This window comes from Lissotriton helveticus, chromosome 7 (genome assembly GCF_964261635.1).
Source record: "Lissotriton helveticus chromosome 7, aLisHel1.1, whole genome shotgun sequence".
NCBI lineage: Eukaryota > Metazoa > Chordata > Amphibia > Caudata > Salamandridae > Lissotriton > Lissotriton helveticus.
The window spans coordinates 27,198,181-28,351,613 of NC_136068.1; the positions used below are offsets into that span (position 1 = coordinate 27,198,181).

At 46.6% G+C, this 1,153,433-nt stretch overlaps 2 protein-coding genes and 1 non-coding gene across 6 annotated transcripts; 1 reads left to right on the top strand and 2 right to left on the bottom strand.

Moving 5' to 3' along the window:
* Window positions 1-1,463: 1,463 nt before the first annotated feature.
* Window positions 1,464-485,039, bottom strand: LOC144767949 (cell adhesion molecule CEACAM6-like). The gene is made up of 9 exons (XM_078651301.1): window positions 484,978-485,039; window positions 372,877-373,227; window positions 49,102-49,377; window positions 48,755-49,015; window positions 32,723-32,884; window positions 32,530-32,618; window positions 11,173-11,205; window positions 9,017-9,060; window positions 1,464-2,009 (listed from the first exon to the last, which is right to left on the bottom strand). Exons 2-9 carry the CDS (start codon window positions 373,199-373,201, stop codon window positions 2,003-2,005), a joined length of 1,197 nt encoding a protein of 398 aa, XP_078507427.1. The 5' UTR covers window positions 373,202-373,227; window positions 484,978-485,039; the 3' UTR covers window positions 1,464-2,002.
* A 72,307-nt stretch (window positions 485,040-557,346) lies between these two features.
* LOC144770989 (5S ribosomal RNA) lies at window positions 557,347-557,465 on the bottom strand. The gene has a single exon (XR_013599081.1). It is a non-coding gene; the product is annotated as a 5S ribosomal RNA (ribosomal RNA).
* Window positions 557,466-611,339: 53,874 nt separating this feature from the next.
* Window positions 611,340-1,011,339, top strand: LOC144767950 (cell adhesion molecule CEACAM5-like). 4 transcript variants are annotated; one of them, XR_013598392.1, is made up of 11 exons: window positions 611,340-611,830; window positions 698,356-698,706; window positions 927,361-927,639; window positions 930,407-930,670; window positions 950,235-950,507; window positions 950,603-950,863; window positions 979,744-979,879; window positions 985,765-985,808; window positions 991,802-991,833; window positions 994,511-1,006,489; window positions 1,006,544-1,011,339. XR_013598392.1 is itself a non-coding variant. In XM_078651302.1 (10 exons), exons 1-10 carry the CDS (start codon window positions 611,761-611,763, stop codon window positions 994,619-994,621), a joined length of 1,821 nt encoding a protein of 606 aa, XP_078507428.1. In that variant the 5' UTR covers window positions 611,340-611,760; the 3' UTR covers window positions 994,622-1,011,339. The 4 variants fall into 4 exon arrangements, 2 of the variants coding, with proteins under 2 accessions (XP_078507428.1, XP_078507429.1); XR_013598393.1 differs by having other exon boundaries at window positions 994,511-1,006,462; window positions 1,006,571-1,011,339; XM_078651302.1 differs by having other exon boundaries at window positions 994,511-1,011,339.
* Window positions 1,011,340-1,153,433: the final 142,094 nt, after the last annotated feature.

Below are 1,153,433 nucleotides of genomic sequence, written 5' to 3' on the forward strand. Positions count from 1 at the left end.
TCTTTATCCCATCTTAGAAAGCTAAAATCCACTGGAGGGGTGAATTTTCCAAATCTTAGATTATATCATAAAGCCTTTTGTCTTAAACAAGTCTCTTACAGGCTGCAAGCAAATAGTTCTTCTGTCAGCCATTTATGGGTAAATATTGAACGTAGTCTCTGTTCCCCTTTTTCTTTCCTGGAAGTTCTGTCTTTCACGGCCAAAACCAGTCTTGTAGCTCTTCCATTATTTAAATATACATGCTCATGTTTAAGACCTTATTGTCAACCAATGAGCATGACTAGCAACATGTTCTTGCTTTCTCCTCTTTGGCATAATCGTTGTCTAATCATTAATAATAGACCTTTATTCTGGAGCTCCTGGAGATCTAAAGGCACCATCTGGGTTCAGGACATATTTGATGGCACTTCTCCTTGTTCTTTTCCCCAGGTCCAAACTAATTTTAATTGTCCTCGCTCATTTCTGCGCAAGTTTTCATTGCTTATGGGAGCAATTTTAGAAGCCTTCCATTCTCTTCCGCCGAAGATTCTTTGTCTACCCAAGATCTACCTCTTAGAATCCTGTCAGTATCCCCAAAGCCTCGCTTATTTATAAATCTCTCAATTCTATAGTCCCGGAGCGATCTAAGACTACGATAGAGCTCGCCGGGGAGGTGGATTTTGGGTGTGAATGGAGCAGTGAACTTTGGAGCAAATTATGGACCAGATCGTTAAAAATTTCTAGATCTGACTTTATTTCACTCCCACTTCCATTGTCAATTTTACACACTCTAAAACCTGCTGGTCTTGTGATCATCCCTTGGCTGACCTCTATCACCTTCTTTTTTCATGCACTCCCCTAGCTTCTTTTTGATTGCACATTTGGCCTAGGATCTTGAATATTTTTAATATAAATATTCCCTTATCGAATACCCTCTTGTTTATGGGAAGTTTATCAGAATCACTTGGGATATTATCTAATAAACGTGGGCTGTTTGACCTCTTGTTAGCTTTAGCTTTTCAACAAATTACACTTAATTTTAAATGCCCAAATAAGCTTTCAGTTAAATTTTGGTGGAACACTGCATGCCATTATCACAAATTGGACACAACTTTTGCCTCCCGTTGTAACCCACAGATAGAGGTCTTTTTTGGTTACCCCTAACGGTTTCTTTCAATAAACTCTCTATTTCTCAGATTTCTAGTAACCGGTCAGAAAACTTTCAACCTCCATGAGTTTTGTTTATTTCTTTGCCTTTTTTCTCCTGTTTAATATCAATCACATTGTAATATTTCTATGGAAAATATGTTAATTGTATCCCTTTTTTTCTGATGAGTATCATTGCTAGTTATCTTCGCTTACAGAGCATATTTTTTTCACCCTTTTCCTTTCCTTCACTTCTCTCCTTATATAAACCCTAAAAATTGAAAATAGCTTTCAGATATATTTTATGGAATGTTTTTATTACATGTGTTTTTTATTAATAAATATTGTAACATTTTGCCCTATGTTGTATGATGTACAATACATTAATAAAGCTTCTTAAACTTTAAAACAAATGGATTTGTTCCAGAAACTAAACATGCTATTTCCAGTCTTAAAAGTAAAAAATGATCAACTTGATGTTTAACCGCATGTGCGCTGCGGCTTTTCCCGTGGTACACGGCGTTTTTTAAAAACGTGCGTTACATGACGAGCTCAGCTCGTCATCAGCGTGCGAGCGGTGCAACTGATGACAAGCTGAGCTCGTCATCAGCGCCGAAGTAGTTAATTACAAAATGTATTGTTTCGGTAACAAAATTCATAGATGTCACACGTCACAGAAATGAATTGAAATCAGTCTGAATATAAAAGGTCACAGTTGCAGCAATTATAAAACAAAATCATTTGTAGCTGAAAACATTAACAAAAAAATTCAAATATAAGCTTTATCTTTATGTACATCGATGTAAGTTGTGAACTTCAAGTTCTTAGTAGCATTAAAGTTTCTTCTCCTGCACACAGAGTCTTCTCAGCCAAAGCATCAGGGCCTAAAACAAAGTAACAATTATAGATTAACATTTTCAAATGGAAAACTTGTGTTCTTCAATCTCGAGTAAGACTCCCGATGATGGAAACTGTAGTCTATATTTTCTTTCATTGTTAGGTCGGGCATAAAATGCAGCTTTACTGGCCTCTTAAATACTACTACTACTACCGCCCTTACTACTTCTCCAACTACTATTACTATGACTAGTACTCTTACTACTACTACTGTTGTCCCAGCTCTACTAATACTACTGCTACTCCTACTACTACTCATTCTTCTACTACTAATAATACTACTACTCTTACTACTACTCCTCCTCCTACTAATAATAATAATAATAATAATAATCATCATACTCCAGACCATATTCTTAATTATAACAATGCTTAGAAAGGGCTGGTTGCCTGTAGCTCCATTCACATTCTGAGCCAGCATGTAATTAGCATACACAAAGTGCTCAAAGGGTTGGCCTCCTTCAGCCATTAGCCTTGGTGCCAATGTCATTCACTATTTGCATCAGTCCTTAGGAGTTGCTGGGAGCGTGTGTAAATGAACATTTTCCTGCTTACAGTAGCACAGAGCTTAACTTCCTTTGTAAACTATTGATGCCTCCTGTGTAAACCATTGATGCTTTCTTTGTAAACCATTGATTGATGCCTTTTTTATTAACCATTAATGCCTCCTGTGTAAACCATTGATGCCTCCTGTGTAAACCATTAATAGCTCTTTGTAACCCATTGGTGCCTCCTTTGTAAACTATTGATGCCTCTTTTGTAAACTATTGACACCTCCCGTGTAAACCAACAATGCCTACTTTGTAAATCATTGATGCCTCATTTGTAACCCAATGCTTTGTAAACCATTGATACCTCCTTTGTTAACCATTGATGCCTCCTTTGTTAACCATTGATGCCTCCTTTGTAAACCATTGATGCCTCATTTGTAACCCAATGCTTTGTAAACCATTGATACCTCCTTTGTTAACCATTGATGCCTCCTTTGTTAACCATTGATGCCTCCTTTGTAAACCATCGACGCCTCCTTTGTAAACCATTGATACCTCCTTTGTTAACCATTGATGCCTCCTTTGTAAACCATTGATACCTCCTTTGTAAACCATTGATGCCTCCTTTGTAAACCATCGACGCCTCCTTTGTGAACCATTGATGCCTCCTTTGTGAACCATTGATGCCTCCTTTGTTAACCATTGATGCCTCCTTTGTAAACCATCAACGCCTCCGTTGTGAACCATTGATGCCTCCTTTGTGAACCATTGATGCCTCCTTTGTTAACCATTGATGCCTCCTTTGTGAACCATTGATACCTCCTTTGTGAACCATTGATGCCTCCTTTGTGAACCATTGATGCCTCCTTTGTGAACCATTGATGCCTCCTTTGTGAACCATTGATGCCTCCTTTGTGAACCATTGATGCCTCCTTTGTTAACCATTGATGCCTCCTTTGTAAACCATCGACGCCTCCTTTGTGAACCATTGATGCCTCCTTTGTGAACCATTGATGCCTCCTGTGTAAACCATTGATGCCTCCTTTGTAAACCATTGATGCCTCCTTTGTGAACCATTGATGCCTCCTTTGTGAACCATTGATGCCTCCTGTGTAAACCATTGATGCCTCCTTTGTGAACCATCGACGCCTCCTTTGTAAACCATCGACGCCTCCTTTGTAAACCATTGATGCCTCCTTTGTAAACCATTGATGCCTCCTTTGCAAACTATTGATGCCTCCTTTGTAAACCATTGATGCCTCCTTTGCAAACTATTGATGCCTCCTTTGTAAACCATTGATGCCTCCTTTGCAAACTATTGATGCCTCCTTTGTAAACCATCGATGCCTCCTTTGTAAACCATTCATGTCTCCTGTGTAACCATTGATGCCTCCTTTGTAGCCCAATGCTTTGTAAACCATTGATGTCTCCTTTGTAAACCATTGATGTGGTCTTTGTGAACAACTTATGCCTCCTTTGTAAAGCACTGCTGTCATATGTGTAAACTATTGATGCCTCACAGTAATCTGTTACACACCCCCAGATTTAACAAAGCACACTGGGAAGGAAGGAGCTTCATTTTAGGAACTGTCAAAATTTGGAACTCGCTCCCGGCTAATATAAAGAACAGTCCATATTTATTATCCTTCCGAAAATCTCTAAAAACATGGCTTTTTACCGGTTAAAGCACTCACTACGTCCCTCATCTGCAGTTTTTCGGTTCTTGCTGGCAACAGCGCCAAGACGCCCTTGGGGATTCGCGTGCTATACTAAATCCCAAATCCAAAATCCAATCATGCCTCCTGTGTAAACCATTGAAGCCTCATTTGTAAACAACAAATGTTTCCTTTGCAAACGATTGATGTTTCCTGTGTAACTCATTGATACCTTCTTTGTAAACCATATATGTCTCCATTGTAAACCATTGAGCCTCTTTTGTAACCCATTGATGCCTACTGTGTAAACCATTGAAGCCTCCTTGGTAAACCATATATGTCTCCACTCTAAACCATTGATTCCTCCTGTATAACCCATCAATGTCTCCTATGTAATTCATTGATTACTCTTTTGCAACCCATTGATGCCTCCTTTGTAAACCATTGATGCTACCTTTGTAAACCATTGATGCCTCCTTTGTAAACCATTAGTTTACAATATGGTACAAATACATCATGTCTCATCAGCAATTGTCGAATTCATCAGCAATTTGTTTATAACCTTTTATTGTATTATTCAAATTCCTTATTGGTGGCCAACCATTCACCATATACTCTTTAATGTAATTCAAAACAATATCCTTTTTCATAGCATCCATCCATTCATTATTAGAGATAGATCCCTCACAACCATCAATGGCATCCATCACAGACATAACACACTCCTGGTCTGACATATTAATAGGTTCATCCACATCTTCAACTGATGATTTGGACAACCAATCAGCCCTTTTGTTCAATCCTCCAGATATATTTCTAACTACAAAACTGTATTCCTATAATCTAGACAACAACCTGATCAACTTTGAAGAAGCAGTTGCCGTTTCTCTACCACAACAGTCAAACATACACAAAAGTGAATTATGATTTGTTACTAGTTCAAATATTTTCCCCCGTGAATAGCTTTTCAATTTGTGTGCAGCCCACAGTCACCAGGACTTCTCTTTCAATAGTACTGCACTTTATTTCTGCATCATTTAGCCCCTCAAAATGAAGGCTACAGAGTGTTCTTTGACATCCACTGCCTGACTAAAAACAGCTCCTAAAACTATGCCACTTGCATTTACTGTGATTATATTTATTCCCTTTGGATCATATGATTTTAGTGCAGCTGCTATTAAAATGTTTGATATCCTGGAAAGTTTTCTCTTGCTCTGTACTCCATTCAAATTTAGCCCTATTTTAAAGTAATCTTCTTAATGGTTCAACTAAAATTATGTAACATTCAATAATACATGCATAATATTTACTTATTTCAAGAAATGACTTTAACAAATCGTTGTTCATGGGTATTGGTGCCTCCCTAAGAGCTTTAACTAAATCAACTTTTGGTGTAAAACCTGCAGAAGAAACTGTATGTCTCAAATATTCCACAAATGTTTTCAAAAATTTCAATTTATATTTAGTAACAGTTATACCTCTATTTTTAAGTATCTCCAATACCTTGTTCAAAATATCGTTATGTTCTCCTACAGTCTGAACATGAATCATAATGTCATTTTGAAGGGTCTGAACACCTTGCATGCCCACAAAAAGATTGTCCATTAACTTTTGAACACACTGGCAGCTGATGCCAGGCCAAACGGTATAATAGAAGTGGTTAAAACTTTTGAATTTTCAGACAACTTCACTTGATAATATGCTGATTTTAAACCAATAATTTAAAAGTATTTTGAACTACCTACTGAGTTAAACATCACCTGTATTTTTTGGAAGAGGATGCCAATCTACTATGATGTTTTTATTTAATGTTCTTAAATCAGCACAAAGTCTAAGTTCAAAATCTTTCTTCTTAGTAATCACTATTGCCAAAACCCATTCTGATAAGTCATTAGGTTCTATTACACCATTCTTACACAATTTACTTAACAGTCTTTCCTGGCTGAAAGTGGTTCATTTTGTACTTTATGAGTTATTTTACGCAAACAATATGTGTGGAATATACCTTATTATGTTTTTCCAACACCTATTCAAGTCCTGGTCATTCTGCTCTACACAATTCCATAATTTTATTAAAGTAACCTAGCATTTCAATGTCATATTCTTCAAATTCTTCAAATGCTTTTGGATTGTCAACTGACTCTATCAATTTCACATTCTTCCACAATGTATAAAATGTATGATCAGCTAAAATTGAAATTGGAGAACCCTGCCATTATAATAATTCTACTTTACCTAGCTGTACTATGCCTAATGGACCATTACATTTTTCTTGGTTTGAGTCAACAGTAAGTACAACGTTTGAACACATTTCCTCATCTAAATTATCTTCTGAATTCACGTTTACTTTGCTAGCTGGCCTGGTATTTATACAACAGCCCCAGAATGCCCCACTTTTTGGCAATTCATATATCTTATTGCAGTAGCTGGACACCCTGAATGATTTCCTACGTGATTTTTGAGCCACATCCATAAAAATTAAAATACTTTTTCACTAAGAATTTCTCAGACTTCTGTTTCTCCTGTACAGTCATTTACATTCCTCCATGTTTTAATCAGTTTTTCTGTTCATTGACAACACAAACTGATTGATTTTGTGTATTTCCTGATGATTAAATTTTTGTAGATAATAAAGATTTTTTAAAACCTTTGACTATGTCTATGACTTTGCTAACAGTTGGATTTCTACATGCCAATATTCTTTCTTGCATTTTCTTAGAATGACAGTGAAATCAAAAAGATCCCTCAAATATATACCTATCATGTCTCCAAATTCACATGAAGCTGGTAAAATACGCAAACTTGCAATATACTCTTCAGTGCTTTCTTATTCTTGTTGTTTTTTCCTATTAAAAATATGCCGTGCGCCATAACATTTGGTGCTTTAATAAACAGTTTTTCCATCCTTTTTCCTGCCCCCTCGTATTCCTTTAAAGATACAAATTGACCTGCTTCAATGTCTGGAATTTTATCAAAACTTTCTTGACTTGCCATACTCAACAAACCATACATTCAAGCTTTTTTCAAATGACCTGTGCCATGCTGACCAAAAACTTGCAGATGAATGCCATAATAGCAATAATAATAGAACATACTCTAGTCTATACATTTCAGCAAAATACACTGTAACACTAGCGTATAGATCACTGTTGTAGACTTCACTGAATTAAAATGTGCCAACTGCTTTTTTAATTGGCACCATAGATCATGCAGTATAGGTAAACCTTTGCAACAATTTCTTTAAATAGAAGTGTGCCAATCGCAAAACCATCCGCTTCTGAGCAAATAGGCAAAAGTACATATGTTTTGCCATTCTGGCACTTTGTGAACGGCAAAAGTTGACCTCTTTACAATGCTTGAAAATACTTGTGTTCCTGAAATCAGCATGGTGGGACTTGGATTTGATTCTGACTTGAATTCCTTCTTCTAGGTTGGTGCACAGATCGTCGCCAAATTGTAGTGTTTCAAACATACTGGAATTTTGCAGGATTTTTTAATATTATTAATTTATTTATTTCACATTATTACTATAAAGCCAACAAGAGGAATGCATCAAGCAGTAGAGGTGACTCCTCTTGAACAATGTTCCTTCTGTCACCGACATTCTACAACACATTATAAATACCACCAACGACATCCTAAACTATATCATGACATAAAAACATTCTACACTTTACTTACCAATAGAACTGCAAATAGAGTGTGAAGAGACACTCAGAGTGTGGCCCACATCCTCTGGGATATATGCACAAAATTGGGCCACAATGTCATTCTGACAAATTATCATCTTTTAATGATTCATCAGATGGACTATATTTAAACACACAATATTCTAACATATAAATATGTATGCAACCCTCATGCCGAAACCCCCTGTTAGACCATCACTGAGTTGTAATGAATGCCTCAAGCCTTCCCTGTCATAGACCTCGCTCAGAGGTGTGGCAGTACCAGGCAGATAAGTAAATCAATTACCAATCAGCAGAGTGAAGGCCCCTGCATCTTTGTTTTTAAAAAACAAAGTCCTGCTGTGAAAGTTTATTAAAGAAAACTAAAACAAATTGGCAAGTTAGACAAAGACAACACTGTCTCTTGTTCAACAAAGCTTCACTACAACTACGTCATTGACCAATATATTGAAGGCCACAGTGATCTTCTCACAGGAAGTAGGCCACCCTGCCAGGTCAAAAGATCTAAAGGACTCCCAGAGACTAAGGGTGGGCGTAGTTCGCGAAGTAGCGCTACGCGAAGCTACGAGAAGTGCACTTCGCACTATGCGAACTTCACGTAGCACTACACGAGCTGCGTAGTAGCATGTTCGCACTGTGCAAGACGCATTTTCAATGATTGCACAGTGCGAACAAGGATCTGGCACTGTGCAATCATTGAAAACTGCATCTTGACAGTGCGAGCTGTAGTTTTCTGCCGCTTGAGTAGATTCTTACTCGAGCGGCAGCTTTCTCAACGCAAACTGGTAGTTTCTCATCACGAGCGGTCGCGAGCATGCACGACCACTCGCAATGAGAAACCTGACCTCCCCGCGTTGAGAGTCTCGCCGGGATGTCATTTTGCTTGCTCGCGGTCGTGAACATGACATTGAGGACCGCAAACAAGCAAAAAATGACCGCTGCACTACGCTACGCTACGCTGCGCTACGCTGCGCTACGCGTGTTCGCACTATGCTATGTTCAGCTAGCCTAGTGCGAAGTTGTGCAAACTTCGCAAACTACGCGAGCGTAGCGTAGTGCTTCGTCCAGGGTTACCAGAGACCTCCTTCAATATATTAACCAGACCTTGCTTAAGAGAAAGAAGCAACAATACATTTAAATAGAATATTTAATCTTTTACCTTTTTATCTGCTCGTAAGTTGCTCGGTCTCCATGTTTCAACTCCTGGAAACAAAAGAATCAAGCACAGGAAATAAAAAATAAAATTAGTAGATTCCTTTTGTTCTAGGTCAGCATCAGGTGTGTATATGTTTAATTTATAGTAGAGGGCACAGTGCTGCATTAATATGGCACAGCTTTGAGGCGGCTGTATCCACCAGCACATGGTCGAAAGCTCGCCCATCTTCTTCATGGTTCCACGTCTCATGTAGAGGGGTGAATGCTGAACATTAGTTGGCTCAGATGTCAAAACACAGAGAGCCACAGATTCTATGGATCTGGGATACACTATGTCCTCTATGCCAGGGGCACAACTGGGATGCCATGGACCCTGATGCAAGCATGGAACATGGCCCCTTAGACTGCTGTAAGTGTAGTAAAATATAGCATTGTCAGGGATCAATGAACCTCTCGGAGCTCTGGGCCCTGGTGCTACTGCACCTGATGCAGTAGCACCACGGCCCTGGTAGCTACTGCATCAGCTACGCCCCCTGCCCTACGCATTTGTGAGAAAGCCCCCAGTGTGCCGGGAACATTCAAGCTTTTGTTTTGCACACCTTAAAAAGTAATACCTTTGTTGCGGGGATTCTGCTCATGCACAGAACTATGCACAAGAAAACAGGACCTCAGTAAATAGGGGTGTTCCTCCTACTACATTTGTACCCAAAATCCCAACCGACTAGCAATAGTGTCTCATTTGGTCTCCTATAAATAGCAAGAAGATACAAATGATTAGACAAACCAGAACACAAGCACTCCTGACTCACCGCAGGAATCACAGGAACAAGACACGCTTTAGCTCACTCGTACTTGTCCACAATAAGAATAATCAGTCACTAAATAAGTTCAAAATGTTTATTTCGACTATAGTGATTCCTAAAACAGTATGCAAACCACGACCAGCAGCAAAATGCATAAAGCTAGCATCATTAGCATTGTTACAATACCATAGAATACAAAAGGAGTCGTTGGTTATAAAGACTGTGAAAAAGGCAAAACAACTAGGCCTATTCACCCTCCCCTTGGCAGTAAGAAGTTATTTTATATAACAGAAGATCTCTAGGCGTTGTTAGCAGCCCCCTACGTGAAAGCCTAAACTCAAAGGTTTACATCGTAGGAACAGCAGAGATCAGCTCCATGGAACGTCTTTCTTAAAGTGTGTTTTGAAAACATGCAACAAAGCTATATCAAAGCGTGATTCTTCCATATTGCAGCTGTTGGTAACATGTTTTGTCTGAGTAATAGGGACTGACTAGAGCAGAATAACAAGAGACATTGTTGATCAAACTTGCACATTATGTTCAGACAGAATTGAATGGAAAGCTGAGAACGCGAAAAAATATCTGTTATCATGTACAGGGCAGAGGCAAAGTGTTGTGAAGACAAACTCCAGCAGAGGCGTGCTCAAAAGCAGCAGCATAAGACAAGCAAAACTCATGCTAACTTAGAAATGTTGACAATGTATCTAAGGGACACATATCACCATGTAACACTTGACATGATGACATGACGAACAGGTCCCCATTGAGCATTGACTATGGTGCTCACTGCCTTCTGTTAGGTGTACACTCACTCTATCAGTGTTCAGTAAATCTGAGGACTATGTATTGTATGAGTGTACCTTTTAATCTGTTGACGACCACAGATCATGAGTTTGAATTCAGCAAACTTTGGCATTTATCCTTCCTACACCCATAATTAAATGCAAATACTGATTCTAACATCTACTATGAAATGGAAGAAGCACAGTATGAAAAATTCTATTAACACAAATAATAATAATAGTTAGTATTCTTATTATTGTATTTAATTTCTCCCTGGCTCCTGTCGGTTAGTTTGAATCAGTTCTTGATCTATGCTTGGCTCATGTTCTACTCCCTGAGAATCCTCATCTCCCTCCGTAACCTTCAAAGTTGAGGACCAACAACATCTGCCCTGCCTCTGTTTCCTGTTTCTTTGTCCCTAAGGCAGACAAGTCTCCTTCCCACAGGAAAGGCATCTCCACTTCCTGTGCCAGGGATCTGCTTCCTGTCTCTAAGGTGAAATACAATGATGACTCTAATCTAAAGTTCTTGTGATGTCACAAGGTCTGATCCTTGTACTCTGTTATGTACTCACCATGTACGCTGGGTCTGCAGCTGAGCTTTGATTCTGCAGGAGAAAGAAGGAAAAGACTTAGCACATTTAACGAGTATAAAACAGGAAGAGAGCATCTGACATCAATAGAGTAGCTTGTCCTGGAGGTCCTATGGCTGCAAGGATAGTACAGGAAGGGATTGGGTAGTGGGATAAATCACTCAGCTTCGTATACTTTTGAAGAGTATTTATGTTAGTTATGTAGGAGAGTAACGGAAGGCAGGTCTGCACCCCTTCAGCCTGCAGTCTTCTCTGTTACCACAGAACACTCATGCATCACAAGAGGCTGTATTCAAAAGTAGAAACAGTTACGTCAACCATAATACATCCCCCCTTTCTTATATAAGCACAATGGATTATCATAACAATATAACCTAATAAGAACACCTTCCCCCATCCCTATACACAGTTGATTAGCATAACAATACAACATAATAATCAGGAAGAACAGAACTATACAACAAAAAACTAAACACCTTCATCAGTATCCATCACTCCTTCACTGAGATCAAAATCAAAAACTCCTTCACGCAAAACCATACAAAATAAATCCTACAGACTCCCTCACTCATTTGTCTCCACACTATTATCCTTTAAACAATCCAAAGGCTTTCTTTGTCCTTTGGTAGCAAATGTCATGTGTTTCTCATTCTCATTACCTGGTACTCCAGTTACATCACCAGAATAATCCTCCTCCATATCATTAGCGCCCATACCTACACTAGAATCAGGGTCTTCCACTGCATCACCATCCAATAAAAGCTGTTCCGAGCCTTCACCTGGTAGAGAACTAGTTGTGGGAGCTGTGACCTCTAACCAATTGAAGTCCTCTTCTGGAATAACTTCAAAGGTTGATTCTAATCTGAACTTTTTTTTAGTACCGGAAACAAGTCTTCAGCAGATGCACACAGCTAAGGTATCTAGCTTACATGCATCATGCCCAGCTAGGGCTTCCATCTAGAGGTTATCAAGCTTTAAAAAAAAAAAAGAGACTATATCCAGGTCCGTAGCCAGAAGTATATTTTAGGGGAGCCTGGCACTCAGCTATAACCAAACATTAAAGCTGTGCTCTAAACATGCATTCTTTACAAATTACTGGTTGTACTACTAAAGTATAGATTCACCATTTCTAACTCTATATTTACATACCTTGAAGATATACACATTGCTTAGGTACACATATGTGGAGAAGGGTATGGAAAACCTATACTTACTTATCCGTCGATAATTTTGTAGTTGATATTCTGTCCTCGATGTTCTGTGCCATTGATAGTCAAGTTTCGATCATAAGGTGCACACTATGTAATTCTACATATTAAAGCAACATATTAAACATTTTAATTCAACTTTTGACAATCTAAGTTGAACTCCTATGATTTAGATAGGATTTAAAGTGGATTTGTGTAAAGTTGTAACGTAGGCTGACTCCCAAAGTCATGTATTGGCTAAACCGTACAAGCTTTGTGCAATGCAAAGCTTATCAAGTTCTTTATTTAAAAGAATAAGATGGTCTCAGCTCTCAGCCCTCTCACCGTCAGGTGACGGATGTCCAGGCTCCCCTCAAAGGTTCTTTGCTGGAGGTTGTCCTACTGGGAACGTTCTGAATCAAGAAATCTTCACACGTAGAATTCACAAAAAGATAAACCTTACATCATGTAAATTTAGGAAACTTCCTCTGCTTCATAAAGTGTGGGGTTTCCTAATACCGACCAACTTCATAAGTGAAGTTTTTAATTTGCCTCAACCCTAACTTACCTTCCCACTAATTTAAAATACTTTGGAGTGAACTTGGAGTATATCCATCAAGAAAATGTATGGAAATTAATGTTGAACAGTGTTTTTTTAAACATTTTAGGGATGCAAAAATACTGAAAATAAAAAGTAGATAGTTCAATTACATTTCATCAAAAGCAGCAGTCAAAACTGTTTTGACTTGAAGCAGGCTCTGCAATGGCATACAACCCTTATAGTTACAAGCAGGTTGTGCTAAAGGTGCTGTACAAAAGAAGACCTTTGTTAGACGTCGACCAGAAAGACAGATAGGCATGGTAAAGTATAGGTGATTGTGTGAGCCTGGTGTGGGTCCATTTGAGGCCTATGGCCTTACTCGCATAATTCCATGTGATTAATCGCGAGGCATTACCTAGGAATTCTGTGAGATTTCAATTTAAAAACTTGAGAAAAGTAAGTCTGTATTTAGAGCTATTTCTTAGTGCAAAAATGACCCTTGTGTCTAAAATGGACACAAGGATGCATTTTGCGCTAAGAGATGGTGCTAATGCAGCAAAACAGGAATAGTGAGCACGAGAAGCCACTAGCGTTCACTAAATGAGCTCTTGGGGTTGAATTTTTATCCCAACATACTGTCCGCATTTAGCAGTATTAGGAAATGCGTCACGTTGTAAAGCCCTGCGCCATAAGGAGGCGTTCCGGCGCTGGGGGGGGCGTTCCTGCGCAGGAAAATTGGCTGAGTGAAATCTACAAGATTACACTCAGTCACTTTTAGGCCAAAGCTGCGTCAAAACCCTGCGCCTGCTTGAAGCAGGCGTAAGGCTTGACGCAGCATTGGAAGAATAGGCTCCCCCAGAGCATTGCTGGAGCTGCGTCTTTACGGCACAGGTGCGTGACGCATCTGTGCCGTTTTTGCCCCATGGTACGCCGCTTTGTAAATGCGGTGCATCATGGGTGGCGGAGCTGCAGTGCACTGGCGCATCCCTGCTAATTTGCAGGGATGCGCCAGTAATTGTAAATCTGCCCCTTAGGGTAGTCTGGGATGGAGTAGCTTGCGTGGATCCCAACAACTGTTCCTACCCAGAATGCATAGCAAACACCAAACATTGGTAAATCACAGATTTTCTTCATATTTCTGTGAAGCAATATTCCGGAATTCCCGAAGATCCTTAAAATTCCTACCAGTCAGCGTTCCCACACTTCTCCCGATTGAAATGATATTCTAAATGTTCACCAAATATTATGCATTTAGTACATTATTTAAATAGAAACACATAACAGCAATTTATTTGCTATGACCATGAATTAGATAAAGATAAAGCAGAATTTCTAAATAGTCATTAAATAAAAAAAAAACTGATTCAAGCTGCACAGATGAAGGAAGTGGCCCATTTACGGTCACCCGGATCGCTATTGACCACCTCTCAGCCTTTCATATCTAATGAAGAGTCCGTCAGACAGTAGAGAATACAAACCAATAACTGTTTATTCATATACACTCAGAGCGGAGCCCAGTCTGCCCAGTCGCTGGAAGTGCTGCAGAGGGAACTGACATTGACAAGCAAAGAGATACATTATGTACATACCGCAACTAGGCTGAAACACGGCCACAGTGGAATTTTCCAAGCAGATGCAACTGGACAGTAAAATACAAACAATAGGTTTTGATTCTCATATCTCACACCACTTAATACAACCCAAGGTCGTTTCACCCTGCACCCGCCACCAGTCAAGTGGGAAAGGGCCTCTATCCAGTGAGAAAGTATGCACTACTATGAACAGTCTATTCATTAGTGCAGCAAAACCTAACATTGCAGAAACGAAACATGGCAGAGGCTTTTCTCAGAAACAGCAAAGAATTAGTTTCGATCATGATTCAAAATGGCGCCTGAATAGAAAATGGTCCCGCAAATGCACATAAAAATCTGAAAATGTTAGTCATAGTTGGGTGAGATGTCTAGAGAGGTCAAATATAGTACAAATGCTTTTAGCTTCAGCTGCCCTGAATATGGTTTCCATAATATTTGATCCAGGGAGGGGAATCCTCAGCATGTTGACCCAGGGAGGTTATCTTGACATTCAACCATTTTTTAAAGCTAGTCTGTTATAGCAGCCCTTTGTGACACTACTGCTAATGAATGTATTTGCAGCCTCTGCAGCTGGCACTTTAATCTAAAACAGTATATTGCTTCTGCAAACAAAATAAAGTTCACTAGAGCACATACCTTATCTCACCAAGCTATATTTTACACCAGGCCTCTGTAGGCTGGAGCAAAGTTAGTCAAATATAAGTTGAACCTGACTTGGGATGAACATTAACCCACCTCAATAGGCTAATCAAAGCACCATGCCAGGTTGAAATCTGGAGTTTCCTGATTGGGCAGCGCATCTGAATGAATGATAGGTTTAGATAGTGACAACCACTTCTGTATCAGGAATAGGAAATGCCATGTAAGTTGCTGGCTTAAGAACACATTACTCAATGTCATGTACAGTCCTGCACAGGAAATCCTTGTTCCAGATGTTGATAACAACTTTCATATGAACTCCTCACACACAGCACTGTAGCATCCCACGTGGATAGACCATATCACCTCTATAATTCAACATCTACCTAAACCTCTTACCAAACCTGGTTAAATGTCTCACCTGTTAGAGCTATATAGATGACACCCAAAGCATTTTTAAAATGGAAGGTCTGAAGGACCTCTACAATTTAAAACTTGATGACTGCCTTCAGGCCACAAACTAATTGATGATGAAAAACCATCTAAAGCTAAATACAGCAACGCTAGAGCTTATGATCTGCAGACAATTACAAAAATACCAGTTAAGTGCTATATGGCCCAAGGAACATGAGGTTAGAGAGAAGTCAGAAACCTTGGGGTAGCCATGGATTTGAGTCTATGTGCCTTCTATGCAATGAAACACTACATTGCATCCTCCCATACCCTGGATACCAACAGATACTGCAAACCATTGTCACACTTGTAATCACCAAGGTTTACTTTGCAACACCCTATGCCATGGCGCACCTGCATTCATCATATGCAAAATACAACTCATTCAAAGACTTCTTCTCTGCCTTCAACCAAGAGAACACATGAATCCAGTCCCCATATCACCCCCAGGCTACTTATAGCAAGAAGGAAAAGAATCGCTATACCTACACCGTAAATTCAAGCAAAACAAGCAAATCAGGACACAACTGAACTGCACCCGCCAAGCCAAGCACCAGCAGCAACCACCTCAAGTGCATCCTGCTCAACACCCGCTCCGTCCACAGACACGGCGTGGAACTCTGGAACCTCCTCGACGCAATATCACCAGACATCGCCTTCCTCACAGAAACCTGGATGAACGCCTCCTCAGCCCCCGACATCGCCATCGCCATCCCGGACGGGTACAAGATCATCAGGAGGGACCGCATCAACCAGACCGGAGGAGGCATCGCCATCATCCACAGGAACACCATCCGCATCACGACCAACTCCAACGACACCTTCGCCGCCGCCGAGCACCTCCACTTCCAGATTCACACCGACCCAAAGACGACCCTCAGAGGCACCCTCGTCTACAGACCCCCAGGACCACGCACACAATTCAGCGAAGACATCATGGACTTCATCAGCCCGCATGCCCTCCCCTCCGCCGACTACATCCTCCTAGGGGACCTCAACTTCCACCTGGAGAACAACAAGCACCGCAACATCGCCGCCCTGCTGGACAACCTCGCCAACCTCGGACTCAAGCAACTGGTGAACACCCCCACCCACTACGCCGGTCACACGCTTGATCCCGTCTTCACATCCAGCAAGAACATCACCATCAGCCACTCCACCGGACTCCACTGGACCGACCACAGCTGCATCCACTTCACCTTCAGTAGAACCACGACCCACCACCACCCGCAACAGGTTCCCCACAGAAACTGGAGCAAGATCACCGCCGATCAGCTCACCACCTCCCTCAGCCAGAACCCACCCGCCAGCACAACGGACCCCAACGAAGCAGCCCACAACTTTACGCAGTGGCTGACCGCCTGCGCCGACGACCTCGCACCACTGAAGAACCCTCCCAGCAGACCCAGAAGCAAGAAGGCATCCTGGTTCACCGACGAACTCAAGGACTCCAAAAAGACCAGTCGCACCCTCGAGAAAGCCTGACTCCTCGACCAGACCACTGACAACATGACCGCCCTCAAACACGCCACCCGCAAGCACCACCAGCTTATCCGCACCACCAAGAAGAAATCACTGAAGGAACGACTGGAAACAACGCCCACGACAGCAAGGAACTCTTCAGCATCGTCAAGGAGTTCTCCAAACCCAGCACCAGCAACAAAGACATCACCCCGTCACAAGATCTCTGCGACTCCCTCGCCTCGTACTTCCACCGCAAGATCGCCGACATCCACAACAGCTTCGGCGCACCATCCACGCACCCAACCGTCGAACCAACGCCCCCCACCACCACCCTCCGCACCTGGACCAGGGTGACCACCGAAGACACAGCCCGCACGATGAACACCATCCACTCTGGATCTCCAACCGACCCCTGCCCCCACCAGGTCTTCAACAAGGCCGACTCCACCATCGCACCCCAACTCCAGAACATCATCAACACCTCCTTCAACACCGCCACCTTCCCAGAGAGCTGGAAGCATGCCGAGCTCAGCGCCCTACTGAAGAAACCAACAGCGGACCCCACCAACCTCAAAAACTTCCGCCCCATCTCGCTCCTCCCTTTTCATGCTCAAGTCATCGAGAAGATTGTTAACCGACAGCTCGCCGCCTTCCTTGAGACGAACGGATCCCTCGACCCCTCGCAGTCTGGTTTCAGAGCCAACCACAGCACCGAGACCGCCCTCATCGCAGCCACCGACGACATCCAAGCCCTGCTCGACAACGGGGAAACAGCAGCACTCATCCTCCTGGACCTCTCTGCAGCATTCGACACTGTCTGCCACCGCACCCTAGTTCAAGGCCTCAGCAACATCGGCATCCAAGAGAAGGCACTAGAGTGGATCATCTGGTTCCTCGCCGAAAGAACACATTGAGTCCGCCTCCCCCCGTTTCGATCCGAGGCCACGGAAGTCATCTGCGGCGTACCGCAAGGATCATCACTCAGCCCCACCCTCTTCAACGTCTACATGAGACCTCTTGCAGCCATCGCACGCCAACACAACCTCAACATCATCTCCTACGCCGACGACACCCAGTTGATCCTCTCCCTCACCAGAGACCCCGACACCGCCAGAACCAGCCTACACGAAGGGATGAAAGACGTCGCTGAGTGGATGAAGAACAGCCGCCTGAAACTGAACTCAGACAAGACGGAAGTCCTCATCCTGGGACCATCGCCCTCCGCCTGGGATGACTCCTGGTGGCCCCCCGCCCTGGGCACCACTGCCAAGCCAACAGACCACGCACGCAACCTGGGCTTCATCCTGGACTCCTCACTCTCGATGACCAGACAAGTCAACGCCGTCTCCTCATCATGCTTTCACACCCTACGCATTCTTCGCAAGATCTTCCGATGGATCCCGACCGAAACCAGGAAGACGGTCACCCAAGCACTCGTCACCAGCCGACTGGACTACGGAAACACCCTCTACGCCGGAACCACAGCCAAGCTACAGAAAAGACTCCAACGCATCCAGAACGCCTCCGCCCGACTGATCCTAGACATCCCTCGCCACAGCCACATCTCCGGCTACCTGAGAGACCTGCATTGGCTCCCCGTCAACAAGAGGATCACGTTCCGGCTCCTCACCCACGCACACAAGTCTCTCCACGACCTGGGCCCCAAGTACCTCAACGACCGCCTGACCTTCTACACACCCACCCGCCAGCTACGGTCTACTAGCCTCGCCCTCGCCGTCGTACCACGCATACGAAAAGCCACCGCCGGAGGAAGATCCTTCTCCTACCTGGCGGCCAAGACGTGGAACTCCCTCCCCATCCACCTTTGGCTGACCCAGGACCATCTCGCCTTCAGGAGAAAACTCAAGACCTGGCTGTTCGAGCAGTAACGGACCCTTTTCCCCCAAGCGCCTTGAGACCCTTCCGGGTGAGTAGTGTGCTATACAAGTGTTATGATTGATTGATTGATTGATTGACAACTGGTAGGCCTTCACCTGATAGTGATGTGGTGTGGTGTATGGTTGCATGACAGTTTGCTTCTTTTGCCCTGATAAAGTTGCTGAAACTTTTCCCCGGCAATGAGAAACATTGGACGTTCTTAAATGAGCACAACAGTTGCTTTTAACAATGTGTTAAAGGCCTTGGGGTGGGTGAAGAATTCCACTCTGCGGGTGGAGTTCTGAAAAACCCGGAAAAGTGGCGTGGAGTTTTTCCTCTCACTTGGCTTGCCAATATTAAGTTGGTCAATCAATCAATCAATCTATCAATCAATCAATCAATCAATCAATCAATCAATCATCTAATTTGTAAAGCGCACTACTAACCCGTGAGTGTCTCAAGGCGCTGGGGTGGGGAATGCTGCTACTGCTCGAAAAGCCAGATGTTGAGGAGTTTTCTGAAGGTCAGCAGGTCTTGGGTCTGCCTTAGGTGGATGGGGAGGGTGTTTAGGTGGATGGGGAGGGTGTTCCAGGTCTTGGCGGTGAGGTGGGAGAACGATATGCCACCTAAGGTCGCTCTTCGGAAGCGGGGGACAGTAGCGAGGGCGAGCTCGGCGGAGCGGAGCTGGCGGGTGGGGGTGTAGAAGCTGAGTCGTCTGTTGAGGTACGTTGGTCCGGTGTTGCGGAGTGCCTTGTGTGCGTGGGTGAGCCAGTGCAGGTCTCTCATGTGGGGTGTGATGTGGCTGCGGCAAGGGATGTCGAGGATCAAGTGTGCGGAGGCGTTCTGGATGTGTTGGAGCAGTCTCAGGAGTTTGGCTGAGGCTCCTGCGTAGAGGGCATTTCCAGAGTCCAACCTGCTGTTGACAAGGGCCTGGGAGACTGTTCTTCTCGTTTCAGTGGGGATCCACTTGTAGATCTTACAGAGCATGCGGAGGCTGTTGAAGCAGGAGGAGGAGACGGCGTTGACCTGTTTAGTCATGGAGAGGGTGGAGTCGAGGATGACCCCTAGGTTGCGCACGTGGTTGGTGGGTGTTGGAGCGGTTCCCAGTGCGGTCGGCCACCAGGAGTCGTCCCAGGCCAAAGGGTTGGATCCGAGGATGATGACCTCCGTCTTGACCGAGTTCAGCTTCAGTCGGCTGTTCCTCATCCATTCAGCAACGGCCTTCATTCCTTTGTGAAGGTTGGTTTTGGCGGTGTGGGGGTCATTGGTGAGGGAGAGTATCAGCTGGGTGTCATCGGCGTAGGAGAGGATGTTGAGGTTGTGCCGACGGGAGACGGGGGTGAGCGGTGCCATGTAGATGTTAAACAGAGTTGGGCTGCGGGATGAGCCCTAGTGTTGAAAGTTAGGCTGAAAACCGTCAACATTATCGGCGCCCTCTTGCTCTCCTTAAACCTTTTGTGCGCGAAAAACAGCCGCCATTTTGGACACCATGGCTTACCTGCTCTCGCCGAGAGCCAGCGCGTCTCTCTCTCTCTCTCTCCTAGCTTCGCTGGCAACCCCCTGCTTGCACCTGCCTTGAGTCATAAACCCCTCTTCGGCGCTGCTCTGCCCCAGGCCCTCATCCTGTTCCCAGCGCGACACCTCCCTGCTTCCCCGTCATGATCTCCGGCCCTTTTGATGCAAACCCCTTTTCCCGTGTGCCCGTTTGTCTTCCCCGTTCCCAGGCCGACACCTAGCTCTGCCGATACCAATCCCTTGCCCCTCCCCATACAATAGAAAGCTTCCCTCCTCAAAGGACCCCCGAGATGATCAAAGCCCCCCCCCATCCCACGAGATCCGATCGAAACCCGCACACTCCGTGAATCGGCGGAATACCCAGCTGCGCGATGATCATCACCTGTTGTGAACGGGGCGGGGACTTCCACTGTAACCTTGCGTGGGAACGGGCTGGGAAGGGGGGGATTCTGAGGATGTCTTTCCGTACATCAAAGTATCAACGAGAATGTGTTACATGTAATAAAGAGATAAACTTGTGTATAAGAGGCCAGGCCTCAGGGATGCAGTTAGAGCACCTCAGAACGATACCTTCTGTCCGTTTCGTTGTGTTCTCCTCCGGAGAAAATAAAAACCTTGTTTCCTGCCTTCCAGTCTCCAGCGCCTGCCTCTTCAATAGTTTAACTTCTTTGTGGGTTCAAGAGGCGACACCGCCGGGCAAATACTTAAGGATCTTATATTCTGGTTGGTAGTGGCCCCCAGTTGTAATATTCCACAATTGGCGTCCCAAGCGTGGGGCCCATCAGCGACCCATGGATCCAGTGGGAGAGGTCCTGACGACAAAGTGAACGACTGCAACGATCGGGAACGCGTCTGTCCGATAGACCCTCGTCTGACAGCCGATCATCCGAACTTCACTGGTTCCGAACAGACCTCTCTCGAGTGATCTACGGTCCTGACTGGGAACCATCAGGAGTGCCGCGAGGATAACGAAGAAGAGAGGACGATCGGGCGCTGGATTCGGAAGTCAGGAAACTGTCCATGCGGTCCGGGTAAGGTCGTGTTACCACGACAAGTTGCGAAAAAATTGCTTGATTGCTTGTTTGTTAAATACTAGTATTGCTCTTTTTGTTTATTTGGAGATTCACTGTCTGCAAACGGAGAAACAACAGGCTCTCTCTTTGCAAGCAGTGGAGGATAGGTAGGGCAGACAACCGTGCTTATTTTTCTCCCCCACTCAATAATCACCTGAAACTGAACTGTTGTTCACAAACTATTGTTTCCTGGAGATTCCCTGTCTGCAAACAGGGAAGAGACCACCCTTTTTGCAGATAGTGAAAAGGGTAGGTAACGCAGATCTTTGCGGACCTACTCATTCTCCCCATTGTTATTTATCGGTCTTTTGTTATCTTGATCTATGAGGGATTCACTGTCTGCAAACGGAGAAACAACGGGCTCTCTCTCTTTGCAAGCAGTGGAGGATAGGTAGGGTAGCAGCCGTGCTTATTTTTTTCTCTCCCCCACCCAATAATTGCTTGAAACTGAACTGTTGTTCGCAAAACTATTGTTTCCTGGAGATTCCCTGTCTGCAAACAGGGAAGAGACCACCCTTTTTGCAGATAGTGAAAAAGGTAGGTAACGCAGATCTTTGCGGACCTACTCATTCTCCCCATTGTTATTTATTGGTCTTTGGTTATTGTGATCCATGAGGTATTCACTGCCTGCAAACAACGTAGAATAGAAATATTCTGTCTAGTCTTTGCACCTAGTGATAAGATAGGCAGTGCTGACTTTTTAGTCCCTCGTTACGAGCCGTCATGTCTGTCTTCTCCCCACTGATGAGTAGCCTGTTTAGCCCGGACCGCCTATTAGAGATGGACCATCCAGCCCCGCTGGAAGGCACCCCTAATAAGGACATGTTCATGAAGCATGGATTGACCGCTATAGCCTATAGTAAACTATGGCATAAATATACAAAAAAGGGTCAAGAAAGTCAATGGCCCCTGATAGGATCCTTCGATGATGATAAAATAAAAACGCTAGAAACCGCTCTGGGTAAAAACAAGACAACACCTACTATGCTTGACAGCTTCGGCATGTGGCGAAAAGAAACTGAACAGCGTAAAAAGAAAACTGAGAGTAGGTTGGAAAAAGAGCTGCAAAAAGCAGCCCACCTAGCTGCTCAGAAACTAAAAAAGGAGATAGAGGAAAGAGAGAAAGCTAAACAGAAACTAGAAAGGGAAACGCCAAGCCAGTGTCCGGTTAGAACCCCCTCCATGCTCTACCCTGACTTACCCTCGAAACGACAAGCCAATGAGGACCTGCTGTTAGGTCCTCCTATCATCTACATGCCCCCTCCATATGCCCCTTCTCAACCCTTGGCGCAGCACGCGCCACCCCCAGGTACAAGCGAAGGTACCGCCACAGCGTCGGCCCCAATAGCCTCTGTGCCAGCCGAACCCCTTGTATTAAAACCCGCATCAACAACAACGTTAGATGACCATGAGACTCGAGGGGCTGGCCCTGCAAGAACAAACAGACTAGACAAGGATGAGCGAGCGGGGATCGACAAAATAGCGAGGACACTGGTAGAAAGGAAGGATGATGAAGAGTACATCACAGATATGTTCAGCTCGTATACAGGGAGTCACAGACGACATTTTACCGTACGGCTGTGTTATCATGTCTTGAATGCATACGAGGACCGATATCGAGACAAAGGTCCCGAGAGCCTAAGGACTCTGTACCGGAAGGTCGATATCGGGGATGAGGGCGAGTGTGATGTGTCGGACCTCCTTACGCGTACGCTTGAGGTTTTCCGCCACCTCACTGAACGAAAGCCAGGAGCTAAATCCGCAGCCCCCGTAGTGACCGAACCACCAACCGAGCAATCTAACACCATGATGCCGATACGTGAGGCTGCCCCTTACTGGGTTCCCCCTCGAGGTACAGGGACTCACGATGATGCAAACAACCAAGATGCAAAGGGAAGGGTAGTATACAACTGGGTCTACCAGCCATGGGACCGGCAAGAGATACTGACATTCCGGAAATCTCTACCCGACCTACGTAAAAACCCCACTGCCTTCTATACTGAATTAGGTACAGCCCTGGGTTCAACGATCATGACCCTGGCTGACATCGACTTGTTCTTCGGGTTATGTCTGCCAGCTGATGTGTGGAAGCAAATCCGGAAAGTCGACCACCTTGAGCTGTTCGGACACACCTGGTCACAACTCGATGACTTGGACAAACAACGGGGACCAGGACAAAAGCCGTTGAAATCCATTCTAGACCTCCCAGATAAAATCATAGAGAAATTAAAAACCCTAATCCCAGAAAAGAAAGTGGACTGGTCGATAGTAACAGCCTGTCGCCAAAAACCCCAGGAGGATGTATCGGAATACTTCTCCCGGTTTGAAACGGTGTTCTCCGATTACAGCGGCCAGGACATGACCACTGCAACCGGACACCATCTGTTTGTCCAGAATTATGTTAAGGGCCTATCATTGGACATCTCCCAGAAACTACAGGCCAGCGAGAGTAGTTGGGCAGCCTCCAAACCTACAGCGATTCTCCAAATGGCCCAATATTATGAGCATCAGAAAAATGAAAACGATAGGGCGACAGAGAAAAAGAAGAAAGACTTAAAAGAGAGGGTGATGATTGCCAAACTGCAAGGGGTGACTATAGGACGAGACCAATACCGGGGAAACTACCAGACAAACGTCCCTAAGACTGCATTTCCCCAGGACCGCACTCTGACTCCCTACAGTGGACGCACAGACCTTAGAGATGACCAGTGCGCTTTCTGCAAAGGGACTGGCCATTGGAAATCCCAGTGCCCAGTTCTCCTGGAAATGATCAGGAACAGAGACCCCAGGGATGTAGCAAACGGACCGAGACCTAAGGGACCACAACGAGGGCCCCCAAATGACGCGACTAATGACAGATCAAGCAGACCAAATACGTTCGATCGACCCAGACAGAACCAATATCAACAATCTGACTATGACGACACTCACACCTTTGCATAGGACAGCCAAGGGCGAGGGAGGGATCCAGTCGAGCTCTATGTTGACCAGCAGGGCCCTTATGTCACTGCTAAGGTCCTGGGTACCAAGTCTCCATTTCTGGTAGACACTGGCGCAACACGTAGTGCGTTATCTAAACGACTGATTCCAAGGGCACCCTTGTCTGGCTCACTCATAACATCGACAGGTTTCGATGGAACGCCCTCCACCAACTCTTTGTCTGCCCCGATTCTCTTTGACGTAGAAAACAACACCACCGACACCACGTTCTTGCTTTCCTCCAATAGCCCTGACGCCATTATGGGACTTGACTTACTGAAACACTTCCGAGCGACGATTAGGTGTTCTCAAGATGGAGTTCGAGTGTTTCTTTACGACAACCCCGTTCTGCTTAGACATTGTTCCCCCCGACACATGTTTTCCATCACCGACGTCGACGCGTCCCTGCTTGACACTCTACCTCCGTATCTGTGGGCCAAAGCGGATTCGGACGTAGGGCGTATGTTAATTGACCCAGTGCACATTACTGTCCGACCAGACGCAACACTCCCAAAACTCCCACAATATCGGATATCGCCAGAGGGCGAGAAGGCATTGGTAATGATTATCCAGTCACTGATAGACGCAGGAGTGGTAGAGGAAGTGGTTAGCAACGTTTGCAACAGCCCTATCTTGCCCATTATCAAGAAGCAGGGAGAGGGAGATGAGAAAGCATACCGTTTCATCATCGACCTCCGAGAGATCAACAAAGTGGTGGTACCCCAGTACCCTGTGGTCTCAGACATCACCACCATCCTGACCTTGATTCCATCCACTGCCACCACCTTTTCCGTCATCGACCTCAAGAACGCATTCTTCTCCATCCCCATCCACCCAGGCAGCCGATATCTCTTCGGCTTTACCCTAAAATCCCGCTCATATAGGTTTTGCCGAGCCCCTCAAGGCTACACGGAGAGCCCTAGCATCTACAGCCAGGCCCTCAAAAGGCAACTAGACCAAGTCCGGTTACCCGACGGGGTGGTGTTGGTACAATATGTCGATGACATCCTTTTGGCAGCCGACACCACCCCTCTAGCGGTTACCGCCACCATTCAACTCTTGCACTTCCTTGCGGAAAATGGCCACAAGGTCTCCAAGAAGAAGTTGCAATTCTGCCTACCCCAGGTCACTTACCTGGGCCACCTTCTGTCCAAAGATGGAAGGAAACTCACCCCTGATCGAATCCAGACCATTCTAGACACCCCTGTCCCTAAAACCCAGAAGCAGGTTCGCTCCCTATTAGGCCTCACCTCCTTCTGCCGACAATGGTTGCCAAACTTCAGCCTCGTTGTAAAACCACTGCTCTCTCTCCTAAACAAAGACGTCCCTTTCCCACTCCCTTGGACTCCTGAGTGTCAAACTTCCTTCACGGAACTACGAGATGCCCTCTGCTCAGCCCCTGTCCTGGGTACCCCTGATTACAGAAAGCCCTTCTCCCTTTTCACTCACGAAAGGGAGGGGTGCGCTTTATCTGTCTTGACCCAGGCCATCGGTCCTAAACAACGACCGTGCGCTTACTTCTCTGCCACTCTTGACCCTGTCGCCAGAGCCTTGCCTGCCTGCCTTCGAGCTGTAGCTGCTGCTGCAGTCTCTATCCGACAGAGCGAGGGGATTGTACTCTCGAATTCCCTCACGGTACTGGTACCCCATGCAGTCGACACCCTCCTGAACCAAACCAAGACGCAACACCTGACGAGTGCACGACTGACTGGATACGAACTGACCTTGCTTGCCCCCCATATCACCCTGAAAAGATGCACCACACTGAACCCAGCAACTCTGTTACCCTTGCCAGAGAACGATCCCAATGTGCACCCTGTACATGACTGCGTGACTCTTACGGACGAACAGACCAGGAGTAGGGTCGATCTCAGAGACACAGCTTTCCCTGACCCCGACGGGGAGTTGTGGGTGGACGGTTCTTGCATCAAACTCTCCGATGGTACCACTTCCGCTGCCTATGCAGTCACCACGGCTCGAACTGTAGTAGAAACAGCCCGCATCACCCAGCGATCTGCCCAGGCAGCGGAACTGATTGCTTTGACGAGAGCCTGCATCCTGGCAACAGGAACCACGGCGAACATTTACACCGACAGCCAGTATGCCTTCGGGGTGGTTCACCATTTTGGGCTCCTCTGGAGGGAGAGAGGATACTTGACCTCACACGGCACACCCATTTTGCACGGGGATTTAGTCTCCGCCTTAATCGAAGCTGTCCTCCTCCCCAACAAACTTGCCGTTATCAAATGCCAGGCACACAAGAAGGTGACAGACATTATTGGACAGGGAAATGCACTAGCCGACATCACCGCCCGAACGACAGCTGAAAATAGAACGACAACACATATGTACGTGACCAGGTCACAAGCAGAAAACTGGACTGACGCCAAGGACACAATTAGAGACATACAAACGGCTAGCACACAACACGAATTGACTGAATGGGCACGGGTGGGATTGAAAGACGATGAAGGCTGCTGGCGGACAAAAGACACGAACAGATGGTTGCTACCTGATTCATACTTGATTCCCATATTAACCATGGCACACTCCCCTGCCCACATTGGATCAGCCCCCATGATCGAACTTGTCTCCAGGGTTTGGCACAATGACAAGATCCCAGATTCCGCCAAACGCCTGGTCCAACAATGCTTAATATGCCTGCAACACAACCCCGGGAAGGGAACTGTAGTACCCCGGGGGGGATTTGGGGTCCCAAACCACCCATTTGAAGTCCTGCAGATGGACTACATCCAGCTAGACAGATGCCAAGGCCTGAAATATGTACTCGTCGTGGTGTGCGCATTTAGCAAATGGGTGGAAGCATATCCAACCCGTGACAACACCGCTATGGCCACTGCAAAGGTCCTGTTAAAGGAGTTTTTCCCCCGTTATGGCCTCTGTCGTGTTTTATGGAGTGATAATGGCCCCCACTTTGTAGCCAACGTTATCCAGCTCATCCTAAATGGGCTGGGTATCAAACAGAAATTCCACGCAGTCTTCCACCCTCAATCTGCTGGGCTTGTCGAACGACACAATGCCACACTAAAGCTTAAACTGGCCAAAATAGTGGCTACGACGGGCCTGAAATGGCCAGACGCCCTCCCATTGGCATTGCTATCGATGCGCTCTACCCCCACCCGACATCACTTAACCCCTTATGAAGTTGTCTTCGGTCGACCCATGAGCGTCTGGTCTGCCCCGAAACCAACTTCCATTCATGACGTTCCGGATGTCCTAATGTCTGATTATCTGTACAAATTGACTGAAACTTTGTCTGTCCTTCATCAGCAGGTGCAGCAGGCCATCCCCGATGCTTCCAGGGGTCCGGGTCACGCCATCCAGCCGGGGGACTTCGTGCTGATCCGAAACTTTCAGCGATCAAAGAGTTTGGAACCCCGGTGGACGGGCCCCTGGCAAGTGCTGATCACCACTCGGACCGCACTTCGAGTGGAGGGGAAGAAACACTGGCTGCACGCTCATCACTGCAAGAAGGTCTCTCCAGCCCTGGCCACGACAGACACCGTCAACACCCAAGAAGAGCTCCTGAACCAGGACCGACCATCGTTGAACTGCTACCCTGATACAGAGACACTTGAACTTTCAAAACATCCTGACCCCACTGTGCCATCTCGAGAAGGGTATTTCCTGCGTCGAAAGGAGGGAGCTTCGGCTAAGTAGGCCACGGACTAGGTTAGAGGATCTCAGAACGGTGACCCAAACTACCAAGGGTTACCTGGAGAGAAGCTAAAACTAAGTCTGTGGTCCTGCCCACTACCGAGCACCTTGAAGACGAAGATGATGGAAGCGCCAGATAAGAAGATGATGGAAGCGCCAAATAAGAAGCCGACGGAGACAGCAGGAAATACCCACTACAGAAATCCGAGAATAGACAGGCTCCATAGCTCAAAGACAATTGCACTCTTCATCGTAATTCTCCTCTGTTTTCTCCTCATGACTACGCTCTGGATTATGGAAGAACACGCACCTGCTCACGAAACATTCCTAACCACTGCTCAGCCTACCACCGTGAAGGAACATTATCTAATTTCGCTCTCTCCTCAACTAAGAGAGAGACGAAAGGAGTTTTGGAACAACTCTTTCGTGCAACTACTTCACCAGCACAATCTTGCCACCAACGCCACCAACTGCTGGATCTGTGGGTTGCTACCCCATGCCACTGGACATTCAATACCATTCATCCCTTCACCCTTCTCCGTCCACGGCTCCTGCCTTGCCTGGCTGATCCTCTTGCAAGAGAGCTATACGGACAATGCCACCTCCAGCAGAACTGCAGCACATTCTCCTCATGGGGCCGGGCGAAACAAGACAAAGACACACTTCTGCCCGCTGACCCCCAGCGACTCGATCCAAATGGACATCCCGGCCAAAGAACGAATCGAAATGCAGGTGTTCAACAATCCAACCAGACCCACCTTCTCCTATCTGCGGAAACGAACGGCTGCCACTCTGACTGTGGCCCTGACGGTCATCAACGTCACAGGCCACATGTGTGTAGAAGGACTTGGGACACAGCTGGTGGGTCGCAGCGCTTGCCGCTTTACCAGAACTTTGGACTCCACGGATCCACCTTCCTTTGTGTCATCCCCAAACATGTATTTCATCTGTGGCACGAAGGCCTACACCTGGCTCCCCAAAGGCTGGGGGGGCACTTGCTACATCTCCTTCGTCCTTCCTCCAACTTATGTGGCCCCAGCGAATCACCACAGACAAAAACGAGCCAAAGACGTTGAGCAAGCCGACTCAACAGGGGCACAGTTCCTCGATGCTATGAAAGGACTCGTCCCCCTCTGGGGCCCGATGGCAAACAGCCGTGCCATCCGACATTTGACTCAGGCAGTCGAGACAACCATGAACATCACAGCGGGCATCTTTGCCAACAACACTGCCGAGCTCCAAGCGGTCCGTTTGGTGGCTCTTCAGAACCGCCTCGTTCTAGATGTGGTTCTGGCGGACCGTGGAGGAGCATGCCGCATTATTGGGGCCAGCTGTTGTACATACATACCGGACAACTCACCCTCAGTGTACAAAGCCATCGAACATCTTCACAGACTCTCTTCGGAAGTTCACCAAGAGCAAGAAGAATTGTCGCTTGGTGGTTGGTTCTGGGACACCGTCAAAAGCTGGGGCTGGAGACTGCTCACCATTATCCTGATTCCCGTAGTTGTAATATGTGGCCTATGCTGAGGAATTCAATGTTTGCCACCTATGTGTTCCTTATGTGCGAGTTGTATTTTTCCCAAAACTGTGGACATTGGAAGCGAACATATGAGGGCATTGTATGATACCGAAGTTAGGAATTTGATGAAAATTGACATTGAGTAAGCAAGTTGGCTAGATATGTTGAAAAGGGAGGACTGTTGAAAGTTAGGCTGAAAACCGTCAACATTATCGGCGCCCTCTTGCTCTCCTTAAACCTTTTGTGCGCGTAAAACAGCCGCCATTTTGGACACCATGGCTTACCTGCTCTCGCCGAGAGCCAGCGCGTCTCTCTCTCTCTCTCTCCTAGCTTCGCTGGCAACCCCCTGCTTGCACCTGCCTTGAGTCATAAACCCCTCTTCGGCGCTGCTCTGCCCCAGGCCCTCATCCTGTTCCCAGCGCGACACCTCCCTGCTTCCCCGTCATGATCTCCGGCCCTTTTGATGCAAACCCCTTTTCCCGTGTGCCCGTTTGTCTTCCCCGTTCCCAGGCCGACACCTAGCTCTGCCGATACCAATCCCTTGCCCCTCCCCATACAATAGAAAGCTTCCCTCCTCAAAGGACCCCCGAGATGATCAAAGCCCCCCCCCATCCCACGAGATCCGATCGAAACCCGCACACTCCGTGAATCGGCGGAATACCCAGCTGCGCGATGATCATCACCTGTTGTGAACGGGGCGGGGACTTCCACTGTAACCTTGCGTGGGAACGGGCTGGGAAGGGGGGGATTCTGAGGATGTCTTTCCGTACATCAAAGTATCAACGAGAATGTGTTACATGTAATAAAGAGATAAACTTGTGTATAAGAGGCCAGGCCTCAGGGATGCAGTTAGAGCACCTCAGAACGATACCTTCTGTCCGTTTCGTTGTGTTCTCCTCCGGAGAAAATAAAAACCTTGTTTCCTGCCTTCCAGTCTCCAGCGCCTGCCTCTTCAATAGTTTAACTTCTTTGTGGGTTCAAGAGGCGACACCGCCGGGCAAATACTTAAGGATCTTATATTCTGGTTGGTAGTGCCCCCCAGTTGTAATATTCCACACTAGGGTACGCCGCAGATGATCTTGGTGGCTTCGGAGCGGAAGGGGGGAAGGCGGACGCTCTGTGTTCTGCCGGAGAGGAAGGAGGTGGTCCAGTCCAGGGCCTTCTCTTGGATCCCAGAGTTGTGGAGGCGTGTTCATAGTGTGTGGTAACAGACTGCGTCGAAGGCGACTGACAGGTTCAGGAGGATGAGGGCCGCCGTTTCTCTGTTGTCCAGCAGGGACTTGATGTCATCGGTGGAGGCGATGAGGGCAGTCTCGGTGCTGTGGTTGCTGCGGAACCCGGACTGGGAAGGGTCCAGGATGTTGTTCTCCTCGAGGTAGTGGGTCAGTTGTTCGTTAACAGTCTTCTCGATGACCTTTGCTGGGAACGGGAGCAGGGAGATGGGCCGGAAGTTCTTTAGAACGTTGGGGACCGCCTTGGGTTTCTTGGTGAGCATGAGCGAGACAAATCATACAATATACTATCTCCCGGCATGATTTATCAATGTGGGTAGTCTCAGCAGGTCGCTACCGCTCGCGTTGAGAAACCTGCCACTCGCATTGAGGAAGCTGCTGTTCAAGTAGAACATCTACGCGAGTGGCAGAAAGCGCTCTTAGCTGGCCGTTGTGCCTGTCGCACTCATTTTTACAGAACATGACAAACTCCTGGAGCTAAAAATCAGGCAAGCAGCGCGACTTACGGCACTCCGCCACTCACAGAACTTCTCAGACTGCAGCATTTTTTTGCCAATTAGCAGAGTTCTGTGAAGCAGAACTCCGCAAACTCTGCCCAGGCCTAGTTGTGAAGCATCACGGGTGACCTCAACTTGAGCCTAGGTGCCAGTCTATTGCAACTATGGATGCTGTAGTGTTTTGTGGTGATTTTTGATCTAAAAACTTTGAAAAGACATATTTCCATTCGAATCATTTTTGTGTCATTTTACTCAATACATTTTTCTTAATTGTTAGAATTTATTTGTGGGATTTGTTATGACTTTTTTTGGTACTGCTAAATAATTTTCATATTTCCTCTACATTTAGCCTGGCTTCTCTGTGCGATAACTACAGGGGTGAGACCAGAATGATTTAGTGTACATTGTATTAGACAAGACAAGATTGTGGATTTCTTACGTAGATAGTACGCAAGTTCCCCCAACTAAAATCTCATTTCCTTACACTAATCCTACAATTTGGGGCTGTCTTACGTGGGGGATGTTTGCCCGGTGGAGATCGCTTTCTTTCCAGGATTGGTTTGCAGTGCTAGGTCAATCCACAGTGGAGGCAAATCCACCAACCCATTTACAGTGTATACACAAGACATGATGAAGACATTGTATGTTAGCACTGACAACATATGTAGAGAGTTGTAATGCCAGCGTCATGTAGGCTGAAGAGCCAGGCAGGGGTCACACCTTCCTGCCCAGTGCATGGAGTTCCTCTACATTTTCTAAAATGGAATGCACCAAAGAGGTAAGAAAGGCCCGCATAATAAAGGAAGGAAGATTTCCTGCAGCATCTTTAGCTGACAGAAGCCACTCCCAGACTGTTACAGCAGGCCACCTCAGGGTCACTCCAGAGAGTTGGAGGCAGTTTATCTACCAGACATAGCACACTGTCTAATATGCATCAAGCTACAGCCAAGCTCTCAATCTATGCTCTTACTGAAGGCCTATGCACTTGTTCCATGCAGCATGAATATTAAAAGCGAAAACAATATGAATTAATTAGGTTTGTTATTATGAGACATTAGTTGCATGACTTCATCACTGCCTGCTACTCACCGCTGACTGACCCCTGCGTCCTTTTCTAGTGTTCTCATATTGGGTATCAGCGTTTGTGATAACGCTGGGATTCTGGTACATGCTTTCATCTGAGGAAAAGAGTGATGGAAGCATTACTGTTGTGTCACATATTCAGAGTATATAGTGTATAAATACAGAGAGATACAATAAGGGCCATGTTATTGACTTTTACCCTTGTTTGTGTCCTTCTGTTTCAGACGTCTCTCATAATGAACCACAATCACTGCCACAATGATTGCAGCACCGAGGAGAACTCCACAGGCCACGCCCAGGGTGGTCTGCCAGCAGGAGTCCGGGGTGGGGCAAGGACTGCCCGTGGGAGGGAGGTCTGTCCCTGCAGAATGAAAGCAGCCAGTGAGTGTCTGGAATATATAAACAGGATCTGAGCACATGCAGTCGGGCAGTTACAATTTTTAGAGTGAGAGTACTGGCCAATAATGCACCTCACTAAAGACTTAGGGGTTGTGATAGAAGACTGAGTGTACTAAATGGACATACATGAGCAAGAGAATGTGAGCATTACAAAGATTTGAGTTGTACATTTTGAAATACATTTGAAATACATTTTCATAAAGTATATGGCTAAATTGTGTGGACGGTCATACTTGTCTTTATGCATTTAAGCTACCAGAAACAATTACTGGGCATCGAAATCAATTTTGATATGGGAAGAGTTATGCATTAATCTCAACACCTTCAATTTTGTTCAACCATCCTGAGGTCACCTTTGTACCAGCTGATCTATCTCACATTACCTTATTTAACCCTGGGCGGAGTTCACGGAGTTCCGTGAAACGCTGAGCTCTGCGAAGTGGAAAAAAACCTCCGCTGCGCTATGTGGAGCTCTGCAAGCGGCGGAGTGTGTTGAATAAATGCCGTTCGCGCTGATTTTTAGTGTGCTTGTCCGTACTGTGCAATCATTGCGAATGGCACCATTCACAGCGCTGGCTTTCCTTTCTGCCGCTCGAGTAGATTTTTACTCGAGCAGGAGCTTTCTCAACACAAATGGACAGTTTCTCAACACAAGCGGTCCTGAGCATGTGCGACCACATGCAACGAGAAATCAGCCCCCCCGTTGAGAAATATTGCAGGGAAATTGATTTTCCATGCTCATGCTCGCCAACTTGATGTTGAAGATCGTGAACAAGGAAAAATATGACTGGAGGTGGATTTTCCTTGCTGGCGATCGCCAACTTGATGTTGACGATCGCGAGCGAGGAAAAAAACTTTTCAGAACTCTGCGTGCTCCGCGTAACGCAGAGTGCGGAAAACTCCCCAAACTCCATGGAGCAGAGTTTCTGCCCAGGGTTAATCTGAATGAGGGATTTAACCATTACACTATTAATTGTATTATGGTGTTCCCACAACAAATCTCTCAGTGCCCTCCCAACTGCCTGGCCAAACAGTTATTTCCATGGCCCCCGTACCAAACCAGATTATCCTCTCTGCCTTCCAATTACAGGGATTTGACACTGCTAAAGCGCCTGCCACGCATACCTTGCTTCTCATCTTAAGGAGTGGTTTTGAGCCTGAAATATTAATTACCTTGAATGCACACTAGGTGCGGGAAGGTGCTTGTCTCCCAGCCCGGTCAGCTGCCATCTTTGGTTGGCCCCACTGGCTTTTAATCGGTTTATGTGTTGCTTTCTCACAATTTATTTTCCATTTTTATTTTAATTGTTATTTTATTTCCTGGTAGTTACATCTGGGAGGGGAGCCTACTAGGTTGGTGTGGAGGGTCAGGGCTCCAGTTTGTGTTTTATTACCCCCTGATTTCTGGAATTTCAGCCACACGCTCTCCGGAGGGAGGCTATAAACGCATGCCAGCTGTGTGGACACAGTGGATTTGACAGTGTTAAAGTGCCTGCCACACTTACATCGCTGCTCATTAGGTTGAGCCTAGACAGCGCGCAGCGCTAATCTACGAGATGACCTTTTGGAATCAGTCAGCTCTTTTCAAGCACTCGTGCTTGTGCTGGCATCCACCTTGTGGGAGCGAGCAGCGGCGCACGCATGGGCCATCTGTTTTTCTAATTACCTTTCACTTTTGTGCTTTTCACAAGCAATATACAGCCATGCTCTTGTTTATCAATGATGCTTTCAGCTCGGGCCCGCCTGACACTCAGACAGGGGTTAGGGACATTTATACAGCAGACGCTTTGCTTTTGCTGAAGTTTGTGCTATAATCAAATAATGGAATTCATTTTTTAAATACCACACGCACTTGGGAGGCAGAACCACAAGAAGGAAGTGAGACGGCAGCCAGATATATATTGTGTGGCACGGGAACTTCAAACGTGAGAATTCTGTTTGTGTTTGTGCCAAACACGCAACAATGCAACTTGGTGCTACAATGTCTTCAGTATGGCGAAGGCCTGAAGGGGGCTTCTCTGCACGTTTTCTGCATACCTTCTCAGGCATAATGAGTTGTAAAAGTGCCACCTGTTGCTGCAGGCCAAAGGGCACATATGCAAACACTTAAACACACACAACTCCTGCCAGGATGAAATATATGGCTGTTTGTAGAGTGGGCCCTTGTGAACTTGGTCTTGCTAAAATGTGTCATTAATGTAAAGCACAAACTTCTAGAACATTCCTTGGTTTTTTAGAAAGATTAGAAATGTCTGGCGCTTTTCCCCATCGCACATAGAAGGGCAATTACTTTGAACGGTGCGGAATGCCAATGCGAGTGTCCTGTGTTGTTTTGTCAACATGAAGAGGCCTGCCTGCTTACATTCCAGTCTGATGCCATGTCAGTGAAACAGGAAGAAGGCGTTCTTACACACACGGAGCACCCTAAGTGGACATGTGAAACAACACGAGAACTGTGTCTGTCGCTGCCTTTTTCAAAGATAGGTCCATCTCTCCAAAGGCTCAGTCTCTGCCTCTCTCTGTTTTCCAGCGGGTCTTTCTATCTTTACCTGTGTGTCCTTTCTGCTGTCTGTCTCTATCTTTTCCACTGACTCTGCATCTCTAGCTTTTCCACAACTTGCCTCGGCCTCTCTCTGTGCCCCAGTTTCTCTGATATTTACACTTTGCCTGTTCCTGCCTCTTGTCTGCTTTTCCTCTCTCTCTCTTCCACTGACCGTCCCTGCCTCTCTCTCAAAGGCCAGTCTCAGCCTCTCCCTTTATCTTTCATATATTGCCATGGCGCAGCACCCCCAAACCAAAAACATCCTGCAGAAATATTTCCGAGCAGTTGAACAGCAATCCCATGCAACAACTTCAGGTTGCACAAACAAAAAGCATTGGCATAGCCAATAGGTCTCGCTTTTGGGACCTTATAAGCATTTTGTTATGCACCACAATATCCTAAGTGCAACCACATCAACTGTTGCATGGCTAAACACTTATAAGGTCCCAAATGTGAGACCTATTGGCTATGCCAATGCTTAGGAGTGAGTTTGAGCCTGAAATATTAATGTCCTTGTATGTGCACCAGGTGCGGCAAAGTGCCTGGCTCCCGACCCGGTTGGGGGCCATCCTAGGTCGACCCCAGCAGCTATTAATCAGTTTATTTATTTTCCTTTTTTATGGTAATTGTGATTTTATTTCCTGGTAGCTCCATCTGGGAGGGGAGCCTACCAGGTTGGTGCAGAGCATCAGGGCTCCAGTTTGTGTTTTGTTGCCCCCGATTTCTTGGCACTTTAGCCACGCCCTCCCCGGAGGTAGGCTATAAATGCATGGCAGCTGCGCACCCCAAGGGCAAGCTCGTCTGTGGCCGTGAGGGATTGGTGTCACTACAACGCATGCTTTTACCACGCATGCCTTTACAACGCGGTTTTTACCACGCAGTCCATTACAACGCATAATGCTTTTAGGCGCTGGATAGTGAATTATTTAATTTACTATTCCAACTCCAGTCCCCGTGGATAGCAGGGAAGGTGTTGGATAGTATATTAAATACATTCCCTATCCTAGAGCGCCCCCCAGCGCATTGCGTTGTAATGGTTTGCGTGGTAAAAGTTGCGATGTAATGGTAGTGCGTTGTAAAAAATTCGTTGTAACCGTGCTACACCGTGTGCGCCTGGCTGGCACCAGGCACCAGGCTCCCTGTGGATTATACACCAGTTGCACTACACTACTTGAAGTTGAACTGCGCTCTTGATCCGGGAATCAAAGCGAATCGCAGACACGCTGTCAATTTGTTTTCAGGCCAGGCCATATGAGGTGAATGTCACTTCACGGTCTCCACGCTACCCGCTGCAGAGTTGGAGGACAGGACCATCAATGGTAGCTTTGGGCCAGCTCAGTGTTTTTTACTGAATTGCCGTTCCCTCACCAAACCCAGAATTTAAATAGCTGAGTTCATGTCTCACCACCAACCGCTCTTTCTTAACAGAAACATGGTTTCCATCACAGTCCGCCCCTTATATTCTGGATGCCATCCCTATGGGCTATGCAATTCTTAGGCTTGACAGATCTAACAGGAGGGTAGGTGGGCTGGTAGTGGTCTTTAGACAACATCTTGGCTGTAACCTCATGTTAGTACAGATTAATGACTGCGAGGAAGCTTTTTTCTCCCTATCATTGACAAGCAGTTGTCTTCTTACAAGTTTACTGATATATTGTCCTCCCGGGCCAGCTGCCCTGTTTTTAACTGCTTTTTTGGACACCACACCATCTTTTGCTCTGCACTGTTCTAGCTTTTTAATCTTAGGCGTTCTTAACTTCTTTTTGATGCCATAGCCAGTCACACAGCTGCACGCCTTAGTGAGGATCAGGTGTCACTTATTTTCATCATCTAGTACAGGCCCCAACCCATACTCAGGACCATACTGAGGGCCATACTCTCTACCCTTTATTTGCCAACTAAGCACAGGTAACAGTTGCCTCTCCAATTCCTATTGTGTGCGCTCACTACTTTTTGAGCTACTTCGATATTCATGGCTTACGACCTAAGCCGGAGTCACCTCCAGGCAACCAGATCAAAACCTGCAGATGGTTGTTGATTACACTATCTCTTTCACGCAGGCCTGGATCTCAGTCCCCCTCTCCTAGACACCTGTCCACAGTCTGCCAATCAGCAAGCGACAGCCTGGATCAATGAGGCCTTAGACTCCTTACCCACTTTGAAAACCCAGAACATCACCAACTCTAGACCTACTGCTCCCAGAGATCAGCACTTATGTCTTGCCAGCGTTGAACTTCAGGCAGTTAGTCTGCATCCAATCAGCAACACTCGTCATGCAGTTCTGTAAGTTGGTCCTAGTGGTGGAGGGGTCTTCTGAGAGCAAGAGGATGAGCTGAGTGTCATCTGCATAGGATATGATGTTGAGGCCAGGTGTTCTGGCGATGTTGCCTAGGGGCGTCATGTAAGAGGTGAATAAGCTGGTGCTGAGTGATGAACCTTGAGGGACGCCACAGATGGTGCTTTTGGGGTCTGAGGTGAAGGGTGGTAGGCAGACTCTGTCGTCCTGTGAGTAATGATGCAATCCATTTGAGGGCATCTTTTTGGATCCTGATGTGGTGGAACACTGCTGAGAGGTTGAAGAGGATCAGGGCCACTATTTCCCACCGCTCAAGGAGGGTTCTGATGTCATTGATGCCAGCAATCAGGGTCGGAAGCTGGATTGGGAGATGTCCAGCAGGTTCTTCCTCTTCAGGTGTTCAGTGAGTTGGCAGTTGAAGTCCTTCTCAAGGACTTTGGCAGGGAAGGGGAGCAGAGAGATGGGATGGTATTATTTGAGTTCGCTGGAGTCGGTGTAGGGTTTCTTGAGGAGGAGTCTGACGTCTGTGTGCTAAATGTCTTACAAGCTCCACTGTATTAGGAGAGCCAGTAGATGTTATTGACAATCGAGGCACTGAATTTGAAGAGTATACAGTTTTGTATGACGCATCTGAGGTTTGACATGACTTATGGTCCAATCCTGATGTGAAAGCCTGCACGAAGACTTCAGAAGAGTGTTCAGTGTTATTCTGAAGACAAGGTGGTGGGTCTAAAGTGGAAGCTTCCACAGAGAGCTCTGAAAAGTCAGCACTCATAAACTGTGAGAAGCTTCACCCTTCCCTGCTGCAGTGCCTAGGGAGGTCTGCTGCATGCCAGTGTTTGGGAGTACAGACAGTGTCTAGGGAGATCTGCTGCATGCCTGGGTTGTGTGAGTGCAGACAGTGTCTAGGGAGATCTGCTGCATGCCTGGGTTGTGTGAGTGCAGACAGTGTCTAGGGAGATCTGCTGCATGCCTGGGTTGTGTGAGTGCAGACAGTGTCTAGGGAGGGCTGCTGCATGCCAGGGTTGTGTGAGTGCAGACAGTGTCTAGGGAGATATGCTGCATACCAGGGTTGTGTGAGTGCAGACAGTGTCTAGGGAGATCTGCTGCATGCTAGAGTTGTGTGAGTGCAGGCAGTGTCTAGGGAGATCTGCTGCATGCCTGGGTTGTGTGAGTGCAGACAGTGTGTAGGGAGATCTGCTGCATGCCTGGGTTGTGTGAGTGCAGTGTCTAGGGAGATCTGCTGCATGCCTGGGTTGTGTGAGTGCAGACAGTGTGTAGGGAGATCTGCTGCATGCCTGGGTTGTGTGAGTGCAGACAGTGTCTAGGGAGATCTGCTGCATGCCTGGGTTGTGTGAGTGCAGACAGTGTCTAGGGAGATCTGCTGCATGCCTGGGTTGTGTGAGTGCAGACAGTGTCTAGGGAGCTCTGCTGCATGCCTGGGTTGTGTGAGTGCAGACAGTCTCTAGGGAGATCTGCTGCATGCCAGGGTTGTGTGAGTGCAGTGTCTAGGGAGATCTGCTGCATGCCAGGGTTGTGTGAGTGCAGACAGTGTCTCGGGATATCTGCTGCATGCCAGGGATGTGTGAGTGCAGACAGTGTCTAGGGAGATCTGCTGCATGTCAGGGTTGTGTGAGTGCTGACAGTGTCTAGGGAGATCTGCTGCATGCCAGGGTTGTGTGAGTGCAGACAGTGTCTAGGGAGATCTGCTGCATGCCTGGGTTGTGTGATTGCAGACAGTGTCTAGGGAGATCTGCTGCATGCCTGGGTTGTGTGAGTGCAGACAGTGTCTAGGGAGATCTGCTGCACGCCTGAGTTGTGTGAGAGCCGACAGTGTCCAAGGCAGCACTGTTTGATTTTGAGGAGCTTTGGACCCTCGGTGTGACTGGCTTGTGAAATAAAATGATTGCTGTAGCATTAATGAGGAGTCAGTTTATGAGTGTGATATTCATGGAGGTGGTGGCAGGGAGTCAGGGAGAGAAGAACCTGGGGACCTTTTGTCTCTCATACATACAGCAAGTGTGTGCAAACAGAGAAGAAGTTCTGAGGGTTGTGTCAGTGGTGCTCAGTCCACAACTTCTGGAGGATATCCCCTAAAATAAACTTGGAGCTCAGTGCTTTCATTTTGGTATTTCCTGAATAATCTGCTGGCTGGTGGGCATATTTTATTATTAACTTGAACTGAGATGTATACACCGCATGTGTAAGAACAATGAACTAGATGTACATATTCCAGTTGATGTTTGTCTTGTTGTGCCCTGAGTGGTCCTTCGCACGGTACCGCGCATGCTCGTCTTTCAAGAGCTTGTGCTTGATGTTTACATGGGTTTACTGAGGAGTTCCCACATATATTTGTGAAGAGTGATGACAGTGTAATCCAAGGACAACACTATGCACAGCAGACTAGCAATGTGGTCCTCCTGTGCACATTGTATTCAGGAATGCTCCTGAGGGAGGGTGGAGAAACCAGGGCTTCAAGAAATGATGTGAATTACACAGTGCACATTTGAGTACAACTGGAAATAAACCATGAATCAAAGTATAAAGGACAAACCAAAAGTATAAGAGTGTGTATTAGAATAGAAACAGTATTTCAACACCACATGTGAGAAAGTGTTAGAGCAGCCGTACAACCTCAAGAAACTATTGACTCATTTTGATTCAAAGGGGAGGTCCAAAGCCTCTCCCACTCTATACCCTCACACAGAGAGTATGGATTTGTTTGTAATTTTGAGAAGATATCTAATAAAGATTGTACCACAATGACTAGCAAACTATGTCCACAGCCGCCGGGGTGTCACCAGGGAGGCAGGAGGTAAGTGTCATCTCAGCTCGTACCTTTGAGTGGGAGCTGGATAGTATAAAATCTTGGGCACAAGGGCTATTCATCCTTCAACACTCTGCTTTCCCTTACAGAATGTATTACATTATTTACATTCATTTAAAACATTATAGCAGTTTGCCTCTCCTCACTATTTACTACGTCACAGCCCCCTATGATCCTTAGGGAAGGAGCCATCGACATTGACTGGTATGCGACTTGATCCCTGTATTGTGGCTTACAAACCCAATTGGCGCACACACACACCTCACAATCACTTGTTTATACTTTCACTTCCTAGCTCCCCACTGTCTCATCATGATAAATGATGTCAATCTTTCATAAGTGCCACAGGGGCCCCAGGTGGTTCATCTGAGAAGCTTCAATGATAGGGTCTATCTCGCGACCCCTCGTTCTGAAGTAAGGGAGTCTCACCCACTGTGACCAGGAAGATGGGTGCCTGGGGCCGCCTCACGAGGATCTTGTGACTTTTGTGTCATATTGCATGAGATTGCTTCATTTCTGCAGCTTACACTCCTTGCACAAAATCCATAGACCTTACACGGATGGTGAACCTCCCTAGAGGGTGCAACAGTATTGGGAATTCATCTCCTCTTGTCTATCAGGAATGTCTTCATAAACTGATATTTTTTCAGAAATGAATGCAGAGAATTGGTTATATGATATGTTATGTTTTAATATTTTTAGATGATAAATAACACCAAATGTGTACTTGAAGGTTGATGAAAAGCTGCTCTTTTAATGACTGCCAAGCTTTTGCCCTGCAATGTACAGACATATTGTGCACTAAAAATGCAAAATACTCTTTATACAGAGAAATATTTCACATTATTGACCTCTTAACACTAACTTTACACCCTAACCACCTATTTATTTATTTACACATTTTTATATATTGTATGTCATGGAGTGGGATTGTGTGTTTTGGAGAAAAATTATCTGGAATGGTATTTTGTGTTGTGGAGTGGTATGAAGTGGAATTTACTTATGTGGTGTGCTGTTAAATATTTTAGCATGGTGTGGAATTTTGTGGTGTAGATTGGATGTATGTGGTCTGTGGTATAATTGTGTTGTTGGTTTGAATTAAGTAGTTTGTTATTGAATTATGTGGTGTGGAATGGAAATGTGTAGAGTTGAATTTGTGTGACGTGGAAGTTATTGTTATTGATATTTGTTAGGTGCATATATCAACTGTAGGTCTCACAGCGCCAGCGGGTGTAGAGGGGTTGTGTGCTGTTGAGTGAAAATTATGTAGAGTGGTATTATGAGGCATGGTGTGAAGTGTAGTTATGTGGAATGTTGCTACGTGGCATACACTGGATTTATGTGGAGTGTATTTATGCAATAGTAGAGCATAATTATGGGGAGGAAAATTATGTGGTGCTGAGTGGTATTATGTGGAGTTTAATTATGTTGTGTGATGAATTGTGTGGGATGAATTGTGTAATTGTGTGATGTGTGGAATTATGTGGCATGGTGTGATGTATAATTGTGCGGAGTAGAATTATGCAGCATGTTGCAGAGTTGTATTTTGTGGAGGGTAATTATGTGTTTTGGAGTGGAGTGTAAATATGTTGTGTGAAGTATAATTATATAGGTTGTAGTGGAATTATGTGTGTTGAATTGTGTTGTGTGGTGTGTAATTATGTGGTTTGCAGTGGTATTAATTTGTCTGGAATGTTATCATTTATATGATGTGGAATTATGTGGTATGGAGTGAAGTGGAAATATGTGTTTTTTTTAATTTTTAGGATTGTAATTATGTGGTATGAAATGTTGTAGGGTGAAATATTTTATAGTAGAATTGTGTGGCATGGCATTATGAGATGTTCAAATGTGCTGTGTGTGGGAGACTTAGCATAGCTGCCAAGCTTTCAGATTGTGATGTGTGAAATTTTCATAATTTCAGTGTAATTAGGACTGACATTTCAAGGATTATGAGTGACACTTTCTCGCGAACAATATCAAGCAATGAAGAGGAGGGCAATATATAAATATTAGAAACCACGCCCATTTGAGCAACTAGAAACTCTAAGAAAGTCAATGAACTAAAGTGCGCTAACAGCAGGATACTGAAAACTGAGCATGGTCAGACTTTGTGAATGTCACCCATTATTACAGTTAAATTATGAGAACGTCACACTTACCAATCTGAAACCTTGACATGTATGAGTGAATCAGTGTGAAAATGTGCTCTAATTGAGATGTATTCCTCTGTACCCTCATGGTGACCAGCTTGCCAAGTGACTTTGCAAACATGCAAGCGCCAAGCAGTTTTCCATCAGCTACATGCTTATGTAACAATACAAAATAAATACATAGGATGTTCTCTGCAGAAATCAGAGGTTTGCCTGCGCCAGGTTACACTTACTCCAGCACTTTAAAAGGGGCAGCTCATTCAAGGTCCAATCAGGCCTCCCATAATGTCTGCTTACTTAGGGTAGAAATGATGCACATTTGTTTTTAAATGCCAATCTGTGGTCAGATTAAACCTTCCAAAAAGAGCTGCTTTCATCTATGAGTAATCAGTCCGTTTTTGGGATGCTAAAATCACAGTAAGACCCAGCGACCTTTCCTCTAGTGCCTCCGCAGTGATCTTTTTTCTGAGGTAAGGTGCAACTGGGATCTAACATGTTTTAGGACAATGTGATCTAGACTGCCATGGTCTGAAGTGTTTCGTCCATTTAGCCTGGAGTGTGAGGAGGGGAAATCCGAGCCTGAAGCAGTGTGTGCAGTGGTGCCTCTGATGCTCCCACTCTAGAATTAGGCCAAGGCTCCCTGTGCCACGGTAGGCACCAAGACCCTTGGCGCAATCTGTTTGTTTGCGGAGCAAAGTCTGTAGGTGCATTAATACAACACCTGCTGGATGAACGAGGACCTGAGGCCTCTTCTGTGTGTGTGTAAATTGGGCCTCACGGGCCTGCGACCAGCAGGTAGAGGCCCGAACTTGAGAGGCTGGATGAGGCAATATAGTAGACTGTTAGAGCGGGCCTCTCGATGGACTCTTGTCAAAAGAGGAGCATTGAGGGCCACGGGAGGGCCAACAGGCGTTGGATGTCTACGAGGTGACTGATCATAGTAACAGGTGGAACTACGAAAGATGACTGGAGGTGCTAACCCTCTGAGGAGCAATAATTCATGGCATTAAGGGGAGGGGAGGTTATTGTGCGGTATCAATACAATGTCACCTGGGTACAGTAACTCTTTCTGAAACCATTGTCACTTATTTAGCAATTACTCAGTGTAACACCCCGAATCAGTGCAGCTATATATCTATCTTACATCTGAAGAAATCAACGCTCTGTCACAGGTAAGAGTTACTAATACACCTAGGTCACAGGGGTTACAGGTCCTTCACAATTAACATTTTTGTTTTGAATTCGGTATGCCTGCTGCTAAAAGTAGCATTTACCGCCATGTGAAAGTTTAGAATAAAACAAGTAGGAATCAGCCTAGAAACAGACTCCTGCATGTTATTCCTTTAATACTTATTCATCCTTACTTCTAGGGGTGGGCGGAATTTATGTAATTGCGTTACGCAAATCTCCGCTAAATGGTAAAAAATCTACGCAAACACGCAGAAATTCCGCGAACAGCGGAATTCCTTGTTTGCAATACTTTTTTCCTGTTCGCAATCGCTGTTTGCGTGCTCGGGGGAAATATCTCGTGAACACGCACTTTGAGAACAAGAACAGGCAAAACATTTTGCAAAGTCGCGGAATGCAGAATTTTGGGTAATTTTGCATTCTCCGCGGAACGCGAAATTACCCAAATTCCGCGAGTGGAACGGAATTTACCACCCAGGCCTACTTATTTCTGTTTTCCCAACAACAAATCAGCAATGAAATTAGGCACTTCAGCAATGTGGTGTCATCGTGTTGGAATCTTAGATCCCGGCTCCTCCATGCAGAGCGGCCGTTTTTGCACATCGCTGCCCGCAGGGAGGCGGAGTTAGCCCGGGTCACATCACCCACTTCAGATCTCTGGTGCCCTTCTCAAGCCCCTGGCTCCCGTCAGGAAAAAGTCCTTGCATATGTCGCACTTGAAACGGCTGACATCATAGGGCTGCTTGTGCATGGCGCACGCATTCAAAAAATCCTCGCAAGACCTAACTTTATGGATATACTATGGAAATACGGCAAAATGCTGTGGGCATAGAACAGGGACATTCATTACAGGGCTACCACACAGGCAGCTGTACTGCATAACGAAATTTACTGCATCGCGTTTATTAGACAGGGGAAGTGTAGGAAAGTGGGTTTCTGTTGCAGTAACCCCCCACTTTTTGCCAGACTACTGATGCACTTTTACTTGGTGTGCCCTGGGTCCCTGCCAATCAGTGTTCTCAGGGCCTGTGTTCTTTCCCCAAAACAAGCCCAATTGGCATCTCTGGCCACAGGTCAGCCCTTGGTAAATGGTACCACAGGTACCCAGGGCACTGTGACCAGAGAAGGCCTCTAAGGGCTGCAGCACTTATTGTGCCACCCTTAGAGGTCCTGGACCACTACACTCACACACTGCCTTTGCATGCTGCGTATTGTGGTGCAGAACAAAATGAAGAATCGACACGCCAATAAGAGTATATGGTGCTGGGAGTTTGTCATTAAGAACTCCCCAGCACCATAGGGGCTACACTGAAAACTGAGTAGTTTGGTATCAAACTTCACAGATCATTAAACCCACACTGATGCCAGTGTGGGATGTAATGAAAAATGCACACAGAGGGCATCACAGAGATGCCCCCTGAAAACAAACCCACGTCTAGTGACCTGACTTAGTGGCTGCTTAGGCTGCCACCACCAGACATGTTTCTGGACTCCTGGGTCGAGAGCAGGGGGCATGAAACAATGCACATCCTAGGATGAGGTGCCAAACCTCCTCCCCCAGGATGGGCAGGGTTCATGAAGGGGAAGATTTAAAGATTTGCTGCCTTTGTGACGTTCCCCAGGCTACTCGCTGCTTTCAGCAACTGGTCCCCACTGGTTCTTCCCCCCACATTTGGGTGGGAGAACCAGCAGGACAAACAAGTGAGGAAGAGAGATGTGCCCACCTTTGCCAACTCCACCCCTCAGGTGGGAGTAGTGAGGTGAAGCACAACTCCAAGTCCTCGCCATCTTGGTTCAGGCTTGTGCTTCCCTCCCACTGGGGTGGCACAATAGGGGGTGTAACCACCCCAGGGAAGGGACCCATTGGTCGCTGCCCTCTACCTACCTGTAATGCCCCGAAATCTAGTATTTAGAGGGCACCCTGAACCTTGCTTCCTCAGATCCAGAAACAACAAGAAGAAAAGAAGAAGGACCAAACAGCCGTGAAGCCAGATAACAAGAGGAATACGCCCACTGGCTTATCCCCAGCCCTACAGGCCTGTCTCCCCTTGACCTTGCTCCTGCTAAATCCCGGTGTGTCCTGCAGCCAGCAACCTCAAAAACCCCGGAGGACCTGTCTGCCTTCACTCTCAAAGACTGCTTCTCCTGTGAACACCGAATTTGTTCAACTGCAACCTCTGGCAACAGCCGGAGACTGCGAATCCAGTACACTCTGAGCCTGCCAGACCCGGCCAGAGTTCAAGTGAAAAAACACCACAAGGAGGTCATCCCAGTGATCCTGAACTGAGATCCAGTGACCCCTGACCTGCCGCAAGCCTCCAGCCGATGCCTGCAATCTAAATCCAGAAGGCCCCCCTAACCGCGACCAGGAAATGGTAAGAAGATCCGACCCAAAAGGCACCCCTGCACCCAATGCCCTACAGCTTTGTTTGCCCAAACCAATGGTGCCTAACCGACCCTTAACTTCCCAACTTACCTCTCGAAGTGGTGGTCGCACCCAGAAGTCCTTCTTCTCCCTGCCTGCAGTGCTTTTGCAAACCGGAGGTGCTCCGTTTAGAACAACAGTGCACCCGACGTCGAAAAAGCACTCATCACCCGGCTGCCTCAGTGCCGATGAGGGTGCACCTTTTGTGCTACTTTGTGTCTCCATTTGCCCACACCTAAATCCTAGGAACTTTGCTCCCACAACCCAGGGGAGCAGTGGGCGGTGGTCACGGCCGTCGCACGCACTACGCCCGTACTGCTGCGCATGTCCGTTGGCCGACGTGACCCCACCCACTCATCAAAGCCGCCGCACCGCAGCAGAATTGCTGCTGCGGTAAAAGGGTTAAAGGCGGGCAGAAAAGCAAAACTGCAGGTTATGTAGGGGTGAGAGTAGAGTTAATGTGTGCGTTAGTAGCAGGCACAAAGGCAGTGGTCTGTGTTTGGAGGTGGCTAACTGAGCGGGCTTTGCTTGAAGGTGGTGGGTCATCAAGTAGGAACATGTGTTTGGTGGGCCGGTTGGAGGCAGTGTTATGTATCTTTGCTGGAGGGTGCAGCGGCAATATTTAATGATGTATGTAAATCACCCGATGAAAGGGCAGATGTGACCAATGGAGGAACCAGAATCCTTTTTTTGTGGCTGGTGTGAGCACCTGCAGTATGGTTGGTAGCTGGCATGAGAGCTCTTAACTGACGCGGATAATGGGGGGCCCCCTCCATGTACTTTGCAGGGGGCCCCCTTAAGTTTCGTTACGCCACTGCAGGGTATGGAACACTCCCCTAAAGACATTCACAACCAGATAGAGCTACAGGGGTGGGGCGCCCACAACTCTTGGCCTAATTTAGATCTTGTGGAGGGGAATACTCCGTCACAAACGTAACGCGGATCCCGTTTGCCGTATTACGATCCCATTAAATCCTATCAAGACCATAATGTGGCCAACGGGATATCCATCACATGTGTGACAGAGCATTCCATTTGCTGAGCTCTAAATAAGGCACTAAATCCGGAGTGCAGTGAAGCAGCCATTCAATATTACTCGGTGCTATGCACGTTTTAAATTACAAGGTGAGCACACCAAAGGAACAAAGTACCCAATATTCAGTTGAAAAGCAAAAGACAAGTATAGATGTAAGAAGTTTAATGATGTTTAGGAAACGTGCTCCTGAGCAACTGCAAAAAAGACACTTAACTTATGGCAGGAGCATCACATTCTGAGATATAAACCCCGTGAAAATTTAAAAAGATCGCTATTAAACTTAAACCAATGATGTCACGATGTTACCTCCAAAATATGGTACCTTATAATGCAACCAAAGTCTTATTGGACTACAAGCATTTGTTATATTGAGTCATGACTCCTCAAATTTGTCTTGCCGATCCCTAATGTTGTTTATCTCCATTTATAGAGTCTCATTATATAACAGTTATTATAAATAAAGTGAGAACATTAGTATTAATAGAGCTATTACAACTCTTTTGAGAAACATGTATATGTATTCTCTGGTTTGCTTTAGATTGTATCTACTGAAACTCAGTCTATTTCTTATGGTTAAGAAAACATTTGGATGAAACACAAATTAGCGCAGTGTCTCCAACATGCCTCGCGAGGCTCCTATATTTAGCCGTAGCAGAAATAAGAATGGCAAAAATAATCTTTCTACTTGTTTACAGATAACATACCTTGTCATTGAATTCCCCCTAAATGTATTCATCTCAATATTTGACATAGGAAATAAACAGTTCACTGCATTGACTAATGCTTAAATTTGGCATTCTATTGTGAAGTGGTCTTGGCTGAGGATTTTATTAAAGGCGTCTTTGAGAATGAGGAGACGAGAGCATTGCTACAAAGAATGAGAGAAGGTCAGAGGTGAGAAGAAGGGCGGGAGGGACAGAAAGAGAAAGGACACAGATCCCAGATATCATCTACAGAATTGTAAGAGTAGGCAGGCATCCCATGGACTGCCCACACAATCTCTAATCATCATTTGACAGCATGAATGTCTTACTCTCCTTTATAGCTTGGTATTTGTGTCAATTACCAATGACTGCTCTTGACATGCTGCAAACCCAGGAATTTTAAGATGTATTATGTAGGAAAATGTATACTGGGTCTGAAGGTTTCAAAGAGCAGGTGATATTTCTACTAAGATGCCACCAATAAAAAATTATCAATTAAATTATGCCACTGACTGAAAGGAAATGATAAGAAAAGGAGAAAAGCAGAGAAAGTTATGTATGAAGGCTCGTGGTGAGAGGCTAAATTGGTACCTAGACTTTCAGGAATTATTTTCAATTTAGAGGAAGGAGGTTGGAGTTTATTTTTTCCTGGAGTACTTACCATTTACAGTTATAAAGACAGAAGCCTTCACAGATAGGCCGGTGACTGTGTTCTCCGCCACACACGTGTAGTTCCCATTATCCCGCGAGGACACCTCCTCAATGGTGTATGTGTTACCAGGTCTCTTTAGGTCAGCACCATTGAGAAGCCACTGGTAATGGGGTCCTGGAAAGGACCCCGCAGTGCAGGATAGAGAGAGTTTACCCCCCACTTGTAACACCTGAGATCCTGTGGGATAAATCTTCACGTCCTCCGGTCCATCTGTAATGGAACAGAGAGAGGGTCTGTGAGCTGTGAGCGTCTTTGCTGGGACTGGAGACAGTAGAGAGGACTCTGGGATTACTTACAGGCGACAGTCAGGGTCCGGGGGTCACTGGCACTTCTGCTGACGAGGTTCATGGCCACGCACTGGTAGATCCCTGACTCCCCCCGGGACACCTTGGTGATGCTCAGGGTTCTGTTATCTGGAGAATGAATTATATTTCCAGGTAGAGCTGAAGTGCTATTAAAGGACCAGAGGATTGTAGTGGCGGCTTTCGAGTTGTTGCAGGTTATCACCGCTGGACCCCAGTTCTCCAACAGTTGTGAGGGCTCAGAAGTCACTGTGGGTTTAGTCACCGGCTCTGCAACCAGAATAAAGAGAAAGGATTATATTGTGACCAGTGTGCTCTGTATCTCTTTCAGGATAGATTAGGAAAAGGAATGGTAAAGGGCAAGGGAACAACAACTCTACCTGGAGATTCTCCCCACTATCACATGGGTCCAGCACTTTATTAAATGGATTCAATTATATATTAAGGGTGCCATAATCCCAAGATCCACAACCTGTCCCTGTTTGAAACAGACCACAGGAATGAGCCTTAGGTGAGTGACACTAAAGCCTCATCAGAGCCCTGCACTGTCACACCTCTTGCTCCCTACCTCAAACTAATGCATATATTGAGAGTCGGAGGGACCCCAGATCTCAAACACCCCTTCCAAGAGGGAACCCACCATTCACTGATAACAGCCCAGGTAGAGATGCTTTGCTATGTACTCTAACAGGTTGTCCTTGAAGATTGACATGGGGCATCAGTCCATTAACAGCACAATAACACCCTCAAGCCGCACATCGGTGTGTGTAACCAATCATTCTCAGGGAGCATACTGTGCCTCCTTTGACCACAACTCTCTACTCAAGGACATAAATACCTATACAGGGCAAGGCAAAGACTTAACTGAGTGTGATAATCATAGAATTTAGAGGTAATCATGAAAGAGTTTCTCTTGAATGATGGAAAAAGTTTAATCCATACAAAATAGAGTCCACTCTGCCATCGGGAGGGCTGGAAGCAACAGAGCAGGGGTCTCTTCAGACCTCTGGATGATGGCATACAAAGGAACTGAGGATTCTCAGTCATAAGACACCACTGGGAGCTTGCTTGGAGAGGACAGGATGGGAAAATTAAAGAAAGCAAGATTGACAGTTTTTGCATCTTCTAATGTTGCGCCATACGTACATATTTATGTACATATACCATAAAGATCCTGAATCCTGATAGGGTGTTAGGTCAACCAGTTTTTAAGGAAAATTCTAATGTTAAATCCATGGTTTTGCTATCCTTTCCTTTACATTTTCTAGGGTGAAGGAGGTGACACAGTTCTGTGCTGATTGCCCTCTGTCCACCTCAGTGCAGTGTAGGCTGCATTTAGAATCAGGACATGATCTATATAAAATACTAATTTTTGATTTTTTTTTTAAACTTTGGTAAAGTTTTTCCTAGCTCTGTGGTATTAGATGTCAGTATGAGACTTGCAAACAAGTTACTAAATCACAAATGTGTGGAGTTTCAGTATGGTGCATTTGAGGCCCGAGAATACATTAAATGGCTTCTGGTTCAATCCTGATGTGAGTACAGACAGTGTCCAGGGAGGCTGTGCTGTTTGATTATGAGGAGCTTTGGGCCCTCCATGTGACAGGCTTGTGGGATAAGAGGTGGGTCCTGAAGTTGACTCTGCCATTAATGAGGAGTCAGGGTGTGTGGTTTCCATGGTGGTGGTGGCAGGGAGATGGGGAGACAAGAAACTGGAGACCTTGTATATCTCATACATACAGTAAGTGAACAGGAACTGTGCACAAACACAGAAGAAGTTCTATGGGTTATGTCAGTGGGGCCGAGTGGCAAGTTCGGGATGATATTCCCTAAAATGGCCCTGAAGCTCAATTTCCAATGGGGCAGTCTTTCATTCTAGTATCTCTCTAGTAGCCTGCAGGCTCAGGAGAGCTTTCAGACCAGGATGGACTTCTTTTGGGTTCCAGCCCATCCTGTTAAAGCTCCCTAGAACGCTTGTGCTCACATGTAGATAGAGATGTGATTCACTCGTTTGCGATGAGCCCGTCGAAGGACGGTGGCAGTCTGACGTCCTAGATTTTGTCCACATCACCCCTCTGTGTGCTCATGACACCCATTCTCCAGAGTCCACCCCCTCCTCTCCACATCCAGACATGGTCTTCTTTCACCCAGATCCAAACTAAGGATTGTTGACAGTGTAATTGCAGATTTCCAAACCCACACAGGTTCTTGCTAAGGCTAATGTACACTAAAAGTTTAGAAGGGCAACTATTAATGATGGGGCACTCACAAAAACAGTTGGTCCATATTGAAAGAGCTCCTTTTGCATTGCTTATTGAGCAATGGATGTCCCAAGGAGGATTAAAATGATAAGCACCAAAGAGAGGTCTCAATTCTGAGACCTGGTGATGTAAGCGCGTTACTCATGAAAAGGACACTCCTGTCTCCCATGTACATCTGCCCACTACATGCTCAGCATTGGGGAGGTACACCTCAGCAAGTATGGCACCTGAACTTCCAACCTCAGGATGCACACATAAGTAATGCTGGTGAGGACGGAATGATGTCTCTTGGGTGCAGAAACACTGGCAGACTCCTTATCCTGATGGCCATTCTCAAGGTATTAAATTAACCATCCTTAGAAGCAGACAAGATGTTTTGTGCTCTGCCCGAAGCAAGAAGATGGTAGAATGGAGGGTCAGTATCTCAAAGTGACTAATAAGAGGGTTAGTGTGAGTGTCACTGGTTCTTGCTGTGCACATCATCAAAACAAGCAAAACCACTGTACAACCTGAGTGCCGTTCTGGACAGTGTGATAAGAGTGTTAAGAGAGAAGTTTGAATTCATAAAAGGTGTCACTGCAATGCCTGCCTGATCCATCTGGAATGATGAAATTTAGCACAATTAATGTCACACTCGGGCACTTTTGGTGATACACAACATTGTTAGGTAAATCTGTGCCTATTCCAACACTGAGTGTTGGCTTCAACTATTGCATATAGAGCCAGGCATCATCCAGTTCTCTTCAAAAGGGTGTTCTTGTCTTCCACGACCTAACCATTCACGCCCCTCGTGCCCACTGTAGGACGTGTCCCTCTCTACAGAGTCACCCACAAACCTTTTGCCTTCCGACTCCCCTGTTTGCTGAATTCGTTTTTGTTGGCTTTTAGGGCTCTGTGCCTTTTATCACAGCTAATCAGTGCTAAAATGGTGGTTCTCACTCCCGAAAACAAGGTAGCATTGACCAACACCTTTGTAGCCTGTAGATCAGTTTTAAACTGTTAAATCGACCTGGAAACATAAACCTTTTGCCAGGCCTAAACCTTCCTTTTCAATAGATATACGCCACCCCTAAAATATGCGCTAAACAGCCCATTGGGAAGGGTGCATTGTATTTAGGTTTTACATGTTTTGATAGTGAAAAACTCCTAAATTAGTTTTTCTCAACTGTAAGACCATCTCTCCCATTGGATAACATTGGGTTAACTTTTTATATTTAATATGTGCTAACATTTGAATGGGAAAAGATAGAGTGTGTGCTCAAATGAATGATAATTTAAAATCCTCTTTAATGGTAAAGTTGGATTTTTACTCACAATTTTGAATACAACTTTTTAAAAGTTGCCAGTTTGTTGCCTTTCCTATTTGGTGAATTTGAATTTAAAAGTATTTATAAAGCGCTCTGTGGCCCAAGCGGCTTCCTGGCGCTGTGGGACAGTCTTGAGCAGATGAGCGTAGCGCTAGGGAGAGAGTTTAATCAGAGAATGCTTGGGAGAATAAGTGAGTTTTGAGGGCTTTGCGGAAGTGCAGGTAAACGGTAATGGATCTGATGGTCAGTGGGAGGCTGTTCCAAAAGCGGGGGGCCAGGATGGAAAATCTAGAGCCACCTACTCTGGACTTACGAAAACGAGGGACACAGAGGAGTGCCTGGCTAGAAGAGCGGAGGTTACAGGAGGGTAGATAGTGGGTGATCATGTTGTTAATAAAAACAGGGGCCGTGCGAGCCCGGGCCATAAAGACCCAGCAGCCCATCTTGAAGAGGGTTCTCTGCAAGATAGGGAGCCAATGAAGGGATCTAAGAAGAGGAGTAGTGTGATGAAATTTGGGGAGCCGAAAGATAAGGCGAGCTGCCTGGTTCTGGATGGACTGGAGACATCGCAGCTCATAGGAGGGAATACCCGCGTACAAGCAGTTCCCATAGTCCACCCTTGAGAGAACCATGGCCAGAACAATAATCTTGAGGGCATCAAAAGAAAAAAAACGGGAAATCTTGCGGATAATCCTTAGGGACAAGAAACAGGATGAAACCACAGAGCTGACCTGGGGGCGCATGGAGAGGTCCTGACTGATTTTAATTCCCAGAGTTCTGACTGAGACAGAAGGAACTGGGGGGGACCAAGAGTAGAAGGCCAGAAGGCAGGGGTCCATGGACTGGTAGAGCCCCCAGTCAGAATCAGCTCCGTCTTGTCCTGAGAGAGAGGAACCCTGGGGGACCCCACAGGGCACCAAGCGGGAGGGGGCATAGAAACCAGAGAGACAAACAGCCTGCGTCCGGCCTTCGAGAAATGAGGCGAGCCAGGAGTAAGCGGTGCCATGGATGCCAGCTGCCCTGACACGGTCGAGAAGGATGGAATGGTCGACCGTGTCAAAAGCAGCTGACAAATCAAGAAGCACCAAGGCTTGGGGGGAGTTGGAATCAGCCTTACTCTTCAGTTCGTCCAAGACCGACAAGACCACAGATTCGGTCGAATGGGCCGGACGAAAGCTGGCTTGACGAGAGGCCAGAAGGTAGTTGTCCTCGATGTAGGCCGAAAGACAGGAAGTAATGTGGCTCTCCAGTATCTTGCCTAAGTAGGGGAGCAGGGAAATGGGCCTGAAGTTGGCAGGAATAGTGGGGTCGGAGCCGGGCTTTTTTAAAATGGGGATAACTGTAGCCGATTTAAAAGAAACCGGAACTGCACCCTGAGAAATGGAGGCATTGAGGAGGGAAATGGGGGGGGGATCAGAGCAGCCAGAGAACAATGCCCTTAAAATACGGGCCGGTCCGTAGTCGGCAGGAGAGCCTGACTTAACTTTTTTAAGCAAAGCAAGGAAGGATTCCTTCGAAATGGGTGGGAAATGGTGGAGAGAAGAGGACAAGGGAGGGAGGGAGGAAAGGGGGAAGGGACAAAGAAGGCTGGTGGATGTTCCGTTTAATGTTGGCGATCTTCTCAAAATAAAATCATTCAGGGAGAGGCAAAGGGATTGGGATGGGACAGGATGGGAGTTGACTCTATCAGATGCCGCCAAGTTGTGGACAATAGAGAAAATCTCCTTGGGTTTGTTGGCTGCTAACAGTATTTTACCAGAAAAGTATTCTAGGTTGGCCGAAAGAATGGCTCTCTTGTAGTTGTTAAGGAGAGACCTATATTGAGCTCCCAGAGAGGGGCAGTAGTGGTGTCTCCACTGACGTTCTGACTGTGTCAGGGCCAATTTAAGGGCTTTGAGATCGTCAGAAAACCACTTATTGGCTTCATGGAGGCGACACGCCTTAACCCGCCTGAGGGGGGCAACCAAGTCGCAGGGTGCGGACAGCCAGGTATTGACAGCATCGACTTGATGATCAAGGGAAAGATCAGATAGTTTGGAGAGGGAAGTCGCCAGGGAGGAGCAGAGAGTGTTGAAGTCCACCCGGTTCCAGTTCCGTGCCAAGATGTTTTTAGGCAGAGGGGGCTTATCCCCAGCTCAGAGGTTGATGGAAAAGGAAATAAGCGAGTGGTCCGACCAAATGCAGGGAAGGATGGTGTTGGACGATATGGTCCGGCTAGCCGACCATAGCTGGTCGAGAATATGGCCATGTACGTGAGTGGGGGAGTGAATGTGAGATATGAAGTTGAGGCCGCACAGAGTGTCAGAAAGATCTTTAGAGGTCTGATTTTCCATGGGGTCTCCAGGCCAGTAGTTGAAATCGCCTAGTAGAAGAACTGAAGTGTTGTTGACCGCCAGAGTGGCCAGCAGCTCTTGTAGTGTAGGCACAAAGTTGGGCATAGTCTGGGGGGGGGACGGTATAAAAGGACGACAGTGAGGGGGACCAGGAGATTCATTGATCGGGCCACTATAAGGTCAACATTAGGAATGGGGGGATAGGGAAGCGGTTTGAACTGAAGATAGGATCGGGTGAACATGGCCACGCCCCTGCCGACCTTCCCGTCCGGGCGGTCAGCCCGAAGGGAATAGTAGGAGTCGGGGAGCGCGGATAAAACATCCGGCAGTGAATCTGCGGAGAACCAGGTTTCAGTAAGAAACAGGAAGTCTGGAATCTCAGTATCCAAGAGATTGAAAAGTTCTGCTTGTGACTGCTGCTAGTGTCGTTTCACATGACCCTTCTGTTAGATGCTGTCTCTTCCTCTCAGACAGTGAGGCAATAGGTCTTAGGTGTGAGCAGGAGGGGACATTTTGACAGGTTTGGTGGGGGCAGAACTGTTCCCTGACCCACTTACACTTCAATAGGGGCTGCCTCAAGCACACAAAGAAACCTAACACTAGTAATTTGTGAACCTAGATTTCTCAGAGCCTTGGCACAGGAAGAAAGGAAATTTCCAGAAACAGATGTAGGGGTAGCCGCGAAGATTCCCTCACTTCAAAGGCTGGCACCATCTATAAATATTTGGACCTCACTGCAGCTCTTCAGTTTAGTCCTGGACCTGCAGAGGAATACTGTCATGCTGCTTGAGGCCTGCTTTCCACCCTAATGGATCTGCCCTGCTGCTACCACAGGATGGCCCTACAGTTTAAAGCCTGCCTTACACCCAAGAGAACCACCAGTTTGCTGGAGACCTTAGTTGCTGCTTGACCCAGGACTACGAGAGTGACGCCAAGGGATGGTTGTCTGGCCCCCTGTCTAAGCTACAGAGACATAACACGCTCAAGAGACCTTGGACCTTGCATCTGGCCTTTGCTGGAGTCCTGACCCCTCAAGTGGTGCCCTCATTGTGCTTGACCCTTGGTGGTGGTGCTGAAGTTGCTACTCCTGACTAATCCTAAAAGTTTTGATTTAGAGAATTTTCCACTAAAAAGTGACCTTAGAACAAAAAGAAGACCCAGACCTGCCTGTTTGCCATTCTGCCCAAATTTCATCACCAGTTGGCCTGACTCCTTTTCAGCTTCCACTAGATTCTTCTCCGTTGCAGCGTTCTTTTCAGCTGGACCTATTAGCAAAGATATACAGCCTCGTGGAGACTCCGTTGGCTACAGCCTTCAACTTTGTCCTAACGGAGTTCTTGAATTTCCAAAAAAGTGACAAATGCAAAAGGTAGAAATCTTCATCATGACTCAATCCAGTGGCTCACTCACAATGACATCTCCTCCTTGGATACCGCCGGCTGCCTTGCCTCATTGATTTTTATCTTTTCTGGAACATTTCTTTAAAAAATTCTTCTAAGTCTGAAAGTAGGCAGAGATCACCACAATTGATCTCATGTGGTCGAACCACACTTCATCACGGTTGGCCGTAACTTTTAACTTGCTCCTGTTTTGTGAGGCCAGACACCCACTCAATCAATAACCCAATGTCCTACACCCATCCTAAAACCCACCCTTAAAGTAAACGATGCACGCACTAGAAAAGGAGAACCTATAATCTGTAGCAGTGTCTCGTGAACATTCATTCGATGCAAGCAAGGGAATCTCACCCACTGGGACCATGAAGACAGAAATCTGGAGCCCGCCTAATGAAAAGCTTGTGACTTTTGTTATATTGCATGTCTTTGCTTCATTAATGCAACTAATATGCATTGCATAATATCCGTAGGCCTTGCATACCTGGTGGACCCCTAAAGACGATGCCAATTAGTTATCTCCTCTTTGTCTTTTAAAAAAGTCATCAATTGATTCTTTTTGGGTAATTAATGCAGATTATTAGTTTTATAGTTTGTTTTGTTTAAATATTTACAGAAGTTAAATGGCACCAAATAAGTACCTTGACAGTTGATAAAAAACATTTTTTTTCTCAGACAATCAAGTGCTTGTCCTGTAAACTACACATTACATGCAATAAAAAGGCAAATATTACTCACAATGAAATAATACAGTGTAGACCCACAAATATTGCTTAATTTCATATCTATGCTTTTCTTTGCCGAGCAGATCGAAGTCACAAAAGAAACAAGAATATGCAATGCAATCATTCTCGCATTTGTGAAAGTTTAAGCTATTGGTGTTGTAAATGAGAACATTTTTAACTTTTGTTTATTTGGTTTCCAAGTATTTAGCACTGCTGTTCCATAACGTTAAGTGCTGCCAAAGGCAGTAGGCTTGGCCTATCACTTATAGTGCCTTGATATTTCCATCCATGCTCTTACATCCATGCAGTTAATTATATTTGTTTGTCATAAAATCAAAATTGCCTAACTGCGTCTATTTGCCTTACCGAAGAGCATGAATGCTGACTTTTTTAAAAAGAGAATAATTGTACAATCTGTTCCAAGCTATTGATACGATCCTCAATGTAGTCAAGCATTTGTAGTTCCGACTAAAAATATAGCAGACATAGTAGTATCTATAGCAATAAAGAATTATTTGATCATTCGGCTGGTAACTTGTTCCCCTTTAATGGATAGGAGATACTACCCAGACATGGATTCACATCTCCATCTATATATATAAAAACGAAAGTATGTCTGTCTGTTTGTCCTTTATGCATTACCACACCATTCATCCGATCGCCATGAAACTTTGGGAAGTTGTTGAGTACACTCCCGCAAAGGTTTCTGGCATAATTGTTTTTTAAATATCGGCCACCCAGGGCCCTCATATTCTTTTCAATACTGATGTACGCACTAGTCGGAAAAACAATAAATCGTGTATCCACAAGCACTCGAATACATAAATAGAATTAAAACACTATTCATCCGATCACCATGAAACTTTGGGAAGTTGTTGAGTACAATCACGCAAAGGTTTCTGGTATAAAAAGTTTTAAATATCGGCCCCCCAGGGCCCTCATAATCTTTCGAATACTGATGTACGCACAAGACGGAAAAACAAAAAATCGTGTATCCACAAGCACTCCGATAAATAAATAGAATTAAAACACCATTCATCCGATCGCCAGGAAACTTTGGGAAGTTGTTGAGTACACTCCCGTGAAGGTTTCTGGCATACATTTTTTTAAAGATCCACCCCCCAGGGCCCTCATAATCTTTCGAATGCTGAATTTGCAACCACGACATTGCAACGGTACAAGACTTTCAGTGAAAAAGATGATGAACAATGTCATTGAAGCTACAATTTTGAATGGGAAATTGTTAAGTACACTCCCACAAAGGTTTCTGGCATAACATTTTTTTAAAGATCGACCCCCCAGGGCCCTTGTGGTACTGAAAATTCTGGACCCGTGCTATAACCATCATCGTATCTTGACGATTTTGGTATCAATAGACCGAGAATGGCGAGTATACTATCCACGAGTATTTTTGTCATGTTCGAGTGACGAAATCACCCTGAAATCATAGTTTTCGTCCTGAACCCACGGGTTCCATTTTGTGTACGGCAGCCATTTTGTGAGTTGCCCTCACATAGGCCAATGATTAAGGCCAAACACGCTCCTGAAGGACACACACACCTTCCCTGACTTCTCTACGACCTGGGCAAGCTGCCTCCACTGCCCAAGGCCAAACCTGTTCGGTCAGTTCCTCTCCCAGTGGCCGAATGAGATTAGCATCAAGGCACAACATATCATAAACCTTTCATCGCACACGAACCATGCCTAATCTTACACACACCTGTCCCTGTTTCCTACTTTATGGCTTGCTTTACGAGGAGGAGGTGCCCGTTTTTTTGGGGGGTCCGCCGATATCTGATGGAAGTTCTGGGCCTTGCCGGGAAATTAATTGTGGGCTGGACAAACTGAAATATGGGCTTGTCATCATGACTCTGTTTTTCCTTTGTAGTGAAAATATGTGAATGGTCAACTGTAAAACAAAGAATGTTTGCCTAAAGCGTAATATTTTGTATAAAAAGAGAAGGCTGGCTTTGTAAGATTGAGCAGTCTCCTGAGAATATACACAGTGTTGTACTTCTAGGACGCCTGTTACTTGGTTGCAGCCAATAAATTCGATCTTTGACTTCACCTAGAAGACTCTGTGTTTCTGAAGTCTGAAACAGGAAGAACTCGAAGTCTTTGGGTGTTCTCCCTGGCACCGATGGGTTACCGGTTCAGTACCGGTTCTGAAAAACCCAGTACTTCAGTTGGCGCCCAATGTGGGGCGATTTCAGCAGTACCGGTCCAAGCCAGAGGTTCGTGAGGAGCTTTGTGTGAAAATTCTGGAGGAAGGCCGCCACTTCATCGACCCCTGCATGTCGACGTGGTCCGAAAGTCTTTGCTGCGAGATGCCCCACTTCCCGACGGCTACGAAGGACTGCTGCACTGACTATCGCCCTGTTTTGGACCCTTGATGTTTGGTAGAGCGAAACTATAGACAAGTCTTCTGGTGACGTCATCGATACCTCAGTTAAGTATAAGTGGAGCGTCTACCAGTCCTTAGTTTGATTCTTAGTTTGGGTATCCCCTTTGGATCTTTGATTTGGAACTTGCAAGTACCAAAGCCGAAGGACTCGTGTATTCACGAGACTATCGTATTCGATAATCCTTTGAAGTTTGAAGCTAGACTAGAGAGCGAAGATGCCTGGTCTTAGCAGACTTGGAAATTTGTTTTGTCTTGGTTGTAGTAGGGATTCCCGATTGGAGGACTCGTGTCCGGTTCCTCCGATTGGAACTCCAACCTATGAACTTTATGTGAAACATGGAGTAGGCCCCATCACATACAATGAAGTATGGCTCCGATACACCCGAAAAGATGGTGTTTTAAAATGGCCCCAATATGGTAGCTTTGACACGGAGGTTTTAGATAATCTCGAGGTTAAACTTTTTAAGAAGAAAGCCCGGCCGGTGATGTTTGACTCTTTCCGCCTATGGCGTAAGGAAGCCAAACAAAAGGAAATTAAATTAGCGAAGAAAAATAGGAGAGAAAGGGGTATCTCGATAATGCAAGCTGCTATGCAGTTTAAAGATAACGAAGAGGACAGATGAGCGAGCAGTTGCACAGGCAACGTAAAATGGTAATCGATAAATGCTATCCAGTTTTGCCGCCTCTTCAGCAAGATGCAGCAAAAGAACTTGAAAAAGACTCCCTAATGTCGCATTTATTCAGTTCGCCACCCCCCTATGCGCAGAGTGCTACAGCACCTCCGCAACCTTTAGTTGTGCAGCAACCTCCGGTTGTTGTGCCCCAGGTTCTTCCACAGCCACCAGCTGCTCTTCAGTTGGCCCCTACTCTTCCGGTGCAGCCTCCTCAAGGGCCACCGACTTTGACATCTGCTCTGCCTTTACTTCCTACAACTTTGACAACTATATCGACTACCACTCCTGGTATTCCTTCTGACACTGCTTCTGCGTCTGCCTTGCGTCACTCTGCTTTTCCGCCTGTCCTTTCATCGACTTCTCCCTCTGTTCGCCAGAGAATGACTAGCACTGTGGCTAGCCTTCTATATCCTCTCTTTGGGGCAACAGGTGTAACCCCTGTTTCAGAGCGTAAACAGTTACGTAGCCAACTGCCTGATTCTAGGGAGAAGGAAACATTGGATTATTTGGCACATAAATGGGTGACTGACCCCATAAGGTATGAACTAGAATCTGTTATGGATGTTTTCCATCAGTGGGAAGCACCAAAACAGAGATACGTTTTTGAGAAAATGTGTACCTTTCTTTGTGAGGATTTGGAGGAAAATGATTTAGAGCCTAATCCGCCTGAGTTGTGTCGTGTCCGGTTCGAGTTTGCAAAAGGCACAATTGTGGGTTCCGATGTTGAGAAAGCAGTCGCGACATTATTATCATTCAGGAGTGAAGGTGTTTCTCGGTCGTTGTTTAAGTCTGATTCCTCTGTTAAGAAAAAGGTGAGACAATATCCCTTGAGAGAAGTTCCTCCGGTTTGGAAGGAAGCAGTTCAGGCTGATGCCGCTCATAACATTGATGCTGTACCAGCACAATTTCAGCGTGTTTGGGTACATGTTCCTTGGAAGCGAGCTGAAGTCTTGGCCCTTAAACAGACATTGCCTGATCCCCGTAAAAATCCTGCAGGGTATTATAAGGAATTGTCACAGACAGCAGGCTCTTGCATTATGAATTTAGCGGACAAAGACATGTTGTTTGGGAACGTTGTTCCACAGCCTTGGTGGGGAAAGATTCGTCATGCGGATCATGATCAGGAGTTAGGTGACTCATGGGCTAATATTAGTGCTGCAAATGACCAACAAGTTGGTGGTGCTAAACCCGAGCCATTAGTAGCAGACCTCCCTGGTAGGATTATTAATTACATGAAAACTTTAATGCTTGCGATGCGTGTGAATTGGGATAAATTGTCTGCGTATAAGCAGAAGAAAGATGAAACGGTGTCTGATTTCTTCACCAGGTTTGAAGAAACGTTTATCGACCACAGTGGTCAAGATATGAGTACAGAAGGTGGTCAACGGTTGTTCGTTGACAAGTTTGTGCACAAATTAATACCAGAGTTATGTAAGAAGTTGAAGGATTCAGAGAGTTCTTGGGCCGTCTCCTCTTCAGCACAGATATTGGCTACTTCACAGTATTATGAAAATAGGGATAAAGATGAGAAAGATAGAGCAGACAGGAAAACTAAAGAGTTGAAAACGAAGGTTCTGTTACAGCAAGCGTATCCGCCACGTGATGGCCAGCATAACTATCAGCAACCCCAACAGTATCAGAGAAACTCACAAAGGGTCGAGTTTTCTCAACCACGTGTTCCTGTAGGTCCCAATCAGTGTTCATATTGTAAAGAGGAGGGACATTTCAAGTATAGTTGCCCTGTTTTGTTGCAGCGTATGAACTGTGTTTCTGGTACAAGAGGTCGAGGTGTTCAACAAGCGCCTAGAGGTAGAGGACGTGGTAATTTCCCCCAGAACGCGCGTTCCCTTCCGCCTCAAAATTTAATGAATAGGTTTGATCAACAGCATAACGCGTCCGGTAGGACGGCTCAGTACTATGCTGATGACTACTATGCAGAAGATGAGAATATGGAAGGTAATGATTGCTAGGACAGCCATAGACAAAGAGAGGGAGTTGTTTCAGTTCCAGTAGATCAGAGCGGACCTTATGTTGAGGTGATTACATCAGGTGTGTCAGAGCCTTTTCTGTTGGATACTGGTGCTACAAAGAGTTCTATAATGCACTCTAAACTCCCTGGCGCACCTTTGTCTGGCGAAATGAATGTTTCAGTAGGTTTTTCTGGCGCCCCGGTTAGGAACCCGATTTCTAGTCCTATGTCCCTTTCTGTTGGACCTTGTGAATTCGAAGCACCCCTTATTCTGATGACAGGTTGTGGTGAAAACTTGTTAGGACTGGATTTGTTGAAAAGATTATATGCAACTTTGTATTGTTCTCCTTCGGGAGTACAACTTACACTGGGTAAGAAAGTGGTCTCTTCAATGTACTTGTCAAAGGATAAACTTCCGACCGAATTGTCATCTCTCCCTGATATTCTTTGGGCTACTGGTCCTAATGATGTGGGTCTCTTGGAGATACCGCCATATGTTGTGACATTGAAAGCCAATGTTAAAATGCCACGCATTCCCCAATATAAAATTTCTAATGAAGGTGAAAAAGCATTGCTAGCGATCATTTATGACTTGATTGAAAAAGATGTGATTGAAGAGACAAGAGGTAATGTCTGCAATAGTCCTGTTCTGCCTGTTCTGAAGCGTACTGATCCTTCTCAGCCGCCTGTTTACAGATTTGTGATTGATCTTAGAGAAGTAAATAAGATTGTTGTGCCACAATTTCCAGTTGTTCCTGACATCACTGCCCTATTGACTATGGTTCCAGCTTCTGCCACTTGGTTTTCGGTGATTGACTGGAAGAATGCTTTCTTCAGCATCCCGATTGCCGAGGAGAGTAGGGATATTTTCGGCTTCAAACGCGCTCCCCAGGGCTACTGTGAAAGCCCATCGATATATAGTCAAGCTTTAAAGGCCCAGCTTGACACGATTGTTTTACCCGATGGCGCTACCCTTATTCAGAACGTTGATGATTTGCTTGTTTCTGCAGACACTGAGGAGATTTGTAAAGAAGCCACATTGTGATTATTGCGTCATTTGTCTGATTTACATCACAAAGTGTCTCTTTCGAAATTACAATATTGTCGACAAGAAGTGACCTACTTAGGTCATCTCTTATCGAAGGAGGGAAGGAAACTGACCCCAGAAAGAATTCAGGCAATAGCGAAATTGAGTGTACCTAAGACACAGACAGAAGTACGTGCTTTCCTGGGTATTACGTCCTATTGCAGACAATGGATACCGAATTTTTCTTTGTTGGCCAAACCTTTGGTGGCATTAACCTGTAAGGATACACCGAATCCCCTTCCATGGTCTGAAGAGTGTCAGAAAAGTTTTTCCGAATTGCGTAATGCATTATGTTCGGCTCCTGTGTTGGTTACCCCCGACTACAGTAAGCCCTTTACATTGTATGTCCATGAGAAAGAAGGTTGTGCATTATCGGTGTTGACACAGTTGTTCGGAGACAAGCAGCGTCCATGCGTGTATTTTTCGTCGACTTTGGATCCGGTAGCTAAAGCATTGCTGAGTTGCTTAAGAGCCACAGTGGCAGCAGCTGTTTCCATTCGACAGTCTGCTGGTTTAGTGATGAATAATACATTGATTGGGATGGTTCCACATGCAGTGGACACATTGTTAAACAGGACCAAGACACAGCACTTAACTAGTGCTCGATTGTCAGGTTACGAGTTAACCCTGTTAGCGAGCCATGTGCACATAAAGAGATGCAACACGTTAAATCCAGCTACGTTGTTGCCGATTGTAACAGAGTTAGATGCTTCTGAACAGCATGATTGTTTTCTCAGAACAGAAGAAGAAACGAAAGGGAGAATAGATCTTCAGGACACTCCCCTTGTAAAGTGTGATGGTACCTTATGGGTGGATGGTTCATGCTTCAAGCTTCCGAATGGAGATACGACTGCAGCATATGCTGTCACGACTTTGCATACGATTGTTGAAGCTGCACGTATCCCACATAATTCAGCTCAAGCAGCAGAGTTGATTGCACTTACAAGAGCTTGTGTGTTGTCTAAAGGAATGAAAGTGACCATTTATACAGACAGCCAGTATGCATTTGGTGTGGCTCACAGTTTTGGACGATTGTGGAAAGAACGTGGTTTTCTGACTTCGCATAGAGCTAAGATACAGCATGGTCAATTGGTGCATGAGCTTCTCGAGTCACTTACTTTGCCGTTGCAGGTTGCGATTGTGAAATGCAGTGCGCACAAAAAGGTTACTGACGATGTTGGTCATGGAAATGCATTTGCTGACGAAGTCGCAAAAGAAACAGCAAGGGATGTGATGAGTCAAATGTATGTTGCAGGCCCTGCAAGATGGGTTGGTGATGTTGGAATGTGTGAAGATACGATCGAGAGCGTGAAGTCTATTCAAGTTGAAGCTACAGAAAAAAAATTGAGTGTGTGGAGAGAAAGTAAGGGTAAATTGGATGCGAATGGTTGTTGGGTTGAATTGTCAGAGCATCAGAGATGGTTGTTACCCGATGCGTATGTGCTTGCAGTGGTTACAATGGCTCATGGAATGGCTCATATCAGTGTGAAAGGGATTTGTAAGTTGTTGGCCCCGGTATGGCAAAATGCTGGAATTCCTAAGTGTGCAGAGAATGTGGTTAAGAATTGCATGGTGTGTCTGAAATACAATCCTGGTAGGGGAACCCCAACTCCAGCTGGTCTTTTTGTGCCTCCTACGTATCCGTTCGAGGTTTTGCAGCTAGATTTCATCCACATGGAAAGGTGCAACAATCTGAAATACGTACTCGTTGTTGTTTGTGCCTTTTCAAGATGGGTAGAAGCATATCCCCTGAAAGACAACACTGCCTTATCCACAGCTAAAGCCCTTGTCAAGGAATTCTTCCCTAGATTTGGAATGCCGAGAATGGTCTGGAGTGACAATGGGAGTGAATTTGTGGGTCAAGTGATGAAAAAAGTATGTGAAGGGCAAGGCATCCAACAAAAATTTCACGCTGCAAATCACCCCCAATCAGCTGGACTAGTAGAGTGCTACAACGGCACATTGAAACTAAAATTGGCCAAGATTCAAGCGAGCTCTGGTCTTAAATGGCCTGACGCCCTGCCTTTAGCACTCCTATCAACAAGAATGACTGTGCATTCGCGAGTGGGACTTAGTCCATACGAGATAGTGTTCGGCCGTCCGGCCAACATATGGGGAGTGCCAAGGCCAGCTAAATTCAGTGAAATCGAACACCCTGTACTGCTTGATTATTTGTACGAATTGACGGCTAAATTGCGTGTTTTACACCTACAGGTTCACGATACTCGGCCTCAGGCCTCTGAAGCTCCAGGACATCCGATGGATCCTGGATCCTGGGTGCTGGTCAAAAATTTCCAGCGAACAAAGAATGACCAGCCCCGGTGGACCGGCCCTCACCTAGTTCTTCTCTCAACGAGATCAGCCGTTCGAGTGGAAGGAAAGAAGCACTGGATCCACGGTGTACACTGCAAGAGGGTGCCCTTGCCTCTGCGTACGACCGGTGGGTCCAGGAGGGCGTCGCTGACTCAGAGACTGAAACTGTGCCTCGATTTCTGCCTTTCAGTGATGCACGTATAAAAGGAACAATTTCTGAGACAGAAAGTGACAATCTCTTGGAAAAAGCTGTGCCGCCGTCAATTCGATTGGGCACTACAGAGCCTGAACTCCTATTCCAAGACCAGACAATACCTGGAAAGAAAAGATATAATCTGAGGCCGAGAACTATGGACAAATAAAAATATTCCTTTCCTCTGCTAAATTTTTAAAGTGCAGCTCTTTCATCTGAGAAACTTTTTTATTTTTGTTTTTCGAACCACCATCCGGGTTCAGCTGTAGGGTCACGGTTGCCCAAGTCTTTGGGGTGCAGCCGAAGACGTTAGGTCGACGGTTCTGGTTGGTCTAAGGGAGTTGCCCTGGACTGACAGAAGCATCCTTTAGCATAGAACACCCTACCACCGTGAGCAGCAATTACAGAGGATGGAGTTTTTCGAGATGGAGAGACCTGCTAAAACAATGAACTTTAAAGCCAGAATATGTGAAATGATGACCACGAAACGCTTTTTGATACTATGCATTTTTATGTTATTCAGTATAATGATGTTTTTTATAGGATATGTTTTATTCTCTTTTCGAGTGACATTTGCACCCACTACATCGCCCATACCTCCTCCTTCTACTGTTTCCTCACATTCCTTTCAACCTCTTCCTGAACATGAGTCCGCTAGGAGATTGGAGTTTATTAATAACTCCTTCGTTCAGCTTTTGCACCAACACCAACTAGTAATGAACACAACTAACTGTTGGGTGTGTGGCCTTATGCCTCATACAAGGGACAAAGGTATCCCCTATCTGGTCCTGCCATTCAGCCATAATAGTTCTGTGTGGGCATACAGAACAATGTTTATCTACGCACATGAGACCTACCCCCTACGTTCTGTGACAGACAATCCTAAGAATAGTGCTCTAGTTAAGGGTATAGTAGATATGATTAAGGAAGATATTTCCTATGAGACTATCCCGAGAGATGAGACACTAGTAAACATAGGATGGAACGTGACCGGATATGGAGCCACTCTGAGTGAGAAACAGCAAGCTAAGAGATCTTCCCCGATGTGGATTGTACCCCATCAGGGTCACTTATGTCTGCAAGGTGTTGGCAAGAATCCAAGAGCTCAGTTAGGGAACAGTATCTGCACTGAAACATATGTTTTCACGTCCCAGACTTCCCCTTCGTTCCTAGCAGCTAAGGGTACCTATTTCATCTGCCATGATAGAGCCTATACCTGGTTGCCCCCTGACTTTTCGGGCACATGTTTTGTTTCGTTCCTGTTGCCTCCCACCTACACCGCTACGGCAGATTACCATAAGACAAGGATAGTTAGAGGTGTCCTCAGCAAAGAAGACACTGCAGGACAAGAATTTGGAGACTTTGTGAAAGGTTTTCTGCCGTTCTGGGGACCCATGGTTAACAGCAGGAACATAAGACAATTAACGAGGGTGGTTGAGTCCACCGTAGTTGAAACTGCCGGTGCCCTTAGTAACTTGACTGCTGAGCTCCAGTCGGATCGTCTTATGACCCTTCAGAACAGGGTCGCGTTAGACGTCATCCTTGCAGACCGAGGTGGGGTATGTAGAGTGATCCAATCGAGTTGCTGTGTTTTCATTCCAGATAACGCTCCAACAGTGTACCAGGCCATTTCCAAGTTGCATAAGATTTCCGAATCTATACATGTGGACAAAGGAGATTGGTCGTTAATGGGATGGTTCTGGGAACTGGTATCCGGCTGGGGATGGAAAATTCTGATGGTCATTGGGATGGTCTTAGCCATTCTTTTCCTGTTTTGTCTATGCGTACAGTGTGCTCCTGCAATATGTGGTCTCTGTGCTACATCGTGCGTAAGGAAACCTGTATCGAGGGACGAGCTAAGTAATGGAATGATGCTACAGCAGCATCTCAATGACTTTACGAATATAGACCTGGACTCAGATTAGCATGAGTATAGGTTAATTGCCTATGTAAGGGCAAAAGGAGGGTCTGTGGTACTGAAAATTCTGGACCCGTGCCATAACCATCATCGTATCTTGACGATTTTGGTATCAATAGACCGAGAATGGCGAGTATACTATCCACGAGTATTTTCGTCATGTTCGAGTGACGAAATCACCCTGAAATCATAGTTTTCGTCCTGAACCCACGGGATCCAATTTGTGTACGGCAGCCATTTTGTGAGTTGCCCTCACATAGGCCACTGATTGAGGCCAAACACGCTCCTGAAGGACACACACACCTTCCCTGACTTCTCTACGACCTGGGCAAGCTGCCTCCACTGCCCAAGGCCAAACCTGTTCGGTCAGTTCCTCTCCCAGTGGCCGAAGGAGATTAGAATCAAGGCACAACATATCATAAACCTTTCATCGCACACGAACCATGCCTAATCTTACACACACCTGTCCCTGTTTCCTACTTTATGGCTTGCTTTACGAGGAGGAGGTGCCCGTTTTTATTGGAGGTCCGCCGATATCTGATGGAAGTTCTGGGCCTTGCCGGGTAATTAATTGTGGGCTGGACAAACTGAAATATGGGCTTGTCATCATGACTCTGCTTTTCCTTTGTAGTGAAAATATGTGAATGGTCAACTGTAAAACAAAGAATGTTTGCCTAAAGCGAAATATTTTGTATAAAAAGAGAAGGCTGGCTTTGTAAGATTGAGCAGTCTCCTGAGAATATACACCATGTTGTACTTCTAGGACGCCTGTTACTTGGTTGCAGCCAATAAATTCGATCTTTGACTTCACCTAGAAGACTCTGTGTTTCTGTAGTCTGAAACAGGAAGAACTCGAAGTCTTTGGGTGTTCTCCCTGGCACCGCTGGGTTACCGGTTCAGTACCGGTTCTGAAAAACCCAGTACTTCACCCTCATAATCTTTCGAATACTGAATTTGCAACCACGACTTTGCAACGTTACAAGACTTTCGCTGAAAAAGATGATGAACAATGTCATCGAAGCTACAATTTTGAATGGGAAATTCAAGGGGGAAGATGTACTGTTGCCACGTATTCCTATGATCCCAACAGATATGCCATTTGAATTCAAAAGTTTACAGTTTCTGGTGCGACTCGCTTTTGCAATGACCATCAACAAAGCACAAGGACAATCGCTGCAAGTGCGTGGACTACATTTGGAGAATCCGTGCTTCTCACATGGACAACTATACGTGGCCAGCTCAAGCGTCGGAAAACCTTCTGATTTATTCGTGTACGCACCAGACGGAAAAATAAAAAATATCATGTGTCCACAAGCACTCAAATAAATAAATAGAATTACAACGACACTTTGAAATGTTTTCCATATTAAAATGAATAAGTTTCAATAAAAATGACACAATGTAAATTGAATGTTATCATAACGAGTTTACTTGAATTTCCTTTCTTCTGAGATTGCAGCAATGCGCGACGGGTAAGCTAGTAAATAAATAAATAAAGGAGCAGAGCTTAAAACATGCTTCACAGAAACAAATAATACACTCTGCGCTTGTAGACGTAGTAGCACAACTCCAGTGAAGAACTATGGCTGCAATAGAGTGAACCTCACGCAAATGCTATTAAAAACTAAGTACAACAGAGTGTCAACATAGTATATGGTATAGTAATGAAAGTATGGGCCATATGATTGGGCAGAAGACTTTGGGGCATATTATCAAGGAACAGCGTTAAAATTATTGCAGTTTTAGCGGCAGGAAACTGCCGCTAAAGCGGTGATAATGGGCTTGATAATATGCCCTTGAGAATTCCAATAGAAGTCCATGTTCTGGTGTTAACTTGGGCTTCTATTAGAATTCTCTACGACATATTATCAAGCCCATTTTCGTCGTTTTAGCTGCAGTTTCCTGTCGCTAAAGCGGCGATAATTTTAACGCTGTTCCTTGATAATATGCCCCTGAGTCTCATGTGCAGCTCTGTTGGCGAGGTTATGAACAGCAATTAAAAAACGCTAAAGTCCCTAATTGGGAAAGCTTATATACATTTACGGGTTGTCTTTCGTTGGAAATTAACCATGGGCCAAGGAGGGTGTCAGCAATTTAGCAAAAATCCCCCCAGCAGATTAACAAGAAGCAAGGACTGCCCGTGGGATAAAGGCAACAGGAACTGAGATGGAAAAAATGCTCTCCAAGAGTGAAAGACAAAATATAATCAGTGGGGGAAGGTTAGGCCTAGGGGGAAAGGAAGGAGGAACTAAATAACCTCTGCAAACAGAGCCAATGAGGTACAAAAAAAACTGAAGCAGTTAATAAAACGCTGTGTCATGAAAACACTGTCCTGGCTCAGGCAGCCGCTGTGCAGTGTTACAGTGAGCAAAAGAAAAGGTTTAATTCAAACAAACTTAAATTACAGCAGTGCAAATAGCCAAAGGCATTATTACTTTAAACAAACATAGTGGGCAATATGATCCATTAGTCATGAACGCTACTTCACTGGGACCTCCGTTTGTTCACCCCAGCACACGCCTACACTTACAGTACTGTTCTCTTCCTGCACCACCAGATCACAGTCCGCTGCTGTTGCCCTTAAAGTCATTTTAAGGAAGTGGACGAGTGTGTATGGAAACTGGAGTCTGTGCAAGGAGTGGGCAATGGAAAGAAGCGGCCTTTACTATGTATAGCTTAGCGGCCATGCTGGGAAAGAGACCAAGACGAGATCTGTTGCAGCAGGAGCTGCATCCCAGAAAGTAATGCTGGTAAAGAGCTAGCAAGCAGACAGGAATGAATGAGTAGGATGGGTTAGGGGACAAGAAGAAACCAACAGGACTGCTTGGGGTGAGGGGGTCTACTTTCTCCTGACAAAGCCCCTGCTAAGGTCCGTACTGTTATGTTCCAAACCTGTCCAGCATGGCTGTCCACTCTACTCTGAAACCCGGCCGAGAGTATACATTGAACCTGTCCCCTTGATATAAGACAGAAAAATGGTCCAGTGCACATACCGTTTGAAGTCCCTCATTAGCCTTCTCAGTGCTGGCGTAAAAACTGCTGATGATTAAAATAACTATTTAAACTTTCCCTAGTGCAGAAAAGACCAGTTCTCCTCCTTTAGGAACAGAGTACAAAAAACTTCAAGTAACGCACAGCAACACCCAAGGAAAGCAGAAGATTCAACAGGATGAAACCAAATCGCGGGTGGAACTACAGGGTTTAGCCTGTCATTACCGGAAAAAACTAAAGTGCACTTCCGCAAGATTGCAAACGCGTTAGCTCTACTGAATGTCATTTTTTAAAAATACGTTTATAGCAATTCTAGCGCAATATGAAGCATTTTCCTTACACTTATATAAATAAATACTCCCAGCTCCACTTTGATGATGGTACATCCCAAAGCACACAATTCATAAGATTAAGTGAGGCGCTCCAGAAACAGCCGCCGCAAAGACATTGGTCCTAGAGCGCTCCGCTCACAGTTACAGTTTAACGCACTAGAGATACTGAATAGTTATTATATAAGCTTGATGCCATGTGTGTGTCCCTCCATTGAGCGTGCACATATAACAAAAGCCAAAATAAGTAATAAAAAACATTTATAGTTAGATGTTACCCAAAAGTAAACACACTACACAAAAAAATATATTTTTGGTGCGTATTCTTCCATCGCGAAAGCTAAGATTTTGGTGAATGTTGTAGGTTGCTGAAAAATCAGCAACAACCACAAATGCACATCAAAACTGAACGCACAACCAAAAAAAAACATACCTGTCGTGCGTAAGCTAGAAGCATACCCTCAGACATCACAGAACAAAGATGGCATCGGCCTGTCCAGATGGGCCATCCTAAAAGTGGACAAGGAGGTAACAAAGGAGCCAGATTTCCAATCACGGGCCACTGTTTACCATAAACGATGGCCCGAGCCAATGGGAAACAGGGGTGGGGCTTCAAGTCCCTTCTAAATCCGTATTGATTGCAAAAAGCCCTCGCATGGCGAGAGCAGCGCATGAGCGCTGCTAACGCCACGTGAGTCCTAAAAAATATACAGATAATGAATTATAGGGGCATTCGTGACCTATGACGTAACATCACGTCTTGTTCTTGTATTTGAAAATATTAACAAATGAATACTTAGTTTATAGGTTTATCAAAACATTTAAAACATTCTTGAGACATAATCGCTTGAAAAGAATGGACAGACAGTTATCATGTCTATTCAAAGACATACAAAATCTAAACATTATGAATAAATGTCTCTGTTTATGTAGTTTGAAGCCTTTGGAACTGAATTTTGTTATTTCAATACAGCTCCCTCGCAGTTGACTATGTTCTGATACAAGCTACTTCCCAACTTGGGGGCACATTATGATGGAGGATTTTCCACATCCTCCGGGCCGGCATAAGCCACCGCCGGCCCGGCGGATGCGGAAAATCCTCTGCGGACCCACCAAAGACCCACCGCCACATTAGGATGGCTGGTGGGTCCTGGTTTAAGTCCGCTGCTTTTCAGCCGCGATTGGCTTACAACCGCGGCGGAAAAGGCCTAATATGGTGGCGGTGTCTCTCAGACACCGCCAGCAATATTAGGATGTCTGAATTTCAATGCCTTTACACGGCCGCATGTCCGCCGTGCAAAGGCATACGGATTCTTGTTTGGGGGCCCGTTGTGGGCCCCCAGGGGTGAAGGGGGGTGGGGGGTGCACATGGTACCCCCCTGCATTGTACCCCCCTGCATTTGCGTGCACAGAGCGGCAGGCACCGCGCGGTGCCTGCCGCTTTGTGCATGCAAATGCACAGCTTTCATTTTTAACATTGCGGTGGGTGCTGCTTCAAGGGTGACCGCCAGGGTGGTGGTCACATCCTAATTGCACAGGAGGGAACGCTGCAGCACATGCGGATGTTCCCTCTACTCAGGGCTCGCGGGCGGACGCAAGTCCGTCCTCGATCCTAATGGGCACCTTGGTTTGTGTTTTTTTAGTCTGTGTTAGGTTTAGGGGGTTATGAGGTCCGCAATGCCTCTTTTTATGCTTTTTATGGTGCATAGTTGGATGGACCAAATTGCCGTCTAACATACAGGTATAAATACTTATTTAAAAAATGTCTTCTGTTTTCAAAAGAATCATTACTTAAAACTCATTCGAGCTGAATTTTCAATGATATCCTTAGAATTACTTCATCCACTGAAACGTATTATAGGATCAAAAAATTAGTCAAAGTAATTACATTCATGCAGCTCTTTCTCTTGAACCCAAGAGGAGCCATGTTGTTTGTTTGTTGTTTGTTTAAAAAAAAGCCAGATGTACATTTCCTATTGAATCCATATTGAAAACAAATGTTACCATATCCTACAAAGCAATTCTAATCGAGCCTAATCAGGATATGTTCTGAATAAATGGTAAATAGTTAATGGCTTCTATTATAGAATATCTTGGTATTAAAATGTAAAAATGTTAGTTATTGAAATTTGATAACATGGTTGAGTTTCACATAGGATAGTGAACTACTGGGCTTAAGATTTCACTAAGGACATGAAGCATGTGGCACTAATTCAGGTCAACATGTGTGTTCTCCCCATTTTATGTAATTGATCATTTTAGAAAAACAGTTAATACAGTATAAATTATTGATTGTGATTCTATAACAGAGACATCGAACCTTGTCTGTAAAAAGAACAACCTAATTTCAATAAAAATCATCTTGACCTACTGGTACTATTTGTCTTGTAATAGTAACCACATCAGAAGAGAATACATTAGCCGCCACCTAGAAGTGATCACCAAAGTGCATCAGGCAGAGTTGCAGTGGTAATGTAACAATTGGTTTTGTTGATGTGGCATCAGTCTACATGGGTAATACTTGACAGACAGAGCTTCAAAGTCCCAGGCTCCAAAGTTATATTTGTAATAAGTCTCTCCAATGCCGCATAATTCATCACTAATGTATCAGTTTTAAATATATCCAACCATTTTTCTGCTAACATCTGATGAGAAAATAGACACATTTTTGGCCTTGAATAAACATTTTCAAGTTTGGGATACATATACAAATTCAACAGAGCAAAAGCTTCTAATTTGGTAGCTGGGCTGAACATAGGAAAGCTAATTACAGGTAGCTGAATAGCTACCAGTAGCTTACGAGCTACTTCTTGGTGAAGCTTGCCCAGGAATAAATTAACCCACACTTTTGTAGTCATCTCTGTAAATAGGATTCATCTAATAAGCACACGGGCTGATTAAGATGACCGTTGGAAAGCCTCCGACCCCAGGTCAGAGGCTTTCCATTCAACATCCATGGTTCAAAGTCCGACCACCAAATTACAATGTAGGAGGTCGGAGACCGGCTCAAGGAGCACGTCGACCAGTCGGAGGCCGCACATAGGGGCAGATTTATGAAGGCCTTGCGCCATGTTTACGCCGCTGTTGCGTCACGCAAGGCGGCGTAAACGTGGTGCATCCCTACAAACGATTTACAACGTGACGCATCTAGGCAAATGCGTCACGTTGTAAAGCCCTGCGCCGCTTGTGGGCATTCCGGCGCAGGGTGGGCGTTCCGGGGCAGGTGCGCCTCGCAAAAGTGGCTGAGTGAAATCTATAAGATTTCACTCAGTCACTTTCAGGCCAATGCTGCGTCAAAAGCCTGCGCCTGCTTGAAGCAGGCGTAGGTCTTGATGCAGCATTGGTCAGATAGGGCACCCCCGAGCCTTGCTGGAGCTGCGTCGTGCTTGCGACGCAACTCCAGCAATGCGCCGCCTTTACGGCACAGATGCGTCACGCATCTGTGCCGTTTTTGCCCCATGGTGCGCCGCATTGTAAATGCGGCGCACCATGGTTGGCGGAGCTGTGGCGCACATTAACTGGCGCATCCCTGGGGATGCGCCAGTTAACATAAATCTGCCCCATAATCCTTACATATGGCGTTTCTGCCATCAGGATTATCATGTCGGTTTCCGTCAGGCGTTTTAGGTAGGACTTTCCAACATGAAAAGCGTGTCGGAAAGGGACTTTGGGGGCCCCTAGCAGGGCCCCCATGACCCTAGAGCCTCTAGTTGGGGGCCTGGAGGGCACTTATTGTGCCCCTCTGTAAATCCCTGCACTGTGCAGCAGGCACTGTGAGGTGCCTGCCACGTGGTGCAGGGATTTACAGAAGCTCCCATTTCTTTAAGGGAGCTTGAGCTGCGGCCGGTTTCTGACCTCTGCATAACCTCCCATAGGAAAAAGAGAGTGTGTGACCACACCATGTGCGTTTGCATTGTAATACTGTGTTTGGAACTGCTGACCAATGGTCGGTCGGTTCCCACACCGAGATGGTGTCAGTCGGAGGCGACTCCAACCGACATCGTAATTGGTGCCACAGTGTTTTATTTTACTTCTGTCTTATGTTGGTGCATATCCACTTTTTAATAACTTGGTTATCACAATGTTTTGGTCACCCATCCAGTTTAAATATTTTTTCCAGTAGAATTTTATGTCTCAGTTAAGCAAAGAGCACATTATTAACCAAGTTTACCCGTTAACCACTTATGCATGTGATCTGCCTTAATTATTTAACACATGGTTACCCTCTCTTAGAAAAAGAGAGTGTCCCCCTTTTGCACACAATAAGACAGTTTCAATCATTACTCAAAAGAGTAATTATTCGCTTCACTAGGTTGATGTTGATATATGTCTTCTTTTATTTTAATTGCGGCTTATCCAAAGACACAATTGTTTGTTTAATCTTTAACTCAACTTTGAATTTAGCATTCAGTCAAAGTGCCCAATGCATTTCGGGCCAATGAGCCTTTCATCAGGGGCTAGTACACTGCAAATGATGAAACAGAATATCGGCAACATGGAAAAAATTGTAAATATGTGCATGATAAATCAGGTTATGCTCCGTCTGGTGAATACCAAACGTGCATTTAGCTGCCATGGTGATACCGCATAAAAGATTCTGGTGAGTATCAGAATACATGGTGAAAAGTGATCTCATGGAGGGTCAACGTGTGTTAACAATTCAATTGTGCCGTAAAAACAAGTACATTTGTGGCGTGTTGAAGCACCTAATGCGCTCGTTGTGACCGGAAACCGTGAGAGAAAGAAATGAGAACAAGTGAGTACTGATGCGGTTATAAGAGTGCTGAATAGTTAATAAGTTGAATCAAAGTTCGGCGAGTGAACAAAATCAAGCATGTGTAACGCGAGTGAATCGGTACTACGAGAGACTTATGCATCTGTGTAGATGATGTAGTAAACATCTAAGGGAACACATAAACACGAAAATACCAGAACGTAAGAAGTTCTCCCTGAGCACTCTTAAACAATATAAATAGTGTATCCTCAAAATCAAAAAGTCATTCTAATTGGCACAATACAGGTAGTCCATATATATTCTCAATTCTTGTATTGATCCAATAGACAAGATCCTTGCGTTCCAGTTAGTCTTTATTGTTCCAAGGTTCACATCCACACCGCAGCCAACACGTGTTTTGTCATGCTATGTAAAGCACAATGACTTCGTCAGGGCTGCAACCCAAATAAACAATAATTACATTCCGTGCTATTTACATGAGGATTGACCTCTCATCGTGACACAGATAATCTATAAGATATAGATATCACAAGAATGCTGTGTAAGAAAAGAAAAGAATAGGACCAAATGCAATAGTCACCCAATTTGTGTAATATACAAAAAAGAAGGAGCCACCACCACACTTATCTCAAGTATAGGTACTAAAGAGTAAAGATTATATGTATATGAGTCTGCACACATGTTCTCATATCCTCGGTAGCCAGCGTTCTACACCAGCGCCATCTTGGTGTTCCTCTAAATAGTCGAAATACGTGAGCGCCATCTTGTAGTGTGCATATAATATCACCAGTGCGTAAAACATAACATTTCCTATCCACGAAATCTGTACAGCGATGGGTTCCAGATTTGCTCCGTCTTTTGCCAACCTCTTTATGGGTAGAGTATATCTAGAGTATATCTACTACTGGGGTCGTTGTATTGACGACTGTCTGATGATATGGACAGGTCCAGTGGAGAAATTAAGAGAGTTTTTCATATATTGAATGATAATGATGTGAAGTTACGTTTTACCACCCACTATGACCAGGAGCAGATAGCATTTTTGGACATCGAATTATTAGCAAGTTAGATAATCCAGTCATTGTTTGATAGTGCTCAGGGAGAACGTTTGATAAAAAAAGACTTGTAGTTTCGTACTCTGTGTGAATGTGCCGCGACAAAAAGCGGTGCAATGAGGTGTGTGTAAAAGTCAGTGAACGAGCACCAGTGAAGCAAGAACCGAAGATAAAACGGATATAAAATAAATTAAAACCGTGATACCAGTCGGACGGGTGTGGTCCACCAAAGGAAAGAATTGTGAACAGGAAGTGTAAACAAAGGAAAGAATTGTGAACAGGTGTGGTGTCCTGGCATAGGCCTCAAACAATGCGACACAGGACACGCTATGTGCAGATAGTGGCAGTAACTAACTTAGCCACGCCCAGCTCCCTGGGCCTTTTATTCGTTATCATGCGTGTCCACGCTACGCTGGACTGAACCAACAGACCCCTTAAGCTCAAGGGGTAAATAACATAACGACAGTGGGGAGGGGGCGTGTGCTGCCATGGTACGCCCCAATGGCAGCAACACTACACAGGAAGTGGCCGAATATCACTGATTAAAATGATTATACTTCCTACATTTTTATATTTATTTAAAAATATTTTTAAATATTCCGATCTATTCCGGTCGCCCTTTTTTTACCATGCTTAGATCGGAACTTATCCGATTGGTCTGGGGCGGTAAGCAACCGCGTCTGCAGTGGGAAATAATTACTCGCCCTTATGCGCAAGGTGGACTTGATGTGCCCAACTTTGAATTATATAATCTATGTGCTCAGGCGCATTTTGGGAACAATTGGTTTCACCCTCCGAGGTACACATCCCAGGTAGCCACGGAACATTCGTTGGCACACCCCATCCCGCTAGACGGGATTCTTTTATCAGAGCCTGAGAGTAGACCAGAGGGCCCATCGTCAGTCGACTGCACTATAAAGGCATGGCAATGCATTCTACATATACTTAATCTGCCAATGCTTTATTCCCAAATGCTCACGTATCACTCTAAAATGCCATTGTTGCTAGAAGGAATTTTTTCCAAAACTGAATCTAAATTCCAGATTGTCAATTGGGGAGACCTTTATTGCAAAGGCACATTTAAAGATATGCAACAACTCTTTCAAAAAACACAAACGACACCCAAGGATATTTTTATATATATACGATTAAGGCGAGGGTTTAAAGATTGCACCCCCTCATTCCCTTAGGAACCCCCTACAGTTGCTCCACTGCATCATTTGCTACGCACGCCCGAGGCCTTGCATACAGTATCGAACCTCTACCACACTCTTTACACAGACATTGAATACACTTCGTGCCTGGCACGCGCCAAGTGGAGTGCGGAACTAGGCTACGATATCACAGACCCGCAATGGGACTACTCCTACAAACAAACTGAACTAATTTCCTCCAACAGTCGACTGTGCATCACGCACTACAAATACTTGCAACGAATATATTACACCCTTGCCAGGCTGAAACGATATGGCCTGCGGGAAAATGCACGCTGCGATAGGTGTGGAACGGATGGCACGGATTTCTTACATCTTTCATGGTCTTGTGCGGTAATCCATCAATACTGGCAAGAAATATTTGAGGCTCTAGCACAGATGACCCTAATAGATATACCGATGTCCCCATTATTAGCTTTTTTAGGGTATATGGAGCAGATCCCTGCCACTCAGTGCAAATTCGTTGTCTTCAGTATAACACTGACGAGACGCTGAGTGTCCTGTAGATGGGGCAGAGGGAGCGCGCTTAAATTTAAGGAATGGCTTGGCGACCTGATTCTATGGCAAGAACAGATGACTACTTATGCTGAGTTACTCCCTGTTCCATCTAGGCCTCGTGATATATGGGCCCCCCTAACCTTGTATTTGATTGAACATTCCCTTGCGTTGACCCCTGATACCAACATACTCCCTTAGCACGTTCCTGTCTTGACACATCTGCAAACAGGGGCCAGTATTTTATATACTGCATAGGAGCAGAACAGTCCCACACCTGTAATTATCATACTACTGTACTGGATAGCTGTGATTGTGGGGTATATGTCATTATCCATGTATGAGAACAGTCGTAGTCGTGAAGGAACTCCTCGGCCGCTGAGAGACGCTAAACATACAATTAAGCTGCTGATGTATATAATCATTTTTATTTTGTATTATGTGTACCATGATTGACTGACTTGGTGTATGTTGGAACAAATTGTTACTTATGTAATTTGCAGAATGAATTATAAATAAAATAAAAAATAAAAAAATAAAGAGTTAGAGAGTTAATGACCAGCTCAGGTCCTGTCCTCAGTAAGGATTGCCCGTTGAAAGCCATGTGTACAGTGCAGGAGGGTGAGATGCAGCCATGCAAGAGATTGCGATAGTGGAGCCTGCTGCATAAGTGACTCCTTGGGGCTGACGGAGATTACCGGAGTGTCAGGACCGCCTGAAGCAAACAAATAAACGTAACATGTTATAACAAATTAAACCAACTGAGACAATACTTGCTATTCTAAGAGTGTTTGTGTTCCTCAATAATGTGTGCCTTGTAGATAGGTGGTCTAATGAGAGTACACAGACACAGGGGCGTATTTACAAGCCCCTATTTCCATGGGGGCGCCACTTTTTGCATAATTTCCATGGGGATAGGGGCTTCACCTTATTTACAAGGCAGCGTTAAGCCACTTAATGTGGCTTAACACTGTCTTGTAAATAAGCCACCCATTCATGCTGTATTTAGTGTGACGGGGTGGGCAGTGGGTATTGCAGTGGGCGTTCCACCGCAGCACCCATTGATTTTGGTGCTTCCCCTCATTTATAAGGGTGGGATAAATAGGAGGCAGCACTAAAATCAAGACCAGGGAAAACCTGGACTTAAGTTGGCGAAACGAGGAGACATGCTTCATTTCTCCTGGTCTTTGCTTTTTCCATGTGTGATGCCTTGTGCAGCACACTTGAAAAAAGCAAAATGCCTTGGATTGTTTATGTGTAGGAAGGTCCCCCCTCCTGCACATAAACAATCTTAAAAAAAATATATTTTGTCACTTCCATGTGTGCTGCAATAAGCAGCATACATAGAAGCGACAAAACGCCATTTCAAGATTGTTTATGTGCAGGAGGGGGGACCTTCCTGTACATAAACAAACATCTCATGCACACAGACACCCTTGCACTATGGTGCAAGGGTGCCTGTGTTGGCATTACACTGCTAAGTATTGTGCCAGCACAGGTAAAAACGGCAGGCTGAACCATATTGTTATAAATATGGCGTAGCCCTGCGTTTCTGAAGTGGTCGAGCGTGTTATTAAGCAATAGAGGCTAACAAGACTCTTCATCACTTCTGTTATAAATATCCCCCCCCCAGTCTTTTATTCTGAGGAAAGTATGACGTTGTTCAATTAACAGACTTAAATAACTGGTCATCTTGTGTAAGCTGCTGTGTTTCTTCACTCCAATATCATCTAATGAGCTGTAACAAAGAAAAAAGTGATGGACGAAATGCTTGAATGAATATAAGCAAATGGGGATTACACTCCCAGACCAGTTATGGCGCCTACCTGGGCTAGGTAGTGTGCATGGAGCGCACATCTGTACATTCCCATTGCACTTAGGGTGTCAACTGCAACAAACAGCAAGGTGATGGGAGGATTTCTTGAATTAATCTCAACCCCTGTTGAGGGCTCAAGGGTGTATCATAGTCCATACATTTTACCCATTGTCACATTTCACACAGTGACCAGCCATGTGCCAATCCGCCTGGGTCCTGCTCTAATAGAAAGAGTCCACACCTAACTGACAGAGCAGGTGACCTCTATATGAGAAGACAGTTGACCACAGTCCAGTGACGTTTCACAAGCATTCCACCCATCAGTTTGTGTTTTCCTCTGTGAGTGGATGTGTGCAGACATGGTCCCGTGCTCAATGTGCCGCATGACTCATGTTATATCTCCTTTAGAATCCTATGTAGGCCCAAACCAGTCTGAGTTTGCTTGTGCTCTCTTTCAGAGGGTACCTGGTTTGGTAGTTCGATCCTGACTCTTCCTACTGGAGCAGGGTCAATGGCACAATGGTTGAAAAATAATGGACTGGAGTGGCTGAGACTTTTGGTAAGTATTCCACCCATCACGTTTGTTTCATGTGAATCCGGTAATGGACTGGATTTCACATAGTTAAATGAAATTACATTTTAATGACATAATGTGGATTGCTAGTAGCCGTGTTCACAACAAGGAGGGTCAAAATAAAGGCTTTGAAGGTCCAGCATATGGGCCCTGATACCAGTAACAAACAAAGGAGTATGCAGTTCCTAAGGGGGCTGACAAAGGCCTTGGGGTGAGTGCAAATAAATGGCTACCAAGAGGGAGGTTGGGGAATCCTTCCTTTTGGGTGTCATGCTGCTTCATCGGGCATGCTCCTACTCCGGTCGGCACTGCAATACCCACGGGCACCCTCAGTGGGGGCTCTTTGGCTGAGACCTTTTATTCCGTGCCGTATGGTGAGGTGTGTGTGAGGGGCCTTAGAGTGTAGAAGTTCAGTGATGGGGTTTCTAAAATACCATGTTAATTAAAACAGGGGGATGGGAGGATCAGGGAAACTAATTTTAATAATCCTGTCTCCCACCCTGATTAAAAAGAGTGATGGCCACTGTCTCTAATAATGTTATAGGCGGTTGCACTATAGTTTATACAGTCAACATGTTTCTTGCCCTAGTTGTTCAGAAAAGGATCAGGCAGCAATTCTTCAGGACCTAATGTAAGAGTTAGAATCTACACTGAATGACTGGTAATGGGGTGTAGTAATCTAGGTATTACCAGTGTAGTTGCACCAATGGCGTGTGGTGTCCGTAGGTGCAATAGCCAATCTAGAATGTAAAACAAATGTAAAACAGTCATTTACATCATAACTTTGCTTTAAGGATCGTGTTTTACCAAAGCATGTCAGAAACACCCTTTTGCGTTACCATCGCATATATCGTAAGCTTCAAATGGGATTAGAGCATTAAATATGCAATAGTACAATATATGTGTAGCGAGTGAGGTGCATGTGAAACCATTAAAATATACTCTGGCAGCAGTACAGTACAAATCCTAGTCACAGTAGGTTGAGATGACAGGACTCACCTAAAATCCAATAAAGACTGGCCCCATCGGCATGGAGTGGACACGTTGATTCAACGTATGTACTAGAGAAAGGGGTCATGGTTAGGTTAAAAGTATAACAATTCTGGCGGAAGGCGTAGTAGGTAGAGTGTTGGTAGACCCAGTGTTTGGTTGTTGCAAGTGCGGGAGCCCACGCTCGGGGTCAGCTAATTACGCAGTTCACCGCCGTGAGGTCTGTGGACCATCGGCTCAATGTTTGCAGGACTGCGTCAGGCAGTGGTTCGAGCGTGTGTAAACCCCAAGGGATAAAACACTCAGCTCAGACCCCCCGATCCCTACACTGCATCCTACAGTACGTGGGGAGAGAGACAGTGTGAGGTTCCTAATTCAGAAAGGAAGGATTCCCCTTTCTCCCTATTAGTAGCAATTTATTTGCACTCACCCCAAAGCCTTTGTCAGCCCCCTTAGAAACTGCATACTTCTTTCTTTGTTACTTGATTGCTAGTAGCCCTCAGGACATTTTTCACACATGTGTGTAATAAAACCATACAAAATACTTGCAGGAGCCTGGTAAGATATTTCCTTCATGAGCCAGCCTTCCATAGGCAAAACTGTTGATAATGCCAAATTTGAATTGTTGTTCTTAATTTCCCGTAATGCCAAATGTAACATTTTTGCAAATTTCACCAGCATAAGTTACATTTTACCCTGGCTTAGTTGTTATGATTCACAGTAATGGGTATAGAAATATACAGATAACTGCGTAATGTGAAATTTAGAATTTGTTTGTGAGCTTCCCGTAATGCAAAATGTGAGAATTTTGTGAATTTTGCCTGCATAATTTGAATTTCACCCTATCTTAACTGATCTGAGGTGAGCAGGATGATGTGCAGAAATTGGCAGATGAATATACAAATATATGGAGGCAAGAGGGGTGCTGCATGGGACAGCACAGGGACAAGTGCATCACCTACTCTCCTCCTTGCATTCACAAGCAGAACTGTTTTGTAAACAGAAGTAGGGTGTGACTTTTGAAAAAGACATCATGAACGGTTAGTGACACTTTGTTTTCCACTCCAGCTTCTCCACGGTAAACTTTCCACTCTCCTCCTGCCCCTCCCAAACCGTAATCATTTGAGATCCCTGCATAGCTCTTCATTTGCCCAACTTGTGGGCCAGCTTGGAATTATCAGTGACTCTGGGCTTTCCACGCGACCTCCACAAGGCGATTCTTCCTCTCTGTGATCTCTCTGCCTCACATCTAAACCATGCCCACTCACGCTCGGAGCAGACTGGACTCCAGACTAGAGAAGCTAGGTGTGAACAGCTACATAATTAACTATCTAACTAAAAAGTCCAAACCCTTGGTTAAAACTCTCAAATATAGACTACTCAAAGTTAATCCAGAAACCCTTATCTCTGACCTTTATTTTTGCATAAAAAGGGGCTAATATTAGTGAGCTGATATTTTATGCGAAAAGAAGAGCCAAGTTTAGAAAGGCGTTCCATTTGTCACTCAAGATCGCCTCGGCTAAGAAATTTCCACATGGTCTAAGGCTCACGGCTGTGCCTTCACCCACATACATAGCAAATGCCACCATATCCATTTACAACAATGGAACTACCCTCATACAAGCCTCCAATCGGAATCTGGGTATCTTTGATGACAGCTCCTCCTCCTTCATAAAATCTCTTGAGCAAAGTAACACTATCAATCTCTCTAGTGATGCCAGCCCGCTAACCATCCCTCAGGACTTCCAAGAACTCTCTTTAATGAGCCACAGTTACCTGCTGACTTCCCCTTCAACATTGAACACCACCCATTTGAACATAGCACCTCCACAGCTTGGCTTCACGGACTCACTCTCCATCTCCCGACCACCCAGACTGGACTGCCTCCACTCCCGGATGTCTAGATCAAACGATAGTCTTAGCCCTGATTACCTCTATAACACTTCCTTCACTCTCCTTCCTCCTTTCACTCGCCTAGATAATTCTATTTTTCCACACCAAGCTCTCCCACTCTCTACTCGGATGGCAGTCATTCCTAACCACATTAACAGCAAAGGACCTCGCACCTCCGCGAATCCTCATCCCTTGAACCTCTTTCCCCCTCCACGCATGCTCCTCCCTCGCTCCAATTCAGGCTCCCACTTGCAGCTTCCTTCTGAATAACAGCTTGGGAACTCCTCTGAGGATGGCCCGCCTCCTTCACTACCCAATAGCCACAATCCCTGATCCGTGCTCACCTCTAGGCTTAACAAAATAAATCTGGAGCTTCTAAAACTCAAAACTATCATTAAAAAAAACTCATAAACATCACCTCTGGGCTGGCCCGTTTTCTATCTTCCAACAAGACCTCACAAGAGATCCTGCAAATGAACAACCAATACCCCAAAATACCAACTCCTTCCATAAAGCTATAGACAGACCATCCAGAACTAGAGTCCTTCTTCCTACCCTAACGCCCCATCTAGACCCACAAATTCCAAGAATCACATACCTGAACAAGACACTCTTTCCCTCCTCAGAGACTACAATTCCTCTCTACCGGTCAAACAAATCTTTACTGGAATCACTCAAACTGCCACTCTAAACCCTCCTGGAGCTACTAATCACAAGTAAGTCATAGCGTAGGCTATACAATCCATACCATCTAACCTACACAGAGTGCCCAGACACAATTCTAATGCCTTAAACACTGCTAACCTTATGCAAATCCCCATTACTCAGCCTTCTACCACTGACCTTAAATCACACCTGAAATGCATGTTGCTTAACTGTAGATAAGCTGTGAAACATGCTACAGACCTTGCTGATCTTATTCTAGATCAGACTTAGACCTCCTAATACTCACTGAAACTTGGCTTAATGACTCCTCAGGTCATATCCGTGACATCCTAATCCCTCCTAGCTACAACATTATTAGACCTGACCGAGTTCAGAGAACGGGAGGGGGCATAATCTGTATTTACTACAACAGTCTCTCAGCAAGTCAGTCCCTCTCTGCATAGACATCATCAGTAAACATCAACCCCTATGCAACCTGCACATTTTTTACCATCCTCCTTGTGATAACCTCCCTCTAAACGAACAAACTATGGGAACCATCTCGTCCAACCTGGATCTACATAGCCCCCAGGTCTTCCTTGGTGACTTCAATCTTCACTGGAATGACCCGACTGATCTGGCGGTGATCAGTCTCAAAATATTCCTAGATGACCTCAACCTGACCCAATTCTGTGACAGCCCAACACACAATTTAGGCTTGAACCTCAATCTAATCCTCTCCAATCCCAACTCCATTCAGCTTGAATCTATTGACCTGTGTGTCTGGTTGGATCATCGCTATATTACTTTCCGAATCCTAGAAAGGTGGAACTCCAAAAGAGGGCAACCTTTAAAACAAAAACACTGGAAAAGATCGCTGCATAACAAAAATGTGAATGAGCTAATTTCCCCCTGCAATCTGTCCCTCCCGCTGCCTGTTCCATGTCCGACATTCACGAACTCACTGAGCACTACAACACCTCCTCCATCTTGACTGCCTTGAATGCAATTGCCTCCCTTCAACTAAAAATAAGTCCAAGAAAGGCTCCAAATCACGGTTCATTGACAGCCTAGACGCAACCTGAGACTAGCAGAGCGCTCCTGGATATCCTCTCCATCTATTGATCTCCTTAAGATTCTCAGACTAAGAAGGAGTACTAACAACAAGCACCTCAGTCCTGCAAAAATGACCTTCTTCAAATCCCAACTGGACAATGCTATAAATTAACCCAAAAGGCTGTTTGAACTGATTAAGTTACAAGCCAATAACACGCCTATCCAATCTCCTCTCATCTCCTGCCCTCAGCCACACTGTGATGACTTTGCTGACTTCTTCCTTGAAAAGTCAAACAAGATTGAATCGGATCTAAGGTCGGTTCTGATCACTCGCTCCAGACTCCTCCTTTGCCTCTCATTGTGCCCTGTCGCTCTCCTAAAAACAATGCCTCTTAGAGTCAATTCATACCCCTCAATGACACATCTATATTCAACATTCTTGTGACCTTGAAACCTTCAAATCACTTCTATGATCCCCTCCCCCCAATTTAATTAAAGAAAGGATAAGATCACTAGTCCCGCTCTGGTCCAAAATTATCAATGCTTCTCTCCTTCAAGGTGAAATCCCGGACTGCCTAAAGTCGGGTCTGGTTCTGCCTATTCTTAAAAAAACAGACAGCTGACCCTGAAGATCTGAATAATTTTCGCCGAATCACAAACATCCCTACACTGGCAAAACTCCTTGAGAAATGTGTTCATGAACAATTGTGTAACCACATTGAGGAATTCCAACTTTCTTGATTAATTCCAATCTGGCTTCCGTCACGGTCACAGCACCGAAACAGCCAACACTCACATAGGTAACGACGATCTCACAATTTTTGACCAGAATTAATCTTGCCTACTAATACTGTTCGACCTCTCATCTGCTTTTGACACTGTCAAACATACCAATCTACTGATATACAGAAAGTCCCGAGCAACCAACTCAAATAACAATCATATGTAATAAATAGGTTCAAATCTTCTTGGTTTCAGGTCGATGTATTCTTTCAATCGTATTCTTTAGTAGGCCCCTGTAGCCAACATGTGTTTTGTTAAGTCGATGTGTGAACATCACTGACTTCATCAGGGCTCATTCAATGTATCGTCACAAGTATTTCCTAAGAGGTTGTACCTCAGTACCCAAATCTTGACTCTTGTACGGCCACTGTTCTTAAGCTGGTGCATTAACCTGTATGTAGGAGAGAGCACCTTGGACACATCCAATGCATACACAGAACCAGAGCGGAAGCTGTTCTCTTACATCGCTCCTAAAGTGTTGAATGGCCTCCCCCTCCACATCCTCTTGAATTGTGCAAGAAGCTGGTCACTTGCCTTTTCTTCGAACTACCCTACCATAGGCAGGGCTAGATACACACACCTGCTTAGCATTAGGATACCCTTGACCGTGATAGTGTGCTTTACAAATAAACATAACATAACTCCTCATTGGGCAAATGGATATAGAGAACAAGTAGGATGATGCTTTATTTAGGAATACCGGTATCTTTACAATACAAATATCTCTCCTCTTATTAGGAATAAACAACCTTATTAGTGCCCTTCCAATAAGTAAGACTTGGGGATCCCACGTTACTTCAAATACCTGGCCCCTATGCGTCACTACATCCACAAATATTAACTATTTAAATTCATTGTCTACTCACTGTCATTACATCCATGTGGTCACCCTTAATTCATACTCAGATGGCAAACAAGTCCCCGTTATAGCCTGCAAGAATCCATCCAGGCTTTGTCAAGATGTCAAGAAAACATGCTAAAAAATGAAAATTATGCTACTGGAACCAGTAACAAAACAATGAACTGAAATCTCCAACCAACCCCACTGCTAGTATTGAGCCCATTTAAATGCAGTAACTAACTAAAAGCAATGTCAAATACTAATCCGATAGATACGTAGGTAAATTACAATAAATATATATATATATATATTCTCACACAAAGTATGCCCCCATGAAAACGCCTTCACACAAGAGAGTCAAATTCCATTATTTTATTGTGGGCTGCAGGCATAAACAAGCTCCCTCCTTCGGTAAAATTATCCGGAGCCAAACGCGTTTCAGGCAGCACTCTGCCCTTGATCACTGGCTAAAAACAAAGTCACGGCCAGCATGCAGGGAATTCATTTATAAACTGATTGCAAAGTCCCGCCCCTGTGGGCGTTGGTCACGATGCCTTGTAGGACTTGTAGTTCCCAAACGTATTCCGCAGTGGGTGCCAGCCTTGCTGTGATAAATGAATGTATCTTACCCTCGTGGGTTACTTCCAGAAGGAGAACGGGTTATTCCTGCCATTACTTTAGCCCACAACGAAGGATACTCTCTGTCCTCTCGGCTCCCCAGAAGTCCAGGCACCGCAGGTCCGCTTTAGGCAGAGGAGCGTTTTCGCGGCCGAGCAAAGCCGCATTCAATTCTCACACAAAGGTTGCCCCCATGAAAACGCCTTCACACAAGAGAGTCAAATTCCGTGGCCGTGACTTTGTTTTTAGCCAGTGATCAAGGGCAGAGTGCTGCCTGAAACGCGTTTGGCTCCGGATAATTTTACCGAAGGAGGGAGCTTGTTTATGCCTGCAGCCCACAATAAAATAATGGAATTTGACTCTCTTGTGTGAAGGCGTTTTCATGGGGGCAACCTTTGTGTGAGAATTGAATGCGGCTTTGCTCGGCCGCGAAAACGCTCCTCTGCCTAAAGCGGACCTGCGGTGCCTGGACTTCTGGGGAGCCAAGAGGACAGAGAGTATCCTTCGTTGTGGGCTAAAGTAATGGCAGGAATAACCCGTTCTCCTTCTGGAAGTAACCCACGAGGGTAAGAGACATTCATTTATCACAGCAAGGCTGGCACCCACTGCGGAATACGTTTGGGAACTACAAGTCCTACAAGGCATCGTGACCAACGCCCACAGGGGCGGGACTTTGCAATCAGTTTATAAATGAATTCCCTGCATGCTGGCCGTGACTTTGTTTTTAGCCAGTGATCAAGGGCAGATTGCTGCCTGAAACGCGTTTGGCTCCGGATAATTTTACCGAAGGAGGGAGCTTGTTTATGCCTGCAGCCCACAATAAAATAATGGAATTTGACTCTCTTGTGTGAAGGCGTTTTCATGGGGGCAACCTTTGTGTGAGAATATATATATATATATATATATATATTCACTGAAAAAACCATAGGTTATAGACCATATATAGGTAGGAAGTAGCATTTACAAAACCTTATTTTACTCACACAAAACCATTGAAATTCCATATATAGTTAGTTGCACTAACTATATATCGCGCACCCGCAATCCACTGCTGATGATGTCACATATTACATCATTCATGACATGGTCAGTGACATCACTGATGACATCACTGATGACATCTCAAATGACATCACTGATGACATCACTGATGACATCACTGATGACAACATCCAGTGACTGTATGTTTCTGTAAAGTTAAAATGTGTCTTACATATTGAAGAATGAGTGCAAGTATAAGTGTCTGGACAAAGGATTTAGTAGGTGCATGACTGAATGTATGAGTGAGTGATTAAATGTGTCTCACTGAGTGCATGGGTTAGTGACTAAACTGTCTTAATTTGTACATCATTATGTCTGTTGTTCTGTAAACTGCTGCATGTGTTGATCAGTAGCTATATGATTAACTATATGGGTTACTGATTGATTGTCCAAGTATTTGTATGGGAGACTGAGTGTGTGTGTGGCTGGCTGGGAGGTGTGTGACTCTGTGCAGATCAATGTGTACTTGTATCAATAATTGTATAAGAAGGTAAGTGTGTGTTAATATATGTTTGAAAATGTAAGGTGCTCTATGTTTAACTGTATAGACAAGAAAATGGAAGTGTCATTGATTCTTTACAGGACTGACTAGGTGTGTGAGTAACTCCATGGATGAGTGGTAGACTGTGAGTGTCTGTATAGGTGTATGAGTGCATATGATAGTGTTGTAAAGATGAGTGATTGTGTGTATGAATGATTGTATGGGTGAATGAGTGAATGTGTGTGTAGACATAGGAATCAGTGAGTGCGTATGTAGTAACTAGTATTGGTGTGTCAATGGTTTCAAAAATTATACTCTGTATTTAACACTGAGTGAAACAGAGGTTATATTAAAATGTGAGGAGATGCATTGTATTGTCACATGAATGATATCATCAGTGATGTGGTCATTGATGTCAAATGAGATGTCATCAGTGATGTCATCAGTGATGTCATTTGAGATGTCATCAGTGATGTCATCAGTGATGTCACTGACCATGTCATGAATGATGTAATATGTGACATCATCAGCAGTGGATTGCGGGTGCGCGATATATAGTTAGTGCAACTAACTATATATGGAATTTCAATGGTTTTGTGTGAGTAAAATAAGGTTTTGTAAATGCTAATTCCTAACTATATATGGTCTATAACCTCTGGTTTTTTCAGTGAATTTTCAAGGTTTTGTAAATGCTAATTCCTAACTATATATGGTCTATAACCTATGGTTTTTTCAGTGAATTTCATTGGTTTTTTAACAGCTAATATTTGTAGCTGTAAAATGTATTCTTCTTTAAATCCAAAAATATATTTTATATGTTTATTAATAATTTTTTTTTTTAAATATTTTTTTTTCTTCGTTCCCGCTTCGCGAATCGGGAAGCTTCCCGTTAGCTGACCTTGATGCCGCGAAATAGACCGCGAGCCGGTAAACGTTTCTTTACCGCAACTGCCGCATTAGAAAACAACATCGTGACGCCTCCCGTCCGCATGACGTTTCACGTTGTCGCGTGATACGTCATATGACGTGCTACGTTAGCGAACTAGTACGCTTACCGAGTCGCAAAGCACAGGTTTCTGGAAGCAAAGCGGGAGGCCCTGCAAAGCGCTTAACGTAAACACAGCAGGTCATGTGACTTGGTAATAACACTTTTCATTGGTTCATTTCACTTTTGGTTTCCTAATGATATAAGACTAGGTCATATAATCTAAAATGAACACTTTTCATTGGTTGAGAACTCTTGTTTTTCCCAAATGATGAAAATCCCTCCTTCTTTCCTCACTCTGACTTTCATCATTGTGAGAGAAAGACCCTTTGTTACCAGTGAGCAATGGCTTCTTTAGTAGCTTCAGCTGGTGCTTCCCCACCACCTCCACCACATCCAAGGAAGAGTGGACCACCTGCTCAAGTTATAATTCAGCAAGAAGAAGAAGAAGAAGAGGAACAGGACGACGAGCACGAAGAGAGACACTTTTTGCCTGAGGAGCCCAGGACGTCTCACCGGAAAGAAAACTTCATTTGGCAATTTTTTTAAATTCCCAAAGGTCAGAAAAAAGTAAATGCAAGATACGTAACTTGCCTTATATGTCAAGATAGACTGTCCAGAGGGACCGACAAAAAATACAGCTTCGGAAACTACACAATGCATCGCCATATGACTAGGTGGCATCCTAACAACTACAGTGCTGCACAGTTTCGGAACGACCTAGATAATCTCCCTATTATGGCCAGAAGATCTGTTGTACCGGAAGTAACGGGACCAGAGGGCAGGGAGATGGTGCCAAATATACAAATGAGATTTCATGAAGTAAAACAAATCTGCGTATATTGCAGTGGATTCATTTGCTACGGAGAAAGAAGCATCACTCTGATCAACAGAGCTATTGACTATCATATGCAAGTTTGTACGAAACGCCCCAAATAATAAATTCTTTTTTTTCTGTTTTGTTGCTCCTGTTGAGCCCTTTACAATGAATCGTTTTCATTGCCCCCTCCAAGAAAAACCAAAAAAAATTTAAAACTGTTCAGAAAAATTCAAAAACAGTAAAAAAATGTTCAGAAAAATAATAAAAAAAATATAAAACAACAAAAACAATAAAAAAAAAGTTCTTTTCAGAACTACCTCCCCGTTATTAAAAAATTGGTACAATATTTGGAACTGTGCCAACCTCTATTTCTCGTAGTTCGCTTCCCAGTTCGCTCGCCGGTACGCGAACCGGAAGTGAACCAAAAATTTTTTATTAAAAAAAGAACAGTAAGTATAAGGGAAGGAAACAGACACTTATGTTAAAAGAAAGACAGCTATAGGGGAGTAAACTAGAGATACTATTACCCGTAATCCACTGCTGATGATGTCACATATTACATCATTCATGACATGCTCAGTGACATCATCAGCAGAGGATTGCGGGTTTTTTGGCAACGTGCCTTATCCACGGTTTAATAACGCTGCCTTTTGCTTTATATAAGTTTTCAAATTGTATGAAATATATACCAATAGGTCGTTATGAACCTTTAGGTAGTGCTTTTCTTCATGAGGTCTAGTCGCTTCCATACACATACAGATGTTTCAAAGATGATCAAGAAGTTTATCTGAATGGAGAGGAATGCACTGAGACGCCAGATCATTCACTAATGTGTAGGCACATACAGTTACACGATTCATGCAACAAACACCGACCAAATATGGCTTGCGTGTTGCAAGGCACGCCAGTTCCTGCTATCATCCCCACGTTCAAGTTGTTGGAAAATGGTAGTTATTTGATGCTCAATAATGAAGATTGTTCTGGGTTAATTAAAAGTATTCCTTTTATCGTAACAGTAAGTGAACGGGTTATTTGCTGCAAAAATGTTCTATTTCCTCCCACACATGAACATAGGGAGTTTTCAATCTGGCCACAAATACCAACCTTGGGAGCAGATTTCAACGGCATGGCAAGAATAAGAGCTCTTTTGTCTCAGAGAGAGGTGGCCTTGAGTTCGGCCCGTGAAACTTTCGTGCTTCACATAGCGAACACCCGTACAGAGGTGCAGATCCTTTTCAATACTGATTCGCCTTTGCATTTCAGCAAGATGGTTCGGACTATCTTTAACGCGTCCTCCACAAAGGCCCTGGCGCACTTTTTTAAAGTTGTTACCAGTGGTCTCGTGACTTCATTTGAGAAAATCTTTGGAGTCATCCCTGCTTTCTTTCATTCTATTTTCTCCACTGAGCTTCGTGGATTGCCATTTTTACTTGCATTACCAGCGGACGCTCTTGTGCTTTTTTACATTTTTAAATATGGATGCTCCCGCCCTGCAGCTGCTGACACTGTTCCGCAATCGCATGCTAGAATATTATGGCACAATGCCGTTGGCGATATTAAGCACGGCATATGGATTATCTTTTCGATTCTCCTACTTCACCTGTGTCCAGCCTGTATTTCACTGCCTGACCTGTGATTTCGATTGGGCCATTGATTTGTGTCTCTGCGGACCGGTTTCTCCTGACGTCGACTTTAATCAGCTGATGACTCCTATCATTACTCACGAGTTGGTTTGTCCTGGCGAAAGGATTATGGCTGTGGCATTGATGCATGGACTAATTGGTCCCTGGAATTTACTGGCGGCAACACAGTCTTTCTTGGAACAGAGCTTTCTTGAAAACCCACCGAGCTGTCCTCTGATGGTGATAGAGGATCCGGTGCTGGGAGAGCACGTATGTTCTTTTCCGCTTTTAAATTGGATGGCTGAACTCTTTTCGGATGAAGACGGTGACTTCCTATTGGAGGCTGTTGCAGCTTATTTTGCATACACAGTTATGTCATAGACCTTTTTCATGTTTGATATGCTGAGTACTAGCATTTCATTGACAATTCATTGACTTATTTGTCAAGTTTTTATTATTTAGCTTGCCTATTGGCTTAAGACTCGATAAAGTACTTGGCTGTTTTATTTTTCTTTAGCATTAAATTTTCCTAGTTTTTAATGTTTTACCTTGCGGACCGTCCACATATAAACTTGCAATCTGCTCTCATGAGATGGCACTTCTATTATCTTATTCAGTTCGTTTCCGGATCATGGGGAGGTGTCATCTAGGTCCTGGATATCTTTACACCGTGTTAAGTTAGCATGGGCTCATTACCGGTTTAAACGCCATTTTTCCTTTTTTGCAACTTCTGCACACGACACTTAGTTGTTGCTTTAGCTTTCAACCTAGTAGTTCATCGTGGTTTACATGAGAATAATATGTTATTGCTCTACTATCTGCTTTGCTTGTTAAACTATATCTGTACAGCGAGTGCTGAAGTTTCAAGAACAACACGATACAGAATTGTTATGAGATCTGATCTCCACGACTTCATACTCATAACATAAGTGCAGCTTCTGCCAATTCTGGGCATGAGGCGGGTTTTATATTGCTTTGCCGAACACACATACACAACAGTTGATGCGGTTCACATGAAGAGAGAGCTGGTGTATGCTGATGTGATTCCTTCAAATCTAAGACACTAAAGTATGGGCACGCCCTAAACCAACACAAACAGACCTTCTTAGCAAATAATATAATATGTGTATTAGGGAGGGTGAGATATAAGCAGCCGCGGGCCGTGGAGGGAGTTACGGTGGGGCAGGGAGGCGGGGAGGGGGAGGGGCAGGGTGGAGCCCTCTCCACCCTGCCCCTCCCCCTCCCCGCCTCCCTGCCCCACCGTAACTCCCTCCACGGCCCGCGGCTGCTTATAAGTGTTGATAACTCTTATTCATTTACAGCATGTTAACATACTGTCACCATTCGCTTTTTATGAACTAGTAACTATGCTGGTAATTTTGCTACTGATAATATGTGTACTTGTATTATCTAAGATAGTACGCCTGAGAACACGGCATTAGTAAATAAACATTTCAAATACACATGTGTTCTTCTTAACTCCATGTTCTGGTTTCTAAGAAATATATAACGACCGACTGTTCATGAGTTCCACGTATCCTGAGGTACTATAAGTTCATATTCTGGATTGTCTAAACATTGAGAGTTTGTTATATCCAATGTGACACTGTACCTAGCTTGCTAAGGGGTTTTTGATTACTAAGGTGAGTTTTGGGGCACCCTAATTCGCCGAGGTTCCAATCCTCTGTCCACAGTTCTGTGTGAGAACAGAAACCCTGCGACAGGGGCACCCCCGACCCTTGCTGGAGCTTCATCACACTTGCGATACAACTCCAGCAATACGCCACCTTTACGGCACAGATACATCACGCATCTGTGCTGTTTTTGCCCCATGATGCGCCGCATTGTAAATGCAGCACACCATAGGTGACGGAACAGCGGCACAGAATGACTAACACATCCCTGGTGATGCGCCAGTCATCATAAATCTATCCCTATACTTCTTATCTTGTTCGAGATGAACCGCCATATGTATCATCAAAGTTTTTTGCATTTCCTAAATAGCGAACTTTAAGGAATAAATAGCGATTCTTTACCATTCCTAGTTTGCGATGAGCTATTTGCTAATTACAAATTACCCATTCATTTCCTTCATTTCCATAGGGCGGTTGGACTCACTTTTAGCTCGAACGGCTGAATGGATTTCCACGAAACTTGGCAAAATTGTAGGGACTGGTAGCCCGATGTGCCTTTGCTATGTCTCAAGATATATGCTCCAGTGGTTTTTACGAAAATTAACTTTGAAAAATATATATTGGGCTACATTGGCCTATATATATGTTGGAGCCCAAATGTAGCCCAATGTAGCCCAATGTAGCCCAAAGATGGCCGCCAGAGACAAAAAAAACAAATGTAGCCCAAATATCAGCCAGATGTAGCCCAACTATAGCCCAGTGACAGAATGACCAATCAGCTTCGCAAACCTCCGTTACGCGAAGCGGAGCGCTGTTACAGATATATATCTTTTTTTGAACGTTAATTTCTCAAAATCCACTGGAGCACATATATTGAGACCTAGCAAAGGCACATCGGGCTACCAGTCCCTAATATTTTACCAAGTTTCGTGCAAATCCATTCAGCCGTTCGATTATTATTATTATTTTTTTTTTTTGCCCCGCGGGGCCCTTTTAAAACCTCCACATCAAACCTAAAGGGTCAGCGAGGATCTACTATGCCCCCTTATGGTCATTTGCCCCTTCGCTTTGGCCTCCTCTTGTCTCTCGATCCTACCGAGAGACAAGATGGCGGCCGCTACGGACTGTTTGGAATGTTTACAGACGCCGGAGAACCAATCAGCTTCGCTTCACAAAGCTCCGTTGCGCGAAAAGTCCGCGAACCGGATCGCTGTTACAGATATATATCTTTTTTTGAACGTTAATTTCTCAAAATCCACTGGAGCACATATATTGAGACCTACAAAAGGCACATCGGGCTACCAGTCCCTACAATTTTGCCAAGTTTCGTTCAAATCCATTCAGCCGTTCGGGCTAAAAGTGAGGCCAACCGCCCTATGGAAAACTCAATGTTAAAAACACGTTTTGGGACCCCCCTTTTTTCTCGACCCCCCCTGGACGAACCCCCCCCCAATTTTCAGGGGCTGCTCAGAAACAAAATGTGCCATTTTCCTGGAAATTTCAGCCAATTCCGTCCACAAACGCCAAAGTTATTAGACATAGAATTTTCAAAAATCCCATAGAGAAAAAATCCTAACTATATATACCTACTGGCGACCGCCAGTAGGTAATATATATATATATATATATAAAATTCACTGAAAAAACCATAGGTTATAAACCATATATAGTTAGGAATTAGCATTTAAAAAAACTTACTTTACTCACACAAAACCATTGAAATTCCATATATAGTTAGTTGTACTAACTATATATCGCGCACCCGCAATCCACTGCTGATCATGTCACATATTACATCATTCATGACATGGTCAGTGACATCACTGATGACATCACTGATGACATCTCAAATGACATCACTGATGACATCACTGATGACATCTCAAATGACATCACTGATGACATCACTGATGACATCTCATTTGACATTACTGATCACATCACTGATGACATCATTCATGTGATAATACGATGAACCTCTTCAGACTCTAATATAACCTTAGATACACTCAGTGTAAACACAGACTCACAGATTGTCACTCATCCATGAAGTTACACACACACCTAGTCAGTCATGCAAACAATCAATCACACCTCCATTTCCGTAACTATACAGTTAAACACACCTTACTTATTCAAACATATACTAAAACATATTTACTCACTTATACAATCCTGGATACAAGTTCACAATGATCCATACAGCCACTCACACATTCACTGGCTCTTATGCACAGTTATTTATATATGTCAACTCTCACATGTACTGTATTTTACATATGTACTTACTTTGACATGTAGCACTGAGATATCTATTCACTCACCAATACAGTCATGCACACAGTCAACCGCCCATACAGCTGTTTCCACATGCACTTTTGAACCCATACATCTATGCAGAGAGTCATACACCTCCCAGCCACCCATACACACTCTCAGTCTCCCATACAAATACCTGGGCAACCAATCAATAACCCATATAGTTAATCATATAGCTACTGATCAACACATGCAGCAGTTTACAGAACAACAGACATAATGATGCACAAATTAAGACAGTTTAGTCACTAACCCATGCACTCAGTGAGACACATTTAATCACTCACTCATACAGTCAGTCATGCACCTACTAAATCCTTTGTTCAGACACTTCTACATCCACTCATTCTTCAATATGTAAGACATATTTTAACTTTACAGAAACATACAGTCACTGGATGTTGTCATCAGTGATGTCATCAGTGATGTCATTTGAGATGTCATCAGTGATGTCATCAGTGATGTCATTTGAGATGTCATCAGTGATGTCATCAGTGATGTCACTGACCATGTCATGAATGATGTAATATGTGACATGATCAGCAGTGGATTGCGGGTGCGCGATATATAGTTAGTACAACTAACTATATATGGAATTTCAATGGTTTTGTGTGAGTAAAGTAAGTTTTTTTAAATGCTAATTCCTAACTATATATGGTTTATAACCTATGGTTTTTTCAGTGAATTTTCAAGGTTTTGTAAATGCTAATTCCTAACTATATATGGTCTATAACCTATGGTTTTTTCAGTGAATATATATATATATATATATATATATATATATATATATATATATATATATATATATATATATATATATATATATATATATATATATATATATATATATATATATATATATATATATATAACATTTCTATGGCAAAATGAAACCCCTTATTTTGTTCCTTTTCAAATTAAATGTATTAAGTGTTACCACTTTATTCCAATCAAGATGACTTCAGGTGTGCCATACTTTTGTCATAAGTAAGACTGTTAGCGTTCTAGTTGTTCTTTAAAACACTCTGGGACATTCTGTCACTGGGCTATAGTTGGGCTACATCTGGCTGATAATTGGGCTACATTTGTTTTTTTTGTCTCTGGCGGCCATCTTTGGGCTACATTGGGCTTCATTGGGCTTCATTGGGCTACATTGGGCTACATTTGGGCTCCAACATATATATAGCCCAATGTAGCCCAATATATATTTTTCAAAGTTAATTTTCGTAAAAACCACTGGAGCATATATCTTGAGACATAGCAAAGGCACATCGGGCTACCAGTCCCTACAATTTTGCCAAGTTTCGTGGAAATCCATTCAGCCGTTCGAGCTAAAAGTGAGTCCAACCGCCCTATGGAAAACTCAATGTTAAAAACACGTTTTGGGACCCCCCTTTTTTCTCGGCCCCCGCTTGACGAAACCCCCCCAAATTTTCAGGGGCTGCTCAGAAACAAAATGTTCCATTTTCCAGAAAATTTCAGCCAATTCCGTCCTCAAACGCCAAAGTTATTCAACATAGAATTTTCAAAAATCCCATTGGAAAAAAATCCTAACTATATATACCTACTGGCGACCGCTAGTAGGTAATATATATATATATATATATATTATATATATATATATATATATATATATATACAACATTTCTATGGCAAAATGAAACCCCTTACTTTGTTCCTTTTCAAATTAAATGTATTAAGTGTTGCCACTTTATTCCAATCAAGATGACTTCAGGTGTGCCATACTTTTGTTATAAGTAAGACTGTTAGCGTTCTAGTTGTTCTTTAAAACACTCTGGGACATTCTGTCACTGGGCTATAGTTGAGCTACATCTGGCTGATATTTGGGCTACATTTGTTTTTTTTTGTCTCTGGCGGCCATCTTTGGGCTACATTGGGCTTCATTGGGTTTCATTGGGCTACATTGGGCTACATTTGGGCTCCAACATATATATAGCCCAATGTAGCCCAATATATATTTTTCAAAGTTAATTTTCGTAAAAACCACTGGAGCATAATTCTTGAGACATAGCAAAGGCACATCGGGCTACCAGTCCCTACAATTTTGCCAAGTTTCGTGGAAATCCATTCAGCCGTTCGAGCTAAAAGTGAGTTCAACCGCCCTATGGAAAACTCAATGTTAAAAACACGTTTTGGGACCCCCCTTTTTTCTCGGCCCCCGCTTGACGAAACCCCCCCAAATTTTCAGGGGCTGCTCAGAAACAAAATGTTCCATTTTCCAGAAAATTGAGCCAATTCCGTCCTCAAACGCCAAAGTTATTCAACATAGAATTTTCAATCCCATAGGAAAAAAATCCTAACTATATATACCTACTGGCGACCGCCAGTAGGTAATATATATATATATATATATATATATATATATATATATATATATATATATATATATATATATATATATATATTATATTACCTACTGGCGGTCGCCAGTAGGTATATATAGTTAGGATTTTTTCTCTATGGGATTTTTGAAAATTCTATGTCTAATAACTTTGCCGTTTGTGGACGGAATTGGCTGCAATTTTCAGGAAAATGGCACATTTTGTTTCTGAGCAGCCTTTGAAAATTTGGGGGGGGTTCGTCAAGGGGGGGCCGAGAAAAAAGGGGGGTCCCAAAACGCGTTTTTCCCATGTTAATTTCCATAGGGCGGTTGGCCTCACTTTTAGCCCGAACGGCTGAATGGATTTGCACGAAACTTGGCAAAATTGTAGGGACTGGTAGCCCGATGTGCCTTTTGTAGGTCTCAATATATGTGCTCCAGTGGATTTTGAGAAATTAACGTTTAAAAAAAGATATATATCTGTAAGCGCGGACCGGGCAGCGGCCTAGGACGCGTACTTTTCGCGCAACGGAGCTTTGTGAAGCGAAGCTGATTGGTTCTCCGGCGTCTGTCAACATTCCAAACAGTCCGTAGTGGCCGCAAACAGTCCGTAGTGGCCGCCATCTTGTCTCTCGGTAGGATCGAGAGACAAGAGGAGGCCAAAGCGAAGGGGCAAATGACCATAAGGGGGAATAGTAGATCCTCGCTGACCCCCTAGGTTTGATGTGGAGGTTTTAAAAGGGCCCCGCGGGGCAAAAAAAAAAAATTATAATAATAATCTTACGGCTGAATGGATTTGCACGAAACTTGGCAAAATTGTAGGGACTGGTAGCCCGATGTGCCTTTGCTAGGTCTCAATATATGTGCTTCAGTGGATTTTGAGAAATTAACGTTAAAAAAAAGATATATATCTGTAACAGCGCACCGCTTCGCGTACTTTTCGCGTTACGGAGCTTTGCGAAGCGAAGCTGATTGGCTCTCCGGTGTCTGTAAACATTCCAAACAGTCCGTAGCGGCCGCCATCTTGTCTCTCGGTAGGATCGAGAGACAAGAGGAGGCCAAAGCGAAGGGGCAAATGACCATAAGGGGGCATAGTAGATCCTCGCTGATCCCCTAGGTTTGATGTGGAGGTTTTAAAAGGGCCCCGCGGGGCAAAAAAAATAAATAATAATAATAATCGAACGGCTGAATGGATTTGCACGAAACTTGGTAAAATATTAGGGACTGGTAGCCCGATGTGCCTTTGCTAGGTCTCAATATATGTGCTTCAGTGCATTTTGAGAAATTAACGTTCAAAAACAAGATATATATCTGTAACAGCGCTCCGCTTCGCGGAGATAAAATTATATCTGTATTACCTAGCTGTTGCTAACACCAGTTAGCGACGGCTAGTAGGAGATAGCGACCATCTTGGGCCCCACTTTGCATGTGAGTGATATTTATCACTAATGACATGCAAAGTGGGCATGCCAAGATGTTAGCGACTGGAAACAGTCGCTAACATCGCTATCTCCTATTATCAACTTTTGGAAATATTCGAGATAAGCGCGAATATCTCCAAAAAGTAACAGCTGCCCTGAGCAGTTCTTAGCCATGTTATCCTATGGGAGGTGGATAACATGGCTAAGAGGATTAGCTCGGTAATGCATGAATATCGCTGAGTTTTCAGCGATATTAATGCATTGCGGTCGGTTTTTATCGTATTTGCGATAAACTTTGATAATAGCAAGGTTTATCTGCGATAATTTCTGACGGTAAAAAAATCTTTGCAATGCATCGTTAGGGATAAATATCGCTTAACTTTGGTAATATGCCCCAACGTCTGTTAACGTTCGATTCGAAGGAAATCAGGAAGTGTTGAAAAACATTGTCTGCGCCATCTTGTCTTTTTTCAAATGCCACACTTTTGTCGTGCACGGCAGCCATTTTAGATGCCTTGACCAGACCCACTCTGTGCACGCTGTCGATCCTTAGCATGGCTCCCCACCCTCGCAAGCATCTCCCCCAGGCAGTGGTCACCCCCGCTCTCTGTCTTATGCATGGGTAATAAACCTCCCCCCATCTGCGCTGCTCTTTCCTGAGAATCACACCCTGTGCCCGCCCGACACCTCCCTTTCGCCCTATTCACTACTGCACCCTCTGACACTCCTTTTCCTCTGTGTCCGATTGTCCAGGCTGGTCCTAGGGTATCAGCTAGCCCTGCAGATGTAGTTTATGGCCACAGCTGTAAAGATTCACCCCTCTTCAAAGGAGTTATAGTAGATCAAGGCCCACACTCGATGAGATCCGTCACAGCAGAAGCGTTGCTATTATCTGAAAACCATCCTGTATTGTGATTGGGGAGGGGACCGAGCGTGAAGCGGAAGATTCCAGGGATGACTCTTTGTACATCAAAGTTTTTACAATTATGTGTCACATTAAAAATATATAGCACTCCGACAAAGTAGTAAGATTATAAAACTTGAATAATTTATAAATATATACAAGAAAACAAAAATAGTAATAACATATAAACATTTTTAGGGAAAAACAACGAAGTAGCGGTCGGCTGTGCGAATAGTCCCAACGCAGCACAACGTCCAGATTTCCGGCGTGGGGCGGGTCATCAGTAGCAAACTGTTGTGCGAATAGTTCCAAGGCAGCAGAACGCGCTGAAATCTAGATGACACGAAAGTGATGTCTAGTAAGTTGCCACCCAGCAAATAACGGCGTGGGGCGTCGCGGGGGGTGGGTCTTCAGTAGCAAACTGTTGTGCGAATAGTTCCAAGGCAGCAGAACGATGGCACCAAGGTGATGTCCAGTAAGTTGCCGCACTGGTTTTGGTATCCTACAATGCTGCTCCGAATAACGGCGTGGGGCGCCCCGGGGGAGGCGGCGTGAACGGGCCTCTCCAGGTGGAGTGTCATCTGTTGTAGTGGGGCGCCCCTTTACCGTTTCAGTTGCCATTCCGTCCGTTTTTGGTCCACTGTGTCAAAAGCCGCAATTCAGCTGAGTTGCGCCCACTCTTGCGGTGCAGCGATAGGAGGCTGTCACAGGACTCTCAAAATGGCGGCAGGCTCTTTCCTTTTTGGGCCTGGTCCACTGAAATGGCCCTGGGACACCTTGGAAATCGGACGCTTGTCTGCTAGGTCTTGGACCCCATTCTCGAAAGCGTCCCCTCCGCCTTGAGAATTCATCAAAAGTTTTGGGGGCCCCGACTCCTGCAGGCTTCTGGTGGGGAGCGGCTGCCATGATTGCTCGCGGAATGACTACGACGGAGCTACGAGATGGTGGTGCTCTCATGCTGACGCCAGCTTCAGTCTGAAACATCCAGAAACAAGGTGGGGCTTTCATCGTTTGGAAAAAAAAAAAGTTTTCATCCAATGAAAAGTGTTGTTTTTAGGTCATATGATCAAGCCTTCCATCATTAGGAAACCAAAAGTAAAATGAACCAATGAAAAGTTTTATAAACAAGTCACATGACCTGTTATGCGGCATAGGGTATAAAATGCGGAGAAAATACGTTGGCACGTGAGGCGGCGTCAGTAGCGGACCGATGTGCGAATAGGCCGAAGGCAACACAGCGCGCCAAGATCCGGATGGCACCGAGGTGGTGTCCAGCAAGTTGCAGCACTGGGGTGGCCATCCTACAATGTTGAAAGTCGGCGTGGGGCGCCCCGTTGGCCTGTGAGTTTGCGTCAGTAGCGGACCGATGTGCGAATAGGCCGAAGGCAGCACAACGCGCCAAGATCCGGATGGCACCGAGGTGGTGTCTAGTAAGTTGCCGCACTGGTGTGGCCATCCTACAATGCTGAAAGTCGGCGTGGGGCGCCCTGTTGGCCTGTGAGATGGTGTCAGTAGCGGACTGATGTGCGAATGGGGCCAAAGGCAGCGCAACAATATTTTCTGACTGACACCACAAGGCGCTGAGATGCCAAGATCCGGATGGCACCGAGGTGATGTCTAAGTTGCGGACTGATGTGCGAATGGGGCCAAAGGTAGCGTAACAATATTTTCTGTATGGAAGATACCACTAGGCGTTGAGATGCCAAGATTCGGATGGCACCGAGGTGATGTCTAGCAAGTTGCTGCACTGGTGTGGTCATCCTACAATGCTGAAACTCGGCGTGGGTCGCCCCATTAGCCTGTGAGATGGCGTCAGTAGCGGACCGATGTGCGAATAGGCCGAAGGCAGCACAACGCGCCAAGATCCGGATGTCACAGTGGTGGTTTCATAGTTGAGAGGCACTTCATCTGCAGTGGGGCGCCGAGATCCGGATGGCACCGAGGTGATGTCTAGCAAGTTGCTGTACTGGTGTGGTCATCCTACAATGCTGAAAGTCGGCGTGGGGCGCCCCATTAGCCTGTGAGATGGCGTCAGTAGCGGACTGATGTGCGAATGGGGCCAAAGGCAGCACAACGCGCCAAGATCCGGATGGCACCGAGGTGGTGTCCAGCAACTTGCCGCACTGGTGTGGCCATCCTACAATGCTGCGCCGAAAGTCGGCGTGGGGCGCCCCGTTGGCCTGTGAGTTCGCGTCAGTCAGTGGGGGCTGTTTGAGGATCTGACTGCATTGGAAAGCAATGTGATGCTGTGCGTCGCCCCCAAGATGGAGGTTCCTCGGCTGCAGTGGGGCGCCCCTTGGTGTTTCACTCGCTATGCAGCTGAGTTGCGTGCGCACTTGTGGCGAATAGGCCGAAGGCAGCACAACGCGCCGAGATCTGGATGGCACCGAGGTGGTGTCCAGCAATTTGCCGCACTGGTGTGGCCATCCTACAATGCTGCGCCGAAAGTCGGCGTGGGGTGCCCCGTTGGCCTGTGAGGTGGCGTCAGTAGCGGACCGATGTGTGAATAGGCCGGAACCAGCACAAGGCGCCAAGATCCGGATGGCACCGAGGTGGTGTCATAGTTGAGAGTTCTGAGCAGCGCTTGTAACACTGTCTGAAGCTTATTTGCACCTGCTGCAGCTTCACTATTGCCCTGGTGTGGCCTAAGATCGCCCATGACATAGGCGGCCACCTCCCGGGGTCCGGCGGAACTTTTTTCCTTTTCCTTTGTGCATCTTGTCCCACAATCCGTTTGACCTGAAGACACGACCAGGTCCCTGAATGTGTGCAGGGGGACGCTATTGATTGAATCAAAATGGCGGCTTCACACAAAGCTGACTCAAGCGTTGCTGCTGATGCTATACAGAGAAAAACTGGTTTTCAGTTTGTACATTCTTCAGGATTTTTCCATCCAAGGCTGGTTGAGAGTTTGTATAACAATGGCTTCAGATTTTCAACATACTACTCTTCAACATTCTTCCTAAATGTAACAATGTGAGACTCACTAGGAGAACGGTGTAGTGAGGGCCACAAACGGCTGTTTGTCTTTCCTTTCAAAATGCTGCCAACAATATTTTCGGAATGGAAGACAACACAAGGCGCTGAGATTCGGTTGGCACCGAGGTGGTGTCCAGCAAGTTGCCGCACTGGTGTGGCCATCCTACAATGCTGCGCCGAAAGTCGGCGTTGGGTGCCCGAAGGGGGGGGGGGAGGCGGCGCAAACGAGCCTCTCCCGCTTCTCCATGTGGAGGCAGTTCATCTGCAGTGGGGCGCCGAGATCCGGATGGCACCGAGGTGGTGTCTAGCAAGTTGCCGCACTGGTGTGGCCATCCTACAATGCTGCGCCGAAAGACGGCGTGGGGTGCCCGAAGGAAGTGTCCTTATCCAGGGCATTATCGCTGTATCATGTCCTCCACTAAAATGGCCCTGGGACACCTTAGAACTCGGACGCTCGATTTTTTTTCCCTTTCCTGTACATGCAAAAAAAGGTAAATGCCCGGTACGTTACACGCTTCATCTGCCACGATGAACTCTCCAGAGGAACCGAAAAAAAATATAGTTGTGGTAACTATACCATGCATCGTCATATGGAGAGGTGGCACCAATTAATTATAGTGCTGCATAAAAGAGAGATTTGGAGGAGAACCCCTGACCTGCTAGTACATTCATCAAAGAAGTGGCACTGAGAGCTTCAGAGGCAAGGGAAACGGTCCCAAATATTTAGAAGAACTTTGGAAAGATTAAAATGACATGTTTAGATTGTGGCAAATTAATTTCATGTGGACAGATGAGTGTTACTCTAATAAATACAGCATATGAACATCATCATAGTCGATGGTTGGTAGAGACATTTTGACTATATCCTGGACCTGCCCGTCCTCGCCCAAAATGGCGCCGGAATAAATGGGACTCGTAACTCCTTGTTGTGTACTGGTTGCAGAACCTTGAAATCACGAGATACGTATGCAGTTTTGAAGCACATGCCGGGCGGGGACGAGAATTGATTGAATATTTCGACATCCCTATTGATATTAAGTTCTGATGTGTTATTGATTACTGTACTGTTGAAAGTTCGAATTAACGTCACCCATGGTACTTGCCCGCAAATGTATATCTAGATAATTTTATTGTAACTGGCCCTGTCGTATTTTAATTATAAAATGTACGTCCACCGATTCCGTAACTGTTAGACACCTTAGTTCTTGCAACCTAATGGCCCGCCCGTTACGTTCCTCTACAGTGTAAATGTCTACTCATCACATACGATTACAGTTTGCTCCGTGGCCGGCCCACGTGGTTATAGGCTCGTATTTGTATAATGACATTTTCACAATAAAGGTTTTTAAAAGAAAACATGGTAGTAGTATATACATTGGTAAAGTTTGTAATAATAGTCACTGTTTTAGAATCATTAAAAGGCAAGTGAAATAAAGCAGACCAATTACATGAAGGGTAAAAGGTATAATACGAAGGAACGCAGTAAAGATAAATGGTCAAGGGCTGTTGTGTTTTCTATTCCTGCAACATAAAGTGATCGATAAGAATCTCATATTCAGGCGTATCGGCGACTAAGACAGCAGGTCGACCCTCTTTTGCTCAACGGCTCCATCATGGGACGAAGAAACGCTCTTTTTCTCGAAAAAAGAATATATTTTACTTGCAGGACAGTTGTAAAATTTCCGGGAAAGTACATTAGCCTGGAACATTATAACATATATTTAAGAAAAAATAATGTTCGGAAGTAATGAAAAGCGTAATTTTTAGGTCATATGACCAAGCCTTTCATCATTACAATAAGAAAAGTAAAATGAACCAATGAAAAGTTTTATTAACAAGTCACATGACTTGTTATGCTTACGTTACGCGCTGCGCGCCCCGGATGACTTCCGGATGCGCTAACGCGGCGCGTCATATGACGCATTACGCGACAACGCAGGTCCAGAATATAGTCAAAATGTCTCCACCAACCAGCGGTCGGAACACAACCCCTTTCAGCAGGCTAAATAGTTCTGTTAAATGAGAACAGAAGGGACAGGCAACAAGAACCATCAGTGAAAGAGGGGAGGGCTAGTTCTTCTCTACCGGGTTACATTGGGGCGCTACCGGAACTGATCGAATTGGTAGTCTACAGTGTTTCTGGATGTTTCAGACTGAAGCTGGGGTTAGCATGAGAGCAGCATCATTTCGTAGCTCCGTCGTGGCCATTCCGCAACCAATCATGGCAGCCGCTCTTTATCGTTATTTTGGGCGGGGTGGGTGGCGGAGCCGAGCTGTTTTGCAGCCATCATTGTGTGGAGTTCAGTTCATCTCACTAGTTTTGTATTTGTCATGAGGGGTTGTTCCTAATGTTTCTATTTTAGCGAGGTCAAAAAGAGATCCCATTAGTGGCCTTCTGATTTTGCTCGATTCCTTTTCTTTTTTTTTACACGATTTTTCGTTATCTGCAAAGACTAAACAGAGTATTGCGACTCTGTGTTTGTTTGTAAATAGAGAATGAACCAAAGAGAACTAATTCTAAAACAGTAAATACTTGGATAACAATCAATCAAATGGAGAGAGAAGCAGGCACGACGGATTACAACGGGGGCAAAGGCCTGCGTTAACTACCTTTCACTATCTGCAAAGAGAGAGTACTCCTAATAGAAATGAGGGGGGGGGGCACCATTCAAAGCAGATCAGTGTGCATAAACACGAAAATGTTTTCACTTACCACGTACTTGACATTCGACAGCTTATGATATTTGCTATTAAAAAACCATTGAAATTCACTGAAAAAACCATAGGTTATAGACCATATATAGTTAGGAATTAGCATTTACAAAACCTTGAAAATTCACTGAAAAAACCATAGGTTATAGACCATATATAGTTAGGAATTAGCATTTAAAAAACCTTATTTTACTCACACAAAACCATTGAAATTCCATATATAGTTAGTTGCACTAACTATATATTGCGCACCCGCAATCCACTGCTGATCATGTCACATATTACATCATTCATGACATGGTCAGTGACATCACTGATGACATCACTGATGACAACATCCAGTGATTATGTGTTTCTGTAAAGTTTAAATATGTTTTACATATTGAAGAATGAGTGGATGTATAAGTGTCTGAATGAAGGTTTTAGTAGGTGCGTGATTGACTGTATGAGTGAGTGATTAAATGCGTCTTACTGAATGCACGGGTTAGTGACTAAACTGTCTGAAAGTGTGCATCAGTATGTCTGTTGTTGTGCAAGCTGCTTCATGTGTTGATCAGTAGCTATATAAGTAGCTATATGGGTTATTGATTGGTTGCACAAGTATTTGTATGGGAGACTGAGTGTGTGTATGGCTGGCTGGGAGGTGTGTGACTCTGTGCAGATCAATGTGTACTTGTATCAGTGATTCTATAAGAGAGTAAGTATGTGTTAGTATATGTTTAAAAAATGTAAGGTGTTCTGTGTTTAACTGTATAGATGAGAAAATGGAAGTGTGATTGATTCTTTTCAGGACTGACTAGGTGTGTGAGTAACTCCATGGATGAGTGGCAGAGTGTGAGTGTCTGTATAGGTGTATGAGTGCATATGATAGTGTTGTCAAGATGAGTGATTGTATGTATGAATGATTGTATGAGTGAATGTGTGTGTAGACATAGGAATCAGTGAGTGCGTATGTAGTAACTAGTATTGGTGTGTCAATGGTTTCAAAAATTATACTCTGTATTTAACACTGGGTGTAACGGAGGTTATATTAGAGTGTGAGGAGATGCATTGTATTATCACATGAATGATATCATCAGTGATGTGATCATTGATGTCAAGTGAGATGTCATCAGTGATGTCATTTGAGATGTCATCAGTGATGTCATCAGTGATGTCACTGACCATGTCATGAATGATGTAATATGTGACATGATCAGCAGTGGATTGCGGGTGCGCAATATATAGTTAGTGCAACTAACTATATATGGAATTTCAATGGTTTTGTGTGAGTAAAATAAGGTTTTTTAAATGCTAATTCCTAACTATATATGGTCTATAACCTATGGTTTTTTCAGTGAATATATATATATATAACATTTCTATGGCAAAATGAAACCCCTTATTTTGTTCCTTTTCAAATTAAATGTAGTAAGTGTTACCACTTTATTCCAATCAAGATGACTTCAGGTGTGCCATACTTTTGTCATAAGTAAGACTGTTAGCGTTCTAGTTGTTCTTTAAAACACTCTGGGACATTCTGTCACTGGGCTATAGTTGGGCTACATCTGGCTGATATTTGGGCTACATTTGTTTTTTTTTTGTCTCTGGCGGCCATCTTTGGGCTACATTGGGCTTCATTGGGCTTCATTGGGCTTCATTGGGCTACATTGGGCTACATTTGGGCTCCAACATATATATAGCCCAATGTAGCCCAATATATATTTTTCAAAGTTAATTTTCTTAAAAACCACTGGAGCATAATTCTTGAGACATAGCAAAGGCACATCGGGCTACCAGTCCCTACAATTTTGCCAAGTTTCGTGGAAATCCATTCAGCCGTTCGAGCTAAAAGTGAGTTCAACCGCCCTATGGAAAACTCAATGTTAAAAACACGTTTTGGGACCCCCCTTTTTTCTCGGCCCCCGCTTGACGAAACCCCCCCAAATTTTCAGTGGCTGCTCAGAAACAAAATGTTCCATTTTCCAGAAAATTTCAGCCAATTCCGTCCTCAAACGCCAAAGTTATTCAACATAGAATTTTCAAAAATCCCATAGGAAAAAAATCCTAACTATATATACCTACTGGCGACCGCCAGTAGGTAATATATATATATATATATATATATATATATATATATATATATATATATATATATTACCTACTGGCGGTCGCCAGTAGGTATATATAGTTAGGATTTTTTCTCTATGGGATTTTTGAAAATTCTATGTCTAATAACTTTGGCGTTTGTGGACGGAATTGGCTGTAATTTTCAGGAAAATGGCACATTTTGTTTCTGAGCAGCCCTTGAAAATTTGGGGGGGGTTCGTCAAGGGGGGGCCGAGAAAAAAGGGGGGTCCCAAAACGTGTTTTTAACATTGAGTTTTCCATAGGGCGGTTGGCCTCACTTTTAGCCCGAACGGCTGAATGGATTTGCACGAAACTTGGCAAAATTGTAGGGACTGGTAGCCCGATGTGCCTTTTGTAGGTCTCAATATATGTGCTCCAGTGGATTTTGAGAAATTAACGTTTAAAAAAAGATATATATCTGTAACAGCGGACCTGGCAGCGTCCCAGGACGCGTACTTTACGCGCAACGGAGCTTTGTGAAGCGAAGCTGATTGGTTCTCCGGCGTCTGTCAACATTCCAAACAGTCCGTAGCGGCCGCCATCTTGTCTCTCGGTAGGATCGAGAGACAAGAGGAGGCCAAAGCGAAGGGGCAAATGACCATAAGGGGGCATAGTAGATTGTCGCTCACCCCCTAGGTTTGATGTGGAGGTTTTAAAAGGGCCCCGCGGGGCAAAAAAAAATAAAAATAATAATAATCGAACAGCTGAATGGATTTGCACGAAACTTGGCAAAATTGTAGGGACTGGTAGCCCGATGTGCCTTTGCTAGATCTCAATATATGTGCTCCAGTGGATTTTGAGAAATTAACGTTCAAAAAAAGATATATATCTGTAACAGCGCACCGCTTCGCGTACTTTTCGCGTTACGGAGCTTTGCGAAGCGAAGCTGATTGGCTCTCCGGTGTCTGTAAACATTCCAAACAGTCCGTAGCGGCCGCCATCTTGTCTCTCGGTAGGATCGAACAGCTGAATGGATTTGCACGAAACTTGGCAAAATTGTAGGGACTGGTAGCCCGATGTGCCTTTGCTAGGTCTCAATATATGTGCTTCAGTGCATTTTGAGAAATTAACGTTCAGAAACAAGATATATATCTGTAACAGCGCTCCGCTTCGCGGAGATAAAATTATATGTGTATTACCTAGCTGTTGCTAACACCAGTTAGCGACGGCTAGTAGAATATAGCGACCATCTTGGGCCCCACTTTGCATGTGAGTGATATTTATCACTAATGACATGCAAAGTGGGCATGCCAAGATGTTAGCGACTGGAAACAGTCGCTAACATCGCTATCTCCTATTATCAACTTTTGGAAATATTCGAGATAAGCGCGAATATCTCCAAAAGCTACCACCTGCCCTGAGCAGTTCTTAGCCATGTTATCCAATGGGAGGTGGATAACATGGCTAAGAGCATTAGCTCGGTAATGCATGAATATCGCTGAGTTGTCAGCGATATTAATGCATTGAAGTCGTTTTTTATCGTATTTCCGATAAACCTTGATAATAGCAAGGTTTATCTGCGATAATTTCTGACGGTAAAAAAATCGTTGCTAAGCATCGTTAGGGATAAATATCGCTTAACTTTGGTAATATGCCCCAACGTCTGTTAACGTTCGATTCGAAGGAAATCAGGAAGTGTTGAAAAACATTGTCTGCGCCATCTTGTCTTTTTTCAAATGCCACACTTTTGTCGTGCACGGCAGCCATTTTAGATGCCTTGACCAGACCCACTCTGTGCACGCTGTCGATCCTTAGCATGGCTCCCCACCCTCGCAAGCATCTCCCCCAGGCAGTGGTCACCCCCGCTCTCTGTCTTATGCATGGGTAATAAACCTCCCCCCATCTGCGCTGCTCTTCCCTGAGAATCACACCCTGTGCCCGCCGACACCTCCCTTTCGCCCTATTCACTACCGCACCCTCTGACACTCCTTTTCCTCTGTGGCCGATTGTCCAGGCTGGTCCTAGGGTATCAGCTAGCCCTGCAGATGTAGTTTATGGCCACAGCTGTAAAGAATCACCCCTCTTCAAAGGAGTTATAGTAGATCAAGGCCCACACTCGATGAGATCCGTCACAGCAGAAGCGTTGCTATTATCTGAAAACCATCCTGTATTGTGATTGGGGAGGGGACCGAGCCTGAAGCGGAAGATTCCAGGGATGACTCTTTGTACATCAAAGTTTTTACAATTATGTGTCACATTAAAAATATATAGCACTCCGACAAAGTAGTAAGATTATAAAACTTTAATAATTTATAAATATATACAAGAAAACAAAAATAGTAATAACATATAAACATTTTTAGGGAAAAACAACGAAGTAGCGGTCGGCTGTGCGAATAGTCCCAACGCAGCACAACGTCCAGATTTCCGGCGTGGGGCGTCGCGGGGGTGGGTCATCAGTAGCAAACTGTTGTGCGAATAGTTCCAAGGCAGCAGAACGCGCTGAAATCTAGATGACACGAAAGTGATGTCTAGTAAGTTGCCACCCAACAAATAACGGCATGGGGCGTCGCGGGGGGTGGGTCATCAGTAGCAAACTGTTGCGCGAATAGTTCCAAGGCAGCAGAACGATGGCACCAAGGTGATGTCCAGTAAGTTGCCGCACTGGTTTTGGTATCCTACAATGCTGCTCCGAATAACAGCGTGGGGCGCCCCGGGGGAGGCGGCGTGAACGGGCCTCTCCAGGTGGAGTGTCATCTGTTGTAGTGGGGCGCCCCTTTACCGTTTCAGTTGCCATTCCGTCCGTTTTTGGTCCACTGTGTCAAAAGCCGCAATTCAGCTGAGTTGCGCCCACTCTTGCGGTGCAGCGATAGGCGGCTGTCACAGGACTCTCAAAATGGCGGCAGGCTGTTTCCTTTTTGGGCCTGGTCCACTGAAATGGCCCTGGGACACCTTGGAAATCGGACGCTTGTCTGCTAGGTCTTGGACCCCATTCTCGAAAGCGTCCCCTCCGCCTTGAGAATTCATCAAAAGTTTTGGGGGCTCCGACTCCTGCAGGCTTCTGGTGGGGAGCGGCTGCCATGATTGCTCGCGGAATGACCACGACTGAGCTACGAGATGGTGGTGCTCTCATGCTGACGCCAGCTTCAGTCTGAAACATCCAGAAACAAGGTGGGGCTTTCATCGTTTGGGAAAAAAAAAAAGTTTTCATCCAATGAAAAGTGTTGTTTTTAGGTCACATGATCAAGCCTTCCATCATTAGGAAACCAAAAGTAAAATGAACCAATGAAAAGTTTTATAAACAAGTCACATGACCTGTTATGCGGCATAGGGTGTAAAATGCGGAGAAAATACGTTGGCACGTGAGGCGGCGTCAGTAGCGGACCGATGTGCCAATAGGCCGAAGGCAACACAACGCGCCAAGATCCGGATGGCACCGAGGTGGTGTCCAGCAAGTTGCAGCACTGGTGTGGCCATCCTACAATGCTGAAAGTCGGCGTGGGGCGCCCCGTTGGCCTGTGAGTTTGCGTCAGTAGCGGACCGATGTGCGAATAGGCCGAAGGCAGCACAACGCGCCAAGATCCGGATGGCACCGAGGTGGTGTCTAGTAAGTTGCCGCACTGGTGTGGCCATCCAACAATGCTGAAAGTCGGCGTGGGGCGCCCCGTTGGCCTGTGAGTTTGCGTCAGTAGTGGACCGATGTGCGAATAGGCCGAAGGCAGCACAACGCGCCAAGATCCGGATGGCACCGAGGTGGTGTCTAGTAAGTTGCCGCACTGGTGTGGCCATCCTACAATGCTGAAAGTCGGCGTGGGGCGCCCCGTTGGACTGTGAGATGGCGTCAGTAGCGGACCGATGTGTGAATGGGGCCGAAGGCAGCGCAACAATATTTTCGGAATAGAAGACACCACTAGGCGCTGAGATTCCAAGATCCGGATGGCACCGAGGTGGTGTGTAGCAAGTTGCCGCACTGGTGTGGCCATCCTACAATGCTGAAAGTCGGCGTGGGGCGCCCCGTTGGCCTGTGAGTTTGCGTCAGTAGCGGACCGATGTGCGAATAGGCCGAAGGCAGCACAACGCGCCAAGATCCGGATGGCACCGAGGTGGTGTCTAGTAAGTTGTCGCACTTCTGTGGCCATCCTACAATGTTGAAAGTCGGCGTGGGGCGCCCCGTTGGCCTGTGAGATGGCGTCAGTAGCGGACCGATGTGCGAATTGGGCCAAAGGCAGCGCAACAATATTTTCTGATTTGAAGACACCACAAGGCGCTGAGATGCCAAGATCCGGATGGCACCGAGGTGGTGTCTAGCAAGTTGTGGCACTGGTGTGGCCATCGTACAATGGTAAAAGTCGGCGTGGGGCGCCCTGTTGGCCTGTGAGATGGTGTCAGTAGCGGACTGATGTGTGAATGGGGCCAAAGGCAGCGCAGCAATATTTTCTACAATATTTTCGGAGTAGAAGACACCACAAGGCGCTGAGATGCCAAGATCCGGATGGCACCGAGGTGATGTCTAAGTTGCGGACCGATGTGCGAATGGGGCCAAAGGCAGCTCAACAATATTTTCTGAAGAGAATACACCACAAGGCGCTGAGATGCCAAGATCCGGATGGCACCGAGGTGATGTCTAAGTTGCGGACCGATGTGCGAATGGGGCCAAAGGTAGCGTAACAAGATTTTCTGTATGGAAGATACCACTAGGCGTTGAGATGCCAAGATTCGGATGGCACCGAGGTGATGTCTAGCAAGTTGTGCCACTGGTGTGGCCATCGTACAATGGTAAAAGTCGGCGTGGGGCACCCTATTGGCCTGTGAGATGGTGTCAGTAGCGGACTGATGTGCGAATGGGGCCAAAGGCAGCGCAACAATATTTTCTGACTGACACCACAAGGCGCTGAGATGCCAAGATCCGGATGGCACCGAGGTGATGTCTAAGTTGCGGACTGATGTGCGAATGGGGCCAAAGGCAGCGTAACAATATTTTCTGTATGGAAGATACCACTAGGCGTTGAGATGGCAAGATTCGGATGGCACCGAGGTGATGTCTAGCAAGTTGGTGTGGTCATCCTACAATGCTGAAACTCGGCGTGGGTCACCCCATTAGCCTGTGAGATGGCGTCAGTAGCGGACCGATGTGCGAATAGGCCGAAGGCAGCACAACGCGCCAAGATCCGGATGTCACCGTGGTGGTTTCATAGTTGAGAGGCACTTCATCTGCAGTGGGGCGCCGAGATCCGGATGGCACCGAGGTGATGTCTAGCAAGTTGCTGTACTGGTGTGGTCATCCTACAATGCTGAAATGTAGTGGGGCGCCCATTTACCGTTTCAGTTGCCATTCAGCTGAGTTTCGGCTGCTCTTGATGCTACAGCAACAGGCGGCTGCAAGAGGACTCTCAAAATGGCGGCCTGTTCTTTGGATTTGGGCCTGGTCCACTAAAATGGCCCTGGGACACCTTAGAACTTGGACGCTCGATTTTTTTTTCCTTTCCTGTACATGCAAAAAAAGGTAAATGCCCGGTACGTTACACGCTTCATCTGCCACGATGAACTCTCCAGAGGAACCGAAAAAAAATATAGTTGTGGTAACTATACCATGCATCGTCATATGGAGAGGTGGCACCAATTAATTATAGTGCTGCATAAAAGAGAGATTTGGAGGAGAACCCCTGACCTGCTAGTACATTCATCAAAGAAGTGGCACTGAGAGCTTCAGAGGCAAGGGAAACGGTCCCAAATATTTAGAAGAACTTTGGAAAGATTAAAATGACATGTTTAGATTGTGGTAAATTAATTTCATGTGGACAGATGAGTGTTACTCTAATAAATACAGCATATGAACATCATCATAGTCGATGGTTGGTAGAGACATTTTGACTATATCCTGGACCTGCCCGTCCTCGCCCAAAATGGCGCCGGAATAAATGGGACTCGTAACTCCTTGTTGTGTACTGGTTGCAGAACCTTGAAATCACGAGATACGTATGCAGTTTTGAAGCACATGGCGGGCGGGGACAAGAATTGATTGAATATTTCGACATCCCTATTGATATTAAGTTCTGATGTGTTATTGATTACTGTACTGTTGAAAGTTCGAATTAACGTCACCCATGGTACTTGCCCGCAAATGTATATCTAGATAATTTTATTGTAACTGGCCCTGTCGTATTTTAATTATAAAATGTACGTCCACCGATTCCGTAACTGTTAGACACCTTAGTTCTTGCAACCTAATGGCCCGCCCGTTACGTTCCTCTACAGTGTAAATGTCTATTCATCATATACGATTACAGTTTGCTCCGTGGCAGGCCCACGTGGTTATAGGCTCGTATTTGTATAGTGAAATTTTCACAATAAAGGTTTTTAAAAGAAAACATGGTAGTAGTATATACATTGGTAAAGTTTTTAATAATAGTCACTGTTTTAGAATCATTAAAAGGCAAGTGAAATAAAGCAGACCAATTACATGAAGGGTAAAAGGTATAATACGAAGGAACGCAGTAAAGATAAATGGTCAAGGGCTGTTGTGTTTTCTATTCCTGCAACATAAAGTGATCGATAAGAATCTCATATTCAGGCGTATCGGCGACTAAGACAGCAGGTCGACCCTCTTTTGCTCAACGGCTCCGTCATGGGACGAAGAAACGCTCTTTTTCTCGAAAAAAGAATATATTTTACTTGCAGGACAGTTGTAAAATTTCCGGGAAAGTACATTAGCCTGGAACATTATAACATATATTTAAGAAAAAATAATGTTCGGAAGTAATTAAAAGCGTAATTTTTAGGTGATATGACCAAGGCTTTCATCATTAGAATAAGAAAAGTAAAATGAACCAATGAAAAGTTTTATTAACAAGTCACATGACTTGTTATGCTTACGTTACGCGCTGCGCGCCCCGGATGACTTCCGGATGCGCTAACGCGGCGCGTCATATGACGCATTACGTGACAACGCAGGTCCAGAATATAGTCAAAATGTCTCCACCAACCAGCGGTCGAAACACAACCCCTTTCAGCAGGCTAAATAGTTCTGTTAAATGACAACAGAAGGGACAGGCAACAAGAACCATCAGTCAAAGAGGGGAGGGCTAGTTCTTCTCTACCGGGTTACATTGGGGCGCTACCGGAACTGATCGAATTGGTAGTCTACAGTGTTTCTGGATGTTTCAGACTGAAGCTGGGGTTAGCATGAGAGCACCACCATTTCGTAGCTCCGTTGTGGCCATTCCGCAACCAATCATGGCAGCCGCTCTTTATCGTTATTTTGGGCGGGGTGGGTGGCGGAGCCGAGCTGTTTTGCAGCCATCATTGTGTGGAGTTCAGTTCATCTCACTAGTTTTGTATTTGTCATGAGGGGTTGTTCCTAATGTTTCTATTTTAGCGAGGTCAAAAAGAGATCCCATTAGTGGCCTACTGATTTTGCTCGATTCCTTTTCTTTTTTTTTACACGATTTTTCGTTATCTGCAAAGACTAAACAGAGTATTGCGACTCTGTGTTTGTTTGTAAATAGAGAATGAACCAAAGAGAACTAATTCTAAAACAGTAAATACTTGGATAACAATCAATCAAATGGAGAGAGAAGCAGGCACGACGGATTACAACGGGGGCAAAGGCCTGCGTTAACTACCTTTCACTATCTGCAAAGAGAGAGTACTCCTAATAGAAATGAGGGGGGGGGCACCATTCAAAGCAGATCAGTGTGCATAAACACGAAAATGTTTTCACTTACCACGTACTTGACAATCGACAGCTTATGATATTTGCTATTAAAAAACCATTGAAATTCACTGAAAAAACCATAGGTTATAGACCATATATAGTTAGGAATTAGCATTTACAAAACCTTGAAAATTCACTGAAAAAACCATAGGTTATAGACCATATATAGTTAGGAATTAGCATTTAAAAAACCTTATTTTACTCACACAAAACCATTGAAATTCCATATATAGTTAGTTGCACTAACTATATATCGCGCACCCGCAATCCACTGCTGATCATGTCACATATTACATCATTCATGACATGGTCAGTGACATCACTGATGACATCACTGATGACATCTCAAATGACATCACTGATGACATCACTGATGACATCTCATTTGACATCATTCTTGTGCTAATACGATAAACCTCTTCAGACTCTAATATAACCTTAGATACACTCAGTGTATACAGACACTCACACACTGCCACTCATCCATGGAGTTACTCACACATCCAGTCAGTCATGCAAAGAAACAATCTCACCTCCATTTCTTCAACTATACAGTTAAACACACCTTACTTATTGAAACATATACTAACACATATTTACTCTCTTATACAATCCCTGATACAAGTTCACAATGATCGATACAACCACTCACTCATTCAGTGGCTCTCATGCACAGTTATTTATATATGCCAACCCTCACATGTACTGTGTTTTACATATGTACTTACTATGACATGTAGCATTGAGATATCCATTCACTCATCAATACACTCATGCACACAGTCAACTGCCCATGTAGCTGTTTCCACATGCACTCTTGGACTCATACACCTAGTGAATAAACTGCTCACACATCTATGCATAGAGTCACACACCTTCCAGCCACCCCCACACAAACTCAATCTGCCATAGAAATACTTGGGCAACCAATTAATAACACATATAGCCTCTCGTATAGCTAATGATCAACACATGCAGCAGTTTACAGAACAACAGACATAATGATGCACAAATTAAGACAGTTTAGTCACTAACCCATGCACTCAGTGAGACACATTTAATCACTCACTCATACATTCAGTCATGCACCTACTAAATCCTTCGTCCAGACACTTATACATCTACTCATTCTTCAATATGTAAAACATATTTAAACTTTACAGAAACACACAGTCACTGGATGACGTCATCAGTGATCTCATCAGTGATGTCATTTGAGATGTCATCAGTGATGTCATCAGTGATGTCACTGACCATGTCATGAATGATGTAATATGTGACATGATCAGCAGTGGATTGCGGGTGCGCGATATATAGTTAGTGCAACTAACTATATATGGAATTTCAATGGTTTTGTGTGAGTAAAATAAGGTTTTTTAAATGCTAATTCCTAACTATATATGGTCTATAACCTATGGTTTTTTTAGTGAATTTTCAAGGTTTTGTAAATGCTAATTCCTAACTATATATGGTCTATAACCTATGGTTTTTTCAGTGAATATATATATATATATATATATATATATATATATATATATATATATATATATTATATATATATATATATATATATAACATTTCTATGGCAAAATGAAACCCCTTATTTTGTTCCTTTTCAAATTAAATGTAGTAAGTGTTACCACTTTATTCCAATCAAGATGACTTCAGGTGTGCCATACTTTTGTCATAAGTAAGACTGTTAGCGTTCTAGTTGTTCTTTAAAACACTCTGGGACATTCTGTCACTGGGCTATAGTTGGGCTACATCTGGCTGATATTTGGGCTACATTTGTTTTTTTTTGTCTCTGGCGGCCATCTTTGGGCTACATTCGCCTTCATTGGGCTTCATTGGGCTTCATTGGGCTACATTGGGCTACATTTGGGCTCCAACATATATATAGCCCAATGTAGCCCAATATATATTTTTCAAAGTTAATTTTCTTAAAAACCACTGGAGCATATATCTTGAGACATAGCAAAGGCACATCGGGCTACCAGTCCCTACAATTTTGCCAAGTTTTGTGGAAATCCATTCAGCCGTTCGAGCTAAAAGTGAGTCCAACCGCCCTATGGAAAACTCAATGTTAAAAACACCTTTTGGGACCCCCCTTTTTTCTCGGCCCCCGCTTGACGAAACCCCCCCAAATTTTCAGGGGCTGCTCAGAAACAAAATGTTGCATTTTCCAGAAAATTTCATCCAATTCCGTCCTCAAACGCCAAAGTTATTCAACATAGAATTTTCAAAAATCCCATAGGAAAAAAATCCTAACAATATATACCTACTGGCGACCGCCAGTAGGTAATATATATATATTCACAGAAAAAAACATAGGTTATAGACCATATATAGTTAGGAATTCGCATTTAAGAAACCTTTTTTTACTCACACAAAACCATTGAAATTCCATATATAGTTAGTTGTACTAACTATATATCGCGCACCCGCAATCCACTGCTGATCATGTCACATATTACATCATTCATGACATGGTCAGTGACATCACTGATGACATCACTGATGACATCTCAAATGACATCACTGATGACATCACTGATGACATCTCAAATGACATCACTGATGACATCACTGATGACTACATCCAGTGACTGTATAATTCTGTAAAGTTAAAATATGTCTTACAAATTGAATAATGAGTGGATTTATAAGTGTTTGGATGAAGGATTTAGTAGGTGCATGACTGACTGTATGAGTGAGTGATTAAATGTGTCTTACTGAGTGCATGGGTTAGTGACTAAACTGTCTTAATTTGTGCATCATTGTGTCTGTTGTTCTGTAATCTGCTGCATGTGTTGATCATTAGCTATATGAGTAACTATATGGATTATTGATTGTTTGCCCAAGTATTTGTATGGGAGACTGAGTGTGTGTGTGGGTGGCTGGGAGGTGTATGACTCTGTGCATACATGTGTGAGCAGTTGATTCACTAGATGTATGGGTTCAAAAGTGCATATGAAAGCAACTGTATGGATGGTTGACTGTGTGCATGAGTGTATTGGTGAGTGAATGGATATCTCAGTGCTACATGTCAAAGTAAGTACATATGTAAAACACAGTACATGTGAGAGTTGACATATATAAATAACTGTGCATAAGAGCCAGTGAATGTGTGAGTGGCTGTAAGGATCAATGTGAACTTGTATCCGTGATTGTATAAGAGAGTAAATAAGTGTTAGTATATGTTTGAATAAGTAAGGTGTGTATAACTGTATAGTTGAGAAAATGGAGGTGTGATTGATTATTTGCATGACTGACTAGGTGTCTGTGTAACTTCATGGATGAGTGACAGTCTGTGAGTGTCTGTTTACACTGAGTGTTTCTAAGGTTATATTAGAGTCTGTAGAGGTTCATCGTATTATCACATGAATGATGTCATCAGTGATGTGATCAGTAATGTCAACTGAGATGTCATCAGTGATGTCATCAGTGATGTCATTTGAGATGTCATCAGTGATGTCATTTGAGATGTCATCAGTGATGTCATCAGTGATGTCATTTGAGATGTCATCAGTAATGTCATCAGTGATGTCACTGACCATGTCATGAATGATGTAATATGTGACATGATCAGCAGTGGATTGCGGGTGCGCGATATATAGTTAGTACAACTAACTATATATGAAATTTCAATGGTTTTGTGTGAGTAAAAAAAGGTTTCTTAAATGCTAATTCCTAACTATATATGGTCTATAACCTATGGTTTTTTCTGTGAATTTTCAAGGTTTTGTAAATGCTAATTCCTAACTATATATGGTCTATAACCTAAGGTTTTTTCAGTGAATTTCAATGGTTTTTTAATAGCAAATATCAAAAGCTTTAAAATGTATTCTTCTTTAAATCAAAAAAATATTTTATATGTTTATTAATACATTTTTTTTGTATTTTTTTTTTGTTTCGCTTCCGGTCCGCGAACCGGTTAGCTTTCCGTTAGCTCAATTTATTGCCGCGATCCGGTCCGCGAACCAGTAAACATTCCGTTTGCGCAACTGTTGCGTTAGAAAACAACATCGTGATGCGTCGCGTCAGCGTGACGTATCGCGTTGTCGCGTGATACGTCATATGATGCGCCGCGTTAGCGTACCCGGAAGTGAACCGGTGCGCGAAGCGAGGCGCGAAGCGCAGCTTCCCGGAAGCGATCCGGGATGCGGCGCGAAGCGCGTAACGTACACACAACAGGTCATGTGACTTGTTAATAACACTTTTCATTGGTTCATTTCACTTTTGGTTTCCTAATGATGTAAGACTAGGTCATGTGACCTAAAAGTAACACTTTTCATTGGTTTAGAAATATTGTTTTGCCAAATGATGAAAACCCCTCCTTGTTTCCTCACTCTGACTTTCATCTTTGTGAGAGGAAGACCTTTTGTCATCACTGAGCAATGGCTTAATTAGTAGCTTCAGCTGGTGCTTCCCCACCACCACCACCACCTCCAAGGGAGAGAGGACCACCTGCTGAAGTTATCATTCAGCAAGAGGAGGAAGAAGAGGAAGAAGAGGAAGAGCAGGAAGAGAGGCAGTTTTTGCCTGAGGAGCCCAGGAGGTCTCATGTCAAAGAAAACTTTATTTGGCAATTTTTTAAATATCCCCGTGGCCAAAAAAAAGTCAATGCCCGGTACGTAACTTGCCTTATCTGTAAGAAAGATTTGTCCAGAGGGACAGATAAAAAATATAGTTACGGCAATTATACAATGCATCGCCATATGGATAGGTGGCATCCTAACAACTACAGTGCTGCGCAGGTACGTGACCTGTAAGATAATCCCCCTTCTGTGGCCAGAAGATCAGTTGTAGAGGAAGTGACGGGACCAGAGGCGAGGGAGATGGTCCCAAATATACAGATGAGGTTCGGGGCAGTCAAACAAGTGTGCGTGCGTTGCGGTCAGTTGATTTGCTACACAGAAAGTAGCATCACTTTAATCAACTTAGCAATTGATAATCATGTTTGTACAAAATGATTCAGAAAATAAATTATCTTTTTTTTTGTTGCTCCTGTTGAGCCCTTTACAATGAATCGTTTTCGTTTCCCCCCCCCAAAAAAAAACAAAAAAAAATAAAACCGTTCAAAAAATACAAAAAAAGTAAATAAATGTTCAGAAAAAAAATAAAACAAATATAAAACAACAAAAATAATAAAAAAAAGTTATTTTCAGAACTACCTCCCCTTTATAAAAAAATTGCTAGAATGTTTAGCACTCTGGCAACCTCTATTTCTTTTGGTTCGCTCGCCGGTACGCGAACCGGGAGCGAACCAAAACAATTTAAAAAAAAAAAAAGAAGAGTAAGTATAGGGGAAGTAAACAGAGAGTAATGTTAAAAGAAAGACAGCTATAGGGACTAAACCAGAGATACTGTTTAATAGATCTATTTATCGAAGAAAAGATGGAAGAGGGTATAATTGTGAAAAACAAAATAGATAAGGAAGTGAAAGAAAAAAAGGAGAGTAGAAGAATAACAAACAAGAGTTTCTTAGAGAATGTGACTGAATGATCAAATTAAGATTAAAACATTGGAATAACAGAGAGAAAAAACAGAATGCAGAAAAGAAGAAGTAACAGAAAAGGAATGATTGAAACAGCAAAGAAATGTAAATAACATAGGGGCATATTATCAACATAGGCGATAAAAGTTTCGCTGCTTTTATCGGCAGAAATCTGCCGCTAAAGCCGCTTTTGCGGCAGAAAACTGCCGCTAAAGCCGCTTTTGCAGCAGTTTTCTGCCGATAAAAGCAGCGATAATTGTATTGCCTGTGTTGATAATATGCCCCTTAGTGTGCTTGAACTACACAGAGAAAGCATAATGAACAAGTAGTGAAAGAGTGATCAGTCAGAGACAGTGAGAGTAATAGAGTCAGAGTGAGTGAACAAGAGTGAGGAACTATGAGAAGAGAGGGACTGAGAAAAAGAGTGGAAGGAGTAGAGTAAGTAAGTAATAGAGAAAGGAATGAGGGAAGTAGCAAAGGCAGAAAAGTGAGGGTTAAAGAAATGAAGCAGTGGAACTAATAGAAGTTAAATGTGATAGAAATGTAACGAAAAGAGTACAAAACATTTACCTTATGATTGTCGTTAACTTAGTCACTTGTTATTTTTATACTTTCAATCTGTGAAAGAGAGAACAAACATTTGAAAAATATTAAAACATGTATTTAAAAATTAGAAAAGACAAGGGAAAAGATTGAAGGACAAACAGTTTTTCAACAACTTTGACACTTACAGAAGCCTCTGCTTCTCCATGCCCCCTACACAGTCCTAAAAATATACATTTTAAACTAACAGTATCTTGATGCAGATGAAGTGAGGCCTATCTTGCAACATGGTGCATCTTTTGCACTGCTGCTGTCTCACAAAAGTGACACAATGGCAGCGCAAAAGAGGTGCACAGCCATCATAAAACTGTCCCTAACATTTTAAATGATTGTTTCAGGATGCCAATAAGGTGTGTCCTATCCAGAGGTTTGTTTGAGGTGAGGCCTACTCAGGGTTGCAGATGAAATGTAGGCTTGTTGAAGAGTACAGAGGAGATAATACATGTGCAGGCCTACCAACGAAGTGAGTCATGTCCACTTCACTCTTGAACAAAGGCCAGACCTCCTCTGTTTCCCTGGACAGGCCTAAACTTGATCTGCACAATGTGATTCGTAATGTTAGGAAACACAGGTAATGTAATTGAAAAACGTGCAATTTCTTTTGCTTATTTCACAATCACATCACTTGTGTTACCTTTGCTTAGGTATCTCATTGTGCAGATGTAGTCCAGCATATGAAAGAGTACGCAGAAGTGCAGCACTGCATGCAACAACTTTGACACTTACTGAAGCCTCAGCTTCTGCATGCCCCCTACACAGTCCTAATTATATACATTTTAAACTGACGGTATCTTGCTGGAGATGAACTGAGGCCTATCTTGCAACATGGTGCATCTTTTACACTGCTGCTGCGTCACAAAAGTGACGGAACAGCGGCGCAAAAGAGGCGCACGGCCATCATAAATCTGCCCTTAACATTTTAAATGATTGTTTCTAGATGCTGATAAGGTGTGGCCTATGCACAGATTTCTTTCAGGTGAGTCCTACTCAGGGTTGCAGATGAAATTTAGGCTTGTTGAAGAGTACAGAGGAGATAATACATGTGCAGGCCTACCAACGAAGTGAGTCATGTCCACTGCACTCTTGAACAAATGTCAGACCTCCTCTGTCTCCTGGAACAGGCCTAAACCTCATCTACACAATGTGATGTGTAATGTTAGGAAACACAGGTAATGTAATTGAAAAACGTGCAATCACATCACCTGTGTTTCCTTTGCTTAGGTATCTCATTGTGCAGATGTAGTCTATCATATGAAAGTACGTAGAATGTGAGCACTGTATGCAACAACTTTGACACTTACAGAAGCCTCAGCTTCTCCATGCCTACTACACAGTTCTAAATGTATATCATAAATACAAAAAGTACAGAATTAATTATACATGTTAAATGGTTTATTTTTGCTGTTCTCAGAATTTATCAAATTTCGCTAAAAACAGTGACTTGAAGGTATTCATCATATAACAGCGGGGAAAAAAAACCACAATCAAAATGATTGTGTTTAAAAAACCCATATAACATAACCAATCAAAAATCAGAACTCGTAAAAATTAACTTACTTTCCATGACGTCGAAGGATATCCTATGAACAGCTTACACTCTGTTGTGCTGTTATTATTTTCAGCCCGCCACTTTCTGAAAGAAAAGCTCCATCGTTTTGACAAATATGTTACATACAATAAATGACTTCTCGCTCTCTACCACACTTTTCCACAAGGCCAAATCGTGTAAGAGCCATTTATAACTCTTGGAATTCTTCTAAGCAAATCCCGTCATTTTGTATTTCCGCAACTTTCAGAAAGAAAACGTTCAAGATCACTTTCACAATCCTGTACTAGTAATATCTTACCCTTCTTGCTCACTCATGTTCTACATTTCCTACGACACTGATGCTGCTTACTATGAAGCAGACTTACACTACCTCTATGACTACTACAATTATTTAATTCTCTACATCACTTTTAATCACAAAGCAATTTAAAACAGTAGATAAAATTATATCAACCCCTAGAATCATTATAGGACAGTTACCTACCCTAAATTCTCTTTTCTGAAAACAGAAAGTAAGAATATTTTTAAGTAAAAAGGCAACATTGCATCGTAGTCAAATGGGAATCATTTCCGAAACACCAGCTTTTTTTACATTTTCAATAAGCTGTGTAATAAGCGGATCTTGTCAAAGGACGATCTTGTCATATATTAGCAGCAGTAACAAATGTTTGTCCTAAAATCAACGACTGTGTAGCCACAACATTTGTAATTAAAGTTGAAGACTTACTTTCATCAGGTTTATATAGTTGGAATTTTAAAATGACATTAAAACCAAAAGTCTGGACAAATAATGTAGACAGCATTGCAGACTTACATTTCCTCTACTCCATGTTTTGATTGGCTGCTTGAATTAGCTTATAAAAAGAAACAGTTTTTCTGAACTCATTCAAAGTGCAGTTAGTTTTCCATGACGTCAAGTGTTATGGTAAGAACACCGTTTGCTTTGGGAAATACTCTGTTGTCCTTTAACTAATCCGTGCCCACCACTTTCTGTAAGAAAACCTTCTTTTTTTCCAGGAACTATTTAAAACTCAAAAATAACTTTTGACTCTATACTACACTTATCCTCAAGGCCAAATAGTGTAGGAGCCATTAGAACATCTTGAAATTCCTTCAGAGCAAATCCCGAGATTCCTTCCCTAAAATTTTGGTTTTAAAAACACCAGGTAAGAATTTTTAAGGTCAAAAGGCAAATTTTTTTTGAAATTAAAACAGAATCATTGCAGAATGACCAGCCGTTTCTAGACTTTAAATAAGCTGTGTAATGTCCTGATGTTGTTGAAGGACCGTCATGATATATAATTGCTGCAGATACAAAAGTCCTTCCTGATATTGACAACTGCGAAGCCACAAAATTTTTAATTAAAGTTGTCAATTTTGTTCCATCAGGGCTACATCGTTGGAACATTAAAATGACATACTGGCCATATGTTCGTATAAATAATGTGGACAACATTTCAGATTTACATTGGCTACACTCCATGTTGTGATCAGCTGCTTTTACTAGCTTATTAAAGGACACTGATTTACTGTCTGGCAAAGTTAAATATATAAATTTTTCTGAGTCTACACTAGTAGTACTTGATACCCTACAGTTCTCGCAGTCATGCTGCCATTGATAAGAAAGCCCAAACAGGTGATCTACATCTACACCTTCATCATGCAATACATCAAGCATATACATTAAAAACTCCTGACAATCTTGCTGAATATTTTGAGAGAATTGTGTTTGACCTGTACATCTGTCTAACAGATTTCGAATTTCAGACACACTTTCTATTTTTGTTCTATCAGTGCTACATTTCTCTAACACAGAATTCAACAAACTGCAAAATCTTTGATCCGAATTGACCACAATCTCTTCTTTTACATTTTCTAGAGAAAACAAAACATTAACCACTACATTAGCATAGCAGTTGACACCAGAACTGTTTTCAAATTGAAAACCAACAACATCTTCAACAAAATCCTTTTTCTTTCTGCTTATAATTTCTGGTTCATCGACTTTTCGTCTTTTTGCTACAACCTCTCTACTATTGGTCACATTTCTTCGTTTCCGGCCTACCACACGTTTTTCAAACAAAGGATATTGAGGCAAATGTGGCGCATACTCTCTTCTTAACCTATTGTATTCCTTAACACAATCTAGATCCGCACAAATGTTTGTGACATCACACTCAATCAAGTACAATCCCGATAAAGTTCTAACTCGTGACAATGCCACATATGCCATACCCTCCTTGAACACAGAACTGCCAATATTCACCAATGCACTGTCTACACTTAAACCTTGCGATTTATGGATTGTCACCGCATATGCCAAGCAAACAGGAAACTGCTTACGGCGAACATATAAGTCTTTTACAAGCAAAAACCTAGCAGAGCAACGACCAATTCGCTGTACTTCCTCAATGCCATCAAATTTAATTTTTAAAAATTCAATTCCATCTCTATTTCTGTATTTCACAAAATCAACAACATTACCCATTGATCCATTTACCAGACCTCTTTCAACATGTAAATTCCTTCTTAAAATTATACGGCAATTTAAGCACACATTCAGAGTCTTTTCAAAACCTGCAGTTTTAGATATAGTCTTCTCTAATGAATCCAATGTTGATTTCAAATTCTCAGACAAAATAATTGTTGCTCCCATATGCTCTACTCTGTCAATAGCTTCCAGTTTCACAATCTCTTGGTTTTCTAAATGCAACATTTTGTTGTTGAAGATGGCACATTCTGCAAGAGTTGGCATCAAACATATTCCAGATTTCTTCTCAGTAATTTTCCGAAAAATATTCTCAGGCACAACGTCTTCTTCTGGATACAAATTTGACAGTAATCGTGCATGTAAAGCTTCTTTCCAATGCTCGGTCACTTTTCCAATTCTAACATCTTGTAGAATATTCTTATAATCTTCATCCTTCGCTTGACGCATATTTTCACGCAGTTCAGCATAATTGAAGTTTAACCATATATTAACCTAGCCAATGCTCCCTAGGCACTTCCTGGTATCTTCATACCTGAGCATTTTGAACACAGGTTGTCCTTTCACTGGTGTCAGCTGCAGAAGGTCACCGAAAACAATGATGTGTTTGCCACCAAATAACACATCATACTCTGTTTTGAGAACTTCTTGCATTCTCAAATGCACAAAGGCAAGCATGACATTGGAAACCATGCTTACTTCGTCAATGATAAGAAGTTTCATTTTCTTCAAGACTGTTGAAACTTCACAACAAGCATCTCCAGATAACTTGTGGTATTGTAATTTGTTATCATGCTCCACTGGCAGCATCAGTAGACGATGCAAAGTAATACCTTTAATGTTATGTGCTGCCAGTCCAGTTGGAGCGGTGACAACACAAGACAGCGATGACTCAGTCCTTTTCTGCAAATAACATGAAATTGCTTTAATGAGGAAACTTTTTCCAGTTCCCGCTTCTCCACTCACGTACAGTCGGACAGGCTTCAATGACGTACATGAGCACTCTTTCTTCTCATGACTTAATCCATGATCAATTTGGTTGGTAACTCCGTCATATATTTTACTCTGCTCAACGTTGAGTTGTCTTTCCAAGTCTTCTAAGTTAACCGCATCCTCCTGAGCAAGTGCCATGGCTCTTTCCACTTCAATCATGGCAGTGGCAGCTTCATTTTCGATAACTGGTCCTCCTAGTGGATCCTGACTCAATGAAACAGAACTCTGACTGTCCTGAGAACTGTCTCTAGCAATCTCGGCTGCAATCGTTGCTTCCTGCTCGATTTCCGCATTCAACATTTCTAGATATTTGGGAAAAAGAGGACATTCTATGGTCTCCTTGGCGGCATTGAAAGAGTCTTCGTAACAGAGGAAATCTCCAAGCAGTTCCTCTTCTGCACGCCAAGGCTTGAAAAGTTGCAAAAGTGCTAAATAGAAAAACTCTTTTTTTTCAAGAGATTCGCCATTCAATTTTCGATGGTTTACCAAGTGGCATTTTCTTTGCTTGACCAGACATCCCTCACTTCCAATTACAGCATACACTCCTTTATCAATATCTTCTTTGATGTTCCTCTTGAATATGTAATTTTGTAGAACCTCATAAAGACAAACATTCTCGAGGTGACTGCTTCTATTTGGATAATATGTATCCAACATGTTGGTCTTCAAAATATCGGTACTGTTTGGCTCCTTTTCCGCCAAATACTCAATTTCCCGCACAGGTTTCAGAACTCGATTACACGTTGCAGCAAGACCAAGACTCGCCCAAACGATACTCCTGGATTTGGCATAGAGACTTGCTGAAGACAACCGGTCAGAACATTCGTAAGCTCTGATTTCTCGATGTGACAACATCTTCAGACTGAAACTGTACAACTTCTTACTGAGGCTCTTTTCATGGGAAATGTCCTCCCACATATCCTTCAATTCTGTCTTTTCTTTTTTGGTGATGTAAGATGTCACATACCGAGCCACAGCCATACAGTTATCAGCCACAAACTGTATATCCATGTTAGCATTCCACATGGACAAAATCACTGGGTTGTAGTCGTTGATGTACTTGGACTCTTCGTTCCTTTTCAAATTGTATGTGTTTTTAGGTGATTTCTTCATCACATTATGTCGCAGCGAAGACATCAAACTGTTCACTCTTCCTTTAGAAATCACCGGTCGTGGAAAGGCGAAACGACATTTGGTGTAGAACTTGTCCTTGTTTCTGAATTTACGACGACAGTACTTTCCACAACGATGGCTTTGGAAGCGCAAAAATTGTTCTCTTAGGCTTTTGTCTTCCTTTGCGTTTGGAACAGCACATGTAGAATACTGTTCTATGAAACTCATCACTAAGTCTTCTGGATCTGTTCCAAATTTAGGTGCATCCTTGATCCACAGCAGCATATGTATATGAGGAGCACCTCTTGCTTGGTACTCCTTTCTCCAGAAGAAATCCAACACCTCTCCAAGAGGTGGATTTTTCTTGTTCATGATGAAAGACATCATAGCTTCAAATCTATGATTGAAGTACCTGCATACATTCACTGGATCCAAAGAGCACAGTTCTCCGGGTGTCTTGAATTCGATATTTTCAATGTTTCCATTTGCCTCTCGTAGAAATTCAAGTAAGTCTTCCCAGCCATACTCGGCACAGCTGAGAGTGAGGAACCATGTGGGAGTTCCTAAGTTCCTCAGCATACATTTTAAATCACCATGACGACGGTACCAGTACTCATTAGTACCACGCTGACACGCCATGAGATTAATCAGGTGAGAATCCAAAATACTGTCTTGCACATTGACTTTATCCATAAAGTCACTTGCCGAGATGCTTTGCATCTGTATACCACTTTTCAAGATGTGGTTCACTCCATATGACAGTCCAGACAGATCGCTTTCAAACAGGAGATGAAACAAATAGGGAATGCATTGTCGAAACCTAGCATCTTCTGCATACAATCGTAAAGTCCGGTATTCAGAAGCAGGAATTTGATGAGGTCGCTCATCATATCTTCCTCCCTGACCTGTTGGAAAAAGCTGTGGGAAACACCGAGCTTCCAAACTTTCCTCCCAAACACTAATGGGACTCCCTTTGGCTTGTTTCATTTGAAACAACTCAATAGCATTCCCCATGACTTCCTTGGAATGCAAAGGATGTACACTATAATGTTCATATATTTCTTCACTTTTAGAGGGTTCTACTTTCTCAATTTGACCAGCACACAAATCGCTATCCTCTTCTTCACTTACTTCCTCTTCTGCAACATATACATTCTTATAGTACTTATTGTTTTTTTTCAAATACAATGTTGCCTTTTTGACTTTCCTAACATCCACTAAATCTTGCCAAATTTTCTTACTCTTTGTCGGAACCCCATTAACTAAGATAACCAGAGGTTCCTCTTCCACTTTTTCTACTCCAATTGTATTAATATTTTTCTTCAAATCTAGAGGCAAATAAACAACTCTCCCTTTAATCCTCTCTGTAAATCTGATGGAGGCAATTTCCCTGTCTTTGGCTCCATTCTTACAATAGCCTGAAAGGGATGGATATTTTGAATCAAAATAGATTCATAAGTATTTAAATCCTTCAATTCAGAAGGAATCTCAACCAATTCCAGATTATTATGAACCGCTCTAGCAGGCATCCGGTTTTGATTTAATTTGTTACAACAATAAGTACACACACGTTGATCCAATCCCAAATCAAAAAATTTTCTACCATCAAGTATGTTGCGAAATCCTTCCATTCACAATTATTTTCCCTTTCACTTTTCGCATATAAATCCACTAACTTAGTCTGATTCTTATAATAAGTGCGTCGACAACACACACAAGTGAAATTAGGCCTCTCACTTGATTTCACCTGAAACGTGGCAATTTCCTTCTGAAAATTATCTGTACTGGAAACCTGTACACTATCTTCCACATTACCCTCTTCTTCTGGGTCAATTTCATCATTCTCCTCTTTACTTCCAAAGTAACAAAACTCAATTTCTTCACAAATATTCTTCACATCTATTTCAGAACCATGCAAAAGAGCAGTGCATAATTGTTTAAGCATAATTGCTGGACTCTTAGCATAGTACAACATTCTAACTAATTTCCTCACTTAATTATGATGCACTGCTAGCATCCTGAAATGATGAAAAACACTCTGGCATACTCTCCTGGAAAGACAAGCCAGTGAATGACCATTCAAACCTGTCACTTCTCTCACTCTGCAAGGATCTAATTCTTGCAACAACATCATTTTCTGCTTCAAACTTTTCTTATTAAATGTCCGTACAAAATCACAAAGCAAATTGATGGAATCCTGTCGCACACTGCAAATACTACTACACTTCCAGGTGTACACCGGTCCCTTAGGACGTCTTCCTAAAACCTCATTACCTAACACCTCTTCTGCCTCTGTTGTCACAAGTTTTTCTTTTTCAACTGGACAACCATCTTTCACCTCATGAGCTCGACCACTGGTGTCAACTGCATGCACCAAATCATTATCCTGGAAATAACTCTCCTCATTAAAAAATGACTCACAACTTGAACTATGCATCCATTCTCCTGAAAAAACTTCACAAAAATTACTACGATTAACTGTTCTCTTCCATCTACTATTTCTTTTGAAATCATAAATTGCCTTGTTTAGCTTCCTAATTCTATTGATTATCAAAATAAATAACTTTCGCTTAATTTCAAATGCCTGATCAATAACTTTCTCAACTTTTTTTTTCTCTTATAAAAAACCACTTTCTGTTGACCTTTCTTAATATTTTTTAACAAATTGCCAATTATCCTGTTGCGGAACATTCGTCTATGAATGTCCCTAAACTGATTTTTCCTTCTACTACCATGCACAGAGTTATCTCCTGCTCTAGCAGTAACATTTTTGATTGGCCTTTCCTTTCCGTTTAAATTGCTTCTCTTTTTCTGGACTAAAACATTTTCTGTAGTACTACTTTTTTTTCTACAAATGTTTCTTATGAATGATTTTGTTGGGATCACTGAAATAATATCGAGGGACAGAATATCGACCATCAAAAATATCGTTGAGAAAATATCGACAGTCAAAATATCGAGTTTCTATCTACAAACAGGTAAGTACAAAAATATCGAGTTAAAAATATCGTTTACAAAAATATAGTTGTAAAAAATATCGTATTTACTAAAAACAGTGTTAAATTAAATTAATATTAATAATTAATTACTAAAATATACTTGAAATTACTTAAATTAACTTATAATAATTAAATAATTAATGAAAGTTAAATAAATATTTTTTTATTTCATATTTATTAAAACATATATATATAGTAACAAAATATAATAAAATAATACCCAAAAACTGAAAACTGACCCTGAACCCTAAAAATACCCCTTTACCCAAAAACCCCAAACTGACCCTGAACCCTAAAAATACCCCTTTACCCAAAAACTGAAAACTGACCCTAAACCCTAAAAATACCCCTTTACCCAAAAACTGAAAACTGACCCTGAACCCTAAAAATACCCCTTTACCCAAAAACTGAAAACTGACCCTGAACCCTAAAAATACCCCTTTACCCAAAAACCCAAAACTGACCCTGAACCCTAAAAATACCCCTTTACCCAAAAACCCAAAACTGACCCTGAACCCTAAAAATAAAAACAAATTTTTTTACTATCTATATTATATACTTACATATTTTCACTTTCTATATTATTTACAGTCGATATTACTTCACTTACCTTAAAAACGATATTTTGGCTGTCTATATTCTGTCCTGTCGATATTTTGTCCAAACGATATTTTGGAGTCGATATTATGTCCAAACGATATTTTGGAGTCGATATTATGTCTGTGCACCATTTCGTTGTCTTACCCGGAGCTTTCTTGGTGACTTGACGAGTTTTTATTGTAGAGGACTGCTGCAACAATTTATTAAGCTGCTGTCTTTGACGTTTTGTAGCCTTTCGGTTTAGTTCTTTAGATGGCATTATGTCCTTTTGAAATCATCTGCAGTTGAATCTGTGGTAAAATATAATTAAAAATGTTATTAACCACTATTAGCAAACAGTAACTCAATAACAGTCGTCAGAAATTTAACACACTACTTGTCATTTTTACATAGAATAATTTTTAGTGCATTGGCAAATTTAGTATTCACAAATAGTAGCAAAGAAATGGAATGCTCCTACATTTGACCTGTGCTGTTTTATATGTGAATCTGAACTAATTTTATGAGCATATTTGACTATTTTATTAAAGACACTACACACAACCTGTTTTTGAAGTTGTGTTTAATTTTAAATGAAACGGTTTACATTTTTACTTTTCATTTCCAGTAACTTTTAAAAATAAATGTTTATAGTTCCATAGGCTCAAGCAGGTCAGCTTCCCACCCTATGTCATACAATTCTGACAAATCGGAATCCTCATCATGTTCTTCATCATCCTCAGGATTTAAATCATCCAAGGGATCTACCTCCACTGACGTTTCAATGACAAGTTCAATGATAAGATCGAGATCAACTGATTGCTCATTATCACTCATGGTTGATGTTGTCGTTATCTTTAAAGAAAGAGAACAACAATGAGATGTTGCAGAGTAAGAGACAAATCTCAGAGACTATAATAGACTATAATAGTAAAATTGTTTAACAAGAGTAACATTTTGCAGCTATTATTTAGCCATGTCCAGCGATGCTGAGGACGTGAGGCCTATGTCCAAGTTTTCAGTGAACAGGACTCATCTCTTCTTAACCTTGGATAAGCCTCACCGACTCTGTGTCCCCTGCTCATACTTAAATGTAAAGGGGCAGATTTATGTTAACTGGCGCATCCCCAGGGGTGCACCAGTTAATGTGCACCGCTGCTCTGCCACCCATGGTGTGCCGCATTTACAATGTGGAGCACCATTGAGCAAAAACAGCACAGATGCGTCACGCATCTGTGCCGCAAAAGCAGCACATTGCAGGAATCACGTCGTAAGCGCGACATTTCTACTGCACTGCACAGGAGCAAGCCACACATTGCATGGTGCATCACTCCTTATGCCTGTTTCAAACAGGCGTAAGGATTTGATTCAGCAATGCTGACTCAGTGAAATCTTCTAAATTTCACTGTGTTAGTTTTACAGGGCTTTCATGCAAATGAATGCCCACCCTGCAACAAAACGCCTATATGAAACCCGACGCAGGTTTCATGTGGCACAGGACTTTACAGCATGACACATCTGCCTAGATGCATCAAGTTGTAAATATGTCGCAACATAGCTCATCTTTTGCGCCGCCGCTACGTCACAAAAGTGACGCACAGCGGCGCAAAAGAGGCACACGGCTATCATAAATCTGTCCCTAACATTTTAAATGATTGATTCAGGATGACGATAAGGTGTGGCCTATCCAGAGGTTTGTTTGAGGTGAGGCCTACTCAGGGTTGCAGATGAAATTTAGGCTTGTTGAAGAATACAGAGGAGATAATACATGTGCAGGCCTACCAATGAAGTGCGTCATGTCCACTGCACTCTTGAACAAAGGCCAGACCTCTTCTGTGTCCGTAAACAGGCCTAAACCTCATCTGCACAATGTGATTCGTAAAGTTAGGAAACACAGGTGATGTAATTGAAAAATGTGGAATTTCTTTTACTCATTTCACAATCACATCACCTGTGGTTCCTTTGCTTAGATATCTCATTGTGCTGATGGAGTCTAGCATATCAAAGAGTACACAGAAGTTGAGCACTGTATACAACAATTTTGACATTTACAGAAGATTCAGCTTCTCCATGCCCCCTACACAGTCCTAAATGTTTACAGTTTAAACTGACGGTATCTTGTTGTACATGAAGTGAGGCCTGTCTTGCAACATGGTGCATCTTTTGCATCACTGCTGCATCGGTTTCATGTGGCACAGGACTTTACAGCATGACACATCTGCCTAGATGCATCAAGTTGTAAATATGTCGCCACATAGCAAATCTTTTGCACCGCCGCTGCGTCACAAAAGTGACGCACAGTGGCGCAAAAGAGGCACACGGCTATCATAAATCTGTCCCTAACATTTTAAATGATTGATTCAGGATGACGATAAGGTGTGGCCTATTCAGAGGTTTGTTTGAGGTGAGGCCTACTCAGGGTTGCAGATGAAATTTAAGCTTGTTGAAGAGTACAGAGGAGATAATACATGTGCAGGCCTACCAATGAAGCAAGTCATGTCCACTTCACTCTTGAACAAAGGCCAGACCTCTTCTGTGTCCGTGGACAGGCCTAAACCTCATCTGCACAATGTGATTCGTAAAGTTAGGAAACACAGGTGATGTAATTGAAAAATGTGGAATTTCTTTTACTCATTTCACAATCACATCACCTGTGGTTCCTTTGCTTAGATATCTCATTGTGCCGATGGAGTCTAGCATATCAAAGAGTACACAGAAGTTGAGCACTGTATACAACAATTTTGACATTTACAGAAGATTCAGCTTCTCCATGCCCCCTACACAGTCCTAAATGTTTACAGTTTAAACTGACGGTATCTTGTTGTACATGAAGTGAGGCCTGTCTTGCAACATGGTGCATCTTTTGCATCACTGCTGCATCGGTTTCATGTGGCACAGGACTTTACAGCATGACACATCTGCCTAGATGCATCAAGTTGTAAATATGTCGCCACATAGCAAATCTTTTGCACCGCCGCTGCGTCACAAAAGTGACGCACAGTGGCGCAAAAGAGGCACACGGCTATCATAAATCTGTCCCTAACATTTTAAATGATTGATTCAGGATGACGATAAGGTGTGGCCTATTCAGAGGTTTGTTTGAGGTGAGGCCTACTCAGGGTTGCAGATGAAATTTAAGCTTGTTGAAGAGTACAGAGGAGATAATACATGTGCAGGCCTACCAATGAAGCAAGTCATGTCCACTTCACTCTTGAACAAAGGCCAGACCTCTTCTGTGTCCGTGGACAGGCCTAAACCTCATCTGCACAATGTGATTCGTAAAGTTAGGAAACACAGGTGATGTAATTGAAAAATGTGGAATTTCTTTTCCTCATTTCACAATCACATCACCTGTGTTTCCTTTGCTTAGGTATCTCATTGTGCAGATGCAGTCTAGCATATCAAAGAGTACACAGAAGGTGAGCACTGTATACAACAATTTTGACATTTACAGAAGATTCAGCTTCTCCATGCCCCCTACACAGTCCTAAATATTTACAGTTTAAACTGACGGTATCTTGTTGGAGATGAAGTGAGGCCTGTCTTGCAACATGGTGCATCTTTTGCATCACTGCTGCATCGGTTTCATGTGGCACAGGACTTTACAGCATGACACATCTGCCTAGATACATCAAGTTGTAAATATGTCGCCACATAGCAAATCTTTTGCACCGCTGCTGCGTCACAAAAGTGACGCACAGTGGCGCAAAAGAGGCACACACCTATCATAAATTTGTCCCTAACATTTTAAATGATTGATTCAGTACGATGATAAGGTGTGGCCTATTCAGAGATTTGTTTGAGGTGAGGCCTACTCAGGGTTGCAGATGAAATTTAAGCTTGTTGAAGAGTACAGAGGAGATAATACATGTGTAGGCCTACCAATGAAGCAAGTCATGTCCGCTTCACTCTTGAACAAAGGCCAGACCTTTTCTGTGTCTGTGTAGAGGCCTAAACCTCATCTGCACAATGTCATTCGTAAAGTTAGGAAACACAGGTGATGTAATTGAAAAATTTGGAATTTCTTTTGCTCATTTCACAATCACATCACCTGTGTTTCCTTTGCTTAGATATCTCATTGTGCAGATGGAGTCTAGCATATCAAAGACTACGCAGAAGGTGAGCACTGTATGGAACATGGCTATGTAACTCAAAGAATCAAAATCTAAATTTGCCAAGCACACATGGGGGTGTATTTACAAGGACCTTCCACCACGGGGAAATGTCTTTAATTAAAATGGGAAAAATAACATCAAAGGGACTCAAATGCCTTTTAAATATACCCCAAGCAACCTATGAAACTCTAGCACTACATATCAAGAAACCTAATTGATTTCAAAAATCGTTTTTAAACACATCATCTAAATCAATTATATACCTACATTCAAGGGGAAATGACTTAAAATGCCCTAAGACACATGAAAGCGTTTTTTTAAGGCCCTTGCACCATTTTTGGGTCACTTTTAACATGGCTATGTAACTCAAAGAATCAAAATCTAAATTTGCCAAGCACAGATGGGGGCGTATTTACAAGGACCTTGCACCACGGGGAAAGGTCTTAAATTAAAATGGGAAAAATGACATCAGAGAGACTCAAAGGCCTTATAAATATGCCCCAAGCAACCTAGGAAACTCTAGCAGTACATATCCACAAATCTAATTGATTTCAAAAAACGTTTTTAAACACATCATGTAAAGCAATTATATACCTACATTCATCGGGAAGTGACTTAAAATGCCCTAAGACACATGAAATCGTTTTTTTAAGGCCCTTGCATCATTTTTGCGTTACTTTTAACATGGCTATGTAACTCAAAGAATCAAAATCTAAATTTGCCAAGCACACATGGGGGCATATTTACAAGGACATTGCACCACAAGGAAATGTCTTAAAATAAAATGGGAACAATTACATCAAAGGAACTCAAAAGCCTTGTAAATATGCCCCAAGCAACCTATGAAACTCTAGCAGTACATATCAAGAAACCTAATTGATTTCAAAAAACGTTTTTAAACACATCTTGTAAAGCAATTATATTCCTACATTCAAGGGGAAGTGAGTGAAAATGCCCTAAGACACATGAAAGCATTTTTGTAAGACCCTTGCACTATTTTTGCGTCACTTTTAACATGGCTATGTAACTCAAAGAAACAAAATCTATTTGTAAAACACTTGACACAAAGCAACATTTTAAATACACAACTTTCTTCATAATTTTCTCCCTAAAGCATACTATTCTCTATCTAAATTAAATGAATCTTTTCTCACCTTAGCAAATACTTTATGAGTTTCAAAACAGTCTCAGACACACACCAATTTGTCTTTAGCAGAGCAAAAGGTATGCACTCCAGAGGCTGCAGCCATAAAAAGCACAGAAATGCTGTAATTCATCACACATATCTCTCATGTCACCCAATCAAAACTCTTCCCTCACTTTTTTCAAATCAACACCCTTCCCCCCTCTGCCCTTTCTGCCTTTTTTGCATAGCAACCACCTCCTGAAAGACCTCTGATGTTTGCAAGTTCACACAACAATGTTTCAATTGAACTCTGAACTCTCAGTACACCTGCATATCCAGTGCAATCTTTCATTAAATGATTTTTTCTTGACCATTCAAATTACATCTTTCAAAGAACTCATCCGTGCACCCTAACTTTCTGTTTTCAGCAATCAAAATCCACCAATCACTGCTACTGCTTCATTAACACAGAAACTCCACAGTTTTTTTCATTTTAAACTCTTATTTTTTCAACTGCCATTTCATTGCCACACTTCATCTGACTGCAGCAGAACCTTCTCTCACCATGTTTTCTGTCTGGATTGTTGGACATAGTTACATCTACTGGGCTCAAAGGTATGCTGATAACAGAAATTTACCTAACCTCAATTTACAAAATGTGGAAATTAAGTGGATTGGCCACAGAGGATTAAAATGTCACCAATTGATACCATTGGTGAAAACCTTTTTGCATTTGCCAAAACCTGACCTGTTAATTGTGCACTGTGGAGGAAATGACTTGGGCACTTTGACTGGGGTAGGTCTGGAAATGCTTTTAAAGGACACCTTTGACCAATTGATGGCACTTTTTCCTCAAACTGCCTTGGTATATTCAAATATATGCCAAAGACAGAAATGGAGGTGGTCGAACCAATTTTGTCCACAAATTGAGAAATTGAGGAAGCATGTAAATAAGTCTGTTTCAGCTTACATGAAAAACCATGGAATGGGCTCCATGTACAACAATAACTTGCGTTACTACATGCAAGATATCTACAGAGGAGATGGAGTTCACTTCTCAGATGAGGGGAACAGAATTTTCATTCTGAATTTAAGACTGTGCATTGGTACCTACTTATAAGTACCTAAATCTACCATAAACCCAAAAGCTCTTCTCAGAGCTACCCTAACTATGATCACCATAAACAAATTTTAAATGTAAATTTTTTTTACTAATTTTCACAATTTACGCTACCTGGAGCGCTACCTGGTACGCGCAACGGACGCTAACCGCGCAAAAATGTAAAAAAAATGGTTTTTTTCGCATATATGGACCTCCTCAGCCACCCTCAGAAAACCTAGGGGGTCAGGATACGTCTACCGTGCCCCCTTCTACCCATTCTGAACATTTTTTGCCCTCCATCTTGTATCTCAATTCTACCGTAATACAAAATGGAGGACTCCCGTAACGCTGCCGGTTCGCGTACCAGGGCGCTCACCGGGAAGCGCTGATTTAAAAAAAGGTGGGAAAGTAATTTACAGAAAAACGACTGGAGACACTTTCACCAAATATAGATTAGCTCATACTACATACCAATCCCTACCATTTTCACAAATTTGATTGAAAATCCATTTAGCCATTTAGCCTGTAGACCTCTCTAAATACCCTGAGGTAAATTACTTCACAAAACACATCTGAAGTGTTGGAATTGACAACCAATTAAAATGTTACTTTCATGTTCTACTTTTTTTACCTGACATTTGATTGGTTATGTACCTGAACATATATAAAGAAAGAGAGAGAAACACAGCCATTTTCACTACTACTTCCTGAAGTACATTGCAAGATCATTTTCACTCACAACTTAAACTTGTTTTTAAAAGGTAAGATGTTATTTTATAAATTTGAAAACATTTTCAGATAGTTATATACTATCCCTCTGTAAGAGTTAGACATTGAAAAAGGCTTGTTTATTATAATTATGGATTGATTTAGGTTTCTGTGGTATAATTATGAATTTACTTAGGCTTTTTCACAGGCACTTTTTAATAGTACTACTTCACACCTCAAAAGTACCTGTCTGAACTTAAACCCAACAGTGCCCTATCTCTACTGATATATTTATTTTTTTATGCAAATTTCAGCACAAAAATGGAAGGAGAACAGAACGTTTCCTTTGAAATTGTCCTAGACATGAACAATGAGGAAAACATTGAACCCATTGACTTGGAATTCATGGATGAATCACGAGACCATGAACTTCTACAATGTGTAGAATCTGTGGATTTCTTACTTCAATATGAGGACGGTCAAATGTGGGAAGTTATGTTCAGTCAAAAAGAAGACATATCGGACAGTCAAATGTTAGACGTTCTATTAAATTTTGAAAAAGAATCAGAAAAATAAAATTATATTTAATATTAAAAAATTGTTTGAGTCTTTAATCATTTTTATATGTAATTCATAAACTAGTACCAAATTGATTATAATGTAAAGTTACACTTATAGTATACTGTGCACAATCCCCCCAAACATTTATATTTAATAATCATAAATACTGCTACTTAAATAAAAAAAATTTTTTTAAAAACAACAAAAAGAACAATCAATAAACATACAATATTTCAAAATATCATAGTCTATTATTCTTTTTTCCTTATAATACGCTCCCCAGACCGCTTCCCGGTGCGCGTACCGGGCGCTCCCAAAAAAAAAAAAAAAAAAAAAAACTTTCTTTTTCTTAGCCCGCGGGGCCCTTTTAAAGCCTCCACATCAAACCTAGACGGTCAGGGAGGATCTTCTATGCCCCCTTATGGTCATTTCCCCCTTTGTTTTGGCCTCCTCTTGTCTCTCAATCCTACCGAGAGACAAGATGGCGGCCGCTCCGGACTGTTTAGAATGTTGACAGACACCGGAGAGCCAATCAGCTTCGCTTCGCGAAGTTCCGTTACGCGTCAGGTACGCGAACCGGGGCGCTACCCGGAGCGCGCTTACAGATATATATATTTTTTGGAACGTTAATGTCTCAAAATCCACTGGAGCACATATATTGAGACCTAGCAAAGGCACATCGGGCTAACAGTCCCTACAATTTTGCCAAGTTTCGTGCAAATCCATTCAGCCGTTCGGGCATCTTGTCTCTCGGTAAGTGCACAATATACTTTAGTTTTCAAAATAACAACTTACCTTTCAAAAAGCAGTTTAAGTTCTCAGTGAAAATTTTCTTGAAATCTACTTCAGGAGGTGGTAGTCAAAATGGCTGTGTTTCTCTCTCTTTCTTTATCTCCTTCGACGCTCATGACGAGCTCAGCTCGTCATGGAGTTTCCATTGACTTCAATGGAAATTACATTGAAGTCCAAGTTCATGCTGAGCATCGAAGTGGTTAAATATATTCAGGTACATAACCAATCAAATGTCAGGTAAAAAAAGTAGAAAATGAAAGTAACATTTTAATTGGTTGTCAATTCCAACACTACAGATGTGTTTTGTGAAGTAATTTACCTCAGGGTATTTAGAGAGGTCTACAGGCTAAATGGCTAAATGGTATGTAGTATGAGCTAATCTATATTTGGTGAAAGTGTCTCCAGTGGTTTTTCTGTGAATTACTTTCCCACCTTTTTTTGAGCGAGCGCTTCCCGGTGCGCGCCCCGGTACGCGAACCGGCAGCGTTACGGGAGTCCTCCATTTTGTGTTTCGGTAGAATTGAGATACAAGATGGAGGGAAAATAATGTTCAGAATGAGTAGAAGGGGGCACGGTAGACGTATCCTGACCCCCTAGGTTTTCTGATGGTAGCTGAGGAGGACCATATGTGCGGAAAAAAAAAATTCAAATTTTCGCACGGTTAGCGTCCGGTGCGCGTACCGGGTAGCGCTCCGGGGAGCGTACTTTGGTGAAAATTAGTGAAAAAAATTAGAGTAAAATAATAATTGTGAGTCATAAGATGTAGGGTAGCTCTGAAAAGAGCTTTTGGGTCCTGTGGCGGATGTAGGTACCTACAAGTAGGTACCAATGCACAGTCTTAAATTGAGGATGAAAATTCTGTTCCCCTCATCTGAGAAGTGAACTCCATCTGCTCTGTAGATATCTTGCATGTAGTAACGCAAGTTATTGTTGTAGATGGAGCCCATTCCATGGTCTCTCATGTAAGCTGAAACAGACTTATTTACATCCTTCTTCGATTTCTCAATTTGTGGACAAAATTGGTTGGACCACTTCCATTTCTGTCTTTGGCATATATTTGAATATACCAAAGCAGTTTGAGGAAATAGTGCCATCAATTGCTCAAAGGTGTCCTTTAAAAGCATTTCCAGACCTACCCCAGTCAAGTGCCCAAGTCATTTCCTCCACAGTGCACAATTAACAGGTCAGGTTTTGGCAAATGTAAAAAGGTTTTCACCAATGGTATCAACTGGTGACATTTTAATCCTCTGTGGCCAATCCACTTAACTTCCACATTTTGTAAATTGAGGTTGTGTACATTTCTGTTATCAGCAAACCTTTGAGCTCAGTGGATATAACTATGTCCAACAATCCAGACAGAAAACATGGTGAGAGAAGGTTCTGCTGCAGTCAGATGAAGTGTGGCAATGAAATGGCAGTTGAAAAAATAAGAGTTTATAATGAAAAAAACTGTGGAGTTTCTGTGCTAATGAATCAGTAGCAGTGATTGGTGGATTTTGATTGCTGGAAACAGAAAGTTAGGGTGCATGGATGAGTTCTTTGAAAGATGTAATTTGAAAGGTCAAGAAAAAATCATTTTATGAAAGATTGCACTGGATACGCAGGTGTACTGAGAGTTCAGAGTTCAATTGAAACATTGTTGTGTGAAGTTGCAAACATGAGAGGTCTTTCAGGAGGTGGTTGCTATGCAAAAAAGGCAGAAAGGGCAGAGGGGGGAAGGGTGTTGATTTGAAAAAAGTGAGGGAAGAGTTTTGATTGGGTGACATGAGAGATATGTGTGATGAATTACAGCATTTCTGTGCCATTGATGGTTGCAGCCTCTGGAGTGCATACCCTTTGTTCTGCTGAAGACAAATTGGTGTGTGTCTGAGACTGTTTTGAAACCCATAAAGTATTTGCTAAGGTGAGAAAAGATTCATTTAATTTATATAGAGAATAGTATGCTTTAGGGAGAAAATTATGAAGAAAGTTGTGTATTTAAAATGTTGCTTTGTGTCAAGTGTTTTATGTGATGGAAAAATCGTGCAAGGGCCTTCAAAATACGCTTTCATGTGTCTTAGGGCATTTTAACTCACTTCCCCATGAATGTGGTTGAATAATTGCTTTACATGATGTATTTAAAAACGTTTTTTGAAATCAATTAGGTTTCTTGATATGTACTGCTAAAGTTTCATAGGTTGATTGGGGCATATTTACAAGGCTTTTGAGTTCATTTGATGTAATTTTTCCTAATTTATTTTAAGACATTCCCTTGTGGTGCAAGGTCCTTGTAAATACTCCCCCATGTGTGCTTGGCAAATTTAGATTTTGTTTCTTTGAGTCACATAGCCATGTTAAAAGTAACGCAAAAATGATGCAAGGGCCTTAAAAAAACAATTTCATGTGTCTAGGGCATTTTAAGTCACTTCCCGATGAATGTAGGTATATAATTGCTTTACATGATGTGTTTAAAAACGTTTTTTGAAATCAATTAGATTTGTGGATATGTACTGCTAGAGTTTCCTAGGTTGCTTGGGGCATATTTATAAGGCCTTTGAGTCTCTCTGATGTTATTTTTCCCATTTTAATTTAAGACCTTTCCCTGTGGTGCAAGGTCCTTGTAAATACGCCCCATCTGTGCTTGGCAAATTTAGATTTTGATTCTTTGACTTACATAGCCATGTTAAAAGTGACCCAAAAATGGTGCAAGGGCCTTAAAAAAACGCTTTTATGTGTCTTAGGGCATTTTGAGTCATTTACCGATGAATGTAGGTATATAATTGATTTAGATGATGTGTTTAAAAACGTTTTTTGAAATCAATTAGGTTTCTGGATATGTAGTGCTAGAGTTTCATAGGTTGCTTGGGGCATATTTATAAGGCCTTTGAGTCTCTCTGATGTTATTTTTCCCATTTCAATTTAAGACCTTTCCCCGTGGTGCAAGGTCCTTGTAAATATGCACCCATCTGTGCTTGGCAAATTTAGATTTTAATTCTTTGAGTTACATAGCCATGTTAAAAGTGACCCAAAAATGGTGCAAGGGCCTTAAAAAAACGCTTTCATGTGTCTTAGGGCATTTTAAGTCATTTCCCCTTGAATGTAGGTATATAATTGATTTAGATGATGTGTTTAAAAACGATTTTTGAAATCAATTAGGTTTCTTGATATGTAGTGCTAGAGTTTCATAGGTTGCTTGGGGTATATTTAAAAAGCATTTGAGTCCCTTTGATGTTATTTTTCCCATTTTAATTAAAGACATTTCCCCGTGGTGAAAGGTCATTGTAAATACACCCCTATGTGTGCTTGGCAAATTTAGATTTTGATTCTTTGAGTCACATAGCCATGTTCCATACAGTTCTCAACTTCTGCGTAGTCTTTGATATGCTAGACCCCATCTGCACAATGAGATACCTAAGCAAAGGAAACACAGGTGATGTGATTGTGAAATGAGGAAAAGAAATTCCACATTTTTCAATTACATCACCTGTGTTTCCTAACTTTACGAATGACATTGTGCAGATGAGGTTTAGGCCTGTCCACGGACACAGAAGAGGTCTGGCCTTTGTTCAAGAGTGAAGTGGACATGACTCACTTCATTGGTAGGCCTGCACATGTATTATCTCCTCTGTACTCTTCAACAAGCGTAAATTTCATCTGCAACCCTGAGTAGGCCTCACCTCAAACAAACCTCTGGATAGGCCACACCTTATCGTCATCCTGAATCAATCATTTAAAATGTTAGGGACAGATTTATGATAGGTGCATGCCTATTTTGCGCCACTGTGCGTCACTTTTGTGACGCAGCGGCGGTGCAAAAGATTTCCTATGTGGCGACATATTTACAACTTGATGCATCTAGGCAGATATGTCATGCTGTAAAGTCCCGTGCCATATGAAACCGATGCAGCAGTGATGCAAAAGATGCACCATGTTGCAAGACAGGCCTCACTTCATCTCCAACAAGATAAGAAGCTGAATCTTCTGTAAATGTCAAAATTGTTGTATACAGTGCTCAACTTCTGTGTACTCTTTGATATGCTAGACTCCATCTGCACTATGAGATACCTAAGCAAAGGAAACACAGGTGATGTGATTGTGAAATGAGGAAAAGAAATTCCAAATTTTTCAATTACAACACCTGTGTTTCCTAACTTTACGAATGACATTGTGCAGATGAGGTTTAGGCCTGTCCACGGACACAGAAGAGGTCTGGCCTTTGTTCAAGAGTGAAGTGGACATGACTCACTTCATTGGTAGGCCTGCACATGTATTATTTCCTCTGTAATCTTCAACAAGCCTAAATTTCATCTGCAACCCTGAGTAGGCCTCACCTCAAACAAACCTCTGGATAGGCCACACCTTATCGTCATCCTGAATCAATCATTTAAATTGTTAGGGACAGATTTATGATAGGTGTGTGCCTCTTTTGCGCCGCTGTGCGTCACTTTTGTGACGCAGCGGCGGTGCAAAAGATTTGCTATGTTGCGACATATTTACAACTTGATGCATCTAGGCAGATGTGTCATGTTGTAAAGTGCTGTGCCACATGAAACCTGCGTCAGGTTTCATATAGGCGTTTTGTTGCAGGGTGGGCATTCATTTGCATGAAAGCCCTGTAAAACTAACACAGTGAAATTTAGAAGATTTCACTGAGTCAGCTTTGTAGCATTGCTGAATCAAATCCTTACGCCTGTTTGAAACAGGCATAAGGAGTGATGCACCATGCAATGTGTGGCTTGCTCCTGTGCATTGCAGTAGACATGTCGCGTTTACGACGTGATTCCTGCAATGTGCTGCTTTTGCGGCACAGATGCGTGACGCATCTGTGCTGTTTTTGCTCAATGGTGCTCCACATTGTAAATGCGGCACATCATGGGTGGCAGAGCAGCGGTGCACGTTAACTGGTGCATCCCTGGGGATGCGCCAGTTAACATAAATCTGCCCCTTTACATTTAAGTATGAGCAGGGTAAACAGAGTCGGTGAGGCTTATCCAAGGTTAAGAACAGATGAGTCCTGTTCACTGAAAACTTGGGCATAGGCCTCACCTCCTCAGCATCGCTGGACATGGCTAAATAATAATTGCAAAATGTTACTCTTGTTAAACAATTTTAATATTATAGTCTCTGAGATTTGTCTCTTACTCTGCAACATCTCATTGTTGTTCTCTTTCTTTAAAGATAACGACAACATCAACCATGAGTGATAATGAGCAATTAGTTGATCTCGATCTTATCATTGAACTTGTCATTGAAACGTCAGTGTAAGTAGATCCCTTGGATGATTTAAATCCTGAGGATGATGAAGAACATGATGAGGATGCCGATTTGTCAGAATTGTATGACATAGGGTGGGAAGCTGACCTGCTTGAGCCTATGGAACTATAAACATTTATTTTTAAAAGTTACTGGAAATGAAAAGTAAAAATGTAAACCGTTTCATTTAAAATTAAACAAAAGTTCAAAAACAGGTTGTGTGTAGTGTCTTTAATAAAATAGTCAAATATGCTCATAAAATTAGTTCAGATTCACATATAAAACAGCAAAGGTCAAATGTAGAAGCATTCCATTTCTTTGCTACTATTTGTGAATACTAAATTTGCCAATGCACTAAAAATTATTCAATGTAAAGATGACAAGTAGTGTGTTAAATTTTGACGACTGTTATTGATTTACTGTTTGCTAATAGTGGTTAATAACATTTTTAATTATATTTTACCACAGATTCAACTGCAGATCATTTCAAAAGGAGAGAATGCCATCTAAAGAACGAAACCGAAAGGCTACAAAACGTCAAAGACAGCAGCTAAATAAATTATTGCAGCAGTCCTCTATAATAAAAACTTGTCAAGTCACCAAGAAAGCTCCGGGTAAGACAACAAAATCATTCATAAGAAACATTTGTAGAAAAAAAAGTAGTACTACAGAAAATGTTTTAGTCCAGAAAAAGAGAAGAAATTTAAACGGAAAGGGAAGGCCAATCAAAAATGTTACTGCTAGAGCAGGAGATAACTCTGTGCATGGTAGTAGAAGGAAAAATCAGTTTAGGGACATTCGCAGACGAATGTTCCGCAACAGGATAATTGGCAATTTGTTAAAAAATATTAAGAAAGGTCAGCAGAAAGTGGTTTTTTATAAGAGAAAAAAAAAATTGAGAAAGTTATTGATCAGGCATTTGAAATTAAGCGAAAGTTATTTATTTTGATAATCAATAGAATTAGGAAGCTAAACAAGGCAATTTATGATTTCAAAAGAAATAGTAGATGGAAGAGAACAGTTAATCGTAGTAATTTTTGTGAAGTTTTTTCAGGAGAATGGATGCATAGTTCAAGTTGTGAGGCATTTTTTAATGAGGAGAGTTATTTCCAGGATAATGATTTGGTGCATGCAGTTGACACTAGTGGTCGAGCTTATGAGGTGAAAGATGGTTGTCCAGTTGAAAAAGAAAAACTTGTGACAACAGAGGCAGAAGAGGTGTTAGGTAATGAGGTTTTAGGAAGACGTCCTAAGGGACCTGTGTACACCTGGAAGTGTAGTAGTATTTGCAGTGTGCGACAGGATTCCATCAATTTGCTTTGTGATTTTGTACGGACATTTAATAAGAAAAGTTTGAAGCAGAAAATGATGTTGTTGCAAGAATTAGATCCTTGCAGAGTGAGAGAAGTGACAGGTTTGCATGGTCATTCACTGGCTTGTCTTTCCAGGAGAGTATGCCAGAGTGTTTTTCATCATTTCAGGATGCTAGGAGTGCATCATAATAAAGTGAGGAAATTAGTTAGAATGTTGTATTATGCTAAGAGTCCAGCAGTTATGCTTATCAATTATGCACTGCTCTTTTGCATGGTTCTAAAATAGATGTGAAGAATATTTGTGAAGAAATTGAGTTTTGTTACTTTGGAAGTAAAGAGGAGAATGTTGAAATTGACCCAGAAGAAGAGGGTAATGTGGAAGATAGTGTACAGGTTTCCAGTACAGATCATTTCCAGAAGGAAATTGCCACGTTTCAGGTGAAATCAAGTGAGAGGCCTAATTTCACTTGTGTGTGTTGTCGACGCACTTATTATAAGAATCAGACTAAGTTAGTGGATTTATATGCGAAAAGTGAAAGGGAAAATAATAGTGAATGGAAGGATTTCGCAACATACTTGATGGTAGAAAATTGTTTTGATTTGGGATTGGATCAACGTGTGTGTACTTATTGTTGTAACAAATTAAATCAAAACCGGATGCCTGCTAGAGCGGTTCATAATAATCTGGAATTGGTTGAGATTCCTTCTGAATTGAAGGATTTAAATACTTATGAATCTATTTTGATTCAAAGTATCCATCCCTTTCAGGCTATTGTAAGAATGGAGCCAAAGACAGGGAAATTGCCTCCATCAGATTTACAGAGAGGATTAAAGGGAAGAGTTGTTTATTTGCCTCTAGATTTGAAGAAAAACATTAATACAATTGGAGTAGAAAAAGTGGAAGAGGAACCTCTGGTTATCTTAGTTAATGGGGTTCCGACAAAGAGTAAGAAAATATGGCAAGATTTAGTGGATGTTAGGAAAGTCAAAAAGGCAACATTGTATTTGAAAAAAAGCACTATAAGAATGTATATGTTGCAGAAGAGGAGGTAAGTGAAGAAGAGGATAGTGATTTGTGTGGTGGTCAAATTGAGAATGTAGAACCCTCTAAAAGTGAAGAAATATATGAACATTATAGTGTTCATCCTTTGCATTCCAAGGAAGTCATGGGGAATGCTATTGAGTTGTTTCAAATGAAACAAGCCAAAGGGAGTCCCATTAGTGTTTGGGAGGAAAGTTTGGAAGCTCGGTATTTCCCACAGCTATTTCCAACAGGTCAAGGAGGAAGATATGATGAGCGACCTCATCAAATTCCTGCTTCTGAATACCGGACTTTACGATTGTATGCACATGATCCTAGGTTTCGACAATGCATTCCGTATTTGTTTCATCTCCTGTTTGAAAGCGATCTGTCTGGACTGTCATATGCAGTGAACCACATCTTGAAAAGTGGTATACAGATGCAAAACATCTCGGCAAGTGACTTTATGGATAAAGTCAATGTGCAAGACAGTATTTTGGATTCTCACCTGATTAATCTCATGGCGTGTCAGCCTGGTACTAATGAGTACTGGTACCGTCGTCATGGTGATTTAAAATGTATGCTGAGGAACTTAGGAACTCCCACATGGTTCCTCACTCTCAGCTGTGCCGAGTATGGCTGGGAAGACTTACTTGAATTTCTACGAGACGCAAATGGAAACATTGAAAATATCGAATTCAAGACACCCGGAGAACTGTGCTCTTTGGATCCAGTGAATGTATGCAGGTACTTCAATCATAGATTTGAAGCTATGAAGTCTTTCATCATGAACAAGAAAAATCCACCTCTTGGAGAGGTGTTGGATTTCTTCTGGAGAAAGGAGTACCAAGCAAGAGGTGCTCCTCATATACATATGCTGCTGTGGATCAAGGATGCACCTAAATTTGGAACAGATCCAGAAGACTTAGTGATGAGTTTCATAGAACAGTATTCTACATGTGCTGTTCCAAACGCAAAGGAAGACAAAAGCCTGAGAGAACAAGTTTTACGCTTCCAAAGCCATCGTTGTGGAAAGCACTGTCGTCGTAAATTCAGAAACAAGGACAAGTTCTACACCAAATGTCTTTTCGCCTTTCCACGACCGGTGATTTCTAAAGGAAGAGTGAACAGTTTGATGTCTTCGCTGCGACATAATGTGATAAAGAAATCACCTAAAAACACATACAATTTGAAAAGGAATGAAGAGTCCAAGTACATCAACGACTACAACCCAGTGATTTTGTCCATGTGGAATGCTAACATGGATATACAGTTTGTGGCTGAGAACTGTATGGCTGTGGCTCGGTATGTGACATCTTACATCACCAAAAAAGAAAAGACAGAATTGAAGGATATGTGGGAGGACATTTCCCATGAAAAGAGCCTCAGTAAGAAGTTGTACAGTTTCAGTCTGAAGATGATGTCACATCGAGAAATCGGAGCTTACGAATGTTCTGACCGGTTGTCTTCAGCAAGTCTCTATGCCAAATCCAGGAGTATCGTTTGGGCGAGTCTTGGTCTTGCTGCAACGCGTAATCGAGTTCTGAAACCTGTGCGGGAAATTGAGTATTTGGCGGAAAAGGAGCCAAACAGTACCGATATTTTGAAGACCAACATGTTGGATACATATTATCCAAATAGAAGCAGTCACCTCGAGAATGTTTGTCTGTATGAGGTTCTACAAAATTACATATTCAAGAGGAACAGCAAAGAAGATATTGATAAAGGAGTGTATGCTGTAATTGGAAGTGAGGGATGTCTGGTCAAGCAAAGAAAATGCCACTTGGTAAACCATCGAAAATTGAGTGGCGAATCTCCTGAAAAAAAAGAGTTTTTCTATTTAGCACTTTTGCAACTTTTCAAGCATTGGCGTGCAGAAGAGGAACTGCTTGGAGATTTCCTCTGTTACGAAGACTCTTTCAATGCCGCCAAGGAGACCATAGAATGTCCTGTTTTTCCCAAATATCTAGAAATGTTGAATGCGGAAATCGAGCAGGAAGCAACGATTGCAGCCGAGATTGCTAGAGACAGTTCTCAGGACAGTCAGAGTTCTGTTTCATTGAGTCAGGATCCGCTAGGAGGACCAGTTATCGAAAATGAAGCTGCCACTGCCATGATTGAAGTGGAAAGAGCCATGGCACATGCTCAGGAGGATGCCGTTAACTTAGAAGACTTGGAAAGACAACTCAACGTTGAGCAGAGGAAAATATATGACAAAGTTACCAACCAAATTGATCATGGATTAAGTCATGAGAAGAAAGAGCGCTCATGTACGTCGTTGAAGCCTGTCCGACTGTACGTGAGTGGAGAAGCGGGAACTGGAAAAATTTCCTCATTAAAGCAATTTCATGTTATTTGCAGAAAAGGACTGAGTCATCGCTATCTTGTGTTGTCACCGCTCCAACTGGACTGGCAGCACATAACATTAAAGGTATTACTTTGCATGGTCTACTGATGCTGCCAGTGGAGCATGATAACAAATTAAAATACCACAAGTTATCTGGAGATGCTTGTTGTGAAGTTTCAAGAGTCTTGAAGAAAATGAAACTTCTTATCATTGACGAAGTAAGCATGGTTTCCAATGTCATGCTTGCCTTTGTGCATTTGAGAATGCAAGAAGTTCTCAAAACAGAGTATGATGTGGTATTTGGTGGCAAACACATCATTGTTTTCGGTGATCTTCTGCAGCTGACACCAGTGAAAGGACAACCTGTGTTCAAAATGATCACGCATGAAGATACCAGGAAGTGCCTAGGGAGCATTGGCAACATTAATATATGGTTAAACTTCAATTATGCTGAACTGCGTGAAAATATGCGTCAGGCGAAGGATGAAGATTACAAGAATATTCTACAAGATGTTAGAATCGGAAAAGTGACCGAGCATGGGAAAGAAGCTTTACATGCACGATTACTGTCAAATTTGTATCCAGAACAAGACGTTGTGCCTGAGAATATTTTTCAGAAAATTACTGAGAAGAAATCTGGAATATGTTTGATGCCAACTCTTGCAGAATGTGCCATCTTCAACAACAAAATGTTGCATTTAGAAAACCAAGAGATTGTGAAACTGGAAGCTATTGACAGATTAGAGCATATGGGATCAACAATTATTTTGTCTGAGAATTTGAAATCAAAATTGGATTCATTAGAGAAGACTATATCTAAAACTGCAGGTTTTGAAAAGACTCTGAATGTGTGCTTAAATTGCCGTATAATTTTAAGAAGGAATTTACATGTTGAAAGAGGTCTGGTAAATGGATCAATGGGTAATGTTGTTGATTTTGTGAAATACAGAAATAGAGATGGAATTTAATTTTTAAAAATTAAATTTGATGGCATTGAGGAAGTACAGCTAATTGGTCGTTGCTCTGCTAGGTTTTTGCTTGTGAAAGACTTATATGTTTGCCGTAAGCAGTTTCCTGTTTGCTTGGCATATGCGGTGACAATCCATAAATCGCAAGGTTTAAGTGTAGACAGTGCATTGGTGAATATTGGCAGTTCTGTGTTCAAGGAGGGTATGGCATATGTGGCATTGTCACGAGTTAGAACTTTATCGGGATTGTACTTGATTGAGTGTGATGTCACAAACATTTGTGCGGATCTAGATTGTGTTAAGGAATACAATAGGTTAAGAAGAGAGTATGCGCCACATTTGCCTCAATATCCTTTGTTTGAGAAACGTGTGGTAGGCCGGAAACGAAGAAATGTGACCAATAGTAGGGAGGTTGTAGCAAAAAGACGAAAAGTCGATGAACCAGAAATTATAAGCAGAAAGAAAAAGGATTTTGTTGAAGATGTTGTTGGTTTTCAATTTGAAAACAGTTCTGGTGTCAACTGCTATGCTAATGTAGTGGTTAATGTTTTGTTTTCTCTAGAAAATGTAAAAGAAGAGATTGTGGTCAATTTGGATCAAAGATTTTGCAGTTTGTTGAATTCTGTGTTAGAGAAATGTAGCACTGATAGAACAAAAATAGAAAGTGTGTCTGAAATTCGAAATCTGTTAGACAGATGTTCAGGTCAAACACAATTCTCTCAAAATATTCAGCAAGATTGTCAGGAGTTTTTAATGTATATGCTTGATGTATTGCATGATGAAGGTGTAGATGTAGATCACCTGTTTGGGCTTTCTTATCAATGGCAGCATGACTGCGAGAACTGTAGGGTATCAAGTACTACTAGTGTAGACTCAGAAAAATGTATATATTTAACTTTGCCAGACAGTAAATCAGTGTCCTTTAATAAGCTAGTAAAAGCAGCTGATCACAACATGGAGTGTAGCCAATGTAAGTCTGAAATGTTGTCAACATTATTTATACGAACATATGGCCAGTATGTCATTTTAATGTTCCAACGATGTAGTCCTGATGGAACAAAATTGACAACTTTACTTAAAGATTTTGTGGCTTCGCAGTTGTCAATATCAGGAAGGACTTTTGTAACTGCAATTATATATCATGACGGTCCTTCAACAACATCAGGACATTACACAGCTTATTTGAAGTCTAGAATTGGCTGGTCATTCTGCAATGATTCTGTTTTAACTTTCAAAAAAAAATTGCCTTTTGACCTTAAAAATTCTTACCTGGTGTTTTTAAAACCAAAATTTTAGGGAAGGAATCTCGGGATTTGCTCTGAGGAATTTCAAGAGGTTCTAATGGCTCCTACACTATTTGGCCTTGAGGATAAGTGTAGTACAGAGTCAAAAGTTATTTTTGAGTTTTAAATAGTTCCTGGAAAAAAAGACGGTTTTCTTACAGAAAGTGGTGGGCACGGATTAGTTAAAGGACAACAGAGTATTTCCCAAAGCAAACGGTGTTCTTACCATAACACTTAACGTCATGGAAAAATAACTGCACTTTGAATTAGTTCAGAAAAACTGTTTCTTTTTATAAGCTAATTCAAGCAGCCAATCAAACATGGAGTAGAGGTAATGTAAGTCTGCAATGCTGTCTAGATTATTTGACCAAACTTTTGGTTATAATGTCATTTTAAAATTCGAACTATATAAACCTGATGAAAGTAAGTCTTCAACTTTAATTACAAATGTTGTGGCTACACAGTCGTTGATTTTAGGAAGAACATTTGTAACTGCAGCTATTATATGACATGATGGTCCTTTGACAAGATCCGCTTATTACACAGCTTATTGAAAATGTAAAAAAAGCTGCTGTTTCGGAAATGATTCCCATTTGACTACGATACAATGTTGCCTTTTTACTTAAAAATATTCTTACTTTCTGTTGTCAGAAAAGAGAATTTAGGGTAGGTAACTGGCCTATAATGATTCTAGGGGTTGATATAATTTTATCTACTGATTTAAATTGCTTTGTGATTAAAAGGGATGTAGAGAATTAAATAATTGTAGTAGTCATAGAGGTAGTGTGAGTCTGCTTCATAGTAAGCAGTATCAGTGTCATAGGAAATGTGGAACATGAGTGAGCAAGAAGGGTGAGATATTACTAGTACAGGATTGTGAAAGTGATCTTGAACGTTTTCTTTCTGAAAGTTGCGGAAATACAAAATGACGGGATTTGCTTAGAAGAATTCCAAGAGTTATAAATAGCTCTTACACGATTTGGCCTTGTGGAAAAGTGCGGTAGAGAGCGAGAAGTCATTTATTGTATGTAACATATTTGTCAAAACGATGGAGCTTTTCTTTCAGAAAGTGGCGGGCTGAAAATAATAACAGCACAACAGAGTGTAAGCTGTTCATAGGATATCCTTCGACGTCATGGAAAGTAAGTTACTTTTCAGGAGTCCTGATTTCTGATTGGTTATGTTATATGGGTTTTTTAAACACAATCATTTTGATTGTGTTTTTTTTTCCCCGCTGTTATATGATGAATACCTTCAAGTCACTGTTTTTAGTGAAATTTGATAAATTCTGAGAACAGCAAAAATAAACCATTTAACATGTATAATTAATTCTGTACTTTTTGTATTTATGATATACATTTAGAACTGTGTAGTAGGCATGGAGAAGCTGAGGCTTCTGTAAGTGTCAAAGTTGTTGCATACAGTGCTCACATTCTACGTAGTCTTTCATATGATAGACTACATCTGCACAATGAGATACCTAAGCAAAGGAAACACAGGTGATGTGATTGTGGAATGAGCAAAAAAAATTGCACGTTTTTCAATTAAATTACCTGTGTTTCCTAACATTACACATCACATTGTGTAGATGAGGTTTAGGCCTGTTCCAGGAGACAGAGGAGGTCTGACATTTGTTCAAGAGTGCAGTGGACATGACTCACTTCGTTGGTAGGCCTGCACATGTATTATCTCCTCTGTACTCTTCAACAAGCCTAAATTTCATCTGCAACCCTGAGTAGGACTTACCTGAAACAAATCTGTGGATAGGCCACACCTTATCAGCATCTAGAAACAATCATTTAAAATGTTAAGGGCAGATTTATGATGGCCGTGCGCCTCTTTTGCGCCGCTGTTCCGTCACTTTTGTGACGCAGCAGCAGTGTAAAAGATGCACCATGTTGCAAGATAGGCCTCAGTTCATCTCCAGCAAGATACCGTCAGTTTAAAATGTATATAATTAGGACTGTGTAGGGGGCATGCAGAAGCTGAGGCTTCAGTAAGTGTCAAAGTTGTTGCATGCAGTGCTGCACTTCTGCGTACTCTTTCATATGCTGGACTACATCTGCACAATGAGATACCTAAGCAAACGAAACACAAGTGATGTGATTGTGAAATGAGCAAAAGAAATTGCACGTTTTTCAAATACATCACCTGTGTTTCCTAATATTATGAATCACATTGTGCAGATCAAGTTTAGGCCTGTCCAGGGAAACAGAGGAGGTCTGGCCTTTGTTCAAGAGTAAAGTGGACATGACTCACTTCAGTGGTAGGCATGGACATGTATTATCTCCTCTGTACTCTTCAACAACTCTAAATGTCATCTGCAACCCTGAGTAGGCCTCACCTCAAACAAACCTCTGGATAGGACACACCTTATTGGCATCCTGAAACAATCATTTAAAATGTTAGGGACAGTTTTATGATGGCTGTGCACCTCTTTTGCGCTACCGTTGCGTCACTTTTGTGAGACAGCAGCAGTGCAAAAGATGCACCATGTTGCAAGATAGGCCTCACTTCATCTGCATCAAGATACTGTTAGTTTAAAATTTATATTTTTATGACTGTGTAGGGGCATGGAGAAGCAGAGGCTTCTGTAAGTGTCAAAGTTGTTGAAAAACTGTTTGTCCTTCAATCTTTTCCCTTGTCTTTTCTAATTTTTAAATACATGTTTTAATATTTTTCAAATGTTTGTTCTCTCTTTCACAGATTGAAAGTATAAAAATAACAAGTGACTAAGTTAACGACAATTATAAGGTAAATGTTTTGTACTCTTTTCGTTACATTTCTATCACATTTAACTTCTATTAGTTTCACTACTTCATTTCTTTAACCCTCACTTTCCTGCCTTTGCTACTTCCCTCATTCCTTTCTCTATTACTTACTTACTCTACTCCTTCCACTCTTTTCCTCAGTCCCTCTCTTCTCATACTTCCTCACTCTTGTTCACTCACTCCGTCTCTATTACTCTCACTGTCTCTGACTGATCACTCTTTCACTACTTGTTCATTATGCTTTCTCTCTGTAGTTCAAGCACACTAAGGGGCATATTATCAACACAGGCAATAAAATTATCGCTGCTTTTATCGGCAGAAAACTGCCGCAAAAGTGGCTTTAGCGGCAGTTTTCTTCCGCAAAAGCGGCTTTAGCGGCAGTTTTCTGCCGATAAAAGCAGTCATTATCGGCAGAAAACTGCCCCAAAAGCGGCTTTAGCGGCAGATTTCTGCCGATAAAAGCAGCGATAATTTTATCACCTATGTTGATAATATGCCCCTATGTTATTTACATTTCTTTGCTGTTTCAATCATTCCTTTTCTGTTACATCTTCTTTTCTGCTTTCTGTTTTTTCTCTCTGTTATTCCACATGTTTTAATCTTATTTTGAACATTCACTCACATTCTCTAAGAAACTCTTGTTTATTATTCTTCTACTCTCCTTTTTTTCTTCCACTTCCTTATCTATTTTGTTTTTCACAATTATACCCTCTTCCATCTTTTCTTCGGTAAATAGATCTATTAAACAGTATCTCTGTGTTACTCCCTATAGCTGTCTTTCTTTTAACATTACTCTCTGTTTCCTTCCCTTATACTTACTCTTCTTTTTTCTTTTTTTTTGGTTCGCTCCCGGTTCGCGTACCGGCGAGCGAACCGGGAAGCGAACCAAAAGAAATAGAGGTTGCCAGAGTGCTAAACATTCTAGCAATTTTTTTATAAAGGGGAGGTAGTTCTGAAAAGAACTTTTTTATTATTATTTTTGTTGTTTTATATTTTTTTATTATTTTTCTGAACAAGTTTTTTACTTTTTTTGTATTTTTTGAAGAGTTTTATATTTTTTTGGGTTTTTTTTGGGGGGGGGACGAAAACGATTCATTGTAAAGGGCTCAACAGGAGCAACAAAAAAAAAAGAATTTATTCTCTGGGGCGTTTCGGACAATCATGATTGTCGATAGCTCTGTTGATTAGAGTGATGCTACTTTCTCTGTAGCAAATCAACTGATTGCAACGCACGCACACTTGTTTGACTTCCCCGAACCTCATCTGTATATTTGGGACCGTCTCCCTCGCCTCTGGTCCCGTCACTTCCTGTACAACTGATCTTCTGGCCACAGAAGGGGGATTATCTTGCTGGTCACGTAACTGCGCAGCACTGTAGTTGATAGGGTGCCACCTCTCCATATGGCGATGCATTGTATAATTGCCGTAACTATATTTTTTATCTGTCCCTCTGGACAGATTATCTTTACATATAAGGCAAGTTACGTACCGGGCATTGACTTTTTTTTGGCCCCGGGGATATTTAAAAAATTGCCAAATATAATTTTCTTTGACATGAGACCTCCTGGCAAAAAATGCCTCTCTTCCTGCTGTTCCTCTTCTTCCTCTTCTTCCTCCTCTTGCTGAATGATAACTTCAGCAGGTGGTCCTCTCTTCCTTGGAGGTGGTGGAGGTGGTGGGGAAGCACCAGGTGAAGCTACTAATGAAGCCATTGCTCAGTGATGACAAAAGGTCTTCCTCTCACAAAGATGAAAGTCAGAGTGAGGAAACAAGGAGGCTTTTTCATCATTTGGGAAAAACAATAGTTCTAAACCAATGAAAAGTGTTACTTTTAGGTCACATAACCTAGTCTTACATCATTAGGAAACCAAAAGTGAAATAAACCAATGAAAAGTGTTATTAACAAGTCACATGACCTGTTGTGTTTACGTTACGCGCTTTGCGCCGCGTCCTGGATCGCTTCCGGGAAGCTGTGCTTCGCGCCTCGCTTCGCGTCATATGACGTATCACGCGACAACGCGATACGTCACGCTGACGCGACGCGTCACGATGTTGTTTTCTAATGAGGCAGTTGCGCAAACGAAACGTTTACCGGTTCGCGGACCGGGTCGCGGCACCAAATTGAGCTAACGGGAAGCTACCCGGTGCGCGGACCGGTAGCGAAACAAAAAAAAATTAAAAATAAATATATATACATAAAAAAATTGTATTAAAAACATATAAAATATATTTTTTGATTTAAAGAAGAATACATTTTAAAGCTTTTGATATTTGCTGTTAAAAAACCATTGAAATTCACTGAAAAAACCATAGGTTATAGACCATATATAGTTAGGAATTAGCATTTACAAAACCTTGAAAATTCACTGAAAAAACCATAGGTTATAGACCATATATAGTTAGGAATTAGCATTTACAAAACCTTATTTTACTCACACAAAACCATTGAAATTCCATATATAGTTAGTTGCACTAACTATATATCGCGCACCCGCAATCCACTGCTGATGATGTCACATATTACATCATTCATGACATGGTCAGTGACATCACTGATGACATCACTGATGACATCTCAAATGACATCACTGATGACATCACTGATGACAACATCCAGTGACTGTATGTTTCTGTAAAGTTAAAATATGTCTTACATATTGAAGAATGAGTGGATGTATAAGTGTCTGGATGAAGGATTTAGTAGGTGCATGACTGACTGTATGAGTGAGTGATTAAATGTGTCTCACTGAGTGCATGGGTTAGTGACTAAACTGTTTTAATTTGTGCAACATTGTGTCTGTTGTTCTGTAATCTGCTGCATGTGTTGATCATTAGCTATATGACTAACTATATGGGTTATTGATTGGTTGCCCAAGTATTTGTATAGGAGACTGAGTGTGTGTGTGGGTGGCTGGGAGGTGTATGACTCTGTGCATACATGTGTGAGCAGTTGATTCACTAGATGTATGGGTTCAAAAGTGCACGTGGAAACAGCTGTATGGGCGGTTGACTGTGTGCATGAGTGTATTGGTGAGTGAATGGATATCTCAGTGCTACATGTCAAAGTAAGTACATATGTAAAACACAGTACATGTGAGAGTTGACATATATAAATAACTGTGCATAAGAGCCAGTGAATGTGTGAGTGGCTGTATGGATCATTGTGAACTTGTATCAGGGATTGTATAAGAGAGTAAATATGTGTTAGTATATGTTTCAATAAGTAAGGTGTGTATAACTATATAGTTGAGGAAATGGGGGTGTGATTGATTCTTTGCAAGACTGACTAGGTGTGTGAGTACCTCCATGGATGAGTGACAGTCTGTGAGTGTCTGTTTACACTGAGTGTATCTAAGGTTACATTAGAGTCTGAAGAGGTTCATTGTATCATCACATGAATGATGTCATCAGTGATGTGATCAGTAATGTCATTTGAGATGTCATCAGTGATGTCATCAGTGATGTCATTTGAGATGTCATCAGTGATGTCATCAGTGATGTCACTGACCATGTCATGAATGATGTAATATGTGACATCATCAGCAGTGGATTGCGGGTGCGCGATATATAGTTAGTGCAACTAACTATATATGGAATTTCAATGGTTTTGTGTGAGTAAAATAAGGTTTTGTAAATGCTAATTCCTAACTATATATGGTCTATAACCTATGGTTTTTTCAGTGAATATATATATATATATATTTATAAACTGCATACAGTCTCCCAAAGGGTATCATGGCACTGGGAGAACATAAAACTAATGTTACAGCAGCCCAGCTCTTAAAAGGAAGAAAGCCTTACCTGCCTAATCACATTCATATAACCTTGGAAAGAGCCACATTTGATTTGTGCGAGAGATTGGGAGTTCTGTTTAATGGCCGCCACTACCAAGGAAGCTCGATTGTTGATAGCTTTCTAGGTACTCCTCAGCACTTTCAAGACAAATTGATTTTAGGATCTCAGAACCCATCATGGGTGATACTTTTTTTTTTTTAAGTTGGCAGAGTGAGAAAGATCCTAACACATATACTCTTTTATGGACAAGACCAAGATTTCAAAATTATACATAACTTAACTGGAAACTGTTGCCGAGAGGCTAAACAGGAGAAATATGATCTCTAACTTCCAACCTAAAGCCAACCTAGCAGCATAGTTTTGCCTCAGAATCAGTTTGTGTATCATGCATGATGGAAGATTCGTAGAAACAGAGCTCCCATAGTCTAATCCTGCTTCAATAGAGGCACACAGAAATACCACGTTATGCGAAAAAGAGAAAACATCTGTAATCATTTTAAAGTGTGAAGTGGAACCAAACAGGAACTGACAAGAGATTTAACCAGAGTCAACAAGGTCAGTTCAACATCCAGCTTCACACTGAGGGCATATTTACAGTAAAAGTAACAGAGCGCAGAGTTAGCCTTCTTGGCTTAACACCACATTCCGTCACTTTAGAAACGCAGGGTTACACTGTATTTACAACAATATAGTACAGCCTTGCGTTGCCCCCTGCGCTGGTGGTAAATTTAGCAGCCTAACTAACGCAGGCACCCTCGCACTATAGTGCAAGTGTGGCTGCGTTGAAGGGAGTGATTGTTTATGAGCAGGTAGGTGTCCCACATAATAAATGGCATTTTGTAACTTCTATGTGTGCTGCTTAATGCAAAACGCATGGAAGCTGCAAAGCATATTTTTTTTAAATAATTGTTTATGTGCAGGAAGGGACACCTTCCTACACTGAAACAATCAAGGGCATTTTGCTGTTTCCATCTGTGCTGCACAACGCAGTACACATAGAAACAGCAAAAACGAGAAGAAATTAAACATTTCTCCCCGTTTTACCAGGGTAAGACTAGTTTTTTTTTGTCTTAATTTTAGCGCTGCTCCATATTTACGCCTCCCTTATAAATAGGGGGCAGCATCAACATCAATGGGTGCTGCAGTGGAATGCCCACCCCAATATCCATTATCCACCCCTGTCACGCTAAGCATAGCGTGAAAGGGAGCCTTATTTACAAGGCAGCATTAAGCCATGTTAAGTGACTTTACGCTGCCTTATAAATAAGGCGAAGCCCTTATCGCCATCACAACGTCACTGAAAGTGACATTCCAGGAATGTCAGACACAATATCGACAGACAGAAAATCGACCTACATAAATATCGACACAGAAATATTGAAGTAAAAAATATCAAAGTCCTATCTACATAAAGGTAAGTAAAATAATATCAGGAAAACAATGTTGTAAAAAATATCGATGTTAAGAATATCGTTTTTTAAAATGTTTTAATAATGATGTAAAAATAAGTAAATAATACATATAATTAAAAAAATTATAGATTTAATATTTTAAAACATATTTAAAAAATAAATAAATATAATTAATGTTAAAATTAATTAAACATCTACATATAAATTAATGTATCTACTTAATCCACATATTGCAAAAAAAGGGAAAGCGTTTGATAGTGTCAGGGTAAAAATTACCATTCCAACTCCAGAGAGCGCAACAGTAGGGAAAGGGCTGGAGAGCGTAGGGGTAAAAATTACTATTCCCACTCCAGTGAGTGCAACAGTAGGGAAAGCGTAGGATAGCATAGGGGTAAAAATTACTATTCCCACTCCAGAGAGTGCAACAGTAGGGAAAGGGCTGGAGAGCGTAGGGGTAAAAATGTATATTCCCACTCCAGTGAGTGCAACAGTAGCGAAAGTGTTGGATAACGTAGGGGTAAAAATTACTATTCCCACACCGGAGAGTGCAACAGTAGGGAAAGCACTGGATAGCGTAGGGATAAAAATTACTATTCCCACTCCAGTGAGTGCAACAGTAGTGATAGTGTTGGATAGCGTAGGGGTTAAATTAACATACTTATCAATTAAATATTTTTTTATAAAAAAATAATAATTAATTTACAAAAAAATATTAATAAATACCAATAAATTAAAATTCATATTTACTTAAATAATATTAAATTACATCCCACACTATTCCCCCTTTAACACACAACACACTACACATACAAAGAAACACAATTATTGTAACTATCAATCAATTAATAACAATTAATAATGAAATATAACCAATATAATTATAAATTACCCAATTAATAAATATTAATTACCAATGAATAATTAATCACCAATTAATTATTAATTAACACTAATTAATTAACAATAACAATAAATACAAATTATTAATACATTAATTATAAATAACTAATTAATTACCACCAAGTTCCATTGGTGATAGGGGCCCTGAGATTTTTCACACAAGCAACAGGAACAGGTCTGGGACCCAAAGACACAGGATAGAACGGTAACCCCAAGCAGGGGGAGGACCTGTTAGCACACAGTACTGTCACAGTCATGTCATCATTGAGCTTCAGGTGATATAAGCACACGTTGTGTCCAAAAAAAGAACAAAACGGAAAATGCTGCATAGCGTGAGCCTGAAGGATCATGTAAAGACTATAAAGCAAAGGAGAGAGCGGGGCTCTCTACATGTCAAAGCCTCCATCGGAAATCAGTCAGTCAGTCAGTCAAACAAGCTTTATCCGACATAGTCATAAAAGCATTACAGATAAAAACATATTTATAAAAATAGAGTTAAGATTTATACAGAAATTTAAAACGGTTTTAAAATTCAAAATTCATTACAATATTAAAAACTCATCATATTAAATACATCAAGTATTCAGGTAGAAGGTGATTTATCAAGAGCCTATCCCTTTACATTTTTGTTTCTGATAATCCAGGCCCATCCTAAACATTTCGCCACAGCTATATATATTACAGGGCTTGGGTTTGTACAGATGATTCTAGCAGCCACAATTCCACTCTGAGTGCCCAACAATTTTACCATGGGTCGCAACCAGACTCTGCGAGGGGCAGAGTATGCCGGGCATACAAAGAGTAGATGACTAACTGTTTCTTTGGGATCTGGGCAAGATGGAGAAGAGACACTTCCACCATTAGACCATCTAGATGTGAAAGCTCTGACAGGTATGCTACCAAGTCTCAGTTGGAAATAGAGCTTTCTGTCCAGTGGCTTCATTATGTCATCCCAGAATGTCTCGAAACGAGTCTCATCCTTGAAGTACATAAACACCCCTGTTAATGAAAGCGGGGGGATGGTCCTGAACAGTTTCGAGGATATCATCTCCCAGGACAATCCCTTGATAGCCTTTTTCGAGGGGAATATAGCATTAGATGGGTCTTCCCAGGTCTCCGCCAGACCCAGCTCTCTGAGAACCGCTCTAATTCCAGAGAGCCATTTTATCTGGTGAAAGACATCACTTTTGATAATGTCCAGAAGTCCCATGGCGAATATTTTCAGCTTCGGCGTTACCCATATTCGCCTCCAGTATAATACTGGGCGGAGGTTTGCAATAATCTCGATTGGTTTCATGCCAAGGTTTTGGAGAACCGGGCCCATGGGGGTACTATGCGGCAGCATGATAAGGTTGCGTAGGAACCTGTTTTCAGAAGCAGTTAGCTTACTTAGGTTCCCAAGCCCCCACATCTCAACCCCATAAAGTGCTGCACTCACAGGCTTTGCATTATAGACCATGATTGCAGGGGCCATCGGTTTTGTCAAGGACTTGGCGTGTTCCCTAGTCAGTGCCCCTACGATTTGCCTGTGCTTTAGGGTGGCTAGGTCAATCTGTTCATTCCATTGGAGATCATGCTGGATGGTAACACCCAGATATGAAAACGATTACTTGTTCCAGGGGTAGGTTATTCATCAGCACCTTCCCTCTATATGACTTATGTTGATTAAAAGACATGAATTTGGATTTTAAAACATTGATTTCCAGGCCGTGGTCAGTGCAAAATGTTGCAAAGATCCGGAGTGCTTTTTGCAGGCCACTTGGGGTCTTGGAAATAATGAGACAGTCGTCGGCAAACATTAAGATTGGTATTTTGGCGCCTGCTAGAATTGGAGCATCAACGTTTGCCTCTATCAAGACCTTTGCCACATTATTAATGTAGAGGGAGAAGAGGGTCGGCGCTAACACGCAACCTTGGCGCACTCCTCTCTTTACCGGAAACTGATTTGTGACACGCCCAGGGGGGCCCCATCTTATCTGGGCGTAGTTTTGCTCATGCAGTGTAATAATCATGGAAAGAAGAGTAGGAGGCATGCCAATGTCGTTCAGGACAAACCAAAGATTTGACCGCGGGACAAAATCAAAGGCTGCGCTTAAATCAATGAAGGCAGCATACAGGCTACCTCCCCCCAGTTGGACAACCTTCCAATGAAGCATGGCAAAGTGTAGGACTTGGTCGACTGTGCTTATGCAGGCTCTAAATCCTGCTTGAAGGTGGGACAAAATATTCATCTCACGCTCCCACTCATGGACTTTGTTTAATACCAGTCTATCGTAGATCTTCTGGATGGTGTCAATTAGACTGATCGGGCGATAATTGCCTGGGAGCGATTTGTCGCCCTTTTTAAAAACAGGGATTATTTCCGCCCCATTCCAGGATTCAGGTATTGGGGATCCACTGGCTATCATGTTTCCAGTAAAAATATATACTTCCCCCAAAGTTCTCTGTTATTTAGGAAGATGTCAGCCGGGACACCATCTATTCCTGGCGCCCTTCCAGGTGTGATGGAGTCCAATGCTTGTTGGATATCCATAATGGTAAACGCGTCTTCCGCACAGGGGGTATATACAATCCCTTCTCTCTGTTCTGAGGGTAAATCCAGCCCTTTGGCGTATTGGGGCCTAAAGTGTATTACCCAATCATCCTGGGCTACCCAATTTTGGTGTTTTTCCGGGCGGCCTTCACATCCCCATTTCAGCAAGTCCCAAAATTGTTTAGAGTTCTTAAGAGAACTAGCCTCCTTAAGCTCCTCCCATTTTTTTACATACCAGGCGCGCCTAGATTTTTGGATAACAGTTTTATACGCGCTCCTGGCTATACGAACACTGCCACTGGATCCAGTTTTGATGGCCTGACCTAAATCCAGCCGTGCCTTCCTACATTCTTTATTATACCACCTCGGAGATTTATCGTTCGTAATTTGTTTCAGATTGTTTGGTTTAACAAATAGACCTTTTATTTGTGAGAAAAAGGTTTCATGCACCTTATTTACATTATCTCTCTCTGGGGTAGAAGGTTCGGCATTGGTACAGGCACTCAATTTAATGGTGGCTTGCTGTAGATTCTTTAAAATAAAGTCAATGTTTGACTAGCTTTGGGCAACTTTGGCCCACTTCAAGTGGCGCATGTCATTTGCCAGAAGGACAGCCTGAGAGCTTCCTTTGCTTGGGCCCTCTGTTGTAGTTGGGACTTCCCAGTAGGAGGAAGTCATGCATAGGGGGTTGTGGTCACTCTCAAGGCGGTCAACAACCTGCAGATGGTGCCACAACTCAAGATGGACTAGTATGTAGTCAATTCTACTTTCTCTGTTGCCGCTCTTGAATGTGACAGCACCCCCCTATCTTTCGGAGTTCTACCACTGGCCGCCCTTAATCCTTTGTTTAAACAGGTAGAGTTAATCTGGATCACCACATCAGTCCACCTTTTCACTGGGTCCAATTCTAGCTTTGGAACCCCCCACTGGCTGTCTTGGTCATGTACAAAATAAGAATCGCCACCTGATAAGGGTTCGAAGTTTACATTAAAATCTCCTGCAACGATCAAACGTGAATGTGCGTAGAATTTTTCAATAAGGCCATTGTTGTGGTTACTGTCACTGTCTCTTTAATGGAACCTTACTTGCTCTGCCTTCTTGACATCATTGTCAGAATGTTATGTTTTCTCCTGAAGAGTCAGTTGCTGTGGTTCCTGGTTGATGGTTGCATCAATAAAGCTCCTTCTACAACTTTACCTGCTTCTGAGCTTTTATCACTGGCGACGAGGGTCAAGGCTTGATTGGGGACAAGCACCTGCAACCATCAACTCCCCTACCCTTGGAATTTCGTTTTTAACTTGGACTTGGAATTTTCCTCAAAATTCCGTTTTTTCTTTCTGCTTTTGGACTACATTTAATACAGTGGACATATTTGGATTTGGTTCCTATCGCCTGGATCTCTAATCTACAGACTTTATTTCCTTCCCTGGATTGGATTTATCGCTTACTGGGACCCTGTGCTCTGGATTGGCTGACTGTCTTCTCTTCGTTTTTGGACTACACTTCGTGTCATTCTGCTTATACTTTACATTGACAGGCTGCGCAGTGCCTTCTTTCTAATTTGATGGAAAACTTGTGAAATCTCATTTAACAGGTACAGTCATCGGTAAAGCCTGGAGGCAACCGTTACCTGTTGTGGTTTGAATCGCCTTCGCGTGTGCCATCGCCGCGCCTGCCATTGCGCGGGTGCCTCGTTCTCCTCCACGCTCCAACAACTCCAGGTGAGCGTGCGCCTCGCTTCTTTCTCGCCCGGCACTGGAGAAGAACGTATGCCATAGTGCGAGAGCGAGTGCTGCCTTTCTTCTACGCGCCGACTGCTTCATTCCACTCTGACTTCCTGACGTCTGACGACTGACGTCCTACGCGTGATATCATCACGCAGCGGCCATTTTGTGTTTCCCTAGCAACCACGCCGATGCGCACGGCAGCGCATTTCAATTACTTGGATTATCATGATAACCACGCAAATGTGCACGGCAACGCATTTGTGATTTCCAGGTCACCACGTTGATGCGCACAACGAATTCAACGCAATTCTCAAAGGAAAAGAACAAACTATCTTTCTCTTCGTTGATGTGCACAACATTCTTTTTGGTCATTTCTTATGTGCATTTCCTTCAAGATTTTGAATGTTTTCACCCAAGGTTTGGACAGTTATTACATTAGTTTATTAATATATTTCGAGCAGGGGTATTTTACTGAAAATTTTGAGAACTTGCACATTTTCTCACTTGTTGTCATATTTTATTATATACTTATTTCTTTTCATTATTTGTTGTTTTTATAATGGCTACTACATCTAGCATGTCACAGCCACCCCCATTCCTTTCAGAGGAGGGTGAGCCCATTCTCCCTTGGAAGAGATGGAGGAACTTGTTTGACTCGTATTTGGTTGCTATTGGGGGAGAGAAATTTTCGGCTTTCAGAAAACAAGCTATTTTATTGCACAATTTGGGTGTTGAGGGTAGACACACATATGATAGTATGGATACTATACCCATGGGTGGAGCTGATGGTGAACCTGCTGATGTTTTTGAAATGTCTATGACTATGTTAGAACAGTACTTTGGCCCAAGGATTAACGTTGTTTTAGAGCGACATAGATTTTTTACTCGAGTTCAAGGCGCTCGTGAGCGTGTGGGAACCTATGTTGCTGCTCTGAAAACTCTTTCACGCACTTGTGATTTTGGTGATCTCTCAGAATCTCTTGTCAGAGATCAACTTGTTCGATGCACGAACAGTTCTAGAGTGCAAGAAAAATTATTGTCGAGAAATCCCACACTAAAAGATGCGCTGGATATTGTAGAGGGTATGGAAAACACTTCTACATGGGTCAAAGAAATAAGGAAAAATAAAGAGGATGAGAGTCAAACTGTTAGTGATCATAAGACGAAAGCTCCTGACTCTGTGCATATGTTAGCAGAAGAAGAGTTCTCTGAATGTCAGGATGTTGCCAAAGTTAGTGCTGGACCTAAGGGTAAATCTTTTCAAAAGAATCCATCTTTGCAGAAAAGTTTTTCTGAAACACGCCCTTCTTCTTCTAGGGAATCCAATAACTCTAAAGAACAGGATTCTCGTCAACAACGTTCCTTCACTAACCAAAAAATGCGTTGTTTTAGGTGTGGAAGTTCCTTCCACACTTCCAGCTTTCCTCAATGTTTTGCTAAAGACAGTATTTGTAATAATTGTGGTATCAAGGGACACTATGCACGTGTGTGCAGGTCTGGTAAAAAGAAAGAGAGCAACGAACCGAATTCTGATATTATACGTACAGTTGTGGTTTCTAGTGTTAGTGAAGGTATGGTTGATGTTGAACACATATTTATGCCATTTTGTGATATTGCCATTGACAAATTCGTGTTCAAACTTATGGCTGACTCAGGTTCTCCTTTTACCTTAATCGGGAACAACATTTGGGATGAGGAGGTGGGGTTAGGGAATGTTAAGCTTTTACCTTCTGATATCTCTCCTTTGAGTTACAACAAGTCAAGGATAGAGGTATTGGGTTATACTGTAGCTAACATTTCCTTCAGAGGAAGATGTATCTCTGGTAAAGTGTATGTTGCTGTCAGAGGTGATAATCTTCTGGGTTGGCGACATCAGCATGATTTGGGGATTATCCTTGATCCAGGAGCAAAAGATCCAAAAAATCAAGTTATGTTGAAGGAAGATTTTCTTGCTGCACACTTTCATGTTGCCACTCCTCCTCAGGTAGATTATGTGTCTGGTTCTGAGACATACTTTGCTGATTATCCAAAAGTCTTTGCAGATACTTTGGGATGTTTAAAAGGTTTCGAGCATAGGATTATTCTCAAGAAATCTGCCAGGCCATGTGTGCACAAGGTGAGAAAGGTACCCAACATGATGCTTGAGCCACTTAAGTGTGAGATTGAGAGATTGTTGAATTTAGGAGTGATCGAAGAAATAGAATCTTCGGAATGGTTGAGTCCAGTGGTTCTAGCACCCAAGGATGGTGGAAAGTCAATTAGGATGTGTGTGGATTTACGCGGTTTGAATGAGTGGATCTGGGTGGATCGGCAACCATTACCCAATATAGCTGAGAGCATTAGTACTTTGAAGGGTGTGAAGGTATTTAGTGTACTTGATCTCTCTTCAGCTTACCATCAAGTTGTATTACATAAAGATTGCAGGCATCTTACATCTTTTGTCACGCCTTTGGGTGCTTACCAATTTTTACGAATGCCATTCGGATTAGCTTCAGCTGCTGCGTGTTTTCAGAGAGTAATGAAGATGGTCTTGGGTTGTCTTTCAAATGTCATGTTCTTTCAGGACGACATCTTACTGTATGGGGTGGATGAGGGTGAACATGACAAAGTATTAAGGTCTGTTTTGAACAAGTTAGGAGAGAGTGGACTTACTGTGAAAAAGGAAAAGTATTGTATTGGTTTAAAGTCGGTTATGTATTTGGGACATGTCATTTCTGGGAATGGGATTCAGCCTAAACTAGAGTTAGCTGAGAGCATTGTTGGAGCACCGACTCCTGTGGACAAAGATCAGGTCAAATCATTTTTAGGGATGGCAGAATTTTATTCGAAGTTTGTCAAAGGTTTTGCCAGTCTTGTCGAACCTATTAGATCGCTTTTAAAGAAAGGTGTACATTTCTCTTGGTCTGCTGATTGTGAGAGGGCGTTTGAGTTGGTGAAGAACGAGATTGGTAAAATGCCTACCTTGGGTCATTTTGACTCAAAACTCAAAACTATTCTCACAACTGACGCCAGTCTTAAGGGTTTGGGTGCTGTGCTTTCACAAGTGGTGAATGGTGAAGAGGTTGTTGTTGCTTTCGCTTCAAGGGCCTTGAGAGAGGCTGAGCTTAATTATTCTTGTATCGAGAGGGAAGCGTTAGCGGTGTTTTGGTCAGTACTCCACTTTAAATTTTATTTGTGGGGAATTCCTTTTCTCGTAAAGTCTGATCATCGTCCTCTGGTACAAATCTTTTCATGTCATCAAAGTGATCATATGACGCCTAGGTTGAAAAGATGGAGTGAGGGATTGCAAGAATTCAACTTTAAGGTACAGTACATTCCTGGATCAAACAATAAACCTGCTGATTGTCTTTCTCGTCTTCCTATTGTAAGGGATTGTGTCACTGAAGGTGTTTGTGTGAATTGGGTTTTGGAGTCTAGTATTTCCAAGGAGGAATGGTCACGGAGCGTGGCTAATGACGCTAGTTTTCAACTACTTAAGGGTGTGATTAGAGATGGTTGGCCTAATTATGATGCTCTTGAGGGTGTTTTGAAGCCTTTTTGGTCAGTGAGGGATGATTTAACTTTCATTCAGGACAACTTGATGAGGGGTGACAGAGTGGTACCTCCAGGTAATTTGAGAGAAAGGATCATTAACATAGCTCATGAAGGGCATTTGGGTAGGAATCTCACGAAAGCTCGTACTAGGGAAAGGTACTGGTGGCCCGGTATGGATAGCATGGTGGAGGCTGTTGTCAAGGATTGTCATTTGTGTGCTGTCAATGACAAATCACGCACCACTAATCAATCTCCTTTGTCACCGATTGAAGTTCCTGTTGCTGTGTGGACTAAATTGGGCCTGGACATAGCGGGTCCGTTTGAACTTATGCCTGCGCATGAAAGGTTTGTTGTATTGCTAGTTGATTTTACTTCTAAATGGGTTGTTTCTAAGTGCATGAGTGTTGTCAATTCTAGAGCAGTGATTGAGTTTTTGAAGGAGGTATTTGGGTCAGAGGGTGTTCCTAAAATCCTACTCACTGACAATGGGGTGCAGTTCACCTCCAGGGAGATGGATGATTTCTTGAAAAACCTTGGCATCATCCATCAGAAGACAGCTCTCTACTCTCCACAAGCTAATGGTCTCACGGAGAGGATGAATAGAGTTGTGAAGAGTTGTGCACAGAGGGCTTTGGAATCCAAAGTTTCTTTTAGCAGTGTGTTGAGGGAGACGTGGTGGGCGCATCGCACGACTCCCAATGCTGTCATGCAGAGATCCCATTTTGAAGCCTTGAGGGGTAGATTGGCTTGTTCCAAACTCAATCCTACCTGGCTTCCCGAGAAGGGTCGTGATGACAGTGTGGAAAGAGAGATGAGAAGGAGGGAAGCGTTGACAAAGTATCAACAGAAATATAAACATCGCTATGATACTAAGATGCATGTCAAACTCAGGAAGTGGAATGTGGGTGATCGTGTTCTGGTGAAGAAATCCAAGTGTGGTCATAAGGGTGTCTCAAACTTCACTGGTCCTTTCACCATTGTCTCCATCAAGAAGAATGTTGTCACTTTAGACAATAATTGCACTTGGAACATGTCTAAATTGGCTAAATGTGATGCTGTTAAATTCTATCACAACAGTAGTTCCAGTTCTTCTTGCAATCCTAGTGTTGCTTCTTCTCCTCGCTATCAAAGGACCGTTTCTGGGAGGGCTACTCACCTTCCTCGGAAATTCAATGATTATGTAATGACTTAACTGTTTTCTTTTACCTGTTTTATTTTATGAAGACTTACGCATTTTTCTTTCTGTTTCATTTATTGGGAAGGGGATGTGTTGTGGTTACTGTTACTGTCTCTTTAATGGAACCTTACTTGCTCTGCCGTCTTGACATCATTGTCAGAATGTTATGTTTTCTCCTGAAGAGTCAGTTGCTGTGGTTCCTGGTTGATGGTTGCATCAATAAAGCTCCTTCTACAACTTTACCTGCTTCTGAGCTTTTATCAGCCATCGAGGACAGCAAGGGTGTCAGACTTCCGCCCCCCTGTGCTCCTAGCATACACATTGTAAATGTCTTGGGGTTTTGCCCGATTAAAAGTAAGGGACAGAATCTGTATATCCTTGTGATTCGAGATAAGCTCCTTGACAATGATTCCAGAATCCTGTTTGACCCAGATAGTTAATCCCCCAGAGGGGCGTCCTCTATCACTTTTTTCAGCGGCGACACTAAAGCTTTGGAACCCTGGGAAATACTGGGGGTCAAGGAGCCACGTTTCTTGAAATATACAGATGGTAAACTGACTGACAAACAAAGCCCACTCAGGGCTTTGCACCTTGGCACTCAGCCCTGCAATGTTCCATGACATGATGGAGCCGAATGTGTCAAAATCTGTCACCAAACTTACACAAGGGTTCAAATTTAAGGGACTACCCTCCCCATTGTACACCCCTGAATCTAATGCTACACGAGGTGTTCCTATGGGGGTGTCCTGTGATGCAGTTAAGGTGGTTGATGATGTGTCGACATGGTGTTTAGAATTAATGTCATCTGGCATTAGTCAATCATTATATTCCAAGGATGACCCACCCACACCTACCCCCTGTGATTGGGTTCCCGTTTCTTTTAACCACTGTTGGGGCGGTGAGGATCTAATTTGGATTGATGAGTGATCAGGGGAGCAGGACCTGAACTCCAACAGTATCAGATTTTGTGCCATGTTTACGTTTTTAAATGTGAGTTTAATACAGTCGGCTCAGTATCCTGGATGCGAGAGCCTGGTGATCCTAAGAATATCTTCCCTTATCACTGATCGACATCCTCTGGCGTGTCTAATCCAATGGATAGCCTTGTTTGTTAGGGTGTCTTTTGTTTCTGGGTCCTTCTCTGGGCTTATTTTTGGGACATTCACCATATATACTTTAGATAGATCGGGGGTATAGGTCGAGGTAGGGAAGGACATCTGCCCGACCAATTTTTAGGGGTATAACTGGTGTATTGGGGATATTAATAGGCCTAGCGTTAAGCTTTGTGTACCCATTATGTTCTGCTCTATCGGGAGATTTGGGTTTGGGGTTTTTTACAGGCAAGGGCTTCGCTTGCGCCACTGTACCCTTGCCTACTTTACCGAGAGGCGTGTGTACTTTGGTCTGGGTACTACCCCTAGGTTGCTGCGATACTGGGTGCAGAGCTATTGCCTTTTGCTTCTCGACAGTACCAATGCTTGGCTGTTCTGCAATGAATAAAGCTACATAAACGGTTCACAAGGCTGCATTACTTAGAAATGTAATTCCCGGTTCCAGAAGTGGGTATGTACGGGTTTGCTTCCAACCCCTGCCCTTGAGGAGCATCAGATGGAATTAGCTGAATCAAAGGGTCCCCATTCTCCTTATTTGAACAGTCAATGTCAGTAAGAGGTGAGTACCTATTTGAGCACAGTACAATAGGGTCATACACGCAGGGAGGTGAACTTTCTACCTCTATGTCTAATCTAGTTGACCCATCATTTAAAGCATCCCCAACTCCTTCATCAATATTGTGAATATTCTTTTTCTTCAAGAACATCCCAGGGACAACTGTCACACCCCGTTTACCATTTTTCTGCAATAAATCAATTACATCATCCCCATTGATCTCACTCGAGGTATTCTCCGACGGTGGCTTATATGTAAGAATAAGGCTACAATCTTCTATAAATTCTTCAATACGTGTCATTACACAGTTCTATCCCGCATGTTTCGGTACTTTGGTGGCCCTCTTAGATTTTCTCCTTTTCACCCGGGTACTTGTACTATCTGTAACACCCTCCATATATTTCCTCTTCCCCATTGCAGTTATCCGTATTATTGAGGAAAATGAAATTTTGCCTGACCAATGTGTCCCCTGCGTGTACCCTATGTTTCATGTATGTGCATGTCACCCATGCATATTTCACGTAGTGGCCTGAATCACAAGGCCTCTGCAATCACGTCCTGCATTAGAATACCAGCCATCAAGTCCCCCACATTTTAAGTTAGCATTAAGCATAGAGGCCCATGTGTTTGCATTGTACACTTTTAATATCGAGATGAACCCTTTTTGTGGTTCAGCCTGAGCCACTTTCTGAATTAGTGTTTTTCATGACTCCAGACACTCTGAGAGCTGCAGTTACGTATCCCTGACCTCGCATATTTCTGGCTCAGCCGAAAGAGGCCCAGCAAGGGTTGCCAAGACAGTATTTTGCACAACAGTTATCTGCTTGCTTTACAGAATCACATTCCTGCCTGGTGAAGAAGGTAAACAGAACCCGTCTGCGGAGATAGGGCCCAGCCTTTCTGTCTCCGTTTAAGTAAATTACAGAACTTGCATCCATAGAAAGCTCACAGCCCCCACGTAATGAACGAAGAAATATATGCCCTCTCTGACTCTTAGTGACGAGCGACCTTTGCTTCAGATAATACATCCCCTGACTCAAGATATCAGATAGTACCAGACGTGCTGGTCGCCCTGACACTGAAGGCTTCTCTACTAGACTGAAAGTCAGCTCCCCCCAGTTACACGTCAATTGCACGTCATGACCAAGTTGCGCACAAGTAGGGCAAAGTTCCAGCTGGTCATGCAACTCCTCCTCTAAAGTACCCACCCACCTATGACACCTACCTATCACTCACCTATGACTCATCAAGTGTACACCCTCATGCACGCCCACATGCTCTTATCTCTTATTCTTTCTTGCTCTGCCTCGAGCGCTCCTCCCTATGTACAAGATTAAAGTATATATATTCTGTACTCTGCAAATAATGTTAGAAGACCCTTCCTGAACCTCAGTGGTGATGGAACAGATTCTCCCTTAACTCGAGTTATTGGAATAAAGCCTTTTCAATCGGACACCACGGACTCTGCCTCTCATTTGATGCATGCTAATTGTTAATGTCTAGAAATTATGCCAGGGTAATATTTTATTTACCACATTATCACAGTACCTTTGTAAGTGGTGGGGCGATGCAGATGTATATGGCGTGGCCCTGCCCTGCCTCCTCCTGCCCCGGATGGCCACAGATGGACCCGCCCTTGACCCGGGCTTCACCCGGCTGCTCCCGCGCGCGACTCACGGGGCGAGAGACAGACCACGCTTTTCAGGCGCCTCAGGGCACAGCGCTAGCGTCAGAGACGTGACCTGGCCGCTGGTGCACCTGGGAGTTGTGGTTGCAGGCCCCCGCGGTGGTGATATGTGGTGTTGCGAGCTCCCGTGCTGCCGTTCCCCTCACGGCGCCTGCTGGAGCCCGCTGGTGCAAGGGTAGACGAGCCGTTGACCTCATGGCAGGGAAGGTAGGTCTCGTTAGGTGTCCCAGTGAGCGCTCGGCGGACCACGCTTTTCAGGCGCCTCCGGGCGCAGCGCTAGCGTCAGAGACGCGACCTGGCCGCTGAGGCACCTGGGAGTTGTGGTTCCAGGCCCCCGCGGTGGTGATAGGCGGTGTTGCGAGCTCCCGTGCTGCCGTTCCCCTCACGGCGCCTGCCGGAGCCCGCTGGTGCAAGGGTAGACGAGCCGTTGCCCTCACGGCATGGTAGGTAGGTCTCTTTTGGAAATGTAAATATGGTCAAAGCCAACTGATACGTACAATCAGATACAAACTCAGAAAACCAGGAAAGAAAAGTGCTCTTTATACCCAGTACCTCCTGCCTGGTAAACAAGGATTGATAGTCCCCCTTGTCAAATACCAGCGAGAAACCTATTAAAACTAGGCGACAGGGATAATTCTCTCTGCACTGTCACAGATCATCCACAGCAGTGATCACCTCCATCTCTGTGCTAAACCCCAGACAAAAGCCACCTCACAGCGCACGGAAGAGCTGATCAGACTCAACATACTCAGATAAACTGAAGAAATAAGAAGAAAAGAAATTTGAGAAATAGAGCGATAGAAAGATTTTCAGTGTCCATGGTGGGGTTATACAAGAGTAGTATCATAAAGGCAAATAATAACCTTGAAGGAAATGGGGTTGTTGGTTGAGAGGGGTAAAACCCTTCCCAAGCAGTAACCACAATTTTTCTCATGGTGAAGACACATGCAAACTTAAATTGAACTGTGCTCAACCCTCTCGTAGCTTGGCACAGAGCAGTCAGGCTTAACTCAGAGGCAATGTGTAAAGTATCTATGCAACATCTCAAACAGTCCCACAGTGAAAACACACCAGAAATGGAGCCCACAGCAGAGTGGGAAAAATAGACTAATTTCTCGTAAATAAAACAAACCCAAAATGGCAAAAATCTAATCTTAAGAACCAGAGAATTTCAATCTTAAATATTTTAGTAAAAATAGGCACAAAAGTGCCAACTGTGGATCTCAGGTCATGCTGGACCAGGAAAAAGTCACAATCTCAGGCTGACAGCAATGGAGCATGGGCCAGCTTCAGGGACCCAGTTGGGCCCGCTGAAGTACCATCAATCCTGCAGCATAGCGTGGATCCGGGCGAAAGGTGCAACTTGCATCCGAAGTAATGCGTCAGTTCTGAGATACAGAGAGGTTTCAATATGAGGCCTTTTTGTGTCATCATCAAAGATCCCATTGTGAGGGCTTGTAATGTGAAGTCTGGATTTAGGGATGTGTTGGGTAGTCAGAGCAATGCATCGGTCCCAAGTAGCTGCAAAGCTACGGAGTCTGGCGTCGTTGATGAGGCTGCAGCCGATGATTGATGTGACAGTGTGCACCACGGATGCGTCATGCAGCAGCAGTTCCAATGTGGGGACAGGCTGCAGTGCGAAGCAAGTCTTTATGGTGGTTCTGATCCATGCAGCAGCGACAATGCATTGGTTCTGCTGAGGGTAACGCCGTGCAACAGGATATGCATCCTTTCTGCAGGGTCCTCTGAGGCTGGTAGAGCACCTTAGGCCCACTTCAAAGGGTCCAGGACCTGAGTGCCACCAATTGACATGGTAGACTTGCAGAGGGCAGAGTTCAGGTGCAGGTGCAAGGTTATTGGAGTTTTCTGTCCATAAGGCTCAAGTCAGAAGGCCAGCCAACTTGCCTTGGGAGTCACTCTGAAGTTCTGGGTTCAAGAGGTGTAAGTCCAGTCCTTGTCACCCAGGCAGGAGGGAAGCAGGCAGTAAGTCAGCACACTGAAGCAGCAGCACAGCAAGGCAGTAGTCGAGCAGAGTACAGTCCAGCAGAGTGGCAATCTTTAAGCAGCACTACAGTCCTTCTTCCTGGCAGTGTATCCACAGTTCCAGAAGAGCAGTGAAGTGGTGGTGTCTGAGGTCAACTATGTATACCAAGTTCTCATTTGAAGTGGGGGAGAAGCTTCTACAGGTTTCCCTTTGATGTCCCCAGGAATGCTACCTCACCTGCCTTGGCTCCAGACAAACTACAGGGAGCCCTTTATGTGTAGGCTGGACACTGCCTATTCAAGTATAGGTGGGGCTGTGCCCAGCTCCTTCCTCCTATCCTGTCAGTGATGGCCCATCCAGGCATACCTAAGCACTCTATTGTATGTGGCTGTCTCGGAGGAATACACAAAGCTCAACTGTCATCTATACTCTGTCATGTGACCCAGGTACAAGCTGCAGGCACCAAATGGCTAAGGCAAGAATGCAATTTTCTTACAGTGGCATTTTCAAAATTGTAATTTGAAATCTGATTTCACCATGATTTAGGATTCTAAATTATAATTCCAGAGACACCAAACACGAAATGGTTACCTGTTCCCACTCAGAAATTACACTTAAAATGTGATAAGGTAATGTAACTCCAATAGTATCTATATGAGAGGTAGGCATTTCAGTAAAGAAATAAAACATTTAGCAGTTTTTCACTACCAGGACATGAAAAACTGTTGGGTTCAAGCTGTATTCCACAGGAGCGAAGATGAATGTTCCACACACTTCCAGTAAACAACACTTGGAGGACTGTGTAGTGTAGCTCCTATTTTCCCAATAGGCTCTGCGCATTGGAATAGTACCTACAGCAGTAAAGGCCTAGACCAGACGTTAACTAGGTCTACTACTGTCGATACTAGACTTAATTTTTGGGTTTGCCAGCTAAGCACAGAGTTCGCTAGAAACTTTCTCGAATGTTCAAGGAAGGATTAACTTCCCTGATTAGACAAGAAGGGATTTAGTTTCTGACAACCATAGAACATGACAACTTTGCTCTCCCCTAATCAAGAGTAAATCTCGAGAGTCGTGTGAGCACAAGGCAATTATTTTACTCAGTCAGTACGTGCATTCTTAGTCTCATCAGAATGTAGAGAAAAGGAAGAGACGGGCGTGTTCAATAAAAGATGTTATTTATTGATCAGTCTCTTTTCTCGTACAAGAGAAATGGATCGATATTATTGCAATACTTATAGTTAAGTAAAGTGCATACATTAGAAGCAATAGTATAAAATAATACTGTAAAAACATTGATATGGTTTCTGAGCCATATGATGTTTAAAATGATTAAAATATATTTACATACACATATACATTTGACTAAACGTACTCAACTGGTGTTCCTAAATACGCCTACCCCGTGTACCTGACCTAAGTCTAATGCGTGGGCGGGAATAGAAAGTTACAGTTTAAGTTAAGTTTGTTTTTGCCAAGTGAATAACTAAAGAATTCTCTGTGAGGGGTTATTCAGTTCTGTACCTGGAATTTAGGATGAATGAGGAATGGTATCTCTTTCTCTGCTCTCGATATTCCAGGCTGCCTGCGAGGGCTACCCGGAAGCGCCGGTGCTGGGTCTCTCGGCTTGAGATAGCAGCGCGTCTCTCAGCGCGTCAGGAAGGCGGGGCTGCTGCCAGCGGGGTCTGCTTCTGCTCTCGGCTTCGGCAAGTATGGCTGCTCCGTCTTGTCACCACGCGTGTGTTTGCATAGGGCAAGGTCGGCAATATTTATACCTTAAAGGTGCCGGGATTGACGTAAGGATGGACATAGGTACGTCAATAAAGATGTCATACGACTTGCTCGTTAGCACATTCTTTACTAAAGTTCTCTGTGAAATCAAAACAATGGCCGCACGGATTATCCAGGTTGTCATAGGTTTGATTTGTTATGAGAACGTCGTATGCCTTATCAGGGGCTGGAGGAATGTCGCTTGTCTAATTAGATCTCAAGCGTTATGACCTAATCAGATAACACGTTCCTGTGCCGTAGTGTGACTGCGTCAGATAACGGTATCTGCATCATGGGGGTTTTCTTGCCTCATGGGCTGACTGTTAGTTAACTAGCTAGGTAGTTTAACCAGAATAGGGTCAGGAATAGGGGGATCGATTCAGAACCTATAGAAATACACGACACCCACTCCACGCTAACTATGGTCATATCTACTAATCTATGCATAGTATAACATAGTACAACATACTATAGAGTATAGTGTATACCTTACCACCCCAAAATACATAAATGCATTTTGAAATTTTCAAATATACTGAAAAATTGCAGTCATATATATTGTATGCACTTAAGCTATGAATTAAATGCAAAATTAAACACGCATTGTTATGCATTATTGCTTTTTGGTATATGAGAAATACACATGAAATGGCTCTTAATATAGCTATACAGAAAGGAAGGTCGAGACCATTTCATCACATAATAAAATATTTGTGAACATACCAGCGGGCAGCTAAAGTCTATATAAAGTATCTAAAAATAGAAATCTTAGTTCTCTAGGAATAGTTTCTTACTTTAAGCAGAAGATCAGTGTCCCGGGGAAAAAATATATAGAAATTTTTTTTAAGGGCTTGCTGAAAAAAGTTGCTGTCCGTGAACTGGATTGTAATTGTTCATGTGACTTTATTTTTAAAGTTGAAGGCCGAATTCAGGGAACGCCGTGTGCGAGTTTACTCAAAAGTCTCTATTTCTGTTCCGGAGAGAACATCATATCATTCAGGCTTTCGAAAAAACTGTCAACAGCTTCATGGGAAAGTTCCACTAAGTCGGAAATAGGGGTAACCATGCATTCGTGTGCATGATTGTCTCCATTGACATTCTGATTTGCATTGCTGACAGAAGGTCGTACCTGTTCGATGCTGCTTTCATCTCGAACTTCACTACCCTTCAATCGTAGTGGTGAAGATTCCAGGAATGCCGTCATCAGAATTGGCAGCCTTTGAGGGCAGCACAGTGCGTGAACCTTGATAGGAACCAACAGTGTATCTGCATCCACCGGCGCATCCGATTGTAGCGTCAGTCAGGTGTCTAACACGCATTCTTCTCCGCATAGCAGACACCTTAGTACAGGTAAAACACACCTTTGCCACATTGGTCGAAATGATAGAAACCAAGTCATGTTTAGGTCTCTAAGCCGGGAGAGTCCCAGGATTTTTGATATCCGGTCCCGGTATCCAATGGCTAGGATCGTATCTTCCATTGTCGCTAGAGTTTGATCTGTGACATGGGTTGCCATAACGAAAAATAAGGACTAGGAATAGGATTCCTGCAATTAGTCCCAGGATCAGGGGAAGTCCGCCAAAAATCGAATGGACGAAATCTGGAAAAATACCCAGTATGGCTTTGAATGGTGTTAATGCCATCGAAAATACTGTCTTAAATACCTTTGAGACCCCAGTGGTATCAGAAATATTTAAGATTTCGCTCAGGATTTCCGCGAAATGTACGGGGGAATTGGTTGATAATAATGTATGTATCTCTGCAGTCGTCCTTGCGACTTGTAGATCATACGTTTCTTTAGATGACGTGAGCCTTGTAGGCGTCTGAAGAAGCACTGTTTTCATTCTGCTTAAAGTGTCTATTCGAATAGAAGTAATTTTCAAACCGGGCCATGCCCTTGCCTCCCTGTCTGGAAAGGAGCTGGGGAACAAAGAACGTCCACAGCACTTGACCTTCGCCGTCGTAGTGACGAGATAAGGAGTCCCGGGCATAAGACTACAACATCTGCGGTCTACAATAAGAATGTAACTCCCATTATAGAGTCTTTGAAAGAATGGTTCTATTTCAGTTGCAGGTGCGCCTTGCTGGTGACATGAAAGGTTGTATGAATTCCCTTCACAGGCTCCGTGCAAACTAATACCGTTACACAGAAGCGTGCCGCTTAGTGACATAGCACAATTGTTGCCACTAAGAAACACTTTCTGTCCTTTGTTACTGACACATGCATGTGAATAGGGCAGGTTCCAAGTTGTTTTAAGGTACCCCTTTCCCAATTTCTCGTACATGCCAGCCTGTATATATTTTTGGCAGTATTGAAACCTGAAGGTTGAGATTGGAATATTTATGATTCCGTGGATTATCCATTCACTGACAGGTCGTTCTGACATTGTCATTGGTAATCTTTCTAGTTTTTCAATGCTCAAGATTGTATAATCAGCACCCTTCTGCGCCATACCGATTTGTCTATCAGTAAGGTTAAAGATTTGGAATAGTGACGTTGTGTTGATTAAACGCCAAGGCACATAGCCTGAACGCAGATTTTGTAACGTCCAGCCAAGCTGTACAATGGAACGCAATTGTGACTGTCCATGTTGTAATAACAGTAAGTCTTGCGATAATATATCGATTGCTGAAGACACAATGCTGTCCAATGAAAAAATTCTGGAGGACAGAGTCATTAACCCATTGTCCACTACAGAAAGTGATTTTTCCAAATTAATACGGTCAATTTCCCGTATTCTTTCTGCTGTTTCAATTTGAGTAACCTTCCAGGCCTCATTGTATGCTGCATATACAGAGGCTGCTATGAAACGCTTTTGACGCTGTTTGCGTGGTCCCAGTATGAAATCACGCAAGTCAGCACCATCAGTAAGTAAAGTTAGGTGTTGCTTAATTTCAGGCAGTGTGGAAGTTTGTAGCCATTGAAGGCATAATTTGCCCACACTGTAGGTTGTTATTATCCCTGGGTGATGTCTTTGGGGATATCTAGGGTCTGGCCTGGTCATTTTGAAACCCTGTGTTTTATTCAGGAATCTATCTTGACAGTTATTTGTATCTGTGGGCCAGATCAACCATTGTTTCCAATCAGGATGTGTTCTGTTTTGGTTTAATATATGGTTTATGTCTATTTCTTCATCTGTTTCAGAGCTATTGCTAAACATTGTTGGCTTTGGAATAGACGGGTTTTTTAAATCTTTGATTTTGGCTAAGCCAAGACAGGTGGTTTGTTGAACAGTGTCATTTAAAAATATCATTTGTTCTGGGATCATGCAGGCTCTAAACAAAGCTTCTAAACCCTGTACTTGCCATTCTTTTGTACCCCAAACACTTTTCAAATCAACATTTTTGTCCCAATAATCAAATCCAAAAGTATTCATTTTTTCAAAGAATATGTCTGAATATATCAATTTTGTGTTGGTTATCATGGTTTTCATCCCTGTCTTGTTTGACAATTTATAATAAAATGTTTCAGCATTACTAGTGTTAAAACCTTGAAAGTATGAATATTTGTCATACACGGTTCTAGAGCTCCCTTTTGGAGGTGTAGCACAATGTTCCCATTGATTATAATTTAAAACATTTCTAGGTTGTGCAGATTTATGCAAGAAATGGTTACCATAATGGTTATAGCAATACATACTATCATAATTTGTAGAACCTTGCAAATAATCATGTTTTGTAAATTTAGCAGACATTACTAAGTCAGACATCATATTGTTTATACTTTCAAAGTCCCAATCATCAGCAAATGAGTTTGGTTTTGCAAAATCACTCAAGGAGATCTTGATTTGGTGTGGATATTTCAGGATCTCGACCGGACCATAAATTTCATAGTCAGTGTTGTCCCAGGCTACCGCACCAGGTATTGGAATTGCTGTGAAGTTGGCTGAAGAAAGTTCTGAAGAAAGTTCTCGTTTCTCGACGTGTGAAGATGTGTGTGGTTTGAGGACCAAGTTGATGTTCTGACTTGCTGTGTCCATTTTAGCATATTTTCCCTCAATGAAGCGTCCCAAGGTAAATACCATGATGAGCCAAAGTATGAGGATAAATGCACCAAAACCCACCCAAAATTCAATCCATGGAGTAACCAGATATGTTTCTTTCAGTTGTTTCAAAAGTTCCTTAGCTTTGTCTTTAAAGGATTTTGATGATGGCTGTGTCTTTTGTTCGCTGAAACCTTCAGAGGAATCATCGAAGTTGATGAAGTAACCAGATGCAGTTCTGTCAATTGTTCCAATTGGTTCAGGATTTTTGTTTCTTGCATTTTCACTTGGAACTTCATTGTAGATTGGTGTGTCTCTGCTAAATGTCTTTATTTGGGTTTTCAGAGGTCTGAGTTCTATTGCATTGTTGCATAGTCCTTGTTGTTCTTCTTTAGGCGTTTCGAATGTGATGAGCCTCTTTGTTAGGACCTCTGTACTGGTAGCAAACCTTGGTGTTCTGCTACTTATTGGGAGTCCACTTGGCCTACTGTTTGTTATCGGCCACATGTTGTGGTTTCACCAGGTCGATGGATACAACTCGGTTCTCCTTTTTTCCAGCAAGTGGCGGTAGTACAACTGATCTTGTCCCGTTGACAGACAAGACAGGAACTGCTTTTCTGTAAGAAGGCCCAAATTCCTTCTTTACCGCGATCTTCTCCCTGACTAGATCCCCGACTTTTGGAATCCAGACAGGTCTTGCTGGGACAGGTGGTGAATCTTCAGTGGTCGTTGGCTGTTGTTTCAACTGTATGTTGCTCAGGTCTTTTCTTGTTTTGTTAAAGTCCTGCAAAATAGCCAAACGGTCTTTGACATCAAAGGTTTTTTCTATTACCACTGAAGTCTGACTATCAAGGTCAGAGATCAACATCCTAGTTCCGAATAATAATTCGTACGGACTGAATCCCTTCAGAGAATTTCTAGGCAAGTTATTTAGACTACGTTGGACACTTATTAGATGTTTGACCCACCCAGCTCCCGAACCTAATATCCTTTCTATTATAGATTGCTTTCTGCCTTGGTTTTTTCTTTACACCATCCCATACCCTCAGGAAGGAAGTGAGAAGATTCCCGCTGGGCTGTGCTCATTTGGCCATGTTTCCCCCCCAGGCTGGTTTGCCTGAGTGAAAGAAATGGTCGAACGTAGCATGCTCTTAGCGTATATGCCATTTAGACTCGCAAATCTTGTATAATAGTCCGGACGTCAGCCGAGTGCTGGTGATCTACATTATAAGTGGAAACTAGCCTGTATATGTTAATCGCAAGCCATTCTTTTTGCTGGTAATATTATCTGCCTTGATACGACGAGGTATTAAACTGCTTCTCTCCCCACTGCGATCTCTGTTGCAGTTTGGGCAGTTTTTTACAAACATGGTGTAGTGCAGGCTCATGCCTGGCCACCAGTACCGTGATTGTAATTCTTCCAGAGAATCTTTTAATTTAAGGTGTCTGTGACCCTCGCCCATGTGTGCGTCTGCGATTAACAAGTTTCTCCTGTCCATGTTTGGAATCACTCTATCCCCCACTCCAGGGATTCGAGCAAAAGGGACGGAGTTTGCATCGATTATGTATGTATAATTGAGTGGATAGTTGATCGGTAACGCTGAGCAGTCGCCTTTTGATGACGTTTTCACCGCCAGCAATGTTTCACCGTCAATGTATTTTAATGTACGCTTTTTTCGATCTACGGGAGCCGGTTTAGTGGCTGCCGCTGCGGCTGCTTCAGCCAATGAATTCCCTACAACGTGAACGCCATCACGTTGATGACTCAGTGAGTGAGTCACGTGAGTCTTTGGTAGTTCTTTTTGTAAAAGAGCTATTTGTTCCCAGAGCAGTCTCTGCTTTATTGGTGCATCTGTGTCATCTCTGTAACCGTTCTGAATCCATGTCTGCAAATCGCTGTTATATGATTTGACGCAGTAATATGAATCTGACACTATAAGTGTCGGGAATTCGCGATCCGCATTATCTAGCGCCATTTTCAAAGCTAATATTTCAGTTTGTTGTTCTGAATTGGTTTCTACTGAGTGTGTCTTTGTTAATAGAGGTCTTAGTTTACCTCCGCGCCACACTTCTTTTGTAATCTCACATGTGGGGTTGTATGCTTGTTCTCCCCAAACGGATGGTTGAGCATGTCCGTCTGTATAGATTACACAGGCGTAATGTCGTAGAGGCAGAATGTCGATTGGCAGAGGATACGTCTTTTCATATTTTAGATTTTTCAATTCTTCTAGTTCTGGATCAAAGTAGTAGTATACTTTGTCCGTTGTGATTGAATTCACCCATTGTATCCATTCCGGATTCAATGTTGTTGTTGGTAAATTACACGGTGTTGTTAGTGCCTCGAAGGCTGATTCAGCTGTTCTGACTGTGATATGTCTACCATCAGCTATGTCTTTTTCTCTAGCTATTGCGGTTTGAACTGCTTGAACCATTTTTCCTTTGTTGCTGAATCTCTGTTCAGCTTTTGTGTACAAATGTGATTTGAATGCAATTGGTACCTTCTCTCCCTCATTAGAGGTCAGGTATGTGAATCCGCATTTCCCTGGGATGACTCGGATCACAAGGTTGCGTGTATTATCACGGGTTTCTAATTTTGTTTTAATTAGCATGTCTGTTTGTAAGGATCTCAAAATTTCTGTGTGTGCTTGAGTCCAACTGGATCTTTTAAAGTCTGGTTTAATTAGATCATAAAGGGGTTTGACCCTTTCTGCGTAATTTGCAATATATGTTCTTCCGAAATTTAGGAAGCCTAGAATTGACTGTAGGTTTTTTAGTGTTTTAGGAGCTTGGATTACGGCACATTTCTCTAGGAAATTGTCTGCCAGGCTTTTACCTTCACTTGATAACTCATATCCTAAGAATAGGACCGTCAGATGGGCAATTCTGGACTTTTTGAAGTTGAATTTGTAACCCTCTGCAGCGAAACCAAGTATTATGGTGTTCACTCTTTTCAAGTGAGTCTCCAAGTCATCATCTGTTAAGTAAATGTCATCGACATAAGATAATGCTTCATCATCATATAGTTGTAGTAATTCTGTTACTCTCGCTGAGAATACCCCCGGGCTGTTCTTGTACCCCTGGGCTAACCGACAGAATTGTTTTTGAGTGCCATTTACTGAGAAAGCTGTTAAATATCTGCTCTCTGGTGCTATGTTTTGACAAAAGAATCCATTGGAGATGTCCAAGGTTGTTTTGTATTTTTTGCGCACTATGTTATTCATTAGTGCAGCACTGTGTGAGTTTTGCACTGCAAAGGTTTTGCAACATATGTTAAGGTGTCGGTAATTCAAAACTAGACGATATGAGTTGTCTGGTTTGGCGACCGGAAACAAAGGATTGTTCATTTGTGAGGTGCAAGTTTCAATCACCCCCTGGTATTCTAGCTGATCTAGTATTTCATTTACTTGTTTTTTAGCTTCTTGCTTAATTGGGTACTGCCTTTGTGCAGTTGGTTGTGATTTTAACTGGACTTTGTGAGGAGGAGAATCCTCATCCCATCCTACATGATTTTTATATAAAGCAGGTGCTAAGGCCACTGCCCACTTTCTAGCAAGTGTATATTTTTTATGAATCGGCATTTGATTCGAGAAGGCAGGCATAATTACTTCTTCGCCATGAGGGCACTCCCTGACAAACTCTGGTGGCCAGTCTTTTTCAGCTAGTAGGATATCATAGCCCTTGGAGAGATTATCCCAAAATAGTCCCCTTATTTTCCTAGTCTTATCTCCCTCTATACGTAATGTTATCTCGTATATCTTGTGGGGCTTGCTAACTCTGGTGTCTGCAGTTTCCACTTGAAGGTATTCATTCGTGTCCACTGTCTCCAGATGATTCATAAGGACTTTGCGAGCTATGCTCACCTCTGCTGCGCTGTCTAGCATTGTCTGAGCCCATTCTCCGTTTTTCAGTTGTGTCCTCAGTATTCTCGGCATTTTTAACTACCTTGATACTGGCTACCTTCTTTTTTGGAAATTGTAATTTCTTTTTTAGCTGAGCAGGTTCCTTGTCTTTGGACTTGGCGTGCTCTTCTGATCGTCCTCTTCTTTCCGATTTCTGCGAGGAAGTCTGAAAAGATTGAGAGGGACGTGTATCAATGTCTTGATATCTATCAGGTTTTTTAATATTATCCCTATTTCTAAGGTTATATCTATTCCCAGAGGGGTCACTCTGGGGTGACCTTTGTCTCGGGTTTGGAGATTTCTCTCTTCGCCTAGGAGACCTTCCTCTGGACTGGAATTTCTTTTCTTTAGGATTGGATTGTTTATTTCCATCCCAGTTCTTTTTTGGTGAATTATTATTATTATTAAAAGACATTTTTTCTGGACTTGTAGTCAGTTGCGGTTTTACTGGTATTCCACCTAGACTATCTCTGCCTAGTTCTTCATAGGATTTTTCTATGATTCTGGCAATTTCAGCTGGTTGGTCTGCTATATCTGTCTCTTTTAACCTCTGGCGGATCGCCACGTTTGCTGCTTCACCTTTTATGTTGGCTAATAATATAGCCGAGACCTGCTTGAAGTCTTTCAGTAATTTCATACCAAGAGTTAAAGCAGGTTCTGGACCGTATTCATCTTGAATTTGTTTTAGCACATCTGGTATTACCGAAATGGATGGAACACCGTGCGTTTTTGTGTAGATGGAAGCAAAGACTGTACCCCAAGTGTCACAGTCCTCAATGTGTGGTGCGATTCCCATTGGGAGACATATAGTCAGAATCCTGTGTTTTTCCAGCGGGGTGGTGTCAGGAAACACCGCCTCTATTTGGGTAATTTTCTGTGCCAACCAGAATGGTATTTGTTCCCGTTTAGCTGGAACTTTACCTAGGCAGGATTGGATGTTCTGTGGTGTAATTTTATTTGTGTTCCCCTGGTGAGGGGTCAGCTGTGGAAGTTTAATCGCTGGCTGAATTGTTGAAGTCCGCATTACATACTGAACTAATTGTCTATGAATTTTTAGTAGTTGTTTTAGCTGTATTAATAGCTCTGCTGCAGGCATTCTTTCGATGTCTGGATGTGGTGTGTATCCGGCTAAGACCGGCCACGTTGCTCCTGGTCTTCCTAAAGGACCGAGCCTTGTAATGTGATTGTTATGTATTAGGGCGCCATCAAATAAGAGCAAATGCTCTTGGAATTTGAGTGGTACTTCCACCTCCTCGAAAGGAGTGTACGTTTCAGGAGGTTCCTCTACTTTGTAATAGTGGAAGTACTTTGTTACAGCATTTGCTGCTGGAAAATGTATCCATGTATAGTATACCTCTGTCTGCCGATATTCGTGTGCCTCAATTACGAATATGACTGTGCCACCTCTAGGTGTCAGTCCATTTTTTATAAGTTTTAAGGTTATAGATCTCCTTTTAATGACCGGAATGAGTATTATATCCGCGTCTGCTGCTTGCATGGTAGCATCAGCATCTGCTATTTCAGTAGCTAATCTAATTGCCTCTCTTTCATCATCACTCTCTGCCATTTTACAGACAGGATGGTATTATGTTTGTTTGCAGATCAGGTTTCTTAATGGAACAAAGATTAGATGCACAATATTCTGGAACTGTTTTATCCTTCAACGTTGACTAGACCAAGAACCATACATAGGAGTTCCCTCCTGCGAGGTTTTGGAGGATATAATAACCTTTCACCCACTCCAGACGTCTTTGGAGTATTTGGGAAAAGGGGTCTGAGTGAGAAAGCACGACTGAGTTACTCTAAATGTCTTACGTTAGTTTTATCGCCCTTTCCAAACGCGTTGGGCGCCATGTAGTGTAGCTCCTATTTTCCCAATAGGCTCTGCGCATTGGAATAGTACCTACAGCAGTAAAGGCCTAGACCAGACGTTAACTAGGTCTACTACTGTCGATACTAGACTTAATTTTTGGGTTTGCCAGCTAAGCTCAGAGTTCGCTAGAAACTTTCTCGAATGTTCAAGGAAGGATTAACTTCCCTGATTAGACAAGAAGGGATTTAGTTTCTGACAACCATAGAACATGACAACTTTGCTCTCCCCTAATCAAGAGTCAATCTCGAGAGTCGTGTGAGCACAAGGCAATTATTTTACTCAGTCAGTACGTGCATTCTTAGTCTCATCAGAATGTAGAGAAAAGGAAGAGATGGGCGTGTTCAATAAAAGATGTTATTTATTGATCAGTCTCTTTTCTCGTACAAGAGAAATGGATGGATATTATTGCAATACTTATAGTTAAGTAAAGTGCATACATTAGAAGCAATAGTATAAAATAATACTGTAAAAACATTGATATGGTTTCTGAGCCATATGATGTTTAAAATGATTAAAATATATTTACATACACATATACATTTGACTAAACGTACTCAACTGGTGTTTCTAAATACGCCTACCCCGTGTACCTGACCTAAGTCTAATGCGTGGGCGGGAATAGAAAGTTACAGTTTAAGTTAAGTTTGTTTTTGCCAAGTGAATAACTAAAGAATTCTCTGTGAGGGGTTATTCAGTTCTGTACCTGGAATTTAGGATGAATGAGGAATGGTATCTCTTTCTCTGCTCTCGATATTCCAGGCTGCCTGCGAGGGCTACCCGGAAGCGCCGGTGCTGGGTCTCTCGGCTTGAGATAGCAGCGCGTCTCTCAGCGCGTCAGGAAGGCGGGGCTGCTGCCAGCGGGGTCTGCTTCTGCTCTCGGCTTCGGCAAGTATGGCTGCTCCGTCTTGTCACCACGCGTGTGTTTGCATAGGGCAAGGTCGGCAATATTTATACCTTAAAGGTGCCGGGATTGACGTAAGGATGGACATAGGTACGTCAATAAAGATGTCATACGACTTGCTCGTTAGCACATTCTTTACTAAAGTTCTCTGTGAAATCAAAACAATGGCCGCACGGATTATCCAGGTTGTCATAGGTTTGATTTGTTATGAGAACGTCGTATGCCTTATCAGGGGCTGGAGGAATGTCGCTTGTCTAATTAGATCTCAAGCGTTATGACCTAATCAGATAACACGTTCCTGTGCCGTAGTGTGACTGCGTCAGATAACGGTATCTGCATCATGGGGGTTTTCTTGCCTCATGGGCTGACTGTTAGTTAACTAGCTAGGTAGTTTAACCAGAATAGGGTCAGGAATAGGGGGATCGATTCAGAACCTATAGAAATACACGACAACTGTAGCACGTGCTCACAAATAATTATTCACTAAAAGTGTGGGGAATAAACCATAGAGTGACCACCACTCTTCTCCAGATGATGTAGCTGAAGTTTCTGCAGTGAGCTGATCAGAGACAGTGTGAGCTGTAAGTAAAAAGAAAGTCTAATAGAATCTTGCATAAACTGTTCAAAGAGACTTTTATAGACATTGAGATACACAAGGTTTAGTGTTCCACTCACCCTAAGTGCTTTCTCTGGTTGCCTTGAAAGCCAGCAGCAACGGCCTCCTCTTGTATTATAGCCTCTTTTTGATTGGAAGAGGAAGTCTTCATGTAGTACAAGTAAAGGGGCTTAATGGAGGAGGTGTGATGGCATGGACGCTCTCATATAACACTCACTCAGACTGCGGCTTGGGAAACAGTCAATGAGAATCACCAAAGAAAAAGTATTTGTATTTGGGAAAAACAACGATCACGCACTGGAGGGTTAATAGCGTGACAAGTTCTGTTCACAAAAATAGGGAGGTCAACAGAACGTTGTCTGAGCACAGAATGAGTGGTTAGTTCGACTTATCAGAGGACAGCGGAACAGAAACACACTCAAAAAGAAGTACAGCCACGCAAGGTGTATTGTCCGGCTCCGAGGGGAAATAAGAGCGGAACAACAAACGCACTTGCGAGGGCACAAATACAAGGCGTGCTGTCGGGCTCCGTGAACGATGAGGAGTGGAACAGCAAATGCACTTACGGGTGTAAAAAGTACAAGGCGTGCTGTCCGGCTCCGATAGTGATGAGGAGCGGAACAGCCTTACACTCGTTGGAACAAATTTGCAATCTTACCGTCCGGCTCCGAGGGAGATGAGGAGCGGAACAGTAAGTTCTTGCGGGGAAAACAAATTCAAACAATAACAGGCGGGACGTCCGGCTGCAATGGAGAAAAATGGAGCGAAACAAACGCGCGCTCTCAATAAGCAAGAAAATTTGATAAGGCTTGCCGCCCGACCCCAAAAGGGGAGCAGAGAAGGAGGCGCAACGAGCAAGCACTTACCAGAGCAGGAATGCTTGCTAACAACAAAAGGAAGTTCTTGGTAAAACGAGTAGTCTCCAGGAACAAGACGAGAAGGGTCAACAGGACGCCAGGGAATGATAACAGGAAGAGAAGGGAGGGGGCGTGGTCACAACTGGGAAGCAGTAAGCCAAGCGAGGCGTTACGGAGGAGACGGTCTCTTACGAGCGTCAGGGAACGTCGCCAAATTACTCATAGTAAGGAAAGCACCATCAAGTGTACAGCAATGCCAGTCCCTTGCCCTAAGACTACGCTCTTTTCCTGACAAAAACTTAAAACTTTGTCCAGCTTTTAAACCTGCCATCTGGGCTGACTAGGGCCTAACCTATGGGTGACATACGTATAAAGGAAGAAGGTTTGGGCCTTGCAAAAGGGTTTACTATGTCGAAGTGGCAGTTTAAAACTCCACACATGGCAGGCCTCAGACATGTTTAAGGTGCTACTTAAGTGGGTGACACATTCAGTGCTGCAGGCCCTCTGGTAGCTTTTAATTTGTAGGCCTTGGATGCATGTAGTACCACTTTACTAGGGACTTACAAATAAATTGAATATATCAATTGGGTATAAGCCAATGTTACCATGTTTAGAAATAAGAGCACAAGCACTTTAACACTGAATAGCAGTGGTAAAGTGTACAGAATCCTAAGGCCAACAAAAACAAATTCAGTAAAGAGGCATGGAGGCAAAAAGTCCAGGGATAACCCTGCAGAGAGGACCAGGTTCAGCAACCTCTTAGGGAAACAACCAGATGTCAGCATTATTAACAGCTTTAAGTAAGGAATGTTAGACCAGGAGAAGATTCTTTGAATTGCATTGGAATAAGGTCAGTGGCTGAAGCCAAGATTTTACTGTTAGGAACCAGCATGGAGAATTCTTTCAAACTAAGAGAAGAGAAAATGGTACAAATGCACCATCGGGCTGGTCATAGAGGGAATCAAAGAGGAAGAGGAAATAAGTAATTTACTTCATGTAATGATAATAAAAAGATGGAGCTAGTTTTGTTCTTAATGAAATCAGAAATTAGGCCGCTCGCAGCTTCTCCTGTATCCCGTGACTTTGGCTGTCTTCCCCTTGCCTGCTGTCCCGTGAAGCAAAGGCGAAAGGCTGCATTCTTGACCGCGTCTGAGGCTGTTTAAACAGGGGCCGGGACTGCGAGACCCAGGGTTCAGCGCAGGATCACCGGAGCGCACCTGGAGTCTCTTCCCGCCCCTGCTCCGCCTTGATTGGCTGCCAGCTCTACTAACAGCTCGCGGCCCCCGCTCCGCGGGAGCCGCTCGCAGCTTCTCCTGTATCCCGTGACTTTGGCTGTCTTCCCCTTGCCTGCAGTCCCGTGAAGCAAAGGCGAAAGGCTGCATTCTTGACCGCGTCTGAGGCTGTTTAAACAGGGTCCGGGACTGCGAGACCCAGGGTTCAGCGCAGGATCACCGGAGCGCACCTGGAGTCTCTTCCCGCCCCCTGCTCCTCCTACTTAAGACACACCCTCGACGCTAAGCGAGACGGGTGCGGGGCGCCGGGCGAAGCCCGGGCAAAGGGCGGGCCCTCTGTGGCCCTCAGTGGCTGAGGTAGGCTGGGCTGGGCCCGGTTATTTTCACTTGGTGCATAAATATTCAGATTATATTGCACACGAGGTATTACTCTGCGAAGTAGCTATATGGTATCTGTTTGGTGCGCCACTGACACCTACTAGAGGGCACTTGTCTACTCCCCTCCTCACCTAAACCTTTTGCACGTTTTATCAAATTTATAATCACATTCGTGGATATACACTTTTATTCTCGACATCCTCCGGAAAATTGTTTTAAAGGATGACTAAGAAACTTCGCTCTGGGAGACTAGTGGGGGGAAGGACTTGTGCTAAAACAAAATCCAACCCCCTAAGAAATAAATCAGTGAACAATCCATTACTAAAGGGTCAATGTCAGCTCTTTGATCTGTGGGATAAAACTATGGATAAGAAACAATCTGTTGATGAAAAAGACGATATTCTATCTGGTGCACTTGTGGCTCCTGCTCAAGTGGTTGGCGTGCCGGCTTCCCTTTCATTAATGCCAGACCCTTTTCAAATTGAATCCACGGCGAGGTCCAGCCATGCACTTCTTGAGGTTGATGGTGTTTCTGAGTCTCAAGTGCACTTTTTGGAAGAAAAACAAATTATCAATCCTTCTGCGCCACCTGCTCCTACAATGTATGTTAGGTCGGGTGGAGAGCTCTCTTTGTCATCCATCGACCTTGAACTCTGTGGTCGCTATATGAACTCAGGTTGTGTGAAACCTTCAGATGCCATCAAGTCATCAGTGGGTGCCACTGCATCTGGGTTATTGCTTTATAGTAGCACTCCTTCAATAAATGTGCAGGACATGTCTGAGCTGCTAAATGCTTCCATGAACCCGGACCTCAACCTATCTGGAATCTGCCCTTCTGGTACCGTGGGCGAAAAACCTATATCGGAATCCCTGATTGCCCTGGAACATTTGCTATCTTCTATTCTTCGCCTTTTGGGCAAATTTGTGGGCAGTTCTGATTGTATTCTGGATTCTGTCACCAAAATATTGAATACAATGCTGCAAAAGGCTCCGGAAATGAGGAGTGTTCCATCAACTGTAGCCGATAACTGCATGGCAACAGGGAGTGCAAACGTTCCAACAATGATATCTCGTAGTATGCCTTCAGTAATAGTGCAAGAAAAATCCGCTACGACCCAGGTTGTTCGCGCAGCGTCTAACTGTATAAAGAACTCCATCCTGGAAATAGAGGAAGAAAATTTGTCCTCTTCAGATTGCAAAGTAGTACAGGAACTATTCCCAATTTTTATTCCGGAAAAAAAAGGGCAACAAGAGGACGCTCAAGAAATAAAAGAAAGATCTTGTCATTACAAAAAGAATAAAGGAAAAAAAAGGAAACCTGTGCGTAAATATAAGAAGAAAAGACAAAGACGGATTTGTTTCCAAAATTCAATTATCTTAACAGACAATGAAGATAATGCCGCTGATTTGAATATGGCGACCACAAAATTGATCAAGGTGCCTTGTCTTCCAGTGCCTAGTTGTAATACTCCACCTGCGAACGTGGAAATGCTATTCCAGAACGTTGTGCATGGCCAGACGGCCCACCCATTGGTAGAGTCTAGAACTACTCTGCCGGTGGAACTGGGGGCTCTTAATCCTTTGGCGCCTTCTTTCGCTCCCACTGATGGGGTCGATGTATGTCCACTTCTTTCTTCCCATGCTAAATCATCAATGTCTTATGTGGACACTTTGGTTTTGGACTTTCTTCCCTTATTTGATGTAAATTTGCCCTTAAATAGATCCTGGTTGCTCAAATGTTTTAGTGATATGGAAAGTCTTCAGCTAATTCAATCAAGTGATATTGAGCTGGTTACTTTGTTAGGTGGAGACATTGTATCTAGTATAAGGGTTACATTTTATTCTAAAATAATTGTAAATTTGATATTACAGCAAGCGGAGAATTTCCAATGTAGAGGTATTGATGTCTTGCCTATTTTTAGCTCTGGCAAACTCTTGCCACCCCACAGCACTGTAAGGGTGATGGACAAGATGGGGTATCCTTTCCTTTTGCAGATCTAAAGATTTGGGTCTCCTAGGGGAAACGGTTGGTATCCACCAATTCAGAACTCCTTGCCATCAGAGGATAATTATAGGTGGGATTGGCTGCTAAGTGCCTTGTCTACCAAGAGTGTAGATAATTCCAAACTTTTCCATCATCTTTAATAATCAATTGAAAATTATTTCCTGGAATGCAGCTGGGATACATAACAGTCCAGAAAAACTTGATTTCCTATTCTCGTTAGGAGCAAATGTAATCTGTATCCAAGAAACATGGTGTTCCAATAATATACATGTAGGGAAGGATTACTATGTTTTGGAAGCGCCGGCTGCTCCATCCAGGAAAGGTCACGCCAAAGGGGGAATCGCTTGTTTATTATCTAACAAAATGGATTGGAGATTCTCGCACTACATTGACCCAAGTAATCTCTTTCAAGCCATAACAATTGCAAATCTATCTACTTCTGTAATTAAGTCTCCTATTGTAATCATCAACGTGTATATCCCTCCCGAAGAGAGTTTTAACATTTTATTGAAGCAGGTATTTCAGTATATTGGACAGATTAAGAATGTTCCAACGCCACCCGAAGTTATCTTAGTTGGAGATTTAAACTGTAAAATATCCAATGCCAGTTTAAATTTATTTAGAAATAAGCCCAAAGAAGAGGCATATGCTATCCCTCAATCTATCTTCCCTGATAAAATAATAACCAACAAAAGAGGGAAAATTTTATTGCAGGAATTATCAGCGATTGAGGGGATTATTGTAAATGGAAGATTTCCCTCTGATGTGCCTGCGAAATTCACTCATAGATCTCCTTTTAGCGTCTCAATTCTTGATTATGTGATTTCAGACTATGATATTGTCTCACGTATTCGGGATATTGAGATTGCTCCATCAGCCTTGAGTGATCATAGCATAATCACAATAACTCTTTCTTTAAAACCCCCGCCTGCTGAGTCTTGGTCCCTTAATAGTAATAATGTCACTTTCCATGGATCTTCGGGTAGATGTTTCTGGAACCCTGCCGCCATTGCAAGTGTGCATGATATCTTATGCAAAACTATAGTAGAACTTAGTGACTGGTATGGGTCCGAAATTGATAACTTTGACAAATTTATGAGAAGGGTCATTTTAAATGTAAAAAAGGTTACTTGCTCTAGGAAAAAAGTCTTTTATCCTAGCGCACTGCGCATCCTGAATAAGGATATAAATAAATTAGTGCGTGACCAATTTTTAGGTAGATCAGATGACTTAGCTAAGGAAATATCGAGGTTAAAAAGAAGGAGAACTAGATTAAAAACGAGATTAAAAAAGGAAAAGGAAGACTCAGTATGGATGAATTTGCGGGAAGCTGTTACATATGGCAAATCCAGAGAATTTTGGTCCATAGTTGGGAAGGGATGTGGTACCAGAGTGAGTCCTTGCCCCATCCCTATCCCCGAAGAAGTATGGTCCTCTTACATCCAGGAACTGTATTCAGGGAATATAACATCTCCGACTGATAGTGACCTGTATGTAATATCTGAGACTCCGGCCATTTATCCGACAGAGAAAATAATAGAAATGGCTATTAAGAACATGCGCTCTTCTGGCGCAATGGGTCCAGATGAAATACCTATGACGGTCCTGAAGCAGGAACCACTGCTATGGAGTAAGATTCTCTATCCATTGTTCAAGTCCTGCTTTGACACAAAAAGTGTCCCCGCCTCGTGGAAGGGAAGTATACTGGTCCCTATTTTTAAGAAGGGAGCTAGGGATAATCCTATGAACTACCGTTTGATTGCTCTCCTCGACTCGGTTGGTAAGGTCTTTGCTAAGTGTATTTTAATTTTACTTGACAACTGGATCGAGGAGAATAATATTCTACCACTCGAACAAACTGGTTTCCGCAGGGGGCACAGTACACTAGATAATCTCACCACTCTCCATGTGATTGCCGATAAATACACACGTGTGAGAGGGGGGGTGGTGTTCGCGGCGTTCATTGATTTCTCCACGGCTTTCGATAGAGTTGATCGTCGAACGCTGTGGAGAAAGCTAGCTGCCCTGGGTTTACCCTCTTATCTTTTGGACCTGTTACGTGCCCTCCATACGGATACGTGGTGTAGCATCCTTCAAGGGGGCGAAAGGGGTCTTTCGCATAGAATTCCATCTGCAAACGGCCTTAAACAGGGTTGCCTCCTGGCCCCACTATTATTTTCCTTATATACTGTAGATCTTCCTGCGTTTTTGACAGCTAGTGCTGGGATAGCCCCGGTGGTTGGGGGATCCCCTATTTCTTGTCTGATGTATGCGGATGACATTCTTGTATTAGATCTGACTCCGAAAGGTCTCACCAACCGGCTACAAGCTTTACATGTTTTTGCTGATTCTCATTATACGAAGATTAACATCTCCAAAAGCAAAATTATGTGTATTGCTGGGAAAAAGAAGTGCCGCTCTGAAAATTTTGGATGGTGTATTGGAGATCAGAAATTAGAGGTTGTTAAATCCTATACCTTTCTGGGTAAAATTGTAACGGCTAATTTGAGTGAGAGGCCCCATATTGAGCATAGTTCTCGCAAAGCCCTTGCACATGGCAAAGGTTTAAATTCTCTGTATCTTTCCACCGGAAAAAGACACTTTGCCTGCCTGCTAGAGGTGTATAGGGCTAAGATTCCCGCTACGCTATTATATGGCATAGAACTCATAGATCTGAAGCACTGGGTTTTTTGCCATAGAATTGAGGGGAAACTTTTAAGATCCCTATCCTCTCTGAACACAGCCTGCTCTTTGGCCGCATGTAGGCTTGATCTCGGACTTAGGAGCAGTTGGGTCCAGGGACTATGTGCCCTAGTAAGATGGGTGGCCTGCTTGGCAAGAGCAGAGTCAGGGACAATGAGAGCTCTCCTTAAAAAGGAATTGTTGGGCAACTTTAAAGAGTTCTCACGATTAGTAAAGAATTTTAGATGGGCCGTGTCTCTCTTAAAGGTGGATGAAAGTGGACTGTTTCTACATTCACCTTCACACCTTAAATTCTTGTTAAAACAGGCATCGTGGGAACTGTGTTTTCAAACAGATAAGAATACAATACAAGGAAAAAAGGGTTGTGATCTCCTCCTTAATTCTTACGCTATGAAGTTGGCCCAACCTTATGCCATATGGAATATGCCACACGGTGTGCGTAGATTTTGGTTCCTTTTACGGTATGATCTCGTGCCCTTAAATCTTCTTCTGTCTAAGTCGCACGGAACCTCTCCATTGTGTAACTTCTGTAACCTAAGCACCCAGAATTGTATGCATGTCTTGTTGGTTTGCCCTGCACTCCGCCCATTGCGGCTTAAATGGTTAAAATCAATATGTCTCCAACTGGGTATTTCTAATGTGCACATTTTCCTACAATATTTGTACTGTCCTCCAAATGAAATGTTTTGCTTTCATATTTTTAATTTCTTTAAGGGTTTTTTAGCCATTTATTAGATGTTTTGGTGAGGACTGACATTGCTTTTTCTTGTGTATCTGTCAATGGATGCATTTTGTTTTTTGTGTATTGTTTGAACTCCCCCCTTGTAATGTAATTTGCATTTGACTTTTATGTGGCCCTCGTTGAGAGCCAAAACATAATAAATAAAATTGAAATTGAAATAGGTAACAATAATAATTTGGGAAAGACGCATCCGCGTTCCAGGAAGGCTCTCGTAAGTGCCTCTTTGATGCAAAATCAGCTGCTGCCAAATTAGTGGCATTAAAAACCTTATCAGCCACAACACCCCCCTTCATTTCTAATAGCAAGGCTGTATGTGTGATTAAGTTGTAACTATTCCAGTTTCACCAAGGACGCTTAGTCACGAAAACAAAAGCGTTCCAGTCTATGCGCAGACCATTCAAGCGCTGCAAGTTCTACAAAAAACAAGCACTGACAAACCCAATCGATTTCGCCTTTGGGGCCTAGTGTCCTTGACAAATGTCATAAGTGATGCTGTACAATAGTCGCTGATGCATTACAGCATGTCTAAAGAAAAATAAGGAGCCTATGGTGTTTCAAAGCATGCCATTTTGTAGGCACACGCATGACACATGCTCACGGCAAAAAGAAGTTGGGTGCTTTTTCTTTTTTTTAACTATACTTTCAAGTTACACTGGTTCATAAAAATAAAAAATAAAACATGCTCAAGAATTTCTTTTCAAAGCATGTGAGAGAAGCACAACAGGGGAAATGGAAGAAATAGAGTGGGGTACCGAAGCAACACAAGCAACACCGAGGGAATGTGGATGGGTTTGAAACAACATGACGGGCACGGAAGAAGAACGCAAACAGGTGAAAGAAATAGTAACCTGGAGTTGGGGGTATAAACATACAGACATAAAAGCAATGCAGGCAGAACCATGGGAGGAGAAACACAATATGGAAGGGAAGAATCACATGGGAGAGAGAGAGAGAGAGGGCAGTGTGGGAAGGGAAGAGGAGCCCTAAAGCGAGACAGCTGGAAAATACATGCACTCTTGAGGCGTGCTTTCGACAAAAGAAAAATAAATGTCCATAAAAGTGAGCCGAGGGAACACACAAGCCAGCCAATCAAAGAGATGGTAAAGAGGCTGTACTCCATGGGAGAGACAAACACAAGAAGGACAAGGCAAGCCATCGAAATAGAAGTGGGCAACTTACAGTGATAGGATGGCCAACAAATGGTAATCAATGGTTGGGCTCCAAACCTCTGTATGTTCTGTGAAAGCCCACAATATGCCTATCAACAGGCAGGGCAAGCTCGAACCAACAAGACCACTAGAGGGATGAGCTCCTTTAGAAGCCTTTTTCTTTACTGGTTATAACTGGAAAAGTTTAGTGATTGTTGGCAACCAAATGCAGCAGGGGATAGTGACAGGAAAATCGAAAAGAGATTTTATCAAAAATCACATCTGTATCTCCTTGGGTGGCGGGTGTATTCCAGGTTTGGGTTCTGCACACGGTCATAAGGGATGACTTTATAAAATCTTTTTCAGTGATGCTGCTCCTCTCAATTATCAGACTGTGATAGCATCACAAATTATCTGAGAAACATTATCCCATCATCAGAAGCAAATGTGAATATCTCATTCACCCCTAATACATTAATGGCAGGAAATTAAAAAAATGCAGCCTGAATAAATATTACATTAAGATAATGCAATTATTAACCAACACATTTCAAATCAAACTCAAGATGTGTGGTCTATTCCACATGCCAGCAGCATACTAAGTAAAGCTTGGCTACCCTATGTTGCCCATAGCTGGATACTGACCAGCATTCATTGCCAGCTGAGGGGGAGCCACCCCTTGGCTCTTAGAACGGTGCAAATCATAGTGGCTGAGCCTGTGAGGTGAATCGGGGCAGGGACGTCTGGTCTGCCACTTTTTTAATAAGAGACACTGTGACGCTGCTCCTGGTGGATACCAGTGGTGGAGGGAGTGGGCATCTTGGATGGCGAAGAAAGGGCAGAGTGGGAGGTGGCAGGAGTACATCTGGGCCGTAATGGGTGGACTAGGTCTATGTCAGCGGTCCACACTAGAGGAGGCCGCAGCCATAGGAGACGTAAGCGAGGGGTAATGACTACATAGTGGTATGGAGATTGCACACCAGGCCTGGGCTACGGAGTGGGCTGGGCATGCAGAAAGACCTGACCAATGGTATGCACTCTACCTGGTGAGTGCTTATCAACATGGGAGATCCCTGATGAACTATATTTCGGGAATGACACTCCCTCCAGCTTACCTGCATGTGTATGCCTATTCTGGCCTCATTGTTGCCAAGTATCTCGGTGTTAAAAATATCTTCCTGTTTTGTCTACTGTATTCACTTTAAAGTATCATAGGTAAGGTAAAAGTACCGAGAGGTGATTTGTTCAACCTCCACTAGAGAAGAAGTTAATTAAAATAATGCCATTCATATCCATACGTCTCTAAGTGGTATCCACCACACAGTTACATAAATGCATTAATGACTAGAATCTATCACATGAAGTGGCAAGTAAGCTGCAGCCATGATAGGAGGGAGATATAGACATTGTAGATGAGGACAAAACTGAAACCAAATTCTATTTTCCATTAGCAGAACTTTGGAAATATTTGAGTTTGCACAAGGTTTTAAGACATGGACTGAATATTTACCATACTGATGTGATAGGAAATTCAATACTACAGGACTTAGCCCAATATGTATGTCAGACTATTAGGGAAATATAAAATTCAAACCAAATTTAGATATAGGATAGTTGAGATCTTCCAAAAATAACTGAAATTGGGATAATGAATTGGACTGCGACATCCCAGAGAAACAATGGGCCTCATTTATAAGGCTGTGCGTCACTTTTACGCCGCTGTGACGCACCAGTGGCGTAAACAATGCACCTTGTTGCGCCATATTTACAAAGTGACACATCTAGGTAGATGCGTCACTTTGTAAACCCCTGCGCCACATTATACCTGCGCCAGGTATAATGTATGCAAGGGGGGGCGTATTGACGCAAAAAAGGTCATAGAAGTGACGCAGTGAAATCTATGAGATTTCACTGCGTCACTTCTAGGACGCTGTTGCGTCAAAATCTTGCGCCTGCGTCACAGCAGGCGTAAGACTGACGCAGGCCCTTTCACATCGGGCTTGCCTCATGTGAAAGGAAGCATTGCTGGGGTTGCTTCACTTTTGTGACACACTCCAGCAATGCGTCACTTTTCCGCTTAAAGATACGTCAGAAATACTGACGTATCTGTAAGTACTTGCGCAATGATGCATCATATTGTAAATATGACGCATCATTGGGGTCGCAAGGAGGGCGCAATGAAAAGTGACGCATCGCTGTTTTCTCGCAGCGATGCGTCACTTTTCATAAATGAGGCCCCATGACTCCAATGGCGTCCCTGGGTCAAGCAGACACAGGTGCAACTTTTGAGGGTAGGGCTGCACTTTGGTGGTCAGACATTCCTGGCTACCAACTCACAGCAGCAGACTTCTTCAGCTTTTTTGACCCTATTGCTGTAAAAAAGAGTCATCTAACTAACTATTGAAGTCAGCTTTTCTTTTTTTTCATTTTTTTAAACGTCTGTTGATTATTTTTCAGAGTAACAGGTACATTATAAGCATCTTACATCATTACTTGAAATCCAGATCAGGTTCATTGCAACAGTACATATATCTCTTAACTTGTCTAGCAACGTACAGCTGTGGTACAACACTACAGCGTTAACTGCATACATATCAGGGTACTTGGACTTCTCGTCCCTACATCTTCTTACTTTTTTTCCATATTACTTCTCATACAATCAAGTGCATCGGGATATCAATATACATACATGTCAGAAGCATAATGCCCCATCCTACTACATTTGGCAGCGTTAGGCATTCTTATTATCGCAGTCTTTACCGTCCCTTTCGCTTTGTGCCCAGGAGAACACTCTCAGTTCCCTCCATGCCACAATACTCTGTAGCCCATCAGGTCTCATCTCACGAATGAGCAATCAAGTAGCACTGCAAAGGAGCCCATATATCTCTAGGCCTAGAGGCTATGGGTAGTAGTACTGCATAGGTCGTAAGTCGCTCCTGGCATATTATCAGGTCAGCGATCCATTCCTTGAACTTTGGTGCCAGCCCCCTGGCCCACCGGCAAGTCACCCTCCTTTTGGCCATTAGGAGCACCAGCGCAGCAAACCTACGGTGTACAGCTCGTAAGGGCTGGAGATATCCCAGTAGTGCCATTAATGGTGTGGCCTCTACAGGTGTGTCTATCATGATTCCCAAAGCCTGAAATACTTGATCCCAGTATTCGTTCACCCCAGGGCAACTCCAGGCGAGGTGTAGGAAATCACCCCCGCTGCATGGCATCTGTCACACCTATCATCATTCCTCAGCTTGAATTTATACATCTTGGCCGGTGTATAGTATAGCCTGTGTAAGAACTTATAATGTATTATCCGGAGTCTGATGCTGGCCGATACTCGTTCGGTTTGCAGGCAACACCCCTCCCATTGTTCATCTGTCAGGGTTTGTCCAAGCTCCTCGTCCCATCTTGCACGCGACAATGTGGGTGGTAATGCCTTCTGTTTATGCACCGTTTTATATAGTAGTGACACCAGTCTTTTAGCCGTATCTCTCCCTAGTATGAGTTGTAGTGGGGCTAGTGCGTGTGGTTCTGCCGGGAACTCAGGAGTAAGCGATCACACCCCCTGCCGCAGTCAGTCTAATATACACAAAGACATCTAGTGGTGTCTTCTGGGCATCTTGAAACATGTGGTTGATATTACGGAATTGGCCTTCATGATACAGGTCACCCCAGGCACCAACGTGGGTAAGCTGTTGAAAGTTTCGAAAAACTCCCTCTTGTAATAGCAGCATAGCAGGATGGTAAGCGAGAGGCATCGAGGTTGAATATAACATGGGAACATCCAGCATACGTCTTATGCGCTGCCATGCCTTTATCGTGCACGTCAGGACGTTAAGTGCTCCGTCCCTGTTTGTTACTGGTGCATAGAGTGCTCCTTCTATCGGCGTGGGATGCGCAAGCCAGTTTTCCGCTGCGACTTTAGGCATATATCTCGGCTGTTTTACCCAGAACCAAGCGTAGTGGGCCTGCACACACGTAAAGTAGAGCTCGAAGTTTGGTATACCAAATCCTCCATGCGAGTAGGGCCGCGTCATTACCTCCCATTGTAGTCTAGGTTGCTTACCTCCCCAGACAAGGCGTATCAGCTCTGACTTGAGTGATTTAAAAAAGTGTACTCCTGGATAAAACTGGATGTTTAAAACAAGGTATACCAACTGGGGGAGTACCACCATTTTTATCAAGGACGCTCGGCCCGCCATGGAGAGGGGTAGCGCCACCCAGTGCGTGACACAGTCTGCAATTCGAGTTATGGCCGTCCCATAATTCATCCTCATAAATTCCTCCTTATCTCTAGTGACTCTAATCACCAAATACTTCAGTTCCTCCTCACACCACTCCAGATAATAATCCAGCGAGAAGCGCGCCGTGGCTGCCGTCAACAGGAAAATACGTGATTTCCCCCAGTTTATCTGGATTCCAGAAAGCTGACCAAACACTATGAATTCTCTAAGTATCGGGTTAAGGTTTTGCTGTGGGTCCCGGACGTAAAGAGTGATATTGTCTGCATATAATGATACAAGTATTTGGCGCAGGTTACAGCGCAAGGACTTATCATTGTGGTGCTGCCGCAGTTTTGCCGCCAGCGGCTCCACTGCGATGGCAAACAGTGATGGGGAGAGAGGACACCCCTGCCGGGTTCCCCTTTTAATGCTAAACGTCTGTGATGTATGACCACTTACAAGGACCTTGGCCACTGGCAAGCAATATAACCGCTTTATTCTTGACAAGAACAATGGGGGGAAGCCCATGTGTAACATTACCCCAAATATGTAATCCCACTCTATGAAGTCAAACGCTTTGGTAGCATCTAAAAAGATTGCTGCCAATGGGAGGTCAGGCGAAACATTATTTCAGACAGCAAATAACGTCCTCAAATTAGGGGAGGTAGCCCTACCGGGTGCAAAGCCCGATTGATCAGGTAGAATCAAATTCTCCATTAGCAAGCCAAGTCGCGTCGCAATCAATTTGGCATTGCAATTCAGGAGTGATAGTGGTCTATATGAGTCGCATTGTTCTGGTGCCTTTCCCGGCTTCAATAGCGATAGTATGTGCGATTCCCTCATAGTGGCAGGCAAACGCCCCACTTCCAGCGCATCCTCATACACTTCACTAAGTATAGGGGCCATCAGGTCTATATATGTTTTGTACAATTCAGCGGGGATGCCATCCGTCCCTGTGGCCTTGCCAGACTGCAGCCCCATTATTGCTTCTCGCACCTCATCCAGCTCATACGGCGCGCACAAAAAGGGCCTCTGTGCACCGCTAAGCCAGCCCAGCACCACATCTCCCAGAAAGCCATCTAGGTTGAGGCAACTCATTCTGGTCGTGGAATAAAGTGGTTTGTAATGACTCAAAAAAGCGTTAAGAATGCTAGCTGTGTCGTGGCATGCTCCCCCTTCCAGATCCTCCAACCTCCATCACATAGTTATTGCAGCGGGGTTGTTTCACTTTTTGCGCCAATGCTTTCCCAGGCCTATCTCCTTCTCCATATTGCTGGGCCACCCAATATTTACCCCGAAACCTCGCCTCCCTTTGTGCCTCCTTCAAGTATTCTGTGAGCTTCTCTCTAAATGTAGCTTGTGTCGAGCCCTTCAGGTCCCTTGCAAGTTCCGCCTCCAATGTTTTAAGGTCTGTTTCTATTGTCCGTAGTGTGTTTTGTTTATCCCTAAGAACTCCAAACACCTTCACTATGCAATATCCCCTTATCGTTACCTTAAATGCCTGCCAGATGATCTCAACACTATTCACAGAATGTATTTTTATTTCGCACAAAATAGTCGCTTATCTCCTCCTGCAGCTCTTCCTGAAACACTGTATCAAGTAAGATAGGGGCATGAAGTCGCCAGGGGCTGCGTGGCGTGTTAAAGTCAATGGAAGAGAGCACCAGTATCACTGGTGCGTGATCCGGGTAGGTTCTAGCTAAGTGTTTTACTGCTGTTATCGTTGGAGCTATCCCCCTGGATACTAAGTAGTAATCTAGCCTAGCCCAGGACTTCGCCTGCGCCGTACAATGTGTGCCTCCTTGGATGTGTATGTGACACTCCATCCCAAATTCATGGGGAGGGGCGGAAGTTATAGTTATTTTAAAAAAAGAGAAGCCTGATACAGCTCCTGGGTCCTATAGGCCTATTACATTAATGAATTCTGACTCCAAGGTTTATTGTAAAATCTTAGCGAAAGACTGGCTAGGGTAATAGAGGGCATGGTTAGCAATACACAACACGGGTTTATCCCAGGTAAGGGTACCACCCAACACATTAGGCAGGTTATAACATTATTCGACGCCGCTGAGGTCCCAGGGGACCCTACTGCTGCCTTGTTTTTAGACGCAGAAAAGGCGTTTGATAGGGTCTCCTGGGATTATCTATGGGAAGTGTTGAGGTGGTATGGCCTAGGGGATGGCTATATTGGAGCAATACAAGCGTTATATAGGGAACCAACAGCCCGGATCAGGATTAACAAGGGTCTCACCACCTCGGTATTTATTAGGAGGGGAACCAGGCAGGGGTGTCCGTCGTCTCCACTGCTGTTTGCGTTGTATATGGACCCTTTTTTGCGTAAACTAGAAAGGAATCCGAATAGTCCAGCGGTAAGCGTTAACAGCAGGCAGTTTAAAATACTCGCATAAGCGAATGATGTGGCAATAGTTACTCCTAACCCCACCATAGCCATGAACGAGATAGAAGTAGAGGCACGTTTGTTTGGGGAAATCTCAGGCTATAGGCTTAACAGCAGTAGGACTCAAATAGTCAAAAATTCATATGTTGTGTGTCATGATCCTCGAGTAGTGAGCGCTGCAGTCTATCTGGGGGTGGAGATCTCTGCAGATTTAAATAGGGTAGTGGAAAGGAATATGACACTCTCATGTCTAAGGTTAGTTTAGATCTGGTCAGGATGAATAACCTCCACCTTTCCCTGGTAGGTTGCACAAACGTAATTAAAATGCTGATTCTCCCGAAGTTTTTATACTTGTTTAGGGCAATCCCTCTGTTTTTTGAGGGTATTTGGTTTAATAACTTGGAGGCTCTCCTGAATAGGTTTATATGGGCGCACGGGAAAACCAGGAGAGCGTACAGATTTATGTCTTTACCTAGGGCTAGAGGAGGGTGGGGGGCTCCGGATTTCAGACTCTACTACTGGGCAGCAGCATTACAGTTTATGCAGGCGTTGGTGGGAGGGGGGGGTGGATGCCAGAATATCATCAACTTCTACCGAAGCGTACGAAACTATCCTTGGCCCAGATACAGAGAACTGTTTTCTTAATTGTACCGATTACTCATATTTTAAAAGGACAAGGTTCAAGACCATCCGAGCCGCTTATAATGTTTGGTCTGCCTTTGCAAGAAAATTTGGCCTAGGTAAGTTTAATAGATATACTAGGCTGTATAAAAATAGAACCTTACCTTCACTGATTTTCGCGGATGCAACTATGGCAGAGTGGGCATCTAAAAGCATTGTGAAAATAGGGGACCAGTTGGGGCCAGGTGGGGGGGTTGCAGCAATTCGCAAGCCTGGAGGCTAGATTTCATATAAATAGGTATAGCTTTTTTAAATATCTCCAGGTACGCAGTTTCGTAAGTAAAAGGAAAGGTGGGGCTGCAGGATTCGATAAAAATAATATCCTTGAGTTTATTGAAAGAGGGGGGGAGTGCTCAATCCGTAGTTTGTACGCAGCCTTGGTAGTAACTAAGGCTGACGATTTGGGAAAACATGGTGACAAATGGGCAAATAAGCTGGAGATTGAGGCAGGCCTATTTCTTAACTCCCTGGACATGGGGCGCTTAGTATTATGCTCCGCTTCGCTCCAATCTCAGCATTATAAAACATTATTTTCTTTATATTTCACTCCGGCCCGAATAGCGCAGTGGGGAGGGACCTCCGGGACTTCATGCCCGCACTGTGATACTCCAGAGGCAGATAGTATACATATCTTTGCTACTTGCCCCCTGCTTCATACATTCATTAGGGTATTGGGGATTTTCTGACTGGTTCGCTTGGGCTTGATACTTCTCTTACGCCTCCTCTGATATTACTTGGGGTTAGTGCGGAGTCTGACAGTTTATATGAAGAATTTTTGTTTGTCTCTATGGCGGTATATAGGCTTGTGATAACTAGAGCATGGCTGGATAAAACAGCTCCAGTAATGCAACAGTGGCTGTCTACACTCCTGGCGGTCTATAACCTAGAAAATGAATATGCTACTTACCAGTATGCATCTGTTCTTGGCATGTAGGGCTGCTAACATTCATATCTTAGCATTAGATCGCCGCCTAGTGTTGGGCTCGGATGATTGCACATTGTTGTCCTGGAAGAGTCTTCGAAGTATCCTGAGATAGGTGGCTCCTCCCCTGGACTACAGTGCGCATGGGCATCGGCTCCATCCCCAGATTGTTTTTCGCCATTGTGGCAGGAGATGGAGTGAAAGTGTAAAGGATGTCCATGCTAATGAAATAAATACAATAGTATATCTGCAGCTGCGACAGGCACCGGGGAGGAGGGCGGGCGATATGAATGTTAGCAGCCCTACATGCCAAGAACAGATGCATACTGGTAAGTAGCATATTCAGTTCGAGGCATGTGGGCTGCTAAATTCATATCTTAGCATAGAATACATAGCAGTCCCTCCATCAGCGGCGGTTGCCCGTGCCAGCTGCAGAAACCTGAAAAAGTGTCTTGAGAACAGCCTGTCCTACAGCTGCTTGCTGCTTGGAATGCACATCAACACAGTAGTGTTTTGTGAAGGTATGTGGTGTGACCCACGTGGCTGCTCTGCAAATATCCTCTAAAGGAATGTTCCCTAGGAAAGCCATGGATGCCCCCAGTTTGCGTGTGGAGTGTGCTCTGGGGGGTACTGTTAAAGTGCGCTTGGCTTTTTGATAACATATCTGGATGCACTTAACAATCCATCTGGCTATGCCTGCTTTGGAAATCGGGTTGCCTTTGTGTTGTGGTGCGAAGGCAACAAAGAGTTGTTTTGTTTTTCTAAAGGGTTGTGTTCTGTCTATGTAGTACATCAACGCCCTCCGTACATCTAAGGTATGGAGCATTCTTTCCGCCACCGTTTGCGGGTTTTGAAAGAATGCTGGTAAGTCGATAGTTTGGTTAAGATGAAACTGTGACACCACCTTAGGGAGGAATTTAGGGTTAGTGCGTAGCACTACCCTATTTGGGTGAATTTGAATGAACGGCTCTTGTATGGTGAGCGCTTGCAACTCACTGACACGCCTCAGAGACGTAATAGCTATCAGAAAGGCCACTTTCCACGTAAGGAATTGGAGCTCACACGAGTGCAGTGGCTCAAATGGTGGCCCCATCAGTCTGGTGAGAACGACGTTGAGGTTCCACACCGGAGCTGGTGGAGTTCTTGGGGGAATGACTCTCTTCAGACCTTCGAGGAAGGCTTTAATGGCGGGCACTCTGAAGACAGAGAGGTGCTGCCTGTTCTGAAGATAAGCCGCTATGGCTGAGAGATGTATCCTAATGGAAGTGTACGCCAGATTGCACTTGTAGAGATGTAACAGATAGCAGATGATGTTGGGAATAGATGCATCTAGCGGGTTGATGTCATTGGACGTACAATAGATGACAAAACGCTTCCACTTAGCAGCATAGCATGCTCTAGTAGTAGGTTTCCTCGCCTCCTTGATGATACTCATGCATTCTGGAGGTAGGTTAAGGTATCCAAACTCTAGGACTTCAGGAGCCAGATCGCCAGGTTGAGCTGTCGTGGATCTGGATGCTGAATGTCTCCATGGTTCTGCGTCAAAAGACTGGGTGTGAGGCGCAGTCTTTGATGCGGCACCACTGAGAGTTCGAGGAACGTGGTGTACCAAGCTTGACGTGCCCACGTTGGAGCAACCAGGACGAGAGTCATGGAGTGCTGCCTTAGCTTTCTTGCGACCAGCGGTATTAGAGGGGCTGGCGGAAAAGCGTATGCAAATTTGCCTGACCAGTTCATCCATATCGCATTCCCCTGCGACTGTGGGTGAGGGAACCTGGCGGCAAAGAGTCGGCATTTTGCGTTCTCCTTTGTTGCGAACAGGTCTATCTCCGGATGACCCCACTGCTGGAAGTACGGGTGGAGAACAGAAGGGTGTATCTCCCACTCGTGCATCTGATGGCTGTATCTGCTGAGCAGATCCGCCATCTGATTGTCCTTGCCCGGGAGGTGTTCTGCCATGAGGAAAATGTTCCTCTGAATGGCCCACTTCCACATGCTCTGAGCTAGATGAGACAGCTGTGGCGAGTGGGTGCCCCCCTGTTTCTGAATGTAGTACATCGCGGTCATGTTGTCCGTCCGGACTAGCACGACCTTGTTGCTCAGATGTACAATGAAGGACTTGAGCGCCATGAAGATTGCCATCAGTTCCAGATAGTTGATGTGCATCTTCTGTTGCTGCGTCGTCCATAGTCCCTGCACCGTGTAAGTGAGCACATGTGCTCCCCATCCCTGGAGGGATGCGTCCGTCGTCAGGACAATCTGCGGCACGGGCTCTTGGAACAGTCGGCCCTTGCAAAGGTTGTGTGGAGTCCACCAATGCAGAGAGTCGTATGCCCGACTGGTAACCAACACTAGGTCTGTCAATTGCCCACGAGCCTGTGTCCACTGATTCGCTAAGCACTCCTGGAGCGGGCGCATATGTAACCGTGCGTGAGGGACTATGAAGATGCAGGAGGCCATCATGCCGATCAACTGCATGAACACTCTCGCTGGCAGGGAGTGTCTCGGTCGGAATCGTTGGATCAGTGACTGAATGCTGTCGATTCTGACTTGGTTTGGCTGAGCCATGGCTGTCAGGGTGTTGATCGTAGCACCCAGGAACTGCCGGACATGTGCCGGCTGAAGATGGGATTTTGGGTAATTTAGGGAGAAACCCAGATCGTGAAGAAGGTGAATTGTAGTCGACATGTCTGCGGCGCACTGTTGCTCTGACTTGGCTTGTACGAGCCAGTCGTCTAGGTAGGGGTAGACATGGATATTCTGCCTCCTGAGGTGCGCCGCCACTGTCGCTAGACACTTGGTGAACACCCTCGGGGCCGTAGTGACTCCGAAGGGTAGGACCTTGAACTGGTAGTGCCTGCCTTGAATAGTGAATCTTAGGTATTTCCTGTGTGACGGGTGTAGTGGAATGTGGAAATAAGCATCCTTGAGATCTAAGGTCGCTAAGAAGTCTCCCTGGTTTAGCAAGGGAAGAATCTGCTGCAGTGTAAGCATATGGAAATGCTCTGACAGTATGTACAGGTTGAGGGGACGTAGATCGAGAATGGGCCTGAGAGAACCGTCCTTCTTTGGAATAAGGAAGTACAGGGAGTATACCCCTGTGCCTTCCTCCCCCACCGGCACGAGCTCGATTGCGCCTTTTTGCAGCATCGCCACCACTTCCTGCTGCAATAAGTGCAAATGCTCTGCGGACATAGGCCTTTGCCTCGGTGGGATGTTGGGTGGAGTGGATTTCAGCTCTAGGCAATAACCATTTTGGATCAGTTGACGCACCCACCTGTCTGTGGTGATGTTTCTCCAGACGGGCAGGAACTGCTGCAGTCTCCCCCCGACAGGTGTTAGGTGGTCGGGGGGCAGTGACAGAAAGTCACTGTTTGCTTGGAGTCGAGGTGCGGGAGCTGTTGTTTCCTCTGCCGCGACCTCTGTTGCTGTTATTCCTATAACCTCCCTTGTTCTGCTTAGTGAACGAGGATTGCGCCCCACCTTTGGAGAACTGGGATTGTTGACCCATCTGTCCTCTGGTGACTCCACGTGCACCTGAGCGACGAAAATTGCTGCCACGAAACTGTTGGGACTGCAGGGCCCCCATAGACTTAGCAGTTTCCGTGTCCTTCTTTATCTTCTCTAGGGTGGTGTCAACATCCGGACCAAACAGACTATCAGGATTGACTGGCTGATTCAGAATTGTTGTCTGAATATCCTGCTTGAACCCTGAGATGCGGAGCCAGGCTTGTCTTCTCAGCATAACGCTAGTGTTGATAGCCCTAGCAGCTGTGTCCGCAGCGTCAAGTGCACACTTGATGGCTGCGTTTGATATTAGCTTTCCTTCCTCAATAAGCATCTTGGTGCCTTCTTGGAACTGTGGGGGCAGGTGTTGTATAATCTGTTCTAGGGTGTCGTAGTGCGCCCTATCATAACGCGCCAGGAGCGCCTGTGTATTTGCGATGCGCCAAAAGTTTGCCGCCTGTGCAGCCACTCTTTTGCCTCCTGCCTCAAGCACTTTGGACTCTTTATCCGGGGGAGGAGCTTCACCCGTTGTCTGGGAGTTGGCACGTTTCCTGGCATTGGCAACCACAAGAGAGTCCAGTGGCAATTGTCCCCGGATGTAGACGGGGTCCGCAGGAGCAGGCCTGTACTTCTTTTCAATGCGAGGGTTGACCACTCTAGCCCTCGTAGGCTCCTTAAAAATGTCTCCAGCATGTTTGAGAACACCTTTCAGCATAGGAAGTGTCTTTACTGTCCTTTCAGATATGGCAAAGGTGTCAAAAAGGAAGTCTTCCTCAACCGGGTCGGCATGCATGTCCACATCATGATTGGCCGCCGCCCGTTCAATTAGTGCATGAAATCCTGCTGAGTCCTCAGTCGGGGATGCACGTGGATTAAAGGTCTGCGGGTCTTGGCCCGCACCTTGGGTGTTCTGGTCACCAGTGTCGTCGTATGAATCTGGTTGGACATCAGGTTCATCGATGGGGAAATTGTACTGTTCATCCTCATCATCTTCCTCACCCACAGAGTGTTCTGGGGAGGGAGTAGGGCTCCGTCTAGGAGGAGGCGGAATCGGTTCCGTGAGGCCTAAGGCGTCAAGGGGCACCCTCTTCTTCTTCAACGGGATGACGTAGGGGTCCACCGGCTCCGAAGTGATCTTCCGTTTATAGAGTGTCAGCTTGCCGGTGGCAGCATCGATGAAATGCTCTGAATCGTCTTCCGATTCGAGTACACGACGTGGAAGAGGGTCAGGCAGCGAGGAACCCTGTTTCGGAGCCGATTTCGTCGAAAACGCTTTCGGCGCCTCCTTAGGTGGCAAGAGAAAAAGGAGTTTCCCAGAAGGCTTAGCCGGAGCGTCCTTTTGCGGCTGCGGTGATGGCATCGGAGCCGATGGAGCAAAGGCTTTCTCCCTGATTCTCTGCAGTGACTCCGCAATGGGGGACGGTACACTGCCAGTGGGTTTCGTCGCCGACAAGGATGCTTTGAGCGGTCCCTCGGATCCGACGTCCTCGCGGGCCTTGTGCGGTTTTGGCGCGGAAACCTTCTTCAGCTCCTCCGAATCTTGAGGCCGGGGCGCAGACTTCTTGGGCGTAGCCTCTTTGGAGCCGACCTTGGCGGGCTTGGACGGCGCCGGAGCCGCTGATCCGTGCCGACCATCTGTCTTGGGGGCCCCTTCCTCGGGCGTCGGCTTCGATTTCGGAGCATCGGAATCGACAGACTTCCTCGGCTTCTGCGGACCGGAGGTCGACGGAGCCGACGGGGTGACGGGCACCGACTTCTTCACAGGCACGGCAGCCATCTTAGGGACACTCGAGTCCTTTGGTTTCAGTTTCGATTTCGGGTCGGCCATTTTAGGTGTTGACGACCCCGACGGTTTCAGTTTCGGTTTCGAAACATCGCGCCCAGCAAGTGAGTCCGTAGCCGGGCCCGAAGGCGGGGCTGTGGCTTGCGGCAACGGGTCCAGGGTAAGGCCGACAGGCGATCCCGTGTCCCGGTCGGTATCCTCGAAACTTTCGGGGCAGAGCTCGTCCGCAGAGCTGTCCGCCGCGGCCCCATAAATCTCATCGTCGCCTCCTACCTCTTCGACGTATTCGAGGGCCTGACCCGCGACTCCGTCGTCGTCTCCCGGATCCGCCTCGACCTCCGTCTGTGATGGGGAGATTTGTAGAAGGTGACCCTGGACCTCTTCTTCCGGGTCGCCGAAGATGTTCTCCGGATCTGGGGCCGCTTGCCTAGCTTCCAAGCGCACCGCGCGCCGAAGCTTGAGAGTTTTCTTGGAGCGGAACTGTGCACAGGCCTTGCACTTGCCGTCGTCGTGGTCCGGTGAAAGGCACTTGTTACACACAGGGTGTAGATCGATGTGTGGGTACTTGGACCCACAGAGCGGGCAGTACTTGAACGGGCTCCGCTCCATGTCCGTAAAGGCTTGCTGTCGTGTCGCGATGAGAAGGCCTCAAAGTTTAGAAAGCGAAGAAAACTCCGCTTATTCCGGCTTCAAGAGACGGAAGACTCGAGACCGAGCGCAGACAATACCGACGCAAGAAAATCGAGGCCTTTTGGCCGGTAAAAGATAGTTTTACTTGGTTCCGACAGTAAGACGTCGAGACCACATCCGAACCCAATGGCGGAAAAAAACAATCTGGGGATGGAGCCGATGCCCATGCGCACTGTAGTCCAGGGGAGGAGCCACCTATCTCAGGATACTTCGAAGACTCTTCCAGGACAACAATGTGCAATCATCCGAGCCCAACACTAGGCGGCGATCTAATGCTAAGATATGAATTTAGCAGCCCACATGCCTCGAACATGAATATATGCTAGGAAGGGAAGGAGAGGGAGGAATCTAGGAAAGAAAATATGGGAGCCAATATTGGTCTGGAAAGAGGGTATGGACAATGGTTGATCATATGCATATGAATATGATTTTGTATAAACATACTGCGGTATTTGTATTTGTGTTAGGTACTGTATTGTTGTGTTATGGTTGATTTGATTTTGTGCTGATGCTGGTTTACTATTTTTCTTATTTTGTTTGTATTGCTGCAAAGACCCCGGCCCACCGCCGCTCCGATTCATACGTTTCACTGTCCGGAGAAAGTCCTCTGCTTGCTGCGGGTTAGTAAAGAAGCGCTGTTTCCCCTGATGTGTAACCCTAAATTTAGCTGGCTACAGCAGCGCATAGTCAATTTGTGCAGCACGCAGTTTCTTCTTGACATCTATAAACTTGTGTCTTTCCTCTTGCACTATGGGCGTAAAGTCCGGGCATATCGAGACGTGTTACCATCAAATGTCAGCATCTGCTTATTGCGTGCTGCGCGAAGGGCCACATCGCTGTCTCTATAATTCAGCAACCTCACAATGATGGGCCACGGGGGGTTATCAGGTGTCGGCCTCAGCCCAAGAGACCTGTGAGCTTGTTCAACTATGAACTGCTTGGAGAATTATTCCTTTCCAATGGTCGCCAATGGTCGCCAGCAGCAGTTTTTTGTTGTACATTTCCGGAATACCAATCACGCGTATGTTATTGCGCCTGCTGCGGGCTTCCAAGTCCTCAATTTTGGCTGCAATTATTTTTAAGAGCTTATCCATTCTTGTGAGTTTGCAGTGTGGCTAGCGGTGTTGTCGGATATGCTCCTTTCTGTCTCTTTGATGTGTTCTTTGTGGCCGTCTAGTTTGTGAGCTATAGCATCCATCGTCAACGACATGCGGTCCACTTTGTCCACCACCGTCGCAAATCCTTGCCGCATCTCTCTAAAATACTATGTATATCCGCTGCCTGCGGAGCAGCTTCGTTACTGGTTTTTTCCACACTCTCTGGGTCCCTATCGTCTTGCGAGGGCCTGTTCACTCTCCTCGCCACTTCAAATTTTAGTTTAGGTTGTCTGGTGTCACGTTTCCCCATATCGCCCGCAGTTTGCCGTTCCAAATATCTGCCATGTTAAGTCACCAGCAGGCTACCGGTTTCCCTTCCGTCGGTATCGGACCAGGCACCAGAAAGCAAATGCGCCTCAGTACAGTGGTCTCTAATCCCTCAGCAACTGCATGCGCAGGCCTTCGAGCAGTCTATCTGGCACCCTTCTGACAAGTTTCTCAGCCTCCGGCTTTGGGTCCACTCCTTAGCCACTCCTATTCACCCCCTTTCGCCAGCTAGGTCTCTACTATGCGACCTCTGAATATCACTGGAGCCCAATGAGGCAGTACGGGGGCCTCTCTGTGCCGCTCAATATCTCCCAGGAGAGAGTTGCTGCAGGGCTCCCCTGCTCATCCTGGCTGCTGGGGTCTTCCCCAGACTTCACCCCCGCACAGCAGGCCTGTCTGCTGTCCTCCCAAGATGACCCAGCACAGTGGGAACCAGTGTCCTTAATCAGTCCTCAGTAGCACACTGCACGGGCATCACCATAGAGGAGACTTGCCTCTACCTTTCCAGATCTTCCTTACAGTTAGCAGCGGGGGGCACTTCCCCACCGTTCTTGCTCAGCTCAAGTCTCTCTACCTGCTCTCCCAGTGCCTCAGAGGGGACACTGCCTGGCCTCGTTTTCTTAATAGGCAGGTGTTCACTGCAAGTGGTCTACATGCCAGTAGCTCGGTGCTCCAATAGCGGTTTCCCGGGCCCCCTCTTACTTTTGTTATCCACAGGGGGTCCCGGTGGTGGTTCCGCTCAGGTCCCGCAATCGGCCGCCGCATTAATGGCCTCGCCGCTCCAGTGCTCAGTTACATCTCGTGGCGATCCGGGTGGCAGTCCCGACTTCCGCTGCCTCTCCTACCGCTGCAAGTCGCTTCTTAGTCGCAAAACAGGCCTCCAGCACCCGCCTATCCTTCCAGGCACAACTGTGTTCGTTACTCGCGTTTCGCCGCATGCGCCGCCTGGCCCCCTCGTGTGAGGCCCCAGTCTTGCCTAGTCACAGCCGCCGCTCCACGTCCACACTCAGCTCCGGCGGCAGTCACGATCACTTCTTTATCAGCCTGGCGCCGGGGCATGCAGCATCCGATCTCTCCACACTTCTCACCGAGTGGAACGGTTAGTTATATCTGTGTCTTGGCAAATTTTCAGCAATGTTGTAGCTAATTCTTCCAGGATAAATTAAGGATTTTTATTCCAGGCAGCAGGAGCCTCACGTCAGTGTGGCCATTCTGTTTGCGCACCCTCTAGCGCCCCCTGAAGTCAGCTTTTCTTTTGGGGCTTGAGGGCGACTTTCCTTTGACCAGCACACCACAGACAATGTCCTCCATTTGTTAACAAAGAAGCAGCAGATGCAGTCCAGTATTTAGTGCAGCCTCTCTTTGTGGGGTAAGGGAATAGCAGGACATCACTTCTTCAGTCCTCACTCCAGTTCAGATGTGATCTAAGGCCTGGGTGCCAGGGGATCTACTTTTATTCCCGTCTCTTGTGCCAATGTGCTATCGGTTCCCCTCTGATTTAGTGTCACCTTGCTGTAAAGTGTGGCATCTAGCTGGTCTGGAATGCACCATTCTGCCCACTCTCAACATGGCATTATCCCTCTCTTGGTGTGTGGAGCTCCCTAGCCCATCCCAGAGGTGCGGCTACCTTAGAGCAACACAAGCCAAGATGGAGTAGTTTCTTACCTGTAACTCCAGTTCTGTAGTAGGGGTATCTCTGTTATAGTCATAATCTTGTGAATAGTCCCGCCCATGTGCGTGGATCCCGGAGCCATCAAAATAGTCTCTTAAGTTGTCCTCTTCTGCAGTCCTGCATAGACACTTAAGAGAAAATCAAAGACAAATAATGTGCAGCCTAACATTAGCAAGGCTACACTGGACAGCACTTCATCCTGAAGTGAAAAAGGATGGCCAAATAATATTAAAATGTACTCCCCCTTCACAAAACTCCTTTGTCATGATAGAGTGGACGGGTTGTACAGACAAGCCCCACAGGCTGCCATTATGTGTCTTGAAAAGGGATACCATGCCTTTAAGGAACCCTCCAGAGACCCTCGGTATCCCATGATGCACAGCCACAGGCAAGTTACTTTCAGTTATTTTTGAAGGTGTATAAAGCCAGGCCTGTAGCATTCAGTATCTCATTGTTTCATCCACCGGGGAGGAGGGAGGGTCGCTTATGACTATAACAGAGATACCCCTACTACAGAACTGGAGTTACAGGTAAGAAACTACTCCTTCTGTAGTAGGGGATCTCTGTGTATAGTCATAACCTTGTGAATAGCATGGCAAGCCCATCCCAACAAACCAAACCAGCAGTGGAAGAAACAAACAAACAAAGCTACTACTGTGCAAACAGATTTCTCAATGAAGCTTGCCCAACATGAGCATCTACTCTGGCATCAGAGTCCAGGCAGTAGTGCTTAGCAAAGGTATGGACCGACTTCCACGTTGCAGCCCTACAGATGTCTGCAATGGGAACATTATGTAGCAAAGCAGTCGTAGCCGCTTTGCCCCTGGTGGAGTGAGTCCTAGGCTTACCCCCTAGTCTTGTTAGCCTTCTGGTAACAGAGCAGGATACAGGACACAATCCACCTAGAGATGGACTGCTTAGAGGTGGCAAGACCAGTCCTAACCGAACCATAATTTACAAACAACTGATCTGACCTACGAATATCCTTGGTCTTATCCCAGTAGAATTTCAACACCCTTCTTACTGAAGTGAATGAAGAGACCTCTCTGTCTGATTGACATGAAAATCGGAGATCACTTTAGGGAGGAACTTAGGGTGAGTCCTCATAACGGCCTTAGATGAATGAAATACAGTATAAGGCTCTTGACAACACATTGTTAAAACCTGAATCGGGTCGGGGACAATCGATATTCGCCCGGCGGTATTGCCTCTGTGACCCTCTAGTTATTTAATCAATGAAGAGGCAGGCGCTGGAGACTGGAAAGCAGGAAACAAGGTTTTTATTTTCTCCGGAGGAGAACACAACGAAACGGACAGAAGGTATCGTTCTGAGGTGCTCTAGATACATTTCTGAGGCCTGGCCTCTTATACACTGTTTTATGACTTTATTGTAGATTACACATTCATGTTAAAGCTTTGATGTATGAAAAAGACATTCCCGGAACTCCCCTTTGGGCCCGTTCCCACACACATTTACAGTTGAAGTCCCCACCCTAGTCACAACAGGTGATGAGTATCACGCAGCTGGATATTCCGCCGATTCACGGGATGTGGGGGGTTTGATCGGATCTCATGGAGTGGGGGCTTTGATCAACCCGGGGATCCTTTGATGGGGGAAGCTTTCTATTGTACGGGGAGGGGCAAGGAATGGTATCGGCAGAGCTGGGTGTCGGCCTGGGAACGGGGAAGACAAAACGGGCACACGGGGAAAAAAGGGGGTTTGCATCTAAGGGCCGGAGATCATGAAAGGGAAGCAGGGAGGTGTCGCGCTGGGAACAGGATGAGGGCCTGGGGCAGAGCAGCGCCGAAGAGGGGTTTATGACTCAAGGCAGGTGCAAGCAGGGGGTGGTCAGCGTGCAGGCTTAGTGAAGGCGAAGGGCTATGTCAGGGGCCAGCGGCATGCAAAAGGGTTCGTTCTGATCGGGGCATCTAAAAAAATGGCGGGCGCGCACGACAAAAGTGTGGCATCAGGGGAAGAGGCAAGATGGCGCAGATAATGTTCACCAAAACGTACTAATTTTCAACAGTCCTCCCTTTAACATATTCAAGACATCTTGCTGGTTCATTTTCTACTCGGTTCTATTGAGGTGGGCATGAGAAAGAAAACGGTAGGAACCCTAGATGAAAAGAGTCGTAAACAATACATTTTAACATTTCTAGTTTTTAGGAGGTGGACCTATTGGATAAACTTTGATCAATTTGTTCAGCAGGAAAGTCATAGGAATGTAATACAAAAACGATTCTGTAGCGAGAGCAGCAAGCATATTTCATACTGGCAGGTTATTACATATATATCAGGTTCGGATTGGAGCATGATCAATACAATGGCGGCTGGGAGAGAAATGAGGTCTAGCAGAAACGGCGATTGGGGATGTCAAATGTTCGAAGTTTAACGAGTTCTCATCATTCTTTGTTGCCTTTCGTTGGCGCTGTTGAGCACCGGCGGTGGAGCTACAAGTCCAGCTCTGTTCTAAGTTCTGCGTTGCAGGGCACGACCCTTTCCTCGCGTTTCTGGTCGGAAAGGTCCTTTTCGCCCTGTGTCCTTTGAGGTGTTTGTCAGAAAGTTCAGATGGAAGAAGAGCGTACAAAACAGTCCATAGGGTAGGTCAGAGGAAAAGGGGGATGGAGCAAGGCCAAATTAGGAACAAACTAGGGGAACGAGAGACTTCAAATAGGCGGGCGTGTGACCGAATTCAGAGAGCGGGGACTTGTCGACAGACACTGGACATCGAGCAGGGGCATCAGGTCGACCCTTTCTCCTCATGTTGTCGAAAACAGTGCCTCGTCCGGCAGCTCTTTTCTGTCGTGGTCTCGCCTTGGCTAATGTCGCAGGTGTTCCTTAGTCTGCAGTCAGGCCTCGTGCTCCCACATCCGGTCCTTCTCTCCTCCAACAGCAGTACCCTTAAACAAGTTTGAAAAGACAGTCTTTAGAGAATTTGCAGATAAAGATAATCAAAAAGTCTATTTCTCTCCCAGCTCCAGGCAAAGAATGAAAAATGCCCGTTATAGTAGTGTTCACAACTGGCATATGAATGACCGGTGACGGGCCTGTTGGATTTACTATGACTTTCCTTTACAATTATTTATTACAGTCACGACAGTTCATCTGATGGTGACCCACCTTCGTGAGACGAACCTGGCAAAGATATGCCGTTCTCTAGAGTTTTACATTTACAAAGGGTACTGTGAGTCGTCAACATGGTACTACACAGGTATTTTGCTGAGAGACGAACATGGCTAAACATTTCCTTTCTATCGATGCATCCTGCCTTTCAACTACTACGGGGTTCATTTCGATGATTTCTTTACCTTGGACTAGTCTGTTAACCTTGTAAAACATCACTCTGGATCCTACGTAACCTTTTACAGCCCGATTACTTAATTAGGAAGGACAGGGGTTTTATGGGGAACAACCAGGGACATAGGAAACTTGTGGTAAGGGCATAAATCGACCCATCTCTCACAACCGGAAATGAGGGGTAGTTTCATAATTCCAGTTTTTGGGCGGCTGATACAGGGGAGGTAACAGGGGTGATCATTTTTCCGGTTTGGGTATTGCGACAATTCGGGGAGGGGAGGGTCGCGTATTCTGAGGTCCTTGTTTTATACCATAGGAGCCGTTGACAGGTAGTTCCCTTATTTCGGGTCAGATTAGGGAACCTCTGTCGTCTTACCTGTCCTTTCCCTTACGGCCCAACCTCGGTTCATTGACTTCTAGCGGAAAAGGAGAGGTAATGACGCGGCCTCAGGGTGATTGTATTAAAGACAAGTTTTTGTGCAAATACTGACGGTATTTGAAGCCAATTAGGTGGTGTGCTAGGGGTGGCAGTCTGCCAATTTCGGGGCTAATCACTCGGAAGAGTGGGAGTGAAAAAATAGAGGGAGAGAGAGAGAGAGAGAGAGAGAGAGAGAGAGAGAGAGAGAGAGAGAGAGAGAGAGAGAGAGAGAGAGAGAGAGAGAGAGAGAGAGAGAGAGAGAGAGAGAGAGAGAGAGTGCAACGGCAGGCTAAATAGTACACGTGCAACAGAGAGGGTGGCAGTGTATTCAAGAAAGGCTATTTAGTGCATTACACAGTAAAGGGCATTCACGGGTCTGCGTTAGAATCTTGTAATCATGCAGTTTGAGCATTAGACAGGGTAGAGGGGACGTGCCTTGAGAAAAAGGAAAGAAGAAAGGAGGTACCATTTTGTCGCACTTCTCGCATTCTCGGTCCTTCGACCAGTTGGGTCGACGCCTCAGTCACACACACACATTCCCTCATAGTTTCGCATCATACGTGACATGGGTTCATTCATCCGGTCTGGTTTGAGGGTGATCACTTTTTATCAGGTTGTGCTAATTTTCCGGGTTTGTTCGATACGTGAGTAGTTTGCAGGCGTGCTTAGACACCACCTTGCGGCGCTAGTCCGCTTCGTGTATTAGACATGGCAAGGCTTCAGATCTTCGCCACACCTCGGCTGTAATCTCTGATGTAACCTGCAGAGGGAGGAAAAAAGGGGGGGGTGGGGGAGACAACATTCGCGCATATTCAAATACATGGATTCATAAGTCCTTTACTTACCTCTTACTCGTCTTTCCTCCTCGGGGCAGGGTCCCCGGGGATATGGTTTCTGGAGTCGAGGGGGGTTAGTGTGCCCATATAGGTCGTGTGCGGGAAAACGTAAAAAGGAAACCAGAGGTGCTTAGTGCGAGGTATCTAGTCAAAGGATGTATCTCACTATCGGGATCCTTAAACCTCTTTCAACGCTGTGGCGTTCTAAGGTTCTTCGGTTCTTGGGTCAGCTCCGTTCCCTGATACTTTGGAACGTTGTACTTTATCACATTTACATTATTTCATTTCACCCTCCTTATACATTCCCTCATTTACACTGTTCGTTTTACCCATCCTTGGAAGTCAAGGTCTTCCTCTACGCGAGAGTTCATGAGTCAGTCGCGTACTTTGAAGGCGGAGTGTCGTGTTGTCGATCCGATCCGTTCTCCAGGGCTGGGCAACCATCTTCTTTTAACCTTAAAGAGAGAGCAGAGTAGGGTGCACAGAAAAGAACTTTCCCACCGATCCCACATTTTTAAAATAAAGCATGCAATACCCGTCCATAGTTTCAAAAACTTTATTTTGCAAAATCATTTCAGCATGAGGATTATGAGGGTGCGGTCGTATTTGGCCGGTCGTGGCAATGGCTAAAGTGCGTACAGTGGGGGGTGTCGTTTGCAGCAATAAAAACATCGGAAAGTTTTACTCATTCATTTGTAAGAGACTAAAACGTCTATTAATTGGCTGGGGGTTCGGGGGCATTTATTTTCATAATTTAGAAGCATAATCATAATAGTGGTAATCAGATTTCCTATATGCATACCGTACGTGTGCGTCGTAAATGAGGTTTACATCAGTTATAAAAATATAATACATTGTACATTTGTAATCAACATTTGTAACGGGGATCCTTTCATACTGTTCGTCGAGTGAGTTCTCCTTGTCTTTTCTAGCCAAGTGTACAAAGGATCATATAAAATCTCAGAACATCAAGTTTATATTAGTGCGAAGGAACACCACGAGGTGTTCGTAAGTTCCGATTGATACCAGCGCCATTTTGGGCGGGGCCGGCTTAGTCCGGAAGCAGCATCAGGGGGAAATGTTTCCCATTACTGGCAGTTTGGACCAGAGTCCTTTTCGGCAGTTCTAGAATTCATGCTAACAGAAGGAGTGGCAATGTCATGTTTGTTTCGTTGGCGACCAAGGCAGCCGTCCCTTACCGGAAGCCTGCAAAGACCGAAGGTTCCGCCGGGGACCTTTGTAGGATCTTCAAGGCTGCGGAGATGCTGTCGGAGACGGGGGCTCGTGCTCCAGGGGGCAAATGTTCGGGTTATATTGCTGGTCAAAGTTACTCTAGTGGCCGGGGCCCGCCTTCCAGCGGACCCAGACGCCATTTTGAGGCCCTACAGGGGCCACTCTCGTCGAGTTTGCAAGAGTGGGAGAGATCCTTCGGAGTGAAAGGAAGAGGTCCCTGTTGTGTGAAAGCGGGACGTTCAGCTGGGGTGCAGCTGTGATGCCCCCACCTGGGGGGGGGCGAGGGAGACTCGTTCGCATCGTCTCCTTCTCCCGGTGCACTCCATGCCGCTCCTTTTCATTGCCCCGCATGAAGGTCTCTCCACATCCGGTGTTTCCCAAGTCCTGTGCTCAGTGCTGTGGGAGTATGGTCACCTGTGGCGCGCATTCGGCGCGGCACGAGTATCAGTGCAGTCATTGCAGGTTCGGTGTTCCGAAAATATGGCCACCATTGCACGTTCGGTGCTGCGCAAGTACTGGGGTGCCACCATGGTGTGTTCGGTGCTGTGGAAGTATTGGCACCATCGCCTGACTGGGGGTGTTCGGCGTCGGGCCGGGGGCTGGGAGACCTCCTATCGGTGGAGGTGGGAGAGGCTCGTCCGCGTCGCCTCTCCCTCCCAGCCCAACTTGGACAAATTGTTGTGGAGGTACGTGCAGGACATCCCGCCGTCCAGAGCTGCTGCGGCTGTTACGGAAGAGAAAAGGAAGAGGTGCCTCGTTCTTCTCTGGACATGTGGCGGGACTACTTAAGTCTATCCAGGCCCGTTGCGGCTGGCTGAGGAGACATGTGGCGGGACTACCTACAACTGCCCCGGCTGCTGGCTCCTGCCTCTCCTCCGGCTCCCCCATACGTTAAGATTTCCTGACCAAGAGTTGGCGGCCGGGCCCGCCTTATATGGGTTGCCGTTGGTTGGGCGTAGCCGTAACCCTGCCCTACTTTGGAAGGTTCCAGAATGGGGGGGGGGCGAATGTTCTGTTTGACTTTCATTTTCTACAGTTTACCGTTATCATTCCTTGTTTGTTGTGCTAAATTAAAAGTTCAAGTTCATTAATGGTCTACGGATTTTGTTTTACCATTTCTTTCTTTCCAGGTTGCTTTTATGCTAAGTTTCTGCTAACAGAGGTTGAGTAACACGGAAACACGTGTAGAGGGATGACGCAGATTTGTACATTACATACACACAAACTCAGACGGGGGACAGTACAAGTACGACATACAAAGACTCAAGACGAATATAAAACAGTTATTGGTCATAATTATCTCTTTCCGTCTGTGAATTTGAAACGAGGCTGGGTTCCCGTCTTGACGTTGCCCGACCTAGGAGAACTTGAGCATGCCGCTGAAATTGTCCTGGCGAAATCTGTGCCATCGGGCATAATCAAACGTGGTGGTTCTGTCTAGTCTGTCTATGTAAGTCGGGTTCTTCTTTGTCTCGCGCTTTTTCTCGTACTGCCGGTCTGTCGTTCCTGTCGGCCCTTTGCCTTTACTCACGCTCAGTAGAGTCGGGCATTGGGCTTTCCAGTGTCCGACATACCTACAAAAAGCGCATTGGTCTGGCCCTAAGTCTGGTCGTCTTTTGCATAGTGTCGGGGGATAAGTTGTGGGTAGCGGTGTCCTGGGGTTGTCCTGTCGGTATATTTCTCTACTTGGTTTGTCCTCGTCTTTTCTCTGTCGTTGCATAGCCTCTCTGCGCCACATACCGAGACTGTCGAGCATAATTGGCGTTGTCTTATTATTTCGAAGGGCTATTTCTAACGTTTCTATTTTATCAAGGTCAAAGGATCCTGCCAGTGGCCACTGTTTGTCTTGACTCTCTTCGGTATACCTGTGCCACAATTTATTATAGGCTATGGTGACTAATCCATAGTTTATGAACATGTCCTTATTAGGGGTGCCTTCTAGTGGAGCTATATGGTCCACCTCTAATACACGGTCCGGGCTAAACAGGCTATTAATCAGTGGGGAGAAGACAGACATGACGGCTCGTAACGAGGGACTTAAAAAGTCAGCACTGCCTATCTTATCACTAGGTGCAAAGACTGGACAGAATATTTCTATTCAACGTTGTTTGCAGGCAGTGAATACCTCATGGATCAAAAATAACAAAAAGACCAATAAATAACAATGGGGAGAATGAGTAGGTCCGCAAAGATCTGCGTTACCTACCCTTTTCACTATCTGCAAAAAGGGTGGTCTCTTCCCTGTTTGCAGACAGGGAATCTCCAGGAAACAATAGTTTTGCGAACAACAGTTCAGTTTCAAGTAATTATTGAGTGGGGGAGAAAAAATAAGCACGGCTGCTGCCCTACCTATCCTCCACTGCTTGCAAAGAGAGAGCCCGTTGTTTCTCCGTTTGTAGACAGTGAATCTCCAAATAAATAAAGAGCAATACTAGTATTTTTAAACAATCAAACAATCAAGCACTCATTTCGCAACTTGTCGTGATTACACGACCTTACCCGGACCATGTGGACAGTTTCTTGTCTTCCGAATCCAGCGCCCGATCGTCCTCTTTTTCTCGTATTTCTCACGGCACTCCTGATGGTCCCCAGTCAGGACCGTAGATCACTCGAGAGAGGTCTGTTCGGAACTAGTGAAGTTCGGATGATCGGCTGCCAGACGAGGGTCTATTGGGCAAGAGCTCTCCCGATCGTTGCAGTCGTTCACTCTGTCGTCGGGACCTCTCCCACTGGATCCACAAGTCGCTGATGGGCCCCACGCTTGGGACGCCAATTGTTAAAACCTGAATCGGGTCGGGGACAATCGATATTTGCCCGGCGGTATTGCCTCTGTGACCCTCTAGTTATTTAATCAATGAAGAGGCAGGCGCTGGAGACTGGAAAGCAGGAAACAAGGTTTTTATTTTCTCCGGAGGAGAACACAACGAAACGGACAGAAGGTATCGTTCTGAGGTGCTCTAGATACATTTCTGAGGCCTGGCCTCTTATACACTGTTTTATGACTTTATTGTAGATTACACATTCATGTTAAAGCTTTGATGTATGAAAAAGACATTCCCGGAACTCCCCTTTGGGCCCGTTCCCACACACATTTACAGTTGAAGTCCCCACCCTAGTCACAACAGGTGATGAGTATCACGCAGCTGGATATTCCGCCGATTCACGGGATGTGGGGGGTTTGATCGGATCTCATGGAGTGGGGGCTTTGATCAACCCGGGGATCCTTTGATGGGGGAAGCTTTCTATTGTACGGGGAGGGGCAAGGAATGGTATCGGCAGAGCTGGGTGTCGGCCTGGGAACGGGGAAGACAAAACGGGCACACGGGGAAAAAAGGGGGTTTGCATCTAAGGGCCGGAGATCATGAAAGGGAAGCAGGGAGGTGTCGCGCTGGGAACAGGATGAGGGCCTGGGGCAGAGCAGCGCCGAAGAGGGGTTTATGACTCAAGGCAGGTGCAAGCAGGGGGTGGTCAGCGTGCAGGCTTAGTGAAGGCGAAGGGCTATGTCAGGGGCCAGCGGCATGCAAAAGGGTTCGTTCTGATCGGGGCATCTAAAAAAATGGCGGGCGCGCACGACAAAAGTGTGGCATCAGGGGAAGAGGCAAGATGGCGCAGATAATGTTCACCAAAACGTACTAATTTTCAACAACAGGGCTTGGATCTCACTCACCCTGCAAGCCGAAGTTATAGCCACAATGAAGGCCGCCTTCCAGGATTAATGCTGCAAAGAAGCCTTATGAATAGGTTCAAAAGGTTCTTTCATCAATCTGGACAGCACTGCATTAAGCTCCCACGGGGGCGAGGGCCACCTAACGGGGGGAAACACCTTCCTCAAACCTTCCAGGAAATCTTTGATAACAGGGATTTGTAAAAAGGAAGTTTGTGAAGGGCTCTTTCTATACGCAGTCAATGCTGCGAGGTGAACCTTAATAGAGTGAAAATTAAGGCCAGATTTGCCAAATGCAGTATGGAAGGATGACATCCTCCTTGCAGGATGTAGTTTCAGCATTCTTGGACGTGCACCAGATGCAGACTCTCTTCCACTTGTATGCATAGGAAGTCCTTGTAGACGGTCTCTTTGCCTCTTTTAATATCTCCATGCAGTTTTGTGGAAGATTTAAATGTCCATACTGCACTAGCGGGAAACATCCTTTACAACGCAACTTTTACCACGCAGTGCCTTTACGATGCAACTTTTACAACGCAAACCATTACAACGCATTGCACTAGGGGGCGCTCTAGGATAGGGAATAGGTTTAATTTACTATCCAACACCTTCCCTACTATCCATGGGGACTGGAGTTGGAATAGTAAATTAAACTATTCACTATCCAGCGCCCCAAAGCACTATGCCTTGTAAAGGCATGCGTGGTAAAACCATGCGTTGTAATGTCATACATCCGCACTAGCTCAGGAGCCATGCTGCCAAACTCCATGACGAGAGGTTGGGGTGCACCATCTGCCCCCCTGAACTTCGTGAGAAGGTCCGGCCGGCATGGAAGCCGAAGATGCTGTAAGAGAGACCGGTGGAGAAGGTCGGTGAACCACCACTGCCGAGGCCATTCCGGAGCAATGAGGATCATCCTGGCCCTGGATTGGGATAGCTTGATCAGCACTGCTGGGATCAGGGGAATGGGGGGAAAAGCGTAGAGAAAGCTGTTCGACCAGTTGATCCACAGTGCATTCCCCAGCGTCCCTGGTTGGTAAAACCTGGAGGCGAAGTCTCGGCATTTGCTGTTTTCTTCGGTGGCAAACAGGTCGATGTCCAGAGTGCCCCACCTTGCGAAGCTATCTCCTAAAGACCTCATCATTTAGAACCCACTCGTGATTTTCCTGAACGAGCCTGCTGAGTGAGTCTGCGTGAGAATTCTGCACACCTGGCAGATGGGTCGCCGTTATCATCAGTCCTCTGGCAACAGCCAGTTCCAAATCGCTTGCGCTTCCTGAGACAGTGTGCGTGATCTGGAGCCCCCCTGCTTGTTGAGGTAATACATCGTTGTTGTGTTTTCCACCTGTACAAGCAGGGAGCTGGTCCGGAAGGACGGTTGGAAGGCTTTCAGCGCCAGATGAACTGCCCTGAGTTCCAGAAAGTTTATGAGATACATGGACTCTGTCGGAGACCAAGTGCCCTGTATCTGAAGATGGTCCGAGTGCGCCCCCCAGCCCTGGAGAAATGCATCTGTCACTATGGTCTGAGTCGGGATCTCCTTGTGGAAGGGAACCCCTTTGAGGAGATTCTCTGATGAACACTTCCACTTCAGAGACTGCAGAGCGTGCCGGGACAGTCAAATCCTGTCCTCCCAGCTCCCTCGTTTCTGGTCCCATTGATCCTCCAGACATTCCTGCAGCGGTCTCATGTTGAGACGTGCATGGTGAGTGAGAAAGATACAGGAGGCCATCAACCCTAGGAGAGAGGACACCATTCTCACAGTCGTTGAAGGAACTGACATGAGGGTCTGAGCTTTCCGAAGGATCGAGAAGCGTCGCTCCTCCGAAGGACGCACGTTTGCCTTGAGAGTATCGATGGAGGCTCCCAAGTACTGCAGACACTGAACAGGAGTCAGAACAGACATGGACATGTTGATGTGCAGACCTAGCCAGTTCAACAGAACAGCCGTCCTGTTGAAGTGAAGTTGCGCCTCCTGGAACGTTAGCCAGTCGTCCAGGTACGGATACACACACACCTTGTTCTTTCTCAGGTGCGCTGCAACCACCGCCATGCACTTGGAAAACGTCCTGGGCGCAGACTTCAGGCTGAACGGTACTGTGTACTGATAGTGGTTGTTGCCAACTAGAAACCGCAGAAACTTCAGATGGTTTCGAGCAATAGGAACATGGAAGTACGTGTCTTGCAGATTTATGGTGCACAGCCAATCTCCTCGTTGCAACTGAGGATAAATCTGATGCAGGGATAGCATGCAAAACTTTTCTCTGCGGATCCATTTGTTTGCTTGTCACAAATCCAGAATGGGTCTGAACTCGTTTTTGTCCTTTTTCTAATGAGAAAGAACCTGGGGTATAGGCCCTTTCCTTTTTGAGATTGAGGCACAACCTCTATCACCTTTTTTCTTAGCAGAGTATCTGCCTCTGTCTGGAGTTCGCGTACCAGATATTGTGAGCGAACCGGCGGAATCGCTGGAGGAGGGCTGACAAAGCGTAGACTGTATCCATTGCAAACAATATTCAGCACCCACTTGTCCTGAGTTATTTTTCTCCACTCTGCCAAGTAGTTCTGAATGCTTCCCCTCACCGGAGTGGGTAACAGAAGAGGGGGAAGTAATCCTTCAGGCCTTAGACCCAGCTGGACCCTTGCCCCCTGAGGCGGACTGCTGGTTTCCTCTGCCTCTTTGACACCTCTGAAAGGGCTGCCGTTGAAACTGTTGTTGCTGCTGCTGCCCAGACTGGCGACCCTGCCCTCTTTGAAAACGCTGGTTAGAATAGCGCCTTTGATAGGGGCGGAAAGTCTTCTGTTGCTCTTTTGGCTTTTCAAGGCCAACCGCCTTGAGAGTCTAAATGTCAGCCTTCATGCGAGCCATCTCCTCATCGGCGTGGGCCCCAAAGAGCGTAGAACCAGAGAAGGGAAGGTTGGTAATCCTTTGCTGTGCCTCCGGTTTTAGGGAGGTAAGCCGCAGCCAGGAGTGGCATCATAGATTCACCCCGTGACAGTAACCATGAGCTGCCAGGAGAGAGGTGTCTGCAGCAGTGCTGATGATTTGATTGGACACCATCATGCCTTCATTTAGGACCTCTTGGAAGTCCTCATGTCTGTCCCTTGGGAGGAGTTCAACAAACTGCTGCTGGAGAGACTCCCATAACGATCATATCGGCCCAGAAGCGCAGTCGAGGTTGCCACTTTCATGGACGTGGCTGCAGTACTGCAGACCTTCCTCCCTGCCGAATCCGTCTTGCAGCTTTCTTTGTCCGGTGGGACCGTGAACGAAGGAGCCATAGAGTGCTGTTTCTTGGCCGCAACCACAATGACCGAATCTGGTGTAGGATCCATCCTCGGGAATGCTGGGTCAGACTCTGGTGGTCTGTACTTCTTCTGAAGCCTTGATGGATCAGACTTCACAGAGGCCGGCGTAAGGAACAGCTCCATAGCCGGTTCCTCCAAACCAGGCACTAACGGAAGCAACGGACGAGAGAGGTGCTTCCGCTGCAATGTCTCAAAGATGACAGAGGTGGACGGAGTAGGCACATCCAGTACGATCCCCAGTTTAGCAGTCCCTCTCAACAGCACGTCCTGAAACATGGCGATGTCATCCACTAGCAAAACCCTTGTAGGTGGAGAGTCCGACAGCGTAGGCGAGTACCTCCTGCAACTAGAAGAGTCCGAGTCCCTTGTATACCTGGACTGTGACTTCTTCCTACGACGACAATGTTATGACTTCGTAGATGATCTGTGCCTATTTTGATTGCTCCGGGGTCCACGCACATGGGCGGGACTATTCACAAGATTATGACTATACACAGAGATCCCCTACTACAGAAGTCAGCCTCTCTGTTAAAACAAAAGAGCACCCTCTCTTGTGTGCACCTGCCATTTGACCTTCAACGGTGGCTTCCCTTTTTAAGCTTGGTTTTGGGCTCACAAGCTGCTTAGCCACCCCACCAGGATGACGTCAAACCTCTTCCAATGGCAGGTCCCTTGTGTTCTTTCCTGAGAGTCATTCACACCTCTCCCCAAAAGGGCAGAAGTGTGCCTAGAGGAAAACAGCTTGTGTGCAACTATAAATGGTCACTGGAAACTTTGAGCCACTATATGGAAACTTTCCAAAATTGCCATTTGGTGAAAAGTTAAATTAAATTTGTCTTGAGCATTACGTTGTTTAATGCAATGACTCTTTAGAAGTATCACATTAAGTAGTCCCATTCAGAAGTTAGCATTGCTTAGTTAGTGTGTAACTCTGTACTGGCCAATGGGGCTACTAGGTTTTTCACAGTGAAGCATATAATGCAGGATTTTTAAAGTTAGGATATGTAAAGTTGATAAAAGACATATCCATCATTTAAATATAATGCATCCTACCTTTGGGGCTCAGTAGGCCGGCCTTAGGGTCAACTCATAAATATTAAAAAGGATGGCTTGGGCTCTACCATTGCTTTAAATGGTAAATTGATTTGCACATATTGTTTTTCTGTAAAGCGTATGTGCAGGCGCGGAGAAAATGGATTATCCCACTATGTAAAAATCTGGGTTTCTCCCATTGACTGCAGCATACAGGGTTTTAAAGACGGATCTTTCTGGGCATATTGTCTTTGCTTTAGCCAAATATTTGGGGTCCGTATGGCATAAGAGGAAACATCTTTTAAATCAGGACCTATGAAATACGTTAAAATGATAAACTCTGAGGTAGATATTTTGAGAATGTTAAAAGGCTGTTCCTTGTATTTGTATAATGCTTTTACATGTTTTAATGCTTGTATATATCTTAACCTTTACTGTTTTAACATTTTATGTACCCTTTTATGGCACATGATGCCGAAATAAAGATGATGATGATGATGGTAAATTGAGTTAGTAGTTTAACAAGCATTTGCAATGCAATAGGTCTCGCATTAGGAAAGTTTGAGCTATTGGTATTGTAAATGGCAAATTTTGTATTTATGTGTTGGTTCTGAAAATAGCTAAATTAATAGATTTGTCATTTACAATTCCAATAGTTTCAACTTTCGCAATATGTGTTTTATTTACATGACTTAGAGGTATTGATATTACAAATAACAATGGCTTAAAAAAAAATGTTTAATAATACTTAAATAAAAATTATTGTAATTTATAAAGGCAATAGCTTAAACTTTTGTAAATAACTTGTGAAGATTATGGTCAGTGTATTTTATTGTGACAAAAATCCAAGGGAGAGCGGGGGCGGGAGAGCGGTAGATTGAGGGAGGTAGAGTGGTAGATTGAGGGCGGTAGAGTGGTAGATTGAGGGCGGTAGAGTGGTAGATGGAGGGCGGTAGATTGAGGGCAGTAGAGTGAGGGCAAGACACCTTCCCCATATAGTATGAAGACTCCAACAGAGCATATTGTCTTCATGGCGGAAGGCCTATAGTAGAAGACACTGACATTCAGGCAACGAAAGACAGCAACACAAACGCGGTGGCATCTATCACTGTACAGTTACTGCCACATCATTAACCAAACAAATTGTGCATTCAGCGTTGTCAAGGCAGATCCTGTAACGCATTAGTGCGGCACGTGCGATATTGTGACGAAAATAGCTCTCAGGCAGGGCACCTCGCTTGAATGAAGAGACTTACTAATTAATCATTCTGCAGTTATTCCTTTAAACACATGTCTAAACCACTCTGGGAGTGCAAGACTCAAACTCTCACATTGCAGGCACGTTAAACTAGGAGTTCGCAGCGGCTCTTACTTTTTATTAAGCATTGCTATGTTTTAAATTTGAATGTTCTGATTTTCAAGAAGGTCAGTGACCCACCGCACAGCCTGATTTAACGTCTCCCAATTATTTCTGTGTTATGGCCATAAATGCATTTGTCTGGTAAATGCCGAATCTAATCAGCCTCTTGAAATACCTAAATTCAAATATGTGGGAGGAATGGTTTCACATATTTCTGACACGTAATTTGCCAAGTACTGAATAAAAAAGTGTGCAGCAAATAAAGAAGGAATGGGCAAGTATGAACAGTTTCCTGCCCGGTCACCTTCTAACACTGTAAAGAAGACTGTTTTCCAGCAAGTGAACATAGCCAGTTAGAAGCAAGCCACAAGACCATGCTCTTCATTCAGTTAAGAATGCGTAACCCATGAAAATACACTGCGGCAGGTTCTCACCCATGGTGAAGTGCAAAGTTTTTCTCGAGGCCATGGAAGGGTGGTTTCAGCCTTAAACCATGCAATAAATGACCCCAGTAACACGATGTACAGAGGGCACTGGTAAAAAAAAAAATTTTTTAAAAAGAGGATGGGGCGTGTGGGAATTAGGTTAACATGCTCTCTGCATTGCTGTGTCGGGTGAGAGCATTCCTTTGAAGCCTGATGGGGGCGGGGGAGCGACTTCTTATGAAGTCTGATGCAGAGGCTCAGACAAATTGTGAATGGTGTGCGATGTGGCTGGTGATGTGCACGCGCCTGGCACACATGAACCGCACCTAATACGCAGTTTGGGTAGACTTTTGAAAGCCTCTTACTATAATCTCGCCAAACAATGCTTAGGCGTTGGTTCAGCGAGACCTAAAAAACACATGCACCAAAACACCATAAGCAGTCGAGTGGAGGCGGCTGTCGCAGAGTGGAATAGAGGAGAGTAGAATGTCGCAGATGGTTGTGATAGTGTAGATTTTCGCGGCGGGCAGAGGGTACCTTAGAGTGGAGGGGTGTAGAGCAGTGTGTTGTGAAATAGAGGGACACAGAAGCAATGTGTAGAGTGGTGGGCGTGGAGTGGCATGTCAGAGTAGCTGGGGGAAGCGTGGAATGGTGTGTCCTTGAGATGCGTGTCAAGGAGGGGTGTGGCAAGTCATTGAATGGAGTAGAGGGGTTTAGAGTAGAGTGTCACAGTGTGGTAGCGCACTGCCATTACATACAACACGTTTAACAATTGAAATGCCCATTGCATTTGCAGACACTCCGTTTTACGGTTACATTTCTACAACGCACAAACGAGAATGTGTGGAAATGTCATCACTTAGTGTATTGATTTTGAAATATTTGTTTCCAACACATGTCAGAATTACACAAAAAGAGCTTCATTTGTGAAATTCAACATCTGTCTTTTAATGCACAGCAAATTGAACAAGATGTAAAAGGTTGGTTTAAATAAGAGAGCACTTGAGAAATAATACAGTAAACAGGCTATGCTCATAGATTAACGTTTGACTAGAAGCACAAACTACATTGGTTGACCATTCCTCGCAAAGGGCACGCTCAACATTAAAACTGTGATTGTCTACTGGCTCAAAAGAAAATATATGGCTGTGGTTAACCGAAAGGCAAACTATGAGTAAAGTTATAGACGGCTCAAGATGCGGGTCATATAAAAATGTACTTCCTAGACCCCATGTTTGTCATAATGTCCTTCATTTTAGAGGCACATGCGCTCCTTATTATTACCGATCAGTGATAAAGCATGGCGAGGAAGCTACATTTTACATCTATTTTAAGCGGGGTGAGAAGGTTGGTAGTGAATCACGGAGCAGCACCAAGGTCTAGTTCTAGGATGTCGCAGGGATTCCTCACCTCGTCGCCGGACATGTTGCTGGCGATTCAAGCTGCAGCTAGGGACCTCTGTATTACAACTGCTTTGTCGAACCGTGGCTCGTATCACGAACAGAGCTTCCAACTTTCCCTTGTGGGGCTGACTACAGATTACGCTTCCACGCCACCCCTGTACATCAGCAAAAGAAGGAATAGGAGGTATCAATGCGCAGATGCGCGGAGAAGTAGTGACGCATTTCCGGCGCGCCTAGCGGCTCCATTTCGGGCATGCACTATTCGTAAACTGAAATAAATGTGCACTTGGGAAATGTAGTTTCTTGAAGCAAGTAAGTACGACCGTCCTCATTAGTATACAAAAGTCTAAAATGGGGAACAATCGTTGTCAAAGCCAATATTTCTGTCTAGATTAAAAGAAGGAAAGGCATTGAGGTTTTGTATTCCAGCGTGCCAAGTACTACGCAACATGAGTTAGATAAATGCAATGTGGATATATATATTATTTTTTTCGTATAGCACCGGCAGAGCCCAAAGGCATCAGAGCGCTTTACAACAGTCACAGGATGGAAAGAAATCTTCTGATACTGCAGGTAATTTTTATTTAAACGACAACACTGGGTGCAGGCAGCAACAGCTGATCATCTCCATTGCCAGAATTCCATCGAGGCACTCTGGAAACCGACACGCCATCATACATGCCAACATTTCAGGAGAGCAAAGTGGGAGATAAAAAAAAACGAAGGCCGGGGTTTCCTTTCATGTGGTCCTGCCCAGCCCTCTTCTTTCACAAACGTGGCCTTGTAAACAAGTCCCCGCCGGGCCGCCGCGCTGCCTGCGACGACCCGGAATCGCTTGGCCAGCCGGCGAATCCCAGCGCGGCCCCAACCGGAAGTCCCGCCCCATCGCGGAGAGAGCGAGAGAGAGCCACGAAGTCTCCGGATTCAGTCCCGGTCCCGAGATGGGGGACCGGGTGAAGAGCGGCCGGGCGCATGGGGAAGGCGGGGCTCTCATGTGGTGAGAGATCCCCGCAAAGCGCTACCGCCGCCCGAGAGGCAGAACCGCCGCCGAGCACCGCCAGAACAGGTGAGTGTGTTGAGGGAGAGGAGGGGTGAGTGGGGGTGGGGTGTACGCGTGTGTGTCTGTTTGAGTGTGTCTGTGCGTGCGTCTGTCTGTCTGTGTGCGCGTGTGTCTGTTTAAGGGAGGGTGTGTGTGTGTATGCAGTGTGTGTATGTGCGCATGCGTGAGTGTAGAGTGTTTGCGCAAGGGAATGAGGCAGGAGAGGGGCACGGCGCCGTGCACGCTCACGAGGTTAAAACTGAGCAGATCTGCGCTCGTGCACCCTCTCCTGTCCACATTCCCAAAAACGGGTAGCAATAGTTGTCGAAGCACACTGCAATCAATGCTTACGCATTGAATGCAGGTCGTGCTTCGACCTAAAAATCACTCTGCCAGCCAGCAATGGGAGGCTGGGGGTCTTGTTTCGGATTGTCACTAAAATATTTAGAGTTCACTACAAAAATAAATAAATAACTAAATTCATAACATTATAACCCAAAAAATACTGTCATGAACCAAAAACATTTATACAACTTAAATATCAATAAATACTTATATAAATAAAATTATATAAGAAACTACATACAAAAACAAGTGTTTACCATAGAAGGAAATAACTAATAACAAAATTAAAACTAAAACTAAACTAATCAATAAAATCAAACTATTAACAAACTTAACCAATAAAATCATACGCACAAAATTTCAAAAATATTATACATCTAAATACTTCTAAAACTACAAGAGGAAATGCTGCTGGATTGTCTAAACAGACCCTTAAAGAACAAATATAAACATCTCGACAACTACCTAACCAAGTGAATAAAACATATATTTAAACTGAAACTTACTCGTAAATTAATTTGAAATGTTTAAATAGAAATGAATTAACAAACACTCTTCAACTTCTATCTCTTTACATGTATTACCTTAAAGTAAACACTATAGGGGCTATTATAAGGGTGGGAAGACCTTCCACCGCTTTTACGGCCCGGTCGATGAGTCGACTGGGCAGAAAAGGTTTGACTACGGTGGCAACTTTTGGATTAACTTGGCCCGACTGATTGACTCCGTTTGGTGTGCACCTTCCATTTTCTTGAACCCTTAGTTAAACACCATCTTCTAAAGGTAGCCCAGTGTCTAAGAGGCTACTCTAGCTGAAAACCCCCTGTCAATCAGCCACCTACTTTCAACTTCCATGCCATCAAAATCATTTTTCTGAGGACCTTCAGTTGAAGCCTGGGAATTACAAGGAAATAATTGGCAGAGACCATTCCCTGTCGCTATTCATTGCTATTCTCAGAGAGTACCAAATGGAGCTAGGCCAAACTGGAGCACTTAGAATTATTTCATCTCTCTTCGTCTCAGCATGACTAAAAGCTTCAGAAGAAGAGGGAAAGGGGATAGGGCGTATAACAGGCCATTTGGTCAAATCCATGTGAAAGCGTCCGTACCACAAGCTTTGCTGTTGGTCCCTCTTCAAAAAAAATGCGGTAATAACGTGTTTCCAGTTAGTAAAAAGAACCAGGACTAGATAGCCCAACTTTGACATATCTGGAACAAAATTGAAGATATAGGCAGAATTTGCTGAAGGACGATAATTCTCTGCTCAACTAGTCCACAAAAAGGTTTCTCTTGCCATTGAAACATGTCGCCATCAATAATAGGATGTTCACTTGAGCCCTCTTGAAAATCTAATCCATTAAGCAAGACAGGGAGCATGTTTTTACTTTTCTTCCCTGTTTGTTTTTGTAAGCTTTAGAAACATTATTGTCTATCCTGATGCAGGCCACTCTGTTCCAGACTCGATGAGTAAAAGCGGTAAAGGCCAGATAAATAGCTTCCAGTTCCTTCCAATTGGAAAATTTGTACCTGTGACCCTTTGATCAAAGCCCCCGGACTTGATAAAAATCGGTCAATGGCCCCTGTCTTATGTACTGCCATCCGTTGTTATAATAAATGAGCTCATCAGAACTAACCGAATACCCTTCAGGATGTTTGTGGGCAACAGCTACCAAGCCAGCCTCTGTCTGACTTTATGTGACAACGGAATCCTCTGTAGAGAGATGTCAGTGACTAAAATTAAAGAATCAATCAATCAATTATTCAGAAATATATATAGCACGGCTACTCACTCAAATGTGTTGAACTAGCTTGTTAAACTGATATCTTGTCCAATGGACCAGCAATATAGTAGCAGCCAGATACACCTGGATTTGAAGCCACTCTACCTCCGTTAGATTGTTCTGTTACATGAGGTTGGGAAGATGGCTTTGAATCTTGAGAAATCTTTTCCCAATAAAATGACTATACTGTCAACTATTTGGAACCTGGCTCATATGTGAACCTGATCCCGTATTGGCACGAGGTGTGATTTTGACCAGTTGATCAGAAATCAGTGAGGCTGGAAAAAAGTATTTTAATCTTGAGTAATCTTTTTCCACTAAACTGAAAATACCTCTGATTGGTTTGAACCTAGCTCCTATTCACACGTGGTCCTGTGCTGGCTCATGGTATGGTTTTGACAAGTTGATAGGGAAGCTGTGATTCTGAAGAGCTGACAGAACAACCTGTACATACTCTTTGGTATTCTAACAGAAAGGGTGATGCTACCAAATAATCATCTAGGACCATTGTAATCACTAGTAAATCTAGAATCGCCACTGAAAGAGCCAAAATCTTTGTGAATACTCGAGGTGACAGAGGAGAACTGAGAATGAGTGACATGCCCTTTGAATTGTATCAACGCATCGGTACATGCAGGTGCACGTCTTGCAGATCGATAGTTGTTAAAAAGTCCCCTGAGAGGAATCACTTGCAATAAAGTCATTCTGAAGTGAATTTTCCTAATTCACACATTCACTCCCCTCAGGTGTTAGTCCTCTTTCTTCCAGTGGAACTGGAATTATTGCCCTCTTTAGTCTTAATCCCTGAATCCTCCAGTTTAGGGAAGACTCCTTAAGAGGATAGGAAGGGATTGAAGTATTGATGCTTTCCTACTCTGTTGGCAGTGAGTCAAATTATATTAACACCTACTGATCCTTTGTTCTTTCCTTTGAGATCTTGTAGAACCCTAAAAGACAGCCTCTGATTGGGTCCGCTTCCAAAGGAGGCAAATAGTCAGGAGCAAAGTTTGAATGTGTACTCCTGGTTGCTTGAGTCTGCGTCCTTTGTTGCTTTCTGAGGTTGTAATCTCTTTCTTCTAGACAGATAAGAATTTGACTCTATTCTGGAAAATTGTTTTGAATTCCTGCACCATCTTGCCTTAGACCCAGAGACTGAGGTCTTGTATAACAGAGTGTGTTTCCTGTCCTAGTGGGACTGTAATAATGAAATCCAATTAGTCTCTGAACAGTTTCTTGCCCTCAAAGGGTATCTTTAGGAAAACAGACTTCTCTGCAAATTCTGTTTCCGATCTTGCATCTATCATGTGCACCAGGCTAATAAAGATGCCAAAGTTCTTGCTCTAATGATATTGGCAGGAAACATCAGCTAGATACTTAGCTTGTTGTTCCATGTGCCAGAGAATATCAGATAAACCCTCACCTTCTTGATTTGCTCTGGACAAATTCTCAAAGTCCTGTACCAACGATAAGTATCATAAGTTGAAGCCCTTGTAGCCAAATTTGTTGTGGCAGAAGACTTTTTCTGGGACGCATCAATCAAATGGTCTACTCCATAAGAAGGGGCACAATCATCAGGGTTCAGGAATGTTCTGCTTATTTGAGGGACCAATATCAAGTCCACTGTCACACTGGCCAGAAGAGTGTCATCTGCACCAGACAGGGCATACATAAGCTGCGCTGCTGGAATCTGTGAACTGAAGCTCAGTCGACATCCTGCCAGTGCTTGAAAATCCAATCTTGAAATGTCTTCTCCAAAAGCAGAGAAGCAGACACGGGCTTTGAATATTTTGTGAACATTCCCTCATCTACCTCCTGCATAGATCCTATAGAAAATCCTGAATTCTCACTAAAGTGGTCCAATATTTAAGTTAGCTCTTCCTTGGCAATGTATTTTCCAACTGATGTTGGTACTGGACCCTTCCTGAGCAGAATCAGACTCTGTCCCAGGAGAAATGTCTCTCACTGTCGATGGTCTCTTACTCTTCTCTTGGAAAATACCAGCAATCTGTATGTGTCTCAAACAGGCCTTAGAGCCAACAACTGCACTAAATCCACCTTTCTGTCTGCAATAGACAGAATTAGATCAGAGGTTGACTAAGATAATGCGGTGGCCCTCATCTAATTAGATCTGTCTGCTGCCTTCAACACTGTTCCACACTCCCAGTTAGTACACAGCCTACAGGAAGCAGGACTTCACTCCACCACTTCCCTTGGTTCCATGTAAATCTACCCCCCTTTCGTCTAATTGTGGTGTCCCACAGAGGTCCTGCCGTAGCCTTTCATTGTTTAATTTCTATGTTGCACCCTTGACGGGTATTGTTACGTCCTGGGGCTTCGAGTCATTTTCAAACAGTAATGACACCCAGCTTATTTTCTCCATTGATGACAGTCAGCCAAAATCTCGTGAGAATCTACTGTGCTGTTTTTCTGACGTGGCTAGCTGGATGCAATCAAATTATCTGAAGCTGATCGCAGAGAAAACTACAGTCCTGCTGTTTTGAGGGGCCGATAGAGTGTGGAATGACTCCTGGTGGCCCACCTCTCTTGGCGCAGCTACGACACCTAAAAGAGCTGCCAAGAACCTGGGATTCTTGTTAGATGATTCTCTCTCAAGAACCAGGATGAGGTGAATTTGGTGTGTGGGAGATGTTTTGGACAATTATTGCAGAAATTCCCTCATGACCTATGTACTTTGAATTATCCACATAGTTTGCTTATTACATTTTATTCACACACAACAATAACCTAAAAAAAGAGTTATTTGGATACTGCATTTGTATGGAGTGTGTGGTTGGAAATAGTTAGAATGAGTGGTATGGTATGAGTGGATTTTATTGCTGTGTTTTTATAGCCAAGGGGCTATTTATTGTATAATTTTTTGCTATTGTTATATGTTTTTGTGTACATTAGTATATATATAAAAAGACAAAAAGATGAAGAAAATAATGATGAACTCAAAAAATGAAAATGAATAAATAAAGAACGATGAAATAAAAGATTAAAGAAATATTTCTCAGTAGTTTTGAGGTTATTGTTGTGTGTGAATAAAATGTAATAAGCAAACTATGTGGATAATTCAAAGTACATAGGTCATGAGGGAATTTCTGCAATAATTTATATTTTCTCCTCCTCTTTTCCCTGACCTTATAGCAACGTTAGAGGGGTCCCCTCCTTTATGTGGAGATGTTTTGGACTCCTACGCATGTTGAGAAAGCTATTCAGATGGAATTCTCTAGCCTGGCGCAGGACATTCACCCAAGCTCTTATTTTGAGCAGACTGGATTATGGTAATTAGGCATGGCACGGGGAGAGGAGTTGGCCTAACAGCTAGGGCGGTACCTCGAATCTGGGGAACTGGGTTTGTGTCTCGGCAATGACGCTGAATATCCTGTGATTCTGGGCAAATCACCTAATCTCCCCGTGCCTAACAAAAATGAAAGTGTGTCCTCATGTAACATAATTGGTGCTATGTAAAGCCCTCTGATACCCGATTCGGGTCAAGTTTGCGCTATATAATACTCTGCAAAAAAAATCTCTGACTATCTGTTTAGCCATTTGTCACTCATACAGAATAAATCTGCCAGGCCGATCTGTAATAGCTCTAAAAGAAGCACGCCCTCAGCCTGCCTCAATCAGTTGCTCTGGCTCCCAGTGCGGAAACAGCAAAAGTTTTAAATGACTGTGCTAACACCATAAGTCAGGGACAGCAATACTGGGTGGCAAAGTGACTTTCTAGAAACCCACTAGAGTGCTGCACTCCTCTTATCAATCCTTGATTTATCAAATCAGGAAAGCCAAAAAGGGTGGCCACTCCCAGATTTGGCATTTAGGGGCACACCATTTCAATTCCCTACCTTTGGAAATTCTCCTCTTGGAAGGTCCTCTTGTGATTCCTAAATACTTGAAGACCTGGCTTTACCCCCTCTAGTGGCATAGAATGGCATGGAGTGCTGAGCTTCTGTGTGTTTGGTCTAGCACCGGGAGGTCCCTATGGGGATGATGGTTGCGCTTTGTAGATATATAAAATAAAATAGACCCACCAACTAATGCTCTGGCAACAGAGTCCTGTTGTAGGAGAAGTTACACTGTCCACAATAGGATATATTATAAAATAAATAATTGAGAACAACAGAGATAGGTTGGTGTCCCTCTCCAGGTTAGCAGGCAATTGCCCCAAGATGCCAAGACATGGAACACCACTACATGAAAGATCTAAAAGGAACACATCCTTTAAAGGGAAAGCACAGCATAAGTAAAATGAAAATACAACATATCCTCTACCCTTCACACAATTAATGTAAAGTTGTAAACAACAAGAAAAAAAATATATCATGCATGATCACAGTAATAGTCTTGTAAATATGCAGGCGGTCTCCTGTACCTCCGGCTAGAGGTACGGATGTCAGGAACGTTTTCGGAAGATCCAATGTTGCCACCAATACTTCTTTCCCTAGAGTCAACATGGACATCATCCTACCCCCTTATAACATTTCCGCCTTCTCCAACATCTTTATATTTTGTGTATAAAGCCACTCTCCTGAGGTTCCACTGTTCACCATTATATAAAGTAATGAATCTATTATGAACCGACTTTACTTTAAATGGACCTCTAAATTTCGTCAAACCACCAGCAATCCTCACACAAAAGTGACTCCACTCCCGAACGATACACCTCCTCCCAGGGCAACGGAAGCCTTGATAGCCCATCTGCCTGATTATTCTGATTATGCGTCCAGGTTTCACTTTCACCCAATCATTCACCATAATTTTGTTCCTCCCACACTGGACTACACCATCAGTAATCTTGACACTACCCAAATTAGCCAAACCAATGCAATCCTTCATCCAAGCAGGAATAAGTTTCGTTCCAGCTGAACGCCCCCTCATCACACTAAAAGGAACCTTCCCAGAAGTATAGTTCTCAGTAGTGCGATACGCCCACACTAAATCATCAAACATACCTTTGACCACACCACCCGTGGTCATAGCCATGTGATTGACCCCTTCACCATACGATTCGCTCTCTCCACAATTCTGTTTCCTTGTGGGTTATACAAGGACGTCCTACTGTGTATAATCCCACAAGCACTCAAGAACTTCACCATCTCATCAGAAGTTAACTATGTCCCATTATCAGTTATCAATTTTACTGGAAAACCTTCTTCCCTGAAAATTTCAGACAATAAGCAAATGGTGGACTTAGTTGTTATCTACCTACCAAACTTTACGATCAACCATTTAGAAGTAACATCAATCATCACTAAAGCAAACTTCAAATCAGCATGTAAACCACTAAACGGCCCAATGAAATCCATGCACACCGTATGCCAGTGGTTCCCAAACTTTTTTGGCACGTGGCTCCCTTGACCTAATTGGCAGTTGGCCGTGGCTCCCCACCATTACCGGTGCGCAGGACGTAAGCCCGACCTCGGGAGTACTTCCTGTGGTCTTCCTTAAATTACTCACATGGGCTGTCCATGTTACCCAAACTCCGCCCGCTGCCTGTGCGCCCCAAGCTCCTCACGCTAACTGTCCATGTGCCCAAACCCCTCACAGTGCCTGTGCACCCCAAACTCCTCACGCTGCCTGTGCGCCCCAAGCTCCTCACGCTAACTGTCCATGTTCCCCAAACTCCTCACGCTGCCTGTGCGCCCCAAGCTCCTCACGCTAACTGTCCATGTGCCCCAAACTCCTCACAGTGCCTGTGAGCCCCAAACTCCTCACGCTGCCTGTGTGCCCCAAGCGCCTCACGCTGACTGTCCATGTGCCCAAACTCCTCACAGTGCCTGTGCGCCCCAAACTCCTCACGCTGCCTGTGTGTCCCAAGCTCCTCACGCTGACTGTCCATGTGCCCAAACTCCTCAGTGCCTGTGCGCCCCAAGCTCCCCACGCTGACTGTCCATGTGCCCAAACTCCTCACAGTGCCTGTGCGCCCCAAGCTCCTCACGCTGCCTGTGTGCCCCAAGCTCCTCACACTGACTGTCCATGTGCCCAAACTCCTCACAGTGCCTCTGCGCCCCAAGCTCCTCACACTGCCTGTGTGCCCCAAGCTCCTCACGCTGACTGTCCATGTGCCCAAACTCCTCACAGTGCCTTTGCGCCCCAAGCTCCTCACGCTGCCTGTGTGCCCCAAGCTCCTCACGCTGACTGTCCATGTGCCCAAACTCCTCACAGTGCCTGTGCGCCCCAAGCTCCTCATGCTAACTATCCATGTGCCTAAACTCCTCACGCTGCCTGTGCGCCCCAAGCTTTGGGTGACCAGAATTTTTAAGCCAAAAAACTGGACATTTCACTTAAATAGAAGAAGGACTACAGTTTAACTTCAAGCCAGGGCACACCATGACAACGCTCCTAAGCAGTGAATTACAGAACAGGCAGTTAGAACATACGTAAAATGTCATTTTTAAACTGAGAAGCTTGCCTGGTAATTAAATTACTTTCTTGAAACAACTGCTAACTATTCCTGTTTTGTAAAACGTAAAATTGCACCTATGCAGTTATCAGCCGACCCTCTCTAAAAACCGGGACATGAGCTAAATTTCATGAAATTTCCTGGGACAGCTGGTGAAAAACAGGGACAGTCCGGGCAAATCCGGGACACCTGGTCACCCTACCCAAGCTCCTCATGCTAACAGGCACGATGAGGAGTTTGGGCACATGGACAGTGTGCCCCCAAACAGAGATGGACAGGGAGCAGATTTCACAGCACGGAGGCAAAAATCCTAGAAAAACATACACATTAACATGAACTGTCGCACTTCAAAGGGGAGAGAGATGGTTAGTTGTTTTTGTTCCGCCACTGACAGCGATTAAAGGGGCAACTGGTGGTGCACCCTGCAATGGCCTCCTAGTAAGGGCCCTGGCACTTAGTATATTTCAAATTAAGCACTGCTCTTAACCTGAATATTGTACCGGCAGCCAGCAGCCGTTAGAAATGACCAGCCCCGCTACCTTTTGTTGTTATTATTTTATTACTTTGTGTTCTTGGTAAGGAGCATGTAAAATCATTGCTAATAAATGTGGCTGCTGTAGACTTAAGAGTTGTGAAGGACTTTTGCCGAAACCTGCCTGATCATGCCCAGCAAGATACATAAATGAACATTAGTGCTGTGGCATTTCACTTTCCTTTTATTGAGCGCACAGCGTGACCCACAAACATTTGGCCAAACCCTTTTTTGACGTGCCATTTCAACTCGCCCCCTGCAAGTGTCTGCAGCTCCAATTTCCCACATGGTGCGTGGCGCCGCGGCACCCCGGGCTTCTGATCACGGCGCACCGGGGTGCCGCGGCGCACAGTTTGGGAAGCACAGCCGTATGCCAAGGAGATTGAGGATCCTCAATCGTCCCATGCGATACCTGACTGCCTACCTTCAACCTCTTCTCACTCTCCAAACACTCCACACACCTCTCAACCCAATCTGAAACCTGTTGATCCATAGCAGGCCACCAGAAGTATTCTCTCAACCTCTTCTTAGTAAGATACTGGCCTGAATGACTTTCGTGTGCCAACTTGAACAACATAAATCTCAAGTCTTGTGGCGGTATAAATTTATCTCCTTTCATCACGATATTCTCCTCCTTGTCAAAAATTGACAATTCATCCAAAACCTTTACAAACGGTCTGACTGCAATCTCTAGAGTGCTTTCATGCCTCACACCTTTTACTATTAATTCCTTCACGCTCCCCATCACTCCATCCTTAGCCATACTCTCATTCCACTGTTTCCTTCCGATTGCACCAAAACACAAATCCACCATTTCGTCAATCGCCGCAACCGATCCCTCACACAAAAGTGACTCCACTCCCGAACGATCCACCTCCTCCCAGGGCAATGGAAGCCTTGACAGCCCATCTGCCTGATTATTCTTCCAACCTGGAATATAGTCTACTTTGTATAAAAATTCCTGCAATCTGGCAGCCAACCTTGCCAATCTAGCCGAACCTTTTCCTGCTCCACCCGGCGACAAGATCCTTACCAGGGGTTTATGGTCCGTCTGTAACCTGAAATGAAATCCCCACAGATACATCCTGAATACTCACATCCCCATGCAGCCGCCAGCGCCTCCCTCTCAATAATAGAGTAATTCCTCTTAGAGCCAGTAAGGGACCTCGAAGCAAATGCCACGGTTCTGACACCAGACGAGTGCACCTGTGCTAGCACCGCACCTAACCCTACGGCACTTGCATTGACAGTCAAAACAGACTCCAACTTCGTGTCAAACGGCGTTAAAATCCCTGCATCACAAATCTCTTTCTTTATACCTACAAATGCTTTCTCCTGTTCTTCGCCCCACAAAAACTTACAACCCTTCCTGAGTAACTCCCTTATCCTCTCTGTTTTGTCAGCAAAATTGCGCACAAACTTAGCATAGTACTATATAAGCCCCAAAAACGACCTTGACAGGTCTTTGTCAACTGGTGTAGGTGCTCTTCTTATTGACTCCCAACAAATCACGCTTAGGTCTGACCCCCTCCGCCAACAAAGTGTAACCCAATTACTCAACTTTTTCAACAGCAAACTTACACTTCTCTTTCTTCAATGTCAAACCAGCACACTCCATTTTGTTCAACACCTCCTTGAGGATAATGGCGTGCTCTTCTTTTGTCTCCCCAAACAATAATACATCATCTTGAAAATAGACAACGTTCTTTATCCCATTCAAAACCGAGCTCATCATACGCTGAAAAACTCCAGCGGCCGACGCCAACCTGAACGGCATGCGGGTAAATTGGAACACTCCCTCAGAAGTAATAAATGACATCAAAGGCTTTGACTCATCATGCAGCCTAATCTGGTGATACGCGCTGCGTACATCCAATTTCGTGAATAATTTACCTCCCTTCAATAACAACACCAACTCATTAATATTAGGTAAGGGAAAACTATCCATAATCATGTTACGGTTCAAGGTGCGCAAATCAACACAGAACCTGTATTTTCTGTCCGATTTCGTTGTGATGACCACTGGCGAAATCCAACTCGACGTCTCAATTTGCTCAATCACACCTTGCTCCAACATTTCACACATCTTCTTCACCTCACTCCTAGCTATAACGGGCACCTTCCTAACTTTATGCTGCAGTGGAACCACATCAGGTTTGAGTATGATCTTGTGCACATATCCCTTCAATTCCCCAATTTCCTCCTTAAATAATTCCGACATCCCATCAACTATAGACCCCGTATTAATCTCCTCCACCACTATTACCTGATCCTTATCCCTTGGATTAATGATAATATATAAGTCGTACTGGTGTCCCCACCCTAAAATTGGTGGTCCAGATTGCACCACGTATACCTTCCCCATAACTGATCTGCTTTTAAATACAATGTTAGAAAGCATGTGCCCAATTATGTCAATCCTCTCCCCTTGGCACCCACTTGGATTTATATCCTCCGGCCACTTCTCTCTAAACAAACACTCCGGTATAATAGTCCAAAATGAACCAGAATCCGCCATCAACTCAGTCTCCTTCCCCTCAATCACAAACATAGCTTTAGGTCTCCCCCTTCACCCTGGTTTCATATCAGATTCTTCGTCACTACACACAAACATTTTTTTGCACCCTCAACTCCAACACCCAAGCTGACATACACATCCTCATCATGTACAACACCCACATCTTGTACAGCAGCCACCTTCCCTTTACTCCCATACTTGCACATTTTGTAAAAGTGGCCTCACCTCCACACTTTTTACAGTCTTTGTCCAACGCAAAGCATTTCTTGTATTCCGCTGTATGGTACGTGCTACCACATCTCGAGCACATTTTGTCACGACTCCCATACTGATCCATATTATTTTAAGCATTTCCAAACGTCCTCCCAACACTCTTCTCAGTCCTCTCATATATCTTTTTACTGCCTACAGCAGCAACCCCCTCAACCTGTTCTACACACAACACATTCTCCTTCATACCCTCCTTTCGGTCCATTTCCCTGATACATGCACTCGACTCCTCAACCACCTTCGCAATATCTGTCGCATTCTGAAGTGATGGATTCTTTGACGCCCATAGCTTCTCCTGCATCTTCTTATTCCTGCACTGTACGATAAGTTGATCTCTTATCATCTCATCCCTGATATTCCCAAAATTACATTTCAGCGACAACTCCCGCAAACGGGTGACGAACTGATCAACTGTCTCATCCTGTCTCTGTGGTTGGGTGTACAACTTATGTCTAGTCATCACAATGTTGACTTCTTTTGAATATTGTTTTTTTAACCGCGCCTTAGCCTCCAAATAGACATTTGTAATCACCCTGCCTTCAGCATTTGTTCCAGATGGCAAAAATGTAAACGTGTGCTGTCCTTCCTTTCCCAAAGTGCTCAATAGTAGCGCTCTCTTCCTTGTGGCACTGAAATCCTTTCCGTCTAGTGCCTCAATATAATTCTCAAAGATCTGGATCCATTCATCCCACTCTATAGGTGGATCTCCACTCTGTCGCAAAAATAAAGGTGGCATTAACACATTGTGATTCTCCATTGCACCAACAAATACTCTTCAAACGAATCGAAATAAAATTCACCCTCCAAATTAAATCAAGTCTCTGTCACCGTATTCCAATCCCAGTCCAATCCTAGGTCTTCTCCAGTTAATGTCACTTCAACAATAACAACTCCTTGAAACTTGCGAACGAGTTCAAATAGACCCAAACTTCCTTTGTTTTTTTATAATAAAAAAAAACTTGGAAGCCTTTACCAGTCTGCTCCAACTGCCCTTTCTTCCGCTTGCTGGATATTCGTCCTTTTACTCCACCTTACACCAACTCCTGAGTGCTCCTTATTGTGTAACTCCCTCGCTTGTCGATAAAGTCATCGTTGCCTAGCAACACACTTGTTGCACACAAAATGGCCGCTATGTGATTCTTCGTAGCGCACGCTCATGACGTAAGGCGTAACCTCCCACGCTGCACCGCACTCCTCACGATCTCGCGTCAGTGTGATCATCAGAACACACAGGCTTCTCACGCGTATGAGAGCGTCTACACTTCGACTCGCGGTAAGCGTCCTCCTCAAGATTCAAATGTCGCACTTCAAATCTGTTTCTAAATAGTTTTCTCAATCTTCACCGATCAGATCATTTTCTCTTTCCAAATCCAATCGTACTACTCACAGTTAAACGTAATCTTTCCGACGATTCCGATTTAACTTTTTCTTCCGTGCTGACACGATTGAAATCTTTTCCCAACATTATACACGCTCTCTTCTTTCTTCGTGTAGTCACAATATCGAATTGACTTGCGTTTAAAATCTCTCCTCCAGTCAATTCCTTCACAAATATGAATGACTCGATCTTCTCTTTACTTGTGCCAATTCCAGTTTCTTCGCCTCACTTTTCTTCATCACACGCGAAATTCTCTTCACCAACTGAGTTATCCAACTCACTCTGATCTCTGCACCCTGCTAGCCAATCGTCGCCAGCTGTTGTAGGGGAAGTTACACTGTCCACAATGGGATATATTATAAAATAAATAATGTTTATTGAGAACAACAGAGATAGGTTGGTGTCCCTCTCCAGGCTAGCAGGCAACTGCCCCAAGATGCCAAGACATGGAATACCACTACATGAAAGATCTAAAAGGAACACATCCTTTAAAGGGCAAGCACAGCATAAGTAAAATGAAAATACAACAAGTCCTCAATCATTGATTGAACTTGAGAAAATCAGGCAATTCATGAGAATGAGTCCTCATTACGTCTCTGGCAGCTACCTCGCTCATTCTCAGATGAAGGAGCTTCAACATTCATCCTCTTGCAGCTTTTTTTGCCCTCCATAGTCACCAACACACCACCTACCAAGTAGCAGTCTACCATATCTAACCAGGTCCGAACTGGGAACCACAACCGGCCCCGGCAAAGTGCTCGTCCAGGGGGAGATTGTGGGTGCCGCTGAGCTTTTTGTCCATCACCACCACCCCCTTTCGTAGAGCTTTTTGTCAGGGCAGGTTTTCGGCTGATTTTGTTACAGGGCAGATTTTGCAGCTATGCTGCAAAAACAGCCCTGTAACAAAAACGGCCCCCACGGGCCCAAAACCGCCCCCCAGACAAACAAATAGTGAGTGTGATCTGAGTGAAAGACAGATTAGTAGATTTTCAAGTTTGGAACCTCGTTCAGCGAAAGCAATCATAAATAGGAAAAAATGGGCCAGATGTACTAAGTGATTTAGTGGTTAGTCTGAATCGCAAAATTACAGGGTGTGGGATGCTAATTCACTATTTCTTATGTTAAATACCCATTTCCGATTCAGAAAACTGCAACATGGATTAAGACCATTTGTGCATATGCTATCAATTCACAATTTGGAAGGAACACCCAAATTGTGAATTGATAGCAGACGTACCAATCAATAGTTTGCAACCATAGATCCGGATGCAAACAACTGGTCAATTACTGACTGCCAAACTGTGGTGGCATCTGCTTTCCAAAGGGCAAGGTGTCCCCTTTGGACCTTTTATCCTTTTGAGATTGGAGTGGCCTCTTCATGGGGAGTTGGTAGAGGTCCAGTGGACTGATTGCTTTCAATGAAGTTTTCCATAACTGAGACCCTTATTTTAATGGCACCAACATGTTCGATTAAGGAACTCTGGCTACCTTTAAAAAAAACATTCCATTTTGGAGTACAATCACAGGGATGTTGGTCTGGTGTCCCTTGCAATTTGATTGGATAGTGAATATTAATTTGGACTGGTTGATCTGGGACCTCCTTGTTATTTTGTTGACCGACCTCTTAGTACGTAGGTCAATTCACAAAATAAAATACTGGTCACAAAACATTGGTATGCAATTTGTGACTGCCTTTTTGACCCTTTTCATAGCATGTCAGGTCCTGACATGGACTGAATAGTTTTGCAATCCTGCTACCATTCTACTTTTCTGGTATGTTTTCCAGAAGAAGATGCAATAATCTGTGAATTTCCTGAAGGTGTTCTCGGATTCTGATGACTTTCAAGAGTCGATAAGTAGGCTCTGCTGGCAAGGATAACATTGAAAGTGTCAAAGTGACACAAAGTGTAGGGTAACGTGCACAAGTGTGCAAAATTATGAAATAACCCCAACTTGTCTTTGACTTCTATTGGAGGCTTTTCAGCCTTTATGCTGATATCCCCAACTCCAAATGGACCCACATCACCCCCACCTCAGGAACCTCCCCTGGCTCCCCATCCAGAAAAGATGCCAGTTCAATATTTGGAATGATGCCTACAAGGCCCTCCACAACTAAGGACCAGCTTGCATCAACCACTGCCTGAACCTCCATCAAGCCTTCAGACACCTGCACTCTGCCTCCCTCACTCTTGCTTACACTCCCTGCATCTGTCGAAGTGACAGTGGAGGTCGCTCCTTTTCCTACCTCACCGCCAAGTCCTGGAATGACCTCCCCCTGCACCTCCGTAAATTACACTCTCTCAAGGAATTGAGAAAGGGACTCAAGACGTGGTTCTTTGACTGATCCCAGCAAATTCCCACCACCTGGATACCCTGACATATGATTAGCTGCGCTCTACAAATCTGAGTTGATTGATATCCCAGACGTTGTGTACGCTTAAGCAAAGTTAACCTGTATTTCTCCTGTAATTGGCGATCTTTGTTCAGCTACACCACAACACCCTGACCCTAGCATTACCTAACAACTAGAGACCTTGGACAAGAATTTTGGGTACAATCAGGATTTCATTGAACATTTGATACCAGCCCTTTCCGGTGAGTCTGAACAGGTACAGAAGGCCGACCAAATTCCAGGAGTCTGATCTCACTTCAGTTTGCCGGAGAGTTTATATTCTACATGTTGCTTGGACTTCGCTTCCTGTCGATGCCAACAACTTAGTGTAAATACCGACCCGCACTCCGTGATCCATAGCTTTTCAATGAGTCTTGACTGAGAAGTAGGCTCTGTGTGAAAGCTTTGGAAGACCTCTGGCCAGAGTTAGATGCTTCTCCTTGCTGTTTGTCCCTGTGTCTGGCAAAGGATTTGGAGGAGGTCTACTGCTGTGTCCTGCCCTGACAGAAGGAGGATAACACACTTCCCAGAGTGAGGGGGATCAGATCCCTGATCAGAAAGACATGATCTAGGCCTGTTAGACTAAAATTAGGGTGCAGAACACTTTGAACATGTGAGTCATCAGAGAAGTGACAAGGATCTTTCAACCCACCTTGACACAGGTGACCTAAACAAGGCTTTGCAATTGAGGAGGTTGGAGCGCGGTGATTGTTACAGTTTCCAAGCATCATACACCTATCAGGGAGCTTCTGTGCATTGCTAAAATATGTGCATTATTAACAAGCAAGTAGTAGATTCATTTACACTTGATTTCACATGTATATGTTAAAATAAAACTATTGTTTATTAAACGATTTTGCTACGACTTGTTAAAGTGTGTTTATTTCAATAATGCTAAGTAGGTCTCAGTTAGGACTCAACTCATTTTGCCCAATATTGATGTTTCATCAAGTTCCTGCTTTGTTATTATTTCTTCTGCACGTACCAAAGCAAACTGTAGATTTATGTTCGAATTGCACTCTTCACAAAGAAGATTTGCTAGCAGGGCTCACCGTTGTGACAGTTTTCCAAGGATATTCCTCTTGCACACAATGGTTTTATGTTGTTCCTACACTACTAGATGACATTAGGTCAGAAGGGCTGAATCGATATTGATTTCCGGGATAGTGTTTAGGTGGTAAGGCTGTATGACGATCATAAAGTTTGTAGAAAAAGTATTTTGCTCTGATCATAGTGATGCAATTTCCATATTTCTCTATGCTGAAATGTACTATATGAACCATAGCATTTGGGTGAAACGGGAGACCTTTGGGTTCTACTAGGGATGTTGACCGATTTCTTACTGACTTTGATGCACATTTGAGTCTTACATTTCGTTGTTTTTTTTCACTATTATGTATTATTCTGCATTGTTCACTTTTTTAGGACTACATTTTATGTAACCCAGCAGCTTTTGCATTCCATTATTTGTCAGTTGTACTCTTTTGAGTTTTGTAATAAACCTTCATGGTTTTTCTAAAATCCCCTATAGAACTCACATATTGAGTCAGTTCTTTCTTTATTGACTGTATTTTGAAGTGCTGTGTTGTACCTTGTCTCTGGGACAAACTGCCACACAAGGTTTAAAAATATCCCAGATATACCACTAGTGTGCCTACTTTCGAGGTTTAACATTTGGGGGCACAGCATGCTCCCATGCCTATATTACCATTGACCAATCCTGACCGCTGAATGTTTCCGGAACCTGTGTGTGCCCATTGGTGGCCCTGCAGTGACACATACGTTCCCCTCCTCATCTCTTAGCCCTTATTGCAGAGTTATCTGAATCATTTGTTTAGTCCCAGTAGTTATAGATAGGGATGTCCCATTTTTGAGATCCAATTGTATGGCGCCAAACAGAATATGGACTATTCACAAAGGGAAGTTACACTTTTGTGTAATTTACACATATACATTTATTCTTACAATATTGAGTAACTTTACAACGTTAGGCTATTCAAGCCTACACTTTTTTGTAAATTTTTAGTTAAGTTACTAAAAAGTGTAGGCTTGCATGTCATCCTCCTGAAAAAGAGGAGGAGCCTAACTACTTACATGTGTAAATCATTACAAAAAAAGAAACAGTAGTACTTCTACCACCACACATGACCAACACCTACTAGTACAACACAGTCTCATAGAAAATAATGGCTGAAGATACTTAAATGTAAACTCATATGAAATAATGTCAATTTAAATTAAATTATTTAAAAAAGGCAAAAATATAAATAGGTAAATAAAGTGATTACATATTTTATTTAATTATACAATATTTAATCACTTTTTTGCATTTACAAATCTGTGTAATGATGCATTTTATTAAAATATATTGAAATCACTTCTAATTATTTCTATACAATCACTTGTTTCATTATTAATGCATATTTTGTTTCAATTTTGGTTAGGAATGATGTTTATTTAAAAATGAGAAAATATTTTCAATGTAGTTATATATATTTACATATATCGAACATATATAATAATATTTCTCTTTAGTATTTAACATTAACATATTTCTATAAACTTATAACTCTATACCATGAAGACATTTCTGCCACTGAGGGTGAGATCTCTTTATTGTAAAGTATTGGGAACTTCTTCATATATTTTACCCTGTTGAGATATTCAGCCTGATTGTTGAATGTCTCTATGGTAAAGTATATGTGTTCGAAAGTGGGTTATTGGTAGGGGCAAATGTAGGTCTGCCACTGACAATAAGGCCACTAAAACATGAAAGGACTCAACATAGGTCTTAGAAAATTATTCCTATGCTCAACCCTTGGTAACGTGGCTGTAAGCAGACAGGCTTAACTTTAAAGACAGGTATGTAAAGCATTCAAAAACACCATTTCAGTAAATAATTAAGACACAACACATAATAAAAATCCAACACCAATTTATAAAAATAGCAAATACTTTTATCTTTGAAAATGACACCAAAACGACAACAATCCAATGCAGGGAACCGGAGATGTGAATTATCAAAGTTTTAATAAAATATAGCACCATATTGTGATACCTGCTCGCGATAGACCGCGGCAAAGTCAAAGTTCAGGCCGACCGCAATGGAGGCCTGGGCGGCTACAGCTTGCGACAGGTCCCGGTCGCAGTTTCTACATTCGCACTTAGAAACATTTCTGGAGCTTTTTCCCGCGAGGCCCCTCGAAGCTCCCAGCCAGTCCGGATCCGGTGAGCATTTGCCGGCTTGACTTGGGATGAGGTCCCGGTCAACTTCCCTGGAGCGGACTTAAAAAATATTTCAGAGGGACAACCCAGGAATCCAGGCCGACACACAATGGAAGGCAGGCGGCTTGACTCTCGTGGTTGCTCCCAGTCACCTTTTCTACGAGCGGACTTAGAAACTTTTCTGGAGCTTTTTCTCGCACGGTCTCTTGATGCTCCTCATGTAGTCGGATCTGGTGAGGGTTCACCAGCTTCAGATTTTCTCGAGTCTCGGTCAATCTCTGGAAGTAGGTGTGATGCAGCTTTTAGCGGGACGTACCTGGTTGGCTTGGCCGGCTCGTGGTTGAAGGCAGGCGGCCTGGCTGGCCAGGTTGAGTCGGTCCCTCTATGGAGCTTTTTTTCAAAGTTTCTCCAAAGTTCCCCAATCTTCTTGAACTTCTTCCTAAAGTTCCTCAAAGGGTCCCAAAGTGTCTCAAACTCACTCCAAGGTTCTGGAAGCTCCACGATGGTCCTTGAAAATTGAGGACTTCAGTTCCTACAAAACACTTATAAATCCACTGGTGGTTCTCCAGGTTGCGCAATTAGTTGGTAATATTCCAGTTGAGCTCTTTTCACCTGTAGCTTTCAGGGAGTCCACTCATTACTTCTTTTCCAGCAAGGTAATCCATAGGACTGCAGTTTTGATGGTGCAGTCTTCACAGGTCAGGCCTTAGATTTCTTTGTACAGCAAAATCTTCCAAGCAGGGCACTTCTTGCTTCAGTAAGTTTCAAGCAGCAGATCTGAAGGGCTCTGCCCCTCTCAGATACTTATTCAAAATTCTCTGGGTCAAGCAGCAAATCACTCCTGACCAATGGGGGCAGGGTAACTCCTCAAGGCGATGATCACATCCTGTAGAGTGTGGCATTATTTTGTCCCAGAGTACATCAAATCTTTCAAATCCATAATGGCTGATTTCCCAGCAAGGAGGTAAGAGCTGGCTGAACCATCCCCCATAGGATGGCTTATTTCCATAGACTCTCCCCCTACCATCTGCACATACCTTCCTTAAGCCTAGCCCTGACTCTGGGTCAAAAGTGTAAAATTGTAACTGACACCCAGGCCTCCCCTCTGCCTTTGAAGACCATGGTTTACGACTCCTCCCCCTGGCCTGGCATTCCTATTAAACAGCACACAGCCCTGCCAGCGGAGCAAGTTAACCCCAGGGGCTCTTTATCACCTCTTCAAAGTAGCCTGGCTAATCCACTTAACTCTGACCAATCAGGGTAGACCACTGGAAGGCTGAATTTGGATCCACAAACAAGAACATCTAATAACTTCTTGTCTGTACATTTTAGAAGAAATTCAATATAATCTTGTTGGATTTTTCACTACCATTCAAGGAAGTGTTTGAACGGTAGCTCTATCTCCTTCCTATCAGGAGTTATTATTTGATAACTCCCTGCAATATTAACCTATGGGCCATGGGATTTGCAATGGGGAAAATGACTTGGACCAGTTTTCTAGCAAGAGGGCCTATAAAAACATATTTTATAAGTATTTCCTTAATTTCTACAGCACCTCCATCCCCTGCGCAACTAGGGGAGACTTTAGGGGTTCTGAATCTGCAGAAATATTGCAGATCCTCCTTCCACAGTGCTCCTAGCATCAAAGTTGAATTTGAACAGCACTTTAACACAATGTGGGGAGTTAACTGTAAAATTTCCCTTAACCCAGGCACATAAAAACTAATTTTATAAGGTTGTACCTTTTAAATACCTGACACCCCACCCCTAGGATACCTGGGGGAGACCCTAGGGGGTCCCTAATATGCCAAAACATTGTAGGTTACCCATTTGTAAGTGCCTCTACCACCAACGTCGATTTTGGGCACAATATTAAAAGCAGTCCTGGCACCCAGTGCTGCTTTTAAACTGATCTCAGGCTTCACCAGCGCACACATTCAAGTGCAGAAAGAGCTGCTGGCCTCTAAACTGCCATGCCCCAGGGTACTGGGGACTTCTAGGTAGTTTCAATCCCCTCCCCTATTATATACTAGGGGCTTATGGGGTAGGTCATGCCAATTACAGGGGTCCCCCACCATACCATAGTGTACCCTAGTGTATTCTAATGTGTTCCTTTCAGCTTGGCACTGGCCCTGGGCCTGGTTAGGCAGAGCCCAGGGTCATTCAAAATCAGTTACCACCAGTACCAGTCAGCAAAATGTTGGTTGGTGCTCAGGGCACAGGATGACTTTGCAACATAGTCCCTCCAAACAGAAGGTGATGGGTTACTAGCCTACACCATGGTAGTCCTCATCAGCTAAGTGAAAAAACCTGTAAAGTCCATCTGCATTGGCATGGGCAATCCCAGGTCTGTGTTCAACTGTAAAGTCCATCCCTCATAGGGAAATGGACCACCTTAACTGCTTGGGATTCTCCCCTCTCATCTGCATGAGCCATCTGGGATGCCTGTGGTCAGTTTGAGCACGAAAGTGAGTCCCAAACAAATATGGTCTCAACTTTTTCAGGGACCACACCACAACAAAAGCCTCTCTCTCAATGGCACTCCGCCTCTGCTCTCTGGGAAGAAGCCTCCTACTAATAAAGGCAAATGGCTGATCAAGGCCCTCTTCATTTAGCTGTGACAACACTGCCCCAATCCCTTGCTCTGACGCATCTGTCTGAACTACAAATTCTCTTGTATAGTCAGGGGCCAGTAACACTGATGTTGAACACATAGCAGCTTTCAGAGTGTCATACGCCTTTTGACACTCTGGGGTTCAAATCACCTTTTTGGGCCTCTTTATAGAAGTCAGTTCTGTTACCGGCCCCACAATGGTCCCATAGTTTTAAACAAACCTTATATAGTACCCTGTCAGTCCAAGGAATACCCTGACCTGAGTCTGGGTAACAGGAGCTGTCCAATCCAAAATACTTTGTATTTTAACTTGGGGAGGCTATATATGGCCCCCTCCTACCAGGTGGTCCAGGTACACCACAGAACTCTGCCCCATTTGGCACGTGCTTGCCTTAATAGTCAGGCCTGCCTGCTGCACACCTGAAGCACTTCCCTTAGCTGGCTTAAGTCATTCCCCTCGGTAGAACTATATACAGCTATATCATCCAAGTAAGCTGCACTGAACTGTTCCAACCCAGACAAGACCCTGTTCACCAATCTTTGGAAGGTGGCAGGTGCATTCTTTAATCCAAAGGGCATTACCTTGAACTGATAATGTCCCTCTGGTCTGGAGAATGCTGACCTCTCCTTTGCTCCATCAGTGAGGGCAATCTGTCAGTAACCTGAAGTCAAATCAAAACTACTCAGGTACATAGCAGCCCCTAACCTATCAATGAGCTCATCGGCTCTAGGTATAGGGTGAGTATCAGTCTTTGTGACTGCATTCAAACCTCTGTATTCCACACAGAACCTCAACTCCTTGGGTCCCCCTTGAGGATTAGGTTTAGGTACCAGCACCACTGGACTGGCCCATGGACTCTCAGACGGTTCAATTACCCCCAATTCCAGCATCTTGCAACCTCAGCTTTAATGCTGGCTCTGACATGGTCAGACAACCTGTACAGTTTATTTTTGACAGGTATGCTGTCACCAGTGTCAATGTGGTGCACACACCACTCAGTGATGCCTGGGGTCAAAGAGAAAAGGCCAGCAAACTCCTCCAGCACTGCTTACAGTCTATGTGCTGCTGGTCTGTCAATTGTGGATAGCGTACAACTCCCTCCACTGACCCATCTTGGACATTAGTGGAGAGGAGGTCGGGCACAGGCTCAGTTTCCTCCTCTACACCCTCATCAGTGACCAATAACATGGTCATGTCTGCCCTGTCATGGTGGGGTTTCAATCTATTCACATGCAGTACCCTATGAGGGTTCCAGGGGGTGCCAAGGTCAACCAAATAGGTAATCTCCCCCTTCTTTCCTAAGATTGGATAGGGCCCACTCCACTTGTCATGGAGGACCCTGGGAGCCACAGGCTCCAACACCCACACCAATTGTCCTGGAGTATAATCAGGCATAGTAGCCTTTTGATCATACCAGTGCTTTATGAGCTCCTGGCTGGGCTCCAGTTTCTTTTTTGCCTTGTACATGTACTCTGCCATTCTATATCTCAGGCCTAGCACATAGTCAAGCACATTGTCCTTAGCTTCTTTAAGAGGCTTCTCTAAAGGCTCTCTTAGCAGGCTCAATGGCCCCCTCACAGGGTGTCCAAGCAACAACTCGAAGGGACTGAAACCAACCCCTTTCTGTGCCACCTCCCTGTAGTCAAACAGTAAGCATGGGGGGAGAAAATCCCATCTCCTCATGAGTTTCTCTGACAACCCATTTTTCATGCCCTTTAGGGTTTTGTTGAATCTCTCAACAAGACCATTTGCTTGTGGGTGATAAGGGGTTGTGAACGCGTAGTTGACACCATACTCATCCCAAATAGCAGTCAGATAGCTGGACAGGAGGTTTGTGCCCCTATCTGACACCACCTCTTTGGAAAACCCGCTCTGGTTAACACACCAAGCAGTGCTCTAGCCTCCACAGGAGCATCAATGGTTCTAAGAGGAATGGCTTCAGGGTAGCTAGTAGCATGGTCAACTACCACTAAGATATACCTATTCCCTGATGCAGTAGGTGGGTCCAGGTACCAACAGTATCCATCCCCACCCTTTCAAAATTAACCCCAGCCACTGGCAGTGGTATTAGGGGAACCTTTGTCTTGCCCCCTGCCTTGCCACTGGCCTGACAGATGACACAGGAGCTGTAAAACTCATTTACTTTTTCAGACATATGGGGCCAGTAGGAATGGTTCACCAACCGGTTCTATGTCTTTGTCTGTCCCAAATGTCATGCCAAAGGGTTCATCCTGACTTTGGTCAGAATGAACTCTCTGTACTTCTGGGGCACCACCAACCTCCTGGCGGCCCCTTCCTTGAGGTTTCTGGCCTCTCTGTATACAGCAGTCCATTTTCCCAATAGAGTTTGTGAAACACAATGCCACCCCCCTCTTCTTGCTTAGAAGCAATCCACCTCAAGCTCTTAAGGGTGGGACAGTCAACCTGTCCCTGACTGAATTCCTCTCTGGAGGATCCACCTGCTCCTGTCAGTTCTGCTGAATGTGACAGCTCTGCAGGGATCGAGTCCATCCCTCAGAGGCCAGATCTTCCCCATTAGGGTTAGAGTACTCCTGCACCTCTGGAGTTCCCTGGGCTGGCTCACCAGGCCCATTGCCCTTGTCCTTGGATGCCTGGCCCTTTGTTCCAGGGTCCAAGTGTCCAACTCCTCCCTTCTAGCTAGTCAGTGACCTAGTCACAGTACATACCTACTCAGGGAGCTCCAATATTTTCATATGGCATCCTCTCTCCACCTCTGACCACACAGAGGCTTCAAGATCATTGCCCAGTAAACGCTGGACTGGGAGCACCTTTGACACAGCTACCTTCATAGGGCCTGTCACACCTCCCAATTCCAAATCCACCACAGCCATAGTATGGAGTTTGATAGTGCTGTCTTCATATGTCACCTGGTGAAACTCACCAGGTAACAACCACTCTGGAGGCACCAGTTCAGTCAGGACCATAGTTACACTAGCCCCAGTGTCTCTGATAGCCTCAACCTCAGTCCCATTCACTTTAGGCCTCTGCCTGTACTTGTCCATGTTTGGAGGTAAGGCAGCAAGGGTTGCAATATTCACCCCACCCAGGGACACTAAGGTTGCTTCCACCACCTGACTACCCCTCTCAGGGGCACCACTCTCCACCCCTACACTGACACTGGCAATCCCTGTAGATGGCTCCTTAGGGGGGAGCTTCTTGGTGCAGACAGCATCTCCCTGCTTATGCCCTGTCTGGTTACAGTCAAAACAAATACCCAACTTTGAGGGATCAAAGAACCTACCAGGCTTTCCCTGAAACTCCCTCCCTTTGAATTTGGGTTGGCTCTGGTGGCTCCTTCTTGTGCAGGTTTTTGTGGGTCTTTGGAGGACTCCTTCTGGTTTTGACCTTCCTTTCCCTGGACTTTCACCTGGGAGGGACCTGTCCTCCTTTCTTCTGGTCAATCCCTTGGTGCTGAATGGAAACCCGGGTTCTCACCCACTCATCAGCTGATTCCCCCAACTCTCTGGGGTCTGTCAGCTTAGAGTCCACTAGATACTGGCAGAACCTCTCTTTTGCATAATGAGTCAAACTGTGTTCTTTCAAAAACAAATCATACAATCCCTCATATATGTCAACTTTTTTACCAACAATCCAGCCTTCCAGTGCCTTTACTGAAACGTTCACAAAGTCTACCCAAGACTTTGACCTCAATTTCTGGGTGCCTCTAAACTTCACCCTGTACTGTTCTGGAGTCAGACCAAATCTCTTGAGTAAGCATTATTTCATCTGCTAGTATGAGTCTGCATCCTCTCCCTTCAGGGTCAGGAGCCTATCCCTCCCAAGCTACTGGAATCAACTCCCACAGGAGTGCGCCCCAATACCTAGAGTGAACCCTACTCATTTTAGGGGCCCTCTCAAAAGCTGCTAGCCACCTGTCAATGTCATCCCCCTCTGTGTACGAGGCATAAAATATACCACCCCTGGACATCTCAACATCTTCTTCACTTTCACTGCCTCTTCTACTCCTCTCTCTCCCATTTTCTCTTAGCCAAATAAAATTTCTCCTTCTCCAAGGTAATCAACTCTAATTGAGCGTGAAGCTCTCTCTCTGCAAGGGGAAGTAGTGGTGCCTGAGTAAGGGACCTTCCCTCACTCACACCACCACCTTGATCCACTTTGCTAACACTAGTCACAGTGGAAGAGATCTCATCCTCACCCCTCTCTTTGGTGAGGTTGGGGGAACATCCTCCCACCCCCTGGGTTCTCCTCAGCTGCCCCGACTAGGCCTTTAGGGACTCAAACAACCCTGCCTTCCTCATCTTCTTGGCAGCATGCAGCCCCCTAAGCCTACACTGTTCCCTAAGATCAGCCATCTTAAACTGGGTCAGTTTAGCCAGGTCCAGCTCCATGGTTACCTAGTTTCGGGTCACAGAAAAAAACTACGCACAACAGACTTAGAACAATTTGGAAAAATCAAAACAATGGATAAAAAACTGTTTAGTCCAAATTCCAAAAATCAAACTCAAAGGTTTTGTTCTAAGGCAATTTATAGGATTTCTATAATCTTAAATCATTCAGTGAAAGGTGTACTTTTTAAACACAAGTCCTCATCACCACTGCTGAGCACCAAATGTTGGAAAGTGGGTTATTGGTAGGGGCAAATGTAGGTCTGCCACTGGCAATAAGGCCACTAACACATGATAAGACTCAGCGTAGGTCTTGAAAAATTATTCCTATGCTCAACCCTTAGTAACATTGCTGCGAGCAGACAGGCTTAACTTCAAAGACATGTATGTAAAACATTTAAAAACCCCATTTCAGTAAATAATTAAGACACAACACATAATAAAAATCCATCACCAATTTATACAAATAGGAAATAATTTAATCTTTAAAATGACACCAACATGACAAAAATCCAATGTAGGGAACCGGATATATGAATTTTCAAAGTTTTAATAAAATATAGCACTCAAAGATGATTATAGCATCAAATTGTAATACTTGCTCGCGATAGACGGGGGCAAATTCAAAGTTTCAGGACAAACGCGATGGAGCCCTGGGCGGCTACAGCTTGCGGCAGTTCCTGGTCTTAGTTTCTACCTTCACACTTAGAAACTTTTCTGGAGCTTTTTCTCGCGAGGACCCTCAAAGCTCCCAGCCAGTCCGGATCCGTTGATGGTTTGCCGGCTTGACTTTGGCCGAGGTCCCGGTCAACTTCCCTGAAGCGGACTTAGAAAATATTTCAAGTGTGCTTTAGCAGGACAACCCAGGAATCCAGGCCGACACCCGATGGAAGCCAGGACGGCTTGACTCTTGCGGTTGCTCCTGGTCACCTTTTCTACGAGCGGACTTAGAAACTTTTCTGGAGCTTTTTCTCGTGGGGTTTCTCGATGCTCCTCATGTAGCCGGATCTGGTGAAGGTCCACCGGCTTCAGATATTTTTCAATCTCTGGAAGTTGGTGTGATGGAACTTTTAGCGGGACAAACCTGGTTGTCTTGGCCGGCTCGCGGTTGAAGGCAGGCAGCCTGGCTAGCCAGGTTGAGTCGGTTCCTCTATGGAGCTTTTTTTCAAAGTTTCTCCAAAGTTCTGCAAACTTCTTGAACTTCTTCCTGAAGTTCCTCAAAGGGTCCCAAAGTGTCTCAAACTCACTCCAAGGGTCTGGAAAGTTGAGGACTTCAGTTCCCACAATCCACTGGTACAAAATCATCATAAATCCAATGGTGGTTCCCCAGGTTGCGGAATAAGTTGGTAATGTTCCAGTTGAGCTCTTTTCACCTGTAGCTTTCAGGGAGTCCACTCTTTACTTCTTTTCCAGCAAGGTAATCCACAGGGCTGCAGTTTCAGATGGTGCAGTCTTCACAGGTCAGGCCTTATGATTCTTTGCACAGCAAAATCTTCTCAACAGGGCACTTCTTGCTTCAGTAAGTTTCAAGCAGCAGATCTGGAGGGCTCTGCCCCTCACAGATACTTATTCAAAATTCTCTGAGTCAAGCCGCAGGTCACTCCTGACCAATGGGAGCAGGGTAACTCCTCAAGGCGATGACCACATCCTGTAGCGTGTGGCATTATTTTGTCACAGAGTGCATCACGTCTTCTAAATCCATAATGGCTGATTTTCCGGCAAGGCTGTAAGAGCTGGCTAAACACGCCCCGTAGGATGGCTTATTTCCATAGACTCTCTTCCTACCATCAGCTCATACCTTCCTTAAGTCTAGCCCTGACTCTGGGTCAAAAGTGTAAAAGTGTAACTGACACCCATGCCTCTCCTCTGCCTTTGAAGACCTTGGTTTACGACTCCTCCCCCTGGCCTGGCATTCCTATTGAACAGCACACTGCCCTGCCAGCAGAGCAAGTTAACCCAAGGGGCTCTTTATCACCTCTTCAAAGCAGCCTGGCTAATCCACTTATCTCTGACCAATCAGGGCAGACCACTGGAGGCTGAATTTGGATCCACAAACAAGAAAGTCTAATAACTTCTTGTCTGTACATTTTAGAAGAAATTCAACAATAAAATATTATTGGATTTTTCACTACCATTCTAGGAAGTGTTTGAACTGTAGCTCTATCTCCTTCCTATCAGGAGTTATTATTTAATAACTCCCTGCAATGTTAACCTATGGGTAGGCTTTCCTGTTTTCAGTTTCTATTCTTGGTAAATTCTTGTGGTGTTTTTTCAGTGTTTTCTAGTGATTTCAAAAACCTCAAAAAAACAGTTCTTTTCAGTGGTTACTCATTTTCGTGCCATAAAAAGCAACTGAAACAGTGTTTTACCGGTGTTTATGGAACGCTTTGCTTTTATTATTGCTTGCTTTCTTCATAATGCCCCAGCCATGGTAAGGACCACACTGTATGACATTTAAAGTGGATAAGAGGGCGATCATGATGTGTGCTGAAGAGGTGAATGCCAGAATGTCACAATCTGACCAGACCAAGCAGTGTATATAGGTACAAATTACAGAGAATCGTTTGTGGCAGCCAGCAACCTCTCACAGTTCGGATCATTTTTCATAATTTACCCTCCAATATCACTGGGAGCTTCAGACAACATGATTTACAAGTGTTCATATGTGTCACATGCCATCAATCGTCCCACAACATCTTCAATTCTTCGGGTACTTTACCCCTTACATTAGACTGTTTGTCAATTATCACCCTGAATGGAAAATGGTGTCAGAATCTAATTAAAAATGATAGCACACTTTTTCCCTTTTGGAGAAGGATGAATAAATTATTTATAACAGTAAAGCTGCCATTTGGGGCTTTAGACTTTTCCAAATTCGGCAACATTGTTTTGTTTCCATTTTTGTCACACACTTTTGTCATACACTTTTAAAAAGATAGAAATGCACTGCCCATATTGAATTTTTTTTAAAGGCGTAGGTATTTTTTTGCGTAATCTAGAGCTTTTTCTCTCTGTTTTGAGCCAGTTCTGTGATCCTGCAAGGAGGCCGGACTATTCAATTTTTATGAAGTTAGTGAAGCCAACCTCGATAGAAAACGTGTTGGACAGTAACATTTTATCCCATACATGCAAGAGGCGTTAGTGGCTCATTGCTTACAGTCCAGGATGTGTGTGTGGCGGGCCAGTTAGAGAAGCCAAAACGGTCACCGACCGCAAACAAATGTCCAGTGGCATTGCTGTGGAAGCTTCTGCACATAGTGTGAAGGCGCAGTCTGTCCTTTCCCCATAGTGTTCAGAGTGCCTTCGAACTCAGCTGTTGGGCCTCTGCACTCTTTCTTCGGGTTTAATATCTTTGGGCTTGCACCTCATGTTCTGAATTAGCAGGCAGATCGCAGACTTAATTTTAAACATAAAGCAGTCTGGATCAGGTTGTGAACTGCCCAAGTTAAACTGGTCAAGTTTGCGTCACTGGAAGAGAAGGATCCGACTCACCAGGGCAGACATTACTCACAGGAATGAGGAGGTACTTAAACTTCAGTGGACTGTTCTGAGGTAGGCTGATTCTTCCCAAACAGTGACACCTGCTTCTATTTCTGAGCTTAAAGGAAGAGTCTCATTAACCCTACAGTCTCTGGATGGGCTGTGGAGCTTACCTCCAGCCTCTTCATCCGTCCACCATCTACGCTGTATTCACAACAGACCATTTTCAGGAGACCGAATAGTAATTGTAGGACAGGGAAATCAGATGGTTGTTCCCCAAATAACCCACAGTCCTGCTAGCGATTGACAGCAGGATGTAGGACTTGTGCATGGAGTGTACCAGCATATGCAGCTGAAACTAACAGCATGGAAGAAATTAAACCACCAAAACGTTTGACACAAAGGCAAATTCAAGGAAAAAGGCCACAAAAATGAGTAAAAAAAGGGGGCACTGCTGCGCGTGCACATGCTATAGGAGGAGGGGTCAGGACTGGGTGCACATGCTTGAGCAGCTATGGTACAGCATGAATTTTTAGCAGCTAGGTACCCTGCCACTAGGGGGCACAGTATCTGAAGCTGGGAAAAAGAAAGAGTCATGAAATGGTAGTGGGGTAGTATTTGGAGAACACAATGCAGAAGGCAAGCATTTCTATAAATCAGTGCTGTGCCTTTGCAGGTGTGCAATTAGCTCCTTCCACCTGCAAAGCTAGGCTTATGTAATATTGCTTTACGGTATAGCTCACTATGGTACCATTACGTCTTCTAAGAGTGCTTGACACATTCATCTAGGTTGGTGGGTTATGTGTCAGATCACGTATAACAAATGACACCTCTGATCATACGATGGTAAAGTACACAATAGGGTAAATACACAGTATAACCACCCCAGGCATGTGTGCCTTCTACAATTGTGACCATTCCACAACAAAGGTGACAAAGGAGACGAAGAGTTAGATGTCCATGGCTGAACAGCACGTTGTTGCATGAGAACTGTTCATTTACCATGAGTTCTTGATGTATTTCTTTTACATCTACTGTCAATGAACACAACCGCCAAAATAATACAATTCTTTGGATCTGTTCTACTGTGTTAGGTGAAGTTTTATCTACAGCCATCATATCTCTGCATTGCGTATAGCTTCCCAGTTTTGTGGGTAAACTACATGGCATTCCTGTAGATCAGAGATGTCTAATATAGTTCCAAAAGGGCAGATCACAGCCAGATGTTAAACATTTATAAATTAAGTAAACTATCTGTTTTAATATGAAGCCTTCTACTAATACCCATTTCCTCACTTCACCGGTTTGATGCGAACTATACAAATGATTTAGAATCGAAATTAAACTTAAGTTAGAAAAGGTTATCCCAAAAATCTGGCATGTATCTGGGCCTCTTTGACCTGCCTCTTTGGCGGCATTGCAACCATTCTGGCACACTATCCCATCTATTTTTGAACTGCTACTGGTCCGAGGTCCTCACAGATATCGATAACATGTTTCACTCTAAACTACACCGCTTTCCCAGTTATATTTTGTTGAGATTGCTCAAGGCCCTAACATACCCACTACACTCTGATAGGGGGAGGGCCATAACACTAGCACCATGTGCCGCAAAACAGGTTTTGCAGTCACAATGGGGCACGGACATCATACCCACACATGCAGATTGGACACACAAACTCTGAGACCTTCTCGGGATGGAGAAGTTGACAGTGGTTGTAGATCACACACTGCCTAATTCTGAAAAAAACGTGTGTCACTGCCTGAAAAACTTGTCTACCACTTTTAGAGAGCTCTCCTGTTCAATATACTTGCAGGTGCTACACCTTACAGCAGGTTCAGAGCCTGACTCATAAGACCCCCGCATGGTGGGAGGGGGGACAGGAATTTATAGAGTTGGTGTGGGTACTCTGTCTATTTTGAATGTTTGGTATTCATGATTGTGGTTTGTCCTCCACTTTCCCCTTTCCTTTTCTCATTGCCAGCCGTTGGATGTAGGCGAATGGACATGTTGGAACTTTCTTCAAAATAAAAATAGATACAATCCTAAAAAAAGGAGTAGAAGAAGCTTTTTAGAAATGCCACGTTACAAACTTTTCCGTACTACCACATGAGAACTGCAGAATTTTAAAAAACGAGGAACTGGTTAACTATGAAATAAGGGAAGAACTGTATATTAACGTTCAGCTAGAGATTGAAAAACCAGCAATGAGGCCTAATAAATACATCACAATGTATGGTTTATGCTATACGCACATAAAACCTACACATGGAGGTATAGGGAGAAAATCTGTCAAGGGCATAAATATTAAGAGGGATCCTTAATTCTAATTACTTATTTGCTGTCAGTTATTAAGACTCTTGATGACACCAGCACTAAACTGGACTTTCACCCCAAACAGGAAGAACTCAAAAGTAAGCAGTGTTTGAGCATCACTAGGTGAAAAGAAAACTTCAAAAAGGTATAAGTTGATCTTTTTTTTTTTTAGTTTAATTATTGTAGCTAGATAAATGATCATGAAGTGCCAGAAAAGTTCTCAAGATCCACAACTGAATGATTGACGGCAACTCACTCCAAGGTGCCGCCTCAGGGAGGAAAATGATAATCTGGACTCACCTAGCCAATTTGGAAGCACAAGTATCTGTGGCAGGAAAAAGTGGCTGTTAATTGAATGTGCAGTGCCTGTTCTCCATACCCCCGTGTGTAAGTAGAGTAGTCGGCTCCAAAGTTCATTGCACTCATTCGGCGCTTTGAAGCAGCAGGAAAGAAGCATGAGGCGCTTTAACTGCAGTAAATAAATACATGCAGAACTGCACACTGCTTCTGCCGCCCCATCTCACACAGGACTAACATTAAGAAATACTACGAGGAAGAGGTTTTACTTCCCAATTGTTTTCAAAGCTCTGTCATTTATAAAAGTGCAAGCAATAATAAAGATTTGACTAAGACCAACGATAGCAATTATCAATGCTAACACCGGTGACGCGCCTCTTGCACGTTTTCAGCAGGTGCTGCAATGTGTGATCCCCGGCATAAAATCGACGAGGTGTTATTATTGAATCTCCTTTGAATCACGGGTGAAAGAACAAAGCCTCATGAAGTGTCTCAACAGGTGTGTAACGCACGCCTCTGCACCTCCTCTGGTGTATGTAGCCAGTTCCTCCTCAGGGCACAGACATTGGTGGCGAGTCACAGTCCCACAGTTAATACAAAATGCAGACCCCGTGGAGCTGGAAGGAACGGACACCCTAGGCCGGCTTGAAACTCTGGGCTTTAGAGGAAGTTGCACATTTATGGAGAAGACCCGCCTTCTTAAAGGTGGAACTGCTAATAAATGAGTTACTAAACAGTGCCAATAATTAGCACGAAAGGGATGATAATGCTTAAAAATAAGTCTCACAGCAGGGTGAGAGGAGGAGCACGTCTCCTCTTGTTACTTCAACTAAAACAAGGACACTGGCGCGCTGGGTTTAATTTAAGCCCCGGAGGAGACATACATAACAGAAGGGCGGGACACAGAACCATCGCTGAGTGCAAAGCGCAGCGCCCGTTTCAAGAGCAAATGCTGAAAGTAAAAATGTGTTTGAAGGCCATGAACAGCGGGAGGAGGGTGATATGTTTCATGGAATTACCGATGCCTAGCTCGGATGTTGGGTTTGTACTGCTTTGGCTCCCTCAAGTAGCCAAAAGGTTCAAATGGCCAAGTGGTGAATCACATTTGAAAAATTCTGCGATACTCGTTTTAAACCGGGTCAGCTGATTTGCAGTCGGTAGGGTAATGTTGGGCAGAGTCGGTTTTAAACGAATTCCGGACAGCCTACCTATGGGTCATGGGATATGCAATGGGGGAAATTTTTCTTGCAGCAGGGTTTATAAAAACATATTTTATACGTATTTCTCTAATTTCTATTGGACCCCCACCCCCTGTGCAACTAGGGGAGACTTTAGGGGTCCTGAATCTGCAGCAATATTGGAAATCCTCCTTCCACAGTGCTCGTAGCATAAAAGTCAAATTTGAGCATCACTTTAACACAATGTGTGGAGTGAACTGTGAAATGTCACTTAACCCAGGCATATAAAAACTAATTTTATAAGGGTGTACCTTATAAATACCTGACCCCCCCACCCCTGGGATACCTAGCGATGAACCTGGGGGTCCCTAATATGCCCAAACATTGTAGGTTATCCATTTGTAAGTGCCCCTACCACCAAAGTCGAGTTTGGGCACAATTTACTTTTCAAAAGCAGTCCTGGCACCCAGTGCTGCTTTTAAACTGACCACAGGCTTCAGCAGAGCGCACATGCAAGTGTAGAAAAAGCTGCTGGCCTCTAAACTGCCATGCCCCAGGGTATTGGGGACTTCTAGGTGGTTTCGATCCCCTACCCTATTATATACTAGGGGCTTATGGCAATTACAGGGGTACCCCACCATACCATAGTGTACCCTAGTGTATTCTGTGTTCCTTTCAGATTGGCACTGGCACTGGCCCTGGCCCTGGTTAGGCAGAGCCCAGGGTCAGTCAGAGTCAGTTACAACCAGTACAAGTCAGCAAAAAGTTTGGGGGTGCCCAGGGCACAGGATGACTTTGCAACATAATGGAAGAGTAAAAAAGTGTATTCAATTTGGAAAACGTTTTTAAAATTATTTTTTTAAGTTAAACGTGAATGTAAATTAATTTTATTTATTTACTTAAAATGTAAAACTGAGGAAAAATGCTTCAGCTCTATTCCCTAAATGTTGAATAAGAAATTAAATGCTTTAAAATATACTAAATAGTATTTAAAATAGTTGCCCCAAGTTTACATTAAAGAATAAATTCCCTCCTACGTAAAAGGATATATTTATATGGTATGAATATTAAAAGCGATGTATAGAATTAATTAAAAGTAATTTAAATATATATTATGCAGTGTATTGTTTCATTTAATATTAAATGCAAAAACAGGATGTTGAAATATTTTAGGATTAAATCAAAAATATGCACTATTATTGACATTAAATTATATGAATATATACTTGTAACTATTTATATGAATTCATTTATTATTATCGCATATGGTGCTGAACAAGGTGCAGTTGGTCTCGTATGCCCGGGAAAGTCCACTAAAGTGCATGTTTGAAGCAATCTCAAACTTTGATACAGTCTTTTCTCTCTGTGGAAATGGTCTACATTTAGCAAGTATTCTCCTTACAGACTTAGTGGTAACGTAAGGAAAGAGGTTTTACCAATGGGAAAGTATTTTTCTGTGTGGAAAAAGAAAAAGAAAAGAAAAAATAGTTTTTATGTCTCGGCTAGGCTGGGCATGCTCTGTCTTGTCGAGAGATGCTGTATACAGTATAGCAGGGGAAGCTCCGCCCACTTTCCGCCTAATTGCTTGATTGGCCTAAATCCTAAATGCTGCAATCTGATTGGTTTTTGGCAACTTAATCCCACCTCCTGACGGCCATGTCATCATTTTTCTCCTTCCATAGCTATCAACCCCTTTACTTTTAAAACTCTTTTGTTCACCTGCCTCCCCCTGTTCCCTCCCGCAGTCCATAAGTTCTCTGCTCACCACCCCCCCACATCCACTCATGTTCATGCCTTCTTGAACGTTAGCAGTTTTGTTTACAATGCAATAGGGCTCGCGTAAATACGATTCCTATTGCATTTGTAAATGCTTTATTTCTGCTGGGATTGGATGCGAGTTCGCACTATATTTTCCCTGACCTGTCCAGACTCTCCGATGCGCGTGATGCTTTAGATCGTACGCATGCGCGCCAAACTAATGACTCTGTTAATGGCCGTCTGTGCTTGCTGTTTCAATATGCCTCCGTTTTAAAATAGGATCGAAGGCATGTGCTGTTAACCTTCTGTCAGTACGAATATACAATCAGCCACAGGTTTCAAGCATATTTGTTGATTTTTGGTAATTACATCCAATATTGCTTCGGCGCAAAAACAGCCCGCCTAATCAGCAAAGATTCATGCAGCCGAGCAGAGAGCAGGTGAGTGTAATCACATTACCGGAGGGGACAAGCTCTCATGGCATCCAATAGAATTCCAAAACCATTTATTAGAGCAAAAGAGGCCACCGGTGTGGCCAGTACCCCGGGTACAAACAAACTGAATGTCAACCAGACTGAAGATCTCCATGTGCCGGTTTCACAAACCAGGCCATGCGCAATCGCCCTGTGCTGTGCAAAGGCACCCGCAGGGGGGCGAGAGATGTTCCAGGCACAGAGCTGGGTGCATCTGGCATCTGTAGGAATCTATACGCCCCACAGCCCCAGCCATGCCCCCCGGGATATGTCAGGGACAGGGTGCCTGTGCACAAGCAAGCCTGTGAGTACCCCAAAAAAACAAAAGCCTCGGAACACTCCTGTGTGAGAAAACAAAGACTGAAGAAAAATGCTTTTACAATCTTTTTGAATTTTTTTAATACACCAGTGAGGCGTTTGGCATGGTTTCCTATCCCGCCTGTCACTTCACAAGCGGCTTCCAAGATTCTACACATAGGCGTCCGCAGAAATCTTTCCAGGGGGAGCAACATTTTAACTTCTTCACCATCCTCTGGCATGATTGAGCACAAGTATTAAATACATTTAAAAAAATCTAATTAGACAAAGAGCTTAAATAAACAAAGAAACCCATGGGGGGAGAGAAAAATCGTGTGAGGTGCCACAGCAGACGACCTAGCAACTACAATGAAACAGAGGGAAAAACTAAAAATGGCAAGAAAAAAACAAAAAAATTCTAAATCAGGTTGATGTGGTTCTAGAAAGATCCACATCATCAAACCTTTCAATGATGATACAATGGACGAATCTGTCAAATTCAAGAGCTAGTAGAATCAGCCTTGCTAAGCCACATCGTCTCAAACAATATTAATGATGCAACTCATTAAGTACCAAAGCCATGACTGATTACATCTTTCTACTTTGACAGAACCTCACAGAGAAGTGTCCAGAGCATCGGATTTTTCAAGATGGTCGGTAAGTTGTTCAGACATTATTTGCTTTGTCTTTTTAGGTGTACTCTGCAAGTCATTGAGCATGGAAGTGGTAGGGCTACATGTCCTCCAATGCACATCTCTTTAGAACAGAGGCAAAGACCAAAACGCAAACAATAAGAATGGACAGAACGGAGTTCATGGGTTTGGTGAGATGGAGTTCTGAGAGACTTGGGAGTTACAGTCAGCTAGGAGAGAAGGGGCAGGAAAATGGAGGACGAGCTTGATGCCATATTTTATGTTATTCAGGGGCATTGCCCATTCTAGGGAAGCAACCGTGTTTTGAGGTCACTTAATAAAAAAGGTGATGTGGTGAGAGTAGAAAAGTACTGTAGAAGGAGCAGGGGAAGAGGGCGGGGATATGAGGTAGCCCCAGCTCTTTCTGGTGTCGTAAAGCAAGGACACAGAAGCCCAGGGCTAACAGATACATTTAGGAGAAAAGTAATCTGCTAAAGAGGCAGGGCCGGAAGCAATAAACCATATCAAGTAAGACTTGCTGGGGATTGATGAGAGCTGACCAGAAGGTGGAGATGGGTGAATACAGTTGCTTCTAGTTTGAACAAAAAGGGGGTGGGGTCGCCAGTCAAGTGAACATTCTACCTCTTAATTTGTCTAGAGGGTCCGGGTCAGACATAGTACCTGGAATCACTGATATATGGCAGTGCTGGCCTGATACCAGTAAGTTTGAGAAATAACTAAAAGATCAGTGTGAAGAAGGTGTCTGATAGGCCTAAGAGGAGACCAATATGCCAATGCAAAGTGGACAGGGTCTAGAACCCAAAGAACTAGGTAAAGTGGTGTGGTGAGAGAGATATCTGAGAGTCACAAACAGGCTAGGTTATTGCATAGTAGATGGTAATGGTATGATGTATTGTTTTTCGTTGACCGTTCTATTAATTTAAAAACTAAAGGGGTTGGGAATTATTTTTAGTTTTTTCTTGTCTCAATAATAACACAAACTTTATTCAACTTTAAAGTTTGTCTGTGCTGATTTATTTGCTCCTTTTCTTCCGTCAATGACAAGCCAATTAGTTTGATCCCAAAGAGATACTTCTCCAGGTGCTAGCCCAAGAGAAGTGGCTTCAAATATGCACTCCCCATGTTGACACCATTGCATACACACACATGTATGTAGTCTCCACACCCATTCCTGCCTAAAGAGCTGTACTTCACACCGACAATGCCCTTATGGAGCTGCAGGTTACATTTTCTTCAAAATAGTGACACCTCCAACAGATCCCAACAGTAGCATAGCGCTTTGCAGACACTTCTTCAAAAGAACTGCACCTCTCAAATACACCAAGGAAGAGTTCTTCCTTTCTGAGACACTGCCCATTGGTGCTACATATGTAATGTGACAAGATGCCTGCAAGGTACGGGGATAATGACTTTTCCAGACCTAGGCTTTGCGTTTACATTATTAGCTAGTGTGTTTGACCAATTGGTTGTACTATAATTAACCTAGACTACAGCTCCCAGAATGCACTGGTATGGCAAATCAAAACTGGAAAAGTTGTGCCCTGGTGAGAGTCATCTGGTCACCCTATACATATGACTGACACTGCCCCGAAAAATGTATATTTGCAGGCAGTGCCCAACCACCACAATGTCACCAAAGCTCTGCAGTTCACCCAATCAAAGACCCACATAAGGGGTGAGCCTCACACCAATACTTATTTATTCCAAACAACATTAATATCGACCCCGCCAAAAAGGTAAAATAACATTGCCTTGACATGGAGTACTTAATACCAGCACAGTACTCCCAGAGACGTAGCCAACACAAGTGGGTTTAGTTGCAACTCCCTAAAGAGGTGCATCTCAGAAATAATCCCCAAACCACACATAGAAAAGAGCGAAATGTTAGGGTATGTGGTGGATGTGCTGTGCAGCTAATAATATGAGTGAAGTGTGGGCCAGGTAAAATATAGATGTAGGGTTCTGCCCCAAAAGTTCAAGAAGGGCTGAGACAACCACATGCAGTGAAATGGCAGCAAAACACGCAAAATTGCAACAGATTATAGCCGGACCAAACGATGGGACCCGCTCAGAATCTATTAGATGAAAAGTATGAAAGCTGAAGCAGGCCCCACTTGAACGAACGGTATTTTTTAAAATAATTTTTATATTTGATGCATGTGGTGTATGGTGTCTGATAAAAAAAAAAAAATAGTTAAAAAAAGAGCTGTACTCCTCAAGCATTTTTAACTTCTGACAGGCAGCTGAAAGTTTGACCACCACATCTCAGCCCTTACTGGTCTTAGCCGGCTCCATTCGAATATCAAAATTAAATTAAATTAAATTCCAAAGCTCAGCACACAGCCTCACATTTTGTCTTGGGCATTGTACAGCGCTCCGCTGTCTTTTTGGCTAGGGTAACACTATAGAAATAACATATGCAGGGGCGTGGCTTGTGCGCTGCTACGTGATGGCGGTTGGCGCTTGAGCTCCGTGGAGGCAGCACCTGTCGGGACTATTTTGGATCCCCTTTCAGCGACGCTTTCTCTCCCGAACATGGCATATTAAGTCGGAATATGCCGGGAATGTGGTGAAAGGAACGGACATCGCTGACGACGGTTGAAGCCTCACTTTCCAGCGATTTACAGCTCCGCTCACTGAATGTCACGAGCGGCCGCCATTTTGTTTTCCTTTGGCTGTGTCGCTCGTGTTTTCTATCTCAGGCACTATGGCACATTTCTGGGGACTGCGCTTCTGATGCTCCTGAGGTGATATTTACAACATTTACAATTTTTTTTTAACACCGTTTTCCTTACCAGCTGATGTTTCCATGACTCTCTTTGCCTGGTGGCTCTTCATGTAATGCTTCAGAGGTTTCCCGCTGCTCTTTTGCTTCTGCCTTGTGCTTGCTTTGCTATGAGGTCTGTTCAACCTGATTGCGAGGTTGTTGGCTACCTGGAATTTTGTTTCCCATGACTTTCTGTGAAATATTCCATATTTGCTTTTTTCCTCACTCGGTCTTGACCTCCATTTCAATGCTACTAATACGGCCAGTGGTTCCTATTTTGACGCTCCTTCAGCTGTATTCCTAGAGAACTCTTGTGAATCACCATTTTTGCTATTTTTCTTACACCTGTTTTGCTCTCTTTATCTCCGCATAGTTATTCAGGTGTTTTTTTGGCATTTCAACGTGGGCTGTTCTTATGGCTGACAACATGGGTCCTCCTGCTACTCTTAAGGATTCCAAAGGTGCCCTCAAAAGGTCCAAACAACATTCTCCTACTCCAGAATCTTCTCAAAAAGACCCTACTACCACTCTGGATACCATTCTCTCGCGTCTCAATGCGGTTCATGATATCGCCCAATCTACTAAGACCAATACTGATCTTTTACAAGTTGAAGTGGCGGCTATCAGGAATTACTTCAAGGCATTATCTGTTAGGGTCAATGCTGTGGAATCTCGGATTAGTGGTGTGGAGGATGTTGCCCATCAACATTCATGGTCTCTCCAACAGATGGAACGATCTATGGCTGCTCTCCGGAGAGACCTCCCGGAGCAGGAAGATCGTAACCGAAGAAATAATTTACGAATTTTTGGCCTTCCTGAGGATGCGGAGAAGTCAGCCTCCTCGATGGTTGACTTTATATCCCAATGGCTTCCTGCTACTTTACAGATTTCATTCTTGAGAGACTTTGAGATTGAGAGAGCTCATCATGTTCCTTCCTTCAGGTCTAAATCCGCGACAAGCCCAAGAGCGGTAATTTTTAAACCGCTACGTCACCAACATTCGGAGCAAATTTTAGCCCATATGAGGAAGGTCAAATCCGTGACTTGGGAGGGCCATCGAGTTGCTATTTCTCAAGATTTTGCCAGAGATACTGTGATTCGTAGAAAGGGATTTCTTAACCTGCGGAGTCGTCTCTTGGACATGAACATCTCTTTCTCTTTTGCTGGACCTTCCAAATTTCGTATTACATTCCAAGGCTACTGTAAGATTTTTGACGAACCTTCTGATCTTTCCAATTTTTTGGATAATCAATCTCAATCGCAGATGGATTCTTCTCCTGCTCCTGGTCCTTCTGGAACTTGATTCTTTTTGTGTTTTGCCTCTGTAATTTCTTAAATCTTTCCGTCTGATATGTGCCACTGTTTCAGTGTTACATGTTGTTTTTGGCTCCTCCCATCTTTTTAGGTGTCGTGTTTTTTCATATCTTAGACGTTGTAGTTCCCTATGCCTTGTGTCATGGTCCTTAGACACATATGTTGTCTTTTGCTACCTACTGTCCGTTTCGAAAGTTTTGTCATTTAGTCTTCTATTTCGCATTTCATTAGCTGTCCTAGGCGTTTTTCTGCTCTACGTATCTCTTTTCCTCATATTTGGTCTGCTCTACTTGCTCATTCGGATATTTCACCCTTCTACCCTCGTGATGGCATTCAGTTCACTGTTCAAAATTCTCTTTGTCCATGGCAGTTATATGTGATGTCTGGTTTATAGGTGGATTCCTTGAGGTCTTTCTCGTCTTCCTATTCGGTCTTCTTGTTTTTGTCACTCGGCTGATGTTTTTTCCCTTCCCTGACTGGTATATTGTTTTGTGGTTTTCTTTCACTACTTCTCTGACATTTCCTCAATTTCAATTGGTGTTATGTGATTTTATTTTGTCTTTCATGTACATTGTTACGTTTTGGATATTTTGCGTTTTTGCATTGTAGCTTTCTATTGATTGCTCTTTCTTGTTAGTCTCCTTATGTCCTTCGTATAGTTTTCATCTTTCTTGTTTATCCTAATGTCCCTTTAATCCTTTAGGTGGTATATTTATTGCATTAATGTTATTATTGCACTCCTCTCTTATCTACTAGTTTTACCCTGGTTGATGTATTATACGAGTTATTAGATATTCTTCCCATTTACATATGTTGTTATTGGTAATTTTGATTATCTTTACTTGGGTTTTTCTTTCTATATTTCTCATATAGTTATTATGCATTTTGTACCTTTGTCATTATACTTGTCTGTGGATGATTTCTGTACTTTTAAGACACTTATAATGGCTATTAGGCTTTTCTTACTGTTATTTTTGACATGAGATGTCTTATTAATTATTGACTAATTACTTTATTGTATGCTTCTTTGCCTTGTTCTTTATATTATCTATACTATAGAGTTTATAAGCTTTACAATGTAATATTCTCCCGATGGTCTCCTGCTTCCCTTCCCATGTTCCCCCTGGTATGATCTTGGTCTCTTTTAGACCTCCCCTGGTGGGTCTTCTCTTCTTTCTTTTCTTCTTCCCCTCTTTGCCTTTCTTCTCTTTCTCTTGGTTCTTCTGGGGCAGCTTTCCTTTTCTTCTTTTTCAAAGTTGGTCTTTGCCTGTTTGCTTTGCTCTGTTGTTTCTCCCTCTATTACCCATTTTTACTGGATTTTTTGCTTATGCACACTTATGCCTGATTTGAATGTTGTGTCCCTTAATGTTAAAGGATTAAATCACCCGGTAAAGAGATCAAAAATTTTGGACTATTGTAAATCTCTTTCTTCTGATTTGGTATTGTTAGAAGAAACAAAAATTTCTTACAAAGAGGCTTTGTGTCTGAGGAAAGAATGGGTGTTTGATGTTGCTTGCTCTGATGCATCTGGTAAAAAGAATGGTGTGATTACATTGATCTCTAAAACTTCTGGCTTATCGTTGGTTTCTGCTGAACATGACTCTGAGGGCCGCTGGTTATTGTCTAGACTTTCTAATGGTTCTAATGACTTATATGTTTTAATATTTATGCTCCAAATTGTGATGATCCGGTGTTCTGGCGCACAATTACGAAAAAGCTGGTGGATACTCCCCATCAGGGTGATTTAATTGTTGGTGGTGATTTTAATTTACCTATGGATCCCCTGTTGGATAGGAATTCTGCCTTTCAGTTTCGCTCTTCTAAAGAGCATAAACACATGTTGAACATGTGTTCTACTCTCCAGCTTCAGGATCTTTGGCGGCTTCATAACCCTACTGGTAGTGATTTTTCTTTCTTTTCTTCTCCACACTCTAGTTTTTCTCGTATCGACTACCTCTTAGTTTACTTGTCTCTTGTTCAGGCTTCATCTTCCCCACTCATTCACCCTATTCTTGTTTCTGATCATGCAGCTGTTTCCTTCTCTCTTTCTCCCTTTGTTACGAAAAAAGGTCCCAGTTCTTGGAGATTAAACACAGAAATTCTTTATGACGAGTCCCAGGTTCTGGCTTTAATGACTGAAATTAAGAACTTCTTTGCTGATAATGATGGGCCAGTTAGTACTCCGATAGTTTTATGGAATGCGTTTAAATCCTCTCTTCGGGGTTCCATTATTCAATGTATGGCTAGGAGGAATGCTACTGCCAAAAGAGACCTTAAGGTGTTGGCAGATGAAATTAAACAACAGGAACTTCTCTTCCGTAGCTCTAAAGATAGAAGCCATTTGCAAACCATTAAGAATCTGAAATATTCCTACAACACCATTGTTACTAAACGGGCTCATATTGGGGTTCAGGCCCAGAAATCCAAACGCTTAATGTTGAAAAACCGTGCCGGTAAAATATTGGCTGCAACGTTGAAATATCAAGAGTCTAATGTCAAATCCGTGCAAATCTCCTCAATTACCGATGGTTCCGGGGTTACACAATTTCAGACCAAAGAGATTCTTGATGTCTTTAGAGATTTATATAGTAAATTGTATACTCCCACCAATCAATCCTCTTTTGATCAATGCCAGGAGTTTCTCAAAACGATTCCTCTTCAATCGATATCCACTGAAGATAGCCATAAGTTAGGTGGTGCGATTACATCTGAGGAAATTATTTCTGCCATTAAAGCTACTCGATCTGGGAAAGCTCCTGGGCCTGACGGCTTTCCTATTATGTTTTATAAAACCTTTCTTTCTGCGGTTGTTCCTCGCCTTAAGGTTGTCTTTGATTCTTTTATCCAACAAGGGTCGGTCTCAGGATTGGCAGCGGATGCCACCATTGTTGTAATCCCAAAGGAGGGCAAAGATCACTCAGACCCCAAACATTTTCGTCCCATTTCTCTCCTCAATATGGAAGCGAAAATCTTTGCCAAGATTCTGGCTAAGCGTTTAGAATCCTTTATTCCTAAACTTGTTCACCCCTCTCAGACTGGTTTTGTTAAGGGGCGTTTGGCGAGGGACAATATTCGTACCTTTTGTCATGTTCTGGGTGCTGCTAAACGCTCTCACCTTCCAGCTGCTGCCTTGGTCTTACACGCCGAGAAGGCTTTCGACAAGGTTTCTTGGCCATTTTTACATGCGGTTCTTTGTGCACATAACTTTGGCGATTCATTTGTCAATATGGTTATGTCCTTAAATGCCCAGCCTAGGGCAAATATTAGAGTCAATGGCACCACTTCTTCTTTTTTCAATCATCGCCAAGGAACCAGACAAGGCTGTCCTTTGTACCCTCTTTTGTTTTTACTCTCTATCGATCCGTTGCTTCGCGTGATTGACATCCATCCAGACATCACGGGATTTACTTTTGGCTCACATCGTATCAAAACTGCGGCATATGCAGATGATGTTCTTATTTTTTCGGAGGATATTGAAAGGGCCATTCCCGCGATTTCAGATACTATCTCCCTTTTTTTCTGCTGTTTCTGGGTATACCCTCAATAAAGACAAAACAGAAATGTTTCCTTTAAACGCTTATTGTTTTCCGGCTCATATGGGCTCTGCTGGGTTTAAATGGCAATCTAAACAGCTTAAATACTTGGGGATCTGGTTCTGCAGTACTCTTTATGATACTGTTGCGTACAATGAGGCTCAAACTATTACTAAAGTACGACAGCTTTTAGATACTTGGTCTCCTAAGTATATTTCTTGGTGGGGCCGGTTACAAACTATAAAAATGATGATTACACCTATTATTAATTTTGTATCTTCCATGCTCCCTGTGAAATTATCTTCTTCTTCTTTTTTTCATACGATGGACTCACTTACCTGCAAGTTTCTTTGGAATGAGAAGAGAGCTCGTATTGCTTAGAAATATCTGAAGAAACCTTATGATATGGGTGGTTGCAACTTTCCTGATTGGGAGAAATATCAAACTGCTTTCTTGGCCTCGCAGGGGGCTCTTTGGCTTTCCTCAGCTCCTGACCATGTTCCTTCCTGGCTCTTAATTGAACAGAATATTGCCTCTCCCCTGCCACCCTTATCTTTTTTAACTACGTCTACCTTATCTATTCCTTTTTCACGTTCAATCATCCTAGATACTATTGCAGCGATCAAAGAAGTTGATAGGCGAGTTGCTATTCCTATTCATACGTTGAGATGGTCCTCGTTGTGGCACAATCCCCGTATTAAAATTATTATTGACCCTTTGCTGATCTTGTATTGGGCTAACAAAGGGATAACTCTAGTGTGTCATCTGTATGACTCCAATGGGGATCCACTACCTTTTTCTACTTTAGCTCAACAGATTTCTCTCAGTAATTTAGACTTCTACAGTTTTCTGAAAATAAAGGTAGCGCTAGCGAAAACACATCTGTCTCCAACCTCTCCTTCCATTAAACTATTTCACATGTGGCTTTGTTTGGGTCATGTGGCTTCCAAAATGTATACATTTCTTTCTTCCGCTTCTTCTGCCGGTTGTACTGTCACCCAACAGAAATGGATATCTCACTTTGAGCAGGATATGATTGCCCATCTTTCTGAGGATGACTGGCGTTTGATTGGAAAGCTTTCTCTTCGGAATAAGGTTGCTCCCTCTTTAATCCAATCTAAATGTTTCTCTATTAATTTGCTCCACTCTCTCCAGTTATAAGATGATGATCTTTGTTGGAGTTGTGGCCTATGTACAGGCGATTACTTACATATGTTTTTTGAATGTTCGCTTCTTAAACCCTTTTGGGATTTAATACACAAACATCTTCAATTGATTTTTAACCTCCGGTTCCAGCTCTCTTTCCCCATGGTTTTGCTGGGCCCACTTGCGTCTCGGACTCCACTGCCCTTAGATTCCTTGGATTCCCAACTACTAGATCTATTACTAACTATTGCGGTGAAAGTGATTCTTATGGAATGGAAATCTTTTTCCTCGATCTCTTATCACACTTGGTGGGCTTGGGTCTCCTTTTTGAGAGGTGCCACACCTCTGTTGATGACGCTCATCTCTCTCCCTCAATTTCTACTGGTGTCTGGAGAACTTTAGATTCATATATGGCTTTAGCTTCTAAGGGTTTGGTTGCTCAATATCCTTTTGATTCGTCTGTGTGAGTGTTGTCCTTTTGTACAGGTGTAGCTCCCCAGAAGATCCCTTCCTTCCTCTCCTTTCCCTTCTCTCTTCCTCTCCCGCTCTTCAAAGTCCCGTCTATTTCTTCCTCCTTTCTTCCCTTTTCTTTTTCTTTCTGATCTCTTTTCTTCTCTCTCTCAAATCTCTTTTTTACCCATGGTGATACCTCTGATCTGGATTACGGTTTTTTGGTTTCCATATTCTATTTTATCTCAGTAATAACTCATGATGAATTCATATCTTCCCTCATATGTATCACCTTTACGTTATTCAAATTTTCTTGTATACTCTTTAATCCTAATAAACTTATTGAACTAAAAAAAAGAAATAACATATGCATACATACATACATACAGATAGAAAATCACAGCTTGTTGGGAAAAAAGGTTATTTTACAAAGAATGATGAATTGCATCCAGGGGTCAAGCTCGAAGCATTTGTCTGGCAGGTTACAGTGCGGTACTACAAGGTTTAGAGATTAGTGCACACCGGGTTTGCTATGTAAGACATTTCTAATTGTGATCTTTGTTCTTCATTAACCGGAAATGGTGAAATAAAAACTGCACAGAAACATAGGTTATAATAAAATAAAATCCCGCCATTAATAGGTTATGCCTTCCTACTAGTTCATCCTACATTCAACTCTTGAAGTGCTTTTACCTCATGGCCTGGGGCACAGTCTGGCTGCAGAATTGATAGCTATGACCCTGGCAGGGCAAACTTTAGTGCTTGTGGCACCCGGTGCGACAATCTTTGTTGGCGCACCATCCTGTGAAAGAAGTGGCATAACGCAAAACTATGCGGGCCTCTGCAGAATTAAATGTGGGTCCACTGAGTCTGCCATATCTCACATATGAACATTGGCTTTAGGCTGTATGAGGCCTCCTGAAGGTTTTGGTTTCCCTTGAAGGGTTGCCACCTCCCCCGCACTTCAGGGGATATAGAGGCCTTCAGCCTTCATTACACCCCTACACTAAGGACCTCACTCTCAGAGTCCCTCACTATCAACCTCCAATGGTGCTCCTTATTTACATATACACCCTACCTCATGTGTATTTCATTTCTTTTATAGTGCTAGTCAGCCCAATGTAGGGCGTTGAGCGCTTTAGCGCAGACACATTGTTCAGAGACAATGACTCATATATGTATCTACGGGAAACAGCCTTTACAACGAAACTTTTACAACGAACTACCATTACAACGCAACTTTTACAATGCAAACTATTACAACGCATTGCTCTGGGGGGCGCTGTAGGATAGGGAATAGGTTAATTTACTATCCAATAACCTTCCCTACTATCCACGGGGACTGGAGTTGGAATAGTAAATTAAACTATTCACTATCCAGCGCCTAAAAACATTATGCGTTGTAATGGTATGCGTGGTAAAAACCGCGTTGTAAAGGTAGGCGTTGTAAAAGTATGCGTTGTAACGTCATACATCCGTATCTACATCAATGTATAGGAAATGCTAATTAAGACAATGGGGGCTGCAAGGTGTAGGAGTCACATGTCATCCATACAGGTAGTTACTATTTGCAGGGCCACTGGAATTATGCAGCAGGGAAGGGCTAAATTATTTGGCAAGAAAACGGAAATTCTGCAGCTGAAAACTTTGTGATAGTATAACTACATTATTTTCTCATGTTTACACTTTTTAACACTTTCTGGGAATAGTTTGGACCTCATTGGTACCCGTATATCACCCAAATATAGCAATATGCACAAGAAAGGTGACCAGTCAACCTTTCCAAAAGGCCTTTGCAACCATTCTCATCGTCATGTTTTAAAATCTCACACAGAAGATAGGCATCCCCTGTACAATTACTAACCACCAATCTTTGTTTTTAACTTTGCAATCACCATTTGGGGTAGAGAACAATAAAAACATAGCTCACAACATTTTACGCATCACTTTAACTGCATGTTTTTTGTTGGGTAAAGTGGGGGAAAACATGCACTGGTGGCTAGCCTTTTGGCTTTGGTAATGCATGTTATGTCCCTGTGATTTTTGTACAACTAGGTAAAGTTGGTGGTCCCTCGAAAATATATATTTAAAAAATATTGGCGAAAAGCAAAATCTTTTTTGGTCTCTAAAAGCATGGATTTCTGTGGTAGTCCATGGCACAGAAGGAGATTTCTTTGTATGTGGAAGCGCTCCGTGTGAAACAAAATTAAATTAGCTAGTGGCTGAAGTGTGCTGACATAATTCCACATGCTTTATGTGGTAGTAAGTGAAAGAAAAACAATGCGAATGGCACAACAAACGGCTGTGAGCGAAGAGAGCTGACTGAATGCCCCTATGAGTAAATATATTATAACACAGATGTTTAGTAATATCTTAAGGTTTTGGCTAATGCCAGATCTAAAAGAAAAAGACCGTATCAACTTTAAGATGACCAGCTGGGAGATTGTATGCATTTATCTTCGAGTACCAACAGTTTACTTTTTTCTTTCTTGTGTGTTGGTGGTCATGTGCAGAGAGTATTGTTCGGACCAAATCGAGAATTTTGAAAATGCACCTGGTTGCAGTGTTTGAGGATCTATTTTCGGTTTGCTTTTTTTAACTGTTTAAGTTCGTATTTATTTTGTTACTAAAATATTAAACATTACTTCTGAACCGAGTTTCCCAGCCTCATGCAATGCAATATGCGAGTACATTTACATGTACATGTAAATGCTCTCACATATTGCATTGCAGTAGTCTAGTTGTGCAAAACTGCATGAGGCTGGGAAACTCGGTTCAGAAGTAATGATTAATATTTACAAATAAAAAATAAATACGAGCTAAACAGTTAAGGTTAAAAAAAAGCAACCAGATCTAATATTAACAGTAGATTTTTTTTTTGCTCAGATGCTGGTGGTATAATCTACTGGTTCCAAGGGAGTCACTCGCCTTCAAGGCACGTTTAATGCAGACGGCCCATTGTCATTCTTTATGTGATGATCAGCAGCGGACAGAATGACAATGGGCCTGTCCACAGTCTGCTCGAGGTCGGGGAGGGGCTGCTGCAGCCTCCAGAGTTCAAAGAGAAGTGCGAGAGGCCCCAAGTGAGAGAACGTTTTAACTCATGGGGCTTCTTCTAGGGGACAGCACAGCCTGCTGTAATTCTGAAAATTACGGACCAAACGCGTCTGTAAAAGGAATGTTGACGGCCTCCCTGCTCAGAACACATGGGCATCTGCTACAGCAACATGCGCTAGCTGAGTGATTACACCACTTTGTCACTGGGCCAGCACCGGACGGACCAGCGATCCAGGGAGGGGGGCAAGCACCCCCCCTTGACCCTCTGCGGACGCCCATGGGCGTCAGTTGCTCTGGCCGCTGCATCACACCTTTTCCACCCCCCTTCAGTTTGAGAATGTGGAAAGCCTGATTGCCAAAAGTAAACCTGGCTCACCCCTAGACCTCCTAACCCCCAAGTCATGAGCCTTCTAGGCCACTGCCTTGGACCCACACTCCATGAGCTATTCACCGTCTCTCCATACTCAGGGATAGTGCCCTCCACTTTAGAGCAAGCATTTGCAATGCAATAGGTCTCGCATTAGGAAAGTTTGAGCTATTGGTATTGTAAATGACACATTTTTTATTTATGTGTTGGTTTTGAAAGTCGCGAAACTAATAACTTTGTCATTTACAATGCCAATACTTTTAATTTTTGCAATGTGACACATGTGTTGTATTTACGTGACTTAGATGTATTGATATTACAAATAACAATGGCTTTTAATTTTTTTAAATAATTAATACTTAAATAAAAGTAGAGTGAGGGCGATAGAGTGAGGGCTATAGATAGATAGAGTGAGGGCGATAGATAGATAGAGTGAGAGCGATAGATAGATAGAGTGAGAGCGATAGAGTGAGGGCGATAGATAGAGTGAGGGCGATAGATAGAGTGAGGGCGATAGATAGATAGAGTGAGAGCGATAGATAGATAGAGTGAGAGCGATAGATAGATAGAGTGAGAGCGATAGAGTGAGGGCGATAGATAGATAGAGTGAGGGCGATAGATAGATAGAGTGAGGGCGATAGATAGAGTGAGGGCGATAGATAGAGTGAGGGCGATAGATAGAGTGAGGGCGATAGATAGATAGAGTGAGGGCAATAGATAGAGTGAGGGCGATAGAAAGAGTGAGGGCGATAGATAGATAGATAGAGTGAGGGCGATAGATAGAGTGAGGGCGATAGATAGATAGAGTGAGGGTGATAGATAGAGCGAGGGTGCTAGATAGATAGATAGAGTGAGGGGGATAGATAGAAAGAGTGAGGGCGATAGAGTGAGGGCGATAGATAGATAGATAGATAGATAGATAGATAGATAGATAGATAGATAGATAGATAGATAGAGTGAGGGCGATAGATAGATAGATTGATAGAGTGAGGGGCGATAGATAGACAGTGTGAGGGGCGATAGATAGATAGAGTGAGGGCGATAGATAGATAGATAGATAGGGGGTTGTGTGTGGGGTTGTGTGTGTGTGGGGTTGTGTGTGTGGGGCTGTATGTGTGGGGGGTTGTGTGTGTGGGGGTGTGTGTAGGGCTGTGTGTTTGGGGGTCTAGGTGTGTGTGTGTGGGGTTGTGTGGGGTTGTGTGTGTGGTTGTGTGGGGTTGTGTGTGTGGTGTGTGTGTGGTGGAGGGGTTTGTGTGTGTGTGGGGGTGTGGGGTTGTGTGTGTGGAGGGTTGCGTGTGTGTGGGGTTGTGTGTGTATTAGTGTGAATTCCATCCTTGAGTCACTTTTTGGTGCAAGGAAGCATTTTGCGATAAAAATAGAGAGAACCACAATTTCCACTATCAGATTCAGAAACAATCTCGCCAGTTAGAGGGCTAAAATAAAAGAACATGGAGTTCTGCGGCCATTTTCTTTTATGGGCTGGAGTAGCTGCCAATCAGGGAGGGGGCACATGGGTTTAAAATAGCGAGCTGGAAGCTCATTCTGCATTTATAATAAATCGCGGCCCTCCGCATACTGCAGTCCAATGTCAGCATTTGTAACCCCGTGCAAAATGCAGAATTGATAAACAATAATTAAAAAACATAAAACCCGAACCAAAGAGAGCTGGGTCAGCCTTCTCAGAAGGCGCACGAGGAAGTATGTCTGCGAGATGAAGAGAGGGTGGTAAATTAGATGAGGAAGATGAATGAATAGGAGACAGGAACAGTAAGCGTGGGAGAGGCAAAGGAGAGAGGAAAGAGGAGGAGGGGCCGAGATCCAAGATCGGCGAGGGAGGAGGTTGGAGATAGGCCAAAATTCATAGGAGCAAAAGCATAGGCCAAAATTCATAGGAACAATAGCAGCGAGCAACAGCAGTGAGCCTGTATGGAAGAGAAGAGCCAGGGCAAACAATATGAAACAAAAAGGTTGCAAGCAAGAGAGAGGGGAAGAAACAGAGGTAAGGAGAGAGAGAGCTGGATGAAGAACAGACCATGAAAACAAGTATATAGAGGCTCACAGGAGCGAGGCCAGCAAGTTCCACATTGACTGGGAGATTAAAAAAAACAAGCTCTCGGCATTGCGTGGCAGGGGCGGGGGAGCAGATTCCTTTGAAGTCTGATGCGGGGAGAGCGGGGGAGCAGATTCCTTTGAAGTCTGCTGCCGAGGCACACAAGCTGACGACAAATGGAGTGCATGTGCACGCGCCCGGCTCACATGCACTGTACCTAATCCGCAGTTTGGGTAGACTTTTGAAAGCCTTACTATAATCTCGCCAAACAAGCATTGCTAAAGCAGTGCCGTAGGCGAGACCTAAAAAGCACATTTGCAATGCAATTGGTCTCGCCTTTGGGACCTTATAAGTATTATCCATTCAGCCACAGACTTTTCTTCCTGCATAATTTATTCAATCCTGCCGCATAATGTGGTCTTCCCCTTCTGCGTAATTACATTGACACTGACTATAACCCAATTTAATAGAAGGGCACAGAATGAAAAACAAAGAGAAAGGCTGCATAGTTAAAAGGAGCAACAATAGGTGTTTAAAAGAGCTATAACATGAAGGGGAAACGGCTGAGAGATTTGGAGGAGAGAAAGAAATATGTCGTTTTGGAAAATCAGTTCGGACACAACAAGAGGGAAGAGAAAGAGAAAGCAGTAGAGAAGGGATACTGCCTGAAATGAAGGGAATCGGTATGTGTATGGAAAGAGTCGGAGCGAACTAAGAAATTAGGGGTGAAGAAACAAAGGTGTTGTGTGCTTGGCAGCACTAGTAACCGATGCCGCTCAGTGGATACCTGCAGCATTCAGCTGTGCTCTCTTAAGAGATGCATTGGATGTCTGCAGAGCTTGTGCACGCACCCCACGGAGCTCATGAAGGGATGGGTGAGGTTTTAAAATCCATGCATGGCCTTTGGGTAGTCCTTGCAGTCCCTGCCTTAGCTCCGTGGGGTTCCTGCCAGTGAGTACAGTAATTAAGTGGATCAAGCGCACATGGAATACATGCACAAGTGCAGCTCCTCTGCATTCCCACTAGAATAAACTACTTTACATATAACCTATATGCACAGATTTCAATTTCAAACCCTAAATATCTTACATAAGGGTTACAAATAGGGAGGGACGCTTTTTAACATTTTATCCCGGGATCCATTTTTTTTACCTCAAACAGTTGTGGAGGTCAGAAATCAACGGCCCCTGGCGAAGTAATCGTGAAAAAATGAATAAACACAGCGAAACTCAAAAAAATAATTGGTAAGGTATCAGATATTCCGTAAGAACAGATGTAGACAGTACAGCGACGGGCGAATACCATTAAAAATATGACATCTTTCCATATTAATGTGTGCTATTTAAGCTCCAGCACTGCTCGGTTACAGTTAAGGCCATCTGGAATAGGGGAGTGGCTATCAGTGGTGCACCGAGGCCCACTGACCTCAGAGGCCCATGACCCCTTGTTATCGCTTAAATTTATTAGTAATCAAGGGGGGCGTTTTCCTTGCTTTTACAAGGCCCCCGGCACCCTTACTACGCCATTACTCAAGATCACGTGCTGATCACAAATATTGCTTGTAGTCTTAACGCCCCTTACCGGACGTGTGCAGGGATGACTGCTTTTGAGTTATGTACATATGTGCCCAACTGTCAAAACATATTCCTTTCAGGTCTCTGAATGCAGTATCTGAAAATGTTTGGAGCTAAAGTGAACACAGGTTGAAAGACGGCTGATAGCTCTTTCTTTAAAGCACTTCTAAAGGCCTATTTGTCCTATAAATGGTCCCCGTGGCGTCTCTTTGGACTGGGAAAGAATGTGCGACTACAGTTTCCCATTGTGAAATTTTTTAGGTCGATAGTCGTTGAGGGTACGTCAACCCCCTCTCCCTTCCCCGTTGAAAAAGTGAAAGCGTGCATGGCGCGCTGAATGTTAGCAAAGCACGTGGTGCTTTGCTTACATTCAGCAGGCCTGAAGCTCAATAAAGAAAGTAGTGCTTACAAGACTAAATAGCACGTACCGCGTAACAACTGAAGTGAAAGGGCCAGTAGCCATTGGAGGTTACAAATGAAGACAAGGCTGCACTAAGGAGGGACTAACAAGCCTATGAACCAATCAGAACCTTGCATTTATGAAGGATAATGGCACAACCCAATGAAAAATATGGGCGCAGTGTGGGCAGTGCTTCAAGTCCATACTCAAATACAGCATGGCTCGCAGGGCAGCGCATGAGCTCTGACTCTAGGCTCGATCTAAAAAATCAAACGCAGACCCTAACAACCTAGCAAATTTCCAAAATTCAAAATCATCGAAAAATGTGTAAATGTCCAATTAACACAATTTCTGAACAGTAACAATCTCTTACACCTCTCTCAATCAGGTTTTAGGGACCGTTACAGCACAGAGTCTGCTTTGATTGAAATTACTGACTCCATCGAATTCACTCTGGATGCGGGTCAAAATGGCACTCTGATTCTTTTAGACCTCACAGCGCCAATTGACACAATCTCGCATGTGACCCTGCCCAATCGTCTCTCTACAGATCAGGGGGAAGGCATGGTCATAGCTGAAGTTCTTTCTATAGTATAAAAACTGAAGTAGGGTGTGCCTCAGGGCTTAGCCCTGAGCCCCACACTTTTAGTATTTATATAACACCGTAAGCACATCTCATAGACTCCTTTGGCATCTGTGTCATCTCCTACGTGGACAACACTCAACTGTTATTGACCTATAACAACAATGAGCCTGAAAAAATAACTAAGTTTGCTGCACGCGTGTTTGATGTGATGGGATGGCTGAAGGCTAAATCCCTGCAATGCAACTCCGATAAAACACAGGTTCTACTATTTGGCAACAATCCCCTTCTCAACTGGTCAAGTGACTGGACGGACAATTGTACAGCACCCCCCTCCACTATATGGAAAGGAACCTAGGAGTTTTTATAGAAACTAACTTATCCCTCAAGCCCCAGATCGTTGCTGTAATCAAATCTTCTGGCTGGATCCACAGGATGCTATGGAAATTCCTAATATTTCTACCCAAGGAAGCCCAGAAAACCATGGTACAAGCTCTGATCTTGTTGAGACTTGACTATGCAAATATCCTATACTTCGACATACCTGAATATCTCATCCCAAAAACGTCAAAAGGTACAGAACATGGCCATTTGCCTTCTGTTTAAATTGCCTAAATGCACTTAAATATCCCACCACCGAAGCCAGCTTCCTGTGAAGAAGAGGGTTATCTTCAAAGGACTGATGGTGGAACATGCAGCCTTCCACATGACTGTCCCTAAATACTTACAGGACCAATTGTCCCCTTACTCTCCTAATAGATCGTTGAGCTCTAAAACAGCCCATCTGCTATGCATCCCCTTCACCAGATGAAAGAAATGGGGCAGCTTGGTCTGCTCAGTATTAGCTGCTAAAAATTGGAACAGACTCTTGGCAGCTATGAGAAGTAACCCTGACATTAAGACCTTCTGTAAACAACTGAAAACCTGCCTGTTCAAATACTAAGATGGTCTCCCTCCTTTCTGCTTGGGCCTAGTGCCAGGACACTCTAGCAGTAGCCATTGGCTTTACAAATCCAAATGTTTATTCATGTAGAACAGGGGGTAATATGATCACTTTGTTTGGTGCCTGTGGTGAGCTGAGCAGCTGCATTTTGGGTAGCCCCTAGAAGTGCAGTTTTATTTTCAGTAGACCCACGAGGGCAGAATTCCAATAGACGAGTTTGGAGATCACTTGGACCACTATTTTGAGATCTGCAGTGGGCAGAGAGCGTTTTAGTTTCCTTAATGGGTGTAGTCGGTGATTGGCGCCTCTAGTGGAGGTGCTGATATGCTTCTGCATGGAGAGGTAGCTCTCCAGTATAATTCCTAGGGATTTTGCTGATTCGACGACATGTGGCGTACAGTTCTAGGCTGTAAGAAGTGGGAACCAATCACTGATGTTAGAGGTGGGGTTGGGGGGAGATTAATAGCAATTCATTGTGAGAGCGTTAGGTTTGATGTGAATGTGAGTCAGTGTGAGAGGCTGGGTTAGTATATGGTGCTCACTTATGCAAGTGCATGCTCCACTAATCCAGGCAACCTTTATGGTGATTTTAGTGGATTAGACAACCGTAGAAGCTTCAAGCACTGTTGCACCGAGTCTGTAGCTCTGCCCAAGCTACCGTAACACTGAAGATGAGAGAGTCCGTCAGTTCCAGCCAACCACGTTGGTGCAGATCAGTTATAGCAGGGACAGACTCATTGACAGAACCTTTCAATGCATCCAACTCTGTTGGCAAGAGTCGGTCGGGGCAACCAATGCGGGTATTGTGCGGTGAAGCGCTGGAGTGACGCAGTGCACAGGGGTTAAGTTGTAGAGACCCCAACGAGGGATACTGGCCTCAACTCGATGAGAGTACAGGCCTCGAGTTAGTGCCGGGCCACCACCTGTGTTGCTCAGACTTGTCGAGTCCGTGGGAGTCCAGGATTGGCAAACCGGTCGGCTGTATTGCGGATACAGGGAGTGACTCCTTCACGCCAAGGGAGATTCCTTCAGTTGTATTTGATGTCCACACAACCTGAAAATGCCTGTATGGGCATGGACGTTGGACTGGGCTTTCAGGACAACAGGCCAAGAGTAGCAGGGATCTTCCCGGGAGCGGTCTTGGTGCTCAGAGCGAAGTCCAGCAGAGTCCAGAGCCCCCAGACTGTCGAAGTAGAAGTGAAGTTGGATATGAATTGAATCCCACGATGAGTCTAGTGACCCATCCACAGGTAAGCCCTTAAATATCCTAAGGTGAGGGTTGGAACGATTTAGGGGTCCTTCCCAGAGGAGGGGTTGGACAGTGGGGAGGATACTCCCATGTCCTTTGTCCAGTTTTGTGCCAGAGCGGGGAGCCAACGCCTCCGTGATCTGGTTTGAACTGGAGTATGCAAGGAGGCCCTTCCAGCAGACTGGAAAGCACCACCGCCCATGCCAAATACACTAAATCCTGTATTGTGTCCTACCTTTCCCTGCTCAGGCTTGGCACGGCAGCAGGAGGGCAGAATTGTGTCGGGGTCGGCAACAGCCCTCGGTTGCTGTTAGGCTCTGTAAGATTAGTCCTGGAAGCATGGAGGGCTCCCCGGAAGGGCCCTACCATGGATGGAATCATACCTACAACACCGGATATGGAGCTAGGGTATGATTCCATCATGTCTGATACCAAACATGCCCAGGTTCATTCCAGCCAGTTTAGAGATGGGCATCGCGTAATGACACTTGGCCTCTCTATATCCTAACTGTTGATTCACTTACAAAGCCCGGAGAATGCTCATGCAGGGCCACCTTCACACTCATAATTGAGCACCCTGCCTTTGGCACTAAAAGGCCTGCTAGAGGGGTGACTTATAGGTTTCAAGGACAGTGACGTTAGATATAAGGAAACATATCTTTTGTGAGAAGTGTACGCACTGACTCACACAGGCTGCAATGGCAGGCCAGCAGTCAGAGTTTGGAAGTTCCCTTGTGAGAGACAGAATACATGTTGCAGCCGACAGGGGACCCCTGGGAGGCTGTGTGCAGAGTGGAAACACAGCTGCATACCCAATGCAAGTCAATAGAAAAGTCGCGGTTGCAGTTTTTAGGAAGAAGGACCCTTCCAAGTGGACCCTGAAGAAACTCAGTTGAAGACACAAGGTTGGAGAGTCACCCCACCTGTGCATACCCCAGGAACCAAGGTACTTACACCAGGGAAGTTGGGTGCATAGGTGCGAAGTGATATCAGAAACCTCAGTAGACTATTAGGGAGGACTTCAGAAAAGATGCTGCTGGCGAAGAAGGAGAAATAGTCTGGTGGAATCGAAGGATGGATTCTTGAAGAGGAGTACCTGCAAGCAGAGGGCACATAGTCTATGCCATTCGGAAGTGACCAGGAGGCACAGAAGACCAATGACCACCAATGACTGAAGATGCAGGAGTGATGATGGTGACCTTGTCTCTGAAGCTGTGAGGTCCAGGTGACACTGTGGAAGACCAAAAGCTGGTAACGAGCTGTCCTATGTCAGAAGTGAAGAACATGGTGTTTGGTATCTGGTGGGAGCACCAACAAGCCTTGGCAGTAGCATCAGAACGAAAAAAGTGCAGTATTGGGACCAGCAATGTCCAAGGGACTCACCATGTACAGGAGAGTCAGAGCGGGCCCTGAGCAAGCAGGGGAGCTCACTGAAGCCAAAGAAGACCCTCAAGAGGAATGACCGGCCGGAGGCCCAGGAGTCACAAGAGGATCTCAATCAGCTCAACAAAGATGCCGGCCAATGGAGCAGAGGATGTGGTGAGGAAGAAGATCATAGCAGGAAGAGATGCTAGGTGCTGGAGCTTCTTGTAGCCCGAAGAGCTCTTCAGGACAGAGCCAACAAGCATTGTAAATGGCAAGTCAATGTGGTGCACAGGGGTTGTGTTCCAGCAGTTCAGACGAGGGATCCTGGCCTCAAACTTGCTGAGAAGACAGTGCAGGCCTCAAGGGAGTTGCATAACCCTCACCTGTGTTCTGAGCCTTTTGGAGTCCGTAGGACATCAGGAGCAGCAGACCGGTCAACTTGGCTGTAGTACCTGCAAATGCAGGGAATCTGGATGGAGCACAGGCACAGATGACTCAGAAGACTTGCAGGACGATGAGACCAGGAGCATCAGGAGTCTTCTTTGATGCAGTTTTGGTTCCAGGCAAAGTCCATCGAAGTCCAAGGTGCCCAGATGGTTGAAGTTGAAATGGTTTCAGATTTGAATCTTGTCCCATGATAAATCTGAAGAGCCACCCTCAGGTAAGCCCTTAGGTACCCTAGAGAAAGTATTGGGATGATTCAGGATTCCCTCCCAGAGGAGGGACTGGGCCGAGGGGAGGATACTCCCATGTCCAATGCTCAGTCTTGTGCCAGAGCAGGAGCCAACGGCACCCTGAACTGCCTCAAACTGGAGTATGCAAGGAAGGCGCCAAATATGCTTGTTGAAGCAGTCTGGTGGCGCTGGCAAGCGCCCCCACCCCAGCCTAATACATAAGGCCTATCTGGAGGGCAGAATCGAGTCTGTGGTCGGCAGTAGCACTAGCTTGCTGTTAAACGCTGGTACCGGAAATGCAGAAGGGCTGCCTAAGGGAGCCCCCCAGTACATGGGATTCTACATTCAAAAGTGTAATCAGTATTGGGGTAGGATTCCAACATGTTTGATACCAAACATGACCTGTTTCGGTGCAACCAGTATTTAGTCAAACATCTCGTAATTGACTTGAATTCCATTATATGTATTAAATGGCTGTCCGCACTTTTAAGTGAGGTGACCTCAGATATAGGGAAACTTACATCTGTTGTAAGTGGTGCTAGCACCAATTTACACAGCCTGCAATGACAGGGCTGTAGTCACAGTTTGAGTGGTCTCTCATGGGTGGCAAAATACATGCTGCAGCCCATGGGAGAACACTGGTGTACCAATGCCTTGGGTACCTTAGTACCATATACCAAGGACTTAAAGGGGGTACACCAGTAGCCAATTGGGCAGGTAGCAGGATCCCAGTCAGACTAGTCAGAAAACTGAAAGACACCAACAAAAAGTGGGTGTAATCTGGAGATGTAGCTAATGTCAGGTCCAATCTTGAATCTAGAAGCTTCATGTCCCTTTCTAATGTCCTAATTTTTTCATTATATATCCTCCGTCTATAGGAGGCTCTGTTTGTGATCTGCCCTCTTAGGAAGGCTTTAAAAGTCTCCCAAACCACTGTGGGGGTAGCAGAGTATTTATTTATATAAAAAAGGATAAGGTCTCATCTGACAGAAATTTGAGCTCTTCCTCTTCCAACAAAAGTGTCCGATCAAAAGACCAGGAAGGATGTTTTACTAGGATACCTGTTTTCATAGTGAATTCTATCGCGTAGTGGTCTGACAGGTGTGATGGTAGATAGTTTATTGATATAAGATTGTCCTTTAGACAGTAACTAAAGAAAACGTAATCAATCCTGGATTTATGCTTAAAACGACTGTTTCTAAAGGACACTCCTGGCTTGTTACCCATTCTTTCTCGCCACAAATCGGCCAAACCTAGATGTTTCATAATTGATTTAAGGGTTTCTCTTGATTTTACGGTGCTAAGAACTCTAGATTTAGTTGATTTGTCTAATCTTGGATCGAGAACAATATTGAAGTCTCCCATCCAAATTATTGGCTCCTGGGCTGATATTAATTGGTTTCGTACAGCGTCCAGATGTGATGGATCATCGGAGTTGGGGCCATAATATCCAACCAATAATATACAACCAAAAGCAATGTTATTGGGGGCAAATTTAACACCAGAGGGTTTCATGTTTAAATTTGGAAGTCACAAATTAAAAAAAAAAAAAATTAAACTTAAAATGGTACAATCATGGGCTAAAAATTGGAATAACATAAGGAAAAAAATAGGTTTGTCATATTACTCTACATATTCCCCAATTTGGGACTCACCTGGCTTACCACTATTTTTGAAAGACAGCCTCTCAAACAACATAAAACAAGCCGGAGTTATTAGGTGGGGCCAACTGGTTGTAGACGGGAAATTAATATCCTGGAACGATTTACAGGAGCTTGTGGGAACAGGATTATCGAGTTTTAAATATATTCAATTAGATAGCTGGGTGAGATCACAGAGTCGTATAGACACTAACAATTGGGAAAACTAGCATATTAGAACAAATGCTGGTTGAGCGACCCACTGGAAAGAAAGAAGTAGCCACATGGTACTGGCATATACTAGAAGAAATCGATGGGGAGTTTAAACTACCAGATAAGTTATGGAGAACAACGATTAACATCCCATGTGACGAGAAATGGCAACAATCCTGCGGCTTGCTGTACAAAACGGTAAAACCCGCATGGTTAAGACGTAACCATTTATTCTCAATTCATTGTGCATACATAACACCACTAAAACTGTCTAAATTCCTACCAGATAAAAAATGCAATAAATGTAACATGGTAGGTGCAAATGACATACACATGTTTTTAGATTGCCCAGACCTTGCGAAATTTTGGGAAGATGTGAAGAACACCTTGAACTCTATTCTACATACATCTTTGTCAATAACTCTTCCACTAGTCATCTTTGGGATAGAAGACAACATAAAGGGCAAGGGGAAATCTTTCCTTTTCTACGCAATCTTACTGGCTAGAAGACAGATTTGTATACATTGGATGGAAAAAGCTCCCCCATCGCATTCTCGGTGGCTTTCATCTTTATATGAAACTTCTAAAATGGACCTTAAAAGAACAGCTAGTAAACGTAATTTGGCTTTTTGGGATCTTTTAATTAACTGGAGGTGAACCCGGGGTTTTTTTTTTTCCCCGGGTCCGATGATTATGCCATCAACGCTCCTGGACCAGGGCCAGCTTACAATCGATTTGGTCCTACAGGTTAAAAAATACCTAGATGGAGTTAAAGATACCCCCTTTCTTGTTTTGGGACATCTCTGCCACCGGAAAACCAAATCACGTTTCTAAGTCGTGCGAGGTGGTTGGTATTCCTTCTGTTTGAAAGGGTAGGCAAATGAGGACAAAAAAAAAAAAGTGGATGTAATCATGAAAGCAGGTCCTAATTCCCTACAAGAGGGAATTATGTTTCTCATCGATTTGGTTTTTGACAATTTCAAAGAGTTATTAGGGTCGGTAAAACAGCTGTGTCTAGCTGTTGTCAAAAGTAAGTTGATTTAGAGCTTCTAATGTGTCTGTTGTAGGAGGTTCTTTTTTGTCACAGATGATTGAGGTTTGTTGGAGAAGGGGACACTCTCCACGATCTTTTTGCAAGTCTAAGAGCGCAGCATTCCTCCTTAAGGCTACAGTTGAGTCAAGGGTTAGATCTTTTTATTGGGACTCTCTTTAACTGTATGGGGGCAATGGAGTCCAGAATTTTGGACAACAAGATAAAATAGTGAGCTGTGATTATTGTGAGTCAGACATGTCAGTGGGAGAGAACAAGAAATTGTGGCCAATAGCAGATAGTGTTTCTGGATTGAGGTTACTGGTTTCTTTAACTCAATGTTTGGCTTTCACTGCTTGACCTTTGAAGATGATTGCCTTTTCAGCAATGGAGAAGGTGTTGCAGTAGTGGATGGTCTAGTCGCAGAGCAAAATAGAGTTAATTTGGATGGTATTCTCCCACACTAGTCGCCAAGCAACACATACAACTTGATTCTTAAGTGTGAACTACAACAGTGCTAAACACTTAGTTTGTGCAAGTCCACAACAGGCCCTGAACAGTTTTCCTCAACCCCTTTGCAGCCAGCAAGTGCAGGAGGACTGGGGCAAGTGTATGCAGGCTTTAGTTTCCCAATGCTGAGAGTCTGTAACCTCTTGTGGTATTTTCCGGTTGATGTGTTGGGGCTCCTTTAGTCTCTGGGTGGCCCGCATCAGCACTGGACATTCACATCCATGGCTCCTTGTAATTGGTAGGTCTTCCTCGCAGTAGCCAGGGCACAATGATCCAGAGCAACAGCTCTGCTTGCACAACTGGGACAACATCAAGTTCTGCACAAAAGTGATTGCCCTTACTTCACAGTGGCCCTCTTCTGGCATTTGGAGGTCACCAACTGGTTCTTTCTTGCAGAGTTCCTGACCAAACTGGGCATCTCACACTTTGAAGACATATTTACAAGGAAATGGCACAGCATGGTGCCACAAGCAATTTTGCTGCACCGAGTTGCATTGTTTCAAAATGCAGGGATGCGCTGTATTTACAAGAGTATGATGCGTCTCTGTGGTCTCCCCTGCACTGGCGCACAAACAGCAGCCATGCACCAATGCAGGCACCCTTGCACCATGGTGCTAGGGTGCCTGTGTTGTTGGTAGGATTGTTTTTGTGCAGAAAGGGGTAGCTTAATGCACAAAAGCAATCCATAGAGACATTTTCCTCCTTCTATGTGTGCAGCACATAGGAGAAGAAAAAAACAAGGAGAAATAAAGATAGATGCTCTGGGATGCGTAAGATTATGATGCTTTCCCAGGTTTACAAGTCCATGTACATCTGGGAATGCTTAAAAAACCACGGGAGTTGCATGTAAACACCCACCACAGTGCCAATGGAATGCCTCCTGACTGCTGATAAGGTAACATATTGTGCTGTGTTGCCTTATTCAAGATTTACGAGGCTACTAAAAGGGACTCAATGTGGCTTTGTGTGTCTTCATAATTCTCACTCAAAGGCTTGTATTACTTACGCATGTACCACTTTGCATGATGCAAACGTGATGCAAGGCTCTCGTAAATATGCCCCATAGCTTGTACTTCGTGATTAGAGTAGAACGTGCTTCATTTGAATGATAGCCCTGTTAGGATTGCCTCTATGATCAGACATGTGAGTTTCTAAAGGAACAAGCATTTGCAATGCAATAGGTCTCGCATTAATTAATTTTGAGCTATTGGCATTGCGAAATATTGCAACACCAATTGCAACAAAAGTCTATAAATTGTGGCCCAAAAAAAGTGTATTTATTTTTGAAGCAATGGTGGCATGCTGCGCTTTAGATGAATATATTTAAAAGTAAAGTGCACCATACTGCGATTGCTACAATAGTTAATTGTGTATGCGTTAACAATTGATGTGTGCACTGATGGCTGGTGGTGTGTGTACCTGTAGGAATTGTGCACTGATGGCTGGTGGTGTGTTTGCCTGGTGGAAGTGCGCACTGCAGGCTGGTGGTGTGTGTGCCTAGTGGAAGCGTGCACTAACGGCTGGTGGTGTGTGCCTGGTGAAAGCGTGCACTGACGGCTGGTGGTGTGTGTGCCTGGTGGAAGCGTGAACTGATGGCTGGTGGTGTTTGTGCCCGGTGAAAGCGAGCACTGACGGCTGGTGGTGTTTGTGCCCGGTGAAAGCGTGCACTGACGACTGATGGTGTCTGTGCCTGGTGAAAGTGTGCACTGATGGCCGGTGGTGTGTATGCTTGGTGAAAGTGTGCACTGATGGCTGGTGGTGTGTGTGTCTGGAAGCGTGCACTGAAGGCTGGTGGTGTGTGTGCCTGGTGGAAGCGTGCACTGATGGCTGGTGGTGTGTGTGCCTGGTGAAAGCGTGCACTAACGGCTGGTGTTGTGTGTGTGCCTGTTGAAAGCGTGCACTGACGGCTGGTGGTGTGTGTGCCTGGTGGCAAAGCGTGCAGTGATAGCTGGTGGTGTGTGTGTCTGGAAGCGTGCACTGAAGGCTGGTGGTGTGTGTGCCTGATGGAAAAGCGTGCACTGACATGTTTAAAAGTAAAGTGTGCCAAAGTGCGATTGCTACAATAGTTAATTGTGGATGAGTTAACAATTGATGCGTGCACTGATGGCTGGTGGTGTGTGTGCCTGTAGAAATTGTGCACTGATGGCTGGTGGTGTATGTGCCTGGTGGAAGTGTGCACTGCAGGCTGGTGGTGTGTGTGCCTGGTGGAAGTGTGCACTGACGGCTGGTGGTGTGTGTGCCTGGTGAAAGCGTGCAGTGATGGCTGGTGGTGTGTGCCTGGTGAAAGCGTGCACTGACAGCTGGTGGTGTGTGTGTGTGCCTGGTGAAAGCGTGCACTGACATCTGGTGGTGTGTTTGTGGTGGAAACGTGCACTGACGGCTGGTTGTGTGTGTGCCTGGAGGAAGCGTGCACTGATGGCTGATGCTGTGTGTGTGCCTGGTGAAAGCGTGCACTGACGGCTGGTGGTGTGTGCCTGGTGAAAGCGTGCACTGATGGCTGGTGGTGTGTGTGTGTGTGCCTGTAAAATTAGTGCACTAATTGCTGGTGGTGTGTGTGCCTGGTGAGTGTGCCCTCACGGCCTGTGGTGTGTATGCCTGGTGAAAGTGTGCACTGACGGCTGGTGGTGTGCATGCCTGGTGAAAGTGTGCACTGATGGCTGGTGGTGTGTGCTTGGTGAAAGTGTGCACTGATGGCTGGTGGTGTGTCTGTCTGGAAGCGTGCACGGAAGGCTGGGGGTGTGTGTGCCTGGTGGAAGCGTGCACTAATGGCTGGTGGTGTGTGTGCCTGGTGAAAGCGTGCACTAGCGGCTGGTGTTGTGTGTGTGCCTGTTCAAAAGCGTGCACTGGCGGCTGGTGGTGTGTGTGCCTGATGGATAAGCATGCACTGACATGTTTAAAAGTAAAGTGTGCCAAAGTGCGATTGCTACAATAGTTAATTGTGGATGAGTTAACTATTGATGCGTGCACTGATGGATGGTGGTGTGTGTGCCTGTAGAAATTGTGCATTGATGGCTGGTGGTGTATGTGCCTGGTGGAAGTGTGCAATGCAGGCTGGTGGTGTGTGTGCCTGGTGGAAGCGTGCACTGACGGCTGGTGGTGTGTGCCTGGTGAAAGCATGCACTGACAGCTGGTGGTGTGTGTGTGTGCCTGGTGAAAGCGTGCACTGACGTCTGGTAGTGTGTGTGGTGGAAGTGTGCACTGACGGCTGGTGGTGTGTGTGCCTGGTGGAAGCGTGCACTGACGGCTGATGGTGTGTGTGTGCCTGGTGAAAGCGTGCACTGACGGCTGGTGGTGTGTGCCTGGTGAAAGCGTGCACTGATGGCTGGTGGTGTGTGTGTGTGTGCCTGTAAAATTAGTGCACTAATTGCTAGTGGTGTATGTGCCTGGTGAGTGTGCCCTCACGGCCTGTGGTGTGTATACCTGGTGAAAGCGTGCACTGACGGCTGGTGGTGTGCGTGCCTGGTGAAAGTGTGCACTGATGGCTGGTGGTGTGTGCTTGGTGAAAGAGTGCACTGATGGTTGGTGGTGTGTGTGTCTGGAAGCGTGCACGGAAGGCTGGGGGTGTGTGTGCCTGGTGGAAGCGTGCACTAATGGCTGGTGGTGTGTGTGCCTGGTGAAAGCGTGCACTAACGGCTGGTGTTGTGTGTGTGCCTGTTGAAAGTGTGCACTGGCAGCTGGTGGTGTGTGTGCCTGATGGAAAAGCATGCACTGACATGTTTAAAAGTAAAGTGCGCCAAAGTGCGATTGCTACAATAGTTAATTGTGGATGAGTTAACAATTGATGCGTGTACTGATGGCTGGTGGTGTGTGTGCCTGTAGAAATTGTGCATTGATGGCTGGTGGTGTATGTGCCTGGTGGAAGTGTGGACTGCAGGCTGGTGGTGTGTGTGCCTGGTGGAAGCGTGCACTGACGGCTGGTGGTGTGTGCCTGGTGAAAGCATGCACTGACAGCTGGTGGTGTGTGTGTGTGCCTGGTGAAAGCGTGCACTGACGTCTGGTGGTGTGTGTGGTGGAAGCATGCACTGACGGCTGATGGTGTGTGTTTGCCTGGTGAAAGCGTACACTGACGGCTGGTGGTGTGTGCCTGGTGAAAGCGTGCACTGACGGCTGGTGGTGTGAGTGTGTGTGCCTGTAGAAATTGTGCACTGATGGCTGGTGGTGTGTGTGCCTGGTCAGTGTGCCCTCACAGCCGGTGGTGTGTATGCCTGGTGAAAGTGTGCACTGACGGCTGGTGGTTTGTGTGCCTGGTGAAAGTGTGCACTGATGGCTGGTGGTGTGTGCCTGGTGAAAGCGTGCACTGACGGCTGGTGGTGTGTGTGCCTGGTGGCAAAGTATGCAGTGATGGCTGGTGGTGTGTGTGTCTGGAAGCATTCACTGAAGGCTGGTGGTGTTTGCGCCTGGTGGAAAAGTGTGCACTGACATTTGTTGGTAGGCGGATATGTAGACACAAACGATGGCCAATTGAGTCTCGAGGTAGGCACATTTTATGAAGGAAATCGAGCCGAGGCTCCAATTAACCTCAGTTGCGATGGTGCTTTCAGTGATGGGAACTTTGGTGTGCTGGTAACTGAGCTGAGACCAGTAGCTTATTCAGCACAGGACAGTGCACAGCAGTCTGCTTGGGAATGGCTTTGGGATTTGAACAATCCGAGTTTGGCTCCTTTTTCTTTAGGAACCTTTATAAAAATTTGCAACTAAGCCATGATTTGGAACACTCTGCCTCTGAGGTCATGTGCCAAAATTCACACATGCAAAAAATCTTGTGATGTGAAGTAAAAAGAGCAGCAGTTGCATAGAAATATTTTGCGGACACAAATCAAAAACAGCATTTCCTTGATCACGGAATGTTTTACCTTACGCCAATAGGTCTCGCTTTTGGGACCTTCTAAGTATTTAGTAATGCAGCACAACATCCTTGGTGCAACAACATCAACTGTTGCGTGGCTAAACACTTATAAGGTCTCAAAGGCGAGACCTATTGGCTATGCCAATTATTGGCGTGGTTGGGTGTATGTGTGTGTGGTTGTGTGTGTGAGGTTGTGTGTGTGGTTGTGTGTGTGGTTGTGTGTGTGCGTGGTTGTGTGGGTGTGGTTGTGTGTGTGTGGTTGTGTGTGTGTGGTTGTGTGTGTGTTTGTGCGCGTGGTTGTGTGTGTGGTTGTGTGCGTGGTTGTGTACGTGGTTGTGGTTGTGTGTGTAAGTATGGTTGTATATGTGGTTGTGTGTGGGTGTGGTTGTGTGTGTGAGGTTGTGTGTGAGGTTGTGTGTTTGGTTCTGTGTGTGGTTGTGTGTGTGGTTGTGGTTGGGTGTGTGTGTGTGGTTGTGTGTGTGTGGTTGTGTGTTTGTGTGGTTGTGCACGTGGTTGTGTGTGTAAGTGTGGTTGTATATGTGATTGTGAGTGTGGTTGTGGGTGTGTGTGTGGATGTGTGTTTGGGTGTATTTGGGTATGATTGTGTGGGTGGTTGTGTGTGTTTTTGGGTGTGGTTCTGTGTGGTTCTGTGTGTGGTTGTGTGTGGGATTCTGTGTATGGGTGTGTGTGGTTGTGTGTGTGGGTGTGTGACGGTTTTTGTTCTTTCATTTTTTTAAAAATAATTATTTGTATTGGTGTTTCATGCTTATCACGAATAGGCCCATAATAAACATAACAATGCAAAGAATAAACAAGAAAAAGTAGACGTCGGTTCAGAGAACCCTAATTTTGTCCTGGTTGTTTATGGCTACTGCTTGCATATATTCAGTTTTTGTTCTTACCAATCACCGTAAATACTTGACCTCGGAAGGATGAAGGGCCGAGTTGACCTTTCATCCTGGAACGTTTGCTGTCTGCAACTAATTAGACTAGCAAACCGGTTAATAACGAGATCAGTCGATATTATCTGTGAGAGATTTGCCGGCAGGCTCTGTTTGGATAAGGCTGTTTCTCCGAATGCTGCAGCATGGGCATCTTATCAGTAAGTGACCGCAGTGCCACAAGAGTGATTGAGTGAGTGTAGATAACGTCACAGTAAATCGGGCCCTGCAGAGACACTTGGACCCTGAAGGGCAGAAACGCAGCTCGTCAATGCGTGTGGATGTGCCCAGCCCTTAACAAACACAGGAGTGGGCCTGTTCTCCCCCGTTTGCTGTTGGTTCAAATTAACCTGAACACTGATGCAGTACCTTGTGCTGCCAGCAGGGGCATACCTATTGTTAGTACAGCAGCGGTGCGACCTTTGAGGGTGAGGGCTTATTTAGGGCACATTTATTACCAAGAGAACGCTAGAGGGCTATGCTCATTACTTACATTGAGGACCATGGGCACCCTTCTACGTCACTGTCTGCTCGTACAGAGCTGGTTCGGCGGAGACGGAACTGTGCTCCATATAAAGTAACATGGTGCGGCCACTGAATTACTGTCCAGAGTCCACTGAGTGCAAAACCTTTCTCCCTGTGGGAGAAGCTCGTCTGTTGCTTTCAGACCGAACTTATTTTTCATGGGGAAAATCAGCATTGCCAGCTCTAAATCTTAAAACGTGCCCCAATGAAAGATGCCCAGAGCAAATACCTTGATGGGCTGCTTTTTTACATCACAATTCCAAAGGAAATCACAAAAGCGGACGGCCTTACAGTAGTTAATCAGATTCGCCACCTAAAATACACTAATCTGGCCTAAAATGAAAAGAATGCCGATGAGGATATCAGCCCCCACACCGGGGAGAAGAAAGGTGCGCCGCTAAGATCAATTGTGGGCACCGGGTGGGATGTCGCCTTTAATGGCTTTTGCAAAAGACTATCTTTTAAATTGCATGTCTGAGACAAAAAAAAACTCTCCAAGGGAACAGGGGTTAAGAACAGAATTAAAGAAGCGGCGCCAACCTCCTCAACTGAGCAGGGAAAGTGATGGGGAGGAAGCAACCAAGTGGTGCGCGCGCAAATGGTGATCACTTTCGCGGCCGCTTTGATGTTCTCAGTGAGAACATCAAAGCGGCCGCGAAAGTCATCCCAAAAGCTCCAGGCGGACAAATGGTGCGCGTGCACGGTGCACATGAACTGTACCCGATCCGCCTGCAGACTTTAGGAGCATCTTTCAAAGCCCCACTAAATATCTCGCCAAATGGATGGCTTAGGCGAGACCTAAAAATCAGCTGCCTATTCATGCATCAAAGGATGTTGATTTTTAAAATGACGTGATAAGAAGTCTGGTCACCTTTGTCCCTTGAGTATTTGCAGACCTCACATTGTTTGACCTGTTTGCCAAAAGGGCACACATGCACTTATCATAGAGCTGCAAAAATCTCTGCTGGCCAAGCATTTAAATAAGGCAGCGGTAAGCAATTATTGCATTTTACCAAACTCCTTGGAAATACACATCTAGGCCTCTGTTTTGTTAATCTGGCTAATGTAGAAATCATCTACAAACACCCCATGTGACAAATTTTAAATATAGAGTTGAATATCACAGACTGCTAAAGTATCATATTTAGGAATTGTGTATGACCTTTCCAGCACCGGTGGCTCTCACATTTCTGCAAACACAAGGAGATGATGTACGGAGCACTGAAACTTTTCAGACACTCACCCCCAATCACAGATCTGGGTCTAATCCATCATCATTCTTTAGCTCACTTCGCCACCTCAGTTCAGACCCAGCCATATGCAAATCGGTCTTGACCCTGTGCATCATGGGACCAGTCCAGCCCAAACTGCCAAGCCAGGTCTTCCCTGAACTGGAAACAAGCATGCCGGGACCGATTTCTGGATAAAACCCTTCATGAGCCAGGCTAGCTTGATTCCAGTGGCAAAGAGAGCAAGGGACCCACATCTGGGCATAGCCTGCCAACTTAGGGCAAACAAAGCAAACACAAGATGATGGACAGAGGGCTGTAACTTTTCAGACAGTCACCCCCAGTCACAGATCTGGGTGTAATCCATATCATCATTCTTTAGCTCACTTTGCCACCCAAGTTCAGACACAGCTATATTGAAATCAGTCTGACCCTGTGCCTCATGGGAACAGTCCAGCCCGAACTGCCAAGCCAGGTCTTCCCTGGATCGGACACAAGCATCCTGGGACCGGTTTCGGGGTAACAGCCCTCATCAGCCAGGCTATCTTGAATCCAGTGGCAAAGAGAGCAAGGGACCCACGTCTGGGCATACCCTGCCAACTGAGGGCGAACAAAGCAAACACAAGGAGATGATGGACGGAGCACTGCCAGCATTTTAAAACTGTGAAGGGTGATAGGTGCGCTTCTGAGTCTCCCACTGCCTGCAGACTGCCGCTTTGCTTTTGTCTCTATGAAAGACCAATGCACCACAAAAGCATGCCATGGAGCAGAAATTTGGGGATATTCAAATAGTCTCTTACGCGTCAAGGAAAATCGCTTGTGTAGATCCCTATTGCTTCTTCCATCCAGCAGCTCACACATGGAAGGATAGGCTTGCCATATATAGAAGATCTCATTAAATTGGTCCCAATCATAATAAGGCTTTCGCTTTGGACCAGCCTTAAGCAAAGTGAACAGGGCTACAATTAAGGAATGTTTATTGCTAGATAAGGGTTTAACCCCCGGGGATCATATATATTGAATCGACCGTGGAGGACCTTGGTAACCCAGCATTATTTTTCTCCCATCTCTCATAGCTCAGAAGGACAACATTGTAGTGAAAGCTCTTTTTACAGTGCAATCTTATCTTAACTGGAAAGACAATGATGGTCTGGAGCCTTATCTGTCATGGGCAGTGGCAAGATGGGAAAGTGCGCTTTTATTCCGTTTTGCTTCGGGCATTGTTCACTCCCTACTTGGATTTAATGGTGCATATCAAGTAGATACCGGTAATGGTAATTCAGAGAAAACCTTGTTACAGTTTGTCTTTTTTTGTGTAAATCGTATGAATTTGTATCAGTTTCTATAACAGTAAGTGAGGAAAAGTGTTTTTTTCCCAATGCTGGGTAACTCCATGCTCTTTGCAGTTGTTATGAAGTGAAGAGTTGTGTTTTGCAGTTAGTTCATTTTTTAAATCTGCTGCGTTATCTAGGATCATTGAAATACTTGAAAATTATTTTAAAGTATTGCTTGTAAGGACACTTGCCTTTGAATTTGCAACAAATTCAAAGCAAATGCACAAATAATAATAGGCTATCAATTTAAGCAACCAATAACATTTCAGAAACAATTAAACTAATGCTATAAAAACAAGAATTAAACCAGCTAAAATTGCAGTCAAAATCTCCAAAGAAAAGAAAGGGGAAACTCTGCAGGATTGCTGAAAGAAAACTGATTGACTTCAACAGAAAACCAGCTACACCTATCTAAAGTAAGTACAACTACCTTAATATACTTAAAAAAACTAAGGATCCGATGTAGGTAGGCATTTACCGGTCGGTAACGGCCGAATTCGGCCGTTACCGACCGGTAAATTCCTTTTCCAATGTAGGGGGCACGTATTTACAGAATCGGTATTTTTACCAAATCTGTATTTACCGAATCGGTAAAATTACCGAATTTGTAAATACAGACTCGGTAAAAATACAGATTCTGTCAATGCAGACGTAGGTGGCGCTTTCACCAGTGCCACAGGCCCCTAAGTATTCGTTATTTACCATGTAATACTATTGCATGGTAAATAACGAATTCAGGTGTACATGCACATCTGTGCATGTACACCTACGCCATGTGACACACAGACATGCCCTTAGGGCATGTATGTGTACCACATGGCACACAAGCCTGACATTGGGGTGCTACAGGGTGTCAAAGTGACACCCCGTTCCCCCTGCCAGGATTAATCGGTAAATACCGACTCGGTATTTCCCCTTGATTCCTATGGGCTTCAAGGCCCATAGGAATCAATGGGAAATAGCGATTCGGTATTTACCGATTCGGTAAATACCGAATCGTACAGATTCGGTCATTTTAAAATAAAAATGACCTACATCTGCCTACTTCCAATTTACCGACTCTTAAATACCGAATCGGTATGATTCGGTATTTAAGAGTTGGTAAATTGGAATTAGCCACATCGGGCCCTTGCTCTCAATCCTCACACCTGTATTTATAAAACAAATACCTAAAACATGTCTTTTATTTCTACTCTATTTTCTACAGGGAAAATTAAAATACAGAAGACCTAGACAACATCTGTACTTCAAACAAAGAAGATAAAAAGTAGGTATATAATTTAAAACATGACTTAAAACCTTAATGGATAGGTAACAAAGTACAAACTAGCTATCAGAGCACAACCAAAAACACATAAATACTTTTAAAAGATTGTAACACATTTTCTGAATCTCCACAGGTACAAAAGAAATACACTGAAAATAACAGTTTGAAGAAAAGCAACACCCGAAAAGAACAGTTTGAAGAAAAACAACACCTGAAATCAACATAGAAATATACAGGTAAATAATAAATGTGGTAAACTGTGTTATTAGAATACAACTTTCATTATTTAAATACTTTCCTAATATTTTAATTTTAATTTCTCCTATCACCAAAAGACAAGCATGACTGAAGGAGCAAAATGTATTTATTCTCAAAAAGGGAAAATGCTTCTTTGTTATATGGGATATGTTTACACTCAAGAGAAACAGAAAGATATGAACGTTTTTTGGAAGTGTACAAAATATTATTCTAGCAAATGTTATGGTAGAGCTATAACTCAGGAAACCACTGTAACTTATACTAAGGAACATAATCACCCACCCAATGTAACTGAAATAGAGATTAGAGAAATGCTTGATTCCCTCAAATAAGCTAGTACTAGCACTGATCAACCAACAACTGCTATTTTGAAACATCATTTAAGTGTACTGCCCCAACATGCTTCTAGCCAACTACCATCTATAGAATCCCTTAAAAGAACTGTAGCTAGACAAAAAAGAGCTACATCAACTACTCCTCCCACACCTACAACTTTTGAAGAAGTGCAAATTCCCCCTGAACTCTCTGTAACTCACAGTAAAGAATAATTTATACTATATGACAAGAAGTCAAAAGATAAAAGAATTATACTGTTTGCCACAGCAAACAACATGACTAAACTTAGCCAATGCCAAACTTGGATGATGGACGGTACTTTTTCTGTATGTCCTAAACCTTTTTACCAATTGTACACTATCCACGGTAATTTCCAAAATGCTAATAATCCCTTCCTATATGCCCTCCTACCAAACAAACAGCAATCTACCTATCAAGAAATACTAACCCAAGTCAAACAACATACTAACGACTATTTTCCACACAGAATAATCATTGACTTTGAGAAAGCAATGATAAACAGCATCCTTAAAACATACCCACACACAGCAACACAAGGTTGCTATTATCATTTCAATCAATGTATATGGGGACATCTACAAAAATCTACATTAAGGGGTCGATTCCGATCCGGTAAGAAGCGTTCCGAATTGCCGTTCGTAGCGTTTTTCCCCGTACGAATCGTACCTGTAAGCATCCCCGTATGAATCTGCAAGTACGATCCCAACCTAAAGCGTCACTCCGTACGCCTCGTAAACAACGCCGTACAAATCGAAAGTCCATATGAATTGCTGTCGGCTGATGCTCCACGCTACGGCCGGACGTAAATAGACCACGTCTTCCGAACCAGGAAGTACGATGCGTGTTGAACACACTCCGTACGGCTCTTTTTCTACGAGAGCTCAAAACTACCGTAAAACCACACTCCGGTACGAACCGCACCCCGGTACGCGACAAGCAGGACATGTACGCCATCGTCCGTCTCATCCCAATCCTGTACGGCCACCACCTCGTACTTAGAAACCGACGACGGCGCAGAAGGTGAGTACAACGAAGTCCAACATACCTGTACATGTTGCCACACTCGCACATCTCCATTGCACGACTGTAATGTCTGGGTACGTTGCTCCACACACTCCCGCACATCACCAGTGTAATACGGAGATGTGCCGCACCTACGACATCGACCTTGGGGTACGGTACGTCACAGTACATTACCAGTGTAATACGGAGACGTGCCGCACCTACGTCATCGACCTCGGGGTACGGTACGTCACCGCACAACACCAGTGTAATACGGAGACGTGCCGCACCTACGTCATCGACCTCGGGGTACGGTACGTCACCGCACAACACCAGTGTAATACGGAGACGTGCCGCACCTACGTCATCGACCTCCGGGTACGGTACGTCACTGCACAACACCAGTGTAATACGGAGACGTGCCGCAACTACGTCATCGACCTTGGGGTACGGTACGTCACCGCACAACACCAGTGTAATACGGAGACGTGCCGCACCTACGTCATCGACCTCGGGGTACGGTACGTCACCGCACAACACCAGTGTAATACGGAGACGTGCCGTACCTACGTCATCGTCCTCGGGGTACGGTACGTCACCGCACAACACCAGTGTAATACGGAGACATGCCGCACCTACGTCATCGACCTCGGGGTACGGTACGTCACCGCACAACACCAGTGTAATAGACGTGTGGGACATACGTCTGCTATGCCAGTGTAAGTGTAAGAGGCGTGTAGAAAACACACCCAGCAGTGCCCAGCATTAGAGTGTGTGTGTGGCTAAGCCCCCCACCAGTGCCCAGCAGTGCCCAGTAGTGCCCAGCATCAGAGTGTGTGTGTGGCTAAGACCCCCACCAGTGCCCAGCATTAGAGTGTGTGTGTGGCTAAGACCCCCACCACTTCCCACCAGTGACCACCAGTGCCCAGCATCAGAGTATGTGTGTGGCTAAGACCCCCACCACTACCCACCAGTGCCCAGCATTAGAGTGTGTGTGTGTGGCTAAGACCCCCACCAGTGCCCAGCAGTGCCCAGTAGTGACTAGCATTAGAGTGTGTGTGTGGCTAAGAGTCCCATCACTGCCCACCAGTGTCCAGCAGTGCCCTGCATTAGAGTGTGTGTGTGGCTAAGACCCCCACCACTGCCCACCACTGCCCACCAGTGCCCAGCATCAGAGTGTGTGTGTGGCTAAGACCCCCACCACTGCCCACCAGTGCCCACCAGTGCCCCGCATTACAGTGTGTGTGTGGCTAAGACCCCCCCACCACTGCCCACCAGTGCCCAGCATTAGAGTGTGTGTGTGGCTAAGACCCCCACCAGTGCCCAGCAGAGCCCAGTAGTGCCCAGCATTAGAGTGTGTGTGTGGCTAAGAGCCCCACCACTGCCCACCAGTGCCCAGCAGTGCCCAGCATTAGAGTGTGTGTGTGGCTAAGACCCCCACCAGTGTCCAGCATTAGAGTGTGTGTGTGGCTAAGCCCCCCACCACTGCCCACCAGTGCCCAGCATTAGAGTGTGTGTGTGGCTAAGACCCCCACCAGTGCCCAGCAGTGCCCAGTAGTGCACAGCATTAGAGTGTGTGTGTGGCTAAGAGCCCCACCACTGCCCACCAGTGCCCAGCAGTGCCCTGCATTATAGTGTGTGTGTGGCTAAGACCCCCACCACTGCCCACTAGTTCCCAGCAGTGCCCAGCGTCAGAGTGTGTGTGTGGCTAAGAACCCCACCACTGCCCACCAGTGCCCACCAGTGCCCAGCATTACAGTGTGTGTGTGGCTAAGACCCCCACCAGTGCCCAGCAGTGCCCAGCATCAGACTGTGTGTGTGGCTAAGCCCCCCACCACTGCCCACCAGTGCCCAGCAGTGCCCAGCATTAGAGTGTGTGTGTGGCTAAGACTAAGCCTGGGCGTAGTGGGGCGTAGTGGGGCTCCGCGGAGCTACGCGGAGAGGGCGAGAAGCTACGCCCACTCCCGCACTCTGCGTAGCCCCACTACGCACCTCCCTCCCGCTCTCCCCTACATACTTTATTTAAGCAATTACACTGATTAAAACAATTTTAAAGCACTTACCTTGTCCGGGGCTCGTCCGGGGCTCCCTCTTTGAATAGCGTCCTTTTCCTGGATACCAATGCGCATGCGCGGGCGGCCGCGCATGCGCATTTCCCCCGAGAAATGCGCATGAGCGGCCGCCCGCGCATGCGCATTTGTTTCCAGGAAAAGGACGCTATTCAAAGAGGGAGCCCCGGACGAGCCCCGGACAAGGTAAGTGCTTTAAAATTGTTTTAATCAGTGTAATTGCTTAAATAAAGTATCTAGTGGAGGGCGGGAGGGAGGCGGGTGGCGGCCGACTCGGCTACGCTCACGGAGTGGGCGTAGTGTTGCCGGCTACGCTGCCTACGCAAAATGCGTAGAAGGCAACACTACGCCTACTCCGTGGGCGTAGCCGATTCCTCCGCCCAGGGTTAGCTAAGACCCCCACCACTGCCCACCAGTGGCCAGCAGTGCCCAGCATTAGAGTGTGTGTGTGGCTAAGACCCCCCTCAGTGCCCAGCATTAGAGTGTGTGTGTGGCTAAGACCCCCACCAGTGCCCAGCAGTGCCCAGTAGTGCCCAGCATCAGAGTGTGTGTGTGGCTAAGACCCCCACCACTGCCCAGCAGTGCCCAGCATCAGAGTGTGTGTGTGGCAAAGACCCCCACCACTGCCCACCAGTGCACAGCAGTGCACAGCCGTTAAATCAAAAACATACCATTGTTAACCTCATTACCATCAGGAGATAGACACATGTTAACATACCCAAATTTGAACATCACACCAGCTCCCAGGCACACAGCAGTCACAGACATTATCACACAAACTAAAGTTCAGAAAATGAAATAAATAGCTTTATTCAGCTGGTTCAAAATAGAAAACGCAAAAAAGAGTCCTTGCTCATAAAAGGCCAATGGCCCGTCCAAAAAAGTCTGATCAACAGTTTGTGCCTCCATGGGTGTGCTCACACCCAAACTTGCCTGCACATGGAGTTTAATCCGCAGTGGAAACTACGGGGGCACCATCTGTGGAATCCTCCGGCACCGCATGGACAGGAGAGGGAATGAAAGGTGGAGTGGGTGCAGGTGGAGTGGATTCATCCACACTGGTTGGTGCAACGCCGAAAGTAGCTTCAAAAACCTGGCTGCACACCTCAGCCAGTGTGGAAAAACTACCACCTGAACCCGGGGACACATTGGGGGTGGAGGTAGAGGGCTGTGAGTCTGTTCTCCTGGGTGTGTGGATGCGTGTGTGAGGTGTGTCCCCTCTCCCTGTGGTTGTGCCTACATCCCCTTGAGATTGTGTGCGTGGAGCTTTGAGCTTTTTCTGCTGTGTGGGTGTGCTGGGTGTGTCTGACCTGTGGCGTCTGCGTGTATGTTGTGTAGGTATGTGAGAGGCAGAGGTGGATGGGTCTGAAGGATGGGGGGGACAGATGCTGCTGGGTGTACAGAGCTATGGCAGCCACACTCCGACGTAGATCAGACATGGCCGATGACATGCCCTCCATGAAAGACACCAACTGTGTAATGAGTTGTGTATGTCCATGGAGGACAGTCAACATGGATGTCTGACCTACTGCAATCTGCCGGAGTAGGTCCACAGACTCAGCACTGAGGGCAGCAGGGGACACAGGGGCAGGGGCTGCGGTGCCGGGAACCAAGGAGACACGGGGGCTAGCACGGACCCTAGGGACACTAACGACTGGGAGGGTGGAGATGGTACTGGAGGAGGGGAGGCCAGCCAAAGATGAAGAAGTGACCATTGCTGCATATTCCCCCTCCTGAGAGTCTGAATCGGAGCTGTCTGCATGGTAGGATGTGTCAGTCACATGTCGTCCGGCCTGCAGACTCTCCTCACCCTCCGTGCCACTGCCTCCCTCTGACTCCTCAAAGCAGGTGGCACTGTCGCTGGGTCCCTCTGCCTGGTCCGCGCCTGTGTCTCCTCCAGATTCTGATGATAATGCTGTTGGCAAGGAGAATAACAAAAATATATCAGTCACCTGTACACATCAGACATATCAGCTACAAATCATTTGGGCACATTTCTAAACATGGCATGCATCATGAGTCACATGACACTGAACTCTGCACAATGCTAAGTCTAGTCTTGGCCAATTGTGAGAGACACAGCGCTCAATGTATAGTAGGATACTAGCAACAGGCAAGGCAAAAAGTTGTATCAGAGACACAATGATGATCCACTGCCTGACAACAGGATAGTTGATGATGCATCACAGTTCATTTTCCCACCCTGCCACCCAATCCCAGACCTGGTCATGTTTGATTTCCTTTGACCTTGTGCCACATGGGAAAAGTCCTGCCTGAACTGCCATTTGATGCCATCCTGGGACCTGAACCAAGTGTACCATCACCTCACACTGGCATCACAGCTGTCTACACCCAAAGCCACATTGTGTGGCTGACCATCAATATTATTTACAAACAACATGCAGCATATTTGGAGAATATGCACACACGCACTGACCAGTGTGAGTATGCATAAGCCCAAAATATTGCACATGTACATTTTGCACCTGTAGCTAACACATGACAATTAGAAAGTGTACCATGGACAAAGGCCACTGAGGCTGACTCGTGCACAAAACACATGTTGAGACTCAAGATCATTGCCAAAATATGAAGAAGGGCAGACACAGTGCACATGTGGTGCTACATGTAAGGTACCAACAGGTGTCACAGACCCCCCTCCAACATGATGATGTGCAAAGGAAGATGCATACTGAGACATTGCACCATAGGAGTACATGTGAAAAACAATCATCAGCCAAAGCGCAGGTCAAATGTGGAGTAGGGCAAGGCATGTAAAGAAGCAGCTGCTGAAACTGGGACATTATAATGCCGATGCATAAAGTGCCTGTCTGACCACACCACTCAAACCATGGGAGTGTTACCATGCCTTGGAGCACTGCAGGTAGCATGTGACACACATGACAACAAACAGACATGTACTTACCCCCTACTTGCTGCTGTCCCTCCTGCAACTGCCTATGGAGGTCTGGGAACACCACTTCCAGGACCCGGAGCATGTGGGTGGTGAGGTGGCAGGTGCCGCCATGCCGGCGTGGAGCTTCCAGCTTCAGCTGTACTCTGGCGATGCGGCGGGTCCAGCACCGGATGTCCTGCTACCTCTTCTTGATGTTTCTGAGCCTCCTGCAAGGGCCCCCCTCACTCCTGACAGCCCTGGCGATGTCCACCAAGATTTCACCCTTCTCATAGGCAGATACCTGTCAAAAATGTAAAGTAAAAGACCATCAGTACACCTGGTCCATGTTCCAAAGACACACATATGTGCACAAAATACTTGATGACAACAGGGCATCGTATGCTCCACACATTTGCATCATTGTCCAGGAGTATGTGGCCTGTGAGCAAACACTACTGCATTACATGCCATTGAAAGGCTACAGATGACATGAGGGGTGCAAAACACTCTTTGAGCATGGCACTCACAGACCAATATAAGCTACATCTGGGTGCACTGCAGCACGTGACATGCTGTCACACACCCCACTATAACAAAGTACTCTCTTGAAACAACACTGTACACTCTGGCACTCACTCCCAACAACATAGCATCTATCCACTATACATACACAGTGGCTATAATGTCACACACACAACAGGTGCACACTCCAAGGTATTGCACACATCACTCACCTGATCCTCTGGTCTCCCATACAGCTTGCTGAAGTTAGGCAGGAGGGCATCCAGCAGGGCCTTGTTCTCACCATCAGTGAATGCAGGTGCCCTCTCCATGCTCAGCTAATCAGGGTCCAGAGGATACAGAGACAGCAGCTGTGGTTACCACTCTAGTGTTGTGCAGGCAAGTGCCCTCCCACAGCCACATGCTGCCTTATATCTGTGCTGCAGAGGGTCTGTGAGTCCAAGGAGTAGTGTGTGATAGGCTACCATAGTTAGCATCCTATGTTCCATCCAATCACATCACACATAAGGCCATGACACACATATGCATGGTTTGAAAACTGAGCCAGAGCTGAACAACAACTTTTGCAACATTGTATACTTTTGCCCAACTGAATTTTCTAGAACACCTGTAGGAGGCTCAAAACTCTCTATATCCATGACAACCTGGTTGCATTTTGATCATTCCACTGTTCCCCTAGATGTTCCCTATGTATTTATTTGAATACCCACACAAGTACGGTGCCATTGCCGTTGCTAATGCAACCCATTCAATGGTGTAACGAGGCGTACACACGCACGTACCATAGGCGTGCGCTATGCTCGCGTATGTCTAAAATGCAATAGGGAAACGAGGCATACACACGCACATACCATTGGGGTACGCTATGCTCGCGTATGGTCAAAATGTAATAGGGAAACGAGGCGTACACACGCACGTACCATTGGGGTACGCTATGCTCGCGTATGGCTAAAATGCTATAGGGAAACGAGGCATACACACGCACGTACCATTGGGGTAAGCTGTGCTCGCGTATGGCTAACATGCTATAGGGAAACGGGGCATACACACGCACGTACCATTGTGGTATGCTATGCTCGCGTATGGCTAAAATGCAATAGGGAAACGAGGTGTACACACGCACGTACCATTGGGGTACGCTATGCCCACGTATGGTGAAAATGCTATAGGGAAACGAGGCGTACACACGCACGTACCATTGTGGTACGCTATGCTCCCATATGGCTAAAATGCAATAGGGAAACGAGGCGTACACACGCACGTACCATTAGGGTACGCTATGCTCGCGTATGGCTAAAATGCTATAGGGAAATGAGGCGTACACACGCACGTACCATTGAGGTACGCTATGCTCGCGTATGGCTAAAATGCTATAGGGAAACAAGGTGTACACATGCACGTACCATTGGGGTACGCTATGCTCGCGTATGGCTAAAATGCTATAGGGAAACGAGGCGTACACACGGGATACAGTGCGTCAGACATGCTCAAGTGAACGATTGTGTAGGCTGCGTTCCTGACCTCCTTCATGTCACCATTGGGAGAATGACTCCAGGAAATCACATTGCAGGGATGTAGTCTACACTCATGTTGACGATGTGGATGCATACATCAGCATGGCGTCCTTACATCAGCATGCCCCAGGTATGGCAGACATTGAAGAAGTAATAGCGGACGTGCGACTAGAGGTGCTCTAGTTGCATCCCATGGTTGGCACACATCATTAGTTGTCTTTCCTTAGGATAAGAAAACGACTTCCATACAATATTTTCAAAATTTGATCATTTATTGCGTTACTTCGTTCAAATATTCCATCTTTGAATATTTGAACGAAGTAACGCAATAAATGATCAAATTTTGAAAATATTGTATGGAAGTCGTTTTCTTATCCTAAGGAAAGACAACTAATGATGTGTGCCAACCATGGGATGCAACTAGAGCACCTCTAGTCGCACGTCCGCTATTATTTCAATCGGCGCCGTCGGACCCTCGACGCCTCCAGGCTGAGCACCACCAAATTTCACCAACGTTTAAACTATCGAGTAACTATACAAAACTAGCAGTGCATCTTCCACAATATAAGACATTGAAGAAGCACAGGGACTGTGACCTTGTGGCTCAGTTGATGTGTGAAGAGCTGTTGAGACATGTCACTAATCATTTTGCACATGTGTATCACATACATTCAACACTTCGCACCTGAGTAACGTCTGCAACATATTGTGAGGCACATCAACACTGGAATGGCACACCATTCAGTACAGGGAACTGTCACATGATGACAGCAACAGGCCCACTGTCACAAAGGTCGAATTGACGCATAGCATGACCCTGTGTGTGCCATGTGCGACATTGTGCATGCTGTTTGCATATGAAATGAACAGGTCAGTATTATATTCCTCACCTTAGAATATCCCCAAGTGTCATCCTGGATATGGCAATTTCCGCTTAGCAGTACACTTGTGTGTCAGTAGGCATCTCCTGCGGCTCCGCATGTGTCGTTGGCGTTGTGTGCGCCGTGATGACGTTGTCTGAGTACTCATACGTCACCTCTGCGTGCTCACGTCAGGTCCTCTTTTTTGACACCACCAGCGCTGTTCCCGTATAAATGTAACCTTACTCAATTTTTTTCCAAAATCATAGTACGAACACTTCTGACCATTTCACTTGGATTGTCTGACTCAGGACGGTGCCAATAGGGATGACCGTTTCATAGCCTGTGAGGATTGCGACCGACTCATGTCGGTGACTGACCCTCACCGTCGGTGTCTCCACTGTTTTGACGTCAAGCACGACAACAAGAGCTGCTCCGACTGCCGGGACCAGACATATGAAGCCAGGTGTGAGTGGTCCCACAAGCCGGTCAGACTCCAGCAGTTGGCCCTGCACCACAATAGCTCATGGTCTGGACGTAGGACGAGTGCCTGGGCGTGGGTGTTGAGACATCAGAGCCCCGGGATTTGACATCAGTCCTCCAGGGCTAAGTCGTCAGGTAACCCCAAAAAGTCAAAGAGACGTCATCGCACTTCAAAATCACCACAATGCACGTGCAATGCTGCATGGGATTCGGGTGACACCGCCCACGCTCCGTCAGATTTGCAGCCGTCATAGCCTGCACCACGATCTCCGGTCCCTGCCCAGCATGCGACGCAGGAGGACTAAGTGCGCTTCCTCATGGCCATGATGTCCCTCACTCCAACAATGGCCTACGCGGTGGCTTCTGGCCCAGCGGACCCGTCTGGGGGCACTAGCGGGTCTGGTGCTTTGCACCTGACGCCGTCACTCGCTTTGGCTCTGACGCAGGCGGCGCATTCGTCCCGGCCCCGCTGGGACAGACAGGATCTGATTGGTGATCCTGGTCCTCGCTGGTTCACCTCACAACCTCACCGACAAAAGTCCCCCAGGTGTCAGCCTTGGCGCCGTCCTCGGGTGGTGCTGTCCCCGATACCACACACTATACGGCTCCGGCGTGGGAACTGCGCGGCAGAACACCGCTTTTAATGCTGCATGGGGAGTTAAAATTCAACGAGCCGGGCTCAGCTTATGACAACCCTGATTATCAGGGAATGGGTGATAAGGAGTATTGGGAGGGTTATGAAGACACACTGACACGTGAGTGTCAGTCCCAAGACGACAGGACAGGTGGACTGGGTGATGCGAGTGGTCTGGACACCTCGCCAGGCACTGGTGATGTCTCTACTCCAAACGTGTCTTTGGATGAGCGGGCAAGGTACAGTGTTGTGTTGACGTTGGCAGCCAAAGCCTTGCCCCTTCATCTCCCCGTTGCGGCCGTGAGGAGCAACCTCCTCACTGAGGTCCTTAAACTGCAGTCAAGCTCCGATGAGCCTCTGCAGCCGTTTCATTAGGAATTTACTGAATCTATATTGGCCACCATGTACAGGCACGCTGCAGGTTTGGCTGTAGATAGGCACGTTGCCAGACGCCCACACCCCTCCCCGGACGAACCATGTTTCCTGTCCTCCCACCCCACCCCAGAGAGCATGGGCATCCAGGCCTCCAAATCACAGACCACATTCTCCTTTTCTCCGCTGGACAGGGTATCCAAGAGGTATGAGCAGTACGGAAAGATGTTATCATCCTCCCTGAGTCTGGGACTGAGGTCTTCCAACATCACATGCCTCTTTGTCCGCTACACACACTCTCTGTGGGACACGGTTGTGGAACTGCTGCCAGAGTGTGCATTGTAGGTACGGGCAATACTTGGCCAAGCCCTTGTAGAATGCCAATCAGCGACATGGTATTTGATCCGGTATGGGCTGGATAGCACCGACTCACTGGGCAGATCGATGGCATCCACGGAGGCAATTTTGTCAAAAGCCTGGTATGTATTCAAAGTAAGGAATATGCTACTAACTACTGTTCCTTACCGATATTTCGTTACAAAAGGTAAGTAACTAGTTCATACTGTTCAGTATATCTGCTGTAGGAGCATCTATGTTGGGTCCTTGCCGTGATGACAGGGTTTCTAATGTACGCACACCATGCCACTTGTGCTAATGAACCGCTCATATGTGTGGTGGCATCACAGACCATTTGTCACAAATCAAACATTTATGCTGTATGATGATGTCCATGTAATAGTTTGGGAAATTTCACACCGCAATAGGAATATGTCAGATCTCTGCAAATGATGGCACATGTGATGTGTGTGTGTGTATTGCTGTCAGCTGTCTGGATGTGCAGACAACCTCCTAATGCCATTCACATGACGTGTGTCACTGACATGATACATTGTCATGCTCACTCAGACCTTTCCATCAGATCATTTGTATGCATGTCATATCCATTCCACAGACCACAGGTCTTTTACTTTCACGGAGGAGTGGCTGGTAGCTGGCACATGTTTCCTCAGTGTGTATCCCACGCCACACTCAAAATTGTCAACATTTGTTGAAGCAGTGTTGCTTGTGTCATGTACATTGTTATTGTCTTAGTCAGACAGTTGAACACATTTTCTAATAATTTTGTTTTGCAGGGCACCCCCTCTGGAAAGGCCGTTGCCAGACTTGGAAGCCATGAGGGAACGTAATTGCATACGGCGTTACCGCATACGCATACGATGTCATCCTGGACATCCCCTGTCGCAGCCACATCTCCGGACACCTGAAAGATCTGCACTGGCTACCGGTCAACAAGAGAATCACCTTCCGTCTCCTCACCCACGTACACAAGGCCCTATACAACCAAGGCCCAGGATACCTCAACAGCCGCCTCAACTTCTACGCTCCCACACGCCAACTTCGGTCGACCGGCCACGCCCTCGCCGCCGTCCCCCGCATCCGAAGAGCCACCACAGGAGGAAGGTCCTTCTCCTACCTGGCCGCCAAGACCTGGAACTCCCTCCCGAACCACCTCCGCCTGACCCAGGACCACCTCGCCTTCAGGAAACAGCTCAAGACCTGGCTGTTCGAGCAGTAGCGGACATCCCCTCCCCTAGCGCCTTAAGACCCACCGGGTGAGTAGTGCGCTTTATAAATGCTGTGATTGATTGATTGATTGACCGCTTCACCAGACAGTTGTATAAATGTATATGTATATGTATGTATGTATAAATGGTTTTGTAGCGCGCACTGTTACTGGGGAGTATCCTGGCGCGGCGGGAGAGGCAAAGACAGATAAACGGAGATCAGTTTTAGGAACTGGAACTGAATAGGTGGGTTTTTAGGTTCTTTTTGAATTGGGCTACTGTTTGACTAGAGCGTAGATGAAAGGGGACGGCATTCCAGGCACGGGCAGCAACCACAGTGATGGACTGACCCCCTAATCGTGTACGCTTAAATCTGGGAAGGGTCATTCTAAGAAGAGAAGATGACCTCTAGTGGGGACATACAAAGTGAATCTTTTCTTTAGATAAGAAGGTCCTTGGTCATGAATCGCTCTAAACGCAAGCACCAGAGTTTTAAAGAGGATCCGTTGTGGGACTGGAAGCCAGTGGAGGTCAGACATATGGGATCGGACACTCTTCCATCTGGGGACACCACAGAGAAGGCGGACAGTGGCATTCTGAATGACCAGTAGGCGTTTAGTCAAATACGCAGGAATGCCGCTGAACAGGGAGTTCGCGTAATCTAGTCTTGCCAAAATGAGTGCTCGGGCAACTGTCTCCCTTGCCTCTCTAGGGAGCAGCGGAAAGAATTTCCCGAGCATTCGCAAGGTGGCAAAACACGTTCCAGTCAGTTTTTTTATATGGTCCTCAAATTTTAAATCCTCTCCGAACCATATCCCCAGATTTTTCGCGGGGCCACCCATTTCCTTAGGACATGGGATGTTAGGGGGCCACAGCTCATTTTTAAAACTAGGGGGGAAAGATCCATAAATGAGGATCTCTGATTTTTCCTCATTGCATTTTAATTGAGCTAGCATTAGCCAATGGAAAACTGAGGATAGGCAGAGATGGACCTTAGCTACGTCAAGATGTTCGTCGGGCCAGGTAAAAAGGAGTTGCGTGTCATCCGCATATCCTATAATCTTAGCCCCGTACTGCTCCGCGATATACACCAGAGTGGTAATATAAATGTTGAACAGTAAGGGGCTAAGAGTGGAGCCCTGTGGGACCCCCGTAAGGAGTGGTTTCGGTTCTGAGGCATGCGGAGGCATCCAGACCTGTTGCGTTCTTCCCGAAAGGAATGAGGATACCCAGGCCAGGACTTTGCCGCCGATGCCGATGGTTGATAACCTGTTGATGAGGAGAGCGTGAGGGACGGTATCGAAGGCGGCAGAGAGATCCAATAAAATTAGGACTGCTCTGCCGCCCCCGTCCAGACACTCCCTGATTGACTCCGTCATCTCTACCAGGGCCGTTTCAGTGCTATAAGCGGCTCTGAAGCCCGACTGGGCAGGGTGCAGGGCATTGGAAGATTCTATAAATTTATCTAGTTGCCGGAGGGCCATTTTTTCACAGATTTTGGTTAAGGCAGGGAGAAGAGAGATGGGTCGGTAGTTCCCGGAGACCGATACATCAAGGCCTGGTTTCTTCAGAAGTGGCAAAAGCTTAGCCTGTTTCCACATGGCAGGAACTACCGCCGAGGAAAGAGAGAGGTTTATGATCTGGGTAACCTTCCCACAGACAGTGCCAGCCACTTCCGCCAAAACCCGCGCCGGGCACGGATCGGCGGGAGACCCTGATTTAAGGCCCTCTAGGAGAGGCAAAACATCATCCTCAGTTACCATCTCAAAGTTAACGAGCTGTTGGATGTCAGAGGGATCAGGCAAACAGGGGATGTTAGGTCCTGGATTATCAGATATAGAAGTGAAACCTTGCTGAATCTTAGCTATCTTATCTGAAAAAAAGTGCGACAAAACATCACACCATTCCTTACAGGATGGAAGGGTGGAGGTTTCTGCTGCGGGGCATACGAAGCTTTTACCAATAGAGAAAATTTCTGTACTGTTATTCTCCGCTTTAGCTATTCGACCTGCATAGTATAGTCCTTTAGCAATTTTAATATCGGCGTAGTATTTCTTTTGGGCAGTGCGCAGGGCGACCTTTGCGTCCAAGCTATAAACACGCCTCCAGACTCGCTCCAGTTTTTTGCAACCCAGTTTTTGCTCCCTTAACTCGTGTGAATACCAGGGCTGAGAGGGGAAATGACGAGGTCTGGGAACGGTAGCATGTTTGGTAGACGCATTAGCCGCCTGTTGCACCCACCCATTGAAATCATCGACCGCCATATCCAGCTCATATGAAAGGGGCTGGTGAGTTTTCTATGATTCTTGGTCAAACCTGGCCAGGTTAATCTTCTGAGGGTGGATGGTGGGGGGTGAAGAAGCTAGTCTGCCCACTCTGCCCACCTCCCATGAAAACCTGATCAGGTCATGATCGGACCAGGTAACTTTTTCCGGGCCTGATAATTTAATAGGGAAGTTAGAGCACACTAAGTCAAGGAGGTGACCCCCGGAATGAGTTGGAGACGACACCCATTGCTTGAGCTGTGACAAATGCAGGACCTCTTCAAGTCGGCGCGATTCCAAGGCGCCAAGTTTATCAACATGAATATTGAAGTCGCAGAGCAAAAGAAATCTGGGAAAACTCAGGGCCCGAGGCACAATGCAATCTTCCAGTGTCTCAAGGAAGTGTAGGGCAGGCCCTGGGGGCCTATAGACTAGGGAACCCCTAGCGTAAAATGAGGGCTAATAACAAAGGAAAAATGAAGGATTTCGCCCTCCACCCCCCTGTCAGTTGTTCGGAGGTAAAGTCCCAATCTTCTTTAAATATTATTGCTGTACCTCCGCCTCTGCCCAAAGGACGGTCAGCCCTAGCAATCCTAAAACCTCTCGGGACGGCCAGTTCAATGATCGGGGTGCAGGAGTGATTAAGCCATGTCTCCGTGATGAAAAGTATCTCAAGCTGACCCTCTGTTAAGAGATCAAAAATGTCAGCTGCATGTTTCACCATGGATCTGGCATTAACTAGACCAGCTCTTATAGTTATCGTGTGATCCAAGTTTGCACCTACACGCAGAGGAAGTGTGAGCTGGGAAGAGAAGCCACATCTCGGGCATAGCGTTCCGATAAGCTCAGGTCCTCTTCGATAACAGCAGCTTTGCGCCGCCGGGGGAGCTAGATTAAGGAGGGCAGAGCAGGAGTAGATAAATCTATGTGGGCCATCTCGGTCGTGTGGAAGGGAGGATGGATGGCTGGCCCTGGGCCCGGCCGAGGCACGGACGGGCACAGACGGGCCCTCCTTTGGCACTCCTTCAGCGCGCAGACGGCGCGCCCGCTGCGCGAGACCGCTGCGTGCTCTGGGACACATCCCTATTTGTAGCCCAGGCCCCTCCCCAAGCTGGACCGCTAACTCGAGCCCAGCCGGGGTCCGGGACCGCCCAAGATGGCGCCCGACCTAGCCCTCCACGTCAAACGGCACAAGCAAGCCGCGGTGGAACGGGGCCCAGGGGGATCGGTAAGCAGCGCACACAGTGGTACACAAAAATGATTTAAAAAATACAGTACACAATTAGTAATCAATTGGAGTATTTAAAATAGATTTTGTTAAAAAGGGTCAAGTGAGAATTGCAGCGTGAAGCGCGTGGCAGAAGAGATCACTCGCAGTCTGCTATCGCCAGTCCCAAGCGCGATCACAAGGTGCTGCCACCACCCTGGTCAAACGCACTAACACGCTAAATTCAGATCTATTTGTAGCCCAGGCCCCTCCCCGAGCTGGACCGCTAACTCGAGCCCAGCCGGGGTCCGGGACCGCCCAAGATGGCGCCCGACCTAGCCCTCCACGTCAAACGGCACAAGCAAGCCGCGGTGGAACGGGGCCCAGGGGGACCGGTAAGCAGCGCACACAGCGGTACACAAACATGATTTAAAAAATACAGTACACAATTAGTAATCAATTGGAGTATTTAAAATAGATTTTGTTAAAAAGGGTCAAGTGAGAATTGCAGCGTGAAGCGCGTGGCAGAAGAGATCACTCGCAGTCTGCTATCGCCAGTCCCAAGCGCGATCACAAGGTGCTGCCACCACCCTGGTCAAACGCACTAACACGCTAAATTCAGATCTATTTGTGGCCCAGGCCCCTCCCCGAGCTGGACCGCTAACTCGAGCCCAGCCGGGGTCCGGGACCGCCCAAGATGGCGCCCGACCTAGCCCTCCACGTCAAACGGCACAAGCAAGCCGCGGTGGAACGGGGCCCAGGGGGACCGGTAAGCAGCGCACACAGCGGTACACAAAAATGATTTAAAAAATACAGTACACAATTAGTAATCAATTGGAGTATTTAAAATAGATTTTGTTAAAAAGGGTCAAGTGAGAATTGCAGCGTGAAGCGCGTGTCAGAAGAGATCACTCGCAGTCTGCTATCGCCAGTCCCAAGCGCGATCACAAGGTGCTGCCACCACCCTGGTCAAACGCACTAACACGCTAAATTCAGATCTATTTGTAGCCCAGGCCCCTCCCCGAGCTGGACCGCTAACTCGAGCCCAGCCGGGGTCCGGGACCGCCCAAGATGGCGCCCGACCTAGCCCTCCACGTCAAACGGCACAAGCAAGCCGCGGTGGAACGGGGCCCAGGGGGACCGGTAAGCAGCGCACACAGCGGTACACAAAAATGATTTAAAAAATACAGTACACAATTAGTAATCAATTGGAGTATTTAAAATAGATTTTGTTAAAAAGGGTCAAGTGAGAATTGCAGCGTGAAGCGCGTGGCAGAAGAGATCACTCGCAGTCTGCTATCGCCAGTCCCAAGCGCGATCACAAGGTGCTGCCACCACCCTGGGTCAAACGCCCAGTTGATCAAGGACCTGACGGACAGGCTGGATGTTCACCTGCAACCACGACACAGGTATCCAACTGCGCTGACACCCAAGGTAAAGGTGATGGCAGCCCTACATTTCTTTGCCACAGGTACCTTCCAATTTACCATAGCTGATGTGGGAGGGATGTCTCAGACAATGTTAAGCCGTGTATTGACGGATGTATTGGCAGCTATGTTGCTCCACCTTGATGAATTCATTACATACCCTACTCCAGAACAGTTGACAGATGTCAAGGGGGAATTTTATGCCCTGGGACGCATGCCACATGTAATTGGTGCAATTGATGGTACACATGTTACTCTGGTGCCACCACAGGCTCAGGAGCAAGCGTATCGCAACAGGAAACACTACCACTCGATAAATGACCTGGTGGTGTGTCTTGCCAACATGATTATCTCACATGTTTCAGCACGTTTTCCAGGATCGTGCGACAATGCTTTCATCATGAGGCGTATCAGGGTACCACAGATGATGCTGCAGCTGCACGTCTTGTTGGTGAGTAAACTCTGTCAGCTATGTATGTCAGTATGTCACAACTTCATGAACTGCATCATATTACATACTCATTTCCATTATGTCAATTTGCAGGAGACGCAGGATATCCAAACATGCCGCGGCTAATGACTCCGCTACGCAACCCCAGCACAGCTGCAGACCAGTGGTACAACAATGCTCAATGGGAAGACCAGGCGGGTGATCGAGCGAACATTTGGACTCCTGAAGAGCCGGTTCAGGTGCCTGGACAAGACAGGCGGAGCCCTCCAATACAGCCCACGCAAGGTGTGTGACATCTTCACCGTGTGCTGCATGCTACACAACATGGCAGTGGAGAAGGCCGTGCCACTCTACCTTGATCCTGATGAGCTGGAACATCCACCCGTTGAGGATGATGGCCTTGCCCAGGATGCCAGTGACGAGGAGGATGATGATGATATCCGGAGTAACCTCATCCGCAACTTCTTTTCATAATGGTGAGTCATAGCTGCTTTTTTGTAAAACATGTACTATAGAGTTGCATGGGTAGCATGCTGTGTATGCAACAGAATGTCTGCAATGTCACTTGGATGTTTGTTGCTCAGTGTCACACAGGTGCAGATGTAATGCAACACACATACGTGCTATCTCTGTACTTGTAATGTACAGGTGTACTACAACATCAGGCTATTCAACAGGACAATGTCAGAATGACATAATACTCAACTTGACCCCTTGTGTGCCTCTCATCCCCAGCTCGCCCTGCCTGTTGTCCGTTGGGGTCATCGTGGTCAGCCTGCTATTGCTCATCATGATTGCAACGTCAGCCGAATCAACGGAGCATGCATGGACATGTGGCGAAGTCAATTTGGGTAAGGACTCATATGAGGCTGTTTAGCGTTGGTATGGTTTGAAATGTGTGGTACATGTTCATGCGCATGTAGTGAGACCATGCATACATGCAACAACATAATGTTACTTATTACATGTATGCCCACTACCATGACAGGATAGTCACCCCATCTGACAGTCATCTGTTGTAGTTTGAGACTCTGGTGAATGCATCAATGTGTGTAGACATTGACACTGCAACATTGCATATACCATGGTTCGACATTGTGTCAGAGGTCACAACCACGGACTCTGTGGGGGATTGCAGCCTCACTGTGTGCATTAGAATGTGTCTGGTTCCTCATATCCACCTTGTGGGCCAGTCCAGTTTGTTTACCACTAAACCATGTCGTGTAGGTTTGGCCCCGTGTATGTTCCACATGTTAAGACAACTGTCCTGTGATTCTGTTTACATGGATGCATTACCCCTTGTTGCAGTATGTCATGTCACTGTCATGTCGTTACCTCAGTGCAGGTTGCGAATACTGCTACGCCAGCCTTCACAGTGAGTAGCAGTTCTGTTTTGATTCACATGATGCCATGCATGTTTAGCATTAGACATGACAATGTTGGGATGATGCATATGTGAATTATTGTGTTGCACCAGTGGAGTGCGGTCAATCACATGATTCTCTTGTCCCGTGCAGCATTTATGTGCAATGGTAGGGTATCATTATGTGGCTTGGATCAACATCACTTGCAGTAGAGTTTTCTTCAACCTGCTTGTCATGTTTAGCATAGTAATGCAAAGTTGATGGCTCAAAAGACTGGCTACAGAGTGCCTTCATTGAATGTAGCTCATTAGCTTCCTCATCATATGTGATTGTTACAGCTGTTGTGGGTGATGTCAAGTTTGCCTACATGGCCCTTATGGGAACACATAATCAAATACAGATATTACACTTTGCGTAAGTAGCATTGCCATATGTTTTAATTTGTTTGTAGGGTCCACATCATCAGAGACAGTGAATTCGTTTTTATCCACATAGATCTCATTGCATGGTAGCTGACTTGTGAGCGTTACACAAGACTCAAATGGATGACAGCCTGTCCTAGGTTTTATGTGTCCGTGTCATAGCATCGGATCTCATTTGATAGCATGATGAGTAATCTCAAATTGGCTCCAGTCGTTACACTTCACAGGTGTGACTGGTACAGTGTATCTAATGAGGTTTTTGTAGTGTCAGTGACATCAGAATGTACTCCTAATGGTTATTTGCCTCTGTTTCAGATCTTCCTCCCTGCAGTTCCCATCCTCTCCTTCCCTCGCCTGATCACCATTTTGTGTCTGTCATTTGTACTCAGACCAAGGGGCTATTTGGAGGTGGAACCCTTTGAGCATCACACCACTCTGATGAAGAAAGGTACGGCCAGTCCCTGACAGGCTTGTAGCTAATAGTACTGCTGCATTACAGGTGACATCATTCATAGTCTTATTGGGACTTCTTGCCAATGCCAATGCCCATGTATGTTTGATAATGCTTCATGGGCTCACAAGGTAAATCATCATGTTGTGCATGACGTGTGATTTCAACTGAATATTGTGCCGCCTTGATGTCAACGCACATGTCCTTCTAATGTGCATGTATACTATATGGCATGAGGTAAGCTTATGCTTGTTATGTGTTTACGTGTACAGTGACTACATGCATGGTGTTGGTGAAGGCTAAAATACTATATTGTGTGTGAGGTAGATGGCTGTGTAGCTGCTGTTTAGCTTTGAACACACTAGCTGTAGTCTACACCTGCTGACGCTGTGTGTCCTGTGCCCCACTTGTCCGTAAGGGGCCTGATCCAGTGACTGTGATCTGTGGTGATTACTGTGTCATTTTATTTGCAGTGACCCTGAGTGAGGCAGGCACTCCTGCCTTCACATACACATGTCACTTTGTGGCTTGCCATGCCCTTGTGGTATGTGCTTGTTTTGCAAGTTGTCACACCCCCTGCCGTCATGTCTTCACTCATTCCTGCTGCTGCATACACAGCCACAATGCAGCGCACACTATCCAGGAACACACACGCCTACAGGATAACCCTCCTTCCATCCATTTGTAGAGCATGCTCCTGCCACCCTACACACAGAAAACACCAGACAATCATCCTCCTGGTATCACGATGCCTCAAACTCAGCCATTACAACTTCTATGCCTATGTGTGCAACACATACTGGCAAGACTATGCTGATTCACATGACATTGGCTCTACGTACCACCAGGTCATGTGCCTTATACAGCACACACACACCTTTCATAGGCACAATATTGTACAGTGTTACCTTGTCAACACCACAGCAGCAAAAATCCGCTTGCTTACAGTCACGTGGCAGTACACGACCTGGTCACACCACTTCAACATAGCTGTCACAGTCAGTCAAGTAGCCACAGGGGACACACACCATGACCACGTCTCTTGGGTGTGGTGTGAATTGCCCTTTCTGGTGTAGATAATTGTCAGACGTGGGTAGTTGTTCTGTATGTGTTTCACCCATAACAGGAGTATAGTACTTGTAGCTCCATAGGGGGAGGTCACCTAATCAGGTGTGCTTGTGTAGAGTGCTACAGCCCATTGCCCATGGTCTGTCCTGCCACCCTTGTCCTGTGCACCATTCCTCACATCCACAGGACTTCATCATGCTGATGATAGTTCACATACCTGAGGACACAGATGTAGGTACTCCCTACGTGGACAACTAGTTTTGTCACACTGATCTGTACACCTCAAAGTGACTCTCCTGGGCCTGGCTGTTATAGCAGTTTTGTGATCTAACCCCCCCCTCCAGCATTTACTATCCCACACAGGTGTGTCTTTCTATCCATGTATCTAGTTGTTAGGAATTTGTGAACGATGTGTGTCCTCACCCAGATTCTGATCCAAGTGTGTAGATGGCTGCAGTTTGTTGGATACCCTTGCATTTCATACATTTGCACACACATATCATTTTATGCTGTGGGTAAAAGATAACTCACCAAATGCGTATGATGTTTAGAATATTTATTGGGTCATCTTGTGCAGGAAACGTGAATAGGTGCTGTACAGAAAGGGGTGGAATCCAAAGTTCACTGCTGGAGATGAGATGCCTTACAGTTTCAGTCAACAGAGTCCAGGCCACAGTGCTTGGCATCATTGGGCAGACTGTGACCAGCAAGTCCATGTGAGAGAGTCTCATAGGTGATGCTGTTGCACTCAAGGGCAATATGCCAGGTCCAGTGTCCTGGGAGTTGTGCATGGCCCACTGCCTCTCAACGTCTTAGCCGTGGACGACCCACCTTCCTTGGGGGACCCTCACGTGCAGGCATGGACGATGCATGGAACGCTACGTCAGACAGTTCCTCCTCCTCCTCCCTCCCTGTGGCTGGTGTTGCACTTTGCCTTGATGTTGCTGGCCTTGTGACACATGGAGGGTGCTGCATGTTGGCAGCTATCTGACAGAGATTGGCTCATTTCCCGATGCACCGTCAAGAGCTGAGCCAGACTTTCCTCCACCCGTCCATAATGTAGGTCTTGCCTGGCTATTTGCTCTGCCTGCTGTTGTTTCTCCTGGTTGAGGGCCTCCGCAAGCTGGCTTACCTCCCTGGTGTCCCGCCGGTATGCCTCCAGGATGTTAGTCAGTTCAGGCAGCTGACTGGCCAGATTCTCGCCTCCGCCTTGCGCCACTCCCACCACCCTGACCCACACGAGCACGGCCTGCGCTTGTGGGCACATCCGATCGATGGGCCCCCCGAGTGCTGGCAGGGTGGAGGTTGTCTGCCACCTCAGGGGCGCCCGACAAAGGGTGTCCCTCATTTTCAGACAGGCTCTCTGGTGGATCATGGGCAGGGCTCTGACCTGTCTGCTGGGATGTGGTGGGAATGGTTCCGGTGGTTGGCAGAGATGTAGCTGGTACAGTTGCTGCAGGGGTTTGGGATCCAGAGGAGTCAGGTTGGTTGGGGTCATCCACAGTGCGTTGAGTGGCGTCGCTGTCGGTGGGGTCTGGGTCCTGCTGAGCCTGGGACTGGGATCCTTCTCCCCCCTGGTTGGGGGGGGCTCCACACGTTGCCCTGTGTGTGGGAGAGACAGACACTGTTAACGCACTATCAAGTGACATCTTAATTAGTTATCCATTATCAGCATCACAGTTCCACAAGCTTTACATTGTTGTCATTGTTCAGTTGTGTATGTAGTGGTAGTAAATTGACATGTACTCTGGGGTATTTTCCTTCTTCCATTCTCTTGACAATGACTGACACAGCCATTGCTGTGTCTTGTCTTGCCGGCACAACACATATACAGCAGTGCTCAGGTTCACGCAACAACCAGGATACGGTGTTAATCCTTATGTCTGCGTCAAGCATGCACAGAGTTTAGATGCAGCATGTTCATGTAAGAGACAGAGCATCATTAAATTGCATACCATCTTCTACTTTGGATAGGTGTTGCTGTTCCGTGATGGCCAAACAATGCCAACACCCCTGGACCTGTACACACACTTCTAGATCATGGCTTTGGAACGTGGCACTTCTCAAAGACGCATCACCTTGTCAATACCCATGTCCATGTTGGTACTTAAGTGCATCTACAACGTTCATGAGATGGGGCACGTGCATTGTGTGAGAGGCGCAATGGACTGGTGCATCTGCAATGTGCATGTAAAAGTTGTATGCGTATTCATATGAGTGCGTGTTTAGTCGTGGTACATGACAATTGGAACAGTGTTGCACTCCATTGCCTGTCCCCAGGGGATGACTTTCTGTAAGGGGGATGTATGACAGGCCATACTAGTAGTTTGCGTGTGATTTGCAAGCGTCCATCGTTGGCTGTCCCCTCATGTAGCATGCTGGCATAATCGTGGTTGTGTGTTCCTGCACAGGATGTGTGACCTTGTCCTGGTGTTTGTGTTTGCAGTGATCACAGGAGAGACTTGTGCTGCCTACACCTGTGCCCATTGTGTACTACAGAGCTTTCCAAAATGTGTGTCCAGACACAGTACAGTGTCACATGCATATGGTGGTTGTGTTGCAGGCACTTAGTAGATGACTGCTGGTAATTAGGAGACATCCCTAAACATTCTGCTCTATGGTCTTTGTAAGGCCTGTGCAGTGCTTGGGTGCAACTGTGTGTGTGCCCAGGGAGCTGGGGTGAGGTGACAGAGGGAGGAACACTGAGGGATGGATACAAAGGGAGGGAGGGGCACAGAGGGAGGGAGGGAGGGAGACAGAAGGAGGGAGACAGAGGGAGAGGGTGACAGGGATGGAGGGAGTCAGAGGGAGGGAGGGAGACAGAGGGAGGGAGGGAGAAAGAGGGAGGGAGACAGAGCGAGAGGGCAACAGAGGGAGAGGGAGACAGGGATAGAGGGAGGGAGACAGAGGGAGGGAGACAGAGGGAGAGAGGGAGTCGGAGGGAGGGAGACAGAGGGAGGGAGGGAGGGAGACAGACAGAGGGAGAGGGCGACAGAGGGAGAGGGAGACAGGGATAGAGGGAGGGAGACAGAGGGAGAGAGACAGAGGGAGGGAGACAGAGGGAGGGAGACAGAGGGAGAGGCTGACAGAGGGAGAGGGAGGGAGGGATGGAGGGAATCAGAGGGAGGGAGGGAGGGAGACAGAGGGAGGGAGGTAGACAGAGGGAGGGAGACAGAGGGAGAGGGCGACAGAGGGAGAGGGAGACAGGGATAGAGGGAGTCAGAGGGAGGGAGGGAGACAGAGGGAGGGAGGGAGACAGAGGGAGGGAGGGAGACAGGTTGTTTGAACTCGCTCCCTTGCTACACTGCCTTACTGTGTCAAAAAAAGATGCATCTCTGGAAGGTGTGTCAGCAACATGAAATTGTTTAGAAGCTGTGGTCTACTATCTTGTGTGATATTTCCCTATCCCTGTGCATTGGGCATGGTGCGGGGGTGTGTCCCTGGGACATATGGGATGAGAGCAGCCTCCTACACTCCACCTTCCACCCTTTGAGCCTCCCCCTTGCAACAAACCCCATTTTGTTGTGTCCTGCTGGGACTCATGGCCACCCACCCCATGCTGCTGGGCACTGTTGTAAGTCCACCCATGTAACATGTTTTTTTTGTACACTCACCAGACTCAACGGCTCCTTCAATTCCATGTACTTCCACCGGTGGCAGCAGGGCCTTGACTTTCTCCTCCCAGAGATGGTATATAGGAGGTCTGCGGGGACCACCACCTCCAGTGAAGTGTGCAGAGGGGTAGTCCTGGTCCATCTTCTTCTTGACCATCCTCCGCAGATCATACCACCTGCACTGGCATTCCCCCCTGGTGCGCCTGATGGGTGCAACAGCATTGACCCAGTCTACGATCCTCTCCCACAGGCGTGTTTTTTCAGCCATGCTGGTCTGTCTGACCAATGCGCCAAACAGCTGTGGCTCGACTCTGATGACTTCATCTGTAAGTATCTCATTCTCCGGGTTAGTGAACTTTGGATTCTTGGGTGTGGTCATGATGTGGGGTGTATGTGATTGAGGGGGTGATGGTGTGTATGGATGAGGGTGTGTGGGTCTGATTGTGAAGGGGGTGGCGTGGGTGTAGATGAGATAGGGTGTATGTGTGAAGGTGTGTGGCTGCAAATGTTGGTGTGCTCTCTGTGTCTTCGCAATAATGGGTATGTTGCAAAATATGATGGGTTGTATGTGTGGACCCTTTTATTGGTCAAATAGTGGGTGTGGCTTGTTTTGGATTGGTGGTGTGTGTGTTATATGGGGTAGGCTTGTTGGGGGGTGTGCGTGTCGTACTTGTGCGTGCGATCGACTTGTATGGGCCGTTGGCGGGTAGGGGGGTTCGCGTAGGCTTGAGCGAGGGGTACACGTGTGGTATGTGTTGATGCTGCTTGCTGTGAGGTGAATATTCCCGTACGAATCATTCTTCATGCGCGAAAACTTTGGGCCGTACGAATCGCGGACAGGCTTCTCGTACAGGATCGTACTAGTGTGTTTGTACGGCCTGGTTACGATTTGTACGGTAGGATTCCCGCTGCTTATTCGTACGGGTCATCGACTGTGTTTCGTACGGTTCGCTGATATTCGTACGGCATTCGACGGAAATGGATCAGAATTCGCAGGTCGGACGGTAATTTCCCATTCGTACGGATTCGGATACGAATACGAATCGTATGGCGGAATATTTTACCGGATCGGAATCGAGGCCTGTGTGTGTATACTTTTTAATATTCAAAATAAATATTAATTAAATATTAATGTTATTAATTTGTGATAACATTTTTAATTTCATAATTATTAGAATTTATGTATCAATGTATTACTACACTAACAATAATTATAATTACTACTATAGTTTTTATATTTTGATAAAAATTATTATTATAGTATTCTACTAACAAAAAATTATTTTTCTACAAATGTTTTGCTATTCCCACTATACCAATTATAAACTCACAAAAGGTACTGGACAGTAAACCCATAAAAAGTACTATTCCCACTCCACTAAGTATAAAGTCAGGGAAGATGCTGGACACTAAACCCATATAAATTACTATTCCCACTCCACCAAGTGTAAAGTCAGGGAAGGTGCTGGACACTAAACCCATATAAATTACTATTCCCACTCCACCAAGTATAAACTCAGGAAAGGTGCTGGACACTATAACCATATAATATTTTAATCCCACTCCACCAAGTATAAACTCAGGGAAGATGCTGGACACTAAACCCATATAAATTACTATTCCCACTCCACCGAGTATAAACTCAGGGAAGGTGCTGTACATTCAACCCATATAAATTACTATTTCCACTCCACCAAGTATAAACTCAGGGAAGGTGCTAGACACTAAACACATATAAATTAATATTCCCACACCACCTAGTATAAAGTCAGGGAAGGTGCTGGACACTAAACCCATATAACTTACTATTCCCACTCCACCAAGTATAAACTCAGGGAAGGTGCTGGACAATAAACCCATATAAATTACTATTCCCACTCCACCAAGTATAAACTCAGGGAAGGTGCTGGACACTGTAACCATATATATTACTATTCCCACTCCACCAAGTATAAATTCAGGGAAGGTGCTGGTCAATGAAACCCTACAAATTACTATTCCCACTTCACCAAGTATAAACTCAGGATAGGTGCTGGACACTATAACCATATAAATTACTATTCCCACTCCACCAAGTATAAAGTCAGAGAAGGTGCTGTACACTAAACCCATATAAATTACTATTCCCACTCCACCAAGTATAAACTCAGGGATGGTGCTGGACAATAAACCCATATAAATTACTATTACCACTCCAGCAAGTATAAACTCAGGGAAGGTGCTAGACACTAAACACATATAAATTACTATTCCCACACCACCTAGTAAAAAGTCAGGAAGGTGCTGGACACTAAACCCATATAACTTACTATTCCCACTCCACCAAGTATAAACTCAGGGAAGGTGCTGGACAATAAACCCATATAAATTACTATTCCCACTCCACCAAGTATAAACTCAGGGATGGTGCTGGACAATAAACCCATATAAATTACTATTACCACTCCAGCAAGTATAAACTCAGGGAAGGTGCTAGACACTAAACACATATAAATTACTATTCCCACACCACCTAGTAAAAAGTCAGGGAAGGTGCTGGACACTAAACCCATATAACTTACTATTCCCACTCCACCAAGTATAAACTCAGGGAAGGTGCTGGACAATAAACCCATATAAATTACTATTCCCACTCCACCAAGTATAAACTCAGGGAAGGTGCTGGACACTGTAACCATATAAATTACCTTTCCCACTCCACCAAGTATAAAGTCAGGGAAGGTGCTGGTCAATAAAACCCTACAAATTACTATTCCCACTTCACCCAGTATAAACTCAGGAAAGGTGCTGGACACTATAACCATATAAATTACTATTCATACTCCACCAAGTATAAAGTCAGAGAAGGTGCTGGACACTAAACCCATATAAATTACTATTCCCACTCCACCAAATATAAACTCAGGGATGGTGCTGGACAATAAACCCATATAAATTATTATTCCCACTCCACCAAGTATAAATTCAGGGAAGTTGCTGGACACTAAACACATATAAATTACTATTCCAACACCACAAAGTATAAAGTCAGGGAAGGTGCTGGACACTAAACCCATATACCTTACTATTCCCACTCCACCAAGTATAAACTCAGGGAAGGTGCTGGACAATAAACCCATATAAATTACTATTCCCACTTAACCAAGTATAAACTCAGTGAAGGTGCCGGACAATAAACCCATATAAATTATTATTCCCACTCCACCAAGTATAAACTCAGGGAAGGTGCTGGACACTGTAACCATATAAATTACTATTCCCACTCCACCAAGTATAAACTCAGGGAAGGTGCTGGACACTATAACCATATAAATTACTATTCCCACTCCACCAAGTAGTATAAAGTCAGAGAAGGTGCTGGACACTAAATCCATATAAATTACTATTCCCACTCCACCAAGTATAAACTCAGGGAAGTTGCTGGACACTAAACATATATAAATTACTATTCCCACACCACCAAGTATAAAGTCAGAGAAGGTGCTGGACACTAAACCCATATAACTTACTATTCCCACTCCACCAAGTATAAACTCAAGAAAGGTGCTGGACTCTATAACAATATAATTTACTATTCCCACTCCACCAAGTATAAAGTCCGGGAAGGTGCTGGACACTAAAACCAAATAAATTACTATTCCCACTCCACTAAGTATAAACTCAGGGAAGGTGCTGGACATTCAACCCATATGAATTACTATTCCCAATCCACCAAGGGGTCGATTCCGATCCGGTAAAAAGCGCTCCGAATCGTCGTACGGAGCATTTTTTTCCGTACGAATCGTACCCGTAACCGCCCCCGTACGAACGACATAGTACGATCCACACCCGATGCAGCTATCCGTCCGAATCGTACCAGGGACCGTACAAATGAAATTCCCGTACGAATCGCCCTCGGAAGCCGCTGTACGCGACGTTCATACGTTTCGCGGCTGCTTTTTATGACCCGGCAAGTACGATCCGTGTTGTGTACGCTCCGTACGACCCTTTTTCTACGGGAGCTGGAAACTGTCGTACAGTCAGAGATCGCCCCGAAACAGGTACGGAACGTCCCCCCGGGTACGGCACGTACCCCCCATGATCGCCGGGGTACGTGCCATACCCCTGCGATCATGGGGGTACCTGCCGTACACCAAGCGTACATGGGGTACGCTGGGTGTACGGCACGTACCCCCCATGTACGCTGGGTGTACGACACGTACCCCCATGATTGCAGGGGTACAGCACGTACCCCTGCGATCATGGGGGCTACGCGCCGTACGGTGTGTAGGTGATCGTACGCTTTTCCGTACGAATCGACGTGGACCGTACGAATGGCGTCCGGGTCGCCCGGTCGGGATCGGAAACGTCCGGTCGTACGGCGTCCGTACGAGTCGTACGGAAACGGCTCCGGATGCGAGTCGTACGGACGGTGATTTTAACGGATCGGAATCGACCCCTAAGTGTAAACTCTGGGAAGGTGCTAGACAAGAAACCCATATAAATTACTATTCCCACTCCACCAAGTATAAACTTAGGGAAGGTGCAGGACACTAAACACATATAAATTACTATTCCCACACCACCAAGTATAAAGTCAGGGAAGGTGCTGGACACTAAGCCCATATAACTTACTATTCCCACTCCACCAAGTATAAACTCAGGAAAGGTGCTGGACACTATAACAATATAATTTACTATTCCCACTCCACCAAGTATAAAGTCAGGGAAGGTGCTGGAGACTAAAACCATATAAATTACTATTCCCACTCCACCAAGTATAAACTCAGGGAAGGTGATGGACATTCAACCCATATAAATTACTATTCCCACTCCACCAAGTATAAACTCAGGGAAGGTGCTGGACAATAAACCCATATAAATTACTATTCCCACTCCACCAAATATAAATTCAGAGAAAATGCTGGACACTAAACAAATATAAATTACTATTTCCACTCCACCAAATATAAACTCAATAAACGTGCTGGACATTTAAACCTTTAAAAATATTATTCCCAATGCACTAAATATTAATTGTTTGGATGTGCTGGACATTAAAAAAATTTCATATATTTTTTAGTTATAGAATAATTTATTTCTCAATTTTTATTTTGTACCACACTATTTCCATTCAATCCCAAAAACAAAGCCTAAAATTTATCTTTTTAATACCAAACTAAACATTTAAACATTTACAACATTTTGTTTTATAAGTTATATTATTTTGTAAACAAATATTATAAATTATCTAAATTTTTAAGCAAACTATTCCCAATAAAAAACACAAACTAATCATAAAATTTAAATATTTAATTACATTTATAAATTCAAATTTTTGGGGAAATTTAAATTTATTTTTTTAAATTAAATATCTAAATTAATATTTACAAACATTAACAAACAATCCCACCCTATTCCACTATAATACCAAAAAGCAAAATTAATCGAAATATTCCATACACAAATTTAAAATTTTAAATATATTTTTTATTTTATGTAAATTCATTTTTAAATGTACTTCCATACACAATTTCAAATTGTAAATGTGTTATAAAATTAAATTTAATTATATTCTATAAACAAATAAATTTAATTAAATTTGCAAATTTATTTTTTTCAATTTAAAAAAAAAATCAAATGTAAAAAGTGTTTCTAATTTTTTTTTCATTAAATATCAAAAGTAAAATATATAAAGTTTAACAAACAATCCAACCCTCTTTCACTATAACACCAAAAACCAATAATAATCCAAATATTCCATACACAAATTTAAATTTTAAAATGTATTTTGATTTAAAGACATTTTAAAATTAACTTCCGTAAACAATTTCAATTTTTAAATATTTTTTAAATTTAAATTGAAAAAAATTTGCAAATGTATTGTAAAATATTTAAACAAAAAATATAATTCAAATTAATTCGCTAATTTTTTTGTAAAAAAAAGTAATACAAAATTTCAAATTTCAAATATTATAATTTGGAACATTTTAAATTAAAAATATTTTATACACTTCCCACTCTATTCCCATAAAAACCCAAAACCCGCTCCTAAAACAAAAATATTTCCAATATTTTGCTAAATTTTTTAGTTTTACCAAAAATGTGAATATATATTTTAAAACACTTCCCACCCTATTCCCCTAAAAACCCACAACCCGCTCCTAAAAATTAATATACATTTTAACTATATTTATTTTTTTTCCTTACATTTTTGTATAATATTTACTATATTTTAGTAAATTTTCAATTTTACCAAAATTATTTAATATATATTTTAAAACACTTCCCACCCTATTCCCCTAAAAACCCACAACCCACTCCTAAAAATTATTATACATTTTTAACTATATTTTTTACATTTTTACTAAAATATTTATATATTTTATATCACAAATATAACTAAATTATAAATATATTTTAACAACAAAATAACTATTGTAACATCATAAACAGTTTACATTTGAATATTCGATATTATAACAGTCGATATTATGACATTCGATATTATAACAGTCGATATTCTGACAGTCTATATTTTAACTTTCGATATTTTTCACTAATACTAAAAAACTATTTTTTACAGTCGATATAAATTACTCGATATTTTTAACTTCGATATTTTTAGAAAAACATAGAAATCGATAAAAATGACATCGATATTACTTACCTCGATATTACTGCCATCTCGATATTCTGGAGTCGATATTCTGTCCACTCGAAAATAAAAACTCGATATTTTGACTGCACACCGTCTCACCCGTGACCTATCCTGGCCACTCAACTTTTAGTTAGCCCGTGTATGCACATTTTGGGCCCTGGAGGGACACAGAGGTGTCCTTCTTCATCTAGACCCTTCAACCTTTATTGCAGAATTGTTTGAATTATTTTGCTAGCTCCAGTGATTATGGACCGGATGTCACATTTTTGAGATGCAATTGTACGATGACCGTAAAATTTAGTTCACCGGTTCCAGACAGTAACAGACTATCCATAAAGGTAAGTTACATTTGTGTATAATTTACAGCTTAAATTGACTCTTTTGTACTATTTTGAGTAAATTAGCTACTTTTGGCTATTTACAAAATATAAGTATGAAGTTACTCACAATTGTAGACTAACACGCCTCCACCCTCTTATAATCAGGAGAGGCCTAATTTGCATTGGTAAGCTACTACTGAAAAAAAGTAGTACATTTAAGGCCTCATTACGATGTCAGTCGGAAAGCATTCTGACCAACTACTTGTCGAAATCGATTCCGACCGAGTCGGGTTCGGGGTGTCCGACTGACTGATTATGATGGTTCTGAGCACCATTCGGTCAGACTCCCATTGCCTTTAATGGGAGCCTGTGTTCCGACCAACAACACAGGCTCCCATTGAAACAGAGAGGTGGCACACTGTGCATGGTTGTAAAAAGCGGACCCATGGGTACTACACGGGGCCCAACTGCGGGCCTCCGTTCTCTGTCAGATAGGCTGTCCATATCCAAGATCGTATTGACCCGGTCGGAAACGCGGTCGGTAGAGCTGTACGAGTTGGCTTCGAATGACTCAGACTCTCGGAATTCCAGTCGGAACTGAGTCAGAAAGACCGAACAGTTACCTTCTATTGTGATCGGGCAGGCGAAAATGTTTTTCGAGTCGTTTGGAAACATGGGTTTCGACACGGGTTAGGAAAAACAGAATGTTGTTTGGAGCCTTTCCAAACAACATCGTAATTAGACCCTTAGCATCAAACATGGTCAACTACTGTTAAATGCAACACCCTCCCACAGAATAAAATGACGGAAGGGGCTTAAATGTTAACCCTCTAGGATATAATGTTGATTTAAATTAAAATGTTTAAAATAGTTGAAGATATAAATAATTATAATCTTAAGTTAAACAAATATATAAAGATGGTACGTATTTCTTAAAATATTGAATACATTTATTATGTTAAAAAAATTATGTAACAATGCCTTCTATTACAAAATTATTAAATTACTTATATGCAATCACTTTAATAATTATCAATGAATAATTCCAAAAATATATTTTATTTTAGTTGGTAATTGTTAAATTTAAACTTGATAAAACTATTCTTAATGTAATTTAACAGACATTTTTATAAATATATTACATTAATTTACATTACTAATTAACATTAAAATATTTTAACATTTTTTACCAACTTTGATCAAATGTTTTACTTTTCTCTATAATTAGCAATGCAGATATCTCCATGAAGACTGTGGTGGAGAAGTCAGCGGTTCTAGAGGTTTCCCCCCTACTGGACCTTGCCACGCTCACCCATCTATGGAACTCTACTAAAACAGGCTCCCCTCATGACGCAGCCCCAGTGCATCTACTGAAGAAAGTAGGAGGGGCTATTCTGCCTACCCCCTTAATGTTCTCAACACCTCCATTAATTCTTCCGAGGTACCCAAGACATGGAAACATGCAATGGTCAAAGCGCTACTTAAAAAAAACAATCTTAACCAAGACGCTTGGAGCAATTACCATCCAATCTCCTTACTACCCATGACTAGTAAAATTCTAGAGAAACACATCAATATAAACCTCACTAATTTCCTAGAATCACACGAGATCCTGCACTAATCCCAGACAGGTTTCCGCCCTAATCACGGGACGGAAACGGCCCTGCTCACAGTTATAGAGGAAGCACGTCTCCTGCTTAATCAGGGAGGGACGGTGGCGATTATCCTCCTTGATTTAAGCTTCGCTTTTGATACGGTAAATCACAGTACGTTACTAGATAGACTTAAAGCAGTAGGAGTGGCAGGTAAAGCCCTTGATTGGTTTAGATCTTTTTTTGAGGATAGAACCTTCCAGGTCTTCAATGGCATTTACTCCTCAAGATCAATACCACTTACCTTTGGTGTCCCCCAGGGCTCTTCTCTAAGCCCTACCCTCTTTATTGTCTGTCTTAAACCTTTGGCCGACATTGTCCTCCCTTATGGAGTACAGATAGTGATGTTTGTGAATGACAGGCAGCTTGTTCTGTCTCTCAGGCCCCCTAATAAGACAGATGTCGATTTAGAGTCATGCCTGAACACAGTGGCTGCATGGATGGATCGCTCCTTCCTAAAATTGAACGGAGAGAAAACAGAGCTTGTGATCTTTGGGGATAGACACCACAGCTCCCCCCTGATACAATGGCCTAGCTGCCTAGGGACACCTCCCATACCAAAAGACCAAATCAAAAGCTTAAGAATCTGGCTTGATACCTCTCTAAATCTTGAACACCAAGCTGTACAAGTTTTGGCCACTTGCTATGGCATTCTAAGACAACTTTGGAAAATACTGCCTCTGCTCCCTGACACTGCATGCAGAACACTGGTACAATCCTTGATACTGACACGTCTGGACTATTGTAGCTCCCTATATTTGGGGGCCCCCAAGACTACCACCAGTAAGTTGCAGGTGGTACAGAACTGTGCAGCGAGGTTTCTACACAACATCCCCAGAAATGTATCGGCTAAACCGGCCCTGATGGGACTGCACTGGCTGCCCATCACAGAACGAGTACAATTTAAGGAGTTGTGTATTGCACACAAATCTCTATGGGGCACTGGTCCCAAAATACAAAAAAATCTGTTGTCCTTTTACTGCCCACCGTGGACCTTGAGATCGTCCAATCAACTCCAAGCCAAAGTCCCTAAGATCAGGAGGACGAGAACGGGCGGCTGCCTGTTCTCTTGGAATGCTTCCACTTTATGGAACTCCATCCCCATCACAATTCGGGCAGTGACCCACCATCTTGAATTCTGGAAAAAACTTAAAACCTGGTTCTTCCGGCACTTGCAGTGAGACTGGTTGAGTTGTATCCAGAAGTTACATCACGTACTGGTGGACGCTGCTGCTGGCTCCGTATCCCTCTAAGAGCTTTGGCGGTGGAGTGCGGTGAGAGGGCCCCCTACGATTGAGCACTGCGGGAAGAAGACCAACTGCAGAGGACAGCGCTTATGCCCCTGGTGCTGGCAACGGTGAGTGGGGACGTGGCGTGTGCTGGGCCTGTGTTCGTGAAGGCAGGGGCGGGCCAAGCACGGTCCGTGGCCTGGGTGCTGCTGCCAGGTGCTGGGGTGCATGAGTTGTCGTGGCGGTGTAGCTGGCCGGGCTGAGGAGTGCTGCCGTCATGAATTGCAGGCCGCCGGTGCTGCTCTTTTTTACTTTCGCATTATCTGCGCTGCCTTGGGGAGCGAGTATGGTATTATGGATGCTCCAGGTGGGGGTCCACAACTGATCGCCACAGGATATCTCTGGTATACAGAGACATTATATAACCACATCTCGTGCCTGGAGCCATTTTTACCGCGTTTCCTGGTCTTGTCTGCAGCCTTGCTTTGGCGGTGAAAACAGCTTCTATTGGTTCTGCAGTGGTGATTTGGGGCCTGATGCTGTAATACTTCACCTCTTTCCCTGCCACAATCGATTACTGGGCTACTTGGTCTCCAGAATTTGTGGGCCTGCCCATTGACTGGGGAGCCGCGTCGCGTTTGGAGGAGACACAGAGCCACAGAGCAGGACTGCGAGTCCCAGGGGGCTAGTTGGTGAGAATTGCCCGTACCTGAGCCACAGCCTACATCACTGCTCATCACTCTCTCCAGGTAGTACGCTCAAACCGGCACGCAGGGGGCCCCGTTTGAGCCCGTTAGAGACCGTTAGAGACCGGACGAGGCCGGGCCGGGCCAGGTCTCTAAGTTGGATGTCATCATAAGGTCAGTCTAACTAGGCACATGGTTGTTTATTTTAGAAGAGGCGTAACCAATCGGGAAGGCGAATCCACCAATTGTCATATTAATTGTGTATAACTGTTGAGACACAGAGAAGATGAATTTACGTGAGGGCAAGGGAAAAACCGGGCAGCCACCTGGCAGTATTGTGGGGTCTTTGGACCAGTTTTTGATTAGAGCTAGCTCGGTCCTTGCCCACGAGATAGCTTTGACAGAGCGTCGTCTATCTCTTGACTCACAACTGGCTAAAGGCTCATCTTTGGGTGCCCTAGCTCTTGCTCGTACCCCTGAACGTTCTCTTGTTACAGACATTGAACCTATGGCTAAGGGAGTAAACATGTACAGACCTCAGATGTACAGTGGGGGTCAAAAGGTGAACTGGGGAAACAAAATATTTCTTCAACAGATAATCCAGAAAAAAAAACGCCACCGCGCATCGCCACAAGATCTGCCCCGCATGGTGAACTCACCTCGTCTGCTGTGATTCCAGACCCACCACAAAAAAGGAAGCGGGGAGGGGGCCCTCAGAGACAGAAACCTGCCAAAATCAAAAGGACGAACAAACATGGCGGAACCGTATCTTCGTCACCTCTAAGAACGGCGGACTTACTGCCAAACATGACCGGTGACCCGATTTTAGATCTGTCAGGCGATCCCTCTGGTAAAACTAATGATGCTATATGGTTAAAACTGGGTTATTTAATTACATCATCTCTGTCCCCTATCATCCACAGGCTGACAAAAATTGAGGAAAGATTAGCCAGTTTTGAATCAAAGGTTATGATGAACCTTTGTAATCTAGAGGGTACCCTAGGCTCTAGTAATAGGCTAATGGGAAATGCAAATAATGACTCGAGTAACCCGGTAGTTGTAAACCCTATGCCTCCTAAACCCCCGGAAGTTAGGCAAATACCATCAATGCCAACAGTTTCGGGGAGGGATGTTGTTAGTACCCATGATGTGGTACATATGGGAGGTAAAGTGGGTGACTCAGGGGTGAAGGAGCGAGGGTAAAAGCAAAATTTTGTGTACCCCTAGTGAAGTTATAACTCAATAACAATAACGTGAATTAACTGAGTGAATGCATGAAACTAACCAACATAGAATAAAATTGCACCAACACAAGTACACGTGGAAAATTAACCTGTATATGTTGCAACCATAATTAACTAATTTTGTGATAATGTCACGTCTCAAATAACCAAGCAAGCTATTAAACTAACTGAGTGCGGCTTTGAATGTGCTTCTGTCTATGTATTTGTGGCAAATTCATGGATTTAAGTAAGTATAAAACACATAAATGTGCTTAAATTGCTAGGTAACAACTAATAGGGACACTTTAGTAAAACGGGAGGTAAACAGAACGGGTTTTAATTCCATAAATAACAGTTCTTTGTGTTTGTTTCTATAATAGTTCCCGAGTGGGCCTCTGAGGCCTAGTAAAAGATGGCCGCAGGCTAGGGCCTGGTAGCTGAAGTAAAAGACGCATGCGCCAGTTTTGAAAGCGGCAGCAGCTTAAATGAATGGCCTGTGGGTGCACTGCCCAGTTCAAGGACAAAAGTAGCACGAGATGCTGAATGACTGCCAGGGTGAATGTGACTCCAATTGCGATCGTGTGAAAATTCCGGAGAATTGCAAAGTAAAGGACATGGATGGGCTAAATGTTTAAAAGATAAAGAGACTATAATTTCGATGATGCTGCGGAAACGAAGTTTCGAATTACATATTTTTGCCCTTCCTCCCCTCGGGAGAGCCAATCACATCGCGAAGGACACCTTAGAATGATATAAAATGTATAATTTTATTTAGTGAAAAAGGGTATAAAAGAGTAGGGTCCGATGACAGCAAAAATCCTCTTTTCCGATTTCATCTTGGTATCCTGAAATGCTGTCGGACTGCTGATTGAACTCTGGACACGTAAGAGACTTTGAATTTATTCTCTATGGGTCAGGACTTAGCCTGATCGAGTGTGGAGTCTTTAGGTGAGGAGAATAGTTAGGGATTTAGGAGAATGCGTTTTTGGGAACTTATTATGTCTTTTCTAATAATCCTGTCCTTTTGAATCTAAATAATGTCATCATTTTCTGAACTTTTGACTAAAAGAAATACATTTTCTTGAAATATGAAAAATGAATAAAATCCTAATTGTAGTCTTATTAAATGCGCAAATAAAATAAAGTCATGACAAAAGAATTCCTGCTAAATAAAAATTGGATAAAAGAAGATTTAAGCTGGTCTTGTTCATCCTTAGCCTAATTTTTACTAGCAAAGATCCATTGAGTTAAATGGTGGTGTGTCTGAATACATTTGTTTAAAGAATAAACCATGGTAAATGAATTTAAAACTGCAGATGTTTATAAAAATAAATAGTTAGTTTGATTTAGACACTCCGCTATGATCCAGCTGCTCTCCAGTGAACCTCATCCATCCGTGAAGTAGGGAGAAAGTGCGCGAGTGATTTCAGTGTTATGGGCCCCACTGATGAATAGCTGTATAGATTGTGACTTCAGGGAAGGGTGATGAGGGATTCCGAAATTATTTCCGGAGAGCCGCTGCATCAGTTATTAACTTGGTAGCAGAGCATTGGTTGCTATAGAATTAGCTAGGATGATGTATAGGGTGATATATAGAAATTGATGTACAGAATTATGACTAACATCTGTTGAGTTAGTATTGCGTTATATGTAGTTTTGAAAAGGCTTTGGAGTATTGCGTGAAGCCAGTGCCTCTGACTGCAGGTAGAGGAAGTGTGGCAAGTGAAGCTGCACATCGCATAGTCTGTTTCAACAAAGAAGTATTGTTGTAAACTGCGGTGGTATTATCGTATATCACAGTTTAGCGACATGTGTGAAAGGATAAATATATAGCGAGGACAGCCTATAAAATCTTAGTTTTTGAGTATAGGGATCAGGCGTATCCTGCTTTAAAACTTATCGCTGGGAGAGTAATAGAGCTGAACCCGAGCTTGTGAGAAGGGTAAAGGTAGAGGTAAGCGCTGCTTTATCGACAAGTGTAAAATTCTGTGGTAGAGTAGAGGTAAGCACTGTCTACCAGAAATACAGAATACTTGTGTGATTGAGAAAACTATCACTTTTGTTTAGCGAAACAGACGAATGGAGTTGTTTTGTGTAAGTTACTAACAGGTTCAGTATAATATCTTGTAAATACGGCTTCTTGAAAATCCTTGTAAAGGAGGGGTCAGACTGCGCTGCAGAAGCCGGAGCGCTAGTGACGTCAAAAGTGCCGCGCTGGTATTGGTCCTCGTGACCGAGATAGAGTAAAGGCTGATTGGTACATCAGGGAAAAGCAGCAAAGTAATTGGTTGAGCACTAAGAAGACGTATCTTGTTCTAATTGGTACGCTAGTGTGAACCGCGCTGTGATAGGCTGGTGTTACGGAACAGCAACAGGGAAGTGCACGATCTTTTGAGAGAAAGAGATTGAATTGAAAAATTGATTATTTTTACGAAGAAGAAAGGAAGAAACTTTCATGGTTTAAAAGAGTCAAAAACGTATTCAAGCCAGACAAAGAAATTGTAACTAGAGAGGGAAAATTGCTCCCTCCGACAAAAACGCCTGCTTCATATATGGTGAATAAATTTGGATACCATACTTGTATTTGGCTAGAAAATTGGGTCAGATATACCAAAAATGATGGTGCAGTGGCATTTCCAGGTGTAGGATCCTTTAATTCGGCAGTTTTGCGAAATTTGAGAGAAAGAATAATGAAACTTGAACCGAGACCCAGACCAACTCAGTTTGAGGCGTTAGCTGAATGGGAAGATGAGATGCACGAGTTAGAACGAGAAAGGATGGGAGTTCCTCGAGGAATAAGAAGCAAGTGAGGATGCTGGGGAGAGTCTCATGACGATAGAATGCGTCGATGAAGAAGTGCAGATATGTGTTTATTGGAATGTATCCGGTTAGGTTAGGTTAATGGATGACACAGTAGGGCGGAAAAGTACTGAGAAGAGAAATAATGTGGAAACAGATAGGAGAAATTATGGAGAGAGTGATTCAGAGGATGTAGTGCTGGAAGATATATTAAATGGAAGACCGCCACCTTATCAACCGAGTTCTTCATGGACTACTCCTAATGCTCCTCCACCGGAGGATAGATTCAGTGAAACCCCGAGACAGTTATCCAATTTCAGACAATTTCCCGAAAAAGTAGAAATGAGATATATTCCGAATACACCTGTTGGGTAGACTAGATTTACCGGTACTCCTTTGCAAAATATTGACCCACAGAAAAGTGTGCCAAGAGCAGAAAAACAAAATGATGTGCAACCAGATATTTCTGAGTATGTACGTTCCACACATGAATTAATACAAGACATTACTAGAAATATGGAAGCTGTAACAGTCCCCGTAACCAAAGGTCCTGTAATACCAGTGTTTGAAGATCAGCAAATAAAAGAGCCCAGTTTGACAATCCCGTTACAACAAAGCTTGAGAAAACGAAAAGAAAACGTTTACCCAGATTTGTCAGAAATTAAACGAGCTAGTAACATGAATCCGCCTGATTTAACTTTTAATCAGAGTCTGCCTTACAAAATTCCGATTGGAGCAGAATCTGGCTCAAGGACACCAGAGAAAAGTGTAGAGAAAGTAGATTTGACACAAACCCCATTTGGTCCGTCAGAACAGGAATTGAGCGATTGGCTTAAAACTCTGAAGGTAAAAGACAGTGAACCCAAAGTGATAGATGTTGCTAGATTAAAAGTGGATATGGAAGAATTGATTATTGGAACCATTGGTACTGATAGACAGGATGATGAACTGATGTTCATATGCAAAAGCATTACGAGGAAAACAAAAACTGTGCATGACCAGTTGGAAGGATTAGCTGGTGAGTTTAATGAGGACTTTACAAAGCATAAAAACTTGCAAAAATCATACAGAGTAGATTTGTCAGAAAACGACAATGAAAACATGAATACGGCAGGAAGAATAACTCAAATAAAAGAATTAATTGTGCTATTGAGGAAATGGGGAGATGTGAATAAGTGGAGAGTGAAATGGTCAAAGAAAAGGGAAGAATCCAGCAACAAATCTACATTAGCATTTCATGTTAGAGAAAAGGAGACAGTTGTGACTGACTTACCAATGGGAGAAATCCCAGGAGGAGGATATGTGCATGTTCCCTGGTCCAGACAGGACATACTGTCATTTACAAATGATTTTCCCCGTTTGAGAGAGAAATCAGTAGAATGGTATTGACAGGTAGAGAGATTTGTGAAGGTTTCAAAAGTGTTGTGGGTTGATTTGGATGGCTTTTTGACATAGTAGTGCCAGCAGACCTGTGGACTGAGTGTAAGATATCCATAGATTGGCCAAGGAAGGAATATCTTCATGATGAAGTGACAGGAGCCCCATCACCCGAGGTAATGAGAAAATATTAGCAAGTGATTGTGTTTTTGAAGACTAAAATCCCACCAAAAGAGACAGATTGGGTTTAAATAGACTGGACAACACAGGAGCCAAAAGAATATGTACATTCATTTTATGAGAGATTGCTGTTAGAGTTCAAACAATACAGTGGTTACGAAGAGCTGAGTGAAAAAGACATGAGTCATTTTATATACCGATTTGTTTATGGAATAAGGCCAGAAATAGGGGACATGATTAGAAATAATATGATTGGTTGGCAATCCAGTAATGTAGACGAGGTTTTAAGAAAAGCAAAATATTGCAGTGAAGAGATTGATGCTAAACAAAAGAAGCTGAAAGAAAAAGCCATGTGGGCACAAGTAAAAGTTGCAGAACAGCAGGTAGCACAAATGAAGAATAAAAGTGCTGAGGAAAATCAAGGAAAATTTAAAGGAACCTTTAATAAAACCAAAATGGTAGGGAATATTGACGATTTAAAGAAAAAGTTCCCTTGTCATAATTGCGGCAGGTTAGGGCATTGGAAGAAAGAGTGTAAGTGTCCACCAAGGGTTAATCCCGAAAATGCATCATTGAATCCGCAGATGCAGAATGAGAAAATTCAGCAGCAACCGCCACAGCAACAGGTAGTTACTCAGCAAAGTCAGGTACCACAACCGCCACTTCCACACAGTGGAAATCAACAGAGATACAGCGCAGAAACAGGATTCAGTGGAATTGAACAGGTAAACTGATCACCAAGAGTGAATGTGAGTTCACAGTATTGGTTGCAAGAAGAAGTTGGGAGTGAGTCGGAAGCTGGGAGTGAGGCAGAAGGTTTCTGACGGTGCCTGAGGGAGGAAGAAGAGTGTGTACTTGGAGCCACTCTTGAGGTAGATCAATCTGGTCCATTTGTGAATGGAAAGGTGAATGATGTGGAGATAACTTCCTAGTGGACACTGGTGCTACCCGTTCTACTGTTAGATCAGTGGAAATTCAAAATCTTCCTCTCTCGGGTGAACATATTCAAGTTGTAGGTGTAGCGAATAGACAGATTAAAACCCCATTGACCACACCAGTTGAAGTAGAAATTGGAAATTTCAAAGATATGCACCGATTTGTGGTGTGTGATAGCAGCCCCGTGAATCTGTTAGAACGAGACATCCTATGTAAAATGAACTGTGCCATATACTGCTCACCAGATGGCATAGAGCTCCAGACTCCAGATGATGATAGTTTGTATAAAATGACTATGGCAATGACAGAGGCAAAAGGAAGTGAACTGTTCCCTGTGTTTGATAAAGAGAAATTACCAGCAGAGTTAAAAGAGACAGTGAAAGAGCAAGTTTGGGATTCTACCGGAAAAGATATTGGCTTGATGAAAGGAGTGGATCCTGTAAAAATATCTGTAAAAGAAGGAGCTAGTTACCCGAATGGCCCACAGTATAAAATGACAGCAGAAATATTTGAAGGGATAACTCCAGTGATTGACAAGATGATTGAGCAAGGCATTTTGAGAGAAATAGAAAGCAGCCCTTGTAATTCACCGATTATGGGATTGAAAAAGCCAAACGGAAAATTTAGGATTGTACAAGACTTGAGAAAGGTTAACAAGATTGTTGTCCCACGTTGTCCAATTGTGCTGAATACAGCAGTGATTCTATATCAAATTCCCCATAATGCAGAATGGTATACTTTAATTGATCTATGTAATGCATTCTTTACTGTTCCATTACATCCAGAAAGCCAGCCAATATTTGCGTTCCGATTCGGAGACCGTATTTTGGCATGGTGCCGAATTGCTCAAGGGTATACTGAGAGTCCATTGATTTTCAATCAGTTACTCAAGAAGTCATTAGGAAGTATAAACATGCCTGGAGAATCTTTATTGGTTCAGTATATAGATGATCTCCTTGTGGCATCGAAAACAAAAGATGAGTGTATTAAGGATACCGTTGCTCTGTTAAAACCATTTGGCTGAAGTGTCTCCTTCAAAATTACAGTTCTGTCAGAAGGAAGTGCAGTATCTAGGGCACACAATTGCAAAGGGAACCAGACAAGTCACCACAGAGAGAATTAAAATGATACAAGCCATGAAACCACCAAAAACGCAAAGACAAGTCAGAATGTTTCTGGAAATGGTGGGATATTGCAGATAGTGGATAAGTGGATTTTCATTAATTGCAAAACCCCTGCAGAGACTTACAAGAGCAGACATAAGAGACCCAATTGTGCTGACTAAAACTGAGATGGAAGCATTTGAACGATTGTAAACAAGCCTGTGTGAAGCTCCAGCATTAGGAATGCCTGATTATGAGAAGGAGTTTGAACTGTACTGCAGTGAGCGAGAAGGGTGTGCATTATCAGTATTGATCCAGAGACATGGAAAACTGACAAAACCCATTGCGTATTTCTCAGCAGTATTGGACCCAGTTACAAAGGCATTGTCAGGATGTTTCAAAGCAGTAGAAGCTACAAGTGTATGCCTGGAAGAAAGTGAAGGAATTGTGATGGGATTTCCAATGAGGGTGTATGTACCTCTGTTTGAACCGGGGTCTCAAGTTGGCAGGGGTATGTACCCTAGTCCAAGTAGGGACCACCGCTTCCGACCTGGTAGCTTGGCGCAGAGCAGCAAAGGCGTAACTTCAGAGGCAATGTGTAAAGTATTTGTGCAACACACAACGGCGAAGACACAGTAAAAACACTCACAGAAGGAACACCACACCAGTTTTGTATAAGAATAAGAATTTCTTTATCTAAAAGATATGCGAGAACCAAAAGCAGGTAAATCCAGCTCCAGGCAAGATCAATAATAAAAAGGATTCCAGTTTCCAAGCAAGATCAATAATCAATAAAAATGTATCCAGTTCCCAGGCCTGATCAATAATAAAAAGGATTCCAGTTCCCAAGCAAGATCAATAACCAATAAGAATGAAACCAGTTCCCAGGCCTGATAAATCACCAACAGCTCAGGTGTGCCAAGGGCTCCAGATGGTAATGTCTATCTCACAGTGTCCTTGGATGGCAAACGTTCACATGAGGTAGGTTCTTATGGTCAAAATTCACTGGGGGAAGGTTCTTACGCCAAAGTTCCCTTGTAGCATAATAAGTGGGCCTCTCATAGAAATGATGCTCCCAGCGTAGAAAGTGCGGCTGCCCAGGCGCTGCTGGTAATGCTAAAAAATGCCCCAGTGTCAATTACCAAGTAATTATGCCCCCGTAGGCTGGTCAGTGAAGGACGGTTCCCAGCCAAGCACAAAGCTCACACTCCAGGTACCCGGCCAACCCGCACCCGCCCCCTCGCAGCAGCCTGGTTGCACTGAGGCGTTACCTGGGGTGGTGATTGCGGGCGCGGGTGCGAGGCTCCTCTCCCCCTGGGGCCTCGGGCTCAGCAGGCGCTGCACGGGTGGGGGTCACGGCCACACAGCGCTCCTTTAGCACAGAGCTTAACAGTGCCTCCAAGTCCAGGGCACCGACGGAGCCTCCTGCCACACAGCGCTTCGCTTCTCAGCGCTACACAGCACACTCCGGTCCCAGTGGCGGTGATCTCAGGGCCAGTTTCAGTCGGCTTGCGCCATAAGCAGAGGCAATCACAGAGCCCTCGGGAGGATCACGTGGCAAGCAGTGCTGAGGGCAGGCACAGTGTTGCAGGGCAAATCTTGAGAGTGTTGTTGCTGTTCCAAAGGGCAGTCTTTAAAACGCTGTGGTCCAAGGACAGGTAGTTTCCTTTAGCTTAAAAAGGGTGCAGTCCCAAAAAGGCAATCTTTAAAAGGTTGAAGACTCTTTAAAATGTGGTTCAAAGAAAAGTAGTTCCTTTGGGATGTTGTGGAGACACTCTGGTGGTGATGTTGCAGTCTCCCATGCAGGGCAGGATCAGCAGACAGTAGGGCAGCTCAGCAGGTTGTGGGGCAGCAGTTCCTTGGAGCAGTCAGCCTCCTTCCCAGTGGCAATCCTCTTGCACAGCAGTCCTCACTTCAGCAGGGATTCTTCCAGGTCCAGCAGTGTAACAAAGAAGTGAGGCCAGGACCCTCCCTTATATATCTTTCAGTCTAAGGGCTAGAAAGTGGTAGAAGTCTCTGGAAGGGTCTGGGGGCAGGGGCTTCTGGAAGAGTCCAGGGAGTTCTGGTATGTTCCCTGCCTTCCCTGACCTAGCTGTCACAGTGACGAGAGACAGGCCGTTAAGGCTACAGTGGGCAGCCCATCACAGCTCATCTCAGGGAAGAAGGTGTGAATCACCACTCCCACCTCCCAGCCCAGGCAGGCTATCAGTATGCAGAGGGGAGGGGGGAGTCTGCAGAGCCTAATCTAAGGGTAGGCAGGAAAAGGTCCACTTTGTAAAAGTGGGATCCCTAGCGTAGTAATGTCCAAACCCTATATATCATTGGAAAGGGTTCCCCGCCCCAAGTCCAACAAGACCAAACATGACAGACTTATTAGGTCCCTGTCAGAAGTTATCCCATAAGGGGAGGTTCCCAATGTTAGCCTTTGGAGGATTAAGCCTTACTGCGTTAGCAGTGGCTTGTGGCAGATATGCCAGCCTCACAAGGTTTTAGGGGAGAACACCTGCACCTCAGCACTGTTTAGCAGTGGTGAGGCGCCCAGACTCCTAAGTCCAACAAAAGGTAAAGTAAAAATGAGAGGCTAAAGGGCAAAAAGGTAGGGGAAGACCACCCTAAGGCTGACAGGCCCAACAACCTCATTCTGTGGAGATTCTCATCACAAGAACTAAAACCAAGTATCTCACCAATGACAGGATGACAAAGTACGAAAAAGTCATTTTGGGTGCAGAAAATGTGACAATTACCGGTTGTGTGAATGTCAATCCATCTACATTGTTACCTGATACCATGGAAGTTGAGGTGAAAAATGAAATTGATCATACGTGTTTGGATGTTCTTGAGTACTGTACAAAACCAAGACCAGACATTAGAGATGAGCCTTTACCTGAGTCTGACTATGTGATGTTTGTGGATGGGTCACGTCTGAGAACAGAAGAAGGTGCTTTAAGCGTGGCATGTGCTGTGTGTACTGTTTTGGATGTTCTGGAAGCATCTTCTCTGAAAGGAATTTGTTCTGCTCAGATAGCAGAATTGGTTGCTTTGATTCGAGCATGTAAGTTGGGAAAGAAAATCAAAGTTACCGCAGTGACTGATAGTCAATATGGCTTTGGGGTTGTTCATGACTATGGACAACTGTGGTCCGAAAGAGGTTACTTAACTTCTGCAGGATCCCCCATCAGGAATGCTGAATTTGTGAGAATGTTGCTAAATGCTATACAGTTACCAGATAAAATCGCTGTGGTAAAATGTGCTGCCCACAAGAAAGGTGATGACTACATCACACGTGGAACTCGGTATGTTGATTCAGTTGCAAAATACTGCGCTAAAAATGTTGCATCTATCAATCGGGACTGTGAAAGAGAACATGTTTCAAGTTCTTTAGTGCTAACTACAGTAGTTGATTAACAAAGGTCCTTAGCTTATTTGAGAATCAAAAACAATTCAGTATAGGAACACAATGGAAAGCTATACGATTTAAGGTTTCCAAACCCAGCCGGGAAAGGAGTTTATTTTTAAGAAACAATGTCCAATCTTTCAATACAAACGAAATAACAAGACACAAGGCTGTGCCGTACCAAAAAGAGGAAAAGGAAAGATAGGATTAGGGTGAAAGGGGTGTCTTTCAGGCAAAGGAAGAGAGCAAGGACAGGGCACTGTAAATAAGTCAAAAATCACTAACAGTGTCGCCTGGAGTGGAGTATACACAATCTCATTTGACAATATTGTAAGTGTAAACCCACTCATGGGTGTCGACGTTTCGATCCCTATTGCTCAACTAGATACATGGGATCATCATCAGGACTTTTATAATGAACAAAGCATGCCTGAATGAGAAAAAGCCTCAGTAAATCAAGGTAAGAAGCCTCACATGGGAGGTGTACTTCACTTCAAGATTTTGGCCGAAGCGGTCGTGCACGTAGTTAGATGTCGTGGAGGTCTTTTTAGGGGGTCCAGACGAATTGTTAGTTAGAGAATTACAGGTACAATTCGTAGTTCGTTTCCAACTGCATCCGATGGCAGCACTTACTCCGCTCAACGTGAGAGCGGGGTACAGATTTTGAAGTGTAGGCAACAATGGCCGTACACGAGGGTTGCCAACAATGTAGCGTTCAGACGAAAGTCTAGGTGAAGACTCGTCTCTCCTGTGGCTGCTCGGTCAATGCCATTGCAACCGGCATTGACCGAGCAGCCACAGGAGAGACGAGTCTTCACCTAGACTTTCGTCTGAACGCTACATTGTTGGCAACCCTCGTGTACGGCCATTGTTGCCTACACTTCAAAATCTGTACCCCGCTCTCACGTTGAGCGGAGTAAGTGCTGCCATCGGATGCAGTTGGAAACGAACTACGAATTGTACCTGTAATTCTCTAACTAACAATTCGTCTGGACCCCCTAAAAAGACCTCCACGACATCTAACTACGTGCACGACCGCTTCGGCCAAAATCTTGAAGTGAAGTACACCTCCCATGTGAGGCTTCTTACCTTGATTTACTGAGGCTTTTTCTCATTCAGGCATGCTTTGTTCATTATAAAAGTCCTGATGATGATCCCATGTATCTAGTTGAGCAATAGGGATCGAAACGTCGACACCCATGAGTGGGTTTACACTTACAATATTGTCAAATGAGATTGTGTATACTCCACTCCAGGCGACACTGTTAGTGATTTTTGACTTATTTACAGTGCCCTGTCCTTGCTCTCTTCCTTTGCCTGAAAGACACCCCTTTCACCCTAATCCTATCTTTCCTTTTCCTCTTTTTGGTACGGCACAGGCTTGTGTCTTGTTATTTCGTTTGTATTGAAAGATTGGACATTGTTTCTTAAAAATAAACTCCTTTCCCGGCTGGGTTTGGAAACCTTAAATCGTATAGCTTTCCATTGTGTTCCTATACTGTATTGTTTTTGATTCTCAAATAAGCTAAGGACCTTTGTTCATTATAACGCTGTTATACCCATGGTACTTAGCTATCCGTTGGGTCCCCCTTGTGTCTTAAAAAAACTACAGTAGTTGAGACTTGGCAGGAAGTGAGGCAAATGCAGGAAGAAGCCAGTGAGGAAGAGAAAAACATCTGGTTAAATCAGGATGTAGGCAGAGAGAAGAAGATGAAATTTGGGTTCACAAAGATGAAAGACCAGTCATTTCTGACAGCATGATTTCCAACATGGCTCGAATGTACCATGGTCAGGCACATATCGGAAGGGATGCTATGATTAGGTTGTTCAGACAAACCTGGTATAACCCGAAGTTCAGGATGATTGCTGAAAGTTTGTGTCAGAGATGTTTAATCTGTCCGCAGTTCAATCCAAACAGAAAAACTGTTGTGAGTTTGGGAACCATAGGAGGGGAGGGAGGTCCATTTACACAAATGCAACTTGACTTCATTGAACTTCCTCCTTACAATAAGCTGAGATATGTCTTGGTGATTATCTGTTTGTTCTCCCGGTGGGTTGAGGCTTTTCCTACTCGGAGAAATGATGGAATTACTGTTGCAAAATTGCTGTTGCGAGAGATTATACCAAGGAGCGGATTTCCAGTGACCACTTAAACAGATCGTGGTACTCATTTTCATAACGAGTTGTTACAAATGATCTGTAAAGCATTAGATATTCATCAGAAATTACACTGTGCTTACAGACCAGAAGCTTCAGGGGTAGTGGAGCAAGTGACCAGAAGCTTCAGGGGTAGTGGAGCAAGTGAATGGAACAATCAAGAACAGGATTGCAAAAATGTGTTTGGCAACAGGACTTAAGTGGCCGGACGCTTTGCCCCTTGTTTTGATGACTCTGAGAAGCATACCAGACAAAAAGACTGAATTGAGTCCACATGAGATATTGATGGGCAGGGTCATGAGACAGGCATATGTACCAGTTGATAAACTGTTACTCATAAATGATGACACTGGATTACTGCAAAAATCTGTCTGACGTGGTAACTTCCGTGTTCCATCAGGTGGGAACTGAATCAAATACGAAAGAGAAACATCCAGCTCATGATCTAGTCCCCGGAGACTGGGTGAGAATTAAAGTGCACCGAAGAAGAAATTGCTTGTTACATCGCTGGCAGAGGCCGAGGCAAGTAATTTTAGTTAGCACAACTGCAGTCAAGTGTGCTGGATTGAAGAGGTGGGTGCATGCCAGCCACACTATTCGTGTGCCAGAACCTGAAGATCCTAACGAAGAAAATGAAAATACAACTGACTCTGACTCAGAAGAAGAGCCAGAAGAAAATCAAAATTCTGAAGAACGTCGGCTTCTAGAGATATCAGAGAACAGTTCTGCATCAGAGGGAGAAAGCGAAGTTATCGAAGTACCAAATTTTGAAGACCAATCTGAATGTCGAGATTTGTTAAGAGCAGAAACCTGTGAAAGTACTGAGCAGAGTACAAACAAAACTGAAGATCAAAAAAGTATTGAAAAGCAGTCTGAAAACTCTGAAGGCAGGGACCAGAATCCTAACACTGGAAAAGCGGAAGAGACTTGTGACGAAGAAGAGATTCCAAGTACCAGTTATGGAGATGTTCCTAACAGAGTGAAGCTGCCGAGTAAAGAAAGATCTGATCATGAAAAAGACACAGACACTGTAAAGGTCAATTTAAACCAAACTGTTGAAGATACAGAAAGTGACTCTGATGACAGTGGAGATGAGACAGGATTAAGAAGAAGTTCTAGAAAAAGAGCTTGGAGAGTGGAGCATAATCCTGTGGAGCCAAAGACAAAGAAAGCTCGAAAAGGAGATAATTGGCCTGGAGAAAGTGATGGACTAAAGATTAAGCAGATTAATAAAACTGTAAAGCCAGCTGAGCAGGTCAACGAAATCACAAGTCAGATAGAAACTGTAGAAAAGAAGATTGAACTAATTCATAGACCAAAAAGAGTGAAAAGACCAAATTAAAAGTACAGATCACCTGAGTGGAGCTACATAATTCTACCTCCTATTGAGGAAGTAAACAGTAGCCAAGAGAACCTGTATTGCCCAAAGCCGATTGGGAAAAGTGAGTAGAAAGGTTAAAATACAGAGAAAACTGAGGCTTGATAAAGTAAATGGTAAATATAAATCCTGAAATCCTGACATAAAGAGAACGTTTTGCTTTAAGGCAAAGGCGTATAGGTGACACAAGGTCGAAGAAAAGCTGTTAGATAAAATTGTAGTATATAGGTGACATAAGGTCGAAGAAAAACTGTTAGACAAAATCGCTGTGTAAAGAAAAAAAAATGGCTACTAATGACCAAGTGACTAGTTGTTCTATTTTCAGAAAATGTTGCAAAATGTCTATGATATGCACAGTATTAATAATTTTAGTTTGGTTAAGTTTAGCTGTTATTATTCCTTTTAGACATGATTTTGTGAAATTGATGCCCAATGCGACTAAGAATGAGATGAAAGTTGATAAACAACCTGTGTATAAGCCAGAAATTCATCAAGATAGATCGATTAGTGACTTTTCTAGAAACACTTTTTCAAGATTGTTAACTGAGTATACCAGAACAATGGATGCTAGTGATTGTTATGTTTGTGTGAAACTGCCAGCATCTGTGACAGAGGGTGTTACCTATCATCACCTTCCACTTACATATAGGGTGACGTGTAGTGTGATAGCAAGTCTGTTTTATAATACAGGGAGATTAGAATATTATTATTCTGATTTTGATGAGATTTTTGCAAATCTGAGAGTGAATAATGCACTGAATAAGGCGAAACCAGCCAACGTTATGAGTGAATTTTTCCTGGTAATGCAAGAACTTACAAATGAGTATGCTTTTAAACACAATTGACTTGTAAAATGAGAAGTGAAGAGAAAGTATTTTTAAACATGGTTGAAGAAAGAAGGGCTATGTATAAGAGAACCGAAAAAAGGAAACATACAAAATCACAGTTTTGGCAACATGAGGATGAAAAATTGAATGGTAATGATATGAATGTAGCTATTAATATTGATACTCCAGTTTTCATGAAATCAGAAGAGATAACACTTTGTATGACAAGTATTTTGTGGGAGCGAGTCAATGTCAAGATACCTATCGTATAATAGGGGGTTGGGTATTTAAAGTTGGTAGAGATCCAATTTTTCCTGGAATTTATTTCATATGTGGCAACAGGGCTTATTATAAGTTGCCAGACCACTGGAATAGGACATGTTATGTTGGCCTGGTCTTTCCTAAAATCTTTCATGTCGATTGAGGTACAAGTGGAATGCATGAAATAGGCAAACATTTGAGTCGCAAAAGGAGGGAATGTGTAGCTGAGATAATTGGAGATATTTTCGGAGCACTGATACCAGTGGTGGGGATATCATTTAACGCAAACAGAATTCGAAAGCTGTCAACTATAGTAGATAGATTATCAACAGACACTGCAGGTGGATTCCTAATGGTAAACTCTGAACTAGTTGCTATGAGAGCTATGGTGATGCAGAATCATCTTGCTCTTGACATAACATTGGCAAAAGAAGGAGGAGTTTGTGGAACTTTGCATGTGCAACATTGTTGTACCTATATTCCAGATAAAAGTCAAAACATTGAAAAGTATATTAGAAATATTACAGAATTACACAAGGAAATTGAACCACTAGAGGTTGATGGTGTTCTCCAACAAATGAGTAGAAGTTTTGAAGCAGTTAAGTATTGGTTACAGGAAGTAGGTAGTTCTATTATAGTTAAGATAGTTCTTCCAATTATGGTAATATCAATAATGATACTAATATTAAGAGTATGTTGTATGATAAGGAAAATGAGAAATATCAAAAGAATAAAGAGCAGAATGATTAAGGAAAGAAAAGAAAGAGAAAGAGGAACAGCTGACATTGAAATGGAGGAATTGGAATCAAAAGAATACGAAGACAGGAAAAAGAAAGATGAAACGAGGGTCTAGATAATTACTAACAAAAGAATTTGAAACATGTTTTTATAAAAATTTATTCGAAATTTTGGGAGTGGTTTGGTGATAGAATCACCAAAGGAGGGTGTTGATGGAGCGAGGGTAAAAGCAAAATTTGGTGTACCCCTCGTGAAGTTATAACCCAATAACAATAACGTGAATTAACACCTTTGCTGTGGCGGCTTTTCCGCCGCAGCGCTAAGGGGGCTGTGGGGTCACACGGCACGCCCATGCTGGTGACGTAACCGCTCCGTTACCAGCCTCGGTTGAGCTGTGCTCATGACGGAGCGGTTCCGTCATGGCCCCGCCCATTCAATAGAACGCGCCACACAGGCACGTCGAGCGGGCCATGACGGAACCGCTCCGTCATCAGCACAGCGCTACCGCAGCTGATGATGGAGCGGTTCCGTCATCAGCATGGAAGGGGCTAACTGAGTGAATGTATGAAAGTAACCAACATAGAATAAAATTGCACCAACACAAGTACACGTGGGAAATTAACCTGTATATGTTGCAACCATAATTAACTAATTTTGTGATAATGTCACGTCTCAAATAACCAATCAAGCTATTAAACTAACTGAGTGCTACTTTAAATGTGCTTCTGTCTATGTATTTGTGGCAAATTCGTGGATTTAAGTAAGTATAAAACGCATAAATGTGCTTAAATTGCTAGGTAACAACTAACAGGGACACTTTAGTAAAGGGAGAGGTAAACAGAAAGGGTTTTGATTCCATAAATAACAGTTCTTTGTGTTTGTTTCTATAATAGTTCCCGAGTGGGCCTCTGAGGCCTAGTAAAAGATGGCCGCAGCCTAGGGCCTGGTAGCTGAAGTAAAAGACGCATGCACCAGTTTTGAAAGCGGCAGCAGCCTAAATGAATGGCCTGTGGGTGCACTGCCCAGTTCAAGGACAAAAGCAGCACGAGATGCTGAATGACTGCCAAAGTGAATGTGACTCCGATTGCGATCGTGTGAAAATTCCGGAGAATTGCAAAGTAAAGGACATGGATGGGCTAAATGTTTAAAAGACAAAGAGACTATAATTTCGATGATGCTGCGGAAACGAAGTTCCGAATTACATATTTTTGCTCTTCCAACCCTCGGGAGAGCCAATCACATCGCGAAGGCACCTTAGAATGATATAAAATGTATAATTTTATTTAGTGAAAAAGGGTATAAAAGAGTAGGGTCCGATGACAGCAAAAATCCTCTTTTCCGATTTCAAATTGGTATCCTGAAATGCTGTCGGACTGCTGATTGAACTCTGGACACGTAAGAGACTTTGAATTTATTCTCTATGGGTCAGGACTTAGCCTGATCGAGTGTGGAGTCTTTAGGTGAGGAGAATAGTTAGGGATTTAGGAGAATGCGTTTTTGGGAACTTATTATGTCTTTTCTAATAATCCTGTCCTTTTGAATCTAAATAATGTCATCATTTTCTGAACTTTTGACTAAAAGAAATAAATGTTCTTAAAATATTAAAAATGAATAAAATCCTAATTGTAGTCTTATTAAATGCGCATATAAAATAAAGTCATGACAAAAGAATTCCTGCTAAATAAAAATTGGATAAAAGAAGATTTAATCTGGTCTTGTTCATCCTTAGCCTAATTTTTACTAGCAAAGATCCATTGAGTTAAATGGTGGTGTGTCTGAATACATTTGTTTAAAGAATAAACCATGGTAAATGAATTTAAAACTGCAGATGTTTATAAAAATAAATAGTTAGTTTGATTTAGACACTCCGCTATGATCCAGCTGCTCTCCAGTGAACCTCATCCATCCGTGAAGTATGGAGAAAGTGCGTGAGTGATTTCAGTGTTATGGGCCCCACTGATGAATAGCTGTATAGATTGTGACTTCAGGGAAGGGTGATGAGGGATTCTGAAATTATTTCCGGAGAGCCGCTGCATCAGTTATTAACTTGGTAGCAGAGCATTGGTTGCTATAGAATTAGCTAGGATGATGTATAGGGTGATATATAGAAATTGATGTACAGAATTATGACTAACATCTGTTGAGTTCGTATTGCGTTATATGTAGTTTTGAAAAGGCTTTGGAGTATTGCGTGAAACCAGTGCCTCTGACTGCAGGTAGAGGAAGTGTGGCAAGTGAAGCTGCATATCGCATAGTCTGTTTCAACAAAGAAGTATTGTTGTATACTGAGGTGGTATTATCGTATATCACAGTTTAGCAACATGTGTGAAAGGATAAATGTATAGCGAGGACAGCCTATAAAATCTTAGCTTTTGAGTATAGGGAGAAAGTGCGTGAGTGATTTCATTGTTATGGGCCCCACTGATGAATAGTTGTATAGATTGTGACTTCAGGGAAGGGCGATGAGGGATTTAGAAATTATTTCCGGAGAGCCACTGCATCAGGGGTTATCTTTAGTGATCCTGCGCAGGTCAACTCCTGTATTCAGGGAGGGGATGAAAGTAGGCCATGTGCTGGGATTATGGGGGACAATATCTCCAATTTGTTACCAGGCTTACTGCACTGAGCATCTGAGGGAGTGGATCATAACCTAGCATCAGAGGGTTCCCAGGTCTAACATCTCCCTCCAGTCGCTGCCCCCCTGGTTGTGGTTTTGCGGATTGTCCCAGTTTTACAGGATGGACATACAGAAAACACGGACCAGTTGATGGCTAAAACTATGCATTGGCTCACAACTCAATTGAAGGAGGTTGGGGTCTGGGATTGGGATATCTGTAACCAGATGATTATGGGCAGACGTTTCACTTGGGTAGGATATTCTAGGAAGGAAGGGAGAGTGGATTGTGTGGTTGCCAATTTTAATAACGAGCGGGTTGTGAGATTTTTGCTAGATCACATAGGGAGTATTAACTTAGAGCGTCACCCATGTAAAATCTCTCTCCTACCGCTAGGGTTTTTTTACAGACCCTGCCATCCTATCTCAAGAGGATGGCCAATGCCCCATGTATTAAATCATTCGAGAGCATTTAATGGAACAACACAGAGATCATCCCATCTAAACCTAGTTAATAGATTTGCCCCCTTGTCCGGTTTAGACAACTGTGATTGACTACCTCCTGTAACTTTGTCTTTACCAGAGAATATTAGTGCTCAGTGTCCCTTATCCCCTGTGAATAATCTGGCTATATACCCAGTTTTCTTAAACTCCGCAGGGAGGAGCTTAAGGGATATAATTACTGTCAGGGAGAATTGCAGTGTTAAATGTAAAAAAGGGCCTATTATGGTGGCTGAGTCAAATTCTTTTAGCCCCTTGCAGCAGGAACACCTGCATATAATGACAGGGAATGTAGCCGGGGCAAGGAATAAACTGCAGGTTGAGAATTGGTATAAAAGTATCCAACAATGCGACGTGGTTCTAATGCAAGAGACTTGGATCATAGATAATTTCTTTGTAAACAGGTTTAAGACAATCTCAACAAATGCTATCCCCTCAAAGGCAGGTAGGGCCAGTGGGGGTTTAGCAGCATGTTAGACCTGTCTGGCCTTTTGCGTAGTCCCTCCAATTTATTATTTATTTTGTCCCCTTTTTGCCCCTCATACCTTTAATAATTTTTGTGTCCACTAACTTTTTCTAGGTGTTGGTCAAGGGGATAGGTGTTCTTTTCCCCCCTCATAGTTTTTCACCTCAGGCCTAGAGGCCTGTTCTGACAGGAAAATAGTTGGAGCCACAAAATGGTGGCTACCAACTGCCCTAACTGCCAAACCCAGAACCTGCCCCATAGAGTAGAATAGGGCGTTCCAGAACCTTCTGGTCCCTTCTGGACTTCTGAGGGTCAGCCTATAAAAGGCGGAATGCTGGTCAGCCATTTTGTCTAACCAGAGAGAGTCAGCTGGAGGACAGGCTATCTTGGAAGGTGGGGGGAGGCTAGTGAAAGGGTTGACCTCCTGGACTTGGAAGCAGCCTAATTGATTCACTTCTCTACTCCTCCTTTGGGATCCTTGTCTTGTCCCCGCTGTGTATGGTTAAGGGAGACCCTGGGCGCCTGACTAACCCCTAGCTTTAAGGAATATTGGGGTGTAAAAAGGAGAAGGAGACTGCAGCGCTGCGGAGCGCAATCCTCTGCCCAGTTGGAGAGACTTTGGAGGAGCGTGCCCCCCCTGTCCCCAGCCTGTGTCCTGTGACTGGTAACTGCTCAAGAAATGTTAGCAGCTCCCCAGGGGTTGGTGTGTGCCAGAGGGTTCTGGTCACCCCTCCTTTCTCTTTGTCCTTCCCATTTAACTACCTGCCCTCTCACATGCGATTGCTGTCAGGCGTTCGCTTCACCCTCTTGAGGCGCGGGAGGAAGGTGACAAGGACGTCGCGAGAGAGCTGCCGGACTCGCAGCCCTCACCCTGGTAGTGTAACCGGGGGTGTTCAATCCTTCCTGCTGAGGAGGGAAGAGGGTGCCCGGAGGCTGCAGTGACTCTGGGGCGGAAGAGCTACAGAGCCGCTAATCCCCGCGCAGGCCCCGTGAGGAGACCGCAGTGTTTTAGAGCGGGGCGGCGCTTCTACAGAGCCGCTAATCCCTGCGCAGGCCCCGTGAGGAGACCGCAGTGTGTAGAGAGGGGCGGCGCTTCGACGGTACCGCTTATCTCTGCGCATGCCCCGGGGTGCAGTCGCCCTACAAACTACGGAGGCTTCCTGACGAGGGATCGGCGGGACACGAAAGCTCCCAACGACGAGATCAGGCCAGCGCGACCTCTCCCCAGCACGGGCCCTACTCCTGAGTGGCCTGGCTGGCGAGGAAGGGAGGCGACGCTGGTGTGCAAGAGATCGGCGGTGAGCTCCAGCTACCTTCGACTTCCCACAACTGCAGAAGCTAATACCCACAACGAGTCACAAGTAAGGTGGGAATCTGGGTTGGTGAAGGACCGGATCATAGTACTGGAAGATCCAACAGTTAGGAGTTCCCCACACAAGTCTCTAGTGTGGACCCGAGGGGCAGAGTTGACTAATTGAGGACATTGAGACTGGGAATTCACCCAATGTACTCAAGCACTGCACAGGAAAGCCTCATTGGTCATTAGGGCAGGGCGAGTTGTCAAGTCAGTAACCCTAGCAATACTGTGGAGTGTGATGCCTGATTTCCTTTGCAGGGGGGGTCAAGGAAAGAAACAAGTGAAGTAACCATTCAACAATTGTTATTAGAAGAGGCATTTACTAATGTGGTGTTGAAGTACCTTTGGTTTGAGGGAAGTAATAAGTCACTCATACAGCACACGGGTGGTAACATACAGCTTGTGTAATTCTTATACTTCTCGTTGGGTGTGCGCTCTTGTTGTGATTAAAGGTTTAGACACTGTGATGAAGCCAAAACCAGTAAAGTGGAGTTTAATGTAAAAGAATGTGCTGTTGAAGCTGAGTATTGATATAATTTAACAATTTCGATAGTAATGTGATTTATGTCCTGACAAGCTGTAATGAATTAAGTTGTGATTCTGAAAACAAAAGAGCAGAGATATTATTTTTTTTATAAACCAGCTCATATTTTCCCATATTTTGGTGTAGTGTCATTTTTGTGTGTTATTGCGTGGATTTACTGCTGGGTGGTTTGCAACCTTCACACTTGTGCCTCTGGAATTTATGTCTTACCCTAGGCCAGGCTACCCTAGGTGACCTGACATCCCAGGTTCCAACACAGCACTTATATCATTGTCGTCCAGGCTGACTTTAAAAATGTTTAATACAAAAGTGTAACATTTTCAGTTTTTATTGTTCCGAGCAAAGGGATTACAGGACATTATGGTGATACATTTTTATAATAATATTTTTAATGCTTCACGACATGAGGTTATCACATTCTTAGATGAAGAGCTGATGGACTTCATGATGAGTGTAGGTCCAGATTGCTCCCTAATTTGGGCAGGAGATTTTAATAATGAACCATGTAAACTTATATCGGGGATTCAGTGTGGATATGAAGAGGAACTAGGCTGTGCTTTTGGACACTTTCCGCATAACAATTATGGGGAAAGTATTAATTTTGTTATGTCCAAGTACAATCTAGAAATTATGGAAAAGGCTATGAAGGGGAGTGGAGGCGAGGATATGGGTTCCATTTGTACCTAGGAAGGAGCAAGGTCATCCTCGTGTATTGATCACTTTATCACCTCAATAAACGTTAGGCCCCTTATATCTGAATGTTCAGTTCTCCCGAGTTTATTGAGTGACCACCATCCCCTGTCAATAACTTTAAACTCTCCTATGCTAAAAAAAATCTGCACCAAGTTCCCATGCTGTGGATATAAGCATACAGGGGCAAAACGGGATTTCAATTAAATGGGCTGGGGTTGATCCAGTAGTTTTTACAAATGGGATCCTACAAAAAATGAATCATCATATTATAACCTGCCTTCATAATTCCTCAACTAGTTTAGATATAGTTACGGCCTTCCAAAGTATCTCAAACGTTATCTCCGATAATTTGCGATGGATCCCTAAGATGAATATATCGCATTCCCCAAGTTGTTTCGATAATCAATGCTCTAGATTAAATAGAGACTTAAAGTCCACATTAAAAACCACCCCTCGTAATAGAGAGGAGATTAATACTTTACGGAAACTATATAAAGAAACTCTTAATCTAAGAAAAGAGGAGATAAGGGGAAATGCCTGGGAGAACCTGATTAAAGATGCCGAGACTAAAAACTCGGCTCTTTTTTGGAAAACTCGGAATCAACCATTCTTCAAAGGTGTCCAAACAGTAAAAATTGATACAGTAGTAACTCCTGCAGACTGGATAAACCATTTTGAAGCAATTTTTATTGAGACACATCAGGGTATTTTAAATATTGAGGATAAAACCGCTATAATTTTAAAAGACACCAAAATAAGGAGTATAAGTCAAGATGAAATCATGATAGCCCTTAAGAATAGTGCTAGTGGCAAGGAGGCTGGCCCCGACGGGGTCCCAATTGATGTATTTAAACATGATATGGATCTTTGGGTACCCGTCTTGCATACATTTTTTAATGCTACAATTGAGGGGATGATACCGGCCACTTGGGCAGAGAGTCTGATAGTCCCCATCTTCAATAAAGGGAGTAGGGGCAGTGCTAGCTGCTATCGCCCAATATCTTAGCTTGACTCAACTTCTAAAGTTATGGGTAGAATGCTGTTGGACAGGCTAGAGCAATGGGTAGTAGAAAGTAATATTTTATCTGTAGCTCAGTACGGCTTTAGACAAGGCGTTGGAACAATCGAACAGTGTTTGAATTTAGAACTAATAATAGGGAAATATACTCTTGCAAGGGAGGGCTGCCTTCACCTCTGCTTTGTTGACTTGTCAAGTGCGTTTGACTTGGTAAACCACGCAAAGCTATGGGAGACATGGGGTAAGGAATGGGTGCCCCGAGGATATTATTAGTTTCTTATCTCAAATCTACACTCGTCTGTCTGCAAAGATACGTTATGGGAAACATGGGGAATGCACAAAGAATTTTAATATTACATGTGGGATAAGACAGGGGTGTACCCTTGCACCTCTCTTGTTTTCACTTTATATAAATGGTGTTGATGTTTTATTACAGAAATTGGGGGTAGATGTTCCAGAGGTCGGTAACTGACCTACGCCCCTTTTATTGTATGCAGATGATGCTGTCCTTATTTCGAGGACAGCAAATGGCCTACAAACCTTGATGGATAATTTTACAGGTTTTATGACTCTGGTTATGTCCTGTGGTAAAAGGAACATTAAAACACAAACAATCAATCAATCAATCAATCATGCCATTTGTATAGCGCACTACTCACCCGGGAGGGTCTCAAGGCGCTTGGGGGGAGGGGTATGCTACTGCTCGAACAGCCAGGTCTTGAGTTGTTTCCTGAAGGCGAGATGGTCCTGGGTCAGCCGAAGGTGGATGGGGAGGGAGTTCCAAGTCTTGGCAGCCAGGTAAGAGAAGGATCTTCCTCCGACGGTGACTCTTCGGATGCGTGGTACGGCTGCGAGGGCGAGGCTGGTGGACCGTAGCTGGCGGGTGGGCGTGTAGAAGGTCAGGCGGTCGTTGAGGTACTTGGGGCCCAGGTCGTGGAGAGACTTGTGTGCGTGGGTGAGGAGCCGGAACGTGATCCTCTTGTCGACGGGGAGCCAGTGCAGGTTCCTCAGGTGGCTGGAGATGTGGCTGCGTCGGGGGACATCCAGGATGAGTCGGGCGGAGGCGTTCTGGATGCGCTGGAGTCTTTTCTGTAGCTTGGCTGTGGTTCCGGCGTAGAGGGCGTTTCCGTAGTCCAGTCGGCTGGTGACGAGTGCCTGGGTGACAGTCTTCCTGGTCTCGGTCGGGATCCAGCGGAAGATCTTGCGAAGCATACGCAGGGTGTTGAAGCACGATGAGGAGACGGCGTTGACTTGTCTGGTCATCGAGAGGGAGGGGTCCAGAATGAAGCCCAGGTTGCGTGCGTGGTCGGTTGGCTTGGGTGCGGTGCCCAGGGCTGGGGGCCACCAGGAGTCGTCCCAGGCGGAGGGCGAAGATCCCAGGATGAGGACTTCCGTCTTGTCCGAGTTCAGTTTCAGGCGGCTGTCCTTCATCCACTCGGCGATGTCTTTCATCCCTTTGTGTAGGCAGGTTCTGGCGGTGTCGGGGTCTCTGGTGAGGGAGAGGATCAGCTGGGTGTCGTCGGCGTAAGAGATGATGTTGAGGTTGTGCTGGCGTGCGATGGCTGCGAGAGGTTTCATGTAGATGTTGAAGAGGGTGGGGCTGAGTGAAGATCCTTGCAGGACGCCGCAGATGACTTCGGTGGCCTCGGAGCGAAACGGGGGGAGACGGACTCTTTGTGTTCTTCCGGCGAGGAACGAGATGATCCACTCCAGTGCCTTCTCTTGGATACCGATGTTGCTGAGACGCTGGACTAGGGTGCGGTGGCAGACCGTGTCGAACGCAGCGGAGAGGTCCAGGAGGATGAGGGCCACTGTTTCCCCCTTGTCGTCGGTGGCTGCAATGAGGGCGGTCTCGGTGCTGTGGTTGGCTCTGAAGCCGGACTGCGAGGGGTCGAGGGATCCGTTCATCTCGAGGAAGGCGGTCAGCTGTCTGTTGACGATCTTCTCGATGACTTTAGCAGGAAAAGGGAGGAGCGAGATGGGGCGGAAGTTTTTGAGATCGGTGGGGTCCGCTGTAGGTTTCTTCAGGAGGGCGCTGATCTTTGCGTGCTTCCAGCTCTCCGGAAAGGTGGCGGTGTTGAAGGAGGCGTTGATGATGTTCCGGAGTTGGGGTGCGATGGTGGAGTCGGCCTTGTTAAAGACGTGGTGTGGGCAGGGGTCGGTCGGTGATCCGGAGTGGATGGTGTTCATCGTGCGGGCTGTGTCTTCGGTGGTCACCGTGGTCCAGGTGCGAAGGGTGGCGGTGGGGGGCGTTGGTTCGACGGTTGGGTGCGTGGGTGGGGCGCCGAAGCTGTTGTGGATGTCGGCGATCTTGCGGTGGAAGAACGAGGCGAGGGAGTCGCAGAGGTCTTGTGACGGAGTGATGTCGTTGATGCCGGTGCTGGGGTTGGAGAACTCCTTGACGATAGTGAAGAGCTCTTTGCTGTCGTGGGCGTTGTTGTCCAGTCGTTCCTTCAGGGATTTCTTCTTGGTGGTGCGGATGAGCTGGTGGTGCTTGCGGGTAGGGTGTTTGAGGGCAGTCATGTTGTCGGTGGTCCGGTCGAGGAGCCAGGCTTTCTTGAGGGTGCGGCTGGTCTTCTTGGAGTACTTGAGGTCGTCGGTGAACCAGGATGCCTTCTTGCTTCTGGGTCTGCTGGGAGGGTTCTTTAGTGGCGCTAGGTCGTCGGCGCAGGCGGTCAGCCACTGTGTGAAGTTGCGGGCTGCTTCATTGGGGTCCGTTGTGTTGGCGGGTGGGCTCTGGCTGAGGGAGGTGGTGAGCTGGTCTGCGGTGATCTTGCTCCAATTCCTGTGAGGTACCTGTTGCGGGTGGTGGTGGGTCGTGGATCTTTTGAAGCTGAAGTGGACGCAGCTGTGGTCGGTCCAGTGGAGTCCGGTGGCGTGGCTGAAGGTGATGTAGTTGCTGGAAGAGAAGACGGGATCAAGCGTGTGGCCGGCGTAGTGGGTGGGGGTGTTGACCAGTTGCTTGAGTCCGAGGTTGGCGAGGTTTTCCAGCAGGGCGGTGGTGTTGCGGTCCTTGTTGTTCTCCAGGTGGAAGTTGAGGTCCCCGAGGAGGATGTAGTCAGTGGAGGGGAGGGCGTGCGGGCTGATGAAGTCTGTGATGTCTTTGCTGAATTGTGTGCGTGGTCCCGGGGGTCTGTAGACGAGGGTGCCTCTGAGGGTCGTCTTAGGGTCGGTGTGAATCTGGAAGTGGAGATGTTCGGCTGCGGCGAAGGAGTCGTTGGCTTCGGTCGTGATGCGGATGGTGTTCCTGTGGACGATGGCGATGCCACCTCCGGTCTGGTTGATGCGGTCCCTCCTGATGATCTTGTACCCGTCCGGGATGGCGATGGCAATGTCGGGTGCAGAGGAGGCGTTCATCCAGGTTTCCGTGAGGAAGGCGACGTCCGGTGATGTAGCGTCGAGGAGGTTCCAGAGTTCCACGGCGTGTCTGTGGACGGAGCGGGTGTTGATCAGGATGCACTTGAGGTGGTTGCTGCTGGTGTTTGTCTTGGTGGGTGCAGGGCAGGTTCGGAGGCTGGTGAACTTGCAGGTGCAGCAGGTGAAGGGTCCGTGGGTGCGTCTCGGGGTGGCTCAGCAGCAGGCGTGGGTCCGGCCGGCATTGAGTGCGTTGAGAGTGGCGGCGTCGTAGGTCAGTCGGGTCGTCTTGCCTTGGCGGGGAGGACCAGGAGTCCTGCCGCTGGGCGCGGGCCAGGCGCGGACGGGTGCAGACGGGCTTACCTTTGGCGCACCTTTGGCGCTCAATCGGCGCTCCCGCTGCGCGCGTCCGCTGCGCGGTCGCTCTGGGGGCGTCATAAGTAAGGAGCCGGGAGGGAGGAGCAGCTGGGTGGCGGGAGCGGGGCGGCGAATGGAATCACAGGGGGGCGGGGCCGCAGGGAGGCAGCGGCGGGAAATTCCAAGCAGCAGCGGGCAGCGGGAAATTCCCAGGAGCAGCGGGAAATTCCCAGGAGCAGCGAGCGAAGGAATCTGCAGGCAGGAGGCGGCAAAGGCAGGCAGGAGCGGCAGCAGTGAGTGGGGCGACCAAGCCCTGTGGAGGACTGAGCGGTCACACTCTGTGGTCCCCTTAAGTAAGGAGCCGGGAGGGAGGAGCAGTTGGGTGGCGGGAGCGGGGCGGCGAATGGAATCACAGGGGGGCGGGGCCGCAGGGAGGCAGCGGCGGGAAATTCCAAGAAGCAGCGGGCAGCGGGAAATTCCCAGGAGCAGCGGGAAATTCCCAAGAGCAGCGAGCGAAGGAATCTGCAGGCAGGAGGCGGCAAAGGCAAGCAGGAGCACTATATTAACGGGACATTGATAAAGAGAACATTCACATTCACGTATTTAGTTTAGGGATTCTTATTAACAGTAAGGGTACTTGGAATACACAGATAACCCTATGCAAGTTGAAATTTGTGAAAGTAGTGGAGGCTATTTTTAGATTCTCCCCACAAATTGGCAGAAAACCTGTACAGGAGATTCTGAAGTTATACGGTCAAAGTGCATTACATGGAGTTGTTATGGGGGAGCCCTATGGGGACAGACAGATTCCACTCAGATACAAACCCTTGAAAACAATTTTTTAAGACGCTGGCTAGCCGTACCTGCCTCTACCCCTTCCATTATCTTCCATAGAGAAACTGGCTCTTTTTATTTATTTATTTATTTTTGACATTTTTAAAGCGCACTGTTACCCGAAGGTGTCCTGGCGCTGAGTGATCACTAGTACAGATGAGCTGGTACTCCGCTTAGTGTGTAAAGAGCCATGTTTTAAGGGCTTTCCTGAATGAGTGCAGATCAGGAAGCTGTCTGAGGCTCAGTGGCAGCATATTCCAGGTCTTCGACTACTGCCAGCTCCTGTTCTGCTGACCGTAATGCTCTTACCGGCTTATACCATTGGAAGAACTTCATCATACATTGGGGGCCTAGGCCGTGCAGAGCCTTAAAAATTATACAGAGCATTTTTAAAATTATTCTTTTACGCACAGGTAACCAGTGTAGCTTCACCAGGTCTTGAGCTGTCGAGGCAAACTTGGGTGTGCCAGTAATCAGACGAGCTGCTGCATTCTGCAGAATTTGAAGTTTATTTAATAGCCCCTGTTGGGCGTTTAGCAGCAAGCTGTTACAATAATCTAGGCGGGACAATAATCTAGGCGGGACATCACCAGACCAATGACCACTGTCTTCCTGTGTTCCTCCGCCAGAAATGGTAGAATTTTCCGAATGGTTTTCAACACGTAGTAGGTGGCGGAGGACACTGCATTGATGTATGGCCTGAAGGACAATGAGTCATCCATCACAATGCCCAGGTTTTTAACCTTTGAAACCGGGGAGGGGGGAGCCCCCATTTCCTCTGGCCACCAGCGTGGGGACCAGAAGTTATCTCTGACCCCAAACAACATCACCTCGGTTTTTGTTGAATTGAGCTTAAGGCAATTTGTTGCCATCCAGGTGCCTATCTCCCGCATGCAGCCTCTAAACCTGTCTGCCGTGCTCTCTAGTTCTCCTGGAAGCAGCGACACCACGATCTGCGTGTCGTCAGCGTAGGATGGGAGATTAAAACCAAAGGATCTGATAATTGGGGCGAGGGTAGAGACATACACGTTTTCACATACACGATTTGATTAGTATGGCCGCTTTGAACTTGTGGCACCGCGTCTGGACTAGGGAAGAAACTCATTTTACGAGGGATATCATTTTAGACTGTCTGTCCCAAGATCAATGTAAGAAAATACCTTGGTTAAGTTACATCAGTGGTCTTTTAGATGAATGCAATTTTGCCCCAAACTGGAATCAACCAGAAGACATACAAAAAATGAGTTAGGTTGAATTAAAAAGGAGCCTCTTGATTGCTATGATTGCTTCAAGAGAAGAGGTCTTGAGCACCAAGATAACTGTTTTATCATATCTTGAAGGGCCAATTGCTATGGGTATTCAGCCATACCTCGTTTTTATAATCAATGTGCAGTATAGATTCTACCTAACCAGACTGCGGATGAACACATTATATTTTCTGTTTGCCTTTCCTAAGAGGGGCAAGTGGTGTGCTAATCTTCCAAACTGTCCATGTGATAGCATGTCCAAACAAAGTACCCTTCACTTTTTACTTTTTTGTAATTTTTATAAGAAACTAGGAAAACTTTCCATTGTCCTGTTTTTAAAAGTAAGTGCCTGTACTCCCTTAAAGCTGGTTTTCATTATTTAAGAAACTTGGATACAATATCAGTCTGTAATGCAGTACTTTGCTATATAATGTCGGCAATTAAACTAAGGAATGAACATGTTTACTTAGAAAATCTGAATTACGAAATATTATAAAGTGTATTTCCTTCATGATATGTATTATTGTTTAATGACCTTGTGTATTTTAATTATGCTAAGAAGCCGCTTTTTTTCTTTGTTTTCTTATTTTCATATGGATCTTATTGTATTTTATAGTATGCTTTTATGGACGTTTTGCATGATCCGAATAAAGCTTGATTTGATTTGATTTGAGACTAGATTTGTACAGTTGTGGCTCAGAGCGCTGGGACTCCCTCAGGTAGCCATGCGCTATATCAAGAATGCATACTAATAATAAATACAGGGATGGAGCTCTCCTTATAGTGCAGTATAGGGAACTTGTTCTTATACTTTACCGTGTAGAGATCTCTGCCCCGTCTGCAGAGATTTCCCTATGGTAAAGTCGAGGTTACTTTTCTCTATACTTTACCATATAGAGATCTCCACTCTGACTGCAGAGTATCAATTTTTGGTAAAGTATAGGGAAAAGTAAAAAAGTTTATGCAATTTGGAAAGAATTTGGTAAAATATTTCTCATGGTACACATTGATGTAAATAATGGTATTTATTTACTTTAAATTTAGAATTAAAGAAAAACTGGTACAACACTATTAGGAACATTTAGAAAGGTGGGCCCGCCACCAACAGCCCGTTGTTGGTGGTCCCACCTCCATAGCAAACAAGTTTTCCACCCACCACATTTGGATGGCGGGTGGCTGGGTGGCAGTCTGAGAGACCAACTGCCATGGATCCGACAGGCTTAAGGAGCCCGTCGGTCCATTGAAGAAGAAGAATGCCTACAATGGTAGGTATTACGATGTTCCTTGCTGCCGGCCCTTTCATGGCGATGAACCCGCCATAAAAAGGCAGGCGGAAAGGGAGTTTGGGGCCCATAGCAGGCCCTCTATTATGAGCACCGGGGGGCACCTATGGTGTCCCTATACATGTCCCTGCACCATGTGCCACGTAGTGGAAGGGATATGTGCAGTGTCCCTATTTTGCATTGCGGCGGGTGCTTCAGCCAGTAGCACCCGCCGCAATGCAAACTATAGACATTGCATCCACAGTGATGGCAGTCGCATCATGATGCCTATGTCAGGACCGCCGACAGCCTGTCGGTGGTCCTAATTCCTGTTAGAGTGGACTTGAGTCCACCCGCCATCCTAATCGTGCCCTCAATAATTTAAAATATTATCAATTAAGATTTAAAATATTTTTCTCCAGGTTAAGTTCAATAATACATTTCCACCTAAAGTAAAAACAATATTGTACACTAATAATTATTAAAAGTGATGCATAGAATTAATTAAAAGTAATTTGATTATATTTAATAGCATTTATGGTTTAATATTTTTTTTAAAGCACAACACTTTACTAAAATATGTTATAATTACATTCAAATATGTTTGTATATGTGTTTAATATTAAATAATAGTTATTATATTTATTTTAGCTATTTAAATAAAATTTACTTCAATTAACATTATTTCCTCATGGGCTGAATAAGGTGTGGTTGGTCTTGCAAGTTTGACAAAGCCTATCAATATGTTTGTGGACATTTGCAAACTTTGATCAAACTCATTCTCACTGTTGAAAAAATGGTCTAGACTTACTCCTGCAAAGTTTTCCCCCTCCAGACCTGAATGATATGAAAGGGACGGAGTTTCACCAATGGGATAGTATTTTTCTCTGTGGAAAAGGAAACGACTTGCCATTTCACCTATTTCTATGTTTGCTGGTTGTACAATTACAGACTGGGACAAGAGAGCATGGAAAGATGTCACATGGCATTCATATGAGTACGCCTGGAAATGTACTCCTGGTGCAGCTTTCTAGATTTACCACTGCAAATGGTTCTATAATGCAAAAAAAAGTCCAAAAGTACTTTATAGTGGAGGTGTAAACGTGTGTGCACTTTTAAAATATTGTAGGTGAATTGCACCCTATATGTGAAAGTAAAGTTACTCCACCCACTGGTCATTAACCTGGTATTGTGATATATTACAGTAGGGCCGAGCAGACCTACTTATCAGAGGCAGTCGCGGCCAGCATGACTGGCGGGTGGGGGGGTTGCACGGGGGTTGCGCGGGATGGGGTGAATTTAAAAATAAAAAAAAAACCTACCTTACCGGGTCCTGTGCCGCCTCCACCCCTGGCCTGGTCCTGCGTTTCCCTGCTGCTTTCCTTCTCTCCTGCCTCTGGCAGGACCAGGAAGAAGGTAGCCTCTCTCTCCTCCCCTCAGCCAATCACAACGCTGCAATGGCAGCGTTGTGATTGGTGAGGATGGCGCCCAGCCATGGGGAGGTCATTTTCTCTATGTAGGCTGCATGCAGCCTACAAAGAGAAAATCCAGAGTGCGCATGACTAGTTTGGTCAGCCCCAAAGGGTCGACCAAACGGTCAAGGCCTGTAACATTGGACAAGCCACTCCTCCCCGACCCGCCCACCCGCTCGCCCCCAACCAGGCATGCCCTTCTGCTTTCTCGTAGTGCCAGAAGTAGAAACATAAAACGGTATTTAAAATACCGTTTTATGTTTCTGCTTTTCGCACTGCAAAAAAGCAGTGGGACGACGCTCCTCTGTCCTAATGGAGTAGCCAACCCTGATCTAAGGCCTCATCAGACACACATCTCCTCGCTGCCAGCGTGCTGGTCAGTGGAAGAAGAAAAAACATGCCCCTGTCCAGTGTTGTGCACTCACCATAGACTCTCAGCTGCTTGTGGCTTTCTGTTGGTGTTCCACTAGTTAGTATCACATTTAATGTGTAGTTCCCGGTGTCGCTCGTCCGCAGGTCTCGGATGTATAAGGTCCCGTTGGGGTATCCGCTCTCCCGGCCTGTGGACTGGGGACCACTGGTAACTCCGAAACCGGGCACAACGTAACTGAGGATCATTTGTGGAGGTAATACTGCTGTCCCTCTGTACCACGAGAAAGTCAGTATACCTGTAGTGACCGATGCCGGCAGGGTGGCCGTCTCCCCCACTCTGGCAGTGACCACATCTGCCCCGGGACCCTGCCCCGCCATCAGATGGATCCAGACACTGAGCCAGGCTGGAAACAAAACAGAAAAGAGGAAGTTGAACCTGTTGGCGTGTAGGGTCATATATTAGAAATTGTTAAATTAGTCAAATGTAGACTTCAATCTGTCCTCTATCCAATGCAGAAGACAGGGATGATGGACTAACACTGATCCTTGCTTCGAGTTATTTACAAAAAGTGCGAGATTCACAAACTGTCCTCTTAATTCAGCTGCTCTCTGCAGATGCATGTATTCATTGTAATTCTGTCCTTACTGACAGCGTTATTTGTGACTAGGGTTGCCGCCTTGTTGTTTTATGAATCTGCAAAAAACCAGACTTAAGAGCAAACATGACTTTTAACAAAATTGTATGTATTCATTTTTAACATGAGTAAAAAGCATTCTGTTCATCATTTATTATTTTTGCTTTCGTCCCCCTAAGTGGGAAGGGTATGCCGAGATGTGGGTCCCTTGCTCACTGTGTTTCCGGTCCAGGGAGGACCTGGCCTGGCAGTTTGAGCTGAACTATTCCCATGGGGAACAGTGTCATAACTGATTTGCATGTGGATGGGTCCAAATTGGGGTGGCATGGTGAGAAAAAACAATGGATTAAATCCAGATATGTGACTTTGGGTGAATGTTTGCATTGTTCTGTATACTGTCTATCGCCTGTCTATTTTCATTTCTTATTTTGACACTTATGTTTTTTAATCTTTAATTATTAGTAAGGGATTGTTAACGCACATCTAGGGTACATTTAAAAGTGCTTTCTGTTTATATTTGCTATTTGAGGGATGTACAGACACGACAAAAAATACCAGCTTTAGGTGATTTTGCTTATTTTTCTACTGGCCAGGACATTACATTAACGGTGGTGCAGGTAGACAACCAGCTAGAGGCAATCCTATTTATAACACACACCGCACTTGGGGGTCTTCGCACCTGATCCTATCACCAGATCTTAAGGAGGGCCAGTTCAATCATAGACATTCTCAGCTTCTTCCTGAAGATCATATGTTACCTGTAGAGCATGGACGTCATTTAAGAGTCACCAGTGGTTGCAGTTGCAACCCTAAGACTGTAGTTTGTGACCCGCGGTAGGCTGCTTGAGACCCCTAGTGAGACAGAAGCCTGAGAGTCTCACGCAGAATACAGCCCTGCCACGTGCCTAGTATTAAGGGTTAACAGAACGCATTTGCAAAATTTCTGCGCATTACCGCGGGCTCCCTGTAACGTTGCTGTTACCATAAATGAGGACGCTGCACGTGTGAAGGGTTATCTGGTATTTATTAGTAATTAAGCTCTAAGGAGCGCCGAGCCGCCAGCACTGCTCTCGGCCTGAGCGCTAATCCTCTTTTCGCGCCTGCTGCGCGCGCAGCCTAACATGGCCGTCTGCACGTCACGTGGTGTACGTGACGTGCGAACACTAGAACGCGCCACTACATATCTCCCCTTTTTCCCATACAAAACTGTTAACTCACAGTACGCCATTCATGTCAAAGTCTCGGAACCAGGCTGGCTTGACCACCGCCTTCCCCCTCTGGGTCAGTCTCACCGGGGTGGACGGGGTCCTTCCTTCCTGACTCCATTCCCCGCACCTTTCCCTTGTTAGTGCGGCCACCTTACTTTCTCTCCAGTCCGTGTTGTCTTCACTGGCCAATGCCTGGTTGGCACCACCTGATCTCTCCTCCTGTTGCTCTCTGCTCCTCTCCTCGGGATCTGCCTCTGGATGTCCATGCTCTACGGTTTCCCCTTCATCGTTTTCCAGGTCTGCTCCAACTCTGTCCCAACTCAGCACTTTGTTGCATCTTGCCATGCGGTCCATAGACCATGTGTTTCCGTCGCTTAGCCGAGCTGCTCTGCCCAGCACCTCCTCAACCTGCATAGGTTTGCTGTACTTGCTGTCACCCTTCCTTTGTAGGGTGGCTAGCTTCACTCGCACCCATTCTCCCTTTTCCAATCCCGTCTCTTTCACGTTCCTCCTGTTGTTGTAGTGTTTCGAGTAGACAGTCTGTGCTTTTTCTAAGTTGGCTCTCACTACTGCAGGGGACCATTCGCTCATTATGATTTTTTCTTTCCATACTCGATTGTCTTGGGTGAATGGTACACGGCCCCTTAGTATCTGGAAAGGACTGTATCCTGTCCCTGTAGGGGTAATCCTGTATGCCCAGACCAAATGCCATAACTCCTTTTCCCAGTCCTTGTTGCTGGAGATGGCTGCTTGAACCGACCCCATTACCACTCTGTTAAATCTCTCTACCAATCCGTTTCCGGCTGGGTGATATATGGACGTGTGTTTCATCAGTATACCGTTTCTCTGCAAGAAATCCATCCATTTCTCTGACTTGAATTGTGGACCGTTGTCACTCAAGATGGACTTCGGGATACCTTCCCTCACAAATGTGTCGGCCAGGAACTTAACGATCGTTTCCGCATCCATCGCCTCACCTATTTTCAGTTCCGGCCACTTGGAATATCTGTCCATCAGGACACAGACATACTTTTGGACTCCTTGCGTGTCCAGTATTGGCCCCAGAATGTCCACCGATAACTCTTCCCATGGGTTACCCGGGAGATCAAACTTTCCAAGGGCAGGGCGTAGTGGTTTGAGGGTCTTATCTGCCCCTTGGCACTGTGTGCATTCCCTAACATGCCTCTCGGCCCTTACGTCCATCCCTGGCCACCAGTAATTTTGTTTAGCTCTCAATTTCAGTTTTGCTATTCCTAAGTGACCTTCATGGAGCATGCTCAATAGCTTGTGGATGATTCCTGCCGGGGGAATGACCTTCTCTCCCCTGTATACGAACACTCCTAGGTCATCCATCGACAACTCCTCTCTGACTTCGAAATAGGGCTTGAGGTGCCCTCGTGTTTGTTGCTTGTTTGGCCATCCTCTGGTGATGCCCGTCTTCACTTCCTCCATTATCTGGTCTTCCCTATATGATTCCTCCCATTCCTGAAGCCCAATGGTTTTTTCTTGGTCTTCTGTGAGCGCCACCATCTCTTCCGTTCCTGCTTGGTCTTCTCCACTCACGTCCGTAGCTGCTGCTCTGCTTAGATAGTCAGCTACCCTGTTCCTGCTGCCCGGGATATGTTCTACATCGTACCTAAATTCCAGTAACTTGATCGTCATCTTTGCAATTCTGGGCATCGCACTGGCATGTCCGCTGGACGTTAGTACTTTCAGTAGGGGTTTGTGATCTGTTCTCAACAAGAACCGTGTGCCCCACAAGAACTGCCTGAATCTGGTCATGGCCCACACTACCGCCAGCATTTCCTTTTCAATTACACTGTACTTCTTTTCGGTTTCAGTTAGCGTGCGGGAGGCGAAACTGATCGTTTCCATTCTCCCATGACCTCTGTCTTGCATCAGGACAGCCCCCAATCCTTTGTCGCTGGCATCGGTGGTGAGCACCGTGTTACCTTGGGGATCATACCCTTGTAGCGGTATTGCTCCAGCTACCTCTCTCTTTATGACTTCAAATTCATCTTGTGCCTCCTTCGACCAGTCGAATTCTGTGTTGTCCCTGGTCAGCTGCCTCATGTGGTGGGTCTTGGAGGCGAAGTGCTGGACGAATTTGCTATAATATTCCGCCATTCCAAGGAACGAACGGACTTCCTCTTTGTTGGAGGGAGGTGGAGCTTCACAAATGGCTTTCACATTGTCTGCTTTCGGGGTAACTCCTCGTACCCCAATTTCATGTCCCAAGTATGTCACGGACTCCATTCCTATCCTGCATTTGGACCATTCAGCTGTGAGGCCCTTACTCTCCAGGATTCCCAGTACTATCTCGAGTTTGTTGTCGTGATCCTGCTTGTCTTGTCCCATCACCAGGATGTCGTCCTGGAAATATTGGACGCCTTCGGTGTTTCTAAACAGTTGGTGCATTAGCTTTTGGAACACCGCAGCCGCTGAGGCCAGCCCGAACGGCATGCGGCAGAATTGGTAGCACCCAAACGGGGTGATGAAGGAGGTGAGTTTACGGCTTTCCGGGTGCAAAGCAATCTGATGGTAGGTGGCGGTCAAGTCTATGGTGAAATACCATCTGGCCCCCTTGGTTTTAGCCAGCATTTCCTCGATCCTAGGCAGCCGGAATTTCTCCACCACGATGCTCTTGTTCAGTTCACGCAGGTCGATACATAACCTGGCCTTCCCGCTGGGTTTCATCACTACTACCACCGGCGCGAGCCGTTCGGCACACGTGATGGGTTCTATGATTCCTTTCCTCTCCAGCTCTTGTAGTTCCTCTTGTACTGCGTCTCTTACTGCCAATGGTATATTCCTCACCTTGTGGGCAACCGGCACGGCGTTTTCCTTCAGGATTATCTTGTGGGCAAATTTCTCCATCCTGCCCACGGTGCCTCCAAATACCTTGGGGTGTTCTTCTTTCCATTTTTCTAAATCCGGCCAGGATGCCGGTTCCGTGAGAAGTATCTGTTCTTTGCCCCCTGGGTCCAGCTTGATTCCAAGGTCGCCTTGGTCAAGCCATCCTAGCACCGAGGGCCCCCTCTCCGATAAATAGAGTTTGCAGAACGCGGACCGGCCTCTGAATTTGAAATGCAACGGCCTGAACCCTGCCATGGGAATGCGGTCCCCGTTGTACGTCACCGGCCGGATGTCCAACTTCTCCAGCTCTGGGCCCAGGTGCGGCACAAAACACTCCTCCCATACTGCTCTCTGGACGATGGTGTAGGGCGAGCCAGTATCGGCTACCACGGTTGTCGGTACTCCTCCTATCGACACCTCCAAGACTGGTTTCATCGTTCTCTTGCCGTCGACACTCATTACTTGACCGTCCACATCTAATACCTGGTCCTCGATGTAGATGACTGTGACGACGTCTTCCCCCACTTCTTCGTCCTGCTCTTCGCTGTCTTGTCCAATGTACTTTACTACGCTCTTCGATGCCTTTTTCCAACATACCTTCTCGTAGTGTCCCACGATTCCACAGTACATACATTTGGCGCGGAACGCTGGGCATTTCCTGTCATGCGCCTCATGGGACCAGCTCCCACACCTGTAGCATGGCTTCTTGTTGTTTCCCGCTTGTTTGCCTAGTGGACCAGGGTTGCCTTGCCACTTGTTGTGTCCTTTCGCCCCCGACCCCCCGTACTTGAAATCTCGGCGTGGTTGCTCATCATCGACTTTGTTCACCATGGCAGTGGGCACCGTTTCCTTCCTCGTTGCTTCCGCACACCTTCGCGCTAATTCTGCTCTTTTGACGATCACCATCACTTCTTTTAGGGTGGTGTCTCCGCTGGCCCATAGTTTGTCTTGCAAGTTTGTCTTGCACGGCTGTGCACGTGGTGTGCATCACCACTTGGTCTTTGATAAACTCTTTTTCCCAATTGTCGTATTTGCACGTGGATGCTAGTCTCTTTAAGGCCACCACGTATTCTTCCACTGTCTCGCTTGGGCGTTGTTTCCTCTGTTGGAAATTAAATCAATCCACCGATACGCACACCGCCGGTCTGTAGTGCTCATTCAGGTCATCGATGGCATGGGCGTACACGTCGTCGTCCGTGATCCCTCTTTCCTTCGGCACCAAGCTCTTGTATATCCTCAGGCCTTCGGGGCCTAGATTGAGTAATAGGATTCGTTTTTTCCTCTTGGAATTGAACTCCTCCTCACTTTCGTCCTCCAAGACTCCTATGAAATTGTCTATGTACTCTCTCCAGTCCTCCCACTTCATCAGTGGCTCACTCGACCTGGGTAGAAATTGCACCGGCGCCATCGCATATCCCGCTTGCGCACTCATCTTTTCACTTTTGACCTTGGTTGGTGCGCTCCCCTGGTTCCTGGGACTGCCTGGCATGTTGTCCTGCTCCTCCTTACTTGTGTGCTGCTGGGGACTACTTCCGTCCGCCCCCTCGCCCTTTGGTGGAGGATCCAGCGCTGTCTCTCCGTCTCTCCGGTCGCTGTTTGATTCGGCGCACCTCGGCCTATAGCCGTTTGGTTGGGCGCGCTGTCTCTTGGGTCTTGGGTGGTGCCCCACCTCTACAGTGTCTATTCCTGCTTTCTCAAGTTTCCCTGGGCTCTGCCACGCTCCTTAGGGCTGATACCTGTGTGTGTTTCCATTTGTATTGTTCCCTTCTGGCTGGTCACTCCTGACGTCCAGCTCCTTTGCTCTTCTGGCTTCCCGTTCTCTTCCTTGCAGCGTGGCCCAGTGCCCCGGTGTGTTTGTTGGTTCCCTCGGTGGCTCCTGGTCTCGCTGTGCTTGGTGGGGTTGGTTCTGCTATCCCACCCTCGTCGCCATTGTAACGTTGCTGTTACCATAAATGAGGACGCTGCACGTGTGAAGGGTTATCTGGTATTTATTAGTAATTAAGCTCTAAGGAGCGCCGAGCCGCCAGCACTGCTCTCGGCCTGAGCGCTAATCCTCTTTTTGCGCCTGCTGCGCGCGCAGCCTAACATCGCCGTCTGCACGTCACGTGGTGTACGTGACGTGCGAACACTAGAACGCGCCACTACACTCCCCATATTGTCTCACAATGAAACTGATTACACTGAAGAGAATATTCTGTGCGCTTCATCGTAGCTGTGCATTTATTTCCACAAGACCGCTCCCGGAGCATTCATTGAGATTACTGGTGTGCTACTCCATTGTAAAACACATGTTTCTAAACGCAACCTGGTCTGGACCTTTGGAGCCTCCCTATGTTTGGTTAAATGTTGAGGTAAAGTACAGGGCTGGACTGGTAAGTCCGGGCACCGGGCACACCCGGGTAGGCTGGAGGGGGAGGGGGACGATTTTGTGACAGGGTGCCGGTTCTGTTGCTGGGGCCGATTTGGCCGTGGGGAACCGAACCCTGCGTGAGTCAGAGAACAGCCAGGCATTACATTCGTTTTCCTCCTTTCCTTTATTTGCTCCCCTGTGAAATGGTTCCAAAAAAGAAAAACACGTTTGCTGGAAACGTCTCTTTTTCTGACATCGGGGTGGGGAGAAATAAAACATTCTGAATATGAAAAATAACTAACTAACTAACAAACTAAAGCAAGATAGGGTTGTTGCAAGGTGGCCCGATTGATTCATTCCCACCTAAACCCATTAACGCCACTTTACAGTGTTTGCCAGAGAAGCGCTATTTTTGTTTTCTCATCTCTCAACATTGCTTACCCTGGGTGGGTAAGTGCACTATTTCTGGAGGTACTGAAATACCTGGTTGATGGGTGAATTGGAAAACAAAATATGTACAGCGTCTTTGTGTTCACAAACGTGGTCTTTTTGAACCATACTGCTTATGTTTTGTAAGAATATCAATAAATCAATCAATCAATCAATCATGTCATTTGTAAAGCACACTACATACCCGTGAGGTTCTCAAGGTGCTGGGGGAGGGGGGTGCTGCTACCGCTCAAAGAGCCATGTCTTTAGGAGTCTTCTGAAGGCCAGCAGGTCTTAGGTCTGCTGTAGGTGGGTGGGGAGGGTGTTCTATGTTTTGGCGGCGAGGTGGGAGAAAGATCTGCCACCAGCGGTTGTTTGTTGGATGCGGGGGAATGCGGTGAGGGCAAGTCCGGCGGAGCGGAGCTGGTGGGTGGGCTTGTAGAACCTGAGTCATCTGTTGAGGTATGCTGGTCCGGTGTTGTGGAGTGCTTTGTGTGCGCGGATGAGGAGCTTGAAGGTTATCCTCTTGTTGACGGGGAGCCAGTGCAGGTCTCTCAGGTGGGTTGTGATGTGGCTGCTGCAAGGGATGTCGAGGATCCGACGTGTGGAGGCGTTCTGGATGCGTTGCAGCCATCTCAGGAGTTTGGCCGAAGTTCCTGCGTAGAGGGCGTTTCCATAGTCCAACCTGCTGGTGACAAGGGCCTGGGTGAATGTTCTTCTCGTTTCGGTGGGGATCCACTTGTAGATCCTGCGGAGCATGCGGAGGGTGTTGAAGCAGGAGGAGGAGACAGCGTTGACCTGCTTAGACATGGAGAGGGTGGAGTTGAGGATGACCCCTAGGTTGCGTGCGTGGTCAGTTGGTTTTGGGGCTGTACCCAGTGTGGTCGGCCACCAGGAGTCAGCCTAGGCTGAAGGAGTGGATCCGAGGATGAGGACCTCCGTCTTGTCAGAGTTCAGCTTCAGTAGGCTATTGCTCATCCATTCGGTGATGGCCTTCATTCCTACTTGAAGGTTGGTTTTGGCAGTATGAGGTTCTTTGGTGATGGAGATCATCAGCTGGGTGTCATCGGCGTAGGAGATGATGCTGAGGTGGTGCTGTCGGGTGACATGGGCGAGGGGTGCCATGTAGATGTTGAACAGCGTCGGGCTAAGGGATGAGCCCTGGGGTAGGCTGCAGATAATTTTGTTGGCATCAGCGCGCAAGGGGGGTGGCGGACGCTCTGTGCTCTGAAGGATGTGGTCCAGTCCAGGGCCTTCTCTTGGATCCCGGCATCGTGTAGGCGTGTTCGTAGTGTGCGGTGGCAGACCGTATCGAAGGCGGCTGACAGGTCCAGGAGGATGAGGACTGCTGTTTCTCCGTTGTCTAGCAGGGTCCTGATGTCATCGGTGGCGGCGATGAGAGTGGTTTTGGTGCTATGGTTGCTGCAGAATCCGGACAGGGATGGGTCCAGGATGCTGTTCTCCTCGAGGTAGGAGGTCAGTTGTTTGTTGACGGTTTTCTCGATGACCTTCGCCGGGAACGGGAGCAGGGAGATGAGCCAGACGTTTTTGAGGTCCTTGGGGTCTGCCTTGGGTTTCTTGAGTAACGCATTGATCTTGGCGTGCTTCCAGCTTTTCGGGATGGTTGCTGTTTCGAAGGAGATGTTGATTACTTTCCGGTGATGGGGTGTGATGGCTATGCTGGGTTTGTTGAATATGTGGTGAGGGCATGGGTCTAACGGTGATCTGGAGAGGATGGTGTTCATGGTCTTGCTGGTGTCCCTGTTGGTGATGCTGGTCCAGGAGAGCAGGCGGGTGGTGCGGGTGGTGGTCGTGGGGGCGGTGGTCTCAGTGGTTGTCGGGCGGTCGTGACATTGAAGCTGTTGTGTATGTCGACGATCTTGCGGTGGAAGAAGGTGGCCAGCGAGTCGCACATGTCTTGCGAGGGTGGGATGTCGTTGGTGTTGGAGCTGGGGTTGGAGAGTTCCTTCACAATGTTGAAGAGCTCTTTGCTGTTGTGTGCGTTGTTATTTATTTATTTATTTATTTATTTATTTTGGAGTTTTATATAGCGCTTACAAGACCCGGGGGAATCAGAGCGCTTTGCAGCATATATATAAGTGAAAACATAAGCAATAAAGTACAGTGAGAATCACGAGGATATTGGGTACCAAGAGTAACTAAGGCATTGTCCGGAAGCATAGAGGTTGCGGTTCAGGAGAAATTCTTTTAGTTGTCTCTTGAAGATCGTGAAAGAGGGATTTGTCCTGATGTGAGTAGGGAGAGAGTTCCAGATTTTTGGGGCATTCCCAGAGAAAGAGCAGGAGAGGGCTTTTTGTTTATGTCTTTTTGGGGGGATTAAGAGGAGTGAGTTGGAGCTTCTAAGGTTTCTTGTTTGACCAGCTTTTGTGAGTTTGGCAGCGAGGTAATTCGGTTTGCCTGTGTGCAAGGCTTTATGTGTGAGGCACGCGGTTTTGTAGGCGCAGCTTGCTTCGATGGGTAGCCATTTTAGGGCCTGTAGAGTAGGGGTGATGTCGTCAAATTTCCTGGTCCCTGAGATCATTCTTGCTGCAGTGTTTAGGGTGGCTCTCAAGGGGGCTGTGTGTGTTCTTGCTGTCCTGGTTAGAGTGGCATTACCATAGTCAAGTCTGGAAAGAACTAGAGATTGGGTTGCAGTTTTTAGGTCATTGGGGGGTATGAAAGGTTTGATTTTGTTGAGGAGTTTTAAGTTGTAGAGGGCGCCTTTTGCAGTGGATTTGATGTGGGAACTCATGTTGAGGCTTGGGTCTAGAGAGATCCCTAGTGATTTGACTGAGTTTGCTGGAGTGAGTTTGCAGTTTAGAGAGGTAAGGTGGTTTAGCCATTCTTGGATCTGAGCGGGTTGCTAGTGATTTGAGAAGACAAGGATTTTGTTTTTTTCTTGGTTGAGTTTGAGGTGGTTGAGAGTTAGCCAATGTTCTACTTTTGAGAGAGTGGAGTTTAGGCAGAGGATGTCATTGATGGAAGAGACTTCGAGGTACAGCTGGGTGTCGTCAACGTAGAGATGGTAGTTGATGATTGCTTGGTTTAGAGTGGCAGTGAGTGGTTCCATGTAAATGTTGAAGAGTGTGGGGGAGGGAATGAGCCTTCAGGAACACCTCGAGTTGAGGGGGAGGTGTCGGATATTGAGTTTTTGATTTTTATGAGTTGTGAGGGTTATGTAGAAATGAGGAGAACCATTTTAGGACATTGACATTAGCTCCTACGCGTTTTTGAAGGGCGTCTAAGAATAGCTTGTGATCAACCGTGTCAAAAGCAGCTGATAGGTCGAGGAGGACAAGTAGGCAGCACTTGCTGGAGTCAAGAAAGTTGTGAATGTCCTCTGTAATGCTCAGTATAGCGGTTTCTGTGTTGCATCCTTTTCTGAACCCAGATTGGTGTGAGTCGAGTAGGTTATTAGATTCCAGGTTTTGGTTCAGTTGGGAGAGGACACATTTCTCCAGGATTTTGGCTAGGAAAGGGAGGTTGGTGATGGGCCTAATATTTTTGAGGTCATTTGGGTCGGCCTCAGGTTTTTTTAGGAGGGGGGTGACTTGGCCTAGTTTGATGCAGTCGGGCATCAGTCCGTTGTTTAGAGAGCTGTTGATAATCTTTGTCCACAGTGGGGTTAGGGTGAGGTTGAGGTTCTTGGCTAGGGAGGTGGGTAAAGGGTCTGCAAAATGGTTGGAGGGTTTGGAGTTAGCAATCACATTAGTAATGTCCTCTTTGGAGAGAGGGTTGAAGTCTTTCCACTGCTTGGGAGGGGATGGGGGCAAGGGTTTGGGGGTCAATGGAGGAGTGGTCTCGGCTTCCGTGAGCATGTTGTGGGCTGGGGATGGGAGAGGTTTCATAATAGTTGTGGACTTACTGTTTGGGGATTGAGGGTGGTGGTCTAGGGAGAGTTCAATATTGGAGATTTTGTCATCGAAGAATTTAGCCAGGTTGTTAGAGTGCAGTTTGGAGGCAGGGGGGTTAGCTTTGGTGGGCTTGGAGGTCTGTCTCTGGATGACGTTGAAAAGTTCTTTGGGAGGGGGGGGTTTGGCTTTGTCTAGTGCGTTCCGGAAGAAGGAGGCTTTCTCCTTGATCATGTGTTTTTTGCAGTTGTTGCGTTCTTTCCTTAGTTGGGAGAGGTTGATTGTGGATGGGTTCCCTCTCCAGAGTCTCTCAGCGGCTCTTACTTTTCTTCGTTCGGAGTTAAGGTCGTTATTGAACCAGGCTCGGGAGGGGATGTCTCCAACTCTTTGAGTTTTAGGGGAGATAGTTGGTCAAGGGCAGTTGTCATTGTTTTGTTGTACAGAGTGGTGATCTTGACCGTGTTGAGGTTGTCTGAACAGGTTGGGAGCAGTGATGTTATGGTTTCTTGAAGGGCAGGGAGGGGGATGTCTTTGAAATTTCTGGACCATTGGTGGGTGATTTGAGACTTGATTTGAGGAGCTATTGTTTGGTTGATACTGAAAAGGATGATGTGGTGATCTGACCAGTCAATTGGGAGAATGTTATTTATGGTTATAGTTTTGTTTGCGGCTATGATAGCATCTAGGGTAGAGCCCTTGTTGTGGGTTTGACCCTTGCAGTGTTGGGTGAGCTTGTTTGTGAGAAGGAGTTCATTTAGGGACTGTATAACAATGTCATTATCATTGCTCCAAGGGAGGTTAAAGCCACCTAGGATGATGTTGTCAGAGTTTGCTAGGGAGCACTGAGTTAGTAGGTCCAAGATTTGGTCACTGAACGCCGGAGAATTTCCTGGGGGGTGGTAGATGGGATGGCATTTTGTTGTTTTGTTACTTGTGCGTGTTATGATGCAGTTAAGGTATTTGAAGGTTGAGAAGGTGTGAGTTTTGAGTTCAGTTATGCTGATGTTGGTCTTGTGGATAATGGCAATGCCGCCATCACATTGGTCAATTCTGTCTTTTTTAATGATAGAGAAGTCAGGGAGGACTAGGAGGTCAAGGAGCGGGTAAGATGTTTCTTTGGGCCAGGTTTCGGTGAGGAACGCAATGTCCGTGTTGTTACACAGTATGGCATCAGCCAGCTCTATAGCGTGCTTGGCTGCGGATCTGCAATTTATAAGCATGCAGTTTACCATGTCGCTGTCGGAGTGGGCTTGTGGGGGATGGGAGCTTGGGGGATGGTTGTGCGCTGGGAGGGACGTTTTGTGGGCCTAGGTTGGGGGTTGTCTCTACCTATACCAGTGATTACTTGGATGTGAGAAGAGGGGGTTAGGGTTTTTCTGGGGTCACAGGTTTTAGCAAGTGTCAAAGCCTCTCTCGGAGATATATCAGGGGTCGTTCTTTTTGGTCTAGTGGATTGGGAGTTGCGAGGGGAGGAGCGTCAGCTGGGCTGCATGAGATTAGGCTGTTGAGGTGGCTCACTGGTGTTTGAGAGGGAGGGGGTCATTCTTTTTGGTCTGGTGGATTGGGAGTTGCGAGGGGAGGAGCGTCAACTGGGCGTCATGAGATTAGGCTGTTGAGGTGGCTCACTGCTGTTTGAGAGGGAGGGGAGTATTGGATGTTTGGAGGGGTAGGAGGGCGCAGTGGTGTTGAGAAGGATTTTGTTGATGGCATGGGTGATAGTGTTGAATTGGATGTGAAGTAGGGACAGGTTTTCAGTTATGGTTGAGAGGTGAATCGGGGACAGAGGTAAGAGGAAGTTGATTTGTTTTTCTATGCGTGTGAGGCGCTAGTTTATTACTTCCATTGTCTCTGGGGATTGGGGATGAGTGGGTTTGGGAGGCGTAACTGACTAGGGCTGTTGGTTGTGACAGGGGGTTTGAGTGTTGTTGTGGTGAGGGGGTTAGGTGGCGGGTTAGGTTGGGGTGTGGGTTGGGGCGAGGGGTCTGGGATTGGGGGGTTAGGTGAAGTGGAGAGGCGTGTGTCTTCCGATAGGCAGTGGTGGGGGGATTGTGTAGGGTATTTCTCGAGAGAGCAGGTCTGGTTTTGTCCGATGGTCGGGGATAGGTTGGGCGGGTGCTCGAGTTTGTGTGAGGAGGGGGATTGGGGAAGATGTTTTGGGGGGCTTGGTGGGTGGAGCAGGGGGCTGGTTTTTGGGGTGGGAGGTGTGGTTGGGGGGGTGGGAGTGGAGGATAGAGGGCAATCTTGCCTGTGAGGGGGGTGAGTCTACGGAGTTAGGTAGGTCAGGTCTTTCTGGGGTCAGGATGGAGTTTCGCTGCTTGGGAAAGGTGAGATCGAATTGGTGTAGGTTGAAGTCGTTGGCTTGGACCATGATTTTGCCATCTCTGCATAGGGTTATGGTGGCGTTAATTGGGAGTGGGGGAGACTTGGAGATACTTAGCCTTTGGCCGTGGGGGATGTTGGTGGCTTTGGTAACTCGCAGGTAGTTGGCTAGGTTATTTTTCCATTTGGCTTGGAGGGTGGTGTAGAAGACAAGGTCAGTTTTAGTCTTGACTTCAGAGGAGTTGTGGTAGAGGTCGGCTATGAGGGTTTCAGGGTGTCGCTTGAGTAGATTGTGTTTAAAGATTTTAGTGGCGTTAGGCGAGAGGTTGGAGGGTAGATGATGGAGGAGTGTGGGCCGTGGGGTATCAGGTTGGAGGGCGGACGTTGGATGGGGTATGACGGGATGGTCTGGTGGGGGTTACAGTTGGTTGGCATCTTTTTAAATGAGGGGCAAGGGGGGTCGGGCGGGATGGGGTAAGGGGGGTCGGGCGGGATGGGGTGGGGTTTTCGGGATGGGTTAGTGGGATGGGTATGTCAGGGGTAAGCTGTGTCTTGTTACGTACTGCATTGTCTGGAAAGGTATGTGTCAGTGGCGGGGTGGAGCCCTGTGGAGATTGGTTAGGGAGGGAGTAGGCTCGGAGATTCCTACTAGATATAATGAGTAGAAGTGCCAGCCTGCGGTGCGCAGCCTGCGGTGAGCTCGAATGAGGGTGGGGTTAGAGGTTAATTTGCAGGGAGGCCTAGTTACTGCTGCTGTGGGCGAGGTGAGGGGGCACTATCTCACTTAAGGTGCCGTTGTCGTAGGACCTGGGGGTGTTGAGGAGTTGAGATTGCAGACCCTAGGATGGATGATGTCTTGTCTCACTTAGAATTTCTCCATAGTGGGACAGATGATGCCTTGCCTCTCTTAACTCAACAGTATGGCCATAGAGATTTGAGAGATATTTGTGGTAGATCTTGATATTGTCCATGCCAAGATGGCCGCTGCTGGGAATCTGTTAGTCCTCTTTTTATTACTATTTTGGAATAGCTCTCGGTTACAGTCTTGAACAGGAAAGCATTACAGGACTCACCCTATTGTTGCGTAGGCGGGTCGTTCAAGATGAGGGCTCAGGATCTGTTAGTCCTCCTTTTTTTTTACTATTTTGGTATAGCTCTCTCGGTTACAGTTTTGAACAGGAAAGCATTACAGGACTCACCCAGTTGTTGCGGGGCGGGTCGTTCAAGATGGGGGCTCCGGATCTGTTAGTCCTCTTTTTATTACTATTTCGGCATAGCTCTCTAGGTTACAGTCTTGAACAGGAAAGCATTACAGGACATTTTAATCCCGATGCCTACCATCGCGTCTCCTCTAACACCTTAAAGCGCTAATTGACTTCATCATTCACGTTGAAGCCTCGTGGAAGGCTCCGCTCTTATATCATGCCTGGTGTCTTACCTGCGGATCTCACCTTTGACCGCTCAAAGCTGTCGCGTAATGTGGAGAACAACCCCGCAGCCTCGCAACGCATGGAGCAGAACCGAGGGGGGTCGTAGCAGGGCGTACTCGTACCCACCGCTGTGGGGTCACGAAGTGCCTTGACCGGTCCGATTTCTTTGCAGCTATAAGAGGGGCACTGTGGGGGTCGATTGTAGTGTCACATGGAAGACTCCTCACTTATATCATGCCTGGCATCCAATTTGCGGAGCTCTCCCCTGCCCGCTCCGAGGCTGTCGCGTGTGGAAAAGAACAGCCCCGCAGCTTGGCAGCGCACGGAGGAGAACTGTGAGGGGTCAATGCAGGGCGAACTCGCTCCCACTGCTGTCGGGTCACGTAGTGCCTTGCCCAGTCCAGCTTCTTGGCAGCTTAGAGAGGGGCACTGAGAGGATCATTATGGTGATCGGTATCGTGCCTTAGCCGCATAGATGGGGCATCGTGAAGATCGTTGCAGGGAGAGCTCGCGCCCATCTGGTCTTTGGTGATTTTGCTCCAGCAGCGATGAGGCATCTGTTGGGTGCGGTGGTGTGTGGTGGGCTTCCTGAAGGTGAAGTGAATGCAGTGGTGGTCGGTCCAGTGGGGTTCGGTGGTGTGGCTGAAGGAGACGTGGGGGCTTGCGGAGAAGATGGGGACCAGCATGTGGCTGGCAGCATGGGTGGGTGTTGTCACAAGCTGTCTGAATCTGAGGTTGGTGAGGTTGGCGATCAGGGTGGTGGAGTTGGTGTCATTGTTGTTCTCGAGGTAGAAGTTCAGGTCCCAGAGGAGGATGTAGTCCATGGAGGCAAGGGCATGTGTGCTTATGAAGTCGGCGATGGAGCTGCTGAACTGTGGTCGGGGTCCGGGGGGTCTGTAGACGAGGGTTCCACTCAGGGTGGTGTTGGGGTCAGTGGGGATCTGGAAGTGCAGGTGTTCAGCAGTGCTGTGGGTGTCGTCGGTGTTGGTCGATACTCTGAGGGTGTTCTTGAGGACAATGGCGATTCCTCCGCCTACTCCATTTGTGCGATCTCTGCGGATGATCTTTTAGCCTTCCGGGATGGCTATGGCGATGTTAGGTGCTGAGGAAGGGTTCAGCCAGGTCTCCGTCAGGAAGGCGACGTCTGGGGCAGTGGAGTCAAGTAGGTCCCAGAGTTCGACGGCATGTTTGCAGGTGGAGCAGGTGGTGAGGAGAATGCATCTGAGGTAGTTGGGTTCTTTCCTGGTTGGTGGCTTGGCGGGCCGGGTGCTGGTGAAGCTGCAGTTCCGGCTGGAGAAGGGTCCTTGTGTGCGCTTTGGGCGGCCAGGAAGCAGGTGCGTGATCATCCGGTGTTGAGTGTGTGGAGGGTGCTGGAGTCGTAGCAGTGATGGGTGTTGTGGCGTTCGCGGAGGCCTGTGGTTACGGCGCTGGGCGCGGCCAGGTGCAGATGGGATTGCCTTAGGTTCGCCTTTGGCGGCCGCCATATGAAAGGAGCTGGGAGGAAGGAGCAGCTGGGAGGCGGGAGCGGGGTGGCGAATGGGAGTGTAGGGGGCGGGCCGCAGGGGGCACAGGGGCGGGAAGGAAACATGAGAGGCGAGGGGTAAAGAAGGCAAAAAGGTCACGGGGAAGCAAAGGAAAACAACACAGGGATACAGTAAACAGTGAACTAAGTAAAACAAGTGAAAAAATAAAGCAACAAGGGCTACAGTCAGCAGTGAACAAAGTAAAGGCAGTAAAAAATAAAAAATAAAGCAAGGCAAAAAAAACAACTAGAGTCAGCAGGACCTGCCTACCTAGGCAGAGAGGAGCCTTGAACCTGTGGCGGCGGTGGTGAGCGCAGCAGGGACATACCGCCCCACTGGTGAGGCTGAGTGGTGAGGGGGAGAGACCTGCCTGAAGACAGGGTCAAGGATATAAGCAATGGGCATTGAAACGGGTCCCTTCTTCACCCTGTAGTCATGGCCTTAACTTTTCAGGCAAAATCATTCACAAATTTCAGAATAATGAGTGTAAAAAGAAAAAGGTAACCATGTTGTTTCTTGCTTACAATTCTCATGCTTTACTTAATCTTGTATTCCCTATGAGTGTTTGCTTTTTCTAGGATGTTGTTAATTTTTTTTTTAGGCAGCATATTGCTCTTGTCTAGTGCGTGATTTGAATTGAGTCACATCCAGGTGTTATAGCGGGTCAGTGCAGTACAAGTTTCTCTCAGTGGGGCAGTATGGTGTTCAGTGGGGGAAGAGGAGGGGGCACTATGGTCAGAGATGCTGAATTTGGAACTGAAGTACTAGGTTCAGCCTTCATGACCAGTCCACCAGACCACACTCCTTAGGGACCACATTCCCATGCTAGACGTTAGAAGGCCCCACAAGACCTTAGAAGCCCTGGTGTCTTAGCAGCAGCAGGTGTACCCTAGCAGTGGCAAGTGTGGTTTAACCTACAAGGCCTGTCCGCCACAATTCATTCTGAAGTTCACCTTCAGTCTTGCGGGCAGGCCTACAAAGCAGCACACCATAGGGTGACAGTGACTCTGTCACTAAGGTCACAGGACACTTGAGCAGGGTGGCTCGAGGGCAGTGCGACCGCACCAGGCGCTGACCAGCCACGGCCCGTGCAGGTAAGAGTGTGTGGCAGAGGGGCCGGGTAAAGGGGGATTTCAAGGGATGATGCAGAGGGACAATTAAATAAGTAATTAATTCTCCCTCTGCATTGTCCCTCAATATCCCCCTTTTCCCGGCCCCACCACCCACCTCTCTTACCTACACGGACCGTGGCTGGCGCTGACTTCAGATGGGGGCGTCGTGTTTGCAAGTACAATATGGTTTTAAAAGCACTTGCTGTCTCCTTCCTGGTCTCCAACAATTTTCGGCAACAATAAAAATGGCATGATAACTCCATTGATTCATGTTCTTAGTAGAGGCAGAAGGTGCTTAGTCTAGTGGACGTTTTGACTCATGGAAAGAGGGTTAATGTGCCTGCTGCTAAGAACACGTACCATACAGATCACAAAGTGCACATAATGTAAATAGTGTAACTGCAACAAATGAAACTGGTCCTAGGATGCTTGTATCCAGTTCAGGGAGGACCTGGCCAGGCAGTTCAGGCACAAGGTCAAGACTGATTTGCATATGGCTGGGTTCAAACTGGAATGGCATGGTGAGCAAAAAAACAATAGATTTAGGACCAGATCTCTGTTCTGGGGTGAATGCATGACATTGTTCTGAATTCTGTTCATCAATTGTTGTTTTTGCATAATGTAAATAGGTCATTGGGTTCCTGCTTTTGCCAGAGAGGCCCTATTTTTACTTGCAGTTAATAAGTTAACATCCTAACATAGAACGGTGAGCTATTAACTGTCATGTAAGAGCTGCAGGCAAAGTATAAATTAGAGTGTTATGTTTTTTTCCCCAGTCTTTGATTATCCTAATGTTACAAAAAAGGTTCATTTTGGTAGAAATCAATTCTGATTAATAAAGAGAACCCCCAACCATGGTATTACATTTTAAATTCTGAGTTTGTGTTTCTCCAGACCAATCACTATTAAGCTATGCTGTTTACCAGTATGGTTGTCATGTGACTCCTACACCTTGTAGTCCTTTTTCATATGTAACATTTCCCATACAGTGATTTACACACGTATGATTGATTGTCTCTGTGTAATATGTGTGATGTAAAGCACTCTGACACACAACATGGGTATACGTGGTGCTGTACATTTTCCGATAATTTATTATTTTGACATTTTTACACATGCTCACAGCCTCTGCAAAGATTTTTACTTATTAGTACCAGTGGAACATACAATTGCAGCAGTGAGCAAGGTGACCAGTCAATCTTTTCATGGGGCCCTCCACTTCAAAGCAGCAAAAGTCACATTTCTTAGTAACTTTTGATACGTTTGAGGTATAAACTATTTATTAGTTAAAATTGTTCGATTATGCAGCAGATGATGTATTATGTGACAAATATGACAGAGCCATAATTATGTGGAAAACATAGGATATTTTGCCATTCATGTTTTAACTGCTCTTGTGGAAAAGGGAGAAGTACTGATGACAGAAACTCCATGGCAGGGAGACAAAATGCTTGCGATTCCACTTTCAAGGATATTTGGGACATTCTATGATTGGAAACGTATCCCACTTGGTGAAAGTATTATAATGTCAATAACTAATATTAAACCTTAAATAAACATGTGTATCCATTGGTTAAATTAAATTACGTAATAAGCTGTAACCGGTTAGTGAAATGGGAAACAAATACTAAAAATTGGGATTTTTTGCTATTTCGGCCACACCTCGGACTCCGCCCACAGACCTAATCCAAGGGTTATTCCCGCCCTCTGATTCTCCGCCCACAGTTCCCCTACTTTTTTCCCCCACTTCGACCACTGGGTGGTGGGCACTGGGCAGCACTGTATGGGGGCATCGCGACTGAGCCAGAGAAATGAATTAAAAGCAAAAGGGGCCAAAAGGGGCAAGGGGCAGCAGGGCTAGGCCCCGGCCTGGTAGCGTAGTGGTTTTGTTTGTTGTGAGCAGGGGTGAGGGGCTGGCCTCAGGCTCTAGGCCAGGCAGGCTCTGACTGATGACTCAGGGAGCGGCTATCCCGGAACCTGATCCTCCATGTAACTTAGCCAGCCATGAACCATCACCACCCCTTAGAGGTCGAAACATGCTACATGCATCAACCTGAAATCCAGGAGGACCTCGAGGGCATGTGGTGAGCAGGGGGCAGGAGGAGGCAGAGAGCCGTTGCTATATTTCGACTAAAGCATCACACGGGCCTTTTCCAGAACTCATTAGAGAATACATACACAGCAAAACTAATTGGCAAAATGTACATTTTCTCACTCAGGGGAAACCTAACTCGTCTTCTGTTACTTTTTTTTTTTAATATTATTAATATGAGCCTTTTTTTCCTCAATGAAGTGAGAAATTCAGGCACTTCCCTTTTCAAGAACTATTCAGTGAGTGCACGCTTATGGCAAAACAACTCACCCCAAAGGGCATCCAAATCTTGCAGTTGCACCAGACCGCTACAAAGATCAGTCATTCTGTATAAAAAGCAAACAAAAAATGCCTCAGCCCACACACAGCATTGCTGCAAACGGGTTAGGAAATGTTTAAAATAAATAGAGTGGGTGCTCACTGTCCCATGTTGCTGCATTCACCTCAGAATTCCAGTCACTGACCTATCACAGTTATTACACCCTGGCAGTGACGTGCTGCACCAAGAAAGGAAATCTGTCTTCTTTAGAAGAGTTACTTCTGGTCACACTAAAGAGTAGCAGCTCTTTGCACAAGTGTTGGCACCACAAGGGTTGAATTACACATTGTCTTGTACACTTTTTACTATGAACCTTTGCACAATTGTTTGAAGTTAAGGTCATCAGGAGGAGAATCTGACGCAAGTGAAGTAAGGAGTAACCAGAATAATAGAGGAAACCAACACAATCAACAACAAAATCCTCAGCCTTTTTTAGTCATAGGCCAACAAAGGAGCAGGGGACGAAATCGCACCAATTATCAACCATGGGAAATGAGAACTCGGCGCCAGTACTACAGGAGTTAGAACTATCACCAGTGTTTAATTTGTCAAACCGAATTTTAACAGCCTCTGAAACATCAATACTGATGAAAGCACTTTTGTAGGTGCCAGTGAGACCAACGGATTTTGTTAAAATGAAGCTTGAAATATTGGAATTCTGTCGAAAAATCAGTTTGAAAACATTCTTTAAAGATGCACCAGAGCAAACTACTATGGAAGTCACAGGACTCCATAGAAAATCATCTTTTTGTCCATCTGGCTTCAAAACACCCAAGGAGGTAATTACGTTCGAAAGAACAATACTTTCGGGAATAACAGCTCTGGAAAATAAGAAACAGTATGTTAACTATAATATATCTAAAGAAGAGAAAGAGGCAATTTCTTCACTTAAAAATTACAAATCGCTAGTGATCAAACAGGCGGACAAAGGTGGGGCAGTAGTACTGTGGGACATCAATAAATACAACAAGCATTTGCAATGCAATAGGTCTCACATTAGGAAAGTTTGAGCTATTGGTCTTGTAAATGACCATTTTTTTATTTATGTGTTGTTTTTTAAAATATCTAAATTAATAGCTTTGTCATTTACAATGCCAATAGTTATAACTTTCGCAAATGTGACACCTATAGCATTTGTAATGCAACAGGTTTGGTATTTATGTGACTTAGATGTATTGATATTACAAATAACAATGGCTTTTAATTTTTTTAAATAATTAATACTTAAATAAAAGTGATTGTAATTTATAATGGCAATAGCTTAAACTTTTGTAACTAACTTTTGTGAAGATTATGTTCAGTGTATTTTATTGTGACCAGAAGTGAAATATTAACATCTTTTTGTGATATTTGTAATAAAGCTTGAAACATTGAGAGAACATATTTGAACCAGTGGTGCTGTGGTTGCGCTGAGTGATGCTGTGGTTGCGCTGAGTGATGCTGTGGTTGCGCTGAGTGGTGCTGAGTGGTGCTGTGGTGGTGCTGAGTGGTGCTGTGGTGGTGCTGAGTGATGCTGTGGTGGTGCTGAGTGATGCTGTGGTGGTGCTGAGTGATGCTGTAGTGGTGCTGGGTGGTGCTGTGGTGGTGCTGTGGTGGTGCTGAGTGATTCTGTGGTGGTGCTGAGTGGTGCTGTGGTGGTGCTGAGTGATGCCATGGTGGTGCTGAGTGATGGTGTGGTGGTGCTGAGTGGTGCTGTGAGTAGGTACTTCTGCCCTGGCAAGTGAAGACAGAGAACGTTACCTCTTGTGTGAGAGTGAACCTCAGTACCCCGTGAGTGAAACTGATGCTATGAGTTCCCTCCATGCATGAGAAACGTGCACTCTCGGCTGCCCTGGCAGCCTCCTGCGTGTAATGATTGTACAGTGCACTGCTGCGTCTGTGGACTTGAGCTAGGGTTTAATTAGAGGTATGTGAGCTGTGTGTATATGGTCTTCTTGGACCCCAAGGACCGATGGAGGCACAAAGTGAAATGTTATTACATTTTCTAGGAAATATCAAAATACCCCTCAAACACTGTTGCACATGAACTATGATATGAGCTCATGTCAGTGCCAACATAGACATGCTGGATGCTTGGAAGGGAGGGTGCGGGAGGGGGGTTGGATGGGGTGACAAATATTGAAGCCAGCAACATTCTGTTCTGTCACTGCCTATTTCGTTTTGTTTGTTTATTTTGAGTATGTAATGTGTGTGTGTGTGTATCACCTATTTACATTGCCCTGTGATTATTTATTTTTCCTTGTGCATTTCGTGTCTTTATCTTTCATTTTGTGTTTATCGTCTGTTTGCATTGATTTGTGGCTGTCAGTATTTGAGTCTGTGTTTTGTGCCTATATGAATCTCGGTGTGAGAGAGAGGGTGGGGAGGCAACAAGAGAGAGAGCGTGCGCGTGTGTCTATGTGTGTGTGTGTTTGCATGTCTCTCTTTCGGTACCACGGAAAGATGCAAACAGTAATTGGCTGCCTTTGAAACGGAGCCTGGTTGTGGAGTGGAGGGAGGGGGTGACAGCTGGAGGTGCGAACCAGCTGTAATACGGGAGAGCTGAGGGGGAGGTGTGGGGCGTGCAAGGAGCTAGGCAGAGCCTGGCGAAATGGAGAGACTACAAGATTGTTTAACGAGGGAAAGAAAAACGCCCGAGGGGATTGGGTGGGTGTTCTGAATTCGGTTTTCAATTGAGAAACTCGGATCACTGCATGTGGTTTTAGTATTGTGACCTGGATAAGAAGTGTGGGGGGGGGGAGGGGCGCTCGAGCGCGGACTGTTACATAAAAAATGCTGCGGGTCTTTAATATAGCACACATCACGAACTGAATTGCCTACTAGTACTTGAGCAATGGCCGGTGCTATTTCTCCACATTACGTCACTTTTTATATTATCTTAAGAGTTAAAAGTAAGAGTCCACGCTTCAGGAACAGGACCTGCTGCCTGTAGGTTATACATTTCACTGAAGAAAGCGCTCAACACCATTGACATATACATACAGATTGCAACTCCACTCTTCAGACGCCTGCCGGGCGCACTCGCGCACTTTATGAACACCGGTACGGTTGGAGAGTCCCCGCCAGAATCTGGTAGGACAGTTGGTATGGAGGCCCTGGCGACTGACCCTACCACTCCCACCCAGTAATGGCCCCCCAAGCATGTCCAGAGGTGTGAAGATGGTCTTTGAAGGCTGTTTACAGTCTTCCACATGGTTTTCTGGTGTGAGAGCTGGGGACATCTGTTTTGGGGTGCCTTAAACTCGCCCGTGAGGTGTGAGCTCCCCCTCCCTGTGGCTTTCTTTAATGGAAAGCTGACTCGCAGAATCCCTCGCCCCGTTCAAAAATATTTCTGTGATTTGTTTTGGTTCTGGCTGGTGGGGCCTCAGCCATAAATTAAAGATAAAGGGAGAGACTGCGGCATGGAGCGCAAGGCAGAGGGGGGCTGTAGAGGGGAGAGAGCACGCAAGGGGGGGCCTACAATCAAAGAGAGAGAGACCGGCAGCAGACTCAGGAGAGAGCACGCGCACGGGAGGGTTAGAGGAGAGAGACAGTCAAAGAGAAAGAGAAGCTGAGACAGGCAGTCACAGAGAGGCAAGCCAGGCAGTGGTTAGTGAGAGAGGCAGAGACAGGTAGTGGAGTGAGATCGAAGCATAAAGAGCGGAGCGAGGCCAAGTAGAAGGCAGAGAGATGGTCAATGGAAGAAAAAGAGAGACAGGCAGTCAAATAAAGAAAGCGAGAGACATTCAGCGCAAGAAATAAAATGTAGCTGGGAGACAAAGAGGGGATTAGTGGAAGGGATGCGATGCGGGGAGACGACAATAGCATTAGTGGGCTGCAAGCACGCGCACACATCAAGATTAGGCGGGAGGGGGTTCGAATCCCAGGGATGTAATGAAGTCTTGTCTGAGGCGGAAGGTGATGTGGATGGAGGGGCTCGGAGGTGGGAGATGTAGGAGACGTGTGTTGGTGAAGGGGAAGGGGAGATAATAGACTGCACATGGCGCAGAAACAGAATCCGATATTTGTGAACGAGAGATCAAATATATGCATCAGGAGATTGAAACTGTGCAAAAGAATCAATATTTTAGTGTGTGCAAGTTGTACGAGAGGTGGCTTCCCAGGTTGGCTGCCTTTGAAACGGAGCCTGGCTGTGGAGTGAAGGGAGGGGGTGACAGCTGGAGGTGCGAACCAGCTGTAATACGGGAGAGCTGAGGGGGAGGCGAGGGGCGTGCAAGGAGCTAGGCAGAGCATGGGGAAATGGAGAGACTACAAGATTGTTTAACGAGGGAAAGAAAATCGCCCGAGGGTATTGGGTGGGTGTTCTGAATTTGGTTTTAATTTGAGAAACTCGGATCACTGCATGTGGGAGTCTGAGAAACGTCCGTGAAGCAGAGCCTTTGAAGAGCGGAGAAGCAGATTGCCTTCTAGGCAAGTATGAAGCAGTGAGACCAGGGGGGAGTAGAAATGCGAGTCACGGCCTGCGGCCGTGAAAAGTGAAGTGAATAATTAGGGGAGGAGAACTGGCAGAGGCCAGCCGAGCGCACGCTGGGGAAGCCTGTGGGAGGGTGGCTGATGCCTTTCATGTGGGGAAATGCGCGTGCTTGTGGTCACGTGATTCACGTGAACTGTTGGAAATCCGCTTTTGGGGAGCCTTGGGTTTAAGTCTTGGTTTGACGTCATTAGACTCGCATATTCATTCCTGCAGAATGGAATAGGCGAGACCTAAAAAGGAGGTTAGACGCCAACTTGATTACCCAAACTGCTACAGGAAGATCAGTAAAAATCCCACGGTTGATTTACAAGAGGAGCTTTTTAGCATTTTCCAGGATGGATATGATTTAGGAATCCTGGGACCAAAAGAATTTGCCTCTCTGCAGAACAAACATCCAAGGACACCAATGTTTTATGTCCTTCCTAAAATGCACAAGGACGAAATGAATCCCCCTGGCCACCCGATTGTTTCGGGGTGCGCTTCATTAATAGAACCAGTGTCAAAATATATTGACTTCTTTCTCAAGCCATTCTTTGAAGAAATTCCAGCACATTTAAAGGATACAACAGCTTTCCTTAATCAAATAACATCTGTACAATTTGACGAGACAAGGCAGCTAATGGTGACTATGGATGTAGTCTCATTATATACACAGATACAGCAGGAACAGGCTTTGGAAACCCTTACATTCTTTTTAGAACAAAGAGAACGACCAACTAGATTTCCCACGAACTTTATAGTCCAACTGACCAAATTTGCATTACAAAGAAATTACTTTCAGTTTGATACGGATTTCTTTTATCAGACCAAATGGGTGGCCAGTGGTTGCCCCTTTGCGCGGGAACTAGCAGTTTTGTTTATGGGTCTTTATGAAAATAAGTTTATTTACAATAATAACCCATATGCCGAATATATCACGAAATACATGAGATACATCGATGATGTATTTATGATTTGGTCAGGGACACAAGAAAAACTAAACAAGTTTATGACTTGGATTAACCAGAGAATGGAGGATATTAAATTCAGTTTCACCTCTTCTAACAAAAGCACTACTTTCTTATATGTCAAAGTATATGCAGTGGAGGGAACTCTAGGGACCACATTGTTTCATAAACCAACAGATCGAAACAAAGCACTCCACTATACAAGTCATCATCCCAGAATTCTCAAACAAAATCTCTTAGAATTATGAGTAATTGTTCAAATTAAGAGGAATACTTTTTTCATGCTAATGGACTAATGGAGCGTTTATTGGCGAGAGGATACCCTAAAAAACTGTTAAAAAACTCTCTAAGGAGGGCATGGTGGGTCCCGAGGGAAACACTATTACAAAAGAAAGTACACCCAGAACAAACAAGAATTGTATGTGTTTCAACATTTGGCGCTAACGCCCATCAGTTGCGAAAGATGGTGATGCAAAATTGGCATTTGGTTAAAAACCTACATACTGATTTCAGGGAACCACCACTTTTCGCTTTCAAAAAAGAAAGAAGTGTAGCGAACCATATTGAGAGGGCTGCGTTGCCCCCTGTCTCAAAACCAACATTAAGAGGGATGATGGGGTTACCCCCATTCTTGGGCCACCACAAGTGTGGTAATTGCTCTTGCTGTGCACAAACAAATGAAGGAACGGTGTTTACGTTCAATGGGATTCACTGGAAACACGCGACCTTTACAAATTGCCAGACTAAGAATGTAATTTATGGAATTACATGTCCATGTCCTAAATTATACATAGGCAAGACCACCCAGCAGGCACGGCAATGGATCACACAGAACAAATCGAGAATAAGGAAGGAAACACCGAATGCACCATTGGTCCAACATTGGCTGTCAAAAAAACACAAGGAAGAGGACCTGAAATGGACTATCATTTCCAAAATTGAGAAGGACCCAAGGGGAGGAGACATAAAAGGGCGACTTAGCCAGCGGGAAGCATTGCTTATAATGAAATATGGTACAGGGGTCAACGGTCTGAACGAGATATCTGAGATATTTAATCCTTGAGAATGCACTACAGAGGGAGTACCAAATCCCTGCAGGGGGCAAGGTTTATTGGGTCACAATTGAGGAAATTACTGTTTTTAACTTATCCAACTATATAAGTAGGTACTGGGACGGATGTTTTCACTACTATGACCTGAAAGCCATTTGAAACAGTGATCAGCTACGTTGTGGGGTTTAATCTCACACAAATATGGCAAGGTTCAGGGCCACATCGATCCATCTTTTGAATCAATAAAAACTGGCGTTGATTTAGGACACGCGCTATACAACACATATTTTGTACAATGGGGCAAGAATGCCCCATATGTTATCACAGACGATGTTGTACAAGTATGATTGAGGCTGAGGCTCAATAAAGCTTTCTTTATTTTGAAGGTCGGACTATGATCACATGATCCCCTTCCAAAGGAATACTGAAAAGAGACGTAGGACTACGTCTCGAGCAGAGCACCGAACACAGGGTTTTGAGCCTGTCCGACTGATACAATCGGTAAGAAGGCATTCCCCGCGCCGAGTTTCCTTGCAGTAAGTCAACGTTTTCTGAGACTAAAACTTGCCCCCATCTTGTTTATGTTTCCGCACAGGGCTCCATTCAAAGAGACCCCCGTTGGGCATCTTCTGAATAACTCGGGCTTAGTTCCAAGCTGCGCACAGCCCTGGTAAGCATGCTGCAGTGGCAGCGCTGTTGGTTCCCCCCTTCCCTCCAACCCTCAACACAGGATTGTTGTGGGTTTCTACAAGTAATACGCTCTCCTTTTTTCTCCCCCCCCTTCAGATTCGTATGGCCCCGCTACATGAATAATCAGGTAAGCGACTGACTGTGATGCACAGTTAGATGTTGTTGACTTGATTAAACAAATGTATTTGACAGAAGTCATGTCTATGTTTTTTATTTGTCTAGTGTACCAAGCGTGATCTGTGTCCTCCCAACTTTATTACCCTAAGTGATTTCAGTCATATTTATAAGGTACGGTTTTGACTGCTGGCTGGTGGCATTTATTAGAGTAATCAAGTGGAGTCTATTAGTGGTTTTAAATGAGCCTGTATGTTTTGTAGAGATTTTTTGTCCTGAGAAGAACCCCGCAATTGGGGGTTCGAAACGCGTCAACCTGACCGGACCCATTGTCAATCTAAATAAACAAACGATTATTGTTTTGAAAATAAGGATTTATGTCCAAGTGACAGTTCTGCAATGTATTGAAACTGACCTGCACTCCTGTGGTCAACCAGTTAATCGTGTGTACTTTTTTAAACTATTTTTAGGAGCAACCCGATGTGAGTTGTGCCCACAACTCTCTGAAAACTAGCCCTGTAGAGGCCTGGCAGCAACCAGGTCTGACCGGGAGCTCACCCTTAGTCCCTTAGGTTTCGAAGCATGTAAATCAACTTCCACATAAATAGTCCCAAATCATCATAATAAATCAATCACATTATTCCATGAGTTTCCACTTGTTCTCAAAAATTTACTATTGTTCAGTACAAATCATTCAAGCTGTACACAATATACAAGACATGGATCAATCAGTGGTATGTTCAACACTGTACAAAAAAATGAAACAATAAGATAATTTACAAAGAAAATTCCCAATGCATTTCGGGTCTCTTTGACCCTTCTTCAGGGGCGAATAACTTAATCTTGAGTACAATGTTCATTCCGATGACATGTACGTCAGTTCCGTGTCAAGGCACTACAAAAGTAATATTGTATGATGTCACAATTAAGACTTTCGCAATATACATGTTTCAAATTTAGGTTTAACCACAATTTCTCAGGGTGTCTGAATATGATAACATGTGCTGAACCAGTGACTACCACCAACCAACTGTGTAAGGCTAATGATCCAGTGCCAGTTTTCAAAAAATAATTAGTGTGAATGAACAAAACTACCACACCTTAATCATCAGTGTATAGTCTTAACGGACACCCGAAATCTCCCCCACTTGCGCAACAAGTGTCTAAACACCAACTGGTTCCTATCAGATTAAAGTATCAAAGGTCTTCAGACCACTCACCATGACCGTCTGGTGTGAAAAATTGTATGATACGCTGTCAGCGTCAGTCGTATTCTGCAAATAGCCAGAAACGAATTAGATACTATGATGCTGCATCAATAACCAGTGAGTTAGCATTTCAATGCGTGAATCTAACAGACGCTTACCCCAATGCTGGCGGTTAACCCTCTGTGCTGTTGATCTTATGTGTGCGTCGTGCGGAAGATTCCTCCAACTGGCCGTCTTAAAACAACAAAATACCAACAGGTCCACAAGAGTCTAGTTAGTATGCGCGGTTTTGCTGTTTAGTCGACTAAGTAAACGGCTCTAAAGGTCTAAAGCTGTGCTTACCTAGCGGTCGCGTGGTTTAGTGCCTGTAACCCTGGATCGAGTGTCGGCGTCTTCATCCGGTCCGTCACCAGTTTCTACAGTCAGTGACCTATGTACACCCAGCTATCATGGAGCTAGAAATAGGACTTGTCGAGCTGCGTGGTGAAAACATAGACGTGTGCTTCCCTATGAACCCAGTGCGAGAAAAAATGTATGCAACAGGCATGTGACTCATTCTAGTGCGTACAAAGTCGTCTATACCGTTCTAATGTGTAAAAAGTCATGTATGCCATAAAAAATGAGTATCCTATATTAATGAAAACCTAATAGCGAAAAAAATGTATATGGTTGGAACTTCCTAAGTATCAGACAACGAACAGAGAATTTGTAGTTAATCCTGTACAAAAGGCATTAATATCATATTTACAGTAATGTCTGTTTCTCACAACCAGCTGTGACATTCAGAGTTCATCATTTGTTAATCTTGTAGACAAAAACAAGAATAAGGGTTATCAACATGCATAAATCTCTTCTTTGTTGCATGCATGTTCTTAACAGTTATACCTAAGATTATTCTGATCTACTGTTTAACGAACAGCTACTGATCAGTCATGGCTGAGAATCCAAAAATACAATTCAAACTCTATACACAAAATGGTGAATAGGTGTGAAGCAATAGTATCATACATTATGGGGTGTTTGCACTAGGTGTTAAGTTCATCAAACATTCACATCGATTACCGGAAATTGTCATAAGAGGAAAACATGCTACCCGACTAGGTGACAGGGTGTCACTGCGTTTTATAGGAAACATAGCATCTCATACTGATCATTGAGCCCACCCGGTGTCAAGGTCCCCAGTTTCTTGATCCAAAATGTTTCTCGTCGGGCTAATGCTGTGTTGTGATCTTTACCTGTGTGTTTCTCAACTACTTCTAGTACTGTGAATCTTATTTGTGGAATTGTGTGATTGGACCTGGTCCAATGAGTCGCTAGACTAGAGGTAGATGACCTGGTGCGGATTGTGCTCTTATGTTCGATGATACGCGTTTTTATTTTTCTCAACGTCCTTCCCACGTAAGTTAAGCTACATGGGCATGTGATCGCATAGATCACACCTGTGGTGTTACAGTCAGCATTATGTCTAAGTACTATGTCTTTACCTGTGAATGGATGAGGAAACGTTTTACCTACAGTGACGTTGTTACATTGACCACAATTGTAACATTTTCTCATCCCTTTAAAAGTCATTGCTTGAATTTGTCTCGGGTTCTTCAGTATCTCCCTAATGTTTTTAGCACGTGTGTGTGCTACGATTGGAAAACTTCTGAACAAGTTGGTGAAATCTGGCTCATTGGCTATCATCTCCCATCGTTTCTTCAAGATGCGTTTAATCCTCTGAGATTGCGTTGAATGTTTCATCACAAATACAATTCTGTCATTTGGCGATTTTTCTGTCTTTTGCAAAAGATTCTTCCGGTCCATCTTCGAAACTTTTAGGACAGCGTCCTGAAGTATATTCATTGGGTAGCCTCTTTCTGTGTACCTTTCTATTTGTTCTTTGAACAGTCCGTCACATTCTGTTTGATTAGATGTTATTCTTTTGATGCGTATAAATTGAGATGTAGGTAGGTGGTTCTTCAGATTCAAGGGATGTGCGCTGGTATAATGTAACGCATTGTTCACATCTGTGGGTTTGCGATGCACGGTGGTGGATATCCCTTGTGCTGTTTTACAAATCTCTATGTCAAGAAACTGTATCTTGTTTTCTTGGATGTTATGTGTGAACTTTATTCGGGGGTTACATTTATTGAGTTCCCTGATTCTGTTTTCCAACTCCTCTTTGCTGCCACGCCAAATAACCAGAATATCATCAATGAATCGCAAGAATAGGATCAAATGTTCTGTCCACCCTCTGTTGGATAAGATGTGTTGTTGTTCGAATTGTGCCATGAAGGTGTTGGCGTAAGAAGGGGCACCAGAAAAGCCCATGGATGTACCTGTTTTTTGTAAAAAATATTGGGATTTCCAACTGAAATAGCTGTGAAATAAAGAAAAATGTAGAAGCTCCAGTAAAAAAACACATAGTGGTTGATCTAAGTTGGATTGTAACAATCTCCATTCTATGGCTTCTAGGCCCTCTGTGTGTGCTATGTATGATACTATTGCTTCACACCTATTCACCATTTTGTGTATAGAGTTTGAATTGTATTTTTGGATTCTCAGCCATGACTGATCAGTAGCTGTTCGTTAAACAGTAGATCAGAATATTCTTAGGTATAACTGTTAAGAACATGCATGCAACAAAGAAGAGATTTATGCATGTTGATAACCCTTATTCTTGTTTTTGTCTACAAGATTAACAAATGATGAACTCTGAATGTCACAGCTGGTTGTGAGAAACAGACATTACTGTAAATATGATATTAATGCCTTTTGTACAGGATTAACTACAAATTCTCTGTTCGTTGTCTGATACTTAGGAAGTTCCAACCATATACATTTTTTTCGCTATTAGGTTTTCATTAATATAGGATAGCTGTCCTAAAAGTTTCGAAGATGGACCGGAAGAATCTTTTGCAAAAGACAGAAAAATCGCCAAATGACAGAATTGTATTTGTGATGAAACATTCAACGCAATCTCAGAGGATTAAACGCATCTTGAAGAAACGATGGGAGATGATGGCACTGGATCATTAGCCTTACACAGTTGGTTGGTGGTAGTCACTGGTTCAGCACATGTTATCATATTCAGACACCCTGAGAAATTGTGGTTAAACCTAAATTTGAAACATGTATATTGCGAAAGTCTTAATTGTGACATCATACAATATTACTTTTGTAGTGCCTTGACACGGAACTGACGTACATGTCATCGGAATGAACATTGTACTCAAGATTAAGTTATTCGCCCCTGAAGAAGGGTCAAAGAGACCCGAAATGCATTGGGAATTTTCTTTGTAAATTATCTTATTGTTTCATTTTTTTGTACAGTGTTGAACATACCACTGATTGATCCATGTCTTGTATATTGTGTACAGCTTGAATGATTTGTACTGAACAATAGTAAATTTTTGAGAACAAGTGGAAACTCATGGAATAATGTGATTGATTTATTATTATGATTTGGGACTATTTATGTGGAAGTTGATTTACATGCTTCGAAACCTAAGGGACTAAGGGTGAGCTCCCGGTCAGACCTGGTTGCTGCCAGGCCTCTACAGGGCAAGTGACAGTTCTGACAGAGTAGGACTCTAAATTAAGGAATTTAATAATGTTCATCTGTACAAATAATCAGTGTCTTTGACATAGGGTCATCTAAAAGTCTGTTGTATATATGTGGTTTTGTATGAATGAGGTATGTATGACTTGGCCAAAGTATGGGTAGGATGTGTGGCAATTTTGTAATGATATTGTATATTGAATTTCTTTTTGATGTTATTAATTGTATTGTTTTTCATCTGTTTATATATGCACAAAAATGTCCTGCAACATGGTGAAAAAAATGATTTAAAAGAAATTTTCCATTAGTGAAATAAATAAACTAGTGACGTAATTTATAAAACGGACCAGTATGTTTTATTCATAAAGGTCACTCCAAATAAGACAGAAAGTAAAATCCAGTACTGGCAATTGTGTTGTTCTTTCATTCTTTACTTCTGCTACCCCTGGCACTTTGGTGAATCAGCGTCCATGTTGTAGAGTCCAATATCTGGGACAATGACTGTAAAGTCGAACTGGGAATTGAAAGCAGCCCGAGGCAGACATGTTCAGAGCAGCCCACTCACATTCCAGTCTTAATCATTCTCTTTTTTTTGCACTCTCTCGCTATCTCTATCTCTCTCTGTCTCTCAGTCGCTCTCTCCATACCTGTCTCTTTCGCTATCTCAGTCCGTCTCTGTCTCCTTCTTTGTCCTTCTTTTTCTGTCTCACACTCTATCGCTGTCTCCCTTTCTCTCTCCCTCTCTTGCGCTCTCTGTCTATTTCTATCTCTCTCAATCTGTCTCTCTCTATATCACTCCTTCTACTTTGCTGTCTCTCTCTCTCACAATGCCCCTCTCTCTCACTGTATTTTTCTCACTGTATCTCTCTGCCTCCTTGTCTTGCTCTCTCTCCCTCTCTGTCTCTTTGTCTCTCTCTGTTGCCCTTTTTGCTATTTGTCTGCCTCTCTGTCTGTAGCACTTGTAGTGTGGTGTGCGCATGTGAGTACAGGATTCTTTTGGTTTTTACAGGATTCCGTAGAAGTGTGACCCCAGTGTAAGTGTGAAGTGTGAATGCGTGGTTTAGAATGCTGAGTTTGTTGTTACATGGAGAAGAATAAACATGTTTATTACCCCAGCTCCGTCTGTGGCCTACTAATTTATAAGTACCCCTGGCTGGTAAGACACGACTACTGGCAACAAGATAAGAGAAAAATAACCCGATGAACAGTGCTCTCCAGAGGGTTTACCATGATCCCGCAGACTGTCCATGTGTGCCACAGTAGAATATGAAAATCAACGACCGGTAACAGTTTCAAGATGAACTGCAGAGGAAGTCGGAGAGAACTCCACCATCACATGAACAATGCTGCTGCATTCCTGCAACCACCACCTCTATTCAAAACTTCCAAAAAACAAATATTGGTGACAGCTGGATTGCTAGGATGGACATATTTGATGATTTCATTGATGCCTTGGAAGAAACAGATAGCAGGAAGATGATCAAATACCTTAAAAATCTTGCTGGTGAAGGTGTGAAAGAATCTATAAACAGATGATGAAGTTACGTACCAGCATATCAAAGTTGATTCTAATACCAAATATTGATTACAAATAATACATTTTCAGGCAGGAATTACGGAAAGTCGATGAAACGAATTCGGTGAGTGACTGGATAAGCTCCTCAAACACTGTAAATTCAACAAATTTAATTATGAGTAAGCTATACGTCTCAGAGTGATTGGTGGATGCTTGTCAGATTGATTCAGACAATGAATGCTGAAAGAAACTCTTAGTCTGGAGCAAGTGTTAATGGCTGCAGAGATGAAGAGCATGCTGAACAACAAGCTGCTGACATGGAGGCTTAAGGCGCCTCGAGTGAATCAGTCATGAACATGAAGAGTAAATCGAAATTCAAGGTCGAAGGGCACAGAGTAATGTCTCCACAGAAAAAAAAGCTGTGTTTCAGATGCCCGCAAACACACCATTGAACTGTGGGACGTACTTGACTCCACCTCCCCAGACGTTGCCTTTCTGATGGAGACCTGGATGTACCCCTCCTCAGCACCCAGCATCGTCATAGCCATCCCTGACGGCTACAAGATCATCCGCGGGGACCGCAACAACGGAACAGGAGGAGGAATTGCCATTGTCCACAGAAACACCCTCAGAATCTCAACCATCACCGACGAGACGCTCATCACCGCTGAACACCTACACTTCCAGATCCACACCAAACCCAACACCACCCTCAGAGGAACCCTCATCTACAGACCACCGACCCCCGGCCACAGTTCAGCAACTCCATCACCGACCTCGTCAGCACGCACAACGTCGCGTCCACGGACTTCGTCCTCCTCGGAGACCTAAACTTCCACCTCGAGAACACCAACGACAGCAACTCCACCACCCTGCTCGACAACCTCACCAACCTCGGACTCAAACAGCTCATCACTACTCCCACCCCCTCCGCTGGACACACGCTCGACCCCATCTTCTCAGCTAACAACCATGTCACCTTCAGCCACACCACTGAACTCCACTGGACAGACCCCCGCTGCGTCCACTTCACCTTTGAGAAGCCTACCACGCACCACCGCACACAATGGGCCCCCAACTGCAGCTGGAGCATAGTCACCGATGACCAGCTAGTCACCACCCTCACCCGAAACCCACCAACGGACACTACCGACACAGGCACTGCTGCCCTCAATCTCAGGCAATGGATCGACGACTGCGCCAACAAACTCGCCCTGACTCGCCCTGATCAAGAAACCCTCGAACAGACACACCAACAGAAAAGCCATCTGGTTCACAACCGACCTCCAGGCATCCAAGCATGCCTGCCCTATGCTCAAGAAGAAGTGGCACCATGAACAGACACTGGACAGCAATACAGCCTACAAGAGTGCCATCTGCAGACACCACCAACTCATCAGAACCGCCTAAAGCACCTTATTCAAATAGCGCATAGACAACAATGCACACAACAGCAAAGAGCTCTTCAACATCGTGAAGGAACTCTCCAACCCCAGCTCCAAATCCAACGACAACCCGCCATCACAAGACCTCTGCGACTCCCTAGTTACCTTCTTCCACCGCAAGATTGCAGACATCCACGACAGCTTCAGCAACCAGGCCCCTCCCGACAGACACAGTCAACTCAGACTCACAGCCCCACAGCCACGTCAACCCCCTGCTTTCCTGGACCCATGTCAATGACGAAGACACCATCAAAATCATGAACACCATCCACTCCGGTTCACCATCTGACCCCTGCCCGCACCACATCTGCAACAAAGCAAGCTCCACCATCACACCCCATCTCCGCAAGATCATCAACAGCTCCTTCGAGACCGCCACCTTCCCGGAGAGATGGAAGCACGCCGAGATCAACGCCCTACTCAAGAAACCCAAAGCTGACCCCAAGGATCTCAAGAACTTCCGACCCATCTCCCTCCTCCCGTTCCCTGCGAAAGTCATCAAGAAGATCGTCAACAGGCAACTGACTGCCTTCCTCGAAAAGAACAATATCCTGGACCCATCCCAATCCGGATTTCGCAGCAACCACAGCACCGAAACAGCACTCATCGCCGCCACCGACGACATCAGGGCCTTGATGGACACCGGAGAAACCGTGGCCCTCAACCCCCTGGCCCTCTCGGCTGCCTTTAACACTGTCTGCCACCACACCCTCCGCACACACCTCCACATCGCAGGGATCCATGACAAAGCACTAGACTGAACCACCTCCTTCCTCACCGGCAGAACCCAGAGTGTCCGCCTCCCCCATTCCAATCTAGAGCTACAAGATCATCTGCAGCGTACCCCAAGGATCATCCCTCAGCCCGACACTCTTCAACATCTACATGGCACAGCCAGCCAACATCGCCACATCGCACAACCTCAACATCGTCTCATACTCCGATGACACCCAGCTGATCGTCTCCCTCACCAAGGCCCCCACCACCGCCAAAACCAACCTACAAAAAGGAAAGAAGGCCATCGCCGAATGGATGACAAACAGCCGCCTGAAACTGAACTCAGACAAGACAGAGGTCTTCATCATTGGATCCTCCTCCTCTGCCTGAGATGACTCATGGTGGCCAGCTGCACTGGGAGCTGCACTGACGCCCACTAACCACGCACACAATCTTGGAGTCATCCTGGACTTTGCATTGTCAATGACCTAGCAAGTGAATGCCGTCTTCTCTCCTGCTTCAACACTCTCCGCATGCTCTGCAAGATCTACAGGTGGATCTCCACCGGTACCAGAAGGAAAGTCACCCAGGCCCTCGTCAGCAGCAGTCTGGACTACGGCAAAACTCTCTACGCAGGAACCTCAGCCAAACTGAAGAAATTACTGCAACGCATACAGAATGCCTCTGCACGCCTCATCCTCGACATCCCCCGCCACAGCCACATCACAGCCCACCTGAAAGACCTACACTGGTTCCCCTCTCAACAAGAGGATCACCTTCTAATTCCTCACCCACGCTCACAAAGCTCTCCACAACACCGGGCCAGCGTACCTCAACGAACAACTCACCTTCTACACCCCGAACCACCATCTTCACTCCACTGACCTCGCCCTTGCCACCATCCCCCCGTCCGCCGAGCGACCGCCGGCGGCAGATCGTTCCCTCACCTTGTCGCAAAAACCTGGAACACCCTCCCCATCCGCCTACGACAGACCCAGGACCTGCTGGCCTTTAGGACACTCCTCAAGACCTGGCTGTTCGAGCAGTAGCAGCACCCTCGCCCCCCCCCCAGTGCCTTTAGACCCTCACGGGTAAGTAGTACAAATGGATTGATTGATTGACTGAGATATCGAATGTCATTTACACATGAAGGTAAATGTCCTACGATTGGGCAAATCTGAAAAGGTTGTAGAAAACAGAACCTTTTTTGTGATGGTTTGCAAGGCGAAAGAAAAACTAAGTTGCGTCACGAAGAGAAAACACAATGGCTGCCCAAAAGGCTAAGCAGCAACACCAGCACAGGCAAATTTGATACAAAATGAAGTTGATCATTTTCTAAATGCAGTTCAAAAGTTCCTTAGTGGCAGTGTAAAGTGAAAGTGAAGAAGAAGGTTGTGCGATGTCGATAGTTACCTCAGAAACCCATGCGAATTTTGGATTAGCCGCATGTGAGGAAAAATACGAGTCAAAGAAAAGTCAACAAGAGAAAACACCAAAGTCATTTAGGCATTGTCCAAAGGTTACACTAAAAATAAATGGATGTTCGATACTGTTGACAGTGGAGCGTCGATAAACATTGTGCCTGAGGAGAAATACAATGAGCTATGTCCGTTACCCCAGCTTAGGCCATCAAAGACTAAAGTTTATACATGGTCTGCATTGATGCCACTAAAGAGTCAATGGTATTTACAGCTATGAAGAAGCACAGGAAACACAAAGGTACAAGCACCTATTCACATACTTTAAAGTACAGCATTGAGTGCCTGTCTACTCAGCTTCAGTACAGCTAATGATTTGAGACTGATATCAGGAAATTACAACATGAATGCACATCACAAAATCATAAGTGAATTCCCTAAGTTGTATCATGGTTTGGGAAAACTTAAGACTATGGTAGTACAATTTCATATTATTGAGGATGTTTATCCTGTTGCTCAAAGACATAGGTGCATTGCATTTAATTTACAAGAAGCTTTTGAAAAAGACCTTGAATCGTTACTCAAACATGATGTAATTGAAAGCTCTACTGGTGGAATGCCATTGTTTTCTCCCATAGTGGTAGCACCTAAAAAGAACAGTAATGGAGCTGTATGCATATGTGTTGATATGTGCCAAGTGAATAAGACGATCAAAAGAGAACTACATCCAGGTCCGCACATTGCTGGCATGATTGCTCAACTGAAGGGTGCAAAAGTCTTCTCTTGCCTTCAGTTGGACCTCCAAGAAAGATGCAAGTACATTACTACCTTTTCTACAGACATTAGTTAGTTTCACTACATGAGACTGAGGGGCATATTTACAAGAGAATGACAGTTCACGGCATTAAGCAAAACGTGCTAATGGCACACTCTGCCATTCTGAAAACACAGGGATACGCCAGATTTACAAAGATATGGCACACCCCTGCATTCCCATATGCGCTGGCACTAAATTAAGCTGGTTGTGTTGGGTGGAATGATTGTTTATGTGCAGGAAGGTGTCCCTTCCTGCATTTAAACAATCATTCACGGCATTTTGCTCTTTCTATGTGTGCTGCAGAATGCACCACACATAGAAACAGCAAAATTGAGGATAAATTAAAATATTTCTCCTTGTTTCATCATGTTAAGACCAGGTTTTCCAAGGTTTTCCCTGGTTTTAATTTTGGCACTGCCCCATATTTATGCCACGCTTGTAAATATCGGTCAACATCAAAATCAATGGGTGTTGCTGCGGAACACCCACCGTAACACCCATTCCCCACCCCTGTCACGCTAAGTATTTCGTGAAAGGCTGCCTTCTTTACAAGGTGTCTTTAACCCACATTAAGTAGCTTAATGCCACCTTGTAAATAAGGGGAAGTCCTTAATGCCATGGGGATGTCATTAAATGTGACCTTCCTGTAGCGATAAGGGCTTGTAAGTATGCCCTAGTGTTTTGGTGTATCATTTGCTCCAGAGCTTTTACAAGATGTCATTCGGGGTATCATACAGGCTGTCATGAGTATGTATTTTATTTTATTTTTGGTGTTTTATAAAGTGCGGACATAACCCAAGGGTATCAGAGTGCTGTACAAATTAATGATATACATAAACAAAGAGCTGCAATCTGAAAAAAGCATGTCTAGCAAAACCATGCTTGGCAAAAGCCTGACTGAATACGAGTCTCTATCCAGGAGTTAGACCAATATTGCCAGGTCGGAACCACGGATGTGGTGAATCGCGCTGCATGAACTGCTGAATTGCGCTGCACAAATGAGTTAGATTCTTGGCAGCTAGCACACTGTTTTAAAAAATTGTAATTTGAAGTTTTTTATTAATTAGACTGTGTATACCTGTTTAATTTGCACCGTTCACTGCCGCATGGCTCCCTGTTCCACCGCAGCGAGTGCTGATTGTGTGGAGGGAGACAGCACAGCATAGAGGGAGTGAGCGTCCTCACTTCCTGGGGCACACCACACGCGGCCCTCTTGGCTGAGGCTGATGGTCTAGTTGTTGGATAGGACCGATCCCAGCCTCCTACTTAAAGCGCCTATGGCGACGACGCGCAGCGGACGCGAGCAGCGGGCGCACCAAGGACGCACCGAAGGTGCACCAAAGGTAAGCCCGTCTGCGCCCGTCCCCGCTCTGGCCAGGCGCAGGGCCAGAAACGCTGTCCGTCCGGACATTAGGGTTAAATATAGCAGAGAGGAGCTATTATCACTACATGCCAGCTCCCATGCCTGTCAGCACTTATTAGACCTATGTTCAGTTGTCAGGAATGTAAAAATACCTTCCCTTTCTCACAAATCTCGGCACTAACAGCTGGCAGGAATGAATTTAGGGGGGATTAATCAATGCAAGGTCTATGTCTAAGCACGCATTGCACATTTATGACCTAATAACTGAAAATGACCTTGATTGTCTGTTTATCACGGAAACATGGCTCAAAGCATGGAGTAACCCCGACATAGTACATGCCATACCGCCAGGATACCGTATTCAAAGTCTGGTTAGAGGGGAACAAAGGGGTGGAGGCGTGGCTATTGTCCATAAGGAATATCTGATTTGCTCTATGATTGAACTGCAAGACCTAAAAGCGGCCGAAGGTATGGGTTGCCACATTAAGGTTAATGACACCTTTACCTTCGCTGGCGCCCTGGTCTTTCGCCCCCCCAGGTTCATACAAGGAATTCCTGGAGACTATTGGGGATGCATTTAGCAACCTGGAACTCAGATTTTCCAACTTTACGGTACTCGGGGATATAAACATCCATTTGGATTCCCCCACTGACCCGGCAGCGGCCTAATTTAAAGAAACAATGGACGTCCTTGGTCTAGCAACACTCACTCTGAATACCACGCACAGGGCAGGACACATCCTAGATTGCATCTGTTCTAATTTCACCACACTTAAAGTTAATCCCCCCATGATCCAGACATGGTCACACCATGCGCTGGTCCCTTTCAACCTCTTATTGGAAGGCGATGGGAAGGGTAAGCAGCCTGCTAAGAACTATCAGGCCAGAAATGAGGGATGGAAAGCAATACTCGGCCACCCAGAATTGATAGCAATGGCCAGTGACTGTAGGCCCCTTATGACAGGAAACCCGGAAACTGACAATAATAACTTTAGGGACTGGATGTCTCGGCTTAAAGACAAAGCGGGTCCTGTTAAGGTTAAGAATAGGTCTGGCCATAAGAGAATATCGGCCCCATGGTTCGACCAGTCACTCAAAGAAAAACAAGGAGAGGTACGTAGGGCTGAACGTATGTGGCAGAAAAATTATTATGAGGATGACCGCTGTAAATATAAAACAGCCAGAAGCATTTACCATGCGCTGATTAAAAAAGCTAAAATTAAATTTTACACGACAGCAATAGAACTGGCCAAAAACAAACAAAAATCTATCTTCAAGACAGTAAATGGTTTCAACAACCCCAAAATACTAGCGCAGGAAATTCCACCTTCTGAAAATCTCTGTAACATTATTGCGGATTTTTTTGAAAAAAAAATACAGGGCCTCACTAAGGATTTTGCAGCTCCTGTTGAAGAAGTGGGGGAAGTTAGCAGCAGGGGGAACAGTCCTCCGTACTCTCTGGCGATGTTTCGGCCTATCAGCCAGGAACAGACTCATGGGGCAATACTGGCAACCAAAACAGGGTCGCCATTTTATCCTTGTCCCCCCATGCTTCTACACACGCTCGTGGATACTGTCAATCCCATGATTAATAACATCATAAATGCATCACTGGCCACGGCCATCATTCCCTTAGAGTGGAAACTGGCGGCGGTTAAACCGCTGCAGAAAAAGCATCTCCCTGACCCCACCACACTATCTAACCTTCGACCAATTTCACTGCTCCCTGTATTATGTAAAATTATAGAGTCGTTTGTAAATAAACAAATCACTAAGTTCCTTGAAGACAACCAGGCCTGGCACCCCAACCAATCAGGTTTTAGAGCACAACACTCTACTGAGTCAGCTCTTCTGTTCACCACCGATACCATTCGTATGGCTCTGGACCAGGGTAAGAAGGCTGTCCTGATCCTTTTAGATTTGTCGGCAGCCTTCAACACGGTCTCACATACCATCATGACTGACCGGCTAGCAACATCTGGCATAACTGGAAAGGTCCTCGATTGGATTAAGAACTTTTTAAGTGGCAGGAGACAAGTGGTCACACTGGGTGATTTCTGCTTGAAGGAAAAACCACTTACGACGGGAGTACCGCAAGGGTCTAGTCTAAGCCCGCCACTCTTCAATGTGTATACCACCCCTCTGATTAGGTTGATATCGTCCTTTGGTAGTGATGTGGTGGCATACGCGGATGATACTCAACTGATCCTAGTCCTTGATAAAGACACTCAGGACTGGGAAGATAATCTGAAAGGTTGCCTAACGGCTACATTCGACTGGATGGGGAAGTACCATTTGAAATGTAATACGGGCAAAACAGAAATCATGCCAATGGGCGCTCATAATGACTTTGTCCCTAAACTCCTGTGGCCGGTGGACGCAGAGGTACCGCCTCATACCACCAATGCGGCACGTAATTTAGGCATCAAATTCGACTCTGCTCTGTCTTTCAAACAACAGGCACTGGCAGTAGCAGGGACCTGTTTCAATGTCATCAAGGGACTAAGAAATTTCTTCGACCTGATTCCCCTGGCTGCTAGGAAAATGGTAACGGTCGCTCTCGTGAAATCGAGACTAGATTATTGCAACAGCCTATATGCAGGGACCACTAAAGTGGTCACGCACAAACTCCAGATGGTGCAACACGCAGCAGCCAGGCTGGTGTTGAAATGGCCAAAGAAATCCTCTGCATCTGCTGCTTTAAATACCTTGCACTGGCTACCAATTATCAAACGGATCCTTTTTAAGATCCTAGTCATTACATTCAGAGCCTTCCATTCTCAGGTACCAAAGTACCTACAAGGGAGGTTCTCTCGTTACCACCCTGGGCGTAACTTGCGTTCCTCCAATGCCAACCTGTTGTCTGTTCCTATGTTCAGACTGAGTTCAAGGGGGGGCAAATCTTTGCCAGTTCTACGGGCAAAGGCATGGAATAAACTCCCCCCCTTACCTCCGGGCAATTGAGCGGGAACTAGAATTCCGAAGGCACTAAAAACCTGGATCTTTAAGCTTCCTGACACCTGTGCAAGAGTACTAGTATGAAGGAGTGGCGGAATTACTAATAGCAGCATGACCAGTGTTTATATCTTCCTGGTCAGTGGTGGCGCCTAGATGCTGCCTGGAGCGACAGTTGCGTGGTACAAATATCTGTTTACATTACATTACATTAAATTACTTCAGCAAGATAAGTTATTGTTAAACGTCCTCCATTCATTTATGAGTCATTGAGAAGTTTTCTCCGTGATTGTTTTTCAAGAATATGCTTTCCATCAGTTGCATTCCAGCTACATGGTGGGCAATGTTTGTGTGCATTCTACTGTAGAGGGAGTGGTTCTGGCCTGTACTGGTACTTTTGTCATCTTGCTGGCCACTGTGCCAAGTGATCAGGTTCAATCTAATATTAAAAGAGGAGTCTGTTCATAAGGATATTTTTCACCTTTTTTTAAAGACATGGATTGATGGGTTAGACTGATTCTTGGGCAGCACGGTGTTCCAAATCCTTGGAACCGATCAAGGAAATGAGTTTATGTATGTCTTTTTTCCTAAATCAGTTGGTTTGTACCCTGAGAGAGTTTGTTCTTCTGAGGGAACTGCTGCCTCATTAAATTCAAATATTTTCTGCCAGGTACCTTGGTTTGTAATAGTGTGACCCTCTATGCCTGATGCAAGCAATTTGAGAAATATAAGTGATGGAGAGATGCAGTCAAAGCATCTAGGGGCTGTTAGCAATCTAGCTGCTGCATTGAGGGTTGCTTTGAGTAGAGCAGTTCTCGATTTGGGAAGACCTGAAAGGCTTGCAGATCAATATTCTATCTTGAGATCACTAATGATTGTAATGCTTGTTTAAAGTCTTGAGGTAGCAGGAATTATTTCACTTTCTTCAGTATATTGAGTTGGAATGACAAATTGTATGTGGCTACACTGATATGTACTAGCAGGTTCAGATTCTTGTCCAGTGTTATTTCAAGGAACTTAGAGGAATCAATAAGGGTGGGTTTGCAGTTGAGGGTGACAAGTTGGTTGAGCCACTCTTGGATGTGTGTGGAGCTGCTGAAGGGATAAGAAAGTAGGAATTCTGTTTTCAGAGAGTTCAGCTTGAGGTTGTGTTGGGCTGGCCAGAACTGCGTTTTGACCAGAGTGTTATTTAGTTGACCAACATCTTCTATGGAGGATATCTTCAGGTATAATTGTGTTGTCTGCGTACATGTGGTATACGACGTTTGATTGTTTAAAGATTTCCATTAGTGGTTAAAGAGTGTGGGGGAAATGGTCGACCCTTTTGGGACTCCTCATCTCACTGGTGCGGCACCTGAGAAAGAGTTGCCCTGTTTGATTCGTTGTGAGCAATTCTGCAGGAAGGATGCGAACCAGGAGAGCCCTTTCCCGGACAGACCCCTTATTTTTTTAGCAGTTTTAGCAAGTTGTGTGGTTGAACATGTCGAACACCAAAGATATGTATAGTAGGGTGAGTAGTCGTTTTTGTCTAGTCGCTTAAGGGTGTCATCAGTTATGTGGACCATGCCCGATTTTGTTCTGTGCCCTGTTCTAAATGCTGATTAAAATTTGTTGAATAATAATATTAATATCTGAACTTACACAGCGCCTGGTTACACTAGCCAGTGTGTCCCCGCGCTAGCAAATTGGCCCTCAACCAGCTGAACTACAGCGTCAGGATAAAAGGAGGACATAAAGTAAAGAACCTGAGGCCAACAACGATTCTTGAGGGAGCTGCCACCATCCCTCTTCCTCGCCAATGAGAATGTTGAATTGATCAATGTGTTGCCTCTATTGTATGTGCACGCATTTTTCCAACAACTTGGCCAGAAAGGGGATGTTTGACAACGGGGAAAGTTGCTCAGGATTATAGAGTCTGCTCTTACTGTTTATCAGGAGGGGTGTCACTTGCCCAGTCTATAGGCAGTTCAGAACAAAACCTTGTTCTAGGGATGAATTTTCAATTTTCGTCAGTATGGTGAGAAGAGGTGACTGAGTTAATTAAAAATTGTTGAGGGGTTAGGGTTGTCGAAAGAAAAAACTGTTTTAATAGATACTAAGGTCTTCTTTACTTTCTTCTTGGTTAGTGTTTTAAACTCACTCCAGATAGCTTGATTTTTGGTCTTGGAATAGTGAGACATTGTCTGTTCCTCTCCTTTGTAAGAAGGTACATTGTTCAAATGATGATCCTTGTCTAATGTGGCTCTTAGCCTTTCTTTGTCGGTTACAATTTCCTTTTCTAGTTCTAAGATTTTGTCATTGAAAAATGCAGAGAAGGCTTCACAGTTTTCCACTGAGTTATAGCTGATCTTGGTTGTATTTTATTTCCTGGATTGTTGGTTAACAGTTTTAAATAATCGTGTTGGCAATTCTTTGTGATGTCGAGTTGGGGTATGAAGTATGATGCTTTTGCGTTACAGATGTGTTTTTAGCAGCTGTTCCGACGTTCACGTAGTTTAATTAGGAGAAGTGTTGAGAGTTCGTTTCGCCACCTTTGTTCTGTAAGTTTAATCCTCCTCTTTCTTTGTTTAGATATTGATTGTACCAAGGGTGAGAGTGTTTGGTTTTTTGTCTTTTGAGAGTAAGTGGGGCTACTGTTGTCAATATGTTTGATATTATATAGTAGTAGTGCTCGGTTAATTCAAGAACATTCTGGATTCTTGTTGTGGGATTGACGTTCTTCTTGCAATCCGCAATCAGTTCCACCCTGTTCATGTTTTTGGTGTCTCTGAGCAAGCATTTTTGTTTAGTTTTTTGCCCTTTAGTTGTGTGTGTGTGTGTATTTAGATGGCAAATAATTGAGTGATGATCAGACCGGTCATTGGGTGTGATCGAGTCCATTATCAGTGCTTCTTTTCTGCATATGATTAGGTTGAGAGTAAAACCTTTGTTATGAGATGGGATTGTGCAAGATTGGGTCAAGGTTTGATCAGAGAAGAATTGTTTTAGAGTAGATACCTGCGTACCATCCTCGTAATTTCAGTGGAGGTTGAAGTCTCTGAGAAAAATAGCATTTAGATACAGCATAGAGTGTATTGTAATTGTTTCCGTTATATGTTCAATGAAAAGTTAGTTGTCTCCTGGAGGGTGGTAAAAGAGGTGTGCTTTGGCAAGGGATTTATATGCTTTGTATATTCCTACACTGATGAATTCACAGGATGACTGACTGTCTCCTGGGAAATGTTTTACTTGTACGGATTTCTCATGAATTATACCGATCCCTCCTCTCTGTCGCTGTTGTTGATGAAGGAGTTGCATGATATTGTTTGGAGGCATGATTATGTCAAGCAAGTGGTAGACCTTTAATTTAGCAAGGTTTTTGTCAGGTATAGCATGTCCAGATCGTAGTGAAGAATTGTTCTGGCAATGTCTGTGGCGTGTTTGCTTGCTGATCTGCAGTTGAGAAGCATGCATTTTAGGGTCGGCTTTGATAGTCACGAGGGATTAAGAATTGGAGTTTGTGGGTACTCAATTAGGTTCCTGTATTTGTATTCTGAATTTTATCTTTTTGCCATAATTTTTTCTTGACGTTGATAGTCAGTATGTTGTAGGTTATCCCTGAGGCTGGCAGTGATGAATCCTTGTAGCATAGAAGCAAGGCATAGTTTGGGAGGCATAGTTTGTTGTTGAATGGGGGAGGTTGTTTGCTCTAGGGGTTAATAAGTTTTGTATGTATGACTTAAACTCTGAGAAAGCTAGTGAAGATTCCCTGATGTTTGTATCAGCTAACTTTAATCCCTTTATGAATTTTTTGTTCAAGCTTGTTTAGCTGCGCAGTCCAGTATGAGGACTGATAGAGTCAGAGGAGCATATTGCCTCTCTTGTAATCCGTAAAGTTTAGTTTACTCAGTTGTTTATCCTAATGGCTTGATCTAGGTGTGTGCTCTTTGTGGCCCATGGAGTCTGAGTTGGGTGATCGCCATATTGCATGTAAACTTTCATAACTATTCATTGGATGGTTGGGGCTATTGTGATGCATCTTTCCCTGTAATGTGTTTGGAGCTTCGTTTGTGATATGTTCACTTCTTAAACGTTTCTGAAATCTTGCGCTAGGAGTATGACTGGTGGGCTTACAGATGACATCGTTGTGCATTTTATGAGCTTTAGTGATCACACCCAATTGGAGTCCTTGAAAGTCTTCGTTCAAAAGGGGTGTTGTTTTGGGCTCTTAGCATTTATATCTGACTCTTCGGTTGAGATTCCTTTGGCTTTCCTTTCCTTTCCATTATTCACTGCAAGCATGTGGGGATTCTGAGGGTTATTGGCTGGATTAAGGGGAACTGAATTTTGCCTAGTGTCCTGATTAGTAATTGCCGTTGTTGTGGGACTGTCAGGTTTCGTGTTGAGGTTCTAAAAATACGAATTCATTCGTGCTCAGCCTCCATTTTGTGGTCGCCGCCATTTTGTTGCCCTCACTCAGGCAGCGCGGCGAACGCGATGTTTTTGTGGTTTTTGCATTTACGTGTCAGGTGGCTTCTTTGCCTGTGTTTACTAACTAGTGTCAGGGTCTGGCGGAGTACACTAATTCCTGTCTGAGCTGATTAATCCCCGTCCGGACTATTTGTTGGTTCACACTATTCTTTCCTCCAAGTTATCTTATCTGTTATACTTCGCAACATGTCTCTTGCATTCTCCTGGTCAACGACTGTCCTTCTACAACATGCAGCTGTGTTTTATCTACTCGTAAATCGGATTGTGTGGATCCACTTGTAATTTACTCAAGGGTTCGAGTGACAAACATAACCGGGAAACTCGAGTTGCCTTAGACTTAAAGTATTGTTTATAACGTTTGCCCATGTCTCATTCTCTTGTGTGATTGCATTTTGTATTGTATTGTACCGTGTATAAACCTGTGCGCCACGGAGTTAAGTGGCAGTCTCTTTTGAACCTCGTTTTACCAACGACTTCTAAGACCACTGTACTAGCTGCAGCCAATAAATACGATCTTCTACGCCAGACGAAGAGTCTGCGTCTCTGTTTCTGACAAGGCAGGTGAATCCAGGGGATTTCAGGCGTACCCTGCGCCGCCGAGCCTTAAGGCTAGGTTCTCCAGTGTGTGAATGCAGGTCTAACCTTGAATGCTGAAAATGTGAGTTCCATAAAAGAAAGTTGACATTTATTGGTCACATATTTTCTGAGAGGGTCATGACAACCAATCTTACCAAAGAACAAGCGTTGACAACTGCTAGTCCCCCACAAGATATTTCCATGTTACGTTTGTTTCTTGGCATGGCCAGTTACTGTTCTAGATACATACACGTCTTTGCTACAGTAAGTTCTCCTTTAAGAGACTTAACAAAAAAGAATGCCACATTTCATTGGTTACAAGAGTATAAACAAAGCTTCAAGAAAATAAAACAAGCCATTAAAAGTGCTACTGAAATGGCATACTTTGATCCAAAGCTGAACACTGAGGTTCTTGTTGATACTAGCTCAGTTGGGTTAAGCTCTATACTTGCTCAGCATAGTGAAAACCCACATGTGCAGACATATTGTGGAATATGCAAGCTGGCGTTTGTCCCAAACTGAACTTTGTTACTCACAACCAGACAAAGAAAGTTTTGGGGTGGTGAAGTGGGTGGTCTCGGTGCTGTGGCTGCTGCCGAATCTGGATTGGGAGGTGTCCAGGATGTAATTGGTTTCTATGAACTGAGCTAGCTGGTTGGCGATGACCTTTTGGATGACTTTGGCTGCAAAGGGAAGCGGTGATGTCGTCCTGAAGTTCTTCAGGTCCATCTGGTCTGCAGAGGGCTTCTTTAGGAGAGGGTTTACTTCGGTGCACTTCCGGGTGTGGGGGAATGTGGCGCTTTCGAGGGAGCAGTTGATTGTTCCGCGAAATTCGGGTGCAATAACGGCTGTGTTGAAGATGTGCATTGGGCAGGGGTCAGAGGGTGTTCCAGAGTGGATGCTCTTCATTGTCTTTAAGGTGTCTACTGTGGTGAGAGGGGTCCAGGAGAGAAGGGTCTGTTGGGTGGCGGCATGGGGGTGGGAGTTGAGGCAGTGCGGTAGTCTTGGTCATTGAAGTTGTCATAGACCTTCTTAATTTTGTGGTGAAAGAAGGAGCTGAGCTTGTCTAGAGGTCCTGGAAGGCAGTACGTTGGGTGCTACACTGTTGGGTTTGGCGAATTCCTGTAGGATGGTGAAGAGTTCCTTGGAGTTGTGGGCATTGGAGAGGATTCTGTCCTGGATGAAGTATTTCTGTGTTGATTTGATGAGTTGGTGGTGCTCTGTGATGACTGTTTTGTAGGCAGATCACGCTTTCGTGGTTTTACTGTTTCTCCATATATTCTCCAGTCATCGGTAGGAGTGTTTGGATTCTAGGACATCTGTGGTGAACCAGTTGGCTTTCTGATTGTTTTGTCTTATGGTATTCTGGAGGGGGGGTCCGAGGGTGTTGGCACAGTTGGCGATCCATTGGTAGAGGTTGCTTGCCGCTTTGTTGGTGTCTGCATATTTGGGGGTGGAGTGCAGGTGAGGGTGGTGGTGAAGTGAGGTGTTCTTCTGGGAATTTGTGTCAGTTTCTGTGCAGGAGGTGGCGCGTCTGCTTGTATGCCTTGGGTTTCGTAAAGGAGAAATGGATGCAGTGGTGGTGTGTCCAGAGCAGTTCCGTGGTGCAGCTGAAGTGGATGTTGTTTCGTCTGGCGAAGATGGGGTTGAGTGTGTGTCCTGCCATGTGAGTGGGGGTAGAGACGAGTTGCTTCAGTCTTATGTTCGTGAGTTTCTCCAGGAGGGTGGTTGTATTGGAATCGAGGTGGTTGTCTAGGTGGAAATTCAGGTCTCCCAGTAGTACGTAGTCCACAGAGGCGAGGACTTCTACACATTTACATGGCCTCCTTGCAGCCATCATCCGAAGCCATGGACTCAACGCCAACGACACTCAGCTGATCCTCTCCCTCACCAATGAACCCACAACCACCAGAACCAACATGCACAGCAGAATGAAGGCCATTGATGTCTGGATGAAAGACAGATGCCGGAAGCTCAACTCGGACAAGACCAAAGTACTCATACTAGGACCCACCCCTTCAGCTCGGGATGACTCCTGGTGGCCAGCGGTGAAGGATCCCCTCCCACCCTGACGGACCACACACACAACCTTGGTATCATACTGGACTCATTGCTCACAATTAACAGCCAAATCAACACAGTTTCCTTAGCCTGCTTCCACATGCTCCACCTGCTCCAAAAGACATTCAGATGGATCCCCACGGAATCTAGAAAGACGGTCACACACACACTCATCAACAAGTGACTAGACTATGGCAACTCACTCTATATCGTTGTCACCCACAAACAGCTCAAGAAACTACAGAACGTTCAAAACGCTGGAGCCAGACTGGTCCTCAACATACCCCACTGCAGCCACATCACACAACACATCTGACACCTCCACTGGCTCCCAGTCAACAGGAGAATCACCTTCAAGCTCCTCACAGCATGCCTATAAAGTTCTCCACGGTGATGGGCCAGCATACCTGGATCACCGCCTCGCATTCCACATACTTGCCAGACAACTACATTCCACCCAACTCACCTTACCCTTCGTCCCTAGGCTCCACAAAACCAGGATCAGAGGAAGTTCTTTTTCCTGCCTGGCCACCAAGACCTGGAAGACCCTCCACCTCCACCTCAGACAATCATCGCCGCTGACCCAATTCAAGAAGGATCTCAAGACCTGGCTCTTCTAAGGACCCTCCACCCAGAGGGACCAGCAGCCCCCGCCCACCTTCCCCCAGCACCTTGATTGATTGGTTTATTTCTGCATGGAAAACCTTTCATGCTTGTGACTGCTCATCCAGCAGTGCTGACTATTTTGGGAAATCCAAAAGCCCAAATGCCGCCACACATTGAACAATGGGGCCTATGAGTGCAAGAATCTAACTATACAATGGTACATCGTAAAGGAAAAGATAAGATTCCTGCTGACTGTTTTTCATGAGTGAAAGTACAAGGTCAAGGCAACCCTTCCAATGAAAGTGAAGCTTACATAAACTTCATTGTGAAATACAACACTCCTGAAGCCATTTTGTTGGAACAAATTGTCACTGCCACTAGTACCGACAGTGACATTGTGAAGCTAAAAGGCATTATTACGCATCAGTCCTGGGTGCAGCACAGTATACCTCTCACTAATGAAAGTGAATTTCAACAGGTCAACATTTTTAAAGATGTATGTTAAGCAAGAAGGTGTCGTTTTATGAGGTTCAAGAATTATTATTCCAGAAAGTCTGCAATAACAGATAATAGAAGTGGCTGATGAAGGATATTATGGTATAGTTGCAACTGTACGCTATCTTCAAGATAGAGTTTATTTTTCACATCTCGATAAAAGAGTTGACATAGAGAGTTGAAGGCCCGTCATATTTGCAATTGCCTGTCCTCAAAAGTTACTCCACACACCCTCAACATGTCTGAACTGTGAAAGAATAATTGGGAAAGAATTTTTGTTGCGTTCTTTAGTCCTTTTGACAATGGATAGAACCTGATGGTGGTAATTGATGAACACACCTAATTTCCATTGGTTGAAGATCTCTCTATTATCACCCAAAAACAAGTTAGTGAGCAATCAGATGGCATCTTTCCGACATGGGATGTTCCTTCCATTCTAAAGTCTAACAATGTCCCACATTTCATCAGTTGAGAATTCAAAGACTAAGTCACCTTAGAGTGAAGCATCAGAAACGCACACCTCTGTAGCCAAATGCAAAATTGGTCTATTCGAACGCATTATAAGTACACTCAAGAAAACTGTCCAGCATGCAACCCTTGAAAAGCTCGATTTTAAAACAAGTTTGTATTCTACTCTTCAAGCTTATTGTTCGACCCCTCGTTCGACAGCAGGTGAAAGACCTGTGTAAGGCCTGCTCATACACTGATTTGGTGCAGCTGGGGGTGAGCAGGTCATGGGTCTAGTCACGTCAAGCTGATCGGGAGCACGTAGGGGAGAACCGGGTTTTAAAGAAAGGTTTGAGCAGTAGCTAGATCGAATGACTTTTCAAAACAAACGGAAAAAGAACGACGAGATTAGGCTGCCAGGCTTCTGCTTTAGGACAGGTATTTTGTTAAAATGTATAAACGTTGGGGTTCAGGGTTTTGGGTTCACCAGTATATATCAGCATAGGTTAATGGAGAAGAGCGCTTAGAAGTAATTTGATTTTAGCAGTTAGTGAATGAGATATGGTTTTTATTTGGGTTTGGTAAAGGGTTTTGCACATGTGATGAAGAAGGGAGTACAATGAAGTAGAATGAAGGGGAGGGGAGGTGTATAATGGTCCAGTCGATGTGTTTTTCTAAAGAGACTGACAGGGAGTAGTTGGTTGGTGTCAAAAGAGGGTGGGTTCGAACATTTTGTTTAGCAGCAAGGGAATCGTTATTTTTAAGTGAAGGTCAGCAGCGAACGTTTAGTTGAATTGTTTTTCTATCTATTGGAGATACCTCTGAAGAAGAGCCTTTTAGGGTTGAAATGTAATGGGCATTCAGCGATGAGCCTACTCTGTTGTATGCCTCACCTTTTGATTGCACGTGGCACTGTGAAAAGCCTCGATGGGCACTCAGTGATCATTTGAAGAAGTTGCAATAAAGAACAAGCATTTGCAATGCAATAGGTCTCGCATTTGTGAGAGTTGGAGCTATTGGCATTGTAAATGAGAATGCCTTTTATTTGTGTGTTTACAAAACCTGTAAGCGCTATGTAAACGCCACTTGCAGCTTTTGTAAAAACATAAATAAAAGGCATTGTCATTTATAAAGCCATTAGCTCAAACTCTCGCAAATGCAAGACCTTTGTGGCACCTGCACTTACCTTTTAACATGGTAACATTTTCTGAAAAGGAAAATTAACATTAAGCACTATATTTTAGCTGTGATAAAGAAGGGAAAACTGGAGAAGGAAGGGGAAAGTAAGAGAGAAAGACTGTTTTAAGGAGGATAGAAGAAAGAGATAGGGTGTGAGAGTGCAAGAGGGGAAAAGGGCTGTGAGCCGGTCTCATTTAATAGACAGTGCAGTGAGGATGGGAGAATGCTGGAGTGTGTTGCGGGAAGAAAATACAAAAAATACCTCAAGAAGGGAGTGGTACGAGAGAATGTAGTTATAAACTGAGAGCAAGAAAAAGGTTGCAAGGAACAGAGAGGTAATAATGCAGTGAGGAAGAGGTACTAAGGCGAGTGCAGTGGGTAGGTGTTAGGTAAAAAGCAATTTGAGGAGGATGACAAAGTATGCTGAGAGTGTGAACAACATCAACTTGTGAAAGGAAGTCAGGGGGAACAAATGAGATCCCTGAAGGATAAAGTGTGTATGATGTGAGAGAGGAAAAGGTGCAGTAAAGGAAGAAACACATTTTATGAAGTGAGAGAGTAAACTAACAGATGAAATAAAGTTGTAGAGGAGTATACAGTGGGGATAGACAGAACACACATTCAATTCAAAGAACTTTATTTAGTTATTGTACATAGAAAATAACCATAAAAGTACAATTTATTAATCACAGTAAAAATACAAATTTTAAAAATATCAGGAGGTTTATGTACATTATAAAAGCTTACATATTAAAATTCATATTACAATAGATTTCCGAAATCTAAAAACAGCTATTAAAAAGGCAGAAACAGAAGCAACTGTAAAAATATTATCCAGTTTCTGGATTGCCAAAAATGCAGGACGGCATTGTCTTAATTCCATACACTTTAACACTGGAGCAATCCATCTTTTCCTGGGTATCGTATAAAAAGTACAAAAAAACAAGACATGACTGGGTCGACAGATCATCACATGGGCATTTACGGAGTGATCTTGACCAATCATTCACCTCAGGGAAGCTTAGAGATCTATGCAGTATGTATAATCTAAGGTGGGTTAAAAACCTGTCAAAATCCTTCATAAGTAGCAGAATAAAAGGCTGAATGTTGTCAGTAACCAAAGTAAGATGGTGTGCCACCACAGTAGTTTTAGTCATTTCATTAGTTATTCTAAGATCACTCAAATGTGTCATAAAAAGATTTTTAAGGACCTTGACACATTGATAAAGGATCACTGAAATATTCCTAGTGGCCTACTTGTAATAAAAACATCTTTACATAATGTAACCTTCTTATGTCATTAGCCTTATCCATACTCAGAGCATCCTTTAAAATGAAACGGTTAAAAGCACACTCATCGGTGGTCCAAACCCTGTGCAACAAAAGAACAGGTTGAATCTTAATTACAATATAATAGACCAGTAGGAGGGGTCTGATATATCATCATAAATCTAGACCCCCTGAATGTGTAAAATAACACTATTCCCCAGGTCAAGATGTATAAGCTTATAAACAAAGATGAACACAGGCCACTACTCACTACAAACAAAAATTAGAGTGAGAGCAGACAGAGTGCCTCACGGTCGAATCACCCGAGGGGGTTCCCGGCTAACAATAACCGGTATACCCACTTCTCATCATCGGTCACTCTCTCTGTGTGAAGTAAAAAGAAAGTACACAAAGACATTCAACTGTGCACAGGTGAGAATAGTGACATATAAACCAACAGTGAACGAATACCAACACTTATTGTGAAACTGTGTATAAATATACCTATGACCCCATAAAAAAGAGATGAACCACAAGGATTGATTCGACAGAAAAGATACAATTCAGGTGAGGTTAGCTGGCTGTCTATCTTTATTCTGGTGCTGCAAAACCTCCCAATTAAAAATGGTTAATTATATACCATCATCGTTTATTTAGAGCCGACATGTTTCGTTGTTCCAATTTCAGCAACTTCCTCAGGGCAAAGATGGGGTTCTCTATTCTCAGTCTTCACACCTTATTAATTAAAGGACCTTATTATTGCCCGGTACCCACGTACCAGCAATCATGCAACGGACCCCGTGTCACGTGATCACGTGTCCTCCACTGGCTCAGAGTATTTCGAGCCCCTAATGCCGCGTCCCTCCGGCGCTTCCGACGATCCTCCGAGTTACAGAATAGGAGCCTACTAGTTTTAATTGCATTACACAGGGAACCAGTCTGGTCAAACAGTATCCCTAAATAAGGGAATGTAGGTGTAATATCTAAGGCCTTCAAGTTAATACTAATTAATTGTATCTTTTTATTTGCCCCAGGACCACAATTCATTGAGAAAGTTTTAGAGCAATTAATTGTGAGGCCCAAATTTGCCATTAATTTTGAGAACGACGTTACCACCCTTTGCATAGCAATGGGCGTCTGGGCCATCAAAACTGCTTCATCTGCATAAAGGAGTGCCGGGACAGATCGTGCAGCTGCCATAGGCATATCCCTGCACTCCCTTAGCAGAGTATTTTCTAGGTTGCTAATGTATAATGTAAACAGGAATGGAGCAAGGACACAGCCTAGCCCCACCCCTTTTGAAATATGGAACACCCTAGTAAAGTCCCCATTCTTTTCAAATCTGACCTTAGCCCTTGCCCCTGAGTAGAGCTGTCTTAAGAAGGAACTATGTGGTCATCCACCCCCAACCTTTCCAAGATTGTCCACAACTTTGCATGAATGATGCAATCAAAAGCTGATGTTAAATCAGCAAAGGTTAAAAACAGATTCTCTCCCTTGGCTTTTGTATATTTCTCTAAAAGAATATGAGATTTAGACCCTGGTAAATAGTACCAAGGCCCTTTTGAAATCCGTATTTTAAATCACTCATAATTGATTGTTCATCTGACCATAATTGTAGTCTATCTAAGACCACAAGCCCAATTTCTTGATAGTGGAATCAAATAAAGATATAGGCGATAGCAGGTTGGACTTGCTCTATCACCCTTTTTAAATATAGGGACAATGATGGATTCCTACCACGTCTTTAACAAACCACTAGAGCAGCATGCATTGAATAATAGCGTGAGCAGTGGTCCCCAAAGCGCCACATTATTTTTAAACAAGTCCACCTGGACGCCATCCGGGCCCGGTGCCTTTCCACCCGTGCTGGCTTTAATTGCTAAATTAACTTCTTTCAAAGTAAAGCCCATGTCCAATTTCTGGAAGGGGGTAGAAACTCCTGTTCAAATTCTAGTTCTGCCGATTCATGTTCAGCTGTGAGTTGGTTGCTATAGAATTTAGCATAATGTGATACCCACTCATCCTCCGAAATGACAATCTCTATTGTCGCTTTAGGGTTATCATTAAAGAAGGGGGCATTAACCGCCTTCCAAAAGGCGGCAGTGTCTCGATTCACAGAAGGCTCATACAAGGTTTTCCAAGCTTCTTTTTAATTTCATCCTACCTTTTTTTGAGTGCCTTCTTATAGCTCCTTCTCAATTCCCAATTAAATTCTGTTCCTTAACTGTGGCATTTAGAGCATGCTTACGATTAGAGTAGGCCTTAGTACAGGCTGAATCAAACCAACCCTCAGTGTTAATGCCCTGCTTTTTAGCTTCTACCCAAAGACATTTTTTAATCTGCTCAGCAATAACTGTAAAATTCTCCATGATTACAGAATCAGGGGAGTTTTAATCGAAGCAGACACTGAAACTAACATCACATTTCAGCACTAAGGGCCCCATTATGATGACGGTCGGACATTGTCCGCCCGCCACCCTATCGGAGAACGGGACCGCCCACCATAAGGGCGGGGGTCCCGTGAGGGGAATTAGGATGTGCCCGCCACAGTGGCGGGCACATCCTGTAGTTTTAGCATTGTGGCGGGCGGTGCACTCTGCACCGCCCGCCACAATGCAAAAAATGCTTTTTCGCATTTGCATATGCAAAGCGGCAGGCACCGCGCGGTGCCTGCCGCTTTGCAAATGCAAATGTGCGGGTGTACCAGAGGTACCCCCCATGTGCCCCCCTGACAGTGGCGCCAACCTGGGGGCCCTGCAGGGGGCCCCCGCAGCAATCGCCGCATGCCTTTCCGTGGCGGCATTGCCGCCGCGGAAAGGCCCCTAATGTAAGCCATTGTAATATGGCTGGCGGTGTCCATTGGACACCGCCACCATATTAATCTATTACCACCGCGGCGGTAAAGCGGCGGACGGTCTTTCTGTCCGCCATTGTCCCCTCCGCCATCCTAATCAGGCGGAGGGGAAAACGAGAGTGGTTGTCGGGCGGATTGCCTCCGCCAGGGTGGCGGTGGCCACCGCCACCCTGGCGGGGGCAATTCGCCCGATATCCTAATGGAGCCCTAAGTTATATAGAAAATCCTCAGGGATCACTTTCGTCCATTTCAAGGCATATCCATTTTGTCTGCTCAATACCATATTGTTTAAGAGTTGCCCAGATCTACTATTCGCATTGGGCTCTTGGTTAAGTACTTGGATATCAACACTTAACGGGAAATGATCACTTAAAGCAGTGTCATGTGTGCTAAAGTTCCTAACATGTACAGAGTGTCTGCAGGAAATGAAAATGTAATAAATGATTGAAAAAGCGCCTCTACCATTAAAAGTTGGACGAAAAGGGACCGCTGGTTGACAAAAATTATTATCGTATCCCATGTCACAAGAAAATAAAATGTCATTCATAAGATCCCCACACACTTTGTGTGCAAAATGCGGAAGGCTAATATCTTTACCCAGTGTTATCCCGCATGTCCCCGTATCCCCTCTATAACAATGTGAACAATTAAAAACCCCTCCCCAGATGACAGAAACATCTTTGGTTACCTGGCCTAGTAGGCTTTTTACATCTCTACTTATATTTCCCAGCATTTCCACAATCGTCTCCGAGGGGGCATTGTTATAGAAATTTACAATAATCACACATAGGGGCTGATTCCGATTCGGGAAAAAACACTCCGAATAGCCGTACGGAACGTTTTTCGCGTACGAATTGGACCCTGCAACCTCCCCGTACGTACGATGAAGTACATGAGCAGGACTCCGTACGAATCGTACAAAGACCGTACGACTTTAATCTCCGCACGATTCTCCCTTGGAACCCGCTGTTAGTGACATCCATACGGTTTGAAGCAGGTTTTCCCGACCCAGCAAGTATGATTCGTGTCAGGTACGCACCGTACAACGCTTTTTTTACGGGAGCCCAAAACATCCGGAGAAGTAGTGTACACCTCGAAACAGGTATGGAACGCCACCCCGGGTACGGTGCGTATACCCCATGTCTGCAGGGGTACGGTACATACCCCTGCGATCATGGGGTGTACGCACCGTACCCCATGATCGCAGGGTGTGGGGTGCGTACACCCTGCGATCATGGGCAACAGTGCGTACACCCCATGATGGCAGGGGTACGCACCGTAACCCTGCCATCATGGGGTGTACGCACCTTACGTTGTGTATGTGATTGTGTGGTTGTCCGTACAAATCGCCCTTACCTGACGTGGACCATATGAATCACGTCCTCATACCCCTGTCTGGATCGTACTCGTCGGGTCATACGGCATGTTTATGAATCGTACTGTGTCGTATGGTTTCAACCTTGCAATTCGTACGGTTCGTGACGATTCGGATGGATTGACGAGATATGAATCGTACTACGCGATTCGGACGGACGTGAACGATTCGTACGGAGAGGGCTCCGGATACGATTTGGACGGATGCTTTTTTTCCCGAATGGGAATCGGCCCCATAGTGCCCTATCCACTTGTATCCTGACAGTGTGATAGTAGCTAATATTATGGACCATCTCTACTTTACCAAGTTTTAAATAATTGGAGATGTAAGTACAGAGGCCTCCTTTTGCTCTGCCGTGTTTTGAACTAACAGCTGGTATATGTAATATTTTAAAACTACACAGATGGATAGGTTCTTCGGCCCAGGTTTCTTGTAGGCTTACAAGAAATTATTTACAAAATCCACCCAAACTTTATTGGTCACCTTCGTTTTTAGTCCTGCTACGTTCCAGAACATAACCTAACATTTAATATCTTTAGTATTACTGCCTACCCGTCCATCATGAGCTAAGTCTATAAGGGGATTAATTTCATCTTAAGAGATAGTGTTGAGCACAAAATCATCCCCTTCTCTACGCAGTTGGCGACTATATTCAATGGTTCATCTTGGATAGAATGCGCTACATTAAAACAATCTGAACTATCTATTGGTAATCCCTTCTGCTGTTCATCAACAGGTCAACTAATATTAACAGCATCAAAGGGATCCCTCAAGCTCAGTCAATCCACTTCTTCCAGCCCATATAGTCTGTCAAAACGGTTGTAAGTGGGGATGCTAAATTGATTTCTATAGTTCGTCAAGAACCCCCTATTTAAGCCTAGTGGGATTTCAGTTTGGGGGTGGATAAAAAAAGCCCAGGGGGACAGTGCTAATCTGTGTATTGTCTGTAAAGTTGTTCCCTACTCTGTTTAAAACCAGCCTCACAAAATTTGGTGTTTTAAACTTCACTACAATGCAGTCCCCTTTAAGATTCTTTAATCCACTCCCAAGCCAACTCACCCTTCTTACCATCTTGAATTCATTAAATAGTTTACCAGTTAGTCCAGTTCTGCAACCCAACCATTGTAGGGACTTATTCCTTAAATTCACCCATGTTTCTTCCCCCACATCAGTCAGTGAAGGTACATTAACTAAGATCACTACATACAGTGTGGCAGCTGGGAGTAAATCTAAGCGCGTAACAGGTTGTCTCCCAGAGGTCTGGAGCATTGTGGTCGAGTTTTCTGGTAAAGAAGTTGTAGCTCTCTTCAATGGGGATTGGTGGATCAACACATTGGTGGCTGGTGTGCTTTGATCTAATGGACGGGGTACTGTTAAGAAAGCTTTGGTATTAGTAATTGCAGAACCCATAGATCTTGTATATGAGCTAGGAGCTGGCTGATCCCGTCTAACGATACTGTCAACAAAACTTGTTCGATCTTATGAAGCAGATTGTACGAAATCTAGGCATTTAGTTACTGATGCCTCAATAGCACTAATTCTAGTTAATAAGCTACCAATACTGTCTCTTATCAAACTATCTACGGCCTCCATATTTATTTTTACTTTTCCTACCTCCGCTTGAGTTTGCATATTTGTGCTAACTATTACCTTTTCCCAATTTTCAGAATTGTTAGCTAGTACAGGCTTAGATTTATTGTGGGCCTTTTTTCCGGGTTTTACGGGTAGTACTCTCTACCACAACGGGATCTCCCGCTCCCTCCCCAGTGGACCTTAGGCCAGTACCATGGGAATTGCTTGGGTTCCTAGCTCGTTTATTTCGGTGGCTGGTGTAGTACGTCGAGTTCATCCTCGCTATCCATCAGATGATCAGAAATATTCATCACACAGCCATTAATGCCTGTTTTACCCATAACTCGGGGTTAGATTCTAATAAAGTACTTTCATCCACCCTGGGCTTCAGGGCCTCTTCAACTGTATTAATCTGCCTTTCTATGGCGCCAACAGCACCAGTGAGATAACTTAATAGCAACTGACGGATGTATGACGGTACAACGTGGGTTTTACACCGCAGTACCATTACAACGAGGGTTTTACAATGCAGTTTGTTACCACAACTTGCGCTGTAGGGTGCTGGACTTAGGAATAGTAAAATTTACTATTCCAACACCAGCCTACGTACAGTAGGGAAGGTGTTGGAATAGTAAATCTACTATTCCTTAGTCTAGAGCGCCCTCCAGTGCGGTGGTAACGACTTGCGTTGTAAAACCCTTGTTGTAATGGCACTGCGGTGTAAAACCCGCGTTGTAATGGATGTTCCCCGCGACGGACAAGAGCGGTCCCCTGCATTAGGTGTTTTTTTCTTCTGAGTTAACATAATTTCACGTTTCCCCATATAGAATATATTGCTCACAACTTGCAGAGAACAACAACAATAACCTTGATAATAACAATTCATCAGGACAACCAAGCAAATCAACGAGTCCGTTAAACACACTCTTGTAAATAAAAATATCAGGCAACCAAAGTTCAATGTCCAGTGCCAAAAGTTATTCTCAATGATTAAAATGGATAAAAATAGATTACGCCTTGGGGTCACAATCAAGCAGAGCTATAGAGGGGCTCCCTACAATTCCGAATGTATGATGATACAACACATGCTTTTACAACGAAATGCCATTACTACGCATTTTTCACAACGCAAATACCATTACAACTAATGTGTTTACTATGCATACCATTACTACGCAATATAATTAGAATTGATTAAAAGTGCCATGACAACGCAAAACAATACTACGCATACCATTACAACGCCCCAAAAAATATTTTTTAAATAATTTTGAAAAAGAACTCCTGACACGGGATGCAGGGAAAATAGAGGTTTTGGGTAGGGAAGTGTATTAAAATGAGGAACGCAACTGAGCACATCATTTTGAAAAAACTAGCATTTTTTACAAAATAAATACTCGGATATTAAAATGAATACTAGAGTATTAATCGAGTAACATAAAAGTAGTAAAAAAATATTTACAAAATCAGACACGGCAAAGAAATTAACATTATAATTCATACAATTAAAAATCGCAAAAAAACTAAGCCAACAAAGAAAAGAAACAAACTACTTAAAAACGAGCCACCATTTTATGACCTTGCTCAAGCACAAGTCCAACATCAGTTTTCAAGAAATGAAATGGAACCCTCAGCAAACAAAATGGAGGAGTAAACACTGACGAACACATTAAACAGACACTTTAAGAATAAATTAAATTATGCGTTCTCACATCAAACGAATCCCAATAAAAAGAGAATAAAATTGAATATTTTCACGAAAATAATGGAGAAACACCCAAATAAGTATAAATACAGCTTAGCCACCATTTTGAACTCGGTGGTCAGAAGACTACGAGTGAGAGCAGACATACTTTACGCTACATCTAACGCTCCCACAGAAATAAGACAGTGCAATTAGCTTACAACCATTCTCAAAAAGCAAGTAAGTAAAATATATTTAACTAAAAATATTAACTCAAAAAACTAATTATTTTAAAAAATGTTAATAATGGCTAAATAATATTTTACAGTTTTTGGCAAACTTGGCAGACAATTAACCAACGTGCTGAAAATATTAAAGCAATTGAGGACATTGGAAGTAAGTGAATTAATGTAACAAAATATATATTTGTATAACTGAAAATCTAAATTTTGTTACAATAAATTAACAAAAGTTTTGCTTCAAAATTTTCTAAAGGAGTTACAGTCAGATAACAAATCAACAACGAGTTTACCATTTAACAACCCAACATACAATCTTTTTTTAAAAAAACTTAAATAAAACGCCATTGTATGCAACGTAGTGAAACAATTCTCAATGTCTTTTTTGAAATTTCTATCAATGTGTGATTTTATAATAAAATTAAGACTGAAAAAATGAAAATATTTCTCAGAAAAGTAATAAATTATATAAAAAAGAAAAACATATCTCTTTTTCATATTTACAGCATACTAAAATTATGTCAGAACATATCACAACAAAATCTATTGAAGAAAGAACACCAATAACCAAGAACGACATCTCTTTCAAAGGTAAATAAAGTGTAAAAAAACTATAACTGTTAGAAATAAACAAGCTATTTAAAAAAAAAATTATGTTGTACATTTCTGCAACTGTTAATGAAATTTGAAGTGCATTTTGTGTGTTGAAGAAACATTTTGCATTTTTAATATAACTGTCATGCATTTTAACCATGAAATACAGCAATTTTTTAAATCCTAAAAATAGGTAATTAAAATTTTGAAAATCAACAGCCTATATATCTAATATTCTACTACAGATATCTACAAATACATCTCAGCTGAAGCAACAAAGAAAAACCACCAGCAGTAGAACTTCTAAAAAAAGACCACATCTTCAATACTTACTAAAATAAAAACAAAAAGGTAAATATATTTCTGAAAAGTGAATCAAAATAAATTAACCCCTTTTTCTCCAGATAGAGTAACATCGCAAAACAACACCCAAAATTAAACCAATATTTTTATATTTTTCTTACAGTAAAAGAAATTGCAAGTTGAACCAAGCAACAAGAAATTCAACCAAAACCATCTAAACGAACCAGCAACCGTCCAAAAAGGTTAAAATTAGTATAACATACTACCAACTTTAAAAAAGGTAAAAAAGCTGGCAAACTGATTACAAAAATCATATATTAATAATTCTGAAATTCTTTTTATTTATTTCTTATAATTTTAGATAATGTCAACAAATAAAACAGCACATTATATTACCTCCAGCAAAGGAAACCGACTTCTGAAACATGCAGGGTACATTAATTGCAAGGAGAGAATAACAGAACGAAGGAGACATTGGAGGTGCGTGCAATACTACTCAACCAATTGCAAAGGCAGAGCGGTTACTCTGGGTGACACAGTTGTTAAAACATCTGAGCATAACCACTCTGCCTCTGCAATGGAGATTGAAGTAAGAGAAACAATAAATGAAATGAAGGACATTGCAAGCACCTCCAATGACTCCTCTGATTCTATTTTGAGGGAGGTTGCTCAGCATGTCCCTAGTCATGTTGCTAGCAGTATGCCCATCATACCCAATCTGAGATGAATTATTCAACGTAAAAAACAGGCAAGTAACCCACAAAGAGTTACACCTCAAACATTCTCTGATATACTAATTCCTCCTGAACTCTCTGTTTCTATAACTAACTAACCTTTCATCCTGCATGACAACCAAAACCCTCAAAAACGAATAATTATCTTTAGCACACCCCGTAATCTAGCCAAGTTAGAGAATATTGATATTTGGATGATGGATGGAACATTTAAAAGCACGCCCCCATTCATTCACCCAAATATACACTATTCATGCAAAAATGAACAATACTGTAGTACCCCTAGTTTACAGTTTGCTACCTGATAAACAATCCACAAAGTACACTGAACTTTTAATAGTGATTAAACATCAAACAGAAGTCCTAGGAAAATAATTATTGATTTAGAATTCGCAATGATAAATGTTATTACTAAAACGTACACAGATACCCAAATTCAGGGATGTTTTTTTTCATTTTTATTAGGCATTTTGGCATAAGATACAAAAAACATCCCTAGTTGGGGATTACGTATCAGATAGAAAACTGCAATTTGAATTTAAAAAACTAACTGCACTTTGCTTTGTTCCTCCAGATAGTGTAGACGAGTACTACACTGCAATTACTGAATCAGAATTTTACACATCAAACAAAGAAAAATTGGCACCCTTGTTAAATTATTTTGAAGACACATGGATTGGGCATCTAAGCAGGTCGGGTGGCAGGAGGAAACCACGTTTCCATGTGGAGTGGTGGAACTGCTACACGAGCTGCTTAGAAGGAGGAGCAAAGACAAACAATGCCATAGAGGGATGGCACATCTCCTTCAACCACACAATTGGAAAACCTCACCCTAACTTTTATCATTTTTTTGGAAACTTTGAGGAAGGAGCAAAGTCTCCAAGAAATGAGAATGTCACAAGCATTAACAGGTAGTCTAAACCCACGCATTTCTAAACGATCAAAAGAAAAGTCTGAACGACTATTGGGTGCTTAACGACAATTTGTGTTGTGTGTGGCTTCAGACTACCTGGGTAATGTTGCACACATTCTACATTACTAACTCAACCTACACTATTACTTTCCTGTTTTGCCCTAAATTATATAAACACACATTTAAATTGGCATTTTTCAAAACAATTTTCATAAATTAAAGTCGGGCCACCTTACCTTAGATGTCTTCATTTTTATTTTATTTTGTTCAATAATCCAAGCCAAGACCATGCTTGATTTTTTTCAAATTTTAAAACCAGTAAATAAAATCTAATTCGATAAAATCTTCTTTTTTAAAATCATATTAAAAAAAAACATTCCAAAAAAATGGTACACCATTCCAAAAATCTTCTACATTTCGAAATTATCTGGAAGTCCTAAAAAAACGAAGAAACGATCCATCTTCATCCTCATTTCGAAATCAGCAATCATTCAAAATCCTCTAACTTTGGCAAAGTTCCATTTAAAAAAACAACCAAAAAAATAACATAGATGTCTTCCACGATTCCCCAAAAAAACCAAGAAAAACGATCGATTTTCTACATTATAAATCCAATTTTCGTAAATCGATCTTCTTCTATCTCCGATGTTTTCCAAACAAATGAATGTTCCATTTTTTCTTCCAAAATCCATTGTTTACAGTGTAATAAACGTAGTAAATACAAACATTACATCTTTTGTTAAACTTAAATAAACACGTGACCCGACGTGGGCATATTTATTTATTTTGAAAAGTTTTATAGAGCGCAAACCAGACCCTTGCGGATATCAGAGCGCTTTACAGGCAGTGATGAAAAACTTATACAACAAAATACAAAGCAAGTCGAAACAAATATACCTATACATAATGTGCAAACATACATCAAACAAATGAGGTAGATCAGATATGAATAACCCGTTGTGCAAAATAAAACAAAGAGGAGGGTACGGGCCGAGAGAGCATCTGTGCAATGTAGGTTGTCTGTTTGCACCCATACTAAAAGAAATACCAGTGGAGGTAGTGGAGAAGTCATGGTATCCTTAGGAGATGATCATGTGAATTTTTCGATGAGAATCACCTTTACTTACTTTTGAGGTAGAGACTGGCGTAGGCTGCGCTTGCGCAGTCTCGCCTGCGAGAATTAATGTCTCAGAGTAGCGAGGGTAAACCCCACCCCTCCTCTCCATTGGCTGGCCTCCTAAACGGCGGGCGGCCATTGGAGAAGAGGTCTATGTGACATTCTCTTTTAGCTGTAAGCCCCGTCCTTTTCGGATTGAGGGGCGTGTTTTTTTCGTTTCTTTCTCTCCTCTCCTCCAGCCAATGGAGAAGAGGGGAGAAAGAAAAACACGCTCCTCAATCCGAAAAGGACGGGGCTTACAGAGCACGGCGAGCGCTTGTTTCCCTTTCGCTGCTGGATTTTGACCCACTCAAACCAGATGCCAGCACCCCAGTGAAGGCTTCTGCGTCGGTCTCTCAGGTTTGTTTATCATGTTCATGGCTCGGTTTTATGGATCGGCGACCATCTGGTTTTCAATGGGTTGGTGGGGCAAACATTCCAGAGCTTTTCAACGTTGCAGCTCTGGTACTGCCTGCTGACCCATCAGGAGCACAAAGGTCGCCGAGTATAAGGCTGAATGTTGTTTTAGTAAGCTGTGTGATCGAGGACGGGGAGCCCCCCATGTTCACAGCTGAGGCCGTGGAACACACAATCAACAAAGACTCCGAGTTCTGGGGGCTGCTGCAGCTGCACCAGCAGCTCTTATGCTGCAAGAATGCAGCAGTTACCCTTCTGTGCACGAGCCTGAAGTTTGTTTTAAAGAATAGCGCATCTTTCTGGAGAAGTGTGGCTCACTGGTTAGAGGAGGCTGACCTGAAAGCAGAGGTCAGCAAGGAACCAGGGTTCAATTCCCGGCTTGGCGGGGTCTTGAGTCCTAAAAATGTCCATGGACTCGACAATTCTCGCTCCGGTGCCTACTCGATTCACGGGTTCACACTCTGCGACTCTGGGCAATAGCTTGCTTAATCTCCACAACAGCCCCTCGCGGCGGGATGCCTGGCTTTCCCCTTGCGGATACCCTGCCGGGGTTATCTCACAGGGGAATACCAGGACGGGTTCCCTAAGCAAGCGCTTAGAAACCGCTCGGTGATTTGCGCTATATAAATTCCTGTACATTTACATTTACATTTACATTTCTCCCTGACCCCCTCTCTGCCATTTTGACACCAAACACATTCAGAGCTGCTTTTGGACTGGAAACACGTGTGCGCCCCGCCATTTTGGGACCGTCTCCTGTTGTCACCACATCCACCACCACATCTACTCCCACATCCACCACCACATCCACCACCACGTCCACCACCACCAACCACCACATCCACCACCACATCCACCACATCCACATCTGCCACCACCTCATCCACCACCACATCCACCACCACAACATCCATCACCACATTCCACCACCACATCCACCACCACATCCACCTCATCCACCACCACCACATCCACCACCACATCCACCAACACCACATCCATCACCACATTCCACCACCACATCCACCATCACCACCGCATCCACCACATCCGCCACCACATCCACATCCACCACCATATCCACCACCACATCCACCACCAAATCCACCAACACCACATCCATCACCACATCCACAACCACATCAACCACCACATCCAAAACCACATCCACCATCAGAACCGCATACACCACATCCACCACCACATCCACCAACACATCCACCACATCTGCCACCACATTCACCACCACCACATTCACCACCACCACCATCACATCCACCAACTCCACCACCACCACCACATCCACCGCATCCACCACCACATCCACCACCACATCCACCGCCACATCTACCACATACACCACATCCACCACATCCGCCACCACGTGCCGCAATTACCCTCCTGTGCACGAGCATAAAGTTTGTTTTAAAGTACAGAGCGTCTTTCTCCGCGAGCCATGCCATTTTGATGCCAAACACATTCAGAGCTGCTTTTGGGCTGGAAACACGTGTGCGCCCCGCCATTTTGGGACCTTCTCCTGTTGTCACCACATCCACCACCACATATACCACATCCACCACATCTGCCACCACATCCACCACCACCACATCCACCATCACATCCACCACATCCACAACCACATCCACCACCACATCCACCAACACCACATCCATCACCACATCCACAACCACATCAGCCACCACATCCACCACCACCACCACATCCACCACATCTGCCACCACATCCACCACCACCACCACATCCACCACCACCACCACATCCACCACCACCACATCCACCACCACCACATCTACCACGACATCCACCACCACATCCACCACCACATCCACCACCACCACATCCACCAACACCACATCCACCAACACCACATCCACCACCACACCCACAACCACATCAACCACCACATCTACCACATACACCACATCCAACACATCTGCCACCACATGTCGCAATTACCCTCCTGTGCACAAGCATAAAGTTTGTTTTAAAGTATAGCGCGTCTTTCTCCCGGACCCCCTCTCTGCCATTTTGATACCAAACACATTCAGAGCTGCTTTTGGGCTGGAAACATGTGTGCGCCCCACCATTTTGGGACCTTCTCCTGTTGTCACCACATCCACCACCACATCCACCACATCTGCCACCACATCCACCACCACATCCACCACCACATCCACCACCACATCCTCCACCACATCCACTACCACATCCACCACATCCCCCACCACCAGATCCACCACCACCAGATCCACCAACACCACATCCATCACCACATTCCACTACCACATCCACCACCACATCCACCACCACATCCACCACCACATCCACCACCACATCCACCACCACATCCACCGCCACATCCACCATCACCACCACATCTATCATATCCGCCACAACATCCACCACCACATCCACCACCACGACATCCACCACCACATCCACCATCACCACCATCCACCACCACATCCACCACCACCACATCCACCACCACCACATCCACCACCACCGCATCCACCATCACCACCACATACACCACATACACCACATCATCCACCACATCTGCCACCACATCCGCCACCACCACATCCTCCATCACCACATCCTCCACCACCACATCCACCACCACATCTACCATCACCACCACATCTGCCACTACATCCACCATCACAACACTCACCACCACCAGCACATCAACCAGCACATCTACCACCACATCCTCCACGACCACATCCACCAACACCACATCCAGCAAACACATCATCCATCACCACATTCCACTACCACATCTACCACCACATCCACCACCACATCCACCACAACATCCACCATCACCACCACATCCACCTCCACATCTACCACATCCACCACCACATCCACCATCCATCACATCCTCCACCACATCCACCACCACATCCACCTCCACCACATCCACCACCACATCCACCACCACTGCCACATCCACCACCACTGCCACATCCACCACCACATCCACCTCCATCACCACATCCAACACATCCACCACCACATCCAACACCAACACATCCATCACCACACCCACCACCATCACCACCACCATCACCACCACATACACCACATCCACCACCACATCCTCCACCACCACCACATCCACCGCCACATCCACCACATCTTCCACCACATCCACCACCAGATCCACCACCACGACATCCACCACCACATCCACCATCACCACCACATCCACCATCACATCCACCACCACCACATCCACCACCACCGCATCCACCATCACCACCACATACACCACATCATCCACCACATCTGCCACCACATCCGCCACCACCACATCCTCCACCACCACATCCTCCACCACATCCACCACCACATCTACCATCACCACCACATCTGCCACTACATCCACCATCACAACACTCACCACCACCAGCACATCAACCAGCACATCTACCACCACATCCTCCACCACCACATCCACTAACACCACATCCAGCAAACACATCATCCATCACCACATTCCACTACCACATCTACCACCACATCCACCACCACATCCACCACCACATCCACCACAACATCCACCATCACCACCACATCCACCACATCCACCACCACATCCACCATCCATCACATCCTCCACCACATCCACCACCACATCCACCTCCACCACATCCACCACCACATCCACCACCACTGCCACATCCACCACCACCGCTACATCCACCACCACATCCACCTCCATCACCACTTCCAACACATCCACCACCACATCCAACACCAACACATCCACCACCACACCCACCACCATCACCACCACCATCACCACCACATACACCACATCCACCACCACATCCTCCACCACCACCACATCCACCGCCACATCCACCACATCTTCCACCACATCCCCCACCAGATCCACCACCAACACATCCACCACCAACACAACCACCACCAACACATCCACCACCACCACCACATCCACCACATCCACCACCACCACATGCACCACCAACACATCCACCACCACATCCATCACATCCTCCACCACCACATCCACCACCGGTACCACATCCAACACCACCACATCCACCACCACATCCACCAGATCCACCACCACCACTTCTACCACATCTATGTCTGTGTGTGTGTGTGTGTGGCTCTGTGTGTGTGTGTGTGTGTGGGTGCAAATGCAATAGGTCTCGCATTTGTGAGAGATTAAGCTATTGGCATTGTAAATGGCAATGCCATTTATTTATCTATTTTCAAAACCAACACATAAATAAAAAATTTGTCATTTACAATGCCAATAGCTCTAACTTCTGCAAAGGCGAGACCGTTGCATTGTAAATGCTTGTTGAAAAATGTAGTAGATGTGATAAGTCTGATTCTGGGGGTAGTGCGTTCCAGATCCTAGGAGCCATCCCTGAGAAGGAACGTTTATACGTTTTCGTCTTATTAAATCTGTGTGGCTTCTGTAATAGGTTTTTCTGCACTTTTTGTGGATCTCGGACCCCCAGAGATAGTCATTTTCTGAGAGAGATAGCTGGGTGTCTTATGGTGAATGGCTTTGTGAGTCATGCAGGCTATTTTCAGGCGAATTCTGGCTTCCCATGGTAGCCAACTCAAGGCTTTTAAGTCAGGTGAGATGTGGGACCTTTTTTTTTAGCCCGTAATGAGTCTGGCTGCAGCGTTGATGGTGGCTCTTAGTGGTGTTGTTGTTGCTTTGGGGAGGTCGCAAAGAGACATTTCCATACTCGATCCTGGGGATAACTAGAGCTTGAACTGCCGTCTTGAAGTAATTTTTTGGTAGGAAGGGTTTCAGCTTCCTTAGAATATTAATCTGGAAATTGTCTCCCTTTGTTGTGTTGCCAATATGTTTATGCATGTTGAGGTTGCAATCAAGGGTTATACCCAATGATTTTTCTGGATCAATGATTGTTGGTTGAACATTGAATGCAGTGAGGTGTTTGAACCAATCCTGGAGGAGGGGTATTTTGGAGGGTGGAGCTATAAGTAGGAATTCAGTTTTTAGTGCGTTAAGCTTGGGATGGTTCTCAGCTAGCCATGATTGGGTGTTCAGCAGCGTTTTGTTAAGTAATTTGATGTCTTCTGGAGTATGAATCTTAGGGTAAAGTTGTGTATCGTCTGCGCACATGTGAAATTGGACGTTGGATGCTTGCAACAAGACAGTAAGAGGTTCCATAAATAGATTGAATAGTGTCGGGGATAGTGCGGACCCTTGTGGGACTCCCAGAGTTACTGGTACGGGTTTGGACAAGGAGTTATTGACCTTGAATTTTGGGTCCAGTTTTGAAGAAATGAGGTAAACCAATTGAGCACTGAGCCTGATAGGCCCATTCTGAGATTCAACAGGTCAATCAGGCTCTCGTGTTTGACCGTATCGAAGGCTGAGGAGAGGTCTAATAAGATGAGAAGGCATGATCCATTCTGATCGAGTATTTGTAAAGCGTCGTCGATAATGTGTGTCCTGGCTGATTCGGTGCTATGCCCTGCTCTGAAGCCAGATTAGTGATTGTCTAGCAGGTCGAAGTGGTCAATGTGTTTTGTCAGTTGTTGGAGTACGCATTTTTCCAAGAGTTTGGCTGGGGTTGGGCTGTTAGAAATAGGGCGATAGTTGTTAAGGTCCATCGGGTCAGCTGTGGGTTTTTTTAGGATGGGTGACACTTGACCAATTTTGAGGATGTCAGGGATGCAGCCTTGAAGCAGAGAACTATTGATGATCCTGGTCCAGAGCGGCAGGATCAGAGGGGTTAGATTTTTAACTGCGTTAGCGGGGAGAGGATCGGTGGTATGATTGGCCGGCTTGAGGGTGCTAAGAATCTTGCCTGCTTCTTCAGTTTAGGTACAGAAGAAGGACCAGGCTGCCTCGTTTTTTTGTTTAATTTTTGAGGATGCTTGTTGTGGTGGAGTTGGAAGAGTGGGAGGAATTTTGGTGTGAGGGCAAGACTGTAAGACTGTAAGGTCATTGAGAAGATCTCTCTTGATGTTTTCGGTTTTTAGATTAAAGAAAGCAGAGAATTCGTCACACGTGGGTTGGGTGCGAGAGGTATCTTGTAGTTGTTTAGGTTCATCCTTAGATTGGGATTTGATTAATTCAAAAAGTTTTTGGGGATGATTTCTTGCTTGATCTAATTGGTGAGAGAAAAATTTGGCTTTAGTGCATTTGATCTTTCTATAGTAATCATTTCTCTTATTCCTTAGAATTTTAAGGTGCTTGGAAAATGGGACTGATCTCCAAATGCGTTCCGAAGTTCTAAGAGCGCGTCTGTCATCGTTCAGCAGGTCATTGAACCAGGGTTTAGAGTTTTTCGAGGAAACTCTCTTTAGTTGCAAAGGAGCAACCTCATTAATAACCGTAGACATTGAGTTAAGGTAGTGGTTGGTGAGGTCATGTACGTTGGAGAGGCCATCCGGAGGCTGGAGTAATTTATGGGAGTGGATGTGCAAAGTGTTGGGCTTGAGTTTCTTCAAGTCTCTTTTCCATATCTTTGGTTTAGTGGATTGGGTTGCGTTGAGTTTCACGGTTTCCCTGATGAAGAAAGTGATGATGTGGTGGTCTATCCAATCACAGGGAAGGATTGAGTCAAGCTGAATGGAGTTTTTTTTATTATTAAGTCCAGGGTTGCACCTTTGTTGTGTGTGGGGCTGTTGCAAATTTGGGTGAGGTCAAGCGCGCCAATGAAGTTTTTGACACTGTTGACCATTGAGTCGTTGATGTCATTCCAATGGAGATTGAAGTTGCCTAGGAATATTTGGGTGTTTTGACGTCCAGTGGTCGTTGTGACCATGTCCATGAAGTGTTCAGTGAAGGTAAGGTTATCACGAGGTGGATGATATATGATGTGTAGGGAGCATACTGGCGTGCCATTGCTGGTGATGTCGATGCACATGTATTCACAAGAGAAGAGATGGTGCTCCTGTGTATGCATACTATTCCTCCCCCAGTTTTTTCGCTTCTATCAAGTCTGATGATGTCGTAGTTTGGTGGTACCAGAATGTCCAAGAGGGGTGAGGAGGATTCAGTTAGCCACGTCTCTGTTAGCACAAGCAAGTCAAGCTCATGAGAGATGATGAGGTCGGCGATATCTACTACGTGTCTAGCGCCTGATCTACAGTTCAGGAGGGTGCATTTAAGACGGAGTGTAATGAGGGAAGGGGTGGGATCAAGTGTGAGTGTGATTCTTCTAAGATTATTGTCGATGATTCCTCTTTTGTTGTGAGTGGGGGATCTGTGTGGGTTGGGGGTAATAGCCAGGATGGCCGTTTGTGTGGTGGCAATGGAGGTGATAAGATCGGGATTATAGGAGAGTAGGAGGGAGCGGATATCATTCTCAGAGAGTGGGTTGGTGCTTCGGATTGGGCGGGTAGGGAGATTGGGGGATGGAATGGAATTCCAAGAGAGGCGATTATGCTTGGGGGTGCGTGAAAGGAGAGTTGGGGGGTAGCTTGATCTAGACGTGTTTGCAGATCTGATGTGCATTGGTTGTCTAGCAATCAGCTTTTTGAGAGTGTGGAGTTCATCTTTGATTTGTAGGAGTGCAGACATAATCCTATCGAAACTGGTATCTGGAGCTATTGTGAGTGGGGTAGATGTGTGTGATGGTTCATCCATCGTGGTATCAGGGGTGGATTGGAGTGGAGAGGGTGACTGAGATATGCATGAGTGGGGTTGTGCCGTAGCCTGGATGGGCACATATAGAGTAGTGGGAGTGGTGTATATATGGGTGGGGGGACTGTTAGTGTGGGTAGCAGAGGTGTTAGGGTGGGTTGTTGGTGAATAGAAGTGGTGGGTGTAGCTGGGAGCGGAATGAGGGCTGGAGGGGGAGTGTATTTGGGATGGGAGTGGAGGGAAGCCGACCAGTGTGCCAGCATTAGATCTGTGTGGTGGTAGTGGGGTGCATTTGTATGTGTTGGTGAGTGAGGCGTGAAGGGTTGGGTAGGATGTGAGTTGGTGGATAGAGATGGGGTGTGTTGGAGGTGAGGGTAGTCTGGGAGGTAGGGGCATATGGATCCGATGCCAGAGGAGGGTGTGGATGAGGGGGGAGGAGGGTGATAGAGGGGGATGTTGATGTGGCGACCGATGTGTTGGCAGAAGGGAACAATAAGATTGGGGACATCATAAAAACATAAAAACTAAACATATATTTAACTAATCTAAACCTCCCTCTTCTCTCCTTGCAATAAATATCACTCGCACCTTGTTTAACAATTATATATAAGTTTTAAAAGTTTCCTACCTGAGCGCAGGTCTCCTTGCTTCTGCTCTGTCCTGCGACGCTCCTCAATATGGCTGCCTAAGTGATTCACGTACACGCATATACGTCATCTGAAGCTACCAACAAAGAAAAAGGACAATTATTAAACTTTTTATTTTTATTATTACAATATGTTCAAAATCATTTTTTTATTTAAATAAAGTATACCAATATGTTTAAATAATATTGAAATAAATATTTAAAATTTTACAATTACTAAATAAAGTATTTTTGAAATTAAACTTAAAAATACTGTCTCGCATTCCATGTATATATTTATAAATGTTTAATTTATAAAGTTCTACTTTTTAAAAAAAATGTATTTCATTATTAAATAATATTCTTACCTTTAACCCCTTACATGCTCATGACGAGCTCAGCTCGTCATGCAGTACAGTGCTCCTGTGCTCATGACGACCTGAGCTCGTCATGACCACACCCGCTTTTATTGCTGTCCAGCACAGCAGCGGAATCGCTCTAGCAGCGATGCGGTTAGGATGCACCATTTTGTATCTTCTCCATCCCGCGTTACTCTCCAACTAGCTTCCAATATGATAAACTCGGCAGTCAGCTAGACATCTATGGAAATAAAGGAAGGACATTGCTTTACATTGAAATCAATGTAAAACAGTGGGAACTATTTTTTAAATGTTTAGTTAAAAATATTTATTTAACACAAAGTTTTTTAAAAAACATAGCTTAATAGATATACTTATTAAAAATATTTTAGATATTTTTTATACATTTTAAGTCTTTATTATTATTATGTTTAAATAAATATATATTTTTTTAAATCTTTGAAGTATTAATTAATATTCAACCTCCAGGGGATAGTTTATAAATATAAATTACTATTCTAACTCCAGGGGGGTGTAACAGTGGGGTAAGTGTTGGATAGTGTAGGGGTTGAAAATTACTATTCTAAATCCAGGGGTGTGTATTAGTAAAGTTTTGGATAGTGTATAAGTTAAAATTACTATTCTAACTCCAGAGTAGTGTAAAATTAGGATACGTGTTGGATAGTGTAGGGGTAAATAATTACTATTCTAACTCCAGGGGGGTGTAATAGTAGGGTAAGTGTTGGATAGTGTAGGGGTTAAAATTACTATTCTAACTCCAGGGGGGTGTAAAAGTAGGGTAAGTGTTGGATATGTGGGGGAAAAAATTACTATTCTTACTACAGGGGGGTGTAATAGTAGGGTAAGTGTTGGATAGTGTAGGGGTAAAAATTACTATTCTAACTCCAAAGCGGTGTAATAGTAGGGTAAGTGTTGGATAGTGTAGGGGTAAAAATGACTATTCTAACTCCAGGGGGTGTAAAAGTAGGGTAAGTGTTGGATAGTGTAGGGGTAAAAATAACTATTCTAACTCCAAAGGGGACTAATAGTAGGGTAAGTGTTGGATAGTGTAGGGGTAAAAATGACTATTCTAACTCCAGGGGGGTGTAAAAGTAGGGTAAGTGTTGGATAGGGTAGGGGTTTAAATTACTATTCTAACTCCAGGGGGGTGTAATAGTAGGGTAAGTGTTGGATAGTGTAGGGGTAAAAATTATAAATTCTAACTCCGAGGGGGTGTAATAGTAGGGTAAGTGTTGAATAGTGTAGCGGTAAAACTTACTTTTCTACCTCCAGGATAGTGTTAAAGTTGAATGTGTTGGATAGTGTAGGGGAAAATAATTACTATTCTAACTCCTAGGGGGTGTAATAGTAGGGTAAGTGTTGGATAGTGTAAGGGTAAAAATTACTATTCTTACTCCAGGGGGGTGTAAAAGTAGGGTAAGTGTTGGATAGTGTTGGGGTAAAAGTTACTATTCTTACTCCAGGGGGGTGTAATAGTAGGGTAAGTGTTGGATAGTGTAGGGGTAAAAAATACTATTCTAACTCCAGGGGGTGTAAAAGTAGGGTAAGTGTAGGATAGTGTAGGAGTAAAAATTACTATTCTTACTCCAGGGGGATGTAATAGTAGGGTAAGTGTTGGATAGTGTAGGAGTAGAAATTACTATTCTAACTACAGAGGGGTGTAATAATAGAGTAAGTGTTGGATAGTGTAGGGGTAAAAAGTACTATTCTAACTCCAGGGGGGTGTAAAAGTAGGGTATGTGTTGGATAGTGTAGGGTTAAAAATTACTATCCTTACTCCAGAGGGGTGTAATAGTAGGTTAAATGTTAGATAATTTTTGGAGTAAAAATCACCATTCTAACTTCAAAGGGGGTGTAATAGTTGGGCAAGTGTTGAATAGTGTAGGGGGAAATATTTACTATTCTAACTCCAGGGGGGTGTAATAGTTGGATAGGTGTTGAAAAATTAAAATTACATAAATTAAAATGTAAAATAATTTTTAAAAATAAAAAATTAATTAAAATAAATTTAAATAAATTATCATTATTTTAAATACTTACCCGTACTTACGTTGTTATAGCATGCATTGTAAAAGCATCTGCGTTGTATTGGCATGCGTTGTAGTAGCATGCGTTGTAATGGATCTTGCGTTGTAAATGTTTCGTTGTAATGGTAGTGCATTGTAAAAATTGCGTTGTAATGGTTGTTTCCCTACGATTCCCTATACAACCTTGAATCTTTGGAGACACTCGGTCCCCTACTCTTTGTGTGGGGCCCCCTTGTGGCCAGGCTGAAGACAGACTGTACAGGCTATTAAAATCAAACAGATTTGCAGGCTAAATAGCAAGCCATTCCTCTTGTGCAGATAATGAGGTTGAGTTTGCATGCATGAATTCTAACAGGAAAAAAGGTCGAAGCAAGAAGAGGGGTCTTTCTACTCCACAACAGCCCCTGTCACCTCTGGTGGGTGTTGATGATAAACTTAGCCCCACAGTTTCCAACATCGCTTTAGGAACCTCAGGAATTGACCCACAAAAGTTACATTTCGCGTCAAACTCCACATGCCTAGTGGGAGAAGCCACTGCACTGATAGGCAGGGTTGTTGAACTACCTCAGGAACAAATAGGGTTCTTTATACGCTGTGTTGGACGCTTGGAAGGGCAGCGCCTTGACAAAAGCTGTATGAAATCATATGTATCCAGTGACTTAGTTTTAAAGCCTACGGCAATGCACCTTAAATGAATGAACAGGGAAGAGACTTTTCCATCCACCTATTTGCAAGAAGGAATGGTGGCACAGGGAGCTGAAAGTTTGGGACTTAGAAAATGCACTAGGGGTTAAAATGTGCCCGTATTTTTTTAATTATAACACCATAAGGTAACATACACAAATAAATAATAAATATTGTGTGTAAACTTTCCCTTACTGTTTTTTTTTGTTTTTAAATGAAAATGTGCTTTATTTGTGAGTTTCTTAGCGTGACATAAAGAAATGCATAGTGCCTACAGTATAGGCAACATGATTAGGGGAAATAAAGTATGGTATTATTGATGTTTATTTGAAGAGTGCTTGCGTGAATAAATGTGTTTTAGTGAATGTTTAAGTAAATGTGAGGGGAGTGGGTAGGTGAGTGTGTGAATAAGATAATTAACAAAGGGAATTAAAGCAGCTAGTAGCCATAGTGCTCCGGGATAGTTTATGCGTTGTATTCTCCATCCTTACTTAAAAATGGGACACGCAAATTATTATTAAGAGCTTTAGAAATAGGGCATCCCTGGGGGCGTGGCTTGCGTGCGGCTGCGACATGGTGGTCCGTGCTTGACCTCCGGGACGCTTGAGGCTGTCAAGTCGTCTTTTCCATCCCCAGAGGCGGCATTTCTTCTCTGCAACCGGCATTTACGATTTCGGATTATGCCGAGAACAATGACAGGCACTTCACCACTCCTTGATATCAGAAACATATTGTTTTTGCCTTCAGAGGTGCAGCTCACGGGAATTTGCGGGCGTCCGCCATTTTGTGCTTGGTGGCGTCGCTCGCGTTTTTCTCTTCAGAGCCTGCTTCTATTCACTGGTGATTACGACTGGTGTTCTTAATGATGCTTACTTTCTTTTTTTTCATCATTGGATACTAATTATCAGTGACCTGCCTGTCTGGTGAGTGTCTTTATATTTTCGACGTTTTGGTGTTGTTTTTTCCTTACCTTAATGTCGTAATTCACTTATGACACCTTTTTTGGGCTTCACTGATACATTGCTCTGAGTCTGCTTCTTTGGATCAGCTTCTTTTTTATATTAGTGCTCTTTATCTACCTGTTGCTCGCTTTTTAGCGCGAGGAGTGTCCCTGCAAGAGATACGAACATTCCTTTGCATTCTCTGGCTACCTCTCTATATGGCTGATAATATGGGTCCTTCTTCTACCGCAAAGGACTCCAAGAGTGCTTTGAAGAGGCTTAAGCAAACATCTCCTACACCTGAGTCCTCACAGAAGGATTCCACTTCCACCTTGGACACTATTTTATCCCGCTTGAATGCGGTTTATGATATTGCGCAATCTACAAAAACCAATACAGACCTTCTACAAGTTGAAGTGGCGTTTTTAAAGCTGTGTCTCTTCGAGTTACCAATGCTGAGACTCGCATTAGTGGTGTGGAAGACAATGCGCAACGTCAATCTAAGTCATTTCATCAAATGGAACGCTCTATGGCGGCGTTACGAAGAGACCTCACTGCGCAAGAGGATCGGAATCAGAGGAGCAATCTGCGCATTTTCGGTCTCACTGAGGAAGCAGAGAAATCGGCCTCTTCTATGATTGACTTTTTGTATCAGTGGACCCTTCAAATCTCCTTTCAGAAGGATTTTGAAATTGAGAGAGCCCACCGTGTGCCCACTTTCCGTTCTAAGTCATCTGCTCAACCCAGGGCGGTCATTTTTAAACCGCTGCGTCATCAACACTCTGAGCAGATTTTGGCACATATGAGGAAGATTAAGGCGGTCACTTGGGAGGGTCATCGAATTGCTATCTCACAAGACTTTGCCAGAGATACTGTTATCCGCCGGAAAGGCTTTCTCAATCTACGCAAACGCCTCCAAGATATGAATATTCCCTTCTCCTTTGTTGGTCCTTCGAAGTTTCGTATTACCTTCAAGGGTCGCTCCAGACTTTTTGAGGAACCTTCTGAGCTCTCCTCCTTTCTGGATAACCAGCTTGATTCCTCTCCAGCTTCTGGTTCTTCTGGCACTTGACTTTCGTAGCCTTGTTCTATAGAATGTTTTTTATGCTCCTGTCAGGATGTTTTTCTGTTTCCTGTCAGGATGTTCTCTTTTCATTGCTATTGTGGTACTTTCACTAATAGCTATTTAATATCTCGACCTCTTGCTTGCATGTATTTTTTCTATTCGTACTCATGTATTGGTGATATGTAGTATGTATCTCTATCTGTACCCTTTCTTATCTCATATCGTACTTCTATTTTTTTATACTGATTGTTCTAGTATACAGCTTTCTCTTCAATCCTACCTAGACTTCCCTATGCTCTTTATCCCTTCTTACTTCTGGCACTTGCCTTTAGTAGGCTTGTTCTATAGAATGTTTCTTAAGCTCTTGTCAGGTTGTTTTTTCTGTTCCTGTTAGGATGTTCTCTTTCCTTGTTATTGTGATATTTGTACTAATAGGTATTTAATATTTTGATTTCTTGCTTGCATGTGTTTTTTCTCTATGCGCTCATGTAACGGTGTTTTACTACATGTCTTTCTATCTATACCCTTTCCTATCTGCTATTGTACTCCTATTGTTTCTACTACTTGCTTTCATTTACAAGTTTCTTTTCAATGACTACATACGTCTACCTATGTTCTTTCTGCCTTTTGGCTATGTACATCTCATATGACTTTATACCAGTATACATGCTTGCTGTTCCTGCAGATGTTCTTGATACTATGATACTTTTTCTAGTAGTTATTTATTATTTTGCCTTCTATATTTGCATGTGTTTCTTCTATACCCACTTATTTATTAGTGATGTATTTTCCATATTTCTAGTTATACGCTTTTTCATCAGATATTGTACTCCTATTGTTTATACTGATTGCTTAGTATACAGTTTTATTTTGATCGCCTACATAGGTTTGCTTCTGTGCTTTCTGCCTTTTGGCTCTATTCGGCTCATATGCTAATGTACTTGTTTACATGCTCCTGTTTTTTCAGATGTTCTTTATTGCTCAACTTATCCTCTTTTATCATTCTTTTCCTATATTTCGCGATTTTGTTGTCTTTTCTTGTTGATCTACTTCTCTTACCTTATACCTTTTCTTATTCTTCAGTTTTTTTCATTAGCTTACTTTCACTCTATATGGGTTCCTGAATTCTTTGGTCTTTTATGCCTTTCTGTCCATCTTTATCTCTCTTTGGGGACTTCTTTATCTATTCTATGTTTTTCCTGGCTGCCCCTCTTGCTTGTCCTTTCATGTCCCCCCATGTATGAATTTGGCCCTTCATGGTCCTCCCCTTGCTGCTTTTGCTTTCTTTCTCTTCCTCCTCATCTCTCTCTTCTTACTCTCCTTTCTCTCGCTCTTCTTTTCTCTCCTTTCTCTTTCCTCTTCTCTTGTTTCCTGGATCTTCTGCTGGTGTTCTTATCTTATGGTGTCTTTATGGTTTCTGTCTATATTTTCTTTAATATGTGGATTGCTTCCTCATTCATCAATGTTTTACGGACTTTGGAATTTTGTGGAATTATGCCTGGTTTGAACGTCTTGTCCCTTAATGTTAAAGGGTTGAACCATCCGGTAAAACGTGCCAAAATATTGGATTATTGTAAATCCCTTTCCTTGGACTTGGTGCTCCTTCAAGAAACGAAAATCTCATATAAAGAGGGGCTTTTTCTGAGGAAAGATTGGGTTCTGGATGTAGTGCGTTCTGATGCTATGGGTAAGAAAAACGGTGTGCTTACGTTGATTTCTAAAAAATCTGGCTTATCTGTGATTTCAGCGGAACATGTTTCAGAAGGTCGATGGTTGTTTTCTAGAATTTCTAATGGACAAACTGATCTCTATGTTCTGAATATATATCCTCCAAACAGTGACGATCCTTCCTTCTGGCGTGGGATTACCAAGAAATTAGCTGATACTCCACATCAAGGCAACTTAATTGTTGGAGGCGACTTTAATTTACCACTAGATCCCCTTTTAGACAGAAGTTCAGCTGTCTCATTCCGCCCTCCTAAAGCTCACAAACAATTACTAAATGTGTGCTCTGTACATACTCTCCAGGATATCTGGCGCCTTCATAATCCTACTGGTAGTGATTTCTCTTTCTTCTCCTCTCCTCATTCTAGTTTTTCTCGTATTGATTATCTCTTAGTTCACTCGTCTCTTGTGCCGCTCTCGTCCTCCCCACTTATTCATCCTATTCTTGTTTCCGATCATGACGCTGTCTCCTTTTCTCTCTTACATCTGGCCCCTTCTCAGCGCCCTCACTCTTGGAGGATGAATACTGAGATTCTTCATGATGTTCCTCAAGTTTTGGCCTTACAAGAAGAAATTGCCAATTTCTTCTCTGATAATGTAGGTTCGGTCGGCTCCCCCATTGTATTGTGGGATGCTTTTAAATGCACACTTCGAGGTCATATTATCAAATGTATGGCGAAGAGAAATGCAGGCATCAGGAAAGATCGGAGCAATTTAGCGATCTCCATTAAACAAAACAAACTTCTCTTTCATAGTTCAAAGGATCCCCAACTCTTGCAAACCATTAAGAACTTGAAATACCCCTATAATTCTATAGTCACCAAAAGAGAACATATTGGAGTTCAAGCCCAAAAATCTAAACGCTTATTGTTGAAAAACAGGGCTGGTAAAATTCTAGCTGCTACCTTGAAGTACCAGGATTCTAATCTTAAATCTTCTCAGATATCTTCCATCACTGATAAATCCGGCTCTCCAAAATTTCAGACGTCTTAGATTCTTGAAGCCTTTCGGGATTTTTATGGTAACTTATACACCCCTACTAATCAAGCCTCTTTTGACCAATGTCAGGCATTCTTACGAACTATTCCTTTTCAAACGGTTTCCTTCGCAGATAGTGCTAAATTAGGTTTCCCTATCTCGGTGGAGGAAATTTCTTCTGCTATTCTTGCTACACGCTCTGGCAAAGCCCCTGGTCCAGACGGTTTTCCTATTATGTTCTATAAAACTTTTCTATCCTCTGTGATCCCTCACCTTAAATCCCTTTTTGATACTTTTATTTCTGATGGCTCGGTTTCGGGTTCAGCAGCTGACGCTACAATTGTGGTAATACCGAAAGAAGGCAAAGATCACTCTGATCCCAAAAATGATCGCCCCATTTCCCTTCTTAATATGGAAGCTAAGATTTTTGCAAAAATTCTTGCCAAGCGTCTGGAATCTTTTATCCCCAAGCTAGTTCATCCTTCTCAAACCAGGTTTGTCAAAACTAGGCTGGCTAGGGATAACATCCGTACCTTCTGTCATATTTTGGGCGCTGCAAAGCGCTCTACCCTGCCTGCAGCCGCTCTGGCCCTTGATGCCGAGAAGGCTTTTGATAAAGTTTCCTGGCCCTTCTTACATGCCGTCCTTCGTGCTCATAATCTTGGTGATTCCTTTATTACTATGGTTATGTCTCTCTACTCCCAACCTCGGGCAAATATTAGAGTTAATGGGGCTACCTCTGCGTTTTTTAATCTTCGTCAGGGTACGCGACAGGGCTTTCCCTTATCCCCACTTTTATTTCTGTTATCCATTGATCCGCTCCTTAGGCTTATTGATCTACATCCGAATGTCAAGGGTTTTACCTTTGGTTCCTCTTGTATTAAGACAGCTGCATATGCGGATGATGTCCTTATTTTCTCGTACGACGTTGAGTTGGCTATTCCCGCTATTACGGACACTATTCACCTCTTTTCTAAGGTATCTGGGTATTCCCTTAACAAAGACAAAACGGAATTGTTCCCCTTAAATGCGTAGTTTCCCAGCTCATATAGGTACTGCTGGCTTTAAATGGCAATCCAAACGCCTTAAATATTTAGGGATCTGGTTTTGCAGCACTTTGCATGATACTGTTCCCTACAATGAGGCACAAACTCTCATTAAAGTCCAGCACCTTTTGGAAACCTGGTCACCTAAACATATTTATTGGTGGGGGCGCCTTCAAACATTGAAAATGATGGTCACACCTATCATTCATTTTGTGTCCTCTATGCTCCCGGTTAAACTTTCTCCTTCCTTTTTTCATGACATTGATTCCCTCACTTCTAGGTTCCTATGGAATGATAAACGATCTAGATTGGCATACAAGTATTTGCGCAAACCTTATGATGGAGGGGGTTGTAACTTTCCTGATTGGGAAAGATATCAAATTGCCTTTTTAGCCTCACGGGGGCTCTCTGGTTCTCTTCTAACCCTGCACATGTACCTTCCTGGATGTTGATTGAGCAAATTCTTTCCTCTCCCTTACCACCCTTGTCTTTTCTGACTTCTTCCACTTTATTTATACCTTTTTCTCGTACTATCATTTTGGACACCATTGAGGCGATCCGCTCCGTTGATAAGAAAGTTGCTGTTCCCATCCATAAATCGAGGTGGTCTTCCCTATGGCGTAACCTTCGCCTCAAACTTCTTATAGACTCCACTTCCATGAACTATTGGGCTTCCAAAGGGATTACCTTAGTCAAACATCTCTATCATTCCAATAATGATCCTTTACCTTTTTCGTCTTTGGCCCAACACTATTCTCTTTCTAATATAGATTTTTACACTTTCTTAAAAATTAAAGTGGCTATCTCTAAACTGTGTTTGGTTCCAGACTCTCCTACTATTAAGTTACTTCATTTATGGCTTAGATCTGGTCTGCGGCTTCTAATATCTATAAATTTTTATCTTCTACCCCTTCTATCTCATCTACTGTTACGCAGCAAAAGTGGTCACGTCACTTTAATCAGGAACTCATTGATCACATCTCTTTTGACACCTGGCAATTGATTGGCAAGCTTTCCTTACGTAACAAAATTGCCCCTTCGTTAACCCAGTCTAAACTCTTTTCCATCAATCTGCTCCATTGGACTCCAGTTCGCCTTTATGCTCTACGCCTGAAGGAGGATAATCTTTGTTGGAGCTGTAGGATATCCCCTGGAGATTTTATCCATATGTTTTTTGAATGCTACCTTTTACAAAATTATTGGGATTTGATACATAAACATCTTATGTTGATTTTTAACATTAAGTTCCAACTCTCCTTCCCCCTGATCCTGTTGGGTCCTTTGGCCTCCCGTCTCCCAATACCTTTAGATTCTTTAGACTTGCAATTACTGGATCTTCTTCTAACTGTAGCGGTTAAAGTAATTCTTATGGAATGGAAATCTTTCTCCTCTATCTCTTATCACACTGGGTGGGCATGGGTGTCCTTTCTACGGAGTGCGCACTCCTCAGTGGCGGAGGCTCATCTCTCCCCCGCTATTTCTAGTGGTGCTTGGGGTGCCTTGGATACTTACATGGAGCTTGCTAAGAACGGTTTGGTAGATCAATATCCCTTTGTGGAGTCTGTTGATGTCTGATGTGTTCTTTTTTCTTTTTATGGTGCACCACAGTGGATCCTTTCTCTCTCTCTTTTTCCCGTTTTCTCTCTCTACCTTTTTCTTTCCTTCTTCTTTACTCTTCTTACGTCTTTCCTTTCTTCCTTTCTATATCTTTTTCTTTCCTTTCTTTCTTTTTCTCTTTTGCATTTGCTATTACAATGATACGCTGGATGGCTTCCACTGCCTTTTGTTTTGTTTCACCTTCCTACCGCTCCATTACCATATTTCCCATATTTCCCATGATTTTAATGAAATACTTGCTTCTTGATTTGTTGCTTTACTGCATCAACCTTGATTTCCATCCCTTGTATCATTTGTCATGTATTTATTTCTTCATATACCTTTTTAATGCCAATAAACTTTTTTGAACAAAAAAAGAAATAGGGCATCCCTGAGATTGGTGAGCAACAGCAGAACTTGTGAAGGAGATTTCCACCTTTCTACCACTGTGGAAGGATGGAAGAGTTCTTATATATGAAATAAGGCATAAACGTCTTTTGCACATCACAACAGAGCTGCTTCCGCCACAAAAGTAGCATGTAGAGGGGACCCCAGTGTCCACTTGTCCACGCTTGTGCACCTTTGCAAGTGCTTACGTTTTTTATATATTTTTATTTTTGTTATCTTTTTATACACTGCTTTGTGGGGTTGGAAGGGCAGCGCCATCCATGTAGCAAAAGAAAGGACAGAAGCATAGGCAGCTGAATGTTTGCCAATTAAAAAAATCACGGTTGTATATGTCAGGAATTCGAATAGTGGTGGAAGTTTCACTTTTTTACAAAATCATGTTCCAAAAAAATAGTTCTAAGGGGGAGATATTGTATGGTGTTGTTGATGTATTGTAAAATAGCACATAATTCCTTATTGTTTGTGTAATGTTATAATTGTACAACTGCGGAATTAAAGGAATTTACTAGATGAAAATAAATGTTGGCTATAAAGTGTTCCCTAAATTCACTGTAGCATGGAGAGTACTGTTTGAATTCTTAAGCATTTGTGGAGCAGAACAAGGTGATAAACAATCATTAAACAGACCCTCCAGTTTATCACGATTTCGCGATTCACGAAAAGATCGCGAAATCGGCAGATTACCGCGATGGCCGCGATAATATCCATATTGGGCGCGATATTTACAAAAAAGTGTCTCTACCGGGAGACAGCAAAACAAAAATTGCCTTTTATTGGCTGTGCGCGCTGCCCCCCCCCCAACCCCCCACTCGTGTGTGTCAGCAGCTTCCCGGGACACACACAGACAGTCAGTTTTTGAGCTGCCAGCCACACCTGAGTACTTCACAGGTCATTAAAAGACCTTTCACTCGTTAATGAGGCTTTGTTTTTCACGCCCCCGCATGTTATTCTCGGCTCTGGCAGGTGTCAGGGGCTTGCGGTGGTTTTGGGGGCACTGCTTCCTTGGGGCAATGTAAGCGCGGCACAAGAAGAGGAAGTGGGTCAGACAAGAGCGGTAAATAATTCACAACGACAGCCACACTCCTTTACAGCTAAAGCTTACTTCTCAGTTTCCAACCTCAACTGGATATGGCTGAAAAAGGTAGACATGTCCCTTCCCTCAATAGCTCCGATTAAAAATTCAGGGACAGATTTATGAGGCCCTTGCGCCACGTTTACGCCGCAGTTGGGTCACTGAAGGCGGCGTAAACGTGGCGCATCCCTACGAACGATTTACAACGTGACACATCTAGGCAGATGTGTCACGTTGTAAAGCCCTGCGCCGCTTGTGGGCGTTCCGGCGCAGGGTGGGCGTTCCGGGGCAGGTGCTCCTCGCAAAAGTGGCTGAGTGAAATCTATAAGATTTCACTCAGTCACTTTCAGGCCAATGCTGCGTCAAAAGCCTGCTCCTGCTTGAAGCAGGCGTAGGTCTTGATGCAGCATTGGTCAGATAGGACACCCCCCGAGCCTTGCTGGAGCTGCGTCGCGCTTGCGACGCAACTCCAGCAATGCGCCGCCTTTACGGCACAGATGCGTCACGCATCTGTGCCGTTTTTGCCCCATGGTGCGCCGCATTGTAAATGCGGCGCACTATGGGTGGCGGAGCTGTGGCGCACATTAACTGGCGGTTCCCTGGGGATGCGCCAGTTAACATAAATCTGCCCCATAATTTGCATCATTATTTCTTTGTGTCTGTAAATGCATTCATGTGCTCATTACAAAGCTGTGTGCAAGGTGTAACCACTGGATGCACAGCAGATAAAATTGTGCCCCAGAGAACTAATAGTGCCCAAAAGCTTGTGTCACAAGGGAAAAAGTAGTAGTACCCTATAGAGTCGTTCGGAAACAGGGAACAGTGTGCCTGAAACACACTGAAATACTACGCCATTATATAATGTCTATCTCTGTGCCAGAAAGAAAATACAACTGGGACTGTTGAAACCACGTGCGGCTGCTGCTGCAAATAGATAACGTGGCGAGGGGTTCAAATAATCCAGGGTGCTGCCAACGAGATCACAGTGCTGCTTAGATAAATCAGTGTGCCAGTACCGGTCATATTACAGACAGTGGTGACACACTCACACTCCAGGGCAGGGTGGGTGTGTAACAATACCAATGTTCCTAGTGGATAGCTGTATGTCGGAGCGGCATGCATGATGGTGGAAGTCTGTATGCTGAGGTAAACCTAGATTAATCCACCCACCCACTAACGAGGAGCCTCAGATGAGTCGCTTAAGGTGTTTGGGGAGGGGCACAAGGGGTGGAGGCAATAGATGGGCATTTGGATCCATGCAAAAAGAGGGGCTAGAAAGACAGGAATGGACTTAAAATCTGGTTACCTCATACCTGGGTCATAACAAAACACTGGAAGTATGTTACCCTGTGCACACCCTATTAGAGACCGTTATAAACTCTGTTTACTACTGCTAAACAAAGAATGCGTGCTGTTTGGTTGAAGGGCAGCCAGCCCAGTACAGTGGACAACAGCTAGTGGATCAACCACCAGTATACCGAACGCACAGCAAAATTGAAAGTTGTACTAAAGAATCACATGAAACTGCAAATTGTAAAGCAACTATAAACCAATAAAGGAATCACTTTAAAACCAAAAAGTGTCAACATGTGTATTCATTTTCAATTTCATGAAATACATAAGAAATACAATCAATTACTAAGATAATCATGTACTGCTACAGGATTTTTCAGTGTTATTGTTATGAAACAATACAATCATTGCTGACAATTTACAAAGATTGTTAGTTGTAAATATATCAAGATTAATTACACAGCCAAACAAATTTTTTAGAAAAGCCCAATGCATTTCGGGTAAATCCCTTCGTCAGGGGCACTGTGGAGAGAAGTAATGAAAAAACAAGGACAGGTAAACAACACTAGATAATGGACAAACGTTCTACATTGCTAACTATTTCAAAAGACACATAATGTGTACTTATTCAACGTCCATAGGGCATGCCAATGTATGAAACAGAAAAACCTTATGAGCTGTCTAGAGGTCAAAATGAGAAAGAGGTGTTCACAGTAAAGCTGCCACCAAGTTTGTCTATACACACCAGTATTCGTGGACTGTGTGTCAGCGTGTCATGCAGCAAGTTGAAACATCGGTACTAGAACATGAATCTGTAACCAACATCATCGTATAAAAAGATAACTCACTGTATATTGTAGCTGTGTGCAGAGTAGGTAGTCAGGAGGAGTCTCAGAAAGAATGTGACATTGGGTCACACTATGTGTAACAAAGAAATAAAAGGAAAATAATAATGAGTGGTAGACGCCACCGAAGAATGATAGCTCAGCCCGCTAATGATTATGTGCGAGTGTTTCACTCAAAGAATAACTGATTCTGTGAATACCTGGGGTCACGTTCAAGACAAAGAGGGCTGTATGCCCAAATCCTATTCTCTTGCCGACTCGTCAGCAAACCTGAAATGACGAGAAAGCAGACCACGAACTAAAATGTATCTCCATACACTGTTTTATGCGTGAACATGTGAATATAATCACGGAGACGTGCAGACTGGTGATATAAAACAGCACTCACCATGTTAAGTTGATGTGCGGCGTACAACGAAGAGAAGTGGTAACCAACCCGACGAGACAGAAGTTTTTCAAAAAAGGAAAACTGACTACAAAACAAAAAGGAGGAGATCCTTAGCTATAAGACTACTCGCGTTCACTAAAAACCAACACAGAGTCTCGCTGAAGGCTGGTAAGGACTAGAGATGCAAGCTCACCCAATGACTGGTATACGAGGTCCTTAAACACCGAGCTCCTTCCCGAAAGTCGGAAGTCATGCAAGAGCAAGACGCCGACAGTGTAATAAGTGCACGTGACATTAGTGGACATAAACACAGGACTAGAGCGGTCAGCCATCTTAAAGTAATAGGAATGACGGTATTTAAAGGGAAATAGACTGAAAAAGCCTGCTCGTAAAAAACCACACTGAATTTAACAAAGGATCCCAGATCCATGGAGCCGCATATTAAAGATAGAAGATGTCCCTGCATGTGGGTGTAGTATGATACGGAGAAATGTGGTCACAGTAAGGAACTCATGCTGGGTGTCTACTGGTGGGCGTGAGTCCCCTAGAAAAAGAATATATATGGGTATTGGTGGGGACAACAGAAGAATAATGGTCATGTGACAAATGAAATGAAGAGAATAGTGAAAAAAGGGAGAAAAACAAATACCATCAACAAAAAGAAAAAGAAAAGGGCAAAAAGGTGAAGCAGAAAGTGGAAAATATTAAGTCAATGAATGAAGAAAAAATAAATAAAAAATATAGTATGCTTGAAAGAAACAATGCTGTGTGCAGTTAATTTTGACCAGAAGACATGCACATTTACAATACTGAATGCAAATATCACAGGAAACATTGAGTTTCAATCCTATCATTAAGGCCACCCGGTACCAGAGTTTGCAAATGCTTAATCCACCAGGCTTCTCTTTGTGCAAGAAGTGTAGTATAGTTGAATTCAGAATGTGGTGTTAAAGCCTCCAGAATGGTGAATCTCAATTGTGCATTAGTGTGCTGGTGTTCTAACCAGTGTGTAGAAAAGTACGATTTAGTTGATTTGGTGCGAAATGTACTTTTGTGCTCAGTGATACGAACTTTCAGTTTTCTTGAGGTTTTGCCTACATAAAGTAGTCCGCACGGACCTTTTATCGCATAAATGACATTTGAAGAATTGCAATCCCCATTGTATTTCAATGAAATTGCTTTTCCTGAGTGTGGATGGTAAATGGAATTACCAATTGTCACATTATTGCAGTGCACACAATTGTAGCAGTTGCGCATTCCATGAAATTGTTGTTCAGGTTCCAATTTAGTTGACAAGATTTCCTTGATATTTTTGCTGCGAGTATAGGCGAACAATGGTTCCTCGTCAAATAAGCTTTTAAAATCAGGTTCCTGTTTCAGTAGTTCCCATCTTGATTTGATGATGCCTTTAATCGTGTGTGATCTGGTGGAATACTTGGATGGCAAGAAGATTTCTATTTGCAAATAAGCGGTACCTCGATGGGTTTTCCAGGTGCTCCATCTTACGCTGATACATTCATGGCCCAATTTGAAAATGACAATATTTTCAGTCAAGAAATATGGAGTAACAATCTTGCATTTTATGTAAGATTTATTGACGACATTTTCCTCATCTGGAAAAATTCAAAAGAACTATTGGAACAGGTTATTTTGGAACTGAACAATATACATGAGAGAATTAAATTCACATACGCCATCAGTCAACAAAGAATTAATTACACAAAACCAACAGACAGAAATAATCTTCTCTTACATCCGAGTTTCCATCCACCGTCGTTAATCACAAATCTTCCTTACTCTCTGATGTTGAGAATCAAGCGTATAACCTCCAACAATGCCACCTTGTTAGAGGCACTACAAAACCAGCAAGCTAAATTCAGAGAGCGAGGTTATCCCCAAGAAACTTTGACCAAAGCCTTGAATAAAACGCAAACAAAGGAACGGGATACTTTACTCATTCCTAAGACTAAAAGTCAGTCTAAACGACATGTCTTTGTATCCAAGTATTCCACCAGATCACACACGATTAAAGGCATCATCAAATCAAGATGGGAACTACTGAAACAGGAACCTGATTGTAAAGGCTTATTTGACGAGGAACCATTGTTCGCCTATACTCTCAGCAAAAATATCAAGGAAATCTTGTCAACTAAATTGGAACCTGAACAACAATTTCATGGAATGCGCAAGTGCTACAATTGTGTGCACTGCAATAATGTGACAATTGGTAATTCCATTTACCATCCACACTCAGGAAAAGCAATTTCATTGAAATACAATGGGGATTGCAATTCTTCAAATGTCATTTATGCGATAAAATGTCCGTGCGGACTACTTTATGTAGCAAAACCTCAAGAAAACTGAAAATTCGTATCACTGAGCACAAAAGTACATTTCGCACCAAATCAACTAAATCGTACTTTTCTACACACTGGTTAGAGCACCAGCACACTAATGCACAATTGAGATTCACCATTCTGGAGGCTTTAACACCACATTCTGAATTCAACTATACTACACTTCTTGCACAAAGAGAAGCCTGGTGGATTAAGCATTTGCAAAGTCTGGTACCGGGTGGGCTTAATGATAGGATTGAAATTCAATGTTTCCTGTGATATTTGCATTCAGTATTGTAAATGTGTATGTCTTCTGGTCAAAATTAACTGCACACAGCATTGTTTCTTTCAAGCATACTATATTTTTTATATATTTTTTCTTCATTCATTGACTTAATATTTTCCACTTTCTGCTTCACCTTTTTGCCCTTTTCTTTTTCTTTTTGTTGATGGTATTTGTTTTTCTCCCTTTTTTCACTATTCTCTTCATTTCATTTGTCACATGACCATTATTCTTCTGTTGTCCCCACCAATACCCATATATATTCTTTTTCTAGGGGACTCACGCCCACCAGTAGACACCCAGCATGAGTTCCTTACTGTGACCACATTTCTCCGTATCATACTACACCCACATGCAGGGACATCTTCTATCTTTAATATGCGGCTCCATGGATCTGGGATCCTTTGTTAAATTCAGTGTGGTTTTTTACGAGCAGGCTTTTTCAGTCTATTTCCCTTTAAATACCGTCATTCCTATTACTTTAAGATGGCTGACCGCTCTAGTCCTGTGTTTATGTCCACTAATGTCACGTGCACTTATTACACTGTCGGCGTCTTGCTCTTGCATGACTTCCGACTTTCGGGAAGGAGCTCGGTGTTTAAGGACCTCGTATACCAGTCATTGGGTGAGCTTGCATCTCTAGTCCTTACCAGCCTTCAGCGAGACTCTGTGTTGGTTTTTAGTGAACGCGAGTAGTCTTATAGCTAAGGATCTCCTCCTTTTTGTTTTGTAGTCAGTTTTCCTTTTTTGAAAAACTTCTGTCTCGTCGGGTTGGTTACCACTTCTCTTCGTTGTACGCCGCACATCAACTTAACATGGTGAGTGCTGTTTTATATCACCAGTCTGCACGTCTCCGTGATTATATTCACATGTTCACGCATAAAACAGTGTATGGAGATACATTTTAGTTCGTGGTCTGCTTTCTCGTCATTTCAGGTTTGCTGACGAGTCGGCAAGAGAATAGGATTTGGGCATACAGCCCTCTTTGTCTTGAACGTGACCCCAGGTATTCACAGAATCAGTTATTCTTTGAGAGAAACACTTGCACATAATCATTAGCGGGCTGAGCTATCATTCTTCGGTGGCGTCTACCACTCAATATTATTTTCCTTTAATTTCTTTGTTACACATAGTGTGACCCAATGTCACATTCTTTCTGAGACTCCTCCTGACTACCTACTCTGCACACAGCTACAATATACAGTGAGTTATCTTTTTATACGATGATGTTGGTTACAGATTCATGTTCTAGTACCGATGTTTCAACTTGCTGCATGACACGCTGACACACAGTCCACGAATACTGGTGTGTATAGACAAACTTGGTGGCAGCTTTACTGTGAACACCTCTTTCTCATTTTGACCTCTAGACAGCTCATAAGGTTTTTCTGTTTCATACATTGGCATGCCCTATGGACGTTGAATAAGTACACATTATGTGTCTTTTGAAATAGTTAGCAATGTAGAACGTTTGTCCATTATCTAGTGTTGTTTACCTGTTCTTGTTTTTTCATTACTTCTCTCCACAGTTACCCTGACGAAGGGATTTACCCGAAATGCATTGGGCTTTTCTAAAAAATTTGTTTGGCTGTGTAATTAATCTTGATATATTTACAACTAACAATCTTTGTAAATTGTCAGCAATGATTGTATTGTTTCATAACAATAACACTGAAAAATCCAGTAGCAGTACATGATTACCTTAGTAATTGATTGCATTTCTTATGTATTTCATGAAATTGAAAATGAATACACATGTTGACACTTTTTGGTTTTAAAGTGATTCCTTTATTGGTTTATAGTTGCTTTACAATTTGCAGTTTCATGTGATTCTTTAGTACAACTTTCAATTTTGCTGTGCGTTCGGTATACTGGTGGTTGATCCACTAGCTGTTGTCCTCATAACAAAACACCCCATTATTTGAGAAGCAAAAACCGGAACAGGCTAGATATAAAAGGCTTAAAGCCTTTAGTCTATGTCTGGCATGTCCCGATTTTTACAATATATATATAATTAGCTGTGAATGGACCGCCACTCTAATTCCCCCCTGCCCTCCTCCCTACTCTGCCTCCCCTATGCAGGAAGCGTGAAGCCGACCTCCTCCTGCCGCCTGAAAGGAGATGAAAATTACTTTAGAGGAGCCCATGGAAAAGAAAATATACGTTTCAATTCTGATTCCAGGATGACTTTACCTTTGTCCCCCTCAAAAAATGGGACATCTACTTCAAGTGCCTCTAAAATGCCGCTAAATTTTCATATTTGTGCCGCTAAATTTGCGAATCCATGCCGCTATATCCTGGGGGGGTCTGATTAAAGGAACAGTGGAAGGGTTTTCCGTGGAAACAGATCTTATCGTATAGTTTATCAGTGTTCAAAGACTAGACTGACGTTTATGTTTTAATTAAGCTAATTGGGCTTAAGCAACATATGTTAGATTAAGTCTGAAAATTGGGGGAAAAAATACACAATCAAATAATAATGTAGCTGTGCGTGGTACCTCGAGAAGAATTAAATATGTGCAGGTAGGGTACTGTTAGAAAATGAGCATGCAAATAATAAAAGTACGTGCAAGGTGGGATGAGAAATATTGTGCGACCTTTACATTTGTGCAGGAATGGAAATGTTAGAAAATGTGTGTTTTAAAAAAAAACATTATAAAAAGTTAGCTTAAGGCGCGTTTAAACAATCCCTCTAAAACATCTTTAAAAGCAGTTTCAATGCGTGCAGCCCGGGAAAGTGTAAAGAAATATGCGATTAATACAACAATTTTGCCGTGCATGCCACAAGAACAATTCAGCATGCGCTAAATATGTGCTGACAGGGAAATGTTAAAAAGTGCGCGTTTAAATATTGAAAATGGAAAAAGTCGCGCTCAAACAATCCTTCCAACACATCTTTAAATGCGCGCAGCCACCAATTCATCAAAATACAGCCACGTTCCTTATTCCACCGAAAAAATATCAGCAATGCATAAATGTTCAATTAAATGACAGACCCAAGCAAAAATGAGTGGTATGTAATGCAAGTTCAACATAAAAGTAACCAAAAAGAAAATAGTTACAATCTGGACTGAACCAAGAGATCTGGCCTTGCTGATACCTACCGAACTGGTCTTGATGTGCCCACCGGTGAGCTGATTTTTTTGCCCCTTACTGCTCTTGATCAGGATTGTCAGAAATCCACTCTAAGGGCGAGAACACAAACTGTTTCCCCAATCCTACTAAACTCATCGAGACAATGCCGTTTAGACTCTTGCTGAGCAGCTCCACGACGTGCCGAGCATTGCTTTAAGCTGGCGCACCTCTGCCCCCGGACTGGGCCCAAAATGGCGACCGTCCCGGCCCTCGACCTCCGAAGCCATGGGCACCCGGAGTTGCTCCACTTTAAATGGTGAGCCTTGTATCTGGACCCGCTGCCGGAACCTCTGGAGCTTGACCGGTGCACTCTGGTCGCACAGCCTCTGCCCATTGCACTGGACCTGTATCCGACTTCTCGTATTGAATCGGGTCCGGGTCACCACTTGAGGCGTCGCTCCTTTACTTGCAGCTACCCCCTTGGGGTACCGTACCCCTTCACACCGCCACTGGGATGGGCCCTGTGTTGTGATCACCTCGGTCCTCCCCGGCAGGGGCTCCCAGTCTTGCTGACCACTTCGTTCAAACGTGATGCCGCCTGTGTAGTGACTCCTTCATTAGAATTTCCTCGGGCCATCACCATTCTATGATTTTGCAAACCCCACAAGATGGCAAAGATCTACATGATCTCGCACCTCAAAATGGCGAGCGGCGATCCCTGCAATTTGAAATCTTGGTGAGTGCTTCTCCCTTCTCCTCCTGACGACCACTCCCATCCCATGGCGTGTTCTTTGTCTCCCCCTACTGGGCCGACCTTGCTTTCAACGTTGGATCTAACCGCTTCAGCGCGGCGCGAATTTTCGCGCTGTGCTGAGCGTTCCATTGAGCCTATGGGCTCATGACGGAACGGTTCCGTCATGAGCATCGAATAGGTTAATAACAAAATCTTGTCAAATCATTTCAATTCAGTCTTAGCCCTATTTATCGCTTAACCTCATCACTCCACAATGCTGCAATCAGGCTCAGGCTGGCAAGCTGTAAAACTACGCTGTCAGCTACACAAACAAAATGGAAGAAGAATAATATCAAAGCTAACATCATTGTACTTTAGCCAGAGACGTTGATTGCAGACAATTACATGGAAGAAAGCATTACCATCACCCACCCCTGCTTGAAACTCAGTCCTGGGACTCTGCTTTCAGCAGCCTTTCCTGAACTCAGTCTGAAGTCTCTTTTTCTGGTGCTTAACCTTTGTTCTCCCCCTACTGGGCTTGACCTTGCTTGCAAAGTTTGAACCTTCTCCCTGCTGCCGCCCCAACGCTTGCTGTGAGTTATCTTTTTCCAAAAGCATAAAATTGATCGCCATGTATTAAAATACATCTTCCCTCTCTCTTTTCCACTTCCACGCATCTTCAGCCCTATTACTAACAGGTCACTTTGGCTTCATTGATCCATGACACCTTCCCTGTTGTTGAGCCTCCTTGAGCAGCCACTAGACCCTCATGACCCATCCTACCAAGCCTATGTTACATATAGGCATGCTCGACATAGAGATTGTATTTTCTTCAGGCCTTTTAATGCTCAAGCAGACATTCTTTAACACTTTTGGAAACTTTAAACACACATGGGGGCCCATTACGATGTCGATGCCCCCTGCGGGCCCCCAGAGTGAAGGAGAGGTGGGGGTGCACACAGGGGTACCTGTGGTACCCCCCAGCATTTGCATACACGAAGCGGCAGACACCACGAGGTGCCTGCCGCTTTGTGTATGCAAATTCATACATGCCTTTTTAGCATTGTGGCGAGTGGTGCAGAGAGCACCGCCCGCCACAATGTTAAAAATGAGGGATGCGCCCGCCACAGTGGCGGGCGGTCCCAATCTCCGTGAGGATGGCCGGTGGGCAAAGTCCGCCCACCATCCTAATGACCCCCATATTGTCTGTTTATGTTATTATATTGTATTTTATAATTGTCTTTGTAATTGATATTGTCCATTCATTAGGTCCTCCCACTGAGGAAAATGCACAAGCAGACATTCCAAGCTTAAGCTACATATAGGCATGTGTGTCATACAGATGACTTTCTACTGAAATGCTCCTTTGAATCACTATTTCTAACTTAACTTAACTTGCGTGCATTTCACGGACCCTCTACTATGCATGTTGTTACTCTCTAGACTGTGTAAACTTTATAATCTCTACTGTGCCCTCCTCCACCATACCTTCGGGGTCCTCAAGAGTGCGTCCAGCCCACTGCTTGATTCTAGTTACGTCTCGACTTTCTTACCATTTAATAATGCGCCCATCTAACTCCACCCGGAACACTAATCTTGTGCGTTACGGACCCAACCCCTGGTACATTAATTACCCTAACAAAAGGACCAGTATTGCAAAAAAGAACTTCAAGCACAGCATTCTAAAACAACACCCTGAAAAACTCATTCTAAATAACTATCACTCAGCAACCAAAGGCAGCACGAAAACAAACTTCATTTTCTACACTAATCGCCCGGCTCAATGGAAAAACACTTTCTCTCTTCACCTTCAAGTCGCCAAGTCTGTAAAAATCTCCACTACCATCTCCGCGACCTTCAAACGAGATCTCACCATTTCCATCTACAGAACTGGAACCATTCTCATACAGACCACCGACACGCACCTCGCCACTTTTGACCGCCACTCCCCCACACTTCTCTCCTCGCTAACTCAACAGAGCCTTCAATCCCTTTCTCCCCGATCCCCCACTATTCTCACTAATATTGTGGAACCGATTTAATCTCCCTGCCCTGAAGACCCTCTCCTCAACCCATGGACTTCCACCATCACTCACTACAATCACACTACACCTATTCTTACTCTCTGTCGCCAAATACCCACCTTTTTCACATCTACTGATCTCACCAGGAGCAATAAACTCACAGCCAACTATCCCCTTAAGGCCAATCATAACAACTTGGTCTCTAACCTCAGCCCTCCTGCGACTGAAATCCCCACAGACACTCCCCTCTCCACCCCTGAAAATCTGAACCCTCCCCCACAACCTTCCCCTACCACTTACTCAGACCCTGTTCCCACGACCCTTACTTCCCCCTGGTCGTACGTCAGCTCCAATCCAGTGGTCTCTCTCCCCCCTTTTACAACTACACCATCATCTTCCGCTGTCACACACCCCCATACACAACCCGCCTTCAACTATATCCTCTTGGACATGCCCCGGAACTCCGATGGCCTTTCTTTTAATTTCTCTTCCTCCTCACCTGGACACTAGTGCCACTTCTCCTCCACTGAACTCCACAGCTCCCTGCGTCCAACCTCTCCCCTCTCCTAATCCCAAGGATCTCTCATACGCTCCCCTCTCTACCCCTGATAATCGGAACCCTCCCTCACAACCTTCCCCTACCACCTACACTGTCCATGTTTCCCCGACCTTTACTTCCCCCTGTCTAATGTAATTTCCAATCCAGTTGTCTCTCTCCCCCTTCTACCACTACTTACTCCCCTTCCACATTCACACTCCTACATTCACAATCTACCCCCGATAACCTGAACCCTCCCTCACAACCTTGCCCTACCACCTACACTGTCCCTGTTCCCCGACCCTTACTTACCCCCTGTCTAACTTAATTTCCAATCCAGTTGTCTCTCTTCCCCCTTCTATCACTACTTACTCCCCTTCCGCTGTCACACTCCCACATTCACAACCTGCCTCGACGTCCTTTCTCTCTGGCAATGCCCGGAACTCTGACGTCCGGCCCAGAATATCTCTCTCTTCTCACTTGGACTCCAGTCCCATTTCTCCTCCACCGAACCCCTCGAATAGGAACATTACATTACCGACTCCCCGCGTACAACTCTCCCCCCTCTCCTAATCCCAGGGTCCCCATCCAACCCCTGACCCATGCTCAATCTCCCCCCATAGACCCAAGTCATCCTTGACCCCTGCCTAATACCTTAAACTTTCTCAGCTCAATAGCACAGCAACTGAACAGAATTGAGCAGAAAATTAACTCCCTTGCTGGTGATTTCCTGTACTTACAATAAGACAAGACCTCCTTAACAGGGCCAAGCCACCGTGCTCCCTCCCCCCGAGGTGTTGTGCCCCTACTACACTCAATACATCTCACATGGCCCCTCAGAGCTCCCATCGACCCTCCAGCCCATCATCGAGCCAGGCCCTCAGTCCTAACAAGGATAGCCAACCCTTTTGGGTACTGAAACCGGATGAGCTCTACGACTCTCACCTCGCTTTATACCGGAAGCCAGCCCCTTTCAACATCCCTGTTATTATCGACACTAACAGAATATCGAATACTGTCCACTCGCCTAGACCCCCTGCTCAATACACCTCTATCCACCCAACTCCCCCATCATTGAGGCTCCCCTCCCCCTCTCCTGCATGCTCCTAAACTGCAGATCAGCAGTACAGCACGCTACTGACATTGCTGAAGCTCTTCTCGCTAAAGAAATTGACATTGCCTTCCTCACAGAATCCTGGCTCAATGCCCACTCCACCCCCATTCTTGACATTCTCACCCCTCCAGGGTACATCATCATCAGACAAGACAGGCCGATCAAAATTGGGGGGGGGGGGACTAGCCATCATTCATGGAGATGGAATACAGATTACCAAACTCAATAGAATACATATTGTTTGAATACCTAGGGCCAGATGTAGGTAATTTTATTTTACCACTTCTTAAAACCGAATCATACCGATTCGGTATTTAAGAAGTGGCAAAATAGAGGGGGGGAGATGTAGGTATTTCAGATTCGGTAAATACCGAATCGTTAAGATTCGGTATTTACCGATTCTGTAAATACCGATTCGGTAATGCCCATTGATTCCTTTGGGCATTGAAGGCCATAGGAATCAATGGGCATTACCGAATCGGTATTTACAGATTCGGTAAATACCGATTTCAGCAAGGGCGCAGGGGGTGTCACTTTGACACCCTCTAGCACCCCAAATACAGGCATGTGTGCCATGTGGCACACAGACATGCCCCCCTAAGGGCATGTCTGTGTGTCACATGGCACAGGTGTGCATGCACAGATGTGCATGCACACCTGAATTCGGTATTTTACCACCCAATTGGATTGGGTGGTAAAATACCGAATTCTGAAGGCCTGTAGCACTGTAAACAGTGCTACCTACATCTGGGTTTTACCGAATCGGTAAAATTACCGATTCGGTATTTTACAGATTCGGTAAATTTACATTTTCGGTAAATTTACCGAATCTGTAAAATATTGGCCCCTACATCTCGAAAACCAATTACCGGTCGGTAACGGACGAAATCGGCCGTTACCGACCGGTAATTGGCGACCTACATCTGGCCCCTAGTCGTCAAACTCACTAGCAGGGGCACCCACCCATCAAATTCCACACCATCTACCATCCTCCTGGAGAGCGTACCCTTTTCCCCGAAGAACTGACAGACCTAAAAACACGATTCTCCTTGACAGACACTAAAGACGTGTTCTTGGGTGACCTCAATATCCACTGAAACGACCCAGAAGACTCCACTGTCCTGATCCTTTCCAACCTTCTGGAAATATATAACCTCAAGCAACTCTGCAATAAGCCAACTCACATCAAAGGTGCTACACTTGATGCGATCATAACCAACAATGATCTGATCTCCCTGAGAGAGATTTCTCCCATTGACTGGTCTGACCACCACCTCATTCTGTTCAGGATTGACACACTTGCCAGCCTCCAACCTATTTGTGTTGTCAAACCTAAACTCTTGACCAGAAACATCAAAGAAATACCTTTATCCAAACTTGAAGCCAAGATTCACCCCCATCTTCAACTCCATCCCTCTTCATGGACAGCTGATGACCTCACTTCACACTTTAACTCAAGAATGGCAGAGGTTTTAGATCAAATAGCTCCTCTCAAACTCAAACAACTGAGGAGAACCAAATCAACACCCTGGTTTAACGTGGAGCTGAATGATTAACGGCGTCGACTCAGACAATCAGAAAGGTCTTGGAGACAAAACCCTTCATCCTTGCACCTAACACATCTTAGATCTGCTCGGCGGTCATACAAAAAAACACATCTTCAATGAAAAGGCATCTTTTTCCCGCAGCCAACTTGATCTGGTGAAAAGCAGACCAAGAGAATTCTTCAACATTGTAAAAAGCCAAACTAACTGCACTCCCTCTCAAGAAATCGAAGCCACCAATGAGCGATGTGAAGAAATCACCACCTTCTTCACTAATAAAGTCTCTAAAATTGATCAATCCTTCTTACAAACTGCTAACCCTCCTTCCCCCTTAACCGGCCCCCCCTTCAACCTCCCTTGACCACTCGGAAAGAGCTCTTAACAAGGACAATCAAACCTACCTCCAGCCAAAAAACAATGCGCATTGGTCTGACTTTGAGCTAATTTCGGTTAACGAGGTCTTCAATATCATTTCTAATCTAAAACCATCCACCCACATTATGGACCCCCTCCCTTCCACAATTATAAAATAACTCAACCACACCATCTCCCCTTTCTGGGCAAAAATCATCAACGCCTCTCTCACCTCGAGACAAAAGACCTATGCACACACATGAGAATCAAACATATATTATGAAAGTTTGTATACATGAAACAAAAGCAGTTGACGCGTATTGTTCTCGTAGTTTTAATGTTTGCTTTTGGAAAACGTCAGCCAACACGTGTTTCGTTGGAGTAAAATACACTCCGACTCTTCAGGCACATCATCGGTAAGAAGGAGGACGCCGGTACTGGGGTCAGACAGGTCTCCAGGCTTTCATCAAGGAGCCGTCGTGAGGCCACACATAGAAGATAAAAAAAAAAATTCATTCAGCATTTGTAGAAGCACCGATTTTGCCCAGACCCTTTATCCGGCAACCGGTCATTGAACACTTCGCCATAGCGGAGCCATTAAACTGCTTTTTCAACTCATCGAACTGTCTTCTGATACCCTAACCGGGTTGGAATTATCACCGGTTGTGGGGGACTGATAGTTCAGTATCCATTAGGAGTTAGCCCTGAAGAGTCGGAGTGTATTGTACTCCAACGAAACACGTGTCGGCTGGCGTTTTCCAAAAGCGAACATTAAAACTGCGAGAACAATAGGCGTCAACTGCTTTTGTTTCATGTTCACAAACTGTCATAATATATGTTTGATTCTCATGTGTGTGCACAGGTCTTTTGTCTCTTATGCAGATGTTTGTCGTGAACAACATCATTGAAGGGGTTGTTAGGGTCACCCCTTTCCTTGTAGCACCACAATAATAGGTACTTGTTAGTGAACTTGCCAATCAACCAGCAGAGCGCAATTACTCCCTCAAACATAAGAACCCTGCACTTTGGTTTGAAGCCTCTCTCACCTCGGACTGTGTCCCAGACTCCCATCAATTAGTGCAAACCACACCCATTCTCAAGAAACCTGGGGATGACCCTAATGATCTTAACAACCTCAGACCCATCTCTAACCTCCCATTCCTTGCAAAAACATTGGAGAAATGTGTTCTCCTCCAACTCAATAAACACATTGATGAGTTGAACCTCCTCGACGCCTTTCAATCTGGTTTCAGAAAAGGCTGTAGTACGGAAACAGCTATGCTCAAAGTCTCCGAAAACACTCACAAGGCCCTAGACGAAGGTGATGCCTGCCCTCTCATCCTTATTGACCTTTTTGCGGCATTCGACACAGTAAATCATCCAGCCCTTCTGGAGACCCTGTCGAAACGTTCCGACATAAATGGCACAGTACTAAAATGGTTCACCTCCTTCCTTCAACACCGCTCGCAACAATTTAAAATTAATTCCTGTCTCTCTTTTTTTTTTTTTTTAAAGAATTTTTTATTGCAGGAAAAAGAAAACCTCATTAAATTACGTACAAATTTTAGAAACAAAGATATCCAAAAATAAATTTAACCATCAAATACATACAGAGGATAATCATGTGCATTCCTAAAAAAAATAGAACATTTCAGTTACTGCTGGTACATATAAATCAAATAGATCAAATAAAAGTACCCCAAATCATTTGCCTTGCTTTCAATGCCTTAGTACCCCTTAACTTAGCCAACGATAGTTCCATCGTGTGTATTTCGTTTACAAGATTCCACCACTCCATAATATTGGGTGGTTCCTTCGAGATCCAAGTCCGTGCAATAACCAACCTGGCACAAGCAAAAGCTATAGAAATCAAGTCTTTATGTTTATGGTTAGTGTCTTGTATATCTAGCAACACTAAATGTGCAGAAAGTGCAGGAAATATAATTTGTCTGCTGTTTAGAACCGCGGTTAATCCTTTCTAAAATGCTGTAAGTTCCGGGCATTGAAATAACATGTGTTCAATACGGCGGCTTCTAAATTGCATTTGGGACACTTAGGGGGTCATTATGATGGCGGATTTCCCGCATACTCCGGGCCGGCGGAAGCCACCGCCGGCCCGGAGTATGCGGGAAATCCGCCGAGGAGGCCTGAAAGACCCACCGCCAAATCAGGATGGCTGGTGGGTCTCACAATCTGTCCGCACTAACATGGCTGGCGGTGTCTATCAGACACCGCCAGCCATATTAGGATGTAGGGAAAGTAATGCTTTTCCGCGGCGGCTTTTCCGCCGTGGAAAAGCATACGGACAATCACTTTGGGGGCCCGTTGCGGGCCCCCAGGGTGAAGGTTGCGTGGGGGGTGCACATGGGGGGTACCTATGGTACCCCCCTGCCTTTGCGTGCACGAAGCGGCAGGCACCGCGCGGTGCCTGCCGCTTTGTGCATGCAAATGCACAGCTTTCGTTTTGTACATTGCGGCGGGTGCTGCTTCAAGCAGCACCCGCCGCAATGTAAAACATACAGGATGTGACCGCCAGGGTGGCGGTCACATCCTAATTGCCATGGAGGGACCGCCGCTGCCCATGCGGACGGTCCCTCCTACTCAGGGGTGGCGGACGGACGCAAGTCCGTCCGCCATCCTAATCGGCCCCTTAGTTCGCTCGCTAGAACCCTTTCCCGTGGTCCAGCTAGCAATTCTTTGTGGTGTATAATATATTTGAGTCACCGTTCTATATAATTGAAGCCTTAAACTTGATGATTGGACCACCAGATTTATCTGTCTAAGCGAGCCAGCAATCTGGTTAGGGTTGATGTTCACACCTAATCGGTTAGTCCATTTTGCCGCCATATTTTCACAGTCTCCTTGCTTGTGGCTATTTAAGTAGGCATAACTTTTACTAATAAGTGATTTAGTATGTTTCGAATGGAGGAATTTTAGGGGATCTGAATTTTCTATTTTTCCAATTTTCATTTTATTAACAAAAAAATCTTTCATCTGAATGTATTTAAAATACATAGTATCTCTAATTTTGTAAATTAATTTTAGTGCATTAAAGCTCAAAAAAACCATCCAAACCAAATAAGTCACCTAAAGTGCTTATACCATGTTCCAGCCAAAGAGCTGCCGCACCATCGGAAAAGAAGCCTGGTAACCCTGGATTCCCCAGATCTGTAACTCTGCATTAAAGAAGGGAATCTTACCAAAAATCATTATTTGATCCCAGATTCTTTTAATGTGTCTCGCGGTCTTAACCTTGACTCTCTTAAAGTAGTTGGGGTCATGCACGCGGTACAAAAACTGGTTACTATCTGCTCCCAGCATGAATTGGGGGAATAATAAGGAAGAGTCGTTGGTTATTAGGCTACGTATACGTTGAAAGAAAGTTGCAAAAAAGTATATTTTAAAATCTGGGAAATTCAAACCCCCTTTTTCAATTGGGAGTTTCAAATAAGCCATTGATCTACGAGCTTTTTTATAGCTCCAAATATAACTGCTGCAAATGCTCTCTATTTTTTTAAAATATAGGTTGCTAAGTTGTAGGGGGATAGATCTAAATAAGTAAAGTAATTTTGGTACGATCTTCATCTTTATTAAGTTTATTCGTCCTACCAGGCTCAAAGGTATCTTATGCCACTTTTTTAGAGATGTAGTTATTTCCTTAAGTAAGGGGTCATAGTTCAATGCGACAATTTTCTCTGTATCTGCTGCAAGCTTAACTCCCAAATAGGTAGCATGGGTACAGAGTCCTATTATCGGTTGCGCAGGTTTATAGTTGGCAATTACTTGAGTTTTGTCGACGTTTAATTTGTACCCGGATATCGCTCCAAATTTACTCGCTTCTTTAATTATCTCTGGGAGTGCCGAGACTAAATCTGTTGTAAATATCGCTATATCGTCAGCAAAGGCAGTTATTTTCAAAGTCTTGCCACCATGATGTATTGGTGTTATATTATCTTGAGCAGACAGTGCGTTTAAAAATGGTTCTAAAGCTAGAGCGAAGAGCAGGGGTGATAATGGACACCCCTGCCTTGTCCCCCTTTTCACTGCGAAGTTGGCTGAATTGGCTCCAGCATAACTAACTGTTGCCGTTGGTAGTACAGACAAAGATCGAACCCATCTAAGAAATTGTCCCTGTATACCGAATGCATTCAACACCGCCCACAAGTATTCCCACCCCACTCGGTCGAACGCTTTCTCCGCGTCCAGCATAACCATTCCGAGTGGGGTGGGGGCAGTCGAGGCTCCGTCAAATGCCGTCACAGCAGTATTAATGTGAGTAGTGGTGTCTCTCCCCACCACAAACCCATGTTGTTGGCATTTCACTAAATCAGGCATAATAGGGGCTAGGCGATTAGCGAGAATTTTGGCAAAAACTTTGGCATCGGTGTTTATTAGCGAGATGGGCCTGTATGAACCTCGGTCATCTGGTGGTTTACCTTTTTTCAGGAAAAATATTATTTTAGCAGTTCTCCAAGATATAGGAGCGCTTCCTGTTTGGCCTACAGAATCTATCACCAAATGGAGAAGCGGTATAAGTTCTTTCTCGCATATTTTGTATATTTCTATAGGCAAACAGTCTTCTCCCGCAGCCTTGCCTGAAGGTAATGCTTGAATGGCAGTCTTTATTTCAGTAATAGTGATCTTAACACCAAGTTGCTTAATTGTTTCAGTTAGAAATCGTTTGGGCAAAAATTTACTTAAATAATTTATAATTTTTTCTTGAGAGGGTAAATGATCTGGAGTATATAGATGACTATAGTATTTAGCAAATTGCTCTAAGATTTGCTCTGATTTATTGTATTCGATTGAGTCTGACCCTTTTATTGATTTTATAATTGTTTTAGCTTTTTTATCAGCTACCTTATAGGCCAAAATTTTGCCGAGTCTATCACCCCCTTCATATTGAGCTAGTTTGTATTTATGAATTTTGGAACTAAATTTCTCCCTGAGAGTCTTTTTTAATGCCGACCTCAATGACACCAATCCTAATCTCAATTCTTCTATATTTGTCTTCCCTTCTATAACAGCATCAATCAATTGTTGTTCAGCTACTAAAATACTGGATAAAGTTAGCTTGTCTGCCCTTCGTCTTTCAGCATTTTTCCTTAAAATGTATTGTTGCACATAGCCTCTGATGCTGCGTTTACACGCATCCCACACGAAATTAACCGAGGTTGAGTGAATATTAAGTGTTATAAATTCATTTATATGTTCTTTGATACCCAAGACAAATTCAGCGTCTGTAGATAGATATCTAGGGAATGTAAACTGTCGAGGGGATTGCTCTTTGTTAAGGGTTTTAAATTCGAATAGTATGGGATTGTGATCGGATGTGACTCTCGGGCAGAGTTCTATATTGCAATTATCCACAATTCTGTCTGTTGCCCATACCATATCGATTCTGGAACAAACTCTATGGGGGGCCGAGTAGTATGTATATCCTGCTATGGTAGGATGCTTAATGCACCAGACATCTTTCAAATTATGTAGCCTACCCAATTCCACTATAGCTGCTCTAACTCTACGCATCCTAATTGTGTTGATTTTACTTGTGGAATCCTTCTTATAATTCATAACGCAGTTAAAATCTCCCATTATAAGTAGCTCACCCTCCCACTCGAGTAGTTCGATGTTTAGTTTCTCATAAATTTTGGGTTTGTCAACATTAGGGCCATAAACCAAGCAAAATACATAATATTTTTCAGCAATTTGCACCTGAGCGATTACCCACCTTCCCCTATCATCAGCTGCAGTTTTAATGATAGCCATTCTTATATGCTTCTGTTTCAAAATAGCTACTCCCCGGATTGATGCCCCTAATGTTGAACAAACAACAAGATCGTAGCCCATTTGAGATAAAAGTTTACGATCTTGAAACCCAATGTGAGTTTCGGAGATAAGTGCCATATGTGGTCGATACAAGTTCATTACTTCTTGCACCAATCTCCTTTTATCCTTACTATTGAGTCCAGCAACATTCCACGACAAACATCTAAAAGAAAACATTGATTGAAACTAAGTTCTTCATACTCCTCTGTATTATATATCGTTTAATGTATAAGAACACAAAAGCTTTGTCTCTAAGTCTACTCATCTTTTTTTTCCTGCAATACAATTTTTCCCCTTTTAACCCCTCCCCAAGAACCACAGGCCCATTCCACCCAACCCACCCCCCCGTAACGCCTCCCCCCAGTATCTACCCAGAGGCCTACCTCTATCTTCTGCTGCCGCTCTATGGGCAGTCTATCAGAGAGGTCTCCCCGTGATCCCCCACACTCTGTATTATTATCATATGTGAAGGAAAAAAACATTTTTTCAAAATATATGTCCAAATGCCCTGTTAAATTGCACTAGGCTGTTATAGTTGAGCGTAGGTCTCATTTTCCACCTCTCAACCTCCCCTCACCCCCCTCTCTCTTTTTTATATAAATTTACCCTTACGTTCCCCTCTCTATACTAGGTATTTAAAATCATTTTTGCAAGAAGTTGCTCGGCGTCCTTTATTTCAGTGAGAAAATAAGTACGATCGGCTTTAATGACCATGAGGCGAGCCGGTTCTTGAAGATAGACTATGGCCCCCAGGGACTTGAAAGGATCTATCAGTTTGCACAATCCCCATCTTTTATCCATAGTGGACTTGCTAAGGTCAGATTTAACAAAAAAGGTTACGTTGTCTAATGTCACTGGTGTATTCGGTCTAGCTTTAATTGAGACCGCTTGTCTTAGCAAGTAATTACCAAAGTAGACCATAATAGGTCGTGGATATTTACTCTCTTTGTTCTTTAAAGTTAAGGGCAGTCTATGTACCCGTTGTAGTTGGGAGTCCCAGTCCCAATCAGAGAGATCTGGAAATGCTCTTTGGAAAAGATTGACCAAATAGGCCCTGGCATCCGAGCCCTCTGACCCCTCTGGAATTCCAAAAAGTCTCAGGTTTTGTCGGCGCTGTCTATTTTCCAACTCTTCAATTTTACTATGCAATAGCCCTATATCTTCTTTATGTTGGCTGGTTTGAGCTGAAGTAGTAGCCAGTGACTCCTCCGCTTCAACAACCCTTTGTTGCAATCCTTTGATGTCTTTTGTGACCCCATTTAGTTTGTTAGTAACCTCCTGGAGACAGTTATGTACCTTAGTATTATCTTCTCTTAGTTGGAGAAAGTTCTGTTGTGTTTCTTGACGATGTATCAACAAAGTTTTCAAAATAAGGTCCAACGAGGAAACTTCAGGGGGAGTCTTAGAAGAATTGGGAGTTGGTGGAGATGGTACAATTAATGGTACAGGTGAAGACTCATTGTCCAGAACATGGAAGGTATCTCTGTTTTTATCTTTAGAGTTCGATTGATTTAATCCAATAAGTGGTGGATTAGGTGGTAAAGTCACAGCTGAGTCAGGAAGAGTTAGGGTCGGAGGTGTCCCCAACGACCCTGAGTCTGCATCACGGTCGGCGTCTCGGTCTAACAAATCGACATTAACAGTGGAATGTTGCAACTTTTTAGAGGCATTAACTCCTGGAAGAAAACCTGGGGCACACAGTGGCATATTCTTAGACTGCCCTCTTGGTTGCATCCATTTTAGAAGGGGGGTTTGGTCTTTTGTCGATTTCCCTCGAGCGATTTCTAAATCTAAAATGGTAGTTAGTAGAGCAGGTTTCAATTTTTTCCCACCTTTCCTTACTTTGGCTCTTAACTTTCCCCATTTTTTGAGGCTTGAGGAATTATTAACTTCTATTGGTGATTTGGAATGGTTTTTCTCCAATGCTCCCCCTTCTTCAAAAGTCTCCTCATACTCATCATTAGAGTCATATTCTTGATTTGGTAAATTTTCTTCCAGCGCTACGCCGTCACTGTTGATTCTCTGTTCTTGCTGTGTTAGGTCTGGAGTTTGTATTTTTGCTGCAGTTGATGCTTTCGTTAGTATCTGAGGAGTTGGTATTTGAAGAGTAGATGTTACTGCAACCCCATTTGCACCCTCTGTATCGATGTCCATAATAGCTTTTGTTGTTTCTTCCATATCGATGGCGATAGCAGTAGCAGAAGTCGTAGTCACCATGTATGTTTCTTTAATAGCTCCTCTAGTAGGGCCAGTAGGGCCAGCATTTATACTAGTAATATTACCGGTAGTACTAACAGGTTGAGTGGTCTCAGAAGGTTCATTATATGAAGGAGCGCAATTAATTGGAGATAGATCGAGCACGCCAGACGCAGCAATATCTCCTTGCTCGGTAACTAGCGCTCTATGTGTCGCTTCTAGTTCGTCTAGCTTCTCTGTGGGCACATCAAAGCCCTGCAAACCGACAGTTAAGTTATCGCTGGGTGTAACAGCCTCATTTAAAATAGTAGCTTCCATGAGAGTATCAGTGTCAATGTCAATGTTGATAGCTACAGGAGTCAAGGATGCTGAAAAATGACGCCCTGCACCATCTAGTTCTAGCGCTTGCTTTTTTTCCTTTTCGTTGAATTCTAAGTTTTTCATCAGTAATTTATCTTTAGAGGGTACGTGAGGGGTAGTAAGAGGTAAAGAAGGTAAAGAAGGTGAGTCAGTAAACTGTAGCTTACCAGTCTGTTTCTCTGCAGCGGTCGTTTTCTCAGGAGTTTTTAAAATGGGGCGGGGCATCCTCGCAACAATTGCTGGCGATATTGGTTTAATGGGTTTGAAGACCAAGGCTGTTTCTTCTGTATTCCCCCCTGGAGGAGCATCTTTCATCGCTCTGTTTTGTCGTAAGGGGTTCTTCCGTGTCATCTGGGCAGATTGAGTTTTTCCCAGACCAGTTATGTTTTTTAAGTTTTCTTCTCCGTGAGAGGTAGGTATGCCTCTCTCCTTCCCCAACAGCCAACAACCAGCCCTCACCGGCCGGACTCAAACGACCGTCTCAGTACGGCACACCCCTGAGTTTTCTTCTCCGTGGGAGGCAGGTAAGCCTCTCTCCTTCTCCAGCAGCCAGCTACCAGCCCTCGCCGGCCGAGCACGAACGACCGCCTCAACACGGCCCGCCCCTGAGCACACGGAGCCTCCGCTGCCCGAGCAGAGTGAAGGCAGGCGGGCGGGAGGCGGGAGGCGGGAAGCGGGCAGGCGGTGAGATGAATCAGGCGAGACGAGGTGTTCAGGAACAGCTGAAGCAAACGGGCTCGGCAGGGCAGCCATCCCTGCAAACGCGGCACAGCGGCACTTCGGCAGTTCTTGCACTAAGGCACGCCAAAAAAAACTTGTATGTCCGCCTTCCCTTCCGCAGTTTACACAAAATCACAGGGCAGCTTGCGGTGAGTCCCATCGGTGCATGAAACACCAGTATCCCTTCAGAGTGCGGGGTGCCTACAGGAGCGACCTCTCGGCGGCATCTTCAGTCCGCCATCTTGACCTCGGGTTTTTCCATTTAATCATTTCCTGTCTCTCAAAGCCTACTAAAGTCACACTTGGGGTTCCACAAGGCTCCATCCTCTCTCCATCACTCTTCAATCTCTTCATGGAGCCCCTCACAATCATATTGAAAAAAGCTGGAGCAAACTACCACCTATACGCGGACAACACCCAAATCTATTTCAGAATCAGTCCCCCAGCGACATCCAACTCCTCAATACCACCCTAACCGAGATCCAATCTTGGTTCTACGTTAACCACTTAAAGCTCAACCCAGACAAAACGGAACTAATCCTATTCTCTACAAAAAATAACCATCGCCCAATCCAAGAATGGCTCAAGAATCTGACTGCCCTAAACTGCCCCCTTACCCTATCAGTTAAGTCTCTAGGCATCACCCTTGACAAGAACTTATCAATGGAGGCCCACATCAAAAACTCTGCAAAAAGTGCTCTTTTCTCTCAACAACACATCAAGAAATTGAAACCTTTTCTATCCCACGATGACCTCAAGATATTAGTCCAATCCCTAGTTCTCTCTAAAATTGACTACGGGAACGCAATCATTACAGGGACTCCAAAAGCTCACCTAGCCCCTCTAAGGACAGTGCTGAACATGTACGCGCGACTCGTATCTGGAGTTAAAAGATTTGAGCACATCACTCCAGCTCTCAACTGCCTCAATTGGCGTCCCATGGAAGGGAGATGTATCTATAAACTGGCCTGCATCACACACAAAACCCTTCACTCTCCTGCCCCCAACTACCTAAATAACAAACTGATGAGAGCAGTTCAATCCAGAACGCTGAGAAGCTCCAACTCTCTCTTTCTTATTCCTCCGAAAATGAAAAAAAAATCACCCAATACCGATCGTTTTCTGGCAATGCTCCCAGGATATGGAACACTCTCCCTGGAGTCCTCGTGTGCAACCCCTCCTTCTCCTGTTTCAAAAGGGACCTGAAACTCCATCACCTAAAAAATACTATCAGGACCAACGTCAACTTACCTAGACTACTATATCCGAGTTGTTCCCTCTCCCCCTGGACATTCAAGGATAGTGGGTGACCGGACTATGTCATTCTCACCTGTTTCTTTTTATTGCTCTCTCCCTCTCCGCTGCACTGCATATTTATTTCCCATGCTGTATTTTTTTTCTTTTTTTTGGTTTGCTTCCTTACTGCCGGCCTACGATGTAATGTAATGTCCCTCTGCTGTTTACTGTGTGTTTGTAAAGCGCTCTGATACCTACGGGTTAAGCTAGCGCTATATAAAACTTTAAAAATAAAAAATAAAATAAAAGGACCAACTATGTAAGATAGTTAGAGGTAAAACTCGTAGCACTGGAGTTCTGTATTACTGATAGAAGGATAGAACCTGCTGAACTTACCTCCTGACCGCAGAGACCTAGCTATCTGGCCGATGCCCGGTGGAGCTACCTGGTAGCTATAGAGGAGATGGGTTGTGGACTTCCCCCTCGACCTGCACCTACCCAGCCGGACTTTGGATAGTCTTTACTTTGTCTCTCCGTCGTACCTCCCTCTCACCTCTTTATCCTAACCCCCTTCCGCTCTACGCCCCTTTCATCTCATCTTCTGTGATCTTTAGATGTTTTTCCATGGAGACCTAGCCATTTTGCCGATACCCTGTGGAGCTACTGGATTGCTATAGAGGAGATGGGCTGTGGACTTCCCCCTCGGCCCTCACCTACCCAGCCGGACCTTGGGCAGATTTTCCCTTCGTCTCTCTGTCGTATCTCCCTCCTACCCCTTTTACCCTACTCCTTTCCCTTCCTTATCTCCATTTCCTAGTCTTCTATGCTCCCTAAATCTGTGACTAGTGACTGTGGAGACCTATTATCAAGAGCAGGCGATAAAATTATCGCTGCTTTATCGGCAGGAAACTGCCGATAAAGCGGTGATAATGGGCTTGATAATATGCCCTTGTGAATTCCCATAGCAGCCCAGCTTCTGGTGTTAACCTGGGCTGCTATGGGAATTCACAAGGGCATATTATCAAGCCCATTATCGCTGCTTTATCGGCAGTTTCCTGCAGATGAAGCAATGATAATTTTGTCGCCTGTTCTTGATAATATGGCCCCTAGTTTTCTGGCTGACGCCCGGTGGAGCTACGTGGTAGCTAAAGAGGAGATGGGCTGTGGACTTTCCCCCTTTGACGTCACCTACCCAGCTGGACGTTGAGCAGATTTTTCTGCTTCTCTTTGTCATATGCCCCCTCCTACTCCTTTACCCTACCCCATTCCCCCTCACGCTCCATTTATTTCGTCCTCTATTTTCTTTAAATGTTTTCCCATTGAAACCTAGCTAATTGGCCAATTCCCAGTGGAGCTACCTGATTGCTATAGAGGAGATGGGTTTGGGGACTTCCCCCTCTACCGTCACCTACCCAGCCGGACTTTGGTCAGTCTTTCCTTCGTCTCGCCGCCTTATCCCCCTCCTACCCCTTTACCCTTCCCACCTTCCCCTCTACACTTTCACTTATCTCGTCTTCCATGCTCTTGTAATGTTTGTCTAGCAACTGATGGAAATTGTAACTTATGTAATTTTGTAATATTATGTAAAGCGCTCTGATACCTCCGGGTCTAGCCAGCGCTATATAAAACACTAAAAATAAATAAATAGGACTGGAGTGCCATTTTACTGGCAGGACTGGTAGCACCAGGGTGTTACACTCACATAACCTATCTCTCATATTCCTTGCAGATATTGCTAATCAGTAGCAGTTTCAGTTTCTCTTACCTATGAGGATCCATCCTTGCAGGCTCTGTTTATGCCTAGGAGAGGCCTTGGATGGGAAGATGCCCAACATCTCTGATGGAAAGTCACTGTCCTTCTCTGATGCAAAACTCTCTTCCTTGAGTGAGGATGCAGTGGTGCCCTCAAAGCAGAGCCATGTGGAGCACAGGCAAGGTAGGCAGTGCCTTTCTGGTTGCCTGGAGATGCAAAATATAGTTGGATTTGAGAAAATGACACTCTATGGGGATATTTCAAGTCACAGAGGAGTTCACTGTTGATGCAGAGATTCAAGGGCCACAGAAATGAGAGGCAATATTCAAAATTATATCAGGGAGAACTGTGGTGATTCCCATCTTTCTAATGTTCAACTCTGCTGCTTCAGCTGCTGCCTATTGAGCCATTCCTTCCATCGTTTAACCACTGCACACTGGGATTAATTAACTCAAATTTGCAATTTTAATATTGATATTGTAAATCCCAGACCATAATACATTGTTGGCTAAAAAGCAATGACAGGCTGCAGATTCTACATTTGATTCTAGTCAGCCATGGCACACTACAAGAAGAGCAAAACTAAAATATAAATTTGCATTTCTTTTTGTGTGCTTATGTTTATTTGGTGAGCACCATATGACAGAAGAGGTGCACCTTGCCCATTTCCACAAAGCATGTAGCTGAGTTGGGACACAGCTCACAGCTAACGCTGTGATGCTGCTGAATGCAATAGAAATCAACTCCCAAAACTAAAACCTCAATCTATTGGTATGCAGCAGAACAGCACAAAACATTACAGTCGGCAGCTCTTTTACATTAGTCACTTCATCTATCATGAGAGCATTCATGTGGACTGGAAGGATGACTCATGGGTAAGCAGGAACACTGAAATCTTCAAGCGCTTATTGATAATAAACATTGGCAAAGGCAATAGGTTCTTGGTGCCTCAGGATGCATGCAACATGTGAAGGCTTATGAGCAAATGGAGGCCATTTTGAAATTGAATTGTTCTGTCATTCCAAGATATCCATTGTGTGCCTGCTTGTGTACGATGCATGCGATTCACTGGGGGCTATTTTTTCTGCTTTTTAATTTACTGTTCCACTATGATCGATGGCATTTTCAGCACAGTAAAATAATAAAATAATATAAATAAATCAGTGTGCAAGATCAAAAATAAAATATAAATAAGTGTGCAGGATAAAAAAAGAAGCAAGTTCCTCCTTATCACATACCAGCTGTTGGAACGTGGAAAAAAACAAGGAGCAGGATGGGGAAGGTTTTGGGAACACCACAAAGCAACAGTTGTGTGTGGTAGAGGAGAAAAGCGAGGTGAGCACAGGGAATGGAGCACCTTTGGTAAAAAAACTAAAAGGAAAAAGAAATTATTGCGATTGTGCATGTGAACTACTTTTTAAGTGTTCTTATCCACCCAACGCCATGGGCAAATACCATCACTGATGGGCCGCTCCGTTAGCCACTGCTTAGATATGGCTGACCACAGTTGCCTGTTGTTTGTCCATAATGCCTTTTCTGTATCTGTGTATATGTGTATGTATTGTCTGTTGTTGGTGTGTGTTGTGTGATGATCAAGTCTTTTCCCAAACAGTAAAAGCTGTCTGAAGGAGAGACCTAATAATGAACTGTTAGACCTGGCACCTTGGCGTGGGCCTCCCTTCCACTTTTTGTTGCTGTGCCTCATATGTTTTCGCTGGTGTTAGCTGATCAGAGCACTGTGCCACTGCCAACCAGTGCCACAGTGCAAGTGCTCCCTGTGTAAATTACTATATTGATTGGATTCCATGATTGGCTTATTTGGTTTACAGTCAGACCCTAGTACAGTGTACCAGGAGTGCCCAGGGCTTGTAAATCCAAATGCTGCGGGTGGGCTTGCAGCACTGGTTCTGCTACCCACAGAAGCAGCCCTGTAAATTGTGTCTAAGGTCTGCCATTGCAGAGCCTGCGTGCAGTCTGGTACTGTCATGCTGACTGGGCAAGTGCACCCACTTGCCAGTCCCTAAACCTTCCCTTACCTCCATGTTAGTCACCTCTATGATAGGTACAAGGGCAGGGTGCATTGTAAGTATAAGGTAGCACAAGCCCTGATGTGTGTGGCATGTCCTAATAGTGAATTACAGCCATTTTCGTTTTTCCCTATTGCAAGGCTACCTGTTCTCATAAGCCAGAATGGGCTGTTAGAATTGTTACATTCTATAATCCGAACAGACTCAGGGAAGGTGGTAGAACTTCGAGTTTAGTACGCCTGAACTCTGAATAATAAAATACATCTTTTAGGAAAGGTTATTTTAATATTCTGTGTTTGCAAATAGCACTTTTAGAAAGTAGATATTTGCTTGCCTAACCATTTCAGCCCACCATCGCTAGGATGTGTATCTGCTGTCTGGGTTCTGTGAGTGACAGGGCTGGGGAATTCCAGAGGGCAGGGCTAGGTAGCCTGGTGGTAAATAAAGAGATTTACATCCAGATGGGTGGGAGGAGTGCACCTGGGCTCTGAATAGGACTGTGCCTCTCCACCACAATGCTGGCTCCACCTCCTGTGGAGTGTCCAATGTCTCTAGCCTGCTCCCTGAATGAAAAGTCAGAGTCATGTCAACAAAGTGCTCAAAAACTAGTCTTGGCTGGGCAAAGGCCCCTCTACCCCAGAGGAACAAAGGATTTAGGGGTATAAGTATTGGGACCCTGCTCCCAAGAAATTAGATCCAGATTTGACAGGAAGAAACCCCTGCGTGAAGAGAAGGAACTGGGAAAGCTGAAGGAGGAATACTGTCCCTGACCTGGGGGATTGGCCTGCACTGGTTGCCTTGCTGCTGAAGGAGAGGAGAAAGACTGAAAGACTTTATTTTTAACTTGTGCCAAAAGATCTCCAAGCGCTTGGAAGCAAGCTTGCCCCCTCAACGAAGTCCCAGGACCAGTGGACTTCATCCGCCTCAAAGAGAGCTGTGGAAAATGCTGTTTTCCGTAGTTGCCGAGTTCGGGAGCTGTGTACGCCTTGTATGACCGACTCATATCCTACCTAGCACCGTACCAAGACTGTCCGCCTCAATCAATGCGACTCTGTGCCCGATGACTCGTACCAACGACATCCACGAACCGTAGTTCACACCCTGACTGGTCGACAATACACCGTACAACCCTTCGCCACATCGAATCGCCCTGGTCGGACCGACACGTACACTGCCGCTGAGTTCGAGTCTGCCGATCGCACCTGGAGAGGGGTACGCTTCGCACGTCCGAGTTGCACCGCCTCGCACCCCATCCAAGACTGAACACCGCAGCTCCCGCAGTACGGCTCGTACACCGCAACGTAAGCTGAACGCACCGGCATCAAACCCCGTCCGCCTCAATCAACGCGGCTCTCTACTCTACGACTCATGCAGACGACATCAACGAGCCGGAGCTCGCACCGTGACTGGCCGACAACGCATCGTGCATCACTGTCTTTTTGCAACGCATCGTCCGTGCCGGACGCATCAAGTACAGGTACTGTGTACGACTCGAACCAACATCCTGAATGTGTTGTACCGAAGCGTCCGCTGCGCTTGTTAGACTCTTTGTGTTATTTTCATTGCCGTGAGAGGCGGACAAAGAGTATGAATCGCACAGAACTCTAAAACCAAGCATTTTAACAAAAACTCTTTATTGCTAACAGTATTGTGGATTATTGTTGTCGTTATTTGGTCTTGTGCTAAGTCTTTATATAAAAGCTAACTATTTTTGATATAATACCAGTGTGGTGTCCATTTGTAGTGTTGTCACTTGATTACTGTAGGTGTTCACAAATGCTTTACACACTGCCTCTGAGATAGGCCTAACTGCTCATGCCAAGCTACCAAGGGGGTGAACAGGGGTTATTTTGGGAGTGTACCCCCTTACCCTGACTAGAGGAGAGGGTCCCTACTTGTCCCAAGTACCTACCTGTGCCAACTAGAGACCCCCAATTCTAACATTAGTAGTCAGCAGTGAGGATTCTGGACTTGCATTTGTGATTCATGCACAGTGATTGGTGAACACTACTTAGTGAGTGCAGACCATAACGCAACCACGTACTTTTTGATTTTTGTTTGCTGAGAGATCTCCATTTTTACAAAGTCATGCCTGGTTCAGTCATTGGGGAGAAGGCAGCATCTGTAGTCTCTGAGAGAGGTGAAATAGAATGGAAAGAAGAGAGACTAGAGAGCTACACCCAAGCCCAGCTGAAGGGCTTCTGCAAAAGATTCAAAGTTCCCCAGACTGGATGTAGAATCAAGTCAGACTACCAAAAGGCGCTGAGGGCCTGGATTGAGTCAAGGAGGGCACCTGGAGACTTGGTGGAAATTGAGCAAGCAGAGGGCATCAATGGCTTTGGCAGAGGCCTGTTGCCAGAAGAGTTGGCAGCAGGGGCGTAGCTAGAGCTTGTGGCGCCCGGGGCTATCCTTCAGATTGCCGCCCCCCTGGGGTAGTGCTGGGTAAAAAGGACATCGAGCCCCTGAAAGAGGTCTGAGAGACACGTAGTATCGCCGCTAATAGTTACCTTAGTTTAGTTTAGTTCAAAATTATTTATAAAGCGCACGTACACCAGCGGTTTCATGGCGCTACAACTAACAAAAAAGGTCTGGACGAGGGAGCTGGAGCTGAATAAGAAAAAGAACAGACTGCTAATGCACTAATTGAAGGATTTAGTGAACAGGTGAGTTTTGAGCTGCTTCCGGAATTGCGGATACAGGGTTAAGGCTCTGAGCTCGAGAGGCAGGGAGTTCCATAGAAGTGGGGCAAGGGAGGCAAATTTCGAGCCTCCCCATTTCTTTCTCCGGAAGCGTGGGACTGTAAGGAGGAACTGAGTAGATGAACGCAGATCCCTGGTGGGAACATAGGGGGTGATCTCGGAAGAGATGAAAGCCGGTGCCGTGCCCAGTTGTGTTTGAAAGATGATGGAAGCGAGCTTAAACTGGACACGGGCACGAACGGGGAGCCAATGTAGAGACTTTAGGAGGGGAGTGATGTGATGAGACTTTGGGAGCTTGAACACCAGGCGCGCCGCCTGGTTTTGGATCTGCTGCAGACGCCGTAGACTATATGCAGGTATGCCTGCATATAGGGTGTTGCCATAATCCAGGCGGGAGACGACCATCGCCAGGGTGATCAGTTTAAGGGCATCAAAGGAAAAAAAAACGGGACACCTTACGTATAGTGCGCAGTGAGAGGAAAGAAGAAGAAACCACAGAACTAACCTGGGAATGAAGGGTGAGTTGAGAGTTGAGTTTGATGCCTAAAGTTTTGACTGAAGCAGAGGGAACAGGTGGGGAACCAAGGGAGGGGGGCCAAAAAGAAGAAGAAGACCAGGGGCTGGATGAACCACCCGTCAACACCAGCTCGGTCTTGTCTGGGTTGAGTTTCAGATGGTTGTGGTTCATCCAGTCCCGGATATGAATCATAATAGATTGGAAATTAAGAATAGAAGTGGGAGAAAAAGACAGATTGAAAACAAGCTGGAGGTCGTCCGCATAATTAAACACGGCGACCTCCATTTGCTGCAGTGAAAAGATAAGAGGGGCGATATAAAGATTGAACAAAAGAGGGGAAAGGGAAGAGCCCTGGGGAACCCCGCACTGAACTTTCCGAGAGTCCGCAGTAAAGTCACGCAGGCGAACTGCCTGGGTGCGGTCCCTCAGGAAGGAGGATAACCAAACCAGCGCGGTGCCCCCGATCCCCGCCGCCTTGACACGGGAAAGCAAGATGGTATGATCCACCGTGTCAAAGGTGGCTGAGAGATCGAGGAGGACCAAGGCCTGGGGCTGGTTGGTGTCCATACCCTCCCTGAGGTTGTCAAGGACCGAGAGAACTACGGACTCCGTAGAGTGTGCGGGGCGAAACCCAGCCTGGCGGGGGGCAAGAGCCCCGTACTTCTCCACAAAAGAGCTCAGAGCGCAGGTGACATGGCGCTCGAGCACCTTCGCCAGGAATGGCAGGAGGGAGATGGGACGAAAATTGGCGGGGATTGAGGGATCCGTGCCCGGCTTTTTCAAAATGGGTACAATGACCGCTGATTTGAGTGGATGAGGTACCACGCCCTGGGAGAGGGAGCTGTTTAGGAGGTGAAGAGGAGGATCTGGACAAGTAGCAAAGATGTGACGTAGAATATGAGCAGGGCAGGGATCTAGCGGAGAACCAGATTTGACGAGGGGTATTATGGAAGTCAGAGATTCCTTAGTCAAAGGGGGAAGGGTGGTGAGTTGTCCCTTGGGAGGGGGACACTGGGGATCCACAAAAGTGGGGGAGGGGGGAGGGATATTGGCTTTAATAGTGGCTATTTTTTAAATAAAATAGTTATTGAGGGAGTGACAGAGTTCCTGGGAAGGGGCGGGCTTTAGGGACGTTCTATCCGAAAACGCCAGGTTATGCACAATCGAGAAAATTTCCTTCGATTGGTTCTCGGCTGCGAGGATTTTGGAGGAGAAATAGGTAGTTTTGGCCTCTAAGATGTCCTTTTTGTATTGAGTCAAGATGTTGATAAACTCCAATCGCAATGAGGGGCAATAGTTTCTCCTCCAGGCCCGCTCCGCACGACGTACCGCTAGTTTGGTGGCCTTGAGATCTTCGTTAAACCACTGATTGGCATCCTTCTCTCGCTTAGAGGTAACCCGTTTAAGAGGGGCAATCGAATCACAGCCTGAGGAGAGCCACTGTTCAATGGCCATAACCTGGGAGAGGGTGGATAGACCTTGTAAGGAGGGGGGGGAGGTAGTGAGTAGAGAGGATAGATTTTCCGGATCTACTCGTCCCCAAGCGCGAACCCAGATGTTTTTAGGGAGAGGGGGCTTGACCGGAGGGTGTATGGGAAGGACAAATGAGATCAGGTGGTGGTCAGACCATGTACAAGGTGAAATGGAGAGGGACTCTACGGGGCAGTTCAAAGACCAGATCTGGTCTAGGGTGTGACCTTTGATATGGGTGGGAGAATGAATGTGAGATGTAAAGTTGAGGGATTGAAGGGTCTCTGAAAATTCTTTTGAGGATGTACATTCAGCTGGGTCAGAGGGCCAGAAATTAAAATCACCCAAGAGTAAAATAGAAGAGTTATTAACTGTGATTGTGGCCAGGACTTCCAAAAAGTCAGGGAGAAACAATAAAGGGGATTGAGGTGGGCGATAGGTGAGTATGGAAGTAAGAGGGGGCGTAGTGGAGGTGGTGCGGATGGCCAGATACTCGGTGGTGGCGAAGTCTGGCAGAGATAGAGTTTAAAAGGGGAGGTCGGTTCGGGCGATGACCGCCACGCCGCCCCCAGCTCTGCCATTAAGGCGATCTGCGCGAAGGGCGTAATAAGGGGCTGGTAAAGTGGCCAGTAGAGCAGGGAGGGAGTCGTCACAGAACCAAGTTTCCGTTAAAAAAAGAAGATCTGGGGCATGGAGGTCTAGCAGTACCGAGAGTTCGTGCGCATGGGCTACTGCAGACCGGGTGTTTAGGTAGTATGCCGAGAGGATTTTAGCGGTAGCAGGAGGAACATTGTCTCTAGAGGGATGGGAGGGGGTATATTGGGAAGAAGGGATGGCAAGGGGAGCAGCCGGAGACAGGCCAAGAGATGAGATGCAAGAGCAGGTAGAAGCTGGTAAGGGCCATGGGCCCCGAAGGCAGCATAGTTGAGCGGGGGAGTAGGTGGTAAGTTGGGCAGAGTGACGCGCCCCTAGCCCCGGACAGTCGCGGACGGGCGCAGACGGGCTTGCCTTAGGCGCGCCTTTGGCGCGCAATCGTCGCGCCCGCTGCGCCCGTCCACTGCGCCCGTCCGCTGCGCCTCCGGCCCATGGACATGGTTTTATAGGGTCGTCAGGAGGAGAAGAAAAAGGAAGGGGGCGTGGCCGGCAAAGTAGGCGGAGCTAACTCGCTCGCTGTTGGTGGCGGCAGCGAGGGAGGATTCCCCGGGACAGCGTCCAAATCGGCTGTCTGGGGGTCTTAAGTCAAGCAGGGATCCTAGCAAGATGCAGGCAAGTAAAATCACAATATTAAGACAGATACATTTTAAAATGTGCAAAATTAGCAGCGCTCCCGGCTTTCCGCCTCAGGAGATTGTTGTTAGTGCCTTGATCATGCAAGTTACATGCACATACATGACATGGTCCAGGGCTAGACAGCCCCCGTCCCCAAAATAGTGCCACCTGGGGCGGACCGCCCTCACCTAGCTACACCGGTGAAGGAGAAGCATAAGGAAACCCAAAACTTACATCAGTTCTACCTACCCTGTTTGTGACATCTCACTCGTAACAACACTGCTTGTGCAGGACCCTTGTCCCCTGTCCACTATCTGCCCCGTCCATTACCTCAGTAATGTCTGCAGACCGGTCCACCACACTGGGTTTGACCACAATTCCCCTGGCAGCACCTTTAGGATACTACAGGTGAGTCCAATGCACCTGATCACTAGACTAACTTGAGTAATGCAGTTGGGGCAGTAGCAGCCCTGCTGTGAAAGCCTTCTCGCTCCACCCACGCCCCCCATGAGAGCTCAGTAGAAGCCATCCCACATGCCCCTCCCACTACCCACCACCCCACCTGCGGCACAGTAGGACACTTCAAGGAAATGGGTCCTATCCGGGGGGTGTCAGGCACCATAGCTGATTCACCCACCGTCATCGGGGAGTGGTGATAGGGGTGCCAACAATTCATGCATTTTCATCACATTCTGCAGCATGCCAACCAAGTACGTGCAGAGACAGACACATAACTACATACCTTACAACCGGCTATCACATCACATCATACTTGTCAACAAAAGACAACACATAAAGTACATTACAGAGAGCAGCCCTCATAAAGATACGCTGTGTAGTTGGCTATGAGGGGTGACTAAACCAGTATGAACCAAAGCAGGTTACATAAAACATCCCAAATCATACATTAGAGTTGCTGGCATGCATCCAAGAGAACTGAAATGTGCCATTAACTATCACTCCTGACAGTGCCATCATGCCTTCTAGATAATTTTACCATGCTCAGTCCACTGTGAAATTTAGGGTCAAGGACATATTTAAGACCATGCAGTCAGTCATAGGCCTTCAACCACATTTTCACCAGCATAATAACACCCAGAGTTCAATTCCTTCTAATCCGCACCAAATTGTCCAGCTGGCCCACTCACGATCCTTTACATATCGATCCAATGGTCAACCTTACATCAAGCAAGTCACACCATGCAGACCTCAACATCAACAGTTTAAAACATTTGAACAAGCTGAAATAAAATGTGTGGCTGGTAGAGTATCCCTTAAATGTTTCATTTATTCCTTGTCTGATTTGCCTCCGCACTCCTTTAATTATCCATTCTATTACCACTTTTTATTCGAACCATCTCCTACCTGAGTCGTTTTCCCTCGACTTTGTAGATTTCTTGTTTTTTCAATTGAATACCCCTTTAATTTTTTCCCAATAATTTTTATTAAAGCTTTTCAACATTTACTTCATCAACACAATAAGTAAACGGAGAGAGAGTGTGCACATTCAGCAAGAATCGAATCATAATCAGTAAGTAATCAATTATCAAACAGCACACAAAAGACTCACTAAGCAAAAATAGAACTACAAAAAGCATCTGAGCGAAATTAATACTGTATTAAAAAACTGTAGGGGACATTAGAACTAATTTATCAAACCATGGACTTTTGAGACTACATACATGAATAAAATATGCAAAAAAAAAGACATCAGTACAATCCCTATTAGAGTCTAATATATACCTCTGCAAAGTATTCGAGCAGCCTGCCGGTATAATATAACCAATATCAAAACTAATCTGATCATAAAGTGCTATACTCGTACATGTGTAAGCAGAAAAATCCATACAGTGCAAAAACCATGCCTGCATTTAGGCTCAAAAGCAGGTCATTCTACCCAAGGATCCGGGGCCAGCCAGAGAGCATAAACCCAATCCGACAGAGGCCCACCCTATTCTTTTTCCCTTCTGCCTGGACCTTCTTCCTTTGTGCTCATACAATGCGATTTCTAAATTCAGGATAGACAAAACCAGCCCCCTGCCATTGCTGAAACGTGTGAGGCTGTGGATCACTGATGCGATGTATATACAAAAACAGCCATGGCCACATATATTAAGGAATCTCCCCCTCTAGCCATTCCTGCCTCCTGTATCCCGAGGAGCATAGTTTGAGAGGTCAGAAAAATATTGGTGTTGCATAGCTGCCAAGGTTTCAGAATGCCCTGTGTGACATTTTCATAATTTAAGTGTAATTATGAGTGCCATTTCAATGACTATGAGTGACACTTTCTTGCGATCAAATTTTAGCAATGAATACAAGGGAAACATACAAATATCAGAAATGACACCCATATGAGCAATGAAAAACTCTAAGGAGATCTTGAATATTGCTTCAAAGCACCAGAAATGGAAGGGCACTAACTGGAGACGACTCCTTGCAATCCATCTGCACAGACTATCGACACCAACTACATTCACTAATCTGAATGCAATCTAAACTTTATGGGCAAAACAATATTTCATAAAGTAAACAGATTCAGTTATGGTTCACAGCAGAACTCATTCCAAGAACTTTATTAACGTTTCTTCCACAGTCATATTTTGTTAGTACTTACTCCGCAGTCTTGCAGCGGACCAACTCATCATGGCCGGCCTTCAGCCTCTCACCGCGCTCACTTGACTGACTGCATGTTGCCTTGAGGTAGCCCTCCCGGGCTCCCGGAAATAACTTGCTGGTGGGCGGCGTCATGACCATTTAGTGCATGGCCTGGTCCCACAGCGCGATATGGGCCCAGCTGGGCAGGTCTTACTGGGGTGCAAATAGCAGTGTGCTGTGGGGCGAGCACCATGATTTTCCGGCCGCCTGCAAACCAGTGGGCAGCTCCATAGCTGCCAAGGTTTCAGATTGCTTATGTGTGACATTTTTATAATTTAAGTGCAATTATGAGTGACATTCAACGACTGTGACACTTTCTCGCGAGCAAAATCAAGCTGAGGAAAACATATAGAAATCAAAAATTACAACCAACTGAGCAACCAAAAACTCTAAGATCTTAAACCTGCTGCAAACAACCAAGATTGGAAGGGTACGGTGAGACCAGACTGTACCAAACAGGGTGTGGGAGGCCATACTGCCTGTAAATGAGCCTCATGTTCCTGTCTCCCTCTGTGTCCACTGAAATGACTAGGCGTGGAGCAAGACTGCATGTAAACCACAGCTGGCACTTCATGCGCAAAACTCCCTGTAGCAGGTTGGCCTCCTGAACGGGCGAAGCATATGAACACAGCCATCACACTATCACAGTCAAGCTCATTACTGACAGCTTATGTGGCGCACAGGCATATACCCCCACATTCAGTCATTAAAATCACGATTAGTCCTAACTGTTGACAATTAGAACATCAAAGACTAATGAATCTCAGTGATTGCATGTCATTTGTGCGGAACACCAAAAACATGTACTGCAAGGATTGGTCACTTGCCCCCAAGTCCGGAGATCTGGCTTGGAAACCCCACAGTCTTCATGTTCTACTCTGCCAATCGCAATGTTCCTTTCAGTTTTATACAGGGATAAGTCTGCACTACATCTTTGTTTTGGAACAACCCTGTGCACGCTGGGAAGAGTTTGATCTTAGGAATTAATCATTATGCACTGTATATCCAGGTCCCTGGAAGGCATTTTTAGAATTATTTTAGAAGGATGTCGCTTTTTCAAGAAATTGTAATAACCATTTCTTCTTGATGGTCCAGTTCAACACAAAAATATGTTAATGATGTTATGGTTTGTCAGTGTTATATGGTGTGAGCGATGGTTTAATTCTTTTGCCGTTTTTATGGACAAAGATTGATCGTTTAGTAATTATTTGTGTTTTCTATGTTTTTGTATTAACATTGTGTATTCACTACACTAATATTGCATGCTATGGTTATCTCGAATATTTTTGTGCCATAAAATGTTTTGTTCCAGATGAATTAAGCCTAAGAGGTTAACTATACCACTGGCATCCTACACAAAAACGATAGATGGGTGATGTAACCGAAAATTATATTGGAATATTATTCATATGTAAAGGTCATTCCAGTTTCTTATTCTTGTCTCAACTTTCTTTTTTCAATAGGTCACAATTGTAAAAATCGGCAGGGCTTTACTGTAGCAGCCTTTCATTGTGTTCCTGGCGAGTGAAACAGCACACATGCTCTACACCTTCACAGAACACTTAACAGATGTTCAACGCCTACAAATAAGAATCCAGAGGCACCCTCGCCCTAAAAGGAAAAAGTTGCCGTGGCCTCTCACCGACACGCCTGCTGGAAACGATGTTCAGCTCATTAAATGTACCGCCTTGAGCACTATTCGCCGATCATGAACACAAGGCGCCTAGAAGCGGGATGTATTTACATGACCGTCTGAAGTCTCCCAGGATATTTGCAGTAGTTGGAAGGGCAGCATCATGGTGTTAAAGCATCCGTCCAATCCACAGTGCAAGGGCAGGCCAGCTTGCACGAGGCATGTTCGAGGGGATAGGTGTCACTCAGAGCTGTACAAAGTCAGCCTAGGTGCATTCTTCCTTCCCGCCATTTGTAAGCAGTGTGTACGCACACAGCAGCTATTATTTACAATTCCCTGATTTAGGGTGCCTAAATTTCCGACCGAATTTGGAAGCATGAGTCGGTCTTGCGTGATTCAAACTCGGCACCCTTAGATCACCACATATGTCAGCGAAGAGCGGTGAACTAACTGCATAACTGGTAACACAGGGGCACCAGACACCAAGGCAGGGTCTAGTCACGTCACGTGCATCCAACAAAAGAGAAAATTAAGCAGTGAGCAGAGCTCCCAGCACTGAGCAGTGATAATCCTGACGCTGTAAAATTAAATGTAACATTTACATTAATAAAGACTATATACTAAGGCTAAATATGCACGCATTTGCACACCCTGTGACACACCTGCAATCCAGTATGAGCAAGTTCGGTCCGGCGTCGGTCCTTGCAGTGAGCCACATCGTCACACTCTGCAGCAGAGGCCTCTCAGGCATCATGCTGATGCTGCTGACAGTTTTGCGCGCAGCGCACTGTGTGTCCAGATACCGAGACACGTGAGCCCGGCCAGTCCGCACCAGAGTACCTCCGACCTCGCAACATAATTCGCGCTCTCTTGAAGCAGGATGTGACGTCAGGCGTCCTCCTGCAGCGCTACGGCCGGGCCAATCTCATACTGCGTCAACAACTGCACCTGGGCCAGGCCAGCCTAATTGACATGATCAGCCTGTCCAATGACTGTGAGCCCCGCTGCGTGCCCCGTGGCCAGTTCAAACCGCGGCCGCGCGGCACTGGCCCGTTGCGGCGGCCTTTATAATGTATTTGGGGACACAAAGAGTGTCCCCAAATAAATTATAAAGGCCGCCGCAACGGGCCAGTGCCGCGCGACGGCCGCCCTCAAAATAGTGCCGCCTGGGGCGGTCCGCCCCCCCTTGCCCCCCCCTAGCTACGCGGCTGGTTGGCAGACAGGAATGAAACCAGAATACATGAAATTTAGATGGCAAAACTTAAATTGAATGGGCAACTCGAGCTGGAAAGCAAAAAGCTGGCTCTGGAAGAAAGAAGAATTCAAATGGAGCATGAGATGGCTTTGAGGGAATTGTAGCTAAAGGCTAAGAGTTCAGAGCTTACTCCCTCTGGTGGCAGCACACCGCCTGTATAGGTAGAATCAAGAGTGTACATACCAAAGGAGGTGGTTAAAGAATTTTTTTAAAATGATGATTTAGGGCAGTGGTTCAAGGCCTACGAGGTAGTCATGTCTTTCCACCGGGTCCCTGAGAAAGACTGGGGAGCGGGGTTGTGGGGACGGTTCCTGAGTGAGTGGCGGGACACACTGCTGGATTTGCCCTCAGATGTTCATAATTCTTATCCACACATGAAGGATGCTTTGATGGCCAGGTATGGGGTAACTCCTCAGTTGTATAGACAAAGGTTCTGGGGTTGCACAAAGATTCCTATCAGTAAGTATGTTGAGTTTGTAACTTTTTTCTGCAGAGCACTGGATGGTTGGGTGAAGGGTAGCAAAGTTGATAATTTTCAAGGGCTTCTTGATTTAATTGCATGGGAGCACTTGTCCAGTAACTGTTTTCCTGAGCTACACCAGCACCTTATTGATAGTAAGCTGACTAACCCTAGGAAGCTTGCTGAGGATGCGGACCGCTGGGTCAGTACCAGGGTCCACAAGTGTCAAGTGGGAGACTCCGCCAAGGGTGGGCAGGGTCCCCAGCAGAAGAGTGGGGGGGACAAGGGTAAATAGAGGGAGTTCCAAAGAAGGCCCCAAAGTAATCCCCAAGGGAACCAAGGGAAAGGTTCTCAACCTCCCCCACCCAGAAACCGACCGGGCCCGACAGGTACCCCTGTTCAAAGAGGGCCCCCAAGGTGTTACAAGTGTGGTGAACTGGGTCATTTTGCCTCTGATCCCAAGTGTCGCCAGTTTGTTAGACCTGCAGCCCCCCAGCAGATGGCTAGTATTGCCCTGGGTGAGGAATGGGTTGTCCAAGGAGGGGGAGGTCCTGCAGAGATGTCCCTGGTCTCATTAGGAGACTGTGAGGTGGTCCAAGAAAACCAACTGCACAGGAACACTAAGAAATATGGGCAGTGGGTGACCATCAATGACCAAAAGGTGGGGTCTCTTAGAGATTAGAGATACAGGAGCCAGTGTGACAGCTCTCAAATGTCACCTGGTGTCTCAAGAGCAGGTTGTCCCACATGCATTCTGCCGAGTTGTGAACGCCGGCAACACTGAGAGTCAGTGTCCAATGGCTTAGGTTCCCTTTGAGTGGGGGGGGGGTCTCTGGTACTCTTCAAGTACCTGTGAGAACCACCATGCCTGTTGACTGTTTGTTGGGGAACGATTTGGAGAGGCTTGTCACCCACTTTTATTGGCCTCAAATGCGCAGGAGTACAGACAATCACTGCAGAACCTGTCAGACTTGCTAGGCAAGTGGAAAGAGTGGGAGGAAGCAGAAGGCTCCTCTCCAGCCATTCCCTATGGTCAGTACCCCCTTTGAGCGAGTGGGGATTGACATTGTGGGTCCACTGGACCCAAGGACAGCCATTGGCAACAGGTTTATCCTGGTCCTGGTGGACCCAGAAGCCATCCCTCTGAGGACAGTGACGGCCCCCGTGGTGGGACGTGCAGTGATGGGAACTTTCTCCAGAGTAGGACTCCCTCTAGAAGTCGTGTCTGACCGGGGGGTACCAATTTCATATCCAAGTATATGAAGTCCCTTTGGCAAGCGTGTGGTGTAACCTACAAGTTTACCACACCTTACCACCCACAAGGAAATGGGTTGGTTGAGAGATTCAACGGCACCCTAAAAGGCATGATAATGGGTCTTGAGGAACCCATGAGGCGTAAGTGGGACGTCCTCTTACCATGCCTACTCTTTGCTTACCGTGAGGTGCCACAGAAGTCTCTAGAGTTCAGCCCCAGCTTCTGTATGGCCACCCAGTGAGAGGACCTCTAAGTCTGGTCAAAGAAGGCTGGGAACAATCTCCCAGGAAACCTCCCCAGAATGTATATAGCTACATTCTGGCCTTCAGGAACCAGACTAGGCGTTTCTGAGCACTTGCTGAGGAAAATCTGGAAGCCAGCTAGGAGGAGATTAAGCGGTGGTACGACCAGAATGCCACTCTGGCAGTGCTACAGCCTGGTCAAAAGGTGTGGGCCTTGGCCCCCGTGGAGCCTTGTGCGTTCTAGGATAACTGGAGCGGCCCATTTCAGGTTGTGGAGCGCAAGAGTCCTGTTACCAATTTGGTGGACTTGCGTTCTCCCAGGAACCCCTTGAGGGTCCTGCATGTCAACTGCCTTAAGCCCCACTTGGAGAGGTCCGAAGTGGGCATGCTCTTGGCAACAGGTGCTGGGATGGAGGAGGAGACTGAGCCTCTTCCTGACCTCCTGTCAGCCACAGAGCAAGTCAGTGGATGGTGTTAACCTCTCTTCCACCCTGACCCCTGAGCAACAGAATGACTGCCGCCAGTTGCTGGGAAAGTTTTCTGATCTGTTCTCCCTGGTTCCTAGTATCACAGATTGGTGCGTCTATGATGTGGATAGAGGTGACAGCTTACACATGAAGCACAAGGCTTACAGGGTAACTGACAGGGTAAGGGCTTGCATCAAAGAGGAGGTCTCAAAGATGCTGGGACTTGGGGTGATTGAGTCCTCCAGCAGTCCTTGGGCCAGCCCAGTGGTCTTGGTCCCGAAGGCTGCAGCGCCGGTTGCCACACCCGAACTCCGGTTCTGTGTGGACTACCGAGGGCTCAATTTGGTCATGAAGACCAACGCGCACCCGATCTCCAGAGCTGATAAGCTCATTGATCGGTTATGGGCTGCACGGTACCTCAGCACGTTTGACTTAACGTCTGGGTACTGGCAGATCGCCTTGACTAAAGGGGCAAAAGAGAGGTCAGCATTTCCACACCAGATGGGCATTTCCAGTTCCGGGTTATGCCCTTTGGGATGAAGAATGACCCTGCCACCTTTCAGAGGTTGGTCAACCAGGTGTTGGTTGGACTGGATGAGTTCAGTGCCGCCTACCTGGATGACATTGCAGTGTTCAGTGTCACATGGGAAGAACATCTGCGCCACCTCTGGGAAGTGTTGTTGGCACAGAGGAAGTCAGACCTCACGATCAAGGCGAGTAAGTGCCAGATCGGGCAGGGTTCTGTGGTGTACTTGGGAAAACCAAGTCGGGAGCGGCCAGGTGGCGCCCCTACAGCCCAAGAATGAAACCATCCTGGCTTGGGAACCCCCAAAACCCAGACAGAGGTGAGGGCCATCTAAGGACTCACTGGGTACTACCGGAGGTTTGTCAAGGGATATGGCAACATTGTTGCACCCTTGACAGAGCTGACTTCCAGGAAGCAGCTCAAGAAAGTGATTTGGACTAACACCTGACACCAGTCAGAAAGCTTTTGAGGCCCTGAAAACTGCCATGTGCACGGTGCCCGTGCTTCTGGCACCCAACTTCTCAAAGAGTTCATCGTTCAGACAGACGCTTCAGAGCATGGTGTGGGGGCTGTTTTCTCACAGATTACTGAGGAGGGCTTTGACCAACCTGTAGCCTTCATCAGTAGGAGGTTACTTCCACGGGAACAGAGGTGGAGTGCTATTGAGCGTAAGGCATTTGCTGTGGTCTGGGCACTGAAGAAGCTGAGTCCATACCTGTTTGGGACTCACTTCTGGGTTCAGACAGACCACAGGCCCCTCAGATGGCTGATACAGATGAGGGGTGAGAATCCAAAACTGCTGAGGTGGTCCATTTCCCTACAGGGTATGGATTTCACGGTGGAACATCGCCCTGGTTCAGATCACGCCAATGCTGATGGTCTGTCCAGATTTTTCCACTTTAGTGATGAGAACTCCCTGGGGTAGGGTAGTTCTCCCCACATTTCAGCTGGAGGGGGCACGTGTTAGACCTGGCACCTTGGCGTGGGTCTCCCTTCCACTTTTTGTTGCTGTGCCTCATATGTTTTCGCTGGTGTTAGCTGCTAAGAGCACTGTGCCACTGCCAACCAGTGCAAGTGCTCCCTGTGTAGATTACTATATTGATTGGATTCCATGGTTGGCTTATTTGGTTTACTGTCCGACCCTAGTACAGTGTACCAGGAGTGCCCAGGGCTTGTAAATCCAAATGCTGCGGGTGGGCTTGCAGCACTGGTTGTACTACCCACAGAAGCAGCCCTGTAAAATGTGTCTAAGGTCTGCCATTGCAGAGCCAGCGTGCAGTCTGGTATTGTCATGCTGACTGGGCAAGTGCACCCGCTTGCCAGTCCCTGAACCTTCCCTTACCTTCATGTTAATCATCTCTATGGTAGGCACAAGGGCAGGGTGCATTGTAAGTATAAGGTAGGACAAGCCCTGATGTGTGTGGCATGACCTAATAGTGAATTACAGCCATTTTCGTTTTTCCCTATTGCAAGGCTACCTGTTCTCATAGGCCAGAATGGGCTGTTAGAATTGCTACATTCTATAATCCTAACAGACTCAGGGAACATGGTAGAAATACATCTTTTAGTAAAGGTTATTTTAATATTCTGTGTTTTCAAATAGCACTTTTAGAAAGTAGGTATTTGCTTGCCTAACCATTTCAGCCCGCCTCTGCTAGGATGTGTATCTGCTGTCTGGGTTCTGTGAGTGACAGGGCTGGGGAATTCCAGAGGGCAGGGCTAGGTAGCCTGGTGGTGAATAGAGAGATTTACATTCAGGTGGGTGGGAGGAGGGCACCTGGGCACTGAATAAGACTAGGCCTCTCCACCACAATGCTGGCTCCACCTCCTGTGGAGTGTCTGATGTCTCTAGCCTACTCCCTGAATGAAAAGAGAGTCATCTCAACAAAGTGCTCAAGAACTGGTCTTGGAAGGGCAAAGGCCCATCTACCCCAGAGGAACAAAGGATTTAGGGGTAAAAGTATTGGGACCCTGCTCCAAAGAAATTAGATCCAGATTTGACAAGAAGAAACCTCTGCCTGAAGAGAAGGAACTTGGAAACCTGAAGGAGGAATCCTGTCCCTGACCTTGGGGATTGGCCTGCAGGGGTTGCCTTGCTGATGAAGCAGAGGAGAAAGACTGAAAGAATTTATTTTTAACTTGTGCCAAAAAATCTCCAAGGGCTTGGAAGCGAGCTTGCCCCCTGAACGAAGTCCCAGGACAAGTGGACTTCATCCGCCTTGAAGAGAGCTGTGAGAAACGCTGTTTTCCATAGTTGCCGAGGTCAGGAGCTGTGTACGCCTCGTACGACCGACTCTTATCCCGCCAAGCACCGTACCAAGACTGTCCGCCTCAATCAACTCGACTCTTCCCCGACGACGCCGTAGCTTGTACCGTGACTGGCCGACAACGCTTCGCCGCATCGAATCACCCTGGTCGGAACGACACGTACACTGCCGCTGAGTTATAGTCTGCCGATCGCACATGGAGAAGGGTGCGCTTCGCACCTCCGCGTTGCACCGCCTCGCACCGCATCCAAGACTGAACACCGGCAGTACGGCTCGTACGCCGTAACGTAAGCTGATCGCACCGCATCAAGCCCCGTCCACCTCAATCAATGTGGCTCTCCACTCTATGACTCGTACAGTCAACAACAACGAGCCAGAGCTCGCACCGTGACTGGCCGACAACGCATCGTGCAACGCTGTCTTTTTGCAACGCATCGTCCGTGCCGGACGCATCAAGTACAGGTAACGTGTACGACTCGAACCAACATCCTGAACGTGTTGGACCGAAGCGTCCGCTGCGCTTGTTAGACTCTTTGTGTTATTTTCATTGCAGTGAGAGCCGGACAAAGAGTACGAATCGCACAGAACTCTAAAACCAAGCATTTTAACAAGAACTCTTTACTGCTAATAGTATTGTGGATTATTGTTGTCGTTATTTGGTCTTGTGCTAAGTCTTCATGTAAAAGCTAAATATTTTTGATATAATACCAGTGTAGTGTCCATTTGTAGTGTTGTCACTTGATTACTGTAGGTGTTCACAAATGCTTTACACACTGCCTCTGAGATAGGCCTAACTGCTCATGCCAAGCGACCAAGGGGGTGAGCAGGGGTTATCTTGGGAGTGTACCCCCTTACCCTGACTAGAGGAGAGGGTCCCTACTTGTCACAAGTACCTACCTGTGCCAACTAGAGACCCCCAATTCTAACATGAACTATTTGGAAATAAACCTAAACATTACTTTGTGTAACTGTTTTATATGCAATATGAATCAGTGATGATGATCTGTGCATATATTACCTACTGGCGGTCGCCAGTAGGTAGTTATAGTTAGGACCTATTTTCCATAGGAAATCCGCAATATTCTATCCCTAATAACTTTGGCGCGCCGATTGACGAATCTTCGCGAAATTTTCAAAACTTATGGCCAGCTCCGGTCTACTCCTAACCTGAAAGTTTCACGCTGATTCGTCAAGCGGGGCCGAAAAAAAAGGGGGGTCCCAAAACGTGTTTTCCCCACGCAATTTCCCATAGGAACCTTTAGTCGCAGCAACAGCCCGAACTGCTGAACGGAATTACACCACATTTGGCAAAAAGGTAGCCCTTGGTTCAGTCGTGCCTTTGTGTTAATGGTGTAAATCCGTCCAGTAGTTGCTGAGAAATTCAAAAGTAAAACATATATATATATATCTAGGGCTGCGGATCCTCCTGAGCACGAGCGTTATGCTTATTGGCTGTCAACACTTCAAACCAGGAAGTGTTGTCAGCCATCCGAGGCACAAGAAAGCAGAAAAACAAAACTTGCAAAACACAGAAAGGGGGCAGGGTCGAAACACCCTGACCCCCTAGGCCAGCTCAGGGGGTCCCACAAGGACCCCCAAGGCCAACAATTTTATTTATGTTTTTTTTAAATCACGGGATGCGATTAGGATCCGCGCATCCCGCTGCTGGAAAAAAAAAGCACGGGCTCCCGCGCTTCGTTGTTAATTAGCCCCCGGGCGGCCAAGTCCTGGGAGCAATATGCATATTATAATGGTGAGCCCATAGGGGACCCCCAGCCCCGGGGGCCACCACCCCTGGGGCTTCTCTCAAATATGTGGGGGGGGGGCTCTCAGCCCTCCCAGCCCCGGGGATTGCCACCCCCTGGAGCTTTAAAGAACATGGGTGGGGTGCTCAAAGGCCCCCCCATGCCCCAGGAACTGCCACCCCGGGGCTTTATAACATTATATGCGGGGGCTCACGCCCCCCCCCCCCGCAGCCCCGGAGACCACCACACTCCGGGTTTGATTTTATGTACTTACATTTTAAAAAACTGTGTGGGGGCTCAAGCCCCGCAACGCACCCCAGGGACCGCCACCATGCCGGGGCACTAAATAGTAAAATTGGGGGGTCTGTGATGGACTCTCTAGCCCTGGAGACCACCACCCCCCGGGGCTTTGTAAGTGGTGGGAGCCCTTGATGGCCCTGGGGACCACCACGCCCCAGGGCTGGCTCCTGCAGTGTCCCAGGGTGCCCACCCCCGGGACACTGTAGTTTGCAATGACAGGGCGGGAGCCTTGCAGCTCCAGCCCTGTCATTGCAAACTGCTTTGCTTCATTGAAGCAAGAGCAGGGAAACCTGCTCTCACTTCAATGAAGCAAAGCAGATTGCTTTTCCACATGGGGAGCAGCATGTTAGCTGACAGTGTAACGCATTTGTTATGCACACTCAGTCAGCAAATGGTCTCACACACTCAAGAACTGAACTCTAGGCCAATTGTTTTGTATCAAAAGATATAGGGGCAGATTTATGAAGGCCTTGCGCCGCCGGTGCGTCTCTTTTTCCCATGTTAAAAATGACGCACAGGCGGCGCAAGGCCTTCATAAATCTGCCCCATAGTTGTTTTCTTTTAGAACCAACAAGGTATCAAAATATACTTTCTTAGGATGAGTTACTTTAGTTAAATACTTTTCAAATAGGCAAAAGACTTTTTGAATGCAATAGTTACAGTTTGTTGCAATAGGCAACACAATTTCAACCACAATGCAACATTGAGCTGAATGGGAATTTCTGGTCAAATGCAATTAGTTACTTTGTAGATTACTTTTCTAACCAAAGGACTGGATCCTACATTCAGCCCCGGGACATGAGCTGTAAACAGTTATGTAAAAGCCTTTTGGTTACAGTAGTGACTTTTAAGGAATATATTGTATTTTTTAAAGTTGACCCTTAGAAACTTTTTCAGTTGGAATTACCTATGGAAGGAAATTCAATTTGCAGGTAAACTATGTTCACGTTACTTTTGTAATCCAGTGCTGGACTCCTAGGTTCAGCACTGGGACCTCTGTCTAAAACAGGCAAGTAATTACGTTTTTATCATTGACACGATTTTTAGAGAATATTTGTAAGTTTCAAAAATCGACACAGAAACTTTTTCAGCAAACAGCAGGCAATGATATCCCATGGCAGGAAATTCAAGTTACTGGTAAGTACGGTTAGGATTACTTTTCAGGATCAGTACTGGGCTCAAAGATGCAGTACTGAGGTCTCTCCTGATAAAAGGTGAGTAATTCAGAATTCGTAGTTTGGCTGATTTTAGAGGAATATTTGTACGTTTCAAAAATCGACACTTAAGACACTTTTTCAGCAAAAACAGGCAATGATATCCTATGGAAGGAAATGCAAGTTACTGGTAAGTATGGTTAGAATTACTTTTCAGGGTCAGTACTGGTCTCAAAGATGCAGCCCTGAGGTCTTTCCTCATAGCAGGTGAGTAAATTGGAATTTGTAGTTCGGCTGATTTTAAATGAATATTTTAAAGTTCCAAAACTCCACACTTCGAAGAATTTCCAAGTGAAACCAGTCAATGTTAGCCTATGGAAGAAAAGTGAGTTATCAGCTTTTAGGTAACTACTCGACTGGCAGAGTTAAGGTTCTGGGCATAGACTCAGGGGTCTCCCAGGATCAGGTAGGTACAGTTGGTGCACCCTCAGCGGCACAGGGGCAGCCGGGTTCAGAGGTAGTTAGGCCCAATGTTATCCGATGAGAGACAGAGGGCCTTCGGTTGGTGGCTGCTGGCTAGCAGGCCACGCGGCTGTAGAAGCTGGGCTCCTGGTCACTTGCTTAGGGCAAATGGGGAAGTAGGATAGGACAAAGGTTGCATTGCCAGGGGCACTTGGGTGGCTGGGTGCAGGGTGCTTTTGAGCTGTCGGGTCCTCATTGTTATTTAATGAAATCTTTAAAAGGGAAGAAAGGCTGTAGGCTCAGGGATGGTGGATCTTCTGGAGCAACCAACACTTCGAGGGTTAAGATGGGATCTTGGAGGGTAGGTAGGCACCCTGGAGTTGGGCACAGGAGGCCAGGGGGCGTCGGGTGCAGGGGTGTCTTTGGATGTCGGGGAAATCTTACCCTCTGCTGGTCCCGGTTGGAGGGGTCCCTGGTTCTGAGTCTGCAGGCGTCATATGGGTCATCGAGGAGAGTCCTTGGGCGCTGGATTCCAGGTCAGAATCGCTGGGGGGATCATCCTCAGGGAATTTGTCCACTTGGGCACAGGCTGGGCTCAGCAGGTGCAGAGTGGGTTGGATTTGCGGTTCCTGGGTGGCACCAGGGGTGCTGCTGGTTGAGCAGAGCCACTGCACACATGTACTAATCCATTCACTGCGCTAAAACCCAACCACTTATAAATTCACCCTGGCACTCTCCTTGCAGTACTGTATTCATTCACTCAGTAACCAAGTACTCATGCACTGGGCCAGGCCTTAACACATGGACTGCTTCAAACGCCCATCCACTACGCATGTAGTCCTCTAACCACCTACACACTTGTCTTTCACACCTTCAATTCCCCCGTAAGTATACATACACTTCCAGCAAATACCCTGTCACTCCTCTAGTGACCCATTCAGCACCATATACTAATCCATTCACTGAGTCAAAAGCCAAACACTTATAAATTCACCCAGGCACTCTCCTTGCAGTACTCTAATCATTCAGTCAGTACCCAAGTACTCATCCAGTGACCCAGGCCTTAGCACATAGACTGCTTCAAATCCTTATCCACTATGCATGCAGTCCCCTAACTAACCAACTCATTTATAGTTCTGCACTTATACATTCAACAAAAAAACTATATTTCAGTTTCAATATTTAAAAAAAAACATTTTTATTTCCATTTATATTAAAAATATACGATGTAGTTTAAAAAATAAAATATGTAAAAATAAACAGTTAAAAAACTGTACAAAATCAGTATAAAAATACATATAACTATTATTACATTTAAAATGATCATTTTAAAAAACCAACGAAATTCACTGTAAAAACCATAGGTTTCAGACATGTCATAGTTAGGAATTAGTATTTAAAAACACCTTCGAAATTCACTGAAAAAAACATAGGTTTCTGGGCTGTTATAGTTAGCTGGATACTTCACTCATACAAAACCATTGAAATTCCTCTGTTATAGTTAGTTCTGCTAACTATAACTTGCGCGCCCGCAATCCACTGCTGATGATGTCACATATTACATCATTCATGACATGGTCAGTGACAACACTGATGACATCCCAAATGACATCACTGATAACATCATCCACGTGACAATCAGATACACCTCATCATACAATAATATAACCTTTCATCAATCACTGTAAAATACAGAGTACCATATTTGAATCCATTGACACACCAATACAAGTTTCTAGTTGTAGGTGTGTGTGTGTGATGTGTGTTGTTGTGGTTGTGGGTGTGTGTGTGATTGTGTGTGAGGTTGTGTGTGTGGTTGTGTGTGTGGTTGTGTGTGTGGTTGTGTGTGTGGTTGTGTGTGTGGTTGTGTGTGTGTCATTTGTGGGTGTGTGTGGTTGTGTGTGTGGTTGTTTGTGTGTGGTTGTGTGTGTGGTTGTGGTTGTGCGTGTGTTTGTATGTGTGGTTGTGTATGTGTGGTTGTGTATGTGTGGTTGTGTATGTGTGGTTGTGTATGTGTGGTTGTGTGTGTGGTTGTGTGTGTGGTTGTGTGTGGATGTGTGTGTGGTTGTTTGTGTGGTTGTGTGTGTGGTTGTGTATGTGGTTGTGTGTGTGTGGTTGTGTGTGTGGCCGTGTGTGTGGTTGTGTGTGTGGTTGTATGTGTATGTGGTTGTGTACGTGTATGGTTGTGTGTGTGGTTGTGTGTGGTTGTGTGTGTGTGCGGTTGTGTGTGTGTGTGGTTGTGTGTGTGTGTCGTATGTATGATTGTGGGTGTGTGTGTGGTTGTCTGTGTGGTTGTGGTTGTGTGTGTGTGGTTGTGATTGTGTGTGTGGTTATGTGTGTGGTTGTATGTGTGTGGTTGTATGAGTGGTTGTGTGTGTGGTTGTGTGAGGTTGTTTGTGTTTGTGTGTGGTTGTGTGTGTGATTGTGTATGTGGTTGTATATGTGTGTGGTTGTCTGTGTAGTTGTGTGTGTGTGTGTGGTTGTGTGTGTGTGGTTGTGTGTGTGTGGTTGTGTGTGTGTGGTTGTGTGTGTGTGGTTGTGTGTGTGTGGATGTGGTTGTGTGTGTATGTGGTTGTGTGTGTGGTTGTGTGTGTGGTTGTGTGTGTGTGGTTGTGTGTGTGTGGTTGTGTGTGTATGGTTGTGTGTGTGTGGTTCTGTTTGTGTGGTTGGTTGTGTGGTTGGTTGTGTGGTTGTGTGTGTGGTTGTGTGTGTGGTTGTGTGTGTGGTTGTGATTGTGTGGTTGTGTGTGTTTGGTTGTGTGTGTGTGGTTGTATGTGGTTGTGTGTGTGTGGTTTTGTGTGTGGTTGTGTGTGTGTGTCGTGTGTGTGGTTGTGGGTGTGTGGTTGTTGTGTGTGGTTGTGATTATGTGTGTGGTTGTGTGTGTATGGTTGGTTGTGTGTATGTGTATGTGTGTGTGTGGTTGTTTAAGTGTGGTTGTGTGAGTGTGGTTGTGTGTGTATGGTTGTGTGTGTATGGTTGTGTTTGTGTGGTTGTGTGTGTGGTTGTGTGTGTGGTTGTGTGTGTGGTTGTGTGTGTGGTTGTGTGTGTGGTTATGTGTGTGTCGTGTGTGTGGTTGTGGGTGTGTGGTTGTGGTTGTGTGTGGTTGTGATTGTGTGTGTGGTTGTGTGTGTGTGTGGTTGTGGGTGTGTGGTTTTGTGTGTGGTTGTGTGTGTGGTTGTGTGTGGTTGTATGTGGTTGTGTGTGTGATTTTGTGTGTGGTTGTGTGTGTGGTTTTGTGTGTGGTTGTGTGTGTGGTTGTGTGTGTGTGGTTCTGTGTGTGGTTGTGTGTGTTTGTGGTTGTGTTTGTAGTTGTGTGTGATTTTGTGTGGTTGTGTGTGGTTGTAGTTGTGTGTGGTTGTGTGTGTGTGGTTGTGTGTGTTGTGTTTGTGGTTGTGGGTGGTTGTGTGTGGTTGGGTGTGTTGTGTTTGTGGTTGTGTGTGTGATTTTGTGTGGCTGTGTGTGGTTGTAGTTGTGTGTGGTTGTAATTGTGTATGGTTGTGTGTGTCTATGGTTGTGTTTGTGTGGTTGTGTGTCTGGTTGTGGTTGTGTGTGTGGTTGTGATTGTGTGTGTGGTTGTATGCGTGGTTGTGTGTGTGCTTGTGTGGTTGTGGTTGTGTGTGTGGTTGTGAATGTGTGTGGTTGTGTGTGTGGTTGTGATTGTATGTGTGGTTGTGTGTGTGTGTGTGTGGTTGTGTGTGTGTGTGGTTGTGTGTGTAGTTGTGTGTGTGTGTGTGTGTGTGGTTGTGTGTGGTTGTGTGTATATGGTTGTGTGTGTGTGTGGTTGTGTGTGTGTGTGGTTGTGTGTGTGTGTGGTGGTGTTTGTGGTTGTGTGTGTGATTTTGTGTGGTTGCGTGTGGTTGTAGTTGTGTGTGGTTCTAATTGTGTATGGTTATGTGTGTGTGTATGGTTGTTTTTAGACCTGACCTCCTTGGCGTGGGCCTCCTTACATCCAGGGCCCCAACCATCACCCGGTACGAGGCCACCACCCGCGTAACGCTGTCCTCTGTCCTCCCCAATCCCCCCTGATCCCAGAAGAATAGTGGCCGCCCCAGCATAGCACCCCCAATTCCCCACCAGTAGCAGGAAGCCTAGTGCCACGGCCCCGCGTTAGAAAACCGAGATCTGCCAGCGCTATTCCCCACGGGGCCCCCAACTTCAGAGACACTTAACCCCTTCCATGCTCATGACGAGCTCAGCTCGTCATGCAGTACAGTGCTCCTGTGCTCATGACGAGCTGAGCTCGTCATGAACAATGGGAAAAAGGGGAATGCAGCACCTTGGGAAAATACCTTTAGCATTGAAGGTGTTAAACCCCCATCACCCCGGCCCAGCTGTGGGTAAGCGAGCCCCTCCCATCTTCGTTCACACCTCCTGCCGAAATGGCCCCACTCCCTGCCGGGCGGCTGAAAAGCCCCACCTCGAGACTTCAAAGGATACGGGCGCCAGATGGCCGGACGCGCCGACAATCAGCCCCAGGCCCCAGGAAGCCACCTACGGGGGCTCAAACTTCAAAGGAGAAAAAGATATATAACTGGGACTGCCTCGGAATGGCAGTGAGTTGAATCCTGAAAGAAGAGGGCCCTGCTGACGTGGTCGCGTCCCATCCTGCTGGAAGAAGAAGGTCGCCACCTGGCCAAGATTCTCGCTGAGCCCTGCTGACCTGGTCGCAGCTCCCTTACCCTGTGCGGACGCTCCGTTCACCCCGCATGAGTCCTGCTGACGTCGTTGTGACTCTCGTACCCCGTGAGGACACCTCGTTCCCCCCGAGTCGAGCCCTGCTGACTTCGTTGCGGCTCGAGCCTTGCATCGCACCTGGAGAGTACACTCCGTACTTGGGAGCACTCGGAGACCAGCCGTGCCCAAGAGTACGCATCGCCCCTAGAAGGTTGTGTGTGTTGTTGTGTGTGTGTGTGGTTGTGTGTGTGTGGTTGTAGGTGTGTGTGTGGTTGTGTGTGTGGTTGTGGTTGTGTGTGTGGTTGTGATTGTGTGTGTGGTTGTGATTGTGTGTGTGGGTGGTTGTGTGTGTGGTTGTGTGTGGTTGTGGTTGTATGTGTGGTTTTGTGTGTGTGGTTGTGTGTGTGGTTGTATGTGTGTGTGATTTTGTGTGGTTGTGTGTGGTTGTAGTTGTGTGTGGTTGTAATTGTGTGTGATGTGTGTGTGTGGTTGTGTGTGTTGTGTGTGGTTGTGTGTGTTGGACCTGGCCCTCTGTAAAGGATGACCCCTAAACTTTTTGCTTCACATTTACATTTTTCTCTGATCTGTTATGTTGGCTTTAGGACTCTGAGCACTTTACCACTGCTAATCAGGGCTCAAGTGCACAGGCTCTCTCCGTTAGAAGGTACTGTGTGAATTAGTGACTCCATGTTTGAGTGTTTTGCTTACTAGTCAGACCCTAATCTAGAGCACTGGTTGTGCCAGCCACAGAGGCGGCTTTTAAAATGTGTCTCAGGCCTGCCATTGCAGGGTCTGTGTGCAGCCTGTGGCTGACATAGCGACTTGGCAAGTAAACCCACTTGCCATTCCCTAAACCTTCCCTTTGCTACATATCAGACACCCCTATGGTAGGCCCCTGGGCAGGGTGCATTGCCAGCTAAAAGTAGGTCATGCCCTGATGGATGTGGCATAACCTAGTAATGAATTACATCCATTTTCGTTTTTATTACTGAAAGGATACCTGCCTCCCATAGATCAGAATGGGCAGGTTTGATTATTACATCTGATGAGCTATCTGACCCAGGGAACATGATAAAGACATGAGACTAGCGTCCCCGAAATCCGAATTTATTTACACATTCTTTAGGATGGATGATTTCGACATTCTAAGTTTGGAAATAGTATACTTCTAGGGAGTGACTTGTTCCTCATCCAATCCTGCTGTGTGTTACTGCTGGAATGCGTATTCACCATCTGGAGATTAGGGGGAGGAGTGGTTTCTGGGCTGTGTCCTGTCCTCCACAATGCTGATGCCCCTTACTGCTGGGCGGCTGATGACCCTGCCTTCCTGCTTCAAAGAGTTAGGTGTCCCATGACGGGAGACACCCACAACCAGGATCTGGGGAGGGGAATTCCCTGCCTACCTCAAAGACATCAAAGGCAATTTTTGGTATAAAGGAAAGACCCTCGCACTAGAGGAACAAACTACTTTTGGCAAACCTCAAGACGCCTGCGGGACTGCAGGAGGAAAAAGAACTTTGCATCAAGGCTTGAGGAAAGGAAGATCTCCATGGGCCTGGAACTGAGCTGGCCCCCTGACTGAAGTCTCAGGAGCAGTAGACTTCACCTTCCTGCCTTCCCCTGAAACCCCGTGCTGTGGGTTTGGAGTGCCAGCCGCCGCTGGAGCACTTTCCAGTGACCCCTCGTAATTGGCAGACTGGAAGCGCAGAACGCAACTTCTTCAAGAGCCATGCTGACCTCGTCGCGGCTCCAGACCTCGCATCTTCAAGAGCCCTGCTGACCTCGCCGCGGCTCCAGACCTCGCATCTCCAAGAGCCCTGCTGACCTCGTCGCAGCTCAAGCCCATCGTCCTCATCGAATTGCAAGTATCAGCGTGCACTTCGCACCTTATCAAAGACATCCCCTGTGCGCCTCGTACTCTCTTGGCAACCTAAAGTATCAGCGTGCACTTCGCACCTCACCAAAAGCATACCCGGTGCGCCTCACCTTCCAAGTCTGCCTCATCATCAGAGTACGCCTCGTACTACCGGCACGCACCAGCCGGTGTGCTTCGCCTTCCAAGTCTACCTCATCATCAGAGTACGCCTCGTACTCACGGGACGCACCAGCCGGTGCACTTCGCCTTCCAAGTCTGCCTCATCATCAGAGTACGCCTCGTAGTCAAGGCACGCACCAGCCAGTGGGCTTCGCCTTCCAATTCTGCCTCATCATCAGAGTACGCCTCGTACTCACGGCACGCACCAGACGGTGTGCTTCGCCTTTCAAGTCTGCATCATCATCAGAGTACGCCTCGTACTCACGGCACACACCAGCCGGTGCGCTTCGCCTTCCAAGTCTGCCTCATCATCAGAGTACGCCTCGTACTCACGGCACGCACCAGCCGGTGCGCTTCGCTTTTTTGCCTTCAGCCACCTAGAGTACGCCTCATACTCCTCACACGCACCAGCCGGTGCGCATCACATTTTCTTCTTCAGCCACTTAGAGTACGCCTCGTACCCCTCACACGAACCAGCCAGGACGCCTCGGATTTGATGATATCGGCCTGTACTCCTTGTTCCGGCCACCAGCACGGGCAGGTGCACCTCCTTGCTACTCCGCATATGTCTGTGACGCTGTGAGTAAAAGCGGCGCTGTTTAAAGAACTTACCTAAAGTGAACTGAACTCATCCAACCTAAGCATTTGTAAAAAGACACCTAAGCCTCGTTTTAAAGTAATACTGTGGACTGTTATCGTTATTGGTTTTGTGATAAATTTGTATAAAGAATCAGATATTTTTACATAGTCTCTGTGTAGCGTCCATCTGTAGTGGGTCGCTCCTATTACTGTACGTGGTCATAAATGCTGTACACGCTACCTCTGAAGTAAGCCTGTCTGCTCGGGCTATGGTCCCACCAGGGTGAGCAGGGGTTATTTTGGGGAGGGTACCTCCCCCCTTTTTTGTGGGAGTGGGGGTTCCTACTTGGCTTTGGTGCAAACCTCAGCCAACTGGGAATCCCAATGGGGCGGAGCTTGCCGGCAACCGCGGTGGCTGCCTGAACCTGAAGCTCCGCCGCGTCGTTAATCCAATGCTGCCATATCCTTCACTAGAACGAACTGGAACTAGCCCCCTGGACCCCCACCGCACCTGAGAACCAAAGGCGTGAGCAGCGGAGCCTTTTTTCCCGAGATCCGGAGGTGCCTGGACCGGTGGCCGCCGTGCGGTGGACGGCAGCTGAGTGGGCCCAGAAGCCGCGACCTCAGTTACCACGGGAAGCTGAAGAACATCACGAGACGTGCGGTGAGAGTGCGCGTTGCGGCCGGGGGAGCGAAAGTATTGTGGAGAAGCCTTCTGAGGACACCGACAGGGCTGATAGGCCGGGAGTGAAGGAGAGTGACTACGTGGGACCCGATTCAGCCCTCCTCTCTCTTGGACTCGGCGGCTAACCTCCCGATCGCAGTGGGGACGGCTCCAGGGTGACCCGATCGCGGAGAGAGTAATGCCGGGAGCACCTACAACCCTACGTGCACGGACAGGCCTTGAGCACCAGTAGCCCATACAGCAAGGGCACCGGACACGCGAAGGAGTGTGGAGGGGTCCGCCTGGCTCCTGCGACCTGGGCCAATTTGCCTTCCCCGTAGGTGGCACTACGTGCAGAAAAGAACTCTGGAGGCGAGGGGGCCTCGGGGAACAGGCTGCAGGAAAGATCCCCCAAGGCACGACGGAGGCCCCCCACATTACTGATGGCACATGGTGCCAGTCGGCAGTGCAGACCCACGAGGATTGCTGGCGCACAGTGAGGTGTGGTGGAGTGAAGGTGGAAAACACGTGGGTAGTAGAGACGGGCGGTTCGTCTTCCCCTCCTACCCGACGGTGCTGATAGAGCTAGCAACCACGTGGAGATAAGTGACGCACAGGATCACAGGAATCACTGTAAGCTTGAACTGGTCGGGAACCCTAGTGTTGGCTAGTGATACGTGGAGTCCCCGAAGGTGGTGTGTGGGGCGAGTAGCCAGGACATAGTTGCTGGGAGAAGTGGTGGCGGAGCCCGGGAAGAGGAGGTGGAGACGTTTGACCCACCCGACCCTGCTGAGCTGTGATCTGAGGTACTGTGGTGACAGGCAGCCGGGTGTCACTGCAGGGTTGTAGCTGGTGGAGACCTCACACATTTGCGCAAAGATCGAATTGAAACCATGGTGAAGGGCGACAAAACGCAGAGCAAGTTGCCCTTTGCGCAGAGGCGCTTGGTGCAGCAGGGGGCTCCTGCAGCTGACAGCGCACAAGTGCAGACGGAGGGGGACCAGACTGTAGGCATGGTCATAAATAACATGCTAGTTGCTATGGAGAAGGGCCTGCAAACTAGCATATCGTCGCTGGGATCGAATATTGATGCGTTGACTAACCGGATGGATCGCATGGCAGAGCGCCTTGATAAGCACGCTGAAAGACTCAACATGTCGGAGAGGAGAATTACAGAGGTAGAGGAGGCTCAGACGGAGCTCGACACAGGACATAAGAAGCTGGATAAGCTCATGCAAGCCCTACAGGATAAGACAGAGGATTTGGAGGCCTGCTCGTGACGCAGCAACCTACGTAATACGGGCCTGCCAGAATCCACCCAAACTGGTAAAATGGAAACTTTCGTGGAAAAGCTCCTTATCACACTTTTGGGTGAGGGAGTGTTCTCTACAGTGTTTGTGCTTGAACGGGCGCACCGCTCGTTGGGCCCGAGACCCCGCCCCGGGACCCCTCCTCGCCCGATAATCGCCAAATTACTTAATTACCGCGACAGAGACACGGCCCTCCGACTGGCCAGGACTAAAGAACCATTGCAATACGAAGGATCGGAGATCTCGCTATACCCTGACTTAACGGTGAGAGTTCAGGAGGCGCGTAAGCACTTAGCTCCCTACAAGAAGCAACTCAGAGAGCTTGGCCTGGACTATGCGATGCTGTACCCGGCTAAACTGCGGGTGAATCGGCAGGGACACTCGCACCTCTTCACCGACCCACGAACGCTGCAACAGGCGCTCAAAAACTGGACGAGAGAGCAGAAAGGCGGCGCCAACAGACCACTGGAGGACGGTGCAGGAAGCAGCCAACTAGATGAGCAGGACTAAACATGTGCGACGGAGAGTATGGTAGGACTCGCCGATGGTGAATGGAATCATTTATATATTTATAATGGCACCCTAGAGGGAAGGTTCCAGATCGGTGCAGGTGGAGATTCTAGTTATGCTGTTCAAGCTTCTTAGGAATAAAAGTTTAACTAGCTGCTTAAAGGAATGGAGCTTGACTCCGGCTGAGGTGTGGGACCTATAGGCTACTCGGACAAATACTTGCTTAGTTTCAACTGGGAACAAGTGGTGAAGTGTGTCCGGGGACGGGGGGGATACGGAGTGAGGGAACTATGAGAGTGATGAATAGTGTTATTCCAGAGTTCTAGTGATACATACCGCGTGGCGGTAGCGGGGGTGTGACTTGGCAAACGCAATGACCGATAATAGTGTGCTCAGGCTGCTAGGCGACCTTGGCCCCCGCGCGCAATGCACCCCGGAGCTAACTAGGACACAGTTGTCGGTTGGGGAAACGGGGAGGGATGGGTGGGCACAGGTCCGACTAGGCCAAGTTGGGAGAGGTCTGCGGAGGGTTGGGGGGGGGGGTAGTTTCATTGTTCACAGTTTATCACAGAGAGAGGGGGGATCGTTCTGGATTCAGTCTGCTCGCACTGCCTACACCGGACTAGCATTGTGTACTGCCGCAACAGTGGCACACACTAAGGTACGATGGCGAACACCAATGTAGTGATTTCCAGTGATAAACCAGCTGCGCTTCAGGCCCTCACATGGAATGTTAGGGGACTTAATGATTACCGCAAACTCAGGAAGGTACTCAGCTATTTACAGAGACAGAAGGTAGACTTAGCCCTCCTTCAGGAGATGCACCTGCCGCTAACAAGTAGAATGCTCCACAGCAAAGGGTTGGCTAACAATATAGCAGTGGCTGGCTTCACAACACATTCCAGGGGGGTACTGACGTGGGTGAATCCTAGATCGAGGTTGAATTTGACGCAGCTGCAGGCAGACCCAGAGGGCCGCTATGTCATAGCGCGATGCACAGGACTTGGGTTTGACCTAATAGTCATTAATATTTATGGTCTGAATTATGACTCCCCGGATTTTTAAAATGGACTAGCGTTAGCTGCACACACATACCCTACATCACAGATGCTATGGGGGGGACTTTAATCTGATATTCGACCCGGCACTTGACAGATCAGCTGGCCCGCCACGTAGACCCACAGCTGATGCGCATACACTACAAACAGAGTTAGCCACCTTAGAGCTAGAGGATGTATGGAGATACAGAAACCCAGCACAGGGAGGCTTCACAAATTATTCCGCATACCACGACATTCACACCAGAATTGACTACTGGCTTGCGTCTTCCTCCATTATGGAATGCATCAAGGCATGCACAGTGCTAGCCAGGACGCTCTCAGACCGTTCGCCGATCCTTTTGGTATTGGCCTCTCCTACGAAAGTGATCCCACCATTTACATGGAGATTTACCCCATATTCCCTATTAGATGAACACTTTCGTGGAGAGCTGGCAGAAGAGATTGAGGGCTTTTTTTAGACCAACGTAGGTTCAGTTGACAGTTTTCAAACTGTGTGGGAGGCTTTCAATGTGCACATAAGAGGTGTCGCCATGTCTAAGCACTCGAGTGTGCTCAAAGCCATTCGACAGCGACTATCTCTATTGGAACAGCAACTTATGGCCCTGGAGAATCGTCAGCAGAGTAGCGATGACCCGGCTATAGCATAAGAAATAAAACGGCTGATAACAGAGTACAATGAGGAGGCGGATAAGGAAGTGAAGCATATGGGGAAATATGCGATCGCTCGGACATATGGTGAGGGGGAGCGTCCGAGCTCACTCCTTCCCAAAGTACTGAAAGGCGCTAGAGGCAAAACGCAGATCCCGGAGTTGAAAACAGCGGACGGCGGAATGACCACTGACGAGGCCGAGATAACGAACGAGTTCAGAGCCTACTACTCGGATCTCTACTCCTCTAAAAGTGGCGATCTCTCAGACGATATAGCAGATTACCTGGGACACATAGATTTACCCATGCTCACGAATGCAGACCGCGAGTTCCTTATGGCGCCAATCGACAGAGATGAGATATCAGAAGCGTTGGCAAGTATGCGCTCCGGTAGCGCACCTGGCGCTGATGGTCTCACGGTGGGCTTCTATAAAGCATTCCAAGATAAGTTGCTCCTGCACTTGTCCACTTTATATGACGATATATGTGTAGAAGGTAGCATGCCGCTATCCATGAGAGAGGCACTGATAGTCACGATTCTAAAGCCGGGCAAACCACACAATCAGTGCAGCTCATACAGACCATTGACCTTACTCAACGTGGACGCCAAGATATACGCGAAGGTGCTCTCGACGAGATTAGCGCTGCTTGCTAGGGGACTTAGTTTCGGCTGCCTTTCCGATTGGCAGAGGGACCAGGCAGGGCTTCCCATTGTCACCACTACTTTATGCGCTCGTGGCAGGGCCTTTAACCTGTGCGTTGCGTGAGTACCACAGCACTGAAGGTATCCAATTTCCAACATACAAAATTGTGGTGTCGACATACGCGGAGGACACACTACTATATGTCAGGGATCCAGAGAACAATCTGTCGTCAATGCTCAGGGAAGTGGTGCATTTTGGGGCACTCTCTGGTATAAGAGTGAACTGGTCGAAATCTGTGGCCTTCCCCTTGACCCCGGTGACCAGCAAGTTCGAAATGGAATTCCCACTCCAATGGACACAGGAGTCAGTGAGATATTTGGGGGTGTAACTCCACTCAGATTTGGAAGTGCTCCTAAGAGAAAACTATGGTGTGGCTTACAGCAAGTTAGAGGACAATGTGGAGAGGTGGTGCAGGCTGCCGCTGTCCCTAATGGGGCGAATAGCCATCATGAAAATGGTGGTGTTCCCCAGATTCCTGTTTCTGTTCAGTGCTATACCGATAGTCTTGTCGAGGATTTTCATTCGATCTCTGACGCAACTTATGATTAAACTGGCGTGGGGCAGCAAACAACCCAGAGCGAAGTGGTCACTCCTTACATTGCCGTATGATCTGGGAGGCCTGGGTGCCCCATACCTGGAGCTGTACTACAGGGTGGCACAAGCTGCACATTTACACACTTGGGTTCACGGTGGGGGGCACATCCCCCATGTTCGCATGGAGCGAGTCTTCGCGGACCCTCTCCCACTGCCGCCTACGGTATTCAGACCAATTGATCGCAGAGTGGGGATACTAGATTCAATAATGTCCACGAATCATGCATGGCACTCCCTACTACTAGCGCAGCACAGCACACTCTTATATTCCCCTATAATGCCACTGGAATGGGCCATATGGCTGTCACTGGTTGCAGAAAAAGGAGTGGTGCAAGCTCTACACACACTGGGAATTGACAAGGCAGGTGACTTATTCAAGGACGGGCTAGTGAAGTCGTGGGACCAGGTGTCAGAAGGGCGTGGTGTGACACCGCTACTAATCCAATTTCAATATCACAGAATGCGCTGTGCCCTGAGGGACCTTTTGGGCCCGGACCTGGCTGAACCACCAGAAGTGCCAGAGCTCACATACGTCATCAAAACAGAATCCCCGCGCGGCTTGATCACAAATTTATATAAGACTGCCATGGCGCATAGAGAGCACCAGCTAGTGAAAGCCAGAATAGCTTGGCAGAGAGACCTACAAGTCACGATAGATGACGGAATGTGGAGAGATTGTTGCGCTAGCACTAAAAAGATTTCTCTGAACGGGAGGCACAGGCTGGTACATTTCAAATTTCTCCACAGAGTATACTACACGCCAGAGAGACTCCACAGGTATGGACTTAGACAGTCGGCAGACTGTGAGAGATGCCACGCGCCCACGGCGGTCTTCATGCATCTGGCCTGGTGGTGCCCGGGGGTCCAGAAATACCGGGGCGCAATATTTGAAGAGCTAGGCAGAATACTAGAGTTAGAGTTGGATCCGGATCCAGCACTGGCACTAATAGGCTACTCCAGAGGGCTGCCGGCTGCGGTCAGGCGACTTGCTGACATGGGATTACTACTGGCTAGGCAAGTTATAGCCCACTGTTGGATGAGAGGCCCATTACCTACGGTCAAGAGATGGGCTCAAGATATGCTTTACTGCTGCACGCAAACCAAAAATTATAGCAAGCTGCTTCCCCCCACAAGCCGTCCAAAGAATTTCTGGGGCTTATACGAAACACACCTCAGATCTAGGGACTCAGACAACGTAGATAGAGAGGAGGTGGATCCTGATGTGCCCATGGAGGGGTGCGCGCTGGTGGAGGAATAGAGAAGCAACCGGGTGGGTAGTAGAAGAGGCGAACTGGGGGCTTACATAGGAAGTGCAGGCTGGAGAACACTGACATGGGAATCAACACACGACAACTAGCAGCGGATGAGGAAACTGGGAACCTCAGAAGAAGCAGGGGTGCCCGACGAGCGCACAGAGACTGGAGGGAGGGGCGGGTTGGGTTTGTTCTTTAGTTAGGTTCTTAGAAGTAGGAGACAATTGACACAGCTGGGAGAAGCATGGCAGCGCAGAGCTGTAGATTGATGGTAAGGATAAGGCTGCCTTCCACTGGGAGAGGCCCTAGATTGCGTTATGCGCAGGTAAATCTGGCTCAGAGAAATAGAAGAATTGAGATAATCCGCCGCCTGACCCCAGGGTTGTCGGCCACGAGGCTGTGTTAATATTACAATGTATATGATCCAAACTCGAGATTTCACTGCTGCCGGCCCATGGGTTGTATGCTACGAGCTGTGTATGTTATATCATAGTGTACAATAAAGGTTATTGAAACTTTAAAAAAAAACAAAAAACTGGGAATCCCATTTTCAACAGTGTGTGGTTGTGTGTGTGTGTGGTTGTGTGTGTGGGTGTGGTTGTGTGTGGTTGTGTTTGTGGTTATGTGTGTGATTTTGTGTGGTTGTGTGTGGTTGTAGTTGTGTGTGGTTGTAATTGTGTATGGTTGTGTGTGTGTATGGTTGTGTGTGTGTGCTTGTGTGTGTGCTTGTGGTTGTGTGTGTGGTTGTGTGTGTGTGTGTTTGTGTATATGGTTGTGGTTGTGTGTGGTTATGTGTGTGGATGTGTGTGTGGTTGTATGTGTGGTTGTGTGTGTGTGGTTGTGTGTGTGTGGTTGTGTAATGTGTGTGGTTGTGGGTGTGGTTGTGTGTGTGGTTGTGTGTGTGGTTGTGGTTGTATGTGTGTGTGGTTGTGAATGTGTGTGTGGTTGTGTGTGTAGTTGTGGTTGTAGGTGTGTTTGAGTGTGTGTGTGGTTGTGTGTGTGTGTTTGGTTGGTTGCATCTGTGTGTGTGTGGTTGTGTGTGGTTTGTATGGTTGTGTGTGTGGTTGTGTGTGTGTTTTTGTGTGTGGTTGTGTGTGTGTTGTTTGTGTGGTTGTGTGTGTGGTTGTGTGTGTGGTTGTGTGTGTGTGTGGTTGTATGTGTGTGTGGTTGTATGTGTGTGGTTGTGTGTATGTGGTTGTGTGTGGTTGTGCGTGTGGTTGTATGTGTGGTTGTATTTGTGTGGTTGTGTGTGGTTGTGTAATTGTGGTTGTGTGGTTGTGTGTGTGTTGTGGGTGTGGTTGTGTGTGGGGATGTGTGTGGGTGTGATTGTGTATGTGGTTGTTTGTGTGTGGTTGTGTGTGGTTGTGTGTGGGGTTGCATGGTTGGGTGTGGTTTTGGTTGTGCGTGTGGTTGTGTGTGTGGTTGTAATTGTGTGTGGTTGTGTGTGTGTGTGTGGTTGTGGTTGTGTGTGTGTGGTTGTGTGTGTGTGGTTGTGTGTGGGGTTGTTTGTGGGGTTGTGTGTGTGGTTATGTGTGTGTGTGGTTGTGTGTGTGGTTGTATGTGGTTGTGTGTATGGTTGTGTGTGGTTGTGTGTGTGGTTGTGGTTGTGTGGTTGTGTGTGTGTGGTTGTGGTTGTGTGTGGTTGTGTGTGTGGCTGTGGTTGTGTGTGGTTGTGTGTGTGGTTGTATGTGGGGTTGTGTGTGGCTATGGGGGTGGTTGTGTGTATGTGTGTGGTTGTGGTTGTATGTGTGTGGTTGTGTGTGATTGTATGTGTGGTTGTGTGTGTGGTTGTGTGTGTGTGGTTGTGTGCGTGTGTGTGGTTGTGGTTGTGTGTGGTGTATGTGAGACAGTAATACAAAAAGCATCTCAAAATAAAGGAACACAAACATCGAGTTTGGCGAAAGAGAAAGAGAAAGCCCGTTGTAAGCCCATTGTAAGTCAAACGGGCAGCACCAAAGCATTAACACACCAACATGTTCTTTGATGTTTGATGTTCTTTGAAGGAGAACATCAAAGGGGTGCCGTGAAAGTGATCACCGGCAAAAGTGAAAGTGATCACGGGCAGCGCCTCTGCTCCTAAGCGCGCCCAGTGCACATGCACTGAAAGCTGTAGCCGGCGGTAGCATTTTTTGAAGCCCTTCTTACTTAAGGTCTGGCCAGTGCAGCGCAAGTGCTGGGTCAAGCGAGACCTAAAAATGGCAGCAATACCTCAGTTTTCTTAAGATGCGTCGGTTCCTTACACGCAAGAACGATGATGCGTCAGGTCCCTACTCATGCGTAGGGGATGCATTGGTTCTTATCTGCAGAGGGGAGGTGATGCGTTGGTTTCTTACTGCGCTTCTGTGGCAATGCGACCGGCAGCGCCGTGACGCGATGAAGATCTGGTGCAATGAAACAAAGATGGTGTCTTCTTCTTGATGCGACATGATGCCTGCATGCCCGACGGCTGTGCGGCAAATCAACGATCCTTTAGAGTCGCGACAGGCCTTGCGACACGCTTCCAAGTGATGCGGCGGTGTCTGATGTGACGACGACCCTCTTCTCGAGCGAGGCACTTTGGCGATGTGATGCGACCACTGCAGCAGCGACACCCTTCTCAGCGATGCGACGACAGTGCCTGCGGTGTTGACACGCTTCTCTGATGATGCGGCAGCGTCTGGTGCGATGTGGATCCTCTTCTCCGGCGATGCGAGGCGCTTTTGCGTTGTGAACTGACAGCTGCTGCGGCGGCGACAAGCTTCTTCTTCGTAAACGCTTCCAGCTCCTTGCGACACGCAGTCCTTCAGAAGGCCCAATACAACAGCAGGCACTTCAAAATAACACTCTGGGAGCTGGTTGGTGAAGTCTGTTGTCCCTGAGACTTCAGCAGAAGGCAAGCTCTATCTCAAGCCCATGGAGATCCTTCCGAAGTTGAATGAAAGTAGCACAAAAGTCCTTTCTCCTCTCTTTGGCAGTCAGACAACCACTGGAGGCCAATCCCTCACGCTTAGGGATAGTCTCTCCTCAGTCTCTCTGTTTCCTCTCTTCAGCAAAGGTTTCTTCTTGTTTCCCAAAAGTAAAGTTCTGGGGTCTGGATCCCCCTTTTTATACACAGTTTCTCTTTGTTCTCTGAAGGCAGAGAGGCATTTGCCTAGTCCAAACCAGTTCTGGTCAGTCCTGGAGCACTTTGTTAACAAGACTCCTTCTTTCCTTTCACTGTGCAGGCCAGGGACATCAGACACACCAAAGGAGGTGGAGCCAGCATTGAGGAGGGAAGGCACAGCCTATTCAGGTCCCAGGTGCAACTCCTCCCACCCATCTACATGCAGATTTCTCTATTCAGCCCTGGACTGACTCATCCTGTCTCCTGGAATCCCCCAGCCATTGTCACTCAAACTCCAGAGAAGGAATACACAACCTAGCAGAGGCAGGCTTGGATGGTTAGACAAGAAAATACCTACTTTCTAAAAGTGGTATTTTCAAACACAGAATGTTAAAACTAACTTCACTAAAAGATGTATTTTATCATTCAGTTCAGGCATACTAAACTCGATTTTCTACCTAGTTCCCTGAGTCAGTTTGGATTATAAGATGTTATAATCAAACTACCCATTCTGGCCTACGGGGAACAGGTAGCCTTGCAATAGTGAAAAACAAAAATGGCTGTAATTCACTATAAGGACATGCCACACACTTCAGGGCATGTCCTACCTTTTACCTACAATGCACCTTGCCCTTGGGCCTACCATAGGGGTGACTAATATGTAGAAAAGGGAAGGTTTAGGGACTGGCAAGTGGGAGCACTTGCCCAGTCGACATGGCAGTACCAGACTGCACACAGGCTCTGCAATGGCAGACCTGAAACACACTTTACAAGGCTGCTTCTGTGGGTGGCACAACCAGTGCTGCAAGCCCACCAGCAGCATTTGGATTTACAAGCCCTGGGCACACTCAGTGCACTGCACTAGGGTCTGACAAGTAAACAAAATCAGCCAATCATGGAGTCACTAATCCATAGATCAATTTACCATAGGGAGCACTTGCACTGTGGCACTGGACAGCAGTGGCACAGTACCCAAAGCATCTATAACCAGCAGAAACATGAGGCAACAGCAAAAAATGGAAGCGAGACCCACGCCATGGTGCCAGGTCTAAGAACGGTCATGAGGGGAGGTGCCACGCAGCGCAGCAAGATGGCCGCATGAGCTCCCGGCTCCTGCTGATCTCCGTCCGTCGATCGCCTATCCTGTATTTAATCCTGATTTTTAGCCGGACCCCCGCACAGATGAATAGCTGCTGAGTCCATTGGTGTGGTCCTGAGACTTTTATCGCCCAGATGTGTGGAGTTGTGTCGTGTTGAAGTTTCCGGCCTATCCCACCCCATGAGCCGGGGTCTCGAGTGCTGACCTGGCCGGGCCGCAACTGACCAACATCGGCCGTGGGACCCAGACCGGGTCCGGTTCCTTGCTGCGGCAGAAAATTCTGGCCTGGATTGTGTGGTGTGCTGTCGGTCTGCTACATACAAAGGAGGGGCGATATCATCGACTGGCTGCCTCTGGGGGGTTTCTGCTCTGGCGGCTGCCGCCCCCGCTGGGGTGGAGCCCTCGATCGAGCAGCCGTATTTGTGACCCGACTGTGCACCCCCCATCGCCGGACGCCCCCACCCCAGTTTGTCTGCCCGGAGACTCCGGGTATTCCCTGATGTCGAGAAGAGAGCGAGTGGCGGAAGTCCGGGGACAATGTGAGCCGTCCTTGCAGGCCGTGATGGCCGCCATTGGGGAGCTCCACTCTTTTATGAAGGTCAGGCTTCACGAACTGATCGCTGGCAACACCGAAACTGCGCGATCTTGCCTGGCGCCTGTCTCATCTGAGCACCTGAAATTAGCGGACTATCACACGGAAGACCGAGACCCCGGTCATGACACTGATCTGGCGCCATTGTTCTGGTCGCGGAGTGCTAGTGACCTTCAGACTCAGGAGAGATCACTGCCTCCACCACCGCAGCCCCTTGTCGTTGGAAGCACAGTCTTGTTCCTTCCTACCCCGGGGTTTGACGACGTTCGATTGATGCCGGGTACCCCTCCCGTCCCTGCAGAACTTATGGAACTGTGGTCTATTGAATACTTGGACGTTGGGTCGGTGACGGGGAACATTTCAGCTATGGAGGTCTACGAAGAATCGTGGAGTTCGAGTGGACACGTGCTACCTATCTCTGACTTATTTGTGCCTTTTGACTCTTCTGGGGCCATGGTGGTACTATCGGACAGAGTTCGCACGAGAAATCGGAGGGGTCAAGGATGATATGGTTAGTCGGGATCTGCCTTTGGGGCTTTAGAAGAAGAGGGAACCACTAATTCATTGTTTAGCGGGAGGTCGGGCGATGTTTGACGTCTTCCCTTTGTTGACTTGCTTGATATGTCGCTACTCATTGTTGATTATCCTTAGGGTTGTACGCTTCGGACGGGGGACGGAGGATACCGGGGGAGTATAATACATTTTCCTCCTCCATCTTTTTCTTTTTGTATCGCTTTATCCCTTTCTTTAATAATTCTTTACTCTTTCTATATTTCGGGTTTTGTTACTGGGCGACAGGCACGCTGCTAGGGGGGTAGGCCGTGGCCATCTGCAGGGGTGCAGGGTGGGGGGTTGGGGGAGGGGTTTTCTTGTTTTTCCTTTCTTTGTTTCTATGGCCTTTTTTCTCTTTGCTTTTTTGGCTTTCCTTTCACTTTCTCTTTTCGCTGGGTTTGGGATCAGCATAATGGGTTAATCTTTGAGTTCTCATTGATTTTCGTAACTTATGCCTCAATTTTTGCTGCATTGTGGGTATCAATGGACGGGCGCTTGACTGGTGCACACAGTGATTGTATGCAGATATATCCCGATTCATTCGATGCGGCCCGATGTTTTAACAGTGATCGTTTTAACTGTGTAGGATTTGTCTAATTGGCCCGCCCATTGTACGACTATATTTTATAGTATGGCACCTGATCCCCCCCCTATTTCTTTATTTAATATTGGAGTCTTTTACGTTTTTTGATTTCATCCTGATTTAAAAGTAAAATCAAACCTCATTTATCCGGGATATGATCTGTGTGTGCCGTGATAATGTGTTTCTATCGTGCTGCCGTGCCTTCGGGATGTTCGGCTAAATAGCTGTGTACACTTTTACATAAATAAAGGTTTTCGGAAAAAAGAAAAAAAAGAATGGTCATGAGGTGGGTCTATTTGCGACCCCATGGGAATAACAAAAAAGTTGTCCAAAACATATTTGTACATGAATGTTTACAATTTCCAAATAATGAATCGCAAAATGTGGGTATTTAGTTCACAAACTATCACCTTTGTACATGTAGCCCTAAGTATGTATTCTCCCAAAATGCACTTTGAACCATGCTGCTTGAGGTCCATTATATATGCAATAAAGTTCCCCCTTGACAAACTGCCCTTTCATATCCGGACCATCCAATATCTTTCAGAGCTCTGAAAGTTCCTGAAGACCTGGCTATTCGGCTGATCACCGGACCATACCGGCAGCTGGATATCCTCATGGGTGACAAACAACGCTATACAAATCTACTAATTAATTGATTTATAATGTAGGAATATTGTAAGTCGATGACGATAGGATGAGGAGGAAGGCTGAGTTCCTTTACAAGGTCATGAAAATCTGAGGTTACTTGCAATATCCTTAAAATGTACTTTAGAAGGTGATTTATTTCTTGTTAAACATGGTCACGCTCCCCATAAACCACATAAATTCATGTTGTGTTGCTTTTTTATATGCAGGAGGTAGTATGGTTGAAAACATGAAGAATAACAGTGTAAAACATTTGTTGCAAAAATATATTGGAATCATTTTGATGTCGATCAGATCAAAAATCCTTGAGGCTCAAAATGGAGAGGATGAGATGTAGCAGGGTGAGGATGTTGCGCATCGCACAGAGCTACCGACTCAGAAGCTGGGGACCTGGGTTTGAGTCTCGGAGTCGGCTCAACATTCTGTGATTCTGGGCAAATCACTTAATCTTCCCACGCCCAGAGACAGCGCCTGGATACCCTAATGGGTGATATGCCGCACTATATTAATCTACAAATGTAATTCTATTTTAAAATATGCAGAAAATGCAGATCAATTCTATTGCTCCTGTAATGACCTTTAGTGAGAAAAAAATAAAGTTTGCCATAAAGGTCTTATTTTTACTCATCACTGCTTCCTTTAGAAAAACATTATATAGAACAGTAATTTTTCGGGCACTGTTTACACTGCATCTGTAATTATGTTCTGTGTCCTGCCTTTCACCTCAACTTTTGGAGGAATGGAGCCATAGGCTGAGTTATTTCATAAGACTGTAGAACTCCGAGCTGACTTGCAATATTCTCATAATGTTCAGCAGGGCTACTTTATTCCTTATAATACATGGTCACATCATCACCCTTTCAACAAGCCATTTAAATCCTTAGTGTGTTGCTATTTTGTATGATATATACAAGCTGTTTGTAAACATGAAGAATACAAGTACAAGCTCAAAATAAAAAAGATATTAGATTTAGTTTAATAAAAGTCTGATAAAAAACACTATAGCTCAGAATGTGTAGAAACATGCAGAGAGATTCTACTTTTCCTACAATTACCTTAAGCATATACATATCACTGCTCATCTTGTAGAGCACAGGGTCAGACTGATTTGCATATGGCCATGTCTGAACTGGGGTGGCAGAGTGGGCTAAAGAACAGTGATGGATTAAACACAGATCTGTTGACTGGGTGTGAGTGTTTGATTGGTTCAGATGCTCCGTCCATCACCACCCCCTTTTGTACCACTTTGAACGCCATAAGTTGCAGGGTATGCTCAGACGTGAGTCCCTTGCTCACTTTGCCACTGGATTCAAGCAAGCCGGGCTGAAGACTGCTGAAATGCCATAAACCGGTCCTCGGAAGCTTGTTTCCGGTCCAGGGAAGGCATGGCTTGGCAGTTCGGGCTGGACTGTTCCCATGAGGCACAGGGTCAGACTGATTTGCATATGGCCATGTCTGAACTGGGGTGGCAGAGTGGGCTAAAGAACGGTGATGGATTAAACCCAGATCTGTTGACTGGGTGTGAGTGTTTGATTGGTTCAGATGCTCCGTCCATCACCATCCCCTTTTGTACCACTTTGTTCGCCATAAGTTGGCAGGGTATGCTCAGACGTGAGTCCCTTGCTCACTTTGCCACTGGATTCAAGCAAGCCGGGCTGAAGACGGCTGAAATGCCAGAAACCGGTCCTCGGAAGCTTGTTTCCGGTCCAGGGAAGGCATGGCTTGGCAGTTCGGGCTGGACTGTTCCCATGAGGCACAGGGTCAGACTGATTTGCATATGGCCATGTCTGAACTGGGGTGGCAGAGTGGGCTAAAGAACGGTGATGGATTAAACCCAGATCTGTTGACTGGGTGTGAGTGTTTGATTGGTTCAGATGCGGCGTCCATCACCACCCCCTTTTGTACTATCTTGTAGAGCAGAGCAGAACTAAAAGACATGTTCCTTTTTTGTTATTCGAACTGCTGCTTTAATTATACTCTCTGTGCTGTATTTCACATTGGTCGCTGACCTCGGCCGCAGGCATTGTTAGGGCAGAAGTCCACTGTAGTAAGTTGTTACAGTTGAGCAGATATGTAATTTCTTAATTACAGGCGAGTAAGGATGCCACAAATCACCTGTAATAAGGAAATTAGAGATGGGCTTTATTTAATACAGGGAATGCAGGCTCCCTTGATTTATAACATTAAATCAATGATTCTAGTGGACAATTTGAAAGAAGAGTGAGGCTCCAGGCTGGTGTTAAATTGTGTATTGCCTTACAGTACAAATGAATTGTTTAGATTTGATTGTTCAGATGTGAACTGAGAAACACAAAATAAAAAAACACATTGGAACCAGGGGTGTAGTTTCGGAGAGGGTGGGGTTGTTTGGAGTGTCACAACCCACTAAAAATGTATTGTCCAATTGAAAATTGGGACTCTGGGTTGGATTTCGTAGGACCAGTGCTGGCTTTCCCTTGGGCTCATCACTGTAGAGGCCCGAGTCCCTCTGGATGTAGGAAGCCCCTATTTGCAGCAGCCTCCATCTCTCTGTGCTAAGTCCTGATAGCGCCTACATGATCTAGTCCAGAGCATCTTTTCAAGGTATAAAGCTGGGCTTCGGTCCCAAGAGATGCTTTTACTGTTTGTGATCGAGTACTTGAGGGCTCATAGAGAGTGTCATATGCATCACTAAGAGGATGAAAATGAGGCTATCAGTGATGCAAGGAATGTGCCCACCTAAAAGGGCAGCCACCTTACTGCCACATTCGGCACAACACCACGCTCTAGTCATGGGGACCCTGGGGAGTCCCCCAGAGCCTGGCACCGAGACCGCGTCACTCCCGGCACATAGAGGGTTGGGATGAGATATTTATAACTGCCCCCGTCCACTGGCCTTCCTTTTTCACCCTCCTAGACTTCATATATAGGCCCATTAGGAAGCAGGGACGCAGACAACCTGAGGTCTGCAAACGAGAGCCCCTCAGTAATACAGGAGAAGGTCACAAAGAAACTTGCATTAAGGCGGGTCACAGGACCATTACCCTCTCCCCCGCTGGACAGCTTTGTGGTTTCTCCTCTGGGAGTGGTCCCCAAGAAAGAGTTAGGGAGTTTCAGACTGATACACCACTTGTCGTACCCTGAGGGTAATTCAGTGAACAACTGGTTGGAGGGCGGCTCTGTTTTGTCACCTACTGCACATTCGATGTGATAGTCGACATGGTAAAGAGAGCGGGCAAGGGGGCTTAGTTAGCAAAGGCAGATATCGAATCAGTGTTCTGCCTGCTGCTGGTTTACCCAAGCAGCCACCACCTACTGGGTTTTAAGTTGGAAGGACAGTTTTATTACGACAGGTGCATACAGATGAGTTGCGCAGTGTCATAGAGAAGAAATGGCACAGTGAACAAACTCCGGACAGCCACACAGCACACAAGGACGCCATCTGCAACCACCACCACCTCATCAGGGCGGCTAAGAGGATCTCCTTCAAAGACCGCCTCGACAACGACGCACACAATAGCAAGGAGCTCTTCAACATTGTGAAGGAACTCTCCAACCCCAGCTCCATCACCAACGACATCCCGCCGTCGCAAGCCCTGTGCGACTCCCTCACCACCTTCTTCCACCGTAAGATAGCAGACATCCACGACAGCAGACAGCCCCAACAGACCCTCCATACACCATCGACCATGACCCCCTGATAGCCTGGTCCAGCGTGAGCATCGATGACACCATCAAGACCATGCGCACAATCCACTCCGGCTCTCCGTCAGACCCATTCCCGCACCACGTCTTCAACAGAGCAAGCAGCTCCAGCGCACCCCACCTGTGCAATGTCATCAATCTCTCCCTCGAGACCGCGATCTTCCCAGAGACCTGGAAACACGCCGAGATCAACGCCCTACTCAAAAAACCTAAGGCAGACCCAAGAGACTTCAAGAACTTCTGGCCCATCTCTCTGCTCCCCTTCCCGGACAAAGTCATGGAGAAAACCGCGAACAGACAGCTAACTCGACACCTCGAAGAAAACCGAATCATGGTCCCTTCTCAGTCAAGGTTCCGCAGCAAACACAGCACCGAGACTGCTCTCATCTCCGCCACCGATGACATCAGGACCCTGCTGGACAACGGCGAGACCCCAGCACTCATCCTCCTAGACCTCTCTGCCGCCTTTGACACCGTCTGCCACCGCACACTACGCGCACGCCTCCATGCCGCAGGGATCTGAGACAAGACTCTGGATTGGACCACCTCCTTCCTCTCTGGCAGAACCCAGAGGGTCCGCATCCCCCCATTCCGTACCTAAGTCACCAAGATCATCTGCGGCGTACCCCAGGTATCCTCCCTCAGCCCGACGCTGTTCAACATTTACATGGCCCCGCTCACACACGTAGCCTGACAGCACGACCTCAACATAATTCCCTACGCCGACAACACTCAGCTGATCCTCTCCCTCACCAAGGACCCCATCACCACCAAGGCCAACCTCCACGAAGGAATGAAGGCTGTCGCCGACTGGATGAATACAAGCCTTCTGAAGCTGAACTTGGACAAGACAGAGGTCCTCAACGTCGGCTCCAATCATTCAGCCTGGGACAACTCCTGGTGGCCGATGGCACTGGGGGCAGCCCCAACACCCACCGACCACGCACGCAACCTGGGAATCATCATCGACTCAAAACTCTCAATGACCAAGCAAGTCAGCGCCATCTCCTCCCCTGCTTGAACACCTCTGCATGATCTACAGATGGATCCCGACAGATACAAGAAAGACAGTCACCCAGGCCCTCATCAGCAGCAGACTCAACTACGGAAACGCCCTCTACGCGGGAGCCTGACCAAGCTCATCAAACTACTACAACTCATCCAAAACGCCTCAGCACGACTGATCCTCGACGTACCACGCCACGGCCACATCACCCCCCACCTGAGAAACCTGCACTGGCTCCCCGTCAACAAGAGGATATCCTTCAAGCTCCTCACCCATGCACACAAGGCACTCCACAAGACTGGCCCAGCCTACCTCAACAGTTGGCTCTTCTTCTACATCCCCAACCGCCAAGTATGCTCTGCCGACCTCTCACTTGCCACCGTCCCGCGCATTCAAAGAACAACCACCAGTTGGAGATCCTTCTCCCACCTCGCCGCCAAGACATGGAACAACCTCCCACTGAGCCTATGACAGACCCAAGACCTGCTGACCTTCAGGAGGATACTCAAGACCTGGCTGTTCGATCAGTAAGGCCCCTCCCCCCAGCGCCTTGAGACCCTCGCGGCTATGTAGTGCGCTTTACAAATGATTGATTGATTGATTGATGCGCCTACTTTGAGGCCTTCAGCTGCTTTCTGCAATGGGCACTTCACTGGTCTTATGGTGTAAAGGGGGTAACAAACTACTCGGACGACTTACTGTTCATCGGGTAAGAGGGGACACGGAAACTGCATGGAGGAACTGCCAAAGTTCCAAGGACTGACTGAACATATAGAGATCCCCTTATCACATGGGGAGACGGATTCAGGTCCTTACATTCCTCGGCATTGAGCTAGACACAGTGGAGGGTGTGTCCAGACTACCAGTGGGCAAAGTACTGGCACTGATCCAGGACAACCAGACAATGTTGGCGAGGATAAAGTGTCCTTGGGCACCATTCGGAGCCTCCTGGGTAAAGAAAATTTAGCAGCAATGGTGATCCCAGTGGGTAGGGTTTTTGCAAGAAGACTGGCCAGGGCCACAGCTAACGTTAAAAAGAAAAAACACCTAGTCAGACTTAGCAAAGGGTTGAAACAGGACCTCAGGATTTGGGCGGAATTCTTGGCTGACTTCAATGGCACACTGATATGGAGAGCCCCCGGGCCAGGCAGCCCGAGTTGTGCCATTTTACAGACGCATCAGGCAGGGAAGGTTTTGGAACAATAATGGGGATTGACTGGTGTGCTCAGAGATGGCCTAACTCATGGTGAACAAGGCAGGTTAAAGCCAATGTCACAGTCTTGGAACTATTTACCATAGTGCCAGCTCTCCATCTATGGCCAGAGGCCTTGGCAGCAAAAATTGTGTTGTTTTGGTCAAATAACATAGCGGTGGTGCCGGCCATAAATGCGCAATCTGCAAAATGTCCACTGCTAGTCGGCCTACTGAGGGAACTAGTGAGAGCTTGCTTGCATAACAACTTAGAGTTTCGGGCCCGGCACATTCAAGGGGTTAGGAACATGGCAGCTGACACTCCCTCTCGTTTTCAGTGGCTCTGTCTCCGGGAGGCTTGGCCGCAAGCGAGATCAGAGATGACTTCTTTCCTTGCACACCTCTTGCACCTACTGCAGTCGAACAATGCTAATGGAACTGGGCAAACTCTTTCTTGCACCGGGGACCAGGAGGTGGTACAAGTACTGTGTTTCCACTCTCTGCAGGGTGTCAGGGGCATGGGGCGAGGATGCAGTAATGCTACAGGGTGCAGCATTTTGTTCTATGGGCCAAGGAGCATGGCCAGAGCCACTCCTGGATCACAGGACACTTAGCTGCAATGAGCCATCATGCCAAACTCAGAGGGCAACAGGACCCTGCGATGGCATTCCCTATAACAGTGGCACTTAAAGGATGGGCTAGAGGGGAGACATGAGTACCAGACACCAGGTAGGCCATAGAATTTCACAAGCTAAGGTAAATGATAGATGACGTGCACAGGGCTAACCTACTCCACCTACAAGGCCAGCTTTTTCACTGCTGCATTCAGCCTGGCTGTTTTGGGGCCTTCAGAATTAGCAAGTTGGTAGCCAGATCAAAGAAGGATGAGTCAGGTGATGCCATTTGCAGACAGGACATTCAGTTGCTAGGAGACACCTTAAGAATATCTGTGAGAAAGTCCAAAACGGACCAGGGGGGTGAGGAAAAGACAGTGCTACAACCTCTGGGTGACAGGAGGTACAGTCCTGTGGGGCTGGTCTCAGACTACATGGCCCTCAGCCCCAACTCAGGGGGCTACTTGTTAACACATGTGGATATTATGCCCTTCACCAAATTCCAATTTGAGCAGATTATGAGGTCATGCCTAGAGTCGTCAGGAAACTCTGGGCCGGCAAAGCGTTTTTCCAGCCATTTCTTTCGGATTGGCGCATCAACCTCAGCCTTTAAGGTGGGTCTATCCCCCGACCGCATCAAAAGGTTGGGGCAGTGGGACTCCAAATGCTATTAGCGATATATTCGCCCATGAGGGGTTAAAAAGGAAAAGGGGGCGGAGAATGTAAATTAGTGTGGTTTGAAGTGTTTTAGTAGCTTGCCGCATGTAGTTGTATTGTTACCAACATTGTGGTTTGGTAGATGTAATTGAGGATGCTCAGGATTCACAATAGTGTATTGCGTATGTAAAATGAAATGGTGTGTACAAACTCGCATTTCTTTATTTCGGTGGGTTCAAGGTGGTGGTGCTCAGCCACTCATGCACCGCTAGAGTGGCGCAATGGGCAGAGACCAGGAGCTGGAGGCACAGGTTTTACCGCACACAGATAGTTTGGTTGAGGTCCCCGGGCATGCAATGGCACTGCTTGATCAACCAGCTGCAGTGGAGGCTAGCAAGGAGGACCCCCTCCTAACATTTTAGTCATTCACCTCAGTGGCACCGAGATTACATCTATGGGGAGCACTAATACAAGCAATGAAAACCACCATGGGAGAGATTAGCAAATTAATGGGGCAATGCAAGTTATGGTGGTCAGAGATCACCCCACGGAGGATCAGACATGGGGCCAGGTCTTGAGAGGCCATTGAACATTCCCACAGAACGGTAAACAGTGCCATGGAAATTTCACGGAGCAGAGGGGTTTTTGCTTCATAAGACATGGAATGATAGATGCCAACACCATAGGGTATTTTGATGGAGACATAGTACACCTGTCAAGGGTGGGCATGGACTTGCTTATGTTGGACCTGGGTGAAGCCCTGGTAACAAAGGGTTATAAGTGAAGAAAGTTGCCTGCCTTTGTGGGGGGAGCCCCGGATGTGACGGCTGTCACATCCAGAGCGATGGCGGAGTAACAGGGCGATCTGGAGGCTGATTGGTACATAGGGGTACCCTCTTCAGGAGCACAACAAGGTAGCCCTATTCCAAACCCCAGGAGTCTTTACGGCAGGACCCTAAATGAAAACGTTGGTGCCCCGCTAGTCCTTTAGGCGGTTGTAAGCCTGAGCAACCGGAGACTTGCCTTGCAGTGCTCCACCCCAAAAAAGGCTAAAGTAAAGGTCATGGACAGGGGTCCACAGAAATAAACAGGGTCCCTTAGGCCAGTCACTGCTGCCTGCCCTTGGATCGCCCATACGTTATACCACCACTTTGGCATACCTCTTGTATGTAATAAACCTGCAGCAAAACTGTTTTCCAACAAACCTGGTTTTGTAGTATTATTTATTGCAGTGCATTCTATGTTCATCATGCGTTGGGGGGTTGTCTATATCAGCACTACGAGGATGCTTGTGGTGCACACAGTGTGCCCACCTAAAAGGGCAGCCACTTTAGTGCTGCATTTGGTACAACACCACGCTCTAGTCGTGAGGAGCCCCCAAGAATTTGGCGCCGGGACCGCATCACTTCTGGCGCATTGAGGGTTGGGGTGAGGTATTTATACTTGCCCCCGTCCACTGGCCTTCTTCTTTCACCCTTGTGGTCATGTTGTCTCCCTCCCTACCGTATACCCGACATACTGGCTTGAGGGTGCAGCCAGGTGGGGCACAAGTTAACATGTTAATTTGTGTTGCAGGCGGAGTTACCGGGAGATCTGGAGGCTGATTGGTACATGGGGTACCCTGTTCAGGAGCATAACAGAGGTGCCCTATGCCAAACCCCAGGAATCTTTACGGCAGGACCCTGGATGAAAATGTTGGAGACCTGCTAGTCCATTCTGTGGTTGTAAGCCTGAGCAATTGGGGGATTGCCTTGCAATGCTCTGCCCCTAAAAAGGCGTGAGTAAGGTCATGGACTTGGGGTCCACAGTAATTAACATGGCAAAATCCCCCCCGGTAGATGGTAGCACCTAATGGGCGAACCAAGGTGCAATTTGGCTCATCAGGTAGGGTAGCTTAGTCAGTCATGGCTGCCTGCCCTTGGATCGCCCATATGTTATCCCACTAAGTTGGCATACTTCTTGTATGAAATAAACCTGTAGTTTTCTGTGATTGTTTATTGCAGTGCATGAAATGTTCATCATGCATGGGGCAGTTGCCTATTTCGCCTCTAAGCAGAGAACAGAGCAGACACCAGTGTCCTCTAGTAAAGAAGATCCTTATTGTTTCAGGGAGGAATGGGATGTGGAGTAAATGAGCAGTACAGAAGTATGCAACACTCCCTCTTGTACTTCCATGTTTTTAGGTCTCGCCTACGCAGCACCCATGCGCTGTATAGGAAAAAGTCTTCTAGCAATCGCTTCACTTTTGCAGGCAAAAACGTGCACGCACTTCATTGCTTTTAATGGCAACGCGTACACGTTTGGTGATTCCTTTGCGGGAGCGAGCTTTAAAACCATCTGTTTGTAATTAACAGATGGTTCATGCTCCCTCCCGCAAGGGAAACAGGCCAAAGGCCCCTCCTCTCTCACCTCACCCTGTAGTGCAGTTCCTATATTCTCAATAGGCTCTGCGCATTGGAATAACAAACAATAGTTTAGACATAGGACTGAGGTCGACTAGGTCTTTATTGAATATGTTAAACTTAATTATGAATGCCAGCTAGCTCAGAGGTCACTAGAAACTTTCTCGAGTGAACAGGAAGGAGTTAACTGTCCTGATTAGACAAGAAGGGATTAGTTTCTGACAACCGCATAAACATGACAACTTTGCTGCCTCCAGAATAAGGAGTATATCTCCAGAGTCGCGGAAACAATAGATAACTATTTCACTCAGTCAATCATGCATACTTAGTTTGACCAGAAGCGCAGAGAAATAGAGAGACATGCGTTTTCAATAAAAGTGGTTATTTATTGAACAATCCTCTTTCTCATGCAAGAGAAGTGAGTTGCCACAATTGCAATACTTGTCATAAAGTAAAGTGCGTACAGGAAAAGGAGTATTATGAAATAATACTGTAAAAGCATGGTACAGTTTCTAAGCCATACCGTGTTTAAAATATATATAATATATACATATATAAAACAATGACTAAACATACTCAACTGGTGCTTCTAAGATACGCCTACCCCGGTGTACCTAACCTAAGCCAAGTATGTGGGAAGGAGTATATGAGCTGCAGTTTAAGTTAAGATAGTTTTGCAAAGAATCTGAATCAAGAATTCTCTGAGGATCTAATCAGCTTCGTACCTTGGTTAGAGAATGAAGGAGGTCTTGTATCTCGTTCTCAGGACTCGATCTCCCAGCAACCCGCAAGGGTGACTGGAAACACTGGAGCTGGATTTCTCTGCAGGAGAAAAGACAGTGTCTCTCTCAGTGCGTCAATGGGAGGGTCGGCTTCCTTCGGCACTTGCCACAGCAGGGCGTCGGGCAAGTGGATAGCTGATCTGCTCCAAACCTGTTTGCTAGGGCAGCTGCTGGTATATTTATAACTGGAAGGTGCAGAGTTTGACGTAAGGTTGGACATAAAACGTCACTAAGAACTTGCAGTTCTTTCAGGACTCCAGGAGTTCTTGGACAAATCAAAACAGAAGCAGGGGGAATTGCCGGGCTGCTGGAGGCTTGGTTTGTTTTAAGAACGCGTTGTACTTTCTAGGAGTCTATGGGAGTAGCCTTGCCGTATTTGGACTGCATTGGCTATGACTTAATATGGATATGATTCTTATGCCTTTATAAGGATATGATTTGTTATAACCACATAAGGGCATAAATCGGGAATATTTAAATAGGGTCCTAGATACGTTCACAACACCCACTCCACGTATAATGTCCATCATTACTAAATACTAAACAAAATTAAACATATAACTATGCATGTGTTTTCCAGCCCACCCCAAAACACATAAAATGCATTTGAAATGGTATACTAAAAAACATAAGTAGTATACTGTACGTTTTTTAAGCAGTGATATCATTCAGATAATGCAAATATAGTACGTTCGAATATTAGCTGAATGAATCACGAAAATTACATTCATGAAATGGCTCTTAATACAGAAGAGAAGGTCGAGACCATTTCATCACATATTTATACAAGATTGTATATGTGCTAGAGGCTGAATCAAAATGTTGTCTCTAGAGTTTAAAAATAGAAATCTTGTTCTCTAAAAATAGTTCTACTTTAAGCAGAGTATTGTGTGCCAAAAAAAGTAAATATTTTGGGAGCGGGGAAAAATAATTTCGCTTTCAGGGCAAAAAATAGTTCCACAGTTTTTTAGAAGCTCTGTTTTAAAAAAGGTCGAATTCAGTGTTCAGGGAACGCTGTGTGCTCAAAGTTATTCTCGTTGTTAGGAGAGAACATTAACTCAGATAGGGCTGCAAAGAATTTGTCTACAACAGTAGGAGAAAGTTCGACCAAGTTCGAAAAGGCAGAAATAGTGCAGACATGAGAGGCATTGCTGTCGTCGCTGGTTAGATCAGCAATGGTCACAGAAGGTGGTACCTGTGTGCCGCTTTCATCTCGTACCTCACCATCACCTAATCGTAATGGTGAAGTCTCAACGAATGCCGTCATCAGAATAGGTAGCCGCTGGGGACAACACATTGCATGAGCCGTTACCGAACCAAGCAAAGTATCGATATCCAAAGGTACCGCTGATGGTAGTGTGAGACAGACGTCCAACACGCATTCTTCTCCGCATAGCAGGCATCGTAGAACAGGTAAGATGCAATCTTGCCAGATTGGTCTGAATGAAAGAAACCATGTGGTATTCAGATCTCTTAGTCGAGCTGAGCCGAGTACTTTAGTTATTCTTTCTCGGCATCTCATCGCAAGGATCGTTTCTTCCATGGTAGCCTGAGTTTTGTTTGTCCCTGGATTTGCCATATCGGAGCAGAAGGAACAAAAATAAAATTCCTGCTACGAGTCCCAAGATGAGAGGCAGGCCGCCAAACACAGAGTGCATGAAATTCAGGAAGATGCTCAGGACTGCTTCAAAGGGTGGTAATAGTCCCGAAAAAATTGTCTTAAATACATGTGCGATGCCACTGGTATCAGACATGTTTAAAATTTGACCTAACATTTCTGCGAAATGCACGGGGCAATTTCCTGATAATAATGTATGTATCTCTGCTGCTGTCCTTGCAACTTGCAGATCATACGTCTCTTTGGATGAGGTTAAAGGCACAGTTGTTTGTAAACGAATGGATTTCATTCTTCTTAAAGTATCAATTCGAATAGAAGAGATATTCAGAGAAGGCCATATTGCTGCCTCCTTGTCTGGTTTGCTGTTTGGATACAATACTTGCATACAGCAAATGACCCTGGAAGTAACGCTCACGAGATAGGCTATTCCTGACACCATGCCACAACAGCTGCGGTCACTTATTATAACGTAGCTGCCGTTAAAAAGCTGTCTGAAAAAAGGCTCTATCTGTGTTGCAGGGGTGCCGTGCAGTTGACATGAAAGGTTGTTTTTATTTGATGAACCTTCGCAAGCTCCATGCAAGTTAATACCTTGACACAGAAGTGTACCTCTTAGTGATTTTTTACAATTGTTGCCACTAAGAAATACCTCTTTTTTCCCTTCACTATAACATCTATGTGTATAAGGTAATTTCCAGGATGACTTGATGTATCCTTTACCCAACTTTTCATACAGGCCTGCTGGTATATACTTTTGGCAATATTGAAACTGAAACGTTGTTATCGGAATTGTAATTGTACCATGTATTATCCATTCAATGACAGGTCGTTCTGACATTGTCAATGACAATTTTTCTAGTTTTTCAATGCTCAGTACTGTATAATCTGCTCCTTTTTGTGCCAAAGAGATTTGTTTATCAGTAAGGTTAAAGATAGAAAATAATGACGTTTTGTTCATTAGACGCCATGGCACGTAACCTGAATGCAGATTTTGCAACTTCCAGCCTAACTGTACAGTAGAGCGTAATTGGGACTGGCCATGTTGTAACATTAGCATATCCTGTTCTATTATATCAATAGCAGATGATACAATGCTGTCCAGTGAATAAATTCTGGAGGACGGAGTCGTTAACCCATTGTCCACTACAGATAGTGATTTTTCCAAATTAATACGATCAATTTCTCGTATTTTTTCAGCAGTTTCAATTTGCATTACTTTCCAAGCTTTGTTGTAAGCAGCGTATATACCGGCGTATATGAAACGTTTTTGACGCTGTTTGCGAGGTCCCAATATGAAATCTCGCAAGTCAGCACCTTCTTTAAGTAAAGTTAAGTGTTCCTTCATTTCAGGCAGTGTGGATCTCTCTAGCCATTCGAGGCATAGTTTCCCTACACTGTATGTTGTAATTATCCCTGGATGTTGTCTCTGGGAACATCTTGGGTCTGGCCTGTTCTGTTTGAACCCCTGTCTTGTATTCAGGAATCTATCTTGACAGTTATTAGTGTCTGTGGGCCAGATCAACCATTTTCTCCAATCAGGATTTGTTATGTTTTGGTGTAAAATATGGGATACGTCTATCTCCACATCTGTAGTGTTATTACTATCGGGCATTGCTTTGGAATAGACGGTTTGTTCAAGTCTTTTATCTTGGCTAGGCCAAGACAGGTTGTTTGTTGAATGGTGTCATTCAGGAACATTTTTTGTTCTGGGATCATGCAGGCTCTAAATAATGATTCTAGACCTTGTACCTGCCAATCTTTTGTACCCCAAATGGTTTTTGTTTAAATGTTGTTTTTCCAAAATTCAAAACCAAATGTAGACATTTTTTCATTAAATTTTGTGGAATATATCAATTTAGTGTTTGTCAACATGTTTTTCATTCCTGTCTTATTTAACATTTTAAAATAAAACGTTTCTGGATCAGTGATGTTAAACCCTGAGAAGTATTGGAATTTCTCATAAAATGTTTTCGAGCTGCCTCTTGGCGGTGTGGGACAATGTTCCCATTGATTATAAGTAAAAACATTTCTAGGATTAGCAGATTTATGCAAATAGTGATGCCCATAATGATTAAAGCAATACATTTCTTCATAGTTTGATGAGCCTTCTAAATAATCATGTTCGGTAAAGTGTGCTGACATTTCTAAATCTGACATCATATTATTAATATTTTCAAAGTCCCAATCATCAGAGAAAGTACTTGGTGATAAAAAGTCACTTAATGAAATCTTGAACTGATGTCGATATTTCAAGATTTCAACCGGGCCATAGATTTCGTAATCGGTAGCGTCCCATGCTAGACCACCTGGTATAGGAATGGCTGTGATGTTCACTGATGATAGTTCTCTTTTTTTGATGTGAGAAGATCTGTGAGGCTTTAGGACCAAGTTGATGTTCTGACTTGCTTTGTCCATTGTACTATATTTTCCTTCAATTAATTTTCCCAAGCTTAGAACAAAAATGAGCCATAGTAGGAGGAAAAGTACACCTAACACAATCCATAATTCAATCCATGGTGAAATCAGATATGTTTCTTTGAGTTGATGAAAGAGTTAAGTCATTTTTTCTTTGAAAGTTTTAGTTGCTGGCGTTTCTTCATGTTCACTTGGATCATCAGAAAAGTCATCGAAATTGTAGCCAGATGCAGTTCTGTCAATTGTTGGAATTGCGTCCCGATTTTCATTTATCTTTGGATATGTATGTTCAGATGCTACATCATTGTAGACAGGTGTTTCTTGACGAATTGTTGCAATTTGGGTTTCAAGAGGCACAAGTTCCATGGCTTTGTTGCATAGTCCTTTTTTATTCACTGCAGGTTTATCAAATGTGATTAGTCTCCCAGTTTGAACCTCTTGGATTGTAGCAAGGTTTGGTCTTCTGCTACTTCTTGGGAGTCCACTGGGCCTACTACTTATTATTGGCCACATGATTGTGGTTTTACCAGGGCGATTGATACAACTCTGTTCTCCTTTTTACCAGCAAGGGGCGGTAGTACTACTGTTCTTGTTCCGATGATAGCTAAGACAGGTACTGCTTTTCTGTAAGAAGGCCCACATTCCTTCTTCACCGCAATCTTTTCTCTGACCAGATCCCCAATCTTTGGAATCCAGACCGGTCTTGCTGGGACAGGTGGTTTTTCTTCAGTGGCCGTTAGCTTTAGCTTTATGTTACTTAGACTTCCTGATGTTTCATTCAAGTCCTGTAAAACAGCCAAACGATCTTTGATATCAAAGTTTTTTTGTTCTTCCACTAAAGTCTGACGATCGAGGTCATGAATGATCATTCTAGTACCAAACAAAAGTTCGTACGGAGTGATACCTCCTAGAGAATTTCTTGGCAGATTATTAAGACTACGTTGGACACTTGTTAGATGTTTGACCCACCAGTCACCCGAACCTAATACCCTCGCTGTTATAGATTGCTTTATGTCACGGTTTTTTCTTTCCACTACCGCACTTCCCTCGGGATGGAATGGACTAGAGTACCGCAATGCAATGCCCAAGCTGGCAATGGCCTCCTTGTAAGCTCGAGAGCTAAAGCAGGACCCTGGTCAGAATGTAGCATGCCAGTTGCGTATGTGCCGATAAAGACTCGCAAATCTTTTATAACAGTTCTGGCGTCAGGCGAGCGCTGGGGCCACATCTAATTGAATCTCGTCTTAATAAATATGGGATCGCATTTCTCCTTCTGGATGTCTGCGTATAGATAGCCTAATGCTGTCTAATAGAGGTGTCCGGGCTGGTGTCTGGTCCGGTTCACAACTGCGATCTCTGTTGCAGTCCTGACAATTCATTGCAAAGTTGTAAATTTGCACGCTCATCCCCGGCCACCAGTATTGTGATTGTAATTCTATTAGAGATTTCAAGATCTCTTGGTGCCTCAGACCCATTCCCTTGTGTGCTTCTTGAACCAAGTAAGCTCTCCGGTTCGTGTTTGGAATTACCCAATCCCCCACTCCAGGGATTCGAGCAAACGAAACGGAGTTCGCATCAATTATGTATATATTTCCGAGTGGATAATTTAGAGGTAACGCCGCATAGTTGCCTTCCATTGAGGCTTATACTGCTTGTAGCATTTCTCCATCTATTTGTTTTTTAGAGCGCTTTTTTGTAGCTACGGAAGCCGGTTTGACCGCTGTCGCTGTGGCTCTGTTAGCCAATGAATTCCCTGCAACGTGAACGCCATCAAGTTGATGACTCAGTGTATGTATCACTTGAGTTTTTTGTAGTTCTTTCTGCAAAAGAACTACTTGTTCCCAAAGTTGTTTTTTGCTTTATTGTGGCACCTGTCTCATCTTTGTAACCGTTTTTGATCCAGGTCTGCATGTCATTATTGTAAGACTGGACGCAGTAATGCGAATCGCACACTATTAGTGTGGGGAATTCGCGATCGGCATTTTCAAGCGCCATCTTTAAAGATCTTATTTCAGCTCGCTGAGCTGTACAGTATCTGAGTGATTCAGTTTTAGTGACCATCGTTCTGAATTTACCTAAGCGCCAGCGACCTTTAACAATCATGCATGCTGCATTGTAAACTTGTTTTTTCACAACGTAGTGTTGTGCAAATCTGTCCGTGTAGATTACACAGATATATTGTTCGAGAGGTAGAATTTCGATTGACAGAGGACATTCATGTTCGTATTCCAGATCTTCTAGTTTTTTCATTTTCGGATCAAATGCGTGTTTCACGTCTGTTGCAGCAAGAGAATTTTCCCGTTGTATCCATTTTGGATCTAAAGCTTTAGCATTCGGAATGCTTGGTTTTGTTACTGCCTCAAGTGCTAATACTGCTGTTAAAACAGATATGCTCTTGCCTTGGGCTAGGGCTCTTTCGTTTGCTACAGCAGTTTGAACGCAGTCAGAATCTTTTCAGTAGAACTGAATTTCATTTCTGCTTGTGTGTACAAGTGTGATTTATAAGCTATTGGTACCGTTTCTCCCTCATTAGAGGTCAGGTACGTGAATCCGCATCTTCCTGGGATGACTCGGATTACAAGGTTGCGTTCATTTGCGCGTGTTTGCAGTTTTGTTTTAGTTAACATAATTGATTGGTTTGAAATCAGGTTTTATTAATTCATAGAGAGCTTTAACCCTTTATGCATAGTTTAGAATGTATGTTCTTCCGAAATTCAGGAAACCTAGAATTGATTGTAAGTTTTTCAGCGTTTTTGGAGCTTGCAGTACTGCACACTTCTCTAAGAAGTTGTCTGCTAGGCTTTTGCCTTCACTTGATAATTCATATCCTAAAAATAGGACAGAGTGGTGGGCAATTTGTGACTTCTTAAAGTTGAATTTGTACCCTTCAGCTGCGAACCCAAGTATAATGGTGTTCACTCTTTTCAAGTGTGTCTCCAGGTCATCGTCTGTAAGATAGATGTCATCGACATAGGATAATGCCTTATCATCATACATTTGTAGTAATTCTGTTACCCTGGCTGAAAATAATCCTGGGCTGTTCTTGAATCCCTGTGGGAAATGACAAAATTGCTTCTGGGCCCCCATACAGGAGAAAGCGGTCAAATACCTGCTTTCTGGTGCTATGTTTTGACAAAAGAAACCATTTGAGATATCTAATGTCGTTTTATATTTTTTGTGCACAATGTTATTCATTAGTGCTGCACTGTGTGAGTTTTGTACTGCAAATGTTTTGCAGCAGGTGTTTAGGTGTCTGTAGTTCAAAACTAGACGATATGAATCGTCTGGCTTGGAGACAGGAAACAAAGGATTGTTCATTTGTGAGGTGCATGTTTCAATCACCCCCTGATATTCAAGTTGATCTAGGATTTCCCTGACTTGTTTTTTAGCTTCTTGCTTAACAGGATACTGCCTCTGTGCAGTAGGTTGATTTTTTAACTGAATTTTATGGTGAGGGGAATCCTCATCCCATCCTACATGATTTTTATATAATGCAGGGGCTTGGGCCACTGCCCACTTTCTAGCAAATGTGTATTTTTTATGAATTGGAATGTGATTTGAGAGGGCAGGCATAATCATTTCTTCGCCATGTGAGCACTCCCTGACAAACTATGGTAGCCAGTCTTTTTCTGCTAGGATAATATCATAGCCTTTAGATAGGTTATCCCAAAAGAGACCTCTTACTTTCCTAGTTTTGTCCCCTGCATTATGTAATGTTATTTCATATAATTTATGGGGCACACTAACTCTGGTGTCTGCAGTTTCCACCTGAATGTATTCATTCGTGTCCACTGTCTACAGAAGATTCATCAGGATCTTGCGAGCTATGGTCACATCTACTGCGCTGTCTAGCATTGTCTGGGCCCATTCTCTGTTTTTCAGTTGTGTCTTCAGAATCCTCGGCATGTTTTATTTTATTACTGGCTACCTTCTTTTTTGGAAATTGTATTTTTTACTTTGATGAGCAGGTTCCTTGTCTTTGGACTTGACGCTCTCTTCTTTGTGTTCTGATCGTCCTCATCTTTCTGATTTCTGTGAGGAAGTCTGAAAAGATCGAGAGGGACGTGTATCAACATCTTGATATCTATCAGGTTTTCTTCAATTATCCCTATTTCTAAAGTTGTATCTTTTTTCAGAGGGCTCCCATTGTGGAGACATGCCCCCCTGTTCTGGAGATCTATTTCTCCGTTGGGGAGACCTTCCTCTGGACTGGAATTGTTTTTCTCTGGGAGTAGTCTGTTTATTACCCTCCCACCTCTTTTTTGTAGTATTGAGATTATTCTTAATAAAGTTTTTTTCAGGATTTTCAGTTAGTTCTGGTATTAGTGGTTTCCCACCCAAACTATCTCTACCTAATTCTTCATAGGATTTTTCAATTATTCTGGACAGTTCAAAAGGTTGCTCTGCTATATCTGTTTCTTTCAATTTCTGGCGGATCGTTGAACCGTCAATTGAACTAATTCTCTATATGATTTTGTTAATTCTTTTAGTTTAACTAAAAGTTCTTGGTCTGACATTTTTTCAATGTCAGGATTTGGTGTATAGCCGGCTAGAACCGGCCATGTGGCTCCTGGTCTACCTAGGGGACCGAGCCTGGTGAAGTGATTTTGATGTTTTAGGGCGCCATTAAACCAGAGCTGGTGCTCTTGGTATGTTAGTGGAATTTCAATGTCCTCGAAAGGGACGTAATCCGTTGGAGATTCCCCTATTTTGTAGTAGTGGAACTCGTGTGTCACAGCATGTGCTGCTGGAAAATGTATCCAGGAATAGAATACCTCTGTCTGCCTCTTGATGATACTCCATTTTTTATAAGTTTGTAAGTTACACTCTTCCTTACATTGACTGAGATGAGTATCGCCTCCGGGTCATCTTCCCGGAGACTTGTGTCTTCCGCTAATAGTTGAGCTGCTAATTTAGCTCTCTCCCTTTCGTCTTCACTATCCGACATTTTTCTGACAGAAAGTTTGCAGATCAAGTTTCAAGGAAACAAAGATTAGGTGCACAATATTTTGGAACACTGTATCCCTTCAACGTTGACTAAACCAAAAACTATTACATAGGATTCTCATCCTACTAAGTTTTGGCCGATATTAACCTTTCACCCACTCCAAACGTCTATTGGAGTATTTACGGGAGAAAGGGGTCTGTGTGAAAAAGCACGACTGAGTTACTCTAGCATCTAGCGTTAAATTATCGCCTTACAAAACGTTGGGCGCCATGTAGTGTAGTTCCTATATTCCCAATAGGCTCTGCGCATTGGAATAACATAAACAATAGTTTAGACGTACGATTGAGGTCGACTAGGTCTCTATTGAATATGTTAAACTTAATTATGAATGCCAGCTAGCTCAGAGGTCACTAGAAACTTTCTCGAGTGAAGAGGAAGGAGTTAACTTTCCTGAATAGACAAGAAGGGATTAGTTTCTGACAACCGCATAAACATGACAACTTTGCAGCCTCCAGAATAAGGAGTATATCTCCAGAGTCGCGGAAACAATAGATAACTATTTCACTCAGTCAATCGTGCATACTTAGTTTCAGCAGAAGCGCAGAGAAATAGAGAGACAGGCGTTTTCAATAAAAGTGGTTATTTATTGAACAGTCTTCTTTCTTATGCAAGAGAAGTGAGTTGCCACAATTGCAATACTTGTCATAAAGTAAAGTGCGTACAGTAAAAGGAGTATTATGAAATAATACTGTAAAAGCATGGTACAGTTTCTAAGCCATACCGTGTTTAAAATATATAAAATATATACATATATAAAACAATGACTAAATGTACTCAACTGGTGCTTCTAAGATACACCTACCCTGGTGCACCTAACCTAAGCCTAGTACATGGGAAGGAGTATATGAGCTGCAGTTTAAGTTAAGATAGTTTTGCCAAGAATCTGAATCAAGAATTCTCTGAGGATCTAATCAGCTCCGTACCTTGGTTAGAGAATGAAGGAGGTCTTGTATCTCGTTCTCAGGACTCAATCTCCCAGCAACCTGCAAGGGTGACTGGAAACACTGGAGCTGGATTTCTCGGCAGGAGAAAAGACAGCGTCTCTCTCAGTGCGTCAATGGGAGGGTCGGCTTCCTTCGGCACTTGCCACAGCAGGGCGTCGGGCAAGTAGATAGCTGATCTGCTCAAAACCACTGTGTGTTTGCTAGGGCAGCTGCTGGTATATTTATACCTGGAAGGTGCCGAGTTTGACGTAAGGTGGGACATAAGACGTCACTAAGAACTTGCAGTTCTTTCAGGACTCCAGGAGTTCTTGGACAAATCAAAACAGAAGCAGGGGGAATTCCCGGGCTGCTGGAGGCTTGGTTTGTTTCAAGAACGCGTTGTACTTTCTAGGAGTCTATGGGGGTAGCCTTGCCGTATTTGGACTGCATTGGCTATGACTTAATATGGATATGATTCTCATGCCTTTATAAGGATATGATTTGTTATAACCACATAAGGGCATAAATCGGGAATATTTAAATAGGGTCCTAGATACGTTCACAACAACCCTTCACCCTGCTGCTTTTTACTTTCAGCGCGAGGTGCGCTGGTGTTTAAATACATTTGTAATGCTGCAGCAGCAGCATGGCGTTCCAGCCAATGAAGTATGTGCACCCTGTGCCACTCTAAAGTATGTGGCTGCTGCAGCATTACAAATGTATTTGAAATATGAGCGCGCGCCTCGCCTTGAAAGAAAAAGCAGCATTTAGGACTCCCTGCAGCCACGTTCTAAAAGGCTAAAACCTTGTGGTTGGCTAAGTTGCCATAGTAGTCTATCATCAATATTGTGAGGCGCACGTGCTTGTTTTTATTATTTGTCTGTGCCTCCACTTGCTGCCCCTCCCTCCTGCTCCTCCCTTCCCCTTCAGCTGCCCCCACTCACCAAGCAGTAAGATCCGCAACACTTTGAGCTACTACTTGGCATGCTCGTATAGCTCCCGGTCGATACACTCGTTATGGCTCTGGGCCTCCTGCAGCTTGCCGGGCATCGGTGTGCTACAGCACAGCCCCATGTGTCTGGTACCCATGGGTGAGGTGAGGGGTGTAATGAGACGTCCGGGTCATGAGGCCACTGTTGCAGAGGTGAGCGATACAGGGTTCTGGTGAGTGACTGAAATAAGGTGCGAGACGAGTACAGGAAGTATGTTTTCAGATGTCAAGCACGTATTTTTCTTGAGAGAACGTTGAGATTATGTTGTGGAGTGCTCCAAACGCAGTTAGATTGTTTTATGACGGGGCAGGAGGTGGGATTAAGTTTGAAAAAGACATGCTGTGCGTTGCCAGTGTTAAAGGAGTGGGGCATCAAATACAAGAGTGTTTAATAGGAAGGTTTTTGCAGAATGTGCCTGGTGCGTTTGTCGAGGTTTAAGTTTCAGTCGGTTTAACAGGTCGATGAGGAGCAGGCATGTCCCTGCTCTGTGGATGTAAAACTCGGCTACACTCCTTATCGCGATTGAAAAGCAAACAGAAAACTAGGAACGTTTGGAATTGGCGCAGGAGCTGCGCCCACCCTGGAAATGACGCCACGTTGGAGGTGTCTTGTTCCAGGTGCCATTGGGGTGTAGCTTCCATCTACTCAGGCCTTCAGCCCCTGCTTCCCTTGCAGCCACCCTGTCATTCTTCGAATCCCCGCCTCCCTGCACAACCACTCCGTACTCTCCTCCCTTACTCTGAGCGCCGCACCCTTTTCAGTACCCTCTAAGGAGCCCCCCTCCCCATCGCAAAAGTGGTCCCTTCCGGTCCCCATTTTACCCCCTCACCCTGACACCCGGGCGCCAGCTCCCGCTCCTCCTGAAAAAAGGCAAATCCTAGCTGCAATATAATACTAGATCTTACTCTGCTTGCCGGTGGCGGGGTTAGTAACGTTTGCGTGTTTACTACATTCAAGATTAATAACCTGCTCAGGCATTTACATCCTCCTGCATTTTTATGACAGCACAAGGAAAGCCATGTGATCTACTCTCCTCTACAGTGGTCGAAGTGGGAAAAAATAAGTAGGGGAACTGTGGGTGGAGAATCAAGGGGCGAGAATAACCAAAGATTGAATCAGTGTGCGGAGTCAGGGGTGTAGCTAGAAATAGCAAAACATACCAATTATTAGTATGTTTAGCATTTCACTGACCAGTTACAGGTTATTGCGTGATTTAATTAAAACAATGGATAAACATGTTTATTTGAGGTTTAATTCAGGAAAAAGCGAACACTCATAGGGAATACAGGTTTATATAAAGCGTGTGAAATATAAGCAGGAACAACATGTTACCTTAATGCTTTTACTCTCATTTTTCAGAAATCCATGATTATTTTTTGTCTCAAACATTGAGGACATGAATACAAGGCTCCTCCTGTACACATGTGTTAAGCAGGTCTCTGAAGAGAAAGGGACTCTTCAGGAGAATCTAGACTCACGGAAACCCACAAAGGCTCCTTCATATTCATGTCAGCCAGCTGGCTGCTCAATCATAATCTAGCAAAAAGAACAACTGGTGGACAGAATGCAGAACAATATCATACATTCACCCCAGTACAGAGATCTGGGCCTAAATCCATTGTTTCTTTGCTCACCATGCCATTCTAGTTTGGACCCAGCCATATGCAAATCAGTCTTGACCCTGTGCCCCATGAAAACAGTCCAGCCCGAACTGCATGGGCAGGTTCTCCCTGGACTGGAAACAAACATCCTAGGACCGGTTTTGAGCTTTCAGCCTTCATCAGCCAGGATAGCTTGATTCCAGTGGCATGGAGAGCACAGGACTCAATGTCTGAGCATACCTGTCCCCCTCGGGGTGACAAATGCATAAAGAAGAATTGATGGACAGAATGAAGAACAATATCATACATTCACCCCAGTACAGAGATTTAGGCCTAAATCCATTGTTTTTTTGCTCACCATGCCATTCCAGATTGGACCCAGCCATATGCAAATCAGTCTTGATCCTGCGCCCAATGTGAACAGTCCAGCCTGAACTGCCAGGCCATATGTATTCAAGTGTCCTTTCATTCGGGAAATGAACACAAAGAAGTACCCACTCAACTATGCACATAACATATTGCTCTTTGATATGCATGGTACATTTTCTTCGCAGCAGGCATATTACCCCTCTGCGCTACCTTAGATGAGTAAAACAGCCACTAGACAAAACATGCTCCCATCTCTCTCCAGCAGGTACATTGATCACCAAGGTTATCTTGGCCCTTGTATAGTTGACCGAAACTTGCTGAATATACAAAGAACTTTGCACTGTTTTTAAAACTCCTGCACTTGTACAAAACCGGTCCCCCCAAACTAAACTGCCCCCCTACCCTTCCAGTCGCCCTGGGAAACGCCTGCTCCTGCCCTTTCACTGCTCCTGTCCAGTCAGTACTCCTGCTCATGCTCGATCAACACTCCTGCTTCGTCAATTCCCCTGTCCCGTTCCTTCTTCTGGCCCGTCACTTCTCCTGGCCCGTCACTTCTCCTGGCCCGTCACTTCTCCTGGCCCGTCACTGCTCCTGCCCCGTTCACTGCTCCTGCCCCGTTCACTGCTCCTGCCCCGTTCACTGCTCCTGCCCCGTTCACTGCTCCTGCCCCGTTCACTGCTCCTGCCCCGTTCACTGCTCCTGCCCCGTTCACTGCTCTTGCCCCGTTCACTGATCCTGCTCCGTTCACCGCTCCTGCTCCGTTCACCGCTCCTGCCCCGTTTAACGCTCCTGCCCGGTTACCACTCCTGCTCATGCCTAATCACCGCTCCTGCCCCATTACTTCTACTGCTTCGTCACCTCTCCTGCCCCGTCACCTCTCCTGCCCTGTCACCTCTCCTGCCCTGTCACCTCTCCTGCCCATCACCTCTCCTGCCCATCACGTCACCTGCCTGTCATGTCACCTGGCCGTCACTTTTTTAACCCGGTCACCTCTCCTGCCCTGTTGCCTCTCCTTCCACATCACCTCTCCTGCCCTGTCGCCTCTCCTGCCCCATCACTGCTCCTGCCCCGTCCACTGCTCCTGCCCCGTTCACTGCTCCTGCCCCGTTCACCGCTCCTGCCCCGTTCACCGCTCCTGCCCCGTTCACCGCTCCTGCCCCGTTCACCGCTCCTGCCCCGTTCACCGCTCCTGCCCCGTTCACCGCTCCTGTCCTTTCACTGCTCCCGCCCAGTTACCGCTCTAGCTCATGCCCCGTCGCCTCTCCTGCCCCGTCACCTCTCCTGCCCGTCACCTCCCCTGCCCCATCACCTCTCCTGCCCCGTCACTTCTCCTGCCCTGTCATCTCTCCTGCCCTGTCACTTCTCCTGCCCCGTCACTTCTCCTGCCCCGTCACTTCTCCTGGCCCGTCACTTCTCCTGGCCCGTCACTTCTCCTGCCCCGTCACTTCTCCTGGCTCGTCACTTCTCCTGTCCGGTCACCTCTCCTACCCAGTTACCTCTCCTGCCCAGTCACCTCTCCTTTCATGTTGCCTCTCCTGCCCCGTCACTGCACCTGGCCCATCACTTTTCCTGCCTTGTCCCTTTTCCTACCCCGTCACCGCTATTGCCCGTTCACTGCTCCTGTCCGGTCAGCACTCTTGCCCGATCACCGCTCCAGCCCCATCACTTCTCCTGTTCAACCACTTCTCCTGCCCCATCACTTCTCCTGCCCCATCACTTCCCCTGCCCCGTTCACTGCTCTTATCCGTTCACTGCTCTTATCCGTTCACTGCCCCTATCCGTTCACTGCTCCTGCCGGTTACTGCTCCTGCCCATGCCTAATCATTGCTCCTGCCCCTTCACTTCTCATGCCCCATCACTTCTCCTGTCCCGTCACCTCTCCTTTCCTGTCACCTCTCATTTCCTGTCACCGCTCCTGTCCGGTCACTTCTCCTACCCCGTCACTTCTACTGCCCGTCACTTCTCCTGCCCTGTCACTTCTACTGCCCGTTACTTCTCCTGCCCGGTCACCTCTCCTGCCCGGTCACCTCTCCTGCCCTAGTACCTCTCCTTTCCTATCGCCTCTTCTGTCCGTGCCCAGTTCACTCCATGTACAACATTAACAAATTACACAAGGTGTCAAGTTCCTCACGTACCCTCTGTAATCACCAACTTGGATCTCACTGGCACATGACATGCTAAAGGCAGAAGGCAGGCGCATTGTCATTCGAAAGGGGGTAATTAGCCTTAATCGGAATAACAATGGGCCTGCCCTCGGTCTGTGCGAGCTCAGGGGGGGAGAGGCTGATGCAGCCTCTGGAGTTCAACAGAGAAGTGCGAGCCGCCCCTGGAAGCTGAATGAAAAAGTTACAGTTTGCCGTCATGGGACGATATTTTGAAAGAAAGACGTAGGGGAACGGACTGAAATAATTTTTAGAAGTAGGGGCACGCCGTGCCCTTCCATCCCCGCCCACTTATACCACTGCTCGCCCCCCTGTCACTCTGCCCCTGTCCCCATAAGCCCCTCAGCCTCCTCGCATCCACACACATCCACCCAAGTCTTTTTAATTTATTTATTGTTGCTTTTTTTGTCTCCCTCAACCTCCCTGTAGCATGCAGACACCTCCGGTCCGGGTGCCATACGCATCGAGTAATCTGCATTTATAACTAGGACAAGTTTCCCTGGCTCAGCGCAGTGCCAGGCTTTAACTCAATCCCTCACATGCCCATTGCTGCTTCATCTCGCTCCCCCACCCTTTTATCTCGCTTTTCCAGCCCCTTCCCCAACCAGTCCATGCCCATCCTTTTGGGACAAGAGGTGTATGCTGCTCTGTTCCCACAAGTCTCCCACCCTCTATGCTTGCATACGCACTAACCCATGTTTAGTTTTGTATTATTGCTCCTTTTCTCTCCCACCACCTACCTTCACCACGCAAACACCTCAGGTCCGAGTAATTTGAGTTGTTTTGTATCCTGTTTTAAAGGCAGCAAGTAATATGATTTTGTAATTTATTGCTGCTTCTTTCAAATCCCAACCAACACTTGTCCGTGTTTCTGCCTCCATTTCCCACACGCCTCCCACCCTCCATGCTTGCATACGCACCCACCATCGTCTTTTCGATTTATTTATCGTTGCTTTTTTTGCCTCCGTGGCCTCCCAGCAACAGAGAGTAATGCCTTGGTTACTTACCGGTAATCTTCATTACTCCGAGTATAGTCTTCCTCGCCACATGACTGACAAAGTGAGAGCTTCAGCTCCACACCAGAACCCTCCAAAGCAAAAGACAGCCTGCCACGCCTCCCATCCATTCCCAATATGCCTCACCCATCACACCCTAGACCTCTATAATAGGCGAGCCGGCCCAACCCTTCAGCCTGAAACTACCAAGCACAAACATGAAGCCCATAGCCAGACAGGGGGGGAGGGATGGGATCTCATGTGGCGAGGAAGACTATACTCGGAGTAATGAAGATTACCGGTAAGCAACCGGGGCATTACCTCCTCGTTAGTCTTCCTACCCACATGACTAACAAAGTGAGCACATACCAAAGCCAAGCGGCTTCATGGAATCTCACAAGAAACCAAAGGACCAGAAAAAACATCCACGAAGGAGGGCAAACCTAACAGACCAGACAAGTGGAAGGACCACCCAAGAGAGAGGCAACCACGAGCAGGAAGAACCAGCCCAGGAGAGAAAGACACCGGAAGGGCCGAAAACCCGGACCGCCGAGACACGAAGAGTTGCCAGAAAATCCTCACCAACCAAAGGCCGAAGGAGGACAGAGAAGGCACGGAACCAGACCACACGGAGCCAAAAGCAACAGCAAACAGGCCCCAGAACAGAAAGCAGCAAGTTGGTCCAAGCACACCGACCCCGCCCAATGGAAGCCAAACACGAGAGGGGAGCAGGAGCCCAGGCAGAGGAACCGAGGGCATCCCCACCACAGCGACCCAACAAAAAGCCACATTAGAAAAGAGACACAGTCCGACAGAAACACAGCAACACCACACGGTGGACCACCAACCGCGAGAGAACCGAAACCACCAGAGGAACGGACAGCGACCAAACAGACAGGCAGGAGCCACAAGAACGGATAGGGGTGCAAAGGAAACCAGCACGCCAACCGAACAACGCAAACAAACGAGGGACACCACAACCCCACCCACAAGGAAATAAACAGGTGGGACATGGACCCCAGTCGCAAAAAGGACCCCCTGGAAGGGAGCGCGACACCAAGGAGAGGACCCAGGCAGGCACAAAGCAAAACAGACCCAGGAAGGCGCCGGACACGACACTGAAGAGACCCGGCCACCAAGGCAACCCAACTGGCCAACAGCGGAAAGCCCACAAGGCCACCCACAGAGCCCGAAGAGGGGAAGAGACCAGGCCCAACGTCAAGCCCCCCGAAAGGAAGTGAATATACACCAGAGGCCACCATGCAGAAGAAATACATAGAGCCCCGCACAGGGACCAAGCAAAAACCGACCCAGTAATGTTCCACAAGAAGGAAGTGAGCTGCCGAAGCCAGCACCCAGGTGGACACACAGCCAGCCAACAACCAGACCCGGCCCAGCCGAACAATGATGAACCGACAGGAACAGGAGCGCACTGGGAGGAAAAGCCACAGGCAGAAACACACCCAAGGCGAGAAGGACAGAAGAGCTGGGCGAAATTAGCCCGAGCCATGTCAACACTCCCAGGGAGCCACCCGAGCCAGCAGGCCCCAGGACCCCAAAACCAGGGACAAAGAACAAGAGGATACAACAGCCACACCAGAAGCACAGGGCCCCACCTGGGAGAGGAGAACCAGGGGACCCAGCACCCTTGGACACCCAAAAACCACCAAGAGAAAGCCAGAAAGCAGGGGCAGGAGACAAAACCCATGCCCACAGAGGCAAAACACGGACTACCGAGCAATAGCTCCCAAGTCCGCTAACCGCTGCAGCAGATGCCACAGGAGAAGCCCCCAGGCTAGCACCACCAACAGGACAAATGCCCTGGCCAGGCCAAACAATCCCAGAACCCCTGGAAGAAAAGGGACCCTAGGAAAGCGCAAAGCCGGCAGCCCGGGCGAGAAGGCAGTAGAACCAAAACCGGGGGCACAAACCAGAATAAAAGTGACCCAAGCAAGGATAGCACCATCGTGTCAAAAAGGCACGCCGAACCCCACAAACCCCCGAAGCACGAAGCAGGGGAGAAACCGCCCAGGAGAGCAACAAGAAGCCGCCACAAGGCTGAGAAAAATCCGAAGCAAATCCCGGACAAGCCAAGGAATTGGCGACAGAAGGTAGAACACTGGCCCAATAAGGAAGCGTCCGAAGACGTGGAGCCACAACACACATAAGACCTGGGCCCCACAGTAGAACTAGCCCACAGCACAAGGTAGTCCCAGGCAGACACCGACCATGCACAAATCGGGAACTAAAGCCCCACCTCAACCCCAGAGGCCGGAAAGGCCACAATCACCCAGGAAAGGGCACCAGAAAAAGAAGACCGCAGGACCTACCTGCCAACAGGGAGGGACGGGAACCAAGCATCCGGCCCGCCGCCCAGAAGAATGGGCAAGAAGTGTGCACCACCAACTACTAACCCAGACAGGACCAACTCCACGAGCACAACCAACGGTCGAATGGAAACCGAGGGACAGGGAGGCCACCGTGACAACCGAAGGCACCCACAAGGAAACAGAGGAAGACGCAGGCCGGAGCAGAACCCCAGTCCTGTGCGAGCCTGCGCCATAGAGGCACAAGTCTAGCCACAAGTCCACAGGACCAGGCGGCCCAGAGGAGCCACAGGCAGAAGCAGAAAGCCACACCAGAACCCCAAACCACGGGACCAAGACAGGACCCGAAACCAGTGGGGCAGAGAACAAAATGAGGGGGAGCACCCTGCACCAGAACAGTAGGCCACCACGCCGAAACAGGCCGAGACCATGAGAGGAAGGGGGCAGGACCCAGCCGAACATGGGAGGACTCAAAAGGCAGCTAACCGCGCCATACCAAGCACTGGTTAACGACCAACCGCAGCAAAGGTGCAAGCCGAAACCCAGACCTGACACAGCAAACGCCAACAAAAGGCAGCAACCCACTCAAAGAACAACCGCCACTGGTCATGTCCAGCCCCAGGAGGGTGTCCGGGCATACCCTTGCCCCTCAGCACCTGGTATACCCAGGCGGTCTCCCATCCAGGTACTAACCAGGCCCGACCCTGCTTAACTTCTGAGATCAGACGAGATCAGGTGCTTTCAGGGCGGTATGGCCATAGGCCGCCCGGGAGGGTGTCTGGGCATACCCCTGCCCCTTGAAGGCGAGACCCAAAACTGAAAACAGGGCACAGCAAGGCGGGAAGGCAGGAGGCAGGATCCATGAACCTGAAACAGAGGCCACCTGGGACGTGAGGAGATGCAAAAGACAGACCCACAACAGTGCCCCCAAAAGCACTGCATGAACCAAAACCACCATGCGACACCATGAAAACACACGTGAGAGACAAGAGCAGACACAATCAGGGTGGAAAGGACACAGGCAGAAAAACCTACGACCTCGGGACCCAAAGCAGAACACCAAACCCTAGTCTGAGAGGCAGCGCCAACCGAGGCACAAGACAAACCAGAGAGCCAACACGATCGGGACGAAAAGCCAAGCCCAATAAGAGCCCGAAAAAAAAACCACTCAACTGGGCCACACACCAGCATGAGGGGCAGAATACAGGAGCGAGGAACTGTGCACCCCAGCCCGTTTGAACACCAAGCATCCCATCACCCGGAATCCTGAGGGCGCCGGGAACACATGGGGAGAACCACAAGGACCCACTGGCATGCACCCTGGATAGAGGAACACGCTTAGGGCGCTGCACGCACCGCCGGAGAGACGGACAGCCATGGGGGGGGTGAAGAGGGTACCCGCAACAACAGTGCAGAGGAGGGGCAGACAACAGGAGAGAGTCCCAAGGGAAAACCAAAAAACAGGCTCCACCGAGACAACCCGCGACACCCGGAAGGTAAACTGCAGGGGCGTGGACGCTGACCCAGCGCCAGCACCGAGACCTTTTCATTATTTTTGTAGGAGCTCAAGGACTGAAAGGGAACACACGAAAAGACACTCCAATCGGAAATAAGGAGGAACCGAACCCCCGTGCAAGAACAGAATGGAGAAAACAGTGGTACCCCAACCACAGCAAGCCAGAATTGGCCAGATCAGCATGCGGACACAAGAGCAGGATATTACAGACCAAAGACAGTAATGTACACCCCCCACGAAACATAGAAGCCACGCTGAACACGCAGCACCCCTTGGGACCGCAGGAGCGAGAGGGAGAGAGATAGCCACCAACAGTGGGACCGGCTGCACCAGTGCTGTGAATAACGGCAGACAAATGTCAAAGGGGACAGGCAAGCAAGGCAAACCTCCCCGACCAGTGCAAACTCCGAGACGAACCACGAGTAACAGAAGGAAAAGCGAGGCACAACACAGACTTAGGTAAAAAAAAGCCCATGAATGTGTACCCACCTACAAAGGTTGTATGATGTTACAACACATACTTTTACAACACATACCTTTACAGCGCATTTTTGACAACGCAACATCCATTACAACGCATTGCATTACAACGCATGCCATTACAACAAATTTTTAAAAACGACCTTTACAACGCATTCCATTACAACACATACTACCTTTACAACGCATACCATTACAACGCATAACATTACATTGCATGTATGGTAAGTATTGGATAGTGTAGGGGTAAAAATTACTATTCTAACTCCAGGGGGTGCAACAGTAGGGTAAGTGTTGGATAGTGCAGGGGTAAAAATTACTATTCTAACTCCAGGGGGTGCAACAGTAGGGTAAGTGTTGGATGGTAATGGTATGCGTTGTAATGACTGCGTTGTAATGACATGCGTTGTAATGGTATGCGTTGTAGTGTCATGCATTGTAATGGTTGCGTTGTAATGGCATGCGATGTAATGGATGTTGCATTGTAAAAGTTTTGTTGTAATGGTAGTGCGTTGTAAAAGTTGCATTGTAAAGGTTGTTTCCCCCTACAAATACCCGAATACAATGCCAGGAAGAGTAGACAAGTCGACCCGAGAGCACACAACAGCACTCGCCCACAGTCAACAACAACTGCAAGGCAGGGAGTCCGGACTGCTGCGGGAGAGCAAGGAGGAGCGCATGCGCGTACGCAAGACACCTCCAACCTCAACCCGGGGCCGACTGAAGCCGCCCACAACTGGAGCCGGGAAAGCCATGACCCCCCCCTAGGAGCGGAAGATGAAGCCAGTGCCGGGGACTGCTCCTGCCCCGGAAGACAAGCAGGTAAGCCCAGCTGCAACATGTTCCCCCACAAAAATGGAAGCGGAGCCCAGCTGCAACCCGAGCCAAGTGCCAGCCCCATGTGGACCACACTGCGCGGGACTTGAGGGCATCGCAAAACCCCAACGGGGCTCATGGGTGGGAAACGTAGAACGGACCACCAGGACCCACTAAGCAGATAGCAGGCGTAGGAAAACTAAAAACATGCCCAGCACCTGGAATACCCTGAAAACACAGAGCGGGGCGCACCGTGAGCGCACGAGTCAGCGTCAGGACGCGGGCTGTGACAGCCGAGGCCACTGTGCCCCGTCCTCCCAGCCTGAGACCGGGAGCGGGAAAACAAGGGAAAAACAAAAACCTAGGTCAAAAGAGCAATCACCCCCAGACCCGGCACCAGGACATCACCTACACAGCCGGGAGGTCAGAAGGGGCAGCAAAGCAAAGTCCCAGACCACCCCGCCCCCCCCTGCAAAACCTTGGCTCGCTAGGGCAGAGCCTACCCGTCCCACACAGGAAACCGGGGGAAGGGGGAGGGGGTCCAAGATCCCTAGAGCCCGCTAGAGCAGGACCACCAACCAAGGACCGAAGTACCCGCTACAGCAGACACCACTTACCTGAAACACACTCTGGAGAATCTGCAGCGCAGAACTAAAAAAGCAGGCTGAAGGGTTGGGCCGGCCTGCCTCTTATAGAGGTCAATGGTGTAATGGGCCGGCCATATTGGGAAGGGAAGGGAGGCATGGGAGGCTGACTTTTTGATTTGGAGGGTTCTGGTGTGGAGCTGAAGCTCTCACTTTGTTTAGTCATGTGGCGAGGAAGACTAATGAGGAGGATAGTATGCACTTATAAATTCAAACACGCATTTTTCTGGCTCAGCACAATGCCTGGCTTTAAGTCAATCCCCGATACGCCCCTTTCATCTTGCTTTTCTGGCCCCTCTCTCAAGCAGTCCATGTCGGTTCTTAGGGACATGAGGTGGACGGTAGGCACACGTGTACTGTTTCTTGTTTGTTTATTTTTTGGTGGGCCGGGAGGCATACACAGGTCCAGGAAGTTCATAGTGCACCTCTAAAGTCACCCGACTAACAGGCACATTACAAGAAATGCCCTGCCATAGACCCTATGCACAGGCCACAGGTAGGCTTACTTCAGGTGTGAAAGGAGCATGCAGAGTTTAGTTATAGGCGGGCAGGCAGGCCCATTAAACTACACTGTTTCAGGCACAGGCGAAATGTGGTGTGTGCCTAATATGGCAAAGAAAAGAACCCGGTGGGGGGGGTTCATCGCCGCAGGCAAATGCAGACTTTACTTACTTTGAAGGGATGGTTGTTTGGCTCAAAAGCTGCAGTTGATAGTGTGCCGGCAATCTTTTTTCATAACATTAGCACTAGTTATTGTTTACGAGTTTGACATGATCGAGTGTCTTTCTGACAGCCAGGCAATATTTCCAAGGTCAAGGCATAACTAGCTCATCAGTCCAGTTCTTTTAATTTGCATTCTGGGACTTGCAGCTTTTTTCATAAACCACAGCTAAGTTTCACAGAAAGCAAAGACAAGCATTTGCATAACCAATAGGTCTCGCCTTTGGGACCTTATAAGTGTTTAGCCACGCAACAGTTAATGTTTTAGCATCAAGGATATTGGGCTCCATAACTAAATACTTATAAGGTCCCAAAGGTGAGACCTATTGGCTATGCCAATGCTTGTTTAACAGGAAGTAGTGAATGTCCCAATATTTATTTTCCTCACATACAACTGTCTGTGCTTCCCAGCTCTCTGGACACCAGGGCAGTCCTGCCTTTCAAGCTTCTGTATTCAGAAGTGCTACGCTCACGTTTTTTCACTTTTTTTTAAGTAGTATATTGGAAGACACCGTTTTCTATTGTTTGATAGTTGAGGGATGGGGCTCGTAGATTGCACCCACTGTTTTCCGTGATGTCACTCGCCTCCACCTCACCCACACGTTATGTATTTGTTGTTTGTTTTAGGGATGGTACCTCAGCCTTGAGATGGGCCAGCTCAAACTAAAATGTTCCATGAAAAGCTGTCTACTTCGGCTTGGAGTTAGGGCCATGCAATATACCAAATGCCTAAAAGAAAATAAATAAATAAATAAAAAACTAGCCTTGAGGTTACACACACAAGTCGAGCCGCACACCCCCTGCAGACGATTGCTTTATGCCACAGTTGCCTTTGCTCATCTAATTGTCTTGTTCAACTCTCCAGCCTCCCACTGGCTCTTACAAACTCTTCCTGTGCAACACAAAAGGAACGGAGAGATTTGAAGGACTTCAAAATAATGAGCAATTTTTTTTTTTAAATCACAATTCTTCCCTTCGACTCCTTTTACAACCAAAACCTCTACCTTCCTGTCGCTGGTTCTTCAACCACCCAAACTATGTTTGATGAACATGGAGGAAATGGTTGGGGAATTAAGTCATAAACCCTGAATCTCACTGACTAACCTACACGCTACGCCCGCATTGGGACGGTTCTGAAGATTTTGACCAGCACTGAACATTTAAAGAACCAGAGATCAGAATATTATATATTGAAGATTGAGTCTGACACACACCTACCTGGTTTCTGCTCCCTTTCGTGTCTCGAAGCAACTCTGTCCCTTCTGGCTTAGAGACGGTATGTCTCCCTCAGATGGAGTCGTCTCTCTCGGGGCTCTGAAGTGTCTCTGGTGAGTGGCAGAAAGGCTGCAAGGCTCTGAATACCTCTGATCCCGCCTTGATTGCTGCCGCTGGCTGTCACTGCTGAAAGAGAGGAAAATAACGAATGACTTCCTGGTACTCGAGCCAAACCTGATTAAACTATTAAGGTGAGGGAGGCTTTGACGACTTAGAATAAATAAACCGAATTCTCATGGGAGAACAGAAACCAAGGCCGCTTCTTATGGCGCAATCCAGTGGTGTCTGCGGCCCGGCCGCCTGCCGCCTTCCTCCTCCCTCCATCTTCCTCTTTTCACGTGGAGGCTCAGGCTAGTAAGAGCGCCGGAAGGGCAGGTGGAAGTAAGCCACAATGTTGTGTTCTAGTTGATCTACGCTCGTGGCGCAAGAGGCGCACAGCGTAGCCCCACGTGACCCTGTGAATAAAAGGGGTCTACGAGCGTACGTACGCCAGTTGGCGACGACGTGACAAGCCACCAAACATAGCCCCAGTGTCCGCCTGTTTATTTCTAGGCCAAGGCCACGTGCAAGTCCGTTGGTCTCACAGGTTCCCCCAGAGTGTAGGGTGCCCCCTTGCCCCCTCAGTGGACCCCCACACGACACAACAGCTGGCGACGAGGGTGGGCGTACCCTCGCTGTGTGTGTGCACGTATTCTACTGCGGGGCGGCGGCGAGCTCTGACATCGGCTCGCAGCGCTCGTGCCCCGGGGCCCCGGCAGCAGTGCAGCATTTCGCCCGGACCATCTACCGGGAATACGCTGGTGCCCGTCAGGTGAGCCACCGTGCCTGCTGGGGGTGTGTCCGCCCGGACCGTCGACCGGGGAACACTAGCACCTGTAGGGTGAGCTGCCGTGCCTACTGGCGGTGCGTGCACTGCTACGCACGGGCCGCCGCTTTACCGTTTGCCCGCCCGCACTCATTGGCCGACTCCCCCGGTTGTCTGGAGCCCCGACGACCCCAGGCAGCTCCGCATCTCAGCGGAAGGGCAATGCGCTGAAGCGCGCTGCCGCGACGAGGCCATAGCCACACCCCCTTAACTCCGCGCCGCCCGTGAAGAGGGCTCCGGAGACGCTCTGCTGCGGGGGGATAGAAAAGGCATCGTGAAGGAACACCACGCGCAGCACCAGGCCACAGGCAGAAGCTGCAAAACGCTTCTCAGAGGAAACGGACACACAATACAACAAGCACTGGCAACACCAAGAGAAAAAAACAACACCAAGCACTGGCTACAACAAGACAACACCAAGTCTCCAACACACGGTGGCACGACACCGCCCAACGCAGAAGGTCACCTGCACTCCAAACAAGGGGTCATTCCGCACCCCCCAACAAGCATTGGTCAATCCAATTCTCAAGGTGCGTAACAAGGGACCCGAGAGTGCCCAGCAAGGTCACCAGCGCCGACACCGTCTGACGCTCAGCGCGAAACCACCACGATCATGGCCACGATACCACCGATCGAGCCCTTTCTAGTGGAAGGCTCGCCATCGTCACTGGCTCCAAAATGGAAGGACTGGGTTGACAGGTTGCTAATCTTCTTCGAAGCCACCAAGGTCCATAAGGATCAGAAAAGGGCCATGGTCCTGCACCTTGGGGGTAAAGACGTCCACAACATCGCAAAGACGCTAGCAGAAACTTCGCCGAAGACCCACCGCACATTGATAGAAGCTTTGAACAAGTATTTCGAGCCCATGGCCAATCAGGACTATGAAAGGTTCATCTTCAGACAAGCGCGACAGCTGCCAGAAGAATCGTTGGACACGTACCACGCACGGTTAAAGAACCTCGCATCGACCTGCGGATTTGCGGACGTCACTGAGGAAATACGGGGACAGATAATTCAGGGATGCGCATCGGCCATACTCAGAGAACGCATCCTGGAAGAATCGGGGAAGCCCCTGGCAGACATATTGACCCTAGGTCGAACCAAAGAGTTATCGAAGGCACGAGCGGCCCATATGGAGGCGGCCCTCCAGGCCCCGGTGAAAGCCGAACCAGTCAATAAAATGACCGTAAAGTCTCCAACGAAATGGAACAAGAAGGGCACAGGTGCCACAGCAGGTGCATCGGGAAAGACCTGCGGGTATTGCGGAGGATCACCCCACCAGGCAGCAGAGTGCCCGGCCAAAGGGAAGCGATGCTCCGGGTGTGGTCATTTCAACCGCTTCGAGAAAGTCTGTCGGTCCAAGAAATATCGGAAACCAAGGCAAGTGGTGAACACCATACCAGAGGGGGACCCCAGTCAGAGCGACATGGATGATGACGAGGAGGAAGAAAGGGTCGTCCACAGAGTACACATGATTGGCACGGCAGTCAGCAGGACCAGGCGATTACCGCAATGCGGCATCAAGGTGGGCGAACAGGAACTCATGGCCGTGGTAGACACCGGAGCGACCATCAACCTCCTGGAGGCCACACTATACCAGACGATGGACCCACCCCCTACGCTGAGCCCGTCACCCATCACTGTCTTCGCGTATGGACAGGACACCCCTCTCAAGATTCGAGGGAAATTCAAGACGTCCATCTCGCACGGGGACCATTCTATCACCGCCAACATCTTTGTAGATGAGGATGGGCAAGGCATGTTGCTTGGATGCCGGGCGGCAGAAGACCTAGGAATCATCACATTTGCGTTTGGGGTGCACCAGGAGTCCATCCAACAACTCACCACGGAGTTTGCCGACATATTCAAAGGCATCGGAAAATTCACGGGGAGCAAGGTACATCTCCACATCGACCCCACTGTCCAACCGGTAGCCCTAAGACATCGCCGGATCGCATTTCATCTCAGACCGCTCGTGGAAGAGGAGCTTAAAAAGCTAGAAGAAGCGGGGATCATAGAAAAGGTAACAGGCCCCACTCCTTGGGTCTCACCCATAGTGGTCACACGAAAACCGAAGCAACCAGGAGCCGTCAGGATCTGTGTGGACATGCGACTCCCCAACGCTGCCATCAAGAGGGAGCGCCACATAACGCCCACCATTGACGATCTTATAGGTGAAATGGCGGGAGCAAGCTGGTTCTCCAAGCTAGATCTCCGATCTGGTTATCACCAGTTAGTGCTTGACGAAGAGTCGCGCAACATCACAACCTTCTCAACACATGTGGGACTCAGGAGATACACTCGCCTAAGCTTCGGCGTGTCCAGCGCAGCGGAAGTATTCCAGAATGTGATACAAGAACTAATCACAGACATACCCGGAGTAATCAACGTCAGTGACGACATCATGGTCCATGCCCGCACTGTACAGGAGCATAACGTCCGACTAGCGCAAGTGTTTTGAAGACTCAGAGAGGCGGGCCTTACTCTACATCGCGAGAAGTGCGAGTTTCTGAAACGGAAGCTACAGTTCTTTGGATACAATTTCTCAGCCGAAGGGGTCAACCCAGATCCCGACAAGGTGAAGGACATCAAAGCCGCCGCCCCTCCCACAACCGTCACCGAAGTCCGTAGCTTCCTGGGGATGGTGAACTACTGTGGGAGGTTCATCCAGGACCTGGCCAACCTCACACTGCCGCTGAGAGACCTCACCAAAGATACCACGCCGTGGAAATGGGGACCGGAACAAGCCAAGGCATTTCACGAAATCAAAGAAGCCCTCTCAGACGCCACCACACTGGCCTTCTTTGACCCCCGAAAACTGACACTGGTCGCCGTGGATGCGGGCCCAGTGGGCCTGGGAGCAGTCTTGATGCAAAGACAAAGAGCTGATGAAGATTGGACCCCGGTGGCTTTTGCGAGTCGCTCTCTCACCGAGACTGAACAAAGATACTCGCAGATCGAGAAGGAAGCAATAGCCATCCACTGGGGGTGCCGGCACTTCCACCTGTATGTATATGGGAAGCCATTCGTAGTAGCTACGGACCACAAGCCGCTAGTAGCCCTCTTCTCAGGCACGACCACGAAACCTCCCCTGCGCATAGAGAAATGGATGCTTCAAATCCAAGACTATAACTGCAGAGTGGAGTACCAACCAGGATCAAGAAATCCGGCGGACTTTCTATCACGACACCCGCGAGCAGCGACCAGTGAGGAGATGGAGGATGTGGCGGATACGGAAGCATACGTGAGGTGCGTCACGGCCCGATCATGCCCAATGCCGGTATCCCTGGAGAGCATTGCAGAAGCCACCCAGGCGGATGATTGCCTGCAAAAAGCCCGAGCAGCGCTTCAGAGTGGAAACTGGCGCAGGGCCAGGGAAGAATGGAAGATACTAACACCGGAAGCACAACGCATCATTGAGAGTCTAAACCACGTGCAAGAGGAGCTCAACGAGGATGACACGGGATGTCTACTGCGAGGCCACTGACTGGTGATACCATCTGCTTTAATGACTCGAATGGTACAGCTGGCCCATGTGGGCCACCAGGGAATGGTGAAAACAAAATCCCGACTAAGAACCAAGGTATGGTTTCCCCTCATGGACGATCTAGTGGAGGCCACGGTGAGATTGTGCGCTGCTTGCCAAGTCACGGGGGATACACCACGAGAAGCCCCCGTCGTCGTTGAGCCCCGGCCACAATACCCCTGGGAGTGCGTCAGTTTAGACTTCGGTAGCCTTCCGGATGGACGGCACACCATGGTGGCCATCGATGATCACTCCAAGTATCCAGAAGTGGAAATACTATCGACCACTAGTGCGGCGGAGGTCCTCCCCAAGCTGGAGAAAATAATAGCAGCCCATGGTCTGATCAAAGAACTACGAACTGACAATGGCCCTCCGTTTCAAGGACAGGAGTTCGCCAACTACCTGAGCATCCTGGGGATACGACATCGCCGGCTAACGCCCCGCTGGCCACAAGCAAACGGAGAAGCAGAGCGTTTCATGAGAACTCTCAACAAGGTGATTCGAATAGCTCATGAGAAAGGACAATCTGTGGAATTGGCCATCTTCACGTTTCTACGGAGTTATCGGCAGACACCCCACATGACTACGGGGGTCGCTCCAGGACATGTCCTCATGGGGAGAGTGGTCGTGGATTCCATTCCCCATCACCCTCACTGGAAACCGGCATCGTCAAATGAAGGTCAGATTGAAGCAAGACGGCGGAAAGCCTACGCCCAGACCAGCCAACGCCGGAGAGCCAAAGCTTCACGGATTACCTGTGGAGATCTTGTGTTGCTCAAGAATCGCGTCACCAGCGGAAAATTCAGACTCACATATGAGGCACGACCCTGGAGGGTAGTCAATGTGAAAGGAACTCGAGTGATAGCGGCCCGCGGCCGAAAGGTAATCACTCGCAACATATCTCATTTCAATATTTTTCATCCTGAGACCGGGGTGACATCTCTCTCTGAGTCCCCGGTGAACCCGGAATCGGCCAGCCCAGAGACTCTCCCCTCCTTGTCAGCCTCAGGCGGCTCACATGAACAAGAGCCCATCGATTCCACCGGAGGAGAAGACCCTCATCAGAACACATCCAAGGGCGATGTCGTGGAACAGAGTGGAGACAGTCCCGTGGCCGGTGGCCACCAACCACCATCCCCGGCGTGGGCTGGTGTCACGCCGAGCAGGGGCCCATGTCGATACCAACTGAGGAAAAATCCAGAGCCATCCTGCCGTCTCCGGGATTACTTCACGTAAGACTGTTCCACTACTTTGTTTGTTGTTGAAATGCATATTCTGAGACTGTATGCTGAAGTCCTCGGGACTGAGGCGCCTCACCCATTGGCGTCCTGGACACTGTAATGCCTAACTACTCAACTGTTTTATTTTGTTCTTGTTTTTGTTTTATAGTTGGAAAGGAATGTTGTGTTCTAGTTGATCTACGCTCGTGGCGCAAGAGGCGCACAGCGTAGCCCCACGTGACCCTGTGAATAAAATGGGTCTACGAGCATACGTACGCCAGTTGGCGACGACGTGACAAGCCACCAAACATAGCCCCAGTGTCCGTCTGTTTATTTCTAGGCCCAGGCCACGTGCAAGTCCGTTAGTTTCACAGGTTGCCCCCAGAGTGTAGGGTGCCCCCTTGCTCCCTCAGTGGACCCCCACACGACACAACACCACACCAAGTATTGGCAAACGCAAAGCGTACAAATACAGACCTCCAACATTAACTCATGCTCTAATGGCTTTACCAATGCTTGTCGTTATACATAAAAAGTGCTTTATTCTGGTGTTTCTAAGCACTGTAAATTACAGATGTTTCGTTTCCTTTTCATGCAACGTTGATCATATTATAATAAGTAAAGTATTCCCTGCTTAAAAACTATTTCAATAAAAAAAAAAAAATACAAACATATATACAAAGTCTGTGTAATAGAAGGAGAACAAGTGGAGTGTTATTTAAAAGCTCTTCTTTTCACTCCCACCCCGGAAGTGAACGGTTTTCTGGACGAAGAAGCTTTGCACAGCCATCACTTCAAAGCAGGAAGTTACTCCCACGACAAAGCCCAACACATCAATTAATAAGCTGCTGTGAGCACAAGACGCCCCTCTGGAGCCCTGGATATGTGTATGATCAATATTTCTTTTTAAGGTTGTTATAAATTCCAATACGTTTCTTAATGCACAATCAGATATCATATCTATATCACTACTTTGACAAGTCCGCTGATATTTTTGTATGTTTTCTTGTTTATGTATTTATAAAACTCAATCAAATATTTTTAACTGGAAAACAAGCGCCATCTACATAACAAACAAAAAGACATTAAGTAAATATGTTTGCAGCCGGTGCCATAAACCACCTCTGAAGAACTGTAATGCAAAATCCCAAAGTCACTACCAGCATTTCCCCAGAACAGCAGAAAACACCTACGACAAAACATACACTGGCAACACAAATGGGTCTGGCTTTAATGTGCACTTTGAAAGGTGCACTGCTCACTCTAAACTCATGCAGGCACAACTCTTGCACTTTGTAGAGATACCGGGATGGGAAGCACGCAACTCCCCCATGAGGGTCTCAAGGCGCTGGGGAGGGGGAGGGGCGTGCAGCTCCGGATCAGTCGAAGAGCCAGGTCTTGAGGCTCTTCCTGAAGGTGTGCAGAGTGGGGGATTGTCTGATGTTGACTGGGAGTTAATTCCAGGTGTTTGCTGTGACGTAAGTTAAGGCTCTTCCACCTGCTCTGGTTCTGCAGATGCGTTTGGTGTCTACCAGGGTGAGGTCGGCGGAGCGGATGTTTCTCTTGGATATGTGGAAGGAGACTCTTCCATTGAGGTATTTGGGTCCGATGTTGTGGAAGCTTCGACGATCTACACAACTAGATGACTGAAGAATCTCCCTTGGAGTAAAGGAGTTACTCCCCTGCTTGGCAGGCACCAACGAAGCATTTGCCGGTCTGCATCTCCAAAGCTCCCACCGGACTCTGAAGTATTTGTAGCCCAGGAGGTAGACTTCCAGACTTCTCAGAGGCGGATCCGAGGCCCCAGCAAAGCTGAGACCCGCAGCTCTTGTGAATAACGCGGAACCGGAACTCCTGGACACCGTGCACATTTGCAAGTGCATCATCTTTTCAACATTCTTTGAGGCTGTACTTTGGGTTACTTGTAGCCCAAGCTCCGAGCACTTTTTGCACTGAAGATTGCTGGCCTACACTCCACGAGTGTTCCGTGAGCCACTTCTGTGTGTTTCCACTCGAGGCCCCTTTGCGATCCCTGGTCCATCGAATGATGGGTCCCTGTGAAGGCAACTCTGATTTTCCTTGGGCTTCCCTGGTTCCTCCAGATGTGCCCTGACTCTCCACCATGTGGTGAGTACCTCTGACCTTGCTGGTCCACACCGAAGCATCTTTTCTCTTTCTGCATGTTTTGCTGTTGCCAAGGCTTGTTGGGTCCAATCCGGGCACCGACACCACAGCACTCGACATCCTTTGTGGGACAGCTTGAATCCAGCTCCTGGTCATCATCGACACCTCCTGGTCCTCGTGGCTGCAGAGTCAAGCTTCACCTCTTCATACCTGAATCACCCGACATCGGTGGACATTTGTTTATTGTGCCCCTGATCACTGGCTAGTGACCCAGACTCTGTCCCCTCTGCTTTCAGGTTCTTCCCATCTTCGATCCAGGCTTGGATCACATGGACACTTTCCTCTTCGACAGCAGCAGCACTTTGCAGCAGATCGCCATTGAAATCAACGACGATTCCCGATGGTGCACAGTTTAAATATCGAGTCTTATATATCGACCTACAAAAATATCGAGTTGGAAATATCGAAGGTATAGAATATCGAGGTCAAGAATATCGTTGGACAGAATATCAACCCTAAGGTAAGTAATAACGGTTTTGTTTATATCGATGTAAGTAATATCGATGTCACTAATATCGATATTTGTATTATTGTTATGTATTTTATTATGTATGTGTAATATGTTTTTGTTAAGTATTTTAATTGTTTTAAATTATATGTGTACTATTTTTATATATTAATAATGTTATTTCTAATTAAATTTTATGTTTCAGTACCGGAGCGGGTTGTGGGTTTATAGAGGAATAGGGTGGACCTAAGGAAAATTGCTTCTGGGGACCTAGTGGCTTGGTCCACCACCACTAGGATAAACCTGTGCTCAGAGGCTGTCTGATGATCCATGGGACCAACTATATCAATCCCAATTCTCTCAAAGGGAACTTTCACCACAGGTAGTGGTATCAGGGGGGCCTTTGTTGTACCACCTGCCTTACCACTGGCTTGACAGGTGACACATGAGCGACAAAACTCCTTGGTGTCTTCAAACACGTGGGGCCAATGAAAGTGAGGGACAATTTTGTCCCAAGTCTTGTTTTGGCCCATGCGTCTTGCTAGGGGAATATCATGGGCTAGTGTCAATAGGAAGCCCCTGAACTTCAAAGGTACAACCAGCCTCCTGGCTGCACCGGGCTTAGGGTCTCTACTCTCTGAGTACAGGAGTCCATCATCCCAATAAATCCTATGGGTGCCACTAGTATTCCCAGCAGCCTCAGCAGCAGCTTGCTGTCTGAGGGATTCAAGAGAAGGACTGCTCAGCTGCTCCTGACTCAGATCTGCCCTGGAAGGGTCCCCTGTCACCAAGAACTCAACCTGATCAGGCTCAAGCTCATCTGGGACAGTCCCTTCTTCAGGAGAATAATCATCTCCCTCAAGAGACTGATCCTCACTCTGAGTCAGAGGGAGAGGCACTGCGCTTACCCTACTGCTCCTTTTCTTGGAAGACATCTGGTTCAATATTGCAGAATCCAGGGCCTGTTCAGTTTTAGACATTTTCACCTGTGACCGAGTCACAGCAAACACATGTGCAGAGATCCCTAACATTTCTGCCTGGGTCCTGAGCTTCACTTCAGACCAGGCTGAAGTCTCTAAATCATTGCCCAACAAGCATTCAACAGGGAGGTCTGCACTCACAACTTTCTTGAGGCCAGTTACCCATCCCCAGGAGAAATTAACAACTGCCAGGGCATGGTTGGTCCTGACACTGCTAGCATTGGTCACTTGGTAAAGTACACCAAGTATGATCTGTCCAGGGTCCACAAGGTCTTGCGTCACCATTGTGACACTTGCCCCTGTATCCCTGTAGGCCAAAAGACTCCTTTCCATTGATTAAAGGCTGTTGTCTGTATTTGCCCAGATTACTGGGACTCACAAAGAAGGATAAATGCATGCCTCCATCAAAGATCAATACAGCCTGAGTTGGAATTCTGACTAGGCCAGAGCCCATCTCAGAACCCAGGGTTAACCCTATTATACCCTTATTCTGTGTACCACCATTTTGACCTGTACTAGGGGGAACAGTTGCCTTAGGGGCAATGGTGGCTGGATTGGAGTCTTTGGGCCTAGTGCAATCACTTGTCCAGTGGGTGTTCTGTTTATAGATTTTACGTCATGGTTTCGTTTGGCCTTTCTTTTTGGATGATTGGAAATCCCCACCATTTGAACATTTTTGGGGACCTTGTGAAGACTTCTGGATCTTGCTTCTCCTGGTTACCACCTTGGTTCTGTACCTTCCGTTCACCCTGGTTATGACCTATTTCGTTGCCTTCTTTCCCAATTGTTGGGGAGAGGTCAGATCAGAGTCTACCAAGTGCTGATGCAACAGCTGATTCTGACAGTTATTAAGGATCTGCTCCCTCATGATTAAGTTGTACAATCCTGTATAATCACACACCTTACTGCAGAGTAACCAGCCCTCCAGGGCCTTAGTAGGACAATAAACAAAGTCTTTTGGGTATCTCTAAACGTTATCCTGTATTGTTCAGTGGTTAGGCCAAACCCCTCAATCAGAGCACTCTTCGGGAGTGTATATGCATCAGCATTCTCTTCTCTAACAGTGAGGAGCTTGTCTCTACCTTTGGCTGCAAAGGAGAGCCACAAGATAGCTGCCCACTGCCCCTGGGGGACATTCTGAACTTTGCTGGCCCTTTCCAGTGCAGTTATCCATTTTTGGATGTCATCCCCACTCTGGTAGGGATGGACAATCTTGTTTAAATTCCTACGGTCATGAGATCTTTATCTATCACTAGGGAAGTTGCTGCCACCATGGGACTCTAGTCCCATCAATTTTCTAGCTTATTCAAGCTGTAGGGACTCCCTTTATTAAGGCTAACTGCTGCCCTGATACCTCAGTTGCCTTTCTCTCTTCTCCTGGGAGGAACCCTTCCTATGAGAAGAGACAGAGTTCCCTATAGATACACTAGAATGGTTAGACTGTGGTAAATAAATAAATAATACCTCTATTTTTGACTGGACATAGCAATAACAGATAGCTCAATAAATAAGAGTCAAGATTCGAGGTAGTAGGAGTTTGCAGGTTTAATACAGCATAAAGGACAGGAACAGGACAACCTGCACGGGCAAGATCTGGGATGGCTAGCCAACAGGGGGGCCCCGACAGCTGTCGGGCAGGAGCTGGAATGAGCGCGCTAAAGGGAATAACTTTTTTAATAACAGTGCACAAGTATATATAGTTAAAACAATTGTATTACAGTACATACGGTAGGCGTAACAGTGGGCAGGGCCTGTAACAGTCGCGAGAGATAAGGGTGAAAGTAGGTGTAACAAGAGGCGTGTACATAGACATGTGATGTAAACGTAACGGAATATGTCATAAATGGGGCGGAAACATGGAGGGGGCTACCTAAGGAGCCGGGACCTCTAACCTAGTGGTGCGCGCAAGCTGGCAATGACGTGTTACTAGGGAGAAGCTGGGGGCTATGACTTCTGAGCTAGAAGGAGAGACGAAAGTCTGGAGAGTCAGAGCGACATGTACCTAAACACTATCTAGTATCTGATGTTTAGAGAACATGTTGATAGAATCCAAAAGTTATCAGGGTAAAGGCTAACAGACACTAAGACTGGTGCATGCATTATTCTACATGTAGTGTGTGTTGAGGAATATTAAATGACCATAAATACAGTATTTCTCTTACATGGAGACGTAAAGGCTAGACCATGACTGAAACTATTGATGCGATTCAGTAGCTTAGGAATGCAGAGAAGGAGGGCTGGACTGATAACCAGAATCATAACATACTCTTGGCAGACTGACAGGCAGAGCCAGGCCGAGCCGGGCACTGTGAGGCAGGAAGTAAGTGAAGGGTCAGGGATACAGGTGGGGGCTGTATCGCTCCTCAGCGAGGGTTCAGGAGACAGGAGCTGAATCTGAGTCCGGGCCCTTTTGAGGCCTAGAAACGGGGACTTTACAATGAAATAACGTGCACACTGAGAAACGTGGCAACGTAGCTTTACATAGGCCTAATATTCGTTGTATTCACGAGAACTGGAAACTGGCATACTAGAGATGGACACAACTGTAATTGCGTCTTTAATCGATCATGGGGAATACATATGCATATTAATCATGCACATACAACATAACATGGGGAACACGTAGGGACACAGAACATGGCAAAATTTACTTTTCCACAAGACTCCACAGAAGGAGATCTGGGCCTTATAGGTGTACCTCCAACTCTTCCTGGGGGAATAAAGATAGGCCCTTCTTGGCCTCCATCCTCATTTCCAGTTGGAGCTGCACTATCCAGGTCAAGGTCATTGTCACCTTCCTGGTCAGCATCAGAGTCTGAGTCCTGGTGGTTTGTCCCACTGGGCTCTTCTTCTGCTGCTGCCCCATTCCCACTGCCTGACCCCTCAGGCTCTGAAGCCTTGCTAAGATCATCTAACAGTAGTACCTCTCTGAGGTGTTGGGTGTTGGCACCTTTGCCTGTCTTAAATTTCCTCATAGTATACAGAGCACTTAACTCTAGAAAAGGGAATGTGTCATACTTGGATGCCTGTAATGTACTGACATCTGGCAGAGACGCACTGGTTCCTGGCCTTGAAGACATTACTAGTGATGTGTGGTGTATGCACCTACCTACTCTAGTTGTAGCCTACACTTGAGATTATCTAGTAAAACAATGGCAAGCTGAAAACCCACATGCCGCACACCAATGTGAGAAGTGGGCCTGGCATATGCTGTCCCATATTCTAGTGGGCACCTTGCACCAGTCCGAGCGACCCCTTATTGATGGTAGGTTAAAGACAATGTTCATAGAAAGCTATTCTAGTGGTAGCTGTGGAGAGCAGCCTTCTGGCTAAGTCTTGGAGGAATGTAAAGCAGCTTGTTTTGCCAGTCTATAATCTCGTGAATGACCAAACGAAAGGAGAACCACACCAGGTATATATATAAAATATATGTATTTATTCTAAACACGTCCATCTAGTCTCTTTATAAGGCTAGAGGCAAAAGTACATGAGGAAAACTTAATAGCACACAGTAAATTAGCACATTATACGTTGAGCCCTATGGGCGTACCAAACCTTATATCAATAAACTGTTATAAGAACCACGACTTGCATAGACACTAGGTCTAGAGCCTTTAGAACCGCTGGGGCCACCAGGAACTGCACAAGGTAGTGACACAGGGGACGCATGCAGTGTGTGCGCACAGCGGCGAATCACCATGAACTTCTAGGGGGAAAGTCGCGGTTGAAATATTAAGGCTAAAGGACACTTAGAAGAAGACTTGGAGCAAACCCCTTTAGAACTAGGAGGTTCTAGAGTCAACACCCACGGGTGCACTTGAGTACTCGAGTTACCTCACCCAGGGAAGCCGAGTGCATAGGTGTCTTTTCGTGTCGGGTTTCGTCATCATTTTCAATGGCGATCTGCTGCAAAGTGCTGCTGACGTCCAAGTGGAAAGTGTCTGGAGTGATCCAAGCCTGGATCGGAGATGTGAAGAAGCTAAAAGCAGAGGGGACAGAGTCTGGGTCACTAGCCAGTGACCAGGAGCACGATAGGTGGATGCCCACCGTAGTGGGGTGTTTCAGGTGAAGAAGGTAAAGCTTGAATCTTCAGCCACGAGGACCAGGAGGCATCGACGACAACCAGGTTCTGGATTCGAGCTGTCCCATGAAGGATGTTGAGTGCTGTGGTATTAGACCCAACAAGCCTTGCCAACAGCAACCCCCGCAGAAAGCAGAGATAGACTTCGGTGCAGACCAGCAAGGTCTGAGGGACTCATCACGCACTGGAGAGTCAGGGCACATCGGGAGCAACCAGGGAAGCCCAAGGAAAATCAGAATGGCCTTCGTGGGGACCCACCAGTCAACAGACCGGGGATCACGAAGGAGCCTTGAGCGGAAATGCAAGTAGAGGGCTCACGGAACACTCGTGGAGTATAGGCCCACAATCTTTGGTGCAGATAGTGCTCAGGGCTTGGGCTATAAGTAACCCAAAGCACAACTTCAGGAAAGCTCGGGAAGTTTATGCAATAGCAAAAGTGCATGATTCCCAGGAGTTCCCGTTCCACATCATTTGTGAGGGCTGCATGTCTCAGCTTTGCTGGGGACTTGGGTCGGCCTTCGAAAAGTCGGGAAATCCTCTTACTGTGCTGCGGATACTTTGGAGTCCGTGGGGAGCTTCGGAGATGCAGACCGGCAAATGCTTTGTTGGAGCCTGCTTGAGCAGGGGAGTCACTCCTTGACCCCAAGGGAGATTCTTCCGTCCTCTAATCTTTAGTAGAGCGTCGAAGTTCCAGGATTTAGTTTCAGATTTCGTCCAGGTGTAATCTAAAGTCTTGTTGCCAGGGGTCCCTTACTTATACTGAAGAAAGGGATTGGACATACTCTGGGGACCCACCTAGGGGAGGGTTTGGAAAGAGGGGTGGCTTCACCCATTTCCTTTGTCCAGTTTTTTGTCAGAGCAGGGGCTGAATGTCCCTGCCACTGGTTTGAACTGGACTATGCACATGGACACCAAATATGCCCCCAGTGCAGACTTTCTGGCACTCTCAGAGTGCCTCCACCCATCCCCAATACACTAAAGCCTGTCTGGGAGGTGGTTACACCTCCCTGTGACAGGAAACCTGTTGTCCAGGCCTCCCCTGTTGGAGTTTCGTCCTGCAGCAGGAGGTCAGACGCGTGTCTGTGGCTGCAGCATTCATTTTGTGATGCTGGGGCTTGTTTAAACTATTACCGGGCAGACCAGTGTGTACATGTCTCTCCCTCTAGAAGGGTGGAATTCTATCCCCTCCGCCAGGACTAGCGAGGGGTAGGATTCCAAAGTGTTTGACACCAAACACGACATGTTTCAATGCAGCCATTCCAGAGTTAGCATTTAACGCAAGGTTATAATGCACTTAAGAGTATATGGTCTAGTTGCATCACAGAACAGCTTCAGAGTATAGATTCCGAACGCTGCAGAGGGGACCTGCTCATGCATGGGCAACCTCTCACACAAAACCAAGCCCTCTGCCTTCAGGATTGATAAGGCCTGCCATAGGAGTGACTGATAGGTTTATATGTGTCAGTAGCAGTCCTGTGGTATCATTTTGGAAGGCTTCCCAGGGGTGGCATAATACATGCTACAGCCCCTGGTAGGCCTCTGGGGTACCTATGCCCTTGGTGACTAAGGTACCATATAATAGGGACTCATAAGGGTACCCCGGGACCCAAACTGGAGTGTACCTAAAGTACAGGCAATCATTTTAGAGAGGAAGCAGCTAGGCTGGGGTCCTGGATAGCAGGGCCCCCGTGAGACTAAAGTAAAAAAAACAGTTGAACACCAGCAGAAAGTGGGGGTAACCATAGTAAGCAGATCCTACTCTCCTATAGTCTTCCTCTTTCGCTTGGGGGTGAGGGGGTTGTGTGATAAAGTGAGCTCTTTCTGCATGCTTGCCCCCACTTTTTGCTGAACTGCTGATGTAGTTTGACTGAGTGTGCCCTGGGTTCCTGCTATTCAGGTCCCCAGGGCCTATGTTCCTTCGCCAAAACTGCATTGAAGACCAAACCCAATTGGCACTCTCTGGTCACAGGTCAGTCCCTGGTAAATTGTACCCCAGGTACCCAGGGCAATGTGACCACGGAAGGCCTCTAAGGGCTGCAGCACTTATTGTGCCACCCTTAGAGGTCCTGTACCTTTACACTCACACACAGCCTTTGTAGGCTGTGGGGCATATTAGCAAGAACCTCGTTAAAATTGCCGTTTTAGCGGCAGGAAACTGACACTAAAACAGCGATAATGGGCTTGCTAATATGCGTTATAGAATTCCAATAGAAGCCCAGGTTAGATGTGCAGGACATCTAACCTGGGCTTCTATTGGAATTTTATAACGCAGATTAGCAAGCCCATTATCGTCGTTTTAGCAGCAGTGGTTCTTGCTAATATGCCCTTGTGTGTTTTGGTACAGAACAACGTGAAGAGTTGACATGGCACACATCCCTGCTTTCAGGAACTGGCCCCCAGCGGTTCTGACCCCCAACTTGGGTGGGTGAACTGGCTGGAAAACTAAGTGAGGAAGGGAGGTGTGCCCACCTTTGCCAAACCCACCCCTCAGGTGAGGGATGTGAGGTAAAGCACAACTCTCAGTCCCCACCATCTTGCAGATGGGGGACCACGCCAACCAGAGTATGCCCCCCTCCCACTCAAGTGTGGCATAATAGGGTGTGTACCCATCCCAAGGAAGGGACCCATTGTTTCCAATCTTTAATTACCTGAAACACTCCTTAATCTAGTATTTAGAGGGCACCCCGAACCTTGCCTCCGCAGACAAGAAACGACTATGGGAAAAGAAGAAAGACCGGACAGCCGTGCCAAAGCTAAGAAGAGGAGGATAACTACTGACTTGGCCCTTGTGCTATCGGCCTGTCCCCACCTCGAACCTGCAGAAGCAAAACTCTGGTGTATCCTTCAACCAGCAACCTCAAGAACCCCAAAGACCTGCCCTGCGTTCTAAGGGAAAGACTTCATCCACAGACTACAGCTCCGGCAAAATCAGCGAGTCTGCACCACTCTTCACCTGTCACCTAAGGCTCGAGTTCGAGTGGCCCAACACCACAAGGAGGTCTCCTCGGCGATCCTGACCCAAGATCCAGAGATGCCTGACCTTCTTCAGGCCTTCAGCTGACACCTGTAGCCTAAATCCGGAAGGTCCTCCCAACCGTGCCCAGGAGCTGGTAAGAAGATACAACCCTAAAAGACACCCCTGCCCTCAATACCCCAAGGCCTTGGATGGCCCAACCGATAGTGTCTAGCCAACCCCCATCATCCCAACTTACCTCTCCGAGTGGTGGTTGCAGCCAGAAGACCTTCGTCCCCGAGCCTGAAGTGTGTTTGCAAACCGGAGAAACCCCACTGATGCCAAAACAGCGCTCTGCACCCGGCTGCCCTAGTGCTGCTGAGGGTGCACCTTTGGTGCGGTCTTGAACCCCCATTTGCTCTGAGCCTAAGTCCAGGAGCTTTTCTCCCGCTACCTTGTGACCTGCTCGTAAGCAACCACCAACCAGAGGCCACCTATCCCCCATTAGATAACATTGGGCCTCAGTCCTCTGCACCCACCTGCCCTAGTGCTGCTGAGGGTGTTTTGAGAATGCATCCTCAACCCTGGGGGACCCCTGAGTCTCACCCCAGAATACCAACTCCCACAACAAAGGACTTACCTCTGAACCAATAACACTATTTTCTCCAATAGGATAACATTGAATGGTTTTCTATGAAAACGTTACTAAGTGTGGTGTTTGATAATCTATGAAAGTCTCTAAAACTGAAACCAAATAACCAAAACACTTTTACTTACCTGTTTACAGGGAATGTCCCAGTGCAGTATCCAGGTATACTACACTGTGTAAGAAAAGTAATCTGTAAAGTAATTTACTCGACGACCTATTGACAAGTCATTACAAAGTATATGTACAATATTTCAAAGTATTGCATTACTAGTCATTCTACTGTAACCATAACAAAGTATATATACAAACTGCAATTCCAAACTGTATTATTCCTGCAAAGTATAAATCACTTACCTGTGCATGACTTGCTTGGTTCTAGGAAATAAAATAATTTTTTATACAAAACCAATTGGTCTGAAGTTCAGTCTTCGATTGTGTGAAATCATTTCTTGCCTGATTGTGTACAATAAATGCTTAGTACTACCCTCTGATAAAGCCTTACTGCTCACCCACACTACCACAATTAGAGAGTGAGGTGCTATCTCCTTTTATCACTGCCTACCTTTGGGGATCCACTGGACTCTATGCACACTATACCTCACTTTGGTATAGTATATGCAGAGCCAGCTTCCTACATTAGTGGATCAGATATCCAAACTGAGCAACACCTCGAAGCTCCTGCTTGCCTCATTGTCATCTGGGAGAGATCAGGAGCCTCAGGTCTCTAGGGTGAGCAGAGCACCTGATGAATTGGCCTGAGAATAAACATTGGAATCAGAGTCTTTCATGTGAACGTGGTTCTCAGTAACTTTATCATGGATTTCTCTCAGAATGACTCCCCTGATATTAAGAAACATTTTGTGAAAATTCCTTATCCATCAATGTGGCCATTTTGTTGTTGGGTGACTGGGCCTAATTTGAATCCCAATCCGACCCTACTTGCATTACACTCAGGAGTGCGACGCTCATTGGGCTGAATGTGCTTCAGCCCCCCCCCCACCGTGTGTCTCAGCCCTGGCTGCTGCAGATGGAGCTGCTGTGGGCTCGACTGGGTTGTGTCTGGAGTCATCTCTGGCATGCCCGAGTTTTTCACAGGTCTTTAAAGACTATTTGCATATTTACATTCCTTTGTAAACTGGTTACCAAGACTTGTTCTTTTTCTATGATTCCAGTACCCCCTGGGAGCCCACTCTGCCTATTCCTTACATTTGTATTTATACTTTCACTGCCGTAGTGTGAGAATGCATTTCATGAAAAGGAATATAAAGTAGGGTTGCCAAAAGAAAAATGCCAGCCACGCGTTGTTTAAAGAGCCTGGAAAGATCTCCTCTTGACACTTCATCGGGTTATCAATAAAAATATATGAATTCATTTGTAATGTGACTTTCCTGCCTTCGTTCCCTTTAATTATCAGCCATGGATAATTCAGGCAGCCCTAGAACACAATTAAAAGGGCTTTCTATTTATATTTGCTGTTTGAACTATGCACAGATAAGTTCTGAAAATACGGCTTTAGGTGACTGCTTATTTTTGAACCGTCTGGGACATCAAAATAATGAGCTGGCAACCCTAATCATAAGACTGGGAGTTTGTTGCAGGATCAGCACATTTTTTATTTCCTCACCCTTGATCCCTGATTAATGACATAAAGCAGGGCTTTAAGTGGGCCAGGTCCTGCCGGTGCTCAGCACCAGCAGTTCATAAAATCTGGGGCTTAGACAGGACCCTGTCAGGCTCTCCATTTTCACCCTCACACTCAGACTGTAAAAAAAATCTTAACTCTGCAGCAAAACACTGTTTTGAAGTAACTTCTATATTTTTGCAGTTCTGTATTGCAGAAGTTGAAGTGCTTTACATGAGCACCAACAAGAACATCTTCTTTTATTTTTTGTTAGGCACGGATGATTAAGTGATTTGCCCAGAAACACAGGATATTGAGACGATGCTGAGACTCAAACCTGCTTCCTCAGCTCCAAAGTTGGCAGCTGTAGCCATTACGCCACAAACTCTTGCACAACAAATAAAGCATTTTCAATATTATATACAACAAAGCCATAGTTTTATGTATGCATGTAGTATATTTATCTTAAGCAACTAACATAGGGGTCGATTAGGATGGCGACGGAAGGACGACCGCCGTCCTGGAGTATGCGGAAAAAGCCTTTTTTCCGTCCGCCTGCCGCGGACACTCCGTCCGCCATATTAGGATGGGAAACACTGTCAGATTTCCGTACGCAGCAGGAGAGCACGCACCGCTGCGGAACTACACCCGACCCCGCGGCGGACGTGACCAATCCAGACACACCGTCGTACGGAATGACGTCTCCGACCGTCCTCCAAATCACGATGGCGGAAAACACACATAAATTCGCTGCGGGAAAAAAAACCTCCCTGAACACGGCGGAATCACCACAGCGGAGATACCCACCACAAGCAGATCGCCGTCATGGATCCAGCGCTACACGCATTCCCGATACTCTTCGTGCTCCACCACCAGCAAGTCATGGACCATCATCGACGACGACTAAGGTACGCCAACCCACCAATTGCTGTATGAAGGGGAGTACCTGCCAGGGCTGTGACGTTGGAAGGGGGAATGTCAAGTCAGAGGAAATACATTGACGATCGCACCAAAATATACACAATTGAAGTACACAACCAGGAATGACAACGACAAACAACGAAACATGATGTATTAGCTTTATTCAACATAATAGGTGTATAATATCAGATTATTCAAGAGTATGGGCACTGGGTACAACAGATCATGTACATCACTGGCATCACATGAGAGGGCACAATGCAGTATCAGAACAGCAACAGGGCCCTGTGGCAACAGAGCAGGTACATCAGAGGCAGCAAATGCGAGGGGCTAAGTGCATCAACAGTCCATTGCACAGAACAGCTACATCAGAGGCAGCAAATGAGAGGGGCTAAGTGCCTCAGCAGTCTATTGCACAGAACAGCTACATCATTGGCAGCAAATGAGAGGGGCTAAGTGCCTCAGCAGTCCACTGCACAGAACAGCTACATCAGAGGCAGCAAATGAGAGGGGCTAAGTGCACCAGCCGTCCATTGCACAGAACAGTTACATCATTGGCAGCACATGAGAGGGCAGAATGCAGTATCACAACAGCAACAGGGCATTGTGGACAACAGAGCAGGTACATCAGAGGCAGCACATGAGAGGGGCTAAGTGCATCAGCAGTCCATTGCACAGAACAGGTACATCATTGGCAGCACATGAGAGGGCAGAATGCAGTATCACAACAGCAACAGGGCATTGTGGACAACAGAGCAAGTACATCACTGGCTACCCAAGTACGAGTGTCAAGCGACCCGTCACAAGGACAATAATAATGTCTGGGTGGTTACATTCGTCAATCTACACACAAAGTAAAATGACATGTGAGTGATGGCAACTAAACCTCACACCACAGAACCTGGTGGACTGCTTGAACTACTCGCCTCGGACACATCGCCAGCACCAGCAACAGGAGTGTGAGACACAGCCACCGATCTACTGACTGACACATGAGCCATAGACCCAGACACACCGCCAGCACCAGAAACAGGAGTGTGAGACACAGCCACCGATCTAGTGACTGACACATCAGCCATAGACCAAGACACACCGCCAGCACCAGAAACAGGAGTGTGAGACACAGCCACCGATCTACTGACTGACACATGAGCCATAGAGAAAAACCAAAGGTGGTGATGGACGACTGTTGAAAATTAGTACGTTTTGGTGAACATTATCTGCGCCATCTTGCCTCTTCCCCTGATGCCACACTTTTGTCGTGCGCGCCCGCCATTTTTTTAGATGCCCCGATCAGAACGAACCCTTTTGCATGCCGCTGGCCCCTGACATAGCCCCTCGCCTTCACTAAGCCTGCACGCTGACCACCCCCTGCTTGCACCTGCCTTGAGTCATAAACCCCTCTTCGGCGCTGCTCTGCCCCAGGCCCTCATCCTGTTCCCAGCGCGACACCTCCCTGCTTCCCTTTCATGATCTCCGGCCCTTAGATGCAAACCCCCTTTTTCCCTGTGTGCCCGTTTTGTCTTCCCCGTTCCCAGGCCGACACCCAGCTCTGCCGATACCATTCCTTGCCCCTCCCTGTACAATAGAAAGCTTCCCCCATCAAAGGATCCCCGGGTTGATCAAAGCCCCCACTCCATGAGATCCGATCAAACCCCCCACATTCCGTGAATCGGCGGAATATCCAGCTGCGTGATACTCATCACCTGTTGTGACTAGGGTGGGGACTTCAACTGTAAATGTGTGTGGGAACGGGCCCAAAGGGGATTTCCGGGAATGTCTTTTCCATACATCAAAGCTTTTAACATGAATGTGTAATCTACAATAAAGTCATAAAACAGTGTATAAGAGGCCAGGCCTCAGAAATGTATCTAGAGCACCTCAGAACGATACCTTCTGTCCGTTTCGTTGTGTTCTCCTCCGGAGAAAATAAAAACCTTGTTTCCTGCTTTCCAGTCTCCAGCGCCTGCCTCTTCATTGATTAAATAACTAGAGGGTCACAGAGGCAATACCGCCGGGCAAATATCGATTGTCCCCGACCCGACTCAGGTTTTAACAATTGGCGCCCAACGTGGGGCCCATCAGCGACTCGTGGATCCAGTGGGAGAGGTCCCGACGACAGAGTGAACGACTGCAACGATCGGGAGAGCTCTTGCCCAATAGACCCTCGTCTGGCAGCCGATCATCCGAACTTCACTAGTTCCGAACAGACCTCTCTCGAGTGATCTACGGTCCTGACTGGGGACCATCAGGAGTGCCGTGAGAAATACGAGAAAAAGAGGACGATCGGGCGCTGGATTCGGAAGACAAGAAACTGTCCACATGGTCCGGGTAAGGTCGTGTAATCACGACAAGTTGCGAAATGAGTGCTTGATTGTTTGATTGTTTAAAAATACTAGTATTGCTCTTTATTTATTTGGAGATTCACTGTCTACAAACGGAGAAACAACGGGCTCTCTCTTTGCAAGCAGTGGAGGATAGGTAGGGCAGCAGCCGTGCTTATTTTTTCTCCCCCACTCAATAATTACTTGAAACTGAACTGTTGTTCGCAAAACTATTGTTTCCTGGAGATTCCCTGTCTGCAAACAGGGAAGAGACCACCCTTTTTGCAGATAGTGAAAAGGGTAGGTAACGCAGATCTTTGCGGACCTACTCATTCTCCCCATTGTTATTTATTGGTCTTTTTGTTATTTTTGATCCATGAGGTATTCACTGCCTGCAAACAACGTTGAATAGAAATATTCTGTCCAGTCTTTGCACCTAGTGATAAGATAGGCAGTGCTGACTTTTTAGTCCCTCGTTACGAGCCGTCATGTCTGTCTTCTCCCCACTGATTAATAGCCTGTTTAGCCCGGACCGTGTATTAGAGGTGGACCATATAGCTCCACTAGAAGGCACCCCTAATAAGGACATGTTCATAAACTATGGATTAGTCACCATAGCCTATAATAAACTGTGGCACAGGTATACCGAAGAGAGTCAAGACAAACAGTGGCCACTGGCAGGATCCTTTGACCTTGATAAAATAGAAACGTTAGAAATAGCCCTTCGAAATAATAAGACAACGCCAATTATGCTCGACAGTCTCGGTATGTGGCGCAGAGAGGCTATGCAACGACAGAGAAAAGACGAGGACAAACCAAGTAGAGAAATATACCGACAGGACAACCCCAGGACACCGCTACCCACAACTTATCCCCCGACACTATGCAAAAGACGACCAGACTTAGGGCCAGACCAATGCGCTTTTTGTAGGTATGTCGGACACTGGAAAGCCCAATGCCCGACTCTACTGAGCGTGAGTAAAGGCAAAGGGCCGACAGGAACGACAGACCGGCAGTACGAGAAAAAACGCGAGACAAAGAAGAACCCGACTTACATAGACAGACTAGACAGAACCACCACGTTTGATTATGCCCGATGGCACAGATTTCGCCAGGACAATTTCAGCGGCATGCTCAAGTTCTCCTAGGTCGGGCAACGTCAAGACGGGAACCCAGCCTCGTTTCAAATTCACAGACGGAAAGAGATAATTATGACCAATAACTGTTTTATATTCGTCTTGAGTCTTTGTATGTCGTACTTGTACTGTCCCCCGTCTGAGTTTGTGTGTATGTAATGTACAAATCTGCGTCATCCCTCTACACGTGTTTCCGTGTTACTCAACCTCTGTTAGCAGAAACTTAGCATAAAAGCAACCTGGAAAGAAAGAAATGGTAAAACAAAATCCGTAGACCATTAATGAACTTGAACTTTTAATTTAGCACAACAAACAAGGAATGATAACGGTAAACTGTAGAAAATGAAAGTCAAACAGAACATTCGCCCCCCCCCCATTCTGGAACCTTCCAAAGTAGGGCAGGGTTACGGCTACGCCCAACCAACGGCAACCCATATAAGGCGGGCCCGGCCGCCAACTCTTGGTCAGGAAATCTTAACGTATGGGGGAGCCGGAGGAGAGGCAGGAGCCAGCAGCCGGGGCAGTTGTAGGTAGTCCCGCCACATGTCTCCTCAGCCAGCCGCAACGGGCCTGGATAGACTTAAGTAGTCCCGCCACATGTCCAGAGAAGAACGAGGCACCTCTTCCTTTTCTCTTCCGTAACAGCCGCAGCAGCTCTGGACGGCGGGATGTCCTGCACGTACCTCCACAACAATTTGTCCAAGTTGGGCTGGGAGGGAGAGGCGACGCGGACGAGCCTCTCCCACCTCCACCGATAGGAGGTCTCCCAGCCCCCGGCCCGACGCCGAACACCCCCAGTCAGGCGATGGTGCCAATACTTCCACAGCACCGAACACACCATGGTGGCACCCCAGTACTTGCGCAGCACCGAACGTGCAATGGTGGCCATATTTTCGGAACACCGAACCTGCAATGACTGCACTGATACTCGTGCCGCGCCGAATGCGCGCCACAGGTGACCATACTCCCACAGCACTGAGCACAGGACTTGGGAAACACCGGATGTGGAGAGACCTTCATGCGGGGCGATGAAAAGGAGCGGCATGGAGTGCACCGGGAGAAGGAGACGATGCGAACGAGTCTCCCTCGCCCCCCCCCAGGTGGGGGCATCACAGCTGCACCCCAGCTGAACGTCCCGCTTTCACACAACAGGGACCTCTTCCTTTCACTCCCAAGGATCTCTCCCACTCTTGCAAACTCGACGAGAGTGGCCCCTGTAGGGCCTCAAAATGGCGTCTGGGTCCGCTGGAAGGCGGGCCCCGGCCACTAGAGTAACTTTGACCAGCAATATAACCCGAACATTTGCCCCCTGGAGCACGAGCCCCCATCTCCGACAGCATCTCCGCAGCCTTGAAGATCCTACAAAGGTCCCCGGCGGAACCTTCGGTCTTTGCAGGCTTCCGGTAAGGGACGGCTGCCTTGGTCGCCAACGAAACAAACATGACATTGCCACTCCTTCTGTTAGCATGAATTCTAGAACTGCCGAAAAGGACTCTGGTCCAAACTGCCAGTAATGGGAAACATTTCCCCCTGATGCTGCTTCCGGACTGAGCCGGCCCCGCCCAAAATGGCGCTGGTATCAATCGGAACTTACGAACACCTCGTGGTGTTCCTTCGCACTAATATAAACTTGATGTTCTGAGATTTTATATGATCCTTTGTACACTTGGCTAGAAAAGACAAGGAGAACTCACTCGACGAACAGTATGAAAGGATCCCCGTTACAAATGTTGATTACAAATGTACAATGTATTATATTTTTATAACTGATGTAAACCTCATTTACGACGCACACGTACGGTATGCATATAGGAAATCTGATTACCACTATTATGATTATGCTTCTAAATTATGAAAATAAATGCCCCCGAACCCCCAGCCAATTAATAGACGTTTTAGTCTCTTACAAATGAATGAGTAAAACTTTCCGATGTTTTTATTGCTGGAAACGACACCCCCCACTGTACGCACTTTAGCCATTGCCACGACCGGCCAAATACGACCGCACCCTCATAATCCTCATGCTGAAATGATTTTGCAAAATAAAGTTTTTGAAACTATGGACGGGTATTGCATGCTTTATTTTAAAAATGTGGGATCGGTGGGAAAGTTCTTTTCTGTGCACCCTACTCTGCTCTCTCTTTAAGGTTAAAAGAAGATGGTTGCCCAGCCCTGGAGGACGGATCGGATCGACAACACGACACTCCGCCTTCAAAGTACGCGACTGACTCATGAACTCTCGCGTAGAGGAAGACCTTGACTTCCAAGGATGGGTAAAACGAACAGTGTAAATGAGGGAATGTAAAAGGAGGGTGAAATGAAATAATGTAAATGTGATAAAGTACAACGTTCCAAAGTATCAGGGAACGGAGCTGACCCAAGAACCGAAGAACCTTAGAACGCCACAGCGTTGAAAGAGGTTTAAGGATCCCGATAGTGAGATACATCCTTTGACTAGATACCTCGCACTAAGCACCTCTGGTTTCCTTTTTACGTTTCCCCGCACACGACCTATATGGGCACACTAACCCCCCTCGACTCCAGAAACCATATCCCCGGGGACCCTGCCCCGAGGAGGAAAGACGAGTAAGAGGTAAGTAAAGGACTTATGAATCCATGTATTTGAATATGCGCGAATGTTGTCTCCCCCACCCCCCCCTTTTTTTCCTCCCTCTGCAGGTTACATCAGAGATTACAGCCGAGGTGTGGCGAAGATCTGAAGCCTTGCCATGTCTAATACACGAAGCGGACTAGCGCCGCAAGGTGGTGTCTAAGCACGCCTGCAAACTACTCACGTATCGAACAAACCCGGAAAATTAGCACAACCTGATAAAAAGTGATCACCCTCAAACCAGACCGGACGAATGAACCCATGTCACGTATGATGCGAAACTATGAGGGAATGTGTGTGTGTGACTGAGGCGTCGACCCAACTGGTCGAAGGACCGAGAATGCGAGAAGTGCGACAAAATGGTACCTCCTTTCTTCTTTCCTTTTTCTCAAGGCACGTCCCCTCTACCCTGTCTAATGCTCAAACTGCATGATTACAAGATTCTAACGCAGACCCGTGAATGCCCTTTACTGTGTAATGCACTAAATAGCCTTTCTTGAATACACTGCCACCCTCTCTGTTGCACGTGTACTATTTAGCCTGCCGTTGCACTCTCTCTCTCTCTCTCTCTCTCTCTCTCTCTCTCTCTCTCTCTCTCTCTCTCTCTCTCTCTCTCTCTCTCCCTCTATTTTTGCACTCCCACTCTTCCGAGTGATTAGCCCCGAAATTGGCAGACTGCCACCCCTAGCACACCACCTAATTGGCTTCAAATACCGTCAGTATTTGCACAAAAACTTGTCTTTAATACAATCACCCTGAAGCCGCGTCATTACCTCTCCTTTTCCGCTAGAAGTCAATGAACCGAGGTTGGGCCGTAAGGGAAAGGACAGGTAAGACGACAGAGGTTCCCTAATCTGGCCCGAAATAAGGGAACTACATGTCGACGGCTCCTATGGTATAAAACAAGGACCTCAGAATACGCGACCCTCCCCTCCCCGAGTTGTCGCTATACCCAAACCGGAAAAAATGATCACCCCTGTTACCTCCCCTGTATCAGCCGCCCAAAAACTGGAATTATGAAACTACCCCTCATTTCCGGTTGTGAGAGATGGGTCGATTTATGCCCTTACCACAAGTTTCCTATGTCCCTGGTTGTTCCCCATAAAACCCCTGTCCTTCCTAATTAAGTAATCGGGCTGTAAAAGGTTACGTAGGATCCAGAGTGATGTTTTACAAGGTTAACAGACTAGTCCAAGGTAAAGAAATCATCGAAATGAACCCCGTAGTAGTTGAAAGGCAGGATGCATCGATAGAAAGGAAATGTTTAGCCATGTTCGTCTCTCAGCAAAATACCTGTGTAGTACCATGTTGACGACTCACAGTACCCTTTGTAAATGTAAAACTCTAGAGAACGGCATATCTTTGCCAGGTTCGTCTCACGAAGGTGGGTCACCATCAGATGAACTGTCGTGACTGTAATAAATAATTGTAAAGGAAAGTCATAGTAAATCCAACAGGCCCGTCACCGGTCATTCATATGCCAGTTGTGAACACTACTATAACGGGCATTTTTCATTCTTTGCCTGGAGCTGGGAGAGAAATAGACTTTTTGATTATCTTCATCTGCAAATTCTCTAAAGACTGTCTTTTCAAACTTGTTTAAGGGTACTGCTGTTGGAGGAGAGAAGGACCGGATGTGGGAGCACGAGGCCTGACTGCAGACTAAGGAACACCTGCGACATTAGCCAAGGCGAGACCACGACAGAAAAGAGCTGCCGGACGAGGCACTGTTTTCGACAACATGAGAAGAAAGGGTCGACCTGATGCCCCTGCTCGATGTCCAGTGTCTGTCGACAAGTCCCCGCTCTCTGAATTCGGTCACACGCCCGCCTATTTGAAGTCTCTCGTTCCCCTAGTTTGTTCCTAATTTGGCCTTGCTCCATCCCCCTTTTCCTCTGACCTACCCTATGGACTGTTTTGTACGCTCTTCTTCCATCTGAACTTTCTGACAATCACCTCAAAGGACGCAGGGCGAAAAGGACCTTTCCGACCAGAAACGCGAGGAAAGGGTCGTGCCCTGCAACGCAGAACTTAGAACAGAGCTGGACTTGTAGCTCCACCGCCGGTGCTCAACAGCGCCAACGAAAGGCAACAAAGAATGATGAGAACTCGTTAAACTTCGAACATTTGACATCCCCAATCGCCGTTTCTGCTAGACCTCATTTCTCTCCCAGCCGCCATTGTATTGATCATGCTCCAATCCGAACCTGATATATATGTAATAACCTGCCAGTATGAAATATGCTTGCTGCTCTCGCTACAGAATCGTTTTTGTATTACATTCCTATGACTTTCCTGCTGAACAAATTGATCAAAGTTTATCCAATAGGTCCACCTCCTAAAAACTAGAAATGTTAAAATGTATTGTTTACGACTCTTTTCATCTAGGGTTCCTACCGTTTTCTTTCTCATGCCCACCTCAATAGAACCGAGTAGAAAATGAACCAGCAAGATGTCTTGAATATGTTAAAGGGAGGACTGTTGAAAATTAGTACGTTTTGGTGAACATTATCTGCGCCATCTTGCCTCTTCCCCTGATGCCACACTTTTGTCGTGCGCGCCCGCCATTTTTTTAGATGCCCCGATCAGAACGAACCCTTTTGCATGCCGCTGGCCCCTGACATAGCCCCTCGCCTTCACTAAGCCTGCACGCTGACCACCCCCTGCTTGCACCTGCCTTGAGTCATAAACCCCTCTTCGGCGCTGCTCTGCCCCAGGCCCTCATCCTGTTCCCAGCGCGACACCTCCCTGCTTCCCTTTCATGATCTCCGGCCCTTAGATGCAAACCCCCTTTTTCCCTGTGTGCCCGTTTTGTCTTCCCCGTTCCCAGGCCGACACCCAGCTCTGCCGATACCATTCCTTGCCCCTCCCTGTACAATAGAAAGCTTCCCCCATCAAAGGATCCCCGGGTTGATCAAAGCCCCCACTCCATGAGATCCGATCAAACCCCCCACATTCCGTGAATCGGCGGAATATCCAGCTGCGTGATACTCATCACCTGTTGTGACTAGGGTGGGGACTTCAACTGTAAATGTGTGTGGGAACGGGCCCAAAGGGGATTTCCGGGAATGTCTTTTCCATACATCAAAGCTTTTAACATGAATGTGTAATCTACAATAAAGTCATAAAACAGTGTATAAGAGGCCAGGCCTCAGAAATGTATCTAGAGCACCTCAGAACGATACCTTCTGTCCGTTTCGTTGTGTTCTCCTCCGGAGAAAATAAAAACCTTGTTTCCTGCTTTCCAGTCTCCAGCGCCTGCCTCTTCATTGATTAAATAACTAGAGGGTCACAGAGGCAATACCGCCGGGCAAATATCGATTGTCCCCGACCCGACTCAGGTTTTAACACGGAGCGTTGACAATACAAACACTCACCCCCAGTCAACTGATCTGGGTTTAATCCATCACCGTTCTTTAGCTCACTCGGCCACCCCAGTTCAGATATGGCCATATGCAAATCAGTCTGACCCTGTGCCTCATGGGAACAGTCCAGCCCGAACTGCCAAGCCATGTCTTCCCTGGACCGGAATCAAGCTTCCCAGGACCGGTTTCTGGCATTACAGCCGTCTTCAGCCGGGCTTGCTTGACTCCAGTGGCAAAGTGAGCAAGGGACTCACGTCTGAGCATACCCTGCCAACTTAGGGCGAACAAAGAAAAACCAAAGGTGGTGATGGACGGAGCGTTGACAATACAAACACTCACCCCCAGTCAACTGATCTGGGTTTAATCCATCACCATTCTTTAGCTCACTCCGCCACCCCAGTTCAGACATGGCCATATGCAAATCAGTCTTACCCTGTGCCTCATGGGAACAGTCCAGCCCGAACTGCCAAGCCATGTCTTCCCTGGACCGGAATCAAGCTTCCCAGGACCGGTTTCTGGCATTACAGTCGTCTACAGCCGGGCTTGCTTGACTCCAGTGGCAAAGTGAGCAAGGGACTGACGTCTGAGCATACCCTGCCAACTTAGGGCGAACAAAGAAAAACCAAAGATGGTGATGGACGGAGCGTTGACAATACAAACACTCACCCCCAGTCAACTGATCTGGGTTTAATCCATCACCGTTCTTTAGCTCACTCCGCCACCCCAGTTCAGACATGCAAATCAGTCTGACCGCACCCTAGTCCAGCGCCTCAGCAACATCGGTATCCAAGAGAAGGCACTGGAGTGGATCATCTCGTTCCTCGCCGGAATAACACAAAGAGTCCGCCTCCCCCTGTTTCGCTCCGAGGCCACCGAAGTCATCTGCGGCATCCCGCAAGGATCTTCACTCAGCCCCACCCTCTGCAACATCTACATGAAACCTCTCGCAGCCATCACACGCCAGCACAACCTCAACATCATCTCTTACGCTGACGACACCCAGCTGATCCTCTCCCTCACCAGAGACCCTGACACCGCCAGAACCTGCCTACACGAAGGGATGAAAGACTTCGCCGAGTGGATGAAGGACAGCCGCCTGAAACTGAACTCGGACAAGACGGAAGTCCTCATCCTGGGATCTTCGCCCTCCGCCTGGGACGACTCCTGGTGGCCCCCAGCCCTGGGCACCGCACCCAAGCCAACCGACCACGCATGCAACCTGGGCTTAATCCTGGACCCCACCCTCTCAATGACCAGACAAGTCAATGCCGTCTCCTCATCGTGCTTCAACACCCTGCGTATGCTTCGCAAGATCTTCCGCTGGATCCCGACCGAGACCAGGAAGACTGTCACCCAGGCACTCGTCACCAGCCGACTGGACTACGGAAACACCCTCTACGCCGGAACCACAGCCAAGCTACAGAAAAGACTCCAGCGCATCCAGAACGCCTCTGCCCGACTCATCCTGGATGTCCCCCGACGCAGCCACATCTCCAGCCACCTGAGGAACCTGCACTGGCTCCCCGTCGACAAGAGGATCACGTTCCGGCTCCTCACCCACGCACACAAGTCTCTCCATGACCTGGGCCCCAAGTACCTCAACGACCGCCTGACCTTCTACACGCCCACCCGCCAGCTACGGTTCACCAGCCTCGCCCTCGCAGCCGTACGACGCAACCGAAGAGCCACCGCCGGAGGAAGATCCTTCTCTTACCTGGCTGCCAAGACTTGGAACTCCCTCCCCATCCACCTTCGGCTGACCCAGGACCATCTCGCCTTCAGGAAACAACTCAAGACCTGGCTGTTCGAGCAGTAGCATACCCCTCCCCCCAAGCGCCTTGAGACCCTCCCGGGTGAGTAGTGCGCTATACAAATGGCATGATTGATTGATCGATTGATTGACCCTGTGCCTCATGGGAACAGTCCAGCCCGAACTGCCAAGCCATGGGGTGAGTGCTTGTATTGTCAAAGCTCCGTCCATCATTTCCTTTGGTTTTGCTCTGTTCGCCATAAGTTGGCAGGGAATGCTCAGACGTGAGTCCCTTGCTCACTTTGCCACTGGATTCAAGCAAGCCCGGCTAAAGACGGCTGCAATGCCAGAAACCGGTCCTGGGAAGCTTGTTTCCGGTCCAGGGAAGGCATGGCTTGGCAGTTCGGGCTGGACTGTTCCCATGAGGCACAGGGTCAGACTGATTTGCATATGGCCAAGTCTGAAATGGGGTGGCAGAGTGGGCTAAAGAATGGTGATGGATTAAACCCAGATCAGTTGACTGGGGGTGAGTGCTTGTATTGTCAACGCTCCGTCCATCATTTCCTTTGGTTTTGTTTTGTTCGCCATAAGTTGGCAGGGTATGCTCAGACGTGAGTCCCTTGCTCACTTTGCCACTGGATTCAAGCAAGCCCGGCTGAAGACGGCTGCAATGCCAGAAACCGGTCCTGGGAAGCTTGTTTCCAGTCGAGGGAAGGCATGGCTTGGCAGTTCGGGCTGGACTGTTCCCATGAGGCACAGGGTCAGACTGATTTGCATATGGCCATGTCTGAACTGGGGTGGCAGAGTGGGCTAAAGAATGGTGATGGATTAAACCCAGATCAGTTGACTGGGGGTGAGTGCTTGTATTGTCAACGCTCCGTCCATCATTTCCTTTGGTTTTACATGAGCCATTGACCCAGACACACCGCCAGCACCAGAAACAGGTGTGTGAGACACAGCCACAGATCTACTGACTGACACATGAGCCATAGACCCAGACACACTGCCAGGACATGTGCCTGTACAGTGACCAACAAATACCATGCCTGTATCTGACACATGAGAGTGGCGGACAGACACAGTGCCAGTACCTGCAACAGGAGAGGGCACAACTGACACAGTGCTACTACATGATGCATTACAGCGTACAATAGACACAGTGCCACTATCTGATACATGAGAGTGAACTGCAACTGACTCACTAGGACCACTGAAATGATGAGCCACAGGGCTGTATGGGCCAGGAGGCAGTGTGGCCCTGGGAGCTGGGGAAAGCTGGACTGGAGCGACATCTAGGTGGTCATGTGTCACTGGTGTGTGCCTCCGTTTTTTTGTCAAATGTTGTGCCACCCCAGATCTGACTGGACTGGTAAGTGGAGTGGCATCATCAGACATCAAAGGTGTATCATGTGCTTGTGGTGGTCTGCTCTCTGGGGACGTGCTGGACCCTGGCTGTCGTTTGCTGTGGGCCTGCCTTTTGCCCTCTGCATCATGTGTAATGGGGGATGCAACAACAGTGTACTCCTTCCACTGCTTCTGCGGGGCGTGGATGGGGGTAGAGGTATGGGGGGACTCCACCGCTGACACATGTGTTGTACGTTCCTTAAACATCATCCTCAGTGCAGCCAGGGGTGATATATGCCTGTCCTTGATGGTGCTCGTGTCCATGGGAGAACCCTTGGCCATGGGATGTGCCTTGGACGTAGGAGGTTTCCTGTCCCTGGAATGTCCCTGATCCCTTGCCGGTGCCCTGTCCCTGGGTGCAGACTTGTCCATTGTAGTGTCCCTCTCCTTGGAAGTGTCCTTGTCCTTGGGAGTGTCCCTGCTCTTGGGAGGTGCCCTTTCCTTGGAAGTGTCCTTGTCCTTGGGAGTGCCCCTGCTCTTGGGAGGTGCCCTTTCCTTGTAAGTGTCCTTGTCCTTGGGAGTGTCCCTGCTCTTGAGAGGTGCCCTTTCCTTGGAAGTGTCCTTGTCCTTGGGAGTGTCCCTGTTCTTGGGAGGTGCCCTTGGCTTGGGAGTCCCTTTTGTGGGAGATGCCTGTGTAGCATGTGAATCCATTTCCCCCAACACCCCTTGATGATCCTGTGTGTCAACTCCAGTGTTGCTCTCGTCGTCTTCGTAGAAAGATATCCCAGTCCTAGGGGATGGTGTCTGTGCCCTCCATGCCCTGCCTTGCTGCCTGTGGCTGCTCCTAGTGTAATAACCTGAATAGTAGGCCTGGTCTGATGACTCACTCTCCCCTGTAACATCAAGTGGTGTGGATGGTGGCACAGAAGTAGCACCCTGTCTATGCGACTGTACAATGGCTGAGGACACAGTGTTTGCCAATGACTGAGCTGTTCTGTGGAGACCAGCAACATCGCCATGCATCCCCTCCATGAATGCCACCACCTGTCCCAACTTTATATTGTGGTCTTGGAATGCATTGATCATGTTGGTCTGCCCTACACACATCTGTCGCAGCAGATCAACAGCCTCAGCACAAAGTGCACTTTGTGTCACAGGGGCAGGCTCTGCGGTGCCTACACCGGAGGCAACTCTGCTCCCCCTCCTCTGGCGAGCACGAGCAGTACATGTTGCAGTGGGTGGCAGTGTGGGCCCTGTGTGCTGTGTCCCGACTGAGGGTGTCGATTGCCCACTCCCTGTCTGTGACAACGGTTGTGACTCACCAACACTGTCTGAGGATGAGGACGATGGTGTCTCCACATGTGAGTCCTCAGGGACGGTTCTTTCCCCCTCTCCGTGGTTGCCCCCTTCAGTGTCAGTCTGCGTGTGTGTCATCTCGGATCCGGATGCATTGCCACCACTCATCTCCGTCGTCTGTGTCTCAGTGCCCTCGGCCAAAGCTGGAAGAGAGAGGGAAGAGATGTTAACGTAAGTGACACACTCACGTACTGAAGGTTTCAAAGTCACACCGTTTCTTACAGTCGATTGACATGTAGCACCCATCCTGTACACGAACCACCCCTACCACACATCCTCACATCATAGATCCGTGGGTGTCTGTGAAACCTGTACATCATACAAACAGGGCAAGTGCATGCAGACCACACATGTTATGCCATGGGACCCCAGACCTCAACGGCATGTCCTGGAACCCTCAAATACAAATCAACTGTTATGTCCACCTGGCGGACATGGGTGCTACCGCTCACTCCGCTAATGACACCAACATGCAATATATGCAAAAGATACGCACCACGGATGTCACTACTGTGTCTGAGCACGGTTACATGCATTCACTCACAAGTTACAGACACATACAGTCTGCTTACCGCTAGTTTGCTGTTGATCCCCTCTCAGCTGGGTGGACAGGTCAGGATGAGTCACAGCAATTATGCGGTGCATTAGAGGTGTCATGCTGCGTCGGGCAAGGCGGACTGTTCTCGGAATGATCCCCAGTGTCATCTCCGCAACGTTCTTGCTGAGCCTGGATATGTCGTCCCAGTGCTTGTGGCAGTGTGTGTGTCGTCTATTGCACAACCCCACTGCCCATACATCACGTGCTATGGTCCTCCACACGGCCTTGCGAAGGTGCAGCTTCACCTACCAGGATGGGAGACAAGAGGGTAACGTCAGTGGACTGTTTCACAATAATTAACATTGCAGAAACACGTATCTTCATGCAGCCATGCGCAGTACAACACATGTGAAGGTCCCGCAGCACACCGCCAAGCTTGCAGAAGCAAGGAGTCCGTGACCACCTCATGCCCACCAACATGTTACCCACTGCACTTACCACTTGTCCAGGGGCACCGTAGAGCCGTTCATAGTGGCTGAGCACACCGTCTACAAGGACATCCAGCTCCGCTGCGGTGAAGGGACGAGACCGGATCTCTCGCACTCTCGACATGGCAAGGTCCAGGACTGTGGCATTACAGAAGCAGTTGTTGGATAGCTCAGGAGCAGCAGGTGGAGGTGACGGTCGCAGGCAGCAGTTGTTGGATAGCTCAGGAGCAGCAGGTGGAGGTGACGGTCGCAGGCAGCAGTTGTTGGATATCTCAGGAGCAGCAGGTGGAGGGGATGGTCGCAGGCAGCAGTGGCTGGAAGCAGTGAATGTGTGCAGGAAATCTTTACACATATATAGAGCCCTGAGCTCATATCAGTGGCACACGTCTGCATCAATTGGTTTTCCCTGGATGCTTCATTCAAAAAGAGCCAATGACTCACATTGTTGTGGCGGTGCACGTCTCCCACAATTTTTGAATGCGCTTATGCGCAACGCGTAACCTGTTCCCATTGGCTACATGTGCACGGACCGTCACGTTCACACACCGCCTACTGCATGTGCGCGCTACCGCGACGGTGCATCATTTGAAAATTATTCACTCACTGGCGCCGCTATGGCGGTGCACGCTTTCCGCGGGGGCGGTGCAGGCCAACACATACATTTGATGTTGCAATCTGGAATGGCAGTTGAGAAACACCCTAACAGTGTTATTGCCTCAGCCACCGCCAGTCCAGGCCGGTCACCCACCGCCAGGCCAGCCCGGTCACCCACCGCCAGTCCAGCCCGGTCACCCACCGCCAATCCAGCCCGGTCACCCACTGCCAATCCAGGCCGGTCACCCACCGCAAATCCAGGCCGGTCACCCACCGCCAGTCCAGGCCGGTCACCCACCGTCAATCCAGGCAGGGCACCCACCGCCAGTCCTGGCACCAGCTGGCGGTTGCTGCTTTCTCCAGTCAAGTTGCAATCACCTGAGGGACAAGATTATCATGATCAATGTTGTGGACATGACATGTTTTTGGTAACAACATTACAAATCAATTACCTCTCTCACACACCCCACACACTCACTCCCCACCCATCGCCATCCCTCCCTGTGGACATGGGGGCCTGTTGGGAGTTGTAGTGCTGGTCTCTCACACACCCCATCCACCTCTCTCACACACCCCACCCACATCTCTCACACACCCCACCCACCGCCATCCCTCCCTGTGGACATGGGGGCCTGTTTGGAGTTGTAGTGCTGGTCTCTCACACACCCCATCCACCTCTCTCACACACCCCACCCACCGCCATCCCTCCCTGTGGACATGGGGGCCTGTTTGGAGTTGTAGTGCTGGTCTCTCACACACCCCACCCACCGCCATCCCTCCCTGTGGACATGGGGGCCTGTTTGGAGTTGTAGTGCTGGTCTCTCACAGCCCCCACCCACCTCTCTCACACACCCCACCCACCTCTCTCACCCCCCCCCACCCACCGCCACCCTCCCTGTGGACATGGGGGCCTGTTGGGAGTTGTAGTGCTGGTCTCTCACACTCCCCACCCACTGCCATCCCTCCCTGTAGACATGGGGGCCTGTTGGGAGTTGTAGTGCTGGTCTCTCACACACCCCACCCACCGCCATCCCTCCCTGTGGACATGGGGGCCTGTTTGGAGTTGTAGTGCTGGTCTCTCACACACCCCACCCACCTCTCTCACACCCCCCACCCACCGCCACCCTCCCTGTGGACATGGGGGCCTGTTGGGAGTTGTAGTGCTGGTCTCTCACACACCCCACCCTCCCCATCCCTCCCTGTGGACATGGGGGCCTGTTGGGAGTTGTGGTACTGGCTGCTTTGACAACATGCAAGCCTGGGAACGTAGGAGGCAACATTTGTGTTTGGTCATGGTGGGTGCATCTGTGGCCAGGATTTCACATTTGGGTGACTGTGTGGTCCACATGCATGGATTGGGGCCAGGGAGATGTGTGTTGGCAGTTGTGCATGGCAGACCATGGAAGTGTGATCGTGGTCATTTGTTTGTACTTACCAGCCTCTTCTCCCTCCTTGATTCCTTCCAGGCTCTCAGGGTGCAGTATGCCCAGCACCTTCTCCTCCCATTCAGCAAATGGTAAGGGCTCCGGGGGAGTGCCGCCGCCAGTGTGGTGTGCCCGCAGGTGGTTCTTCGCCCTGATGCCTTTCACCCTTGCCTTGAGGTCGTGCCACCGCCTCTGGATGTCGTGTTTGGTGTGTGGCACGTTCCCTGACGCATTCACTCTGGTCACTATCCTGTCCCACATGTGGTTTTTGGTTGCCAAGGTTGTCTGCTGGACTAGGTTGCCGAAGAGCTGTGGTTCGACACGGATGATTTCATCCACCATGACCTTCAACTCAGTGTCAGTGAATTTTTGATTTTTCTTTGGTGCCATGGTGTGTGATGTGCAAGGTGTTGTTGTGGTGGGGTGGGATGTGCAGGTGTTTGGTGTGTAGGGATGGTGTTGTGTTGGTTTGTGTGGTGTGTGTGTTTGTGAGCAGGTTGTATGTGTGTTTGTGTGTGTCTGCTGTTCGTGGTAATGTGGCTCCTGCTTGCAGCTATGCTGTGATGCAAAGGACTGTGGTAGTGGGAGGGATTCATTTTATACTCTGTGTGGTGGTGGTGTCACAATGGTTGTTGGCAATCAGGTGTTCTGTGGGTGTGGTGATTTAGGTGGATTTTTCGGAGCTTGGGGGGGTGTCATTGGGGCGTGTAGTTGCTGGGGGTGGGTGTTTCAGGTGGTTGGGTGTTCTGTTTAATGTATTTTCTATTTACTTCTGTCTGCCATTTTGTAATCGGTTTGACGGCAGGGATGGTGTTTGTGTGGTCCTTCCGCAGTCATGGTCCGTTTTCGGAGGTATTGTTTCCGCGGCGGTGGAGGACGGCGGTGAGTTCCGTTGGAATGGCGGCATTATCCTAATCGCGCGGACGGACCCTCCGCAGGTATGGCGGCGGATGGGCCTGTTCCCGCGGTCACTTCCGTCCGCGGCGGTGGGTGTTCTTTTGGTTCCGTCCACCGCGGACGGTGTGAGATGTGTTCCGTCCGCCGCGGACGTTGTTTGATGTGATCCGTCCGCCACGGTCGGAGATTTTTGACATGAATATCCTAATCGTAACCGCGGATTCTCCGCGGTGCGGGCGGGAGTGATTTTGCCGCAACCATGGCGGACGGTACCCGTTTCCGTCCGCCATCCTAATGTGCCCCATAATTTGACAAAGTCCTAGCTTTTTGTAGGTGTAATGTTACCTATGTGTAGGCAATAACAGAAGCAGCAAAATAACAGTCGGACAGCGCATTATTCTTTTCACAGATTTTTTGCATGCATGTTTTAAGCCACGCCCTTAATTATATTGTCACTTTTAGAGACGCCCTGTAGGAAGCTGGCTCTGTATATAATATACCAAAATGAGGAATAGTGTGCACAGAGTCCATTGAATCCCCAAAGGTAGGCAGAGGTAAAAGTAGATGCACCTTACTCTATTTGTGGAAGTGTGGGCGAGAAGTAAGGCTTTATCACAGGGTAGTGTTAAGCTTTCATTGTACACACTCAGGCAAGAAATGATTGCATCCACACAAAGACTGAACTCAGACAAATTTGTTTGTATAAAAATAATTAGTTATTTTATTTCTAAAACCAAGCCAGACCTGGTGCAGGTAAGTGAAATAATGCAGTGATTTACAGTTGAATGCAGGTTCAAATGCTGTTGGTTGATTTACAGGTGAGTAAACAGTTAAAAATTATTTTTCAGTTTTTTACAGATTACCGTGCACATTACTTTTTAGATTACTTTTTAAGTTACTTTTGCTAATCAGTGTGATATGCCTAGATATCACACAGAGACATTTCCTAGATAAAAGGTAAGTCATTTGGGTTTTTCATGCAGTTTTTCAATGTTTCATGCAAACCAACTCCATACTTAAAAGAATTTTCAAGGAAAAGCAGTCAATGCAATCCTATGGGAGGCCACTAGGGCGGCTGGGTGCAGAGTGCTGAGACCCAATGTTATCCAATGGGGGGTAGGGGTCTCCGGTGGATGGCTGCTCACAAGCAGGCCACAGGGTTGTTGGTGCAAAGCTCCTGGTGTTAGGGTCAGGGCAAAGGGGGATCCGAGTGCAGGGTGCTGTTTTTTCATCGGGTGCCCTGTTGTTTTCAATGGGGATTGCCGGTTTAGGTTTTTGGCTGCAGGCTCAGTCCAGGAAGACTTTGGGGAGGAACCAACAGCTGGGCAATTAAGTTGGAGGGCTCTGAGATGTAGGTGCACCTTGGGTTCTCTTCTCCAGGGCGCAGGGCGGCTGGATGCAGGGGTGTCTTTTGAAGTCGGATTTCACCTTACCGGGCCACTTACGATTGGGGGGTCTCCGTGCAGAGGCTGCAAGCGATGTCGGGGAGTCCTGGAGGGGTCAACCTACAATGGACTCAGACTCTGGAGCACTGGGGGACCTTGCTGGGACCAGTGGGCCACCCTGATTCATGCCGTTGGGAGTTTCTTTTGAACAAAGCTGCTGTTCACAGGAGATCCAGTCATTGTTGAAGGCAGTTAGTCCTCCCAAGGGTTCTGGAGGTCACTGGCTGCAGGACAAGGCGATTTTTGGCGCAGTATCTCTGGAAACTGCAGACGGGCCAGAAAGGCTAAGTCAGTTCTTCTCTGCAGTCTCCTCTGCTGGGCGTCTTCTTTTGTCTTTCTTCTTATTAAATTGTGGGAATCTGTCTTCTTGGTTCAGGGCTGCCCCCTAAATACTGAATTTATAGGATGTTTTAGGGGTGTCGAGATCAGTAGCCAATGGGCTACTGACCTTAGGATGTCTGCATCCTTGGTGTGTTCACCCTACGTGGGGTTTGGGCACAATCCCTAATCCTGATTGGAGAGTGCCTGCCATCTGCAAGATCGCGAGCACTGCAGAGTGGGTCTTGCCTATCCCACCTGAGGAGTGGGATTGGCAGAGGTGGGCACACCCTCTGGAGTGTGCTAAATTTTTCCGCCTGTGTTCCTGCCGAAAAGGAGGGGAGACAGGAAAGGGGCCTGCTCCTGATTGGAGAGGCTGTGGGGGTCGCATTACAAAGGCTGCAAAGTCTTTGAAGCTCCCCTGCCACAGATGGCTCTTCCTGACCTGGGGGAGGTGTGACCTCCTCTGCTCAGGAACGGCTTTGTTTCAGAGCTCAGGGAGCGTAGGCTCCCACCCCGGGGATCCAGAAACTTGTCTTGTGGTGGCAGCTGGTGTGTACCAGTCAGGGAACCCACCAGAGGCTGATCATTTTTCAGGGGCATCTGTAAGATGCCTTCTGAGTGCATTGTATATTAAATCCCACACTAGCATCAGTGTGGGTTTATTATGCTGAGAGGTTTGCTACCATACTTCCCAGAATTCAGTAATGCCATTACGGTGCTGTGGAGTTTGTAATGACAAACTCCCTGACCATATACTCTCTATGGCTTTACTGCACTTACAGTGTCTTAAAATGGACTTAGACACTGTAGGGGTTCTGTGCCCTCATCAGTGGTATTGTGCACCCAGCTAGAGGGGCGTCTTACCTATACCATAGGCTCTGGGTTGCAGGCATTTCACACAGGGATGTGTGCCATGTTGACTCTTCATTTTTCTCTACAACAAAACACGCAGCCTGCAAAGACAGTGTGTGTGTGTGTGTGTGTGTGTGTAAAGGTCCAGGGCCTCTAACGGTGGCACAATAGGTGCTGCAGCCCTTAGAGGTCTTCCCTGGTCATAGTGCCCTGGGTACCTATGGTACCTTTTACAAGGGACTTACAAGTGGCCAGAGAGATGTCAATTAGTGGTGCAAAGGTACAGCTTTGGGGAAGAACACAGGTCCTGGGCCCCTGAATGGCAGGGACCATGGCACATCAAGTCAAAGTGCATTAGAAATCTAGCAAAAAGTGGGGTTGGGGTTACTGCAACAGAAACACAGCTTCCTACACTCCCCAGTTTTTTCATCCCACTTAAAGCCCTGCATAATAGCAATAGTTTAACTTGTATCTGAAACTCTATGCCGCAGTCAATTGCATGCGGAGCTACGTCAAGTGTCTAGGAATGCACCCTGCATTCAGACAACACACTCCTCATTCTCGCCCTTCACTTTCACGCTTACCCTGCACTCACAGCGATCAGAATGCACTCACACTGATCACCATGCACTCACACCATTCACCCGCTCTCCCTGCACTCACAGCGATCACTCTGTGCTCATAATACACTTGTGCTGTTCACCCTGTACCTCACCCTGCAGTCACAAGAGCACACTACTCACCCTGCACTCATGTGACACGTCACCCACCTGCCCCCTCACTGATCAATCAGCAATCTCACTAAAACAAACTCATCACTAACCATGCATTTATACGTACCACTCTGTACTTACATCCGCACCATATGGTCACCTCACTCACCCCGCAGTCACTCCTCTTACCTACTCTCACACTTGCATCGCTCACCGTGCACTCACATGGGCACTCCTGCCATCCACACAGTGCAGAGGATGAATGTGCCTGCTATAAAGAAGGTGTACCATGAAGATCACAGAAATGAGTGTGAGTGTACTATGAGTAGCGCTATAAAAAACAATTAAATGTTTGTCAGAAATGAGCTTTAGAGAGATGAGGTGCATTGTTGATGAGTGGTACTGAGGGAATTCATGGAAAAGGAGGAAATGGGGAGGGGGCACAAAAAAAAATGTTGCATCTGTGTGACCGGGGCTAGGGCCAGCACTGGCTGGGAGTGTTAGCTGCTCCCCCCCCCCCAAAAAAAAAGTTTGGGTATAGTTGCGCCCCTGAATACAGTCACAGCTTCCTTTGAAAACCAAGCAGTCAAGCTTACTGCTTAAGGGACAGTGAGGAGGGCATTCATGGTGGAACTGGCGGGCGGAGTTGCGAGACAACTCGTGCAGTCCTGCCAAGTATCACGCATCAGGCGTGACTGTATCGCATTTCAGTGTGGTGGTCCGCATCACCGCGCTGAAATGCAAAGTCACGCATTTCCGTAGGTCACAGATTTTTACTTGCACTTAACTCTGGCCCTGGGAATGACGACGTGACAGGCTGCAGAGAATGGCCTCATAGCAAGGGCCCCATTATCAACATTCGCGGAGGAGCTCTATCCAATAGATGTTCGGATACAGCCCGATTCCAAACATCTCCACACAGCCTCGGCTGACACTAGATCAAGTGGCAGGAAGAAACTGTGCGATGACGTCCTGTGTTACCAGAGCATTACCAGCTACACTGTAATAACTCACAACGCAGGCATATGCCAGATCGTAAGTTATTCGTCGGTTGCTAAGGGGAACAGATCTAGTGGAAGCCTCGAAACTATTGCTGAGTTCAACTTCACACCTGCTAGAATGCGCATTTCACAAAATGGTGCTCTGCTGTCAGCGCCGGTATTAGGTGTAGAGTTGTGATCAACATTCACTGTTATAAAATTGGGGTTTGTTTTTATGAAATACAAGATTGCATGGCTGCACCATTCGCCGAGAGTCTACAACGTCCAGTTTGGTATTTAATTTCTAAATGTGGCTTATTTTGTCTTCCTTAACAGACAAAATCACTCTAATATTAAAATGCGCAATGCATGTGCTTAAAATTATTTTAAAGCTATTATAAAGCGTCATCATCACTGTGCTGAGCGTGTTCCAGCTGTGCTCACTGTTTGGGTTTCTTTGTTGTAATGGATGCACTGAGTAGGCCCTGCCACAGTGTCCGGGGCCCCTCTAGTTCGGTGCGGGTCAGGACTCAGCCCAGGCAGAAAGGAAAGTCTTGAGAACGGCCCTCCACCAGTGCTTCTCCATCTACGGTGCTCGAAGCCAGAATGCAGCTGCTGGTTCCTCTCAGGTCGGTCGGGTTCTCACTTTTCAAGGTAGGAAGGATTGCGAGCATTGAAAAAATATACCAGATATCAACATTTGTTGATGTACACAAAGCCATTTGTATTCACTTTTAACATGACTTTTCAGTTTTTGTTTATTTTTACGTATGAGTCAGGTATGATTACACGAAGCTCTAAAGCACGTTTACCTGCATGTAGTAAGAACTAATGAGGAAGAAAATACTGACTTTTTGTGATTTTCTTTTTCTAATTTTCTACCGACTGGTACAGTAAAGTAAGAGTTTTTGGTTGCACAAATGGGTGTATATTCTGCTATTTATATGTTTCCCTGGTCTTCATTGCTTTATTTTGCTCGTGATAAAGTGTCACTCATAGTTGTTGAATGTCACTCATAAGTACACTGAAAAAATGAAAATGTCACTCATAAGCGAGCTGAAACCTTGGCAGCCATGCTCGTGCAGTCTTGAGGTTACACCATGAAGTGAAAATGTGAAAACACCTCTGAAGTACCTTCGAGCACCACCAGAGGGCGCCAAAGCTATGTCTCATCACTGCACCGACCAAACCTCGCCGACAGGCCCTGTTCTCGAACATTTCAAGCACAGCAAACATTTTGGTAAATGATGCCCATTGCAGACACAGATTAAAGATTTTCCAAAGACTGTCTCTGTTAGCCCATTAACACTTAGAGGCTCAAATGTATCTGAAAGGCCTTTCTGCCCTGTCACCCACTGAGCTGCTTAATCCTTCATTGCTTAGAAGAAAAAAGTAAGAACGCCAAAAAGCAAACTTTTATTTCACATTTCATAACTCTCCGCTTTCCAAGAACACCATTCTCACGTCTTATTTTTTCAACAACAGCTGGTTGCATTGCAGGGCTTGTAATTTTTATTTTAATCATTACATTCTGCCCTCAAAACTCCAGCATAAAAAGTGCTATTGGCAGTAGCACCCGTGCCCCTTCCAAAGTGGCGAGGCGGGCCGGAGGAGGGAGGTAGGGAGGAGAGGGGGGTTTGAGGGGATCGGGAACAACAATTTACCTCCACGTCTCCGTTATCATCGCATCGCGCTCTTGTTGTGTCCTTCGAGACACGTTCTAGTGTCTTGACAGGCATGGAATTTATAGTCACTCCTCTATGGGAGTGGGCACACTGGCACCCCCACATGCGTCCCTCACAGGTGTCACGAGTGACGTGAGCCTGCTAATAAAAGGGCCCGGGTGCACGTTCTTGTGGCATGCCTGCAGTGTCTGTGTCACTTCATGTTAGCATGTGGGCCTAGGGCCCACACACCAAACCAGCCTGCACTGCCGCCAATCCGGACGCTGCATGAAAGTAGCATAGGTATTGCCCTGAGCTCCTACACCTTGCGCTCCCAGCCAGACTGGGAGCCTGTGCCTGTGGCTGGGGGGAGCTTTACTTTGCATGAGGGTGAACGGCCTGAGATGGCCGATCAAATAACTCATGTGCAGTAAAGGGGGTGCCCACCACTCCCACACCAGCAGTGTCATCCCTTGGACCCGCCCCCCAAGGGTGTCCTGGGGTGTATCCAAGGGATTAAAATAAAACAATAAGAAAACGTCATATTATTTGAGAGTGGTGGAAGGGACTGCGCTCCTCCACTCTAATAAAGGGGCCTCTATTGCCTATTAGTTAAAATCCCAGATTTGGCCACTTGTCAGCTATGTTTTAAAATATTATAAAGTTGCCTCCTCCATCTTAAAAAAAGAAATGCTTGTTTCACACCCAAATTCAAAAGAAAACTCTGCTACTTTTTTGTGAGGGTTCACACATTTTCTCACATCATGCATTAAAACAAGCATTGACAATGTGAATGTTTTCTTTTGTGTAGCTTCACAACATGGATAGCAGAAGCACAACATACTCTAACAGAGAGATTTAGCTAAGGAAATGTGGCAGTTATAGAAGGAACATAACATGATTCCCTCACATATACATGACGGGTACTACACAGGTAGCTAATACACTAAAGTGAGAGGTATTGAAGGACTGTTGTACAATTTCTATACATATACAAGAAGTAGAAAACATTTGTAAGAAACAGCCAACCCTCTTATGGTATTGACATACATTCAGGAACATATATATGGTGAAGAAGACTCACATACCTAGTGACCTTCTAACCTGCTGCAAGTGTCGCTGACTGTCACTTATTCATGGCTGAGGTGTGAACTTTTAGAAAAATGTGTATTTTGGATTGATTGACTTACCACCTTAGATTATATCACTATACTAAGTGGCCTTTATTAGAATTAGTGAACTTCACCATTTCCACCGTGACAGTTTTATTAATGACTCAAGAGGGATGTCAGTTGTTTAGATTCTCCTATAGAAAATTATTAGGGCCTATTAAACCATACACACGAGAAATTGGGATTCAAGTGAATTAATTGAAGGTGCTCTCAGATGCAATGATCATAGAAAAGGTGGCACCGGGACGAAAAGTTATTGCCTAAGGTCACACTGTTTGACCAAGTTTGGAAGCCAGGATTAAAACCCCAGAATTCAGAATGGAGCTCAAGACATGACTCTTCGATTGATCCCAACTGAGCTGCCACCCACCCCTCCACCAGCGCCTTGAGACCCACATGGAAGAGTAGTGCACTCTACAAACCCCCTGATTGATTTATTGATTGAAACCATGTTTCCTGATTAGACATTGTGCAGTTCTGATACTGGATGAGTATCACATTCTTTCCATTTCTGTGCTTATTGGTGAAGCAACATAAGGACCTATGAGAGAGGTTTTCTGCACAGTGAACATCCTGAACTGAATTATTTGATGTTTCTCTCAAATGTGAAGATCGTAGAAAAGGAGGCAGACGGAAGAAAAGTAATTAATTGCTCAAAGCCACATATTTTGATCAAGCTGAAAGTCTCTGGGTCAGGACTACGTCATTAGTGTTTTTCCTGGGACCATCAAAACCTTCTGACTAGCCCATACATGTTATGGAAGTGTATTCAAAATATCCTCTGTAAATTTTTTGAAGATAGGGCAGCATCATTGGAAACACTCTTCTTCATGGAACCGTTGCACCTGAAGAAGAAACAGTGCAAGCTTTCTAACTTCTTCCTGCTTTTTTGGCGTCGAATTCTCAAAAGGGAAAATTCCTGTCACTATGATAAGAATGGTTACATGCACCCACAAAGCTTCCAGAAACTTATCAGTAAGAGGCAATCTACAAGGTAATGCTCTTTGAATACAACTCTTTTCCATTTTGTTTGTAGGTTCTGCCAGGCTATTAGCTTGAAGATGGTAAAGTGCAGTGCACTTTTGAACAATATGTAACCAATCATGGCCGGGCTGGGAACCAAAACCAGCCCTGGCAAAGTGCTTGGCCGGCCCCCCAGGGTGGTTGGGGGTGCAGCCGAGCTCTTTGCCGGGGCCGGTTTTCGGAGGATCTTGTTACAGGGCCGATTTTGCAGCTATGCTGCAAAAACAGACCTGTAACAAACACGGCCCCCAGGGGCCCAAAACCGGCCCCCACCCTTGTGGCCGACTGGGGGATTGCCCGGTGCCCGCAACGGCAGTCCGCCCTTGTAACCCATTCAAAACACAAATCTCTTGTGATGAGATCTGAAGACCATTGTCTGTCACCAGTGGAGCCTGCTATGGCATTTAAGTGGTGATGCAGGGCGGAGGGCAGCGAATGGGGGCGGTGTAGGGGAGTAGGTAGGGCAGGGCAAAATGAATTTAAAAAATGCTTACCTGCATTCTGAAGCATCAGTGCTCTTCTGGCCTCGGCTCCTCACGTCCCGGCATGCCACAGGGTTCCCTACACTGATCCAAATGTTGCTCTCATACTAGTATTACCCAGCATGAGAGTAGCGTCGTGATTGGGGTGAGCAACCTAGTTAGATGCTGGTGTGAGTGCCCTAAATAGGCGCTCACAAAGGGCCTATGACCGACTGCTTGTTTTCCATCCAACTAGAAAGCAAAGCTCTGCTAGAGAGATCGAAGTGCGCATGAGTGTTTGGCTGGCCTTTCACTGCTGAAACTTTCATGCACACTTGAAGCAGTGCCACCACTCTTCCTCCTTCCTGTGGCCATGTTGATGTACTGAATGGACGGTCCCGCCCTGAGCTCTGCTGCAGGAAGTAAGGGAGGAAAAGTAAAATGATAATAACATTTGTTATTATCATTTTGTTTTAAAAATGTTCACTGCTCAAAAGAAGTGGGACGATGCTCCTCTGCCTTAGCGGAGGAGCGGCCACTGTCTGTCACAAGGATTTCAGGAATTCCTTCCCAGGAAAATACCTCTTTTAAAAATTCAATCATAGTCCTGGAAGTGATCATACTGAGACACTTCGATGTGACCAATTTTGTAGTATAGTCCACTAAAATTACAACATATCTCTCACAGGGCATCAACAAATCAAAAGATACCACAATGTCCCCAATTATACATCCTGTACTTCTACAGGTTCAATGTGTTGATTGCCTTATGTTACTCTTTTCTGCCTGAGCACTAGTTAAACAATCTACAACGACACACTCCACCAACCTGTCCATACCTGGCTACCATTACTATTCTCTCAACCGTGCCTTAGTCAAGTTCTTTCCCAGATGTTTTTCATGTGCTGAACATGTCAGTTTCTCTCTCTCACTACTAGGTGTAACCTTCCTCTCACCCCCTACACAAATCTCCATCCATAACAAATAATTCATCCTTGAATACCTAAAACTGCTTTTCAACACCACCAAGACTCTTCTCATCAGGCCACACTATAAATTGCATTGGCTTCTTTGGTTCTACTCCAATTTTCCTTTTCCAAAGGATTTTGATTTTTAGGTTTTAAGAGTTAACATAATTGCCGCCTTCCACAGGTAGCCTAGAACAAGCAACAAACACTTTGTTCAATGAACCTTTCACGCAAAGTACCTCTAAATTGAATTCACCAACACCTTTCAAGCATCTACTGATCCCCAGTTTGGCGGTCTCGCAACCTTTAGTTGAAACTAAATATATTAATAGTTTATGATAACTTCTCACAATAAAAGGCTTTTTCCAGAGGAAAATCTTGAAATGCTCCATTGCCCATGTGCAAGCAAGAGCTTCACGCTACTACTTACTAATGGTCTTCTGATCCTCTGAGAATACTAGAAAAGAAAGGCTATGACCTTCTCATCTCCATCCTCTATTAAGGCAAAACTGCACTGATACCACACAATCTTGCTTTTGTTGTGAGAACGGTACTCCTGCCAACATCAAAAGCCCCAAATATGGGATTTCACTCAATTGTTTCTCACGAAACATTCTGCAGACCAAATGAATCTTTCACCCGTCTTCAAAAGTTGCCTCATGAGATACACCCTCCAACATCTTCTTCATCTCATGCTGAAAATGCACACCAGCAGAAGCCAACCTGAGGGTAATACATAAAGTCAGATGTATTCACTCGTCACTTAAAAGCACTTGGTTGTGAGTAGAGGATAAGCCCAATATAGTGAATATCTGAGATGCAGCAATCAATGTTAGCTCCTCTGCAATGTTAGGTTACGTACGGTTGCATATGTACCTAGATTTTCTTGTTCAGGTCTCAAGCATCAACACATATGTGGGTATTTCTTTCATCTTTGGGCATCAAACGTAAAGAATCAAGCCATTCTGATTTTTTTTTTAACTCCCTACTCTTTAAGTCTCTACCTCTTGTCTCAATGTTTTCATCCTCATGTGTGGTACTTCACGTATTTAGCGTACTAATTGTTTGGTATTCTATTTAAGAATAATCATGTACTCAAAACCTAATAAGCAAACCTAACATAACTGTAAAGACCTAGTAAACAACTCGTAAAATGATCTCATTAAGCCCTTTAACCAAATCTTTGATCTGTTGAACAGAGTCAATTGAACAAACTGTTTTGTCTTCCTGCCCTTTACTCACCATAGCATAGTGACCTTTGTTGCTATATTTGTGTCACAAAGATGATTTGGCAAAAAGTCTGATCTATTTGATCCATGATTTGTACTTCCACAATGATAACATTTAAACGTGAATATGAATGCTTACGTACTTCTCTGCTTTCTTTCTTTGAAGCTTGGCTGTCTCCAGGAATTGTATCCATCCTTTACCCTCGCAACTTTGTCCACCAACATTTCCTCACTTTACACTTCCTAAAGCCAACCTCAAGCATGTTCAAAATACTTTGTGTAATGGTATTCGTCTTTTTTAAATTCGATTTTTGCTACTTATTTTTGTTGCCCTCTTGCGTTGTCGGTAGAATTAAGTAATGTATCCCTTATTAATGAATCTGAAAGTTAAACCAAACTCACAAGTTCTTAGTATATTCCTTAGTGAAGCTATATAGTTCGACCCTTCTGATTTACGTTGCTGGTGTGAGAACAACGTATGTGTCTACATCGCAACATTAATATGAGCCCAAAAATGTGACCCATGCATTTTAAGGGACATTTCATAAACATTTCTAGGTTCTTCATCACCAATGTCCAAGAGGAATCCTTTCGTTTGTAAAAAAAAATCTCTTTCCATGCCCAAATTGTGAAGAGGTGTACATTGCGTGTGTGCTGCTGAAAATGTCTCCCCGCCTACAGCAATTAAGTAAGAGTGAAATAACTCCCTCCTTCGTTTCCATGTTGATAGTGTCTCCCCCACTGTCGATGAAAATGCTGGCTTTGTCAACCATCCAAATATCAAATTTGGGGAGAGCGAGTATTATTTAGGGAATTGAATCATTACAAATAAGGTGTAGGTGTTTAGATGTGCACTTCAAATGTTATCTTTGAAAGACAAGAAACAAGGAAAGGGCTTGTTTTTGAACGAACAGTAGAAACTCGAGCAGTCTGCGGGATTCATAAAACATTCTGGCTGTATTGTAATGTAGAAATAGTAGAAAGAGAGGGTATGACACGGTGCCCGAATGCATGTGTTGTACAGGCGTTGGCCCCTCCCCTGATCGGTTGGCATCAGTAAGGGGAGTGCCCAGCTGAAACATCAGTGCCAGAGGGAGGGGCTCGGAGAGGCTCTGAGAGCAGAGAGGAGCAGTGGAGCCCTACCCACAGGCGGAGGAGCGCAGGGTGCCACGGAGGACAGAGAGGCGCTGAGGGGAAGAGAGGCCACAGGAGAATCACACCCCAGGAGCAGCGGGGCGCCGGGGGGCCGAGGGGGGCACAGGGAGGCAGTGAGGAGCCGGACCCCTGCAGCCGGGACAGGGCTCTCCCAGGACCAGCAAAGCGCTCCGAAGCTCACGGTGGCACAGGGGGCAGCAGAGATCGCAGTCCAGCAGGAGGGTCTGGCAGTGCAGGGGTCGCAGCAGCCGGACGGACATCAACAGAAGCCCCCAGGATTAAAGACCCACACATCCAGATACAGAGGATCTTGTCCGACTCCAAGCTCCCTGGGTGAGACTTTGCAAGGATGAATGACAACAGAGCCCGGCGGACGAGCAACCTCTGGACTCACTCCCTGAAGACCCTCACCCTCATAGGTAAGAAACCCTCAGAGACCACCCTTTGGACTCACTCCCTATGGGCTCTAAGTAAGAAACTTGAAAAAACAGCCCTTCTTATAAGATGGGGATACACAGCAGGAAGTGAATCTTAATTTAATAATAATTCATCCGTCAGACACATAATGCAGGCTGGATCAAGAAATAAATATGTCCTTCCGCTACAAAACCTTGACTGCCTAATTCTGTTGTTGTACACAATTAATCCAAAATAGAAATGCGTTTTGTATTGTTTCAGTTTATCTGTCAACAGCAATAAAAACTATAGAAAGTTTCAACTATGTGCGTTAACCTCCGTTAAGAATTATGGAATAAATAGCACATCCCCCTGACCTCTTTATTAACACATCAATGTAATTTAATGTAAGGTGGATTTGTTGAGCACAGCTTGTCTCCTGGGAGGAGGGTATCCACAGCCTGAATGGATAGTAGCATTCCAGAGTTTTGCCTTCTCGGAAATATTTGTACTGTGTAATGTAGAAGGATATAGGAGCATATATACAAGGAAATGTCTGAGCACATATGTGTGCCACAGTTTGGGGCGTCACTTTCTCACCTTTCCAAAACAAGAATATGGTGCACCCCCTGTATTGTCCCTTCAGCTGGTGGTAAAAGTAGCTGCCTAGTGCCAACGCAGGCACCCTTGCACTAGGTACAAGTGTGCCTGTGTTTCAGGGAATGATTGTTTATGTACGAGGTGTCCCTTAAACAATTCATAATGGCTATTTGTTACTTCTAAGTGGTCCTTTCCTCTTTACGTGCAGGAAAGGACACCTTCCTGCTCATAAACACTCAAGTCAAGTCAAATACCTTTATTCGGCTATTTGTGCAAAACCATCAAAGTATACAAAAAGTAAAAACATTGCCAATTTACAATTTAAAAAATATAAAAACAAGTACATTTTCAAATGGCTTATTAAACAAGCATTGGCATAGCCAATAGGTTTCGCCTTTGGGACCTTATAAGTATTTACTTATGCAGCACAATATCCTTGGTGCAACAACATCAACTGTTGCGTGGCTAAACACTTATAAGGTCCCAAAGGTGAGACCTATTGGCTATGTCAATGCTTGTTTAATATTATCATTCTGGGAATCCACATGTGTGTGAAAAACAATATACTGAACATATTAATAGACGTTTGTGAAATCTTAATGTCTGAACGTGCACATTTTCTTCATGGTGCCTCTGCCCAAAAAAAACTTGATTTCTGAGGAAAATAATGATATCAGAAATATTTGTATGATCCTGTCATTGGGTTACAAAAATTATGTATAAATCAGACAGCACTTGATTTGTGATGATAAAGTAGCTGAGTTGGTTAATGCTCTAGGTGACTAAGCTAAATGTATTTGATGATCGACTCGGTTTTAGCATCGATTGAAGGCGAAAAGTATTTGTAAAGTATGGTATTATTGGCACCAGGTGAGGTAGTAATTGCTGTACACAGTATGCAGATGTGACAAACATTTAGCTATAATGTAAGCCCTATTCTAAAAAAAAGGTGTTAGTTTGCAGGTTCATGAACTACCATGTACTATAAAATGTTAAAAGCTTGTACAATACATGGAGGGAAAGTAACAATTTAGAAATATCTATTCCAGTAGGTATGAGAATAGTGAATAACTCATAGGAGTGGGGGAAGTACGTCAAGGAAAGAAGGGTGAAGGGTGCTGAGATGGCGGGACCCATATGCTGGGAAGTGCATAACATTGGAAGTAGTTTATGTACATTGTGACGATGCTTATGATGCGTCAGCTGGCGCCGAAAACCTTGAGCTGTTTCACACGAGTGGAGGTGGCCTGCCCCCAGAAGAAGAATTCTAACATTTCAACACTCTCTCTCGCTCTCTCTACCCCCCCCCCCCCCCCACACACACACACACCACTAGAAGTTTGTTTCTAAGCAACGCCATAATTACATTTTCTGAAATACTCCAGTCAAAGTGTAGAAAGCAAACTTGGACAGCCACTGTGATTTTAGGCAAACTGGTCAAACCCCTTTAGCTTCCAATGCTTGCTTCCCTTATCGACTAAATAAAGAGTGCTTAAAAAAAAGTTGAAGGGTTAGGCGCTAAGTGCACAACAGGAGGCTTGTGTCTGCGTCCAGACCGATTTGCAAAATTATGTATGAGCACAGGGGGCACTGTAGTACAGACAGGGAGACGCTTATGTTCTCGTGCATGCCTTTCTGAATAGGCAAGTACCCTATTAGTAAAAGTGCAAGAGGGCCCAATCCTTTTAAATTGTACGAACAGCATATAGATATTTCAATTTCATTTCCATTTTAGACATTTTAGGAACAATTCACAAAAACTGGGCTGTAGGAGCTCTCTTGTATGTATGCTTATACACACTTGTGACTAGCCCTCCTACATGCGGGCCTACTGCATCGGCGGGCGAACATACTGACCGCGGTAAAACTGCAGACTAAGGAGCAATTTCTGCGGACAAAGAGGCAATTTCGTGAGCGGAACTAAAAGAAACGACAGTGGAAACCAACTTAGAAACTACAAGGTGAAGAAACGCTTTTTCAAGCGCAAACGCTGCATTTAAAAGGCATTTACATGTTCCCGTGCCAGTTACCTTGCCATTGGCGACCTCTGTCCTCCAAGACGCCGTTTGTAGAGGGGTCGGGAAGACGAGGCATCCGGCGAGTCTGGGACAGCGTGCATGCTTCTATGAAAGTGAAAGCGGGTATGGCGCGCGATAATTAAAACAATCATTTGCAATGCAATAGGTCTCGCATTAGGAAAGTTTGAGCTACTGGTCTTGTAAAGGACATTTTTTTTATATTTATGTGTTGTTTTTGAAAATAGCTAAATTAATAGCTTTGTCATTTACAATGGCAATTGTTATAACTTTCGCAAATGTGACACCTATAGCATTTGTAATGCAACATGTTTTGTATTTACGTGACTTGTATGTATTGATATTGCAAATAACAATGGCTTTTAATTTTTTTTAAATAATTAATACTTAAATAAAAGTTATTGTAATTTATAATGGCAATAGCTTAAACTTTTGTAAATAACTTTACTGAAGATTATCTTCAGTGTATTTTATTGTGACGAAAATCCAAGAACAGAAGTGAAATATTAACATCTTTTTGTGACATTTGTAATAAAGCTTGAAATATTGTGAGAGGGTGAGAGGTTGTGAGAATGAGGGGGTGTGAGGGTGAGGGGGTGTGGGAGAGTTGTGAGGGTGAGGGGGTGTGAGGGTGTGTGAGGGTGAGGGTGTGTGAGGGTGAGGGTGAGTGAGGGTGAGGGGGTGAGGGTGAGGGGGGTGAGGGGGTGTGGGGGAAAGGACAGTGAGGGTGAAGTGGAGTGGAGTGAGGGTGAAGGAGAGTGAGGGGGAGTGAGGGTCTGAGGGGGAGGGTGTGAGGGTGTGTGGGGGTGAAGGGTGTGGGGGTGAAGGTGAAGGGGTGTGAGGGGGAGGATGTGGGGTTGTGAGTGTGTGGGTGTGAGGCAGGGTGAGGGTGACGAGGGTGAGGGTGACGGGGGTGAGGGTGAGGGGTTGTGAGGGTGAGGGTTTGTGAGGGTGAGGGAGGGTGATGGTGACGGGGTGAGGGTAATGGGGGTGAGGGTGAGGGGTTGTAAGGGTGAGAGGGGGTGAGGGTGAGGGTGTGTGTGAGGGTGGGGGTGTGGGGGGGGGTGAGGTTATGAGGGTGAGGGGAGGTGTGAGGGTGAGGGTGTGTGTGAGGGTGAGGGGGTATGTGAGGGAGGGTGAGAGGGTGTGTGAAGGTGAAAGTGTGTGAGGGTGATTGAGTGTGTGAGGGTGAGAGGGTGTGTGAGGGTGTGGGGGTGTGAGGGTGAGAGGGTGTGAGGGTGAGGGGGTGTGATGGTGAGAGGGTGGGTGAGGGTGAGGGTGTGTGAGGGGTGTGAGGGTGTGTGAGGGTGAGGGGTTCTGAGGGTGAGGGGATATGAGGGAGAGGGGATGTGTGGGTGAGTGGGTGTCAAGGGGTGTGTGAGGTGTGGGTGTGAGGGTGAGGTGGTGTGAGGGTGAGGGGGTGTGAGGGGTGTGAGGGGGTGAGGGTGAGGGGGTGTGAGGGTGAGGGGGTGTGAGGGTGAGGGTGGATGAGAGGGTGTGTGAGAGGGTGTGTGAGGGTGAAAGTGTGTGTGAGGGTGAAAGGGTGTGTGGGGGTGAGAGGGTGGGTAAGGGTGAGAGGGTGGGTGAGAGGGTGAGTGATGGTGAGGGTGAGGGGTTGTGAGGGGGAGGGTGTGGGGTTGTGAGGGTGGGGTGTGAGGGAGGGTGAGGGTGACGGGGGTGAGGGTGATGGGGGTGAGGGTGAGGGGTTGTGAGAGTGAGGGTTTATGAGGGTGTGAGGGTGAGGGAGGGTGAGGGAGGGTGAGGGTGACGGGGTGAGGGCGAGGGGTTGTAAGGGTGATGGGGTGTGAGGGTGTGTGTGAGGGTGGGGGTGTGAGGGGGTGTGAGGGTGATGGGGGTGAGGGTTTGTGTGAGGGTGTGTGTGAGGGTGAGTGTGAGGGTGAGGGGGTGTGTGAGGGTGAGGGGGGGTGAGGGTGAGGGGGTATGTGAGGGAGGGTGAGAGGGTGTGTGAGGGTGAAAGTGTGTGAGAGTGAGAGGGTGTGTGAGGGTGAGAGGGTGTGTGAGGGTGTGGGGATGTGAGGGTGAGAGGGTGTGAGGGTGTGTGAGGGTGAGGGGGTCTGGTGGTGAGAGGGTGGGTGAGGGTGAGGGGGTGTGAGGGTGAGGGTGTGTGAGGGTGAGGTGTGTGAGGGTGAGGGTGTGTGAGGGGGTTCTGAGGGTGAGGGGATATGAGGGAGAGGGGATGTGCGGGTGTCAAGGGGTGTGTGAGGGTGTGGGTGTGAGGGTGAGGGGGTGTGTGGGTGTGTTGGGTGTGAGGGGGTGAGGGGGTGTGAGGGTGAGGGTGGGTGAGAGGGTGTGTGAGAGGGTGTGTGAGGGTGAAAGGGTGTGTGAGGGTGAAAGGGTGTGTGAGGGTGAGAGGGTGGGTAAGGGTGAGAGGTGTGTGAGGGTGAGGATGAGGGGATGTGAGGGTGAGGAGGTGTGTGAGGTTGAAGAGGTAAGGGGGTGAGGGTGAGGGTGTGTGGGAGTGTGAGGGTGAGTGAGGATGAGAGGGGTGTGAGGGTGATTGAGGGTGAGAGGGTTGTGAGGATGAGGGACTGTGAAGGTGGGTGAGGGTGAGAGGGTTGTGAGGGTATGGGTGTGTGAGAGTGAGTGAGGGTGTGTGAGGGTGTGTGAGGGTGAGAGGGGATATGGGTGAGGCTGTGTGTGAGGGTGAGGGGGTGTGTGAGGGGGAGGGGGTGTGTGAGGGTGAGGGGGTGTGTGAGGGTGAGATGGTGTGTGAGGGTGAGAGGGTGTGTGAGGGTGAGAGGGTGTGTGAGGGTGGGGGTGGGTGAGGGCGTATGAGGGTGTATGAGGGTGAGGGTGTGTGAGGGTGAAGATGAGGGGAAGTGAGGGTGAGGGGGTGTGAGGGTGAGGATGTGAGGGTGTGGGGGTGAGGGTGAGGGGCTGTCAGGGTGAGGGGTGTGAGGGGGTGTGAGGGTCTGAAGTAAATTGTGGCAGGGCAGACATCATAAGACAGAGAGAAGAGACTGCGTGGTGACTGCGTTGGTCAGTTTCAGAATCAGGAGGGGCAGAGTCAGCACAGTCTGCGAGGGATCAACATGTCTAGAGCCAAAGCATAGCGGATGTAGCATTGCAGCTAGCAAGTCGAGTGTTTTCAAGCTGAGTGTCCTAGAGAGATGGCAAACAGCAACAGCATTTGAGGAGCAAGGCTACTGTAACCAAGCACGGTATCTTCAACCCAAACAGCTTCCCCACCTCTCTCTCTCCTCTCCACTCTCCACTCTCTCCTCTCCCACTCTCTCTCCTCTCCCTCCCACTCTCCTCCTCCCTCTCTTCCCTCCCACTCCACTCTCTCTCTCTCCACTCCTCTCCACTCTCCTCCTCCTCCACTCCACCACTCTCTCTCTCCACTCTCCACTCTCTCTCCTCCTCCACTCCACTCTCCACTCCTCTCCCACTCCACTCTCTCCTCTCACTCTCCCCTCTCTCCTCTCTCTCTCTCTCTATCACTCTCTCTCTCTCCTCACTCCACTCTCTCTCTCTCTCCCACTCTCTCTCTCTCTCACTCCACTCTACCTCTCTCTCCACTCTCTCTCCCCTCTCTCCACTCTTCTCTCTCTCCTCTCACCACTCCTCTCTCCACTCTCTCTCTCTCCACTCTCTCTCTCTCCTCTCCTCTCTCTCTCTCACTCCACTCTCTCTCTCACTTTTTCCACTCTCTCTCTCACTCTCTCCTCTCTCTCTCACTCCCTCTCCCTTCTCCTCTCACTCCATCTCTCTCTCCCTCTCTCTCTCAATCTCTCTCTCTCTCCTCACTCTCTCTCTCTCTCTCTCACACTCTCTCTCTCCCTCTCCACTCCCTCTCTCTCCTCTCCACTCCACTCTCCACTCTCTCTCCTCTGCTCCACTCTCCACTCTCTCTCTCTCCACTCTCCTCTCTCTCTCTCTCTCTCTCTCTCTCTCTATTCACTCTCTCTCTCTCCACTCTCTCTCTCTCTCTCCACTCTCTCCACTCTCTCTCTCTCCACTCTCTCTCTCTCCACTCTCTCTCCACTCTCTCTCTCTCTCCACTCTCTCTCACCACTGTCTCTCTCCACTCTCTCTCTCTCCACTCTCTCTCCTCTCTCTCTCTCACTCCACTCTCTCTCTCCACTCTCTCTCTAACGCCACTCTTTCTCTCTCTCTCACTCCACTCTCTCTCTCATTCCACTCTCTCTCTCTCTCCAATCTCTCTCTCTCTCACTCCACTCTCTCTCTCTCTCTCTCCACTCTCTCTCTCTCTCTCCACTCTCCCTCTCTCCAATCTCTCTCTCTCTCACTCCACTCTCTCTCTCTCTCTCTCACTCCACTCTCTCATGGGCGTCCGCAGAAATGTTTCTGGGGGGCACATTTTTTACTTCATCACCATCCCCCTTGCGCTCTTCTCCCCTTTGCCTTGCACCCTTCTCCACTCTGCCTTGCACCCTTCTCCCCTCCGCCTTGCACCCTTCTCTACCTTGCACCCTTCTCTACCTTGCACCCTTCTCCCCTCTGCCTTGCACCCTTCTCGGCCCCCCCTGACCCCCCCTGCGGACGCCACCATGGTGCTTCTAACAAGAGTGCTTACCTGAGGGCACCATTTTGCTTCCTCACCCCTTCTCATGTGAGCTTTGCCCTGGAGAATGCTCTCTCTGGGGGCCCCCACTCCCACCCTTATCAGGTTCCTGAGCAGTGCTGTGTGCTGCCTCCTGCTCTCTCTCTGGGCCCCCCACCCCCCACCCCCGTCCTTGTCAGGGTCCCGAGCAGTGCTCTGTGCTGCCTCCTGCTCTCTGCCCCCCCCCCGTTCTCGTCAGGGTACCGAGCAGTGCTCTGTGCTGCCTCCTGCTCTCTCTCTGGCCCCCCACCCCTCCTTGTCAGGGTCCCGAGCAGTGCTCTGTGCTGCCTCCTGCTCTGTCTCTGGCCCCCCCGTCCTCGTCAGGGTACCGAGCAGTGCTCTGTGCTGCCTCCTGCTCTGTCTCTGGCCCCCACCCCCGTCCTTGTCAGGGTCCTGAGCAGTGCTCTGTGCTGCCTCCTGCTCTCTCTCTGGGCCCCCCCCCCCGTCCTCGTCAGGGTACCGAGCAGTGCTCTGTGCTGCCTCCTGATCTCTCTCTGAGGCCCCCACCCCTGTCCTTGTCAGGGTCCCGAGCAGTGCTCTGTGCTGCCTCCTGCTCTCTCTCTGGCCCCCCACCCCTCCTTGTCAGGGTCCCGAGCAGTGCTCTGTGCTGCCTCCTGCTCTCTGCCCCCCCCTCGCCCTCGTCAGGGTACCGAGCAGTGCTCTGTGCTGCCTCCTGATCTCTCTCTGAGGCCCCCACCCCTGTCCTTGTCAGGGTCCTGAGCAGTGCTCTGTGCTGCCTCCTGCTCTCTGCCCCCCCGTCCTTGTCAGGGTCCCGAGCAGTGCTCTGTGCTGCCTCCTGCTCTCTGCCCCCCCCGTCCTTGTCAGGGTCCCGAGCAGTGCTCTGTGCTGCCTCCTGCTCTCTCTCTGGCCCCCCACCCCTCCTTGTCAGGGTCCTGAGCAGTGCTCTGTGCTGCCTCCTGCTCTCTGCCCCCCCCGTCCTTGTCAGGATCCTGAGCAGTGCTCTGTGCTGCCTCCTGCTCTCTGCCCCCCCCCCGTCCTCGTCAGGGTACCGAGCAGTGCTCTGTGCTGCCTCCTGCTCTCTCTCTGGGTCCCCCACCCCCCACCCCCGTCCTTGTCAGGGTCCCGAGCAGTGCTCTGTGCTGCCTCCTGCTCTCTCTCTGGCCCCCCACCCCCCTCCTTGTCAGGGTCCTGAGCAGTGCTCTGTGCTGCCTCCTGCTCTCTGCCCCCCCCGTCCTTGTCAGGGTCCCGAGCAGTGCTCTGTGCTGCCTCCTGCTCTCTGCCCCCCCCGTCCTCGTCAGGGTACCGAGCAGTGGTCTGTGCTGCCTCCTGCTCTCTCTCTGGGTCCCCCACCCCCCACCCCCGTCCTTGTCAGGGTCCCGAGCAGTGCTCTGTGCTGCCTCCTGCTCTCTGCCCCCCCCCGTCCTCGTCAGGGTACCGAGCAGTGGTCTGTGCTGCCTCCTGATCTCTCTCTGAGGCCCCCACCCCTGTCCTTGTCAGGGTCCTGAGCAGTGTGCTCTGTGTTGTCTCCTCTCTCTCTGGGGCCTCCAGCCCCCCACTCCGTCCTTATCAGGGTCCTGAGCAGTGCTCTGTGCTGCCTCCCGCTCTCTCTCTGCCCCCCTCCTTGTCAGGGTCCTGAGCAGTGTTCTGACTGAAGAGAAACAATGTATGTTGTTGTGAGGGGCTCGAAGCAGTCTGCAGACAGCCTGCACCTGCTTTGGAGGGAGAGAGGCTTGCTTCAGCTCAAGCCTCTCTCACCGAAGAGCTGAGGGGGGGTGGGGCCCCCTCCTCACCGGGGGGCCTGCGGGGGCGTTTGTTACGCCCCTGGCTCTTACCGTAATTCCACAGCCGTCTCACCTTCTCTCATCCCGACGTGTAAATACGGAAGAGCCGTCACCATTTCAACTCGCCCGGTCGAGGTGGGCATATCACGTGCACACAGCTCAACCTCCAACTAGACCAGGAAAACTCCACAGGCGCCCATCGGCGCCATTTTTAAGTGTCTAATCCTCCATGTGAAAAGTGAATAGTTAATTTTGTACTCCTACGCGACTTCTGCTGATAGCGCGTGCATTCTACATTTAAATGTGGAATTCTCATTTTAACAAAACGAGCAACAGATCTGGGTCCCATACATATTTGCCTCAATCGAGTATATTACACAGCTAATTATACTGTATCTGGAAAATTATTCCATGGCAATTAGGTCCTTTAAGCTAAATGTTCAACAAGATCCCTCAAGTGACTCTACCAGTAAAACAGAGTCATCCAATCTCCAATATTCGCGATGTACTCCACTGCATATACAGAATATGTGCTCCTCATACTAGGCCAACTATATAAAGGACCAATCCTTATTAATATAGTCCTTTTCTATTAAAAATGTCTCGAGGGTATAAGATCCTGCTAACCCTAGAAACATTTCAGATATGCAGCTTGACAGTACAGTATCACTAAGGCATAAGAGACCATGGGGCATACTATCAAGAAGGGCGATAGAACTATTGCCGCTTTAGCGGCAGTTTCCTGCCGCTAAAAGGGCAATAATGGCCTTGATAGTATGCCCTTGTGAATTCCCATAGAAGTCCAGGTTCACACCAGAATATGGTGGGCTTCTATGGGAATTCACAAAGGCATATTATCAAGCCCATTATTGCAGCTTTAGCCTGCCGCTAAAGTGGCGATAATTTTAATGTCTATTCTTGATAATATGCCCCCAAGCAGGTTCATTTAAGGCTGTATTTCCGTTCATGGGCTTTCACCCAATGGATTCACCTACTTATTTTATTCCACTCAATCTGGTCGTTCAAGCGGCTGACAGAAAGAACTATCGGCTCAGATACATTCGATTTTGGAATTCTATGCACAATCTGATACTGCCTAGCTCCTAAATTGAGGCAAATTGGTCTTATCCACCTCCTGCGTATCTGTTGATATCTAGGGCAGAAAAACAAAACATGTTCTCCGGTTTCTTTGACAGTAGTACAGGCAGGACATAAATCCAGTTCTAAGGCCAACCGCCTCTTTTCTAGTAAATTTTAGGAGTAAATTGCCGTCTCTTACATATAAGCTTTTTACAAGAGGGGGCGAGATTTGTTCTGGAAAGGGTTCAAATTTTGGGCGTGATTTTATAGCTCAAAATTTGGATGATAACTGACCGCTAGTCAAATGGTTAGTATAGTTATCCCCCACCACCTCCCAATATCTGGCTTTTAATCTCAATAGATCATCTCTTGTAGCCCTATACGGATGTTCACCGAGGTCCTTCATGTGCATTGACTTGCACCAATCTGCGCTATGTTTAAACCATGGTAAGCTTTTTGCACCATTAATCATCATGACCTCCCGTAGAGAATTTTGATAATCAATAAGTTGAGGGGATAACCATATGCGCAACTTGTAGGTTAAGGGTTTCAGAGAAGCCAGATCACCAATTCTCCTCAACTCGAGATCGCAAAAATGGGGAATAAGAGGAGTTGTAATAGGCACCGAAATAAGGGATCTAACAAGGATGTTTTCACAAGTCTTTAACTTGTTGACAGTGGTGTAGCCTCAAATCTCAGCTCCATGCATGGCTCCACTTTGGGCTTTTGCAAGATAGATTTTCATTGCTGGGTATAGGGTTGTGTGTAAGATTGTTTGTGACATCTTAGTATAGATTTAGATCTTTGATACAGGGTTAGGTAACTCTTATTTAGCTGGTATTCCCAATTGAGTGACTCACTAAGACCTATGCCTAGGTAATCAAAGTTTTTTACCCGTTCAAGGGGTTAGTGTGTAATCTTGATCTCCCGTACACCACCCCGTACTTTCCCAAACACCATGTATTTTGTCTTGGAGGTGTTGAGTTCCAATCTCCTATCTCTGCTAAATTCTAAAAATCTTTCCAATAGTATTTTCAGACCTATTGGTGTCTTAGATATTAATAAAGAGTCATCTGCAAAGAGCAGGATTCTAGGAGGGTGCATCATTCTTACTAATCATTAAACGACTCACCACATCATTAATGAACAGGGAAACCAGCGTGGGGGCGAGAACACACTCTTGTTGCACCCCTCACTATATCGGTATCTTCTGTGTTAGTTCACCGTTTTCCCCCCATCTGACTTGGGCATAAATATCCATGTGGAGTTGTGCTATCACTGTTACCAGATCCGCAGGGGCACCTAGATCGAGCATAATCTTCCATAACAAGTCACGTGGTACTAGATCAAATGCAGCTCGCAGATCCACGAATGCTATATAAAGCTTCTGTTTCCTGAGTAGCACATACTTCAAGTTAATAAAGTAAATCTGAAAGCACACGTACCTATTTTGGAACGAAAACCCACCTGGTATGTTGACAATATCATGTGATCATCCATCCAACATTGTAATTTATCTAGGACTTGCCTAGAAAAAATCTTTTGTAAATTGTCTATCAGGCTGATGGGTCTATATTTGGAGGGGGTAGCAGCATCGCGCTTTTTATGGATGGTAATTATCTCGGGTCCCCTCCAAGTTTCTGGGATGTCCCCACCAGCCAATATGCAATTAGACAAAAGATTTATATATGGGGCCCTTATTATTGGTTCTGATTGTACAAATCGTCCGGGATCAAATCAAGGCAGGAGCTTTATCTGCTTTTAATCTACTGATTGCTGAAGGCCAATGCTGTGTTGTTTACATTTGCAGCAGGGGAAATAGTAGCTGGGTTGCGTTCAACCCTGTAGGTGATTAAACTAAAAGTATAGTTTTGAAAAATGGTCCACCCAGGTCTCCGGTTGGATATAATAGCTAAAAGTGAAAGCATTCTCCTTGCTCCCCTTTGAAACAATATGCCAAAAAAGGCGACTATCCCTACATTGAGCAGCTAGGACCAGATCTTGCCAATTTTTGTCGGCAGCGTCTCGCTTTGCTTTACTTAATGCTACTTTATAACTGTTTCGAGCCCGGATTACTTTGGTTCTAGAGAGCTCTCTAACTGCTAATTGCAGAGCATTCTTGGCTTTTACAATCGTTATTGAACCACTCATTTTCCCCAATGCTGGGAGGCCTTCTGCCAGAGCTATTTTTAGTAAAAACTGTTTGTAGAGCATCAAAAAATGTATGATGCACCAGTACAATATGAGTTAATTCTGGGGGTTGTGTACTTCCCACACTGCTACACAGATTAGTTAAAAAATTATGTGAAAAGCTTGTATATTCTAGTATATAAGCCCTGATCAGCTAGGACTCTAGGCCACGTATCTCTTCTGCAGCTATTAGTTACGGGCGGCTCCTCATTTTTAGAAGTGTGACTTGAAAAATTCCTATCCAAATCCGTACCCCTCATTTTTAATAATAAAGAATTATGATCGCTGTCGTCCCTTTGCTCAATACTCATATCTTCGACCATTGACCACACTCTTACGTCAACGAATATATAATCGTTGATACTAGTGTAGGCACCCCTTTTAAAAGTGGCCTTCCTCCCTAAATCAGATGCAGTTCTCCGATTACAGGGCCTCAGGATCCTACCTGTGATTGACGAAGCAATTTGCAAGGAGACATTTGATAGGCATGGGCCTTATTCGACAGCAACCAAATTAGGGATACCCCATAGCTCATCCTCTTCCTCGAGCAGAGTGCTCAGTAGAATAGACAATTCAAATGCAGCGCTAAAATCCCCCACAACTATAACTTTAGAGTTAGATTGATGTTCTCCAACCAAATCGTCCAGGCGTGAGAGTGCAGGAGAATTGCTGCTATATTGTTCTGACCTAGCATAAACATTAAACAAGGTCAAAATTAAGCCGGTTGGAAAAACAAGATGTATCCCCATAACATCTTGAGAATCAATTGGTACATGCTTATACTTGCAGGATAAGGAATTTTTTACAAGAGTTAGTTTCTCACCACTGGCCCTACCCGTCGTTTTGGGCAGATTAGCTTTCACACTATAAGTGGTGTAACCATTTATATGTACCCTATCGATACTTGTAGTCGAATGCAAATTACTTTTTAACTTGTTCGACAATATGACTGCTACCCTGAGGCCCGAGGATTGGTTAATTTTTGATATTCGGGTGGTCTGTGATAAGTACATTAGAATCGGCGTTGCAGTTATGCCTTTGCCCTATATAAGGGCTGCCAGTGATACATTTCTCAAGGGGTTTCTTTGTAAATTTCTGAAGGGGTTCCTTTGTAATTAACCTATGAGTTGACTTGGAATCACGAGTCTCCTGGACTTCCAGACAATCATTTGGTGCTATTGCTGTCATGATGTCCCTTATGGTGCGTATGTCCACAGCTAGACGTCCATTCAATGAGGACAGTCAGTCATTATCGTCTAGGGGGTTGAAAACGTCATAGTGATTATTCACAGGGATGGCATACATATGCTGTCTCTGGGTGGTTTGTAAAAATAACCAAGGGGTAGGCTTCTAATCCCCGTTTTCTCTATGAACCTGTTACCCGCCTTTTCTAGTATTGCTTTGACCAGATCTGGTGACCCAAATGATAGTACTACGCAGTTGCGTTCTTGAGATTTTTATGATCTCCCTATGCAACTGACCCGACTCACCATTTTAAACTCTGTGAAAAGGGGATTTGGTTGACCTGTCCTTGCACTTATCTTGTATAGTGATTTATTTCTTAGATTGGTCCAATGCTCCATGGCTCCATATGGCAAGATAGGGACATTAGCCAGCACTATGGTGTATGGTGTTGCTTCTGGTGGTAAATGGAGTGTGTTAGCACCTGTCATTACTCTCACTGGCTTATTATGTTGTCCTTGGCTCCTATGTAACTGCATTTCTGCCCTACGTGCAGGCCTATTTGGGGGTGAGGCTTTATGAATATTCAACAGCCTTTCTTGGATGGTAGTTTGTATATGTACCGTATCGTTTAGACTCCCATTTGCTACCCCATTGCTGTTGTAGGAGTAGGAATTCAATGGGGCAGTGAGGGGTGCTAACACTGGGCCAGAATCAGCAATGCTGTGGAGATCGTGTGGACAGCTACTAGACCCATTATGCTGAGCGTTCTTAGCGCTACAATGACACATAGTAGTCTGGTGCTGCTGAGCAGGCTAGATAGTCATGTGGCATTGCTGGCTCCTCTGACCCTCCTGGTTTGAATGTACAATGCTTTCGAGCTAGCTTTCCTAATTTTTCTATGCTCACTTCCAGCCTGGATAGCTTTTGCATCAGGGGGTTCAATAAGCTTGATATAAACTCATTCATTTTTGTCCAAAACTCTCTGCTGTTGTCAGTCTGGGATGAGATACTAGGGAAGACTCTTTGGCAGTAGTAAGGTGTCAATCGCTAGGCAGTTCCCTTCCTCCTCGGCTGCACTCATTATGCATCTGTGCCTTCTTTTTGATGTAGGATATCATGGCTTGTTAGAGCTCTGCCCTTTTCTTATTTTGGACTGGTGCAAGGGACTACCTCCCTGGATGATTTTTTGCCCTCTGGTAAGGACTTTGGGTCTTGTGGCTGTGTTGACTATCTGCGGGGCATCAACCAGTACAGGGGCCTGGTTAAACAATGCATTAGTGGGGGAAGCACTGGAGCCAGAATTAGAGTGGTCTGGGAGTCAAGCAATATAGACTGTCTTACAAGGGGCTGTGGTTCTAATGACAGTCTATGCTTGGTAAGAGTGATTTCATGGATAAGGACTGACTCTGCCCTTAAAAAAAGGCATCCATTGTCCCGCCCACAGCTTGGCCTGTTAGTGATTTCCTTTTTGCTGTTTGTTTCTGTACCATTTTTCCTCTTAACAAGCAATGATTACACAGCATGGAAAAGCAATAATGTGGTGGCCTCGTACCTCAGTTCCTAGTTCCTGGCTTGCGGTCTCTGGGCCCGGGTAAAGCTCCGTAAATGTCCAATATACCAGATGAAAATAGCCTGGCCCAGCCCAGCCTCTTCCAGACACTGATGGACGCAGACGGGCCGCCCTTGGCCCGGGCTTTGTTGGTCTGTGCGCCACACACAGCAAGCTGGAAGTTGCAGAAATGGCAACAACAGCAGGTAATTGCAGGCATTATGTGAAGTGCAGCAAAGCAAAGAAACGTGACATGCAGGAAAGGACACCTTCCTGCACATAAACACTCACTTATGGTGTTATGCTCTTTCTATGCGCAGAACACATTTTAGTTCTCCTTGTTTTGCCATTCTACACCTACTCTTGCATTGTAAATCTAGGGCAACGTCAAAAAGCCATGGGTGTTTGGATGGAACGCCAACAGCAACACCCATTTCACGCCCCTTTCAAATACCTGTGTGAAAGGGTAGGATATTTATAAAGCAGATTTAAGCCACAAAAAGCCTCAACGCCATTTTATATATATGGTGCAGGGCATTGCGCCACAGGAGCGTGAAAAAAAAGTCAGGCTCCCATGGCGCCAGGGGCTTAAGCATATGCCCTATAGTTTTGATTTTTACCAAAAATGTTTAGCAGTCGAAATCAATGGAGAACCGGGATGTGTGTAAGAGACCTTCAATCTAACACTAAAATGATAAAAATACATTGACCACCAACACCTCATTCCTCATTCAAAGTATGGACTCAATGTACATTTTTACCTGACACTTCATTTGCCAAGCAGTGCCTGATGCCGACCTTCGCGGGTCCCGCATCGCAGTTTCAAGGTGGGAGCATTATTGTTTTTTTGGAGCAGAGCGTGAGGGGCATTGAACCATCAGCGGCAGGGCTGCGAGCAGAGCAGGAGGGACTCCGTGTCCCAGGAGCCCCTGCTCAGACCATTCTCCACACCTGGTCCGCTCTCCCTGCAGGCCACGCCCACAGCCCCTGAGAGGAGAAAATCTTCGTGTCTCTGAACCTCCGTGGGACTTTACTGACTGTTGCGGCTGTTTTCTGTGGGAGCAAGCTGACAATCGTTCTCCTTCACTGCTAACCCCCTGGACTAGCTATTGCTCGCCGGACCCGCATCGCAGTTTCAAGGTGGGAGCATTATTGTTTTTTTGGAGCAGAGCGTGAGGGGCATTGAACCATCAGCGGCAGGGCTGCGAGCAGAGCAGGAGGGACTCCGTGTCCCAGGAGCCCCTGCTCAGACCATTCTCCACACCTGGTCCGCTCTCCCTGCTGGCCACGCCCCCAGCCCCTGAGAGGAGAAAACCTTCGTGTCTCTGAACCTCCGTGGGACTTTACTGACTGTTGCGGCTGTTTTGTGAGGGAGCAAGCTGACAATCGTTCTCCTTCACTGCTAACCCCCTGGACGAGCTACTGCTCGCCGGACCCGCTTCGCGGGTCCCGCATCGCAGTTTCAAGGTGGGAGCATAATTGTTTTTTGGAGCAGAGCGTGAGGGGCATTGAACCATCAGCGGCAGAGCTGCGAGCAGAGCAGGAGGGACTCCGTGTCCCAGGAGCCCCTGCTCAGACCATTCTCCACACCTGGTCCGCTCTCCCTGCTGGCCACGCCCCCAGCCCCTGAGAGGAGAAAACCTTCGTGTCTCTGAACCTCCGTGGGACTTTACTGACTGTTGCGGCTGTTTTGTGTGGGAGCAAGCTGACAATCGTTCTCCTTCACTGCTAACCCCCTGGACTAGCTACTGCTCGCCGGACCCGCTTTGCGGGTCCCGCATCGCAGGTCCCACATCGCAGTTTCAAGGTGGTGGCATAATTGTTTTTTTGGAGCAGAGCGTGAGGGGCATTGAACCATCAGCGGCAGGGCTGCGAGCAGAGCAGGAGGGACTCCGTGTCCCAGGAGCCCCTGCTCAGACCATTCTCCACACCTGGTCCGCTCTCCCTGCTGGCCACGCCCCCAGCCCCTGAGAGGAGAAAACCTTCGTGTCTCTGAACCTCCGTGGGACTTTACTGACTGTTGCGGCTGTTTTGTGTGGGAGCAAGCTGACAATCGTTCTCCTTCACTGCTAACCCCCTGGACTAGCTACTGCTCGCGGGACCCGCTTCGCGGGCCCCGCATCGCAGTTTCAAGGTGGGGGCATAACTGTTTTTTTGGAACAGAGCGTGAGGGGCATTGAACCATCAGCGGCAGGGCTGCGAGCAGAGCAGGAGGGACTCCGTGTCCCAGGAGCCCCTGTTCAGACCATTCTCCACACCTTGTCCGCTCTCCCTGCTGGCCACGCCCCCAGCCCCTGAGACGAGAAAACCTTTGTGTCTCTGAACCTCCGTGGGACTTTACTGACTGTTGCGGCTGTTTTCTGTGGGAGCAAGCTGACAATCGTTCTCCTTCACTGCTAACCCCCTGGACTAGCTACTGCTCGCCGGACCCGCTTCGCGGGACCCGCATCGCAGTTTCAAGGTGGGAGAATAATTGTTTTTTTGGAGCAGAGCGTGAGGGGCATTGAACCATCAGCGGCAGGGCTGCGAGCAGAGCAGGAGGGACTCCGTGTCCCAGGAGCCTCTGCTCAGACCATTCTCCACACCTGGTCCGCTCTCCCTGCTGGCCACGCCCCCAGCCCCTGAGAGGAGAAAACCTTCGTGTCTCTGAACCTCCGTGGGACTTTACTGACTGTTGTGGCTGTTTTGTGTGGGAGCAAGCTGACAATCGTTCTCCTTCACTGCTAACCCCCTGGACTAGCTATTGCTCGCCGGACCCGCTTCGCGGGTCCCGCATCGCAGGTCCCGCATCGCAGTTTCAAGGTGGGAGCATAATTGTTTTTTGGAGCAGAGCGTAAGGGGCATTGAACCATCAGCGGCAGGGCTGCGAGCAGAGCAGGAGGGACTCCGTGTCCCAGGAGCCCCTGCTCAGACCATTCTCCACACCTGGTCCGCTCTCCCTGCAGGCCACGCCCCCAGCCCCTGAGAGGAGAAAACCTTCGTGTCTCTGAACCTCCGTGCGACTTTACTGACTGTTGCGGCTGTTTTGTGTGGGAGCAAGCTGACAATCGTTCTCCTTCCCTGCTAACCCCCTGGACTAGCTACTGCTCGCTGGACCCGCTTCGCGGGTCCCGCATCGCAGGTCCCGCATCGCAGTTTCAAGGTGGGAGCATAATAGTTTTTTTGGAGCAGAGCGTGAGGGGCATTGAACCATCAGCGGCAGGGCTGCGAGCAGAGCAGGAGGGACTCCGTGTCCCAGGAGCCCCTGCTCAGACCATTCTCCACACCTGGTCCGCTCTCCCTGCTGGCCACGCCCCCAGCCCCTGAGAGGAGAAAACCTTCGTGTCTCTGAACCTCCGTGGGACTTTACTGACTGTTGCGGCTGTTTTGTGTGGGAGCAAGCTGACAATCGTTCTCCTTCACTGCTAACCCCCTGGACTAGCTACTGCTCGCGGGACCCGCTTCGCGGGCCCCGCATCGCAGTTTCAAGGTGGGAGCATAATTGTTTTTTTGGAACAGAGCGTGAGGGGCATTGAACCATCAGCGGCAGGGCTGCGAGCAGAGCAGGAGGGACTCCGTGTCCCAGGAGCCCCTGTTCAGACCATTCTCCACACCTTGTCCGCTCTCCCTGCTGGCCACGCCCCGAGCCCCTGAGACGAGAAAACCTTCGTGTCTCTGAACCTCCGTGGGACTTTACTGACTGTTGCGGCTGTTTTCTGTGGGAGCAAGCTGACAATCGTTCTCCTTCACTGCTAACCCCCTGGACTAGCTACTGCTCGCCGGACCCGCTTCGCGGGACCCGCATCGCAGTTTCAAGGTGGGAGAATAATTGTTTTTTTGGAGCAGAGCGTGAGGGGCATTGAACCATCAGCGGCAGGGCTGCGAGCAGAGCAGGAGGGACTCCGTGTCCCAGGAGCCTCTGCTCAGACCATTCTCTACACCTGGTCCGCTCTCCCTGCTGGCCACGCCCCCAGCCCCTGAGAGGAGAAAACCTTCGTGTCTCTGAACCTCCGTGGGACTTTACTGACTGTTGTGGCTGTTTTGTGTGGGAGCAAGCTGACAATCGTTCTCCTTCACTGCTAACCCCCTGGACTAGCTATTGCTCGCCGGACCCGCTTCGCGGGTCCCGCATCGCAGGTCCCGCATCGCAGTTTCAAGGTGGGAGCATAATTGTTTTTTGGAGCAGAGCGTAAGGGGCATTGAACCATCAGCGGCAGGGCTGCGAGCAGAGCAGGAGGGACTCCGTGTCCCAGGAGCCCCTGCTCAGACCATTCTCCACACCTGGTCCGCTCTCCCTGCAGGCCACGCCCCCAGCCCCTGAGAGGAGAAAACCTTCGTGTCTCTGAACCTCCGTGGGACTTTACTGACTGTTGCGGCTGTTTTGTGTGGGAGCAAGCTGACAATCGTTCTCCTTCCCTGCTAACCCCCTGGACTAGCTACTGCTCGCTGGACCCGCTTCGCGGGTCCCGCATCGCAGGTCCCGCATCGCAGTTTCAAGGTGGGAGCATAATTGTTTTTTTGGTGCAGAGCGTGAGGGGCATTGAACCATCAGCGGCAGGGCTGCGAGCAGAGCAGGAGGGACTCCGTGTCCCAGGAGCCCCTGCTCAGACCATTCTCCACACCTGGTCCGCTCTCCCTGCTGGCCACGCCCCCAGCCCCTGAGAGGAGAAAACCTTTGTGTCTCTGAACCTCCGTGGGACTTTACTGACTGTTGCGGCTGTTTTGTGTGGGAGCAAGCTGACAATCGTTCTCCTTCACTGCTAACCCCCTGGACTAGCTACTGCTCGCGGGACCCGCTTCGCGGGCCCCGCATCGCAGTTTCAAGGTGGGAGCATAATTGTTTTTTTGGAACAGAGCGTGAGGGGCATTGAACCATCAGCGGCAGGGCTGCGAGCAGAGCAGGAGGGACTCCGTGTCCCAGGAGCCCCTGTTCAGACCATTCTCCACACCTTGTCCGCTCTCCCTGCTGGCCACGCCCCCAGCCCCTGAGACGAGAAAACCTTCGTGTCTCTGAACCTCCGTGGGACTTTACTGACTGTTGCGGCTGTTTTCTGTGGGAGCAAGCTGACAATCGTTCTCCTTCACTGCTAACCCCCTGGACTAGCTACTGCTCGCCGGACCCGCTTCGCGGGACCCGCATCGCAGTTTCAAGGTGGGAGAATAATTGTTTTTTTGGAGCAGAGCGTGAGGGGCATTGAACCATCAGCGGTAGGGCTGCGAGCAGAGCAGGAGGGACTCCGTGTCCCAGGAGCCTCTGCTCAGACCATTCTCCACACCTGGTCCGCTCTCCCTGCTGGCCACGCCCCCAGCCCCTGAGAGGAGAAAACCTTCGTGTCTCTGATCCTCCGTGGGACTTTACTGACTGTTGCGGCTGTTTTGTGTGGGAGCAAGCTGACAATCGTTCTCCTTCACTGCTAACCCCCTGGACTAGCTACTGCTCGCCGGACCCGCTTTGCGGGTCCCGCATCGCAGTTTCAAGGTGGGAGCATAATTGTTTTTTGGAGCAGAGCGTAAGGGGCATTGAACCATCAGCGGCAGGGCTGCGAGCAGAGTAGGAGGGACTCCGTGTCCCAGGAGCCCCTGCTCAGACCATTCTCCACACCTGGTCCGCTCTCCCTGCAGGCCACGCCCCCAGCCCCTGAGAGGAGAAAACCTTTGTGTCTCTGAACCTCCGTGGGACTTTACTGACTGTTGCGGCTGTTTTGTGTGGGAGCAAGCTGACAATCGTTCTCCTTCACTGCTAACCCCCTGGACTAGCTACTGCTCGCCGGACCCGCTTCGCGGGTCCCGCATCGCGGTTTCAAGGTGGGAGCATAATTGTTTTTTGGAGCAGAGCGTGAGGGGCATTGAACCATCAGCGGCAGGGCTGCGAGCAGAGCAGGAGGGACTCCGTGTCCCAGGAGCCTCTGCTCAGACCATTCTCCACACCTGGTCCGCTCTCCCTGCTGGCCACGCCCCCAGCCCCTGAGAGGAGAAAACCTTCGTGTCTCTGAACCTCCGTGGGACTTTACTGACTGTTGCGGCAGTTTTGTGTGGGAGCAAGCTGACAATCGTTCTCCTTCACTGCTAACCCCCTGGACTAGCTACTGCTCGCCGGACCCGCTTCGCGTGTCCCGCATCGCAGTTTCAAGGTGGGAGCATAATTGTTTTTTGGAGCAGAGCGTAAGGGGCATTGAACCATCAGCGGCAGGGCTGCGAGCAGAGCAGGAGGGACTCCGTGTCCCAGGAGCCCCTGCTCAGACCATTCTCCACACCTGGTCCGCTCTCCCTGCAGGCCACGCCCCCAGCCCCTGAGAGGAGAAAACCTTCGTGTCTCTGAACCTCCGTGGGACTTTACTGACTGTTGCGGCTGTTTTGTGTGGGAGCAAGCTGACAATCGTTCTCCTTCACTGCTAACCCCCTGGACTAGCTATTGCTCGCCGGACCCGCTTCGCGGGTCCCACATCGCAGTTTCAAGGTGGGAGCATAATTGTTTTTTTGGAGCAGAGCGTGAGGGGCATTGAACCATCAGCGGCAGGGCAGCGAGCAGAGCAGGAGGGACTCCGTGTCCCAGGAGCCCCTGCTCAGACCATTCTCCACACCTGGTCCGCTCTCCCTGCTGGCCACACCCCCAGCACCTGAGAGGAGAAAACCTTTGTGTCTCTGAACCTCTGTGGGACTTTACTGACTGTTGCAGCTGTTTTGTGTGGGAGCAAGCTGACAATCGTTCTCCTTCACTGCTAACCCCCTGGACTAGCTACTGCTCGCCGGACCCGCTTCGCGGGTCCCGCATCGCAGTTTCAAGGTGGGAGCATAATTGTTTTTTTGGAGCAGAGCGTGAGGGGCATTGAAATATCAGCGGCAGGGCTGCGAGCAGAGCAGGAGGGACTCCGTGTCCCAGGAGCCCCTGCTCAGACCATTCTCCACACCTGGTCCGCTCTCCCTGCAGGCCACGCCCCCAGCCCCTGAGAGGAGAAAACCTTCGTGTCTCTGAACCTCCGTGGGACTTTACTGACTGTTGCGGCTGTTTTGTGTGGGAGCAAGCTGACAATCGTTCTCCTTCACTGCTAACCCCCTGGACTAGCTATTGCTCGCCGGACCCGCTTCGCGGGTCCCACATCGCATTTTCAAGGTGGGAGCATAATTGTTTTTTTGGAGCAGAGCGTGAGGGGCATTGAACCATCAGCGGCAGGGCAGCGAGCAGAGCAGGAGGGACTCCGTGTCCCAGGAGCCCCTGCTCAGACCATTCTCCACACCTGGTCCGCTCTCCCTGCTGGCCACGCCCCCAGCCCCTGAGAGGAGAAAACCTTTGTGTCTCTGAACCTCTGTGGGACTTTACTGACTGTTGCAGCTGTTTTGTGTGGGAGCAAGCTGACAATCGTTCTCCTTCACTGCTAACCCCCTGGACTAGCTACTGCTCGCCGGACCCGCTTCGCGGGTCCCGCATCGCAGTTTCAAGGTGGGAGCATAATTGTTTTTTGGGAGCAGAGCGTGAGGGGCATTGAAATATCAGCGGCAGGGCTGCGAGCAGAGCAGGAGGGACTCCGTGTCCCAGGAGCCCCTGCTCAGACCATTCTCCACACCTGGTCCGCTCTCCCTGCTGGCCACGCCCCCAGCCCCTGAGAGGAGAAAACCTTCGTGTCTCTCAACCTCCGTGGGACTTTACTGACTGTTGCGGCTGTTTTGTGTGGGAGCAAGCTGACAATCGTTCTCCTTCACTGCTAACCCCCTGGACTAGCTACTGCTCGCCGGACCCGCTTCGCAGGTCCCGCATCGCAGTTTCAAGGTAGGAGCATAATTGTTTTTTTTGGAGCAGAGCGTGAGGGGCATTGAACCATCAGCGGCAGGGCTGCGAGCGGAGCAGGAGGGACTCCGTGTCCCAGGAGCCCCTGCTCAGACCATTCTCCACACCTGGTCCGCTCTCCCTGCTGGCCACACTCCACGCCCATATATAGCACCTATGGGATACCGCTGCGCGGGAGCGCGCTGGAGCGTAAGCCCGGGACAAGGGCGGGACCGTCTGTGGCTGTCAGAGGCGAAGGAGGCTGGGCTGGGCCCAACTATTTTCATTTTGATTTATATACACTATCCTCCTAATTGTTTCTGTATTAGATATTGTTCTCATATTGATTAATTACTGCTTAAATATGACAGCAAAAAAGCTCCGTTCTGGGAGACTCTTGGTAGGAAGATCGTGCGCCAAAACCAAATCTAACCCTCTCAGTAATAAGGAGGTCCAAAATTTACAATTAAAAGGTCAGTGGCAATTATTCCAGCTATTGGGAAAGCCAAAAGATAAGAATAAACCTATGGATATGGGTGTAGTAGCCTCCCCTGTGGGGGTTTGTGAGCTGCTGGTGGAGGATCAACTTATGGGGGGAAAATCTGGTATGAGCTCTTTAATTTGTGATGAAACTAATTTAATAAAACCCACTGCTTCCCTCCCCATTAACTCGCTCGCCCCTAGAGCTGAGGGCCTGAAGCAGAATAATACTCTAACAATGCCTGATGTCAACTGTATAAAAGAACTCGCAGTTGGTGTCAATCAAAGGGAAGTGGAAAATGAGGAATCCCAAATGTTGGATATTGATCTGGATCTTTTTGGGCGCTACCTGCAAGATGGATCCTTGAAGTTACCTGAGGCTGTTAAAACTCCACTTGGCTCCATTCCCCTGGGTCTCCATCTCTATAGCAGCACCCCTTCGATACAATCCCACGATATTACCTCCCTGTCTAACAACTCAAATAGTCCCGAGTTGAATATGTCAGGCATTCACCCTACTGTTTTTTCTCGCCCAGAGAATCTTGATAAACCCATCTCCGAGTCCCTAATTGCTTTAGAACATTTGTTGTCCTCAATGTTAGTGCTATTGGGCAAATTTGTAGGAAGTAACGATTGTGTCTTAGAAACAGTTACCCAGATTCTGAAGGTCCTTTTAAATTGGGAACAAATTCCTAGTATTGATTCTCGAGGTGGTTTGCATGATCCTAAAGCCGGTGGTGTTGTTTTGCCCGAACCTGGGCATATAGTTTCTTCTCTCAACTCAATCCAGAACATTCCACCTGTCTCCGCTGAAATCGAGTTACTATCAAATGTGCTTTTGTCAGTTCCTAAATCATCAGCATATAATTGTATCACGGATGTGGCCCTTGAAATTGTAGAAGACTCTAGTAAGGGAGAAGATTTAAAATCTGTTAAAGAACTAGTTCCTATCTTTGTTCAAGAGTCTAAGGAGAAGGGGGAAAAAGAAAAAACGGAAAAACCAGAAAAGTGTAGAGGAAAAAAGAGGAAACCTCTCCGTAGATTTAAAAAAAAAGAGGCAGAGACAAATAATCTTTGACGATGTTTTAGATCAGCACGCCAAGAGTGAGGTTAATATGTCTTTTCAAACCATTGTAGGGGCTGAAGCTGTAAGTCCGCAGCAGGGCACCAATTTGCAAAGTGAAGAGGTGCCAGTTCTACCTGTCTAGAATACCGATATTATTTCTAGTTGTATGATTCCCAATCTAGGAAATCTTCCTACCGGTATAGAGATGCCACCGAATCCTTTTCCGATAGTGAACCTGAAAAAACCTGCTACTGGATTGGTATCAGCCCTCAACCCAACTGCTACTTCTTTTTTTGCTCCGATAGAAGATGTAGTCTACTCTAATAAAACCCCTGGAATCCCAAAGGAGGATAGTATAGATACGCTGACGCTGGATTTCCTCCCCCTTTTTGATACTGAATTAATTATGAACAGATCCTGGCTCCTTGGATGTTTTAGGGAGATGGAGAGTTTGAAGTTAATCCAAACTAGGGATATTGATCTGGTCACAATCTTGAATGGTGAGGTAGGTTCCTGTACTAGGGTTAGGTTTTATTCCAAACTTATCGTGAACCACATTCTGAAGCAAGCTGAGAATCTTCAGTGTCGTGGGATCGATGTAATTCCTTTTTTCTCCCCCCGCAGAGTTGATTCCATTGATAAGAGACCCTTTGGCACAGGACATACTATTCCTCCTTTCCCCTTTGAGGATTTAAGGATCAGCCTTTCTAGTTCTAAACGCCTAGTATCCCATGTAATCTCTCCCTCTTTCCCTTCAAAGGGAAATAGAGTAGATAATGGTCAGCAATGGAATTGGTTACCCGGCGCATTATCGGGTAAATCTACAGACAATCCCAAATTATTGACAAATTTTTAGCAGCAGTTTGAAAATTATCTCTTGGAATGCCGCCGGAATTAAGAACAGTCCTGAAAAGATGCAGTATTTATATACCTTGGAGGCTAATGTGATCTGTATTCAAGAGACGTGGTGTGTGGATAAATTGGCAGTGGATAGAGATTACTTCGTCTTGGAAGGAGGGGCTGTTGCCTCTAAGAGGGGTCACGCTAGAGGGGGAATTGCTTGCCTATTGTCTAATCGGATAAAGTGGAAATACTCACATCACCTAGATCCCAGCAACCTGTTCCAGGCAGTGACATTATTCTATTTTGACAATCTGGAAAAGATTCAGTCTTTGATATTAATAAATGCATATATTCCCCCCGACGATTGTTATAATGGAGTGCTAAAACAAGTTTTTGCCTTCATTAAACAAATTAAGAAAACAGTTCCTACCCCACAGGTAATTTTACTGGGCGATCTTAATTGTAAGATTTCTAATCTAAGCTTGGAACTATTTAGAAACAGGCTTAAAGAGCAATACTTTCAGATCCCACAAGCTCTCTTTCCTGATAAAATTAGAACTAACAAAAGAGGTAAACTGCTCTTGAAAGAATTATCTGAATCCGAGGGCATTATAGTGAATGGAAGGCTTCCATCAGACACTCCTGCTCTTTTCACGCACAAATCTCACAACAGTGAGTCGATACTGGACTACATAATTGTTGAGGATTGTTTTTTCCACCTTTTGCAAGACTTAGTGATCTCACAAACTCCTTTCAGTGATCATAAAGTAATTGTTTTAACTCTTTCTATAATGCCGCCCTCGGCTGACCCTTGGACTCTTAATGGCGATCAAATTAATTTTGGGGCTAAATCTGGAAGATGCTTTTGGAACTCAAAAGCCATGAAGGGTTTAGGAAATCTTCTAGATAATACACTCGGCGATCTCCATAATTGGCTAGGGGCCGAATTGACGTCTTTTGAGCTTTTTATGAAGAGGATTATTCTGGTTGCAAGGAAATCCAACTCAATCATAAAAAAGCCCACACTCCCATGCTCGATCATTTCCTTAAATAAGGAAATAAATAAACTGGTGAGGAAACAATACTTGTCCAGATCCCCTGAAAGATACCGACAAATAACCACCTTAAAAAGAAGGAGACGAGGGGTCAAGTTTAAAATAAAAAAAGAAAAAGAGGATTCTCTCTGGATTAACCTGCGGGAGGCCGCAGTGAACGGACACGCTAGACTGTTCTGGTCCATAATCGGGGAGGGTTGTGGAACAAGAGTTAGTTCTCGCCCTATTCACATATGTGAGCAAACCTGGGTAAATTATATTGAAAATGTGTATGCCAGTAATGGGCCAGCGGATGTGAATATGAGTCTTCTCTATGATAGCGATATCTTGATAGATTTCCCGTCCGAGAAAACCATTGAATTGGCTATAAAAGAACTCCGTCTCTCAGGTGCAATGGGGCCCGATGAACTCCCCATATCGGTCCTGAAACAGGACCCAGTTTCTTGGAGCAAAATTTTGTTCCTCTTATTTAGATTCTGCTTCTTGAATAAATCTGTCCCCCCATCTTGGAAAGGGAGCATTTTGGTGCCTTTGTTCAAGAAGGGAGATAGGAATGATCCTAAGAATTATCGACAAATAGCCCTTCTCAATGCAATTGGCAACATTTTTGCCAAATGCCTCCTATATATTATAAATGATTGGGTGGAGAGGAATCATATTTTACCCCTAGAACAGACAGGCTTTCGCAAGGGCCACGGTACATTGGACAACCTCACCGCTCTCCAGATAATCTGTGATGAATATGTTAGGGTTCGTGGGGGAAGAATATATGCAGCGTTTATTGATTTCTCCACAGCATTCGACAAAGTTGATCGGCCGTTGCTGTGGAGAAAGCTGGCAGCCCTGGGTATGCCTCCCCTCCTGTTAGATTTGGTTAAGGCCCTTCATTCTGATACTTGGTGCCAAGTATTACAGGGTGGGGAAAGGGGGTTATCCCAAACTATCCCGACTATTAATGGATTAAAGCAGGGTTGCCTTTTGGCACCTCTGCTCTTTTCCTTATATATTTCTGATCTCCCTAGGTCTTTATCAGCTTGTGAAGGTATCGCTCCGGCATTAGGGGGATCACCTATCTCTTGTTTGCTCTACGCGGGCGATATTCTTATACTAGACCTTACACCCAAGGGGTTAAATAATCGTCTGCATGCCCTACATATTTTCTCAGAACTCCATTATTTAAAGATAAATACGACCAAAAGTCAAATCATGAGTATCTCAGGGAGGAAAAAAACAAAATATGAGAAATTTGGCATGTCTGTAGGTGGACATAAACTAGAAGGGGTTAATTCCTATGTCTTTCTAGGGAAAATGTTATCTGACAACCTAAGCGACAAGGCCCACATCGATAACAAAGCTCGTATGGCCCTGTCTCAGGTTAAAAGTTTAAATGCATTATATTCTGCCACTGGAAGAAGACACTTTCCACATATGCTAGAGGTTTTCAGGGCTAAAATACCATCATCCCTCCTGTACGGAATCGAAATAGTTGATATAGGGCAATGGGGTTTTTTACATGTTGTAGAAGGAAAAGTCTTACGGTTTTTAGCCTCCACTAATACTTCCTGCTCAGTGGCATCTTTAAGACTTGAGTTTGGTATTCGTAGTAGTTGGGTGCAAGGGTTGGCAGGGCTGGTGCGTTGGGTAACCAGCTTGGCCAGAGAGGATATGGGTACTTTGAGATACCTAATGAAGTTGGAATTGTTGGGTACTTTTAGGGAGTTCTCCTCTCTTGTAAAGAATTTTAGGAAAGCTGTTGAACTTTTGCAATTGAAGGAGAGCACTCTCTTTACCCTATCCGCTGCTCAGCTAAAACCCCTTTTGAAACAGGCCTCGTGGGACCTCAGCTTCAAACTGGATAGGGAATTCATACTTGCTAAGAAAAATGTATCCCCTCTTATTGATACGTGCATATTAAAACATATGCAACCCTATATTGCCTGGAATATACCCCACGGCATACGGCGTTTCTGGCTTCTTTTAAGGCAGGATCTTCTCCCCCTTAATAAGCTTATGGCTAAGTGGTACGGTTATCCTGCAACCTGCAATCTTTGTAATCTGTCTACTCAGGATTTTATTCATGTTCTTTTTGTATGCCCTGCACTTCGCTTATTTCGCCGCAAGTGGTTTAGACAAGTTTGTTTAAAATTGAACATTCTTACAGCCAACTCTTTTTTGAGTGCGTTATATAATCCTCCTAATGCAATGTTTTGTTTTAACATTTTTAATTTTTTTAATGTTTTTTAAATATCTATTAGATGGTCTGGTTCAATAGTGTTGATTGATCACATAGTATTTGTTAAAAAATGTTGTCAAGTGTTTGTTGTATTTCTTATAAGTTTTTTGTATTATGAATATGCTTATTCTCCTTTTTCTCGTTTTATGTGGACCTCTTTGGAGTTCCAAAACATAATAAAATAAAAACTTGATGCCGACCTCCACAAGGGATGCTGGGATGGATTAATCATAGATTGTGGCGGCGAGGCTGTGGGCCACCAGTCTAGTGGGACAGAGTTCATTTGCCAAGCTGCTCCTTAGGCAGACTTTCAGTAGTGATCACTGGGATAGATTAATCATAGATTGTGGCGGGAGGCTGTCTGCCAAGCGAAGGCTTCAGGGGCGGTGTGACTGACCACTAAACTTCCCTTCCTAAAGTTTTAAGATAATTTCATCTAAGTCTGGTCTCTCTTAATCGCCCTGCAGTGTGGAATGCAGTGAATGTGCTCACCCACCACACTCCGACCAACATTGTCATGAGGTTTAAAGTTGAGCATCCTATCTGCTTATAGTGTAGGTGTATACATCTAAAATGCAACAATATAGTCCAGTATGATGTACTAAATGAAAGGCATGTGCTCTGAACGTTGCTGGTGAAACATTTGCCAACAAGCATTGGCAAAGCCAGTAGCTCTGGCATTGACTGCTAGCATTTTAACTTTGACTGCGCTTGTTTGTCATGGGTTTTACAAAACATTGTTCAGGAATCTTCATAGCTCTCGTCAATCACACCTGCCCCCCAAAAAAAAACAACAGTAAAGTTATTGGTTTGCCTTGAAAATGCACACATTACCCTGGCAATAAATGGAACTCTCTTGTGTGTGGATGTGCTCCTTGTGAAAGGGAAGCATGCCGTTACCCAGTGGCTGAAGTGAGTCCACCCGCTGTCCAATGCTGTGTGCTGTAGTGGGCGGAAGAAAGTTTGAATTAAACAATAGCGGACTAATGAAGAGGGAGGGCTGAAACTCCTCTAAGTAAGTATATTATACATTCACTTTCAGTAAAAACAAAAGATATTGGCTAAAAAGTACACCTCAAGTTTGTTTCCACAATGGTAACATTATTCAAGAGGAATGAGCCGAAATAATCACTTCTGTGTTCAGCAATATTGGTTACAGTGTAACTGTGGTGCCCCATGCACTAAGTATGGCTGGCCTGAAACTTCAGAGATTTCGGGTGGAGGTTTAGCAAAGAGAGAGATGTAGTTAGACTGTAGTTGGCACGGAAACTGGAATGCAAAAAGACAAGTTTATTAAGACCCCATGGGGTGGTGGTACAATCCTACAGCATCAAAAGGCAGAGGCGTCCCAATTTAGAAATGGATATCTGAAAGTATATCCAAGTTCAGTATTGCTACTGAGAGTATGTAACTATAGACAGCATGCCCATACACTAGGCGGGAAAGGCAAAGGTTTCACAGGACATTTCATTTTCGGCAATCTAACCGGAGGTGACGGTAGTGACGGGCTGCCAGGAGAAAGGAGCAGGGAGGCCGACTGCAACCAAAAAGATAATTACATAGTCACGGGACAATTCTCAAGTCAAGTGATATTGTTGCACGCTGCTTTTCAATCAGTCTAAAGAGGATCAAGAGAACAGCGTTGGGTGAATCTCTATCGATTTTTCTGGTAGAGAACCGTCGCATTTATAAACATTACGGTGGCTCCTCCTGGCAGCAATATCCAATACGAAAAGTACAGACCAACAGGTCCAGACATACGGCCTGAAGCCCGCACATCAATATAGATGGCGAAGTAACGAACATTGGTCCAATACCCAACTTAAAGAGATATATCACACCTGTTAATTGATGACGGCAGTTGGTGATTCTTTCTTGCTTGGATAGTCAGTACCCTCCAGCAGAGCCACTTTTACTTTTCTGGAACAAGAATCAGTCCTGAAGAAGGTGTTCAAAGAAAAAATACCGAAACGCCGCGTCGACCTTTGTGATTCTTAGTAGTTTTTTATGTTGTATAAAAGCCAAAAATGTTTTTAACATGAAGAATATGTTCGAATTGAACTTGTCTTTTAAATTGTTTTTTTAAAAATTGTATACATGAATTATATTGATTGTGTGAATTGTTTTTTTATGATTATAAAAATAAAAATTTCATTGATACAAGAGTTTTACCATACATGTGTTACTATATGCCCTATATATATGTATAGCTGGAAAGATTCTGTGTTGTGATTTGCCCTAGATATTATTGTTTGAGCCTGACACATATCTAAGGTACTCTTGTCCCCCATGTCCTGTGAAACCTTTGCCTTTCCCGCCTAGTGTATGGGCATGCTGTCTATAGTTACATACTCTCAGTAGCAATACTGAACTTGGATATACTTTCAGATAACCATTTCTAAATTGGGACGCCTCTGCCTTTTGATGGTAATCTCTTCCCCCCAGTCCCTTACAAGTCTGTGTGGGGTCCTCCTATCTTTGTTTACAATCCTACAGCACCCTTCGGCAATGCAAGAAGTATCACACCGAACATAAATGTGTGGCTTCTTTTATACAGTTTACAGGAATGTGAAAAATAGGCGGTACACATTTTACACAATTTTGGTACATATAAGGGCATTTTTGGAACACAGCCAACTCATGGGAGGAGTTTAGTACCACTGGTCAGTTTGAAGAACATTCCTAAGCAGTGACCGATCATTAACCTTGAAGACCTGAATACGCATGTGCAGGCTTGACCATTACTAAAAATAGCCTGTTACTGGGCAGACTAAATGGTCATCGGGAGAGAGAAAGGACAAAAGGGCATACTGGCCATGAGGCAGCGCATTCACTAGCAATGGAAGCCAGGAAATACAAAATGGCTTCCAGAATATAGTCAAGCTAACAATGAAAAGCTCGTGTAGCTGAAGCAAATGCTAACCCAACCGCTGTCAAATTACGACAGACGGCCCTTTTAGCATTTAGCTGAAGCTACCTCATATCTGAAGTAATCTGGGTGCTCATCATCAATATTAATTAGCATCATGTTATTTCATTGCTGATCATTTTCTCATTTTTGACAATAGCTCGTTTGAACGGAATGCAAGCAGTGATACATACAGAGCATACAGCCTGATTCATGTACGGGCCGTTTTGCGTGTCCCTAATAGCGATCAATAGCGACTCGCTATTGAGGAAACGCAAAACGGCATTCATGTACTTTTCGGAGAAAAAATAGCGACTCGCATGCGGGCGCTAAAGCCGTTAGCGACCCACAAAAAACGCAGAATAATCGCTATTTCCGGCTACCTGCGATCGGGATTGCGACTCGCAATCCCGATCGCACGAGATTGCGCTCGCAATCCCGATTGCACGGGATTGCGAGTCGCATTCTCGCGGGATCTGGAAAACGGGAAGACGCATTCCGAGCACCGTGATGACATCACAACCAGGAAGCAGCCAAATCCCACCCCCAAACACCACAGTGACGCTATCAGTCGACTGTCCACGACGGAAAGCTGCCACCAACCCGCCGTTTGCGCATCCCGACCCCGCCGAAATAGCGACCGCTATGTCAGACGACCCGCAGTCCGGACCCAGCAACAGCGCTGGCCGCAAGCGCAAACTGAAATTCTCCGAACAGGAGCTGGAGAACCTCATAGAGGGTGTGGTGGCCAACCACGACCAGCTGTTTGGTGCAAACTCCCGGAGGGTCCCAGAGCAGGAGAAGAGGAGGATCTGGGTGGGGATTGCCGCAAGCGTGAACTCTGTGGGCGTTGCGGACAGGTCCCTGGAGGAATTAAAAAAGCGGTGGTACGACCTCCGAGGGCGTGCCAAGGAGAGGGTGGCGGAGCGCCTTGGTGAGGCATCAGGCACCGGAGGTGGTGGACCGACTGTCCCACCCAACACCCCCCTGGAGGACCGGGTAGAGGACACGTTGGAGAGGGAGGCGTGTGTTGGCGTGACCCCTCTGGACTCCTCCCGCCCCACCCAAGACACCCAAGGTAAGTGGCATGCGACTGCGACCCTGTCCCCTATGACCACCCCTGACCAAATAGGCTCACTCATTGGCCCTTAGTCATGCCGTGCATCAGGAAATGCCCTGAATCATTGTGGGAGACGTAGTATGTCCACAATGTAGTAGTACCACAATGCGGCCCGAAAGGTTCCAAAGTGCGCAAATACACAGCCACCCAGGGAATGACACCCAGCATGCATGTAACATCTGCACGTCTGACAGTCACATGCACCTAATGAGTATCCACTTACCCTCACAGGTGCGGGAGATAGCAGCGACAGTGAGAGGCTGCTGATCGACGAGGAGGCCCAGGAGGAGGAATCCCTACCTGCTACCCAGCCACCAGCCCCTGCGGCAGCGCCAACACCAGCAGCCAGGCCACCCACCTTGCCTGCTGCATCCGCCTCAGGCCCACCGGCTGCCAAGGCCAGGCCACCCACCTTGCCTTCTGCATCCGCCTCAGGCCCACCGGCTGCCAAGGCCAGGCCACCCACCTTGCCTGCTGCATCCGCCTCAGGCCCACCGGCTGCCAAGGCCAGGCCACCCACCTTGCCTTCTGCATCCGCCTCAGGCCCACCGGCTGCCAAGGCCAGGCCACCCACCTTGCCTGCTGCATCCGCCTCAGGCCCACCGGCTGCCAAGGCCAGGCCACCCACCACACCTGCCGCACCTGCAACACCAGCTGCTGCAAGACCTGCAGCTCGTCCACCACCATCTGGGCCAGCCACATCCGCTACACAGCGGCCGACCACCAGGAGGGGCAATGGCCATTTCCACGCCTGCATGAGTGTGGAGCGGCGCATGCTGCGTTTACACCAGCGCCAGTCGCAGCAGCAAGGAGCCATCCAGCTCCAGCTGCAGAAGATCGGCTGCAATGTGGCGGGAGTGGGCGAGAGGGTGGACCGCATGACGGCGGCCATTGACCGCATGGCGACGGCTATGGAACACAACACTGCAGCGCTGGTGAAGCACCGAAGTGTTGCTAGCAGGCGCCACCACCAGTTGCTGAGCCGGCTGTCCACATATAGCCGCTCCAATTATGCCTCGGCAAATGCCACCACCCTGCTTGCGCGGCGCTCGTTAACCCAGCAGCACCAACTCGTCCAGTGCTGCGAGGATATTACCCGGGTGCTGGAGCACTTGACAACCGCCGTCACCGCACTGCACGCACCTGTGATTCCGGCAATTGTGGGGGGTGATGATGCTAGTGAGGGTGCCTCTAGTGTCAGCAGCCACTCTGCCACGCAGGCCCCCCCACCTAGGCGCAGCACAAGGGCTGCCCCAGCTCCAGCTGCCCAGGAAGAGGAAGAGGCTCCCAGGCGCCTGGGAATTGTGCGCCGGAGGCGCCAATGACATTGTGTCAGGGACACAGGCGCAGGCTGAACTTAAGCCTGCCATGGAGCGTCTCATGCAGTATGCATGAATACTGCATTTTGTAAATAGTTGTTACGAAGTCCCATTTATTTTTTTGTGATTCAAACAAATACATTTATTTTGGTGCACACATACGCCTTGTGTAATCATTACAGTTTGCATGCAATTGTGATATGTGGGGTGGGGGAAGGGGGTGGGCTAGAAATTGTTAGCTGTGATGTGGTTGCGACGTCTGTGGCCTTCAGCTGGGTTCTCCCCGCGTGCATGGTGCGCATGTGCTGGTGGCCGGTCGTCCCCCTCAGATTCACTGCCTGAGATGTCAACTGGTATCCGGCGCTTGGTTGCAATGTTATGAAGCATTGCACAGACAGCCACAATGCGGCAGCACGCTGCAGGACTGTAATACATGGCCCCACCTGTCTTGTGCAGTATACAGAACCTGCTCTTGAGCAGGCCAAATGTCCTTTCAATACAGTTCCTTGTCCGGATGTGCGCAACATTGTAGCGGCGTTGCTGAGGTGTGGCAGGGTTGAGGTAAGGGGTCAGGAGGTATTCCCGTAGGGCGTAGCCACTGTCACCTGAATGAGAGGAGCAGATGTTGATTGCCTGTGCAGCGCAGTTACTTCATAGCAATGTGACATTGTCGACAAAGTGTACTTACCAAGTAGGTGTCCTTCCCCAAACTCTCCCCTGATCAGTCGTGTGTGGAGTCCGCTGTGCCTGAAGATAAAGGAGTCATGGGTACTCCCTGGGTACTGGGCCACAATGTCAGTGATGATGGTCTTGGCATTGCAGACCATCTGTATGTTGAGGGAGTGGTACGACTTCCTGTTGCGGTACATATACTCCGTGCCAGCTGGTGGGCAGATGGCGACGTGGGTACAGTCTATGCAGCCAAGGACATGGGGAAAATGGGCAACATTATAAAATTGTAGTTTTGTGAGGTCCAAATCCTGTTGGCTCGTGGGAAATGTGATGTGCCGGTGGAGCTGGGTGAGCATGGCGTCAACAAAAGTGTGGAGGCAGCGTGACATGGTGGGCTGGGAAATCCCCCCAGCAGCGGCTACTATGCCCTGGAAACTGCCGGATGCCAGGAGGTGCAGGCTGCACAATACCTGCACATGTGTGGGCACAGAATTGTTTCGCCTTGTTGGGTGCTGCATGATGGGGTCGAGTTCTTGTATCAGCCAGGTGATCATTTCCCCATTCAGCCTGTATTTAGCATAAATCTGTTCTCTGGTTTGCCCCAGCAAGGTGACCCGCTGCCGGTAAATCCTTGCCTGCCTCATGCGTCTCCTCCGTGCTGCTCGCTGTAGCCTTCGCCGCCTCACCACCATGTACATCCCAGGCATTGTGGAACGCCTATTGCTGCTGCTGAATGTCCTTATGTGTGATTGGTCAGGCCTGGACCTGTTGGTGATTGGCTAACAGTTTTTCAAATTTTGGTTAATCATGGCTTTTATGGTTACCACCTGCTTTGAGTTGTCCTTAAATTGCGCCGCGCTAATGTGCGATTTAGCGATTTTTCGCTAATGTATTTCTTTCATGAATGCCGATTGAGACAATATTGCGTTTCGCTATTCAATTCGCAGATTCCGTGGTTGGTCGCTATTTCATTATCGCTAATGCTCGACTTCCCGGAGTCTGCGACTTTTACAGCGTAATCGCTATTCCGCTCGCTATTATTTTTTTGCGATTTCGCTATTTCGTACTTGAATGCCGATTCCGTGTTTTGCACCCGCAATTGCGTTTTCGCAGCCATTGCGGGCGCTATTTCGCTTCATGAATCAGGCTGATAGTGTAGGGCCACATTGGATACATAGGCAAAGAAAGAAGAATATTCCAATGAAAATACAAAGGACAGTCAATAATTTCCAACTCCAGGTACTAAGTAAAGTCCAGAACCAATTAGAAAATGTACATGTACCATTTTCGGGGTGGATTTCAGCAGCTATTTTTTGCAATTTAGAGATAGCATCATATACAGAAGGCGAGTTGTCGGGGACATACACACAACAACTACTACCGATGATGCGACATGCACCCCCACGATCAGCCAGTATTACATCTAAAACCATTCTATTCTGAAGTGTCACAATTCTGGTAATTTGAAGCTCCTCAGTTAAGTTCCCTAAAGCAGAGGCAGTTTGATTTGCAACAGTTTCCACAACACGAGTTAACCGTCTTATTTTTCTACTGTTTAGGGCTGCACCTACAAATGAAAACAGGCCTAAATTGAAGTCAACATATTGCTGCAGGGCAGTATCGGTCTGGTCTACATCTTCAATATCTAATGTCCTTTTAACTCTATTCAATATAAAATCGTGATATAGCACAAAATCATTATGGTACATTGGTGGGGCGATAAACACAGGAGGTAATACAAAAGATATGTGCCAGGGCCCTAGCCACCCAATCGGAAGGCAGTGGTAGCCCTTATCCCCACAAATAAAATAAGTGTTACGTGATGCTACAAAAGCAATATTATTTGGTGTGTCAAATGCCAGAGTAGTAGTACATTCACTTCTTCCGACTGGGATGGTACCTTTATTTCTCACACAAAGATCAGCTTTTTCTTTAATAACTGTAATCACAAATAAACTAGACATATTCACAGTTCTCAGATTAGTGAAAATACGAGGTGAAGATACATTGTCCGGTCGATATTCTTCCCACTCGAGTTTAGTTCCTCCTGCTTGTGGGTAACCATCTTTATCATTATGACAAACTTTATTAAGTCGGAAAGAAGTCCACCTTTTGTTGGCCATCTCAAAGTGAAGAGGAGAGTGTACCAGGCATTGCAGGAACCATTATGAGAAAATGGAAGAGGAATAAGTGGAGTTTCTCCTTTCTTTTGATGTCCAGGCAACATTCCACATACCCAACAGTTTGTAGTGTTTGTCATATTATGGATGTGGTGTAGAATTTGGATGAAACTGTTATTTAAATAGGTCTGCCTATGTCTTTCTTCATGATAAGGCAAGGTAAAATGAAAATGCTCAGATGGAACTGGAGTGGTAGGCAGCAAATATTCTCTCGCCGGGGCCGTTCGCTCTGTGACCCAAGCTATTATCACTATTATCAGTATTACAGAAACAAAAATCACAGCACCAAGAATCTTCTTGTTTCTTGTCATGTTAGTTGCATAGTCTCAAAACAAAATAATCAAAATAAAGCTAATAAAATAAATAAAGCTAATAAAAAACAAAAGAAATGAGGGCTGAGCCCCGAGGTAGCCGCTGGTGTCTTCTCCGAGATTCAAGACGGGCGTCTCTACACTGGGCAGAACTGATCCCCCCCCTTGATATTCTCGGCTTCCGTTTTCACAAACCTCAGGGCGGTAACTCAACCAGACTCGCACAAAACAACTGCTTTTCTTGATCGCAGATTGTACTTCGCTGCACCAGAAACAGTGTGGTCCGGGAAGGCTTCCTCAGATTCGCTGGGCGTAGTGGCTGGGCTCTTCTCCGCATCCAAGATGTCTCGATAATCAGACAGCACAGGTGTATTCACCAGATCCGGAGAAACACAGCGACAATGAGTGGAATGCACCCACCGCTTCTTATTCGTAACTCGCACTGCTGTTCGGGTAGCAAGTAGCACTTGCTCAGGACCGCGCCATTTCGGCTCTAGGCTGTTGGACCTCTCAAATACTCGGACCATCACATGGTCCCCAGGTCGGAGATTATGAGCCTCGCCCTCGGATTTGTCTGGAAGCGCTTCTCGAACCTGTTGATGAATAGAAAGTAAATCATTTGTTAATCGTGCCAAATAATCGTTCATCATTATACAAGGCACATCATGTATTCGGCGGGGCTTGGGAACTCCCCAAATATTCATAGGCCTTCCAAACACCACTTCATAGGGTGTGAGGCCAGATCAGGAGTGTGGCACTGATCTAATGGATAGTAATGCCACGGGCAAGGCATACGGCCATTTCAAAGACGTGGACGCCACAATCTTTGCTAGCTTCAGCTTCACAGTAGCATTGTATCTCTCTACCAAACCTGCTGACTGCGGATGGAACACAGCATGGAATTTTTGTTTTATTCCCAATCCTTTCAGGACATACTCCACAATCTTCCCGACAAAATGGGGACCATTGTCGCTCCACAAAAAATTACAAACACCATATCTAGGGAGGTACTCCTTGAGTAACACCTTAGCTTTTGTCAACGCTGTATTGTCCTTCGTGGGGTAGGCCTCTATCCATTTACTGAAGGCACACACCACCACTAAGACATACCTCAGGTTATTACAGCATTCAAGATGGATATAATCCATCTGTAGAACTTCGAACGGTGCAGTTGGTGGATTTGCACTACTCTCGTACCCGTGCTGGCAATCTCAGGATGCTCCCAAACTCGTGTAAGCAATTTGGTAATTGCAAGAGCTCCAACATGTGCCAGCCCATGTGTCATTTGAACCATTGCTTGCAGATAGGCGGCAGGCAATTTCCATCTCTCCATATCTTTGCTACGCCAACAGCCCTCATCATCCAACACTCCCTCTTTTGCACAACTTGCAAGTTTTGCTTCAGAAGTTGATTTCTGTATATCTAATATTTCTAACCCTGGGCGTAGTGTGCGTAGTGGGGCTACGCGAAGCTACGCAAAGTGGGCGAGAAACTACGCCCACCTGCGTACTTCGCGTAGCCCCACTACGCTCCGCATGCCCCCCTCCCCTACATAGCTAATTTAATTAAATGGGCAAAGATAAATAAATAAAATACACTTACCTTGTCCGCGGCGTCCCGGGGCTCCCTCTGCTCGTTCACGGCGCCGTCTTCTAACCAATGCACATGCGCGGCCACCCACGCATGCGCATTTCTCACGAGAAATGCGCATGCGCGGCCACCCACGAGAAATGCGCATGCGCGGCCACCCACGCATGCGCATTGGTTAGAAGACGGCGCCGTGAACGAGCAGATGGAGTCCCGGGACGCCCCGAAAAAGGTACGTGTATTTTATTTATTTATCTTTGCCCATTTAATTAAATTAGCTATGTTCGGGAGGGCGGGAGGGAGGCGGGTGGCGGGCAACTTCGCTATGCCCAAGGAGTGGGCGTAGTGTTGCCTGCTTCACCTACTTTGCAAAGGGCGAAGTAGGCTACACTACGCCCACTTCGTGGGCGTAGCGAAGTTGCCCGCCCAGGGTTAAATATTTCGTCTCTGGCATCATGCCATCGCTCAGCCTGCGATTTCACCACATACATGGGAGAGACATTCTTTAACATTGCAGTCTCTCGAGCTGTACGATCTGCAAAGGCATTTCCTTGTCCTATTTTATCTGTCACCTTTTTGTGTGCACTGCATTTGACTATCGCTACTTTCTTTGGACATAATAGTGCATTCAGGAAATCGTGTACTAACTCTCCATGAATGATTTGCACTCCATGTGAAGTCAGAAACCCTCTCTCCTTCCAGAGTAGGCCAAAATCGTGCGCTACTCCGAAAGCATAGCGACTATCAGTGTAAATATTCACATATTACCAGCACTTATCTCACATGCTTTCGTTAGGGCTAACAGTTCAGCTGCTTGAGCCGATTTTTGTGGTATGCGAGCTGTTTCTACCACTTTCTTAAGTGTCGTGATTGCATAGGCTGCGGAATTCGTACCATCTGGCAGCTTTAAACACGATCCATCAACCCACAGTTCCCCATCTACATCTGGAAGTGGCGTATCCTGTAAGTCAATGCGGCCCTTTGTTTGTTCTTCAGTCAGCAAAACACAATCATTTTGTTCTTCCTCTTGGAGCTCAGAAACAGGATATGGCAATAAAGTAGCAGGGTTCAAAGTGGCGCACCTCTTCAGTGTAATATGTGGCGCCAACAGTGTCAACTCGTATCCTGTTAAACGAGCGCTAGTTAGATGCTGTGTTTTCGTTTGGTTCAATAAGGCATCTACCGCATGGGGCACTAACACCAACAATTTGTGTGACAAAACTATTCCCTCACTCTGTCGTATAGACACTGCTGTTGCTGCAACTGCTCGGAAACACCCAGGTAATCCTCGTGCTACGGAATCAAGTACTGCTGAAAAATACGCACAAGGTCACTGTTTATCTCCGTGTGACTGCACTAACACTGACAATGCGCACCCATCCTTCTCGTGCACATATAATGTAAAAATCTTTGTACAATCTGGTGTACCTAACAATGGTGCAGAGCAAAGGGCCTGTCTCAATTGTTCAAAAGCATTCTGACATTCGTCTGTCCATTCAAGGGGAGTCGGTGTATTTTTAGATAGCAACGCTAACAAAGGTTTTATAATGTGTGAAAATCCTAATATTCACTGCCTACAAAAGGATGTCAAACCTATAAAAGCATGAACATCTTTCGGAGTGGAAGGAACTGGTGTGTCTAAAATTGCTTGAATTCGATCTGATGTCAATGCACGCCCCTCCTTAGACAGAAGATGACCGAGGTAGGTCACCTCCGGTCTACAATATTGTAATTTCTTTCTTGAAACCTTGTGATTATTCTTGGCAAGGAAAGAAAGTAGGGAGAGAGTACTGTCCTCGCATTGTTCATGCGTGTCTGCGGCCAACAAAATATCATCAACATATTAAATGAGAGCCACTCCAGACAGTAGCTCAAAAGAATCAAGCTGTCTTTTCAAGGCCTGACTGTAAATACTGGGACTTTCTGTATAGCCTTGAGGAACTCGACAAAATCTGTAAGATCTATTATTTAAAGTGAAGCCAAAAAGATACCGGCTGTCAGGATGAATGGGGATCGAAAAGAAAGCATTCTTTAAATCTATAACAGAGAAAGTGGTGGCTGTGGGTGGAACCAAGGTAAGTAAGGTAGTAATATTGGACACCACAGGATATTGGGGCACCACTATCTCAATAGCCTCCCTCAAATCAATGATAAAATGGTAAACTCTAGAATCTGTATCCTTTTTTAAAATCGGAAGAATAGGGTTGTTGCAAACATTATAGGGAACTTCCTCCACTACTCCTACAGCGATCAAATCATTTATTATATGGATCAGGGCAGCTTCACCTTCTCTAGAAATTTTATACTGTGGTACACGGGGCATAAGCACTCCCTCCTTTACAGTGATGTGTACGGGAGGAATAATCATCTGTCCTCCATCAGTATCAGAAGTGGCCCATAAAGTACTTGGAAGGGAGGCTAAGGCATCGGCTTCCTGAAGGAGGCACGATCTCTCAAACTCTGGGTAATTCTCATTCAAAATAACCCGCACCCCTTCGGGGGCGCAGCGTATGGTTGCTCGAAAATACTTGAGCATATCAAGTCCCACAATATTATCTGGTGTATTTGGAGACAACAAAATTGGACATGGGGCAGTGAACTTATCAATGTGAAATGGAAGGGGCTGAGACAATGGGCTAAGGGAAGGTGTTCCATCGAACCCTATCGATGTAATTGTTTCGCCAGACAGGGGAGCCCTTGGAACCAATTGTTTGGACAGAGCGCTACGAGTAGCCCCTGTATTGTCATATAGCTCCTGTATATCCTTATATCGTGTTAAGTTAGCATAGGTACATTTGAGGTTTAAACGCCATTTTTCTTTCTTGCAACTTCTGCACACGACACTTAATTGTTGACTTAGCTTTCAACCTAGTAGTTTGCCGTGGTTTATGTGAGAATAATATGTTATTGCTCTGATATCAGCTTTGCTTAATAAACTATGTCTGCACGAAGAGTGCTGAAGTTTCAGGAACAACACGATATGGAATTGTTATGAGGTCTGATCTCCACGCCTTCATAGTCATAACACAAGTGCAGCCTTTGCCAACTCTGGCTTCAGGCGGGATTGATATTGCTTTGCACGAGGCACATAGAACACACTTGATGCGGTGCACATGCAGAGAGAGCTGGTGTATGCTGATGTGATTCCTTCATGCTAGGACACTAAGGTATGGGCCCGCCCTAAAACAACCCAAAGAGACCTTCTTAGCTAATAATATAATATATGTGTTAGGGAGGGTGAGATATAAGTGTTGTTAACTCTTATTCATTACAGCATGTTAACATGCTGTCACCATTCGCTTTTTATGTCTTAGTAAATATGCTGATAATTTTGATACTGATAATAAGTATACTTGTATTATCTAAGATACTGCGCCTGAGAAGACGGCATTAGTAAATAAACATTTCAAATGCACATGTGTCTTCTTTACTCCATGTTCTGGTTTGTAATGATAATATAACAAAAGAGTGTTCATGAGTTCCACGTACCCTGAGGTACTGTAAGTTCATGTTCTGGTTTGTCTAAACATTGGGAGTTTGATATGTCCAATGAGACACTGTAGCTAGCTCGGTAAGGGGTGAGTTGGTTGCTAAGGTAAGTTTTGGGACACCCTAATTTGCCGAGGTTCCACTCCTCTGTGCACAGTTCTGTGTGAGAACAGAAACCCTGCGACATGGCGCCCAACGGTTTCGGTGGTCTTATATCATGACACTCGAGTAGTATATCGTTCATGCCTTAACCCCTTCACCTCCGTTTCCGGAAAGCGGGGTGTCGGTGAAACCTACCTATTTTTTGAGATAGGTCTTTTTTCAAGCTTGATTCTTTCTTAAACGGTTTCTTTGAATTACTACCCAGTTGTGCTACAAAGTATTCTTTGTGTTTTCTAGTTTCCAGTGTTGTCATGGCGGCAGTGGCCATTGCGCAGCATAGTCGCGTGGCGGTGCGCAACCATCTTCAGACGTACCAAGTACCGGTAGATGGGATGGCTGTGATTTTCGTGGTGTGTGCAGATCCGGCGTTCCCTTATGAGTTGTTTTACTCTTGGGTTACGTTTCCGGCTGTGGACGCTAATTCTGGTTTGTTCCACTCCTACACCGCCTCGGCTGTCCCGGCTGAGTATACACCGTACAGGGCATTGGAAATACCTATTGATCATTGGCAGCATCGAGTTTGGTTTGATGGCGCCCTCCCCCACTCTTTGTCCGCTGCGAGGTTAGGTCCACTCTCAATTCCAGGTACAAATTGGCCTGCGTTGGGTGGCTTTACCCCGCACCCGAATCACGGCGCTTGTACCCTGCAGGAAATTCGTAGGCTGCATGTTGTTTCCATTTCCGTGATTCGTGCATTAGTGCAATACATCGGTCGCCACCTGCCTGGTGGTCCCCAGGGGGGTGCGGCCGTTCCCATCGATCGAGGCGGGATGCGTCTCAATCCGGTGATGGTTAATTCGGTTTTTGGTGCTCGTCCGGTTGACAACGATGACTTCCCGTTCTGGCTAGCAGAGAAGTTTGATCAACTGGAGGCGGTTTTTCCGAATTCTACTCCTGCTGATAAACATAGAATGTTAACGATTACTCTACCGAAGGATTTAACTCCTGAACTTGTTGACTGTGAAAGCTGGGGAAAAACATTTGCGGCAGTTTATACAAGGTGCTTCGGCACCCCGTCTATGACTGCCCTGCCTGACATCATTAGACGTGTTCAGAATGATCACGGTCCAGAGGCAGCGGTTGAATTGGGTATGCGCCTGTGTGGTTCTTTTGAGATTGTATGTGATCTCATTCTCTCCAATGTTAAAGGAGATGCAGTTAACTTTCAGGTGTCGAATGCTTTGGCTGCTCTGCCCGATGCCGACAAACCCCGTCAGTTGGCAAAGATTGTAGTGGCCGCTTATAAGACGATTGGCCGCACAAGTAGAGGTCTGAAATATTTTACAGTAAAGGAGAAAAAACAACCTCAGGGACAATCTGCAGTTGCAGATGTCCAACCCAAGTCCAAAAAACAGAATTGGCCTACTAAAAAGACACAGGGAAAGCAATATAAGCAGACTCAGGATTCTTTTCCTGCACTTCAGACTCCTGCGCCGACAGAGAAAGTTTATGATTTGCGCGATCGCGCGATGATTAAATCACCTGATCGATTTCAGGGTTCTGATCAACGCTCTCCTCGTTCCTTTCAGGAAACATCGGCCCCGAAGACCGGTGGAGGAGGGGGTGGACGTGGACGTGGAGGCCAACAGGGACGTGGTCAGTCCCGCCAAGCTGACGGCGCAGTGAAGCAGGAGGATTCTACGCCTAAAAGACCGCAGTTTGCGAAAAAGAAAGTCGCAGCCTTAACAGCGCATCGATATGCCACAGATAGTGAGAACGCGGCTTCGGAATCTGACGTGGGCTCTGACCTTGCTGGACAGCGCGGCGGAGATTACCATAGTCAGAGAGGCGCTCCGTCCACTACTGAAGGTGACAGCGACTGAAGTGTTTGTTGTCATAGAAACAGCCGATACGAGATTAGCTCCCCCTGAAAGACTTTTTGAAATTGTCCTGTTAATTGAAGGTGACATACAGCGTACAGTCAGAGGGGTATTTTGGGAGAACCTGTCGTCTACGTACGACATTTTGCTTTCTGAGGCTGACTGGCCCCCACCTTTTGTGCTCGCAGCGCCTCGAGGGGAGGAGGTAATCCTTCCCAGTTTCGCGCACACTGTCTCGACTGAGCATGCGCAGCATTTTGCAGAAGAGTGGGCTCGGGCTCTTGCACCGGCTCTCTACCGCAACCAATGTGGTTGGGACAAATTGTCCCCGTGCCACGAAATTCCTTTGCGGTCTGAGCCACAGCCTCAGCCTCAATATCCCATATGGCGTGAAGCTAAAGCTGCAGTCGCAGAAATCCTTGAACAATTGGAATATCAGGGAGTTATTGAAACGTGTGTGTCACCGATGAATAATCCCCTTTTTACTGTGACCAAACCTGACGGATCATATCGTTTGGTATTGGATTACCGGCATTTGAACTCGCATTGCCGTAACTGTGCAGTACAGAATACTCACGGCTCTGCGTTAGTGGATAGTCTAGTGCGTAAGCGTTTCAAGACAACGCTTGACATTTCCAATGGTTTTTATGCCCACAGACTGGATGGCTTTAGCTCACAATGGACAAGTTTTACGTCCGCTGGTGTGCAAAAATGCTTCCGGCGACTCCCTATGGGCTACAAAAATAGTCCTGGAGTCTTCACCTCCAGAATAGTCACTCTATTGGAGGGTATCGATCCAGATGCATGTTCTTATGTGGATGACATTTATCTCACAGACGACGAAATTTGGATGCATCTGTGTCGAGTGAATTCCATCATTTGTACCTTTGCTGATATGGGTTACAAATTTAATTTTGCAAAATCGCACATTGCAGAACACACGGTGTTGTTCCTCGGCTATGAGCTGAACAATGAAGGTAGAGGTTTGGCTCCTCACTTCTTGGAGAAGTGCGCACAATTGCGCGCTCCTACAACACTGAAAAAATTACAGTCTTTGCTGGGCTTTTTGAATTTCGGCAGAACTTACATTCCGGAATATGCCCAGCGTATCAAGCCTTTGTATGCTTTGATACAACCAACTTTCTCAAAATCATGCTGGCTGCCTGAGCATTCAGCCATTTTGCAATCCTTGCAGGCTGATCTGCTCGCTTCTAAATATTTACTGACTCGTGATAACCACACCAACCTGGTAATAAGAATAATTCCTGGGACGGTGGGTTTCACATACCTCACTTTTAATGAAGGTGACACAGTACCTATTGCTTACAAGTCACACTTGTACACTTCGGCTGAGTTGCGGTTTCCCACAGTGGAAAAGGTTTTAACTGCTGTACAGATGGCGATTCTTAAGGAACGAGCACTGTCGCAGGGGAAACGCATGTTAGTGGTAACACCCTGTCCTCATTTGGAGGCAGTCACGAAAGCCAGTGTACCAAATTCGAAAGCTTTGCACCCTCGGTGGATTCAGTGGGCTGCGTCATTGTCATCCACGGATGTCATGTTTATTTTTGACGCCTCCTTACGGTCGCAACAGTACTTGCAGTATGAATTCGTTCATCCTGCTCCTCTGGCTATGCGACCTTTGGAGGACTTCCATTGCATCATTTACACTGATGGGTCGGCGCAGGTTGCGCATGGCTCTAAACATGCCTACGTTTCCGCATGCGCCATTGTGGTCGGTGCTATGTTGAATGATGAGTTCATTTCCAGGGAGGTGCACACGTTGCCCCTGGGCGATTGCACCGCACAATTGGCAGAGCTTCGTGCTCTATTACTAGCGTTAGAGTACGCGGATCCAAGTGTTACTACTCTGATTGTAAGTGATTCTTACTACTGTGTCCAGTCTTACAATGAAAACTTGTTCTTTTGGATTCAAAATGATTTTCATGATTCAAAGGGTAGCACAATAAAACATAAAATGATCTGGGTTCGAGTGGCAGAGCTTAAGGCTAAGTTACCACTCGTTTTTGTTATTCATACTCTCGGTCATCAGCGCGTAGGAGTTCACGCTGTTGGCAACTCGCTTGCTGATGAAGCAGCGAAATCAGCAGTACCTACATACTTAGTTGCAGCGGTTACTAGGTCTAAAACCAAGATTGATAGCGACATCTTGGCAGCGATTGCTGCCTCTGAGAAGGGAAGTAAACATCCTGCGGGATTCCCTTCGAAGTATAAATACCACTTAAGTCCCGAAAAGGTTCCTTTTGTGACAATTCCTGATGTTGGGGAACGGCTGATTCCCAACTCGGATCGCAGAGCAGACTTGATTACAGCGGCTCATGAAGGTGTGGCGTCTGCGCATGCGGGCGTCTCGGCCACTGTAACGCAATTACAACAACGTTTCTGGTGGCGGGGACTGTACAAACAGACGCGTGATTATGTCCTTCTTTGTGACATATGCCAGCAGATTAAACCTTCAACTGCTACGCGTCCGCCACAGACTCAGTTGTACATTTCTAATAAACCGCTAGGCTGTGTTTATTTAGATCACTGCGGTCCTTTTTCATCTGATACTGCGTATAAGTACATCTTAGTAGCAGTTGACTCATGCACACGCTTTGTGTGGGTATGGCCACATCGCAGCGCTGATTCACGGACTGTCATTAGAGATTTGCGTATCTTTATAGGGATTTTTGCCTGTGGTACCTTCCATTCGGATCAGGGTCCGGCTTTCGCCTCTAAGGCGTATAAGGATGCCATGACTTCAATGGGGGGTCCAAGTCAAGTTTTCGTCGCCCTACAGACCTGAGGGTAATAGTGTAGTAGAACGAATGAACCGTGATTTAAAGCAATCTTTGACAGCCCGAGTTATAGGCACTGGCAGAAACTGGCTGGCTCATCTCTATGGCGTGCAGCGTGCTCTTAATAATCTCCCTAGAAGGTCTCTGGGTGGGCGGACCCCATACGAAATGCTCTTTGGCATCAAAATGTACGTCCCTGACCTTGACGGTCTAGACTCAGTGGTTCGCGCCACTTCCTTTGACGCAGATGAACATTGCAATGTTTTACAGAATCTACAAAAGACCAGAGACAGTCTTGCAAAGGAACATTTGCCCTCCACATCGGATGATGCGTTGCAGATCCCGGTAGTTGGCTGGCTACCCCAGGTTGGAGAACTGGTTCGAGAGAAGATCGACAACAAGAAAGAGTTTGGTCCCTCCTATCGAGCTCCAGTCCCAGTGCTTGGAGTGAAGGGCACAAGAACAGTCATATTACCACCACTTCCAGGTCGTAAGGAAAACAGGTTTATTTCTATTGACAATGTCAAGATACACAGAGTGGCCGATTCTTCTTAGCATGACACCAGCTGTTTCCTGTCCTTCCATTGTGAGAAATTCAATTATGCCCACTGCTTCTAATATTGAACCTGAAGTGGCCATCGAATTACCTGCTGTTTCCAGTCCTTTATTAAATAATTTACCGGGAACTAACATTGATGAGACAGACTATGCCTATCCCACTGATTTGTCCATACCTGACCTGCAAGCACGTTTAGCCACAGAATCCAGATTTTCTTTTGACTCTGTTTCTCTTACCTCAAAGGAACCCTCTCGTGTTGCAGTTTATGCAAGCCTGTTTAAAAAACATTTTTTAATACCTCCTTGGACTTACATTTGGCTAGTCCTTGTTTCAATTTACCTTTTTATGTCAGTTGGTTTTGTGTTTTATTTTTTTCGAATCATCAATGGACATTATGTCGAGGAAAGAACATGCATTACTCATTTAAATGGAACTTTGGCCCCACTTTCCTCTTCACATTCTACACACAGATTAAGAAGAGACTTGACTTTGGTTAACATCACAGCATGGCCTGTCCTGGATGGAATCGTGTGGGATGCAGTTCGGTTTCAGATTCATGGCCCAACGGAAGTCGTTAATGTTCCTAATGTACTTAGAGTGAATATGGGGGATGTGGTGAAACAAAACATTCGTTCTGATGATTGGGATGTTAATGCTGTGGAAAGTTTGTTTTCTGATTTGAAATACTATGCTGCTTTTGATGCTGAGGATTTATATTTAGAATCTGCTAATTATGGTGAATTGTTCTGTTACCAACATTATGGCAATCACTTCTTACACAAAACGTCATCCCGAAGGGAAACTGTTAATTTCACTCAGTGGGAACATTGCCCAGCACCTAAACAAGGGAGTTCAGAAACATTTCTGAAAAAGTATACTTATTTCACTGACTTTAACCAGTCCAATCCCGAGTCCTTTTATTTTAAATTTCACAAACAGCCACTGTCCAAGGTTAGACTTACCGATACTAAATTATTGTATTCAAAGGCCTTTTTAGATCAATTGGTTACTGGAGGCTATGAGCTATGGAAGGAAACGATAGACCTTAAATCGGTTTGGGGTTCAAGGGCCTGGCAGGTACAAGGCACTGAGGCTTTGCACCGTGCATGTCTCATCCCGAATCATATGTTGTTTTTGAATGAAACAATTTCCCAGACCACATGCTTTGGATTGGCTACTTCTAAAAGATTGAACACTCCTTCTTTCCCGTAGTTGGAGGAATATGAGGGTTGGAGTAATTTTACTCAATTGTCCATTAAAGATTTACAGGCTCTGCTTCTTAATTCTTCCTTTAACATTTCCAGTATGAATCCTAAGGGTTGGCTGCTTTGGCACCGTAGTGCTGATTCTTGCCAAAAAGATTTTTAAATATGACTGACGGTTTTAAGACTGTTAGATCTGATCCCCGGTTTGACTTGAGTCATACTGTTACCTCTTACTCTGTAGGCAAGTTGTGTCAAGCTTGGCTGAAACATTCAACTTTACCTGCGGTTAAGTATCACCTTTCCAAACTGAATTCAGACGTGGATTTGAATGATTTCATTAAAGGCCCAGCTAGTGGCAGGTCGAAAAGGTGGTTATATGGGGTTTACAATGAAATTTGGAAACTGTCACAGATTGAGGCTGCTACACGCCTTAGGGCTATTGATCAGGCGAATCTTGAGAAAGTGCTTGCAGTTGTTGACAATAGCATTAACGTGCTTTCCTCTAGAATTTACACATTGGATAATATTGTGTCGTCTGTTGTTGATATTGTGCATGATGAGGTGTCAGTATTATACCATGGTCAAAATCAATTACGGTCAATAATGCAGTTTGCATGGACCCTTCAAACTCTGAAAATGGGTAAAGTTCCCTGGGGATACATGAACGTTTCTTCTTTATTTGCACCGTTTAATTTGACTGACAAACAACGCTTGCTTTCAATGCGTGATGCTTCCTTTTCTATGTTACATATTGAAAGGTTAGAATCTTTACCTTTTTCCGTGGCTGAAGCCACTGCTGCAACGTGGCTTATCCACGGTTTAATAACGCTGCCTTTTGCTTTATATAAATTTTCAAATTGCATGAAATATGTACCCATAGGTCGTTAAGAGCCTTTAGGTAGCGGTTTTCTTCATGAAGTCTGGTCACTCCCATACACATACAGATGTTTCAAGGATGAACAGGAGGTTTATCTAACAGGGGAGGAGTGTACTGAGACGCCAGATCATTCTTTAATGTGTCGACACATACAGTTACACGGTTCATGCAATAAGGACAGGCCGAATATGGCTTGCGTTTTACAGGGCACGCCTGTTCCTGCTATCATCCCCACGTTTAAATTATTAGGGAATGGAAGTTATTTAATGCTCAATAATGAAGACTGTTGTGGGTTAATTAAAGGTATCCCTTTCATAGTTACAGTAAGTGAGCGGGTTATTTGCTGTAGAAATGTGCTTTACCCTCCCACACATGAACATAGAGATTCTTCCATCTGGCCAAGAATACCAACCTTGGGAGCAGAATTCAGCGGCATGGCAAGAATAAGAGCTCTTTTGTCCCAGAAAGAGGTGGCCTTGAGCTCGGCCCGTGAAACTTTCGTGCTTCACATTGCTAACACACGTACAGAAGTTCAGGCTCTATTAAATACTGATTTGCCTTTGCATTTCGGAGCAATGGTTCGAACTATCTTTAACGCATCCTCCACAAAGGGCCTATCACATTTTTTTAAAGTTGTTAGCAGTGGTCTCGTGACTTCCTTTGAGAAACTTTTTGGAGTCATCCCTGCTTTCTTCCATTCAATCTTTTCATCCTTGTTTGGAGGGTTCCCGTTTTTACTTGCACTAGCGGCTGGCGCTCTGGTGGTTTTCTGTCTTTTTAAATATGGATGCCCATCCTGTGCAAGACCACGCGCAACTGCTGCTGACGCGGTTCCGCAATCGCATGCTTGAATATTATGGCACACTGCCGTTGGCGACTTTGAGCACGGCATTTGGATTATCTTTTCGATTCTCCTATTTCACCTGTGTCCAACCTGTTTTTCACTGCCTGACCTGTGATTTCCAGTGGGCCATTGATTTGTGTCTCTGCGGACCGGTTTCTCCTGACGTCGATTTTAATCAACTGATGAGTCCTATCATTGCTCACGAGTTGGTTTGTTCTGACGAGAGGATTATGGCCTTAGCAGTGGCGCATGGACTAATTGGTCCCTGGGATGTGTTGTCGGCAGCACGGAATTTCTTGGAACTGAGTTTTCTTGAAAACCCACCGAGCTGTCCTCTGATGGTTATAGAGGATCCGGTGCTGGAAGAACACGTATGTTCCTTTCATCTTTTAAATTGGATGGCTGAACTGTTTTCGGATGAGGACAGTGACTTCCTATTGGAGGCTGTTGCTACTTACTTTTCATATACAGTTTTGTCATAGACACTGCTTCGGATTGACGTGCTGATTAATAGCATTTCATTGATTTTATTGACTTATTTGTCGAGAACATTTTGTTTTCGTTTGCCTATTGGCTTGAGCCACGTTATATTTTTGGGCTATTTTTTAGCATTACTTTTTAAAGTTTGGTTTCGACTCATGCTCGTTTACTGTTGAGTTCTGCTCTCATGTGATGGCACTTCTGTTATCATATTTAGTCCGTTCTCGGATCATGGGGGGGTGTCATATAGCTCCTGTATATCCTTATATCGTGTTAAGTTAGCATAGGTACATTTGAGGTTTAAACGCCATTTTTCTTTCTTGCAACTTCTGCACACGACACTTAATTGTTGACTTAGCTTTCAACCTAGTAGTTTGCCGTGGTTTATGTGAGAATAATATGTTATTGCTCTGATATCAGCTTTGCTTAATAAACTATGTCTGCACGAAGAGTGCTGAAGTTTCAGGAACAACACGATATGGAATTGTTATGAGGTCTGATCTCCACGCCTTCATAGTCATAACACAAGTGCAGCCTTTGCCAACTCTGGCTTCAGGCGGGATTGATATTGCTTTGCACGAGGCACATAGAACACACTTGATGCGGTGCACATGCAGAGAGAGCTGGTGTATGCTGATGTGATTCCTTCATGCTAGGACACTAAGGTATGGGCCCGCCCTAAAACAACCCAAAGAGACCTTCTTAGCTAATAATATAATATATGTGTTAGGGAGGGTGAGATATAAGTGTTGTTAACTCTTATTCATTACAGCATGTTAACATGCTGTCACCATTCGCTTTTTATGTCTTAGTAACTATGCTGATAATTTTGATACTGATAATAAGTATACTTGTATTATCTAAGATACTGCGCCTGAGAAGACGGCATTAGTAAATAAACATTTCAAATGCACATGTGTCTTCTTTACTCCATGTTCTGGTTTGTAATGATAATATAACAAAAGAGTGTTCATGAGTTCCACGTACCCTGAGGTACTGTAAGTTCATGTTCTGGTTTGTCTAAACATTGGGAGTTTGATATGTCCAATGAGACACTGTAGCTAGCTCGGTAAGGGGTGAGTTGGTTGCTAAGGTAAGTTTTGGGACACCCTAATTTGCCGAGGTTCCACTCCTCTGTGCACAGTTCTGTGTGAGAACAGAAACCCTGCGACAGTATCAACCAGAAACTGATCAGTAGAACCCAAAACATGTGCTGAAATATATGGACCCCTTTGATCTACTGGTACTTCAACCGATTCCATACCCCATCCTACGCAATCCTATGCATACGTATTATCCTGAAACTCAGAAACCTCACCCTCTGCTATCTGATACTGATTCCGTTGATCATAAGTATTATAGACAACCTGACCACGACCCCTACTTTCCAACCTATCACGATCATTCGCACCACCCCTCGGACCTGAATAACTATTCCGAAACCTACTATTTCCTCAGCCATGCTGAATACGCTGTTCTCGAAGCACCGGACAATCTGAAAGCCAATGTCCAAACTGTTTACAGTATGCACACTGATCTGCAGAGAGATCAGGGCGGGAAGAAGGAGGGCCATAAGACCCACGTCTACCCCTATCATTTCCCCTCGGCTGCGTAGCATAAACCTGAGCCAACATCACCTTCGTCTTCAAATCTTTCGCCTTTTTATCACTACTTTCCTTATTCTCCAATTCCTGTCGTTCATAATACTGAGTCATAGTGAGGAGAGAAGCGGGAGTTGCAGTGGTCCATGTACTTTCGCTAGCCTTCAAACGTTTTGCAATCTCCGGTAGGAGATTAGCCACATACTTATCAACAAACAAATGCCTGCCCGTGTCCTCTGTTAATAATTGACCACTGTAATCATGAAACGCTTCCTCGAAGCGTGTAAAGAAATCAGAAACTGATTCATCTGGCTTCTGTTTACAAGAGGCCAACATCGTCCAATCAATCTTTTTAGGGGGAATGAGCGTTTTTAATTTATTCAAAATAGCCACCGGGAGGTCTAAAATTAATTTACATGGCTTACACACGGGTTCTCTATCCAAATCGGCCTGTGCTAGATCCCTCCAATCTGCACCTAATATCTGTCGATCATCAAATTTACGAATTGCCCTCCACATATCGGGAGGCAATATTAACCCAAAGAAAAGATCGATGTCAACTAATGTCATGACACATGAAGAAATAGCTCAGTCTACTCCCTCATAGAAAGCTGCCGGATTTTTGCACGGGTCAGGCAAAGCATTCTTAAGCGCCATACCATCCGCTCTATTCCAAGGAGTATAAACCCAATTATATATGAAATAGCCCTTCGAATCCGCAGACAACTTATTATCATCTGTACCTTGACCTTTGGTAGGGACATGCAAAGGCGCAGCTTCTCGCATAGGCATAACATGGACTGTATCACTCTTATCTAATCCAAAGATAGGGCACTCTCTGGACTCAACCGTCGATCCAGACGCAGTCGAACCCGCTGTCTTTTTCAGCTCCCGTAGTTGTAACGTATCGTCCCGTAGCTGAACCAATTGCCAAAAGAAATCGGCTGCATCTGTGAGAACAAAAACACCTTTACGTAAATCATCACGACCAACTGCTATAGCCTTAGATTCCAACTCAGATGAATACTTCCTAAACCGTTCAACAACTTCTTGTCCAAAATGTTCCCAAAAATACAATCGCTCTTTGTCAGACCACTTACGCATACAATCTTCAATCTCTGAGACAGAAATAACATCAACATTAAGTTTACGAGCCATCCCACGTAATTCCGCAGATCGAGCAGTAGAAAGCATAGAACGGGTATACCTTCTTTTATCCTGCTCCTCAGATGAATCGGGATCCACCTCTGGGGCCGTGGGCATGATATATGGAGGCGGGCAATGATCTAACAATGAAAAATCATCAGATTCATTATTAAGGACAGGATAGAGAGGACGTCGAATAGGAAACTGACCATTATTTTGTAAATTACGCTCTTGTATCTCCCTATTTTTCTGATCCTGTAGTTCCTTTTCCTGTAGCTGTAAAGCTTTAACATGAGCAGCATTTCGTTGCTCTTTGTCCGCCAAGGCTTGTTCACGCTTCATTCGTTCACGCACCGCTTTCTCCCACATACGCACACAATCAAACATATCCTGTCGAGACCTGCGCTGAAACAAACACTGCTCCACATACTGAACCTTTCGTAAATCAAACGACCCATGTAGTGGCTTTGCAATTCAAGATTGTCCTTAGTGTACTTATTTCATAATGTACTATACATAATAGGGGGAGGCCAAATTTTATGTACATTTCACGATTAGGTGTTCCCTCTGGGGGAGCCGGCTGAGATTCATTTAATCGATAACTGGTACCATTTCCAAGACAGCACATTCCTCGGAGTGTGCTAAAAACAGGTATGTAAAAAATATCACGAAAACGCGATATTACGTAAAGTGGCACTTAAAGTGTTTTACACACGGTGTGCCGTTCAAACAAATACAAAATCAGAGAAACATCTCCACATTACCTGCCTATGTGAGGTGCACTCCACATATAGTACAAATCATAAAACCAAATGTTAGCTAACACAAACAAATCCCAAAAAAAAGCCATAGTAAGTGTCAGTAGACTACCTTACCAATCCAAAGCTTACCAAATATTCCAAATGTCCAGGTTCCAACTGCCAAGTTCTCGAATTGGCCAAACAGTCACTGCACGGCAACCCAACGATCAAGATCTCAGTCGAGGACCGGCACCACCTGGAAGGTCAGATCGGAAGAAAAGGAAAAAAACGCCGTGGGTGCCAGGACTCAGGTCACTCAGTGGCAGCGTACGCGTCCAGGGCGAGTTTCCAATCCTTCGTCACGACCAATCCTTCGGGCATCTGAGTCGCCGATGACCCCCCATTCGGGCGCCAATTTGTTGTATAGGGTTTTAACAGACCTACATATTCTGCAAAAACTCTCGATACCTTAGAATAGAAGTTGGCACGGAAACTGGAATGCAAAAAGACAAGTTTATTAAGACCCCATGGGGTGGTGGTACAATCCTACAGCACACTTCGGCAATGCAAGAAGTATCACACCGAACATTAGTGTGTGGCTTCTTTTATACAGTTTACAGGAATGTGAAAAATAGGCGGTACACATTTTACACAATTTAGGTACATATAAGGGCATTTTTGGAACACAGCCAACTCATGGGAAGAGTTTAGTACCACTGGTCAGTTTGAGGAACATTCCTAAGCAGTGACCGATCATTAACCTTGAAGACCTGAATACGCATGTGCAGGCTTGACCATTCCTAAAAATAGCCTGTTACTGGGCAGACTAAATGGTCATCGGGAGAGACAAAGGACAAAAGGGCATACTGACCACCAGGCAGCGCATTCAATAGCAATGGAAGCCAGGAAATACAAAATGGCCTCCAGAATATAGTCAAGCTAACAATGAAAAGCATGTGTAGCTGAAGCAAATCCTAACCCAATCGCTGTCAAATTACGACAATTGAAGGAGCCATCCATCAGTTTGGTGTAGGGTCTAATGAGTTTCTATCAGAATAGGACTAAAGGGGATGCGGCAAGTGTAGTGATGAGCCCTGATTGACCTACAACTATCAAAGAGGAAGCTAATGGCTATAAAACGCGGCCTGGTTATATATGTAAAGAGACTTAAACATTAGTAACATGTCTATAGGTGTAAAATACAAGTCCGCGCGATGACACTGAAAGCGAACAGGTAGATTTCACTCGTGAGAACTTGTGTTGGTTGCGGAGTGTTGGGAGCCCTTCTCAAGCAACTAAACCATGTGAGCAAGGAAACCATGTGAAGCGACATAACACTCCGATTCCAGTCGCACAGCCAAATCGCAAATTCGCAAAACTATGCAAATCTCATCATTTTTTAATCTCAGTTTTTCACAACGCTTTAAACCAATTTTTCATTTACCCTTTTCTACCTTTTTCTCTTTTGTTCCACACGAAGGGTATCATGCCGTTTTCCTTTTAAACAAGCTTCTAATGTTAAAAATGTGCCCATCCAGGCCTCTGTTGAGAACACAATAAAAACGCTGAAAACACATGTTTCGTCCAAAGCAATTTTCTTTATTGCAACCCAATGTATTTCGGGCTTCGCAAGCCCTTCTTCAGGGGTAACTGCAAGTATCAAATTAATAATCCGCATTACCTCCTCGTCCGTCTTCCTCACCTCAGTAAACACCATTGAACCTCCGGCCCCCACAGAAACTCCAAGTAAAAGATCTCATTCTAGTCTCAATCTCCCTCTCCCAATATGGCCTCCGGTGGGGATACAGAAAACAGCAAAACGCCCTGTTTTTTAGTTTCTGCACTACTCCGAGTGCTGTGTGCCTGTGAAGCAGGTGAGTGGGGCTGGGTCCGGCGTTGGCTGGACTCTGGTTCCTGTGGGGTTTGGTGTCGGGGAATGTTGGTTGTGTATTTGTGTTTATCTTTTTTTGTTTCCCTCATGTGCCTCTTCTTCGGGTCCTGCTCTAGCGGACTCGGGGTTTCGGAAGGATTGGTTCGCTTGGAGAGCCGGCCTCTGTTGCGGGGATGCATACGTCTTGACCTACTTTAGCGGTCTTTTCTGAAATCGTGCTGCCTTTCTCTCAACGGACATTGTGCGGTGCTGGATTTTGCTTTTCTTCCCCCATTGGTAGGCGGTGTTGCTAAGCTTCTTCGCCTTTCCTTACCTGTTTGTTGGATCCTCCGCTGCATGTTTCTTCGTAGGAGGGGTCTGGCAGCTTCATTGGGAAGGCGCGCCGGACTTTCTCCACTTTTGTACTTGTGTTGGGGGCATGCAGTGGGAGGGTTTGTTGGTTCCATGGTGACTTGGAGCCTTTATCTCCCGGTCATGTTTGCAGTTTCTTACCTGTCTGGGTTCATTTGAAATTGCTGTTCATGGAGGGTGGTTCGACTGCTGGAGCTGATCCTGGCTCCTTGGATGTGGCTTCTGGTTCTGGCATGAAGCTTCCTTCTTTGGATGTATTTCAAAGGATGATTGATTCTGCGGTGGCTGCTGCTTTGCAGGACAAGCTGGCTGATCCTCCTGCTAAAAGGCAAGGGCTGATGATGCTCCTGCTATTGACTCTGAGGAAGATGTTGACGTCAAGGGACGTTTTATGCAGAGTGCCGACCTTAAGGTGGTGCTTGGTCACATTCGCAGGAATTTGGTTTATCCTGATTCTGTTGTGCCTTTGGAGGATGATTTATGAGCACAACATCATCGTCCTGAGCCTGAATCTTTGCCCCTTCATTCTTGTTTTGAAGGTTTTGGAGATGGAGTGGAAGGATGTGGACTCTTTTCCACGTTTTTTGAATAAACGTTATCCTTTGCAAGACTTTTCCGTGAAGTTTCCTTCCCCAGTTAAGGTTGATTCCTTGATGGCTAGTATGTCATCTGATGGGACCGTTGTTTCTGAGGATTCCTCTCCTGCTGACCCGGTGAATCGTAAGGTGGATGGTGCGGTGAAACGCACTTTTGCTGCGCTAATTTTTCCATCCGGGCGGCGGCCTATTCTTCTTATGCCATCCAATCCTTGCTTAAGGACTTTCAGTCGTTGGCAGAATTGTTGGACCTGGGGGAAGATGTGTCTTCTACGTTGGCTATGATGGAGCAGGAGGTTTGTCTGCTTTCTGACGTGCCATTTGATTCCTTGGGGACGGCTGCTTCTGCGGCAGGGTCTTCTGTCGCTGCGAGGAGGCAGTTGTGGCTCCGCTCCTGGAAGGCTGATGCTACGCAGAAGGGTCTGTTGATGAAGATCCCCTTTACTGGTGTTAAGCTGTTTGGTTCCCCGTTGGATGATATGGTTAAGAAAATGGCGGAAGACCGTAAGTTACTTGCTCCTGAACGGGCTGGTCGCTTCCGTGCTTTAATATCACAGAGGGCTTTTGGTCTTTCACGGAGGGGCCGTGCGAGTAAGCCCTTTCGTGGGAGTGGATGTGGCCGGGGTGCTCCTTTATTTGATAAATAAGTGTGGCATGGTATGCTCAGATGTGAGTCCCTTGCCACTGGATTCAAGCAAGCCGGGCTGAAGATGGCTGTAATGCCAGAAACCGGTCCTCGGAAGCTTGTTTCCGGTCCAGGGAAGGCATGGCTTGGCAGTTCGAGCTGGACTGTTCTCATGAGGCACAGGGTCAGACTGATTTGCATATAGCCATGTCTGAACTGGGGTGACAGAGTGGGTTAAAGAACGGTGATGGATCAAACCCAGATCTTTTGACTGGGTGTGAGTGTTTGATTGGTTCAGATGCTCCGTCCATCACCACCCCCTTTTGTACCGCTTTTGGCCGCCATAAGTGTGGCAGGGTATGCTCAGACGTGAGTCCCTTGCTCACTTTGCCACTGGATTCAAGCAAGCCAGGCTGAAGACGGCTGTAATGCCAGAAATCGGTCCTCGGAAGCTTGTTTCCTGTCCAGGGAAGGCATGGCTTGGCAGTTCGGGCTGGACTGTTCCCATGAGGCACAGGGTCAGACTGATTTGCATATAGCCATGTCTGAACTGGGGTGGCAGAGTGGGCTAAAGAACGGTGATGGGTCAAACCCAGATCTTTTGACTGGGTGTGAGTGTTTGATTGGTTCAGATGCTCCGTCCATCACCACCTCCTTTTGTACCACTTTTGGCCGCCATAGGTGTGGCAGGGTATGCTCAGACGTGAGTCCCTTGCTCACTTTGCCACTGGATTCAAGCAAGCCAGGCTGAAGACGGCTGTAATGCCAGAAACCGGTCCTCGGAAGCTTGTTTCCTGTCCAGGGAAGGCATGGCTTGGCAGTTCGACTGGACTGTTCCCATGAGGCACAGGGTCAGACTGATTTGCATATAGGCATGTCTGAACTGGGGTGGCAGAGTGGGCTAAAGAACGGTGATGGGTCAAACCCAGATCTTTTGACTGGGTGTGAGTGTTTGATTGGTTCAGATGCTCCGTCCATCACCACTAAGCATGAGCGCAAAATCCGCTCCGATCGCGGATTTTGCGGATTTTCGGTAAATTCGCGGTCCGCGAACTCTCGCGAATTTACCGAAAATCCGCAATCCGCGAGCGGCGGATTCCGCGGTCAAAAGTTCAAAGCCTAATTTACGATGGCGCCGGCAAGCTGCCAGCGCCATCCTCAAATAGTTACTTAATTAGCTTCAACAGGAAGCTCTAATAGATAAGATACAGCAGGGGCTCGAGCGCCTGCTTTATTTTATCAGTTGGAGCTTCCTGTTGAAGCTAATTAAGTAACTTTTTCAGGATGGCGCTGGCAGCTTGCCGGCGCCATCGTAAATTATTTACGATGGGGAAAAACGGTGGTGTCTTCTTGAATAAATATGAAGGGCAGGGTTCATTCTGGCACGACGGTCCTGGCACAAAAAATAAACCTCAACAGGAAACACTTGCAGATATCAATAAAGCATGTGCCCTAGTTGAAGCTTAAATTCAGTGACTCATTCATCAGCCCAAAATCAATCGTGAGCGTTGTGGAGGCTGGGCAGGTGTGCCTTCTTCCCAAATATACCATCGAAAATCCGCTGTGATGCAGGCCAGAGGCATTTGCATCTTTGACTTTCACGAGCGCAATCCCCGTGCTGTTCCTGTGACCAGGAGCTTCTGTCTCTTAATCTGCTGCTCTGATCGGTCTCTGACCTTTTATACACACAAGAGGCATGTGCGCTCGCATGGAAGCCCCGTCCGTTTGGCCCCGCCCACACACTCGAGGAAGCCCCGCCCCCAAATCCACCGATCCGCAAAATCCGCGGATTTTGCGGATCCACGATCCGTGAATTCGCAAATTCGTGAATCGTGGATCCGCAAAATCCGCCCATGCTTAATCACCACCCCCTTTTGTACCGCTTTGGTGGCGAGGCTTTTTAAGTCTCTATCTTTCCAGCGGCCCCATCCTATCCTGTGTCCTCCTCCTTGGGACCTTCCTTTGGTCTTGCATTCGTTGCAATCTGCTCCTTTCGAGCCTTTGGAGACGGTTGATTTTAAGTTTTTGACGCTTAAGGTTGTCTTTCTTGTGGCTATTGCTTCTGCCAGGCGTATTGGGGAGTTGGGGGCTTTCATGCGGTCTGCTCCGTTTTTGGTTGTTTTGGTGGATCGTGTGGTCTTGCGCCCTCACCCTACGTTTGTGCCGAAGGTTGATTCCTTCTTTCATCGGTCTACTGAGGTGGTCCTTCCTGTTCTTTGCCCGGATCCTTCCTCGGATGAGGAGTGTCTTTTACATCTGTTGGATGTTCGACGTGCCTTTTTGGTTTATTTGTCCCGCACGTCTTCCTCTGTAAGGTGGACAATTTACTTGTCAATTTTGGTTTGTCCGGTCAGGGCTTGAAGCCTTCCCTTTCCACGGTCAGTCGTTGGATTAAGGAGACTATTTTGTTGGCATATGGTTCTGTTTCCGAGGTTCCCTCTCTTCCTGTTCAAGGATGTTCCACCCGGTCTGTTGCTGTCTCTTGGGCAGCGTTTAAGGGGGTCTCCATGGAGGATGTTTGCCGGGCGGCCACTTGGTCGTCCCCTCATACCTTCATGTCCGATTACCGCCTTCAGGTTGGGGGTGGGGGCTCGGTTTCCTTTGCCTCTTCTGTACTGACTGCTGGTGTTCCTTGAGGGTATTTCTTTTGTTTATTTGCCTCTTGTTAATAAACTTGTTGTTTAACTGCCTTCATGGTGTGGGCTGTTTTTTTCTTTCATGAAGCTGATATGCTTTGGTATCAGCTCAATGGTGTTTACTGTGGCAAGGAAGACAGACGAGGAAGTAATGCCCCGGTTACTTACCGGTAATCTTTATTACTCCGAGGTCATATTGGGAGAGAAAGAGGGAGACTAGAATGAGATCTTTTACTTGGAGTTTCTGTGGGAGCCGGAGGCTCAATGGTGTTTACTGTGGCGAGGAAGACAAGGACTCGGAGTAATGAAGATTACCGGTAAGTAACTGGGGCATTATTACACGTATTCTCAATATCACAAATATTACAGTTTTTCTTAACCCAAATTACATTTATAAAATCTTAGTTCCGTCTGTATTCATAATTCTAGACCAAAGGTAAATCTCCAAAGTAGTGACCTTATCAACCCTGCCCCCGTGCCTCGTGAAATTCCCAACTAACGCACGATTAAAACAAACTCTTTAATCCATCCTATTCCACTCTCACACATCTTCTCCGTCAACCTGATTCCACTCTTACCATTCACCTTGACTCAGTAACTTTCATACACCCATCCCCCTTCTCTCTAACTCCCCGACTAAAATGTCTAACAATTACACACTCATCACAGCGTTTGTGCTCGTACTGCACACAGTCCCCACCTACTTCAGCGCTCAAACCTCCCATCCTGGAAACTCAACTAAGTCTTCTAACACTCACCGCATTGTTCTCATTCATACAATGTGCCGTACTCACTCGCTAAAACCTCCCATCCTGGACCCACAATCACATTTATTTTTTTTATTTTTTATTTTTTTATTTTTTTTACCTGTGAAAACTGCATCCTGTTCTCTTCAGAGTATTCATTGTTCGTAAAAAAGTTACATCCCCGTGTCATCACGCCTTTTTAAACCCCAACTCCTCAACCCAGACCCTCCCATATTAACAAGTGCTAATTAATCACCCAACACACTCTCAGTTGCCTCAACCGATATTAGCTACAGAAAACTACAATCCCCATAAAGCAATACAAATCCTGTGACCAAAACTCCTCATACCCAATGTCAAAAAAGTTTAAAACTTGCTGCATAAATCGAAAGCGTGAATGAACAGACTATTATCAAAATGTACTTCGTTATATCATCGGTGATTTTTAAATATGAACTCGAGCTGCCTCCTTGGACGAGATGTACAGCCATACATATGGAATTGATAACAATGTTTTAAAGTTGAACTCTATTATCCATTGGGTGCAAACCGTTGATAAGGCAATTACAAAGTGTTGTGAGCCCTTCTCAAGCAACGGTCACAATCCTTGGCAGCATGAACCACAAAAAATCACCAAATTACCCTGGCAGGTTAAACCACGAAAAGTCACAAAATTAACCTGTGCTGAACCCTCTGATAGCTTCGCAAAAAAACAGTCAGCCTTAATATAGAGGCAAAGTGAAAAGTATCAATACAGCACACAAACAGTAATAAAGTGACAACACAAAAATGATACCATACCAATTTAGAACAATATAGTACAATGTAATAAATGATTTGACAATAAAATGTTTAAAAAATCCAATCAGTTGAAAGGGAGACATGAAGCTTGAAAGATTTCAGGTGAGTACAGCGCATAAAAGTACAAAGTGCCACTCTCTGTTATCTGTTGTGCGAGACCGACTGCGAAGAAGCGTAGGCTGGGTACAGGGATCAGGTTTGTCCTACGGAGGATTGCACCTTCTGTCCTTGATGCAGGGGGTTGCATCAGACTGTGTCGGTTCCGATGAGCTGCAAGTGCAGCAGTGCGAAGTCCTGTGTCGGGTTGCATTAGCCTGTGTCGGTTCCGATGAGCTGCAAGTGCTGCAGTATGAGGTCCTGTGTCGAGTTGCGTTAGCCTGTGTCGGTTCCGATGAGCTGCAAGTGCTGCAGTACGAGGTCCTGTGTCGAGTTGCGTTAGCCTGTGTCGGTTCCGATGAGCTGCAAGTGCTGCAGTGCGAGGTCCTGTGTCGAGTTGCATTAGCCTGTGTCGGTTCCGATGAGCTGCAAGTGCTGCAGTATGAGGTCCTGTGTCGAGTTGCGTTAGCCTGTGTCGGTTCCGATGAGCTGCAAGTGCTGCAGTATGAGGTCATGTGTCGAGTTGCGTTAGCCTGTGTTGGTTCCGATGAGCTGCAAGTGCTGCAGTACGAGGTCCTGTGTCGAGTTGCGTTAGCCTGTGTCGGTTACGATGAGCTGCAAGTGCTGCAGTGCGAGTCCCTGTGATGATTTGCGCTGCACTGTGTCGGTTCCGATGAGCAGCAAGGCTGCCTCCTGGGGGATTAGCCCCGCTCTACAAACCCACATAACATAACCCTATTGCAAGGCCTACCTCACAGCCACCTATGACAGAAATGGTGGGCAGAGTGTCCTCAAGGTGGGCTCTGAAAATGGTGTCAGACCCACCCCCTCCATTGTGTGACATACTGTCTTTTAAAGTGAAAGCGGGTGTCTTTCCATAAGGCAGGTTGGATATTCGTCATGTTTGTGACGAAGTATTCGACTGCCACAGTCAAAATCAGGCCCAGAGCTAAGTCCATAGATTGAATTTCCTCCACCACAGAGATAATATGATGGCGAAAAATCAGTCAGTGTATTCAACTATATATGTAGTGGTCTTCTAGAAATCTGAGGATTTTCAGTTCCATGAATACTATATTAAATAGATAAATACTATATTTTGTGTCAATCTTCCAATTATCCCACCAGAGAACCCAGCGTACTCTGGGCCACCAGATGGAGTCCAACAACCCATTATGAAAGGGGACTTGGGTTATTGTCTGAGGTTTGTGAAAACATTATCCTCGTGGACAATGAATGACCAAGACATATTTAAACTTGGCAGCAAAACTGTGAAATCAGTGGCGTTTTGTATCGTCTGGCTTGACAGCGCAGACAATTATGTGAAAATCAGTACCAGTCAAAGGGCTTTCGCTCCTCCCACTTGGTGGGAGCTACGAGTGCATATTTTGATTGGACAGAAGTTGTGTGTTTCCGCAAAATTGTACTTGCCCTCCACACAGGTGTAGGAGAGTGACCCTTTCCATGGTTACCCTCCATGTTTTACCTAACATCTGATGCAACCTGGCTTGATGTGCCCTGGGTAACTGCCAATCAGGTTCCCAGAGCCTTTCTTTTTTTCCCAAGACTGCACCTTTGTACCCAAAATTGGCATCTCTCTGGCCACATCCAAGTCCCTTGTAAAAGGTACCATGGATACCAAGGGCACTGTGGCCAGGGAAGGCCTCTAAGGGCTGCAGCACCTATTGTGCCACCGTTAGAGGCCCTGCACCTTAACACACACACTGCCACTGCAGGCTGAATGTTTTGGTGCAGAGAAAAGTGAAGAGTTGAAATGGCACACATCCCTGTGTGTCATGCCTGCTACCCATTACCTGAGGCCTAGGTAAATCACCCCCCTAGGGTGCACTAGCCCTAAGGTGAGGGTAGAGTTGCAGGAGCCCTGTACACCTACAGTGCCTAACCCCATTCTTAGACATAAGTGTAGTAAAGCCATAAAGAGTATATGGTCTGGGAGGTGATCATTACGAACTCTACAGCTCCATAATGGCTTTAATAAAACCTGGGAAGTTCAGTAGTAAACTTCTCAGCACGTTAAACCCATTTTGATGCCAGTGTTGAATTTAATGTAAAATGCACAGAGCCTGGCTTCGCCGGCAACCGAGATGGCCGCGCTGAGCTAAGCTCTCCAGCGTCATGTAACCCATCCGACGCACTGGCATCACATCGGCGGCCCAAAATTATCCACAGGGCGTCGGAAATGCATGCCACATGATTCCGACCCACGATTCTACAGAGCGCCCCATAAATACTTTAAACGGAGTAAGCGTTTGCATACGGCGCGCGGCTGAGGAATTCAAGATGGCGGCCGGAGATCGCACCTGAAATCACCCACTGCCTATCGGTCCCAGGATTGACGCTGCCGGGAGTGACGGCGGAGCCCTGGCACCTGGATTACTGCCCATACTGCCGGAGGCGGCTGAGGTTAGTGAGTCGGGCGGGCGGCGCCGCGGCTCTGACTGCACACCCTACGGCCCGGGTGCGGCTCGCCGCTGGGACGTGGTGAAGATCGAGTGAATGAAGGGCTGGCACATGGGCCTTGTGTCGCTGCGAGGTGCAGAGAGTGGCGGCTCCACATCCGGATCTCCCAGAGTGACCGGACGGTAGCGCGGCTCTGGGCCGCTCCCCTCCGCCCACTGTGCCCCGCCCACGGAACTGCGCAGAATACCTCCATTGGGCCCTCTGCCGCTGCCAGGGGACCCGCTACAGTCTACAAGAAGCGGCGCTACCTCCGGGATTGACCGGGGCATAGCGCTATTGGTAAAGGGGCATTTTCCAGCAAGCCCAGCCACCGAGAGTGCATGCCACGACCCTGGTGAGTTACCCTCACGCTGTCATGCCTGACACCTTTCTATGTGCGGCCGCAGCCTCTCAACAGCGCGCGGGTCCTAGCGGAGGGCTTTTCCTGCCGGTGTTCATCATTTGCGAACAGAAAACCTTTGAGTGCTGCCACCATCAATTCCAGGCCTCTATAGCCCTGCTGTGCCTCCCACGGCTGACTGGCGCGGCATGGGCCGCGAAGAGCTGAAACAGAGATAGCTTGCCTTTGAGAAGTCGATGACCGCGCAAAAAGATCAACTTCCAAACATGGCGGCGGGTGGCCAGTCCTCCTCCGTGCCCGCAGAAGAAATGGGCCAACTGGGCCCTCTGTTACAGGAAATGCCCACGGGGTTCAAGGCGCTGGATGTCTGTTTTGATACTCTCGACAAGCACATAGCAGAGCTGGGGGCTAAACTTCAAATTCACGACCGACGCCTGGACGTGGTGGAATCTCGGACGTCTGATCTCGAGGACGGCATGGCTCAATCCCTGAAGAGGGTTGACAGAATGGAGCGAATACTGAAAGAGGTGGCAATAAAAAATGAGGATTTGGAAGCCAGGAGCCGCCGCAATAACATCCGCCTAGTGGGCGTACCAGAATCCACAGCATATGGACGTATGGACAATTTGGTGGAGTCCATCCTGATAGACCTTTTTGGCAAAGAAACATTCACTCCAAACTTCATGGTAGAACGCGCCCACAGATCGCTTGGCCCGAGACCCAACCCTGGCCTCCCCCACGACCCATCATCGCTTGGCTCTTAAACTTTTGCGATAGAGACACTGCATTGCACATGGCCAGGGAACGGGGTGATCTTACTTGGCAGGGTTCCAAACTGTCCCTGTAGCCAGACTTCACCACTATGGTGCAGGATGCCAGGAGGAAATTCCAGGGAGTCAAAGCTACCCTCAGAAACTTGGGACTGAAATATGGAATGCTATATCCTGCTAGGCTGCGGGTAGAAGTCAACGGACGCTCCCATATACTTGAGTCCCCTGCGGAGGCACAGAACTTTTGCCATTCCTTCAAAACCAACAACAGGGGCCCATCGGGTGCAGTGACTTCCTCCCCCCCTCGATGTGGATCCACCGCCAGTGCCGACCTGTTTTCCTCGTCTGATCCGAGCTGAACTCATATCCTTTAAATGCATTGCCGCAGCAAATATCCCTGCATTTACTTTATTTGGCATTGGTTACTGACATGCTGGTTAGCGAATGTCCCCCCATTTAGTGTACACCTCTAACTGTGATTATTGCATTATTATGTACCCTTTGTTGCTAAGTCTACGAACATGTCAAGAGTATTGGGTACTATGGGTTACTGTTGGCAATCGGTTATTGCCTTTCCGATTGGGCGGGAAGGCTGCGTGGCGGGAGGAGGGACGGGAATTTCTGTTTTACAAATGCTTTATGTTCAGATTTAGTTCAGTCATTGATATAGCAGCGGAATGTAGGTACAGGCAGCTCCCTTTTTTAGAGACTAACACACAGCTATGGCACACATAGGGCATTACATGGGCCCCTCTAATGTTACTCTGATGACGTGGAACGTCAGGGGGTTGAATGAAACTCGAAAGCGACGGCAGGTCCTACAATATTTGAATCGACATAAAGTCGACATAGCATTGATACAAGAAACCCACCTCCCCCCTACAGACCGGTCTCGAATTGCGGCATCTTGGGGCCCTAATTGCTATTTCACTAACTATAGCAACTACGCTAGGGGTGCGGCCATCCTGATCCATAAACGACTCCCTTTAAAATGTCACTCCGTGGTATATGATAACTCCGGCAGATTCGTTATTGTGGTGGGCATACTCTTTTATTACAAGATTGCGTTAGGTTGTATTTACGGCCACAACACTGACTCTCCAGATTTCTTCCACGATCTCTATGCGAAACTGCTGCACCTAGGCCCCACTCCTTTATTACTGGTAGGTGACTTTAATTTCCCATTAGACCCCCTCTTGGACACCATGTCAGTGGCCCCTGACCCAAAACCTAGAGCACGCAAAGCCATGCACTCGTTATGTGACCATCTCGCATTAACAGACATAGGGAGTATGCGAGACCCGGGCCACACTACACACAAACACTACACTGGAGCTAGTAATACTTGGACACGTCTTGACTATTGGCTAGCCTCCCCTGAATTGCCCGGTTGGTTTCACAACATACGCACGCTTCCCAGGTCTTATTCTGACCATTCACCAGTACTGCTGGGGATGCTTATCTCCTGTCCAGAAGGGTATGAACGGCAATGGAGGTTTCCATCGCCTGCACTTGATGATGAACAGTTTAGGCAGGAGCTGTCAGAAACCATTGAGGACTACTTTGATATAAACACAGGCTCTGTAGACTCCGAGGCTGTATTATGGGAAGGCTTCAAGGCCTATATGCGGGGCATCTGTATCTTAAAGAGCGCAGGGACACTGAAAAATGTGCGGAACACGCTCTGTCGTCTAGAAACAGAACTGACCACACTAGACGCCTCCCATAAGGCGACTCCCAACCCTGAGTATGACGTAGAGAGAGTGGCTTTGCCCCTGCAGTATAGAGAGGCTCGGAAAAAGAGATACTGTATATGGGTAAATATCACAGCGCTAAGGTTTACGGAGAAGGAGACCGCCCTGGCAGGACCCTAGCCCAGATGCTTAGACCTCCATATGCGAAATCATACGTGATGGAACTGCAATCCGTAGCTGGCCACACAATTACATACCCCCTACTAATACAGGAGGAGTTCCTATCCTATATTAAACTATTAAATCCCACCAAATTGAGACCTGACCACTCTGGGCAGGAAGAATATCTCTCAGACATTGCACTAGTCTACCTAGAAAGATTAATGTAATATTTTTTAGCAGAACCCATAACTATTGATAGCATCTATGAGGTTATTGATGCACTAAACACGTCCACAGCCCCAGGATTGGATGGCTACACACCCTAATTTTACAAGGCATATAGAGATTTACTGACCCCTCATCTCCTAGATGTTTACGCAGAGGCCCTAGAGACACAGCAACTCCCTCCCACCCTCTGGGAAGCGGTTATAATCTTATTGCCAAAACCGGGCAAGAACCCCCCCAAAAGTGGCTCCTGTCGCCCACTCTCTCTTAAACCTAGACTATAAGATTTTAGCGAAGGCATTGGCGTGTCGGCTATCCCTACTCATGAAATCTATAATTTCCCCGGTCCAATCGGGATTCATTCCGCATCGCTCCACTGCGTTTAATCTCAGGACTTTATTCAATACTTTACATAGGCTGGACCCGGAGACCCCTGCAGCAGCGAACCTGCTAGATACTGAAAATGCGTTTGACTCCCTAGAGTGGCCCTTCTTTCTATCCTTAATGCAACGCATGGGAATGCCCCGGGGGTTTATAGATACCACTGCCTTGCGTTATACTCTGTGCCCCATGGGAATGCCCCAGGGGTTTATAGATACCACTGCCTTGCGTTATACTCGCCCTACAGCTAGACTTAGACTGAATGGGACACTCTCTCCCCCCTTTGCTTTATCGCGCGGTACGCGTCAGGGATGCCCCCTCTCCCCCTTATTATTCATTCTTGCAATGGATCCGCTCACTAGGCACTTCCAAGAAAAGCACCTGCACAGGGGTTTAGTATTTAGAACTGGCCCTTTATTAGTTTCATTATACGCAGATGATACCATTTTATATGTCCACGAACCCCAAGTAAATCTTGACCCATTATTGAGAGAGATCACCCGATTTGGCAATTTCTACGGCCTGAGAATCAACTGGCATAAGTCAGTGATCTTCCCCCTGACTGAGGGGACACACCACTGGACCCCAGAATTTCCCTTAGACTGGTGCACTGACTCAGCGAAATATTTGGGAATCCATATCCACAGGGACACTGAGCAGATACTATGATGTAATTAAGGGGTAGCAATATCCCAGTTAGAAACTCGTATTGATTCCTGGCTTAAGTTTCCACTCTCCATGGCAGGACGCATTGCCCTGATAAAAATGATAGTCCTTCCCAAATTTCTATATCTGTTTCAGAACATACCAATTCCCCTAACCAACAAATTTTTCTATACTTTGCGTTCACTGTTGATTAAATTGGTATGGAATAAAATTCCTAGGGTACAATGGCAGGTGATAACTCTTCCCTATGACCGGGGTGGCTATGGGGTACCTGATTTGCATCTATACTATCTATCAGCCAAAGCTAGTTTTGCACATAGCTGGTACCATCCCGACGCCAGAATTAGCTACCTTCACCCCGAATCTGACTTTGTTCTTCCAGACGTCCTCGCCTTGGTACTGCCGGCTGGCATCGCTAGAGACCCCCAGATTATCTGACCAGTTTACACCACGAGCTGGGCATGGCTTAAGCTAAGTAGACTTACCCGCACAGACCTCTTATATTGCTCGTCCCTTCCCCTGCCAAAATCCCGCTTGCTACCTATCACTGGCGAGAAACTGGTTGAAAGGACCTGTGCCAAATTCAATTTCCACACGATAGGGGATCTCTTTCCGACAGGCCATCTTTTTGATATAGAGGACAGGTCCCTGTTTTCGGAGGCCACATTTATGGACAGGTTTGTACTGGCTAGGCTGCACGCGGCACTGCGAGATAAGTTCTCTGACTACCCACTGGAACCGCCTTCATTCCCCCCCTCACATTAGTAATAGACAGCATTGAGGGTTTGCATCTTGTATCACGGCATTATAAAGACTGCTCCGCAGTGATGTCCGTAGATGACACAAGGGTCCATTCAGCCTGGGAAACAGACCTGGGTAATCCAATAACAGATGAGCAGTGGCTAGCGTGCTGTCGGGTCACTGGCACGGTGTCGTTAAATAGTAAGCACAGGCTGTCGCATTTTAAATTCCCACTACACCCGCCAAAACACACAGGATAGATCCATCCAAACCACACTCCTGTCAGCGCTGCCAGGCCCCACAGGCGGACTTTGCACATTTAGCCTGGACCTGCCCGCGAATCCATATTTTCTGGGTAGAAATCCACAAGCTCCTCAGTACAATGATACACATCCCAATGGCGCCACTACCCGAGATAGCATTATTGGGTTATGTGGTACAGCTCCCTTTGAAGGTTCGTAGGTTCGTTGCTATTTCTCTGCTCCTAGCTAAGAGGGAAGTTGCAATCTGTTGGGGTAGCAAGAGAGCACCGACGACAAAGGGCTAGTTGCAGAGTATGGCGACCTGCAAGACGAAGAGTGATATGTATGCCAGTACCATCCCATCCGCCTCCAGACCCAAAGATATCTGGGGCCCTTTTCGAACCTACCTAACCCAGCAACAACAACCCCAGCCTACGCAGCAAAGCCAGGGTAAGGAGCCAACAGGTGTAGGCTGAAGTAATACAATAGCCCTGACACGACAGTATACGCCCTTAGAAATGAGATACGAAACACTGCAGTCACAATTACACCTCTGGGGGGTTTGGTAAAGTTGATTGTATTCCCCTTGGAGTCCGGATTGCTCGAATGGATGGCAGAGTTTCATGATATATATCTACTGAAGTGCTGTAATATTATATATGGTGGAATGAGCTGAGCTGCCTTGTCAAATATGTATCTGCTGTGTAATAAGACTGAACTCTGTATTTTGTTTTATACCTGCAAAATGGCTAAATACAGTTAAAAAAATATGTAAAATGCACTCAGAGGCATCTTAGAGATGCCCCCTGAATATCGACTCGCCCTTATGTGGTTCCTGAATTGCTTCCCTCGTTTGCCACCACCAGACAGGTTTCTAGAGCCCTGGGTAGAGAGTCTCTGCTCTCTGGTTCCAGAAACAAAGGCCAACCTGGGCAGAGGTGTCATGCCACCTCCCCCAGGATGGGCTTGGTCCACGAAAGGGGACGCTCTAAAAGCCTGCCTCCTTTGGTAGTTGTCTCTGCCTTTTGCTGCTCCCAGCAACTGTCTCCCAACGGTTCTGGCCCACACTTTGGACTAGAGAATGGGCAGGAAAACCAAGTTAGAAAGAGAGGTGTGCCCGCCTTTGCCAACCCCACCCCTCAGGTGGGGGAGACGAGGTGAAGCACACATCTCAGTCGTCACCATCTTGAAGGGGACTCTGACAATTAGGAAGAGGCTCATGCCCCCTCCCACATAATAAGGGGTGTACCTACCCCCAGGAAGGGACCCATTGGTCCCGACTTGCACACCCCTTTTAACTTTCTAAATTTGGTATTTAGGGGCAACCCTGAACATTGCCTCTCAGATTCGAGGAAGAAAGAAGCAGGACCGAAGAGTTGTGCTGACTCAGGAAGAAGAGAACACCTACTGCTTTTGCCGCAGCCCTACCGACCTGTCCTACCTTTAACCTGCCTACAGCGAGAACCCTGGCAAATCCAGCAACCAGCGATCCCCAGAGCCCAGAGGACCTACCTTGCACTCATGTAACAGACTCTGTCTGCCGTGAGCACCAGATTTACTCAAAGCAAGACTCACCTACAAGATCCGGATTCAGGCGACTCGGTGATTTGGCACCACTTTGCACCCAACAATCTGAGCTCGAGTGGCCCAATACCACGAGGAGTTATCCCCAGCGATCTGACCTGGGATTTGGTGATCGCGACTTCCCTCAGGCTTCAAGACGTTCCTTCAGCCTCAACCTGAAGGGCCCCCGACCGGTGCTGGTAAGAAGACCCGATGCCAAAAGATCCCCCCGCACCTGACGCCCTACAACCTTAGTGGCCCAACCGACTGTGTCCAGGCATCCCCCAAGAACCCAACTTACCTCTCTGCCTTCAGGTAGTCTCCCAGCCCGAATCTGCAGCCTCTTTACCAAACCGAAGGCCACTATTGGAATCAACAGGACCCAACGTATTCTTGGCACACTGCATCCAACCGCATCTGTGCCGCTGGTGATGCAGCTCCTGTGCTGGTCGTTGGTCCCTGCAGTGCTAACCTTAACCCCAGGAGCTTGGCTCCCACACCGAGTGGCCTGCTCGCAAGCAGTCCCTAACCGAAGGCCCCCTTAGCTCCATTGGATAACATTGGGTACCTGCACTCTTCACCCGGCCGGCCCAGTGCGCCTGATGGAGCAACTTGAGTGCCTACCTAGACATTGGGGAACCTTGGTCCTAACCCCAAAACTCCCACTCATGAGTTGAGTACTTACCTGTGAAACCAAAAGTAATTTTTCCTTCATCGGGCCCAATGTTATGTGTTTTTGTCCTTAAAAATGTTCTAAGTGTTGAACTGATGTTTGTATGGAGAAAAAGTAACTACACTGCAAATCTTTAAAAGTCTTACCTTATAATGTGAGATCCCCGGTGTGGTATCTATGCATACCACCCCAAGTAGTCAATGTAATCTAAAAAGAATTGAAAAGTTGTTGAAAAGTAATTCCTGTGTAAGTTAAATTGCTTTTTGAACCAATAACAGCCTGTAACAATTGCAAATTCAACCACAACTGCATTTCCTTGTAAAGTTATGCATTTGAGAATATATTTTACTTACCTGTGCCACGTCCTACTTGTTTCTAAAAAATAAAACATAAGTATACCTTTTTCATACTTACCCAATTGGTCTGGATTCAGTCTCTGAGTGTGTGCTATCAGCTTTGATTAAGTGAATACAATAAATGCTTAACATCCCATCTGGATAAAACTAACTGCTCGCCCACACTACCACTAAGAGAGCTGTTAGTACTTACCTATTCTAGCCTCTGTTGTACCTCTGGGGACTCCCTGGACTCTGTGCACACTATACCTTACTTTGGTATGGTATATACAGAGCCAGCTTCCTACATTCACCAGGAAATCTCTGATGTGTCCTCTACATAATGGAGGAGGATCAAGGGGTGAGGGGGAGTTGCAAGGGCATGGTTGCCCCCAGGGTGTTCCCGACTGCCATCCAGGAGGGTTGGCTCAAGGGGCACTTAAAGGGGATGTGGGTTAGATGGCAGCGGTTGCTTGAGCATCTCCAATAATTTGTGTGAGGTAGCAGGCCCACCCTGTTCAGACTTGCTGCGTTCCAGTGCCATTCATAGAGCGTTTTGAAGAGGCAGAACGTTAAGCGTGCCTTGTGGGCACCCTTATCCAGGTCTTCCAGGATATCGGCCATTTACCTTGGAGATTACTGAGGCAGGCTGTGGCAAAAGGTGGTGCATGAGCATGCTATAGAGCCCCGACATGACTCCCTTATGGCGGCACCAAGTGGGAAGGTAAGACACCAAAGGTGATGTCTGTAGGGGACATGGATGTGGCCCCCCGGCAGCGTCTCAAACAGTTTTTAAGCTGCAGATGACACCAGGCCACCCTCAGGCATCCAAATGATTTAAGATGACAAGCGTCCATGACCTGGTCCAGGCTGCCAGCCTCCTTCCACTGGCCCCAGTGGGTGGTCTGTCCATCGATACCCAGGCCATCATTGCCCCATAGTGGCGCCTTGTCATGGAGATAGGTTCCACTCCAAAGAGGCGGTGTGCACGTTGCTAGGCCCTTTGTGTGGCCTGCATTACGGGGTTTTGGGGACAGGGCGGAGAGGGATTCTTTTGTTTAGAGGACTTAGGCCCTGAATGCCAGATAGTAATAGGCGTTTGGTTTGTATCCATTATGGTAGGTCAGGGTATCGGGCAGGAGGTACGCAAATTCAAAGAGATGTAGAGCTAACATGTAGTGTTCCACTGATGGGAGACCCAGGTCCCCGCAGGAACGCCGTGCCATGAGTTTTGCACTCGGGGTCATAAGGATCCCCAGACAAAGGTACGTATCTGGGAATCTATGAGACGGAGAGTGGCCAGAGGCACTGTCAAAGGTAGCATGCCCAATGTGAATGTGAAGCGCGGTAATGTAACCACCCTCACCGCCTTCACCCTGCCTCACATAGAGAGCGCAAGATGCTACCATTTCTCCAAATCCAATTGCATCTGAGCCACTAAAGGGTCTATGTGGTCTGCACACTCATATCCAGCCCCTGATTGACCAGAATCCCCAAGTATTTGAGACGTGTGGCCTTCCAGCCAAAGGGGTAACCATGAATTGCCGCTTTGGTGGTGCCAGTCAAGAGCATGAGTGCCTCTCTGTTGTCCCTGTTTACTTGGTAACCGGACAATGCGGCAAAGCTGTCAATGACCTACAGTAAGGCCAGTAGCGAGCGATGCAGGCCCGTCAAGGTGACTAAAATGTAGTCTGGATATAGGTAGATTTTGGATGTCCTGCTCTTAAGGGTTAATCTGATAATGTGGGGCAATTGACAGATGGTGCTGCTAGGGGTTCCATTGCCAATAGGAAAAGAAGGGGGGAGATCAGGTTCACCTAGCGCTTACCCCTTCAGATCTCGATGGAGTCTGATAGTAATCCTCCGCAGTTGACCTGGACCATCAGTTTGTCAAACAACACGCACACCTTGGCTATGAATTGGTCTCCCAGGCTGAACCTTTTCAGGGTGGCAAATAGGTATCTCCACTCAATGCAGTTGAGCTCCTTTTCAGCATCATGGGAGAGAACCAAGGCATTGTCCGGTAGGGCCTTGGCCATGCAGAGAGAGGGGGCAATGGTGTGCAGGTGGTACCTCGAGGAGCATCCTTGAATGAATCCCATCTGTGTATGGTGTATCTGAGATGGGAAGACTATGCTGAGGTGGTCAGCTAGGATGCTGGTGAGGAGTTTAATCTCTGTTTAGTACAGAAATGGGTCTATAGCTGCCGGCTTGGGTATGACCTCTATCCCCGCTCTGTTGAAGTGAGAGTCCAAGGATCCCACCTGTTTGCCTCCTGGAAGGCAGCATGAGGATGAGTCAAGCCTGTTCTAAATGGTAGCGGTGGGAACTCAGAAGAGAGGCAGGTAAGGGATGCTATCTGCCCTTCCAGTTCTGCCTGGCGAAGAGCAGTCTGCCTGTTTGACATGGCACCATCCTCATGATGAGCTTGCCCTGTACTGTTGCTTTTGCGGATACCCAGAGGACCGTATGGGAGGTCACTGAGCCCTTGTTGTGCACCATGTAAGCTGAGACATGCATTTTCAGTCGGTACCATTGTACATTCAGGCACCAGGGCTTGCAGCTTTGGGAGGCTAAGCCCATGTCTATGGAAAAGAGAAAATAGGACAACAGGGTTTCCAGTATCCGGGACTCACGAACGAGAGCCACCACCACCCTCTGGTAGATGAGAAATTAGTCTAATCAGGGCTGTGTGCCAAGGACAGGAGGAAGAAAGGTATATTCCTTGTCGGTCAGGTGTCTTAGGCACCAGTGGTCTGCCAGCCCATGGTCCACACCATGTCGCCTAGCAGCGTTCTGTCCGAGTGGTTGCTCCTGTCCAGAGGGACAGTTCTGTTCAGCTTCTGTCCGGGTGAGGTACCAGTCCCCCAGATAATGTTCCACAATCAGGTGATTCAGTTGGAGGAAGAAGAGGCATTTGTGCCCATCAGGTGTACACAGACCCTACACAAAGTGACCTGTCCCCCAGCCGTAGCTTGGCAAATGCGTATCTGCCTTCTATATCAAACCATGATTTTACAGTGGTGACAGGCAGTGGAGGCTGCTACCCCACAATTACGGTGAGCTGTGCCTTCCGAGCTGCGTGGTGCCAGGACATTGCTGGGAATTACCCTCCCCACCCAGTCCCAGCGCAGCTTGTCAGGATCCAGGCTGCCAAGGTATGTCTCCTGTAGGAAAGCCACATCCGCTCTTTTTGATTGCAAATAAGTAAACACTTTCTTCTGTTTGATATAGTGCATCAGGTCATTGACATTCCAGGATAGGACACAAAGAGGATGGGGGTGTGCGTGGTGTCATCCGCCATGGCCTCACAAGGCCTGGAGGACTAGGGTCTGGTGTGGATGAGTGGGTGATAATGGAGGAAGAGGATTTGTGGTGTTTGAAGAACACAAAAGGATAGGTGGGACAGTCATGGGGAGCGGGCGGGTTAAGGTCAGGGGAGGAAGGGATGAAGAAGTGGTAGGGGGTGGAGGGGAGAGTAAGAAAGGGGAGAGCAAGGTAGTGGACGAAGAGAAGTGCTTAACCTGGTGTGTTCTAATAGTAAGGGAGAAGAGGTGCAGGAGTGGTGATATATAAAACTTAAAGCAGAATAGGAGGAGGGGAGAGAGGGGTGAGGGCAGGACAGGTGGCTATGAGGGTTGGGATCCCTCAGACACGGAGAGGGGCATCTCATGGAGCGCAGTGACAGAGGTAGGATGAGGTCGATTGATGGAAACTGAGAGAAGATGCTCTGGGGGGCATGGGAAGGGGAGCAGTGACAGACAAGTGTTTCAGAGCCTACTGTAGCCTCAACTGAGACCATTGGGCCCTGGTAAGCAAAACCGTGGGTCCGAGATTGCAGGGCCGGTGCACTGGGGAGGTCCCAGCAGGAGGCCAGGATCGGATGGAGCATGACGTGCCGTGTGCGAAGTCGGTGGCGCTCAGATAGCAGCCGAGTCCACCAAGTGCAGAGGACAGGAACATTGTGCCCGAGGCGTCCTAGCAGGGGTGTGGGCACCCATGGGGCTGGGACATTGCATACTGTCCCTCCCTCAATGGTACCATCTTTCGACTCGCCGTGTAGCAATGCGGGTGTGAGGGATTGGAGGAGAAAGACAGTGAGTGCTAAGGTAGTGAGTCTCTCGCCTCTCCGGGGGGCCATCTCAGAGGCAGGACAAGGTGCACTAGGTTGGACCTTCAGGAGTGGGTCGGGGGCCATCAACACCCATAACCAGCACAATCATGTGAAAGGTGGAAGCATCAGTGTAACACAGAACATATTCAAAATGCAAAATGCAACATGGTATTGTCAAGCACCAGTGCACCCACCAACCCAGCGAGAAGGGAAGGTGAGGGTAGAGGTGCCACGGAATAATGCACAACCAGAGGCATAGTAAAACAGTGACATGGTATAATATCATCCCTAGTCCTGTATTGCGTCCCGTATATGTGCCCTAATATAAGTTTTACTGAAACATGCCCTTATATAGGTACAACTCTTGTTGCCCTTATTTAGAAATGAGCCATGCACTCCAAATACAGGCATGGTTGTTCACCTACATCCGTACACTCCTACGTACTTTTGGGTATAAATATACCTCCCTTTGCCCATGCAAACTGGAGGAGACCTCTATTCCAGAGGAGCCCGTGTTTCCTGACCTGACGCAATGACCAGAGATGCTGTTATCCCCTCTGAAGAGACTCCAGCTCGCAGTGTTCTAACTTCCCTCGCTGGGTGTTAGAGCTCGAGACCAGAACAGAGATTCCACAACTCTCCCATTCTCAGGTATCGAGCTGACTAGAACCTAGAGGAATTCCTGGCATAGCAAACCATAGCAAACTAGAGCATACCATACTGTAGCATAGCATCCTAGGGGAATACTTCACCTACTTCTTTCTTTGTCCTACATTAGGTACATTCGGGTAGAACTAGTTAGGGATCATTACATGAGTACTCATATTTTAGTTGTATGTTAATATGTATACAACTATTGCTAGAGCAATACTATTTCTTCTTGCTTGTAACGCTGTGCATTCTATATCTTGCATACTTCTAACGATTGTAACAGCTCATATCTCATACACGAGGAAACGGACTGTTCAATAAATACTTATTGAAACGTCCGGCTGTTATTTCTGTGTAACTCTAAGAAACATAAGCAGGCACGATTAGCTGAGCAAAACGTTATCTAGTGTTTCCACGATTCTGAGGGATCAGGGTTGTCGTGGTATGCCTCCAAGAAGTTTCTAGTTGCCCTGTGAGCTACCTGGTACACAGTAAACAAGGTTAGCATATGCGATAGGGACATACTGACCACGTCCTATGCCAAGCCTATAGTGTATGTTATCCAAAAGCGCACAACCTATTTCGGTATATAGGAACTACTCTACACTTGCAAAGTCCACAGCAGCAGCAAGCAAACAGGCAGGGCGTAACTCAGCTGTCCGTCAGTGGTTCGGCCCTTCAGCCATGCTCTGACCCTCATGCTAGCATGTAAACATGACGCTGCAGTCTACGACCACCTCAGCCTGCAGGGGGGCAGGTTTCAGAATCCCTGTCCTGTTCCTGGGTAAGGATGGCTACTGCCTAGAGTGCTTGGGCTCTGTCTCCTGTGGACTGCTCCTCTTGGTCGGGGTCCCTCCCCATGTCGATTTCCTCTGTCTTTGAACCAGCGCCACACAGAGTAGGCGGGCGGGGGCATGCTTGTCAGGGGAGAGTTTCCATTGTTGAGAGAGAAGTAATGTCCATTTCTTGAGTAGTGAGTCCGTCCTTGAAAAGGTGCAGGTCTTCCGGGTCATAAAAGTCCTTCTATTCACCTTCCTTGGTGATCCTCATCCAGGCAGGTTCAAAGAGGCGATAATTTATGTCCAGCTGGTGGATCTGTTGTCTGCGACATAAGAAGGACTTGTGGTGGTCATTAGTTTCACAGGAGAAATCTGCCGCAATACAGGCATCGTGGCCCTCGTACGTGTAGGGGTGATGGGAGCGGGCCCCAGTCAGGAGTTGCCATGCCTGTTCGTGCCCCAGGAAGTAGGCAATGAGAGGCCGGGGCCACAACTAGGGATCTCAGTAGGGAAGGCCTATACGGTGTCCACGCTGCAGTTCCATGGGGGACCCAAAGACAAGACCGGTGAGCGTCAGGATGGTGTCCCTGAGGAAGGACCTGGCATCTGACCCCTTCATGGTCTCAGAAAATCCAAAAAAGTGGACATTGGACCTCCAGCTCCTGTCCTCTAGGTCAATGACTTTACTGTGCAGGAATAGGAGTTCCTGGTCCCGCTCCAGCAGGTGTTAAGGCGGTCTTCCACCACTGCTCCAGCCCAGTTACAAGTGTCTGAAACCCTGCAATGTCCAGGCATATAGCCTATGTCTCAGCTGTCAGTGCTGTTATGTTTGAGTCCATCCCTCCCTGACAGCAGCTCACTGCTGTGATTTCTTGGATGCATTCCATGGTGAATTCCTGGGCGTCACCAATGGTGAGTGGGACCTGGCTGGATGCCAGGGTTGATGACTCCCACGGGGTGGACATGGGGCAGGTTTGGTTTAGAGCTTCAGTAGCAAGGAGATGTTGTGCTGGTTTGCCACTGGTTTTGCCAGGAGACATGTCCCCCAGTCCCACTCACCACTACATGTCATACAGTCCCAAGATTTGTGGCGGTCGGGGTCCGCAGACAGGTAGGCGTGTGATGAGATGAAGTCAGGTAAAGCCTGCCTAGCTCCATCTGAGCCTCGGGTTAAAAGGTCCCCGCCGCCTTGGGCAATAAGGCCTCAGCAGTGGGCTGGCATCTCAGTAGATCCCCCTTTAGTTCAAACCCAGGCCCAGTGGGGGACATTCCACATAGGGCAGGCGAGGCAGATACAGCGGTGGTGGGCTACTACTTCTTCTTTTGCTCCCCCCTTTTATGTCGGATGGGGGGTCCACCACTCTAGGCCCTGGGCTGAGCAACAGGCAGTTGAGGAAGGAGGCCTGCTGGCCTATGTTTTGGAGGGCTGGGTGGTGTTTAGGGGCGCTCAGCGTAGGCCTGGCTGGCCAGAGACAGGCCACCGTTCAATGGCTGGTAGAGCTTTCTCCAGCTATCGCAGGGCCGTAGGTGTGGCTAGTGTGCAAGGTGGGTACTAGCTGGTTGAGGTTCAGTAGATGATGGGAGGGGGGGATTGGACACAAGTCTCACTGTGGGTTGTTGCTCCGCCCTGGATTCCAGCCCCCATGCTCCTCTGGAGAGATCGCAGGCTGAGCAGCAGGCCGATGGAGGCAAATGTCTGCTGGCATGTGTGGTGGAGGGGCGGGTGTTACCTTAGGACCCTATGTGTAGGCCAGACTTTGGTAGGGGCAGGTCTCCTAATCCTGCAGACTGCCTCGCAGGGTCAGATTCTACAGCAGGTGAGGCCTCTCAGGCTAGCGCAGGACTGCAAGAGTGGCCAGTAAATGTGGTGAGGACCAGTTGGAAGTAGGGGTCCTTATCTCTTACCGCCACCACCAAATGCTGGAGGCAGGAGTCCCCGACCCCTTGCTTCAAAGTTAGGCTCAGTACGGGCACCGTCTGAGATTGCCCTGTTCATCCCCTAAGTAGCTTGGCACGAGCTGCCAGGGTTATCTCTAAGGAACGATTGTACAGTATGTGCAACCATGCACACAGTAACCCCATGATGTCACCACAAATAGACTCCACACAAGTTTTTATAAAATGAGTATAAACTTTAAATAAGAGGTTATCCGATATGACCACACAATACAAAATCAACATACAAGAATGGGAGTATTCTTTCCGATGGGTTGGAAGGTTTTAATCCCAACCACTGCTTCTAACCAACAGATAAGCTCACTTCTAACCGTTTCCAAAAGGTTAGGCCAGTCGTATTGCTAGAATCACACACGTTTTAAAAGAAAACAAATACTGCAATGCGTAACATTATTCTCTTTTACTGTGCAACAGAGAAACAATGCAATATGTAGCGCCACAGTCACGTACTTTGCAATAGAAGTAATAATGCAATGCGTATCACTACCAGCATGCCCTGTATCAGGAAGAAACAAAGCAATGCATCACGCTACAATCCTGTACTGTGCAATGAAGAAATAATGCACTGCACCACATTACAATCAGATACTGTGCAAGGAAGAATTAATGCAATGCGCCATGTTACAATCAGGTAATCTGCAAGGGAAAAATAACGCAGTGCAAGCGCACCAAGCATGTAGTTCAACAGGCACAAATGACGTGAGGCGCCATATGACAGTTCGATAGTTCGTTAGCAGCAATAATGCAAAGTGTAATAGGACAGTTTAGGTGCTCCGTTACAGTGCCCCCAATATGGATCAATGATGACACAAAAGTACTGCTTCCCACTCCGGCCCCAGTACTGGCCCTCCTTGGGTCAGCACGGCCCAAGATCCAAGCTGAAGCAACAGGCTTGCGCAGCTGACAGAAGCGAGAGGCAGAGAGAGTGTCCCTCCGGGCCCGCACCTCACCCCAGGTGGTGATCCACATTACCTGAGGGGGCGCAACCCGACTCTCCCCTCCGACATCAGCGACTTGGGCCTTGATCCAGAACTCCGTCACGGGGTGCTGCGAGCTCGGGCCTGAGGCTCAGCTCCTCTGGGGCTGCCGGTCCGGGCCGCTGCTGTTTTTCTCCGAGGGCCCAATGACTTGGCCCTCCTTCCGGGGGTCTCAGTGAGCACCGAGAACCACCCTCAGCACTGTGGAGACTTTACTTCAAATTCGATGCACACCCTACCCAGGCACTCCTCACCAGCGCCTCAGTTGCACCTCGACATGCACACTGTGCGTCCGAGACTCGCCTCTTCTCTGGTGCTCACGATGACCCGACGCTCTTCACCAGCGCCTCTGTTTCCACACCGACACGCACCCTGCACGTTCGAGTCTCTCCTCTCCTCCCGGCACACACGATGTCCAGGCGCTGCTCACCAACGCCCTGGCTGCACCACGACACGCACTCCACACATCTGCATCTTACTTCTTCTCCCCATGCACACCATGACCATGCGCTACTTACCAACTCCTTGCCCTGCACCATGACACGCACCCAGCACGTACGTGACTCAGCTTACTCCTGTGTGCCCAAGATCACAAGGCACAACTTCTAAGGGTCTCAACCTGCAAAAGCACGCGCACACCGTGTTGCTTGGGACTTCTCTGGAAACTTTTATGATCCTGTATTTCCAAACAGGGAGCCAGCTCACCTCGGGTCCATGGGGTTAAAAGACACAGCACAAAGCACCGTCTTCTTCAAGCAGGGGGACCCAGTGCCTCCAAGCACAGTCCCAACAGCCTCTCGCTTGGTTAGAACAGCAAACTATAGACCAGCCCCAGATCACGAAGCAAGGATTGGGCTTTCCACGGCAGTCTCTTCAGTTGCTTCTTCTTTAGCAGAGGTACCTCTTGACCACAGAATGGGTCCAAGCCTTTTCAGTCTCAATCCATATCTGTTTCATTCCAACGTTCAGGGGTATCAGCTCTCATAGTTATACCTCTTACTGTCTTTGAAGTTTGTTTGTGCTCAGGGGTCCTGACCCCTGCCTAAATCAGTTCTGGGGGTTTCCCTCAAAGTGTCACCTCTCTCCCTTTGATACTGGGGGTCTGGATCCTTAATCACTCAGCAGGAGATGGGTCAATTGGTTTATAGCACCAGACCAGGCCATTCCACCTCCCAGGCTTCTCCTCCCCCTACTCTCCAGATGCAGAGCTGCCTGGTGCCATCTCAGCCCCTCCCTGGGTCAAGACCTTCCCCAGCTCCTCTCTGTAGGAGAGTAGGGTCTGCTTCCTATGGTCACCCCCACTTTTTGCTGTGATTGTCTGGTTTTTTGACTTTAGTGTGGCGGTGGGCCTGCTAATCAGACCCACAGCCCAAGTGTTCTCTCTCTAAATTGATACCATGTACTTTAGGTACATACCTGATTGGGTATTTGGTCACCTCTGTGAGCCACTGTATAGTGTACCTTAGGTACCCAGGGCATAGGTGCATCCAAGTCCTACCAGGGGCTGCAGCATGTATTATGCCACCCCTGGCTGGCCATCCAAACTGATACCACAGGCTGATCACTCAGCTTGGGTAAGGTGGTGTAATCACCCCTTACTTAGATATAGTATTCCTATATCTAACCTTATATATAGACACATATGCACCTATAAGTCACTCCTATGGCAGGCCTCGACAATCCTTGAGGCAGAGTGCTTGGTTTTATGTGAGAGGGTGCTCTGGCATGAGCTGAGCCCCTCTGCAGCTTTCAGAACCATGTCCTTATAGCTGTTCTATGATATAGCTGCACCATATACTCTTAAGTGCATTATAATCCTCGCGGTTAAATGCTAACTTTGGTTTGGCTTTATGAAAACATGTTGTGCAAGGTGTCAAACGCTTTGGAATACAACCCCCATCCACCCGCCAGTCCTGGCGGCAGGGGTAGCATTCCACCCTTCTAGAGGGAGAAGACATGTTGGTTACTGCTTTACCCGGTTAAAGTTAAACAGAGCCTCAGCATCAAAAAATGGATGCTGCTGCCACAGACACGAGTCTGACCTCCTGCAGCTGGGGGAAACTCCAGCAAGGGTGGCCTGGCCAATAGGTTTCCTGTCGAGGGAGGTGCTAGCACCTCCCCAGACAGCCAGTAGTGTATTGGGGCAGGGTGGGTTGAATGGAAAGATGCTTTTCAAGACACTGCCTGGGGCACACAAGGTGCTCCATGCATAGCCCGGTTCAAAGCAGTTGCTGGGGCACTCCAGCCCCAGCTTTGGCACGAAACTGGACAAAGGGAAAGGGGTGTTACCACCCCCTTCCCAGGTTCCACCCATAGGAGGGACCTAGCAGGTAATCCAGCCCCTTAGTTTGGTATAAAGTTAGGAGCTGTGTCTAGAGACATTAGATTACCCTGGAAAGAAACTACGCTACAGAAATCTTAGACTTCGACATTCTATGCTGACTAGAAGACTGAAGAATATCTCCCTTGTGGTCAAGGAGTGACCACCCTGTTCAAACAGGCACCACCAGTAACTTGGCAGTTTGCTTTGTTAACGCTCCAGTGGGAACCCGATGACTCAGCAACTCAGAAACTGGACTTCCAGACTTCCCTGACTTCGATCCACATCCACAGCAAAGCTGAGACCCGTGGCGGACACGAGAGACGTGGGACCGGTTATCCTGGACTACCCGCACTTTGCTAATTGTGCAACGACCGAGGCACCCTCGCAGTTATGCATTGGGGTAAGAGAAGCCCCAGACCTGAGCATCATTTGCACCAGAGCTCAGCCCTCCTCACTCCACGAGTGCCGCGTGGGGCCCGCTCCTGCATTTCCGCTCAACACGTCTTCCCAGGTGCTAGCCCGTTAGCTAGTGAGCCCCCTGAAGACGATCTTTTGATTTTCTAATGCTTGCCTAGTTGCTCTGGGCTTGCTCCAGCTTCCTTTCAAAAGAGAAGCGCCTCAGACCTGAAGCCAATCTTCACTTGCTGCGTGGGTTGAGGTTGCCAAGGCTTGTTGGGTCCAATCCGGATACCGACACTGCAGTCAACTAGATACTTCGTGGGACAGCTCGAATCCAGCTCCTGGTTGTCGTCGACGCCTCCTGGTCCTCGTGGCTGCAGAGACAAGCTTCACCTCTTCACTTGTTTGCATCGCGACATCACCTGGTTCCATCCTGGTTCCATCCTTGTCTCTGGCAAGTGACCCAGACTCTGTCCCCTCTGCTTTCAGGTTCTTCACAGCTTCGATCCACTCTTGGATCCACCCAGGCACTCTTCCTTCGGCCGCCTGCAGCACTTCTTTTGCAGGTCTCCATTGAAAGCATCAACAAAACCCGACACGAAAAGATACCTATGCACCCGGCTTCCCTGAGTGAGGTAACTCGAGTACTCCGGTGCTCCCGTGGTTATTGACTATCCAAGTGTCCTAGTTTAAAGGGGTTTTATCGTAGTCCACTCGGAAGTGCCCTTAATCTTAACTTTGTGATTCCTTCGTTCTCCATTAAAGTCAATGAGGACACACGCCTGTGTTTAGACACTGCAGGCGCCGCCCGTGGGTCTCCTACTTCCTAACCTTTGGTACTGTAGTGTAGCCCCAGCGATTCCCTAGGCCCTAGGCCTATTCACTGTTCGTGTAGTGGTTCTTATACCACTTACCTAGTATATGGTTCGTGAGGCCCCTAGGGCAGAATTGTATTTGTGCAACTTAAAGTATGCTGATTGAGTAACTTGTAATGTACTTCGATCTCTGAACTCATAAAGAGTTCAGAGGGGTTGTGTTAGTAATAAATACATAGATATTTGATATATACCTTGTGTGGTGTCCTTTCATTTGGTATTCAAGGGATTATATATGGTAAAACAACTGGCTTCACATGCTCTCTGGGGTTTTAGCCTAAACCTGCTGGTGCATGCTACCACTAGGATAGCTTGTCTATATGGTTGACTTTACAAACACCACCATAAGGGTCGTTTAGACTGATGCAAGGTGCCCACTAGAATAGTGGACATCATATACCAGGCAAACTTCTCACACTCCCACCTCTCAGATCCAGTCAATCCACATTCAGCTGAGACACACAGAAATTCTTAAAGCACAAAACTCAGCCACTTTCTAAAAGAGCAGTTTCTGAACACACAGTGACAAAACCACCTTCACAGAAAGATGTGTTATTACACTGTGAGGTCATGCATACTAACTTTCACCCTCCATTATAAACTTACATGGAACTAGGCTAACAAACACAGGACCCAGCCTCCCCCATTCTGTCCTATGGGCGGGATGGCCTTTCAGGCAGTGAAGATCGAAATGGAGTGTTTTTCACTGTCAGAACATAACACAAACCTTAGGATATGTCCTGCCTTTTACCTACACTGCAGTCTGCCCAGGGATTTCCCGGGACCTTCCACAGGGGTACCCAATGTGTATGCAAAAGGGAAAGTCAGGTCTGACAAGTGGTTGCACTTGTCAGGACAACATGCTGACTTAGCGTTCTGCGTGCAGGCCCTGCACTGCGGGCCTGAGTTCCCTACTCCGCGCACCTTTGCTTTACTAGCCCTGGCACACACAGTGCACATCACTAGGGACTTTACTAGTAAGGCAAACATACCAATCATGGCCAACCAATTACCATCACACTTTACACAGGGAACACTTGTACTTTGTCACTGATCAGTAGTGGCAAAGTGCCCAAAGCATCTAAATTGGCAACTCTATGTCAGGAAAATGGCCTAGGGGGAAGCAAAAAGTTTAGGGAACTTTAGCCAAAATGGCCAAGTCGTACAGTCCGTCTTGTTTGAATTGGGCCCTCAAAGACGTCAGGGCCTTCCGCACCCCCCAGCACCACCCAATGGTCTCCAGAGGAGGTGGTGGGCAGAAGCCCAGCAGCAGGCAGTGGTGGCAACTGGGGAGTGCTACTAGACAGCTGGGGTTGGCCGCCCAGGCTGGCATCAGCCCCCAGCTTATGAGGGGGAGGTCGGCCCTGAGGCTCACTGTGAGCTGTGGGTCTGCCCAGGCATCCAGGCCCGTTGCACCACTCTGCAAGTTGTGACGTGTGGTGCCCCCGCCAAGTCCTAGACAGCACTGGTGGGCCAACAGTTGAAGTGCCCTTACTCTGGGAGTAAATGCTGGCTGTATCAAATAGCCCTCGCTATGATGAGGGTGCCGAAGCCGCCATCCGGACCCCTCCCCCTTTGCGAATGGGTTACTATCAGTTTTAAACTAGTGGTAGAGTATTATTGTTTTGCAATGAGAATTTGGACTCAAAACAGTAATACATACCATACCCATTTGGTATTTGGAAGGGACGCCCTATCCAAATATCAAATCGCAAATGCAGAATGCGATGTGGTAACAGGTTATTGAATCCCATTTTACATTTGAAAACACATTTTTCCTGTTGCATTCAGCTGTTTGTGGCTGGAAAAATGCGTTGTACATGTTTGTCCCTACTCAATCATGCACACAATCAACATTGAATTGCCTTCACTTATTAACATTAATTTAACCGGGCATGTCCTGCCATATACAGAGTACTTTTATTTCTTGAATGTGAAAGGAAGAGTTCAAGCAGTTCTCAGCATTGCTGCAATACTTTTAGTGGCAGAGTACCAGCACCTCTCTGTAGCAATCGGTATTTTGCGAGAGTGAGTATGCTGTCTTTTATATTTGTTTGTCAACAACTTATAAAAGGACCAGACATATTGGCTTTACTAGTGCTTGTTTCAGTTCCACATTCCTGAATAAGTGTCACAAATTCCCAGTGGTAGAGAGGAAAAGTTAACTTACTAATGAATACATTTAGAAGTTTCAAATTGCTTCTTACCCTCCTGCAGATTAAACTCTCCACTTTTCTGTTTTGTTTCCAGCCTGGCTCTGCGTCTGGACCCAGCGGACGGCGGGGCAGGTGTCCGGGACAGATGAGGTGATAGCCAGAGTGGGGGAGACGGCCACCCTGCCGGCATCGGTCACTACAGGTATACTGACTTTCTCCTGGTACAGAGGGACAGCAGTATTACCTCCACAACTGATCCTCAGTTATGTTGTGTCCGGTTTCGGAGTTACCAGTGGTCCCCAGTCCACAGGCCGGGAGAGCGGATACCCCAACGGGACCTTATACATCCGAGACCTGCGGACGAGCGACACCGGAAACTACACCGTGAATGTTATACTAACTAGTGGAACACCAACAGAAAGCCACAAGCAGCTGAGAGTCTATGGTGAGTGCACAACACTGGACAGGGGCATGTTTTTTCTTCTCCCTTTCGTCTTATTTCTTTTTGTGTTTCTTATCACATTGTAAAGGAAATGTAAGCAGCAGTTTTACACTAAAAGTTTGAATAAATCACTGTAGTGCTTATGTTATGTTACATGAACATGTTTCTTAACTATTTTTCTGAAATGCAGTTGTTTGTTGCAGAGTTTGGGTGTTGGCAGTGCGCGTTTCACAATGCAGAGCCCGCTGCAGAGAATCACCCTCTCTCTTTCTACCAGATGTTTACATTTCTGACATTAGCCAGAGTCACAAACTGTCTTTACCTCAAGGATTGGAGGGTTGCATTTGCTTGCAGTGATACTCTGTGAAATATTTCTGGAAAAGATCCTAGGTTGCCTTTCACCCTTTAAATTGGTTGCTTATATTCACAATTTTGGAGTACTGGTGACATGTGTGGTGGGTCGTTTGAGATACCTTGTAGGGCTGAGCTAATGGTGAACTGGCTACAAAGATGCTGCTCGCAGGTACCACCTGACCAGAAAGGGAGGAAGGAGTTGAGATAAGTGTCCAGAGCTTGATGCATGGAGGTTTGGAGCAACTTTGGATGGAGATAGTTGGAGAAAGGCTGCAGGGGCGCCTGGTAAAATACATTGTTAGCTTAATGTGCCAGTCAAGAGAAGGGCAGGACATTAAGGGACATCTGAGGATACATTTGTTTTCTGCAGGAGAGTCAGTTGATCAAAATGGATTTAGGTCTGCTGAACTTCAGATGGGTCCCACAAGAGTTTCTGTCATCGAAAATGGTGAAAACGTGGGGGCGGCTAAATGAATATATGACACACACTATTTTGCGACAGGTCTTTTGGTGCAAGTAAGGCTTTAGGATGCCAGATAGGGCAATAGACATTGAAACTGATCAATTGGGGTGATTGGTTCTGCTGAATCTAGAGGTAGGACTAACAATGTTCTGTCATATCACTTTATCTGGCAAATTTGGACAGGAGCAATTCCTTGGGGATACCACTGTGGAAATCGTCAGAGTGGTAGAGGATAAGTTCATAAGAGAGACAGACCTTAATATAGGACATAGGCAGGTACTTCTGGATACGGGTGTGCAAAATTGCATTTTGTTTATGGGAAATTCATCCCTTTACACTCTGGAGGTTCCTGGTGTAGTCTTTGGGGTCTATGAAGTTGAGAGGGCAATTGAACAGACACTAAAAAACAAGGCCCCCGGCCCAGATGGGGTCCCAGCCGACTTTTTCAAAAGTGATCCAAAATTGTGGTCTAGGGTTTTGTGCAGGGTCTTTAACGTTCTGAGCCAGAATAGCACCCTGCCTCCTGGAAGGAGTCTGTAATCATCCCGGTTTTTAAAAAGGGTAGTAGGGTTGACCCAGCGTGTTATCGCCCAATATCCCTTATTGATTCATCAGTGAAAATCTTGGGGCGGGTCATTCTCCATAGATTACAGACGTGGCTCGATGATAGAGGGGTTCTATCTAATATGCAATACGGCTTCAGGTCTAAGCGTGGTACCTTGGACTAGTGCCTAAACCTCCAGTTATTAGTGGACAAATACACCAGGGCCAAAGATGGTTCGATGTATTTGGGGTTTATGGACCTATCTTCAGCCTTCGACCTCGTGAACCGTACCAAACTTTGGCATATCCTGGCTGATCTAGGGCTCGACCGTGTTCTTGTGAACCTGTTGGCGGACCTTCACTCAGGCCTTTTGGCCTCAGTTAGGGTTAGTCCGGACGGGCGACGCACTACCCATTTTGAATCTAAAAGAGGGGTGAGGCAGGGGTGCATTCTGGCCCCTCTGCTGTTCACAGTTTACATTAATGCCCTTGAACCTGTGCTTAAGGAAGCGACCCCTGACATACCACGCATAGGGGAGACTTGTGTACCGGTCCTCCTATACGCGGATGACGCTGTGCTTTTGTCACGTACAGGGGTCGGGCTCCAACGGTTATTAGACTCCTTTGGTCTGTTTATGAATTCCCTAGACCTTAAAATAAATGCTAAAAAATCGCAAATAATGATCACGGGAGGTGGTTCACGGTGCAATAGAGTGAAAACATGTTATTGCTGTAAGGAAGAACTATGCAGAGTCTCCACTTTTCCGTACTTGGGGATCATTTTTGAGGATAATGGTAGCTGGGGCCCACAAATAAAAAACAGAAACAGCGCCCTTGTAAGAACATCGTCGGCTATTATGGGCTTTAGCAGAAGATTGGGGGCTAGGCCAATCTCAGCCCTTATGAACATTTATAAAGCCAAGTGCCTGTCTGTCGCCACGTATGGTTGCTCATTATGGGGCTATGGTCCGACAGACTGTCTTCAAGTTACAGAGAACACATTTTTTAGATCAGTCCTGTCTGTGCCCCATTCTACTGCATCTTACTCTGTCCATTCTGAGTTGGGGGCTGGTTTTATAACAGACATAACCAGAGTGGCCCCTTTAATTATGTGGCTTAAGACCTGGCTGAATGACGAACTGTCTCTTAATCGGTCTATCTTCAAAGATTGTCTCTCACTTGATAATGTACATAAAATTAAGTGGCTGACTTATGTAAAAAATGGGTTCAATGTACTGGGAAGACCTGAGCTCTTTTCCTCACCGGAAATAATTACACATAAAGACATTGCCATAACCAAAAGGGACATGTATACGAGGTTGACCTCAGTAAGAGAGGAAAAAGAGCTCATAAAACCAACTGTAAGAGCTAACCTTTTGGTTGCCAATCCCCCTGGTCCAGAATTTTACCTTACCTTTCATAGGTTCCTTTTAACTCGATTCCGTCTAAACATGATACATTTAATATTAGGTCAATATCCAACATGGTGTAAGCCTGAACAGTCATTACCATGTTCCTGCGATAATTTTTCTTCGCAGGACACCATGGACTTCATGATGTTTTGTGGACATTTCATAGAGGAGAGGAGAACGTTTCTTGTGCCTGTTCTTAAAAAGGCAGGGATTTTGCAGGTTAGGCCAGCACTTCTTTATCTGCAGCTATTAAACAACCCTAGTGTCATCTTCCATGGAGCCAGTTACTTGGTGGGCGCTGTGCGCTCAAAGAACAGGCTCGTGGGAAATGTGAGATTGACTACATCCTTATGAAGTTTGCATTCTGTTATACAAAGAATACCGTGTATTGGGAGTAAAGACAACGGAGGAGAGATTAATTTATAGTGTGGTAAATGTTGATTTTAGGACAATGGAGGAGAGATCATTTTATATTGTGATAAATGTTGATTTTATGAAACTAATGATGTATTTTTAAATTTTACTCCTTTCCATTGTTTTTAACACAATTGACTTTTTTAAGGAAACCATTGAAGCATATTTTAAATCATGAATGATGTGTGTTTTGTTTTGTATGAATTGTTGACACTGTGTATTTATTGTACTGCGCCTTTTTTTGATATTGATTTATCGAAATAAAGTATTTTGACTGACTGACTGACTGCAGGAAAGTCAGTTGATCAAAATGGATTTAGGTCTGCTGAACTTCAGATGATTCCCACAAGAGTTTCTGTCATCGAAAATGGTGAAAACGTGGGGGCGGCTAAATGAATATATGACACACACTATTTTGCGACAGGTCTTTTGGTGCAAGTAAGGCTTTAGGATGCCAGATAGGGCAATAGACATTGAAACTGATCAATTGGGGTGATTGGTTTTGCTGGATCTAGAGGTAGGACTAACAATGTTCTGTCATATCACTTTATCTGACAAATTCGGACAGGAGCAATTCCTTGGGGATACCACTGTGGAAATCGTCAGAGTGGTAGAGGATAAGTTCATAAGAGAGACAGACCTTAATATAGGCTGTACGCAAGAGCAGGTACTTCTGGATACGGGTGTGCAAAATTGCATTTTGTTTATGGGAAATTTTGTGAAATTCTATTAAAAAATTATACTTTTAGAATGAAATGTGATTTTCATTACAAAATTGTGAAATACCGATAGAGGCTGATGAAATCTCAGAATATTATGAGCAAGATATTTTGCTTGTGAATGAGCCTCCTGTAAGCAAAATGTATCCAACAATGTGTAATGTGAAATTTGCATCATGTGAAAACTGGGAATTTTGCCAGCCTTGTTCTGGGGAACTATCACAGCTGGAAGGCACTCGTTAAGTTTATTCAGGCCCCCTAATGCCTGGACCGACACATACAGTGATGAGACATGTTTTTCTTTAAGGGAGTTTTATGTAGAGCAAACTTGACCCAAAGATATCAGGTATCATAGCGCTTTACATCGCACCAGTAGCGTTATATGAGGACACATTCATATTTCTTAGGCACGGGGAGATTCAGTGATTTGCCCAGAATCACAGGATGTTCAGCGTCATTGCCGAGATTCGAACCCGGTGCCCCAGGTGCGAGGTCGACCGCCCTAGCCATTGGGCCAACTCCTCTCCTCTCTGTTAAAGTTTATTCGCAACATGTAGGTTTTACCTCTACCTGGATCACGTTCTCATAGGTGCCTCTGTACAGGGTGGGCTGGAAGAGGAATTAAATGGAAAGTTTACACATTTGGATCAATTACCTGTCACCAGAAACTTGATTTGTGGACCCAGTCTATTAACATTGAGCATGGAGATTTAAACCAAATTTACTAATGGAGGCAGTGATGTCAGCAGAGGTGGATTCACAACAAGTTGTATTTTCCTAATGAATGAAGTACAGAGCCTTAACATTAGCACATTCCTGTGATGATATCAAGCAGGTCATTGGAGGTAGGGTTTTCGAGAAATCATCCCAGTTAAGTTCAGGATAGTTTACATAATACCTGAGACAGGTTTCGCTGGTTAAAAGGTGCACCGCAATAATACCCTGTCTCTGAAGCATGGGGGAAGGATCTGAGTAGGAGAGAGTGAGCATTCATATGCTTAAAAATGTGGAGGGAGAGAAGGCAGGGTGGAGTCTTGTAAGTAAGCTTCAGGAAAACACCTCTCCTCAATCATTACTGTGATCATATCCTGCCTGGAGTACTGCAATGGTGTCTATACAGGCCTCCCAATAAAATTCAATGCCATGCTCCAATAAATACAATGCTATGCTGTGGGGACTAAAACTCCACTATTATACCCCGGCACTTAGATCTCATCACTAGTTCCCAAGGAGAGAGAGGTTGTCATTTAAAACACTCTGGGGCATATTCACATGCCCCTATTGCCACAGGAACATCACTTTTAGTGACGTTCCTGTGGCGATACAGGCTTAGCCTTTTTGCCACTTAAAGTGGCTTAATGCTGCCTTGTTAATAAGGCACCCTTTTACGCTCTACTTAGTGTGAAAGGGACAGACAATGGGTGTTGTGATTTGGCGTTCCACCGCAACACCCATTGATTTTGATGCTGCCCCATTTTTCCAAGGTAGATGTGTGGATTTGGGGGTCTTTTGGGGGACCACCCAAAGGTGCAGGGGCACCCTATAGTCCACGGGTCCGAAATACAAACTGAGACCAATACTGGAGCACAGAGAGAAAGGATATTTATTACAATCTCATGAGAGAGAAAGCATCAACAACAGACACCCATAGCTGTCTGAGGAGGCAGTCTGCTGAGTGCTTTGGTTCTACACCTTATATACCCTTCATCCCCACCCTGTGCGTGCTAGGTGAACAATAACAAACACCAATAATTTATAGACAAGCAATTGTCAGTTCTGATACAATCAGCAGGTGGTGGCTGTTTGGCCCCTGCAGGGCATAGTTGAAAAAGGCATGATTATATTTCAAACAAAGGTTAATCTGATAAGTCCACAGCGATGAGGCCCCTGCAGGGTGTAGATGAAAAGCATGTTTATATGACAAGTAAAGTTCAATCTGATAAGTCCGCAGATGGTAGTTGTTGGACCCCTGCAGGGCATAGGCGAGAGGAATGATTACACAGCAAGCACAGATCAATCTGATAGGCCTGCAGATGGTAGCTGTTGGACGCCTACAGGGCATAGTGTGCAGGGTGAGGATGATAAACATCTGGGAAACTCCCTGTCCGATTGGTTGAGCACGGGCATGTCAGTTTGTAGCAAGCCAAAGCACGAACAGGGTGTGAGGGTCCGTGCAGGAATGTGGCAGGTCAAAAGTACAGCTCCAGAGTGTGTGTGATACAGAGAGAAGGTCAGTCATGAAGGGTATAGCACAAAATGGATGGAGTGAATGGCAAGATAACAGACCTACTTTTCCACAGTCCCTCCTTTTGCCATTAGCAACACCATTTTTTTAGTCAATTACAATGTTCATCAACAGCTGTGTCTCACGTTCAGTCCTTATTTTATCGTTCTTGACCTGTGCATTTACGGGGACTGACTTGATAGCATTTGCACAGAGGCCACAGAGTGGGGGACCACTTTGAAGGCATAGAAAACAAAAGAGAATCAGGGCAAGAAGTATCAGGATGATAATTAGAACCTTCTAGCCTCATGACAGCAGAAGTTGCCATATCCAAGACCCAAGGGACCTTGAGTCTGTATCTTGATGGAGGTCAGAGGCTATTCGATGGAGTGTGGAAATAGCCTCGTAGACAGACGATGAATGATCTGGAACATACACGCAACAGCTGGTGCCGATGATGTGGCATGATCCTCTGCGGTCAGCTAGGATGACATCAAGGACCATGCAATTTTGTAGAGTGACGAGGCATACCGCTTGGAGCTCCGCAGTGTTGTTGGCCAAAATACCAGCTGTGATGTTGACGGTGGCTTCCATGACTCTGGTGAGGTGGCGAATGCCTCCGCTGTTTGCCATTGGTCCCCAGAAGGGAAGGATGCCCTTCATGGCATCCAGGAATTCTTGAGAGGTTGTGTCTGTTTGTTCACCCACATCGTTGCTGCAGCAGATGCGATGATGAAGAGGAGAAACAATGTAGACAGGGGGAAGGAGGAAAGCTATGTAACATGTGCCTCCCCAGTTCTCGTGAAGCCAAGTTTATGCCATTGTTCCACACTTGAAGTAGGTGTTTGTGGAGGCAACAATGGGCAGTGGAGATGTCGTATTCAGAGTTGTTGTCACGGCACAAGAGCTGTCCCCAAAGTACTCAATACCTAAGCCTCTGATACACATTAGTCTAAGAATGCGAACAACAGCTAGCGGTGGGGTCCGCTTGGTGGGTGTCTTTGCATTGAAGCTGGAGAGGCGTATTCTACTGGTAGAGTCGAATACCAGCATTTCCTCCTTCTCGTTCTCAGACATGCGTGTAGAATTGTTCTTTGGACAAACAGCATTGCCTGTTTTGTTATGCCAGAACTCATCTTGCAATTGTTGGAGAGTGATGTTGGCAAGGCCGCTGGACCGATGGGCACCCATGATGAGCGACATCCAGGCAGCGCAAGAGGCTTGTATAGAGTATAGAGTAAGAGTAAGAGTAAGGGAGGAAGGGTATGTTATTCTCCGTGGATTGAGGTAGGAGACCACAGACCCAACAGTTCGTTTTATTCAATACCTCATTATGTTGATTCAACATTTGTATAAAGGTGTTGTTCCATAACTCTTGTCGCCTATTTTGGAGATAAGGGAACAAGGAGACATGGGAGTGTTCAGGAGGCGTGGCATCAGTGGGCAATATGGTATCCTTGGCTGGTGCCCCTTCCTCTATGATCCAGAAGAGGATGGCAAAGATAATAGTGAGGAGGAAAACTGTTGTCAAAGCTATTGACCTGTTATTATGCAGTTTGTTACATAGCGCTATCTTCTTGTTGGAAAGTTCCATTGTTTCGCTGTTGGTCATAATCAGTCTTCTTTTGGGCTCTACAGCTGTTGGAGAGAAAAGGTGAGTCCGATGCATCGCCCTGTAGCTGGTGGTTGCTTCTCCTCCTGGCAAGGCTTCTCAGTACCCTGCTACCTGGAGTACCAATCCACCCTTTCAGAAAATACTACGGCCCTGCGACTTTTGCCTCACATCCCCTGTCCGGTCGCTGGAGCTCCAGAGGCCCTGCGTGGGAGGAGGTTGTATGTTTCTTTAGTTGGCACAGTGTTATCTTTGAATAATTCCAGTTCTGGTTCTGGGAGACCACACACAGGGGGGGTCGCACGTTAAAACTCCCTTGTAGGTAGACAAGGTAGGATCAGTTTGAGTGATGCTGGGGATCTTCCGGCAGTGCACAGTGTGTATCCAAGATTTCTTGCCTTCCACTCGCAGGGCCATTCTAGTGGTCAGAAGGACTAGGAGGGGTCCTCTCCACCGGGGTTCCAGCATCTTCTTTCGAGCGAAATTGTTTATCATAAGAAAATCCCCCGGTAGGATGGCATGTCCCAGCCCGGTGGATCGATCAGGCAATGCTTCCTGGACCTGCTGATGAATAGAAGGCAAAGTTTGTGTAAGTAAGGATAAATAATCACTCACTAATTCACAAGTGGAATCAGACAATGTGGTAGCAGGAGTGCGCCCCAGATGTTTATTGGGCGTCCAAAGACCACCTCATATGGAGTCAATGAGGTGCGGGAATGCGGTACATATCTTATTGATAGAAGGGCCAGTGGTAGCGCATCTGCCCATTTTAGCCCTGTAGTTTCTACTATTTTGGCTAGTTTGGATTTGATCGTGGCATTGTATCTTTCCACTAGGTCTGCTGATTGGGGGTGGTAGACAGCATGACATTTTTGTTGAACCCCTAATTCCACTGTAGCCAAACTCCATTCCATTTACGAGGATTGTCTCTCATCTTATACACTGCCCTCTCCGTTATCATGAGCGTGTCCATGTTCCTGAGCCACTGCGCCAGTGTGGGGAGCTTAGCCGCACCCCACTTTTGCGCAATGTCGCGTTTTGCCACCATGCAGCCTATCGTAACCCATAGTTTACCATAGTGGGTCAGATCAGTAGGCCCCCAGACATTCAACAAACACACTCTGGGGTCCTGTGGTATATTGGAATTCAGTGTTTGTGCGATGGTACGGAGCACTCGTTGCCAATAACTCAATATGTATGTGCAGCTCCAGAGTGTATGCAAGAGTGTGCCCTTCCCACCGCATCCCCGCAGACAGAGCGGGTCGTCCGCCCTCTGCAATTTATGCAGTGCCACTCGAGTATAGTAGATTCTATGGAGGACTTTCAGTTGTATGAGACGGAACCTAGCCGAAATACCGGCTTCACGTGGGGATGACAGAGCTGCATTCCATTCAGATTCGTCAAAATCCCCGAGGTCTTCCGTCCATTTGTCCTTGAGTTTACCTAGTGGCTCTGGTAAGTTATTAAGCAGTTTCCGGTATGTTAGGGAAGTCGCACTCTCCAGCACACAGTCCGTGAGCAGACGGTCTTCCAACGGGGAGGACTCCGGAGGCGTGGTTCCCGGCGGGATCGCCGCTAGGAGGGCATGTCTGATTTGTATGTACCTGAATCGTTCTGTGTCGCCTAATTCGTATTGTTGCTGAAGGGAAATGAATGGGACCCCTCCCTCCCTGGACCACATGTCCCCCACAGTTAAAATCCCAATGGCGTCCCACTGATCGAATCCCTTAGTACGCCTCAGATGGCCCAGTGCTTTAGTGTCCCACAATGGTGTTAGTTTTGTAATGATCCCCTCCCAGTGTAGTTTCGTTTGTGCCTTATACCACAGTTGTACCGTGTGCTTGGTGGGCCCTGTCAGCTTCATCGCAATGCCCTTGTGATATAGAGGCGCCAACATGCTGTTAGTACCCAGTTGGGCCCGGTCCGCCTTAAAGGCTGGATCATCCTGTGGTGCGTGTATCCATTTATTGAGAATTTTGAGCTGTGCCGCCCAGTAGTACAATTGCATATTAGGTAGTGCAATTCCACCGTCGTACCAGCTCCTATTAAGTTTCGCGTGTGCAATTCTCGCCGGCCGATTCCCCCACAGCAAACCCGACATTAGTGCTGTCACCTTTTGGAAGTAGCTGGGGGGGATAAGCGTTGGGGCGTTTTCGAGTACGTACAGAAAGCGTGGTAGTGCCATCATTTTGAACAAAGCTGCTCTGCCTAATAGCGTCAGTGGAAGCGTCTGCCAGTGTTGTACATCATTACGCAATCGGAGGAGTGGAGGTTGTAGATTGCGAACAGAGAAGTCTGCCGCATCCCGGGTGATGTGTATTCCCAGGTATTTAAAGGACGAGGCTGCTACTTCTAGCGTGCATGCGTCTGGTAATGTCGGGAGAGGACCCCTAAGTGTATAGACAATTGATTTTGACCAATTGATAGTGTAACCTGACACTCGTCCATGTGAGGTGCAGATGGCCAGAAGGTTAGGGATGCTGCTACTCAGGTCAGTAAGATAGATTAACATGTCATCAGCGTACAATGACACTCTGTCCTCCCAACTCGAATCCCATCGAATTCCCCTCAGCAGCGGCGTAGTCCGAATAGTAATCGCGAGAGGTTCTAAGACTAACGCGAACAGGATGGGTGAGAGAGGGCATCCCTGCCGGGTTCCTCGCCCCAGTTGTATTTCTCGTGATATGTGGCCATTTGCCACTATTCGTGCTGTCGGATCCTTGTATAATAGCCGGACCCAGGTGATAAAGTTTGGACCGAACCCCATGGAGGAGAGGACCGCGAAGAGGTAACTCCACTCCACCATGTCAAACGCCATCTTGGCGTCCAGGGACAGTATTGCCGCCGGTTCCGTCAGTAGCGGGATTCTCGCCATGACTCCCTGTATCCTACGAAGGTTCAGCGCCGTACTTCTACGTGGCATGAATCCAGATTGATCCGGATGGATCAACTGACCTAAGTGGGGCATGAGTCTGTTCGCCAGCAGTTTCGCCAGAATTTTTGCTTCGGGGTTCAACAGCGAGATAGGTCTATAGGATGTGCAGTCGTTAAGTGGTTTACCCGGTTTTGGTATGGCTACAATAGTCGCCATCCGCTGGTCTGGTGGCAACATGCCGTTCTCCCTACTATCCACATACATCCGCAAGAGGGGCGGACCTAGAGACTCAGACATTGTTTTGAACCATTCGATGGGCATCCCGTTGGGGCCCAGAGCCTTGCCCGGATGGATAGCGCTAATTGCCAATTGAATTTCATCCGCAGTTATGTCAGAATCCAATTCTCGCATTGCATCATCAGTCAGTGTTGGCATTGCCACGTGGCTCAGGGAGTCCCGGGCTTCATCTTCCGTAACCACCACCGTCGGTGTGTACACCGCACTGAAGTGGTCGGCTAGTACATTTACTATGTCCTCTGGTCGTGTGTGCACCCTCCCGAGTGTATCCGTAAGTTGCAATATGTTCCTGCTGCCTCCCTGTTTTCTATCCAGCCAAGCTAGGAGTTTACTGGCTTTGTCCCCGATGTCATACACCCTGTGTTTGGTGGCTGCGATGTCTGCCTTAGTCAGGCGTCTCACATGATCCATAAGGAGGCGTTGACGTAACTGTAGGGTGTGGAGGTTGGCACATGAGGGATCCGCCATATGGGCTGCGTTGGCTTCGTCGAGCTGCAGTACCAACTCTGACGTCACCTCCCCTTGCAGTTTCTTGTAGTGTGAGATCGCTGCTATCGCTTGCCCCCTAAATACAGCCTTGTAAGCTTCCCAGAGTATTGAGGGCGATTCCACCGAGGCTTGATTTTCCTCGAAGTAGTGTTTGGTAGTATTCTGTAGGTCTTTACGAATAACCGGGACCCTGAGGTAGCCTGGATAGATCGGGTATAACCTTCTACGGGTGGCCGTACGGCTGGACAGTGTCAGGGTAATCGGCGAGTGGTCGGAGACACCCCGTGGATTTATTTGTGCGTCTTCGATGGTGAGACGACCGGTCCCCAACGTGAGGAAGTGATCGATTCTGGACAGACTATTGTGTGTTGCAGAGTAGTAAGTATATTGTAATTTTCCCGGGTGTAGTGTGCGCCAGACATCCACCAGGCCCTGCGCCTCCAGAAACCCGCCGAGTTTGTTGGTGCCAGTTGTGTGTGAGCGCCCGGGGAATCTATCATGTGTGTTGTGAAGTACTGCGTTGAAATCTCCCCCTATAATCAAGTCCCCTTCCGGGAGTTCTAAGAGGAACTTACCAAGGTCGGGCAGTGCCACAGCGTGTAGTGCTGGGGGGATGTAAACTGATACCACGGACAAAGCTCTACCCTCCCATTGGCCAGAAACCGCTGCAAAGCGGCCCTGATCATCTATTTTGGTGGATGTGATGATGTATCGTGAAGATTTGTGCATTAGTATGCCTGTGCCACGCGACCCCGGGGTGAATTCCGCGTGTGTAACCATGTGGTAACCTCGTCTATCCATAGCCCGTGTAGTAGTGCCCACCATGTGTGTTTCCTGCAATAGGACCAGGGCAGGACCCACCCTCTTAATTCCCTGAAGAACCAGGCCTCGTTTAATCTTATCGCCTAACCCTCTGCCGTTCCACGACATTATGTGTAGTGGGGCCGTCGGGACGGAATCATCTAGTCCGGCCATGGCAGTGAGGAGTGTCCGAGTCTCTCTAGGACCAATGGGAATATGCCGTGCCGTTTCCTGCGTGGGGCGCTCTCCCGAAGGTGAGCCCACCATTCCGAGGAGGCGCCACCGTGCCCTACTAGAGGAGGTACCCACGGGGCAGCAACAAGGGCAGTGTGCAGTGTTCATGTCGTGGAGCGACGTGTAGTGTTGAGTCAAGCCAAAAACCTGTAGAACCAAACAAGCCTCATAAAGAAACACCCCCCCTGTCCCAACTACCCCCCTCCCTGCTCCCCTGCTGTTCGGACTTGAACCTGCCCGCCTCCCCAACTTAGCAGAGTGCATTACCCCAATCCCAACCAGTGTACTTGCGCGCTGGGGTGAAGGAGTCTCCGAGGTTGGCAGCCTCTCAATCTTCTCCCCGGAGGCCCCTCGCCCAGTGTCCAATAGCGTGCCTCAGGTGCTCTGCACAGTAAGTCCAAAAACTTGTGAGCCTAGAATCATTGTTCTCCGTTGTCGTCTTCATCCGCGGCCTCGCTGTGGGGTGATCCCTCGGTCACACCATTACCTCTCGAAGTCTGGGAAGCCGGGAGGCTACCGGTCGTACGATCCTTCTGTTGCCGATGTGGCCGTCGAGGGTGAGCGTTCGCTCTCCAACCGTCTAGCCAGTCCCTTGCGGAGTCTGGGTTGTCGAAGAACCAGGTCTTGTTTTCGGCGACCACTCGTAATCTGGCAGGGAAGAGCATGGAGTACGGGATCTCTCTCGCTCTGAGTTCTTTCTTTACCTCGAAGTACGTCCGGCGCCTGCGAGCCACCTCTGCCGTGTAGTCAGGGAAGAATGCCACCGTGGAGTTTTGGATTTTTATCGGAGGGGACGTTCTGGCTGCTTGCAGAGTGACATCTCTGTCCCTGAAGTTGAACAGCCGGGCTACAATGGGTCTCGGGGCCGCTCCAGGTTTCGGTTGGCCTCCCGGCACGCGGTGCGCTCTCTCTACCGAGAAGAAGGTGGACAGTCCCTTTGGCCGCAGTTCATTGGTGATTAGGTCCTCTACGTACAAATCCATGGCTCTCACCCCCTCCGTCTCCGGCACGCCGAGTATGCGGATGTTGTTCCGCCTGGAGCGCCCCTCCTGATCGTCGAGCTTCTCACGTAGCACCTTATTGTCCGTTACCAGCTTCTCGACCGCCAGTTGAAGTTCAGAGACATCCTCCACCAAGGATTTCGTTACTACTTCCATGGCGTTGACCTTTTCTGTCATTTTGTGGAAATCAGCTCTGATCAGTGTAATGTCAGTTGAGATCGCGCCCACTGTCGTTTGTAGATGTGCCAGGGCCTGCATCACATCATCCAGAGTCGCCTTTTTATTCCCCTGTACCTCCACGGGTTTACCAGCTGTCTCCTTCCCGGCAGTCGGGACATTGCAGGCCTGTCGCAGGCATATCGGTCTATTCGAGTTTGTGTAGGACCGCTCTTCAGGCCTCTCCCCGTCATGTCGCTGGTGTCCGCGGTCCCCGGGCAATCCAGCGACGGAGGACCGCGTTTGCCCCTTCTGCGGCGTATTTTGTCCGCCGGCGTTGTAGTCTGAGTCCATGGCTGTCCGGGGGTACAGTAGTTGGCCCGGGGCCCCTCTGGTGGGGGGACCGTTGCACCGCTCCGCGACGCCCAGCCGGGAGTGCGGAGAGGAGGACGTCGGACGGGACCCGACTCCCGCGTCTCTGGTAGTTGCCGCCACCTCGATTCCTGCCCGCAGACAGAGCGTTCGAGATCCGGCTTCTTGGGGTGGTAGTAGGCTCCCCCAGGCGCCGGTTCCGTTCAGCAAGTGTTTTGGAGGTGAGTGATGGGGCGCAGGTAATGGACGTGCCCTTGTCGTGTGGGGCTCTGTGCCTTGTAATCTCGGACGCTGTAGGAGTAGTCGCCCGCTACCTTATGGGGTCGTTCTGTCCCCAGACAAACCAGCAGGGAAGGCTCCACAGCACTGGGCGGTGCGTGGTCGCTGCAGTCAATGTTTCATACAGTGGTCACAACGCTGTGCGGGTGATGGCGTGGGTCGCCTGGCCAAGCCTCCGGCGAATATGGCAGATCCGCCCTTTCGCTCCAAAAAGTACATATTGTTGGTTAGGCGGCGTGCGGGTCAGCCGCCGCCCGTGGTGCGGCGGGTGAGGCTCGGATTCTGGCCGGGCCCGGTAGCTCAGCGCCGGCTCCCCACAAAATGGCGGCACACCGCCGCGAGTCAATCCTGGTCGGCTGCCCGCCGGGCGGTCTCAGAGCACGGATGAGTGAGGCAGTTCCTGCCCGGCTCTGCCCCAGTGATGACGGCCGCGGCCGGGTCCAGTTCAGCCCGCACTCACCCTGTGAGCCGATGCTCGTCCGCCGAGTGGATGGGCCGTGGGCACTTCCGGTGCGGGTTCCCCCGGGGCACCCACGCTTCCTGGCAGGCTGGAGAGTGAAGGCAGTCCCCGGCTCTGCCGCGTTGCGGAGGCCTTTCCTTCGCTTGGGTGGATGTCGGCTCTCTATCGTCGGACAGTCACAGCGCCTGCACCCTCCGGCGCCGCTCGGTCCTGGGCTCAGGGTTCCTCCCTAGGGGGCAAAATGTATAACGGATGGTGTACAGGATTGCTGGAGAGGCCGCCTCGACCGCGGAGCTATTCCTCTATGCTGCCGCCATCGTTGGCTGCTAGCCACGCCCCCCTCCTTCTCCCAATTTTGAAGTTCTTCAGAGGTGGCAGTGGACTGGATGTCCCGAATCTGTTGTCTAACATAATGCCACTTCTCTGCTTGGGATTTTACTATGTACATAGGGGTATATATTCTTTCCTGTGCAGTAGCCCGGGCTGTCTCATCAGCAAAGGCATTTCCTAATCCTATTTCGTCTGTGACCTTCTTGTGTGCGTTGCATTTAACAATAGATAATGTTACGGTAGGGTTAAGGCATGGAGCATGCTGAATGGGCGTACAATGTGACATTAAGAACCCTCTCTGCTTCCAAAGGATACCATAACTGTGGGCTACTCCAAAGGCATACTGGCTGTCGGTATAGATGGTGACAGCGAGATCCTGGCTAAGGATACAAGCACGGGTGAGAGCTATGAGTTCTGCAGCCTGGGCGGATTTCTGAGGTATGCGTGCAGTTTCAACAATGGTATTGGTAGTTGTGACGGCATGGGCAGCAGATGTGGTACCGTTTGATAGTTTAATACAAGACCCGTCCACCCACAATTGCCCATCCTGTTCCGTGAGAGTTGTGTCTTTTAAGTCTACCCGTCCCTTAGTCTGTTCTTCTGTTCAAAAGAGGCAGTCATGTGGAATGTCTGGGACATCAGGATCTGGTGTGGGCAGGAGTGTGGCAGGATTCAAGGTCGCACATCTCTTTAGCGTGATATGGGGTGCTAACAGCGTAATTTTGTGTCCTGTTAGTCGTGCACTAGTGAGGTGTTGTGTCTTTGTCTGATTCAGTAATATGTCGACTGCTTGTGGAACTAATACCGTCAATCTAGATCCCAACACAATCCTTTCACTATGTCAGATAGATACGCCTCTGCTGCAACCGCTCTAAGGCAAGAGGGCAGACCTTGGGCCACAGGGTCTAGGGTGGCTGAAAAGTAAGCGCATGGGCGTTGTTTGGTGCCGTGAATTTAGGTCAGGACAGAGAGAGCACATCCTGAGCGCTCATGGGTGTAGAGGCAGAAGGGTTTAGAGTAATCAGGTGTTTCCAATACTGGTGCAGAGCAAAGAGCGTGGCGTAAGTCTTGAAAGGCTTGGTCGTGTTCATGTGTCCAAGGAAGAGGTGTTGGTGTGTCTTTTGTAAGCAAAGCAAGGAGCGGCTTAACTATGAGGGAAAAATTCGGTATCCTTTGGTGACAAAAGGAAGTGAGACCAATTAGTGCATGAACATCTCTATGGGTGGTGGGAGAGGAAATGTGTAGATTTGTTTGGATGCGGTCAGGTGTGAGAGTACGTCCCTCCTAAGACAGCAGATGGCTGAGGTAGGTCACCTGCTGTCTACAATACTGTAGTTTATTCTTGGATACCTTATGGCCCTGTGATTCCAAAAAGCGTAGTATAGTAAGAGAGGCAGTGCAAGCCAGGGTCGGAGTGTCTGCAGCCAACAGAAAGTCATCGACATATTGAATGAGAACAGCGCCGGGTGGTAACTGTATCTGGTCGAGCTGTTGTTTAAGGGCCTGGCTGTCTCATGCAAATTCATTGTCAGGGGAAGTGGTCACCAGAAAAATTGGGTGCAAAAGCCTGTCTATTGTTATCGAAGACATTGGGGCGTTGTCCGTTGGAGGGTGGGACTCTACCTCTACCTCTACTCTGTGCGCCAGTGGCCTGTTTCTTTACAATAGGTTACAATTGTTGTGCATCCTACCACAACCTTGATCATTCAGCATCAAGTAACTCCCATTTGAATGCAACTTGAACACCGGATTAATCATGGCAGCTGGGGAACCTTTCAAGTGGCAGGATAAGTTAGCAACTGAACCATTACAGACCCCATGAAGCATGATATCCTGGCATATGAGAGAACCACTTCAGGAATTCTCGCAGCTGGTACCGCTAAGAAACACTTCTGGGCCCCCATTCCTGCATCGAAATCTGTACGGTAATTCCCAAGATTCCCTGATGAATTCCTTACCCATCGCTTCATATCTGCCTGCCGGTTGTTGTTCAAAGCAATACTGAAACTGGAAAGTAGTGACCGGTTTTGTTGTATGGCTATGGATAAACCAATCTGTGGATCATGACTCTGCCACAGTAAAAGATAATTTGTTGAGTTTTTCAATACGCAGCATTGCGTATTTTGCTCCCCTTTGTGCCAATGTAATGTGTTTTTCAGTTAGATTGTATGTTGAAAATAGAGACGTACTGTTGATAAATCGCCAGGGCACATAACCAGTGCGCATTGATTGCAGCGTCCAGCTTAATAACATATTAGAACGTAGTTGAGATTATCTGTCTTGTAGAATGGACAAGTCCTGTTCTAGTATATCCATAGCAGAAGATACAATGTTGCCCAGCGAATAAATCCTGGATGTTAATGTAGTCATACCAATGTCAACTGTAGCTAATGCCTTTTCTAGGTTATTTCTATCTATTTCACAAAGTCTCTCTGCAGCTTCTTGTTGAGAGATTTTCCAGAGTTCATAATAGACAGCGTAATAGAAACGTTTCTGATGTGGCTTTCAGGGACCTAAACCAAAATTCCTTGAGTCCACCTCATCTGAGAGTAAGGATAAGTGCTGTTTCGCCTGGGACAGTGCCGATGTTTTTAGCCAATTGAGGCACAACTTCCCAACACTGTATAATGTCACTACCCCCTGTAGTGACATTCTCTTTGTACATATCGTGGGTTTGGCCTATGGATACTAAACCCTTTGGTTGTACCCCTGAATCTTGATTGACATCTATTTGTGTCTGTGGGCCAAACTAACCATCCCTTGCAGTTGGAGTCTCAAGTATTATACTGAATGGGGTCATCTATTGTATCCACTCCACTTGATGTAAAATTGATGTGTGAAGGTGTGGGAAACCGTGGTGTGTTCAAATCCTTGTTCTTGGCTATACAAAGACAGGAAGTCTATTGCACAGTTTCATTCAGAAATATCATTTGTTGTGAAATGAGGCACACTCTAAATAGTGCTTCTGTTCCCTGAACTTGCTATTCTTTAGAAACCGAGACTGATTTTGTGCCTATTGTGTCTTCCATAAGTTGAAACCCTGTTCAGACAGTTGGGCAATAAAGGATGCAGAATAAATCTGTTTGGTGTTAATCAGCATATTTGTCTGTGCAGGTGTAGGTGCAACCTTATAGTAAAATAAGATCGGGTCAGAAGTGTTAAACCCTGAAAAATATGAAAATTTCAGTGCAAAAATTTTCAAACTAACTTTCGGCGGTGGGCAATGTTCTCATTGGTGGTATGTGAAAACATTATGCAGGATACTCGATTTCTGAAAAAAGTGATGACCATAATGATGGTAAGAGTACATGCTATCAAAGTCAGATGTGTCCTCTAACATTTCTTTGTTTGAGAATGCAGCACACTTTTCTAAATCAGACAACATATTATTTAAAGTTCCAAAATCCCAATCATCGGAAAATGTACTGGAGGTAATGATATCATTGAGAGATATTTTAAATAAATGTGGGTTTTTCAAAAGTTCAGTAGGGCCAAATACATCATAATCAAGGAATGGGAACAGCTGTAATGTTCACGGAAGACAAGTCTCTTTGTTCACGATGAGATGATGTATGAGGTTTCAAGACCATGTTCACATTGGATACTGCAGAGCGTTCTGGGAGATATTTTCCATTCAATACTAAGCACAAGACAGTCACTAGGCCTAACGGCTAGGGCGCTCGACCTCGGACCTGGGGATCTGGGTTCGAGTTTCGGTAACAACGCCAAAACCTCCTGTGATTCTGGGCAAATCACTTAATCTCCCCGTGCCTAAAATGAATGTGTGTCCGTCCTCATGTAACGTAACTGGTGCTATGTAAAGCGCTCTGATACCTGATTCGGTTCGGGTCTAGTTCGCGCTATATAAAACTGCAAAAAACAAAAGTCAGAACAGAAAAAAACCAATATTCCAGATATTATCCAGAGCTGGAGTCAAGGTGATACTAAGTAAGTCTTTTTCAGAAGAGTGTAGAATTCACAAATGTGCTGCTTACGGGAAAGTGGAACTGACATTTTCTCCGGTTTACTGGGATCAAGAGAGAAGGTATCAAAACTGATGAAGTAGCCAGATGCAGTTCAATCTATATTTGGTAGCTCAGCAGGTTGTGTTAAACTGGTAGATGTCTCTTGTTGAGGCATATTGATGTAGACTTCGGTGTTTGGCCGAATCAATATTTGTCTTTCATTTGAAATTTGAAGTTCTTTTTCCAGAAGAACAAGTTCCATGTCATTGGAAATTCCATCACTTCAAATTGGCTACTCTTCAAATGTTATGAGTCTTTCTGTCTGAACTTCCAGTATGGTAGCGAGAGGAGATCGTGGGCTACCCAGGAGCTCATAATGTCTACTATTTAGTATTGTACACATAATGTTATTTGATCAGATCAATGGAGACAAACATTTTTTTTTTTGATGGCAAGAGGCGGAGGAAGTACTGTTCTTGTTCCTTCAACAGCCAGGACAAGTACAGGCTTTCTGTAGGATGGCCCAAATTCTTTCTTCTCCTCAATCTTTTCTCTGACCAGATCCCTGACTTTCGGGATCCAGACAGGTCTTGCCATGACTGAGTTGACTTCCACAGTGGCGGTCCGTTTTACTTGCACGTTACTTAGTAGTGCTCTGGATTAATTCAGATCCTGTAAAACAGCCAAACATTTATTGATGTAAAATGTTTTCATCCCCCACTGTGCCTTCACAATCGAGATCAGGTAGCCACATTCTTGTTCCAAATGGGCACTCAAAAGGAGTGACACCCCTTAGAAAACTTCTTGGCATATTGTTGAGGGCACACTGTATCCCAAATAGGTGATTGACCCAACTACCACCCGAACCTAATACTCTTGCTTTTAAAGACTGCTTTAAGTCTCAGTTTTTCCTCCCCACTACTAAATTTCCCACAGGATAGTATGGAGAGGAGTACCGTAATGCCATACCCAAACCTTCCTTCTAAGCCCTACAGCTAAATGTGGGGCCACGGTCAGAATACAATGAGCCAACTGCGTTTGTCCCTATGAAGACTCTCAAATCTTTTATAACAGTTCGAGCGTCAGCCAAGCTCTGAGGCCATACCCATAGGAATCATGAGCATGAATCCACTGCCACCAAGATATACTTGTAAGCCCCATCCAAATGTAGGGGCCACATTGGTGCAGATAGACACACACCAGTGGTCTGTCTGATATTAGTAAAGGTGTCTGTGCAGGACGTGCTACGGTGGAACCCTTCGTCTGCTGACAGATGCTGCATTTTAAGCCAAAATTCTTCATCTGTTTAGATGACCTGCCCACCAATACTGTTGGTTTCAATAATGAAACTATTGCGATAATCCCTGCGTGTGCAGAACCTAGACCCTCTTGCAGCTAGTATTAAGCCTAATCTGCGAACCATGTTTGGTATTACTCTATCCCACTGTTAGAAATGGGATTTCTGGTTGGCTAAGGCTTGCGCCAAAGCCAGGCAGAAACAACCACTCTAGTCGGGGCAAGGGAGGTACACGCTGAAGATAACCCCTCATCACCCCCTTGGTAGCTTGGCACGAGCAGTCAGGCTTATCCCAGAGGTAATGTGTAAAGCATTTGCACAACATACACATAGCAGCAACATACTAGGCACACCACAAAAGGAACTCCACACAAGGTTGTATATAAAAATAGCCTTTGTATTACCATAAACACATTAGACAATAATCACACAATATACACTGTGCCGACTGGCACTGGGCAATATTTAGAGGGGATTATATACACATGACAGAGCCAATTGGGCCACTGTCTTAACCATCACAAAGAGAACATAGAAATTGTAGTACATATCATAAACGTATAACACAACCAATAATTACTGACAAACACTGTACTTAGCATTATCCTGCAACATAAATCATATTATGCAATCAGCATCACATCAGGCGTGAAATATATTCTGCGCCAACTCTTTAAGCCTAAACACATTAGACCATAACCTCCTAGTCATAACTCACATTAGGGGCATAATTCCCAGGAGAGAATAACCCCATAAGCATAAACCACAGTAGAGGCATAAATCACGGTGCATAACTGGCCTTCTCAGAGGGCTCAAATGCCCTATCTCCATAATGTCAGGGAAGCTGCCAATGCAAGTGAGCAATTGCGCTGGGGCAGAGGAGTGCACCTCACTCCTGTCTCACTAAAAATGCCCCAAAAAGAACTGATGGCCCAAACGTTGCAGCGGCTGCTAATTGCCGTGCAGCTGTGAAAATCACATGAGGGCATGGGCACTCACTGTGCCCTCTGGGTAGGTCCCCACTGGGACTCTGTAACACCGACATGCATTTAACGTTGCAGCTGCCCGCAGCTGGGAATCAAATAATTAGCTTTGGCACTACTGTGCCTCTTCTGTCCCACTCAGGGACTTTACAACAAAAATGCCCGCTAAGGAATTAGCAGGAGCACTCACTGTGCCCTCGGGAGTAAGGAATAAGGCACTGGCAATCTACAACCACACTGTGGCCAAGGTTGCGGCTGCCCTCTACGGCGGTGCAGCTGCAAATAGGCAAAGAGGCCATGCTCTGGAGCTCTGTGAAGGAAATGGCCCCCAACGTCGGAGTGGCCCGCTCTCCTGTAGTTCCGCTCAGCAGCTAGGCACTTACGCTGTGCCCCCCTGTAGCTCCACTCAACGGGTTCTCCTTGGCGCTTTGCACTCCACTGGTACAGCTGGGCAGAGCACCGGCTGTGTGTCCTGACCAGCGCTGCTCCCGGGGCCTCGCCTCTTTCTCCTCGTCTCCTCGGCCCGGCGGCCTACTCAGGAGAGCTCCCACTCCTCGGGGACTCTCTCTCCTGACTTCCCTGGTCCCGCACTTGGATCTTCTCCGGCCTTCCATGGACTGGGGACAGGTACCGGGGATCCTCTGCGGCGTGCGCGGGGCTTCCCTTAGCTCACGGGAGCCCTGCTCACTTCCGGCGGCGTGTGGCAGGCCCCGCCCGCCACCAGGCACCCTGCCTGGCTTCCGGGTCGCGCGCTCAGTCGCGGCGGCCCTGTTGGAGATTTCAAAATGCGGGGTGGGCACCTGTGAAGTAAATAAGTGGGGTGGGCACCCGCGAAGTAAATAAAAACTCCTCAATGAGGGGTGGGCACCCGCAAGGCAAATCTAAACCCACCAATGCGGAGTGGGCTCCCGCCTCATCTGCAACACGGGGTAATCTCCCACGTGGGATTCCCTCTAAGAGGGGCTGCAGCTCAGTGCTGCAAAACCCTCCCGCCTCCTCTTCTTCTGGGGAAAAATAAAGCGCTCACGAGGCGCTAGAACATGAGTCATTCATCAACAAGCATAAGTCCAACCAGAAATGTTCTTCAAGGTCCAGGGGGCACAGCTGGGCCCAGGGAGGTCAGCACACAGGGCCCTCCAGTAGAGAGGTAAGCCACCATGGCGGCTCCTCCTGGACCCCAGCAGCAGCCCACCCCCAAGTCAGGAACAGCACCAAAAGCACAGAACAAAACCAACAAACATGGGGTCACAGCCCCTACATTTATGCTAATTTCTCCTTTGTTCTGCAGTGTAGGGTTTGGGGGAACCAGATGCAACTGGTTCAGGGGGATTTGGAGCATTTTGTTTTCCAAGTTCCTTCTCCCCTTTGTCAGGTGGGGGCTAGGTGATCAGACACACCACAGCCAGCAGTGGAGCCAGCACTGTACAGGCTGGGCACAGTCCTATTCAGAGTCAGGGCATTACTCCTCCCACAACTCCCAATGCAGATGTCCCACTCAGCCTAGTGGCGACTCACCCTGCCCCTCCTGGAGCCACACACACCTCCCAGCCCCTGTCACTCACAAGCCAGACATGCAATTCACATCAGGCAGGCAAACACACAGCACACAGAAATTCCAACTTCTAAAAGTGGCATTTCTAAAATAACCACAATAAATCTGCGCACACCATTGTGCAGCATTTATTATTACAATTCCATATATACTAAACTAGACCACTCTTCTCCTCCCATATCTGGAACTACCACTGAAACACTGATCAGGGAATCCCTAATGCATTCCTATGGGAGGGCAGGCCAATCTCACCAAATGTGACATAGAGAGCGCACACACTTGGACAGCAGTGCTAAAACCACCAACACCATGTCAGAAATAAGGCTGGGAGAAATGCAGAAAGTTTAGGGATGTCCCAGTAAAAAGAGCCAAGTCCAACACCCTCACTTCAGGAATCTGAGCATGCGGAATGTTGTTTGTATCTAACTTGTGACAGTATTTGAGTGGAAAACCTTTCAGTAAAGCTGGGCTGTTTTTGCGTAAAGGAATGACAGCTACCATTATCTGTCTGTCTATTCTCGTTTTTGAACGAGTGATTGCAGCTATGGAAGCAGTACGTTCTGCCCCCTTTGCAGCTTCATCAGCCAATAAATTCCTTTCAACGTGAACGCCATCACATTGATGACTCAGCGTGTGTATCACGTGAACTCTTGGCAGTTCGTTTTTCAACTCAGTTACCTGTTTCCATTGCATTTTATGCTTATTTTTGCCACTTTTTGAGTCCTTAAAGCCTTTCTGACCCCAGTATTGGAGATATTCGTTGTATGACTGGACACAATAAAAAGAATTGCACACTATAAGTGTAGGGATTTTTCGATCCGTATTTATAAGTACCAGTAATAGGGCTTTTAATTCAGCCAGCTGAGCCATGCGGTCTTCTAGAGACTGTGTTTTTGAAACGCTTGGATGGAAGTTGCCATCCCGCATACAAACTTTGTTAATGGCACAAGCAGCACTGTATTGCTGTTTACTTCCTATGGCCGGCTCAGCAGATCTGTCAGCGTAAATAGTGTATTCATACTGATCTAGAGGCATTATTTCATTTGGGAGAGGATATTCTTGTTCATATTGCAGAAATGCTTGTGTCTTTAGCCTTCGGTCATAGCTGCATTCTACATCCGTTGCAGTGAGAGAATTAGCCCATTATATCCATCTTGGATGTAAGGTTTTAGCATTAAGAACGCTTGCCTTTGTAGCAGCATCTAAGGCTGGTACCGGAGTTACTACAATTATTTGTTTCCCCTGAGGCAGAGCTCTTTCTGTTACTACAGCGGTCTGTACTACTGTCAGATGTTTTGCTATATAGGCCAAATGCATTTCAACGTTTGTGTACAAATGTGATTTTTAAGCTATGGGTACTGTTTTGCCTTCATCAAAGGTTAGGTAAGTGTGCCCAGATTGACCCTCTATAATGCGATCACCAAATTGTGTATGTTTACTCGTGTCTGCAAGTGCTTTGAAGCTATCATGTCAGCTTGAAGGGAACGGAGGATATCTATGTGTTCCTGTGTCCAAGGCCTAACTGAAAAATTCAGGACTTATTAAGTGATAGAAAGGTTTCACTCTTTCTGCGTAATCCAAAATGTATGTTCTGCTGAAATTAAAAAATTCTAATATGGATTGTAAGTTTTTTTTAAAGATTTGGGTGGTTGGAGCAGCACACATTTTTCTAAAATGTTAGCTGCCAGGCTTTTTCCGTCACTTGATAGCTCGTATCCCAAAAAAAGGACACTGAGGTGGCCTAACTTCGATTTTTTCAAGTTGAATTTGTAGCCCTTAGAATTATGGTACTCACTCTGGTCATGTGATCCAGTAAATCATCATCCGTCAGATAAATATCATCTACATAGGACAATGCTTCTTCATCCAAATTCTGAAGTCATTCTGTTACCCTAGCGCAGAACAACCTGAGGCTATTCTTTAATTGTTGTGGGAGTCTACAAAATTGACGCCAAGAGCCTAGCGCTGAGAATGCTGTTAAATACCTGATTTCAGGTGCTACATTTTGGCAGAAGAATCCATTTGAGATATCTAGTATTGTTTTGACTTTTTTCCGTACAATGTATTCATTAATGCGGCACTTAGTGCATTCTGTACTGCAAATGCTTAGTGCGTATGTTCAGATGTCGGTAGTCTAAAACTAGACAATATGAATTATCGGGTTTCATTATGGGAAGCAACAGATTGTTCATGGAGGAGGTGCAAATTTCAATTACACCCTGGTATTTAAGTTGATCTAAAATCTCCTTGACCTGTTTTTTTGCTTTCGGTTTTATTTGGTACTGTCTCTGTGGAGTTGGACTGGTTTTTACTGGGATTATATGGTGGGGTGACTCAGAATCTCACCCAAGATGGTTGCGATAAGGTGCTGGAGCAAGGGCTACCGCCCACTGTCGCGCGTATGTGTGTTTTAAGTATATTGGAACGTGGTCAGAAAAAGCTGGTAAATTTACAGTTTCTCCCTTTGGGAAATCCATTACAATTTCAGGTGGCCAATCTTTTTCAGCTAAAAGGATGTCATAGCCATAAGGGAAGACATTGTTTAGTCCGCATGCGATACCTCGCGTGCCATTACAACGTGAACCATTACATCGCAAGTCGTTACGACTTGCTGTAGGGGGCAGAAGGTGTTGGATTTACAATCAAACACCTTCCCTGCTGTTGCACAAACTGGAGTGCGAAATTTAAATTATACTATTCCCAAGTCCAGCGCGCCTGCTACAGCAAGTCGTTGTAACGACTTGTGATGTAATGGTATGCGATGTAACAACGCACTCGTTGTAACAAATGAGTTGTAAGGGCATGTGATGTATTGCATGCTTTCTAACAACATAAATTCAGCCATAGGTCATGTTCTCCCAAAAGAGACCTTTAACTTTTCTGGGTTTGTCCCCCTGCATTGGGAGTGTTATTTCATGTAACCTATGTGGAACACTTACCCTTGTATCAGATGTTTCCACTGCAATGTGCTCATTCAACTCCTCTGTCACCAGAAATTCCATCAGGTTCTGTCGAGCTATTGTTACTTCTGCTGCGTTGTGTAGCATTGTCAAAGCCCATTCTCCGTTCAGTAGTTGAGTCCTCAGAATTTTGGGCATGTCTAACTTTCAGACCTGCTACTTTCTTATTTTTAAATTGAGGTTTAGATTTTGGCTTGTCTTCTTTTTTAGAAGTGTAGCTTGAAGCGTGCAGCATGTCTCTGGACTTCGTACGCTCTTTTTGTCTGTGCTCTGACCTTCCCACCCTCTCGGAGTTTCTTGGTGAACCCTGAAAGGAACAAGAGGAACGTGTATCAGTATCCTGATACCTGTCTGGTTTCTTAATGTTATATCTATTCCTAAGGATGCATTTCATTTCGGTGGGCTCCTGTTAAGGAGACCCACTCCTGGATTGAGATCTATTTTCTCTAATTGTTTTGTTTTTATTGGTATTATTCCATTTCTTCTCGGAAGAATCAGGTGCTTGCTTAGTGTTATCCTTTTCAGGACCACCTGTGAGTTGATGTTTTGTTGCTCTAGCTCCCAAACTATCTCTGCCTAATTCAGCATAGGTGTCTTCGATAACTTTAGGTAATTCACGTTCCTGTTGTAAAAGAGTGAAATCCCTCAGGCGTTGGCTCATTGCCACTGCTGCTGCCTCCCCTTTTATATTTGCTAATATTATAGCTGATACCTGGGCAAAATTGTCTAATAATTTCATTCCTAAGTTCAGAGCAGGTTCTGTTCCATACTCATTTTGTATCTGTCTTAATACCTCTGGTATAACTGCTAATGTCGGGATACCATGAGTTCTGGTATATATGGCAGCAAAACTGTACCCCCAGTGGTACAAGCTTCTATCTGGGGAGCTATCCTCATTGGCAAGCAGATTGTTAGCTTGTGTGTGGAAATACTGTCTCAAGCTGTGTTTTTTTTTAGCTATCCCGAATGCCATTTGCTCACTTTTAGTGGGCATTTTACCCATAACGGCGTATAGCGTTTTTGGTGTAATTTCAGTTGTAGAACCCTAAATTTGTACTGCTGAAGTGTGAGTGTTCTCATCACAAACTGTGTCAGGTTTCAGTTAAGTTTTATTATTTCTTTATGAAGTAGACATAGGTCTGCTCCTGGCATTGTGTCACTCTCTGGATGCGGTGTGTAAGCCGCAAGGACTTAGCAAGTGGCTCCATCTCTTCCAAGTGGACCTAGCTTAGCTTTGTCTTTTGCATGAGGAAGGGTGCCTTTAAACCAGTTTATGTGCTCCTGGTAGGTGAGTGGAATTTCAATGTCCTCATACCGACAGTATTCGTTTGGTGTACTAAATAGTACATATGCTAGAGGAATCACTAGTATCATTCGATGGGCGTATAACATCTTACATGCTGAACAAGGCCCTCTAAGAGCTTTACTAAAACTAGAAATTTTTAATGAAGGATCCTCTAAATATGTATTTTATCAAAACGTAATATGTGCACTGAAGTTGTCAGAATGTACAGTTGATATGCTGAAAACCTGGACCCCAGCACATTTGAAACTCTTTTTAAAACATTTGACTCCAAGAATCAGTTACGATCTTGATTTCCAGCACTGTACAAAACTGCAATGTTATAGGTTATATGCTGAGTCAGTTGAATTTAAACAAAGGCAACAATATCTTTCTTATACTTTTAGACACGGCACCCGGTGTTGCATGACTTTACTTCGGTATGGGATCCTTCCTCTTAAATCTTTTACCTATAAATGGACAAATAACAAAACAATAATGCCAGTAGCTTTTGTGACCTCTGTAAAGGAGGAGTTCAAGATCTGATGCATATTTTGTTTGTTTGTCCTAACCCCACATTAGTCGCCGCCAGAAAGCGTTTTTTAAAACCAGTTCAAACAAAGTGTAACTCTACAAGTGTACAGAGTTTCATTTACATTTTTAAATCACCTCCCAAAGAATGTGTATGCTATAATCTGTTTACATTTTTTTTTTACTTTTTTAAAATTGTATTAGGATAAGTGTTCACAATTTTGCTGGCTATAAATGTAATTTTATTGTTCTATCATCCTATTTGTTGTTCTCAGTAGAGAACTAAACCAAATAAATAAATTTGATTTGATTTGGTGTTTGATCTTCAGTGTAAGAATGAAATGTATTTGATTGTGCATTTGCTTGTAGGAATTTAACCCATCAATAGAATACCTCTGTTCTATATGATTCATGAGCCTCAATCACGAAAGTTACTGTCCCACCCCTAGCTTTGACTCCATAGTCCGTTAGCTTTTGAGTAAGGGCATACCTAACATTTTCAGAAATGTTTGTTTCCCCTTCTATTTCTTCTTCCCTGACTACAGAAGGCTGTGCTCACCCAGCAGCATTTGACAAGTGTTTTAAGGAAGAGTTTCAAGGAAACATAATTACAGTTGTATGCACAATAGTAACTGTTTGCCCTTTAAGCTTGATAAACCTACAGCCAATAAATAGGAATTTTGCCAAATCAGCTGTGGCAGATAATTCCCTTCCTACTCCAGACGTCTCTGGGAAAATGTGAGTAGGGGTCTCTGAGAAAAGCATGACTGAACTACTCAGTTTTGATTGGTAAATAAGTACCAAACCAACGTTGTTGTTGCCATGTTGTGTAGTTCCTACAAACCTATATAGGATCTGCACGTTTACACAACATATACTGTAGGATTGGAGTCAGACTGATTCTAGACACCCCTATCGAATATGTGAGCGTGTATAGCAGCTAGCTCACAGTGCAACTAGAAACGCCTCTTACCAAGGAGAGAATAGTTCTTGGCAACTATCGAACATGACAATTCTGTCCCATCAGGGATGGAGGAAAAAGTTCCACTTTTTGCTCAGTCACTCGTGCTCACTTTGTCTCAGAGAGATACGCAGAATAAACGGTGGGGACGTTTTTCAATAACCATTTATTGAACAAGCGTCATTCTAGTGTAAAATAGGTGTGCTGGAACAACCATTAGACAGTAACAGATATAAATGAATATAAGCACCAACAGAGTAAAAGGATGGTAGATTCCTACCATCGTACTAAAACAACGAATATAGGCAAGTATATAAAATATATGACAGTAGAATGTGTACTCCTATGATGCGGCACTAACTAGATGTACCTAAGTGTACCTAGCACATATGTGGGTGTAAAGCAAAGAATCCCTCTAGGATAAAGTCAACCGCATTATCTGAAGTGAGAGACTGTGGGACTCATGCATGCAGCGTACATATAGAAAATGGCCAACCTACAGGCCCATCACAATAATGCTATTGCAGCGTTGTGATTGGCTTGGGGGGGTAGGGAGGAAGCCTGGTTCCAGATGCGAGATCCGGCCAGGAGCAGCAGGAGCTGAGGCCGCGGCGCGTGACCCGGGAGAAGGGAAGTTTTTTTTATTTGCAAATAATTACCGTCCTGCTTCCCTTCCCCCCTGAACCTGTGCGAACCCCCTCTTGCCCGTCATGCCGGCCGCAACAGTTGATGATTAAATACCAACATACCTGCGACTTAACGTGGCATGTGTGCATTAAGCATAACATCCAGCTATTTCAAATTTAATATTTATGTTGAAGGAAATGTCGAATTGCAACTCGAAAATTGATTCCTATCTGTGATTCCGGCGACAACGTTCTAGAGAAACCTAGAAAATCAATTATGCAAGCAAAACCCCTGAATCGCATGATCTAAAAGAAATGCCACTTCCAAATAGCTTAACAAACAAAGGACAAGGGCGCTCAAAGCTGTTCAGTAATGAGACGCTTTACAGATATCTTGAACGTAGAATGCACTGTTGCGTCCGCACGCTCTGTCTTCACATCTGACTATAAGGTGGGTTACACTCACCATATGGTATCACTTCAAATCACCCTAGAAATTGAATCATAAAGTATCTGCGATGGAACAAAATATGGTGCGGGGGACACTTTTTTTGCTATTTATATAAGAAATCACCTGCATCCCACATTTGTTTAATCTTAGCTCAACATGAATGAATGAATGAAACATATTTGTTATAGCGCAAAACGGCTACTCAGATGAATGTCCCGGCGCTGCTGAACTGAAAACTAATGTGCCTCCCACAAACAAGCTTTGACATTGTGAGGGACAAGGTGGCTAGGGGAGTCTCCAGTTTAAAGGGAGTGTCATCTCGCATCCTTTTTAGAGGTCCTTAGCTGGTTCCTATGTTCAAGACACAAAGCGATTACCCACCTGCCTCACAATTCTCTTTATAGAGATCAGTTTACATTTCCAATTTATAGTAACAAGCAATATTTCAGGTTTTAATAGAATCAATTAATTTTTCCAGCATAAATGACCACCAAATAAATTTGATTTCCGGGTTTTGTGAGTTTCTGGAAAGCACTAATTCATCAAACAAGGACAATCACAGAACAAAGCTGCATATTTCTGAAAACAAAATCAGTTCAAAAGAGATGTTTAAGTAAACAAGCACTGGCGTTGCCAATAGGTTTCGCATTTGGAAAGTTGGAGCTATTGGTTTTGTAAATGACATTTTATATTTATAGATTGTTATTGACAATGCCAATAACGATATATAAATATAAAATGTCATTTACAAAACCAATAGCTCCAACTTTCCTACTGCGAGACCTATTGGCAACGCCAGTGCTTGTTTACTGAAGAGGAGAGATGCGTGGGCAGAGAGGAGCCTGTGTGAACGTGCGGCGGAGATCAAAGAAAACGCTAACACCCATATGGAGAGGAAGGGGGGTGGGCTGCCTGGTGAGTTGAATGCGTGTGGCAACCAAGGGAGAGCGCGGCGCACGCTGGAGAGGGAGGGGGTGGGCTGCCTGGCGAGTTCAATGCGTGTGGCAACAGTGGTAGCAAATGGAAGCACTTTTGTGGCAACAGTGGTAGCAAATGGAAGCCCTTCATACTGTTCAGCTCAATTAAAGAAGCACCCAAACCCTGAGTGAGCTGTTCCGCCTGGCACTGGAAAACAGAGAGATGCATATGTCGAGGCATAATGCTGAAAAAACAATCTGCCGAAGGTCACACCGAGTGCCAGCTCCTTCATTGGGAATTCAGGACAAAAATGCAAAAAGTGCGAAAAATACGAAGGCCCTGGTCCGAGCTCTGCACGGCATGTCGGCCTTTCATCCAGACGAGGGTGATAAATGACGTCTCATTAAATTGGGTAATGGCAGGAACATCTTTGTTACAGCGGAAGAAACCACAGCCACAGGCTCACCAGCTAGAGATCACGTAATGAACACAATTTCATCCTCACAGAGGATGAGATTAGAACTTGATGTCACAATATTGCTTCTGGTTTCGGATTTGCCAAAACACCCTAATCATTCGAGTGGAAATGATTAATAAAAATATAGTAACACGAACATAAGTTCTCAGAAGAACATCACAATTCCAGCGTGGCAACGGGTCTTCGTTATAGTTAGTTTGACAAAACAAAACGTAAAGTTTAAAAAAATAATAGTTAAACGTAAACTGTCAGCGAGGAAAGTAAATACTTTGAAGAAGGGCAGACAAAAACATTTTCTGCCCAGAGGACATAAGTTACTAAAATATAAAAGTCTGAAATAACTTGAGTGCTGGTAAAGACCAGACAGAGCTTGATTACGTTTGGAAGGTAAATTACTTTTTGAGGGCCGATGTAGCTCCGTCGGTTACAAATGCCAGAAATAAAATGAATATTTTTGAAGGCCAGTGGTAACTCGTTTACTTCTGGTTGGCTCGGTGAGTTAAGCAATAGATTAGGGCATTTGGTGCGACCTGCAGGCCCGGGTCCGAGCTCTGCACGGCATGTCGGCCTTTCATCCAGACGTGAAAGAAGTGTAATTAGGGGGAGGAGAAGTGAGGCCTAGGGGAGAGTGGTGGTGAGAGGGGAGAGTGGTGAGAGTTGAGGAGAGAGTCAGGCCTGGAGAGAGTGAGGAGAGGGGTGAGTGCGGAGAGGGGAGAGAGGCGAGAGAGAGGTGAGTGAGGAGAGAGAGAGGGATTGGAGAGGGAGTGTAGTGGTGAGTGGTGAGAGGGTAGAGTGTTGAGTGGTGAGAGGGGAGATGGGGAGAGGAGAGGGGTGGGTGAGTAGAGGAGAGAGAGGAGTGAGTGAGGAGAGAGTGGGATTTGAGAGAGGGAGGGGAGAGTGGTGAGAGGGGAGGGGATAAAGGGGAGAGAGTGAGGGGTGAGTGGGAAGAGAGGGAGGAGGGGAGGTTGAGGTTGAGGAGAGAGGGAAGATGGGAGGGGGAGAGGGGCTCACTTGCAACAGAAGAGCTACCTTACTCACTGGCACCAGAAATGGAACATTATTTAGATACAGCAGAAATTGCATATATGATCACATGCACAGGAAATGTCACTCTGCTCACATGCATCAACGAAACATACAAAGTAATGCTAAATGTATGCATTAAGGTGGTGAAAACATTAATAAACTGGCTTGTTATGTCGCTACCAAAATAGTGAGACACCATTGTTTCACTACAAAAAGATATAGGTGACACTACCATTTTCTTTACTCTCGAGTGAAGAAGAAAATGAAAAAGTAGATATTACAAGTTGCCATCACCAATTTGCCTACTGTTCCTGTGTGATCAATAGTGCTCTAAGCATGCTACAGTGCCACCATGCCAAGATGAACTGCACCCAAGAACTAAAGTGAACTAAAAAAAAACCGAAAAAGACAAAGGAACCACCTACTTGACACACAACTATCGTCGTATGCCTGGTGCAAGGAGGGGGAGGGAGTTAAAGCACGGCAGGACTGTCGAGTCATGGCCTGCGGCCGTGAAAAAGTAAAGTGATTAATTAGGGGAGGAGAACTTTGCAGAGGCCGGCCGAGCGGGGGAAGCCTGTGGGAGGGAAGCTGATGCCTTTGATGTGGGGAGGGAGATGCGCGTGCTTGTGTGGTCACGTGGTCACGTGACTGACTCACATGCACTGTGAAGAAACTGCAGTAGTTTCACGAGTCGGATCAAGCCCTTGAATTTTCGCCTATTACATTCGCAAGCGAATGATAATAGGCGAAACCTAAAAATATAGGGTTTTGATGAAGTGACCGCGGCCGCTCTGGCTTTACCTGCACTCTTCGAGGTCACCTGGGGGCAGGCGCCCCCTGACAGAGCCTGCAGGGCTCCTCTATTCTGCTCCATTGCCACCATAGAAATGCAGCTTCCCTGCTAGACAAGGTGGCAGCATGTACTCGGTACAGTGGTGCATCATCCAATCAAATCCGTTTGAGTTCGAAACTATTTTCGTAGGAAATTTGAAAATTATGTAGCGGATAGGATCTGCAACAAGTAAATCCGTTATTATGTGGAAAACATTACAACCTCATGGTTGCACAATTCCAATGGCCTTGTCAACCATTTAATCCCAGATTCTTGGCGCATACTGGTTGATATTGCAGTATGCCACCTTTTGGCTTTGGAAGAATGAAAAGGCGAGTCAGCCATACCGCGAATTTAACTACTTCCTTGCAATGAAAGCCGGTCTTTCCTACATAATCATGAAAAAGAATGAAAATGAGGTGAATTTCACCACTAGCAGTTCGCTGAAAGAATTACGTTTGCTCAGTGAGTTAGTGCCTCAGTTTCGTTTCTCAGTTCTCACTGAAAGGTGTTTGTCCACCTTTGCCACAACCCAGGACCTGCACCGAACATTTCCACTGACACACACAGCGCTTAATAATAATAATATTAATAATAAAAGAGCTTGTAAAGCGCCTGGTTACACTAACTAGTGTGTCCCTGTGCTGCGGCCAGAAGATGCTAAAGGAGGTGTAATAAGAAACAGGATGAAACATAGAATGGTTTTATATCTGGAAAAGCTAAGTCTTCACTTTTTTCCGAAAAATATTTTCAGATTGTTCCATCCAAAGATCCTGTGGAAGAGCGTTCCACTGTTTAATGGCAAGGTAGCGAAAGGATCGACCCTCCATTTTCATTCTTTTAATTACTGGGACTTGAACCTGTCCCGGGCCCGGGAGTGTAGTGGGACAGAAGGTTGTGTAGGTAGTTTGGACCGTTCCCCATCAGGATCCGTTGACTAATGCATAGGGCCTTAAATAGAATTATATCCTTTACCGGGAGCCAATGTAAAGTAGTTTGGGCATATTTGGACGAGGCTCTTCTAGGGAGCATCAGTACTAGGCAGGCAGCCGCGTTTTGAATGTATTGCAGTCTTTGAACGCTCTTTCTACTGGCACCTATTTAGAATGCATTACCATAATCCAAGCGAGAGGTGACAAATGCGTGGACTAAGGTTTTTCTGGCAGCTTCTCTGACAGAAGTTTCCCTTATAGGCCTCCATCGAGGTGAACATAGGCAAAGATGAGGAGGACATCTGGGACTACTACTTCAGGGACTTGATGTTTTGAGAGAAGCCGAAGGATGAGTGGTCCCTGGTGTTGGAAAACCGCACTTCCGCCAGACGTGACTGGGGGCGGTGCAAACATCAGGCCTTTGGCACGTGAGACACAGGGGGTAATCAGTGCTGACTGAGGTTGTTGCGTAAATCCATAACATCCGCCTGAATTCAGAAACATTCTCTATTTATTTTCCTTTCCGTGTTTGCGCACCTGACTGCCGCCCCAAAAATGTTTGGAGTAAGTGTGCACAGTAGTTGAATAAATGTCTAAAGTGGGACACGCTTGTGGGGGTTGAAGATAGAGGTGAGTAATTACGCACAATTTAGACCTTGCCTTCCCTTCCAAATTAAGCACTGATGGTATTTTATTTGCCTGCTGAAAGTGGTTGAGGAGAGTAAACACTTCAAAATTATACTTACAATTTAGTCATGCTTAAAAGACCACAGACTCCGAGTTCCAGTTTATGGATTTTATTATAAGGCCAAAAATATTTGAATGTAAACACATCTGAGAATCAGCGAATATAGGTACTTAAAAATCAATACAGAGCTGAACCTAGTTAATATAGTTAATTCGGCACAGAAGGCATAATGTGACAAACTCCAGAATTAAAATACAACACAGGATTGAGGCTGAGTCTAACTCCTTATTCATTAGAGGAGTTGGCCTAACAGCTAGGGCACTCGACCTCGGACCTTCGGGATCTGGGTTCGAGTCTCGTTAATGACTCCAAGAACCTCCTGTGATTCTGGGCAAATCACTTAATCTCCCGGGCTTAAAATGAATGTGTGTCCTCATGTAACGTAAATGGTGCTATGTAAAGCGCTCTGATACCTGATTCTGTTCGGGTCTAGTTCGCGCTATACAAAACTTTGCAAAAAAAAAGAGATTAGGAAGGAAAGCATGAGTTATATTTCCCTAAACTACTTTCACCGATTTTCCTGCCTGACTACTCTAACTTCTTTGCCAAAGGTGTCAGCACGTGTAGACTTCCTTAGTGTACTCACAGCTCTGGGCCTACAATGCAGACAACTTAAACACACACAGTTACATTGTTATGAATATAATGCCATTCTGCCCATTCTGCGTACAGGAATGATAGTGTCTCTAATACATGTAAATTCTATTAAGGTGCACATTACATTTCTAGACTTAAGATGCTGAAGAAATGCATTTAATAAACATAATACACAGCAAACTATAAAAATATATGTGAGTGCGTTTGGACTATGAGTATAATGCACCAATACAATTTAGAGTGCTTAAAGTGCTCTATCAGTTCCCCCCTCTTATGACTAGCGTCATAACACCAACATCTTAATCTCTTACAGTTTTCTCCTTGCCGAAGAGATCGACCTAAACAGAAGTTGTAGCTTGCAATCCCTGTCTTTATCTTTCTAACCCCTTAAGGTGCAGATAATGACTGTCTTGCAGTCATTCTAACTGCTGCTCTCGTTTCTTCAAGGAGTTTTCATTATGACGTGTTTTTTGCCGTTTGTAAGCTTTGATAGTTCCCAATACCACAATGATACAAATGACTGCTATTATGATGGGTTTCAAGATGTATCCCGTTATCTCTTGTCCTAGGCTTCCAAACCAGCTTCCAATCTTCCAAAATCCCTTGCCAATTTGTTCCCAAATGCCATCTGCAGCCAAATCACGCAAATCTTGATGTATCTCTGAAATATTAGTGATATATTTTCGTATATCCCGACTATTGTCATTCTGCAAACGTTTGTATGCAGAATGCCGGACGACTGAATAGTTTGGAGTTGGCGCATAGAAATAAGAGAGTGGAGTTGATCGAATATTTTGCTGAAGTACTGAGGACTTACTTGGCGAATGTGAACCTCTTAGAAGATCGAATATTGAAGCTTCCGACTCGGTTGTTGGAATTGGGTGCAACCTCTTCGTCCTGAGGATGGTCTCGTTGAATTAAATATGTGGGAGACCGAAACGTCGACGCTACTACACATTTTGTTGGTTTCATGAATACATTTATGAAAACTGAAGAAATGAAAACTGTCTGAATTGGTGATACTGTATGGCAATATATGTTTTCTGGTCCATACGAATGTACAGAGGGTGTATGATACTGCTGTAGATACAAAAACTATAACAGCAGTGCTTTTGGTTACCGTACATGAATTGTATATATATTTATGTTTTACACTACAGAATTTGATATCTGAAACTAAAAAACTAAAAAATAAGATTTTTGGATAAAAAGAAATATTATCAAAATAACCTTGCGTTGTGTTGTATTGAAGAATTCGTTCATGATTATGACGATATTGAAATAAGAAATGGTTTGTGTTGAGGTTCCGTGAATTCTGAACCCGTTTCATAAAGGTCATGGTTTCGTTACGAATTTGATATTAGCGAACCGTAACTAGTTAGTGCGGCAAGTATGAGTGTTTTCATCACGTTAACGTTAGACCGATGGATTCACTACGTATTTAGGGATTTCGTTCTGAACCCTTGGGTTCCATTTTGTGTATGGCAGCCATTTTGTGGTTGCCCTCACATAGGCCGATGACTGTGGCTGAACTAGTCTTTTTAAGGACATGTACACCTTAGCTCCAGTTCGTGCTGACTTCTGTTTGACCTTAGTGAACTGACCCTGTTGCCTGAAGCTGACCTTGTTAAACCAGTTCCTGCCCTTTAGCTGATCAAGATTAAGGATCAGATCACAGGACATCGTAAAGTTTTATTGCACACAAATATGCCTTATCCTACTCTCACCTGTTTCTGCTCCTTTCTTTATGGTCTATTTATGATTGGGTTGTGGCCTTTTTTATTATGGGTTTGTCCGACCTGTCTAAAGAAGAATGTTGGGTTTGACCGATGATTGATCATGGGCTGGGCAACTGAAAAGTGGGTTTTACCGTCATGCAATACTTTTATTGTGGAAACATGTGATTGGTTAAACTGTAAACAAGGAATGTTTGCCTGAAGCATAATGTTTGGCATAAAAAGGGATGACTTGCTGTGCAAAATTGAGCAGTCTCCTGAGAACTCATACCGTGATGATTTCTGGGACTTCTGTTACTGGCTGCAGCCAATAAATTTGATCTTTGACGCCACCAAGAAGTTTCCGTGTCTCTGTATTCTAAGACAGGTGGAACCCGAAGACTTTGGGCGTGCCCCTGGCGCCGCTGGGTATTAAATAACCCGGTTCTTCAGTGTTAAATAAATCCTCAAGGATTACTGTCTTTTGAATTAATCTTACCCATTTCCTTGGGGAATAGTGGGTTGCCCTGTTTACTGTTAGGAATATTCGTACAGCACTGTTGAGCTTTCAATAATTTACAGACTCCTCCGGCTTTTGCCAATAGGATGTCTAAATTTGTGAAAAAAGGGGGAGTGTGGTCCTGGGATGCAGGGGAAGCTGGACCAATTGAATGTGGACAATACAAAATTTGCTAGCCCCCACGGTAATAGTTAGATAAGGATTTTTTAGAAATGCACAAACAAAGAGTTTCTTCTGCTCGTGCAGGTATTTTATTTAAACCTGTTTCAATTTTTGATCGAATTTGTTTTTTTCATGGAAGAGAAAGGTACCTATTACCTACATATAATACATATTTACAACAATTAACCAACAAACATATATACATTTATAAACACTTATTGTGCAATCTTCTTTTACACAAGGTACGTCTTCACAAATATTAATTCTTTGTGATATATTCCTCGTTTTATGATTACCAAAGAATGAAAAACAAGAAAAAGCAACCCAATCATAACAAGGGGGAGATCGAAAACAATAAATGATATGATCAGAAATAAATTCCTGTTCCCTTTGTTTAGATGCCGACGCGTTTCGAATCTGAAGATTAATAACAGATTCTCTTCAGGGCGCTTTCATTGAGGGTAATCTAAATGAAAATGTGAAAGAAGATCATTCAGTAACTCGTTCTACATACTTATACCTCCCTTTGCAAATGCCTGGTGTCACACTGCCTGTTACCTCAGTCTATGGACAACGCGGTCCCGTGGGTCCCGTGTCTGTGACGAAGCTTGTGACTCCTAGGGTCCTTTTGCTGTGACTGTGGACCTAATACACGAAATGAGGGATATTTACTATTTACATTTCTAGCCGTTCGGAAAGACAGTCTGTGAGACAAACAGAAAAGCTCAAAGTTCATACCTCTGGCGGTGTTTGGAACAGGGAGATATCTTTTTTTTCCTAAATTCCTGATTTTGTTGGAGACACCCTCCGTGCTCACACAAGGTTTTGAAACTCCTAAAATATATGAAGAATGACACTTATGAGGGTCTGTTTTTGCTTTACTTTTTGCTGTCCATTCACGCTTGTTTTACACGGGAACCCGACATACCTGCGCTGTTTTCTTTTCTTGCACTGAGAGTTGTTTCGCGCGGGTCTCGTGAAAATCAGCTGTGTTTATGTCACCGGTTGCTGCTGTGATCCAGCATGCTGCACGATGCCCTCGGCTGCGTTTTAATTCGCTCTGTAAAGTCTGCAATGAAATATTGCGGTGTGGGTTACGGGACTGCAAAATCTATTTAGAAAAAGGGGGGGAAGAAGAGGGGTGTTTTCCCCTTCCTTCCTCGCTCACCTTCCACTCCGTATGGATTCCTCACGTTGTCAACCATCCACCAATACCAAGACCGCGGATTGGCTACTCTACTATATTAAGGTACCGCTAAGCATTGTGGTCCCTGTAGTTTGAAAATCTTTTGGTGGGAACCAAGTACTTACAACCTCGCAATCTCTGACAGCGAGTTCAAGCCGGTTTGCGCACTGTTAAATTTTAAAATCAAATAGGCCTCCTTTTTGAGCAACACTTGTTCGATATTTATTCCTGGTTTCATTTGATTCATACTGTACAGCACAGTCCACTGAAAGTTATTATCCACATGATGATTCTCAATGAAGTGCTGAACCAGTGGTGCCGTCTGGATTTTATTTTTGAGCCTTGAGCGATGTTGTGTCATGCGTGCATTTACTTGTTGGGTCGTTTTCCCTATGTATACTTTTGGGCAGGGGCAAACAATGGCATATACTACATTCTTTGTCCTGCAATTTGTGAAGGCAGTATGTGGCCAACTCAAGTTCGCGTGGTGAAAAGTATTACCTTCGATGGTAGAGTCACACGCCACACAATTTCCACACCTATGGTGTCCTTCGATTGGTTTTAAGCCCCATTTTGACAACAGATCGCTTTTTGGTTTGTTTATCCTTATGTCCGCACGGACAATCTGTTGTCCAATGCTCTGGTTTTTCCTATACGCAAAAATAGGGCGTGGAAAGGGTACTTCAAGATCCTCTAGGAGGTGCCAATGTTTAAGCACCATTTGCCTTATGTTATGTGTCTCTGCACAAAAGGTGGTGACACACACCAGGTTCTCTAGCTCTCGTTTGGCTTTTGTTTCAAAAAGGCACTCTCTCGGAGTGAAGCGTGCTCTCTTGTAGGAATGTTTAAGTAACTTACGGGGATAACCTCTTTGGCGCATTTCTTCACAGAAGGTTTGTCCATGGTGGTCAAAATGTTCAATTTCTGAGCAATTCCTTCTAATGCGAAGAAGTTGTCCATATGGGACATTTGCCCTTAGGTTCCTTGGGTGCGAGCTCTTATAATGGAGAATGGCATTCTTATCAGTTGCCTTCTTGTGCAACGAGGAACTTAGTTTGCCATCTACATTTTTTATTTCAACATCCAAGAATGTCATTTTCAGATTGCTGGAATCAATGGAAAACTTGATATCCTTATGCCTAGCATTAAGCCAATTATGGAAGTCAGTCAATTCGGTGTGGCTCCCCTGCCACAGGAGCCACACGTCGTCGATATACCTGTACCATTGAATTATGTGATGTTTAAAGGGATTGTTGTCTTCCACGTACTTCTTCTCGTACTCAGCCATAAATAATACGGCCATCTCAGGCGCATAAGGGCACCCCATCGCGGTGCCCTTGATTTGCATGAAGAAATCCTCCTTAAAACGGAAATAATTCCTTTTCAGTGTGATTTCAGCTAGTTTGAGAACAAAGGACGTAGGGACCCTGTGAGGTCTTTCCCTTGCATCCAAGTAGAGCTCAATAACTTCCAACGCCTCGTCCTGTGGGATCTGCGTATAAAGTGAGGTGACATCCATTGTCACCATCAATTGGGTAGTGTGATCAAAACAAGTTCCTTCAACTTTTTTCAAAAAATCTGATGTATCTCTCAAATATGCTCTGACTTGTGTCACAAATGGCTTCAAAAAGAAGTCCACGTATTTGGACAGAGGCTCAAGGCATGAATCACATCCCGAGACTATTGGGCGTCCCGGGGGATTAGACAGATCTTTGTGTATTTTGGGCAGAAAATATGCCACTGGGGTTCTTGGGAATCTTTTCACTAGAAAGTCCCCTTCTTTGGGGCCTAAAAACCCGCTTTCCTTTCCTATTTCAACAATATTTGAAATAGAGGCCTGAATTTGTTGCAATGGATCCTCGGCACCACTGGTTCAGCACTTCATTGAGAATCATCAAGTGGATAATAACTTTCAGTGGACTGTGCTGTACAGTATGAATCAAATGAAACCAGGAATAAATATCGAACAAGTGTTGCTCAAAAAGGAGGCCTATTTGATTTTAAAATTTAACAGTGCGCAAACAGGCTTGAACTCGCTGTCAGAGATTGCGAGGTTGTAAGTACTTGGTTCCCACCAAAAGATTTTCAAACTACAGGGACCACAATGCTTAGCGGTACCTTAATATAGTAGAGTAGCCAATCCGCGGTCTTGGTATTGGTGGATGGTTGACAACGTGAGGAATCCATACGGAGTGGAAGGTGAGCGAGGAAGGAAGGGGAAAACACCGCTCTTCTTCCCCCCCTTTTTCTAAATAGATTTTGCAGTCCCGTAACCCACACCGCAATATTTCATTGCAGACTTTACAGAGCGAATTAAAACGCAGCCGAGGGCATCGTGCAGCATGCTGGATCACAGCAGCAACCGGTGACATAAACACAGCTGATTTTCACGAGACCCGCGCGAAACAACTCTCAGTGCAAGAAAAGAAAACAGGGCAGGTATGTCGGGTTCCCGTGTAAAACAAGCGTGAATGGACAGCAAAAAGTAAAGCAAAAACAGACCCTCATAAGTGTCATTCTTCATATATTTTAGGAGTTTCAAAACCTTGTGTGAGCACGGAGGGTGTCTCCAACAAAATCAGGAATTTAGGGAAAAAAAAGATATCTCCACGTTCCAAACACCGCCAGAGGTATGAACTTTGAGCTTTTCTGTTTGTCTCACAGACTGTCTTTCCGAACGGCTAGAAATGTAAATAGTAAATATCCCTCATTTCGTGTATTAGGTCCACAGTCACAGCAAAAGGACCCTAGGAGTCACAAGCTTCGTCACAGACACGGGACCGCGTTGTCCATAGACTGAGGTAACAGGCAGTGTGACACCAGGCATTTGCAAAGGGAGGTATAAGTATGTAGAACGAGTTACTGAATGATCTTCTTTCACATTTTCATTTAGATTACCCTCAATGAAAGCGCCCTGAAGAGAATCTGTTATTAATCTTCAGATTCGAAACGCGTCGGCATCTAAACAAAGGGAACAGGAATTTATTTCTGATCATATCATTTATTGTTTTCGATCTCCCCCTTGTTATGATTGGGTTGCTTTTTCTTGTTTTTCATTCTTTGGTAATCATAAAACGAGGAATATATCACAAAGAATTAATATTTGTGAAGACGTACCTTGTGTAAAAGAAGATTGCACAATAAGTGTTTATAAATGTATATATGTTTGTTGGTTAATTGTTGTAAATATGTATTATATGTAGGTAATAGGTACCTTTCTCTTCCATGAAAAAAACAAATTCGATCAAAAATTGAAACAGGTTTAAATAAAATACCTGCACGAGCAGAAGAAACTCTTTGTTTGTGCATTTCTAAAAAATCCTTATCTAACTATTACCGTGGGGGCTAGCAAATTTTGTATTGTCCACATTCAATTGGTCCAGCTTCCCCTGCATCCCAGGACCACACTCCCCCTTTTTTCACAAATTGTTGAGCGGGTTGTAATCCGCGAGAGTTCTAAGGGTACCAGGATTTAGTCAATGCTGTATAACCCTTTTTGAATTAGCAGCAAGGAGCGACATTTTGTCTCTCCTAAGTTATGGGAGAGAAAGATACTTTATCTTTTTCTGAGAGTCATATTCAGAACTTGTTGGCTACCTCCCCTTTTTCTGATGTCACATTAAGTTCTTCAGCACAACAGCAGAACGAAACAGATAAGCTCACTAGACTTCGCAAAAAGCACATCCGCACTGAGCTTCACGGGCATTTTCTCCTGAAGCACCTTAGGGGTGGGACCATCCCGTGGGGGCTCCAGGTTAAAAATGTCCCAGTGATTTTCACTGAGGATGGAGATTACAAGAAAGGCTTCAGCTGCATCAACACCAAGTGCAGTAGGGACCTAATGGTCCATACTATCGAAACCGCCCAAAGACTTTGTGCGAAAGAAGCACAGGAAATTGAGGAGTTAACGCAAGCCATTAGAGACAGCGAGGTGATTACAGACTCCAAGGCTCTTCTAGAGAAGCTAGACAAAGAAATTCAGACCTTTAAAGACAACACCATCAACGGAAAAACTGCCCAGTACGAACGGGATTCTAAATCCTTCACGTTAGAAAGGGCTTATCCCTTTTTAAAAGACGACTACTACTCTCAACCTGCTGCTCGTGGGGCACTCTCTAACTTCCAAGGGAGGTCACGCAACAGATTCAAAACTTTTTCAGAAACTTCTTCCTCCGAATCATCAGGGTCAGAATCAAGAGGGAATAAAAAACAGACTCCTTTTTTAGACAAAGACCAACAGCCGAAAGTAAGATTCAAGCAGCCATGGGAGATGAGAACGCGGCGGAACTTCTACAAGTCGTAGGAGGCCCCTCAACCATAGTTAATCTCTCTGCTAGAGTATTAACAAAAGACGAGGAATCAGTTCTCAATTTGGGCCTTAAATTCGTCCCTTCCAGACAGACGGACTATACCAAAATTAAGCTGGAAACTATTGAATTCTGCCGCAAAATTAGATTAAAAGCATTCTTTGCCAACCAACCACCTAATACCATCACCGAAACAACTGGACTAAGGAACAAATCTTCTTTTGTTCCTAGTCACAATATTCCCAAACAAATATATGCCTTCGAGCAAAGTTTGTTGTCGTCCATAAACAAATTGGAAAGTAAGAGAAAGTTTGTTAAACACAATATCACTAAAGGACAACAGGCCGCACTCAAGACTCTTAAAGAAGATCGAACAGTAGTCATAAAACAGGCCGATAAAGGCGGAGCAGTAGTGGTTTGGCCCAGGGAAAAATATCTGGCAGAAGGATTTTCCCAAGTTAACAATCCAGAATGGTACAGAAAGTTGAAAGAGGATCCATTGCAACAAATTCAGGCCTCTATTTCAAATATTGGTGAAATAGGAAAGGAAAGCGGGTTTTTAGGCCCCAAAGAAGGGGACTTTCTAGTGAAAAGATTCCCAAGAACCCCAGTGGCATATTTTCTGCCCAAAATACACAAAGATCTGTCTAATCCCCCGGGACGCCCAATAGTCTCGGGATGTGATTCATGCCTTGAGCCTCTGTCCAAATACGTGGACTTCTTTTTGAAGCCATTTGTGACACAAGTCAGAGCATATTTGAGAGATACATCAGATTTTTTGAAAAAAGTTGAAGGAACTTGTTTTGATCACACTACCCAATTGATGGTGACAATGGATGTCACCTCACTTTATACGCAGATCCCACAGGACGAGGCGTTGGAAGTTATTGAGCTCTACTTGGATGCAAGGGAAAGACCTCACAGGGTCCCTACGTCCTTTGTTCTCAAACTAGCTGAAATCACACTGAAAAGGAATTATTTCCGTTTTAATGAGGATTTCTTCATGCAAATCAAGGGCACCGCGATGGGGTGCCCTTATGCGCCTGAGATGGCCGTATTATTTATGGCTGAGTACGAGAAGAAGTACGTGGAAGACAACAATCCCTTTAAACATCACATAATTCAATGGTACAGGTATATCGACGACGTGTGGCTCCTGTGGCAGGGGAGCCACACCGAATTGACTGACTTCCATAATTGGCTTAATGCTAGGCATAAGGATATCAAGTTTTCCATTGATTCCAGCAATCTGAAAATGACATTCTTGGATGTTGAAATAAAAAATGTAGATGGCAAACTAAGTTCCTCGTTGCACAAGAAGGCAACTGATAAGAATGCCATTCTCCATTATAAGAGCTCGCACCCAAGGAACCTAAGGGCAAATGTCCCATATGGACAACTTCTTCGCATTAGAAGGAATTGCTCAGAAATTGAACATTTTGACCACCATGGACAAACCTTCTGTGAAGAAATGCGCCAAAGAGGTTATCCCCGTAAGTTACTTAAACATTCCTACAAGAGAGCACGCTTCACTCCGAGAGAGTGCCTTTTTGAAACAAAAGCCAAACGAGAGCTAGAGAACCTGGTGTGTGTCACCACCTTTTGTGCAGAGACACATAACATAAGGCAAATGGTGCTTAAACATTGGCACCTCCTAGAGGATCTTGAAGTACCCTTTCCACGCCCTATTTTTGCGTATAGGAAAAACCAGAGCATTGGACAACAGATTGTCCGTGCGGACATAAGGATAAACAAACCAAAAAGCGATCTGTTGTCAAAATGGGGCTTAAAACCAATCGAAGGACACCATAGGTGTGGAAATTGTGTGGCGTGTGACTCTACCATCGAAGGTAATACTTTTCACCACGCGAACTTGAGTTGGCCACATACTGCCTTCACAAATTGCAGGACAAAGAATGTAGTATATGCCATTGTTTGCCCCTGCCCAAAAGTATACATAGGGAAAACGACCCAACAAGTAAATGCACGCATGACACAACATCGCTCAAGGCTCAAAAATAAAATCCAGACGGCACCACTGGTTCAGCACTTCATTGAGAATCATCATGTGGATAATAACTTTCAGTGGACTGTGCTGTACAGTATGAATCAAATGAAACCAGGAATAAATATCGAACAAGTGTTGCTCAAAAAGGAGGCCTATTTGATTTTAAAATTTAACAGTGCGCAAACAGGCTTGAACTGGCTGTCAGAGATTGCGAGGTTGTAAGTACTTGGTTCCCACCAAAAGATTTTCAAACTACAGGGACCACAATGCTTAGCGGTACCTTAATATAGTAGAGTAGCCAATCCGCGGTCTTGGTATTGGTGGATGGTTGACAACGTGAGGAATCCATACGGAGTGGAAGGTGAGCGAGGAAGGAAGGGGAAAACACCGCTCTTCTTCCCCCCCTTTTTCTAAATAGATTTTGCAGTCCCGTAACCCACACCGCAATATTTCATTGCAGACTTTACAGAGCGAATTAAAATGCAGCCGAGGGCATCGTGCAGCATGCTGGATCACAGCAGCAACCGGTGACATAAACACAGCTGATTTTCACGAGACCCGCGCGAAACAACTCTCAGTGCAAGAAAAGAAAACAGCGCAGGTATGTCGGGTTCCCGTGTAAAACAAGCGTGAATGGACAGCAAAAAGTAAAGCAAAAACAGACCCTCATAAGTGTCATTCTTCATATATTTTAGGAGTTTCAAAACCTTGTGTGAGCACGGAGGGTGTCTCCAACAAAATCAGGAATTTAGGAAAAAAAAGATATCTCCACGTTCCAAACACCGCCAGAGGTATGAACTTTGAGCTTTTCTGTTTGTCTCACAGACTGTCTTTCCGAACGGCTAGAAATGTAAATAGTAAATATCCCTCATTTCGTGTATTAGGTCCACAGTCACAGCAAAAGGACCCTAGGAGTCACAAGCTTCGTCACAGACACGGGACCCACGGGACCGCGTTGTCCATAGACTGAGGTAACAGGCAGTGTGACACCAGGCATTTGCAAAGGGAGGTATAAGTATGTAGAACGAGTTACTGAATGATCTTCTTTCACATTTTCATTTAGATTACCCTCAATGAAAGCGCCCTGAAGAGAATCTGTTATTAATCTTCAGATTCGAAACGCGTCGGCATCTAAACAAAGGGAACAGGAATTTATTTCTGATCATATCATTTATTGTTTTCGATCTCCCCCTTGTTATGATTGGGTTGCTTTTTCTTGTTTTTCATTCTTTGGTAATCATAAAACGAGGAATATATCACAAAGAATTCATATTTGTGAAGACGTACCTTGTGTAAAAGAAGATTGCACAATAAGTGTTTATAAATGTATATATGTTTGTTGGTTAATTGTTGTAAATATGTATTATATGTAGGTAATAGGTACCTTTCTCTTCCATGAAAAAAACAAATTCGATCAAAAATTGAAACAGGTTTAAATAAAATACCTGCACGAGCAGAAGAAACTCTTTGTTTGTGCATTTCTAAAAAATCCTTATCTAACTATTACCGTGGGGGCTAGCAAATTTTGTATTGTCCAAATAGGATGTCTAAAGCCAGACGATTTTGAAGAACCATAGCCCGTATCGAGACCTTCACCCCATCAACGAGTAACAATATTTGGGCCGTATTCACAGAGAGTTTATCCACTATTGTTGCCAACTTTCTAATTTTCACATCATTCAAGATCACACCCACACTTGGCATCATAGCTCCAATTTATGTCCAACAATTTCTCCAGAACTTGCACTACGTTTTCCTCTGTGAACGCTTTTTCCCTCTAAGGGCCTTAGATCATCTACATGGAAGATTTTAGGAAAAACCACTGCTAAATAACAAGTACCCTACCAATTCTTGAACAGATTCACATAAGCACTTTTCCACACACAAAATAAACCTTTGGTACTATGGTTAGTTTATCCAATAACGCCTTTCTTATTGCCTCTTCAATTAAGACAATGTGTTCACAATCACTCTCACCCACAAATATTTTGTCATAACAAGTTGACGAGTGTTTCACTTTTTGCTGAAAATCCAAATATATTGGACCGGAACCTCCTTTTGCCTTATGATGTAATTCTTCCTGTGTCAATGGAATAACCTTATGCTTTGGGTCTGGTCTAAATACGATCTGTCTATGCCGATCTCTCAATCTGATCTACAAATTTCTTTTCGGTGTCCGTCAACATGCAAGTCAAATTGTGTCTATGAGCATATGATGTATCTAAAGTAATGGTAGGCACAAACTATGTAGACATCCTCTATACATCCTTATTGTAATCATACTTATTCATGTACTTCAGGACTGGAACTTCTGAGAGTACCACATCATAATTTGAGAAATAGTACTCAAAATAGGCCTTATTATGAAACATGCTCAGCAACACACTACATGTGTAGTTTTTCATCGCGAGCATACGCGACCACTCGCAATGAGAAACCTGACCTCCCCGCGTTGAGAATCTCGCAGGGAGGTTTATTTTCCACGCTCGCGATCGGCAACTTGATTTTACTGATCGCGAACGAGGAAAAAGTCTCGTCAGGATGTCATTTTGCTTGCTCGCGGTCGCCAACTTGGCGTTAAGGACCGCGAGTAAGCAAAAAATTACCGCTGCATTACGCTACACATGTTTGCACTGTTCTACGTGCAGTTCACGTAGTGCGAAGTTGCGCAAACTTCGCAAACTACACAAGCGTAGCGTAGTACTTTGCCCAGGGTTAGTAATTGCATATACACAAAACAATCTTTTGCTTCCATTCTATCCACATTTTCATAAAACAGACGCGCATATGCATTCAGCGTAAAATCTCCTTTTGACAAATCTATGTGTAGCATCCAACTAGTTTCTCTAATCATGTCTCTATCTTTAGCAGATGCAGCCTCTCCTAAGTCTACAGTAGATAGGGTAGATGTAATTTCATTCTTTTCAGGATCATGAGCCCCAACCAAGGATGTAACAATCACCACAGCTATGACAACAAGCACCACAACAATAAGGGTACCAATTATGCATTTTTCCTTGCGTCCTGACTTTTCGGACTCCATTTTGAATCACTGTTTTGATTTGAAACATAATTGAATTCAACAAAGTCTCTGTTCTTCTTTACCTTGCTTAATTTGGTTATTTACAATGTCATTTTTTTATTTTCCTTTTTCCATTTGATCTTTACAATGTTCAATTCAACTATACTAAACCTATTGAAGAGACGTAGTCAGCCCTGACCCTCAATTCTTCTCTCTATTGAAAGTCCCTAATTTTAAATCTTCTTCCTCTCAGGGCTAGGTTATCTTCTTTCTAAAGCTAATAAGATTTCTTTTTACAGTTCAATCTTAATCATTGATGATATTAGATCCAAGCATTGCAAGAACAAGCTGTAGTATTTCAGCATGAATTTCTCCCATTTCTTGTGCAGTTGGCCTTCGACCAAAAGTAGGGAAAGCAACCTGGTTTAGGATCAAAAAGCATAACCCACTCAGCCTTGGAGGATAGGGAACTGTCTGAGCAAAAATGCCAACACCATCAACTCCAGGGACTATTAACTGAATGTCAATTGTCAGAGTGCTCTCTCTGTGACTCACTCTGCCGGTCCAGAACTTCCCGGATCTCTTCGGTCTCTGCAGCTGCAGCCAGATATGTCCACTCAGGAAATGCATACTTTTGAGACTGTACTCTCTCCTTTCTGGATCGTCTTAGACCATCCGGTCTTTCTTCGGTTTTACTTTGATCTGATTCAGTTGTTTTAGGAATCAGAGCGAGATTTTTCTCAGATGCAAGCCTTCCTTCTTTGTTGGCCACTTTGAGCTGCAGCATCTGCTCTCCTCTCTGCTTCTTGATCTGATCCTTCGGCACCAGGCTTCACTCTTCTCTGCTTCAAAGTGCACCTCCACAATGTTGTCTATCTCTTAGTCTGCATTCACTTCAGAAGCTGTTTGATTTATTCTTTCTTGCTCGGTTGATTGTTCCGCCTCAGCAAGAGTTCTCACGATCTGATCTGTTCTTTCTGTTTCTGTTGCACTCTCGATTGTATTTCTAGGAACAATAGGAGTCATGTCCTCAACAGGTTCTGGGACTCTGTGAGTATGTGAAGCGTGGATCCACTTTGGCAATCCTCCACATTTCACCGCTGCACTTGTGACAGAAGCATTTGATATGGTCCTCACCAGCGAGCATCAAGGCGGCTCTTCCTTATTTGCTTTCGGACAAGCACCCAATCACCACGATTAAGATCATGAAGCAGGTCTCTCGAGGTGGATGCAGTCACAGCCTTGAACTGGTGTGACACATAATTAACCACATCAGCCAGTCCCTTAAAATAATCCATAACCAAATCATCTGTGATGTTGATCAATGCTGTATCTGGCACCATAGGCAGTCGCATAGCTCTTCCCATCAATATTTCGTGGGGAGAGAGCCCTGTCCTCCTATCAGGAGTACTATGCAGACTCATCAACACTATTGGCAACGCATCTGGCCATTTCAATGAAGTGGATGAACACACCTTTGACACTCTCATCTTGATTGTGCTGTTTATCTGTTCCACAAGACCAGAAGCCTCAGGCATGTAGCTACAATGCAGTCTCTGATCAATTTTCAAAGCTCTACACAATAATTTCATGGTTTCATTATGGAAGTGTGTTCCTCTATCTGTCTCCACCAAGGTCAGAAATGCAAACCGCGGTATCAGTTCCCTTAAGAGCAGTTTTGCCACTGTGAGACTGTCACATCGTCTAGTTGGATACGCTTCAACCCAACGTGAAAAGATGCACACCACAACCAAAACATATCTCAACCTATTGCATCTTGGCATCCCAATAAAGTCCAATTGTATCCTATTGAAAGAACCTCCTGATCTTCCAATGTGACTCATCGCAACCACCGTTCTTTTTCACACATACATTTGTTGACACGTACCACACCTGTAACAGACTGCTTCAGCATGCACACAAAATCGGGGGTTAAACCACGTTTGTCTAAACATTCGCACCATGGCATCTCTTCCAAGATGAAGCGCTCCGTGAATCTGCCTTGCCATTGGGCTCAATAAACAGTTAGGTAACACTGCCCTACCAAATGCGATCTTCTCTCTTTTCACATCCTGCTCTAACCCATGATGCAGCTTCCTCCACTGAGACCTCATGCTGCAGCCGCTTAACCTCATCCCATGTATTGCCCACAGCTAACATCATGCTGAGCTCAGTCTCTTCTGTGCTTTCTCCTACATACTCTCCATTGAAAATACAAACATGTAGTGCACAAAAAAACGAGCTACCTTGTCATTATAGGTATTACCCTTGGTGACAAAATCTTCTCCCACCTGTGGGCTGCACATTGCTATAGTCAAATCTCTAATTTGTGCCATTAAGCCTGTTGTTCACTTTTCCCCTAAATCTTGATCAGTATAATCAATCTGCAGCTTCCCTGCATGAATTTAATCTTGGTCAAATCCACCCCATACCGTCTTGCTAACTGTACCAATGCTTCATGAGCTCGCTTTGCCTTTTTAGTAACATCCTTAGCTACAAATAGCAACTCACTTGGGTCCTATGATTCACTCCTGTCCAATGGCAGATTCACATCTATCATTTCATCTATTTCAACCTTTAATCTTACTACATCTAACAATGGTGCCTTCATCATCACTTGTATCATTCTCTGACCCTTTTCACTTCCTGCTTCTTCCCTGCCACAACTTTGTGCCCTCCTTGGACTTGCACTCTCCTCCATTCTCAACACTGGACGACTTTCTCTCTCATAACTTCGACTTCTCCAATGGTTACCCTCACACAAACACTGTGGTTGAAACATCACTCTAGGGGCTTCCAGTCTCATATCCCACTCGTCTCTCTGTAACAGACTCCCTCACTGGTGGAACCCACATTCTGATGTCTGACCTAGAATTTACCAAAGCTCCTGTTCATCTTCGTTCTGACCCCCTGTGCATCCTTGATGGATCAGCAGTGGCTGGCATTGGAGTACTAGCGTGCACTGGCATCTGAGCCATACCTGTTCCACTCATTGTAAGACTCCCTACTGACATAGTCTCTTCCCCTCCTCTGACTTTCCCTTGCTGTCTCAATTGGGTTATAGTTCGACACCACAAGTCCAATTCTAACTGGTACCGTAAAAGCGTCTGGTAACTGCATGGCACATACACTTCCATTGTGCTCAGGGTCTGCATATCCTGGCTCTCCAGACCCCCCTGGAATTCTTATTCCAACCGCCATTCTCCCTCTTACTCCTGTTGCCTGCTCTTCTGAACCCATTCAACCTACTGCTTCACACGTCCCCAGGTTGCTGCGTTCCCTCCAGCTCCAACCTGGAATTATAAGGGGAGGATGTTCTGCTAGCAACCTCTCTAGAAAACTATCATCTGTATCGCTGTCCTCCTCCATCTTACTTTGTCCTTCAGACCCTCCTTTTAGCAACCTGAAGAGTTCTTCCTCTATGGTGTCTACTCTCCATCTCTTCAATTGTGCATCCCACCTAGCATCCAGATATGCCTTCATTGCTTTCTTCATTCTTCCCTGTGAAGCTTCTCTTCTCTTTGCCATTGCTGTTTGTTAGAAATGGGGGTCTTCAGTTGTCAATGGCTGGTGCCACTGTCCAAATAGGGACCCTTCTTCCTAAGTCAGGGCAAGTGGGCTACCCCCGTTGACAACCCCTGCTCAACCCTGTGGTAACGTAGCACAAGCAGTTAGGCCTATCTCAGAGGCAGTGTGTGAAGCATTTATGACCATGTACAATAAGGCAGCAATGACACCACAAAAGGACACAACTCAGGTAGGTATAGAAAAATAATATCTTTATCTAACAGTTTAACTCAAAACTCTCAAAGCGTTTCAACAACTACAATTTACGTCAACCCATAGGGACTCAAAAAGACAATAACGTATTAACCAAAGCATGACACTGACTGAGTTCAGGACCGGGGCCTACATGACCCGTTGCGCACCAGATACCTGTTGTTGAAAGGGGACACAGCATGCAGCTTCTCGAAGAAGCGGAGATGGTGACAGTGGGACTCCCAGCGACCACAAGTCTTGGAGACTGAGGTCCGCAGGGTGCCCCCACAATGATTCGGGCACTCGGGGACAGGCGGTCGCTCTGCGGCAGCAGCACGCGGCTGCAGCGGCCCGGGCGGGCTGTGGCGATGACACCTGTCGTGCAGCTCCGGAGTGGACTCAGAGCGGCAGCAGCTCTCTCTTGGTTGCAGCGGCCCACAAGACGATATCAACAATCCTCAACAAGGGTGAACAAGGTGCGGGCACACAGCGGTAGCAGCTCTCTCTCAGATGCGGTGGCCCACAGGACAAATCCTAAGAATGCACAGTTGTCAAAGGTGTGGGAGCTCAGCGGCTACAGCTCTCTCTTAGCTGCGGCGGCCCACAGGACAAATCACGATGTTGCCAAGGGTCAAAGGGTGCAGGCACTCAGAGGCTACAGCTCTCTCTTGGCTGCGGCAGCCCACGGGACAAATTACGCTGATGCAAAAGTTGCCAAAGGTGCGGGCGCTCAGCAGCCACAGCTCTCTCTTAGCTGTGGTGGCCCACAGGACAATTCACGATGATGCAAAAGTTGCCAAAGGTGCGGGCGCTCAGTGGCCACAGCTCTCTCTTCGTTGCGGCGGCCCACAGGACAATTCACGATGATGCAAAAGTTGCCAAAGGTGCAGGCGCTCATTGGCCACAGCTCTCTCTTCGTTGCTGCGGCCCACAGGACAATTCCCGATAATGCAAAAGTTGACAAAGGTGCGGCGCTCAGTGGCCACAGCTCTCTCTCTGTTGCGGCGGCCCACAGGACAATTCACGATGATGCAAAAGTTGACAAAGGTGCGGCGCTCAGCGGCTACAGCTCTCTCTTGGCTGCGGCAGCCCACGGGACAAATTACGCTTATGCAAAAGTTACCAAAGGTGCCGGCGCTGAGCGGCCACAGCTCTCTCTTAGCTGCGGCGGCCCATAGGACAATTCACGATGATGCAAAAGTTGCCAAAGGTGCGGGCGCTCAGTGGCCACAGCTCTCTCTTCGTTGCGGCGGCCCACAGGACAATTCACGATGATGCAAAAGTTGACAAAGGTGCGGCGCTCAGCAGCTACAGCTCTCTCTTGGCTGCGGCAGCCCATGGGACAAACTACGCTGATACAAAAGTTGACAAAAGTGCGGGCGCTCAGCAGCCACAGCTCTCTCTTAGCTGCGGCAGCCCACAGGACAATTCACGATGATGCAAAGTGGCAAAGGGTGCGGGCACTCATCGGCAACAGCTCTCTCTAAGCTGCGGATGCCCACAGGACGAGCCACAATGATTCAGAAGTTGGCAAGGATACGGGCACTCAGCGCTCTCTCAGCTGCTGCGACCCACACGACAGAGGATGGTCTCAGCCAGGCTGGCACAATGGCAGACGCTCAGCGGCGAAAGATCTCTCTCAGCGGCAGCGGCCCACACGGATTCAGCTGAAGAGTTTAGGGTGCAGATTTAGGTGGGCTCTCAGCGGCGGCAGCTCTCTCTTAGCTGCAGCAGCCCACACAGGTTTAGCAAAAGATTAAAAGGTTCAGATTCAGGCGGGCTCTCAGCAGCCACAGCTCTCTCTTAGCTGCAGTGGCCCACACAGGATCAGTGGAAGTGTCGATGGTGCCTAGTCCACGGTCCTCACAGTAGAACAAGAGGCTCCGGATTACTTGACGGTGGCCTCACCTGCAAGTAGAATTCCTCACATAGGAATTCTGACGACAGACAAGGTGAAGTATAATGTCCCTGACACTTCTGTAGGAGGCGCTCTCGATTTAGGCCCTCGGGTAGTTTCTTCAGCAAGCTTGGTGAAAGTTTCAAAGTCCTTTCCTCTGTTCACTTGGACAGAGTTTCGTTTTGACATCCAGCAGGAACACCCTTTGACAAAGTTCCAGTGCAGCATTTTATACCTAACAAGTCTTTGTTCTCTAAGGTCGCAAATCACTGACTCCAGTCAAAACCAGTTCGGTGGGGTCGGGGATCACTTGGTTTATGAGGCGACATCCTGTCCTTTCAGAATTAGGGGTTTTCAGACACTCAGTGGGAGGTGGAGCCATCATTCACCTTGCCAGGCACGGCCCTGCTCGGATCAAAGAGTCACCCCTCCCCACGCTCTGAATACCGATCTCTCTCAAAGCAGGTCAACGCCGTCTCCTCCTCCTGCTTCAACACCCTCCGCAGGCTTCACAGGATATTCAAGTGGATCCCCACCGAAACTAGAAGGACGGTGACCCAGGCCCTTGTCAGCAGCAGACTGGACTATGGCAACGCACTCTACGCAGGAGCCCCGGCAATTATTCTGAAATTACTCCAATGCATCCAGAACGCCTCCGTCCGCCTGATCCTGGACATCCCCTGCCGCAGCCATATCACACCCCACCTGAAAGACCTGTACTGGCTCCCCATCAACAGGAGGATAACCTTCAAGCTCCTCACCCACGCACACAAGGCACTCCACGACACCGGACCAGCGTACCTCAACAGACGACTCAGCCTCCACAACCCCGCCCGCCAGCTCGGCTCCGCAGACCACGCCCGCGCCACCATTCCCTTCATCCAAAGAGTGACCGCCGGCAGCAGATCATTCTCCCACCACATGGAACACCTTCCCCATCTGCCTACGGCAGACCAAAGACCTTCTAACCTTCAGGAGACTCCTCAAGACCAGGCTCTTTGAACATTAGCAGCATCCCCCCGCCCTACACCTTGAGACCCTCATGGGTATGCAGTGCGCTTTACAAATGCTATGATTGATTGATTGATTGATTGATTGATTTGGGAAGTCATAACTTATGTTGTGTCATCAGATTTAAAAGCTTGGTGATATATACTCTGATTAAAACTAAAGAAGTGAGCAGAGCAAAAAATTAAAAGAAGGATTGGCAATGCATTCTGTCTTGCATTGCAGAAAGTTTGAACTATTGGCGTTTCATTACTATTTACAACGCCAATAGCTCAAACTTTTAGTAATGCAAGACTTATTAAATTGCAAATGCTTATTTCGTAAAAGTGCCCCATGCTGCACTTTCACAAAAAAAGCATTTGTTTTCCAACTTAACAAACAAAAAGTTCCCCATTTCATGCTTTCCCTTTATTAGCTGCTGCGCTCCTGTCTTTAGACGAGCCATATCTAAAGAAAGTGCAGCGGCCACCATTAAAGGTAAAGCGTGGAATGAGGCACTTGTATAAAAAAATAAAGTCCATAAATAAATAGCTAAACCTATGGTGTAAGAAAACTGTAATTAGCCGGCCAATAAGGAACAGCGATGGAGTTGGCAAGCAGTAGCTGTTATTTCACTCCTGTGGAATGATTACAGCAGGTCTTGTAGACAGTGCATGCACGCTGATGTTCGACTTAAAAATGAAGGCTGGCCAGCAAGAAACAATATATGCACATAAAATTGAAAAGGGCACATGATACACCTTTTTTAGGCCGAACTTAGCGCAGCGCGCATGCACTGCTCTGTTCAACTTTATGTAAGGGGCTTTAGAAAGCTCACCAGACGCTCGTGCGTGTGGTCAGCTTTCGTTACAGGCTATTGGGCTTTGCGTGCGTCTTTCTAAGAAAGACAGCACACAATTGGGCAAAGGCGGGTGCATGTCCCGCCTTTGCTCCGCCAACGGCCTATTGCTTGCGGTTACCCGCACAGGCCACACCTATTTCAATTATCATGCCAAGACACGGGCGCGATAATTGAAAACAGATCGCTCACTGTGGCGGGCACACCGCTCACAGGCTTGTCACTTTGCCGTCATTTACTATCGGCTGGTGGAGATGCTGAAATCACACCGGAGCAGCTTCCCCATGGAGGCACGACTCGATGTCCACCAATGTACGCCCAGCTCGGTGGCGGAACAAACGGTTGCCAAGGCAACGTACCATTAGCCAACTAATCCCATAATATCTCGCTGCCCCCACAGACACTTCTGTGCTGCGTCTCTGTAGCATTCCAGCGTAACAACATGTTTGGCCTCCTTGTAGCGAGTGGAGTGGTCTTTTTAACCCCATGCGCGCTACACGTTTTCCCGCTGTGCGCTGACTTTTGCAAAAACCCGCGGTTCATGACGAGCTCAGCTCGTCATGAGCGCACGAGAGGCGTAACTCATGACGAGCTGAGCTCGTCATGAGCGTGGAAGGGGTTAAAGAATATAACCATTACAGAATGCCCTGAAATGGAAAGCGGTGTTGTGGAAGGCGGTTGAAGTACATGTTCTGGGAATCTGGCGGATACTGCTCATTCCCGCTTCATGCAGGCACCAGCAGGAGGAAAGCATGCTTTTCTCTTTTTCCCGATCTGTTCTGCTATTTTCATAAAACCAAAGTACTTGACCATTTATGAAACCCTTTCATTTTCGTCAACAAAAAAAAATCAACTTGTCCATCAACCAAAGCAATCAAATGCATGACTTCAGCACCTGGGGGAGGGGGTTAAGTGAAGTGCTGCCCTTCACTAAAGAGCTCCGCTGGCTCATCGACTGTCTTTGCCGGAGCACTTTGATAACATCTTTATTTAATCAAAATAGAGCCCGACGCCAAGTAAGGGGAGGAATCTTCCTCAGCTTGTTTTTGTCTCACTTCACTGAAAACACAAGCAGCTTGATTTGCTTTAGTCCATTGGCAATTAGTTTGCTTAAACTATATCGAGATGTTCTCTGTTTGTTGTACCGTTTGTTGTACCATTAAGGCAGGTAGACAGATTACATCTGAATTTTCAAGATGTTTTTGTGTTCATGCCCCTCTCTCCCTCCTTCTTATCTCGCGCCTCCCTCGTGGTGCCACTTCTCCCTTTCCCCCCTCCCCATCTGTTGTTGCTGCTCCCAGCTTCCTCAGGCCTCTCTTGTGTTTTAACGTCGTGTTTTTGTTTAATGTTGGGGTGTTTGTTAATTATATAGTGCAAATTCGCCTCAGAGTTATTGGAGCACTTTACCTAACCCTATACATTTGCAACCTCATTAATACAATATTATTTCAAATTCACAAATAATCATATTGTAATTAATAAAAGTGGAAAGTGGCACCCAGTATAATGTGAGGAAAAACAAGTTACTCTCTGTAACACTTTGTGTGGCTCTTGGCAAGGAGTTTTCATCCCACTGTCATTGCTTTGGTTGAAGTATGTAGAATGACAAAGTTCATGTTGCACGCCCACTCCACCAGATGCCTCCCGACTCACCATCCCACCAGCAATGTAAGAAATCTTTCTTCACCCTAAGAATGATTAGGAAACTCCTCCCTTTTCTCCCTCTTAGCGCAGGAAAAATCCTTATGTTTACACTGGTCTTATCTAAGATCTATTATTGCAATGGCCTCCTCCTAAATGCTCAGGAAAAAGTTTTGAACAAGCTGCAATTGGTTCAAAACTCAGCAGCTAGAATACTCTTAGGCACGCTCAAGTTTAAATACATCTCTCCAACTATACGCCAACTTTATTGGTTGCCGGTCAGGAACCAAATCAAATTTAAGGCTCTCTGCATTGCATACAGGGCAACTAACAACTTTGCCCCGGAGTTTTTTAGCAAATCATTATGCCTTTACATCCCTAACAGATCCTTGCGCTCCTCTTCAGCTCGCCTCCTCACTGTTCCTCATACAAAGAAATCAACATGGGGTGACAAACGCTTCTCAGTTGCGGCAGCAAAATTATGGAACACCTTACACCTTCACATTAGGGCCAGCCCCTCCCTTCCCGTTTTAGGAAGCTGGTGAAAACGTGGCTTTTCAACCAGTAATCATTCATTCCAACAGTTTGCTCTACTGTCTTACAGCGCTGAGACACCTTTGGGTATTAGCGCGCTTTACAAATTGCATTTAATAATAATAATAAAACAAGCATTGACATAGCCAATAGGTCTCGCCTTTGAGACCTTATACGTGTTTGGTTAGAAAGCACAATATCCTTGGTGCAACATCCTCAACTGTTGCATGGCTAAACACTTATAAGGTCCCAAAGGTTAGACCTATTGGCTATGCCAATGCTTGTTTGATTTTGAAATGCAATTACAGGAATGGTGGTCTGCTGTCCCTTGCAGGCCACCATTCCTGAGTGTAGCCAACCGCAAATTGCGACCTGCCTATTGACTCTAAATTAGGGAGGTCATTCTGGGACGTCCTGTGATTCCCAATTTAGTAAATAGGTCAGTTTGCAAAATCAGATCGGATTCGCAAAAATTCAGTGCTCAACTTGCAACTGCTTTTTGCCAATTCAACCTTTGTACAGCTGGTCCCAGGTAGCCAGGAATCAGGCAGGGTAGCCGAGACACTGCGACCGTCCTTGAAATATTAAGAGGTAGTTTGAGTTCTCCTAGTTGGCAGGCTTCAACATACTTCTACTTCTAATGTGGACAAAAACAGGCTTCAGGTGATATCTCCGGGATGGTGAGGGTCAGGAGGATGGGATCAAGTGCTCTGGAAGAAGGCAGGCTAGCACGATACATTGAAAAAGCCCTGAAGTATTAGAGGGTAGTTTGAGTTTTTCTCAGATGGCACAATTCAACGTAGTTTCATTACTAATTTTGATATAAGTAGTTGGCAGGGTGCCTTCTTTGTAATGGTAATCATCAGCACTATAGGACAAAATGCTTGGGTACCAGCCATGAAGTAACAAGGTGTAGTGTGACTGTTTTACTAAAATGTTTCTAGAGGGCCCAGATCTTGAATTCTTGGAAAAACAATGCAGGCAAAGGCCTCGCTCTGCAAAGGCAGGCACAAGCTGACGTAATCCAGAAGCCTCAATAAACACTTTGCTGCGGACATTCATTGAAGGTGAATTAAGAGCCTTGTCAAACGGAAACACATATTGGCTACTATTGTTCAGGATTAAAGGCTTCTTGCTACCTATTAGAGCAGAGTTACTCCTTAGACAGGTGCGACAGTGAAAAGGGACCAGGGAAAGACGATCAGATTGAAAGCTAACTTCTGGAGACACTCCTAAAAGCTCCCACACAACTTGGAAATCAAAGAAGAGCTTTCCTATGATTAAACAACATGAAACCTATCAAATTTATGCCATACAGCTATCCTAGCCAAAAAGAGTGGCTGCAGGGTAAAACATTTTTCACCTCATTGTCTCTTTTTAACCACGAGGTGTCATGTACTACTAATAATGAAAGTGAAAGTTAACATGGCGTAAATTCATGGGGAGAATTTATGGCGTAAATCCATGTAATTTGGAAAGAATAAGAGTCTTTGAAATCTACAAAAAAAGTATTGCGTTTGCATGGAGGAGAGAGGACAGAAGGAAATCACTGAGGGAGCTGATTTGTTCTTGTGTTATCAGGGCAGCAACCACCTACCAAGCTCTTTGTTTCTCCTCCTTGCAAGTGCAGGCTTGTCTGATGTGTGTTGGTTGGTTCGCCTTTGGGAGCGTGTGATGTGCTTGGGGCCTAAATCCCTGGTTCAAATTTTGCCTTACTTCTGCATAGCAGAAACAGGAATTGCACACTGGTCCTTTTCCATCTCTTTCAGGTTTCAAAACGAAATAGCTCTTCCTCTTCTTTCCATGAGGGGTATTTGTACAGCAGTGGGCAGTTTAAAGAGGCATATGGACTGCGGTTGAAGTGTATTTAAAAAGTATGAGAACTGTGTTCCTCAGTACACTGGAGGCGTGGGTCAGTGTGGTGTGGGGGTGGAGACAGAGTTAGTAACACAGCTAAAAAGAGAAAAAAACATTCTGTTATTCTGTGTCTTTTTGTTGGCCTTTCACTAACAAGTAACTACATATAAAATATAACGAAAGCACTATTAATATAAACAAGCATTGAAAATGCAATAGGTCTCGCAATAGAAGAGTTTGACATTTTTCGTTTTGCAAATGGATGAGTGGTGTTGCGTGGATGAGTGGCGTTGCGTGGATGAGTGGCGTGTGTGAGTGGCGTTGCGTGTGTGAGTGGCGTTGCGTGTGTGAGTGGCGTTGCGTGTGTGAGTGGCGTTGTGTGTGTGAGTGGCGTTGCGTGTGTGAGTGGCGTTGCGTGTGTGAGTGGCGTTGCGTGTGTGAGTGGCGTTGCGTGTGTGAGTGGCGTTGCGTGGATGAGTGGGGTTGGAATGCAATAGGCCTCGCATTAGAAAAGTTGTAGTTATTGGTCTTGTAAATGACATAATTTATTTCTTTTTTCGTTGTTAAAATTGCTAAATTGATGGCTTTGTCATTTACAATGCCAATAGTTATAACTTTTGCAAATGTGACACCTATAGCATTTGGAATGCAACATGTTTTGTATTTACGTTACTTATATGGCAGCTCTGGTCGTTATGCTACATCCCTAGATAGTTTTATCTTTCGCAAATGTGACACCTATTGTAACACAATATGTGTTGTGAGGGTGAGTGAGGGTGAGGGAGGGTGAGGGTGAGTGAGTGTGAGGGGTTGAGGGTGGGTGAGGGTGAGTGAGGGTGAGGGGTTGAGGGTAAGTGAGGGTGAGGGTGAGTGAGGATGAGGCTGAGGGGTTGAGGATGAGTGAGGGTGAGTGAGAGTGAGGGTGAGTGAGGGGTTGAGGGTGAAGTGTTGAGGGTGAGGGTGAGGGGTTGAGGGTGAGTGAGGGTGAGGGGTTGAGAGTGAGTGAGGGTGAGGCGTTGAGGGTGAGTGAGGGTGAGGGTGAGTGAGGGTGAGTGAGGGTGAGTGAGGGTGAGTGAGGGTGAGGGTGAGTGAGGGTGAGTGAGTGTGAGTGAGGGTGAGTGAGGGTGAGTGAGGGTGAGGGGTTGAGGGTGAGTGAGGGTGAGGGATTGAGAGTGGGTGAGGGGTTGAGGGTGAGTGAGGGTGAGGGGTTGAGGGTGAAAGGGTGAAGGTGAGGGTGAGTGAGGGTGAGGGGTTGAGGGTGAGTGAGGGTGAGGGTGATTGAGGGTGAGGTGTTGAGGGTGAGTGAGGGTGAGGGTGAGTGAGTGTGAGGGGTTGAGGGTGAGGGGTTGAGGGTAAGTGAGGGTGAGGGTGAGTGAGGATGAGGCTGAGGGGTTGAGGGTGAGAGGGTGAGTGAGAGTGAGGGTGAGTGAGCGGTTGAGGGTGAAGTGTTGAGGGTGAGTGAGGGTGAGAAAGTCGTGTTCTGCTGGACCGTCCATGCACCCAAGGAAACGTAGTGAACAAGACAGAGCTATGCAAAATAAATATATTGGGCAGGCTGGTGGCCTGAGAAGCGTCCGTGAAGCAGGGGTCGGGGAGCCGAACACTTTGATGTAGCTCACGGCCTCGGCCGTGAGAAAACAAGTAATTTAAACCATCTGTGACGACTGGTCACGTGCTCCAACTGAGGAAGATTCTTTAATGAAAAGGGACTTTGTTACAGCACAAGAACATGATGCCAACTAGGAAGCTCAGGAAAGCATTGTAAAGCTCCAAATGAAACGTTGCAATAGTTCATCGGACGATAGCGCTGCGGCATCGGCTACAAAGGAGGCGCGGTTTACGATGTCTCACCGAACAAAGATAAATTTGGAAAAAAAGTAAAAACAATTCGAAAGGTGTTGGCAAATTGACACGCATCATTCTCAATCCTAATTGAACGCCTTCTTTTATTCCAAGGAAACGTAGTGAACAAGACAGAGCTATGCAAAATAAATATATTGGGCAGGCTGGTGGCCTGAGAAGCGTCCGTGAAGCAGGGGTCGGGGAGCCGAACACTTTGATGTAGCTCACGGCCTCGGCCGTGAGAAAACAAGTAATTTAAACCATCTGTGACGACTGGTCACGTGCTCCAACTGAGGAAGATTATTTAATGAAAAGGGACTTTGTTACAGCACAAGAACATGATGCCAACTAGGAAGCTCAGGAAAGCATTGTAAAGCTGCAAATGAAACGTTGCAATAGTTGATCGGACGATAGCGCTGCGGCATCGGCTACAAAGGAGGCGCGGTTTACGATGTCTCACCGAGCAAAGATAAATTTGGAAAAAAAGTAAAAACAATTCGAAGGGTGTTGGCAAATTGACACACATCATTCTCAATCCTAATTGAACGCCTTCTTTTATTCCAAGTAATCTCAGCAAATACGTTGTGGGACACGAAACCATGTGTTTAAGAAGCCACAGTAATTATCTGCTCATTCTTAATAACCCTTTCATTTTCACAAGATTAAGGTTTCGCTGGATGTTACTGGTTCTGTGCCGCAGAGCTGGCGGTGCGGGGGGGAGGGGGGGTCAGCTGTCGGAAAAAGGGCACGGAGCTTAAAACGAGTAGAGGACGAGTGCCAGAAAAACAAGGCGGGCAGGGGAGGGGGCGGAGCGGGGAGAGCGGCATGTGGGTGTTAAGAAGCCGGGCCTTTGAAGTGAAGCTAAGCTTCACTTCAAAAGGTGTCGGAGGAATGCGGGAGAGAGGAACAGATGGCGATTGCGGCTGTGCACGCGCTTTTAAGCTCAATGCACATGCGCATTGAGCTTAAAAGTCACGGGCACTGCAAGGAATCGCCACGATTCCTTGCTTCTTAGTTAAAAGTTGTTTAAGCCGCAATAGGCTCGCAAGCTCGATGCGCATGCGCATCGACAGGCGAGACCTAAAAAGAATGCAGGCTCAACTAAACTGTAGGAAATGCATTGATCTTGGTTGGTTAAGACTATCAGTTCAGGTTTCTGTGTGTACAAGCACACTGTCACTGATCTGCATCCTGGTTGTGTACTGGGGAATAGAGGCATCTGTGCCTGTAGTTCTATGAAGTACGAGCCTGTGACAGAAAGCACAGTGAATATGAGTCACTATTCTAACAAGCATTTACAATGCAATAGGTCTCGGGTTAATTAAGTTTGAGCTATTGGCATTGCTTAATATTGCAACATTAATTGCACCAAAAGTCTATAAATTGTAGGCAAAAAAAATGTGTATTTATTTTTGTAGCAGTGGTGGAATGCTGCGCTTTAGATGAATATGTTTCATCTCGCAGCAGTAAAGTTTGAGCTATTGCCATTGTATATGACAATGTGTTGCATAAATTTGTTATCAAACTCTGAATTGTTGTATAAAGATGATTTGCAAACTGTCAAATGTTGCTGAATAGTAAGCAACGTTGTGAATAATATTGTTTGCTAGTCATCCTTGGGTACCAGAGCACTTCACTTGAGGCAGAGGTATTATCTTTAGACTACGGGTGCCGGTGCGTGTTTTGCCCCTAGTGTCCTTCCATGTCTGGTGCTCTGCAGCAGTTTCAAGAAGTTATTGGAGTTTCTTGTTGCTCAAATGCCTGTTTTTTCTGATATTAATAAGTTTCCCTAGTCTTCATTGCATGATTTTCGCTCGCGAGAAAGTGATGTGCTTGCTGGAAACACTGTATTTGTTTTAACTGTAACTGTCTTTGATCTGTGACACCAACAGAACAATTTTCTTTCCGGCCAGTGCAGCTGCACCTGTGGCACCGCCCTAACGCCGGCTGTGGCTGGAGACCAAATAGGAGCTAGGCAGGGAAGAGGTCTGGGGGCGAGGCTCGAGAAAGTGGAGCAAAAAGGAGGAACTGGAGGGGGAGAGAGAGCAGGGACAGATTAGGGAGGTAGAGGGAGGGTGTAAAGCTGTTTGTTGGTGGAAAGACAGTGGGATGCCAGTGAGCTGTGACGAGGAGAGACTGGGAACTGTTGAGGTGCGAGGAGGGGGCTACACTGGTGGAGGGCAGGAACAGTGAGAGGCAAGGGAAAGTACTCCAGAGAAGGGGGAGCTGTACCTTTGCAGGTGAGGGGAGGGGACAGGTCGGCGCGGAAAGGGAGAGAGGGAGAGCAGGACTGCTTAGCAGAGAGGGCAGGAGGGGAGGGCGTCTTGCGTGCAGGAGAGGATGGAGTCTTGGTCTGCTGCTGGAAGAAGCAGTGGGGACAGACCGGAGGACAGACACACCTGAGGAAATACAAAGGTGGAGGAAGCGGCGCTGCTTGCGCGAGAGAGCCAAGTGGGGAGAAGCTGGAGACCAGGAGCAGCTGAGGGTCTCGAGGGGGGGGGGGGCAAGTTAGAGAGGGAGCAGACAACAGGAACAAGAGAAAGTGCCATGTGGGGGTGAGTGTGGGGAGCAAGACCAAAAACTGCCAGGGGAGAGCAGAGACGGAAAGTAGAAGAGAAGGAACTGCTGGGAAGAGAGGTGGGAGGGAGCTGTTGAGGGGAGAAAGCGAGGCGGGAGGGGGTAAGAGGGGGAGAGCTGGGGTTATTGAGGAGAGGGCATGCAAGCAGAGGGGTGCAGAGAAGGGGCAACAAGAAGGTGCAGGGGCTGTGGAGGAGTAAGGAGAAAGGGGGTGAGTGACAAAATAATGGGACGGGGAGAGGTAAGTGAGGGAGCACTGTACGTACTGAGAGGTAAAGGGGTCAGAGCGGCGCTTGGAATGGTAACAACGAGCGCGAGACGGCGGCGGGTAAAGAGAGGGCTTGGAAAGAAAACCATCACTCAGTGACAAGTGCCTGAGTGCTGGTCTAACGGGAGATATCGCGATACAAATGCAGATCGCAATATCCAGCAAAGGGAGACAGGGTATGTGAAAGATACACCTTGCTCACCCCACTTCACCTCCCCACCCCCCTCACACACACGCTCTCTCACCCCACCTACCTGAGAATGGACGGGCAGTCAGCGTCGTCTCTCCAGAGGGCAATCCATCCCGGGCTGCTAGGCGAAGTGCGCCAAAAAGCAGAAATCATTTTGAAAACAGTGACTGGAGTGTCGGCCGATGCGGCAGCGCGAAATCGTGGGGCGCAGTGGTAACTCTGTACCCTCTGGACCACGGCTCCCTTCCCCCTCCTGAAACATCCTTGGTAAAGCGGGGGGGACAACCTTAGTCGGTCCTTGCAGATAGGGGGAGACAGAGAAGCCACCTGGCGGGTGCGCTGACAGTTGCGGAGAATTCCTCGTGTTGGGGGGTGCAAATTCTATGTCTCTCCATCTAAAATATATTTAGAAAACATTGTTCTGTAGTCCTGCTGCTTAAGTCACATTTAATTTGTTTGATTTTGTTTTTGTTTAATTCACCTAAAACTCTGGCCGAGTCTCAGCTAAATACATAAATCTTCACTGCAATATCACTTGCATGTGGTTTGACATCCTTTAATCTTCAAAGTTTATGGTTTCTAAACAGGTAACACATTGGACTTGAGTTTTATCATCCTCGGGGATTACTTTCTGCCGTGTTGGACACATCTGCCGGAAGATAGGGGCCTCATCCATCCGAGCGCGTGCACCATGATGGACTGTAATGGTTTTCTCATAATTATAACTTGACAGACGCGCCTCTACCATTTTTTTCGAGCTCTCATCAGTGTGCCGTCTCCAATCAAACGTCTCAAGACTTCCCGTGAGATAAAAATGCCTTAACACGTCTCTGTACACGGGAGAAGAGCCTCTGACGCACACGTGCGCAGCAGATGCCCACCATAGCTCCTCTCTTGTGATTATTCCATTACTCACTAGCTGTTTGTGCAATTGTTGGACCATCTTGAGTTGTTCTTTTCCACATTCCGACTGTCAAACGTGTCAGGCCCACCCAGGGTGATTATCAATATAAGCGCGCGGATATGACGGGGCAGTTGGTTGCTGTCAGTGCAGACGCGTCTTCACTCGAGGGCCGCTTTTTCATTGTGCTGGAAACTGAAAGGGCTCCACATGCGAAGCTAGTTGTACATCGCACTGCTCGATACATTCCAAGCCAACGCAACTTGCTTTCTGTCAGCATATTTGTTTTATTATTGTTTTCCGAACTAAAAGCTTAAAATACTGCAAACCGAATTGCCATCTGCTACGTGCAAGTGTGTGGCAATTGTTTTTTGAAACAAGAACAAAACAGAGCTGCTCCAGCAACAGGAAGGAGGTGGCCGCTCAGCGAAGCTTTTATCAGCGCCGCGCATCTCTCTGCAGACTCCCCCTGCATTCCAAGAGGCGCGCGTCTCGATCCGGTTTTGTCTGCAATACTGTGGAGACAAGACCTGGCCGCGCGCACAACGTTATCCTATGGGGAAACGCTGCGCGCAGCCAGGTCTTGTCTCCCTTCGTCGTTCTGAGACTGCTGAGACGCCAACTATAGTTCTCTGGCGAGAACGCGCTTCGCGCGTTTCTAGCTGAGACCTAAAAGGTGCATTAAATGCAGTACAAGTTAGGCTGCTGCAAAATAGGCAAAAAGGCTCAGCGTTTAAGTGCTCAAAGTGCTTTCAAGGGTTAGTAATGTGCAAAAAGACTGTACCTAGTGCAAACTTTTTTTTAATAGGTTCTCAATTAACAGGAGGTATCACAGAATTGGCTACACCCTCCTGTGCCTCTCAAAATTAATAACTATCAGACGGAAGCTTCAGGTATTGTAGGAATTAAAGCCTTGACCAGCTACTAAGGAACCATTTAGATCTGCCGATTAACTAATTGCACACATTTTAATTTCTTTCAGGTAACGGGACACCCTGGAGGGAAAGTCTGTTTCTTCTTTAACTGTCTGTGTCTTCTCTCTCTTCATAGTGCAGGGGACCATTGTTACCCTTTCAGCCAGATGTAACTCAAGCTCACCACTGACCATACAAAAACAAGCATTTGCAATGCAATAGGTCTCGTAGTTACGACAGTTTTAGCTATTGGCATTGTAAATAACAAAGCCTTTTATTTATGTTTTTAAAACAAAAATAAAAGGCATTATTATTTGCAATGTCAATAGCTCAAACTCGCGTAAATGCGAGACCTATTGCATTGCAAATGCTTGTTTCTTTAGACTTGCTCATGTCTTTGCGCGTTGTTTGTTGAATTGCTCACATGCTGTTTATTGCTTGACCCTGGCAGCTCTCCTTCTCGTCTCACCACCCGCGGCAGTTGATTGTGAGCCTTCGGTTGCCTGGTCAGTGGTGTGAAGGGATTTGCTCATGCAACATTGTTGGAAATGGCCGTTTTTGCAGGGTTATCCCCAAACTTTTTGCTTCTTCTTCCCTTATTTTTCCTGACCTGTGGTTGTTGGGCACTTTACCACTGCTGATCAGTGCTAAAGTTCATATGCTCTCTGTATAAATTGCTATTATGATTGGTTATCTATGATTGGCAGATTTGTTTCATCAGTAGGTCCCTAGGAAAGTGCACTGAGTGTGCCAGGGCTGGTGATTCAAATGCTACTAGTGGGCCTGCAGCACTGACTGTTCCACTCACATGAGTAGCCCTAAAATGGTGTCTCAAGCCCGCCACCACAGTGCCTGTGTGCAGTTGCTAACTGCCATGCTGACCTGACCAGTGTCCCCACTGGCCAGCCCTAATCTTTCCCTTTCTGTACACATTAGACACCCCTATATAAGGCCCCAGGTATCCTCCTGGGCAGGGTGCAGTGTATGTGAAAGGTAGAGCATGTACTAGTGTGGGTGAAATGCTCTGATAGTGAAATACTGTCAATTTTGTTTTTCACTATTGAAAGGATATCTTGCCCATAGGCTAGAATGGGGAATGCTGTATATAAAGTTTACCTGCATATATTCCCATAGGAGCCAGATGAAAAATTGAAGTCTGGTATCCCTGAACTCAGAATTTAGTAACGTATCTTTTAGGAAGGATGGTTTTTAAATCCTGTGTTTGAAAACAGCACTTTTAGAAAGTGGCTGTTTTGTTGTCTAACCTTTCTATGTGCCTCTACCTGTTTGTGAATTGACTGTCTGGTTTGTGAGTGACAGGGGCTGGGGTGGCTCTAGGAGGCTGGGTGAGTCAGCAAAGAGAAAACAAAATCAAAGAGTACAATGGGAAGACCAACCCCCAGTCGCCATGGGCACAAGGAGCAGGGGGAAAGGCAACAGTCCCTCGACGAGCCGAGAGTAACCAACATTGTGAACTAAAGTGACCATGTTTTATCAAGCAATGAGGAGTCGGTTCTCTCCAAAGGTCTAGGTTTTGTCCCCACACCACTGAATGACCATTTCAGGCTTAATGTCGAACTAGCACAGTTCTTCAGAAAGATTAAACTTCGCAACCATTTTGGGGACAACGATAGTGAACAACCAGAGAGAAGAAACACAGACCTTAAAAAAAAGTCTACATTTGTCCCGCCTACTCAGACCATCCCATGTCACATCCTGGCGTTTGAACAGAAAGTAAGAAAGGAGGTGGAACAGATCCAGTTCGGAAAAGAAAAATGTTTCCAGAATTTGACGAAAGCAGAACGTGAATCACTTGAAGACCTGAAGAAGAACTCAGACCTTACGATCAAGTCTGCTGATAAGGGGGGCGCTATCGTACTTATGAACAAAACCATGTACAGAGATGAATGTAACAGACTACTCTCAGATGACAACAGCTATGAGATGCATACGGAGGATCCTACACCTCGTTTGATGAATAAAATCAAACATATGGTGGATGAGGCCCTTTGCCTTGACTGGATCACCAAACAAGAAGCCGATTTCCTCATTAACGACACTCCAAGAACACCAAGATTATATACACTACCCAAAATTCATAAAGGAAGGACACAACCCCCGGGTAGACCTATTGTTTCAGGGATTGGGTCGATACTGGAACCACTCTCTCAATTTTGCAACTGGTTTCTAAAACCAATTGTCCGGAGATCGCAGTCCTACCTCAAAGACACCAAAGATGTGTTATGCCTCCTTCGAGATCTGGAGATTGATACAAGCCAAGATATTTTCATTACCATGGATATCAAGGCTTTGTACAGGAGCATTCCGCAGCAACGAACCCTTGACGTAGTTGAAGACATCTTACTCAAACAAGATTGGAAGTTCCTGACCCCTCCTCATTTCATCATGGAGTGTGCAGAAATTTATTTATATTTATTTATTTATATGTGTACTTATAAAGCGCGGTCCTGTCACCCCAAGGGCATCCTGGCGCTTGAAATCAACGTAACCACCACATACACTGCTCAGACAGCCCTAGGGAAAAGGTGAGTTTTCAGGGCTTTTCTAAACGGGAGAAGGTCCCTCTGGCTTCTTAGGGCCGGTGGTAGAGAGTTCCAGAGCTTGGCCGCTGCCACACTAAACGAACGGCCACCCATCCTCTCTCTCTGGAATCTTGGTACCACAAGCAGGTGAGCCGCAGAAGAGCGTAAGGACCGCGAAGGAGAATACCAAACAAACATATTCTGCAATGGAACCGGGCCTTGTCCATGCACTGCCCTGAACACTAAGCATGCCGCCTTGTAACAGACACAAAGGTGCACCGGCAGCCAGTGTAGGTCTCGTAAGGCTGCTGTTGAAGAGCTATGCGTAGGGCGGGAAAGGGCCAGTTTAGCGGCCAAGTTCTGCACCCGTTGCAACTTCCCCAGCAGTGTTTTTGGGGCCTCCAGAAGTAGCGCATTACAATAGTCAAGACGACTCAAGATGGTACCACGCACTACTTCGGGCCTGGCCTGCTCGGGAAGAAGGGGCAGAACTTTAAGCAGCAGCCGAAGCAGCATCATGCACGTGGATGTAGTCTTATTCACGTACATATCCAGCTGCAGATTGGGGCCGAAAATCACCCCCAGGTTGCGTGCCGACTCAGCAGCTGACACAATCTCGGGGAAGGTCGAGGGCCAGAAGTTCTCCGGGAGTTCGCGAGGGATCCGGTCCGTGGAACAATATATCACCTCGGTCTTTGTGCTATTAAACTCCAAAGAGTTGGCCCGGAGCCAATCCGCTGTGGCGGACATGCATCGATGAAAGGCCTCCAGCGGAATCGCGTTCTTCCCTTCCAGCGAAAAGACTAGCTGGGTGTCATCCGCATAATTAAATGCGGAGATGCCAAATGATTTAATTAGTTGGACCAGAGGGCGGAGGTAAAGGTTGAAAAGTATAGGGCTGATGGCCGAGCCCTGAGGAACCCCCTGCCCTACTCTCCGCACCTCCGAGCTGAAAGGAGGCAGCGCCACCACCTGCTGCCGGTTGTTCAGATAAGAGACCAGCCAGTCCCTTGCACCTGCAGTGACCCCGCACTCCTCCAGTCTCCTGATGAGGATACGATGGCATACCGTGTCGAACGCGGCCGACATGTCGAGCAGCACCAAAAAGGCTGCCCGCCCACTGTCGACCCATGAACGTAAGTTGTCAAGCACGGTCACCAGCGCCGATTCCGTCCCATGTGCTGGGCGAAAACCAAACTGTACCTCATCGAACCAGGTGTTTTCTTCCAGGAAGCCAGACAGAGAACGGGTTACTAACTTCTCCATGATCTTAATGGGGAAGGGGAGCAAGGAAATCGGTCTATAATTAGACAAACAGGCGGGGTCCATGGTGGATTTCTTAAGGAGAGGTGACACAGTTGCCAGTTTCCAGCACTCCGGGACCGTTGCAGTGTCAAACGACTGGAGACAGATGGAATACAAAGGCTGGAAGAGTTCGTCCTGAAATACTTTCCAGAATTTTGGTGGCAGCGGATCAAGAGGAGAACCAGATGATACCATTTGTGCCACACTACAGAACTCCTCAAAGGAGGGAAGCGGCTCAGCTGGGGTCGACTGGGCACGACGTCCGGAACTATCAAACTGAGGGCATATCCACTCAGCTGGGGTTGACTGGGCGAAGTGTCCGGAGTTCCTAAGCCAGAGACAGGCCTGCTCCGCCGGGGTCGACTGGCTGAAACATCCGGAGCTCCCAGACTGAGCGCATGACCACACAGCTGGGGTCGACTGGATGAGACCGCCGGAACTCCCACGCTAAGAGCACGGCCATTCGGCTGGGGTCGACTAGGTGACTCATCCGGAGCTCCCAAACTGAGAGCAGTGCTACCCAGCTGGGGTCGACTGGGCGAGCCGTCCGGAGCTCCCAGACCGAAGGGGATGGGTGCAGGACTCTGTAAACCTTCCAAGATTTTAGCAATCTTCTCTTCGAAGGCACTCGCCAGGGAGTCACACAGAGCCTGTGACGCGGGAGCCTTATTGGCCACGCATGAAGGGTGGGTCAGGTCCCTGACTATTTTGAACAGTGCTTGCGACTTGTTGGAAGCCTGATTCAAGGTGGCTTCCAGATAGGACGCCTTGGCCACCTTGATCTGTGCCTTGTATTCCTGCAATGACTGTTTAAAGATGGCCTTCAAGGAGTCAGAATACTGCTTCCTCCACGCCCTCTCAGCACGTTTACAGCTCAGCTTTAACTGCCGCAGGTCATCCGTGTACCAGGGGCAAGCCCGGTTCAGTCTACCCCTAGACCTACGGAGTGGGGCCACCTTATCCAAAGAGTTCGAAATGGATCGACATCAAGCAGTATAACTCTCCTCAGCCGAATCACTCAGACTAAAATTGACCGGTAGTAGACTTGGCAAGGGCGAGGATTTTAACAGTCGGAACCAGGGCCTGCCCAACTTGGCCTGTCTGGACCCAGCCCCCGCCAGAGTATAATCCTCCAAATAGAGGGAAAAAACCACCAATGAGTGATCCGTCCAATACTGACAGAGGATGTCATTCACCGTCACTAGTTGAGCATCTGCAAATACCAGATCCAAGGCATGACCCTTCCGATGTGTGGCAGAATGAACAAGCTGTTGCAGCTGAATATCATTGCAGGCGTGGCACAAAGTGGAGAAGGCACTGTCCAGTGGACCGCCGGCCACAGGTTAAAGTCTCCTAAAACCACCAACTTAGAGTGGGTGTTCAAGAGGTCGTAGATCAGGTCAATAAAGTCGGGGAGAGAGGGTGCATTGCCCGGCGGGCGATAGCACAAAACCCCGAGTAGAGTGTATTTCCCTGACCTTTAAAAGCAAACCCCATCAGCTCAAAGCCCGGTACCTCTCTGATCTTGAGCTGGGAGAGAGCTAACGTGCCTCTAAAAATAAAGCCAATCCCACCACCCCGGTTCATCACTCGAGGGGTATGGATGATTTTGTAGCCTGGAGGGCAGGCCAAGCCCAGTTCGACCTCGCAGTCCTCCCGGGTCCAGGTTTCCGTTAGGAATAAAACATCAAGCCCCGTGGACTCGATGAAGAAGGCAATCTCAGTGTGGTGCTTACAGAGGGAGCGAACATTAAGTAAACCACATGAGATAAAGCAATGTTTGGAAATACTAACCTGCCGACTAACGGGCGCCTGACTAGGCCTACAGTCCAATAATTCAGACCGAGAATAGACTATGCGTGATGGACGCGAGGGGCCAGAGGTAGTGGCCCTAAGCGCGCCCGTTGCGCGAACAGGCGCAAACGGGCTTACCTCTGGCGCACCTTCGGCACGCCTACGTCGCGTCTGCTGCGCGCATCCGCTGCGCGCCTGTCGACACATCTCTCTTTATATTATTACGCCGCCCGGGCTTCCGGCTACTCGAGCCTCTAGCCCCACCTAGTATGGCGCCTAAAGTGTCCCAAGCGTCACCCCCACCTAAGATGGCGGCCGACGTTGCAGCACCAGGAACCCGGAGCCCCTCTATCTAAATGCGGGTGAAAAAACTATTATAGTGCAGGTGTGCCTCGCTATATCCCCGCGTTGCAGGTCAGAGAGTTAAACAAAGAATTATAGTAGCGCAATAGCACCAGAGCAAATGGCGCAGATAAAATCAAAGTGCCAAGGTTAACGAGTGCAGGGTTTTAAAACAGCAGCAGTATCCGGCGATGCGTGCAGTGGTAACGAATCTGTAGCGCCTACCTGCGGAGTAGTTTAAATAGGCTCTCCAGTGCCCGGGCTTCCGGCTACTCGAGCCTCTAGCCCCACCTAGTATGGCGCCTAAAGTGTCCCAAGCGTCACCCCCACCTAAGATGGCGGCCGACGTTGCAGCACCAGGAACCCGGAGCCCCTCTATCTAAGCCCCGCTAAATGCGGGTGAAAAAACTATTATAGTGCAGGTGAGCCTCGCTATATCCCCGCGTTGCAGGTCAGAGAGTTAAACAAAGAATTACAGTAGCGCGATAGCACCAGAGCAAACGGCGCAGATAAAATCAAAGTGCCAGGGTTAACAAGTGCAGGGTTTTCAAACAGCAGCAGTATCTGGCGATGCGCGCAGTGGTAACGAATCACCACTCAAAAAATTGAAAAATTGCCCTCAAAGAAAATTATTTCGAATATGAAGACATACTTTACCATCAGATCACTGGAACTTCGATGGGCAGTACATTTGCCCCCAGTCTTGCTTGTCTCTACGTACACCAATTCGAGGAGGGTCATATCTTCAACCCCAACAATAACCCTTTTTCTGAACAAATAAAAACTTGGAAACGTTACATTGATGACGTGTTTATCATATGGAGAGGAGAGGAAGCTACAGCAAAGAGGTTCGTCGAATGGGTTAACACAAAAGACCTGAAGTTTACCCACTCCATCAGCAAACAACATGCTATCTTTCTGTATCTGGAAATCAATATGGCGGAGAGAGGAATAAGTACAAAGGTACATAATAAACCTACTGACAAGAACAGTTTGCTTCTATATGAAAGCTTGCACTCCAAAGCATTGCGTGACTACCTACCAGTAGGCCAGTTCTTTCGAGTCCGCAGAAATTGTTCTGAAACAGAAAACTATAATATACAGGCAGAAGAACTTGAAAAGAAATTACTGGACCGCAACTACCCGAAGAAAATGATTAAGAGAGCCAAAAAAAGAGCCAGGAATAATGACCGCCAGGCCCTACTGGAAACCAACCACAAGGATAAACCAGACCGAGTAGTATGTGTGACCACATACACACCCATCTCTAACAAGGTACAAAGGATCATTAAAAAGAACTGGCACATTTTGAATGGAGCCGATAAACAATGGGCGCCTCTGCTTTTTGCCTTCAAAAGGAGTAAAAATATCAGAGACGTCGTGGTACATGCTAAAGATCCACCACAACCGGTGGAGAACCAGGTTACCCTATGGAACTCTCAAAAGCCTGTAGGCCACTACGCATGTGGTAATTGCGTTGCGTGTCCACTAACATTGACAACAAAAGAGGTGAACATCGGTCCAGGAAACCCTTGGAAACTCAATACCGTCAGCAATTGTAATACTGAAAATGTGGTCTATCTCCTGACCTGTCCCTGCAACCTGATGTATGTGGGAATGACCACGAGAAAAATAAAAATACGCATAAATGAACATCGTAGCACTATAAGGTGTAAAAAAACAAACACCAAACTAACCAGACACTTTGTGGACTCTGATCACAAGGACAGTGACCTGAAATGGGTAGTTCTGGAAGTTATGAAAAAACAGAACAAAGACCTCACAAAACCACTACACATAAGAGAACAACGGTGGGTCCACAGACTCCACACTTGGGACAGGGGACTCAATGATGAGATCTCTTGGCTTCAGATGGCCTAAATTCTAAAACGACAATCCCGTAACTGGCACCCTAGCATTAAATCCAGAGCTCATCTACTACACACTTAACAGCGATCACTTTGCTTACATTACCCCTTTATGATACAGTTATAAAGGGAGCCATAATATTTATGAATAATTCCTGTAACTTTCCAATTGTGACATCTAATCGTAGACTCTTTTTCTCAAAGGGGAAATGTGCCTAATATTTGTTACAAATCATTTAGGGATAGGATCCAGCTCCCTAGAATGTATGTGCCCTTGGTGCCTAACCACTACTAAATTGTGACTGCAGCCCGATCCGGGATTTAGGGGTGGTGTCATGTAACTTTTACATTTGCTGTAGACGCGCATGCACCGTGTACTGTATTCGGGATTTTCCTAGAATTCACAGGCACGATATGGCCAACAACGCGCCTGCGCGTTGGGTGTACTCACTATAATAGCGCAGCATGGAACAAAGCGCATGCGTCAACCGCGACCGCACCAATTACACACTAGTGTGGCCGCGCATCGATAGACAAACCTCCGCTATCGTTTGGTAAATGCGAAAGCGTAGAAAGCGCATCGATAGGCAATCTCCACTACCTAGGATGACACTCATGCGCAGTACGCGACAGCACCAACAACTTGCCAGTGCGGCCGCGCATTGATAGGCAAACTCCGCTCCGGGCAAGTGTAGTGGGGACATCGGATGTCCTTATAAGGTATTGAAGAAACCCTTCACGAGTGTCAGGCATGCCAGGCAATACTTTGCCGACCAGGGCTCGTGACACCGGATCTCCCCTCGCTCCTAGTTCGCACATCAATTAAGGGCAGATCTGTGCTATAAATATCGCACGGAGGGCCTTGACCATTTACGGGTGAGGAAGCAAGGAGATCGGATGCAGGTGTACAGTAAGAACATGAACAAGTGCATGAGTGCGTGTGTGCCTTCGGTGTTCCCTCCGAAGAACCATGCTTTGTTATCTGACAGTTCAACATGTTTCCAGGAGCGGCTCATTTGTGGTAAAAATACCTGCATATATTCCCATAGGAGCCAGATGTAAAATTGAAGTCTGGAAGTCTGGTATCCCTGAACTCATGAATTTAGTAACGTATCTTTTAGGAAGGATGGTGTTTAAATCCTGTGTTTGAAAACAGCACTTTTAGAAAGTGGCTGTTTTGTTGTCTAACCTTTCTGTGTGCCTCTGCCTGTTTGTGAATTGACTGTCTGGTTTGTGAGTGACAGGGGCTGGGGTGGCTCCAGGAGGCTGGGTGAGTCAGCACTAGGCTGAATAGCTTCATCTGAAACTTGAGTGGCGGGAGGGGATAGCACATAGGGCTGTGCCTGCCTTCAACAATGCTGGCTTCTACTCCTGCTGGGCGGCTGCCGACCCTGCCTCTCTCTCTCAAACGAAGGTGGTGTCCACTGGCAGGAGACACCCAGAACTGGTTTTGACCGGGCTCAGAGCCCTCCTGCACAGGGGATCAAATACTTTTTTGGGGTATAGATACAGGACCCCAAACCCCTGAGAAAAGCTGGAAGACTGAAGAGGAAGGACTGACCTGCTGTAAGACTGACCTGCAGTTGCTATTCTGCCAAGGAGAGGGGAAGGACTTTTCTGTTGCTGTGTCCCCCGCTTGAAGAGATCTCCAAGAGCTTTAGGAGTGCTGACCTCCTGTTAAGAAGTCTCAAGAACAAAAGGACTTCACCCCCAGCTTCTCCCTTGAACTCTGCTGTGAGAGTTCTGACCTGCCCAGAGTGCTTGATCTATTTGTGGGGCCTCTGGAGGTGGTTTCCTGTTGTTTTAGGAGCTGGAAAAACAGAAGAGAAGAAGATCTACAATTTTGCATGCATCGCTCGCCTGAGGAGCGCATCCTCGACAGTGCGAGAACATTTCCATTGCCGTAAAGATCTTCGCAGTGCCTGTTGCCGCTGCAAGACTCGAGACGTCGCTCGCCTGTAGAGCGCATCGCCCCAATGCGAGAAGATTCCTGTTGCTGCGAATATCGTCGCAGAGCTTGTCGTCGCTGTGAAACCCGTCGCTCCGCTTGACTGCGGACTGCATCCCATTGCTGCGAACATTGTCGCAGAGTCCAGCACCAACGCATCGAGGGACCGCGGCAGAAGAGGATCAACGCTGAACTGTGCATCGTCGCTGCACCGAAGATCGTCACACATCTTTCCCAATCTTGCTTTGATTGTGCCTTCAATTGTTCTACCACTCCGAAGCCTCTGGGTGATATGCACAGTGCAGCTTTGCACAGTGCAGCTTTTGTTCAATTTTAAAAGCTTCACAAATCAGTAGAATTATTTCATTGTTAAAATAAGACCCTCAGTCTGATTCAATCTTTACTGGAAAACCAAACCTAGGAATGAGCTCTCTTAAAAAGAGTTTGGCTACAGTTAAACTGTAAGATTCTACCCATTTTGAAAATAGGCAAACAATAACAAGGACATATTTTAATCCTCGACTTGCTGGTAACTGAATTAACTCAAGTTGGAGACTTATCAATGGGCCTTCGGCTTTTTCAATTTTCCCAGGCCAAACCACAGGTTCAAGGCATATGAGCTGCAGATTCTACACTTTGCATTAGATCGCCACCAGATGTTGGGCTCGGATGATTGCATGTTGTTGTCATCTTGGAAGAAGTCTTTGTAGTCACGAGATAGGTGACTCCTCCCTTGGACGATAGTGCGCATGGGCATCGCTACATCCTTAGATTATTTTTTTCGCCACTAGGTTCGGATGCAACTTTTCCGCTCTGGTTCGAAAATATACTTTTCAAAGACTTCGACACGCAAAACTTTCTAAAAGCAAACTTTAACATCAATATACATAGACTCGACTTCATCACTTCGATTCCGGTCGTCGACGCGGGCCGTTGGGCCTACCCACATGGTGAGGCCTACAACTCATGGAAAGGACACCATTCAAAAAATGCCCAGTGTGTGGAGCAAAATTTCCACACAGCGACCATCACGAGGTGTGTAACCTGTGTTTATCACCTGAACACGACGAGTCGAGCTGCACAGCTTGTGCGTCATCTCGATCAAAGAAGACCATTCGAGATCGGAGGGCCCATCGACGTGGCATGCAGAGATCAGCTCTGGAACAGGTGGATATCTTTGACGAAGGTCCATGTGTCACCGAAGAAGATTCCGATGATCTCAAGATCGTATCTGAGGCAGACGACTCCGATGACTCCATACCATCAGGTCAACGTGTGAGTACGACTGTCCCTACCCCAGCCCGAACCCCTAAACCAAAGGCTAAGGTCAAAACTCCGCCTTCGGGGCCCAGTAGAGACAGAGACATTACTTCGAAAGCCCCGCCATCGAGCCTGGCTCTGAAGAAAATATTAAAGCCTTCCGGTAGCTCCATACCGAGCATACCGCACATGCCGATACAACCAGCTCCCTCAGCACCGAAACCGAAAGAGGTCCCGGTTATGAAAAATACTCAGAAACTGTCGACTCCTAAAGAAAAAGACGGCACCAAAACCAATGAAACCTGCTTCCACCCCAAAATCTTCGGTGCCAAAACTTACAAAGCCTGCTTCCGATGCCTCCAAGACCTCGAACCAGGCCTCGACCCCGAAAACAATACCTCTGGTGCCGAAAAGTACACCTAGGGACTATACAACAACTCCTAAGGCTAGAGACAAGCAAAAACCAGGCCCATAGCCGAAAAAGTCAGGGTCGAAAGCAATTTCTCAAGAAGAAGAGCTTTTTAACCTGATCTACGGCACCAGAACAGATTGTCTGGGCAGCACCAGTGATTCAAGACATTTTTTCAAAATCTGATTAAAGATGGATGGGCTTTCCGTGTACCCTTGTGAACACAATTCCAGGCGTAAACATGCTCATCAAATTTGAACGAAAATGAAGACTTGCTGTCTGGATGCAATGGAATGGAAAAGAAGGCATGGCATCTATCAATTACTATGAACCATCCTGCCCTCCATGGTATTTGATACAGAATCACTGCTGGATTCTGTACTACTGGGCAATATGGGACGCCAATTTAATAATTTTTAGAAGGTCTTGGACCACCCTATATTTACAGTTGGGTTTCTTGATGCCAATTATCGGTTAATTACAAGGACTGCTCATTATTTCTTCTAGAATACCTTGTTCAACCAAACACTCTATTTCTTTTGCGACACCTGCTTTTATTTCTGAACTCATTTTGTATTATCTAATATTTGCGTAAACTGTACCTTCTTTCACTGTCACTTTTATGGGATCGACATTTGCCATTAAACCTACTTTTTTTCCGGTAAAATCCCACACATTAGGATTTACAAAGGTTTGGAGTTCTTCTGGTAAGTCTCCTAAGGACATTTAATTTCTGTTTCTTGTTTCGCTAACATGATTTTGTACACTCTGTCTTCATCTGGAGTTTGAATTTCAACACCATTTGGTGTGCAAAAGATTGTGCAATTCATCTTACATACTTGTGCATCTCTCCAAAATTACAGATACAAACTTCCATTGGTTCTGTTACAGGGGTCCTAATTGTTTATTAGAAACGCCCACTACTTGGATCGCTTCTGCCCTCTACTTTTCCCTCAATGTAGGGACCTGACTGATCTACTGGTAAGGATGGGCCGAGTACGCATTCATCTTCCTCCCTCTCAGGCACCGTCAGTAGTTCTCTGATTCAAAAAATGCATCCTGCAAAAGAAACTGTGGTGTTACCGTATTTTACTTACTACTTCTCTCCCGAAATCCGGTGTCCACACTGTACTTGCCGGGACTCACAAAATCTGGTATAGGGGCTTGAGGTAACTGATTCTGTATTACCGGTTGCGGCTGTCTCATTGACATCTCATTCTGCGTCTGTGGATTTAAATTTTGATTTTGGACATTATTATTCTGTATTAATTAACATTCATTTCTTCAATTCCCCAATTTTACGCACCCTTGACAAGGAAACTTTTTCTTTGCCTCTGGGTTTGCCTCTACTACCTTCACCTTGGCCTTCCCCTTTTTTCATATTATTTGCCTGCTGACTTAACTGAAGTTCCTGTTGTTTTGCCATTTTTACTTGAGCCCACAATACTTTTTCTTCTAATTTCTTTAGCTTGTTATCAATTTCATCCTCACTGTATTTTGCATACTTGAGAATCTCGTCGACAGGCTTCCCTTGCCAACTCAATTTATGTTCTTTAATCTTTTGGGAGATTTCTGGTTTTAGTCTGGATACAAAATGATATATAAAATGTGTCATATCCTTATCATCAATGTTTTCTAAACCACTGTACTGTTTAAATACCTGCAATAGACGTACATAATATGCATGTACAGATTCATCTTTATTTTGGGTTGTTCTGTCTATTTTTAGTCCAATCTGTTTCTTTTGGGGGAATCTTTCCCTTTAAATAGGTTATTACCTGATTATACTTTTTCATTACATCTTCTGACAGGGTTCCTGTCTTTGGATCTCTAGGGTATTCATCAATTGGCCAATCTACTGTCATTTTACACAAATCAGCTGGAACAACAATGTCAAATAAACCATCCAAATCTTCTGAACTTTCACAAACCTTTCAACTTGCCGGTACCATTCCACAGGTTTTTCTCTAAGCTTTGGGAAGTCATTAGTAAATGATAAAATATCATGTTGAGACCATGGGACATGTACATAACCTCTTCCTGGCACTTTTCTCATTGGACACAATCTTTCAAACTTTTCTGTTTACTTCAGCAAATACTCAGATGTACTTTTATTTGCCTATGCATCTTCCCTTTTCTTTGTCCATCTGACTTACAATTTATCTAAATCTCCCCATTTTTGCAACAACGACAATAATTCTTTTATCTTTAATTTTCGTCCTGACGCATTCATGTTTTCTAAATCTTTGTCAGAAAATTCAGTGCTATACGGTTTCTGTAATATTTTTGATTTGCCAATGTCAATTTCCATTTCAGAAACCAAATTCATCAATTTTTCATGGTATATTTTCATATTCTGAGGAATACAAACAACAATTCATGGTATATTTTCATATTCCGAGGAATATAAACAACAATTCATCTTCATTAAAAGAATTTTGCCTTTCCAATCCTACATTTCCAGCTACCATTTCTTCCAATTCTACCCTTAATTTGAATATGTCCAATACCTTTGGCTGTGATTTTGGCTTTTCTATGTCTCAAGTCCACCTTTCTAATTCGTCAGGGCTTATTACAGTTGCACTTCTCGTTTCTGAGGATGTTTCAATCTGAACTTCCTTTGAACATCAGGAAGTAATTTTTCTGATCGAGTCACCCACTGGTTCTCGTATAGGTAAATTCATCAAGGAAATCACTGTACTATGGGTGTAGTCAAAACCGGAGTTTTAGGACTAGTTTGTTTGTCTCCATATAGAGGAACTACGGGACCTATAGTTACTGGTATCGTGAAGGCTTCAGGACTTGTATTTAATTGGGTGATTATCTGAATTGCCTCACTACGCTGTTTGTTTAATGCTTCTTTCTCTCTTTCTTGGAGTACTTTTTCCAATGAGGTTTCATGTATAATCGGCGGAACCAAAGGTGGTTGTACAAATGGAGCACTAGGAATTACTCTATAAGTTTCTTCCTGGTAAGGTGGCAGAATTTTAATTAATAAACCTCCAAACAATCATCACCTGGATGACCACGACTAGCCATTAAACGTTTTGTTTTCTCAATACTCTTACTTCCAGTCGGTTCTTCTGTGGAAAAAAACAGGATATAATCCTTCGACTAGCATAGACTGTCTCCATTGTTTCATCTGTTTTTCTCTAGTCTCTTTGGGAAATCTGGGATATAATCTGTTAAAATTTCTGTCAATTAGAGATCTATCTCGCTCAAAAGCCTCTGTCTCCCACTCTTCTAAAGCTTCATATTGCGTTAATCTTGGTCATTCATGCAAGTTCGTAAATTGTGCAGTACCCTACCATTAAATGTACCATGTTCTGGAAAAGCTTATATACCATCATTCTTGGTATATTCTATCCAATTTTCTTACCATATACAAGTGTGGTAGCCTCTTTCTATCATCATATATGATGCAGGCGTTTTTGGTGGTGGAATAATAGTTCCCGCTCTTTTTACTGGCTTACCCTTTTTAAAGTAATTCTTAATTTTCTGCATAAAAGACATTTTTCTTTTATCTCCATACATGTTATATGCTCTTCCTCTAATACTCTGTTCTCTGGCAAAACCTAAATATCTTTTATCTGGAGGATTTCCTACAATTGCTGGATCTAAATGCCACATATACCGCTGTTTAATTTTTTAAGAAATTTCAATTAATTTAAATAATTTAATTTGTTTACTTTGCGGACATATTTCCCAAATACCAGTGAGCCTCTTATTTTCAATGACCAATGAGTATTTGACTTACAATCAGCGTTGACTAAAGCTTGCACAGCTTTTCCTGTGATGCGAGTCTCACTCTCTGCACTCACCCCCTCCTTTACAATTTTCTGACGGCTACAAACCCGCTGTTTCTACCAATCCCAGCGTGGCTCTCTATGACGTCAGTGCACAACCGTGACTACTCCTCCTTTGCAAGGTAATACGACAACTTAATTTCTTTCAATTTTAATTACGCATTCCATTAATTAAAAACAGAAAAACATTTGCTTCTGTGACTGATTGACTACATTTAAAAGAAAAGGCAATTTCTTTCACGGTGAGTCAAACCTTTTCCGTCTACTCTTCATGCACTACGAGTAAAACAACCTTCCACTTACTCTTCACACAACCAGTTACTCCTTCAGAATTACCCTTTCTAGGTGATATAAGACCAAAGTTTCACCAGCGAACTCCTTTGCTACCAATCACTCTCACTTTTATCCTAGAAAATAATCCCTAACTAGTGCTTCAAGCCTTACCTAACCTTCCGCACTTACTTCATCAAGGCAAATAACCTCACTGCAGTGTGGCTTCCATTTACCGCCCGCTATTCAACATCCCCGGGGATTTCTGACAACATGAAACAATACAAACAGGTTTTGGTTAATACATAAAATCAATACAAAATCAATAATTAATATGCAACTAACTACCTATCTTTAACTAAACCCTAACCATCATACTGCTACCTGAATAAATACTAATGGCGCGCAAGATTACCGGCTCAATTAATCATACTCACCTGGGCCCATAAACATTCACACTTTGAACCAGTAATCCTGCTTCTACTTACTGCCTATCAGAATTTTAATTCCTTTTAGGACTTATACCAATACACTATGACTTATTAATTCTTGTCACCTATGCTATAAGTCCTAGGGATCGAAAAGGGAGTTAGCATAATAGGTACCATTTAATAATTTACCTTTCCTGAAATAACGACAGACTTGGGAGAAGTGTTAACGCTTTATCTAAGTAGAATTTTGATGAGTCAGGGGCCACAACAGAGTGACCAGAAATTTTACAAGTAGGAAATAATTAATAAGACATAAAGTTGGCAAGAAATCACAGTAACACCTTTAGACATTGATGAGAAAGGGAAATAGCACAATGACATACCACATGAATTATATTTACCTAGAATGGTGTGAAGACCAACCCTGGCCACAGGTTGGGGCAAAGATAGGGCTCCTGACTAATCAGGTGCCAACGGGACAGGACAGGTGCAGATCAGGGCAGGTAACCTCCACTTGTGCAACGCCTGCGTCACACCCCTCTCTATGGATGATAGGTACACCGACTGGTTAATCAATAATTCTCCCTCAGCAACACCCCGATTCTTCTCACAGGGTGCACCGCCAACACCTCTGCTCTCGATCTCATCCAGCACACGTTGGGTCAGCTACTTGGACAAGTCGGACAATTCATCTAACTAAGCCTACCTTAGTTATGCCATTTCCAGGGTAATGTACCACCCCTAAATGTTGCAAATCTATCTGTTCCCCTTCAGTGATTGGTCAGAAAGACGAGGAGAGGTCATCACACCATACTAAGATGAGATCATTTCAATTCAATATAGTTGATCAATGTTTCCGTCTATAATTTATTTTCCCATGTCTTTTATTCCACCCATCAATATTATTTCATTTGAATATACAAAGTTTAATAAAGTAGCAATTCTTATTCCTTTCCCAAGTTTATAGGTTGTGGTTCCCAGGTACGTTGCCAGAAAGACAGTTCACTGGCAGCAGTTCAATGCCATTGCTTGAGGTCTCTCAGAGTTCTTGGCACATGCGCAGAGTGGATTTCAATATGGCTGATCATATCACCATTGGGCCCAAATACGAGCTATTAATAAAGTCAAAGAGAGACACATTAGAATACAAAAATAAATGAATGCACTGTATACCACTTATTTCTACTCTAACCCCATTACTTTATTTAAACTATTGAATTAATGGTTAAGCAGAACACAAAAGTTTTAGTTTAAGCCAGAGCATGTGCATTAGTATGTGAAAGGTGAAGCGGCCATCTTGGCACTAGTGCGCAGAAGCAAGAAGTTTCCACCAAAACCGAAAGATATGTAACACCACGTAGATGTGGCAGAGGCATGCGCAAAAGAGTTCCCGCGCTTTCGCAGTCATTTTAGGACACTCAGGTTACTGTTAGTAAAAGCACATAGACAAGCTTCCCCATCTTACTAAAAATGCCGTGTAATATAAATATTAGTAGACAAAACATGTTGATGAATTAATTACATATTATTTCGAGAGGGCTGAATACAAGCAAGTTTCTGTATGCATGAAACCTTGCTCCATCAGTTGTCCCTTTCCCCTTTCTTAACAATTGGGGCAGTGGTAGCGGTGGACCACGAGGGAGGGATTACTGTTATTACTGCAACATTTAAAACCCTGGTAAGAGCTGGGGCCCATACATCTATATTGTTTTGAAAAAGGTCCTGAGGGATCCTATTGGGTCCTGGAGCCTTAATCCGGGACAAATCCTCAAATCCCACCCTAACCTTGTCAAGAGTGAAGGTAATAAATTCAACTCGATGAAGGTGATTTAAATCCTTTGTGGATTGCTCGCTGTGACCACGATTATAAACTGCCTCAAAGTGAGCCTTCCATGGTTCTGGGGTAATATTATGCCTCAGTCCTGGTTTGTCCAGTTCTGAGAAACAGGGGCTGTTGATAACTCTCCAGAATCGGCTGCCATCCTTTTGCTCAAATGCCTCTATTAGCTCTTCCTAGGCTTATTTTTGTCGCAAGCGTTTCTGGCCCTTGACGGCCCACTTATAGTTACTGCAGCAGGTTGCAATCCAAGATCTATCACGTGGGGTCTGCTTCAGGGCCCTCTTAAGTTGCTGCAGAGCTCGGTAACACCGACTATCAAATCATCTTGGGGATTCAGCACGAGGAATGACAACCGGGGCTATTAGCAAACCAGCAACCGTTTGTGCAATTGCCATAAATGTATGGATAGTTTCTTCCCCAGAGGCTTGAGAGTCTAGACACATCAGGAACACCTGCTGATTTATTTTAAATAAAGATTTATTAAAAGCAGTTATATCCAACTGTGACCACCTTAAATGCCTCCCTTGGTCAGTTGCAGAAATCTTGCCCACATTTATTCTTCGAGGCATAGCCTGGGTTCCTGGCACTCGCCAGGCATGCTGTATTCAGGTATGGACTTGAAGCTCCGCCCATTCTCTGCCTATATTTTTCATTGGCTTTTGTCATTGTCCTTTGGAAAGTGTGGCTTTTTATCGGTCAATAGCCTTGTCTACATTTGTAACCTCCCATGAGGACTGGACCTATTACTTGTGTTGTTACTTGGTGTATTTTATTTAGTCTGTGAGCAATATTTTCTTGAATGATTTCCTCTATTGCAGCAGACAAGCAACATGCTTTCATACAACAGTGTCCTCTTTAGTTGCTTTTTCTTTAAGCAACCATGCGCCTTTCTTTACTTTTGCACAGCGTGGTACTCCTACGTGCACTATGCTGCTTTAGTGCTGGCCACCCTACTATATACTTTAAAATTACTTGCTTTATACCACTCTGCGCCCAAAATGAACGCTACACTTTGTCTCTGAATTATGCTCAAACCCCGCTTCATGTCTGACATCAGCATGCTTGCCCCCTCGGCTACAGCTGACTCCCACTCCCTCCTGCTTGTTTCAATTACGGTGTCAGCTTTCAGTTTAATGGCAAGTGCGTGCCTTTCTTTATATGCTGCTCACTGTTTTACCTTAAAGTATTTTTTTTTATAAAGCGCCCAATACTGCGCTTTCACTTAAATATGCTCCTGCCCCCTCTTCCCCCACTGCATGGACGCCGTGTGAAGGGGGCGCTGCATTAATTAAAGAAATCTGTGGACACTATTGTTCCCCATCTCCCTCCCCATTCCTCCTCCGTCAATGCCCTTTGTGTGCTTTGTTTCTTTTTTCCACCGGAGTAGTGTTTGTATTTTTTTGGTTTGATTTTTCTATATTGGGGCCAGCCACTGCTCCTACAGCTGCTCAACACCAGCCTCCATCACTTTCAGGGGGATATTCTCAAGAACGTGTGATAATCATCACAAAATTAGCTTAATGCAACTTTTCAAATCGCCGTCTATCGCGGCAAAATAATACCGTGATAATGTTGTATTCCCAACCCGGTGGCACCATGCGATAGTAGCAGGATAACGCACCAAATAACCTCGTAAAAATCAACGCAACGCCGATAAAATGCGAAACACAAACGTGAAAAAAGTTGCGATGCCCCAAATCGCAATACAAAATCAGCAACAACCAGCGACAGGCCTGCAATTCCCACGCGTCGGGCGGAAAAATGCACTATAAAAGCAACAAAAAAAACACAGCAAAACCAAATCAAACTGCGTAGCACCATGGATACACCCAGACCAAGTACAGAGGACAACCCGAACCCCACAAGGCCCGCGGAGGATCAGCCAGAAACCCCGTGTTCGGGGAAGTGCAAGTAGAAGAGGAAGAGGAAGACGGGGTTCAGTCTGCAGGAAGACTAGATCATCATCACAAAGGTGACAGAAAACTCCCAACAACTGTTTGTCACCTCCGCTGCGTCATTAGCAACACAAACAGAAATATGGTAGTCCATCCTTAACAACATGAATGCAGTCGGAGTGTTGAGGAGGTCAATGGAGGAGGTCAAGAGGCGTTGCCATGATGTGCAAAGCCAAACCAAACTGAAACTCGCTGCCAACAGGAAGGCAGCAAAGGCAACTGGAGGTGGGAGTCCTGCGCCACTGGAGGAGCTGGGGGAAATAGTGACCACAGTCATCAGTGTGGAGATGGTGCAAGGAGTCGGGAGTCCAGACACAGCTTGACATCACCTGACCCAAAAGCAACAGGGTGTAACGACCAGTGACTGGGGGGGGGGGGCGGAGTGGGATCAAGTGTAGCACACTGCACACCCACAATGATTGTGGAACATGTCCCTAATACCCATGGCACACTGCAGCCCACATAGAAAAACCAAGTAGGCCCCCGGCCACATTATCCACAAAGGGGCCCCCCTCCCTATCACCAATCCCACAACTTACTCATGCACATGTCCTTAATCCAGCAAAGCCGCGGCTCTGTGAGCCACACTGATAATGCAAGTGACACTGCATGACTGATAGCATGACTGCAGACAAAATACACGACTTGGTTCTCGACACTGTGGTGGCCCAGTGTGGATCACATCCTCAAAGTAGCAGGTCACACTCTGACACATCCACATGCACATACAACCCCTGAAGTCAACAGCACATCTACAGATAAACAATACACAAGAGTACAAACACCGTCCAAGAGCACAAATGACCCAAGTCGTCCACACCTCAGCACCTGAAAAGCACACAAGTCAAAGGCACACCGCCTCAAAGGGATAAGGGGCCCCTAAATCTGAGCTGCAGGGGTGACTCTCCCACAATGCAGCACATACACATAGCAAACACAGCAGATAAACATTGACGACATTGTGGTACAAAGTGCAACACTTACACCACAGGACAGAGGACACAACTGGTGCCACTTGTGCGTAGAAACTGACCAATCACATCTGACATTACATGAAACTGGGAGATGATAATGTACGAGTACAACCGCATATCCGTCATGTAGTCGAAATGTCCACTGTCTCCCATCAAATAGCCAGCTCCTCCAAAACAGTCACAATGTACATTGTCATGGTGTCTGTCTGGAAACATGTATCAACATAAATGGGACACACTGTTAACCTGCATCTTCCCTTTACATTACAGAAGGACAAACAAAAACTACTGCAGAGCAGACCAGACATATCTTCAGTGATGATGAAGAGGACCCCCTGCTCATCTGCTCTGACACCCCCCAGTGGATCACAGACAGCCTCCGTACCCTAACTCCAGGAGCAGATCAGCCCATCTGCATCGAGGTGACCCCACCCCATGCGCAGACCACACAGCAGAAAGCAACCACCGCCACAGCTGGCTCATAAGGCCTCCACAACCAATACATGGCTTTCCAGCACCATGTGTTAGGGTCTTGGGAGAAGATGGCTGATCAGCTGTGGGTGGGGTTTGACCTCATGGCAGCCAAACTAGATGCCATACATGAGTGTCTGAGTCCCATCAGGGACCACTTACAGTCCCTAACGGACACCCACTGCCCGCTCCATGCTCTCCAACAATCCTTGGCTGACATCGCTGGGGCCATTACTCAGATACTAGAACTGTCTAGTCAGACATGCACCAGCAATGACAGCACAGAGTTGGCACAGATGCGCAGGACCATGGAGACCATGGAGCTGATTCAGGCTGGAAGGATGGCTGCCACGGCTGAATACCAGTGAGATGTAGCTGGGATCTTCCATGCCTTGCAGACACTCATTTTTCCATTGCTGCCACAGAGCCTGTACCAGATATATGCTGCAGGAACTTCAACACACACATCTCCACCCCCTGATGTGTCATTGGCACACAGTGATGCAGCCTTTACCACCTTCGCTCCCTGATGTGTCAGTGGCACACAGTGATGCAGCCATAACTCTACTACGCACACTTGACACACCAGACACAGAAGATATATCAGAGGAGTAAGATATGGATGATAATGCCTGTGTGAGGAAAGAGGTAGTAGCATTCATCCCCGCCATATGGCCTGTCCCTGCCTGGTTCAACCCTACGCATCATGCCCTGGAAGAACACCTCCCACTGTCCCCGAAACACTCTGTGTCATTCACCTGGACCCCGACATGGACTGCCATATCTGCTGTGGTTACCAATGACACCGAAATCCGGCTGTGGACTGAACTCTTCCTCTTCCGATTAACTTTTCATTCCCCCGTGGACTCTGGTTGGCCACCACTGTGCAACCATGTAATGTGGGCTTGGCATGGCCATGTACTGCTCCAGCTCTGACACTCCACAAAATGTGAATAAAACATTCAAAATCACACAGATGTGTCATGTCTATGTTCACTCAAGTATAAGAGTGTGGATGATTGTAGGGACATTGATTGCATTAAAAGGTACACCCTGGTAAATGACATCAATGTGCTTGCTTCACCCTGACCCACATGGCCAATTAGATGACTGTGAAGGTGTGACTTAGCTGTGGCCTCATTGCGCATGAACAACAATCTTGCAACCCCCAATGTAGCCCCACGTCCATGTATTAAATAGGGCTGTGTGTAGAAATGTCAAAATCGGTAGCAGGCCTGAAGTAGTGTCCCCATCACATGTGACAACAGAACATCTCTTCACGTAACCTACTCACACAGTTCTGTGTGGACACAGCCTGTTTTGATGGATCACATTGATCCACATGGCAAGCAGTCGGACACCAGACTCACATTGCTGAAGACATGCAAGAGCACAGGTCTACCCGCAACTATCCCAACCACAATGTCTGGCTCACCGAGGTGGATCTGGCAAAATGGACTCCCCCCCCAATGTACATGTGGCAGTCAGTCCTTCCCTGTGTACGGACAATGCTCATTGAGGCACACAATTTGACATTCTCATCAACACTCATCACAGTTGAACACTGGTGTAGTTGCAGAGACTTTATTAGCATGTGCGTGTCAGTATGGGCAAGGCAAGGGCCACAACATGCAGACAAATGATTAAGACACTTAAAGGCAGCATAGATACATGTCGAGGTGCAAGAAATGGGGAGGCATAAATGAGCACCAGTCATTATGGATGGCTCAGCCCACCATGCCTTGCTGGACGAGTCATGTTATGTTTGGCATCTGCTCATTGCCCCGTGTCAGGGGACATGACTCACAGCCTATGGGATCTGCATAGTGCTGTACCACGGGACTGCACTGACTGTCTACTCTGCTGACAGTGAGCAGGTGAAAGGGTCCAACAAGGTCACATGTCGTACACATTGCCATGTGTGTATCCTCTCTCCAGCAGTATGTCAGATTTGTGAACTTTGCCAAATGACGCTGTGCAGCTCCGTCCTTGGGACTGCATCGCCTTGCATAGGTGTGTACCAACACACATAGGTGCACGCACATGCATGCTGAGCCCTGGAAAATGCAGACATGTCCACTGCTGTGGTCAGATATGTGACTATTCCTCCAAGATGCAACAAGGTGTTGGGACCTGTGCTCGGGTGACAATCAGTTGTGGCTGCAGGAACATAGTTACTCGTCCATGGGTGCGAGCGCAATCAGTTTCAGGAGTATGTCATTCTCGAGTTCAACGAACACGAGGCAGAGCCAATCTATTAACTGGTCCGGACAGATGTGCTCTGTCCACACCGTATCACCACCCGGCAACACAGCCCAATAGGGGAGGGACTCGATGTGGTCACTGCACACGATGACTTGTGCAATTTCCCATCCACTACTGCCAGCACATACGCCACAACTCAAGGCATCCTATGCATGGGTATCCCGGTTACACTCCTGTTCGTGGTCCAACAGGGGACGCACATACAAGTCATAATCCAGTTCAGCTACCATTGTGTTAGATAGGCAGACCTCCATGGGCCACTTTAATGTGCCTGATTGACAGTGGAACCAGGGCTGGAAGCAGGTGATGTACGCAAGATGGAAACTCAGATGGTAACTGATGGGCAACACTGCCAGTGGCAGTGATCCCAACAGATGCAGCATTCATGCATGTTACAGTTCCATGTGACAGAGGTTGTGCATGTGCCTGGGATGGCCTGCCATTGCGTTTGTTGGTCTTGTAGCACCGGCACTCCTCAGACCGGCGGCAGTTATGTGGATAATATGCCTATGTGGATAATATGCCACAGCTCAGAGCAATAAGTTGTATGTGTGTGCAGCATTAGGACGTATGGGTTGTTTTTTACTCATGTGTCAAGGGCAACCCATGCAGATGTACCTCAAGCAGGGACAAGTGTGTGTGGGGTGTGGACACATTCGTCTTACATTAGCGCATTTGTAGTGTGGGAGTCATCAAAGTCTGGTATGGCATCTCACTCAGGGGGTGCCAGCTGCATTCAAGACCAAGGTCGGAGGATCACATGTCCTTCCGCCTTGTGTATTGAGACAAAGGTGCTTTCATACCTAATGTTAGTCTGACTACTGCTTGCATTTCTGAAATGTTGTGTGGCCTTCGCGCTGAAATTGATGCCAGGCCTTAGACTTATGGTGCACCAATAGCGATACACACACAACAGTTGGCATGTATGAGCCAAGAGCCCGATTGGCCTTGCGCTCCATGTTCAGTTTCTTTCTTTCTCTCTCTTTTTCTCTTTCTTTCTCCCTCTCCCTCTCCCTCTCCCTCTCTCTCTCCTCTCTCTCTCTCTTTCTCACTCTCTCTCTCTGTCCTTTGTTGAGTGCCTGACACACCTTCTTATCTATGATATTGTCTTGCAGGCTGTGACTTACAGATTGTCCAGGGATGACCCGCCATGACTCTTCCAAATAGTTGTTTAGAGTCAAATTTGATTGTGATATTTTGTTTGGACTTTCATTGGTGAATTAATGATTCCCCTTTTTCTGACCACACATGAATGTTAATTGTTGTAATTGTGCGACATCAGGCGAATGGTTTTGTTCATGATTTTGATGTGCAATATCTTGGTCCGGGAGAGTGGGGGGGGTGCCCATGATAGGGCCCTGGGGGATTGTGTGGGGTGTGTTCGGGGGGGTTGGCGGTGGGTGTTGTGGCCATCTCAGGTGTCCGAGCTGCATGATCGTTGGCTCCATTGCATCTGTTGTTCTTCAGGTGTGATTCTGGCCTGGGCTCCCTTTTATGTTGCAGGTTGTAGTCCGACTTTACACCAGGTAAGAGCAGGTGTTAAATACCTGCTGCTAACACGCTTTATCCGTGTTTTGTGGTCTTATCACAGATCTGGCTGGTCATTGAGAATGTTGTGATGTGGTGTTTTTGTGGCTTTTTGCACGGGAACGCCTACTCTGCATCTCATTGGCGTTAGTTGCCGGGGTCATCTGTGGCGTTGATTTTTGCTGCTGATATCGCAGGTAAACGGGTGATATGAGCTGTTAGCACCAGCTTTAGAATGGTGGCGATATATTTATCGCAATTTTGGCTGCGCTAAAGTGCCGCTAACTCGGCGATAAGTCCTAGAGAATATGCCCTCAGTTTTGCAGCCTGGCCATTGACGAGGGGGAGGAGGACGTGAAAGAATCCGTGAACTTGCCCGGGGCACGGGTAAGGAAAGCAGTCGAGTCCCCAATATAATAACTCTACATGGGGAAAAAAGTGTGTCTTTGTTTAATAAATAGCATGTGTGTTTTCAGCTGATTCTCGTTAATTGCTTGCAAACTAACCAGGATCTGCTAAAAACACAAGTGCTTGCAGTTTATGTTCAGCCGATCATTTCCCCTCCCCTCAAGCCCTTCTCTCCTGGTTTATTTACTTTGTAATTTGTCAATAGCCGTTTGTACATCTCAGGACACTAAAAGCTGCCCATTTGGTAAATCATTTTCTTCAACTGTGTTTTTTAATTATTTACAGCTTTCCCTGAAAGTGACAAACCACGTGGCACCAGACCTTTCATTTGTTTAGCTGTACAATTTACTCTAATTACAGCAAATTCAAAGTTCGGGTAGCCAGGGCATATGTCTGAATTCAAGTGGATCCTTTTAGGGTGCTATTTATATTTCAAATTTTTTTATTGCTCCTTGCAATTAATATAGCATTTAGGACACCTCTCCAGAGCTCATATGTTGCAATCCCTGTACCCTTTTGCAATCCATCTATCCCTGCAGAGTTCAAGTTCTGTTCATAAGTGAATTTTGTGCAGTACGTACGTAGCATTTTTTGGTAATAGAATATTCCCCATGAAACTGTAAAGTACATGAAAATCCCATCAGGAGCTTTACAATTGTTGTTCCTTCTATGTCAACAATACTTATCAAACTTCCTCCTAGTTATGCTCCCTATGCTTCTTTGTTTCTGGCATTGCCTCAACGCATTAAGCTTTGACTTTGGCTCTGTTTCCGGTTTCCTAAGAGTTACTACTGACCTGTACCGAGGAAGCAACCTGGAATAGGTTGTTTCAAAACTTCCAACAGCAAGATATGACTTCCAATCCAGTGCTCCAGTTATTCTCTCTGTTAAGGCCTATGAGACTCCTTAGTATCCATTGGTCACCTTCGCGCAATAATCACTTCACGCTTTAAGTTAGCGTACAAGGCCATTTTATTAGGACAGGGTTGACAACAACAATTTAACCCAAACATCAAAACCATTAACTAATCCCCAACTCAGATCTTTCATTCATCCGCCATTCACCCACTCTAGTTACTCTCTCCCAATTCACTCCGCAATCTCTTCCATTTACTTCCTCACTTCAACCTCCTCCAGCATCACCAGCCATCGCACTCTTGCATGCCGTACCCCCATCATGACCTGCATCCCCTCCCCGGAGGGGTGAGTATGCCCGTCATAGATTCTCTACCCCTCTGAAGTACTGCTAGCACCACTCTCAATTGCGTAAAGGTATCAAGGACCCCCTGAACAAATTGATACTGTAAGTCCTAGGTCAGGGATAAGCAGAGCGAAAAGTAACAACCAAGGCACTTGAAGGACACATTAATAATGTTGATAAGAGATTATATGAATGAGGAAGGAATGTGGGTAGGTCAAAATTCAATTTTTATTACTAATTCAATTAAAACAGATCACAAACATTAGTACAAATTATATATATATATAAAGAAAACTTTAAAAAGTAGAAGACATTTACAAATACAAAAAGGAAACAGTCAAAACATATTTATGAAGTCTCAAAACAATTTAATTCTCAAACATAAAATGGGATAATTTATAAAACTGTGGCATTAACAAATAAATTCTCTACGCGCGTTTCGGCGACCAGCGCCTTCTTCTGGAGTAGCCACGTGTATCATTAATAAAACAACAGCGTCACAGGATAAAGTAATCAAAATGTAGACTTCTTTCTCTGTGCGGTAATGATCTAACAATAATTCAAAAGAGGTTCTGAAGCCGTGGATAGTTGCTTCAAATTTGTTGCCAGGCAATTTGTGTTGCTGGATAAAAACACTTTGTACCGCAGTATTTTATGTTCCTTGTTGACAGTTTATGTAAATTAAAAAGATCAGTCAGAATCCTGATCAAGTATATTAACTGGCAACACTCGCTCTTCAGAATATTTTAGCGGAATCTCATACAGATGGTTCACAATTCATAGCTAAAAAAGGGAGCCTTCTTGATAAGGAATCTCCTACTTGACAGTACAATGCTGTAACGAGTAATTCTTTCCCAACCCACTGGGAAGTTTGAAGAGCGAGGCGCGGGTTCTCTGGCTTCCAGGATATGTGGCGGCAAGTGAATGTTTCACTCGCGGTAAATATAGGGCGCCCTATATTTACCGCGAGTGAAACATTCACTTCAAACTTCCCAGTGGGTTGGGAAAGAATTACTCGTTACAGCATTGTACTGTCAAGTAGGAGATTCCTTATCAAGAAGGCTCCCTTTTTTAGCTATGAATTGTGAACCATCTGTATGAGATTCCGCTAAAATATTCTGAAGAGCGAGTGTTGCCAGTTAATATACTTGATCAGGATTCTGACTGATCTTTTTAATTTACATAAACTGTCAACAAGGAACATAAAATACTGCGGTACAAAGTGTTTTTATCCAGCAACACAAATTGCCTGGCAACAAATTTGAAGCAACTATCCACGGCTTCAGAACCTCTTTTGAATTATTGTTAGATCATTACCGCACAGAGAAAGAAGTCTACATTTTGATTACTTTATCCTGTGACGCTGTTGTTTTATTAATGATACACGTGGCTACTCCAGAAGAAGGCGCTGGTCGCCGAAACGCGCGTAGAGAATTTATTTGTTAATGCCACAGTTTTATAAATTATCCCATTTTATGTTTGAGAATTAAATTGTTTTGAGACTTCATAAATATGTTTTGACTGTTTCCTTTTTGTATTTGTAAATGTCTTCTACTTTTTAAAGTTTTCTTTATATATATATAATTTGTACTAATGTTTGTGATCTGTTTTAATTGAATTAGTAATAAAAATTGAATTTTGACCTACCCACATTCCTTCCTCATTCATATAATCTCTTATCAACATTATTAATGTGTCCTTCAAGTGCCTTGGTTGTTACTTTTCGCTCAGCACCACTCTCAACCCATCCTAAATTGGGAAGCACATCGACATACTCATGCTTCCATATCCCCGACTTAGTCTCTCAGACAAATGCGACCCCGAATGCCATTGCCAGGCCCATGTATGGTAACTTTTTCTTGTTTGTTATCCCCCTTGTCATCTTTTACATCCTGGTTGTCTGTTTTGTCCGTCTGAATGCCCGCCCCAACCAGTTGCTTGCCCCTCCCACGGTTACCACCACCAACTTGGCAGACCCCCCGGGTCCCGCACAGACCCCCTCCCCCACACCCACCAACCGGCAGGCTTTCTTCCGCCCCCCTGTGTGGCCATCGTCCCAAGCCGGCCACCAGGCACCCTCACCTGAGAAGTTCGTAGGTGCCTCCCGATTCTTTTCTCTGGCATCTGCCGTCTTCTGGCTCGCCTTCTTGCTCCCATTGCTGGTGGCCTCTGGCACCTGCAAAACACCAAGCCGTCCAGTTACTGCCTCAGCCCTCCCCAATCCACATTGTCCCACACTTCACCCTCTTCCAGCTCATCACTGACATCATCATAATCCAATTGCTCCTCATGTTCATCTTTAACAGGTGCCCCAGCCCCTCACGCACCGCTCTCTTCAAACCTTTCCCTTTCACACCAGGCACATCACCACACTCCGACGCCGCTGATACCCACTCCCTCGATGGAGGGCAGGCCGCCGCGGACCCCCCTACTGCTTCTGCCTGGTGTCTAAGGGCCGTCTTGCACCCTGCCGGTCCACCCATGCCTCTACCAGCCTTCACCGCTGGCTTTTGCCCCTCCCATACCAACTAAGCCTGAGGGGGCCCCAGTGCCATCAGGTCTCGTAGCTGTCGTGGCCGTCCCTACCCCCGACAGCAGGGGGCTCGACTCATCCACCCAAACCCACTTGCCTCGGTCCCTAAAGCCCCTTGGCCTGGCCCTGACCCTACTCTCACCTTCAAGCCGGGGGCCCAACCCCTCTGAACACCCCCTGGGGGCCCGTGCCTCTGGACGCACATAATTCCTGCCACTCAAGCTCAGTCTCCTGAATAATGCGGCGCTGCTCTCGGATCTTTTCTTCCAGGGACATGCCTGCCCACCTGGACCCCAAGGCCCCTAAGCTCAGGTCACCTGACTTTTGCCCCCCGGGCCGACAAAGGGCCTGGGGCACTGCTGCCTGCTGGTTCAGTAGGTCAGAGCATTGTTATCTGTATTAAGAGAGACCCCTGCCCCCACCCCCTCTGGGAACCCTCCCTCCCTACCTTCGCCCAAAGATCTACGGGCTGGTCGTACCAATCCCCCTCCCCCCACAGATTCACTGCCAGACAGGATCAGTGTAAAATCCTCCTTTACTGGCTCTCCCCGGCACCTTCCTCCTCCTCTCCCTCTTCACTCTCTCCTCCCAGGTCCGAAGATGTGCCCCCCAGTATTTGGCCTCCCACCTCAGCCGCCTTGGTCACGCTGGGAGTGCTCCCTGAGGCCTCTCCACCAGATCCCTGCTGTGGCAATTCCGCGCTCCCACCCCTCCCCATCGTCCCTGCCATCATGACAGGGGCGGTCTCCTCCACTTCAGCACGCTGTCCCCCGGCTCAAGAATATGCATTCCCTAGCCCCGCCCAGACATACCTTTCTTAGGCGGCAGTGGCTCTTCCTGACATGCCACCACCGCCGCTGCGACTCTCGCAGAGGCGGACCGAGGTGTGCAAGTCATTCTGACCCACGCCTGGTTTAGGACTCCAGGCCACAGGAGATCCACTCTCCCGGCCCGGCCCAACACCTGAAGGGCCGTGCGAACCGCCGCCGCATCAGGCTCCGCTGTCCCGGGTGAGCATGCGCCGGTGTCCAGGCCCAAATGAAACTGCTGTAGGGTGCGGGGGTGTTGGGAGTGCCTAACGAGGTCGCTGTGTGTAAACAAATACGTGCAACAAGGTCCCCGATTGCACAGTAAAACTCCCGCAGCAATCGGCCGATCGGGCCTAGACACCACAAAACCCTAATATAGCCTAACATCACCCTTTCCTAATGGTGCTGAGGGCAGGAAAAGGCTGGAACTTCCCCTCGGCCCTATATAAACCCTACTTATAACCCCACCCCTAAACTCACCCCCTAACCCCCTGTCAGATCAAAACTTCCTCATGGTCTGACGCGATGACACAATGGCCCACCTCTCGATACCTTCAACTCTGTTTGTATATTTCACAGAGGATTGAAGTGATCAAGTGTGGGGAATGGAAATTAGGATGGGAACAGCAGGGAAGGAGATCTGTAAAGGAAAAGTTAGTGAACAACAAATATTTTTGCTACAGTTTAAAATAAGGCTTTTAACTGATCTATTTGCTTTGCACTCACTGAGCAGTATTCTTTAGGCCAATGACTATCTGGCCAGAGGCGGCTCTAGGCTCATGGCGGCCCTGGGCAGGGAGCATAGGTAGGGGGCCCCGGAAGAGGGGGTCCGGGTGGTGCGGAGCCCCCTGGAGCTCAGGAATGTACCAGCGGGCCAGCAGTGGGTAGGGAAAAAAAGAAGCCAATCAGGAACCAGGAGGAACGCTGGCGCGGAGTGTGTTTAGAAGTGGAACAGAGCTGGAGGCCGCCAAATCCCTGCCAGGGGCCGCCACGCAAATATGTATCCATCCTCAGAGGATTATTATATTAAGGATATATATTGGCGTGGTGGCCCCTGGGGTTTGGTGGCCCTGTGCAGGTGCACAGCTTGCACATGCCTAAGGCCGCCCCTGATCTGGCGCATCACTACTGCTTGATAATGAAGCTTTCTCTCACCAAGTCTTGAATGACTTTTCTCTAAAACTTCTCAAAATAACTTGCAATTCGAACTTTGAATGCTCTTCAAGCTATAGGTATGCACAATCTTATTGTGTTAGTAATGTCATCAACTTTTCCTAAATAAGCAGTTAGGTTTACTGTAAAGGTGTAGTAGCCTGCTAAAAATGGTTACTGAACTAAACTAGTCGAAGAAACATAAAGGATTTAAGTTAGAGTAGTGTTATTTCAAATTGTTCGAGAATTATGCAAATTAACTGAAACGCCAGAAGAGAACCCCGAGCCCAAAAGCAGAGAATGAGCTCACCGATCCAAATGAAGGGCTCCAGGAAGAGAAGGAAAACCGGAACCCCAGCGAGAAGCTCCTCACCTGATGGTAGCCATAGAATAGTGAGCACGGGAGAAAGGGCGTGGTCGCTAATGTTAACGCGACCACGCTTCCCGTAATGCTGGGAGATGCAGTCCAAAGTAAAGAAGACTGCCTGAAAAGCAATGGCAAATGTTAAAAATAAAGCCTACCAAAAGAAGTAACACTCAAGGCTCATGATTAGTCTCAGTTACTCAAAAGAACAGTAACCTTGTACACAATTATCATAATACATGCATGATGGTTAAACATAACTTCTATACATGTGCACATTAATGCATAATATTTAAGTAAAAATGCGAAATGCAGATGAACCATTCTTAGCGCACATGAAAGCACATTACCACCAACGCCGCAAAGAAGCAGAACCATGGCCCACATGCATCATTGTGTCTTTTTGCATTTCTTAATTTGCGAAAAATAAGGAATCGCAAATTAAGAAATGCAAAATGATATGCATCAATATTTTCGGTATTCTTTTGGGATTCGGTAAAAATCGCAATTTTTACCGAATCCCAAAGAAATACCGATTTCTTAACTTAATTTTCGCAATTCCCATTGATTCCTATGGGCCAAAAGGCCCATAGGAGTCAATGGAAATTGCGAGTGGCACTTAGAAAATTTCATGGGTGCAGGGGGGGGTCCAAAGGACCCCCCCCTGCACCCCTGAAATGTATTTTTCGCATCATGTTGCACACACACATGTCCTAAGGACATGTGTGTCCGTAACATGAATGTTGAAAAAAAAACATTTTACACATTTTACACACTTTTTCCAAATTTACCGAGTGGTTCAACCACTCGGTAAATGTGGCACCCTATTTGCGAATTTTCCCTTTTTAAAAAAATGATGCATTGCTTTTAAGAAATCGCACATCTGCGACTTCTTAAAAGCACCCGCAATTTTAGAATTCGCACACATGTTACGAATTCTAAAATTGCTTCATGCATCCCAAAAAGCACTTTTGCATTCGCAAACGGCCGATTTTAAGGAATCGCACCGTTTGCGAATACAAAAATGCTTGATGCATGTGGGCCCATGTGCTTTGCCACACAATTGTTTAGAGCAAAGCGGCATACATGCATGCATAGTGAGTGGGGTGGGCCCTAGACCGCGTGGTGCAGCCCTAATTCTGACACCTCCTAACTACACCTTGTCCTCTGGTCTCGCGCGAACACCCCGGGGGAAGACTTGTCTGCCGACCCTACTTCCCCTGGGGGCGACATTTAGCAAGTACTCTGATCTAGTAGGAGAAACCTCTACAGTGGCTCCTCTAACGCAGGTGGAAGCTAAATAGCACAATTTCAACAAATCATACCATATGATAAATGGTACGTAAGATGGTGTCCAAAGTAATGAAAGCATTTATGTATTTTCTGTATTGCTTTTAAATACTAATCATGCAAACGAGCATCAGTAGCCTCTTGCCTGTTTTCAAATGTATGTGTACAATTGTGGGTTGCATGGACCTTCCAAATGAAACCTCTTAGTCTTATTTTATCTCTTGTCACCCCTTTCTCTGCTATTTGAAAACCCCCAAAGTTTTCCTTCTATGTTTGCAACAGTTATATCAAGTATGCAGTTTGTTTTCAGAGGAGTCCTGCAATCAAGATCTGGCCCTGTGTGAAAACACTGCATCTACTTTTATTATACATAAGGATTTTTCTCTCGTTCGTTTCTTTTCCTCAAACCAAAATGAAAATACTTTTTCAATATTTATTCCTTAATATGTGGTTAATTCAAGATCAATGCACAATTAATTTTTTACATGCATGCATAATTTCAGCTTAAAAAATGATAAAATAAAATCCGTATTTGGCAGCCAATTTCTATCACTGCAGTGGCCCACTTCCACCACTACAAATGCAAAAGCTGCTGCCAAATCTACTGGCAGACCCCAAATCACTGCCACACAGTACGTAGCAACGCTATGTTGCAGTAATGTGTGATAATGTGCAGCATAGGTAAATACTTATAAAGTTCCAAAGGCAAGACCGATTGCATTGCAAATGTTTGTATCCTATTCTGATAGCCCTTGCATTTTTCTCAATCAATGCTTCCCTCTACTCCTAAGTCCAAAGAAGTCAAAACTTACTAATGTATTAAGTACTAACAATTTTGGCGGATCACCTTGGATGAAAATGTTGGTATGAGTGAATACAAAGTCAATTTATACCACGATATGTGTAGGCATGACAATGGCGATACCAATAAAAGCAGTGTCAGTGTATGCCATTATCTATGCCTGCATAACAATGTCAATACCAGTAGAAACAATGTAAATATTTGCCATAATCTATGCACACAAACAATTTTGATACCAGTAGAAACAAAGTTAATGTACATCTTGATCTATGCATGAATATCAATGTCAATATTAGTAAAGACAATAATGATATACGCTATGACAACTGTATGCACAAAACTGAGGATGTAGGTAAAAATTATATCAATGATCTCCACATTATTTGTAGAAATTCTAACAAACTTGTATCATGGCTGTTGGATTCACCCAAGGTGACCTCCCCATCATTCCGAGTCAGAGATACGTGGTCAGACAGGCCCTGCAACCCCAACCCACGCCTATCGATTGACAGGTCACAGGTGGGGTCTCACTTAGCCCAAAGATGAACTCACACTCAGGGAAAACCCCGATGGATCCCACAAACAGGTCTGAGGAAATTGCCTTGAATAAATCACATTCGGCCAAAGACGCGTGGTCCCCAAAAAAATACAGGGGGCCAAATGCCACATGTAGATAGGTACACTCAGCCAATCAGGACATGACATGCACACCACACGTAGTGATCACGTTCTCCCCACACCAGACAGCTGGACACATACACATAGGCCCACACTAGCTCTCCCCAAGGTTGAAAGCCACCTATGTCCACCTTTTCAGATGACTCTACCTGTTATTTATGACTAGGATGGTATTCCAAGAATGCAGAATCGGTTTATTGTACCTCACGAAATGTATATATTGTAGGGTAAAACTTCTGTACAGGGAGTTACATTCTTTTGACGCATTTTGGCAAGTCTCTCCCAGCTGCTGCGTTTTCTGCCGGTTTCAGCCTATAATTCCAATTTTAACCAGTTGAATAACGTGTGAGACTGCAATAGAGAGATTGACCACACAGCAGAGTTCCAAATACTGGTTGTTGGAAAGCAGAAAACTTCCATGGATAAAAACTATGCTAGAAACCATTTTCTTAACTCCCACTATAATCACATTTTTATATGTTGTTTATGTAATAAACATAACGTTGCCATAGTACAGGTGTGTGCGTAATAGGTAAATGACAGGCCCAATACCATGTGCCTTGTAAAGAAGTGTAGTTCTTTTTAGTAGAACTCTAGTGTGTACCTGCCTTGACACCATCAGAACACTAACCTGTCACTATAGACTGTCAAAATACTAATAAGTAACTTTTTCTATGCCATCAGAATTAGTGCTGCAGGGGGACCAACTACGGAATCTATAGTATAGTATAGGCTATACCATCTTTCCATTTTAACAATTTTCTGCAAAAAAGCCTTGGGTTGCAAACCTATATCTCTTTCGAATACAAATGTTACTTAAGTATTCAACTTAAATTTCCACCCAAATGATATCTAACATGTAATTTAGCCTTATAGACTCATGTGTATTCAAATCTGTGCAACCAAATACATATTTCCTGAGGGTTAAGAAGATGTGTTGGGATATGATGTGGAATAACAGCCAGAGATGGCAACTTTGGAACTGGGGAACTGGTTCAAGTATCGGCGTCATCTCTACATCCTAAGAAACTAGTGGGCGATGAAGCCAGAGGACAGGGTGTAGTGTCCTCATTTAAGTAGATAACAGGGATGACTTGAATTGAAGCTGCCCAGGGGATGAAGGTGGAGGTCTTAAGTAGACATCCATGTGTTAAATGATCCAAGTGGTAGTGTGGTGGTGTATTGATCCACCTTTCAGATAATACAGAATAATACAGAATCTCCCACACGGCGTAGCGAAACATAAAAATCAATAACACCTAGAAAGGGGTTTAACTTTACAAAACGAAAAGACTCTTCTTTATAGAATAAGGCTTGGGATGTTATTTATGCAATGCACTCTAACAGAAAGGCTTTCCCAGATGCCAAATGAACCACATTCAAATGTATATAGAGTTATATATGTATATGCAAGCAATAATAACACACTTGGTAAATGCAACAGTTAAATGCATGGATAATTATATGAAAACAAGCAGCAAATAATATAAGATAAAACTCAGGCAAATAATACTAGACGTTCTGCAAGAGATAAGAAAGATATATATACATGAAATACATCAAATGAATACTATGGATGTGCACTCTGACTCATTCACACTTCACAAAGAAAACACCTCAAATGACCACAGATCACAATGTCACTAGTCAGAAACAAATCACCTCTCCTGATCGTTCACTCAACATCCTTGCCAACGCAAGCTGGGGGAGCCAGTTACAGCCAGGCAATGGACTCTCAATCAGGACTCAAATCCAGATTCTTGTGGCAGTACGTCTATTCCAGTAGTGAACTACTAGGCTGGCTGTCAGCAACCCTCATTCCCTCTACAGTCTCACATGTTCTAGCCTTTATCTTGACAAAGCTTACAAAAGCCTTCCAGGGTACAGTAAACAATCTCTCACAAAACAATCCTTGAGCATGATTAACCCAAGCAACTTGCAAACAGTCTGTGCATGCAGAAAAGCTCAAGCAGGGCAGAGCCAGAATTCAGGATGACATGAGGCCATGTGAAAGCCAATAGTAAGAACTTCATAATACTTGCCAATGTACATTACAAGGCACAATTGTGCACCACTGCCTATGGAATCACATACTTGATCTCTCAATGTACAACATAACACACATTTGTGCACCACTGCTTATAGCATCACTTACTTCATCTCTCAATGTACAACGCAGTGCACATTTGTACACCACTGCTCATAACACTGCACTTCAAAACTAAAAAGTACATTCCACACCTCTCTCTCTGTCATGCTTTCAAATGCACATCCCACACCTTCTGTCCTTGGCAAACTGTTCTACTCTGTGACAGCTCACACTGTAAGACTGCAAGATTAGAAGAACAAAACCTTCAACAGAAACAAGGCATATGCAGGACGTCGTACATTCAGGCAAGGATAAAATAACACACCAAAGTCAATTAAAATGATGGTAGTCAACGGTCATCACGTGGTGTCAGACCATGAGAGTTTCTCTAGCACTACAGGTGGATGCACTGAAAGGACTCCAGCTTGGAGGTTTGTAGGGTCTTGCTGTAGTTGATTTTAGACTTGAAAAAACTGTGGATGACCATTGTCAACATAGTGCATCCTCATCAGTGCTGAGTGGCACACATGCACAATGTGGGAAGTGTTGTGCAGCAATTATTGGCAATGTGGTCATTGAGTAGCTCTGATGATCTCTCTTTCCGGTTTTACAGAGTGATTTATCCCTTTTGTACAACATTAGCAAGAATAGGCATTGAAAAATTAATAGGATATTTGACAATAATTCAACATTTTTAAGCCCATGTAATTCACCTGTGCACCTTCTTCTCCTCCGCAGAGAGAGTTTCTGTCTCTTTCATCCATGCAGTGACACAACCCCCCATAGAGAACGGGTCGCTGATTCTGTTCTGCAATGCATCAGGCACAGAAGTCACCTATCGGTGGTATCAGGAGGATAAAATTGTTGCTGTCGGAGGAAGAATTTCTCTCACTAATAACAGCCAGATCCTCACCTTGTCTCCCTGCACCAGGTCCGACACCAGCACCAACTTCACCTGCAGGGTTTCCAATGCTGTCAGTAACTCTTCCAGCAGTGCCTACACTCTAATCATCAGCTGTAAGTGTTACCAAAACTGTAGAACTGGTTTACTTTTAATTAAAATATAAATACATTGTCATATTTTCCAGCCTGAGAAATACCATTCTCCCTAGTGAGGTCCACTGCACACGTCTCCTGACCTTCTACAGTCGCATCACAGGTAGTTTGGTGCACACGCATGAACGCATTAGGACATCCCTGGAGCACAGTTTATAGCCCCTGATGATGTTTGACTTACTTAAAGCCAACACTGCGGAGATCTACCATAATCTGATTGGTCATTCTTCTTTAGGACCTAAAGCCGTCCTTGATAGGTCACTGATGTTTCTCCACCTCTGCCCGTAACTACCATGGATCCATTGAACCCACCAGCAATTCAGTTATTTTCCTTCGAGAGGAAGTTATAAAATGCTTTGCGTTGAAATAGTTAAGCCATTCTGTATTATGTTTGTAGAAGTCTAACTACTTCTTTGCTAAAAGCTTTGGAATTGACTTTATATATTGACATCAAATGGAAGGCAATACTTGGTTGACCATTATTTTTAGGTCTGGTGTTAGCTAATACCTTTTTATTTTACTAAAATATATATGCAATACACTGACTTTCAAGGGCTTTCAGTCCTTTGGTCTGTTCTGTCATTCACATTTTTCTTCTAGTCATTACAGCATACTACATGGAGACATGCGTCAATCCACTTCAACTATTGGCTGACTTCATTGTGAGTGACAGTATTCTGCTCTTTCACAAGTAGCACATCCTCATATAAAGTAGGTCCTTTCAGAGCTTGAAATTACTATGGCAATGTGTGCTTTTAGAGACCTACAAATACTTTTGCAGAAAGTCAATGTTTCTTGTTTTATATGGCCAGTCCAGCAGCTCTTCCCATAATTAATATTTACAAAATAAGCATTGAAAATACCAACAGTCTAGCATCCAAAGCCAGACCTTTAGAGTTCGCCAATTTTGTTTCTATTTTGGTAACACAATAGAAGACAGGAAAGTCAATAACACCTAATACTCTCTATCTGGGTCTAGAGCAGACTAGTTCTGACGCTCCACAACTAGATGCGGAATACATTTGACCTCCTGGCCTTTATTTATATGTTATTATTCAACTAGTTAGGGTGGGAAACGTCCAAAAGTGGTTATCTGCATTTGTGTACTTTGACATTTTCGACTTGGTCCGAGGCCCTCACCCTACCCTTTAATTATAAAATGCATGTTTTTTCAAAGTTATGATAATATGATAATAAGAGACTGAAATAATTTTATCTGACTTTGGCAACATACTTAGGCCCTGATTTAAGAATTTGGTGGCCGGGTTACTCCATCACAAATGTAATAGATATCCTATTGTCAATACAAGTGCAGTACATATGGTGGCACTTTTAATAAGGTGGAAGTCATAGCCATCACATTTGTGATGGAGTAACTCATCTTCAAACTATGAATGGGACCTGTAGTCTTTTATGAATTAATTAGATCTTATTGTCTGTGTCCTAAATTATCAGGCATTCCAAGAACCCAGAATAAATTAAGTCCTTGTTTCACAAGACATGCCAACTCTTTAACCCGTTCGCTGCGGGTGTCGGCCAACGGCCGTCGTGGGCACTACCTCCGTAGTGCTGCACATGCCCGTTGGCTGACGCTGCTCCGCCCGCTTAATAGAATGCTCTGCACTTACGCGGAACGTTTGAAGCAGCGAACGGGTTAAATATATATTGAAACAAAGTAGCTTTTTAAATATACATTCAAACAAAGTAACTCACATATGGATTGATTCATCTAAGAGTATTAAGATTGATGAAAATCAATCATTACCTGAGAAATCAGAGTTCTAAGGCTGAACACAAACCCCAGTCATTGTCTTCACATTAAGACTGGTTGATGTACCTTTTGGCTGCAATTGATGCCATTGATTCTCTTTCTTTTGCATATTTAAAGAAAAGGGTCAAGGGGACATATGGGTTATGTCTTATGCAGAAGGTGGCTGATCTGTGTACATGGTGCCTGTCTCCCAATCCTCTGTAAGACATGTCCCTTTTCTCAACCAATAATTATAGTCTTTCATTTTATACTCCATCCATTCTTTCTAGTGTTAGGCAAATAAAGTTGATGTTAGAAACCTCTCTGAGTGCTTGTGGCATTAAGAGGTGATCAGAGGGGATTAAAGGTCCTCGTTTTAGGGTACCAGAGAAACCTACATCTTATCTAGCACTAGGAACTGTTCCATATCAAGAGAGAATGAAAAGTGGTGTACACACTCTAGTGGGCACCAGTGAGTATCTGTTTAACTATTTCACATACTTCCTCACTATAGTACGAGCATGTCATCTGTATACACATAAACCATAAACTCTAGCTCTATGTCAGGATAGATCAATTGACGTTTGATGTTTTGATTGAATTTCTGTTATATCTGCATTTAATCTGTTTGCTTCAGATGGACCTGACACCCCAGTCATCTCCGTCAGCCCTGCGAAGCCATTTTACAAGACCGATGGTACTCTAACTCTCACTTGCACAGCTGCATCCTACCCTCCTGCACAGTATTCTTGGCTTCTGAATGGGCAATCCTTATTGAGGACAGGACCTGAGCTGGTCATTAACTCGCTAACTCTGACTGACTCTGGAAACTACACCTGTAACACCTCTAACAGTGTCACACATCTCTCTAAGCAAGCAACCTGGGGAGTCTGCGTCCTGGGTGAGTAAGAGGTCTGTCTCCTTTGGGCTCATAAGAGGAAGGCAAACTATCCATGGCCAAGAGACCAGAAGTATTGTAGAGACTTCAGTGTGATTCCACACTTTCTAACACACAGTGCAGCCATCATCCAGTTGTTGGGATGTTTTGTATTTCTTTTTATGGCATAATACATTTTCTTTCTTTATAAATATTGACTTATCAAATACTTCAGGTGCTAAGAAAAGGGATGGGCTTGAATAATCAGAGGTGCCTTTCAATATATAGTCTTGGCATCTCCAAACCAAGGTTGGAGCAAGGTGTGGTGTGTGGTTGTCTTGTTGCGTTGATGACGGGTGGTGTTACGGTTGATTTACTTCTGATGTTTGCATCCGTGGTTGCTGTTAACAAAGTTCTCATGCACATTTTTGCTCGTGGTTGATGCAGTTGTTTATATCAGATATTAACCATGTGCTGATCCCTGGAGATAGAGAGTGAACCAGACCCTGTAATCTCAGAGATCTGATACTAAAGATATTGATAGAATTTGCTCTGATTTCAGTGATATATTTTGAGTTAATGCTGTTGGTGTTTGGGATGGTACTGGCACTGTGGATCTGATACAGATATGGTAGAAAAATTATGTAAAAAGAATGTGACATTCTACTCTTTCCACAATTGGTAGGCACCACTCTACTAATGAGCATTTTGAGAAATATTAGGCAAAAGTAGGTGATTGGTTAAAATTTATTTGTAAAATAGAGACATTATGTGGTTGTATTTTAAAGCCTCACTTTGGCGAAGCGGTTGCTCTAAGCTCTTGACCAACACTTGCAGGTGTACATCGGATTTCTATAATATTTTAGGTAATTCAAAAAAGATGTACCTATAACTGTGATACAATAAGAAGTTACATGTTTACTTGAGACAGAGTCATGATAAACATCATCGAAGTATGCATTGTCCTAAACTTGAAAGCCTTTAGTACAGAGTGTGAGTATGAGAGGTGTGTTGGCGCTGCTCATCCCGCTACTGACACACCCATTGATGCTGATCTCATCCCGGCTCTCACTTTCACTTGCACAGCTGCAGCTCACCCTCTGCACTGACATGGCTTCTCAATGGGCAGTCCTCACTGAGGACAGGATCTGAGCGAATCATTAGCTCTCTAACTCTGAGGGACCCTGGACACTATATCTGTAACACCTCAAGCAGTGTCACGCATCGCTGTAAGCACTCAACATGGGGGTCCGTGTCCTGGGTGAGTGAGAGTGTAGCTCCCATGCGCTGGTTAGAAGAGAGCAAGCTATGCATGATCATGTGATAGGGAATTCTGTAAGAGGAGCAGAAGGGCTACATGCTTTTTAATGTTCCTTGGGGGTTGATAGACTGCAGGGATCAATCATGAATTGCCATGTTTTCCCATTACATTTACAGTATTGTTAAAATTGTGCTTCATGTATGTAGAGCTTCAGGCTCTTTAGGGGCTGAGGTATATGATGTGGTTGAATAAACCTGGTGGTTTTCAATAGATTCACTTAAATTCACCAATCTAAGTGTCTATCATGGTGTGGTGTGTGTCTTCACTCGCATTATAGATGAGAGGTGTTGCTATCATTATTTTACTCTTTTGTATCTGTAGTTACTGTTAAGAAATGTCTCCTGATGATTGTTCCTCATGGTTGATACGTTTATTTATAGTGGGTAGGCCCAGACGTGGCTGCCATGCCAACTGTGTCACTGTGTTTGGCTGATGAAGCCTAACCTAGCCCTCAGTTGCTTGTGTTCCGGTTCATGGAGAAACTGGCTCGGCAGTTCATGAAAATGTGACTCTTTAGTCTTTACATATATATCTTTATGGGAATATATTGCATCTTTGTGAGATTTTGGTGTTATATTAAAAGAAGAGTCCGCTGTAACTTTGATAAGCAGCAGTTTATATGTGTATTTGAGGCTAAGCAATGGAAAGCATCCATCAGAAGATTATATCTTGTCAGAAGATTGAAAACTATTTACTACAAACTCTAAATAGATGACGTGTGTTACTACTGTGCATCTCAGTACTGTCATGGTACTTCGATGCTGATACTATCTGCTTAAGGACCCGTGAAAGTCACCATTACAAAGTTTGATACAGTAATAATAGATGATAGTAGCAAATCTGCCTTCTCTGCATGGTCACACAAAAATATTCACCTTTTCGCTGGCATTAAGACTCTGTGTACTTTACCACTGTTAAAGAGTAGTAAAATGTCCATGCTTCCCCACTAAAACATTCTGTACGGTACTACTCCCTAATTAGTGTATTTATCATCCCTATACGTCTGCTGGAAATGGTGCCTATAGTGCACCTCTGGTATGGAAAGTTACATTTCATATCTGGGCTGCAATAGTATATTTACTCCACCCATATGTATTACAAAAATGTATTTCAAACAGGAACACCATATTGCACTGGTTAGGCTGCAGATTAAATGCTCCCAGTAACACATAACAGGGAAAATTACTTTGCCAAGTAGGAAGAGTTTATTTATATATGCTTATCAGTCACCCTAAGGTATGTCTTGTAAGCCCAGAGGACACAAAACTAATATATAACAAGCATTTGCATAGCCAATAGGTCTCACCTTTTGGATCTTATAGGTGTTTAGCCATGCAACACTTGATGTTGTTGCACCAAGGATATTGTGCTGGACAACTAAACACTTATAAGGTCCCAAAGGCGAGACCAATTGGCTATGACAATGCTTGTTTTAAGATGGGATGCAGAACTTTGGATTATATCTTTAAACTGTGGATAGAGAGTAAACACAATTTGTTAGGTGTTCGTTGTGAACAGTCACACTTGCTGTTAATACAGGTGTGGTTCCTGATGGTACTCTCCAAACCCAGCTTCCTAGCACTACAGTAGGGCAATTTTGCAGTTAACTAGACAACAGAAGATTAACGGAGAGACGTTATCGGATCTTCATCAGACAAAAGACTCAAAGATAACGACCCTCCCATTTCCCGCGAAGCTATTGATCCAGCGGCCTATAGAAAATATGCCATAAACTACGCTACCTAACTTCACAACCTACTTCAAATTTCACTACTCAAACCCATGGACCCATTAATCAAACATGACATATTTTGACCAACTGAATCAGGTGGCCTAATTAAACTTATATACAACTTATATACATTTATATACAACCGCGGTAAAAGATGACATCATTTGAATAAACTCTAACTATTTAGTAGGCCACCATGGCGATGGCATCTAGCTAACAGTAACCTGCACTTCCGAATAATCAAGACCAGCTTGTTTCAAAAGTAAGATTTTATTAGCTATTTATTTGAATCATGAGAATATCATTTTATTAATGCATTTTTATTAGAATCATGGTAAGCATATTTGAAAACATCATTGAATAATTCAGAATAAAAGCAAATGGATTATAAGTTTAGCATTCTCAAAACCTAAGTCCCTAACTAAGCTGAATAAATGGAAAAAAGGTAAAGTCTTTGAGGGCTCTTACGTGCTCCAAGAAAGTCCGTCAGCACGACACCCTCATCCGAAGGTTAGAAAGCAGCAGCGTGACCCATCTACGGGGCATGGATCTTTATACCTTTCTGCGCTAGCTAATCTAAGTAAAAGTAAAACTTTCTGCAAAAGTCGATGTCCTATTGGTCCGTGAGTGACAAGTGACATGTCACCCCATATTCCAAACTCTCAATTTCATCATGCTCTTTAGGACCATTGTCTTTACTGTACGTGCTCTGAGGCTTCCTCTGTTTGCAACAAATTTATAACAATTTTCACTGGTTTCATTTCACTTCCTCGGATGTCAAGTTATCAAATGTTCCTTTTGCCGGTTTCTGGCCTTGGCCACGTCCGACTAGAAAACAGTCAGAACTTCTTCATTGTTAAACGAATGTAACTTTTAGTGGAAAACTTTGGAAAGGACATCTCATGCTCCGTGCAGAAATTAAATTCATCTTTTCAGTTAGCTCGAATAAACTAGGCCCAAAAGCAACCACTTTGATTTTTCTATTATATAAACAAACACAAGAAAAGAATTAATGAAAGAAATATTATTCATTCTGTTTCCACCCTTTGTTTACTAATTAATTAACCAACCCATCCATTAGTCTAATGTTACCTAGCAAAAAGCGAACAAATAAAGCAACATTTTATATCTACTAGTCTTCATATAATCCACGAAATCCTTAATGCACCTATAGAGAATAGAGTGACACCACATAGGCAAGGAAAGCAAAATAAGCACATGCCACTTTTAAGTTCAGCTGCAGTTAGTAATGACACAACAAAAAAAACGACAAATTAATTTATTATTTTTGCACGAACAAAAAGATGCAACAGAAATGCACATTTATGAGCACATATGTTATTATCCCCATGTGTAAAAGTTTAATCTAGGTTGTATTAATACAAAAACATCACACATCATTAATAGGATTATTTTATATTATGGAAGTGTGACTTCACGAGTTTGAATAAAAAGTTATTCTCTATCTCGCTCCATCAACTCCCTCATCTGGTGATTAACAAATCACCACACCACACCCAAAAATTTGGAAAATTTAGACTTCTCGGAAAAATGATTCAAATTCATCTGAGTTAGTATTTCTAAAAATTTGTCTCTGCAAAATCCTTGCAAGTGTCATATTGGGCTCTGTGTAATTCTTGTAACTCAATTTCCCTTTCTTGTTCCTTTTTGATTTTATAAATTCTTTTCTTTTCCTTCATGTGTTTCTTTCTTTTGTGCAGTAAACAGACAATTTTTGTCAGAACAATTATAAATATTATCACAATCAAAGGTGCCAAAATCTTGCCAAGAACTGAACCACCTATTCTTGAAACCAGGTTTTAATTGCTTGAAATCTTTTTGAAAGTCTTCCTGAAAATTTTTCTTTTTCTAAAGGAATTATCTCTGAGTGCATCTCTGTGATGTTCTTAATGTACATCTCAATATTCTTGCTTTCATCAGGTATATAGATGCAACAATGTTGCACATGCAAAATGCCACAGACTCCTCCCTCTTTTGCTAGGAGTATGTCTAAAGCAAGGCGATCTTGTATCACCATAGATCTGATTGCAATGACCTCAACGTTCAATAATTGGAAACCATCTGCTGTCTCAGTTGACAGTCTGTCAACAATTGTGGATAATTTTCAGATTCTTCCTGCATTCAGGGTTATACCTACTAAAGGTATCACTGCTTCAAAAATGTCTCCCAAAATTTCTGTGAAAGTTTCTCTTTTATATCTATTTACATGATTATTGACTTTGAACAATCCTTCTGTATCTCTGTCAACGTGGAAAATTTTAGGAAAAACAATTCCAACAAAACAAGTCCCATACCAGTGGTCTGGGAGGTTATAGTAGGCCTTGTCGCCACAAACAAAATAAATCCCAGGAAAAATTGGATCTTTGCCACCTTTGAATCCCCAACCTCCCATAATCTGATAAGTGTCTTCACAATTGCTTGCACCCACAAAATATTTATCAAAAAGTGTATTGTCTCTTCTAATGCAAAGCTTGCCACTAATTGGTTTGTCTATGTGAATTGCAACATTATCAAAAGATTTGCCATTAAGCTTCTCATCCTCTTTTTGCCAGAACTTGGATTTAGTCTGTTTGACTATTTCATTTCTCTTGTAAATTGCCCTTCTTTCCTCAACTAGGTTCAGGAAATTCTTTCCTTCAGCGCTTAGCTTGCAGGTTAGATTATTTTTATAAGCGTACTCATAAGTGAGTTCATTAGTGACAAGGAAAAAATCCCTCATCTGTTTAGCCTTTTTATGTTTATTCAAAGCACTCTCAATTTTTAAATTCGCGAAAATTTCATCAAAATTTGAATAATAATATTCTAAGCGTCCAGTTTGAGAGAACAAACTAGCTAACACACTGCATGTTACACCATATGTAAGAGGAAGCATATTATATGTCACTCCCTCAGAAACAGAAGCAGGTAATTTAACGCACACATAACAATCTTTAGCATCCATTACTTTAACATATTCGCTCAAAAGCCTTGTGAATGTATTGCTTGAAAAATCACTAATAGATTTGTCCTGGTGAATATTAGGTCTGTGATCAATAATTTTACCGGTTGCACTATGTTTGTTTTGACTAACTGAAGCTTTGCTTGTCATGTTGGCTTTGTATAAATCTTTGTTGATTTCAAAAGGAATAACAACAGCTAAAACTAACCAGAGCAGAATTAACATGAGCACACACACCAGAGTCATCTTACAACATTTCTTAAAAATAGAACACTTTGAAGTACTCTGTTCCATGACGTAAGGCATCTTTTGTTAGCTTTGTCTCAAAGGTAAAAAGAAAACAACAATTATTTTAAAATATTAGTTTAAAATTCTAAAACTATACACCCCCCTTTTAAAAGAATTTTTATTTATTTTTTTACCTAACAATATTTCTTCGACCTTATGTCACAAGTATTTCCAGCTAAACAAGATTTCTTCGACCTTGTGTCACCTAACACAATTTCTTCGGCCTTTTGCCAAAAATGAAAATCAAAATCCCCATCTAATAAATCAGTACTTCAATCATTGTCACTAATTTCTTCAATTTCTTCTTCCTCTTGGCTACTGCTGTTTATTTCAATAACAGGTGGAATTATCAAATAAGTCCACTCAGGAGATTTATACTTTTGATTTGGCCTCACAGTTCTTCTTGTTTTTCTAGACACTACCTCTATTTTTCTCCCTTTTTCAGTTGTTTTCTCAAGATCTCTTTGACTACTGATTTCGTTCACCTGCTCCTTAGGTTTTTTAACCAACCTGACTCTCAGTCTTCCACCTGGCCAAAAATCACCTTTTCTCAAAATTTTCCTTTTTGGCTCAGAAATATTTGTTTCTGACTTCCAAGATCTTTTCTTCGCACTTCCGCTTTCACCATCCACGTCACTTTCTCCAGAATCACTGTCTGAAACTTCGATATTTGACACAGGAACTTTTCTAATCGGCAGTCTCACTCCGTTAGGAACTATACTTTGTCTTCCATCACTGGTACTTGGCAATTCGTCTTCTTCCTCCTCTTCAATTGCCTTCAACTTCCCAGTTTCTGGTTCACTGTTCCTTCTTTCAGAGCTTATTTTCTGCTTTTCGATACTCTCCTGGTCAGGAATTTCAATCGATTTAGCTTCTCTGTCTTCAATAGTTTCAGTAGAACTCACTTCATTTGTTTTCTTGACTGATTCTTCTGCTATTTTCTTTCCTAGCAGACTTTCTTCATTTTCAGACTCTATTTCAATGATTTCCAAATCTTTTCTTGTCAACTCTTCATTCACAGGTACCTGTTCCAGATGTCGACCACTCTGTCGATCTTCAGAATCCGTAACTCTCTCACCCTCTACTTCAGAATCTGAATCTTCTGTTGAATCACTCTCCTCATCAGAATTATCAGGAGTAGGCACTGGTATAGTATGACTAGGATGAATCCACCTCTTCAATCCTTTACATTTCACAGCATTTGTAGTGACTAGAATTATCTGCCTAGGTTTCTGCCACCTTGGAACTAGACAATTTCTTCTCCGATGTACTTTTGTCCTGACCCAATCTCCAGGTTTCAGATCATGTGTCTGCACTTTTTTATCTGATTGAACTTCAGTTCCCACCTGATTAGACACAGAAGTTACTATGTCAGACAGTCTTTTACAATACTCCAAAATAGCACTGTCATTAATGCTCAACAATTTGCCTACTGGTACAAAAGCTTGTCTCATGACTCTGCCTATTAAGATTTCGTGAGGACTCAAACCTGTCTTTTTATCAGGTGTACTTCTTAAAGACATTAAAACAAGTGGAAGAGCATCTGTCCACTTGACACCTGTTTCTAGACACATTTTTCCAATCCATAATAATCTTTATTGCGTGATTTAAAAATAAACCATTGCAAGTACAAAACATTTAAAAGGTTCAAGATTGCATTTAGAATGTTGAATTCATTAAAAGTCAGTAGTATGTATAGATGATAACATTTTTCCAATCCTGTTTTTGATGGTTCCATTAATTTGTTCAACTACCCCAGATGCCTTTGGCCTGTATGCACAGTGAATTTTCTGCTCAATGTTTAATGCTTCACAAATTAACTTCAAAAGTTTGTTATCAAAATGGCTTCCTCCATCACTCTCAATAGTGACTGGAAAACCGTACCTTGGGATGATTTCTCTAAGCAGCAGTTTTGCTACTGTAACTGAATCACAATGTCGTGTAGGAAATGCTTCTACCCATCTTGAAAACAAACAAACAATCACAAGAACATATTTCAGGCAATTGTGTAAAGGCATTTCAATGAAATCCATTTGCAACCTGGTAAAAGGTCCACCTTCTCGACCTATTATTCCTGTACCTACAATTGATTTTTTATTTGGGTTCATTTGTTGGCAAGTCAAACACCTCTGACAGAGAGACTCTGCAATCGTTCTAAATTTGGTATTAAACCAAGTCTCTCTAAAAAGTCTGATCATGGAATCTCTTCCAACATGAGCTGGGCCATGATACAATCTGGCCATTTCAGCAATCAAACAATTCGGTAAAACTACTCTGCCATCTTTGTAAGTCCACACACCATCCTCATCACGTGGTCTACATTCTGCTCTTAACCACGTGTCTTTTTCTTCATCATCAGCTTCATTCGGCAAATCCCTGATTTCCTGCCATGTTTCCACTACTGTTGTTAGCATCAATGAATTTGAATCACATTCTTTGCTTTTTTCCCGATTGTATGCACGACAATTTTTAGCACAGAATTTTTCCGTTTCATCTGCATAAGCATTTCCCTTGGTGATATAATCCTCACCTTTTGTGTGTGCTGTACATTTAACCACAGCAATCTCTTTTGGTAATTGTATGGCATCGATCAATCTTTTAATAAAAACTGCATTTTTAATTGGTGATCCCGCTGAAGTTAAATAGCCTCTCTGAGACCAGAGCTGTCCATAATCATGCACAACTCCGTACCCATACTGACTATCAGTTATTATAGTAACTCTTAAATCTTTCGATATTTCACAAGCACGAATTAAAGCAATTAATTCAGCCACTTGTGCTGAACGAATTCCTTCAAGACATGATGCTTCTTCGACGTCTGCAACTGTACAAACTGAGTATGCTGCCTTTAAAACGCCTCCCTCTGTTCTCAGACATGAGCCATCGACAAAGTAGACAAAATCTGATTCAGGCAATGGTACATCCTTAATGTCCTGCCTAGGCTTGGTGCAATATTTCATGACATCCAAGCATTCATTTTCGTCGACGATTTCAGAATCAGGTAGCAATGTTGAAGGATTCAGATTTACACACCTCGCAATCGAGACATTATCTGCTCCCAAAATGTTTTTCTCATACTTAGTTAACCTACTGCTTGTTAAATGTTGGGTTTTACCTCTCGTCAGTAATATTTCAACTGAATGAGGCACGAAAACTTTCACAGGAAATCCCATTATTATTCCCTCACTCTGTTCAAGACTGACACTTGTTGCTGCAACTGCTTTTAAACAACCTGGTAAAGCTTATGCAACAGGATCAAGAACTGCAGAGAAGTATGCAATGGGTTTCTTCAGATTCCCATGTCTTTGAATTAACACAGACAATGCACATCCTTCTCTTTCGCTGCAATATAGTTCAAAATCCTTGTCATAATTTGGCATGCCTAGAGCTGGAGCTTCACATAGGCTTCTTTTTAAATTTTCAAAAGATTCCAATTCTACCTCATTTAAAACAATTGGGTCTTTCACATCTGACTTTGTCAATCTTTGTAGTGGTTTCGCAATTACCGAAAATCCACTAATCCATTGACGACAGTAGCCAACCATTCCTAGGAACATTCTGACCTGTCTTTGTGTTCTTGGCAGTTGCATTGCTTGAATCATTTTAATTCTCTCAACTGTCACCTGTCTTTTTCCTTTTGCAATTCTGTGACCAAGATATTTCACTTCTTGTTTACAAAATTGCAATTTCGCTGGAGACACTTTATGTCCCTCATCTGCCAGATGATTCAGAAGTATTATTGTGTCTGTCACAGAATTTTCTCTTGTTTTAGCAGCAATCAACAAGTCGTCGATATACTGCACCAATGTTGACCTACCAGGTAAATCTAAATCTTCCAAAGATCTTTTCAACAGCTCATTAAAGATAGAAGGACTCTCTGTATACCCTTGACGGATTCTACACCATGCGAGGGTCCTACTCTGAAATCTGAAAGCGAAAAATATCCTGACTCTCTGGATGCAATGGAACAGTAAAGAATGCATTGCAAAGATCAATGACAGTGTACCATTCTGCATCATGTGGAATCTGGTACAAAATAACTGCTGGGTTTGGAACCACAGGACAACATGGGACCACAATCTGATTGATTTTTCTCAAATCCTGAACAATCCTATATGTTCCATTCGATTTTTTGATTCCCATAATTGGTGAATTACAAGGGCTACTCTCGATTTCTTTTAAAACACCTTGTTTAATGAATTTTTCAATCACAGGTATAACTCCCTCAATTGTTTCAGCTTTCATTTTATACTGAGGTATGTTTGGAAATTCTATTCCCTGCTTCAATGTAATTTTGACTGGATCGACATGTTTCATCAGACCCATCTCATTTCCAGTCAAATCCCAAATTTCAGACTTTACTGTTTCTTTGAGCTCTTCTGGTAATTTTTCTTTTTCAAATGTAGGAAACAATGTTGTCTCCTCTGTTTCCATTAACATCATTGTCATCCTGTACAACCCATCTTCCTCCATTGTTTGTAGTTCAACTCCTTCAGGAGAACAATATATTCTACAATTCATCTTGCACAATATATCCCTGCCCAATAGATTTACTGGACTGCTATTACAAACCACAAATCTGTGCTTGTCTTTAAAATTTCCAAGCTCAACTGGTACTGGATCAGTCAGATCCGTTCTGATCTGTTGATTGCTAACTCCGACTACTTGGATGGTTTCCCCAGAGAGAGGTAGGTTTTCAATTTCCACTGATCTAACAGTAGAACGGGTAGCACCAGTGTCCACTAGAAAAGTGATGCCTACATCATTAACTTTCCCATTTACAAATGGACAAGACTGGTCAACCTCAAGAGTGGCTCCAATAACACACTCTTCCCCCTCTCTCGGGCACCGTCAGAAATAATCATCAGAGTCACTTCCCTGTTGCTCTGTCAACAAAAATTGTCCTGAAGCATTCTGTACAATTTGCCTTTGGGTTCTTATTACCTGATCATCTCCTTGAAATCCCACACTTGGATTATATTTGTGGCTTCCTCCACAGTTAGGAAATGGAGGCTGTGGTATTTGACTTTGCTGGTGACACAATTGATTCTGCAGCTGTCGCTGAAGACTCAGATCATTAAGACCGTGTTGCAACTGTAGCTGTCGCTGCAGATCAACATCATTCTGCATCTGTGGATTTAACAATGGACTTTTTAAATTTCTGGGTGGTTTCCTACACTCGTCTCTCCAGTGTCCAAGCTCACCACAATTAAAACAAGGCAATTTCTGTTTTAATTCCTCAATTTTTGGATTAAATTTTCTATTAACATTAAATTTAAATTTTCCTTGACCTTGATTTGAATTTTGAGTTTGAACGAAATTTGTGTTTTTATTTCCAAGACTAGCAATCTGTTGCTCAGCTACTTTTACCTGAGCCCGCATCGCCTTCTCCTTGAGCTTTTTCTGCTTCACTTCTAACTCATCACTGCAGTATTTTGCTTTTCTCAAAATGTCATCAACAGAAAGTGATTGCCATCCGACAATACTATTTCTAATCATTTCTCCAACCTCTGGTCTAAGACCATAGACAAATCTGTAAATGAAATGGCTCATATCCTTTTCATCCAGTTTCTCATATCCACTATACTGTTTAAAAACTAACAGTAACCTTTCGTAGAATGAATGAACTGATTCTTTCGGTTCCTGATTTGTTCTGTCTATTTTAACCCAGTCAACCTCTTTTGGTGGAATTTTTAGTTTTAGCCAGTAAATGACTTTTCCGTAAAAATCCATTACAATAGGAGCTGGAGCACCTGTTTCTTTGACTCGCTCTGGTTCTTCTTTTGGCTAACTTATTGCTATTTTGCATTCTGTCCAGAGATCTGATGGGACAACAATGTCAAAAAATCCATCCAGATCAATCCACAGAACTTTTGAGACTTTAATAAATCTGTCTACCTGTCTGTACCACTCAACAGGCTTCTCTCTCAATCTCGGAAAGTCATTGGTAAACAACAGAATGTCCTGTCTTGACTAAGGGACATGAACGTACCCACCACCTGCAATCTCTCTCATTGGAAACTGTTTGGATAATCTTTCTAATTTTTCATCTTCCTTTCTTTTTGTCCATTTTACTCTCCATTTACTTAACTCTCCCAATTTCTTAATGTAAACAATCAAATCTTTTATGTGCATTATTCTTCCCATCGAGTTAAAATTTTCAATGTCTTTTTCTGTAAAATCTAATCTGTAATGTTTTGCAAAATTCTTTTGCCTGCTCAAATCAATTTCAAGTTCTGCTGCCAGTTCTTCTAACTGATCATATTTGTTTTTTGTTTTCCACTGGATACTCTTGCAAATGAACAGGAGTTCATCATCACGGTAAAATTTTAAACTGTCAGGACCAATTGTACCAATTATTAATTCCTCCAAATTTGCTTTTAATTTTGCGACATCAAGTTTAGAATTTGACTTTCTACCGAGACCACTTTACTCGGTGTGTCTGAGACCATCAGAAGACAGGTGGACTGCGGGGAGACTGTGGTACTCATTCTGTTAGATTTGAGTGCCGCGTTTGACACCGTCTCCCATTCCATCCTGCTGTCCACCCTGAAATCTGTGGGTATTGATGGTGCCGCCCTGGCCTGGATTGCTAGTTTTCTTTCTAATCGTACTTTTCAAGTCTTTTCTTCCTCGTCTGCCTCCTCCATCTTTTCCTCCCCTCACGGTGTGCCCCAGGGGTCTATTCTCAGCCCTCTTTTTTTCAATCTCTACGTGAGACCTCTTGCTTTTCTGGCAGAGCAAGCAGGCCTCACAATCTATTCTTACGCAGACGACACACAAATCGTCTATTCGCTATCCACCAATAAACATCTCCCTACGTCCTCCTTACAGTCCGGGCTGGAGCAAATTGCCAACTGGATGCACAGCCATAAATTAAAATTGAATGGCGACAAAACTGAGTTACTTCTATTCGGCCCTCTCACTTCGCTTTGGGGCCCTCAACATTGGCCTCATCAGATGGGTCCCACTCCTACCCCTTCAGCCTCAGTTCGCAACCTCGGGGTCACTTTTGACAACCAGCTGTCTTTTAAGCAACATGTGGTAAAAGTCTCTGCCACCTGTACTACCATCTTAAGGTGGCTGAGAAAAATCAGGTGGATGCTTCCAGCTGATACCCTGAGGATAGTGGTCCAGGCCCTTGTCACCTCACGCTTGGACTACGGGAACATTCTGCTTCTGGGTGCTTGTAAAGAGGTAACAAAGAAATTTCAGGTGGTCCAGAATATGGCAGTCCGCCTTCTTTGTAACTTGCCTGCCAGGTCATCGGCTTCTATCCATCTGCGCAAGCTGCATTGGTTGCGCATTGAGAGCTGAGTAAAATTTAAAGCTCTCTGCATAATGCACCATATTAAAATGGGTAAAGCTCCTAAATATCTATCTTCCTTAGTCCAGCAGTATGTTCCGTCCCGTACACTGAGATCCTCTACACAAAACAAGTTTCTGACCCCGCGGGTCAACAGAGCTAAAATGGGCGGCCGCTCGTTTGCTCTATTGGCACCCTCTCTATGGAATTCCATGCCCCAGTCCCTGCGATCTGAAATATGTTACTTGACATTCCGCAAGGGAATAAAGAAAGACCTGGCTTTTTAATACTTAATTTTGTATCCTGATTCCCTCTTAACTCACTCATTCTCTGTTTTTCTTTAGCGCCGGGAAACCTCCGGGTAGCTGTGCGCTCAATAAATGTAATTATAATAATAATAATAATAGTGTCAGAAGTTTCAGCATCAGATTCTGCACCCATCGGTGATTTGGTGATTTGGAAAATGAACCCTCATTAAAAGTCAGATCAGGCATTCTTGTTTTTGCAGAATTAATTTCAGATATATCTGAGTAAAATTTTTCAGCAACCTTTTGAATTTCTGCATTTAAAGGAATTGTTAAACCTGGCTTGTTAATTTCTTTTTGTTCAAAAACAGGCTGAACAGGTCCAATCGTTACTGGAACCGTCACAGCTTCCATGCCTTTTGTTATTTGCCGAATTAATTCTTCTTTTGATCGTAAATATTCAGAAGAATTTCCAACTTCTTCATCTCTAACTTCTCTTACATAGTTTTTTGGAGCTTCCCTTTCTCTTGGAATTAACGAAAAATGTCTACCTCCAATACAGACATCAGCATTTGTTCCAGTTTCCAATTTTTCTGGAGTTTCAAAAGATTCAGAAATATTTGGATACATTTTTGGAGTTTCATCAATCGGAGGTGCACTCGGTGTGGTCTCTGTAGAAACCATCGGAGTAGACCATGATCTAGGAGGTCTCAAAGGCTCATTTCTTTTATTAGAAGTAAAAATTTCTTCTAAAACTGTATCTTCAGTTTCACTTTCTACAAGGACATTATTTTTCTTTTCAGTTCTTTTTCCACCAGGAGAACCCAAAACCATTTCTCTAATTAAGTAGAGTCCATCACTCATGCTTCCCTGTCTCCACATTCGCATCCTATCTTCATGCATTTCCCTTCTATAACTTGGTATTTTAGGAGGTCTTTTAATACCACTTGCTTCTCTCTGTAATTGAAACATCTCATCCTCCCACTCCACTAATGCTTCAAATTGAGTAGGTCTCGGCTTTGGAACAAGAGCACTCATCTTCTCTCTCAAATTTCTTAAAACTTTTACATTAAATGAACCATCGTCAGGCCAAGCCAAAACACCATCGTCTTTAGTGTAGTGTTTCCAAATATCAAACCACAAAACAGTATGATAACCATATTCACCTTCCATATACGCTGCAGGTGTTTTGTATTTATGAAGTAATTTACCACCTCGCTTTTCAATTTTCTTGTCAGGTGAAATAAAAATTTTAAGTTTCTGAAGCATCGTTTGCTTTTTCTCAACATGTTTAAAATGATAACTCATTTTTAAAAGTCAAATTTAATTAATAAAATGTTCGTAAAATATTTCCGGGATGGTCCGCAAAACCAGCCAATCCGTGCGCGAAACACACCAACAGACCAATCAGGGTTGAGCTACGTCACCACCTTGCTCACCCAATAGAAATGGAGTTTTTCCGAAGAGCCAATCAGCTTACAGCTCGTCAGAGATGCGATGACCAATCAGAACACAGCTCGTGACGTATATCGCCCAATCACAGCGCGGCTCTTGTGACGTACACAGCAGCTGCGGTTTCTCGCGTCTCACCCTTAGCACTCACCCCTCCTTTACAAAATCTTTTCACAGCGCCATTTTGAGAGCACCTTTTTCCGGTGAAATTTTAATTTTTAACAACGACAAGAAAGACTCATCTGTCTGTTTCTCTAATAAGTGACAGAATTTCAATCGCACAAGAAATTATTTGAGTGGAATAGACGACGCTATTCTCACAGAATATACATTCGCTGATAAAGTAATCTCTTTTATTCTACCCTTCAAGCAAGTAATCTATGAACTTGTTTCCCCCTAGAATGCACAACTAAGTGACTATTCAAAAGTTCGACTTGAACATAATTACAAAACAGTCACGCACTTTCAAACGGAAAAGACCCTAAAAATCAAACACACATGAAATCCGTACGGGACTCTCACCTGTTTATAGATATCATGCACCGTTAGTAGAATAAACGACGTTATCCATACAGGACTTTCACCTGTCTATAGATATAAACCATGTATCCCTACAGGACTTTCACCTGTCTATAGATACTCATATACCGAAGTTATCCTACCCTTCACTCAAGCTCGAATATATACTAATACTTTTATCACAGAGAGTTTTATAACAGGCTCATTGTCCCTATACTCATGCTGTTCAAATTTCTTAGACAATCCTCACTATACAACATACACACCTAGCCCTAACTTGTGTTGCACGACCACAACACTTGTGATACACGACGATATCACTACTCTGAAACAGATCAAATGTACTGTGTGACTACCTTCTCATCACACTATTTGTACCGGTACAACTCACATATAGCACGATAACGAACTCAACATACGTTAAACATCGATCCTATATCTATACCATAACGCTTTGGTTACCTTAGCAACCATCAAAATCTGCTACCAGAAGAATTGATCCAGCGGCCTATAGAAAATATGCCATAAACTACGCTACCTAACTTCACAACCTACTTCAAATTTCACTACTCAAACCCATGGACCCATTAATCAAACATGACATATTTTGACCAACTGAATCAGGTGGCCTAATTAAACTTATATACAACTTATATACATTTATATACAACCGCGGTAAAAGATGACATCATTTGAATAAACTCTAACTATTTAGTAGGTCACCATGGCGATGGCATCTAGCTAACAGTAACCTGCACTTCCGAATAATCAAGACCAGCTTGTTTCAAAAGTAAGATTTTATTAGCTATTTATTTGAATCATGAGAATATAATTTTATTAATGCATTTTTATTAGAATCATGGTAAGCATATTTGAAAACATCATTGAATAATTCAGAATAAAAGCAAATGGATTATAAGTTTAGCATTCTCAAAACCTAAGTCCCTAACTAAGCTGAATAAATGGAAAAAAGGTAAAGTCTTTGAGGGCTCTTACGTGCTCCAAGAAAGTCCGTCAGCACGACACCCTCATCCGAAGGTTAGAAAGCAGCAGCGTGACCCATCCACGGGGCATGGATCTTTATACCTTTCTGCGCTAGCTAATCTAAGTAAAAGTAAAACTTTCTGCAAAAGTCGATGTCCTATTGGTCCGTGAGTGACAAGTGACATGTCACCCCATATTCCAAACTCTCAATTTCATCATGCTCTTTAGGACCATTGTCTTTACTGTACGTGCTCCGAGGCTTCCTCTGTTTGCAACAAATTTATAACAATTTTCACTGGTTTCATTTCACTTCCTCGGATGCCAAGTTATCAAATGTTCCTTTTGCCGGTTTCTGGCCTTGGCCACGTCCGACTAGAAAACAGTCAGAACTTCTTCATTGTTAAACGAATGTAACTTTTAGTGGAAAACTTTGGAAATGACATCTCATGCTCCGTGCAGAAATTAAATTCATCTTTTCAGTTAGCTCGAGTAATCTAGGCCCAAAAGCAACCACTTTGATTTTTCTATTATATAAACAAACACAAGAAAAGAATTAATGAAAGAAATATTATTCATTCTGTTTCCACCCTTTGTTTACTAATTAATTAACCAACCCATCCATTAGTCTAATGTTACCTAGCAAAAAGCGAACAAATAAAGCAGCATTTTATATCTACTAGTCTTCATATAATCCACGAAATCCTTAATGCACCTATAGAGAATAGAGTGACACCACATAGGCAAGGAAAGCAAAATAAGCACATGCCACTTTTAAGTTCAGCTGCAGTTAGTAATGACACGACAAAAAAACCGACAAATTAATTTATTATTTTTGCACGAACAAAAAGAGGCATCAGAAATGAACATTTATGAGCACATATGTTATTATCCCCATGTGTAAAAGTTTAATCTAGGTTGTATTAATACAAAAACATCACAAATCATTAATAGGATTATTTTATATTATGGAAGTGTGACTTCACGAGTTTGAATAAAAAGTTATTCTCTATCTCGCTCCATCACTATCTAACAATTAAAAGGAAGGACGCCAGTGGGGAGGGATTTTAAAACACTCTGTGGCCAGGTTACTTCCATACAGTGTTTGCCAATGCAGTCTGCAGTGATGAGGCACAAGGGGGCACCACTCAGCCGCCTTCGGGCTCAGGCAAGGGGAATGGAGTCCCCTCCCTAAAAATAGTAGGGGAATCCGCGTCCCCTGCTTATGGGCAGTACTTGAAATGTAAAAGTAGAAGTGCAGGCACTAACTATCGCCGAGCCTCTCGGCTTCTGGAAGTGTCCGCAACCTGCCTGTGCACCTGCACAGAGAAGTGCAGGTACTCTCTCTCTCAAATTAAGACAGTGTTGACATGTAACAGACCTCGTAATTAATAAATAAATAAGTGAGTAAGTGTAGGACTTAATTGCCTGACAGTACCTGCCCACTTAAAGCACCAAAAGCACTACTAACCTATTTTGTGGCTCGTCTCCTGACTAGGATTGGCCCACACAGTTTTCAAAGGGCCAAGTAGATAAACTAACAGATGAAGATATTAAAAGCTTTGTAGCAGTTTACTCAGTCCCTGTTGGCAATCCAAGTTCCGTTTTAAAACACCACGAACAACGCACGGAGTATGAGCGGTCCAGATGCACCTTGGGAGGCTTGAACAAAGCACATCATTTACTCATCACCAGCAGAGATGGGGCGTGGCGGCCCCGGTGGGGTCCCGGGAGACATTACAATTATGACTTAGCTCAAATTTGAAGAAGGAAAAGTTGACAGTGTCAGAGCTGGCGGCAGCGCAACATCACCCCCGTGATTGAACGAGTGATGGGAGGGGTGAGGCGCAGGCCAGACCCCGTCTGCTGGGACAGCAGATTGGAAGCACTGTCAGGAGGAGATGAGGGAAGAGAGGAGAAGAAAGACAGATGAAGTGGGGAGGGGGGGGCAGACTGCGGAGGAGGGAGATTGTAGAATACAACAGAGATGCAGTGGGAACAAGAGTGAGACTGTACAGCGCTTAAGGAAAATAGGGAGAGACTCGAAAGAAAATGAGAAATGGAAAAAAGAAAAAGAGAGAAGAGAATAGAATAGAATAGAATAAGCCAATAGCAAAGGAGAATAGGAAGCTAAACGGGAGGACACAAGCGCGGCCCCGCGGCCGCGAACGTTAATTGTGAGAGGGGGAGCAGGAGGTGAGCCCGTGAGTGGTGCGCACGCTGGGGAGAGCAGTCTGCTGTTTTTCAAAGCACATTCACCTGCTTGCAGAGTGCCCCTGCATGCTCCTATAAGGTGTATGCCGCCACAAGCACGAGTATGTGCTTTGAAAAACAGCACAACGACGGCTAAAGGTCTCCTAAGCGGCGCATGTGCGCTGCATAGGCGAGACCTAAAAATAGGGCACTCTACATATTAAGGTTAGTGTGCCCTCACAGTGAAATAAAAGCCAAAACTATTTCGCCATGTAGGTCAGACTACACTTTTTAGGCCTAGACGAAATTAAAATCTTTATTTTCCAACTTGGTTTAGTAAAGGGCTACAACAATGCTTCTAAGAGGTTTCCTGCTTAGTTTTCAAAATCTGACTTATTGAGGAAATCAGATTTTTAATAACAGAAACAAAAAAGTAACTTTGTAGTTATGTACTATTGTATGATGCTGAACTGCTATAAAACCATTTCTGCTACCTGTCACACCTCCAGAACTGGGACACACATCCTGGGCTGGGAGAGTTAACAACTCTGCCTCACAGGACAATGGTTTGCCTGTGGGCCCAGGAAAGACTAATAGGTGTTAACTGCTGACCACTTAGCAGGGATTAGCTATCAGTGAGTGGACAGGAACAGTTGACAGAAGAAAGGACATATTTTGCACCAACTCATTGGAACTGTCAAAAACATTTTCAATCTCAACCAGTACAAAACCTAAGCAACTGATAAATGTGTTGCTATCCGCTTGAGCCACTAGGTCCTCAAGTAATTTGAATGTGTTGATTCCAGCACAGCAGGTGCCACATTTCCAAATGTCTACATCATAATAGTAACTTGTGTTTGTAGCATTGGTCATGAAACTGCAGGTATTTAATACATGACTGAAAGAAAAATGATACAATGCAATGGTTAGATATGGCAGTATTTCCAAACCACTTTACATAGGTGCATATGTTGGGTAATATATCATGTACTGATTAGTATTACTGTTGGTGGTTGTTGTAATAAGTTTGCGTTATCAAGAGAGAAAGAGAGGACCAGAAAGCTAGTCCTTATCCCCGGGGTTATATATGATTTAATCAAAAGGAGACTAGCTCATGTATTACGAAATTTACAAAAAGTAAAAGACTCGAGTATGTTTTGTCATGGGGTGGGAACACCTGGTGAGTGTGTTCATGAAGCCCTCACCCACCAACCTAGTTGGTGGCATGCTTCATCATCGGGCCCACCCATTGACACCTAGCGTGTCCCGGGTGTGCTTCAACGCCTGATTACAGCGGAGCAGGTATGTTGCTGAGTGTGCAGTGAAGAGGGTTATGAAAGTGATGTTAAAACGGCATGGCGGGGGTCCCAGTACCCAAGGGTAAATTAAACTTTAATACCTGGGCCTCCGTCAGCGGTTAAAAATAAGGCTGTTGGGGGCGTGGCCAGGCGCCGATGGAAATGGCCGCCTGAATCCCTAGCTCCGCCGGGACCGTCAGTGTCCCCTTGAAAATCCGCACTAAATCCTGGCTGGGAGGCTTCTCGAAGACGGCCCCCAGCTCCCTCAGGTGCGGTGACTCCTCGGTGAGATCTCCGGCCTGAACGGACCCTCGGAGGCCCCGGAATCCGACCACGACTGATAGCGGCGACCAGACGTTCCACCCCTGGAGCCCGCATACGGCCGAGTCGGCCACTCGGGGTCCCGGACTGCGGCCTGCTGTGAGGCGCGAAGGCGGGGGGCGTGGCCTCAGCATCAGCGCGAAAATGCCGGAACGCCAGAGACGTGTGGCGGGGTGCCCAGCGAGGCTTTTTGAACACGGGAGACCCGGGTCCTCTGCTGCTCGTCTACCCAAGCGGTAAGAGGGTCTGCCGCGCAAAGCGTGTCTACCGCCGGGGCTGGGGTGAGATTGCCCGGCCTGTGCTGCTCCCAGCCTTCCACAGACTAGCTGCCCTTCACTGCTGCATACAGGTGGCCCTGTGAGCCGGACACGTCCCATGGCTGTGGAGGAGGCTGGCCCCGGGAGACATTGACGGCAGGAGGACCGGTTGGAGGCAATAACGGACCTGGGAGGCATCTGATCGCAACGTGCACTCCCTGACACACCCCTGGAAGTGGGCCCCGCACTACTATAGCGCCTGGACGGCGGCTGCTGTGAATCAGAGTCTCTGTCATTGCCTGAGATCGGCTGGAGCGGGGTGTGGACCAGACCTGGCGGCAGTCAGGAAGAGGGTGGGCGACGTACCATCGGACCCCAGAGGCACCAGGTCAATCATGAAGCCTAAAGGAGGTGCGGTGTCCTAATCGAATAAACTGGACCAATATACTGTGCCTAAGAACCAGACACAGCCTGGGGGAGAGACGAAGGATGTCGGGGGGAAGGCGGAACCCTCTCTAACGTCCTTCATGGGCGAGATCCAGACACTTGGCACTAACCTAGAAACAAAGATGGACAGGATCACCATCGAGGTGAATCTGCTCCGTACCGACTTGGGGAAGACCGCGGACCGCTCGAAAGCCAATGAGGTGGACATTAAGGCCCTCCAGGACTCGGAGAAGAAGCTCGCAAGCAGGGTCGACGAGCTGGTCCACCAGCACCGACAGATGGCACTGCGGCTCGATGATCAGGAAGGCAGGGCTCGAAGGAGCAACATACGCGTGGTGGGCGTGGAGGAAGACCTGGAGGGTGACAGTATGGAGCTTTTCCTCGAGGACCTGATACTCCATCACCTTAAGCCTAAGAGACTTTCCAAGATTTTCACTATAGAGAGAGCCCACCGGGCTCCGATTCCCAAGCCTAAGCCTGGAGCCCCACCGCGAACAATTATCGCCAAAATCCTTAACTACCGTGACCGAGATGCGATACTACAGGCTGCCAGGCAACACGGTGATCTACAATACGAGGGGTCCACGGTGCGGTTTTTCCCTGACTTCACGCTGCAAGTGCAACAAGAACGGCAGTCCTTCCAGGGGGTCAAGGCGGCGCTCCGAGACCATGGAGTTCGGTACATGATGTTCTTTCCCGCAAAATTAAAAGTTCTGCACGATGGCCGGTCCCATTTCTTTACCTCGCCAGCAGCAGTACAGGACTGGATCGACGCAAAGTTGGCTGTGGCCCGCCCTCTCCAAAATGGCGGACAGTGGAGAGACAATGGACAACCATCTCCGGGATCGGCGACGGGAGGAGCTGAGGCGGGGGGGCAAAGTCAACGATCCTGGCGCTCAAGATCTAACAGTCCCCGTTGGGACTCACCCGGAGAAAACACAGCGCGATGAAACGACGCACACAGGACTTGGAAGAAGCCGGACAGTAATGTATATAAGTGTGCTTGTTTGTATGCCTGGGTGCTCCGAAGGGGCGGAATGGGGCCTGCCCGGGGATCTAGGGCCGAGCTTCCTTTTTGTGCTTGCACACCCAAGGCCTGAGGGACTGAAGGACCTGGGACACTGCCGGGGGCGGCCGGGACGGAGCTGGCCACGTGTACCCCGAGTTAGAAGATCCTCGGTTTTTACCGGGGTAGGGTTGGGCGACAGGCGCTCTGCTAATTGGGGTGGTGGGTAGTTTGAAACCCACAGAGCAGGGGGCAGGGAGGGGGGGGCTTTGTTTTTGCAGAGGCGGGCGGGATGGTTGGGGTCCAGGCAGGGAGGAGATCAAGGGAACTCTCGAATATGCATATTACTGTCTGCACTGTTAGAGCATGTTGGGGGGGTTCCGGGATGGGCGGTGACCACTGGGGGGGATCCGGGGAGGGACGGGGAGTTGGGGGTTTGTTATGGTCGTACGAAGTGATTATCTATGATGTCATTTATGGTTCAGTGGTGCGAAGTAGACATGGTTTACAAAGCAATGGTTATGGCTAGGCAATGGGAAAAGAGCTTGAGAATCATGAGCTGGAATGTGAATGGACTTGGGGACAGACTCAAGCGCACTATAGTCCTTCAACTCATTAAACGACACCAACCGGACATAGTAATGTTGCAAGAAACTCACCTACTTGGTAACACATGTCACGCCCTCAACAGGTGGGGCTATACTCTAGCCTCGCACTCTGGCTTCACCTCAGGTTCCAGGGGGGTGGGGATACTATTGCGCCGTTCGCTGCCCTTCCACATTGATAGTACTAAAGCAGACCCACAAGGCCGCTTCACGGTGGTCACAGGACGATGGGAGGGGTTCACGCTTAACCTGCTTTCGACATACATCCCGCCGGGCCTGCAGGCTCCTGCCTTTGCAGACTTGGGCAACTTACTGCTCTCCCTTCCTGAAGGTCAGTTAGTCCTGGGCGGGGATTTCAATTCCGTAGTGTCAGGACTCCTGGATAGGCAGCCCCCCAGGGACCTTCTCCAAGGGCAACGATGGTTAGCTGACTTTCTCGAGGCCTTTGGACTCACCGACGTTTGGCGTCACCTTCATCCCACAAATAGCCAATTCACCTTCTTCTCAGGGCCACATCATACCTTCTCACGACTTGACTACATCCTCACCGTCATGCAGCACCACACTACAATACGGGAGGCCACACTCTTGACCAGGTGCATTTCGGACCATTCGCCAGTTACCACGCACATAACGTTCGGCACCAGGAGGGAGGGGTGTGTAGCACCAATAAACCCCTGGCACCTTAAAAACGAGGAAACGCGGGGGAAACTTGACACCTCCATCTCACACTACTTTGAAGACAATTTGGGATCGGTTGACTCCCCCGTCACGGTATGGGAGGCATTTAAAACGGTGGTAAGAGGGGAGGCGCTTTCCGCCATCGCAGGTAAAAGACGGGAACGGCGCTGCCAGGTCACTACAGTTGAGGCGGACCTTGCTATGCTGGAGGCTGAGGCACTCGTAAAAGGGGCTGGGATGGTTAGGCATAAGTGGCAGGTCAAATTGGCAGAATACAGAGAGCTGGTCTCCCTGGAGGCCCAGACGGTGGCTGGACATAGACTGGGTAGGTTGTACGATCAGGGCGACAAAGCTGGAAAGCTCATCGCCTGGTTGGATAAAAAACAGCTAGCCAAGAAGGTAGTACCATTAATTCATACGCAATCCGGAGCGATTCTCACAGAGCCTCGAGATATAGTGGATGAGTTTGCTAGACACTATAAACAGGTCTACACGAGGGTTTCTGACCGCCCGGAGGAAGACTCTATTGCCCTCCTTGCTGATATCCAAATGCAGTGTCTATCTGATGATGATCATGAGACCATTGATAGCCCACTCACAGAGGCCGAAATACGGCGCGCGATAACGGAACTCCGGCCTGGGAAAGCATTGGGTCCCAACGGCCTCCCGATAGAATTGTACAAGCTTAAACCAGATACTATCAGTAAGCACCTTAAAGCCATGTTTGAGACAAGCAGAGAGGAGGGAATACTGCCGCGTGACCAGCGAATTGCCACTATAGTGGCGATCCCAAAGGAGGGAAAACCGGTTGAGCACTGTGCCTCATATAGGCCGATTTCACTCCTCAACGCTGAGCCCAAAATACTGGCAAAGGCACTTGCCAACAGACTCAAACCAGTACTGAGTACGCTGGTACATCCTGACCAGTCCGGCTTTATGCCACACCGGAATACGGCCCTCAATATCCGACGCCTCCACGGGGTGCTTGGCCAGCGCCATAGACTGACGGAGGACGCGGTGGTGGTCTCCCTGGATGCCACTATGGAGTTTGACACCCTAGAATGGCCATACATGTTCGCTGTCCTGCGTAAGCTGGGCTTCGGACCCCGATTCATGTCGTGGATTCGTCTCCTTTATTCGGAACCGCTGGCGCAGGTCCTAGTGAATAATAAGGTATCGGAGATCTTCACTTTAGAACGGGGTACTAGGCATGGCTGCCCCCTTTCTCCTCTCCTGTTCGCCCTCTCCCTCGAACCATTGGCTGCCTGGATCAGACAGGACGTTTACCTTCGCGGAATAGAGTGGGCGGAGGGATGGGTAGATAAAATATCCCTATACGCTGACGACATTCTTTTATACCTCTCCAAGCCGCGACGTTCGATCATTGCTGCACTTGACATCCTCGATAGCTTTGGTCGTAATTCCGGCTTCAAAGTCAACTGGAGCAAATCCTATCTCTATGTCCTCAGAGGGGGGACCCCGAAGCTTCCTGACACTTGTCCAATCACAGTTGTAGAGGAAGGCTTCAGGTACCTGGGAGTGTTCATCTCCACGGACAAAGCCTTATCCTACGAGCGCAACCTACTGCCTCCCCTTCGGCGTCTCCAACGAGAGGCCAAGTCCTGGCAAGGTCTGCCGTTGTCGCTGCTAGGCCGGGCTGCCTTATTCAAAATGATGGCGCTGCCTAGGTTCCTATACGTCCTCCAAAACTACCCTGACCTGGTGCCCGACGCCTACTTCACAGCGATAGAAGCCGCTCAGCGTACCCTCCTCTGGGCGGGCGCCCCCCGTATTGCCTTGCAAAAACTCACACTGGGGTGGTACGACGGAGGCATAGCCCTACCCGACATCCGTAAGTACTACTGGGCGGCCCATCTCTCAGCGATTAATCAGGGGACCTACGGGGATGGCAATGATCCAGCCTATGGGAGGGACAGATGGCAGCTCCCGGGGGGTAACTATGAAATCGCACTCTACTCCAAAATGGGTAAACATCAATTCACTGGCCCTACACAGCATTCGGTACAGATATGGCACATAGCCCAGAAAAAACTTGGCTGGTCCGGGGTCCTCACCATGGCCACGCCGCTCTGGGCCTCTGGCACGTTAGGCAATCTGGGTCGTTCTAAAGGGTTCCGGAATTGGGACTTGATCGGGATCTCCCAAATTAAAGACGTCTGGGGCCCTAAAGGTGTCCACACATTTGATCACATGCAGGCAACGTACGAGCTGGCGCACACCGAATACTTTCGATACCTACAGTTGCGACACTCACTTCAGACAAACATTCCGCCAGACACTACACTGCCTTTATGCTCGCCTCTTGAAGACAGGCTGTTAGATGGCCTCATCCCAGAACATGCTATATCCCTCACGTACAAAAAATTACTTAATAACTCCCCCAACCTACTCCTTCCTTTAAAAGAGAAGTGGGCGGCAGATGGACTAGAAATTGATGAGGAGGAGTGGACCTATGCTCTGGCATCTCCCCGTGAGGTGGCAATATCAGCCCGATTGCGCTTAATTCAACTGAAGATACTTCACAGAATTTATATTTCAGGTGCAAGGTTGCAGAGAATGGGAGGTGAAGGGGACGGACTCTGCAGAAGGAGTTGTGGGGCGGAGAGTACTTTCTTTCATATCCTTTGGGGGTGTCAAAAAGTGCAACAGTACTGGGGGAGAGTGGTACGCTGCATGCAAGAGGTGTGGGAGGTAGAAATACGGCTGGAGGCCAAGAGATGTCTGCTCAACATTTGGGGACCAACGGACCTGTCACATAAAGGGAGGCTTTGGGTCACGCTTGGGCTGATGGTGGCTAAACGCAACATTGCTCGGCTGTGGGGTGATCCCAACCCACCGAAACTGAGAGACTGGAAATGTGACATGGACTGGTGCATGCTGCAGGAGAAGACGGTGTATGTCTCATGAGGCTGACCTCACAAATGGGTGGAAATATAGTCCAGGTGGAACGACTACAGGGGAAACATCTGTGAGCCCCCGCTGACCACACAGTCTAGCTCACTGGAAATGTAGGGCAGCCCATGGCAGCCAGATTCCTAGCACTCGTTCTCGTTTAGGTATCGTATATGCACCTGAAATGCTCTGAACCTGATAGTCATGTAACGTGTCGACCAAGTTAAAGGGGGGGTGTTTTCTGTTTGTTTCCCTTTCGGGGATACCTCCGCATATCGACCTTCTTATATATGTGTTAAACTAGAAAATGTGACCTTCCTCATCCCTCATTATCCTTTGAGATCCCACAGTTGTGTACTCTGCAACGCCTCCGTACCCCCGGGTTGACGGTCTGGGCTGTGTTTTTAAACTTTGCATACACTGACTGGATCTTCACTGTTGGCCGGCCCGATGGGTTGTAGGCGAGGAATGTTTGCTGTGATCTGCTAAATAAAGGTCTTTAAAAAAAATAAAAAAAAATAAGGCTGTTGGATGTTAGAGGCGAGTTACGACCTCCTACATCCAGTGGTGGGTCAACATGTTTCAGCCAGTGCCTTATGTATATGCTGGCTTTCTTCAGGACCTATATTAAAAAGTGAGTGTAATTAAACTAGTGGGTGTGTAATTCAGACTATGTGTATACACGCCCTAAAGTGTTTATCTATGTGTGAGAGGGGGATTCCCTTCTCAAAACACCTGTACATGTAACATATATGGACAGAGATAAAACATACAGGGAAAAAGAGAGTCACTAGGATGTATGGCATTAGACACATCTGGTTGCCGGCACTATAGCGGATGGGGTGTAGGCTATAGGCGGCTATGGTGTAATGGTACTGGTGGTACCATTAAGTGAGATTCGCACTTTTAGTTCGGGAGTGGAGTGGCTAAAACACGGATATCACATACACTGTGCATATGTGTGAACCGGCGCACGAGGTAATTCTTACGCTCATTTTAGCAGTTTTTCACCTCAAGGTTGAGAGGTGGCAGGGGGTTGACCCTAAGGGAAAGAAAAGGTTTTGGCCACTCAGATTAAGGAGACCTGTAGGGAAGGAAGGAAGCGCTTACCAGTGGTAGTGGTTGTTGTTCTCATACTCACAGCTTTTCTGGGCAGAGCCTGCTCTGGACCTGTAGTGCCTCCTTCGCATACCGGTGAGTAATGGCCGGTTTCGCTGGGTGTTATATACTGTGATAGATTGGATAACCATGTGCACCTGCATATGTGGAGGCAAGAGTAGAAAGACTCGAAAGGTCCAGTCATGGTGCCTGAGGGAGCCATTACGCGATGTAAGCGCGTGTGTGCAGTACCCGCGGGTAGTGATGCGCAAGCGCGGGGCGGTAGTGTTCTGTCCGCGCGTGCGCGTCAATGTGTGACTACGAGGCTCAGGGGTGCAGTGACCATTAATAGTGAAGCACAGGTCGGGTTATACCTGCGCATGCGTAATGGTGGGGACGTGATTAGATATGTTTGCATTGGGCCATTGTGAGTGCGTTATAGTTCATAACGTGAAAATGGCACAAGTGTAGCTGGGGTTAATGGGGACACCAGGTTTCAAGTGCTCAGAACTTAGGGGCTGTATCTCCAGGGGAGATATGTTACAGGGGGAAAGATAACACGCCCAGAGTGGGTGTGATAGACACAGATGGGTCATGGTGTTGGTATGCACTCTGAAATCAGGGATATGTCAGGGAATTCCATGGGATGGCATCGTTGAGGCCCTGGGTTGCTGTTGAAAGGCGATAAATCCATCGCTGTTCTTTACTCAGTAGTTTTTTGTCATTGTCCATTATGCTTTCTGGGACCTGTTCATTGACCGTCCAGGTTAGGTCGTTGGGTGTGTGGCAGTGGGTGATGAAATGGTTGGTAAGTCTGCTAATGTTTTTCCTACATCTTATAGTACTTCTATGTTCTGTTATTCTTGTCTTGATTTTGCGTGTCGTCATTCCAACATAGCGGAGACCGCACGTGCATGTGAGTAGGTATATCAAGTTGCGGGAGTTGCAGTTGGTATGGTTACGTTGAGTCCAGACCTTATTGGGCTCCAAGTCCAGGGTTTTGGTGTGTGTGGTGAGGTGACATACGCTGCAATCATTGCAGGGATAATGTCCAGCGATCTTTGGGAGGCCCCATGCGTTCAAAACAGTATTAGTAGATTGTTTTGGTTGTGGTCTGGGGCGGGTGCTGACCAGACGATCTTTCAGGTTGTTGCATCATTTGTACGCAAATCTCGGGGTGTCCCATTTCCTCTGTCCGGAATTGATTATTTTCCAGTGTTTTTTTATGACTTTGGTTACTTCATTGGACGCCGTGTTGTAGGTGGTGACACAGGTGATGGGTTGGTCTTGTTGGTCTTTGGTAACATTTTCCAGTAAGGCTTCACGGTTCTGGTTCCTTGCCCTTTTCTGTGTTTTTCTGATGATGGCTTTAGGGTAGCCTCGGTTTTCCAGTTTGGTAGCCAATTCCGTGGATTGTTTTTTGTAATTGGTAATATAGGTACAGTTTCTACGTATGCGTAAAAACTGTCCGAAGGGCAGATTCTCTCGGAGTGGGCGGGGGTGGAAGCTCGTGAAATGGAGCAGTGAGTTCCTCGCAGTTGGCTTATAGTAGGTTGTCGTGACCAGGGTCCCGTCCTTGACTGTGATGTCTAGGTCTAGGAAGGGTAGCTGATTGTTGCTAGCCGTGCTAGTAAATTTTAGGTATGGGTCCCTGTTGTTGAGCCAGGTCATGAATCTGTCTAGGTCAGTCTGGGATCCCTGCCAGACCACCAGAATGTCATCTATGTACCTGCGCCAGTTCAAAATATGGTGGTTGAAAGGGTTGGTGTCTGTCGCTATGTGGGACTGTTCAAAGTGGTGGACATACAGTCCCGCTATGCTTGAGGCGAAAACGCTGCCCATAGATGTTCCATTTGTTTGTAAATAAAGGGTGCCATCATATTCAAAGTAATTTTCTTTAAGAGCTAGGGTTGCACAAGCCATCACGAAATCCCTCGGGGTGTGGTAAGGCCAGGGGGCTTCCATTAGGATGTCGTGGAGTACTGTCAGGGTGGCATCTTGTGGGAGGCTCGTGTACAGGCTCTCCACGTCCAATCCTACCAGTAGTTGTGTGTTGGGATTGAACTCCTTGTTGTTTATGACCTGTAGGAGATGTTAGATGTCTTTGATATATGTAGGTGTTCTTTGCACTAGAGGGTTTAAGAAGAAATCTCAGTACCGTGACAGTGGTTCCAGCAAGGAGTTTATGCCTGACACGATGGGTCTGCCGGGAGGGGGGTTAATGCCCTTATGTACTTTCGGTACTGTGTAAAAGTACGGGATCCTGGTGTGCCGGGGGCATAGGTAGTCTGCTTCCTGTTTGGAAATGTGCTCAGCATCTGCTGCCCTTTTGACTAGTGCGTGGATCGTGGTCCGTAGTTCTTCTGTTGGGTCATGTTCCAATCTTCGATAATTCCTGTTGTCACTCAGTAGTCTGCGGCACTCTATGTAGTAGTCTTGTTTGTCCTGTAAGACAATGCCTCCCCCTTTGTCTGCCGGTTTAATAACAATTGTGGGGTTGTTTTGTTGGCGTTGTATGGTCTTCCTGTCTTCCCAGGATAGATTGTTGAAGTGGTTGGTAGGATTGAGTTTCTCTATGTCATTGTACACAGCCTGTTCAAATGTTGTGATTTCAGATGGGATGGTAGAGGGAGGTGGCACGAACGTGGATTTCGTTCGGAGGCCCGTGACATTGGGGTTTTCCTTGACATGGTCAGTTTCGGGGGTCGGTTTCTCAAAGAAGGATTTTAGTTTGAGTTTTCTAAAGAATTGGGCCAATTCTACATGTAATTGGAATTTGTCGAGCTTGGTGGTGGGGACAAACGACAAGCCTTTTTCCAGTACCGACTGTTCATTGATGGTTAGGGGTGTGCTGGATAGGTTGAATACCAGTGAGGGTAGGTCATTAGGCCTCATTTTTTGCTGGTTCCTGGTGTTGCCTCTTTCGCCTTCTGGCGTGTGTTCGAGCTCACTGGGTTCTCTTCCTCGGCCCAGTGGACTTGTGGTTGTTGTGGGTTTGATCTTCTTCTGCCCCGTGCTCTTCGGCCCTGTCCTAAAAAAGGAATGTGTGGTCCCTGGTTGCCTGCGAATAGTGGCATGGGTCCCGGGGGATACATGGGGGGGGAACCGTAGTAGGGATTTTGTATATGACCGAAATTTGGTGGAAAACCGTGGAAATGTCCTTGTTTTCCTCCTTGCCATGTATTTGGCCAGCGTTGTCCGCGTCTCCCTCTTCCTCCCCGTTTGTGTGAGCCAGTGCTGGAATCACTAGAGACAGAACTGTCATCGCCTGAGGAGTTGGACATGTTGGTGTTTTTGGTCTGTGGGGTGTAATCATCTTCTGAGTATGGGTACACTTTGGCATAACTGAATTTTTTAAGGTCTTTGTCACTGGTATTCAACCTATCCAGAACGCCCCTAACCATCAAAGAACAATCGGTACTGGAAAAAGGCTTGTCGTTTGTCCCCACCACCAAGCTCGACAAATTCAAATTACATGTAGAATTGGCCCAATTCTTTAGAAAACTCAAACTAAAATCCTTCTTTGAGAAACCGACCCCTGAAACTGACCAAGTCAATGAAAACCCCAATGTCACGGGCCTCCGAACAAAATCCACGTTCGTGCCACCTCCCTCTACCATCCCATCTGAAATCACAACATTTGAACAGGCTGTGTACAATGACATAGAGAAACTCAATCCTACCAACCACTTCAACAATCTATCCTGGGAAGACAGGAAGACCATACAACACCTACAAAACAACCCCACAATTGTCATTAAACCGGCAGACTAAGGGGGAGGCATCGTCTTACAGGACAAACAAGACTACGACATAGAGTGCCGCAGACTACTGAGTGACAACAGGAATTATCGAAGATTGGAACATGACCCAACCGAAAAACTACGGACCACGATCCGCGCACTAGTCAAAAGGGCAGCAGATGCTGAGCACATTTCCAAACAGGAAGCAGACTACCTATGCCCCCGGCACACCAGGATACCGTACTTTTACACAGTACCGAAAGTACATAAGGGCATTAACCCCCCTCCCGGCAGACCCATCGTGTCAGGCATAAACTCCTTGCTGGAACCACTGTCACGGTACTGTGATTTCTTCTTGAACCCTCTAGTGCAAAGAACACCTACATATATCAAAGACACCAAACATCTCCTACAGGTCATAAACAACAAGGAGTTCAATCCCAACACACAACTACTGGTAGGATTGGACGTGGAGAGCCTGTACACGAGCCTCCCACAAGATGCCACCCTGACAGTACTCCACGACATCCTAATGGAAGCCCCCTGGCCTTACCACACCCCGAGGGATTTTGTGATGGCTTGTGCAACCCTAGCTCTCAAAGAAAATTACTTTGAATATGATGGCACCCTTTATTTACAAACAAATGGAACATCTATGAGCAGCGTTTTCGCCCCAAGCATAGCGGGACTGTATGTCCACCACTTTGAACAGTCCCACATAGCGACAGACACCAACCCTTTCAACCACCATATTTTGAACTGGCGCAGGTACATAGATGACATTCTGGTGGTCTGGCAGGGATCCCAGACTGACCTAGACAGATTCATGACCTGGCTCAACAACAGGGACCCATACCTAAAATTTACTAGCACGGCTAGCAACAATCAGCTACCCTTCCTAGACCTAGACATCACAGTCAAGGACGGGACCCTGGTCACGACAACCTACTATAAGCCAACTGCGAGGAACTCACTGCTCCATTTCACGAGCTTCCACCCCCGCCCACTCCGAGAGAATCTGCCCTTCGGACAGTTTTTACGCATACGTAGAAACTGTACCTATATTACCAATTACAAAAAACAATCCACGGAATTGGCTACCAAACTGGAAAACCGAGGCTACCCTAAAGCCATCATCAGAAAAACACAGAAAAGGGCAAGGAACCAGAACCGTGAAGCCTTACTGGAAAATGTTACCAAAGACCACCAAGACCAACCCATCACCTGTGTCACCACCTACAACACGGCGTCCAATGAAGTAACCAAAGTCATAAAAAAACACTGGAAAATAATCAATTCCGGACAGAGGAAATGGGACACCCCGAGATTTGCATACAAACGATGCAACAACCTGAAAGATCGTCTGGTCAGCACCCGCCCCAGAACACAACCAAAACAATCTACTAATACTGTTTTGAACGCATAGGGCCTCCCAAAGATCGCTGGACATTATCCCTGCAATGATTGCAGCGTATGTCACCTCACCACACACACCAAAACCCTGGACTTGGAGCCCAATAAGGTCTGGACTCAACGTAACCATACCAACTGCAACTCCCGCAACTTGGTATACCTACTCACATGCACGTGCGGTCTCCGCTATGTTGGAATGACGACACGCAAAATCAAGACAAGAATAACAGAACATAGAAGTACTATAAGATGCAGGAAAAACATTAGCAGACTTACCAACCATTTCATCACCCACTGCCACACACCCAACGACCTAACCTGGACGGTCATTGAACAGGTCCCAGAAAGCATAATGGACAATGACAAAAAACTACTGAGTAAAGAACAGCGATGGATATATCGCCTTTCAACAGCAACCCAGGGCCTCAACGATGCCATCCCATGGAATTCCCTGACATATCCCTGATTTCAGAGTGCATACCAACACCATGACCCATCTGTGTCTATCACACCCACTCTGGGCGTGTTATCTTTCCCCCTGTAACATATCTCCCCTGGAGATAGAGCCCCTAAGTTCTGAGCACTTGAAACCTGGTGTCCCCATTAACCCCAGCTACACTTGTGCCATTTTCACGTTATGAACTATAACGCACTCACAATGGCCCAATGCAAACATATCTAATCACGTCCCCACCATTACGCATGCGCAGGTATAACCCGACCTGCGCTTCACTATTAATGGTCACTGCACCCCTGAGCCTCGTAGTCACACATTGACGCGCAAGCGCAGACAGAACACTACCGCCCCGCGCATGCGCATCACTACCCGCGGGTACTGCGCACGCACACTTACATCGCGTAATGGCTCCCTCAGGCACCATGACTCGACCTTTCGAGTCTTTCTACTCTTGCCTCCACATATGCAGGTGCACATGGTTATCCAATCAACCACAGTATATAACACCCAGCGAAACCGGCCATTACTCACCGGTATGCGAAGGAGGCACTACAGGTCCAGAGCAGGCTCTGCCCAGAAAAGCTGTGAGTATGAGAACAACAACCACTACCACTGGTAAGCGCTTCCTTCCTTCCCTACAGGTCTCCTTAATCTGAGTGGCCAAAACCTTTTCTTTCCCTTAGGGTCAACCCCCCGCCACCTCTCAACCTTGAGGTCAAAAAGTGCTAAAACTAGCGTAATAATTACCTCGTGCGCCGGTTCACACATATGCACAGTGTATGTGATATCCGTGTTTTAGCCACTCCACTCCCGAACTAAAAGTGCGAATCTCACTTAATGGTACCACCAGTACCATTACACCATAGCCGCCTATAGCCTACACCCCATCCGCTATAGTGCCGGCAACCAGATGTGTCTAATGCCATACATCCTAGTGACTCTCTTTTTCCCTGTATGTTTTGTCTCTGTCCATATATGTTACATGTACAGGTGTTTTGAGAAGGGAATCCCCCTCTCACACATAGAAAACACTTTAGGGCGTGTATACACATAGTCTGAATTACACACCTACTAGTTTAATTACACTCACTTTTTAATATAGGTCCTGAAGAAAGCCAGCATATACATAAGGCACTGGCTGAAACATGTTGACCCACCACTGGATGTGGGAGGTCGTAACTCGCCTCTAACATCCAACAGCCTTATTTTTAACCACTGACGGAGGCCCAGGTATTAAAGTTTAATTTACCCTTGGGTACTGGGACCCCCGCCAAGCTGTTTTAACATCACTTTCATAACCCTCTTCACTGCACACTCAGCAACATACCTGCTCCGCTGTAATCAGGCGTTGAAGCACAGCCGGGACACGCTAGGTGTCAATGGGTGGGCTCGATCATGAAGCATGCCACCAACTAGGTTGGTGGGTGAGGGCTTCATGAACACACTCACCAGGTGTTCCTACCCCATGACGAAACATACTCGAGTCTTTTACTTTTTGTAAATTTCGTAATACATGAGCTAGTCTCCTTTTGATTAAATCATGTTGTAATAAGTTCACATAGACATTCCTTTCTTTTTGATGTCAACTTTTGCTTAGCTCAATGAAGTATATCCTTTGGGTTGCCCCTAGCTCTACACCTGTGAGTTGTGTCACAAGCGACTCCCTCATCATTTAAATCAGCAGTATAATATTTTTGCGAATGAAGGAATTTGTCTCTCCTTAATCCTGATCTTTAAATTTTGAAAATACTAATTTTATTACAATTTGTGTGCTTTTGCTTTAGTGAATATACGTAGATTTACAAATTGTTGCTTTTAAAATCAAACATATTAAACACATCTTCAGCATAGGAAATCCATAGCACAATTTTCTTTGGAGTGTTGATCACATTTGATGTCCCAAACAATGCTTCTCCCCTAGAATGCCATTGTAATGCTGTCACATGCTTGTACACACCATGATGCCTTGATGGTGCCTCCAACTGGATGTTAAACGACTCTATGAAGGGCAAGGAGGTATAGCTCAATCTTGTGAGGATATTGACATATCTGTAAATAAAGCCGCATGTATACTTTTTTGCGAAAAACGTTTTGCAATCAAGCTTAAGTAGGGATTGCAAATCATTCTATGTTTACCTAGCAGTTACCAGTGTGTTTAACTTTTACCACCAGAGTTTATATATGGCATAACAAAGGTGATGTCAGCTATGCTTACTTGGTCTTTCCAGTTTTTAATGGGGAACTATGGAGAAAATTAAATGTTGGAATGTAATATTTACTGAACATTCCACAAGAAACATGATTAGGGGTTTTGTAAGTAGTTATGTGTGTAACATAGTTCTTTCAGTATATTTTATAAAGCTATACTAATATTGTACTAGGATAGGGCTTAATGTCATTCTGAAATGTACACCTAACAAGACAGTCGTTATAAGGCAAATATTACTTTTATATGTGTACATGTTTTGTACATCTTTCCATGTCTATTTTCTGGGGTTGCTGAATAGGCAGCATGCGTGATTTGGCATGCAACTCGCCCAGCATGTTAGTCAAATAATTCTGTGATGATATATATTCAGTGTAGATACAAGCAAACTGTCTGTGATGCTCATGAAATTTGCATAATTTTCATACATTCACATTCTTTGAATTATGTGAAATTTCTGAAATTATGCAGGAAAATGTTTTTTTTCAGCAGTGACTGGTTCAAGGAGAAAATGTATTGTTGAGCAGGAAATATCTCAATGGAGAAGTCCCCTTGTTGGTATCCTAAGTACAAGAACATGAGTTTTGTCCTTAGTACAATCTTTACTTGAGATGTGCCTCTTAGTGAAGTTTTTCTTAATGTTGTTTGTAATTTCTACTTCATTTTCAGATTTTCTTTCCTTTTAAAAAGACCAATTTTGCACACTTTTAATTAAGTGCACTGATTTCATGTCAACACATTCAGTGGCTATAGAGATCCAGTCATGGCCAAAACGTTAGCAGTGCTGGTCATGCACAGAGGCTGCTCTGCTGCAAGGTGTAACCAGCCTAGAATGTCTGGAATCTCAATGGAAGGTTCATGGAAGCCAATGAGAGCTGAGTTCTTCTTTCTAGAGTTTACGCTGATGCAGTGCAGTTCTTCAGGCAAAGAAGGGTTTGATGCTCTGGAGCCTGAGTCCGATGACCTTTAAGAGGATTCAACACGAGCCAAAACAGTCTTTGGAAAAAGTGAATGCTTGGGATCGTGGTATTTATGATCTATTCACCAGCATTTTTAAAATGTTGTGTGCGTCCTAATCCGCTGACCCTTGCAATGGGGTTTATCCATTTCTCCATTTTATTTCCATATCTGGAACATCTCGGTATACCAATGCTCCGCTCGTTTAAGATGTAAGATTTACTGCAATCCCTGTGGTAATTCAGTTCTGTAAAAACAGAGCGCCTGATTTAGATCTTGGTGGTTTGTTTCTCCATCACAACGGTGACGGACATTCCGTTCACCAAAATTTAAATCCCATGGGATATCATGGGTCTTATATTTCAGTAGACGGGATGACCGTCACTGTTGTGACGGAGTAACTAGTCCACCGAGATCTAAATCACATCCATAGTTATAATCAACCAGCTCAATGTAGACCATTCTATCTACCACAGGACAATAAAAGATGGATACAAGATGTTAAACTAATATACAAGGATATCAGAATCAAGCATTTCACTCCCTTAAAATAGCGCCTTATCTTGAAGACGCTGATCCATGTAGCATTTTCTAACACAAAGTCTCATGGTTTACAATTGACTTCCCTATTCCAGTATAATAAGGTGTCTTTGTGAGAGGTGTTCCGGTACTGTCAGTTCACCATATTTTGTAACGAACACTGTGTTTTTCTTTTGTTTGAGTTGCTTTATTCAGAATTTTAAAATTGTAGAATTAAAACAGGTATAGCAATATAAGGGTGGTGATGAATCTTTCAAAACTTTCCATCAACAAATCCATTCTTTGCTCTTGTGCAGTGATGGGAGGTAGATTATTAGTAGAGATAACTACGCACCTACCTCTAGCAATAAGGTCACAAACTCAATATAAGGACCAGACAAGGTCTCAATAAATAATTCCCTTACTCAACTTTTGGTAGCGGGCAACGAGGAGGCAAGCTTAACTTAGAAGACAAGTGTGCAAAGCATTTAAAAACATTAACAAAGTAATACACAATACACAAAACAACTCCACAACCAATTTAAAACAAGCATTTACAGTGCAACGGTTTCGCCTTTGACAAAGTTAGAGCTATTGGCATTGTAATTGACAAATTGTTTATGTATGTGCTGGTTTTGAAAACAGATAAATAAATGGCATTGTCATTTACAATGTCAATAGCTGTCCTCGTGCAGCCTATTCCATATTCATGCGGGAGGGGCTACCACTGCACGCGCAGGGCTCAGCGAGGCTGATGAGGAGATACCAACCCACCCACGGGGAAGGTGGGGCTTGGGGAGAGAGGGGAGGGCGCAGGAGGGGAGGGTGGAGGAGCAGTCAGTAAGCTGGCAAGGTGTGCGTCTGCACCGCTAGAGGCTAACAGCTGTGTAGGAGGTGGCTGGAGGGCACGTAGAAGTCACGGCAGACCATTTCAGTACGATTTTTAAAAGTACCGCGACCCCATAAAAAGTAATACTTAGTTCCTCCTCTGCATTAGATTGTTTTTTTTTTTTTACATAAATAAATGGCATTGTCATTTACAATAGCAGGGCAGGGCACAGGGAAGGGGGGAGAGGAGAGACGAAGGAGAGCTGCGGGCTCAGGAAAGGGGGGGCGAGGAGAGACGAAGGAGAGCTGCGGGCTCTTGTTGTAATGCTTGCATGGATGAGTTGGTGGATGCATGCATGGGTGCATGCATGGATGGGTGTATGGATGGGTGTATGGATAGATGCATGAATGGGTAGATGGATAGATGCATATATACAGCCAATCCCTCAACAATGTATGCAATCCACCAACCCATCCAACAACCCATCCATGCATCCACCCATACATCCATGCATCATGCATACATCCATCCATCATGCATCCATCCACCCACTGTGTCCCACTCCGACCCCTCTAAATATAACTCATTTTTTCTGTATATAGAGATGACTGTATTCACTAGTATATGCAGTAGACCTTTCTACTCTAACATTCCTATGTGACTCTTGCAGTACATCTATTCATATCCCTTCCATATGTATATAGAAATATAACGAGAATCAACAGTCTCTTCTTTGTGTGACTACATCTAGTACATTTCAATTGTTTTCCTGTTTGTATCTTTTACTTAACGCATGTAAATCAAAGTCTTTAGGTTTGGCAACTGGTTCTTATGTAAAGCGTTCTGACACCTTCGGGTAAAGTTCGCGCTACATAAAATCACATTAAATAAAACTTTACCCCACAAATCCACCCATCCATTTGTGCCTAGGCTTACATTTTACGGCCTCGAAGCACACAGAGAAGGGACAGTTTACTAAGTTGAGGCTTTGTAGGGTGCATGGCAGGGGACAGTTTTAGGCGCCAAGGGAGGGTAGGGAGCAGAGTCAGAGTACTTCACGGAGGTAGGGGGCAGTATTTTATGGTTCAGGGCAGGGGGCTGCGGTACTTTTTGGAGCATGGCCTTATTTTAAAGGGCTCAGTTCAGGCGGAGGAACGGCACAAAACACCGGGGAGCCCAACCCAGGGAGCTCTGTAGAGGGGGTGATGTGGAGCCCGACTCCCCTTCAAGCAGCAGTGTTGTAAGCGCTCTCGGGGGGGGGGGAATCAATGCATTTTTTCATTACTCACTGTACCCCGTTGTGGCAGCTGGTCGCAATGCTGTCCTCAAAGTCCCCGTCACTCCCACAGTCGCGGCAGGGGCGGTGAGCAGCCGCCTGGGGCTCCACGCGGACGTCCCGCCCCACCCGCAAGGAAGGGATGGCCTCATCAACTCAGGATCCCACAGTTGTGCTTTCAGACTCACACGTATGGCCAGCAGGCGGGAGAGTTCGGGGTTGTCAGTCCTGCACCTCCAAGGCACCGCACCCAGTCCCCCGTCGCAGTCTAAGCAGGGAGTAGAGGGCAGAGAGCGCCCACAGCAGTCAGGCCAATGTTGGGTGAGGAGAAGGGGGGGCGGCCCCTCGGCAGCACTGTGTCCAATCTGGGCGGGTGGGGAAGCGGGCTGTATGTTACTCACCGCCAACCATAGCCGCGATGATGCGCTCTCAAGCTGCGCCGCAACTTCTCTCACCCGGCCACAGCATGTTGGAGTCCGGGCCGTAGCGATCCCCATGCGGCGGTGCTCCGTATCTTCTCGGGCCACCCGCTCACCTCCCCAGAGCCAGTCGGATGAATTCCGACGTTCAGTAGGGACGACTAAGAAACACCCATGTTAACACTGGGAGGGCCTCTGGAGAAGCAGTCTGGAGAGGGGTGTCCCTAGCTGCGTCAGTTGCGGCTTAAAACTGGGCTTCACGCAGCCTGCGGCCTGGCCAGATCTGGGTGCCTCCCACCGAGGTCTCCGTTATTCTACTCCGAGTCTCCGATTATGTGCAATTTAAACGCCTAAAAGACTCACCCAGTGTGATTTTCGGAGGCTGAATACCTGATCCGGTGTGGTGAGAGGGGGCCTCGGCATACGGGAGAAGCATCAGCCTGGAGTTTGGTGTCCTGAATGAAAAAAACATGGCGAGGAAAACAAACAAAAAAACTCCGCCAAAGAAAAACAAGTCAGGTCCCGGGCCGGCAGCCAATCACAGCGCGGCCCGGGAATGACGTCACGGGGGTGTCCCGGGCCGGCAGCCAATCACAGCGCGGCCCAGGACAAAGGGGCGGGACTTAAAAAAACACCGTGAAACGCCCCCGAATCGCGTTTTCAAGAGAAAGCGTGATTGACAGCCTCTGTCTCCCAATGGCTAGCCTCCATTTATGGAGCTAGCCAATGGTAGACAGAGGCTGAACCAAAGTACATATGTAGGATCATGAGGTTACGCCGTGGGCGGAGCAACTGCTACGCAGTTGCAACGCCCAGGGCGGAACCTAAAAATAGGAAATATTTTACGATTAGAATAACACCAATACAACAAAAATCCAGGAGGGATCCAGAGATAAGAATTTTGAAAGAATAGATACTTTCTAGTGCTTAAAAAGATATAGCGCCAACTTAGGACATCTGGTCGCGTTTGACTGGGAAAAAGTGAAAGTTTAAAGCCGACCGCTATGGAGTCCTGGTCAAATACACTAAGCGGGAAGCTTCGGTCAACTTTTATGGAGGATTTTTTCTTGTCATCAAGCAAGGCTCCTCTTCATGCCAGGTTTCGAATCAATAACGGCGGCTTGGCTCACTGAGAGGCCTTAGTGAAATCCTGGAAGTTTTGAGCTGCGGAACTTTCAGCGTGATGAACCTGAAATCTAGGCCGGGTCACGGTTCAACGTCAGTGGCCTGATTCTCATCGACGGGTTGGTCACCTTATGGAGAATTTCTCTCCTTGGGGGTAAGACCTGGCTAAGCCAAATTAGTGGTGTGGTTCATGGTGGTAATATATATACATTGGGAGTGCTGCCACTTCCACTTATATGTATATGGACCAGGGATGTGGAATTCCTATATCCGGCGCCCAGGACATATTGTTTGGGGTCAAGGGCAACAAGTTTTAATGTGTATTTTGTCCTTGGGACAAGTAGGCCCAATCCCTTGCAGCACACACCCTTTGGCTGCCAGCTTGCAGTACCACATTAAGGGTCAGAGAAGGGGACTGCCTGCAGTTAAGTTAATGTTTGTGTGCATATGTTAATGTTGTACAAACTTGTATTTATGGTTCATTAATAGAAAGCCTTTATTATTAGAGTGAGCGCTCCAAGTAAATGTAAGTCCTGACTGCACTACTGACAGTGGTTCTAGTATAAAAATGTGTACACACAGTTTGAAAGTTTAGCAATATGAGGCTATGCATAATGCTCCCAGAATGCTCTGATTAGATGTGCATATTAGCAGAAGCTTGAAAGCAACATTAATGATTCTTTGCTTTCAATATAAAATGTTCCTAAAAAAATGAAAGTAGAGAAAAAAACATTTAGCTAAACTATTGTAAAATTTCAGGTACCCTTTCTTAGCAGAATAATTTAGCAAAATGTGTTGATGCATGCTAGTATTTCGCAAAAATATTCACATTGGAAAATCAGTGTAACCAGTTTCAATAAGGTTATAGGAAACATAAAATTATACAAGCATTGGCAAAGCCAATAGGTCTGAAATTGGTGGTCGGCCTTTTAGTTTTGACAATGCGTGACTTGTTTTGCCATGTTTTTTTAAAAACCTTATTGATGTGAGAGCTTCCAGGCCCTCACCATTATAACAAACATTGGCGAAAGCAAAAAATAGTTTTGCTCTCAAAAAAGCACACTGCCACATTAGTATTGGCACTGACCAAAACTACTCTGTGTGCCGATATGCTCCTTGTAAAAGACAGAATGATGTCACCACAGTGAAGCCAGCCGATACAGAGAAAGCATTTTAATAAACACAAATGGTCATGGTTAAATTAGGGACCCAATTATTAAAGAAAGTCTCAAAAGTGCACCCTTGCATTAAGGGCAGCTATATGTCTTTTGTGAATTCACAAGAATTTACAGAAATAGGGCAAGAAATTGTACTCCTAGAAAATATTTGTGAACTGTATTTTAGCATGAGCAAATATGCATGTATATATTTGCTAATGCGAAAACCTGAGTGTTTGCAAGTTAATTTTCCCTCCAACCACTTTTTTCCAAACTCTGGAAGAAGGTTTACCTCTGCCATTGTCAGGATTAAATTTTCAACATTTCTCAGTATGGGAAAATATTAGAGAAGGGTTGTTGTAAACCCTCAAAACATGCAAGTTAGAAGGTTTGCACAGACTCAACAGGGCATTCCAACCCTGGATCAATTGCTTGCCACTACCTCCAGTCCCAGTATGTATATCTGCGGAAACGTGGCAACATATAGGGATTGCTAGTATTCAAACACTACTATGGTATGAGCCCTGCATAATCAGAGGCTATATAAGAGCTCCAACATAATGAGATTGGTGCCATAATGTGTTGCTGGCACTACATGGCACCAGAGGGACAAGTGGATTTTGTTACAGGACAAGTAGATTCATGAAGCAACCTGTCCCATGGACAAGTAGATATTTTAATAAATTCCACACCCCTGATGGACACCCTTTGTGGTCATCACAGACCACAAACTCCTCATTCCACTGTTACAAGGTACAGCTACTAAGCCTCCAGCTATATTTGAAAAGTGGATGCTTCAACTTCAGGAGCATAATTGTCACATAGAATATCGCCCTGAAACACATAACCCTGCTGACTACCTGTTGAGACATCCCCATGCTGCCACCCCCAAAGAAGAGGAAACTGCTGAGACGGAGGAGTATGTGAGGTATATTGCTGACCACTAACATCCTCTTCCTATCTCTATAAAGGTCATCTGCGAAGCCACTGTACAGGATGAATGCCTTCAGAGAGTCCTTTGAAGCGGTCAGAAGTGGCTAATGGAATCAGCTCAAGACTCACTGGGCCCAACTTACATCGGAAGCTCAGGGCATTCTTGGAAGCCTGTACCATGTCCGTCATGAACTGGTCACTGACCCAGATGGATGTCTTCTATGGGGACATCGTCTTGTCATCCCTCCCAGTATTACCAACCAAGTCAAACAGCTTGCCTATGAGGGACATCAAGGTATAAATGTAAATGTAAATGTACAGGAATTTATATAGCGCAAATCACCGAGCGGTTTCTAAGCGCTTGCTTAGGGAACCCGTCCTGGTATTCCCCTGTGAGATAACCCCGGCAGGGTATCCGCAAGGTGAAAGCCAGGCATCCCACCGCGAGGAGAGATTAAGCAAGCTATTGCCCAGAGTCGCAGAGTGTGAACCTGTGAATCGAGTAGGCACCGGAGCGAGAATTGTCGAGTCCATGGACATTTTAGGACTCAAGACCCCGCCGAGCCGGGAATTGAACCCTGGTCCCGGGCTGACCTCTGCTTCCAGGTCTGCCTCCTCTAACCAGTGAGCCACACTTCTCCAGGTATAGTCAAGACCATGGTAAGGTCCTGCAAGCTGTGTCAAGCTACTGGAGGGCCAAACCCCCTGCTTCTGTAGTGATGTAAAAGGGACCCCAACAACTGTGAGTCTGTGCCAGTTTAGATTTTTGAAGTATTCCTAATAGGAGATATGCCATGGTCATCATAGATGATTATTCCAAATATCCCAAAGTGGAAATTATCCCTTCTCAAGGAGCACATGATGTGGTCCTCAAGCTGGAAAAAGCAATGGCCACACATGGATTGGTTAGGGAACTGAGGACATTGCATTTTCAATGACAAGAGGAAGTGGCATATTTATTCTGTGCTCCATCTGTACACTGATTAGACAAGACCCCACCTATCCGTACTTAGGGCATCATTAGGATGTCCGCCTGCCATCCTCACGGTAAAAGGGACCGCCCGCCATAAGGGCGGGGGTCCCGTGGGGGCAATTAGGATGCGCCCGCCACAGTGGTGGGCGCATCATGCATTCCTGGCATTGTGGTGGGAGGTGCACTTAGCACCGCCCGCCACAATGCCAGGAAGGCATGTTGTGCACTTCCATGCACAACATGGCAGGCACCGCGCAGTGCCTGCCATGTTGTGCATGGAACTGCTGGGGGGTACCATAGGTAACCCCCATGTGCACCCCTACCCCCCAGAGTACCTGGGGGCTGGCAACAGGCCCCTGCAGTCAATTCCCACATGCCTTTCGGTGGCGGCAATGCCGCCACGGAAAGGCATATTTCTGCACCCATGTTAATATGGCTGGCAGTGTCTGTCAGACACCGCCACCATATTAAACCCTATTCCGCCCGGTCAACTCGTTGACCAGGTGGAAAAGCAACGGACGGTCTTTCCGTCTGCCGCGGTCCCCCCGCCATAGTAATATGGCGGGGGGATTGGGTAGCGGGTGGGGTCGGATCACGGGTGGATCGCCAGAGCCATGCGGCCGGTGACGATCCGCCTGTGATCCTAAAGGGCCCCTTAGTGTCCTCTGCACTGTGTGAACCAAGAAGCAGCCAATCCTCTGCCTAAATGAAAAAAATTCTCATGCCTAACTAACAATAAATGTCTCACAATAACCCCAACTGTTTCACACGGAGGACCCAGTAACAACTCTCTGCCTCCCGCTGCAACCTGTGGAAAAATATAGCAGTCAACCTCCTGGGCTAGGAACATCACATCGAGGTATGGGGTAGTGAGCTGGGGAGGGCATGACATAGTGGATAACAATCATCTCTTCATCCTTCTATAATATAAGCCAGGTCATTACGAAAAAAGGACCCCCAATTATCACAACAAACTCTCAAATCAATAGAACATTTAAAAAAGGAGCAAAAATGCGAGACCAAAGCGGCCAAGCAAAAGTACAAGGAAAATCTAGAGTCTACCATACTTCATGCTAGCAAGCTGCGGAATTCCAAACAGTTCTGGGCAAAAATTAATCTCATGCTTAATGGCAAACAGCGACAGTTCAACTTGGACATGACAGATCAAATTTTAGGCGAACACATTGACTTAACATACAATTTCACACTGGATAAGCTCATAGATAAAACCCCTGCGACCCTAACAGAGTTCAATTTAACTCTCAGTTCGAGAGAAACCGCAGAAGCGTGGAAACCCAGCATGCAAAAAGACTCATCCCGCACCCATAGTCGGGTACTGGTGGAAGCTTTAGCCTCGAACCCTGTAAAGTCGTTTCAAACCAAAACAAGCTGTAAGCCTCCAGTTCTGGAGCATACAGGAGAAACAGATCAGATTACACCAAAGCAGGTTTTGAGGACTATAAACCAACTGAGAGCATATGGGGCCCCCTGGACCAAATGGCCTACCCAAAGCTCTATTTAGGCATGATCCCACGTTTTGGTCTAGTCACTTATCCTCCTTGTTCTGTAACAGCCTAAGGACCGGGAATATTCCTGACTCTTGGAGGGGCAGTATTCTATAACCGATTCATAAATCAGGGACTCGCTCAGACCCTAACAACTACAGGTTAATAGCCCTAATAGACGTTGAGGCCAAGATTTATGCATCCAATCTATTGGCAGATCTGGAGATTTGGGTCAGCAGTAAAAGTTTGATCCCATTGACACAAACAGGTTTCCGGGCCGGTATTGGCACCCTAACCAACCTATCAGCACTAACTCTCCCAGCTAAAAAAGCAATCGACAACTCTACCATTCTATATACATGTTTTCTAGACTTGAAAGCTGCTTTTGATAAAGTGCCAAGATCTAAACTATGGGTCAAAATGAAAACTTGGGGCGTCCCTCCCAACTTATTGGGAGCAATTATCAATTTATACTCGCATACCTGGGTCCAAATAAAAAAAGGGGATGGTCGGTGCCTAACAAAGAAATTTCTAACATTTAATGGGGTAAAGCAAGGATGCGTGCTGGCCCCCAGCCTATTCAACATCTATACCGCCGACCTAGAGCGAGACCTATGTACAATCCAGGGAGACCCACCGAAATTGGGACAAACACCCATAGCGAGTCTGCAATATGCGGATGATATTGTGTTTCTCTCACAAACTCCACTTGGCTTACAACGGCTGATTTCTCAACTTGCGCTGTACATCTCCAACGCACAATTAACAATAAACCTAAAAAAATACATCGTCCTATGCTTCTCCAGCTCTCGAAAAAAAACACCCAAATTTGTTCGGAGGATAAATTCCTGTACTCTATCCCAGGTGGATGAATACAAATATTTGGGAATCCTACTAGACCGGCAACTAAAGTACAAACATCATTTAGACCTTGAGAATTCAAAATCAAAACAACTCCAATTTGCTTTCAAAACCATTCAAAAACATCTAAGTGGAAGTTCAACCAGTCACTTGCTAAAGGCTGTAGCAGCAAAATTTCTGCCTTCGCTCACATATGGCTCGGAAATGATGGCTACCAAGGACTCTACAGTGCTAAACCTTGCTCAATCAAGATTGTTTAAAAATCTCTTCTCAATTCCGCAACATATTTCCCAAGCACAAATACGCCTGGAATACGGGTTAATAAATCAGATCCCGGCCAGACAAGGGGCCCTGGCCAAATACTATTGGCGCATGAGGGATGCTGAAGACAACACACTTGCCCACCTCTGCTGGGAAGAAGTAAAAAAACAGGCTAGGCAGACCAACTCCACATGCAAGTCTCTTAGGCAAGCGCTTCTATCGCTAAACCTGGAAGAAGCTTGGCATTCACCAATGACTTACACTGCTTTTAAACAAATTACCAACAAAGCCATTAACCCCTTCGACGCTCATGACGAGCCCAGCTCGTCATGGAGTTTCCATTGATTTCAATGGAAATTACATTGAAAGCCATAAAACACCTTAGCATCCAAGTGGTTAAACAAGCATGGTTGCAAATAGACAAAGGCTCAGTGGCTGGTAAAAGTCACGACTGGATCGTGATGCCAACATACAATCAACTGAAACAACAACCTTATTTGCAAGAATGTTTCAGGGATCACTACAAGAGGAAACTAAGTCTACTGAGGTTAGGGTGGTTCCCGAGCAAAGACCTTACCCCTAAATGGTAACAAAGTAAATACACGAGAAAAGTGCGATTCCGGGGGAGGCAGCAGGCAAGGACAGCACAACTGTGTGCCAGCTTGCGGCGTGCCCGAGGAAAGCCCCCGACACCTCCTGCCCTTCTAGCGCTGCTTGCCCCTTGCGCTGATTTGATGGCTCGAGCAAGGGAACATTGGGCAGGCTACGGCGGCCCCTCACCTCTCGGTCTTTGGTTCCCTTCATTTTAGCAGTCCCTCTGCTCCCCTCGCAATCTCACATGCTCTATACTAGAGAACATGACCGTCGCCGTTCTCTGTCCCCAGCCCACAGCCAACGCACGGAGGAGCGGCTCACGGAGAGACTCGCACTTCAGAGGAGGAGGAAGGAACCGACGATCGAAAAAAACAAGCAGCATATGCTGCCCGTCCCTTGCACACACCGGCTCCTGCTACAGCCTTGCGCATGCAAATTGAAGCAGAAAAAATGACTACAACAATACAGTTAATGCCTCTGCCATGTTTACGTCAGGCAGAAGGGCCGAGACAAAGAAAGAGTGCCAAAAGCGGGCGAAAACTGTTGTTAGTGACTGCTGCTTCCGGACTACATGGAAGTCAGTTTGCCATCAGTAGCCAGTAAAAAAACAGGTAACAGGAGCTATGACAACATTCAGCAAATGGCAAGCAGCAGGAGAAACTACCGCCCGCTGGCCAACATATAGAGATTACTTGATGCCTCGTAATGGCAGCTGCACTGCCTATGCGAGCCCTAAAAACAAGCATTCTCAAATCCTGAATATCTTAAGGGTACCAGGTAGATACATTATACAAGAAAACAATCAGTCTCAAATCCCGGGTGGGATGCCCAGAAGTGCCGGGTAGTATCATCCGGAAAAACCATGGGTAATGCATTAATAGTAGGTGGAACAATGTTTCTTAGGTGATTTAATGCGAGCGTTAGGAGAGGAATTTGCACATTAGGAAAATGTTGGCCTCCTTTTCAAAGCTTACCAAAGACGGAAGTCTTTCAAATGTCAGTTGAAAAGCTTTTGACCTGCTCATATATTAGAGCAGTAGTCTTCAAACTTTTTAAGGCCATGCCCTCACCAGTGACAAAAAAAATCATTGCCTCCTCCTAGAATTATTCTATTAAATTGGCAATGTTTAAATAGGTCAAGACTTTTTTAAACATTGCATATTTTAAAAACGGAATCAAATGCATGATTGCCAAACATACAGTGTGGTCAGAGCCTGGCCCCACCCTGAGATCACTTGAGACCCCCCCTAGGGGGGGCCCCCTCCCAGTTTGAACACCCATATATTAGAGTCACAAAAAATGGGAGTACAAACACAATCAGTGCTAATCAATTATTACTCCAGCACAGACACCTCTAAAAATTATGCAGCAACTTGAAATATCGAAGCAAATATGCCAATGAAAAGGAAACCAAGAAGAAATACTGAAATTCCAAACAACAATTTCCTTTTTAAATAGCTTGAAACCTTTTTGTCGGCAGTCTCAATGCTGCATTAGTGCTTTTAACTGAAGAACATTGACTTTAAAATCATTCACATGAAGAGAATGCTTTTAAGAGGAAAAAGGGAGGAGTTTGGATGACAAGCAAATGTCTATCATTATATATGAGGAAGTAAGCTGCTTCGCCTCTCAATTAAAATGGGGGCAGCTTTTGGAGGAGAGAAGCAGCAAGCCGCCTGTATGGCCTCCTATGTGCCTACCCGCAGCATTAAAAAAATGCGTGTAGTAATCACTACACATTACCCAAGTTCAAAGTTCAAGTTCAAAAGACCTTTATTCGAATTTCTTAAAATTCATAAAAGTACCGATCACAATAACAACACAAAATAATAATAATATATATACATACAAATGATAAAATAACATATGACATTAAATTCCATACAGTGACAATACAATATACATCAAATCATCATACTACGTTTCCATTGTGACAAAAATTAAATACTGTGTTCAGGGATTTTCCATCGATTCACGTGCTTGTATAGCCAGTCTTAAAAAAGAACTGGTACGAAAAGTTAATTTGTCGCTGTCCAGAGCAATGAACATACTATATGAATCTTTGAGTGACAGTGGTCTGAATTTCTTAAAATACAGAGTTAAAAACCATTTGATGAATTTAAGATAAAATTTACAGAAAAATAAAAAGTGCAAATCATCCTGTGAGCTCACACCATCACATGGACATAAAATAGAGTCAGCACTGTGGCGGTATCCCAATGGAAAAGACAGCATAAATTTTACAGTGCCTGCCCTTAAACGAAACAGTAGTGATCGCTCCCAGCCAGTCATAGGCAGGGAGAGGTAGGGCGGCAGTGTTTGGCTACACAGTCCATTTCCTAAATATTTTCTAACACTTGATTTTTGTGATTCGCTTCGTAGCCTTTCGCTATTATAAAGTGCATATAGTGCATGTTTAACCTCACCTTTGTCCTTTGATTCTATTGTCATAGGATCAGTGAACAAAGTGCCTCTGTCAACTTCATTAAGTGATTTGGAAACTTCCAGAATCCATGGAATCTTCATTCCATGTACACAGCTTAGACAGTCTTTTATAATATCTTGTGTAAGAGCAGCAGCATCATTCCTCCAGATTCTAATCCAGAACAGTGCTGGTCTTGCTCTAATGAAGTCACTTATGTGTGGAAGGTTTAGTTCATTGTGACAGATAAAATTGGGTGAGGAGATTGGTGCGCCCAACACTTTTCTGCAGAAGCGATTATCCTCCCTTCGAATACAGGAGCTATTTCCTGATCCCCACACCTCTGCTCCATACGTGGCAACAGGTGAGCACTGTAATTTAAAAATCTTTAAAATAGCCCTAGTGGCACCTATTCTCTTTGGGCGGGGGAGACTCAGAACAGAGTTGTTGGCTTTCGAGAACTTGCTCGTGGCGTGGGCCAAATGCCCACTCCACGAGCCGTTCGCAGCGAAAACCAACCCTAAATAAGGAAATTTGGGGACAGATTCCAATTTGTCTGTACCCAACTGAATGGTATTGAGTTTCCTTTTGCCTGGGCCACAGGACATGATAAAAGATTTTTTTAAATTTACACTCAGGTCCAAATCCCTCATAAAATTTACAAAACTATTTACAAGCAGACGAAGGGCATTAGGAGTGCGGGCCATAAGCACCGCATCATCTGCGTATAAAAGCACTGGAAGTGGTTTCCCTAGAATCATTGGAACATCTGTAGTGACTTTTTTCAGGCAGGTGGATAAGCCATTAATATAAATAATAAACAACAGGGGTGCTAGAACGCACCCCTGTCTCACACCCCTACCTATGTCAATGGCTCCCGATACCTCTCCACCCATCCCGATACGTACCCGTGCTTTCAGGTCGGTATGGAGATAGGCTAGAAAACTTACAAGGGTGATATCAAGACCATTGATTGAAAGGATAGACCAAAGCTTCGATCTATTCACAAGATCGAAAGCAGATGAGAGATCCATGAACGCGAGATAGGTGGGGCAGGAGCGGGCAACACTATATTTGTCAATTATCAGTTTTAAATTTAGGCATTGCTCCACTGTGCCTACCCCACTGCGGAACCCCATCTGACAAGGGTCTAAAAAGTCAGTATCAGTTGCCCATTCAAGTACTCTGTGGTATATTATGCGACCCAACACTTTTAACGTGTTGTCCAAAAGGGAGATAGGGCGATAATTTTCAGGATCAGACCTGTCTCCCTTTTTATAGATTGGAACAATAATGCTGGTTGCCCATGTAGTCGGCATGCCTGTTTTTGGAAGACTATTAAAGATATTAGGAAATATGGGTGTCCATAAGTCAACATCATATTTAATAATATCAATGGGCAGGCCATCAGGTCCGGGCGCCTTATTACCCAGACTTTCTTTTATAGCTAATCTGACTTCATGTTCCAAAATTTGTAAACCATTTGATTGACCAAAAATAAGAGGAGAATACTCCTCTTGGGGGGCAGCATAAATTCTGGAAAAATGGGTCTCCCAAGCTGAGCTTGTTATATTACAACTGATTTGGGTGAGCTTCTTTCCCATTTCCCTCGTTTTTCTGACAGCTGACCAAAACGGGCCGCTGCCACCCAAGTTTGCGCTAATTACCAAAGAGTCCCATTGTTCAATAAGCAAATTAGATTTCCGTTCAAGTATTTTAGCTTTATAATTTTTCCTAGCTAATTGAACGGTAACTTTGCACCTAGGTTTTGTAGAGAGAGCCTTTCTTAATTCTCTATTAGCTACAGAGCAAGATGAATCAAACCACCTTGGCTCTTTACCTTCCTTAGGTAATGGGACTGACAGAAGGGTTTTAATGGTTGAACACAAAGCTTCAAAATCAGCAATTAGTTGGTCGTAATTATCGCTTGGGAACAAACAAGAACTAATCAGATGTGGATGTAGTGTTTGTATGCTATCTAGAATAGCCCCACAATCCACTCCCCTCCATTTTAAACGAAGGCCATCAATTGATGGGGTAATGTCCCTTGCACCATTTACATTCACAAAAATCGGGCTTGGGGAAAGATCCAAAATTACAACCAATGGATTATGGTCGCTAAAAGATGTTTGTACCACAGAGGTTTTAACTATACAATCTGTCAACAATGGTGACGCAAATACAAAATCAATGGTGGAGCTGCTGTCCCTTCCAATGTACGTTGGAACATAAGGGGAATCAGAGTTATGTCCTGTTCTCAGGGCATCAGCTAGGTCAAATTCAATGAGTAATTTGGACAGTTCTGAGCTCCTACGCTCTGCTGGATCAGAAAAGATCTGATTTTCCGATCCAGCACTCACTGCTAATTTTGCTTTGAAATCTCCTCCTAATAAAATACCTGATTTGTTATCTACTGAAAGAGAGCATTCCAATGTACTTAAAACCTTGGATAATGCCATAAAGTTCTTATTCGGTACATTATAAAAATCATTATTGTAAAAATTGATTAAATAAATTGTGGTCTTTGACTTCAGCTTATATTCAAGAAGCTGGATATTGAGATTAACAGGACCATCGTTCTGCAGGTTTCTGATTGTACCGCCTGCGAGAATCTTAATCCCAATGAATAGGCCACCCATTGCTCGGCCAAAACTCGGTTTAGGTGAGGTTAGGCTGAAACAATGATAGCCCTCAATATACAAGTTTCCAACAGCCCATGTTTCTTGAAACATAAGAATATTCGCATCATTAATTATCTCAATCCACGCAGGATCCAATAGCTTAGATTCTAAACCTGCGACATTCCAACTTATAATTGATAATCCATGGATGTTACAACATTTGCCTGGCCTTACCCCAGTACTCCCTGCTACCTCAAGAGTCGTATTAGCGGCAACAGGAAAATTACAATTAGCGGGCACCGATTCCATAACTTCATGTGTGCCATTAAGAACCTGATGGTCCGTGACTGTTGCTGGGTGTCCCTCATGTATACTGACTATGGCTTGGCTAGGTACGTCCTTGTTAGGCATTATAGTCAGTCAATCCTGTTCGTCTAGGTTGGAGAAATATTCAAATCGGTTATGTGTGGGAATGTTGAATATTGACCTTACTTCAGTTAATGGCTGAAACTGTTGGAGGTCAGGAGCAGGATAAGACATATCTCTATAATTATATTGGTTCATGTTTGAGAGTTGAAAATGATGCGGGGGATGGGAAAAGGGTACTGACATTGGGATCTGGTTCCGCCAATTATGGCCATTAATATGGCCAGGATCCTGATTTTGTAAAAAGAGCGGAGATTTGATCCTCGCACCAAAATTTAAATCTTGATGAGTGGTGATGGGGTGGTTCATCGTAACTTGTTTTGGGGGTATAAGGTGTCTGTAGAAATAACCAAGTGGAAGGAGTGTGGTGTTAAATTCATGTGTTGAGGGTAATGGGGCATTTGCTAAGGTTTTCTCTGCCCATTGTGGGTTCCTAAAATTAATTGTGACACAGCCACCCTCAAACTTTTTTCTAAGTGGGCCTATCCAACCCACTCTCTGGGTATTTATAATCTCCCTTGCGCCTTCTATAGGAAAATTGCAATTTGCAATTAACCAATGTAAGGTCTTGTTTTTAAGGGATATAGGAGTTTCCTCTTGGTCCTTCCTTAGTTTGGAGACATTAACTAGGACAAGGACATAGGCCCCGCATTCTGGTGGAAGATTGATGCGGGAGGGAGCCTGTCTAGTTGTTTTTCGTGCTGGTTGGACCAAGATGGAAGCATTTACAGGATTTGAGGGGTGGCCCACCATAGGCACACTAGTATGTTTGGTAATCTGATCCTTCCTTGTGGCTGGGGCTGCATTAATAACATTAGCCGTTGGTTGACTAACACTTATTCCCTTCGGGGGAGCTGGGGGGGGTTTGGGTGTAATAACTATATTTGTGGTTGGTGCTTGAGGGGTATTAAGTGAGGGACCCACTATTTTAGTGGAAGTAGATTTCATTGTGTCATTCACAGTGTTTGTTGTGGATAGGCTCTTGATAGGAATAATTAGTTCAGCTATTTGCTTTTCTATCCTAGTAAGTCTACTTTCAATAGGGGATAGATAAATGCTGAGAAGTTCACCCAATTTTGCCAACATAAAGTCGGTTACTGCAACAGTGTTGTCAATTATTTCACCATCCCTTACTTCTAACCCACCCTGCTGCTCCTCCTCTCTTTCTTCATCGTCGACACCCTTAGTATTCTTCTTAGCCCTACTTGTGTTGGATTTAGAATTGACATTACTCCCAATTTGGATTTGTTTACTGACCTTTGAGGGTTGGGGCTTAAGTGCATGATGTTTTTGTATTTTTCGAATGGCGCCCTCGCGTCTGCCCCTAGATTCCCTCATATTTTCTACAGATATAATTTTGGGGGTGGGGGTCATATGTAGATCCGGAGTCTTCTCTAAATCCATACTAATATCTGTGTCGGTGTCAGACTTTATCAGGGGGATAGAGGCGGATAGATTTACTTCATTCGGGATGGTGTGAATATCAGCACTTGTGAGCAATAAAGGTCTAATGTTGGCAGGCAAAACCTGGGCGGGTGTAGTAGCAGAGGCGATAAGTCCCAGGGTCGAACGTTTGACGTGGGCGAGATCTTGTGAAACCCTACGTTCAAGAAGAGATATACCCTGGTTTATAGCATCATTGGCCCTGATAATGAAGTTATCAATGGGGCCGGTTTTAGAGCTACCCGCAGCAGCTGCTGTTCTACTGCGGCTCCCCCTAGGAGACATTATAACAGTGGGTGATAGCCTATCACGCTTAGAGACTTGTTAGGCACTTCAATATATGTTTGTACGAATACCCGAATGCCTGGGGCAAGTAATAAACGGCCACACAATCTCTAAATCAAATCACAACAGATGACTAGTAATCAATCAATATGTTGATACTCCCAGTCCAAACGTTTATGCAAATTGGACCATGATCCTTAGTCCTCTGTGCAAATGTCCGGACTTATAGTCAAAGTTATCGAATATCAAATACCTTAAGGTAGAGATGTTAGAGGGCTACACCCGTCCCGTCCTCCTCCGGCCTCTGAGGGCCACAGAGGGCCCGCCCTTGTCCCGGGCTTCTCCCGCGCGCGACTCGCGGGGCGAGTGGGGTGGTCAGCCTTTTACAGGCGCCTCCGGGCGCTCCCTGTGTGTCACGGGCGCGCTGCCGCCCCAGAGCCTGCTGGGGAGTGTAGTCCGCTGGACCGGGCTGCCTCCCGGCGTCTATTGCTGCTTCCGCCGTTGCCCTCACGGCTCCTGCCCGTTGGCGTCAGGTAAGTGATCCTTTGGTGTCCCCCCCCTGGGCTCCCGGGGGGTCAGCCTTTTACTGGCATCTCCGGGCGCTCCCTGCGCGTCACGGGTGCGCTGCCGCCCCAGAGCCTGCTGGGGAGTGTAGTCCGCTGGACCGGGCTGCCTCCCGGCGTCTATTGCTGCTTCCGCCGTTGCCCTCACAGCTCCTGCCCGTTGGCGTCAGGTAAGTGATCCTTTGGTGTTCCCCCCTGGGCTCCCGGGGGGTCAGCCTTTTACTGTCGCCTCCGGGCGCTCCCTGCGCGTCACGGGCGCGCTGCCGCCCCAGAGCCAGCTGGGGAGTGTAGTCCGCTGGACCGGGCTGCCTCCCGGCGTCTATTGCTGCTTCTGCCGTTGCCCTCACGGCTCCTGCCCGTTGGCGTCAGGTAAGTGATCCTTTGGTGTTCCCCGTCTTTATTGGGCCATGGTGTGAAAAACAAAGTGAGGAGGCCGCCGTCATACCGCCGACATCTGGGACGCTACACACAGCTTAAAGAGGATGCAGGTATCTTCACCGAGGGGTAAGCCACGCCCCGGACAATACAAACGCTTAAAAAGTATAAAGTATGATGGCAGCACATAAATTAATCAGCCATCTTTTTATTCAATAATTAAATCTCAATGCGGATAATGATCTCCAAAAAGGGGGACTTATACTATCTTCTATCAAAAGATAGAGAGCAATTCATTTTCTGTAGCTGAAATACACAACTTATGTAGCTTTTGCATGGAATAATTTCCTTGCCAATTCCTGCATTTCTATGAATGTCGGGAGCATACATCCCTCAGATGTTATTAAATCATACCTAATACTTTCATGGACAATTCTGCATTTCTTAGTACAAATGCATGCACCAGTCCACTAGGAGATTCACTCAGCTGACCGCTCTGCCCTCCACAGGGCTTGGTCGCCCCACTCACTGCTGCCGCTCCTGCCTGCCTTTGCCGCCTCCTGCCTGCAGATTCCTTCGCTCGCTGCCCGCTGCTCCTGGGAATTTCCCGCTGCTCCTGGGAATTTCCCGCTGCCCGCTGCTTCTTGGAATTTCCCGCCGTTGCCTCCCTGCGGCCCCGCCCCCCTTGTGATTCCATTCGCCGCCCCGCTCCCGCCACCCAGCTGCTCCTCCCTCCCGCTCCTTACTTATGACGCCCCCAGAGCAACCGCGCAGCGGACGCGCGCAGCGGGAGCGCCGATTGAGCGCCGAAGGTGCGCCAAAGGTAAGCCCGTCTGCGCCCGTCCGCGCCTGGCCCGCGCCCAGCGCCAGGACCCCTGGCCCTCCCCGCCGAGGCAAGACGACCCGACTGACCTACGACGCTGCCACTCTCAACGCACTCAATGCCGGCCGGACCCACGCCTGCTGCCGAGCCACCCCGAGACGCACCCACGGACCCTTCACCTGCTGCACCTGCAAGTTCACCTGCCTCCGAACCTGCCCCGCACCCGCCAAGACAAACACCAGCAGCAACCACCTCAAGTGCATCCTGATCAACACCCGCTCCGTCCACAGACACGCCGTGGAACTCTGGAACCTCCTCGACGCTACATCACCGGACGTCGCCTTCCTCACGGAAACCTGGATGAACGCCTCCTCTGCACCCGACATCGCCATCGCCATCCCGGACGGGTACAAGATCATCAGGAGGGACCGCATCAACCAGACCGGAGGTGGCATCGCCATCGTCCACAGCAACACCATCCGCATCACGACCGACGCCAACGACTCCTTCGCCGCAGCCGAACATCTCCACTTCCAGATTCACACCGACCCTAAGACGACCCTCAGAGGCACCCTTGTCTACAGACCCCCGGGACCACGCACACAATTCAGCGAAGACATCACAGACTTCATCAGCCCGCACGCCCTCCCCTCCACTGACTACATCCTCCTCGGGGACCTCAACTTCCACCTGGAGAACAACAAGGACCACAACACCACCGCCCTGCTGGAAAACCTCGCCAACCTCGGACTCAAGCAACTGGTCAACACCCCCACCCACTACGCCGGCCACACGGTTGATCCAGTCTTCTCTTCCAGCAAGTGCATCACCTTCAGCCACGCCACCGGACTCCACTGGACCGACCACAGCTGCGTCCACTTCAGCTTCAAAAGATCCACGACCCACCACCACCCACAACAGGTACCTCACAGGAATTGGAGCAAGATCACCGCAGACCAGCTCACCACCTCCCTCAGCCAGAGCCCACCCGCCAACACAACGGACCCCAACGAAGCAGCCCGCAACTTCACACAGTGGCTGACCACCTGCGCCGATGACCTCGCGCCACTAAAAAACCCTCCCAGCAGACCCAGAAGCAATAAGGCATCCTGGTTCACCGACGACCTCAAGGACTCCAAGAAGACCTGCCGCACCCTCGAGAAAGCCTGGCTCCTCGACCGGACCACCGACAACATGACCGCCCTCAAACACGCTACCCGCAAGCACCACCAGCTCATCCGCACCACCAAGAAGAAATCCCTGAAGGAACGACTGGACAACAACGCCCACGACAGCAAAGAGCTCTTCACTATCGTCAAGGAGTTCTCCAACCCCAGCACCGGCACCAACAACATCACTCCGTCACAAGACCTCTGCGACTCCCTCGGCTCGTTCTTCCACCGCAAGATCGCCGACATCCACAACAGCTTTGGCGCCCCACCCACGCACCCAACCGTCGAACCAACGCCGCCCACCGCCACCCTTCGCACCTGGACCACGGTGACCACCGAAGACACAGCCCGCACGATGAACACCATCCACTCCGGATCACCGACCGACCCCTGCCCACACCACGTCTTCAACAAGGCCGACTCCACCATCGCACCCCAACTCCGGAACATCATCAACGCCTCCTTCAACACCGCCACCTTCCTGGAGAGCTGGAAGCACGCCGAGATCAGCGCCCTCCTGAAGAAACCTACAGCGGACCCCACCGATCTCAAAAACTTCCGCCCCATCTCGCTCCTCCCTTTTCCTGCTAAAGTAATCGAGAAGATCGTCAACAGACAGCTGACCGCCTTCATCGAGACGAACGGATCCCTCGACCCCTCGCAGTCCGGCTTCAGAGCCAACCACAGCACCGAGACCGCCCTCATCGCAGCCACCGACGACATCCGGACCCTGCTCGACAAGGGGGAAACAGTGGCCCTCATCCTCCTGGACCTCTCTGCTGCGTTCGACACGGTCTACCACCGCACCCTAGTCCAGCGCCTCAGCAACATCGGTATCCAAGAGAAGGCACTGGAGTGGATCATCTCGTTCCTCGCCGGAAGAACACAAAGAGTCCGCCTCCCCCCGTTTCGCTCCGAGGCCACCGAAGTCATCTGCGCTGTCCCGCAAGGATCTTCACTCAGCCCCACCCTCTTCAACATCTACATGAAACCTCTCGCAGCCATCGCACACCAGCACAACCTCAACATCATCTCTTATGCCGACGACACCCAGCTGATCCTCTCCCTCACCAGAGACCCCGACACCGCCAGAACCTGCCTACACGAAGGGATGAAAGACGTCACCGAGTGGATGAAGGACAGCCGCCTGAAACTGAACTCGGACAAGACGGAAGTCCTCATCCTGGGATCTTCGCCCTCCGCCTGGGACGACTCCTGGTGGCCCCCAGCCCTGGGCACTGCACCCAAGCCAACCGACCACGCACGCAACCTGGGCTTCATCCTGGACCCCTCCCTCTCGATGACCAGACAAGTCAACGCCATCTCCTCATCGTGCTTCAACACCCTGCGTATGCTTCGCAAGATCTTCCGCTGGATCCCGACCGAGACCAGGAAGACTGTCACCCAGGCACTCCTCACCAGCCGACTGGACTACGGAAACGCCCTCTATGCCGGAACCACAGCCAAGCTACAGAAAAGACTCCAGCGCATCCAGAACGCCTCCGCCCGACTCATCCTGGATGTCCCCCGACGCAGCCACATCTCCAGCCCCCTGAGGAACCTGCACTGGCTCCCCGTCGACAAGAGGATCACGTTCCGGCTCCTCACCCACGCACACAAGTCTCTCCGCGACCTGGGCCCCAAGTACCTCAACGACCGCCTGACCTTCTACACGCCCACCCGCCAGCTACGGTCCAACAGCCTCGCCCTCGCAGCCGTACCACGCATCCGAAGAGCCACCGCCGGAGGAAGATCCTTCTCTTACCTGGCTGCCAAGACTTGGAACTCCCTCCCCATCCACCTTCGGCTGACCCAGGACCATCTCGCCTTCAGGAAACAACTCAAGACCTGGCTGTTCGAGCAGTAGCATACCCCTCCCCCCAAGCGCCTTGAGACCCTCCCGGGTGAGTAGTGCGCTATACAAATGGCATGATTGATTGATTGATTGACTCCTATATGATTCTATCAGTGTTCACCCTTTGAAGCCCAGCCTTGAAGAACCGGGTTTTCTTAGAATCCAGCGGTGCCAGGGACACACCCGAAGTCTTCGGAGTCTCCTACCTTAGAATACAGAGGCACGGAATACTTCTAGGTGGCGTCAGAGATCAAATTTATTAGCTGCAGTTAGTAACAGTAAACCAAGCAATACAACACGGTGTACAACTCAGGAGACTGCTCAACTTTCGTAGAGCAGGACATCACTTTTTATGCTGTTTTCGATTAATTACAAATGCACACCCATTGCGGCAAATTCTGACCAATGAAATACATTTTCACACACGCTATTACATTCCAAAAAGCTCACTTTACATTGTACCAACCCACAAGTTAATTATTAGGACTGTCCCAAATTCGATAACCACAAGCCGGACAAACCCATAATTGAAAGCACCACCCATGTAATGAAAAGTCGTAAGGAAAGAAACAATTCAGATGTTGAGTAGGATAAGATATGTGCAAGAAACTAAAAGTTAACGATATCCTGAACATTGATTGGCAATTTCAGACAACGATCAGCTAGGAAAATTGGCTTCGCAAAGGGTCAGTTTCAGGTGACGGGGTCAGCGTCTTTGCAGTTCACTCGCAAGTCGAAAAGGGCCTGTTAATGCGTACATGAACAACGAGGCCCATGCAACTTTGTTCGTTCGTTTACCTCTACGGCCTACGTGAGGGCAACACAAAATGGCGTCACGAACAACGCAAACAAAATGGAGTCCGGTCCCGAAAACCACGTAACCTCAGGCCCTCCTTTTGCCATTACGTAGGCAATGACCTAAACTCACGTCAATCTGAATCCAGGTCTATATCTATTGTCATCAGGTCATTAAGGTGTTGCTGTAACATCATCTTATTATCCTTCGCTTCTCTCGGGACGGGTCTTCTCACACAGATCGTAGCACAGAGGCCACAAATGGCGGGACCACACTGGATGCATAAGCAACACGAGAAAAGGATTGCTAAAGCCATACCAAGAAACATCAGAATCTTCTATCCCCATTTGGACAGCAGTTCCCAAAACCATCCAATCAACGACCAGTTCCCTTCGTCTACATGTATAGACTCAGCGGACTTATGCAACTTCAAGATGGCTTGGTACACTGTCAGGGCGTTATCAGGTATGAAAACGTAGCAACTAGACCCGATCAATTTACATACTCCACCTGTATCTGCAAGTATAATATCTAAAACAAAGTGGTTCTGTAATGTCATAAGGTGATCCGCTTGAAGCTCAGCTGTAATATTGCTAAGGGCACCTGCAGTCTCATTTATAGTGGCCTCGACCACTCTCGTAAGCTGACGAATATTCCTACTATTAGCCATAGGACCCCAAAAGGGCAGAAAACCCTTGAAGAAGTCTCCAACTTCCTGTGCGACAGTATCTTTCGCATCGATAACACCTCTACCATATCTTGTCTTATGGTAGTTGAAAGCAGCTGTGTATGTAGGGGGAAGCAAAAATGCAACATAACACGTGCCTGAAAAATTAGAAGGCAACCATGTATACGCTCTGTCGTAACAAACAAAATACGTGCCTTTAGCTGGCACGAACGGTGGAGATTTCTGGGACGTATAGACATAGGTGTGAACACACACACTCTTACCAAGCTGAGCTCTCGGATTCTGACCATTACCTTGCAGTCAAAAATGACCTCGGTGGGGTACAATCCAAATAGGAGGAGACCTTTTCTGTCTCTCTTTTTCTGTCAGACTAATGCTATATCTCGTCTTGTTCCAACCAACATATGCTCGTACCTCATCTTTAGGGATAGCATTATACGCATCAATATCCCTGACCATATCTACTATTCCCCGTATCAAGGCATTATTACTCGCATTATCTTTGACGGAACGTACAGGAGATGCTTCATTCGCATAAATAAACATTGATTGGAGTGCCCACACTGACCCATTAGGCGAAAAAGGCAAAACCAAATATGGCATTCCCTTATCTGTCGTATGTGGCATAAGACCACAAACCCAACAGTTCATGGTATTTACTACTAGCTGATGCTGATGCAACATCTGTATAAACGAATTGTTCACAAATTCTGATCTTCGTGTCTGTTCATGTTCAGGCAACGTATGAAACTCATGTGGGGAAACAGTAGAAAAAGAAAGAGTAGGTTGGGAGGTAGATGCAAGCGTCTGTTGTGTAACATAGACAATCCAACCCACACAAACCAACATAATATTCAAAAGCATTAGAAAACACAGTATTAAAAAACATTTGTTACGAACCAATGTACACATTTTCACTTTAAAATCAATTCTCTTAACACCCTTATCAGACTCAAAAGACTCCATCCTCTAACGTGCTGCTCACGGCTATTACCTTCTTCACTTAAGTGTGCGTCAAGATCGTACTAACGACCATGAACCACAGACCTTATGTCAATACGCGGCTCACCCCTTAAGGCTGTACCGCGACCCTGCAGCTGAGTCGGATGGTGACTCGAAAAAGAAAAAAGTAAAAAAGTCTCTTGATCTGACAAGGTGTAATTCACTACATAAAAAAATTCAATCTTTATTTGTCCATAGATTCATTCCTTCTCGGTCTTAGATTGTAGTGCTCTTTACCAGGCACAGTTTACTCTTGAAAAAGGATTTCCGGATTCGTTGTGTCGAGTTTCAAATGCAAAGGCACAGCAGCTTGCAGAATGTCATCATCCTCGCGTTCTGACTGAGTCTGTGTCAAATGTGCATCACTAAAAGGTACAAATCTAGGAATCCTTTCACATTCAGAATCGGCTATACCATCCCTCACCCACTTGTCATACGGTAAGGGCAACTGAACTTTTTTACAGTGGGTGGCATGCACCCAGTTTTTTTACCAGCTACCCTAACAGCAGTTCTAGTGGCCAAAAGGACCAAATGTGGTCCAGTCCATCTCGGTTCCAAGTTCTTAGTTCGTTGGAAGTTTTTCGTCAAGACGAAATCACCAGGTTGAATCGTATGGCCTGGATCTGCAGTAGCTGTCGGCAAACTGTCATAGACCTGTTGGTGGAGAACACGTAATTTAGCAGTCAAGTCATGTAAGTAATCCACCAACATAGGGTACTCAATCTCACTATATTTTTTAGGAGGAGGCACACCCCAAACATTCGCCGGATGACCAAAGACGATTTCGTATGGGCTAAGTCCCACACGAGAATGCGCTGTCGTCCTTGTTGACAAAAGAGCCAACGGCAAGGCATCTGGCCATGTAAGACCAGTGCTCGCTTATATCTTAGCTAATTTCAGCTTCAAGGTGCCATTATAGCACTCAACAAGTCCAGCAGACTGGGGGTGATTCGCAGCATGGAATTTCTGATTGCTACCCAAACCAGCACACACTTTCTTCATGATTTGACCCACAAATTCACTCCCATTGTTGCTCCATACAATTCTCGGCAAACCATACCTAGTGAAATACTCTTTGAGCAAAACCTTAGCTGTAGACAAGGCAGTATTATCCTTTAGGGGGTAAGCCTCTATCCATCTGGAAAAGGCGCAAACAACCACAAGGACATACTTCAAGTTATTGCATCTCTCCATGTGAATGTAATCTAACTGTATCACCTCAAACGGATACGTCGGAGGAGCAAAATTACCAGCTGGAGTTGGAGTTCCCTTTCCAGGATTGTACTTCAAACAAATCATGCAATGCTTCACCACATTCTCGGCACATTTCGGAATTCCTGCATTCTGCCATACTGGAGCCAAAAACTTGCATATCCCTTTTGAGCTAATGTGAGCCATTCCATGAGCCATAGTAACCACTGGGAGCACATACGCATCTGGCAACAACCATCGCTGGTGTTCTGACAACTCAACCCAACAACCTGTCGGATCCAACATACCCGTAGTTTCTCTCCACACACACACTTCATTTTCCGTAGCTTCAGCCTGAATCATCTTCACACTTTCTATTGTGTCTTCACACATTCCACCAGCCATAACCCAATTAGCAGGGCCTGCAACATACATATGGCTCATCATGTCTTTCGCCGTTTCCTTCGCAACTTCATCCGCAAAAGCATTTCCTCGACCTACATCATCCACAACTTTCTTATGGGCACTACACTTCACAATTGCAATCTGCTTTGGGAGAGTAAGTGATTCCAGAAGTTCATTCACTAACTGCCCATTCTGAATTTTCGTACCATGAGAAGTAAGAAATCCTGTCTCTCTCCACAAACGTCCAAAACTCTGGGCAACACCAAACGCATACTGGCTATCAGTATAGACATTCACTCGCTTTCCCTCTGACAATACACACGCTCTAGTCAATGCAATCAACTCTGCTGCTTGCGCAGAATTCTGTGCTATACGTGCTATTTCAACAACTGTATGTAAAGTTGTGACGGCATATGCTGCAGTCGTCTCACCATTCGGAAGCTTGGAACATGGACCATCTACCCATAAGGTACCATCAACATTCGTAAGAGGAGTATCTTTCAAATCAACTCTAGCCTTCGTTTCTTCCTCTGTCCGAAGGAAGCAATCATGCCGTTCCTGAACATCTGTCTCTACAGAAATCGGCAACAACGTAGCTGGATTCAACACATTACATCTTTTGATGTGCACATGGCTAGCCAAAAGAGTCAGCTCATAACCTGACAGACGTGCACTAGTAAGGTGCTGTGTCTTGGTCCTGTTTAATAAGGTATCCACTGCATGTGGGACCATCACAATCAACGTATTATCCAATACCAAACCAGCAGACTGTCGAATAGAAACAGCCGCTGCCGCTGTAGCTCTCAAACAGCTCGGCAACGCTTTAGCTACTGGATATAACGTCGCTGAAAAATACGCACATGGGCGTTGCTTATCTCCAAAGTGTTGCGTCAACACTGAAAATGCACAACCTTCTCTCTCATGCACATACAGTGTGAAAGGTTTACTGTAGTCAGGAGTACCCAACACGGGAGCCGAACACAATGCATTACGTAATTCAGAAAAACTTTTCTGGCAATCATCAGACCAAGGGAGAGGATACGGAGTATCTTTAAGAGTCAGTGCCAACAGAGGTTTCGCTAACAGGGAAAAATTGGGGATCCATTGCCTACAATACGAGGTGATACCTAAAAAGGCTCCCACTTCTCTCTGTGTGGATGGTACAGTCATTTGGGCAATCGCTTGAATTTGTTCTGGGGTCAACCTTCTTCCCTCCTTCGACAAGAGATGACCTAAGTAGGTTACTTCTTGGCGGCAATACTGAAGCTTTGAACGTGACACTTTGTGATGAAGGTCAGACAAATGTCGTAACAAAGAAAGAGTAGCCTCTTTACTAATCTTTTCGTCATCAGCAGTAACCAACAAATCATCAACGTATTGGATAAGAGTAGCACCAGTAGGCAACACAAAACTATCAAGCTGAGTTTTCAACGCCTGACTATAAATGGAGGGACTTTCACAATATTAACATGAGAATGGGACCCCCTCTATTTTTACTGCAATGGTCAGGGAAAGAGAGGAAAAGCAAAACACTATCAGAAAATATTCCCCTTCGACCTCTATAGTTCTGGCGGTACACCTCCAACACTTTAATTTTTATATTTTAGTACATATGGGCAAACATCAACATTTTTTTGAATTTATAGTTTTATTATTTTTTTCACTTTAGTTATATTTCTTAGTACAACATTTTTTTTCTTCCATTTATCAGTTTGTCATATCAATTTATATATTTCCAAAAACACATAATATAAAACACATAATACTACAATACAATCAATAAAAGGCCACTCCATGCAGAGAAAACAATATATGAAAAATTGGACATTCTCACAAATACATACACCCCATTCTTATCATACATACTACAGTCATTCTTTATCCTGCGTCTGAGGGATCGCAGATAGAAGTGCGAATTGATACGCAAGATCGACGCGTTTCGGCAGTATAAAACCGCCTTCCTCAGGACCTTTCGTGCAGAATACTCATGTATTCAAAAACGATATTTTATAAACCCTGCATGGTTGGGTATCTGTAACGATAAATGACATACATTTGTTTCACTTATTCTTCATAATTCATGTCATTTTTACATCAATTTAATCAATTGCGTTGCCCTATGTACAACAAAAAGGAACTACTCATTTACATATATTATTCTTTAGTTATTTTATCTCTCATGTGGTTGAACCTGAAACAAGCAATGCACCTACACCGCTGGAGCTCTCATCATAGACACAAAACCATTACTTCATCAGTTGTGATAGGACTTTATACCACTATGGGTGACTTCAAATTTTATATAACTGTATTCTTTTCTCAGAGAAGACTCCTTTGATGGAGACTATCTCATATATACACAATTATTACCACATTACAGGTTTAAGAATATTGTCACTTTAAGCAAAAAAACAGACGTAGTTTTGGTTGGTAATATACCTTCAAATTTCTCAATGGACTACTCTCCAGCTACAGGCACAGACTTCAGAGTTTATATTTATGGAGCTTCCTGTATCAGAGTGAAAAAAACAGACGTAGTTTTAGTTGGTAGTATACCTTCAAATTTATCAATGGACTACTATCCAGCTGCAGGCACAAACTTCAGAGTTTATATTTATGGAGCTTCCTGTATCAGAGTGAAAACAACTATTTGTCACTTCTAGGAGATACTACAGTTTAGTAAAGGAATTTTCAAGTGGTTGCATACAAAGCGCTTACCAACTATAACAGGTATCGACTCTTCCACTAGTTATAAATGCGAAGGATTGTTGTGTTCATTTCTTTTAAAACCGATGTTTATATGCAGAGGCCCAAGAAAAAACAACAAAAGGACCCTGTCTCACTAATGCTTAGCATTAAACGGTATTTTAGATTTTTGACAGGTTTTGTCAACATTATTACTGACCTTGCATACAAAGCGCCTGACCCTTAAATCATGTAGCGAATCTTTCAGTAATTGCAAATGCGAGGGATTGTTGTGTTCCTTTGTTTTGAGACCGATGTATATCTGCAGAAGCCCAAAAACAAAACACAGAGACCCTGTCTCACTGGTGTTTGGCACTACATGCAGTTTAAGATTATTTGCAGGTTTTGTCGACTTTACTACTAACCTTGTTTGTGGGTGATTTGAATTCCTCCCGCAAAACCTCTTCTAACGGCGGATGGTTAGCGCGACCTAAGCCGTCACCGTGCCCTTCATTGTTTAGTCTCGGGGAGATGTAAATTTAAGTAATCTGAAATAGACGACAATGCATGCTCGTCAAGTAAAAAAAGTTCTCAGTGCTTACTTATCTTTTTAAATGTTCTCTTTTAAATTTATCTAGTTTACCCGATTGCCAACTACGCTGTACTTACTTTTGTATCTCTCCCGTCGGGTCTGTATTATTCCAAACAAACACGCCCTCGTGCTGCTCCGGTAGCCTAAAGTGTTGCCGGTCTACCAACTTTATATCTGCAGTGTTTTGGCGCCACAAGGCTGATCACATGATCAAAACCCTGGCGGCCATTACTCAGTGGGGTTAAGGAAGTGTTTACCACTCTGCGGTCGAATGTATATCGTCATCGGGAGCGCCCTAGATGCGATCACGTGCTCGAGATAAAGAAACTGCCATTACTCAGTGGTATTCTGATCGGTGTTTACATCCTATTCTCCCCATACGTTGCAGTTTTACTTAAGACGTTATTTAAGTATTAATAGCATGTTTCTATAAAACAAGGAACGATATACCCATTAGGAGTGACTACTAATTTTTATTTAAGATTACCAAGAGTTCGGTGACTCACAAGATAGTATCTGTGAGGTGCTCATTATTTATTGGATGGAAACGAAATCCAAAAATTGGACACCAATGAAATTATCCTGCTTTACTATCATGTGAAATATTGCAGGTATTATAACACCTATCTCACAATAATGTTCATATTTTGTTATAAAGATGTTAGCTGTATGTGTGGTGTTATATCACCATGGTGCTAGTCACATGGTCAATACCATGGCGGCCATTATAAAATGGTGTAAGAATGTCTTTACCCCTCTTCAAACAAATAAATATCGTCCCTAGGAGCACCTCAGATACAATCAAATGCTCATAACAAAACACAGCCATTGGTCAGTAGTAACATAATTGATGTTTCCATCATACCAATCCTATACATTGCGATTATAGTAACCGGCAATATGTTGGCATGAGAAGGTACGATATAACCATTGAAGAAGAATACTATTCATTATTTCAGAATACCAAGAGTTTACTATTTATTTAACCAGGGACATAAGACTCTCGCATTAGGCCAGAAAAGAACATATCCTATATCATCTTTATGTGATGTGCAGAAGGCATTATAGCACTACTCGCACCCCAACTCCGGAACATCATCAACGCCTCCTTCAACACCGCCACCTTCCTGGAGAGCTGGAAGCACGCCGAGATCAGCGCCCTCCTGAAGAAACCTACAGCGGACCCCACCGATCTCAAAAACTTCCGCCCCATCTCGCTCCTCCCTTTTCCTGCTAAAGTAATCGAGAAGATCGTCAACAGACAGCTGACCGCCTTCATCGAGACGAACGGATCCCTCGACCCCTCGCAGTCCGGCTTCAGAGCCAACCACAGCACCGAGACCGCCCTCATCGCAGCCACCGACGACATCCGGACCCTGCTCGACAAGGGGGAAACAGTGGCCCTCATCCTCCTGGACCTCTCTGCTGCGTTCGACACGGTCTACCACCGCACCCTAGTCCAGCGCCTCAGCAACATCGGTATCCAAGAGAAGGCACTGGAGTGGATCATCTCGTTCCTCGCCGGAAGAACACAAAGAGTCCGCCTCCCCCCGTTTCGCTCCGAGGCCACCGAAGTCATCTGCGCTGTCCCGCAAGGATCTTCACTCAGCCCCACCCTCTTCAACATCTACATGAAACCTCTCGCAGCCATCGCACACCAGCACAACCTCAACATCATCTCTTATGCCGACGACACCCAGCTGATCCTCTCCCTCACCAGAGACCCCGACACCGCCAGAACCTGCCTACACGAAGGGATGAAAGACGTCACCGAGTGGATGAAGGACAGCCGCCTGAAACTGAACTCGGACAAGACGGAAGTCCTCATCCTGGGATCTTCGCCCTCCGCCTGGGACGACTCCTGGTGGCCCCCAGCCCTGGGCACTGCACCCAAGCCAACCGACCACGCACGCAACCTGGGCTTCATCCTGGACCCCTCCCTCTCGATGACCAGACAAGTCAACGCCATCTCCTCATCGTGCTTCAACACCCTGCGTATGCTTCGCAAGATCTTCCGCTGGATCCCGACCGAGACCAGGAAGACTGTCACCCAGGCACTCCTCACCAGCCGACTGGACTACGGAAACGCCCTCTATGCCGGAACCACAGCCAAGCTACAGAAAAGACTCCAGCGCATCCAGAACGCCTCCGCCCGACTCATCCTGGATGTCCCCCGACGCAGCCACATCTCCAGCCCCCTGAGGAACCTGCACTGGCTCCCCGTCGACAAGAGGATCACGTTCCGGCTCCTCACCCACGCACACAAGTCTCTCCGCGACCTGGGCCCCAAGTACCTCAACGACCGCCTGACCTTCTACACGCCCACCCGCCAGCTACGGTCCAACAGCCTCGCCCTCGCAGCCGTACCACGCATCCGAAGAGCCACCGCCGGAGGAAGATCCTTCTCTTACCTGGCTGCCAAGACTTGGAACTCCCTCCCCATCCACCTTCGGCTGACCCAGGACCATCTCGCCTTCAGGAAACAACTCAAGACCTGGCTGTTCGAGCAGTAGCATACCCCTCCCCCCAAGCGCCTTGAGACCCTCCCGGGTGAGTAGTGCGCTATACAAATGGCATGATTGATTGATTGATTGACTCCTATATGATTCTATCAGTGTTCACCCTTTGAAGCCCAGCCTTGAAGAACCGGGTTTTCTTAGAATCCAGCGGTGCCAGGGACACACCCGAAGTCTTCGGAGTCTCCTACCTTAGAATACAGAGGCACGGAATACTTCTAGGTGGCGTCAGAGATCAAATTTATTAGCTGCAGTTAGTAACAGTAAACCAAGCAATACAACACGGTGTACAACTCAGGAGACTGCTCAACTTTCGTAGAGCAGGACATCACTTTTTATGCTGTTTTCGATTAATTACAAATGCACACCCATTGCGGCAAATTCTGACCAATGAAATACATTTTCACACACGCTATTACATTCCAAAAAGCTCACTTTACATTGTACCAACCCACAAGTTAATTATTAGGACTGTCCCAAATTCGATAACCACAAGCCGGACAAACCCATAATTGAAAGCACCACCCATGTAATGAAAAGTCGTAAGGAAAGAAACAATTCAGATGTTGAGTAGGATAAGATATGTGCAAGAAACTAAAAGTTAACGATATCCTGAACATTGATTGGCAATTTCAGACAACGATCAGCTAGGAAAATTGGCTTCGCAAAGGGTCAGTTTCAGGTGACGGGGTCAGCGTCTTTGCAGTTCACTCGCAAGTCGAAAAGGGCCTGTTAATGCGTACATGAACAACGAGGCCCATGCAACTTTGTTCGTTCGTTTACCTCTACGGCCTACGTGAGGGCAACACAAAATGGCGTCACGAACAACGCAAACAAAATGGAGTCCGGTCCCGAAAACCACGTAACCTCAGGCCCTCCTTTTGCCATTACGTAGGCAATGACCTAAACTCACGTCAATCTGAATCCAGGTCTATATCTATTGTCATCAGGTCATTAAGGTGTTGCTGTAACATCATCTTATTATCCTTCGCTTCTCTCGGGACGGGTCTTCTCACACAGATCGTAGCACAGAGGCCACAAATGGCGGGACCACACTGGATGCATAAGCAACACGAGAAAAGGATTGCTAAAGCCATACCAAGAAACATCAGAATCTTCTATCCCCATTTGGACAGCAGTTCCCAAAACCATCCAATCAACGACCAGTTCCCTTCGTCTACATGTATAGACTCAGCGGACTTATGCAACTTCAAGATGGCTTGGTACACTGTCAGGGCGTTATCAGGTATGAAAACGTAGCAACTAGACCCGATCAATTTACATACTCCACCTGTATCTGCAAGTATAATATCTAAAACAAAGTGGTTCTGTAATGTCATAAGGTGATCCGCTTGAAGCTCAGCTGTAATATTGCTAAGGGCACCTGCAGTCTCATTTATAGTGGCCTCGACCACTCTCGTAAGCTGACGAATATTCCTACTATTAGCCATAGGACCCCAAAAGGGCAGAAAACCCTTGAAGAAGTCTCCAACTTCCTGTGCGACAGTATCTTTCGCATCGATAACACCTCTACCATATCTTGTCTTATGGTAGTTGAAAGCAGCTGTGTATGTAGGGGGAAGCAAAAATGCAACATAACACGTGCCTGAAAAATTAGAAGGCAACCATGTATACGCTCTGTCGTAACAAACAAAATACGTGCCTTTAGCTGGCACGAACGGTGGAGATTTCTGGGACGTATAGACATAGGTGTGAACACACACACTCTTACCAAGCTGAGCTCTCGGATTCTGACCATTACCTTGCAGTCAAAAATGACCTCGGTGGGGTACAATCCAAATAGGAGGAGACCTTTTCTGTCTCTCTTTTTCTGTCAGACTAATGCTATATCTCGTCTTGTTCCAACCAACATATGCTCGTACCTCATCTTTAGGGATAGCATTATACGCATCAATATCCCTGACCATATCTACTATTCCCCGTATCAAGGCATTATTACTCGCATTATCTTTGACGGAACGTACAGGAGATGCTTCATTCGCATAAATAAACATTGATTGGAGTGCCCACACTGACCCATTAGGCGAAAAAGGCAAAACCAAATATGGCATTCCCTTATCTGTCGTATGTGGCATAAGACCACAAACCCAACAGTTCATGGTATTTACTACTAGCTGATGCTGATGCAACATCTGTATAAACGAATTGTTCACAAATTCTGATCTTCGTGTCTGTTCATGTTCAGGCAACGTATGAAACTCATGTGGGGAAACAGTAGAAAAAGAAAGAGTAGGTTGGGAGGTAGATGCAAGCGTCTGTTGTGTAACATAGACAATCCAACCCACACAAACCAACATAATATTCAAAAGCATTAGAAAACACAGTATTAAAAAACATTTGTTACGAACCAATGTACACATTTTCACTTTAAAATCAATTCTCTTAACACCCTTATCAGACTCAAAAGACTCCATCCTCTAACGTGCTGCTCACGGCTATTACCTTCTTCACTTAAGTGTGCGTCAAGATCGTACTAACGACCATGAACCACAGACCTTATGTCAATACGCGGCTCACCCCTTAAGGCTGTACCGCGACCCTGCAGCTGAGTCGGATGGTGACTCGAAAAAGAAAAAAGTAAAAAAGTCTCTTGATCTGACAAGGTGTAATTCACTACATAAAAAAATTCAATCTTTATTTGTCCATAGATTCATTCCTTCTCGGTCTTAGATTGTAGTGCTCTTTACCAGGCACAGTTTACTCTTGAAAAAGGATTTCCGGATTCGTTGTGTCGAGTTTCAAATGCAAAGGCACAGCAGCTTGCAGAATGTCATCATCCTCGCGTTCTGACTGAGTCTGTGTCAAATGTGCATCACTAAAAGGTACAAATCTAGGAATCCTTTCACATTCAGAATCGGCTATACCATCCCTCACCCACTTGTCATACGGTAAGGGCAACTGAACTTTTTTACAGTGGGTGGCATGCACCCAGTTTTTTTACCAGCTACCCTAACAGCAGTTCTAGTGGCCAAAAGGACCAAATGTGGTCCAGTCCATCTCGGTTCCAAGTTCTTAGTTCGTTGGAAGTTTTTCGTCAAGACGAAATCACCAGGTTGAATCGTATGGCCTGGATCTGCAGTAGCTGTCGGCAAACTGTCATAGACCTGTTGGTGGAGAACACGTAATTTAGCAGTCAAGTCATGTAAGTAATCCACCAACATAGGGTACTCAATCTCACTATATTTTTTAGGAGGAGGCACACCCCAAACATTCGCCGGAGGACCAAAGACGATTTCGTATGGGCTAAGTCCCACACGAGAATGCGCTGTCGTCCTTGTTGACAAAAGAGCCAACGGCAAGGCATCTGGCCATGTAAGACCAGTGCTCGCTTATATCTTAGCTAATTTCAGCTTCAAGGTGCCATTATAGCACTCAACAAGTCCAGCAGACTGGGGGTGATTCGCAGCATGGAATTTCTGATTGCTACCCAAACCAGCACACACTTTCTTCATGATTTGACCCACAAATTCACTCCCATTGTTGCTCCATACAATTCTCGGCAAACCATACCTAGTGAAATACTCTTTGAGCAAAACCTTAGCTGTAGACAAGGCAGTATTATCCTTTAGGGGGTAAGCCTCTATCCATCTGGAAAAGGCGCAAACAACCACAAGGACATACTTCAAGTTATTGCATCTCTCCATGTGAATGTAATCTAACTGTATCACCTCAAACGGATACGTCGGAGGAGCAAAATTACCAGCTGGAGTTGGAGTTCCCTTTCCAGGATTGTACTTCAAACAAATCATGCAATGCTTCACCACATTCTCAGCACATTTCGGAATTCCTGCATTCTGCCATACTGGAGCCAAAAACTTGCATATCCCTTTTGAGCTAATGTGAGCCATTCCATGAGCCATAGTAACCACTGGGAGCACATACGCATCTGGCAACAACCATCGCTGGTGTTCTGACAACTCAACCCAACAACCTGTCGGATCCAACATACCCGTAGTTTCTCTCCACACACACACTTCATTTTCCGTAGCTTCAGCCTGAATCATCTTCACACTTTCTATTGTGTCTTCACACATTCCACCAGCCATAACCCAATTAGCAGGGCCTGCAACATACATATGGCTCATCATGTCTTTCGCCGTTTCCTTCGCAACTTCATCCGCAAAAGCATTTCCTCGACCTACATCATCCACAACTTTCTTATGGGCACTACACTTCACAATTGCAATCTGCTTTGGGAGAGTAAGTGATTCCAGAAGTTCATTCACTAACTGCCCATTCTGAATTTTCGTACCATGAGAAGTAAGAAATCCTGTCTCTCTCCACAAACGTCCAAAACTCTGGGCAACACCAAACGCATACTGGCTATCAGTATAGACATTCACTCGCTTTCCCTCTGACAATACACACGCTCTAGTCAATGCAATCAACTCTGCTGCTTGCGCAGAATTCTGTGCTATACGTGCTATTTCAACAACTGTATGTAAAGTTGTGACGGCATATGCTGCAGTCGTCTCACCATTCGGAAGCTTGGAACATGGACCATCTACCCATAAGGTACCATCAACATTCGTAAGAGGAGTATCTTTCAAATCAACTCTAGCCTTCGTTTCTTCCTCTGTCCGAAGGAAGCAATCATGCCGTTCCTGAACATCTGTCTCTACAGAAATCGGCAACAACGTAGCTGGATTCAACACATTACATCTTTTGATGTGCACATGGCTAGCCAAAAGAGTCAGCTCATAACCTGACAGACGTGCACTAGTAAGGTGCTGTGTCTTGGTCCTGTTTAATAAGGTATCCACTGCATGTGGGACCATCACAATCAACGTATTATCCAATACCAAACCAGCAGACTGTCGAATAGAAACAGCCGCTGCCGCTGTAGCTCTCAAACAGCTCGGCAACGCTTTAGCTACTGGATATAACGTCGCTGAAAAATACGCACATGGGCGTTGCTTATCTCCAAAGTGTTGCGTCAACACTGAAAATGCACAACCTTCTCTCTCATGCACATACAGTGTGAAAGGTTTACTGTAGTCAGGAGTACCCAACACGGGAGCCGAACACAATGCATTACGTAATTCAGAAAAACTTTTCTGGCAATCATCAGACCAAGGGAGAGGATACGGAGTATCTTTAAGAGTCAGTGCCAACAGAGGTTTCGCTAACAGGGAAAAATTGGGGATCCATTGCCTACAATACGAGGTGATACCTAAAAAGGCTCCCACTTCTCTCTGTGTGGATGGTACAGTCATTTGGGCAATCGCTTGAATTTGTTCTGGGGTCAACCTTCTTCCCTCCTTCGACAAGAGATGACCTAAGTAGGTTACTTCTTGGCGGCAATACTGAAGCTTTGAACGTGACACTTTGTGATGAAGGTCAGACAAATGTCGTAACAAAGAAAGAGTAGCCTCTTTACTAATCTTTTCGTCATCAGCAGTAACCAACAAATCATCAACGTATTGGATAAGAGTAGCACCAGTAGGCAACACAAAACTATCAAGCTGAGTTTTCAACGCCTGACTATAAATGGAGGGACTTTCACAATATTAACATGAGAATGGGACCCCCTCTATTTTTACTGCAATGGTCAGGGAAAGAGAGGAAAAGCAAAACACTATCAGAAAATATTCCCCTTCGACCTCTATAGTTCTGGCGGTACACCTCCAACACTTTAATTTTTATATTTTAGTACATATGGGCAAACATCAACATTTTTTTGAATTTATAGTTTTATTATTTTTTTCACTTTAGTTATATTTCTTAGTACAACATTTTTTTTCTTCCATTTATCAGTTTGTCATATCAATTTATATATTTCCAAAAACACATAATATAAAACACATAATACTACAATACAATCAATAAAAGGCCACTCCATGCAGAGAAAACAATATATGAAAAATTGGACATTCTCACAAATACATACACCCCATTCTTATCATACATACTACAGTCATTCTTTATCCTGCGTCTGAGGGATCGCAGATAGAAGTGCGAATTGATACGCAAGATCGACGCGTTTCGGCAGTATAAAACCGCCTTCCTCAGGACCTTTCGTGCAGAATACTCATGTATTCAAAAACGATATTTTATAAACCCTGCATGGTTGGGTATCTGTAACGATAAATGACATACATTTGTTTCACTTATTCTTCATAATTCATGTCATTTTTACATCAATTTAATCAATTGCGTTGCCCTATGTACAACAAAAAGGAACTACTCATTTACATATATTATTCTTTAGTTATTTTATCTCTCATGTGGTTGAACCTGAAACAAGCAATGCACCTACACCGCTGGAGCTCTCATCATAGACACAAAACCATTACTTCATCAGTTGTGATAGGACTTTATACCACTATGGGTGACTTCAAATTTTATATAACTGTATTCTTTTCTCAGAGAAGACTCCTTTGATGGAGACTATCTCATATATACACAATTATTACCACATTACAGGTTTAAGAATATTGTCACTTTAAGCAAAAAAACAGACGTAGTTTTGGTTGGTAATATACCTTCAAATTTCTCAATGGACTACTCTCCAGCTACAGGCACAGACTTCAGAGTTTATATTTATGGAGCTTCCTGTATCAGAGTGAAAAAAACAGACGTAGTTTTAGTTGGTAGTATACCTTCAAATTTATCAATGGACTACTATCCAGCTGCAGGCACAAACTTCAGAGTTTATATTTATGGAGCTTCCTGTATCAGAGTGAAAACAACTATTTGTCACTTCTAGGAGATACTACAGTTTAGTAAAGGAATTTTCAAGTGGTTGCATACAAAGCGCTTACCAACTATAACAGGTATCGACTCTTCCACTAGTTATAAATGCGAAGGATTGTTGTGTTCATTTCTTTTAAAACCGATGTTTATCTGCAGAGGCCCAAGAAAAAACAACAAAAGGACCCTGTCTCACTAATGCTTAGCATTAAACGGTATTTTAGATTTTTGACAGGTTTTGTCAACATTATTACTGACCTTGCATACAAAGCGCCTGACCCTTAAATCATGTAGCGAATCTTTCAGTAATTGCAAATGCGAGGGATTGTTGTGTTCCTTTGTTTTGAGACCGATGTATATCTGCAGAAGCCCAAAAACAAAACACAGAGACCCTGTCTCACTGGTGTTTGGCACTACATGCAGTTTAAGATTATTTGCAGGTTTTGTCGACTTTACTACTAACCTTGTTTGTGGGTGATTTGAATTCCTCCCGCAAAACCTCTTCTAACGGCGGATGGTTAGCGCGACCTAAGCCGTCACCGTGCCCTTCATTGTTTAGTCTCGGGGAGATGTAAATTTAAGTAATCTGAAATAGACGACAATGCATGCTCGTCAAGTAAAAAAAGTTCTCAGTGCTTACTTATCTTTTTAAATGTTCTCTTTTAAATTTATCTAGTTTACCCGATTGCCAACTACGCTGTACTTACTTTTGTATCTCTCCCGTCGGGTCTGTATTATTCCAAACAAACACGCCCTCGTGCTGCTCCGGTAGCCTAAAGTGTTGCCGGTCTACCAACTTTATATCTGCAGTGTTTTGGCGCCACAAGGCTGATCACATGATCAAAACCCTGGCGGCCATTACTCAGTGGGGTTAAGGAAGTGTTTACCACTCTGCGGTCGAATGTATATCGTCATCGGGAGCGCCCTAGATGCGATCACGTGCTCGAGATAAAGAAACTGCCATTACTCAGTGGTATTCTGATCGGTGTTTACATCCTATTCTCCCCATACGTTGCAGTTTTACTTAAGACGTTATTTAAGTATTAATAGCATGTTTCTATAAAACAAGGAACGATATACCCATTAGGAGTGACTACTAATTTTTATTTAAGATTACCAAGAGTTCGGTGACTCACAAGATAGTATCTGTGAGGTGCTCATTATTTATTGGATGGAAACGAAATCCAAAAATTGGACACCAATGAAATTATCCTGCTTTACTATCATGTGAAATATTGCAGGTATTATAACACCTATCTCACAATAATGTTCATATTTTGTTATAAAGATGTTAGCTGTATGTGTGGTGTTATATCACCATGGTGCTAGTCACATGGTCAATACCATGGCGGCCATTATAAAATGGTGTAAGAATGTCTTTACCCCTCTTCAAACAAATAAATATCGTCCCTAGGAGCACCTCAGATACAATCAAATGCTCATAACAAAACACAGCCATTGGTCAGTAGTAACATAATTGATGTTTCCATCATACCAATCCTATACATTGCGATTATAGTAACCGGCAATATGTTGGCATGAGAAGGTACGATATAACCATTGAAGAAGAATACTATTCATTATTTCAGAATACCAAGAGTTTACTATTTATTTAACCAGGGACATAAGACTCTCGCATTAGGCCAGAAAAGAACATATCCTATATCATCTTTATGTGATGTGCAGAAGGCATTATAGCACTACTCTCTCGATAATATTCTCAGTACGGTTTCAAGATGTGACACCTGTATGTTCGATCTATTAAAGAGAGTTACTCTGTCACATACCAAGAAATATTCTCGTTAAGGCCCCTCCTGACGCTATCAAAGTAGAAAATCCAAAAGCATTCCCGCTTTTTTCTAGTTCTTTCCGGTAATTCACCTTTCCTGCATTGGATTTTTTCAAGAATACACCACTTCAATTCCGACTCATTGTGGTTATGATCTATACAATGTTGGGTCAGAGGTGACGTCAGCTTGTTCGTTCTTACTGACGATTTATGTTTGCTAAATCTTAGCCTGAATTCGCGTCCGGTCTCGCCTATGTATGCCAACCCACATGGGCATACAATATAATAGACGATATTTTTACTGCGACAATTTGTAAATGATCTTAAAGTAATCATTTTGTCATTGTGAAGCAGACTATTACCCGTGATTGCAGCATCACAAGCATGGCAATTGCCACATCTGTGGTTACCACGAATCGTGTCTCCACTTGTCAACGTTGTTTGTTTCTCTACTGAGACCATTTTACTTCTGGTGTGAACCAGACGATCTCTCAGATTCTGATTACGTCGATATGTCACCAATGGTTTCTCTAAATTTGTTTCACTTTCAACCTCCAATATTCTCCAGTTTTTGTTGATTATGTTTTTAATTTTATAATTGAGTGTGGAGTGATTTACAACACCTACAATTTTGTCTTGACTCTTGTTTCTCTTATTTTTCAGAAGGGTATCTCGGTCATAGTATCTCGCCCTCTTAAAGGCTTGGCGAACCAAGCGATGGGGATAACCTCTTTCTATTAATCTTTCCCTTATCACATTAACCTTGAGGAGCTCTCTTAAACCGGAAGCTTTGGCCTCCTAATGAGAAGCCAAAAATATCTCTACTCTCCTCAGCGATCGGAATGCTAAAGAAAGCATTCTTCAGATCGATAACAGAAAACCAAGCAGATGAAGCAGGAATCAGAGTCAACAAAGCAGTGATATCTGGGACAACAGGAAACTGTGGCACCACAATCTTATTCACTTCTCGAAGATCGATCACAAACCGATACACAGGTGGCTGAGAAGCATCAGTACGCTTAAGGACAGGCAAAACAGGACTGTTACACACATTACCTCTCGTTTCTTCAACTACCCCCTTCTCAACCAAATCATACACAATCGCTAGAACAGCTCTCTTGCCATCACTAGAGATTTTATATTGCGGAATACGAGGTAGCCTAGCATTCGACTTGAGGGTAACAACATAGGTTGGAATCTGCAAGAGACCAACATCATTGGGACCTGTAGCCCAAAGTGTATCAGGAAGAGAACACAATTCCAGTGGAAGACAATCTTTAGACAAATACATCGGGGAAATCACTTTCTTTCCCAAGGTAAGATGTACTCCCGAAGGAGAGCAATGTAATGTCGCATACAATGTTTTCAGCAAGTCCAAACCCAACAGATTCTCATTACAACCAGTCATCAGAATAAGGGGAGCTTCCAATTCACAAGGGCCAATAGAAAGGGGCAAAGGATTAGAAACCGGGTTACAAACTGGGGCGCCTGAAAATCCTACTGAAACATTGGTCAAGCCAGACAAAGGTGCGCCAGGAAGTTGAGAGTGCATAATAGTACTCTTCGTCGCACCAGTATCTAAAAGAAAAGGTTCTACCACACCTGATGTAATCACTTCAACATAAGGTCCACTCTGGTCTACTGGAACTGACACTACTCCCTCTCTTTGCCCATGGCTGTCCTAACTATCATTATAACCAGCACTCTCACTGTCGGTCAAAATAATTCGCAGAATTCTGAAGGGAAGAGAAACGCTCATTCTGGGGTAACACACCACGTCCCCTACCCCTAGGAGCTTGCTGGAAACCACCACGACCTCTCTGACCAGATACGCCATTCGCACGCTGTAACAAAGCCGGGCAACTATTCTTGAAATGACCTTCCTCTCTGCAATAAGCACACTGATTAGGTCCAGGAAAGAATCGCGGAGCATAAGGCTCAGGCTTCTGTAACAATCTCTGAAACTGTGGAGGTTGCTGAAACTGAGGCTGATTCTGACGAGGCGTATAAGCTTGCTGCAAAAGAACTTTCGTCTTTAGATCTTTAGTTTTCTTCTCTGCTTTATCCTTCTCACCTTTATGCCTATTCTCGTAATATTGTGCAGTAGCCAATATCTGGGCCGACGAAGAAACATTCCATGAACTCTTAGAGTCCTTTAACTTATTAGAAAGCTCGGGAAGCAAATTAAAGACAAATTTGTCCACGAACAACCTTTGACCACCTTCCGTACTCATGTCCTGACCACTATGATCGATAAACGTTTCTTCAAACCTCGTGAAGAAATGAGACACACTCTTGTCTTTCTTTTGTTTGCATGCTGCCAACTTATCCCAATTCACTCGTAAAGCAGGCATCATAGTTTTTATTAAAATAATAATTCTACCTGGTAATTCTGCAACTAAGGGTTCAGGTTTGGCACCTCCTACCTGCCGACCATCTGCAACAACAATATTAGCCCACGTATCCCCTAATTCTGGCGCATGATTCTCATGACGAATCTTCGCCTCAAAGGTTGCGGAACGACATTACCCATCAACATATCTATGTCTGCTAAATTCATAATACACGCTTCAACTGTCTGGGACAACTCCTTGTAATAACCAGCAGGATTCTTACGGGGGTCAGGCAAGGTCTGCTTAAGAGCCAAGAACTCTGCTCTCTTCCAAGGAACATGTACCCATACTCGCTGAAAATGTGCCGGTTCGGCCTGAATACCCTGATTAACATTAGCAACAACTGCCTCTCTCCATACAGGAGGAACTTCTCTCATAGGATACTGCTTCACTTTCCTCCTAACAGAGGAATCAGGTTCGTACAATGTCTGAGGCGGTAATCTAGACCTAAAAGCAAGTATCGTCTCTACGGTATCCTTAACATCAGACTCCACTATCGTCCCTTTAGCAAATTCGGACTGAACATCAAGCACTTCCTGCGGAAGCAGACCCAACTCATTATCTTCCCATTCCTGACGGAGAAAAGTACACATTACATCAAAAACATACCTTTGCTTAGGCGGCTCTCACTGTAAGAAAACATCCATAACCGCTTGTAAATTATACCTGGAAACATTTAAAATCCATCTACTAGCCAAGAGATCCAACACTGCCCGTTCCTCGGAACTAGGAAGCTGACTATGACTCTGCTTACAATCCGAAACAGGGGTCATATTCAGTGACCCAAACAATGGAGACAACAGATTAACAACAGTCTCAGTCATTCGTTTTCGAGCAGAAGGAGAAGAAGTAGGCGTAAAAACAGGAAAATTAGTATTTTGAGGCAAAAGAGGTGTAGGAACAAGAGCAGTAGGAGTCGAAGAGGCAGAAGTAGAAGGCAAAGGAGTTTGAGGCAAAGCTGGTAGAAAAGCTTGCAACCCTAGAGTGGGTTGCGCAGTAGGAGGCAAAACCATCTGTGGAGCACCGAGTGGCTGAACAACAGCAGGAGGTTGAACAACAAAGGGTGGAACAACCGGGGGTAAGGGAGGCGCAGTAGCACCCTGTACATAAGGGGGTGGCAATCTCAGTAAATGAGAGATCAAAGGATCTTTTCTAAGATCTTCAATTACTTTCAGAGGAGAAGACGGCAAGGCCGGATAACATTTATCTATGGCCATGCAACGCTGTCTATCTGAAACTTCACTCGCACGCTCTTCTCCATCTTCCTTAAACTGCCTAGCAGCTTGTAGTACTGACATATTCTTATCTTTCCTATCTCTTTTTGCTTGCTTAATTTCTCGCTGTTTGGCTTCCTTACGCCAAAGGCGGAAAGAGTCAAACATTGCCGGCCGGGCTTTCTTCTTAAATAGCGCAACTTCCAGATTATCTAAAATATTTAATTCGAAACTACCATGTTTGGGCCATCGTAAAACACCATCTTTCTTCGTATAGCGGACCCACACTTCATTATAAGTAATAGGACCCACTCCGTGTTTTGAATAGAGCTCATAAGTCGGAGTTCCAACCGGAGGTATCGGACACGAATCCTCCAATCGGGAATCCCTGTTGCAACCACAACTAAACCATTTCCTAGTTTTGCTAAGACCAGGCGTCTTATAGCTCACTAATCTAGCTTCAAACTTCAAGGGGTTATCAACTATCGATACACTCGTAAATATACAAGCCCCTCGGCTTCGATTTTTGCAAGAACCGAATCAAAACCAAGAACCAAAACAAAGTCGTGGGAGCGACCCACTTATACTTTACCAAAGTATCTGTCACGCCACCAGAAGACCGTCTATCGTCTCGCTTTACAAAGGATCAATCAAGGGTCCAAGACAGGGCGACAGTCAGGGCAGCAGTCCTTTGTAACCGTCGGAAAGCGGGGAGGCCTCGCAGCAAAGACTTTCGGTCCACGTCGACATACAGAGGTCGATGAAGTGGCGGCCTTCCTCCAGAATTTTCTCACGTGGCTCCTCACGATTCTCGGGCTTGGACCGGTACCGCTGAAGTCGCCCAACGTTGGGCGCCAACTGAAGAACCGGGTTTTCTTAGAACCCAGCGGTGCCAGGGACACACCCGAAGTCTTCGGATTCTCCTGTCTTGGAATACAGAGACACAGAATACTTCTAGGTGGCGTCAGAGATCAAATTTATTAGCTGCAGCTAGTAACAGTAAACCAAGCAATACAACACGGTGTACAACTCAGGAGACTGCTCAACTTTCGTAGAGCAGGACATCACTTTTTATGCTGTTTTCGATTAATTACGAATGCACACCCATTGCGGCAAATTCTGACCAATGAAATACATTTTCACACACATTATTACATTCCAAAAAGCTCACTTTACATCGTACCAACCCACAAGTTAATTATTAGGACTGTCCCAAATTCGATTACCACAAGCCGGATAAACTCATAATTGAAAGCACTACCCATGTTATGAAAAGTCGTAAGGAAAGAAACAATTCAGATGTTGAGTAGGATAAGATATGTGAAAGAAACTAAAAATTAACGATATCCTGAACATTGATTGGCAATTTCAGACAAGGAAAATTGGCTTCGCAAAGGGTCAGTTTCAGGTGACGGGGTCAGCGTCTTTGCAGTTCACTCGCAAGTCGAAAAGGGCCTGTTAATGCGTACATGAACAACGAGGCCCATGCAACTTTGTTCGTTCGTTTACCTCTACAGCCTACGTGAGGGCAACACAAAATAGCGTCACGAACAACGCAAACAAAATGGAGTCCGGTCCCGAAAACCACAGAACCTCAGCCTTGCAACCCTGTGAAGGCCATCCATTCTTGTAAACTCCTTGGAGCACATGCTTCATCAACTCCCTCTTATTACACACTTCTATGAAATTGTTCAGACTTGATTAGGATTAATAAACCTTGCTGTGGATTGACCCTGGCTTTTGTATACATCTTTACTGTTGAAGAGACAGTGAAATACTGTGGTGTTATACTTTAGCCACTCCCTTAAAAATTGTTTGAAGCTTTTCCGTGGCCAAACGTAGGCTTGATAAATATGCACTTTGATAAATTAATCAAGCTTGCTGCAATTTTGACCCACAAAGAGGTGCCTTTAACCTCTAATGTTGAAATATCTGCCTTTTAATTAGCGTGGTATGCATCTGATATTCAGCAGCTCCTGCAGACTCAGTTACCGAGTCATTTTGCTGATTTATTATGCACCATATTTCATACTTGAAACACAACAGGCATAGTCCATGTTTTTAAAACAACTGGATCTGCCATATTGACTGTATCTTAGACTATTTTTGATGCACTTCTTCTTCAGTTCTTTGATTTCAAATGTTAGCTGGAATATTCATTTTACTTTTCATAGTTAGTTTTGCAATTCATATTTTTTGCCTCGTAAACAAATAAAGCCAGCATGAGTGCAGACATGAATGAAAATGGATGGTACCCGACTGAACACCAACATTGGAAAGCATGGGCATTTCACTTTGGAGCAGATCGATTGTACTAGCTAAGCTAGAATTGAACTTTATAATTTTATAAATTTCAGGCTCCCTACTCTCTGGTACATTAAATGTTTTAAAGGACATCCTATTGGAACAACCACCAGTAATATTTCTCGACGTTTGTGAAATTATTTGATAAATCAGACTGCATCATTCATAGTGTAATGCAATGCAGTTTTATTGTAATGATCGGCTCTTCTTGAATTGAGTAGAAAGTAGTTTATTAGCCCAACAGGGAGGCAAGTCGTTCTCTTCACAGACCATGTAACAACTGACACTCTTTAATACATTACATTCTAAACATGACCTAACTACATTCTTAGCAAGGAATGTATTCACTTAAAGGAAAAGATACAACACATCTCCCTTATTATAATAAGAAAACGAAAAAGAAATAGAACAAAGAAAGAAGGTGGAAGGAAAAGATAAAAGCATAAAGATAAAAAGAAAACAAGAAAAGGAAAGAAGGAACAATCAGGAAAACAAAGATCAAGTAAAAGAGGTAAGTCACCTAGGGAAGTAATCTTGAAGGTACAATGGAGGTTTCCTAGTTCTAATGCTAGTGCTGCGAGAAGATACAAGCTTATTCTGAGGTGGTAGATTCGAGCATTTCTCAGAAGCAGGTTCAACAACAGATTTACCAAGACCAGGTTTCACAACACCGTCATCTCCCTCCACACACCTTGACAACCGCGACATCTCCCCCAGCAAGCATAACCACGTTCTTCATGACCTTTATAATGCGTCTAGGCCCAAAATACTTTGACTCACCCTTCGGGGACCAAACAGCCCTTTTTATAAATACAAGATCACCCACTTTCCAAGAAGAACTCTTCGCTCCCTTTAGAACGTCAAATCTGTTCTTGTACTTATCTTGATAGTTTCGCAACCTGGAATCTTCGATCACACAGCCTCTATCCTTAACAGACAACCACAAAGGATTTAGCTTAGAACCAGCAACTCTACCTTTCAGTATTTTGAAAGGTGATAACCCAGTTAGACTATTGGGGGTGTTCCTATGCGCCCACAGTTTTTCTCTGAGAATGGGTTTCAATGGAAGTCTTCTCTCCAAAGCGGTCTGAGCACACGCTCTAACCAACCTATTCATGCTCTCCACCAAACCGTTTGCCTGCGGAGAATAAAGAGCAGTCCTATGATGGTTGATAGATAGATCCTTCAAAAAGTCAGACATTTCCTGGGAGGTAAATTGGACACCATTATCAGAAACCAAAACGTCAGGTACTCCCTCGCAGGTAAAAGCATCCTTCAAGAATTCAATAACGTTCCTGCTCAACACAGAACCCATGCAGGAAGCAGACAACCACTTTGAATCTCAACCTCACGGTCCAATTCAGGCCACCAATAGGATTACCTGACCCTAGCTTTAGTGAGACTACGACCAAGATGTCCCTCATGAGCTAAATTAATTATCTTCTCTCTCACCCCAAAAGGGGGAATCAACCTGTCACCCCTGAATAATTCACCTTGAATAATGTTCAATTCATCCCTCACATTCCAATAACCCTTAGCAGAATCGGGAACCTCTTTCAAAACAGGCCAACCATTAACCGTGGCTTCCAAAACAAACCCCTGGCCGGATCATTAGAAAAACTACCAGTCCATTCCGCCTCATTTAATGCTGATTCCCTCACCCAAGAGATAACAGGAGACTCAGAGTCACACATGACCAGCTTGTCAAGGGGTGACCTGGAGAGAAAATCCGCAGGGACGTTTTTAAGACCAGGTAAGTATTCCACACAGGAATTGTACTCCATGAGTCCTTCGACCCACCTCTTAATTCTAGGAGTCGTGCATTCAACATTTCTACACGAGAACAACTGCACAAGAGGTTTGTGATCAGACCTAACAACAAAAGGTAGACCCCATAAATAGAACCTAAAATGCTTGATGGCCCAAAAAGAAGCTAAGGCTTCTCGCTCAATAACCGAATATCGCTCCTCAGCACCCTTCAAAGAACGTGACGCGAAACCAATAACCTTTTCCGAACCATCCACTAGCTGGGACAAAACAGCCCCCAAACCACGTAAACTCGCATCAGTAGACAAAATAGTTTTCTTGTGGACATCAAAAAGCCCCAAAGTTGGCATCTTAGCAATTCCAGACTTGACAGTTTCAAAAGCCTCCGAACAATCCTTGTCCCAATTGAAAACAGCACCCTTTCTCAATAGGAGTCTAATTGGCTGCATCACACTAGCAAAATGTGGAATGAATTTAGAATAATATTCGGATAACCCATTAAAAGATTTCACCTGATCCTTGTTAGAAGGAGGTTGGGCTTGAAGAATAGCCTCCGCAAGATCAATCTTGGGACTGATACCCTCCCCAGATATATTGTGCCCCAAATAAGACACTGATTTGACCCTGAATTTGCATTTCTCTCGTTTCAAAGTCAAACCAGATTCCTTGAGTCTCGACAAAACTCTAAATAAGATGTCATCATGCCTACCAACGTTATTCCCAAAGACCAAAATGTCGTCCTGGAAGAAAAGAATGGAATCAATCCCAGATAAAACATTCTTCATGATCCTCTGAAAACAGGCAGCTACGCTGGCTAAACCAAAAGGCATCCTAATAAACCCGTACGCACCAATAGGAGTTATGAAAGATGTCAAATGTCTTGATTCCTCATGCAATAAGACCTGGTGGTATGCTGCTGACAAATCCATAACGCTAAACACCGTAGCGCCACCCAACTTTGTCAAAATCTCATTAATATTAGGCAAAGGCTGCCTATCAACCCAAATTGAACCATTTAAACTCCTGAGGTCCACACACATCCTACTTTTGGTACCCTTGTCCTTAGGTGCCAAAACAATTGGTGCAAGCCGTTCAGAGGATTCTATCTCCTCAATTACACCAAGCTTCAATAGCCTGTCAATCTCAAATTGAAGTGGTTTTAACATGAGATTAGGCACCTTCCGAACTCTATGTACAACAGGTTTAGCGTTACCTTTCGAAATTATCTTGTGCTTGAAACCTTTCAGAAGACCCAAATCTTCACTAAAAACTTCAGGAAATTTCTCAAAAATATCCAAACAATCACCCAAAAGAGAAACCAACATAACCTGTTCAGGAGCATTGGGATTCAAAGTAATTCCTAAGTTCCTTTCATGACACCAACCAAGGAGATTATCTCCCCTTTTCACAACATACACCTTCCCAACAGTTTCTCTGCCCTTAAAAGTAATGGTTTGGATGGAGTATCCAATCAAATCAATTTTCTGTTTAGCATACCCAACGGGATTAATGTCAGGAGTCAAAAGTTTGATCTTATCTCCATCAAAATTATTAAACCAAAATTTATCACTGATAAGAGTGAAAAGTGAACCCGAATCAGCAAGTACGGGAACAACCTTGTTGGCAATTTGGATGTCACAAGAAGACATAAATACTTCATCATCATCAACTTGACTCACACCATTAACAACATCATCTTGAGAATTGGTGATACAATGAATAGAATCCTGGGAGTACTCTTCATCATCGTCAACACAATTAACTTTGTTGCTTTTACACATCCTAGCATAATGGCCTTTCCTACCACAATTCCTACAAACAGTACTTTTTGCAAAACAGTTCGGATAGTTTGGTCCATGTTTCTCACTACCACATCTGGGACATCTAAATTTATTCTCTTTGTTAAAACTGTTGATTTGTTTAGGTCTCTCAGCTTTAAAAGTAGTTTTCTCCTGCTTTGAAGGAACTTTATTAATGGCAGCAACACTTGTCTCTGGTTGAAAAATGTGACGATTTTCATTACCTACATTGGAAACAGGATCAGTTAGAGAAGGACCTTTCCTAATCTCCTTTACCCAGGTAGAGGTATGTTCAACACTCTCAACTATAAGTATGGCTTCTTTCAAATTTGGATTTTTTGACAAAAGTTTTTCCTGGATCTTGAGATCATTAGTGCAACGAACAAGTTGATCACGAATGAGAGAGTCAGTCAAAAGCTCAAATTCACAAGTTTTTGCAAGGGATTTAAGTGCTGCCACATAGTTTCCAACTCTCTCACTCTTAGCCTGTGTGCGCATAAAAAATGTGTGTCTTTCCATGACAACGTTAATGCGTGCACCAAAATGGTTCTTCAAAAGGAGTACACTCATCTCATACACATCAGAAGGTTCACCCGCACCCCTACCAATAGGTATTGGATCCAAACTATCATAAATATTTCTTCCTTCGATACCAAGATTGTTCAACAAAACAGCTTGTTTCCTGACGGCAGAAAACTTCTCCCCACCAATGGCAAGTAAATAAGAGTCAAAAATTGGCTTCCATTTCTTCCACGGTAAAATTGGTTCACCTTGCTTGCTCAAAAATTGGGGAGGTTGATTCATTCCAGTCGCAGAAGATGACATGCTGAAAGGCAAAAATAACTAAACAAACTAACACAATAAGTTAACTAAATAAGCTAACACAACAATCCAAAATAACAATCCAAAATAATGAAGGAAAAATAACAATGAGAAACTAAAAAAATGAAATCATTCTTTTCTTGGTCACTTCCTCTTTTTTTAATTTTTTTACTTCCTTTCTTTAAACGAACATCGATAAACTTCTAAGCATCAGGGACGAATTCCAGTTGATTGCGTGCATTCAATGGTCAGTTTTCGCTTAAAACATAAAATGTGACTTGCCTCAATCCATGCAAAACGTATTTAAATGCGTAAAATGATGTCAAATACTTCCGCGAGTATCGTACTCGTCAAATGCCAGCATGCACTTCTGTGTCTTGCCTAAGAAAACAATGCGCGTCACAGTTCGTGAGAGCGAGAGGACGGCGATGCACGCGGTTGCTTAGCAACGTGGAAATGCGCGCTGTACGTGTGACGACAACACGCTCCACAGTCGACAAGACGCTCTCACAGCTTGTTCCGAGTCCGCTGTATGACGACAAGACATCAATGGCAGGCACGCTCCAGTACGTTCTAGTAAAACTCGCGCAGTTCAAGACATCAATGCGCAGTTCACGTGCAGGATTTAAAACACGCAGTCCAACGAAAGTAGACACTACTGCAGTGAAGGTACTCAAAAATAGTAAATAACAAAAATGTACTTGCCGCTATGGAGTCGCCAGCTCAGAAATCAATTCATACTTGGAAAATCGTTCGAAAAAAAATAAATTCAAAAGTCCAAATGCATAAAGATGTTGGAAATCCCAAGATATCCGAGAAACAAAGTCACGCAGGGTTCTTAATCACCTGTTGGGCTCATCGTCGCCAGTATTGTAATGATGGGCTCTTCTTGAATTGAGTAGAAAGTAGTTTATTAGCCCAACAGGGAGGCAAGTCGTTCTCTTCACAGACCATGTAACAACTGACACTCTTTAATACATTACATTCTAAACATGACCTAACTACATTCTTAGCAAGGAATGTATTCACTTAAAGGAAAAGATACAACAAGTTTCCCATAATTAAAGAAGCTATATTTGATAATGTTCCAATGCCATCACGTGTCACCACCTGTGCCTTTCCCGGTAACCATCTGATCAAACATCACCACGGATGCCCTTGACACGTTATTCAGCCAATGTTTCAGTGAGCTCAATGTTTTAAAGACTTATGACTTCCCCTTCGTCCACTACATCTACAGAAAATCAGAAAAACTTCCACTGAAGTTTGAAGTTATTTTGGTCTCATTCAATACATAAGAATCATCAGTATCTCTATCTGTGTGTTGCCTTATTTGGTGATGCAGGTTTCAATACATCCAAATGTTCTCATAATAGCCTGAACTTAATAGAATAGAATAGAGAATCAGAAGCTGCTAATGCTTGTCTATGTAATTATTTTCTAATTTGCTTTTAATCCCTTTTAGAATATTTGTTTTCATTTTTGTATCAGGCTGCAATAGTTAAAATAGAAATAAGATATTACAGCTTTGCTATTTTTGTGCATCATTCCTCATAATTATATACATATATGTTTATAGCATAGGCTTCATTATCATTCCTGGGATGATATAATCATCAAATATTTTTAGTTTAACTATTCCCTTTTGAATGATATATGTTAATTTATTTTGGTGTATGTATTTAAAGATCAATGCTCAATGCCAATGCCCATAAAATATTTGTTTTAGTGCACTGTGATTCACCTTGCTCAAATATAATGTTTAGTGTTTGTTGTAGCTTTTCCTGATACTTTGATTTTTTAGGTATCATTTTAAATAGTCATCAAAGGTTCATCGAATCTAATATCTTGATTTCTCAGTTATTAATCCTAAAACAGAAAACACTGTTTCATGGAATGTAAGTAGGTGAAAGGCTAGGGGGAGCTTCTATATTACTTTTTTATTTTTAAAACTGAAAATGTTCTAGGCAGTGTGCATACGTTGTATTGTAACATTGTTAGCTAAGGAGGAGCTTCAATCTTGAGTTTTTGAAGGTTGTGCAGATAATATCTTTCGTTTTATAGACCTTTCACCGCTGTTGCGTCACTTTTTTATGATAATCCTGCAACGTAAAAATGCCCCACTCAGGTCAGGTATAATGTATGCAGAGTAGGCGTTCGCACACAAAAAAAGGCTTGTAGAAGTGGCACAGTGACATCTATAAAATTTCACTGTGCCACTCCTACTACTTCACGGCGTTAAATCCTTACACGTGCTGCACAGCAGACGTAAAGAGTTACGCAGAGCTTTTTACATGGGACTCGCCCATGTGTAATGATACATTGCTGGAGTAGCATCTGTTTTGTGACACACTCCAGCAATGTTTGATTAGTGCACCAACAGATGCAGCAGGATTCCTATCGTATCTGTTTAATCCTTGTGACCTGAAGCCCAGTAGTTTAAATACGGCACATCCATGGTGTCGGAAGGAGGGTGCACTGAAAAGTGTTGCATCGCTGTTTTTGTCCAGCAATGCAACACTTTTCATAAATGTGGCCCTGAGTCTTTCCATTGGCTTATGTGCCTAAAAGAGGACATTACCGTTGCTGAGTCTAAAAGATAGAAACAACAGCTGTCTCCCTACTAAGTACTGCTTCTTAGTTTTCTTAAAATGGAATTGTGGCCAAGACCATATACGAAACTCACTCTAGAACCTTTTTGGGGCTAAGATCAGCTTAATTAGCTAGAGTTCGGGTTGGTTAAGGGGTACTAATGTAGAGAAAGCCTAAATTTGCCATAATGTTACAGCATTTCTGTTGTTCTGACTGTTTACAAATATCATTGCCACTATCTTGTTTAGTTACATAGCAATTAATATTCCTATTGTGTGCCCTCGGATATGCTTTTGGTTTTAATAAAAAAACAACAAGTGATGGACTGAATGTGGATCAATGTCACACACTCCCCCAGTCAAAAGATCTGGGCCCAAATCCATCGTTTTTTTGCACTCCACACCACCCTGGGTCAGATAATGGCTTTATGCAAATCAGCTCTGACCCTGTTGCCCCATGGGAACAGTCCAGTCCGAACTTCAACAGCCATATCTTTCCCAGACCGGAATCAAGCATCCGAGGACCGGACCGGTTTCGAGGTAACACCTCTCTTCAGCCCGGCTAGCTTGACTCCAAGTGGTGTGGAGTGCCTGGGACCCACGTCTGGGCATCCCCAGCGCACTTAGGGCGGCAATTGCAAAAAACAACAAGTGATGGACTGAATGTGGATCAATGTCACACACTCCCCCAGTCAAAAGATCTGGGCCCAAATCCATCGTTTTTTTGCACTCCACACCACCCTGGGTCAGATAATGGCTTTATGCAAATCAGCTCTGACCCTGTTGCCCCATGGGAACAGTCCAGTCCGAACTACAACAGCCATATCTTTCCCAGACCGGAATCAAGCATCCGAGGACCGGACCGGTTTCGAGGTAACACCTCTCTTCAGCCCGGCTAGCTTGACTCCAAGTGGTGTGGAGTGCCTGGGACCCACGTCTGGGCATCCCCAGCGCACTTAGGGCGGCAATTGCAAAAAACAACAAGTGATGGACTGAATGTGGATCAATGTCACACACTCCCCCAGTCAAAAGATCTGGGCCCAAATCCATCGTTTTTTTGCACTCCACACCACCCTGGGTCAGATAATGGCTTTATGCAAATCAGCTCTGACCCTGTTGCCCCATGGGAACAGTCCAGTCCGAACTACAACAGCCATATCTTTCCCAGACCGGAATCAAGCATCCGAGGACCGGACCGGTTTCGAGGTAACACCTCTCTTCAGCCCGGCTAGCTTGACTCCAAGTGGTGTGGAGTGCCTGGGACCCACGTCTGGGCATCCCCAGCGCACTTAGGGCGGCAATTGCAAAAAACAACAAGTGATGGACTGAATGTGGATCAATGTCACACACTCCCCCAGTCAAAAGATCTGGGCCCAAATCCATCGTTTTTTTGCACTCCACACCACCCTGGGTCAGATAATGGCTTTATGCAAATCAGCTCTGACCCTGTTGCCCCATGGGAACAGTCCAGTCCGAACTACAACAGCCATATCTTTCCCAGACCGGAATCAAGCATCCGAGGACCGGACCGGTTTCGAGGTAACACCTCTCTTCAGCCCGGCTAGCTTGACTCCAAGTGGTGTGGAGTGCCTGGGACCCACGTCTGGGCATCCCCAGCGCACTTAGGGCGGCAATTGCAAAAAACAACAAGTGATGGACTGAATGTGGATCAATGTCACACACTCCCCCAGTCAAAAGATCTGGGCCCAAATCCATCGTTTTTTTGCACTCCACACCACCCTGGGTCAGATAATGGCTTTATGCAAATCAGCTCTGACCCTGTTGCCCCATGGGAACAGTCCAGTCCGAACTACAACAGCCATATCTTTCCCAGACCGGAATCAAGCATCCGAGGACCGGACCGGTTTCGAGGTAACACCTCTCTTCAGCCCGGCTAGCTTGACTCCAAGTGGTGTGGAGTGCCTGGGACCCACGTCTGGGCATCCCCAGCGCACTTAGGGCGGCAATTGCAAAAAACAACAAGTGATGGACTGAATGTGGATCAATGTCACACACTCCCCCAGTCAAAAGATCTGGGCCCAAATCCATCGTTTTTTTGCACTCCACACCACCCTGGGTCAGATAATGGCTTTATGCAAATCAGCTCTGACCCTGTTGCCCCATGGGAACAGTCCAGTCCGAACTACAACAGCCATATCTTTCCCAGACCGGAATCAAGCATCCGAGAACCGGACCGGTTTCGAGGTAACACCTCTCTTCAGCCCGGCTAGCTTGACTCCAAGTGGTGTGGAGTGCCTGGGACCCACGTCTGGGCATCCCCAGCGCACTTAGGGCGGCAATTGCAAAAAACAACAAGTGATGGACTGAATGTGGATCAATGTCACACACTCCCCCAGTCAAAAGATCTGGGCCCAAATCCATCGTTTTTTTGCACTCCACACCACCCTGGGTCAGATAATGGCTTTATGCAAATCAGCTCTGACCCTGTTGCCCCATGGGAACAGTCCAGTCCGAACTACAACAGCCATATCTTTCCCAGACCGGAATCAAGCATCCGAGGACCGGACCGGTTTCGAGGTAACACCTCTCTTCAGCCCGGCTAGCTTGACTCCAAGTGGTGTGGAGTGCCTGGGACCCACGTCTGGGCATCCCCAGCGCACTTAGGGCGGCAATTGCAAAAAACAACAAGTGATGGACTGAATGTGGATCAATGTCACACACTCCCCCAGTCAAAAGATCTGGGCCCAAATCCATCGTTTTTTTGCACTCCACACCACCCTGGGTCAGATAATGGCTTTATGCAAATCAGCTCTGACCCTGTTGCCCCATGGGAACAGTCCAGTCCGAACTACAACAGCCATATCTTTCCCAGACCGGAATCAAGCATCCGAGGACCGGACCGGTTTCGAGGTAACACCTCTCTTCAGCCCGGCTAGCTTGACTCCAAGTGGTGTGGAGTGCCTGGGACCCACGTCTGGGCATCCCCAGCGCACTTAGGGCGGCAATTGCAAAAAACAACAAGTGATGGACTGAATGTGGATCAATGTCACACACTCCCCCAGTCAAAAGATCTGGGCCCAAATCCATCGTTTTTTTGCACTCCACACCACCCTGGGTCAGATAATGGCTTTATGCAAATCAGCTCTGACCCTGTTGCCCCATGGGAACAGTCCAGTCCGAACTACAACAGCCATATCTTTCCCAGACCGGAATCAAGCATCCGAGAACCGGACCGGTTTCGAGGTAACACCTCTCTTCAGCCCGGCTAGCTTGACTCCAAGTGGTGTGGAGTGCCTGGGACCCACGTCTGGGCATCCCCAGCGCACTTAGGGCGGCAATTGCAAAAAACAACAAGTGATGGACTGAATGTGGATCAATGTCACACACTCCCCCAGTCAAAAGATCTGGGCCCAAATCCATCGTTTTTTTGCACTCCACACCACCCTGGGTCAGATAATGGCTTTATGCAAATCAGCTCTGACCCTGTTGCCCCATGGGAACAGTCCAGTCCGAACTACAACAGCCATATCTTTCCCAGACCGGAATCAAGCATCCGAGGACCGGACCGGTTTCGAGGTAACACCTCTCTTCAGCCCGGCTAGCTTGACTCCAAGTGATGTGGAGTGCCTGGGACCCACGTCTGGGCATCCCCAGCGCACTTAGGGCGGCAATTGCAAAAAACAACAAGTGATGGACTGAATGTGGATCAATGTCACACACTCCCCCAGTCAAAAGATCTGGGCCCAAATCCATCGTTTTTTTGCACTCCACACCACCCTGGGTCAGATAATGGCTTTATGCAAATCAGCTCTGACCCTGTTGCCCCATGGGAACAGTCCAGTCCGAACTACAACAGCCATATCTTTCCCAGACCGGAATCAAGCATCCGAGGACCGGACCGGTTTCGAGGTAACACCTCTCTTCAGCCCGGCTAGCTTGACTCCAAGTGGTGTGGAGTGCCTGGGACCCACGTCTGGGCATCCCCAGCGCACTTAGGGCGGCAATTGCAAAAAACAACAAGTGATGGACTGAATGTGGATCAATGTCACACACTCCCCCAGTCAAAAGATCTGGGCCCAAATCCATCGTTTTTTTTTGCACTCCACACCACCCTGGGTCAGATAATGGCTTTATGCAAATCAGCTCTGACCCTGTTGCCCCATGGGAACAGTCCAGTCCGAACTACAACAGCCATATCTTTCCCAGACCGGAATCAAGCATCCGAGGACCGGACCGGTTTCGAGGTAACACCTCTCTTCAGCCCGGCTAGCTTGACTCCAAGTGGTGTGGAGTGCCTGGGACCCACGTCTGGGCATCCCCAGCGCACTTAGGGCGGCAATTGCAAAAAACAACAAGTGATGGACTGAATGTGGATCAATGTCACACACTCCCCCAGTCAAAAGATCTGGGCCCAAATCCATCGTTTTTTTGCACTCCACACCACCCTGGGTCAGATAATGGCTTTATGCAAATCAGCTCTGACCCTGTTGCCCCATGGGAACAGTCCAGTCCGAACTACAACAGCCATATCTTTCCCAGACCGGAATCAAGCATCCGAGGACCGGACCGGTTTCGAGGTAACACCTCTCTTCAGCCCGGCTAGCTTGACTCCAAGTGGTGTGGAGTGCCTGGGACCCACGTCTGGGCATCCCCAGCGCACTTAGGGCGGCAATTGCAAAAAACAACAAGTGATGGACTGAATGTGGATCAATGTCACACACTCCCCCAGTCAAAAGATCTGGGCCCAAATCCATCGTTTTTTTGCACTCCACACCACCCTGGGTCAGATAATGGCTTTATGCAAATCAGCTCTGACCCTGTTGCCCCATGGGAACAGTCCTGTCCGAACTACAACAGCCATATCTTTCCCAGACCGGAATCAAGCATCCGAGGACCGGACCGGTTTCGAGGTAACACCTCTCTTCAGCCCGGCTAGCTTGACTCCAAGTGGTGTGGAGTGCCTGGGACCCACGTCTGGGCATCTCCAGCGCACTTAGGGCGGCAATTGCAAAAAACAACAAGTGATGGACTGAATGTGGATTGTGAGAAGTTGGCCTGGTAGGGGATGTTTCCAATTCTGGAACCACCTACTACCTGACCAAACAATCCCTTATGGTGTCTGGTTGTAAGTCAACCTTATTAGACAAGCTATCCTAGGGGTAGCATGGACTAAGCAGCCTAAAGGCTTAACTTAAGAGGTCGTGTTAAGCGAGCTGTTTTACCACATACAATCCTGTAATACCAAATGAAAGGACACCACACAAGTATATAATATAAAAATATATGTGTTTATTACTAAAAACAATCCCCAGTATTCTTTATGAATAAAGGGGCACAAGCGTTAAATCAAAAGCACTGTTTAAACATACAAGTTGCACAATTATGGATGAGGGCGGGTGGCCACTCAAACCATATACTAAACAAGTGGTATAAGAGAGGCCACTCGAACAGTGGTTAGGCCTAGGGCCTAGGGAATCGCTGGGAGCAGTCAGGACAAGCAATGCTGAAGTCGGGAATGGCCCTCGGGATTCGGGAGATGTGCGGAAAGCGCACGCATGCACCAATGTTAACCAATGGTGCGTAAAAGTCATAGAGTTAAAGTTTAAGGACACTTCCGCTGAACCTAGAGGAACAAAACTTAACACACAGACCCTAGAGGTGTGCACCAGTGTGGGAACACCGGCGGAGCAAAGTTACCTCACCCACAGGAAGTGGGTGCACAGGGTCGAAGTGGCGTCGGGTTTTGACACGCAGGCTCTTGGTGCTTGGAGCTGAAAGGGCTGCAGGCGGGTTAAAGATGAAGTGTCCGGTGGAGTCCAAGGGTGGACTCAAGTTGTAGAGTACCTGAAAGCAGAGGGGACAGAGTCTGGGTCACTCAGCAGTGACCAGGGTGGAACCAGGATGGAACCAGGCAATGTCGGGCGCAATCAGGTGGTCGTCGAGGAGCTTCTCTCCGCTGTCACGTGGGCTCTGGGGCATCTGCGACGTCCAGGAGCAGGTCACGATCTGTCCCACGCAGGCTCTCACCGTCGGTGCAGTCGGCTTCAAGTTTGGAGCAAACAAGCCTTGGTAAGAGCAATCCACGCAGGATCGGAAGATTGCTTCTCACTCGGACCAGGAAGGTCAGAGTCGGGCATCCTTTTCAGGGGAGCTGGTGTGGATCTGGAGCAACCAGATTCACGAGTCTTCTTAGGTAGTTCGTCGGCACAGGGACCACTAGCCAGCTGGCAAGTGACCGGGCCAACGCGTTGAGCCAAATAGAGCCAAAGGGCCCCACGCAGCACTCGTCGAGTGTGGAGGGCTGAACTTCGGCTCAGGAGCAGCTCAGGGTGGGGGCTTCTCAAACCCCGGTGCACAGCTTCGAGGGTCACTCGTGGGCTGCACGGTCAGCGTCTCGTGGTCAATTCAAGATGGCGTGCCCCACGCTTCCGGTCGCCTCCACGGGTCTCAGCTCTGCAGGGACTGTGGATCGGGCTGTTGGAAGGCAGGCAAGCTTGATCTCGTTGATCTCAGTCGCTCGAGTTCCGGCGGGAACTGCAACTAAGTAGACGTCGAGGGCTGGATGGTGCCTGCTGCTGCAGGGTGGTCACTCCTTGACCACAAGGGAGATTCTTCGGGCTTCCACGATGAGATGGAGGGCGAAGGGTCCAGAATTGCGTTTCAAATGTTTCTTCCAGGAAATCTGATGTGCATTGGCACTGCTCCCACTCTTATTCCAATCTGGGGGGCGTGATTACCTGCTAGGTCCCCTCCTATGGGTGGGACCCAGGAAGTGGGTGGATACACCCCCTTCCTTTGATCCAGGCCGCCCTGGCACGAGGGCTGGAGTGCCCCAGAACCGGTTTGGCCGGATTATGCAAGGGGCAGCCTTGTGCGCCCCAGGCAGTGTCTGGTTTCTTTCAAACCTCCCTGCTACAATACACTATCTCCTGTCTGGAGGGCGGTGACACCCTCCTGTGACAGGAAACCCTTTGTCCAGGACCCATTTGGTCGAGTTTCGGTCAACTGCAGGGGTCCAGACATTTGTCTGTGGCAGAGGCATCCATTTTGTGGATCTTAAGGTCTTTGGAGAAATTAACCGCATTTAGTAAAGGAACATGTCTTACCCCTCTAGAGGGGTGGAATGCCATCCCCGTCGCCAGAACTGGCGAGGGGATGGTATTCCAAATCGTATGACACCTTACACGACATGTTTTGATAAAGCCAAACCAAAGTTGCTAAATAACCGCGAGGATTATAAGGCACTTAATAGTATATGGTATGGCATTATCCTGAAACAGCTTAGGGATTTGTTCCCGACAGCTGCAGACAGGCTCAGCTCATGCTAGAGCTCCATCTCACATAAAACCACGCACTCAGCCTCCAGGATTGATGAGGCCTTCTATAGGAGTGGCTCACAGGTTTACATGTGTCCAGATATAGGTTTAGATATAGATATACTATACCTAAGCAAGGGGTGTTTACACCACCTTACCCCAGCTGAGTGATCAGCCAGTTGTGTCAATTTAAGAACCAGCCAGGGGTGGCAAAAGATATGCTGCAGCCCCTGGTAGGCCTTGGTGGCCCCTATGCCCTGTGCACCTATAGTGCATTCTACAGGGGCTGACAAGGAGTCCATTTCCAATTGGTATGTGCCTATAGCACATGTGTCATTAATTTAGTGAGAGAACAGCAGGCTGGGGGTCTGATCAGCAGGCCCACAGCCTCAGTAGTCGAAAACCAGTGAAGCAAAAAGCAAAAATTTGGGGTGACCATAGGATAGCAGACCCTACTCTCCTACACAACCCCCCCCCAAACGCAGGGACATTAAACTAACCTTGACCAGATAAGTCTTCATGTTCTAAGTGGAAGTACCTGGAGAGACCATCTGCATTACCATGGTCAGTCCCTGGGCGGTGCTCCACTGTAAAGTCCATCCCCTGTAGGGAAATGGACCACCTGAGCAGTTTGGGATTTTCACCCTTCATCTGATTAAGCCATAAGAGGGGCTTATGGTCTGTCTGCACCAGGAAGTGAGTTCCAAACAAGTAGGACCTCAACTTCTTTAATGCCCAAACCACAGCAAAGGCCTCCCTCTCAATGGCTGACCAACGTTTCTCTCTGGGAGTCAGCCTCCTGCTAATGAAAGCAATAGGCTGGTCTTGACCATCTTGATTAAGTTGTGAGAGCACAGCTCCCACCCCCAACTCAGAAGCATCTGTCTGAACAATGAACTGTTTGGAGTAGTCAGGACTCTTTAGGATAGGTGCAGAGCACATGGCCTTCTTCAGGTCTTCAAATGCCTTCTGACAGCTAACTGTCCACTGAACCTTTTTTGGCATCTTCTTGGATGTCAAGTCATTTAATGGTGTCACTATAGACCCATAGTTCTTCACAAACTTCCTGTAATACCCAGTCAGGCCCAAGAAGGCTCTGACTTGTGTCTGGGTAACTGGAGGAGCCCAGTCCTGTATGGCCTGGATTTTGCTTTCCAGTGGCTGAACCTGGCCTCCACCTACTAGGTGGCCCAGGTATACAACCTTACTCTGCCCTATCTGGCACTTAGTGGCCTTGATAGTTAGGCCTGCCTTTTGCAGGGCCTCCAAAACTTTCTTCAGGTGGATCAGGTGATCCTCCCAGGTGGAGCTAAAGACAGCAATATCATCTAGATAAGCTGCACAAAAGTCATCCAACCCAGTAAGGACTTGGTTCACCAACCTTTGGAAAGTGGCAGGTGCATTCTTCAAACCAAAGGGCATTACCACAAACTGATAATGTCCACTAGGGGTAGAGAATGCTGTTTTGGCTTTTGACTCCTCAGCTAGTCTGATTTGCCAGTAGCCAGCTGTCAGATCAAATGTGCTCAGAAACTTGGCAGAAGCCAATCTGTCAATGAGCTCATCTGCTCTTGGAATGGGGTGAGCATCTGTCCTAGTGACAGCATTGAGACCCCTGTAATCCACGCAAAACCTCATTTCTCTCTTTCCATCTTGGGTATGAGGTTTTGGCACCAGGACTACTGGGCTGGCCCATGGGCTCTCTGATGGCTCAATCACTCCAAGCTCCAACATCTTTTGCACCTCAGCCTTGATGCAATCCCTGACATGATCAGGTTGCCTGTAGATCTTATTCTTGACAGGCAGACTGTCACCAGTGTCCACAACATGGGTACACCAGTCAGTCTGGCTGGGTGTGAGTGAAAACATTTGCCTGTGAGCCTGCAAAACTTGTCTGCAGTCCCTCTGTTGCTGGTCAGTGAGGCTGCCTGCCAAGGCTACTCCATCAACTGAACCATCATCAGGGTTCTGAGAAAGCAGGTCTGGGAGAGGGTCACTCTCTTCCTCCTGTTCCCCATCTGTGGCCATGAGCAAGCTCATGTCCTCCCTGTCCACAAATGCTTTCAAGCGATTCACATGGATTACCCTGTGAGGGCTCCTGGGTGTTCCAAAGTCTACCAAGTAGGTGACTTCCCCCTTCTTCTCAATAATAGGATAGGGTCCACTCCATTTGTCTTGGAGTGCTGCTGGAGCCACTGGCTCCAGTACCCATACCTTCTGTCCTGGTTGGAACTCTACCAGCACAGCCTTTTGGTCATGCCAAGCTTTCTGTAATTCTTGGCTGGCCTCCAGGTTTTTGGATGCTCTTTCCATGTACTCAGCCATCCTGGAGCGGAGACCAAGTACATAGTCCACTATGTCTAGTTTGGGCTTTTTGAGAGGTAACTCCCATCCTTCCTTCACCAAACACAATGGACCTCTCACAGGGTGGCCAAACAAAAGTTCAAAAGGGCTGTAGCCAACCCCCTTCTGTGGGACCTCTCTGTAAGCAAAGAGCAGGCAGGGTAAAAGAATGTCCCATTTCCGCCTGAGCTTCTCTGGTAATCCTTTTATCATGCCTTTAAGGGTCTTGTTAAATCTCTCCACAAGCCCATTGCATTGTGGATGATATGGGGTGGTAAACTTATAGTTTACTCCACATTCCTTCCACATTGCTTTCAGATAGCTGGACATAAAATTCGTCCCTCTATCTGATAGTACCTCCTTAGGAAAGCCCACTCTTGAGAAAACTGCAATGAGGGCCTTTGCCACCACAGGTGCTGTGGTGGTCCTTAGGGGAATAGCCTCTGGATACCTGGTGGCATGATCCACTACCACCAGTATGAATCTGTTCCCAGATGCTGTTTGGGGGTCCATTGGACCCACAATATCAATTCCAACTCTTTCAAAGGGGACCCCCACCACAGGTAGTGGTATTAGGGGGGCCTTTGTTGTGCCACCTGACTTACCACTGGCTTGGCAAGTGACACAGGAGCGACAAAACTCCTTGACATCCTCTGACATGTGAGGCCAGTGAAAGTGTGGAACAAGCCTGTCCCACGTCTTGTTCTGGCCTAAGTGTCCTGCAAGGGGAATATCATGGGCCAAGGTAAGAAGGAACCCCCTAAACTGCAGAGGTATGACCAACCTCCTGGTCATGCCAGGCTTGGGGTCTCTAGCCTCTGAGTAAAGGAGTCCCTCATCCCAATACACAGTATGGGTACCTTTGGCATCCCCAGCAGCCTCAGCAGCAGCCTGCTGTCTGAGGGGTTCAAGGGAAGGGCAATCTAATTGAGCCTGCCTCAGGTCTGCCCTTGAGGGTCCCCCTGTCCCCAGAAACTCAACCTGGTCAGGTTCAAGCTCCTCAGAGACAGTCTCCTCTTGGACTGCAGAATCAGTTTCCTCTGAAACTTGATCCTCAACCTGGGGCAAGGTGGAAGGCTGAGCCTTTCCTCTCTTGCTCCTTCTCTTGGGTTGTGGCTGGTCTATTGTTTCAAGATCCACCACTGGTTCAGGAAGGCACTTCTTAGCCTGAGCCCTTGTCATGGCAAGGACATGCTCTGAAATCCCTAGCATTTCTGCATGAGTCCTGTACTCCACTTCTGACCATGCTGAGCTTTCAAGGTCATTGCCTAACAGACAGTCTACTGGTAGGGCTGCACTCACCACAACTTTCTTTAGGCCATCAACCCCTCCCCAGGAGAAGTTCACAACTGCCACACTATGGGAGGTAGTGGAGTTGCTGGCGTTGGTTACTAGGTAGCTCTCACCTAGTACAATCTGTCCAGGGTCCACAAAGTCAGGTGTCACCATGGTGACACTGGCACATGTGTCCCTGTATGCTTGAGCCAGTTTCTCATTAATTAAGGGAGTCTGCCTGTATTTGCCCAGGTTAGTGGGGCTTACTGCAGTGGGCAACTCAATGTCCACATCATACAGGAGAACTGCCTGTGTAGGGACTCTGACTAGGCCAGATCCTACTTCAATACCCAGGGTCAACCCAGCTACACCCTTGGACTGTGTTCCACCACTGCTTACTGTACTTGGGGTTGCATTTGCTTTAGGAGCTGTAGTGGTGGGAACTGGATTTGCCTTGGTGCACTCACTGCCCCAGTGTGAAACTGATTTGCAGGTATTACACCAAGGTGTCTTTGGACCTTTGTTCTTCTTCTTCTTGTTACCATTTTGGGAACCACCCTCCTTACTATTAGTTTGGGGGCCTGAAGACTTCTGGTCTTTTTCTTTATCTTTCTGATTCTGATTACCACCCTTCTGGTCTGTTTTCTTCTGGTCACCACCTTGGTTCTGGGGTTTCTGCTTAATCCTTGTTCTGACCCATTTGTCTGCCTTCTTTCCCAATTCTTGGGGAGAGGTCAGATCAGAGTCAATAAGGTATTGATGCAACAGCTGGTTTGTACAGTTATTAAGGATCTGTTCTCTCATTATAAGATTGTACAATCCTGTATAGTCTGAAACTTTACTTCCCTGCAACCAACCCTCCAAAGCCTTAGTGGCACACTCAACGAAATCAGTCCAGTCTTGAGTCTGTGCTTTTTGGGTGTCTCTGAACAACAACCTGTATTGCTCAGTGGTTAGGCCAAACCCTTCAATAAGAGCACTCTTCAAAACAGAGTAGTTTTTGGCATCCTCAGGTCTAACTGTGAGGAGCCTGTCTCTCCCTTTCTCAGAAAAGGAGTACCACAAAATTGCAGCCCACTGATTCTCAGGAACCTGCTGTACCATGCAGGCTCTCTCAAGAGCAGTCATCCATTTGTGGATGTCATCCCCTTCTTTAAAGGGGGGCACAATTTTGGTCAGGTTTCTATTATCATAGGCCCTGTCTTTTTCTCTTGGAAAATTGCTGCCACCAGTGACATCTAAGCCACTTAATTTCTGCTCTCTTGCCAAGGCAAGTCTAGCTTGAGCCAAGGCTACCTCCTCCCTCTCTATCTGGAGTTTGACAGCCCTCATTCTGGCCCTATGTTCTAGCTTTTGAGAAGCATTCATGCCTCTCTATGATTCTCTGGAGGCACTAGAAACATGAGAGTCCCCTGAGGGAGATCTCACTCTTCTGTTGCCTGGGAGAATAACATGTTGGGTTCTTGGGAGGTGCTGGCCCTCTCCATTCCCCAGTAGGTCCAAGTTGGCCTGGCTAAGCCTGGCAACTGGAACCTGGCTACCCTGATCCTGTACTTCTAAGTCCTCAACATCTGAGTCCTCATCTAAGTCATCATCATCCTCCTCCTCCTGAGGGGGATCAGTTTCAGGGGGGTTCCCTCCACTTCCTGTGTCTAGGGAAGCTGCCTTTGCCTTTTCTAAGTCATCCTGTTCTAGGATTTCTACCAGGATTAGGCAGGTGGGGCTTCTGCCCCTTTTTAACCCTCTTGCTTTGCACAAGGCAATCAAGTCTCTGCGGGTTAGTTTGTCATATCCAAAAGTTGCCTGGGTAGGGTCAACTGTCACAGGAGCAGACCCTGAGGCTTTTCCTGTGTCAGACATGGTTACTAGTGAGGTGTAAGTGGTGCACTTACCTACACTAAGTGTTTTCCTACTGTACCTTGCTAGTTAGTTGTAGTCAGGGTGTGCTAATCCCTTCAACCTACAACTACTAAGTTCAGTAGAACTTAATATGCTAAGCTTTTGATTTATATGTACCTAGAGGTACTTGATGTGATCTTTCAATTTGATATAAAGATTGCAATGGTAAAACAACAGCAATCTCAAATCCGCACCGCTGCTCACCAATGTGAGAAGTTGGCCTGGTAGGGGATGTTTCCAATTCTGGAACCACCTACTACCTGACCAAACAATCCCTTATGGTGTCTGGTTGTAAGTCAACCTTATTAGACAAGCTATCCTAGGGGTAGCATGGACTAAGCAGCCTAAAGGCTTAACTTAAGAGGTTGTGTTAAGCGAGCTGTTTTACCACATACAATCCTGTAATACCAAATGAAAGGACACCACACAAGTATATATTATAAAAATATATGTGTTTATTACTAAAAACAATCCCCAGTATTCTTTATGAATAAAGGGGCACAAGCGTTAAATCAAAAGCACTGTTTAAACATACAAGTTGCACAATTATGGATGAGGGCGGGTGGCCACTCAAACCATATACTAAACAAGTGGTATAAGAGAGGCCACTCGAACAGTGGTTAGGCCTAGGGCCTAGGGAATCGCTGGGAGCAGTCAGGACAAGCAATGCTGAAGTCGGGAATGGCCCTCGGGATTCGGGAGATGTGCGGAAAGCGCACGCATGCACCAATGTTAACCAATGGTGCGTAAAAGTCATAGAGTTAAAGTTTAAGGACACTTCCGCTGAACCTAGAGGAACAAAACTTAACACACAGACCCTAGAGGTGTGCACCAGTGTGGGAACACCGGCGGAGCAAAGTTACCTCACCCACAGGAAGTGGGTGCACAGGGTCGAAGTGGCGTCGGGTTTTGACACGCAGGCTCTTGGTGCTTGGAGCTGAAAGGGCTGCAGGCGGGTTAAAGATGAAGTGTCCGGTGGAGTCCAAGGGTGGACTCAAGTTGTAGAGTACCTGAAAGCAGAGGGGACAGAGTCTGGGTCACTCAGCAGTGACCAGGGTGGAACCAGGATGGAACCAGGCAATGACGGGCGCAATCAGGTGGTCGTCGAGGAGCTTCTCTCCGCTGTCACGTGGGCTCTGGGGCATCTGCGACGTCCAGGAGCAGGTCACGATCTGTCCCACGCAGGCTCTCACCGTCGGTGTAGTCGGATTCAAGTTTGGAGCAAACAAGCCTTGGTAAGAGCAATCCACGCAGGATCGGAAGATTGCTTCTCACTCGGACCAGGAAGGTCAGAGTCGGGGCTCCTTTTCAGGGGAGCTGGTGTGGATCTGGAGCAACCAGATTCACGAGTCTTCTTAGGTAGTTCGTCGGCACAGGGACCACTAGCCAGCTGGCAAGTGACCGGGCCAACGCGTTGAGCCAAATAGAGCCAAAGGGCCCCACGCAGCACTCGTCGAGTGTGGAGGGCTGAACTTCGGCTCAGGAGCAGCTCAGGGTGGGGGCTTCTCAAACCCCGGTGCACAGCTTCGAGGGTCACTCGTGGGCTGCACGGTCAGCGTCTCGTGGTCAATTCAAGATGGCGTGCCCCACGCTTCCGGTCGTCTCCACGGGTCTCAGCTCTGCAGGGACTGTGGATCGGGCTGTTGGAAGGCAGGCAAGCTTGATCTCGTTGATCTCAGTCGCTCGAGTTCCGGCGGGAACTGCAACTAAGTAGTCGTCGAGGGCTGGATGGTGCCTGCTGCTGCAGGGTGGTTACTCCTTGACCACAAGGGAGATTCTTCGGGCTTCCACGATGAGATGGAGGGCGAAGGGTCCAGAATTGCGTTTCAAATGTTTCTTCCAGGAAATCTGATGTGCATTGGCACTGCTCCCACTCTTATTCCAATCTGGGGGGCGTGATTACCTGCTAGGTCCCCTCCTATGGGTGGGACCCAGGAAGTGGGTGGATACACCCCCTTCCTTTGATCCAGGCCGCCCTGGCACGAGGGCTGGAGTGCCCCAGAACCGGTTTGGCCGGATTATGCAAGGGGCAGCCTTGTGCGCCCCAGGCAGTGTCTGGTTTCTTTCAAACCTCCCTGCTACAATACACTATCTCCTGTCTGGAGGGCGGTGACACCCTCCTGTGACAGGAAACCCTCTGTCCAGGACCCATTTGGTCGAGTTTCGGTCAACTGCAGGGGTCCAGACATTTGTCTGTGGCAGAGGCATCCATTTTGTGGATCTTAAGGTCTTTGGAGAAATTAACCGCATTTAGTAAAGGAACATGTCTTACCCCTCTAGAGGGGTGGAATGCCATCCCCGTCGCCAGAACTGGCGAGGGGATGGTATTCCAAATCGTATGACACCTTACACGACATGTTTTGATAAAGCCAAACCAAAGTTGCTAAATAACCGCGAGGATTATAAGGCACTTAATAGTATATGGTATGGCATTATCCTGAAACAGCTTAGGGATTTGTTCCCGACAGCTGCAGACAGGCTCAGCTCATGCTAGAGCTCCATCTCACATAAAACCACGCACTCAGCCTCCAGGATTGATGAGGCCTTCTATAGGAGTGGCTCACAGGTTTACATGTGTCCAGATATAGGTTTAGATATAGATATACTATACCCAAGCAAGGGGTGTTTACACCACCTTACCCCAGCTGAGTGATCAGCCAGTTGTGTCAATTTAAGAACCAGCCAGGGGTGGCAAAAGATATGCTGCAGCCCCTGGTAGGCCTTGGTGGCCCCTATGCCCTGTGCACCTATAGTGCATTCTACAGGGGCTGACAAGGAGTCCATTTCCAATTGGTATGTGCCTATAGCACATGTGTCATTAATTTAGTGAGAGAACAGCAGGCTGGGGGTCTGATCAGCAGGCCCACAGCCTCAGTAGTCGAAAACCAGTGAAGCAAAAAGCAAAAATTTGGGGTGACCATAGGATAGCAGACCCTACTCTCCTACATGGATCAATGTCACACACTCCCCCAGTCAAAAGATCTGGGCCCAAATCCATCGTTTTTTTGCACTCCACACCACCCTGGGTCAGATAATGGCTTTATGCAAATCAGCTCTGACCCTGTTGCCCCATGGGAACAGTCCAGTCCGAACTACAACAGCCATATCTTTCCCAGACCGGAATCAAGCATCCGAGGCCCGGCTAGCTTGACTCCAAGTGGTGTGGAGTGCCTGGGACCCACGTCTGGGCATCCCCAGCGCACTTAGGGCGGCAATTGCAAAAAACAACAAGTGATGGACTGAATGTGGATCAATGTCACACACTCCCCCAGTCAAAAGATCTGGGCCCAAATCCATCGTTTTTTTGCACTCCACACCACCCTGGGTCAGATAATGGCTTTATGCAAATCAGCTCTGACCCTGTTGCCCCATGGGAACAGTCCAGTCCGAACTACAACAGCCATATCTTTCCCAGACCGGAATCAAGCATCCGAGGACCGGACCGGTTTCGAGGTAACACCTCTCTTCAGCCCGGCTAGCTTGACTCCAAGTGGTGTGGAGTGCCTGGGACCCACGTCTGGGCATCCCCAGCGCACTAAGGGCGGCAATTGCAAAAAACAACAAGTGATGGACTGAATGTGGATCAATGTCACACACTCCCCCAGTCAAAAGATCTGGGCCCAAATCCATCGTTTTTTTGCACTCCACACCACCCTGGGTCAGATAATGGCTTTATGCAAATCAGCTCTGACCCTGTTGCCCCATGGGAACAGTCCAGTCCGAACTACAACAGCCATATCTTTCCCAGACCGGAATCAAGCATCCGAGGACCGGACCGGTTTCGAGGTAACACCTCTCTTCAGCCCGGCTAGCTTGACTCCAAGTGGTGTGGAGTGCCTGGGACCCACGTCTGGGCATCCCCAGCGCACTTAGGGCGGCAATTGCAAAAAACAACAAGTGATGGACTGAATGTGGATCAATGTCACACACTCCCCCAGTCAAAAGATCTGGGCCCAAATCCATCGTTTTTTTGCACTCCACACCACCCTGGGTCAGATAATGGCTTTATGCAAATCAGCTCTGACCCTGTTGCCCCATGGGAACAGTCCAGTCCGAACTACAACAGCCATATCTTTCCCAGACCGGAATCAAGCATCCGAGGACCGGACCGGTTTCGAGGTAACACCTCTCTTCAGCCCGGCTAGCTTGACTCCAAGTGGTGTGGAGTGCCTGGGACCCACGTCTGGGCATCCCCAGCGCACTTAGGGCGGCAATTGCAAAAAACAACAAGTGATGGACTGAATGTGGATCAATGTCACACACTCCCCCAGTCAAAAGATCTGGGCCCAAATCCATCGTTTTTTTGCACTCCACACCACCCTGGGTCAGATAATGGCTTTATGCAAATCAGCTCTGACCCTGTTGCCCCATGGGAACAGTCCAGTCCGAACTACAACAGCCATATCTTTCCCAGACCGGAATCAAGCATCCGAGGACCGGACCGGTTTCGAGGTAACACCTCTCTTTAGCCCGGCTAGCTTGACTCCAAGTGGTGTGGAGTGCCTGGGACCCACGTCTGGGCATCCCCAGCGCACTTAGGGCGGCAATTGCAAAAAACAACAAGTGATGGACTGAATGTGGATCAATGTCACACACTCCCCCAGTCAAAAGATCTGGGCCCAAATCCATCGTTTTTTTGCACTCCACACCACCCTGGGTCAGATAATGGCTTTATGCAAATCAGCTCTGACCCTGTTGCCCCATGGGAACAGTCCAGTCCGAACTACAACAGCCATATCTTTCCCAGACCGGAATCAAGCATCCGAGGACCGGACCGGTTTCGAGGTAACACCTCTCTTCAGCCCGGCTAGCTTGACTCCAAGTGGTGTGGAGTGCCTGGGACCCACGTCTGGGCATCTCCAGCGCACTTAGGGCGGCAATTGCAAAAAACAACAAGTGATGGACTGAATGTGGATTGTGAGAAGTTGGCCTGGTAGGGGATGTTTCCAATTCTGGAACCACCTACTACCTGACCAAACAATCCCTTATGGTGTCTGGTTGTAAGTCAACCTTATTAGACAAGCTATCCTAGGGGTAGCATGGACTAAGCAGCCTAAAGGCTTAACTTAAGAGGTTGTGTTAAGCGAGCTGTTTTACCACATACAATCCTGTAATACCAAATGAAAGGACACCACACAAGTATATATTATAAAAATATATGTGTTTATTACTAAAAACAATCCCCAGTATTCTTTATGAATAAAGGGGCACAAGCGTTAAATCAAAAGCACTGTTTAAACATACAAGTTGCACAATTATGGATGAGGGCGGGTGGCCACTCAAACCATATACTAAACAAGTGGTATAAGAGAGGCCACTCGAACAGTGGTTAGGCCTAGGGCCTAGGGAATCGCTGGGAGCAGTCAGGACAAGCAATGCTGAAGTCGGGAATGGCCCTCGGGATTCGGGAGATGTGCGGAAAGCGCACGCATGCACCAATGTTAACCAATGGTGCGTAAAAGTCATAGAGTTAAAGTTTAAGGACACTTCCGCTGAACCTAGAGGAACAAAACTTAACACACAGACCCTAGAGGTGTGCACCAGTGTGGGAACACCGGCGGAGCAAAGTTACCTCACCCACAGGAAGTGGGTGCACAGGGTCGAAGTGGCGTCGGGTTTTGACACGCAGGCTCTTGGTGCTTGGAGCTGAAAGGGCTGCAGGCGGGTTAAAGATGAAGTGTCCGGTGGAGTCCAAGGGTGGACTCAAGTTGTAGAGTACCTGAAAGCAGAGGGGACAGAGTCTGGGTCACTCAGCAGTGACCAGGGTGGAACCAGGATGGAACCAGGCAATGACGGGCGCAATCAGGTGGTCGTCGAGGAGCTTCTCTCCGCTGTCACGTGGGCTCTGGGGCATCTGCGACGTCCAGGAGCAGGTCACGATCTGTCCCACGCAGGCTCTCACCGTCGGTGTAGTCGGATTCAAGTTTGGAGCAAACAAGCCTTGGTAAGAGCAATCCACGCAGGATCGGAAGATTGCTTCTCACTCGGACCAGGAAGGTCAGAGTCGGGGCTCCTTTTCAGGGGAGCTGGTGTGGATCTGGAGCAACCAGATTCACGAGTCTTCTTAGGTAGTTCGTCGGCACAGGGACCACTAGCCAGCTGGCAAGTGACCGGGCCAACGCGTTGAGCCAAATAGAGCCAAAGGGCCCCACGCAGCACTCGTCGAGTGTGGAGGGCTGAACTTCGGCTCAGGAGCAGCTCAGGGTGGGGGCTTCTCAAACCCCGGTGCACAGCTTCGAGGGTCACTCGTGGGCTGCACGGTCAGCGTCTCGTGGTCAATTCAAGATGGCGTGCCCCACGCTTCCGGTCGTCTCCACGGGTCTCAGCTCTGCAGGGACTGTGGATCGGGCTGTTGGAAGGCAGGCAAGCTTGATCTCGTTGATCTCAGTCGCTCGAGTTCCGGCGGGAACTGCAACTAAGTAGTCGTCGAGGGCTGGATGGTGCCTGCTGCTGCAGGGTGGTTACTCCTTGACCACAAGGGAGATTCTTCGGGCTTCCACGATGAGATGGAGGGCGAAGGGTCCAGAATTGCGTTTCAAATGTTTCTTCCAGGAAATCTGATGTGCATTGGCACTGCTCCCACTCTTATTCCAATCTGGGGGGCGTGATTACCTGCTAGGTCCCCTCCTATGGGTGGGACCCAGGAAGTGGGTGGATACACCCCCTTCCTTTGATCCAGGCCGCCCTGGCACGAGGGCTGGAGTGCCCCAGAACCGGTTTGGCCGGATTATGCAAGGGGCAGCCTTGTGCGCCCCAGGCAGTGTCTGGTTTCTTTCAAACCTCCCTGCTACAATACACTATCTCCTGTCTGGAGGGCGGTGACACCCTCCTGTGACAGGAAACCCTCTGTCCAGGACCCATTTGGTCGAGTTTCGGTCAACTGCAGGGGTCCAGACATTTGTCTGTGGCAGAGGCATCCATTTTGTGGATCTTAAGGTCTTTGGAGAAATTAACCGCATTTAGTAAAGGAACATGTCTTACCCCTCTAGAGGGGTGGAATGCCATCCCCGTCGCCAGAACTGGCGAGGGGATGGTATTCCAAATCGTATGACACCTTACACGACATGTTTTGATAAAGCCAAACCAAAGTTGCTAAATAACCGCGAGGATTATAAGGCACTTAATAGTATATGGTATGGCATTATCCTGAAACAGCTTAGGGATTTGTTCCCGACAGCTGCAGACAGGCTCAGCTCATGCTAGAGCTCCATCTCACATAAAACCACGCACTCAGCCTCCAGGATTGATGAGGCCTTCTATAGGAGTGGCTCACAGGTTTACATGTGTCCAGATATAGGTTTAGATATAGATATACTATACCCAAGCAAGGGGTGTTTACACCACCTTACCCCAGCTGAGTGATCAGCCAGTTGTGTCAATTTAAGAACCAGCCAGGGGTGGCAAAAGATATGCTGCAGCCCCTGGTAGGCCTTGGTGGCCCCTATGCCCTGTGCACCTATAGTGCATTCTACAGGGGCTGACAAGGAGTCCATTTCCAATTGGTATGTGCCTATAGCACATGTGTCATTAATTTAGTGAGAGAACAGCAGGCTGGGGGTCTGATCAGCAGGCCCACAGCCTCAGTAGTCGAAAACCAGTGAAGCAAAAAGCAAAAATTTGGGGTGACCATAGGATAGCAGACCCTACTCTCCTACATGGATCAATGTCACACACTCCCCCAGTCAAAAGATCTGGGCCCAAATCCATCGTTTTTTTGCACTCCACACCACCCTGGGTCAGATAATGGCTTTATGCAAATCAGCTCTGACCCTGTTGCCCCATGGGAACAGTCCAGTCCGAACTACAACAGCCATATCTTTCCCAGACCGGAATCAAGCATCCGAGGCCCGGCTAGCTTGACTCCAAGTGGTGTGGAGTGCCTGGGACCCACGTCTGGGCATCCCCAGCGCACTTAGGGCGGCAATTGCAAAAAACAACAAGTGATGGACTGAATGTGGATCAATGTCACACACTCCCCCAGTCAAAAGATCTGGGCCCAAATCCATCGTTTTTTTGCACTCCACACCACCCTGGGTCAGATAATGGCTTTATGCAAATCAGCTCTGACCCTGTTGCCCCATGGGAACAGTCCAGTCCGAACTACAACAGCCATATCTTTCCCAGACCGGAATCAAGCATCCGAGGACCGGACCGGTTTCGAGGTAACACCTCTCTTCAGCCCGGCTAGCTTGACTCCAAGTGGTGTGGAGTGCCTGGGACCCACGTCTGGGCATCCCCAGCGCACTAAGGGCGGCAATTGCAAAAAACAACAAGTGATGGACTGAATGTGGATCAATGTCACACACTCCCCCAGTCAAAAGATCTGGGCCCAAATCCATCGTTTTTTTGCACTCCACACCACCCTGGGTCAGATAATGGCTTTATGCAAATCAGCTCTGACCCTGTTGCCCCATGGGAACAGTCCAGTCCGAACTACAACAGCCATATCTTTCCCAGACCGGAATCAAGCATCCGAGGACCGGACCGGTTTCGAGGTAACACCTCTCTTCAGCCCGGCTAGCTTGACTCCAAGTGGTGTGGAGTGCCTGGGACCCACGTCTGGGCATCCCCAGCGCACTTAGGGCGGCAATTGCAAAAAACAACAAGTGATGGACTGAATGTGGATCAATGTCACACACTCCCCCAGTCAAAAGATCTGGGCCCAAATCCATCGTTTTTTTGCACTCCACACCACCCTGGGTCAGATAATGGCTTTATGCAAATCAGCTCTGACCCTGTTGCCCCATGGGAACAGTCCAGTCCGAACTACAACAGCCATATCTTTCCCAGACCGGAATCAAGCATCCGAGGACCGGACCGGTTTCGAGGTAACACCTCTCTTCAGCCCGGCTAGCTTGACTCCAAGTGGTGTGGAGTGCCTGGGACCCACGTCTGGGCATCCCCAGCGCACTTAGGGCGGCAATTGCAAAAAACAACAAGTGATGGACTGAATGTGGATCAATGTCACACACTCCCCCAGTCAAAAGATCTGGGCCCAAATCCATCGTTTTTTTGCACTCCACACCACCCTGGGTCAGATAATGGCTTTATGCAAATCAGCTCTGACCCTGTTGCCCCATGGGAACAGTCCAGTCCGAACTACAACAGCCATATCTTTCCCAGACCGGAATCAAGCATCCGAGGACCGGACCGGTTTCGAGGTAACACCTCTCTTTAGCCCGGCTAGCTTGACTCCAAGTGGTGTGGAGTGCCTGGGACCCACGTCTGGGCATCCCCAGCGCACTTAGGGCGGCAATTGCAAAAAACAACAAGTGATGGACTGAATGTGGATCAATGTCACACACTCCCCCAGTCAAAAGATCTGGGCCCAAATCCATCGTTTTTTTGCACTCCACACCACCCTGGGTCAGATAATGGCTTTATGCAAATCAGCTCTGACCCTGTTGCCCCATGGGAACAGTCCAGTCCGAACTACAAAAGCCATATCTTTCCCAGACCGGAATCAAGCATCCGAGGACCGGACCGGTTTCGAGGTAACACCTCTCTTCAGCCCGGCTAGCTTGACTCCAAGTGGTGTGGAGTGCCTGGGACCCACGTCTGGGCATCCCCAGCGCACTTAGGGCGGCAATTGCAAAAAACAACAAGTGATGGACTGAATGTGGATCAATGTCACACACTCCCCCAGTCAAAAGATCTGGGCCCAAATCCATCGTTTTTTTTGCACTCCACACCACCCTGGGTCAGATAATGGCTTTATGCAAATCAGCTCTGACCCTGTTGCCCCATGGGAACAGTCCAGTCCGAACTACAACAGCCATATCTTTCCCAGACCGGAATCAAGCATCCGAGGACCGGACCGGTTTCGAGGTAACACCTCTCTTCAGCCCGGCTAGCTTGACTCCAAGTGGTGTGGAGTGCCTGGGACCCACGTCTGGGCATCCCCAGCGCACTTAGGGCGGCAATTGCAAAAAACAACAAGTGATGGACTGAATGTGGATCAATGTCACACACTCCCCCAGTCAAAAGATCTGGGCCCAAATCCATCGTTTTTTTGCACTCCACACCACCCTGGGTCAGATAATGGCTTTATGCAAATCAGCTCTGACCCTGTTGCCCCATGGGAACAGTCCAGTCCGAACTACAACAGCCATATCTTTCCCAGACCGGAATCAAGCATCCGAGGACCGGACCGGTTTCGAGGTAACACCTCTCTTCAGCCCGGCTAGCTTGACTCCAAGTGGTGTGGAGTGCCTGGGACCCACGTCTGGGCATCCCCAGCGCACTTAGGGCGGCAATTGCAAAAAACAACAAGTGATGGACTGAATGTGGATCAATGTCACACACTCGCCCAGTCAAAAGATCTGGGCCCAAATCCATCGTTTTTTTGCACTCCACACCACCCTGGGTCAGATAATGGCTTTATGCAAATCAGCTCTGACCCTGTTGCCCCATGGGAACAGTCCAGTCCGAACTACAACAGCCATATCTTTCCCAGACCGGAATCAAGCATCCGAGGACCGGACCGGTTTCGAGGTAACACCTCTCTTCAGCCCGGCTAGCTTGACTCCAAGTGGTGTGGAGTGCCTGGGACCCACGTCTGGGCATCCCCAGCGCACTTAGGGCGGCAATTGCAAAAAACAACAAGTGATGGACTGAATGTGGATCAATGTCACACACTCCCCCAGTCAAAAGATCTGGGCCCAAATCCATCGTTTTTTTGCACTCCACACCACCCTGGGTCAGATAATGGCTTTATGCAAATCAGCTCTGACCCTGTTGCCCCATGGGAACAGTCCAGTCCGAACTACAACAGCCATATCTTTCCCAGACCGGAATCAAGCATCCGAGGACCGGACCGGTTTCGAGGTAACACCTCTCTTCAGCCCGGCTAGCTTGACTCCAAGTGGTGTGGAGTGCCTGGGACCCACGTCTGGGCATCCCCAGCGCACTAAGGGCGGCAATTGCAAAAAACAACAAGTGATGGACTGAATGTGGATCAATGTCACACACTCCCCCAGTCAAAAGATCTGGGCCCAAATCCATCGTTTTTTTGCACTCCACACCACCCTGGGTCAGATAATGGCTTTATGCAAATCAGCTCTGACCCTGTTGCCCCATGGGAACAGTCCAGTCCGAACTACAACAGCCATATCTTTCCCAGACCGGAATCAAGCATCCGAGGACCGGACCGGTTTCGAGGTAACACCTCTCTTCAGCCCGGCTAGCTTGACTCCAAGTGGTGTGGAGTGCCTGGGACCCACGTCTGGGCATCCCCAGCGCACTTAGGGCGGCAATTGCAAAAAACAACAAGTGATGGACTGAATGTGGATCAATGTCACACACTCCCCCAGTCAAAAGATCTGGGCCCAAATCCATCGTTTTTTTTGCACTCCACACCACCCTGGGTCAGATAATGGCTTTATGCAAATCAGCTCTGACCCTGTTGCCCCATGGGAACAGTCCAGTCCGAACTACAACAGCCATATCTTTCCCAGACCGGAATCAAGCATCCGAGGACCGGACCGGTTTCGAGGTAACACCTCTCTTCAGCCCGGCTAGCTTGACTCCAAGTGGTGTGGAGTGCCTGGGACCCACGTCTGGGCATCCCCAGCGCACTTAGGGCGGCAATTGCAAAAAACAACAAGTGATGGACTGAATGTGGATCAATGTCACACACTCCCCCAGTCAAAAGATCTGGGCCCAAATCCATCGTTTTTTTGCACTCCACACCACCCTGGGTCAGATAATGGCTTTATGCAAATCAGCTCTGACCCTGTTGCCCCATGGGAACAGTCCAGTCCGAACTACAACAGCCATATCTTTCCCAGACCGGAATCAAGCATCCGAGGACCGGACCGGTTTCGAGGTAACACCTCTCTTCAGCCCGGCTAGCTTGACTCCAAGTGGTGTGGAGTGCCTGGGACCCACGTCTGGGCATCCCCAGCGCACTTAGGGCGGCAATTGCAAAAAACAACAAGTGATGGACTGAATGTGGATCAATGTCACACACTCGCCCAGTCAAAAGATCTGGGCCCAAATCCATCGTTTTTTTGCACTCCACACCACCCTGGGTCAGATAATGGCTTTATGCAAATCAGCTCTGACCCTGTTGCCCCATGGGAACAGTCCAGTCCGAACTACAACAGCCATATCTTTCCCAGACCGGAATCAAGCATCCAAGGACCGGACCGGTTTCGAGGTAACACCTCTCTTCAGCCCGGCTAGCTTGACTCCAAGTGGTGTGGAGTGCCTGGGACCCACGTCTGGGCATCCCCAGCGCACTTAGGGCGGCAATTGCAAAAAACAACAAGTGATGGACTGAATGTGGATCAATGTCACACACTCCCCCAGTCAAAAGATCTGGGCCCAAATCCATCGTTTTTTTGCACTCCACACCACCCTGGGTCAGATAATGGCTTTATGCAAATCAGCTCTGACCCTGTTGCCCCATGGGAACAGTCCAGTCCGAACTACAACAGCCATATCTTTCCCAGACCGGAATCAAGCATCCGAGGACCGGACCGGTTTCGAGGTAACACCTCTCTTCAGCCCGGCTAGCTTGACTCCAAGTGGTGTGGAGTGCCTGGGACCCACGTCTGGGCATCCCCAGCGCACTTAGGGCGGCAATTGCAAAAAACAACAAGTGATGGACTGAATGTGGATCAATGTCACACACTCCCCCAGTCAAAAGATCTGGGCCCAAATCCATCGTTTTTTTGCACTCCACACCACCCTGGGTCAGATAATGGCTTTATGCAAATCAGCTCTGACCCTGTTGCCCCATGGGAACAGTCCAGTCCGAACTACAACAGCCATATCTTTCCCAGACCGGAATCAAGCATCCGAGGACCGGACCGGTTTCGAGGTAACACCTCTCTTCAGCCCGGCTAGCTTGACTCCAAGTGGTGTGGAGTGCCTGGGACCCACGTCTGGGCATCCCCAGCGCACTTAGGGCGGCAATTGCAAAAAACAACAAGTGATGGACTGAATGTGGATCAATGTCACACACTCCCCCAGTCAAAAGATCTGGGCCCAAATCCATCGTTTTTTTGCACTCCACACCACCCTGGGTCAGATAATGGCTTTATGCAAATCAGCTCTGACCCTGTTGCCCCATGGGAACAGTCCAGTCCGAACTACAACAGCCATATCTTTCCCAGACCGGAATCAAGCATCCGAGGACCGGACCGGTTTCGAGGTAACACCTCTCTTCAGCCAGGCTAGCTTGACTCCAAGTGGTGTGGAGTGCCTGGGACCCACGTCTGGGCATCCCCAGCGCACTTAGGGCGGCAATTGCAAAAAACAACAAGTGATGGACTGAATGTGGATCAATGTCACACACTCCCCCAGTCAAAAGATCTGGGCCCAAATCCATCGTTTTTTTGCACTCCACACCACCCTGGGTCAGATAATGGCTTTATGCAAATCAGCTCTGACCCTGTTGCCCAATGGGAACAGTCCAAACGATGGATTTGGGCCCAGATCTTTGGACTGGGGTGAATGTGTGACATTGATCCACATTCTGTCCATCATTGTTGTGTTTGCAGTTACCGCTCTAAGTGTACTGGGGATGCTCAGACGTGAGTCCCAGGCACTCCACACCACTGGAATCAAGCTAGCCGGGCTGAAGAGAGGTGTTACCTCGAAACCGGGCCGGTCCTCGGATGCTTGTTTCCGTTCTGGGAAAGACATGGCTTTTGTAGTTCGGACTGGACTGTTCCCATGGGGCACAGGGTCAGCGCTGATTTGCATATCGCCATTGTCTAACCCAGGGTGGTGTGGAGTGGAAAAACGATGGATTTAGGCCCAGATCTTTGGACTGGGGTGAATGTGTGACATTGATCCACATTCTGTCTATCATTGTTGTGTTTGCAGTTACCGCTCTAAGTGTACTGGGGATGCTCAGACGTGAGTCCCAGGCACTCCACACCACTGGAATCAAGCTAGCCGGGCTGAAGAGAGGTGTTACCTCGAAACCGGGCCGGTCCTCGGATGCTTGTTTCCGTTCTGGGAAAGACATGGCTTTTGTAGTTCGGACTGGACTGTTCCCATGGGGCACAGGGTCAGCGCTGATTTGCATATCGCCATTGTCTAACCCAGGGTGGTGTGGAGTGGAAAAACGATGGATTTGGGTCCAGATCTTTGGACTGGGGTGAATGTGTGACATTGATCCACATTCTGTCCATCATTGTTGTGTTTGCAGTTACCGCTCTAAGTGTACTGGGGATGCTCAGACGTGAGTCCCAGGCACTCCACACCACTGGAATCAAGCTAGCCGGGCTGAAGAGAGGTGTTACCTCGAAACCGGGCCGGTCCTCGGATGCTTGTTTCCGTTCTGGGAAAGACATGGCTTTTGTAGTTCGGACTGGACTGTTCCCATGGGGCACAGGGTCAGCGCTGATTTGCATATCGCCATTGTCTAACCCAGGGTGGTGTGGAGTGGAAAAACGATGGATTTGGGCCCAGATCTTTGGACTGGGGTGAATGTGTGACATTGATCCACATTCTGTCCATCATTGTTGTGTTTGCAGTTACCGCTCTAAGTGTACTGGGGATGCTCAGACGTGAGTCCCAGGCACTCCACACCACTGGAATCAAGCTAGCCGGGCTGAAGAGAGGTGTTACCTCGAAACCGGGCCGGTCCTCGGATGCTTGTTTCCGTTCTGGGAAAGACATGGCTTTTGTAGTTCGGACTGGACTGTTCCCATGGGGCACAGGGTCAGCGCTGATTTGCATATCGCCATTGTCTAACCCAGGGTGGTGTGGAGTGGAAAAACGATGGATTTGGGCCCAGATCTTTGGACTGGGGTGAATGTGTGACATTGATCCACATTCTGTCCATCATTGTTGTGTTTGGTTTTAATAAAGCATAAAATAATACATCTCTAGTGTGAATTCTTTAAGTGTCTATACACATTGAAACAGGTTTTGGGGTCCTCTAACTGTTCCTTTGAGTCTCACAAGACTGATCTGTACCTAATATGCACTTTACCCATGCAATTCTCAGTGGCGTTCAGGAGGTTGCTGTCCAGCAGGCTTCCTGTTTCATTTTGGTACGTTGACTGAGGACCTGATAATAAGTTTGGAAGTGTGGCAGCGGGCCACCATGCCGGCGCCTGCTGACACACTGCCAAACTCGTCCGCAGACCAGCAGCCAGATTACGAGTTCATTCATGATCTGGCGGGTGGTGCTTTGGCTGTCCCACGGCAGGGCCTTTCAAAGGCTCACATCAGACCACCAAACTCATAATTAGGCCCTAAGTATTTAGTGCCAGAGGTTCCAGACAGCCATTTCTTGGCCCATATTGTGGAAAGAATTCTAGAAAACTTATCAGTAGACTATTGTACCACTGAGGAGTGGTTTCAGTACTGGCACTGGTGAATGTTGAAGATTTCAGGGGCATATTATCAAGGAGGGCGATATGTGATTATCGCCGCTTTAGTGGCTGTTTTCGGCCACAAAGCGGCGATAATTCTATCTCCCTATTAGCAAGCTGTTGGTAACAGCAGTTAGCGACAGCTTCTAGGCGATAGCGAGCGGTTTGGGGCCCGCTTTGCATGTCAGCGATATTTATCCCTAATGACATGCAAAGTTGGCGTACCCAACCAGTTAGCAACTGAAAGCAGTCACTAACGTAGCTATCGCCTATTAGCAAGGCAGGCGTAGCTCAGATCAGTTCTTAGCCATAATATCCAATGGGAGGTGGATATTATGGCTAAGACCCTATTGGCGTTAATGCCTGAATATCGCTGTATTCTCAGCGATATTCACGCATTTCGCCGCTATCGCCGGATATTTTATCGCTTTAGAGATAAACGTTGCTAATAGCACGTTATCTCTGTGATAATATCCGGCGATGCTTGGCGATAAAAAAAAACTTGCTAAGCCCATTTAGCGATAAATATCGCTAGTTGTTGGTAATATGTCCCTCAGTTCCTTGTTCTGGCCCCAATTTTGAATATGTTGAGTTTTGAGACTCTTGAATCAGGTGACATGTGCTTGACACCTGGAAAAAGATTGGAAAGGATCTTGCAAGATATAAAGAAGACTTGTTTGTCATCTGTTATGATTGTAGGATGACCAACTAATGACTGTGAGTACAGGGGCGCCTAAGAGGAAAACAGGGGCACCTAAGAGGAAAAACTGTCAACCAAGATGGTTTGATAGCGATTGCTCCCATGCTCTAAGGGAGCTTAAATGTAGCCTCAAAACCAGGCCTAGGGATATCCACAAAATAGCATTGAGTAGACAAAAATATAAGAGCGAGACCAAGAGGAGGGAACTAGTCCTACAGGGGGAAGCATGGGCAGACTTAAGAGAGGCAGCAGAAAAAAGGGACATGACCGAATTTTGGAGAATTATCAACAGACCAAGCTTTCAGGATGATAATGCCCCTGAAATAGGGACAAACATTCTGCCAGAACAGTGGGTTACTCATTTCAAGGGGCTGTACAACCACGAAGCAGGAATGATTGAAGAGGAGGTAGGGACGGTGCAGCAGGGTCAACCAGTAGTTTTTTCCATTAAGGAAATTACTGCTGGAATTGAGGGTTTGTCAAAAAATAAAACCCCCGGCCCAGATGGGATCCCGCCTGATTTGTTCCTGAGCTGTGTGGAGCTGTGGGCCCCTATAATGACTAGAATCATAAATGCAGCCATTAGTTGTGGTTTGCCGCCTTCATGGTCAACGGCCATAATTGTCCCTATTTTTAAAAAGGGCAACCGGGACAACCCCCAGTGCTATCGTCCGATTCCACTGATTGACGTGTATGCTAAACTTCTGGGTCGGGGCATCCTTAATCGTCTGTCTGAATGGACCGAGGAAAATAACACTATCTCGGACACTCAGTACGGCTTCAGGATAGGGAGGTCTACTAGCGATCAATGCCTGAACCCCTTCTTGCTGACTGCCAAATACACCAAGGCCAGCAATGAAGCCATCTATTTGGGGTTCATGGATTTGGCAGCCGCCTTTGACCATGTGAATAGGGATAAGCTCTGGGCTATGATGACTCTTATGGGGATTGATGTTGGCTTAATTAACATCTTAAGGGAGCTTCACAGTGACACCTCAGCAAAAGTACGGTACAATATGGAGGTTGGGTTGACAGAATCTTTCCCATGTAGGAGCTGGGTACGGCAAGGCTGCATTCTCGCCCCTTTTTTATTCTCACTTTATATAAATAATTTAGAGCAGTTTTTGTTAAATTTAAAGACAGATTGTCCAAGAGTAGGGTCACGTTACGTCCCTGTTTTACTTTACGCGGATGACGCGGTCCTGCTTGCGCGCACACCACAGAGTCTACAGATTTTAATTGACGGATTTGTTAAATTTATCGAATCTCTAGAACTGTCCTTCAACCTGGGCAAGTCATACGTGCTGTTGGCTGGCAACAAACCTTGCACCAAATCCACTTACACGATAGGAAGCCACAAAATAGAAAGGGTTAAAACATTTTCTTACTTAGGCTTACTATTTGATGGGTCCTTAATATTTAATTCGTTGGTGGAGGGGCGTTGTTGTAAAATGATTGCCACTAATGGTGCTATTGCAAGCTATGGGCGGAGGGTAGGCAGATGGTGCCCCAAACAAGTGATGAACCTTTATGACTCCATGTGCTGCTCCAAAGTCATTTATGGGGCAGAGGTATAGGGCTATGCTAACATTATGCAACTTCAGTGGAAGGAAAATAAATATCTAAGATACATTTTGAAAGTCCCACAAAGTACCCCTGCTGTTATAGCACATAGGGAATTAGGGAGGCCATACCTTGAAGATTTGGTGAACCATAGACCCATCCTGGCGTGGTTGAAAATTTGGACAAATCCTTAGGCGTCCTTAAGTAGGGAAATTCTAAGTGATTGCCTAGGAAGAGATAAAAGCATGAGCATTCCATGGCTCAACTATGTAAAGGCCACCCTAGAAACCCTGTGCTATAAGAATCTCTTTGCCAATCCGGTAGCAATCGTACCTCAGGACAAAGTGACTGTAAAGAGAGCCTTTCTAGCCCAGAAAACAAAACATAGTGCTGAGGTTGAAGGGTCCAAAAAAACTGTGAGTGCCCATAGTCTTGTCAAAAGTACCGAGGGAATGGAGCCATACTTATACCTTATGTATAATGCCCAGGATAGGTTTTTAATGTGTCGTTTTAGGCTCAATTTATTACCATATTTATTAGCGTTCCCGTCATTGTTTTTAACTACAATTGAGCAGAAGGGACCCTGCGGCTGCGACAATAGGTCTCTGCAGGACTCCCTTCATTTTGTATTATTGTGTTCTTTTTACTCAAAGCCCAGGCGTAGATTCTTGGTAGATATTTTAAAACAAGCTAAATTGAAATATGCTAGAGGTGCTATAATTTATTTACAACAAGCGACTGACCCTTTGACATTTTGCTGTATTATCAATTTTATTAAAGTGGCGGTCCGATTGAGGGTAACTAGAGGGGGGATTGATTGATTGATAAGATCTCCAACGCATTTATACTGTTTATTCTCTTTTAACAATCAGATTGTACCATAAACAGGATTCTGACAATGATTTAATTAGATTTTAACTAGTTGTATATATATGTGCTTTTATGGAGATTTTTAATCATCGAATGAAGAACTCTTGACTTGACTTGACTTGACTGTGAGTAGAGGATTTATCGAGATTCTAAATATATTTTATAAATATTGTGATGCTTAGGGGGCTGATGTTTAAAAGGTATGGTCACCACGTCTTACTCTCTGACGAAACATATGTGAAAATATATTAACTAGCACTGAGGTGAATCAGGCACCATGAGTTTAAGTTGGCCTATTGGAATTGCATGATCAAGTGTGCTGATCACTGATAAGAGGAGATATATTTGTGTTGTAAAAAGATCAATATTGGTATCTATATGAAATATAAACTTCATTATTCTGTAAATATAGCTGCTCAACTGGAAGTTCAGAATGTGTATTGTCTAAAAGTCCATTTTGGTCTAGATGTTAAAGTTGTGTGACTGACATCTTCGTAATATTTTGGCTATAAATTGGGTACAGAAGGCTGCTGACATGTTGAGTTAATCTGTGTCAATCTTGTGTGGCAAATGAATTGTAAACTCCATATGCCTGTCAAGCACCATAGTGACCTGACCTTTAATAAAGATTAACAAAGAAAAATAAGGTACAATTGTGGTGTGTCTAAGATGTCTTGGAGATAAATCCATAATTCCACACTAGATACATTAGGAAAATATATTTATTAGGGCATAAAATATAAGCAAGTTAATACACGAGTGACAAATGTTGAAGGATACCATTTACATGATGGTAAGTGACATGTATGAAGCATAGCATTCCAGTACCCACAGGTAAAAAGAGAGAATGCTCCTAGAAGGATAGATAACGATTGTGCTGGGAAGGAGAGGCCATGAATAGAGAAATGCATTTGAGTAATTGACATTTGCACCTTTTTCTTCTCTACAGAAAGTGTTTCTATCCCTGTTATTCAAGCAGTGACTCAGAACCCTGTAGAGAATGGATCACTGGTTCTGGTCTGCAATGCATCGGGCACAGACGTCTCCTATCAGTGGAACCAGGATGGCAAATTGATTATATCTGGAGGAAGAATTAATATCACTAGTAACAGCCAGACTCTCACTCTTTCACCCTGCACCAGGACTAACTCAGGAACCAACTTCACCTGCGGGGCGTCCAACGCGGTCAGTCATTCCACCAGCAGCCAATACACTCTCACCGTTAGCTGTAAGTGTGACCAGGAAACTCGTCAATTTCTTTCTTTCGTCAGCTACTGCAAATACGGATTCTTTTTAGCATTATTTCTTAAAAAGGACTAGACTAAGATATTTTATTCTTTTAACACTATGGCCACATTTGGAGATTATTGGGATTAAGAGGTGGAGATATGAGGGCCAGATATACTGCTGCAAGCTGGTATTTCCACCCCATAATCTCAAGAATCATTCATTGCTATCCCAGAGATGTGAATAATATTTAGGTCTGAGAAGAAAGCCCCTTACCACATGTGGATTCTTGATTCCAGGGACTTCCTATGGTACATTTTACACCTACTGAAGGTGTAAAATGTCCTACTATCACTGCACCCAGTAATGTCAGGTGTGGGAACACGGGGCCACTCAAAATCAGATGGATAATTCTGCCCCCAGACATAATACTCTGAACACATCTGAAGTTTCATCAACAGACTATGAAATGACATTAAATTACACAATATCATTACAAAAAAGACAAGAACATACTGAAGACATTTACTTCCCTGCCCATTTACCTGCTGCTTCAGAGCCATGTAGGCCTGGGCTTGATCTACAGCTCTGCTGATGGCTGTTATCTCCAGTTGCTCTATCCTATTTGCTGAGGCTTCCTAAAATCAGATTAGTATTTTGTGTCTCCAATCATAATGCTAGGAGCTGATCCTCTGCAGTAGTTACACATTCTATGGGATATTTTTCTCATGACCCCTTTTCTCCACTCCCATATGTTGTAGTCTCAGTTCTAAGTAATTTGTCTGCTGAACATACTACTGTTGCTTAGGTGTGTTTCCTTAGGGCACACTGACACAACTCTGTAAAACCTCCTCTCATGCCTTTCCTCCACACTAGACATGTTTACATTCTCTCCTCATTAAACTTGAGGGTTTTTATATGCTCAAATGTCTGTTCAGCTGTTTCCGGTCTGTTGTTTTCTGCAAAGGTGAAGTGCTGGAAGCCCTACTGTAGGTGACATCTTGGGAATGAGATTAAATGTGGTAACATACTTTTGTTGAATCCCACCTTTCTCCCAGCTACCACATTGCCTTGTAATAGAGCTTTTTCACTTTAAATTCATAGTGTCTGGTAATCCCAAGGCCACTTCAGGAAGTGTCTCTGACTATGCACCTCAGCCCATGCTGTTAACACAGCCTCTGAATCCTTACTGGACGAAGATAAACCTGTCTGCATGATGTTTTAGATACTATTCCCAACCCAACTTTCCATCTTAATTTGATCTACATGTTCTATTCACTCTAGGGTATACAGTGTTACTTATGTCTATTCCAAAAACCACATCCTACTTCTGCCTGCCCTGCAGCTCTACTTATCACTGTAAGGTGAACAGCAGATAATGGCTGATCCCTGTGTATCCCAAGCAGCGCCTCCCTTGCCTCCATTTGACTCCTTTGACATTCATATGACATCTGAAAATATTTTACAACTTACTATAGAGGAAAAAACAAAGGTGATGGGTGGAACATTTGCAAACAGTCCCAGCCACTTTCAGCAGCTTGGGAGCTGCGTTCCAGTCCATCATTTTTCACACGCCATGTCACTCCAAGTAGAAACCCATTAAGAATAGTCCAGTCCAAACTGCCAAATTAGGACCCATCAGAATGGGAACACAAGCAATCCTATACCTGTTTTGGCATATTTAGGCCTCATCAGTGTGCTCTAATCAGGAACCTGGTCTGGGAATCCCCGTCGCACTTAAGGCACTGCACTGAGGAACACAAATGTGATGGGTGGAATGTCTTCAAAAAGTGTCAGTCACTGGCAAGTGCTCTGGTCGCATTCTAGTCCATAATCTTTCACCCATTATGCTACATCAGCCTTGGTCCTGCTCCAATTGGAAGAGTCTTTTCCTAACTACCAAACCAGATCCCCTCTGAACGGGATCACAAGACTGGCATGGCCTTCATAAGCCTTGTAAGTGTGATACAGCTTGAGTCCTATGGCACAGTGAGTATGGGACCCATGTCTGGGTATATCCATCACACTGAGGATAACACAAATTGATGGGTGGAATTCTTGCAAAATTTCACTGGTCTAGAGCTGTTGGCCTTCTCATCTAGAGGGGACCTACTCTGGCAGTTAGGTTTGGACTGTTCCTATTGGAGCAGGGCCAATGCTGGTTTGCGTATGGCTGATCTCTCTTTAGAATGGCACTGTGGGTGACAAATGATAGCCTGGGATGCAACCCTGAGCACTCACCAGTGATTGAGGTTAATTCAAGCATTCCTTCCATCGCCTTGTAGTTTCTTGCAGTTGACACCCTAAGTGCAATGGGTATGCTCAGATGAGAGGCCAGTGCACAATACTGTGCTGTAGGACTGAAGCTATACCTCACTGATGAGGCAAAAGTAGGCGAAAACTGGTCTAGGGGTGCGGCCTAGCGATCTCCAGCTGTTGATATTATCTAAGCAGCTCTTCCATCGTTTTTTGTTTTGTTATGCTCAGTGCATGCTTTGGGACTAAAGATATACATCAGTTTACAACTGATGACCAGTTCTTTAAGCCTATTAATTGAACAAGTTATACTTTTCTCAAAGTAACAGATTGAGTCTGTACATTTCTCATTACATCTCTATAATCTTAATTTTGTCTCAACCGTCTAGTACTTTTAGAGCCTCTGTCTGCAAGACATTCGGCATTGATCAATACAAAAACGCTTAGAATAGCAAGTGCTTTGTCAGCTTGTTTAATTATTATAAAATTTCATTTTAATTTGTTTACTTCAGATGGACCTGACACTCCGGTGATTTCTGTCAACCCCAAGAAGTCGGCTTATGAAGTCGGCTCCGCTATCTCTTTCTCTTGCACGGCTACATCTTACCCTCCTGCACTGTACACATGGCTTCTCAATGGGCAATCCTTACTAAGGACAGGACGTGAGCTGGCCATTAACTCTCTAACTCTGACTGACTCTGGGAACTACACCTGTAACACCTCTAACAATATCACGCACCTCTCTAAGCACGCAATATGGGGAATCAGCGTCCTGGGTGAGTAACCATATCATTCCTTCCTGATGGAGTGATGAGCTGACCTGCTGCTATCTAGGTGGTGTTGGTGGTGGACCCTTTTAGTCTTTCACATTCCTTGTTTGCCAGTTGTCTTGTGCCCAGATATTGTGTTTTATGTTATTTCAAAGGTGGCTGTGAAGTAATTGAGGAAGATCACATGCATACGCGATTAAGGGGTGACCTTGGTTAATAATAAGCTCTTTGCTTAACTAAGACATAAAATGTTATAGAAAACATATCAAACGTATCTGTGACCAAAACACTGTGACAACCAAGTTATTAAAAAGTGGATATGCACCAACATAAGACAGAATTAAAATAAAACACTGTGTGCTTATTAGATGGATCCTAATTATAGAGATGACTTCAAAAGTGTAGGTTAATTTAGTCTTGGGCATGCTTCTCCAACAAGTAGCTCGTGAGCTACTGGGATCTCTTTAGCTATCTGTAAGTAGCGTTTCTATATGCATTTCAACTACCAAATTAGAAGTTTTTGCTTGATTGAATTTGGATATGTATGCCAAACTTGAAAAGTGTGTATTTGAGACCAAAATGTTCATGCTTTCTCCTAAGCTGATGTTTGCACAAAAATGGTTGGATATATGAAAAACTGAAATATGAGTGACAAGTCATGCTGAATTTGAGAAACGTATTACTAATACTATAACCTTGGAGCCTGGGACATTGAAGCTCTGTCTATCAAGTATTACTCGTGTAGACCGCTGGCAACTCTGCCTGATGCACTTTGGTGATCTCTTCTAGTAATCCAGTAAATGGTGGTGGCTAATATAATCTCTTCTAATGTGGTCATTATTACAAGACTAATAGTAACAGTAGGTCAGGATGATTTTTATTGAAATGAAGTTGCTTTTGCTGCAAAAAAGGTTGGAGACCCCTAGACTAGGATTTCAATTATTAATTTATACTGTATTAGCTCATTAAAAAAATTATCAATTACATAAAATGGGTAGAACCCACATGTTGACCTGAACCAGTGCCACATGCTTCACTTTCTCAGGGGAATCGTAAGCCCATCCGTTCACTATCTTATGTGAAACTCAACAGTGTTATCAAATTTCAGTAAACATTTTACATTTTTATCCCGAGATAGTCTATAACAGAAGCCATTAACTATTTACCATTTATAATTTCTATGTAGAATAGGGTAAAATGTCTTTTATTACGGATTCTACATGAAATCTACTTCTGGATTTTGTTTAAACGAACAACATGGCTCATCATGGGTTGATTTTTAATCAGCAGTAAACAAGAAAAGAGTGTTGGGTGGTTCACACTGACCACTGTTAGGAGCAACTTGGAAAAGGGAGTTTTTTTCAACGGCCAAGTTCAGGACGTTTTCAGGAAAACCGGAGATTAAGAGTGTTGCTCTACTCTCCCTACCTCTCTCCTTGTTGGAAACATTGATTTTTAATCAGTCAAGATTACGGGACCGATGTAGGACACCAAATACCGGTCTGTAACGACCGATTTCGGAATCAGGGGTGCAACAGGGTGTCAAAGTGACACCCTGTCCCCCTTGAAAATTCTGTAATTTTACCGAATCGGTATTTACCGATTCGGTAATTGACATTGATTCCTTTGGGCCTCAAGGCCCATGGGAATCGATGGCAATTACCGAATCTTTAAATACCAATTCGGTAATTACCGAATCATACCGATTCGGTAAAAATTACCGAATTATTTCCTAAATCTCATTTACCGAATCTAGAATACCGAATCGGTAAAATTCGGTATTCTAGAGTCGGTAAATGACATTTACCTACATCGGGCCCAAAGTGTTTTATGAATATAATCACTTGCACATTTGTGATAAAGATAGATTTGACTAATTCGTTAATTCATTTTTTGATCCCATAATAGATTTCAGTTGGTGAAGTAATTCTAAAGGCAGAATCTAAGATTCAACTTGAATCATTGTTAAGTAAATGTTATTTTGAAAACAGAAGAACATTTTAAAACAGGTATTTATTCATGTATGTTAAACAGCAATGTGGTTCATCCAACTAAGCAACATAAAAAGAGGCATGGCAGTCCTTCTAACCCCCTAAACCTAACACAGTCTAAAAAAGGCTGAACCAAGTTTGGAAGTAGGTTCTATAAGAACAAAGTCAACTACAAGGAAGCTGTACTGAAATAACAAAATTCAGTTCTAAAGACTTGAAACCACATAGACTGAGGCATTTACTCATAATGTGTAGATTTTGTATGTCTTGGAATAGACATGATAACCGTCTGTCTTTTCTTTTTAAGTGATTATGTCTTACGAAAGTTTTAAATGTTTTGATATCCTGTAAACTTAGTGTTAATTCATAAATATTTTAAAATACAAGAACAAGACAGGATGTTACGTCACAGGTCATGAATGCCCCTACAATTCATTTTCATTTGTGACTTCGAACTGCTCTGCAGTGAAAAGCCTAGATATGAAATTTAGAAATATTTGTCTGTCAATATTATATGTTTTCATTGTTGGTACAATTTGTATTGTTATTGCAGAGTATGTGTAGCTTACAGGAAATGCATCTAATTGTCTAAAAAGCAGTTTTTCATCAACCGTCAAAGTATATATTTGGTGACATATATCTTCTGCAAATATTTAAGCAAAACACACTATAAAACTAATGATCTACATCTATTACTTAAAAAGAATCAATTGATGAAGACATTCATAAGAGACAGTATGAGAAAAAGAACTGTCTGAAGTCAAAAGGCTCTTGCACCATCTTGAGTGGTCCATCAGGCATGCAAGACCTACGGATATTGTGCAATGCGTATTAGTTGCACTAATGACGGAAAGACATGTAATATAACAAAAGTCACAAGCTTCTCAATGACATCTTCATGACCCCAGTGTGTGAGATTCCCTTGCTTGTGTCGGAATGAATATTCACAAGAAACTGCAAGAGATTATAGGTTCTATTTATCTAGTGCTAGTCCATTTACATTAATGGAGATTACTGCAAAGCCTTGTGTTTGGGTGTAAGACATTGGTTTATTGATTGAATGAAGTGAAAACCTCAAGCAACAATCACGATCCTTGTCATGGTTAACCACAAATGTCAAAATATTAAACTGTGCTTAACCTTCTGGTAGCTTGGCACAAAAGCAGTCAGGCATAACTTGGAGACACTGTGTTAGCTAGTTATGCAGCACACAAACAATAATGAATTGAAAAGAACGCAGTTTTTAATTTTTACATTTTAAAGTGAATATTAGTGCCAAAAAGAACAAATCGCCAACTGCAAGTATCTGGTCGCATGAGACAGAGGCCAAATTAAAAGTCAAGGCCAACTGCAACGAAGTGCGGTTTGACTACATGTGGTTCTTTGCGCCTGGTCTCGGCTTACTTTCAGACTTAAAAGAATTTTTGAAGAAATGTTCCAGAGAAGGTAAAGTTCCGCAAGGCATCCGGTAGTTTCTGAGGAAGAGGTGGTATTGTCGGGAAGCTACTGGATGGAGTTGTGTTGAAGATTTCTACATTCGGACTTTGTCACGTTTTGTTTGGAAGTTGAAGAACTACAGTGGGATAAAGTTGCAGGCTTTAGCGGACGAGTTCTCCATGAGGGTGGACATATTTGCTATGAGGCTATGAGGTCCCACTGAATAGAATGCTGCTGCGGAGAAGAACCTAGCAGGAGCTGCCGAGGAGTCAGGACAAATGGTGATGAACCTTGGACTGATTGTCAAGCAGGTCCCAATCTTTTATCCATTCTCATGCCACTTTTTGGTGGAAAATTCTCTAAGTCCCAACTTTTAGGGTAGGTTGGGAGTAGCAACTTCAGCACCACCACCAAGGGTCCAGGATTGGAGGGGCACCACTTCAGGGTCAGGGTTCCAGCACATGCCAGCTGCAAGATCCAAGGTCTATGGAGCTTGTTATTTCTCTGTAGCTAACATAGGAGGTCAGCCAACCACCCCTTTGTGTCACTCTACTAGTCCTGGGTTCAGGCAGCAAGGCAGGCCTCAGGCAACATGGTAGTTCTCTGAGGAGAAAGACAAGGCTTCAAACAGCAGGGCAATCCTCTGGTAGCAGCATGGCAGACTCTTTGGGGTGAAAATCAAGCCTCAAGCATTAGGACAGTCATCTAGGGTATAAGGCAGTCCTTCTAGTGACTTCTGCAGGTCCAGGACTGAACTAAAGAGTTTCACTGAGTGCCCAATCATTATACCTGGTACCAGCCTTTGAAGTGAGGAAACCTTCAAGGCTATCCCTACATCTGGTTCTGGAAAGTTCCTTCCTTCCCAGGCCAAGACTTCAAGAAATCTATGTTAAAAAAAAGACTAGTGTTAGGTTTCTTTATGTGTTATAGGCAGCCCCTATTGAAGTGCAAGTGGGGCAGGGAACAGCTCCACCCCAACAATCATGCCCACCACTAAACCCTATTGTCTCACTGTTTGGGAGTTATACACAACATCCTAATAGCAGGATCATGTGACCCAGGACACCAGCGGCAGGCACCAAATGGGTTGAACAGGAAAATGCCAACTTTCAAAAAGTGCTGTATTCTGAATTGTGAATAAAAATCCAACTTTACAATTAAAAAGGATTTTAAATTACAATTCATAGGAGCCCAAACTCTATATTCTCCCAATCAAAAATTAGCACATATTAAATGTAAAAAAAAAACAATTTTATCCAATGAGAGAGACAGTCTTACAGTTGAGAAAACCAAATGTAGGGAGTTTTTCAATACCAGGACATGTAAAACTTAAAAAACATATCCTACTTTTTAAACCCACTGCACTCTGCCCTACGGGCTGTTTAGGGTCTACAGTAGAGGAGTATTATATGTATTAAAAAGGAAGGTTTAGGCCTGGCAAAAGGGTTATTTTGCGAGGTCAATTTGAAAAATGTTTTAAAGGTAGGTTACTTTGGTGAGTTGCAAAATAAATGCTGCCAGCCTACTAGTAGCATTTTATTGACAGGCTCTGGATACATGTAGTACCACCTTACTGGGCACTTATAAGTAAACTAAATGTACCGTTGCTGGACAGTTCTGCCATGTTTTAGGGATTGAGTGCCAGTGTTTTAGCACTGGTTAGCAGTGGTAATGGACACAGAGTCCTAAAGCCAATAAAAACTAATTCAGAAAACAAGAGGTGAAGGCAAAAGGTTGGTGGTGACCCTACAGAGAGGGCCAAGTCATACAGTGGGCATGAGGCTCCCAAATAGTTTGGTTGTGGGTGACTACAACACCCTTTTGATATGAAGGGAATTGGATGGTGCCTGGCTGTTTTTGCTATAATCCAGGCCAACTCTCAATGTTCAAATAGTCACAGATTAACCTGATACTGTTGTATATCACAAGAAGACTTCAAGTGTGACATTGATTGTGCTAAATTTCATCATCTGAGATGGATCAGGCAAGTGTTGCAGTGACACCTTTTGTGAATTCAAACCTCTCAAATAACGCTCTTATCAGACTGTCCATAACGGCAGTCGGTTTGTACATTGGTTTGGCTTATTTTGATGGTGTGAACAACCAGCACCAGTGAGACTCTCACGAACCCTCTTATTAGTCACTTAGAGATACCGACCCTCCACTCTACCATCCTCTTGTTCTAGGGCAGAGCACAAAACATCTTGTCTGCTTCTAAGGATGGTTGATTTAATACCTTGAGAATGGCCTTTGGGAGAAGGGGTCTGCCAGTATTTCAATCAATCAATCAATCAGTGGTTTATAAAGTGCTCAACTCACCCGTGAGGGTCTCAAGGCGCTTGGGGTGGGGGGAAGGTGGGAGGATTGCAGCTCCGTGTCCGTTGAAGAGCCAAGTCTTGAGGTCCTTCCTGAACGAGTGGAGGGTTGGAGAGTGTCTGATGTTTACCTGGAGCAGATTCCAGGTTTTGGCCGCGATGTGGGAGAAAGCCTGTGTTTCTGGAGCCAAGTGACATCATTCCATCCTCACCAGCATTACCCATTTGTGAATCCTGAGGTTGGAAGTTCATGTGGCATACTTGCTGAGGTGTACCTCTCCAATGCTGAGCATGTATAGGGCAGATGTACACAAGAGACACTAGTGTCCGTCCCCTGAGTAACGCGCTAACATCACAGGGTCTCAGAATTGTGGCCTCTCTTTGGTGCTCATCATTTTAAATCTACTTAGGACATCCTTTGCTCAATAAGCAATGCAAAGGAGCCCTTTCAATATGCCCCAAGGTTTTTGTGATTACTCCATCATTAATGGCTGCCCTTCTAAACTTTCAGTTCACATTAGCTATGGCAAGAAACTGTTGGGCTTGGAAATCTGCTATTACACTGTCAACAATCCTTAGTGTGGATCTGGGTAAAAGAAGACCATGTCTGGACATGGAGTGGTGAGGGTGGACTATGGAGAATAGGTGTCATGAGCACACAGAGGAGTGATGTGGACAAAATCCAGGACATCAGACTGCCACCATCCCTTGAATGGTTCATCGCAAAGGTCACAGCTCTACCTATATGTGAGCACAAGACTTCTAGGGAGCTCTAACAGCATGGACTAGAACCCAAAAGAAGCCCATCCTGATTTGAAAGCAGCCCCTGAGCCTGCAGGCTACTATAGAGATACTAGAATGAAAGAATGTCCCATTGGGAATTGAGCTCCAGAGTCATTTTAGGGAATATAATCCAGAATATGTGGACTGGGCCCCACTGACACAACCCTCAGAACTTCTTCTCTGTTTGTCCACAGTTCTTGTCCACTTGCTGTACATATGAGAGACAACATACCCCAGGTTCTTGTCTCCCTAACTCCCTGCCACCACCTCCATGAAAACCACTCTTACAACCAAACTCCTCATAATGCCAACGTCAACTTCAGGACCCTCTTCTTATCCCACAAGCCTGTCACATGGTGGGCCCATGCTTCTCAGAATCAAACAGTACAGCCTCGTTGGACATTTTCTGCACTCACACAACCCTGGCATGCAGCAGATCTCCCTAGACACTGTCTTCACTCACACAACCCTGGCATGCAGCAGATCTCCCTAGACACTGTCTGCACTCACGCAACCCTGGCATGCAGCGGATCTCACTAGATACTGTCTGCACTCACACAACCCTAGCATTCAGCAGATCTCACTAGACACTGTCTGCACTCACACAACCCTGGCATGCAGCGGATCTCCCTAGACACTTTCTGCACTCACACGACCCAGGCATGCAGCAGATCTCCCGAGACACTGTCTGCACTCACACAACCCAGGCATGCAGCAGATCTCCCTAGACACTGTCTGCACTCACACAACCCTGGAATTCAGCAGATCTCACTAGACACTGTCTGCACTCACACAACCCTGGCATGCAGCAGATCTCCCTAGACACTGTCTGCACTCACACAACTCTAGCATGCAGCAGATCTCCCGAGACACTGTCTGCACTCACACAACCCTGGCATGCAGCAGATCTCCCTAGACACTGTCTGCACTCACACAACCCTGGCATGCAGCAGATCTCCCTAGACACTGTCTGCACTCACACAACTCTAGCATGCAGCAGATCTCCCTAGACACTGTCTGCACTCACACAACCCTGGCATGCAGCAGATCTCCCTAGACACTGTCTGCACTCACACAACTCTAGCATGCAGCAGATCTCCCGAGACACTGTCTGCACTCACACAACCCAGGCATGCAGCAGATCTCCCTAGACACTGTCTGCACTCACACAACCCTGGAATTCAGCAGATCTCCCTAGACACTGTCTGTACTCACAACCCAGGCATGCAGCAGATCTCCCTAGACACTGTCTCCACTCACACAACCCATGCATGAAGCAGATCTCCATAAACACTGTCTGCACTCACACAACCCTGGCATGCAGGAGATCTCCCGAGACAGTGTCTCCACTCACACAACCCTGGCATGAAGCAGATCTCCCTAGACACTGTCTGTACTCACAACCCAGGCATGCAGCAGATCTCCCTAGACACTGTCTGCACTCACTCAACCCAGGCATGCAGCAAACCTCCCTAGACACTGTCTCCACTCACATAACCCTGGCATGCAGCAGATCTCCCGAGACACTTTCTGCACTCACACAACCCAGGCATGCAGCAGATCTCCCTAGACACTGTCTGCACTCACACAACCCAGGCATGCAGCAGACCTCCCTAGACACTGTCTCCACTCACACAACCCTGTCATGCAGGAGATCTCCCGAGACACTGTCTGCATTCACACAACCCTGGCATGCAGCAGATCTCCCTAGACACTGTCTGCACTCACACAACCCTGGCATGCAGCATATCTCCCTAGACACTGTCTTCACTCACACAACCCAGGCATTCAGCAGACCTCCCTAGACACTGTCTGCACTCACACAAACCTGGCATGCAGCATATCTCCCTAGACACTATCTGCACTCCCACAACCCAGGCATGCAGCAGATCTCCCTGGACACTGTCTGCACTCACACAACCCAGGCATTCAGCAGACCTCCCTAGACACTGTCTGTACTCACACAACCCAGGCATTCAGCAGACCTCCCTAGACATTGTCTGCACTCATACAACCCTGACATGCAGGTGATCTCCCTAGACACTGTCTGCACTCACACAACCCTGGCATGCAGCAGATCTCCCTAGACACTGTCTGGACTCACACAACCCTGACATTCAGCAGATCTCTCTAGACACTGTCTCCACTCACACATTCCTGGCATGCAGCAGACCTCCCTAGACACTGTCTGCACTCACACAACCCAGGCATGCAGCAGATCTCCCTAGACACTGTCTGTACTCACACAACCCTGACATTCAGCAGATCTCTCTAGACACTGTCTTCACTCACACAACCCAGCAATGCAGCAGATCTCCCTAGGCACTGTCTTCACTCACACAACCCTGGCATGCAGCAGATCTCCCTAGACACTGTCTTCACTCACACAACCCTGGCATGCAGCAGATCTCCCTAGACACTGTTGGCACTCACACAACCCTGGCATGCAGCAGACCTCCCTAGACACTGTCTGCACTCACACAACCCTGGCATGCAGCGGATCTTACTAGACACTGTCTGCACTCACACAACCCTGGCATGCAGCGGATCTTACTAGACACTGTCTGCACTCACACAACCCTGGCATGCAGCAGATCTCCCTAGACACTGTCTCCACTCACACAACCCTGGCATGCAGCATACATCACTAGACACTGCAGCAGGGAAGGGGTGGACCTTTTCACAGTGTATGGGTGCTGGCTTTTCAGGGCTCTCCTTCCACATTAGACCCCGCCATCTAACTTGCTTGTCAGTAACTCAATACTGATACTTCTAATATAATGAACTAAACAAGAAAGGTAACAGTTATGCAGAAGCGCTCAGCGTTTGTAAGCAAATCTTAATACAAATCAAGTCGGTGCTCAAGGTGGGCAAGAGTCTGTTACCAAGACTCTCATAAATAGCCTAAGGCTAAAAATAATCCTCAATACCACCAAGCACTCAATGTCAATCAAAGTCCACAAAATAAATTAATTATCCTGGAATCTTCTTTTCTTTATTCCTTTTTCCAAATGTCACAGTAGTTCACAAAAACACAGCCAACACGTGTTTCGTCTTGTCAGTCTATGACAATAAGACTTCTTCAGGGCTGTAAACATATACAATAACCTTTGTTTAGGTCTAAATACATCAATAATGCTATCCACAAAAAGAAATATCAACCATATAACAAATAAAAACGTCACCGAATAACAAGTGAAGCAAGACAAGGTATAGCAGAAGAGGTACCCAATACCAAGAGAAAACCTAAAACTCCCAAGTGTGTCAGAACAGGATGCCAAGTTGGCAGTACCATAGTATGAATCCCAATGTAAAGAAAGTCATCAGTATAAAGCAAAAACAAACGTACCACTAAATCTTCCGTTCCTTTCTAAGGTCCTCAGTATAATAGATTTCAAATCTATAAAAATAAGTTATATTTATAAACACCCTATCATCAACCCTTCTTTCAGGTCAGTTAAAGTAACAAGAACAAAACGACTTAAGACTCACCACCTAGAGATTGAGTAGATCGCGTAACATGAATCAAAGTTTCCTTCCTCCAAAGTAAAGCGTATAGCTTATATAAATATTCATACGCAATTGCGTGTAACAAGGCAGTTCAAAGATTCGTTCAGCAAATTGCTGCAAATAAATATTATATTAAAGCCATGAGTACCAGTTATTAGCTATGACAGTCACTCGATCACTATATTCCACACAGTAAGGGTTGCGACCACTATCTTACCTGTCAGTTTAATCTCCCAATAATCAGGTTAAGATTAGTGTTGAAAATAGCGGTCCATAACTGAAAAAACGAAAAATAGTAACCTCAGTAATTATGCTCTACCGGAATTGTTTCAAAACGTAGTTGACTACACGTAAATAAAGAGTATATACTCTAGTTCACTCTACGTGGCTACGGATTAATGCTTACCGCTCATCAGCATGGACTTGTCATCTAAACTTTCGGCGTACAGCACAGGCGCCATCTTGTAATGGCTTTATATAACAAACCATATCCCGCGCCATCTTGAAGTGGTCACGACCTTTCGTATAATCTTACAATATGTAAATATATACAATATCCACTTAAACGAACTATTTGCTTTCATATTTAAATTCTCCAATCTAACTGGGAGTGCGGAAAGCGTCATCCGCACATCAACCCATATTCTGCCTGTATCACGATCTCCAAGTCCTTTCTTTACTTCAATTGATCACGCAAATGAAGCCGAAATAAAAAGTCACTTGCTGCCGTTTCCAATACTATGTGCAACAACCAAATAGATATCAAAGTGCCTGAAATTACGGACTAATGTAGGGTGAAAGTCATTACCAATAAAATCATAAGTAAATTAAAAGAGTACAAACCAAAGAAAGGAGGAGTAGATATGAAAAGGGAACACAGTGTGAAGGGGAAAATTGTAAAAAACAAACACAGATACATCCAAATTAACAAAAGTATACATCTTACAAACAATAATATTTAAATGACACTTCATCACAGCTGGTCACCTAAGAATGAGGTGGGGGAAATCAAAACAGTATGCATTAACAGTCATGTCCCAAAAAGTACTCAAATTCGTGATCTATGTTCAGACCTCGCTCCACAGCTTTAAGTTTCATCAACCACATCACCTCCCTACGTCGCAGTTGTAGCTGTCTGTTACCACCTCTGGGATCACATTTAACGTGGTCAATCCCATGGTAAGTAAATACATGTTTATCCTTTTCATGAGAATTCCTAACCATGTGAGAAGCAATGGGATAGCGAGTATCTCCTGTCTTTAGAGCTCTAAAGTGCTCAACCATCCGCTCCTTCAATTTCCTGATAGTGCTCCCAACATATGTTTGGTTACACGAACACACAATGACATACACTACAAAAGTAGTGTCACAGTTGATAAACATTTCTATATGATAATCACCAGTACCATTGTAATTAAATGTCTTGATTTTTGTCTTAGCCCATCTGCACGAGCTACACCTGCCACATTTGTAAAAGCCTTTAAATGTATCAGTTAGCCAATTGGGCTCAATTCTTTTCACAGGATAGCTAGGACTAATATAGTTAGACAGAGTTTTACCCTTTCTAAAAGTTAGTCCAGGCCTGTCTCCAATAAATGGAAGTAAATCCTTGTCCATCCTCAATAAGTGCCAATGCTTTCTCAAAATATTATACAATTGAGCACTATCTGTACTGTAGTTAGTAATGAAACGAATTCTCTTATCCTTGTCAATATTCTCACATGTTTTTTTATCCAGAGTTTTGGATCTCTTAAGTTTCTTTACTCTGAATACGGCATTTTCAACCACCTTCCTCTGATAACCACGTTTGAGAAACCTCCGTGATATGTCTGTAAGATTAGAGTTAAACTCACTATCATCAGAACAGTTACGTCTTACCCTCACCATCTCGCCATAGGGTATGGCATTTACTTGACTCATAGGATGGCAACTCCGGGCATGCAAAACTGCATTGCAACTGGTAGGCTTGCGATACATGCGACTACACAGTTTACCCTCTTGTACATATAATTCAATATCTAAAAACGTGATGCTGTGCTTGTCATAATTGGTTGTAAATTCTAAGTTCAGCCTGTTATCGTTCAAATAATCAAAAAAAACCTTAAGTTCATCAACTGAACCAGTCCATATTAACAGGCAATCGTCTATGTAGCGCCCCCAATAATGTATATGCTGCATCCATTTTTTACCCGACGGGCCCCAGTTCCTCTCCGCCTCGAACCACCCCATAAAGAGGTTTGCAAAGGACGGAGCGAATCTGGAACCCATCGCAGTTCCGAGGCGCTGCCTAAACCATTTACCATCAAAAAGAAATACATTATTTTGAAGAACCATTCTTGTCGTCGAAAGAATCATCTGATTATGAGCATAATATTCAGCTGATCTGTTACTTAGAAAAAAGTCCAATGCTTGGATTCCTAATTCATGATCAATGTTAGAGTACAAAGATACAACGTCTAACGTCACTAATATCATCTTCTCATCCCATGCTAGGTCACACATCAAGTTAAGTACATGTTTGGTATCCTCTATGAATGATGGTAAATTTTAACATATGTCTGTAAAAAGGTGTCAACATACTGGGAGAGACGCTCTGTAGGCCCTCCAATACCTGAAATAATAGGTCTTCCAGGTGGATTAGCTCTAGATTTGTGAATTTTAGGCAGTGCGTACATACATGGTACCTTAGGTGCCACAACCTGTAAATAAAGATACTCGTCATCATCAAAAAGTGTAAGATCATACCAAATCTTAAGTTGGTCATTAATGGTCTTAGTCAAATTCAGCATAGGATTAGACAGTAATCTTTCATAGTACTTAACATTGTTCAGTTGCGAATAAACCTCTTCATTGTAATCACAAGTATTGAGAATCACCACATTTCCACCTTTTTCCGCTTTACGTATAGTAAGCTCTGGATTGCTTGTAAGTTCCCTGAGTGCCAATCTCTCACCAGATGTAAGGTTATCTTTATATTTGCTCAGCCTATCAGAGCCTTTAGTATCAATAGTTTTATCAATGTCAAGATTCACCGCTTTATAAAAAGCCTCTAAGGTACTACCAGATGAGATTTGAGGTGTCCACTTAGATTTTTCTTTTAAACCACTCCTCTCACTTAAAAATCTATTCACCTCCAGGTCATCCAACAATTTAGTAATAGTGACTGGATCATCTTCTCTTTCGGTTAGTGAGAGTAATAACTGAGTCTCCTTCACTTCCTGTATGGTAAGATTACTTAGTGGTTGGATTTTTTTGGTACATTCACAAAAAATTTCTTTAATTTGAGCCTCCTAACAAATCTAAATAGATCGATTTTAGTAAAGTACCAATCAGACACAGTTACAGGACAAAATCCCATCTCTCAAAGGAATAAAGAAAAGAAGATTCCAGGATAATTAATTTATTTTGTGGACTTTGATTGACATTGAGTGCTTGGTGGTATTGAGGATTATTTTTAGCCTTAGGCTATTTATGAGAGTCTTGGTAACAGACTCTTGCCCACCTTGAGCACCGACTTGATTTGTATTAAGATTTGCTTACACACGTTGAGCGCTTCTGCATAACTGTTACCTTTCTTGTTTAGTGCATGTTCTGAGTTTAGGAGCAGCCGCATAAGCTAAAATGAATAGAGATAAGGAAGCCGAACAACTTTTTGATAATTTAGTGGCAGGTGGATCAATAGGTGCTGCCATGGGACTCCCTAAAGATACTAAGAAAGAAGGCCTGAGAGCCAAGTTTTTAAAGCTTGAATCTCTCAAACGTGCAGAACTTAATAAATGATGGGATGCTGCAACATTAAGACAATACTTGAAACTTAACAGGATTCCCCGTGGGCTGAGATCCCAGATCATACCGACGTATGAGGATCTCGAGCCTGATCTGTACCTAACTTGGGAAAAAGAGCTGAATACAAGTTCTAGAAATCTCATCAATATTTTAATTGAAAATGCTGAAAGAAAAATAGCAAAATTGCTAGTTGAGATCCAAAAGGTGGAAGATGAGATTAAGGAGATGAACCTTCCAGAGTCAACTATTCTTAACTATACTACTCTTGATCAAAAACTAAATGAACTACAAACAGATAATAAGCAAAGGAAAGCTAGAAAGCTAAAACGTGACGAACGTGATTATCGTTCGGGTCGCGTATATACCTTTGCTAGGAAATTTGATTATTTGATTAAGACTGTTCCGAATACACAGAAGAGTAACACCGCATCCGTTACTGACAGTGATCCAGGCTCTAGCAATGTTTCCAGTAGTGAAAATGAGGATACTCCTGATTCTTTGGCCCTCCCTACACCAGAGAACAATTTTTTAGTGGAGGTGCGCAGACTGCGCCGTGTGAACAGGGACTTAGAAAGGATTAGGGAGTCAAATGTAAAAAAAACAGGAGAGGGGGGAGAGGTAGGAGGAGGGCAAGGAGGAAGGGTAGGGATGAGACTAAGATCCTGGAAACCCTAACTGATGTTGATGCTGTAGAGGCTGTAGAAACTGAAGATATGGAGATTGTGAATCTGTCTTCAATTGAATTGTCTGATGAAATGAAGAGTTTACTCAGTAGAGGGATGGGATTTTGTCCTGTAACTGTGTCTGATTGGTACTTTACTAAAATCGATCTATTTAGATTTGTTAGGAGGCTCAAATTAAAGAAATTTTTTGTGAATGTACCAAAAAAATCCAAGCATGAAATGATTAAACCACTAAGTAATCTTACCATACAGGAAGTGAAGGAGACTCAGTTATTACTCTCACTAACCGAAAGAGAAGATGATCCAGTCACTATTACTAAATTGTTGGATGACCTGGAGTTGAATAGATTTTTAAGTGAGAGGAGTGGTTTAAAAGAAAAATCTAAGTGGACACCTCAAATCTCATCTGGTAGTACCTTAGAGGCTTTTTATAAAGCGGTGAATCTTGACATTGATAAAACTATTGATACTAAAGGCTCTGATAGGCTGAGCAAATATAAAGATAACCTTACATCTGGTGAGAGATTGGCACTCAGGGAACTTACAAGCAATCCAGAGCTTACTATACGTAAAGCGGATAAAGGTGGAAATGTGGTGATTCTCAATACTTGTGATTACAATGAAGAGGTTTATTCGCAACTGAACAATGTTAAGTACTATGAAAGATTACTGTCTAATCCTATGCTGAATTTGACTAAGACCATTAATGACCAACTTAAGATTTGGTATGATCTTACACTTCTTGATCATGACGAGTATCTTTATTTACAGGTTGTGGCACCTAAGGTACCATGTATGTACGCACTGCCTAAAATTCACAAATCTAGAGCTAATCCACCTGGAAGACCTATTATTTGAGGTATTGGAGGGCCTACAGAGCGTCTCTCCCAGTATGTTGACACCTTTTTACAGACATATGTTAAAAATTTACCATCATTCATAGAGGATACCAAACATGTACTTAACTTGATGTGCGACCTAGCATGGGATGAGAAGATGATATTAGTGACGTTAGACGTTGTATCTTTGTACTCTAACATTGATCATGAATTAGGAACGAAAGCATTGGACTTTTTTGTAAGTAACAGATCAGCTGAATATTATGCTCATAATCAGATGATTCTTTCGATGACAAGAATGGTTCCTCAAAATAATGTATTTCTTTTTGATGGTAAATGGTTTAGGCAGCGCCTCGGAACTGCGATGGGTTCCAGATTCACTCCGTCCTTTGCAAACCTCTTTATGGGGTGGTTCGAGGCGGAGAGGAACTGGGGCCCGTCGGGTAAAAAATGGATGCAGCATATACATTATTGGGGGCGCTACATAGACGATTGCCTGTTAATATGGACTGGTTCAGTTGATGAACTTAAGGTTTTTTTTGATTATTTGAACGATAACAGGCTGAACTTAGAATTTACAACCAATTATGACAAGCACAGTATCACGTTTTTAGATATTGAATTATATGTACAAGAGGGTAAACTGTGTAGTCGCATGTATCGCAAGCCTACCAGTTGCAATGCAGTTTTGCATGCCCGGAGTTGCCATCCTATGAGTCAAGTAAATGCCATACCCTATGGCGAGATGGTGAGGGCAAGATGTAACTGTTCTGATGATAGTGAGTTTAACTCTAATCTTACAGACATATCACGGAGGTTTCTCAAACGTGGTTATCAGAGGAAGGTGGTTGAAAATGCCGTATTGAGAGTAAAGAAACTTAAGAGATCCAAAACTCTGGATAAAAAAACATGTGAGAATATTGACAAGGATAAGAGATTTCGTTTCATTACTAACTACAGTACAGATAGTGCTCAATTGTATAATATTTTGAGAAAGCATTGGCACTTATTGAGGATGGACAAGGATTTACTTCCATTTATTGGAGACAGGCCTGGACTAACTTTTAGAAAGGGTAAAACTCTGTCTAACTATATTAGTCCTAGCTATCCTGTGAAAAGAATTGAGCCCAATTGGCTAACTGATACATCTAAAGGCTTTTACAAATGTGTCAGGTGTAGCTCGTGCAGATGGGCTAAGACAAAAATCAAGACATTTAATTACAATGGTACTGGTGATTATCATATAGAAATGTTTATCAACTGTGACACTACTTTTGTAGTGTATGTCATTGTGTGTTCGTGTAACCAAATATATGTTGGGAGCACTATCAGGAAACTGAAGGAGCGGATGGTTGAGCACTTTAGAGCTCTAAAGACAGGAGATACTCGCTATCCCATTGCTTCTCACATGGTTAGGAATTCTCATGAAAAGGATAAACATGTATTTACTTACCATGGGATTGACCACGTTAAATGTGATCCCAGAGGTGGTAACAGACAGCTACAACTGTGACGTAGGGAGGTGATGTGGTTGATGAAACTTAAAGCTGTGGAGCGAGGTCTGAACATAGATCACGAATTTGAGTACTTTTTGGGACATGACTGTTAATGCATACTGTTTTGATTTCCCCCACCTCATTCTTAGGTGATCAGCTGTGATGAAGTGTCATTTAAATATTATTGTTTGTAAGATGTATACTTTTGTTAATTTGGATGTATCTGTGTTTGTTTTTTACAATTTTCCCCTTCACACTGTGTTCCCTTTTCTTATCTACTCCTCCTTTCTTTGGTTTGTACTCTTTTAATTTACTTATGATTTTATTGGTAATGACTTTCACCCTACATTAGTCCGTAATTTCAGGCACTTTGATATCTATTTGGTTGTTGCACATAGTATTGGAAACGGCAGCAAGTGACTTTTTATTTCGGCTGCATTTGCGTGATCTATTGAAGTAAAGAAAGGACTTGGAGATGGTGATACAGGCAGAATATGGGTGGATGTGCGGATGACGCTTTCCGCACTCCCAGTTAGATTGGAGAATTTAAATATGAAAGCAAATAGTTTGTTTAAGTGGATATTGTATATATTGACATATTGTAAGATTATACGAAAGGTCGTGACCACTTCAAGATGGCGCGGGATATGGTTTGTTATATAAAGCTATTACAACATGGCGCCTGTGCTGTACGCCGAAAGTTTAGATGACAAGTCCATGCTGATGAGCGGTAAGCATTAATCCGTAGCCACGTAGAGTGAACTAGAGTATATACTCTTTATTTACGTGTAGTCAACTACGTTTTGAAACAATTCCGGTAGAGCATAATTACTGAGGTTACCATTTTTCGTTTTTTCAGTTATGGACCTCTATTTTCAACACTAATCTTAACCTGATTAATGGGAGATTAAACTGACAGGTAAGATAGTGGTCGCAACCCTTACTGTGTGGAATATAGTGATCGAGTGACTGTCATAGCTAATAACTGGTACTCATGGCTTTAATATAATATTTATTTGCAGCAATTTGCTGAACGAAACTTTGAACTGCCTTGTTACACGCAATTGCGTATGAATATTTATATAAGCTATACGCTTTACTTTGGAGGAAGGAAACTTTGATTCATGTTACGCGATCTTCTCAATCTCTAGGTGGTGAGTCTTAGGTCGTTTTGTTCTTGTTACTTTAACTGACCTGAAAGAAGGGTTGATGATAGGGTGTTTATAAATATAACTTATTTTTATAGATTTGAAATCTATTATACTGAGGACCTTAGAAAGGAACGGAAGATTTAGTGGTACGTTTGTTTTTGCTTTATACTGATGACTTTCTTTACATTGGGATTCATACTATGGTACTGCCAACTTGGCATCCTGTTCTGACACACTTGGGAGTTTTAGGTTTTCTCTTGGTATTGGGTACCTCTTCTGCTATACCTTGTCTTCCTTCACTTGTTATTCGGTGACGTTTTTATTTGTTATATGGTTGATATTTCTTTTTGTGGATAGCATTATTGATGTATTTAGACCTAAACAAAGGTTATTGTATATGTTTACAGCCCTGAAGAAGTCTTATTGTCGTAGACTGACAAGACGAAACACGTGTTGGCTGTGTTTTTGTGAACTACTGTGACATTTGGACAAATGAATAAAGAAAAGAAGATTCCAGGATAATTAATTTATTTTGTGGACTTTGATTGACATTGAGTGCTTGGTGGTATTGAGGATTCTAATATAATGAAGCTTGGAAAACATTTACCCAAGTTTCAAAATTTCAATAAAAAATATTTATTTTATAGAGATCATGTCCTGATTCTAAATGCAGCTTAAGCTGCACTAAGGTGGCCAAGGGCAATCAACGCACATAACTTTGTCACCTCCTTCACCCCCAGAAAATGTGAAGGAAAGGATAGCAAAACCATGAATTTTACATCTTAGTTTTCCTAACAACTGGTTGACTTAACACCCTATCATTTTTCAGGATCTTCAAGGTGTATGTACATAAATATATATGTACGGGCCAACGTCTAAAGAAGCACAAAACTGTCAATGTTATTTTCTTTCGTTTTCGTTTTCCCTTCCTGTCCCCTCCAAGCAAGCTCCCAGTGGTGTCTTATGACTGAGAATTCTCTGTGCCTTTGTATGCCATCATCCAGAGGTCTGAAGGTACCGCTGTTCTGTTGCTTCCAGCCCTCCCAATGGCAGGGTGGACTCTATTTTGTATGGATTAAACTTCTTTCATCATTCAAGAGAAACTCTCATGATTTCCTCTAAATTCTATGATTATCACACTCAGTTAAGTTTTCGACTCACCCTGTATAGGTAATTATGTCCTTCAGTAGAGAGCTGTCGTCAAAGGTGGCACAGAATGCTTGGTTACAAACACCAATGTCCGGCTTGAGGGTGTTTTTGTGCTCTGAATGGACTGATGTTCCTGTGTCACTCTACCAGGATAACCTATTAAAGTACGTAGCAAGGCAGCTTTACCTGGGCTGTTATCAGTGAATAGTAAATTCACTCTTGGAAGGGGTGTTTGAGGTATTGGGTCCCTCCGGCTCTCAATATATGCATTAGTTTGAGTTCTAATAATAAACCCACATGAGATTGTGCGAAGTCCCCGGGTAGAGTTGTCTTTCCCTTGCCCTTTACCATTCCTTTTCCTGATTTCTCCTTAAAGAGATGCATAGTACACTGCTCACAATATAATCCTGTCTCTTTATTCTGGTTGCAGAGCCGGTGACTAAACCCAGAGTGACTTCTGAGCCCTCACAGCTGGTGGAGAACCGGCCGGCGAAGATAACCTGTGTCACCTCAACCGCGGCTGTCACAATCCTCTGGTCCTTAAATAGCACTACGAATCTACCTGGAAATATCATTCAGTCTCCGGATAACAGAACTCTTACCATCATCAACGTGTCGCGGGGGGATTCAGGGATCTACCAGTGCGTGGCCAAGAACCCCATAAGCAACAGTACGAGTGACCCCCAGCCCCTGATTGTCGCCTGTAAGTAACCCCAGAGTTCCCTCTCTCCCGTCTCCCATCCCTTTCTCTGGTAAAGACACTCAGAGCTCACAAACTCTCTCTCTGTTCCCTTCCAGATGGGCCAGAGGACGTGAAGATTGAACCACCAGGATCTCAGTTGTTACAAGTGAATGATAAACTCTCTTTATCCTGCACTGCGAGGTCTTTTCCAGAACCGCGGTTCCAGTGGCTCCTCAATAATACTGATCTAAATAAATCTAGTAACATATACATTGTTGATAAGGTGACCTCGCGTAATAATGGGAACTACACCTGTGTGGCTCACAACATGGACACTGGCCTGTTTGTGAAGGCTTCTGTCTCTATAACTGTAAATGGTAAGTACTCAACAGATAAATAAACTCTAACCTCCTTCGCCCAAGTTCAAATTATTTCTGAAAGTATAGGCGCCAATTTAGCCTCTCACCATGAGCCTCCTTCATACATGACTTTCCTAATTCTTCCTAATCTGTGTTTTTCCCCTTTTGTTATTGATCTTTTTGCCCTTATTGAGTTACTCCTTTTCTTTCAGTCGGTGGCATAATTTAATTGATAATATTGGTAACATCGTATTAGTAATATCTCATGCTCTTTGAACCCTTGCAGGGCCAGTATACATTTTCTTACTTAATCTATCTTAAAATACCTGGGTTTGCAGCGTGTCAAGAGCAGTCATGGGTAACTCACACAAATAACAAGCTATAAAAAAAGAGTCAGATATTTATGCTGTCAAATGATGATTAGAGATTGTGCGGGCAGTCCATGGGATGTCTGCCTACTCTTACTCACCTGTAGATGAGATCTGTGATCTGTGTCCTTTCTCATTCTGCAATGTAATGGGTCTAGCCTGCACACCTACTTAGTTTCAGCCAATTAATCTAATGTAACAACAAATTTACTTAATTTAGGAGCTAACCCAGTAGGAATTGTGCCCACAATTCTTAATCAAACAGCTCTGTAAGGACCTGGTGTGACCAGGTCTAACTGGGAGCTCAAACTGGGTCCATTAAAGGTTTCAAGAGTTGTGTCAACCTAATTTATAAACACTTGTCCCATTCAACATCATATGACATTCAAAAGTTCTGGTTCAAAATCAACGTAGTTTTTACTGTATGTGATACATCTTATTCATGTGGTTTCAGCAAATACAATAATTTTGATTGAGTAATGCAATTAGACTAATACAATGTTAAGTCACATATGTATCTTTCATTCTTTACACCTATTAAAAAAGTCAAATGATAAGCAATCAAATGATGAAAAATCAAAACATATCCCAATGCATTTCGGGTCACTATTGGACCCTTCTTCAGGGGTGATCCTTTGTTCAAACGATTTAAATCCTTGATATTCGGTGGATGTTCTGTGTATAAGCACTTCAAAGTAGTATTTCCAACACTGTAACGATAGTAATCGCCATGAAAATAATGTCAGTATTTACATGTGGAAGTCTGCATGGTGTCAAAAGTCGTGAAAATAAAGAATAAGTGAGTCATGAAGTTAACAGCAGCTAAACTAAAGAGTGTGAGGGAACTGATCGGGAGAATGAGTAATGGGTGCTGAAGTGCAACCTTATTTAAAACACCCTATTGTCGTGTGTGTGCCTGACACCAAACACCGCGTGATCAAAAATACGTGCAACTCAAATGCACCCAGTATCGAGATTCTCAACTTACCCGCCCAACACACACAATAGTGGACGGTTTCAAGGATTCAACGAGCGTATCCGGTTCTGTGAATTAGATGAGTACTTATGTCAGTTAAAAAACGGTAAAAAAACGTTATGCGAACAAAAACGTCTCTCTAACTCTATGTGGCTCGCCAGCTTACCGAAAGAAAAGAATCACGAAAGTCGATCTCATGTTTCCCGCGCTCTGCGGTACAGCATAAACCAGTTGGCCAAAGACTCCCTGTTAATAAAAAATGCGAGTGCGTCAGTCTCTCGCCCGCGTTTTCCCATGTAATATTATATCATCAGCGCGGCAAGCGCTTCCATCATGCCTACCTTCGGTGCCGTGGCGTCCTCTAACCCTCGACCTGGTGATTACTTCCGGAAACAACATCCGGTACAACATGACATGCTTTAAATAGTCGTGCACCCTAACCTCAGCCTAACGTCCGGTTCGTAATGCGTGTACTCTTAAAGGGATAGGTGCTACTGATGACAAACAACTGTTAGAAGATAGTGGGGTCTTCCATAATGTAAACTACACGGTTTGTTAAAAACGGTATCGCAAAGTCTGGCCAAAGCCGTAAAAATATAAAAAACCTAAAAGGTGTACATGTCTCTAAATACCATAAAGAGGTGTTTGGTTATGTTTATGACGCTCTGCGCTCGATATGTTGCTGAATGAACTCGAAACAAAGTGCTAAATCATAAGGGTAAGAGAAGCTTAAATGTACTATGCAAAATCAGGATGTGCACTCATGCTGTCGAAAATAACATAAAGAATTCTTAATGATACTGTGTGCAATCAACTACATCAGGACCTAAATCTGACTATACAGTTTGCACTGATGATATTCACATTTCTGCATTGTAACAATGGTTTGGACAATTATCGAAGACATAGGCGATAAACACTATTCATAACAATGTACATGAAATTACTGCATAGTATAAAAACAGCACACAATAAATCAATCGGTTAAATGCTATCTAGTACATGATTCGTCGCAAAATGGCTTTGTAATCTGAACACTTCTTGCCACGGATACAATGTAAGCCTAACATAACATATATACATAGTATCCTAAACCAATGTGGATTTAGTCATGTGGCGAATCCTGTCAAAGGATAATCCAATGTTAATCCTATCTGATTGTTGGACATAGTTGACATCTACCAGTTGAATCTATTCATAAGAAACATAACATCTCATATTGATCATTAAGCCCCCCCGGTGTGTGGGTGCCCAATTTTTTAATCCAAAATGTCTCTCTACGAGACAGGGCCACAGTATGGTCGATGCCTGGATGTTTTTCTACCATTTCTAATACTGTGTATCTCAATTGTGGTATGGTGTGTGATGCACTAGTCCAATGTGTCGCTAGACTGGAGGTGGTAGATTTGTTGCGTATTGTACTCTTGTGCTCGATGATTCGAGTCTTAATTTTTCTTGATGTTCGTCCCACGTACGTGAGACCACATGGACATTGTATAGCATAAATGACTCCTGCAGAGTTGCAATCAGCACTCAATTTCAAAACAATGTTTTTACCCGTTTGCGGATGTGGAAAGGTTTTGCTCACAATTGTATTGTTACACTGTCCGCAGTTGTAACACTTTCTCATCCCTTTAAAGGTCACTATCTGGTTTCTTTGGGGTTTTTTGAGTAGCTCCCTTATGTTCTTTGCGCGGGTGTATGCTATTATGGGGAAATTTTTGAATATATGAGTGAAATCAGGTTCATTCGCTATCATTTCCCATCGCTTCCTCAGTATTTGTCTAATCCTGTGTGATTGAGTGGAATGTTTCATGACGAAAACTATGCGTTCATTTGGTGACTTCTCAGTCTTTCTCAACAAACTCTCACGGTCAATTGATCGGACGCGTAGCTCTGAGTCTTCTAAGACCTTTTGAGGATACCCTCTGTCAGTGTATCGCTTTAGTTGTTCTTTGATTGCTTCTTCACACTCCTCTCCATCCGATGAAATTCTTTTGATACGCATCAATTGGGATGTGGGCAAGTGGTTCTTCAGATTTCTTGGGTGTGCACTAGAATAGTGCAACGCATTATTAACATCCGTAGCTTTGCGGTAAACAGTGGTTGAAATCCCCTGTGATGTTTTTTGTATTTCTATATCCAAGAAATGTATCTTTGAATCTTGTACATCATAGGTGAATTGGATACGTGGGTTGCGTACATTGAGTTCTTGAATCCTTTCAACCAATTCTTGTTTGGTACCCCGCCAGAGGACCAAAATGTCATCAATATACCTTAGAAAGAGTATCAGGTTGTCCATCCATCTGTGATCTGAAAGTATGTACTGTTGTTCGAAATGTGCCATGAACGTGTTGGCATACGATGGGGCTCCTGAAAACCCCATGGATGTCCCGGTTTTCTGCAGAAAAAAATCTGATTTCCAATTAAAATAACTATGAAATAGTGAAAAATGTAACAATTCGATTAGAAACACACCCAATTGTTGGTCTATGTCTGATTGTAATAATCTCCATTCAATGGCTTCCAAACCTTCCATGTGTGCAATTGACGTATATAATGCCACAACGTCTATAGTGCACAGTAATGTGCTATCATCAATGAGATCATTAACTTCAGATAGTTTAGTTAAACAATCCGTGGTGTCTTTCAAATAGGTTCCCCATGATTGTACTAAGGGTTGTAAATGGTGATCAACAAAACGTCCAACTGGTTCGTGTATCGATCCGCATCCAGCTACGATTGGTCGAAAAGGTGGGTCCTCCAGGCTCTTATGGATTTTAGGGAGCATGTATATGTGAGGCACTTGTGGTGCGGTGGTCTTCAAGTATCTGGCCGTGTTGATATTGATCGTCCCATCATTTTCTGCTTTGGTGATGATCTTGTCTAGCAATGCACTGAATTCCGAGGTCGGATCCTTTTCAAGTTTAATGTATGTGAGTGTGTCTTGCACGTGCTCCTCTACCTTACGGTCATAAAAGGTAGTGTCCATCATCACAAGGGCTCCTCCCTTGTCCGCTGGTTGAAAAGTGATAGACTTGTCCTGTCTCAAATTATCCAAGATTCGTTTTTCTCTTTTTGAAAGATTGGAGTGCTTAGGAGTTTCATACCTGATAGATTCTAGGTCCTTTTTTACTAGGGTTTCGAAGTTGTCCAAGATTTTATGCGAGATGGGGGACATAAACTTACTTTTAGGCTTAAATATTTCCTTGGGTCGCTGTGACCCATTAGATGTTGTGGTGGAAAAGAACCATTTAAGTCTCAATTTTCGTAGGAATTTGAAGAGCGCGATCTCTGTTTCCAGACCATTAGATACATAGGTGGGAACAAATGAGGTACCTTTGTTTAGAATGTTCAGTTGATCTCTCGACAGTTTACGACTCGAGATATTCACGACAAGGTTCCCTTTTTCGCAACTACTCTCTGTGGTCTTCCTCCTTCCGGAACTTTTTTTGCTACTTTGTCCCCTCCTGAGCCGTTTGGTCTTGCTTCCGTGGGTAGGTCGGGTGGATGTGTTGCTGATTGTCCTTCCGCTAAAAAAGAAGGTTGAGCACCTCTGGATGATCCAGATGATGTGGGTTCTTGGGATTCTGGGCTTACAACTGGAGCCGGTGCCCTTTGTAAGGACAAATCTTCATCCTGTACAATGCTTTCCTCTGACTTTGCGATACCGTTTTTAACAAACCGTGTAGTTTACATTATGGAAGACCCCACTATCTTCTAACAGTTGTTTGTCATCAGTAGCACCTATCCCTTTAAGAGTACACGCATTACGAACCGGACGTTAGGCTGAGGTTAGGGTGCACGACTATTTAAAGCATGTCATGTTGTACCGGATGTTGTTTCCGGAAGTAATCACCAGGTCGAGGGTTAGAGGACGCCACGGCACCGAAGGTAGGCATGATGGAAGCGCTTGCCGCGCTGATGATATAATATTACATGGGAAAACGCGGGCGAGAGACTGACGCACTCGCATTTTTTATTAACAGGGAGTCTTTGGCCAACTGGTTTATGCTGTACCGCAGAGCGCGGGAAACATGAGATCGACTTTCGTGATTCTTTTCTTTCGGTAAGCTGGCGAGCCACATAGAGTTAGAGAGACGTTTTTGTTCGCATAACGTTTTTTTACCGTTTTTTAACTGACATAAGTACTCATCTAATTCACAGAACCGGATACGCTCGTTGAATCCTTGAAACCGTCCACTATTGTGTGTGTTGGGCGGGTAAGTTGAGAATCTCGATACTGGGTGCATTTGAGTTGCACGTATTTTTGATCACGCGGTGTTTGGTGTCAGGCACACACACGACAATAGGGTGTTTTAAATAAGGTTGCACTTCAGCACCCATTACTCATTCTCCCGATCAGTTCCCTCACACTCTTTAGTTTAGCTGCTGTTAACTTCATGACTCACTTATTCTTTATTTTCACGACTTTTGACACCATGCAGACTTCCACATGTAAATACTGACATTATTTTCATGGCGATTACTATCGTTACAGTGTTGGAAATACTACTTTGAAGTGCTTATACACAGAACATCCACCGAATATCAAGGATTTAAATCGTTTGAACAAAGGATCACCCCTGAAGAAGGGTCCAATAGTGACCCGAAATGCATTGGGATATGTTTTGATTTTTCATCATTTGATTGCTTATCATTTGACTTTTTTAATAGGTGTAAAGAATGAAAGATACATATGTGACTTAACATTGTATTAGTCTAATTGCATTACTCAATCAAAATTATTGTATTTGCTGAAACCACATGAATAAGATGTATCACATACAGTAAAAACTACGTTGATTTTGAACCAGAACTTTTGAATGTCATATGATGTTGAATGGGACAAGTGTTTATAAATTAGGTTGACACAACTCTTGAAACCTTTAATGGACCCAGTTTGAGCTCCCAGTTAGACCTGGTCACACCAGGTCCTTACAGAGCTCCTTTCTCATTCTGTCACTCCTGCCCTTCTTCTCACCTCTGAATTCCTCTCATTCTTTGTAGCAATGCTCTCTTGTCTCCTCATTCTCACAGATGTCTTTGAAATGTCCTGGGCCAAGAATCCTGCACAATAGAATGCCTAATTTAAGCATTAGTCAATGTAGTGAACTATTTGTTTCCTCTGTCAAATATTAAGGTGAATACATTCAGGGGGGAATTCAATGACAAGGTATATTATCTGAAAACAAGTAGAAAGATGAATGTGTCATTCTTACTTCTGCTACGTCTAAATATAGGAGCCTCGCAAGCCGTGGTGGAGAGACTGCGCTAGTTTGTGTTTGAGAGGAAAATGTTTTCTTAGCATAAGAAATACAATGAGTTTAAGAAGATACAAACTACAGCAAACCAGAGACCAAATGTAAATGTTTCTCAAAAGAGTTTCGATAGCTCCATTAATACTAATATTCTCACTTTATTTATAATAACTGTTTGAGGGCTCTCAAAGATGCCCCTTCAGAAACTGACTTCAGAACAAAACTGAAAACTTGGATCTTAAGCAACAACCTCTTAATCTAATCAGCTCACAGTAGGACATCCCCTGATTCTCCTCTTATTCTATTCGCATGAGTTTTCAGAGTCCGCCTGGAGACACACCGTGCGGTGTATTCAGGTGCTTTATAAATGACATTATATTATAAAATGATATAATGTAAACTAGAGATAGACAGCATTAGAGATTGCCAAGACAAATGTGAGGAGTCAATATAACAAATGCCTGTCGGACAATAAGATTTTGCTTACATTATAATATATCACGGGTTTAATATCTCAAAATTTGATGCATCTGCCATAAGTTAATTGTCATTTTTGCAGTTCCTCAGGAGCATGTTTCCTAAATATCATTAAACTTCTTACATCTATACTTTTTTGTGCTCTTTAACTGAATAGTGGGTACTTTGTTTCTTTAGTGTGCTCAATGGATGCCTTGTAATTTAAAATGTGTTTAGAACAGAGTGCCATTGAATGTCTACTTCACCGCACTCCAGATTCAGGGCCTTATTTAGATCTAGGCAAATGGAATGTTCTGTCACGCACATGACGGAAATCCCGTCTTCCATATTACGGTCTCTATAGGATATAATGGGATCGTAACATGCCAGACGGGATCTCCGTCACGTTTGTGACATCGTATTCCCCTCCACAAGATCTAAATTAGGCCAAGAGTTTTTAAACCTCCTGGATAAAAGTAATCTTATAAATTGGCAACACTGTGAAAAGTCCAACATCTTTTCTCAAAACAATTTTCAGAGCTCGAGGGCGTCCCACCCCCGTAGCTCTGTCTGCTTGTGAAGGTCTTCAGGGGAGAGTTCCGTAACAGGTGCTGTTGACAATGCGCTGTTTGAGTGTTAATGAAGTGTATTGTTTGGTGGAAGTTCTTGTCAATGATGTTGGATGAAGGGTCTCAGAGAGTGATGGTCTTGTGAGCAAGGAGGGTGGTCATGAATCCGATGCATTCTTTTACTCATGAGGATTGAGTGAAAAATTCATTGGGGGTGTTTACTGTTTTTAATCATGAAAATTTCTCCAAAACCATCATTACAAATTGTTTGTAGCTTCTTAATGTGTTTTGAGAAACTGATAGATAACAGTTTGCTGTGGACCAAGCTAGGAATTACTGGGGTTAACAAAATTTCCACTTCTGTTTGGCGGGCTAGAATTAGAAACATTTTAAAGAATTGTAAAGGTATACAAAGGGAACTTCTGGTGGTTGCATTTTTCTGATGTCTTAAAGTCTTTGACGCTTTGTAACATAGATCAAAACTGTGACGCCAGGTAACTCCGGCAGCATCTGCACCCATCTAACCAGCCAGACTTAATGAATCAAATTTACTGATTTATTGTTAATGTGATTTTGGATTGTGAGTCAATGAAACCATAACCAGTTTCTGTTCAGCCCGTTTTCCTTAAAGGAAAATGGAATGCAATTTAAAAAAGAAAAATGAAATGTTTTCGTTTCATTTTTTAAGGGCGGGTAATGGTCCCTGGGACCGCTGCCTGCCCCAAAGAAATATTTTCGCCTGCATTTGCAAAGGGGAAGGGGTCCACTGGGGACCCCTTGCCTTTTGCGAAGGCATTACCACCCTCTTGAAGAGGGTGGCAAAGTGTGAGTGTTTTGCGAGCGCTTTGCGCATGCTAAATACTTTCGTACATCTGGCCCTTTGTTATGCTGTTAATTTATATTTTAGAATCTAACAGATTTACACTGATAAATGTCATATGTTGAAAATGTATTTTAACTGGTGATTTATAATCAACACTCTCTTCTACGGTTGAGCACGTTTCAACATATTGCCCTCACACTAGATATGTAGATAAAGCAAGTGAATCAGAGGTTGTTTTTTTTTAATTGAGTTTTTTTACAGGTATCAGAGAAGAGAGCAGATGCTGGGATTCAGGCCTTGTTTTGACAATTAGTGTTAAGTAAAATGTTTAACCCCTTCCATGCTTGTGATGGAACCACTCCGTCAGGAGCCACGGGTGCTGTGTGCTCATGACGGAGTGGTTCCGTCATGCCGCGGCCGCTCCGCGCACGTGGCATCAATTCCCCACCTGCGCAGGTGAATTAATGAGCGGGCGGGGCCGTGATGGAACCACTCCGTCATGAGTACAGCGCGCCCGTGGCTCATGACGGAGTGGTTCCATCACAAGCATGGCTGCGCCGCGTGACACCCCCTCCCCTCCAGCGCCGCTGTGGAATTACCGCCGCGTCCAAGGGGTTAAACTCCATGTTGGTTTTGTAAATGTACTTACACACACACGCACAAGCACACACATGCACACGCACACACATGCACACACAGACACAAACACACCAAACACCCTCCTCATCCAACAACATAATATACTATCCAAGTGAAATGTCTGATCTGCTAATTGATTTGGCAATTCTGGATATTACTCAAGTAGGCCTGCAGAGGAAGTTGATTAAATGTAATCATTATTGCAAGGCTAATAAATTAATGGTAAACATGGGAAAAACAAAAAAAGGCACGTTTGGAAACAGAAATAAACCGTGTGAGCAGATAGGTAATAGCAGGGTAGATGTCGTCTCCTTTTACAAGTATTTAAGTATGGCGTTTACTAGGCAGCTGAGTTGGACCTTGCATAAAGAATTGGTGACGACGAGGGCACTTGCTACGATAGGGAGACTTGTTCGTTTTAAAAAGACTTATGGTGGTCCTTCTTGGACTCCCCTGTTAACAGCCTATAATGCAATGGTCCCTGCGCAATGCCTCTACGGGGCTGAGTTACTAGCCATAAGTATGGAGGAAAGTTAGGAGTGGTGTGAAAGTAAATCTTTGAAAAAATTGTTGCCTCTCCCCAAAGGTGCAATGTCCCAGGCGGTAAGATTAGAAGGACATTTTCAGGCCTGGAACTTCTTAGCCTACAAAATAACTTTGGGGCATATTATCAAGGGGGTTTATCTCCGCTTTTTTGGCTTTAAAAGCCAAGAAAGCGGAGATAAAATTATCTCCTTATTACCTAGCTGTCGCTAACACCAGTTAGCGACAGCTAGTAGGAGATAGCGACCATCTTGGGCCCCACTTTGCATGTCAGTGATATTTATCACTAATGACATGCAAAGTGGGTGTGCCAAGATGTTAGCGACTGGAAACAGTCGCTAACATCGCTATCTCCTATTACCAACTTTTGGAGATATTCACGCTAAGCGCGAATATCTCAAAAAGCTAACACCTGCCCTGAGCAGTTCTTAGCCATGTTATCCAATGGGAGGTGGATAACATGGCTAAGAGCATTAGCTCGGTAATGCATGAATATCGCTGACTTTTCAGCGATATTCATGCATTGCGGCCGTTTTTTATCGCATTTGGGATAAACCTTGATAATAGCAAGGTTTATCTGCGATAATTTCTGACGATGCTTAGCGTTAAAGAATTCGTTGCTAAGCATCGTTAGCGATAAATATCGCTTAACGTTGGTAATATGCCCCTTTGTGTTTTGGGGAAAAACGTATGTGAGAGCTGAAAAATTAGAAGTTTTATTAGACCGAGAGAATAATTGCACATGTGGATTGCCTATTCAAAGGTTCAATGTTCATGTTTTGTTTGATTGTCATCGTTTTAATAGGGTTCGTTGCTTGAATTTCAAAGCTCTTCTTAAAAGGTATAACATAAACAGCCGGAATAATGCACTTGCACTTTTGTTAAAAATGTAATCTTTTGATGTGGCATGTGCACTGGCAAGATTTCCTAAAATATGTTTGGAGTGTCCCAAGTGGTAGGATTGGTGATTTTGTTTGAATACTGATTAAATGGCAGTTATATGGTTGTGTAAAATTGTATTTGATTTTGAATATATATTTTAAAGACTGTGTCTAAACATTAATATAGTATGAACTGAATTAGGAGTCTATCCTAAATTTGTATCCATCCTCCCTCTGCAAGTGGGTGTCACTTTAATAGGTTACTGATCGTAAATAAAATCAAGAGGAGGGATGTTCCATCAGTAAATGTCCTACATTTGTTATGTTTCATCTTGTTTAAAGTATTATGGTTAAGGGCACAATATTTATCAAATTCCAAATGTTATCTGCTATCCATTTTGAAAAAAGCCATTTCTGGGAGATAGAATCTGTCATTCCTTTGCTTAAGAAGCCTGGTCTTGATCCGGAAGCTCTGGCCAACTACAGGCCTATTTCTCTCCTCCCTGCGCTTACGAAAATTTTGGAGAAGCATGTGCACACGGTGCTTTCTAATTTTTTAGAATCCCATAACATACTGCACGCTACTCAATCTGGCTTCCGCCCCAATCTAAGCACCGAGACGGCGCTCTTGGCTGTGTCTGAAGCCATAAAAGAGGTACTTGACTCCGGGGGCAAAGCCATGCTTGTCATGCTGGATCTGTCGGCGGCCTTTGACACCGTCCCCCACGAGGGTCTTCTCGCCAGACTCTATGAGATCGGTCTGAGGGGGACGGCGCTCAGCTGGTTTAGATCATTTCTGGCTGGTCGTCGACAAACGGTCTGGGCCTCCCTTAACTCGGCCATGATGCCGCCTCTGGGAGTCGGAGTTTCGCAGGGCTCTGTGTTGAGCCCGACTCTTTTTAACATCTTTATGACCCCTTTGGCGGCATTGGCGGAGTCTTTTGGGGCCCAGATCGTATCTTATGCCGATGACACCCAGCTCCTCTTTTCGTGTAAGAAGGGAGGAGATTTTGATGGAGAGAGTATCCGGGAGTGCCTTGGGGCTGTTTTTAAATGGTTCCAGCTGAATAGCTTCAAGTGAAACTCAGATAAATCTGAGGTACTCTTCTTCGGCTGTCCATCGGATCCGGATTGGCAGGTATGGTGGCCTGCGAATATGTTCCCTCGTCCTGTTCGTCCCAGCTGGCTAAGAACTTGGGAGTCAAGATGGACAAGGGTCTGACGTTGAGATCTCAGATCCTTGGTTTAATGGGAACATGTTTTGGTCTTCTCAAGATGCTCCGGACGTTTCTGCCTCGACTCTCGGAGGAGCATAGGAAGATGACAATGCAGGCCTTGATTGGCTCAAAATTGGATTATTCCAACGTCCTCTATTTGGGCCTGCCGGAATATCTACTGCAGCGGCTGCAGGTGGTCTAGAACGCGGCCGCGAGGGCCATTTATGGCCTTAATAGGCGAGCCAGTGCCGCTGGCCTCTTGAAGTCGCTCCACTGGTTGCCTATCCAGAAGCGGATTGCCTTCAAGGCCCTGACTTTGGCCTACAAAGCTCTTCATGCTGTGGGAGCGCAGTATCTCCAAAGGAGACTTGCTTTCTACCACCCGGCTCGATCTTTAAGATCTGAATCTTTGTTTCTTGTGGTGGTCTCGCGAGTAAAAAGGGCTCGCATTGGTGGCCGCTCCTTTGGGTTGCTGGCGCCACAGTTGTGGAACACTCTGCCTTTGGCGTTACGTGGTGCCACTAATTTGCTGACTTTTAGAAAGGGCCTTAAAACCTGGCTGTTTGCCCTTTAGGCTTTTTTCCCTGTTTTTCTGTGTTTTTTTTTTTTAATCTGTTTTTATATTACTGTGTTGTGTTATTCTGCTACAGGTTCTCAATAAAAGCGCCGGGACACTCTTTTTGAGTAGCCGAGCGCTATACAAGACAATATATAACATAACATAACATAACAAATAACTGTAAGTTAGTTATTATTTTGTAAAATGGGGTAACTTTGACGTATAAGACATTATGGGCCAGATGTAGGTCGGTCGGTAACGGCCGAAAATCGGTATTTTCGGCCGTTACCGACCAGTATTGCAGGAATGGTATGTAGGGCCCTTAATTTTACAGAATCGGTAAATTTACCGATCTGTAAATTTACCGATTCTGTAAAATACCGAATCGGTATTTTTACCGATTCGGTAAATCTCAGATGTAGGTGGGACTCTTCAGAGTTCCAAAGGCCCTACAAATTCGGTATTTTAACACCAAATCCAATTGGGTGTTAAAATACCGAATTCAGGTGTGCATGCACATGTGTGCATGCACACCTATGCCATGTGACAGACAGACATGCCCTTAGGGCATGTCTGTGTGCCACATGGCGCACATGTCAATTTTTGGGGTGCCAGAGGGTGTCAAAGTGACACCCCCTGCACCCTTGCTAAAATTGGTATTTACCGATTCTGTAATTACAGAATCGGTAAATACCGAATATTACCGATTCGGTAATTCCACATCTGGAATTACCTACATCTCCCCCCCCTCTATTTTACCACTTCTTAAATACCGAATCAGTAAAATTCGGTATTTAAGAAGTGGTAAAATAGATTTACCTACATCTAGCCCTATATCCCAGTGTTCAGCATTAAGATAAATCATCTGCATGACTCCTTCCGGCCACCATCTCTCCAGTGGAGGATGTAGCATAAATGATTTCTGGTTTTGGATCCCCAGAGCCTCATCATATGAACATTGTAGAGACACCTCGGTGCTCTGCAGAGGATTAACTTCCAGTTACAACTGAGCTCTGCTTGGTGTTGGAATGTATGTGACATCTTAGAGCACATGAGAACAAGATTTTCCATTGTGTTGCTTGCTCTGAACCATCCCAGAAACACTGCCTTTCAGGAGATAACTGAGAGGCTTTACAGCTCTAGAACAGATCATTTGCTGTTCAGATCAGAAAAGGTTTACCTTAATATGACCGTTCAACACAATCAGATACCTCAATCAACAGGCCTGCACTTCAAAAACTCATACCCGCAATCACCAGGCCTGCACCTATCTTCAAAACCCATAGCCACAATCACCAGGCCAGTACCTAACTTCAAAACCCATAGCCACAAGCACCAGGCCTGCACCTATCTTCAAAAACCCATAACCACAATCACCAGGCCTGCACCTATCTTCAAAAACCCATAACCACACTCACCAGTCCTGCACGTAACTTCAAATCCCATAGCCACAATCACCAGGCCTTCACCTAACTTCTAAACCCGTACACCAGACTAGAATTGATCTATCCATGAAAACAACACGGATGAGCAGACAAAATATATGTTAGCTACACATATGTGGCTACAGGTCACTGGCACATTCGATTGTTTTCTACCTTTTCCTCTCTTACTTGTATTTAAACAGTTAAATGTACCACTGCAGCACAGTGAGAATTCAGTATCCATCTGAAAGGTATTGAGTGTGAATCAATCAAATCCCTTAAATTTAATGAGACTGGAATGCGGTGCTGCATCTTGGTACCTTTACTCTAATATCCTAAGAGCTGACCTTGAAGGAGCTCGGTAAGGAGTGAAAGCCAATGTCCTCTGTGGATGAAGGATCATTCCTGTCATTTTCTCCGAGATTTTACTTTCATGCACCAACAACTTCTTAGTCTAACTGTCCCCATCTGTGCCTACCCAATCTTAAGAAATTTCCGAATAAAAAGAATTAAAAGTAGGGAGATACCATAGGTACTCCCCATGTGCCCCCCCCAACCCCAACATCCTTGGGGCCCGCAACAGGCCCACAACCTAGAAGACCTAGAAGGCTCCCTCCCACCTGCATCCTGATATGGATGGCGGTGTCTAGCAGACACCGCCACCATATGAAACCCTTTTCCGCCCGGTTGACTTGTCGACCGGGCGGAAAAGTGGCAGACGGTCTTCCCATCCGCTGCGCTCTCCCCGCCATCTCCCCGCCATACTAATATGGCGGGGGAAATGGGTACCGGGCGGGGTAGGATGTAGGGCGGATCTCCACCGCCCGCATGGCGGTGGCTATCCGCCCTACATCCTAATGTTATGATTTTGCTTTACAGTAAAACAAAAATACAATTCAGCAAGCTTTCTGTAAGTGACTGAGCCATAGGTTGTGCCTCTTAAGATTAGTTGTCTGCGGAAGGATGTGTTTTGTAGTGCCGCTTAGATGGATACTGATAGCACAAAAGACTCAAACTGGGCTTAAAACTGGACTTAAATATCCTCATGCTCATTTCTATTTTCCAATTCTGGCAGAAGTTTGCTATTGTTGCTCGAAAACTTTGTGTTTATGTTCCTCAAATATTAGCAAATTGATGGGCAATGGCCATTTGATGACCAGGAACTTCTCTGTCTATCAAGCTTTTAAGAAATAGGCAGGCCTCTGGAGACATAAGTTGCTTCATTGGATTTACAGTTTATATTGAGCTCTAAATCAGCCACTTATTTGTATTTTTAACTTTTCATAATAGGATTGTGTACCAGTAGAGATCTTACAAGATATTTTATCCCACCAGCTTCTGTCTGTTCTTTATGGCTGAAAGTATTATGAAGATTCATATTTTTGTTATTTTAGTCAACAGTAATTAAATAATACTGTGTATGTTTGTTGCATCCTCCATCCTAAGCCAAGCAACATGCGCAGATGTGCTTGTTCAATAGCAATTTATCATGTTATTCTGTATAATTTTGCCGAAGGGCTTTATATCATCTGAAAGAGGAGGGGCAGGTCCACAGATCTGTGTGCTAACCACTTGGTGTCATGTTTTTACCTCCTTCACAAATAACATCATTCATTCATTCAAAACTTTGTATGAAGCCGCTATTTTTCAAAATTGACAGCTCCCCAAAAGTCATTGTTGAACTGTTTGAAAAAACTGATTTTGAGGCTGCATGATCAAAGCTTTCAAAGTTAATAACAGTTTCCTGTTGAATCTGGATCATGTGACCCTCTGTGCCCTGGTGTGGAAATAAAAAACAGCCTTGCAACATATTTGTCATTGCTCAATTACTAATCATCATTAGGGTAGGCATGCAGTAAATTTACTGGGACTGCAGCACTTCTAGGGGGTGTTGATGGTTTCAATGCAGGTGGAATCAAGGGATCAATGTTATCTGAGTATCCAGGCGTGTCAGAGATCCATGAGGGTTAGCAAAAGACGCAAAGCAGGGTGGGAGGTGGACTTGATTGCAACACATCTCTTCCTCAATGGTCTTGGACAAATCTCCCTAAGAAAGAGGGATTTACTTATCCTTGGTACAAGTGATGTGTCTGCTTTGCTCGGGTAGGATTTCAGCCTGTGAGCCCTCTGCCTTTGGAACAAGCCTTACTCTATGTTTCCCCGGTTGATATCACTTTGTCACTTTACCCCATTGACAGGACCCGTTGAACGTTGTCGCACTCGCCCGTTGTTTTCAATGTAACTCTTTACCGCTGGGGTCCCGGATCGAATTGCCGTATGTACTTTACTACCCTGAAGTACTTATATTCGTTTTGTGACCGGGTTGTAATAATCACTGGTTCAGCGGTGAGTCCACACCCATTCAGCCACTCTTGCTTGCCCTTTACTTAGCTTTGTGCATGCCAAAGCTCTCCACCGTAGACTTCCTGTATATGTTTATTCTTCCGATTAGATCTCGCACAGGCGTCTTTTTCAAGAGTCGGGTAACCTCACCACTGATGCTTTTCCAATAGTTCTCACATGGTCAGTACTATTACGTCATAGATTTTCAATCACCTTTGTTACCCCGGTTAATTTATTTTAATTTCTTTCATAACCAGCAGTCCAGCATTTGCCTTTCCAACTCTCTGCACCTATGTATATCCCTCCTCCCCCCCCTATTTTACTTTTCCGTTTCCTTTATATAAGGTCCCATTTTCTATGAAAATATGTTTAAGTTAAGTATGATGTAACACCCTACGTCCCCTTTCTTTCACCCACCCACAGGCTTTCACAGTACCATACCTAGGCTTTTGTTTTACAGCTTACCATACATTACGCCAAAGCGCATCAGGCACATCTTTCTGGCATATAACAGTACAATTCTTTATATGATGTCATTCACTCTCCCACAAGGTGCATACAATACAATTGCTGCCTAGTCACTGTCAGAATTTTCTTCTCTTTGCTCCACACGTTTCCTCATAGGGTTTCCACCATTAGATGGGTGCTCGTCACTCATCACCTCACCTTTGTCACCAATACATGTTATGGAATGTTTCCATTTTACTGTACCAGACATCTTGTATCCTCCCCAGCCCTGAAGAGTCATGGGTTACCGCTCAGGTAACGAAACACGTGTCGGCTGGTAATCATATCTTGACACACTACAAGACTTGTATAAAAACTATCTTCCAAAGCATCCACTTGTGTCGACCTCTGTGCAATTTATTTACATTGAATGTTACTGTTTGTACACTGACATTTTGAGTGATCATAATACGAGTGCCCAGGACTTTTGCCCAATCACTAGCGTGGGTCCGCACCGACCTTACTGCTGGGGTTATCCAGGTTTTTCCCCTGACCTGGCAGCACCGTAAATTTACTCATCCTCCTTTTACCACACCGTCAACCAGCCTGAGCGCCATTCTTCCTACCAACACTAAACCCATCGCAGAACAGTTACTGATGTGTCCGTAGAACTTGGTGAAATTTCAGAGTGAAGGATTTACCTTCCTCCTAAAACAGATTTTGAGATTGTTGGAGAAATATTAAATAATTTGATGACATTCTTGGAGGTGCTTTCATTCAGACACACCATGGATCTCTTGAAGGTCTTCAGGATTCTGCCTGTGTTGTGTTGAAAGTTATACATTTTATAGAGAACATCTCATGCTTTGAACAAAGTCTTGAAAACTGAAAATCCCTCTGTGATGATACTGTGAGGGATCCCTCAACCCCTTTTATCCTCAAAGATTCTTTTTTCATTTATCATCTTTCGTGGTTTCTGGTCTGCAGGTAAATATTTTGTTCTTGCTTCTCTTGAGTGCATTTAAAGTAAGCAGCATATAACATGTAAAATCCCACTATTAAAATTATTCTGCTAGAGGTTGGTGGTGCTGTTACTTACCTAGGATTAGAGGAGTGACCACCATTGTAAGTGAGTCCCTCTTTTTCCCTGATCACACCATTTTCTTCCAGACTGCTTATTCTGTTTTTTAACTCTGTATACTGGGACGCTGCTGTTCAGTTTCCACTTTGTGTTCTGACTCCTAAAAGAGGGTACACTTGGTTAATCCTCAGTTGACATATTTAACTGCCCTGTAATTCCATAATATCTCATTCAGTAAAATACATCAATGGCATAGAAAGTTAAACGTCACCTGTAGACTGCACACATATTATGCCATTTCAGTAGGGTGACAAAGAAAACATAGCATCAGACCTAAATGTGTAGTCTGACCCCTACAGCTTTTAAACCGGCAAGTGGGCCTGTTGAAATGACAATTATTGACCAGAGAGAACCATACTTTTACATGTTAAATAAGTCATTCCTAAGCTGGCCTTGTAGCCTGCAAGTTAAGGTACATAGTGGTACATGCAAGACTTTATTTGTGGCATCTTCCTAAGGTGACAAGCCTCCAAAAGCTGTTTTTCAGTGTACAGAGCTGTAGCTAATCCTATGAGGAAAACCAAAGTGACATTTTGGCTTGGGATAATCTTCAGAAATTATTCAACAACTGTTATATTTATTTAAACTTTAATTGCGGGGTGTAATTGGATCCCTGATGAATATACAGGGAAGGTAACTTTTAAAACGTTAGGCTACCAACAAGGCCTGGGTAAAATGTTCAATTCCGTCGGTAATATCGGAGCAATTTTGGAAATTCAGTGTCACCAGAGTTATTAATAAATTAAAATTCTGTCGCCTTGCCAGCAAAATTAAAAATTATGCAGTGGTTTCTAAAGTTAGAAACTATTTCATACCACTCGGCACCCTTACATACTCTTCGGTAATTAAAACATTTAATTACTGCAGAGTATATAAAGGTGGTAAGTAATAGGCAGTGGTTTTGAAACTTCAGAAACCACTGCATACCACTCGGCACCTTTACATGCTCTGCATTGATTAAAGTTTTAATCACTGCAGAGTTTGCAAGGGCTCCATATGGTATTTCGCTGCACTATTTTCTTAGAACAAAAGGCATCCTTGCACCCATTTTTTGATGCAAGGGTGCATTTTATGCTAAGCAAGTAGTGCCAGATGCTGATTCCGCCCCATTGCCGAATCTGGTGAAATTTTAATGTAATCCCGCGTGATTCTGCGGAATCAAACTCTCAATTCTGCACAGCCTTACTGCCTACCTGAAGCTCCAGTAAACTAATTAGCATTCGCTTACCAGCAGCTTTTTTTGTCTGAGTTTTGCCCTTAATGATTTGTGAAAACTGCTCTCATAGCAGAGACAATGGCTTAGGCCTGTTGGCCGTGAGACCTCGGTGAGAGGTATATGACTCCAGTTAGCTCAGGAAAGTCAGTTAGAGAGGATTCAGGAACTTAATTAACTTGAAAGGGAGCTGAGTGAGGCCTGGCCGTTTATTGTTAATTGTAAAGAGAGATCTGGGGAGGAGAAGCCCTTTGATCCCAGGGTACAGTGTATCCAGATTTGCACCTTCCAACAGGACAGCCAGAACCAGTTCCACCAGAACCAGTTGAGAAGCAGGGTACTGCTCATTTGCCCAGATTCGCCCCTGTCTGGAACAAAAGCCACCTTCAAGGGGACAAGGGTCTACCATGTTGGTGCCAACTCAGAATAGTGTACTTTGGGAAAGTTTGCAGAATGGCAAACAGGATGTACTGCACAAGAGGGAGGTGTTGCCCCTAGGAAGTCTGTGGACATTGATAGGATGTGTTCAGTAGTCTTCCCCACCCACTCGCTATTAATTTGTACAGAAGTTGTACCTCACTTATAGCTTACTCTATTGTTAGAAATTGGTTGTGAGATTCTTATTATATTATGATTTGATAAAGGAGTTGCTTTGGTTCTGATTGCCGAATACTTTACACACTTTTTCTTAAGTTAAGCCTGTCTATTTTGTGCCATTACTACCAGTGGTGGAGTCTAGGCTTATTTATTGAACTTGTATGTTGGACAGTCTTTTTAATTTATTACAGTACTGTTTGACATATTATGATAGATGGATATGGAAATTAATCAATCAATCAATCAATCAAGAGTATTTGTAAAGTGCGCTACTCACCCGCTAGGGTCTCAAGGCGCTGGGGGGGGCTGCTACTGCTCGAAAAGCCAGGTCTTGAGTTGCTTCCTGAAGGAGAGATGGTCCTGGGTGAGTCGTAGGTGGGTGGGGAGGGTGTTCCAGGTCTTGGCCGCCAGGTAGGTGAAGAATCTTCCTCCGGTGGTGGTTCTGCGGATCCGTGGGACGGTGACGAGGGCGAGGCTGATGGAGCGGAACTGGTGGGTTGGCGTGTAGAACGTGAGGCGGTTGTTGAGGTATTCGGGGCCCAAGTTGTGGAGAGCCTTGGTTGCATGGGTGAGGAGTCTGAACGTGATCCTTTTGCTGACGGGGAGCCAGTGCAGGTTCTTCAGGTGGGCGGAGATGTGGCTGTGTCGGGGGATGTCCAATTCGAGTCGTGCTGAGGCGTTCTGGATGCGCTGGAGTCTTTTCTGTAGTTTGGCGGTGGTCCCAGTGTAGAGGGCGTTCCCGTAGTCCAGACGGCTGGTGACGAGGGCCTGGGTGACCGTTTTCCTGGTTTCAGTGGGGATCCAGTGGAAGATCTTACGGAGCATGCGGAGAGTGTTGAAGCAGGAGGAGGTAACGGCGTTAACTTGCCTGGCCATCGTGGGGGAGGAGTCAAGGATGAAGCCCAGGTTGCTTGCGTGGTCCGTGGGCTTGGGTGGGGGGCCCAGAGCAGGGGGCCACCAGGAGTCGTCCCAGGCAGAGATGGATGGGCCGAGGATGAGGACTTCCGTCTTGTCTGAGTTCAGTTTCAGGCGGCTGAGCTTTATCCAGTCTGCGATGTCTTTCATTCCGTCCTGGAAGCTGGCTCTGGCGGAGGTGGGGTCGTTGGTGAGGGAGAGGATCAGTTGGGTATCGTCGGCGTAGGAGATGATGTTGAGGTTGTGCTTGCGTGCAAAGGCTGTAAGATGAACAAACATTCTCAATGCAATAGCTTCACATTTACGAGAGTTAGAGCTATTGGAGTTGGTAATGTGTTTGGTTTGTAGTGGAATTATGTGGGTTGAACTGGAACTGTTAGTTGTGGAACTGTGTGGGTTAGAATGGTTTGGTGTGTAGTGTATTTGTGTAGTGGAATTATGTGACATGGTGAATAGATAGTGGTGAGAGCTGCATGAAATAGACAGAAAAGAAGATAGAGAGGGATTGGTAGTTTGTGCACAAAGTGATGAATGAACTCTAGATGGAGGGGGTACTCGGGTTGTGCTTGTTCAAACTGAGGTGGTGGTGAGTGTTGCTTTGGTGGTGTTCAGATGGTGCTGTGCTGGTGTCCGGTGGTAGTGAGTGATGCTGAGTCGGTGCTGTACTGGTGCTGTACTGGTGGTAGTGCACTGATGAGGAGGTGCTGTGCTGATGCTGAGATGGTGCTGTGCTGATGCTGAGGTGGCACTGAGTGATGCTGTGATTTAGTGGTGTTGCTGAATCCTGCTGAGGTGGTGGAGCTGCGGCTACAGAAAGCATACCCAAAGCATTAATCATTTCTCTTTTTTTGTGTGAGCTCTGTGCTGAAAATAAAAACAGTTGTGCATTTTTGTTAGAAACGTCGTTGTGGGAGACACGGGATTTACATTAAAACTTCATCTAAAAGAGCATATTGAAATCTTTAAAACATAGCAGTATGGACACCTAGGGGCATATTATCAAGAACGGCGTTAAAATTATCACCGCTAAAGCGGCGATAATGGGCTTGATAATATACCGTTGAGAATTCCCATAGAAGCCCATGTTCACACCAGAAGCAATGTGTGCTTTTTGGGACAAAATAAATGTCTCTGCTCTTAGCTAATTTTTTTTTTATATTGTCCGTTGCCTACCAGTTCCACCAACAATGAAGTCATAGCTGCCAAGGTTTTAGATTGCTATGTGCGACATTTTCATAAATTAAGTGTTATTATGAGTGACATTTCAACCACCTTTAGTGATACTTGTGACCAAATATACCTAGACTGAATAAATGCTACAAATAACCATGTGTCAACTGCATACAATACCGGTGTGGAGCGCATTTACACCCAGTCTGTGCTGTGCAAAACATACAAATAGCTGAGCGTTTAGGGTCTCTGTCTCGTGCCTGCACTCAGCAATGCTACATAGTAAAGTGTGCCGATGTCCTATTCAATAAAACAGTGGCCATCCTTGCTTACTGGGTCTTCGATATGTGAATGACGATGACTCTACCTGAAAGTATCCACGCCACAATATCAATTTAGGAAAAGATTGTCTTACTATCATTCTGGTATGCATGTCTAGCGCCTGCTGCTGAGATCCTGGACACCTTCATATGCAGCATATGGGGCTCCTCCAACCCTCTTAACTAATTCTGGCATCCCGCTTTTTGCTCTTCATTGTAGGTAGTGAGTCTTGTGCTTTTATAAACTTGAATTGCACCTGCCTGTGTAACCAATTAATGTCATGGCGTGTGTATCCAAATTGCAAATCTGCCTTAAGCCCCTTAACATGGGTTGTATGTGTGGCAATGCACTGTCTTTTCAGTTTTTTTAAAAAGCAAAAGTTTGGAGTGAAATTTGGCGCTGTACACAAGAGCGGTCTGGTTCCTAGCGCACATAGCCATGGCTGTAGAGCACAGAGACCCTGAACTGCTGCACACAGAGGAAATAAATTAGAGGGAGCATTGTTGGGCGGAGGTGTTAACACCTCCCCAGGCCAGGAACAGCCATCTGTGGCAGGGGAGCATCAAAGGCCTGGCAGCCCTGGAGAATGGAACCTGAGGTACACCTATGTCCCGAGCCCCTCAACTTACCTGACCAGCTGTTGGTTTCTCCTAGAAGTCTTCCTGGACCAAGCCTGCAGCTAAAAACCAAAACCGAAAATCCCCATTGAAAACAACAGCGCACCCAATGCCAAAACAGCACCTTGCACGCAGCCGGCTCTGCGCCACTGCGGGTGCACTTTGTGTGCTAAACCGGATCCCCCTTTGCCCTGAGCCTAACACCAGGGGCTTTGCTCCCACAACCTTGTGGCCTGCTCGCCAGCAGCCACCAACCGGAGGCCCCCTATCCCTCATTGGATAACATTGGGCCTCAGTACTCTGCACACAACCGCCCTAGTGCCGCTGAGGGTGTAACAAGAGTGCATCCTTGACCCTGGGGAAACCCTTGTTCTAACCCCAGAAGCTCATCTCCAAAGACCGTTAACTTAATTTCTCCCCACAGGAATCCATTGACAGTTTTTCTCTGAAGTGGAGTTGATTTGTATGAAAACCAGAAAAATAACAATTTTGCAAAACTGATTTTACTTACTTTTTCTCTGGGAAATGTCCCAGTGTGATATCTAGGCATATCACACTAAGTAGAAAAATTAATCTAAAAAGTCATCTAAAAAGTAACGTAAAAGTAACTTACCTGTAATTTTCATTGCAAAGTCGATACAAAGAACATGTACAGCATTTCAACGTTTTGCATTACCTGTAATTCAAACTGTAACCATTTCAAACTGTATATTTACTGCAAAGTATTTATCAACTTACCTGTGCCAGGCTTGCTTGGTTCTAAAAAATAAAATAACTAAAAGAATATTTGTACACAAAACCAATTGGTCTGAAGTTCAGTCTTTGAGTGTGTGAGTAAGATCTATCTAACTTTACCTCTGCCTACCTTTGCGGTTCCACTGGCCTCTGTGCACACTATACCTCTCTTTGGCGTAGTATCTATCCGGTCCGGGCAGAGAGGGGTAGGTCATTCAGCAAGAGCACGGAACTAAAAACCTGAAAATTGAGAGGTGGAACCCGTAGCTCTATCTGCTGGGTGCTGTTGTTGTAGCTCACCCAACCAAGATAGGCAATCACAGCGCAACACAGGTATTTTTACCCTTTACACTAATTGGATAATGTCCTCTAGCAGGTAAGGGCAAAATGTAGATAGTCTATGAATCACATAATTTTTGTTTATTTTTCTTGGTCCTGAGGAATCGCTAGTCAAAGGACTATCAGCGAGAAACATGTCGACCGATTGATAATCTCTATAGTCTAGTCTCGCACTAGGGGACATTATTTCCCTACGAGCCTATTCTATTTTTCCAATTTTAATTTGGAATAAGGGACCGCTAGAATAAACTTGATCCTGGTACCCTTTACTCCAATTTTAACTTCTTCCTCACGTCTACATACTACTGGCCCCTCACCCACACTTCACCCATACGGCAGTTGGAAAAAGATCTCTGCCAAAGAAACCCCTGTTTGAGGTGTTGCCCGTTGGGTATTGCACCGCCGACCCAACGAGGAGCATTGCTGATGATGAAGCATGACACCTGCAAGGGTGTGTGAGGCCATTATATCCAACACAGTGGATACCCACACGTCTATCCACGACATGTACTAGTCACCCATTGACAACCTTCACCCTATTTAGGAACAGCCTGGTACCTTTTGTACTTCGTAGTATATACAGAGCCAGCTTCCTACACAAACTATAAATAAAACAACTTACATATCAAATATACTTTAGTGTTTGTTTTAAGAAAATGAAATAATTGAAGAAATAAAGTTTATTAATGTAGTTATGTTTAGTTTCAGTTTCAGAATTTGTATTAATTAAGTCAATTCAATTCAATTCAAGATAGCTTTATTCGGTATTTTAACAAAAAACCATAAAAGCATGACATACAGATACAAAGCGAAAAACAAAATAAACAATTTTTCTCATATACAAAATGAATTTCTTACAATAAAACATGTCATCAGGCTAAAATAGATTAAAATAGATAAAATTCATTAAGTTGCATATGTAAAAAGTTCTAAAAATCATTTACAAGACTCTTGGAATTCATACAGTCTACTACTGTGTACGTATTATCCGGTGTTTATGAGGAACATTATAATACGAATTTTCAGTTTTATATTTATCCAAGAAGTCCTATACATTTCCCATGGTCCCCCTACATTTTACAGTAAACGTCAGAAATGTTATCGCTGTCACTATGGTAACTTCATCTTGTAACATATATAGTCGGAACAGTGCAGTTTTACAAGTTCTTACACCCCATGACTTTAACAGTGGTAACAGGTATCTTTATCTCCCCCACTGATAATACTTACAGAAAAATATACAATGTATATTTGACTGTCTGGATAGATCATCGCACGGGCAATTTTCCATAACTACAGACCAGTCATTTGTAGTGGGGAAGGATACAAGCCTATAGAACGACTCCGTCCTCATTCTGGTCAAGAGCATTCTATGGTAACATGAATAGATTGGTGCTAAATAAGCATGAATACCCGGACCATGTAAGATGTTGCGATGAGCTACTATGGTGGATTTGTGCCCGTCTAAGTACCATCTTCGTTCCGCCAGTAGATCTAAACATGCCATTTTTAGAGATTTTTTTGTTATTTGTGCGCATGTTGTAGGATTTAAATAAAGATCTGGTTTACCAATAGAGAGAAGAAACTTTTTCACATAGGCTAGCCATGGTTGTTTGGTAGACGCAGAATAGGTTAGACAGTCATTAATTACTTCCCTATTAAACCCTGTGTCCTCACATGTCCAAATCTTGAACCACAACATTACTGGTGCTATTCTTATCAGGTCTGTGATATGGACTCTGTCCAGTTCGTTGTGACACACAGTTGTAGACGTGGAGCGTGGAACTGAGAGTAGGTATTTAAGGAAAGCATTTTCAGCTGTTTGGATCTGCGTGCTATCTGCTATACCCCATATACCCGCCCCATATACGGCGGTAGACACGCATTTGGCAGCATATACCTTCAGTAATATGTTCACGGGTTTCCTGCCCAGTCTCTTTGCAAAGTGTTTAAGAGCGCCTATTGTACGGGCAATGGCTAGGTTCCTAGAGGTTATTGCTGGTGACCATGTTCCCTTGTTATTAAATATAATTCCTAAATAGGAAAAGGTTTTGGTCATCGCTATCTTACTGCTATTTACAAAGGTTTTGCAGTCTGGTATGTTTTTCCTCAGAGAGCATGACATTGTGAATGTTTTTCCCTCGTTTATTTTTAAGCCTCTCATGGACATAAAAGATGAGAAACCTGTTATAGCTTTCTGAAGACCTAGCTGTGTACGCGCCATAATCACAGCGTCGTCAGCATACAATAATAAGGATACTGGAGAACCATTTATTTTAGGATAATCCACTTTAAGATCACTTAAAACATCTGCTATCTCGTTGATATATAAATTAAAAAGGAATGGCGCGAGGATGCAGCCCTGGCGAACACCCTTCGCTATGGGGAATTTTTTTGTTCGCTCGCCATTTTTACCATATCTTACCGCTGCCCCGGCATCTCTGTATAGTTCCTGGATAAAATGTAGGATGTTTTTATCTATTCCCAGCTTGCCCAGAGTTTTCCACAGCACAGCGTGATCAAGGCAGTCAAAAGCCGAGGATAAGTCGACAAAAGTGAGGAAGAGATTCCCTTGCTTCTTGCTAATGTACTTATTTATTATTAGACTCAAATTTAAACCCTGCTCTACAGTACCAACTCCAGTTTTGAAGCCATACTGTAGTTTAGAAAGGATCCCTTTATTTTTGGACCAAGTTTGGAGTTTGGTTAGCAATATTCTACCTGCCACTTTCATTAGTGTATCCAGCAGGGAGATGGGGCGGTAGCATTTTGGGTCCTGTCTATTCCCCTTCTTAAATATTGGAATAATTATGGCTTCATGCCATGAGTCAGGAAATCCTATTATGCTATACGCATTTAGTACATTTGCTAATAATGGAGCCCACAGTTCTACATTGCCTTTAAACAAGTCAGTAGGGACTCCATCTGGGCCGGGAGCTTTTAAATTTGCACTCTGTGAGATTGCTAATTCGACCTCAGGAGGAGTGAAAACTATATTTAAAGGGAAGCTATCTTGTGACGCCATTTGCGAGTTCTTCCTTTTATTAGTGTTGTGTTCTGGGGTCATAATTATTGCCTCTTTTTTATATAGGGAGGTGAAATGATCAACCCAGGCATCTTCCATTATGGCAATCTCCATCGAATCTACCTTGTTATCCGAGGAGAAAAAAGGGGCGTTGATCTCCTTCCAAAAAGAGATGCTATCCCTTGTGGAGCTTGCCTTTACTAGGGGTTCCCAGGCCTGGTTTTTAAGTTCATCCTGACGTTCACGTAGCGTCTGCTTATATTAATTAAGTAAATTGAACAAGTATGTTTAAAAATTAAATAATATTTCGTTTTAGAATAATGTTATTAGTTTATTTATTTTTCATTTCAAATAATCAACAGCATTTATAAATAGTATAAGGGTGATTACTTTAAAAAGGCATTCGATGTTGTGGATAGATGAGAGAAGCAAAGATAAGATGAATTGAAGTTGTGAAAGAAATTCTATTGGGAAAAAAGGTTTAGGAAAGTAAAAATTGTTATAGTAATGACACCCAGCAGTCTCCTAGAATGCAAGATGATTTTTTTTTACAATTAATTACTTCCGTTTGGGGTGGTCCTAGTTCCAGAGAATGTTTTTTTCAACCTGCAGAAACTTGGCCATGCGGCGTTCAACAAAGGAGAGAGGCCACTGAGACTGGACATTAATGTGTGTTCGGTGACTCTCTCTGCCTCATTGGTGCAGGAGGTATAGAAAGCCTTGCAATACATGACGATTGCAGGGCCCCTTTCATCTCCATGGATGACTGGATTATCAAAACCTTTTGTAATGGCTGATTGTGCGTTTCTAAATTTGAAAGGCCATGATTATTCAACTTGTGATGATTCCATGCCAAGATGGCCGAACCGATGATAAAGCCATACACTTTGTACAGTTGGGATCTCTGCTGAGGCTGGGGTTAGAAGGATGCTTTGCAGCTCTCTCTGGTGTGAGATCCATCATGTTATGGGAGTGTTGAAGATAAATATACTCTCAAACATGGGGCTTTGATCATTTTACCTGTTAATTGTTTCTTCAGGCGGCTAGTTGTGCTGAAGTGCTTGTGTTGTGAGGTAGGAGACTGCAAGAGAATGGTGTCTTAAAGAGCCCAAAATCTATATGCGTTTATCTCTTATGTCCTCAGGGCCTTACTGTAGTGAGGATGGGCTCTCTGTCTGACAAAGAAAGTATGGGATATCAATATTGTAGCTCTAGTTAGACCAGCAGATGCAGTAGCACCAAACCCCAGGGGGATGAGTGGCAACTGTACCCTAGTTATGCCAGTTGCGTAACGGAAATGATGGAGCCCTCCCCCCTGCAGAGTGTGATGAGGGCCCCTGAGTTTCCCATATGTAACAGATATTCATTGCCTTTGTCTGAATTATGGCCCCTCAAGGGTTGGGGCCCATTGACAGGTTGCGGGCCCACACAGTGCCACAAGGGATTGTGTTAAGCCCCGGAATTACGCATATCTTTTACTACCCACCAGGAGGTCCAGAGTTCCCATGCTTCTTGTTTACCCCAGGGCCATGGAACCCTTGCTGGTCTTGCATTGGATATCTGTCTTGTGCTGCTGGCAGGGTGTTGTAATAAGACATTATCATCTTCTGCTCTGGGTGATGTGTGCAAGTTGGTCTTCAGCAAGGAGGCTGATGCAGCTTTTTTGCACGGGGTGGGGTCTTGTCTGTCTTAGACATACACTGTACTCTAAAAGCAGAACACCACCATCACTGGGATAGGTTCCTGCACATAAAATAGGGAATGAAATCCTGTGGTTATTTACACATTAGTAGTCCAGTCCGGTGCTCTCACATACACAGAGGGCATAAAAGTTTTATTGTAATTGTGAGTTCCAAGTTTTTAAGACTGGAAGAGAAGGTGGAGGATCAGAGAACCTACTGTTTGTACCCTCTCTCATGTGGACGGCCATACATTGCAGCGCATACACAAACACACACACACACACTCATGTTTATAATGTCAGAATATGCAGTGTTATACTCCCACTCACCTGGAGCACCATCGGGTGTGCCCTTACATGCACACACGTTAACAAGGACAACATTTGCTGCCTTTGTACTCCAAATCATGTGGAGCACCACAGTGTACATCCCTTGCTCTTTCACTGTGTCACGTTAATGGTTATGTGACAGTAGGTGTTGATAAAAGGGGCAAAGATTACAGAGTTGTGGTTGCACATGAGAGTCCTGAAGCGCCGGTACACTCAAGGATGGTGTGTACAGAACTCCCTTACAGAAGCATATATTGAAACATAGCAACATATGATTTTGTGACTCTTCCCCTCTCTTTTTATTTCAGGAACAGACCCATCCCCAGATAACACTGGAGGTCTCTCAGCTGGAGCTATTGTTGGCATTGTGATTGGCGTGCTAGCGGTGGTCATCATTGTGTGTGTGCTGGTTTACATCTTTGTGATAAAGAAGCCTGCCTCAGGGTAAGTGTGCATAGAGACTTTTACCAAGATATCTCCATCTGTGGTTTCAATCTAACAATGATTTCCAGCTCTTCCTCAGTTTCCTTTTTGGGATTCATATCCATCAACTTTCGTCTTCATGCTCTGTCTCCAGCCCTTCCTCAGTATTCTTTCTCTGGGATTATTAAACCCATCTACCATCATCTCCAGGCTCTGTGTCTAGCTCTTACTCAGCATTTCCTTCCTGGAATTAATGTCCATTCCCTTAATCTTCGGGGTCTCCAGCCCTTCCTCAGTGTTTCCTTCCAGTGATTAACCCCCCTCTCCCTTCTTCTTCAGGATATCTATCTAGCCCCTCCTCAGTGTTTCCTTCTTGGGATTAACTCCCATTCCCATTGTCTTCAGGGTCTGTCTCCAGCCTCCATATTTACTCCCCTTAACCCCTTCGATGCTGATGACGAGCTTAGCTCGTCATCAGCTACGGCGCTCGTATGCTGATGACGAGCTGAGCTCGTCATGTTACTCTGGATTTGGGAAAACCCAGCACACAGCGGGAAAACCGCTAGCAGTCAAGGTGTTAAATCATACCCCTCTTCCTAACCTTTAATACCTGCTTCTGCCACTCCCCTTTGATTCCCTAAGTCATACACTGCTTAGATGCATTAGCTAGGGTTACCCTGCTTTTTGCTCACCCTTACAGAGAAGGTTTATGTTTTAAGCTGGAATGAGCAAGCTCCTTTATTCCCCTGATCTCTTTGTGTCCACAAGAACGTCTCTGTTCCCTCTGAGAGAATTGAGCCTTCTTGCTTTATGTCCAAAAACAGAGAAAGGTAGCTAGGCTATTAGCCAGCGCTCAACCAGTAGTCAAGGAACCAAAGTAAATTACTTGTGTATTCCATTGGTGCTCTAGAACCAAGGTCAGCTACCGGACAACCTTAAAACTCAACCCCTGTGACAGAGGTAGGCGTATTAATGAACAACAGAAAATGTCCTGAGCTCTCAGAATGTCAATCATCAATTTAGAAGTGTGTGAAGTTCAATTTCTCTGTATTGCTTTGTCCAACTCGTGGTCTTGCGGCATATTCACTATCAACTTCCTCAGTGCAGCCCTGAGGAAGTTGATTGCCCTAATACGAAACATGTGTTAGTTGTCCTTTTCAAGACTACATGTACTTTGTGTTTATAACTGAAGACCACAAGTTGGGCAAAGGAATAAAGAGAAATTTAACTTTACACACTTCCAAATTGATGATTGACTTTCTGAATGCTCAGGACATTTCTGTTGCTCCTTTTCACTTCATGTCAACAGACAGATTGTGCTGGAAAGCGAAAGACACACAAATGATGGATGGAATGCAGAACAAATGAAACATTCACTCCCAGTCAAGAGATCTGGGTTAAATCCATTGTTCTTTTGCTCACCATGCCAACCCAGTACAGACCCAGCCATATGGAAACTAGTCTTGACTCTGCTCCTCGTGGGAATATTCCAGTCTAAACTGCCAAGCCAGGTCTTCCCTGGGCCTGAAACAAGCATCCTATAATCCGCTTTCGGGGTATGACCCCTCATCAGCCAGGCTAGCTTGAATTCAGTGGCACAGTGAGCACGGAACCCACACCTGGGCATATCCGGCGCACTTAGGGTGAGAAAGCAAAAGAGATACAAATGATAGATGGAATGCGGAACAAATCAAACATTCACCCCCCAGTCAAAAGATCTTGGTTAACTCTATCATTCTTTTGCTCGCCATGCCACTCCTGTATTGACCCAGCCATTTGCAAATGAGTATTGACCCTGCTCCTCAAGAGTATGCCCAGATGTGGGTCCACTGGATTCAGTCTAGCCTGGCTAATGAGGGGTGATACCCCGAAACCGATACCAGGATGCTTGTTTCTAGTCCAAGGAGGACCTGGCCTGGCAGTTTGGGCTGTATTGTTCGCATGGGAAGCAGGGTCAAGACTGATTTCCATATGTCTGTGTTGAAACTGTAATGGCATAGTGAGAAAAAGAATGATTGATTAAACCCAGATCTCTTGACGCGGGGTAAATGGGTGAGGTTCAGCACTCCACCCATCATCTGTTCTTTTTGGATTGTGCTGGAAAGGCTGACACTGCTGCATAATATAAAAATATTAAATATATTTCAAAATACTCTAAGGCTTATTTAGAATCAGCAGACAAGTGTGATGGTTACACCCAGAGTCATTGGACCATCATTTGAGTAGTTTAATATCTTAGATATGACTTGGTCTGGGTGACATCAATGTCCCTGTCAGGTGATGACTTAGCAGAGCTCCGGTTCCTCTTCAATCTGACACCAGGACAGAGCCTTAGACAGCTTGAATAAAGCGTACTCTGTAGCTTGGCCAAGGCTGAGGTCAACCAAATGCTTCTGCATAGCAAAGAGTGAGGTTCTATAACACAAACAGAAAATCTCAAGAACGTTTCCTCAGCCCGGGGTGTGAGGTCAAAAGCGCCGGGGCTCCTGAGAAAGTCAAAATGCGAAGCCCTTGCCAGACTCTGTTACAAGGACCCCGCTGATTTCGGAAATACCTAGCATGCCTTGCGATGCTGTACACACAGAGCCATCAGTGACCCTCTTCACATGAATCCACTTGAGTCCCCCCATGGTTTGTGTTCATCATCCCACCTGTTCCCAATAGGAAACCACTTACAGAGATGCTGGATTCTTAAACGTGTGTGCCTTGGTGTGTACCCTTGTCCCAGATTTACAGTATTGTAATGTTATCCCACTGCTCAAGTGTGGCAGGACCACTTTACATCATGGGCATACAGCACTGGCGGCAACTGTGGGCACATAAACATATGGATAACAGGTATATTTATTACCATTGCTGGTACATATTCCTACCTCGCTGCCAAACCCTGGAACGACCTTACCTCCCCCTGTGGACAGCACCCTCTCTGGAGGAATTCAAGAGCAGACTCAAACCCTGGCTTTTTGACTGACACCATTAACCTAGCACCTGGATACCCTCACGGGTGAATAGCAGCGCTGTACAAATACAGATCGATTGATTTATTGGCCAAGAGTTTTTCCCGATTGATGAGCTGAAACCCTGACTCTGGAGCTAACCCTGCACGTCTGCAGTGAGGTAGCGTTGTTACACAGTGAAGGCACAGCTCCTGGTGTCCCACAGCTCTCCACAAGCAGCTGACTGCCATGGATGTAAAGTATAGCAGAGGTATGGTTAGGATGGAGTAAGTTTCTTCAATTACTATCAACCGGCTTGAGATGCCATCAAAAGGAACCAAGCTTGAAGTGGGGTTATATTATTACAAATCTGTTTTAAATAAACATAACAAACCTTTTCTTCATGTTTGATGCACCCTTTTCCCAGATAAATCCTCTATTTTCAATTATTTCTGATGGGAACTCAGAGTTAATGTCCAGTGTGTTGGTTCAGGACCATCACTGGTGCCAAAACAATCTCTTTGGCAGTATATCAGTCACAAGCCACCTGGGTCATGTCAGAATACCAAGGGCAAAAATATCACCCTCCAAGAATATCGCGATAAGTGTAGATTTACTATTGTTAACTCCACATCTGCTCATCTCTACAACATAGCGAATGTTGATGCACTGCCATTTACAGTCAGTTAGGAGCATTAACACTGGATACTCTGATGGAACAATGCATCTGTTCCCCCTAGAAATTGTAATTTGTAATTTTAGAGCACTTATCGAAACGCTATGTTGGATTTACAAGCTTGGGAAACTCTAGTGCTTCCACTCAGTATTATTTCCATTACCAATCACTGCTGCATGTCAGTGTCCACAATTATAGGTATAGGTGGGTCCAAAAGGAGGGTTCCTCTGTTGAAGATATTGTCTCTCCCTTACAACTTTCATTATCGGTGGCTTTGAACTTCAGCTGCAGACAATCCCTGGAGAAGAGAGCTCATCTGATTCCTAGGTCACTTCTCCAAGATCACATATTTTGATTTGTTCAACATTTTCCCACGCACTGCTCAGATCTTTCCCTGTCATTGAAGTGTGAAACTAGTCTGATGTATTCATTTGTCAGACTCAGTTGTGTCATTGCTTCCCCTCTTACATGTGCTGTGCAGGAGTATTTGAATTGTACTCAGTCCTGGTTTCAGCTGCTTCTGGAGGTTCTCTCGTGTCCCTTTTCCTGGTTGCGGCGTTTCCATAAGGCACCCCAATGACAACCAGATGACTGCCAAGTGTGACTTCTCTGTGGTGCATTTGCTGTGGAGGACTTGAGTCCTCAGTGCTTTCCTGGGGTCGAGCATTGCAGGGGGACTGGATGAAAAGGGTCTATAGGGATGGAGATCTCATTGGAGGCTTTGTGGGCCGAACGAGGCAGGGAAGAAAATGTACTGGGGAACAGGAGAGAGTGCCGCACAGCTGAGGTAAGGGTACACTATTGCCACAAGGCTGAGGTGAGGGTACACCATTGTCACACTGCTGACTTAATGGTACACCATTGTCACACCGATGAGGTAAGAGTACACCACTGTCCCACAGCTGAGGTAAGAATAACCATTGTCACACCGATGAGGTAAGGGTACACCATTGTCACACCGATGAGGTAAGGGTACACCATTGTCACACGGCTGCGGAAAGGGTACACCATTGTCACAAGGCTGAGGTAAGGGTACACCACTGTCACAAGGCTGAGGTAAGGGTACACCACTGTCACAAGGCTGAGGTAAGGGTACACCATTGTCACACTGCTGACTTAAGGGTACACCATTGCCACACTGCTGAGGTAAGGGTACACCATTGTCACACCGATGAGGTAAGGGTACACCACTGTCACACAGCTGAGGTAAGGGTACACCATTGTCACACAGCTGAGGTAAGGGTACACCATTGTCACACCGATGAGGTAAGGGTACACCATTGTCACACGGCTGAGGAAAGGGTACACCATTGTCACAAGGCTGAGGTAAGGGTACACCACTGTCACAAGGCTGAGGTAAGGGTACACCACTGTCACAAGGCTGAGGTAAGGGTACACCATTGTCACACTGCTGACTTAAGGGTACACCATCGCCACACTGCTGAGGAAAGGGTACACCATTGTCACACCGATGAGGTAAGGGTACACCACTGTCACACAGCTGAGGTAAGGGTACACCATTGTCACACAGCTGAGGTAAGGGTACACCACTGTCACACAGCTGAGGTAAGTGTACACCATTGTCACACCGATGAGGTAAGGGTACACCATTGTCACACCAATGAGGTAAGGGTACCTACACCCCTTCATAACATCTGGAGTACTGGAGAAGTTGTGTAGAATTTACGTGGATCGGTTTGAACTGGTTATTTTTGGCACCTTTAATCAGTGTTATGGAATTTCCATTCATCTGGGTAAAGCTGACTGAAGTCTCAGGAGAAAGTGCTGCCCCTTTCAGAACTTCTCGTCAAAGTATCTCTGCTACTGGTTCTGGCGGACATTTTTTAGAAACACTCCTCCTACTTTATTCACATTATTCACATACACATTTGCAGTGTGAGTTTGATCGCATTTAATGTCCATTATCAGTGTTTTAATATGAAACCGTTTTTGATTTTTTTATACTGTCTGATCTTTTGATTGACTTTACTTTGTTTTTATGATATTTGTCTTAATATTTTTTTGACTTTTTACTAAAGTTTGTTTGCAGCATGAAGATATTTTATTTCTTAACTGTATGGCCTTCTCAATAGCTGTAAATCTTCTACTTTTCTGCTTGTGCCCCACTAAGAACCTTAATCCAGAGATTCTTCTCAGGATCCAGTGTTCACAGCTCTCTGTAGGGCTGTGTCCTCTCTCCACTAAACTTTAATACATGTGGCTTACCCTTTGTATGATGTCCATCTGTCTCAGTAGTGTCCAGTGATGATTATCTCTCGTCTCTCTTCCTTTAGGGCCGCAACTTCGAGGGATTCTACTGAAATGGCATCCAACAACAGTAAGTACAGAAAATAAACAAAGTTAAAAAATGGGGCCGCTTCAGATTCTGAGCTCCAAGGGCCCAGATAAGTTTTCAGAAAGGACAGTTCTTCTTCTGAAGCTTTGTCTCTGTGGGGTCTGATACAAGAAGCAAAATCTGGCCATACAAAGCTATGTTCAGGACAATGTTAATCCTACACTCTTCCCATGGTAGGTTCGTGTCCAAGTGTCTTAATTGTCAGTAGAACAGAAGTAACTGTGTTGACATTTGTATAGTGCTTCAAACCTTTGGAGGGGCATCAAGGCACATTATCAGATGTGCGCTACACTATAGAGTGAACAAGTGCATGGTGTTGTGTTTGCAGAGTAGTCGGACACCATGGGTGCACAGGTCAATGTTTGAAGACTCTTGTCTGATCTTTTGTTGGAGCAGATGGTGAGCAGCGTAATTCGAGTCTGTAACTTCCCCATAGCCAACCACTTGCCTTCTTAGACAAAATCGGTGCCTCAAAAGCTTCTGTAAGCACAGACATTTCAGCCATCAGTTGTTTGTATATTGATATTTTCATGAAACACTCTAAGAAACAGTCATGACAGTCACAATCCAGAAGGACAAGGTGTACTAGGAGAGATGAAACATAGACTGGGGCCTCGGGATGGTGCCCGGATAGACCTTCTTCACCTGACCCGCTCACCCCTGACCCACTCACCCTTGACCTCTGACCCACTGGCCCCTGACCCACTCCACACTCTCACACTGTTTCACACTCAGGCCAGAATACACGTTTGCTGTACAAAAAGTGAATTTATTGCTGGATCCTCATCTAGTGCAACAAAGTCTCCATGAGAAGCTGGAAGTCTCAGGTATCCCCTCCCTCAGGCTCCAAGCCCCTTATACCCCGTCCTCTTACATCACTTGCAACTTGCACCAGCAGGGAAGGTAACGTGTTTGTTCAGCCATCCTTTTTTACCTCATTCACACCCTCCGAAGACAAGCTCAACTGGTTTCCATTGCCAGAGAAAGGAGGAGCCAATGTTTACACAGAAGCTGCTAGTCTGAGTCAAGTCCATTCATAAGGTGCCTAAACCTGGAAGTATTCAGGCTCTGGTACAGTTTCCAATCTCAGATCTCACTAGAACAGAAAAGTTGTACGTTTTTCTGAACCTCTTTATGGATGAGACATTCCTTAATTCCAGCTTTAGGACATTCCACCGCGTCACCTGTGCTCCCTGTAGCTGCCTGCCTGCCAGCGCTGTCTGCTGAAATTTGTAGGAAACCAGCAGAACCTAAACTTAACTGTGCTCCTGAAGTTTGACACAAGAAACAACCCTCAAGGTGGAATTTTGAATTTTCTCAAGCGTGCTCTTGTGCTTCTTGGGTGCATCCTCCTTTTTAGTCCAACTGCATCTGACACAAACTACAGCTAAGAGTGTTTGCTTGATCTTCCATGTTAAGGTGATTATCTAAGACCACTCCTATTGACTTTACACTTTTCTTAAGTCTAAATTCAGAATCTCCTACTGTCATAAAGATGTAGACAGCACACAGTTTGCCCACTGCAACCCTCAGATTCACTGGTACCAGTTCAGTTATGATAGAGCTGAAAGCAAGTCCTCTGTGCTTCATCAGTTTGCTGGCATCAGCAGGCAAAACTGTTGTGAACGCTCTGGCATTCCCATCATTTTGTCCCTACAGACTCCAAACCCTGTGTTTTTCTGACTCTTGTAGTTCTTTCTTAGAAAGTGGGAGGTTTTCAATCATGAGTAGAAACACTAGAAATCTCTGCACCCTGTGCATCTTCTTTTATCATTACGAGAACCAAGTGAACACCTTTGGCACCAGGGTTGTTTTGTCTTTTTGTTGGAATAGGGTCTGCTAGTCCCACATTGTTTTCAAAGTATAAGATACGATTGATAATCAGATCCTATAAAAACCAAGGTACAAGGTATTAGAGAGGGTCTTCGCGCCAGTATTGTCGAGGCTGAAGTCACGCCAGCTGCAGCGTCAACTTTAGACGATGGCATCAGCGAGAAGACGTGGCCTTCAGACGGTCGCTGTTTATGCTCTTAGACTTTAAAATTAACACTTTAAAATACATGTCATGTTTTATTGCCACCTTTGAGTAAGTTATTCATTAATAAAGAGGGTTTGGAGTTCCACTGTGTCCCTGAACTCATCTTGTAGGACTGATTGTTACCAAGAAAAACTTCCTAGAGTGTATGCTCAGGGGGAGGTGTATGGATGGCAGATCAACTGGATTTATAATTTGTGTTGGCAAGTTAGCTAAATTCTTCCACCAGGGAGTTTAAAAATGCAATCCCTGCCACTCTGAGGGGTGCCATCAAAGAACGTATCAAAACCTATCAGAGGATCTTAGATGCATCTTTTGACAGATTCAACTCTAGTGTTGTCCTTGGTAGTTGTGGCCACTTCTGTAATACTTATACACAAGTACTCCAGATGGTAGCTGTGGGATGGTGAGTTAAAAAGCCTCCCTAATGGGGACTAAGACTTCATATGCTTCTTCCCGGTACGTATTGTACATTTGCATCCTCTCCTCGGTTCTAGGGGGACAAGAACGCGTCATTGTTCCATTAACAGATGTGTTAAAGCCAATGGTGAACACTTTCATCTATTACGTTTTTGGACTTTTATTAGATGACCTGAGGACGGAACTTATCAATTTTAAAAGACACTGTCAGGTGATCAATGGCTGATCAATCCATGACTAAAAATAATTGAATATTATTGGGACAAAGATTTTAGGAAGTCAGATGTCAGTCATTGTCTGTCCCTTGTTTGTGTGTCTATGTATTTCATGATATGATATGCTATTTTTACCAGTTATTTCTTTAGCACATGTGTACTCAACTTTCATGGTGCTTGATAACTGAAACCTAACACAAGCTTCAAAAGCCAGATCTGTTACCTGTTCAGCAAAAAAAAATTCCACAGGTATCTGAACTGATTAAGAGTTTTCAGGGGTCATAAGCCCCAAAGCTGAAAAATAAAACAGTAATAACGTTTATTTTACATCAACCCATCCTGAACTAAGTGGCCTGCGCTGCCGAGTGGCAGTAGGAGAGAGCTATGCACTTCAAAATGTACATGTCTATTTTGGCTAGCCATCTTGGGTCAGCCAGCCAGCCAGATATGAGCATTTTAAAGTTCTCTAACCTAGCTGTCTTAGACAGCTTGGTTAGAGAAAGTGCAGGCCTTCTGTGCTCTTAGGAGCCTTGGGAGAGCCTGCTCTGTCCAATCCTGGTGCTGGTTTCATACTGTGAAAGCAGCACCAGATTTGGGTAGTGCAGTGACCTGCATCTGGAGCTTCCGTGAGAAGACACCCGAGGGAGGCGGACGTCGTGCTGCAAGACAGAAGTTCAGTCTTTTTTAATCATTTTTTTGTGCCTCACCACCCTTTGTACAAGCCAGCCACAACTGAAGTAGGTTCTCTTCGACTAAATAATAGAAGAGAGTTCCATGTCTTATCTGCTTCAACAGAGAAGGCATGTTCAACTGAACAAGCTGCTCTAATTCTGGGAACATTTAGTGGTCAAAAGAATCCTAGCAGGTTTATGCAACCCAAAGGAGACAACCATAAATATATGTTATGCCCTGGTTCATAGCTCTGTGGACCTTGACTATAGGCTAGAAGAGTACTGTGCTCCTGATAGGAGGCCAGGGGAGGTGTTTTAATTCTGAGGTGAGGTGTTGGCACTTTGGTGCAATTTTGATGAGTTGGGCAGCTACGTTGTGGATCACCTGAGGAAGAGTCTTTGCTGTTTGAGAGGTAGATAGATACATCACATTTCCATCGTCCAGTCAAGCCTGGATAAGAGCACTGACAATAGGGACATGGAAAGTCTTGTCTGTATAAGGAAGAGTTCGGCACATTGTCTTCCTTTGGAGAAAGCAGGTGCTGCAGCTTTGGAAATCTGTGTCTCTAGCGATAGATTGTCACCGGTCCACCTCCCAAGATTGTGAATGATTTAGGAGGGGGTGGGCATGGCCCCATAGCTTCTGGCCTCTGTAAAAATGGAGATGTTATGCTACCTGCTGAAGTAACTGGCCGCTCTGAGTTCAAATGGTTCCGTTTCATGTAACTCAATGACATTCACCAATGTGTTCAAGAAAGTCTGAGGGACATTGAGGATGTTTGTGGAAGTATTCACAAATCACACCAAAGACAGTTGATTGTAGAAGAATTGGTTTATTGGCCACAGTCTCAACAGCCGCCAGTCTCCACCTGATCTAAACAGAATCTTCCCTTGGTTATCTTTCTCCTTGCATTCCACACCCTTTAGCAATGGAGCTTAGAATGTGGAATTCAGTGTGAAAGACTCATCACCACAATGTTTCAGTGTTTGCGGGAAGATCCCCAAATGAACGGGGTGTCATCAGCAAATAGGTAATATATTCCCTGCGGTTGCTTCACGAGGAGGGTGAAGAGAAGCATATAGATGGTAAATAATAAAGGGTCAGAAAAGACCCTGAAAATGTTTAATGGTTTGGCCCTGGGTTCAAAACGGGTACAGGACCTAACTAGCTGAAAAGAGGTGAGTCCACTTACAAGAGAGCTAGGAAAGCCAACCGTTCTTGATCAGTGAGTAGGGTTTCGTGTTGAGTGACCCATAAGGATGACGCTGACCTCACCTCACCTCTATCTTATCTAAGAAGGTCATCAAGGTCAGAGACCATTACTAGTCCTGTACTTCTTCCAGCCTGAGTCTTGCCTGAGATGACTCTGGACTGGGTTTATCCTCCCGCTGAGTAAATGACGTTTTTCCTGTAAACTTACACCAGTATGGTAATATTGAAATAGGTCTAAAGGAAGGATTTAGACTTATTTCATTTAGTGTCACTCTATGCTGACAGCTTCCAGATGTTTCTTACAAGATGAGACTCTGACTTGTCCCCATAACTGGTTCACAAGTTAGAAAGCACTTACCATTATTAATAGGGCGTGGTTAAAATCAATGACATCATTCTCAAATGATATACTGAGCCCATGGGGGCAGATTTACTATTCATGCAATGATCATTGTAGGTTTTAAGAAAAGGGAAGTCTGCTCTCAGTGTAGATTTCTTGTGGGTCTACTAAGATATGACATGTTTCTGCTGTCTCCTAGCACTGGCGCATTGCGTGCTGCCTGATGCCAACGCAGGCACCCTTGCGCCATGGTGTGATGTTGATTCCTTTACAGTAACACCTTCCTGCACAAAAACACCCATTAAATACATTTCCATCTTTTTTCATGTACTACAGAATGCAGCAGACATAGAAAAATGAAACAAATAGTAATGAGTGTTTAAAGTTCACAGACATAACTCTGCATTTCTCCTTTTTAATAGAATAAGTTTAGGCAGAATGCACTTGGAACAGAGATAAAGTCTCTGCCTGCTGTTTCTGACGTGTTTTGTTTAAAGTTCAAGCCTTAATTTGGAGGAGTTCTGAGTTATCTGAGCATTAGACATCTCGAATGCAGAACAACAGGCTCTCGGCTGATCATAATACAACTCCTTGTTACTCTTAGGTGAGGGATACATGTACGCTGAGCTCCTGGCTTGTGGGTTGTCCTGGCTTTGGTGGAGGAGACTGGAGGAGGCTAGGCACAAGGGGGAGGATTGGCGGGTTTAAACTGATGTAGCAGCCAATCAGTTGAGTCCCAAAATAGGACCTTATGTTTCAGTGAAGGAAACTGCTATAAGATACCATTTTGGACTCCTATGATGTTACCCCAGTGGGTCCAGATTTTAGTTGTGGACCAGTGTGACTAGAATTCTGCAGAATTATGTCTCAGTGCCTTCTCTGCTTTCGGCATTCTCGTATGTCGCTTTGACACTTCAAATATTTTCATCACATATTTACTCTCGGTAGTGATCCTAGTTTAGGTCTGAAATGTCACATCCTGTAAATGCATCTCACAAACGGTATGCTGTATGAAAATATGTACATTTTGTGTACAAGTGACTATTTATGTTGGTACATTCTTGTTTATCTTTCTTTTCAGAAGAAGGCTCTGCCAGTCCACAGACCAATGGGGTAAGACACATTTGTGAACTATTGCATGTTTCTGTCACCTTCGATATAGCAAAACCTTCCCTCACCACTTCGCACACACTTAAACGGGGTTGTTCACTCTATCACATTCACCCTTTCACACTCACTCTTACATTGACTCAATAACACTTGTTCATCTGCCCTACTCATTCTCCTGCTCACGCTGTGTTTTTCTCTTGTGGTCATTGATAAAGTGCTTTGCACTGTGTAAATCTTGGTGCAAACTTGGGTATAGACTGAGCTCTCCGATTAATCTTTAGTTCCGAGCGACTCATCACAATCAGTAGAGTGCAATAACGTGAAACACATTAGACCCCACATAAAGGAAAGAGAGTATTAGATTTGCAAACTATGAAGGTTTATTAAAAGATTAGCAAAGTTGCAAATTCAAATCATCAAAGTAGCTGGGATTCAATATTTAGTGCATGAATGCATTAGTCAATATATTTCAAAGCAATGCAAAATCATAAATGCAAAGACAAACAGTTATAAAGTTGTCTCAAATAAAGCACACAAAACACTTTTACATAAAGAGAACATCTTGCAATGCTAAGCTAGGAGAAGGTCAGGGAATGGGGAAGAAATCAGAACCGAGGTGTCAGCATGGAAGCCTTTGAAAGACAGATGCAACTTCCTCTGACAAGAATAAAAGGGCATCATAAGCAATAGGAAAGATACTTAAATCCCTTTAAGAGACCGGCAAAGCTTCTTCTGGCAAGAACCAAATGAATCTGATCTTGTGTCTACACTGCAGGAGTTTAAATCAGTTTTTTGTAACATTTTGCTACAAATACACATGACTTCCAGGAGGGGATCCAATGTGGTTTCAGGAACAGTAAGATCAAACATTTGTATTAGTTACACAATGCCTACTTTCTATATGTCCTGCAGACTCCAGTTATCTGCAACATAATGAGATACATTTGGCTCAAAACACTCCATTCAGGGGCTCATTAACACATACTACAGAGGGTGCATACAATAAACATTGACGTGGAAAAGAAGAAACCAATGATACAATCTTCGAAGTTGCTGGTGCAGCTTTTCCTCTGAAATGTAAACAGTCAGTCAAATATTCTTTATTCGGTTTATGCAACCATAAAAGTTGTACACAAATACATGAAATAAAATCAAAACAGGAATAAAAAATGCATTACATATTTAAGACTAGCTATGTGCTAGCCATATAAAAAAATCTAAAAATCATTATAGGCATTCAAGATGAGTAAGGATCATCATAGCAGCATAGGATTATAGAGCTCAATCATTTGTGCAGGAATTAAATTCATGTAAATTGTGTTAAATCTACATAAAGTAGCAAATGAGGGTCACTTAAAGCAGTCCATATATGCAGAGTAAATAACATTCAAAATTATTAAAAACTGAAGATAAAGTTCCAATGTGTGACCTGAATGTGCATCCTTGCAAAATGTCATGTTGCCAAAAACTATGCATCTGACATCTGAGCGACGTTATGCAAGCTTTATAAAGCTATTAACATTAAATGCTTTATGATATATTATAAAAAATCATCTCCCTGCTAGATTCCTTAATTGAACTGCAGTAGAAATGAATTTATATATCATTAGAAATATATATTCTGTTTTGAGAAGCTGGAGATAATGCAAAGCCAGCCTGCATTTTCTAATATTCAAAACCCTTAATATTGGAATAATGAATTCTATCTTTGATTCAGAGTATAACTTTCAGAAAAAAAGAGAATGCAGCATATTCAGAGGTGACAAAAGAAACAAATTTGATGGCAGTGGTCCAGGATTACTTTAATTTGTATAAACGAGTACAGTGTGCTCACATGGATTCACACGATACGAGCCAGATAGTGTAGATGATATATGCATATAAAAACTTACACATATACATAAATGATTAGGCAGTCCAGAGCACCACAAAGGTAGAGTGATTATGATCTGACCATGTCCCAGATCAAATTTTAATTTTTTTCAAACATTTGTATCTAACACTTGTTACATGTGTCACTGAGCCAAGGTCTGATGATATAAATCAAGGATCCACAGTCTGTTCTCACGCAGGTCAGAAGACGATATGTCAGAAGACGACACGTGTTTTGTCGTTTAGATGACTTTTTCAAGGCACATCATTCTTCCAAGATTAAAGAGGACAGCATCTTAGACCTTTTCCAATTGGTAAATCAAACCATGTAAACAATCCTTTCCTTGAGGCCCAAGCACCGAAAGGGCTGAAGAACAGTCACCTGTAAATGTCCTTGTGTGTAGGCAGCTTCAAGTTTAAAACGAGTGCCCATTGCGGCTTTCTAAGTAAAGGCAATCGTTAGAGTTATAGACACATGGACAACCATAGGTCAAGGAGGGAGTCGCAATATACTTTGCTGGGATAGGAAGCCAATAGATGAGCAATGCTGAACCTAAATCTAGTAAGATAAAACCTTTTCAAATGACAGAAAGAAAACAAAGAAAATATACAGAAAAAAAAAATATGTCAGCCTAACGGCGTATGTTAACCGCAGTCTGATAAACCTGGATAACGCACAGTACATACATTTGTGTGTTGCATGTTAAAATTGTAATCATTTGATTATGAAAACTCTCTATCATCAATGCCTGAGAGGTGAATGTAGTGGAAGCGGTGAATTCACACGTGTCCTCTCTTCTCTCTATAGACCGGTGCTCCAGAGATTCAGTACAGTTCGGTCAATTTTGTGCCCAAACGAGGAACTCCAGCGAAGCCGATAGCCCCCGAAAACACTGTCTATTCTGAAGTCAGGCGGTAATAAGGCTGCAGGAGACGCTCCAACAACGTCTTGTGACCAATCACATGCATCTGTTCTATCAAGATGTCTGCTTCATGTTCACAGCCTGGCTGATGGGATCCAAGAAGCAGAATCTGAGGGACTGAATACTTTCATGAGTATTTTATTTCGCTAAGACCATCAGTGGAAGTCACTCTCCTCGATTTCTATTTGCTTTCTCGCATTGTGTGCACCCCGTTTCACTGTACTATGTGCCTTGAGCAGTGTACGCCTTCATTTCTGCACTCACTATAGGAAGGCAGCTGTGAAGCCAAAGACGAAGAGGTGGAGCCAGTAGTGGGTCCCACACCTCATTCCCCTGCTGAACTCCAGTAACTCCAGCCTCAGAAGCTTTGATGTTTCCTAGCAGAGAAGACCATGACTACCACGGATAATTATCTTTACACCACCCAGGACCTTGAATAGTGAAAATATGAGCCCAGCGTACACTTGAAAAAGAACCTTCATTATGAATCCAGAACCCTCATTACATATTCAGAAGTCTCATTATTTATTCATGAGTGAACCATGGTGGTCCATGTTTATAATTGGTCGCGTTTGAATGGGTGCCATTAACCCTCTGTAGCCATGTGCTTTACCGGGGGCAATCTGTGCGTACACTGTACTGGTAATTCTTTCTACTACCTTACACCGTGGAGTTTGGCTTCAGAAGTCTCCATGGCCTGTGCAATGCTATCAACCCCCTATTTCTCAATTATTTCTTTATGTATCCGGATAGTTTCTATTTTTGATTTGAATTCATTTCCTTATATACAAGAATCAACATATGAAACCAATTATGCTGCAATGGAAGGTCTGATCATGACACAGTTATAAAAATCCTGCACCTGGAGTGGAAAGGAGATTAGACCTAGAGATGGAACGTGTGGGGGTACGTTGGGGGACAAAGGGTAACTTCTTACTGCAATGCCAATCCGAACGCATACAACCATCATCTCTAGAGCTAAAGGAGGCAAAAAAGTGCAACCTCAAGTATTACTTATTGATGGCTGGGATGGGACGGTAGCTCAGCGTCTCAGAGTGTGCGCGTGGCCTTGTTGTGCTTCAGCTTTGCAGGATGCTGTACGCTGCAGTTCCCTAGGAGCAACGCTAGCTTACAGGCTAGCCAAGAGGTGGACTAGATAAACTAGAGGGGGGTGGAGAGATCCAACAGGGCTGTGATAGTGTTTCATGTTAGTTCTGCAAAATGTATCAAATAATCCTAGGAAAATCTGTGGGACATCAGGTCTTGCTGCTGAATGGTCACAAAATTGTGAAACCAAAGCAGAAGAGGTTGCAGTGGTTCCACTTGAGGGAGTTGTAGTGCACAAAAGTGACAATGTCATTGAATTTAAGGTAGTGGGAAGCCCCCTGCAAGGATCATGGAAGACTGGAGGGGGAGTGTGACTACCACAGGACAGCAATTTATCTCAAACCTGCTGCCTGTCGCTGCATATTGCATTGTCACACAACTGGTCCTGTGTAATTCGGACACAGAAGTGCGTTACCCAAGACTTGTGGGGTAGAGCTGTTGAAATAGTCTTTGGGGCTTATTTACAAGCCCCTTGCGCTGCTGGTCTGTCACTCTTTAAATGGGAAAATGTGACATAGCAGCATCCAAGGGGCTTGTAAATAAGTCCTTATGTGTGTACTGCAGTGTATACCATTAACCCTTTTCGGCTCAGCTGTGTAGTATGCTGTACTTGACCGGCCCATGAGCTCCTGTATTTTTTCACTCCATTTTTAAAGATTCTTTCACTGGGTTCTAGATTCAGGCTCCAGAACCCCTCTAGGACCTTTCTTTGTGCATTCCTTCAACAACAGTGAGAACTTCTTGATATTGGGTACTGTGCATGCGAGAGGTAGGAAATGGGGTGTCCTCATCAAGATGGCACGGTTAAAACTCACCCAAGACCAGGCTTGATTCCCGTCCTCGTGCCACTCTTTAACAATGAGCAGAAAACCTGCCTAGAACCAAGAAGGAAGAGAAGTAGGAAGGAACTATAACTGCACTGTAGAGAGAATATCTAACTTACATCAGACCTGGGCGCGAGCGATGACTTAGATCAGACCTGGGAGTGAGCGGTGACATAGAACAGACCAAGGAGCGAGCAGTGACATAGATCCGACCTGGGAGTGAGCGGTGACATAGATCAGACCTGGGAGCAAGTGGTGAGATAGATCAGACCTGGGAGTGAGTGGTGACATAGAACAGACCTGATAGCGAGAGGTGACATAGATCAAACCTGGGAGCGAGCAGTGACATAGTTCAGACCTGTGAGTGAGCGGTGACAGAGATCAGACCTGGGAGTGAGCAGTGATATAGATCAGACCTGGGAGTGAGCAGTGATATAGATCAGACCTGGGAGTGAGCGGTGACATAGATCAGACCTGGGAGCGAGCGGTGACATAGATCAGACCTGGGAGCGAGTGGTGACATAGATCAGACCTGGGAGCGAGAGGTGATGTAGATTAGACCTGTGAGCGAGCGGTGACATAGATCAGACCTGGGAGGGAGCGGTGACATAGATCAGACCTGGGAACGAGAGGTGACATAGATCAGACCTGGGAACGAGAGGTGAGATGCATCAGACCTGGGAGCGAGTGGTGATATAGATCAGACCTGGGATTGAGAGATAATTTAGATCAGACCTGGGAGCGAGAGATGACTTAGATCAGACCTGGGAACGAGCGGTGACATAGATCAGACCTAGGAGCAAGCAGTGACATAGATCAGAGCTTGGAATGAGCGATGACATAGAACAGACCTGGGAGCGAGAAGTGACATAGATCAGACCTGGGAGCGAGAGGTGAGATGCATCAGACTTGGGAGCGAGCGGTGATATAGATCAGACCTGGGCGCGAGCGATGACTTAGATCAGACCTGGGCGCGAGCGGTGACATAGATCAGACCTGGGAGCGAGCGGTGACATAGATCAGACCTGGGAGCGAGCGGTGACATAGATCAGACCTGGGAGCGAGCGGTGACATAGATCAGACCTGGGAGCGAGTCGTGACATAGACTAGACCTGGGAGCAAGCGGTGACACAGATCAGACCTGGGAGTGAGCAGTGATATAGATCAGACCTGGGAGGGAGCGGTGACATAGATCAGACCTGGGAGGGAGCGGTGACATAGATCAGACCTGGGAACGAGAGGTGAGATGCATCAGACCTGAGAGTGAGCGATGACATAGATCAGACCTGGGAGCGAGCAGTGACATAGATCAGACCTTGAAGCAAGCGGTGACATAGATCAGACCTGGGAGCGAGCGGTGACATAGATCAGACCTGGGAGCGAGCGGTGACACAGATCAGACCTGGGAGTGAGCAGTGATATAGATCAGACCTGGGAGCTAGCGGTGACATAGATCAGACCTGGGAGCGAGCGGTGACATAGATCAGACCTGGGAGGGAGCGGTGACATAGATCAGACCTGAGAGTGAGCGGTGACATAGATCAGACCTGGGAGCGAGCGGTGACATAGATCAGACCTGGGAGCGAGCGGTGACATAGATCAGAACTGGGAGTGAGCGGTGACATAGATCAGACCTGGGAGGGAGCGGTGACATAGATCAGACTTGGGAACGAGAGGTGACATAGATCAGACCTGGGAGCGAGCGGTGACATAGATCAGACCAGGAAGCGAGCCGTGACATAGATCAGACCTGGGATCGAGAGGTGAGATGCATCAGACCTGGGAGCAAGAGGTGACATAGATCAGACCTGGGAGCGAGCGGTGACATAGATCAGACCTGGGAACGAGAGGTGAGATGCATCAGACCTGAGAGTGAGCGATGACATAGATCAGACCTGGGAGCGAGCAGTGACATAGATCAGACCTTGAAGCAAGCGGTGACATAGATCAGACCTGGGAGCGAGCGGTGACATAGATCAGACCTGGGAGCGAGCGGTGACACAGATCAGACCTGGGAGTGAGCAGTGATATAGATCAGACCTGGGAGCTAGCGGTGACATAGATCAGACCTGGGAGCGAGCGGTGACATAGATCAGACCTGGGAGGGAGCGGTGACATAGATCAGACCTGGGAGTGAGCGGTGACATAGATCAGACCTGGGAGCGAGCGGTGACATAGATCAGACCTGGGAGCGAGCGGTGACATAGATCAGACCTGGGAGTGAGCGGTGACATAGATCAGACCTGGGAGGGAGCGGTGACATAGATCAGACCTGGGAACGAGAGGTGACATAGATCAGACCTGGGAGCGAGCGGTGACATAGATCAGACCAGGAAGCGAGCCGTGACATAGATCAGACCTGGGATCGAGAGGTGAGATTCATCAGACCTGGGAGCGAGAGGTGACATAGATCAGACCTGGGAGCGAGAGGTGCCATAGATCAGACCTGGGAACGAGAGGTGACATAGATCAGACCTGGGAGCGGTGACATAGATCAGGCCTGGGAGCGAGCGGTGACATAGATCAGACCTGGGAGCGAGAGGTGACATAGATCAGATCTGGGAGCGAGCGGTGACATAGATCAGACCTAGGAGCAAGCAGTGACATAGATCAGAGCTTGGAATGAGCGATGACATAGAACAGACCTGGGAGCGAGAAGTGACATAGATCAGACCTGGGAGCGAGAGGTGAGATGCATCAGACTTGGGAGCGAGCGGTGATATAGATCAGACCTGGGCGCGAGCGATGACTTAGATCAGACCTGGGCGCGAGCGGTGACATAGATCAGACCTGGGAGCGAGCGGTGACATAGATCAGACCTGGGAGCGAGCGGTGACATAGATCAGACCTGGGAGCGAGCGGTGACATAGATCAGACCTGGGAGCGAGCGGTGACATAGATCAGACCTGGGAGCGAGTCGTGACATAGATTAGACCTGGGAGCAAGCGGTGACACAGATCAGACCTGGGAGTGAGCAGTGATATAGATCAGACCTGGGAGGGAGCGGTGACATAGATCAGACCTGGGAGGGAGCGGTGACATAGATCAGACCTGGGAACGAGAGGTGAGATGCATCAGACCTGAGAGTGAGCGATGACATAGATCAGACCTGGGAGCGAGCAGTGACATAGATCAGACCTTGAAGCAAGCGGTGACATAGATCAGACCTGGGAGCGAGCGGTGACATAGATCAGACCTGGGAGCGAGCGGTGACACAGATCAGACCTGGGAGTGAGCAGTGATATAGATCAGACCTGGGAGCTAGCGGTGACATAGATCAGACCTGGGAGCGAGCGGTGACATAGATCAGACCTGGGAGGGAGCGGTGACATAGATCAGACCTGGGAGTGAGCGGTGACATAGATCAGACCTGGGAGCGAGCGGTGACATAGATCAGACCTGGGAGCGAGCGGTGACATAGATCAGACCTGGGAGTGAGCGGTGACATAGATCAGACCTGGGAGGGAGCGGTGACATAGATCAGACCTGGGAACGAGAGGTGACATAGATCAGACCTGGGAGCGAGCGGTGACATAGATCAGACCAGGAAGCGAGCCGTGACATAGATCAGACCTGGGATCGAGAGGTGAGATGCATCAGACCTGGGAGCAAGAGGTGACATAGATCAGACCTGGGAGCGAGCGGTGACATAGATCAGACCTGGGAACGAGAGGTGAGATGCATCAGACCTGAGAGTGAGCGATGACATAGATCAGACCTGGGAGCGAGCAGTGACATAGATCAGACCTTGAAGCAAGCGGTGACATAGATCAGACCTGGGAGCGAGCGGTGACATAGATCAGACCTGGGAGCGAGCGGTGACACAGATCAGACCTGGGAGTGAGCAGTGATATAGATCAGACCTGGGAGCTAGCGGTGACATAGATCAGACCTGGGAGCGAGCGGTGACATAGATCAGACCTGGGAGGGAGCGGTGACATAGATCAGACCTGGGAGTGAGCGGTGACATAGATCAGACCTGGGAGCGAGCGGTGACATAGATCAGACCTGGGAGCGAGCGGTGACATAGATCAGACCTGGGAGTGAGCGGTGACATAGATCAGACCTGGGAGGGAGCGGTGACATAGATCAGACCTGGGAACGAGAGGTGACATAGATCAGACCTGGGAGCGAGCGGTGACATAGATCAGACCAGGAAGCGAGCCGTGACATAGATCAGACCTGGGATCGAGAGGTGAGATTCATCAGACCTGGGAGCGAGAGGTGACATAGATCAGACCTGGGAGCGAGAGGTGCCATAGATCAGACCTGGGAACGAGAGGTGACATAGATCAGACCTGGGAGGGAGCGGTGACATAGATCAGACCTGGGAGGGAGCGGTGACATAGATCAGGCCTGGGAGTGAGCGGTGACATAGATCAGACCTGGGAGCGAGAGGTGACATAGATCAGACCTGGGAGCGAGCAGTGACATAGATCAGACCTGGGAACGAGAGGTGACATAGATCAGACCTGGGAGGGAGCGGTGACATAGATCAGACCTGGGAGGGAGCGGTGACATAGATCAGGCCTGGGAGCGAGCGGTGACATAGATCAGACCTGGGAGCGAGCGGTGACATAGATCAGACCTGGGAGCGAGCGGTGACATAGATCAGACCTTGAAGCAAGCGGTGACATAGATCAGACCTGGGAACGAGAGGTGACATAGATCAGACCTGGGAGCGAGCGGTGACATAGATCAGACCTGGGAGCGAGCGGTGACATAGATCAGACCTGGGAACGAGAGGTGACATAGATCAGACCAGGAAGCGAGCCGTGACATAGATCAGACCTGGGATCGAGAGGTGAGATGCATCAGACCTGGGAGCAAGAGGTGACATAGATCAGACCTGGGAGCGAGCGGTGACATAGATCAGACCTGGGAACGAGAGGTGAGATGCATCAGACCTGAGAGTGAGCGATGACATAGATCAGACCTGGGAGCGAGCAGTGACATAGATCAGACCTTGAAGCAAGCGGTGACATAGATCAGACCTGGGAGCGAGCGGTGACATAGATCAGACCTGGGAGCGAGCGGTGACACAGATCAGACCTGGGAGTGAGCAGTGATATAGATCAGACCTGGGAGCTAGCGGTGACATAGATCAGACCTGGGAGCGAGCGGTGACATAGATCAGACCTGGGAGGGAGCGGTGACATAGATCAGACCTGGGAGTGAGCGGTGACATAGATCAGACCTGGGAGCGAGCGGTGACATAGATCAGACCTGGGAGCGAGCGGTGACATAGATCAGACCTGGGAGTGAGCGGTGACATAGATCAGACCTGGGAGGGAGCGGTGACATAGATCAGACCTGGGAACGAGAGGTGACATAGATCAGACCTGGGAGCGAGCGGTGACATAGATCAGACCAGGAAGCGAGCCGTGACATAGATCAGACCTGGGATCGAGAGGTGAGATTCATCAGACCTGGGAGCGAGAGGTGACATAGATCAGACCTGGGAGCGAGAGGTGCCATAGATCAGACCTGGGAACGAGAGGTGACATAGATCAGACCTGGGAGGGAGCGGTGACATAGATCAGACCTGGGAGGGAGCGGTGACATAGATCAGGCCTGGGAGTGAGCGGTGACATAGATCAGACCTGGGAGCGAGAGGTGACATAGATCAGACCTGGGAGCGAGCAGTGACATAGATCAGACCTGGGAACGAGAGGTGACATAGATCAGACCTGGGAGGGAGCGGTGACATAGATCAGACCTGGGAGGGAGCGGTGACATAGATCAGGCCTGGGAGCGAGCGGTGACATAGATCAGACCTGGGAGCGAGCGGTGACATAGATCAGACCTGGGAGCGAGCGGTGACATAGATCAGACCTTGAAGCAAGCGGTGACATAGATCAGACCTGGGAACGAGAGGTGACATAGATCAGACCTGGGAGCGAGCGGTGACATAGATCAGACCTGGGAGCGAGCGGTGACATAGATCAGACCTGGGAACGAGAGGTGACATAGATCAGACCTGGGAGCGAGCGGTGACATAGATCAGACCTGGGAGCGAGCGGTGACATAGATCAGACCTTGAAGCAAGCGGTGACATAGATCAGACCTGGGAACGAGAGGTGACATAGATCAGACCTGGGAGCGAGCGGTGACATAGATCAGACTTGGGAGCGAGCGGTGACATAGATCAGACCTGGGAACGAGAGGTGACATAGATCAGACCTGGGAGCGAGCGGTGACATAGATAAGACCTGAGAGCGAGCGATGACTTGAAGGGCAGCTGGGAGCGAGACAGAACCTGGATATGGGTGAGGTATGAGGTACATGCATTCCTCGGAGTGAGACAAGCTTGGATGGGAGTGGGGTGTGGTGTATATGTAGCGGTGAATAATCTTTGACATAGATGCGACCGTACTATCAGGTTTTGTTCTTTGATGTACATGAAGGCTAGCCGATGGTGATGTTGGAGACACTTGGAGCAGTCTGTGAGAAGGGCTGAGGCTAGCGGAAACACATTTCCATTAAAATGCCCCTCTCTTGTACCCTAATTTCGCAATTCCGGTGGGTTTCAGCTTTTACCCACCCAAGCTCGCCTGGAGGAGTAGAGAACCAGGAGTCACCTAGGGGCAGATTTACTACTTCTGGTGCTTCTCTGCTAATCAGCAGGGATGCGCCAGAAGAGTTGCCATGCATCGACCCACCCGTGCGCCACCGCTGATGCGCTGCATTTACACCGGCTCATCGTGGCGCATGGATGGGCAGATGTGTGTCGCATCCCCCGGCGGAAAGGCGACGCACAGCTGGAGTTGCGTTGCAAGCACGACGCAGCTCCAGCATGGCTTGGGGTGCCCCTATCCCTAACATGCTGCGTCAATCCTTACGGCTGCTTCAAGCAGGCGCAGGGTTTTGACGCAGCATGGCTGTAAAAGTGACCGAGTGAAATCTTGTAGATTTCACTCAGCCACTTTTGCGAGGCGTTCCTGCGCCGGAACGCTCCTCCCTGCGCAGGAACGCTTACATGTGGCGCAGGGCTTTACAATGGGATGCATCTTCCTAGATGCGTCACTTTGTAAATACCCCGCAGCATAGCGCTGCCATTGCGCCGCTGCTGCGTCACAAAAGTGACGCAACGGCGGTGCAAATGTGGCAAAGGGGCTTGTAAATCTGCCCCCCAGTGTCAATGTGAGCTTGAAACCACCCTGCGGTTGGTGGAGGAAGTTAAAGGTTAACACTTCATATGTCACACAATGGAAGTGAAACGAGAATCCCTGGATCGACCCTGACCTGCACAGAGGCCTTGTGTCCGACAGGGCAATGGTCTCTCAGCCATGACACACCTAGAACCTCACAGAGACGGTGAAGGGCCGACATCAATAGTGCAGACTCGACTCAGCCTGCTTCCTTCTCCGAAGATTGGTTAATGATCTGTGGGAAACGTGTATGACCTTCGCTCTCCCATGACTTAATTATTAATTTTCGGTCCATTAATGAGTTAAACCTCAGCAGCTTCTGTGGCTGTGACCTGTAGTGACCTCAGAGTGACGGAGTCCACCGGGCCTGCCCCGGCCTAAGGCTGGCAGGGCTTTCATCACACAGTGCCACCTTCCTAGCTCTGGGGTACAGGTGGACCTCACCTGTGGGTGGGGGTGCGGACTTCACCTGTGGTGGCCTCAGAGTGATAGAGTCCACCGGGCCTGCCCCCGCCTAGGACCGGCAGGGCTTTCTTCACACTTTGGCATCCCTGGCTCTGGGGTACAGGTGGACCTCACCTGCGGATGGGGATGGGGGCAGGGTCTTCGACCCCCTGCAACGTCAGTGTAATAGGAAGTGAATGCAGCCCTTCAGTGGTCTCCTCACTGCTTGGGAAGGATCAAACCTCCACCAAGAGACTCGCCTCTCCTCTGTCAAACCACCAGCTATAAAGCTTGTCCCAGGCTCTGCCTCAGAGATGACAGAGGTTGTTATGATATCTGAATAGAGCACTACGAAGCTGAAGGCTCATCTCAAGATGTTGTCTTTTCACAGCCAATCTCTGACGCTGTAATTTTTGCATTTCATGTCATTTTATGTAGTTCTTCTGAAATTGTGTGTCATCACGCAGGTACAAATTGCACATTTTTCACATGCTCGTACTAGATACCGTGGGCCAGATTTACGAAGATGTGACTCAGCGCAACACAGCAGGATAACTTGCTGTGCTACGTCACGTGAAGAGTGAAGGATTGCACCATATCTGCTAAGATCTGGCTCATTCCTGCTCTCTCCCTGCACTGATGCACTATGTGCTCCCTAGCGCCAACGCAGGCACCCTTGCACCATGACTTAAGCATGCCTGCATTACAAGCAGGGTTGTTGCACAAAAACAATCCTCTGAGGCTTTTGTCTCGTTCAACGAGTGCTGCAGAATGCAGCACATGTATAAAGACGAAAAACGAGGAGAAATAGAGATATTGCTCCTCCTTGCGACTCCCCTGGGATGGCGTACCTTGTTGATGCATTAAAATTGATAAAATGTAAATTGATACTTGTATAGCGCACTACTCACCCGCAAGGGTCTCAAGGCGCTTGTACGAATACCGCTGTGGAACCCATCCTGGCTTTCCCTGTGAGGTGTCCACTCCTGGGCACCCCCAATGTGGAGGCCAGGCATCCTTAGCGTTGTGGGGGCTGTTGTGGAGATTAAGCAAGCTATTGCCCAGGGTTGCAGAGTGGGACTCCATGATTGGAATAGGCACTGAGGCGAGAATTATCAGGTCCGTGGAATTTTTGAGCCCAAGACCCGCTGATGACCTGCCGAGGCGGGGAATTGAACCCTGGTCCCGGGCCAGACCTCTGCATCAGGGTCTGCCGCTCTAACCATTGAGCCACACTTCTCCACTCCATTCCCAACTTTACTACTGGTATTAAAGTTGGAAATGTTCCAAAATCCATGGGTGGATACAAGAGACCCCCTATGCTCTGCCCATGGAAGGCCTTCCTAACCCTGCGTCAGTGACTCAATCAATCAGTCAATCAGTCAGTGTTTATAGAGGCAGCTACTCACCCGTAAGGGTATCCTGGCACTAAGTCTGGCTGGGCTCAGACAAAAATGTACTTGAATTGTGTGGCATTACTCTAGATTTACTCTTCCACGCAGAGCTACACAAGCAGCTCCTTGTGGCATAGTAAATCTCGCTTAAGGATTGTGTTCCCCTTATGTCATTTTGCGTGACGCAAGGGCAATGCAGTCCTTTCGTAAATCTGATCTCCTGAACGATGAAGATGTAAAGCACCCACTTCCCCTTCCAGTTGAGAGATGTGACACTTCTCCCATCTGGGAGGTGCATCTGCCCTCTTCTTTCTGTCAGTGAGGTGTACCTCTCCTCTTCCATCAGTGAGGTGCACCTCTCCTCTTCCACCAGTGAGGTGTATCTCTCCTCTTCCACCAGTGAGGTGTATCTCTCCTCTTCCACCAGTGAGGTGCACCTCTCCTCTTCCACCAGTGAGGTGTATCTCTCCTCTTCCATCAGTGAGGTGCACCTCTCCTCTTCCATCAGTGAGGTGCACCTCTCCTCTTCCACCAGTGAGGTGCACCTCTCCTCTTCCACCAGTGAGGTGTATCTCTTCTCTTCCACCAGTGAGGTGTATCTCTCCTCTTCCATCAGTGAGGTGTACCTCTCCTCTTCCATCAGTGAGGTGCACCTCTCCTCTTCCATCAGTGAGGTGTATCTCTTCTCTTCCACCAGTGAGGTGCACCTCTCCTCTTCCACCAGTGAGGTGTATCTCTTCTCTTCCACCAGTGAGGTGTATCTCTCCTCTTCCATCAGTGAGGTGTACCTCTCCTCTTCCATCAGTGAGGTGTACCTCTCTTCTTCCATCAGTGAGGTGTATCTCTCCTCTTCCACCAGTGAGGTGCACCTCTCCTCTTCCACCAGTGAGGTGTATCTCTTCTCTTCCACCAGTGAGGTGCACCTCTCCTCTTCCATCAGTGAGGTGTACCTCTCTTCTTCCATCAGTGAGGTGCACCTCTCCTCTTCCACCAGTGAGGTGCACCTCTCCTCTTCCACCAGTGAGGTGTATCTCTTCTCTTCCACCAGTGAGGTGCACCTCTCCTCTTCCACCAGTGAGGTGTATCTCTTCTCTTCCACCAGTGAGGTGTATCTCTTCTCTTCCACCAGTGAGGTGTATCTCTTCTCTTCCACCAGTGAGGTGCACCTCTCCTCTTCCACCAGTGAGGTGTATCTCTCCTCTTCCACCAGTGAGGTGTATCTCTCCTCTTCCACCAGTGAGGTGTATCTCTCCTCTTCCACCAGTGAGGTGTATCTCTTCTCTTCCACCAGTGAGGTGTATCTCTTCTCTTCCACCAGTGAGGTGCACCTCTCCTCTTCCACCAGTGAGGTGTATCTCTTCTCTTCCACCAGTGAGGTGTATCTCTTCTCTTCCACCAGTGAGGTGCACCTCTCCTCTTCCACCAGTGAGGTGTATCTCTCCTCTTCCATCAGTGAGGTGCACCTCTCCTCTTCCACCAGTGAGGTGTATCTCTTCTCTTCCACCAGTGAGGTGTATCTCTTCTCTTCCACCAGTGAGGTGCACCTCTCCTCTTCCACCAGTGAGGTGTATCTCTCCTCTTCCATCAGTGAGGTGCACCTCTCCTCTTCCACCAGTGAGGTGCATACCTCTTCTTTCAGGGAGGCGGATCGCCCTTGCTGTCGAGCCCAGCAGCTCCTTCCTTAAAACCTCGCAAAAGCCTCCATTCTTCACCAGTCATGTGTGTCATCCCACTTCCTGCCCAGCATTGACCTCATTGTTCTAAGAAGTCTGTCCTCACTCTTGTGGTGGTTTCACACATGGGTTCTCGGTTGAGTAACCAACCCCACTTCCTGCTGTTCTGGGACAGTCTTTCCCAAGAAATGATGTGCACATGTGCTCCCCCCCGGGGCGCCTCCTCCTCCCCTCCTGACACCGCCGGATCTAATAAATATTGAACAGTGTGATGGTGTATACATTAAATCGTCCTTTTAAGTTACTTTGACACCTTTACGGACCTCTTTGAAACACCTAACCCGGTGTATAGCCAGGTCATGGTGCGCATGTTTCTAAGTCATTCCACTCTCTGCGGCTTGTGCACTTAACTCAGAAGTGCACTTCTTCAGAAGTGCACTTAACTCAGAAGTGCACTTAACTCAGAAGTGCACTTAACTCAGAAGTTCTCCATGTTAGTGCAGGAGCTGCAGACACCACAGCTCAGAAGCAGAGGCGGCATCACTGAGCTGTCTGCAGTTCAGGTGCTACCTTTGGGGGATTTCTGCGGTGAGTCCTCGCGCTGTTAGACTCGGAGGGGGCAGACGCACATTAACACGAGACAGCGGAGGTGAGAGTCCGGCCTGGCTCTCAGAGCACGAGCCGAGCCACCAACTTATTGTCATGTCAACTGAGCAGAAAAAGTCATGTACAAAACTGATAACGACTCTTCAGAATTTAGAACCACCCCAGTAGTATAGGTTGTAACCTATACTACTCACCCCTGGTAATCAATCAATCAATCAATCAATCAGTATTTGTATAGTGCTACTAATCACCAGTGAGGGTATCCAGGCACTAGGTTGCAGGGCTCCGTTGAAAAGTCAGGTCTTGAGTCTCTTCCTCGAATACGCCCGCGAGGGTGATGTCTGGAGCTGGAGGGGGAGGGGGGGGGGGCGCACCAGGACTTGGCGGCGAGATAGGAGACGGATTGGTGGGTGAAGTGGTGACCCCAGGCACAACTTGGCTGTTACTTATGCACTATGTATGGCTTATATTATTGTTATAGAAGCAGCAAAGTCACAGTTCATTTAACCACCTGTAAGAGAGGGTTTTACCCATCACACGCTGTGATCTGAATTAGTTCTAAGTGCTTTCAGATGTGACAGTGAAGGAAAGGAAGGCTCTGTGAAGTAAAGTCATTGGCTAGGATCACACGTTTGGTCAAGCAGTGATGTCAGGATTTCAACCTAGTTTTATCGGTCACACATTGTGCAGTTATGCAACGGGATGGATAGCTTCTTGTGACATAAGAGGCAGATTTCAGGGTCATCTGAACACCTCAGTGGAGGCTCTTACTTGTATTAGCAAACACACAGCGGCCTCGGACCCCAGAGTTCCTGGTCCTAACTGAGGCACAGGTGAGATGCAGGGCTCGGCGACAGACTCACTTCCACCTGTATGTTCTTCGTTTAAACTCCAGACAGATGGAGCAGAGAAGCCCCTTTCAGACCTTATGTGTGGAGTTAGCTTTTCAGCAGTGTCTGTGCTGCCAGCCCCACTCTGCTCGGGGAGCCAGCCCCAGGGTTCAGGATCTGGGCCAGAGAAGGGCTCGAGCCATGCATAGCTCGATCCCCTGTACCTGACCAGTGTCTTAAAACAGGCCCACATCTCTGCTCTCTCCCAGCCCACCCTTTCATGTTATGGCCTTAGGTCTCAAGATTACAACAGTAGACAGGTGAGAGCGCCACCTACAGTTCAAAGTAAAGCTTGTCAAAGGAAGAGAACCGATGTAGGTGTAAACCACACCTCACACATGTGGCTTTCCTTCCACCAGGTGTCACTTCCTGTGGTTTGGCTTCTAGGTCTGCGGCCGGTGGTGCGTCGGCTACAGCCCAGCGGCACACCGCTTCTTTCCAGTTTCCACAACCCTAAGACTCTTTCTGATGGTTATTCTCATCTTAACATGATATTAATGTAATTTAATGTTCCTGGCGGAACCCCATCACATTTAATATATTACATAAAAGAATGAATGTCAAATTTATTACTCATCCGCAGTGACATCTAGGCATGTCAGCTGCACATCTCATGACATCTCCTCAAAGTGTCAGCTACATGTCTCATGAAAGCTGGACATGTCTGCTGCACATCTCATGACATCTGATACACATGTGTGCTACATGTTATGACATCTGCTGGGCAGATCAGCTGCACATCTCATGACATCTCATAGACATGTGTGCTACATGTCTCTAAACCTCTATTGGACATGTATGCTACATGTCTCTAAACCTCTGCTGGACATGTATGCTGCATGTCTCAAGACATCTGCTGGACATGTATGCTGCATGTGTCAAAACATCTGGCGGACATGTGTGCTACATGTCTCATGACATCTGCTGGACATGCCTGCTGCATGTCTCATGATATCTGCTGGATATGTGTGCTGAATGTCCCATGATATCTGCTGGACATGTATGCTGCATGTGTCAAAACATCTGCTGGACATGTATGCTGCATGTGTCAAAACATCTGCTGGACATGTGTGCTACATGTCTCATGACATCTGCTGGGCATGTATGCTGCATGTCTCATGATATCTGCTGGATATGTGTGCTGAATGTCCCATGATATCTGCTGGACATGGCTGCTGCATGTCTCATTCCATCTGCTGGAGATGTGCCTCAGATCTGATGAGCTTCAGTGTCCAGGAAGCAGCTCTCCCAGTCATTAACCTGAAGCAGCACAGGCTGGCGAGCCCAGATCCGAGGTGGTCATGGGTTTGAAAGGATCTAAACTATCTAGATGTCACCATTAGCTAACCCTTACATCCAAGCATCCTCCACTTGCACATCTTAAATATACCCATGACCTGGCTTTTCTCTTTGTGTTTTTTTAACTTTCTGGCATTTTATTCAGGAGAGCTCTGGGGTTGCATCAGAATCTACTGAGGAGCAGCATTGTTGTGTGCTGAACACAAAGTGAGAGGGACCACAATTCATTCAGAGGACGGAGCTCACCGCAGGGTGGGATCGATTGGATCATGGGGTCTTATAGAGTTGGACCCGGTCTAACAGCTGAGGGACCGAGGGGAGGCAGTTCCAGCAGTGAGGGTCTCCGGGTAAGGACTGGCGTGAGGACTGTCTGAGGCGGGATTGGAGGTGCTGGGCGTGATGCGGCAAAGGTGTTACATGAATGATACTACCTCTGCCTCGCCTGGCTGTACGATGTCAGGGAAAAGAGTTCAGGGGTCCAGGTGTTTCGTGAAGCGTTCTACCTCTGTGCCCCCCCTCGCTGAAGGATGGAGGTCGGGTGTTCCTAGGGCGAGGGTCTTCCATGTGAAACTCCTTCCCTCTGAGTCCAGAGGCCAAGATACTTGTGGTAGGAGCTTTTCCTAGTTCAGGCAGATGGAAGTGTCGAAGTGCTAGGTAGCTTTTAATCTCTGTTGATGAGGACCTACCCTGGCTTGGGGTTGTCCGTTCACCGAGTCCCGCAGAAGGACTGTGTCTCAGAATCACTTGGCACATGAGAGCTATCCTTTACTATCCGCTGATATGGTATCCCCCCATTGACTGTGGCTAATGACACTCTCAGGGCGTGGGTGCTGCTTTATCAGTGCCCCAACCCCGCAGTGACCCTGGGGCCAAGATTTGAACCTTACTGTCTAGGTCTGGTTTTTCCTTCTGGGGGAAGCCAGCGGGGGTGTCACCAGGGTACCTAAGTGCAGACACAGCAAGTGGTCCTCCCCTCTATCAAACTGGCTAGTAGTCTGCACCACGCTTCCTGCATATATGTCACGCCTGAGAGGTCTCTGTACTGCATGTCTTCTAGGGGTGCAAGTCCACGTACATACTCCCTGCACCCATGTTTGCAGTCTCCGCATAAAAGCCATGGTTTCAAAATATATGCACTTTTGTCTGGGATCTCAGGGCCTCTCTAAGTCTGCACAGGAGAGATAATCTGTATATTTTGTATATTAAAAGTGTTCATCAGATTTGTCAGAGACCAATAACAAGTTTTCCTAGTGCCTAATGTTTGCAAATCCATTCCTTGTAAATCACCTGTATTTTAATTTTTAATAAAATTCTTTATTTAATTATTCGATGTTTGTCTTTTTTCAGTGTGTTTACCACAGTGAGCGGGCTAGAGGGGGTACGTGGACAGTGCAGAGGGGTGGCAAGGATGAGTGTGAGCGGTGTGACTGGGATGTGGTGGGAGGGTATTATTAAAGTGGCAGACACAAGAGAGGATGTGGTGGTGTAGTCAAACACCGCTACAATTACTGCTCAACAACATCCTCAAAGCCAATGGTAAGAGTGATCAAACACCGCTACAATTACTGCTCAACACCATCCTCAAATCCAACGGTAACTGTGGTCAAACACCACCACAATTACTGATCAACACCATCCTCCAAGCCAACAGTCACAGTGGTCAAACACCGCTACAATTACTGCTCGACAACATCCTCAAAGTCAACGGTAAGAGTGGTCAAACACTGCTACAATTACTGTGCAACACCATCCTCAAAGCCAATGGTAAGAGTGGTCAAACACCGCTACAATTATTGCTCAACACCATCTTTCAAAACCAATGGTAAGAGTGACCAAACACCGCTACAATTACTGCTCAACACCATCCTCAAAGTCAACGGTAACTGTGGTCAAACACGCCACAATTACTGATCATCACCATCCTCCAAGCCAACACTCACAGTGGTCAAACACCGCTACAATTACTGCTCAACACCATCCTCAAAGCCAACGGTAACTGTGGTCAAACACCACCACAATTACTGATCGACACCATCCTCCAAGCCAACAGTCACAGTGGTCAAACACCGCTACAATTGCTGGTCAACACCATCCTCAAAGCCAACAGTAACAGTGGTCAACACCGCTACAATTACTGCTCGACAACATCCTCAAAGTCAACGGTAAGAGTGGTCAAACACTGCTACAATTACTGCTCAACACCATCCTCAAAGCCAAAGGTAAGAGTGGTTAAACACCGCTACAATTACTGTGCAACACCATCCTCAAAGCCAATGGTAAGAGTGACCAAACACCGCTACAATTACTGCTCAACACCATCCTCAAAGTCAACGGTAACTGTGGTCAAACACCGCCACAATTACTGATCAACACCATCCTCCAAGCCAACACTCACAGTGGTCAAACACCGCTACAATTACTGCTCAACACCATCCTCAAAGTCAACGGTAACTGTGGTCAAACACCGCCACAATTACTGATCAACACCATCCTCCAAGCCAACACTCACAGTGGTCAAACACCGCTACAATTACTGCTCAACTCCATCCTCAAAGTCAACGGTAACTGTGGTCAAACACCGCCACAATTACTGATCAACACCATCCTCCAAGCCAACACTCACAGTGGTCAAACACCGCTACAATTACTGTGCAACACCATCCTCAAAGCCAATGGTAAGAGAGGTCAAACACCGCTACAATTATTGCTCAACACCATCCTCAAAGCCAATGGTAAGAGTGACCAAACACCGCTACAAATACTGCTCAACACCATTCTCAAAGTCAACGGTAACTGTGGTCAAACACCGCCACAATTACTGATCAACACCATCCTCCAAGCCAACACTCACAGTGGTCAAACACCGCTACAATTACTGCTCAACACCATCCTCAAAGTCAATGGTAACTGTGGTCAAACACCGCTACAATTACTGATCAACACCATCCTCCAAGCCAACACTCACAGTGGTCAAACACCGCTACAATTACTGCTCAACACATCCTCAAAGCAAATGGTAAGAGTGACCAAACACCGCTACAATTACTGCTCAACACCATCCTCAAAGTCAACGGTAACTGTGGTCAAACACTGCCACAATTACTGATCAACACCATCCTCCAAGCCAACACTCACAGTGGTCAAACACCGCTACAATTACTGCTCAACACATCCTCAAAGCAAATGGTAAGAGTGACCAAACACCGCTACAATTACTGCTCAACACCATCCTCAAAGTCAACGGTAACTGTGGTCAAACACTGCCACAATTACTGATCAACACCATCCTCCAAGCCAACACTCACAGTGGTCAAACACAGCTACAATTACTGTGCAACACCATCCTCAAAGCCAATGGTAAGAGTGGTCAAACACCGCTACAATTACTGCTCAACACCATCCTCAAATCCAACGGTAACTGTGGTCAAACACCACCACAATTACTGATCAACACCATCCTCCAAGCCAACAGTCACAGTGGTCAAACACCGCTACAATTACTGCTCGACAACATCCTCAAAGTCAACGGTAAGAGTGGTCAAACACTGCTACAATTACTGTGCAACACCATCCTCAAAGCCAATGGTAAGAGTGGTCAAACACCGCTACAATTATTGCTCAACACCATCTTTCAAAACCAATGGTAAGAGTGACCAAACACCGCTACAATTACTGCTCAACACCATCCTCAAAGTCAACGGTAACTGTGGTCAAACACGCCACAATTACTGATCATCACCATCCTCCAAGCCAACACTCACAGTGGTCAAACACCGCTACAATTACTGCTCAACACCATCCTCAAAGCCAACGGTAACTGTGTTCAAACACCACCACAATTACTGATCGACACCATCCTCCAAGCCAACAGTCACAGTGGTCAAACACCGCTACAATTGCTGGTCAACACCATCCTCAAAGCCAACAGTAACAGTGGTCAACACCGCTACAATTACTGCTCGACAACATCCTCAAAGTCAACGGTAAGAGTGGTCAAACACTGCTACAATTACTGCTCAACACCATCCTCAAAGCCAAAGGTAAGAGTGGTTAAACACCGCTACAATTACTGTGCAACACCATCCTCAAAGCCAATGGTAAGAGTGACCAAACACCGCTACAATTACTGCTCAACACCATCCTCAAAGTCAACGGTAACTGTGGTCAAACACCGCCACAATTACTGATCAACACCATCCTCCAAGCCAACACTCACAGTGGTCAAACACCGCTACAATTACTGCTCAACACCATCCTCAAAGTCAACGGTAACTGTGGTCAAACACCGCCACAATTACTGATCAACACCATCCTCCAAGCCAACACTCACAGTGGTCAAACACCGCTACAATTACTGCTCAACTCCATCCTCAAAGTCAACGGTAACTGTGGTCAAACACCGCCACAATTACTGATCAACACCATCCTCCAAGCCAACACTCACAGTGGTCAAACACCGCTACAATTACTGTGCAACACCATCCTCAAAGCCAATGGTAAGAGAGGTCAAACACCGCTACAATTATTGCTCAACACCATCCTCAAAGCCAATGGTAAGAGTGACCAAACACCGCTACAAATACTGCTCAACACCATTCTCAAAGTCAACGGTAACTGTGGTCAAACACCGCCACAATTACTGATCAACACCATCCTCCAAGCCAACACTCACAGTGGTCAAACACCGCTACAATTACTGCTCAACACCATCCTCAAAGTCAATGGTAACTGTGGTCAAACACCGCTACAATTACTGATCAACACCATCCTCCAAGCCAACACTCACAGTGGTCAAACACCGCTACAATTACTGCTCAACACATCCTCAAAGCAAATGGTAAGAGTGACCAAACACCGCTACAATTACTGCTCAACACCATCCTCAAAGTCAACGGTAACTGTGGTCAAACACTGCCACAATTACTGATCAACACCATCCTCCAAGCCAACACTCACAGTGGTCAAACACCGCTACAATTACTGCTCAACACATCCTCAAAGCAAATGGTAAGAGTGACCAAACACCGCTACAATTACTGCTCAACACCATCCTCAAAGTCAACGGTAACTGTGGTCAAACACTGCCACAATTACTGATCAACACCATCCTCCAAGCCAACACTCACAGTGGTCAAACACCGCTACAATTACTGTGCAACACCATCCTCAAAGCCAATGGTAAGAGTGGTCAAACACCGCTACAATTATTGCTCAACACCATCCTCAAAGCCAATGGTAAGAGTGACCAAACACCGCTACAAATACTGCTCAACACCATCCTCAAAGTCAACGGTAACTGTGGTCAAACACCGCCACAATTACTGATCAACACCATCCTCCAAGCCAACACTCACAGTGGTCAAACACCGCTACAATTACTGCTCAACACCATCCTCAAAGTCAATGGTAACTGTGGTCAAACACCGCTACAATTACTGATCAACACCATCTTCCAAGCCAACACTCACAGTGGTCAAACACCGCTACAATTACTGTACAACACCATCCTCAAAGCCAACAGTAATAGTGGTCAAACACCGCTACAATTACTGCTCGACAACATCCTCAAAGCTAACAGTAACAGTAGTCAAACACCACTACAATTACTGCTCAACACCATCCTCAAAGCCAACAGTAACAGTGGTCAAATGCTGCTCCAAATATAGCTGGACACTGTCCTCAAAGCAAATAGTAACATTAGTCAGACAATGCTCCAATTACTGCTCGACACTGTCTTCAAAACCAACGGTTACAGTGGTTAAACGTCTCTCTAATTACTGCTCGACACCATCCTCAAACTTAACAGTGAAAGTGGTCAAACACGACTCCAGTTCATGCACCACCATACAACTTCCCTTTGTAGCAATAATCCTGGAAAGAGCAGCCCCTAACCGGGTTCAAGGGCCTCCTGAACTACACTCCCTCCCCCAACCCTACCAGCAGTGGTTCCTTCCATGCTGTAGTGGGGCGACTGTACCATCCGGGCATCACATGACATTCTGTAGGTCACTGGTGATGGTGAACAATCTCTCTCGGGGATGCTTTTACTCCTAGCATTGTTTGAAACTATCCACCCTCAGGGCTTACTTGACACTCTCTACACAAACAGGGGTGTGACCTACACTGACAGAAATTGTTTCAAAGACCAAAAACAAATTATACAGATGAAGCCTTCCAGGTCACTGGCAGTGAATGTCTCATGAGACGTCACCTAGGATATACATGAATGGCCATGAATTCTCATCTGTACATAGATCCACTTGGAGAACTACTCCCCTACTCCACATGTCCCTAAAACTGAAATAGACTCTGGGGGCCAGATTCATGAATGTAGACTTACACCAAAAGTCTAAGTTTAGACCTAAAGTTTAATGTTACTAGTAGTAAAGTTAAACTTTAGGTCTAAACTTAGACTTTTGGTCTACGTTTACCTTCATCGGGCCATGGGGGAGGAGGGAAATCACAGAAGGGTTTAGCAAGTCACCTAAACCCCCAGACTGGCTTCTCCTCCAGGGTGCAGACAACACTGAACCAGACTTTAAAGTTGCATCTGCAAACAACATCCTTGAACAATATCTTTCAAGACCCGGGACTATATTTATGACATTTGTGGCGCAGGGCAGCACAGCAAGTTACCTTGAGTGTGCTGTCACTGTGAAAGGGCAGGGATGCCCCATATTTATCCAATATGGCACTTTCCTTCCTTTTCTTCTGTGCTGGTTCCTTTTCGGCAACCTAGCACCAATGCAGGTATCCTTGCACCATGGTCTAAGGGTTCCTGTGATGTAGGCAGTATTGTTTTTGTGCAGGAAGCTGCAGCAAAAGACTTTTAAAAGTAGGATCACCTATGAAATGTAGGTAATATCTTATTTTGCAATGTTTATGGTGCCTGTTAATCCACCCGCTCCTCAGTGCAGCAGACAATATTCCCCTTTGTGTTGGCCTTCAGCATCCACAGGGCGTGGTCCTTTCCCCATGACCAGTGCCCTCCCTTCATTTCACAGAGGATGGAGACATGGGTTGCTAAGAACATGGGTTTACTGGCAGCGGTGCCTTCCTCCCTCACACACCGTCACCTGGTTACCATCTCCAGGGCAGGGCTGCTGCAGCTATTAATAGAATGAATTTCCCTGAAGATGTCATTACTTCTGCTCTGCCAACCGAAACTCTGTCTGTGTGCCCAGTGACACTCACCTGATCTGTGTTACATGTGCCTCACCTGGTGACCTGTGAGGGACGGCAGCAGTGTGTTACTTCTATGCCTGGTGACCTGTGCAGGAGTGCTGTGTTTCATTCTACGCCTGGTGTCCTGTGTGTGAGTGCAGTGTGTTACATTCTATCCCTTGTGTGTAACTTCAGTGTGTTACATGCTACACCTGCTGTCCTCTGTGAGTTCAGTGTGTTACATGCTATGCCTGTTGTCCTGTGTGTTAGATGCAACACCTGCTGTTCTGTGTGTGAGTGCAGTGTGTTACATTCTACACCTGCTATCCTAAGTGGGCAGCAGTGTGCTGGATTCTAAGCCTTATGCCCTGTATGTGAATTCAGTGTGTAACATGGTTTGACTGGAGTCCTTTGTGTGAAAACAGTGTTACTTTCTACACCTGCTGTCTGTCTTGTGGGTGAGTACAGTGTGTTGCATTCTACAGTGTGTTACATGCTACTCCTGCTGTCCTGTGTGTGAATGCAGCACTGCGTTTAATTCTGTGCCTTATATCCTGTATGGGAATTCAGTGTGTTACATTATTCACCTGGAGTCCTTTGTGTGTGCTGTGTGTGGGTGCAGTGTATTACATTCTGTAGTGTGCTGCATGCTACACTTACTGTCCTGTGTGTGAGTGTAGCAGTGTTACATATTATGCTTTAATGTGAATTCAGTGGGCTGCATGATTCAGCTGGAATCCTGTGTATGAATGCAGTGTGTTACACTCTCTGCCTGGTGTGCAGTGGGCGAGTGCAGTGTGTTACATTCTCTGCCTGGAGTCCTATGTGTGAGTGCAGTGTGTTACATTCTATCCCTTGTGTGTAACTTCAGTGTGTTACACTCTACACCTGCTGTCCTGTGTGTGAGTGCAGTGTGTTACCTTATATGCCTGGTGTGCAGTGGCTGAGTGCAGTGTATTACATTCTATGCCTGGTGTGTGGTGTGTGAGTGCAATGTGTTACATTCTACAATCGGGGGCATAGTCACAACAGAATGGTGGAGCGTGGTTTCACACCACAATTGGTAACTCTGCTCTTCGACATTCTGAAAATTCAGACATGTGCCATATTTACAATCATACGGCACACCACTGCGTTTCCCCTAGCGCTGGCACTACATTTAGCTGCCAAGCGCCAACATAGGCCATTAGCATCATAGCTCTAGCTGGGTACGGGAACATGGGCCCCTCCACTCCGGAACTGGTACCTACGGCATGACATGGCTGTAGCTTGGAGGGAGGCCATGGACCACTTCCTGCTGGAGCTTGTTCTAAGGTATCACATTACTCTAGCTATGTATGGGGATCATGGGCCACTTCCGCCTGGAGCAGCTATCTACAGGACAATATGGCTCTAGCTGGGTGGGGGACATGGGCCGCTCCCCTCTGGAGGTGGTGCGAGGGTGGGGGGACATGGGTTGTTCCACTCAGACAGAGATTGCATCAATAATCACTTCTATCGAGACACAGACTCTGAGGCCTCTGTACTCTGGGGCTGCACCCGCTGCCAGACACCGATCCATCCCCCACTCCCCCCTTCCGTGCATCGTACAGTGAGGAGGACTTCCAAGCGCTTTCCTTCACTCATTCTGCCGATATAGGCAACCCTCCCCACCCAATATGAACATAGCAAGTACTGTAATAAATACAAAAACAGGTTTGTTGGAAAACAGTTTGCTGCAGGTTTATTTCATACAAGGAGTATGCCAACATGGTGGGTTAACTTACGGGTGATCCAAGGGCAGGCAGCGGTGACTGACCTAAGCTGCCCTGCCCACCTGATGAGCCAAACTGCACTGTGGCCAACCCAATCGGTGCCACCATTTATGTGGGGGTCCTCCACTTTAAATACCACGGACCACCAGTCCATCCCTTTATTTGCGCCTTTTTATGGGCGGAGCGTAGCAAGGTAAGCCCCCGGTTGCTCAGGCTTACAACCGCCTGACGAACCAACGGGGTACAACGTTTATCCAGGGTCCTGCCGTAAAGACTCCTGGGGTTTGGCATAGGGCACCACTATTGTGCTCCTGAAAAGGTTACCCCTATGTATCACTCAGCCACCAGGTCGCCCTGTAACTCCACTTGCAACACAAATTAACAAGTCAACATGTTCCCTAGCCCCAGTGCCCTCCTGCCGAAATGCTGGGTATGGAGTAGGGAGGGAGACGATGTGGCCAAGAGGAACAAAGAGGAAGACCAGTGGGTGGGGGAAGGTATAAATGCCTTGCCCAGGCGCACTGGGCAACAGAAGTGACACGCCCTGGCTCCGAGTTTAGGGGGACACCCCGGGGGTCCCCGAGACTGGAGCGTGGGGTGTGCCGAATGCAGCAGTAAGGTGGCTGCCATTTTGGATGGGCACCCTGCGTGCGCTGCGGGCAGCCTCATTCCCATACTGTGGCGGATTGTGGTAGTGGCATAATTTGGTGTTAGTATTTAAAAAGTATAAGCAAATATTATATGTTACATTATTTAATATTATCAATTGAATAAAATAGAATTAAATACGCATTGATTTAGTATCATAGGACAGGTCGGTGGTAAGAACCGCCGCCCTGGGGTCACATGGATTACCCACAATCCCTCACATCGCTGTGGGGGCACGAAGGCCTCTTGCTCCAGCCAGTCCCACAGAGGCATAGCTTCGGAGTTGGGGGTGGTGTGTTACACTCCCCTAATACATTTATTTTCTGATAAATAGCTGGGTACAGGTGGTTTCAGTCGGGTGTGCTGAGGTGTCTGTCGGATTTCACCCGGAATTTTTACACACAGACAGACAAAAACGCACACACACTCTCTACCTCTCTGTTTTAAAAGGCTTCAAAAAATGTTATTATTGAAAAATATTTTTTAATCTTAGTACTCGCGCCAATCCCAATGTCTCTCCCTTTCCCATAGGCCTCTCTCATAACCCACGCTCAGCATATAATGGATTTTGACAATATATGCAAGCCTGATTGTTGGAAAATCTGAACGTCACACCCCCGAAAAGCTGAAGTTTACACCTCACACCCCCTCAGTCATACTGACCACGTTCCACCCCTGCAGGGACATCTTAAGGATTTTGGGGACCCTGGGCCAAAAGGATTTTGGGGGGCCAAAAAGCTTCGAATGTATTATTCAGTTGCAACTCTCATGCCCTCATTGATCACGTCACTGACAGAGCATAGGCACACTGATCCACATTCTAAATGTGTTTACATCTAATAATCAGAGACAGTGAAGTGTGTTTTCAACATTGTAACAGCAGCAGCTCAGTAATATTACTGCAAATAATCTCTGTGCCACCCCTCCCATTTCTCATATGTGAGATCTTGTTTTGATCTAAATGAAACTTTTTTTAGGGATGTTGCATGAAATATAAACACAACATTTATGTCCAAAATGTGTGTAATAGACTCTCACACATCACCCACATTAGAACCAAATGACAGGAAAACGCTATTTACAAAAATCTGTTTAATAATTATTCAAGGTCATCAGAACAAGACTCTTTGCAGTACAGAGCTGGCTCAATCAGGGGCCCCCTGAAGGACTGGGGCCCTGGGCAGAGCCCACTTTGCCCAGGCCTTAAAACGTCTCTGCGCCCCTGGTGACCCGCGTGACTCCGTGAGCTTGTGAACTCCGGTTTTTCCTTCTAATGGGTGGGGGTGCAGTCAGAGTCACTGCTCGCACAGGGAGCGCCCGGATGCCGAGGGTCACACCGCTGCAGTGCAGACCGCCTCAGCCTGACGGGCCTCAGACCTTCTTGGGATGGATCTCAGCTCGGAGGGTGACTCAACGTGACCCCGATCCGCCTCCTCGGACCCGCCCCTCCGCCACAAACAGCCTCCAGGAAGCAGGAAACGCAAATACATATATCACATTTAATCAGCGCGAGCTTCCTGCTGGGAGCGGTGCCAGCCCTTCTCAAGAAACCCAGCTCCGAGCTCGGGTCTGGGCAGAGGCCGAGCCCAAGTGTGCCCCGGCGGGGCCAGCCCCTTCTCAAGAAACCCAGCTCCGAGCTCGGGTCTGAGCCGAGGCCGAGCCCAAGTGTGCCCCGGCGGTGCCAGCCCCTTCTCAAGAAACCCAGCTCCGAGCTCGGGTCTGGGCCGAGGCCGAGCCCAAGTGTGCCCCGGCGGTGCCAGCCACTTCTCAAGAAATCCAGCTCCGAGCTCGGGTCTGGGGAGGAGGCCGAGCCCAAGTGTGCCCAGCGGTGCCAGCCCCTTCTCAAGAAACCCAGCTCCGAGCTCGGGTCTGGGCCGAGGCCGAGCCCAAGTGCGCCCAGCGGTGCCAGCCCCTTCTCAAGAAACCCAGCTCCGAGCTCGGGTCTGGGCCGAGGCCGAGCCCAAGTGCGCCCAGCGGTGCCAGCCCCTTCTCAAGAAACCCAGCTCCGAGCTCGGGTCTGGGCCGAGGCCGAGCCCAAGTGCGCCCAGCGGTGCCAGCCCCTTCTCAAGAAACCCAGCTCCGAGCTCGGGTCTGGGGAGGAGGCCGAGCCCAAGTGCGCCCAGCGGTGCCAGCCCCTTCTCAAGAAACCCAGCTCCGAGCTCGGGTCTGGGCCGAGGCCGAGCCCAAGTGCGCCCAGCGGTGCCAGCCCCTTCTCAAGAAACCCAGCTCCGAGCTCGGGTCTGGGGAGGAGGCCGAGCCCAAGTGCGCCCAGCGGTGCCAGCCCCTTCTCAAGAAACCCAGCTCCGAGCTCGGGTCTGGGCCGAGGCCGAGCCCAAGTGCGCCCAGCGGTGCCAGCCCTTCTCAAGAAACCCAGCTCCGAGCTCGGGTCTGGGGAGGAGGCCGAGCCCAAGTGCGCCCAGCGGTGCCAGCCCTTCTCAAGAAACCCAGCTCCGAGCTCGGGTCTGGGGAGGAGGCCGAGCCCAAGTGCGCCCAGCGGTGCCAGCCCCTTCTCAAGAAACCCAGCTCCGAGCTCGGGTCTGGGCCGAGGCCGAGCCCAAGTGCGCCCAGCGGTGCCAGCCCTTCTCAAGAAACCCAGCTCCGAGCTCGGGTCTGGGGAGGAGGCCGAGCCCAAGTGTGCCCAGCGGTGCCAGCCCTTCTCAAGAAACCCAGCTCCGAGCTCGGGTCTGGGCCGAGGCCGAGCCCAAGTGCGCCCAGCGGTGCCAGCCCCTTCTCAAGAAACCCAGCTCCGAGCTCGGGTCTGGGCCGAGGCCGAGCCCAAGTGCGCCCAGCGGTGCCAGCCCCTTCTCAAGAAACCCAGCTCGGAGCTCGGGTTTGGGGAGGAGGCCGAGCCCAAGTGCGCCCAGCGGTGCCAGCCCTTCTCAAGAAACCCAGCTCCGAGCTCGGGTCTGGGGAGGAGGCCGAGCCCAAGTGCGCCCAGCGGTGCCAGCCCCTTCTCAAGAAACCCAGCTCCGAGCTCGGGTCTGGGCCGAGGCCGAGCCCAAGTGCGCCCAGCGGTGCCAGCCCTTCTCAAGAAACCCAGCTCCGAGCTCGGGTCTGGGGAGGAGGCCGAGCCCAAGTGCGCCCAGCGGTGCCAGCCCCTTCTCAAGAAACCCAGCTCCGAGCTCGGGTCTGGGGAGGAGGCCGAGCGCAAGTGCGCCCAGCGGTGCCAGCCCCTTCTCAAGAAACCCAGCTCCGAGCTCGGGTCTGGGGAGGAGGCCGAGCCCAAGTGCGCCCCGGCGGTGCCAGCCCCTTCTCAAGAAACCCAGCTCCGAGCTCGGGTCTGGGGAGGAGGCCGAGCCCAAGTGCGCCCAGCGGTGCCAGCCCCTTCTCAAGAAACCCAGCTCCGAGCTCGGGTCTGGGGAGGAGGCCGAGCCCAAGTGCGCCCCGGCGGTGCCAGCCCCTTCTCAAGAAACCCAGCTCCGAGCTCGGGTCTGGGGAGGAGGCCGAGCCCAAGTGCGCCCAGCGGTGCCAGCCCCTTCTCAAGAAACCCAGCTCCGAGCTCGGGTCTGGGGAGGAGGCCGAGCCCAAGTGCGCCCAGCGGTGCCAGCCCTTCTCAAGAAACCCAGCTCTGAGCTCATGTCTGGGGAGGAGGCCGAGCCCAAGTGCGCCCAGCGGTGCCAGCCCCTTCTCAAGAAACCCAGCTCGGGTCTGGGCCGAGGCCGAGCCCAAGTGCGCCCAGCGGTGCCAGCCCTTCTCAAGAAACCCAGCTCCGAGCTCGGGTCTGGGGAGGAGGCCGAGCCCAAGTGCGCCCAGCGGTGCCAGCCCCTTCTCAAGAAACCCAGCTCCGAGCTCAGGTCTGGGCCGAGGCCGAGCCCAAGTGCGCCCAGCGGTGCCAGCCCTTCTCAAGAAACCCAGCTCCGAGCTCGGGTCTGGGGAGGAGGCCGAGCCCAAGTGCGCCCAGCGGTGCCAGCCCCTTCTCAAGAAACCCAGCTCCGAGCTCGGGTCTGGGGAGGAGGCCGAGCCCAAGTGCGCCCAGCGGTGCCAGCCCCTTCTCAAGAAACCCAGCTCCGAGCTCGGGTCTGGGGAGGAGGCCGAGCCCAAGTGCGCCCCGGCGGTGCCAGCCCCTTCTCAAGAAACCTAGCTCCGAGCTCGGGTCTGGGGAGGAGGCCGAGCCCAAGTGTGCCCAGCGGTGCCAGCCCTTCTCAAGAAACCCAGCTCCGAGCTCGGGTCTGGGGAGGAGGCCGAGCCCAAGTGCGCCCAGCGGTGCCAGCCCCTTCTCAAGAAACCCAGCTCCGAGCTCGGGTCTGGGCCGAGGCCGAGCCCAAGTGCGCCCAGCGGTGCCAGCCCTTCTCAAGAAACCCAGCTCCGAGCTCGGGTCTGGGGAGGAGGCCGAGCCCAAGTGTGCCCAGCGGTGCCAGCCCTTCTCAAGAAACCCAGCTCCGAGCTCGGGTCTGGGCCGAGGCCGAGCCCAAGTGCGCCCAGCGGTGCCAGCCCCTTCTCAAGAAACCCAGCTCCGAGCTCGGGTCTGGGCCGAGGCCGAGCCCAAGTGCGCCCAGCGGTGCCAGCCCCTTCTCAAGAAACCCAGCTCGGAGCTCGGGTCTGGGGAGGAGGCCGAGCCCAAGTGCGCCCAGCGGTGCCAGCCCTTCTCAAGAAACCCAGCTCCGAGCTCGGGTCTGGGGAGGAGGCCGAGCCCAAGTGCGCCCAGCGGTGCCAGCCCCTTCTCAAGAAACCCAGCTCCGAGCTCGGGTCTGGGCCGAGGCCGAGCCCAAGTGCGCCCAGCGGTGCCAGCCCTTCTCAAGAAACCCAGCTCCGAGCTCGGGTCTGGGGAGGAGGCCGAGCCCAAGTGCGCCCAGCGGTGCCAGCCCCTTCTCAAGAAACCCAGCTCCGAGCTCGGGTCTGGGGAGGAGGCCGAGCCCAAGTGCGCCCAGCGGTGCCAGCCCCTTCTCAAGAAACCCAGCTCCGAGCTCGGGTCTGGGGAGGAGGCCGAGCCCAAGTGCGCCCCGGCGGTGCCAGCCCCTTCTCAAGAAACCCAGCTCCGAGCTCGGGTCTGGGGAGGAGGCCGAGCCCAAGTGCGCCCAGCGGTGCCAGCCCCTTCTCAAGAAACCCAGCTCCGAGCTCGGGTCTGGGGAGGAGGCCGAGCCCAAGTGCGCCCCGGCGGTGCCAGCCCCTTCTCAAGAAACCCAGCTCCGAGCTCGGGTCTGGGGAGGAGGCCGAGCCCAAGTGCGCCCAGCGGTGCCAGCCCCTTCTCAAGAAACCCAGCTCCGAGCTCGGGTCTGGGCCGAGGCCGAGCCCAAGTGCGCCCAGCGGTGCCAGCCCTTCTCAAGAAACCCAGCTCCGAGCTCGGGTCTGGGGAGGAGGCCGAGCCCAAGTGCGCCCAGCGGTGCCAGCCCCTTCTCAAGAAACCCAGCTCCGAGCTCGGGTCTGGGGAGGAGGCCGAGCCCAAGTGCGCCCAGCGGTGCCAGCCCCTTCTCAAGAAACCCAGCTCCGAGCTCGGGTCTGGGGAGGAGGCCGAGCCCAAGTGCGCCCCGGCGGTGCCAGCCCCTTCTCAAGAAACCCAGCTCCGAGCTCGGGTCTGGGGAGGAGGCCGAGCCCAAGTGCGCCCAGCGGTGCCAGCCCCTTCTCAAGAAACCCAGCTCCGAGCTCGGGTCTGGGGAGGAGGCCGAGCCCAAGTGCGCCCCGGCGGTGCCAGCCCCTTCTCAAGAAACCCAGCTCCGAGCTCGGGTCTGGGGAGGAGGCCGAGCCCAAGTGCGCCCAGCGGTGCCAGCCCCTTCTCAAGAAACCCAGCTCCGAGCTCGGGTCTGGGGAGGAGGCCGAGCCCAAGTGCGCCCAGCGGTGCCAGCCCTTCTCAAGAAACCCAGCTCTGAGCTCATGTCTGGGGAGGAGGCCGAGCCCAAGTGCGCCCAGCGGTGCCAGCCCCTTCTCAAGAAACCCAGCTCGGGTCTGGGCCGAGGCCGAGCCCAAGTGCGCCCAGCGGTGCCAGCCCTTCTCAAGAAACCCAGCTCCGAGCTCGGGTCTGGGGAGGAGGCCGAGCCCAAGTGCGCCCAGCGGTGCCAGCCCCTTCTCAAGAAACCCAGCTCCGAGCTCAGGTCTGGGCCGAGGCCGAGCCCAAGTGCGCCCAGCGGTGCCAGCCCTTCTCAAGAAACCCAGCTCCGAGCTCGGGTCTGGGGAGGAGGCCGAGCCCAAGTGCGCCCAGCGGTGCCAGCCCCTTCTCAAGAAACCCAGCTCCGAGCTCGGGTCTGGGGAGGAGGCCGAGCCCAAGTGCGCCCAGCGGTGCCAGCCCCTTCTCAAGAAACCCAGCTCCGAGCTCGGGTCTGGGGAGGAGGCCGAGCCCAAGTGCGCCCCGGTGGTGCCAGCCCCTTCTCAAGAAACCTAGCTCCGAGCTCGGGTCTGGGGAGGAGGCCGAGCCCAAGTGCGCCCAGCGGTGCCAGCCCTTCTCAAGAAACCCAGCTCCGAGCTCGGGTCTGGGGAGGAGGCCGAGCCCTAGTGCGCCCAGCGGTGCCAGCCCCTTCTCAAGAAACCCAGCTCCGAGCTCGGGTCTGGGCCGAGGCCGAGCCCAAGTGCGCCCAGCGGTGCCAGCCCTTCTCAAGAAACCCAGCTCCGAGCTCGGGTCTGGGGAGGAGGCCGAGCCCAAGTGTGCCCAGCGGTGCCAGCCCTTCTCAAGAAACCCAGCTCCGAGCTCGGGTCTGGGCCGAGGCCGAGCCCAAGTGCGCCCAGCGGTGCCAGCCCCTTCTCAAGAAACCCAGCTCCGAGCTCGGGTCTGGGCCGAGGCCGAGCCCAAGTGCGCCCAGCGGTGCCAGCCCCTTCTCAAGAAACCCAGCTCCGAGCTCGGGTCTGGGGAGGAGGCCGAGCCCAAGTGCGCCCAGCGGTGCCAGCCCTTCTCAAGAAACCCAGCTCCGAGCTCGGGTCTGGGGAGGAGGCCGAGCCCAAGTGCGCCCAGCGGTGCCAGCCCCTTCTCAAGAAACCCAGCTCCGAGCTCGGGTCTGGGCCGAGGCCGAGCCCAAGTGCGCCCAGCGGTGCCAGCCCTTCTCAAGAAACCCAGCTCCGAGCTCGGGTCTGGGGAGGAGGCCGAGCCCAAGTGCGCCCAGCGGTGCCAGCCCCTTCTCAAGAAACCCAGCTCCGAGCTCGGGTCTGGGGAGGAGGCCGAGCCCAAGTGCGCCCAGCGGTGCCAGCCCCTTCTCAAGAAACCCAGCTCCGAGCTCGGGTCTGGGGAGGAGGCCGAGCCCAAGTGCGCCCCGGCGGTGCCAGCCCCTTCTCAAGAAACCCAGCTCCGAGCTCGGGTCTGGGGAGGAGGCCGAGCCCAAGTGCGCCCAGCGGTGCCAGCCCCTTCTCAAGAAACCCAGATCCGAGCTCGGGTCTGGGGAGGAGGCCGAGCCCAAGTGCGCCCCGGCGGTGCCAGCCCCTTCTCAAGAAACCCAGCTCCGAGCTCGGGTCTGGCGAGGAGGCCGAGCCCAAGTGCGCCCAGCGGTGCCAGCCCCTTCTCAAGAAACCCAGCTCCGAGCTCGGGTCTGGGGAGGAGGCCGAGCCCAAGTGCGCCCAGCGGTGCCAGCCCTTCTCAAGAAACCCAGCTCCGAGCTCATGTCTGGGGAGGAGGCCGAGCCCAAGTGCGCCCAGCGGTGCCAGCCCCTTCTCAAGAAACCCAGCTCCGAGCTCGGGTCTGGGCCGAGGCCGAGCCCAAGTGCGCCCAGCGGTGCCAGCCCCTTCTCAAGAAACCCAGCTCCGAGCTCGGGTCTGGGCCGAGGCCGAGCCCAAGTGCGCCCAGCGGTGCCAGCCCTTCTCAAGAAACCCAGCTCCGAGCTCGGGTCTGGGGAGGAGGCCGAGCCCAAGTGTGCCCAGCGGTGCCAGCCCTTCTCAAGAAACCCAGCTCCGAGCTCGGGTCTGGGCCGAGGCCGAGCCCAAGTGCGCCCAGCGGTGCCAGCCCCTTCTCAAGAAACCCAGCTCCGAGCTCGGGTCTGGGCCGAGGCCGAGCCCAAGTGCGCCCAGCGGTGCCAGCCCCTTCTCAAGAAACCCAGCTCGGAGCTCGGGTCTGGGGAGGAGGCCGAGCCCAAGTGCGCCCAGCGGTGCCAGCCCTTCTCAAGAAACCCAGCTCCGAGCTCGGGTCTGGGGAGGAGGCCGAGCCCAAGTGCGCCCAGCGGTGCCAGCCCCTTCTCAAGAAACCCAGCTCCGAGCTCGGGTCTGGGCCGAGGCCGAGCCCAAGTGCGCCCAGCGGTGCCAGCCCTTCTCAAGAAACCCAGCTCCGAGCTCGGGTCTGGGGAGGAGGCCGAGCCCAAGTGCGCCCAGCGGTGCCAGCCCCTTCTCAAGAAACCCAGCTCCGAGCTCGGGTCTGGGGAGGAGGCCGAGCCCAAGTGCGCCCAGCGGTGCCAGCCCCTTCTCAAGAAACCCAGCTCCGAGCTCGGGTCTGGGGAGGAGGCCGAGCCCAAGTGCGCCCCGGCGGTGCCAGCCCCTTCTCAAGAAACCCAGCTCCGAGCTCGGGTCTGGGGAGGAGGCCGAGCCCAAGTGCGCCCAGCGGTGCCAGCCCCTTCTCAAGAAACCCAGCTCCGAGCTCGGGTCTGGGGAGGAGGCCGAGCCCAAGTGCGCCCCGGCGGTGCCAGCCCCTTCTCAAGAAACCCAGCTCCGAGCTCGGGTCTGGGGAGGAGGCCGAGCCCAAGTGCGCCCAGCGGTGCCAGCCCCTTCTCAAGAAACCCAGCTCCGAGCTCGGGTCTGGGGAGGAGGCCGAGCCCAAGTGCGCCCAGCGGTGCCAGCCCTTCTCAAGAAACCCAGCTCCGAGCTCATGTCTGGGGAGGAGGCCGAGCCCAAGTGCGCCCAGCGGTGCCAGCCCCTTCTCAAGAAACCCAGCTCCGAGCTCGGGTCTGGGCCGAGGCCGAGCCCAAGTGCGCCCAGCGGTGCCAGCCCTTCTCAAGAAACCCAGCTCCGAGCTCGGGTCTGGGGAGGAGGCCGAGCCCAAGTGCGCCCAGCGGTGCCAGCCCCTTCTCAAGAAACCCAGCTCCGAGCTCGGGTCTGGGCCGAGGCCGAGCCCAAGTGCGCCCAGCGGTGCCAGCCCTTCTCAAGAAACCCAGCTCCGAGCTCGGGTCTGGGGAGGAGGCCGAGCCCAAGTGCGCCCAGCGGTGCGAGCCCCTTCTCAAGAAACCCAGCTCCGAGCTCGGGTCTGGGGAGGAGGCCGAGCCCAAGTGCGCCCAGCGGTGCCAGCCCCTTCTCAAGAAACCCAGCTCCGAGCTCGGGTCTGGGGAGGAGGCCGAGCCCAAGTGCGCCCCGGCGGTGCCAGCCCCTTCTCAAGAAACCTAGCTCCGAGCTCGGGTCTGGGGAGGAGGCGGAGCCCAAGTGCGCCCAGCGGTGCCAGCCCCTTCTCAAGAAACCCAGCTCCGAGCTCGGGTCTGGGGAGGAGGCCGAGCCCAAGTGCGCCCCGGCGGTGCCAGCCCCTTCTCAAGAAACCCAGCTCCGAGGTCGGGTCTGGGGAGGAGGCCGAGCCCAAGTGCGCCCAGCGGTGCCAGCCCTTCTCAAGAAACCCAGCTCCGAGCTCGGGTCTGGGGAGGAGGCCGAGCCCAAGTGCGCCCCGGCGGTGCCAGCCCCTTCTCAAGAAACCCAGCTCCGAGCTCGGGTCTGGGGAGGAGGCCGAGCCCAAGTGCGCCCAGCGGTGCCAGCCCCTTCTCAAGAAACCCAGCTCCGAGCTCGGGTCTGGGGAGGAGGCCGAGCCCAAGTGCGCCCAGCGGTGCCGCCCCTTCTCAAGAAACCCAGCTCCGAGCTCGGGTCTGGGGAGGAGGCCGAGCCCAAGTGCGCCCCGGCGGTGCCAGCCCCTTCTCAAGAAACCTAGCTCCGAGCTCGGGTCTGGGGAGGAGGCCGAGCCCAAGTGCGCCCAGCGGTGCCAGCCCCTTCTCAAGAAATCCAGCTCCGAGGTCGGGTCTGGGGAGGAGGCCGAGCCCAAGTGCGCCCCGGCGGTGCCAGCGTGGGCACCAGGGATAGAGTGGAGCGCAGTGTGTACTGAGGGGGCGAAGTGCGTGCGCCACTGTGCATGTCCCATGGAAATATGTCTGTGTGTCACGGCGTATGCTCTGTGGCCGTGTGTCTGTGCACCAGTATATGAGTGCACCACCGTCCATGACCCTTGTGCGGTGCGTGAGCCGCTGTGTACAGAGTCAGTGGCCCTGTGTCTTTGCACCATTATCCATGTGTACCTCTGTGCCAGTCCCATGGCCACGTGCGTGAGCCACTGTGTACAGTCAGTGGCCCTGTGTCTGTGCGCCATTGTCTGTGTGTATCACTGTGCCATTCCAAGGTATTGGCACACTGTGTCACTGTGTATGCTCTGTGGCCGTGTGTCTGTACACCAGTATATGAGTGCACCACCGTCCATGACCCTTGTGCGTGCGCCGCTGTGTACAGAGTCCGGAGCCCTGTGTCTGTGCGTCATTGTCTGTATCACTTTGCCATTCCAAGGCATTGGCACAGTGTCACTGTGTACAGAGTCTGTGCACCACTATCTGAGCGTTCCACTGTGCCACGCTCCAAAAAAAGCGCTTCAACAGCCCATCAGGGGTAACAAGCGCTATATAAATACAAACCTTTGTCCTACACTAACCTTCTGCTTTCATTCCGAATCCAATTAACTGACTACCCTATCCACCACTTAAAATGTACTTGCATGTTTCACTATACTAATTCAACACTAATCCTCTATGGGTCCCGCAGTAGCGTGCTACCTGCCGAAAAAGCGTCAGGGGTAGTAAGCGCTATACAAATGCAATTACAATACAATGTGCGTGTACTAGGTTGAGAGGGTGGTGGCTCTAGGGTCAGTAGAAGTCAGGGTGAGTGACTGCCTCCGCCCGGATGTGGGTGCCAGGGTTGGAGAGGGATTAGAAATCGGCCCGGGCAAGCTAAACAAAAGTGGCCTGCATTTGCATATTGCCTTTCCGCAAAACACTGCTTTGAAGAAGTTTTATAAAAAGAAAGGGGGTGATGTTTTCTTAACTTTACTTAGATTAAAAAAATGCACAAATTAGTTCACACTGGTGAAACACCTGAAAACAAGTGAGGCCACTTTTGCTCAGGCCCCCTGTCCGCTCTGTATGCATACACTATTGGGCCGGCCCAGCGAGGGAAAGGGAGTGACACCGTCCGTTGATAAAAGGGAGGTAATGGACGCCCGTCTGCATCCAGAAAGGCCACTCAGGGCTCCATTGGACCGCTGGCGGCATTCAAACACAGACACCGCCCAAACCGGCCCTCAGGCTGCCCAAAAAAGCAGCCCACTGCTGAAACTCGGCTTTGGCAGTGCCCGAGTGCCCACCTTACCAATCCGACCCTGGTGGGTGCTGCTGATATCCGCCCAGTGGGCCGTGGACCACAGAGCACTGGTGCACTAGTGAGTTCTGGTGATAGTGGTGCGCCTTGTGTGCCAGAGCAGACGGTACACCAGCTCTCTGTATGTGCTGTTGATGTATCTATGGGCGAGGCAGGGGGCCTCCAAGGCCATGCGGATCTTCAGGGAGGTGGCATTAATCTCTTTCTCTTATGCACATTTTGATGTCCTTGTCTCTGTGCACACTACACGGTTTCACCAGTACATCCCCCCCCCCCCCCGCCCCGTTTGTGGTCATGTTGTACGTGCCTGGATTACAGCCTCGTTCGCCCCCTTCCTGTGATACACGCGTCAAGGTCAAACCTTCTGACCTCGTAGAAACACCCCCGGGTCACAAAGGGTCAGCCTCGCCCAGGTGGTGCAGACCTTCACATTGCCAAGCCCCCCCCCAACCTCCTCCCCTCCCCCAGGCTTCCATCGCCTCTAGTGGAAGGTTCTCTGGGGGCTTCCACTAGGGTCCATGGAGCTGAGGTAGGTGAGAGTGACACTCTGCCATCAGGGGGTACCTCCTGCAGATGTGTGGCTGGACCATACCTCCTCCAGGGATGAGACCCTGAAATGATGACCCCAAGGGACATCTTCAAACTTCCCTCAAAGCCTCCCTCCTCCACACGTGAGGCCCTATAAACAAGAGCCAATGACCATCGCTCACTCTGCCGTCAACGCCTACCTCATGTAACCACCCCCAGCCATCACTTTACAAGCCATTGTTACTCTCCGGGCAGCTGCTGGACTGCTGCGCTAGGCAGGACTGACGCGATGTCCAGATAAGGACCCTTCACTGAACATTTTATAAGATATTGGACCTTATTTACAGTTTGGAGGAAGGAATACTTCAAAACATGGCGACTAGCCAGTCCTGCATATTAGAAATACGATTGGATATAATGCACTTGTAAAATGGCGAACGGGACATTCACCACCTTTGTGACGGAGTATCCACTCCGTCGAACTCTAAGGCCCTTTGTAACGAGTCCTCGTTCAGAGCTTTACTGATCGATGCTTACAGTCCGGATACAGACAAATAGCCGCGGTCCTAGGGTTTCTTCCGCTCTCCAGCACGTCAGGTTCCGGGAGCAGAGAACACGCAGCTGCACGTGCCTTGCCCTGCCTGCGTGCTGTGCTCCCGGCCAGGAGCGGGCAAGCTGTGGTCCTGGTACAGAGCATGGTCAGCAGCTCCAGGCTCTGACCTTGGTGGGCACTGAGGTCAAAAGCAGGGCCGGACTGGGAACTAAAACCGGCCCTGGCAAAGTGCTCGGCCGGCCCACCTCCCCACCCCTGGGGGTTGGGGGTGCGACCGGGGCCGGTTTTCGGCCGATTTTGTTACAGGGCTGCAAAAACGGCCATATAACAAAACGGCCCCCAGGGGCCACAAACCGGCCCCCACTCGTGCAGCGCACCGGGGGATTGCCCGGTGCCCGCTATGGCCAGTCCGACCCAGGGTCAAAGTCCCACATCTGCACCAGTGCACAGAGGGTCGGCGACCTCCACCCAAGCAAAGAAGACCAACTGTATCATGGGGCAACACTAGGGCGAGACAGCGCTGGAAAGGGGACATTTACTCTACGATCCCGTAAACTGGGGCAAGATGTGGGTGCACAAAGGGGCGGGTTCATGGGTAGCACAGTCTGACAGTCAACGTACACATTATAGAGCATATGTATGAGCCCCTTGCCCTGCCGTAGTGAAGATTTTTGTGACATTCCAGTGGGGCAAACCACCAAATATTTGAGGCCAAGCAAAGCCACTTTGGTTGGCGTTGAATGACCTCCTAGATATGGAGTAAGACAAAGCAACGCAAAGCGCTGTGTTGCCTAACTCGTGCCTAACTCTTCCATGGGTGTTGCGGTCTTATGCAACACCCATGGATTTTGACACTTCCCCACACGCTTTGAAGCGCACATAGAAAGAGGAGAATGCCTCAGTGGATTGTTTTTGTGCAGAAAGGTGTCCTTTCCTGCACTTGAACAATGCTGCCGACCAGACAATCCTGCCAACAACACAGGTACCCTTGTACATGGTGCGAGGGGGCCTGCATTGGCACTAGGCTGCCAAAACGAGGCTAGCGCAGGGGGCAAGGACAACAATGTGCTGTATTGGATACGTTCAGTGCATTCCTGCCCTTTCACTTTGACATAGGCAGGCCAAATCCCATAAAGAGTTTGTCAACAATTAAATCATAAACCTCTTTCTCAGTACATCATTGGGCACAATCAGATTGCATTCAAAAATATCTAATGAGGGCAAATTCCGGAGTGTGATAGTGAGATAACTGTAATAGTCAATGCTCTTCCTTGAGACAACTATGTGCGGTCAAGGCACAGGTTGAACTCATCACAAGATAGCGCAGAGGGTTAAAGTGCTTGCTGTAAACTCTGTATCACATGAAGATAACTCGTTTGTATTTGATGTAGCTAGCTTAGTGGGTTAATGCTTCAGTTGCAAAGATCAGAATATTGTTTAACAAGTTACAATTATTCCTTGCATACCTTAGTGAATTATAACTTGGCATTACGGCGCTACATGCAAAGAACAAGCCATACCTTTAGAATCTGCAGTTTCGTCCTCACACTTGCTTTATTCTAAGGTTGGTAAACAAGGACACTTTGAGTAGTAATAAACACCTTTTACTAAAGGCTCCATAAATGGTTATTAATGTAATTATCGAAAAAGAGGCTGAATGGATCACAGCTCTTCCTCCTCCCCCTTTTTTGATTTTTATATATATATATATATATATATATATATATTAATGTAATTGCTCATATGGACAGATACATCTGCCACTCTTACGATATTGAGAAATACAAAAAACTGACTGCATATCAAAGATTACCTATTTAACCAAAATTGAGAAGTTTCAACCTGATTCTCTTTGTTCCATGTTAAGCTCCAGGTAGCTCGCAGCCATGTTGAGATTTGAACAAAAGGAGTGCTGATGACCCCTTAAGTGAGGCATTTGTGTTGGGTCAGATGACATTAAAAATAAGCAGTGACAACCTGCAGGTTGCTGCTCTGCACACAAGGCTCATAAATTGTGGGCACTTCTGAATGTGTCCCTGTGTCGTCAAATTGCACGGTGACACTTTCAACATATTTGACTGCTGCCAGCCCTGATCCTTGTGTGAGTCTTGAGCCAGAGAGATGTGTTCCCTGAGTTTTATTATTTGAATCCGGAGCCTGGGAAAGGTGTATCCTGAGGAATAGTTTTACCGCTTTAATTCAGAGCCTGTGTGATGTATACCCTAAGACAAGTAAAACAATTCTGCTACGCAGTGCATCTATTCGCAGGCTGTTCTCTTGCAGTGCACCGTCCCACACTCACACAGCACCGTAACGTGGTGCAAAGGATATTGGCAAGTCTGTATGAAGCATACTCGTACACACGCACACACTCAGCACAGTAAACATGGTGCAAATTATATGTCAGGTCAGTTGATAATATGAATGTGGACCGCATGGCACAATCCCTCCCACACCTCACAGTTAACCCCGCACTGCTCTGACCACAGGTTAGTGTCACAACCCCCCACCCCTTACTATACTGGTTTAAGGCCGGAGTCATGCTTAGTCAGCGGCCCAGGGAAAAGACACAAATAAATTATCAGGGTAACCAGTCAACAGTCGACAAATGGGGGTTTGAGCACCACTCAGGAAGTTCAACCACTTTATTCGTAGCAGAAACAGGTTAGAGTCTGTTACAGTTCAAGAGGTCCTTCAATTCTGCTTCCGGCACCAGCCCAGTCCTACAAAGCTTAGGGGGGGTCACGGAGTTGCATCAGACAGTCCAGTCACAATCAACCCACGATCGGGTTCACTATACTTCCCTGGTAATGAGGCACAATGTCTGTTGCATGATGATACAAGTTGCACCACACAATCTATTTACAATAAATCCAGGGTCGGGTTTGTCGTTCCTCCCTGGAATGAGGCACAAGTCTGGTGTACGATGATATGAGTCGCACCAGATAATCCGGTTACAATTAACCCGCAGTCCGGTTCAGGTTGTGCAATCTGAATCCAGCCTGGAACTGATCCAGGAAAACTCCTCTCAGGACAATAGATCCTTCAATATGCAATGGGATGCCAACTTGATTCTGGAGGAGATCTGAGAGCTTAAAACCTTTCAATCTACGGAAATTGCTGCAATCCATGCCCACCTCACTAAAATCGAAGACAACATGGCTCAAGTCCCAGCACTTCTTCTTGAGGCGGAGACTAGGATCTCACAATTGGAGGATCAAGTTTCAATCATGAATGATAAAGTTGCAGCCTATCAGAGTAAAAAATCAGCAATGGAGTATAAACTGGAGGAATTGGAGAATCCCTCCAGACGCTCCAATCTTCCTATCCTTGGTTTTCTGGAAGTCCTTGAGGGCCAGCAGACATTACAATGGGTTGACTCTTTCATTAAAAAAGCACCGTGTGAGTAGTGTGTGTCGATGCCAGTACCCAAGTAGGCACTGTGTGAGTAGTGTGTGCCACTGTCAGTCCCCAAGGAGGTGCCGTGTGAGTAGTGTGGTCGCTGCCAGTACCCAATGAGGTGATGTGTGAGTAGAGTGTGCCGCTGCCAGCACCCAAGAAGGCACCATGAGAGTAGTGTGTCACTGCCAGTACCAAAGGAGGCACCTTGGGAGTAGTTTGTGTCGCTGCCTGTACTCAAGGGGGCGCCATGTGTGTAGTGTGCGTCGTGTGAGTACCCAAGAAGGTGCAGTGTGAGTAGTATATCAATGCCAGTACGCAAGCAGGTGCTTTGTGAGTAGAATTTATTGCTGCCAGTTCCCAAGTAGGTGCCATGTGAGTAGTGTGTGTCGCTGCGAGTACCCAAGGAGGAGCTGTGCAAGTACTGTGTGTTGCTCCCAGGACCCTAGAGACATCATGTAAATAGTGTGTCGCTGCCAGTACTCAAGGAGACGCCATGCGAGTAGTGTGTGCCTCTGCCAGTAACCAAGGAGGCCGTGTGCGTAGTGTGTCGCAACCAGTGCCCAAGGAGGCACTGGTGCTGTGTGAGTAGTTTACCACTGCCAGTATCCAAGGAGGCACTGTGTGAGTAGTGTGTTGCTGCCAGTATCCAGGGAGACGCTCTGTGAGTATTGTGTTGCTGCCAGTACCCAAGTAGTTGCTGTGTGAGTAGTGTGTGCCACCGCCAGTACCCAAGGAAGCGCTGTGTGAGTAGTGTGTGCCACTGCCAATATCCAAGGAGGTGCTGTGTGAGTAGTGTGTCGCTGCCAGTACCCAAGGAGGTGCTGTATGAGTAGTGTGTGACACTGCCAGTACCTAGGGGCGCTGTGTGAGTAGTGTGTCACTGCCGTACCCAAAGAGGCACTGCATGAGTCGTGTGTGTCACTACCAGTACCCAAGGAGGTGCTGTGTGAGTAGTGTGTGTCACTGCCAGTACCCAAGGGGGCGCTGTGTGAGTAGTGTGTCACTGCCAGTATACAAGTAGGTGCTGTGTGAGTTGTGTGTTGCTGCCAGTACCCAAGGAGGAGCTGTGTGAGTAGCGTGTGTCACTGCCAGCACCCAAGGGGGTACTGTGTGAGTGGTGTGTGTCACTGTCAGTACACAAAGAGGCGCTGTATGAGTAGTGTGTCGATGCCAGAATCCAAGGAGGCAATGTGTGAGTAGCATGTGTCGCTGCCAGTACCCAAGGGGGCACAGTGTGAGTGGTGTGTGTCACTGTCAGTACACAAAGAGGCACTGTATGAGTAGTATGTCGCTGCCAGAATCCAAGGAGGTGCTTTGAGAGTAGTGTGTGTCACTGCCAATAGCCAAAGAAGTGCTGTATGAGTAGTGTGTGTTGCTTCCAGTATCCAAGGAGGCAATGTGTGAGTAGCATGTGTCGCTGACAGTACCCAAGGGGGCAATGTGTGAGTAGCATGTGTCGCTGCCAGTACCCAAGGGGGCACTGTGTGAGTGGTGTGTGTCACTGCCAGTACCCAAGGGGGCACAGTGTGAGTGGTGTGTGTCACTGCCAGTACCCAAGGGGGCACAGTGTGAGTGGTGTGTGTCACTGCCAGTATCCAAGGGGGCACTGTATGAGTTGTGTGTTGCTGCCATTATCCAAGTAGGTGCTGTGTGAGTAGTGTGTGTCACTGCCAGCACCCAAGGGGGTACTGTTTGAGTGGTGTGTGTCACTGTCAGTACACAAAGAGGCACTGTATGAGTAGTATGTCGCTGCCAGAATCCAAGGAGGTGCTTTGAGAGTAGTGTGTGTCACTGCCAATAGCCAAAGAAGTGCTGTATGAGTAGTGTGTGTTGCTTCCAGTATCCAAGGAGGCAATGTGTGAGTAGCATGTGTCGCTGCCAGTACCCAAGGGGGCAATGTGTGAGTAGCATGTGTCGCTGCCAGTACCCAAGGGGGCAATGTGTGAGTAGCATGTGTCGCTGCCAGTACCCAAGGGGGCAATGTGTGAGTAGCATGTGTCGCTGCCAGTACCCAAGGGGGCACTGTGTGAGTGGTGTGTTGCTGCCATTATCCAAGGAGGCGGTGCATGACTAGAGTGTGTCACTGCCAGTACCCATTGAGGCGCTGTGCGAGTAGTGTTTCGCTGCCAGTAGCCAAGGAAGCACAGTATGAGTAGTGTGTGTTGCTGCCAGTTCCCAAGGAGGCACTGTGTGAGTAGTGTGTCTCTACCAGTTCCCAAGGAGGCACGTGTGAGTAGTGTGTCACTGCAGAGGCATCGTGTGAGTACTGCTGTTGCTGCCAGTACCCAAGGAGGCACTGTGTGAGTATTGTGTCACTGCCAGTACCCAAGGAGGCGCTGTGTGAGTAGTGTGTTGCTACCAGTTCCCAAGGAGGCACGTGTGAGTATTGTGTCAATGCAGAGGCATTGTGTGAGTTGTGTCTGTTGCTGCCAGTACCCAAGGAGGCGCTGTGTGAGTAGTGTGTTGCTACCAGTTCCCAAGGAGGCACGTGTGAGTATTGTGTCAATGCAGAGGCATTGTGTGAGTTGTGTCTGTTGCTGCCAGTACCCAAGGAGGCGCTGTGTGAGTAGTGTGTTACTGCCAATACCCAAGGAGGCGCTGTGAGAGTGTGTGACGCTGCCAGGCCCTGTGAAGCATTGCATGGTGCTGGTATCACCCAGGCTCTGCATGAGTATCAAGTGTACCTGGAGAAACACTGGAGACAATCTTCCTCCACCATTAATCTCCCTGATCTACGTTTACCAAGATCAAGCTACCGCAAACACAACTTCTGAGAAAAAGCGTTACACTTCAGAATCCTCCTTGACTCAACCAAGAACAGACCTAAAAAGCTATTCATCCTCATCAAAAGTACTAACATCTCTCCCTCAACCATCAAATTTGACGACCCTTCCAAGAAAGCAGCAGAATTTGCTCTATTCTTTGATGAAAAAGTAAAATCGCTTGTGGATCAGGTCGTTCACCCTACTACCCCCCTAGAGGACCGCAAATCCTTAGTCGCATGGCAGAACTTTGACGTCATCACAGAAGGTGCCCTTCTCAAAAGCATCCTAGAAAGAATACCCTATAAACATTCTACACCCACACTCTTTCCTACTGGACCAGTCTGGTAAACCACTTCCTCAATCAAGGCTCCCCTCCTGTTGCCCTTAAAACAGGACAGGTTACCCTACTTTTAAAAAAAACCTTCTCTGATGTAAATGATCTCAACAACTTCCGCCCTATCACGAACGCCCTGTTTCTTGCAAAAATCACAGTAAGCTGTGTAGCAAAGCAACTTTCCCAAAATATCAAGGATAACAACCTTCTTGATGATTTCCAATCTGGCTTTATGCAAGGCTGCAACACTGAAACAGCCTTGCTTCAAGTGATCGACGATGCGCTGCGTGAAATTGATTCTGGTGAGTCTTGTCTCTTAATTCTTCATAACTATCCGCAGCCTTTGACACTGTTAATCACAACACTCTTCTGAACCCTTTAAATCAAAGAATGGGTTTTGAAGGCACAGTGCTCAAATGGTTTGATTCATTCCTCTCGGGTAGATCTCAAATGATCAAAAGAGCAAATTGTCTCTCTACTTCAATGGCGGTAGGAAAAGGCGTCCCTCAAGGCTCTATCCCCGTACCCATTTTGTTCAATCTTTATATAGAACCGTTGGGAAATCAAAAAAAAATCTGGGATCCATTATCACATCTATGCTGATGACACCCAAATCTACCTTAAGGTGTCTTCCGCACATGACATCTCAATCCTCACCACCACTCTAAACTCTATCCAAGATTGAATGTCAACTCATCAACTTTTTCTGAATCCTTCAAAAACGGAATTCCTTCTTCTCTATACCTCACTTTCTCCTCCTCCTGTTCAACTTTGGATGGACAATCTGAACATACTTAACAACAAACCTATTGTTGTAAACAGCACTTAATCCCTAGGTGTCATACTAGACAAAACTCTCAACCTACACTCCCAAATCAATTCCATTGCCAAGAATGCACATTACCAACTGCGCCTTCTCTGGAGGGTTAGGCGTTTCATTCCAGATTGGACTACTGCAACTCTCTCCTTGCTGGCCTCCCCAAAACCCACCTTTCTCCTCTTAAATCTGTCCTCCATTCAGCTGCAAGATTCATCTATGGGGCCAAAGGAAATGATCATGTTACACTCATACTGATTTTTCTTCGCAGGCTTCCCATCGAAGCTAGGTCAATTTACAGGACAGCCTGTATCTCCCACAAAGCCTTGCACACGTCTTCCCCTCGATACTTGGCAAATAAACTCAAAATCTCAGGCGGCTCTAGACCTTCACGCAATGCTGAAAGCTTAATGATCGAGACTCCTACTTTCAAAAGGGAACGTTTAATGGTTCAATCCTTCTAGGCAATGCGGCTAGAATCTGGAACTTGCTTCCTCCAAGCCTCCGTGCCACCGCCTCTATCCGGACTTTTAAAACAGACCTTAAATCTTTCCTCTTCCAAAGACACTCCCAGGAATAATTCAACCCTTTTTCATGACCCTCAAGGCTGCTTGGCATTTACTTGAGCTCAACATTGTACATATTTGTATTCTATACCTGTATGAACCTCACTTTGCCACCGGATGTATGACATTACAATGCATGCTTTTACATCGCATGCCTTTACAACGCGGTGTTTACAACGCATACCATTACAACGCATAGTGCTTTTAGGCGCTGGATAGTGAATTGTTTAATTTACTATTCCAACTCCAGTCCCCGTGGATAGTAGGGAAGGTGTTGGATAGTACATTAAACCTATTCCCTATCCTAGAGCGCCCCCCGGCGCAATGCGTTGTAATGGTATGCGTTGTAAAAGTTGCGTCGTAAAGGCTCCGCGTGGTAAAAGTTGCGTTGTAAAGGTTGTTCACCTTTGCCACCTCTTATTGTATATTTTACTTTATAATTATCCTGACTGTATTTGTAACTTGTTAGTGTGTAAATCTCCTTATGTAACATACTTGGTTCTATTGTAAACCGCTCTGACACCTTTGGGTAAAGTCTGCGCTATATAAAACTGCATTAAATAAATAAAAGTGTTGCCGTCAATACCGAAGGCCCTGTGTTTTCTGCCCATCTGCCAGCACTGAAGGCTTTATGCCAGTACTTCTTGCCGGTGCCAGGGAGGAAAAGCCCTGTTTCTAGGGCACATGAACAGGAAGAGAACGAGCAGTGCCGATAAACCTGTTTCAGCTGGAAGAGAGCCAAGGCCAGCCCTTCATTCCCAGCAGTGAGAGGAGGAGGGCAGATGGCGGGGTGGGGAAGGGTCAGAAGAGGTAAGAGGAGGGCAGAATATAGCCAGTAGGGGAGGGTCAGAAAAGGTAAGAGGAGGGCAGAAGTTGTCAGGGTGGGGGATGGTCAGTAGAGGTAAGAGGAGGGCAGAAGATTGTGGGTGGGGGATGGTCACTAGAGGTAAGAGGAGGGCAGAAGATGGTGGGTGGGGGAGGGTCAGTAGAGGTAAGAGGAGGGCAGAAGATTGAGGGGTGGGGGATGGTCACTAGAGGTAAGAGGAGGGCAGAAGATTGAGGGTGGGGGAGGGTCAGTAGAGGTAAGAGGAGAGCAGAATATTGAGGGTGGGGGAGGGTCTGTAGAGGTAAGAGGAGGGCAGAATATGGCCAGTAGGGGAGGGTCAAAAGAGGTAAGGGAGAGTAAAAGATCACAGAGTGGGGGAGGGTCAGAAAAGGTAAGAGGAGGGCAGGAGATGGCATGGGTGGGAGAGGGTCAGCAGAGGTTAGAGGTGGGCAGAATATAGCCAGTACGGGAGGGTCAGAAGAGGTAAGGGAGAGTAAAAGATGGCGGGGTGGGGAGGGTCAGAGGAGGTAAAGGAGGGCAGAAGATGGCATGGGTGGGGAGGGTCAGAGGAGGTTAGAGGAGGACAGAAGATGGTGGGGGTGGGGGAGGGTCAGCAGAGGTTGGAGGAGAGCAGATGGCAGGGTGGGGGAGAGTCAGAAGAGGTAAGAGGAGGTCAGGAGATGGCATGGGTGGGGAGGGTCAGAGGAGGTTAGAGGAGGACAGAAGATGCCGGGGGTGGGGTGGGTCAGAAGAGGTACAATGAGGGCAGAAGATGACGGGGTCGGGGAGGGTCAGAAGAGGTAAGAGGAGGGTAGAAGATGGCGGGTGGGAAAGGGTCAAAAGGGGTTTAGAGGAGGGCAGAACTGATGGCGGGGGAGGCGGAGGGGCAGAAGAGGATAGAGGAGGGCAGAAGATGGTGGGTGGGGAGAGTCAGAAGAAGTTAGAAGAGGGCAGAAGATGGCAGGGGTGGGGGACGGTCAGAAGAGGTTAGAGGAGGGCAGATGGTGGGGGTGCATCAGAAGAGGTTAGAGGAGGACAGCTGGCAGGGTGGTGTACGGAGAGGGTCAGAAGAGTTTAGAGGAGGGGAGAAGATGGTGGGGAAGGGTCAGAGGAGGTTAGAGAAGGTTATGGGAGACCACAGGAAGATAGAGGGCCCGTCGAAGGGTGACTCCTACACCTTGACACCCTCATTGTCTTTCGTAACATCCGGTACATAAATGTAAAAACTTGTAAGGTTCATTGCCTCTTTGTGATGTAAAGCTCTCTGACACCCTATATTGCGATGAGTAGCGCTATAAGGGTATTAAATGAAAAAGCAATTAGCGGGTGCGATGTCAATTGTTATTTGTGTAAACACTCGTATAGATCTATATCTCTGATATTCATACAGTTCTTGTGTATCACTTGTATATAGGGAATGGAAAAAGTCGAAAGATTGCCACCAAATCGTGATTTCTTTAAAGTACGTCTGATTTGATAACATCAATTGCATTGGCTTCTTGGTTTTAGGCTCCAAGTGGCTCCCAATCGGGAAACAAGCATTGGCATAACCAATAGGTCTCGCCTTTGGGACCTTAGAAGTGGTTAGTCATGCAGCGAGGATAGGAGAGGACTGGGGCAGTCCGCTCAGGTACTCTACTCGTGGAGGGTAGGGAAGAGCTAGACGAGCTTGTGAACAGGGTCACATAGTGGTCTTAAGCACAACTGCATTCTCTGATGAAAAAACAAATGTAAGTGACTGTGTGAACATTAGTCAAAACAACAGCAAACAACACTGCGGAAAATAAAAGCATGGAAAATGTGGACTCCATTAAGTTGCATAAAAAGAACATGATATCTACATTCCCTAAATGTGTAGTACTCGTAACTGCCAGCAGATGAGGTCTGTTGACGGATGGATTGCCTCCTATTACTTCGCCTTATTGTGATATTCGTAAAGTGTGTGGTGATGTGAAATAATACAATGCTCGCGCCAGTTGGCGCTGATGAATACCACTAACCGCACAGGCTGTGTTTCAGAGGAAAGTAATATGAGTGACAACACAAATACCTCACATGTTACTGCTGCAGACATCAAGGCACTAATGTGGCAGATAAAGAGACCCAGCCACCTACTTGAGACGGGCATGTGAAGCCTTAACACTTCTGAATGACAAAGGGTTACGCTGCTGTCATTTACTTCAGCCCGGCCCACCAAAGGGCAAGCATGACCTTATTATTAATGCTTGGGATCGGAAATTCAATTACAGAGCTGGAAAAAGGACAAGAACCTCGCCTCTGTAAAGAAAAGGAACAGGCATTTAAAAAAGCCCTAATTCCTGCACACGCAACCCAGTTACCGTGGATGAATCACACATTAGAACAAGTCCGCGAGTGGTGCGTGCACGTGCACGCTGCAAGGAATTTAAGGAATGCCGCTTAGACACTGCGTGCCGCTGCTCGCTCTGCTCGCTCTCAAGACTCATAGGCCATGGGAGTGAACATTCACAGAAAAGGCGGGACATACCCCTACCTTTGGCTATTTGAATGCTTTCATTTTTGAAAGCCACACGCAAAGGCCAATGGAATGTGTGGGAAAAGTCCAACACACACAGAGAAGTCTCTTGGAAGTCTGGAGTGCTTCAAAGAGGCCCTCTCCTAGAGCAGCGCATGCGCACTGCGCTAGGCTCGACCTGAAAAGAAGGACTCCTGGACCTTTAAATTCTGCCTTCATTTTGAGCCCCGTTGGAATCTAAATTAAGAAAGCCCCCTCGCCACAAAGAAGGGATGTGGTTGAATTTTGAATTCAGCATGTTTTACTGGGACCAGATAGATCCCCGATCCGGCCCCATAAAAGATGCGGGATCCGGGACCCACCGGATCCCGCTTTATTTCAGCACTGGAGGAGAAGAAGGGCCTAATGACCAGGCTGCCTCCCCCCCCCTTGAAACTGGGGCACCAGGTTAGAGACCCACCTCAGCTCAACATCCTGTGATTCCGGTCAAATCACTTAACCTTCCCGTGACTAAAGGTACAAAGAAAATAACTTTGTGTGAATACACAGAACCGTAGAGTGCAGGGGCGAAAATAACTTTGTGGAAATAAACAGAACCGTAGAATGCAGGAGTGAAAAGAACTTTGTGTAAATACACAGAACGGTAGATTAAAAGGGAGAAAAGAACTTTGGGGCATATTAGCAAGGACCTAGTTAAAATTATCCCCATTATAGCGACAGGAAACTGCCGCTAAAACGGCAATAATGGGCTTGCTAATATGCGTTATAGAATTCCACATCTAACCTGGGCTTCTATTGGATTTCTATAACGCATATAAGCAAGCCCATTATCGCTGTTTTAGCGGCAATTTCCTGCCGTTAAAACTGCGATAATTTTAATGCGGTTCACGTGGTAGTGAAGGCACATGGTATCTTAGCGCTGGAGTTCACGCAGCTTGGCGCTTTATGGAGTAGGTGTGAAATCAGTAACACAAGGTACAGAGAGAGAAGGTATATGGTGCACCAGGGGTAGTGGGAGTAACGAAGCAGAACAGCATTAGCGGTCCCCCGGTTACATGAAGGTGTACACAGCCGAACATATCAACTGTAAGACAAAGAGGAGTTCGATCAGCAGTGCACATAAAAGTGCTGAGGCAGTGAAGGAGTGAGGATGCTGCGTGGGAGGACTAGGGGCACAGGCAGGGCAGGTCCTAGGATTTTTTGGGGGGTCCTATGATTTGTGGGGAACAGGCAGGGCCCCTATAATTTGCATAAGATTTAACCTGACAGGAAGTGACCTCATAGGAGGTAACATTAATTGGACATTAATTATATGGCATTGTTTGAAGCCGCTTTGCAAAAAGCTGCTTACCTAGTTTGGATATAAGTAAAACGGTTAGAAATAGCATTAATTATCCTAATAAAATACGTACATGAATTTTAAATCTCTAATCAGAGGAAATACATTAAATGAATGTAACTAAGGTATTGTTCTCTTGAATGGGATGAATGAAAATGATATGCAAATCTGGCATTCTGGCACTAAGAGAGCTCCAAAGGAGAGGTGTAGACTTTACTAATGTGGAGAAAAGACAGTTTTAAGTGTTTTGACTAAAAGTTGGAGTCACACCAATGTTAGAATTGAATGTACCATTGCCCCCGCCCTATGACGTATACCGTGTTGTGTTAGCATTCATGTAGCTATTTCAGATTGATCGCTATTGCAAATGTGTGTGTGTCCAGCTTTTCGTAAAGTTGTGCAGGCTAAAGTTAGCATCCGAGACGCCATTTTCCTTTCCGTAGTTGCCATGTTACGCTGTAAGCAAAACCCGGCGTCTGTGCCTCCGCTCTCTGCTTGCTTCAGCTGTTCAGAAAGTTCCCTTATATCATCCATGGTTGGAACCCAGAAGCAGAAAGAGAATAGTTTATTCAGCTTTGCCTTCCTATCTTTGGACATAGTTATGCTCCCACACTAGAGAGAGCTGAGACCGAGTAAGGTGGCCTTCGGGAGCCTGATAACGTGCACCCATTCCCCAGGTGGCAGGTCATCCCTCAGTGCCTTCTTTGTTCAGTTTGCTGCCCAAGCAGTATTTTTCCATCAGGGGTTGGGTTTTGAGAGGTGTTGGAAGGCTTATTTTGTGTTACCAAGTGTTCTCAACCAGTCCCTCGACAGCTATTCCAAGAGGCTGGTCAGACCGGGCTCCACTGCAGTGTATTTACTAATAAAGGTGTTAGATTGTATTCTCAACTGTTATCCGGACTCTTCATTTCTGGGAAGGCCGAGAGGTGGTCGTAAGTGACCTGGGTGGCCCATTTAGGGTCACTCCCTTCACCATAGCTCAAGAGGGAGATCGTCGCAGTCCAGCAAAACTAGAAAGAAGAAGGTTCCGTCTCCAACCAGGGCATGTAAATTTTAGGATGGCAGAGGAGTTTGGATGGCACAGAGTATAGGATTCTGGAATGAACATTACGGAGTGCTGGAGAAAGAGAGAACCTTTTTAATGCAGTGCACAATGAACAATGGATAGTGCCTTGAAGATGTAGGGTTTCAAACCAAAAACACAGCATACAGCAGAAAGGTTGAGAAGAAATAGCATTGCGATGCCGCAGTCTCAGATGAGGGGCCTAGCAAGTGTCCTGAATGATTTGAAGGGTACTGAATGCTAAAAGGCGGGAATCACAAGAGCGAGGGCATTTGCATAATCTAGTGAGAAGATAACGGACTGCACAACAGCTTCTCTGTAGTGAGAGCGGAGAAAAGGGATGATTTTGTGTTGCTTATGGATGTAGCAAAAGCAAGTGGATGAAATATGGTTAATCTGTTCTGAATAAAAAAGAGTAGATGCTGGAAAATAAATCGAAGATTTTTTTGCTGACTCCACCAATGTGGGCGATTGACCCAGCTCCACCAGCCACCAAAGAGAACACCATATGTTATGAGATCCTTTCAAAATGAGAACCCTTGATTTGTCACTTTAAGGTTTTAATGAATTTGCCTTCATTCAGAAATCAACTGCTAGCATACAAGTCCAAACATATTCTTGGGCAAAGACCAGATTACCACTGAGGAAAGTGATGTTTGGGTATCAATATGCCCAAGATAGCAGCAAGAAAACAAAGGGGCATATTATCAAGGGGGTTTATCCCCGCTTTTTTGGCTTTAAAAGCCAAGAAAGCGGAGATAAAATTATCTCCCTATTACCTAGCTGTCGCTAACACCAGTTAGCGATGGCTAGTAGGAGATAGCGACGATCTTGGGCCCCGCTTTGCATGTCAGTGATATTTATCACTAATGACATGCAAAGTGGGCGTGCCAAGATGTTAGCGACTGGAAACAGTTGCTAACATCGCTTTATCCTATTATCAACTTTTGGAGATATTCGCGCTAAGTGTGAATATCTCCAAAAGCTAACACCTGCCCTGAGCAGTTCTTAGCCATGTTATCCAATGGGAGGTGGATAACATGGCTAAGAGCATTTGCTCGGTAATGCATGAATATCGCTGACTTTTCAGCGATATTCATGCATTTCGGCCGATTTTTATCGCTTAGGAGATAAACCTTGATAATAGCAAGGTTCCTAAGCGATAAAAATCGCTGCAGTTCGGCGATAAAAATATCGCAGCTAAACCAACATAGCGATAATTATCGCTAGTTGTTGGTAATATGCCCCAAAGTTCTGTATGAGTAACACTAACTGGGGATTATATAGATTGAACAGTGGAGACCTAATAAATTCCACAGGTCAGAGGTTTTGAACATGATAGAAATAGGTGGTGAGTGGATTGTTTCAGATTTCTCAATTCGGATAGAGGTAAACCATAACAGAGGGACACTTCAATTCCAGGTTGCACTAGTTGATTTATAAGCAAAGGCTGGGAAACAGTGTCAAATGTGGTGCTAAGTTTTAGTAGTATTAAGACTGCTCTAACTCTACGATCAAGAGTCAGCCACAAATCACCTGACACAGCACAAATGCTACTTCAAACTCCTTGAGTAGTCAGAAGCCGGCACATTGTCAATGAGTAAATTACGTTTTATGAAAGAGATTTAGAAGTTGACTTCTTTTGTCTAGGATTCAAATTTCTCCTGCTGGTTCTGACCCTTCTAACTTCCACCTCTCCCCTCCTGTCTCATCCTGTCCAACCTCTGACTTCTTTCAGTGGTCCTGCTCTCTTCCATCCGTCTCTCTCCAATGCTTCTCTACCACTCTGCTTATGTTTCCTTGCTGGTTCTGTCTCTCTTATATCCACACATCTCATCCATACACTCCCTTCAACTCTCATCTCTCCCCCAGCCTCACTACTCCTTTCCTTCTTCTGCTTCATTTACATCAGGGGTCACCAACCTTTTCTGTAATAAGAGCTACTTATGTTCAGTGAAAATCCTTCTGAGCTACTAATATTATTAGACATGTATTTATTATTAAATTAGACTAGATTACATTAGTAGCCACCACATTCAAAGCTACCAGCAGTGATCAGTTCAGTGCATCAGTCACTTGTTGCTCACGTTAACATGAAGATGCTTTGTTAAAGTATAGATGCAACCCCATGGCATTGAGTTATTAATGTAAGTAATGTATCTCTCCAAAACAGTGGGCCCGATTCACAGAATTAACTTAAGACAAAATCCTAAACTTACAACTTTTTTGTATTCACAGAAGGCATTTAGTAGTAGTAAAGTTAGGATTTTGTCTTAAGTCTGTCTTAAGTCTGTATTAAGTCTGTCCTAAGTTTGTCTTAAGTTTGTCTTAAGATTGTCTTAAATTTGTCTTACGTCTGTCTTAAGTCTGTCTTAAGTCTGTCTTAAGTCTGTCTTAAGTCTGTCTTAAGTCTGTCCTAAGTCTGTCTTAAGTCTGTCTTAAGTCTGTCTTAAGTCTGTCCTACTAATTTTGGTATTCACAGAAGGCATTTAGTAGTAGTAAAGTTAGGATTTTGTCTTAAGTTTGACTTAAGTTTGACTTAAGACAGACTTAAGACAGTCTTAAGACAAACTTACGACAGATTTAAGACAGACTTAGGACAGACTTAAGACAGACTTAAGACAGACTTAAGACAAAATCCTAACTTTACTACTACTAAATGCCTTCTGTGAATACCAGAAGTAGTAAGTTTAGGATTTTGTCGTAAGTTAGTTCTGTGAATCGGGCCCTACGATTCTTCTCACTCAAATAGTAGCTTAAAATATATTTTGGAAATTCAACCATTCTTTTCCACACGTCAGCTGATGAGTTCTGAAAATTCACACGTTTTCATCTCAAATTCATGCTGTTCGCTGTTCTGTGATACGGGATCACGTACTCGTGACCTCGTATTTGGCGAACTCACGAATATTGAGGTGAGGACTCCCTTCTTTCTGAACAGGATACGTGATTGGGAGCATTTGACATCGCAAGAGTGCTAAAAGGATAGTGATTGATGTAAACAGTTGTACGGAGGTGGACAATTTAGAACGGGAACATTGGTATTTGGATCGAATTCATGGACCATTGACGAGTTTATGGATGGAATGTAATACATGTCAGCCCTGAAGAAGTCAAAGTGCTAGATGTAAGCACGACGAAACACGTGTTGGCTGCTGTTTCTTTGGATTGAGAACTTTGGATAAATAAACATTATTTTGGAATAAATGGATTATATGGACTGTGTTAAGTGCAGATACGGAACACGAATATACGGACAAAACTGTGCCAACTGAGGAGTACTATTAAGCTGGAGAATGAATTGCAAATTTGGACGCTATTTTAATACTTTGATTTGAGTGCTCGGGAGGGCTGTTTTTTGGTCGTAGGAGTTGCGAGTGAAATCTATGAGATTTTGCTGCGCCACTTCTAGGATGCCAATGCGTCAAAACCTTACGCCTGCCTCATGGCAGGAGTAAGGGTGACACAGGCCCTTTCACATGGCGCTTGCCCCGTGTGAAAGGAACATTGCTGGAGTTGGGTCGGGCTTCCGGCACAACTCCAGCAATGCGCCACTTTTTGCGCTGACAGATATGTCAGTTATACTGAAGTAACTTTCCTTCCTTGCGACATGATGCGTCATATTGTAAATATGACGCGTCCTTGGTGTCGCAAGGAGGGCGCCCTGAGAAACGGCGCATCGCAGCTTTCACGGAGCGATGCGCCACTTCTCGTAGATGAGGCCCTCTATCTTTTGCTCTGCTCCCTGCAGGATATTCTGCTTTTCATTCATACAGGACCCGGGCGCACCTCACTCACAGGGCTCTTTAATTACCTGTCTAATCTCTGCGATCCTCATGCAGATGCAGAGGTTAGGCCCAGAGAGGGGGGGCCAACTGGGGAAATTGGTAAAACTAGAAAAAATGTCAACTTATAAGGGGCCCCTGGGCCTCGAAACTCGGGAGTTTTTGAAAGTGCGAAGCCCCATGGCTGCGAGCAGACGCGGGGCCCTGGGCAGCTGCCCACGCTGCCCATGCAGCGGCCTTCCGAGGGACCCATCCTGCCGAAGGTTAATGAATGTCTGTGGGATGTAGGAGACTCAGGGGCCACGCTTCACATCCTGCAGGGGCCCCATCAGTTTAGGTCACGTGCAGCGGTGCGTGTCAAGGTGGCCTCGTGCCTTGTAAGTGCTTCTTAAAGCTGCTTCAAGGCTCCTGATGGTCCCGCCCCGGAGAGCAGGATGACCCCTGGCGAGGTCATGTTGATCTACAAGAGCAGAGCCTGGGGACCGAGCTTTACTGGAAGTCATGCTGTGTGCCCACAACATGGGGGGGGGCGTCAGGGGGGGGTGAGGAAGTGCAGCGCTAATGAGGCGGCTGGGGCCCGGTGCCAGGGTGGCACGGGCTTCAAGGCACGCTCTCGGCGCCCTGGCAACGGGGAGGCCTCGTCAACAGGTGCAGCAGGAAGGATCCCAGTGACGGGGCCCCCGGGGGGGCTCATTACACACCTGTGAGAAACCCCCGACACCTGAGAGCAGCCGCAGACACGCGATCCACAGGCATCAACAGGAGGCCCCGAGGGCAGCAGGGATGAAGGGAGGGGGGCAGCATGGGGGGGGGCGGGGAATGACATCATCAGGAGGGGCAGGGGTGTGTGACAGCATCAACAAGAGGCCTCTGAAGGCGCCAGGCATGAAGGGAGGGGGGGGGGCAGCAAGGGGGAGGGAGAGGGGGTATGAATGACAGCATCAGGGGGGGGCTATGACCTCATCAGGAGGGGCGGGAGGCTATGCCCTCATCAGGAGGGGCGGGAGGCTATGACCTCATCAGAAGGGGCGGGAGGCTATGACCTCATCAGGAGGGGCGGGAGGCTATGACCTCATCAGGAGGGGCGGGAGGCTATGCCCTCATCAGGAGGGGTGGGAGGCTATGACCTCATCAGGAGGGGTGGGAGGGAGGGGCGGGAGGCTATGCCCTCATCAGGAGGGGCGGGAGGCTATGACCTCATCAGAAGGGGCGGGAGGCTATGACCTCATCAGGAGGGGCGGGAGGCTATGCCCTCATCAGGAGGGGTGGGAGGCTATGCCCTCATCAAGGAGGGGTGGGAGGCTATGCCCTCATCAGGAGGGGTGGGAGGCTATGACCTCATCAGGAGGGGTGGGAGGCTATGACCTCATCAGGAGGGGCGGGAGGCTATGCCCTCATCAGGAGGGGCGGGAGGCTATGCCCTCATCAGGAGGGGTGGGAGGCTATGCCCTCATCAGGAGGGGTGGGAGGCTATGACCTCATCAGGAGGGGTGGGGGCTATGCCCTCATCAGGAGGGGCGGGAGGCTATGCCCTCATCAGGAGGGGTGGGAGGCTATGACCTCATCAGGAGGGGTGGGGGTGGGGGGCTGTGACAGCATCAAGAGGCCTCTCAAGGCACCCAGGGATGAAGGGAGCAGTGGGGGCAGAATTAGGGGCGGGGAGAGGGGGGCGAGAATGACAGGTGTGGGGGGGCTATGACATCATCAGAAGGGGCGGGGGCGGTCTAAGCAGTAGGAGAGGCCTTGGGGGTCTGAGAGCCGCAGGCGGGGTCAGGGGTGGTCTGAGAACAGCAGGAGGGGGCAGGGGTGGTCTGAGAACAGCAGGAGGGGGCAGGGGTGGTCTGAGAGCAGCAGGAGGGGGCAGGGGTGGTCTGAGAGCAGCAGGAGGGGTCAGGGGTGGTCTGAGAGCAGCAGGAGGCGTCAGGGGGTCTGAGAGCAGCAGGAGGTGTCAGGGGTGGTCTGAGAGCAGCAGGCGGGGTCAGGGGTGAGTTGTCTGAGAGACACAGGAGGGGTCAGGGGGTCTGAGAGCAGCAGGCGGGGTCAGGGGTGAGTTGTCTGAGAGACACAGGAGGGGTCAGGGGAGGTCTGAGAGCAGCAGGAGGGGTCAGGGGTGGTCTGAGAGCAGCAGGAGGGGGCAGGGGTGGTCTGAGAGCAGCAGGAGGGGGCAGGGGTGGTCTGAGGAGTGGTCAGGGGTGGTCTGAGAGCAGCAGGAGGGGTCAGGGGTGGTCTGAGAGCAGCAGGAGGCGTCAGGGGGTCTGAGAGCAGCAGGAGGTGTCAGGGGTGGTCTGAGAGCAGCAGGCGGGGTCAGGGGTGAGTTGTCTGAGAGACACAGGAGGGGTCAGGGGGTCTGAGAGCAGCAGGCGGGGTCAGGGGTGAGTTGTCTGAGAGACACAGGAGGGGTCAGGGGAGGTCTGAGAGCAGCAGGAGGGGTCAGGGGTGGTCTGAGAGCAGCAGGAGGGGGCAGGGGTGGTCTGAGAGCAGCAGGAGGGGGCAGGGGTGGTCTGAGAGCAGCAGGAGGGGTCAGGGGTGGTCTGAGAGCAGCAGGAGGGGGCAGGGGTGGTCTGAGAGCAGCAGGAGGGGCAGGGGTGGTCTGAGGAGTGGTCAGGGGTGGTCTGAGAGCCGCAGGAGGGGTCAGGGGTGGTCTGAGAGCAGCAGGCGGGGTCAGGGGTGAGTTGTCTGAGAGACACAGGAGGGGTCAGGGGGTCTGAGAGCAGCAGGCGGGGTCAGGGGTGAGTTGTCTGAGAGACACAGGAGGGGTCAGGGGAGGTCTGAGAGCAGCAGGAGGGGGCAGGGGTGGTCTGAGAGCAGCAGGAGGGGGCAGGGGTGGTCTGAGAGCAGCAGGAGGGGTCAGGGGTGGTCTGAGAGCAGCAGGAGGGGGCAGGGGTGGTCTGAGAGCAGCAGGAGGGGGCAGGGGTGGTCTGAGAGCAGCAGGAGGGGGCAGGGGTGGTCTGAGAGCAGCAGGAGGGGTCAGGGGTGGTCTGAGAGCAGTAGGAGAGGCCTTGGGGGTCTGAGAGCAGCAGGAGGTGTCAGGGGTGGTCTGAGAGCAGCAGGCGGGGTCAGGGGTGAGTTGTCTGAGAGACACAGGAGGGGTCAGGGGTGGTCTGAGAACAGCAGGAGGGGTCAGGGGTGGTCTGAGAGCAGCAGGAGGGGTCAGGGGTGGTCTGAGAGCAGCAGGAGGGGTCAGGGGTGGTCTGAGAGCAGCAGGAGGGGTCAGGGGTGGTCTGAGAGCAGCAGGCGGGGTAAGGGGTGAGTTGTCTGAGAGACACAGGAGGGGTCAGGGGTGGTCTGAGAACAGCAGGAGGGGTCAGGGGTGGTCTGAGAACAGCAGGAGGGGTCAGGGGTGGTCTGAGAGCAGCAGGAGGGGTCAGGGGTGAGTTGTCTGAGAGACACAGGAGGGGTCAGGGGGGTCTGAGAGCAGCAGGAGGGGGCAGGGGTGGTCTGAGGAGTGGTCAGGGGTGGTCTGAGAGCCGCAGGAGGGGTCAGGGGTGGTCTGAGAGCAGCAGGCGGGGTCAGGGGTGAGTTGTCTGAGAGACACAGGAGGGGTCAGGGGTGGTCTGAGAACAGCAGGAGGGGTCAGGGGTGGTCTGAGAGCAGCAGGAGGGGTCAGGGGTGGTCTGAGAGCAGCAGGAGGGGTCAGGGGTGGTCTGAGAGCAGCAGGCGGGGTAAGGGGTGAGTTGTCTGAGAGACACAGGAGGGGTCAGGGGTGGTCTGAGTACAGCAGGAGGGGTCAGGGGTGGTCTGAGAGCAGCAGGAGGGGTCAGGGGTGGTCTGAGAGCAGCAGGAGGCGTCAGGGGGTCTGAGAGCAGCAGGAGGTGTCAGGGGTGGTCTGAGGAGGGGTCAGGGGTGGTCTGAGAGCAGCAGGACGGGTCAGGGGTGGTCTGAGAGCAGCAGGAGGCGTCAGGGGTGGTCTGAGAGCAGCAGGAGGGGTCATGGGTGGTCTGAGAGCAGCAGGAGGGGTCAGGGGGGTCTGAGAGCAGCAGGAGGGGTCAGGGGTGGTCTGAGGAGGGGTCAGGGCTGGTCTGGGAGCAGCAGGAGGGGTCAGGGCTGGTCTGAGAGCAGCAGAAGGGGTCAGGGTGGTCTGAGAGCAGCAGGAGGGGGCAGGGGTGGTCTGAGAGCAGCAGGAGGGGTCAGGGGTGGTCTGAGAACAGCAGGAGGGGTCAGGGGTGGTCTGAGAGCAGCAGGAGGGGTCAGGGGTGGTCTGAGAGCAGCAGGCGGGGTCAGGGGTGAGTTGTCTGAGAGACACAGGAGGGGTCAGGGGGGTCTGAAAGCAGCAGGAGGGGGCAGGGGTGGTCTGAGGAGTGGTCAGGGGTGGTCTGAGAGCCGCAGGAGGGGTCAGGGTGGTCTGAGAGCAGCAGGCGGGGTCAGGGGTGAGTTGTCTGAGAGACACAGGAGGGGTCAGGGGGTCTGAGAGCAGCAGGCGGGGTCAGGGGTGAGTTGTCTGAGAGACACAGGAGGGGTCAGGGGAGGTCTGAGAGCAGCAGGAGGGGTCAGGGGTGGTCTGAGAGCAGCAGGAGGGGGCAGGGGTGGTCTGAGAGCAGCAGGAGGGGGCAGGGGTGGTCTGAGAGCAGCAGGAGGGGTCAGGGGTGGTCTGAGAGCAGCAGGAGGGGGCAGGGGTGGTCTGAGAGCAGCAGGAGGGGGCAGGGGTGGTCTGAGAGCAGCAGGAGGGGGCAGGGGTGGTCTGAGAGCAGCAGGAGGGGTCAGGGGTGGTCTGAGAGCAGTAGGAGAGGCCTTGGGGGTCTGAGAGCAGCAGGAGGTGTCAGGGGTGGTCTGAGAGCAGCAGGCGGGGTCAGGGGTGAGTTGTCTGAGAGACACAGGAGGGGTCAGGGGTGGTCTGAGAACAGCAGGAGGGGGCAGGGGTGGTCTGAGAGCAGCAGGAGGGGTCAGGGGTGGTCTGAGAGCAGCAGGAGGGGTCAGGGGTGGTCTGAGAGCAGCAGGAGGGGTCAGGGGTGGTCTGAGAGCAGCAGGAGGGGTAAGGGGTGAGTTGTCTGAGAGACACAGGAGGGGTCAGGGGTGGTCTGAGAACAGCAGGAGGGGTCAGGGGTGGTCTGAGAACAGCAGGAGGGGTCAGGGGTGGTCTGAGAACAGCAGGAGGGGTCAGGGGTGGTCTGAGAGCAGCAGGCGGGGTCAGGGGTGAGTTGTCTGAGAGACACAGGAGGGGTCAGGGGGGTCTGAAATCAGCAGGAGGGGGCAGGGGTGGTCTGAGGAGTGGTCAGGGGTGGTCTGAGAGCCGCAGGAGGGGTCAGGGGTGGTCTGAGAGCAGCAGGCGGGGTCAGGGGTGAGTTGTCTGAGAGACACAGGAGGGGTCAGGGGTGGTCTGAGAACAGCAGGAGGGGTCAGGGGTGGTCTGAGAGCAGCAGGAGGGGTCAAGGGTGGTCTGAGAGCAGCAGGAGGGGTCAGGGGTGGTCTGAGAGCAGCAGGAGGGGGCAGGGGTGGTCTGAGAGCAGCAGGAGGGGTCAGGGGTGGTCTGAGAGCAGCAGGAGGGGTCAGGGGTGGTCTGAGAGCAGCAGGCGGGGTAAGGGGTGAGATGTCTGAGAGACACAGGAGGGGTCAGGGGTGGTCTGAGAACAGCAGGAGGGGTCAGGGTTGGTCTGAGAGCAGCAGGAGGGGTCAGGGATGGTCTGAGAGCAGCAGGCGGGGTCAGGGGTGAGTTGTCTGAGAGACACAGGAGGGGTCAGGGGGGTCTGAAAGCAGCAGGAGGGGCAGGGGTGGTCTGAGGAGTGGTCAGGGGTGGTCTGAGAGCCGCAGGAGGGGTCAGGGGTGGTCTAAATGCAGCAGGCAGGGTCAGGGGTGAGTTGTCTGAGAGACACAGGAGGGGTCAGGGGTGGTCTGAGAGCAGCAGGAGGGGGTAGGGGTGGTCTGAGAGACACAGGAGGGGCCAGGGGTGGTCTGAGAGCAGCAGGAGGGGTCATGGGTGGTCTGAGAGCAGCAGGAGGGGTCAGGAATGGTCTGAGGAGGGGTCAGGGGTGGTCTGAGAGCTGCAGGAGGGGTCAGGGGTGGTCTGAGGAGGGGTCAGGGGTGGTCTGAGAGCAGCAGGAGGGGTCAGGGGTGGTCTGAGAGCAGCAGGAGGGGTCAGGGGTGGTCTGAGAGCAGCAGGCGTGGTCAGGGGTGAGTTATCTGAGAGACACAGGAGGGGTCAGGGGGTCTGAGAGCAGCAGGGGGGGTCAGGGTGGTCTGAGAGCAGCAGGAGGGATCAGGGGGTCTGAGAGCAGCAGGAGTGGTCAGGGGTGGTCTGAGGAGGGGTCAGGGGTGGTCTGAGAGCAGCAGGAGGGGTCAGGGGGTCTGAGAGCAGCAGGAGTGGTCAGGGGTGGTCTGTGGAGGGGTCAGGGGGTCTGAGAGCAGCAGGAGGGGTCAGAGTGGTCTGAGAGCAGCAGGGGACCAGGGGTGGTCTGAGAGCAGCAGGAGGGGTCAGGGGTGGTCTGAGAGCAGCAGGAGGGGTCAGGGGAGGTCTGAGAGCAGCAGGAGGGGTCAGGGGGTCTGAGAGCAGCAGGAGGGGTCAGGGGTGGTCTGAGAGCAGTGGAGGGGTCAGGGGTGGTCTGAGAGCAGCAGGAGGCATCAGGGGGTCTGAGAGCAGCAGGAGGCGTCAGGGGTGGTCTGAGAGCAGCAGGAGGTGTCAGGGGTGGTCTGAGAGCAGCAGGAGGGGCCAGGGGTGGTTTGCGGAGGGTTCAGAGGTGGTCTGAGAGCAGCAGGAGGGGCAGGGGTGGTCTGAGAGCAGCAGGAGGGGTCAGGGGTAGTCTGAGAGAAGCAGGAGGGGTCAGGGGTAGTCTGAGAGCAGCAGGAGGGGCCAGGGGTGGTCTGAGAGCAGCAGGAGGGGTCAAGGGTGGTCTGAGAGCAGCAGGAGGCGTCAGGGGTGGTCTGAGAGCAGCAGGAGGTGTCAGGGGTGGTCTGAGAGCAGCAGGCGGGGTCAGGGGTGGTCTGAGAGCAGCAGGAGGCGTCAGGGGTGGTCTGAGAGCAGCAGGAGGCGTCAGGGGTGGTCTGAGAGCAGCAGGAGGGGTCAGGGGTGGTCTGAGAGCAGCAGGCGGGGTCAGGGGTGGTCTGAGAGCAGCAGGAGGGGTCAGGGGTGGTCTGAGAGCAGCAGGAGGCGTCAGGGGTGGTCTGAGAGCAGCAGGAGGCGTCAGGGGTGGTCTGAGAGCAGCAGGAGGGGTCAGGGGTGGTCTGAGAGCAGCAGGAGGCGTCAGGGGGTCTGAGAGCAGCAGGAGGCGTCAGGGGTGGTCTGAGAGCAGCAGGAGGGGTCAGGGGTGGTCTGAGAGCAGCAGGAGGGGTCAGGGGTGGTCTGAGAGCAGCAGGAGGGGTCAGGGGTGGTCTGAGAGCAGCAGGAGGGGTCAGGGGTGGTCTGAGAGCAGCAGGAGGCGTCAGGGGTGGTCTGAGAGCAGCAGGAGGGGTCAGGGGTGGTCTGAGAGCAGTGGAGGGGTCAGGGGTGGTCTGAGAGCAGCAGGAGGGGTCAGGGGTGGTCTGAGAGCAGCAGGAGGGGTCAGGGGTGGTCTGAGAGCAGCAGGAGGGGTCATGGGTGGTCTGAGAGCAGCAGGAGGGGTCAGGAATGGTCTGAGGAGGGGTCAGGGGTGGTCTGAGAGCTGCAGGAGGGGTCAGGGGTGGTCTGAGGAGGGGTCAGGGGTGGTCTGAGAGCAGCAGGAGGGGTCAGGGGTGGTCTGAGAGCAGCAGGAGGGGTCAGGGGTGGTCTGAGAGCAGCAGGCGTGGTCAGGGGTGAGTTATCTGAGAGACACAGGAGGGGTCAGGGGGTCTGAGAGCAGCAGGGGGGGTCAGGGTGGTCTGAGAGCAGCAGGAGGGATCAGGGGGTCTGAGAGCAGCAGGAGTGGTCAGGGGTGGTCTGAGGAGGGGTCAGGGGTGGTCTGAGAGCAGCAGGAGGGGTCAGGGGGTCTGAGAGCAGCAGGAGTGGTCAGGGGTGGTCTGTGGAGGGGTCAGGGGGTCTGAGAGCAGCAGGAGGGGTCAGAGTGGTCTGAGAGCAGCAGGGGACCAGGGGTGGTCTGAGAGCAGCAGGAGGGGTCAGGGGTGGTCTGAGAGCAGCAGGAGGGGTCAGGGGAGGTCTGAGAGCAGCAGGAGGGGTCAGGGGGTCTGAGAGCAGCAGGAGGGGTCAGGGGTGGTCTGAGAGCAGTGGAGGGGTCAGGGGTGGTCTGAGAGCAGCAGGAGGCATCAGGGGGTCTGAGAGCAGCAGGAGGCGTCAGGGGTGGTCTGAGAGCAGCAGGAGGTGTCAGGGGTGGTCTGAGAGCAGCAGGAGGGGCCAGGGGTGGTTTGCGGAGGGTTCAGAGGTGGTCTGAGAGCAGCAGGAGGGGCAGGGGTGGTCTGAGAGCAGCAGGAGGGGTCAGGGGTAGTCTGAGAGAAGCAGGAGGGGTCAGGGGTAGTCTGAGAGCAGCAGGAGGGGCCAGGGGTGGTCTGAGAGCAGCAGGAGGGGTCAAGGGTGGTCTGAGAGCAGCAGGAGGCGTCAGGGGTGGTCTGAGAGCAGCAGGAGGTGTCAGGGGTGGTCTGAGAGCAGCAGGCGGGGTCAGGGGTGGTCTGAGAGCAGCAGGAGGCGTCAGGGGTGGTCTGAGAGCAGCAGGAGGCGTCAGGGGTGGTCTGAGAGCAGCAGGAGGGGTCAGGGGTGGTCTGAGAGCAGCAGGCGGGGTCAGGGGTGGTCTGAGAGCAGCAGGAGGGGTCAGGGGTGGTCTGAGAGCAGCAGGAGGCGTCAGGGGTGGTCTGAGAGCAGCAGGAGGCGTCAGGGGTGGTCTGAGAGCAGCAGGAGGGGTCAGGGGTGGTCTGAGAGCAGCAGGAGGCGTCAGGGGGTCTGAGAGCAGCAGGAGGCGTCAGGGGTGGTCTGAGAGCAGCAGGAGGGGTCAGGGGTGGTCTGAGAGCAGCAGGAGGGGTCAGGGGTGGTCTGAGAGCAGCAGGAGGGGTCAGGGGTGGTCTGAGAGCATTAGGAGGGGTCAGGGGTGGTCTGAGAGCAGCAGGAGGCGTCAGGGGTGGTCTGAGAGCAGCAGGAGGGGTCAGGGGTGGTCTGAGAGCAGTGGAGGGGTCAGGGGTGGTCTGAGAGCAGCAGGAGGGGTCAGGGGTGGTCTGAGAGCAGCAGGAGGGGTCAGGGGTGGTCTGAGAGCAGCAGGAGGGGTCATGGGTGGTCTGAGAGCAGCAGGAGGGGTCAGGGGTGAGTTGTCTGAGAGACACAGGAGGGGTCAGGGGGATCTGAGACCAGCAGGAGGGGTCAGGGGTGGTCTGAGAGCAGCAGGAGGGGTCAGGGGGTCTGAGAGCAGCAGGAGGTGTCAGGGGTGGTCTGAGAGCAGCAGGAGGGGTCATGGGTGGTCTGAGAACAGCAGGAGGGGGCAGGGGTGGTCTGAGAGCAGCAGGAGGGGTCAGGGGTGGTCTGAGAGCAGCAGGAGGGGTCATGGGTGGTCTGAGAACAGCAGGAGGGGTCAGGGGTTGTCTGAGAGCAGCAGGCGGGGTCAGGGGTGAGTTGTCAGAGAGCAGCAGGAGGGGTCATGGGTGGTCTGAGAGCAGCAGGAGGGGTCAGGGGTGGTCTGAGAGCAGCAGGCGGGGTCAGGGGTGGTCTGAGAGCAGCAGGAGGGGTCAGGGGTGGTCTGAGGAGGGGTCAGGGGTGGTGTGAGAGCAGCAGGAGGGGGCAGGGGTGGTCTGAGGAGTGGTCAGGGGTGGTCTGAGAGCAGCAGGATGGGACAGGGGTGGTCTGAGAGCAGCAGGCGGGGTCAGGGGTGAGTTGTCTGAGAGACACAGGAGGGGTCAGGGGGTCTGAGAGCAGCAGGAGGGGTCAGGGGTGAGTTGTCTGAGAGACACAGGAGGGGTCAGGGGTGGTCTGAGAGCAGCAGGAGGGGTCAGGGGTGGTCTGAGAGCAGCAGGAGGGGTCAGGGGTGGTCTGAGAGCAGCAGGAGGGGTCAGGGGTGGTCTGAGAGCAGCAGGAGGGGTCAGGGGGTCTGAGAGCAGCAGGAGGTGTCAGGGGTGGTCTGAGAGCAGCAGGAGGGGTCAGGGGTGGTCTGAGAGCAGCAGGAGGGGTCATGGGTGGTCTGAGAACAGCAGGAGGGGTCAGGGGTGGTCTGAGAGCAGCAGGCGGGGTCAGGGGTGAGTTGTCTGAGAGCAGCAGGAGGGGTCATGGGTGGTCTGAGAGCAGCAGGAGGGGTCAGGGGTGGTCTGAGAGCAGCAGGCGGGGTCAGGGGTGGTCTGAGAGCAGCAGGAGGGGCCAGGGGAGGTCTGAGAGCAGCAGGAGGGGTCAGGGGTGGTCTGAGAGCAGCAGGAGGGGTCAGGGGAGGTCTGAGAGCAGCAGGAGGGGTCAGGGTGGTCTGAGAGCAGCAGGAGGTGTCAGGGGGTCTGAGAGCAGCAGGAGGTGTCAGGGGTGGTCTGAGGAGGGGTCAGTGGTGGTGTGAGAGCAGCAGGAGGGGGCAGGGGTGGTCTGAGAGCAGCAGGATGGGACAGGGGTGGTCTGAGAGCAGCAGGCGGGGTCAGGGGTGAGTTGTCTGAGAGACACAGGAGGGGTCAGGGGGGTCTGAGAGCAGCAGGAGGTGACAGGGGTGTCTGAGAGACACAGGAGGGGTCAGGGGTGGTGTGAGAGCAGCAGGAGGGGTCAGGGGTGGTCTGAGAGCAGCAGGAGGGTCCAGGGGTGGTCTCAGAGCAGCGGGATGGGTCAGGGGTGGTGTGAGAGCAGCAGGAGGGGTCAGGGGTGGTCTGAGAGCAGCAGGAGGGGGCAGGGGTGGTCTGAGAGCAGCAGGAGCGGTCAGGGGTGGTCTGAGAGCAGCAGGAGGGGTCAGGGGTGGTGTGAGAGCAGCAGGAGGGGTCAGGGGGGTCTGAGAGCAGCAGGAGGCGTCAGGGGTGGTCTGAGAGCAGCAGGAGGGGTCAGGGGTGGTCTGAGAGCAGTGGAGGGGTCAGGGGGTCTGGGAGCAGCAGGAGGGGTCAGGGTGGTCTGAGAGCAGCAGGAGGGGTCAGGGGGGTCTGAGAGCAGCAGGAGGGGTCAGGGGTGGTCTGAGAGCAGCAGGAGGGGTCAGGGGTGGTCTGAGAGCAGCAGGAGGGGCCAGGGGAGGTCTGAGAGCAGCAGGAGGGGTCAGGGGTGGTCTGAGAGCAGCAGGAGGGGTCAGGGGAGATCTGAGAGCAGCAGGAGGGGTCAGGGTGGTCTGAGAGCAGCAGGAGGGGTCAGGGGTGGTCTGAGAGCAGCAGGAGGGGGGCAGGGGTGGTCTGAGGAGTGGTCAGGGGTGGTCTGAGAGCAGCAGGATGGGACAGGGGTGGTCTGAGAGCAGCAGGCGGGGTCAGGGGTGAGTTGTCTGAGAGACACAGGAGGGGTCTGAGAGCAGCAGGAGGTGACAGGGGTGTCTGAGAGACACAGGAGGGGTCAGGGGTGGTGTGAGAGCAGCAGGAGGGGTCAGGGGTGGTCTGAGAGCAGCAGGAGGGTCCAGGGGTGGTCTCAGAGCAGCGGGATGGGTCAGGGGTGGTCTGAGAGCAGCAGGAGGGGTCAGGGGTGGTGTGAGAGCAGCAGGAGGGGTCAGGGGGGTCTGAGAGCAGCAGGAGGCGTCAGGGGTGGTCTGAGAGCAGCAGGAGGGGTCAGGGGTGGTCTGAGAGCAGTGGAGGGGTCAGGGGTGGTCTGAGAGCAGCAGGAGGGGTCATGGGTGGTCTGAGAGCAGCAGGAGGGGTCAGGGGTGAGTTGTCTGAGAGACACAGGAGGGGTCAGGGGGATCTGAGAGCAGCAGGAGGGGTCAGGGGTGGTCTGAGAGCAGCAGGAGGGGTCAGGGGGTCTGAGAGCAGCAGGAGGTGTCAGGGGTGGTCTGAGAGCAGCAGGAGGGGTCATGGGTGGTCTGAGAACAGCAGGAGGGGGCAGGGGTGGTCTGAGAGCAGCAGGAGGGGTCAGGGGTGGTCTGAGAGCAGCAGGAGGGGTCATGGGTGGTCTGAGAACAGCAGGAGGGGTCAGGGGTTGTCTGAGAGCAGCAGGCGGGGTCAGGGGTGAGTTGTCAGAGAGCAGCAGGAGGGGTCATGGGTGGTCTGAGAGCAGCAGGAGGGGTCAGGGGTGGTCTGAGAGCAGCAGGCGGGGTCAGGGGTGGTCTGAGAGCAGCAGGAGGGGTCAGGGGTGGTCTGAGGAGGGGTCAGGGGTGGTGTGAGAGCAGCAGGAGGGGGCAGGGGTGGTCTGAGGAGTGGTCAGGGGTGGTCTGAGAGCAGCAGGATGGGACAGGGGTGGTCTGAGAGCAGCAGGCGGGGTCAGGGGTGAGTTGTCTGAGAGACACAGGAGGGGTCAGGGGGTCTGAGAGCAGCAGGAGGGGTCAGGGGTGAGTTGTCTGAGAGACACAGGAGGGGTCAGGGGTGGTCTGAGAGCAGCAGGAGGGTCCAGGGGTGGTCTCAGAGCAGCGGGATGGGTCAGGGGTGGTCTGAGAGCAGCAGGAGGGGTCAGGGGTGGTGTGAGAGCAGCAGGAGGGGTCAGGGGGGTCTGAGAGCAGCAGGAGGCGTCAGGGGTGGTCTGAGAGCAGCAGGAGGGGTCAGGGGTGGTCTGAGAGCAGTGGAGGGGTCAGGGGTGGTCTGAGAGCAGCAGGAGGGGTCATGGGTGGTCTGAGAGCAGCAGGAGGGGTCAGGGGTGAGTTGTCTGAGAGACACAGGAGGGGTCAGGGGGATCTGAGAGCAGCAGGAGGGGTCAGGGGTGGTCTGAGAGCAGCAGGAGGGGTCAGGGGGTCTGAGAGCAGCAGGAGGTGTCAGGGGTGGTCTGAGAGCAGCAGGAGGGGTCATGGGTGGTCTGAGAACAGCAGGAGGGGGCAGGGGTGGTCTGAGAGCAGCAGGAGGGGTCAGGGGTGGTCTGAGAGCAGCAGGAGGGGTCATGGGTGGTCTGAGAACAGCAGGAGGGGTCAGGGGTTGTCTGAGAGCAGCAGGCGGGGTCAGGGGTGAGTTGTCAGAGAGCAGCAGGAGGGGTCATGGGTGGTCTGAGAGCAGCAGGAGGGGTCAGGGGTGGTCTGAGAGCAGCAGGCGGGGTCAGGGGTGGTCTGAGAGCAGCAGGAGGGGTCAGGGGTGGTCTGAGGAGGGGTCAGGGGTGGTGTGAGAGCAGCAGGAGGGGGCAGGGGTGGTCTGAGGAGTGGTCAGGGGTGGTCTGAGAGCAGCAGGATGGGACAGGGGTGGTCTGAGAGCAGCAGGCGGGGTCAGGGGTGAGTTGTCTGAGAGACACAGGAGGGGTCAGGGGGTCTGAGAGCAGCAGGAGGGGTCAGGGGTGAGTTGTCTGAGAGACACAGGAGGGGTCAGGGGTGGTCTGAGAGCAGCAGGAGGGGTCAGGGGTGGTCTGAGAGCAGCAGGAGGGGTCAGGGGTGGTCTGAGAGCAGCAGGAGGGGTCAGGGGTGGTCTGAGAGCAGCAGGAGGGGTCAGGGGGTCTGAGAGCAGCAGGAGGTGTCAGGGGTGGTCTGAGAGCAGCAGGAGGGGTCAGGGGTGGTCTGAGAGCAGCAGGAGGGGTCATGGGTGGTCTGAGAACAGCAGGAGGGGTCAGGGGTGGTCTGAGAGCAGCAGGCGGGGTCAGGGGTGAGTTGTCTGAGAGCAGCAGGAGGGGTCATGGGTGGTCTGAGAGCAGCAGGAGGGGTCAGGGGTGGTCTGAGAGCAGCAGGCGGGGTCAGGGGTGGTCTGAGAGCAGCAGGAGGGGCCAGGGGAGGTCTGAGAGCAGCAGGAGGGGTCAGGGGTGGTCTGAGAGCAGCAGGAGGGGTCAGGGGAGGTCTGAGAGCAGCAGGAGGGGTCAGGGTGGTCTGAGAGCAGCAGGAGGTGTCAGGGGGTCTGAGAGCAGCAGGAGGTGTCAGGGGTGGTCTGAGGAGGGGTCAGTGGTGGTGTGAGAGCAGCAGGAGGGGGCAGGGGTGGTCTGAGAGCAGCAGGATGGGACAGGGGTGGTCTGAGAGCAGCAGGCGGGGTCAGGGGTGAGTTGTCTGAGAGACACAGGAGGGGTCAGGGGGGTCTGAGAGCAGCAGGAGGTGACAGGGGTGTCTGAGAGACACAGGAGGGGTCAGGGGTGGTGTGAGAGCAGCAGGAGGGGTCAGGGGTGGTCTGAGAGCAGCAGGAGGGTCCAGGGGTGGTCTCAGAGCAGCGGGATGGGTCAGGGGTGGTGTGAGAGCAGCAGGAGGGGTCAGGGGTGGTCTGAGAGCAGCAGGAGGGGGCAGGGGTGGTCTGAGAGCAGCAGGAGCGGTCAGGGGTGGTCTGAGAGCAGCAGGAGGGGTCAGGGGTGGTGTGAGAGCAGCACGAGGGGTCAGGGGGGTCTGAGAGCAGCAGGAGGCGTCAGGGGTGGTCTGAGAGCAGCAGGAGGGGTCAGGGGTGGTCTGAGAGCAGTGGAGGGGTCAGGGGGTCTGGGAGCAGCAGGAGGGGTCAGGGTGGTCTGAGAGCAGCAGGAGGGGTCAGGGGGGTCTGAGAGCAGCAGGAGGGGTCAGGGGTGGTCTGAGAGCAGCAGGAGGGGTCAGGGGTGGTCTGAGAGCAGCAGGAGGGGCCAGGGGAGGTCTGAGAGCAGCAGGAGGGGTCAGGGGTGGTCTGAGAGCAGCAGGAGGGGTCAGGGGAGGTCTGAGAGCAGCAGGAGGGGTCAGGGTGGTCTGAGAGCAGCAGGAGGGGTCAGGGGTGGTCTGAGAGCAGCAGGAGGGGGCAGGGGTGGTCTGAGGAGTGGTCAGGGGTGGTCTGAGAGCAGCAGGATGGGACAGGGGTGGTCTGAGAGCAGCAGGCGGGGTCAGGGGTGAGTTGTCTGAGAGACACAGGAGGGGTCTGAGAGCAGCAGGAGGTGACAGGGGTGTCTGAGAGACACAGGAGGGGTCAGGGGTGGTGTGAGAGCAGCAGGAGGGGTCAGGGGTGGTCTGAGAGCAGCAGGAGGGTCCAGGGGTGGTCTCAGAGCAGCGGGATGGGTCAGGGGTGGTCTGAGAGCAGCAGGAGGGGTCAGGGGTGGTGTGAGAGCAGCAGGAGGGGTCAGGGGGGTCTGAGAGCAGCAGGAGGCGTCAGGGGTGGTCTGAGAGCAGCAGGAGGGGTCAGGGGTGGTCTGAGAGCAGCAGGAGGGGTCAGGGGTGGTCTGAGAGCAGCAGGAGGCGTCAGGGGTGGTCTGAGAGCAGCAGGAGGGGTCAGGGGTGGTCTGAGAGCAGTGGAGGGGTCAGGGGTGGTCAGAGAGCAGCAGGAGGGGTCAGGGTGGTCTGAGAGCAGCAGGAGGGGTCAGGGGTGGTCTGAGAGCAGTGGAGGGGTCAGGGGGTCTGGGAGCAGCAGGAGGGGTCAGGGTGGTCTGAGAGCAGCAGGAGGGGTCAGGGGGGTCTGAGAGCAGCAGGAGGGGTCAGGGGTGGTCTGAGAGCAGCAGGAGGGGTCATGGGTGGTCTGAGAGCAGCAGGAGGCGTCAGGGGGTCTGAGAGCAGCAGGAGGTGTCAGGGGTGGTCTGAGGAGGGGTCAGGGGTGGTCTGAGAGCAGCAGGACGGGTCAGGGGTGGTCTGAGAGCAGCAGGAGGCGTCAGGGGTGGTCTGAGAGCAGCAGGAGGGGTCAGGGGTGGTCTGAGAGCAGCAGGAGGGGTCCGGGGTGGTCTGAGAGCAGCAGGAGGGGTCAGGGGTGGTCTGAGAGCAGCAGGAGGGGTCAGGGGTGGTCTGAGAGCAGCAGGAGGGGTCAGGGGTGGTCTGGGAGCAGCAGGAGGGGCAGGGGGGTCTGAGAGCAGCAGGAGGGGTCAGGGGTGGTCTGAGAGCAGCAGGAGGGGTCATGGGTGGTTTGAGAGCAGCAGGAGGGGTCAGGGGTGGTCTGAGAGCAGCAGGCGGGGTCAGGGGTGAGTTGTCTGAGAGACACAGGAGGGGTCAGGGGGTCTGAGAGCAGCAGGAGGTGACAGGGGTGTCTGATAGCCGCAGAAGGGGTCAGGGGTGGTCTGAGAGCAGCAGGCGGGGTCAGGGGTGAGTTGTCTGAGAGACACAGGAGGGGTCAGGGGGATCTGAGAGCAGCAGGAGGGGTCAGGGGTGGTCTGAGAGCAGCAGGAGGGGTCAGGGGTGGTCTGAGAGCAGCAGGATGGGTCAGGGGTTGTCTGAGAGCAGCAGGAGGGGGCAGGGGTGGTCTGAGAGCAGCAGGAGGGGTCAGGGGTGGTCTGAGAGCAGCAGGAGGGGTCAGGGGTGGTCTGAGAGCAGCAGGAGGGGTCAGGGGTGGTCTGAGAGCAGCAGGAGGCGTCAGGGCTGGTCTGAGAGTAGCAGGAGGGGTCAGGGTGGTCTGAGAGCAGTGGAGGGGTCAGGGGTGGTCTGAGAGCAGCAGGAGGGGTCAGGGTGGTCTGAGAGCAGCAGGAGGGGTCAGGGGGTCTGAGAGCAGCAGGAGGGGTCAGGGTGGTCTGAGAGCAGCAGGAGGGGTCAGGGGGGTCTGAGAGCAGCAGGAGGGGTCAGGGGTGGTCTGAGAGCAGCAGGAGGGGTCAGGGGGATCTGAGAGCAGTGGAGGGGTCAGGGGTGGTTTGAGAGCAGCAGGAGGGGCCAGGGGTGGTCTGAGAGCAGCAGGAGGGGGCAGGGGTGGTCTGAGAGCAGTGGAGGGGTCACGGGTGGTCTGAGAGCAGCAGGAGGGGTCAGGGGTGGTCTAAGAGCAGCAGGAGGGGTCAGGGGTGAGTTGTCTGAGAGACACAGGAGGGGTCAGGGGGTCTGAGAGCAGCAGGAGGGGTCAGGGGTGAGTTGTCTGAGAGACACAGGAGGGGTCAGGGGGATCTGAGAGCAGCAGGAGGGGTCAGGGGGTCTGAGAGCAGCAGGAGGGGGCAGGGGGGTCTGAGAGCAGCAGGAGGGGCCAGGGGTGGTCTGAGAGCAGCAGGAGGGGTCATGGGTGGTCTGAGAGCAGCAGGAGGGGTCAGGGGTGAGTTGTCTGAGAGACACAGGAGGGGTCAGGGGGTCTGAGAGCAGCAGGAGGGGTCAGGGGTGAGTTGTCTGAGAGACACAGGAGGGGTCAGGGGGATCTGAGAGCAGCAGGAGGGGTCAGGGGGTCTGAGAGCAGCAGGAGGGGTCAGGGGTGAGTTGTCTGAGAGACACAGGAGGGGTCAGGGGGATCTGAGAGCAGCAGGAGGGGTCAGGGGGTCTGAGAGCAGCAGGAGGGGTCAGGGGGTCTGAGAGCAGCAGGAGGGGTCAGGGGGTCTGAGAGCAGCAGGAGGGGTCAGGGGGTCTGAGAGCAGCAGGAGGGGTCAGGGTTTCGTAAGCAGTGTAGTCGAAAAAGACCACATCCCTGGTCGCAGAGCCGCGTTTTTTAGGTTTTGCCTGGCGAAAAGATGCGCTCTGCGCATCTTTTTCGCGCAGGCGAAAACCTGATGAGAACTGTAGTGGGGTTTGGGTCGGCCCTCGTCATTTATTGGCTGGCTCCATAAATGGAGCCTAGCCATTGGACGAGGGGCCTGTCCGTCAATGCCGGACCAGATTCGGGGGCGTTCCCGACATTCTTTGGCTTTTGCCGACGTCACGCGACGTCAGCCGAAAGCCGGGAACGCCCCCGAATCTGTTCCGGCATTGCCGGCACCCGCCTTCCTGCTCCGGCCGTCTTCTGTGTCTCTCCTTCCCCTTTCCCGCCCCCTCCCAGCAGTGAGTGATGACACAGCTCCTCCCCTCAGTCACGCGTGCAAACAAACGCCTGCATCACTGTGAGGCTGCCGGTGCTTATTATTAGAGTTTCGAAACTAGACAGCCGCTGCATCCCGCTGAACTGCTTGTAGCGTCTCTGCCCGGGAACCACGCACAGGGAGCAACAGACAGCACGGGGGCGGCATTTCAATGAAACTTGACAGAAACAGGATTACTTACAAACCATAATATCGATTGCAGGTAGCTGCGAGGAGTAGGGCATTGTTACATGCTGCAATCCGACACCCAGCTAACCGATTCACTCCAAGAAAGCTGCACAAATACAACATGCAATAGTTGAAGTTCTTCCCTTACCTTCTCCTGTGCGTGCACCCTTTCGTAGGAGAAGCGGTCCCTTCCGAACACAGCGTTCAGCATCTCTGCACTCCCAAACTCGTTCCCAAAAGACAGAAAACTGGAGCGGTCCCAGGACGCAGAGTCCGCTCACAAGCGACTGGGCAGGGAGCGGGGCCTCGTGACATCTGGGAGGGGAACCGGTTCTTGGCAGCTAGATCAAAACCAGTGGCTACCCTCTGTGTTCAGGTGTCACAGTGCTGCTTCCTAGTGCCGCTGTCACCTGGTTTGTCCCGCCCCTTCGCCCGCCTCACGCCCATGCATGACAGGCAGCAGATTAACCCAACCACATGGCTGCCGGCCACTCCATGCGTTGTGCAATTTTTAAAAACCCATGGCAGTGTGTACAGTCCTGCACTGTGGCCGTCTTCAGAAAGCATTCGCCTCCTTACACATGCAGACAGAAGCAGCAGAATTCCGAGCTGAACTTGTTTTACCCAGACAGTGTTTATTTAAAGCGTTTACATTGCAGCACACGGAAGTCTGTCAGCGCTGTCTTTTTCCCACTGCTGCTCACGTTATATATTTCTAACCGTTATTACAAGTGTTGTAGTAGGTGCACCTTTTTTGTGCAGTTATTCGTTCAACTTGAACCGTGCATTAACGTGAAGTAGATTATGTAACCATCGACATGGTTCTCATCAGGAAACGTGTCATTTTCATTTACAGCGATATGCCTGCAAGTCGAATTTTCAAACGATAAATTCTAGCGACCTCTGATTCCGTTGTAAGTGTTGTGGGTCTCACTTGGATACTGCACAAGTGAGGGGGATCATTTTGGGGTTGGGGGTTGACAACAAATGCTGCAGGCAGAGGGAATGTGTCTTAAATTGGTACGGTGGACATGGGGCTAAGTTCTGCAATTGTACTACTGAAAATGGCTGTGACGTCACTTGGTGCAGCAAGAGGGCTAAACACTTAAACGAGTTGTCAACCTGGATAGGTTTTTACATCGAGTCTGTGACTGGCGTTTTAAGTGTAATGGAGATGGCGTTAAGAAGGATGGTGTCTGAACGTGATGGTGGTTTCAGTAATTGCCGCCATGGTTTCAAAGGCCAGCGGCAGCAGGGCTCTGGAGAGGGGCAGGAGGCGGGCTTACGGACTGCGCAGCTAGTACTTGTTAAAAGCTGGAGGAGTCTCTGGAGAGAACAAGGACACCATTCAGAGCGTGGCAGGCAGGGACCCGAGCGAGGGAGGAGACCCGAGGGCGGAGCATCGCGGGAGCTGAGCAGAGGGAGGGAGCGCAGGCACAGAGCAAGGTGCAGGATCCCGACCGGCGCTGACTGAACGACCCCCAGCCATGGCTGCCGCTAGCAGGGCGATGCTCTTCCACCTGACCCTGCACCTCCTGTCCCTGTGCGCCTGGGTGTGCGCTTTCAACCTGGACACGGACGACGCCATCCGCAAGACAGGCGACCCCGGCAGCTACTTCGGATTTTCTCTGGCCATGCACCGGCAGTTGAAGCCGCAGGACCGACGAATGTAAGTCCGCCGGCGTGGTCTATTATGCTGCTAAGTTGCTTGCATTTTTTGCTAAGTTTTAAGGACAGCTGGTGCTGAATATTCTTTTCCGGAGGCGCCGTGTGTGCCAACACGGGGCAAACCTTTCTGGTAGTTTGTGCTAGTTTTCAAAAGTCCCTTGCCCGTTGCCCCCCTTGCAGGGCTCCCCCCAGCGGGGCGAATGAGCGCAGATGTTGGTGATGCCAGCGCACAGGTTGTAAAAGAAATGGACCCTGATTTGAGTTTTGTATTCCTTCTTCTCGAGCGGGTTGAGTGAGGGTAGCGAGAAGTCAGCTGTCTGCTTCTTAAGTGCATTCCGATTAATACTTGGTTGCGGACGGTGTATCTGCGCCCCCCATAGTTGTAAGCGCTATATAAATGTTACAGTGCGCAGGCATGCCGGCTGCTGTAGATGGCACGGGTCCTCGTTGTACAGGTTGTTGTTGTGGGGGGTCGGATTGGGGTATGCGAAACCCTGCACAAGGCGGGGGCGGGGCGATGGCAGCCAACAGACCCCCACCAGGCGAGATATGCATGACAACAAAAGGCCGCGGGCTCCCTTCACCCCCGAGCAAGGCTGCATTGTCTTCGCACCAGGAAAGGCCCAGCCTTTCCGAAACGAAACTCCATGCAAGGCCCTTCCACAGGGAGTTCATTGTGAGCAAAAAAGAAGCGTCTGAGAGGCTCCGAGCATGTGCCACCGGTGAGCCCTGCTCACAGTGCGTGAAAGCATCCACGGCTTAAAGTGTCTCTTCCGGGTGAGGACAAGTTTACTAGCACACCAAACCTCCAATCATCATGTGCAGGCTGTAGTACAAATGTCCTAACTGTAGGAGGCAGCGTGCACAACCCCCAACCAGTGAAAAGCAAAATGATGTTGAGTCTTTTCCGAAATTCTTGTCAACAACTTAACCTTAAGCGTGCCAAAACCTCCTCTCGTACTGTTTAGTTGTCAGTCAGCAACTTCTGTCCAACTGCAGGCTCCTCTATTCTGACGCTGACGGAGTCGCTCACTCACCCCTGTTGCCTGCTTGTGCCTCCGTTTACGTGCCCCTGTTGCCTGCTTGTGCCTCTGTTTTCGTGCCCCTGTTGCCTGCTTGTGCCTCTGTGTGCCCCTGTTGCCTGCTTGTGCCTCTGTGTGCCCCTGTTGCCTGCTTGTGCCTCCGTGTGCCCCTGTTGCCTGCTTGTGCCTCCGTGTGCCCCTGTTGCCTGCTTGTGCCTCCGTGTGCCCCTGTTGCCTGCTTGTGCCTCCGTGTGCCCCTGTTGCCTGCTTGTGCCTCCGTGTGCCCCTGTTGCCCGCTTGTGCTGTGTGGGTGTGTGTGGAGGGCTCTGGTGTGGCGCCGCGGCCAGGGTGACTGACGCTGGAATCTGGGGACCACGGTTCGATCCCCGGCTCCGGCGGCAGGTTAGCCCAGCACCATGTGACTCTGGGCAATAGCTCGCTTAATCTTCCCGACGGCCCCCAGCGCCTAGAGACCCTTACGGGTGATTGTGCGCTTTACAAATGTGGACTTCTTCTGTGTGGCTGTGTGTGTAGGAAGCTTTGTGTGGCTGTGTGTGTGGGGGGCTTTGTGTGGCTGTGTGTGTGGGGGCTCTGTGTGGCTGTGTGTGTGGGGGGCTCTGTGTGGCTGTGTGTGTGGGGGGCTCTGTGTGGGTGTGTGTGTGGGGGGCTCTGTGTGTGTTTGTGTGTGTCATTTGCGAGATATAAAGCTAGTGGCATTGTAAATGACAATGCCATTTATTTATGTTAAAAAAAACATAAATAAAAATAATGTCAAGAGCAATGCCAATAGCTCTAACTTTAACAAAGGCAAAACCATTGCATTGTAAATGCTTGTTTTCAATCCAGCCATTCACCAGGCATTGCATTTCCTCCAGGATTAGAGCACTTCCACACCCGGGGAAAATAATGCTGTTCACAGAAAGACAAGAAAATACAAGTAGCGCTTCATTGCAAACTCTGTAAAGTGGCGCTAATGTGCTTGGGTGCGAATAAAATCAGTCTGGCCACTTTGCGACCACTCTGTCTTGCTTTATTTAGTTCTTTATTTATTTTCCATATTTTGAACCTGTTATTCCTGAGGCTGCACCGTGGAAAATACAAATGTCAGAAAAAGACGAGAAAAGAGTTTTTATTTTTGGGATCCATTTTACAGGGGAACAAATAAACGAGAGGAGGAAAGAGAGGTACTTTTCCTTCTCTGCCCCCACGCCCGCCCCGAACGGCCACTAAAGCCAAGCCCTATCTGTAGGCCTCGGCTATTTCTGCCATCCTGTGATGCATGTTTAAAATAAAAAAAACAGTAGTGGAACAGAATCTTTTGAATAAAAGAAGTAGGCACAGGCCTACATGCAAAAGAATCAATTGATGGACGGAATGCTGGACAATGCAAACATTCACCCCAGTCACAAGGATCTGGGTTTAATCCATCATTCTTTTGCTCACCACACCAACCCAGTTTGGACCCAGCCATATGCAAATCAGTCTTGACCCTCTTCCTTATGGGAACAGATAAGCCCGAACTACCAAGCCAGGTTCTCCCTGGATCGGAAACAAGCCTCCTGGGACCGGTTTCAGGGCATCACCCTTCATCAGCCAGGCTAGCTTGAATCCTGTGGTGAATTGAGCACGGGACCCACATCTGGGCAGACCCTTCCCAACTAGGGCGACATGTGCAAAAGAAACAATTGATGGACGGGAGGACCTGGCCTGGCATTTCGGCTGGACTGTTCCCATTGGGCGCAGGATCTAGACTGATTTGCATATGGCTGGGTTCAAGCTGGAATGACATGGTGAGCAAAAAAGCGATGGATTTAGGCCCAGATGTCTGTTCTGGGGTGAATGTATAACATTGTTCTGCATTCAGTCCATCAATTGTTCTTTTTGCATTTGTCACCCCGAGTGGAGTGGGTATGCTCAGACGTGGGTCCCATGCTCTCCACACCACTGGAGTCAAGCTATCCTGGCTGATGAGGGGTGAAACCCCGAAACTGGTCCTAGGATGCTTGTTTCCAGTACAGGGAGGACATGGCCTGGGAGTTCGGGCTACACTGTTCCTATTGGACGCATGGTCAAGACTGATTTGCATATTTGCATATCGCTGGGTCCAAACTGGAATGGCATGGGGATCAAAAAAAATGGATTTAGGCCCAGATCTCTGTGCTGGGGTGAATGTATGACATTGTTCTGCATTCTGTCCATCCGTTGTTCTATTTGCATTTGTCAGACCCAGGAGATACAGCACTGAGGGGAGTGACAGACCCAGGAGATACTACACTGTGGAGAGTGACACACAGGGGGCAGAGTGCTGTCAGGAGGGACAGACCCAGGAAATACAGCACTGTGGGGAGTAGAAGACCCAGGAAATTAGGAGATACAGCACTGTGGGGAGTGACAGACCCAGGAGATACAGCCCTGTGATGAGTGACAGACACAGGAGATAAAGCCCTGTGGGGAGTGACAGACATAGGAGATACTGAACTGTGGAGAGTGACACACAGGGGACACAGGGCTGTCAGGAGGGACAGACCCAGGAAAAACAGCACTGTGGGGAGTGACAGACCCAGGACATCAGGATATACAGCACTGTGTGGAATGACAGACCCAGGAGATACAGCCCAGTGGGGAGTGACAAACACAGGGGACAAAGCAGTGTGCAGAGAGACACCCAGGAGACACAGTGCTGTCAGGAGTGACAGACCCAGGATGTTGGACAGGCCACGTGTAAGGCTTGCTCCCTCCCCGCACGACCAGGCCCGAGCCCCGCTCCTCAGGTGTTACACGCAACAACAACCCGTTTCCCGTCTCCTATAGGGCCCCTGCCCCATAACATCTCCACATCGTGGGCCCGATTCCCTACCGGCCCTCTCGCCCGGCCCGGGCGCCATCTTGGACACGGCACCACGAGGCCGCGTGGCCTCCGATCAACCCTAACCCTGGGCCTGGCCAGGCCCCGACATCCCGGCACCACCATCCACCCAGGAGGTGAGCGGACTACTTGGCAGGTCAATGGGAGAAAGAGGTGTCGATGGCTCTCCCCCGCCAGGTGCCGATCGCCCCCAGCTCCCCCAGGCGCTGGCTCCACCCCCCTGCTGGGTGTCTGGACTCCCTCATCCCGGACCTCCCGACCTCCCAGTGCGAGGGTCCGGACATCAAAGGGCGCCAGACCTATAACTGGCACAGCTCCAGAGCAGGAAGGGAGTTGTATCCTGGAGTCGAGAGACGCAGTGAAGAACTCATCCTTGACGGACTACTGGCGCTGCCGTAGCCCTGCCTTGCGAACGACCGACCTGCCTGCTGGTGCTGCCGCGGCTCTCTGCATCCATCTTCATCGGGACCTGCTGGCTCCGCCGCGGACCGTCGCTACCTTCAACCATCCCGGGACCTGCTGGCTCCGCCGCGGCCCGATCATCTAGAACGCCGAGCTCGAGGATTGTGAGCTAATTCATCTACCACCATATCCCCCAGAGTGGTAACAAGACTGTCCCGCTACCCCCTTACCCAACCAAGAGACTAGAATAGAGGGGACCCCGGAGTCCAGACCTCCTTGTACCACCTCACCGTACGTAAAGAATTGCTTATAAAGTAACGTTGAACCTTATCCTTGTGTGGTGTACGTCAGTGGGGGGGAAGTTATTTGTCTGTACGATTGCTGGAGACGGATCTCCCCGGAGACCTCTCCCCTTATCCTCGGCCGACCCTCCCGGTCCGTCTAACATTGGTGGCCAGCGACGGGATCCGAATCAACGCGTAATCGTACAGAGAGTAGCTCACCCCACGACAAAACCACAATGTCAACCAAAGAAAGCGGATCCACCGAAAAATTCCAGATGGAGAAATTGGAAGAATACAGCCATCGTGAGTTGAAACAATTCTGCATTGAACTAGGTATCGCTACCACCGGTCTGAATACTAAAGACGATTTCAAGCACGCCATTGAGTCATGGGCAGAAACCGGGGCCGTCAGACCCCCGGGCCAAAATCTCGCAACAGCAGAGAAAGACACCACGGCTCCCGAGGAGCGAAGAACGGGTCTCTCGCAAGATGAGATCCAAGAACGAGAAAGAAACCGACTACATGAGCTAGAGATGGCCCGGCTCAAAATGGATGGCGAACTCAAATTAGCCGAACAAAAACTAAATCTGGAACATCTGCGGCTCCGAGAAGAACGGGAAGAGAAACAGAGACAAAGAGAGCTTGAAGAGAAGAGACTGGCGTACGAACACGAACGCAAACTAGCTGAGATAGACTTACGCAAGCAGAACAAAGAATTAGGAGTGCCCGAGCAACCGCGCACCCCGGGGGTGACAGAAAGGAAGGTACACATCCCTAAGGATGTTGTTCGAGAATATTTCCGAGAGGACGACATACAGCAATGGTTCAAGGCCTACGAGATCGCTATGACCTCCCACCGGGTCGATCGAAGCGACTGGGGAGCCGGTCTATGGGGGAGGTTCGTCAATGAGGGCCGCGATGCCCTGCTACAGCTCCCAGACCATCTGATGACCTCCTATGACCACATGAAAGCTACCCTCCTCACCCGCTATGGGCTCACACCCGAAATGTACCGCCAGAGGTTCCGAAACTGCACTCGGATCCCGGGCACAACTTGGGTGGAATACGTGAACTATTTCAGCCGGGCCTTCGAGGGGTGGATCAAGGGAAGCAACGTAACGACTTACGAGCAACTCTTCAATCTCATGGTATGGGAGCATCTATCAAACAACTGCTTCGTCGAGCTCAGGCAGCACCTCCTCGACAGTAAATTAACTGATCCACGACAGCTTGCCGCCGAGGCTGACCGGTGGGAAATTACCCGAGTGGGCCGAACTGGGCCCCAGGAACAGAACCGGAACAACCACGGTCAGCACCGTCCCCGAGGAGGAGGAGGGGGCCAGGGACGAGGGAGAGACAACGCCCCGGCCGCTCCCGCTACCAGCACCCCACCCCCGGCCAACCGGGGCAACACCCCGGCGCGGCCGGGATACAGAGCCAATGTCACGTGTCACCGATGCCAGCGAGTCGGCCACTACGCCAACGACCCGAATTGTCCACAGAGCCAGACTCCGAGACCCCGCCAGATGGCTACCGCCGCCCTGGGGGAAGAACAAATCTACGAAGAACATGAGGAATGTGAGCAAGAACGCCCGGAATGGGAACCAGCCGCCATGGTTCTAGCGTGCCTAGGGGGAAGAGACATGGTCCCGCGGGTCCCCCTACCCGCCAACACCCGGAAGTACAGTCAATGGGTGAACATTAATGGACGCCGGGCCGAAGCCCTACGTGACACCGGGGCCAGTGTAACGGCCGTCCGATGTCACCTGGTGACCCCAGAACAGATTCTGCCGAACGTCCTCTGCCCTGTCCGTTCAGCCGACAATTCGGAGAGTCTATGTCGGATGGCTTGCGTCCCCTTCGAGTGGGGAGGAGTCTCCGGCATGTTGGAAGTGACGGTCCGAGATGATGCCCCCGTAGACTGTCTCCTGGGGAATGATCTTGAGAGTTCCCCGTGGGCCGCCGTAGAGAGGAGAGAGCACCTAGGGATGTTGGGCATCCCGGATTGGGCATGCGTAACCACCCGGTCCATGGCTGCCCGTGCCATCCCCCGACCCGAAGAACCTGAGTGGCCGGCACCTCCTCCCCCGGTCGCTCCAGACACCGACCGTGCCGTCACCCCAGAGCAAACTCCCGAGGGGCTCGTTCAGCCTCAGGACCTTCCTGGCCTGGATCAGTGGCGTCAGGAGGGGGGGCCCACCCAAGAACAGTTTCGCAACGAGCAGAAGACCTGTCCCTCCCTCGAGGGACTCCGCCAACAAGCCCTCGCCCAGAGTGCAGTGGATACCTCCGGAACCCATTGGGTCTATTGGGACAATGACCTGTTGTACAGCGAACAGAGAATCGCAGAGTTAGGGGCCAGTCGAGTACTAGTGGTGCCCCTCCGCTTTAGAGACTTCTTGCTAAACCTGGCCCACGATGTCCCCCTGGCTGGCCACCTGGGTCAGGATAAAACCTACAGTCGCCTGGTGACCCACTTTTTCTGGCCCAAGATGAGGAACGACGTACTTCAACACTGCCGATCTTGCCCCACGTGCCAGGCCAGCGGGAAGAGCGGCCGCAAGCTTAAAGCACCTCTGCAACCTTTTCCAGTGGTCACCACCCCGTTCGAGAGGGTGGGGATAGACATTGTGGGGCCCCTGGACCCCCGTACAGCACAAGGACATCGGTTCATCCTAGTACTGGTGGACCACGCCACCCGCTACCCCGAGGCTGTTCCCCTGCGAACTGTGACAGCCCCGGTAGTCGGCCGGGCCTTGATGGGGATCTTCTCCCGGGTGGGCTTCCCCCGAGAAGTCGTCAGCGACCGGGGCACAAACTTTATTTCAAAATACATGAAGTCCCTCTGGCAACAGTGTGGGGTCACCTACCGATTCACGACCCCCTATCACCCTCAAGGAAACGGACTGGTTGAGCGGTTCAACCGCACGCTCAAAGGGATGATTGGGGGGTTGGAAGAGCCCCTCCGTCGCCAGTGGGATGTGCTACTACCGTGCCTTCTCTTTGCCTACCGAGAAGTCCCCCAGAAGTCCCTCGGCTTCAGCCCGTTCGAACTCTTGTAGTTGCTCCCGGTGCGGGGGCCGCTCAGCCTAGTCAAAGAGGGCTGGGAAATGCCCCCTCTAAAGAACCCTCCAGATGTGTTCAAGTACCTCCTAACCCTCCGCAACCAGACCAGACGGTTCAGAGAGATGGCAAAAGCAAACCTGGAGGCCAGTCAGGAGGACATGAAAAGGTGGTACGATCAGAATGCATCCTCCATCGAATTTGAACCCGGCCAACAAGTGTGGGTAATGTCTCCCACCGAACCATGCGCCCTGCAAGACAAATGGACGGGGCCCTTCAAGGTAATCGAGCGCAAGAGCCCTGTCACCTATCTCATCGATATGGAATCTTCACGAAACCCTCTCCGGGTCCTCCACGCTAATAGACTTAAACCCCACTTTGTACGCTCAGAGCTCAGCCTCTTGATGGCAACCGACAATGGAACCGAGGAGGACTCCGAACCCCTCCCTGACCTCCTACGGTCTCGGGAGAAGGACGGCTCCGTGGACGGGGTCCGACTCTCGGAGGCCCTCACCCTGGAACAGCGCCAAGGCTGCCGAGACCTCCTGCTGCAGTTCGCCACCCTGTTCTCCCTCACCCCAGGGGTCACCCCCTGGTGCTTACACGACGTGGACACTGGAGACAGTCCCCCTGTCCGCCATCGGGCCTACCGCGTACCAGATCGGGTACGGGCCTGCATCCAAGAGGAGGTGGCCAAGATGCTCACGCTCGGGGTCATCGAGCCCTCAGACAGCCCCTGGGCCAGCCCAGTGGTACTGGTCCCCAAAGCGGCCGCCCCCGGCGCCACGCCGGAGCTTCGGTTCTGCGTCGACTACCGGGGCTTGAATGCGGTCACCAGAACAGACGCACACCCCATCCCCCGAGCAGATGAACTAATCGACCGCATGGGAGCTGCCCGCTACCTCAGCATCTTCGACCTGACAGCGGGCTACTGGCAGATCGGTCTCACACCCCGGGCCCAAGAACGATCTGCATTCTCCACTCCTGATGGCCACTATCACTTCAAGGTCATGCCATTCGGCATGAAGAATGCCCCAGCAACATTTCAGCGGCTAGTGAACCAGGTCCTGGCAGGACTCGAAGAATTCAGCGCCGCTTACCTGGACGATATCGCTGTGTACAGCCGCCACTGGTCCGACCACCTCCACCACCTCCGAGAGGTGCTACAGGCCCTCCAACGAGCTGGCCTCACGATCAAGGCCAGCAAATGCCAAATTGGCCAGGGGTCCGTGACCTATCTCGGGCACCAGGTGGGAAGCGGTCTGGTGGCCCCTTTGCAACTCAAGATCGCTGCCATCCAGTCGTGGCAGCCCCCCATCACCCAGACCGAGGTCCGCGCCTTCTTGGGACTCACAGGCTACTACCGGCGGTTCGTGAGGGACTATGGCAGCATTGTAGGGCCCCTCACGGAACTCACATCCAAAAACCAACCCAAGAAGGTCAACTGGACCCCAGACTGTCAAGCGGCCTTCGAGAAGCTGAAGGCCGCCATGTGCTCCGCCCCGGTGCTCCAGGCCCCCGACTACAGTCGGGAATTTATCGTCCAAACAGATGCCTCCGACCATGGCGTTGGGGCAGTCCTTTCCCAGCTGAACCCCGAAGGACTTGACCAGCCAGTGGCTTTCATCAGCAGACGGCTCCTGGCCCGAGAACAACGCTGGAGCACCATCGAGAGGGAGGCCTTCGCCGTGGTGTGGGCCCTCAAAAAGCTCCGGCCTTATCTCTTCGGCACCCACTTCCGGGTCCAGACCGATCATCGACCCCTGCAATGGCTAATGCAGATGCGGGGGGAAAACCCGAAACTACTACGTTGGTCCATCTCCCTGCAGGGGATGGACTTCACTGTGGAACATCGACCCGGGCAAGACCACGCCAACGCAGATGGCCTGTCACGCTTTTTCCGCCTCGACGAGGAGAGTCCCCAAGAGGATGGGTGACTCTCCCCGCCTTCAGCTGGGGGGGACGCATGTTGGACAGGCCACGTGTAAGGCTTGCTCCCTCCCCGCACGACCAGGCCCGAGCCCCGCTCCTCAGGTGTTACACGCAACAACAACCCGTTTCCCGTCTCCTATAGGGCCCCTGCCCCTGAACATCTCCACATCGTGGGCCCGATTCCCTACCGGCCCTCTCGCCCGGCCCGGGCGCCATCTTGGACACGGCACCACGAGGCCGCGTGGCCTCCGATCAACCCTAACCCTGGGCCTGGCCAGGCCCCGACATCCCGGCACCACCATCCACCCAGGAGGTGAGCGGACTACTTGGCAGGTCAATGGGAGAAAGAGGTGTCGATGGCTCTCCCCCGCCAGGTGCCGATCGCCCCCAGCTCCCCCAGGCGCTGGCTCCACCCCCCTGCTGGGTGTCTGGACTCCCTCATCCCGGACCTCCCGACCTCCCAGTGCGAGGGTCCGGACATCAAAGGGCGCCAGACCTATAACTGGCGCAGCTCCAGAGCAGGAAGGGAGTTGTATCCTGGAGTCGAGAGACGCAGTGAAGAACTCATCCTTGACGGACTACTGGCGCTGCCGTAGCCCTGCCTTGCGAACGACCGACCTGCCTGCTGGCGCTGCCGCGGCTCTCTGCATCCATCTTCATCGGGACCTGCTGGCTCCGCCGCGGACCGTCGCTACCTTCAACCATCCCGGGACCTGCTGGCTCCGCCGCGGCCCGATCATCTAGAACGCCGAGCTCGAGGATTGTGAGCTAATTCATCTACCACCATATCCCCCAGAGTGGTAACAAGACTGTCCCGCTACCCCCTTACCCAACCAAGAGTCTAGAATAGAGGGGACCCCGGAGTCCAGACCTCCTTGTACCACCTCACCGTACGTAAAGAATTGCTTATAAAGTAACGTTGAACCTTATCCTTGTGTGGTGTACGTCAGTGGGGGGGAAGTTATTTGTCTGTACGATTGCTGGAGACGGATCTCCCCGGAGACCTCTCCCCTTATCCTCGGCCGACCCTCCCGGTCCGTCTAACACAGGAGATAAAGCACTGTGGGGGAGGGACAGACGTAGGAGATTCAGCACTGTGGAGAGTGACACTCAGGGGACACAGCACTGTGGGGAGTGACAGACCCAGGAAATCAGGTAATACAGCACTATGGAGAGTGACACCATGGGACACAGCGCTGCCAGGAGTGACAGACCCATGAGATACAGCACTGTGGGGAGTGACAGACCCAGGAAATCAGGTAATACAGCACTATGGAGAGTGACACCGTGGGACACAGCGATGCCAGGAGTGACAGACCAATAAGATACAGCACTGTGGGAACTAACACACCCAGGGGATATAATCCTCTAGGGAGTGACAGATCTAGGAGACACGACCCTGTAGGGAGTGACAGATCCAGGAGATAAAACAGTGTGAGGAGTGATAGCAGTGGCATAGCTAGGCTATTTGCCTTCCGGTGCTGACGAACAAATCCTGGTCTAGGCACCCATGGCGGCTTCAGGTAAGAGCGGGAGACGTGGACTTTCCGCCACCTCCAACTCCCATGCAGCCCGGGGCGGACCGCCCCCGCCCCCTCTTGCTACGCCACTAAGTGACAGACCTCGGGGACACAGACCTGTGGGGAGTGACAGACTCAGGGAACAAAGCTCTGTGGGGAGTAACAGACCCAGGTGATGAACCACTGTGGGTAGTGCCAGACCCATTGGACATAGCTCTATGGGGAGTGACACACTCAGGAGAAATAGTCCTGTAAAGAGTGACATATCCATGGGAAATCTACTCTGTAGGGAGTGACAGACCCAGAAGAAACAGCATTACAGCAAGTGGCACACCCAGGAAATACTGCCGTCTAGGAGTGACGGACCCAGGAGATATTGCACCGCAGGGGTGACAGTCCGAGGAGATATGGCATTGTGGGGAGTATCAGACCCATGGGACACATCAGTGTGGGGAGTGACAGACCCAGGAGACACAGCACTGTGGGGAGTATCAGACCCATGGGACACAGCACTGTGGGGAGTATCAGACCCATGGGACACATCAGTGTGGGGAGTGACAGACCCAGGAGACACAGCACTGTGGGGAGTATCAGACCCATGGGACACAGACGTGGGGAATGACAGACTCATGGGGCACAACCTTGTGGGCAGTGACAGACCCAGGATATACATCATCAGGAGTGACAGACCTAGGAGGCATATACCTGTGGGGAGTGACAGACCATGGGAACCATGCACTGTAGGATGTAACAGACACAGGAGATAAAGCGCTGTGGGAAGTGACAGATCCAGAAGATACATCACTGTGAGGGGTGACAGAGCAAGAGAACACAGCCCTGTGGAGAGTGACAGACCCAGGAGATGCAGCACTGTGCAGTGTGACACCCAGAGGACATAGCACACTCAGGTTTGACAGACCCAGGGGACACAACTCTGTGATGAGTGAAAGAGAAGGGGATAAAGCACTGTGGAGAGTGACAGGCCCAGGAGAAACAGCACTGTGAGGAGTGACAAACCCAGAATATACATGTGAGAATTTGGCCTGGTATATGCTGACCACTAATTAAAGTGGGAACCTTGTATTTCTTACTGAACACTCTCTACTAACCTCTTCATGAGACTAGAGCACAAAGCACACAATATCAAATCACTAGAACGACAGTAAATAGCACAATACACAGCGGGCTCCAGGGGGAGACAAAACCATATACTAAGAAAGTGGTATAACAACCACAATTTAACTAGACACAGTGACTAGAGCACGTAGAATCACTGGAACCCCAAGGAACAACCCAAAGTAGTGACACAGGGGACCCACGGAGGACGGGTGCGGTGTGTGAACACAGGCGGGAGCACCGTACAATCCTATGGAAAAGTCGCGGCTGGAATTTTAGAGATTAAGGACACTTCGGAGAGGACTTTAAGCAAACCCTTTTAAACGGGAAACATCCTTTACAACTCAACTTTCACCACGCAGTGCCTTTACGACGCAACTTTTACAACGCAAACCATTACAACGCATTGCGCTGGGGGGCGCTCTAGGATAGGGAATACGTTTAATTTACTGTCCAACACCTTCCCTAGTGTCCACGGGGACTGGAGTTGGAATAGTAAATTAAACTATTCACTATCCATCACCCCAAAGCGCTATGCGTTGTAAAGGTTTGCGATGTAAAAACCGCGTTGTAAAGGCATGCGATGTAAAAGCATGCATTGTAATGTCATACATCCCTTTTAAACATAGAAGGTTCTAAGGCAAGCACTCTTGAGAGTACCAAGATACCTGTGTTACCTATCCCAAAGGAGCCGGGTGCATAGGGGTCAATTGATGTCGGAAACCGTTGTCATTTTCAATGGCGTGATGTGAAAAAGTGCTGTTGCCGGGAAGATAAAACATGTCCGGTGGAATCCAAGCCTGGATATGAGGTGAAAAGAACCTGAAATCAGAGGGGACAGAGTCTGGGTCACTTCAGGGTCACCAGGGGCTCAGTAGGCGAATGCCCACCGATGGCGGGTGCTTCAGGTGAGCTGATAGGATGCTTGACTCTGCAGCCACGGGGACCAGTAGACATCGCTGATGACCAAAGTCTGGAAGTAAACTGTCCCACGAAGGATGTCAAGTGCTGGGGGTCAGTGTCCAGATCGAACACTAACAAGCCTTGACAACTGCAACCCACGTGAGCAGAGGAAACAAGCTACTGTGAGGACCAGCAAGGTTCTGGGGACTCTCCAAGCAATGGGGAGTCAGGGCACATCTGGAGCAACCAGGGAAGCTCAAGGAAAGTCAAAGTTACTTTCACAAGGACCCACAGGCTAATGGACCAAGGATCGCGAAGGGACCTCGAACGGAATCACAAAATACCAGCCCACGGAACACTCAGGGAGTGTAGGCCGGAAATCTTCAGTGCAATTACTGCTCGGGGTCAGGACTACAAGTAGCCCAAAGCACAGCCTCAGGGATTGCCGAAAAGCATATGCTGCTTCAAAAAGTACACGGTGCACAGGGGTTTGGGTTGCATGGTCCCCACGAGGGATATTGGTCTCAGCATTGCTGAGCGGCCATATCAACCTCATGGATGCTCGGGAACTCACCTCCTGTGTTGCAGAAATCTTCGGAGTCCTCAGGCGCTTGGGAGATGCAAATTGGTCAGATGTGTTAAAGGTGCCTGCCTTGCCGGGGAGTAACTCCTTTACACCAAGGGAGATTCTTCACTCATCCAGCATAGTGTAGATCGTCAAAGTACTTGATTTCAGTAGCAGAGTTTAGTCCAGGTAAAATCTATAGTCCTGTAGTCAGGGGTTCCTGCTTTATACCCAAGGGAGGGGTGGGACAAACTCTGGGGACCCACCTATTGGGAGGTTTAGGACAGAGGGGAGGCTACTCCCATGTCCTTTGTCCAGTTTTGCGCCAATGGCTCCTGCAACCGGTTTGAACTTGCCTATGCACAGGGACACCAAATGTGCCCCCAGTGCAGACATCAAATCACCCTCAGAGTGCACCCACCCAGCCCCAATACACTAAATCCTGTCTGGGAGTTGGTCACACCTCCCTGTGACAGGAAACCTATTGTCAAGCCTTCCCCTGCTCGAGCACCGCTCAGCAGCAGGAGGGCAGACTCGTGTCTGTGGATGGCAGCATCCATTTTCTGATGCCCAGGTCAAAGCTGGTACGGGGTAGCCCGGTGTGTCACATAAGTCCCTCTAGAAGCGTGGAATCATACCTCCCACACCAATTACTGGTGTAGAGCTACGATTCCAAGGTGTTTGACACCAAACACAACATGTTTCTAAGCAGCCATTGTAAAGTTAGCATTTCCCGCAAGGTTATAATGCACTGAAATATATATGGTTGGCTGCATCACAAACAACCTCGGAAAATAGATTCCGAAGGCTGCAGAGGGGCCCTGCTCATGCATGGACACCCACTCACATAAAGCCCAGCACCCTGCCTTCAGGATTGGTAAGGCCTGCCATAGGGGTGACTGATAGTTTTATATGTTCAGTGATTTAGAATAGATATAGTGAACCTATATCTAAGTAAGGGGTGCATGCACCACCTTACACAGGCTGCAGTAGCAGACCTGTGGTGTCAGTTTGAATGGTCTCTTAGGGGTGGCATAAGAGATGCTGCAACCCCGGGGAGGCCTCTGGGGTACCTATGCTCTGGGTACACGGTGTACCATATACTAGGGACTGATAAGGGTACCCCAGAAACCAATCTGGAGTGTACCTAAAGTACATGCAATCAATTTAGAGGAATAGCAGGATCCCAGTCAATCTAAGTTGAAAACAGTGATACAGGGTAAAAGCAAAAAGTGGGGATAATTATAAGAAGCAGATCCTGCTCTCCTACAATACAGCACTGTGAGGAGTGACAGACCCAGGGGACATAGCCCTGTAGTGAGTGACAGACCCAGGGGACACAGTCCTGTGGGTAGTGAAAGAGGAGGGGATAAAGCACTCTGAAGAGTGACAAAACCAGATGATAGGGGCACTGTGGGGAGTGACTGACCCAGGGGACACAGCCATGTGGAGACTGAAAGATCAGGGGATTAGGCACTGTAGGGAGTGACAGAATTAAAGACACTTTATTGTGAAGACTGACAGATCCTGAAGATACAGCACTGTGAGGAGTGACAGGGAAAGGGAAGACAGCCCTGTGGGGAGTGACAGGCCCAGGGGACCCAGCCCTCTGAAAAGTGACAGACCCAGGAAATACAGCACTGTGAGGAATGACAGAGCAAGCGAATACAGCCCTGTGGGGAGTGACAGACAGACCCATGGGACACAGCCCTGAGAGGAGTGACAGACCCATGGGACACTGCACTGTGAGGAGTGACAGACGCATGGGTCCCTGTACTGTGAGGAGTGAAAGACCCCGGGGATACAGCCCTGTGGGGAGTGACTCCCAGGGGACACAGCCCTGTGAGGAGTGACAGACCCAGGGGATACAGCCCTGTGAGGAGTGAGAATCCCAAGGGACACTGCACTGTGAGGAGTGACAGACCCAGGGGACACAGCCCTGAGAGGAGTGACAGACCCAGGGGACACAGCCCTGAGAGGAGTGACAGACCCAGGGGACACTGCGCTGTGGGGAGTGACAGACCCAGGGGACACAGCCCTGAGAGGAGTGACAGACCCAGGGGACACAGCCCTGTGGGGATGGACATGCCCAGGAAAATAAGCATTGTGAGAAGGGACAGACCCATGGGACATAGCCCTGTGAGGAGTGACAGTCACTGGAGATACAGCACTGTAGGAGAGTAGGGTCTGCAATCCTATGATCACCCAGATTTTTGCTTTTTGCTTCACTGGTTTACGACTTTCCCTGGCTGTGGGCCGGCTAATCAGACCCACAGCCTAGCTGTTCTCTCTATTCCAAATTGTACCCAGGTACTGAATTGGCACTGGGCCCTCTCCAAGTCCCTGTACCCAGGGCTGAGGTGTACCCAGAAGTCTCCCAGGGGCTGCAGCATGTATTATGCCACCCCTGGACAGACTAACCAAACAGACACAACTGGCTGCTTGACAGCTGGGGGCAAGGTGGTGTACTCACCCTTTGCTTTAGATATAGTATCCCTATATCTAAACCTAAATGGGCACACAGATCTCCTATCAGTCACTCCTATAGCAGGCCTTGACAATCCTGAAGGCAGAGTGCTTGGAATCGTGTGAGATAGTGCTCTGGCATGAGCTGAGCCTGTCTGCGGCTTTCGGGATCCATCCCATAGCCGTTTCCATGATATCGCATACCATATACTCTTAAGTGCATTATAATCCTCGCGGTTATATGCCAACTCTGGTATCGCTTTATCAAAACATGTCGAGTAAGGTGTCATACGAATTGGAATACTAACCCCTCGCCAATTCTGGCGACGGGGTTAGCATTCCACCCTTCTAGAGGGACACGACATGTATGTAACCTGTAACCCCGGTTAAAGTCAGACATAGCCTTAGCTCCACAAAATGGATGCTGCCACCGAGACACAAGTCTGCCCTCCTGTTGCTGGGAGTCCTCCCAGAGCAGGAGGCAAGGACAAAGGGTTTCCTGTCAGGGGCGGTGCCAGCACCGTCCCAGACAGGATTTTGTGTATCCTAGGTAGGCAGGGCTTTAGAGGAAGGTGACTGCAAGTGGCACCCCGGTGCTCACTGTGCATAGGCCGGCTAAAACCAGTTCCAGGGGCACACCAGCCCCTGTCCTGGGGAAAGCCCGCCAAGGGAGAGGGGTGTAACCACCCCCCTCCTGGTCCCACCCATAGGGCAGGACTTAGTCGCGTGCCAGCCCCCTTTTTCAGGATAGTCAAGTCAAGTCAAGTCAGGAAATTTGTATAGCGCGCTACATACCCATAGGGTCTCAAGGCGCTTGAGGAAGGATGGGGAATTACTTGTCGAATATCCAAGTTTTAAGTTGCTTTTCTGAATGCTAGGTGGTTCTGAGTAAGTCGAAGGTGAGTGGGAAGTGAGTTCCAGGTTTTAGCTGCCAGGTAGGAGAAGGATCTGCCTCCCATGGTGGTTTTGTTGATGCGAGGTACAGTGGCAAGGGCTTGGTTGGAGGATCGTAGCTGACGGGAGGGGGTGTAGAAGGACAGTCGTGTGTTGAGGCATTCGGGTCCAAGTTCGTAAAGTGCTTTGTGTGCGTGGGTTAGGAGGCGGAAAGTAATCCTCTTATTGACTGGGAGCCAGTGGAGGTTTTTCAAGTGACCAGAGATGTGTTCTTTACGCGGGATGTCTAGTATGAGCCTGGCTGAAGCGTTCTGGATGAGTTTTTTCTGGAGTTTTGCGGTGGTACCGGCGTACAGGGTGTTTCCGTAGTCCAGGTGGCTCGTGATCAGTGCGTGGGTGACCGTTTTTCTAGTTTCGGTGGGGATCCAGCGAAATGTTTTTTTGAGCATGCGGAGAATGTTGAAGCAGGATGATGAAACGGCGTTGACTTGTCTGGTCATCGAGAGTGAGGAGTCCAGGATGACGCCCAGGTTCCGTGCGTGGTCCGTCGGGATGGGTGCTTTTCCAAGGGCCTCTGGCCACCAAGAGTCATCCCAGGCGGAGGGGGAGGTGCCTAAGATGAGGACTTCTGTTTTGTCTGAATTCAGTTTCAGACGGCTGTGCTTCATCCACTCGGCTACTTCTTTCATTCCTTCGTGTAAGTTGGTTTTGGCAGTGTTAGGGTCTTTGGTGAGTGAGAGGATCAGTTGAGTGTCGTCAGCGTAGGAGATGATGTTGAGATTGTGTTGGCGGGCGATGGCCGCAAGGGGGCTCATGTATACGTTGAAGAGGGTGGGGCTGAGTGACGATCCTTGTGGCACGCCGCAGATGACTTCAGAGGACTCAGACTTGAATGGTGGGAGGCGGACTCTCTGGGTTCTTCCGGTAAGGAACGAGGTGATCCATTCCAGTGCTTTTCCTTCGATTCCGATGTTTTTGAGGCGCTGTAGAAGGGTGCTATGACAGACTGTGTCGAAGGCAGCGGAGAGGTCGAGGAGGATGAGGGCGACTGTGTCTCCATTGTCCAGAAGAGTTCGAATGTCGTCTGTTGCTGCGATAAGTGCGGTCTCAGTGCTGTGTTTGGCTCGGAAGCCGGACTGTGAGGGGTCGAGGGATTTGTTGGTTTCGAGGAAGGTGGCGAGCTGGTTGTTGACAGCTTTCTCGATGACTTTGGCCGGGAATGGAAGAAGCGAGATGGGGCGGTAGTTTTTGAGTTCGGTGGGGTCAGCTGTGGGTTTTTTCAGAAGGGCGCTGAGTTCTGCGTGTTTCCAGCTTTCAGGGAAGGTGGCGGTGTTGAGGGAGCAGTTGATGACATCTCGGAGGTGTGGTGCTATGATGGAGTCTGCTTTGTTGAAGATGTGGTGAGGGCATGGGTCAGTTGGGGATCCTGAGTGGATGGAGTTCATCAGGCGGATGGTGTCCTCAGTGGAGATTGGGTTCCAGTCGTTAAGGATGTTCAAGGGGGGTGAAGGTCCTGCAGAAGGTTGGGTGGGTTGGTCTCCGGGTCGGTTGTCGAAGCTGTTGTGGATGTCTGCGATTTTGTTGTGGAAGAAGGAAGCTAGGGAGTCGCAGAGGGCTTGGGAGGGGGTGATGTCGTTGGAATTGGCTGATGGGTTGGTAAATTCTTTGACGATGTTGAATAATTCCTTGCTGTTGTGGGCGTTGTTATCTAGCCGGTCTTTGAATGCGGCTTTCTTGGCGGACCGGATTAGTTGGTGGTGTATGCGGGTGGCGTTTTTGAAGGCGTCCCTGGTGCTGGTGTTTGGGTCTTTTTTCCAGGCCTTCTCGAGGGAGCGACAGAGTTTCTTGGATTTCTTAAGATCTTCGTTGAACCAGGAAGCGTTTTTGCTGGTAAGTTTGCTTTGACGTTTTTTCAATGGTGCTAGGATGTCGGCGCTGTTGGAAAGCCATTGGGTGAGGTTAATGGCTGCTTGGTCGGAGTTTGAGGAGTGGGCGGGGGGGTTTAGAAGAAGCGATGAGGAGATCTGGTCGATGGTGATTTTGTTCCAGTTTCTTCGCAGGGTGGGTTGAGGATGGTTGTGGATTGTGGTCTTATTGTAGGTAAAGTGAACGCAGCTGTGGTCCGTCCAATGAAGAGCTGTGGTGTGGCTGAATGAGACATGTTTGCTGGATGAGAAGATGGGGTCGAGTGTGTGACCTGCGATGTGGGTGGGGGCAGTGACAAGTTGTTCGAGTCCGAGGTTGGCAAGATTGTCCAGAAGGGTGGTGGTGCTGCTGTCGTTGCTCTTTTCCAGGTGGAAATTGAGGTCTCCCAATAGAATGTAGTCCTCGGAGGGGAGGGCGTGTGGGGTGATAAAGTCAGTGATGTCATCACTGAATTGTGTACGGGGTCCTGGAGGCCGGTAGAGGAGGGTGCCTCTGAGTGTGGTCTTGGGGTCGGTGTGGATCTGGAAGTGGAGGTGTTCGGCGCTGGCAAGGTTGGCGTCAGAGCTGGTTGAGATGCGGATGGAATTCTTATGGATGATAGCGATGCCTCCTCCTGTTTGCTTGATACGGTCCTTGCGGATGATCTTGTATCCTTCCGGGATGGCAATAGTGATGTCTGGGGCTGAAGAGGCATTCATCCATGTTTCTGTTAGGAAGGCGATGTCCGGTGAGATGGTGTCTAGTAGATTCCAGAGGTTGATGGCGTGTCTGTGGACCGAGCGGGTGTTGAGCAGAATGCATTGTAGGTGGTTGGTGTCCGGTGTTTGTTTCGTGTTGGTGGTTGAGGAGTTGGTTTTGGTGCCGTCGAACTTGCAGGAGTAGCAAGAGAAGGGTCCATGGGTGTGTCCAGGAGCGGCTTGGATGCAGTTGGGGGAAAGGCCGGGGTTCAGGGCTAGGAGGGTGGTGGCATCGTAAGTGATGCGAGTGGGCTGGTCATTGCGGGAACCAGGGGGTCTGGCGCTGGGCGCGGTCCTGGCGTGGACGGGCGAAGACGGGCTTACCTTTGGCGCACCTTCGGCGTGGACGCAGCGCGTGGACGCTGCGCGTTGGGACGTCAGTCTTAAGTGGAGAGCGGGGCGTGGGAGGGTCAGCCGGGAGGCGGGAGCGAGGTGGGGAAAGGGCCAGGGGATGCACCCAAAATGGCAGCAACAACAACAAGCTTTTTTGCAACAACAACAAGCTTTGCAGCAGGGGAAACTGAGGCGCTTTTGAATAACCAAGTAATTCTAATAAGTACAGCCAAGAAGTGCGCGCTAGCGATATGAAGTACTAACAATGCAGGCACAATGGTTGAAACAGAGACAGTGCAGTCAAGCGCTAATAAATGGGAGATGGTCTGCACAAAAGCGCTACGATGTTAAATGCAGGGGTAGAGTCAGGCGCTACAATCACAAGTTAGCAGACAGCGCTACGATGAGATTTCTGCTGAGTTAGGCTCTACGATACCAGGTCTTCGCAGGAGGAGGCAGGGGAGCGGCCGTTCGTGTCCAGGTCAGGACGGTCAAAAAATAAAGGCAGGAGCTGGCCCCCTTCCAAACTAGATCATCTTTGAATCCTGAAACTACTTTCTGCAAGAAGGAACTCAAGACTCTTCTCAAGATTTCTCCCTTGTGACTAAGGAGTAGTCACCCTGCAGCAGCAGGCACCAACCAAGTATCGTGGTTTGTTGCCAGTCTCTCCTTTGGATCAAGACTGCTCCAGCACGACGAGAACCGGCTTCCCTGGCACCTCTGACCTCAACCTACATCATCAGCCCAGCTGTGATCCGTGGGTGCGACGAGACCTCGAGGGACCGGCCATCTTCAGAACTGCACGACGCTTGTCCAGCACGACTCCCGAGTGACCCTCGACTGAGTGCTTTGGGGTAAGAGAAGCCCCGACCCTGAGCAGCTCCAGCACCGAAGTCCAGCCCCCCTGCATCCACGAGATCTGCGTGGGGGCCTTCTGCTCTTGACTGCTCACCGCGTTGTCCAGGTCACTTGCCCGTTGGCTAGTGACCCCCCTCACGAAGCTCCACGACAACTAACACTGCTGGTCTGGTTGCTCCAGACTAGCCCGTGCTCCCCTCCAACAGAGGAGCATCCTGGACCCTCCTGGTCCACTCAAGACGCCATTTTAGGTCCACCGCGTGGGCCTTGCATTTGCCAAGACTGTTGCCCCAATCCTGGGTCCAGCGACGTCGACAGCAGAGACCTTCGTGGGACAGCTCGCACCTCCATCCTGGTCGCCGACAACGCCTCCTGGTCCGAGAGACTGCAGAGCCCAGCAGCGCCCACTCACCTGGTCGAGGTGACTTCGCCCGGTGCCACTCTGGTGCCCATCTAATCACTGGCTAGTGATTCAGAACTTGGTCCCCTCTGCTTTCAGGTCTTCCTCTTCCCTGATCCAGGCTTGGATCACCACTAACTTTTCTTCACTGGCCGCCTGCCAGCAACTTCTCCTTCAGGCTCCTGGTTCGTCAACGAGGGTTTCCGACGCAACTTCAACCCTATGCAGCCACAGCCCCTGGGCTAGGTAAACCAAGTACTCCGGTGCTTCAGCATAGTCCAACACTCCTAGTGTTCGGATCCACTCTTGTTTTCGACCCACCTAGTCGGGTTCACCCGAGAACAGTAACTTTGCAACTGCTAGCCTCCATAGACTTTTTCCCGCCTTACGCGTGAGAGTTCCCACTCTGCACACGACGTCCACAGGCCTCCTGCATCTAATCCCAGTGTTTAGAATTGTAGGCCTAGCGATTCCTGAGTCTAGAAAAGTATTACTTACCTGCTAGCAAGTTCGCATTCCACTTACTGAGTATATGGTTTTTCGTGCCCCTAGGGCATTTGTGTAAATTGTGCGACTTAAAGTATTTTCTTAAGAGTTTTGTTGTGTGCTTAGCTCCCTGACTCATAAAGAGTTCAGGGTAGTCTTGTTAGAAATAAATATACGTTTATTTTCATAACAACTTGTGTGGTGTCCTTTCACTTGGTGTTCAAGGGGTAATGTGATGGTAAAACAGCTGGCTTAACACGCCCTCTAGAGTCTTAGCCTTAGACTGCTCGTATCCATGCTACTAGGATAGCTGGTCTATAAGGTTGACTTACAACCAATCATCAATAAGGGTTGTTTGGACTGATACAAAGTGCTCACTAGAATAGTGAACATTATATATCAGGCCAACTTCTCACATTGGTGAGCAGCGGTTGGGATTTGAGCTTGCTGTTGTTTTACCACACATATCCTAAGAATATCATTTGAAAGATCACATAAGTACTAAAGGTACATATAACTTAGCTTAGAATACTCTGAGTTCTACTGAACCAGCTGTTGTAGCTCCTAGGGCCTAGCACACCCTCAACTACAACTCTAGCAAGGGATCAGTAGGCAAACAAATAGTGTAGGTAAGTGCACCACTTACACCTCACTAGAAAAGCATGTCTAACCATGGAGAGTCCACAGGTCACTTCAAGATATGCAGCTCTCAGTTTCCATGAGATGAGACAAGTGTGTACCTCCAGGAAACTGAAACAGGGGTCTAACCCCACCATTCCCTTTCTGATAGGTCTCTTAGAGACCTATGATGCGAGAAAGATTTCTCAGCTAGATGGGAACATGCCAGCCTTAGAGGGTACCTCTGGGGATCCAGACCTCCACAACACTGACAATGCAGTTGAGGAGGAGGAACTCGATGAGCTCTCTGGGGATGAGGCAGACAAGGGTCTTGAGGTAGTCAGAAGGCTAACTAGGGCCAACTTAGACTTGCTTGGGCTAGGATCTGGGGGACCCCCAGTACTGACCCTAAGTAGGCCTAACCTTGGAGTTAGGAGAGATAGATCTCTTTCTAGGGACTCCAATAGATCTCTGCACTCTAATGCCTCTTCTCGGAGGAGAAGGAACTCTCCCCAGAGGAGATTGACTTCCCCTCAGAGAATGGAGCATGAAGCTAGGATGAGACAGGCTACTCTGAGGATTGAAAGGGAAGAACTTGCCCTGGCCAAAGAGAAGCTTGCCTTTGCAAGAGAGCAGCAGATGAGTGGGTTAGCTCCCACTGGTGGCAGCAATCTCCCAAGAGAAAAAGAGAAGGGTTTAGATACTAAACACCTGACAAAGATAGTGCCCCCCTTTAAACAAGGGGATGACATCCAGAAATGGATGGGTGCTCTGGAGAGGGCCTGCACTGTGCAGTGCATTCCCCAGAGTCAGTGGGCAGCTATACTGTGGCTCTCCTTTGATGGTAAAGGTAGAGATAAGCTCCTCACTACTAGAGTTGAGGATGCTAACAATTACCAGGTCCTGAAAAATACACTGGTTGATGGGTTTGGCTTAACAACTGAGCAGTACAGGTTGCTGTTCAGGGACACCCAGAAAACTCAGTCTCAGGACTGGTCTGACTTTGTGGATAGTGCCACTAAGGCTTTGGAGGGCTGGTTGCTGGGTAGCAAGGTTACAGATTACACAGGATTGTATAATCTTATGATGAGACAACAGATTTTAAATAACTGTCAGAACCAGTTGTTGCACCAGCACCTTGTTGATTCAGATCTGACCTCTCCCCAAGAATTGGGAAAGAAGGCAGACAGATGGGTCAGAACAAGGATCAAGCAGAACCAGAACCAGAACCAGGGTGGTCAGAAGAAAGCAGACCAGAAGGGTAATACTAAGAGTGAACAAAATGACCAGAAGTCTTCGACAGGTCCCCAACAAACCAAAGAGGGTGGGGGTCAGGCTTCACAGCAGAAAAAGAAGACTCCAGAAGGCCAGTCAAAAAGGTGGTGCCAGTACTGTAAAAGTAAGTCTCACTGGTTTAGTGAGTGCACCAAAAGAGGAGGGCAACCTCCTACCACTACAGCCCCTAAGGCAACTGCACCCCCTAGTACAGTCAGTAGTGGTAGTGCTCCTCCCAAGGCATTAGTTGGGTTAACCTTGGGAACTGAGGGGTCTGGCAACTTAGTTGGCACACTCACTCAGGCTGTCCTTGTCTGTACAGGGGATGTGGATATATCCCCTGATACAAGTCCCAATACTTTGGGCAAATACAGGCAGACACCTTTGATAAATGGAAAAATGTCTCAGGCCTATAGGGACACTTGTGCCAGTGTCACCATGGTGACACCTAACTTTGTGGACCCTGGACAGATCATGCTAGGTCCAGAGTACCTAGTGACCAATGCCAGCAATGTCACTACCCACCATAGTATGGCAATTGTTGATTTCTCCTGGGGAGGGGTAAGTGGCCCAAAGAAGGTTGTGGTTAGTTCAGACCTCCCTGTAGAATGTCTGTTGGGCAATGATTTGGAAACATCCCTATGGTCAGAAGTGGAGCAGAGGACTCACATGGAAATGTTAGGCTTGCCAGCACATGTGCTTGCTGTGACTAGGTCACAGGCAAAGAAATGCCCCACTGAACAGGTGCTGGATCCTGGAACAATGGACCAGACACCTCCCAAGAGAAGGAGCAGTAGGGTTAAGGCATTGCCTTCCCCCTTGCCCCAGGTTGAGGATCAAGTCTCTGAGGAGGCTGATCTCAAGGAGTTGAGGGAAACTGAGCCTAAAGAACTTGAACCTGATCAGGTTGAGTTTCTGGGCTCAGGGGGACCCTCAAGAGCAGACCTGGGTAAGGCACAGTTGGACTGCCCCTCACTTGAACCCCTCAGACAGCAGGCTGCTGCTGAGGCTGCTGGGAATGCCACAGGTACCCACAAGGTATGCTGGGATGATGGACTCCTCTACTCTGAGTCAAGAGACCCCAAGCCTGGTACGACCAGGAGGCTGGTCATCCCCTTGTCTGAGAGAGGTTTCCTTCTTACCTTGGCCCATGAAATTCCCCTTGCAGGTCACTTAGGCCAGACAAAGACGTGGGACAGGCTTGTCACACACTTTCACTGGCCTCACATGAGTGAAGATGTCAAGGAGTTTTGTCGCTCCTGTGTAACCTGCCAAGCCAGTGGCAAATCAGGTGGCATAACAAAGGCCCCCCTCATACCACTACCTGTGGTGGGGGTACCCTTTGAGATGGTGGGGATTGACATTGTTGGACCAATGGAACCCCAGACAGCATCAGGGCACAAGTTTATACTGGTGATAGTGGATCATGCCACCAGGTACCCTGAAGCTATTCCCCTTAGGACCACTACAGCACCTGTTGTGGCAAGAGCCCTAATTGGAGTGTTCTCCAGAGTGGGCTTCCCTAAGGAGGTTGTCTCTGACAGAGGTACAAACTTCATGTCAGGATATCTGAGTGCAATGTGGAAGGAATGTGGTGTCAACTACAAGTTCACTACACCCTATCACCCACAGTGCAATGGGCTTGTTGAGAGATTCAACAGGACCCTAAAAGGGATGATTCATGGACTACCTGAACCTCTTAGGAGAAGATGGGATGTCCTGATACCCTGCCTCTTGTTTGCTTACAGAGAGGTCCCACAGAAGGGGGTTGGCTACAGCCCTTTTGAACTTCTGTTTGGGCATCCTGTGAGAGGACCCCTTTGTTTGGTAAATGAAGGATGGGAGAGACCTCTCAAAAAGCCTGGAACAAACATTGTGGACTATGTACTTGGTCTCCGCTCCAGGATGGCTGAGTATATGGAAAAGGCATCCAAAAACCTTGAGGCTAGCCAAGAACTCCAAAAAGCTTGGCATGACCAAAAGGCTGTCCTGACTGTATACAAGCCTGGACAGAAGGTGTGGGTGCTGGAGCCAGTGGCCCCAGCAGCACTCAAAGACAAATGGTCTGGGCCCCACACCATCATTGAGCAAAAGGGAGAGGTCACCTACCTGGTGGACCTTGGAACTCCCAGGAGCCCCCTCAGGGTGCTCCATGTAAACAGGCTCAAGGCATATGTTGACAGGAAGGACATGAGCTTGCTCATGGCCACAGATGAGGGACAGGAGGAAGAGAGTGACCCTCTCCCAGACCTGCTCACTCAGAATCCTGATAATGGGTCAGTAGATGGTGTTGTCTTTTGCGGGCCGCCTCTCTGAGCATCAGCAACAGGATTGTAGACAAGTTCTGCAATCCTTCAGACATATGTTCTCTCTGACACCCAGCCAAACTGATTGGTGTATCCATGAAGTTGACACTGGAGACAGTCTGCCTGTCAAGAGTAAAATCTACAGACAGCCTGATCATGTCAGAGACTGCATCAAGACAGAGGTGCAGAAAATGTTGGAGCTGGGAGTCATTGAGCCCTCAGATAGCCCTTGGGCTAGCCCAGTAGTTCTAGGGCCAAAGCCTCACACCCAGGGTGGTAAGAAAGAGATGAGGTTTTGCGTAGACTACAGAGGACTCAATGCAGTCACTAAGACTGATGCCCACCCAATACCAAGAGCAGGTGAACTTATTGATAGATTGGCTTCTGCCAACTACTTAAGTACATTTGACCTGACAGCTGGGTATTGGCAAATCAGGTTAGCTGAGGAGGCCAAACCCAAGACAGCATTTTCTACCCCTGGTGGGCATTATCAATTTGTGGTAATGCCCTTTGGTTTGAAAAATGCACCTGCCACCTTCCAAAGGCTGGTGAATCAAGTTCTCACTGGGCTGGATGACTTCTGTGCAGCATATCTTGATGATATAGCTGTCTTTAGTTCCACCTGGGAGGATCACCTGGTCCACCTGAGGAAAGTGTTAGAGGCTCTGCAAAAGGCAGGCCTCACTATCAAGGCCACCAAGTGCCAGATAGGGCAGACACAGGTTGTATACCTGGGCCACCTTGTAGGTGGAGGCCAGGTTCAGCCATTGGAGAGCAAGATACAGGCCATCCAGGACTGGGCTCCTCCAACCACCCAGACTCAGGTTCGAGCTTTCTTGGGCCTGACTGGTTACTATAGGAAATTTGTCAAGAATTATGGGTCCATTGTGACACCACTTAATGACCTGACAAGCAAGAAGATGCCAAAGAAAGTTCAGTGGACAGCAAACTGTCAGAAAGCATTCAATGACCTAAAGCAGGCCATGTGCACAGCACCTATCCTAAAGAGTCCAGACTACTCCAAAACATTCATTGTCCAAACAGATGCTTCTGAGTTGGGTGTGGGAGCTGTTCTATCTCAACTGAATTTTGATGGTAACGACCAGCCCATTGCTTTTATTAGCAGAAGGCTGACCCCCAGAGAGAAAAATTGGTCAGCTATTGAGAGGGAGGCCTTTGCTGTGGTTTGGGCCCTGAAGAAGTTGAGGTCATACTTGTTTGGCACTCACTTCAAGATTCAGACCGACCATAAGCCCCTCTTGTGGCTAAATCAGATGAAGGGTGAAAACCCCAAACTACTTAGGTGGTCCATTTCCCTACAGGGGATGGATTTTACAGTGGAGCATAGACCTGGTACTGATCATGGCAATGCCGATGGGCTCTCCAGGTATTTCCACTTAGAGCAAGAAGACTCACCTGGTCAAGGTTAGCTTATTGTCCCAAAGTTTGGGGGGGGGGGTCATGTAGGAGAGTAGGGTCTGCAATCCTATGATCACCCAGATTTTTGCTTTTTGCTTTACTGGTTTATGACTTTCCCTGGCTGTGGGCCTGCTAATCAGACCCACAGCCTAGCTGTTCTCTCTATTCCAAATTGTACCCAGGTACTGAATTGGCACTGGGCCCTCTCCAAGTCCCTGTACCCAGGGCTGAGGTGTACCCAGAAGTCTCCCAGGGGCTGCAGCATGTATTATGCCACCCCTGGACAGACTAACCAAACAGACACAACTGGCTGCTTGACAGCTGGGGGCAAGGTGGTGTACTCACCCTTTGCTTTAGATATAGTATCCCTATATCTAAACCTAAATGGGCACACAGATCTCCTATCAGTCACTCCTATAGCAGGCCTTGACAATCCTGAAGGCAGAGTGCTTGGAATCGTGTGAGATAGTGCTCTGGCATGAGCTGAGCCTGTCTGCGGCTTTCGGGATCCATCCCTTAGCCGTTTGCATGATATCGCATACCATATACTCTTAAGTGCATTATAATCCTCGCGGTTATATGCCAACTCTGGTATCGCTTTATCAAAACATGTCGAGTAAGGTGTCATACGAATTGGAATACTAACCCCTCGCCAATTCTGGCGACAGGGTTAGCATTCAACCCTTCTAGAGGGACACGACATGTATGTAACCTGTAACCCCGGTTAAAGTCAGACATAGCCTTAGCTCCACAAAATGGATGCTGCCACCGAGACACAAGTCTGCCCTCCTGCTGCTGGGAGTCCTCCCAGAGCAGGAGGCAAGGACAAAGGGTTTCCTGTCAGGGGCGGTGCCAGCACCGTCCCAGACAGGATTTTGTGTATCCTAGGTAGGCAGGGCTTTAGAGGAAGGTGACTGCAAGTGGCACCCCGGTGCTCACTGTGCATAGGCCGGCTAGAACCAGTTCCAGGGGCACACCAGCCCCTGTCCTGGGGAAAGCCCGCCAAGGGAGAGGGGTGTAACCACCCCCCTCCTGGTCCCACCCATAGGGCAGGACTTAGTCGCGTGCCAGCCCCCTTTTTCAGGATAAAGGCAGGAGCTGGCCCCCTTCCAAACTAGATCATCTTTGAATCCTGAAACTACTTTCTGCAAGAAGGAACTCAAGACTCTTCTCAAGATTTCTCCCTTGTGACTAAGGAGTAGTCACCCTGCAGCAGCAGGCACCAACCAAGTATCGCGGTTTGTTGCCAGTCTCTCCTTCAGGTCAAGACTGCTCCAGCATGACGAGAACCAGCTTCCCTGGCACCTCTGACCTCAACCTACATCATCAGCCCAGCTGTGATCCGTGGGTGCGACGAGACCTCGAGGGACCGGCCATCTTCAGAACTGCACGACGCTTGTCCAGCACGACTCCCGAGTGACCCTCGACTGAGTGCTTTGGGGTAAGAGAAGCCCCGACCCTGAGCAGCTCCAGCACCGAAGTCCAGCCCCCCTGCATCCACGAGATCTGCGTGGGGCCCTTCTGCTCTTGACTGCTCACCACGTTGTCCAGGTCACTTGCCCGTTGGCTAGTGACCCCCCTCACGACGCTCCACGACAACTAACACTGCTGGTCTGGTTGCTCCAGACTAGCCCGTGCTCCCCTCCAACAGAGGAGCATCCTGGACCCTCCTGGTCCACTCAAGACGCCATTTTAGGTCCACCGCGTGGGCCTTGCATTTGCCAAGACTGTTGCCCCAATCCTGGGTCCAGCGACGTCAACAGCAGAGACCTTCCTGGGACAGCTCGCACCTCCATCCTGGTCGCCGACAACGCCTCCTGGTCCGAGAGACTGCAGAGCCCAGCAGCGCCCACTCACCTGGTCGAGGTGACTTCGCCTGGTGCCACTCTGGTGCCCATCTAATCACTGGCTAGTGATTCAGAACTTGGTCCCCTCTGCTTTCAGGTCTTCCTCTTCCCTGATCCAGGCTTGGATCACCACTAACTTTTCTTTACTGGCCGCCTGCCAGCAACTTCTCCTTCAGGCTCCTGGTTCGTCAACGAGGGTTTCCGACGCAACTTCAACCCTATGCAGCCGCAGCCCCTGGGCTAGGTAAACCAAGTACTCCGGTGCTTCAGCATAGTCCAACACTCCTAGTGTTCGGATCCACTCTTGTTTTCGACCCACCTAGTCGGGTTCGCCCGAGAACAGTAACTTTGCAACTGCTAGCCTCCATAGACTTTTTCCCGCCTTACGCGTGAGAGTTCCCACTCTGCACACGACGTCCACAGGCCTCCTGCATCTAATCCCAGTGTTTAGAATTGTAGGCCTAGCGATTCCTGAGTCTAGAAAAGTATTACTTACCTGCTAGCAAGTTCGCATTCCACTTACTGAGTATATTATATGGTTTTTCGTGCCCCTAGGGCATTTGTGTAAATTGTGCGACTTAAAGTATTTTCTTAAGAGTTTTGTTGTGTGCTTAGCTCCCTGACTCATAAAGAGTTCAGGGTAGTCTTGTTAGAAATAAATATACGTTTATTTTCATAACAACTTGTGTGGTGTCCTTTCACTTGGTGTTCAAGGGGTAATGTGATGGTAAAACAGCTGGCTTAACACGCCCTCTAGAGTCTTAGCCTTAGACTGCTCGTATCCATGCTACTAGGATAGCTGGTCTATAAGGTTGACTTACAACCAATCATCAATAAGGGTTGTTTGGACTGATACAAAGTGCTCACTAGAATAGTGAACATTATATATCAGGCCAACTTCTCACAAGCACTGTGGAGAGTGACAAACCCAGGCGACACAGTACTGAGGGAAGTGACAGACCCAGGGGACACAGCCCTGTGAAGAGTGAACGACCAGGGGATAAAGCACTGTGGAGAGTGACATAAATATACTTTATTGTGGAGCACTGTGGAGAGGGACAAACCTAGACGATACAGTACTGTGGTGAGTGACAGAGCAAAGGGACACAGCCCTGTGTAGAGTGACAGACCCAGGGGACACCCTGTTCAATGTTTACCTGGCCCCGCGGGCCTCCCTTGTTGAGCATTGGGGAGTGAACGTGGTCGCCTACACTCCTATGCTGTTGATACTCAGTTGGTATTCACTTTAAAAGAGCATTCGATAACTTGAAGACCTGTCTGGTCAATATCTCGACTTGGATGACGGAATGTTGCCTCAAATTAACTAGTGGTAAAACAGAGGTGTTGTTTTTCAACCAATGTGAATTTGAAAGAAAGGAGCGCCCAATTCAAGAAAGATTTTTCAGTCCAATACTGTAGTTCAACAGATTTTATTGCAATCTTGTTTCCACATCCAAGGATATCCAACAGAAAAAAAAATATTCAATCCAGTGTATAAATTCCACAGTTCGTGAAGCAAAATTACTTTCACACAGCCTACGCGTTTCGACCTACTTGGACATCATCAGGGCTGCGAAACAATAAGACAAAGAAAAAGAATCAAAAATCCATCGTAATTAAAGCATCAAATTAATCAATGATCATATACAGTACAATGTCATATCACAGTACAAACATCATTTCTAATGGGCTACCATCCCTCTCCTCGATCTCCTGATCTCTGGTGGCCCTCGGAGTTGAATCCCCCTCCTACTCCAGTTGAAGTGGCTAGGAATCTTGGTTTCAAATTCGAGACACACCTTTCCGGTAAAGCTCATATCTGCCAAGTCTCTTCGGCTTGCTCTTGGAAATTAAACGCCTTGCAGGAATTTCTACAGTTCCTCCCCATGGACTGTCGGAAGACTGTGGTCCATGCCATGGTGACATCTAGGTTAGACTACGCTAATTGCCTGTATCTGGGTCTCCCTGCCTATCTGACCAATAGACTGCAGGCAGTTCAAAATGCGGCAGCCAGACTTATTAGAAATGTGCCGTTTCGTCACCACACCTGCCCCCACCTGAGGAGCCTTCACCGGCTGCCTGTCCTAAAAAGGGTTGAGTTCAGGGCTCTTACCATCGCCTTTAGAGCAACCAGGGATAGGGGCCGGCTATACCTGCATCAGAGACTCCGGAAATACCAACAAACAAGGACGCTCAGGTCTAATCTTCAGCATCTTATTTGGATCTCTCGCTTCTCTAAAACCAGGATTGGTGGTAGAGCTTTTGCAGTGAGAACCGCATCCTTGTGGATCTCTGTGCCGGTCCACCTTCCGAAGACAGAGACTGAACAAGGATTTCGGAAAGCGCTGAAGACCTGGCTATCTGCCTGCCCCTAATATGCATTTCTTCTCTCTTCCCCTCCTCTGGAGGATCCGCTGGCAGCACCGGGACATCTCAGTTGGAGGTAGCTGTGCGCTTTACAAGTGCCCATGACTTGAATTGACTTGACACTGCCCCGTGGGGAGTGACGGAGCAGAGGGACACAGCCCCCATAGCTGCTCCGATAAGGAGTGACATAACCAGGGAATATAGCCCTGTGAGGAGTGACAGACCCAGGAGACACAGCCCTGTTGTGAGTGAAAGGTCAGGAGATAAAGCACTGTGGAGAGTGACATACGCAGACGTTACAGCACTGAGGGGAGTGACAGACCCAGGAGACACAGCACTGTGAGGAGTGAAAGATCAGGGGATACAGCCCTGTGAGGAGTGACAGAGCCAGGGGATACAGCCCTGTGAGGAGTGACAGACCCAGGGGATACAACCCTGTGAGGAGTGACAGACCCAGGGAACACAGCCCTGTGGGGAGTGACAGACCCAGGGGACACTGCACTGTGAGGAGTGACAGACCCATGGGACACAGAGCTGTGAGGAGTAACAGACACAGGGGATACAACCCTGTGAGGAGTGACAGAGCCAGGGGATACGGCCCTGTGAGGTAAGCGAAAGAGCAATATAAGGTGAGGGGGCCCTGGGGCAGCGGGGGCCGCACCCAGAGCCATGGCGGAGTTACAGGGCGATCCAATGCTGGAAGGTACAGAAGGGTGCCCTCTACAGGAGCACAGTAAGGGTGCGAGAGCCAATTATCCCCAGGGAGAACCTCGTTGGATCCTGGAGGAGTGACTGCGCCCCGTTAGTCCTTTGGGCGGTTGTGGACCTGAGCAACCGGGGGTTGCCTGCAACGCTCCGCCCCCAGTAGGGGGAGGGGCGTGAGTAACGGGTGGACTGGAGGTCTGCCGGGGGGAGGGGGTTAGCCCTTCCCCCAAAACTGACAAGGCCCCCACGGTTAACACCACAGGGGGTTTATGGCTCATCAGGTGGGCAGGTCGCGAGGGGCGGCCTGACCCTGGATCGCCCGTAAGATAACCCAACATGTTGGCATGATGTTTATGCAAATAAAGCTGCAACAACTTTCTCCAACAAAACATTGTGTGGTGTCTGTTATTATGGGAAATTGTTGTGAGCGGTTTGGGGTATGGGCCGATGTTGGCACTATGCCAGGCTGCCCCGGGCCACCGAAGGGGGCCACCTAAGAGGGTGGCCACCCTTAGTGCCACAGGATGGCACAGATCCCCAAAGAGCGGTCTAGTGTTTGGGACCCGGAGGTTCTCCAATGATGTCACTTCCGGCAGGGAAGGGGCCAAGCCGAAGCTATATGGCCTGGGGTCGCGGGCCTGGAGCCCTCTTTGACCCCTGATCGGCCATGTGGAGGGACCCTCTCCCCCTTGACCCGGATGAGCGGTGCTGCCCGGATGCTGTTTTCCCTCCCTACCGCTAACCCGGCTGTCGGGCAGCAGGGGGGGTGAGGGTAGTTATCTAATACTATTTTGCTTTGTGTTGCAGGCGGAGTTACAGGGCGATCCAACGCTGGAAGGTACAGAAGGATGCCCTCTACAGGAGCACAGTAAGGGTGCCTGAGCCAATTATCCCCAGGGAGATCCTCGTGGGATCCTGGAGGAGTGACGGCGCCCCGTTAGTCCTTTGGGCGGTTGTGGACCTGAGCAACCGGGGGTTGCCTGCAACGCTCCGCCCCCCCAGTAGGGGGAGGGGCCGGAGTAAGGGGTGGACTGGAGGTCCGCCGGGGGGAGGGGGTTAGCCCTTCCCCCAAAACTGACAACACCCCCGTGGTTAACACCACAGGGGGTTTATGGCTCATCAGGTGGGCAGGTCGCGAGAGATGGCCTGACCCTGGATCGCCCGTAAGATAACCCAACATGTTGGCATGATGTTTCTGCAAATAAAGCTGCAACAACTTTCTCCAACAAAACATTGTGTGGTGTCTGTTATTATGGGAAATTGTTGTGAGCGGTTTGGGGTATGGGGCGATGTTGGCACTATGACCTTGGGCTGCTCCCTGACTGTCACAGCATGAGGTGTGCCCGCCTCCCTCCAGGGGTGACAGAGTCTGCAAGGAGCTGCTGATGGTAGGACTTCGGCCTGCAGCAGGGGAGTGTGCTGGAGCAGGGGGTGGTGGGGGTTGGTGAGGGCCAATGAGGGGGCACCTCAGTTTATTTCTGTCCCCCTCCACTCCAAGCAAGCAGTGGATATTGTCTCGTCTGTCTGCCAGAGAGCAAATACCACAGTCAACAGGGGCAGGTTGTGGCCTTAGTTGACTTACAACCTGGGAAGCCCGGCTCAAGTCCCAGCATCAGTTCGACGCCCTGTGATTCTGGGCTAATCACTGCTTTAAATGGGGGGCAAAAGTGCAGGTACTCATTTAAATGTGGCGAGTGGGCGGGGCTTGGGGCGGGGCACAGGGGAAGACATGCTTCTTGAATTCAATACTACTTGCAGCACATCCCAAAACACATTAGAAATGTCTTTCAATAAACAAAGAAGGTGTGTTTACTCATTACACAACGAAAGCCAAACGTGGTGATATTTTCACATTTCCTTGTTTTGCAATATTTGCAACATGACTCCTGTTAATTGCTGTTGCTTGGCACAATACAATATATTCTCGAGTGACACCGAAAGAAACAAGCAGACGTGCATACAGAAGCATTCCACGTTTCCTTCAATATACCTTCAAAGAGTGTGCCTATTCTCTCCCCCTGTCTCTCGTATTTCTCTTGACACAAAAACAATCACAGGCAAGCACACAGGCAAGCAGACAAACAACAGCAGACACTTAACATAGGAATCAGTTGGGATTAAAGCCTTTTGTACCTGGTTACCTCCCACAGCTTTCTGAATAGCGCTGTCACCGGGCTGCCTCGATTTCTGTGTTTGTAACACAGCGTGATGGCGAGCACCCAGATGGAATGCAGATGAGCCCAAGCTGAACAGTTCAGCAGTGGCTTGGTTTAGGTCTACAGAAGTGCCTTGGCTGTCAGAGACAGGCCGCCGGCACCAGGGCTTCGTGAGTACCGGTACTCTCCTCGGCAGTGGAGAAGTGCCGGTACTCAGAGTGATAAAACTAAGAAGTGTCGGTACTCAGAGCGATAAAACTAAGAAGTGCCGGTACTCAGAGCGATAAAACTAAGAAGTGCCGGTCCTCAGAGCGATAAAACTAAGAAGTGCCGGTACTCAGAGCGATAAAACTAAGAAGTGCCGGTACTCAGAGTGATAAAACTAAGAAGTGCCGGTACTCAGAGTGATAAAACTAAGAAGTGCCGGTACTCAGAGCGATAAAACTAAGAAGTGCCGGTACTCAGAGCGATAAAACTAAGAAGTGCCGGTACTCAGAGTGATAAAACTAAGAAGTGCCGGTACTCAGAGTGATAAAACTAAGAAGTGCCGGTACTCAGTACCGGTGAGTACCGGTCCATTTAAAGCACTGGGGCTAATCACTTCATCTACATGAATCCCCCCCCCCAAAAAAAAATAGAATATGGCCCTCTGTAATGCTAGCTGGTGCTCACATAGGGCCAGATGTAGGTCACCCAATACCGGTCGGTAACGGCCGAAATTACCGAATTTCAGCCGTTACCGACCGGTATTGGGCATTTGGGATGTAGGTGGAGGTGGCCTAAACTGCAAATTCAGTAATTTACCAATTCGGTATTTTAAGCAATTGGTAAATTACCGATTCCTTAAAATACCAAGGGCCAGATGTAGGTGTCCAAATACCGGTCGGAAACGGCCGAAAATACCGATTTTCGGCCGTTTCCAACCGGTATTTGGACATTGGTATGTAGGGGTAGCAAAAACATACAGATTCGGTAAATTTACCGAATCGGTAATTTTACAGATTCGGAAAATTACCGATCGGTAAAATTACCGAATCTGTAATTTCTTATGTAGGTAGCACTTTAAACAGTGCTACAGGGCCTTTAGAATTCGTTATTTACCAGCCAAAACTATTGGGTGGTAAATTACGAATTTACCTGTGCCATGTGACACACATACATGCCCTTAGGGCATGTATGTGTGCCACATGGCACACAAGCCTGAAACAGAGGTGCAACAGGGTGTCAAAGTGACATCCTGTCCCCCTTGAAAATTCGGTATTTTTACCGAATCTGTAATTACCGAATCTGTATTTGCTATTGATTCCTATGGGCTTCAAGGCCCATAGGAATCAATGGCAAATACTGATTCGGTAATTACCGAATCGGTAATTAACTAATCTTACTGATTCAGTATTTTTACCGATTTTTTGTTCCTACATAGCAATTACCGATTAGTAAATACCGAATCGGTAAAATTCGGTATTTACCATTCGGTAATTTGCTATTACCTACATCTAGCCCTAAATCGGTAAATTTCCGAACTTGCAATGTAGGGAGCACTCAAATGAGTGCTTTTCCCTTTTTAGGATTCGTTATTTACCACCAACCATAAGTTGGTGGTAAATAATGAATACCTTTGAAAATGCAAATCTGTGCATTTTCAACTGTGCCATGTGGCAGACATACATGCCCTCAGGGCATGTATGTGTGCCACATCTGCACACAAGCACGATTCAGGGTTGCAACAGGGTGTCAAAGTGACACCCGGGCACCCTTGAATGTGTCCCCCATTTTACCGAATCGGTATTTACCGATTAGGTAAATACCGAATCTTACCGTTTCGGTAATTTTTACCGAAAATGTATCTACATCCCATTTACCTATTCTTAAATACCAAATCGGTAAAATTCGGTATTTAAGAATAGGTAAATTGAGATTACCTACATCTGGCCCATAAAGCACTCCGATGCCTCTGTGCCTAGTTCATGCTATATACAACTGCATGTAAGGAAAGCACTATTTTTTTTATTCTTTTTGCATTTACACACAAGCATCATTCCCTTTCTCAGAAAACCCTCATGAAGCTAGCCACAAATTAAACAAAAAACACAGAGGCAGCTGTCACCAGCATCTGAACTTTGGTGGGCCTCTCTTAAGTACTGAAATACAAATTATATCCTAAAAACCCATGGTGAGTGTAAAAAGCAGTTTAGGTCTGTGCAATATCATGTTACTGTGAAAAACATCCTTCGCAAATATAAGGATAAAAAAAAACACAGTTAAAAGAGTTACAGTATTTTTGATCATTCAGTGGGTCTAAAGTATATTTTTCTCATGCTAACTTCCTATTTAATTACTGACCTTATCAGCTTCAAATTATTTTTTTTACCACAAATGTTTGTCATCATTTAACTCCATTGTCCTAACTAAAGCTTGATATCCGCTACTGAGGGACGCTTTTTTTGGCTGCCCGGGCCGAATTGTGACCCCAAACCAACCCTGCTGAGGACCTGGGGGGGTGGGACGCCTGTAACCCCCTCCACCCCCGATCACTCTCCTGCACCCCTTCTGTTCTCTGGAGATAAGCCCGTGCCACCAACACACACCGCATGAGGGTGAGCCAGAGGCCGCCTCTCCACCGCCCCACCCCGGCACTCACGGAGGGCCGCCTCTCTGGGGCTGTGATGTATGTCAATGAACGAGGCGCATCAGAAGGGGCCTCTCTGGGCCCCGCCCTGCCCCCCAACCATCTCAAAACACCCGTGCCCACCTACTTCTACCGATCCTCGATTCCAAAACCAACTCTCCCCCTCCCCTACCTTATCCCTACGTCTCCCGATCCTAGGACTCCAAACACCCACCCTCTAGTCGTCCCCTACCACCCCCTGCTTCGACCAACCTTCTAACTCTAAACACCCACCCTCTCAAACCTCACCTACCACCCTTTGCTACTTTCGACTCCTCTGACTCCAAACACCAACTCTCCCCCTCCCCTGGGGGCCCAGCCCCTGCCCGGACTCAGACACTTTAAATACTATTTACCAAGTCCGCCCTGTGAGACGTTTCAAAGACATGGAAAGGCGGTGAGAGGGGGAGGGGGGGGGGTGGAGGGAGGAAGCGCTGAGGCGGGAGGAGGTCTGAGGTGGGGAGACAAGGGAGAGAGGAAGAGCAAGCCCTGGGCCTGGGATGTAATTCTTAAGTGTGGCGATTTCTTAAGTGGGAATGAAAACAAATGTAACAAACGCCCTTGCAGCGCGCCTTAAGGCAGCAGCCCCGGCGCTATCTCTCGACTCCAGGCGCTTCCTGAGTGACGCCGAGCTTCCCGTTCTTGACACCTCTTCACCACGTTATGGTGTGAGCGCTTCTATGGGTCAGTCCCCACCCTCCTTTGAGCTGTCCTCCCACACCGCCCCCCCTCACCCTCCAAGTTCGTCGCCACCCTCCTTTTCATTGGAGTATTCTTGACGCTCTGCACCTGCGGCCTCGATCTGCCCTCCAGCCCCCACCCAACCTCTCCACCCCAGGCATCGAGCTGCCCTCCAGGTCCTCCCACCCTCCAAGGCCTTCTGAGCCCCCCCATCCACTAACCTCTTCTTCAGCCCTCTCCACCACCGGCCTTGAGCTGCCCTCTATTCCCCCACCCTCCAAGCTCTTCTCACCCACCCCCCATCCACTAACCTCTTCTTCAGCCCTCTCCACCACTGGCCTTGAGCTGCCCTCCAGGTCTTCCCACCCTGCAAGGCCTTCTGAGCCCCCCCCATCCACTAACCTCTTCTTCAACCCTCTCCACCCCAGGCATCGTTCTGCCCTACAGCCCCCCACTCTGAACCTCTTCTCAAGTCCCTCATCCACTAACCTCTTCTTCAGCCCTCTCCACCACTGGCCTTGAGCTGCCCTCCAGGTCTTCCCACCCTCCAAGGCCTTCTGAGCCCCCCCCCCATCCACTAACCTCTTCTTCAACCCTCTCCACCCCAGGCCTCGAGCTGCCCTACAGCCCCCCACCCTGAACCTCTTCTCAAGTCCCTCATCCACTAACCTCTTCTTCATCCCTCTTAACCACCGACCTTAAACTGCCCTCCAGGTCTTCCCACCCTCCAAGCCCTTCTCAGCCCCCCTCATCCAGGAACCTCTTCAGGCCTTTCCACCCCTCTGTGAGCTTTCCCCCAGACCCCCCATTCTGCAATCTCTTGCAAATCCATCGCCACTGACCTCTCTTCTCAGTCCTTTCCTCCACCCTCCAGATCCACCATCCTCCAAGTTTTTCTCAGCCCTCTTTTTACGCTCCTCTTCACCCTAGTCAAGCTGCCAGCCTTGAGCTGTCCTCCAGATCGTCCCACCCTCCAAGCGCTCATCCGCCCCTTCCTCTGATCCTTTCTTCAGCCCTTTCCACCATCGGTCTTGAGCTGCCCTCCAGATCTCCCCTGCCTCTAAGCGCTCCTCCGCCCCTTCCTCTGATCCTTTCTTGAGCCCTTTCCACCATCGGTCTTGAGCTGCCCTCCAGAACTCCCCTGCCTCCAAGCACTCCTCCGCCTCTTCCTCTGATCCTTTCTTGAGCCCTTTCCACCACCCTTTGAGCTGCCCTCCAGATCTCCTCTATTCTCCAAGCGCTCATCCGCCCCTTCCTCTGATCGCTTCTTGAGCCCTTTCCACCACCCTTTGAGCTGCCCTCCAGATCTCCCCTGCCTCCAAGCGCTCCTCTGCCCCTTCCTCTGATCGCTTCTTGAGCCCTTTCCACCAGCCTTGACCTGCCCTCCAGATCTCATCTATTCTGCAAGCGCTCCTCCACCCCTTCTTCTGATCCTTTGTTGAGCCCTCTCCACCACCAGCCTTGAGCTGCCCTCCAGATCTCCCCTGCCTTCAAGCGCTCCTCCGCCCCTTCCTCTGATCCTTTCTTGAGCCCTTTCCACCATCGGTCTTGAGCTGCCCTCCAGACCTCACCTGCCTCCAAGCGCTCATCCGCCTCTTCCTCTGATCGCTTCTTGAGCCCTTTCCACCACCCTTTGAGCTGCCCTCCAGATCTCCTCTATTCTCCAAGCGCTCCTCCGCCTCTTCCTCTGATCCTTTCTTGAGCCCTTTCCACCACCCTTTGAGCTGCCCTCCAGATCTCCTCTATTCTCCAAGCGCTCCTCCGCCTCTTCCTCTGATCCTTTCTTGAGCCCTTTCCACCATCGGCCTTGAGCTGCCCTCCAGATCTCCCCTGCCTCCAAGCGCTCCTCCGCCCCTTCCTCTGATCGCTTCTTGAGCCCTTTCCACCACCCTTTGAGCTGCCCTCCAAGTCTCCCCCATTCTCCAAGCGCTCCTCCGCCTCTTCCTCTGATCCTTTCCACCATCGGTTTTCAGCTGTCCTCTAGATCTCCCTATCTTTCAAGCTCCTCTGCAGCCTTTTCCACCACTCTTTAAGTTGCCCTCAAGACCTCTCCTTCCTCCAAGATCTTAACCACCCCATCCCTGAGGTCTACTCTAGGCCACTGCTCCACCAGCCTTGAGGTGCCCTCCATATCAATCAGCGCCCATCCTCCTTCGCCACCCTTCTGGTCACTGCTGTCTTACTTAGCTCTCCACCACTGGCCTCGAGTTGTCCTCTACATGTCCCTGTCCTCCAAGCTCTTCTCTACCCCTCTAAACCCTAAGCCCCTCTTCAGTACTCTCCACCACCAGCCTTGAGCTGCCCTCCAGATTTACCCTTCCCCAAATACTTCTCCCCTTACACTGAACTCTTCTTCATTCTTTGAGCTGGCCTCCTGCCCCCATCCCCCAAGTTGTCTACCCCATCCTCTGAGCTGTTCCTGATATCTCTCCACCACCCTCATTGAGCTGCGCTCCAGCTCGCCCCATCCTCCAAGCTCTTATCCACCACTTTTTCCTCTGAGCCCTTCTTCAGCCACCTCTACCACTCTTTGAGGTGCTCTATACATCACACTGTCTGCTAGGATCTTCTTTAGTCCTCCTGTACCACCCCGTATACCATCCACTGAGCTCTTATTCAGCCCTCAGGCTTTCTTTAATCACTGTCCAGCTCACCCCTACCTCTGAGCCCCCTTGAGCTGCCCCCAGGTCACCACCACCTCTGAGCTCCAGCTCACCCCCCTGTGAGCCCCCTTGAGCTGACCCTAGGTCACCCGCACCTCTGAGCTCACCCCCGTCCCCAATTCTGCAACTCCATCGCTGACTTCATCAGCACGCATGCACTGACCTCCACCGACTACATCCTCCTTGGCGAGCTGAACTGCCCCCTGGACAACAACGACAGCAACTCCTCCACCCTGATCGACAACCTCGCCACCCTCGGACTGACACAGATCGTCACGACACCTACCCACATCGCCGGCCACACGCTCAATGCCATCTTTTTCTCCAGCCCCCACGTTGCCTTCAGCCACACTTTCGAACTCACCTGGACCGACCACCACTGCGTCCACTTCAACTTCCAGAAACCCGTCTCACATCACCACACCCTACAGAACCCCAGACGTCGCTAGGGCAAAGTCACCAAGGAACTACTACAAACACACCTCGCACTCAACCCACGGACCAACCCCACCAACCCCGAGGAGGGGGCCCGCACCCTCAGACTCCTGATGGAAGATTGTGCCAACACCATAGCCCCTATGAGGCAACACACCCACAGAGACACCAGTCAGAGAGCCAGCTGGTTCACCCCGGAGCTCCTAGCCTCCAAGCGCACCTGTCGGAGACTGGAAAACACCTGGCACAGCGAGAAATCGCCCGAGAGAGCCGCACAGCCCTCAAAGACGCCATCCTCAGTCACCACCACCTCATCAGGATCACCAAGAAGGCTTCCTTCAAAGACCGCCTCGACAACAACGCACACAACAGCAAGGAGCTCTTCAACATCGTGAAGGAACTCTCAAACCCCAGCTCATGCACCAACGACATCCCGCCGTCACAAGCCCTGTGTGACGCCCTCGCTGCCTTCTTCCACTGCAAGATCACCGACATCCACGACAGCTTCAATCCTCAGACGAACCCCGCCAACCCCACCACGCCGGACCCAACGATCCCCGCCGACCACGAATGCCTCACTGCATGGTCCAGTGTGACCACCGAGGACACAGTCAAAACCATGAGCACCATACACTCAGGCGCCCCTTCCGACCCGCTTCCCCACCACGTCGTCAACAAGGCCGACAGCTCCATCGCACCCCACCTGTGTAACATCATCAACCTCTCCTTCGAGACAGCGACTTTCCCTGAGAGCTGGAAACACGCCGAGATCAACGCCCTACTGAAGAAACCCAAGGCGGACCCGAGCGACCTCGAGAACTTCCGGCCCATCTCCCTGCTTCCGTTCCCGGCGAAGGTCATCGAAAAGATCGTCAACACCCAACTCATCCGATACCCGGAAGACAACAGCATCCTCGATCCCTCACAGTCAGGTTTCCACAAGAACCACAGTACTGAGACCGCCCTCATCGCTACCACAGACGACAACAGAATCCTACTCGACAACGGCGAGACAGCAGCCCTCATACTCCTGGACCTCTCTGCCGCCTTCGACACCATCTGCCATCACATGCTACGCACACGCCTCCACGACGCAGGGATCCGCGACAAGGCCCTGGACTGGATCACCTCCTTCCTCTCCGACAGATCCCAAAGAGTCCGGCTCCCCCCGTTCTACTCAGGAGTCACCAAGACCATCTGCGGCGTCCCGCAAGGATCATCACTCAGCCCGACACTTTTCAACATCTACATGGCACCACTCGCTCGCATCACCAGAGTTCACGACCTCAACATAATCTCCTATGCCGACGACACCCAGCTGATCCTCTCCCTCACCACCAAAGCCAACCTCCACTGTGGTATGAAGGCCGTCGCCGACTGGATGGAAGAGAGCCGGCTCAAACTGAACATGGACAAGACGGAGATCCTCATCCTAGGGTCCAACCCCTCAGCCTGGGACGACACCTGGTGGCTCACGTCTCTGGGCACCGCCCCTACGCCAAACAACCACGCACGCAACCTGGGAGTCATCCTCAACTCGAAGCTCACCATGTCCAACCAAATCAACGCAGTCTCCTCAACCTGCTTCTACACCCTCCGCATGCTCCGCAAGATCTACACGTGGATCCCTACAGACACACGAAAAAACATCTCCCACGCCCTCATTAGCAGCAGACTCGACTACGGCAACGCCCTCTACTCTGGAGCCCCGTCCAAGCTCATCAGCAGACTTCAAAGAATCCAGAACGCCTCTGCGCGCCTGATCCTCGACGTCCCCCGCCAAGACCACATCACCCCCCACCTAAGAGACCTGCACTGGCTCCCCGTCGACAAAAGAATCACCTTCAAACTCCTGACCCACGCACACAAAGCACTCCACAATACCGGCCCAGAATACCTCAACAATCGACTATCATTCTACGTACCCAACAGGAAACTCAGCTCCGCCGACCTCTCACCGGCCGCCATCCCACGCATCCACAGAGCCACTTTCGGGGGCAGGTCCTTCTCCCACCGTGCTGCCAAGACGAAATGCTTCCCCCTCCTCCTTCATCAGACAGAAGACCCACAGACCTTCAGGAGACTACTCAAGACCTGGCTCTTCGACCACTACCCCCCCCCCCCAGCGCCTTGAGACCCTCGCGGGTGTGTAGTGCACTTTATAAATTCTCTGATTGATTGATTGATTGATTGGTTGTGATGACAGCCAGGTCACCCCAAGCTCTAAGGTCCCTTGTGCTGTCCTCCAGTTCACATCCACCCTGAACTAACCTGTGCTGCTCTCCAGGTTACCCTTTCCTCTGAGCTCTCTGGAGCTCCCATTGAGGTCACACTCCACCTCTGAGCTGCTTTGAGCTGCCCTCCAGGTGGCCCCCACCTCTGAGCACCCGGTCACCCCCACCTCCTAGCTCCCTTGAGCTGTCCCCAGGTCACCTCCACCTCTGAGCTCCCTTGATCTGCCCCCAGGTCACCTCCACCTCTGAGCTCCCTTGATCTGTCCCTAGATCACCTCCACCTCTGAGCTCCCTTGAGCTGCCCCCAGGTCACCTCAACCTCTGAGCTCCCTTGATCTGCCCCTAGATCACCTCCACCTCTGAGCTCCCTTGATCTGCCCTTAGATCACCTCCACCTCTGAGCTCCCTTGAGCTGCCCCCAGCTCACCTCCACCTCTGAGCTCCCTTGATCTGCCCCTAGATCACCTCCACCTCTGAGCTCCCTTGAGCTGCCCTCAGGTCACCGCCACCTCTGAGCTCCCTTGAGCTGCCCCCAGGTCACCGCCACCTCTGAGCTCCCTTGAGCTGCCCCCAGGTCACCTCCACCTCTGAGCTCCCTTGAGCTGCCCCCAGGTCACCGCCACCTCTGAGCTCCCTTGAGCTGTCCCCAGGTCACCTGCACCTCTGAGCTCCCTTGTGATGACAGCCAGGTTACCCAAGCTCTGAGGTCCCTTGTGCTGTCCTCCAGTTCACATCCACCCTGAACTACCCTGTGCTGCTCTCCAGGTTACCCTTTCCTCTGAGCTCTCTGGAGCTCCCATTGAGGTCACCGCCACCTCTGAGCTCCCTTGAGCTGCCCCCAGGTCACCGCCACCTCTGAGCTCCCTTGAGCTGCCCCCAGGTCACCGCCACCTCTGAGCTCCCTTGTGATGACAGCCAGGTCACCCCAAGCTCTAAGGTCCCTTGTGCTGTCCTCCAGTTCACATCCACCCTGAACTACCCTGTGCTGCTCTCCAGGTTACCCTTCCCTCTGAGCTCTCTGGAGCTCCCATTGAGTTCACACTCCACCTTTGAGCTGCTTTGAGCTGCCCTCCAGGTGGCCCCCACCTCTGAGCACCCGGTCACCCCCACCTCCTAGCTCCCTTGAGCTGTCCCCAGGTCACCTCCACCTCTGAGCTCCCTTGATCTGCCCCCAGGTCACCGCCACCTCTGAGCTCCCTTGAGCTGCCCCTAGATCACCTCCACCTCTGAGCTCCCTTGATCTGCCCCTAGATCACCTCCACCTCTGAGCTCCCTTGAGCTGCCCTCAGGTCACCGCCACCTCTGAGCTCCCTTGAGCTGCCCCTAGATCACCTCCACCTCTGAGCTCCCTTGATCTGCCCCCAGGTCACCGCCACCTCTGAGCTCCCTTGAGCTGCCCCCAAGTCTTCTCCACCTCTGAGCTCCCTTGAGCTGCCCCCAGGTCACCTCCACCTCTGAGCTCCCTTGAGCTGCCCCTAGGTCACCTCCACCTCTGAGCTCCCTTGAGCTGCCCCCAGGTCACCTCCACCTCTGAGCTCCCTTGAGCTGCCCCCAGATCGCCTCCACCTCTGAGCTCCCTTGAGCTGCCCCCAGGTCACCACCACCTCTGAGCTCCCTTGAGCTGCCCCCAGATCACCACCACCTCTGAGCTCCCTTGAGCTGCCCCCAGATCACCTCCACCTCTGAGCTCCCTTGAGCTGCCCTCAGGTCACCTCCACCTCTGAGCTCCCTGGATCTTCCCCCAGGTCACCTCCACCTCTGAGCTCCCTTGAGCTGTCTCCAGGTCACCTCCACCTCTGAGCTCCCTTGATCTGCCCTCAGGTCACCGCCACCTCTGAGCTCCCTTGAGCTGCCCCCAGGTCACCTCCACCTCTGAGCTCCCTTGTGATGACAGCCAGGTCACCCCAAGCTCTGAGGTCCTTTGAGCTGCCCCCAGGTCATCGCCCCCTCTGAGCTCCCTTGTGCTATGCTCCAGGACACCCCTTCTTGAGCTCCCTTGAGCTGTGCTCCCTGTCGCCCCCACATCTGACCTCCATTGAGCTGCATACTAGGTCACCTCACCTTTAAGATCATCTTCACTTCCCTTCTTCCCCTGAGTTGAGGTTTCCCCACTTCAGATCTCTCCTCCTGTCTCCTCCTCCTCACCCTTGACTTCTCTTCCAAGCCTGCCCATGTCAGAGCTCTTGTCCAGTCTATTCCTCCTCACTCTTGACCTCTCTTCCAAGCCCGTCCACCTCAGAGCTCTTGTCCAGTCTACTCCTCTTTACCCTTGACCTCTCGTCCAAGCCTGCTGGCCTCTGAGCTTATTTCTTGTCTCCTTCTCTTCACCCTTAACCTCTCATCCGAGCCTGCCCATCCCAAAGACCTTGTCCGGGCACTTGTTTCCAGAGTCTCTGCCGTGAGGCATCTGAAGGACCGTGGACACTTTTCTCAAGAGTCCAAGCCCTGAGTCCTCTCAAGGACCTTGTCCGGGCACTTGTCTCAAGAGTTGCATCTGTAAGGCATCCTAAGGACCTTGACCGGCCACTTGTCTCAAGAGTCCCTGCCATGAGGCATCCCAAGGACCTTGTCCGGGCACTTGTCTCAAGAGTTGCAGCTGTAAGGCATCCTAAGGACCTTGTCTGTACACTTATCTAAAGAGTCCCTGCAATGAGTCATCCCAAGGACCTTGTTCGGGCGATTGCCCTTTTACATCCTTATGTGAAGATATTTCTTGTTTAACCTTGTGACTTCCTGCCCACTCATCACACTGAGGCTGCGACGTCGCATCCTCTCGTGTGAGTTGGTGGGATACATTTTCTCTGGTGACAATGCTGGGAACTACTTGACCCAGTCTCCTTCTTGGCCATGCTTGCGACCATGCCCCTCTTTCTTGATTGAACTCTTTGAATCCAAACTCCCTGGCCACTCGCTGGCCCTTTTTCTTAGCACGCTCTTGCTCCCTGCTACCATGCCCTTTGTTTGCTGTCCGAAGGAGGGGAGGGTGTTAGCCTCCCTCCAAGGTCGGCTGCACCTCCTTGTCATCGGTAATACCACATCAGCCGTGTGAGCCCAGCGCTGACAGTTTCTTACCCTTCTGCCTGCCCTCAAGTATCCCTGCTGTGTACCATCCCAAAGACCTTGTCTTGGCACTTGTCTCAAGCGTCCCTGCTGTAAGGTTTCCCAAGGACCTTGTCCGGGCACTTGTCTCAAGAGTCCCAGCCGTGAGGCATCCCAAAGACCTTGTTCGGGCGATTGCCCTTTTACGTCCTTATGTGAAGTTATTTCTTGTTAAACCATGTAACACCCCACAATGCTGGAGGCGGTTTACTGACCGTCGACAACTCCTCCCACCACCACCACCATTCGAGTGTCCCTACAGCGTTCAGGAGGAGCACATAGCTCCCTCCACTGGAGAGATGAACCTTGTCATCTGTGCAATCTCTGGGTTAACCACCTTAGGTGGAGGGCACCCCACGCCCTTCTGACCTTGTAGTACATCTAGGCTGCAGGCAATTTTTGTGCTAATATCAGTGAATTTATTTAGACAAAAACAAGGGGACCCGATAATTGGCTAGGGACCACGGGTAACAATTCTATTAAGAGGAACAATGGTCCTTAGCAGACTGAAGAATGAGGAACGAAAGTACAATATAGGCTACAATGGGTTACTATATGAATCCACTGACCAGCCGGACGTGGAGTTTTACTCAACAATAGTTAGGAATATAATCAGCAATTTCTGAAACACAGGTTTCGATGATAGGGCACAAGCCTGTACCCTTTATTGGGAAGGAAGTGTGGAAAACAATACACAACGTTCAAACAAAAAAAGGTAACATAAATCAACAGCAAAACCTGGCCACCAAACCATAAATCAGCCCCTAAAACAGCCAAAGAACTGGCCTGCACACTGACCTGTCAGACCAGCCCTTCGGGCACTGCCAGCTTCTCCTATAAACTAGTCCACCCCTGCTGATGCCTCAGGCGTTGGCAAGATGCCCCTTGTCCTGGCATCGGTGATTGTCTATCACTCATTCACTCTCCTCCTCTCTATTTGGGCCTTCCAATGCTCTAGCTGCTCAGGAGATCTTACTTTTTATTTTTCGTCTGAAATCTCTCCTATTTATGTTTCTTTTCCATCTTCTCTCTCTCACACCCCTGACCCGACAGCAGAGGTGCAAAACAGACCTATCACGTTGATTAGTCATTGAGAAGGCCTGGCCCCGCCCCTTTCGCTTTCTTCAAGCTTCCTTCTTCAGCCATTAGCTATAGACTTTGTCACTCATGTCTTGACTCATCCAATGGAGTGCAGGTCTTTTATGTAAAGCTATTGGGTATTTGGATGTATCCTTCCGTGATCAATTGAGTGATTGTCTGCATCACATGAGGGACTATGTAGTAAATACAGATCTCTTTGTCAGCTCCTGATGGCTCCCGCTGAGTGCCTCACTGCGCTAACACTGCATCCATTAACTTATCCAGTATTAGGGTATCTTTCATAGATTCACATGCCTAAATCATTCCCCGTCGTCGGGATGGGGACTCCCACTTCGACGACGGGGAATATTCAAGATGAGAATCTATGACAGATACCAATACTGGATAACTGCAGTTACAGGTAAGCAACGCATTTCATCTATCCGTGTCTCTCCTTAACATCTCACCCACACACCTTTTTTAATTTCAATTCTTTCTATGTCCCTAGGGGCTTCCCCTTCTTCTGCTGCTGTGCTCCCTTCACCTGGGACGCCATCTTTGACTCCTGATGGTTTTTCTAACTTCTGACCTATTTCACTCATTCCTCAACTTCCAGATAATCTGGAGTACATTGTATTTTCACAAGTATCTTTTCTGCCTGACAATAACTCTCCTTTTCCTGCTCTGTAGGTTTCCTCATTGCTGCTCCACTCACACCACTTTGCTGTTTGTTTGTAAATCTCACTCCATGATCAGGACTCCTCAGTGTGGCTTTTGTTGGACGGCTCTGTGGCTTTTCAGAGGTGGTCATTCTGTGCTTCCCTCTTCTCTCTGTTCTGGGTATTTCAGGCTCTGTTCACTAACAGTTTTAGTTTCCTTTACTGCCGCTCCTTCTCAGTTTCATGGAAGGCTTCCTTTCTGTCTCACTTCCGGGTCAGCTTGTTGTTTCTCCAGGTGCTGCCCCCAGGCTCTTTGCTCCTTTCACTGCACACTGTTCCTTTATTTTCCATTATTTCCACCCATGGTCTTCATTGCCAACTCTATGCTGATGACTCATATCTTCTCTCTCTACCCCCTTCATCTCTATGGCTCTCCCAGCCTCGTGGCCGCGCAGTCTTATATGAGTCTCTACCTCCCTCTCTGCCACAGTCCTCCATGACTCTCTACCTCCCTCTCTGCCACAGTCCTCCATGACTCTCTACCTCCCTCTCTGTCACAGTCCTCCATGACTCTCTACCTCCCTCTCTGCCACAGTCCTCCATGACTCGCTACCTCCCTCTCTGCCACAGTCCTGCATGACTCGCTACCTCCCTCTCTGTCACAGTCCTCCATGACTCTCTACCTCCCTCTCTGCCACAGTCCTCCATGACTCGCTACCTCCCTCTCTGCCACGGTCCTCCATGACTCTCTACCTCCCTCTCTGCCACAGTCCTCCATGAGTCTCTATCTCCCTCTCTGCCACAGTCCTCCATGACTCTCTACCTCCCTCTCTGCCACAGCCCTCCATGACTCTCTACCTCCCTCTCTGCCACAGTCCTCCATGAGTCTCTACCCCCTCTCTGCCACAGTCCTCCATGACTCTCTACCTCCCTCTCTGCCACATTCCTCCATGACTCTCTACCTCCCTCTCTGCCACAGTCCTCCATGACTCGCTACCTCCCTCTCTGCCACAGTCCTGCATGACTCGCTACCTCCCTCTCTGTCACAGTCCTCCATGACTCTCTACCTCCCTCTCTGCCACAGTCCTGCATGACTCGCTACCTCCCTCTCTGCCACAGTCCTCCATGACTCGCTACCTCCCTCTCTGTCACAGTCCTCCATGACTCTCTACCTCCCTCTCTGCCACAGTCCTCCATGACTCGCTACCTCCCTCTCTGCCACAGTCCTGCATGACTCGCTACCTCCCTCTCTGTCACAGTCCTCCATGACTCTCTACCTCCCTCTCTGCCACAGCCCTCCATGACTCTCTACCTCCCTCTCTGCCACAGTCCTCCATGACTCTCTACCTCCCTCTCTGCCACATTCCTCCATGACTCTCTACCTCCCTCTCTGCCACAGTCCTCCATGACTCGCTACCTCCCTCTCTGCCACAGTCCTGCATGACTCGCTACCTCCCTCTCTGCCACAGTCCTCCATGACTCGCTACCTCCCTCTCTGCCACAGTCCTGCATGACTCGCTACCTCCCTCTCTGCCACAGTCCTCCATGACTCGCTACCTCCCTCTCTGTCACAGTCCTCCATGACTCTCTACCTCCCTCTCTGCCACAGTCCTCCATGACTCGCTACCTCCCTCTCTGCCACAGTCCTGCATGACTCGCTACCTCCCTCTCTGTCACAGTCCTCCATGACTCTCTACCTCCCTCTCTGCCACAGTCCTGCATGACTCGCAACCTCCCTCTCTGTCACAGTCCTCCATGACTCTCTACCTCCCTCTCTGCCACAGTCCTGCATGACTCGCTACCTCCCTCTCTGTCACAGTCCTCCATGACTCGCTACCTCCCTCTCTGTCACAGTCCTCCATGACTCTTTACCTCCCTCTCTGCCACAGTCCTCCATGACTCTCTACCTCCCTCTCTGCCACAGTCCTCCATGACTCTCTACCTCCCTCTCTGCCACAGTCCTCCATGACTCTCTACCTCCCTCTCTGCCACAGCCCTCCATGACTCTCTACCTCCCTCTCTGCCACAGTCCTCCATGACTCTCTACCTCCCTCTCTGCCACAGCCCTCCATGACTCTCTACCTCCCTCTCTGCCACAGCCCTCCATGACTCTCTACCTCCCTCTCTGCCACAGCCCTCCATGACTCTCTACCTCCCTCTCTGCCACAGCCCTCCATGACTCTCTATCTCCCTCTCTGCCACAGTCCTCCATGACTCTCTACCTCCCTCTATGCCACAGTCCTCCATGACTCTCTACCTCCCTCTATGCCACAGTCCTCCATGACTCTCTACCTCCCTCTCTGCCACAGTCCTCCTTGACTCTCTACCTCCCTCTCTGCCACAGTCCTCCATGAGTCTCTACCTCCCTCTCTGCCACAGTCCTCCATGACTCTCTACCTCCCTCTCTGCCACAGTCCTCTATGACTCTCTACCTCCCTCTCTGCCACAGTCCTCCATGACTCTCTACCTCCCTCTCTGCCACAGTCCTCCTTGACTCTCTACCTCCCTCTCTGTCACAGTCCTCCACGACTCTCTACCTCCCTCTCTGCCACAGTCCTCCATGACTCTCTACGTCCCTCTCTGCCACAGTCCTCCATGAGTCTCTACCCCCTCTCTGCCACAGTCCTCCATGACTCTCTACCTCCCTCTCTGCCACAGCCCTCCATGACTCTCTACCTCCCTCTCTGCCACAGCCCTCCATGACTCTCTATCTCCCTCTCTGCCACAGTCCTCCATGACTCTCTACCTCCCTCTATGCCACAGTCCTCCATGACTCTCTACCTCCCTCTATGCCACAGTCCTCCATGACTCTCTACCTCCCTCTCTGCCACAGTCCTCCTTGACTCTCTACCTCCCTCTCTGCCACAGTCCTCCATGAGTCTCTACCTCCCTCTCTGCCACAGTCCTCCATGACTCTCTACCTCCCTCTCTGCCACAGTCCTCTATGACTCTCTACCTCCCTCTCTGCCACAGTCCTCCATGACTCTCTACCTCCCTCTCTGCCACAGTCCTCCATGAGTCTCTACCCCCTCTCTGCCACAGTCCTCCATGACTCTCTACCTCCCTCTCTGCCACAGTCCTCCATGAGTCTCTACCCCCTCTCTGCCACAGTCCTCCATGACTCGCTACCTCCCTCTCTGCCACAGTCCTGCATGACTCGCTACCTCCCTCTCTGCCACAGTCCTCCATGACTCGCTACCTCCCTCTCTGCCACAGTCCTGCATGACTCGCTACCTCCCTCTCTGCCACAGCCCTCCATGACTCTCTACCTCCCTCTCTGCCACAGCCCTCCATGACTCTCTATCTCCCTCTCTGCCACAGTCCTCCATGACTCTCTACCTCCCTCTATGCCACAGTCCTCCATGACTCTCTACCTCCCTCTCTGCCACAGTCCTCCATGACTCTCTACCTCCCTCTCTGCCACAGTCCTCCATGACTCGCTACCTCCCTCTCTGCCACAGTCCTGCATGACTCTCTACCTCCCTCTATGCCACAGTCCTCCTTGACTCTCTACCTCCCTCTCTGCCACAGTCCTCCATGAGTCTCTACCCCCTCTCTGCCACAGTCCTCCATGACTCTCTACCTCCCTCTATGCCACAGTCCTCCTTGACTCTCTACCTCCCTCTCTGCCACAGTCCTCCATGACTCTCTACCTCCCTCTCTGCCACAGCCCTCCATGACTCGCTACCTCCCTCTCTGCCACAGCCCTCCATGACTCTCTACCTCCCTCTCTGCCACAGTCCTCCATGACTCTCTACCTCCCTCTCTGCCACAGTCCTGCATGACTCTCTACCTCCCTCTATGCCACAGTCCTCCTTGACTCTCTACCTCCCTCTCTGCCACAGTCCTCCATGAGTCTCTACCCCCTCTATGCCACAGTCCTCCATGACTCTCTACCTCCCTCTCTGCCACAGTCCTCTATGACTCTCTACCTCCCTCTCTGCCACAGTCCTCCATGACTCTCTACCTCCCTCTCTGCCACAGTCCTCCATGACTCTCTACCTCCCTCTCTGCCACAGTCATCCATGAGTCTCTACCTCCCTCTCTGCCACAGTCCTCCATGACTCTCTACCTCCCTCTCTGCCAGAGCCCTCCATGACTCTCTACCTCCCTCTCTGCCACACAGTCCTCCATGACTCTCTACTTCCCTCTCTGCCACAGTCCTCTATGACTCTCTACCTCCCTCTTTGCCACAGTCCTCCATGACTCTCTACCTCCCTCTCTGCCACAGTCCTCCATGACTCTCTACCTCCCTCTCTGCCACAGTCCTCCATGAGTCTCTACCCCCTCTCTGCCACAGTCCTCCATGACTCTCTACCTCCCTCTCTGCCACAGTCCTCCATGACTCGCTACCTCCCTCTCTGCCACAGTCCTCCATGAGTCTCTACCCCCTCTCTGCCACAGTCCTCCATGACTCTCTACCTCCCTCTCTGCCACAGCCCTCCATGACTCTCTACCTCCCTCTCTGCCACAGTCCTGCATGACTCTCTACCTCCCTCTCTGCCACAGTCCTCCATGACTCTCTACCTCCCTCTCTGCCACAGTCCTCCATGACTCTCTACCCCCCTCTCTGCCACAGTCCTCCATGAGTCTCTACCTCCCTCTCTGCCACAGTCCTCCATGACTCTCTACCTCCCTCTCTGCCACAGCCCTCCATGACTCTCTACCTCCCTCTCTGCCACAGCCCTCCATGACTCTCTACCTCCCTCTATGCCACAGTCCTCCTTGACTCTCTACCTCCCTCTCTGCCACAGTCCTCCATGAGTCTCTACCCCCTCTCTGCCACAGCCCTCCATGACTCTCTACCTCCCTCTATGCCACAGTCCTCCATGACTCTCTACCCCCTCTCTGCCACAGTCCTCCATGACTCTCTACCTCCCTCTCTGCCACAGTCCTCCATGAGTCTCTACCTCCCTCTCTGCCACAGTCCTCCATGACTCTCTACCTCCCTCTATGCCACAGTCCTCCTTGACTCTCTACCTCCCTCTCTGCCACAGTCCTCCATGACTCTCTACCTCCCTCTCTGCCACAGCCCTCCATGACTCGCTACCTCCCTCTCTGCCACAGCCCTCCATGACTCTCTACCTCCCTCTCTGCCACAGTCCTCCATGACTCTCTACCTCCCTCTCTGCCACAGTCCTGCATGACTCTCTACCTCCCTCTATGCCACAGTCCTCCTTGACTCTCTACCTCCCTCTCTGCCAACAGCCCAGCTCGTCATGCTGCACAGCGGAGCTGTACTCCGCCCACTCCAGTGGAACGTCCGCACAGGAGGGGAATTATCACCGCGTGGGCGTTCCACGGCCGTTATGACGAGCTCAGCTCGTCATGAGCACAGCTCCACTGTGCCTCATGACGAGCTGAGCTTGTCATAAGCTCCAAAGGAGTTAAACTGTACCAAACGTAGATATATGTATGAGTTCGTTATGCCGATGTCCATATATCATTTGGTTCTCTGGAGGAGGTAGCCACTTGGTATTCCTCTATTTTAAAGAATTTTTTCCAAATTGGATTTGAAAGAAGTTTCAACTGTTCTCTATTGGGCCATCCACATTATTTTCTGCCGTTACGATAGGACTTCCCATGTGCCAAAATGTGTTTCGTCTATCCGTAGGCGCACTCCTCTGCTATAGTGGAAGAGTGTTGCCCCACTGCTGAAACGCAGCAGTAAAAAAAAAAAAAAAAAAAAAAATGGCAATAAAACTATTTCATTGTTATTTGATTTTTACTTCCAGTCCGCCGCATCGGGCGGGGTGGGGCTAAGCAGCAGCATCACCCGGCAGGGGAAGCAGTGGTCAGCATGCAATGAAAGTGTGCATGTGGGTTTGGCCAGCTGTCCATGGCCGGCCTAACTGACATGCGCACTTGGATATCTCCAGGCTGTTCCTTTAGAGATATCCTAGTGCTCCGGGGCACTGACTCCAAGACCCTGCTGGAGTTCAAAACGGGCCCACTCCGCCCAATCCCAGCGTTTCTCTCATGTTGGGAGAAGCGCCGGGATTGGGTGGGGTTTGGGATCCTGTGCCCATGGGAAATTTAGTGTTGTTGGGACTGGGCAGTGAAACACATCCCTCGCCGCCAGCCCACCACTCTCGCCATTCGCCAGCTTCATTGGCTTAGAGTGGAAAATCGAATTAAATTCAAGGCCCTCTGCATTGCCTATAAAGCAGTGCACGGTGTTGGACCCAAGTTTTTGACCGAGGCCTTTCAGTTGTACATCCCCACAAGGTCCCTTAGATCTGCTAACACCTGCCTTTTACCAGTACCTCGCACTAGGACGGTAACCTGGGGAGACAGACGTTTCCTGGTTGCTACACCAAAACTCTGGAACCTACTGCCATTAAATATCAAACATGCCCCCAACCTGATGAGTTTCCGGAGACTCCTAAAGACATGGTTGTTTAACCAGTGAATTTTGTTGCTGCGGTCCTGCTAGCCCACACCTGCGCCGAGACACCTTCGGGTATTTGTTTGCGCATTAAAAATTTTATAAATAAATAAATAAAGAGCAGCGCGGGAAGAGAAGAACGTGGCGGCTGGCAGGAAAGGTTAGTTTTTTTATTTCTTTCCCACTCTCCACCTCAGATTGACAGCAGCCACCCCTGTGTATTGCTGCGATCATAATAGCAGACTTAACCAGGGCTAGAATATAAATATGATGATATTATAGAGAGGAAACTCTAGGGATATTTGTAGTCCTGTCACCAGGGCGAATGACCCAAGGGGCACCCGCCGTGAGCAGCATTCTGTCATGTCCAGGGTGCAATATAGTCCTATTATCGAGTGATGGGGAGTGGGGAGAGGGGGAGGTTTAAGTGGTGAGTTCCGCGGTTGGTGTATGATATAAGGTAACAGAAGTTGGCACTCATGTATATGTTGTGTATAATGTGAGTTAAGGAGATATACGTGTAAACCCAAGGGTTGCCACAAGGTATGTGTTTCAAATGAGGCAATCCAGGTCTTTCATAGTGAGAAGAGAGGTATGTATTCCTGCATAGCAAGTAGACCGGCAATTACCACTCTACTTACTGTGGGAGAATACATATGTCTCACTGTGTTGTTGTCTCATTTCAGAAGTTGTGAGGATACTTAAAAAGCAGATCACTTCAAAGTTGATTACCAGAGATTTACACACAAACAAAAGATGTTGAGCTTCCAAGACAAGAACCCACTTTGCTAGCCTCAAGGTTGGTCACTCTTGCACTTATGCCATACCGTCTCCAGATCAGCATGTAAGATGGCTGCCACCCCCTTGGAATGCATAATTATAATGCATTCCCATTATGCGTTACAAAGCAGCGCCCGCCATCTTGTTTTCTACTCCTTGTTTTCTAGATGGGGTTAGCCTTAACCTCACAACAAGACATTGTTGTTCTGGTTCCTATAGTCCACTCAACGACTTCAATTAAAAAAGGTGAGGAATTGAAGTCAACAAACACACAACATTCATGGTCCACAGTAGAATTGTAGTCGCTTATGAAGTATTCATGGGCGGCAATTTCTCCCAGAGGTCTGTGGTCTTAATGGAAGAAGAGCCTGTTTATACTTTGGTTTGTAAATACTGATCTACCTCCTTGCCTGCTGGGTCATTGAGCAGACCTCTGCTGACTACTATTGGTCTGAACGGAGTTCACTGCCTTTCTTTGTGGATTTTAGGTAATGTGCGGTCTTTTCATTTTTGTTGTCAAGTATTGGTTTGTTTTTTGCTGATCATTCCATTTTCTACCACTTTATTCAATATCTTTAAGAATTTGTGCAAACTGTGCTGTGAGGTCACCTTTAACATCCATGCATGCTTCTGAATCCGGGATATGTTCAATCACACTATAGGCTGGTATCCATGGTTACCGCTGCACCTCCTACAGCAGCCAGTTTGAAGGTTAGTTCTTCATCGTTGGCTACATTCTAGGTGTGTATTTACGGAATCTTGATATCACTCAAGCCTAGTATCTCAAAAGAATCCGCCATTTCTGACTTCCTGATGGTTGAAAGTTGGGTGGTGGTTTATACAACTTCTTTTTCGGCTCTTTGCAAGGTTGCAGAAGATGTTTTTTATTCTCACGCTTCTCTTTACAGGCTTGTTTTTATTTGCAGCTGGACTTGTCTATAAGTGAGGCGGATCTTTAGAGGCCTGTGATTTTCCTAGTTATGGAGGCCTCTTCCCTTGTTCGCCCTACTTTAAGACTTAATACTACTTCTGAAGTTGTGGTTTTCTCCCTGGATTCTTTTGCACTCTGTCTTCGTGCTCCAAAAGGTATTTACGAGAATACCAGAGGTACATAAATCTATGTAAAGTAATCCTCTTTTTAGAACTCTGCATTGAAATTGATGTATACTTGCACTCCAGCTTTCTCTCTGTTCCCAGTGGTAATTCCTCATTCTTAATCCTCTAGACAGTGCTGCAGCTGCGTCTCTGTTTACTCATCCACTGCACTCCAAACCAAAACACATAGATGAATGCCATTGTCATCTACAACCCAACAGCTCTAACTCTCACAACTGCGAGACCTATTGCATTGCAAATGCTTGTTCTGTAATTATGTCAGCTCCAGGGGCAGGATTTCTTCCCGCTCCTTGTGTGCCTCTGCTGTTTGTTGGACCATTTGAACTTTTTAGGCTAGACATACCTCCCAGCTTACGTGCTGGGATATCCGCTGATATTGGGTTTATTTACCCTCTGAGGTGGTTTGCTGGTGCCTTGTGATCCCTTTCTTTGCTCTGTACAATGTTGGATAAGATTACCTGCTGAGAGAGGGAAGCAGTCAGTAACCTGTAGTCATGTAAATTCGCTAAATGTGCGTCAGGTGTTTCAGGTACCTGTGAGGAAATGACTTTCAAATGTTTTTCCATTGTTTTGTAGCTTTTCTGGAGGAAGGTAAATGTTACAGAGCTATTTTAGAGTTACTTCTCGGCTCCTAAATAATGGAACTATAGATATAATATTTGCCTGTGTTGACCGAAGGCTAGCGGGGTTGAGATATAGGTATTTGGACTCCTTAAAGGTGACCTTTCTAAGAGTTGTATTGCAGGTTTTCCTCTGAGATGTAAAACCATATAGTCGAACTTTATTTTTGGACCAGGTTTCTTGGATGATGTCATAAGCTTGGAGGGATGAAGCTAGGTTGTCTCCCATTTACAGATGTTACCAGGGCCTGCCGCGTTCCAGGATACTAGGGAGAGTCAGGAGTGCAATGGGGGTTGCTGTTGCTAACCTCAGCCATGACATTAAACCGCTCTCTGCTCATGGCTAGTTATGAGCCCCGTTGATGTCCCTTGTGACATCATCCACCCGAGTCCACTCTTCTCCTTGTTTGCTGGCCCAGTTCACGTCTTACCTGTTTTTGCAGCACGGAAGCGTTCGGTGGAGCAGCAGAAGCACCAGTCGTCTCCTGGGCAGTGCTGCTAGAGTCCTTCTCAGTTGTCGGAGAAGCTCCCAACTCGCAAAGATGGGGTAAGGTGGCTTTACCCAGAGGAGGGGAGGAGGGAATTATTTCTTTGCTCCAGATTGGAGCCCAGTGAGGGTGCAATGACATACACGGCGTCCTCGGCAGCCCTCCTGTGAGTCCAGTGCAGTTCCACCATAATACGGGGCCAACCTGCTGAACGCAGCCCCAGTCTCTCCCTCAGCAACTTGAATCCTTTGTCACGTTGGTACCAGCAGGCCTTCCTGGCGTACTGGGTTGCTGGGGTACTTGGGCAATATGGACGCAGACTTTCTTGGAGTAAGTCGTGGGTCCCAGCGATACAGCAGTGATAACTTTACCAGTGGCCCTCTCTAGCACAAAAGGCCACCGCAGCACAGTGGTTTGGGTTCACTTACAGCACAGTCTCATGCTGGCACCTCCCCTGGCATATGGGGGTCACAGAGCTGACACGCCACACAGGCAACAGCTTGATCAGTGCCTCACAACTCACTCATGGAATCATCTCACAGGGCTCCCCACTGAACCTCGCTCCCTCCAGTGCTCTCCTCTTCATCACAGGCCACACTGGTCTTGGCAAGCAGGCGCTGGTGCTCCAGGGCAGGTGGTCTTGGTGTCCCTGGGTGGTGTCCCATCACCGAGAAGGGAGACAAACAGGCCTTTGCCCCCAGTACTGGTCACAGGCAGAAGTCTTGCAGAGCTTCCCCTTCTCACACAGCCCAGCTGGCTGCTTGACAGATGACACATTTTGGGGTCTCAATTCCTCGCCATCATGTGATCCATTTCTAGAAACCAGAATGAAATTTAAGTTTAATGTTTGGACTCTGCTTCTTTTGAAGTGGACACCTCTCCTTTTCTTATTTTTCCTTGAAAGAATGACTTTACTAGGAGGCAAGATTTTGAACCTGATTGTCCCACAACACAGTTCATGGGAGTGACCAGAGTTCACACCTGTATGTCAGCCTCAGTGATATGTGCATCACAAGGTTAGTAGCAGACCCCCAGCCGTTCCTGACATGAGATGTGTCAGGCCCCTTCCTTGTGATCTATCATTGAATCAAAGAGCGGTCTTTAGATGTGTAAAGGGAGTCTCTTACTTCCCTCCAGTGTGTGTCCCACCCAGCTCACAGGAATGCAAAAACAACAGTTGATGGACAGAATGCAGAACAATGTCATACATTCACCCCAGTACAGAGATCTGGGCCTAAATCCATCGTTTTTTTGCACTCCACACCACCCCAGTTCAGACATGGCCATATGCAAATCAGCCTTGACCCTGTGCCTCATGGGAACAGTCCAGCCCGAACTGCCAAGCCATGTCTTTCCTGGACCAGAATCAAGCATCCTAGGACCGGTTTCTGGCTATCAGCCGTCTTCAGTCAGGATAGCTTGACTCCAGTGGTGTGGAGAGCCTGGGACTCACGTCTGAGCATACCCAGCCCACTCAGGGTGAAAATTGCAAAAAACACAGTTGATGGACAGAATGTAGAACAATGTTATACATTCACCCCAGTACAAGGATCTGGGCCTAAATCCATCTTTTTTTGCACGCCACACCACCCTGGGTTAGACACTGGCTATATGCAAATCAGCTTTGACCCTGTGCCTCATGGGAACAGTCCAGTCCGAACTACCAAGCCATGTCTTTCCCAGACCGGAATCAAGCATCCAAGGACCGGTTTCTGGCTATCAGCCTTCATTCAGCCTTCATTCAGCCTGGATAGCTTGACTCCAGTGGTGTGGAGAGCATGGGACTCACGTCTGAGCATACCCAGCCCACTCGGGGTGACAAATGCAAAAACAACAGTTGATGGACAGAATGCAGAACAATGTCATACATTCACCCCAGCACAGAAATTCAGCAACACACAAATCTGACTGGGGGATTCCTCTCCGCCTCATATCTTCACCAGGTAGGCCTGGGCTTTCAACAATGGAACCCAGGGTCCTCCATGTAATGTACCACTGAAGACACACTTACTCGGTGTACATTCATAGCATGCTTACTGTCCAGCACTGCTACCTCTATGCATTGTACCCTTACATGTACACATGGATTCAGCACACACACTGAGTCTGCACGCACTATTCAGCCCTGAAGTTTTTCTATATTTAACAAGGGTATTCTATTAACAAACTCACACACCGAAATCACACATACTTATCATGTGTGTGGTGCACAGCACCACACACATGATAAGCAAACACATATATACCCCCAATACAAGCTCTTATTACGCTGCACAGCTCTACATCTATTTTGTCATGTATTCCTTACAGGCCTACATGCACCCAGTACATGCACTAACGACACACATACTGCACAGTATAGCTCTATCCCTGTACTGCATCCTTCCCAGGCCCACATACAACCAGCACAGAGTCCCTACTTTCGTGCTGTGCAACACTTCACATCTAAATGATGTAGATGGCGGGGGAGTTAAGCCCACAGCAGCGTAACATTGAAAAAATGAGTGGACCTGTAGACATAACTCCAGTGACATAGAGTAAAAAGGTCCTGTGCACTGCTACTGATCACTACATGGTATGCTGCCACCACCGTGCTTGTGCTGCTTAACTCCTGGTCAAAGTGGTAGCCTTTCACCACTAGGAGGGCATCGCTTTGGGCGCCCCTCCTGGTCAAACAACAATACAGTTTGTGAGACAGGCCTAAGTCACTGTGCAGACGCATGATCCGTGTTCACCTATGACAAGAAAATCTGCATTAGGGATCCAGGCGAGAGTACAGCTGGGCACTCAGGGCAGGGGTACGCGTCTCTTACCATGCAGAGGGCTTTTCTGTCACAACACACTCAAATTAGAGAAGCTCATGGTATTTGTATGTTTGTTGTTACCACCGCCTGCTGCTGGTCCTGTGGTTCACTGCCTCAGTGTGGAAGAACCACCTGCCTCATTTCGGTCCACCCATCAGTATGACTACTTCGTCCTTGCTGCAGACATATGCCTTCGACGCCCGGATGGAGTACGGGCTGTCGGAGGTTTTGCCATTCACCTGTGCACCCTATTTAGAGTGGACACACAAATAGCAAGTTTTTACTTTCACTTACCGCCATCCAAAACCAAAGGGCTAACTAACCTAGGATGATACATGTTGAGTGGAGGAGAGTATAGGAAGCAATAAGAGACAGAAAGTTCTCCAAGAAAGTAATATTGGATGATAACCAAGGAGCCCATCAAATGAGAGGTATGGGGAAAGTTTCAGTTAAAATAACAGAAATTCGCCCACCTGAAGGTGGGCGATGGAACCAGATTAATGCTGAGAGCGAAATATAATTGCCTCGCTTGCACCCACAACAGCAGAACAATCCACGGGAGTTGTTTTGCAGTTGGCCAGGTAGCTTGGGTGAGGCCAGGGCCAGATGAATCACAGCCAGGTTTCACAGATAAGGATAATATTGAGGTTGTGAATCACAATAAATAGGAGGCTTTTGCCTTTGTGTTTGTGCAAGGGGTGTGCAATGAGATTAAAACCTTTAAAAGTATCATTAGTTGTGCTCCTTGCGCAGTGTGTTTGGACAGGACACGCTGTGTGGCTCTGTTACTCTAACAAGGGTGTTTCCAGGCATGCCTCAAACTCAGGGCAATTAATATTAGTATAACTGACTAGTTAGACTCAGTGTAGGGGGAGTGGGGAGTGTTCTTCATAAATTTAATGAACCCAAGGACAGAGGTTATCTTATTAATACTGACAGACAGGCCAGCTTGAAAGGCCAGGGTATGGGCTGTGTTTCTTTGGTGCCATCACAGCTCAGTAGGCTAGTACAATACTGGGCACATCCCGCACGGCGACCCAGCAAGAGTAGGGTGAGGCGTCGCTATGTAACCGCAAGCCACGCAGAGTGAAATAAACAACAACAGAAGAGGGCCAACCGAAAAACAAACCAGAGGCCTGCTGCTGTCTGTGCAGGCTCCCCTAGGCAAGTGGCTGTTTGGAAAAAACAAGCGTTCCCAAAGCGAATAGTGCTGCAGATGTCCTTCAGCCTTTTTGTCAATACTTATTTTGTTATGGGTTCCCAAACCTTTATCGTTCAAGAAGCTGCCGGACCCTCATCAATCTAAAAAAAAAAGTAGCTAAATGCAAACATGTTTTTTTGGTCTAAAACAAAATCACACATTACCACAGAACTTCAGAGTTCAAACTGAAGGGAACTACTTTGTGTGTAGATGTGCTGCTTGTGAAAGGACAGCATGCCGACACACACAGTGACGTTAGCCAATGGGTGAATTAGGCTGACCCATTGCCCCATGGTGCATGCTGGAGTGAGTGGCAGAAAACTGTGAATGACACAACCACAGACTAATGGATGAAGTCTGGTAGAACATTCCTGTAAGTAAGTATGTAATACACATAGGGGCAAATTCTCAAGGATGCAACGCCGAATTATCGGCACTTTATCACAGCCAAAGTGGTGATAAAAGTATTGCCCCATTCACAAGCAGGTGATAACAGCCCATATCACCAGTTTACCTGCAATAGCAGCCGCAAAAAAGATCGCCACAGATGACCCCAGTAACTAACGCTAATGAGATGCAGAGTAGGCGTTCCTGTGCAAAAAGCCGCAACAACACCACTCCTTAACATTCTTAATGGCCAGCCAGATCGGTGATAAGATCACAAAACAGGCGGTAAGGCATGTTAGCAGCAGGAAATTAACACTTGCTCTGACCTGGTGTAAAGTCGGACGACAACCTGCAACAGAAAAGGGAGCCCAGCCCAGAGCCACACCTGAAGACCAACAGAAGCCATGGAGCTTCTGATCATGCTGCTCGGAGTCCCAATAGGGCCCCACACCCACCACCACCACCCCCATACCCGCCCCCCTTCCCCCGGATTCCCTCCCGGACCACCACAGAGGCAGTGCAGACAAAGACAGCGGACATTCAGAAAACACACCAGCCTCACAGACTCATCACCAGAGTATGTCATTGCCAACTACAGGCTCAAAAGGACAACCATCCTGACCATCATTGCCCACAGGCTGACTGTACCAACACAGCGGACAACCAGCATCCCACCTCAGATAAAGCTGCTGGCTGAGCGGCACCTGTTGGCCTCTGGTACCTTCCAACCAACAAATGCGAGAGTCGGAGGAGTCTCACAGCCAGCCCTATGAAAGTTCCTCACATTTGTCCTGGATGCCATCATCAGTTTGATACCCCAGTACCTATACTTCCCCCACACTGTGCAGGAACAGCTGAAGACCAAGCAAAGCTTCTACGCCATAGCAGGCTTCCGGCACGTGTTGGGGGCAATTGACTACACACATGTCCTACTTGTGCCCCCTGCCAAAACTGCACACAATTACAACAACAGAAACCACACACATTCCATCAATGTGCAAGCAATAGTAGACCAATGGGGACTCTTCACGAACGTCGTCACCAACTACCCAGGCAGTGTGCATGATTCCTACATCTTCCGACAGTCCATGATCAACCAGCGCTTCCAGGCTGGCACCTACTGAAATGCAATGCTCGTTGGTAAGTACCAAATGAACACACCACACACACCAACTCCACAATCATGCAACTCACAACTCTGAGAATACACATGTTACAAACTCCCTTACAACAGGCCAAACAACAAGCCCACCCACCAGAAGCAACAGCACAACTTACTGTGGGAACCTAGGCCAGCCACGTACACAAGCCATCAATGGCATGGCACCTCAGAAACACATTAGCAGAATGAGGGGAGTGGTGGGAACCAGACATGTGCGAAGGGGCAAAAGACCCATGAATGAGAATGTACACAATGCCAAGTGTGGAGTGGATGTGCTGGACAAACTGCAGTATGCAGACCACAGACATATCCGTGTCGACATACACTGTTTGTGTATGGAGTGTAGTGGACAGTGAACACAACCATGTCACCCCAGCCAGTGGGGGAGATCACGTAAATGTAGCTTGATACGTCCCCCCTGTAAGCGTGTGCGGAGTGGACTGGCCTGGCATACGCCAGGCTAGCAAAGGGGTGTGAATAAAAAGCACGTAGCCCTGGGCGTGGTTCTCTTCTGGAATGGCCAACGTCTCTGCCATGGCGGAACCTTTTGCCCAGCCCGAGGCCAACTCCGTGAGCGGTGGTGCCTGTGATCCTGTACGAATGCTGCACCCCGGGCCGCTGGTCCCTGAACCTGTCTTGCCCGCCCCTGTGCATCCAGGTATCACTGCTCACCTTCTGACACTGGCGTGTGTCACAGAGGGCCCACCACATGCCGCTGCATGCTCCAAGCCCAAGGCCCCCGACCTTGGCAGGCTCCTCAGACCATCACGGCCTCCACGAGCAAGGCCCGCTGTACTCCTTTCTCGTTGACGTACTCCACCGACTGACACAGCGGACAAGTAGGTCTCACATTTGGAAGTGAGTCTTGATTACACTGTGGAAGAGTACATAATTCATGGCAGAGTTCAAAACACTGTACTCCTTTCGATGTGGTGCCACCAACTCTGTGCATAGCATTCCACCCACACATGTCTGTGGGTCAAGTCCAAGGCCGGACTGGCCGTTGCGGGCACCGGGCAATCCCCCAGTGCGCCGCAAGGGTGGGGGCCGTTTTTTTACAGGGCCGTTTTTGCAGCATAGCTGCAAAATCGGCCTTGCAACAAAATCGTCCGAATACCGGCCCCGGCAAAGAGCTCGGTCACACCCCCAACCTCCGCCCGGGGGCCGGCCGAGCACTTTGCCAGGGACGGTTTTGGTTCCCAGTCCGGCCCTGATTGGTTTCTTCATAGCAGTGTACATGTCACAGTATGCAAGGAGAGGAGTAAGAGGAAGATGCAGTTCAGTCCAGAGGAGAAATGGCTCTCCGTTACGGAGGTGATGGAACACTTCCAACAACTGCAATGGTGCCACTAACTCTGTGCATCGCAAGCCAATGACACATGGCTGTGGGCCACTGCTGACTGCTGCCTCCGGCACACCCTGCGGTCGAGTAGGTCAAACAATTATTGGAGCTGAGTATTGATCTCTGCATGGCAGAGTTCATGTCATTGTACAGGCCTCATTGCAGACTGCATCCCCTTTCAGCTCTGGTGCCCCTAACCCTGTGCCCCGAAATTCATGGGCACTCTCTGGTTGAACTTTGGTGGCATCTGACTCTATGGGCTGGGGTTGTCTTCGTCATCATGTAGCTGATACTGACATGGTGTTAAAAAGGAGTCTGTAGCATTCAACTCCTCCATTTGCCGGTTTCTGCTTGCTTCTGCCCTCTGCATCATGCCCTGGAAGGACACCTTCCACTGTCCCCTGCAACCCTCCGCGACATTCACATTGGACATCGACGAGGACCCGCTCAGCTCCGTGGCCCAACCTCAGTGCACCGCAAGTCACCTTCCCGTGGCGTTCTGCCTGTGCTAGCCGCAGTGCATCTGGTGCCACTAACTCGGCGCAGCTCAAGTCATGGATCCTTGCTGATTGTCTGATGACTGTTGTTGTTGTTGCCAGCACCAACCAACCCCTGAGGGGTGGCTTACACTACCCAACACCCATCCAGCACAGGCGTCACTGGACATGTGACCCTGGCAATAAAAGGGGCCGGGCACACGTGCCCGTAGCCAGTTCCACAAACTCACTCAGTGTGTCTGTGTGATCATTATGTATGCATTAAGGCCCCAGCCTACACCACATTACATTGTGCTGTGTACAGCGGGTGGAACCATGTCACCACAGGCAGTGGAGTAGACCTGGGACATGTAGCCATGTCGTACCTTCCTGTGAGCAGAAGCAGAGTGAACAGGCGGACGACAGTTCAGCGTAGGTGTGTGGCTCTTCAACACGTGGCTCTGGGTGTGATTAAGTTTATGCCATCCCAAGGAAGTGACTAATGAGTGTGTCTCTGTTGTAGTGTCTGCGCCACCCGTACCGTAATGGACAATGTTGCTATGTGGCATGCCCCCGGAGTGCGGGCTCGGCCGAAGGGGTACATAAGAGAGGGCATGCCCATTCGGGGTCAGGGATCACACATGCCAATTGTTGTGTGTGTCGCTATTAGCGCAGCATGCACCACATGTCTACCCTCAACCGCATGGCGAGTTCAGCCACGTCTGTGCTCTACATCTGAGTCAGCCCTATCCTTACCATAGACCTCACACACGTTGCCGGCCACCTTCAGCGCACATCATCACTGTGTCATAGTGTGGATTGTGGACATGCGCAGACAGGCATGACAATGGTGTGCGGTAGGGGTGCAAGTGATGCAACCTCGCTGCGCACACTAGTGAATATGCTCGGGGGAGGGAGGAGCAGCACTGAGGCTACGTAATACACATTGATGCAGCTCATTATCAGTTCCATACTGACGGGAACTGCAGCTTGTGCACGATCTCCCTACATTATCCAGATCCCTCAATAGCGTCTAATATTCGATTAATTTGACGTGTAGGTTGCCGATTTATGAGTGTTTTAACGCATCGTGCCCTCATTAATCCGAAGATATCTTTTGAAGTAGACGGCGTACAAGTTCATTTTCCGTGGCTCCTTAAAAAGAAATTACATAAGGATACCATTTGGTTATACAATCAACCTCTTGTCCTGAAGATGGTCTGACGCTCTCATCGCCAACACAGACCAAAACGGTGACTGCAACATCTATTTCTCTATTCATTTGTTGATTTAAAGGAACTGTTTTTTGTTGTGTCAGATCGTTTAGCTTTACCAACTCACAGAATAGATGTATACATAGTTTCTTCGTAGGCCAAATTATGTTACCTCTAGAACTATGTTAGGTTGATTCTAACTTCATTTTCTCTGGTCCTTATCCGTTCATATATTAAATATATGCTTTGTTTGAAGTAAAGTCTGCCCCGTGTGTTACATTTTATGGTTTTATGACAGATGTCTGCTAGTGAAAACTTCTCTTTCAATGCTTGATTGATCATCAGTTCACCACTAATCAGGGTTGAACAACAATAAATCCCTTTGAGACATTATCTCTGAAATTCACCTATAAACAAAATCCCTTGTATTTCAAGCGCATTTGCAACAAGCAGTACATGTTACACAGGAATCACTAAGTCACATATATCACACACGAATGAACCAGTGAGCCTGCCAACCGGATGTATGACGTTACAACGCCTACCTTTACAACGCCTACCTTTACATCGTAGGTTTTACAACGCATACCATTACAACGCATAATGCTTTTGGGCTCTGGATAGTGAAAAGTTTAATTTACTATTCCAACTCCTATCCCCGTGGATATTAGGGAAGGTTATTGGATAGTAAATTAACCTATTCCCTATCCTAGAGCGCCCCCCAGAGCAATGCGTTGTAATAGTTTGCTTTGTAAAAGTTGCGTTGTAATGGTAGTTCGTTGTAAAAGTTTCGTTGTAAAGGTTGTATACCGTGCCAACCCATCATGCAGTACGTAGTCTTGACTCATATCTCTCTGCACTGTCGCAGGTGATCAAGGATATGCACTCTGCTCTTGAATGATGACACCCCTCTGAGCCCCGAACACACAGGCCCAGAGGCAGTATACAATTTGGCCCACAAACGCACCAGGCGCTTTGTGGAACACACATTTGGCATGTTGAAGTCACGTTTCAGGTGCCTGGACATTACAGGTGGAAGGCTCCTGTACAGTCCAGACATTGTGTGCAAGATGATCGTTGCATGTTGTGTGTTGCACGACATATGTGTACTCAGCAATACCCCATGGATACGAGCGCCAGATGCACCGGACGATGATGAGGAAGATGAGGCAGGTGGACCACGCCCCACTGCAGCCACAGCAGGAATAGCCCGTAGGAACACCATCATTGACAATTTCTTCTCATGTTGACGTCACATTGTGGCAGTCCTTAGCAGTCATGGCACAGTACGATGAATGACCACAGGCACATCATGTGCAAATACATGCATTCCAAGACACATTCCCTGCGTGCATGTCACTCATCTGTGGAGGCACTTCACTCACACAAGTGTGAGTGCAAAATGTAGTGCTAGCAATTATGTAATTTGTTAGTGGATGGTGAGTGTATCACCTCTGCGCAGTAATGCTGTTTAGTGTGTCAAGTATTCGCACTGCCAATTCTGTGTGTCACAGTTCGTCCGGTTTCCCACTCTGTGGCATTTCACATGTGCCCCAAATCATTCCATTTTGGCTGTCATTTGTGGCCTACAAGTGACAACAGGGCTTCTTTTGTGCTCTGGTATGTGCCGCCATGATGCAGGGATGCACCCGGTGACTCAAGTCCCACCACATGGGCAACATGTCTGTAAGGGGACGTCCCTATCCCTACATTAGTCCATGCTTTCATTATTTTTTGATCATGGAAATGGCACGTCTGCGTAAAGGGGGTGTTGATTGTCCCTCTGCAATGTGAAGGGGAGATGCGGTTTCACAGTGTGTTCCATGTATGTTTCCGCATTGGCGCAGTTCACATGCAGACTGCATGTTAATGTACATCGTGGCTGTTTGTGAGGAGATGCCTATCTGATGCGGGACAATGGTCGTTTGTTCTACGCCACAGCTGTGGGGTTGTGCTCGTACGTTGTCATCTCACCTTTTTTTACTCTGCTTTTATGGTGTATTTTCCTGCATGATGCGTGGGAATCGCTGGCCTGTCGCTGGTTATCGCTGATGTTTGTATCGCGGTTGGCCTCATCGCTACTATTTTCGCGTTAGTGTTTCGCTTTTTTCAGCGCCGCGTTAGTTTTATCGCAGACCTTTGATGTGAGCCTATCGCATGGTACAGCTGTGTTGTGAATACGTTAACACAGCGTTATTTTCCAGCGAAAGACTGCGATGTGAGGAGTTGCGTTAAGCTGTACTTATCACACGTTCTTGAAAATACCCCAAAAATGTTAGGAAAATCAAAACGACTTGGCTAACACAGACCGTACAAAACATTGGCAAAGTCAATTAGTCTGGTGTTGCTGCAAGCCTTTTGACTTTGGCAAAATGTGTTTTTTTCTGTCATGGGTCTTGCAAAGTGTTATTGATGGGCAAGGTGTTCTTCCTCATCAACCTAAAAAAGCATTTAGTAAAAGAACAACAATTGTTTTGTTCCAAAAAGGCACGCATTACCATATAGGTCCCTGGCATGGAAGAGAACTACTTTTTGTGTGGGTGTGCTCCCTGAGATAGAGAGGCACGCGAAAACAGATAGAGAGGCACACAAAGAAAGACAGAGAGGGATACATAGCTAGGTAGTTAGATATATAGACGGATGGATGCATGGATGATGGATGGATGGATGGATGGATGGATGGATAGATGGATAGATGGATAGATGTCATAGCACAGATTCAATTAGTAATATGTGGTAGAAAGGTCCTGCTCTCAGGCTCTAAACACAAAGGTAACAATACTAAAGTAATAATAAAGTCAATACAAAAACACTGGCACTGAAGGGAACTACCTTGTGGGTGATGTGCAGACCTTAAAATAAGTACCTAAAAGAACAGTTCGACATACTAATATAACAACACGCTAAATGTAGCGCTCAAACTGAAATATGAGAGTAAAATAAATAAACTGCCTCACCTTCTTCTTCTGTTGCAGGCTCTGTCATGCCCACTGTCACAGCACTGTCACAGCACCCCAGCTTTTACTCAAACAGCACCCCCCTCTTTACATGCCAAACATACCAACCATCACCCTTGGACGCGCACATGCCTGCATCGGCATGCTCTCGAGGTGAGATGGCAGCCTTAGGAACCTCGCTCGTGGCAGTAATGCATTATTAAAGTAAAAATTAAAATGATGAAAAGGAAATAGTAAATTCTAACTCAGCACAGGTTAATCTAATACACTCACAAAGCTCTAAGAAAACGACAACACCTGATTGTGGAATAAGCCGGTCCTACAGACAGACACTGCCTCCTTGTGAAGGGCACAGGTTGTGGAATGTGCTGTACCTACAGACGCTGCCTCCCAGTGAAGGTGGGGGCTGTGAAATGTGCTGTTCCTACAGGGCTTAGTCAACCCCCAAATGAAAATGCACAAATTTGCACACAGTGCACAATGGATTGTATCACACAGAACTGTGGTTATGAAGAGAGCTGTAGTTTTAAATACCCAAGGGGTCCTATTTCTTGCCGGTGCTGTACTCCCATAAAAATGGAGGTCAGCGGGTAAAGAAAAGGGAATTGTGCTGGCCCCAGACAATAACTTATTCAAAAAGTATACTCATGGCCTTGGAAGCGGACACCACAATGCGTACCAGCGAATCCTGAATTCAGGGCCAGGACAGTGAGGGGCAAATACTGGACTCAGCCAACCCCCAAACAGAGGGCCCAAGTTGGCACAGAGGGCGCCACAGGGACATCACCCGGAATGGTGGTTGAAGAAGAGAACAGTAGTTCCCAACTTATGGGGAAGCCATTGAACATTTCTACAGAAGGGTAAAGATTGCCATGTACAAGCCCACCAAGCAGGAGGGCTTGGTTCAACTCAAATTCAAAACAAAATAAAATAAGAAGGGCGTGGTAAATTAGGCGTGGCCTCGTTAGTACAAGCGCCACATGGGACCCGGATAGGGACGGGGCACACCTGCCAGAGGTAGACAGGGAATTGGTCCATATAGAAGGACGGGTAACTGCAGGTTGCAGGAGGTTATGGAGCCTGCGATGGTGGGTGGGTGGGGGGGGGGGCCTGGATATGACGGCGGACACATCCGCGGTGTTGGCGGAGTTACAGGGCGATCTGAAGGCTAATTGGTACATAGGGGTATCCTATTAAGGAGCACAATAGGGGTGCCCTATGCCAAACGACAGGAGTCTTTATGGCAGCACCCTGGATAAATCGTCAGTGCCCCACTAGTCCTTCGGGCGGTTGTAAGCCCGAGCAACTGGGGGCTTGCCTTGCAATGCTCTGCCCCTAAAAAGGCATGAGTAAAGTGGTGGACTGGTGGTCCACAGTATTTAAGGGGGATATTCCCCACATAGAAGGTAGAGCAGATCGGGTTGGCCACGGTGCAGTTTGGCTCATCAGGTGGGTAGGGCAGCTTAGGTCAGTCACTGCTGCCTGCCCATGGATTGCCCGTAAATCAACCCACCACGTTGGCATACTTCATGTAACACATAAACCTCCAGCAAACTGTTTTCCAACAAAATGTGTGTGGTCTGATTATTTTTTGCAGTGCGACCAATTACTGCGAATCGGGGAGGGTTGCCAATTTCGGCACTAGGGGTCTGTTTCACAAAAGTAATCTGAGACGAAATCCTAACTTTACGACTTTCGGTATTCACAAAGGGCATTTAGGAGTAGTAAAGTTAGGATTTTGTCTCAGCTAAACTTGAGTTTAATTTAAGATTACATCTTAAATTTAACTGAGACAAAATCCTAACTTTACTACTCCTAAGTGCCCTTGGTGAATACCGAAAGCCATAAAGTTAGGATTTTGTCTCAGATTACTTTTGCAAATGGGGCCCGGTGTGAGGGGTCGCGGAATGTGCTGAACCTCCATTCAGACATTGACTTCCGGTGAAGGTGGCTGACTGTGGAATATGCTGAACCTACTGACTTCCGGGGAGGGTGAGAGGCTGGAATGTGTAGCTCTTGGACATGAATGATAAACAGTAGTTACCAGGCTTGTTCTTGCAGGGTTTGGAGATTACTTGAGTGATAATCAGGGAGTACAAAGGGAGTTAAAGAGCCTGACTGTCGAGAGGCCACATAGGAGGAATCCAAGGCCTGCAGGGAGGGATGGTCCTATCACAGAGAACTTCGAGGTGAGAGCAGATACCTGCACAGATCCTGAGTGCCTTGACCCAGCCACGAGGATAGGGGTATGGGACATGCCCCCCCCCCCACTGATGTGAACTTCAAGGGAGGGGCTGGGGGAGGGGGGGGGGGCTTTTTTCAGTTTTCAGACATTTTTGAAAATGTGCTAAAATATTGTTTACAGAACACAAGGCTTATATTCACATTTTAATTATGGTTTTATTCTATCCCACGGCTTTTAGTGTAAAATATAGGACAAGCAATGCTTTTCAAAGCATAGCGGTCAAAAGAGGATATAATAAAAAGATATCCATACATAGGGGTCGCCGTACTCCCCCAAAGGCGTTTGTCTAAAGGTAATTCTAGCGGTGAACCGCACAGCACGCAGACAGGCAGCTCCAGCAGTGCTCAGGGGTGCCCTATGCCTAACAAGCTACATCTCTCCTTATGCCTGCTTCAAGCAGCCGCAGGGTTTTGACGCAGCATGGATGTAAAAGTGACTCAGGTGAAATCTTGTAGATTTCACAGCGTCACTTTTACAAGTCGTTCCTTTCGGACCATGCTAGAATTGAATTAGAATTAGAATTGGGAGGAGTGGATGAGATGCGCCCCAGGTGGCAGTTGGATCGCACCCTCCTACAGAACCAGGAATGGGTTTCACAATTCAGAGATTGGATTACACAATACTTTGTAATAAACGATAAAACAGCTGAACCCTTCTCGGTTTGGGGCGGATTCAAAGCATCAGCACGCGCCCAGATTATTGCATATACTAGCGCTAAGGCAAACGAAAGAAAGTTAAAAATAGCTAAGCTTCAATCAGACGTAGAGAGGGAATATGCATTGCAGCTCCATCATCATTCAAGCAAACTAGAGCAGGCTAAAACTCTTCTTCGGGATTATTTTGTAGCGGAAGAGAATAACAGCTCGAAAGCCTTCCAACAAAAGGTCTATGAAGACAGCCAGTTGGTGGGGAAATTACTAGCTAACTCTACCAGAAAAAAGCAGGAGTCATCACTGATAGTGAAAATTTGCGATCCTCAGAGTGGGCTGGAGGAGGAGGATAGAGACAAGATCTCAAAAATCTTCCTGGATCATTTTGAAAAAAATTACTCAATGGAATATCAGGTAGAGGATGTAATGATCCAGGACTATTTTGCAGACATACAAATCCCCAAAATCTCCGAAAGTCGGGTAGATCAAATTAGTCTGGAAATAAATACCCCTGAAATACAAAACTGCATAAAGGCAACCTCAGGGGGAAAAGCTACCGGCCAGGACGGATTCCCAATAGAATTTTATAAGGTCTTTTTTAGAGAATTAGCAACTCCTTTGAAAAAGTTATATAATCATGTTAGGTTAGGCGGGTACGTCCCTGCTGAGTTTAAGGAATCTACAATCATATGTTTTCTTAAAAAAGATAAAAATCAGTATGATGTTAATTCATACAGGCCGATTAGCCTACTAAATTCGGATTACAAAATCCTTATGAAAATATGGGCTGAGAGATTTGTTTTTGCTGCCCAGGAGGTCATTCATCAGGACCAGTCTGGGTTTATTGCAGGTCGTTATATGGCAGCAAACACCGAGTTCCTAATCCAGGCATTGGACTATTTTAATATTAATTTGACCCCAGCCTGTATATTGATGATGGACGCGGAAAAAGCGTTTGACTTAGTGAATTGGGCTGCATTATTTTACTCTCTCTGTCAATTTGGTTTCCCAGCCTCAATTATTAAGATGCTTTATAACATCTACGAGGGAGCATCGGCCCAAGTAATAATCAATATGAAAGAGGCTGGTAAGATCAAGGTAAACAGGGGCACAAGGCAGGGCTGCCCGTTGTCCCCGTTGCTTTTTACTTTCTTTATCGAACCTTTAGTAATTAAGATTAGGGACAACGTGGCTATTCAGCCCCCTTTAGTCGGTATGTCTAAATTAAAGCTGTTTGCCGACGATATTATTTTATATTTATCACCCATAAAAGAAAATATCGACAATTTGATGAGGGAGTTCAATAATTATGAAAAGATAGGGGGTTATAAAGTAAATCCAAAAAAAACTGAGGTCCTTGTATTAAACACTGATCCTCATTTTCTCCCTGCCGATCTGCAGGCCCAAGCTGCAAGAAGCGACCCAATAAGATATCTGGGCATATATGTGACCACCGAATATGATATGCTCTATTCTATGAATTATATCAGAATGAAGAACAAAATTCGGAACCTTTTAGATCACCGGCTTCTTCTTCCATTATCAATTATAGGTAGGGTCTCGTTGATCAAGATGTAGGTGCTGCCTTTGCTTATCTTTTTGTTCAGTAACGTGCCCATTAAAATTAATTTAACATTTTTTAAAGAACTTGAAACAATGATGAGAGGCTTTATATGAGTTAACAAAGCTTCAAGAGTTAGACTTCCAGTATTACAACTTCCAGCTGAACAAGGAGGCTTAGCCCTTCCCCATTTAAGGACCTATTATGAAGCCGTATTTTTTGATATATTGGCAGGATTATTGAGGAATAATCAAACAAGAGATAATTTTTTTCTTACAAGAATGCTACAAGAGGTAGGCTCCCAAATTCCAGTTTTTTAAAAAATCGCAAGGCTCCCAAAGAGGTCAAGATATAAAACATTAAGAGAATATGCCTCAAGAATGTCGCTCCTTTTCAGAAAACAGGGTACTGATGGTTCTCATTATCTAAGTTTAAAAGAATGTACTCAAATAGGCCTCCCACTAAGCCTGAATCATATTAAATCTTGGGAACTTTGTGGCTTCCGAGAGTTAAGACATTTTGTAATCCAAAACAGGGTAATTAGTTGGCAGGAGGTAGCCGCTAGAATAAATGGTTCACTACACCCGACTTTTTTTGAATATATGCAGATTTTTAATTTTATTAGAAAAGAGATAAGTGGTCTGTTTAATCCCCCAAATATCATACTAACAGCCCTGTACGATGGAATGAGTAAAGGTATCGGATACTGGTATAAGATGCTTCATTGCTCAAATCAAAATGTTTTAGTAGATAGTCATCTTGAGAAAATAAATCTCGCTACACAATGTAACTTTTCCACAAAGGATTGGGAGGTCATTTGTCAGTTGGGGAATAGATCATTGCGAGCTGCCAACTATAAAAGGATGTGCTTTCTGTCTCGTTGGTTAGCATATTATACACGGGAGGCTTTGGAAAGGATGTTTCCCGGAGCTGAGAATAAATGTTTCAGATGTTTGGCTAGTAGCCAGGGAGGATGGCATCACATTTTTTTTTCTTGCCACCAGTTAGAAACTTTCTGGAAGGGAATATTTGCCGATATCGAACAGGCTATTGGGAAATCTCTTCTACAAATAGCAGAAGTAGCCCTGTTCGGTATATGCAAAGATAGGAGCAGGTTTAATAAAGCAGAAGAGGTATTTATATTTATATCTTGCGCAGTTGCTCGTTCCTTAATTCTTCAAAACTGGAAGTCCAGCGAGATCCCATCACACTAAAAATGGTTCAACAAAATGAGGAGAACATGTTTTTTTGAAAAGGCTTATGCTAGTAGAGTGGGAGCTGTTGGGAGATTTGAGAGGAACTGGAAATATTTTGAGACTCTAGAAGTAATTAAGGGAGGATGATTCGTGAAGAAAATTGTGAGGAGATGATTCTTCTTTTATAGCCTTCTATCTGATTTCCAGGACATCTACAGTTACTAGCACCTTTTCCTATATCAGATTGCACTTAGCACTTTTTAAGATAGTACTTTTTTGTACTTTTGGCACTTTTGCACTAGCACTTTATTGCAGTTTTGCACGTTTTTGCTGATGCATCTTATAAATTGCATATTTTGTACTCAATGTCCTGGAAAATTTTAACGCTGTAGTAGGCTGTCTTTTTCTATCTCGTTGAACCTTCCTTTTATCTTTGCTTATCGTTTTTAACTTTTTAACCTTTTATCTCTTGCTTGTTATTTGAGAAATTTATTGGAAATTTGTGATTATTGAATTCTAAAGTATATCATGTTTTGTACCTTTGGCTTACCCGTTGCTCTATTCAATAAAAAAAGGAAAAAAAAAAAAAAGCAATCCGTGTAGTGGTACTCCAGCAACTAAACCCACCCTTAAAATGTACATCCTAAGGTAGCGTCAACCAGCTCTCTAGATACCATGGGCTAAACCCCCATACCAGCTCCGAACCTAGAGATCTAATGGTGCCCACGTCAGGCACTAGTGACTTATCCAGGCATGTGCTTTACAAAGAGAAGAAAGAAAAGAATACATCTAGAACTCGATAATCTGTTCATGCCTGACACAGCACAAGCCAAGTGTTCTGCCTTCTACTCGTAGCCTTATGTCCAAGCAGCAGGGTGCATGAGCATATCGATGGTCGTCAGGATCTCTGTGAGGTGGCTGAACAGCAAGTGAAGGGCGACTTGGCAGGCATGGGCTCCTCACATCAGCATGTACTACTGCCTGTGGACAGGAGACGCACCTCAGCATGCACTACTGTCTGTGGACAGGAGACACACCTCAGCATGCACTACTGCCTGTGGACAGGAGACACACCTCAGCATGCACTACTGCCTGTGGACAGGAGATGCACCTCAGCATGCACTACTGCCTGTGGACAGGAGATGCACCTCAGCATGCACTACTGCCTGTGGACAGGAGACACCTCAGCGTGCCCTACTGCCTGTGGACAGGAGATGCCTCAGCATGCACTACTGCCTGTGGACAGGAGACACCTCAGCATGCACTACTACCTGTGGACAGGAGACACCTCAGCATGCACTACTGCCTGTGGACAGGAGACGCACCTCAGCATGCACTACTGCCTGTGGACAGGAGACGCCTCAGCATGCACTACTGCCAGGGGACAGGAGACACCTCAGCATGCACTACTGCCTGTGGACAGGAGATGCCTCAGCATGCACTACTGCCTGTGGACAGGCGATGCCTCAGCATGCACTACTGCCCATGGACAGGAGACGCACCTCAGCATGCACTACTGCCTGTGGACAGGAGATGCACCTCAGCATGCACTACTGCCTGTGGACAGGAGACACCTCAGCATGCCCTACTGCCTGTGGACAGGAGATGCCTCAGCATGCACTACTGCCAGGGGACAGGAGACACCTCAGCATGCACTACTGCCCATGGACAGGAGACGCACCTCAGCATGCACTACTGCCTGTGGACAGGAGATGCCTCAGCATGCACTACTGCCCATGGACAGGAGACGCACCTCAGCATGCACTACTGCCTGTGGGCAGGAGACACCTCAGCATGCACTACTGCCAGGGGACAGGAGACACCTCAGCATGCACTACTGCCTGTGGACAGGAGATGCCTCAGCATGCACTACTGCCTGTGGACAGGAGATGCCTCAGCATGCACTACTGCCCATGGACAGGAGACGCACCTCAGCATGCACTACTGTCTGTGGACAGGAGATGCACCTCAGCATGCACTACTGCCTGTGGACAGGAGACACACCTCAGCATGCACTACTGCCTGTGGACAGGAGATGCACCTCAGCATGCACTACTGCCTGTGGACAGGAGATGCACCTCAGCATGCACTACTGCCTGTGGACAGGAGACACCTCAGCGTGCCCTACTGCCTGTGGACAGGAGATGCCTCAGCATGCACTACTGCCTGTGGACAGGAGACACCTCAGCATGCACTACTACCTGTGGACAGGAGACACCTCAGCATGCACTACTGCCTGTGGACAGGAGACGCACCTCAGCATGCACTACTGCCTGTGGACAGGAGACGCCTCAGCATGCACTACTGCCAGGGGACAGGAGACACCTCAGCATGCACTACTGCCTGTGGACAGGAGATGCCTCAGCATGCACTACTGCCTGTGGACAGGAGATGCCTCAGCATGCACTACTGCCCATGGACAGGAGACGCACCTCAGCATGCACTACTGTCTGTGGACAGGAGATGCACCTCAGCATGCACTACTGCCTGTGGACAGGAGACACCTCAGCATGCCCTACTGCCTGTGGACAGGAGACGCACCTCAGCATGCACTGCTGCCTGTGGACAGGAGATGCCTCAGCATGCACTACTGCCCATGGACAGGAGACGCACCTCAGCATGCACTACTGCCTGTGGACAGGAGACACCTCAGCATGCACTACTGCCTGTGGACAGGAGATGCCTCAGCATGCACTACTGCCAGGGGACAGGAGACACCTCAGTATGCACTACTGCCTGTGGACAGGAGATGCCTCAGCGTGCACTACTGCCTGTGGACAGGAGATGCCTCAGCATGCACTACTGCCCATGGACAGGAGACGCACCTCAGCATGCACTACTGCCCATGGACAGGAGAGGCACCTCAGCATGCACTACTGCCTGTGGACAGGAGATGCACCTCAGCATGCACTACTGCCTTTGGACAGGAGACACCTCAGCATGCCCTACTGCCTGTGGACAGGAGATGCCTCTGCATGCACTACTGCCCATGGACAGGAGACGCACCTCAGCATGCACTACTGCCTGTGGACAGGAGACACCTCAGCATGCACTACTGCCTGTGGACAGGAGATGCCTCAGCATGCACTACTGCCCATGGACAGGACACGCACCTCAGCGTGCACTACTGCCTGTGCACAGGAGACACCTCAGCATGCCCTACTGCCTGTGGACAGGAGATGCCTCAGCATGCACTACTGCCAGGGGACAGGAGACACCTCAGCATGCACTACTGTCCATGGACAGGAGACGCACCTCAGCATGCACTACTGCCTATGGACAGGAGATGTCTCAGCATGCACTACTGCCCATGGACAGGAGACGCACCTCAGCATGCACTACTGCCTGTGGACAGGAGATGCACCTCAGCATGCACTACTGCCTGTGGACAGGAGACACCTCAGCATGTACTACTGCCCGTGGACAGGAGACACCTCAGCATGTACTACTGCCCGTGGACAGGAGACACCTCAGCATGCACTACTGCCCATGGACAGGAGACGCACCTCAGCATGCACTACTGCCTGTGGACAGGAGACACACCTCAGCATGCACTACTGCCTGTGGACAGGAGACACCTCAGCATGCACTACTGCCAGGGGACAGGAGACACCTCAGCATGCACTACTGCCCATGGACAGGAGACGCACCTCAGCATGCACTACTGCCTGTGGACAGGAGACACCTCAGCATGCACTACTGCCTGTGGACAGGAGACACCTCAGCATGCCCTACTGCCTGTGGACAGGAGATGCCTCAGCATGCACTACTGCCAGGGGACAGGAGACACCTCAGCATGCACTACTGCCCATGGACAGGAGACGCACCTCAGCATGCACTACTGCCCGTGGACAGGAGATGCCTCAGCATGCACTACTGCCAGGGGACAGGAGACACCTCAGCATGCACTACTGCCAGGGGACAGGAGACACACCTCAGCATGCACTACTGCCTGTGGACAGGAGACACACCTCAGCATGCACTACTGCCTGTGGACAGGAGACACCTCAGCATGCACTACTGCCCATGGACAGGAGACGCACCTCAGCATGCACTACTGCCTGTGGACAGGACACGCACCTCAGCATGCACTACTGCCTGTGGACAGGAGATGCACCTCAGCATGCACTACTGCCTGTGGACAGGAGACACCTCAGCATGCACTACTGCCCGTGGACAGGAGATGCCTCAGCATGCACTACTGCCAGGGGACAGGAGACACCTCAGCATGCACTACTGCCAGGGGACAGGAGACACCTCAGCATGCACTACTGCCTGTGGACAGGAGACACCTCAGCATGCACTACTGCCCATGGACAGGAGACACCTCAGCATGCACTACTGCCTGTGGACAGGAGACACCTCAGCATGCACTACTGCCTGTGGACAGGAGACACACCTCAGCATGCACTACTGCCTGTGGACAGGAGACACACCTCAGCATGCACTACTGCCCGTGGACAGGAGACACCTCAGCATGCACTACTGCCTGTGGACAGGAGACACACCTCAGTATGCACTACTGCCCATGGACAGGAGACGCACCTCAGCATGCACTACTGCCTGTGGACAGGAGATGCACCTCAGCATGCACTACTGCCCATGGACAGGAGACGCACCTCAGCATGCACTACTGCCTGTGGACAGGAGATGCACCTCAGCATGCACTACTGCCTGTGGGCAGGAGACACACCTCAGCATGCACTACTGCCTGTGGACAGGAGATGCACCTCAGCATGCACTACTGCCTGTGGGCAGGAGATGCACCTCAGCATGCACTACTGCCTGTGGGCAGGAGATGCACCTCAGCATGCACTACTGCCTGTGGGCAGGAGACACACCACAGCATGCACTACTGCCTGTGGACAGGAGATACCTCAGCATGCACTACTGCCAGGGGACAGGAGACACCTCAGCATGCACTACTGCCCATGGACAGGAGACGCACCTCAGCATGCACTACTGCCTGTGGACAGGAGATGCACCTCAGCATGCACTACTGCCCATGGACAGGAGACGCACCTCAGCATGCACTACTGCCTGTGGACAGGAGATGCACCTCAGCATGCACTACTGCCTGTGGGCAGGAGACACACCTCAGCATGCACTACTGCCTGTGGACAGGAGATGCCTCAGCATGCACTACTGCCAGGGGACAGGAGATACCTCAGCATGCACTACTGCCCATGGACAGGAGACGCACCTCAGCATGCACTACTGCCTGTGGACAGGAGATGCACCTCAGCATGCACTACTGCCCATGGACAGGACACGCACCTCAGCGTGCACTACTGCCTGTGGACAGGAGACACCTCAGCATGCACTACTGCCTGTGGACAGGAGATGCACCTCAGCATGCACTACTGCCTGTGGACAGGAGACACCTCAGCATGCACTACTGCCAGGGGACAGGAGACACCTCAGCATGCACTACTGCCCATGGACAGGAGACGCACCTCAGCATGCACTACTGCCTGTGGACAGGAGACACCTCAGCATGCCCTACTGCCTGTGGACAGGAGATGCCTCAGCATGCACTACTGCCAGGGGACAGGAGACACCTCAGCATGCACTACTGCCCATGGACAGGAGACGCACCTCAGCATGCACTACTGCCTGTGGACAGGAGATGCCTCAGCATGCACTACTGCCCATGGACAGGAGACGCACCTCAGCATGCACTACTGCCTGTGGGCAGGAGACACCTCAGCATGCACTACTGCCTGTGGACAGGAGACACACCTCAGCATGCACTACTGCCTGTGGACAGGAGATGCACCTCAGCATGCACTACTGCCTGTGGACAGGAGATGCACCTCAGCATGCACTACTGCCTGTGGACAGGAGACACCTCAGCGTGCCCTACTGCCTGTGGACAGGAGACACACCTCAGCATGCACTACTGCCTGTGGACAGGAGACACACCTCAGCATGCACTACTGCCTGTGGACAGGAGATGCACCTCAGCATGCACTACTGCCTGTGGACAGGAGATGCACCTCAGCATGCACTACTGCCTGTGGACAGGAGACACCTCAGCGTGCCCTACTGCCTGTGGACAGGAGATGCCTCAGCATGCACTACTGCCTGTGGACAGGAGACACCTCAGCATGCACTACTACCTGTGGACAGGAGACACCTCAGCATGCACTACTGCCTGTGGACAGGAGACGCACCTCAGCATGCACTACTGCCTGTGGACAGGAGACACCTCAGCATGCACTACTGCCAGGGGACAGGAGACACCTCAGCATGCACTACTGCCTGTGGACAGGAGATGCCTCAGCATGCACTACTGCCTGTGGACAGGAGATGCCTCAGCATGCACTACTGCCCATGGACAGGAGACGCACCTCAGCATGCACTACTGTCTGTGGACAGGAGATGCACCTCAGCATGCACTACTGCCTGTGGACAGGAGACACCTCAGCATGCCTTACTGCCTGTGGACAGGAGACGCACCTCAGCATGCACTACTGCCTGTGGACAGGAGATGCCTCAGCATGCACTACTGCCCATGGACAGGAGACGCACCTCAGCATGCACTACTGCCTGTGGACAGGAGACACCTCAGCATGCACTACTGCCTGTGGACAGGAGATGCCTCAGCATGCACTACTGCCAGGGGACAGGAGACACCTCAGTATGCACTACTGCCTGTGGACAGGAGATGCCTCAGCGTGCACTACTGCTTGTGGACAGGAGATGCCTCAGCATGCACTACTGCCTTTGGACAGGAGACACCTCAGCATGCCCTACTGCCTGTGGACAGGAGATGCCTCTGCATGCACTACTGCCCATGGACAGGAGACGCACCTCAGCATGCACTACTGCCTGTGGACAGGAGACACCTCAGCATGCACTACTGCCTGTGGACAGGAGATGCCTCAGCATGCACTACTGCCCATGGACAGGACACGCACCTCAGCGTGCACTACTGCCTGTGCACAGGAGACACCTCAGCATGCCCTACTGCCTGTGGACAGGAGATGCCTCAGCATGCACTACTGCCAGGGGACAGGAGACACCTCAGCATGCACTACTGTCCATGGACAGGAGACGCACCTCAGCATGCACTACTGCCTGTGGACAGGAGATGTCTCAGCATGCACTACTGCCCATGGACAGGAGACGCACCTCAGCATGCACTACTGCCTGTGGACAGGAGATGCACCTCAGCATGCACTACTGCCTGTGGACAGGAGACACCTCAGCATGTACTACTGCCCGTGGACAGGAGACACCTCAGCATGTACTACTGCCCGTGGACAGGAGACACCTCAGCATGCACTACTGCCCATGGACAGGAGACGCACCTCAGCATGCACTACTGCCTGTGGACAGGAGACACACCTCAGCATGCACTACTGCCTGTGGACAGGAGACACCTCAGCATGCACTACTGCCAGGGGACAGGAGACACCTCAGCATGCACTACTGCCCATGGACAGGAGACGCACCTCAGCATGCACTACTGCCTGTGGACAGGAGACACCTCAGCATGCACTACTGCCTGTGGACAGGAGACACCTCAGCATGCCCTACTGCCTGTGGACAGGAGATGCCTCAGCATGCACTACTGCCAGGGGACAGGAGACACCTCAGCATGCACTACTGCCCATGGACAGGAGACGCACCTCAGCATGCACTACTGCCCGTGGACAGGAGATGCCTCAGCATGCACTACTGCCAGGGGACAGGAGACACCTCAGCATGCACTACTGCCAGGGGACAGGAGACACACCTCAGCATGCACTACTGCCTGTGGACAGGAGACACACCTCAGCATGCACTACTGCCTGTGGACAGGAGACACCTCAGCATGCACTACTGCCCATGGACAGGAGACGCACCTCAGCATGCACTACTGCCTGTGGACAGGACACGCACCTCAGCATGCACTACTGCCTGTGGACAGGAGATGCACCTCAGCATGCACTACTGCCTGTGGACAGGAGACACCTCAGCATGCACTACTGCCCGTGGACAGGAGATGCCTCAGCATGCACTACTGCCAGGGGACAGGAGACACCTCAGCATGCACTACTGCCAGGGGACAGGAGACACCTCAGCATGCACTACTGCCTGTGGACAGGAGACACCTCAGCATGCACTACTGCCCATGGACAGGAGACACCTCAGCATGCACTACTGCCTGTGGACAGGAGACACCTCAGCATGCACTACTGCCTGTGGACAGGAGACACCTCAGCATGCACTACTGCCTGTGGACAGGAGACACACCTCAGCATGCACTACTGCCTGTGGACAGGAGACACACCTCAGCATGCACTACTGCCCGTGGACAGGAGACACCTCAGCATGCACTACTGCCTGTGGACAGGAGACACACCTCAGTATGCACTACTGCCCATGGACAGGAGACGCACCTCAGCATGCACTACTGCCTGTGGACAGGAGATGCACCTCAGCATGCACTACTGCCCATGGACAGGAGACGCACCTCAGCATGCACTACTGCCTGTGGACAGGAGATGCACCTCAGCATGCACTACTGCCTGTGGGCAGGAGACACACCTCAGCATGCACTACTGCCTGTGGACAGGAGATGCACCTCAGCATGCACTACTGCCTGTGGGCAGGAGATGCACCTCAGCATGCACTACTGCCTGTGGGCAGGAGATGCACCTCAGCATGCACTACTGCCTGTGGGCAGGAGACACACCACAGCATGCACTACTGCCTGTGGACAGGAGATGCCTCAGCATGCACTACTGCCAGGGGACAGGAGACACCTCAGCATGCACTACTGCCCATGGACAGGAGACGCACCTCAGCATGCACTACTGCCTGTGGACAGGAGATGCACCTCAGCATGCACTACTGCCCATGGACAGGAGACGCACCTCAGCATGCACTACTGCCTGTGGACAGGAGATGCACCTCAGCATGCACTACTGCCTGTGGGCAGGAGACACACCTCAGCATGCAATACTGCCTGTGGACAGGAGATGCCTCAGCATGCACTACTGCCAGGGGACAGGAGATACCTCAGCATGCACTACTGCCCATGGACAGGAGACGCACCTTAGCATGCACTACTGCCTGTGGACAGGAGATGCACCTCAGCATGCACTACTGCCCATGGACAGGACACGCACCTCAGCGTGCACTACTGCCTGTGGACAGGAGACACCTCAGCATGCACTACTGCCTGTGGACAGGAGATGCACCTCAGCATGCACTACTGCCTGTGGACAGGAGACACCTCAGCATGCACTACTGCCAGGGGACAGGAGACACCTCAGCATGCACTACTGCCCATGGACAGGAGACGCACCTCAGCATGCACTACTGCCTGTGGATAGGAGATGCACCTCAGCATGCACTACTGCCTGTGGACAGGAGACACCTCAGCATGCACTACTGCCCGTGGACAGAGATGCCTCAGCATGCACTACTGCCAGGGGACAGGAGACACCTCAGCATGCACTACTGCCCATGGACAGGAGACGCACCTCAGCATGCACTACTGCCTGTGGACAGGAGATGCACCTCAGCATGCACTACTGCCTGTGGACAGGAGACACCTCAGCATGCACTACTGCCTGTGTACAGGAGACTCCTCAGCTTGCACTACTGCCTGTGGACAGGAGACGCACCTCAGCATGCACTACTGCCTGTGGACAGGAGACACCTCAGCATGCACTACTGCCTGTGGACAGGAGATGCCTCAGCTTGCACTACTGCCCATGGACAGGAGACGCACCTCAGCATGCACTACTGCCTGTGGACAGGAGACGCACCTCAGCATGCAATACTGCCTGTGGACCGGGGACGCACCTGAGCATGCACTACTGCCTGTGGACAGGAGACGCACCTCAGTATGCACTACTGCCTGTGGACAGGAGACGCACCTCAGCATGCACTACTTCCTATGGACAGGAGACGCGCCTCAGCATGCACTACTGCCTGTGGACAGGAGACGCACCTCAGCATGCACTACTGCCTGTGGACAGGAGATGCCTCAGCATGCACTACTGCCTGTGGACAGGAGACACCTCAGCATGCACTACTGCCTGTGGACAGGAGACGCACCTCAGCATGCACTACTGCCTGTGGACAGGAGATACCTCAGCATGCACTACTGCCTGTGGACAGAAGACACCTCAGCGTGCACTACTGCCTGTGGACAGGAGACTCACCTCAGCTTGCACTACTGCCTGTGGACAGGAGATACCTCAGCATGCACTACTGCCTGTGGACAGGAGACACCTCAGCGTGCACTAC

Coding starts and splice junctions, on each gene's coding strand:
- LOC144767949 (XM_078651301.1), bottom strand. CDS start 373,201: ATGGCGGGGCAGGGTCCCGGGGCAGATGTGGTCACTGCCAGAGTGGGG. Junction 49,378..372,876: donor CAAGCAGCTGAGAGTCTATG/GTGAGTGCACAA, acceptor TTCTGGTTGCAG/AGCCGGTGACTAAACCCACA. Junction 32,619..32,722: donor ACAGAAGGACACAAACAAGG/GTAAAAGTCAAT, acceptor TCTTTTCCTCAG/ATGAAAGCATGTACCAGAAT.
- LOC144767950 (XM_078651302.1), top strand. CDS start 611,761: ATGAATGACAACAGAGCCCGGCGGACGAGCAACCTCTGGACTCACTCC. Junction 698,707..927,360: donor CAAGCAGCTGAGAGTCTATG/GTGAGTGCACAA, acceptor TCTTCTCTACAG/AAAGTGTTTCTATCCCTGTT. Junction 930,671..950,234: donor ATGGGGAATCAGCGTCCTGG/GTGAGTAACCAT, acceptor TTCTGGTTGCAG/AGCCGGTGACTAAACCCAGA.